Raw genomic sequence first — 1,024,384 nt, 5'->3', positions numbered from 1 at the left:
GCCCATTCTCACGATTATCCTTAAAGCAAATCTATGTTCAAATGCTTTAAAAATTGATCACATGATACAAGAGTATAACTTTGTCAGCTTTCTAGAGTTCTTTTTTTCTTCTTTAATTTTCTCCCCCATTTTTTTTCCTTAAAAATCAATGAAGAATTGATTTCTGTCAATAATTGTATTAAGGGTGAATATACTACCTGAATTTTGTGCATGTTACATTGTAGTTGTAACCTTTTCTAATTCAGGATGAACACGAGATGGTTGTGATTGTGCAGTGTATCAATAAAATTCAAAGAAATTTGTAATTTTGGGGGGGCTTGTTATTAGGCTATGTCATTGAGCATTGAGCACTCAGGAATGGAGAAAAATGAAGCTGACTATGCTACTACCATGTATGTGGTTTAGGTTTTGGGGAGTAGACACAATCAGGAATGCAATATTCTCTCTCTCTCTCTCTCTCTCTCTCTCTCTCTCTCTCTCTCTCTCTCTCTCTCCCTCTCCCTCTCCCTTTCCCTCTCCCTCTCCCTCTCTTCACCCCAAGCATATACACACATACAGCATAGAAGGCAGTCTACGCACTTTCTCTATACACATCTATATCTAATATCTATGCCATTTACAAATACTATAAGATATACCTGCAGCCTCAAAGCCTACAAAATGTATTTATTGACCGAGGCTCCATGGAATGAGAAGAGAAGTTTCAGAAATATAATGACCAGGTATTCCTCAGTTTGGACACTCTATTCCTTAATCAATTCTGCAGTTTGATTCCACTCACAACTGTGACAAGAATGAGTATGAGAAGATATGGTGACTATGTCCATTTGTTCGTAGACATATATGCCATTTTTATTGCTCTATATCTCTGGTGTTACTAAAGAGTGGGTACCAGCATGAAAAAGAGACCTCGAAAGAAGCTGCACCCCTCTGGTTGCCTTCTCTAAACCATCTTTCTCTTTCATTAAAACTCCAACTCCCCTACCTTCATCACACACCTCTCTGACTTTCTGAAGAAATGGATATAATCTCTTTTGTATACTCAGCTTCTCTATCAAGTAGCCCTTCCCAGTTCTGCCAGTAACTAGATACGTGACATTGATGGGCATTTGACCTTCCTAGTGTTTGTTTCCTCATCTATACCATTTGCGAATTTGCTCCTCACAGCATGGTTTAGTTTCTCTGGCAGTTTTTGTTTCTCTTTCAACCACTGGGTTTCTCAAGACTTGCCTAAATAAAGCTTAAAAGCAATGGCTGTTTATGGCTGGGGAGTTAGCAGAGAGGGGGTTAAGATTCCCCTGTTGATATTACCGCATGGCTAGCACCTCTGGCCAAGACGCTGAGTTAGAGTCCTGAGGATTGTTTGTTCCTGGCTTTCTAGGTAGACAAGGGCTACTGCCTGACCTTTCATGACTCTGTCTCCTTCACAGGGAATGGGACACAGATAACGTGATAAACTAGATCATGTTCTTTGAAAATTAAAATACCAAGGAAATGGTAGGTACCGATGAATATGTTTCCAGTTTCCTCAGGATCATTGTAAAATCATGACTTGTCAAGGAAATACATTTTCAAGCCCTTTAACCATCTTAATACCTTTAGTGCTCCTTCTCCCATCTTCATTTTATTATTCCTTTTATTTTTTTTAAATATATTTTATTGATTTCTTACAGAGAGGAAGGGAGAGGGATTGAGAGCCAGAAACATCCATGAGAGAGAAACATGGATCAGCTGCCTCCTGCACGCCCCCCACTGGGGATGTGCCCGCAACCAAGGTACATGCCCTTGACCGGAATCGAACCCGGGACCCCCTGGTCTGCAGGCCGACGCTCCATCTACTGAGCCAAACCGGTTCTGGCAATTTTATTATTCCTTTTAATCACCCTCTTCCCATCCACACCCGACCCTCTCCTGCTCCTGCTCATACATGCTGAAACGTTTACCCATCTGTCTGTTCTCCGGCTGGCACAGACATTTACCGGTCTTTCACTCCATCTGGCCACTTAGCTCAATCAATCATCAATGTACCAATTTACTTCTCCATCAGCTAACCACTCACCTATTCATTCACAGATTATGTCCCCATTTGTCTAACCCTTATTCCATCTATACACTCATGCACTTCCCTAATGTGACTGCTCCCATCTATTTATTTAAACCATCTATCCATTCCTCACCTGTCAATCCATCTACCAATCATCCTTCATCTAGCCTTTGGCAGGCATACCTATTTACCAAGACACTTCAAGGTAATGAAAATCTCTGCTGTTATTTTTTCGTTCCGCAAGAGAGGCTTTATCTAGTTATTTTTAAGCACGGCAGCTAAACAATTGGATTGCTTTTTTGTTATTTTTTTTTTTTGCCTAAAATACACCCTATTAAAAACATATACATAGAGGATTCCTTTAGGAAATATACTCAAGGCATTCTTATTGCTAGCAAGATGTATTACAGTTGGAAGAGGATGGAGAATTGGGAGTGGAAACCCTCAGATGAGCACATGCCGATGTTCAGCTTTCTAACACTAGGCATGCAATGAGCATAACGAATGATTGAAGAGACAGGCAGGAGAGACCTCAATTGGCAACGACCTCTCTTTTGCTATTTATTTTTCTGTTAAATAAGTTAGTTATTTTTATGAAAATTAGGGAGCATAACGAATTGGTACCAAACCCAATATTTACTATTGAAAAACAAAACCCTAAAGCTAAAAATAATATAATGCTACCTTCTTTTAACATGTTCATCTGGTCATTAGGAATGTTTTTTTTCTTATATTTTTCCATTTATTCATTCATTCATGCATCACATTTAGTGAGAAACATCCCTTAAGGAGCTCACATCTGAGATGTAAAAACAGCCCTATAAAAAGAAACATTACAGTATAATACTGCAAATATACAGATAAAGCTATGAGAAAATGACTACAGAGGGAGCAGATATTGGGAAATGATTGGAAGCTTCTTTATTTTCTCCACTTTCCCCCAGAGAAGAAAATCTGGGATGTAGACAGGTAATACAGGCAACAGATATGGTGAACAGATATATTACTATAAAAATTAATATGGTACCAGGATCATGGCACATGCAATGTTCAAGTATTTATTGATGTAGCCAGCACACAGGTATTGGATAGGAGAGCATCATGAAAGAGGTTATAAGCATAAATGGCCAAAGGGCCACACTGTGCAATTAACTGGAGATGCAGCCCACACAAGAACTCCTGGAGAAAGAGAGATATAACTTCTAGAATGTCAAATCCGGGCAGGATATTAAGTTTAATTCTTACACAGGACTACTGAGCATATATATTATCTTTCGTTGGATCTCAAAGCTCCATGAGCCTTTCTGATGAGGGAAAGGAGAAAAGGAAGATTGGGTGTGTGCATAGCAGAGACTTCCAGGGTGTTGAGGCAGAAGTTAACTGTGGCCTTGCTGAATACTTTCCCCTAAAATGAGTCTTTTCAGGTAAGAGTTGACTATAACTCTGGGATTCATTTGCATTTACATGTCTAACACCATCTTCTATGCCAAAAATAAAAATATTTACATTTTTTACCTCCATGATTTGCTATATCCTGTAAAACATTTTCTTTTCTTTCTTTTTTTCTTTTTAAGCTGAAGTCCTCAAAGCAAGTATTTTCTCTACAGAGACAGAATATGATGTAGTTTGGGGAAATTTACTTCTAAATTCTGACCTAACAAGTTCTGTTATGTTGCCGTCAACCAATTTCTTATCCTGCCTGAACTTTAGCCTCTTCTTGGTTAATCCAATGGTAATAATCCCCACCTCAGAAGCCTGGCTATGAGAATGATTACCTGTAAAGAAGTAAGAATGCTTAACATGGTGCCTGCTGCACATAAGTTACAAAATAAGCATTAGGTCCCCTCCCACCATTTCTTCCTCAGCTTTCCTTCAAAGTCCTCACTTTCCTGAGTCCCTATAAGACATCATTTCAACTGTATTTGCCTCTTTCAAAAACTGAAGAAAATATATTTTCGGTGTTATTTTTTATTGAAATTTAAAAGGAAGAAACACACTTTTGATTCCTGGATGCAAGCTTAGAAACCTGGGAGGATTTTTGGTAGACCACCACAGAAATGTTGAAAAAATAGAGTGGGTCTTAATTTTCAATCTAATAAACATGTATGCAGTACCTAATATATGACAAGTACTGCGACAAACACAAAATACTGTCTACCTTTAAGAACATCCCAGTCCAGTGGGGGATTTAAAATTACAGCACAACACAGGAGGTGTTGCTCAAGGAATAGAGAACCCAGTAGAGGGTATATACACAGACATCAGGGCTCAAGGAAGACTTGCAGAAGATGAGATGCCTGAGCTGAGTCTTGAAGGAGCTGAAGGAATTAGCCATGAAAAGGGAGGGAAGAGGAGCAACTGAGTAATGGCAAAGGCATAGCAAGGTCAAGAAATTGCAAGTACAGATTATCCAAGAAGGGTGAAGGCAGAGGCACAGGGCAGGACAGAAGGTAGAAAGGGCAGGCACGAGCCAAATCCTTAAAAACTTTGCAGGAAATGCTGAGATGTTGGGATCTGTCCTAAAATAGATAGAGCAGACATCAAAGGACTTAATCAGGAGCCTAGATGGAATTCACACTGAGAAAGGTCACTATTTTAGGAGGGTAGATTAATGGGCATTGGTTAAACTGGCAAGGGCAAAACATGTTAAGGGCAACTGAAATAATTCAGATGAAAAAAATGACTGGGAGCAATAAGAAGTAGCAGAGAAGTTGAAGTGATTGTTAGAGGGCAGATCAATTGGGAAGGAATAGATGCATGTGGTGACGGAGATACGGGCAATATTCCAGGTTTCCACTTTTGCCAACTGGGTGGAAGATGGTATCTTCAGTGATTCTGAAAACTAAGGAAGATGCTAAGGTTCTATCCGGTGTTTATATATCTTTTTAAGATCCTTAGAAGTCCCAGGTGGAGCGGTTTGGGCACCATCAGGACTCTCCTGAGTCATGTATTTACACCCATCCTCATCTAGAAGGGGTGCTGATTTTCTCCCTCCCTTTAGTTTGATGGGAACTCCAGCTCCTGTGTCATTTTCAAGTCATTTCTCATTGTCCATTCCCTGCGTCTCCTGATTTTGTCTTACAAAGGTGCTGTTTTCATTGCTCATTGTGATGGCAGGGTAGAGAGCAGTCCTTGGATTCGGCAGTCAGGAAGCAACTAACAGATGACTGAGCAGGGAAGGGGAAACTGACACAGCTGTCTCACCACCCAGATGGGATCTGGCACCTCTCACGTCTAACACTAGGGCCAAACCACCATTCCCTGTGTGGTGAGAGAATGGCTGGGCTCTGAGAGTGTTTGGACGTATTTTATTACAATCCATCTGCTTTGTTACAGCAAGGCGAGTCCTCTTTGTGTTCTTACCATATAATTTGATGCTCACTTGCTTGTGAACAAATTTTAGCAAAGTTCTTAAGCTTCCAAACCTCATTGGAGAGCTACTTCTGACTCCATTTGAATGATTCAAGAATATAGATATGCTTCTAGCTTTAATTCCCCCTCCCCCCGCCAATATTCACAGAGCAGCTCTCCTAAAACTAGGGAAGCCTGAATCGTAGCAGGAAGCCATGGTGTCTGGCTGCCTGTCAAGGCAACACAATTTTCCAGGTGGCCCATCAGTGTATGTGAACACAGAGCTATGGGAGTTTGAGCCCATGTATGTTCGCTGCTCTGAGCTGAGGCAGCAGGATCTGCAAGTGAGGGAGAGCTGAATATAAACCCTGATTCTGTCATACACTAGTGCAACTTATAGCCTCAGTGTGCTCACCTGCAAAGTAGAGTTAGTATCTATACCATGACACTGCTGTGAGGTGTATAGTACAAGGTGCAGCACAAAAGGACTTGACAAGCTCCTGGAATATAGATGCTTGGCACAGAGAGGCAGCCAGTTACTTAATTTCTGTTCACCACCCTCTGCTCTGTCTTCTCCTTTGCCAAACCAGCCCACACCTACCACACATGATGGTCTAGAAGGCATAGTGTTAAGAGATGATTCTGTTCTAAATCATATTCTCAGGTTTGTTGTTGGAATCATGAGATAAAAATGTGTAGAGTGCCTAGCAAAGAATCCAGCTCTCTATGTATTTTATATTATCCACTTCCTTCTACCCTTTCCCCCTATTTCTCAATGCAGTCCTTAGGGTATATGAAATCAACTACACATGCATCGTGGTTGTCTATGGATGTCCCGGGCCTGAGACCCTGCAGAGTGTGAAGGTGCTTTCATGGTTGGCTGTCCCTGAGGAAGAAGGCAAGCTGGGCTCTGCCCATGGAGCCTGCATCTCTTGATCTTATTCCCCACCTGGTGGATTTTGCAAGGACGGTTGCTCTGGTTACAAGACCAAGTCAGTTTCTGTCTCTTCTCAGTAAAGGTCTTTGGGGAATCTGCTTGTTAGAGAAGTAGTAGCTGCTTGGTTGAGTCAACGGGGACAGTAAAGAGACTTATCGGAGGGCCTCAGCTACAAAGGCACCAGCTCTCTTGAAGCCAGAGTCTCCATCTCCGTGCTACGCAGGCAGCCCAGACAACCTGACTTCTCCCCCTTGTGAGATGGTGGCTCCAGGACCCGAGTCGGTGTGCTTGTTTGACTGTGTCCCCTTTCATGTCAATTTCTCATTGAGTTACTCGCAGAATTCCCTGCTGCCCCCGCCTTGCTCTCTCCTGTACTGATCTCTGTTCTGTGGGTAGTACCAGCACTCTTCAACTGTCCCTTCCCTCCTCTTAAGTCTTACCTTAAGGATGTTGAAACTGCTGAGGGAGAGAGTAACACAAGGAGTGGAAGGGGCCATTGGAGGGGTGTGTGTGTGTGTGTGTGTGTGTGTGTGTGTGTGTAAAATTTCTGTTGTGTGAATATTCTATTTGTTTTAGCACAGTGATGTCCACAGGCTAACATATTTTATCAGACCCATTCCTTGCACAATAGCATATGGCAACAGCAATGTGTGTGCAGGGAGGTGGCAGGTGAGAGTGGGAGCTGAGCAAGGGCCAAAAGCTGCTAACATTTCTATGTTTATGGAAATCATCCATGTAGCAAGGAGCTTTCCCAGGTATGGATTCATATAACATGGGAAACAACCTCAGAAGTAATGTGTTGCCCTCACTGAAGCTCTGAGGACACTGTTAGAGGTTAGCAGGCTTGGGAACCCCGTTCAAGATGGTCTGATTCCATATGGCATGCTTTCCCCAGTTCCACACCAAGTTGCCTGCCGTTCTCAGGGTTGACCCCATGTTCCAAAGCAGACTGGGCACTCTATTAATAGAACACAAGAACAAGTCTTGTAAGTGTTTTTTGTAAGTACACCTTCTTTTTGAGCTTCAAGAAAGGAAGGTGGTAGCATGGAAGGTGGGTGGAAGGGGTTCTATCTCTTGGGAAAACTACCACCAGAGATCTGGCTTCCGGGGTCAGGTCTAGAAAAAGGCTGGGCTCTTCAGCACTTACCCATTCCTCTTTCCCATCGAAGACAAGCCCCTGGTATTGTTAGCTAAACTATCCATGAGTCTGAGAGACTCAGGAAAGCGACAGAGAAGAGGGAAAGTAAATCCTACAAAGAAGTGAGAAGAGGAAATAATTTAATTCCAGGCTCTAAGTACACAATAGAGTGTCACATGAGTAAAAGGAGATCACTTCTCTTTGTTTTCTAGTTTGGACAAAATAAGAAAAACCAACATAAATCACAGCCTAGGAAAATAGATTATGGACAATGAAATATAGAATATATTCAGTCAAATATGACTTCTTTCAGGCAAAAGGGAACTACTGACTTTAAATAAATATAAATGTATGTCTATAAAAATAGCTATCTACCTACCTACCTACCAAACCCATCCATCATCTATCCTCTGTCACCATCCACTACACCAAACTCAATGACAGCAGACAGTTTGTGTTGGCTGTTTCCCAAACATCTACAATGGTGTCCGACACATGGTGAACCACAGTATTGGTTAAATGAATGAACCCAAGCCTTTTGAGCAGAGACCTCACAGAAATCTACTGGGCAGAGTGGAAGGGAGAAAGTCAACACCAGTAGGAAGGAAGGTGGGGAGGTAAAGATCTCTGTGTGGTCCATTTTTGTGATCATGAGGGTAGGAGATAGTCATGGGCTGGAGAGCATCATACAGATATGGAAGATATTGAGAAGGGAGAATCCATGGTATCTACCTACTTATTACTTTGTCCCAAAGGAAATGGGTCCGAATAGAATAGGTATTCTCTTTTAATCATGTTCTGTTGGCATATTTTGTTTGTCTGTTTCTCTTCGACAGTAATGCTGATCTTGTATTTCCATAAGTGTTCATGTTTTAAGAAGCTTGGGCTTCACCATTGAGACAAATTATCTACAATACAAAAGCTGAGGGCTTGCCTAGCAAACACCTAAGTAGTTAGCACCCAGATGGAGCTGGTATCCAGGCTCCCTGGCTGCTAGTCCTTGGCTGGTCATGTTTCCTTCCAAATCTGCTTCTGTCCTCATTCCAGAATCATCGTGACCTTGCACCCCACCTTCTCCTGTAGGGAAGTCAAACTTTTATGCCCTCAAAATAGTTTTTCTCTTACTCACAGGCAAGCCCAGTGGCCTCCAAAGGTCAATCTCTGTCTACTTTCATTTTTCATTCAGCTTAGCCTGCACCTTCATACCTTACCCGAAGGACAGGGAGAACTCAGCAGGAGGAAAGCATTAAACTGGCCCCATTTCCCATGAAACATCATTAATGAAGATAGCAAAAGGCAATGTAATAAGGAGGTGGATTCAAACTAGAGCAGTGGTTCTCAACCTTCCTAATGCCGCGATCCTTTAATATAGTTCCTCATGTTGTGGTGACCCCCAGCCATAAAATTATTTTCGTTGCTACTTCATAACTGTAAGTTTGCTACTGTTATGAATCGTCATGTAAATATCTGATATGCAGGATGTATTTTCATTGTTACAAATTGAACGTAATAAAAGCATAGTGATTAATCACAAAAACAATATGTAATTATATATGTGTTTTCCGGTGGTCTTAGGTGACCCCTGTGAAAGGGTCGTTCGACCCCCAAAGGGGTCGCGACCCACAGGTTGAGAACCACTGCACTAGAGGATTCCCAAGATCCACGACCCCCTTTGTAAGAGCACCTACTATGTGCCAGCAGCATACTAAGTCCAATTAGGAGTCTAGTGACATTAAATGTGGTCCTGGCCACCTGGGAGTATAGGATGGAATTAGAAGGACCACACTCCTGATTATATGTTTAAAATGATAAATGGTGAGGCGCAGTCCTTAGATGTGACATCCCATTGGCAGTAAGTTTGGAGGGTGATTAAATCACAGAGCTGATTTTAGGTTCAAATGCCTCCCATTCCTACCCACAGGCTTTCCCAGCCAGGCAAGCTCAGGGCAGGCTACCTGAGAGAGTGAAGCTGAGAAAGAGGCCAGTCCGCCTCCCTCCCAGGCCCAGTGCAACCAGTAGCCTCAAGGGGTCCATTGTTCTCTCCTCATAAACTATAAACAGCACTCACAGAAGGGAGAGAGATCCAAATAACTGGGCTGGGTGAGCGCCCAGCTGCCGCTGTCCTCAAAGCCACATCAGTAAACAGCACCGCAGCAATCAATTTGGCTTCTTTGATGAAGACAAAACCATAGAGGAAAACCATTAGGAGAGGTAATAAAGGGCCTTCTTGTACAGTTAATAGAGAGCCTCCTGGATGGAAAAAGCCCAGCTGCTGCCGCTGAAAATTTACTTCTGTTTTCAAGTTCAAATAGAAACTAAAACATTATCTTCGCGGGAATTGATTTTACGTCTTCCGAACACATATGCCACCTTAATTGTGATTTGTGTGATAGTTCAGCTGCTGAAAGCTTTCGTTTATCTCTACCTGGTTAAACAACTTTAAATAATAACAAGTCAATATATCTGTCTATTGACCCGGGTTCTCGCATTCCCAGAGCACACTGGCAAAGAAGAAGAAAAAGGTGTTTAACCCCTCCTGGCCCCGGACTGTCCCGAATCCATTTCCCCATGTTCGATGTTAATGGGAAGATATAATTGTTCAAAAAATGAAATGAATAGAAATATGCAGAGCCTTTTGTGGTGTGCTTTCTCCTGCAGAGGCAGATTGTTGTGTATGTGTGTGTATGTATGTGTGCGTGCGCGCGCACGCGTGTGTGTGTTGTATGTTTAACCTTAATGTATTCTTTAAATGAAAAAAGAGTCTGATTTCTTTTTGTCAAATTCATCCAGCTTAGCCTGTACCTTCATACCTTACCCGAAGGATGGAGCACTAAATTTTCTAATTTATTTTAGTTACAGAAATTTTACTTTTGCATTGAGCTCAAGAAAAGAGGTAGCAAATATGGCAGCTTGTTTTAAAAGACCCACATAAACAAACAAAACAGACTGTGGCCTCTCCACAGTGTTTTTTAAAAGACATACTTTTTTCATAGAAATGCTTAATGTTATGTACAGTGCGGCGGGCACGTGAGAGAAAGCAATTCTTTTATTCAGATGAACTTAAACCTCAAATTCTTTGGAAAGTAACATTTTAGGTGGTAATAGTGGTGAGGGGGTACAATCTGGGTTTGTTTGTCTGTTTGCTTTTGGTGTGTTTGTTTTTGATGAACCACATCACTTGTAAGCCAATAGAAGCCAAATGTGGAGCCAGCTAGCACCCCAGAGCACATCCACTCAGCACCTCATCCTTAAGGCCCACCCATGAGGCAGAATGGAGCCAGCCAGCTGCAGCTAGCCCCTTTGGCGAGGGTCAGGAGATTTCCCTCTGTCCTTCGGGTCCTCTCCTGTGAACTTGCCCTTGGGGTCAAGGGTCAGGAATGCAGTCAAGGGTCGGAGTCTTTTTCTCCCAGAATGCTCTCACATTTAACCACCTGGCAAGGAGAGAACGCGGCCAGAATCCCCAGCTCTCCACGGAACCACCTTTTCCCAGTGTTGGCCTTGATCCTGTAAAGCAAATGGGGAGTGTCTGTGGGAGGTGAGGTGATTTCTGGGTACAGCCTGCCCGGTGTCACTACAGCTCCAGGCCACAGAGAGGAACAGCGTGCAGTGTGCTGCTAAGAGGAAGGAGGACACTGGACAAAACACGCCATCTTACTTAGGACAGCCATGGGCACGGAGGGAGGCAGGAGGCTGCAGGCATCAGTGAGTAACTTCAGGATTCACTCACATGTTAAGGATGTTTCTTCCAAGTTTTCCACAAACTCTATTTTAGGACTTTGTTTTCTAATTGCTATCATTCCCATCCAGGTCTCCATTTAAAATGCACTCTTCCCTTAGCTGTGCTCACTTCCTCTGCTCCCTCCCAGGTCTCCCAGAAAGCCCTACAGACACAGAGTAAATAATAACATCAACAACAGTAATAATACTTACAACTGCCAGGTGGCTTATACACAGTGAGCTATGAAGATGGGAAGGTATCAGTCATTGCTAACTAAGAAAACCCTTCTTTTGGATTTGGGTTTACCTGGTAGAGAACATTTCTTGATGCATTCCTGTTTGTTCTCCCTGTGTTTGCCTCCAGGGCATGGACTGTGTATTAATTATCTGTGTATTTTCAGCCGTGAATGACTGACTGACTGAATGGATGAATCTATGTATTTTTTTTTTTAAATCCCATAGCCTGCTTCATAGGGTGTGTACAATTCCCCCTTTAATGTTGAAATTGCAATGACATCTGTACCAAGACTCTCTAGGCGCCGGCATGAAAGTGAGTCTGTGCTGCCCCGGGTCTTATGGTGCCCGATGTGTACTGTGCTCATTCTGTCTATACCTACTTGTCAAAGTCTCCGTGTATGTCTGCAGAGGCAACATTATACCAATAAAAGCTGCCCACTCCCCCCTTCCCAATACCCTACCCTATCAGCTCTTGTCTATGTTTGTCATTTTCTATTTCTCTCCAATTTGGGTCCTCATATAGGTAATTGTACAGAGGCATACATATAGCAACGATATAATCCTTGCTATATACCACAGTTAGTAAAAGGAAAGTGGGTGTCTTCTCCAGGTTATGACTTGGGCAGAGGGTGAGGGACAGCTTCACTTGGCCTATAATAGTCACTCAATAAAAGCATGTTGGTTGAGTTCAATGAAAGGGCCAGAAGTACTGCTCAAATAGCAGACAGGCAGGTGAAGGCCCGGGAAGGCCCAGCTGGCATGGAATTTCAGGTGGCAGACAGAAGAGCCCCAGTAAGCATCTCATTCATTTCCTACTCAAAATAAACAGTCTGAACCATGACATCATCCAAATTCTTGGTGACCGTTTCCAAGGAAAAACAAAGTGGGGAGCAATGGGGTGGGGGGGCCTGGAGAAGTGAGCAAAGACACCATCCTGCAGAGCTGAGGGAGGGCCTGGGGAGGGGGCGACACCAAGGCAATTCAGTCGTTCTTTTGCGGATGAAGAAACTGAAATCCAGAGAAAAGGGTGCCCAGTGAACAAACTGAGGCCAAGACACTGACGCCCAGCTCAGTCCCTTTCCCTACCCCTGGCTGCCTGCTCAGCCCCAGGCAGGAGTGAAAACCCAAAGCTTCCTCTAGGGGTGGATTCTCCAGCCCATCCTTGTCCACAGCTGCCTGGGAGGGGAGCACCTGAGACCCTGGAGGGTGCTGGGAGGGGACGGTGAGAAGGGACCAGGGCCCACTCTGGGCCTGGAGACCTGCTTTCTTGTTACTCTGACTGAAGGAGTCGCTTCAACTTGTTGGTTTGGGGAAGTCAGAATTGAAATGCGGGCTCCTGTGCCACCCTCCTCTGCCCATAAGCGGCTCAGTTCTCTCTTCGTGCACAGGGGGGCGCTAGCAATACGCAGCGACAGCCCCAGCCACATTGTGCTCTGAGCCCTGGGGAGGGACTTCACAGCCTTCCAGTGAGCACTGCAGCTCTTCCCCAGCCGGTTCTGCACTGCAGACCAGGTGCTGGCTGGCTAGGGTCCCTCCTTTAGGAAGCCTGGCCTTCTTTGATGAACCCCACTGATGACCGTGTCTCCCCAGCGCGTGGGTCACTTGGCACTTGACTTTTACAGGGAAGCTGCGGCTTTGTAAAGCCTCCCTAGGCATTTCTGTTTGCTTTGCACACAGGCCCTGCTTTCTGGGGTGCTCCCCAGAGAGCTGTGTCCTCGGAGGGCACTGGGTGAGGCGCACTGAACCTGGAGCCACCAGACCTGTGCTCACCTAACTTTAGGCGGCGCTTTTTACCTCTCTGAGCCTGTTTCTTTGTGGAATTAAGAATCATAGCTATGCCACAGGGTCCTCTGAGAATGAATGAATGAAAACCACTGCGCTGGCTGCTCCCCAGGTCCACGTGCTGTGGGACCTACTCCCTTACTCTGCACAGGGCGAGCTAGCACGTGCTGTCTGCGCCATTCATTCCTAGCCAGCCCTGCGCTGGGCGCCAGGTAAGCTCCCCAACGAAGACAGTTCCTGCTCTCAAGGAGCCTGGTGGGGCAACAGGAACAGGGACAATTCAATGTAAAGCAGAGGTGCTAAGGTCTGATGCTGGCCACATGGGAGGGCTCTATCCTGCCTTGAAGAGGGAGCAGGAGCTGGGAAGATGATGTAACCCCGCTTCCCCCAGATCGGAGGACTCTGAGATGCAGGGAAGGAACCTGGGGCCACACACTCCTCTGTTGTTGTCAAACCCTGCTCCTCAGCATCCCCAGAATGTTCTTGACTGTGAGGCATGACAAAGCAACCGAGGTTGGACTTCTTACCCCGCTTCTGGAAAACTGAGACAGCCCCCCCTCCCCCACCCCCAGTGCTGTGGAGAGCATTGCAAGGAGATACTGTAGGGGACTGTTTCTCGGCTGACCACAGATGGTGATAACTACAAACAAGAAGAGTTAATAATGCCAATAGGTTTGGCACCTGATTGAAAATCAATTCTTCTCAGGTTCCCTGTCCTTCCCTCGGGCTGACCAAACCTCACAGCTCTAGGGCCTCTTTAGATTCCCCCTCTTAGGGGGGCCCATGTTTCACTCGCTTCACTTTTCTAAACGCCTCACACAGGATCCAATCACAAGATTGGAGAACCGGCCCTCGTGAAAGGCCAAGGCTATTGGTTACAGACAGTCACACTGAGGTCATAAGTGCCCCAGATGCTTGTCCTTCCAGGGTTGATTTAAGAGGATGAGCTCTGCTCACCTTAGGACCCCAGCAGGTCTACATGTACTCAGAGAGCACCTTGAGTTAGAAGTGTGGGGTCTTCCCTCACTCTTTGTCCCAGTGCAGAAGGAAGTGAATCAATTATTTGGATCCTCATGTCTAAAAGGTAGCTTGTGGCTGGCCAGTGTGGCTCAGTGGTTGAGTGTGGACTCATGAACCAGGAGGTCACAGTTCGATTCCTGGTCAGGGCACATGCCCCAGTTGTGGGCTTGATCCCCAGTAGGGGCTGTGCAGGAGGCAGCCATTGGATAATTCTCTCACCTTTGATGTTTCTATCTCTCACTCCCTTTCCCTTTTCCTCTGAAATATATAGAAAATACATTTTAAAAGGTAGCTTGCCTAGTGTTTATGTGCAATCTCAAGAAATTTTAATGCATTTAGGGAAGATTCCTATCTTTTCTCTGACCTCTTTTGTCTTCAGGGAACTTGAACTTAATTTTGAAAAGTAAAAAGTGCTCCATTTGACTCTAACTTGACATGAGTGACCTGTAATCATTTCTTTTTGACCCAAATAAACTTTTTAGTTTATCGATCTTCATGCAACCCCACCCTTCTTTTCCTATGACCCCTGTAGACCAGGGTCTTTCCTCTCACCCTCCTCAAATTTAGAAAATATACAATCTGCAGAAAATGCCTCAATTTATTTTGAGAAACTTTTGTTGAACTTTGGTTGACCCCAGTGAACTGGAAATGAATGTATTGATCTCCGCCTGACCCCATTCCTCAGGAGCCATGCGCTCTTTATACTTCTGGAATTACTGAAGAAGGGGAGCGTGACATAACAAATCTACAGATTTCTTCCATTAGCCATTCATAGCTATCGTGTACTGTTTTCGTTCCAAAGTAAATACTGTTGCCTAAAAATCAATTGAGCTATGGAGACCTGGGAGCATCAGAGGCAGCTGCATCATCCTCTTTGTATTCAATTTTCTCCCCAGAACTCCCCATGGAATGAAGTCATCTCAAAACTACCGTCTCTCGAATGTGCATCTCAGTTGTGACTCGATTCATCTCCTTGTTGATTCCTCTACATAAATCAACTCTCCTGGTATTGGCTCACATGCTATCTATCATTCCCGCTTCTCCCTCTCAAGCTGTGTCTTTAGGAGGCTGGGAAAAGACGGACAACTTCCCTTGTTTATAGTTATCATCGCCATATGTGGTTGGTTGAAAATGGTCCCCTACAAGATACTCCCATTCCAGTCCCTGCAACCTGTGACCCTACCCTCATATAGAAAAAAGAAGTGGGGGAGGGCTTTAATGATTTGATTTAATAGTTAAGAATCATAAGATAGGGATACTATCCTGGATTATCCAGTGGGCCCGGAATGCTTTCATGTGTATGAGGGAGGATGTTGGCATGTGTGTGGTCTGATGGGAATGATCCAGTAGAGAATGAGAAAGGTAATGCAGGAGACAGTGGAAATAATTGCAAGACAAAAGTGTGAGCCTAGCTGAACTGGTTTGGCTCAGTGGATAGAGCATCGGCCTGCGGACTCAAGGGTCCCAGGTTCGATTCCGGTCAAGGGCATGTACCTTGATTGTGGGCACATCCCCAGTGGGGTGTGTGCAGGAGGCAGCTGATCAATCTCTCTCATCGATGTTTCTAACTCTCTGTCCCTCTCCCTTCTTCTCTGTAAAAAAATCAATAAAATATATTAAAAAAAAAGTGTGAGCCTAAAGTGGGCAAATAGGATATGAATTTCACTGTACAAGGAGGGTTACCCTCCAATAGAAATAAGGGTAAGATTTGTTGGGAGAGGAGAAACATTACAATGCGTGTGTGCAGACGGAGGCTTATCCCTTGGTCAGGATTCCTAAGGAAGCAGACAGCCGATGCTTCATTTGGGTGCTGCAGACCCAGGAGAGCAAGGATGAGGGAAAAGTGGATGTGACAATAAGAGACTTAAAGCACAGAATAACATGATGCTTTACCATTCTGGCTACCGCTTCTCAGTGAGCCCAGCAGGGAAGAGACGACACGGGTCACTTAGAAGGTGCTGCTGCTCAAGACACATGTGGGTCTTCTCTGCATGGTGTACATGGAACACCTATGTGTTGAAATAGTCTATGCCGTGGTCGGCAAACTGTGGCTCGTGAGCCACATGCGGCTCTTTAGCCCCTTGAGTGTGGCTCTTCCACAAAATACCACGTAGGGGCGCGCATGTACAGTGCAATTGAAACTTTGTGGCCCATGCGCGAAAGTCGGTATTTTGTGGAAGAGCCACACTCAAGGGGCCAAAGAGTCGCATGTGGCTCACGAGCCGTGGTTTGCCGAGCTGCATTTTGCCGGCCACTGGTAGGGGAATTTATTTTCTCTGTGGCACGCAGGCCCTGTTTTCCCTGAGTCAAAGTTGTCTGTACAGTGTAAGTACTTCTGGGTTGTACCATCTGACCCCTTTGATGGCCACTGAGATATGAGATCCTATGCCATGCAGAGTGGTGTTTCATGTTATTAGGGGCTATGAACTCTGAGCAAGGAAGCTTGTGTGGCAGTGGCCAAAGAGCAGGGCTGGGCAGAAGGGCAGTAGTAGAGGCAGGAAGTGTACCTGCCCTTTATATTTAACTCCGTGCCCACAATGTAAGACCTTCATTGTGTGTGCATGTGAGTGTTGTGAGACAATGACCAACTCTATGCCTTCCCCAAAGGGTAGGGAGTTGAGGCACAAGTCCCACTGCTTACAGAGCCCCCTGTAAGGTGATAGCCAATTCTGTGAGCTCCTGCAACGCTTAAGCAAAGAGGGTGATGATAGAAAGAACAGTACCCACGGCTGCAGCTGGTCCCAAGCCTATGGTTGATATTCGTCATCTCCCTCCTCTGGCAGCAATTCTAGATTTCCCTTGTTCTTGGAAATCATTTAGCCTGGTCAGGGTAGGGTGACTCCAGACTCTGATTCCAGAGGCATCTAGGCCATTCATTTCTCCATACATTTTGGGTTGTGTTTGCTTCAATTGCTCATTGACAGTTATCATCAGGTGTGGGAGTTGTAAGAGACACCTCATAGTGAAGTGGCCATGCTCATTTACCCTGCTCATGTAGTACCAATCCCAGCTGCTCCTAGTAAGCAAGACCTATTAACCGCACCAGTTACAGTCACTCCTTTCTTTGCCTGTTTATCTATTCACACGAGAAGCCAAAATTAACAAGGTGGCAGTTGCAGCTTCTAGTTCAGTGGAACATTTAATGTATCCCCTGGCATCATTCTTCACACCGTGTGAACCGAGACTTCTGCCTCAACAAAGCCCAAGGTTGAGGAGACGGGAAGCAGAAGTTCTGCAGCTGAGCCACTGGCTGTGAGAGTGACAGGAGCCAGCCTTGTTTCCAACCTTGTTTCCTGTACCCACGTTTTCTAGTCTTTAGAGATATAGAACCATGTATCTGGTGGTTAATTGAACACACATGCCAGATCCTGGAGGGTAGAAGCCATACTGCTGGTACCTTAGCTGAGGCTTCAATGGGCAGCCATGTCACAGTTCTTTGAGGTTAGCCACTTCTGGGTGATAGGATAGACAAGAGAGGAGAACCTCATGATCATAAGACTACTGTCAAATCTCTGTCCATGTGGAATGTATCCTTTGATACGAAGCACTGTTATGTGATAGCATGTATGTGGATGAGGTATTCTGTAAGCCTTGGATGATGATGGTGGTAGAGGCACAGGTCCATGTTTGTTTACATTTATTCTAAAAAGTCAGCTAATGCTCCTTCACGGAGACATTCCAATGAAATTGATCTCTGCCAAATGACTAGCAGGTACTCCAAGGAGCAGTTACATGTCCATTTCTGCTGGCTGAGGGATTAGCTAGCGATACCTTGGTGAGGACAAGTTTAAATTGCTGGATTCATTCAGAGCCTCCATCTCCGCCACCATGGCCCACTGGACAGGCATCAGGGTAGCCAAGGACAGAGGCTGAATGACAAGCCCTGGAGAAATCATCCTTCCCACCCGGCTCTTGAGCAGCTGACTCTACAATGCATGCTTGTTACTGGACATTATGTGAGACAAAAGGGTCTCCACACTTTGATCTACATCTCTCAGAGTTCCATCTACATCACTTTTCCATAGACCCACTTACCTGCCTTCTCCTCGTCTCATTCCTTTCCGTGCCTCTGCTGAATCAGTCAAGACATTTTTTCAGAAGTCAGAATATGCCCTTTATTCTGACCCCCCCTCTATAGAAGATGGCTGACCCAAAAGCATTGTCTTTTTGCTATTATCTATTATGCCTTGGAAACCATGAGGCAGTAGTTCATTTCCTGTTAATGCTAACATTTTGTACCGACACATCTGAGAATCACATCAAAGTCCTTTTCTCTTCCGGCAATTTGTCATAGGAACCTTCTGACAATACCATGGGGTTATAAGTATAGGTTAGAGAAACAAAGGTAGGATCTCAAATGCAGATAATATCCGTTCACATGACACATTTGCGCTGCCTGGATCTATTTGAACTTGCTCCTAAATGCACAACTTCCATTCTAGGATGGGCTTCTGATCGCCCTGTCAACATAACAGTTTGGTAGGTGTGATGGATTATGTCATTGTTAAAAAATATTCTCTCTCCCAGTTCATCTCCATGAGAGGAGTACAGTGGGGCCTTGACTTATGAGTTTAATTTGTTCTGAGACCAAGCTCGTTAAGGAGCTCGTTAACTCAAATTACTCTATCAACTCAATGCGAAAAATCGGCCGAGAGACATCTGGTATCTCAAAAAACTCGTTAGTCGGGACACTCGTAAGTCAAGGCCCCACTGTATATACCCTGCTTCCACTGATGTCTGTCTCAGTCATTTGACGTACTTTGACCTCAGGATGGGTAGAATGTACTTTTTTGCCCCTTGATGTTGGGTTAGATTTGTGACTTTCTTGGGCCAAAGGAATGCTAGGATGTGCCTCCATGTCTGCACTTGCCCTCTTGCTCCTCTGTTATTGCAAATTACAGTTGTTTGGTTTTCTGGGATCAGGTACTCAGTCTCTACTGTGCCCCAGTATCTCATTAGTAGCTATTTTTTTCAAGTGGAAAGTTCTCTGATAGAGAAGCAATGGCTTTGTGCCAGAGCCTTAGATATCGTCTCAGTGACCTCTATTAGAGTTTGGTAAAATTTTCATATCGAGCACAGTCCTTCTAGTACCAGAAATATATGGTCCAAGGGGCAGAACAGCACATACCGAATAAAAACCTTTCTAAGGCAGTCTATAGATGACTTCCCTGGTACTTGAAGCAACAACTCAAAATGAAGTATATTTTACCTCCCTATCCCAAAGCGAGCAACCAAATGCTATACCTTTGTTTTCTTGAAGGAGTTACAAAATGCAGCAAGCTGTACTTTACAATGTCACAGGATACTTCAGACCATAAGATAACTAAAATCTTCATTGATAGGCCATGCTTCCAAATTTCTGCAATTTTTTAAAGTTCTTATTCTATGGTTGGTCTGTTGGTGTGTGTTTATATATATGCCTATCACACATACATATAAATAATAGACAAATAAATAAAAATATTTTTGGTATATATGTACACACACATATATATATATGTGTGTGTGTACATATGTATATATGTCTTACTCAGACATTTAGAGCAGTGATATACAAAATATAATCCTGAAAGTACTGCTGATCTATGAACTGTTTATTACAAGTCCAAAAGATAAATTAACAAGTTCAAAAGAGAATAAGTACAGAGAGTGAGAGTGATGAGATACTTTTTCATCATTTTAACATTTGCAGGACACCCAAGCCTTCCTCTCTGTATTTTACAAAAGTATTGGTTTGAGAATTATGGGAAATTAAAACAAAACATCACAACAAAAACTTTTTATATTGACTTTTGTCACAGACAGTTTGAGTAGCAGTGAGTCACTGCTCACTAGCTTGATGTTCTGGAGAATGTCAAGAAAATAAAAATGGCTGTGAAATGGCTATGCCATGACATAAAGCATAATATTTAACATGCCCTAAAGCAGGGCATTAAGGTATACTGCTTTCCTTGCCATGCAAAGGCAAGCATTTTCTATCCTTTTTATTATCAGAAATTAAGACAACAGACAATAGCATTTTTCAGATTACTGGCCATATACCAAGTGGCAGACATTGTGTTCATCTTCTCAATAAAGATGACACTTGAAACAACAATTGTGATTTAGACTAACTTCTCATTGAGTTATTGTGCATTCTACAACCATCTGCCATTTTTGAAGGGTCAGACAGATTGATCAAAGAGCTATGATAGAGATGATCACTCTTACATCTTTTTGTCTTAAGTTGTGTTATAAATATATAGATTTTCAAGAAATTCAGTATTTCTTCTTGGCAATGGGGAGAGGAATAATGATGGGGAAGATGTTTCAGAAGTTTCTACTTATTAGTACCTACCATGATATGCCTAGATCAGGAGAACAAAGTGAAAGTTCTGCTAGATGATAAAAATATCTCTCCCAATTATACTTTTGGGATATCTATATATATAAAAGCCTAAGCAACCAGCCAGTAGCTATGGCACACAATGAGCACCAGGAGGCAGGTGCTCAATGCAGGAGCTGCCAAGCAACAGCAGCTTTGCAGAGTGCCCTCTCGCACTCCGGGACCCCTCAGGAGATGTCAGAGAGCCGTTTTTGGCCTGATCCCCGCAGGCCAGGCCGAGGGACCCCACCTGCTGGAGGGACCCCACTCACTCTGCAAACACCCTTCGAGCCCCAGCACCACCCCAGATATGGCCGGCCAGGGAGGGACAGCAGGAGGTTGGCTCCAGTGTGTGTCTGGCCCATCTCGCCCAGTTCTGCCCTGCTGGCCACCTTCCAATTAATTTCTTTTCAATGTGCATGAATCCGTGCACCGGGCCTCTAATAGAGAAATAACCACATTGTGAATCCACCGACTCAGTGAAACCACAGTTGAGATAAACTTGGGCCAAAATCTATTTTTAACTGAAGCCCCCAAGCTCACATCTTAATCATGGGTCACTCTTGGCATTTTCCTTTCATGGTGTAAGTTCAGACTTAATAGCTAACAATTATAGAACTATCTATTTCCCCACTGCATAGTGAGGGCTTTTCTGAAATTCTTTTGGGGCAGGATCCGAGAAATATTTACTGCAAATATTTGATGAGGGCATTGCCCTCTCTTCAATCAATGGGTTCTTATTATGTGAACTAGCCTGAATCTGATAACTCAGTGAGGGACTGTGAGTTACTATCATGTCAGTTATCATTAAGCTGCTACTTGCTATCTGAGTCCCCCCCACCCCGATTCTATAAAAGTGTGTGTGATATTTCTAACATGGTTATGGGTTTAGTGAGGAACCAAACTAGGAAGGAGACAGATGGCTTAGTTTCCTTTTTCTGCTTTCACCTTCAATTCTCACCAACAGGTGGTACTTTTTCGACCACAGATTTTCTTTGGGAATATAAACCTTGATCCTACTTGAAAAGTTTTAAAACCATAAAAAGAGCACAAACATTTATTTGAAGTAAGCAAACCACATAGTAACATAAGGCGAGAGGGGTGGATGAGTGAACAAAAGAAGGTCAGGGCAAGCCCCAAGGCTACGGTGGAGGAGATGGAAGCGGAATTAATGTTATATATCCTTCGGCGCCCTGGCTTTTCAACACACCGCACCCTGCACTGAATTTCCCCATTCTTCCAATCTGTAGTGATAGAGGTTTCATATCCTGCTTTTAAAACACATTCCCTGCATCTCACAGCCCTCGGTGTCAGTAAGGTTTTTCTCCCGTCTAGCCTGCTCTTGCGTTGCTGCAGCTTGCTAATTTCCTGTGAGGCTATGCCCTCTGTGGCGATGGTGAACATAATCCTCCCTGTAATATTCTTCCATGGATCAGATATAACGGACTGAATCCCTCTTACGTGCCTGCACAGTGCTCTTAAAAGACTAAGATCCAGACCAGACATAATATAAGGGTATACTAATAGCATAAGCAGTGAAAGGTTAAAAGTATTGCCAGTTTTTGTTGGCCATTCACACACTTACTAGCGTGGCTGGCTTGTACCTTCCATGGACTTTTTATAGTGGTGCCATCTAACAACCTCACTTGTTCACTACAGTGTCTCCCATGTCAGATGTCCTCACTGTAACCTAGAGGCCGTGCAAGGCTACGAAGGGCCACTGAACTTGGAACCAAGGATTGCAGCTCTAGTTCAGGCTCTGCCACTTCGTGATTACATGACCTTGGCTAAGTGACTAACACTCTCAGCCTCACCTTCTTCACTGTCAGATAATAAGACTCACCTCTCTCTTCCTGTCCCTAACTTGATGGAGAGAATTTAAAAAAAAATAATGTATCAGCCTGATCAGTGGTTAAAAGTCAATCCAAAAAACAAGAAGTTGTCAGTTCAATTCTAGGTCAGGGCACATGCCAGGGTTGCAGGCTCCATCCCCAGTACATTGATGATGTTCCTTTCTTGTCGATGTTTCTATTTCTCTCTCCTTCTCCCTTCCCCCCTCTCTCTCTCTAGAAACCAATAAAAACATATTTCAAAATAAATAAATAATAAAAATAATGTGCCTGAAAAGCACTTTGAAAATGGTAATCCAATAAAGCCATGTGAAGCATTAGCCCCGTTCACAGACTCTCCACAAGCCAGCTTAATCATGGTGGGATAGAGCAGACTTGAAAAATCGCCAGTCACACCATTTTTACCCCCATGGATTGTGGGCTGTGGTTTGGCTGAGCTTCTAAAGTTTGTGTGTAATACTATTTTTCCTAACGTGGAATATGCTTTTCATTATCTTTTTTCTCTATAAAAATTCTATGAGCAGTAAATCTTCAGGCGCCTCACAGAAGTCTACTCTTTGATCCAGCAAAGAGGGAACACCTACTGTGTGTGCTGTGTGTTTGATAAAAGAGGCAGCAAGGTGCACAAAACGGTCCCAGCCCTCAGGAATCCACAGGCAAAGGGGAGAGTCTGAGAAGCAAATTATTGTATCGTGTGCAAAACTGTGACCCAGACATGGACAGGAGCTCAACTATTCAACTGTCCTTTATTAGAAACCCGGGAAAAAGAAGGAACTCTGAATGTGGCCTAGATAGCCTTCCGAAGTCTAGAAAAGTGTGATTTGAAAGGTGAGATGAGCATGAGCAGCACTGCTTCCAGTTTCTGAAATGGACGAGACGGTTTCCAGTCCCTGGGCGGCTGTCCATGCTGACTTCCCCCTGGCATACCCTTTCCTGAACTACCTTCAGAAGAATCACACACAATTCAAGGCGGAGCTGAAGCCTTGCTTTTTTTAAACTACATGTTCCTTCTCTTTTGTCTTCTGCCCCTCATCCAGTCCTCTGGCCCAAATGTAATGCAGATATAACAGCAGGATATCTGGTGAATTGTTCTCATGGATAAGAAACATGGGGGTCGACAAGATGGTCCTGAGGCAAGTGCTCACACCTTTAATGATGGAGGGGAAATATGTCAATGGATGAGGAGAAGAAAGAGAGACAGCGGCAGATACATTTAAATGGCCTGATTCAAGGCTTGGGGATATTGAGTAAGAAAAGGGTGGTTTGTAGGAAGCAACAGAGAGAGGAAGGAATACAGACCCAAAGGTATTTAGGGGAAAGAAGAGGGAGAGAGAGAGAGAGAGAGAGAGAGAGAGAGAGAGAGAGAGAGAGAGAGAGATATCAGCCTCCACTAAAAAAAGAACTGGAGATGTAGTATCTTGGAGGGCAATTGGAATAAGAACATGACAGTCATGTGTAGGGAAGGAGTTCAAGGGGATGTAAGTTCCAGACCAGAATCTAATTTGGGGAGAGGTGGAAGATTAAAGCAGAGTAATGGCCATTTAAGTGGTTTGGAGAGTGGGTCTGGCTGATAAAGGTTTGCCTGGGAGGTATGGACTTCTGTTGGAGGCAGGTGAATGGACATGTGACACACCTTGACACCTTGGCCACAGCGGGCTATTCGCACAGTGGCTGCATGATCTAAGACACACCAGTGGGAATTGCTCCTTAGACATGTTCAAATGAACTTGGAACAGAGATTCAGGATGCTCCCTGGGCAAAATGTGTGTGACATCCAAGGCTTGTGAGCTGTTTGTAGCTGTGTCCATGTAGAGGACACTGAGCCGAAGTGAGCATGAACCCAACATGCAAAGAAAAGTGTGATTTGAAAGGTGGCATGAGCATGAGCTGGGGACACTGACATCCAGCTATTTGTCTCCTAATCTTGTAGTCATATGCAGCTTGCAGGGAATTCTTCTCCCCCGACCCCCACCCCAACCACAACCTAACTCAATTTGGTTATCTCTCAGTTGCAATCAAACAAGCCTGAACACATTAATCTAATTTATAAAGAAAGAAATCATTGACAAAACTTGCTACTTTGTTATTACAAACAAATTTGCTGGTGGTGCCTCCAGACCAACTGTGACACGGCTTGTTAGCCCAGACCATTGAGAGCTACTTTCCTCCTACACAGAGGAGAGAACTCCGGCCGTCTCCCCAGAGACCTAGAGCTCATGCCTCTGTTATCGTTTTCCCCTGGCCACCCAGGGTCCCAGGCGAGAGAGCAGCAGCTAGGGCCTGCACCGCTTTTGCGTGGGCCATATGCGGTGGGCGCCTACCTAGTTGTTACCCATTCAGTTTCAGACTGGATCTGATTCACTTTCCTGATGAGATGCCTTGACTGGACTGTCTGGCAGAGACTTAAATTCTGTGTCCCTCCCACAGCCACAAACTTAATGGAAACATCCCCAAACCCCTACTTCCTGGGGACACGCCCTGCCTGAGCCCCCGCCTTGGAGAGATCACATGAAATTATCACCATGATTTCAGATTGTTGCATTAGGTGCCCAGGGATGAGGCTACTGACCCGCGATCTGCCTTGTGTGATCATTGAGATGAGAGCAGCGGACTGCACATTCTCTGAGCTTCTGCAGTTCTTCCACCCATGGGCATGGCCCATGGGCTACTATAGTCAACCAGCTGCCAGGACAGAGAGGTCTGTCTGCCCCAGGATTCTCCCTCCTTCTCCGAAGAAGAGCTTGAAGTCCCTCTGTCCCCCATCCCACTCCACATACTCATGGGCAGTATTCCTTGGGCTTCTCTCATATTGAAAGCAAATCAAATGCCTTCTCTTCCACACATGGGAAATGGAGGCTCACGTGTTGGTATTAACTTGGTAGCACGCATTAGTCATGGTGTCGATTCGAATATCTGAATGTCTCCATGAGCTGTTCTGCCAGTTTTGAGTGCACATATAATCACCTCTGTTTTCTATTTCCAATCGGTTACTCAAGGACCCTCATGCCCACATTAATGAAAGGCGCATCTCACTCTCTAAAGCACATAGGCTAGATTAGCCAAGACCCTAGAACCCACTTTGTCCAAATGAGGAGCGAGGGGATGGATCGGAACCCCCAAATGCCAGCAGAGAAAGATCAAGAGTAGCCTACCTGCTCTGCCATTCCTTCTGGATGCAGTGTGTTGAGAGAGAGAGAGAGAGAGAGAGCGAGAGAGAGAGAGAGAGAGAGAGAGAGAGAGAGAGAGCGAGAGAGAGAGAGCATGCATGCGTGCTCTTTGTTCCCTGGGGGTTTAACCAGAAGCTTTTGCAAAATAACCAATCAACTTCCCAAGCTTGGAGGGGAGGGGGGACTTCTGATGGGCCCACCCCCTGACCAATGATCTCTTTCCCAGGCTAGACTGACAGGCCTCTATGGTCAAGCACCTCCCCTGCTCCATGTTCACTTCTATTGGGCATGCACCTACCTCCCCCTCCCCCCACCCCCATCCCCCCAATCCTGTATGGGAGGGAGGGCTGCTCCCTAAGGGGGGAAGGGAGGGTTGTGAAGCTTCCTAGTGAAGCAAACAGGCTCATGCTCCCCAGCCCATTAGCTTCAACCCCGTCTGATTCCCTTTGCTCCCTCTTATTAATATTGAGCTACCCTGGTAACGAAGGCATAGGAAGGTCAGAGAAGCAATGCGATTAAGGAAGCAGAGGTCTTAGGGTCCAAGAACTGGAGACGCTGCAGTGCTGGCTTTGAAGTGGGGGCGGGGGCACACAGGGCAAAGAGAATCCACGGTCAGGTCCCCACTGCCTCCACGTGGCAGCTCCGGGCTACATGCAGTGAAGTCCTTGGTGACAGGCGCTGAGGCCTTAGGAGTTAGGAGGTCACAGATGACCTTTTGCGCAGGGGCATGTAGACCTTTACAATAGTTCTCCCGCTTTGCCTCAGGGCCCTGCAGACATCTTCAGGAGACTAAAAAAAGCAAGGCAACGATTTTCCCTACTGAGTCTCCAGAAGAGACCAGCCCTGCTGATCCTGGGAATTCAGCCCAGGGAGACTGATGCTGGGCGTCTGGCCCGCAGAAATCTAGGATGGTACATGTGTGCTGTTGTAAGTCACTGTGCACGTGCTAATTGTTACAGCAGCGACAGGAAACTAATACGCCTGCCTTACTGACAAAGGAAGCCTTTGCTCTCACGGAGTCTTCGAACTTCCTACAAGTGTCCCTCTGTGATGGCTGATCAGGGACCCTGTTGATGTGGTTGCCATAGAAGCAGCTTCAAGGACCCCCACCCCCAACCCCCACCAAAAAATAAACTGCTGAATCCCTGGCCTCGAAAACACTGCTCTTTCCCAGACCTGCTCCCAGAGATTAGAGGGAGGGCTGCTTCCTTGTGGATTGGCTCATGTTCCAATTCCTTAGGCTCGCAGATGGCAGGTTCACACCCATAAAGCCCCTCCCAGAGGACAAGATTCCCCCTCACACAGTCCCCGGACCCTGGCTGCCCCCCTGAGCTCTCCCTCCTGTTACCCCAGAATCTCTCTCTCTCTCTCTCTCTCTCTCTCTCTCTCTCTCTCCTGCCTCTAGAGGTAACTTTACCAGCAGTGAGCATGCAGCTCCAAGCATGTACATTTGAGAGCATTTCAGGTGAAAGGGTGCCAAGGCCCACAGGTCCCCTGAAACCCTTTGCTCACCCCCATCCTGTGCCTCTTGCCCGCAGCCTCCTGTGGTGGCTCGGGGTCTGCTCTGCCCTGCATGTCGGGGTGAAGAACGCTGACCTGCAGGTCCCCAGGGCCTCCGCAGGACCAGCTGCTGTTCACGTGGCGACAGGGACTAAGGCACGATGACCTTCAGGTCACAGATGACCTTTTGTGCAAGGGCTTGTAGACTTTTAAAATTATTATCCTGCTTTGCCTCGGGGACCTGCCAGTCTTATAATATCTAAATAGCTTGGCAGGATCACAGCTTACACCTTTCTTTCTAGGTACTGTCACTGAACTTTATAAAACCTCCAGCAGTCGGAGGGACTCTGGGGACTTTATTGGGGCTTCACTGCCTGTCACGTTGCCCACACAGATGTTTGTGCAGAATAGGCAGGGCTGGCTGTCCTCTCAGTCTGTCTGCATAGACCTCTGTCTTGATGGAGAAGAGTCTTCTGTCGTTTTAGGAATTGGGTGTAGGCAGATGCTGACACACATATTACCTTCCCAGGCTCTTCCTCCACATGCTTTCGAGGGAGGTTAGAAAGTTCATAAAGAATTGTGTAGGTCCTGTTCCCTGTTTGATGTGTCCAGTTCCTGATGGGACACCCCTCAGGGCACAGGTCCCAGCCTGACAGGGCATCCCTCAGGGGCACAGGTCCCAGCCTGACACAGGGCATCCCTCAGGGCACAGATAGCCCTCTGGGGAGTATGATCCCAGAGGACTATTGGGAAAAGTGTTCAGGACACTGAACGGATTTTTAAGATTCCTGTGGTTTTGACCCACAGTGCCAGAAACATGTTGGAGGGGTGGCTACATATAAAAAGTTGTCTTATGGTGACTTATGTGTTACCATCAAACTATCCCGGCATTCCCTAGGACACCCCTCAGGAGGCGGTGGCCAGACTGAGAAACCCTGCAGTAGGGGTGGTTTTGGGGAGGGGGAGGTTGAGGGGTGTGTGTGTGTGTGTGTTAAATAAGGGATCAAACACACATTTTTCCTGAACTTTGACACTTTAGTGTTGGTAGTAGGGGCAACTTGTCCCTGAATAAGGACACAAGAGAAAAATAGGGCATTTATCTAATTTTGACTACTTTGCTTACATACGGAATTTGACACTTATTTTCTCAAATGCTAGTTGCTGATAAAATGATGCTGCTGATTTTCAGAGGAAACATGAAACAGAACCACCGACTGTCCATATCCGTTCATCAGGGCTTGGTGGAAGGGTGAACCGGGTTTGGATGAGAAGGGTTGTCTGTTTGCAACGGATGGTCAGCAATCAATATAGCCATCCATCACTTCACAGTGGGGTCCATTCTGAGATATGTGTTGGTAGGCGATTTCGTCATTGTGGGAACACTACAGCCATGCGATTCCCCACTTGTACAAACATCATGGTGTGTGAACATCACTTAGACCTAGATGGTCTAGCCCAGTGGTCAGCAAACTGTGTCTCGGCGAACCGCGGCTCGCGAGCCACATGGAGCTCTTTGGCCCCTTCAGTTTGGCTCTTCCGCAAAATACCGACTTCCGCGCATGGGCCACGAAGTTTCAATCGCACCGTACGTGCGCGCCCCCACGTGGTATTATGTGGAAGAGCCACACTGATGGGGCCAAAGAGCCACATGTGGGAGCCGGGGTTTGCCAACCATGGGCCTAGCCTACTACACACCCAGGCTGCACAGCATAGCCTATTGCTCGTAGCTACAAGCCTGCAAAGCATGTTACCTTACAAAACAACGCGAGATTAAGTTGAGCACAGGGTGATAAAATGCAATCAAGAGATGCGGTAAACATCGGGTGTATGGGGCTCCTGCCACCGCAACACAGCATTCTATTTTACAGAAAACTTTTTTAAAAAATACATTTTATAGATTTTTTACAGAGAGGAAGGGAGAGGGATACAGAGTTAGAAACATCGATGAGAGAGAAACATCGATTCAGCTGCCTCTTGCACGCCCCCTACTGGGGATGTGCCCTCAACCCAGGTTCATGCCCTTGACCTGAATTGAACCTGGGATCCTTCAGTCCGCAGGCCAACGCTCTATCCGCTGAGCCAAACCGGTTAGGGCGAAAACTTTTTTTTTTTTTTTTTTTTTTTTTTATCAGCAGAAAGAGTACACACTAAAATAACGATAAAAGCCCTAGCTGGTTTGGCTCAGCGGATAGAGCGTCAGCCTGCAGACTGAAGGGTGCCAGGGTTGATTCCAGTCCAGGGCACATGCCTGGATTGTGAGCTCAGTCCCCAGTAGGGGTCGTGCAGGAGGCAGCCGATCAATTATTCTCTCTCATTATGGATATTTCTCTCTCTCTCCCTAAACCAGTAACAGTGTTTATTCTCATTGTCAAGCATGATGCACTGTTCATCACTGTAGGTGCTGTACTTCATACAACTGACAGGGAGGTAGGTTTGTTTTCACCGGCATCACCACAAACAGGTGAGGAACACGCTGAGCTATGCTAGGAGGGCGACCGTGTCCCTGGGTGATAGGAATTTTCAGCTCCACCATAATCTCGTGGGACCACTGCTGTATATGCCGCCAGTCCTTGGCCAAAGCTTTATTATGCAGCACAGGACTGACAATACACTTCGGGGTTTTAGGTAACTTTTTCAAAGTCCTGATTTGATTCGTAGATGGCAGCCATCTTCATTCTCACCAGTTACCCCTCAGCTTTCTTTCTAGAATCAGTTGGGTTTTTTTTGTTTTTTTATTATTATTTTTTATTTTTATTTATTTTTTATTGCTTAAAGTATTACAAAGGGTATTACATATGTGTCCATTTTCCCCCCCGCCCTAGACAGTCCCCTAGCCCCCCCCTATCCCCCGGTGTCTTATGTCCATTGGTACAAGTCCTTTGGTTGATCTCTTACCCTCCTACCTCCTGCACCCCCACCCTCCCCGGCCTTCCCGCTGCAGTTTGACAATCTGTTTGAGGAAGCTCTGCCTCTGTATCTATTATTGTTCAAAAGTTTATAATGGTCTCTATTGTCCATGAATGAGTGAAATCATGTGGTATTTTTCCTTCATTGACTGGCTTATTTCACTTAGCTAGAATCAGTTGTTGAAATAGAGTGGGGCCTTGACTTATGAGTTTAATTCGTTCTGTGACGGAGCTCGTATGTCAAATCAAGAAGTGAACGAGTGAGACATGTAATGCTGGGCTGATGTGGTGTTCACTGTGACGTTCGCTGCACCAACTAGTGGTGGGGTATCTGAAGCTGGCTCGTAACCCGAATTTTAGTCGCAACTCAAAGCAAAAAATTGGCCGAGAGACGGCTGGTATCTCGAAAAACTCATTAGTCAGGACACTCGTAAGTCAAGGCCCCACTGTAAACAAAAGCCAGTTCCGCCAGATGGCCACTCCTGCGCTGCAGGGACCGGGGCTCCAGGATGCTGAGAGGGGGCTGCCTGAGCAGACACTTTATTTTCAAATCTGGTGCTCCTGGGCCAACGTGCCTGGGAACCTGGGCACATCCTCGGCAGCCTTGCGCTGCCCAGCCTCCTCTCTCTGATCTCCAGCCTGGGAATCCTGGCGGCTTTGACCTCCCTGAACTCTGAGCGCCCCCAGCCTGGGCACCACCGGGCCTGGGAGTGGGCCTGTGCCCAAGTCTGGAGGCCATTGGAGCAGGAGCTGGGCCGCTGCCGACCACATCCATCTCTCTTCCTTTTCTCATGGCGGCTTCCCACGCTGCCCTGGCTGCATCACCCCCTGAGGGAAATCTGCTTCCCGGACTCATTTTGTCTTCTCGTGGCTAAGGCCTGAGGACACACCCTGTCCTTCTACTCACTCCGCCAGGGCAGAGAGTGGGGGTCTCTCACCGTCCATTCTCCTAAAACCAGGCTCCCTGACCAGGATGGTCCTAAAGGCTGTGTAACGGGACTGCCATGGAAATGATAGATGAGGTGGGCGAAGAGAGGCTTACAGTTGTGAGCATGCGCAACATGGTTTATTCTTGTGGAGTATTGTATTGTACTGTTTTCTGTGTGAACAAGTGTAAGCCGGCTCTCCCCCCACCCTGTGTAGGGAGGCAACTCTCTTCTTCTTGAGGTAGTGCCAGCCACTTGGCCACATTCGGACAAATTCAGAACCGTCTCCAAAGAATCACTGAGTGGCCACCTTTAGACCCAAGAAGTCCTTGGGCGAGTCCCTTGGAAGGGAGGTGGGGCAGGCGTGGAGTGTGTCCTAAGGAGACGATGAGCGAGACCTCTGTGTTCGAGGGAAAATGGAGGCGCTCCTGCTGGGGCCCGCTGGCCGTCAGGGCCGTCAGGGCAGCCAGGGCGCTGGGGGACCTGGGGGGGGCTTGCTGCAGAGCTGCCAGGGCGGTGCCCTCACATGAAAAGTGGAGCCCTGGCGCTCTGATGTTGGGTTCAGGCCCCGGGGGGGGGGGGGGGGGGGGGGTGTAAGGGCCTCAGGTGTGGGGACCACCAGGGGGCAGCATTAGCTCAAGACCAAGACTCCACCTCCATCACCAAGTTGCAAACGGGGCAGTGAGGAGGCCTGGCAGGTGTGGGAAACCCCACATCCCCATTCGGCCTCTGTGGCCCATTTCTGAGGCATTTCGGTCTTTCCCACAAAGAAGCCCTTGGCCTTGGGCACTGAGCTGCTGCTTTCTCTTTGGGGGCTGCTTCAGGGCCTGGGCAGGGTCCCCACGGTACCAATCCTTCTCCCCTCCCATCTGGGAGGTGGGGCCCTGGAGTCCTGACTCCAAGGTGTTTTGATTCTCTCTTTGTTCTGGGAGCTTCGTGCACCAGGTGATGGGAATCAAGGAGTTTCATTCCCATCACCTGGCGCAGGACGCGGGCCTATTTGACTGGGAACCTGCCACGGGGGGCGTCACTGTGTTTCCGCGACGGGACTTGACCCAGGAGGATTCCGCTCAGCTCCCAGGGCCCATCCAAGGTAAGCACATCAGGGTGGCCAAGCTGAAGGCGCCCCCACCAGTGAAACAGTGGCCTCAGTACTACAGGGTGCTGGGTGTGCCGTAGCAGGGCGGGGAGTCCACTGGACTGGAAGCCAGCTTCACCGCCCCGCCCCCCCCCCCCCCCCCCCCGTTCTCTTCTTCTTTATCTGCGCTCCAGCCTGCCCTTCCTACCCCAGCTCTTTGCTCCATGGTGCCTGCCCAGTGGGGTGCCTGCTCCCCGCGGTACCTGCACCCCGCAGCGTCTGCAACAGGCCGGTTCATCTGTCTGGAAGGTTCTCTCCCAGAGAGCCTTCCCCACCGTTGCCTGATCCGCCCAGACCCACGCCCTAGACCTCCACCTAAGTGCTATTTTCTCCAGGAGGCCTCCGCTGGTCTCCAAGAGCAGATTAGGTCTCCAGTTTTTCTCTGGATTCATATTCTACCTTTCCTCTGAGATGGCTTGCCACAGGCCCGGCACTGTTTAAAGTGCTTTCTCTATAGTAACTGATTGAATCCTAACCAAACCGATGCCCTCCGTACTCTAGTACCTGACTGTTCAGCAGAACGGTTACTGTTCACCCTGGAAAGTCACTGCTGGAAGATACACATCCTGAAACCCCTCCCTCATGTAGGTCTTCTCTCAACATGGGAAGGAATAACAAAGCATAGTCCTGTTTTCTGATCGCCATCCTTTTTAAAGAGGATGCTTCTCCTGGGCAGGGCTCATTCCTCTGTCCTGTTTCTAGACCAGCCGTGGGCAAACTACGGCCCGCGGGCCGAATCCGGCCTGTTTGAAATGAATAAAACAACAACAAAAAAATAGACCGTGCCCTTTTATGTAATGATGTTTACTTTGAATTTATATTAGTTCACACAAACACTCCATCCATGCTTTTGTTCTGGCCCTCCGGTCCAGTTTAAGAACCCATTGTGGCCCTCGAGTCAAAAAGTTTGCCCACCCCTGTAATCTAGACCCACAGGCATCTCGCTATATGTAGTGCCTAATGCAGGGCCTGAAGCACAGGCGTCCTCAGCATCTATTCTCTTGGTGGGTGGATGCACCATTGCCTTTGAAAAATCTTAAAACAGCTCATGCTTTTGCCTTTGACGGAAGGAAGGAGCCCGCTGCCATCGTTCTCCACTTGGCTTGCTTTTCTTTTTTACCTGTTTCCTGCTGCCTGGCCTGTGACGGGCTTTTCTCCTCCCCATGAGCTCAGGGTTGCAGGCAGAACCTGCCAGAAGGGCTTCAGATTAGACTGGAGGAGGCCCCTTCCTGTTGTCCGCGGCTCTCAGAGCCAGGGTGCGTGGGTAGTACTGAGAACCACTGTTTCAAAGGGTCGGGGGGCCTTCCAGGTACTGACCATGGAGAGGGGCTATCCTTAGGCCTTCCTTAAATGCCAAACACATGGGACCCATTGTACTGAAACAAAGAATCAGCTGAGGCCTCTGCTATAATACTAGTAGAGGTTCTTCCCAGGGAGCAGAGAAATGACATTCATTGCGTCAGTGAAACAAAAAAATCACAAGTAAAGAACATAAGTACATTCGTTTTTTAAAAAGGGTGACAGAAAACGGTACTATGGTTTGTTATTTATTCCTTTCTGTGCTGAAAGACCTCGGGATGTTTCAGGAGGTTTACATTCCAGAGTTACTCTCCAGAATTAATCATAACTGTTTCTGATAAATAGTCAAGTACTATTTGGGAGGAGGGTGGGGGTGGCAGGAACCTGTGCAGAGGTATCATGGGAGACATTGCTCTGATGGTCGCCATTCAAGGGCAGTCCTTGGTAGAGACAGGAAGTGGAGCTAGAGAACCTCTGAGCGCCCGCCCTCTCAGGGGCTGCTGGTGACTTCCTAGGGGAGGAAGTCAACCCCTTGTTTGGTCCGACAGGTCTGTGTATGACACAGCAAGTGATCCCAGTGAGCGCAGGGCCCCCCATGGAGAGCGGCTATTATTATACCTTCATTAAATGCCAAACACACGTTACACATTGTACCAAAACAAAGAATCAGGTGAGGTCTCTGCTCTGATAGAGGTTCTTCCCAGGGAGCAGAGAAACGGAATTCATTGAGTCGGTGAGAAAAAACCACACACAAAAAACAGAGGTAAAGAACATACATGCAGCCAGGGTTCTGACCCCGTTTGAAAGAATCCTTACATGTTTCCTTTATTGGTCAGGATTTTATATATAGAATGTGGCATTCACCATCCTAAAAGGACTCATAAGCCGTAGCCTGAAACCCTGGCAGACAAGGAAATTACAATGGGCCATTTCATTTGACCTTCCTGAGTCTTGGTTTTTTATTTGGGGGAAAAAAAAAAATACAGAACCAGTTAATTCTCAGGACGGGGCTGGTAGGCAGACAGCACCCTCCTCTGTGGTTATAGCAGCTACTAAAATATGAAAATGCTTCCATGCTGCCTGGTACATAGTTCCTGCTGCAAGTCCCCGGATGTCTCTGTTCTTTTGGGATACCCCAGCCACCCTGCCTTAGAGCACCCCCATCTCTCCATATGGAGCTATGTATGGATCAGCCAGGGGTTTTGTGAGAAGCGCGGCCTACGCAAAAGGGCGGTTGAAGAGAGATGAGCCGAGGGCTGGAGAATAATGATGCACTTGAGGTTAGAAAAAGCCATCAAGGGATGGTGAGACAGCCCGGATCTGGCAGCGGTGGGAAGCGGCTTCTGTGCCTCAGACTGAAGGTCCAGGGCATTGCGTGCTTAGGAGAATTTGGTTCTATCTGGAGTGTTGGCTTGAGCACAGAAGGGTCGTGGATTCAATTCCCGGTGAAGGGCATGTACCTGGGTTGTGGGTTCTCTCCGGTTGGGGTGTGTGCAGGAGGCAGCAGGTTGATGTGTCTCTTTCACATCGATGTCTCTCTCTCTCTCTCTCTCTCTCTCTCTCTCTCTCTCTTTCTCTTTCTCTCTCCCCCTCTCCCTCCGTCCCTCCCTTCCCCTTCCTTTCTCTCTCCCTTCCACTTTCCCCCCAACTCCCTTCCTTCCACTGTCTATCTCTGAAAAGCAATGAAAAAAAAATTCTTCAGGTGAGGATTAACAAAATTACTCAAAAATAAAATAAATCTGTGTGTGTGCGAGAGCTGCAGTGAGGAGACTACCTTGAGGGTCCCTGTGTGGATCCCTCTGACCCTCCCACACCTGGCACAGGGCAGCATCTGTGGTAGAGGCTCCCAAAGGAGAAAAGCCTGGTGGCTCCTCTGGTTCAAGGCCCCGGAAACACTAATGCCAGGAGCCTCACCCTCCCACAACCAGGGTCTCAGAGCCTCTTTTCCCCCCGAGGGTCCTCTTCCTGGGGAGTGGGGAGAGGCTGGCCGACGATGTCAGGTGCACGACCTGCCTCCTCCATGCAGCTTCCCTGTCCCCCACAAAGGACACAGGGCGCCAGGGCACCCAAGACATGCTGAGGGCCCTCTCAGACCGCAGTACCCAGACACAACTTCTTCCCCTCGCGGCTTCTCACTGTGCGCCCCCTCCGGGGCAATGCCTGGCTGGAGGAACTGTGGTTCTCTGTGCTTGGCGCCTTTTCAGTATTCGGGGTGGAACTCCGACCCTTGCAGCAGCAGCGGAAGGCTGAGAGGAGCTTGCATGTCAGCTTCAGTTTACCCAGGTGCTGCTTATGCTGTGTCAGTTGCTTCCCTGAGATTCCTTTGCTTAGCAACAGCCCCTGCTTTTCCTACCGCTTCTCTGCGGGCTGAGGGCCTCTTGCATTTAAATGGAATTGGAGGGAAATTTCCCAGAGGCTGTGGGCTCCCGGAGGGCCTGAAACCCCTGGCATCATAGCCCTGTTTCATGGCGGGGCTGCAATGCCCTTTCACTTAAAGGGCCGCTGTGCACATTGTACCCACGGGTCCCAGCCACCTGTCTTGCTCGAAGCGCACCACTGTGGGGTTGACCATGGAGATGGGGTCCCAGCCATGCACCTGGCCCAGCATAACGCAGCCCAGCAGGAAAGCTCACCTAGGAAAATCGTCTTGGCGGAAGGAGTCTGAACGCGCTCTGAGTCACTGGGAGAGTAGGAGCAGGCAGACAAAGGGTTTCATGCTGTGTTTTTAACTCTGAGTTTGAGTTCTTCAGAGATCATCAGAATATTTCTAGAAATTTTTTCCGAGCCCCAAAGCTTCCCAAAGCCCCTGAGTTGGCACAGGATCTCTGGGGAGGAGGCAATGTTCAGACTTGGATGGTGAGTGAGTCTTAGCATGTAGGCCGCAGAGAGGCAGGATCACAGCAGGAGGCCATGTGTGTGGGCTGCACACGGCACATTTCTGCAGCTCTGCCCTCACGTAGACCAGAGGTGTGGCACCCCTTGGATGTGGGCAGTGAGGCACACATGCATGGGCAGGCCCAGGTGGAAGGGTGAATATGCCATGAAGTCTGCAGGGTTTCCCAGCCTTGTGTATGTCAAACACACATAGAGCATGTGTTAGACCAGGATGCAGTGTTTCCTGGCCTTGCATGTACCACAGCACACATAGGGCATGGGTTATACCAGGATGCAGTGTTTCCCAGTTTGTATGTGCCATGGCACACACACGTTTGGAAGAAATATTGGAGTGTGTCAATATTGAATAGTCACTAAGAAATGTTAAGCAAAGAGTGGGTTGCTCTAATGTAGCTTTCTCTTTGGTTCTTTTTACTAAATAGGTGAAAATATAATTAATCAGAGCCATACATAATTGACGGCAATAAGAATAGTTATGTGGGTTCCTATTGACTTTTTCCAAAGAATTCATCGTGTTGTGTATGCGTTGCTTCTCTGGGTGCAAAGACTAAAGCGGGGATGCTCAGGGCAGTTCCACTGACCTCCTATTCCCACCCATTCATTCAACAAATATTGTATTTCTCCAACTCTATGAGCCATCAGTTGCAAGACATGCCATTATTTTATGCACCACAAGGAAAAATGATGCCAATTACACTGTCATGCCATTGATTGCAAGGCACATCTTCAACTTCAAAATTTCTAAGTGAAAAAAAATATGCATCTTAGCATTCGAAAAAGAGTGGTATTTATTGGTGGTCCTATATAGCTCAGAGACTGAGCTTGCAGCTTTCAGAGTCAGACCCCTGGTTAATATCCTGACTCCCCTTCAAGTGACCTTGACTGATCCCTGTGTCTGAGTAAGGATCTGTAAATTAGATTCCAGAAGTCCTTGCCTCAAGGGGGAGTTGTTTGGATTAATTGGCTTGAAATGAGTCAAGCTATCAATGGGTTGTGGAATGATAGGCTTTGTGTGTGAGCTTGCTCTTTTGTTTTTTAATATCATGTCAGTGGCTATGTGGAGAATGTAGGAAATGAAGGCCCATTAGGGGCTATTGTGGGGTAGTTAGGGACTAGTGTAGAGTAGTTGGATCAATAACAGGGCTTGGAGGAAGCTGGTAGAAAAGTCTGAGAGAACTGGACACATAGGAGAGCCACAGTGGGAATGGGGGTGGTGAGAGAGAGGAAGTGAGGGATACAGCCTAGGTTTTTCATTCGAGTTGAGTTTGTGCCATTCATGGAGATAAAGGAACTTGGAAGAATCGTGTGTTCTGGTTTGGATTTATTCATTTGGAGAGCTCACCTGGGGGATTTGTTTAGACTACACCTTCCATGGCGCTGTCCCTGGAGATTCTCATTTAATAAGTGTCTCATCAGAGATTCAGATGTGCTGTGTTCAGGTTGGGGAAAAGTGTGTGTAAATATGTGTGTGAGATAAGTTGGCAACTATAATGGTTTGCGTTCGATTATATGTATGAAGATTCCCTGTTGCCGAAACCGGTTTGGCTCAGTGGATAGAGCGTCGGCCTGCGGACTGAAAGGTCCCAGGTTCGATTCCGGTCAAGGGCATGTACCTGGGTTGCGGGCATATCCCCAGTAGGAGATGTGCAGGAGGCAGCTGATCGATGTTTTTCTCTCATCGATGTTTCTAACTCTCTATCTGTCTCCCTTCCTCTCTGTAAAAAAATCAATAAAATATATTTAAAAAAAAAAGATTCCCTGCACCTGAAAAAAATAATAATGAAATAATGTATATGAGAAGATTAACGTTGTAGAGGAAGCTTTCCTCTGTAATGGTGCTCTTCCCTCTGGCTTTAGGGCCTTTGTGCCTATATTTATTGAGTCCTTACTCCCTCCCTCCTCCAACCTACACAGGTAACTCCACATCCTTAATGGATCCAGTCTGATCTCACTTTATCAGGAAAACTTCCTGGATTCCTGATAGGTTTTCATGTTACTTGTGTTCATAGCACGTTCTTTTTCTCTGTGTGTGTGTAAGAGAGAGAGAGTTTTATTATTTAAACCTCATAAAAAAAACCAACCTGGAAATAACTTAGGAACTATAATTTTCTTTTGCTCAAGATTTTATCTCCAGCACCAAATACAGTGTCTGGAGTATAGCAGGTCCTCAGTGAATAATGGGGAATAAATGAATCCATGCAGTTTCTTATCCAGTTCCAAGTGTAATTATTGTTCTTCTGAATGGTGGCTATTCATTGATTTCTAGAAGGGTACTTGCCTACCCTTAAACACAGATGCACCCGAAAGAAGAAAATGTGATTCAGAAATATAAGGAAAATAATTGGATTGAAAAAAGTCCTTACATAAACTTAAATGTCAGCGACCTCAAAAATCTATTGAATGCCTCTTTCAACAGTCTGTGGAGTCCTAATGTCCCCAAAGGATCTTTTAAAATGCTGTGTGATATTAGTGTTGAAGGGAGAACTTTCGGTGAACCTGTACTGAGTACCTTTCATGGCAAAAGCCACTATCCCTGGGAACTGGAGGTTAATGTGACCCACTCCTTCCCTTAAGGCAACACTCCCCCCCCCGAATCTTATTGAGATATAATCGACATATAATATTGTTAAATTTAAGGAATACAATATGATGATGTGATACACTTATAGACTACCAAATGATTACCACAGTAGGGTTAGTTAACACCTCTGTCACTCCACATAATTACCATTTCTTTTTATTTTTGGTAAAACATTTATGATCTATTTCCCTAGAAACTTTCAAGTACATCAGACGGTATTGTTAACTATAGTCACCATGCGGTGCATTAGATCCCCAGAACTTGCCTTACAACTGGAAGTGTGTACCCTTTGACCAACATCTCACTTCCCCAGCCTCCAGCCCCCGGAAACCAGTGTCCATTTCTCTGAGTTCAGCTTTGTTAGGTTCCTTATAGAAGTGATGTTATGCAGTATTTCTGTTTCGCTCTGACTTATTTCACTCACCCTAATCCCTCCAAGGCTCATCCATGATGTCACAACGGCAGGATTTCATTCTTCCTCATGGCTGAATAGTGTGTGTGTGTGTGTGTAGTTCCCAAAAGTGTATACACACTTTGAATCTTTGAATGATTATAAAGTCAGTGTTAATTAATATACAGCTCATTTTCAAAATTTAAAAGAACCTACCGAAATGAATGTGTGTGTTTTTTGTCAATGCCTATTTTCAAACTGATGACCGTTCTGGTCCAGTCACTGCTGATAATGCAAAACAATGGAATCGCAAACATCAAGAATCATTTTGTTCAGTATTTGTGGGCCCTCAATTTGTCAACCGTGGCTGGTTTTGCACCGTAAATGTTATATTTTATGTGTCCCCATAAAATAAGTCTAGTGGAACTTTAGGATACATTTTCTTTGTTCAAAGCTTAGTCTGGCTTCCCCCATTATTTCAAATCAGTTAAGCTTGAGAAGGAGTTAAAATTAGATGAGGTGTCAGCTGTTGAAGTTTTTAAACATTTTTGGGACACCCTATATATACATACATAGTCTATACATGTGACATAAATAATATCTTATGCATTTATCCATAGTCAGACATGTAGACTCTTGTCTTGGCTATTGTGAATAATGCTGCAATGAACATGGGAGTGCAGATATCTCTTCCAGGTCTTGATTTCATTTCTTTTGATAGATCCCCTAATGCTGCATCATGTGGTAGTTCTATTTTTTTTATGTTTTTGAGGAAACTCCATTTTGCTTTCTGTAGTGACTGTACCAATTTACATTTCCACCAACAATGTCCAAGGGTCCCCTTTTCGCCAGATCTTGCCCAATATGTATTCTCTCTCACCTTTTAGATAATTGCCAGTCTCATATATATGAAGCGATAACACATTTTGGTTTTGATTTGCATTTCCCTCATAATTAGTGATGTTGAGTACATTTTCATGTACTTCTTGGCTACTTGTATGTTTTGTCCTAAAACTGTCTATTCAGTTCCTCTGCCCAATTTCTTAAAGTAATTTTATTTTTGGTATTGAGTTGTACGAGTTCCTTATACATTTTTTATATTAACCCCTTATCTGATGTATGTTGGTTTTGCAAACATTTTCTTCCATTTTGTTCACTACCTTTCCATTTTGATTGTTCCTCTTGCTATGCAGGATTTTGGCTTTTGAATGTAATCTCATTTGTTTAGTTTGGTTCTGTTACTGGGCTCTTGGTATCATTGCCAAGACCAATGTGGAGGAGATTTTCCCATGTTTTCTTGTAGGAGTTGTATGGTTTCAGGTCTTATGTTCAAATGTCGGCATTCATCACTATAAGCTTCCTGCTCAGCACGCTTTTGCTGCACCCCATAAGTTTTGGTATGCTGTGTTTCCATTTTCATTTGTTTCTACGTATTTTTTTCTTTTGGATTTATCTTTGGTTGTTCAGGAGTGTTGGTTAATTTCCTCATAGTTGTTTCACCCTGACAGAATTTCTCCTGTATATGATTTCTAGTTTCATACCGTTGAGGTCACAAAAGATACTTGGTGTAATTTTAATCTTCTTAAATTTGAACAAGACTTTCTTTGTGACCTATTATATGAGCTATCCTGGAGAATGCTCCATGTGCACTTCCTACTGCTGTTAGATAGACTGTTCTGTATATGTTTGTTAGTTCAGTTTGGCTAAAGTATATTCTTGTTAATTTTCCACCTGGATGATCTATCCATTGTTGAAAGTGGGGTATTGATGTCCCTGACTATCATTTGATAGTTGTCTATTTCTCCCTTCAGATTTGTTAGTATTTGCTTAATACAGGGGTCCTCAAACTTTTTAAACAGGGAGCCAGTTCACTGTCCCTCAGACTGTTGGAGGGCCGGACTATAGTTTAAAAAAACACTATGAACAAATTCCTATGCACACTGCACATATCTTATTTTGAAGTAAAAAAAAACAAAATGGGAACAAATACAATATTTGTATTTGCATTTGGCCCGCAGGCCGTAGTTTGAGGACCCCTGGCTTAATATATTTAGGTGTTCCTATGTTGATGTTGGATGCCTATATACTTATGATTTTTTTATCTTCTTGATAAATTGACCTCTTTATCATTATTCTAGAGGCCTGGTGCATGATATTCATGCACGCTGAGGGGGAGAGGTTCCCTCAGCCTGTTCTGCGCCCTCTCACAATCTGGGACCCCTCAGGGGATGTTGGGTCTCAACTTGCAGTTGGACATTCTTCTTGCAATCCAGGTCATGCATGCACCAGTGATCATACTTTTCATACAGGTGAAAGGCATCTTGCTGTTGTATGGGCAGCTACGTTTTTTTGCCCTGATTATAAAAAGTAGTACAACATGATCCTTCTGAGGCAGTAGTACCATTTCCCCCATCTTATGGGTAGAAAAACTGAAGCAGAGAGAAGTTAAGCAATTGGCTTTGTCACACAGTTATAAATATCAAAATCAGGGTTGACCACAAAATGTGCAAGCCAGAGTCCATGCATATCATCACTGCATCACACTGTTTTTTTTCAGTGTTAGAGTAGCCTTGCCAGATTTTAATTTTTGAATCTAAGAGACTGTTGCCCATATATAGGGTAGGTTCCCTAGGCCTGGCGATCAGGGCCATCTGCAGGGCGACCAGAGGGCAGGGCAATCGCCCCCCTTCCAACCCCTTCACTGTTACCCATCTTGGCTGGCAGCCTGGCTCAGCCTGCTGGCTGGCCCCACCCCCCATCACCATGCTGGAGGCAGCTCCTGCATTCAGCGCCTGCCTCCTGGTGGTCAGTGCGCATCATAGCAACCAGTCATTCCACTGGTCTTTCAGCTGTTTGGTCGATTTGCATACTAGGGTTTTATTATATAGGATAATGGTCATCTTTGTTCTTGCTACAGTTTTTGACTTTTCACTATTTTGTCTCATATAAGTATAGCTACTCCTGTTTTGGTTTCCACTTGTATGGAATCTCTTTTTCTATCTCTTCACTTTGAGCCAGTGTATGTCCTTAAAGCTGAAGTGAGTTTGTAGCAGCATACAGTGGGCTTTTATTTATATATCCATCCAGCTACTCAATGACTTTTGATTTTGAAAGTTTAATCCATTTATATTAAGAGTACTTATCCATAGGTAAGGATTTACTAATGCCATCTTATTGTTTTCTTTTTTTAAAAAAAATATATTTTATTGATATTTTATAGAGAGGAAGGGAGAGGTATAGAGAGTTAGAAACATCGATGAGACAGAAACATCGACCAGCTGCCTCCTGAACACCCCTACTAGGGTTGTGCCCGCAACCAAGGTACATGCCCTTGACCGGAATCGAACTGGGACCCTGCAGTCCGCAGGCTGACGCTCTATCCACTGAGCCAAACCGGTTGTTTTCTGATGTTTTTTTGTAGTGTGCTTATTTCTTTCTCCCTCTCTTATGCCTTCCTTTATAATTTTCTGTAATGGGATGCTATGATTCCTTTCTCTATATCTTTTGTGTATCTGTGCTAGGTTTTTGCTTTGAGGCTATCATGAGGCTCACATAAAACATCTTGTAGAAATCACAGTCTATTTTATGCTAGCAACTTAACTTTGAATATATATAAACACTCTAACCTTTTACTCCCCCTTTTACATTTTTGATATCACAAGTTACCTCTTTCTAACACTGTGTGTTCATTAACATATTATTTTTACTATAGTTATTTTTAGCACTTTAGTCCTTTAACTTTCTGCTAGAATTAAGTGCTTAATGTACCAACAGATGACAGTATTAGAGTATCCTGAATTTGACTATGTACTTACCTTTACCAGTGTTTTGTATATTTTATACGTTTCATGTTACTAATTAGTGTCATTATATTTTAGCTTGACAAACTCCTTTTGACACTTCTTGTAAGACATGTCTAGTGGTGCTGAACTCCCTCACTTTGTGTTTTTCTTGCAAAGCCTCTCTCTCTTTCATTTCTAAGGGATGACTTTGCTGAATAAAACATTCTTTGTGGCAGTGTTTTTTGTTTTGTTTTGTTTTTTCTTTTACTTTTACCACTTTGAATATAGCATCTCTCTCCTGGCCTGTATAGTATCTGTTAAGAAATTTACTGATAGCTTTATAAGGGGTTCTCTTGTAAGTTACAAGCATCTTTTTTCTTGCTGCTTTTAAGATTCTCTCTTTGTCTTTGATATTGACAGTTTTATTATGTGTCTTGGAGAAGATCTCTTTAAGTTGAGTTTGTTTGGTGACCTATGGAGCTTTGAGACCTTGGATATCCAAGTTTCTCCTCAGATTTGGGAAATTCTGCACCATTATTTACCTAAACAAGTTTTCTGTTCTCTTCTCCCTCTGCGAGACCAATAAATGGCAGATTGCTCCTTTTGATGGTAACCCATAGATCATGTAGGCTTTCTTACTCTTATTCCATCTTCTTTTCTGTTCCCCTCTGATTGGATAATTTCAAAGATCATGTCTCCTAATTCACAGATTCTTTTTTTAAAAATATATTTTATTGATTTTTTACAGAGAGGAAGGGAGAGAGATAGAGAGTCAGAAACATTGATGAAAGAGAAACATCGATCAGTTGCCTCCTGCACACCCCCTACTGGGGATGTGCCTGCAACCAAGGTACATGCCCTTGACCTGAATCGAACCCGGGACCCTTGAGTCCGCAGCCCGACGCTCTATCCACTGAGCCAAACCGGTTAGGGCATAATTCACAGATTCTTCCTTCTGTTTGGTTCCTTTTGCAGTTAATGACGTCTACTTTTTATTTCACTCATTGTATTTTTTAGAATTTCACTTTGTTCTTTTTTAAATTATTTTAGTTCTTGTTAAACTTTTTGTTTTGTTTGTGTATTGTTTTACTGAGTTTGTTGACTTATCTCTCTATGTGTTCTTGGAGCTCATTGAGCTTCCTTAAAATAGAATTCTTTAAATTCTTTGTCAGGAACCTCACAGAACCCCATGTCTTTGGGGGTGGACTACTGGATCATTATTGTGATTTGGGGGTTGTGCCATGTTTTCTTAATTGTTTAGATGGCTTCGGAGTCCTGCATTGCTCTCTTCACATTGGCAATGGTCGTTACCTCCAGTATTTACCAAATTACTTAGGGAGAGAAATGCCTTCTGTCAGCTCTGCTAGGGATTCTGGGGCTTTCACAGACCTTGTATGGATATGCCAGCTCCTTGTTCTCTCCTGGGACAATATTCTGAAGCTTGGATGCTTTTTCTTAATCCTGTCATGCACCAGGCCATGTGCTGATGCCTCCCTTTTGCTTTCCCAAGGGTCCCACTAAAGCTCAAGTTTGGGATTTCTCCCTGGCCCTCAGATTTGGGCTGACTTTGTGAGCCTACTCACTAGTCTCCCAGCTAAGCTCACTCCGGCCAAGGTCAGGACCACGCACAGAGAGCTAGCTGGTCCAGAGTGTGGGGTGGGTTGATGAGGCATGCAAAATGATGAGGTGTCCATAGGCCATGTGGGGGATCCATGAGTGAGGTATCTCCAGCAGCTCATGGGAAGGCTTCTTGCTGGAGTCAGCAACCAGTTAGTAGGACCCACGATCCTTTCAGCCCCCCTCCTGGAGGCCTGTCAACCACTCTCCTAGCCTCTCCCAGCCCCCAAGTCATGAGCTCCTGGTTAAGTATTCTGGGTGGAGCCAAGGGGAAGAGGGTCTCTTTGGCAACATTCCACACATCTGGGGGAGCCACGCCCTCTTACTTCCCCTGCAGAAAAAATTCATGGGCTGAGAATGTCTTACTTAGACTCAGCTGTGCTGCGGTGGGCGGTGGGTTACACACTTAAAGGCAAACTGCTCCTCTCTCCCTTTCCAAGGCATCCCAGCTCTTTTTAGCTCTAATGCTCTGCTGGAACTTCTCTGCTGGAAACCTGACTTCCATAAAGGCTCTCAAGTGGGTCATTTACTGTGTAAGACAGTGTTCTCCAGGCCCCCTGACTGTGGCCGAGAGAGGCTGCAACTAGTTCAAGGGCCACTGCAGGGTCCAGGGCAGAACTGAGGTTTATAGGATTATTGCCCAATGCCCAGGTGGGCAGGACTCATCCCAGTCCCTCAACGTATCGTTCTGGGTCGCACAGAACCACAAAGGCACTTTTTTTGTTTATGGATGAGGCTAAATGTTGTTGAAGGAGTTTATGTACCACATGGACATCTGATCAGTCATGTGGCTGACATCACTCCTCAAGGAACTCTTGAAGGAATGGAACCTAGGGCTTCTTTGTTAATTACTCTGTTCATGTGGCTAATCGGGTTATTCACCAGATGCCCAAAGCTGAAGAATGTATGGAGTTCAGCCAACTGTCCTAAGTTAACCTAGTTGCTTGGATCTGTTGATGCAACATGTAGCATAGAACTGCCTCAGATGTCAACTAAGCCCTTGAAAATGATCTGCGCTGATGTGTAGTTTAGGGCAGTGGTCGGCAAACTGCGGCTCTTTGGCCCCTTGAGTGTGGCTCTTCCACAAAATACCACGCATGTACAGTGCGATTGAAACTTCGTGGCCCATGCACAGAAGTCGGTTTTTGGCCTGGGCGAGTCTATTTTGAACAAGTACGGTTGATATTTGGCTCTGTTGACTAATGAGTTTGCCAACCACTGGTTTAGGGCATCGTATATCTAACTCAAGGAATCAGTAATGGATATTCCAGGGTACAGCCCAACCAGATCAGATTGCTTTCCTCTAAATCAGGGGTCCTCAAACTACGGCCCGCGGGCCACATGCAAATACAAATATTGTATTTGTTCCCATTTTGTTTTTTTACTTCAAAATAAGATATGTGCAGTGTGCATAGGAATTTGTTCATAGTGTGTTTTTTTTTTAAACTATAGTCCGGCCCTCCAACGGTCTGAGGGACAGTGAACTGGCCCCCTGTTTAAAAAGTTTGAGGACCCCTGCTCTAAATCATAATGTTACTCTCTAAGTGCCTGGTGTAAACAAAGGGGTTTAAAACAACCTTGTGAAACTAAGTGTTGATTTTTTTTTTATCCAAATTGGTTCTTCTTGGATATCTTGCTTCTTCGGTTGTGAGTGGAAAGGTAGGCTGTACTGGAGAAAGTGAATGAGGAAAGGTAGGCTGTACTGGAGAAAGTGAATGAGGAAAGGTAGGCTGTGCTGGAGAAAGTGAATGAGGAAGAGAAAAAGAGATTAAAGAAAATGTATAGAAAATGTGACTAAAGAAAACAGGACCCCCCCCCCCTCTCTAAAAATCAATGAAAATATATCCTTGGGTGAGGATAAAAACAACAAAAAAAATATCTAAAGCCAAACCAAGACTCTTTTATAAAATATAATGCATCAGACATAAATGGTAAGAATGATCTTAACTTGCCCTGACTGGTTTCCTCAGTGGTTAGATAATCAGCCCATGGACTGAAGGGTCAAGGTTTTGATTCTGGGTCAAGGACAAGTACCTTGGTTGTGGGTTTGATCCCTGAGTGCAGGAGGTAGCCAATCGATGTGTCTCTCTTACATCTATGTTTCTCTCTCTCTCTCCCTCTCTCTCTCTCCCTCCCCCCCACCCCCTTCTATTCTGAAAATCAATGGAAAAAATATCCTTGAGTGAGGATTTAAAAAAGAAGAAAAAATGATCTTAACTTGAGCTCAGGAATTAGGACTGATTTCTAAACAAAGCCCTGTTGTTCTAGTCACATGATAAGGACATGTTGTGAAAGATATGGAGTTGCGGGAGACAGGAAAAGGAAAATGAAGACACAGACTCAGAGATCTTAGTTACTCAAATCATGGGAATATTAATTTAAGTTCATTGCCTTGGAGGCAGACAGATTTGGACACTCGTGGAAATCGGATTTGAATTAAGAGCAGAGAGAGATAAGAATTAAGACTTTAGAAGGGCTTGATTGAGCAGTTATGGGATGACAAAGGAGGCACTACTACGCAATTAAATTCAAAATTATTTCTGAGATTTGGTTAAAAAAATGCCAGAAAGAGTTATTATTTAGTGCCTCTCTCAGACACCACTAATTCTAAATCTTTACGTTGCTTGAATGGAGGCTGAATGGCTGGTGTGTGCATGTACATCTGGCCAATAGTGACATAGGGGCACGTAGGCTCATCATTAGCAAAGACTATCTAGTTTACCACATGTCTCCTTTCATATAGCTTTTTCTCTTCTGGTGAGAAGGACTTCAAAAAGTTAAGAATGATAAGAATAGAAATGTATGGATGTTTTGCTGATTTTAATTTTCTATTTTTATCAAATCTACACATTGAAGGGTCAGTCCTGTGACTGACAAGCGTGATGTTCTTTCCTTCTAAGCTCATGGGTCAAGGGCATAAGATAAAGATGGGGAATCCAACGAAATGTGTTAACCTCAATCAGACTTTCCAGCTTGAATAACAGTTAACTGTCATTCCTCATCACCATCATCATCAATACCTACAATAAGAAAAAACGAACATTCCTGGGTCACTGACTGTGACTACTGCTCCAATGTTGTAAGTCCCACTCATCAAGGCAGTCCTTGGATCAGCACTCACGAGGCCCCACGTTAGGCATTTGAACCCCTTTAACTGCAAACACTAGGGAGCTGCTGCACATCTGTGCGGCTGGAGAGGAGCAGATATTCTGTTGGAAGAAGATGAATGGGATTCTACAGGAGTCATTAGACTAGTTAGGGCTTGCATATCCCATACTCCCCCTCCACACACACATATGAAAGACTATCATGGGAAAATCTGCCAAACCTAAACCATGATCCCCTCAAGGGGCCACCCTCCTGTTAGGGGTAGGGGATGAATCCTAAAGTATGATAGTGACGTATGTCTGAGTCTACAGTGGTCTTGTGCACTTGACATCCAGGCCAGCCTGCCGTAGTGGACTCTATTAGTGCTTGTACAAAGAAATGTAACTGCATGCAGTATTCAACATGTTTTTCTCTACTTATGTGAATGAACATTGTTTGCCATGCTCCTGTTTCCTGAGTTCAAATAGGCCTGGGATTGTCCCCACCAGCTCTCTCAAAGCCATGTCCTCCTTGATTAAACAATGAGTCTGGCCGAGGGTCCTTGCTCATGGGCACCTGAAGCTTCTGTTAAAGACTAAAATTCAGCAGATGGGGGCTCAGGTGGCACACTCAGCAGATGGGTGTGTGTGTGGTAGGGAGGAGTGAGGGCTGTTCAAACCCTAACTACCCTAGTGCCCCCCCCCCCTTGAGGCAGATTAGGAAGTTCTAGCTGCTGAAGCCATCAGTTAGGGGCAAAGATGGGTCTACCAGGGACATGCTCTGGATGAAACAGAGCCCTAAGGAACCACAGACAGGAAGGGGAATGGAGTTGCAGACAGGTCAAGTGAAGTCTTCCTCATGAGTGGCACTTTACAAAGTTGACATAGTCCCTTTCCAAATGACTCCTGGGAGGATGGTGACAGAGTGGTCAAAGGAAGTTTAGTCGCTAAAAGAAAAGGAACTTTTGATTCAAATGGAGGCCACGTGCCGCTGTACTCTCTTTTCCCAGCAAAGTCTGGGAAGCCTCTCTGTGCAGATGCCTTGGTGTGTTTTATGCAGAGGTGCTTCCGGGCTCCAGTGCAGCAACATGGGAACTACCTGTGCTTCCCTCTCTGGTCCAGGAACCATGCTGGGCATCCAGACCCTCCAATGGGCGTCTGCAGAAGTTCCAGGCATGAGAGGCCTAGCGAGTCTCACCCACCCACTCTCATCGGAAGGGCACAGTCCCCAAGCCCTTGGCTTTGGCTGTTCTAGAACCGATTCAGCCTAAATCTGCAAGGCTTGGCCACACTGTCCCTGACAATTTTGCCAGGAAGCAGTTGTTGTGTCTGACACCTGGGGGTGGGGATAGAAGGGCAGGCCATGAAGCCAACAACCTTTTCTCATTTTTTTCTAGCAGCCACCGGAAATGAATCACCTCCTTTGCCGACACGTCCTACTCCGTTCAGATGGACTGACCCCTGAGGACTCGGGTACAGGAATCCTGTGCCTCTCAGCTCTGGCCTGGTTTCCACCTCTTGGTGAGTCTCAGCCGCAATTTAATTCCCAGAATCAGAGCAGCTTAGAATGATCTGAATATCATTTTGTATTAAAATGGACTTTTCCTCTTAATTTGTGACTAGAGGCGAGCTTTGGAGAGCAGGCCTTGCGGGAAGAGTCCCCCAAACATCAGTTGATGGGACTTGGGATTTTTTAATATCAAGCCACACTGTTTCAAGTTCCTTTCCTTTCCTCTTTTTCCTTCTTTTCTTTTCCGTGATAGCCGCCCTGGGCTGCCTCCTTGAAATACTCTCACAGAAAAGCCTGTCTTAACTAGGTTGACATTTTGCCCAGGTTAGGAGGTAAGCTGCTTGGGCACAAGCAGGGTGCGGCCGGCCTCGGCCAGCATTGGAGACAGCCCTGTGAGCCCCTGCCCCCGTGCTTCTGGTAGGAGGACAAGGGGTTTCTGACTGTCCTGTCACCCCAGCACAGACCATAGAAAGAGCCCAGCTCCTGCCAATGAGGGGCTGAAAGAGCAGTTTCTTGAGTCAGGAGCCCGCCCCCTCGGTGTCTTTCACACCGGAGCCAGCCAGGCTCTGCTCCCCACACCCCCCCACCTTCAGAATGAGGCAACACACCAGGTGAAGAGGGACATGGAACACTTTTTAATGTCAAGTCAGAGACAACCCCTCCCTCCCCTAACCCCAATCCCACTTTCCCTCATCACACGCAGGACCCCTCCCCGAGGCCTCTCTTGGTCCCCAGACTCCGGGGGGAGGACAAAAGATTATCTAAAAACTGCATTTTCTTCTCTTTCATACACACGCACACACAGGTGGGAAATTAAATAAAAGAAACCAAGAGGGTTCAATTCTCCAGTGGTCACAAAGGCATCAGAGATTCCCATAGGGCTCGAGCGAGTGGTTACTGGCTGTTTAGCTGGTTCGGTGGCGTGTTTGTGCGGGATGGAGGGGGCGGCGCCTGGGCGGACCTCCTCCGGGAGCCACACCTGGAACAGAGGCTGTGCCTGGTGTTAATGTCGTTTTCTCGTTTCACTGCGTATAAATGTCTCTGACATGTGGATAACGCAAAAAAAAAGAAAAAAAGAAAAAAAAATAGAGGCAGGAGCTGATTACACAAGTACCAGTAAACTCTATCATCTTTTAGGTCAACACACAGCTAACGCCATATACAGCATGCAGTAATGTCTGAGAACGGACCTGCTGAGAAAGAAAAGGGCTAGAACTCTTAACAAAAAAAATATATGTATATATATGTATATATATACTGTATAATATATGTCATCAAAAGAAGCAGTGCCAACAAACGCAAGGTTGGGTGCAGACACCCCCTTCCACTTCTAAACAGCACGGAGAAGCATAGTCGTGTCTGCATTAAATGCCAGGATGAGGAGAAAGCTGTAGAGCTGGTGGACGTGTCGGTTAAATCATATGTATGTGTGTGTGTTTTGTTTTGGTGGATTCGCCAGATCCTCACCGGGCGGTTAATGCCCGGCGTGGGGTCCACCGGTTGTAAACCTAGTTAAGAAGTGCACTATTCATTTTCATCTTTTTTTAACAAACATACTTCTCGTCACCCCTTTCATGTGTGTGTGGTGTTTAGTGTTGCCTTGTTTTCCAGCTAAGTCCTAGACTCACGTCAGAAAATAGAATCAAGAGTGAACCAGAATCCCTTATGATCCACGATGCCCATGTAGTGAGGGGGACACAAAGGTGAATGGGGCCTGTGTGACTGCTGACTGTGGGGTTTGGTCGCCGTCAGGCTGTTTTCTTTAGGTTCCTTTTTATTGATTTGCTTTTTAGATTTGCGTTTCATAGCACACATGACAGTGGCACAGTCTACAGCGGGGGGGATCCCCGCGGCACATGGGGGCGCAGGCCTCACTCTGTGTTCGCTTCTAGTGACGGATTGAATTTGGGGATGGCCGACTCCGGAATTTTCCTTGGCAGGGGCCCTGGAGTGGGCAGAGCAGCTGAGCCCTCGTCCACCCCGGAAACAATGCCGCTGGCGGGCGGGTATCCAGAGCCAGGGGTGCGCTCCTCCCATTTGGGAAAAGAAAGAAAACTCAGCTGTACCTACGTATCTGCCCGGCCTGCAAGGCGATCGATTTTTCGATTTCCTTTTGAAACGTGTTTCCCCAAAGTGTTCTTTGTTCCCCTCCCTCGAATTTGTGTCCCAATCGTCTGTGTCTCGGAATGGCGTTTGATTACATCTTAGTTGGAAAGGGGTTTGCTCTTGCTGTCGGAGGTGCCTTTGCTGGAGGGTTGGTGGTTGCAGTGGCGGCAGCTTCCCTGGTGGGGGCGTGGCACTCACATCAAAACTGGCGCAGGAGGAAGACCAGGAGAGGTAGCAGCCAAAGGCAGCCTGCCCTCCTCGGCGTCCCGTTGCTCACCTCGCTGACAGCGCCGGGGCCTGTGGAAAGAGCACGAGTCACAAGCAGCCACAGGAAGAAGGAATGGCCGTTGCCTGGTCAGCTGTCCTTAGGCCTCGCCTCTGGTAAGCCCTCTCTCTAACTGGGAGCATCTGGTTTGTTCCCGCTCCCTATGTAGGGGCTGCATGACACATGGACCTTCTACAGCTTCTATCCCATGACACACACTGTATAATGGGGAGCTTTCCCTGGCCAGGAGAGAACATGAGGCTCAAGTCCAAGTGTGCTGGTGGCCAGGACACCTTTCCTGTGTACTAGGCTAAGGCTATGGCTCAAGGTCAAGTTCAAGGAGAAGGTGGCAGGTGTATGAATAGCCCACACAGAGCTTCAATAACATAAGACCCTGTGTCATGTGCACCATCACTCAACCACTTCTGCGCACTGCCTGCCTCACCCTTCCCATTGCCGTGCAGCAGCTCCACCTGTTGCCGGAAGGACCTGTTGGACACCAGTCTGCCTCCCTGCTACGGCTGCTGCTCGGGCTCAGCGTCCTCCTGCCAATCACCGCCTCTCCGGGCCGAGCCCGGCGTCTGCCTGGAGCACTTGGCCTCTTCCCATCTGGCCTCGCTAAGAGCAGACCTAGCTCAGGCATCACGTGCCTGAAAAGCCAGACCCAGCTCCCAGGAAGTGGAGGTGGGAACCAGGAAAGACACAGGTGGCCTCTGGCTGTGTCCATGGACGTGCAGGAAGGTTTAGGTGGAGATGGGGATGTGGAACCACATGGAGAATGGCTGAGTGGGAGGTGGAGAGCACCCTCCCCTGCGAGGCACACGCCACCGGGCCTGCTGACAGACATCTGAAATGAAGCCAAGAATGAGAGGCAAGAAAACTATGCGGTCATAGAATTCCCCAGGAGCTTTCCTATCACCGTGAAACATAAACCAGGAGGCTCCCTGAGCCCGGGGGGCAAGAATGCCCACAACCGATGGAGCTACGGATCGTGAACAGCACACAGGGGTGTTGAGGCCCAGACGAATCAGGCACCCAAGACAGAGGCACCTGCATGCTCGGCTGCACTGAGTTTAATGAGACTGTGTCCCCACTAAGTGCACGTGCTCACGGGGGTGAAGGAAGCTGCCTCGGATGCCAACCATCAGAGACACTTCTGGCTCCTTGGTTCCAGGTGAGATTATTTCTTGGGATCCGAAAACTCGTGGCTGGGAAGCACTGCCCATATGGTTGTATTTCCTGGGCCGTGGGGAGAAATCTCTGACTACGGGGCAGTGGCTACATCATGATGAGCTTGAAGTGCAGCATGCTCTCCAACCTCCCATGTCCTGTGGTCCAGGACCTGACATTCCCAACGCCCGGATTTCTTGGCAGGGCGCGTTCTCATAATGAGAGGCACAAGGGAGGCTATTTACGCTCCACCCTGCAGGGAGGGGACCTTCCCGGCTCCATAGAACCAAGGCCTCCGCCAGGAAGGCCCTCCTCATAGTCCCTCACGGTTGCCTATGTCACTCCGTTCTCTCCCGGGTATGCTTCTAGGGCAGTGGTAGGCAAACTCATTGGTCAGCAGAGCCAAATATCAACAGTACAACGATTGAAATTTCTTTTGAGAGCCAAATTTTTTAAACTTAAACTATATAGGTAGGTACATTGTTATTAACTTAATTAGGGTACTCCTAAAGCTTGGGAAGAGCCACACTCAAGGGGCCAAAGAGCCGCATGTGGCTCGCGAGCCGCAGTTTGCCGACCACGGTTCTAGGGTGAGAGGCTCTGCTTTCCTCCTATGAGGAATCCCCTCTGCTCTGGACCCCAAAATCCTTCAGACCAAGAGCCTGGCCTGTGCCTGAGGCTGACTCTAAGGCAGCGGTCGCCAACCGGTGGTCCGTGAGGTCCGAAAGGTTGGCGACCGCTGGTCTAAGGCACATGTGGGTTTCGCAGTCCATGGGACCAGCAGGCCTTTGTGGGAGCTGGGCTCCATGTTCTCAGGCAGAGGTAGTGGCTGTATTCTATCACCCCGCGTGCACATGGCTATTCCTCTCTTGCTCCCCTCAACACTCACAGCTTTGAGACCCAGTCCGCATTCATGCCGGCTCACTCTTCCCTCTCCCTCCTCCTAGCCATGCCTAGAAGAGGCCCTGTGGGAAGAGAGGGGAACGAAGCACAGTGCCCAGCACGTGGCTGCTCTCCTGCATTCCCTCCTTGCAGGCCCCCCCACCAGGGGAGATGCCACAGGCCAGGCACGCAGCCCAGTAGGGCCTGGCTCATTCCTTACCATGAAAGGAAGCCTTGTTTGCGGGTGAGGGACTCTGCAGCACACAGGGGAGGCTGTTGTGACTGGTGCCCCCCGCCCCTGGGCACCTCGCCTGGCAGGGCAGTCTGCAGGTGCTCCTCTGGGCCTCTGTGCTCAGTCCCATTGCCAAGGGCCTGAGAGCCCCTCTGTGGGCCTGCTGCCTGCTGGGTGGCATCAGAGAACCCATCAAGAAGAGTCTCGACCTGTTGTGTCAGAAAACTCTTCCCATAGAAGCAGGAAATCGACCTGTTGTGTCAGAAAACTCTTCCGATAGAAGCAGGAAAAGGCCGTCAAGTGCCCAGAGCCTCCTCTTGGTGCACTGTTACCCTGGACAAGCTCCAGGGAACTCGCTGGTGCTCCTGTTTCCTGTCCCTGACCCACAGGGGCTGTCTCTCACTGTGGGAGCCTTCACCCTATCCACACACACATCCCCTCGCCCTAACCCGTGGTTGGCAAACCGTGGCTCACGAGCCACATGCAGCTCTTTGACCCCTTGAGTGTGGCTCTTCCACAAAATACCACATGCGGGTGTGCAGGTACAGTGTGATTGAAACTTCATGGCCCATGTGCAGAAGTCGGTATTTTGTGGAAGAGTCATACTCAAGGGGCCAAAGAGCCGCATGTGGCTCGCAAGCTGTGGTTTGCCAAGCTGAGCCACAGTTTGCCGACCACTGCCCTAGCCCATCCTCTTTCCAGCACAAAGCTGCACAGGAGGAGGAGACACGCAGGGGTTCCCACACATCCTCTCTGAGGCGGCCAAGCAGCTCTCTTGTCCCTTCCATGAAGGTTCCCACTCAGGCCTTGACCCCTCAGGCTTATTCTTTATGATAATTCCAGGGTCACGTCTCTACCATTGCAAACGGATCACGCTACAAATCTCCCAGATTCCTCCGGCCATCACAAAGCTCCCCTCTGCCTGGCAGAGTGCTCCGCATTTCATAATCTCGCTTTTCTGCCTCCTTAGCTGTTCTTCCTGCCAGATGTCTTTCAGTGTCTCCCTTCCCCCAACTCCATGCAACATGAGCTCATGTCACCTGTACACACTCGTACATGCACACAGGAGCACATACCCACCAACCATGTTCCTTTCCCTTCTCACCCTCACACCTTATTCCAGGTTCTGTTCTTGCCTCCAGTCACCTCCTCCAGGCAGCCTTCCTTGACTTGCTGTGGTTTATTTCCATAGCACCACATACATCCCACTATTGAAATGCCTACCACCCTGCGTTATACTTCTCTGATTCCCTCCTCTGTGCTGCAAGCTTTTTAAAGCCCCTCTGTGTCTAATGAGGCCCTTGGCGGGTATTTGATAAGTGCTTGTTGGAGGAAAAAAAGAGCCAGAACATTGTGATACATGTAGATAAGCCCATATTTTCTCTGAAGATTCTACTTGAAGAAAAAAGAAATAACTACAACAAAACAAACTCTTGTCCTGCCTTTTGCTTTACCTCAATTTTCTCTTCCAAACACCTTTTCCCTCTTTTCCAGTAAAAGTCACTGCAAACCCCTTGGTTGAGGGAGGTGTACCTCTGGGTGGGACATCAGGCCAAGTGCGTGCAGTTAGGGGGGTCCCAGCCCCAAGAGCTGCAAGCATGCTCAGGACTGCTGTCTGCACTCGAGGTGGAAACTGAACCTCAGAGCTCCAGTGACTGCCCCCAAGGTCCCTCTGCTTCTCTCTCTAAATGCAGTTTTCCTTCCCCCTTCCTCACAGCTATTCCACGTGACTCACTCCTCTGTGGGAAGTGTAGAGGGGAGGGAGCACCTGGGCCAGCCCCATCCGGGCACTGGTTAAGGTGGGGACCACACAGGCCATCCCCCGCTGCCCAGCATGTGGAAGAATGCTATGGCATGACCTTTTGTCCAGGCATTGTGTCCGGTCCTGGAGCAAGGCTCTCCCAGAGCCTTTGTGGCCAGGTGACAGCTCTGCCCATCTACCTGGTGGCATGGGCCACACTTGTGAGACCTCCGCTAGTCATCCAGTCACACCTCCACTCTATGCTGGATGCCTTTATTGCCTCTGTCTCACTAGAGAGCTGCAGAGGCCTAAAGAGACTATCAGGACAGGATCCAGGACAACTAATGAGTGTCAATTATTCATCAGAAACATCTGGCAAGAATGAAAGCCTCAAACAAGACCCATTTTATTCCTAGCCTAGTGACTCACACAGACCTTCCCCCTTCCTTCCACTTTCCTCTTCCTCCCACCAATTCCCTTCCAGTTCTAAGTCAGAGCAAGATAGAGAGCGCGAGAGAAAGAGGGAGAGAATGGGGTAAGCAAAGGGCAGCATGCAAGGTCTAAGAAGATGGGTGCATTAGAGCATCAGTGCGCAAGGAAAGAGGCAGGCCTGGTACAGGGCACCCAGATGTGGAGACATTCCAGGCCCTGACAGGTGCTCATTAGTGCTGCCAGCAGGGAAGTTAGACTTCTGCCAGGGGAAGCTACCCAGGGAGAATGGCATGTCCTCAGGGATGGGTTAATCTGAATTGAGACAGCCCCAGGGCCGGGTGGAGGCCCACTGGGCTGCTCCCTGCGGTTAGCTCAGAACAGAAGGCACCTTGAGAGCAGGCAGAGTTTGGCATATACCATCCTCACCAAGGCAGTAGCTGCCTAGGAAATAAACATACCAACCTTTCCAAGGGGTCAGGGCTGTAGATTTCACTTCTAAAAGAAATGAAAAAACAAGCCACTGTTAAGGTAGAAAGCAGTCAGAGGTACCTGCTCGGCCCTCAGAGGGTGTGGAGGATGAGCCAGCACTCCCAGCCCTCTTGCCTTTGCCGCTTGCTGTCCTCACCACAGCCCAACCCTCATACGTGCTCCCCTCCGGTTTGCTGGAAAGCCACTTGCCATAATGGGTGAGTTGGGGAAAGATATGAATGATGTTCAAATTCGGCTGCTGACCCAAAGAGTGCCAACACCTCCCCCTTGCCTTAGCAGGAGACATGAGTGTACCTTCAAGCCTGAGGCTCCAAGCCAATAGATTCTTCTTTGTAGAACAACTTCCTTCTTTGACCACCCTACTATCCCTTAATTAGGTGAAGTCTGTAGGGCTTAAGTATAAAATTGTCACCCACAAATGAATTATACTACAGCAATTTGAACGTACTAACAGGTATCCAAGCTATGTTTGAGATGTGAAAGTTTGACCAGCATTCATGGGTTCATCTTAGAAACACTGCTGGGCTAGACTGCATGAGCCAGATGAGCCCAGAACTTGGCTACATGACCTCTCCTGATGAGTCAGACTATACCGAGTGGGGCCAGAGGGCTTCATCTCTCTGGGCCAACCTGAGGCTCTAAGACCTGCATCTATGTTGCTGGACTTGCTGGGACCTGACTATGGAACTAATGGGGCGCCAGCTCTTCTCTGCTGACTAGACCATCAAATACCCCCTCTTCCTCAACTTCAAGCTCTCAGAACAATCCACAGAGCCTTTTCTTTTGATCACCTGTCTTGAGTGGCCTGAAGTGATGATAATCTCTAATCATCTACCTCCATTTTTTAGCTAGAGGCCTCTGCAGTTGTTCCACTTGGATATAAAGAGGATGAAAAATCATTTCACAATGTATCTGTACATCAACGCCCCACGATGTACACTTTAAATGTCTTACAGTTTTGTCATTTATCCCTTAGCAAAGCTGAAAAAAAATGAGAACATGATGTTCAAGTCTCTTGCATTAAAGTGATGCCATTCTCTGAGCAAAGATCTCCCATGCAGGAGGAAAGACAACTTAGCTATAACTTGACCTCAACTAAAATAAAGCATTTGACTAGAATCAGGAAGCATACTTCTGCATTCAAGCTCTCGATCTATTCTTTAAAGGCACCTGAGATACCATATCCCTCTTGATCTAAGTGGGCATTAGCAACCCTGGGAAGCCACTCTGATAAAATGTAAGGGGCGGGGCGGACTTATGATCAAAGAGTGATCCAGAGATGATCTTGTGCAGAGTAGGGTGGCCGAGAAAAGACGGGCATGCTGCTGCCATGCGCCTGTGTTTAGCAAGGGCCATCCGTGGGGTAACTGCTGGGCTGCAAGAGCCAGCCCAGGAGTTAAGGAGGGACTATGTTCATGAATTGTTTCATTCAGGTTCCACTGAATTGCGTCTCTGTCCCCAGAAGGAGGGTCATGGGAAGGAGGGAGGGTGTATGAAGAGAGATTCTTGGATAGAGCAGTCACAGGCCTTTCACCCCAGAACCCAAGCAGAGCAAGTGCAGGGCCCATAAAGTGACAGGTGCTGTTTCTGGAGTAAGGATGCAGGGAAGGGCTCTACTTGGTCATCTGTCCTGTTGGAAGGCTCAATAAAAGAACAAAATTGAGAGCATGTTTCTGTAGAAGTGATTTTCTGTACCGTCAATCAAGTTCTGAAAACAACTTCAGCTGAATTGTTCCTACCCAGCTACTCCCTCGAATCTCCAACACAGGCTACTTGTACGAAGGGCAGGACTTTCCTGAATAAGGCGGCCGCATAGGTAAATGCCTGTACTCGCCCCCACCCTCAACCACATCAAAATTACAACTAAAATACAGAACCACCCTCATCCAGAACCCCCGGAAGCTGGCTGAATGGAAGTCCTACAACTAGAGAAGGAAGGAAGAACGTGCACTGAGACTGGGAGGAGGGGCAGAGGCGCGGAACAGACTGGGCCGGCACCCACGTGGGCTGCTTTCTACATCCGGAGGGAGATGGTCTCTGTGGAGGCCGCCTGGAGGAGCAAGGGGGCCCAGCCCCACACCACACCCCAGCCAGGGTCCCAGAACTGAGAAGAGAGGCCCCTACGGGCAGAAAAACAGGCCTGTGTTTTCCTCACTAAGAGCTTGACTAAATGTGTGATTTTCCTGTCACTATATTCATGGCAGGCAAGGTAAAATGGGAGCAAATATTTAAAAGATAGAAAAACTGGGTTGAAAAAAACAAAAGAACCCCACTCCCAAGCCTCTAAGCCAGTGTCTTTGGTCAACCCACAAAATAATCTTTTTGGCACTAAAGCCAATGTTCATACCTGAACCCAGGTACCTAGGTAAGCCCAGGGCTGCCTTCTGATTCTCGTGGGCAGGGGAAGGCTGGCTTCAGTCAGGATGAATAGATAAACCTTCTAGAAAAAGGATAAGAATTCTTTGTTTTTACACCTTCTGGTATTTAGACACAAGGGCCATAGAAACGCTAACTGCTGGTGCTGGCCAGTTTGGCTCAGTGGATAGAGCATCGGCCTGAGGACCAGAGGGTCCTAGGTTTGATTCCGGTCAAGGGCACGTACCTTGGTTGCAGGCTCCTCCCCTGCCCGGGCCCTGATCGGGGCTCCTGCGGGAGGCAACCAATCGATGTGTTTCTCTCACATAGATATTTCTTTCTGTCTTTCCCTCTCTCTTCTACTGTCCCTAAAAACGAATGGAAAAAATATCCTTGGGTGAGGGTAAACCAAAGTAAAAAGAAAAAAGAAAGAAATGCTAACTGCTGCTGGAGGGCTGGGCCTCATGAACCATCTGTAATCCTTGGCAGGGGAGGACCCATCCTCTCTCTACTGCAATCTCCCCCTCCGGGTGCAGTGTGCTTTAGTGCCCACTCTTAAGAAGTTGGTTTGACGGTCACAGTGAGGCTCACAGGCATTAATCAGCCCACCTTTCCCAGCCCACTGATACCATCGGATCTGACTCCGGGCCTAGGAGATAAAAGACAAAGGACCGTGATGGGAGACGAACAGCCACCCAGCAGCTGAGTCTGCAGTGCGGGCCGCTCTCCTGCCCGTCAGCCAGCTCAGTGAGGGATGGCGGCGCGTCCCCGAGTCCGTATTTCTCACGGCAGGAGTCCGGCCCCGCCAAATATTAATATGAGGGGGTGACAGGCCATCTGTTGTGTTTGCAAAAGGGGAGCAGAGGAATATTTCAAGGGTGGCAGAAAATGCTGAGGAGGGATGAAATCTTGTACAAGAATCTTTCTAGTCTATCCAGAGGAGGGAGGCAAGACAGTTCGGCATGTTCCTTAAAGCGACGCTCCCTGTCAGAGAGATCCAGGCACCTGTTCAAATCTCGCTTGGTACTCCTGAGACAAAGTGAGCAGAACTTAGGGGGGGCGTGCTCTGAGAGAATAGGTAGTTCGCTGTTCTGAGGGAGATAGCAAAGGAGGAGGAAGGAGGTGGGGGGGAGACACAGATGAATGAGGAAAAAGCCCGAGATGGCATGCTTGCACGCCCAAGCCTTTCCCCTTTCTTTCCCCACAGGGATGCATCTCCTAAACGCTGAGGGACCCATGAGGCTTGCAACCAGGGCAGCAATGGTCAGTGACAATCATTCCCGGCAAACCGCCTAACCCTGTCCCCAAGATCCCCTCTCTTTTCTCACTTCTCCGTCAGCCTAGGCTCATCTCCCCAGCCCTTTCTTGTTTCACTGCCCCCAAACTTTAATAAACATCCTCTAAAATTAAACAAGAAAGCAAATGCCCAAGATACAATATTTCTCTAAAATACTCCTTAGTTGTACAAAAGCATCCAACAGTTACCCTGAAAACCACACTAACCCGAATATTGGAATGTTCCAGATGCCCACACTCTACACCGTCTGGCCCTTCTCCTTGCTTTGCCTCCACTGAGAAGCGTGAGGGTTGAGAGCATCCCAAGAGTCAGAGAGGAGACAGGCAGAGAGAGACCCTTCTTGCGCCAGGCACCGTAGACAGCTGTGCACAGCAGACAGCTGCCGGGAGCGAGGCAGGGCGGCTCTGTCTCAGCAGGTGCAGCCTGACAATGGAGTCCCCGCTCGGGTCCTAGCTCAGCGGCCTGGTAGCGATGTGCTTGCTTCTGGTCGGCTTTGTTCCTGTCTTTGGTGTAGACAATGCTCCCTCCATCAGCTGAGTGCACCTTCCGTCAAACACCACCTCCCTAGCAACCACCACCTGGTTTAAAGCTCCCGTTCCCGCTGAGGATGAAGAGCTAAGTGATCAGAATGAGCTCGGTCGCTTCTAAAAGCACATCTTGGAGCAGTAGCGTCTTAGCTCCCGTCTTAACACTTCCCTTCGGCCCTCCATGCCAGGTACTGTCTGAAGCCCTCTCTGTCAGATATGCGCATGTGCCTCTCACAGAGGCCCAATCAATGTAAGCTGAGTCATACGTTAAACCTGAATGTTTCTATCGAGTTCACTTTCCCTCCCTATTCCATTCTCCCATTTGTGGTTCATCTCCAAGGCACCCTGCATGGCTATGGTGAAGAATGCAGCCCCCGAGTTTTTCATGATAAAAGTATTTTTTTTGCTCCGTCACTTTCCCATTTCCTCCCACCTCTTCCCCAGCCCTCCAAGCCAAATGCCCTCCTCCAATGATTGCACAGCTGGATGTGAATGGACGCACAGGCTGGTGTGGGTGAGGGGGCATGAGAAAGGCCAGGGGGTGGGGCTGCAGGGTGAGAAAGCCATTCCCCTCCTTGTCTCCACAGCTGCCTTCCTGCCAGGCTAGCTTGTGGTAGGCAGTGCCCTCAGGAGGGGACAGCAGCACACACAGCTGCATTCTCCCACTCAGACCGTGCCCACTTCTGCCCAAAGGCTTGGCCACAGTCCTCATAGATCAGGGGTCCTCAAACTACGGTCCACGGGCCACATGCAAATACAAATATTGTATTTGTTCCCGTTTTGTTTTTTTACTTCAAAATAAGATATGTGCAGTGTGCATAGGAATTTGTTCATAGTTTTGTTTTTTTTTAACTATAGTCTGGCCCTCCAACAGTCTGAGGGACAGTGAACTGGCCTCCTGTTTAAAAAGTTTGAGGACCCCTGTTAGATGATGCTCGCTAGGCCAGTGGACCTTGAGAGAATGCGAAGGGCTGTGCAAACAGAGGCAAGAGATGCTGAAGTCTTACACCTGGACAGGCTCTAAGTGGAGGGTGATGCAAGGGGGCTGGGGAGAAGGGCTGGAGAAATGAGTTAACGAACCCCTAGGGTACACTGAGATATGCCCTTGCCTTTCAGCTTTAATGATACAAATGCACTGCCCAGTTGTCAAAGCCTTTTCATTTCGCGCCCTCAGTTGAATGGCAGAACAACTCTAAGGTATATAAGGCAGATCAATTCCCTTTTGTAGAAGAGGAAACTCAGTCTAAGCAACGTTTAGTGACTTGTCCCAGAGCACAGAACTGCTAAAAGCCAGGCTTTGAACTAGATCTCAAGGGCATCCCACTCCAGACAACTGCATGCTGACCAGCGAGCATGTTGTGCCATGCCCTGCCGCCCACCCCCCCCCTCCCCCAACCTCCCCTGCTCCCAAGAACCTCCATGGGAACCAGGTGATGCATTTTAGGGAATATTTGAACCTTCCGGTACCTGGTATTTGCCACTTTGCTGAGCGTCCCTCAATAGGACCCGAGTTATGAAAACTGCTCAGTGGGTAGCAGCTGTCTTCCTGTTGGTCCTGACTCAGTCCCTCAAACTTGTGGGTCTCTGGGCCTGGAGATGCTAATAATGTTTTTTTTTCCTTTCCTCCCACCAGCCCCTCTAGAGAAGTGTGGGCAAGGGTTTCACCAACTCCCAGTAACCACCTTAGCTTCCCCTGCCATCTTCTAAGCCACTTGACACAGAGGAGCCTCAGGTAACACACAGAGGGGCAGGGGAAGGGCGCGGGGGAGACGGGGACAGGGAGGGGGAGGGGGAGAAACCATAAAGCAAGGGGGATACTGACCTTGCAACAAAGTTGAGCTTGTGGGCTCATTTAGTTCTAAATCGGGTGAGGGACATACAGGAGAGAAAAATGAAAACAAACACATATATTATATACAGTAGCTATATATTGGCCATATATAGTTTGTATACTGCCTTTCACAAACATCTCTGGAGCAATGGGTACATAAAGGAAGACACAACAACCAAGGTGGTGGGACACAATGCAGCGTGGGGGACACAAAAGTGAGTGCTCTATGTTTCCAAACTTGGACGTGAAGGCTGGGAAGTGAGGGGGCTGGAGGCCGGCACGTTGTCCAGTGCAGATGTGTCCACCCTTAGCTTGTGCTGAGCTGGGTACGGATATGGTAACAAAGGACCAGCGTTTTATTGTGTTTTTTTTTTCTAGATGAGAGTTCTTTCCCCCACCCCCACCCCATTGTTTCACTTTGGAAAACCAAGTCCAGAAATTTCTGTTCCCAAGGCTCCAGGGCAGGAAGGAGGTCCCCCAGGAGCCACTGTGAGTCGGGATTAGGGGAGCAGGACTCTGAGTCCCTACCATGCCTGTAGTCTTAGGGGCCAGGTGCTCAGAACCCTATTGGTTCTGGGCCCAGATAGGAAGGGCCACCCCTGCCCCCATTTGGGCTAGATTCCGGCCAAGGTGGGATGCTCCCAGCACCAGCCTTCCTCACTTTCCAACCTTCGGGTCAGGTGGATGGGTGTACTTAGGTGGCAGCGTAGCTGGCTTGTTGTAATGCTATGGAAGAGTGAACCTCCTCACCAAATCTGTGCATTCCCATAAAGTAAAGGCTGACTTAGAACTTGCTGGATGGCTGTGAGCTGAGGGGCTTTTCCAAGGATAGAGAATGACATGGAAACCCTCCTAATCGGGTAATATTTGTCCAAAGGCCTTGGTGGTGGCGGCCTTGATAATGAGCTAGGGGGCTGCAGGGGCTGCCCGAGGGGCCTGGAAACAGTCACCTGGCTCAGGGATGGAGTGTCCCGATTTCCAGGGAACCGTGTCTCCCCTGCAGCATTTGTGTGGCGGGCTCCTCCAAAATGGTCTCTCTTTAGAGACTAAAATACTGGCGTCTGCTTGATTAAATGGGGAAGATGCTACAGACTTTCCTCCCTCGGGGTTTAGCCTGTAAAGGCCCCGAGACCTCTTGCATTGAAGAGCAACCCGTGTGTGCTCCATGCATCGGTGCTTGACCCAGATTCTCTGCACGTGTGTCAATACCTGCTACCATTTTCAATGTGTTCTTCAAAGAGAACCCTGGGCTGCGGGAAGCTGGAAATTGTAGCAATGCCCCCAATGCCACACGGGGTGAATGCCCACAGAACAACAGCAGGACGGGATTGGGGGTGGGGGGTGGGGGCGGAGGTTTAATTGTCTCACTGGGGTCTGCTGAAAAGAGGAAATTCAGGACACATCCTCCACTGCCCTTCTTGTCACAAATAACAGTTATTTCACTTTTAAAGTTTGCTTTTTCTTCCTATTCTCATCTAAAGGGGAAAAAGCCAGGGGATTAGGTAGGAGCGATGAAGCCAATTGCAATACTATTTCATGCATCCAAATCAGAAGAGGGAGGTCAGAGGTGGAGGGAGACTGGGGAACAAGGACCACTGAGGGTGGAGAGCACTCAGGCGGCGGGCAGGAGAGCCAGGGAGAGCCTGAGATTTGCAGCAAGGGGAGGAGGGCGCCTTCCTTTCTAATCCTGGCCCTTCTGCTCATGCAGACAGACACCTGCCAAAAAGCCACAAAGGCCTGACAAACGTGAGAGGCAATTATGACTCTCCCTGCGTGAGGGATGTCAGACAGATCAATCACCCGCATCACAGCGCCCGCCGTCCATTCCCAGCACCAGCTCTGGGATCGAGGGCGGCCTCACCCTTCCCAGCCCTGATGGATAAGGCTGGGCTTCATGTCATGTGCTGGGTAAAAGGAAGATCGGGTGTGATCTGGAAGCAGAGGTAGGACAATGGGCGGCACACACGGGCTATTAGGGGCAAGCTGGGTACGCTGTGCATGGAGGGCAGGAGGCCAAGCCAGGGAATGCGGGCAAGGTACGTGAAGCTACGGGATTATCTGGGAGTTCTCTGAACACAAGGAAGTTACATTCTTGCCAATCACCTGCTGACTACCTCACCTTTCTCACCTCATCCCCTTGGAGAGTGTGTGTTTGCAAGGGAGACTGAAGGGGTAGAGACTGGAAAAAATGCGCTCCCTGAACTTGGTGAGGTCTGGAGGGAACTGCCCCCAAAGCAAGGAGAAATGAACCCTGGGGCCCATAAGGAGAATCTGCAACTACTGAGGGGAGGAAGACCTCCCCAGGGGCCTGGCCTGGAAGATGCTCCTCCAGGTCACGCTGGGCAGCTGCTCTGCTCACAGGAGACCCTGGCCCCACAGGGGGGCTGGTTCATTGGCCTCCTCTGCTTCCATCTGGCACCAATAGCATCGCCAATACGTAACGAGTGCCCAGTCATTTGCCCTGAACCCATGAGCCCTTCGCTAAGTCGTTGTTGAATGAATCGATGCATGAATGACTATGTCACTCTGTCACGATGGCGGCTTCCTTGCACACATATTCCTTAATTCAGCCAGACAACACGTGTTGATACACATGGAAACTAGGGAAATCCCCATATTCTCTGCTTATTCTCCCCCTGAAACTAATAGTATTCAGGATCCCAATTCAGGCCCACGATTCCACTTCTATACGTAGAATTCCATTTCTCTCATGTCCCAATGGCCAGAAAAAGTTTCAGAAGTGGTTACCATCTCACACGAATTCAGTGAACAAAGCATTGATACAGTAAATGTTCCTCCCTGGCTCCTCACTGTTCCACCCAATCATAGTCCCCATCCTCAGTTTAAGAGATATCATAGAGGAGAAAAACAATGTCATTTCAGCATCACCAAATCCTTTTCTCTTGTCTCAGGATTTTTTCCCATTATAGAAAGAAACATGAGCATTCTTTTTTTAAAACTCTCCCTATTTCTGGCATCTCGCTCGCTCTCGTCCTGATTCTCTTCTTTCCCTCGGGGCCGCTCTTCCCAACTCCTCCTGCTCTGCAGGACCCCCTCCTTTTTGCCCAGCTCAGGGCTCATCTTACCAAAAAGTGTGATGCTGGCATTGGTGTGGCCGAGCCTGTTGGAGGCGACGCACGTGTAGTTCCCATAGTCGTGTTCTGAGACATTGAAGAAGATGAGCTTCGAGAGGAAGGGTCTGTTTTCCACTTTCACCCCCTTCTTTCCTTCAGCCAGCCTGCGATGAAGGAGAGAGAAAAACAAGAGACGGTTATACTTTTCTCACAGGACGTGGGGTCTGGAATTACTGATCATCTCATCCCGCCTTCTGACATTATGCCCACCTTCCCCACTCAACGACACAGTAAATTCACGCACAATGACTGTGATTTATTTCTCTATTTTCTGTAGGTGCCTGGAGACCCATGTGGCACTGTGAAGACATTTAACACCTCTGAAGGCAGGTGCCTCCAAAATACACGCTGTCCCAACTGTGTGACATTCACGGAGCACGTGCTCAGAAGTGTGGACTTAATTGACGTCGATGATGACGATAATGGAAATGGTGATGTGATGATGATGACAGCTATGAAAATGAACAACTCAAACTTCAAAGAGAAGGACAACCTGAGGGGTTTGGAGAAAACAAACAAACAAACAAAACACCCACAATGCTCTTCAAGCACCTGGGCAATAAATTCTTCCCCTGAGAGTCTGAGGCATTCTACACATAATACCTGACTGTGGGCTGTGAATGGGAAACAAGAACCAGGGATCATTCTGAATCCGTGGGCTCTGGAGGCCTGAGAGAGGTGATGTGCAGAGTATCCTAGCAATTGGTCTGGGAGGGATTAGAGATGCCTGAGGATATGACCCCACATAGCCGGGATAGTCTCTGGGACAACACGCCCTGGCAGTCCCATATGCCGCAGGGCTCATGCTGGTGGCGCCACAGGTAGCTAGTGAGGAAATCAGACACACTTGTGAGAGCCATGGGTTCTATTACTGGGTAGTGGAAGAGGGTGAGGCCCTTTCTTCCACTGTAGGGGTTGCTAGCAGCAATTCCTATTAAGATGGCATGTCTACACAGGTATCACAAGACCAACCCTCTTCTTTTGAAAAATTCTGGAATGTTCTTTTTCAGAGAATGGGCGTTAAGCTAACATGTCCCTTCCCCTGAAATGACCTGTCTCCCCAGCCAAGAAGCTGAGTCTGTGTTTTGGGGAAAATGAATACTCGTGGGGGGAACAAATCCTTCTGCGTGGAGGATCTCGGGGAACCTGGTCGCACACTTCAGTGCCTGTTGAGAGTCTGGCTAGGGCAGGATGCGGGCAGAGTAAACAATGTCAAGATGAACACATCTGGGAACAGGCTCTGGGGACATGAATTAGGGCAAATGGCTGGCATCAGAGTCATCACGCTGAGAAAGACAATATTCTGGCGGAAATAGAAAGTGGAGCGCAGCAAGACAATGATGAGAAAGCGCGTTGTAAACTGGAAAATGTTATTCAATCTGATCTATTTCTATGGAGTTGGGCACAGAGAGCTCCTGCCTGTCCCTGGTCACAGCAGGGCTGGCACAGAGGGCAGCGGCTCTGTCATTATCTGAAGGTGTTATCTCCCTAGGACCCCAGGATGCCTCTGTCCTCTGCCAGACCCACAGCACCAGTGACCACAGAGAAGCCAGGTCTGGCTTCAGTTCCCACCCAGCATCTGTCCCCGGGGGAGTCGGGGGTTAGCTGGAGGGACTCGCCTTGCTTTTCATGATGTCGATTCTCCCCGGGGAGCCTTTCTTTCTAGGGGCAGTGAACTGGCCTGAGCCCATGAACTTCATTAAAATGTGAGCACTGTCCCCATGGAATGAGGAATCCGGCTGTGCAGCCAGACACCAGTTCCAGTTCCAGCTTGCTATGTCAATATTGAACCTCTAGGACAGTGGTTCTCAACCTTCCTAATGCCGTGACCCTTTAATACAGTTCCTCATGTTGTGGTGACTCCCAATTTCATTGTTACAAATTGAACATAATTAAAGCATAGCGATTCATCACAAAAACAATATGTAATTATATATGTGTTTTCCAATGGTCTTAGGTGACCCCTGTGAAAGGGTCGTTTGACCCCCAAAGGGGTCGCGACCCACAGGTTGAGAACTGCTGCTCTAGGGGGTGCTGTGCAAAGGTACTGAGGCCCACCCGTCAGGAGGCTTCTGAGAGCTGCTCTAGCTTACGGACCCTCTTTGCCAGTTGGATGCCATTCCTGGGCTGGGGAAAAAGAAGGCTTCACCTCATACCCAGGCTGTGAGTTAGATATGAGTGCTGTGGTGGGGAGCCACCGACCCAAAGCAGGTTCCTCCTTGACAGCGCTGAGATGTCTTTAGCTAAAAACAGCGCCAGCAGCAGTTTGCGCCACTTTGCAGCTTCTGGGGGGTCCCACATTTCCCAGCCACGCTGCTACCAGGCTTGTTTCTTAATGCACCTGGAGGCTGGTTCCTGGCTCAGCTCCCCAAGGAAGGGTGGCCCTTAGTAATGACAGCACCCCATTTTCCCTCGCTCTGATGGATGTCACGCACAATGGCCTGCAGTGACAGGTGCTCCATCTACTCAAAAGGAGACTTTTACCCTATTGTTTGAGAAAACTGCTGTCCTCATCACACAGAGTCCCTTGATGTGCCTCAGAAGTCCACTCCTCTCCCTGGAAATGTGAGCTGGGTTAGAGCTGACCTTCCCCCGGGCAGAGGTCATGTGCCCTCCCAGTCCTGCCAGCCTCGGTGGGTGGGGAGACGGGCAGCAACAAGGGCCTTGAAGGCAGAGATGTTCTTGTTAAACTGGGTGCCCGGAGGACAGACAACTCATCCGATGGAATAACACCGGAAATAAATAAATGAGCAGCAAGTGGAAAACCGACCCGAACTGGTTAAAGGAGAGAAAAGAAGCTGCCATGAGAATCAGATGAAGAAAGTCTCAAAGTTGCCCGAGCCAAGGGCCTCTGATTCCCTCCCGGTGATGCTGGCTGACTTCCTCCTCTGGGAAAATCCTGGGGGAGACCAGCCCTCCAATGGCACCACCTTCCTGCCAGCCGAGCCCCCACCCCTTCCTTCCTCACCATGGCCACTCCTGCCTGTGGCCTGCCCTACTCTCCTCCACATAGTTTAGGACCCTGCTTTCCCATACATTTTAATTGTATTTTTCGTCCATAAAATAGAAAAAGAGGATGCAGCTGATTTATTTTGGAGAAGACCTAGACAGTGCAAGGCCGCGGAGCTGATCCTGAGCTCCACAGCTGCTGTGTTTTTCTGATGTTAGATATCCATATAGGACAGTGATGGCGAACCTATGACACGCGTGTCAAAGGTGACACGTGAACTCATTTTTTTGGTTGATTTTTCTTTGTTAAATGGCATTTAAATATATAAAATAAATATCAAAAATATGTCTTTGTTTTACTATGGTTGCAAATATCAAAAAAATTCTATATGTGACATGGCACCAGAGTTAAGTTAGGGTTTTTCAAAATGCTGACATGCCAAGCTCAAAAGGTTCACCATCACTGATATAGGAGATCCTTAAATAAGAGGGAGGGAGGGAGGGAGGGAGAGAGGGAGGGAAGGAGGGAGGGAGGACAGGTGAAGCCGCATTTCTAAGAAAGACAACTGTGTTTATTTAATGGGAAAATGTTACTCCCTTCTGCTTGATTCTGAATTCTTGGGAAAAGAGGGAGAGCCAGCTATTTCTTCTTATCGTATCTCTTTATGAGGTTGTTTCCCTCTTTCTGCCTCTGTTCTTCCATCTAGAAAATGGGCTAGATGAATCCAATACAAAGACTTTGTAACTGAAGTCTTTTGTACTTAAAATGGAAACACACTGTGTGTCTTTGAAAGGATTATAATCAGACAATGAATCTTATGACTAAGTGACTTGGTCCTAAACAAAAACCAAGGGTCGATTCAGAGACCTGAAGAGCTTTTGGTGTGTGACTGGTGGCTGACCCCCAAAAGAAAGACACACAAGCCCATGAAGATGTTCTATGTCATGTGGACAACAGCTGGATCCCTCCTGGCCTGGGGTGGCTCACACCGCTCTCCTCCTCCCCATCACCCTCTTGGGTGTTTTCTTTCTTAGCTTCTCGGCCTCTGAAACGCCTTCTTCCTTCTCAGCCCCACATACACCTCAGGACTCTTTTGCATCATCCCCTCCCCATTTCTAGAAAAGTGTTCTTGCACCTTTATTGGTTGCTCCCCCACCTTAAAATAGCAATTTTCACAGCGGTGATTGTGCTGCCCGGTGGACTGAGCCTCTGACCCTGGGCTAACGTGCCATTCGCTAGCTCCTCGCAGTGACCATCTCCAGTGAATCACAACAAATGTCCCGATGGTGGCTGCAGCAATACGAGGGGAGGGAACCCTGCCCTCTCTCTTTCCTACAGTGAGCCAACAGCCTGGGTACAAAGGAGGGCTAACTCGGGTCATGGACTCCTGTAAACCAATCCTGACAGCGTCTGAACCGGAACCGAGACCTCTAGCTCCAGCTAACTTCTTAGCCACCCCTAGGGTCCCGAGAGCGTTCCTAACACCTCATGCAAGCCCTGGAATGTGTTAGAAAGAGCTTCAGGCGGAACATACTATTTTCTTGGCCTATGAGAAATCCACAGGCCTTCCCATGCTCCTGGCAGCCCTTCCTGTAAGGTATTGCTTCCTTACGAAATGTTTTCCTTCAGGCCAGTTAGTCCAATGCACGACAATATTGGAAACATAGCTGAAATGCATTAATACCAGGAAGAGACGTGATTGTATATTGCCTCCCCTTCTAGGCAGGAGGAGTTCAGGGAGGAATTTACAGGGTTTCCCTTGCAACCACCTGGCACCAGGAACCTGGAGAAGATGCCTTCTTTGGGTGCGGGGGAGAGGGGGGTGCAGGGAGGGGGTCCTCACCTTTTGTCGTCCTTGTACCACTGGAATTCTGCCGAGGGGACTGCCGAGGCTTCACACTGCAGGGTCCCCTTCTGTCCCACAGGGACACCTGTCCCCTTCGCTTCGGAGATGTACGGTGGATCTGCAGAGACAAGATGCCCTGTAGCATCTGAAAATGCATTCTCCAGCCAGGCCGCTGCCTCCCTCGCTGACTGTATTTTTCACTCTCTGATCTACCGAGCTCACTTGAGCCGACAGATTCACTACACAAATTGTGCTGCGGGAACGAAATCACTCGCGGTAGTTCTAAGGAAAACCTTGGTTGCCTAGCGTGGGATGCTGCTATCCCCTTCTGAAGGGAGGCGAATGACCAGGTGCGCATGCAGGCCCGTTTTGTGTTTAAACTTTTTAACTTGCACAGGATGATGCCAACTCATCAACCCTCCAGTCCCTGGGTTGGCAGTCAGCAGTTTTAATCAGCCTCATAGAATTTCTGCAAACCAGGTTCTTGCCAGACTATATAACCTCATACTATTCAATTCCCATCAAAAGAGCAGTTGCAAGAATAATATTCATAGAGAATTGCCCGAAGGGTGTACGGATCAGTCATTCTTCCAGGTTCTTCTAAAATGATTCCGCATCCACCAGACCCAGCCAGACCTATATAGTTGGCCTACTTGCATTTGAAGTTTTCCTAAGAACGCTTGACAATTCCAACAGCTTGCAGAGGAGTGCACTGGGAAGCACAGGTGTAACAAACATGCCATTCTATTTAATACAGAAACACTGTTTGCAAGTGGTTGACTACATTTCAAGGTGCTCTATTTGTGGAGACCCTAAAGATAAACTTCCCCTTGGTTTCAGGACAAGCAAAAGCAGCGTCTCTTCCAAGCAACTAGCTGGCTTTTATTTGATGGACATAACCCTGAAGACAGATGACATTTCACCCGCGCTGGTTTGGCTCAGTGGATAGAGTATCGGCCTGCAGACTGAAGGGTCCCAGGTTTGATTCTGGTCAAGGGCATATGCCCGGGTTACTGGCTCGATCCCAAGTATAGAGCATGCAGGAGGCAGCCGATCAATGATTCACTCTCATCACTGATATTTTTATTTCTCTCTCCCTCCCTCTCTGAAATCAATAAAAATATATTTTAAAAACACACATATGCCATTCACTCTCTAAGAGTTTGCTCTCTATCCGTCTCTTTGTCGTGGCCATGCCAGCAGCCCCCCTCCCATCCACACGGTGTGAGGGTTCCATAACAACACTTACAGTTCACGGTGACCTTCACTCTCCGCACCACGGGTGCGGCCACGTCGTTGGAGGCGCTGCACTCGTAGTCCCCGGACTGCTCCCTGGTGATGCCCTGAATCTCCAAGTATTCGTCTTCACTCACAAAGCCCACGGCTGCCGGAGAAGGTGTGATAGCACAGGAGAGAAAACAGCAAAAGCATGCTCTTAGAAACCAACGTAGGACCTGGTTATGTCAGCCACTTCCAAGTTCAGCTTCCTCAGGACTGTGTGGCTTCACACTTCCCTCCTACCACAGCCACCACCACCATCTCCTTAGCTCCCCAAAGGACTAGCTGAGATGCCTGTATTCCTACCTGGACTAAACAAATGCCTAGAGACCTGTGCCCTGCCCTGACCTTACCGAGCCCTCTGGCTCTGGGTCCGAGAAAGACACCTGAGGTGTATCTCAATTCTTTCTGACTCCAGGTGCCATTCACACTGAACCTTGGAGTAGAGCCAATGACTACACCCCAGACCACATACCAGTATCAGTTAAAAATACCACAATAGCTTACACACACACACCACAAAAGACAGTGGGAATGCTCATGAAATAAAAGTTAATTTATTTTTACAGCTAGACAGTCAACTGATAGGCAAAAGTCCATTTCCCAAACTTCAATCTACTAGAGCTCTTGGGTATAAGATCCTGCAGACAAGCCAGTGATTCCATGCTCTAATCACAAACATGGCAGAAAGGAAAGGACAAGAGGACAGGTACAGATCTCACTGCCACTTCATCATCATCATCATCAGTTCTATATGGAAGAGTCATGAATAATAACACCAACCCCCTGCATACTGGACTCTCCACCAGAGGCCTGGCCGCAAGGATCTGATGATAGAACGGCCATGACATTCAAGCCTAGGAGATGCATTTCTTGTTTTTCTCCTTTGTTGCCCTGAGTTCCCACCTCCTCAAAGAAAGACAATGGAGAACAAAAGTCACTGCTTTCTTCCCAGGGAAGTATCTGGCCTCTTCCGCTCAGTGAAGTAACCAGCATGATGATACATGCATCGTGCGAACTGGGATACCTTGAGGAGTATAAGGAAGTGCTATTAATAGTGACTATCGAGCCCAGCAGGCATGGCTCAGTGGTTAAGCTTTGACCTATGAACCAGGAGGTCATGGTTCGATTCCCAGTCAGGGCCTATGCCTGGGTTGTGGGCTCGATACCCCGTGTGGGGTGTGCAGGAGGCAACCGATCAATGATTCTCTCTCATCATTGATGTGTCTATCTCTCTCTCCCTTCCTATCTGAACTCAATAAAAAAGTGACAATGGGGCAGTAGCATGAGTTGAGACTGTCACTAGCAACTGAGACATCTGCCCAGGCAGAATGTATACACAATCCCAACACCTCAGAGTGTTGTTGGGAGTGACAAATGGAAACACACACAAACATGAAAGCACTTTGAAAGCTTCCGTGTGCTGTGCACCTGTTTTCGCTTGCACTCCTGTAATCAGCCCGGAGGCGCAGGCTCCATGAGTGGAGCTAGATTAACATGCGTGGCTCCACATGAGCAGGGAGGGAAGAGAGGAGCACCTTTCTACAGGGGACAGCACTGCCATGTAATGCCACATGCACTCGCTGCTCCAAGCGTGAAAATAACAACAGCGAGAAACTGCTATAATACAAAGAATGATAGACGTGCTATGTAAGTTACAGTTGTATTTGTTATGTGACATGAAGGTTGCTGTATTGTCCAGGTAACAACAGTAGTGATAACGATGGCAACAATAACAAAACAACCATTTTGTGAAAAAGGGCCACGACCTGCCCAACTCGTGGACATGATCCCGCTGTGTCACCCTCCAGTAATACGCTCAATTAGGTTGCCATTTCCTCATGTACTCGCATGACCTAGGGAACCCACGCTACATATGTGTGGGAACTCTTGCCTCCACTACCTACACAAGAGCGAAAGAACAGCCTGTAGCTACTGAGACAAGCAAGACTCATAAATTTTCAGGAAGATCCAGGAACATGATAATGAGTAGAAAACAGGGTCAAAAAGTTCAGGATGTGGAGAAGACACTCAACATTGACCCGTGGGAACTCACAGTCCCAAACCAGTTAAGAAACTTCTCTAATTGTCATGGTAGCCTTTTGTTCTTGCTTCCTAAGCATCTTCAGGGGGAAAAGTGTTCGCCTTGATGTGAGGAAGGATGAGGAAAACCAGGAGCAAAGGTTTAAAGGAAGAGTTGGCGATTCCTTTCATCTTGTTGTTTATTTGCTACCAGGCCCCAGCCTACATTAGTCAGATCTTTCCCTGCCGGAATGCTATAATTACTGTGCAAAGCATCTCAGAGACCAGTGTCACACTTAATATTCCCATTAATTTTAAATGGTAGTCTTTGGTACATATGTGTGGCAATTGATGTCATATTTTAATTAGGCTTGCCCTACACCATCTGAAATTAATAATAGCTTGAATTACCAGTGTAATTTATAAATTAACAGTGCCGTAGCATTAGGAAATAAATTAGTTCTGGACAGCTGTTTCTGGACTGAGCTCCGTGTCTGAGCAGTGGTCGGACCCCAGATCCCTGGGAAGGCTGTGTACTGCACCATCAAAGCAGTGAAACACAACTACATAGGTTTTCCTGGGTCTCTAGCCCTTCTCTCCACCCGGAGACCAAACATATAATTTTATTCTACCGTCTAAATATGCTCTTGTGTGACCCCAGTAAGATATACAGGGACTCAGTTGCATGAGCTCATTATAAGGACATACAAATGGAGAAACAAGTAGGGGGATTACAGTCATAGACACAACTGCAAGGTCACAGATATTAGGGTAGCCACAATCAAGAAGTCATCACATTTTCTGTGAAGATGTGTGTAATTTTATATATTTCTATCAGGCAATCCTACGTAGTGAAGGAAGTTGGAGAGTTTACAATTTGGGGACGGTCCAGATTTGTATTACCACGGGGAAGGAATCTACACTTAGGTCATCGTGCGGAAAACAATGAGGCTTAACTTTACTATCCTGTGTTCCCCAAACCAAGTGTAGAATTACAGGAAAACCACAATGACTCCATTACTCACCAATTTCATGCACTCTCTGACTCAATTGGGTGAGGCCTGTGAAAACTAATTCATACATAGAAACATGCTTTATATATTTTAGCTTTCCTTGCCATTATTTTCACCGTTCTCCTCACATACATTGTTTCTCTACTAAAAGCAAAGATGGCAAAACCAGAGAGAAAGAGAGTCAGCATATACATAACAAATTCAACTTTGAGCCACCAGAAATGAGGTTCCTAAAGGGGATGCCTAAGACAAATAAGCCAACAAGAAAAAACAAAACAAACTAAACAAAAATCTGAATTTATAAGAGTCAATGACTTGAGCAAAGTTTTCCTTTAAACACCATGTGTGCTCTGGTTATGGACCAGCTGACACCTTGAATTTGGACTTCTGGCTTTCAGAACTGGGAGGCTAGACATTTCTATTGTGTAAGCCGCCTCCTCTTTGTTACTTTCTTGTGAACCCTAGGAAACTAATACACTCTTGTCTCTCTCCTAATTCCCAGTGCCTATGGCTGTCTGAGTGTAGAGTTCATCTAGTTCATTTAGAGTTCGTCTCGTCTTTAGAATCACAAAAATATTCAACTAAAGAGCTCAAAACATCAGTAAAGGTTATCTAATCCCATTGTTGTTATGCTAGGGCATAGTCTGATTCAATAGGATTACCTAGAAGAATTATTTAAATATAGATTTCTAGATCCTACCATAACTACAAAATGTCCTGGAATAAGGAGTTTTAATAATTTTACCAGGAAATTCTCATATATAGTCAAGTTAGGAAATTAGTGATTTTGTTCAATCCCTATATGGTTCATGTGGGCAACTACAGTTTAGAGGAGCCCGTGTCGGTTTAGTGCCAGATCACACCAGCTCTCCTGATGTCCAATCCACAGATGGTTTTTGCTATATTCACTGTCTTATTTTCCATGCAATTGAAACCCTCTCTCAGCAGGACTGAGTCTTGCACATCCTGGCTCTCAAGACACCGAGGGAAATAGTTTACATAATTTGAAGTTTGTTAAATTCTTATTAATAGATGGATTGATAGGCTCAGAAGTACTTAATTAAAAAAAAAAATCCAGAGACTCCATGCTGCTCTCCTAATCCTCATGTGGCTCTATTCCCACCACAACACCACTTCTGGTAATTGTTCTTAGCTTCTTAGCATAATATTTGTATTTCCTGACGTTAAACATATCATCGCTATTAATGTTCTAACAGCACTGACTTTCTTTAAATGTGTAATTTAAAAAGGTTTATTGAGTGTTTAGTATAATTTATATTGGTCTTGGGGCCAATTATTTCCTCAGGGAAATGCATCCTTAATTTAAAAATGAAGATCAATGAGGAAGTATGATGCATTGAGCAGAATTTGTTCTACAGCCAACTTTTCAGGAACACAGCTATTTCATTAAGTGGAATCTGACAATTCAAGCCGGGGAAATGAAGCAAGTTGGAAACGTGATTCCACCTGCCCTCCAATCCCCAAAGGAGGTTTGCATTGCCCATGGGCTGAGCTCAGCAGCTTCCCGCAATAATGGACAGAAGTGCCCTGTGTAAGTAACACCCTTTGGAAGAGAAAACCCCACGTTCCCGAGTTCATAGATTGGGGATTAACAGTGCTTATAACTGCAAATAATAATAGCCATGATTATCATTTTTATCGCACCTAAGAATAAGCTTGTCAGGAGAACAGCTGTCGCTACTGGAGAGGAGAGGACACAGCTGTCTGCTTGTTTAATATTTTTATGGCATTTACACCAGCTGAGATAAAAATCATGGACCCTCAGAAACTAAAAAAAAAAAAAAAAAAAAAAAAAAAAAAAGTGCATAACATTGGAACCCAGAAGTGAGAGTTGGGATGAATTATTTTTTTAAAAAAAATTAGTTCAAATACTGTGCCTAGTCTAGTACTAGACTAGTTCTCCCACCACTGCTCCCGCAACTTCTTGATTTCATAAAGATGTTCCTGTGAAACTCAGATTGGGCTCCAGGGACAGCTGCTGACAGGACAGGGAAGCTGGGGTCCCTCCAGGTGCCTTCGTTATAAGCTGAGGTGCATGGGAGGTTTTGTGTTTTGATGGTGAAAGACATGGCTTTCTTCAGATATTGGAAGGTCAGGTGGAAAAGAACAGCACAAGAACAATGTGACAGAGGTGTAGTTACTCTTTCTCAACACCAACCTCTGCAGAGCCAGAGGGGCTGGTTTTGTTGTCTCATGAAGAATGTCATTAGCCTGGCCGGTGTGGCCCAGTGGTTGGGAATTGACCTATTAACCAAGAAGGTCACGGTTCGATTCCTGGTCCAGGCACATGCCCTGGTTGCGGGCTCGATCCCCAGTTGGGAACGTGCATGAGGCAGCCCATCAGTGATTCTCTCTCATCATTGATATTTCAATCTCTCTCTCCCTCTCCTTCCTTTCTGAAATCAATACAAATATTTTTTTTTTAAAAAAAGTGATTAGGGTCAGAAACTACGGAAGACATGTTTCTGAAAGATGTTAGAGGTAGGCGGTGCTGCGGTGAGCTCCCATGCCAACACCTGCCAGGGATTTTGTGAAGTCCCTCCTCATCCCTGGCCACCTGATGACTCAGTGCAGCTGGAAATCAGCCAATCAGAACAGAACCTCAGAAGGTGAGGGGCTGCACTGACAGGGGCAAAGGGAAGACCATGAGAAGACTTGTATTTGAGCACATGGTATGGACTCCAAGAGGTTGGCAGAGGAAACTCTGAGGGAAAGCTGAAGTCCACAGGCTTACCGGAGGGCCCTAAGAGCCACATGGATGTGACACTGACGCAATCCTTGTGCTGCTGGGAGCATGTGGGCTACACACCAAATCCCGACAGCAATTTCTGCTGTGTCAAGGAAAGACTATCAATAGTAAAAGCATTTCCAAATGTGACGTCTACACAGAATGAATAGCTTCTGAGGGTCGGATTATTTGGCAGGTGCAGTATGGCTGTTGGCACTGTTGCCCTGGCTACACTGTGGGCTGGATTGGACTCTAATGCCCTCACACTGGCCCCGTAGAATGTACTAGCTGACAATTCACTTATTCGGGCCTCAGATTCCTCTTCTGTTAAATGGGGGACACAACACGACATTATAGGGTTTGGTGAGTATGAAAGAAGGAAATGTGTGGAAAGTACGTAGAACATAGTCAACTGTCAATAAATGGTAAGCCCTCATGACTGTTGTTCTCACTGATATCACAACTCAGTTTGAAAGCATTTTAATACACAAGATCTTCGACACAAGAAAATCTCAATGCAGAAATGCAAGAATAATCAGATCTTTGCTTTCCTAGTAGGAATTTCATAGTAATAAACTTTACAAAGGATTCACCACAGATCCTTTAACTAGAAAGTTCTATCCCCTTCAATTAAAAGAGGATTTGATTTACAAGGGATACAATATTTCAGGATGATTACTTCTAAGAAAGTCAGTAGAGTTGCATAGCCCATGTGAGACCTGCTGAGGGCTTGAAAAATGCCTCTACTTTCGCTTCTAAAAATAGAAGGATATACACATATTTTATATATTTTTTTTCTACTTGACTATTCCTTTGGATACAGAAAGAGTAGTTTGAGCAGTTGCTGCTGGACAGCTGCAGGTGGGATTGGTCTGGGGAGACATGGGGGCCAAGTGGCAGTGACTCGGATAGATGAGCTACCACTGCTGAAAACAGGCCTGCAAGACAGTTCTATAGGTCAGAAGTCTGACACATGTTTCACTGAGCTAACAGCAAGGTGTCAGCAGGGCATCATTCCTTATTAGCAGCTCTGGGAAATCTCCCCTTCCTTGTTTATTCAGCATGACATGGTCAGGGTTGAGCCTCACAGTCCGGCAACCTTTCCAACCCATGAACAGGAAAACAACAATCAAGACCTGATTACAATAGGAGAACCCAAATAACTCACAAAAGAGACATTTCTAAAGCATCCAGCTCAGGAGATCACTGGGTCCCACAGTATAGTTACTATCTAAGACCACTCCATGATGATGGGGCGTCATAGCAGCTCTATGTAATACATAGAAACAAACACAAAGAGACAGCTAAAATAGGGAGACAAAAAAAAAAAAAGGCCTCAGGTGAAAGAACAGGAGGAATATCCATGAAAAGAGCTAAATGAAATGGAAGCAAGCGATTTATCAGAGGTAGAGTTCAGAGTAATGGTTAATGGATACTCCATAAACTTAGTGAGAACTATAAGAAACTTAATGGGAACAACAAGAAATGTAATGGGAATTACATCAGTATGAAAAGGGATATAAAATCATGAATAAGAAGCAGTTAGAAGTGCAGAACAGTATACTAGTATCTGACATCAAGAATACAGTGGAGCCGAAACCGGTTTGGCTCAGTGGATAGAGCATCGGCCTGCGGACTGAAAGGTCCCAGGTTCGATTCCGGTCGGGGACATGTACCTGGGTTGCGGGCACATCCCCGGTGGGGGATGTGCAGGAGGCGGCTGATCGATGTTTCTCTCTCATCAATATTTCTGACTCTCTCTCTCTCTCCCTTCCTCTCTGTAAAAAATCAATAAAAAATATATTTTAAAAAAAAAAGAATACAGTGGAGCCCGGCCAGTCCAGTGTGGCTCAATTGGTTGGGCATCATCCCTGGCATGGACAGGTCACTGGTTTTATTCCTGGTGAGGGCATATGCCCAGGTTGTAGCTTGATCCCCATTAGGGGGCTGCTGTTTCTTTCTCATTGATGTTTCTATCTCTCTCTCCCAGTCCCTTCCTCTCTGGAATTAATATATATGATAAACCTATAGCCAATATCATACTCAATGGGCAACAACTAAAAGTGTTCCTTTAAGATCAAGAATAAGACATGTATGCATGGATGTCTGCTTTCACCTCTTTATTCAACATAGTGCTGGAAATCCTAGCCACAGGAATCAGACAAGAAGAAATAAAAAGCATTCAAATTGAAAAGAAAGAAGTAAAACTGTCATTATGTGCAGATGGTGCAATATTATATATAAAAAAATCCTAAGGATTCCACCAAAAAACTACTAAATCTAATAAATGAATTCATCAAAGTAGCAGGATACAAAATTTATATGCAGAAATTGGTGACATTTTTATTAATCAATAACAAACTACCAGAAAGAGAAACTAGGAAAAGAATCTCATTTACTATTGCAACGACAACAACAACAAAAAAATAAGATACCTAGATATAAACCTAACCAAGGAAGTAAAAGATCTGTATTCAGAAAACTATAGGACATTGAAGAAATAAATAGAGAAAGATGCAAACAAATGGAAGTGTTCATGGATTGGAAAAATGAACATCATTAAAATGTCTATACTATTCAAAGTAAATCTATAGATTCTATGCAATTCCTATTAAAAGACCAATGGCATATTTCACAGATGTAGAATAAATATTCCAGAAATTTATATAGAACCGCATAAGACTCTGAATAGCTTCTGCAAACTTGAGAAAAAATAGTTGGAGGGAATCCAATTACTGGGTATCAAACTATAGTACAAAGCCACTGTAAATCAAAACCATCTGGTACTCACACAAGAACAGGCATATAGATCAATGGAACAGAACAGAGACCCCATAAATCGATCCAAGCTATTACACTCAATTAATATTTGATAAGAATATATAATGGAGCAGAGACAGCATCTTCAATAAATGGTTCTGGGAAAATTGTGCAGGTACATGTAAAAAAATGCAATTAGACCACCAACTTACACCATACACAAGAATAAACTCAAATTTGATAAGATACTTAAATGTAAGAAGCACAATCATAAAATACCTAGAAGAAAACATAGGCAGTAAAATCTTAGACATCTCTCAGAGCAATATTTTTGCCAATATGTCTCCAAGGGATAAACATAGGAAAAAATAAAGAAATGGGACTATATTAAACGAAAAAGCTTCTTCACAGCAAAAGAAACCATCATCAAGACAAAAAGGAACCCATCATATGGGAGAACATATTTACTAATAATTCAGCTGATAAGGGGTTAATATGCAAAATATAAGAACTTATACAACTCAACACCAGGAAGACAAACAATCTAATTAAAAAATGGACAAAGAGCCAAAACGGGTTTTGCTCAGTGGATAGAGCATCGGCTTGTGGACTGAAGGGTCCCAGGTTTGATTCCGGTGAAGGGCGTGTACCTAGGTTGCGGGCACATCCCCAGTGGGAGATGTGCAGGAGGCAGCTGATCGATGTTTCTTTCTCATCGATGTTTCTAACTCTCTATCTCTCTCCCTTCCTCTCTGTAAAAAATCAATAAAATATATTTTTTAAAAAATGGGCAAAGGACCTAAATAGTTAGAAATTTATCCAAAGAATATACACAGGTGGCTAATAGGTACATGAAAAAATGCTCAAGGGCACTAATCATCAGGGAGGTGCAAATTAAAATGATAATAAGGTATCACCTCACACTTGTCAAAATGGCTACCTTCAATAAATTAACTGTCCTCTCTCCTCTACTGTCTGTGTTCATTGGTTATGCTCATATGCATGCATACAAGTCCTTTGGGAGGTGGAGGCAGCTGGGGAGAGGTCAATGGGGAAAAAGGAGACTTATGGAATACTTGAAACAATAAATTTTAATTTTAATTTTAATTATTTAATTAACAAAGAGCAAGTGCTGGTGGGGATGTGGAGAAAAGGGAACCCTAGTGCACTGACGGTGGAAATGCAGACTGGTGCATCCACTGTGGAAAACACTATGGAGCTTCTCAAAAAATTAAAAATAGAACTGCCTTTCCCCCAGTGATCCCACTTCTGGGTATATATCCTAAGAATCCCAAACATCAATCCGAAAGAATATGTGCACCCTGATTTGGAAGCATCTCATGTGCCCATCAGTAGATGAGTAGGAAGAAAGCTGTGGTACATTTAGAGAGAGAGAGAGGAAGAAAGAAACTCTTACCCTTTGTAACAGCATGAATGGATCTGGAGAGTATTATGCTAAGTGAAATAAGCCAGTCAGAGAAAGACAAATACCATATGATCTCACTGATATGTGAGATTTAATGAACAAAATAAACTGATGAACAAAACAGAACCAGAGGCAATGATACATGAGACAGACCAACAAATATCAGAGGGCAGGGGATATGAGCTAAAGGAGGGTGCAGGATTAGCTAAAGAACATATGTGCATAGCTCATGGACACAGACACTTGTGTAGGGAGGGCCAAAAGAGAGGGTGAGGGGATGGGTAGAGGTGGGCAAAGGAGGGGAAAATGGGAGACATCTGTAATAGTGTCAACAATAAAAAAATTTAAATTAAAAAAAAGAAAACAACAACAACAAAAGAAAGGATGGCCTGATGATCTCTCAGAATGAATAACCTTACAAGATCTCTTCTGGAAGAAGATTCTGGAAGGCCCAGACCTGCTTTTGCTTATTATAGGATGGAGGGACACTTCCGGCACTGAGAAAATTCCTTTTCGAATCAAAGATAGCCACCATCTTTGGGGAAGGGGACAGGCTGAATTGTTCTAACTAGCTGGCTTCCGATATGTAAATGGCATTTCTCTAAAACATGTTGGTGGAGGTTGCTGTGAGCCAGGAGCTGAAGTCAGAGAGCAAGCATGTCAAACTCACGGCCCGCAGGTCACGTGGCCCACAACAAATATTTTTGCGGCCCAGCCAATATAACAGTATGTAAGAAACATTTTAATAAAAATTTCATAACTTAATTTTTATAATATCCTGTTATATATAATGAACTACAACATCTGCTAATGACTGATTACTATAATTGTGTTGCATTCATTTCCCTTATGCGCAGGTGCACCATTTCTCCCCACTAATACTAGCAGTGAATATTTTAGCAGCCGACTGCCACATCATTAGTCTTGGACTGACTTGTTTGGTGTGCACACAGGAAATATTTCACTTTTGGAGAACAACAAAAATAGGTTTGTTTGTTTTATGCTTATTAATCTGTGCAGTTATTCAGTGTCTGGTAAGTTAATGTTCAAGAAAAAGTATTAATTTTTATTAAAATGTTCTATTATTTTATGTTAACGATGACTCATTCATTTCAGCCCTTTGTATTCAGCATGTCTCTATCGAAATAAACCTATGTTTCTATGAAAATGGAAGCTTTTGTTTCTTTGTGGCCCACATAAACTTAAACCTTGTTTATTTGGCCCGTGTTATAGACTTTGGGTTTGACATGCTTGTCGTAGAGTGTTGAACACGTGTGGTGATGTCCCTGTGCCATTCCCACCTCCTAGTCTCAGACTCGTATCTATTCCATGTGCAGAGAGGACTCTTCATATACCTGGGAAACCATCTCTCTCAGCTTTTGTTGTTAGAATTTTTTGATTAGGAAATTTTCTGGGAATAATTATTAGCTTTGTATTAAGGAGGATCTGCAGCCCACATGTAATTATATAGAAATGAGGCCCTGTGCTCCCCAGAGCCAGCCTTGTGCTCCCCAGAGCCAGTCCTGTGACTCTCTGAGGCCTAGCTCTTCCCTCAGGATGCCACTGGCATTCTGTGCAGATGCAGCTCCAGCTGCTGGGACCCAGGGCTGTGAGCTCCCCTGCTGCGGGCCTTTTGTGAGGCCCCTGAGCTGGGCTTGCAGGCAGACCCTGGGTGATGATGTCAAGACAGCAAACAGCTGTGTGTGTGCAGTTTGCAGCTTGATGTTGGAGCCTCGGTATTTGCAGCGGTGCAGCTGATGGCTGCTAAAAAAATTAGAGAAATCAGCTTTTGATTTGTGAATTCAGGCAAGCGGATATGAAAGACATGGATAGCAGGTAAATATAGAATTCCGCAGTGTCACACCGCCTCGTATCTTGGCTGTTTGCGCTCTCTTTTCTACATCTCTGGATATATAAGCCAGTGCTGAGAAATGTGAAGAATTTAATTGCTTTGAAATTCCTTCCCAGGAATAATTTAAGAAAATTATTTTAACTTGAGAGGCTGCTAATAGGCTAAGGTTCCGACTCCATCTCAGGGACCCTCAGGTCAAAAGGTCACGTGTAGTGGGGTCCCCTTCACCACCTGGTTCTGACCTGCCCTGGAAAAGCAGAGCGGACTGTACAGTCAGTCTGTTGTTTAGCCACGGAGACGCTTTCTATATTAAGGACAGGAGTTCTTAATCTAAGAATCATGGCACTGTGACCCGAGGAGTGTTTGGAACTTGAGGGTATGACATTGTGCGCTTGCCTGTGTATGTGTGGGTGTGTTTTCCTTTTGCATCGGCATCCTCACGTGTGGAGCAGGATGAAGGCCTCCTCAAGAATTTCATTTATTGATGACTGAACCAAGCAAACGCTCAATGACATGACAAAAAGTAGAAGAGCTAGGGTGGGGTCAAATCTTTCATTAAGACAATCTAATGAATAAGTTCAGATCAGATCATAGAGAGAAAACTATCCGGTACCATCAATACCAGAAAATGAAATGCCATACAGGCATTTCCATGTGGCATGGGGTAGGAGGATGTGTATAAAAGAATGACTCAAGAAAACCACATGGAAATACCCATAGAATAGCTTGTTGGTGGGGGATCATTTGGGCCCAGAGAAAAAGGGAGACATGACAGAAAATCTGTGTATTTGCCATATTTAACTACAGTCTTTGAATATCCATTATGTCTATCTGTCTGTCTGTCTATCTATCTATCTATCTATCTATCTATCTATCTATCTATCTATCTAATCTTTGCAAGTGTAGATCTCAAAATCTACCCAACACCAAAGCTATTTGCTTCCAAATCACACTGCTATGGAATTGCACTGCCTGAAATGTGAGCATGGGCCCTGTCTCCCGGTCGGTTCTAAGTGTTCCATGCCACACAGGTGAAATGGCTGACAGGTGAAATTGTCAACCACATGAAAATCCATAAAAAGGGAGAGTGCATGGAAGGGATTAGTTGATTCACTCTTTCATAAGTTACACTACTACTATTTGCTTACACCTCTCCATTTCACATAAAACCTAAACCTAGGCATACACGCCTGGCTCCTGGGTGAAATGCAACATGTGAGACCCAAACAAGCATGCTTTACCAGAGCTCGCTAGCACGGTGTTCCTGAATCCTGGTCATGGCTATTTCTCTTAGGTACTAAGTTGTTTTAAATAAGATATTGAGCTCCACTAGTAAACAGTGGAGACTTTATTTTTTCACCCTAGATTGGGTTTGAGAATTAAATGAGATAATGTTTGCAAACACACAGAAGAGTTATTAGCACATTAACAGATGGTCGATACATGCTAGAAGGAACAAGCTATAAGAGGAAGGAGACTCAACCCTCCAATCAGGTTCACTCCTCTATCTGTCCTCTCTCCCAGGCTTTCTACACTGCCAAATCCCATCCCTACATTTTAAATTATCAGCTATGCTCATGATCTCATCATGGACATCACCATCCCAAGAGGATCTGCTGAACTCTAGATCCAACCTAATGCCTCCTTTGTATATTTCACAGACACCACAGTCTGCATTTATCATCTTGCTCCTCAAACTTGCTCTCACCCCAATGCCCACTAATGTCTGCTGTTGGCAGGTTAACCCCCCATTCTCCTAAAATAGAGAAGAGGGTCACATTCGAGTCTTTCCTTTCTCTGATTCCTCAATAAATCCTGTTGTTTTTACTGCCTTTATAGTTTTCGAATCTATTTTCTTATTTTATTACTAGAGGCCCGATGCACAAAATTCGTGCAAGAGTAGGCCTTCCTTCCCCCGGCTGCCGGCACCAACTTCCCTCTTGCACCTGGGACCCAGGCTTCCCTCACAGCCCAGGCTTTGTCTGGAAGGATGTCCAGTCTAATTAGCATATTACGCTTTTATTATTATAGATTGTTTCTATCTTTTTTTAAAATTTGGTTTTAAAAAATCACTAACATGAACTGGGCATTTCTGTGGCCAGAGGGTACGCCAAGTGTTTTGCAGGCATTATCTTCTCATCTTTACAGTGACCCTGTTAGACATATGTGGCTGAGAGAAGGGAAATACCACGTCTACTAAAGTGACCACCAGCCAAAGACTTGAATTCCACCAGAGCTTGCATTTTTTATACATATAAAACTTCATTAACTATTTTTATTTACCTATCTCCTGCCCCTCCCCTTTCATGGTGAACTATCTTAATTCAGGCACCCATCTCTACTCTGGATTTTGATAATGCCCTCTTTACTGATCTCCCTGCCTCTTGTTCTACATTTTATTCTTATCAAAATAATTGCCCAAACTAAAAAATCAGCCTCGCCCCTGCTTAAATCCTTTCACTGCTCACTTTTCCCATTGATGTGGAATATAAAGGCTCCTAGGAGCTGGCTCTTGTCTACATTTCCATATTCTTCTATTTCCAATTCCTACCCGCCCCATCTTCCCCCTACCCCCGAAGTCACTGCACTCAGGCAAAGTTCTTTACCTATCATGCCTGCTCTGTCTAGAATCTAATACCCACTTTGTCTGCTTTCAGATGTCTATGCATCCTTCAAAACAGTCTTCGATATAAATCCTCTGAACACCCTTTCTTAGTACTCCAATGTCCTTGCCTCCTCTCTTCCCAGTTTTTTGTTTTGTTTGTTTCTAATGCTTATACTAATTACTTTGCATTGTGATGTTTTTACATATGTTTACCCTACTGGACTCAAATTCCCAAGACAGAAGGCACTCTTCTTTATCTTTATATCTCCAATATCAATTACAGTTTTCAACACATAGAAGGTAACACAAGCTGTCAAACACTGATGAATGAACTGACTGATGATAACTCCGGTGCCTGTGCCAGCTGTCAAAACGAACTATTCAAATAATCTTCTTTGGTGACTCTCAAGAAAATAGCAGATATCTACCTTTTAGGGTGTTTCTTCTTTCTTTTTCCTGATAAAGCCTGGCCACATAAGGAGACCTCTCAAATCGCCTAAGATTAAAGAATTTTATTCCACGCTCCCTAAGGGAGACTAACAATGTCTTCCTGGAGCAAGGCTCGAAGTGAATAAGACAAGAGCCAGGTTTGGCTCTTTCCACAAATATCCTTAGTTAAAAGCTCATGTGGCCGAGGTCCCTGCTTCTCTGAGCGAGCGGGGATGCAGCACGCCCTAATCAGAAGTGTCTCAGACAGAGCGCTTTCTCCCAGCATCACCAATTCGGCTGAATTCTTTCCGAGTGGCATCAGCCTGGTGATTCAGCTCTGTCTCCATGTAATTAGTCGCGGGATGATTGCAGGGAATGTGATTAGGCACTTTACCTTCCTGGGAGAGGCAGAAAGCAAAGTGCTGCCATCCACACAAAATGGGGCTCATCAGAAGAAGGGGTGGCCTCTGCCGCAGACACAGAGTCAACAACAAGCACCACCGTGTGCGGTGCTGGGCCAGGAATGGAAGCTGGCGAGGGGGGATGTGGCTCAAGCAACAGCTGCTTCTGCTGAGAAAATACTGAACTTGGCCGAGAAATCTAGAGAAATCTCTGTCACCGGCCTCAAGGGGTTTGAAACTAAACTGCATGGATAGAAGGAACAAATGTCCGCGTTGTCACGCTTAGGCTCACCTGCCTTCCCTGCCCTCCTTCGTTTTCAGGACCTAGGGCTTTGCCCACCCTGGGTGCTATGTCCTGTCTACCTTCACCTGTCTTCAATGACTCAACTGAGACTACCCCACTCCTCTAGCCTTCTTCTAGCCCATTAACATAATTCTTCCTTTCCCACACTCCAAGAGAGAGGGTAACAAAACATTTTACTTGATCACCAGCCGAAATGTCATCGGTCCTTGCATTGAAAAAAACAAACCAAAAACTAACAACTTTAACTGATAGGTCACAAGTTATTCTTCATTTCTATTCCAATTCTCAACTTTGGGAGACTCATTGTCACATAACAACACTTGAGGGGCACCTTCCATGGCACAGTGGAGAAGTGGGCAGATGAAACTTATGACTGAACCAATGAAGTCAATAGCAGGGTGGGTAGATAGATAGATAGATAGATAGACAGACAGACAGAGAGATTGAGTGAAGAGGACCGGAGTGTATGACATTTGCTCAGTGACTATGGGAACAATTATTTTACTTCACTGAGGACTCAAATTTATTGACTCAACATTTTTTAGTCTTTTTACTTTTATATCCCTTTTGATAAAACTTAGATTTTAATGACCCATCATTGCAATCTCTCACTGCAAAATATCCCCCAAATATTTCACCTCTATCTGTATGTCCCACTGGCCTGAGGAAGCCCCACTATCGATACCTGAGTAGGTGTCTTCTCTGGGAATATCACCCAAGCAGGGAGTTTGGTTTCCCCATGCATTCACGACCTCCTACCTCAATAAGCACTCATCACCACCATGGAATTCAGTTTTTCTGTGATAACCATTATTTCACTCTTAAAGTGTAGTTTGCCCTCCAATATTTTTTGAAACATCTTGTTGCCTCTGTTTATGCTTTCCCCTGCTAATGATCTTGTCTTATGCTTTGCTGAAGGAGGAAAAGACACACAACAAAACCCAGAATCCACTAGACAGGCATCACTCATGATCAAATGTAAAAATCTTCTATATCTGTGCTTATCATCCCACTGTCTCTTAAGTTTTAGAAAACTTAGATTTTATGGTCCATCATTGCAATTTCTCATTGGAAAATATTTCCAACCCCTTCACCTCTATTCCTGTGCTATAGTAGCTATCCAACAGAACACTGTCTGTCTCTCCTATCAAAAAGCCAATTCCTGCCCTGGCTGGTTTGGCTCAATGGATAGAGCATCAGCCTGTGGACTGAGGGGTCCCGGGTTTGATTCTGGTCAGGGGCACATGCCCGGGCTGTGGGCTCGATCCCCATTGGGGGCGTGCAGGAGGCAGCCGATCAATGATTCTCTCTCATCATTGATGTGTGTCTTTCTCTCCCCCTACCTTCTCTGAAATCAATAAAAATATATTTTTTAAAAAAATCCAATTCCTCCTTTTGATCTATGGCGTTCTTCCTTCCTCATCTTTTCAAAGACTTCACTCTATCCATTACTTCTAGTTTCTCCTATACCTCCATATGCTTTTTGCTCTAACAGAATCTATATATATAAAAGCCTAATATGCAAATTATTTCCACGGCAGTTCAACCGGGAGACCGATCACTTGCTATTACATGTGATGACAACCAGGGGGCGGCAGGGAACAAAGGAAGGCCCCAGATGGCAGCCAGAAGGCTCCAATCGGCCCTGATCACTGGCCAGGCCTAGGGACCCTCCCTGTGCATGAATTTAGTGCACCAGGCCTCTAGGATATGTATAATACACACATATGTATGTATATAGGGTAAATATAAACATACCTATATATGCTTAAGTATATAATTCTGGGCAGTAACACCAACTGACTTTGCTGAAGTGATAAAAGGCAAATTTTTATCCCAGTCTTAGTTCACAGTGGTAATCTACCCGGTTTTCTTTTCTTTTTCTTTTTTTTACTTTTTAAAAGTCTGCTTTAATACCACTTCTCTCCACTGACCCCATATTTCACTGCCTACTTCTTGAAAATATTGTCCAAATGTGCCATCTGGAATTCTTCACCTCATATTGATACTTCAGTCAGTTTAATCTGGCTTCTGCCCACCTCCTCGCTGCCCCAAGGTCACCGAGTGACTGCCAAGTTGCCAAATTCGTTGCACACATTTTAGCACTTAAAAAGACTTCTTGGCAGCAATCTACACTGTTGACAACTAATTTTCTTGCAAAGACTTCTCTGTGGTACTAGGATGTCCTGCCCCCTTACCTGTCCATCTACCTCTTTGCACACTCCTTCAGAAACTCCTCAACTGACTTCTCCTATTTCACCCAACCTCTCTTTGTTGGATGTTTCAAAGCCAGGTCACAGACATTATTTTCTTTTCTCACTGTATGATCATTCCCCACAGGGTGTCTTTTATTCAGTGGTTTTGAACATCCAGTTAGATGGCCATAACACATGTATGTCTCTACCCTTTTTCTCTTCCATGGACCACAGACTCATATTAGCAATGGCCTGCCTAACATAGTCACTTGGAAATCTCATAGGCATCCCCCATTTAATACGTGCAACATGGAATTCTTTATTTTCTCCTTCCAACTTCATTTGCCTTCAGTCTTTCTCTGATTAACAAATGGTACCTTAACTGAACCCAAAGTTCTGGAAGTCACTGTCAGCACTTACTCTCCCCAACCATGATACTGAATCTGCCACAAACCTTATTAATTCTACCTCTAAAATATGTCTTGAATCTATATTCCTCTCTCTATTTCATCTCTATCATCGTGTGCTTCATGAACAACTGAAATAGACTCTGGATTTTCTAATTTATACAATTTGTTTATAGATTTTGCCTATTTTATTTTTTTTCCATAATACTATTAGGTAGGCATGGACATCCACTCCTATCAACCAAAACTCAGCATTCATTCCTATATGGCCCATAATGGCCTAACTCCTCTATTTCTTTACAATTTTTGCCTTAATATATTTCAATATTTGACTCAATCTCACTGAAAATACTTATACTTCCAGAATGATGTGACCTTATGTTTTATCCCTGTTTTTGCTCATGCTGTCACCTGGAAACACCTTCGTTCTTGGGCTATTCCTTCCTTGTCTCTCAGGTCACAGCTTAGATTTCATCTCTATGAGAATCCTTCCTTAACCTCCATGGTGCCCCTGAGGTTAACACCTCCTCTCCCCTCTCCTCACCGCACATCCCAATTTGGCAGGGCTTTTTGCTGTGATAACACTTACTACATTATGTTGAAAGTCTCTGGTTATTTATCTGTTTATCCCTTCAGACTAAAAGCCCTTTAAGGGCAGACAATATGTCTTCATCTGCAGTAGTTAGTATTCACAATACTATATAGATATTGAATGGATTAATGAGCAAAAGGATTCATTTATATGTTCCCTGTTCAATGAATTTACAGTTTACTAGGTCAACATTAAGTCTCTGTCAATAGTATATTGAAGTAACCCACTCTACATTCCAATGCACATTCGGAACCCTAAAATGAAGCAATCCACCCTTATTAAATGCTTTGATAACACACGGCAGCTTCCAATTTTCCTGTACCGGTAGTTTACCAAGGGCATGGGGGGGTGGGTGGGAGAGGCATGTCTGTCCACTGACATTGTTTAAAATTACACATTCCTGGTGATCATTTAAAAATTGGATTGATTTTAGTTATTATTAATTCTTACAGTCCTTGTTCATTCTACCACTAAAAACAGTTCCAGTTTAGATGGAGTAAGCACACTTTAACTGATCTCTCTCACTCATTACAAACTAAACAGAATACATTAAGACTTATTTGAGGACTATGAAAAGTCAACAACAGCAACCAGATTGGAGAAGGAAATAAAAAATGAAGGAAGAACAATACGATGGTACATTTCCTGTTTTATTCTCCCTCCCACCATCTTTCCTGGCTCAGACTCAGAGCAGCCAAAAGCCTGAAACTGTGTGGTAGGTGCAAGCTGCAAAAGCTTCAAGATAAATCTCTTTTTAGTCTGAGGATTGGGAAAGGGAAACTTTCAGGATGAGAAGAGGGAAGGGCATGCCCTGGTATGTTGTTGTTGATTTCCTCTGGGCCCTGCCCTGAGCGACAGCTCAATCCTGAAACCGCAGCTCTGCAGCAGCAGTGCTTGAGCACCAATGGCCACACGAACACTTAAAACTGGGAAAAAATCCTTCTTTGTGACCAGAGAAGCCAGGGAGAGTGGACCCTGCGGTCTGAAAAGTAGAAGGAATTTCCATGACATGTTTCCCTTCTTTTCTTTGCTTTTACTGCTTTGCCCTGGAGTTGATTCAGTCACAACAAATGAGAAACATGAAGGGGAGGGTAATGCTTTTGCCTTCTAGGCAGAGAGCACAGAAAGGGGCCCATGAAAGCTGGAGAGCGGACAGAAATCGCAGAGAGAGGAAGCTCAAGAAGGGATCACATGGAGCAGTGTAAAGAGCCCGCGGTCCACTGTGGAGCATGTGTAGAACTCACCCAAGCAGTATATATACCAAAGGTTTGGGAATTGACCTGTGTGGACACCACTGTCCAGGGCCCAGCTGGCCAGTGCAGGGCACACCTTTACCATGCTGCAAAGCCTTTGATCATAGGGCTGGCACTGAACCACAACCGGGGCCAGGCAGGTCAGGACTCGTGGCATGGACCTAATTGGACTAAGTGTCTGCTAACACAGTCAGTTCTCCCTCTGGTTGTGTTCTCAAAGGCTTTTAATAGGCTCTAGTCTAGAGCCTACTAATATATCACTCAAAATGTGCAAAATATCACCCCAAATTACTAAGCATACAAAGAACAAAGGGAAGCTAAGGAAGTCACATGGGAAAAGGCAATGAACAGAAACCAACCCTATTAAGACCTATCTGTTGCAATTATCAAAGATTTAAAGCAGCTCGTATAACTACACCCAGGGAGTAGAGGTGAACACCCTTGGAATGAATACAAAGATAAAAATGTTCAACCGGGAGCTAAAAGCCATAAACAAGGAACAAATAAAACAAAATAGAAATGAACTTTAGATGGGCTCCCAAGTAGAAGGGAGATGAAGAGTCAGTGAACTTGAGGATAGATGTATGGACACCATCCGGTACGAAGGACAGAGGTTAGAGAGGGCCGAGAACTTGATGACAAAAAGGCAGCACAATAAAAGCCTTAGGTGATGGGACTGTTGTGAATTCTGTTTAGTTCCAGGGGTGGGAGGTACATGAGTCTAACATGTGTTAAAACATAGAAAAACACACTAAAAAGCAACTAACTTCACTAGCTAACATAGTTTGTGGTACTACATAGGTGACACGTTATATTTCATATGTCACAATCTTGTATATCCCCAAGTTTCTTAAAACCAATCTGTCCTTTCAGGTTAAGCATATCTGGATCGTCTGATCACTGAGAAACTCATGTACTTTCGAGAAGTGTAGGGATTCGTGGAAAGCTCATAGCCCTTTGGCCTCCACAGCTCTTGGTTCTGGATTCCAGTGACTATCACATTCTCCAATCCACGCTCTGTGTCCCACCCCAGCTGTCTCCTCTCCCTCCCAGTTGGTAGAACCATCTGCTTCAATTCCCAGAGAAACACTGACTGTAGGCTCTGTGTAGAGCACATGATACTAAATATTTTTGACAAGAGAGGACATTATATTTTATGAAGCCAAAGCATAAAAAGTAACTAAAATTTTACTTTTAAACAGTCATATTTCCAGGGATAATAAACATTGTCCCCATCGACCACATAAATGTTTATTGAATGAATGGCCATAATTATTTCTCAGTATTTTTCAAAATAGACACTTAACACATCCCATTACACTGTGTTCATCCGTTTTTTCACATCCATCCATCCACCCATCCACTCTCTTTGGACATGCACACAGACCCCATATTATAAGCTCACAAAATAGTAAGTCAAATGGAAACACACTCATATGCATGCTCACTTGTGTGCATGTTAGCATATTTTTTCTTTCTCTGTTTAGCATAATACTTTGCCATTTAATTATCTTTACTAGTAAATCTATTTTTCAGATGTTCTATGTTGGGAAACATTCACGGGATCACAAGTCCCTGATTCATTTGGACTTGACTTACTATAATCATATTCTCCAGAAGTTGTTCAGGCTCCTAGCTCTCTTTCTTAAGTCTTTTTTTTAAAATTAATTGTTGTTGTTGTTGTTTTTAATCCTCACCCAAGGATAATTTTCAATTGATTTTTGGGGAGAGTAGAAGGGTAAGGGAGAGACAGAGAGAAACATCGATGTGAGAGAGACACATCGATTGATCACCTCCCACACGTGCCCGGCCAGGGCTGGGAATCAAGCCTGCAACCTAGGTACATGCCCTTGACCGGAATCGAACCTGGAACCCTTCAGTCCTTGGGCTGATGCTCTATCCACCCAGCCAAATTGGCTAGGACTTAAGTCTCCCTAGTGTTTTATTTTTCCTTACCAACTTGATGTTTTGTTTTGTTCTCCCCCAGAAATTCACAGAACTCCAACCTCATCCATGCTCACGGCCTCACACTGCTCGGTCACATACACTCTTGGCCTGACTCATAGACCCAGTGCTGAATCCAAAAGGCTCCTCTCAAATTATTAGGAGAAAATATACCCAAACAGAGCATCTGAATCACGAGCTCCATGTTCCTCTGCTTATCCATTCTATATATTATGAAAAATAAGCATCTGGAAAGTTTAGCATATTCCACTTACCAAGCCATGATTCTAATTACAACCACCATTATTTCACCATTATTTGTGTGCTAGGAAAGCCCTCGGCTCTGCACCAAACTGAACTAAAACTGGCCTTGCTCCAGGGCTCAACAACTGGCCAGACAGATCTGATGAGGATCAATGATTGATGGGCATTGGACAGCACATCCTCTGTCATCCACAGCCGGAGGGGTCTCAACTGGTCTAGGGAATATTTCGAAAGAGAACTGAAGAATGAAGTCCTTGTTCATGTATCAGGAACAAAAATTTCTAGGTTGAGTCATTTCAAGAGTAAGAAGGACACAGCCACAAAGAGCGGGGGGTGAACTCTCAAAGGAAGACCCATTGGGTAGAAGAGGAAAGAGAGCCGGGTAGCCATCTGGATTCTCAGGGAGACCAAGAACACAGGCCGGAGCCTCCTTGGTTTAATGGACCCTCCACTGTCGCTTCTCAGTGGGGTCTCTAGGGGTGTGACAGTCGGGTGAGAGTAACACCATGTAGCACTGCCCTACACAGTGCTGATGCTTAGTTATCCCTGGCCCACTTCCCCTGAATGCCACAACACCCCCTCCCCAGTCATGCTGACAACCTCAAATACCCTCACACACATTCAAACACCCCCTAGCAATAGCACCCACTTGAGAACCATTGGATATCAAGTTTCTTCAGACAGTGAGGAAGCCTGAACACACCTATCAGCAACAACCTGGTAGAGAGGCGAGATGAATGGGCCAAAATTGCTCCTTCCGGTGGTGGTAGTGGCGGTGAGGGATGTGAAGTGTGTGTGTTTTGGGTTCTCCATGCCTAGCTTTTTCCTTAGTGGCACGGACATGATAGTTCCAAGTCTCCTTCCTTCTTACCGTCTTCCAATCCTTCAAACTAGACCTTCTCCCAAGAAAGAAACAGAAACACAACCCCATTTGAAAAAAACAAAACAAACAAAAACAAAACTATTAAGAGTTTGTACCACTTCTCTTCCAGTTAATGAGAGAGGCAGCCTGCAGTAATGGACGCACCCCCCTAGGGCAGTGGTCAGCAAACTCATTAGTCAACAGAGCCAAATATCAACAGTACAACGATTGAAATTTCTTTTGAGAGCCAAATTTTTTCAACTTAAACTATATAGGTAGGTACATTGTTATTAACTTAATTAGGGTACTCCTAAGGCTTAGGAAGATCCACACTCAAGGGGCCAAAGAGCCGCATGTGGCTCGCGAGCTGCAGTTTGCCGACCACGGCCATAGGGTCACACACCTGGCAGTGGAGTTCTAGTTGCTTACCTTATGCTCCCTGTAAAACGAGAGACAACTCACATCTACCCTACAGTGTATAGATCAGCTTAGATATTTTCAATATATAGAGCATTCTGTAAACGGTAAAGCAGTTACAGATACCAGAAGCCATTATTTCACAGGAACCAGAAACTCACACCAAAGGTACTAAGAGTTGGCTGTTTGCCAGCAGCCAAGCCTCTGGGACCAGAACTTGGGGTGATTAGTCTTTCTCACACCGACCACTCTTAGCTTGCCCGTGTCTGCCAGCTCTGCCTACCTGGGAAGCCAGGCCTGAGCCGAGCTCTGCTGGGCGTAGCGGGATAAGCTGCACAGATACATTAACACGATTACCATCTACAAGCGGGGAGACTGTGCCTGGAATCGTAAAGACCCCGGTGGAGCGAGACTCATCCGTCAAGGCCAGGACAGAGCAGACAGCTCGGGGTACTGGCAGCAAACAAGGCCAGGAGGGGAGCCAGGGAAGATTCATTTCTCCCCGAGAAAGGGGGGATTGCTGGGAAGAATAAATTACCTCGGTGTGGCCTTTGGACCACAGAGCGCAACTTGTTTTGCAAAGTAGACCTCACGGGAGTGACTGGAGATGGGGCCCAAGGAGAAGCAGGGTGAGGTGGGTAGTGCCATTCTGCATGGCAAGCCCAGGCCCATGCCAGGGCCACGCCTGGGTGATCCTGACCAGCAGGATCCCAGGCCTGGAGTGGGGAACAGGGAGAGACCGTGAGAGAGGGGGTGCCCACCAGGATAGGGCAGTGATGGAGAACAGACAGAAAAACAGAGTCGCCAGACACAAAACTTTTGTTCCATTTTCTTTAAGATGTACATGGAAACTGGAATAAAAAAAATGTTCAAAAAGGTGAGAGGAGAGAGGTCTAAAGAGACTTCAGAGCCCTGGCTTCTGATGCTCTTGCGATTACAGGTGGAGACGGGGTGGGGATGGGGATGGGCATAAGCCAGGACTTCTAATTGATGCCAAAGTGAAGCCACAAGAATTGAGCATCCTGCTCCAGTCCTCTCAGCAGGTGGGCTGAGAGCACACTCCAGAGAGGCTCCTGGGAAAGGAGAGGTCGGGTGGGAGGAGTGTGATGACCAGGGGTTGGGGGGCGCTGCAAAAAAAGCACCAGCCAAAGTAGCTTCCCCTTTGCTCCCTGCTTGTTCCTACTGTTTTGTGAGAGTTTCCCCAGACAAAACCTTCCTCCTCTGCCTCGCAGCCCACCAGGTGAGTGAGCACCTCACCTGTCTCTAAGCCGTGCCTTCCTCATTTTGTGTCTGTGGCAAAACCAGGAGATCAAATTCCTAAGATACTTCTGCACCCGTGTTTCTGAGACCCATGGCTCGGTGGCACTGAAGTCACCAGGCCATGGTACTTTGATATGGCAGCCCTAGCAAACTGGGCCTGTCTGCTGTCTCCCCTGGGTGAGGAGAAAACCTACAGAAGGGAGAGGCATTCACATCTGTGAAGGGGCTGGCACTGCCAAGTAATTTGCATATCTTATTTATTGCAGCCTCACAGCAGTTCTCCCTTACAGACCTGAGGGCCTGGGACAGGTGCACCGGGCTGGGAGCCAGTACCTCTTGCTTACACTGGACAGCATCCCCATAGGGAGGAAGGAGGAGAGAGGGAGGAGACCAGAGGGGTAAGGGATGAGGATAAGGTGGGAGGAGGAGGCAGAAACGGAGCCTCCAGAGTGAGGACAGAGCAGGGACCTGCCCTGGGAGCCTGGTTGGGGCTGTAGCATTGTATCTGCAGCCACCATGACTGTCAGAACAATGGCCGCTCCCCCTCAGAAGCCCTCCTTTCCAGGGAGGGCCATTCTAGTGTTGCCCATCATGGCCCCCTCCCAGCCCTCTTGGCTGAGGGACTGTCAGTCTCCAAAGCGAGCTCAGAACAGGGCGCCATGAAGAATATCTGAGAGAAGAGACTTAAACAACTGCAGGAATGCTGGGTGCTTCTTTTTCATTTCTCTCTTTTTGAGCCTCTAGGAATATACCCACGATGCAAAGAATTTTTAACCTGCCACATTTTTCACCCAAATTCATGCTCAAACATGAATAGGCATCCTATTTTTTAAATATAGTTTTATTGATTTTACAGAGAGAAAGGGAGAGGGATGGAGTTAGAAACATCAATGACAGATAAACTTCAATCAGCTGCCTCCTGCACGTCCCCCACTGGGGATTTAGCCCACAACCAAGGTACATGCCCTTGACCAGAATCAAACCCAGGACCAATGCTCTATCCACTGAGCAAACCCAGTTAGGGCAATAGGCATCCTATTTTGCTCATCCTCCCAGCTCTTTGACCAGGATCAGGATGCTGGCATAGATGTATTTATTTAAAAAGGCCATCAGCCTCAAACCCTGCACGTGGCCACCCACTCTGTGCTTCTCCAAAAGGGAGGGCTCCTTTCCTGGAGGCGCCCACCTAGTACTACTAGGCCGGCCGCACGGGTGATGACTTCACCAGCTTGGAAATAATTCGGAATTAACAGGTAGCCAGAAATTTAATGTATACACTACACGATAGGAATTGCCTATATCTTATTTCTCCTAAGTTCATATGAACAGGTTGACTAATCCAATCAATTGGTTGAAAATTACATATGCTACATAAATGCGCACACATACCAGGTGTACTCAAGAATTTTCAGGTGAATACAGACATGTATAGGTAGTTAGGACATTTTACATAGCTTTCTCTCTTACGTTGAATAAGTATTCAGTTTATCGTTTTACGTGCCCTCATTTGTTTGAAATCATTTTCCCCCCACTGTAAACACAAATTCTTTCCAACTGAGTCTAAAATAGCCCAAGTTATGAATTAGTCTAGCTGGGAATTGATGGTTCACTGTCTTGGGGATCAGATACTCTTTGGAAAACATGAGGTTTTCAAGACATAAGCTGATCATGGAGACTATTTTGGCTCAGGGAGCTATTTTAGACACGAGTCTTCTGTTTGGGAGTGAGGCTTTGGATTGTCTTCTGAAAGCTCCTAATAATCACCATTATCCATCACCATAAAAACGTGTCTTTGTGTAAACTTGGAAACCAGAACAATTTATAGCTCTTTCACATTAACCACTTGCTTGCAGACACAAGCTATTCCCCAAACGGCTCTGGCTTGGCTAGTCTGATGACAGGAGAATTTCTGAGGAATATTTCAGGGAGATTTTTAAAATGTTTACCACAATGCAAATATTGACGCCTCAGCCCCATCAATACCACAATTTATTGCCCTTCAATATAAACACTGAGCCAGCTCCCGATTGGTCAATATTTGCACTCGGGTAGATAAATCTTTATTCTGACTTCATCCGATGTCAATAGCTACTTATTCCAGATAAGTAAAAGTAAAAGCAGGAAGTATTATTGTTTTTTTGAGGTAAAATAGCAACTAGTTACATAAAGGCCTGTGGCATTTTAAACAATATCAATATGTAGTTACTTCTGGCGATGAAATATAATGGTATTGTAAGTTGTGGGCTTAGAAGAGAACACTGCTTGAAATTTTAGAAGTAGGAGTGGCTGAAGCTGGTTTGGCTCAGTGGATAGAGCGTTGGCCTGCGGACTGAGAGGTCCCAGGTTCGATTCCGGTCAAGGGCATGTACCTGGGTTGCGGGCACATCCCCAGTGGGAGATGTGCAGGAGGCAGCTGATCGATGTTCCTCTCTCATCGATGTTTCTAACTATCTCTCTCCCTTCCTCTCTGTGGAAAATCAATAAAATATATATTTTTAAAAAAAGTAGGAGTGAATAAAAATAAATGGTATCTATCTTATTAATATCACACTACTGTTTTTTGGTTTTTTTTTAGGACTTGAAAGAATTCTCAGCTTTCTTGCTCTTTTTATCCTGCGCGAGGTTAATTTTTTTATATTACCTGTGACTGTGAGAATTCACAAGCCTGTATTCCTAAACGCTGCCTAGATTGTGTGATTAACCCTATTCCAAACCTCAGAGAAAAATGTGCCTGTGTTTGACCTACATGTGCGTGAATGCTTACAGCCTAGTACTTTGGGCTTCATGCTCCGCGCTCTGCAATCAGGCCTCACAGGCTATTTCTTGGCATCAGACGTCTATGTTTCCAGATTTCTAATAAGAATAGACTGGGGCTCTATCAGTGAAAGGTTTTCCCACAGTCAGTGCCCAGTGGGCGACAAGGACCCAAGCGTCTATAGGACACGATAAACAGCCCCTATTAAAAGTGGACCCATGTTTCTGTGTTACTTGCACAAGTAGAATTGTGTAAAACATATGATATGTGTTTTCCAATTATTTCGCCTTTTTGGGAGACAGGTATTATGCTTTAAGTATGCATAGAATTGATTTGCCTAGACCAGTGGTTCTCAACCTTCTGGCCCTTTAAATACAGTTCCTCATGTTGTGACCCAACCATAAAATTATTTTCGTTGCTACTTCATAACTGTGATGTTGCTACTGTTAGGAATCATCATGTAAATATCTGATATGCAGGATGGTCTTAGGCGACCCCTGTGAAAGGGTTGTCGACCACCAAAGGGGTCGCGACCCACAGGTTGAGAACCGCTGGCCTAGACGCTGTCAGATGTTTACTGCAACACAATCATACACTGAGAAAAGTGGTGATGTTGCTTCCCTGTAAGAAAAGTCCCTGCCCCTTCAGGCTTGTGATTGTGCTCAGCAATTGGTGTGTGTGTGTGTGTGTGTGTGTGTGTGTGTGTGTGTGTGTGGACTAAGTGCATGAAGAGAAAATCTAACCTATCAAAATGTGGCCACACTCTAAATTACCACTAGTCACACACAGGGTCACTCCTTCATGGCTGTGAGCAGAATTCAGTAAGTAAAGGAGTGATACCGGGGCACTTGTAAAGCAGCGCATGTTAAATGCAATCAGAGAAAGAGTTATGCCCATTATCAAAATGTCTACAATGCCATAGAGGCAAAAAAACCCCCAACAACAACAAAAGATAAAAGCTGCTAAAAATGAAATCATATTATTTGCCAAAGGCGTGCTTTTCCTCCAGAGTCCACTAGCTCTGTGGGCCATGCTAGCCGACTCCACGGAATGGTGAGCAATTCACATGTGTCACTGTGGAATCTGGGTGGGGCCTAAATAACCAGAAGCACATGGAGGCAAATCCCAGGAGAACCCACCAGGGAGGCTGTCAGAACAGCACACAGCCAGGTGTGGTCCAGGGGATGCAGGCTCGCCTCGCCTGAGAAGCAAAGAGCCAGGCTGGGCAGGTAATGTGGACAGCAGGTGCCTGATGGGGAGGCCTGGCTTTCCATGATGTCAAATCACTATACTTTCCTGGGAATACAGACCTTCATAGCTGTTAAGGTAAATCACAGGAGCTGTAGTAGCAAACTTCCGAGTTACTTCCTTGATCCCAGTCCCTGCCCTGTGCACAGAGGACTTCTCCGATGAGCCCAGCTAAGATTCACAGAGGTGCCTTTCTTCTCTCAGCCTTAAACACCCCTCAGTGAGCCCTACAACAGCTCATTGTTTAGTTATTGAAAAGTTCAAAACAGATATTCTGAATTCCTACCACGAGCTAGAGATGCACTATAAATACAGTTCTTTTTCCAAGGCACTCATTTTGACAGCAGTGACGGGCTTGTAGTAGGAGACAGTCATCATTTGTTGGTAGAATTGATACATAAAGGATCACTGAGGCACCATTTTCACACTGGGAGGCTTACAGCCTACCAAGAGTTGTATAATACAGCCATTATAAGGCATTGCGGTGTTGTATGTTGGAGGTGCATGGAGGAAACCATGAAACCACTTGGTATGACATCCACTTGTTAATTTTGGTGGGTATGGGCATGTGTGTGGCTGAAGGGGTTGCTTATCAGGAATATATTCACGGAAGAGGTAACACTTAAGTTGAACTTTTAAAAAGTCAAATATAACCAAAAAGGCTGGAAGATAAGGGGTGGGAGGGGGCGGGGGGAGGAATTTAGGCAAGTGAACTAGCATGCGCAAAGGCTCAGAGGCATAAAACAATGCAGTGTTTTCAGAGATGTTCATATGTCATATGTGACTCCTAGGGCTTAAAGTGCCACCGTGGAAAGAATGGTGAGCACCAAGTGTGAACCTTTGGGCAGGTGCCTAAATATGTCAAGCAAAGGGCTTTAGGGTATTCTTGAGAAGCATGGAAACCATTGGCAAAATTTGAGCAAGAGAGAAGCATAATGAGATACATGTGATCAACAGCGCCCTCTAGCAGCAGAAGGCAGGAGGGAGTGGAGCATAAGCAAAATACAGATGAGTAATCAAGGCTCCTCAAACTACGCCCCACGGGCCACATGCAAATACAAATATTGTATTTGTTCCCGTTTTGGTTTTTTACTTCAAAATAAGATATGTGCAGTGTGCATAGGAATTTGTTCATAGTTTTTTTTTTAAAACTATAGGCCGGCCCTCCAACGGCCTGAGGGACAGTGAACTGGCTCCTGTTTAAAAAGTTTGAGGACCCCTGAGTCAGATAAATAGTGCAGCTATGCCAGTGAGAGATGGTATGTGCCTCAACTAGGCAAAGGCAGTGAGGATGAAGATAAGTTAAAAGACTGAAAGGAGATTTAGAAGGATTGGAAATCCTTCTAGAACTTGGATTGAAAATGATTGAAACAGTATGTGGAATAAGAAGAAAGGAATCTAAGTAGTTCTTTAGATACCACAATAATACTTTTCAATTATTTTTTTCCCTCATCAGTAAAGATCTTCTCTTTCAATCCTTGATCCCCTGCTACCCACACCATCCATGCTATGGTTTTATGTCCTATTCCGGGCAAATATGTTCTTAGAAAAGTAATAAGCAATGATAAAATTATTCAGTCATAGGTCAGTTGAGAAAGTAAGTAATAAATAAGTAATGAGACAATTAAAGTCTTCCATGTTTGATAGAAACAAGGCAAGAATGCATACTCATCACTTCCATTCACAAGGAGAACTAGCCAGGGCAATATGATAATAAACAAAAGTAGAAGGGATTACATACTAGAAAAGAAGAAGTAAAATCATCTTTACTCTCAGGTTATGTAACTGTCTGGGTAGAAAGAGGAGAAATCTATGAAACCTGCTAGAATTAATGAATAAAATGTATCAAGTCACACAATACAAGGTCCACGCATAAAAATCAACCGCACGCCAAAGCCGGTTTGGCTCAGCGGATAGAGCGTCAGCCTGCGTTCTGAAGGGTCCCGGGTTCGATTCCGATCGGGGGCGGGTGCCTGGGTTGCGGGCACTTCCCCAGTGGGGGATGTGCAGGAGGCAGCTGATCGATGTTTCTAGCTCTCTATCTCTCTCCCTTCCTCTCTGTAAAAAATCAATAAAATATATTTTAAAAAAAATCAACCGCACTACTATTTAACAGCAATGGTTCATGGGAATAGAGCAATGTGTTGGGTCCTACAACCACTCACACACTTAGACATTCACTAGCCGACTTCATGGGCCTCAGCATAGAGCTGTGCTCCTGGCTGAGATTTAGTATAAAAACCCAGTGGGGATTTACCGCTGAATTGTAAGGCACAAAGGCCCAGGTGAGTCTGGAGGAATCCGTATGAGGTTTCTGATGCTCTCTCCCTCCCATGAGGGGTCACAGAGAGCACAGTCTTCCCCCAGCAAAGAAAATGCAGCAATATGTGTGGGATATTTCTGCCTCAAAAGGCCATTGGAGACTCTGTGTCCAAGGTTTTAATTGCAGCTGGTCATAAAGGCGCCCTCTGCCTGCCATGTACCCAAATTCCAGACTCCCAGAAGGAAAGCAGGTGTGCAGCATAGACCACATTGTACAAATAGAATGAGCCAGGCGGAATGAGCCTCCTTTATTAGGGAGAGAGTTATACAATGTCGACCACAGTGCACCAGACAAGCTCCCAGATAGCCCCTAAGGGCCAACCTTGCAAGCAGATCTTTCTTTTCAGAGATAGCTGTCTTGGGTCTGCTATATTAGCTCTTCCAGAACAAATTCCAATAAGAGGCAGTTTTATCAGAGAAACTGACAAACTCTAAAAAATATATAAAAAGAGAAGCGCCTAAATAGCCCAAAATATTAAAAAAGAGAATAAACTTGGATGATTTAGCTCCTTTAATGCTTAAGATCTACACTAATAAAAGAGAAACATGCAGCCGAACCAGTTTGGCTCAGTGGATAGAGCGTCAGCCTGCGGACTCAAGGATCCTGGGTTCGATTCTGGTCAAGGGCATGTACCTTGGTTGCAGGCACATCCCCACTGGGGGGCATGCAGGAGGCAGCTGATCGATCTCTCTCATCGATGTTTCTGACTTTCTATCCCTCTCCCTTCTTCTCTGTAAAAAATCAATAAAATATATTTTTTAAAAAAAGAGAAACATGTAAATTGATGTCACTCCACCACACCCACCACCCAATCAGATGTGTATGCAAATTAACTCAACAAAGATGGTGGTTAATTTGCATATGCAGACGGGAGTGAAGACTGAAGACAACGTAGAAGGAAGCCAAGTGCTGCAGAAGGGAGTGAAGCTGCCGAGAAGCAAGCAGGGCAGTGGAGATGGGAGGGAAGCAAGGGGGGCGGTGGAGGCGGGAGCGAAACCCTTCCCTGCTTCACTTTGGCCACAGGAAGCCCTGTTTTGCAGAAATTTTCCTGCAACGGGCCTCTAGTAATGTTATAATAATCAAGTCATTGTGGTATAAGCATAAAGATGGACATACAGATTGATGGATGAGGTTAGTCAGTCCCCAAATAACCACACATATATGCTCAGCTGATTTTTGACAAAGTCGTCAATGTCATTCAGTGGGTAATAGGAGAGTCTCTTCAACAAATGTTCTGGAATACCAGAAAAGTGAAGAAGACCCTTGCCTCCCTCACCCCCCTTTATATCATATGCAAAATTAACTCAAAGGGATTGTATTTCTAAACACAAAGCTAAATTACAAAATAATTTGAAGACACAGAAGGTCATCTTTATGACCATGATGTAAGACAAATATCCTTAGACTTGTCCTAGAATCTATGTACATATGAAAAAATTGATAATGGAGGTTTCATCAAAAGTAAAATATTTAGTTCTTTCAAAGGTATCTTAGGACATGAAAAAGTAAGCCAAAGAATAAGAAAGATTTCTTTTGCAAAACATAAATTGGGCAAAGGATGTGTATCCCAAATATGTAATATTCCTATAACTCAATAACAACATATATTTTATTTATGAATTGACAACAACTTGAAAAAAATTATTAAAAAAATACATAAATGCCTTAGCCGGTTTGGCTCAGTGGATAGTGTTGGCCTGCAAACTAAAAGGTGCCAGGCTCAATTCCAGTAAAGGGCACATGCCCGGGTTGTGGGCTCGATCCCCAGTGGGGGACTTGCATGAGGCAGCCGATCCACAATTCTCTCTCATCATGGTTGTTTCTATCTCTCTCTCTCCCTCTTCCTTCCTCTCTGAAATCAATAAAAATATATTGAAAAAATACATAGATGGCTCCTAAAACATGAGAAGATATTTGAAATTATTGTTCAGCAGAAAACTGTAAATTAAAATCACAATGTAATACCCTTAATGCTCGCTTGAGTGGCAAACATTTTTAAGACTTGAATAGATTACTCCATCCAATAAATAGTCCACCCAATAAACATCACTGGCCCCTGGAATATTTTCTAAAATAAACCATATGCTAGTCCATAAGCAAACATCAATGAATTTAAAAGAGTTGAAATCACACAAAGTATTTTCTCTCACCACAAGATATAGAAATCAGAAATCAGTAACAGGAAGAAACTGGGGATATTCATAAGGATGTGAGCATTCAACAACTCACTCCTAAGTAGCCAATGGGTCCAAGGAAAGTTAGAAAATACTTTGAGATGAATTAAAATGAATAAAAATATATCAAAACTTATGGGTTGGAGCTAAAGTCATACTTACAGAGACATTGTAAATGTCTATATTAAAATAAAGAAGAAAAATCTCAAATCAATAACCTAAACTTCCACTTTAAGACACTAGAAAAAGAGTAAACTAAACCTAAATAAAGCAGAAGAAAATAATAGACAATATAGCAAACATTAATGAAATAGAGACTAGAAAACAAATAAAACCAGAAAATTAGAAAAAGTGACCAAGAAAATAAAAAAGAAAGAATTCCAATTATTCAAATCAGGAATACAACAGGAAACATCACTGCCAACCTTTGAAAAAATATATAAAGGAATACTATGAATATTTGTATGACAATACACTAGATAACTTAATTGAAATGAATAAATGCATAAAAAGATGCAAAGTAATAAAACCAACTCATGAAGAATTTAGAAATCTAAATAGACCTACAACATATATAGAGATTAAATTAGTAACCAAAATTTATCACAAAGTAAGCTCAGGCCCAGATGGCTTCACTGTTGAATTTTACCAAAAATTTAAAGAAATTTAATGTAATTATTTACACATTCTTAAAAAAGAAAAGTAGAACCCTTTCCAATTCATTGTGTGAGACTAGTATCACCCTGATACAAAACCAGAAAAAGATATCACAAGAAAATAGAACTATAGACCATTATCTCTTATAATTATAGCTGTGGAAGTCCTCCACAAAAATACTACCAAACAAAATCCAGGAACATGTAAAAAGGATCATACACTATGACCAAATGGGGTTTATACCAGAGATTCAAGATTAATTCATCATCTGAATATCAATTAATTTAATACACTATAGCAACAAAATAGAGTACAAAGAAAAATGATCATCTTAGTAAAACAGAAATGGAATTTGACAAAATTCAATACTCCTTCCTGATAAATATACTCGACAACTAGGGCTAGAATAAAACTTCCTCAACTTGATAAGGTAAATCTACAAAAAACCCTACTGTTAGCATCAAACTTAATGGTGAAAGACAATGCATTCCCCCTAAAATCAGGAGCAAGGAATGAATGCTTACTATCACACAGTTCTCTTCTACATTGTACTGTAGGCTCTGGCCATGGCTATTCATTTAAAAAAAAAATGAAATAAAAGGCATTAAGTTTAGGAAGGAAGAAGTAAAATTACTTCTATTCACAGAGGCATGATCTTATATACATAAAAAAAGCCTAAGGAATCCACTAAAAACGATTAGAACTAATAAATGGATTCAGCAATATTACAGGATATAAGGTCCATATATTTTAAAAAATGAGTTTCTCTACACCGACAATGAACAATTTGAAAATGAAATTACAAAAACAATTTCATTCACAACAGCATAAAAAGAATAAAATATTTAGCAATAAATTTAACAAGAGTGTAAAACCCATACTCTGAAAACTATAAATGATTGTTGAAAGTTATTAAAGGAAATCTAGATAATTGGGAAGACATTCAATGCTCATTAATTGGAAGGCTTAATATTATTAAGATGGCAATATTCCCAAATTGACCTACAGTTTCTGTGCAATTGCTATTAAAATCTGAAATGATTTTATTGCTGAAATTGATAAGCTAATAATAAATTTCATATGGTACTTAAGAGGTCACAAAATAGCCAAACTGATCTTGAAAAAGAACAAAGTTGGAGAACTCAAATTTACAAATTTCAAAACTTACCACAAAGCCACAGTCATCAAGGCAGTGTGGTACTGACCTATAGATATACTAGAGCCCCAGCGCATGAAATTTGTGCATGGGTAGGATCCCTAGGCCTGTCCTGCAATCAGGGCCAATCTTCCCCGGCTGCCGGCAGCTGGCCCCGCACCCCTGCCACCGCCGGTCACCCTCTGTCTATGAGGTGACTGCTGGGGCGATCTTAGCCCCCGTTCACTCACACCTGCCTTGGTCTGGCATCACCTGCGTCCGCCACCACCCTCCCCTGGTTTCCTGTTCCCCATTGGGCAATCGGAGACTGCTGGCGGGGGGTGGGGGGGACTGAGAGGTTGGTCAGCAAGCCCCAATTGAGCTATCGGGGCCTGTGGGCTGGGGGAAGCTGCTGAGTTGAGCATCTGCCCCCTGATGGTCATTCTGTGGTCCAGTCAATTTGCATATTATGCTTTTATATATATAGACAGATCAACAGAATAGAATTGAGGGCCCAGAAGCAAAGCCTCACATGTATGGTTAGTTTATTTTCAGCAAAGGTGTCAAATAATTCATAAAGGAAATAATTTATTAAACAAATGATGGGGGGCAACGTATACCCACATATGAAAGGATAAAAGTGGACCCTGAAATATAACATATACAAAAATTAACTTAAAATGGGTACTGTAAGAACTAAAACTCTTAGAATAAAACACAGGGGTTAATCTTCATGATCTTGGATTAGGCAGTGCTTTCTTAGATATGACACGAAAAGCATAAGCAACAAAACAAAAAAATACATAAATTTCACTTTATCAAAATTTAAAACTTTAAATTATTAACATCAAAGAACACCATGAAAAAAGTGAAAATACTGTTGGCGGGTTTTGCTCAGTGGTTGGAGCATAGACCCTTGGACTGAAGGGTCCAAGGTTTGATTCCTGGTCAAGGGCATATACCTTGGCTGCAGGTTTGATCCACTACCCTGGTTGTTGTGCAAGCAGGAGGCAACCAATCAACCAATCTATATGTCTCTCTCAAATAAATGTCTCTCTCCCTGCCTCTCTCCCTCCCTCCCTCCCTCCCTTCCTTCTCCCCTCCCTCCCTCCCTCTCTTCCTCCCCCACCTCCCTTTCACTCTCTAAAAATCACTGGAAAAAATATCCTCACTCCTTGGGTGAGGATTTTTTTTAAAGTGAAAATAGAACCCACAGAATGGGAGAAAATACTTGCAAATCATAAATCTGATAAGGTATTCATATATTAAAAATATGAAGGACTCTTTACAACTCACTAAAAAAAAAAAATCAACCCATTATAAAATGGGCAAAGATTCTAAATAGACATTTATCCAAAGAAGCTATTCAAATGGCCAAGAAGCACATCAAAAGATATTCACCTCATTAGCCATGAGAAAAATGCAAATCATAACCACAATGAGATCACGCTTCACACCCACTAGGATGGTTATAATAATAAAAAAAAAAAGATGTTATTGATCATAAAGAGGAGTGAAGTACGGGTACATGCTACGACATGAAGGAACCTTGAGAACATCATGTTAATTCAATGAAGACCATGGCAAAAGATCACGTATTATATGAGGCCATTTACCTAAAATGTACCACACAGGCAATGCTGTAAGGGCAGAAAGCAGAGTAGCATTTGCCTAGGGCTGAGGGCAGGGAAAGGGAAGGATGAAGAGTGACTGACTTCTGAAGGATAGATGTTTCTTTTGGATGGTGATGAAAAAATATTCTAAAGGTGTATTGCATAAGAAAATTTATACTGTACAGCTCTGAATATATAGATTGAATTGCATACATTTAAATGGGTGAATTATTTAATCGTAACAGTGAAAAGATGACATACTTGCAAATAGCTAGGATGTAGGTCTATGGAAAGGCTCAAGTATTTCTGATGTGAAACTGATTCAACTACTTTTGAAAACTGTCTTGATATATGTTGCAAAGCTTAACATACACTTAACATGTGATGTGACCATTGTGATCTTTGGTATTTATCCAATGGAAATAAAATATATAGCCATTAAAAGACAGACATACAGCTCTGGCCAGTGTAGCTCAGAAGGGTCACTGGTTCAATTCCTGGTCAAGGGCACATAGCTGGGTTGCAGATTCAATTCCTGGTCCCAGTTGGGGCACATACAGGAGGCAACCAATTGATGTATTAATCTCTCTCTCTCTCTCTCTCTCTCTCTCTCTCTCTCTCCCCTTCCTCCTCCCTCCCTCCCTCTAAAAAATTAATGAGAAGAAATATCTTCTTCTGAGGATTAACAAAAAAACAAACAAAAAAGATGTATACAAAGTTTTCATAACAGTTGTAGTCATAATAACCTGAAGCTAGAAACAACCTAAGTGTCCTTGAATAAATAAATGAATAACATATTCTGGTATAATAATGCAAGTAATACTACATGCAACCACATGGATGAATCTTAAAGACTTTATGCAGAGTGAAAGATGCCTCAATCAGAAGAACCATACTGTTTGATTTCATATGTATGAACATCGCTCCCTAGTTACTGGAAACATTACAGCGGTAGCCTGGGCTGGGTGCTGAGAAGAGAAACTGACTATCCAGGGTCTTGAAGGAACCTTCTTAGTAGATGCGGAAGGCTTTTATTTTTTTTATCTTGATTGAAACGGTGGTTACATGATGATACAATTTGTCAAGAGCCATCAACCTTAAAATGTGTGAATTTCATCGTATGTAAATTAGAGCTCAGTAAAGTTGACTTCACAAAAACAAATCCCTGGTGAAGTGAGTCACATATCCCTCAGACATGTTTGCGGGGTTTGTTCCTGAGTGACGAGATTTCGGGGGCATTATTTGAGTTGTTGGTTGCCTGGAGCCCAGAGCATTGCACACTGACTATGCCCTCACCCCCTGCCTGCCAGGCAGCCGTGACCTGGTCAGCTCAGTCCAGTGTCTTGTGGCTCAGAAACACGAACCCCGAAGTCAGGGATCCTGGTTCCTGTTCTAGCTGTGTCACTTATGAGCTGTGCAATCTCAGAATAAACCCTGGCCTGTACAATACTGTATAACCATCTGCCATATTAGATGAGATGGTTGTTGCTAGGTATTTTACTAATACACGTCTGTGCAGAGAAGTACCTCACCCCACTGGAATATTTTAGGTTCTTAGTAGGATGAGATGGAGCAATGGTCCCCCACCCCAGGGAGCACGCCAGCCTGCAGGGAGAGTCCTCTCTTTTTGTTGCCATTGAAATACAAAGGGAAGATGCAATTCTCTTCAGACACTAATTTTAGAGAACAAATCACTAGCATCACCCTTCCCTTCCCCTTGGATCTCTCATCTGCAATGGAACCGTAATTGAAGCCAGGGGTGGGGAACCTTTTTTCTGCCAAAGACTATTTGGATATTTATAATATCATTTGTGGACCACGCAAAATTATCAACTTAAAATTAGCCTGCTACATTTGCTCAATGGACTCACTCCTCATGCCTTGGCAGGGCCAGAAACCCAATGATGTTGAGGCCCTTATACAACCCTCAGGCCCGACGTTCCCCACCCCAGGTCTAAGTGAAAGACAAATTCTCAAGCATGGGACATAGTTTTTCCCCCCTCATTTTATTTTTTATTTTTATTGTATGTCCTCAGCTTCAGGGATTCAGAAGAATATCGTGTCTTCTCTCCTGAGTTTTCTTCCTTTACCTCACAGGGCAGCCACTCTCACATTCAATTAAACGGGACACATGCTGCCTGCCTTGAGATTCACTACTACCTCACCCCACCCCCAAATTCGTACCGATTGTGCTCTGGAATGCAGGGGGTAAAGACTATCAGGAGGAATAAGATTCTGATAATCCTTCCATTACATCTGATACTCCTTCCATAACATCACGACTAGCCACACCTGGATGGTCACTTCCGGTCATTCAGGGATGGAGCTGGCTTCTCTGACCTTCATCAGACCCCCGGTCAGATTCACCATTATTCATTTTCTATTAGACATGTCATTATAAACATCATTATCCTCTCAGCAAACTCAGCAAACTGGACTTTTGTGTGTGCGTGTGAACTATCAAACTAGCACTAGCTCAGGATACCTTTAAAAACAATGCCTGTTTAGTCTAAATTCATCTCTCCAACACAAGCACACGCACACCTGAATCAGCAATCACAACCATTAGCCAACCCTAAACAGGGCAGCCTCTTCTCTCACCAAACAAGACTCTCTGGAAATCTTACAACACAAATAAATCACAACGCAGGAGGTGTTCATTGTTACGCTATGGGTGCTACTGAATGTCCATGAAACTACTCATGGAGTCTGAATTCCTCATTTGAAAAATAATGATATTGTCTACTTTGCATGTGTGTGATGGAGATTCAAACAAAATCGTAATACACGTTTATCTACCACAGTGCCTGACACAGAGGGATACTCACTACAAGTTTCCCTTTCCTTTTTGTCACACAGATTTGGTTTAGGTTTGGGATTATTAAGAAAAACAAAGGATTCTCGAGGTTTACCTTAGAAGGCACCTTGTTGGAACTAATTTCAACTGCCCTGCAGACCTCGCTGAAAGGCCTGGTCTAGATCTTTCCTGTCTGTGTGTCTCCCTCTCCACACTGGCACTGACCTTTGCACAACCAAACACTCAATAAATATGTATTAGATACATGATCAGGTGTTAGCGCAGGTGTGAGCACACGTGCTAAGACTCAAAGTCCCAGTTTCTGACTTTGAAGAACCTAGTGCCCAATGGAGACAAGAGTATTCTTGGCCATGCATGTAACTAGCTTGCCTTCATATTAGTTTCTTTTCTGAACAGTGAAGGGAACACACACATAGACTTCATGAGTGTGATATGATTGGTACGGTTTTTCATGAGAATTTTTTAGGAAATAATTAACTAACCATGATTTTTTTTTTGAAAATCCTAAACTAAGTGAAAATGCAGAACACTGGTTAGAAACTGCAGTTTAGTTTGGAGTATGTACATGCTTGCATATGTCTGCACTGAATATACTGCCTAAAAAGACTGCATTTGGGTGAGGAGGGAGAATAGAAATGCCTATGGCTGCCCTCTAGCCTGTTCCCCCGACCTTCCACCACATGCACTCCTGTTTGCTGCTTTGCTTTTAAAAAATATTTTTTATTGGTTGCAGAGAAGAGGGGAGAGGGAGAGAGAGAGAAATACCAATGATGAGAGAGAATCATCCTCCTGCATGCCCCCTACTGGGGATTGAGCCAGCAACCCAGAAACCTGGGCATGTGCCCCTGACCGGGAATTGAACCAGTGACCTCTTGGTTCCTGGGTCGACCAACCCTCAATTGCTGAGCCACACCCGACTAGGCTGGAATCTAGTTTTGATCATGAATTATTTAATAAGTTGAGTCTCTAGCAGCTTCCTGGAATAGCAGAACCTCTAGGACTCACTGGAATGCCACTTGCTCTAACGTGGCAAAATCACGAAGAAAATAGTCCATGAGCTTTTAAGTAAAGAAAAAAAAAAAACCATAAAAACAGGCAAAGTTCGGATGAAAGATTGCTCCAAGAAAAATGCTGAAGATGAGGGCTTAGGTGTGTATTTGAAACCCATTAGATATGAGTAAAGAAAGTTTGAGAGAGGGAGATTATGTAAATTCTAGTGATTTAAGGAGAGCAGTGTCACCAAAGGGTGAGAAATGTATGTATCTAGATGATAATGCGTCTTCCAATGATCTGTACAATATTTCAGCAGCAGCATGTAAGTAACCATCTATAACATATTACACTGTGTTTTTCAAATTAGCTGGTTTGCACTTCCGGGCTGTCCTTCTAGTCTTTCATCTGCTGAATCTTTGCTATGAGACGAAATGAGCTTTTGTAAGAACTATTTTGATCCAGCTACTCCAGGGGAAAGAAACACAGTGTCTACCTACCTGCTTGCCCTTATTACAAAGTGCCAGCACATACAAGGTCTGACCAATGGCTAGTGCCCCATAGTTACCTGAGCATGCGGGGAGGGGGGTGTTTTCATCAGTTTGACATGCCAACCTTCCTTTAAGGCCGTGGTCGGCAAACTGTGGCCTGCGAGCCACAAGCGGCTCTTTTCCCCTTGACTGTGGCTCTTCCTAAGCCTTAGGAGTACCCTAATTAAGTTAATAACAATGTACCTACCTATATAGTTTAAGTTTAAAAAATTTGGCTCTCAAAAGAAATTTCAATCGTTGTACTGTTGATATTTGGCTCTGTTGACTAATGAGTTTGCCGACCACTGCTTTGAGAAGAGATAGTCCCCGATATTTGTTCTGACATGCTCACTTGTTGCAAAAAAATAATGCACATTCGAAATCCATTCATGGATTCCTTTGGTTCAGATGTGACCTAAGTCATTCAACCATGACATTCCAAGACAGGGGGTCATAATCAATGGACACATACCACACCCCTCCTCTCTGTAACTCTAACCCCAAACTGTCCTGAGCATATCAGATCTCCATTACCAACGAAAATCAGAAATTCCGAATCCTTCACTCAGGCAGGCTAAGGCACCTGGATTCTCTCTCCACCACCATGTCCAAATAGCTTGAAAAATCTCGCTCAAATCACATAATCACTCTCATCTTCAGGGCCGCTCTCTTTAAAGCTCAGGTCATGCTGCTGTCTCAGAGGCAGAGATTAAAGGCCTCTCCCCACATTACCCGTGGCTTCTGCTGGCCCCGACAGAGTGACCTTCATGGGAAATGATATTTAATGGAGGATGGGACCCCACTGGGGATCAAGCCTGCAACCCAGCCAGGCTTGCCCTGACCTGGAATCGAACCATGACCTCCTAGTTCATAGGTCTACGCTCAACCCCTGAGCCACACCGGCCAGGCCACTCTCTGTTTCTTAAATGCCCTCTCAGGGCAGCATTGGAAAGCCTCCTGGCATCTCACACTGTCTGGAATGTAGGGAGTAAACAGTTGGAAGTTGTATACACCAGGGCAAATGATGCCTGAAAGGGTCCATGACCACTCATCCATTAATGGGGCCCCCTGAAACACCTCACAGGTGGCTCAGGCCCCCTAAACCACATCTGCTTACTTATGACCAACAGGAGGACTGGGGGGTAATCTGGGACTGTGGGGCAAGGCTATGCCCCCAGTTACAAACCCAGAGGGGCCTGAACATCCCCCCAGAGGTGGCGGCAGAAGGAAGGGAGGTAAATACAGCCAGCAGCTGCCCCACGGAGCCCTTGGCAGATCTGTCTCCTGGATACATTGCCGACCAGAGTAATGAGACAATCAAGTTGAAAACACTTGGGAAGTAAAAGTGCTGGGTAAATATAAGATACCTCTGCCTCCATGTGCCGTGCCTGGGAGGAACTCTTCTTCTTTTAATTCATTCATTTTTTAATGCCATGCCTTTATTTTCTTTAAGGGATTTAAGATAGCTCACAGAAATGCACAATGCAGTGTCTCTGTGTGTGAAAACCTGCCCAAGCAGGCACAGGATGAAGGAAGCCGCAAAGGAAATGACGGACGATTTCATTACACACACACCTAAAGCTGCGCTATGATAAGTGGGTCCATAAAATAAAGTAAAAGGCGACAGAGACAGACCGGGCGGGCTATCTGCAGCATTTAGAGCAAAGGGTTAACATCTCTTATATACATGGTACTCCGAAAATCAATTTTAAACATGATACACAAGAGCAAAATGGATGCAGAACACTGACAAGCAATTCACAGAAGAAATATAAATACCCAATAAACATAAAAAAGATAAAAATATGTATAGTAACTTCCCTATTTTAACAGCCATATGTACATTAATGTGAGGTGCAGATTCCTGCCCACCGCATTGGCAGAAATGCAACTCCTCCTAGGCCTGTTAGAACTCAGGGCTGAGGAGTGTGGGCCCTTCCAGGTGTAGGTGAGATTGTTAATTGCTATAGCTTTCGAGGGGGAGGAGGTGGGGGAGGCAGGTCAATCTAATTGGGAATATAAAATACTGAAATAAACACATCCTATGACCAAGTCATTCCACTGTACGACTCAGACCCATGGAAATACTCAGATATGTACAACCTTTGAATGCACCAGACTATTTGGGGAAGTAGCCTTTGATAGAGCAAAACATTAGACACTACTATTTAGAAGAGATTTGAAGATAGTCGCATAGGTAAACACCTATACTCGCTGCCTCCCACAGCCACATCAAAATTACAACCTAAATACAGAACAACCATCATCCAGAACCACTGGAAAGCTGGCTGAGTGGAAGTCCTACCAGCAGAGAAGAAGAAAGCTCACCGAGACTGGTAGGAGGTGGGGAGACGCCAAACAGGCTGGGCCAGCACCCACCTGGGCCACTTTTTTAATTGGGAGGGAGATAGTCTCTGTGGAGGCCGCCCAGAGGAGCAAGGGGTCCCAGCCCCACACCAGCCCCCCAGCCGAGGGTCCCAGAACTGGGAAGAGAAGCCCCTAGGGGCAGTAAGAACTATAGGCTGTAAAAACCAGTGCACGTTGGGGCACCAGGAACTGAACTTACAAGGTTCTGCTTCCTCTGAACTCTTAGCACCAGGACGAGGCTCTGGGGAACACAGACACATACGAGGAGGAACCTGGTTGTCCAACATCGGAGCAGGAACTCGAGGGTGGCTTTCTCCCAGATGGAGTTGCTCGCAGGGATCATTGTTCCTATACTGGGACCTCCCTGGTCACAGGGCTGACTGGCACCATTTGTTTGCTCTGCACTGGTGATTCCCTAAGACCCCGCCTCAGCCAATTTATAACTCCACCCACGCTGTGTGCAGCAGCTGTTGCATATGAAGGGCCTGTCTTTGCTCAAGGTAAAATCTCTCAAACAAGCTGCAGCTGGGTCAGGGAGCCCCAAACCTGTCAATAAAAGGCCCAAGACCCGGCACCAACACTAGCCTGCCTTGCTTCACAGCTGGGCCTCATTTGGGCACTTCCAAATCCAATTCAAAGAGACAGCATGCTGCTCCAGAAAGAACATTCACGTAAAAGTCCAACTTCCCAGATTCTGGTCATGCTTCTGCTACTAATGAGCTGTGTGACTGAGAAATTGCCTTAACTACTCTAAACTTGTGTTCTCTTGTCTTTAAAAAAAAAAATAAGGGGGGGCTAGGCTGTGTGACTTTAAAAATTCCTTTCAGGTGACATTTGTTTCACCAATGACACTCTGATTACTGAGGAAGATTGCTGTTTAACCCAAGCTGTCAGTTTGAGTTGAGTGGCAGGGTGAGTTATATGCAAAAAGTCACCAAATACTCTCAATGGTGGTCCTCTCCCTCCCCAGTGCCCCACCTACACAATATCCTATAGGTCTTCTGGGGATACATCTCCTGTGCCCCTCTCCCCTTCCTTGACAAATCTCTTCACTGACTAATCCTTCTCAACACTTTTGATATTGCCCTAGTTAACTCACTGTTGACCCACTAAGGGGCCGGTGCTGGGCTGACTCGGCAGGGGCAGCACAGTCCAATCTCTAGTCTCTATGGTTCTTTTATTTTTATCAGAGCCGCTCATGGAATCCTCACCCAGTACCTGTTCTTTTCCTTTCCTTGTAAGTATGTCCAGGAATTTAATCGTTTATAATATTATTTTCATTAAAACATGTTCACACTTCAGGTGTTATCTACTCTAAAGGCATTACTGTCCTAGAAAATCTTTTATTTGGGAGGAGAAAAGTTAGGAATATTCTTACATATCCACCCTACATAACAGTAATTCTCAAAGGGATAGCAGGCTGGGCAGGGAGCGGAGTAGGAGGTGGCCATTGCTTACATTAAATCAGCAAGTAGATGGTTACTATTCTAGCGGTTAAATCCTGGGGAGTCTACAAATAGGAAACGTATGTGAGTATGCACAGATGATGTTTCCGAACAGAACAGCTGAAGTTTTACCGTGTTGGACTGTTTTGACTGAAAATTCACCCAAACATTCAGTGTGACTGTCACATGCATGAAGGGTGTCTGTCACTGTCATGCACGAACACGTGTTCACTATAATAACGTGCTCATGGATTATTGACAAAGCCAAGTACTACTCTCACCCATGTGGGCCCTGTTTGCTGGTGCCGAGAAGAAATGTAGAGTCTCGTAAGAGGCTCATTTCAGAACATCATCTGTTTACACTTTGGCCCTAGGTCTGGAGTTGCTTGCTTTCTCGTTGTGGTCAACGATCTTTGAACGATGGCCAAAGGTAAGCAAGATATAGAGATAGAGATAGAGATAGAGATAGAGATAGAGATAGAGATAGAGATAGAGATAGAGATAGAGATAGATATATAGATATAGACATAAATATAGATATAGCACATGGGCATAGCACAAAACTGGGCCTGGTATTCCCCAGATTGGAGAGAGTCCAAAAGGCAAAGCAACTGCTTAGGGTACACATGCTATTTGAAATGTGTCAGCCGTCCCAAGTGGCAACATTCAGCAATCCTCCAGAAGAAAATGCAAACACTTCCCAGGCATTGAAGCCAATGCCTAATATATTTGATCCATGCCCAATTCGGAATTTGAGCAAAGCGCCCAATCACAAATTGGGATAACCCATAGGTGGCCACTCAGGGAGAGAAGGTACCTAATGGCTGAGATGAGGCCAGAATAGAGAAAATCTGACCCCAGACCCGAGTCCTTTCTGCCAGCCTGACTCACACCCACTGCTCATTTCCAACTCCCAGCGCATGAGGCTGAGCCTTCCAGCCTGGGATCTAATTAGGGATGGTCCGTGGGCTCGGCCTCCCCTGGAGGATGCAGCCATGCTGTCTGCAGTCGAGATCCTGCCTGGGAAGGGCTGTGTTAGACATTCCCGAGCAGCTGTCCACGCGGCCCATGCTGTCGTGATGTACAGATGTGTCTGGTGGGAAGACTCTGTGGCTAAACCCACAGTGTGAGCCAGCTCCATTAGAGAGGCAGGTGAGCAGCCTATTAGGAAATCAAAGGCCCCGCCCTCATCATAGAAAATAAATAAGCTGTGTCGTGTGGAGGGGCTGGAGATGGAGGGGAGATTCCTTCCTAAAGGCTGGCAGTGGGCTTTGACATCAGACCGATGCTGACCTGAACCCTGGCCCTGCCACTCACAGATGCATGGCTGTCAGGCAGTGGTAAGCAGTGGCTTTACACTTTTTGAAATTCCTCGTCTGCCAAATGGGCAAAAATAATCCCTATCTCATGGAATGGGAGGATGACAAGAAATCACGTGTGAAGAAGAGTCATCCCAGCAGGGGGCCTGGAGCGAGAGTGGGAGGCATCGGGGCCAGTTTCTCTGGGGTTCCGGGCATGAAATGATGGGCAGGATGGGGACCAGACTCGGTGTCCTCCTCAGGCCCCCTTGTGGCCCCAGGTGCCCTCCCATCCGCAGGGCTCTGCGTGCTCTAGGCTGTCACCGCTCCACTTCCTGCCCCCGGGAGTGGCTGGATCTCAGGTTATGATCAGTCCTTGCCAAGTCCTTTCTCCCCACCTCCTCACTTCCTGTCTACACCTGGGAGTGCTTGAGGATGCAAAGCCTGGAGAGACTGAGAGCCACCACAAGTTCTTCTTTTATTATTTCCTTCTCACAAGGTGAGAGAGGACAGCGTCTCAGAATGAAAGATTCTCCTCCATGCCCTCTCTCAGCAGAGGCCCTAATTCATTTTTCATGGCCCCTCGCAGTGACAAAAGCGCTGCTTTCTCTCTTGTAAGCGTGCTCCGTGCAATAAGTCAAAGCTGATGTGCATTTTCCCCCTGGGTGCTGGAGCGCGCTTTGATTTAATTTGCCCTGTTGTTTGGCACCGAGCCTTGGCGGGCGAGTTTCTTCACAGACCTGGGGAGGCCGGGCCCTGACAGCGACGGCGCGGTGACAGATGGGGTTCGGTGGGTAGTGTTTAAATACTTTGCTGCAATGATCAAGGAAATAGTGGAAAGTGACAGATGCTCCTGCAGAAAGTCAGCCAGACAAACACACGCATCCTGTTGATGGAAGCTGGGGACCCTGGCAACAGCGTGGGTCCAGGGGAGGCATGCCCACTGCCATTGGCTGGAGTCAGCAGGTGTCACAGGTGAGCTGTGGGGCTTGGAGTCTATGGTGGATGGACCCATCCGGCCTCTGCTGTAGTCACTGTAGACCGTGACCCATTTACAGCATTTTCACACACACACACCTGGAGATAGCTATGCCTGTATACACAGGCCCAGGAGGAAACCCAACCTCGTGAGAGTCACTCCTATTTAAGAATGGACTGGTGTAAAAATGACCTGGTGAGCCATGAATGGGCAGAAAGGCAAAGAGAGTCAGAAAGTGGGCAGGGTTTTGTGACTCAAAAGTGGAAGGCCGCCCTAGCCGGTTTGGCTCACTGGATAGAGCGTCAGCCTGGGGACTGAAGAGTCCCAGGTTCGATTCCGGTCAGGGGCATGTACCTTGGTTGCAGGCACATCCCCAGTGGGGGATGTGCAGGAGGTAGCTGATCGATGCTTCTCTCTCATCGATGTTTCTGACTCTCTATCCCTCTCCCTTCCTCTCTGTAAAAAATGAATAAAAATATATTTAAAAAAGAAAAGTGGAAGGCAGTGAAGTGGCTCAGGCAGATACAGAAATACACGTGTTACAGAGGCCACTGATGATGTGGGTGATCCTGGCCTGCTCTCTCCGCACGCCGCCTCAGTGATCACCAGCAGAAGAGAGGAAACGCTGATGATCACCCCTAGCTATGCCTGCTGCTACGGTAAGAACTACTGCGGGGTCCGTCCTGCTATCTCCCCAAATAAATGGACACGCATGGGAGGACCCCACTGTGATTTGGAAGAGGATGTTTGGGAAGCAAGGTGACAATTGTGTTGGAAGGCCAGTGTGTGTGCAGGAGGACATCAGAGGAGACGATCCCTGGGACCCACCATGGACATGGCCTTGACTTTGTGGTCCATGTGTGCCTTTCAGGAGGGACTATGAGTGTGCACATCCAGTACATGGAGAGAGAGGTGAAGGAGGGGAGCAGTTTATGTATCCTTGTACATGTCTGGTTCCTCTTATTCTTTGGTTTTCATTGTTATGCAGATTTGCAAGTCAGATACACTTTCTAGAGAAGCAGGGTAAAGCCATAGAACCAGAGACCAGCCTGAGAATGTGAGCTTCAAACGAAAGGAACAAAACGTCATTGGGATAGTTAAGTGGGAGGCTCCTTGGAATAGAGGTGAGCACCCAACTGAGAAGAGTCAACAGACAGAGAAGGAGGCAAATAGCACTGAGCTGTCTCCCAGCGGAAGCCCCACCTGGTAGTCAGGGGACAGCAGATGAGCAGCCATGTTGGAACTGAGCCCACGAGCTTGCTTACCTGCTGCAGATTCCACAGCTGTGTAACTTACCACCCTCTTCTCACCGCTCCCTGACTGGGCAGTGAGCTTCACTCTAAAAGGAGAATTGAGACCTGCCTCCCGGCATTGCTCTGGATTTTGTTTTACAGCTAATCAAACAGGCATTGACCAAGAAGCTGAGTTCCCTGGAGCAACCGAGTGACACCTTGACCTTCTGAGGCTACAGATGGAGCACGGCAGAGCCCCTGGTGAAGAATCATTGACAGGGTTTAACCAGGGCCGTTTTTAGCAGCCTGGGACTCAGGAATGTCATGTCGTCATGTGAGAAAGAACTGTGGATTATAGGGAAAGGAGGCTAAAGAGAACAAGGATAAAAAGATGAAAGAAGGGAGGAGAAAAGGTCAGAGCAGAGCCAAAGGGACCAGAAAAACAACACTGAAAAAAGGCAAAGCTCAAATGCATCCTGACAACATCTGTTTCTTTTGTGTCCTCGCCTCAGCGTGAGGTTTCATAAGTGAGGCTGCAGACTGGGCCGGGCAGCGGTTCGCAATCCTGCCCCCAGGGGACACTTGTCAATGTATGGAGACATTTTTGGTTGCCACAGCTGGGAGGTGGGTGCTACTGGCATCTGGTGAACAGAAGTCAGAGACACTGTAAATACCATATACCAGACAGCCCCCTAAACAAGATTACCCAGCCCCCAATGTCAACTGCACCCAGGCTGAGAAACTGGGGCTGCAGAGGAAAGGCAGGATTCAGAGATGCTGAGCCAACTGGGCCCTCTCCAAATTGGGTGGACACAGCATTCCTGGCTTCCTCTGACCCATTGACACTGCCTCTCCATGAAATATGCCACTCTGTCTTCCAGCACCAAGGAAAGCAATGACCACAGTTAGGAGATATAGAAGGGCTGCCTAAGGAATGTCAAAGGGATGGGCAGCATGTTGGAACAAGAAATGGTGTTCTGTAAAAAAAAATCAGGGTGGCAGAGGAGCAATATCCTATCTAATAAAGATGGAATATGCAAATTAACTGTAACTTCACAACAGAGATGGCGGCGTCCATAGCCAGTAAGGAGGGAATATGCAAATTGATGCTACAAGGTGAGAGGTGGAAAGGTGGCTCAGGCAGCCAGGGGAAGGAAGGCCTATTCTTGCACGAATCTTCATGCATCGGGTCTCTAGTGTAGAGATAAAAGAACGTGAAGGGAAATGATGAAAGCATGGCCAAAGGAATGGAGACGGTAGACGTAAGTTTAGGAGGGAGAGGCAATGGGCAGGAAGATGAAGAAGCCCTATTGGGCACACGATGTGCTTATGAGGGAGAACACCAGTGTATCTACAGGGCATCCATCAGAGAGGTGAGGCAATGAGATTGGCATTCTGTGAAACATGAATAAAGTAAGGAGAAAACAGAACAGTTCTAGGCAAAAGTAAGAGGAGGAAAAAAATCATAGAAATAATGCATAAGGCAAGTTTGGGATGAGAAGGGCCTAGAGAATTGAGAAATCAAGGGAGCCAGGAGCTTCCGTGGGAAGGCACACAGATGATAACATCAGTCTTCACACAGGAACTGAGCTGGACACAGTTTGAGAGCTAACAATGGCCCTGTCAGGTCTATTCAGCAGCTCACATCTAGACGTCGTCGTGGGTGGACTGGCGGCAGAGAGACAGTGAAGCCAGGGACACATGTGAGAGCAAGGCTTCAGGCAGAGAGCACCAGAGCTGTGTTCCAGCCCCTCCTTGGCTTGAGTTCAAAGCCAAACCTTCAAAGACTATTTTCTCCAGATTCCGCACTTGAGGAGAGTCCTGGACAGTAACTACATCAGCTCCTACTCTCTGTGCCAGGCGCCAGGCTAGGCCCTCAGCAGGCACAGATGATGCAAGTTGGACGTGTTGGTTAGTAAGTGTGACACAAAGGGTCTGCACATCCCAGTAAGAGGAGGGAAGAGAGCTGCCTTTGGTAAGAGCTCTGGACCAGGGCCAGGGTGGTTGGTGGGGATCATATGGACTCTGAAGCCAGCCGGCCATGTGACCTCAGGCCGGTCACTTCACCTCCTCCACATGTAAGCTTCCTGGTTTGCAAATGGACAAGAAAAATGGGACCAGATCAATTTCAGGGTGGTTTGCTTTTTTTCTGGAACTAATATTAAATGGTGCCTATGTATAAGGTTGGTAAATGTTCTCACTTTTTCAATTGTTTTGCTTGGTAAACATGCCCATTTTCATAATCTATGTAGTATAGTAGGAAAAACTTGCAGCAGATTCATAGACCTCAGGTCAAATCCTCACTGGTCTTGGGCAAATTCCTTAACAAGCTCAACTCAGTTTTCTCAACCAGGAAATGAGGATAATGTTGTCTGCCCTGTAAAATTGTGGGGATTAGAGGCAAGTCATGGGCAGGGCACATGGGACACAGAGCCGACCCTCAGTCAATGGGAGTATCTTCAGCCACAGGCAGTAAGCTCCCAGGACACGGATGTGTTCCAGGAAGAGAGTGAGGCTCACAGGTCCCAGGCTGAAAACATGTTTGACAGCTAATCTCTCAATAGCAGAGGTAAAACAGAGCTACAGCTACTGCTATAGAATTAATATTGCCCCTAAATCTAAGTGTCCTACAAGATACTGCAAGTATTCAGAAAAAAAAGACTTCTTTATCGAACAAGATTGGGGAAACCTTGGGAAAACAGAGATGAAGTGTAGGGCTCTTCAGAATTTTTGATAGGTTTTTCCATAAAATGCATCTCCACAGGAGAAGAGCTCACACTGCTATTTAAACTTATTTGACCAACGTGCTTTTCCTCCCCCAGAAACACGTACTCACCTCTCAGATCTATCGGCGCTACTCTGAACACAATCTCAGAAAAAGGGGTCCATGCAGACACATACCTTGCTTGCTCAGCCATGTCAGCCATGAAAAGACCCAAGAGCCGAGGGTTCTCACCCACCCTTATCAGAGTATCCCAAAGCTGCAAATACTCTTTCTCTCTTTCTTCAACCTGCGATAAACTTCTCGTTCACAGTCACCTACCCACCCACATCTGGAGCCTCCTGGGCTCCCATCCAGCACCCTCCTCCCAGTTTCCTCACAGAAAGCCTTGATCTTTGTGGGCTTTCCTTTCGTGTTTCCTAACCACCACCCAGCTTCTGTTCCCACCCCTCCCAGGAACTCTGCAGTGGATGGTCTGCGACATCCAGGATCGCTGGACCCTGCAGCCAGCCCCGAGCTCAGCTCAATGGTTTGCCTGGGGGTGCGGGTGGGGCAGTATCTAGCTCATCAAAGTAGGAATTTATTGTGTGATGCCTGTCAGAAGTAAATTCAGAAGTAAATGAGAAGTGAGAGCAGGAGCAGCTGATAGGGAGATGAGCAGCTGATAGGGAAATGGGTCTCAGCAGTGATGGTAGATAAATTTCCAATGTTTCATTCAAGACAGGGAACCAATGTTACAACAGAGATGAGGAAAAGACGGTCTGCCAAGCAGAACTGCCACTGGGTGACCAGCCTGGGTAATAGGGAGGGCAGGGCAGGTGAGAGGAGGGAAACGGGGCAGTGTGGGAGGTAAGGTGCCAAGAAGAACTCCCCTTGAAAGGCATTTATTTCATTCAGAAGGTCACTGCCCCCACAATTCCTTGTAGTCTCTCTGCACTGGCAGGAGGGCAGGTGAGGCGAACCCTCAGGCTTACGGGCTTTCATGACACTGTGCCTTGTCAAGGGGGACAGATTCCACACTTGAGGAGAGTACTGGACAATAACTACATCAACTCCTACTCTCTGAGGTCTTTTTCTCTTGGGCAGGGCCAGTGGCAACCTGAGGCCCTGCCCCTCGTCCTAGTCTACTTCTGCCACTGGACTCTCCCTCTTGGAGAAGCAGGCAATTCCAAGCCGAGTAAAACTGTAGTAGACTTGGCCCAGCACAAAACACTTTCACAGACACCATCAAATCAATCAAAACCAAACACGTCCCATCTTACTGAAGCTTTGAAATAGTCCTGAGAGGTAGGAGTGCAGGTCACTGGTCTCCCATTCCCACATCCGAGAACACTGAGACCCAGAAAAATAAAACTTCATATCAAGTCCAATGGCCAATGAGCAGTGGCGTGGAATTGCATGCCTTGCTCTTTCCCCGTGAGCATACTCATCAATCACCACATGGTCATTTTCACATGAGGACAGAATAGTGACCTGGGTTAAGAACATACCCATCTTCTTATTTCTGAAAAGGACAGATTAGGCTCTTCAGGAAGCTTTCCTGAGAACAACCGGAAGAGCTGGGTAATACAGCATTTATATATCTTAAAAACACGATGAAGCTTCCCTTCTCTGATGGAATGACCAGACTCAAAATGAAAGAAAAGACAGAGATCAAGACACAGCTGGCCCCTGCCCTGAGTGCATTTGCTGAGTTAGGCAAAATTCAACCTTAGTTTAACAGCCTCAAAAGGCCAGGGGAAACAGACAGAAAAGTCCAATCCCCTTTTAAAGAGAGGTGTCCAAAAATAATAAAGTGGGGTGTCCAATAGGAATCCTCTCAACAAAAAGTTGAGGCCTCAGAAGGCTGCACTCCCAAGACGAGGGTGAACTGTAAGCTGAACATCCCATCCAAGAAATTGCATTATGGCTTGAATGACAAGGGCTCTTTAGGGAACCAGAAGACTTTAAAGTGGCTCTGAACCCCAAGCATCTTATAGATACAATCCTGACTCATCTCTGAATAAAGGTATTGTAATCCTTGGTCTCAAATTAATTTAATTTTTAAAAGTTTATTTATTTCAGAGAGGAAGGGGGAGAGAGATAAAAACATTAATGATGAGAGAGAATCATCGATTGGCCGCCTCCTACATGCCACCAACTTGGGATGGAGCCCATGGCCTTGGCATTCCCCTGATGGGGAATCGAATCTCATGATTCAGAGGTCAATGCTCATCCACTGAGCAACACCAGATAGGCTCAATTTTTTTTAACAAAATAAACATCATACAGCAAACATAATTAAGGCCTACAAGAAAACAGAATACCAAGAGTGCTACCAGATTCAAATAGACAAAAAAGATAGATAATGGAGCTATGAATCACAGACTATAAAATAACCAGGCTTACTTTATATAGAAATAAAGCACAAACTTAAAAAGAATTCATAGGAAAAAAATTATAAAGTTTAAATTGCACATTTGAGGAAAACAATCAAACTAAGACTTCTTAAAATGAAAAAAAATATATATATAGTAACATTAAAAATACCAATGAAAAGGTTTAAAAGTTGAGATACAGCTAAAGAGAATCAATTAACTGTAAGATAAGTAAGAAAAATATTCAATAAGTAGAATAATGAGACAAAAAATAAAAGAATGAATAAAAGACATAGAAAGAGGAAGTCTAACAAACATTTAATGAGGGATCCCATAATGGAGAAGAGAAAAGGGGATGGGATAGGAGACAATATTTGAAGCCATAATTTCTGAGAATTTTCCAGAATTAATAAAAACATCAACCCATGAATTAAGAATAACAAACCCCAAGCAAATGTTTTTTAAAAAGAACACTAGACCTGGACAAGATCTAGTGAAATTGCAAACAAATCTAAAAACAAACACAGAAAAAGTCTTAAGGAATCAAGGATTGTTGGAGGCGGGGAGAAAGACGGATGCATCTTCCATGGAGACAAGAGTAGGAAGGACAACTGAAGTCAAAAGACCGTCATCACGCTGAAAGAAAATAACTTTCCATTCAAAATTCTCTACTCAAAAATAACACATTTCAGAAATCAGGGCAAAATGAGTCATTTTCGCTAAACAAACAAACAAAAGAGTATGCCACCAGCAGACCTATACTAGAAAAAATCCTACAGAGAAAACTTCAAGCAGGAGAAGAAAAAAATAAATAAATCCCTGACAGAGGTGCGGGGAGGCATGAGCAAAGCGTATGATAAATATGTGCTAGATGAACATTGCACAAAACAATATCTTAAAAATATATCTTTAATTAAATTGTAGGCCAGCAATGGCAAGGAAGTGGGAAGGAGGACAGATCATGTAAAATATTCTGAGATCCCTGGACTGTCAGGGATTGAGGAGGAGATATGGATGGAAATCACCCTTTGAAAGGTTCAAGAAATAATAAATGGAGGGCACAGGTATATGGGCCTTAACCTGTGTCACCACTGCAGGGCTGGGTATTTACATGCATGAGTCCTTTGGGCTCCTGGCTTCTTAGCCTCTGCCTTAATATTTCTATATAGTTTCAAAGGTCATTTCCAGTGTTTCAGAGAAGGGAGATTTTCAGAAGAGAAGAAGAGATTCAAGCAATGACACCGATGACCGAATCCAACTACCTGAAACCAGATGCCAGATCTCTAAGAACTTCATCCTGCCACCAGTCCCCTACGGGGGTCAGGGCTGAGGGAGCAGCCCTCTGTAGCCAGGATAAAGCCTCACCTGCTTCCAGCAGGTGTGGGCCTCCCCACAGAGCAGCTGGGGACAGGTGGTCCCTATCTTCCCCACAGAGTTCCTTGGCCAGCTGGCAGGATGGCTGCATACTCCAAAGAATAGAGTAATTGCCTCCATGAGGGCTGGGGCACCTTCCCAACACAGGTGAGCGCACACACACACACACACACACACACACACACACAAGCACATACACACATCCCCTAGCCCTCAGCCTTGCTCTGTCTCCTATGTTTTATTGCAGTGGCATCTTCCTCCAGGAGGATCATTTACAACAACATGATTGCTTCGCTGAAGCCAGTTCGCAGGGAGCTCCAAGGAGAAAAGACAAGGCGAGGGAGGCACAGGTGTGTACATGGAGATGAACGGACACAGAGACAGGCGGTGTCTGAAGAACTTTCCAGCACAGTGATAACTAGCCAGGGATCCAAACCAGAAGCCTGGGTGCTGCAGCGTGTGTGTATGGAAGCAATGGGGTCAGGCCCCCTCCTTCCTGACACCTGAAGTAGATGGTGTGACCCCTGGGAGTGCAGCCCCCCTTCTGGGCACCCCCACCCAGCTGAGGCAGACACATAGGACGGGTGTGATTGGCAAAGGAGTGGCGGAAAAGCTTGCATAGCAGCAGCTGAAAGTTTCTGTGTTTGGCGCCGGGCAAATGTGCCCTCCTGGCATCTATGGGCGCATGGAATGTCCCGAATTCAGGAGAAAATGCTCTGTTTGGACCTGATGCCTGGTGGACCACTGAGGGTCACCAGCTTGAGAGAATGGGCATTGCAGAGGCCAGGGCATATCTAGGACCTGGGCAGGAAACCAGACAAACACACAAAGGACACTTCCCAGGGTCACGGCAGTGCTGCGGGGGACCAGGTGCTGAGCAAGGCCAGGGCCACGGGGCCTCCTCTCCCTTGGGAACACCACAGGCAGTTTCCTTGTTCAGGCAGCTTCCTGGTGCTCAGATGAAAGGCCATTTTAAATAACAGTCATGTCTTAGAACAAGGGGAGAAGAGAGAAAGAAAAAAAAAAAACTCAAGGGCTCTAGCACTGCCACGGTTTTAAATTATAGTGCAGGAGGATAAAAATAAAAGAGAGAGAGAGAGGAAGACCGAGCAAGGGGGAAAAATTGCCATTGTTTTATGAAGCAGATGGGAAAGTTCAGGGGATCAGAAAAAGACTATTATTATCTAAACTCTCCAGTGACAAGCCAGGAGAAGGATGGAGAGTTTTCCCCCTCTCTCCCTGAGCATGGGCCACCGGTGGAATTCAGGAATTCATTCTGAATGCAGCCCAAGGACGGGGGCTCTGACAAACAGGGCAGAATTAAAGACCCGGCAGGCCCGCACATTTTCAGAACACTTTCTCCTAATTTCCCCGTTTTCTCCCACGTGTAGATGCTCTGGGCTGTGACCCTTTAGTGCCATTTCAGGCCTGTCTCCCTGGGGCCTGCGGAGAGAAGATGAAGTTCCTGGATGATCCCAGGAATTAAGAGCCAAAGGACCTTTGTGAGAGATTAAGAGTTTCAGATGTAAGGTTAAAGCTCTGTGGGGTAGGAAGTGACAGCTAAGTTTCCAGCTCCAATAAAGGAAAGGCAGCAGATAACAGAATAGGAGGGAGATAGAGATAGAGATGAGATAGAGATAGAGGTAGAGGTAGAGAGAGAGAGAGAGAGAGAGAGAGAGAGAGAGAGAGAATTAGAGATAGAGTTAGAGAGAGAGAGAGAGAGAGAGAGAGAGAGAGAGAGAGAGAGAGAGACCACACCTGTGCAGAGGTTCCTCTTAGGTTCAGAATTAGGCTCTGATCACCTGGGGGCCCAGCTCCTCCCAGAAGACCGTGCCCACCTGCTCTTGGCGATATTTTCCTTCTGAATCTGAGAACAATTTCAATCTGAACCATTAATTAATCTTGCACTTTCTTATGTACATTTTTCTTACTCATCCACTCCCATAAAAATTTATTGAAAAGAAGAGCTATTTATTAAATAAAAGGGAACTGACATGATTGAGAACTTTTTTAAGTTTGATTTTATTGTTGACAGTTTTTTTACAGATGTCCTCTACTTTCCCCCCTACTTCCCCCTCCACCCGGCCCCTGGCCCCCTCAGGCCTTCACCACACTATTGTCTGTGTTTATGTTCAGTATCTTTCTAAGTTTTTTATTGCATATATTTCCTCCCTGATTTTTTACCAGCTGCCCTCTAAGGACGCTGATGATCTCCATTTTAGAGATGAGAGGATGGATGAAGTAGTTATGTGATTCAGCCAGCCTCATAGCCCATACGTTAGAGAGACCGAAACCCAGATCGGTCTAAGTCAGCTGTGGGCAAACTACGGCCCGCGGGCCGGATCCGGCCCGTTTGAAATGAATAAAACTATTGAAAAAAAAAGACCGTACCCTTTTATGTAATGATGTTTACTTTGACTTTATATTAGTTCACACAAACACTCCATCCATGCTTTTGTTCCGGCCCTCCGGTCCAGTTTAAGAACCCATTGTGGGCCTCGAGTCAAAAAGTTTGCCCACCCCTGGTCTAAGTACAGCACCTGTGCTTCTGGCTCTGGGCTGGAGTCTGCTGAGAGGTGGGCATCCCATAGACCCTGTCCTGAGAAAACCCACAGGCTCCTGAGGGAGCCGGGGGTGCGGATAGATGGCCAACCGCCCTGTGACGGATGCTGAAGCTGAGGGGTGCGCCTCCAGCCGGAGCTCATGGGGAGTCCAGCAGGAGGGGTGGTGATTCTGGGGTGAAATAGGGGCCAACGAAGCATTCCCAAAGAGGGTTCCAGGGTAGAGGGAAGCAAAAAGGGAAAAAATGGGAGACATCGGTAATACTGTCAACGGTAACATTTAAAAATAAGTAAAATGACTGCATCCCAAACTATATTCAATCTAATATTTGATCTTTTGATTAATGCATTTATTTGATTTTGATGATTACAGTGTTTTCTGTTTGCCATGTAAAATAAAATTGCATTCAGTTTAAAAGGGGCCTTTCATGGGACTCTAGGAGGACTGAAGGTGAGCATGAGGTTGGGGGAGGGCAGGGAGGATGGGATGGTGTTCGGGCAGAGGGAGCAGCATCTGCAGAGACATGAAGAGCATGTCTGCAGAACAGCAGTGAACAAGGGCTGGATGGAGCCGGGCTCGGACGGCTCCTGGGTGAGGCATCCGCCAAGCTGGACTGAGCTCCAGGTCTGCAGAGCCATAAGGTGAGCAGGGGTATGATTGGTGTGAGGAGGAATGGGCTAGCTACACAGATTCCACGTGGACACGTTTAGGTTTTCCTTGGGATATTATTCACCTTTGATCACTGTACCATCTTTGCCCATCTCATTGTCTGCTTCTTCTCTTAATGTACTACTCCCAGTGGGTATGTGTTTAAAAAAAATAAAAAAGGTCAATATCCAAAGAAAAACAACTGGACACATAAGAGAGGGAGTCAGAAGACTGGGGAGGAGGCGGGGCCCAAGCCCAAATCAGAATATGGCTGTTTTCTTCTTGTCCCACCAGGACTTCCACTCTGGGATCTCAGAGACATCATGTGACCTTGTGACTATGCTGTAGCCTTGGCCACAGTGAGGGAAGCTGCCCTCCCTGAGCTGTTGTGAGCTGTAACTCTAAACAGCAAGAATGGAGTGAACGCTCGACTTTATATGTACGATTACGTATATATAGGCACCAATGTGCACATTCTCTCTCTCTCTCTCTCTCTCTCTCTCTCTCTCTCTCTCTCTCTCCTCACCTCCCTCTCTCTGTGCCAGCTGGGCTTGGAGGAGTGCCTGCCTGGGTAGGAGGTGTAGGCTGGGCCCCTGGTCTGGCTTCCAAGCTGGTGCCTTCCTAGGATTCCCCCGCAGGGCACAACCAGCTTTGTGCTCCCACTTGCTAAGGAGGCTGAGGGCCTGAGGCTATGAGACTCCACTGGCCGCCTCAGTCTTCCTCTTTGCCTCTCCTTCCCTCCAGCCCGGGGCAGCTATTACATCAAACTCTTCCAGGATGGGCACCTGGCCCACGGGGAGGAAAGGACCTAGTGCAACAGCTGGGATGACTAAGTACCGCCAGCTTCCAGGAGTCCTTCATGTGCTCCTCATCCCGCCCCTGCACCCCTGCTTTGCAAGGGACAGGGGTCGGGCCCTGAAACACACAACCCTGTAACCACTAGGAGACAGATTGGGAAAATAGGAGCAGCTGGAAGAGCACAGGTAGTGGCCAGAGAGAGAGGAGACGTGAGTGCTGGGGGGCGAACCACTCCCTGTGGGCAGCAGGCAACCTGTGCTCTTCGGGCCGAGCCCCGTGCCACTCCTGCCCACGCCAAGCCCGCAGGCCATCAGACAGAAACGCTTTCCTGTTTGCTGTCGCCACGCCTCCCCCGTGCTCTCTCCTCACCGCTTTATTGATGTGTCTAAAAAGGCGCGCACGAAACGCTTGCTTGCTCTTTCTAATATTATGCCTGTCAACCAGCCGCCTCCGTGCCCTCTCCACGCAGGCGGCTCTCCCCTCTGCGGCCCCCTCCTTCCTGCCGCTCTGCCTCCTCACCCCTGCCCCGCACTTCCTCTTCGCCTTCTCCTCTTCTCTGCACTTGAACCTCCCATGCCCTTTCACCTCCTGTCTGATGGCTTTCCATGGACCCCGAGGTGCACGCTCTCCATTATTTCTCACCCATCAGCCGCCTCTAGAACATGTTTCCTCTCTCCTCCACCACAGCTCCAGGAGGCAGCCATCGAACCCCAGGCAACAGGCCACGCTGCTTCCCAGCTAGGGTCCCCCAAAGCCCAGCCAGCCAGCAAGCCTCTTGTCCTGGGCCAGACCTGGGAGGGGCCCTACATCGCCCTAATCCCGCCCGCAGCCAGGGCTCCAGTGCACTTAATATTCACGACAGATAGAACATTTCACGGCGAATTGGACGCACATTCAACTGGAAATGAAAATTTTATGACTGTTCTCACTCGGAGCTGCAGATTACACCAGCTGAGAAAACACGGCGCAGACGTACAACCTGTGAACTGTAAAGTATATTAATAATGAAACCACAGCCTGGGAAATGAAGGCTTTATTCTGTTTATATTCTGCTCCATTAATAGAAGGCACTTCAGCTAGCTCCGCCCCATTAGCCAGCAATCTGTGCAGCGGAGGGCCGGGCTGGGAAGCAGGGGTGGGGGGCACTGGGGGTGCTGCTCCTGCCCCTCCTCCCCCCAGGCTGTGGTCGCAGGACTCCAAGAGTCACAGGTGTCCTCGGAGCTGCAGCCCTTAGCCTGTGCGCCTGGGCTGTGGATGTACTCCCAACGTATAGAGAGGCCGAGTGTGGTTTAAGTCAGAAGGAAACGTGACCTTATCAAAACAGCAAGGTTGTAAAGAGACCATCACCACTCCACCCAGAAACAGCAGGTCAACTAGAGCCCCCGGCCACAGCGAGGGTCTTACAGGGGGCACAGCCTCTCCACCCACAGCACCTGGGGCAGACATTTCAAATGCAGATCTCTGCACCCCATCCCTGAATCAAGCAGTCGATCCATAGCATTATTAACAAGCTGTCCGACTTCATAAAACTCCAGATGAAATAATAACATCGCCTTACCCCTCAGCTGCCTTCAATATCCAGCCATCAATCAAAACCTGTGGTCAGAGACATCACCCCTCACGCCTTCCAGTCTTGCTGGTGCTGCCTGAGACAGGTACCGGGCTGTACGCAGGGGCACGCAGGGGAAGAGAGGCATGGGGCATGGCGACTGGGTGTCCCTCTGGTCTGCAAGGGGCACGGATGGCCGGCGGCCGCCTCAGCGCACCTGCTGCAGGTGTGGCGGGAGCCCCAGCCCTGCGTGGCCCGGGCCCGTTTCTCTCCCTGTCAGCCCAGCCGGCGATGATTTACTCATCTGCAGTGTAATTAGTGACAACTGGAAGGAATTCAGGACGGTGATGAGCCCATCGTGGGAGCCCTGGAGAAAGGATGGCAGATGGCAGAGACAAAAATGAACCGGGGACCCTGTGGTGAGGGAGGGGCTGGCCCCTGGCAGCCTCCTTGCTCCACATCTCCTGCCTCTGCTCTGGGCCTGGGAGGGCTCTGGGACACGCGGCGAGGCTGGAGGTTTGCATCCTGATAGGCCAACCTCACATCACCGCATCCCCCCGCCCCCACTATTGGGCAAGAGCCTCCCACTTCCTTGACCCTTCAGGCTCCTTGGATTCGCCAGTGGCCCGTGGATGATCAAAAAGTTAGGCAGATGGTCCGCTCTGGCGGTGGTCAACACACACTGTCCTAGGGGGCTTGGGTACACTGGAAGGTCACCTTGCTCTGTGTCCTGCTTTCAGCTGGACCAGACCGAGCCAGCAAAGAAAATGAGGGGCAGCTCCTGGGCTCCCATAGGCAGCCCAGGGGGAGGGAGAAGGCTGGGGGTCTCCCCGGGATGGCTTCGGGAAATTGTGCACCAGGAAGGCCGTGTTTCCCGCAGCGATGCTGTCATGGAGGCCAGCCTTGCCGAGGACTGTTAGCAAGTGCAAGGCGAGGAAGGGACCGGCTGGCCCACACAGACACAGTGAATGCTGTCACCTTCCTCTAATCACGCCACATTGCCCCAGTGCATTCGATAAACACTTGTTGACTGGCGGATTCATCTCTACTTGAACCACATAGGGTTGAACTCATATTCTTTTTTAAAAATATTTTATTGATTTTTTACAGAGAGGAAGGGAGAGGGATAGTTAGAAACATCGATGGGAGAGAAACTTTGATCAGCTGTCTCCTGCACGCCCCCTACTGGGGATGTTCCTGCAACCAAGGTACATGCCCTTGACCGGAATCGAACCTGGGACCTTTTAGTCCGCAAGCTGATGCTCTATCCACTGAGCCAAACCAGTGAGGGCTCATATTCTTTTTAAACCTAAGTTCTCTGAGACAATCAGGGCCTACCAATTCTTACTGAGTTCTCTTGGAAAGTTTCTCTCCTCCAGATGTGCTCTGAGACCTGCCCAAGGCTCCCAGGGCCGACATACTGGGAAGGGCTGCTCCTGCACACAGGGAAATGGAATCACCGAGAAGGGAGGTGCCAGCCCCCTTAAGGTAGAAACTGTGGCAAAAGAGATGGTGAGCCAGGCTTTTATACCTAGAGCAGTGGTTCTCAACCTTGGCTGCACATTAGAATCACCTGGGAATCTTTAAAATCCTGATTTCTGGGCCTCATCCTCCGGAAATTCTGTTTCTTTGTTATGGGGTGGGGCCACAACATTAGTAACAAAGAAACAGAATTTCCGGAGGATGAGGCCCAGAAATCAGGATTTTAAAAAGATTCCCAGGTGATTCTAATGTGCAGCCAAGGTTGAGAACCACTGACCTACAGCCAAGAACTCTGTAGCCTGTCCTTAAAGGTTAGGGGCAAAAATGGGTTCTTCTGGAAACTCAGCCGGTGTCTGAAGTCTGATTGCTGGAAACACACCCTGGTGTGTCTTCAAATACAGCTGCGCCCCCTCAGCCCCCCCTCCCAGGACCCCAGTGAGCACTGCCCCAGGTATGCACAGCACATCATGGAAGCTAAAAGGAGCCTGGTTCTTACAGCGAACCGTCCTGATGGTGACAGAATGGGGACGCATTTCCAAGCTCAAAATTCTATAATAATACCTCGGGGGAGACATTGGCAAAGTTGGCCAAAATATAATTCGTTTGCGCAGCTATTAGAGGCTGATAAAAGGGTTTAATCTGTGGACTGATCTCAGGAATCTCAGATACTCGGTAGCTGCTCTGGCTTTCCGTTCAAAGGGTGGTTACTTGGGCCACAGCAAAGCCACCTCCGCCCCACACAGCCTGAGCCCTGGCAGGCACCTGGGCGGAGCAAGCAGAGTGGGTTTCTCTGCTCTTTTGGTGAGCAGTAAAGAGGAAAGACAAGTGAAATGCCCATATGACTTCCTCTTCTATCTTTGCTATTTTTTCTTCTCCCACTTGCTCCTGCCCTCCCCCTCTTTTAAACAAAGGAGAAACTCTTAAACATTTGCCATTTGTCTTTACAAATTGAGAAGTTTAAAGATCTCATTCAGGATGACACCCTCCCTCCCCCATTTCCAAGGAAGCCAAAAGGAGACATCAGTCACTTTTTTGCTGTTTGTTTGTTTTTATCCTCACCCGAGGATAATATTTCATGAATTTTTAGAGATAGTAGAAGGGAGAGGGAGACACAGAGAGAACCACCGATGTGAGAGGGACACATTGATTGGTTACCTCCCACATGCACCCAACCAGAGTCTGGGACCTGCAACCTAGGTATGTGCCCTTAACCCAGCGGTTCTCAACCTGTGGGTCGAAACCCCTTTGGCAGTCGAATGTCCCTTTCACAGGGGTCGCCTAAGACCATCCTGCATATCAGATATTCATATTATGATTCATAACAGTAGCAACATTACAGTTATGAAGTAGCAACAAAAATAATTTTATGGTTGAGTCACAACATGAGACACTGTATTTAAAGCGCCAGAAGGTTGAGAACCACTGCCTTAACTGGAATCGAATCCAGGACCCTTCAGTCTGCAGGCCAACGCTCTATTCATTGAGCCAAACAGGCTAGGGCAGTGGTAGGCAAATTCATTAATCAACAGAGCCAAATATCAACAGTACAACGATTAAAATTTCTATGAGAGCCAAATTTTTTAAACTTAAGCTATAGGTAGGTACATTGTTATTAACTTAATTAGGGTACTCCTAAGGCTTAGGAAGAACCACACTCAAGGGGCCAAAGAGCCGCATGTGGCTTGGGAGCCGCAGTTTGCCGACCATGGGGCTAGGGCATCAGTCACTTTTTGTATGTATTTTAATTGTTGGGACGCTGTATCCCTCAAAAGTGGATAAAATAATAATGTAAATAAAGAAAGCTGGACTCCCAGAGGTTCCCCAGGAACTTGGAGACCTGACTGGTTGACTTGGGGCCAAGGACAGAAAGCCCTGCGGAGGGCTTCGGGACATTGCAGTGTGTTCCCATTTAGCTGAGAGACAAACACACATGATGACAGGAACCAAGGAGATGGTATCAAACGGGCACAATCTACGAGCCTCTGCAAAGTGCACTTGAACAAAGGCTGGGATGGCATCTGAGAGCATAATACATGTTTTATCCACAGCAATTTCCCCCTGAGGGAGCCAGAAGTCAGCACACACATTCTGAGACCATCCCAACAAAGGCTAGTTTGCATGCTTCCTCCAAAATGCTGCTTCTTAATAGAGCATTTCTGCAGTTTATGGGCAATTGGGCTTGATAGATATACCAGAAGCGAGGGAGCAGGGCAGGAGGGCACGCTGATGGATAAAAAGGCTTATAAATAAACACATGCCAAAGAATTTGCATTTTCATGATCGCTTTTAAGGCAGGCTCCAAGAGGTTTATATCAATATCATAGATATGTTGAGTATTAAGAGTAGGGAGCAACTCATTATTACCTTCATTTCTAGACAACAATGTGATAGGTCATGGTAAGAGGCAGAGGTCCCTGGGCAGAGCCAATTACAAAGGACACTATATCCACAACTTGAATTACTCTGTCGGTCCCTGCTCAGTTGTCAAAACATCCCTTGGTTCATTCGGATCATGTAACTAGACATCACTGAATTGTATTGCTAGAAGGGAATGAAGACTGAATAATATTAAACATAATTACACACTACTGTATCCAACACATGGTAACCATCCAATAAATATGGTTAAATCTGCATCAGGAACACTAGCCACATGAATGATTATCAACCAAATAAAATATGTCCATGTCCCAGAAGAAAAAACAATTATATATTGTATAATATATAATATACATGTACAAATACACACACACACACACACACACACATACACACACACACATTAGTAATAAAACATATATTTATTTTTACACTAGAGGCCCGGTACACAAATTTATGCACGGTGGGCTCCCTCGTCCTTCGGTCTGGCTGGCAATCAGGGCGATTGGGGCCATCTTGCTCAGTCCCAATGGGAGGTTGGCCAGCTGCAGAAGGTTGGCTTTGGGAGTGAATTGATCATCAGGGGGCAGCTCCTGTGTTAAGTGTCTCCCCCCTGGTGGTCAGTACGCATCATAGTAACCGATCGACCAGTTGTTTGGTCATTCAGTCGTTTTGTCACTTAGGCTTTTATATATATTGTTGCTGGGGCACTGTGGGCCCCGAATCTGGTTTATGGCAGACTTGCATTTGCATTCCACACCCTATACCACAGCAACTTGCAGAGTGCCCTCTCACACTCTGGGACCCCTTGGGGGATGTCGGAGAGCCAGTTTCGGCCTGATCCCCACAGGCCAGGCTGAGGGACCCCACCTGCTGGAGGGACCCTGCTCACTCCACAGACACCCTTTGAGCCACAGCGCCACCCCAGGTGTGGCCTGTGGGGAGGGACCACAAGAGGTTGGCTCCAGGGCATGTCCGGTCCATCTCACCCAGTCCCACCCCGCCAGCCACATTCTAATTAATTTCTTTTCAATGTGCACGGATCCCTGCACTGGGTCACGAGTAGTAATAGTATGTTTTCAAGATGGATACAACAAAGAGCTTTGTTAGGGAAGATATGCAGTAAAAAGTTCTTAATTTATATTGTCTGCCAGTTAGTGTTGTTCCCAAGATTACCTATTAAATCTCTCTCTCTCTCTCTCTCTCTCTCTCTCTCTCTCTCTCTCTCTCTCTCTCTCTCTCCAATTCAGTAGTACATGGCAAAACAGTTGAGGGCACGATTTTTGAGATGCATGTCAACATCACTCTAAAGAAAAAAAAATCTCTAGAACTTTCTTGGGAACACTTTTGTTAATTTCACCCCTGATGACCTGGGGTGGATATATGGTATGACTGCTTAAGTTTCAAGTTTATTAAGGCTGTGAGGAGAGAAAGTTTTCAAAAGCAAGAACGCAGGTTATTTGGGACACTCTGACGTGGCACGGCAGAGGATATATTTCTCTTTAAGCAAGAGGATTAGATTGCGGGTTCAAGAATCCAGTTCTATTGAAGCCCTTTTGGTTCTTCCTCAATTTGCAATATAAAAATAATGTCTTGGGCTCTAGCTGGTTTGGCTCATGGGATAGAATGTCGGCCTGTGGACTGAAGGGTCCCAGGTTCGATTTCAGTCAAGGGCATGTACCTTGGTTGCAGGCACATCCCCAGTAGGGGGTGTGCAGGAGGCAGCTGATCGATGTTTCTCTCTCATCGATGTTTCTAATTCTCTCTATCCCTCTCCCTTCCTCTCTGTAAAAAAATCAATAAAATATATTAAAAAAATAATGTCTTGGGACACTTCAGGAATGCAATGCATCCCACCCTAAACACTAAAGGCACCAATGCCTGGCAGGCTTCCTGCTTTCCATTGTTCTTCGCACATGATTTCTGAGAAGATGGCATGCCCTGCTCACCCCAGGGCCTGTGCGGAAGTCGCCAGCATTTGATGGAGCAAAAGCCACAGGTCTTCATTTGCCCACCTCTGCAATGGGGACAGTGCTGCTGCTCGATCCCAGGGCTCTGAGCATGCGCTGGCCTGAGCCACTGATGGTGCTTCCAGAGGCAATGCTGTTCTGATAGCAGAGGCCCCCCTCTTTTCAGTAGGCCCTCTCTGCTCAGAGGACCTGCAGCCCGAGGCTCCTGGGAGCTGATACGAAATGCTGACTCTCCAGCCCCACCCCAGCCCCACTGAACCCAGACAGGAATATGCACATTCACAAATCCCCAGGCAATGTCTATGCCCCTTCAAGCTTGACAAGCAGGAATGTAGGCGATAAGGGAGGCCTGACTTAGGGACTCCTTTCATCGGCTGCTCCTTTCCCTGGATGGCTTCCAGCTGCCTTTGCGTTTCCTCCATGCGCTGAGCTCTGTGGTCCGCAGGCAGGCTCCTGGGAGCCCGGCAGGTGGGGAGGGCTGTGTGTCTGGAGTCTCCCCCACCCCTCATTCCAAAGGACAATCGCATTGTCTACTCTGTCTCTGCTGCTCCTAATCTGTCCATTGCACCTTGCTGTGGTCACACTACGGATGCCAAGTAGAAAAGCTGAAAGTGATCAGAAAATGGTTTCGGTGGATCTCTAGCTCTTGGGCGGTGACAGCGAAGGCGTATGGATTATGTCCAAACCAGCTCATCACCTTCCCGTCATCTCAGAAGTTTTGCCCAGAGGATCCGAGGCTGAGCGACTCTGTCTGCCTCTACCTCCTGCTCCTGGTGGCCCAGCCACACCTCCATGGTTTCCCGCATCTGCACACACACCTGGAACAGGGGCCTGCTCACGTTCACCCTTTCCTCTCCTCTGCCCGGGGCTCCATCCTCTTTTCCAGTGAGGTCTCCCCTCCTCACTGATTAAGTGCACATCAAAAGCAGAGACCGATTTACCGGTTAAGAGTGATTTAGTGGACTGCGCTGCAGCCAAACGAATGCCGGCTGTAATGCGGTTTACCTCATTAGACAATGCAAGCCGAGGTCCTGCCTCTGCATAGCGATCGGTCTCTGAAGCCCAGTATTCATCTTCCAGGGTTGCTGGGAGATAATAAATGGGTAATATTCCGGTGATAATGGTAATGGCGTCACGGTTCAGAGCTAATATTATGGCAAAGTAGTAATTATTTCCACAGTAAACAAGGGCATGGTTGAGCTGCCGACAGAACCCAGCCCTGTTGAAACGGTTCAGTTCCTTTCCTGGGAGCCCAGGCCTGGGACTGGCTGAGCGCGCAGGGTGAAGTTGTAGCCCCTGCTCAGGGTCCCCCGCCCCTCTCAGCTCTCTGTATCTGCTGACTGCTTTCCTGCTCCTGATTGACAGGGAAGGGCAGGGACGATGGCTCCAGGTCTCTGTGCCTGTGGATTCCAGAAGGTGGGCAGGGCGTTGCACCCACCTGCACGGCCTCAGACACTGGGGAGCAGGGCTGCATAAGGGAGTGCAATCCCAGCATGTGGGGGGTGGTCTTTGCATGACAGATTTCTGCAAATGCCCTCCCCCCTCCAATTTTATGGCCAAGGAAAAGAGAGGGAGCAGTGAGCTAGCATCCTAGCCCAGCACCTGCCTTAGCCTTCTGCAGTTCCGGAAGCTCCCTGGCATCGGCTAGAAACACTGGGCTCACGTAGTTACTGAAATCCAAAAGGCAAACTCTGATTTCGGAAACTCCGGGCACTGGAAAGCCCCCTGGATTCTTATGTCTACACAGTGTCTGGCCAAAGGGCAAAGTGCAGCAGGAAAGGGGAGACCCAGGTGAGAAGCAGCAGGCCAGCGTGAACAGTTTTACAACGGTCTCCTATGATGTGCCCAGGTTCCAGCGATTTACTGTAACAAACCACCCCCAAACTGACAAACTGTCCTAGGATTTGTCCAGGAAGCTGGGGTTGACTGGGCTTCACTGATCTAGCCTGAGGCTGTGAGTCAGATAGTGGGGAGTTTGCATCCTCTAGAAGGTGTCTTCACCCAACCCCAGTAGCTGGGCCGGGGCCGGAGCTTGGCAGCTTCGCTCTCCCGGGGTCTCTCCGCATGGAGTCTCCATATGGCAATGTTAGGGTAACTGAATGTCTTATTCGGTGGCCTAAGGCTCCCCAGAGTGTGTTCCAGGAGAAACCAGCAGAAACGCCATGGCCTTTGGTCACCCGGCCTTGAAGGTCACCTCCTTCCATTCACTAGGAGGATGCACCCACGTCCAGGGAAGGGGCTGAGAATCTGATGGGATGGCCTCAGGGAATCCCTGGACATGCTTTCACACCAGCTCAGCCCACTGGGCCAGGTCCACTTGCTCCTTGCCTTTCCACAGCAGTGCCACGGCTCTGCCTCCAACTCTGATTCAAGGCATTTTCATTGCTCTGCCCACCCCTAAATGGACTCAGATATAGATAAATCTCTCCTCCTCATCTCTTCATGATAACACTAGTAATCATTGCTGCTGTTGATGAAATGCTCCTTTAGGCCCATATACTAATATATATATATATATATAGTCCTGCTTTTAGAAATATATATTATTCCCAATTTATAAATAAACAGGCTGAAATAGGTTAAACGCAATCCAGAAATCAAAACACAACTCTGTTTGATCCCAAGTCTAAGTTCTCTCCAGTGTGCTGTTTTTCTTCTATGTAAAATCAGTTTCTATAGATACCAAAGATACTAATAAAAAAAACAGCTACAGCCATTATTTCTGCAAGACTTTGTAAAAGTAACCTAACCTCTATGAGCTTCAATATTCTTACCTGGAAAATGGCTATAAAGACACCCACCTCACTGGCCTCTACTGAAGGTTCACTGTGATGGGGACATAGAGCATGTTCATAGGGCTTGGCCAAGGATTCATGCTCAAGAAACCTACATAATGATGCTTTTAACTAATTTCAGTGAGAGCAAAATCATGCTTCCGGCACAGGTTTTATTTTATAAACAGCCATTTGGGTCAAGAGTATCATGAATTAAAAGAGTGATAAAATGTATATGTATATATCAAATCTGGATGGTTTTACATTCATAGTTTTCTGTCTACAGTCAAAAAAATCAATTAAAAAAACTGGCACCTCCTTGAGAGGTATTTTAAGGTGATTCTCAGCAATGGCAGCTCTGCTGATGGCTGAGGGTATCATTAAGCACTAGTTTCTGATGTTTGTCAACAGCACTATATTCTTCAAACAGACGGTGTAGGCAAAGGTGAATAGTAATTAGTTGCAAGCTTTCCCAGAGCGTCACTTTTAAAATCCATAATAATGAGATAATAAGCAGTCATGTGAGTATTCTGAGGAGCTAACGTGGAAAATCCATCCAACACTCCACTGTGTCAGCTGTTTATCCATCAGATCTTCTGGTGGGACAGGCTCAGAGTCCCACATGTCTCAGGAAAAATTACCTTCAGCTAAATGATCAAAAGCCCAAGGGACTCTCATAAAGGCATAGAGATTTTAGTGGTGGGGGGGTGGAGTAGGGGGAGGGCGGAAAGAGAGCCCTGGCTGATGTGGCTCAGTAAGTTGGAGCATTGCCCTGTGCACGGAAAGGTGGACTGTTTGATTCTCCATCAGGGCACATACCCAGGTCTTGGGTTCTATCCCTGGTCAGGGTCTGTACTGGAGGTAACTCATCAATGTTTCTCTCTATCTCTCCCTTCCTCTCTCTAAAATCAATAGAACATATTTAAAAGTAATACGAATATTTTAAAAAGAGGGAAAAATACAGAAAAGGGAAAGAATTTCATTTTGATCGTTTGCCCTCCCATTTTAGTGCTTTGCAGAGTACTGAATGCTAGGCATCTGTTAATTCTAAAACATCATCACTTTTCAATTCAGTTTAGCTACACACAAGAGGAAGCAGAGTCTGAAGGTGACAGATGCATAGGAGCTACACACACACATACTTGCACACACACGCACACATGCACAGAATAATGATAGCGTGATAGGTATTTGATAACACACTCAGCTTGCCATGGATGCATCATAGGAGGACTCCATCATTTTTCATCTCCCCAAAGGGCTTGGCAATGACTCAGATGGTTTTGACTGGATATGGAAGCGGAGTTGCCTGTCTTGGCATCGGGAAATCCTTGTGGGCTGACTTTAAGATGGGAGCTTGTTCCAGAATTGATCCCATTGACAGCAACTAGGAAATGCCATGATTCCGATTTCCGCTAAAACTGAGCTTTAGGATCACACGGGGCAGGAAAGGAGGAGATGAAGTAATGAACCCCAGCTTCATCCTAAGGTGAGAATTAATCTAAGACATGGCATGCCTGCTGGGAGTTCACCACAGGCCTGGCCTTCTGTTCCCGGTCTTGTCTCTTCCAAGAACAACCTTCTAGAATTTAAATTAACCATCTCTTCCTAGAGGCTAAGTCGATGATGACAAAATTGTTGCAAGCACATAGGACGCATTTTTAAAAGTAGAAAAGTTATGAAGAATGTAAATAACACCTATACTCCCAACAGTTAGCAATAACCACTAATTAACTTCCCGATGTCAACTGGGATTCATGTTTGAAAGTGAATGACAGGGTTTCAAAGTCCATCTCAACAGAAAAGACATCTCTCTGATAGAATGATCCTTTTCTGGCGTTGGTCAAATTATCATTATAAATGTGGAAAGTATTTTGGAAACTATGAAATCATAATGATGGGATCCTGAAAGGCTATTCATCTAGGACGGGGGTGGGGAACCTTTTTTCTGCCAAGGGCCATTTGGATATTTATAACGTCATTTGCTTAATACAATTCACTTAAGATGAATTTATGTGGCTATGAGAAAAGCAACTAGATTTATTGCATTTCGAGTCCTGCCTGCGGTTGCCTTGGCAGGGCCAGACCAAATGATTTCAGGGGCTTTATACGGCCCTCCCACCAGACGTTCCCCAGCCTGGGTCTACGTGCCTGCAGATGCAAAAGGAATGCAATAAAGTGAGTAGAGCTCCTAAGACTGTGGTGACCCAGGACACCTCAGACATGTCACCTTCAGGCTGCAGGTACATTTCAGACAGAACAGGGACAGGGCGGTGCTGCTGATGGACAAGGGTGGGCGCGGAAGCAGAAGTGCTAAGGAGTCTGCAATGACATGGAAGGCGCGATTTTATGCAAATGCACTCCTCCCAGAAGGTGGCACCCACCCTTAAGACTACCACTCAGGCAGGTTCAGATGCTCCCCGAAATGCTCCATGAAAACAGCCACTGCATCAGAACAAGCTTCCCAAGGGTAAGACTAGAATCAGTGATGGCGAACCTATGACACGCATGTCAGAGGTGACACGCGAACTCCTTTTTTTGGTTGATTTTTCTTTGTTAAATGGCATTTAAATATATAAAATAAATATCAAAAATATAAGTCTTTGTTTTACTATGGTTGCAAATATCAAAAAAAAATTCTATATGTGACATGGCACCAGAGTTAAGTTAGGGTATTTCAAAATGCTGACACGCCGAGCTCAAAAGGTGCGCCATCACTGGACTAGATCAACCCAAGGTTAGGGCTGGATTTTTGGAACCTCCAGATAAAGAAGACTCCCGATAGTCAAAGGGGATAGAGTACAGAATCGTTTTGGAAATCAGCTAAGTACTCTTCTGGGGCCAGCATACCAGTGCCTTGTGTCAGCAGAGGTCAAAACCAAGGTTAAGACATAGCTGTCCAGAGCCGAAACCTATGGACCAGAGAGGAATGGTACGGGCCACTCTTGAAAAGACGGGTACATGGGGATTGCATGTACTTGAGAGCTACCATACCTACAAGTTAACAGAGTGAGGAGAAGGGGGACAAAGGAAGCGAGTGTGGACAAAAACAAGAACTGTAATAGCAGGGATCAGAAATATAGAGTCAGTCTTTGTGTAGCTCAGATATTGGCAAACTTGTCTAAAGGACCAGGTAACAACTACTGCAGGCTTTGCAAGCCATATGGTCTAATTGCAATAACTCAGCTGCGACACTAAGACAAAAGCAGCCGTAGAGGAATGGGTGTGGCTGTGTTCTCATAAAGCTTTTTTATAGATACTAACATTTAAATTTCAAATCATTTGCATATCTCATGGAGTATTTTTCTTCTTTATCCCCCCCCCCCCCGAAACATTTCAAAATGTAAAATTCTTTCTGCGCTCATCGACAGCTCAAAAGCAGCCAGCAAGTGGGACTCGACCCATCGGCATAAGCTGCCAGTCCCAGGCATCATGAAACGGGACAATGGGACCCAGTGCTGGCTTTGAGACCCTGATCCCTTTGGGAGTCCAACATCCTGGCCCCATGCAAAACCAACAAACCAGACCTTCCATCCGCCCCCGGTTTCCCTTTTGATTTCTGTTCTGCACAGTGTGTCCTTTTAAAACAAGCTCCACATTCAACTCCCTAACCTCACCTGGGCTACATTCTCTGTGGCACTTGTGAAATGCTTAGGTGCACTTTCAAATTAATTGTGTGGCAGAAAGAAATGTAGGACTTACCAAAGGTCACTGGGGCGCCAATGCTGTTGTTATAGCAACGGTCACAAACAACAGTCACATCATTTGCTTTTTGAGTTTGTGTTGCAAAAAAAAAAAACACACCACGTTGAAACATCTTTGTCTTAGAAGATGTCTCTGTCCTGTGCTCACCTCTCTCGTCCAGGCCTCACGCCCTTGGCCTTGCCCTGGAGAACCCGCCTGATTGTTAACTTCACCAAAGGGCAATGCCCCTGAGCTGTTCCTGTTCTCGGACCTTCTGTGGCGGAGGGTTGCTGATTTGCTTGCTCTGATCTGATTTTATAGATGTGGTAACAGGTGCGGAGAGGTTAATGGGTTGGTTGAGGGCCACTCACTCACTAATTGGCAGAGCAAGGAGCCAAGCTGGTGCTGTTCACTGCCCTGGTGTCCCCTGCCCCCTCCTTCACCACGTGTGACCCTGGGTGCTAGGTGGGCATCTGTGTGGTGAAGGTTTTCCTTTGTAATGTGTGGACCAGGGACAAACACACGTCATTCGTGAAGAGAGGGGCCTGGGAGAAGCCCCATGTGTCTCAACCAGAGTTTCCTCACTGAAAGCCCAGTGATCGGATGTCAGTTTCTCAACACACTCATTACTTTCTTTCCTCCTTTTCCCGTTCCCCCTAATGTTTCCCAACATGGTGTGTATTCTCAGATGGTGGGATAACGTGCATTCACCCCTCGGAGCACTTGGCACGCGTGCCTCCCTTCCTTTATCCGCACAGTGGGAAGTTTATAGTCAACAGGAATGTAATTGCTCTAAAGGGCTGAATTCGCAGCACTCTCCAGCTGTAGAAACCTCTGAGGCGAGACAGGGGTGGAGTGACGACAACTCAGCAGGAAGTGTTTCATTCCCTTTTAGATCTAACTTGTGTCTTGAAACAGACACCGCTGTGACCCTCCTGGCTTTCTGCCTCCCACTCACTTGGCAGCCTGGGTGCTCGGGGAGGGCACAGGCGGCTGCACCCACTTAGGCTGCCCCAGTGGTGAGTGAGGTAGAGGAGAGTGTCATTGTAAAGGGCACGGGAGACACGCACACAGCCATGTGCAATGTCACGCGTGTGAGGACAGCAGTGGAGCATGTGGATATTGTCAAGGATGGTGGACCATATTTCCAAGCTACATTTTTTTGGAAGTGGGGGTGGGAGGGCTCTTTTCCAGGCCTCACTGTGGCCTATAGCTACCTGCACTGAGTTTACTCTGCAAAGCATGTCGCTTACACACAAAGGACCAGAACCCATCCTGGCGCAGGCCAGGCCGGCACACATCGGGTGTCTTTTTAAAGTAGAAAAACAAAATTTTCTATTTTCATTTTTGTTCAGTAAAACCTCAAACCCAGTATTGCTTTGGTTACATTGCAGTCACTTTCTGCTGCTTTAATTAAGTGTCTGTGTTTATCCAAGTCAGATGCAGTTAATTGTGAACTTCCTTTTCTATTTTTTTTTTCAGGTGAAAGAAAGCATGGTGAGGAGAAAATCAGCAGCGAGGCGTTCACCATCTCCACTTAACAGACATTCATGGAAGCCCTTCCCCCGTGTCCACTGGGAATCTTAGAAGAGGCTGCAGGTTTGGCTCAAGGGGAAACTGAGGCTCAGGAAAAGGCTGTCAGGAGGTTACTGAGACATTGTACAGGCCAAGCTCTGCATGAGATAGATGGGGTGTGGTGGGAAGGCATTTGAGGTGGGTATCCATAGCTCATTTGCCACATATGACCTACGGCACCTCACTGAAGTGTTAAGAGCAGCCTGTTCATCTTTAAAATGAGGTAAGGTATTATTGCCAAGCACAGGAATAATTACACCCTCTATATTACTAGCTGTTTGTACCACCTTTCATACCATCACTTCTCTGACAAACATTTATTAAGCATTTATTATATTCCAGGTATTTATTTCATGTAACCCTTCCAGCAAGCCCAGGGTGTGTGTGTGTGTATCCTAGCTGCTCTGCTCTTGACAGATGAGATGTTCAGGCTCAAAGAGGGCAGGCAATGTGGCCAAGGGGAACCTGGTCAGTCAGTGAAATGACCGGAACTCAAGTCTTGGGTGTTAGTCATGCCAGGCCTCTGATGAAGCTCAGACCCAGTTCTAGCAGCACAGTCCACATCCAGGAAGGACAACTTGCTGATACCCGCCCACAGATCCAGAGAGCTGGGTTCTATTTCCAGGGCCTCTGCTTACTAGCTTCTTGCCTTTTCAGCAAATTATTTAACATTTATGTCCCTCACTTTCCTCGTTTGTCAACTATGGATAATAATAGTGTTTAAACTCATAAGGTATTTCCAAAGACTGAATGGATTCATAGGAAAGTGCTGACACATCACAAGAATAAGATGAGCCTTTGCTACTATTGTTTTATCATCTCTATTAACTTCACTGTCCCCTATTCAGCCTACCTCCCTCCAAGCCGCCTTCTAAGTGACTTATCTGTGTTTGTCAATGGAGTGACGGCGGCTGTTGTCCTGCCTATATTGTGATAGATAAAAGAAGCTGCTGTAACAGTGGAGTGATCAGTTATTATTATCGTTAGTGGAGTGAGCATTGGAGTAATTATGATTGAATAAGGAGGGCCAAAGAGGACACATGGCTACTTGAAGGACATGCCAAGTCCTAGTCCTGACCCTTCTACCTTCTGTCACCTATAGCACTGACTGCTGGCAACAAGTCGCCTTAGAAGTTCTGGCCACTCTCCTCCCCAGAGCTGAATTTGGGGCTCTGCAATGTGCTATGATATGCAGTAGAGCGTAACAAACACTACATCCTGAATCAATAGACCCTCATGTGTTCAGGCCTAGCCTGACCCGCAGTATAGCAGTGAAGTTTCCTGGGGAAGTCACAGACTCTCCAAACTTGGGGTTTTTCGTCTGTAAAATAAGCTTCAGAGCAATTCTAACCTCCTATGGTTGTTAGAGAATCCAATTAAAATATAAAAAAAAATTTCAAAACTTAAAAATGGTTTCTAAGGAAAAAAGAAGATCTGAATTTCCAGCTGATTACATTTTGATTTTTGCTATCTATATCTCTATCTATCTATCTATCTATCTATCTATCTATCTATCTAATATGCAAAGTGTCCGCGTGGGAGTTCAACTGGGAGAATGGGAGTTTGATCACTCACTATGACGTGCACTGACCACCAGGGGGGCAGTGTGGAACGTGGCAGGCGACCACCAGCAGTGGTAGGGTACTGAGGGAGCAAGGTAAGGTGGAGGCAGGGATGTGGGGAGGTGGGGAACCTGATTGCTGGCCAGGCCTAGGGACACTACCTGTGCATGAATTTCGTGCACTGAGCCTCTAGTCTGTAATAAAACAGGATGATAGTAAACAGTAAGGTAATGGGTTCAGAGTGTGTCCTCTACAACCACACTTCCTACTGAAGTCTTGGCCATCTTACACATTAGCAAGTTACTTAAGTGAGCTCTCTGTGTCTCAAGCTCTTCATCTATAAAACATCAGCCATAATACCTACATGATGAGGTTGTCAAGAAAATTAAAGAGTTCATTAATGTAAAACATTTAGAACAGTGCCTGGAGCATAGCCAAACTATAACGAAAATATTAGCTATGATGATGATGATGATAATGAGGATGATGGTGATGGTGATTCCTCTTTCAGTCTTCTTTTTTTAATGAATAAAATCTAACCATTTTAGACTGTGCTATTTTCCTAATTACTGCCACTTGCATTTTCAGGGACAGAATCACTAGCTCCTAGTCTAAGCCTTGAGGCTTGCCAAGAGATCCTAAAGTTTCCTACTGCTGCCGGCATGATGACAATGAAGTAGGGCTCTCATCAAGAGGTCCTTATAACCATGACAACATGAACAGCACCACTCTACTGAGGATGTCATTGCCATGACAACACCCGAGTGACCAAAATCAAGAGGTCTAGGAAAGTGCTGTGATAAAGAGAGAAAACACATCAACACACAGAGGAATGTGGCCATTCAAGAGCACAACAGGGACTGGTCAGTGTGGACAGTTGGCTGCAAAGTCCAGGGAAGCAACAGGATGTCGAAGAAAACACTGTGGTCATGCTAAGCTGCACTGGATTCTTAACAGCCGTGGGTTTGGGTTAGAAACAGAGATGCAGAAGGAATGAAACCAATTCTCTCCAATGCTTCCAGACTTCACAGTGTGCCCTATCAATTAAGGGATTTTTGGTTTGTTTTTTTCTGTCTCCAAAAAAAGAAGTACCCCTAGCCTCAGTCTGTTTGGCTCAGTGGATAGAGTGTCAGTCTGTGGACTGAAGGGTCCCAGGTTTGATTCTGGTCAGGGGCATATAGCTCCATTGCAGGCTCCTCCCCTCTCTGTCTTTCTCTCTCTCTCTTCCAGTCTCTCTAAAAATCAATGGAAAAATGTCCTTGGGTGAGGATTTTTTTTTTTTTAAAGACTGCCTCTAGGGACATGGTGGCACAAGAATGAATTTGTTAGGACTCTGATGAGAAATATTTTCGATGGAACTTGGGAACTTATCATCCTTTTCTTTTGACACCTAAATATTGGGATGTCCCAAGGATTGATCCATAGGACTCTCATCTATCTTCGATCTGTAGGTGGCAACGACTAGTGTCAGGGTCATAAATACCATGTACATGATGCTGACCCCTAGCTTTAGTCTTCTAGCCCCTGTACCCTTGCCTAGCCAACTATCTACTGAACATTTCCACTTGTGTATCTAAAGTTCCAAGCTCCTTATTTCACCCACTAGCCTGTCCCTCTGGAGTTCTTCATAGCAGGAAATGATAAAACTAATCACCAGTGGCACAAGCCACACATCTGTGAGCCACTTGTGATTCCTAATTCTTTCTTACAGCTTCTATGTAATCAATCAGCAAATCTCCTCAGCTTTAATTTCAGAATATATTCCAGATTAAACACCCTCCCACTCACTCCATGTAGCGTCACTTCTCGATGGACCAGAGCTACAGTATCCTAACTGGTGTTCCAGTCGCTGCCCTCACACTACCCTTGACCCCTGTCTTTCCCTTCAAACAGTTAAAAGGATCCTTTAAAAACATTCATTATGTTATTTCACTCTCCTCTTTAAAACCTGCCAGTATTCTTTTATTGGAACACTTTCCAAAGTGTTTAACATGGTTGTCAAGGCATTATAGGATCTGACTCTTGGCTCTCTTTAGCACATCCTATGTCACTTTTCCGTGCATTATCATTCTTGCTGTTCCTCAGACACACCAAACATATTCCCAATCCATGGCCTCGGTACCAGCAGATACCTCGGCTTGGAACACCCTCTCGCGATGTGTCCCATTCATTGTCCCTCTTCACTCAGGTGTCTGCTTAGGCTTTCTCTCAACACCCGAGAATAGCACCATCTATCGTCCCTGCCCCATTTCTGTTTTATTTTTCTCCGTAGTACTATCGCTCCCTGATATCAGGTTGCATATTAATCTGTCTTATATTGCCAATACTCCTTCTGTGGCCCTATGGGACAGAGACTTATATGCTGTGTTCACAGCACAATCTGAAGCATCAAAATATGCACTGTCGTGTGTTAGGTACTCAACAAATATCCACTGAATAAAAGATGATTCATTCTGCCTATTTATCATATCGCTGTAGTACTCGATCATTCCTGTTCAATCTAATAAATCCTGCTTCTCAAAATAAATAAATAAATAAGTCTGGCTTATTATGATCATATTTGGAGAAAAGGGAGTTAACCTACATAGTCCAATAGACAGAAATAAATTAGACATCTGCTAGTTTCTAATATCCTACCTATTGCCACATGGGCAAGAAGTCAGACAAATAAACCTTAGTCCTCCAAAACAGGCAATGACGGAAGCCAAACCAGAAATGTGGGACTGATTCTCAGCTTACTCCACAGCCTCACTCCTAAGCTACATTAAACTCAGTCCCAGGTTTTGGAAATTTAGCCATCTATAGGGTGTCCCAAAATTCACACAAGATTTAAATTTTGCGTGAGCATTAACAACAACAACAAAAAAAATAAAAGCCTAATTTTACTTGGTTTATTGAATCAGATTCTAATATCTGTTTCCCTTTGATTTCAATGCCTTCAATTTGATAAGCATTACCAAGTACCAGTTATGGCCCAGGAGCAGGGACAATGAAAACCAATGAAGACCACAGCTTTGCATATGTGCCAGCAAAGCTGTGGAGGCCATTTACCCGATGTGCTAGTCCATACATAACCCCATACTGTGTAATTTATTAATCAATAAAAAATTTACAATTTTTAATTATAAACCTGCGTTTTCAATCAAAATTACTTCTTGCGTGAATTTTGGGACACCCTATATGTATCTCTACATTCCATGTCTATTCTCATGATCTTCACATTGCCCTTTAATGGCTTCCTACAGGTAGGTCTCCTTGCTTTGGACCACGAGAAGGCTTGACCTTGCTAACAGATACCTCCTGTCACCGCCCCACCTTCAGGTTCAGGAAGAAAAGGGTTTCTATTGGTTACCGCAGATACAGCCTGCAGCTGACATGTGTGAGGCGTGTGTTCACTGTCTTCCACTGGGACATGGGACTATATCCAACATGCCTCACATCTCACTGCCAGGTGACCATGCAAAGTGGGACCCTTTCTTCCCCATCATCATGCTATGCAGCGCTTTCATCCCTCACTTCTCACCTTCCAAGTCTGACCTCTGTGCTCCCTGAAACGCTCACTACCTAACACAATGCTGCCCGAGGCCCGAAGCCTCCAAGCTGAGCTTCCCTGTACTGCCCGTGTTCATCACGCCCCGCTCCCGGGCGCAGTGCTTCCTCTGTCGCTCTAGCAAGGAACTGCTGGGTTGTTTGCCTTGGCATGGAGGTTGGGGTGACGGTCTCCCTCACTCCTCAATACCACTTGGGAACCCTTCCTCTTCCACATTTCCATTAAAACCCTTCAAAACCCGTTCCCCTCTTGCAGTGCTGCATCCACCTGTCTTCCTTGCTCCCGGTGACTGAGGTGCTAACTCCCTGCGACTGGTTGAGGGCTTTCACACTTGGCTCACAGCCCTCCAGGCCACTAACCTCAGCCATTATGACCTCAGCCATGATCGGGGCGGCTTCAGTGTTCCCACTGATGACTTATCAGGCGCCCTCACTGTCAACTAGCTGGATCCCTCTTCTCCAGGGATCTTCTTCTCTGCCTCAGATACATGCAACCACTGCCAGTGGCCTGACATGTCATTCTCTGGAACCTGACACCGCTAATTAAGGGACTGCAATTTCTAAGTTGAGCCTTGTAACCTACCAGCATGCTTATTCAACCATCATACTATAACACCACACTTACTTTATTCACTCATTCAGTACATAAATATTTACAGGATATCTATAAATTGATAGGCACCCTGTTAAGTATAGGCGCACACGGTGGTGAGCAGGGAACAGCATGCTCCTTGCCCTCACAAAGCTTACAGTCTGTGGAGAGGAGGGCAGGCATCCAATAAATCTGGAGCCACATGGCCTCCTTGTGACCCTCTAACATACTCAAAGTGTCCTTGGTACCCACCACCAGCCCCACCAAGAATACTCCTGCTATAGCATCATTTCTTCTGCAAACTTTTACGGGTCGTCTTCTTAATGAAACCATCCATATCTACTCCTGTTGAGATCATTACCCCCAAACAGTGCCTGATAACCTCTGCCTCTTATCCTGATGAACTTTCCAGAAGCATATACCACATAGCATTATAAGATTGACTTATCTAGGGGCTCATTTTCTGTCTCTCCCCTAGAATATAAGCCCTATGACGCCAAGGGCATGGTCTGCTTTGTACATTCATGTATCTCCAATGCCTAGGACAGTGCATAGCAGTCAGTGCTCCATGAGTGTTCAATGATTACTGAGTAAATGAATGAATCAATGTTTGAGGACTAAAACTTGTTTTTCAAAGGAGTGTTCCTGGGGGCAAAATGCATGCCACTTTTTCTGCTTACGTCCTTTTCTGGGATGGCATGTGATGGCATAAATAAATCAATAGAGGGAGACAGCCATTTGTCTTGCTCTGTCATGCAGATGACTGGCCAAATAGCTTCCACTGCAATGACCCTGGTGAACCATTCCAGAAAGGGCAAAGCAGTGATGCAAGGCGTGAGAGGAGGACCACAAGGCCTGCTGGGCTGCGGATCAGTTAAGCAGGACGAGTCCTGAATCTATTATAGAGGAACGATAAAGTCCCAAGTCATTCATTTCATCTCCCTGTTAGAAGAGGGAAGAGGAATGAATTTGTTTTTCCAGACTGAGGGAGGGGCGAGCAGAGAGAAACCAGCCTCTTTGGGAGAGAAGTAAGGGGTTAATGTGACCTTCCAAAGGAAGGAAGGGCTACCTCTTCCTGACCCCAACACCAAGGCCATGAGCAGGCTGGCTGGACAACAGGATCTGGAGGAGCCAGATTCCAGGAGGGCTGACTTGGTATTCTGCTCACTCCTTCCCAGCTGCCCGGGCTCCAGTGGGAAACGCATTGCAGGGCACTAGGAAGATGAAGTACTCCACCTACCACAGGGACATTAGGGAAACTGAGTGGAGTCAGATAAGGAAAACCATACTCGGAAATTCCGCAGTTCCTTTCCATATCTAGAGCTGCTAATATGTAAAACAACCCACTAATGCCAATCAAGCAGACAACCCGCCATTGTGTGAGTGAATGATAGCATTTCACGCAGGGAAAAATAAATCAAGTCAGAGAGCATCCTTCTCACTGCTGTGAGCCATGGTCAGGGGCACAGGGAGGGGGAGAGAGTGCAAAACTAAAGAGGCAGAGAACCCAGAGAGCTCAGCCCTCCATGCTGGGGTTATGTCCTTGGTGCAGATATATTCATGCAAAGACCCACTGAAAGGGGCCTAAGGGTATCGGGGAGGCTAGAGTGCTCAACCTGGACTCCACCATTGGACAGAGTGCACATGAATTTGCCAGAACGCTGTGAAGAAGAGCACATCCCAAGGCCCGAGGCTGTCAGGAGGTCTGAACTTGAGAATAGCCGCATCCCCTAGACTCCTGGTCGGCAAACTGTGGCTCGCGAGCCACATGCGGCTCTTTGGCCCCTTGAGTGTGGCTCTTCCTAAGCCTTAGGAGTACCCTAATTAAGTTAATAACAATGTACCTACCTATATAGTTTAAGTTTAAAAAATTTGGCTCTCAAAAGAAATTTCAATCGTTGCACTGTTGATATTTGGCTCTGTTGGCTAATGAGTTTGCCGACCACTGCCCTAGACCTTCAACAGTGGTTTTCTACCCTGTGCATCTCACGGCACACATAAAACCAACTACCAAAAGTCTGCAGCACACCAAAAAATAGATACAGGGTGTCCCCCAAAAATATACAGACTTTCAATGATTATATAGTCAGAGTTTATTAAAATACAGTTCATTTTCAAAATTAAGTGAGTTATCAGCTGGTATACACACTTTAAATGCCTATAATGTCAGTGTTTATTACCATACAATTCATCTTCAAAATTAAGTGAAGGCACCCTATATTATATTTTTGGCTGATATGACAAAAAATAGGTATAATTTTGATTCATTCACACTGGACTACTATTGTGCTGGCTGTTGTCATTTTTTTTTTTTTTTAATTTGACAACCTAAGAAAAAAGAGGTCAGTGCCCATGACTAAATAGTCAGGTACTGCATGTTTTAAACATTCCCAGGGCACACTGTTTGAAGATCGCTGATCTAGAAGAAGCAAGGGTTAGAAACCAGGCAGGAAATCAGCACACATTGATAATATGGGTCTTGAAGTAAAAATGACTCAGAGTTGAATTGTGCCTTGGCTATTTCAAATATGTGAGCCAACTGTCCCCACACACCACTTCTTGATTGCTAAAATGAAAATCATGCCTACAGCATGTGACTCAGTGTATGAGCATCAACCCATGAACCAGGAGGTCATGGTTTGATTCCAGGTCAGGGCACATGCCTGGGGTTGCATCCTTGATCCCCAACAGGGAGCGTGCAGGAGGCAGCCAATCAATGATTCTCTCTCACCTTTGATGTTTCTATCTCTCTCTCCCTCTCCCTTCCTCTCTGAAATCTATAAAATATATTTAATTTTTTTAAATGCCTACTTATTAGGGCACTTGTGAGAACTCTGTGGTATAATGTATATAAAGCAGGGTGCCCAGCACATAGCAAATATTAATACGCCAATAATTCTTAAATGTGAGTGTATATCACACTAACCTGTGAAATTTGTTAAAGTGCAGGTTTCTATGCCCCTCACCAGGTCTGGGGTGTAAAGCACAGTGTAGGAGCATGTGTACTGGAGACATTGCCTGGGGTGGGACTTCATTGCTGCCAACTGGAGCTCTGTGACCTTGGCCCTTGAGCCTGACCTCTCTACACCTCCCTCTCACGTGGTAGAGCAGGTTAATCATAGGACCTGACTGTGATTGCCAAAAACATATATATATCCCTACATGCAAATGTTCAGAAGGACGCCCAGCACAGTTTAAGCAAGAGAGATGATTAGTTATTGCTATTTTTGAATCCTAAAGACTCTGGTTGCAATTTAGACTCTAGGGAAAAGGCCGTCCCTCGAAGGTCACGACAAGGTTCAGGATCCGAAAGTAGATGCAAAGCCAGAACCACACATGGACGTCCTGGTGACAAGGATATTTTGAATGGAAACTTTCTCCAAGATCACGTGGCAGTCATGGTAGAGCCTAGATGTGGGACTCCTCTAGTCTTTCACTGGGCACAGGGTGCTATGGGGTGAAGGTCACGGTGCTTGTGGTGGGTGGTGGCACCCTGTTGAGGCCCTTCTGGTCCTCCAGCACCTGTCCTGGGTGAGCCTCAGAGATGGAGGCCTCTGGGCTAGGGGTTAGGGGGGCTGCCATTTCAATGAGCCTTTGCATCTTCCTGAGTCAGGGCTGGTTAGCATCTGAGGGGAAGATGATACAATCGCCTTTTTGTTTTTTTTTTGTTTCCTTGTTTTTGGTCTATCAAAACAGTTCTGCATGGTAACGGTCGTCAAGTGCCAGCATAAATAGCCTAAGACTCAAGGGGAGTGTGGGGGAGGACGCTGTTAGCGATGTCTGATTTCAGCAGCCGTCTGATGCTACAACATCTTTCAAGGGCTTTCAAATAATTGGGTAAAACCACAAACAGTGTCTGTGGTGTGCACTCCTGCCCTTGGCTTCTCGACTGAGGCTTCCTTTCATATGTTCTCAATTCCAGCACGTTGAACTCATTAATTCCCCCACTAGCCTTTTTATGATTTTTCTTTTCTTTGAAGTAGGAAGTTGCACCGCTATAATATTGCTTTAAAGCGGATCATAAATATTAAACTTACAAAAACCCTTATTGACATTGGCAAATTTCACCCTCGCCGTATCCGTCTCGCTGTAATTTTATAGTTAAAGAGAATTACGAAGGTAAAGAGTGATCTATGAATGTCTTCCCCCGCTTTCTTCTCTCCCACCTTCCTCTGCATGTCTGTGCTTAAATCATTTGCTCAGTTAGTGGCTGGATTACTTTGCTCTGGTTCTCCTCATTGTGCCACCGGTTTACCTTCATCATGATAAACACTTTCTCTCTATAGGGTGGGCCTCACACTGACATGGTGTGCTGGCTGCTATGGTGGACGGGGACCTGCCACTTCCCATTAGGATGCAATTATTTTCTTCTCCCACCATCGGTGACCACTGTAATACCTTTGGCAAGAGCAATCACTTGTGCCCTCCTGGGATAGCTACTTGGGGGTACTCTGGGAATTTTAATCAAGCACCTTTGTTAATTAGAAAATGGTAGGGGTTAAGGAGGTGCTGATTAAGCACCTTTGGATAGCTATCCATCCTGGCAATTGACTGAGCTTGGGCTTTGTAGGACTTCAACCTTTTCAGACAAAAGAATTTTAATTCCCTCCCCTTCTGTGCTTCTGCCGTGGGTGGGAGTGAGGAGGAAGGGGCTGGCCAAGGCTACGGAAGCGGAAGCTAGCATTGTTGGGCACCTGCTATGTGTCCTTAGGGGCTGGGCGCTCCGCATTGGTGACAATATTTGATCCTTGTTCATGTCACAAAGGCATTATTGTTTTTGTTTTGTAGAAGAGGCCAAGCCTTGGTGTAGGGGTAGCCCAGAGATGGGTGAGGGAGAGCTTCTGCTTAAGGATCCCTTTGAAGATTTGGGGAACAAAAGATCCACAGTGGAGAATGCTGTGAAGGGATGAGGCTCCTGTAGCTTAGCCTTTATTCATTAAAATTGATTTTGTTTTAAATTATGTATCAGCGAGAATTAATTTTAAAAAGGAAAAGAAAGACACTGTGTCTACCGATTGGATATGTCTTTGTTGGACAATCACTAGCCGGGCCTGCAAATGTCTGCTGCTGTGCTCAGCACTGGGGTACAATCACAGTGTGAGGCCGATTCCTGGCCTCCCTGACCCCTAAGACAACAGGAGGTCCCGTGGGCACCTGTAAGAACGGCCATCGCTAGAGGCACATGCAAAGGGCAACTCACTCTGCCTGACGAAGGTCATCAGAGGTTTTCAAAGTGGGGCGTTTGAGCAGGGCCTTAGCACAAACCCAGAGCTTTATCCAAAAGGAGCGTGCAGGACAGGGCTCCGGGGAACAGGTGTGTGTGAGGTGAGGGTGCCAAGTGTGCGGGGAACATGAAGTGGTTAGAGTGACTACAATGTGTGTGGCCATCAGGGCCCCAGACCAGATCCTTAACACTCTGCCTGCCACACGGAGAAGCAAGAACATGAATGAAGAAGCGCATTGCAGAGAGGTGTATCGCTACCGCGGAATGACCCAGCCAGTGAGCAGCGGAGGGGAATTAAAATCCAGTTGGACCTGCCTTCAAAGCCCACCTCTTACAGGCAGATCGCCGTCTCCTCTCAGGCGGCCTCCACTGGTGGAGACGGAGCCATTGAAGGGAGCCAAAGTCTCAAAGAAGGGCCAGCCCCGTCCCGTCCTCAGCCTGATGCACAGAGATGAACAAGCTGGGGAATTGCCACCTGCCCTCAGGGAGCAGGTAAGTAGAGCGGGCACACTGGCTGTCCCCATGCCCAGCTCTGAGATGAAATGACAGGAAACGCTCCTTATTGTACGTAATTGCCTCTCCTGGATTCTCACGCTCCAGCAGAAGACAGACAGGAGGTGGCAGCTGAGCAGGCCCTGGGGACAGGGAGCCTGCCCCACAAACAGCAAAGACACCGATTTCAAGGCTCTCTCTTCCTCAGTCCCTCCTGCTTGAGAACCTGGGCCGCTTCCTGGTCTCATAGCGCCATGGCCTTCACTGGGGAGTTAATTTTCTCTTGGCGTTCCCTCTTGGCTTACTGCAGAGAGATCTGTAGCGTGCATCGATTAGTCACGGGGCAACCCAACCAAAATGAGAGAGAGTCCAACAGTTGTCCAGGGCTGGCATAGATAGAGATCTTCACTCAATCTTTTTCCTTTTCTTTAATTTATTTTAATACTGGTTCCTTCCTGCTGGGTGGTTACCCTCCATGGGCAAGGCGATACCGTGAGTTCCACTTTGTGCTCCTGCCCTCCCTTTCCGGCTCTTTTGCTGGAGAAAACTTTCTCATCTGCCATCCTAATGATCCCTGTGCCACACGGGGCCCCTGATGCTGGTGCTGACAGGCTGCTCATTAGTGCCAAGGTGCTGCCGTCAGCCGATGGCATGCCAGAGCGGCGCTCCTGACACTTTTTCGCAGAGCTGTCACCGGAGTCATGGAGCCTGCCAGCTCTGGTCGAACTCAAGCTGCGATACCTCCAGTGCCAATTAGTGCTCCGTGTCCTGCTTGGCTGGGGAGGAAGGCCTGTCAGTGCTAACAAATGGGGAAATAGGTGGGTGGGTGGCAGGCGCAGGGGACGGCGTAGGGCACGGAACAGGAGAAGAGCTTCCATGAAGGGTCACTTTGTCTTCATCAACTCGGTGCCCTTTGAAACTCAGAGACACAAGGGCTGGGACAACCAACTGCCCACTGGGTCTCTCCAAGTTCAACAGGAGAAGCGAGGTATAGAGGAGAGATCTGGCCGCAGGGGAAGGTTGCTAAGTCCTGCAGGTATGGGTGCGAGGGCCTGCAGAAGTGCCCACTCCTCCCTGTGGAGAGAGAAGGCTTCCGTACCAAGGGCTTGGTTAGGGACCCAATGGGCATATGGTTCTGCTCTAACCATGCTCCCAGGGCCTTTGCATGGCCTTGGGGAAACCAACCCATCAATCTCTATTCCGTCTCAACTCACACATGGTGGGGAGTGGGAAGAATTTTTAAAATGATGTTTCTCTATTTTTTGTACTGATTTCTTTCTTTGCTTTTTCATTTGGTAACCCAGGAGCAGCAGACCATTTTCACATACAGTTGAACTAACTGTCCCTGGCGACATCCAGGGTTGTTTTACAAAATCTCTCGAGAGATACTGAGGGTTTAGGCACAGGAAGGGTGCCAAACACTAAGACACCAAAAGGATCAAGGGTCCCAGAAAGACCAGACACAGAACATGCCAGAGAAACATACACAATACATATAGCAAGAGGAGGGCGAAGGGAGCTCTCTGAAGACCCTCCTCAGAGTCACTGATGAGCCTCCTCCATTTCTGCAAAGAGAACGTGAAAAGGAGTGTCTCCTTCAAGGAGAAGTCAAGCCCTGCCACAGTGGGGTTCCCCCTAGGGGACCCCAGCAAAGCCCTGAAGAACCTGTGAAGACCAGAGAAATGTCCTGAAGACTCGCCAGCGGAGATCGAGAGGAAAGATGCAGTGGCGACTCCATCATCAAAGTGCAGGAGCATTCCTCATGAATCCGGATGAAGCCCTCAGATGGGGGAAAGGTGTGCCCCTTCGGGCACTGGCACAAGTGCTTGCTCTCAGAATCAACAAATATCCCTTGAATGCTTTCCAGGTGCTGAGCATTGTGCTAGGAGGCAAAGAATCAAAGATGACTGAGAGGCAGGCCCTGATCTCAGAAAACTCATGAATTAGAGATTGGGGCATCTCTGTAAACAGCCTCCGGGGCCTTACTGAGCCCCAGCCAGTATCTGGGCACAAGGTGTTCTTTCAGTAGCTTCAGTGAGGGTTTCATTTTCTGTGCTTCATTTGATGGGAGAGAAAGGGAGGGAGGGACAGCCATGCGGGAGCTCCATTAGGAACCCTAGTGATCCCTGCCCCAGTGTACGGAATCCACTCAGCAGTGACTGGCGCCATGCCTTCACCTCAGCTCTATGTTCTCCTCCTAGGAATGTGAATACCCTGGAATCCTGGCCTCCTCTTTAACGATCTTGCCATCCATCAGAAACTGGAAACATAAAAACTGGGTTTTGAGAACACTCTTCTCTGAAGAGTGAGGTCCTAAAAGCATCCTTTAGGATACAATTACAGAGATGGTGTCTCTGGGTATTTAGGGAAGACCTTGAGGAATCAAGAACACCAAAGGCATTCTTTTGGAGATAGAAACACTAGCGCTTAAGGGCTGTGCTAACAAATTCTTATATCCCTAGATCAGGAGAAATACAAGGCGCAGAGTCATGAATGGGGCATGTGTCTGAAGGGGGCTGTGGGCAAGCTGGTGGTACTTTGGGCCCTCGAGTAGACTCCTAGCATTTACATAGGATTTGAAGAATGGACAGTAAAACATTCATCAAGATGGATTTGGCGTTTTGGCGTGAGACCATGAGATGGGGGCGTTTCCTTTTGCAAACACCTGGCAGGTGTGCACAGCACTTGTACATTCCCAGCAGGAGTGCAGATGAGGGCAGGTATATTTGCACAGCTAATGCCCTTTGTCCTTGAACCCTTGGGAGTAGCAACTTCATATGAGGAACTAAAAAGAATCTATATATGGATGACTGGCTGGTAGCTATGATGCACACTGACCACCAAGGGGGCAGACAATCAACGTAGGAGCTGCCCCCTGGTGGTCAGTGTGCTCCCATACCCAATCTCCCATGGTCCCTCCCCCAGCTGGCCAACTTTCCATGAGATGGCCCTGATTGGCCCAATTGCTGGCCAGGCCGAGGAACCCCACCCTTGCACGAATTTGTGCACCAGGCCTCTAGTGCTATCATAATAGGTGGAAAACTATTTCTCAGGTAGGTGGAAAACTACTTCTCAGGCTCAGTGGCGATGCAGAGAGGTAGCTTGGAGGGCCTCACCCACCTCTTCCTCTTGGATATGGACAGCTGACATTTTCTCCCTCTGACATGGAGTGCTAGGCAGGCAACCTTAGGAGCAAGTCCCTGCCACCTCCATCCTTCTAATTTCTGTGCATGGAATTTAATGAGCCATTCCTGGTAAAACGGTGTTGACATTTCTGCCTCCCCTTTCCACATATAAGGTGGTCACCACTGGAAATGCATATTTGAAGGCAGCTTAGCTTATTGCACATAGTGACATGTATTATGATGGGGGACACTTGGATTATTCAGAAATGTACAGACCAGACAGGTCAGTCTGGAGAGAGAAGATCCAATGAAGCCATCAGGGTCACCAAAGGCGCTTCTAATGGGGGTGTGTGTAAGAATGATCCTGGATGAGACATGATCCACACACAGAGGATGGGACAAAGCTGGCAGCTGCTCTCTCCCTTCCCTTCGGAGCCCTCGCTAAGGTGCAGCGTACCTTGTTCTCCGAGGAACCTCACGCCTGCCCTAACTTGTTTAAGATAAGCGTCCTTTGGAGCCATTTAGTGGGGAAAGATGAAGGTCTAGCTGCTAAGTGTCTGCAGCTTCAGTTCCGATTTGGCAGCAGCCCAGTGGCAGCTCCGATCCCCAAACCATCCGTCACCGGGAGCGCGGCTGCCTGGTGAGTCCCTGGAGATTTGTTTCTGCTCCCCGTGTCTTATCGGTTTGAATCTGGGATAGCTCGTCTGGACCAGGGATCTGGAAAGATTTCATCTCCTTTACACTGAGCCACAGGTAGATTCTGATTATCCTGCTCCGCTCCCCTTGATCCAGCTTCTGTTTCCATAGCAGCTAAAAACCCCGGTAAAAAGGACGCCTGTGAGCCAGGCGCAGGGAACGTCCCCCGGGGAAATGAATCTCCTTGATGGCCCCCCAACGGGAAGAGGAGTCTAAGGCACAGCGGTGCGGACTTCAGGGAGATGAACGGAAGAGGGCTCCACTGTCAGAAGGAAGACGCAAGTAATTGCGTGGAGAAGAGAAAGAGGGGGGAAGAAAAACATGTGGGGAAAACATGAAATTAAAGCGGAAACATGTGGAAGGCTGAGAGAGAAAGGAAAGCAAAGGACAAAAGGAAAAAACATCCAAGGGCAACACAAAAGGAGAAGAGGCCCAGCGGAGAAGGGAGAAAGGAGGACATGAGAAAAGGCCTCACACAGGAGACAGAGGGAGACCTGCCAGAGGGAGGCCACAGGGCCTCTGCCTGACAGAGGGCGAAGCACGTCTACCTGGGATGACAAACGCCCTGCAGAGTCGCAGGCCCAGTGGCCCTGGCATCCAGGAGCCCTGGGGACTCAGCATTAGGCAGCGCTGACTGGTGGACACCACGGTCTTCGGAAGCCTGTCCATTGGGAGGGCCCCTGCTTCAGAGGTGCCAAGGCCCCCTTTCATCAGTGATGATCTCACACACACCCGAGGCCTCCCCCCGGATCGTGGGCCTGTCCTCACTTAACGTCATTTCACATCCATCAAGAGACACAGACAGGAGGCTCTTTGATGCCTTTGCTCATGGGGTAGAGTCAGGAATGATGGCCTGGGGCAGCTCCTGGGAACTCAGGCCCAACACTGAAAATCTCGTGATTTCTCCGAAGACCTCTAGCAGGGCAAAGTGTCAAGGTCTACTAGTAAGAAAGGGGATTTGGTATTTGAGGCCCCCTCACAGCTCTGACAGGTATTTTAAAATGTCCCCAAGTATAGTGGATGCTGAGGCGCTGCCACCTTCGGGAAGAGAGGATGTCTGCCCCAGGGGTCGTGTGCTGCTGGTGGACAGCACTCGCTCAGTTGCAGCTCTATGGGGATTGTGTCCTGTGAAGAGATGCCTGGCCCAGGTCACAACCTTTCTGCGGACAGACCACCTTCAGCAACGGACTGCTGTGCCAGCCCCCTCACCTCAAATAAAGAACCTGTCTGAAGGGTTACCCCAGCTTCAGAACCACCCCCCGCATCCTGTCAGCTGAGATATTCTAAGTGACTGCAGTGCAACTCAACTTCTCCAACTACCCAACCCTCTTTCTTTTTTTTTCCTTCTACAGAGGTTGGTTCCAAGAGCATCTTGAATAAAAGTCTTACACGCTTTTGGGGCACCTGGCCTTCAACATCAAGCAAACAACTACCACTACAGTTCCTTTTACATCCTTACTACTCAGCAATGCGCATACCTTCATGCATACATCCATATGTGTACGTTCACAATAACCAATGAAATTAAGGCTCTTTATTCATGTCTCTGCTCAAAGTCACTTTCTCAAAGGCCTTCCCTGACCAAACCTCTTTTCTTTTAGTCAATATATATGGTTCTATTTTCTCATCCTTATCACCACCTGGTGTCTTGTATATTCCTTTTATGGTCATTTTCCTCATAAGAATGTGATCTTGTTTGGGTTTATTGCTATATCCCCCATGCTGAGACGTGTGCCCAGATTATTGCCAGCATTCAAGAGATATTGAAGAACAAATAAAATAATTTAATGTACCGTGAATAAAAGCCAGCTTAATGATAAATGGCATCTACTTAGATTCTAAATGTTTAATGTTCAAGCCATGAAAGCACAAAACACCACTTAGTCTGGTCTGGTCTATACAGCATCTAAGCATTAAGACAAAGTACATTTTGCAATTTGGTCATCTTGGATTAATCACAGTAAAACAACAACAAGGCTACACAACAACTAACGGAATAGAGACCGGATATCTGGCAATGCCGAACAAGCCCCAATTTGGAAATTGTGCATTTAGGAATGTGGCCATTCGGAGCTCTCATTTATTTTGTGTTTGTGTTTTCTTTCTCGTAAAACAACCAGCTGAACAATGCCATGAAAGCGAATTGTCCACCATCAAATATGGCCAGTGACGTTCTCCCAGAACATCTTACCCCCACTTCATCCACCACCAGCTGGGACGCAGCTCCCAGGGATTGGAGAGGAGCTCAAATATGGCCGCTGAAACCTTAGAGGATAGGCCTGTCTTTTGGAGAACACCAAACCCTCGCAGAGCCTCGAGCATTGTTATCAGGCTACCAACAACGAAGGACCCTTTGGATGAAGTCACCAGTACCATGACCTCCTAGCTGTGGCCAGCAATTCTCTCAGTTCCTTTCACCACACAATGCACCAAACTGCTCTCTTACCTTTGGGGGAGATGTGTCTCCAGGTAACCGTGGGCTCTGGTCTGCCCGTTGCTATGCAGGTGAGGCTGATATTGTTTCCTTCATTAATGGAGATATCTGAAGAAATCTCTACAATTTTGGGAGATACTGTGGAGACAAAAGCCAGTGGAAGGAAAATAAATATCCTTTTGAAACATCTCTTTGTTGTCTCACAATAATAGCTGGCAGAATAGCTCGGGGACTGAAGTATAAGGGTGATGGGAACAAATGCAGAGAAATTAGAGGAATTATCTTAAACATAAAAGGAACATCTTACCTTGAATTTATTGTCTATTTCCTCCTGTCTAAACTCAAAGTCAGGAAGTACTGATGGGAATGGATTTCAATGCAACACTACTGTCCTCGCCTCCACCCTCTTCCTGTCTGCACTCTCACCCAAGTCCCCTCTGACACGCATCCACAAGTCATTCTCCACAGTGCATTCAGAGTTGATGGAATACAATTCTGAGCATAGCACATCTCTGCCTAAACAACTCCAATTGTTCCTTATTGCCCAGCTGATCATATCCACCCACTTCGTCCTGGGATAGCAGGCCGTTCAGAATCAAGCATCAACCTGTTTCCATTGGTATGCCTGCTGATTCTATTGCAACTTATCCCCTTGTCACCCCCAACACATCATGCCCTTTCTGATCATTAAGCATTTGGGGTCTATCTTGTTCCTTATGTCCTTCCTAGAAAACTTCCAGTCATCTTTTAAAGTCCAAATCAAATGCCACTTTGTTGCAGCTTTTCTTTTCTTATTTCATATATATTTTTATTGATTTCAGAGAGGAAGGAAGAGGAAGAGACAAATAGAAACATCAATGATGAGAGAAACATCGATTGGCTGCCTCCTGCACGCCCCACACTGGGGATCAAGCCCACAACCTAGGCATTTGCCCTGACTGGGAATTGAAGTGTGATCTCCTGGTTCATAGGTCAACGCTCAACCACTGAGCCACACTGGCTGGGCAATGTTGCACCTTTTCTGACCCTTGCACTTCTCTGCCCTCCTGCATCTGCCTACTCACAGCCTGATGGTGAATCAAAAAATGTCAATTAGCCGGACACACTTGGTCCCTTTCTCTCTCGGACCCCTAAAACAATTCCTCAAAGGAAGGGAGGTGTTCGTTTTAATTGGTAAATTTGGGAACCCCACTCTGTTTGGTCTTTAGTTTTGGGGTAAGGCTTCCCGTAAGAAGCTATGTTCTGTTGTGGTCCTCCTAGTGCAGTGGTCGGCAAACTGCTGCTCGCGAGCCACGTGCGGCTCTTTGGCCCCTTGAGTGTGGCTCTTCCACAAAATACTGACTTCTGCGCATGGGCCACAAAGTTTCAATCGCACTGTACATGCGTGCCCAAACGTGGTATTTTGTGGAAGAGCCACACTCAAGGGGCCACAGAGCCGCATGTGGCTCGCCAGCTGCAGTTTGCCGACCACTGTCCTAGTGCATGTGTCACAGGCCAATGCCCTACAGGTGTGGGAGGGCCCACCGCACAGCCAGCAGTTGCCTGTGTCCATCCATCTCATCTGGGGTTCAGAATTAGGAGCTAATTGTTGTTACACATCTAAGCTTAATTCTCCAGTATCATCAAAACTAGTGAATGTGATTTTTGGTCCATGTATGACTCTTCATTTGTCTGCCAATTGGTTTATAAAGTAAGAATGTCATTTGGCGCCTATCCCACTATGCAATGGTTATTGTCTTAGCATTTCTCATCCACTATACCCATGGTCGGCAAACTGCAGCTCGTGAGCCACATGCGGTTCTTTGGCCCCTTGTGTGTGGCTCTTCTTAAGCCTTTGGAGTACCCTAATTAAGTTAATAACAATGTACCTACCTATATAATTTAAATTTTAAAAATCTGGTTCTCAAAAGAAATTTCAATCATTGTACTGTTGATATTTGGCTCTCTTGACTAATGAGTTTACCGACCACTGCACTAGACCATGAGCTTTTTGATGGCCTGAGCCATGACTTATATTTATATCCGTAGTCAAAGCTCAACAGATATTTATAGGATGGGGATTATAATGGTTGTTCCAGCACCTTCCCAACCTGCTACATGTTTGTAACAACTCAGAACGGGATCGTTAACACACACCATTTCAGTTCTACTGACAGTAGATCTGACTCATTAATTCTTCACAAATTAACTGGCCCCTCCATCCAGCTCGCTTTAGTTTCTTCATGTTAGTTTCTTTCCTTGAATAAACACCTGTCAAAGCCACCACAGCGGGCAATTCCAGGGCACATCATCCACCAGCATACGATGCCATCTGGCCTCCTGGAGATCCCAGGGAACCTGACCATCACCCCCATGCCCTGTTCCAAGACCAGAGTGCAACCCTCACATGGAGATGAGACGGTTGGGAATCTCAAGGCTCATCTTTCCTCTGTCTGAAGCATTAATCTAGCACTTTTTATTGCATTGGATTTCCTCCACACAAAAGGGGGTTATCAAGCAGATGTCTTCCTTTAGCCTTTGTTCCTCCTTCTTAAAATATTCCCCCACTCTTTTCCACACTGCACACACTGGACAACTCATTAATAAGCACAAATTCCACATTGTTTCCTTGTCCTCATGCCCTTATGCTGATTTTGATCTCTTAGACCCTCCTTTTCTCCAACTACCTATACCTATTGGAATTGTTCAAGGCCTGGTTGTGTTATCACACCTTCTATAAGATCTTCTGCATGATCTCCAAAAGGGTGTGGCTTTTCCCTTACTACAGATTCCATAGCTTCTTCAAAGTATTTAAATTTACTTTCTTATGATACGTTTTCTCATCTTTCTTCTATATGCTATGAATTATCAGAAGATGAGATAATGAGCAAGAGCCTTTCTCATTTATAAAAAAATCTGCTGTTCTGAATAGGGTGTCTTCCATAAAGTAAGGACCTTAATAATTTTTATTACTTGTTTAATCCTCACCTGAGGATATGTTTTCCATTGATTTTGGAGAGAGGAAGGGGAGAGAAAAAGAGAGAGGGAGAAAGAGGGAAGAAGTGAGGGAGAGAGGGATGAGGGAGAGAAAGAGATGTCAATGTGACAGAGAAACAATGATTGGTTGCCTCCCATCAGTGCCCTGACCCAGGATCAAACCTGCAACCTAGGTATGTGCCCTGACCTCACCGGGAATTGAACCCATAACATTTTGGAGTATGGTATGATGCTCCAACCAACTGAGCCACCGAGCTAGGGCACAATTCATCATTTTTATGTTTAAATTCACATCATCTTCAGATAGAAATGCAGTGTGTGTGTGTGTGTGTGTGTGTGTGTGTGTGTGTGTGTGTGTGATTGCGCACACATTTACCTGTACTCTCACAGGTATTTGGTGGGACAAAAGCAATGGAGAGTCAGTATGGTGAGGGTTGAGGAGTGAACACTGGCTCCACAATCCAGGGCTTCTAAGACATCATGTTGCAACGAATGGCCTTGTCACTTTGAAAGCTAGATCGAATCTTCCAAGACAGAATAATAACTGATGAGTTAAGGACAAAACACCCAAATTTGCTGACTATCTGAAAGACCCACATTTCTAAACTCTCTTAGTTCTAACAGCATTTAAACTTGATGGGATTTATTCAGTGTTTTAACTGGAGAATTCAGTTCTCCAAGCACCACTCCACCGATCCATACATCCTGACCCCTGCTCCTGCCCATCCTTGCACCCACCGTCTTGCTCACTTCTCAGAGGACAGGCTGCCTCAGAGTGACGGTGGTGGCCTTGGAGACAGAGCTTCCACTGTGCAGGTGAATAATTTATGGATCTGGAAAGCACTCCGAGATGCTCTGCAAGGGATTAAGTCACGCCAACGCCATGTGATAAAATAAAAAATGATGGACTTTGTGGACACGGGGTGATTTAGGGTTTGTAGTTGGAAGTGTGTTTAAAGTACATTTTAAGTGGAAATCAGGTCAAGTAATGAATTACTCTTGCTTTGGAAGGGCTTCCTGGAAGTTCATTTTCCTGGCTTCTTACATGATAGCTAATCTGCTAATCATACACTGGAGAACAATGGACAGTCCCCAAGTGGATCAGAAGGTGGTTTGGGCCAGAGCTGTCAGCAAAGTCAGTATATTAAATGAGACAATCGCATCCCATCCTTGGAAGAATTATCTAGAATTGTCTCCCTCCCCACTAGCACCTGGAAAGCATCCAACTCATGAACTAGAAGTTGGTGAAATGCTTGCTGTCCTTTTAATCCTGCCTGGGAGTGTAACCTGAAGGTGGACAATTTCCCCTGGGCAAGTTTCAGAGGCTGCCCAATCATGGCAATGGGCTGAGGTGGTTGACCAGAGGTACACTCCCCACTCTCAGAACTAAAGCAGCAAAGTGCCTGAGATGCCAGGGGATTGGCAGTATCGCTTTCTAGGTGGCAACTTCTAACAAGTTGTCAGTATTTAAAATTGCATGGAGTTAATAGGATGTACTGTGGTTTTAGCTAATCCATATTCATAAAGAAGTTTTGACTAACTGAGAATGGTTTTCTTATACCTCTTTTAATCATGCAGGCTCTTAGAAACATACTAGGATTGCTTTGTTTGTTTTTGTTAATTTACTCATTTGCCCCTTCCTTCCTTCCTTCCTTTCTTCCTTTCTTCCTTCCTTCCTTCCTTCCTCCCTTCCTTTCTTCCTCCCTTCCTTCCTTCCTCCCTTCCTTTCTTCATCAGTATCCATAGCATTGTTCATAGCACTGAGGACATAACCCTGAAAAGGACACAATCCTTATCCCCAAGGGGTTCCCAGTCTAGCAACGTAAAAACAGGTACAGAGCAAACCCCTTTAATGCATGCCAACATAGAGAGATGAATGAAAGTGTCCAGGCAATACAGAGAGACACCTAAATCAGCCTGGAGACAGATGCCAGGGAAGGCTTCTGGGGTATGCGACACCTCAGCCAAGCCCTAGAAGATAAGCACAAGTTATTCTGGGAAGAAGAGGAAGCAAGACATGCTAGGCAAAGAAGATACCACCAAAAATCACCGGCATAATCATTAATGTAACAATACCCTCTACTGTAGGCTGGGCCAGAAGTCGTTCAGGAAACATTTAGTGAACACCTACTATAGACACAACTGTGTGTGAAGTATATGAATGGTATGCAGAAATACACAATTTTTTGGTCTCCGTGAACTTACAATCGGTTTGAGGAAACTGCATATAAATATCCCAGAAACTTGATTAACAAATGGCATGTGATTAAATATTAAAGGAAGGGTGCAAACATTAAGTTCTGTGAGTGGAGGGAGGGTCATAGTGAGTAGGAACATCGAGTGGTTTCTCAGATAGAGGGTCTAGCTTGGGCCTCAAGTAGAGGGTCTAGTTTGGACCTCAGATGGAGAGTCTAGACTGAACATCTGCAAATGAGAGACAGTTGTATAGGCTGAAAATGTGAAGCTGTTTCAAGCAAGGCAGAATGACCTGGGCACAGAGGTTAGGCAGCAGCCCACGTCATGTCTGAAAATACGGAGTCTGTACTACAGGAGGCAATAGAGAGTACTGGTTGGGACCCTGGCTCTTTTTTGTTCAAACTGGGTAACCTTAGCCAAGATACTTGACCTCTGTGTGTCTTTCTTCTTCATCCCTGACATGGAGCTGATAATTGCAAGTCCCTCAGAGAGTTTATTTGAGAATTTAAGGGGTAAGTTTATAAAATATACTTAGAGAAGCTCCTAGAAATATCAAGTGCTCAATAAGTGAGTTTTATATTGTGTGTGCTTGGCAAAGACACGTATGTAGCTTCAACACAAATGGAGGATCAATGCATTGTATCCGACTCAAGGAGAAATGGAATACAGGATCAATGACTAAACTAGAGCCAGATTATAGAACAGCCTAAATGGCTAGGTTCTGGATTTTAACGCTATCATACAGGTAATTGCAAGCTTCAAAAAAATTTAATGGAATTCTATATATTTTAAATTTACTTTAAGCAAAATAACCAGGTAACAAGGTATCACAGTGAAAACAGAAGAAATTGGACTCAGAGAAAATCAATCCATATGAGATATTCAAGGCCTGGGTTAAACAGTGTCACTATAAGGCTGGAGGGAAAGGATGGATTTGAAAGCATTGCCATGGGAGATGAGCCAGAGCTGGCTGTACCCTGGATGGGGGAATGGGAATACAGAGTCCAATCTAAACACCGCTGTGTTCAAGAGCAGCTGATGGCTGAGCTAGCAGGTCCCTGGGTGGTATAGGGAGAACTATTCTTGGGGAGAACATCAGTTTGACTACTTTCTGTTTTAGACACCCCCTGTAGTGAGTGACAAGGGGCAGCATGATTGGAATGATACAATCAAAGGTCTGGGGTGAGGTCTGAGATCTGCTAAGAGTTCATGGCTTCCTAAAAAAGTCAATCAACTTGTTTCTCCAGACGTGCATGCCATAAATCTAGAAAACACACACATGTTGACACAGGGAGACCGGGAAGTGGGCAGGTGATGTTTGGGAGGAAAAGCAGAGCCTGATGAGCCCCACTCTGGATACAGATCCACATCATTACATTATGTTAAAGTTCAGCCTGCCTGGTATTGAATTTTAATTCAAATGTGCAAACAGTTAAATAAGATAATTATTAAAACAGTATTATAGGGAACTTCCCCAGTCTTGGTTTAGCTTCCACTGCCCAGGTGTTACGTTTTAATAATTATGTCATTAATAAATAGCAATTTGCTGTTTTTAGTACCCGGTAGATATCCTATTAAATCCAAATTAAGATGCTTTATTAAGCACTGCACAGTCCTGTGGGGCTGAGCTGCCTGGACCGGGTTACTCTGCACAGCACACGCAAATCTATGCATCCCAGATGGCTTCCTTTGCTGCCCGTGGCATTTCTCCCCCTGCCTCCTCCCTCCTCCATGGAGCGAAGATCTGAGATGCCCATGGCAACTCATACAGTTTCCACAGCAAAGGCGGCATCGCTTCTATGGCTTGGGACCTTTGTCTTTATGGAATCACAACAACCAATCTGGAATGCCCTCAACTAGCCTGCTTTGCAGACCTCACACAGACACTCGGGCCATTGTCAATAGCCTGGTGCCTGAGAGTTCTATCTGGATCAGAAAACTGTTACAGACACAACTGAGTTGATGCTGGTTCATGGACTAATCTGTCTCTTCACACTGCCACTGTGGACCAAGGCAAACTCTAGGGCAAAGCTGACTTGTGAAGGTGTGAATTCAGAATATGAAAACTATGTTTGATCTAGAAAATTCCTTCGCTCACCCAAAGTAAAGAAAGAGGGGAGGCCATCATGGAGTATGAGGCCAAGCTCCTACCTTGGCTTCAATGACCCTTAATGAACCAGGTCCTGCCTCCCTCTCCACACACATCCCAGGTCATTCTCTTTTAGTCATTCCACTGGCCTCCTTTCCTCCTGAAACACCAAACCATCCCTTGACTTGGGTCTTCTCTGCTTGCCTTTCTTCCTGCCTTTCACCTGGCTGGTTCTGTCTCATGCTTTAAATCTTTGCTCCTGTAGGCAGGCAGCCTTGATCACCTTTTCAAAAGTAGAACTCTCCATACTAGATTGTTGCATAACTGTCAGTTCTTTCAAATAAAATGTGTCTTGTTCATTGATGTATTCCGTACATACCATAATATCTGGCATAGGTTGTGTTCAACAGATACTTTTGAATGAATGAGGGTGTTTTCACGAGACTGAATGGAAATGCAAATAAATTGACATGAATAAACTTGCTCAAGATCTTTCAATAGCCTCCAAAGACTCTCAGCATCTATAATAATACTGGCAGTTACTGCTTGTTAAAAAACTGCTGTATAACTGGTGTTTAGCATATATTACCTTTATTTATTTTACCCCTGCATTCACCCCACAAGTAGATATTATTTCTAAAGCGATATTACTCCTAATTGTCCTGGTTTACTTGGAACTAAACGGTTTCCAAGAATATGGAACTTTTAGCGCTGAAACCAGAAAAGTCTCAGGCAAACGGGCAAGTGTTGGTCACCCTAATTATTTCCCTTCCCACATTTTACAAAGAGGGTACTTATATTTAGAGTGGTCAAGAAACATGTTCAAAAACATTTAATTAAAAATTTTAGAGTTACAGAGTATTGTGTTTTAATGAGGGATTATGTGGGTTAGACAATAAATACACACAGAATCATGGATGCATACATAAAAAGATAAACAAAAATCATATACATGTACACACATACACACACACACACACACACACACACACACACTGACACACCATAAATCTCTGTTGTGCATTGGACAGTTGACAAGGCACTTGACTCCACTCCACAGATTGGTTACATCTCACAGGTACCCACCAAGGCAGTTCCATTATTATTTCTATTTACAGATAAAGAAACTAAGGCTTTCTCGGATTTTAGTGGTTTGCTCCAGGTTACCCAGATGCTAAGTGGCAAAGGTGGGACCTGAATTTTGATTATGTATGCTCCCAAATCTATTCTCTTCACATAAAATTAAGCCCCATAGAATGTGGATTCTCCGCACAGTGCTCTTGGGGTCTTGCCAATTCATCCAGCCACATGCAGATCTGCTTCTCCCCCACCATCCTCTCACAAGACTTTATATGTTAAACGTGAAGTGCTATTCAAATGTGACTTATCAGTGTTACTAAACATGCATACCTCTGGCCATTAGAGGAAATATGGACATTAGGTGTAGCGGGGGTGCTTTGGTTTAGAGATTACGAGGAGCGAGCCTCCTCCCCGCCTCCCGGGAAGATGCCAACCTCTTCTTCAGAAGCGCTGGTGGCTGCTCCATGTGAGGGCACAGGGTGCAGCCCCGAGGGGGCCCCTTCTCCAGGCCAGCAATGTGCTTGCTGCTTCCCCTTCCCAGGAGGCACAGGTCAGATTCCATTCAGAATCCCAAATTAGATGCTGAACACGTGGAGGGCTCCTTGGCGACACAGCGCCGGGCAGACTGTTATTCCCTTTACCAGGACCCTCCTGTCATTGCTTACATCTCTTTCTTCCTCTGCCTCCACATTAAAAGCATTCATGTTTGCTGGAAAGCGAGGAAGCCCGGGGAGGAAAGCAGGCGCTTTATTCGGGATTAGTCATAAACCACTGGTTCCGCGGTTTGGAATGCGCTCCTCGCAGGAGGAGCTGAAATGTGGAAGGAAGTGCTGATGGGCTCTGCTCCCGACCCAGCGCAGTCATTCCTGATGGAGACACAGGAGGCCGAAGACAGCACCACGCACGCCTCACTCCAGGCTTTCCTGCTTTGGGGCAGATTAGTACCCGTTGAATTTCACAGCAACCAGCCTGCAACCTCAGTGTTCCATCATACTTGACAATGCCCAAGAAATTGCTAAGACCTATCTCTTCATCAAGGATTGAATGTGGAAACAGAGAGGGATTATTGCTAATTGTGACATGGATCTGACATCAGATAGGCCTGGCTGTTTGGCAGCTTCTACAATAAGAGCACGGGCTTTGGGTTGAATGCCCATGGGGGGATGGACATGAAACCAATCATGGGCATTCAACCCAAAGCACATGAAATTCAGCTCAGGCAGGATGGGAAGGAAGGGCTGCTGGACACCATCAATGCCCAGCACTTTGCTGGGGGCTTAGCATTTGCTGCTTCCTCTTAAATCCTCACAATAACTCAGGCATCATTCCCACTGTTCGGCAAAGACAAACTCAGGGAGGTTAAGCAACAAGCCTCATCATACAAAAAGTCAGACCATTGCAATATCTCTACTAAGGTGTATCTAAAAAAATTAGCTACTTCCCGTATATTTTCCATTTAATCCAGATCACTAGGCTTTAAATAGCTAATAATGTGCTCAGAGACACTACGCTAGAAAATGGCAGAACTCAGGTCCAAGCTTTTCTTTTCTCTTTTGTTATTATTTTATTTTACCTTTTATTGAATTTATTGGGGTGACATTGGTTAATACAATTATCTGGGTTTCAGGGATACAATTCTATAATACATCATCTGCATGTTGTATGGTGTGTTCGCCACCCCAAAGTCAAGTCTCCCTCCATCACCATTGATCCCCCCTTTACCTTCTCCTACCTCCCCACCCCCCTTCCCTGTTAATCACCACAGTATTGTCTTTGAGTTTTTTAATGCGTTTTTTTCTTAATCCCTTCACCTTTTTCACCCAGCCCCCCTCCCCTTTGACAGTGTCAGTTTGTTCTGTTTTTTTATGAATCTCTTTTGTTTGTTAGTTTATTTTGTTCATTAGATTCCACAAATAAGTGAAATCTGATGGTATTTGTCAGTTTCTGCCTGACTTATGTCACTCAGCATAATACTGTCCAGGTCAAACCCAACCTTTTCCTATTGGGTTTGGGATCAAATGACATGTGAAGGTATAATTAAAAGCACTCAGCAAGCTGCTAATCACTCTATACATAAATGCTATTGTGACTGAGGTAATGCAGACTTCCATCAATTAGTGGTAAACAGCATAATTATCTGCTGTAAAAAAGCAACCTGGAATTGCTGGCTGGATTTCTTTATAGCATCTTTTGATGTGTACAATTTCCTCACCTGCATGTCACAGGTAGGGGCTCAAAAGAAATTTTGATCCCTCCTGTTTCTAATTTCTCCTCACTGGGAATTGTTTATTCCTCTGGTTCCCACCAGCCTGAGCTTTGCTTGATTCTTTGAGGCGTGGCCTCTTTAAGCAGTTTCCTTTGCGCCCTCAGCATCTGGTATCTCACCAGGTCTCTCTTCCCAAAGCAAAAATGCAGCTGATGTCCATGACACTCGAGTGACCAGGTAGGAAATGCTCTACACCTGCATCTGTGACTTCTGTCACATCCCATGTCCCCTCAGCTGTTTCTCTCCCCCAGAAAGATTTTTTGCACAAATTCCAAAAGGTCTTCAGAGAAAGGAGACACAGACCCCATCTGGCTAAGGGCACAGTGTCCGGCTCCCCTGGCAGCCCTGGCCTTAGCCAGGGACCCTTTTCATACATTTCAGTTTTAGGGTCTGCAGTTCCTGTGGTAACACCTCATTTTCTTTCTTCTTCTTCTTCTTCTTCTTCTTCTTCTTCTTCTTCTTCTTCTTCTTCTTCTTCTTCTTCTTCTTCTTTGCTTTGTTTTGTTAATAGAGGATTTTTTAAATTGATTTTTAGGGAGAGTGGGAGAGAGGGAAAGAGAAATACTGATGTGAGAGAAACGCATCGATTGGTTGCCTCCTGCAGGAGCCCTGACCAGGGCTAGGGACTGCAACCGAGGTACCTGCCCTCGACCAGAATTGAACCCTCGACCCTTTGGTCCGCAGGCTGACACTCTATCCACTGAGTCAAACCAACTAGGACCCACCTCCTTTTCAACAGGGCTCCTTTTTCTCTGAATTCAGAAAGTGGTTAGCTAACTCTTCCTCATAGATAAATGCTCTTGCATCTGCTCAGCAAGCGACCTTGTGGAGAGAGGAATGGCCTTCCTACAACAGTGAATGCCCTCACCACCCCCAGGTAAAGCCCATGCTTCCCCATCTTGCGACAGCACAAGTAAACCAGCATGTGCATGTATGTACATGCCATCATAGCCTCTCAGGCTCCTGGCAACGCTGCTCTGTGCTCACAGACTCCTTAAGACTGCCAGATGGGCGGGCACCACCATGCCCGTCTCCCAGGCTGCCCATCCGGGTTGGATGGAGGCAGCAGGGCAGGGACAGGGCACCTGCCTCCCGGTGCTCCTGCGACCTGCTCTGCAAATGCCTGCATCTCCGGGCTGTTGATCTGCTGGCTGCCCACCGTGCCAGGCTCGCTTACATTTTCCGCTGCCTCCATGGCGTCATCAGCACTTTAATTCCTAATTGCCTGAAAGCACTGATAGTTATGCACTCAACACAAGCTATAAAACCATAGGCGGCGGGGAACTGTGCTGAGCGCAGGAGGAGGGCTGTGGTGAAGTCCCCCACATCCCACCCCCGGCTGGGGAATGGTACCGATTCTCCCACAGTCTCTCCTTTCTCCCCAGGTACCTGCAGGGCCGAGTTCAGCAGAAGGCAGGTGGCCCCGGAGGGAATTCCCGCCTCTCTCCATCAGAGACCCATGTGGCTTCAGCTGGAAACTTGAAAACCAGAGTTACGCCCACACTCCCTGTACTGTTGTCTCTGGGAATAACTGAAGAAGTGGGAGAAACATCTCATTATCTGGCCTTGAATCCTGCAGCCCCGGACGTGGTCCCACCGCTGTCCAGAGTAACTTGTCAGTTAGTTTTCAAGTGAGTTTTTGTTCCGAGGCCTTATTACCACCAAATCCCTCCTAAAGGTTAAGGTCTGCAGCAGATCAAGGCGCAGGCCCTTCCTTTCCAGCTCAAGGGCGGGAGGCAGGCGGGTGGTTTCCAGCTACAAGTTCTCAGCCACAGCAGAGCTCTGCTAATCCCCTGCGAAATGTCACAGTGCGGAGCAGAGAGAGTGCGGTGGGGAGAGAGAGAAGTTTCAACATGACTTCTTGTTAATACAAAGCTTGTCAAACGCATCACCTAGAAGCACCGAATGTCTTTATTACATTCCTTTATCTCCCCCTGAGATTGGAGGGATGGAACCACTCGCTTCTCGGTGGAGATGCCATCATCCGGAAACTAATTAAAGGACCTGGGCCTCTCGTACTCCGGAGGAACAAAACGCATCGGCAACAGAAGTAAAATATTATATATATATTTACACGTGGACTTCATATCCAAAAGGGCAAGTTGGGGATTTGACAAGAACTCTCTATCCCTCATCAGCTCCGAGGGCGGAAGTGGCCCATCAGGATGTGGGTGGATCCTGACAGGAGGCCTGCTGCTCCCAGCATCATTGGGGAGGGCCTCCTCTCCTGGTACAGAGGAGTGGAGAGTCTCTGATCATTTATTGTGGGAAATGCAATCGCATGGTCCTCATGCCAGCCTCTGTCTCTCTTTGAACAACATTCATGTACCTGTGCATGTTAGAAAGCCTGGTCACTCTCTCCCAAGTATGTCCAGTCACAGAAAGCCACACAGACACAGATATTGTGCTTCCTGCCAGACAAAAGTTCAGAACCTAAGTCCCTTGACATCATCCACCTGGAGTGAACCTCCTCCCTATGAATTAGGAAGACTGCTCTATTCCACCAGGCTGTGCAGTCTCCCAAATTCTCTACATGGGACACTTTTCCATTCCTGGATTCCAACTTCGATGCTTTCTGATTTTTTTTTTAATGTTGTATTACTCACAGGTGTTGTCAGAATAGAATTTAAAAATCCATACTTTGTCATTCAAGGCCCTCTGTCATCGGGAACTAACCCTGTGGCCACCTAGACTATGACTGCCCAGCATGACCGTCTCTGTTACTCATGTCTTTGTTTATGATGCTTCTGCCTCTCACCAGACTGGCTTCTAAGTGACACTCATATGAAACTGCTCAACATTTTGATCTTAGAGGGACACCCCTGTCCCCACTGGGCTGGTTACAGCCGCCGCCTCCTTGGTTGGAACTGTACTTCCTCCCTTGTGCTCTGCTGACATCTTCACACAGGTTTCGCCTCCGTTAGGGCTGTCCTTTTCTCTGCTCTACTTGGTGAGGGTCTTAAGGTCTGCCAGCATGCTCTCACCTTTGTGTCTCCCACAGTACCCAGCCTGTGCCTTCCATGGGGCAGACCCTCAATGCACATTGGCTGAAGGACAATTGTGAATGAGTGAATTAATTTACAACTCAAATGTTTTCTGGTTCCCACCATGCAGGGAATAAAGTTTTAAGTCCTTGGTTTGACATATCAAGGTGCCCCTTCTCTCCACTTACCTTCCTCCTCTTCTCCCTAATTATTCTTGACCAACAAGTATGCATTCCTCTATCTGCTTGCATTAGTAGGCACTGAAGGCCGTCTAGAAAGCTCCCGACTATCACTGCAGCCAAGAGCTCAAGCTTCAGAGCCATCTAGAAAGCTCCCAGATATATTGAGGTCAAGAGCTCACGCTCCAGAACCAATCAGATTCAGTCTCCAACCCTGGCCTACTCTCTATTCATCATGTGTTTTTGAAACAGTTAGCTTCTCCATGTCCTCAGCCTCAGGGTGCATATTATAATAACACCTAATAGGGTGGTTATGATGAGTGACTAAGATAATTCATATAAATTACTTAGCACATGCTAAATGGACAAAAATAGAAACAAGCAAACAAACATGCATGTTCACCACTCCAACCAGAATGGTTTTGCCCAATCTCTCTGTGAACAAATCCAAGGTGCTACATCTTACTATTTCTAATGGCCAATTTCTGTCCTTGTTACATTAACCTGTCAGCAGCATTTGACCCAGATCTCTACTTCCTTCTTTGACTTGGCAAGGTCACACTCTCCTTGCTTTCCTCCTACCTTATTGGCCACACCTTCTCAATCTCAAACTCTAAGTGTTGGCCTGTCCTACTGCTGGATCACTGGTCTCTTCTCAAACTACAATGCTCTCTCATGTCAGCCCTGGCTTTATCTACCATCAGATGCTCATGGTTTCCAAGTCCATGCCCAGCCCTCATCTCTCTTCTTCATTCTCATATATCATATTCTGGTTCAACACACTGATTAGCTGTGTGGACATAGACCTGATTTTCTCTCTTTGTAAAAAAAAAATATGATCTAATGAGTACCCTTCCTATAGGGCTACTCTGGGGATTCAATGAATCCATATGCATGATATTGATCATATACTGTGCGCTCAATAAAGGACAGTGACTTAGCCTATTTGTCATCTTTATTTAATGGTTCAATAGACAGATTCACTTACTATGTCCCAAACATAGTAATTCCTTACTATGAATACCCTACCTCCCATCCTAATTACCCCATCCTGGTTCATGATGTTATTATCTACCCAACTGCTAGAAACAACAGCACACAAATCATCTGTGGTTTCTCTTTTCCCCCATTTCCTAAGTCCTGTTCCCTTTAGCTCAAAAACAAAATTCTTGCCTGGCCAGGCTGGCTCAGTGGTTGAGCATTGACCTATGAACCAGAAGGCTATGATTCAATTCCCAGTCAGGGCACATGCCTGGGTTGCAGGCTTGATCCCCAATGTAGGGAGTTCAATGGGCAGCCAATCAATGATTCTCTCTCATTATTGATGGTTCTATCTCTCTCTCCCTCTTCCTTCCTCTCTGAAACCAATAAAAATGTATTTGAAAGAAGAAAAAAAATGTTCACACTGACTTGATATCATTTTCTTCCCTCTTCCTACCCATGTCTGACATCTCTCTTCTGGTTTTCCTGCTTCTACTATTTACACAGTGTATTATTCTCTGTGTCATAGTGGGAATGATTAAAAACAATATAAATCAGATACTATCACTCTCTGCCTGAAAACCTCCATTGGCACCTGCTTGCACTTAGAAAGGAATTTGAAGTGCGCACCTGTGTCTCTGAGAGCTGGCACAGCTGGCCCCAGAGGAGCACTGGCTTTATCGTGGACTACTTTGCCCAGAATTCACTCAGTTCCAGTCCCAAGGCCCACATTCTGTGCCTGCAAGATGCCAAGCTGGTTCCTCCCTCGGGCCTTTGCAGCCTCTGTCCCCTCTCTTGCAATGCTCTTTCCTGGGTATTCAGATGGTGAGTTATCAGTTATATCTCATTTCCATGGTCACACTTTGCATCCTTCCTGACCGTGCTATCTAAACCAGCTCCCTGCCCCGCCCTATCGATCTGCTTTAGTGTTTTGTATGGCACCTACCCATCCCTCCAGTTCTCCTGGATGTGTTTGCTGTCTGTCGTCTGTCTATCCTCATTGGACTGTAAACCGCAGGAGGACAGAATAAGATCCATGTCTCCCCACTCTTCCCTGCCACCTGCAACAGTGCCCAGCACATAGTAAGGAAACAATAAACAGATTTGGAATGTATAATCTCCCTGGTCAGAATCAATTTCTCCTTTCTTTGTCCTTTTGTAGCCCTTTGTTCAATCTACTCGTATACAGATGTCACATTCTGTCCTAGTAACTGTTGTTACGTACACCTAGCACCTTCACTAGATGATTAGACTCATAAAGGAAAGATCTCTAATACATTTAACTCTTTCCTGGCTTCACCTTCACACCCGCAGCATGGAGCAGTGTTCCTTGCACATAGTAGGGGTACAACAAATGACTGTTCATGTGTACGCTTGAACTGAATTGTGCACTTTATTTTTCCTGTGGCTCTGCATCATTAAGTGACACATTTCTGGTAAAACGTTTCACAGCCTAACGATTGACACTGGAATGATTAAACTGTTACTGCCATGCACACCTCAAAGCCACACAGGTGTGCTGTGTGTTTGTGCTCACACACACACACACACACACACACACACACACACACCCCTAGTATGAATCAGAGGGCAGGGCAGCCGTATTTCCTATTACAGAACTTGCTGCTTGCCATGAAGCCAGAGAGAGTGTCAACATGCTTTGAAGTCCAAGTTCAGTTTCTTCCTTGAAGGCACTAGGTCTTCAAAGGAAACAAGAGCCTAGGAGCTGCTCCTCTTTTACTGAGATGGCTGTGTTGAGTAACACAGAAAAGCTAAACAGAAAACCTGTCACTGGGCAGTACATTAAAAACAGGTCTGTGCAACTGAAGGTAAATCAGTAACCTCAATTCTCCTCCCTACAGCCAGGCATCTCCAGGGAACATAGGACTGGTGTCTCCAAGCTGAAATATTGGTTAAAACGCTGTCCTTTAAATACACGTGGGCTATTTCTTTTCGGGCTGGCTGTATATTTTGGTGATCTGCCTAGATGCTTAAAAAAGACACACAGAAAAATAAATTTCAGTTCCATGAAGTACACACTATGGAATTTCATATTTGCTCTTATCTTTGGCCTCTCTTCCGTTCTATCGCCCCCACACCCTGAACCTTCCCAATGTCATCCAACATCAGCACCAGAAAATGCAAAGGATTATCATGCACGGAGACTAATCGAATCCCCTGTAATTGCTCTGCATCCTCATCTGGGCTTCTTTGCTTTTTATTAAGCTCTGGTGCTCACACCCCACATCTCCTCTAACTCCAGACAAAAACTCATATATGCTTATTCCCAGAATCAAACTGGTAGGCAAGGGAGTCAGCTCCCATCCACACTGTCAATCAGAGAACCAGGGTCAGCAGAGACCACCAGGAGTGCAACGCTCTGGGTCTAGATGAGATTAGCACGAGTTAATGCACCGCCTTCCTCTGAAACCAGGCCCAGGCCCTGCTGAGATGGATCGATATTTAATAATTGTGAGATGCAGTCATGCTCATGGAAGGGGTCTCCTCTCCCCCCTCCTGGGGAGCTGTTCGCAAAGGCATTGCATACACAGCGCCCCCTAATGGCTGGTGCTAGCTCCTCCGGCGATTCCAATTTTATCAGCGGAACCATCTACTTCTAAAATGGGTAGCAAATATAATAAGTTAAACCCCAGAAGACATCTGCCCAGACCAAGTGGTTAGGGAGCCTCATGAGTTCATACAGGCAGGCCATGGAATTCTCCTTGCTGGAGATGTGGGCTGGGCGGGGTGCTCTGGAGACTGGAAACAAGTTCATTTCTGAATGTCCTCATCAGTGAGGAATTTGAAAGCAGGCCTCCAGATCTCAGCGCATGGCATGGAGAGAAAAGACAGGCTCTGCCCTCCCAGCTGCATTCTCCCTCAGGGTGGCGGGCGCCAGGCATGTTCTGTTCTACTTCAGCTTTCTCACTTATGATAGGACAGCCTTGGGCTAACTAGAGGTTCTCAACCTTGGCACTTTAATATATAATTGATTTCAGAGAGGAAGGGAGAGGGAGAGAGAGATAGAAACATTAATGATGAGAGATAATCATTGATCGGCTGCCTCCTGCTGGCCCCCCACTGGGGATTGAGCCTGCAAAGTGGCATGGGACCTGACCAGGAATCAATCCATGGCCTCCTGGTTCATAGGTCAACGCCCAGCCACTGAGCCATGCTGGTCGGGCGTCAATCTTGGCACTTTTGTCATTCGGGCCTGGAGGTGTCCTTGCCCTGGGGGCTGCCCTGTGCATTGTAGGATGTCCAGTAGCATCCCTGATCTTTACTGACTAAATGCCAACAGCCTCACACTGCCCCCACCCCAAAAACCTGGACAAACAAGAATGTCTCCCCACGAACGTGCCCTGGTAAGTGATCAGCACACCCCTCACCACCCCACAGAACCCCTGGGCTCACACATTCTTGGGATGCCTCCTAACCCTCTCTGACTCTGTCTCTTTCCCCCTCTTTGAAAATCTCCCCATGGAAAAGTTACTCAGAGGCACATGCTGCAATTTTTTGGTAATTTCTCCCGTGTCACTCTCTTAGTTGCACCATCAGGGATCGCTTTCAAAGCAGAGACAGGCTGCCTGGCCGGTGTGGCTCAGTGGTTAAGCTTCCATCCACCTGTGAACCAGGAGGTCACAGTTCGATTCCTGGTCAGGGCACATGTCCTGGTTGCGGACTAGATCCCCAGTAGGGGGCGTGCAGGAGGCAGCTGATCTATGGTTCTCTCTCATCATTGATATTTCTATCTCTCTCTCCCTCTCCCTTCCTCTCTGAAATCAATAAAAATATATTTTAAAAAATAGAAAGGGTTTACTAAGCAAATGAGCAGTGAAAACTCTTTAGGGAAATTAAATGCTCAAAGCAGAGACATACTCTGTGGGCCAGGCACCTCACTTCTCAGCCTCCACATGTGCATCGGTGCTATCCGCACTATGGCATCCTCAGCACAAGGAGGCAGGTGTGTGTCCACAAGCACCTTCTAGCTCTTACAACTGCTCCCCAGGGCAGGGAGGGTGCCCAGAGGCTCCCCACTTTCTGCACCATCCCTACCTCTGCTGGGCGCCATCTCTGCCCCCTTCTGCCGGTCCCCAGCAGTGCAGGGTGGTCGCTGCTGAATGGCTCATTACCCAGGCCACATCCTCCAGTGAGGAGCTCAGGCTGAGCAATGCAGTGGCTCCTTCAATTGGCCAGGAATGAATGCATTAATCTGGGGCTATTAGAGCCTTTGATCGCGCTGCCTAAAATAGACTGCCTTTCCGAGCAAACTGAGCAGGCATTTCACCCCAAAGGGATGTGTGGGAGCGGAGCGCTATATTGGGACTAACGGAACAGAACCGCCAAAGGAAAAATGAAGTGGAGTGGGGGTGCCAGCAGCCAGCTATGGTGTTGCTGAGCATTGTGGTTTTTCAGGATACACAAGTCTAAAAGGCACACAATAAAAACAAAGGGAAACATACAAATCATGCCATCTGAGCAACTTCCCAGTGAAGATGAAGAAAAGGAAGCCAAGCAGAAGGCAGACCGAAAGGTCCACAGATGAGCGCCTTTCCCGTGGGGCTTCATGGTGACGTTACACAGGCCACAGGCCAGCTCTGTGCCCACAGAGTAGAGACTATTGCAGGGCACATGAATGGATAGTGTCATTCAGGGACAAGTCATGTTCTCTCTGACCTGCGGTCAAACAGCAGTCGTGTGCACACACACACCTGTCAGCGTTCCTCACCCCTCTCTGAGAGTATGATCTCAAGGGTATTCTATGCCCAGTTATCCAGGCACTCAGCCCTCCTGCGTAAGGTCGGAGAGACCACAGCTATGGGTACCTAAGGGGCAATGTCATGGGCGCTGGGACAGTACACTTTAAGGCCAAAGGGTTGATATCTCAGGATCCATTCATCAAATGGAAATTATTACCGTTGCCTTGCCTTCTGGAGTTTTTGGGAGAATCAAATTAGGCAACGTAACTGATAGTGCGTTTGTATCGATAAAGAAAAATAAGGTCTGTCTGGGATGCCTTGTTCTGGGAGCTAGAACATTACGGCGGGTGGGGGAATGGGGAGGAAAGCTATCTGATGCAGGTCCTGTGGGTGACACCATGGTGTCTCCATCTGCTGCTGTCATTGTGAAGGCCAGTGTCCTGCAGGCTCTCCAGGGAGCTGATGCCAGAGCCCAGCTGGAAAGAGGAGGCTACCTGGGAGACCTGAGACTTGTCAGATTCCCACTGAGGAGCTTTGGGGCTGTGAGAACTAGGCAAACTAATCTATTTCTGGGTCCTCTGGCCATGGACTGTTTCCTTAACTTTGCAGATCTGTCTCCCCACTGGCTTCATCACGCTCTCCCTATGATCTACACTCCTCGTGGGCATAACATCATCATGAGATGGAGTCAAGGAAGCCTTGGGCTCCTCGGGGAGGTCCCAGTGAAGGGAGAGCTGTGTGCAATGGCTCAGTGCTCAGGTTCTGGTTACCGAAGGCTCCCGCTGGGGTTCCTTTCTGTCCTTAGTAAATGTGGAATCCAGGGGGCTTCCCCAAAGCCTAGGAGTTTATTGATTTCCATCATCTTAACCATCCAAGGCAGAACAGGTTAGATTTGCCTTCATTCTTCTCCTAATCTCTCCTTTCTAAGTTGGAAAAGGATTAGCAGGTAAGCACACCATTATTTTTGATTAGGATGAATCTGGTCCAGCACAGCTATCTGCTTCTGAAGGCCTTGACCCTTTCTTTGCCTGAGCACAAAGCAGGGTCAACATCAGAGAATCCAAGACCAAAAACAAAAGGAAAGTCATGGATGCTCCCATGTCCCGCTGCCTATCTCCACTCCCTTCCCAGCTCTCAGCAAAGCTGTGCTCCTGGGGAACTGACTTCCACTGCCTTCCATGCTGAGACCTGGAGCCTTCTTTGGTGACTTTTCCAGCAGACACTAACCAGATATTCTTTTCTAAAATATGTTTCTATATACAGAAAAATTAGCATGCATGTCCATTTGTCTTGGAGTAAATTACCATGGCCTATTTATGAACTATTGGGGAGGAAGGAGGTAACTATTTGTGGTATAACGAAATCACATGCAATGGAATAACTGGAAGGGATCACACTCCCATTGGGGTGTTGTTTCTCATTAGACAAGCACAGGAGAAACTTCAAATCAACTGCAAATGAGGACTTATTTCAGAGCCATGCTCCCATGGAGGGAAATTCCCCTCTTGTGAAAGAAAAGTGAGATGAGAGCATCAAACGAAACTGGAAAAGGTTTGCTATCTCTTGCAAAAAATGTATGCAAATATGTTTGTTTGTATATCTCCTTGACTATAAGTATGTAGACCTATAAATACCCATATAAATACACAGATTGACATACATACACACATATTAGGGAGGGAGGGAGAGTGTAAGCAATAGAGAGAGAATTTGGTGTTTAAGGATGTAATGTCTTCTACATCAAATACATAGAACTTTTCGTTTTGTTTTCCATTGTCAAGGAGTTCTCCAATTTCTATAGCACTGAACAGACCAGAGGCTTTTTTAAAGGAACTAGGAGGGTAGCAGATCAGATACCATCATCAAGCTGTTATACTGTATAAACAGTCTCATCAGAGGAGTCTGGTGTGCTGAGGAAGAATAATATCATAATCCAAGTCAACAGGAATTAAAACAACAAAACAAAGAGCTGAAAACAGAAGGCCCGGCCATACCGTTTCAGGAGTATTGCCCCTAAATTGCAGAATCTGACCTGATGACCTGTAGCATAGGCTGACAGGGAGCATACATTAATCATGCCATGTGACCCCGACTGAAGGTCAACTACCTGTAACTGAATAGTCTTTTCACCAGAACACTGGGCAGCTAATTTTGCATACCACATGCTATCCTGTGCTGGAATGACAAATAACATGAAAGCGAGAAATGCACCAATGAAGTTTTAGGGTTCAAGTTTCTTCCCTGGTCCTTCCTTCTAGGTACTAACATTAAAGGATGGAACAAAGCTTCAGGTGGGATCAAAGGTGGGGCTCCACCTGCCTCGCTGCAGGGCAGAGGACTGGGAGTGTGGCAGGGCCTGACACAGAAGGAAGCAGCTCTGCCTGGAGCCGACCTGCTCTACTTACCCAATAGTTGGTAGAAAAGTGTTACTAGACAGAAGAGAGTCCCACCTATCTGTGGGCCACAGGAACTGGGGAAAGGCAAGTGCCTTCCACCCCCAGGCCAAGAAGGATCCAAAGAGAATGGGCTGGGGACAGGAGCCTGCTTTGCAAGGAGGCAGTGATCTGCAGGTCACTGGGTCAGCCCAGCCTCACCCGGGAGTTTTGGCGGAATTTCCCTCTTCTGAGGTTTGAGAGAGGATATGGGGTAGGAAGAACCAGGGATACTGCCACATGCAGTCCATTCAAGGGTCTCCAACAACAAAACCGACTATTTGAAACATGCAATACCTCCTCTCTTTCCTATTTTAGTTCAATTGTAGGTACAGACGATGCTGAGATGGAGTAATTTTCCACAGTAACAACATAGGTAACATTCACCAAATAACTCCTGAGGAAGTGCTGCTGGTATTGCAGGAGGTTAAAGGGGTGAAGGCATCAGATTCTAAAGTAATAATGGTGGTTGTCTGGCTATAGAGGACTTGGGGATGTGGGCTTTGACCACAGGAAATCAGTACAATTCTTTACATCGGCGAGAGGAAGGTGCTTGTGCCTGTGCCGTCACACGCGTCTATGCATAATGTCCACGTACCCACTGAAACCCTTTATTTCTGCATCAGAGCGTGGTGACTAGGATGAAAGCATTTCACACAAGTATTTCCCCAACCCTACTTGCCAGAACTTAACATGTCATGGGGATTCTTTCTGGACAATGTGACAGTCTGGAAGGTGTTCATGCATTTTTATAAAAGTATTTTTCAATAATTAAATTTTTTGAGAATTATGTTCTGAATTCAGTTGGTCTCTTCCTCTTGCTTCCAATTAGATAATTTTGTTTCATCCAGTACCAGTATTTGTTTTCAAATGCCATGAAGAATGTGGCAGATCACCTGAGCAAGAATCTGTGACTTTATTTTATTTTTGCACAGAGGATGTAAAGTTTCTACAACTTCTTAGATGTAGAGAAGATATACTTGTCTTGGGTCTTCCCAGGGACATGGAGCTTATGCAAATGGCACCTGTGTTTGCAAAGGTGGTAATTTCTATTTCAGAATATCCTGTTAGGACACACACAGCCCTTTGGCTCTTTCCCTTAATGGTGATTGCAAATTTGGCTCCAGAGTCCCTTAAGTATGATGTCCTCTAATCTAAACTTTCTACTGGAATTAATATTTCTTCAGAAAAAAAAGGTCTTCCCGGTATTCTGTCAAAGTTTCTAGCATGGTGGCTGTTGCCAAGCACAAACTGGAAATGATTAAAGCAGAGTGACAGGAGTCAAGGTTCTCAAACGCTCGGCCGGTTCCTGTCACTGCCAAGGTGGCCAGGGGGACAAGGTGCACTCATCTGAAAGAAGCTGGCACACCTCTCCCAGGACTCCTCTGCATCTTCACAGACTCCTCACAAGTGGTGTCACGAGTTCAGCAGCTGAATAAGCATTCGCTGAGCACCTACTATGTGCCAGCCCCACATAACAGAGATGCAAATAAGACAGGAGCATTCAATTCAAGGGCACAAGAGCAGCTGCAGAAATTGATGACATCTGCAATAATTACTGCAGTGCCGCTATGTGAAAGGCATGAACCTAGTGTGATGGGAACACAGGGAGTGGGTCTGGAGGGAGGGAGTCAGAAGGGGGAATGCAAAGACAGTTGCCATGTGTTTGGGACATATAGGAAATGCAGGAGTTGCAAGGCTGCAAAGAAGCATGCTATAGGAAGCCGAAATAGCATGAGTGGCAGAAGACAGTGGTAGAAAGATAACTTGGGCTGTTTTGCATGAATTTATATGACTTACTAAAGCATTTGGATTTTATCTCATAGGAAACAAAGGATTCCAAACAAGAGAGTAACAAAATCAAATTTATGTTTTGGGAAGATAATGCTGACAGCAATAGACACTGCATATCTCAGAGAGTACCGATTAGAGGTAGTTAAGACTATCTCTACCACCACTATTACCATCTTCATGGCCTCACCCACCACCACTTTTCACTTTTTGCATGACCTTACCTTCATTGAATACCTGTTGTTTGTGAGTACTCAAGATGTTTTAAACATACTGCCTCAATCAATCCTTGTAGTAACTCTATTTTACATGTGACATAGAGCAAGATTAGGTAAAATGTCTGACATCACCCCGCTAGAGAGTGATAGAAATATGGTCTTCTATGGGAGCCCACACCTTTAACGCCCTTAAACTCATCATTGCTTGAAAGTATCTAAAGTCCTCTTTAGAAATGGCATAGGGTTGATCTAAGAATAGAAAGAAGAGAGTGAAAGAGTGAAGGAAGATTTGATAGATGGAATTGCAAGGCTTGGCGACTTAAATAAACACCAGCAAAATAGATGTGTATAATCAAGAAAAAGAAAAAAATTCCAGATGAATTTGAGGCTTCTAGCTTAGTTGACTGAATGCAAGTTGGTGTCATTTGTTAAGAAAAGAATGGCAAATGCACGCTGCCTATTCCATGAGGTAAGTCTTCCCTTCCCCAATTGAAGGAAAAACTAATCTCATGGAGTATGCAGAGTGTATTTGCCATTATTTCAAGCTACTACCCAGAATGTGAATCCTCTTCCTCTATTTAAGAAATCCTAGATGGCTTGAGTCCCATCTGAAATCTGGTACAGTCAAAGAGTTGCATTATTGTACTCTAGTCACTGTAAAATGGGCATATCTACTGCTCTCTGTCAACCAATGCCCTTGCCAAGGACTTTGCCTCTATAGCAAGTGATGAAAAGAGTCAGAGACAGTTTGGAATCTATTCTTGTTGAGATGTCTAGTGCTCAGAGGTGTCAGAGGGCCACAGTGGTACCAAGAAAATGCCTGTGTTAGCTGTGGTGGCCGCAGTGCCCTGGAGACTCTCTGCATAGTGATATTTTTCTGTGTGTTGACCTCCTTCCCATTTTTGAATCAACCTTCTGTCAATTACTTGAATTCTAAAATAACTCGCAATCAATTCCTTTTTCTGTTAAGTCAGCCTGAATCAATCTCTGTTGATTGACACCAAGCACCCAGTTAGGTATGGAAAATAATAAGAACAGCTTGAACTATGTTTAGTTCAAGTTGTCTGCAGGACATACAGAGTCAGATGCCTGGTAGGAAATGTGTAATCATGTGGGAATTTAGGAAAGAGCTAAGGCAGAGCACACCCTGATGACGGCCCAAAGCAATATTTCCAGGCTCATTCCATGTCTGGGTAGCATTACCTGGAAAATATATAAAGGAAGGAAACTCAAAGATGGAACCCAGCCCTAGCTGACTTGGCTCAGCAGATAAAGCATCAGCCTGAGGAATGAAGGGTCCCAGGTTCAGTTCCAGCCAAGGGCACATGCCTGGGTTGCGGGCTTGATCGCCAGTAGAGAGCACGCAGGAGGCAGCCAATCAAGGATTCTCTCTCATCATTGATGTTTCTATCTCTCTCTCCTTCTCCCTCCTCTCTGAAATCAATAAAGAAATATATTTTTTAAAAGATGGACTCCAGAGGAATGCAGACATTTCTGAATAATGAAAAAGTACCAATGTGAAAAAGGGGGGGGGTGCTGAAATGGAGTGGATCAGAGCTGGGTGCAAGTCAGGAGAGTTAGTTTCATGAAAAATTGGAAAAGTGAGAATATCAAGAAGAAGAGTGGTAGCAACTACATCCATCTCGGCAGAAAGCATACCAAAAAGATGTCATAGGGTTGGACAACAATCAACAATCACTGGTGTCCTTAGGAGAACAGCTCACCCATGCATTCCCACTTATTCTGAGAACCTGAAGTAAATGAAGTGGCTTTACCTTACAGTTCAGGTGTCTGACCCTATCCAAATAGTGGTGAACCCAACTGATCACTTCTTTCCTCTTCTCTCTGCTCATTTCTTTTTCTTCTTCTTGTGGAACTCTTTCCAGGCAAGGCCTAATGTTTGCCTGGGGCTGGCAACAGTAGAAAGCAATGGGAGGGTAACTTCATGGCAAATCCTCTATGGTTTTTAATTGCTCATCTCCTGAGGAGAGGTGGAGTGAAGGTGGGAGCTGAACTACCAACCACGGTGACTACAAATGGATCTGACTTACAGAGACTAGGGACTTGGGCCCTTGTGTTTATGGTCAGCTGCAGGACACAAATGACAGAAAAAGCTGAGAGAATTTGGTTTTGTTTTTCTTCTCTGGGCTTAGAAACCTAGGAGCTTGTAGTTCTCCAATCAGGAACAGACCAGAACTATTTATTTAGTAAAGCTGTTCAGTTGTATGCAATTTCTATCACTTGTCCTGTTACTTTAAAGACTTAAACACTTCTCTTTTTTCCCCTCCATTTTCCTTGTTCCTTTGAAATTGTTTGCTTTACTTCTTGGCTAACTTCTGCCTTTAATAATAATCCATCACTGTTCAGTAGCTTTCTTAAAAGTCATGTTTGACTTAGAGTGATTGTCAACTTCTTTCTGTCGTCCTAATACCCTTGCTAATCATCTCCAACATCTCTCTATTAGATTCTTTCGCCCACCTTTATACTCTTTCATCTTCACAGACTATGTAATAATTTATTAAACTGTGAATACACACTACAAAGTGAATGAGAAGCCCCATACTGAAGGAATCACGTTTTTTTATTCAAACCCAGTCACCTTTATCAGTGCCTCTTCTATATATCGCAAGAGCTCTTAAACTGACACCCATCATCATCTAAAGAGGTTCAATCCCTAGCTGGTTTGGCTCAGTGAACAGAGCCTTGGCATGTGGACCGAAGGGTCCCGGGTTCAATTGCGGTCAAGGGCATGGACCTTGGTTGCAGGCTCCTCCCCCGCCCAGGCTCATGCAGGAGGCAACCAATGGATGTGTTTCTCTCACATCGATATTTCTCTCTGTCTTTCCCTCTCTCTTCTACTCTGTCTAAAAATCAATAGAAAAAATATCCTCAGGTGAGGATTAAAATAAAAAAAATAAAATAAAATAAAAAATAAAGAGGTTCAAGAAAATCAGAGTTTCTAATAACTTTCTCAAAGTGTATGTAAAATAACATTACCATTATTATCATTCCCATTTTTAGGTGAAGAAACAGAAGCAAAGAGAGGTTAAGGAACATGCCATAGGACTATAGCAGTGATGGCGAACCTTTTGAGCTCGGCGTGTCAGCATTTTGAAAAAGCCTAACTTAACTCTGGTGCCGTGTCACAAATGGAAATTTTTTGATATTTGCAACCATAGTAAAACAAAGATTTATAATTTTGATATTTATTTTATATATTTAAATGCCATTTAACAAAGAAAAATCAACCAAAAAATGAGTTTGTGTGTCAACTCTGACACGCCACTGTACTATAGATAGGTTTCAAAACAGCCGGCCTGCCCCCAGTGGTCACATGCGAAACCACTCTGCCACAGTACACCTCAATCAAGGGTTTTTCCAGCCCTTCCTTCGTTTCCTTACTCCCCATTCCAATCAGTCACCAAGTCCCATGGATCCTTGCTGAGGAAGAATCATCTGACTCCCTATTTTCTCCCTCATCAGGGCTAATAACCTTGGGCTATTCTCACTGCTCCCCTGAAATTGCTATAGTGGAGTGTGCCCGTGTTGTCCCCTCTACAAACCATCTTCCAAAATGACTTTTCATTATCTTCTCAGAAGTGTAAATGTCACCTACTTACAATATTTTAAAATATTCACTTTTCTTACAGGTTAATCATGTGTAACATCCTTAGCTGCTGAATGTATAAAACAAGAATCTTCAGGATTGGCACATTTACATCTCTGCAATCTTATCCTTTGCTGCAATGCCCCAGATTCTCATTCATTCTCATTCTCATTCTCATTCTCATTCTCTCTCTCTCTCTCTCTCTCTCTCTCTCTCTCTCTCTCTCTCTCCCCCCAGCTTCTTCCTAACCACACCTACCCTCCTCTCCCCAGAATTCCCTCCTGTGCGCCCACTCTGGTTCCTTGAATTGGTAGACACTCAGTGTTCACATGGCTAACTCCTCTGAGCCCTTTAAATCTAGACTCAGATCTGGAAGCCTCGCCTGATCCCTTCCACCTTGAAGCAGTTTAGTGTGACCCTCTTTTTTTGTTTCTCTAGCGTCTTAGAGCATTTCAGTGTATCAGATGTTAATAGAGAGCAGAGATTCCTGAGATCAGTAATTCTCTTCCATCTCTGAAGGCTCAGCCACGACAGAGCGCCTCAAACACAGCAGGTACCCAACATATGAGTGACAAAATAGAGTCAGGTACAAAAAGTAGACACATCTCACTTAATTAATGTAATTATTTGACTGAAAAACCGAATTGCCCATTTTTCTTTGTTTTGACTCTATTCATCCATTGACAAGTTAAATGCTGAATTCTTATAACATATCTTTCCATACTTTAAAAAAAATGTTCTGAATAAAAATCTTTCCTCCCTTAGGTGGCCTATGTCTACACTAATGAAATTGTTATTATTTGCATCTAATTTTTAATTTTCTTCCCCCCCCCATGCTTTACTGATGAACAAATGAGCACTCATCCACCACCCCGAAGTTTTAAAATGGACAAATGACCTGCATCCTCAGAAAGCACAGTGGCCAATTACCCAGGGCATATTTAAAACAATATTAAATTATCCATAAAAATGATCTTTATCAAGTTATTCACAGTTATTCTGCTCTTTTCACAATAAATTTGAGGCATCTTATAATGAAACATAAAATAAAAGAATAAAATAAACACACAAAGTAAGATCCAAGAAAAAAAGGAGAATTCCTCAAATGGCAACCACAAATGTCAGTATGCATGTTGATGCTAAGCTTTAAACTTCACTTTGAGCTTTCTTACAGAAACAGTAAAATGGGAATGATGCTTAGTAATATAGACGTTTTGCCAAGTAAGAAGGATCATTGAAGCTTTTCTAGATAACAAAGGAAAAACATAACTTACATACTGTTAAAGTTTATCCCCACCTCTTTTTTCCCCAAACAGGTAATAAGCATATACCATGTGCATATCCATCACACCCCAGACAAGTGACTTGATCCCTGATGACCCACAGTCTCCCATCTGTGAGAAGACAGTTTCCCTAACTATCACATGGACTGAATGGTCTCTAAAACCTATATCACCTTATGTTCCATAAGTGTTTCTAATTCCGGCACCAACATAGATAGGTATCCTATAATTCAGTTTAATGGGAGTTATTCCGGAAAAGCCCCTTAGATTATTCCATTATTAGTTTTCATTTCTTTATTTTTTTTTAAATATATTTTACTGAATTTTCACAGAGAGGAAGGGAGAGAGACAGAGAGCCAGAAACATCGATGAGAGAGAAACATCCATCAGCCGCCTCCTGCACATCTCCCACCGGGGATGTGCCCGCAACCAAGGCACATGCCCCTGACCGGAATCGAACCTGGGACCCCTCAGTCCGCAGGCCGACGCTCTATCCACTGAGCCAAACCGGCTTCGGCTAGTTTTCATTTCTTATAACATGTGTGTGAGGAGGAATAAAGTGGCTTTGAAACTTTTATAATCAATAAGCTTTGTATATGGAAGCAAACAGTATCCTGAATTAAGACTGTCTCTTTTTTTTAAAGTTTTTGTAGAGTTTTGCCTGAAGCCTTTTGAAAGTAGCTAGAGGTTTACCTCGTCATGATCAGTGTATGAATGAGTTCACAGCCATTAAGGCATAGATCCTAATCTTCCCAGCATTTTACCCCATGCCTCACTGGGGCTTTCACAACAAGACTTTCATTAGCGTTCGGCATTTTGTTAGTCTGCTCGGTTCATTGCTCAGGTGTGGGGCCACTGAACTCAATTACGGCTCCTCGCATAGAGTTTTGAAGTACAGTGTTACTAAGAAGCGGCTTGTTAGAAAAAAGTCAAATGTCTTCCAAAATGTTCTGTATTTTATCTGATTTGTTGTGAAATATTATCACTATTTTTAGCTGTAACACAGGGATAGTAATAATAATAATATAAATGCACCCTATCCCCTCTCTGGTTCCACTTTGTGGCAACGTAAGTGCAAAACAATGTATTACTATTCTGGTACTTGCCAGTTGGAATTGTTAAAGCTGTTAAATTGAATCATACAGTGGCCACTGGATTGAGTGCTACTGTTGAGCTGTAATATTTACTTGTATAAGGCCAACTGAATAGGAATGAAAGCGAGTTTCTGTCCGTGGTGCTGAAAGCAAATCATCTCCCACAGGATTTGATACTGAACAAGTTTAAAGAAACCTCTTATGTTGAATCATGCATGTATTGTAATGTCTCTAATAAATCAATTACTTTTTGGCAGCAAAATGTCACAGCATTTCAAATTCTGATAATCACCTCCACTTTACTGTGCTTTAGACTGTTATAATTCACACAATCTAGCATGGAATGAATCAAGGAGAAGGTTGAGTCACAAAGAAACAATAAAAAAAAAAACTTTAGGCTGGTATACTTAACTAGGATTTAAAGAGGCTAAAATCCATCCCCAGTATACTAATGAATACATAGATATAATACCCCATCTCAAGCATGACCTGGGAGCAAATCTACCTCTTGGTCTCTTATTTGGAAAATCCTTTGTTATGTATAAAGAATAATCCTTCAAACATTTATTATTTGTTAAACACAAACATATGCATGATGTTTTTTGTTACTCATATAACCCAGTTTTACACTCTTCAAATGACAAGATGTGACTATCTTCGACTCGTTATATTGCAGCGAGGAAAGAAACTGCCTTCAACTTAAAAGTGTTTCATCTCCTATAGAGATGAAAACTCTTTCTGAAACGGATTTTTTCTATGTGTTTTATTATTTGAAGGCTGAATCTATCTCTCTAACTGACCACAATGTCAAAAACCCATCTTATTTTTAAATGCCTGCTTTATATCACCTAGCCTTGTGCAAATAGCACCATCTGCAGCCACTGTACCTGACTACCTCTCCCTCTGGAATGAGAAGCTGTACGAGTTTCCCTAAAGCAGATAAATGAGCAAGCCTTCTGCACACAACACGGATTCTCCTCGGCTCACAGTAACACTTAACTGGAGGGAAAATCCGAACATGCTTTGATCAAGCGGAATCCTTTCATGGATTCATTCAGTGAACCTCTCTTTAGTGTCAAGCATAGGTCAGGACCCCACGAGATGATGATAATATAGAAATACATTTTACAAACCTGCTCCTGTCCTCACAGGATTCATTGAAAGCAAGGGAACCCTCATGAGATGGACAATTGCAAGAGGTATGAGGAAAACAACAGTAATGATACAAATAAAAATCTCTGAACCCAGCAACTTCATGGAGACGAGTGGGGTGGAGTATGGGGATATCTAAGGTTTACTTCTCAAAAAGGCAGGTCATTTCAGTCATAAAAACACGGGGTAAGATTTATTTTTTCAGGCTGAGAAGGAAGATGCAGTGAATGGCAGAATCCTGATGAATAATTTCCGGTTATATCTCCCATAACCACTTCAGAGACAGTCTCTGCGACTCCATCTCTCAAGAGCAGAAGAATCATTCTGCATCTGCCATAAAGACTATGCTCTGGTATATTCTACCTTTAGACAAACTTGGTTGGCTTTACCAATTTTGAGGTTCTACTGTCTACGGAGGTGGTAACACATGGAGAGCAGAAAACAGGGTGTGAACGTCCATGAGTGATACCTGTGAGAGGACCAGCTTGCTGGGAGGGGCGGGGCCGAGAATGCCATGGTGGTCACTGCAGAGATGAGAGATCACAGGCCCAGGGGGAGTGCACCCACACTGCCCTGAGAACCAAGTACACCCACACCTTTAATTAAAATCCTACATGTATATATTCTGCACTGAATCATTCTCTAGTACCAGAGCCGGGCACTTTTATTACCCACTTTATTTGCATAGCGGCAGCCTCCCAGGTCCTCGGCCTGAACATTGCTGCACTCCCTCCAGCAAGCTGCAGGGGAAAGCGAAGGCCCTTGGTCCCCTGGTTCCCAACAGCCACAGATAAATGTGAAGTCCTGTTACCCAGAAATACTCATCTAAGGAGGAGAGCAGACTTGATTATCATGAATTCTGTGCCACGCTCCTCTTCCTGCCTGACAATAACCTTCCCTCTCCAAAGCAACAATAATCTGCACACAAACAGACGTGACGTTTTTCAAAAAGTAATGAACTCCGAGGCGTTGGAGCCAAGGCAAGCGTAGTTTAAATGCAGGGCTCCAGCAACCCAGAGAGGCTATCAATTATACAGCCCTGCCGTCAAGGAAGCAGAAATAATATTTCAAAGAGTCATTGCCAGAAAGAGAAAGAAAAAGAACATGTCACAAAAATCACCCCATTCCGAGCAAGCAGTTGCAAGAGCGAAGGTGGGGGGCTACAGCCTGCCAAAGGGAACCCCCTCCACCCAGAGGGCAAAACACAGGACACAGTGACTTCCCTCACCCAACTCACCTGAGCCCCTTGATGTCACTTTTTTCAGCACTGTTTTCCGTTACCCCTGGGGCATGAAGAGAAGTACATTCTTAATTTGCTAATCCATTCACAAACATTTTTTTTTAGAGTTTAAAACAATGTATCATATAAGTACAGGGACGCGGTAGTTTATAAAGCCAGTTTACATTCATGGTTTAATTTTATTCTTACAATAACCGTTTGAAGTGGGGAATGAGCATTATGATGTCTGTTTTGCAGATGGCAGAATCCAAGCTTGGAGAAGTTCAGTGTCTTGTCCAAGGTCAACCATGTATGAAGTGCCCAGCTGAGGGCCTAGAAGGCAGGAGCCCATCAAGATACACTTTCTGGTAATAAAGAGTGATGTGATTACATCATCAAGTATTTTAAAGTCTGGTAGCCAGTTAAGGCTTTTTGCCAATGCATCCCTCTGTTGAAGGCAGTCTAGTAATAGCGGGGTAAGGCAGTACAGGCTCATAAGAAAGTTCTAGCCACAAAGAGCACAAGACACACTCTTTGGCTAAAGCATTCTCAACTGTTTTTTGGTTGTTGTTTCATTTTCTGAGGGAGTAGGGACGGAGGCAGGCCAATGTGTTGTTGTTTTTTTAAAAAAGGTTCATACCATTCAGGCTGTTACATTTAAAAATAAATGTGTTTGCCCTAGCTGTTTTGGTTCAGTGGATAGAGCGTCGGCTTGCAGACTGAAGGGTCCTGGGTTCGATTCCGGTGAAGGGCACATGCCTTGGTTGCAGGCTTGATCCCCAATAGGGGGCAGGAGGCAGCCAGTCAAGGATTCTCTATCATCATTAATGTTTATATATCTCTCTCCCTCTCCCTTCCTCTCTGAAATCATTAAAAGTATATTTAAATAAATACATAAATAAATGTTTTATCTTATAGAAGGGCAGCACCTCTATACCTAGGGGCCTTCAATCCTTACTACGATGGAAACTAGTCACATTCTGTGAGCCTCATTTTCTTCACCTAGAAAACGCCATTGATAATACTTGCCCTACATACTTCATAAGCTGGTTATATAAGGGATAGGAAACCACTTTATGAAGTGAAATGCATACAATTGTTACCTATGTAACAAACGTCTGAGTAACTGTCCTCCAAGGAGCCCAGTGTCCCTCCAAGGAGAAGAGGAAATGCCTAGCCTACTGCATATCTGTTGAAATTAGCAAAATAACAAGAACAATGGAAGAAAGCATCATGCTCACTCATATTGGTCCACAGCACCATGGTTCAAAACTACAAAGAAAAGACATGGAGATAGTTCGAAGCATGGGATTTGGAAGTCAGAACAGAAGTCCCCATACCCACTGTCTGTACACTCATTGTCAATCACAAACATCTTAATTGTTCTCAGTCCAGTCCCCTTGTCGTAAAATGGTAATGATATGGAAACTTAACTCATAATCTTCTTTCAAAGTTTAAACTAGAAATGTGCACAGAAGACACACAGTGCCTGGAAACAATGTGAAGCGATAATAATAATTATCTGTGTTACTATATCTTAGCTCACGTTTTGCAAATTTCCTGTGTAAGGGCAATTAGATTGACAGTGCTATTGCCCTCTCTTCTAGATGTCTACCATCAGACACTAACTGGCTACATGGGGTATTGTGAGGTTTAATGAATTGTGATGAAGAACTTGGGGGACATTGAGCCACTGAAAGTTACAGGATGGCATGTGAGTTACATGACTTTTTATGCCAGTCCTTTGGTATTACAATTGATCTTGCCTGGTTTCCTCTTACATTGATCTGCTCAGAATGCTCTTGACGCAAATGCAATTTTCTGTGGCCAGGAATCAAATTCACCAATCAAACATGGCAAAAGCGATCAAAACAAAGGGCAGAAGTTGTGCTATTTCCAGCACAAATGATCAGTTCTTAAGTTTCTGACAGCATCAAAGGGAAAAATCAAAATAACTTGAGACAGAAATAGCCCAGACATCCTGGGTCCTCAGACCATTGGCTAGGTTCCCATGTGACCTGAGGCCTTCCACTATGTATAAATGGGGAATTATACTTCTTGTGAGGTTGCATGCAGGGGAGAACTGGGAGTTCGCACAGAACATGGCTGGCCTTTCCCACACTGTTCCTGAATTCAATTATTGACATTTCAGTAGATTGTAATAGTCTCATTCATCTCTGAGGCCACAGCATTTCAAGCTATAGTGATTTCTAGCCACTGGACACATTTTCACTAACTCTGGTCTTTCAAAGAAAATCTTCATATGCCATGGGCACATTTTCTGACTGTGTCTTAGGTCGGGACATATCCTGGACAATGTTCAGAAAGGGATTGCGGTAGATGAAAGAACTGAGGGAGGCAGAGACGGTCTGAGAAGACCATCCTTGTTTAACTTTGCAGACATTACAACAAAAAAACATCTCTGTAACAGAGCTGTCGATTGCTAAACCTTTTCCCATAGTACCTTTCTGAAATAGGCAAACCCTGAAGAATAGACATTAGATGGCATCACATATGATACAATCTCCACCCTGACCTCACCATAGCTGATGGGAACAAGGCTGGCCACCTGACTCAAATGGAGACAGTCTTGCAAACATTCCTGATAATTTGGACTTATGGCACCAAACCCAGCCAGTTGACTATGTTTTATCAAGCTCTTTAGGGTGTGTACCAAGCAGACCAAGGCCACACATGAGATGAAATTAGTGGTGATCTGAGACACCCTGAGTTAGAGACTCAAGAGACCATAAAATGAATAGAAAGAAGCACAACAAATTAGTCCAGGGCGTGTCCGGCCCGTCTCATCGGCTGGACCCCAGCAGCAAGCCAACCTACTAGTCGGAGCATCTGCCCCGTGGTGGTCAGTGCGCATCATAGCGACTAGTCGAACAAACGGTCAGACACTTAGCATATTAGGCTTTTATTATATAGGATTATAGAAGGCTATATTTATGTGAATCTTACAAAACTGATAAATAAGACCACAGAAAATAGGTAATTATCAAATCCCTGGATATATAACCATGTAAGCTTTAAAATTATAGAAGAAGTCACAAAGGAAGAGATCAACAGATTTAAATATATAAAAATGTGCTGAGTGTAGATCTTATGTATTCTCACCACACACACACACACACACACACACAATGGTAACTCTGAGGTGATGGATGTGTTAATTAACTTGATTGTGGGAATCATTTTATAATGTATATGTGTGTCAAGTCATCATATTGTACCTTAAATATGTACAATTTTGTTACTTATACTTCAATAAGGTGGAAAAATAACTAATAAAAAAAAGAAAGAAAGAAAGAAAGAAAGAAAGAAAGAAAGAAAGAAAGAAAGAAAGAAAGAAAGAAAGGCAAACAAAGAGACCAGGGAGACCCAAAAAGAGAAACCCATGGGGGAAAATGCCAAGGGTAGTTGCTTTTTACAGGATCAGCCTGTTCCTCTTGCACTTATTTCCACAAGTCTTTCCCATCTTTCTAATAAACCTTCTTTTCCTATTTGAGAGAATTCTTTAACACAAATGGGTTTTTAACCATGATACAGATTTGTTGGGTAGATATTGTATTTGAAAAAAGTCAAAGGGAAAACAGAGGTCATCTGAGTGCATGGAGGGCCACCAAAGGGGTCAGCCACAGTGACTGGGTGCAATCCAGGGTGCTTGCTTGGCCTCCAGACAGAGTGGTGTGATGACCAGGGAAAGTTAGCCAACCTCTGAAGAGAGAAATGAATACATTGGAGCCCTTCATGAAAGAAATGATGAAGAATTAGAAACACGTTCAATAACCCACATTTACTGAGAAAAATACTTGACATTCAGGGAATGACACTTGGCCTCAAAAGAGTTCCATCTTTTGGGTAAAGCGGTAATTGCAATATAATGAGGTGAGTGCGTGATAGAAACATGCAACGTGCCTGAACTATGTAGAAGAGGAGACTTCAGGGGTGTCATGGGCATCTTCCTATATTATAATTCCCACTGTGAGGTCAGGGACCATTTATGATTTGTTTTCTTATTCCCAGCACTTGCCAAGGTGTCTGACACACAGTAAGAGTTTTACAAATACATGTCAACTTGAATTTTAAAATATACTGAATGTTTTTTAACATTAATTCTTTCATCTAATTACAATCCCCCTCACAATAACCTGATGTGTTCTTATATTCATGCTGTTATAAATGAAAAGAGCTAGAACTCAGAGAGATTAAATATCAAATTGAAATATATGCAACTGCTAATATTCAGCCATTTTGAGCTATAATTTGTGGAAATTTCCATGCATAGTAAGATTCAAAATTCATATATCTTAATTAAAAACCAAGCACTTTTTATTACTACATAGGACTCAACTATTCCATGTGTTTCTAGTAGAAATAACCAAGAGGCAGACATTAGAGGCAGGCAAATTTTGTCTTAATGTTAAAAAACAAATTGCTAGAGCTTTTCTAATGGAAACAGGACCTACTTGAGTAGCTAGTCCTCCATCACTGACAGTGTTTAAATGAGTGACCAGTATTATCTACCTACCTGCCTAGCTATTATGAAGAGATTCAGATTTGAGAAAAAGTGTAGGACTATATACTGTATGTGACCTCTAACTCCCATGATCTTCAAGAATATATCTCTCATTCTTTGGAGGCCTAAGGATGCTGGTGACAGGAAGCAGGATGGAGAAAATAGAGTAGACAGTCCCTGGCACCTTGACCTTCGCATATTTTCTGTGAAATATCCCTCAAGAATATTTTTTAAATTGTATCTCATGTGGCCACACAGGGCTTAGGGAGCTCTCCACGGCATGTGGAAGGTTCACATTTGGCAAGTATCAGAGGTCAGATTGACTTCGTTTTGCTTCTTCCGTATCCCCGAGTGAGCCACTGCTCAGACTCCTCCTGATCCCTGGCCTTTTACCAGTGCCTCTGCCAGTTCCTGGAATAATCTCTTAACACTAGACTTCTGGAGATGCAGGACCTAATAAGGCACAGAGAGAAAGCTGGGATAAACGGAGACCAGACAGGGAGGAGGCCAGAGCTCTCTGAACACATCCATGTAGACAGCTACATGTTCAGTCCTGCCAGAGAAATCCCATGAATATGTATTTCCATTTTCCCCCTTCTGTTTATCTGTCATTGTTGAAGACAAAGAGAACATCATGATCCTTCTGCTTCTTATCCTCAGGCTCAAGCCCCTAGGCTTAGGCCAATGACAGTGCCAGGCTAGGAAGCTATTCAAGGGATGGGGAATTAAACTTGGAGACCATCCTAGCTAACATGGCTGGCTAGAGAGGTCCACATCTCTCCAAAAGAGTTTCACAAAGTGTGTGATGGCTCCATCCTATGACAGATTGAGATAGCTGACCATACATCCACTGGCTCTGAGAGAAAAGGGAGAAGAGGAAATGAGAATGAGCCAGAGGTGCACAGTAAGTGAAAAGCCAAAGGACCATCTATTTAGGACCGAGAATTCAAGCCCTAGGATAGCAGAGACCAAAAGAAAAGGGAGTGGACAAATAATGGTTTAGGCGATGTCTGAAGAGCTGTGTGGTGTATGGTGCAGCATACCATTTGCCTGCTCCACAGTTTCCATCACGTGGATCCGAAGACCTCCCTTGTTCCAAGCACATGAATCCCAGTGGGGACAGGCTTCTGTGTCTGGAACAAGGGTGCAGTGAAAACCTGCTATACACAGGCGCAGGCTTTTTTTGTGGTCCCCGGTGAGACAAGCTACTTCTCAAGTCTGAGCTCCACCCTTTCCTGCAGGCAGGTTTGTTTCTCTCAGGCCTTGAGTTGACTTAAAGATTCCCCAGGAGAGCTGGCCTGAAAATCAGTTCTAGAAGGCCAAAAAAATGAGGAGAGCCAGATTAAAGTATCAGGCCAGAATTTATGCTCTGGACTTAAGGTTTAATAATGCAACAGAAAATCAATATTTAATAAAGCAAATGATGGAGAAAAACACTGCCCGGGAGATGAGGCTGCTGCACTGTTTTCAAACGTCTCGGTCCCAGAGGAGGCTGGGTTGGCAGGATGGATTGGCGGCCAGGCTGACAAGAGCATCTGGCATGCAGACAATCGCAGGTCCCATTGATTCTTGTTCTGTTATCTCTGGGCTTGCTGGCCATTTTTATTAAAGAACTAACACAGAATTCCAATGAGAGTGATGTGAGATACCCAATAGAGTGGAGACCAATGGGCCAAGCCAGCCTTCAATTAGCAATCCAGGATCGTCTTGACCCGTGCAAGAGGGCCTCCAAAGTTCACAATCTATTTGGAGAATGCGACGGGGAGGATAGGCCTAGAATTGTAACTCATTAGGAACATTCCAGAGAGGTGACAAATGAGTGTTTCTGGCCTAACTCATCATACAATGAGGAACTACGGTGGAATGCACCTACTGAGCACAGGCAACACCAAGAACAGTGGTTTGTTCTTAGTAGGGATGCAAATTGTCACTGAGTGCTTAATGCATCTTGAGAAGACTGGTCCCGGAATACCAAGTCCTCTCTGATTACTATGTGCATTGCCAAGTACTTATGAGCTGTAGGAAAACAGAAACGATTTAGACAGTTCACTATGCTGCATCTTTTATAGCAATGTAAATATTTCTGGTTAGTCCCTTGTCATTAGAAGTTATTCTTCCAATGAAGGGAACAAAAAGGCTTCATTCTTTATTTCTTGTTGACCTAGAAACTTGGGTCACGCATCTACCTTGAACAAGTTGATTGTGCTGCCTGTTACTCAAAATATGCATGGCCACCATTTTGATACAATAGATTATTTTGAGTTACTGTGTCTTCCATTCACTTAGGGCTCACAGTGAGGCTGGGAAGAAGTACAGACAACTAAAGCCAATATGTTGCACAAAACATAAGAAGCCTCAGGCAAGGTACGTGACAGCTGCTGCCTGAATAGGAATGAACTCATTTGTAATGGACAGATTGGCTACTTGCATTTGCTTTCTAAAAAAACACCGAATCGAGACAGAGCAGTGTACTGCTCCTGGTTAATTAGGAAACTTCTTCAGAAACCCTTAATACAACTGTAAATTATGAAGAGAATATATGCTTGAGAGAGAGGCAAGGCAAGATGAAATGAAAAGTGAAGAACCCAGACTCCAAAAGGAATAAGGAGCTTTGTCAGCCTTGCCTGTCATTGTGCATGCCAGCCATATAACTGGTACATAGCCAGTGCTTAGCTAATTTGCATTGAATGAGTGCCTGAGTAAAGTGTGTCAAAAAAGAATGGAAAAGTCCCAGCAGGTGTAGCTCGGTGGTTGCGTGTCAACCTATGAACCAGGAGGTCACTGTTTGATTCCCAGTCTGGGGTTGCGAGCTCAATCCCCGGTAGGGGGCGGGCAGGAAGCAGACAATCGATGATTCTCTCTCATCATTGATGTTTCTAACTCTCTCTCCCTCTCCCTTCTTCTCTCTGAAACCAATAAAAACATTTAAAAAAAGAAAAGAATGGGAAGGGAGCACGCTATGTGGGGAGTTGAGAGAGTGAAGGTCAAACATGGCCTGAGGGATGTCTAGGGAGAAACCCCAGCTTGGCCACTGGTCTATCCTGTGAATGGCTCAGCGTGTCATTGACACTCTATAGCTGAGGACAAGGGCCCTCTCACATCTCTTGCTGGTAAAGTGCCACGGGATTGTGAGGGAGCAGGCAGGTTCCAGAAAGTACCCTTGATGCTAGAAATGATGGTCAATTATACAGTGACCTTTACCCATTCCCCTTGTTTGGGCTGCAATTCCCTTAAATACCGACCCAAGTTTTGTCCACACAGGTCTCCAAGTTTGCAATCCTGAAACCCCAGGCTCCAAATAAGTGTTGTGATCAGTTCACATCCATATGTCACGGAAGAAGTTGCTGCTGCAGATTAATAACATAAAGAGTTCTCATTTAGCATGAGGTGGGCAAGGAGGACTGACTCACTGCGAAACTGACACTGTAGGTCCAAATGGGGTTTGGGACTTCGGTGAGTCAAAAAAGGTTAAAGAAACTAGGTCGTGTTCCCCAGAGTACAGTACAGGGACCTCTGGCTGAGCTTCTCTTTGCTCAGTTCTGATGGGGATAGTAAGTAGTGCTACATGGCTGTGTCAAGACTACAACAAGCAAAACAGCAGGAACAGACAAGAAAGGTGTGGGCCATAGAGAGCTCTGGGTGAAAATTTTCAACACTGAGAAACTGATATCTCTATTAAACAGCTCGGGGGCTGCCATCAGAGCAGCTGTAATCATTATTTTATTTATAAAAGTCTCACTGTTAGTCCTTTGTAAAATATCACTAAAGACACTACATTAAAGGATGATGTATTATGAAAATGCAATGAAATCAACATTGCTGAGGGAACAGGGAAGACCCCCCACAATAAAAGGACAAGGCTCTCTGAAAAAAAAGCAGAACTTAGCAAGAGGAAGGTTCGAGAAAGCCAAGCCAGAGCTCAGCCTCATGAGGACGGGGCCGTGCCAACCAAGGGCATTCTTTCAGTAGACATTTCAGATGATCAGTATCTCCACACCTGGCCACGCTCTGGAGAGCATCAGTAGGGAGTTCCCTGATGCAGATAAAGCACTAGGCCTTTGGGAAGGGCCCCTCTTCCCAAGGTTTCCTGGCAGTCCCAGCCCCAGGGCGGAACCCTCTTTCCCTCTACGTTCTTCACGTTTGCTCTACATACACACCACGTGTCCATGACATCCTTAATCCACTTTATGTTCCTTCTGGCTCATAAATAGAAAGAAGCCCTCCCCCCCCACACACACACACCATGGCATGCATATACACATGGCAATAGGGACAAAGGACACAGACTCCACATCTGAATCTCAGCAAAGACATCTTAAACATTCCACCTTCCCTCCCTGCTCTGTGCAGGGAGTGAATTTCAACGGAGGCTGACCGCAGACTCCTCAGGGGAACCGCAGCTCAATTCCACAGTGTGCTTATTAGGTGAAAGAGACATAAATAAATAACCAGGCACATCGGAGTGTGTGTTCCTCCCCACAGCGGTGATGTGAGGTCCTAGTGTGGAAGGCGAACCTCTGGGTGCCATTCAGAGGGGAACAGCTCTAATGGACAGGAGACTGAAGGCCAGAGGGGACCGCAGGCTGGGGAGCATGGAGTGTAAACTGGGAGAGAAGACAGAGGTGGGGACAGTGAGAGATGCCAGAGGATAAGGGGACCAGGGAAAAAGAGGAAGAAGAAAGGGAGAGAATGAAAATGTCAGGGGCGGGGGAGAAGATACAGCAAGTATTAGAAAAGAGTCCTGAGGAGAGCAGGTCCAAATGAAGATGGGCCAGGCAACAAGCCAGGGAACAGTGGGTCCCTCGGAGGGTGAGAGGAGTAAAACAGGACAAGATTAAACAAGAAAGGAGGAGAGCCGAAAACCTGCCCCAGGCAGAAGACAACAAAAAGTAAAGGTGAAATAAAATGAAGTGGCTGGTGAGGGCATCTCTCCAGGTCAGGAAGAGAGGAACATGGTATAAGCCATGTTCTCATTCTTTCTCAGTGCCCCTGTCTCAACACCCACCCTCTGATCCATCCTCCATTCTGATGCCAAAGGTCTTCCTAAAATAATTCATGCAATTTCCTTGCTTAAAGCCTCCTATGGTTCCCCATCCCCTTCATGATGAGACCCGAGGTTCCTAGGTAGTCAGAGAGGTCTGGTCCTTGTCCGCTCTCCAGGCTTGGGCATTTCGACAAGCTCATGCTTTTTATCTAGTCCACCACATGGAGTGACCCATACTTGAGGCGCACAAGCCCTTCCTGCTGCAGGTTGATCCTTATGTCTGAAGCACTATCCCCTTTCTTTACCTTGCAAGGAAAACCCACTGTGTGAAATCCAACTTAACGCCATCTGGTCAGAGAACAGGGTGACCCAATGATCTTGAAAGATATAACCGAACATTCACACTCTCACATTCAAGCAAAGAAACAGAGTAAGTGTAAAAAATAAATAAATAAGTTTACTTAATGGCAGGCCCTCATTTTGATTCATTTGTTCAATCGATATCTGTTGAGTGCCTACTGTGTGCCACACCCTGTTCTAGGCACTTGGATTCAACAATGAACAAAGCCAAATCCTTAACCTCATGGGACATGTGTTCTATTGGAGTGAAACAGACTACAATTTTGAAGATAGAAACATACGTCCTGCCTGTAGGCGACCTATGTTAGGAAGAAAAACACATAAGAAAAATACTAGGGAGTGATGAAGTGGGGTGGGGAGATCTATTTCATATCGGTGCTCAGGGAGGCCTCTCCTTTATGGTGAACTATGAGCAAAGACCTAAAGAAAAGAGGGGAGCACAAGAGATCCTAGAATGGGTACCAGGAGAGGAGGCTACAAGGCCCTGAGGTAGGAGCCCCCTAGGTATATAGTGAGAACATCAAGGAGTAGCAAGGGTTTAGAAAGAGGTAGCGTATTAGGAAGGGAGACCAGAGAAATGCTGGGGCCAGATGGTGTAAGGATTCAGGCATGGTAAATATTTTAGGTTCTCCCCTGAGTGAGACAGTGACTATGAGGATGGATCTGAGGAATGTCAGTCTGTAAAAAATTACTCCCGCTGAGTGTGAAGAGCAGACAATAAGGAACAAGGGTGAAAAAATGGGGGCCACATAGGTAGGTAACTATAGAATGGTTTAAACCTAATGTTGGCTTGGGACAGGGCCATGGGGATGAATGTGGACAGAAGTGGTAGGATTCTGGATAAATTTCCAAAATTCAGTCAATCTAACAGGGTATACTCAAGTCTGAGGAAGAGTATGGGAGGAAGAAGGAAGTCAAGGTCAATGCTGAGGTCTTTGACACACGCTACTGGAAGACGAGTTGCCAGTGACTGATGGGAAGACCACAGGGGTAGTAAGTTTGGAGCCAGGTTGAGGGTACAGTGGGGAAGATGGCTAGAACTCAAGAGATCTGTTTTGTACCTTTTGCATTTGAGATGCCTATGAGACAAACAGTAGAGGTCAAGTCCAGGCAGTAGCCCCCACACCCGGTTAACAAGAGAACACTTAGCAATTTTATCTTCAATTCTTTTCCGCATTTCCCCAGCCACATCTCACAGCTCAGTGTGAGGCAACATCAGTCTGCTTCCATTAAAATCATATGTGGCTTCTCCCCTCCCCTGGGGACCCAGGGACAGTTATTTCAACATCAGAAAAACATAGTCTTAGTGCAGGATCTCCAAAGAGATTCCTTTCAAAAGAAATAATAAAAATAGTCTTCCACAAAGGTGAGTCTTACTTCATCTCACAATGATCAAACCTACATTTCTAGCCATTTTAGAATACCAGCTTTTTCTGATTTTCAGCCATCAGGGATTAGAAGTTTCCTGTGAATGCTGTATGTAACATTACCACAAACTCCGTGTCTTTAAATCAGCAGAGATGTATTCCCTTGTGGTTCTAGGGACAGGAAAGTCCCAAATCAGTTCCACTAGGCTAGCACCAAGGTGCTAGGAGGGTCAAACTCCCTCTGGATGCTTTAGGGGGAACCTGTTCCTGGGACCTCTGGCTCCCAGTGGCTGGTGACACTCCCTGTCTCATGGCCACACCACTCCAGGGGTTTTGGATGTCTCTCTTTGCTCCACATTCGCACCCCCTCCTCTCTCTGTGTGTGCTACATCGGGTCTTGCTCTGCCTCCTCCTTATGAATTACCCAGGATCCCATGGAGGACCCCCTGGATAACCCCAGGTAATGTCCCATCTCAAATCCTGAACTTAATCTGCAGAGATGATACCATATGAGTAATGTTCACAATTCCAAGGATTAGAATCCGATAACTTTGAGTGACCCTTATTCTTATTCCGCCTACCATAGCCAGTCCCAACACACACCGAATTACTTGGTTTAATGATTTTTAAAAAAAAGCTTACCCAACAAGTAGCTGTGAGCCCCAGGCACTCAAGTGAAAGCAGACAGGCTCTTGCCCTCAGGCTCACAGCCATCACCAGTTAATCACAGAAACAAATGCCAACTGTGGCAAGAAACAAGAAATGCAAGATCATGGCTCTAAATCAGAGTGGGGGGGGACAGGGGAGGATGGAAGGGGGGTAAAGCAAGTGTGAGGAAGCGTCCCTAAGGAAGCATATTTCAATGAATATTTGAAGGATACATAGGATTAACTGAGTGAAAAGAGGAGGGGATGCAAGGAAGGCGGGGGGTTCTGTGGGGGGGGAATGCAGACTGAGCTCAGGACCAGAAAGAACAATGGAGGTAAAATAAAATAAAAGGAGATTGGCCAGGCAGGAGCTGGTGTGAACCAGGAGTGAAGATGAAGCTCCTCCCAGGCCTTCACAAGGGATTGGCTCTCTTAGGTTAAGCAGAAGTCCTAGAAGTACCATCAGATTCGGGTTTGAAAAGGTCATTCAGCTGGGAGTGGAGAAAGGGTGGGTTATGGAGAGCAGAGTGGGTGTGGGCAGACTACCTATTTTATTTTCATTTTAACGCCTTAGAACTAAAGTATCCCACCATCCATCTCAAAAGACCTACCCAGACCCCAAGCCCACCCTCAGGCTGGGGGCTCCGGTGTCTGAGTCCCCCCTCTCTCCCATGGCTCTATGACAGCAGCTTCCCTTTCACAGTTAACTGCTGTCCTACCCACATTATGTGTCCTGATCAGAGGGCCCAGTCTCATCCATCTTTTATCATCAGTAATTGACACATGGGAGTCTATGCAGGAGCTAAAGGGGGGAAAAAATCAAAATTTCTCATCTCCCTTTCTGGGGGTAGGAAGAAAGGGCGTGGCAGTTTGGGTATTGAGAGTGAGGGCAGCGTTAGCACAAATACCTCTCTGAGGTCCAGGTTCCAGGCGCTGAGACCACCATAACACCTGTACAAATGGAATGCTGAGAGCAAAGGGGGCGACAGCAGGGGAGTGGAAGAACAACAACCGGTCCACAGCACAAAAGAAACCAGGAACCCTGGAGCTTAAGGAGGGAATCGAGCTGGGAAAAAGGGGACACGATCCAGGGAAATTCTTGGGAGTGAGGACCCATGTCAGCCACAGACACTGCAGGAATTCTTGGTGCAGAGGATGAAGCCTGTGTAAAGGAGTCACAATAAGATAAACAGCAGAGCCTGACAGCCTTTATTGCTAATAAGCGGTTGCAAAGATGAAGGATGTTAATATGCAGCAGTGCCCGGCTTCCCGGCATCTATCTGATACTTTCCTTCAAATTAGATTATGTGATAGATCAAAACCTTTCTATAAAGCGCACCTAATCTAACATAGATTAAAGAAGTCGGTCATTTCCCAGGTACTTATTGTCAAGATCAGCTTGGAATCCAGGTCTCCTAAATCCAGAAATGTCCTGCTCTGTACTCGGCCCTTCAGTCCCCGAGGGAGCCCACGCCGGGTTCACGGTGCAGATTCCCAATTAATCACAGCAGAAAGCACCATTTGCCATGCGGGATCCTCTGTTTTGAATTCTTAATCTCCCTACCAGCTGAGTTTACCACAAAGACATGAATATATAATTGAGACATAAAGCAAACATGCCACCAAATTAAACTGTCCTAATTTTAAATCAATAAATCCTTTCTCAAAGAACATGAAATGAAGATCTTTCCAAAGAAGAAGAGTACTGTGCTCCGCCAACTCCAGCGGTAGCCAATTAGATGGTGTACCGACGCTAGACACTAATTTACCACGGGTGATGCTCAACAGGAATATAAATCTGAAGATATACTCCAAGTGGTGACACCTGAGAGCCTACATAAATCAGCCTGAAGACATCCGAACACTGTGTCTCGGCATCGGCAGGTGGGCGCGCAGGTACAGCGAGAGGTGGCTGCTGTGAACAGTGGGCCCCTCCTGCAGCCCTGTTATCCTCTGTCTTATCCTCACCTTCTCTGGTACAATCATCACAATGAAGACAGAGCCAAAAGCCCAGGTAATGGCCCTAGCCAGTTTGGCTCAGTGGATAGAGCAATGGCCTGTGGACCGAAGGGTCCCGAGTTCGATTCAGGTCAAGGGCATGTTCCTTGGTTGCAGGCCCTAATCAGGGCATGTGTAGGAGGCAACCAATCCATGTGTCAATGGAAAAATATCCTTAGGTGAGGATTAAAAACAAACAAAACAAAATCCCTGGTAACATGTACTATATTTGCTAGTGTACAAAGAAATGCACCTTACCTGGACTGTGGGGAAAAATGTAACTGCAATTATTAAATATGTAATTTAGCTCATTCGACACAAGGAATCTTTGGTAGTCCCTCCACCTTGTGTCTTTACTGTGCACGGGACCTAGCCACAGCTGGGTTTAGATATACAGTGGGGCCTTGACTTACGAGTGTCCCGACTAACGAGACCAGCTGTCTCTCCGCCGATTTTTTGCATTGAGTTGATAGAGTAATTTGAGTTAACGAGCTCCTTAACGAGCTCAGTCTCGGAACAAATTAAACTCGTAAGTCAAGGCCCCACTGTACTCTTCCAATACTTCTCCCTCCCTCATTCGGAACCTGTCCTTTTCTACTCCACAAATAGCCTTCTGGATACTGGTCCTTTGCCAAGACAATCTAATGCAGCTTTCCTTGAGGAGGAGAAGTGGAAAACCAAGCCTGTGTTGAAGAGGTACCTTACCCATGGCCTCCTGCTTCCCATTGTGCTCCTAACAGTGACCCACAGGCCACCCACAACTTAGACACAGCCTGTCTTTCTGATTGTATGTCCAGTGATTTCACCCCAGGAACACTTCAAGGTCCTCATTCTTCCTCCAACGTGTCATACATGTTCAGACTTTCAAGCTTTGAACATCCTCTCGCTCCAGTCCAAGATGCCTTCTCTTCTCCGCATCCCCTGAAAAGTCCTACTTACCACTGAGACCCCGGTGAAATGCAAGGCTCTAGTTTTTGCCTAATCTTGCAGATACATTCAACCAGTCCCGTTGGGTGAGTTCCTAACCTTTGCGTGTATAAGCACCTGACCCAGCTACGGTGCGGGAGTCTGATATGGAAACACAGTTGTTTCTTTGGCTGGACAGGGCAGGGACTAGCTGAATCTTTGTGTTCCCAGGACCTGGCAACTGAAATATGTCAGTGACAGTCCTCATCTTGACCACAGGCAGGCGGAGTGACTTGGTCGCCAACTTCTCCCCCTGCCCTGAGAAGCTAGGCATTTCCATTTCAGCAAGAAGAGAACTGCCCCGGGCTTATGGGAGCCTTTGAGGACCAAATAGTCTGCAACAGTCACGCCATTCGGATCAAAGACGACACCTTTGATAACACTTTTTACACACACTATAGGGGCAGCCAGTGAAAGCTTTAGGAATGTAGTGATGAGGGTTGTTTTGGACATATTCTAGGGTTAGTCAGATCTGCACAAGTGGATCATGAGATCATAAAGAGACCTCATGTGATCTTTAAAGTTCAGCTTAAACAAACTGCAGGGGGCTTCTGGTATGGGGAGGGCAGTCTAGGCCTGGCTGGCATGGCTCAGTGGTTGAGCATCAACTTATAAACCAGGAGGTCACGGTTCCATTCACTGTCAGGGCATATTCCTGGGTTGTGGGCTCGATCCCCAGTGTAGGGCATGCAGGAGGCAGCCAATCAATGATTCTCTCTCATCATTGATGTTTTTCTCTCTCTCTTCCTCTCTGAAATAAAAATATAAATAAAATAATAAAATAAAATGAATGCATCTAGGTAAAGTTTGCCTTTCCTCCCAAATAAAATGGCATCGTGCCTCACCGGGAGGCTGTGAAATATATGATCCAGGAGGAATCAGAATCACTTTTCTCAATCTTATGACATTCAAATCCGAGGCAGCACAGCCTCCCTGGGGAAACCACCTACCGGATAAGAATTGGGTGGTTGCTTACAGACGGTCCCTTGGGACCTCTAACTGCTTACCTGGAGCAAGGCTGCCTGACTCCTATAAGTGTTCATTGTGAAGCAATAGAGTCAGCTGAGCTGGCTGCCTCCCTAAAGCCATAAGGAGTGTGCATGGCTTGGACACAGGGACCCCATGCCAGGCAGCACCAGGAGGCAAGTGCCAAGTTTTCGAAACCGCTGAGAAAATCTAAGGACCTTCCCCAGCCTTAGCAGAAAACACAGAAAATGCCATTATTAAACCCAATAGGACTTGGACTGCAGCAATTTGCTCAGATTACTTTAGTCTAGGACTGCTTTACTTGGCTTTGTAGACAGATGCTGTTTCTGTGGATTTACTGAAATGTTACTGAACCTACCAACACATTTGGCCCCTCCACTGTCAGTTAACTGCATGGCAAAATTTTAAAATTCACCAGGTAAAACTGAGTTGCCTCATTTGCATGCTGCCTAAATTCTGTAAATCCATTTCAGATAAAATGCCCTACCTACTTCTTTGGCATTCTCCAGGGTGCGCTGGGGAACACTCTAATTTTTTTGTGCAATTTAATTTCCTGACTTTTAGAAAGTTCTGTCAAATTCTGATGCACGGTCTTATGGCCAGGTCGAATGTGGATTTTCATCTATTTCCTGAACTGGGCGGGGAGAGGAGAGAGAATGGAGAAAGCAGGTTGAGATGGCAAAAGGGACCTGCTGTCACCGTGGCTATTGACACCTGAAGAACACAGATGTATTCAGGAGGTGACTTCTTTTGGTTCAGAGCTGGATGGCAATGTTTCCTCCATGGACCCAGCAGAGATGTAGCCAGAATGGAAATGAGTTGGTGAAGGTCTCCTTGGCTCTTGGGGAGCCTGCAGGCCAGGGGACACCTTGTGCTCTGGGTGACCTGGCTGAGACGGAAATCCTTGCGTTCAATGTAAGGGTTAGAGCCCATTATTCTCTCTAATATGTTGTTTCCAATTCCCTTTCTTTCAGGTTCAGGGTTGAGGGGAGGCTATGGAGTGTAGGTGTCTAGGAATTAAAACTTTTTGTTCCCATTCTTTCATCATAATAATGAGTTTGGCTTGACAAGGTCAATTAATTATTCATGATTGGAAAGCAACAGGATTGCACATAGCAGGTGGGTAAGAGGAGAGGGTTCAGAACAGGAAGACAGCCAAAGGTCAGTGAGAGGTGGCACCCGCCTGCCTGGTATCTCCCAGGCCTGGCCCTCCCTCCCTGGAATTCCACTACCAGAGGGAATGCAGGGCAGTCCGGCTTCTTTCTCTCGTCCCTGTCTCATCCTGAAGACACCAGCCTGCCTCCCCCTTTTGCAGGAGACTCAGAGCTGCTGGATCCAAAAGGCAGGTGATTAACTATCAAACAATAGCAGGGATTTTCGGATTAATTCTGCCCAGGGAGAAATAGGAAAACTCATTTATGCCAAACAAAAGGGAAGGGGTGGTTAGATGCTCAGTAACAAAGAGGGGACCTAGCTGGGGCCTGGAAAACTAATAAAGAGAACAAAAGCTTTTACTACTACTACTGTCACCCAACATCCCCATGTGTTAAAGAACCGCATAACCGCATTCTGCCTTGTCTGTCCTGCAAACATGTCTGTGAGTGAGGTGAAGGCCACGGGTGTCCCAGCAGGCCTCTGCTTGGACAAGGCGTACCTTCCCCATCCCTGCAGATCTCAGGGCACTTCTGCAGCTCCAGCACCTCCACACTCAGGGCTCTTAGAAATACAGTCAGGGCCCTAACCGGTTTGGCTCAGTGGATAGAGCATTGGCCTGTGGACTCAAAGGCCCCAGGTTCAATTCTGGTCAAGGGCATGTACCTTGGTTGCGGGCACATACCCAGTAGGGAGTGTGCAGGAGGCAGCTGATCAATGTTTCTCTCTCATCGATGTTTCTAACTCTCTATCCCTCTTCCTTCCTCTCTGTAAAAAATCAATAAAATATATTTAGAAAAAAATAAAATAAAATAAATAAATAAATAAAAAGAAATACAGTCAGGGTTCTGAGATGCCTTCCGCACTGTCCTTAATTTGTCAGAGGATTCAAGCCCGTGGAGCCTTCCATTCACTCTGGGTTTTCCAAGTTATGTCCTCTTTCAAGGGAAAATGGAGACAGGAGTGTGGCCATTGTAGATAGTCCCAGAAGCCCGGCTCGGCAGCAGGACGGGGAGGGGTGAAGGGTTGAAACCCGCAGCTGGACTCCGAAGCAGCTCCTTATTAATTACGCTCATAAAGCAGAACACCCCGAGGTCAGAGCCAGGGAAATCACTCAGCCCCAGTTTTAATGAACCTTAGAGGGAGCTCCCTCGCCATGGCCTGAAAGATTATATTCAGCTGCCTAAGTGGGCATGGACATCCATGGGTGGTATTTCTTTCTCTCACAAACTCATTCTGAATGAAGTTTTCAAGGTAAAATCAACAGTCTACGTACCTGACCCCTGCACCTCTGCCACAGGATGTATTCCCAGATGACACTCCGGATGCCTTAGTGCCCACCTCTCCCAGCGCTCCGACTGGAAATCTTAATGTCCCGATGGACTCCCACCTTTCCCCACCCCTCCCCGGACATTCAACCAGCCCCCTAATTCTGTCTCTTCTTCCCTAGTTACATCTTCAGACTCTGGCCCTTCTTTTCTGTCCTCGCTAACAAAGGAACCCAGCCCTCCATCGTTTTAAACAATTCCCTCCTGTCTTTAAAAGATCTCCATCTTCTCCACAAAACTCCACTCCTTTCTACAGCACACCTGGCCCTTCGGGTCAGGGAATCCCCCTCTTGCTTTAACTCCTGTTGGACTATAATGGCAATCACTTATTACTATTATTAATTCTCACCTGAGGATATGTTTAGAGGAGAGAGAGAGAGAGAGAGAGAGAGAGAGAGAGAGAGAGAGACATGGATGTGAGACAGAAACATCGATTGGTTGCCTCCTGTATGCGCCCCAACTAGGATTGAACCTGGATGTGCCCAGACTGGGAATTGAACCCACAACTTTGGGTGTAAGGAACGATGCTTCAACTGAGCCACTGGGCCAGGATACAGTCACTTACAGCACTGCCCAGTTGAGCTCTCTACTGTGATGGGAATATTACATGTCTGTACTGTCTAACGCTGTACCACTGGTCACATGCAGCTACTGAAGCATTTGAAATGAGGCAAGTATGGTTTTAGCTCATTTACATTTAATTTTAAATGGACACTATGATGAGTAGCTACTCAGTTCAGTCTTCAAGTCACCTCCCCCTTCCTGCCACCAGCCCCTTCTGCCTTCCCCTCCATCTCCCTCCACACAGGCCCAGGGCCACTCTCCTCCCCAAGGCTGTCCCTGTCCCTGTCCTGCCCAGGAGACTTGCCCCACATGCACCTCTGGGCTCTGTCTGCAGCCCTGAGCCTGCTCCTGTCATGCCGACCCGTGCAAGTCACAAGCACATCACCTTTTTCCTGCAGGCTCGTCCCACACCCCTAGCCAGGCATGCTGAGTCCTCTGTGTTGTGAGACGCACCCATACTCTACCTGCTCTACTTAATCACTGTCCCTCCATTCTCCTATGCTGCCTTCTGCAGGGGCAATCCTCTGTAGCCCAGGCCGGACCCCAGTCCATTCTCCAGCCCTGCTGGGACCTTGGGAAACCATGTGGCCCATTAGGTGGCCTTTGAGCTATTTTCCTAAAAACCAAAGGGAGGATACAGTCCGATAGCCACAGGCAGTGAGAAAAAAAGAGCTGAGCCACTGGGAAAAAAAGCAATAAGCATTTCCCCTTTCCCTTACTACAAGGGTATGAAGTATTATCAGCAGATCTTAAAATATTCTAAGTACAAACCCAGATCTCACCACCAGTGAAAGGCTGTCCTGAGGCTGGGACTGCAGGTGCCACTCACAGCTGAAGATCTGAAGCAAGGAGCCCAGGAAAGGCCACTGGCCCATTGCTGCTGCACTTGCATGGGCCAACAGCCCAGGGCTCAGCTGCACTGGGGAAGCCAGCCACCGGGTAAGCGGACCACCTGACTCCTGTGCAGGTCCTTTCTGAATCCTATCTAAATGTCAAATCAGGCCCAGCCAGTGTGGCTCAGTGGTTGAGCATCAACCTGTACAAACCAGGAAATCACAGTTCAATTCCTGGTCAGGGCATATGCCCGGTTTGCAGACTCAATCCCCAGTTAGGGGGCATGCAGGATGCAGCCAATCAATGATTCTCTCTCATCACTGATGTTTCTATCTCTTTCTCCCTCTCTGAAATCAATAAAAACATATTTTAAAAAAATATCTAATCAGCCAACACAGGGAAGGAGGACCCACCATGCAGGTGTGTCCGGACCCACAGCAACAGTGCCCGTCAGGATGCAGCCAGCAGCAGCCGTACTCTGGGCAGCTGAATTCTGGGGACGATTGGGGCAAACACTGTCCATGAATGGGAACCAGCTCGTCTGGGGCAGTTTGTTATTCATCCTCACAGGCTGTGTGTGGCCAGCTGAGCAGCACCAGGGTTGCTTCCCAATGGTCACAGCTGCATGGATGCGTGAGGCATGATGGGAGCATGCACTGGGCAAAGGGTCTGCTTCTTAGGCAGATGCAAGGATGGATCCTGGCTCTCGGCACGAACCATGCATGTCGGATCACAGCCACAGAGAAGATGGAGCACGAAGAACAAGTGGGATGGAGGCGTGCTTGAGAGGAAAGGGAAAGACACAATCCCAGCCCTCAGCAGCTCTCGGGATACGACAGAAACGCATTACCTTCCTTCTGTGTGGGTTTATTTACATACAAAGCTGGCTGCGTATACATAAATGCACAGACTCATGGGCAGAGTTTCAGTTTACTCCTTTTTCCTGCTGTGTGTGTGTGTGTGTGTGTGTGTGTGTGTGTGTGTGTGTGTTCAATGATAATAATACCGTTTTGAAGACGGTAACATGCCTAACTTCCACTCCAGCTGCATCCCACTCTGGCTTGAGGAGCCATTTCGACAGAATCCAGACAGTCAGTTTCAGCAGGGGAACCAGGCTCCCTGCTCGGTACAATAAAAGCTCCCACGATAAATATATATTATATTTAATCCCGGATGGCGATGCATCCTCTTTCCAATACAGAAACAGGGGAGTCGGCCTCTATTTAGTTTGTCTGATTGCTTTAAAGAGGGGGAACAGGTTGGCCCTGGAAAACGATGGTCCTCTATTCATTAGAGTGTCAATAATGCCCAGGCCAGGCATATCGACAGCGGATTAGCTTGGGCTGAGTCTGTGTACAAGACCAGTGCCTTTTTTATCCCAGCTTGTCTCCAGATCAATACACCCATCAGCATTCGAAAATTAGCCCGAGATGAGATTCCGATACTTGAGGTGGTGTGTCAGGCTAAGAGGGCACCTCGCCAACTCACGGATGGGAACACCTCGCTGGGGATTAGACGTTTTCCATTAGCTTGGACATGAGCGAAAATTGATGTAGGGCCCCTCCCCTCCCCTCCTCCCATCTCCCTATCCTCCACATATCCAACCTTCTCTCTGTGAGTCTATGTAAGACCTCGGAGCTATATTTCCTGCCATTTGATTCGATAAGCATTTACTACATGTTCCCTTTGGATAAGGCACTTACTTTAGGGCAGGAGCATATAAGCGTAAGAAAAAAAAATCACAAAAATATGGTGCCTATTTTCAAGGAGGCTTCTAAATTCATCACTATCCCTTCCATTCTCCAGTTCATAACAGCCCTGCTTCCTACAGCAAATGTCTGTGACAGCCCTGCCCTGGTGTCATGGTCATTGCTAGATAGTCCGCTCTCAACAGTACATGCATGGGGGGCAGCCTGGGGCTTGGGGCATGGTTTCAAATGCACCACCTGGTGTAGATGTAAATGATGCCACTGGGGCATTCTGGGAAACTCCTCAGACAATAGGGATTCTCAAGCTTTCTGACCAACTATCCACAATAAACATGCATTTTTACATTAAAAACTTTCAATGACACAGAATTTTATGTAATAATACCTATTTGGTTGTTGGTAATACCCTCTGATAGCTTCTATGCAATTCTACTTCCTTTAAAAACTGCTGTTGGCACCCAGCAGCTGGAAAAATATTCATTTATACAACTGATAAAAGAAAAATTTCCTTTTGGAAATAAAGAGTAAGAAAAAAACAAGCAAATAAAAACAACCTGGTGTGACCCAGCTTGGCCACACCTAGAGGGCTCCGATGTCCCAGGGGTGTGACTCCCTGTCCCATCCAGGGCCCACGCTGTTCTCACTCCCGTTGTGTGTCCTCCGCATCCCTGGTCACACTGTCCCGCTCTTCACAGTTCCTGCCCACAATCCACGTGCACCTGCCTTCCCACAGCCAGCTCTCCCTTCATTCTTCCAGCTCCTTTGCTTTTTTCCTTCTTGAGCCACCGTTCTCCACCTAAGGTCTCCTTACACGCCCTGGGCACAGATAAGGTGGGGCAGGGGAAGGAGCCTCTGAAAGGGAAGTTTACTGCCCGAGCCTGTCATTTGGGCAGGTGAAGGGAACTGGGAAAGAAGCGGCCACAGAGTAGCCAGGCTCTGTGCTCAAGGGCTGAAGCATAAAGCAAGGAATTGGTCCACTGTAAAAGTTGTCTTAAAATTTTTTTTAAAAAAAACAGTAGGTTAATGAATAGCTATCACTTAAGCAGCATCTTATGTTCCAGCCCCTTTTCTGAGCATTCTGTACATTAACACATGTAAAAGGTGGGCCTCCCCACAGCTCCTCTGGTCACGGACCCATTGCACAGAGGGAAGTCCTGAGGCTCCGTTAGAAACCGGGTCCAAGTCTCACAGCCAGAAAGCAGCCAAGTCTGATTCTGAGATCCTCCACACTAGTTAGGGATGTGTCCACCATGGTTAAGTATTGTCTGAATGCCCCAGGACCGGTTCTGCTTCGTGGGGAAGAGGCGTACACCATTCCCAGGGCCTGAGCATCAAGGAGAGAGCACAACCAAGAGAGACCCAAGGAGGAAACGAATGTCCAGCTTCCCAAAGCTGGGGCTCAGGGGCACAACCCAAACTAAGTGAACCGGAGCGGGGAGAACAACCCTGGGGCTGGGAGGTGAGGGAAGATGAAGTGAGCGGGAAACGATGGAGGTGGGGTGCAGGATGCTTCCGGGTAGCTGCCAGCGCCCCTATATTGGGCTCTGCTTTCTCTGAAGGCCGCATGAGGGTGTGGCAGGGAGACAGGGCCAGGACTGAAATGCTGCTCTTCCAATCAAGTGGGCTTAGAATTGGAAGGAACTGAAAAATCTTAAGAGGAGGAAAAAAGGCCAAGGAAAGCAATAATTAGAGGAGAATTTTCTGAGAAAATATATTATTGGAACAAAAGCCAAAAAAATCCTAGTCCTATTCAATGGGAAAATGATTTGAAAACTTCCCATCGGATGGCAAGATGACAATTAAGGTGTCCTGGCTGGATGGGACAGACAGACAGAACCCATTTCTGTTGAGGATCACAGACAAAGTGTTTGACAGGCTCTCCAGTTGCCCGTTCAGACCCCACCTACCTTGCACGATGAGGTGGACCCGCGAGGTCTTGGGGTGGTTGTCCGTCTGCACAGAGCAGGTGTACGGGCCCTCGTCATACACGTCCACGTTCTGGATCTCGATGCTGTACTGGGTTTGGGTGTTGCTCAGGAGAACCACGCGGGGGTCCAGGCACCACTTGTCGTTCCCGGCGTAGAGGATGGTGCTGCGGTTCAGCCAGGCCACACGGGTGACCCGGTTGTCAATGGTGCACCTGGAGGGGAGACCAGATGGACACGTCAGAAAAAACGGGAGCCATCAGGGTGGGGTCCCTGGCAAAGGTGGGGTGAGTTTTTGTGCCTGTCCCCGCTCCCTGCCCCAGTCTACACGCATGCATGGCCTGGGTGTGACGGGTTACAGATGGCAATTTCTGGGATTGGCAGCAGAAGTCTCATGGGATTGCGGTGGTTCTCAACCTTCTGGCCCTTTAAATACAGTTCCTCATGTTGTGACCCAACCATAAAATTATTTTCATTGCTACTTCATAACTATAATATTGCTACTGTGATGGATCATAATGTAAATATCTGATATGCAGGATGGTCTTAGGCGACCCCTGTGAAAGGGTCGTTTGACCGCCAAAGGGGTCGCGACCCACAGATTGAGAACCGCTGGTTAGAGCCTTAGAATATTAGATATGTCAGACTTCTGGATCCTGAGCAGGTCAGTGCTTCTGTGACCACTGAGCACAGGGCCAGTGCAATGGTCCACACTATTCACAGTTAGAGCCCGAGGCATCTTCCCCAGCAGATGGCTGGGCCCTTCCAGCACGGCCAGCCCTCCTCGTGCTCCAGGATTTCCATGATGCATTATCCCTCATATTCCTTCCCAGGTGATCCAAGCGCATGAAGTCATTCAATACTTAGGACAACCCTATGAGGGAGGTTCTACAGGCAAAGACATAGAAGAACAAAGAAGCTAAACGCTGCCCCAAATCACACAGATAATATGCAACAGATCAGAGACCCAGATGGTAACTCCTAAACATTCTTCTCATCTGAGATGAGTGAGTTCTGACAGGAGGCTTCTGAAGTCAAAGCTAACTAGGGACCACCCCCACTGCAACTCATCTTCATTATATTCGGGGGCAGAAATGTTCAATTATTGCTACATGAAAGGCTTTTTCTGAGATCTCAACACTGGCTGCACATGTAAAAACAGATGTTCTTTCTTTTTTATTTTTGCATCTGGAGTCCCCAAAATGTGGCAGCTCCCTTCCCTTTCCCTACACTTTCAAATTTCCCAGCTGCTCTCGCCAACTCCTCGTCAATCTCTCTGTCTCTCTCTGTCTGCATCCGTTTTCTTCCCTTGCTATAACCACTGTGTCCTATGGCCTTAGGCTAAATTCACAACCATGTCCCCATCCCAGCTATAATGCTGGAAATAGCAACGTGGCCCAGTGTCTATAATGGTGCCTGGATTTTATATATGCTTTTGTGGTGTCAAAGTACTCTTACATCCACATTGACTCATCTGATTCCGGCAATAAATCTGTGACATAGGTGACCTTACCCACTCTCTCCTTTAAAGATCAGACTCCGGGATTTGGAATGGCCTGGTGACTTGCCCCAGGTTAAAGAGCCAGGAGGTGACGTCAGCCCTGGCACTCAGGTGGTCTAGTTCCTGGTCCTGTGTGCTCTTCGGGATGCAAAGTTGAGTGCCAGCAGGGGGCACGATCGCTTCCACCGAATCCTCAAAATGGTCTGTGACCATAAACAGCCTGAGAACCGGTGTCGAGTCCTCCAGCCTCCTAGGCGGTCCCTCTCGAGAGGCGATACCTGCGCTGTGCATCCTTTCTGCTTGTACTTGTGCAAATGTCACCCGGTCCTGCAGGGCCACTCAGGCGCAGGTGGGAAGCCTTGCTGAGAGCTCCCGCAGACAAAACCGCTCAACCAGAGCGCCTTGCTCGCTGTCCAGCGGGATCTGTGCTGCCGACTGTTTCCCGGGCAGCACAGGGTAGGAATGATAGAGAGCTAACTAGGAAATGACCCGGGGGTTTTTCTGACAATGGGCACAGAGCACCTGCATCAGAATCCTAGGAGGAGTTTGTTACAGATTCTCTTTCCTACTGACTGAGAGTCTTTGGGAACTCCCAAAATGTGAATTTCTAACAATATCCCAGTTTGGTCATGTCCACACCAACGCTTGAAAAACACTGGGCGAGAGCAGTGCATCGCCACGACCAGCTACATGATTTGTGGGGTTTGGTGCAAAAGGAAAACGCAGAGCCCTTTGGTTGAGGATTATGAACGACTTCAAGGAGGTGACGTCAGAGCACTGAACTGAGGGCAGGGCCTTGCTTCCAACAGGAAGCTGCGGAACCAACATTCAGAACCAGGGTTTTTGTTGTGCCTGTTCTTTGTCGGGTTTCTTTTTCTTCTTTTTTTCTCCTCAAATTCAGTGTTCTTGAATGTCCTTATCAGACTCCATCACATTTAAATTCAATGCTCATCTGACTCACCAGGAAGCCCTGATGCATACAGACTGCTGGCTCCAACCTGGTCTGGCGACTGCACTTGAACACCCATTCATTTAGACACCTGGTCCCCGGTGAGCTGAGAGCAGCCGAGCGCGCGGGCCCCAGGAAATGAGTCTTGTTGGAAGCCGCCTTCCATTACTTCAAGGGGGGAACTTTCTAATGACCAATATGCTCCGGCAGGCAGAGCGCAGTTTCTTTGCCCTCCAGCAGCTGAGAGTCTGACCAGACACAGGTGAACGGCCCTGATGCAGGAAACGCTGACCACCAGCCTCGAAACCGCCTGCATCCCTGTTTTGATGCCCACAGTGGGGCACCTTGCTGCTTCTTGCCAATGCGCGAGGGCTGTCCTGGCTTCCCTGTGAGCGTCTAATCCAGGGGTGGGCAAACTTTTTGACTCGAGGGCTGGAACAAAAGCATGGATGGAGTGTTTGTGTGAACTAATATAAATTCAAAGTAAACATCATTACATAAAAGGGTACGGTCTTTTTTTTTTTTTTTTTAGTTTTATTCATTTCAAACGGGCCAGATCCGGCCCGCGGGCCGTAGTTTGCCCACGGCTGGTCTAATCCCTGGGATTGACTGGCACCGAGCAGTCTCACCACACGGCCCCGCGCTCACAGGGCCAAAGCTGCTCATCTGCAGGTGCACTCGCGCTCCAAACGCAGCCCATTCCCAGCGCGGCGGTGCGGCCCCTGTGATATACTGCGCTGAGGCGTTGGCGTAGCTCCAGCTGCGGTTTGGGCACATCCAAGGTCATGTTTAGATGTCCAAACCGTCACAGCAGGAGATCGGTCTTGTTGAGGCTCCTGGCATTAACGCTGGCTTCTGCAGAGATGGATCGCAGAGGGAACCTGGCCGCCAGCTCCTGTCACCTCCTCATCCTGCCCCCATCTTCCTGTCTCATTTATCGAGTCTCCACAACAATGCGGAGGAGACAGTTCTCTCAAGTTTTTTTTTTAAAAAGCAAACTGAGCAAAATGCTCTCCCAGCCAGAGCCAGTGCTGTGGTTGGTGGGACTCAGGAGAAGATGGGGGGCAGGAAGGGGGAGGCTCAGTCAACAGGTTCCCTTTCATGCAGACACCTGCCCTCAACACAGACTCCCAAAACACACCATGGTGTGTCACTTCCCCTATGAAGGTGATTGGCTGGGAGTAGGAAGGTGTCAGACTCAACTCTCCCCGGCTAACCCAGGGAGGCAGCCTTGTCCTCAGGGAACTAACTAGTCACAGGCTGGCGGGAGGCAGCTGGGAGGAGAACTGGAGATAGAGGAAGGTTTGAAATGACCTCCCCAAGCCTTGAAAGTCTCTCACCCTCCCCCCACAATCTGGATATAAGCTGGGCTCCCACAGGCTCATGCTCTCCGCCCACCCTGCCACACGCAGAAATCAGAAGGACAGCCACTGCACACGTAGGGCGTTTGGATTCAGACCTGGAACTCCCAACTCCCCAAAGGCCAACCATCTCTCAACCCCGAAAGCCTCCATCCTCCAGCCTCAGTGCTGCCCTCAGTGACTCAGACCCCAGCCTTCCAGGCATTGGCCGCTGGCCTCAGGGGTTGGTAGGAGTGGCCTTCTCCTCTCACCAAGCCTGCTGCTCTCCCCTCCTGAGTGTGCCCCACCGACGGCCCATGGCCTGCCCAAGGCCACATCCTGGCAGAGTTCAGACAGACAAATAGACAGAACCTGGGAGGGACTCTTGCTACCATTTCACCACTGAGCCTCAGTGCCTTGCTCTGTGTGTCTGTCTGCACTCCGTTCCTTTTCTTGGAGAAGTTTCTTCTTAGAGAGAACAGGCCTGCTAGATTTGAACCGATTCTCAAGGGTGTCCAGCCTGCATGGACCATCGATGCATTTTCTTCGGTGGTGAAAGCCTCATGTGTAGTTGACCAGAGGACCAGCCACAGGGGCCTGTGCTGGACCTTGCACCTGAGTGCAGCCCCTGGTGGAGAAAGCTGCACACCTCCAATTGTCTGCGGCTGCGCTGACGGTGCCAACACGCTACGATGCAGCCGTCTGTGGCCTCACTCTCTTGCGGCTGAATGTGGCTTCATTACACTTGCTGCGTTTCTACGCAGAGGGATAGCAAAAGATGTTTCAGCAAGCCCAGGATGAGAGCTACGGAGATGAAGCCATGCAAGCGTGGACTGAGGGCCTCCAGCTACTTTGGGGTTTGGGAGGCGATGAGAGTGAGAAGGAGAGAGAGAGAGACAGAGAGACAGAGAGAGCTTGAAATTGCTAGAAAAACAGACCCAACGTATATGAATGTTTGGACTCTTCTAAAGACAAAGAGTGTGCTGAAATAAAGAGAAGGATTATTAAAGAAAGAGGAAAAAATCCAGGCTTGGTCTTTCTTAATCCCACCTGCCTGGGGACCTGAGGACTCTAATGGATTCAGGCAGTGGGTAATCCAGCCAGTCCTTCCATCAAATGGCCCTTTAACTGCTTTTGAAAAGCAACACATCTGCAGCCAGGCGGGGGGGCTACGGTGAAATAAGCGTGTCCACCCTTCGCAGCACCTGGTCACAATCTCCTCTTATCGCACGGAAACGCTCCAGCGGCCCCTAAGTTCGCTTTCTCTGAGCATTTGGCTTGTGCCCAGCCCGCCCCTCGAGCTTCACAGAGAAACATTACAGACCGGATGGCTCAGAAGTACCAACACCCGGCTGGTTGGGGTTGGCAGGTGCATCTTCCAGATGTGCTTCTGGGGGAAACCAAGCAATGGGCAGCCAGGTGGCTTCACCACCGACCTGCAGACCATTCAGATGTCACTGCACCTTAGCTCTTTATTGCAGAAGAAACTCCCCTACTGGGGATGCTAATTTTGGCCCTACTGGAATCCACCCTCATCTCAGTATTTACAACATTGCTTTGGGTCATGTAGAGAGAAAAACAATAAACTTGCACACAGCTCACACAGGCCTTGCAGATTTCAACCACTACTATTTCACTGTAAGTAAAAAAAACAAACCAAAAACAAAAAAAATACGGCTGTGCAGTACAAAATCTTTCTTAGTTAAGAAAACAGTGACAGGCTGATCATGGCTGGGTAGAAGCAGAAGGGACTCATAATAGAGGTGAAAGGACTTGGCAAATTTGCAGCTGTACGCATGCTCCCTGGGATCCAGAGCTGGCAGAGGGCAGCGTGGAGGAGGCCAGGGGAGAGGAGAGAGCAGGCTTTGACGTCCGACTGCTGGAATCCATGTCCCAGCTCTCTCCTTGTGCCTTGACAAGTCCTCTCGCCTCACTGAGTTTCATTTAACTCACCTGTGATGGAAATAATGCTTCCCCCTGCAGGGCGTTCATGAGAAGATTAAATGGAACCATGCATGTAAATGCATTGCTTTGTATGTAATAGAAACCCAGCAAATACTATGATCATGCAATCTATCATACATGCCGCTTTCTTATCTTGGTGTTCAGACACATTACATCACTGAGTAGATGCTAAGTCCTGAATAAGGCCCTGCCTTATTGTCCTTATGTGCCCCTATTCAACATTGGATTGAACAAGAAGTAAGCACTCAATAAATATCTGAGAACTGATTAATGCTTGATTAAAACCTCCCACCTTCCACAAATTGCTGATAAGTAAAAGACCATAGGCCTGTGTCTGGTGAAGGCCCGGGCTGTGAGAATACCTACCTACTCTGTGTGTCCCACCAACCTGAAATCACAGACACGTGCACACACCTCCCTCTGCCCTCTGTGGGGGTCAGACCAGTGGAGGCCTCACCTTCAGGTCTCCAATGTGTCGGGTAACGAGAAGGCGTGGCTGAGCACCTCTGAGAAGGGCTCTCGCTAAGCCCACCTATCCATCTGCCTTCCTTTCTGAGCCACAGCAGCACAATGGGAGACAAACTCTACTGAGTTAGGTGGCCTGTGACTTTGCTAAAAAGAATGGCACAGTATTCTGATTTGTCCCCGTGACAAAAACCCGATACTAATTCACAGGCTGCAGGAGGCTTGGGACTGCTCCATAAGTCACATCACGCCCCTCAGTCACGGCTCCTACAAGCCACTTCTGTGTTCAAGGACCACATGCTTCGCCATGTGGAGGGAGGACTCAAAACAGGGGATGATCTGGGCAAAGGGACCCTTGACTGTGCCACAGTATCATGGACACAGTCCTGTGGTGACCAACACCAGGCTGCCTGGAGGATCTGCTCTCCCTTTTTTCCCCCTAACATATTTGAAACTATCCAAATACAGAGGGTTTCTTTTTCTTTCTTTTTTAAGACTAGTTTATTTTTTATTTTTTTAAAATATATTTTATGATTTTTTACAGAGAGGAAGGGAGAGGGATAGAGAGTTAGAAACATCGATGAGAGAGAAACACCAATCAGCTGCCTCCTGCACACTCCCCACTGCGGATGTGCCCGCAACCAAGGTACATGCCCTTGACTGGAATTGAACCTGGGACCCTTGATTCCGCAGGCTGACGCTCTATCCACTGAGCCAAACCGGTTAGGGCCACAGAGGGTTTCTTAAATCCTTTGTGGAGACCAACATTTCTAAGCGGGGAGAGCCCAGAGCACTGAGGGAGAGCTCAGTAGAGATCCATCTTGGACATCATCTGCCAATGACCTTGGGTTCCAGTGAATGACCTCCACAGAGACCCATCTCACCTCCCACTGCACGGCTGCGGGCCTGCACCTGTTACACTGAACGGCTTCTCACCAGGACCTGTGCACGCTGCTCAGTGTTTGGATTCGCTGGCTCGCTTTACTTGCAATGCCTTCCTTACTGTTTGTTACCCTAATACCTATTTCCCTGCCAAGGCCAATGTTAAATATCATTTTCTATCTCAAGTACCTTTGCTCCGCAAACATTTTTAATCCTCCACAAATGGTCCCCAGGCACACACCATCCTGGTGTGTACAGAGAACAGCGGTCCATGCTATGTCTCCTGGGACAGGGGGAGCTCAGACAGGACATGGAGGAGATGATGTGATGTGCTTCTCTATTCCAGGGACTCCTGGTCACTTTGGGAGGAATATGGGTCTTGTGAGAGTTAAGGTGGCTGCTTAGGTTGGAAGGAGCTTGCTAAATAGAAGAGGGCAGGGCAGAGGGAAGGACAGGAGCAAGCATGACGCAGCTGTGAAAATCCTGGCGTGATTGCGGAAGGATGGAAATTCAATCTGTGAAGAGTATGAGGCTTTGGGAGAAGAGATGAAGCCAGTGAGTGAGCACACCGCTATCTCTGTGTCTCCTTGGCCCACTGCAGAATGGACGGTACCATAAGCAGGCTCCCCAGTCCTCCAGCTTCTGGCTGGTGCAGCAGACAGCCTGGGAAGCAGTGGTGGAGGCAGGGTGGAGGGAGCAGGGGATGGGCAGCCACAGGCTATCTATATGGCCCCATCAAAGATCACCGCTCCTGGCCCGGGCCCTCTCCACACAGCCCTGTCCCTCTGGTGGGAGCTGTGGCCCCCTCCTTCTATCCATTCGGGCCTAGAGGTGAATAATGCCTCCGTTCTAGCCCAGGTCCTGCCGTTTTCCTACACCTTTGTAAATATCCACTTTATTAAGCTCTCCTCAAATTTCCCAATGGAGCGTGCCATCTTTTTACTATGGGAACCCTGACGATCTCAGTGGTGCGCCACGTCACGTAGATTTTTTTAACTTCATCCCGAAGACAAGAGAGACGAGAGAACCAAAATGAAGAGCTTTGCAATGGCGACATCAGAAAAGTACAGATGGTTATAAAAGACACAAAAGCTTGTGTGTTTCTTCCTGGGGGAGCGGGTCCTCCCAGTGGGATGGGGCTGGGAAGAAGAAATGGGATCCGGCAATGAATCTGCCTGCAATCCCCTTTCCTTCTTTGCTTCGTCTCCCATCCCACGCTCCCGGCTGGACCCTTGTGCAGCCTGCACCTGAGACAGAGCCAGTGTCTTGGAGAATTGGACCCAGCACAGGTGGGGCAGGCACTTACTAACTGTTGTCTGATCCGGACACATTTTATAATTACACGCAGAAAACCAGGACCCTCTCAGGTAACCCGGGATGGAGGCCACTTTAAGCACGCTGTGACATCCATGCTGCAAGGGACCTCGAAGCTCCTCCCAAGCCAGGGCCTTGAATGGTGAAAAAAAAATGTGCCAGGCTGGCAGACCTGTGACAGGAGTGAGCCTCCTGTGAAATCAGCATGCGTGTCACTCCTGGCCCATCTCTGGGGCTGGTCCCAACTCCAATTTCTTGTTGAAAAGCACCTCCCCCAGGCCTGGGCCCCTCCTGTCATCTCTAAAGGACCGCCTCTGTTTAGGACTTGCACACCACCCCTTGGAAAGAACCTCACCGTTTAGGAGACCAAAACTGCAACCAAGGTCAAGAGCAGCTGACGTGTTACTTCCAGGGAGTGTGAAGCCGGCACCCGGGCGGGTCTGATCACTCAGGAGGTGGGGCCTTACTCCCCGGTTCTCACCCAGAAAATTGTGAAGCCTCTTGGGAGAGGGAGGGATGTTCCAGGGTAAGACCACAGCGGCTCATTCTGTTCCTGGGAAGAGACCATCCACTTTATCAAGCCCTGCAGTGCCTGAAGGAGCCTGAACTCCATCCAAAGGGACAAGGAGGCTCCCGGGTCCCAGCGCCCCCCAGCTTCTCACTGAATGACCTTAGCCACGTAGTAGCACCTCTTGGTGGTGGCCCTGTGTCTGAAATGATTGCCCGGGCCCGCAAGGGAGTTAGAGGAAGTTAGGGACAGTGGCCAGCAGGGGCTGACCATGGGGGGCCTGGAAACCGCTCTCCCTACCGTACCTGCTGGGTCTCACCCTCACCCTCCTGGCTATTTGCCTGGAATGAAGCCTCCACTTGGCTTCTGTCCCTCCCTGCCCTGCTTCCCTCACTCCTCCTGAGGTCTCTCTAGGGATCACTTCCTTAACAAGTCACTTTCTCACCAATTCCAATCCCAGGGCCTGCCTCTGGGCTCTGAACTGAGGCAGCCCATTGTAGTTCCCACACACGTTTTGTGATCAGAAGGGGAAACCTTTAAGGAGAGGAGCCTGAGAAGCTTGGGAGGCTGCAAAGAGCAGATGCCAGAAAGATGCCCAGGGCTCTGCCGCCAGGCTTTGGGCAGAGGGCAGAGTGGGTGGTCTGGGCTCAGAGAGAGGAGATGAGACGGGGCTGAGGAGAGCCTGAAGCCGAGAAGAGCAGAGGGAGCTGGGGACATCCAGGGGGACAGACACCCAGGGGAATACAACCCAGCGAGGCGTGGGTCCTCCAGGAGACATCGGGGCACATTTCCACAGTGCGTGGTGAGGGGAGAGCATAGGGATTGGAAATCCCGTTGAGGGAGCGAGCCCTGAACTCAGGATGAATGAAAAACACCTGCATAAACAGAGAACAGGTGCGAGGGTGTGCTCCACAGGAGGAAAATGCAGTCCAAACGTGTCTATGGGCAAGGGGAGATGTTAAGTGTCTGTTGTGACAGATGTAGGGACCCTGTGGGGATGCAGAGGGGCCAGCATAACAAGGACGACTAGGGTCAGCTTGCCATAAGGACCCCAAAAGCCACGCAGAGGGGTCTGCTCTCACCGGCACCAGTGGACGGCTGCTGAAGGGGGGTGGGTGGCTGAATGGCATGAGGACCTCCCCTTTGAGAGCCATGTAGGAGAGTGACAACAATGGGGTGGGAGCCAGTCACTGCCAGGAACCATGTCAATGCTGACGGTCCCCTGTCCACATGGGTTTCCCTTCCAGATATAGTGGTTCTTATTCACACCATCAAATATCTAAACAGATGTTGGAGACATGATCAGCCTAAACCATGCTGTGGCTGAGGGACTGCTGTGGCTCCCAGGCCTCTTACACATCCCCGAGGCCCCTGTAATAACCTTTCCACTGACAAGGATGCTCCACCAGGCCTACCTTCACCTTCTCCTTATTTGCACTTCATTTCTAGTTGTTATCTCAAAAGATATGAGTAGACCGAGGGGTGCAAGAACAGGTTGACTGAATTATTCATTTGAGCGCCTACCGTGTGCCATGTATGTATTAGCGCTTCAGCAATGCAATGCACTACGGAGATAGACAAGACAGACACAGACAGACGTACGGCTCTTGCAGAGGAGAGGCGAGGAAACGCGGATTGTAATGAAGTGTAGGGACTCAGGAGGGGACACGGGGTGCTGGGGACCCTAATCTCAGGGGGCGGGAGCGTCTTGTAGAAGTGATGTTTGTGCTGAGAACTTTAAAACCGGGTCTACATTTGGAGCTTGGGAGAGCCTCAGAGACCATCTACTGACCTACAGACAAGGAGCTAGAGACATGAAGATGATGCCACTACTTCATTTAGAAGCCTATGGCCTATGGCTATGTAGCTAATTACTTCGAGGAAAGCCCAGGATGGGAGTCTGCATGTCCGGATTCCTTCACCTGAGAAAAAAAAGTGTTTCTTCTAGGAGAGATTCTGTAATGAACACCCCAAAGTCTTGACAACGCGGTGGGTGTTCCTCGGATTTGAACAGGATCTCCGCCCTCTGGAAGCGGCTCTGCATCTGTATATTTCATCTGACCTAGCCTCAGCCTGCGTGCTCCTATGTAGGGGAAGCGGTAACCATGCCCAGCGGTTTGGGCTGGATTTCCATGGAGTCCAGCTGGCTGGGTGCTTGTTGCACCACCGAACCTGCTGCGACAAGCCTGGGTGCCTAGGTGTCCTCTGGCGCCGTTGTCATCTGTGTCACACGTCGGGGAAAATCTCTGCTCCCTCCTTTCTCGTGGTTTTCAGGAGGGTCACAGTCAGTATTTAAGGGAAGAGTATGAAGGACTCTCGAAGAATAGGCAGGTGTTGGAGTTTACAAATCCTCGATATTATTGTCAAGTAGCTACATACATGCCGCCATCGCCATCTCGGCATTAAACATTTATTTATTGTGCGACTCCGCCTATGGAGAGCAGTGCTCACTCTTCAGAACAAAACATATTCCTTATTCTCTGTGGTTTAGGAGCTGATGATACCAAGAAGATAGCAGCTACTTAAATGAAAGAAAGCAGGGGACCTGCACAGGCAATTTCATAGCAAACACGGTACAGATACAGAGAGGAAGCGGCTCTGGCTTAACTCTGAAACACAATACTCGGCCCGGTACCTAAAGCAGGATGCCCGTGGGGGGCTCTGTAGGTCTTTTCTCTGACCCCTGCAGACAGAGCAATGGTGGCCCCGCTGAGGAGGTGGGTGCAGGCGGAGATGGAGGGGGAGGCGGAGGGTCTGCAGACGCAAACGTCAGCCAGGGGAATCGGTCCTCTCAGCGCGCCTCCTGAAGTAATTTCCTCCAACCAGTGATGGGCAAGTAATTGTCTGAGTCCTTCCCAGAAACTCTCGGTGCCTTTGGTGAAATTCTCAATTAACTGGTCTCCCCAGGACATGCAGATAGTTCTTTCTCTGCATGAATCGCTCCCTGATCTTGTTCATTCAACAACAAGCTCAAAGTGTTCCCTAATCTCATCCCAATGGACCACCTTCTAAACACCAGGCACTGGGGGTGGGTGGGAGGATCTAATCCCCCCTCCCCTGCCAGGTTGGCTGCAGCGCCAGTCTCTCCTACTGGCCTCTGGCCTCTGTAGTCAACCCTACAGTCCTGCGGTCGCCAAGCTTTCGGACCTCACAGACCACCAGTGAGATGTATTTGTTCAAAAGCCTTCAGTGGCTCTCACAGTCCTCGGGATGAAGCTCAAACCTTTCAGGATAACCCACAGGATGCCATCAGCATTCACCCAGCAAGGGAGCCGATCATAGCCCTGTCTATGGTGTACTCAGATGGCACTGCAGGGGTGCCTGGGTCTGCTGCCAGCACCCCCACATTTGCCCTGTGCCTGCTGCGCCACGCTGCCCTGGAACCTTGACTGTTCCACTGTTTTCCAAGGTTAGTAGGTTAGAATGCAAAGTGGGGTGGAATTATGAAGGCAAGGATGCCCGTTACTAAAATGCAATACATGCAAACAGGCCTCCACATATTATGCAAATTCTTAAGAGGAAGAGGGCTGTGAGTGCAAAAGAGCAGGTTCTATTTCACCTCAGCAGGACACAAAGGATCAAATGATATTAATTAGAGTTGAAATGCAGGGGAGTGAAATTAGAACCATCATTGCTCCTTTCATTGTCATTATGAGGAGAATCACACCAGAACCCAACAAAGAAGTCAGAGGGGTAAAAAGGTAGCATCTTCCCCTTCCTCCCGCTTGCCAGACACTTCCCTCTCCTTCATCTTGTGCTTCCTGTGGCCGAGGCGGTGTTTCCCAGCAGCCCCCTGACAAAGTCAGCCTGGTCTCCTGTGTGAGGCTTCGTCCCCCCCCCCACCCCACCCCCACCCCGCTACCCCCCCCCCCCCGGTTAATCAGTTGATCTCTAGATGCACGTGGCCTGCCTGCCAAGATGATCTAATATCAGTCACCTCTGGCCTCCATTCTCCTTCTGCGAATATTCATGTGAAAATGGATCTCCTACGGCCCCAAGTCCCGAAGGTCTCTGGCAATGGGCTCTTCTAATTAAGAACAGGATGCACTTGGGTAGTTTTAGCTTTGTCAGAACCTGTTTGAAATGTTCAATGGTCAGCAGAACCGAAGGAGAAAGGGGGTGGCGATAGCTTGTCTGCAATAGCTGAGATGATTCTTAAAATGCGGAAGCCAAATTGCACCAGAAAATCCATAAACGGGAAACAAGGAGGGGAGCAGAGCCTAGGTGGGGGAGGGGGTGACCAGAGCTCCACTGTCTCCCAGTGGCCAGGCCTGCACTGCTGGTCCCTTTCTAATCGTGTGCTACAAACCCGGACTTGAAAGGATTGGTGGAGGGAGGCAACTATTTTGTGTGTGCATTGGAGAAAAATGAGGGTATTAACAGCAGAAATCCAGTTTTTATTGCCTAACAAGTCTTCATTCAGAGACTTTAAATCGGAGCAGCAGGAAGCTGCAGGTTGACCCAAAGCTGACCTCACTTCTTGGTGGGTGTGGAAAACCCACCTAAGGTTTACATTGATGAATCCCACCTTCAGGTGCTCCTGTCCCAAAAGTCAGGACAGGAGCCCAGAGGGTCTACGTGATTGGTCAGTTTCTCCGAGTCCTGGTATATAGGCTGGGGGATCTGCTATGTTACTACAGATAAAGTCAAACCTTCTGGGTCCATGCATATGCAAGAGGCTGAAAACAACCCTCCACGTTGGCAATAAAATCATCATTAGAGACCCAATAGTAGCAATACTTCCTACACAGTTGTACGCATGATACAACATTGCTCTCTCTAGAAATGCAGGTAGTTTTAGATACAAAGTTCTTCCATGACCATCTCCAAACTGTGAGAGTATATGACCAAATAGATTCTATCTCATCTGACTCTATCCCCCCACCCCACACATGCACTGCTTTTGCAAACTGTACCTTCCCAGGAGCATAGGATAAAGTGAAGTCTTTATATAAAAGCCTATCCCCTCCCCAAACGCCATTCCATTCCCAGGCAAAGTTCCCAGCGCTGCCATCACGATTTCTGACCTTACCAGCTGTCTGTATGTGTGTGGTCTCCTGGAGAGTCAGCTCGGCCAGATGAACTCCTATACCCCAACTATAACCCACTGGGAAATTCCCTGTGGCTTCCATTCCTGAAGGAAGGAGATGTGAATCTTTACAGCCCATACCAGCCCACAGGGTGGTCTCTGCAGAGACCACCTCTGCCACTTCCCTCTCTGCTGTCCCTCAGTAGCTTCTATATCAGTGATGGCGAACCTATGACACGTGTGTCAGAGGTGACACGCGAACTCATTTTTTTGGTTGATTTTTCTTTGTTAAATGGCATTTAAATATATAAAATAAATATCAAAAATATAAGTCTTTGTTTTACTATGGTTGCAAATATCAAAAAATTTCTATATGTGACACGGCACCAGAGTTAAGTTAGGGTTTTTCAAAATGCTGACACGTCGAGCTCAAAAGGTTCGCCATCACTGTTCTATATTCTGGTGCTGAGAGAGTAAGGGGCCTGGCAGCAGTGGAGTTGTAATATTTCATATGCATATTCACAAGACATGTATTATCTGTAGAACACTGCTTGGAAATTGTTCTGCTATTTGATTTGTGATAAACGATTAGTAAACATGTTTATCAAAGTAAATAAAACCTGTAGGGTGGCTTTAATTGGATTCACATACATTCGTATCTGGGCAACCTGAAAAGCAGATCCCTTCTGAGAGGACCTGCAGCATTGCCTGCCCTGTGCCCTGTGCCCTGTCTTCCTCTCTGTCTTCCTCTCGCCCCTCCCTCTGCACCAAGATTTCATCTAAGCCCTGTCCTGCCCGCCTTCTTCCGGGGGAATGTGGAGGACACGCGGGTGACCTGGCCCAAATGGAAGAATATCATTTGTCCACAAAAGCCTGAAAAAGAGTGTAAAACTTGCAGAGGGTCAACAGCCACGTGACAGGGCTGCCTGGCGCAGGCACTGGAGGTAGAAGGGCGGACGGGAGGCCAGAGCTGGGCTCTGGAACACGCAGACCATAAACCGAGACATCGCTCAGCTTGCCGGCGAGCCATCCTTTCTCCTATTAATAGCAGCGTCTCCCATCCTGCTTGCCCCAGAAAAACGAAATGAATGAGGCTTGGCTGCAAGTGCAGGACAGAATAAAGCCCAGGATGGCAATAAATCGGAGTGCCGAGTGGCAGGCGCTGTAATCCGCCGCAATGACTCTCTGGCTCAAGGAAAAGCACCTCTTTGGGGAGCCAGGGGAGGGGATCAATGCCCGTAAACGCATCCGAGGCAGCGAGCAACACAGAAAAAACAGATCCGTTGACCAGGACATGCGGTAGATTGCAGGTTGTAAAACCAAAAAGAAAGTCATTAAAGTGGTGGGCAAAGGGCACGGCCGTGCGCGGCACGGGGACCTGTGCTAGAAGGGGCTCAGGACGCCCCAAGGTTCTGTCCATGCAGCCCTGGGCTCCTGCATTGAGATCCTCCCCTCCACACAGACCACAGACGGGGAGCCACGGAGGATTTATTGCCACTTAGGCAATAGGTCTATTTAGAAAACACGTTCCGACCGGCTTATCAGGGTACTCGTACATCACACGCATATTGAGCTGTATTCATTTGGGGTTCGGGTTGCTTTAACCAAAGACTTTCCTGGGAGGCATGCCAGGGTATGTTTTCTGGAACAAGTCCACTCTTCTGTCTCATTCTCCACCTTCTGCTCCAGCAGAGGGCAGAGTCGCCCTGTCAGACGCCAGCCTGGCCCCGGGGGGTGGGAGGGGGGCAGTTTGCACAGGAGTCCAGGGAGAAGGACCAGAAAAGCACAGACATGAATGAATGAATGTTCATCCTGTGAGGCATGCATGTCAAACTCAAAGGCTAATACGGGCCAAATAAGCAGGGTTTAAGTTTCTGAGTTGCCAAAAAAAAAAAAAAAAAGCTTCAATTTTCACAGAAATGTAGGTTTATTTCAAATAGTATTTTAAAAACACACAAAAAACAAGAGCAATGATAAAATTAATGTTTTCTTCCTGACACTTGGCATCTCTTCTCTGCTACTGTCTTTCCTACTTTGGGGGAAATCTTATTCGCAGTGATTACTTCCAAAACTGACCCAAGGTGAATGTCAGTAATTCTGGATCTGACAGGAGACTTATTTCCTTTCATAATTGTAAATAACTGCTCACACTGTTGTATTGTCTGGGCCACAAAAATATCCATTGTGGGCCGCATGCGGCCGGCAGGCTACGAGTTTGACATGCTTGCTGTAAGCAGCAGTTCTCAACCTGTGGGTCGCGACCCCTTCAAATACATCCTGCATGTCAGATATTTACATTACGATTCATAACAGTAGCAAAATTACAGTTATGGGGTAGCAACGAAAATAATTTTATGGTTGGGGGTCACCACAACATGAGGAACTGTATTAAAGGGTCGTGGCATTAGGAAGGTTGAGAACCACTGCTAAGGTGACTGTGGGGATACTGCCCGGAACTCCCAGGACAAAAGATTGGGAGCAGGACCGAAAGGAGTAAGTTCAAGGGCCCTGGTGCACAGTGCCTCAGTTCCCCAGCCTGGCGGATGAGCCAAGGAATGAATCCTTTCCCAGGCACCCATGCGTAAAACCATATTACAGGCCACAGAGAGCGCCTTGGACAGTACACCACTGGAGGGGCAGCCACAGAGACCTAGGCCAGCCCAGCCAGGAGCAGAAGGGAGGCATGCTCCCAGCCTCCTTGCTCTGCCTGCGGCTGCCCCTTCCCTGGCTCCCTCTCTGTGTGCACGCCAGCCCTCACTCACCCTTTTCTTCCTGTCTTTCTTTGGCTCCCTTAGCTACCCTCTCCAGCTCCTCGCCTCCTGGGAGAAATAAAAGCAAAACCCAAAACAACTCCTATGGGGGAAATGACAGCAGCTGTTTCCCCCTCTTCTGTCCTCTCCTTGGGAGGTGGCTGCGAAGTTCAGGCTCGCTGCCAGCAATGCGGGGAGCTTTGATTTCCAATCTGAGCGCCTCGTTTTGTCAGCCTCTGCATACCACACCGCAAACAGCATGGCCCCATCTATCACAGGAAAGAAGGGGGGAGGGAAGGAAAAAAAAGAACTCGCCACCTTAGTCTTCCATAAGGAATGGTGGGTGTGGGCATCTCTGGTCCGCCTCAGCACTGTCCCTGCACCTGTACCTGCCACGAGGAACCCCGCTGGGCTGCAGGGACCCTGTCCCCCCACTACTGTCCCCAGTGCTCCTGGACCTACAATTTCCATCCATCAGGCTTTCTTCTGGGAAGGACCGATGGAACCGGGGTCCTCTTGATTTACAGTTCTGTTCCCCTCCGCGTACAGTCACTCAGTCACAGATGCCGAACCTTGGCTCTCACGCAGTCCCCACTGCTTTTATTGTTGTGTAACCTGAGACTCATCACTGGGAGTGGCTGGGAGGATCTGAGTCGGAACCTGATGTAAAAACCTGGCTAGGTGATCAGAGCATTTTCATGCAAGGCCTCCCATCTGGGTCATCCCGGGAACCAGAGTACCTGGCTGGGTACAAATTGTCCCATAAAGGACAGGCGTGTGCTCGGCTGGGCTCTGAGGGGTCGCTGCTGCCCACAGGAGGGCAGATGGAGGAGACACTGAGAGCGTTGGCCAGACCACCCCCTGAGGGCCACCCCAGCCCGTGCCCTGGGGACAGAGATTAAAGTTGTTCACCCAGATTAAAAATTTGGGGTGGGAGGAATTCGGTAAGGAAGGAAGGCAGGCATATGGCACCGTAGTAATAATGGCGAGTTAGTCCCCAGTTTCCATGCAGGACTGTGAGGCCTGCTCAGTCCACAGCCTGAGGCCCCATAGCCGCTCAATGAGAGCGGGATTGGGCCTCTGGCAGCCCCTCTCCAGGAGTCCCAGCCTCGGTAACCAGGTCCTGCTGCTCCTCTGGTGCTGGCTTGGCTGGTGGAGGGAGTGCAGGGCCCTGGACGAAGTACAGGGACGTGAGGAGGGATTCATGCATGCAGGCACCGCAGTCTGCAGGGAACTGTCGGGTGGCTCCCTAGTTGACCATGTGGTGGCCTTCCTTGCCGCTCAGGGTGTCAGTGCCTGGAGGACCCGCCCTGGAGGACCCACCCTGCAGCTGGGCCTCAGTGGCCACCAGCTGCCCCGCCGCAGGTATGCAGGCCCCTCTGGATTGGCAAGCCCACTGTGCATATAGCATCATTTCTGGGGAGGACCAGCGGAAGGCCAGTTCCCTAGTGCTTTCTCAAGGAGGAGTGGCTTTAGGTCCCAGCACAGCCCTGGCCCCGGTGCCTTCAGGTGGCCCTGACCAGCTTCCTCCACGCCAGCTCCGTGCAATGGACCACAGACACCCCGTAAGCAGAGCTTTCATCAGCTGATGGGTCTCCAGGGAGGCTTCCGGGGACACGTGTGGGTTTAGAAGAGACAGCAGGTTTGTCTCTGTGAATACACTTTTGTGGGAAGCACAGAGATTTACCTACCCCCTCGCCCCCTGCAGAGCTTCCCTTCTGTCTGCCTCCATCTCCCCGAGTCGCCCTGTGCCCTTGCAGTCCCTCTGTCCTTGCTCGGCGGTGCATTTTATAGGAAGCTGTAAAGTTTGATGACAGCCTTCCTTGTCAACGTGGCCCTCGCGCTGCCCTCCGTGATATACGGCACCGACCCTCCCTCCGGCACTGAGCAGCCTCATCCCTGATGAGGGGAAAGAGGCAGAAAGAGGCGAAGGGGAGAATGAAGACCTAGACACAGCCAGGCTGGCGGGACAGGCACAGGAGGGAAAGGGAAGAGTCCTGTGAGAAGCCCAGCGAGGAGGAACAGGGAAAATGGGAGGGAGAAGAAACACATGCAGGTTGCTCATTCTCTTGGGTTCTTTGGTTTCCTGTGGGATGTGTGTGTGTGTGTGTGTGTGTGTGTGTGTGTGTGTGTGTGTGTCACAAGAAACCAGGAATCCTATGCTAAGCAGCAGCGTGACAGGCTCCAATCCGGGAGAAATTCTGAGCAGGGCGAGGTTCAGCCTCAATAAAGAACCTGACTGAGGAGCCATGGAGACTGGGTCCCGGGACCTCCTGGGAAAGAGGGCCGCCGTCTGTCCGTCTGTCCGTCCTGCAGGAGGCGCCCACACCAGGCAGCCTGGGCAGGCTTCGGTCTGCCAGGGCACCCCTGGGTCTCAGGTCAGCGGTCCCTTTCTCAGGCTGGACTGCTGGGTCCGTCCTGCCGAACTCCAGGCCAGAGAAGCCGGGCCCTCAGCCCGGGGCCAGAGGGACCCTGGTGTTTCCCGGCAGATGAGCCACAGCCTCAGGCTCCCTTAGCGGAGTCACGAAGCCTGACAGTAGGTGGCATTGGCGGAATCGGAGTTCAAGTTCTTTGTTATAAATATTTGTTCCCGTGAAAACCACGTTGAGTTGACTTTACCGGCCCCAGGGGAGACTGAGTCGCTGACTATGGCGCAGCCACAATAAAAGCCACTGGAAGAGAATGTATAGACACTCGAGAGGGTGAGCCACGCGTGCACGCCACTCCAGGAGTCCTGCCCACCAAGAGGCGTCCCTTTGGGCACCCTCCAGTCTCCCACCGTCCCACTCAGCCTCCAGCAGCGATCGCCTTTAATCCCAACTCTCAGCTCTGGCAGGATGCGAAGCCCTCCTCACCCCCCATCTTGGATCTCCCTAAAGCAGTGGTTCTCAACCTGTGGGTCGCGACCCCTTTGGAGGTCTAACGACCCTTTCACAGGGATCGCCTAAGACCATCCTGCATATCAGATATTTACATTATGATTCATAACAGTAGCAACATTACAGTTATGAAGTAGCAACAAAAATAATTTTATGGTTGGGCCACAACATGAGGAACTGTATTAAAGGGCCAGAAGGTTGAGAACCACTGCCCTAAAGAAACTGGCACATGGCCACTGGCCCTGGGCGAGGCCTGCTGCTCAGCCCGCAGCTCCTAGCACCAGGCTGGGCCGCCGCTGCCCTGAAGGCTGTATTCAGTGCCCACAGCACTTTCCCCACATTGCAGATTAATAGGCGGTTCAGATGTTCCCCTTTCAGCGTCCGGCAGAGAGGCGGGGGCCGCAGTGAATGCCAGCCCACGGTGTCTGGGTTATTAAATATGTCTGCAGAATGCAGGTAATTTGTGTTTCGGCTTTGTGCAATTGACACTAATGGCACATGCATAACACAGAGCCATCTTCCAAAACACACGTCCAAGGAATGTATTTACCAAGCACAAAGGCGAGGAGCCGGAGAATGGAACCCTGAGGATAACATGTTTGTGGGAAAGCGATGCACTCAAGTTATTATGTATGGAAACGATTGGCAACATTGTCAATCCAGGCTCTTTAGTGAAAGAGATTGAGCAGGAGGGGTGGGTCCGCCAGCTGGAGGAGAGAGACAGGGAGCAGTGATGTGAGGATGTAGGTTAGAAGTGGGAAAGGAAGACAACATGGGAACTAAAGCTTTTGAAGCAGCATTTCAGAGAGGACCAGGAGGGGATGTCATAGGTCAAAGGGGGAAAGGCGAGAATTGAGCTTGGGATAGGATCCTGTAAGGGACCAGCTCTGCACCTCTATTTCCTGTGCTCCCTGGTCCTTTTACTTCAATAAACGGAGTCAGGCATTTTCCATTTAGGTGCTCCTCCCCTTCATCATCACGCCCCTGATGACCGAGGGTTCCTACACATAATTCGGATCTTTTTTCAGTATTCCGGGTTCGATGACAGTATCAACTGTTTGTTGCTACTGATTGACGCGTTTGGTTTATATTTTACTTTCCCTACTTGGACCTTGACGTTGGCTTGTGTTGTAAAAGCAGGGGAATAACACCTTGACCCTGATTTTATAAACAAGGCAAGTGCGGTCCTGGGAAGAATGGTGATGGTGCCATCACAGGAGATGATGAAGGTGAACCGCACTTCCCAGGGTTCTGTGAGACGCTCCTGTCTCCAACACGGGCATCAAACCACTGGCCTTCCCTACTTTTCTCCTGAGAACTCTGCAAATCTGAAGAGTGTCAAGCCAGAGGAACGTGCCAAGGGGGTCACTCAAAGATTTTGATAGCAGCAAAGGTGTCAAAATGATCAATACATCAAAAAGTAATAGTGTACACGCTTACACACATACCTACACACACACACACACACACACACACACACATACACAGAAAATCCATTTTCACCCAGACTCTTCTAACTTGGCTCAGCTTGTAGTAGCCCAGTCAGATTCTGTCAAGGTGTGGCTGGGGGTTTAGACAACAAATAGATGGTAAAGAAGATGCCGCATCTGTGGACAATCTACAAAAGGGTGGCAAGCTCTTTTCTTGCTGCTTCCTCTCTCTCTGCGAGACTACAGGACTGGGTGGCTGTGAATCCTTGCAGAGCCTCACGCAGTGACCCATATGCTATTCCCTCCCCCTGCCCCCTCAGATGAAGAAAGAAAGGAATAATCAACACAGATGATTTGTCCAATGGGCTGTAAAAAATTCTATCTTAAAAGTAGGCAGAGGTCTGACTCCCTCTGTGGGGTGATTAAAAATGTCACTGTTGCCTGGTCAGAGTGGCTCGGTGGTTGAGCGTCCACCTCTGAACCAGGAGGTCACGGTTCAATTCCCGGTCAGGGCCCATGCCCAGGTTGCGGGCTCAATCCCCAGTGTGGGGCGTGCAGGAGGCAGCCGATCAATGGTTCTCTCCCATTATTGATGTTTCTCTCTCTCTCCCTCTCCCTTCCTCTCTGAAATCAAGAAAAATATATTTTAAAAAACATCATCATTGCCCACAGAGAAGACACTGTATAGGACTTTCTCTACAGCCCATGGCCTGCCTGCATAGGAAACAAAAGCCACCAGCCAGACTCTTACGGGTCTCAGCCCATGATTTCCGTGGAGATCTAGGCTCAGCCAGGTGAGCTGAGCATTGTCTCCTCTCCTCACTCCTGCTCACTTCACTTGTATCTTCTCCGACTCCACCCAAGTCCACATGCTGCGGGGAGAAGGGAAGCAGGCTGCTGTTCTTTCACAGTCCTTCTTGGTCACATGGATGGAGAGGGCTCCAGGAGCACACCACCAGCATTTGAGAACGCCATTAGCTCCGCTCTGTTTTAAAGCCAGAACCGTTCAATGCGCGTGGAGAAAAAAGCAGCAGCAGAAAACAGAGCGGGAGACAAAGACAGGGTTTAAAAATCACCCGCTGAGCTGTAAAACGCAGCCGTGACCGTAGGGAAAGGCAGTCAGGGTCCCAACGCGGCCGATTCCACCGTGCAGGAGAGGACTCACAGAAGCTCATTCTTCTCGAGTTCCCATTAATTTCCTTGCTCTGCAGCTCTGACGGCGGCTCTTTTATTGAAACATATATTCCTCATACAGCAGATGATGAACCCTTCGCTCCTCGAGCGCTGAGGCCCAGTCAGCCCTGCCATGTGACTCTGGCCCCTCAATGGAGAATGTCTTCTGACCACCACAGCCTCCTGTGAACGTCCGCCCCAGCTCTGCCCACCGGTGGCTTTAGTGCAGAAATCCCTCTCTGCCCATCAGAGATGGCTCTTTGGTGGAGAGTAGTGATGCCACCAGACCAGGGGACTACCAGATCATTTCCATGGTGACCAGAAACCCCGGTTCAGCCTGGGATGGCAAAGGCAACCAATTCAATGCCTTAACCTGCACCGACTCCTCACCCAGCTGCTTCCTGCCTTGATTGAAGGGTAAGAAGATTCATTACTCTAAGGCTCATCTTTGGACTTCACGTACCATATCATGGCTGCTGGGAGGAGGTGGAGGGACTGGTCTGGCTAGACCAGCCGTGGGCAAACTACGGCCTGTGGGCCGGATCCGGCCCGTTTGAAATGAATAAAACTAAAAAAAAAAACAACAACAACAAAAAAAACAAACAAACAAAAAACCGTACCCTTTTATGTAATGATGTTTACTTTGAATTTATATTAGTTCACACAAACACTCCATCCATGCTTTTGTTCCGGCCCTCCGGTCCAGTTTAAGAACCCATTGTGGCCCTCGAGTCAGTAAGTTTGCCCACCCCTGGGCTAGACCCAGGCTTTGGAGGACCACAGTGGTCATGAATTTGGCTGCTGCTCCAGCTGAAATCTTTGATATTGGAAGGGTCCCCCTCATGAGGTCAAGCACGCATTTCCCCAAATGCCAACACCAGGAGCACAGCTTGCAGGAAACAATGATCCCGAACTCTGCACAGCGTGCCCTGGGCGACATAACCAGCCCCGGCAGCATAAGCCTCGGGAACGGATGGTCCCAGCAGAGACCACACACAGCAGAAGCATTTTCTTCCCACAGAGCCAGCTGTAAGGGAAGACCGCACAGCTCTGGCATCTGGGAGTATCGAGTGCCTCTGGGAACCAGCCCCAGACACTGTAAGAAGGTAGAGGACCAGCTGATGCCTAGTGGGGAGGCTACGTCTGTTTATTAGCAGGAAATGGGAGTCACCCATGGGTGAGAGAATATCTTTTCATCCATTGGCAATTGGAGAATGAGCCTGAAAAAAAAAAAATGAGGCAGGCTAGGGGAGAGGAGCTCCTACTATATCTCCACTCCTCTCCCCTCCTACCCCCACTCACCCCCTTGAGGACATCATCCTTAAAATATATTTCATTTCACAGCTGCATTATGGTACCACAAAATCCTGGGAATCCAATTTAAGAACAGATTACCTCCTCACTTACTTCATTTGAAGCAATTACATGTTAATTTTCATTGAAACCAGCCTAATGCATACCAATCTGATGCTGCAATCTCATTTGAATACTTAAGGGAACATCCACCGGTTCGGGGCTCCAGAGATTTATATTTAAAGGGCCACTTCATCATCCTTTTCATCGGTGGACTCTGGGCTATTCCTGGTCCCTCCCACAGCTCCTCAGCTCCTCAGGTCTCCTGGCGAAACAGGATCCGCTTGTAGCCAACAGCACAAAGCTGTCCTTGGAGAAGAAGCCCGGGTTCTGCCATCTCTTCTCTGCCATTTCGCCACGTGTGATTGCACAGAGGATGCCTCCCCCTTGCTTTGCCCGCCTTGCAGAGTCCAAATTCCTTCTGTGCCATCCGTCCAGGGGAGGGCGAGGGTCAATGCTAAGCCCCGGCCCTTTCTCAGCCTCAATCTGCAGTGGCAATCTCCAACCACCTCCGATTGTTGATTACTGCATATTGTATTCCCAGCCATTCACCTCAGGAGGAAATAGCTTTCTAGACAAGCTCTGTGCATTGATTTGAGCCACTGGTAATTAATAATGCTCAGGGACTTTGAAATCGGCTGGTCTTTTAGTTTTAGAATAGAACGTGTGTTGGTTTTTTTTTGTTGTTTTTTTTTTAAAAAGGCTTGTCTGCTTAGTTTATGCATTTAAACTAAAGAAAATTATGTCGGAAGCTACCATTTAATTAGATGGTAAGGCTGTAAAGGATCCAAGACTATTGTAAAGATGGTGTATAAATGCGTTCTATATTATGTTGCAATTAATCCACACTGACATGGAGGCCGGCAGATGGGAGTGACAAGATTGATCTCATTCAAGATAGTCCAGCGTCGCTGTTCCAAAGCAGCCCAAGTTGTTCTGTGTTGAATGAGAAACTCGGGGGTGTGGGGACAGTCAGGGACTGGACAGACGCCTACAGCCGTTGGCTAGGTTTGCCGTGAAGTAGGACAGGTGTCTAGAGGATGCATCACGCTGTGGGGTGCATGTTCCCTGAGCCCCCACCGTGTGCCGGCTTGGACAGCCGGGCATTTTAAACAATGACAAGGCCCTGTTCTTGTGGAGCTTCGACACATACAAAAATTTCAACCAATAAGCAAATGCATCAGGTGATGAGTGTGCCATGGAGAAAAATAACAAGTGTGAGGAGGACAAGAAACGTGGACGGTGGTACTATTTCACTATTGTATTATGACTGCATCACACTGGCCACGCAGAGTAGAGCCCATTGCCCTGGGATTTTCTTCCTGGGAGGAATCCAGAGGCCTCGAGCGCTGTTTCTTCGTGTGAGTTACACTAATGATGGTAATGATTTATGTATTACAGTAATTTCAAAGCCCCAGGCCAAATCACAGCCCCTGCTTCTGGCAGTAATGACTTGTAACTTTTTCCACCAGTAAAGCTTAAAAAACGAAAGGATCTTATGTGATACTAGAGGCCTGGTGCATGGGGTCCCTCAGCCAGCCTGCGCCCTTTAGCAGTCCAGGAGCCCTTGGAGGATGTCAGTCGGACATCTTTAGTGCTGCTGCGGAGGCAGGAGAGGCTCCCGCCACTGCTGCTGTGCTCGCCAGCCATCAGGTCGGCTTCTGGCTGGGCAGCGCTCCCCCTGTGGAAGCACACTGACCACCAGGGGGCAGCTCCTGCATTGAGCGTCTGCCCCCTGGAGGTCAGTGCACGTCATTGCGACTGGTCGTTCCACTGTTAGGTCGATTTGCATATTACCCTATTATTATATAGGAGGATGGCCAGTAAGCTGGATCAGGAAGCACCCACAGACCATGGAGAGGGGTCCACACTCGCGGGGGGCCTCAGAGTGACGCCTGACATACCTTCCTGATCTTTTCAACCTCAATAACAGAAACTATAAAAATGGTGTTTCTTTCCCATATAAAGAGCTTGGAAGATAGGCTTTTTGTCTTCATGTAGCAAAAGTGAATACAATTTGCATTGCTAGAGGGTTTACTAGACTAGCAGAAAATAGTTGCAATACAAAGAAACGACAGTTTAAAATCTAATGAAAATTCGTCTAACGCCGCATTTGAATGAATGGGAGTCGCTCAGAAACTGTGGATCCCCATGCTCATGGGGGCTGAGAGGTCTCTGCCTTGCTCAGTCCCTACCAGAAACAGTCTGCCCCCCCTGAGAAGATAGGAGCCTACACTCTACACTGCGCTGTGTGGACACCTCTCCTGTAACCCCGCTCATCACCACACTCCCCTTTCTCCCTAAACCTGCAGTTCACTCACTCATAGTGTTTTAATGAACTGTGTGACTTTTCATCTTCAAGTCAGCAAGCGAGGTTGGCAGCAGGGAAAAGGGCTGAGCCATTGGTTGCCCGTGGTGAAGAGAGGTTTATAGCTCAGTCAGCCTCAGCGGCTTGTGCTTTTGGCGGGATCACTGGCATCTCCCTGGTGTATGATCGTTCCCAGACCTGGGCCCTCATGCATTCAGCACCTCTGTCCCTTCAAGTAACCCTAATGCCAGTGAGGGCACGAGGTGGTGACCACAATGAGGGCAGTCAGTGCAGGTTGCTCGGAGTCCAGCAAAAGGGCGTGGCCACCTCCACATCTGTTCTCTTGTTTATTTCCTCTTCTCTGCTCTGCTCTGAGCAGAGCACCACATTTTCGACGTTTCCCAGGAATCCTTATCCTCTGGCTTTGGTAGAAAGGCAGGAGGTAGGAGAAGGCACCCTCCTCTTCTGTTTGAGTGGCATCTAAGGCGCGGGCTGTGTCTCCCAGGGACTCCACCCGTCCCTGCACTCTGGCTGTGGGGTCTGCTGCCTGGGCCTCAAACCAGTGCTTCACCGGTGTCCCTCCAGCTGCGGAGATGCGTGTGGCCGCCAAGGAGAGAAGTATAACCGGCTACGTTGAACCTTGTCATCCCCCGCTTGGCTTCTCGGCTCTTCCACCACCTCCTTCATCAGTGTAACCAGGCACTGATACAGGAAGAGTGGTTTCTGACTGGTTCAGGCTCCTAATGCAGGTTGAGGAGGGAATAAAAGTTCTCACAGGTACTCAGAGATCATCCCTGAGCTGACTGTGGAAGGAGCTGCAGCAGTGAGCCTAGGATGGAGGGGCTAAGTGCATCCAGCAGGAAGAGGAGGCTTTGCAAAGGCACGTCGAGGTCGCCTTGCTTGGCGCACACAGCCCCACTGCACGGAGGACCTTCGCTGTCTAGAGGCCGTGGAGGAGCTGAATTCAACCTCCTTTGCTGCGATCATTTAGAATGATCTGCATTCCCAGGCTCCTAGAAGGTTTGAGTGCTAATCAATGAAGGGGGAGGAATGCAGCATCATCGTTTTATAAATTAAATACACATTAGAACAGCAAGGACAAGTGGTCGGGGAAACAGTAAGTCATGTCATCTGCAGGAGATCCCAGGCCCAGGGCTGGTATCCCAGGCTGCCCGGGGCTCCCATACCAACCACCCTGGAATGTCACCAGCCATTGTGGTGACATGGCTGTGCCTCTCTGTACAAAAAAACAGTCACCTACTCCTTCAGACACACCCACCTGAAGCTGTATAGGAAAGTGTGACATATGCCGACCCTTCCCTTTACCTACAGGGCAATACAGCCCAGGGTCCCCAGCACTGGAGTTGACAGACATTGGGGAAGAAGACCACTGGGCACCTGCAGACGTGAGCTCTGGACTGAAAGACATTCAGAATGTTCCACTGATGAAGGGTCAATAAGTATTGTGTGACCTTGAGCAAGGCAAGCTACCTTTCCGGGTTTAGGTCTCTTTAAAGAGGCTAAATGAGAGGATCTCCAAGATCCTTCTCCTTTGATGATCTACTCTTGTAGTTGGGGTTTAAAGAGTAAACTTCAATTCCCCCACATTCTCTCTGCCTACCGTGTGATGGAGGTGTTCCATGCAAAGGCAGCGAAAGTGGAAAACACAAAGTGGGAGAGGGGGTGGGCAGTGAAGGGGAGGGCAGCAGGGACTCCAGAAGGCTGTGCTTTTGAAAGGGTAATATTATTTTTGGACAAATAATTTTATCTCATTTAGATGGTTTAATATGGTCATCTGAGCAAGGCAACAGACCAAGGGCCCTGCGTGTCCCCCTGTGGCGGGCCGGGAAGGGGCTGTACTAAGGAAGAAGTGGGCGCAGGGAACTGGTAAGGGCAAAGCTCTGTGAGGGCGGAGATGTGCTTAAACCTGCGAGGCTCGCTCTGCAGGGAGCAGCTACCTTGACACACGCCATGTACAACACTTGCTCTTTATTTCAAACACATTTGAGATGTCATGTCTAAAGCAAGATAAGACCTTTTCAATAACTTTCCATATTTACGCCGCTTTTTTGTTTTTTTTTTAAACAAAAGCGTGTGTCTGAATCAAAACGCATCTTCAAAGGACGCCTTTTAAAGAAGCCACGGGACAGAGGGAAATGTGTGGATGATGAAATAAGTTCAACTGCACAGGATACAAAAAAATAAAGAAAATCCTGCCACAAGATGAGGGAGAGTGACATGAAAAGGGACAAAGAGACCGGAGGCTGGTGAGAAAGGGCGCAGCGACGGGGAAATTGGATAACAGGAGGCAGCTGTCAGGACAGGGCTGGAGTTCTACGCCTGATGCCGACTTCAGCCTCCTTCCCTGTCTCCCAGCCCTTCCCGGGAGCTGACAAGTCAATGAACCCCAGGAGTGCAGGGAGCCCCGCCAAGTGCAGCTGCACTCAGAAGGTGACTGCTAACGGGACCTCGGGGGACACACTCGCTGCCTCTCAATCACTTCCAGGTAAAACTAGCTTCACTGACAACTCAGGAGATGAAGCAAGGCATTTCCTTAACTGCCCAGTGCTGAACACACCCTCTGGGAGTGGAGGAGGCCAGGCCTGTGTCCTATTCTCACGCCCCCAGCCTGGGATAGAGGTTCTGCACTCAGAGCTCCCTGGGGTGTGGGCTGATGGTGTGGGTGTGCAAGGCAGGGCACCCAGTGCACGGCCAAGCTGTCCGGGCACTGCCAACAGCACACAAGCAAACACTTGTTCCAATTGCTAGGGTACGCAGGTCGGAAGGAGCCACAGAGGGAAACTGGTGCTTGGTGCAATGGGCTGGCGTTGAGCTAAAGAGCATTCAGGTCATGGTGTTAGGTAAGATAGCTTTCTCTTTGTGATCTCTGGATGCAAATACTATTTAAATGCAAATCACAGAGGCATTTATTACCACCATGGTTATGATTCCCAAGTTATCATAAAAAGCAAGTCACTGGATGAATATCTTACCACCTACCCGGGTGAAGGGGCTCAGTGCGGTGGGCACGGCCTGCATCGCTACAGAACTGGGCAAGCAGAGAGCCGCTCTTGCCCTTACCTGGGGCAGGCAGGCAGGCAACTGGCATCATGTGCACAAAAAGGACATACAGCCCTCGCCAGTTTGGCTCAGTGGAGAGAGCATCGGCCTGCAGACTGAAGGGTCCCAGGTTCAATTCAGGTCAGGGGCACATGCCTGGGTTGAGGGCTCCATCTCCATTAGGGGGCGTGCAGGAAGCAGCTGATCAAGGATTCTCTCTCATCATTGATATTTCTATCTCTCTCTCCCTCTTCCTTCCTCTCTGAAATCAATAAAAATGTTATATATTTTTAAAAAGACATACATTGAGGGGTGAGCACAAGCACTAGGAGTTGTGACTGGGAGGAGTGGATTTTAAGATCCCTACTGTGGGAAGAGCTCAGGAGATTTATCTCAGTGCAGTGGCAGATGCAATGGCGTGAGCGTACTCCGCCTATACAAGCTTCCTCGGCACACCGGGAAGTGGCAGCGCCCGCCTGAGTAAGCCCCCTAGAGCCCCTACATAGTACCCTATCTTTCCTACCATTGATTGCCCTAAGGATGGTGTAAACTTCTGATTGGTCTGGAATGTTATATATGTCGCTGCACTTAAACAATAAAGTCAGATCTGCGACTTGAACCGGTCTCCGGAGTAGGGCATGCTTCGTTAGGAGTCCGTTGGCCTCACCCCCACGGGACCCCCTGCCTCACCCTACGAGGCTAAACTTTTCTCAGTCTGAAAGCATAGAGGATGGTCCACTAGGCCCAGCAGGAATCCGAGTGCCTTCCAGGGATTCTCTGGAGGCGACAGGACCTCCTCTGGCTTTTTCACCAACTGTGATCGAAGGAAGAGTATCCTGGTAATTTTTGAATATTCTTAAATATTTTAAAGTATTATTTAAAGTTTTAAAATTATGTATATTTTTAAATATTTTATTTTATTATTGATTTGTGTTAATCCTCACCCCAGGATATTTTTTTCCATCGATGTTTAGAGAGAGTAGAAGGGAAGGAGGGAAGGAGAGGTAGAGAGAGAGAGATATCAATATGAGAGACAGACATTGATCAGTTGCACCCCCCCCCCATGCCCCCTGACCTGGGCAGGACTGAACCCAGTTATGTGCCCGTGACCTGACTGGGAATTGAACCTGCAACCACTCTAACCACTGAACAACACAAGCCAGGGCTATATTTTAAAATATAAAAAGAGTAGCTATTGTTTCATTCAAAGCTAGTCTGAAAAGAAGCGGGGGATGTAGTTGATTAGTAGGCATTTCCCCTAAACTGGGATACTGTTATCCCTTAAACATGTAAGAGGACATGTTTCTCGGGTCCTATAATATTTGTTAGACCAACACAGACATGCAGGTCCAGCCTGCCCTCGGAGAGCCAGGGGTTTAGGATGAAGAGCAGGTCTCTCTAAAGCAGTGGTTCTCAAACTTGGCTGCACATTAGAATCCCCTGGGAATCTTTTAAAAATCCTGATTTCTGGGCCTCACCCTCCGGAAATTCTGTTTCTTTGTGATGGGGTGGGGCCACAACATTAGTAACAAAGAAACAGAATTTCTGGAGGCTGAGGCCCAGAAATCAGAATTTTAAAAAGATTCCCAGGGGATTCTAATGTGCAGCCAGGGTTGAGAACCACTGCTCTAACGCCTTCCTTCGCTAATGGAAGGCTGCTCGGCGGGCCAGGCCCACGTTGCCCACACTGCACTTAGCGGCACGTGCTCTCCAGGGGGAGTCTGATTCTCCTGCTGTGGACTGGGCCAGCCATGCCCATCCCAGGACTGAAATGTCATTTTCTATCAATTTGGAGACACTCGAGGGATTTTTCTACAGAGTCCCATTATTTACTAAGTGAATGGTTTCTGAACATTTATTATTTTCCTTTCCCCCCCCCCTTTTTGTAGTCCCCTCCCCCATAGGTTAGTTGCAGCCTTTCTACAGCTTGTCTTTCAAGATGGATAACAGTGTGAAGTGGTAAAGGCACACTGGTTTCGTTCATTTACCACTCAGTGCCTTAGCATGGATGGGACACCCGATGCAAGGGTGCTCCCATCGCGGTCTGTTTCCGATGCGTCTCTCTGCACAGCGCTGTCTCAGCCTGGGCCACTGCTCACCAGAACGCACCCCGGAAAGAAGGCCATGCATTGTGAGATGAGGGGGATAAAAAGGGGGAGGCGTGATGAATAGCTCGACCCGCATTCCAGACAACCAGGAAGGCGAAGTGCCAGGGAGGAGTGACCTATGGTTGGGTGGTTGAGCAGCTACTCGCAATCTGAGTCATTTCTGTTGAAACAAGTGAAGTTTCCCTCTCCCTTTGCCAAAATGCCTCTGTTAGCATCAAACTGGCTTCCTTCTGCTTCAAGCACGAATCGCGGACAACCTTGCCAGCAGATGCAAAGGTGTGCTAAGAATTTTTATTAATAATCGTGATTATGGAGACAGATTCCAATCCCAGTTGGTGTTGCCTGGTTGGATGAACATTCTCTGTCTTACCTCTTAAGGGATTGGGATAGGGAAGTCATTGAGTGGGAGAATCTGAAGCTACGTGCTTCTTTTCCTTGAGTTGACGTTGATGTCTGAGGCACCTACAACTGTTTTCAGAAGGTCAGTGTGTTCAACTCTCACCGATGTCTCTCAAAGAATTCACATCGTGCACGTAGGAGGCCGCGGCTCTGAGGAGTGCCTGGCTCGCTCAGGAAGGCAGAAGGCACAGCATTAAGAACTAGACATCATTTCCCAGTTCATCCCTGTGCTTAAATCTCCAGGCTGTGTTAAGGCTATACTCAAGCTTATAAAAAGGACTTCAGGATAATATGGTCCTCCCGTTCACCTACTCTGCTCTAAGGATTAGATTTGGAGTTTTCTACCCCCAATTTTTCCAACAAAAAGAGATAGAAAGGAGAAAGAAAGTCAACAGGTCTTAAAAACTTTAGGTAGATAATAGAGGCATACATATTTTTGTATATATATATATATATATATATATATATATATATATATATATATATTACATAGGGTGCCACCAAAATAGGTATACATATTTTGAATGATTATAATAATTCCAATGGATTATAGCTGTAAAGAAAGAAATAGCAATTGAGCTATCAGCTGTTTAAGTGTGTATAGATTTTTGGGGGACACCCTGTATCTATATTTCTAGGGGACACACACACACAGAAACCTTCGAGGACTACCTACCATATTTTCACTTCTCTTGTATCACAAAATGAGAATGCAACATCCCAGTTTTCCTCTTCAGAAAGAGGACTTTTGAATGTCATTTATATGAATATAGAAATTCAAGAAACAGCTCTGTATTTACTCATTTAAATCTTCAAAATAGATCCAGAAATAATAGAACAAGTATGTAGAAGTGGGACTTTATTCCTCTTTCCTTGTTCCTCCCAGCCTTCCCGTCTTCCCTGCTTCCAACCCACCCACAAGTTTTGGATCAACATTAAAAAATTTAAAAATGTCCAAGTTAAAAAATGTTCAAAGTCTCTTCAATTTCTTCTTGTCCCCTAATTTCAACTAAACATGACTACACTTAAAAACATTGGCAGTAAAGTCAATTCACCGAAAACGAATAGACATTGAACCCCAGGTCAATAGCACAGGAGAAATAAGGAATATACTCATCCATGCCCACAGTCCACACGGTCACACGTCAGCCCTCCAGAGAGGCAGCTGCCCTTGATGGAGAGAAGGCATGTAGGACCTTTGAAGGGCATACTATTTCCCAAGTTCGTCAGGGCTAGGAAAACAAAGATTATGGGGAAATGAGTTCATTCCGTATTTATTCAGTCATTCATTCACTTAGTGAATACCTATCAAGCACCATGTTATAGCCAGGCACGCTTCTAGGCCCATGGGGTCAGGCACGCAAAAGACAAGGGTCCCCATCCCCCTCCTGCTGGCTGGAGGAGAGAGACGCTAAATCAAGGTGCAAGTTTATTTCAGAGAGCAGTGAGTGCTCTGAAGACCACTGGCTGTGCAAAGGACTAGAGATTCATGAGAGAGTTGAGTAAACGGCTTGGCGGGGCGGGAGGGTGTTTCTGTCTCTGGGGAAGTCCATTTTGAGGAGATGACATTTGTCCTGAAATGTAAATAATGGGGAGGAGTTAGCCAATGGCAGGTCTGGGGACAGCAGAGGGGAGAACAATGCATATGTGCTGAGAGAGGAGAGAATCTGGGCTCATCCACAAGCAGAGGTCAGTGCAAATGGCTCGGTGGGGCCAGTGGAGCTCTGTGAGCCTCAAGGGAGAGACACAGGCAGGGGCCAGATCTACAGGACCTGACACCGTGGTAAGGAGACAGGAAGGACTTTAAGTGATAAGAACTTGGTCTAAAGCAGTGATGGCGAACCTATGACACGCGTGTCAGAGGTGACACGTGAAATCATTTTTTTTGGTTGATTTTTCTTTGTTAAATGGCATTTAAATATATAAAATAAATATCAAAAATATAAATCTTTGTGTTACTATGGTTGAAAATATCAAAAAATTTCTATATGTGACACGGCACCAGAGTTAAGTTAGGTTTTTCAAAATGCTGACACACCGAGCTCAAAAGGTTCGCCATCACTGGTCTAAAGGGTTCTAGGCAGAGAAGTTACATGGTCTGACTTATTTTATAAAAATATGTCTTTGACTTCTTTCTGGAGAACAGAGTGGAAGGAATGATCAAGGTAGCAAGGGGGCAGTTAAGAAACTCATGTAGTTATTGTCATTTTTAATGATAGTGGGTTTAACTAGAGGCAGTGGAGATGAAGATCCAAGTAGGGATTAGGGTTATATTTTGGAAGTCAACTCAGCAAAAAGTTGTGGATGGGCTGGAAGCAGGGAAGATGGCAGGGCTTTGAGGAACAATGAAAGAAGAATAAAGTCCCACTTCCACATATTTGTTCTGAGCAATCGGTAGGCTTATAGAACAGGATTTGAAAACACACACAATAATTTTCTGTTTGACTTGTATATACAATGGCCTCACCCCTTGAATTCTTTTTTTTTTAATTTGATTTGAGAGAGAGAGGAAGAGAGAAGGAGAGAAGCATTTATGTGAGAAAAATCAATCAGTTGCCTCCCATATGTGCCCTGACTGGGGATCAAACCTGCAACCTGGGTATGTGCTCTGACCTGGGAATCAAACCAGCAACCCTTCTGTGCATAGATGATACTCCAATCGAGTCACACCAGCCTCATGGTAAGTTTGCATGGGACCGATAATCAAATCACCGTTCCTGTAAGTCTGGGGGTCGGCAGAGAGGTTGGGGCAAAGGTTTGAATTCACAAAAGAGATCTTGAGAACATATGCACAGCTGGGGTACAAGGACACGGGGTTCAGCCCGTTAGCATGCATGCTGACCTTCAAGATGGGATGGGGGTCAAGCAATGTCCAGTGAGGTTGGACAAAGAAAACGAGGGGTGTGCAATGTCATGGAGACTAAGAAAATTGGGAGCAATGAGAACGCGTCACAGGTTACCGCATGGTGTGCTGTCTTTAATTCCTGTCGAGAAAGTGTACGTAGATCATTGATTTAAAGGGCCATTCTCAGTCAGACCACTGCAGAGGACAGGAAAGCCTCAAGGTGTAACAAATAACTGGGAAAAGGGAGTTTTGTGTCATGGGAAATTGACTCCATCTGGCTATCAGGAGGGCTCCGTGAAGGGGCAGTCTACAGCCCCACAGACCAATGCTGGTTCATCCTTGCTTGTAAGAACAGGGCTCTCTCACAGCCACAGGGACGTGGTGCTGAACGAGTAAGGGCACACATTTAAGAGTTCTGCCTGCCTTTTATGGGATGTTTATAACTCAGAAAGGCACCCTGCTTCTTCTCCAACCGTCCCCAAGACCTGCCCTAAGAATCCAGGCATATGCTCCCTAACCTGCTATAAAAGGCAATGGATAAATGGTCATAATACTCATCCGAGGATGAAGCATCCCTCTAATCAACACTTAACCTCTCTGGCTTATCCCGGGAAGCACTGAAGGGCAACCCCCAACGTCAGGGGTACAAGGAATGCATTGGGACCGATGCTGTGGGTGCCTAAGATGTATCGGCACGAGTGACTTGGCTCTGGACTCCCAACATTTTACACAACCTCAGCTCTGTCTGAGTTTGTTTAAACTCTGCAGACAGCTTAGAGGTGGGCCGTGGGCGTAGACAGATGGACAGCAAAGAGAGAGAGGAAGCTGGGCGAGTGATAAGTGGCCAGGGCAGCAGCCAACCCGGACACCTTCTGGTGTGTACTTTTGTTTACTAATCTCCTGTTCTTGGCAGCTCCTTTGGCGCGGTCACATGGCTTCTCCACACGGGGCTGCTTAATTGCTGCCAGCGGATAGTTTGACCCTTTTTATCCAGATGGCTCCCATCTCCCTGGCACCGAAGCCGCTGCCACTTTCCCAGAGAAAGCCCAGTGGCCTCATTACTTCCGAACAGGGGCCCCTCTAGAAGAACTCCCCAATGACCATCACCTTGGAAAAGCGACCTGGAAACATCAAACATGAGGCAAAAGGAAAAGGGTGGGGGAGAGAGGGAGGAGCGCCGGGCCCCACTCCCCTCCCCCCTCTCATTTCTGGAATATGAATGTGTTTATTTATAACTCAACATTCAAACTAATTATGAGCTGAAGGCTTTCAAGTCAAAAATGTAGGTCAAGCAATATGATGTGGGATAATGGCAATTGTTTCAGCTTCAGGGAACATGTAAGTAATTGAAACTCGCTATTTCACTGACTTATTACAGACCAGCATCCTTGCTATTCGCCATGGAGCCCAGGCTCCCGACCGCCCTCCGAGCCATTGGCTTCTCGGTTCCTTTGCCGGATGGTGGAGCCAGATACAAGGTACACTGCCCCTCCCTCCATTCCCAGCATGCACAGGTGCACCCACCACACCCCTCTTTCTGGGTCCCAAGAAAATCCTTAGGTTCAGGAGCTAAAGATGGGCAGGTTGGAGGTGGGCCCAAGGCCAGGGTCCCCCAGCATGAAGCCATCAGCTCAGCCCTCGGTGGCCAGCCCCTCAGGGCTGCGTGGTGGCAGCAGCCTGCTGTGCCAGCCAGCCAACCAGAGAACAGCCTGCAGCCCCGGCCTGGGGGTCTGGGGGAGTCAAGGCATGATCATTAAGGACAATGAGCCATGTGCGCGGGCTGCTGCAGACCGTTTTATACTGGAGGCGGAAAGCTGGGATGCCAGCTTCTCTACTTTGTCTCTTCCCAGTTTTTCCTCTCTCACTCTTCTTGCCTAATAAGCTTGTCCCCTGGTCCCTTCTGCCCCTCTCCCCCCCGCCCCACCTCACAACTGGCTGTGACTCTGCTCCGTTCCCTCTTTTGGTGTCTCATGTTTCCCTCCTAAGAGGCGATTTTTAATAGCTCTCTCTCTCTCTCTGCACGAACACGAATGGGTCCCCGCTCTAATAGCACATATTAAATTAATAAGCAGGCACATTTATTTACTCGGAACGTACAGCATCCCGCTCCCTGGGGAGGTTTTCTTCAGGCAGCCATTTCTCCTCACTAAATGGGATGCAGCTTCCGAAATCGCATCCATTCCCCACTCTGCTCAGACCTCAGGCTCCAAAGCAGGTTCTTCCCGGTGTGCTCTGTGGGAGCCACGGGATCATCCTTCCCTGGGCTGGAAGGAAGGCGGCAGGAATCTGGGTCAGACCGGGGGCTGACTGAATATCCCAGAACAGTGGTTTCCTCGTAGCGAGAGGAGGGGGGCATGGCTAAGACAAGAGCGCAGCCAGGATCCCTGGTGGGATGTCGAGGTGGCCTCTTCATTGGGCTTCTCCTAAAATCCATTCTTAAAGAGCTAGAGTATTTTTATATCTTTTACTAGTTTATACCATGTTTGTTATTGGGGAAGGAGGGAGGGAGAGTGGGAGGGAGGGAGGGAGGGAGGGAGGGAGGGAGGGAGGGAGGTGGGGAGGAGAGAAAGCAGGAAACAAGTAGAAGGGTGAAAGATGAAGGGAGGAAGGGAAAGAGGGATGATGAAGAGGCAGAGAAGAAAAAGAGGGAGATAATGGAAGGAAAGAAGAAACGGAGGGAAGGAAAAATGAAGAGAGGAAGGAAAATGTCTCCATAATCACCCTACTCAGAAATGTCTACTAGATATATTTGGGGGAATATATCCTCTCACACATTCATATATAACAGATACGCATGTGCATGTACAACATATGCATAACACGCAATGGGATTATTCCTTTAATCAACTCTTTCAAGTTCAAAGGTGTAAAGACTTGCCCAGGGGAAGGCCATCTGAAGGAATACTATTTGGCTTGGGAAGGAAAGGAAACAGTTATTGAGCTCCTGCTGTACACCAGGCTCTGTGCTAAGGCTGCTTCACACGTCCCCTCATTTCACCTGCACACCAAACAAGGAACTTCGGAAGTGAGGGAATGAAATCTCATTAAGTGTCTTGCCTGAATTCACAGCCAGTTAGTGGTACAGTCAGAACATGGGCCCAGGAGGTAGACTGTGAGCTCTCACACCCTTCTTGGCTAACGTGTACACCTGCAGAAGCCACAAAAACCTCAGGGAAAGACACATAGTAGGTGCCTTTCTTCATTTTTGCCACCTCCACCCAGCCATCTGTAACTCAATTAGAAAGAATGTACCGATATAATCTGAAGCCCATGTCATAGTTTGACTTTAAAACAAACAGAACAGACCAACTGTATGAACAGAAAGAGCCATTTCCACACGCCTGCAAATATCAGCCTTCCGAAGCTGGAGATTGCATTTGCCGTTACGCGCTCTATGGCAATCAAATGCCCGGGGTTAGAAATGCCAGCGCGCCCGCAAAGGGAAAATTGGCCGTGTAGCTAAGAATCACACCCCCTCTGTAGATTTTCCTTGAAACCACAATGGACCCCAAAGATAGAAGAGGGGCCCTATTCCAATCTGGTAGGGGAGAGGTGCCAAGTGGTATCTATCAGTCTGTCCAATCTGTCTCATGGAAGCCGGGATCGAGATGCCTGGGAAGGAGGCGCTGTGTGCATCTGGGGGTCACCTCCACCAACATCTGCTGCTGCTGCTCCACAAAAGGCGTGATGGGGATACCAGGAGGGCTGGCTCTGGCACCTGTTCGCTCCTCTGTGGGGCCGATTTGCATCGTAGATGCCACAGGCTCCCTGGGGCCCGCAGGAATGTGTGTCCTCACAGTCCAATTTAGCTCAGCTGTGCTCAGCTAGGAACGAGCTGCAGTCAGCCTCATGCCTGTATATGAGGCACAGGATGTGTGCAGGCACCTGGAACTGTGCGGGTGAGCTGCTGGGCCAGGGGAGCGGGGAAGACAGACTTGGAGAGGGGAGGGGTGCTGTCTCCAAGACAGCACGGAAGCCATGCCAGCCCCTCAGGCCTCACGTGGGCACCTTTAGAAATGTGCATGCCCTTCGGAGGTGCCCTTCAGAAAAGTGATGCTGAGAGTGATGCCATTGTCATGAGCTGGCTATTAATAATAGGAAGGAGCGAAAGGGATGACCAGACATTAGGGGCATGGTCATTCGGGCAGCTTCACCAGGAAGCTGCAACTCTGCCCTCCCAGGGAACCATCAGGTCATTCCCTGCAGCATCCCTGGGGGAAGAGATAGATGCATGTGCAGTAAAGCTGGGTGACGTAGGGAAGGTACGTGCCTGTCAGTCAAACCTAGGCATAGGGATCATTGGCCAGAGGGGGTGGGACCACTGTAAGCTGACAAAAATGTGGAGATACTGAAACCCCCAAACAAAAGAGTTCTCTTTCTTGTTGCTCTCAGATCTTGGCTCACGGGGCTCTCTCGTTCCTGCTTCCTGGCATTCACCCGTGTTTCTTCCAGACCCATGCGGCCCTGCAGACCCCATGCGATGGACTGATGCACCGCAGCAGAAAACACAAGCTGAGCCAGCCTGAGGCTGAACTGGACTGTCCCAACATGAAAGGAAACTCTTGACACTGGCTCTGATTTTAGGCCCACCGGAGGCATAATGGCAGGACAAGTAGGTACGGGATCTTGGATACTCAGGGATGTAATTGCACAGAAATAAAAATCAATTCGTTCTGCCCTGACCGGTTTGGCTCAGTGGATAGAGTGTCGGCCTACGGACTGAAGGGTCCCGGGTTCAATTCCAGTCAAGGGCATGTACCTTGGTTGCGGGCACATCCCTAGTCCGGGGTATGCAGGAGGCAGCTGATCGATGTTTCTCTCTCATTGGTGTTTCTAACTCTCTATCTGCCTCCCTTCCTCTCTGTAAAAAATAAATAAAATATATTTTTTAAAAAGAAGATGTATGCACATTCCCCCAAAAAATCTCAGAGGATAGAAGAAAGGCACAGTTAGGGTACTCTGGGAGCTAAAAGGACGCTTCTTGAAAAAGACGCCATCTAAGCTCATTCCTAAGGAATGACAGAGAGTAGTCAAGGAGAAAAGGACAGGAAGGCTATTCCAGCCAAATTTATCAGTGTGAGCAAGGACTATGAGGTGTGAGGCAGGAGGTAAGAGGAACTGTATGGACAGTTTTTCCTGGTGTGTGAAGGACCAATAGGGAATGTTGGGAAATGGGACTTTGAGGTGGGGAGGGATCTGGTCAGAAAGCTTTCTGTGCTGTGGCCCAGAGCTTGGGTAAGAAACCCTCAAGGGACATACGACTGGGTATCTGACATAAATGTACTTATTATCTGTGTAGAGGGTTTAAGGATGGAAGGTTCAGGTTGGCTGAGGCAGGAGACCTGGTAGTAAATGGTTATAATAGCTAAGGAAAGAATGACTGAGGAATGCAACTCTATAACTGGTGACTGAGAAAGGAGATAAAGAGAGAGTAGAGGATGGGATAAAGGCATTAGGATATGAAACTGCAAACACTTGGGGGAGAAAGAAGACCTTGGCTTCTTGTTTGAATTACACAGAACATATTGTGTGCATGGAGACACACAGAGCGGAGGTCACCAGTCTATCTCAAACCCTCTATTTAGCTGGGTGACATTAAAGAAGGGATATCCATTCAACAAGTAGCCACTGACCACTGACCCTGTGGCTTGGCTTCATGCAGCTTCCCTCCCACCCAGCTGGAGAGACAGGGTCCCTGACTACCTCAGAGGAGCTGAAGGTCATGGGGATCCAGGAAGTAGATCACAAGATCACTGCCCAGAGGCCTAGTGATGTGGAAGTTGGAATCCCGCTTAGGAATGGCCGCAGCTCGGCCTGCTCGCCTCACTCTGAGGTTTCCTTTGTCTAAGTGAGCAGCTTCCCCATGGTGGAAGGCAACTGGCAAGATCGATATTAAAATAAAAGGCAGGAGGGCAAGAGGGGAAGAAAACAGCGACTGAAGTCCATAGAGGTAGGAAAGATTGATCAACGGCCTCGGGAACAATCCATACTAATTATGGTGATAAAAAGCTGTCAGTCAATACTCTGGATATTAAATTTAGTGGATTGGAGGCAACAGGTCTGCTTTCATTTCCCCCGCCATTTTATTTATTGAAACACTCAGGTACAAACGAGCGTTCGGTGCTAAGATTGCATTATTGTTTCACCTGCTTTGAACTGCAAATGCTTTGATAACTGGATTGCAGAGGCTGTTCAATTTCCCTCAGTCGTGTCTACGCAGAAGTCTTCCTCCACCGTCTGAGGAGATCTCTTTCTGTGAATCTGACATGATACTCGTCATTAAAGCACAGCTGATAGCCCACCTCACAGATCTAAACACAGCTCAGTGTCTGTGCGTGTGAGGGGCGGAGGGTTGGGAGGGAACATTCAGAGAGAAGGGAAAGGGAGATTTCCCTCAACAAGAAGAGAATAAAAGTATTTCATAGCAGCTGAGGTCGCAACAGCTTGTTCTGGAAAGCTGGGCTTCTGTGAATGGAGCCATTCAAGAACTTCCCAGCCCACATGCTCAGGGCAATGGAAATGAGGCAATGGAATGATAAGAAGTCAATAGAGATCCCTTGCCCCCCACTCGCCAATCCTATCTACTATAGTTAAATTGTCACAGAAGCGTGCCCTAGTGAAGTGATGGCGAACTTTTTGAGCTCGGCGTGTCAGCATTTTGAAAAACCCTAACTTAACTCTGGTGCCGTGTCACATATAGAAATTTTTTGATATTTGCAACCATAGTAAAACAAAGACAAATTTTTATATTTATTTTATATATTTAAATGCCATTTAACAAAAAAAATCAACCAAAAAAATGAGTTCGCGTGTCACCTCTGACACGCGTATCATAGGTTTGTCATCACTGCCCTAGTGGGTGAAACTCAGAGGAGACTTGCATCATACACACTTAATGTGCTCTACAGTTTGGCCCACTCTTTCCCCTGGCTGGGTTACCTGCCTGCCCGTCATTGCTGGAGCTGGTAACTCTCTTCTAAATCAATCCCCACTCTGAAAACAAGACCAAGTGCATTCTTTAAAAATATATTTTTTTATTGATTTCAGAGAGGCAGGGAGAGGGAGAGAAGATAGAAACATGAAAGATGAGAATCATTGATCACCTGCCTCCTGCACGCCCCACACTGGGGATCAAGCCTACAACCCGGGCCTGTGCCCTGACTAGGAATCAAACTTTGACCTCTTGGTTCATAGGTTGATTCTCAACCACTGAGCCATGTGGACTGGGCCAGGTGCATTTTTATCAATGATGTTGATCAATATCATGGGGAGGTACTGTAGAAATCTTGTTTTGGTCCATACCTTGCTTTAAAGAGTGACAGAGATGAGGCAAATGGGTGTGATTAACAACCAGAAGGCTTTCATTTGGAGAACTTCTCTCGGTACATTGAAAATCTGCAAAGATGGGCAGAGAAATCAGAAAGTGTCTGTCTGTCATGCATCCCAGGCATTTTCCTTTTTACAATTTGGAAGTATTGTCTCCATGGGACTGCCTAGTTCATTTACCATTTCAGCCTTGACTCCGAAGGAGTGGCTCGCGTGAAGGTGAGTTCAGACTGAACTCACATAGTTGGTGCAATATGGGCAAAGGGCGTAAGAGACAGAGGGCGGGGTATTGGTGGGGTGGTCGCATGACATTATGGGTGCTTAGGTTCCTGTGTGCCCCCCACTGCTTCATGTGGGGGTGCAGAGCAGTGTACCAGGGACCAGCGATAGTTGCAAATACTTTGTGCAGGAGAAAGGACCTGTCTCCCTCAGGGGTGCACCCTGGCTGCGCTCAGCCCATGCTACACTGAAAGGCGCCACGTCCTGCTGCTTGCATGCCCCTGTTCAGATGGCAGGTGCAGACCTCCTGGGAAGGAGTCGGCCGGCATGGCTGGGCTTCAGACAAGCTCTCCCCTGAACATCCACCTGGGACAAGTCACTTCTCCTCTCTGGCCCTCAGTCCTTAACTGGGAACATTTAGGAAGTGGACTTGATCATGGCTTTTCCGTCTTTATGCTGTGACGCTGTAGTTGCGGGTCATGTAATGGATTTAGCGATTTCTAACCAGCAATGTTTTAAATGGAATCCACAGGATAGAAGAGAAAATATCAGAGTGTACTGATCACGGTAAGAGTAAGTTGTGGGTCATTCAATACAATATTTGACAGGAGCTGGATTCGAAGAGCCTCCCAGAGGAACACAAAGAGGCTAGAACATTCTGATCTTCAGCAGGTCCCCACCCACCGGCCTGGAGCCCGCGGCCAGCTGGGGAGAGAGGTTCTATGCTCGGCCTCCGGTCGGCAGAGCTCCCCCTTTATCTTTCCCTTATAATTTGATTTTACAACGTTGCTATCATTTCAGTTTCGATAACACGGAGCTAATTAAGATGTGATCTCTGAAAGGCAGGCTGTTGCAGGAGATACACAGAGCTCTGCGGGGCGGCAAACAGCTGCTCTCCTGCCCAGCTTTGGGGAGCCGCTGCTTTTATAAGGAAGACAAAACGATCCTTCCCGACAAAACCTAAACAGCAAGTCCGTGTGACTATCAAGCAGAGCCCTGGGACACTGGCTGTGAGGACACAGGCCAGGCTCAGGGAAGCGGGCTGCTGTGACGATGCTGTACAAAGGCGCCTGGCCAGGGGCACACGGGGGCTCAATCCACATGTTGAGTCCCAGGTCCGGGCTGCATCCCCTAATCTAATTTGAACGAAGGTGCTGTCTGTTTATCAAGCTTTGCACATGTGGAGTTAGGTTTGCCAACGAGACCATGTTTCCTACTTCTTTTTTATACGTTTTGATTGATTTCAGAGAGGAAGGGAGAGGGAGAAAGAAATATCAACGATGACAGAGAATCAGCCATCAGCTGCCTCCTACACGCCCCACACTGGGGATCGAGTCTGCAACCTGGGCGTGTGCCCTGACCTGGAATTGAACCGTGACCTCCTGGTTCACAGGTTGACACTCAACCACTGAGCCACGCCGGCAAGGCTGTTTTCTACTTCTTAAAGGAGCCCCATTGGCTAGCGGCCAGCCCCTCTAGAACTGAAATTGAGGACTTAAAAGCCAGAGCAATAGCATTAGAGTTGGGGAAGGGCCACATTCTCTGAGCAACTGGGGGTGTGGCCTGGAGTTAGGTCCCAGTCATCCCAGCACCGGGGTAAGGGCTGCAGCCCAGGGAAGGGACTGTCTGGCAGGCCAGTTCCTAATGCATGGAGGTGGCCCTCTTCACAGAACAGCCCAGACTGGACGTGTCGAATGGATGACCCCATGGAGACGCTGTAAAGTCAACCAGTCTCTGCACAAAAAGCATCTGGTGGAGTCTGTAACATAATGGACCACCTTCTCTGCACTGAAGCCATTCTTAGATTTATAATCAATGAGTCACAATTTGCGGTGGGGGGAGAGACTATGGCATAAAGTACAGAGTACTTTTCCACAGACAATGTTACATTGTTTTGGTCTTGATTTGTATGAAAGTGGCATTATCCTTTGTAAATTTTGGTAAACAACCAATCTAACTATGATATTTTCACAGTTACTAAATTTAAATCAGTCAATACTTCATCATCAAAGAATTCCAGTTATTTTTTAACTTTTTGAATCTTGATACATTACTTTCTAGCAGGCTCAATGGGTGTTGATAATAACGTATAACAAAATCTTTGCCATACATCGTTAGCTGCATTCGTTGGACAAAGGCAGAGCTGATGGAAATGAAATTTTAAACTGTCACCAAACCTACGCAGCTGGGTGAGATTTGACTGGACTCACAGTGGGCATAATAAACAAGCCCACTTCTGTCCAGGGCCAGACCACCACCTGCCCCCAGGATAGAGTCCCTTTTCCCTTCGCCCTTTTGTGAGGAATGGTTCGGTTCTCTTCACTATCGCCCAAGGGAAACATAACACTATAATTTTTATTTTTTTAAATATATTTTATTGATTTTTTACAGAGAGGAAGGGAGAGAGATAGAGAGTTAGAAACATCGATGAGAGACATCGATCAGCTGCCTCCTGCACATCTCCTACTGGGGATATGCCCGCAACCCAGGTACATGCCCTTGACCGGAATCGAACCCGGGACCCTTCAGTCCGCAGGCCGACGCTCTATCCACTGAGCCAAACCGGTTTTGGCAACACTATAATTTTAAAGAGGAAAACCTGTGTCACCCATGAATTCCTTCTTACAGGTGTTTAAGAAGCCTGCTTCTTCCAGGGTCATGGTCATAGGCATTCTCAAACGGCAGGTCTTCCCGCTGGCCTGATCTGGGAGGCCATGGAAGTGTGACTCACCAGTGACCAAGTCACAAGGCCAGAGGAACTACACAGAAGCACAAAAGAAACCACAGCCTGAGTCTCACACACGAGAAGCAATGAAGCCACCTCCCCAAGGGCCTAACTCGGGGTGGAGCAGGGACACTCCTGACAAGTTAGAATCCGAGGCTGATGTTGCCCAGGGACGTGGCCATTGCCAGTGCAGACAACCAGGGTTTCAGCAGCAGCGGGACCCATGGAGCTGGTGGCCCAGGGAGCCTGACTCAGGGCCTTCTGACCCCAGGGCCACCCAGGTCACTCCACAGAGAACATGCTTCCAAACTGTGTGGCCCTCGTAGGAGGGGGATGCTAGTAATGACGCAGCCAGCACATGCACAATGCACGCTCCCTTCCCTCAGGAGGGCCAGGCCCTCCCTGAAACTGCAGCAGGAATAGCCACATGTGCACTACATGACTCCCCTCCCCGAACACTCTGGGGGATTCCGTTTATGGATCGGGACCTTGAAGATCAACTTGGAGATAAAACCCAAAGTAAGTGCTGGGATTTCATTCCACCTGAAACATTTCCTGAGGGAAGGGGACTGGCAAGCCTTGGTCACAATCACAGCAAAGGAAGCTACCATTTGTTTAGCACCTACTATGTGCTAGACACGTAGTAGCATGCCCTCGTAAGAGGCAGGGCTGGTCTGCGGGGCCTAAACCTCTGCTCTCTTTCCTTGACACCATTTGCTCTCTATTCTGGTGGTGAGCAGTGTGTTTCCCAGGAATGTGGAGATCCAGTTGTTAAAGAACTAAACTAGCAATTCAGAGTGGTACACTGGTGTCTCCCAGCCCAGGTGGACACACCAGAGAATGTCCCCGGCTTCCTGCAGACTGTCCCCTCCTCAGAGCCTCCGGTCCTCCTGACGCCCTGCCCTCACTCAGACCCTCCACGTGGTTCTGCCCAATGCCCTCTTGCCCTCATGCTAAGCTGGGCTTTCTAACAGCTTCAGGATGATTTATGGCTTAGGAAATGTCAACGCCCCGCCCGCCCGGTGGCCCTAGAACAAGGCAGACAGGGAGGGAGGGAGGGAAGAAGAGTGAGGAGACGATGGGGACAGAAATCCGTGCTTCTGCCACCGGGGCAGAGCCAGATTGCTCCTCGATGGGTGCGTAATTAATGGCTCCAGTATTGGGTCTGAGACAGCAGACTTGTGCCTTGTGAACAGGCCCTGGAGGGCGGGGACAGTTACATGGCTTGTGAGGTCATTAAGAGAATATTATAAGTAATACTCCATGACTCCCTCATTAAATACTAAGTGAGTCATTCGATCTTGGGGTTCTATTTCCATTCCCCTTCCTAAATGCAACTTTAATGATTTAAAATCCCTTCAACCCAATTACGGGCCTGGAATCTGATGAGGACCTCTCGCCCATTGTGCGCGGGAACCATTATCCGGCAGCCCATGGCAAAATTAGCACCCAGAGAGGTTGCACCAGGAAATAAATCTTTCCTTGACATTTCAAGACCGATTCCCGGCCAATTACAACACACTCTGTTACTCTGGTAATGTGCAACCGAGCCGCTCCTTGCAATCAAAGGACACTGGTCAGGATGAAAAAATAAAAAGATCATTCGAAGAAGAAGAGCCACAAAGGTTTGAGGGGCCAGCGGCTGGCAGTGGTGCTGAAGGAGGAGGAGGAGGACTGGGCTGAGATGGGATTTGTCATTCAGCATGACTGACTGGGTCAGAGAGGAGCTGTGGCCAATGAAGGGGCTGATAAGGCATTGGGGGCGTGTCAGAAAAATGGCATCCCTCTTCTTCCCTCCCCGGAGTGAGATGCTGTACTAGTTAGAGGGGTGATGATGCAGTTACTGGTGACCTCATATCGCCATGGCTGGCACCAAGGAGTCTTGGCTCTGGTGTAGTCCTGGGTGCTCAGGCTATGAGGGCAGTCAGTCTGCTGGGATCTATGTCTCTCTGAGGCACAGGCTGGGAGGCTTTTCTGTTTTTAACGCGTGTCTTCTGAGATTGTCCTGCTTGCGGATGAAGAGCTGGTGGGGCGTGTGGAAGTGTCACAGGTAATCCCAGGAGTGAGGACTAGATGCCTGGCCATGCCCAGATGCAAGGACTGCTGGGAAAAAGTCCTCAGCTGGTCGGATGCTAGTGCACAGGGTGGAGGAGGGAAGGTGGGCCAAAGTGCCAGGACATGGGTTCCCTCTATGGTTCTTGGCTTTTGAGTTCTCTGCTCAAATGCCAGTCAGAACGAATCATCTGAGTTGAGGGATTTCAGGTCTGTTTCCTTCATTGTGGCTCCTGATGGAGACACCATGGAGATCGCCGTGCCTCCTGACCCTTGGGGCCACAGAGGATACTGAGGAGGCCGCCTGACCAGGACCTGTGGAGCCTCAGGGGAGGTTGAGAATGGGGGAGCTCACTGGGGAGGGTTCTTGGGACCCTCTCTTGGTGGCTCAAGTTGAGTTGACTCTCTATGCTTTGGCATTCTGAAAAGGGGTCCTGGGCTGGCTTTTCTTCCAACCCCCAAATTAGGTAAAGGATCAGAGAGGTGGGAAGAGCAGAAGTGAGAGCCACAGATGAAGCGCCCAGGGCCTCCGGGGCCTGCCAGGCGCCTGCCAACCCCCTGCCCCACTGAAACCAGAAAGGAGGTGACCCGCTTGGAAGAGAAGGAGAGGGGGCTGCGGCCCAGCCGGTGAGTCCATTTTTGAAGTGATATCTCCTTCTCTGACACTCCTCTGGCTCGTGTTCCCAATGTCTCCATCCCTGCCTGCCCTCCCCCGGCTATTAATCGGATGGAACTGTCATTAAAGGCTCCCTAATTGCTCAAAGCTGAGAGTTGTCTCCTTGCTGAGCCCGATTGTAACAAATGCTGTGAATAAACAACACAATTTTCTCCTGATCCCGCAGCGTGCTGGAGAACAAAGTGAGTGAGTGAAGGACACGTGCGCGTGCGCGCGCGTGCACACACACACACACACACACACACACTCACTCACACACTCAGTCTTCCTAAGCATATGGGGGCTGTCTCATCACTCTAACCTCCCAGACTTTTGTTCTCTCACTCTGGTTGTTTCCATGGGAACCACAAAAATAATCATCATCATCATAATAAAAGAGGAGGAAAAGCCTACGGCTCCTCTGCTGAGAGGAACCTCCGTTTGCCAACATCTGGAGGCCAGTGTCCTCCATGGATGGCCAAGCTCTAACCAGAGGGTTCCGACCTTCCTACCACAGCCTCATGCCTCAGGTTCATGAAACTCTGAGTCACTTTCCAGACCTCCCTAAAGAGCAGGACTAAGGTCTTTAATGGTTGAGACTCTAACAGGGAGAAATGAGGTGGAGAGAGCAGAGTGGCCAGGGATTGGAAACCCTTTCCCACTGGAAGTAGCTGGCGCCCCTGTGGGATATCAGAGGGCCTGTGAGAGCAGCGCATGCTCCCTGAGCCCAGAGAGAGCATGGTTCACGGAGCACAGAATGTGGAACCAGAGACCAGGCTTGCCACTTACTTCTCTACCTCGCCAGCCAGCCAGGCAACAAATGGCTTGTTGATAGTCTACCAAAAATTCAGAAGTACTGCTAACCATGGCACAATGCATTGTGAAATGCTCACGCTCATAGCCCACAGGGAGCACATATCCTCCTATGGACACAGACACGTAGACAGGCCCTATATGCTGTGGCCAGTGGCTAGCACAATGCCTGATACAAGAGAGGCCATCAAACTGCTGACTGAAAGAAGCCGCCGCGATGGGGAAAGTTCGGGGTACAATGCAACATCTGAAAAGAGAGAAGTGTGTGTGAGCATGTGTGTGTGTGTATGTGATGTTCAACAACAATTCTCTGGAGACTGCTTGATACCAAGTGGGAAACAGCCAGGTGAAGTGTGTTTTGGGGAAAGGAAGGAAAAGAATGCTTCATCCAATATCTTGTGGCTGGCTGAATGGACAAACTGAAACAGGACAGGAAGTTGTGGACACATGTGCTCGAGGGATGGTAGAGCCAGAGAAGCTGGGCATGATCGCAGAGTTCAGAGAGTGAGCTAAAATGCAAGGAAGTTCACTAGAGATGGGAAAGTAAAAATACTGAAAGAGAAGACATTGGGTGAGTCATCCACAGACATGGCATGGTGAGACACTGAGCAGGGTGCCCATGGCCCTTAGGGGAAGTAGCCCTGTGCCTCAGCTGCCTGATAGATGTGAGGCTCTTTGCCAAGGGAAAGTTGGGAAGGACCAAGGGGACAACACATGAGCACAAGAAGGTTATCTGCAAACCGTTGATTCCTGTGCAGAATTGGATAATTGCATTAGATGCAGCACATTGTCTCCATGCTCCCCCCTTATTCTGGAGTCAGAATGCCTGCTTCCGGGCCTGCCTCCATCCTTTAAAGAACTCTGTCCTCAATCAACCTAATCTCAGTACACTGTTCTCTTTGTCTGTCAATGTCACCCCCCTCAGAGGTAGTTGTGAGGATTACATGCCTGTGTACATGAAATATACATAAGATGTCTATTATATAAGACACAGAGAGAGCAATAATTACATGGGAGAGTGCTGAGCACACAGTAAAAAGTCTACAAAGTTCAAATAATAAAGTAATGTAGGGGCTGCTTTCCTTCTGTGTGCCAGTCATTGGATTTCTGCATATACTGTTTTCATCGTATTTTGGACATTATCTTAGACAAGTGTTAGTAGATTTAAAGAGCTACTATGCCTTTCAAAAGGGACAGTGTCCGTCCTCTTAGGGAGTGAAAGGAGGTCTTGCTAGAAAGATGCCAAATGGACTTCACTATTCGCAACAGCATTTATATTATTTTTAGTTACAAGAAAATTAAAGAAGGGGAAAATGTGGTTGGTTTCCGGTTTCCGTGGTGTATAAACATGTCTGCATGTGTGCTGTGTGTAAGTGGGTGTCCCCTTTCCATGTACAAGATCATGTCCCAAGGACCCATCCTCATTCTCAAATCTGACCACTTCCTGCACCCATCTAAACCCTATCCAGTTCAGGAGGCCCGTTCTGTCCGGTCTTCTGGGTTGTTTTGCCTACAGGGAGCTATTCCTCATTTGAATGAGCACAGAATTCACAGCCGGTACCAAATTCGTTAGCACCTGCTTGCATATTCTCTCCTACGCTTATATCACTTCCTATACATGAATGGCATCCCTCCACCGCATCAAATAGTCATCAAGACTGATTAGAGGAAAGGGGACCTCACCTCCAAGTTCCATGTTTTTTTCTGTATCTAGCACTGGGTTGGGTAGACATTAGCAATGCAGGTGCTGTTGCGTAATCAATTCTCTTTATTCCCACTTGTCATAAGCTACCCAACTATTAGATCTCTATGCAATCTTTCAGCAAAACAGCATATGAAACAAGCACATTTAACAGTTTCCTGAGATTAAAATCCAGGCCAAGGGCTGTTAACACGAGAAGACATTTCCATGAAGATGCATCTGAAAAGCTCTCAGGTTAAGTAAGGACCTGCAGGGACTGCTCAGCTCACAGGCAAAGCAGGTCAGTGAAGCTTAAAGGGCTTGCCACAGCCATGAAAACAGAGATGAAATGCAGTTAAAGGTAAACGGCCAGGTGGCTGGAGTCACCAGCATGGCCCACTGTCAGCCCCTGGGCCTACTCGTTTTAGCACAGTGCCCAAGAGTGGACAAAGCACTCCCCAGAAGCCACCCACTGGCCTGTAGGAGAGCTGCTTTGCCAAGCAAGGCCTTCTACCCTGGGCTGCTGGGCATTTCATGCAAATGTCCAAACCCAATCATGATCTCTTTGGCATGGGATGGTAATACCGAGAAAAGGTGGATGAGCTCTGTCCTCTGAGAAGCAGTCCAGTGGAGTGGGCCGTGTGGGCACAGCCGGCCGACGCCTGCTGCAGGGACTGCACATTCAGTCACCTGGCAAATTAGAAGATGTTCTACACAGATGCAAGCTCATCCTCAGCCGCTTGCCCAATGGGAGGGCCAAATGCCAGAGATTTCTCAGTGTTCTTTCCTGATAAAGCTCACTTGAGCTTCACAGTGATGCTCCAGAATAAGGCTTTGAAGGCTTGGTATGCATAGGCTATGAATTTAGTTACCATATGAACAAGGATTCTCGAAACTCTTCCTGTTTGATCACATCCCCACTTAACATCTAAACAGTACAACATGCATTTTCCCATTAACTCCCTATTCATTTTTATTAACTCAACAGGCTCCAGAAGAAATGGCCCACAAAATCAACTGCAGGAGCACAGGAAACAGTAATGCATCAAAAACATTCACCTGTAGAACATCTTATATTATTGACACTAACTCTATGAACAAAAAGCCATAACATGACTTCCCCTAGCTAAAGGATTGCAAGGCAATGGTAATCGGAGTATAAAATACTAAACAAGCCTGGCCATGGTCAGTGGTTGAGCGTTGACCTGTGAACCAGGAGGTCACGGTTCAATTTCCGGTCAAGGGACATGCCCAGGTTGTGGGCTTGATCCCCTATAGGGCATGAGCAGGAGGCAGCTGATCAATGATTCTCTCTCATCATTGATGTTTCTATCTCTCTATCTCCCTTTCCCTTTCTCTCTGAAATCAATAAAAATCTATTTAAAGAATAAAATAAAAAATAAACAAAAGCAAGCAAGATTCCCCTGTGCTCCATACTGCTCAGACCTCGCCTGAGGCATGATGCTCTTCCTTGTGGTCAGGACAATGCAACCAGGGAAGACAGAGGTCAGGAAACCAATCCCACCAGGAACTACAAGTCAAATACAGGCTATTAGGCCTGGAAAAGAGAAGTTTGGTGCACATTATAATTGCTTTCAAGTGTGTGAAGGCCTAACATGTAGGAATTAGCTTACCTCTATTTTTGAACTAAGAGGCATAATTTGTAACATAGGAGATTTTGCCACAGAAACAGAAAATAAGTAAAAGGAATAGCTCTCTAACAATAGTAGCTAACAACAGACATGCCTGCCCCATAAGACATTCGAGCAACGATCAACAACAGCAGCATCAATACCAAGAACAGAAAGAGCAGGTGGAAGCAGAGTTTGGGGAGAACAGAAGGATTTGCCTGATGTCCTAGAGTTTATGAATATCCATGCTGGATTCAAACCCATGTCAGTTGAGTCTAAATCCTAAGCTCCTGTCCACTCGATGTTACTACCTCCCCACCCACCTCATGGAGTTATCATGAGGAGGAAAGGAGAAGGTACAGGAAAGCAGCTGGCCATGTAGGGGGTGGTCCTGAATATTGACTCTTGTTATGAATGTTATGATGTTCATTATTATGTGTCACAGATGTCACTGTGTAGAAGCTAGGGGCTTCTAAGGCCTAAGTGTAAGGTTTCCTGGTTCTCTAGAACAGTGGTTCTCAACCTTCTGGCCCTTTAAATACAGTTCCTCATGTTGTGACCCAACCATAAAATTATTTTCGTTGCTACTTCATAACTGTCATGTTGCTACTGTTATGAATCATAATGTAAATATCTGATATGCAGGATGGTCTTAGGTGACCCCTGTGAAAGGGTCATTCGACCGTCAAAGGGGTCGCGACCCACAGGTTGAGAACCGCTGCTCTAGAAGATGATGTGCCCTCTGAGGCACCCAGCCTCTGCTCTGCCAGCATCTCTCCCTGTGCTGAGTGTACCCAGGATGCCACTGGTCCTGCCACCATGCCAGGGTCAAGAGTGCATCTCTGCAAAGTCCACTCAGATACCCTGGACGTTCTGCATTGAATCCTAAAGCTGGACTCCTCTGTATTCAAATCCCATTCAGCCCTGGCACAATTACATTTGCTGATTCAAAAGGGGGAAGAGGTTTTTGAAGAGGCTTATTACAAAGGCCCATAAGCCTTACAGATCAAACAGCTCTTAAAGAACAACATTTTGATGAGTTAAGTGTAAAAGAACCAGAAACATACGGATTAAATTCCCCTTGAAATTTGAATGCGTTTAAAAATTAAAGGGAAAAGCACTTGGCAGAAGGCATTGGGGCCCTACCCTGAATCTAAAACATTTAGGAAAACAACTGGAGACATCTTGCCCAAATGAGGCAGCTCCCCATTTCTTGCTGGCTTATTTTTAAATGCTGCTTTTTTCCCCCTCTATGTCTCTTAGGAGACTATTTCCGATCCAGTTCTCCTCTGTTTCTTCTCCCTTGACAACTAATTGCTAATTAGCAAGATATCTGTGCGCTGGAAGAAGCAGTCCATTTCTGAAATGGCCAGAGCTTACTGTGTGGGTCGACCAGCAGCACGTACCCAATTGCCTGGGTGGTAAGCTCCTTGCAGAAAGCTGCCAGGAGGATACGCTCTGCTCTTGGTGACATCTAACCGGCATGCCCTGGGTTTCCTTAGGGTTAAGACCATGAGTGCCTGGCTCTTGTAGCCTGAGTCAGTTCATGGGCCATGCAGCCCTCATTGGGGATTCTTGGTAGATAAAGCCTGTGTAGGCTACACACAGACACCGCTGGATTTACCAGGAACCTGATGTGCTGTTGGACCTGAGGTGACGAGTTGGCCTGCTGGAGTGGTCCGGGGTAGGGGTCTGCATAGTATACACATCATTTGAAGCAGGTGGTAAACCCCTCGCATGAAGAAAGAAAATATGAGGGCTTCCATTTATGTTCATTTCCTTGATGCATTCTTTTTACATTTCTTCTCTTGTGATTGTTTGATAATTTGCTCAGCGAATATTAGTATAATGGTACAGAAATTTAACTCATTAGTACATCTATATTTTTATATTGTGGGTGATAGGCAGACATATATTACAAATGCTTCCATGCTTATATTATGAGTGATGCTTTTTTGCAATTGCTGTGCTTTGCTTTATCTTGTGTGGTGCATATAAGCAATCAGAAAACATAGAGGCCACTCTTTGGTACACAGAGTGTTGGCTCCTTGGCTTTGGGTCAGGCAGCCCTGGGCATGAGTTCTACTTCTGCCAATTACCAGCCAGAGGGCTTTGAGGAAGACACTTAGAATGTCTGAGTCCCCATTTCCTTTTCTGTGCCATGGGAGTTTTACACTTTGAAGGCTGCGGTAGTTTGTTATGGGGTTTGGAAAAGAGCTGAATCCCATGTACCTGGCACAGTCTCTGACTTACCAGGACTCAGCAAAAGTTAGCCGCTATTGTGTTTTCTTCTTGCTGTTTCCGTTGTGTTGGCATAAATTCTCTAAGAACTCTGGATCTTATTGAAATCTTCCTGCAGTAAGTCGAAACCGAATATACATTTCGGATGGTTATTTTGAATCAGAAAGAGAACTGAACATGATAAGGCTTAATTATTTAAGTTTGTCACGCATCACCTTTACCAATGGATGTTTATAAAGCTTTTGATAGGCAAGAACACTTTCTAAGGTATTTTTTCACACTCTTTCTGAGTGTCTAGCCCAGCTCACCTGCTGTTTTATGTTTCCAACTAGGCTGCTGACAATGACAGATATTCTAGTAAGAGTAAAGTATGAATATTAAACACTGGTTTCTCATGTCAGCTGAATATGAAGATAGCGGCTTCAACTTGCCAGTGACTTAGAGAAATTCTCTCTTAAGTGCAAATGAAAGGCAAAGAACTGCAGTCCACACAGTCCCTTTAAAGAATCTCTGTTATGTTTTGGAACAAAATTCCAAGTAAATGTGAGGGAGAGTGAAGATATGGGTGATAAAGGCAGCATAAAAATAATACTGATAATAAGATGGAATGAACATGCAATGACTCTACTGGTTCACAAAAGGCCTTTCATGAATCCTATTTAACCCTCAATGTGACCCTATGAGATAGGTATTGCTATTAATTTATTAATGAGAAAATGGATACAGAGGGAGATAATGTAAGATTCCTCAGACAACGCTGGTGTGAGTCTCAAAAAGAATGGTTTCACATGTCAAACCCTATGGTTCCTCACTACAAATTATGTTCCCTCCAAGTATAAGTTATTCTTTAGCAAATCATCTTTTTTTCCCACATAGAGCTTATCTCCAACTAAAATTATTTTAACCTATTTACTTCATAGCTCTCTGTTCCCTACCTTCCGTGAGAGTGTGAGCTCCAGGACAGGGCAGCTGACCAGCTGGCCATCAGGAAGTTGAGACACGCATTCTACATATTTGGCCCTCAACAAATCATGGCGGTGATTCAGGTTTCTTTCTCAAAACTTGGACCACAATAGGGGTTAACAAATACAACCTGTGGTCCAAATCCCACCCACCCACTGTTTCAGCAGATGAAGCTTTACTGGAACACAACCGTGCCTCTTTGATTGGGAATGATCCATGGCTACTTCTTGGTTCAATGGCAGGGTTGAGTAGTTGCAGAGGAGACAGTATGGCCCATAAGCCTAAAATACTTACTATTTGTGGACACTTGGTTTATAAGAATCAAGTCCAAGTTATAGATGAAGTACAGAAATATTTAGCAAGCAGGACTGCTGCTAAAAATAGGTTACAGTTGTAGGACAACCCTTTGAACAATACGTACTCATTAAGTCAGATTAATGCAGCTATTAGTGTAAAATGTATGGAGTAATCAATACTATTATGTCTGTTGTTTAAAAAAATAAATGATAAAGGCATGCATTGATTACATACCCACCAACACTATCAATGTTTATTTTGGTTCGGGTAAATGCCAGCAAGATAAAGGTTATCTATTGCATAAGAAGAATCAGATTTTCACCCCATTCTCAAACACCCCCAGATTAATAAGACCTCCGCTGCACTCTCTTTTCTCTCCTAATTTTAGACATTTCACTTTTTTCTTCAAACTTCTAGAGGGAGGAAGGAGAAAGGAAAAGACTCATCCTTTAATCTACCCACTTGTAAACCTTTTGGGAAAATGGCTATGTGCTAAAAAAAAAAAAAAAAAAAAAATTCTTTAGAGATAATGAATAAACACTTTATTTTTAGATGCCTGTGTAGCTTGCCATGATCTATTTTCTCCAAGCTAATAATAGCTCAGAAATCCAGAGCTGTCTGGAGATGTCAGAGGCTTTGAACTCAAGATCATTAGAATTGCTCTTTTTACTTAGTGTGCACGTGTATAAAACAACAGATAAAAGTTAAAATCCTTGGTTGTCGTAAGATATAAATCTGGAATCCCATTGGAAAGCGATTCTAGTCCAAATGTCCCTGGAATCTTTGCTGTTGGGCCACCAAAAAGACTGCTTGCCTCAGGTTTTCACATTTTCACATTTCTGAATTAGAAATGTATCTTGCAATCTGTATGTGCATGGGACATGGTACCCATCTTCCTACTCCCAATGCCAAAAAGCTGTTATTAAATCAACAAGCACCTTACAGTTGATGGCACCTTCAAATCAACTTAATATATTTCCCTGGGACATGAAAAAGAGTGAGGAAACTCTGTGTTTCATGAATTATCTTCCCTGGAACGAATCCCTGGTGCTGATAGAATAGGTTCAAAATGTCAAGCCCAGTATTTCTGCACAAGCCCTGACTTTCAAAGCAGGTTTCTCCGCCCACCTGAGAACCAGAGATGCAGCCAACTCCCTGGTGAAAGAGGCTGCCTCTCCCACCCCTTGCCAACAGCCTCTAAGCCAGCCATGGTTTCACTCCCAGGGTGCCCTTTTGCTTCAAGAAGCCAACCAAGTTCATTCAAAACAAAAGCCACTGAGACGGTGCTTCGTTTTCCAAACAACCCATCATCCCCGTGGCCTGTTGCCAATTCAGTCCAGGGAGAATCTGTGTTGAGAGATAAGTCTTTCTGTGACATTGCAAGACTCATCCTCCACCAATGAGAACCATCCCTGGGACAGCGACCTGACAGCACACATTCAAATCAGGCTGAGCCCCCAAGAGTCCCTCAAGAAACCTCTATACCAGGGGTCCTCAAACTTTTTAAACAGGGGGCCTGTTCACTGTATCCTCAGACAGTTGAAGGGTCGGACTATAGTGCAAAAAAAAAACTATGAACAAATTCGTATGTACACTGCACATATCTTATTTTGAAGTAAAAAAACAAAACGGGAACAAATATAATATTTGTATTTGCATGTGGCCCGCGGGCCGTAGTTTGAGGACCCCTGCTCTCCACCCTGCAGGGTCCTTGGCAGCCTGTGCCTGGATGGAAGACCAGGAGTGAGTGTGGGGTGATGGCCTATCAAACCCAAAGCAGGTCTGTGGCCCGAGATGAGGGACAACAGAAAAAGGAAGAGGGATGCTGAGACAGCCAATGATGGGGAGCTTTTCATAGGAGTGGCTCCTCAGCCACAGCACTTGCTTTGGCCTCTGAATGCAACCTTGGGCCACACTGGAGCCTGAGCTACTGGACAGACAGATTAAAGATGCTTTACTTCCAAACAGAATTGACCTTGATGGTCAGCTTGGTGAATGTCATTGCGGGGGCTGGTGTTTAAGGGTTGTTCCAGGTCAGGGTATTGTGAATCTCATCCCAGGCTACCAAGTGGACTACATTCCTCAAACACCTTTCTGAGAAGCAGGTGAAGCTATTTTTATCCAAGGGGCCTTGTAAACTTACTACAAAAAATGGCTTGTACTGCTTGGCCAGCATGGCTCAGTAGTCCAGTGTGGACCTATGAACCAGGAAGTCATGGTTCGATTCCCAGTCAGGGCACATGCCTGAGTTTTGGGCTCGATCCCCAACATGGGACGTGCAGGAGGCAGCCGATCAATGATTCGCTCTCATCATTGATGTTTCTATCTCTCTCTCCCTCTCCTTTCCTCTTTGAAACCAATACAAATAATTTTTTTAAAAAACGGATTGTTGCCCTGACTAGTTTGGCTCAGTGGATAGAGCATCGGCCTGCGGACTGAAAGGTCCCAGGTTCGATTCTGGTCAAGGGCATGTACCTTGGTTGCAGGCACATCCCCACTGGGGGATGTGCAGGAGGCAGCTGATCAATGTCAATGTTTCTAACTCTCTATCCCTCTCCCTTCCTCTCTGTAAAGAATCAATAAAATATATATTTAAAAAATAATAAAAAATAAAATAAAAAACGGATTGCACTGTTGGAGCCATTTATATCCACAAATCATTACCGAAGCATTGCTTCCTTAAGTCACATAGCACAGCACCCCTATGGAGAAGACGGCACCGCTGCTCCCACTTTTCTGGGACCCAGGGAAGATAATTTGCATACCTTATGTCCCCAAAATAAACAAAAATATTTTACTTTCCTTAGATCGCCTTCATAAAGACAAAAATTCCCATTTGGGCACTCTGCTTTTAATTCAGAAGGCCACTTACATTGGCAGTCCTTAGCCTAGAGGACTGCCAAACACGTTTCTCTGATGCCAACAACACTCAGGCCAGGGGGGCCTAGAACGAGCAGAGCGAGGGCATCTCAATGCTGAGAGCCGTGGTGTCTGCAGGCAGTGCTACCGAGGGCCAGGCTCCTAAACCAGCTTCGTTTTTTTCAGAAACAACACCATCTTCAGATATGGCCGCAGAGTGACTTTCACGAAAGGGTTTGTGAGGCACTTGTTTTTCTCTCAGAAGCATTCCTGGGGGGGAACCTCTATTCCTCTCAGCAGTAAAACAAACGGCCCCCCGTCCTCCAGCTCAGCACACATTCTCCGCAGTGATGAGAAATGGCTAGCACACGGCAAGGACCAGGGACCCGTGGAGACAGCGCCGTCTCTCCTGGGGAGGTGGCCAGGCGATCTGTAGACACAGCATCCTCTCACAGGATGCTGTCTTCTGTCTTCCGTGAAACTGAAGCTAAGGATGATAACAAGGAAGATTTATCTAAGGCTGACATTACCGGGATGGCATCGCTCCAGAAAGGCTGCTCTTCCCCTTCCATTCACATCTCCACTCAGTGTTTCTCTGAACACATCGCTGGAGGGAGCTGTGCTTTCCCCATGGCTCACCACCGTCAGATTGCCCGAGCTGGCACACGCTCTCCCACATCTTGGTTAATTACTCACCAACAGAAACACCAAAAGCAACAAACGAGCCTCATGCATATGTGTTTGAGAACCCTCATTGTTCTAAGAGACTCCTAATTATATGTTTCCTCTGGTATCTACCCCCTACTCCTCCCCACTTCCCTACGGGAGGCTGAGTAACACAATCAAAGGAGATCCTAAAGAGGCTTGTCATATCCTGGGGTTTACAAGACGTGGTATTCAAAAGGCGGGGATGTTAATATTGTTTTACAGTATGCTGACTGCTTGGGGGGTTTGCAGCCATCTGTGCGCACGAACCAAAGCCTTTCTAAGTCAGAGGAGGGGCTGGGGTTGGCTCGTTCCCGGAGCTACACTGCCTACTTCTTGCTGCCTTGCTCTACCCAGGCATTGATCTGGGTATCTGGGTCCAGCAGGCATCCGGATTTAGTGGAAGACATCCCTTAGTGGACTTTGGGGTAATAGGCCCCACCCGATTCTGCCCTAAACAATCCCCATAAGAACCATTAAAGTTCTACCTCTGAGTTCTTCAAAAGTTGCCTCTGGAATGCCCAGGTGGGTGTGGGTTTATGAACACGAGGTTGTATTAGATACACAGTCTAGACCAGCCGTTGGCAAACTACGGCCCGCGGGCCGAATCCGGCCCATTTGAAATGAATAAAACTATTGAAAAAAAAGACCGTACCCTTTTATGTAATGATGTTTACTTTGAATTTATATTAGTTCACACAAACACTCCATCCATGCTTTTGTTCCGGCCCTCCGGCCCAGTTTAAGAACCCATTGTGGCCCTTGAGTCAAAAAAGTTTGCCCACCCCTGGTCTAGACTCATAACGCAGGACTGTTTCTACCGATGGATGACCAGGCCACCACGGAAATGAGGTACTATTTTATAGCATGTTAAATGTTAAAACAGTGAACTTTTTGTGAATCTGATAAAAATTCTGGACTCTCATTTCAGAAAAATGTATGTGTTCTCTCAATTCACACCACACACACACACACACACACACACACACACATATGTTGTAAACATATGTTGTGTTTACAACATATGATTCTGGGAAGCTCACACCTCCTGGAGCTCCAGGTGAGGAGGCCTCCCTGTTTTGAGGTTGATTCCACTGTGAACAGCATCTTCTAATGTCCCACAATTCCCGCCTCTTATATTCAAGTCAGAGAGTGAGGTTTCGGAATGGCATACCAAGGGTCTGGGACTTTATGATATGAGTTGAAATCTGCAGAAAGGTTTTAAGTATGGAATAGCATTTTTTCTGTGTTCTAGAATCTAGACCAGGGGTGGGCAAACTTTTTGACTCGAGGGCCACAATGGGTTCTTAAGCTGGACCGGAAGGCTGGAGCAAAAGCATGGATGGAGTGTTTGTGTGAACTAATATAAATTCAAAGTAAACATCATTACATAAAAGGGGACGGTCTTTTATTTTTTTAGTTTTATTAATTTCAAATGGGCCGGATCCAGCCCGCGGGCCGTAGTTTGCCCACAGCTGATCTAGACAGACAGATGTCTGGTAGAGGAAAGACAGGAACATTCAAAGATCATGAGACGGGAGCCAGTTTGAAACCTGCAGCGAGAGGTTCAAGGAAGGAGATAATGAAGCCCCAATTAAGGATGGAGACAGTACTTTCCAATACTCTGCTTTTCTGATTTCTGTTTCTGAGGAGGTGGGAAAGTGGCCAGGCACATATGATTACTCAGGGCAGGAAAACATTGCATGCGTGTTTGTGCTCATGAAGAGTCAGGGAAGCCTCATTCTGCAGGCCACTCCAGGAAGGACATCTGAACTTGGCATCTCTTCTGAGGGATCGGCTATGAAATGCACAGTGTTCGATGGGGAGGCATGCATGCTATGTTCACAAAGACCGGCTTTCATGACTGCTAACGATCCTGATGGCTGGAGTCATACACCCTACATTCCTGGGCATGGCTAGGCCAATGAGAACACGCAATTTCCCAACCTCTTCCCTTGGGAGCAGAGACAAATGTGTTCTTAGAATTTCAGCCAACGTGCACCTCCTCGCAGGTGTGACAACGAATCCATAATATGGCCCTGCATTCCACAACTAAGCAGAAATGCAGAAACACAAACACGGGGAATCATCTGGAAAACAAATGCAGTGCAGTCGGTTTTAGAAAATGTTCATCCGTGTGAAATAGCAAAGTGCGCTGTTCTGACCCACAATGTGAGGTGGTGCCACTGAAATTAGCTTCCCTCTGGAAAGTAAAGCTGTTGGCCGGAAGAAAGAGGAAATGCAAGGGAGCCGTGAAGTTCAAAAATAAAGATCTGTCAGTCTGCTCTGCCTGCTCCTCCAGCTGTTCTCGGGCTTGTTACCTGCACTGTGTTATCCAGGGCTTTAGAGAAGCTCATTTTAATTCACCCAAACCCTTTCCCTTAAAGAAGCTGCTACATCATGGGGGAGAGGGGACCTCACAGTTGACGCTTGACTCCCGACAGTCTTCTTAAATTGGTCTCTGCTCAGTTCCCTGCTATCACTCACTCTTGTGCCTTTTACATAATGAGGGGACTGGACTGGATATCTATGTCCGGTTTCCACTTGGTAACACGTGCCTAACCCAACTGCAATTTATCAAATATATGTATATACATATCTACACACATACCCATCCATATTAACTGCTATTATATCATATACATAACTATTCTAAATTATGGTTTAATTAGGCACAAGTTTATATATATATATATATATATATCTTATCCAAGGTCCATAGTTTTGTTTCCTGGCGAAAAATTATCATCATTTTTTACCAGGGTTCTTAAAAAATGATGGTTAGCCCAAGCCAGTTTTGGCTCAATGGATAGAGTGTTGGCCTGCGGACTTGAAGGGTCCCTGGGTTCAATTCCAGTCAAGGGCACATGCCTAGGTGGTGGGACTCAATCCCCAGTAGGGGGCGTGCAGGAGGCAGCTGATCAATGATTGGTCTCTCATCACTGATGTTTTCTATCTCTCTCTCCCTCTCTCTTCTTCTCTGAAATCAATATATATATATATATATATATATATATATATATATATATATATATATATATATATATATATATATATAATGTTCAACTCGCAAAAGGCTGACCTTAGAAAAGTCTCTCTCTTTCCTCCCTACCCTTTCTTTCTTTCTCTCATTTCCTCCTGCGTGTGCCCCCTCCCTTTCTCTTCTGGTCCCCACACTGCCATCCAGCAGCACCCCTGCCCAGTCCCCTAGCCTTGAGCCAGGTCCAGTTAATCATGCTGTCCCCGCAGCACTCTGTGTGGGGCAGGACACCCTGCTCCGACATTGGCCCTCTAGGCCGAGTGAAGTGAGTTCCATCTGGGTCAGGGCCTGGGGAGAGTGAAGACAGGGAGAGGGGCTGGTTGATCGCAGGTAGCAAGCCTGCCCCCTCTCTGTAGAGGAGACAAGTGGGAGACTGACTCACCAGTCAGGATTTCTAATTGTGTTTCCTCTCCAGAAGCAGCCTGGGGGAGGGGAGAGAGAACTGCACTTTAATTTCCCTCCTGCTCCGGCCTCTATGCACTGAGACCATGATCAGAGAGAATCTGAACAGCAAGCAATCCCATCTCAATCCTCATAATATTAAAATCAAGTCACATGACTGAAGTCCAGCTCTGAAATAACTACGCAATGAGCACACGGAGCAGGAGGAGCCGGGTTTGACCCCATTCCATCATCAGGCTCTGGTGGATCAGATCATCCCGGGGTGAGTTCTATAAAACAGGGGTCCACCATGATTTTGACCAGCCCTTATCAGCTCTGCCCTTGGCCAATCTCCGCCTCCTGGGCTTCCCATGACCACCTGGTTCATTTTGCCAATTTCCAAATGAAGATTTTCCATGGCTTCATCTCACATGGATGTTGCCACTCCTGCCTGTCCCCTGTAATCCAAGCCCATGGACATTCCTTCTCGAAGCCCTGCCCATACATCCTGCCTTCTACTCCCACCAACACATGGGAGCCCGGGATCCCTTGCCCCTGATTCCTTCTGTAATTCATTCCATGGAGCTTTTCCGATTCAATAAAGGACTTCATTTCTATTGACTTGCAAAGACCACACATTTCAAGTGCAGCCAAAACAAATCAATGTCACATGAGCCAGATAAATCCTTCTAACTACTGCAAAGACCTAATGATTCTGTAATCTTCTCAGTAACTATATTTGGGTTAGGACTGGTTACATCCTATGTAGTCACAAGAATATCTAAAAGACTGCTACATAAAACATATACGCCCAAAATACATTTCTGGAGGGGAGAGCTTTCTGGAAAGACTTCCCCCACTGCAAACGTGTCCCCTTTCACTCCGGACTCCTCTAAAGCACAGCTCTCTTCAGCTGTATTCCTGAGAAGCTCAGGAAAAGTTCCATTTATACAGCCCCAATCTGTTCCCCAGTCAGAGCTGGACCGTGGAAGCAGTTGTTACAGAATGAGTGTGGGAGATTTTGCTCCGGTATGTGGAACGAGCTGGGTGGACCCCTGCCAAACCTATTCTTGGCTCGTCTGCATGATTAGCCCCTCACTTTCCCAAGCTCAGAAATATCAAAACAAACAGAGAGAAATTGCTCTGTGACACCGCTCCTCTTTCATGCTTTGTCGGAGCATCATGAGGCAGGTTCGCTGTGACTGACCTCGGAGCAATTTTTTTTTGCAACTGGGGTGGTAAATTACTTCCAGGTGAGGCAAAGCCAGATGGCCTCAACTTCCCCGGAGTTGATTAAAACGATTGTACCTGCTTCAGAAGTCCACCAATCAGACACCGCGGTCTGATTTACCATGGTAACGTCTCAGCCAGTGGCTTCTGCACTGTGAGGGGAAGATGTTGAATCTACCAATTAAAACCAGCAAATGATACCCCCTATCTGACACACACACGCACACACACACATACATATACACACACACTCACATCACTTTATTCTTAGTGCTCACACAGAGCCAGCTGTTGCTGAACAAAAGGAAAATTTAAAAAATATATTTTTAAAAAATGGAGCTCCTACTTGGTGGCATATAGAATAATAAAGCAAGGTTGTAACTGCCCTGGCATGGTCTACCATCTCACAAATACGGGAGATGCTTGAGCTGTATAATTGCAGTGGGTCTCATGGGATATTCAGCTCTACTTGGCAAGGATACCCGATATCGTAGGAAGAAGGCAATTTTCTCACTTAGGAGTTATCAAATGTCTCCTACGTTGGACATATAAAGACAGTGTTCTGTTATTATCAGATGTTATGAAATCATCATATATTTTCACTCTCTGATTTATAACTCAATACAATTCAATTTACTTCTGTTCAATTCAATTTGATCCAATCTAATTCGATGTAATTCAACACATTCATTAGCCACATATTCTATTAGGTGTAGACTGGTTTAACATCAGTTAAACACAACCCCTCCCTAGAAGAAACCCAAAACAATGTGCCAGCCAGGGTTTGAGGGACCTTTATAATTACAACCGGAAGCATGCTAAACATCAATGAAGGCAATGCTCAAGGTGTTGTTAGGACATTTAGATGATGGTGATATACTGACCATTCTATTCAAATGTACACAGAAAATGTGACCGGGCTAAGCAAAATATTACTTAAGTATGACACAAAATAGCTGAGACTGCTATTACATATGTTTGCTTTGTAGATTCTGAACTTATCTAAATGCCTGGCTATCTTTAGTCCTGAGTAAAAATTGCAACTGGAATGGATGTGTCTCCAAAGACAAAGGAAAAGAAGAAACGGGGAAAATTGTGCTGCAGCATGACTATAGCTTCAATGCAGCATTAACAGTAAAAACAAATAAAAATCTAGCAGCATTTTAGTGTTCATTCACGAAATGCCATCTTAAAATCACTTAGATCTTCATTATTTTTTCAACATTGCAAGTGTGTTTGCTTTTGCAGATGCTCCAACACAAACATTCACATTACAGACCAATAAAAATAGCAATAGTTTGCAGCTATGACCATTAACACCATTTGTAGACATGTACAATCAAAAAAATAACAGATTAATCACACCGTATGAAGCAGGCGGTACACTGATTCCCAAATGATTCTGCAACCTTAGGTCTAGACCCTCATGGAAGGAAAATGCTAGCAGCTTGCAACTGCACAAAAGCCTGTATATTCTCAAGGAAATCCAATGTAGTATATTATTTCTGTGACTGGAAGTCAAAGTCTGCCTTTTGGTGTCTATGAATAGTTTCTGCCAATTACATGGGAAAGGGTGCAATGTTTTCTGCATTGCTCGACATTTCTGTATTTGCTTTACTGGTTTATCGGTAGCACAGAGCTACCTCTATCCACCTTACATCGATGGTAGACAGCAGTTCAAACATTTCACTTAATCTTATTGCCTTTGCCCCAGGAAATGCGGGCACCCTCTATCCACAGCACATTAGCATTTAAAATTTCAGAAGTCCGCCTTCTAGGTTACACTTGCTCAGGAAAACGAGAATGCTGAGGACAATACCTCCTTTCTCTGTGCTTCCTTAGTCTGCCCTGAATGCACCAGGTAAACTGAGTCCTCCCTCATAGCTTCATTGCCAGTTTCCTACATAGAGGGAACTTGTAATAAGACACTTATGTGCAGAACGAGAACACCAGAACTAACAGAGAGTCGCAGCTGCTGGAAGCACTGTGTCTGCAGGAACAAGTTTAAAGCCAGGATGTGACCTTCGTGAGAAGCAACAGGACTGTCTGGGCCTGTGGAGACAGCTGCGCCACTGAACCAGGGGCCTATGTCTCATGATAAGGGGCAACTAGCCCTGGACCTAGAGAACCTCCTCCGATTGCTGGAGCCATGAGACTTTCAGAGGAGACCTAGAGGGGCGGCGAGGCTCCTGTCTGGGGATCTTGGATGGTTCCAGGAGTCTGGAGGAGACCCCGACCTGGAGAAAGTAAGCATCCTGCTCACTACACTGCAAGGGAACTTTGGAGAACCCAGGGAAAGAGCCAATGAGATGCTGTGAAGCTTTGGTTCTAGCTGAGGGATGGAGTTGGGAATTACTGGGGAGGGGAAGAGGGGGTTCTTGAAATGGATACCCCAGAAAATAAAACAGACTCTACCACAAGGTGAAATTCACCAATAGACTGGAAGGGCTCACCAATGGACTCCATGGAAACGAGTCACAAAGCCCATGCCCTGGGCCTATTAGGATGCATAGCCTTTGCAGAGAGTGTCCTGGCTTAGGAAGGAAGGACTGGCTCATCAATACCCTGGCTGGTAATCACGAAATCTGAATTCTAATCTGGCCAGTGCCACCAACTCTCTTGGAAATCACTTTATTTCTAATAGAAGTGCAAATTAATCATGGGCCTTTCCCCGTTCTCTCATTCTATGAGCTGAAGAAAGGTGAGCACCTTGCTCCCGTCGGCATGGTCTGCATAATAAAACACCATCTACCGGGTGGCTCGCATAACAGGCACTCATTTTTTTATATATATTTTATTGATTTTTTTACAGAGAGGAAGGGAGAGGGATAGAGAGTTAGAAACATTGGTAAGAGAGAAATATCAATCAGCTGCCTCCTGCACACCTCCTACTGGGGATGTGCCCGCAACCAAGGTATATGCCCTTGACCGGAATCGAACCTGGGACCTTTCAGTCTGCAGGCCGATGCTCTATCCACTGAGCCAAACCAGTTAGGGCCACTTATTTTTTAATATTTTTAATTGATTTCAGAGAGGAAAGGAGAGGGAAAGAGATAGAGACATCAATGATGAGAGAGAATCACTGATAGGCTGCCTCCTGTATATTTGGTTTCCACTTACTGCAGTGCAGTGGCCAGGACTGTGCCACAGGTGAGCATACAAAGGCGAGGAGCATCTGTGCGGGAGTAAGAACCTGGCTAGCAATGAGGTTAGGGGAACATCAAACGAAGAGATGACAGAACACACTCATGGATTCATAGAATAAAGGCCAGGGAATTGGAGAAGAACTCCTCTGATTCTCCTTTCCTGCCCTCCTCTCCTTCCCTCTCTCCTCCTGTCCCTCCATCCATTTGCTCATGCACTCAGGAATCACCCTGTGTATCACATCACTGACCGTATGCACTATCGATCCCTGCTCTCCTGCATTTGAGTGGGGAAGAACAAATATCAGATTATAGACATTGGTGACTATGAAACTTGTTTTTTATGTAGTGGAATCCTCTCTCCCAAAGAAATTGTATATTAGAAATTTATGGAGTTATAGAAACGGAGCTGCTCGTTCGGGGTTGGCATGGGAGAATATGTAGAAAACCAGGATGTAGTCCAGCACTCATCCTCATAACCACCCCCCTCTCTTTTCCTCCCTCCCCCCTCCCTCCCTTCCTCCTTACCTCCCTTTCTCCCCCTCTCTCCCTTCCTCCCTCTCTCTTCTCTCTCCACTTTGAATTGCTCAAGTTTGGAACAAGGATATAGTTTTGTCATATTTTATATTTATTGACTACAAAACAGACATTTCTAATTCTTAGTTTGAAAAGAAACCTTCCTCATTTCGTATTTCTTTCCCTGTTGCACAAATAAAGTCATAAATAAAACTAGGCCATTTGTGATTTCGGGATGCCTCACACCGCACCTCTCCTTCAGGAACCACAGATCTGATGTGGTCTTCTTAGAATATTCTAGCACAAACCTGCAGGGAGGATTGCATCAATGGAGTACCTTCTGTGTGCCAGTCTGTGCTAGATGCTGAAAACAGCTCATGGGATCCTGAGACATGAGACCACTCACAGACCAGGACTGGGGTTGTGCAGGTGAAGGGGCACTTCTGGAGAGGTCAAGTCATGGCACCAAAGCTCCCCAACTCCTTAGTGGAGGAGATGGGATTCGAACCCAGTTCCACCTGGGTCACATGTCCACCTGGGTCTCTGGACCACCTGCTACTGCTCTTTTACCTTTGTGCCACCCTGCTGTGTCTCTGTCCCTGTGACTCTACATATCTCTTCCCTCCATCTCCTCTCTCTCTCTCTCTCTCTCTCTCTCTCTCTCTCTCTCTCTCTCTCTCTCTCTCACACACACACACACACACACACACACACACACACAAGCATGGATATATCCAGCACAGACGTGAAGCATTTTGGAAACGCATGCTGACTCTCTCCATCTCCCTCTCCCTGCCCACTGCCCAGGCCGCAGCTGCCACTCCTGATGTTGGTGCTCACAGTGCCAAGAAGCTGTTTTCCTTCCACTCGAATAGACATGTTTCTACTCATCACGTTTGTGGATCGGATGGGCTCACACTATTTGCCGATGCCCAGATGACACATTAACCCCTCTGAGGCTCTGGCTCCCCAGAAGCAACTCGCTGAGTGCCAGCCTCAGCCCGGGTCAGTTCTGAGGGAGTGCGCCTTTGCAATGAGACAGGTAGGGAAGCGGGGTGAGGGTATAAATGGGGCCCCTGCTTTCTTTACCTAAAACCTATTTCGTGCCATTGAAAGGTGTGCGAGTGAGAAGATGTGAGGATGAAAATTGACAAAGATGCAGCCAGAGTGGATCCCACCTCAATGCCAGGCTCATCCTTGGCTTATGGCTCGCTCTGCCTAATGCTGAGCAGGGAGCCCAGACCAGCTCTGCCTTCATTCACTCATCCAGACAGACTGGCTCAAACCCTTGTAATGCCAAACGACTTTGCTTAAGTCACTTACAAACATTTGCTCATTTGATCTTCACCCCAGCCCTAGGAGGCACAGAGAGGTCCTATAAGGTGACCACAGTGATGCCTAGTGAGTGACAGATCCAGGATGTGGACACGGGGAGTTAACTACAATGTCATCTGGGTAAAGGACACTCCATTTGAGACGTGTGCTGAGACCTAGAAGCCAATCTGGGGGGATTTAAAAGTCCTTTCTACATAAATCAATGAGAGAAGGCCTGAGGTAGGGGCTGCGCCCCCAGGCCGTGCAGTCACTTTCTGCTGTGTGACCCTGGATTCGTTTCTGAATCTCTAAAAGCCTTACCTCCAAAATGGGGGTGCTGGCAGCAGGCTGTGAAGGTAGAACGAGGTGACTGAGCGAAGGCCATGGACACGGTCACCTGTGAACCAGGCTGGCCCTCAGTTATCACTGTCGGTGTCCATCACTGAATATGGAGGAACCTGGGCCCAGCTTTCTAGAAGACGGAGGAGAAAGCAAACCCAAATCCGCACGCCTATTCATTTGGTGTGAATCCCAGCACTTGACAGCCCTGCTTACACCTGCGTTGTCAGCAGAACTCTGAATAGCTCACTGTTCAGAGTAGTTCTGCTCCCTGAAGGAGCAGGCGCTCCCGTGGGCAGACCACCCGTGAACTTACATGGCAGCACCTCTGAGATCTTCCCAGACTCTGCTGCCCACGCCCCGCCCCCTCTACCGCATCCCTGCAGCCAGCCCTTTGGGTCCTGAGAGCCACCTGCCTCTGCTCCTCAGCTACTCCCAGGCCAGGGATAATTCCGAGCTGCAGCCCTGAAGGAAGGGGCGCTTATTTTCCACTTCGTCCAGCTCGGTTATTGGCTAAATGTGTTATCAACTACAGAATCCCTGGCTGAGCTTTCAGAAGGGTACCAGTACCGCCTAAAGAGATTTTTGTCTTCCATTCAAGGTCCATTGATAGTGCTCCTAAGCTGGTGTGTCTATTCTTTTCCCGGTCTCTCTCTTCCATCCCCCCCGCCCCGGCCCCCTACACCCTGGGGTCTAGGATGAACTTGCCAGCCTGCAGCATGTTCAAGGTGCTGCTGTATTCTTGTGCCTCGTGGAAGAATAACTGTGCCTCCTCTCTCTCCCCCGAGGTGGAAATTATCACCGTCACCCTAGCGTTTTCAGGGAATATTTTGAGAGGAAACAATGTAACAAACGCAGTTGCTTTGATGCTTCAGAAAAGGGGCTTCACATCGACGACGTGCATTCAAAAGTATTTGGCTCTTTGCAGTGAATGACTCCAAATGGAACCATCTGTGCTCATCCACATACGGTGTAGACCAGGGGTCCTCAAACTTTTTAAACAGGGGGCCAGTTCACTGTCCCTCAGACCGTTGGAGGGTCGGACTATAGTTTAAAAAAAAAACAAAAAAAAAACTATGAACAAATTCCTATGCACACAGTGGCGGCAAAAACACCCGGAGGGCCGGATAAACGTTTTCAGCGACCGCATGTGGCCCGCAGGCCATAGTTTGAGGACCCCTGGTGTAGACAGTGTCTCTGAGGCTAAAGCCACAGCATTGCTTAAAGAAAGGGAAAAAGTCAAGACTGAAGGTCTAGACTTGGAGTGCACACAGCCTACGTCCGACCCTCAGGCCCTTTGTACAGTGGGCAGCTAACACGCAACCTTTTATTTTGTTTTGATTTTTTCTTTTATATCTGGTTAATTTTTGAGGGTCACCACTTCATTGTAAATAGACACCAAGATTCAAAGCAGCTACTAAGGGGCAGGGCAGCGTGGAATAACAGCTGCAACTAGAAGGGGATCCACCAGTTAGGTAATCAACACATGGGGAAAGAACTTAGAAACATCTGGATGCTTCAGAGAAGATGAATTCTCTATTTGAGCCTTAGAAGCCAGTGTTTGTTGCAAGAATTTTGTTGGGAAGGTTGGATGGTGGGAGAGGAGACAGTGTTTCTTCTTCATTTGCTTCATGTTATTTCACCCTTCGATATGCCTCCCACCCTCATTCACCCCTCCACCTCCTCCAGTCCCAAGTCAACACCTATAGGCTTGGTCCTGATTCCACTGCCTTTTTCTGCTGCTTTAGAAAGGGACAATGAGGTATCTACCCTCTAGAAATGAATGTGTTTGGTGACCAGATTCTTTTTTTCTTGCCTGGGTAAGGTAAGAAGAGCAGCTGTGAGAGTTGGCACAGCCTGAACTCAGAGCCTGGATCCTCCTTCATTCATCTGTGCCTTCACAAATCCTTTGCCTCATTCTCATCACCTGAGTGAAATGTGTAAGAGGTCAGGCTCCAGAGCCAGGTATGCCTGGGATCATATCTCACTTCCGCCGCTTACTGGGTGGGTGACCCTGGGCGCAGCACTGACGCTGTAAGCCTAAGTGTGTTTTTTGGTAAGTGAGGGCCATGAGAGCTGCTCCCTCGTAGAAGGAAGGTAAGCATTAACTTAGATCATGTGTGATCATGCATGCCCAGTGTTCAGTTGACAATTATTTTTGTTGTGATTGGTATACCATTGCTATTGGGGATTTAGGTAAAGTGCAATGTAGATGCAGCAAAAAGCCACCAAACTACTGCCCAAATGAGATGGATAACATAACAGAGGCAATATCAGTATTAATTTTGTTTGTATGCTGTTAGCTCTGACTTTTGGTCTATTTTAGAGGTGACAAGAGACATCATCACAGGATAAGAAACACAAGATTCTTTCTTTTACATACTTGGAGCTCTAAAATACCTAACATGGTTAAGAAATGTATGTTTGCAAAGCATTAGTGCAAGGTTAAGTGAGAATGTACACACACACACACACACACATACACACTCATTGAGCCTGGAAATTTGATTGCGCAGAGAGAATTAAGTCTGCTGCTCCGCCTGCCTCCTAGAAGGAAGAGGGGAGGGAGACTCCAAATCAAATCACATTTCCTTCAAATATGAAACTGGGACTGCATATGCGATTGACTTTTCCATTTGGCGCCTTAATTCCTGTCCGTCAGATTCCCTGCCATTTCTCGACTGGAAATGTTATTATCTATCACTCTCCTGGAATGAGCAGGACCAGGGACATCTCCCGGCATCTTGCTCTCCCTGTCTCTTTCCCTGATAAGGTGGCAGAGCTGGGGGCTGTTGACAAGATTCACATTTTCGCCTGATAAAGTGCCATTTACACTATGAATGCCAGAGAGAGTGGTTAGTGTGGGATTCACACACTACTCTCTGGGGAAAAAACAAGACAGGACTCCCAAACTCAGAGAGAATTCTGGTGCACAAAGAAAAGAAAGGGAGGGAGGGAGACGGGGAGTGGGGCGGGGGGGAGGAAAGTTCCAGTTAGCATTCACACCAGTTCCTACCTGGTGAAATTGTGGGATCATAGCTTTGTGGATTAAGGATTAGGAGCAAATTTGGATTAGTGAAGCGTCCCTCCTCTGGATCAGTGTCTGTTGAGGATTTAGAAAAGATTTTTCTAAACCAGTTGGATATTTTCTTAACATGCCAATAGGTTTATTTCCCTTTCATAATTACATGAACTTCTATATAAAGGGCCTGAATTGTGTTGTAGTTGTTGTTGTTTTCACATTTTACTGGTAAAGGGGAAACTTCCCCCACCAGTGCCCTTAATCCCCCTGCCTCCAGCCCCTGCAGCCTCTGAGCTCAGCACAGGCCCAGCTGGTACAATCAGCAGGTGACCCCCTGGCAAGGTCAGCCCCAGCTCCCTGCCAGCTCCCACCGCACCGAATGCAATCTTCAGGGATCACCGTGCAATAAGCAGCCAGCAGCCCAGAGTTGCCCACAATCATTTCTGAAACAGACTCAGCTCTTCAGAAAGCTCATGCAGGGCTTTGGTCCTCATATTCCGGATTAAAACTGGAGATGGAGGCAGTTGGGTGAGCAATGAGGAGCAGCTAGTGCTTAGCTGGAACTTTTCCTGTGGAGACCCTCTGAAGGAAGGGGGGTGGCTTCTGGCTCAGTGCCAGTCCTGGGGCAGCTGGGCGGCTTGTCTCCCACCGGGACTGCTTATCCAAGAAGCTAAGCCTTCCTTCCCTTCAGGCTCCTCCATCCTCAGCATAGGAGACTAACATCTAATAGCCTTGGACAAAACGCCCATATGCAAAGTGGGGTGAGAAGAGAACGGCTCACTGTGGCCACCTCCCCTCCTTCCCTTCTGGTCACTGTGAACTCAGCATCGCCAGCAACTCCAGACCCCAAAGAAACGGAACATACAAAATAGCACAGTAGATAAGAGTGCAGACGCAACATCCAGAATCCATGATGCATCCCAAACCCTGGCTCTAACCCATTTTAGCTGCAAAAATAACTTCAGTGCCTCAGTTCCTCATCTGTATAACAATACTATCTGCCTCACAGTCACTCAAATGATTGAATGAGTTAATGTCTGTGAAACACTCAGAACTGGGCCTGGCGTAAAAGTTTTATTATGATGATGATCATTTTTATTTTTTTAATCCTCATCCAAGGATATGTTTATTGATTTTACAGAGGGAGGAAGGGAGAGGGAGGGAGGGAGGGAGAGAGTGAGAGGGAGAGAGAGAGAGAGAGAAACATCAATGAGTTGCCTCCCATATGTGCCCCTACTGGGGATCGAACCTGCAACCTAATTATGTGCCCTGACCAGGAATTGAACCTGCAACCCTTTGGATATACAGGATGACTCTCCAACCTGTTGAGCCACCTGACCAGGGCTAGGATCAGTATTATTTGCAGATGAGTAAAGGCAGATATCGCCTGTATTTTCCTACAATATAATGGAGACTTGGGGAGAAGAGGTAAGTTGGCCAAAATAGCAGGACAGGAACTGCCCCTATCTGCCTCTGGAAGGCAAATCCTTCCCCAGGACATGAGATATCTCTCTTGCTCAAGCTCAGTCAGACGGCTGGCCCTGAGACCTCCTTCCATGCCCCCAACACACAGCACGGTCCTCAATTCATCAAGGCCGGTTAATGGAGCTCCTGCTATCAGTTATGCCAAAGAGGAATGAGACCATGTAAGCTGCTTACCGCCCGTGGGAAAGCCATCCTTCACTATAAAAAGGAAACCAATGGAAGCAAGTGAATAAAGCCCGAGAGAGGAGGCACCTGACAGCCCCAGGCTCCCCTCTACTGCTGCTGCCCCTGCCCGGGGGCCTTTTGGTGTCCCTGTGTCCTCCTGCTCTGGCCTGAGGACCTGGGCTCATGGAATGTTCTATATCCCTCCCTTTGCATAGGCCAGTGGTTCTCAACCTTCTGGCCCTTTAAATACAGTTCCTCATGTTGTGACCCAACCATAAAATTATTTTCGTTGCTACTTCATAACTGTAATGTTGCTACTGTTACGAATCATATCTGATATGCAGGATGGTCTTAGGCGACCCCTGTGAAAGGGTCGTTCGACCGCCAAAGGGGTCGCGACCCACAGGTTGAGAACCGCTGGCCTAGGCGTCTCTTCTTCCCTGAGGTCTCAGCCAAAATGGCACTTCTTCCGGGCTGGGTCCCCTCTGAGCCCTCCCACAGCACACGCTTCTCTTTTGAAGCCCAGATCGCAACTGCACGCAATTCCTCCTGTAGCTTTGGGTTTGTGTCTGTGTCCTCACTTGACAACAGCACCCAGGAGGGCAGCGGCTCCCTCACTCCGATAGGAAGTACAGTGTCTGGGACACAAAATAAATGATTCCTGAATGCATCTCCTCCAGGATCAGAACCGCCCGGGGCCTCTCCTCCCTTCTTTGTCTCCTAGGAATCTATTCCAGGAGTTTCCGGAGCAGGATGAGTCTTCAAGAGGTGGCCCTGTCCACGCTGTCTGTGAGGGCCAGCTGGGGAGTGCTTTGCGGCTGCAGCAGGACAGAGGCTGTGAACAGACAGCTCTTGGAGACCTGCCAGCTTCAGCCCCAGGGTCTGCATGTCTCTCAAGCAGCCCCGCGGGGGGCAGTGGATCTCCCACTGCTTGCCTCTCGCTGGAATGATTAGCCAACCAGCCTGCCTGCCAGCCTTGCACCGCCTTGCATGGCCTTGCACAGCATCGCTCAGCCTTGCACAGAATTACAAGAAAGGCAAACCTACATCTCCATTCCACTTTTGCTGCCTTCCCCACTCTCCTACTGGTACTTTCTCTGTAAACCCTAAAGTCACCCAACCATGTCACCCTGCCAGTGGCCTCAGTTAGGAAAATGTCACTGAGCAAATTTCCGATTGCCTTTGGGATAACCCAGACCCGATATTCAGAAAAGGTCAATGGGGAAGCTGGGAAGGAGGCACTGCATGTCTCAACATAACCTGGGGAGAGGGTGGCAATCCTGGGAGCATCGCTGGCTGCACAGGAAGAGACTGGAACGTGGACACAGGGCGTCAGTTTTCCTGGAGGGCAGGCCTCCTGAGCAGGAGACGGGTGGCAAATAGACAAGAGCCTCATGGCTGCCCTCCTGACTGAGCCACACAGAGCTGCCTGTCCCTCTTCGGTTTGTCTGTTCCTCTCCTGATTTCCCCATGCTACACCTCTCGCTGAACACAGCCCCAGCTTCCCCACACAAGTCGCATCCCCACCAGCCACTCTACCACAGACATGAGTAAAACCTGGTTCCAGACTGCAGAGGCTGCAAGAACAGTGCTTTGAGGGGGCAGCTGGTCCCAGCTCCCTGGAAATGCAGCCTCCTTCTCCTTTGCAATCGCTATCCCTGCCCCAACCCAGCCCCGCTTCCAGCTTCAAGGCTGTGCAAGGCTGTGTTCTCGAGCATGGCTTCAGAGGGCTCTGGGAGCCAGAGATGGATAAAAGGACCCAGTGAACTTTATCAGAGACGGCCAGTCCCCGTAGAGGAGACAGGTGAAGAGGTGAAGGGAATGACATCCACTCCCCATTATCCTCCGAACTGCTCTGTGCCCACGTGACCCCCACATGGGCTCCATTCCTGGCCACTGAGGGACATCTTCCTCCAGGGGTCACTAAAGAATTTTCCCCCAGCTACGCTTATGCTCGGATTTTTCTCCTTTCTGTCAGATGTGTCCGACTTGTTCTTTCCGTTTCCTGTAAGTATTTGAGGTGTGTAACCATAAAGCCAGGGGGCTGCCTCGCCCTCCAATTACATTTTCCTTCAATTGCATTTCCTCTGACCTGGCCATGTCTGAAAAACTGAGTTTCCTTTCCTTTGGGTTCAAGTTGACAATAAAATAAAAAGAAAAACCCAGAGCCACACCACAGAAGTCCTTCTGTCTGTGAGTCAGACTGGGCCGCCTGCAGGGTCCCGGCTGGCCCTCCGGCCACCTCCCAGCCACACTGTGCACGGATGGCCGCTGCAGCCACGAAACCCCGGCTCTGCTCGTGTGGCAGCAGCTGCACAGAAAGAAACAGCCCCTTAGTTCCGGGGACCATGTGCTTTCTCATTTTGTTTGTTGTGGCTGCTGCTGCTGTTTGCTTTGGTTTGTCTGTTTATCCCTTTTGAGGATGTCAGATGCGAATGCTGAGACCAATATGACTGCTTCTGGGGTCTCTTGACTTCTAGGTCCCTGAGCCATTGTCATTGCCATCTGGACCCAACCATCCATAGGCATCCACGGCGTTCGCACTGCATTCTCACACGTGGCTCCAGCAGGCCCTGGGACCCTGTAGGAGAGGCAGAACGCTCTCCACTCTGAGGAGCAAGGAGAGCCTGCACTTTTCCTGTTTTCAGAGAAAACACAACCTAAGGTTCAAGGGCTTTGGTGGCTCTGCTATTCACCCCCAGGATGCAATACTGGCTTATCCTGGCACCAAAGAATGGGGATGCGTGTGTGTGTGTGTGTGTGTGTGTGGACCCAGAGGCCTTTACAGAGCTCAAAAGATAATCTGGTATTCAAGGGAGGCTTCTGGGAGCTGGGGAGTGGTGCAGGCATGCCTGGGTGGGGTGTGTCACTGCTCCTCTGCCTTCAGACTCAGCAGAGAAGAGGACGCCCATGTTGGTGAGGCAGCTGTGGACCTTGAGACCCTCGTGTGCAGTCCTACGCTCCAAGCTCATCCACAGGGCAGGTAAAGAATAAAGGGCCTCCTCCTCCTAAGAGTTTAAATGTCGCTAAGAAGAATATGTGTGCAAGCATACGCTTAGCTGCACACAGCTGCAAAAAAAAATGAATGTGAACTGATTAAGAATTAAATGCTGGGTCAATATACGAAGCAAGAGCATTAGGGCTATAAGGGCACTCCAACCATACACTCAGGGTAGCACATAGTTGGTCCACTGAACTTTGACCTCAATGGGAAGCTCTCCTATGGGTCAAGGATGCAAGGGAGTCCTCAAAATCATACTGAGGAGTATTTCATTGAGAAAGATGGAGATCTCCTTTCTTGGCCTCCAAACAATTATAGGAAAAAACAGTGGGGTCCCAGAGAAAGAGTTTGCCAAAGACATGAGTATTTCACGGAGCTAGGATATTGTCCTGCCCAGTCCACTGTGGTCAAGAATGGAGCTATGGCTGGGTAGCTGGTATTTCCTCAGGATCATTGATGACTGGGTTCTGCCAGATTTCCCTAGTTTTGAAGTCTAAGGATTCTGGTTTTGGAAATTTTGGGAATTTTGCTTCAAAATGAATTAACAGCATTTGAGAGCAAGTCTTTGAAAGCAAAGGAATATGCCATCTGTGGTGGAAACACTGCTCTCCGAAGGCTTGGAGACAAAATATCCATAAGGGACATTCAGGAATCAGCCTCTGTTTGGCCTGGATGCACTGATTGAATTTTGGCCTCAACATTGAAAGATTATGTCGTTAACTGGATAAGACACCCTTCCTGAGCATTCGGGGCCAGAATCTCACTCATTCTCCCCTGAATGACTGATATTCATTTCAGATCCCAGTGCACAGAAGACTGGAGTTAGCAAAGAAGGCTAAAGAATACTAGATAGACATATGATAGATAGGTGATAGATAGATAGATAGATAGATAGATAGATAGATAGATAGATAGATTGATAGATGATAGATAAATGATAGAGAGATGATAGGTGATAGATAGATGATAGGTAGGGAGATAGATAGGTAGATGATAGATAGATAGATAGATAGATAGATAGATAGATAGATAGATGATAGATATGGCACTCAACTGCCCTCCTTTCTTCATGCCACAAAGATCCTTCTCTCTAGAGAGTGCCTTGTATTGAGCCTACACACTGGTCAGGAAGACACAGATAACAGGGGCGCACCATCTGGGAGTGATCCATTTTCTGTGCTCAGCATGTTCCCAGAAACCTGTTGTCCCCAGGAGAACAGGTGAAAGCCTGATGCGGTCAAAAAAGGTGGGGAAAGCTTGCTGCTTAATTTTCTTATTAATGGTATTAAAATTTCTTTGCATAAGTCATTAATCATTAGGTCATAGGAAAGGCTCACGTTTATTCAGAGGCTATAATAACGCATAGTGGTAAGGATGTGTGTTCTCCATGGGCCAGTAGAAGTGCTGTGTGGGTCTATAAAGGAATCTTTAATTTTTTCTTTTTCTTATTTAATTATTTTTACTTAGGAGACTTAGTTCCATTTAACAAGCATTTACTGATGTCTTCAACGAAGACAAATATGGTATCTGTCTCTGCTGTGGGAAAATCTCAGAATGATAACAATAATGACAAAATGACAAGAACTGTCACTATTCCTGGGCATTTGCTGGGAGCCAGACTCGGTGCTAAGCACTTCATGTGCATTTCCTTACTTATCCTGGCTACACCTCTTAGCCACCCTGTGCGGTCGGCACCATTCTTATCCCCATTTTGTGGAAATGGAGACTGGACTATGTTGAAAAACTCATCTAAGGTCATACAGTAAGTACATCTAGCGTCTGGTAGAAAGACAGCCCAACAGGTAAAGTTCCATTTTAGCTTCTTAACTGTATAACAGCAGCCACATTCCTATACTGAACCTGCAGAGAATCAAGACGGCAGTATCCCCCGTCATTTCATTTCTGGTCCAAAACACTGCTGGGGCCCCACTGATGGATTCATAAAGGAAGTTCGGGAAGAACTCAGAAAAGATGACCACCTGTTCCCGGGAGCCGGGGACAGGGAGCCGGGGACCTGGAGTGCGGGCTGCAGGGCTGGGCTGTGCCACAGGACAGAGAGGAGCCCAGAAGAGAACATTTCTACCAACACTGACCCACTTCCGCCTGGAGGAACGTGCTTCCTGGAAACCCTGCCTCTATCTAGCTGCTCCCAAACTTGGTGGTTAAAGACTCGCTGTGCCATTCTTGTTCAACTATATTTAAGGAAATAGTGAACTTGCCATAGAATAGAATAGAATAGAATAGAATAGAATAGAATAGAATAGAATAGAATAGAATAGAATAGAAGATGGCCATTATAACCATGTAACTAAAAAATAATTACTCATATGGGAAATCATATCATTGTGTTTGTAAAAAAAAAAAAAAGCTAATTATAAGGAGATATACCAAAAGAATAACTTCACATATCTCTAGGTGTAGAGCTATAAACTGGAAAAAAAAATGTTATCAATTTTTAAAGACGGTAATCTAATACGCTTGCGAGGGCAAGTTCCATCCTCCTGCCCCTGTCCCCTCCTTTCTCTCTTTGACTTCCTTCCCATGTTTCTTCCTTCCAGGCGACACTGTCTGCATCATCTTTTACTCGCTTCTTATAGGTCTGCAACTGCCTCACAGAGCTTAACCCTTTGATGAGAACAAAGAGATGTGTAACTGCTTATCACAGGAATGGTGTCTCCCAAGAATAAACCAAGGCAACCAACACCCTGATACAAAACTCTAAGGCTGTCACTACACAATGAAAACAGCCTTTTCCCTTCATCTCACTGCAGGCTCCTAGGAGGAGCTCCATGAAGGCTCTGAGATGCGATCTCCTGGGAGCTTGCACTCCCTAGATCCCTGAGAAAGTGACTACTTTTCCTTGTGCCCCAGGAAATACCCATGAGAGCCAATGGGGCAGCTTGGCTCTCTCTCATTTCCCAGCTCCTTCGTCCTGTGTTGTTCATCATCTCTCAAAGCTCTGGACCACCTTGGGAGTATGGGAATAAGAAAGTATCTTGATCCACGGGAAGACACACACAAGAGGTACTATGAAATGGCAATATTCAGGGGAGGCATCCTCTCTCTAGAACGGACTCACCAATTTCTATCATTCATATTCACTTTGGCCTCAGAGTTCCCATCTCTGAAACACTAAGTGTCCCATCTCCGCTGATTTCGATACCAGGCAGCAGTAATGTAAATCTGAACTTGCAAAGGTCTGATATGTTCTTGAAAGAAAGAGTCACATGCGCAAAGTTATTGCCACCAGAGCCCTGCTTATGAGCGGTGGGGGCTGAGATTTTGAGAGACCAAATGGTCATAAATCATAGCACAGCCTCAGAGTAGATGCACAAGGCTCATTGCAAATGTTAGCATGCATGCACACACATGTGCACATACACACACACACACACCTCAGTCTCTGCCCTTCAGGCTAACACAATGGCAGCACCACTACTCAGCCCAGTAAGACAGGGCCTCCTTTAAGTAGAAGAATGACTCCCGGACAAAGCGATGTGGCCAGGTGACATACAGAACAGAATTTATTTTTTAAATATATTTTTATTGATTTCAGAGAGGAAGGGAAACAGTGAGAGAGGTAGAAACATCAATGATGAGAGAGAATCACGGATTGGCCACCTCCTGCAGGCCCCTCCTGGGGATCGTGCCCACAACCCAGGCTTGTACCCTGACTGGGAATCGAACCATGACCTCCTGGTTCATAGGTGGTCGATGCTCAACCACTGAGCCATGCTGGCTGGGGCCATCTCCATTCTTTTTACAGTTGAGAAACCTTCACCCCCTTCCCTGGGCCAGGGATGACCGTCTTGTAACATCACCATAATATCAAGTAATGCTTGAGGGCAGCTAGCGAGGTCAGGAACGGTGGGTTGAGAAAAATAACCCTTTGCCTCTAGTGAAAACAGATCCATGTCGCCTTCAGTCACCTCCACTGGAACAAGATACTCAGGATAACTAACGCAGGACAAGAGCTCAGAGGAACATGGAGACCAAGAAGCCAATACGTGCCACGGGCAAGCCCCAGCCTGCCAGTGTTCATGCAGGAGAAAACCACTTCCGCTCGGCCCATGTGTGTGCACACATGCACATGATAATATGTTTGCAGATCTGCCTATTTACATAGTTAATTTGGGTTTCGTTTGCAAACAGACATTAGTTTGATGCAATTACTCTGTGCACGGACACGGCGTGATCCGCGTCAGCAGCTGAACAGCATGGGAAATGGCTGCAGAGGAGCATATGGCTGTCGGTGCATAATCACAGTATTACCTGCACATATTAGTTACATAGCAGTTACATTACAATTAGCGCCGTTTCTCAGTCATTCAAAAGCAAAGAACGTATTTTAATTAAGTCAGCAAGGAGTTTGGAGCAGAGCGGCGTGGGAGAGGGTGCCAATGACTCATAGCATTGCGTCTACTCAAATGTGAGGTGCACGTTGAGCATGAAGCTTTCCTGATAACAACACTGAATATGCTCTTCCCGTGACCTCAGGGCCAAAGATGCCAAGCTACCTTCAGACGTGTCTGCAGGCCAACTTAAATCCTGGCGTCACGGACAACTGTCAGGGCTGGGAAGGACCTCGGCAAGTGTCTGGTCCAGCCACCCATTCTCCGGAGGAGGCGGCTGAGGCCTGGGCACCCATTCTCCAGAGGAGGCGGCTGAGGCCTGGGCACCCATTCTCCGGAGGAGGCGGCTGAGGCCTGGGCACCCATTCTCCGGAGGAGGCGGCTGAGGCCTGGGCAGACAGACTCAGAAACTCTGAATTGTACAGATGAATGAAGAAAACTGAGACCAGACCCAGGTCCCCTGACCTGCATTCCAGAGCCAACCTCAGCACACAACCGCGTCACAACATGGCGGTCCCACATGTGGATGGTGACAAAAATGCCGCATTCGGTCCATTTACCCCAAATTGGGAATCACACATATCAGACACTCGCAGCAAATGAAGTAGAATCAATCACACACATCAATGAATAATTAATAGGAACAGGGTTAAGGAGCTTGTCCTCGGTCATTGGGCCAAATGTGTAGTAAATATTCAAATTTCTCCACATGGGATCTAGCCCTTGTGCTTTTAAAGCATGTGGCCCCCTAATGACGGGAAGTCATTTCAATGTGCCGGAGTGACAGGAGCCACACTCTGTCGCTCTGTCATTTGGATTCCAGACATACCATTCACTTACTGACCCTGGGCAGGCGGCTGCACCTTCCCATGATTTCTCTATCCTACTAAATTACACACCTAAATGCTTTCCTCTCCTTTTCATTAGAAAGAGGATTTTTTTTTCTTCCGACAGGCACCGTGTTCACACCGGCTGCAAATACCAGGCGGCAGTGGCATAATCTGGAGGTTGATATTGCCGTCTCTTCGCTGGGTGGGATGGGTCAGAATATTCCTCACACCCAATTTCCCCCACGCTGCCAAGGAGAACAGCGTCTCCATCCTCTCTCTTATGCGGCAAATGTGAACTTGAAGCCTAGGGGAGGGAAGCTGCAGGATGCTGTTATTACCACCAGGCCAATTGAGGAGAACAAATAGCATCTCCGCATAATCAACAGCTTCTCCCAAATTGTTTCTGTCCTTCCTCCCCAGCACCCCATTTAACACTCCATGCAGAGGAAAGGAAACATCTTCGCCGCACAGGAAACAGACGACAGGAGAGCGGGCGAGGAGATCGCCGGTGTCCGTCAGGAACAAATGGCCATGTAATAACTCGGTAATTACATGGTAACTAGAGCTGATTGAGCCTGTAAATTACATCGCTGTCACCTCTGGGTAATGATGCAGCTCTATCTCCCATCTAGAGGAAGCAGCCGCACGTGGTCCCCAGTCACGGGGAGATAAGGGAGCGCGCTGGGCTGGCAAAGCAGATTTGCTGCCGCTGATAGGTGACAGGGAGAGAGGCTGAAATCTGGGATTTAATGATTTTCCCGTGGAGGCATTAGTCTTGCCATCCACAGCTAGATATCCATTACCCAGACAGTGTCCTTCACCCTTAATCAGAGAAATTGATTAAGACTCCCAATATTGGGGAGGCACAGGCTCCCTGACACAAGTACAAGAAATAGGATACACCTGCATGGACACACACACACACACACACCAACAGCCAATCCACACACCCGAAACATTTCATCTGCAGACTTGAGAGGCAACATCAGGACGGTAGCAGTTCACCAAATATTTTAACACGGGGAAGAGTAGAGTCACTCTTGATGCAGCATTCTCTCTGGGACCATTATGCGGAGGCATTAACGAAATTCCGCGTGGTAGATTCTTCAGCAAATACCGTTTGACAGCTGACTGTGCACAGAGCATTCTGCGAGGTGTTAGAGAGGAAAGAAAGCAGCGTAATATTCAATCCTCTCCCTCAAGAATCCGAGTCCACTTGCTGAGATAATGCAGATGCATAAAAAGTTAAATGATCATGCCACAAGGCAGTACATAATTAACTGCCAAATGACTGGTGCAGACAATGGGAGCCACAGAAGTAGAAAAATGGAGGGAGTGCACTTTTGGGTAGTGCAATCGTAAATATAGCTCCTCGTAGATGAAAATGAACATCTAAGACAGCCAAAATGCCAAGTTCACGTAAGGTCTGTTAGATACATTTCAAATTCCTCTCGCTTCTCAGTCCTCTTAGTCCTCCAAAAGCAAACAAACAACAATAACAAAAATAGAACAGACTTTTTTTTTCATTAATGAAAAAGAGGAACCCTGGGAAGAAAAACATCACAAATAGGATCGTGAGTGAGTTTAAAACTGTGTAGCCAGGGGGTGAGGAGACCAGAAATACACTAATAGCTTCAGCATCCCTGTAGCATCTGAGCGTTAGTAAGTTGGATGTATATGTAGATAATCTGTCCGCAGCAGTAGGAGCATGCTCTGATCAATGCAGGGATTTAGCAACTAGCCCAAAACCTGGAGAATTACCATCATCAAGTTAAGAAAGTACAAAATCCTTAATCAAAGCATCCAGCCATCTATGTTTAGTTAATATGGAACGCAATCCATTGGAGATCAAATTGGGGAGGGGGATATTTCTCTGAGACAGGAAAGGGTCTACCCATCCCTGTACTCTTTACCAGTTACCCCTAAACTCTCAACCTTCTGGTTGATATTCATGATTAGGTGTCAAGAGAACAGCACCATGATAGAGCTACTGGGCAGCTACTGCTGAGGGTGAATTAAAATGGCCTCTTCATATTTTTTCTGGATGTAATATAAAACCACTTACCATTGTCTAGTCACTCACTTAAGCAAGATTTTGACTGGCTAACCTTCCAGCCACAGATATCCAACAACATTTAGCCTGCAAATGTTCTTCCCTGATGGGTGAGGTGCACAGACACACTTGGTATAGAACTTGACATTAGACATTGAAGTTCAGGACCCTAAAAGTGATTGAAGATACATTACCCTAGATTGATCATGCTTGCTAGTAGTTGATCCCTGGTTAAGAATAAGAGGAGAGCACCAGGTAGTCTTCATTTACCCGTTGAAGAACTATAACAATACACCTGCTAGCCTCTGAAACAAGAGGAAGTTAACACTCCTCCAGATCCTTAAGAATATGCAAGGTCTCATTTAAGATGTTTCCATTATGGAATAAATTAGCACTACCCCAAAGAAAATACCTTCTACAATCACCAGAATTCTAGTAAAGTTAAACAGAGTAGTACATATTGATTATGCTTCAAAAGAATGTTTAAGTAAACTACTGCGTGATCTTGTGTTCCTTATCTCTGTGTCATCATTTCCTTGCTGAAAAATAAAGGGATTAGATGAGATAATCCTTAAGGTCTTACCTAGTGTGAATAGTCTATGAACTAGAAAGGCTGTAATGATCAGTTCTTCAAATGCTAATAAAGAATAATCACCCCCTCAATCTCAAACTGTAGATAAAGAGAAAAAAGACTCTTGTTTTAACCAACCATTATGTCTATAAAGCAATCCAGTAATCTGGGCTCCTAACCTATCTCTGAGTCATAAAACATTTTCTCTCAAAGAACCAGGCAAGATGCTAGGGACTACCCTGTGACAAGTCACTGCTGGTCCGCAGAGGTCTTTGTTTGGTTTCACCTGTAGGGACTGTAGCTGTTCTGCGGTGAAACCTACATGTCACACACTGCATTTGTTTCCCATGACACGTTCCTCAAGGAAGGAGCAGCATGCGGCAACTTCTTCAAAGGGCTCATCAGCAAGTGGGTCTTCATTTGGCTCCAGGAGGCAGTTCCTTCTGCTAGGACCGGACTTGTCTCTCTACGTCTGCTCTTCTCATTTTATTTACAGTGGCCACAAGATCAATATCACCTCCCCTGAAAATAAAACTTTCTGTTTTGCATCGGAATTTATATTCAATAGCTGCTGAAAATCATTATCACACAATAATGTCCTATTCACGACTCATGCTATCTATTCAGCTTGGCAGATTGCCAGATGTTTGACTGCCTGACACCAAGTCCATTTGGTGCACGACAGAAATAAAACCGTGCACTGCCTGGAAATAACGTGAGACACACTTATCGTCTAGCCAGGGATGATTGGGCCACTTTCTCTTTCAGAGGAATTGTCAGACCTCCTGAAAATCATCCAGCGCGTTTGCCTACAGTCACGAACACATTCTCATTATGTGTGTTTCCTGGGCATGAAGAAAAAGCTTTCAAATGGACCAAAGTTATTACAAATTCCAGAGGTGAGGCTCTGAGGTGTAAAGGCTATGTGTCTATTGCTATGTCTGGGCCTTGGTTATCTTTAGTTGGATTCATTGGTCCAAATGTTATTTCTAGCAAATTCAAAACCATTTATCGAGATCCTACCAAATGCTGAGTACTGACCTAGGTGATTGAGCTACACCGATGAATAAAGCATTCTTCTCTGGACAACTTAAATTTGCAAAGTTAGGCAAAATGACATACAATATCAATATAATGTGATGAGACATGTGATTAGGATGTTGGCTGAACACCCAGGAGGAATAGTGTATCCCAGGTATAAGTTCAATGGAGCCTTTTTAGAAGAGATACCATTTGAATCAGATGTCATAAAGTACAAGGAAAACAATGGAAAAGATGGCTCAGAGGCAAATGGGTATTGGAGTGGGAACTGGCAACCTCCATATAAATCTATATCTATATCTATATCTATATCTATATCTATATCTATATCTAATCTATCTATCTATCTCTCTCTCTATCTATCTATATATGGTATACTAGAGGCCCAGTGCACAAATTCATGCACAGGTGGGGTCTGGCCAGCCCACCCTGATTGGGCCCATCAGGCAGGGCTAGCTAGCTGGAGGGGCCTCACGTGGTTGGCCGGCTGGCCCCGCCCCCTGGTCAAACTCCTGGTCAAGTGTACAATTTGCATATTAGCCCTTTATTATATATAGGATGAAGGTCTCAGTCACTAGAGCTTAAAGGAAGAGTGATTGCCTCTACCTCTCCAATAACCAGGGAATGTTTCCTTTTGGATATGTTGAAATTTAGCTGCCTATTGGACATTGGTTTGGATGTTTCTAAACATGTAGTTGCAAACACTTTGATTACATTCAAGTAAAGGAACAGACTCAGAGATGGCAATTTGGGCAGCTCCTACACATCAACAGTTAAAGTCCAGGACATAGATGGCATTTTCCATTGAGAGGACTAACAGCTGTGGGTCATAGCAGAACCAACATTTAAGAAACAGGAGGGAACCTGTACACTAGCAGACAAAGCCAGGCAGCTGGAGCCGCAGGAAGGGAACTAGGCTAGGAGGCAGCACTGCAGAAGCCAGGCTGCAGAGAGTTTCAGGAAGGAGAGAAGGCAACCCAATTTGAACGAGGCAGTGACACAGGTACTTCAGAGTGCATTTGGGTTGTGCACTTCAGAAACTTTGGTCACAGCAGGTTGAATAGCTGTTGCAGTTCGAATGTAGATTCTTGTTGGCTAAGACATGAATAGAAACGAAGAAGTAGATTATTCTTCAAGAAATGTAAATTAAGAATATAAAAAATGATCAGAGGAAAGAGCAAGAAAGGGAACAAAGGATTTTGATGTGTTGTTCTTGGGAGGAAAGCCAGGAGAGGACAAGAAGAATTAGAGACTCCCACCCACAAGATATAACAAAATCTGGATCTAAGTGAAATATTATTTTCAACATCCAAGACAGATGCAAGTCTAAACCTATTATAAACTTTGATTTAACCCTATCTCCAGCCTCGACCTATCTCCTAAGCCCTGGGTCCATATATACCATCGCCTACTTGGCATCTCCGTTTGAAAGCCTAATGGATCTCTCAAACCTTACAAGATCCAAACAGAACCCCGGATTCCCCACCCCCAACTCTCAGGCTTGTTCTACAGCATATCTCCCTACTCATCACTCCAGATTCTCCCACTAAAAGCTTTGGGGTCCTGCCCTTGACACTCTTTTTTTAATATCCCGTCTACCCACCAAGCCAGATGGCTCGCCTGTAAACCAAATTCAGAGAATGACTCTTCCACATCATCCCCACTTCTGTACCATGATCAAAGCCACCACTGTCTCTCATTGGCAATGAAGCATCAGTCAGCTTCCTGTTCTTGCATTCAACTTCACTCTTAGAATCTATTCCTCTCATGTTCCCAGAGTTCCTCTTTGAAAAATCAGATCAAGTCACATGGTGACTCAATATTAGTAATTCCCCTCACAAAGAGTAAAAGTTAAAGACTTTCAGCGATCTGCAAATCCCTCCCTGGTTGTGGTAGATTGAAATACTGGGCACCATTCTCTATTATTTTCCCTCCCAATGTGGGCAAGCTGTACTCTTCTCATCTGTAGAACTGGTACTTGGTCATGTGACTTGCTTTGGCCTGTGGGATATTAGTAGCTGGAATGTGAGCAGGCTTGAAGCTTGCAAAGTGCATGGGTGATGAGGCTCTCCTCCTGCACTCTGGTGTTCTACCTAGAAGAGAGATTTGAGGTAGCTTCTGCCTCTTCAGCCTCAACCCCAGAGTTAACATACATGTCAGAGGCCTGAGCCCAATCTCCCAGTTGACAGCCATCACAGCCCCTAAGTTTTATCTGCAGCACTGTATGGTAATAGCTGGCTAATTTGATGATTTCACCTCCCATGACTTCACAGCTCTCAGCTTCTGCTTCCCTCCCTCCCTCCCTCCCTCCCTCCCTCCCTCCCTCCCTCCCTCCCTCCCTCTGCCAAAGACTTATCTGCCTCTTATTTTTCCTGATCTCAAGCATATCCATGCCACAGGGCCTTTTCACATGCAGCTACCACCCCCCACTCCATAATAACCAAATAGTGTCAGTCTTCACTTCCTTCATTCCCTACTTCAATCATCATCTTAACAAGAGGTCATTCATGTCCACCCCTCCCTCCAGCCCTCCCTTACTCCTTGCCTTGGTTTATTTTCTCCCATAGTACTTCATCATATAAGTGATAACTTATATACGTTTATTTATTTTTGGCCTATAACTTACTTCTGTACATATAGTCTGCTTAGTAATTACATTCTCCCTATCCTATAGGAACTTTGAATTCTACCTATCCGATAGAGAAGCATTTTTTCCAACTGTTGTATGTGCATCATGAGGTAATGTTAGAGATATTAGGAGAAAAATGGACAGATTTTATAGAAATAAATATATTTAATTTCATTTTAAATTACGTTTATTGGGATGGTCGACTGATATGTAATTACTATTTAGGTTTAGTGATTGGTGAACAGAGGTGGTAAAGATGAGCATGAGGAAGCAAGGCAGGACCTGTGCTTAGAGGCCAGGATCCCAGTCACCTCCAGAGCCCTTGAGAGCTGCTCTGCATCACAACCGAGTTGTTCTGTGACTGATGGTATGATAATGACCTGAGTAACAAAATAAGGCAAATGGCATTCTCTAGTATTTGCTCAATAAGACAGAACAATAAGATATTTTAGAAGAAGAACACTATCAGAAAGGATTGTAATGTTTTAAGTTCAATTTAAAGAATGATAGCTCGGTTATATGACAAATTCATTCATGTAGAACGCTGCTGGTACCTCCGAAATGAGACTTCCCCATATAAACGAAAGGATTGGTAATGAACTTGCTGATTATTCTTCCCCCATTCCTCTTTCCTGGCCCATCTCCTCCCACCCTTACATGTTTTCTTCTTTTTCTCTTACAAAGGCAGTTTGTAAAAACAAATCATTGTAGTATTAGTTCACGTATATCGCATTTCCCACCTTCTCACCACTATAGGCCCATAGGATGGTTTTTCTGCCTGATGGACTACAAAAACTGAATTTTTTATGTGATGATTACTAGAGCAAACATAACTTCTAGCTGCCAGTCCAGCATGTAAGTAACCTGGAGGCCATTACTCCCATCACACAACAATAATAAAGGCTGAGCAAACTGAAAATCAGCCACTCTTCTTGGATTCATCAGAGAACTAAGGTCACAGGGCAAACTGCTGCCCCCAAAATTGAAGAGACAGATAAATGGATACCGAAAGTCACAACTTACAGGAGCAGACCAGTAACAAAAGTCTTTGTGAGAATCAATACTGGGATAGAAAAATTTAAACTGTAATTGACGAATTGTTGCAGGCACAGTGTGGACAAGTTTGACAGTTAATAACTCCAGGGGGCCCCATTCTTAAAAGGGCTTCCACACACATTTGTAAATATTACAGTTTCTTGCAGTGAAGATCAGTGATAAGCCCTCTCCTACTTCTGACTCTAAGTGAAATATTATTTTCAACATCCAAGACAAATGCAAGTCTAAACCTATCGTAAACTTTAATTTAAGTTATTGAATTTAATTTAAGGTAGCCATTTTGAAATATACCCAAGGCATTCTGTTATTAACAAGGCCTGGTCTCAGCAGAAACAGTTTTACCAGAGTCGACATGATCTGTGGAAAAGGAAATACCCTGAATCTAAGTGACCTGAAGAAAAGGAAATGCCCAATTGCATCCTGCTTCAGTCTTCCTGTCTTACCTAAAGAGGGAAAACAAAACAAAACCGAGAAGCAGTTGTAAGTATCCCAGCCCGGAGACACGGGCTCACTAGAACAGCCGTCGCCAACCTTTCCAACCTCACAGACCACCAGTGGTCTGCAGACCACCAATTGGCGACCATTGCACTAGAACACTGAGACCTAATAATAGGATGACAGAATGCTGCTCCTCCTCCCACAATGTACCACCATCAAAAGAAGGCCTGCCTAGTGATAAGAGGGGAACACAGTTGAAAACATTATGAACCTCAGGCTTTGTTTGGGAAGTCTTTAGGGAACCCTTTGTGTAAAGGATGCCAGAGGAAGTTTTAGCTTCTGACACCTACAGCTACAGCAAACAGATGACACTGCCTAACCCCTAGTCAGATAATCATAAAACTTTACACTAAACACCTATTTACCTCAGTGCCATTTACCCCAGACATCCTGTATGGCTTTTAATAGCATCAAATAGATACTAGATATACACAAGACATACTAAAAGACAAAAACAAAGTTTGAAGAAAAGGAGTAATCATCAGGACCAAACTCAGATATGGCAGAGATATGGAAATGACCAGGTTGGGAATTTAGAACAGCTATGGTTAATATTCTAAGTATTTGAAGGCAATGGTGGGCAATTTGTAAAAACAGGTGGGCAATGTAAGCAAAGAGATGAAACTCTAAGAAAAAATCAAAGGGAAATGCTAGAGATCAAAAACACTGTAACAGAAATGAAGAAAGGCATTGATTGGCTTGTCAACAGACTGGACACAGCTATGGAAAAAAAAAATCAGTAAATTAGAAAAAAACAAAAAAGAGTGCCAATAGGAACTTCCAAAAATAAAATGAAACAAGAAAAAATGCCCTCCCCCTAAAAAATAAAGTAAAAAACAAACAAACAAAACACCCAGAATATCCAAGAACTGTGGGATGTTTACAAAAGATGTAATATACATAATGGGGATTTCAGAAAGGGAAGAAAGAAAAAGGGACATAAATATTGAAAGTGATGATGACTGGGAATTTCACAAAATTAATGATATATACCAAACTACAGATGAAGGAAGTTCAGAAAACATCAAGCAGGAAGCTCAGAGAACACCAAAATAATCTCTACCTAGGCACATTGTATTGAAACTGCAGAAAATCAAAGACAAAGGGAAAATCTTGAAAGAAGCGAATGGTGGCAGCAGTGAGGGAGCACCTTACCTACAAAGGAGCAGGGGTAAGAATTACTTCTGGCTTCTCCTCAGGATACATGTAAACAAGAGGAGAGTGGAGTGAAATATGTCATGTGTCAAAAGCAAAGAACCACCAACCTCGAATTCTGTATCCAGCAAAATGATCCTTCAATCTGTTGCTAGTAGACCTTCTTTGAAAGAAATGCTCACGTAAGTTCTTCCGGAAGAGAAGGATGTAGAACAGAAACTTGGATCCACATAAAGTGATAATAATTTTGTTTACTCATTTGTTTTAATTGAAGATATCTCTGTCAATCAGAGCTTCTCATCAGGATAAGAAAATCAGCACTAATTCTTTGAACTAATGTAGTTCCAGCCTAAAGCAAAGGCATTTCAGTTATCACCAAGAGGAAAAGGAAGATGGTCATTAGGATTTTGAAATGGTGGTGATAACTGGAGGGCCTGCAGGGATCTATGGTAGGAATAATCAGGCAACTGCATATTTTTTCCAAAGCCTTAGATTGAACTGGAATAACTCTCAGGTTGAGTTTATGTTGTAAGCTTCATTCCATTTTGCTATGAATAAATGAGGAAGCAGGAGTATGGACTGTGTCTAAGCAATGAAGACTTCCATGTCTGATGACCAGGAAATGGGTATCAGAATGAACATAAATGTGAGCCAATGGCCTTTTAATTCCTAACTGTATCTTAATATCATCTATTGATTCTGCTTCCAATCTGTTTTGCCCAAACCAGTCCCACAAGCTGCCGTTCATTTCCTTGTTGAGAGGGGAAAAGAGGGACACAATTGTCTTCCCCCCGGCGCCCCCTCCCCACAATCAAAATCCAAGCTAAAACGGAACAAAACAAAACCTCAGCAAAAAATATCTGTCCCTGTTCCCAACACCAACTGCTGCTGATAATATCTGTGAATTGTCAGCATTGGAACCTATTCACACTCACGAACACACACTAGAATTTTCTTCCGCACATTTACCACCATATGAAAGCAGATGGCAAAACTATTACAGATAAAAGACCAGCAGTAGAAGGGGGGAAAAAATGCCTCGGATGAAAATACTAGAAAGAATGGATGAGTTCTATATTCTGGCACTTCCTTAACCTAAAAATGAGCTTCTGTAACATGATCTGCCAGTGACCTAACAGTCAGGGACGTCTCACAAGTATACCCTAGAATGCTTTGCATACATGACTATTTATACTCCTGACAATGGCACTATCCGGGGAGCTGGAGAGCAGTGATCATTAAACGACTGCTTAGCAAGACTCCCTGGCAATGTGGGGCGAGATGTTAACCTAAAGGACATACTGAGATGCCACCGCAAGGTAAACGTAACAGTGGTGGCAATGCCATTGATATTAGCAATAATTATAATAATTCTGAGCATATACACAATACTTCTGTAGCTGCAAAATGCACTGCATTCATCATAATGATTAACATTTGTACAGTACATGGTAGTTTCCACTCTCTGCTCATTAATTAGAGAATGCTGGTAACATCTGTGGGCAAGTGTTATTACTCCTGTTTTTCAGACAGACGATGCAGAGAAATTAATTGACTTGTCCAAGGCCACATGACGAGTCTTTGACAGAATCAGGATTCCACTTCTAAGCTCCAGAATCTCTGTTTTGTACAGTGGGGTCTTGACTTACGAGTTTAATTCATTCCGTGACGGAGCTCGTAACTCAAATTACTCGTATGTCAAATCAAAAAGTGAACGAGTGAGACACGTGATGCTGGGCTGATGTTGTGGCGTTCACTGTGACGTTCGCTGCGCCAACTAGCGGTGAGGTATCTGAAGCTGGCTCGTAACCCGAATTTTAGCTCGCAACTCAAAGCAAAAAAGCGGCCGAGAGACGGCTCGTATCTCGAAAAACTCGTTAGTCGGGACACTCGTAAGTCAAGGCCCCACTGTATTCCCTCTTCGCAAAGCTGGGTGGTTGATTCCAGTTGAAAGGGAAAGGGAAGTGCCTAGGACATGAAATGCATCAACACTCCCACTGCCTTTGAGTTGGCATTAAGTGCAACTGAAATCACATTGAATCCATTTTCATAATAAAACTTCAGGGGGTGGGGAAGCATTTCTCAAAAGTCACTGTAGCACACACAGCACAGTGGTTCTCATCCTTGGCTCAGGCTGCACCCCCAGGTCAAGTCAAAAAAGTCTCCTGGGTGTGGGCCCAGCAATCAGTACTTTTGAAAGCACCCCAAGCCCTCCTAATGGGGGGGGGGGGTCAAGGTTGCGTGAGAACTGCTGATCTAGGACAGTGGCTCTCACACCTTAGGGAGCATCAGAATTACCTGGAAGCTTATTAAAGCACAGATTGCTTGGCTCCACTCCCAGGATTTCTGATATCGCCAGTCAGGAGTGATGCTCAACGACTGCATTTCTCACCAGTTTCAGGAGAGGCCAAGGACCACTCTTAGCCCAGGACCACGCTGTTAGAAGCACTGGTCTAAGGTATTTTAGATACTGCTATAAAAATTACTAATTTTTTCCAAGATCACTTCAAACCCATGTCCTGAGACTTTCATAACTGGACAGACTGATACTAGCAGTCATGGTGGGTAGAGACTGGTCAAATCCTGGGCACACAGGAAGGTGGCATTCTCGTGTCGCTTACAGGGAGGCTGACAGCATGGGACTGACTACTAGCCATGGAGGGTGGGAAGGAATGACACTCCTGGGCCCAGGCATGAAAGGTCCTGCTCCATCTTCCTCACTCTCCCACTGCCCGGCCTTCTAGCCTCTCACCCGTGGCTGGATGCCTTGGGGCTCCACAATGGTGATGCCACAGAAGGGAACTCGGGTCCAGAACCCACCAGTTAACTGAGACAGTCGGAGGGTCTGTGCAACCCACTGCAGGCAGGAAAGGGAGTAAGAACTAACTGGAGTGCTTTTTGCTTCTAAGATCTCAGTGCTTCTCTCTGCAGCACAGTCTAGCCCACTCTGTCACACACAGAATGACCAGTGTACTTTGTTGGGGTTGCTCCTAACCTTCTGTAAAGATCAACTAAATTTGACAAGGAAGAAAGAGGCCTAAGGAAAATATTCAAAAGGAAGCGATAGCTGCAAGCCTCAGGAGTTAGGAATGTGACTGAGCCTGTCCGGAGTGGCTCAGGTGGTTGAGCAGATATCTTGGGTTGCCGGTTCCATTCCCGGTCAGGACACATACCGGGGTGGCCAGGTGGATCCCTAATTGGGGCATGCAAGTAAGGAAAGCAACCAGTCGATGTTTCTCTCTCACATCAATGTTTCTCTCTCCTCCTCCTCCTCCTCCTCCTCCTCCTCTCCATAAACATGTCCTCAGGTGTGGATTAAAAAAAAAAAATAGTGGCTTAATGCAACAATAAATATTTACTTTTTTTAAAAAAAAAAGTGACTGAGTCAGAAGTTGAAAAATTCAGCAAAAACCTAAAATATTCTCATCCCAGCATCAGCATCTGAACAGTCTGCTGGTCATGACGTATACTAGTAAATGTAAAAGAAAATATAGCAGCTCTGGGTTTGCCCAACACAGGGCTATCAAGAACTGAATGGGCAGTGCCCTGGCTAATATGCCAAGGTTGTAGGTTCCATCCATGGGAAGGGCACATGCAAGAATCAATCAATGAATGCATAAATAAGTGGAACAACAATTCAATCTCTCTCTCTCTCTCTCTCTCTCTCTCTCTCTCTCTCTCTCTCAAATCAATAAGTAAATTGTAAAAAAGACAATGATCATAAATAAAGTGTGAAGAACTGACCAATGCACCACACTGACAATGGAGGGCACAGCCTGTAGGTCTTTGAAAACATGAATGGATAAAAACTTTTAAAACCACTAATCAAACAAATGCTGTGCCCTTCTTCCCTCTGGGACTCTTCCCTTCAATGCCAGCCCTTACAATGATGTTCCTGACTTCAGAAAGCATCCGACACAAGCCTGTGGGACAGATGGTGCTGCTGATGAGCAGAGCACAGGAGTCCAGGAAAACGAGAGCTGGATGTCTGGGTGGCGTACAGTGTTTCAGAAATAATCAGGACAGTAGCCACTCTGGCTGCCCGTCCTGGGCCCGGTCAGCCTTCCAGGCAGGGCAACCCCTCTTCCAGGGCTTCTGGCCCTCTCCAAGGCCCAGCTGTGACCAGAGGGCCCAAGGGCACAGCTGCTGAGTTTCAAACCGTACTTCTGGTTCCCAGCTGCAGTGCCATATTACTCGAATTTGTTTGCCATCAGCTTTAATTAAGACAGGTTTAATTTTCCAACACTCTGCTGGCTCCTCCCTGGCCCAATACCCACAACAAGAGAGGCTGCTGTTCCCCGCCCCCCAGCCTCCACCATGACCTGTGCCCAGCAACAGTGGAGACCCCTTTCCCACAGCCCCTCATGGGATGTGACAGACGAGGAGGCAGCACATGACCGGAGTCCGTGGTTAATGAGTCTTCCCTAAACCTCAGAGCCTCATAAAAAAGTTAAATTTTCCCCTCTTCAAACCCAGGTCCCCTTTTATTCTCTGTAGTATTTTTTTCAAGTCTTCCCAGGAGCTTCCCATGAAGCCAGCCGGAGGAACTCAAACTTGATTCCAATCTGATTATCCAACATGGCCCTATCAGCTGAGACAGCACCATTTATCACACTAATAGGAAGGATAGAAAACTGGGACCCCATCCAACAGGAGTGTTTTTATCACATGTTGCACTGTCTTACAAATCCAATTATCACCAACTGAAGGTCTTAACAGCCCTTGAATTGCAGCCTTCAAGTCGTAAAGGACCAGGACGCACAATTTCTTAGATTCTTCGGGTTGAACATTAGTCAGTGCACTCACAGGCACCCAGCCCACGTGAAAATCTCAGGGCTAATGCTGCCTATGGAACGTGTGTCCTGAGTTTAACCAACGGATTTAAGAGAAGCATTTATTGGGGACTACCATTGACCTTATTCTGCTCAACAAATATGAGCCTATGATGTTACTACACAGTCAGAAGTAGCATCCTGGAAGCTAATTGTTGTGAGGCTCCCAGGTGAGCTCATGGCCACTGGCAGAAAGAGGGGGCAGTGCCTTTTGCAGGGTCACATAGGACTAAAAGTGTCCTTACAAATTGAGAGAGCTGTGATAACAAATAGCATGTGGACTCTGAAGAAACAGCCCCAAAGTTACAAATAGAAAGGTCTGAGAACAGTACTCAATAAAAATCAGTGACTTCTGCTGTGGCAAAGAAAGGAGACTGGCAAAAATTCTGTCCACACACACACAAAAATAGACTATGAAGTTGAACAAAATTGACAAAAACAACCACAGAAGTGAGGTGAAAGTTGAGCAAGGGCATACAATAATCTAAGAAGCCTCTATTCTTGTAAAACTGCTGAGCTGTGGCTGAAGAACCGTAGGGATTTATGGTGTGCTGACCCTGACCCCCACCCAGTCAACACAAAGGGGTCTTCCCGGGTAGGGCAGGTTGTGAGGACCAGTAACTCTGCTGCCATGGTTATGGTGCTCACTTGAGTTACAGCAGTGTGTAATGCTGGTGTTGGTGTTGTTGATAGAAATGATGCTCTCAGATTCTGGAGTAAGGCCAATGATTCTATTAGGATGAGGTTTTGGTCAAAGTTGGGCAAGAACATATCTGAATGCACATAGTACAGTATTGCCTAAAAGTGCGCAAGTCAACCATATACTCTTCATTCATGCTGAGTCTGTGAACATGAGCAGAAAGGACACAAAGGACCCCAGGAGAAGGTAAAACAAACAAACAAACAAAAAATCAGGACATTTGAAAATGGCCTGAACTTTCTTTAAAAAATATATATTTTTATTGATTTTTGAGAGGAAGGGAGAGGGAGAGAGAGAGAGAGATAGAAACATCAACGATGAGAGAGAATCATTGATCGGCTGTCTCCTGCACAGCCCCTACTGGGGATCGAGCCAGCAAGCCAGGCATGTGCCCTTCATCAGAATCGAACCCGGGACCCTTTGGTCCATAGGTCAATGCTCTATCCACTGAGCCAAACGTATCTAGGGCTACTGTTGAACTTTCATTGTACTCTTCTACCCACACACAAACCTACCAACAGAAGGCTTCCTGGCTTGAGGTGTTTGAGCACAACCTCTGTTCCATCATTGGCTCCGCTACAGAGACACAGGAGCAACCTGTAGGAGGTTAGGCTTAAAAATTAAAACAAAGACACTTTTAAGAATCTGAACAAAGACATTACAGACGGCACACTGCACAGCAGACAAGACAGAGCAGCTTGTTCTAGCCAGTTTGCTAAACAAACAAAAAATAGCAAAACAACAACTTTCAAGGGGGAAATATAAGGATACAGGATACAGATTTGGCACAACATATTATCTAAAATTTCTACTTTAAAAAAATGATGAGAGGCACAAAGAAGAAAATTGTGACCCATACTCACAAAAGTAGACGTACAGAAACTGCCTGAGTTTCCCAGATGTTGAGTTTAGAAGTCAAAACTTCAAAGCAGCAATTATAAACATATTTTAAAAACTAAAACACACATACACACACACACACATGCTTTTACAACAAATTATGGCAATGATAAATCAGTAAACAGAGATTTGCAACACAGAAACAGAAATTATAAAGAACCAACTGCAATTCCTGGAGTGGAAAAGTATACAATGAGAAGAGGAAAATTTGACTAGAGAACTCAATAGCAGATTTGAGATAAGAGGCAAAAGAATAAATAAACTTGGAAGTAGATAAATAGAAATTATTTAAACTGAAAAGCACAGGGGAAAAGGAAGATAGAAGAAAAATGGACAGAGCCTCAGAGTGCCACCACATATGTAATGGGAGTCTCAAGAGAGAAAAGGGCAGAAAACATATTCAATGAAATAATTGGAAAACCTCCCCAAAGTTAATGAAATACATGAATTTACATATTTAAGATGCTCTGCAAATCCAAAATAGGATACCTATAAAGAGCCAGTCCCACATCTAGACACATAATATATTCAAACTATTAAAACCAAAGGGAAAGAGAAAATACTGTATTGACGGCAGTAAGAGAAAAGGACAGGACTCCAAGTGATATGGCCAAGGCTGACTTCTCATCTGAAACAATGGAGGCAAAGCAGTGGATGACATATTCAAAGTACTGAAAGGAAAAAATACTCTTAACCAAAAACTCTATATCCAGCAGAACCCTCCTTCAAACATGAAGGTGAAATACAGACATTTTCAGATAAACAATGTTGCTAGTTGACCTACATTACAAGTAATATAAAAGAAAGTATTTCAGGATGAAAAATATGACTAGATGATGACTTAAATTCACACAAAGAAATGAGGAGCACAGAAATAGTAAATATGTAGAATCATATAAAAGTCTCTAAAAAGAATATTTTTTTTCATTTCTCATCTAACATATTTAAAATCTAAAATTAAATAAAGCTAAAATCATAATAATTTATTATTGTCTTTTTAACATTTATGGACATAATATATCTGACAAAGCACAAACTAGCAGGGAGAAAAAAAAGAGCTATAAAGGAGCAAAATTTCCATATTTTACCAGACTTTAGTTAGCATTAATCTTAAGTAGACTGTGATCAGCCACACTGAATAGTAAAATCATTAGAACAACCAATAAAAACACAACTCAAACATATAGATACATTATCAATAGAATTAAAATGATACACTAAAACATTTAACACAAAATAAGTCAATTTAAAAGAAGTTAACATACAGGAATCATACAGAAAAACAAATAGCAAAAGGCCAAATGTAAATCCAAAAATAACTATCATCTATAATAATAAAAGCTTAATATGCTAATTAGACCGGAAGTCCTTTCAGACAAAGCCACGGCTGGCGGGGGCCAAGGCAGCTGCTGCAGTGGCAGGGCCCGAGCCCCTTGCACAATTTTCATGCATCGGGCCTCTAGTCCAGGGGTGGGCAAACTTTTTGACTCGAGGGCCACAATGGGTTCTTAAACTGGACCGGAGGGCCGGAACAAAAGCATGGATGGAGTGTTTGTGTGAACTAATATAAATTCAAAGTAAACATCATTACATAAAAGGGTACGGTCTTTTTTTTCAATAGTTTTATTCATTTCAAACGGGCCGGATCCAGCCCACGGGTCGTAGTTTGCCCACGGCTGCTCTAGTCTCTACATATAAAAGGCTAAGTGACCTGCCAGTAGGTATGATGTGCACTCACCACCAGGGGGCAGGCGCTCAACATAGCAACTTTGCAGAGCACCCTCTTGCACTCATGGACCCCTCGGGGGGATGTCGGAGAGCCAGTTTTGGCCCGATCCCCGCAGGCCAGGCCAAGGGACCCCACCTGCCAGAGGGACCCTGCTCACTCCGCAGACACCCAAGGTGTGGCCAGCCAGGAGGGACTGCAGGAGGTTGGCTCCAGGGTGTGTCCAGCCCATTTGCCCAGTCCCACCCTGCTGGCCACCTTCTAATTAATTTCCTTTCAATGTGCATGAATCTGTGCACCAGGTCACTAGTGATATATGAATGGTGTGTGTGTGTGTGTGTGTGTATATATACACACACACACACACACACACACACACACACAGAACTTCAAAATTCATTAAGCAAAAGCTGATAAAATTGCAAGAAAAAAATAGATTGGTCAACAATTAAATTTGGAGATTTTAACATCTCACTCTAGATAATTGATAGGATAATCAGTAGTCTTAAGCAACTCCAACAACCAACTTGACCTAACTATTTTAACTAAAGGACTCTGGACAATGCCTACAGCATACATGTTTATTTCAAGTGCACATAGAACATTTCCCAGAACCCAACATATAGTAACCAAAATAAGTCTCAATATTTAAAAGAATTGAATCATGAGAAGTATGCACCCAATATTCACAGAATTAATTATAAATCAATAGAAATTCCCCAGATATTTAGAAATTAAACAATGCACTTATACATGATGTATGAATCAAAGAAGACATCAAAAGAAAAAAACAGAAAATATTTTAAGCTGAATGAAAATTTATAGTATGCAGCAAAAGTAATGAGTATAGAGAAATTTATAGTTGTAAATACCTATGTTAGAAAAGAAGAAAAATCTCAAATCAATAATCTAAACTCTACCTTAAGAAACTAGAAAATAGAGTTATGGGGGGGGGGAGAGGAACAAATGTAATAATCTGAACAATACAGATTTAATTAAAAAAAAGAAACTAGAAAATAATAGAAAATGAAATAGAAATTAAACAGAAGAAATATAATGATTTATAGATAAATCAATAAAATAGAATGAGAGAAACAGAAAATAGACAAAAAATAAAAATTAGTTATTTGAAAGATTAACAAACTGACAAATATTTGATTAGCCAAGAAAAAAAGAGTGAAGAAAAAAATTACCAAAATTAAATATAAAGACATGATCCTAAATCATATGGCTATAAACCAATTAGAAAGAAATATTAACAATTTTGTGCTAAGACAATTTAGATTAAATTGACAAATTCCTATAAAGACACAAGTTATCCAACTGACTCAAGATGAAACAGAAAATCTGACTGACCTAAATACAAATTAAATTAGTAATTATAAATATACGCATAAAGAAAAGCCAGGCCCATGAGGTTTCACAGGTAACTGCCAGCAAATATTTTCAAAAGGAAAAATATTAATTCTTTGTCAACCTCTTTCAAAATATACAGAAAAATGGAGTACTACCCTCATTCTATGAGGCTAGTATTATATGATATTAAAGCCAGCTAAAGAAATCATAAGAATAAAAAACTACAGATAAATATTCCTCATTTAACAAAATATTAGTGAGCTAAATCTAGCAATATATCAAGAGGATTATATACCAACACCAACTTATCACAGGTTTATCTGGGACTTATCACAGAAATAATAACTTAATTTGGCATCTGAAAAATCAATTAATGAAATACACCATTAATAGAATAAAAGAAAAGCCACACAGCTCAATAGATGAAGAAAAAAATATGTGATAAAATTCAACACCGATTCATGATAAAACCCTCAACCAGGAGGATTAGAAAGAAATATCCTCAACCTGACAAAGGTATCTATAAAAAATCCACAGTTAACATCATACAATAATGATGAAAGACTGAATGCTTTCTTCCTAAGATCAGGAAAGACACAAAGATATCCAAGTTTGACACTTCTATTGAATACTGTACTGGAGGTTTTACTCGGTGCAAAAGAGAGAGAGAGAAAAAAAGAAAGAAATGGAGGGTATCTAGGTTTAAAAAGAAAGAACTAAGGCTATTTTTATTCTCGGGTGATATAATCCTGGATGTAGAAACTTCTAAAGCGTGCACAAAGAAATTATTAGAACTAATAAACATTTTTGCAAGGCTGCAGAAAATAGCACCAATAAAAAAGAATGGATTGTATTTCTGTATACTAACCCACAAACCAAACATGAAATTAAGATAACAATTCCATTCACAATAGTATAAAGAAGAATCAAATACTTAGGAATAAATCTCTACACTGAAGACTATTAAACAGTGTGGAGAGAAATTAAAACAGTTCTAAGTAAATGGGGAGACATTCCATGTTCATGGATTTGAAGACTCAGTGTTGTCAAGATGGCAATTCTCCCCAAATGGATCTATAAATTCAATGCAACCCCTATCAAAATCTCAGCAGGCTGATATACATTGGCAATCTGTTCCTAAATTATGTATGGAGATGAAAAGAATGTCGAAGAGCAAAAACAATTTTGGAAAAGATCAGAGTTGGAGGACTTACACTACCTATGCAAACATAGGCATTTATGTTGATTAATGGATTGGAACTGAAATTGTAGAATAAATGACATTATCAGGAAGAAGAGTCCCACCCGCAGTCAATTGAATTTTGACAAAAGTGCTAAAACGATTCAATGGAAGAAAGTATTTTTCAACACATGGAGCTAAAACAGTTGAATATGCATGTAAATAAAAGTGAATATAATCCTTATGTCATATCATATGCAGGAAATAATTCAAATTAGATCACAGATCTAACTATAATAACTAAAAAATGATGACACCTTTACAAGGAAATACAGGATAAACTCTCCTGACCTTGGGTTGAGCAAAAAGTTCTTAGATATAACGGCAAATTAAAAATCTTCCAAAGAAAAAAATATGTCAACTTGGGCTTCAATAAAGGAAAAAATTATTGTTTGAAAAAAAAACACCATTAAGAGACTGAAATGAACAAGCCAGAGAATGGAAGAAAGTATTTGCAAATCCTACAGCTAACGAAGGACTTGTATCCAGAATATATAAAGAATTCTTACAATTTAAGATTATGAATGTAATTTTAAAATCGCCAAAAGATTTGAATAGACCCTTCACCCAAGAAGATATGTGAAGGGTAATAAGCCATGAAAAGATATTCAGTATCATTAGTCATTAATAAATTTCCCATTAAAGCCACTAGGCGATAATCCTTGTGGTTTCCCCATCCCCCAGAACGGTTATAATAAAAAAGAGAGACAAAAGCAAGTGTTGGTGAGAATGTGGAGAAGACGGAGAACTCATAAACTGACTGATGGCGGAAATGTAACATGTTACAGCCATTTTGGAAGGTTACAACCAGGTGGCAGGTTCTTTTAAAGTTAAAAATAAACTTGCTATATGACCCAGTGATTCCACTTGCAGGAATCTCCACAAGGGAAATGAAAACCTATGCTCACATAAAGATAGGTATGTGAATGTTCATAACAGCAGGACTCATGTTAACCCAAATCTGGAAACTATTCACGTCTAACAACGAGTGAATGAGTAAACAACAACAACAAAAAGCGAGTTATGTTTTTACAGTAGAATATTATTAAGCAATACAATCATGGATGAACCTCAAAAACATGATGAAAGAAGCCAGATGCAAAAACTCCATTTTGGACAATTCCATTTATAGGAAATACCCGGAAAATGAAAATGCACAGGTATACAAAGCAGCTCGGTGGCTGCCCAGAGCTGGGAGGAGAAGTGAAGATTAACTGCAAATAGGCACAAAGAAACTCTCTGGGGTGATAGAAAGTCGTAAAACGGGTGGTTGTCATGGTTACGGAACTCTATCACTTTATTTAAAAATAATTGAATTTTACACTAAAGTGGGTAGATTTTATGGTATGTAAATTATACCTGCACAAAGCTATCAAAAACAAACAACGGGGAGCTGAACTCCTAGCTCAGCTCTGTCCCGAAGTCAGATGTTCCCATGCGCCAACTCCTCTCAGGGGGAGAAAGGATGTTGCTGGCCCCGCTCGGCACTACACCCATCACACTTTTCTGGATCCTGTTTATTCCCAAAGCCTTTTGTTTCCTCCGAGTTCTCCACTGGCTGCTTCCTTCTTTGCTCAGTTTCTTAAAAGAACCATCTACCATGGGAAGGGCCGCTTTATCACTTCTCCTCCCACAGCCACTCCCGTGGGGCTTCCTTCTTCGCCATGAAAGAAGCCTTGCACTCATCATCTCTGACAGTCGAAATGTGCGAGCTAGTGCATGTCCTACTCAGATCCCTGACATATTTCTTTCTTTTTTTAACCCTCACCCAAGGATATGTTTGTTTCTTTCTTTTAAAATATATTTTTATTGATTTCAGTGAAGAAGGGAGAGGGAGAGAGGGAGAGAGGGAGAGAAGGAGAGAGGGAGAGAGAGGGGGAGGGGAGGGAGGGAGAGAGAGAGAGAAACATCAATGAAGGGAGAGAATCATTGATCAGCTGCATGCCCCATATTGCGGATCGAGCCCACAACCTGGACATGTGCCCTTGACCGGATTGAAACTGCCCCTCTTCAGTCTGCAGGCCAACGCTCTATCCACTGAGCCAAACCAGCTAGGGCAGAATATGTTTATTTGAGAGAGAGAGTATGAGAGGGAGAGAGAGAAATCAGTTGCCTCACATACACACCCCCGCCAGGGATCGAACCCAAAACTCAGGTCTATGCCCTGACTGGGAATAGAACCCCCGACATTTTTGGTTTAAGGGACAATGCTCAACCAACTGAGCCACCCGGCCAGGCACAAATTTTTTTTGAGGTCTGTTGACACCACTCTCTCTGGGTTTTCCTTTGACTTCTCTAAATACTCCTTCTCAAAACCATTTATTAGACAAAGGTCTCTGAGTCTTACCTTCAATCTGTGTGGGCCCCTTCCCTGTTCCATTGTCTACTGAATTTACCCAACCGTCCTTCGTAAAAAATCTTCACCTACCACATTAGCCAATAACTCCAAAATGTATTATCTTCAAGTGACCCTCACTCCTGAGCTTTAGGTCTATATGGCAACTGCCCTTTGAAGAACTCTAATTCTTGATCTCATAAGCACCCCAGACACTGTACGTCTAAAATTAAATTCGATATTCCTCTTCAAAAATTTCTTTCTCCCTCTTCTGTATTCACAAACCCTTTCCATCAGTCACTTAAGCAAGAGATTTGGAAGCTATTCAGCATTACTTTCTCTCCCTGACCCCTCCACTAGACTCTTTCTAAGTCCCACCCCGTCATTTCTAGTTTTCTATTGTATCTCCTCCTTTCCACCCTCTCTGCTACTGGATTTAGCACCTTTCTTATTGTATCATTTTAGCATTTTTGAAACAGTCTTAAAGTAGTAATTTTAGATCCCCATTTTTAAGTGAATGAATTATTCAATTAATCAAAAAAAGGGGAAGAAAGAAATAATTTAAAATTCTAACCCAATGTGATGTAATTCTGGCTCTAAGGCCCTATATGTGTTTCAAGGGTTATGAAGGCCCTGGTTAGCACTGGTTAAAGAGTAAACCTTTTTAGAAGTGTCCAGTACCTTCTTTAACAATATGTGCTCTCATCTTTAGACATCTATCTCAGTCTCTACAAAACTCATTATTTCAGACTTAATTTAAAATTCTCAATAGTTTGGAGATAGGCTGGGCCGGCGTCCACTTTTGCAGTTATGCAAAGCGTGTTAATTACAGTCAGGAGGCCACAGCAGCTACTTGACAACGTTTTGTTAGGCATTAATTAACGTTACTTTTATGTTCTTAAAAGTAATAAAACTGCATTTCTTTTAAAAGGCTTTATAATTAGACTGAACCACACAATTTAACACTTAATTATATACCATCTTCCATGTTCTCTAATTTCTTCCTTTCTTCCCTTCTCCTTCCCTCCCAGACCCCATCCTCCACACAGGAGCACAGAGTGACATAGGGGGACAATAGTGCAAGTGACGAGTACAGATGAATCAACGGGCATCAATTTTGCCTTCAAGGAGCTTCCGGTGCGGGAAGGAAGATGAAACCAGCACATAAATGACTAAATCACATAGATGAAAGTGATTAATTATGTTAAGGAATCTAAGCTAAAAACTGAAGTGCAGTGGGAATCCCCATGAAAGGGGTGATTGCTCCCACACTGATGGGGAAGATGGCTTGGGGATCACAGGACCCTTGCAGAGAGGTGGAATGGAGAAAGGGCTTGGAATGAGCGCACACAGAGGCCCAGAAGCAGGAACATGTGGAGGATACACAGAAACCACACGATCCAGCAGAAAGCACATGATCAGATGGGTCTGGGCTGGAAGAGAGGCTCGACCACTTCCCAGCTGTGTGACCCTCGCCAAGCTACTTAAACTGTCTGAGTCTTGGTTTTCTCAGTTTTCAAGTGTGCGTTAGAGTATCTCAGCCATAGAATTACTATGGTCATTCATTGGGATAATACTTAAAAAGCTCAGTCAGGTACATGGTAGGGAATAAGGATGTAAATCAGAAATGCAAACATTTTTTTTACAGGAAAGCAACAACAAGACAAATGCTAGCCATCGCCATCCAGGGAGCGCCGAGGCACAGATAGGACCACCCTGCCACCGGCTACTTTGCATTACTTAACAGAGATGCCTGTTCCCTCTCACTCCTGAGGACTGCTGGCACCCAAATCCCTTCAGGAAGAGGCGCACTTTCTAAAACTGGTGCATTTAACCTTAAGAAAAAGTTAGAGGCCTGGCTGCAGACTGAATGGTCCCAGGTTCGATTCCCATCAAGGGCACATGCCTGGGTTGCGGGCTCGATCCCCAGTTGCGGGTGTGCAGGAGGCAGCTGATCAATGAATCACTCTCCTCGTCGATGTTTCTATCTCCCTCTCCTTTCCTCTCTGAAATCAATAAAAATATATATTTTTTTAAAAAAGAAAGAAAATGTTAGAAACACTGCAACAAACCACTGGCTCTAGGAGTTCCTCTTCTTGATTCATTTATTTATTTATATATTTTCCAAAACACAGAATCATTATGGAGTTTCTCACTAGGGGTGGTTCCATTCAGTTCTTCACATATTTATTGAACAAACTTTACAAATCATATAACGAATTGCTATCAGGATGCCAATCACCTAAGAAATGATTCCATGCTTGCCCAGGCTTATGATTTAATTTACAAACAATGCATTGAGAGAGAGCGTACATATCAATACCCATGTGAGATTTGTAAGCATTATGTCACTTACTGATACAGAATGGTGATCAAGAGCACTTGGAGATGATACACACACAAGCAGCCAACACCAAGAAAAGTCTAAGTGTCTTATCCAAGAGCTGAGGATACACCCCAATCACCGGCTTTAAGTAAATGCTACTTCCATCAGGAAATTCTTTTTTTTTTTAATCTGATTTCAGAAAGGAAGGGAGAGAGAGACAGAAACATCAATGATGAGAGAGACTCACTGATGGGCTGCCTCCTGCACACCCCACACTGGGGATCATGCCTGTAACCTGGGCATGTGTCTTCACTGGGAATCGAACCGTTCATGGGTCAATGCTCAACCACTGAGCCATGCCAGACGGGCAGGAAATTTTTAAGAAGGATATCATGTGGCTGTGTCTTTAGACAATTGTAAAATTTTATAGGGAAAAGCGAGGATGGAAAGGTTTTACAGGGCGATAGAAAGCTACTAGCAAAATCCCAAAGCAGGGGAAGTATGAGAGACCCTTCAATGATAGCTCATAGTGCCATTCAGTGGCCACGAAGAGTCCAGTGGGAGTCTAGTGGAAGATAAGACAAACAGAAGTGGAAGTGGGGAACTTGAGAGCCAGCCTCCAGTGCCAGGATAAGACAGAATGGCCATTAAAGGGGGGATTCATTGAAGTTTTTTCAAGGAGAGAATCGACATGATCAAGGCATTCTTTGAACACAAAGAACTATATCATCATTCAGAACAGATGGGAGGCTTCAGACTGGAAATGAAGAAACTCATTAGGAAGCCATCCTCATAGTCCGAGTGTGAGCCAAGCCTTTGGGAAGAGCGGTGGGACTCTGAAGAAAACCGACATGTGCACAGTATCCGTCATCCCTACAACTTGATATCTTGGTCCTTAAGCAGGTGGTCTAACCACAGAGAAACAGAATCCTCAACCCGTCCTCCTTTGATATCCAAGTAGCCAAGGTAAGCTGGAGGCTTGGGGCTTTAGATGTACCACCCATCAATTGAATTTCTAATGGTCAGTTTTGTGGTCAGTATGTTTTATATGAACAATGCCATTTCTGAAACATGAAAACCCAAATAGTTAGTAAGTACAAAGCTAACATGATGCATAAAGCTTATTAGGGCCCTGGCCACATAGGTCAGTTGGTTAGACTAGAGCAGCGGTCAACCTGTGGGCCGCAAACAATGAAAATACATCCTGCATAACAGATATTTATATTACGATTCACAACAGTAGCAAAATTACAGTTATGAAGTAGCAACGAAAATAATTTTATGGTTGGGTCACCATATCATGAGGAACTGTATTAAAGGGTCGCGGCATGAGGAAGGTTGAGAACCACTGGACTAGAGCATCATCCCGATACTCTAAGGTTGTGGGTTCGATCTCCACGCAGGGCACATACAAGAAGCAACCACTGAATGCATAAATAAGTGGAACAACAAATTGATGTCTCTCTCTCTCTCTCTCTCAAATCAATAAAATATTTTTAAAAGCTTATTGGGTATTACGGGTGCCATGATGAAAATAAACATTTCAATTTTTTTAAATTTCAGAATCATATGTGTGAACAGCTAGTTACTGGCTTAAGCAGGGACCGCCCCTTTCCTTCACTCCTGCTGTGCGAACTTGGTACAGTGAGCATGTGGCCAGCTCCGTGACCTCCCACAGCCATTTGAGCCCATGGTTAGCAGTGAATTCAGGAAGAAGAAAAAAAGGTCAACTCTCTCCGCACGGCGAGTTCCTTAAATATCAAAGTATGCCCTCTCTTTCCCACCTTTCTGTCCCTCCGAGAACCAGTGTCACAACCACCTTCCAACAAAACTGAAAAGGCGAAACAAACCAATGACGGATTTTTTTAATCACAAATGTAATAACCCGTCATGTCTCCTGAAAAAGAAAGGGCAACAGGGAGGCAATTTGGTGCAGCAGTTTAATAACAGCGAGCCTTCCTCATTAGGAATCTCATAACGCCATCTTCCAAGTGCGGGGTGCAGAACGCGGCTCAGGAAAGCACCGTGTCAGGCTCTGGGCCCCGCTCTCCCAGCATCAGAAAGCTCCAGGCTGCAGGAAGAGCATGAGGCCAGCGCTGCCCTGGGCCAAGCCTGGGGACTGGGGGGGCTCTCTTTCCACGGGGCCCTGGACCAGGACGTCCTCCTGCTCCCCCTGCTCACACACCTTCTAGTCTCCTGGTCCCGATCTCTGCTTTATATCAGCACATGCAGACACATCTGATGGACACGTCCTTGGGATTTGCTGTTCCAACCCCAAACTGGACCTATGGGTTCAGACAGCCAGGTACACGGTAGAAAGAGTGGGTCAGGGAAAGGCAGGGAAAATCGGGACATTTCCCTGGGCCGCAGGCATTGACTTGTAGGAGGGACCTTTCCAGACACGGGAACATTTCAGGAGAGCATACTGCGTGCTTAAACACGCTTTTAAAAACTAAACAACAACAACAAAAACCCCACAAGCTCCCCATTGCAGCTTTTCTAACAAAAGACAGAGGCCTCTGCCAGAGGTGAGCGCCAGGTTAACGGGCGGAGGGAGGGGTGGGCAGTAACACAGCGGGACACAGAGCAATCGCAGGTCACCATCCCCACCGGGCTGGTGTGGTATCTGTCTGCCTCTCTCTCATGATGTGAATTTCCACCCCGGTGCCCTGCTGGTGAGTTCTCTCTGGTTATAAAACACTTTCTTACCTTCATTTGTTCTTAATTAGAAAGGGAAAAGAAACTCCTAGGGCCCTGACAACAGGGGGGGGGAAAGGAAATAAAGAAGAGGCAAGGAAAAAGGAAAGAAGGGGGGAAAGGCTCTATAATTTGGTGAAATCCGCTGGTCAAAGAACCTGATGCGGCGAGAGAGAAAGGATGAAGACGAGCACGGAATCACCGGAAGTGGTTTTCCTCTTTCTGAGCAATGTGGGTGCTGCTAGACAGACAGGTTTTAAGAAGAAAATTGGGGCATTCCTTCTGGGGAGGAAAGGCAAAGGGTTGCGGGGTGAGGCTCATTACCCCTTCGTTTTCATTACCGCATCGTTTTCATTCTTCAAACTCCTTGCTCTATGGTGATGATTTATTCTTTCGCCAAATATTTATAAAGCCCTGTCATGGGCTGGACACTACACTAATGTTATCGGAGAATGGCAGGGGTGGAATTTCTCCACTGCTGTTGGGGAGTGGGGTTCTTGGGGTACCACCGGAATATGCATTTCCGGAGGCCCCCACGGGAGGAAGCGATGGGGTGGGAAGCTTTATTTGCGTGGAGTTATATGCCTTGGTTTCCAAAGTCTTATTTCCCTTAAACTGGTCCAGGGATATGTGCAACTGGGGAGTCACTCAGCAGAGCCAAAAGCAAGCCAGAGCCCAGGGTTTCCGTTCCATGGTGGAGCCAATTACTCCATGGTGTGTGGGTCTACATAGCTGTAGGCCACGTGGGGGGGTGCAGAGTATGAGAGCTCACAAGCCAAGAGTCAGGCGCAAGCAGCTAGAGAGAAGAAGGGAACCCCGTGTTTCAGGAGTTTATGGATCTCAATTTTATGCCCTTGCAGTGGCCACATCTATTCTGGCCAACGACCTGCTCCCAGGTGTGACCGACAGGTAATCATTTCCCTCTGCATCACCTAGGCTTTACTGGGCATGCGTCTATTCTTTCTTTGTCCAGTCCCTTCCCCCTGCGGGAAACAGACCCGGAGAGTGCTGCGCTCTAGCTTCCAGGCACAAATGGCATGTCCCTATTATCCAGCCTTCCCTTTGCTCTTTTCCTGTTAGTTAATTAATAACTGGGTTAATTGCAACGGTATCACTAACACTTCACATTTAGGATCTTAATAAATAAATAACCAGTCAACAATATTGATAGTCGTAATTTCCTGAGTCCTATCTGGGGTCAGTTATAACATTAGGTACTCGACATCCGTGGGCTCTTGATCCATACAACAGTTTGGCAAGGAGGAATTATGATATTCAGCATGTGAATAGAAAACCAAGGCTCAGAAAGGATTAAGTAATGATATAACCATTACAAATCTTGTCCAGTCGTGTTCACTCTTTGTACATTCAGATATGTTCTCTTGCCTCTCCTCACTGAGGGTTTTAAGAGAAGGCTGGGGGGATTTCCCCCAATTTCCTCACTCCAATACTAAGGCCTATTCTAAAATCCATGTTTGATCCATTCAATGCTTTCTTGACTTCTTTGGCCTCCCTTATATCAAACCTACACGCCCAGGTCATTCTCACCATCTACCTAGCACCTACCTTCTCCAGTTGCAGAGATTAATAGGTAAAAGGTCACACTTGGTTGTCCCCCTCGCTCGTCCCCACTATGATGCCAAGCAACGTGGCCAAGCCGAACTAAAATTAAACTTAAGCTCTGCTTCACTCTACACTTAACATGATGCGTGATGATATGATGTGCCCAAAATTCATAAAATCTGAGACACACACAAACACCCGAAATTTACAAAGCGAACGCAAATCATGGTGGATGATTATTCCTTCACAAAAGGATTCCTCGTAAACTTCCTTAAGTAGGAAGCTTCTCTGATGCATTTATGATGTGACTTGATTTCCCCCAGGGATATATTCTTTGCATAAATAAAGCAAAGCAGACTGCAGTGAAAGGGAGCATCAGAAATATTTGCCTGGAGAACACACACGTTGGGCTGATTCATGGCCCTCAGCTGTTGCCAGGCCCCAAATCACTCATTGGTTCATAATGTTTAGTGGGAGCCATGCCCACCCACTGACTCTCCTGGTGGCCCCTTTCTGTCACAACCTGGCATTGGGTGCCATTCTTATCTGTGTATAGAAACCATCCTGGTGTGAATTGCTACTATTCCATTTCACCAGATACCCTACAGTATGCTGAGTCTCAAAAATAATCAGCCACCATGGTGAGCCAGGCTTCAGATCCTGATCATTTTTTGACATTAGAATCAGACTCTGCCACAGTCAGGATTGGTTAGGTTATGCTGAAATAACAAATAACTAGAAAGTCTTAAATGGCTTAAAACAACACATGTCTATGGGTCTCTCACTCTAGATGTCCATCACCAGAGAGTGGGCAAGAAGAGGCCCAGAGACCCTTTTCATCCACTAACTCAGGGACCCAGGCTGATAGACAAGTCACAATCTTTAAAATCATTGGTTATCATGACAGAGGAAAATGCTTAACCTACCCACTAAGTGATACATGCCTCTCCTACTTGCCTCTCTCTGGCCAGAACCCATCAAATACCCTCTCTTCAAAAGAGAGGAGGTTGAATCCTACCAAAGGAAGCGCTCAAGACACAGAGAGTCTAAAACATTTGGTAATAGCACCAATAATCTCCACAGTCCATCAGAATGCCCACTCAAGGCTCTTCCATGACCATGGAGAACAAGGAGCTTCGATCCTTGGACCCTGGGGGAAAAATACACAATGGGAGTTCTAGATGACCTGGTCTACATTACTTTCATGAAAGAAAGAGAGTCTTAATTGTATCTCTGATTATACCCAGTCCCTTACACCTTGTCCCCTAAGGAAGTGACTTCTAACCTCAGAAAAGGTGCCTGGCCACACCTGCCCTGTGGGATGCCTCGTCCAGGGCTGTCTTGACGTGAGAGAACCAGGTTGTATGTACCTCACTTAGGTGTCCAGTCCTGCAGAGACACCTTTGGCCTATGATGTTCTTACAATAGAAACTTTAATCCTTATCAAAGGGAGACTGTCTCGTCATATCTCTCAACCTGCCTTGTTGTTCTTTTTTTTTTTCCTTTTTTTGGGGGGTAGACTGAAACATTTTCTATTTCCCCAATTCTCCTCCTCCCTCTAGCCTTTTACCATGAAGAGAAGAATCACAAAGAAATGACATGTTCTTCATTAAATCAATGTCCATTCATCTCCCCTCAAGCTTTCTCACCACTTTGGGTGGAGAGATGCAGGTGCAAGGTCTCCCAGGGCGAAGTGGTTTATTTTCAAGCCATGAGAAAATTGCAAGGAAGATTTTTTGTCAACTCTGACACTTCCTTGGACACTAATACCAAGCCCTCTTATTAAAGGAGTTGTCGTCATGTTTTAGCCAAATTAGATGAGGCTTCCAAAAGATGGGACTAACTCATCAGAAGAGAGTAAGGAAAAGGATTGTGTTTTTATAAACCCTTTCCTATAAAAGGGTTACAATGCAAAGATGTCTCACTTGCATTAGTGAGGGAACAGGTAAGCACCAATAACTGAAATACACAGACTTAGTTTAAATCTTTTCATTTGTATTTCTTAAAAAATTGTTTTTTTTATCTAATACTTTCTTGATATATAAGTAAAAGAAGCATTTTGTTTAGAGGAACAAGAAGGATTTGAGTCAGAAAGATAGTCTGTAAATCTAGGTGTGCTAAGGGATCCACTGTGGGTGGATGAACCAGGTAATGTTTCTTTCTCCACTTAACAAAAAAAAAAAGGAAAAGAAAATAAAGGAATATGAAAACAACACAATGAGAACGCTGGATTGCAGAAAACAAAAAATAAAGGGGGAGAGGAAATTTAGTTGAATCTCCACTGTATGTCAGGAGTATTATATCTGATTACCTCATATAATATACATACAAATGTAGGAGATATCATGGATGTATTTCTTCCATCCAACACTCATTCATTCACTCTTCATTCACTCTAAAACAATTCACTGTGTCCCTACTCTCTGCCTGGCACTATGCAAGGAGCTGATGAAAGAGAGAAAATAGAGATACTGCCATAAAGTTGTTCATCATCTAATGAGAAGATGAGTTAGACCATAGGATGAGCCTCAGGGAGAATGTTTTCCAGACAGTAATTGGCCAAGAAAAGATTCAAGCTCAGGTCCTTCTAATACCATCTAAACCCAGACTGCCCAGATCTGGCAGACTACCAGAGTCCGTTGATGGAATTCCACCTCCCAATGTGCAGAATTGCCAGGTTTGGGGTCTAGGTATCTGCATTTTTTGTAATATATTTTATTGATTTTTTACAGAGAGGAAGGGAGAGGGACAGAGAGTTAGAAACATCGATGAGAGAGAAACATTGATCAGCTGCCTCCTGCACACCCCCTACTGGGATGTGCCTGCAACCAAGGTACATACCCTTGACCGGAATCAAACCTGGGACCCTTCAGTCTGCAGGCCGACGCTCTATCCACTGGGCCAAACCGGTTAGGGCGGTATCTGTATTTTTTAAAAAACTCCCTTGGCGAACCTAATCTAATGACCAGCCATACCAATGCTATCATTTCACAGTGTCATCCTCTTACGTTTAGCATCCCCACACCATCCCAGCCACCATCAATTACATTTTCACACCAAATGCAAAAGAAAACTGCTTGTCTCCGGCATCCAGTTGACATTCTAGGTGAAAAGGTAGAGAACAAACAATTTCCATGAATGGGTTTATACATGTCACCCATTCTAAATGTAACTATAAAAGAAAAAGTGTCTCCCATTTCAGGCCTTAAATTTCTCTCCATGCTGCTCAGAGGACAGCCAATGAAGCCATTACTTAAAAAGCCCAAGGAGAGCCGTCTTTTTACCTTATCATCCACAGCTGCTCGAAAGATGAATCAATCTGCAAGGTAGCCGGGACTTCTCAAGCTCTGAGTGATTGTGATCCTACCAGAGATACGCCCCTGTTCCAGCTGATATGATGTGTGTGTGTGCGTGTGTGTGTGTGTGTGTGTGTGTGTGTGTGTGTGTGTGTAACTTATTTAGAGCCAAAATATAATAAAATTTCTTGTAGCCTGTTGCAGAGTACACCAATCAAGGGAAATCAGGTTTCCAAATTAAGAGCAACAAAGCACAAAGCCCTGATATTAATGATGAGCTGAGGAAGTTAACTGGACAAGGAAAGAGAGATCTTCCAAAGATGAATCATAGGAGGATGCAATTTACAAGAGGGATCTGGCCAAAAAGAAGAAATGGAAACTGAAAATCACCCTCTACGTTTTACCTAATCAATGAGGATTTTATTTTGACAGATTGAATGAGATTAAAAGGAAGGAGACTTGGCCAGGAGACCCCGTTGGTTGGAGCGTCATTCCTTGTATCCAAAAGGATGCAGGGTTGATACCCAGTCAGGGCACATACCTAGATTGCAGGTTCGATCTCAGGTCAGGGCACATAGGAGGCAACTGACCAAGGTTTCTCTCTCATCTCTCTCTCTCTCTTTCTCTTTCTCTCAGGTCAATGAAAGTGTATTCACATATGGGTATGTCCACATATCCGGTGGGGATTTTTTAAAAAGGAAGAAGATTTCAAGCAATTCAAAATGGTGTCTCTCTCTTGAATGCAAATACACATTCTTGTGTATTTATACACAAGAGAAGAGGTGCAGGATAAAATGGCAATCTAATTTGTCTTTTTCTGCCATCACCACCCCACCCCCACCCAACCCCATGCATACATATTCTCTCTGCTTCCTTCCCTCCTCTGTAATTCTCCTCTGTGTAAACATGCTAAATTATTTATATCTAGATTGAAGGCATCTTTTAGTCTGACTGGGGCTAGAGTAATCAAAATATAATTGTGCTATAGATATGCTAATATATTATGCTAACGTTTGATTAAGGCGACTGTGAGACCTGAGAAGTGAGGGTGGGAGAGCTGGGTTATCCAGAGGCTAAAGGATGCTCAAGAAAAGGAAAGGAGAGAACCTTGAGCTTTACTGAGCTTCTGTGTGGCTGAGTGAGAAATAAGTTCTAAACCAGAAACATCTAGCTCTCCAGACCCAGGAAGGTAACACTGGTTAAGAGCTTTCTAAGTGCAGGAATTGATCGAAGTATTTTATATGCAGAAACCACACTTAATCCTCAACTTTATTAAATTGTTACTAGTATTCCCCCTCCCCCATTTCCCACATGAATTGATTGAGGCACACCTCATTCAAGATCACAGAGCAAGGATGTGGCAAAATTTGGGTCAAAACCCAGACAATTTGGTGCCATAAAACAATATATAGACTGAGATTTGTGGGTAGAAGGATGATTCGGGAGAATCATGGGTAGTAAGACATAAAGAAGAAAGGAAAAAAAAACATGTCTGTGCCTACTAATGAGAGAAAGTTATACAAGGAATGGCCAGAAGCCTCCTAGTTTTAGGAATAATCACAAAGGTCCGTTTCCGTTTTCTGCAGTGTTTAGAGGATTAATTGTATCCCCTTAGGAGAAATTGATACTGTAGGGTTTATCTAGGACCATTGCCACTCAAAACATACCTTCTTATCCTCTTCAACCACAATTTTCCCTGCTGATACCCTCCTAATTCAGTTGCTTATCAGTAAACTTCCATTCCTCAATTCCCATTAAAAGATATGATATCTTACTATAGTAATGTTCTAGGTAACTGAAGAATTATTCATTGTGATGGTTTTGGGACAATAAAGGTGCCACAAACAGCCCCTTAGAGAAGTCTGACCAATACCTTGTCACTTCCCTGCTAATACCTTCAGTGACTCCCTGTTGCCACTGGGCAAAGCCCAATCCTTAATCCGACATCTGAAGACACTCAGAGACCCACAGGCAAAATATGTCCAGTCCCAGCCACCAGCCCCTCCTCCCAGCAAGTCTAATTCCCTACATTCTAATTAAGACCTGGACTCTCCTGCCATTGCACTTGCAAAGTCAAGTCTTTCTATGCATGTAGATTCCTCCTTCCCAATTCTCTCCCACCTTTCTGGGTTCAGTTAAATTCACCTCCTCTATAACAGGCTCCTTTGACCATCTACATCTATGTATCTGTTCTCTCCTCTACTTCTCTAATGTCCACCCTTAAGATTACATGACAATTACTCCTCTAACATCTTATCCCTCCCTTTTCATTGCTGTCTGATGTGTGTGTATTGGTATTAACCAGATATCTATATCTATATCTATATCTATATCTATATCTATAGATATCTATTTAGCTATATATCTATATATCTATATATCTATATATCTATATATATATATGTATCTATATATATAGATAGATATAGATATAGATATAGATATAGATATAGATATAGATATAGTCTGTGCAACAAAATTTCTGATCCTTAAAAAGCTAGTGCTAAGATACACCTTCCTATCAACTTTGTATCTCTTCATCCTTGTATCTCTGCCACACCTGGTGCACTACTTTGTACACAGCAGACACTCAATAAGTGTTTCTCAGTTAAAGGGGCATGCAAGCCTCTCGTTGATATGGAAACTGCTTTTTTCATTATTAACCTAAAATCCACACATGTATCCTGCAATGCCAATATGTATCAAAATCTGATCTGTGAATTCCTCTTCAGCCTCCTCATCGCTCACGGTTTCTCTCACCTGCTCTTCCTCAACAGAGAGCTGTGAAAGCCACAAACATGCTGCTTTATGTTCCTGGGGTTTCCCATGTGGCTTCCTCTCCCTGGCGTGCCCTTTCCTTATTCTCTCCTCTCGGGGAAAATCCAGAGAAGATTAAACACTCCCAGAAAGTCATCGATTACTCCTACTTCCTCCTGATACATCATTGTATTTTCACAATGTTGACTAAGAAATGGATTACCTTTTTCCTGCCCTATTTGTTTATGAATTGCAAGAGGACAGAGATTGTTTCTCATCTGTGCCCCTGTCCCCAGGCACTGGCGTGGTACTGCGCATGCACATAGCCTGGGCTTTGCGCGCCGAGTGAGTGAATGCATGCATGATGGAATACAGACTGAAGACCCAAGCTCTTTTATAAATTTGTGAAGGAATCTGTCGTTAGCCCAGCAGAGAATAAGATAAAATTATGCCACACAATGGGACGCAGAGGCGTGTTAACATGAAAAATGTACTTCCACACTTTTACCCTGAATGCTCTCCACGTTCAAGTCCTACCCTCCTGGACTGGTTGCTGGGATCCCTAGGGGAAAACCCTTTGTAGGGAATAAAGTAGAGCAGCCTCCACAGAAAAAATAGCCCTGGGATCATGACAGGAGCAGCTGCACAAACATGTTGAAAAGAAGAGCTTGCAAAGACAGAGGTGACAGTTGGAAATTCTGTGCTGGCCAAGAAGTCGCCCAGGTTTGACAAAGGGATTCAGACATGCCCTGTCTTTGGGAGGAGGCTATTGGGACATATTGGGACAGAGCCGCAGACAGCACAGCGATCAGTCCATGACGAAGACACGGGAATGGGCTAGTTGGGGGTAGGGGCCATGCCTCACAAACGTCCCTGCAGATGATCGCTTCTCTGAAAGCGGAGACCTGCTGACATGCGCACCCACCAGACACACGGGTCTCACTCCGGAGCTGCTTTGCCCCGTGCTGCCCTGGATGCCTTAGGAGGCATTTGATTAAGCCAGGGGGAGGCGGGGAATATCCTGTTAGAAATCACCAATAGTGGAAGGGGAGGAGGAGAGGAAGGAGAGAGAAATCAACCGTAAAAGAAAAAGGGGGAAATATAGCCAGAGACGCAGAAAGCCTGTCACACCTCTCCCAACGGCAACAAAAGCAGAGGAGAGATAGTTCCTCTTTAATGAATGCTTTGATCGCCCACAGTTGATATCATAATTATATAAAATGAGAGCACGACAGAAATTAGACGTGTTGTTCTCTCCTGTGGCCGGTAACCTTTGCGATGGGTTCATTTGTTTAAGAAGAGCATCAGGTCAAAAGGGAGGTGTGTGTTGGGGAAAACCTGTCTCCCTCCATGGTTTGCAGCAGAGCCTGCCTCCCGCCACCCCCCACGCCCCACCCCCACCCCCCCACACACACACACCTCAGATGGGCCGATCTGTCACCCCTGACTCCTACAGTGAACTAATGGTGGCAGGATTGTCCTCACATATGTCCTGGTTGAATTTCTCAGGCTAGCCCACGGCCTAGCAGCACTCCCTGTTTTTCCTTTTCCTCCTCCTAGCTGTCCTCCCCACCTTGCTTGGCTAGCCCACCAATCTACCCTTAATTGGGCATTTCCCAAGTAATAAGATACCTTGTGCTGCTGCAAGTATTGACTTGGCTCCTCTCCAGAGGAGAAGTAACCATCATTGCCCCCCCCCCCCCAGAATGATACTCCCCCATGCAGGTCCTCCTCGGAAACAGCCGGGGAGAGAGGCAGTTGCCATGGGAACAGAGGCGGCCACACAAACAGAAGCAGCATATTTCTCCTAAGGGGGCGTGAGCAGAGCCTGCTCCTTGCTTCACCCCCATCGGAGCCTCTCCTGAAAGTTTTCTCTGCCTGGGAAAGAAGAGGGTGCACAGTGGGGAAGGGTTACCCCCTCTCTTTTGAACCTCCAAATCTCAGTTGAAGGGTCTGAGCCTCGAATTGTTGGCAGGGGAATTCACCTAGGCCTGCCTGATCTCTGGCAAGGAGAGAAACAAGGTCTGCGTCTCCATTCAACATCTGGAGGATTCTATGGCCCGATGATGCACACTGGAGCCGTAAGCTAATAGAAAGTTGATCATGGTGCAAAACAAAGCAGCCTCCCATGACACCCACTCCGTCTGGTTCTCTGCCAGGTACAACAGTAGACAATCGGAACAGACACAAAGAGCGGCCTTCGCGCTGCTCACGCCGGCCCGGTAGTGGCCCTGCTCCATCGCAGGCTATGACAGTCCTGCTAAGACAGCAGCAGCAGGTGGAGAAAGAGAGACATGAGGGGAGGCCGGAGGGGGAGGCGATCTACAGGGAGAATGTAGGTTACACCCAGCAGGCACACCGCGGCCATGCGAACCAGAGTCTGAGATTATGTCTCTTTAACTGCGATCAATTTAAAAATAAATCAATCTGTTGGGAAAAAATCAGGTTTATGCAAATAAAAAAGTCACCAGCTATTTGTAAAATGCATAAAAACAGCTGGGTGATGGACACGTTTTCCCTTTGCAAGGAATGTGTGGGGGGTGTTGGCGGCCCTGGGAGGCTGGCCCAGGCCCGGCCCGCCTGGGAGGAGGGACCGGGAGCCCGGGGGGATGCAGCAGAGCTGGAGGCCTTCCCCCTGCCACATGCCCGATGCTGATTTATGGGGACTGGAACAATTTGTCTAAAGCTGTAATTTTAACTAGCTCCGCGCTGGGCAGCCAATCACAGGGATCTCTCCACGAAGCTTTTACGAGTCCCCATAAAAGCAGCAAAATGAAAACTCAGGGGCCCTTAAAATATACTCCAAGGGTTTCTGCAGTGCAATTGGAGGCTTTTATGACTCCTGTCAGGACTTTTATGACCCCGTAAAACCAGGCAGCAGCCTGGCCTGCGATGAAAAGTGGCCCCGCTGTCCTAAAGTCTAAATGGTCTGTACATTTACAAGGCCTGGAGGAAGGATGCTGGGACGCACGGGGGCTGCCCCGAGTGAAGGCAGGTGTGGCAGGGGCGGCCGGACTGGACAGTGAGGGGAGGCAAGGGGAGGCCAGCAAAGGAGGGACAGCAAGTGGGAGGATGGTAAGGGGAGGACAGCAATGGTGGGAGATTGCAAGGGGAGCACAGCAAGGGAGGGACAGCAAGGGAAGGACAGCAGGGGGAGGTAGGGGAAGACATGAGAGATGCACACGAACATGGCCTTCCACTTGGAGCATTCGGAGCACCCAAATGCCCAAATCCAACACCACTCATCAAGCACAGTGGGAGATGAGGGGGCTGGGCAGAAAGGCACTTTCACTGGAAAGATAAACAGCGAGGCCTCCAGGGAATCACAGGCCCCATAGCACTTTCTCAAGGACATCTTCCCATTATGACATCTGCATCATAGCGGGGAGGTAATGAGGAAAAGAGGGTAGGAGGGAGAGAGGGAGGGGTAGAGAGAGAGAGAGAGAGAGAGAGAGAGAGAGAGAGAGAGAGAGAGAGAGAGAACACCCAGTTTGGAGCACTTTGAGTGTCCCTGTCTGTAATTTGGAGAAAATGTGTCTGTTAGTGTGAGGACACTTTCTACGCAGCTAGTGCATGCCCAGTGCTGCACACCGGTGTGCTCCATTCCTCAGCTGGGCTCTGAGCTCAAGGCCACCACAGCCCCACTCAGTCCCTGGGACTGAAACCCCCTGATCCCGGGCCTTGCTCTGGAAGCTTAAATCATCCAGCCTTATCAGCCCAGGCCCTGTGTTCTGCGTGTCCCCACAGGACGCCACCAGCAGCCATGGACAGAGGCTGGAGGAACGCAGTGTGTTCCCAGCGGGAGCTCACAGAGGGCAGGTGAGGCGCTGGGTGGCGTCAGGGACAATGAACTTCCAGGCAGGTCCACCTGGGCATCCACACACAGCTGGGGAGGCAGTGGGGGTGATGGATGCTGACTTCAGATCTCAGAGAATGTCAAAGAAAGAGGTGATGGTGGGGTGGAACGCCTCAGGAGGAGTCGGCCACCCCTGCTCTGTGCCCCCAGAATGTCCAGGTCGATGAGGGTCACTGTGAAGCAGAAAGTGCTCGCGAACTGTGACTGACCTCTGCGGCTTTGGGTTTCTAGGTTGGAGAAGAAAGAACCCCCAGGAAGCAGTGGCAATGGGGTTGCTGTGTGGAGCTGGTTCCTCCCTCCTGAGGAGCAGGTGTGGGAGAGCTAGGCAGGCGATGAGTCAGAGGCAGACTAGGGACCTCCTGGCGGAAGGCAGAGAGGAGAAGCCCAAAGAGTGAGGTTTCCCTGGGGTGTGCAGCTGTGACCAGCAGTGAAGAGACGGCTCCTCTTCAGTGTGCCATGCTGCCAGGAGCCTTGCTGACTGGGGAAAGCAGGTATGAAGATAAGGAAACTGAGACATAAGTTCCAAGACCCCACTACGTGACCATGGGCAACCACATCTCTCCGAGCCTTCTGTTCCTTCTCTGTAAAAAAGTGGAGATAAAACAGCTGCCTAATCTGGGTGCTCTGAGCACTGAAGGAGAGAAGGTGCCCACGGCGGGATTTGAGTGGCTTCTTAATGGGTGGATGGGTGTTTGCCATGCCCACAGGAGAGGGCGTGTCCTGCAAAGGAAACCCGCCCAGTGGCAGCAGAGGGAAAAGCGCACCCATGTTTTAGGTAAAGGGGAACATCTGGGATGCCCAGGGCATCTGCAACTTGTAGGGAAGGTTTGCGGTTTAATCACTGGCCTGAGTAGGTGCCATGTGGGGTTAGGAAGGAGCCAGGCAGTGGGCTCAGAAGACAACAGCACATGAGACAAGCCAAGCGGCTGATTTCCTGCCCTGACTCTTGAGATCATCCTCTTCATTCCCCTGTAAGTCGTCAGAGTTGTCTTCTTAAGGCATAGACTTGCCAAGTCGCTACCCCTCTGAGCTGTGGGCTCTTGCTGCAGCCCATAAGAGGAAGTCCAAATTCCCTAGCACAGTCTATGAGTCTCACATGATCTGGCTCCGACTGAGGTCCAAACAGGCTCATCTCCATGCCTTGGCCCTTTGGCTCACTCTTCTCCATCTTCTACTCACCACATCTCTTCCACTCATAACCCTGGAAGTGTCATTCTCCTCCCTGCAACGCCTCCTCAACCGCCCAGGCCACAGCCCAGACACGTCTTCCTTTGAGAAGTCCCCGTGGTGGGCACACCATGTCACAGAACCACCATGCCAGCCAGATTAACCAAGATCATACCTATATAGTCACATCCCCCTATCATTTCTTTCAAACGCTCACTAGATTCTCAATCCTCCATTCCACTTTTGTCAGCCACACTGGAGTTAAATCCCATTAGAGCAGAGCTCAGCCATCAAAGGACCTGCTCTGTGCCTGGCAGATACATAGCATGAAAACAGAAAATGCTGTTAAATTGCTGAATCGACCTAGACTGGAGGCAGAATAAGAAGGGGTGGCGTGGAACCTACACTTAGCTTGGCGCCACCAATGGCTGAAACAGGGCACTGGCCTGCAGGAAGAGAAAGATGACTATGCCAGGTTCTAGAGAAGGGTCACCCAAGGGCGAGGGTTTGATTCAGGGACACTGGCTCATTTTGATAATTCAGGAAAGAAATGGCAAGAGTTTGATCTACTCCAATGGCAGGGAGCATGCAGGTGAGAGATAAAAGTCGTTCAAAATAAACTCAACGGACAATGGGAAACTGGAAAGTAGGGGACTCGAGTATGACCTCACATATCTGGTCTGGGTGCCCAGTAGACAACGGGTTTAGGTATAAGAATTCAGAATGTGTAATTGGACATAGTGTCTCATACGGGCTTTATAAAAATGAGGCATGTGGGAGACGCAGGGTAGAAATACCCAGCAGGCAGCCAGAGCATTGGTTCTGGTACCCAGGAAAGGCCAGAAACATAAATTGAAGAGTTAGTGGCCCAAAGGCTAAACTCACTGAAGTGTAAGGAAATAGTCCTTCTTGTGTGTGGAGCCAGAAGAGGCTAGTGGTCTTATGATAAAACCCTTAAGAATGTGATCATTTAACCAACCACAGAGAGTTGCTGCCTTTCTTATCAAGCTCCTGCCCACACACCAGCCCACACGAGCTGGCCCTGTTTCTGTGCACTAGCCGATGACATCACTCATTTCTGCTCCAGCAAATTTAATAAGTATGCTAATTTCATAAAACTGCATTGAGTGCCTACTTAGTTAGGGGTTAGACATCCTCCCCCTGGACTCCCCCAATATTCTCTCTGCCTCAGTTAGAGCTTCTCACTTTCTACTATAATCTTTACCTTTGTCTTTCCATTAAATTATTAGCTCCTTGAGTTAGAAATGATGGATTTCAGGACTCCCTGCCCTGCCCACAAAATATTTACTCATTGAGTATATGGGTGAAGTTTACCATTAGATGGAATGGCTGGTAGAGGCCAATGATATTAAAGAATAAACCTGTTCTCATCAAGGTCATAATTGAGTGGCTACCAAACACAGTGTACAGTTTTGACTCTGATGTTTCATACTAATGGCTAATCCTGTCTTTTAAAAGTATCTCCCTGCCTTTAAAAGACATAAATATTTATTGATTTCTATTCTACATCTATTGATATGTGTACTCTGGAGCTATTCTTTCCCAACTTACTTATTCCCCCTTATATTTTGATGTCCCCAAAATTCATAGAAAAGTAGATAAGCTATGCTGCATAAGGAGGAGAATAAGAACCCAAGACGAGAACAGCAGAACGGAGGTCCCTGATGGAATTCCTGCCTTCACTGACAGTCTACTTAGAAGTCAAGCTGTAGAGCTGCATTTGTACTCCAGGACAGAATCTAATGTTTTTTAAATATATTTTTATTGATTTCAGAGGAGAAGGGAGAAGGAGAGAGAGGTAGAAACATCAATGACGAGAGAGAATCATGATGAGAATCATTGATTGGCTGTCTTCTGCCCACCCCCTACTGGGGATCGAGCCCTCAACCTGGGCATGTGCAACTTTCCTATTGGAATCAAACCTGTGACCCTTCAGTCCACAGATTGATGCTCTATCCACTGACCCAAACCGGCTAGGTCCAGAACCTAATATTTTTAAGCAAATTTCCTTTCTTACCTAAGCTAGACTGAGTTGTTTCTGTACATAAGTCCAAAATCGCACTGATAAATAAATGGGGACTTTAAATGCATCATGACTTGGACTTTTATCTTACCTGTCTGCTATCACCCCCCACATATCTCCTTCTTCCCAAACCCCACGTCTCCACTCTACCTAACTTGCCTGCTATGACCACTGGTACCTGCAGTTTCCTGATCATCTACCTGTGCGCAAGATACCATGTAATATGTCTTGAATGCCCCACCCCCTTTCTCTATCTGGGTAATTAACCTTCTCAACCATGAACTTTGACTTCAAGAGCCACCTCCTTTAGAATGCCTTCCTAGGATGTTTAAATCTAGAATATTTATTCTTCCCCTGAGCCCTCAAACAGCTTATGCTTACACGTTCTGTCACATGGCATTGGAATTTGGGGTTGACTTACCTGTTTTCCCCATTCAACTTAAAGATGAATGGTGAGGGCTATGTGCATACCTTTGGTCTCTATTATATAGCACAGTGCTGGGTACAAAGAATGACCTCATTTAGTATTTATTAAATGAAGGGCTGAAGTAATCATTTAATCAATGAATCATCCATTAATTGCTCTTTAATCAGAACAGGGTGCCAAATGAAGAAAACGTTGAAAAGTGACTACCTATGGCCTGTAATGACTCAATTTCTAACCTCCAAGCCACACAGCCTCTTGTGTGGGTGGAGGCTGTTGTGTGGAACAGATGGCTGTTCTCAACTATTCAACATAGTAGATGGATTTCTCTCCAACCCTCACCATTTTAGGAAAAGGAAAGCAGGTCAAATGAAAGAAGATTCTTTTAAATATTGCTTCCTCAGCACTTCCCCAAGATAATATAACACATCCCTTCACAGCAGGAGGAGTACTGCATCTTCTCTATAGCACACACTATAGTACGAAATGTACAGCAACTATGAATCGAACTGAATGAGTCATCCAGCCCATCTGTTGTGCAGTATTGGTTTTCCTGTAGCTGAAGTCAATGTTCCTGCTTAGGTTAGTGAGTGTGTATATCACCCACACAGAGTATGATTTATCAGGGAACTGGGTTGAGAGCCACCCATTCTAAAACCAGGCAAGATTCACAATGAAATACTCATTATTTCGTAGAGTGTGCTTGTGGAAAATAGGTTATAGAGCTCAGTCCCTGCCTCATAGGAGATGAAAATGTGATCCTTTGCTAGCTCAGACAAAATCCTCCATGCTACATTAGGCTCGAAAGCATAATTTTGTACTTGCGAGCTTTTATCAAAACTGTATATCTGAAATCTTAATAATGCAGGAAGCTGGATTATGTTTCCCTTCTTTGTTCAGGTTCACATCAACAGAATCAGAACTAATTTCTGATTTGAAACTCGGCAGTTTTAGCTGAATCTATAAGAATATTGTGTTAAGGTCCTGCAGAGGACTGGGGAAACCTGCCATTATGCACACACACATGCATGCATATGTCAAAAGTGGAAATCGTAATAATAATAATGATGATGATAATAAAGCTAAACATGACTATCATATCCATGAAGAGAGAGAACTACCCTGGTTCGGCCCTGGTCACCTTAAGGAATATAAAGTATATAAACTAAAACTTAAAAACAAATTTTACAGGATCCTAGAACTAGAAATTTTTCATTTTTCATTCTAGTTTCTGCCATGCAGACACTCACATATGGAGGATGGTTGTGAAGAGTATCAGGTGTAGATTCAGGTTAGGAAGAGAGTCAGATTTAAATTTCAGTTCAAATTTAGAATTTGTCATTTATTACTTAGCTATGAGACTTGAAAATCTGTCTTTAAAAATTAGGCTTAGGTTGTTTTGTCTATCAAATGCAGTGCATAAAATCTAATCTGCCAAACGTATGGTTGCTTCTGATGATCAAAATCAATACGCGATTGATTCTTCTACCCCGATCTCAGCATTTCATAATAGCAGTAAGGGGTATATTGTTTTATTTTTCCAAATATTTTTAGCTTCTCCAAATGATAGGAGTATACATTTCACCCCACTGACATCAGTTTTGGCCATTTGACTTGCTTTGGCCAATGCAATAGGAAGAGAAATCTCACGCATCACTATAAAATAGAAGCTTGAAAAGCTACCATGTGGTAAGACTAAATGTCCCACATCATACCTACTCCTGCAAATGTTGGTCCAGGTATTAAATAATTAAATGTGTGTATATGTATATGTACATGCACATGTATACAAACACACACACACATACACATAGGAAGAGAGAAACAAAGAGAATCCACAGAGAGTTGTGGGTCTCGTGTACTTGTATGTCACTGACATATTGGGAACATTTGTTACTGCCATACAACTGAGCTAAAGCTTACTGATACATCTTGGAACCTCTCTGGAGCTAATTTTCACTTAAATCCACCACCAGATGAACAGAGATCTCTATTTCTTCTGAAAAAGCCCAGAGGTGTTAGACTAATGCTTAGTACATTAACACTTTTCTGATTCCTTAAGTTAGGTGAATAACAGACAGGAATTAGTTTCTTTTATTCCATGTAATTTCATATTGTAGTTTCATTCTATGAAGAGTAAGTTAAATATTTTAGAAAGACTTAATAAGAACAAATCACAAAATAAATAATTGTGTTTTTTTTAAATCAAATGATGAAATGTATAGGAAAGTATTTTATAAATGACAAATTGCTGTGTTGATATACTAGTTTGTACAAACTTGTCCATTAGTACATTGTTGAGCAGCTACTTTTTATAAAATACTAGGCAGAAAATAACATAAGGCATAAAGCGTAGAATGATCCTCAAAGGACTTTTAGCTCAGCATATTGTAAGAAAAAATTAGTAGCTACATTTTTAGCAACATACCTCAGTGATTGATCATAGTACCAATAATCTCTATTGCAACAGTTAAAAATAAAATAAAAATGGTACAGAATGTGCCAGGACTACTGTAGCTTGGATTATAAGGTCAGGAAGGTGGTGTCTCTATTTTACTTGGTGTTTATGTATCTTGGTTTATTTATATGTCCATTCCAAAATAATTCAAGTTCATTACTCTGGGCTTAACATAAGAAAAATATATTGATATGTTTGATGTTATGTTTACTAGTAAGTCATCTGAAATCCATGTACAATACGGAGCTCTTGTTAGAACCCATCTCATCAGAGGCCTCATTGCCTCAGCTCACCTACCTAACCACCTCTGCCGGAAATCAACTCATCAGATCCAGAAAACTCTTAAAATGAAGGTACTGCCCATGAAGCCACAGATATACATTTCTCTAGAAAACCCCTGACTTAAATGAATGAGACAGCTTTCATTTCCCTGACTTGAAGACAAAAACCTGATCTCAGGCAAAAGTGGTAATGACAACATCGATAAACCTGACCCACCGTGTCTGGAACCATTGGCGTACACAAGGCTTTTACACAGAACACCCACCACCACCAATCAATATGCCATCAGGCCACAAAGAATAGCTCCATTTTAACTTAAAAATCCCATTTCAAGATCCAAGAAAGGAGAGAGTAATGCTGTACACCCAGGCTGCCCAGCCTACAGCCAAGGAGGGGGGGGAACACCAGCCCCCTAGCGACAGTAGAATAGAGTGGGTACACCCAGTGCACTGGGGTAGTTGCCAAGTCAGCTCACAGGAAGAAATATAAACATATGCTCCTTAAGGGCAGACAGCACGCCGAGCCCGCTGCCTAACACATAACTAGAGTTCAATAATTACTTCCTGAGCGAAAACAATGACTCACCAATTGACTGACTGATGGGCTCCACAAATGAGGAAAGCGACGCATTAGAGCATTTGACTTTTCTTCAGGCTCCTCATAAATTGCAAGCATCTGGATTATTTGATAGGAGTCTGAATTATGGGAGAACCATTGCCCAAATGGGTGACATTGTTATTACTTTTAAAGTTTCCCATGTACCCAAACCATCATTCATGGCTCCGCTCAAACATTACCTCCTAACTAACTCTTCCCTCACCCTCCAATCCTCAGGGTGTGGCTGAGCTCTCTGGTTCCTTTCAGCATCAGGGAACACCAGAAAGAGCATATATTTTCAATTCTGCTTTGCAACTTATTTGCTTTGCTGCAAAAACAATTGAATGGGTCAAAATCAAATTAAGAAATAGGATATGGCAGGTAGGGATGAAATGAAATAGAAATTATAGAATAGAACTGAATATATTGAGTAGATTGAATAAAAAATATTGGAAAGCTTTACACATAACAAAGTACATACTTCTGTGTGTCCATGTGTTTGTGTAGGTGCACACATGTGTGAGCACTGTCTGTACACTATAATTAAAATATATGTATTCTTATGGGAGAATATGAAGAACTCTATAAATCACTGGTGTAGATAAACAAGCCAGATATTCCGTATTAATATCTTGTTTCCACTATGTGCTGCTTAAGTAACATTAGACAAATGACTGCCTTTTAGAGCATCAGTTTCCTTGTCTATAAAATGATATACTGGCCACCTATTTTGCAGAACTACTTTAGGGACTAAAATCAATAAAATAATGTAAGCAAAGTTCATTTGGCATAATGGAGTCAAATAAATAAAAACTATTTCTCCCTTCTTTCTCTTTTTGTCCTCTTTGTTATTTCTAAAACTTCTTAAGGTAATCAATATCCTCTTTTTTGTCTCATAATTGTGTGGTTATGTCTTAGATTTCTCCTGCTAGAATTTAAGTTACTTAAGAGCAAGGAATAAGAATCATTTATCCATCCAACTTATTAAATGCCTTTATAGCCAGACAATATTCTAGGCAGTGGCAAAACAGCTATAACAAAAGCAATAAAAAATCCTGGATCTCACATAGCTTTTATTATAGAGTAGGGGCCCAGTGCACGAATCTGTGCACCTTGAAAGGAACTGTGGGCTGCAAGGCTGTGGTAGAAACAGGGGCGGGTCCCAGCCCATCCTCCTCACCGCCCCCCACCCCTCCTGCATGGCCCCAGGTCCCCTGTCTGCCACCAGCCCCACTCCCACCACAGCTCCCATGCACTGACAACGCCGGACCAGCTCTCACCTGCTGAAAGCATGGAGTGATTGGGGCCAGCACCAGCAGCGGGTATGAGTGGCAGCTGCTGCCCCGATCGCCCCTCAGGAGCAGGGGGAGGTGGAGAAGCCCTCAGGGGCGATCAGGGTCAGCAGCCACTGCTCACACCCACTGCCAGTGCCAAAGTCGCAGCTTGTACCTGCTGCCGGTGCTGGCCCCGCTTGCACCAACTGCTGGTGCCCGGTGCCAGTCCCAATCTCCCATCAGGAGCAGGGGGAGAGGGAAATGCCCTGAGGGGTGATTGGGGCTGGCAGCTGCTACTCGCACCCACCGACGACACACAGCAATCAGGGCATGTGCCGGGTGCCAGCAGTGGGTGTGAGCAGTGGCTCTGGCACCAGCAGCAGGTGCGAGTGGGGCCAGCACCAGCAGCAGATGCAAGCGCCGGGCAGGACTGTGGCGCAGGAGTAAAGAATTTTCAGTAACCAACAGAGGCTCACGCTGATGGCAGCAACCGACACCCCACCTTAGTCTGGCACACCCGCTCACCTGCTCCACCATCCCACTGTGGTCAATGCCCGCCATGTTCTGCGCACACCCCCTGGTGGTCAGCGCACGTCATAGCGACTGGTTGTTCGGTTGTTCCGGTTGTCCTGCTGTTTGGTCTATTTGCATATTAGCCTTTTATTATATAGAATGAGGAATGCAAGCAAAAAAGCAAAAAACAACAACAACAAAAACAAGTAATATGCTGATAGTTATGTGTTAAGGAAACAGAGATATCCGGCCGGTGTGATTCAGTGATTGAGCTTTGACCTATGAACCAGGAATCACAGTTGGATTCCAGGTCAGTGCACATGCCCGAATAGCAGGCTCCATCCCCAGTACAGGGTGTGCAGGAGGCAGCCGATCAATATTCTCTCTCATCATTGATGTCTCTCTCTCTCTCTCTCTCTCTCTCTCTACTCTGAAATCAATAAATATATATTCTTTTAAAAAAAATAAAGACAGAAAGTGTTGGATAAAGGGAGCTGTGATTTTAGAAAGGATGGTTAGGGAGAGTCTCTTGTGAGGTTAAGTACATACAGGTCCCAAAGACTCCATGACGCAATAAATACTTAATTCATATACTATGCAAAAGAGTTAAACTGAACTCCTAACTTGTGCCATGCACAATAATCAACTCAAAATGAATTAAAGACAAGCATAATACATGAAACCATAAAAACCTAGAACAGGGTTCCTCAAACTACGGCCCACGGGCCACATGCAAATACAAATATTGTATTTGTTCCCGTTTTGTTTTTTTACTTCAAAATAAGATATGTGCAGTGTGCATAGGAATTTGTTCATAGTTTTTTTTAAAACTATAGCCCGGCCCTCCAACGGTCTGAGGGACAGTGAACTGGCCCCCTGTTTAAAAAGTTTGAGGACCCCTGACCTAGAAGATACCCATAGGGGTAAGCTCATTAATATTGGGCTTGGCAATGCTTTTTTGAATTTGACACCAAATCAAAAGCAAAATAAGGCACAAATAAACAAGTCAGATCACATAAAATATAAAGCTTCTGCATAGCAAAGGAAATCTCCATCAAAATGTAAAGGCAAAGTATGGAAAGCACTTTGCAAGCCACATATCCGAAAAGGAGTCAATGTCCCTAAGAGAACGCATACAACTCCATAGCAAAAAAGCAAAACAAACATCCCCCCCCCAAAAAAAAAGTAACCCAATTAAAAACTGATCAAAAACTCAAATAAAAAGTTTTCCAAAGAAGAGATACATATGGCCAGCAGGTACATGAAAAATGCTCAACATCACTAATCATCAGGGAAATGCAAATCAAAATCACGGAGGAGCTATCACCTCACACCTGTCAGGGCGGCCATCATCAAAAAGATGGGAGCTAACATGTGGCAGTGAGGGTCTGAAAGAAAGACAAACCTTGCACGCTGTTGGTAGACATGTAACCTGGCACAGCCACTATGGATAACAGTATGGTGGTTCCTTAAAAAATTAAAAATAGAACTACCATATGATCCAGCAATCCCACTTCCGGGTAGGTAGCCAAAGGAACTAAAACCAAGTGGTTTAAAAGCTGGGGAAAAGAAAAGAAAACTTTTGTGGAGCATGCATTTCAAGGCAGGTGAGTTTAAAGAGGATGCAAAGCCCAGCCCAGCAGGTGGCCTCCATCCTGTGTCTGCCATGCTATTCCATGTTGACAGCCAGCATGGACATGTCCCTGAGGGCTGAATCTTTAGTGGCCAGAGGACCTGTCAGGGTTGATGTTTCAACTTTGAAACAGTTTCCAATGGACCAGATGGGGTTCTTTGGAAAATAGTCTAGGTTTCCTCACAGATGTTTCTAATTCAAAGAAAAATTAGGCCCGAAGAGATTTAACATAGATCCGTCCAAAATAGGGCAGGTTTCAGAGATCCCCCATTCAGGGGAGAAATAACTATAAATATTGATTCATATTTATTCATTCATTTATTCTGTCTATTAAGGACTTATTGGTTAATTTGGGTCTATCTAGAGTGAGAAGGCAGCTGAGGAGAACGACAAGTATTTATGATGAGATGTACCCTCATGACAGGCCCTTTAAATAGCCTATTTCAATCCTTACAACAGTTACACATGGTGTGTATTTATGAGACAGATGGATGGCTATTCACCAAAACTTGCTTTCTCTTCTTCCCGGGTGCTTCACTGGATACCATTTCCCCTGCTTTCCTGCAATTATGTGTGATGCCGGGACCGAGTTCTATCTGGTGGAAGGAAAGTGGAGGTGACATGCACGGGCTTCCCAGGCCTGGCCCTTTAAAGGCTCCTTCAGGTGCTGCTCTGTGCTCTCCCCATCACCCAGACACAGGCTCGAACTTGGAAGTCACACAGAACCTCCAAAGGACCGCAAGAAGCAGAGCCTTCCACTCTTTACAGCACGCAGCACCCCCCTGGGCCATAAATGTCAATAGTGCAGACAGTTGGGCTACAAGGCTGGGCCCCTGCTCTGAATAGCAAAAAATCTCATAAAATTGTCAGTTTGGGTAACTTCTAAAGCAAACCAAGGGCCTACTAAGCCTGTAGTTCTCAAAGAATAAATAAATAAATACATAAATACATAAATAAATAAATAAATAAATAAATAAATAAATAAATAAATAAAGTCAAAGTGTTCACATATATTAATTAGGTATACTTCTCTGTCTATACCAATGGTTACAAGAAAGAGATGAGCTCCAGCAGAAAAAAGTCAGTTTTCAAGCAGTTATTAAAAAGAGAGGTAGGTAGATAGATGGATAAAGATTCCAGAAATTTGAGGCCTCCCAGGTTTGGAAAAACTAACTGAAACTTGATCCCACATATCAGGAAGATAGAAAGATAGCAAATAGTCTAAGTCAGGGGTGGGCAAACTTTTTGACTCGAGGGCCACAATGGGTTCTTAAACTGGACCGGAGGGCCGGAACAAAAGCATGGATGGAGTGTTTGTGTGAACTAATATAAATTCAAAGTAAACATCATTACATAAAAGGGTACGGTCCTTTTTTTTTTTTAGTTTTATTCATTTCAAACGGGCCGGATCTGGCCCGCGGACCGTAGTTTGCCCACGGCTGGTCTAAGCCCACTAAGACATCCATGTTGGATAAAAGAGCTCATCTTTGTGGAAATCAGCAAAGGATGGCTACTCCCCCTTAGCTTTCTCACCAAGGCCTTTCTCTCCATGACCTCAGGGTAGCCATGCTCAGTGGAGAAAGAAAGGTATGACTTTTAACATTTTTCATGTGGCCTGGGAACATATAAAGCTGAAGTTTATGGCATTGTTGAAGGAATTTCCAGCTAAAGAAACCAGGGGTCTACTTTAAAATGCCTCTGACGACGAAACAACTGCCTAGCTCCCCAGCATCCACTAACAGGAAATGAGCTCCATCAATCACTCAAGGAGTCTGTGGGCAACAATGACCACGTTACAATACGCATGGAGGACTGGGAAGAGAGAACTCCCCAATGGGGATGAACTGCCCATGAACAGCAGATGAGAGACTTCCTCTGTAGAGTGTTAGAGTCTAAGGAAGGACTGTCTCCCAGGGCCAGGCACAGGCATCCCGACTGCCTGGACCAGCAACTGCTTCCTGTCTCCAACACTTCTCTTCCCCAAATTCTCCAATTTCCAAACGTTTTATAGTGATAATCCAGTCCTGCGACCCCATTAAAAAGATGTCATAACTGCCCAGCCGGCATGGCTCAGTGGATGAGTGTCGACCTATGAACCAGGAAGTCATGGTTTCATTCCCCGTCAGGGCACATGCCCAGGTTGTGCGCTTGATCCCCAGTTTGGTGCATGCAGAAGGCAGCCAATCAATTATCCTCTCTCATCACTGATATTTCTATCTCTCTCCCCCTCTCCCTTTCTCTCTAAAATCAATAATACATATATATATATATATATATATATATATATATATATATATATATATATATATATATACATTAACACTGTCATAACTTTCAGTTATAAAACAAATAAGTCATAGGATAAAATACACAGCATGGTGACTATTGATACTGTTCTGGATATTTGAAAGTCACTAAGAGAGTAAATCTTAAAAGTCCTAATTCACACACACGTAAAAAAAAAAACTAAACCCTGTAACTATGTATGGTGATTGGGATTAACTAGACTTTTATTATGTGTGTGGTGATCTTTTTGCAGTATATACAGAAATCAAACCATGATGTTGTACACCTGAAACTTAATATAGTTATAGGTCAATTATACCTCAACAAAAAACTATTTTGGAATAATAAGTGGCATTCTTGTCAGTTATAGATCACTTTTCCATGAAAACCCATGTCTAGTCATGAAGAAAAGCAGTGAGTATGCCCAAGTGAATTTAGATTCTTAAGCTGGATGCAATAGTTGGATTGAATTTTGAGTCATCTAACCCGGGCTATGTGTGCTCTGAATATGTAAAGAAGGATGCAAATGGATATTTGGTGAAATATTATAGCTATAATTGGTAGCTATATACTTAATCCACGTCCCATCTTTTTCTTAGCATTAGACTTCTTTTACTCAGGCTCTGCAGGTAGGTAGACCAGATGACTCATTTCAGCCAAAGGAATAGGAGGAGATATGACATGTACCTGATGGCCCTTACAGGCCTTTTACCCATGTTCCTCTGTACTCTTTCCTCTTTGTTTGGCTGGAAGATGACGCCTGGGTGACCCTGGATGTCACCTGCTCAGAGGGGCAGAGCTTTTGTTACCTGCATCCCTGAGTAAGTAGCGAGTAGGACCGTCATCCTCACCAACCATCAGAAACACTCATTTTAAAATGTAAGTGAGCACAACAAAAACTTACACTGAGTGAATTCAGTGACACTTTGTTCTTTTCATACTATCCCCTCCATTTACAGATTTAAAACAAAACAAAACAACAACAAAAAATAGGGCCTGGGGGAGTAATTTACATAATTTAGAGAGATCACAAGCAGCAATTGGGCTCAAATCTGTGTCCCCCCCCCAACTCCAGCATTTCCTGTCATTGTGCCATTCCCCCCCCCCAATTTGGCAATTGATGATATGCTGTCTGTCATTAAGGAAGGGATCTCTTGGGGTCAAGATAAACCAACCAACCTTCTCCTACCTCAGGTATCAGATAGGTTTGTTTTTGCCCCTGGTTTACTAGTAGGTCCTGATATTCTCCCCAATAGCACTACTGAAAAACTGCCCTTTCCTTTAAGTAGCTAAGGAAGTGGTGAGGCCCCCATGTAAAGAAGCAGGACCTGGGTGTGCCCTCCCGACTGCTGATTCCACGGGGATTCTTTAGGGAAATGAAAAACCTAAGCCATTTGATCCTGAAAGTTTTTCTGCAGAAAGGCAAGATCAGGGCCTTTCTTTGTGCTAAATCTTGCCTTGATTAAATTGGCTTTTTTTCTTAGTGCGCTTCCAAACCACTGAGTGACTAAACAAGAAAAGGTTTTAATAGGATCCCAGATTTTAAATCTACGGGCAACACAGCCTGGGTCCTTCATGATGTGTGAGGAATAAAAAACCCAAATCACTGCTTTTAAAAACCATCTGTCAAAGAATTACAGTGGTTTCCTCTTTATCCCACCTTCCTTTCCCTTCATTTTATATGCCCCCAATGCTGTTTGCGTCAGAGGACACATGTTAGAGAAGCAGAAACTCTACTTTTCATTGGAGGTCACCCTGGATGGAAAGACCCTCTCCTCTGGGCAGGCAGGTCCTTTGGCACTGCCCCCAGCTGCTCCTGCAATTCAAGCAGCAGTAGTATCCGACCCATTTCCCTATCTGAGCCCCAGCACTTGCTCTTCCTTTCCATCCTCCAGTTCATTTTATCTTTGTGCCCCTTCTTAACCTTTATACTCTCGCTTCCCGTGCATTCTCTTAATCATTTTAACAAAGTTGCCGCACACTGGCGGTGATCACAAACTCCTCAGAGCTGGTTCCTGTGCACAAACAGGAGCATTCCGTTCACATGGCAACCCCAGTGTCATCCACCATCCCCAGTGTCATCATCCACCATCCCCAGTGTCTTCCACTGTCCCCAGTGTGTCTCGTCACCTGCTTTTCCCTTTAGGCAGATGGGCAGTCTTTCACATCATTTCAAGCTGCAGTATTTGGTTTTTCCCCTCTTTTCTCCAGGGCCCTAGAACACATGCAGGGTGATGTGAACTAAACCAGAACAATTTTCAAATCCGACCCCAGCACAGAAATACTGGATATTCCAACAAAAGCCAAAACCAAGGATGATGCGTGTGTCCCCTCTGGTCCGCTCTGGCCACAGAGACACTGCAGAGGTGCCAGGGGACACAGGGTAAGCAGAGTGTTTCCTTAAAAGCGTTATATTTTGATCGCTTAAACAGCTTCATGCCAATGAGTCATCCCTTGGTTGAGGAGGAAGTGCCTGCAGAGACTTATGGAGACCACTCCAGCCTCTGACTGGAGCGAGAGCCAGAGAATGACTGCAGGGGCACCCAGCTGTGGTCTCACAGTTAACCAGGAAGCCACCAAACAGAGCCATGCTGGAGCTTCTTAGCTGGAAACCATGCTGCCTACTGATGCCCTAGGCCAGTGGTCGGCAAACTGTGGCTCACGAGCCACGTGTGGCTCTTTGGCCCCTTAAGTGTGGCTCTTCCACAAAATACCACATGCAGGCGTGCATGTACAGTGCGATTGAAACTTCGTGGCCCATGCGCAGAAGTCGGTATCTTGTGGAAGAGCCACACTCAAGGGGCCAAAGAGCCGCATGTGGCTCGCGAGCTGCAGTTTGCCAACCACTGCTAGGCAGCTTAGAAGTCAGTTTCAGGACACCTCAATTCTACCTTCTCCAGCCCTCAGCTGTATACAATTCAGATTTAAAAGAGAATTACTACACTGCACCAATAGTTCAGGACTTGTCCACTTTAACCTGAAGGCTGAAGTCATATTTATACTAAATGTCTACGACATGCCAAATCTCATCTCCCCGCCCCACCCCCCACGACTTAGGTCAAAACAAATAGGCACCATTAGGTAGAAGTGAGGTTGGAAAAGATCGAGATATTTAAATTTATTATCCACACACATTCTCTCTCCTTCCCGCTCTCCCTCCCATTCCCCCTTCCTCTGCCCTCCCAATAGTTCCACATTGCAGAACTATGAAATCAAATTGAATGGCAGGTGGGTAGGTCTGTAGAGTGAAGTACTCCCCCTAATTGATACAGATTCTGATTCAAACATTTATACACACACATTGGTCTACTGGCAAAGTCAACTCTTGCTCTTTACCCCCATTATGCCCTATAACTTGTTCAGATGTCTGTAGTGGGATTTATACACTGTATTATAATTATTTGTTTACCTTCCTTTCCATCACCAAACTGTCTTATACTTAAGAGTCACAACCAAAGCTTCTTTTATTACTACATCCACAACTCAGCACAGTGTTTGACCCCATCAGTTGTGCTCATTAAATACTTGGGAATAGCCTGGCTGGTATGGCTCAGGGGTTGAGTACTGACCTATGAATGAGGAAGTCATGGTTTGATACTCACTCAGGGAACATGCCCGGGTTGCAGGCTCCATCCCTAGTAGGAGGCAGCCAATCAATGCTTCTCTCTCATCATTAATGTTTCTATCCCTCTCTCTCCTTCTCGCTTCCTCTCTGAAATCAATAAAAATATATTTTAAAATATATATGTTTAAAAAATACTTGGGGGTAAAATAATGGTACTGTCTCATGTTTAGTTTTAACACTAAAGTTTGAGTAATTATCTGTATTTTAAAACAATTGTTTTTTAATTCCATAAGCCATCATAAAATAATTTAGAGATTTTGGAGATGATCAGTAGGGGTAATATAATCAATTTTCTGTTTTTAATTAAAATGTCCATTTTCAAGTAGATTTTGGCAAGTAGACATTGATAATATCTGTCAGAACTGATGGAATGACACCACCCAGGCTAAATCTGACTTGACAATAGAATCCAGCATCTTTGGGGTTCTTTGGGGCCATAGTAATGAACCTTATTCGGGATATGATAGACATCACTTTGCCAAAAAGCCTACCTACTGTTTAAGGTCTAGATGCAATCCAGTAAAGTTACCAATTCCTATTTCCAAAAATATATGAATAGAACTAACTAAGGCACCCCATATAATGTAATAAAACTTTGAATTTTCTCTTGACATCAATTCCCTCCACTTCCCTATAATTCTTGTCCCTATTCAATTACTTTTAAAACTATAATCCATGTGGGTTCAAATCAACAAACAATTAATTGTTCTTTTTCAAAAAGGGACAATTCGAATATGACTCAGTTTACTCAGCATTGATAAAGATACAAAGCTACCTGTCTATAACAATCTGCTTATCTATCTTAATTAATATGTGCAAAGAGCAATGAGTTCCTGGTAAAGAATCTCTCTACATATTCACAAAGGGCCATTATCATTAATTGCCCATTAGCAATTAGATGTCACCAAGTCCATTAGAATATCCACAGACTCGTGAATGCTTGAGCCATAATGTCTAACTTGAAGTACTGTCAAAAAGTGGGTGTCAAGAAAGAATGACCATTAGTGCTGCCTTCTGGGCACTTTTGAGTTAATAACGAGGCAAGTGTCTCTCAAACACCCTCAAACAATTACCCCTCATTGAATTGCTAGACAGTAAATGAATGGCCACAGAAAGACTGCCTGGTCATATCTTAATTAAGCACAAGCAGCAGGGAGGGTTCTGTAACTGCCTTCATTGCATTCCCATAGTCCACATGGGTAGTACTTAACCTTGGCCGGAGGTTTGCCCAATTGTCTAATGACAACATAGCAAAACAGCTTAAATCACTACAAAGGGTTGTGGATGTGCACTGGTGTCTTTAAACCTTGAGAAACTACTATGACATTGCTAATTATGCCATCACTCGCCTTGTTTGGCTTAAATTTCAGGCTGAGCGTGTCCTAATATAGAAAACTTTGAACAGCCTTACTCTTCCCTACACCCTGAGAGCTAGAATGACTCAGCATGCAGTAAGCAGACCAGGGCACAGAAGTGGAATTATACTCGGGTCTGACCAGGTAACCTTGACTTTCTGTGCTTCAGTATTCGCCATGGACAGACCAGGATATGACTGCTACCTGCCCATAGGCATGCTGAGACAGTGAAAAGAATATACCTGAAAACTGCCTTAGCTTCACGAATCCAGAAGTCCTACATCTGGTTCTCAACTCTGTTTCAATTTTGCCACCCAGAACAGGTTATTTCACTGGTCCTCTGAGCCCCAGGACCCCCAATTTAAAAAGTGAGGGAATTAAACCAGAACCCTGCCAATATCTGTGTTTCCTAAACTGCATTCTAGGGCAGTGCTTGCCAACCTTTCAGACCTCACGGACCACCAGTGGTCTGTGGACCATTCAGAGACATGTCTTGGCTCATGCTTCAGACTTTCCTAAAATCTCTCAAACAAGTAGCATCTGGACTCAGCATGTCCTTTACCTCTCACTAAGTGGCCCCAGGCCCAGCACTAGTGACAGTCGTCCTTGGTTCGCAGTTTGGCCTCCCTTGGGCTCATTCAAGTCCAGCAAAAGTAGCAGCACTCTGCAGATTCCTTTGTACCTTAGTATGTCAGTTGGTGGCTGACCTTGGCCTGCACCTCTGGAGGCCCCAGAGACACCTCTACAAGCAACACACTCAAGGGGCAGACTCAGCAAGCACAAGAGCCCAACTGAAATAAGTCCTGCTATGTGGGGTTGGTCCCTGCACAGTTGATCTTCCACAGTGATTGATGCCAATTCTTATAGCTGATTGGCCTGGGAGTAAATCCCTCCCATTGAGATGTCAATAGCAATCAAGGGGCAATTACAACAGAAGGGTGTACACAGCCCACACAGGGGGACATACCTGGAGTGCCCCGCTCCAGTGATTGGAGAGGCTGTACCACTGGGCCCTACAGAAATTAGGCCCCTCTACCAAGCCCAGGAGACACAGCAGCTCTACCTAATACATAGAAACAAACACAGAAACAACTTCCAGCATATCAACTTTCACATCACAGGTGTGCTAGAATGAGAAGAGAGCAAGGAATTGAAAACCTATGTGAAAAAATAATGACAGAAAAATTCTGCAACCTGGTAAAGGAAAAAGATAAGTCCAAGAAGCACAGAGTCCCAAACAAGATGACCCCAAATTGGCTCACACCAAGACACATCATAATTAAAACACCAAAAGTTAAAGACAAAGAGAGAATCTTAAGAGCAGCAAGAAAAAAGCATTTAACTATCTACAAGGGAGCTCCCATAAGACTGTCAACTAATTTCACAAACAGAAACTGTGCAGGTCAGAGGGGGTTGGCATGAAGAATTCAAAGTGAGGAAAAGCAAGGACCTACAAGCAAGATTACTGTACCCAGCAAAGCTATCATTTAGAATGGAAGGACAGATCAAAAGTTTCCCGGACAAGTTGGAGAGTTTGGTGAAAAAGGTGAAAGGACGGGCATGGGAACATAAGGTACAGCATAAGTTATACAGTCAGTAATCCTATAATGAGAATGTGTAGTGTCAGATGGGTACTGAATCTATCAGGTTGATAACTTAAGTGTGTTATATAATATCTAATCACTGGGTTGTGCACCTGAAATTAATATAATATTATACGCCATCTGTAATTGAAAATTAAAAAAAATATTTAAAGTAAAATAATAATAAGCACTTATTAAACTATGGAAACATGTTTGGATTGAGAATATGCAGGCATTTGGGAACGAACAGCAGGGAAAATTGTGTTCCAATCCTGTTCTATAGAGCCCTGGGGTCCTGCTGTGGACAGACACAGACAGAAAGGAAAGAGCTTCAAACCTCGTCAGCTCGTCAGCCAAAGCAGGTCTACTTTTTTGTCATCTGATTTTGTCTGTTTTCTTTAATTTCTTGATATTAGATAATATTTGTTCACAAGAAAAGGTTCTCTGACCAAAGTCATTTGAAAACCACCAGACTGGATATCTCCATTGCAAGCACTCTATGAATCTATGGCTATTTTGAAGAAAACTATGTGACAAGTTAAATATTCAAATCATTAGCTCCCTTGCATTCCCTAGATTCAATTTATTATGATTTTGTTCTGGGTTTTCCAGGCCATGCTGTCATGCCTTCCACTGACAATTCACACTTCCTATTCAAGAGGGTGAGAGACACCTTCATTTTTGAAGCAGCCTTTTTTATCTCAACTGAATAAGTGATGCATGCTCTCTTCGCTAACATTCCGGAAGTTACACCTGAACCAGACTTCACATGGCTCCTTCCTTTCTTTCCGACCATGGAAGGCCCTGGAGGGAGTGCCTCTCCCTGGACATCACTTTGGTTGCTCTGACAGGCCCGCCTGACTCTGTAATTAATCTGGGCTACTTCCTTTTTCCTTTAGCTCATGATTGATTTTCTCCATAAATTATTTTGGGCTGTTCGTGCATATCAGAGGCCACATTATACTGTATTGTTAATGGTTCCCTGAGAATTAAAAAAAAAATATTCCTTCCCTCGTTTCTCCACCCCGCCCCCCGAAAGCAACTCACAATGAATTGGATTACAAAGATTCTTGCTTCAGATCTTAATTGGACATCAGATTTCTACAGTATCCAAAAAACAAAATATCTTCTATTGTATGATTCTAGCGCTTATGAGCTATATTTACATAAGCCTTTAAGCATATCATGCAAGCACAATGTTCAAATAGCTTTATATATTCAAGGTTAAGAGTCAACCAGTCAATGAAATGGCACCACCAGAAAATCAAAACCCTCCTTTTCTTTATGTGAGCGAAGTAATCGCTCACAGATAGTATGACTTCTGCTGCCTGTGGCTGAAGAAGCGGTTTGCACCTGAGTGACTGGTCGAGCCCAATCTGAGAGACAATTAAAATGTACAGCAGTATCTGGCAGGGGTAGAATAGCCCTTGCATGACATGCACCGGCTCAGTGTTTGCACAATGGGAAGAGCAGATGCTCTTGGGAAATTTGGCAGCACGTGGGGAGACAAAGCACAGCCATAAAGGCGGATGATGGGAAAACTCTTCAGCTTAGTGGGTGTTTTCGCTGCCATTAAAAATGCAGCCAACTATTCCAACATTCTCCAAGTCTATCAAGCAGTGGTGGGAAGTGGGGTGGCGGAGAGCAATCAATGCGCGTCTGAGGGATGGGCACTCGAGCCTCAGTGTGTGATGTGCCAGATGTATTTGATTTCCAATATGCATGTATGCACAGGAAGCTTCCAATGGATGGGATGACATTTATCTTTAGCATCCAGCACTGGTGGGGCTGGTCACCCCTGTGCTCATGAGTGAGAGTAAATGTCAGAAAAGATTAGTGGCCGTGTGCTACCCACACAGGTGGACATTTTTCATTCTCTGTGTTCCTCATGCTGCTCTGCATTTAGGTAACAGTGGTGAGAAATTAAATGTGCCCGTGCTCTGGAGGAAGCAGGACTATGGGGATGGGAGCTGTGTCATCACGTGGGCCTTTTGGCTGGGACACTTTTCAATGCGAAAGATTCCTCACCACACGGGCTTGCTTCCCTCCTTGCATTAGAAACAGAGGTATGACAAAGTCTCCGCATCCTGAGAGCATGCCCCCAAACTATGGATCTTGGAACTTCAAAGAGCATATTGGACTTTATTATTTACTAGAGGCCCGGTGCACAAAATTCTTGCACTGAGGGAGGACGGTCCCCTCAGCCTGGCCTGTGCCCTCTCGCAGTCAGGGAACCCTCACTCCTTACCGCCCGCCTGCTTGCTGCTCCTTACCACTCGGCTTGCTGCTCCCTCCTTAGCACTGCCATGGAGGCGGGAGAGGCTCCCACCACTGCCGCTGCACTAGTCAGCCATGAGCCTGGCTTCTGGCTGAGCAGTGCTCCCCCTGTGGTGGTCAGTGCGCATCATAGCGACTGGTCATTCTGCCTTAACGGTCGCTTAGCTTTTATTATATAGATACTATTAACTGGGTCCACTCATTTGTGAAGATGGTTTCTGCTGAACCAGAGTGGGGGTGAGGGGGAAGGGAGCCAGGGAAGGGGAGAGAAATGACCCTCAAGCTTTGTTCTATAGTGTGTGTGTGTGTGTGTGTGTGTGTGTAGATGTTTGCGTGTGTGTGTGTTAACTAGTGTGCCCACCTCCTATTGTTTAAAAACAAAACAAGAAGTAAGACAGGAAGGACTTACGAAAACATGAACACATCAGACGATCCCTAAGGGTAGAAAATGTGAAGAGAACATTGAAAATTGTCGAATGGAAAAGGCATTTTATAAGGAAGTGGTGACTGACTGCTGTCCAGTAGACCAAACTGCCTCCCACCGGGCCAATTGGTAGCTGAGACAAAACAGAAACAAGAATAAGCCTAACCCCTCATCTCCTCTATTCACTCAGGCTCGGGTCTAAGCCCACCCACAGTCCTGTGATTGCTTCAACTTTATCCCATTAAATAGATCGAAACCAGAGTTAAACTGCATTCAAGATTTTCCAAATATTTTTTTTTAAAAAAAGGAAAGAACACAGCAATCCAACTGCACTGATCACATGTTTCAAATGCTACTTAGTTCATTTTGAAAGTGTAACCAGACCCTGTGGAATGTAGTTCGGCGTCACCAAGGACTGACTGCTGGTGCTGCAGGCACCGGATTCACCACTGAGGCCATAGGGGTCCCCAATCTAGCTCATTGCATCCCCGGTGCTGCACAGAACATACCCCAAAGCTCTCCAAGATAGAGAAAATTCTGGGCAGAACTTCTTCCTTTTTCTGTTGAGCACAGAGACTTGAAATTCCACTCCAGAGATGCTCTCCTCTCATGATCCTCTTCCTTTCGAGTGTAGTAGCTGTAAGCTGAGGACTCTCAAATCCAACCCATGCTCCCCCTCCCGAGTAGGAAGCTGTTGAGAAAAGACATTCACACAGACTCGGACTGAAACAGCGCCAAACAACCACAGGACTCAATCGGGTGAGAAGCAATTCCAGCATACATGTGGGCGACAGGCAGACACTCACATGCTCACCTTTCCAAAATCCCTGGGGGGAGGGTCATTCAAGTAAAGGGGGCAGCGATGATGACACATGTATTCATGGAGGGGTCTAATATTTAAGCTTTTATAGCTTGTTGGATTTTTTTCTTACATTTTTGTGGTTTATAAACCTAGGAGACCAGACTTCTCATTAGAAAAATCCTTATTTGGATCTCACCCATTACCTAAAGATATAGAGGAGGGAAAAAGCAGAAAATGAACAGGGAAAGAAGAATATTTTTTGAATCCACATACTTCCTAAGGCATAAGGAATGGATTACACATTTGAAGAGCAGCCGCTGAGAGCAGAATGTTCACTTGTCAATGACGGGAGATCCCTCCGAGGAGTTTGCAAACTAAAGGGGGTGGGGCTCAGAAGACACATACAGACATAGAGGACTTAGAACATCGGTGATGGTGATATGCGTCTGTCCCTTTAATAGTGGGTACTGACCAGACGGTGTCTTATTTCCCATGTAAATTTTGCAGGTAAGGCTATATAACACCAGTACCTAATAATTAGGATATGTTAACACTGTGCTAGGCTTTGCATTCACATTACCTCATAGAATTTTCAAAGTACCTCTATGAGAAAAATCGCAATTTTCGGATGAGAAGACAGGTAAAGGGCACTGAAGCAATAAAGTCAAAATCTGAACCTAGGCAATCTGACCCAAGAGCCCATTTATCGTTTCATCTATTTTCACATTATGCATTCCTTTCATGTACCTTTCAGACGTTATACCATGCTCATGGTAGATATTAAATCAATGCCTACTGAATTAATTAGCATGAGAGCAGAGAGGCATGAACTCACATGTAAATGACATAAACATGTGAATGTTGATCATCATTCAAGTTACCTAGAGGACAAATATCCTGGCATGATGCAAAAGGATTCCTGTCTTACAAGTGTCAGGTTAAATATAATTGGGGTAAGTAATAAGGTATTGCATACATAATGTTACCACAATGTATTCACAATTCACTCATCTATGTTTTCATTTATTCAAATATGTCTTAAATGCCTAGTCTGTGCCAGTCACTCTTCTAAATAATGCAAGCTGTAAAAGAACAAGGCGCCTAAAGAGTTCACCGCTGTGGAGTGGAGGGGACGGTATGGATACTTCAAAGGAGAAGCACTAATAAAGACGCACAAGTCACCCCCTGGATGGTGAGAAGATGGTAAGCTGAATCCACGCACTGTGAAGTAAGGGCTATGGTGAGAGCCCCCAGACTGAGAATTCTAGGCTCTGGAATCCCCCAAAGCCCTCAGTCACTGCAGCAAAGTCTTGTGCTCCACTCCCTTCTCTGTGCAACCCCCAAAAGGCTGAATGAACCAAGAATGAGAAGGGATATGAGATATGACCTTTCCCCCCCCCTCATTCCCTTTTCATGTAATCATCCTGCTGATATAAATATAGAGGAAAACAGAAGGGTGAGATAGCCCTGTCCAGGGAAGTTCTTCCTATGGAAACTGGAGTCCATTTTAATGAATTTAGAGCTCTCTGTGTATCCTGAAGACCCATGAAGTTAAGTAGACTGTTAAGTGTGTGGTGTTTACTTTGTTGTTGTTAGTCTTCTTGCTTACTTGTTTACCTGTCTAATTATTGGTTGGTCTGAACTGTTTCAGCTTAGGTAGAGGGTACACAATGAGTTAGACCTCTGGGAATGACATGGGTTCAAAGTCAGAAGGCTGACTCACAAATCATTCAACAGTGCACAAACATCATTTGACTTCCTTTCATTTACAATGACATGCTGAGATGGTAAGTGTGCCATTTTTTTTTCATCCTTGAAAACATCTTAATTAACTGCCCCTGACACCATACCTGGCAATTTACAGAGGAATAAAACATGCATCAAGACTACATGACATAAAGAAAAGCTGCCTTCGTTGAGGCGTCCTGGGGACTCAGGAGCAGACGTGGATCTTCAGGTGGGAATCGAGGAGCCCCATTGGAGGACAAAGACTGCCGAAGAGGATCGATGACATAAGACTTGACAAGTGAATGACAACTGAAAGGTCCAGGTGGCATTATTGTTTACCCTGTTCAGGAGTGGAGAGAGGCCCAAAGGCAACGAACTTCACCTCAAGCTCACTGGCAGGCAGAACAGGGAAGCAGACAGGAAAGACACAATTGAATCTCAGGACCCACACAACCTCAGTTAAGGTAAAACATAAGGATATCAGAGTCCTGATGAGGACACTGAGAATTTGGTTTTGATAAGGTGTGAATGAAGTTTCTGCCTGCGCTACTTTCATTGCCTTCATATAGGAATTAACATCTTTCTTTCTTTATACTAAGTTGAAAACACAGAAAAAGGCCAAAGAGGAGAGGGTTCCCTGGGGTTAGAGAAAAAACCTCAGCCTAGAGAGCAGGTTAGGATTTTCAAAATGTACAGGGTGTCCATTCTGTGCAGTCCTCAAAATCAGGCCTACCAGGAGGGCTTTAAAGGGACAGATCTATCCGGTGTCTTAAGTACCACTATTCACATCATATACCTCTAAACTCCCCACATGAACCCCCTGGTATCTATGATGTGGCTCTAATCTATAGTAAAAGTCATGGCGGACTCACCCTGTGCCCTCCACCCCCACCCGACTCAGCCTCCAAAGGCAATGGATCAAAGGGCTCTGCTCTACAGCATTATGGGAACACGGGACAGGTCAAGGAGACACAGTTTTGAATAATTACAGAACAACATGAACAAGTACATTTAACTCATACGGACAATGGCTAAAAGAATGGAGTAGATTTGAAGTGAAGAAGACAAAACATCATGAGAGGTCTCCTACAGAATGTGACCTGCCTCCAACCACCCCTCTCTCTCCTGGACTCCACCACTTCTCATGATTAACAGAGGCAACTGGGCAAACTTTCTTTACCTCTGATGAAATATCCCTGCAAAGACTCTGTCCTTTGTGCAACTGTTCCTTAAGCAGCCTACCACCCAAATGGAAAACAGAATTAGTCCTCTCCTGGTTTTCATCTTTAATTGCTGATTGATTTCTAAACGCCCTGCTGCTGTATTGTATTTGCCCTCCAATTAACTACCTTTGATTACAGCTGTTTCGGGCCCAGAGGTAGTGTCCCCTTCCCTGCTGACAAACGAGTCCATCAGTTATGACTTTTAATAGACACAATGCGCCGTATGGGACGCGGTCGTGGAGAAACAGTTAAAATAATCGTGGGGAGAGGGAAGAAGGTGGAAGGCTGTGTCCCACACCTGAAAGCTGTACTCACAAGGCCTTTCCGCTTCCCTTCAACGCGATGGCAAAAGTGGGCAGAAGAAGAAGCAGACCTTCCACAGTTCACCTACCGGGGCGTGGATCTCCAGCAACTGCTTGGCATGTCTTTGGAGCAGCTGATGCGGCTGGGCAGTGCCCTGTGGCGGCGGTGGCTGCTGCTGAACCCGGGCCTGCGAGGGAAGCAGCACCAGCTGCTGAAGGACCTGCGCGAGGCCAAGCAGGGGGCGCCGCCCACGGAGAAGCCACGGGTGGGGAAGACACACCTGCGAGACCTGATCATCCTGCCCGAGGTGGGGGGAGCACGGTGGGCGCGTACACTGGCAAGACCTTCCACCGGGTGGAAATCAAGCCTGAGATGATGAGCCACTACCTGGGTGAGTTCCCCATCACCTACAAGCCAGTGGAGCACGGCAGGCCTGGCATTGGAGCACCCACTCCTTCTGCAATAAAAAGTACACTTACCTTAGTAAAAAAAAAAAAAAAAAAAAAAAGGAGGGGGTGGGGCTTTCAGCCAGGCCAGTGTGGCTCAATGGTTGTGTCGACCTATGAACCTGGAGGTCATGGGTTCAATTCCTGGTCAGGGCACATGCTCGGGTTGTGTGCTCAATCCTCAGTGTGGGGCATGCAGGAGGCAGTTGATCAATGATTCTCTCTCATCACCGATGCTTCTCTCTCTCTTTCCCTCTCCCTCCCTCTCTGTAATCAGTAAGAATACTTTTTTTTTAATGCCTTTTGGAGAGGATATGACTTATACAAATGAAAAAGAAACCATCACACCTGTGCCCTGTTAGAGATCAACTAGTCCAGCCACATCCTCACAGCTCACACTCTTACTGCAGCACGTGGGGGCAGCCAGCAAGGCCCCGGAGTCAGTGCAGAGTGAGGAGGCCAACGCTGAGGAGGCCAGATGAGGTCCTTACAGTAGAGACACACAAAAGCAGCCACCACCCTAACCAGTTTGGCTCAGTGGACAGAGCGTCCGCCTGCGGACTCAAGGTCCCAGGTTCGATTCCAGTCAAGGGCATGTACCTTGGTTGCGGGCACATCCCCAATAGCGGGTGTGCAGGAGGCAGCTGATCGATGTTTCTCTCTCATCGATGTTTCTAACTCTCTATCCCTCTCCCTTCCTCTCTGTAAAAAAATCAATAAAATTATTAAAAAAAAAAAAAAAGCGGCCACCATTCTCCCCTCCCTGAGCCCACGGCCTGCCTCTGCCCCATGCACTTGGGGATAGTTCCATTCTATAACCTTACCACTCTCAAGAAACAGTTGTGAAAGAGGATGCTGAGGTTACAGGGTCACGAGCCCGCTAATGACACGTAATGGGCTAGAGGGTGCCCTAGACACCAAGTCTTCAGTGGCATGGTCCCTATACTTCCGGACAACACGTGCCATGGAAGAAGCAGGCCTCAGCTCCCAAAATGGTTTGATTCCTGGTTCCATCTCTCTGTGATGTGGGTAAATAATCTCACCTGGTTAGGGCTTAGTGTCTTTATTCTCAGGAAAATGGGGGGCGGGGGGGAGATCTTCATAGGATCATTGTGAGAATTCATTCTGATTAAAGTAATAAAAGTGAATTTAAGCTGTAAAGCAATCTAGTTGATAAAAATCTAGTCACCGTGTGTCAGGCAAGCTACTTTACATACGTTGCTTTTAATCGCTTCCTGTATAAGGTGGTATGATTGCAAGTATTTAACTGGCAAGGGATCTGGGGGGATGGTCACATTTCCATCTTTCTGTAAGCATGAACTCGGATTTATATGTCTCACAGGTTATCTCCCACGTTCTGAACATGCTAAGAATGAGTTCCGTGCCCTCCACGGTTCAGATGGAAACTGGTTTTCCGAAATACTGAACACTCAGTGGCTATTTTCCCTTTCTACCGCTGTCAGTTAGGCCCCAGGAGGCAACGCATTATGAACCATGGCCATGCCTCAAGCCGTTAAAAAAAAAAAGACACACAAAAGAAAAACAGAGAAAATAACACAAAGACCTTCTTTCAGACTTAAATTATGTTTTCTTTTCTATTGATCCGGTGATTTGTGTTTTGAACTGAGTGAAAGGAAAATTGGTTTTGCTGTCTCCCCTTCATCTTTATCTTCCCCCTGTTCCCTGCTCCCCTCCATCCCTACTGCCCTGGTTCTGGTCCGGGTCCTCATTATAGCTTCATGAGGCTCCTGTGCCAACTCCTGACTGGTCCTCCTGGGCCACCTGCCATAGGACACCAGAGTGGCATCTGTACAAAGCAGGCAAACAAAACAAGCCCAGTTGAGATTTTGTTACTCCTAGTCTCAAAAAAAAAAAAAAAAAAAAAAGCTCCCCATTGATCCAAAAATAATGTTTCAAACCATGAGTAGGGCATTTGAGACCTTCTATGATTTTTGGACCTCTTCTCTTCTCTCTCTGGTGGTCTATTCTAATCTCAGGGTTTTATTTATTTAAAAAAATATTTGTATTGATTTCAGAGAGGAAGGGAGAGGAGGCAATGGATAGAAACATCAATGATGAATGAGAGAAAGTCATCAATTGGATGCCTCCTGCACGCCCCAGACTGAGGATCAAACCCACAACCAGGGCATATGCCCTGATTGAGAATCGAACCGTGACCTCCTGTTTCATAGGTCAATGCTCAACCACTGAGCCACACTGGCCAGGCTCTGATGTCATGGTTTTAAATGCCAACTATGTGCTGATGGCTTCCCAGTGTAAACCTCCTGCCTGGACATCTCCCTTAAGTTCCAACCTCTTTTAAATTCATCTACCCACTTGACATATCCACTTGGAGATCTCATAATCATCTCATAGTGCAAAAGATAACTCCTTATCTTTTCAACAAACTTGTGTGCCCACAATATGCCCATCCCAGATCTGGGCAACTTGGCCCGGAGCCTTTGATTACCCTTGGTTCCTCTATTTCTCTAACGCTCTGTATCAAATGCATCAGCAAATCTTCCTGGCCCTTCCTTCTATAAGTATCTGGAATTTGGCCCTGGCTATCATGCCCATTGAAAACATCTTTGTCAGCATCATCAGTGGCTTGGATGACTGCAGCTACCTCCTAGCTGGTCCCCTGCTGCCACACCTGTCCCCACATAGCAGCCTGAGGAATCCTTTTCAAACCCATGTCACCTCTCTGCCCAAGACCATCTTATTTCTCTCATGGTGGCAGTCCTGGAGGCCTGACATGATATAGACTGCTGTCACCTCTGACCTCCAACCTTGCCCCACCCAATGTACCTTTGCCACGCTGACTTTTGGATGCCCATGAGTATCCCAGGTTCACTTGTGTCCTACAGTCTTACACAACCCATTCCCTCTGCCTGGAATTAATTCCTTAGACAAATGTGTTAATCATCCCATCAGCTCTTTCAAGTCACTCTAATGTCACCTTCCAGAAATTTACCCTAAAATGGTATTGCCCCTTCCTCTGTATCTCATTCTACTATTTTCCTCTTTTTTTTTAGTAATAAGTCATCAGCATTTATTATTTTTTGCATTCTGCATAATTTATTTGTTATATTTAGTTCCTGCATCTCTTCATTAGAATGTTAAGATCCATAAGGGCAAGTGTATTTACCTGTTTCATTCGCTGACATACCTTAAGCAATGACTAGCCATAGTAACCACTGACTAAACATTTGTTAAATGGATGCATGAATGAAGGAGTGAATAAATGAATGAATTAGGATCCATTCTGTTTTAGCAATCTTATCTTCCACTACTTCCTTTTGCTTAGGATAAAGCTAGAATAAACTGTTATTCTTATCACAAAGGGACACACTGTACTTTTGATTATACTAGTCAACCTCCCAACATCAGCTCCAGACAAATACAATTTATATTTTTAGATTCAACTCAACTATAATTCCTTCCCTCCTTCCCACTCTTCTTTCCTTCCCTCCTTTTTTCCTTCCTTCATTTCTCCCTCCCTCCTTTGCTGCCTCCATGCCTCCTCCCTCCATCTCTTCCTTCTTTCCCATGTTAGCATATTTTATGCAGTGTTTACTATGTCAGCTACGGTAGATTTGAAAAATCAGTCATAGCCCCACCTTCAGTAGATTGTCGTCTACTGAAGATTTCCCCAATGCCTCTGCATAAGTAAATCACCCTAATGTTGCACTTTGGGGGTGGCAGCTTGCGGGGGGCAAGAGTGAAAGAACACATAGGCCTAAGGGTCATAAGAAACAGCATACACAGGCCAGCGCCACCGCTTAGCAATGCGCTTACTCAGAGCACTCAACCTTGGACACTTCTGTTTCTTCTTCAATGAGGGTAATAATTCCTGCCTCAAAGTGTTATTTGATAATTAAACAAAAGAACAATTAATAAGAATATGCAACATGTTATATACTACCTATAATAATAAATAAAATAAATGATAATTAAAGAGTATGCAAATGCCTGTTTAGCATATACTTGGCATTCAAACATTAAGTCCCTTTCCCTTTTCCTCCAAAGCCCAGCAGATACTCAATCCTTTATTGGGACCCTTATTTTACTTTGCCTCACAGTTTAATTACTTGTCTGTGTCCCATGAGATGTTGAGTTCCTTGAGACCAACACAGTATATGGATTCACATGCTGTAGATTTCAATTCCTGAGAGATAAGGAATACATCTTTCCTTTCCGTATTCCCCTCATTTGTCCTCGCACTTCTATTGCCCTTCCATACTCCTCTGTCTTTTCAAACTCCTTTTCTCCCCCATGTCTTTATTTTTCATTTCACCCTTCTTAATACATTATTTCCCTCTTATTCTTAACATGTTCCCCACACTTCCCCCGACCCTACCCCCTTCCCTGCCCCCACGGCCTCACTCCCCTCCTCTTGTTCCCTAGGTTACGGCACAATCTTCCCTTCCCTCTCCTCTTGATCATCACTCTCTGTCAGGCTCCTGTCCTCTCAGGCCAGGCGGAGGAAGGTTTATTGATCTCCTGGTAATGCCCGAGTGCCTCTGAAGGTTAAGGTCAACAAGAGTAAAGCATCCTGCTGAACCACAAAACCTAGACTCGACTTCAGTAGGAGCGGGTATCAATTATTCAGAGCTGTCAGATCACAGGGCACTCACCATCTGGTGATACTGAGTAGGAAAATATGGGATGATTACAGGGAAGGTTAGTGTGGGGAAGGCCAGTAAAACGAGGCTGGTGTCTCAACCCAGAGAACCCACCCTGGCTGCCAGGAGGTAGGCAATAAAGGTAAGAGTTGGCCACTTGCCGTGGGGAAACGATGCCCAGTAGACTCCCATAATGAAGAGATGCCAGTAAAGAAGCTATTAAGGCCCACACGGTCTCCTGGGCCTTGAATCTATTTCTTTTTTCCCGTAACCCCATGCATAGCTGGCCTTAATTTCTCTACTTGCTAAATAATTAGGCACCTGAGGTTTATGAATCCTACATAAATCAAAATAAACTTGGGTAATGGGGGGTTTGTTTGTCACTTCTGTGATGCCCAGGCTCACTTTGCTGATGTTTGAGAGGCTCCTGGGCCATCTCAACAATAAAAGGGTGGAGTACTTACATTAAAAATGCACAGCAAACAAAAAGCTGTGAATGAGGAGTCTGGAGGAGGTCTCATCAAGCTTACTCCTCCCAAAGAAACATGTGCCTTAGAGTAAATGACATATCAAAGTAGATATCACTCATGGGCCATCCCAACTCACCTCCAATGCCTTTGCAAGGCAGTTTCCCTGCTGGACAAACCTCTTCCCCCACCTTCCACTGGTTCATCCTCAGTCACTGTCAGGACTGTCCTTAGATGTCACTTCCTCTGGGATGCCCTTCAGTCTGGCTCAGAACCCCCCCCCCCCGCCCAGATGATTCCAGTTCCTCTTGTATTATAAAACCAGTGAATTCATGACACTGTGTGGTCACTCCGCTGGAAGCAGTATAAGACAGAGCAGGGAGAGCACAAACTCAGAATCCGCTTTGTTTGACTCCTGACTCCATCGCCCTCTCTCTCAGTACCCCCATTGTCTAATCTGTAAATAAGAGAATAAAAGCAATAGTATCTACTTCAAAGTTTCACTTTGATGATCATAATGGGAATTACTTACAAAAGGCCTTGGGTAGAGTGAGCACCGTGTAAGTGTAGCCACCATTATTATTTTGCCTATAGAAGCTTTGGCAGGGAAGACACCATCACTATGTTATTTATTATGTATTTTCTGACTAATCCAGAGTCTAGAAGACTCTAGTAAGTACTTGCTGAATCAGGGTTGCTTTCAAACCAGAACGAGAGCCCTGGCAGCCATCTGCACTGTGCCTCTGGTTTGGATCCAGGAAAAATCTGCCATGAGTCGCTTGTGTTTCTGTCCATCTTAAAAGCAGAGGACCTGCCCATCTTTTCACAGATATTTGTAGAATAAATAACCTTAGAAGAATGAGGTAGTGTCTCCCTCCTGAGCAGAAGATATATTTCCTCTTATGCCCACATAATAAGGATAGCATCTCCCTTACATGGTTCTCGGTAACACTCTCCTTGATGACTCTTATCACATAGTTACTAACTCTTGGACTGTTATCAACAGCCTAGCCACTTAGTCTGTCACTTAGAAAACTGTGAGCTATGGAAACAAATCACAAAGCTACTAATCAAACCGCCGGGGTCACTCACGGATGCCCACAGCAAGGGTCTGCTCTTTCATGAGACCAACTGCAATCAAGTTGCACCAGCTTTATGGATGCCAGTGATGTCTGGACCCATCGCTGCACTAGACATGGCAACGCATCCTAGACTGGGCACATGGGAATGGGCTCTGTTTCCAATGCGAGGGCTACCACGTGACTCCTGCAGGGAGCTGGCCGATGCCACCCTGCATGGTGCATCTGCACTGCCACTCCTGGGAGACTGACTGTATCTGGCATTTGACTGCCCCCCACTTCAGAGCTACTGACGCTGCCTTACTACAGGGCACACTTTCTCAGCGGGCAGTGTGGCTAGTCCGGGATAGTCTGTTAATTCCAGCCACCGTGCCTCTGGCCCTTGAAACTAACCTGGGTTTTGTGTTTTCTGGAGCTTTCTAGAGCCTCTGCCGTCCAAACGCTGCACCTTTTATCATGAAAGCAATTCAACAAAGGACTGACAGTTAGGGTACTGGATGGGCCTGTATGCTCCCTATCAGCCGCAGGCATCTGAAACTATTGACTGTTGGAAGAGCCTCCAAAACATGGAATAAGAAAGATTTCCTCTGCCTCCTCCCAGGACACACAGCTTAATACAGCGGTTCTCAACCAGTGGGTCGCGACCCCTTTGGCGGTCGAACGACCCTTTCACAGGGGTCGCCTAAGACCATCTGCATATCAGATATTTACATTACAATTCATAACAGTAGCAACATTACAGTTATGAAGTAGCAACGAAAATAATTTTATGGTTGGGTCACAACATGAGGAACTGTATTTAAAGGGCCAGAAGGTTGAGAACCCCTGTATAGGTCACTTTGGTACTTGAAATGTGGCTGGTCCAAGAAAGAGATCATCTCTTTTCACCTACTTCCTGGATAATGAACAGGACAAAATAAATGGGCCGGGGGCGGGGGTGGGGAGTATTCTACAAGCCTGTCCTGAAAAGCCAAGGATTCGCCCTAACGTTTCCTGGGCATGATGGTCTCTTTCCCCTGACGACTATGCCAGGCCAGCCGGGTTGGTTCACCCTCTGGGGAGCAGTCTGTCTGAATGGGACCCAGAGGATTCAACCTTAATTCCTGTTTAGCCTCCTGGATTCCTCGTTGGTCTGACACGGTCACAGAGCCAAAGGTAACGACCATGTAGTTGAGTTGACTCTTGTCACAAACCCTCTGCAGTGGGAACATAAGGCATCTCTGTGCTATAAAAATGGCCTTAACCCTCTTGCACCTGACTCTTCTGCATTAAATTACACACAAAAAAATAGATACAAACAAGAGATAATTGGAAAAGGTAAAGTTATAGCTACGGGATATGACACACCAATTCTGTAGTTGGAGAGCAAACCTCAGACCCTGGGGACCTCAGACCCTGGGAATTCAAGGAGGAAGGGGTATGAGTCGTCTTTGTCTTTTAGACCTGACTGTGGAGCCGTCTTCATGAGGGGAATGACCTAGCGTGGCTCTCCCCGATTGCTGCAAACACCTTAATTTAACCAACCGCTGGGTCTGCTATCCCACTCCTGGTGGCTCTGACCACAATTTGATCATAACTCTGCCTGTCTTTACAGAAACGTTGATCAGGACCTGTAGCAGGAGATGGCCCAGCTCCCGCCACTCTCTGCCAAAATCCTCAACTGCCTGCCCCAGTCTTCCCATAGTCACACAAACTGAGAGAGCATGGATAGAGCATCTACCTGGGCCAGACACATCACCCTCTTGGAACTTGAAGGACAGTTTGATTTATTTATTATTTTTTAAAGATATTTTTATTGATTTCAGAGAGGGAGGGAGAGGAAGAGAGAGATAGAAACATCATTGATCGGCTGCCTCCTGCATGCCCCACACTGGGGATCCAGCCCACAACCTGGGTATGTGCTCTGGCCAGGCATCGAACCGTGACCACTTGGTTCATAGGTTGATGCTCAATCACTGAGCCACACAGGCTAAGCAACAGTTTGATTTAAAGTAGTTCCTGTCACTTGCTGGGCCAGGAGTACGAAGTCCTCTGTTCTGACCCAGAAGCATAGTGTCTGCTGCTAGTAGCATCCCTGAGACTTGGCAGACCACCTTGTCAGCACGACTGTCAGGTAAAATCTCAGACCCTCCACAGTTCTTGACTAGGGCACCGAGATGTTTCCATGGGTAGGAGCTCCTGTCTCTCTCCCAAAAGGTGCCCGCCCCCCCTGCTATGCTGATCATAAAGCTCACAGAGCGCCCACAGGGAGTGACAAGCACCCTCCATAGTGGGACAAAAGCAGCATCGACAGGCTGGGTGCCTCTCAATGCCCACCTTCCCCTACTGTGCTGAGACCCACCGAGTTGCTGGGTTTGGGGAATAACAAATGTCACATTACAGAATGCAATTCTGCTCATCAACTTTCACTGAAATTTAATGCGCCACCTTCAAAGCTCATCTGTTTCAGATACAGAAAACTAAGCGGGTGAAAGGAGCGAGTACTGTATGTGCATATGCGCGCCTGTGTGTGTATTTTGCTGAGATCAAAGTCATTGGCTTCAGGTTGACATCACAGAACAAATACATGTGTGTCTTTCCTAATGTGATTTTCTCACTGATGAATAGAACTGTACAGACGTTCTTGAAGTCAGCACTAAATGGTGACTTCAGGTTCAATACCTGCACTTCGGCTTACCTGGGTGGTAGTCTTTGTGGCCTGGGTATCTCCTCACTCCACCTGGCGTGGTAATTACTTCCACCACCCAGCAGCCTCCGGGACTTCATAGCAGAGCACCGAGTGTGAGCAACCCCCTTCCCTGCCCTCTGCCACTCTCCCCGGGGCGCTGAGTCACCCAGGAGTAATCTCCCGGCGCCTTTTCCTTCTGTGTCTGTAAAGGCGGCTAAATTAGGTCGAATGTGTGGGATTAAGTCCACCTCATAAAATTTGCTTTGAGAAAATCTCAGATCCATTAATGCTTCATAAAAATTTTATAAGGTTTCTGCTAAAGGAAGGAAAACAAACAGAGGTGGTGCTGGCATCGAGGCGCTTTTTAAATCAAACATTCTCTCTCTAATGCATTCTTTTTACGGCACCAATCAGAAAAGCAATCAAGCATGAAGCCTTCGCTTCCTTGGCTTTCACTCCTCAAGCAAAGTGTCCAGGAACTTTAAACATTCCCCATGAAGCCATGGGGGAAATACACCCCCACACACACACACACACGCATATACACACATCCCTCGAAGCAATCTCTACTCCAAAAAAGTCTGTATTAATATTAAAACTCCACACCCTCCACTTGGAGATTAGGAACATGGGATAAGATGATAAATTAAACTTCCCTCTTCCTAGATGTCCCGGGGTGGGAGAGGGACGCATAGGAAGAACAGATGTTTAAAACTAGTGGGATGATAATTAAAATAGTCTTACATGTATTACCTTTACTGGTACTTGTAATGCGTGCCCAGAAAACAAAAATAAAATTAATTGTATCCAAAACTTTGAAGTCCACTTAATAAATCTCTTATTTACGAAAGTTTGTGGGAAATGTTACGGTAGTAATTTTATGAGAGTACAATAAATGTTATACCCCCAAAAAATGACTATAGGCAGTAAAAGAAAGAAAATGATGGCTCATTCCACTTTTGCATATAAATGTGAAATCATAAAGAAAATACTATTTAATGATATATCATGATTATATAGGTGCATACACAAAATACAGGATAAAGATTAAATTTAACTTTTTTAATCTAACAAGAAACACACCCGAAACTAAATCCAATGTCATGTTTACTAGTCAAACTCTGGGTGCAATCTCTCAATTTGGGAACAAGACGAGGATGTCTATGTGTTGGGAAGTTTTGAAGGTCTGATTATGAATCCAGTTTTCTATTCATCAAAATCCTAGCAGTTCATACATTTTTAAGAAGCACATTTCTTTCACTCATGTTTGATACGAGATAAAATATAGGTTTTCAAATTTTTATTTATTGATTTTGGAGAGAGAGACACACACACACTGATTTGTTATTCCCCTTATCTATGAAATTATTGGTTGATTCCTGTATATGTCCTGACCAGGGATCGAACCCACAACCTTGATGCATCAGAATAAAGCTCCAACCAACTGAGCTCCCCATTATTGGAATTATTAGAATTTCGTTTTTAATAATACTCTTGTCTTGATATGGCTGTTTGAAATTGTGTCTTTTTATTCCATTCTGTTTATTTGAAATGTATGGGGTTGTTTTTGTTTTTTTTCACTTTTCTTGAATTCCCTTCCCAAATACGTCCTGTCTTATTAAATTTTTTAAATAACCAGCTTTGAAAATAAAATAAAGCAAAATTTAAAATAGAATGAATGGTAGTAAGCACTGGGGCTTAGGGTCCAGGATGCATGAGCGCTGTGATGCTGCAGGAAGCTGTTTCTCAACCATTTAGCACAAGTGACATCAGCAGGAAGGGGAGCCGGGCCGCTCCGCAGCTCAGCAGCCCAGCGCCCTGGGTCCAGAGAGGGGCAGCCTGGAGCAGGGCTGCAGCTGAACTTCCAGGGGGACAAAGGGGCCCCTAGAATGAGGCTGCTGGGGAACTGGCTTCCAGGGATGAACAGAAACTGTAACCCTCCCTGCCCTTCTTCCTCCAAAGCCAGGGACTGCGGAAACTTGCTTTCTCATAAGAAAAAAGCGACTAGAATCCAGAAGCAATCAGATCGCTGCCAAACAATGGTAAGGGGTTCCCTCTTAGCTTTCATATATATTATAATTTCCTGGTCCTCAAAACAGCCCTGTGACGTGAGGCAACTGTAATAACTGGGAAAGAAAACAAGATTTGGCCGAAACCGGTTTGGCTCAGTGGATAGAGCGTCAGCCTGCGGACTGAAGGGTCCTGGGTTCTATTCCGGTCAAGGGCATGTACCTGGGTTGCGGGCACATCCCCAGTGGGGGGTGTGCAGGAGGCGGCTGATCGATGTTTCTCTCTCATCGATGTTTCTAACTCTCTAACTCTCTCCCTTCCTCTCTGTAAAAAATCAATAAAATATATTAAAAAAAAAAAAAAAAAAACAAGATTCACACTAAAACAAAAACTGGGGCCCTGGCCAGTTTGGCTCAGTGGATAGAGTGTCGGCCTACAGACTCAAGGGTCCCAGGTTCAATTCCGGTCAAGGGCATGTACCTTGGTTGCGGGCATATCCCCAGTGGGGAGTGTGCAGGAGGCAGCTGATCGATGTTTCTCTCTCATCGATGTTTCTAACTCTCTATCCCTCTCCCTTCCTCTCAGTAAAAAATCAATAAAATATATTTAAAAATAAATAAATAAATAAATGAATAAAAACTGGGCTTGGAATCCAAGCACGGGCCCCGAGCCGCTTATAGGGCCTCAGGCTACTCCCAACCTCAGCGACCACCTATGGAAACCAGGGTGATAGGCTCTCCTTCACTTTAAGTGAAATATTAAGTGAAATGACCGGCAGGCCGCAAAGCAGACGGCGCAGCGTAGGCGCGTGAGGAAGAGAAGTGTGACCAGACATCCTTCTGGACAGTTCGGGAAGCTGATTAATGGCAGAGGCAGAGCCTTGGATTCACTCTCTCGGCCAATTCCAAGCCCCAGGCGCTGTTAATTACGGGACGCGGCTTCCAGCGCTTTCTGGCTGATATTGCCCCGCACAGAGGAGGCTAGCCTTGGAGGAAAGGGGCAAAGTGGGGAGGACGCGCGCCCCTGCCGGGTCTCCATCAGTTAGGGCGAGGCACCCAGCTAGGGAAGAAATGCAAATGGAAGAGACTGGGGAGGAAGCTAACAAATGTGATGAGAGAACACTGTCCCTGAGCTGGAAGGAAGGTTCTGTGCGGGTCCAACCCATCTGGAGAGGAATAGTAAGGGGAACCTGTGTTCAGCAAGTAGCCCAAAGGCTAGGACACTTCTCAAGGTTTCCTCGGGCCTAAGAGCCTCCCTGTTTTACAAAAGTGCAAAGCTGGCCGGAGCCCCAGAGTCATGATAAAGTGCCCTCAACTGTCTAGGGAAGCCTGCTGTCACCTCTGCGGAGAAGAAATCACTTCAAGCATCAAGCCCTCGTCTTTTCCAGCTCCCTCTACTCCCAAAAGTCTTGTCACTGCAGATGGCTCTTACCTTATGTCTATTTTTTAAAATATATTTTAATTGATTTCAGAGAGGAAGGGAGAAGGAGAGAAGGACAGAAACATCAATGATGAGAGAGAATCATCAATTGGCCACTTCTTGAACATCCCCTACTGAGGATCCAGCCCGAAACCAGGGCATGTGCCCTTGACTGGAATCGAGCCTGGGACCCTTCAGTCTGCAGGCTGATGCTCTATCCACTGAGCCAAACCAGCCAGGGCTCATCCTGTGTCTAATGGCTAGAGACTTTCCAATGCCCGAGGTCGCTATGCCCGCTCACATGTGGGGGCCCTGTCTTCTTGTTGCCAATCAGATAGGGAAGTGGAAGGGAACCACGGTGCAGAGCAGAAGTGACATCAGCCTGTGGGATTCCCCACCCTCTCCGCCTGCCTCGCACCAGGTCTCCACAGCGCAGGCTAATGCAGGTCTGCGGCCTCTGCGGCAACGCCCGTTCGAAAGGAAATCGATGGTAGACTCCCTGACTCCAGGGGTCAGACAACCCAGAGACATCGCTGCCCGCCTGGCCCTGGGCCTCCACCAGCCGCGTCGGAAAGGAGCGCCTCCGCTCAGCCTCGGCCCCCACGGGTTTTGTAAATAATTCAGCGAGACAAGGAGGGAGCTATCTTAAGAACAGGCTGCCTGGCCCCAGCATCCTTAGACGTCACCGGGTGCCCCTCTGGTCATTTTCTGATGTGATTTTGGAAAGCTGAAGCCTGGGCTTTATATTTAAGAGAGGAATGTTTTGGTGTCAGTGAGCTAGGGTAGGATGTGTCCCTGGTGTGACACTTGTGCAAAATGACACTGTCATTATGTCACAGTGCAGCATTGGAGGGGAGGGGAGGAGCAGGGGGGAGGGGCACATTTCTTCCAGCTTTCCTTTTTTTAAATATATTTTTATTGATTTCAGAGAGAGAGAGAGAGAGAGAGAGAGAGAGAGAGAGAGAGAGAGAAACATCTAAGATGAGAATCATGGATTGGCTGCCTCCTGCACTCCCCACATTGGGGATTAAGCCTGCAACCCAGACTTGTGCCCTGACCGGGGATCGAACCCTGACCTCTTGGTTCATAGGTTGACACTCATCCACTGAAGTAAGCTGGCTGGGCCTTCCAGCTTTTCTTGACAGAACATACTCGATATAGGATTCCCAACTGCTGAGCACATTTTCTGAAACGTATTTTTCCTTTTATCATTTATATGCTTTTTGAGTTTTTACCTTTCTTTAAAGGTATTATCACTGCCTTTGGTTTGTAATTTGCCTCTCTGCTCATGTACATTTCCCCCTTATATTTAAAAATAAATTGGACACATTCGATGAGGCACATTTTCTACCTAATATATTTCCAAGAGAAAGGGAAGCTGAAAAGTTGCCATCCTGGCACTTTCAGGATCCCAGCCCCGAACCGTGGGTAGGAAACTGGGGACAAAGATCAGAGAGCCAATCAACCTGCGGGGAAAAGTTCAAACTCATTACTGTTCAAAGAAATGCAACTTAACACAGCGGCATGGCGTGCCGGCCTAGCAAACTAGCAAACCTAAACAAAATTATAGCAGTCAGCATCGATTGGGGCGGAGGCGGGCAGAGAAACGAGCAGGTGGATATTCTCCCGCTGGGAGTGCGCAGGGCTCCTGAGGGCATTTTGACAGCAGGGATCAGCACACACTGGCTGCTTGCCTGTTCTCCCCACCGTCCCACCTGGAAGAAGTTGCCCTAAGGAAACAATCGTGGCTGTGAATAGACTTATCAACAAAGATGCGCATTTGAATGACATTTCCAACAGTAGAACAAGGGGATATAGCTTAACCACCCAACCCCAGAGGCTCAGTAAATCAATGGTGATCTATCTATAAAAGAGAATATTGTGGAGCCACAAAATTTAATTTATAACCCATGTAATGGCATGGAAAAAGATATATACGTCACATCAAGATATTATAATGTATATATTTGATAGTATAGTTTCCCGTCTGACAAAAGAATTGTGTACTATAGAGATTCATTTTTGTAGATGGAAAATATAATTAGATGCGTAACTATATAAGATGCAGAAAGCATATATCTACACCACTATGTAAACAACGATGAGCATTTTGGATGGGGAATTACAGATGGCTTTAAATGAGTGTGTTTTTTGTTCTTATCAGTGTTTCCTAAAACTTTCCACAACAAACACATAATGATTTTCTTTCCTAAGAAAACGTAATGTGTTCTATAAAGGTTGATTGAGCAGAAACTCTATGCCAGACACGACTGTAGCCGGGAGAAGTCGCTTCAATCAGGCACACAGGCCCTGGGGAGGCGCTGATGGACAGGGAAGAACCTGCCAGACCCTGGTCCAGCACTGGGAGCCCTGAGTAAGCCACTGTTGGCCCGATGATGGCCCAGTGAGTGTGGAAGCATAGCGGGCACCTCCCTGCAGAGGTTGGGCTTCTGCACACATCCAGGTGAAGGCGTGGCCAGCAGCTGGGTGCTCTTAAGCTGTAGCAGCTGTGCCCCTTCTTCTGGGGCCTGGGTTGCAGCACAGCAGGCTGGTCCTGCACCCTGCCCTTCCCACAGGCCCATGGAGGCTCCTTCTTGGCGGCTGAGAGAAGTCCCAGGTGCTATGGGCAATGCCTGTGACTCCTTCCCTGAGCCCAGACCTCTGATTTGCAAACTCCCTCCAGTACCAGAAGGTATCCATCCTTTCAGACAGGACCAGGAAGGCGGTCCTATCGTCACTCACAGTTCTGTCAGCATCTCACCCTAGGGCAGTGTTGGGAAGTGCTGGTGTATCCCTCTGATGGGACTTATTTCATTACAAATCATTTAATAAAAAAAGACAGCTCTCCGACCAGCGAGAGGACCTGATATTACCAGAGACAGTAACTGCTTGGTAAGGCAGCAAGGACCGGGGGCCCTTCCCCAGCTCTGAGTGGCTTGGCTACAGGTCTGCATTCTCTTTTTGGCAGACCATTTCTTTCTCCTCCTCTCTTTTCTCACCTTTGATCTCTTTATATTTTCTCCTCTCGGTTTATTAAACTCTTTTTAGCCTACCAACAATTTTTCTTTCCTACTTTGTTATCCTCTTTCTTTTTCATCAGAAAGTGAATTGCTACTCTCCAGAAGCCGGAGTGCCTGAGGCCGTTCTGTCTTTTGTCCAGCTCTGAGCCTCAGCCAGACATATGCTGCCCTGGCCAAGAATACCGCTGAAAACTGACCACAGAAAGCCATAAATCAAATAAAATTACCTTCCTAGTACAAGCTCCTTCCTTTGGAGTAGGTGGTAAGGACTGTCTACTTTTCCAGAGAATTTAACATAATTTTAATACTATATCTCACTTTATTTCATGCCTGCTAGGTAGAATGAGTGGTTTGCAAAGGCCTGTTCTTAGTACTGCACACATACACACACACACACACACACACACACACACACACACACACACGCACACACACACCATCTTGCATACCATATTCCACCCCACCCTTGTAACCAGGAAAATGGATCCCAAATTTTATTCCCAAGGTAGATTGTGAAATATCTTATAAATATAGCAGGAGCCCTGGCCACCATGGCTCAGTTGGTTGAGCATCGCCTCATGCACCTAAAGGTCACCAGTTCAATTCCCAGTCAGGGCACATGCCCAGGTTGCAGGCTCGATCCCCAGTCAGATATGTACAGGAGGCAGGAGGCAGCCACTCAATATTTCTCTCACACACGGATCTCTCTTTCTTTCTCTCTCTCTCTCTCTCTCTCTCTCTCTCTCTCTCTCTCTCCTCTTCCCTTCCTCTCTCTCTAAAAATCAATAAAAACATATTTTTAAAATATCAGGATTACAGGATATATTTTCCCTCTACTTCTTTTAAAACTTAGCATCTCCTTTTCCACATTCATGCAACATCAAATAAATATTGCCATAACCCCAGACCGTTCAGTCTATTTCTGATGCCTAATCACTAACCAGTAGCTGGCTTCTCTGCCCCACATCCTTCCTTGCCAGCAGCTGTAGGGAACTAACTGCATGGTTCTGCCAGGAGCCATGATTTTCCAACATTGGCAAAACTGACCCTAAAACACAAGTTGGTGTGTTACTCCTGTTCTTAAACCCATATGTAATCTCACCAGCAGGAACACAACAACATAATAACTCTAACTGGCCTTGCTTCTCTGTCGTCTGGGAATTGGTAGCAAAGGCAGCAGGAGAGAACAGAAGTGGCCTGGCCACCACTCAGAGCTCCACACCTGGGAACCACGTTTGCCTAAAGTAGAACTTGGAGTGAGAATTCTTGTAGGAGAGTAATGAGTTCCCTCTTTTTTTAATGAGAATTAATTGAGTTTTCTTCTTTTGTGTGTTGTTTTTGCCAAGGTTTATGTTGCAAAAATGCAGCCACACTTTCTAGAATGCACTTAATACACTTTCGAGAATGTACCTGAATCTAACCTAGGACCACCGTGTATGAGCACTGGCAGCTGGTGGAGATGTTTCATAGATTCCGAGACCTGTTTGCCTTCACACAGGGAGAATCTGGGGTCACTGAGGAGAGCTGAGAGAGAGAGTGATGCGAAAATGCCTATAACTTCTTCTGCATTGATAAACAGAATATTTATAGTATATTGATTTACATATATGTACACGCAGAGGCCTATTACAAGTAAGTTTATCTTGTAGTAAGTATAGAGAACAATACAGAACTCCTGCCCTCCAGGATCCTAGATCCTGGTAGTAGAGAACATATACAAATATTCAAAATACAGGGATGGGGTAGCAAAGAACATATACAAATATTCAAAAAACAGCAGGTTGACCATTGGTCCTATGGAAAGTAATACAATAATTAATAAATAACAATACAAGAATAAACTCTGTTTCCTGTACTCACAACTGTAAACCTACTTTTGCCAATCCCTATATAAGTTTGAACCACATAGTAAATACCATTCTAAGTTATGTTCAGATTCAGCGTTGAGGGTGCTCAGAGGAGAATGCGGTCACTCTCAGTAGGGAGCAAAGTAGAGAATCAGGAACATGTACACAGGGACAGGGGTATTTGGTCTGGTCCTCACAGGTGTACAGGATTTGGGGGTGGTGGGGAGACACCCCTGAAGAAGGGATCTACAGTAAGAACACAGATGCAAGAACCGAGGCTGACAAAGAAGAACATGTTACCAGACTTATTAGGAGTAAGAATGGGCGTTGCTTCCTTGTTGAGAACTTTCGAAGGTCATATATTATCCACTAACACAAATAGCACCTCGTATCCAAGGAAGGCAGAAGTGACGTTATTGTGACTTGGGTTGGAGTCCTGCCTGTTGGTAGGTGACAATGAAGGAGGGGAGTGGTGGATGGAAGCTGGACCTTCTGAGTCAGGACTGTCCCCGTCTATAGAGCCCAGACAACTCTCTTCCAAGACCCTACCTTGTCTCTGTGGAGCGCTCCTTATTCCATGGCCAGGTTAACAGGGTGGGGAGGGAGCATTCACTTCAGAGAAGGCCATCGAGTGAGAGGCAGTAACAGTGTCTCCAAACCAGCTTTTCATGGGCTCTTACTTATTATTTAATTTGGCTGCAGTGCATGGAATTAGGCTAATGGCTGTTAAGTGGCTAAGGCACAAACATGGCCCATCTGCCGAGAAGGCTCCAGGCAATGGTCTGTTTCCAAGATTAAGAAAAAGATGAGTGAGACATACTGTTAGACTGAGAGCCTCCTCAAATGCCTTTATGGTCACCCCTGGATCTTATTCCTTTCCATGGTAGTGATGTTCTATGAAGAGCTCAAAATCAGGGCCTAGCTGCTGGCCATCACCAAAGTGAAAACGAGGCTCTCCTAACCTAAGCTATAGGATATGATGGAAGAAAGAAATCTGGCAGCAGCAAGACAATTCAGTTCATTAATGAAAAAGAACAATTCTGGAACAGCTGCAATGTTCAGAGTACCGTGGAGAACACAGGACAGGATTCTGACTTCCAGGCATGTCTCATCTTAGAAGGATAAAGGGGAAGTAAAACATGGACGAGGAGTTCCAATAAGTGGCCAACTCTGCCACCATCTCTAAGAGAATGGGAAGGAAGAAGAGGAAGCAAGTCAGGGAAGATTAGAAGAGAATTTGCAGACGGGGATTTTTTTTTTTTTTTGAGTTGGGCTTTGAAGAGAAATAGTAGCTTATATTTCCGGACCACTTACCCTATGACAAAGCATCTATACACAACATCTAATTTAACCTCACAATATGCTAAATGCTCATAAGGGCGGTGACATTACTTACCCCACCAAACAGAATAGTAAACACAGCTCATGGGAGGGTTCTCATTGGCCAAGCAGATTCAGGACACAACCAGATTCTGTGTCCTTTCCTTAAAGCTTATGAAGGACCTAAATATGCAAAGAAGAGGATGAGGTGAAAGGGGAGTGAGGGGGCTCTTCAGACAGAGGGTATTGTATGAATGAAGCAAATGAGAGAAAACAGAGTCTATCTGGTGAAGGTGAGCTGTCTGGTCTGGCTGAAGCAGGAGTGAAGAGACAGGGGCCATATGATGGAAAGAAAAGTGAAGCCAGGGTGCTGAATGCCCAGAAAACCAGGCGAGGGCACTGAGATGCCATCTAGTTGGCAACGATTTGTGTGCAGAAGAGGAAGAAGGAAGGTGCTCTGGACCACCCTGCAGGAGCATTCTCCTGGGATGGCTGATGCAAAAGCTAGATGGCAATGTGATGGATTTAGAGAAAAAATGACCAAACAGGAGGCCGCTGGAGCAACCAAGACATGTGCCGCTGAAAGCAAGTTTGGAAAGGGACCGGCATCTTGATCCCATCACCTGTGGAATGTAATATGGACAGGAAGGTGTGACAAAGTCGACCCATCCACCAGAGCTAGCTAAATATTCTCTGACTATGGCCAAGCACTATGCCTGCAGCCAGGACAGGGTGGTGAACAAAACCAACAGGGCAGCAATCTCTCAAGGATTTTACACTCTAGTGAGGAAAACAGCACCAGAATTAATACAAATAGTAAATAATAGTAAGTGTGCAAAACCTGGAAGAGAGAAAGATGAGTATATATATATATATATATATAAAAGTCTCAACAGGATGGAAAAATAGTGGTACAGGGCGTGAAAAGGAACAAGAAGTGCTCCTTATTAAAAAGACCTGCAAGACGGACTGCGCTAGTCCTCAGCGGATCTGGGTCTGCAACTCAAATCAGGTTGGGAAGGGACTTGAGCCTCATACAGGACTCTTTTCCTGATTCAAAAGAATGGACCTCAGACCATGAGAATGCGGGTCTAGGAACAGTATTCAGGGTAGACCAAGTAGGGCAGGGGAGGGCAAAGCTGATCAGTCCTCCAATCCCACTGGGACCTTCTTCTTGAGCAAACATCTTAGACTGAGATTGCTTTCCATCTCAGTAAACAGTTAAGGACAAAGGAAATGGGTGCTGGATCTGAGTCTAAGACAATGTGTTATTCTAGACTCTGAGGATCCAGCAGTGCGGAAAACAGAACCACTGCCCTCATGCCACGTAGGTTCTATTGGGGGATGATGGGCAATAGCCAGGCAAGCAATCAATACACAGAAATGTATTAGCCCTCCAGTGTCCAATGTAGCACTCTTCACAGTAGCTAAGATGTGGAAACCACCCAGAAGTCCACTGATGGGTGAATGGATGAGGAAATGTGGTACATGCATACAACCAGATATTATTCAGCCTTAAAAGGGAAGGAAATCCTGCCGTATGCAATAACATGGATTAACCTAGAAAACATTATGTTAAATAAAATAAGCAATTACAGAAGGGAAAATACTTCATGATTCCACTTACATGAGATATGTAAAATAATCAATCTCATATAATCAGAGAGTGGAAGGTTGGTTTTCTGAGGCTGTGCGGTTAGGAGGGGGAGGAAATGGGCAGTTGCTAATAAACTGACATAAAATCTCGGTTATGCAAGATGAGATCTGCTGTATGACAATATCCCTATAATTAGCAATACTGTATTACAAATTTAAAATTTTGTTAAGAGGATAGCTCTCATGTGAAATGTTCTTACCACAATAAAACAAAATGTAAATATTAAAAATACCTGGGCAGGCCTGGTGCTAGTAAGTACTAAGGAACTGCCCAGAGTAGAGGTGGTAGTGCTGTTATATTGCTGGTCAGCATAGGCCTCTTTAATTTTTTAAAAATATTTTTATTGATTTCAGAAGGGAAGGGAAGGTTTCCTCCTCTGGAGTAAAGTGGTCTTCCTTTCCTTTCTCTTCCCTTCCCTTTCTTTTCCTTTTTTCCTTTCCCTTCCATTCTTCTTTCCTTCCTTCCTTCCTTCCTTCCTTCCTTCCTTCCTTCCTTCCCTCCTTCCTTCTTTCTTTCTTTTTTTTAAATATATTTTTATTGGTTTTGAGAGGAAGACAGAGATAGAAACATCAATGATGAGACAGAATTATTGATTGGCTGCCTCCTGCATGCTCCCTACTGGGGATCGAGCCGCAACCTGGGAATCAAACCGTGACCTCCTGGTTCACAGGTCAATGCTCAGCCACTGAGCCACGCTGTCCAGGCAGCATAGGCCTCTTTTAAAAGAAGAAAACAAGTCACTGGGGCATCTAGGGGAAGACCTTTCTGGGGAAAAGGAACAAGTGTTAAGTCCTGAGGCTAAAGAGCTGAGCAGGAGGCACAATTTTCATTCAAACTTCACACCAGGGGCAAAGCTGAGAAGCCTCTGTCAACAGCAATCCTTCATCAGAGGAATGGGAACTCCATCCTTTGGTAAATGAAAATGAGTAAGTTTGGTTAGTTCGCCCCAAATATATCTTTGGATATAATAATTATGAGGCTTAATTTTTTTATTACAATATCTTGCTCAGGGTAACCTATGGCCTTATGGACAAAGGTATAATTACACTTATCATCTTGCCACCTCATAATAAGGTAGTAGTAATAATAAAAATAAAATGATCGAAATCCTACTAGTAGGAACTAATATGTATTGGGTGCTTATTTCATATAAGGCTCTGTTTCATATGCTTTCAATGATTTATCCTATTTTAACCTCACAATTAACCTAAAGAGGAAAAACTGAGGCTTAAAAAAGTAAATTAGCCTGGCTTTGTAAAACAGAAATTGCTGGCTGGCCAACATGGCTCAGTGGTTGAGCATCAACCTTTGAACCAGGAGGTCAAGGTTTGATTCCTGGTCAGGGCACATGGCTGAGTTGTGGGCTCAGTCCCCAATGTGGGGCTTGCAGAAGGCAGCCAATCAATGATTCTCTCTCATCATTGATGTTTCTCTCTCTCTCTCTCTCTCTCTCTCTCTCTCTCTCTCTCTGAAACCAATAAATATTTATATATTTTAATAAAAATATATTTTTTAAAAAGTAAATTAAAATGATCACAAAACCAGTAGGTGGCACAGCGCTTACTTGTATCCAGATCTGACTGATGCCAAAGTCAATGTTATTAACGGGCATATTAAGTACTCCCCACACGGGTAGCTAAATGATAGCGCTGTGTGAGGAAACAAGGCCCCAGAGTGTGCAAGCAGAAAACAAGCTCACAGAATCAGAACCAAGACACACCTCAGGGCCCTGTGCCTCGCAGATGTTACATTAATTCCAAATGCTAGTGCACACTTGGATCACCCCTGCTCCTCGCTCCCTCTCTGCTTGATGCTGGGGTTCAGTGGAAACAGGTGATCACAGTCTGAGCAGACACCAGGCTGACAGAAGTGCAAAACATACTGTCCCTGAAGGTAGACACTGCTCCACAGGCAAAGAGAGTCCCCCCAGTGGGGGACATGCAGAAGGTAGCCAATCAATGGTTCTCTCTCATAATCAATGTTTCTATCACTCCCTTCCTCTCTGAAACCAATAAAAATATATTTTTAAAAAAAGGAAGAAGGAAGGGAGGGAGGAAGGGAGGGAGGGAGGGAGGGAGGGAGGGAGGGAGGGAGGGAGGGAGGGAGGGAGGGAGGGAGGGAAGGAGGGAAGAAAGACCACCTTACTCCAGAGGAGGAAGCCTTTCCTGCCAGCTGCATGTGGAGCTGGGGCAGATGGGAAGCCACATACCAGAGCATTGCCTTCGAGTCCCCCAGTTTCCCACAGAAGGGAGGGCTCATTACTAAGAAAGTCAAGGTCCTTTGGGGCTCACGAGGTGAAGGTCTACTGTCTCAGACAGAGGGACAAGGCTCTGAGGAGCCAGGATGGCTGAAGGGTCATCAGGACTGCAGGGAGCCACCAGCACAGTGGGCCCCACCTCCCTCCCTCCTGTCGTTCCCCCCAGGTGCCCATCAGGAAAAGGCTGAAAAGGACTCCTATTGTGGGGAACTATCCCTGACAAGTATTCAAAGACTTTATCAAACTATGATACCTAAACACAGCACAGAACTGGCTCAGTGATCGTCTGACAAATCAATGGAAGAGCGTCTAGATTTTGTTCCAGATACATCCAGCAATTTTTACATAATAAAGTTGCCTTTTCCAATCAGGGGGAGGAAGTAGACTATTTAATATACGATGTTGGGACTGTGAGCCTAGTTATATAGAAGAAAAATGCTGCATCCCCCTCCTGCCATAAAATACATTTCAGACGGATCAACAATTTAAACATAAAATTAAATTATTCAAACCATTAGGGAACGAATTCATAATGTTCAAAGTCTTGAATTGGAGAAAGAGAAGAGCTTAGAGTCATAACGGCGAAGTTATCTGACTTACAAAAATAATGAAAAATTCTATGTAGAAAAGTATATTTGATAAACAAAATAAGACTGCAAAGAACACACTGGAAAGTAATTTATAAACCGCAGGACAATGGTGAACAATGGTTCAATACCTTAGCACATTTATGTACTCTTGCAAATTTAGAAGGAAAAGATGAACAAAGAGGAAAAAGAAAAAACAGGCCAATAATATACACAAGCAATACAAAGAAAATAAAATTAAAACCTCCAGTAAATATATTCAAATATGCTCACCTTCATCATGAAAGGAATATGAATTAAACATTTCTCACCTACCAGTCTGGCAAATGTGAAAAGTCTGGAAACATCCACTATTGGCCAGGTTTTCTGGAAACTTCTATACACAGTAGGCGGGATGGCACATTATGGTAACCTTTTCGTGAGGTGATTGTACAATATTTCTCAAACTGTTAAATTTGTACCCCATCGGTCTTGGCAGTTCCCACCTAGGAGTTCGCCTTACAGAGAAACTTGCATATGTGCCCTGAGGTGGTTACAGCGACCTTGTTTGGTAGACCAGATGGACTAGGCCTGTGGTCGGCAAACCGCAGCTCGCAAGCCACATGCGGCTCTTTGGCCCCTTGAGTGTGGCTCTTCCACAAAATACCACGTGCGAGCGTCCACGTACAGTGCAATTGAAACTTCATGGCCCGTGTGCAGAAGTCGGTATTTTGTGGAAGAGCCACACTCAAGGGGCCAAAGAGCCGCATGTGGCTCTCGCGTGCCGCGGTTTGCCAAGCCACAGTTTGCCGACCACTGGCTAGGAGTAACCTGCACATGCATTTATAAGGAACTAGGGAAGTACATTATGTCATCTCACAAAACAGAATAGTATTCATCCAGCTAAAAAAGCAAGATGAATTTATCCAAACTGACAAGGACACATACGGCCGGTACACTGCTTGAAAATAAAAGGAGCCACAGATCAATACGGGTAACATATTTCATCTGTGTACAATTCATATTGTGTGCAGTGTATTTGGGTAGATATGAATATAAAATGTATGCAAAGTCATGGACTCTGAAGGAGGTCCCAGATCTCTCCAAGGAAACTTCCGCATCCTCCTTCTTAACACTGAGCTGTTTAGGTGGGGTTTTTTTATGTGGGTTTTTTCTATATTTTATTGATTTCAGAGAGGAAGGGAGAGGGAGAGAGAGATAGAAACATCAATGATGAGAGAGAATCATCGATTGGCTGCCTCCTGCATGCTCCCTACTGGGGATCAAGCCCACAACCCCCAGGTATGTGCCCTTGACTGGAATCAAACCCGGGACCCTTTGGTCGACAGGCCAATGCTCTATCCACTGAGCCAAACCAGCCAGGGCTTATTTAGGTTTTTCCAGTGAGCATGAGTCTTTTTATTCCTTTCTTTTTCCTATTTTAAACAACAATTATAAAATCCATCTTTTTATTTTAAAGAACAATGAAGGTCAGAAAAGCAGCCTGGTTAAATGTTGAGGCAGTTTCTTTTTCCTAGGGGCTTTCTCCTATCTAAAATCAAGGCATTGGTACCATTTCAGTCCCCTCTTCTGATGCATGTCCCTAGAAAGAAGATTCTCTCTTACAAACGTGCTGAGGGTGGAGAGCAGCGAGGCATTCATCAGCGGCCCATCTCCTCATTTTGCCCGTCTCCTGAGTTCCTCACACAGCCTGCGAGCCCCAGCTTCCCAGGCCTGTTTATAGTGTCTGCCTGATTTATTCCCCCCTTTTCCCCCGATTCCCTGGGCTGCTCTCTCATTCTCCTCTGGCCAGAATCTGCCTGTAGCCTTCTGGGCTCTATCAGTCTTCCTGTTAAGCAACCACCCCAGTTCATTAGCTGTATACAAAGTACAGATATATCCAATCAATCATCCACGCCGCGCCTGTGACTGCGCATGGAATAGAAGTATCTGCCGGCGCTGGGAGACACTTAATAGGTAAGATTGCTTATCACTTGCAGGAAGCGATCTGCCAGACGCCATCTATTCATTTTAATATCCCGTCTCCCGGAGATTTCAGGACCGACACATCATAGTGAGCAATTATATCAACCCTTCCATGGGGGACTGTGGAGGTATCGGGAAAGGTACAGGAGGTCACCGTGCAATCCAGAGAGGACCCCACAGGGGCAATTAACCAGGTAATGTATGCAATTCGCCCTTTCTTTTTGACAAACATTGGCTGGCTGGTGATTCACTTCGGAGTTCACTCCTCCAATGATATTGGAATTACTGAATATGTAGGTAAGAACTTGAAGACCTGGTAAACCTTGTACTCTTGATATTTAAGCCCCTATAATTTTCAAAGAGGAGTATCTGCTTCCCTATGTTTTAAGACGCAAATCCAAGATTCCCTCGCTTTAATCATTTTTGATTAAATTTTTATTGATTTCAGAGACGAAGGGAGAGGGAGAGAGAGATAAAAATATCCATGATGAGAGAGAATCATTGATCAGCTGCCTCCTGCACGCCCCACAATGCTGAGGATCGAGCCTGCAACCCAGGCATGTGCCCTGACCAGGAATCGAACCGTGACCTCCTGGTTCATAGGTCCACACTCAACCACTGAGCCAGGCTGGCTGGGCCTCACTTCAATCTTTAACCTCCAGCTGACCAGAAAGGAACAGGCTGAGAGCCCAGAGACTCAGGAAGCTGCCCCTCTACCCCCCACCCCACCTGGAGGGGTAAAGGGTCCCAGGTGAACTTGAGGCTGCTATGTCCACCTCTGAGAAGACCTTCAGCCATCTCACTTCCTGCACTACTTCAGACTAAACACCTGAATGCCTCCGAAGGTGGTACAATAAACCTCTGGCTACCTGCGCACTTGTGATGGGAGATGCTAAGGACATAAAACAAGGAGAAACCTGGTCTTACACAAACATTTTTAAAAATTGAATTGAGCTCTAACCGGTTTGGCTCAGTGGATTGAGCATCGGCCTGCGGACTGAAGGGTCCCGGGTTCGATTCCGGTCAAGGGCATGTACCTTGGTTGCGGGCACATCCCCAATAGGGGGTGTGCAGGAGGCAGCAGATCGATGTTTCTCTCTCATCGATCTAACTCTCTATCCCTCTCCCTTCCTCTCTGTAAAAAAATCAATAAAATATATATTTTTTAAAAATTGAATTGTTTTGTGCTTTGTGAGTCTCCCTACAAGGAAAACGCCGTAAACCTTTGAAGCCCATTCTGCTATTTCCCCGGGATTTGTGCTTGGTGAAAGGAAAAAACAAAACCAAAACACACACAATGAAACCCGACTCCACACCAGTGGGACTGTGTTTAGTTCAACACTCCAGGCACAAAGCCCAAAAAGAGCCAGGCTGGGCTTTATCCTCGCACAACAGGGGAGATGATAGAACGCATTTGCTTAGTCTTGCATCACCAGCGCCAAATGATTCCAGACTGAACTAATCCGCCCGGTCCCCGGCGCAGGGTTTTGATCCTCCACGCTACACGTGTCCAAGTGGGGACCTGCGCCACGAGGCCCGGCCACAGGCCCCTTCGAGTGGCCCCGGGCTGCTGCTCCAGCGGAAAATGCCGCGTATACATTTGCTTGAATAAATGATTCATGAAACGCCAGATACCGACCCCTGCAGCAGCCCCAGGCGCTCCCACACCATGGGCGCGCTCATCCTCCTTTTAGGCAGATGCGGTGCGTGTAGCAGTTCAGGCGGAGGGCATGCGGTCCGCTGGGACCTCTTTCGAATAAGTGAGGAGTGAGCTGCCGGATATCAGAGCCGCGGGTGGGATTTGATTTCAAGGGCAGAATGCTGAGATTACACGCAGATATCATTGTTCCCTGTGTGGAAGTGACGGTGGAACCAGGATGGGGGTGTTTAAAGGGCCGTGTCCGCTTCCTCTGGCTGGCGTGTGGATCAGAGGCCTGCCTGAGCTCCCGCCTGCAACACGGGGACCGCCCCCCTCAGCTCAGTTCATTAAGGACTGGCCTGGAACCCAGCGATTCACAAATGCTGGGTCGCAGGAATGCTTCACACATGCAATACCAGACCACTGAGTCAGGGGCACTGGCCTCTCTTCCCTTAGGTCAGTGGTTCTCAGCCTTCCTAATGCCGCGACCCTTTCATACAGTTCCTCATGTTGTGGTGACCCCCAACCATAAAATTATTTTCGTTGCTACTTCATAACTATAATTTTGCTACTGTTATGAATCATAATGTAAATATCTGATATGCAGGGTGTATTTTCATTATTACAAAAAATTGAACATAATTAAAGCATAGTGATTAATCACAAAAACAATATGTAATTATATATGTGTTTTCTGATGGTCTTAGGCGACCCCTGTGAAAGGGTAATTTGACCCCCAAAGGGGTCGCGACCCACAGGTTGAGAACCGCTGCCTTCGGTTATCAAATAAAAAAAAATGACAACAGCCAACACAACAATAGCCGTCCAGTGTGAGTCAATCAACATTATACCTATTTTATTTGTCAGATCGGCCAAAGCTCTAATATATTTTCTGGTGTGCTGCTGAGTTTTAGTAATTAGTGTGTGTGTGTGGAGAGATGATAAAGGTTGTGGGGTGCAATATGAGTAGAGAGTTAATAAAGCAGAGAACTGAACTGTAAGGCGGTATCTGGTGATTTTTTTTTCCAACAAATGGAGACTTACTCTGCGCCTAGCAAACCTGGTTCTATAGCACTTCCTATTTCCCAGGCAAATTGTCCTCACACCAGCCAGCGGCATTTATCAGCTTCCAAAGGCATATCAGTGTCACGTAGGATGTTTTAAAATTACCAGCCTTTCCTATGCTCTCATGAAGAAAGGGGGAAAATTGTTTCAGAAAAGTTTAGGAGCAGGAAGAGCCCAATTTTCACATACAAATAATACCCAAATATGGCTTTTATAAAGTTCCTCCAAGAAAGAATCTTCTTTATGGAATGTCACTCTAGCAGGTAATTTTTTTCTTTTTTCCATTTTAGAAAAAAAAAATGCGAGTCAGAATGAGACTGTCTGCCAAGCTGTGCTGGAGCAGCTCTGGGCCGTCACCATGGATATGCAGGGAGCGATCGGGTTCGGATGCTGTGCTTTTGATTACCTGCATTTTGAAGGATATTCGCAGCTTATTTGTGATCTAATTTGGCAAGACATTTCTAATGACAGAACTGGTACCTGGAGAGAGAGAGAAGAAAAGGAAGTTGCGATTCTAAAATTCTTAGCCATGAATGAATTGGGCCAGCATGATAGGAAGTGATGGGCAGGAAGGAGTGTAGGTGTTCAGAGGGCAAAGGGTTAAAAAGAGAGGCAGAAAGTGATGTGGGCAGACTCCCAGGCCTGTCTCTTTCACTCTGGCTGGGGAGTCTATCCATCCATGAGCCTCCTCGCTCGGTTTTCTATTCGTTTTGCCTTTGAGTACAGTCAGTAGCACAGACCTGGCCAAGTCTGGTCTCTGGACAAGGAGCAGAGATGCTATCTGGGAAGTGGTCAGAAATGCAAGTTCTCAGGCCCCATCGCACACCTACTGGGTCAGAAACTTTGGGGGTGGACTCAGCAAGGTTCAAGGCGTGCTCTTCAAATTGCACGGTGTATCAGAAGGATTTGTGAAAGCACAGATTACTTGGTCCACCCCTCCAGCTCCGTTGACCTCGTCACCCCTCCTCCTTTGTATCACTAGCCCAGAGTTGACATCTTGGATGTGACTTTGGTTAGGCTGAGCCTAGATCATGTGTCCACATGCTAGCTGCCAAGGAATAAGCAAGGCAGGAATAAAGAGAGCTTACGTAGGGAGGATGGGCCCTCGGCGCCTGTGGCACACACAACCATCACCTCTAGTAGGAGACTCGGATTCTGTGTTAACACCAAAGGTTAATACACACCACCAGGTGGGATGGTGGATGGGAGCAATAAGAGGGAGACAGGAGGGCGCAGTGACAGCAAATGCTGCCTGAATGCCTCTCCACCCAGCGACCACTCCCCTGACTGTTACCTGTGAGTTAAAGGTGCAGGCCTGGGTTTGTGCATCTCTCTGCCTGGAATGCCTTGCAACATTTCCACATGGTTAAACCCCCGGCATTCTTCAAGAGTGAAGCCAATGTGGCCCCCTCTGCAGTGTCTTCCCTGATCCCTGGACTGCCATTCTTGCTCTCAATGGCAAGAACTGTTGTCTGTGCAGACATAACCTTTATTATCATGTTCCTCCTAGGTCCAGAGCAAGGCTGCTCCTCTCCCCCTGCATCTAGTTGGGACATGTGACATCCGGCCTCCAGTTCCAGGCCTGGCCCACCAGGCATGGCATGATTCCCAAACTCCTCTCGCCTGTCCACCTGCAAGGAAGCAAAGGCTCCCAAAGAAATGAGCCACACAATGGAAACAGCCCAGGTCCTTACATCAGCACCTGCAAGAGGTCCCCTAGGAGAGCCATGTCACCTGCAGAGGACATTGTGTGAGCAAGGAGTTATATGTGCCGCGTCAGCTCACTGGAATTTGAAACTGGTTTATTACAGCCGCCGTAATAACTTCCCTACTAAGCCACCCTCCCTTCTGTTTTTGCAAAGTAGTTTGTCCCTGCCTCTGCTACACCACTTTCCATTTACATTACGGTGAGTTGTTTAAGTGTCTCTCTTCTCATTAGATTGTAGCTTTCTTTATTTTTCTTTAAATCTCCAGCACCTAGTAAAACCCTGGCATGAAATAGATAATTGATAAATGTCTGCAGAAGGGAGGGGAAGGAACGAAAAAAAGGAAGCAAGCAGAGGGAAGAAAATCCATTATGTAATATGGGGTGATGTCCAGGCACTTCGTGTGCTCTCTACTGCAGATGACCATGCAGCCAGCACCTGCCCATGGGAATGGATCTGCGCCTCACCTGTACTGAAGGGCAGTGAAGTCAAGCGGAACACAAGAACTGAGTTGAGAGCTCAAATCCATTATTTAGTGGCATTTTCTTTTTTTCTTTTTTTTTTTTGGTTTTATTTTGATCACTCCCAGGGAATAATCCCTGCTCCCCAATAACAATAAAAACCTGCATTTACTGAGCTGTGTTATGTGCTTTGCCAGCTTTATTCCAATCTCCTGACACCTCACAGGCTTCCGGAAGGAGTGAAATTAATGTCAGTCATTTATTTAGCCCGCATTTGTTCACAATATTATTGGCCAAGAACCATGACAGGGATCAAAGACACACTCCCTGCTGTCCAGGGGCTTATAGTCTCAGGAAAACAGATAAGTAAAGAGAATCTGAGAATGTACTTTATAACCTGGAAAGATCTACCCAGATAGATGAAGCCATTATCCCATAATCAGTTTGGGGACTCGGGATGGTTTAGTGAAAAAGAACAAGGACGCGGGAGTCAGAAAGGCTTGGTTAAAATCCCAGGCCACCTCTGCTTAGCTGTGACCTTCACAGTCATGAGGTCACATACTCTCAAATGCCTTCCCAGCACCTGTCCCTTGAGAAGGCCTGAACCATGGTTAACAGCTCATCTTCTCCCTCAGGTAAAAGAGGAGCTGAATTAGGGGGGGGAGGGGGAAGAGGACCTGGATCTTTGGCAACACTATGGCTCAGAGCTACAATAGGCTCAAAGCCTGTGCACTGAGCCCTCTCCTTTGAATATCATCTCCTTTAATCCTCATTTAGAAAAGTGATTGAGGATAAGAAAAGGGAAGCTAAGTGATTAATTGCGGGGGCGGGGGGGAGGGGGGAACAAGCCCTCTCCCAGCTATAGAGTGGGAGAGGCAGGACTTGAATTCCTATCCCAAAGGGCTCTTATTCCTGTGTCATTCTGTCTCCCACAAGGGGGTGGGGGCTGGGGCTGGGCCTGGGGCTGAGGCTGGGGCTGGTGGGGAATGAAGAGTGGTAGGAGGTGCACCTCCTGTCCCAGGCCCATGAGTTTCTACCTGCCCCACAAATGTGAGATGGAAACATGCCAATGAGTGAGTGAAATCAAAGCGACAGACTGATGAGTGAACGCCCTTTAAAAATTATGTAAACATAAATATGATGCGTGAGAAATTGTGAGCTGTGCCTCTTATCTTGTGTCCTCCATAGCCTCCTCCTTCTCCCTCAGGCCCCTCCACACACGCCTTCACACTGTCAGGTGGACTTATGCTTTGGCCAACAGAATCAATGAACAAGAAACGTTCAATGTATTTGTCAGAATGCATTCACTTTGATAAAATATTTTGGTAATTTATGCCCATACTCAGAAGTGGTGTTTTTAAGAGGGAAGGGGTAGGGGATGGGGGCGGGGGGCAAAGGGAGAGAAAATAGGGGACTATCTGTAATAGTGTCAACAATCAAAATAAATAAATAAAATAAAATGTCACTGATTGTGTTGACTTATAAATTAATTATGTCATTAAAACAAGGTTGGTCAATTTACTGGAACTATGCTCATGTTTCAAGGATGTAGCAACATTAGGATAGCAAGCAGTATTCAGCAATGAATCCCTCTTCCCTGGTGGTCAGTGTGCATCATAGCTACCGGCCAGTAGTCTGGTCGTAATAGCTGCTTAGGCTTTATATATATATATATATATATATATATATATATATATATATATATATATATATATATATATATATATATATATATATATATATATATCGAGATAGAGTTGTACAGGAGTTGCATATGGCACTTTGCAGTAGGTCGAGTGAAAACAAGAAACTATGTTTGAACAGTGTCTGATAAGGCTCTTCGTTTGGAGACGAGATATAGAGACAAATCAGATTTCTTCATAGCTGTCCCTCCCATATGGATACCATCTACACTGAAGCTAAAAATAGTGAGGAAGGTTCTCTTAAGTGAGACATTCTACATTTAAAATAGATTTCTCCTGGTTCAGCTCTGATCTGTAGAACAAAGCTACTTTGCCAAGAGAGAAAATATAGGTAAAAGTCTTTAGGGTAATGAAGTAACCCATGTTGGGTTGTCTCAAATCAATGTTGACATTTTCTCACAGGTCCACTGTCACTGGATCACATCCCCGCGCCCCGCCCCCTCCAAAGTGGTGCCCATCCTTCCTCCTCTCCTGATTCCCCACTATGTCCAAAAAACAATTTATCATCCATTCAAGGGGGTGAATGAGAAATATTGAACATCCACTTCTTTGTATGCTATATTCCTCATACTTTCAACTGCCCCATTGGAAAATTCATAAAACTATATAATAGAATTGGCCCAGCTGAGTAGTTTACAAGAATCCAGGGTTCCTTAGGAATGAATAATTTAAGAAGCAAGCAATAGAAGTATGCTTACACCAAGATGAGCCCTTCCTTCTGTAAAAGGCCAGCTCTCTACTTATGTTCTGCCTCTTGTCTCTGTTCTCCTGCATCTTAACGATTCCACCTCTACTAGGACCTTCCCATCTGCATGCAACCAGACTCCAGTTAGCATGCGTCTGGACACACACACACACATAATTATTTTGACTTGATTTACAGCTCCAACTACCACTCTCTTTTTTGGCTCCCCTTCTCTGCTTCCTTTCTGAAATCCCTATTGCAAAGATTACCAAAAGTTCATCTTATCCAAATCACATGGATATTTCTCTTTTCTCATTTTTGAGTTCCCAGTTGTGTCAGCATTCCACAAAGTCAGCTACTTCTCTCTAGAATGTTTCTTCTCTTGCACTAGTTGATATCATGCTCTCTTGGTTCTCTCCCTGAAGGATTGGTTGCTGATTCTCTGCACACATTGTTGGGTCCTCCTCTCTCCAAACTTTAAATGTTACAGAACCTCAAGGCTCCAATACTTGCTCCTGCACTCTAGCTCCACCATCTCTTTATTTGGGCGATTTTATCCAATTCCAAGATCTTAATTCCAATTAAGTGAATCTCTCCCAAACTGATATCATGTGTTCTCATCTTTTCCCTGAACTCCACAATACTGAATCCACTTGAAAACTCTTCTTGATTCCAAATCTTAAACTCAGGAAACCTATGGCAATCCTCTTTCTTCCTCAATCCATCAGCCTCCCCCTAACCCACACCTACGTCTTCTCCAGTCTTTTCCATGTGGGTAAAAAGAATCATAATTCATGAAGTGCTTAAGTCAAATCCCTAGAAGTTATCTTTGATTGCTTCCATTCTCTCATCACAAATTCCAGCATCATGTCCTATGATTGTCCTCCAGAATGTATAGTTCCACATCTACATCTGTATAGTCCAGCCGTGGGCAAACTATGGCCCGTGGGCCGGATCCGGCCCCTTTGAAATGAATAAAACTAAAAAAAAAAAAAAAAAAAAAAAAAAAAAGACCGTACCCTTTTATGTAATGATGTTTACTTTGAATTTATATTAGTTCACACAAACACTCCATCCATGCTTTTGTTCCGGCCCTCCGGTCCAGTTTAAGAACCCATTGTGGCCCTCGAGTCAAAAAGTTTGCCCACCCCTGGTATAGTCAGAGCCACACCTTTTGTCCAAGCTCCCACCACTGACCCTCACTGGCATGACCACAGGGACCTCTAAAGCGGTCCTCATTCTTGTCACCCCCTCCACTTTGCATATCCATAGAGCAGTCATGATGCTTTAGAAGCAGACACAGGACCAAGCTATTTTTTTTTTTTTGCATTAAACCTCTTACCTTTCCCATTGCACCAAGAGAAATGCAAAGGCTTCACCCTGGCCAACAAGAGGGTCTCTGCCTACTTACCCGACCTCTCTTGCTCACTCCTGTCGCTCTGCTCGGCCACAGTGACTGCCTTTGTCCTTCCCGAACATGCCAAGACGGTTGCAGCCACACAAGCTTCGTACTTGTTTTCTCTCTCATTGGAATTCTGTGCGTCCTTCCAGGCTCTCTGCCCGGCTAGCTCCTCCCCATCCCTCAAGGCTCAATTCAACCAGTCCCGTCTCCAGAGTCCATTCCCCACCACCCTGTTCCAGTTATTTCCCATCCTTTTCCTCCTCACAACTGTCCTTGTTTAATTGTGTGTGTATCGTCTGCTGACATGTGGATTTCCATGAAGGTAGGGACGGTATTTGGTCACTTGTGTATTCCGGCCACCTAGGATAATACCCTGCATATACTAAGCACTCAATGCACCTCAGATAAATGAATTAATAATGTGTGCTAGCTAAATGGATATCAAGCATGCCTATTATTATCCAGACATATCAGACAACATTATTTTGAGGTTTGGCTAAGAAATCTTATCCAAAAAGCCATGAAGTACAGAGGACAGATTTGGTAGAACCTAAAAAGAATTTCATCTTCACCCTAACCGGTTTGGCTCAGTGGATAGAGCATCAGCCTGTGGACTGAAAGGTCCCAGGTTTGATTCCAGTCAAGGGCATGTACCTTGGTTGTGGGCACATCCCCAGTGGGGGTCGTGCAGGAGGCAGCTGATTGATGTTTCTCTCTCATCCATGTTTCTAACTCTCTCTTCCTCTCCCTTCCTCTCTGTAAAAAATCAATAAAATATATTTTAAAAAAAGAATTTCATCTTTTCTCTGCTCTTTGAGTTTGTTATACATTCCCTAGAAAATAATGATCATCCATTTCTCATGCCCTTTATTGTATCTGTAACATAGGGGCTATCTCTTAAAATGGAATACTGGTTATAAAGAGATTGTAATTATTTCTATAGTTAGACCCAGAACCAGATGATCATGGTATTAAGTGCCATGTACCCCTTCGCCTAGGTTAAGTCCATGACTAGAGAAATGGGAAGAGACTTGATTCTATATAGAAGTCACTTGCAGATGGGGAATTCTGCATCACATGTGAATGGCTTTGCGCTTTCATCCACCTCTGCCCAGGAAATTATCCCAAAGCCCTCAATCACTCCAGCAGCAAGGAACAAACATCAGTGCATCTCATACCCTCCCCCCGCAACCCACATCCACTTCATCCCAATCACTGTCAGCAGCCCATGCATTATACAGAGAGCTCCATCCACACAGGCCCCGTGCAGCCTCACACTTTATCTCCCTGCCATATCCGTCTAATAGAACAAGAAATAATACACAGAATATTAAAAAAACATTAATAGCCAGGATAAATTATTAATTCAATTAAAGGACGAGTCCAATAACGATTCTTTTTCATTGCGCTTATTAAAAGGAATAATTAATTGCTAAGAGAGTATTAAAAGAACACACACAAACTGCTGACTCTACTCCTGGATGAAAATGCAGAGCTCCTGCTTCTGCGGGAATAATAGAGGAGGTGTGCTGAACACGGTCACGGGCAGGGTGCGAGAGTCCCTCTTGCTTCTTTCTATTTTCACAGCTGAAATCTAAGAAGTTAAAATAGTCGATGGAGCCCTAACCGGTTTGGCTCAGTGGATAGAGTGTCGGCCTGCGGACTGAAGGGTCCCAGATTCGATTCCGGTCAAGGACATGTACCTTGGTTGCGGGCACATCCCCAGTAGGAGGTGTGCAGGAGGCGGCTGATCAATGTTTCTCTCTCATCGATGCTTCTAACTCTCTATCCCTCTCCCTTCCTTTCTGTAAAAAATAAATAAAATATATTTTTTTAAAAAATAGTCAGTGGACTGGATTTTTTCCCTCTGAACCTAGGATAAGGCTAGGATAAGAATCTCCTTGGGGACTGACTGAGAAATATGGTCCCATTACTTACTAGTCATGTGACTTTGGACATGTTATTTAACTGTTTGGGGCCTCAGTTTCCTTACCTGTAAAGTGGGAATATTAGTAGAGTCTATGTCATAGTTGGTTATGAGACAGACAGAAGCACTTGGAATACTATCTGGTACATAATAAGTGACTGGTGACTCCTGGTATTAATTTTGTCTAAGAGCTACCTGCGCCTCGGTTCTATTAATTGATGGATCATAGGGTTAGGCGGGATCTTCTTGCCAGAGCAGTGGCTGATGGTGAGCAACAGTTTCCTTTTGCCAGTGGCCTGATAACTCAGCATTTAACTATATCCAAGGCTTGATTAAAAAAAAAACACCCTAAGAAACAATACTTTCTTAAAAGACACTTAAAACCTAACATAAAAAAGAAACACGTGTTTTCCAGGGATAACTCCGTTTTCTGGTATTACATAGAAGAATACAAAGCATCCCATAAATGAATGTTGACACAAACTGAAGTTTAATTTTACATGCAGAGGAATTATCATCTTAATTTTAACCAATTTTGATGACAAATTGCTGAAAATATATGGCTCACTTCAATGCCTTTGGAGACTGAGTATGTTGAATGTAATTTAATATGTTTTAAAATGTTGATATCTCACGTTCATCATTCTGAACATCAATTTTTATATTGATACTCGTAGGAGTTAATGAGATATTTAAGAATATGTATTATATATGCATATATAGCTGCAAATTCCTTGATTTCTCATTTTTTATCACTCCTAGTTATTGCAATACCTGAGCAAAATTACAATCCTGGTACGTTAATGCTGATCTTACATAAGAACAAAATATCGGTATTAATGAGAGTGAATGCCAGGATTTTATTAAAAAGTGCCATGTGTCACTGTCTTCATTTGCAGGCTTTGTTCTTTATTCTATGTGAGCCAGGGCTTGAATATAGGACTAAGATTCCTCTGTCATTTTGGAATGAAAATCTACAGCTAACCAGACTATGGGGCCCTCTACCCCCTTTCCGCTCCTCAGCAAATCCCGGTTCATACCCTCCTTCTATTTAATTATATGTAGCCAGCCACATGCACACACACACACACACACATACACACACACACCCTCACACACTCTAATTCCAAAATAATTCCAGGAAACTTTAGATCTGAGCTGGGGCACAAACTGACTCTTGGGGACATTTTTATGAATAATAAACAAGAAAAATCTATCTCAATCTCATAAGTAAGGGAGGGAAAGAAATTAAAACTACAAACAGGTACCCCTAAATGCGTTCTAAGTTAGGGAGGTGGGTAGTGATGCGTTCTAAATCAGAACATGCCACTTTGACTCAAAGTGGCAATGTGGAGAGTAATTCTGAGTACATTTCAAGATATAAATAATTCATTATGTAAATACCACAACAATGGCACTCCAGCAAAACCAACAGTGCTCTGTTATTTCAAAATGCACAGAGCACACATATTGCCATCACCAACGCCCTTCTCTTAGCTCCATCAGCTCAGTCTGGTTAATGAGGTAAGGTATTTAAAAGCATCTCTCAATCTTGACAACCTCCACCATTGCCAAATCCACTTTCACCTCTCACCTAGATTTGGCATGACCTCTCTCAGTAGCATAGTTTCCACTTCCTGGCATTATAAACCATTCCCCAAAACTGCCAGCCAATACCATCCCGTTGCAACCCAGGGCACGCCTCTATTCAGAATACTCTGGTGGATCCCTCTTATAATGACATGAGATCTAAGTCCATTGCTGGCTCCCAGAACCTGGCCCCGCTGACCTCTCCCACCTCCTCTGGCATCCCTCTCCCCGTTGTCTACTCTGCTTCACACACAATGGTCTCTTCCTTCTTCCTCCTGCACATGAAGCTTGTCCCCAGGCCTTAGGGCTTTAATCCCTGCCCCTTCTCTCCATTTTGATCTCAGCTCAAATGCCTCTTCCTCTCTGAGAGCCTGTCACTAACCCACCCGTCGACAGCAGCCACTCAGGTGACCAGGGACACCACACTGCACTGAATGGGCCGTATTTGCTTAGGTCTCTGTGTTGGTGCACATCTCCACTCGCAAGAATATACACTCCAGGAGCACATTCTGCCACTCATTCACCGCAGAACCCAAGGCACATGGTGTGCATGCAAATAACCACGAGGGAATAAATATTTACTCTGCACCAGGTACTGCCAAGTACTTCCCATTAATTATTTTCTCTAATCCTGAAAACATCCCGCAAGCGGTAGTTTCTATGAATTGCTATTCTCACTTTACCAGGGGCGTTAAGTAAATTTCTGAGCTAACACGCGGGTCCATTCTCTTCATTGCACTCCTGTAGCCTCTGCCTAGACCAGGGAGAGCCTCTCGGGGATAATATTCCTGATGGGTTGCCACAATACTATAAAAAGCCTTCTCGTTCACCAGGGGAAGAGAACCAAAGCCAGTCGGTTACTTCGTTTTTAGTGTGGGTTGACTTTATTGTGCCCTAACTGCTTGACAACTGGTAATTCCATACCCAGCACACGTGGTAACTGCCAGAGGGACGTGTAGTGCGGTTGCCACAAGCACAGGCCTGGAACTGGCTCTCTGCAATCATGCCCCCCCCCTGACATGCTTCAGGCATCAGGCCTTGAGTAGGTTCCTCAAAGTCTCTGTACTTCAGGCCCTCATTAGATGAGATATTACAAAGAGCACTTAGGAAAAGAACATGGCCAACAGAAAGAGTTCAGTCAAAGTTCGCTAGAATTTTTATTGTAAATCTATTTCTGGCTACTTAATAACCCAGTACACCCTCTTTCTCACTGAGCTAGACTCCATATATCTCAATAACCCCAAGGCACTGCCCTCGGGACTCTTCTATTGAGACAGATCCCCCTCTCCCTCCGCTTTTGCTGGGGTACAGATCAAGAATCCTTGCAAGAGAGTCCCCCAGAGAAACGGGGTGCACAAAAGCACTAACTTAGTAAAATCCTGTGATTCAACATGGGAGAGTGAATGCACAGTCCAGAGCCATTTGTCTTATGCACCGGAGGAAACCAACGCAGGGAGAGAATCTGGCCACATCCCATTAAATCATCATCCGGCATCCACGGTACAAAACAGCGGGCTTAGTCTCCTGACCTAGATAAATAAATGTCTTACTTAGGAAGAGCCAATCCGCTGGGGCAACGAAAGGATCAGGGCTGTGGAATCCCTAACAAACACCAAGCTGCCTGGAAAACAGCAGCCTTGGTTTCAACCTGGGCAACCGGACAGGCATGAAGATGCAACGCCTCACAACCTGGCCACGAGTAACCGACATGTGAGCCTGTGGGTCTGCGTATAAGGGTGGGGCCTGCAAAGGGCCTGGGGGCCTGGGCCTCCCCGCCAGGGGTCTCTGCGTGTCCCTGACAGTCCCGGGCCCAGGAGCCAGCTGGCGGTGCAGGCCATGGTGCAGGAGAACCCGTGGCACTGCCAGCTCCCGGTGACAAAAGGAGTGTTTATAGCAGGCACGCTGACAGCTGTCCGAGTGCCACATTTATTTACAAAATGTTGGTTAAATTGCTGACAGTTGGCGCCGTGGAGGAAAAGCTGAGAGAGAAGCTGACATTTCTTGATCTAGCGGGTGCTCACAGCCCTGGTGCGGCTCCCCTATCTGCTGATCAATTCCACTCTTTGCTGGTTAGTGGGGGTGTTTGTGACGTGTGCCTCATGCACCGGCCACTGCGTTGAAGTAGGCTTTGGGTGTCCGGGCAGTTAACCAGCTCCACGCTGGTCTAATTCCAAAGGCCCTTTGGCTAAGAGTCATCCTGAGGATGGCTGCTCCCAGGATCCTGTGCCTGCACCAGCTCACACTCAGAACCACAGAGCCTTCTAGAAAACCTCCTGAGGGCAGAGTAGGACTCAGGCCTGTCCTCCCACAGCCCAGCGATGAGCAGCCTGGGCTCATGAAGCCATGCATAATCAGCACCATCTCCCTATTCCTCGTCTGCTGGTCAGAGACAGCTTGCTCATGCGAGAGCTGGGCCCACGGCTTCCAGTTCTTTCTTTCTGACAAGGGCAATTAAGATAGAGGGAAAGCGTTTGGGTGATAGAGATCGACATTCTGGCTGGGAGCGTTTCAGACACAAAAACATATTTCTGATAGCGCTGTACAATCGCTTTTCCTCACATGTTGAAACAAGGAGACATTGCCTTAAACTGTTATCTTTAATTCTTTTCTAATGTGTCTCTTCTTATGTCACAATAATGCGATGCCTCTTTGGTTGACAATTTAAAATACACAGAGAAGCCCTGAATGCTATGGCTCGGTTGGTTGGAGCATCGCCCATACCCTAAGAGGAGGCAGATTTGAGTCCCGGTCAGGGCACATAGCCAGGTTGCAGGTAGGATTCCAGGTTGGGGTGCATGTGGGAGGCAACCAATTGAAGTTTCAATCTCTCTCTCACCCTTCCTCTCTCTAAAAATCAATAAAAAATAAATCATTTTTTTAAATCCTTCAAAATGCACAGATAAGCAAAGGGAAACTGATCAGGCTTTGTCTGGACACCCTTTTGGAAGCTGTGGCCTCGGCCTTCTTTTCCACCTCCTCACACTCTTCATTCTTCTCCACAGCGTTATCACCAGGTGATCTACCCCTATGTAATGTAATTTTGTTCACTGTCTTCTTCTGCTGGAAGGGAAGTTCCGTGAGGCCTGGGGTTGTAATGTTTTGCTAACCGCTGTCATTCGCAGTGCCTAGAACAGTGCCTGGCACACGGTTGGCAAACAATAGTTGCTGAATCAAGTCGAACGCAAACATTCACTCACCTGTCTATACAGACAGACCCGACTGCTTTAGGCTCCCACTGGAGATGGCCTGAAGTGTGGCCACCGGGGAGGGACCAGCCCAGGAGGCCCAGAGCCCTGCTGCCCTCTCTCCCTCCAGGACCCAGCCACCTTCAGGTCCTGGGCTCCTGCTGCTCCACAGAAGTGTCCTATTCTGGCCTTTCCCTCACACACTCAGGCCTCATCCTGCTTTCTTCTCCCCGCCCCGCCCCTGCCAGAGTGGCCCTTCAGTGATCCTCCCACATCCCAGATTACAAGTGACCTCCCAGACCTCAGTAGCACCCTTTTGTACCTCTTTCTGGGGTCCTGCTTACTTCTCCCGCCAGGCTGGAGGCTTCCGAGGGCAGGAACTGTGGCTTATTTATCTCTGGTGCTCAGCACAAGGGCCTATGCATAGCAGCGTGGATGCCAACAGCCCATGTCCCAGACGGAGCAGGATGCGTTCCGGGCAACCAAATATTTTTACTTTTATTCGTTTTTATAATGTTGACCTCATTCTGATATTAGAAGACTGAAACTTCATTTTTTAAAAATTTAATAATTATAGAAAATACAGGAAGGAAGTCAAAGCCACTTATTCCACTACCCAGAAAATATGTGTTACTATTTTAGTTTAAGACTCTTCTGTGTTTACTGTTTTTAGCAGGTGTTTATGCGCACACATGCAGGCAGGCACACACACATGCACACGCACATTCACAGGTATTGAACCGTTTTGATTGATGAGTTGTAGACCAGTTAATTACCTGAAATGACTTAGGCAGAATTCTGCCTTTATTCATATTCAGGGTGGCATTAATTTCAAATTACTATAAAATAAAATAATGAAAAAAATTTACTGTATAATAAATAAATGTATTTTTATATAAAGAAAAATTTAAAGACTAGATAATATATGGTTTGAGGATATGTGTATGTTTGGTAAAACCCTAAAGAAAAGAAGGAAATGATTTAAAAGTACAGGGCAGTGGTCCAATGCTCAGAAGAGACAAGTTATAAAATAAGGTGGGAACATCAGAGGTTCTATTTCTTAGAGTGGGTGGAAGTCATGGAGGTGATCAATTTATTAGATTTTTAGACATAGACATGTCATATGCACATTGATGTATAAAATATATTATCATCAAAAGAAAAATAATATATATTTGGCTCCTATCATACGCAGAATATTGTGCTACACAAGTGAACGTTTCATTAAACACTTACTAAGTGCCTACCAGGAATCAGGCCTAGTGGGAGAGGCCAGCAAGTCAAAAGCGAACATAGAGAGAGAGGACCAATCACTGGGCAACAAGTAATACACATTCCTCATCGCTGCCCATCTGCTAGAACAATAGTCTCATCACACCTCTCCCACCCATTCCCACTTTCTAGTAGGAATGAATTTGCTGATAAAAATAAGGAATTAATTGAAAATTTCGAAATGCGTTTGCAGGAGTTATATGCAAATATCTCCCTTAAAAATAGGAGTATGTTTAATCAATATTGTCCTTGCAACTCAGCAATAATTATTATGAAATATAGACCAAAAGGACCATCAATTCACATTGTACAGTTAACAAACAACCCAGCAACAGCCAAGGCAACACTCACAAAGTGAAGTAAAGAGTAACTATTTACTTTGTTAAAGTAATTAAAATTTCTCAATGAAATAATAAGATAAGAATAGAATAACAGTTTACAATCTCTCTGCTGAACCATATATTGCAAGTCATGCTTTCAGGACATTTCATCAGTTTCAACCTTCATAAGACCAGGAGCAAAAGGGCCTGCCATGTAGCTGAGCCTCTGCCAGCCATGACAATGAAAGTCTAGGGGTGGCGCACTGTCCATTCACTCAGGGAAGTCAATGGCTTACACTCCAGGAGACTTTCATGACCACTCAGGGAAACCCCCACAATGCAACAGCCGCAAGCAGCCTCCTACTTTGTGCATCAGTGTGAGCCTAACCGAGAGAGAGAGAGAGAGAGAGAGAGAGAGAGAGAGAGAGAGAGAGAGAGAGAGAGATTCTCCATATATTATTGTAAGTGCTGATAAGAGGAGGTGGCTAGGGAATTGTGGGAGCTCAGAGGAGGTTCCCTGAGCCAGCTGGAGGTCTCTGTCTCATCAATGACACCAAGATACAAGTCAAATATGGTCTTTGCTTTTAGAGAACTTAAAGTTGAACGCAGGTAAGATGTAAAAATAATAATAGGATACTGAAAAACGAACAAAAATATTAATGTACAGCAGCCAAAATTATCGGACTGTCCTAGTGGTTTCCATAATTCTAAAAATAAAATCCAAAGCATTCACTATAACACTGTGGCCAAGTGGCCTGGCCCGGGTCCCCACCTCCCTCCACATCGGTAGCTAAGGATGCACCCACCTCTCCATCTTTGCATTTGCTATGCTCCTGTCTGGAACATCCTCCCCCAGATCTCCAGCTGCTCACTCTCTCACTCATTAGACCTCAGTGGAAGGCCCTGCCTCAGACAGACGTCTCCTAAAAAGTGTCTAAAATGATGCCTACTCTTCATTTTCCACTACCCTACCTGCTTGCATCTTTTTAGAGCATGAAAAACGCCGGACATTACATTAGACAGCTTCTTAGTTCACTGCCTTCTCATGTCCCTGGGTCTAGAACAGTGTCTGGCACTTAGTAGGGGTTGAATAATTATTTGTTTAATAAATGAGTGAGTGGTTGTAAACAACAAACTATAGAAATATCAATATATATGTAAAGGCTAATATGCAAAGTGTCCCCTGCAGGAGTTCGACTGGGACTCCCCAGACTTTCATTGTCATGGCTGGCAGAGGCTCAGCTACATGGCAGGCCCTTTTGCTCCTGGTCTTATGAAGGTTGAAACTGATGAAATGTCCTGAAAGCATGACTTGCAATATATGGTTCAGCAGAGAGATTGTAAACTGTTATTCTATTCTTATCTTATTATTTCATTGAGAAATTTTAATTACTTTAACAAAGTAAATAGTTACTCTTTACTTCACTTTGTGAGTGTTGCCTTGGCTGTTGCTGGTTGATCACTTGCTAAGATCACCAGGGGGCGATGCGGAACAAAGGAAGGCCCTGGCCAGCAGTTGGCAGCTGGGGAAAGGAGACCCCGGCCCACAGCCCGCAACCAGGGAAGGGAGGCCCAGCCGACAGCCAGAAGAAAGGCCCCGGCTGGCAGCCAGAAGGCCCCAATCAGCCCTGATCTCTGGTAGGCCTAGGGATCCTACCTGTGCCCAAATTTTGTGCACCGGGCCTCTAGTAGAGTAATAAGAGCTTTGTTCCAATTGGAAGGAATAAGGAAGGAGTGAGATTTATGCTTTCTGAAGCATAAATCTGGACTTGTGTCTGGGAGAGAGGAGAGAAAGAAAGAAAGATGAGGAGGGAAAGGATAGAAAAGCAACCAGGCTAAGTAAGCCCAGAGGATGCTGTATAGGAACATGTGAAGGGTACCTCTGCAGCAGCATAAAACACAGGAGTAAGACCACAGAAGTCTGTGTCTGCAAATTCTGCAAGAGCTAGAATGTGGGTAAGAGAGCCCATCTTCCCCCATCTTCTCTCCATAACAGTTTTAACTTCATTCATGTTAATTTAATGTATTATTAATAGAAAATAACACGTTTGATGCCTAATATATGCCTGGCACAACTCATAAGCTTTTACATGTCATCTTATATAATTATTATAAATAACTGTGATTTAATGAGATGATCCAGGTAAAGCATTTATCAAAGAATAATAGGTCCCCATTAAATGCTGCTGGTGACACAGTGTTTTGTTTTTATTATTATACCTCATTCTTACAATAACTGTCAGGTAGCTATTAAGGTACTATTTAGCCCCATTTCACAGATAAGAAAATAAAGGCTCACAGAAGTTAATTCTATAAATCAAGTTAAGTTCCAGCTCAACTTCGTCCCAACTTCAGAGTCTTTTTTCCACCATACTGAATACATTCTTAAATTAGCATATTTTGTGTAAGACTGGCAATAGGTGAGTACACATGTTTAGGATCTATATTTATGTATAGTAGCTAACCTCACTGTAAAGAAAAGTCACAGGGTAGGGACTGGACTATTGGGAGCTGGCGATGTAGTAGCCCATCTTTGGGCCAGCTCCCAATAGCTGGCTTCCTTTAAGTCCCATAATTTCATGTCTCTGTTACAGCTTCAAAAAGTCAATCCTTCTCTGGGTCAAATTCCATCTTATTGAGTATCCCACCTTTCATTCCCTCTTCCTCTGTGTTCGTAGAGAAAACCACGTTGTGAATGGGATTTGAAGGTCTGTCAAAATGTGCGCTTGAAGGAATAATAGGAACAGAGTGTGTAAAACCAGATCCTCCTGGTCTCCCAGGAGAAAGGTCACTAGCTCTAATACAGGTACCCTTAGGTGAAAACAGGAGGCAGAGGGAACTCTTCTGCTCTCAGAAAATTCAAAAAATATATGTAAATATGCCTCTCATCTAGGCCAACTCTCCAAGGGACTGGAAGGGAAGGGGGAGGGGCAGGACTTAGTCTCTACTGACCCCCAGCCCCTGGTCAGAGCCAGCCCAGCATCCCAGTGGGGTCCTTGGAGCCTGACACCAATTACGAACTATATATTAATGGAAACAATCCAAGCAACTATTTTTTCAATACCACATATAACCCTAAGGGCAGGGAAATGTCAAACTGAATGCTTAATAAGGTTGGTGCGAAATGCTTTCGGGGTGAAATGTTAAGTTTTCAGGCACAAATGGAAATAATTCAGGGAGTAGGGGGAAAAGGCAACAGCTCGCCTCCTTAGTATACACAGTGTGTAGGTTTGATTACTGAATAGAGATATGAAATATGTGCTAAATAATTCTTCTGAACAGCTCATTAGGCCTAATCCATCTCTGATTTCTATGGGCCCATTAATTCCAAATATGCATCTGCTTATACATCCACACACATCCACACACGATCGTAAAAAGGCCGGCCTAATTTCACAATGTAATATCCTGAAAATGACAACAGGTAACACGTCAAATTGGACAGTATTCAGATCTTAAATATTTATAACTTTCAGGTGTGATAAATAAAAATGACAAAGAATAACAGACCAAAGACGGATGGCATTTCAGTTAGGAAACACCAGCCCCACGTGGCTAGGCGTGTGTGCGGAGGGGGCCGGGCCCCAGCACTGGCTGCCACTAGGAAGCTGGACCAGCCTGGAGAGCGTCCCCATGGAAACCGCCAGGCATCCTCCACAGCAAAGAAAACCCGTGCAGGTGTTGTGTTTGTTTCTGTGGGAATTTTAAATTTATTTCTCATCGCCTATCCTTTGTGCTGCCCTCATCACTTGTTCCTTCATTTGGATGCTATCCTAGTTCTCACAGTCACTCAAGGCCCTAAACCTGTCTTTTTTTCACTCCTTACCCTTCTCCGTTTGGAGACTGCCCCCTTCTTGCCCTGCTCCTCTTTTAACAGGTCATGGAGCTGGCTGCTTCCTCCGTTTTGGACGTTTTCCCCACTGGCCCTGCAGGGCTCTCCCCTGCTGCCATGCTCTGCTCCTGGCCACCTTTCAAACGCCCTCTCGCTGTACCCAGGTTACTCTGGCCCTTACCCACAGTGTACTTTCTGGCACAATGCTTTGTCTGTTCCCGTGCTGATGGACAGCTGGGCCTGCTGGGTACACCTGTGCAGGCGTGTGCTGCTCATGGGTGCTGATGGAGGGAGGTGAAGAAGCACAGCTTCCCCCCTGGCTGGTTTGGCTCAGTGGATAGAGCATCGGCCTGCGGACTGAAGGGTCCAGGGTTCGATTCCAGTCAAGGGCACATGCCCGGGTTGCGCACTGGATCCCCAGTGTGGGGCACGCAGGAGGCAGCTGATCAATGATTCTCTCATCATTGACATTTCTATCTCTCTCCCTCTCCCTTCCTCTCTGAAATCAATAAAAAATATATATATATATTTAAAAAAAAAGAAGCAGCAGCACAGCTTCCTCTATCCAACCAGGAGCCCTAGTGACTGACTGTCAGACTGGAGGCAGGGAAGCTGTTCCTGACTGGCCTGGACGAGGTGCATGCTGGGAGAGGATGCTGTTTTCCAATGTGCGGGGCTACAGCCCAGTCTCCCTTCACTACCAATCGCTCTGTGAGGAGGGGGACTCAGTGTCTAGACCAGTGCTTGGCATGTCCAAGATGGAGAGTAAGGAGTGCTGAGGTGGCACAGGCAAGCTCCTCCGTGCACCTTCAGGATGGCATTAGCTCCTAGCAGGGGCCAGTCGTCCAGGGCACACTGAGATGACAGCGAGAATGAGACAGGTCCCTGACCCCACTGCCCACTGAACCTCCATGTCTCTGCACTGCCTGTGGTCCTTGTATGTCCCACGCACACTGCCTCCCCCCTTCCCTGTCCACAGCATCCTTTCCCCTTTAGCAGATGCACATGGGACCACCTCACCAGTGGCCGCTCTTCTCGCACCTGACCTCTGACAATGGCTTTCCCTCTTTTCTTTTCAACATTTTTAAGTGCAAGCCTACAAGTCATCCCATCTGCCTCTTTACTGGATGTCAGGTCAAACACAAAAATGCTAGAATATCTCTGGCACAAAAGGTGACACTGAATCACAAACCTCCAGCCATGAATAAGCAAGCAGTCATCTAAGAGGTGTTTTCACTAATTGCAGCGTCTGCACTGGCTCCACTGAGGGCACCTGCACGTTCACGTGGACGTAAGACTGTCCTTTGTCCCTGTTTTCTTCTGTGAGTAAAGGAAGGCGGACGGTTCACTTGGTTCTGAGAGTAAAGAGCCAAGCAAACGAAAAGCAAACCCTTGAGGCTTCAGTTTGAAAAGGCCACGGGTCTCACGTTCAGCCCCATGCAAAAGTCACCCAAAGGCTTGCCAAGAAATATTAATGAGTGCTTACATGTGGATTTTAGACATGCATCTGTGTATTTTCATGCAGCTGAAATCAGAAAATATGAATGATAATAGTAGTGGTGAATCCCATAGGTGAAGGCTAGCTACCTATAATAATAAAAGTATAATATGCAAATCAAGTGAATGACGAAAAAGCAGAACTACTGTCCAGACAACCTTCTGGACAACCACGCTATGAAGGCGGGTGCAATGCGATTGGTGGGGGGACGGGGGTTAGGGGGCCCACCATTGCCCCACGATAGCCCTGCAGAAGGAAGCCCAGACCACAAGCCAGTGGGGTGATCGATGGGGGTGGGGGGAGGGCTCTGTGATCATACCCCACCACTGTCACCTACAGAGGGAAGCAACTGGTGGCGTGGGAGGGGGGGCAGCACAGCATAGATGGCAAGCAGTGGCAGCAGGGGCAGGGGGAGGGGGGGAGAGGGAGGGCCAGCTGCCAGCAGCTGGGTGAAGGAAAGTCCGATAGACCCTGATCTCGGGCCAGGCCTAGGGACCCTGCCCGAGGGGTCCCGGATTTCAAGAGGGTGCAGGCCGGGCTGAGGGACACCCCGCCCCCATGCACAAATTTCCTGCACCAGGCCTCTAGCTGTAAAATAATGAACTCCCAGACCTCGGCAGCCTGTCACTAGGGAAGTATATTTCTCCTTTGTGCAGGATTCCAGCACAGGAGGTTCTGGGTCAGCCTGCAGGGTGGGGCGGAAGCCGGCTCTGTGCAGGCATCTCACAACCTGGCTGCAGGAGCATCTGCCAAATAGGACGTGGGTTTCCAAGGTAACTTTGGACATCAGCATCCAGATGGCTAAGGAGAAAAGCATGAAGTATTTCATCTGGGAGCGTTTTATGGGCCCATCCACACATAACTTTCGCTCACACTCCTGTGGGTAGAACTCCATCACGTGACCATGCCTACAATCAAAAGAGGCTGGGAACTGCAATGGAGCTTTGTGCCCAGGGAAGAGAAAAAACGAATCTTTTTGAACAGCTAAGAACCTCCCCCTCAAGTATGAAGAATTGAACAGAGCAGTGCAGCTCATGCCCCAACTTCTCATTTCAGAAACAGGGAAACTGATGCTGGACAAGCTAATTGTCCTAGCACCCATGGTGACCTCAGAACCAGGACTAAAGCGCAGGTCACCCTAGCCCTAGGCCACAACTCACGTTCCAAAAACAGTGACACTTGCCAAGACTTTTCAGAATCACTCCTCCACAGAGATGCTATAGAGCTGCAGGGTGTGTACCAATGTTGGCCCCGCCTCCAGCCCGGGGTACCTGTCCACAGGGTTCCAAGGAGCATAAGGTTTAAGCAGACATATCGCATGCCTGGTTCCTCCCCAGTGGTGCACAGCTCACAAACAATGAGCGGCAGGCCCTGTCCTAAACACTTCATATTTCACTCCTGGCTCCGTATTCCCATCACTAGTTCCCTTTAACAGTGACAAAACGGAGGGCCAGGGAGGTTAATCCATGTGCCAAAGGTCACACACTGGAGAGGTGGCTGAACCAGGATTTGAACCCAGGGAGCGGTCTGGTTCTAAACCCTCCATTTAATCACTCTGGTTTACAGCCTTAAAGTAAAACTCCCGTAATAAAAAAAGTTTACAATAAAATCACAGACATTGAATAACATGATACATCTCAGGCTCACAGCCTGATTTCTGCCTGGCTGTGCCTTCCTTCCTTCCCTCCCCCCCCCAGTTTCATAGGCCTTAAGCTAGAAATGAATCCTTATTTTCAAGTGCTTATTAGATTTTCTTTAGACTTCTAGAGAAAGTGGAGATTTAAAGGTCTCTCAGATTCTGCAGGTGCAGATTTTATTAAGTGTGTCACCCTGTCCCAATGGTCGCACCTTGGTGTCCCGTTCCCCTCAGTGTTCTAGAAGACAAAACCAATGCTCAGTCACATACACCCTGGCCGAGCGCTGTTAAGAACACCCAAACTCATGCCAAGACAGAGATAGGCCTGAGTCTGGCTTCTAATAAAAAAATAAATAATATTCACTGTGAACAGCTTGCTATTATTCCTAATAAACTTTTCATTCACTCAGCAAATATTACTTACTGTATCCCACGTTCCAGGCAATAATTTCACCGCTATAAATGAGGGCAATAAAGTCCCTGGCCCAGCAGATCTTACATTTTGTGGAGAGGTGATAAGTGGTAGAGAAATAACAGCGTTTTCTGAGTGCTGAGGGCTTAAAGAAAATTAAAGCGAGCTAAGGGACAGAAGGGACAGAGTGACACGGGTGGGTACGGCTATATCCAATCGCAGGTCTAGAAAGCCTTCTTTGAGAACGGGGTATTCCAACAGAGACACCCCGAATGTCATGAGGAGCGCAACACTGTAGTGAGTCCTGGAGGAGGAAAGAGCATGCCCTCAGGCAAGTGTGGACTTGGCAGGTGCAAGAAACAACAGGGAAGTTCAGAGAGCTGCCTCCTTGTGAGTAGGGCGGGAAGACGACCAAAGGTAGGCAGGCACCAGGTAATAAAAAGCCTTTTATCCCAGTGAATGTTTGCATTCCATTCAAAATATAACTAGAAGCCACTGTAGGGTTTTGAATAGACAGGGAAGTGATTTGACTTATGTTCTTTATTTTATTTTTTGTTGTTGTTAATCCTCACCCATGGATATTTTTTTCCATTGATTTTTAGAGAAAGTGGAAGGAAGGATGGAAGGGAGGGGAAAGACAGAGAGACAGTGAGAGAGAAAGAGAGAGAGAGAGATCAATGTGACAAGAGACACATTAATGGGTTGCCTCTCACACATGCCCCAACTGGGGCTGGGGATCAAGCTGGCAACCCAGGTACATGCCCTTTATAGGAAATCCAACCCATGACCCTTTGGTGCATGGGCAGATGATTTAACCACTGAGAAACACAGGCCAGGGATGATTTATGTTCTTAAGTGAGAACTCAGCCTATTAGTTGGAGGATAGACTCTGGTAGAGCAGAAGTGGAAGAAAAAGGACTGGATGAGATGCTACTGGCATAGTGCAGGAGAGAGTTAATGGCAGCACAGACTACAGAGGTGGGGTCTGAGATGGTTATGAGTGGTCTGATTCAGGAGGTATCTTAAAAGTAAAGACATACACGATTTACTGATGAATTCCATGTACCATAAGGACAGAAAGAAAAAATATGTCTATTACATTTTGGGCATGAATGGAGCTGCCCATTCTTATGGACAGAGCAAGAGAAAATACATTGGTGGTGGCTGGTGATGGCTCCCATGGGGGCTGGTATCAAGAGCACTGGCTGTGCCCTAGCCAGTTTGGCTCAGTGGATAGAGCATCAGCCTGCAGACTGAGGTGCTGGGTTCAATTCCAGTCAAGGGCAGGTACCTCGGTTGCTGACCCGGGCCTAGGTCAGGGTGCGTGCAGAAGGCAACCAATCAACGTGTTTCTCTCACATCAATATTTCTCTCTGTCTTTCCCTCTCTCTTCCACTCTCTCTAAAAACCAATGGAAAAATATCCTGGAGTGAGGATTTAAAAATAATTAATTTTTTTTAAAAAAAGAGCATTGGCTGGGAGGCCTCCGGTTTGAGATATCTGAGTCATACATTGATCTGCAGATTAACAATAGGTTGTGCAGCCTAGAGCTCCGAGTGACAGAGACTGGTCAGGAGAGAGAGGCGAGGACTACAGCCAGAAAGGGCTTCTGGGTAATATGCATGTGCTCCAGTGTAACTGGGGATTTTGAGAAAGATAGAAAAAGAACTGTCCAGCCATCACAGAGCACCAGGCAGAGCACCTACCAAACTTTCAGGCCTGGTGGACAGCAGAATCTAGGTATGGAAATAACCCAAGAAGTGGCCAAGTTTCAGCTTAACACATTGAAGTAGTTTTATTGCTAGCTTTATCCAGTGGCCAGGTAAGTTTCTATTGAATGAGTACAAAAAAAAAATTATATATATATATATATATATATATATATATATATATATATATATATATATATGTTAAAGGCACCCTTTAAAATTAAATACCATTGCACTTTGAAGTTATTTATTATATGTTCTTACAAGCTAATATCTTTTTAAAGTATGATAACTTTGTAAAACACTGTGTAATATGAAGCGAGAATTCTCGTGATCCGTCCGCAATGGGTGAAGGGAGAGAAAACAAGAGATGGGACCATTCAGGGAAGACAAGAGACTGGGGCAGAGGGATTGTGCCGATGACAGGCCATAAGGACCAGAGAGTAGGATTGTTTGGAGGATCGAGGGAGAGGTTTGCAATCGGGTCAGATTCTTGGATGTACAGGATTCCAATGATACATGGCCTGGGTGGTCTTCGCCTTCTGAGGTGGCTACAATAACCTGAAAAGTAAGATTCAATAGGGTTTGTCCCTATGGTCTCTTAGGAAAAAGATTGTAATTAATTCTCATTATATTCCTATGCCAGATCGGCCTCCTAGACACAGGCATAGCTCAGAGATATTGCAGGTCTGTTTCCAACCACCACAGCAGAGCGAGCATCACAATACAGTGAGCTGCGCTCTTTCTGCTGGTGGAGGGCCTTGCCTTCAATGTGTGAAATGAGCAACCTCTGTGAGGCGCAATAAAGCAGAGCGCAATAAAGCGAGGTGTGTCTGGACTTGCCAGGGAGAGGCTGGGAAGGCAGGACTGGCATGGGAGCAGTCACTCTGACAGCATCCACAGCTCCGACGCTGCCTCTGTGGACTACAGTGGCTGGTGTCATGGTGGGTGACAGGGCGCTCTAACCAGCCTTCATTGGCCCTTTACATGTCATGATTATTGAAGAAAACAGTAATACCCAAGCATATCGACTTCTTGGAGCTGTCATAAAAGTGCATCCCAAACTGGACACATAGGCATCTCCTGCCTCACGGTTCTGAAAGCCAGAACTCTGAAATGAAGGTGTTGGCAGGACGTGCTTCCTATGGAGCCTGGAGGAGAGAATCCTTCTTTGCCTGGTGCTAGCTTCCGGTGGTCCCTTCCAATCCCTGGCATTCCTTGGCTAGCACCGCATAACGCCTACCAGTCCTCGTCATCACATGGCCTTTCCCCATGTGTGTACTATGTCTCCACATCGTCATCTTCTTACAAGGACACCACCAGTTACACTGGATTAGGGGCCCACCCCACTTGAACATGGATTCAGTGTAAATATCTAATTACATCTTTAATGACCCTACTTCCTTATAAGGTCATATTATGAGGTCCTGGGTGCTAAGACTCAGACATCTTTTTTTTCTTTTTTCTTTTATTGTTTTTTTTTGGGGGGGAGGGGGGGCTAAGAAGGGGGGAGGAGAAGGGTGTTGCAATTCAACCCACAACAGCAAAGTGTTGCTTTTTCTAGGTCTCCTGTAGAACAACTACAGCAAATTAAAAATAGTCTGCATATATTCTTTCTTCCTCATAGGTTCCAACTGGTTAGAATTGTTGAGATTCAGCTTTTCTGATGAGTGAATTTCCCCAAAGATGATTACACTAAGGGCAAGAGCACTTCTCTGCGCATCCACTACACCACAGACTGTCTGAAAGCCAGACAAGATCAGCAAATTATTTTCACACAGTTACATCTTCCTTTGCCTCCACGGGGCAAACAAAGCTTTGTCTGAGGGTTAATTTCAGGTTTGTCATTTTTCCACCAGTCTAGCGGGTGATGCTGTTCTCGTTACAAATATTATTCTTGGCAAAAACCATCAACGATATTGCAAGACTAAGTCATAAGTTCATTGTTCATTTTGTAAGATAATTCTAACCCTCCCAAAAGCTTTTGAAGCTAAAACATCTCACAATGACACGACAGCAAGCTGGCCAAAGGCATCCATATAAACCCAAACAAACTTAACCACATGAAGCAATGAGACTTGGGGAAAACAGAGAATGAGAGGCTGAGACTGCTAAATATAATTTAAACCAATTAACACTCATGGCATCGGCTTGAATTGAGACTATTTCGGTGGTTCCATCAGTGAGCTGTGAGATCATCTGCTAATGCCAGACACACTGGTCTTGCCCCGGATTTGCATGTGAGAAAAGTTACCAAATGTGGACGGCCTTCCTTCCTGCTTTTACCATCTCCATGCAAGTCCTGAGCTACACTCCCAGTGAACAGGAGATGTGAATGAAGGGGAAATGCCATCAGAGAACATTAACACTGTGAGGGCTTAAACCCCTGCAAGCAATGGCTTCCTTACCTCCAGGGAATTATCATGGAAAAATCAGTCTCCCAAGGAAAAGGATCTAAACTAGTAAATTCTAAATCTATACATAAATTCCTGGCTCCCCTATTTGTTTCAGACAACCTGGCTCCATAGAACCTTCTGGATGGTTTGTTCTGGTAGGAAATTTATCTTCGGAGCCATGAACTGTCATAACTTGCTATGTAGCAATCTTGTTATGAAAAATAAAGAAATGCCTGTCTTCTCACTCCCTCTCTGAAATAAAATAGCTCAAGAAATTATTTGAACTGAAGAAGATACCTGGAATAGAAACAGATGTGGAAGAGAAACACAGAAAAGTATAATTCCAGGAAAGTGGAGAGGCATTCCTCTGGCCAAGATCTCTCAGAAGCAATAGACGGTATGGGTATGTGGGTGTAGCTACATGGATGCTTTAGCTACAGTACTTTTTTAAAAAATATGTATTGTTAGTACTTTTTATTTTATTTATTTTATTTTTAATACATTTCTATTGATTTCAGGGAGGAAGGGAGAGGGAGAGAGAGAAACATCAATGATGAGAGAGAATCATTGACCAGCTGCCTCCTGCATGCCCCCCACTGGGGATCGAGCCTGCAACCCAGGCATGTGCCCTTGACCAGAATCAACCCCAGGACCTCTCAGTCCACAGGCTGATGCTCCATCCACTGAGCCAAACCAGCTAGGGCTACAGTACTTTTTTTTTTTTAATTTTTAATATATTGTATTGATTTTTTACAGAGAGGAAGGGAGAGGGATAGAGAGTTAGAAACATTGATGAGAGAGAAACATCGATCAGCTGCCTCCTACACACCCCGTACTGGGGATGTACCCGCAACCAAGGTACATGCCCTTGACCGGAATCGAGCCTGGGACCCTTGAGTCTGCAGGCCAACGCTCTATCCACTGAGCCAAACCAGTTAGGGCTAAGCTACAGTACTTTTAATGAAAATTGCTAAATGCATGAATAAACATGTATACGGATACATGCATATGTGTGTATGAATGGAAAAAGTAAGCTGTAATTACACACTAAGCTTTATGTCCTTTATTTAATTTTAACCCAAAAGAGCCATTTGTGGTAGGGAATGACTGCCCCCTTTACTCAGAGAGATTAAAAAGTTTTCATCCAAGATCACACACAGCAGGTACTTACACCCAGGGCTCTGGGAATTCTGCCTCACAGTCTGTTTTCTTCCTGGCATACCACCCCTGATGGAGTATGAGTTAGTAACACTTTGCTGGTCAGAGATCTTTGTCTCCACCAAGTGTGTTTCCATTCAACTTTCCTATTGCTAACTCCTCTCTCTTGCCTCACACAGGCAATTTGAAATTACAAACTAAACCCAATGAGTGTGTTTTTTTTAATTTCCTAAAAAAATGGTTTTCCTTGGCTATCTATGTGATGTTAATGGCATTATTTATTTATTTTCAGTATCCTATTACACAGAGTGGGAACCCATCAACCTGCTCTCGGGGAAGCAAACTGACCTCGGATAATGCAAGGACAATGTTATACTTTACCCATCGAGACTCTGTACTTAGAATAAATATGCTATTAATATTAATGGCATTTTTTTTCAAGATTTCCCCCAAGAGAGATGCCAATGATCCTACTTCTAGCACAACAAAGAAGGAGATTGATAGGTCAAGGCCCCACCTACTCTGCCCCCTACACCAGGGCATCCAGGTAGCCTGGTTTGCAGAGTCATCATAGAGCCACATTTCCACCTGGATCTGTTCAATGTCCCATTCCAGATAAATGCATGGTAACATCTGCGAAAGAATTAATTCTCCGTGAGAGAGTCCAAGACTGCTGCTATCCGAAGCAAAGGTTGGTGGAAGAACCTGGAATGAAAGTCTTACTCTGAACAAACTATGGAGATTCTAGGGTTCTCGGGCAACAAGGGACCCCTGGAGGCCAACGGGTCATCTCTGTGTTCCATGTCACTGATCACATACAACCTTACATACTCCCACACCCTAGTCCTAATGTACTTCTAGAAAATACATTCTTGTGCTCCAGGACAAGAAGGAAAAACCAAATTCCCTTTCTAGGAAGAGAAGAACTTGGCAATGAAGAAGTGATAGCAAGAAAACATCCCTTTGGTGAGAGAGAGAGAGAGAGAGAGAGAGAGAGAGAGAGAGAGAGAGAGAGAGAGAGAATGAGCCTAGAAGTCAGATGTCCCAGGCTCCGCCACCATCTGACTGTGACTCAGGAAATGCCTCTCTTTGCCTCTGTGTTTTGGTTTCCTGATCTGTAAAATGGGAACAGCAATTGCATCCACCTCATGGAGCAACTATGAAGATTAAATAAGACCTGTCAGCGGCGCACTCAGCACCTGACACCTAGTAAACAGAGCTGCCCCAGACAAAATCAGAGGCAGAGCCTAAGGGCTAAGAAGGCAGATCCTCATACCAGGCAAAACCAGCAGTCAGGAGAGAGCATGATAATCAACATTAGCGAATTGCCCCAGAAACACAGTCAATGCCATGCGTTTTGTAGTTAGTGGGGAAAAGGGGCTTCCTTCAGGTGCCGGTGGCCTAGACTAAGGCTCACACTAGATTAAGTGTGGGCTGGGTGTCAGCTCCTTCTCGCCCTTTCAGAAAGACATCCTTGTGCAAGTCTCATTACCAGAAGCCTCATTATCTGTAAAGCCAGGTGGCCGAACTCCCTGGACTTCTTAATCCTTCCAAAAGCAAAAGAAACGTTTCTGCAAAACACCTATACGTGCGGGTGAGGCATGCTGAAGGCCTGGTGTCCCTCTCCACCCTTGTCAACTGGCAGCTAGGTTCTCCTTCTGCCCCATGGTTGGTTGAGCTTTTCGTTTTCCCATTTTAGGTTTTGGCTCCTTCAACAGACTGAGTGTGCTTCCAGGAGCCTCCCTCTGCAGCCCCATCTGTCCATGCTCTTTGGAGCCCCGGTCCGCTGGCTGGAAGCCTGGCAGGCCCCGAGGTGAGCACCGGGTGGTGGATCTTCGGAGGGGGCGGGGCAGTGAGGACAGCACAGGCTTCCTGAGTGACGCTGCTCTTCCGAATGAGTTAACTCATAAACAACAGATCAATAGTTACACCACAAGACAACCGCTGCCAGCAACTCCCCGAGTAGAGAGAGAGAAGGATGGGCAGAGATCTGCTTTTCTGGGCTCCTTCTTACCTTGAAAATGCTAATTTCCCTGAGGTCCACCTGAGTTTGACCACATCAACAGAGAGTGGCATTGCTTCAAAGGTGCTGGCTAGGGGAGCAATCTGGCAGAAAGAGGGCGTGTGTCATGGGTGCAGTGATGAAATAACAGGCAACTGACACAGCCCATCTGTGTCCTGGACAGAGAGACACCAGCTCAGTCACTCAAGTCCTCAAGAGCAGCCTCACCTCACAGAGAAGAGCCACCTCGCACAGCGGCACAACCTGGACAGCAATAGCTCAGGGCAAGGCCATCACAAGACAGCTAAGGGAAAAGAGAAGGGCGAATAGAAGAAGATCTGGACCTCAGAGACCGAGTCCTTTATTCATTCGTGCAACACCTCTCTTCTGAGCACCTTCTATATGCCAGACATTGTGGAGAGTAAGACAGAGAAGGTACCTACCCTCAAGGAAATTACAGGCCAGTTGGGGAAAACAGATCATGAACACATAGCAAATAAATGAAAGGGAACACTTTCTGATACGGATGACTGCTCTGAAGAAATAATCCCGGATGACCTGCCAATATAGGGCTGGTGGCAGTGGTGGTGAGTTATTTCATGTGAGTGTCCAGAAAGGCTTCAGTGAGGGTCCCATGTGAGCGAGGGCCAAGATGGTAAACAACTGCCCATGGAAAGGAGACCTGGAGGAGGGATATTCCCAACAGTGGCACCGTGAGTGCCAAGGCCGTGTGGCAAGGACGAGTTTTCTGTGTTCGTGAATCAGAAAGCAAGCCAGGAGGACAGTCCCTCAGATTTTATTAGCAAAAACCAGGGGCCATGTCGCGAGCTGGGTATTGGGATGTGACCCTGAAGAAGGCATCACTCTGGCTTCCAGAGGCCATGGAGTAGCTGGACAGATGAACAGAGACTCCATCGGCCTAAAAATGCAATGCTCAGTGGTTTCCAGGATAGAAATAAAGTGCCAGGCCTTCCAACATCTGAAAGGAGACTCGGTGAGTTTTCTCAAGTATCAAAACCACATGATTCTGTGCTGTTCCATGGAACTGCTACATCAAAGCTCAACTTCAACCTGGTACATTTCTCAGATGTTTTATTCACTCATCTCCTCCACACACACACACAAAAAAAGCACCGTGCAGTGGCAAAAACTAAGAGGACAGGGGGTGTAGCTCAGCCTCCGGTACTCACGTTCCAGATGAGCCCAGGGAAATATTTGGGGGATCTATAAACACATGAAACACATTCAGCTAAATCGCCAAGTAACACAGGGACATGCAGTGGGGGTCTCTAATTAATGACACCCATACAGGTGGGCCTCAGGCTCTGCTGCTCTCACTGCCTCCTCAGTGTGCCCATCAGCAGAGCTGTCCTGCCCCCCTGGGGGAGGGGCGCTCTTCTCCACCGTGTACCAAGCACTTGTCAATGGGCACTCTGCCTCAGCTGCCGATGGCTTCTTGCCCACAGCCCGCCTTCTGAGCTGGACCCAAGGCCCTGCAGCTGGGAGCCCACGCCACATGCCGTTTTACACCCCAACCCCCAGCTCAGTGGCCTTCATGTAAGAACCACTCAATAAATCTCCGCTGATTGGCCACAGCTGTATTTTAAAAGCCAATGATGGAGAAATGTGGTAAGGGGACAAATTGAATATAGGCTGGGGATAGTTTGGGTTCGTTTCCATTTGTTCAGTGAACATTCAGAAGCACACCGGGCTCACAGCATTACATGATCTCTGCTTTTCAAGAGCCAGCTGCCCCCCAGTCCACAGGGAGGAGTTCAACAACACGGGTGTACACTAAAATGAGTGGGGGAGAGGTTAAGTACCAGGGTGGAATTAGGAGAAAGAATGCATTGGGGAAGGCTGTTGTACAATGTCAAGGAGCAAAGTCCTGAGTCGGCATCCCATCGCTGCCCCTTGTGTGATTTTAGGTGAATTCCCCTCTCTGGGCCTCAGCTTTCTCATCAATACAATGGGAATAATCCAGCCTAGTTCAGAGAGTGGTTGTGAGAATTAAATGTCACCATGTATAAAAAATGTTTCCGTCAATAGCTGGCCAGTAGTTGACAGAATAGTCATCTTATTAAAAATTATTATGACTAATGCCACGCACTATGGTTTCAAAACTTCCTAGCTGTGCAACCTTAATCAAATGATGTCAATCTTCCACGCCTCAGTTTCCTCATCTGCAAATGGGGATAATAATAGCACCTGCATGGTAGGGCTTTTTATTAGGGTTAAATGCTAATATTATGAGGTTGGATGATGGGTGAGATATTATATAAAGTATTTAGAATACTCCCTACCAAATAGTGAATGCTCAACAAACCTTGATTATTATCCATTATTACTGCACATTCTGTTTTATGTAACCTCACCCTTTTGAAAATATGCATATACTATCAGCAGGAGGGCAGAAAGAGTGGGAGACTGCAAATTGTCTGCAATTTTTTTCCGGCTGTCAATGGCATGTTAGGTGAAAGGTTTCCCAATACCTCCACAAGGATCGTTAGCGCTAATTAGATGAAATAAAACATCTTTAAAAGTTTCCTCACACTGGAATCGCTGCTGAGGCATTCATTCTTTGGGGACTGAAAAATCTCCAAAAGTGAAACTGGAGAGAACAAAGCAGAAGAAAAGGAAATCAGAGCAGAAGGCCCTCTGCTGGTTGAGAAGAAAACTACAAGCATCACCCTCATTGTCACCCAGGGCGATGTGGACAGGGTGGCTCTCAGGCAGAGCAGAGGTGCTGAGGGCCTCCCTCGCTGTGGTTCTTTCTGTGTCGTTTGGTCATGTGCTGAGCAAAAACAAGAAGAAAGAAAAGCAGAGAGGGAAGGAGGGAGGGAGAAAAAAAGAAAGAAGGGACCCATATAGACACACACAAAGCAAAAAAGAAGAACCCAGAGCCCTGAACCACTAGATTGCTGCAATCTGAAATCAGGTTATGTGCAAATTTTACGTAAACAAAATACACTCTAAAATTCCTACTTGTTTCTCTGTGCAAAATGCAGAGCCTGTGTGGAGAGTTCAAGGGCTTACATTCCACAAAGGTCCACCCCCCATGGGTCCCTTCCTTGTTCCAGGGCATCAGGGCCTGAGAAGAGCCAGGGTCCCTCTGCCCATGGCCCTGAGAAGAGCCAGGGTCCCTCTGCTGAGGCGGGAGCATCCTCTATGCAGGTTCTGATACCCCTGCTGCCCGCTTCCCATCCTAAAGCAGGCCCATGGCCAGTGGGCTGTTGTCAGGCAGACTGAAGTTCCTCTAACCCCCACCCTGTAAGGCTGGACTCACTGGGAGGGTCTTCTCCTGATGTCAGGAAGACCATCAGCCAGGGGCTGGCACAGATGGCAGGAGCTGGTCCAGGAGGGCCTTTGCGTGCCATGGCTGGGCTGGTCTAGACAGGAAGCCCCACCACATCCCATTTCCTCCATCTGCACCCAAACAAGGCCAGTGTGCCTACAGCATGTGTGAAAATGCAAACAAACATGAGTGTCTAAAAGAGACAGGGAGAGGGACCCCCCAGAGTGAGGGGGGAAAAAAGAGGCATGGAAAGACAAAGAAAGAGAAGCCAGCCAGTACATGAAAACTTGATTTTAAAGAGAAGCTGCTCCTAACCCAGGCCCATCCCCTGGCTGAGCATCTGCTAACTTCAGACACCCGCTGGAGCGTTCTGGTTCCCATGAGCCTGGGGGATGCCTTTGGAGACCAGATCCTGGCCTATCCAACACCCCTCATGGTGCCCATAACATGGGAGCTACTGTCCATCAGGGATCCTTTGCTATTCCTATTTTGCCAAATCTCTAACAGCTACCTTCCATCTTCCCATTGAAAATACCATCCCATTTCTCTCTAAAATGCGCTCCCTGTGCAAATGTCTCCATTTTATCTCTTGGGCTGTTACTCCTCGCAGCCAAAGGGTAGGGACAAGGGGGCATCCAGAGAACACTAAATGGCATCAACCACATTGCTTTAGAAGTTCATTTTGTTTTTCTCTTAAGTGGTCTGAAATCAAGGCACATTTGGAGTTCCCATTGAATCTCTCTATAAAGCAGATGCACAGTTATTTCAGGGCGAGAGGTAGTTAGATGCTTAACCTTCGTTCAAAATAGTCCCCAAAGGGCGTAGTGGAAGAGGCCGGTTTCAGGGACTAAGGAGTGACTAGGGGTTCACTGGGGCAATGGGGGTTAGCCCCCCCGAAGTCAAAGGCGCACAGGATGCTTGTAGGTCTTGCAGGGTCCTTAAGTCACACACTTCCTTTGGCAACATCCCACCAGTGCCCCCTCTTCCCCGTTTTCCATCCCCTGAGTATTGCTTTAAGTGCATCATCCACAAACAATCCAAGCTTAGAAGAACAGTCAGCAGGGGGTCGAACAGTGGACACCAGCAACAAGAATCGTCATGCGCAAAGGATGGGAATAGGGTCACGTGGCCAAAATGGCCCCAGTTTGGAAAACTTTATTTAAAAAGGCATATTCCATCAAAGACACATAGGGAAATCCTTCTTCCCATCAACCTTCCCAACTTCCCCCTTAGGCTGACTCTCTCACAAAATTCCGGAGTAAGATTCCACTGCAATCGCTAATCCCGTGTTGCCCTCCTGTGAGTGGTGTAGTTTGTAGGCTCTGGAAATCCAGTCAGCATTTCAGCAGGCAGGGTGGTCAGGGAGACCGTCTTACTACATTACAGAAAACACAACCAAGATCCTCCTCCTCCCCCTCCTCCTCCTCCTCCTCCTCCAGTTGCTGTAAACCTTAACCCCACAGGCCAAGCAGGACCAGACTCAACACTGAAGCTCAGCTCCTGCCTGTAGATGACTTACTGCTGGTGGACAACACCCAGAGCACAGTTACCCGGACAAATGCTGTTTCCCACAGACAAACCAGACTCATCTCCACGACTTGGGTCGGAGAAAGCCATGCTCACCCAGGAAACGCATGCCCTTCTGCCCACCAGCTGGTGGCCTGGAGGCCCCCAGGCAAGCCCCCCAGTCAGGCCCAGGGCAAAACGCAGCTCTGCCAAAGGCCGGGGCCCAGCTGGCAACTCCCCGTGCCATGGGCAGAGTGAGGACATGCACAGGAAGCCAGACCCGTCCTTTGGGACTCATTCACTTCAGTGAAGACTATTCACACCAAGCTCCATCCAGGCCCCAGGCGCCATGGCCACCAGCCTGGGAGTCCCACAGTCCTCAATCCTGGCGACTTCCTGGCCCAGCCACCCCTCGTGCTTCCCAAGTCTCCGGCCAAGGAAGCCAGTGCTGGGGAAACAGCTCACCTCCTGAACCTCTAAGAGGTCCCCATGAAACTACCAACATTCCCCCCTCAAAGCATCGCATCTGGCTCATCTGAGCTCCATCATACACACTCACACCCCTAGCCCTCTCTCCCAGGCCCCCTTTCAAGTCAATGTCAAGTCACAGAAGAAGTGCAGCTCCCTACCTGAGGGTGGCGCTCTCCCCCTGCCGGACCGTCACGTTGTCCATAGCTTTGGGGAAGGTGGCATCTCCGCTGCGCACGGGCACTCCTGTGGGTACAAGGAACAGCAGCCTGAGAGACACGACCACGAGGCACTTCCAGGGCAGGAACAGGTACCCACAGACCCCCATCCTCGACAGTCACAACTTCCCAGAACTCCTCCTGCAGCCGCGCGGCACACGCCCCCGGGCGAGCACAGGAAGTGGGTGGGGTGGGGGAGACTGGGACCCAGCAGCGAACTAGCGGCGATGGAGAGGCGCGGTTTTTTTTTTTTCTGGGAGAAAAGCGCGCAGACTCCTCCGAGTCTAATATTCCTCCCCCAAACCCAGCCTCAGCGCTCTGGCCTCGGAGAACCAGAGGGGGCTTCCTCGGTGCAGCTTCGGCCGGGGAAAGTGGCCACCGGGAAACGGGCAGCTCCGGGCAGGTGCAGAGGCGTGGGCACGTCTCAGAGGTCCCTTCTTCCCTTGAGCAGCTCCGACATGGCACTTCGGGGTGGCATAAGCACTTCGGTACCCGAAGGGGAACGGAGGGTGGGTTGGATCCGGCTACGCAGAGCAGGCTGCAATCCCTCGCTTCCAGCCGGGGGAGATGCCACACTTTCTTTGTAAGTTTCAGAGGCAGGATGGCCGGTGAAATGCAATCGGTAACAATAGCGGAGATGGAAAGTGGAGCGCGCAGGAGGCAGCAGGGGGTGTGCGAGGAGGCGCGGGCTGCGCAGGGACCAGGCTGGGCGAGATCCTGCCGCAGCCGCCCGCCCGGGTCAACTTCCTCGGAGCCCAGATGCGCGCAGCAGTAGCTGCCGCGATGGAGCAGGTCTCGGTGGAGGCAGTGGCCCCGGCGGTCCAGGCAGGAGCGGCCAGGCGGCGGTGGACCGGACCCAGCCCGCGGCGGCCCCTCGCTCGCTCCCTCGCTCGCTGGGGAAAGCGAGGCGCAGCCGACACCGGAGCCGCGCGGACGCCACGCTCAGCGGCCGCCCCCGGCCTCCGCGCCGCCTTCCTCCCGGGAGCAGCCCCAAAGCGCACGGGCCCCGACCGCCGGGGTTGTCATGGCAGCAGCTCCATCACTGACCGCCACTTTCTCCGGTGCCGGCGCCACGCAAGCGGGCGGACTGCGCGCTCATCCCGGCGGGCGGGCGGGCGGGCGGCGCGGGGCGCGGGCGGGCGCCCACCTTAACCCCCGCCGCGCCACGCAGCCACCACCGGCGGCCGTGCACCGGCAGAGGCAAGCAGTTTAACCGTTTCCCGCCTTGAAAAACTGCCACTTCCAAATGATGAAGGCAAAGTTACCAGGCCGTCTTTAATAAGCCAGAGACAGCTTCATCAGGGTCACCAGCGAATTCACGAGGACAGGAAACCCTGCAGCATGCATGCATGCGCCTTTAAAATGATCCGATTAATTCCATTAGCATGTAGACTACATTTGGAGTTTGGGGAGGAGGTTTGAGAGTAATCTCAATTTTATTCAACAGTCCACGCCCATCTCACCACCACCCCCCTCAAAAAATAAAGCTAGTTTAAAACACCACCGTCAACACCACCTTTCTAAATAAAGATCTTCCATATACAAAACAAACGCAGACTCACAGAGGCCTCTTCGCGTGTGAAACTGACAAAAACCGCATGGAAATCTTGCTCAAGTTCTGACACTGACTTACATTCCTGATTCTGGTTTTGTCGACATTAAAAGATGCTGGCCCTGCAAAAGGGCCCCCTCCGGATCCAGGGAGCCTCCTCCCTGAGGCTTGCAGAGGGCTCCCAGGTTTCCTGGGCACACCCTCTTGCAGAAATGATTTCACCTGAATGGGTGTGTTTCTCCCATTTTTGAGACCTGAGAGAAAATGGGATTCGTCTCAGTTCACGCCCGGTCCCCTCTCTGGATGCTGCAGGTCCCTGGGTACCTACATTTTTATTTCTCTCTCAACTTCAGCTCTGATGGAATGTGGTGCACACTCCTTCCTGGGCCTGGCTCCTGAGCAGGAGGGAAGCCGGAAGCAGCCCAGCCTGCCCAGCTGTGTTAGCTCTGCTGTGGGGTCTTGTCCCGGATTTCAGATCCCAGGTCCCTGCACTGACCCATATTCTCCCTGGGGATGGAGAGGCAGCAACCGTGGCTTTCCCCCCTCCATTTTCTATCATATCTAACCAGGAAGCTTTTTTAAATATATAATAACTGTTCAGTAACAGAAATATATTATTTTCCAAAAGCCATCTAGCCAACACCAGAGAGACAGAAGCATTGTAACTATAAGGGTCTTAGTGCCATAAAAGTCCTTGCACCTTGCAAGTAGTAACCACCACGTCCATGTCAGCAGTGTGTGTGTGTTGGGAAGGACACAGCATTTCACCCACCATCTCCCCCTCTCTCTGATTACTCTAGATGGGCAGAGACTGAGGTCAGGGCTGCAGGCATGGATGCCAAACTCCAGGGTAGCAAAGAAAGACTGAGCAGTTGGCCCTTCTCTCCTAACAGTTGACCAGAAAATGCAATGTTGAGCAACTTTACGTTGAAGATCACAATTGCTCTATCGTTAGACCCATTTTCCCTACTGTCCTCTGGTGACTTTCTGATATTAAATTTTCAGGGAACCCCATCTGCTGTGTATTGCTCCCTGGGACCATTTGATATATCACCTAAAAATCAATTGTCAACTTACAGCCACAAGGAAAGACTTTACTACCAGTGTGTGTGTGGGGGGGGGGGGGGGGGGGCGGGGAGCATTTATGGAGAGCAGGAGAGATTTATTTCTATTTTTTAAAGAAAAGGATGATAATTCCCCTATTTTAGCATCAGTTCATTCTTGCAAGACCCTATTCCATCACTTTTCTACAATGGGAAATTGTGGAGATAGGAAATTGAATGATTTCACCAAGTTCAGATATTTCGTGATAACAGAATAAGGTGTGAGATTATGTTTGCTGACTTTCCGTTTGCTGAATTGGGGGTTCTTCCTTCCCGAAAACCCAAGGAGCCACCTCTAATCATCCCTCCATTTTAACCACCCCTATTCCTCCCTGCCAAACCCTCTTTGTAAAAGCATCCTTACTGCCTCCTGTGGACACAAAGGCCAGAGCCGTGAGGGAGAGGGACTCCTTGTGTCTTTGGAGCCATTTCCCTGCAGGCTGGAGAATGGCAGCGATGATTCCTTTCATGATCAATTCTAATCCTGGCTCTTGCATCTAATTCCCAGGTAGGTACAAATAAGCATTAGTTTTTGCATCTAGGAATGTGGATAATGACAACAACAGGCCTTCCCGAGGGGCCTACATACATGATTAACTCTACAGTAAAATACTTAGAAATCTATTTAAGGTGGAAGATTCTCTATTAATACATTTTGCCTGCTACGGGTTCATTACTATGGCTGGGCAGAAAAATAATTCTTCTCACGGGCTCTTTAAGATGTTCCGTTTATACCAGTCTGCATGCAGTTGATCTGAGCCAGGCAGACCATCTCTGGCTCTGGCCCTGGCCCTGGAGGGCCGGTGCTAAGCCCTGGCTGAAAGGAGGCCCCGCCCAGCTCACGTGAGGCTCGGGATGAGCAAATAAAGGCCCTTGCAGCTCCATACCTACTATCTGGACCCAGGAACCCAAACTATAATAAAAAACGGACGTTGTTGGCGTTGGTGGTATAGTGGTGAGCATAGCTGCCTTCCAAAAACGGAAGTTTAGAAAATGGAGAAAGGCTGGAGATGCCCCCACAATGAACAAGGCAGAACCCATCCCTTCCAAACTCGTTATGGAAGTGGTTTGAAGAGATGAAGATCCGAATCACATGTCAACTCCCTGCCCATCCCCTAATCCCTAAATATAACCAACATTTAGCGGCTTATCTTCTATCCTGTCTCTGGCTTCATGAAACCGCTGGATTTGCTTTATTTCCCCAGCATATCCAAGTTAATGAAAAAGGGATGACAGTCAGAGCCATTTCATTATTTGTGCTCTTTAGAGAAACAACTTCCTTTCTGCCTCCTGGAAAGCAGACTCCTAAGGAGCACCCACCTCCACCTTCTTCCCCGTCTCCCTGTCCTTCCTCCCTTCCCGCTTACATGCACCCATACTGTACACATAAATCAACTTGTCACAGCTTGTCTAGGCGCTGACAGCTGTAATTGCTTCAGGTTATAAAAATATCTACAGGACAATGCCTTTCAAGCACACGCACCGCACACACGCGCACACATGTACACACGGAGTGAGCAAAAGAAAACAATCCTATTCCCTTTAATGATCGCATGACCGCAAAGCAGGGGTGAGCAGGCGCTGGCCTGCAGACTGCGAGGGCTGGCAGGCAAGGGGGGGGAACAGAGGTACGGGGAGGGTTCTGGCAGACGGAGAAGCATCTACTATTTAAGGATGTAACCCTGCGCTACAGCAGGGTTGGAACAGGAAGGATTCCAGTGAGAGAGAAGTCAGCTGCTGTTTTGTTTTACTCGACTACCGACAGCAAGCCTGGGTTAGTTAAAAAGCTGTGAATATGTCACACAGGAGCACTCGCTTAAGAAATGCCAGCTCCTCTTCCTTCTCTAAAAAGGCGAAAGGCCCCCCTCTCCTGGTGGAGATTCCAAATTGGAGCGCAGGCAAGAAGATGATAAATGCAGGGCGGTCAGCATGGCCTGGCACCGAATAGATATTGGAAGCTGTCATCAGAAAAGGCGGGGCCGATCTGGGTAAAGAGAGGCCTTCAGAGGAGTAGGGCAGGGCTGGACCCTGGGAAAACTACTCACCATGCTTCCTCTTGGATGACTATAGGGTCAAGAATAAATGGTCCAGCTGGGCTGGCCTCTAGCTTGTTAGGGTTCCAACAGGAAGAGCAAAAGCAAGGAAGAAGACTCCACAGAGAAGAAAGAGGTCACTCAGAGAGAGAATGGAGGAGGAGGAGAGAAAGAAATGGCAAAGGTTAGACGACCTATGGACTCCGAAAGCCATAAAACCTCATAAGAGATGTCTAAAGTGCAGAGGCCTGCAGACTGAAGGGTCCCGGGTTCCATTCAGCTCAAGGGTACATGCCCGGATTGCTGGCTTGATCCCCAGCAGGGGGCGTGCAAGAGGCAGCCAAACAATGATTTCTCACTCATCATTGATGTTTCTATCTCTCTCTCCCTCTCCATTCCTCTCTGAAATCAATACAAATATTTTCTTTTAAAAGGAAAGTTAGAGATACTAAGATGGAAGGCACTGCCCTCAAGTTGCTTGTAGTATTGTGCTTTGGGGCTTGTGGGTGGTTTTCTTTGTTTAGGGATTCAGGATTGAAGTGACACTGAACTCAAGGCCAGGCTCCCTGTAAGCCCTTGAGAACACTCACTGCTGAGAACAACAAGCTGAGGCGGCCCTGCTCTTGGGAACAGTTTGTCCCTTTACGCTTGTCCTGAGAGCCAGGCACTGACCGTGGCTGCCTAAGCTTCATGTAGAATGGCTTTAGGAGGGGAAGGGATGCTCTCAAGGATTTATAAATGTAGGGAAGAAATGCATGGACCCAGGAAACAAGTGTTTCTTCACCCTGGATGCCAGCTAGGCTCGGGGTGGTGGGTTGAAGCTGTGGAGGAGGGAGTCTTACCCTGAGGAAGCACCCTTTGGAGCCGGAGAGGCAGGTTTTAAAAGCAGTGAACTGGCCCTGACCGGTTTGGCTCAGTGGATAGAGCATCGGCCTGCGGACTCAAGGGTCCCAGGTTCGATTCCGGCCAAGGGCATGTACCTTGGTTGTGGGCACCTACCCAGTAGGGAATGTGCAGGAGGCAGCTGATCGATGTTTCTCTCTCATTGATGTTTCTAACTCTCTATCCCTCTCCCTTCCTCTCTGTAAAAAATCAATGAAATATATTTAAAAAAAAATAAAAGCAGTGAACTGCCACGCATCCAAAACAGAAACCTACACACCACGATATTTTGAATTTAATTTAAAAAAATCAATTTGCAATGAATCTTATAACAATAAATATATTCCTCACAATTAGGGTGTTCTTGAATATTTTCAGTTGACAATTCTCACGAAAAATGATTTTTCAAGTTGGTCAGGGCTGCCACTTAGGGAAAACATCTTTTTTTTTTAATTCTTCCAAAGAACATTTTTAATAATTTTTACATACACAGTTGAAAAAAAGTATTATTTACACTTAGTTATTATTTAAAAAATTAAAATTGCCTCAGTGCATGATAAAGTTCGAAAGACAATACAACACAGAACGGAACATTACATGGTTTACAAAAGTATTTGGTTTCTTTTCGCTGTTTTGTACCAATACTAGTAGAAGAGCATACCAAACACCATTTCCACGTAGATTTTTTTCCCAATCGGCAGATATTCCCCCAAAAAAATGTCGTTCGTACAATCCGGATGGCAAGTGGGTGGCATAATATTTTGTTTTCTCAGGCCATGCCAATTTATGTGTTTGAAGTAATTGTCTGATTACCTGTAACTGGAAATCACCAAGTTTAACATTGCTAGCTTTTTTTTTTTTTTTTTTTTTGCAGCTATAGACGCGCGTGGCGTGTGGGGAAGGTGTCTATAGAAGCTTATGGCATACAAAGGGTTAAGGGGGAATTTTACAAAACAGTGGCGATAATTAGGAAAAACCTTATGAGGAGTACATGGTAGGATGCTTGTCACAGAAGGTTGTCTTGGCATCTGGAAGATCAGGAAAAGTTTCCCTAAGAAAATGACTTTAACCCGGGACATAACAGTGAGAAGGAGAGGAAGGGGCTGGCAGTGTGGGCAGGACTCTAGGTGCAGGCAGATTCCACAGGGTCTTCCCAGCTCAAGCCTGGGAGGAGTGTGGGCAGAAGCTGCCTTTATAGCCTCAGAGGGCACTCATGTAAAGGAAGGATGGGATGTCTGAAGGGCTGTGTCTGATTGAAAACCTCTAACTGCTCCAGGATGCTGTGTTCATGCCTGCATCGATTCATTCAGTACATATTTATTGATTAGGAATGACCATGGGATTTGGACTCAGACAGACCAGGAGTCAAACACTCATCTTCTCCATTACTAACGGGGTGACCTTGGGGAAATAAGTTAACCTGTTTGTAAAATAGCGCTGATAATGGTACCCACTGCCGAGCTGCTGTGAGGATGAAATGAGACAAGAGATGTAGAGAATTTGGCGCAGGACCTGCTACATGGCGGGGATGACCCACATGGCAACTCCTATGCTCCTGGACTGGGAGGGTGGCGGGGGCAGGGGGGACACCAGTGGGAGTGCTGCCCCCATTCACAGGAGCTCCACGTGCCATTCATTCAAAGGACCTAGGAGCCCTAGGAGCAAGGGCCTGTGAACACCATCTGTGTACACATCCTGGAGGGTTTCATCCCAGGGACAGAGCAGAAACCTCATGCTGGGATGTGGTCAGAAGGGGAAGTGGCTTAGCTTTCAAACCAGGACAGAAGAGGAGTGATCCTCCGGCTCTCGCCCCAGTATCGCAACCCCTGGGGTGTTCTTCAAAAACACAAACAGGATATAGGCCTGAGCTGGAGAAACAGGGTAGGGCTTTATCTGTCTGTGGCAGCTGGGAACTTGTATCTGTCATGTTCCCATGTATACCTGAAAGGTAGCGAAATAAACTGAAAAAAAGAAAAGACAGCTCCAGCTCATCCTAAGGTGAGGGCTACCCTCTGACCACCTTCTGCTGAAGGTGTTTGCCCTTCTCAGCTCCTGTGGGCCTGTGGCTGAATCCAGAGTCTCCTCCATCTACATTTCAGACTGGTTATCCTATCCTATATAATAAAAGGGCAATATGCAAATTGACCCTAATGGTGGAACAACTGGTTGCTATGACACACACTGACCACCAGGGGGCAGGTGCTCAACACAGGAGCTGCCCCCTGGTGGTCAGTGCGCTCCCACAGGGGTTGCTCCCCTCAGCCACAAGCCGAGCTGATGGCAGCAAGCGCAGCGGCAGTGGAGGGAGCTTCTCCCACCTCCTCAGCAGCGCTAAGGATGTCTGACTATGGTTTAGGCCCACTCAGTTGGACATCCCTCGAGGGCTGCCAGAGTGATGTCTGACTGCCAGCTTAGGCCCGGTCCTCCGGGGAGCGGACCTAAGCTGGCAGGTGGACATCCCCCGAGGGCTATCATCTGCAAGAGTGCACAAATTTTCCTGCACCAGGCCTCTAGTTGATAATAGTATCCTGTGCCCAACTCATTGCTCTTTATTTCTACTGTTGACCATCCCAGGGCCATGCTTCAAGATCCCTGGTACCCTCTGCAGAAGGGAGCAAGGTTACATTCATCTATAAGCAGGAATAGACACATTCTAGTGTTTTCAGGATGCAGCCCAAGCAGTCAGGTGGTGCCTTCTCATTTAGAAAGAGCTCTTTGAATGCCAGCTTACCAGCCCCCAACTTGGAGCTTAAAAACCTAAATTTGTTGTCAGAGGAACTTGTCTTACGTCTGCCCCCGCATGCTTTTCTCCCTATACAACTACCTATTACACATGTTTGCCTTTCATCCTTCTCTTCATTTTCTTTAGAGGTTTTACTCACTGTTCTTCAGTCAGGAGCAGGGGCAGAAGAGGCAAATTGTAATGAGACAAGAATTTGTGCAATAATATACAGGCTTGTCCAGCCAGTGTGGCTCAGTGGTTGAATGTTGACCTATGAACCAGGAGGTCATGGTTGATTTCCAGTTAGGGCACATGTACAGGTGCAGGCTTGATCCCCAGTGTGGGGTATGCAGGAGGCAGCTGATCAATGATTCTCTCTCATCATTGATGTTTCTATCTCTTTCCCTTTCCCTTCCTCTCAGAAATCAAATATATATATATATATATATTAAAAAATAACATATGAGCTCCATTGTATTTTTTATTAGAGGTGACAATTTTATAAATTTCATTTTTAAACCAGAAGATCTGGTCTCAACTAAGGCCATCGTTATGTTACCTTAGATAAGCCACTTGCTTTCTTGAGTATTTAGCTTTTTCAAGAGAAACAACAACTTCATAAATGGATCTTTGAGAAGATGGAATGTTAGTGCAGCCAAATGGACTAATGCCCTTTAGAAAGTTAAAAGAACTGTTCCAGAATAAGATGACAGCTCAATGGAGGAGCTGGAGGTCAAGGGCACTGAATTCACGCCTTAGGTCGCCCGCTTACTGACTGTATGAAGCTGCCCAAGTCACTTCCGCTTTCTGTCTACAGGAGGAGTTTGGATTAGATGACTTCCAAGGGCCCTTCCAACTCTGGTAGGCTATATAGTTTGATGCTGCCTAACCCTCATGTCGGAAGCAGCTTATGCTTCCTATTCATCCCCCGGAGGGAAACAGCCCTCCTCATCCTGTCCTTCCACTCTTCAGAGGCCAGAAAAGCGCTGCGCAAGGCAATCACTGAGCTGCACCGCCTCTAAGCCAAGCTGATGGGAGAGCCAAGAAGATGAAATTCTTCTGATAAAGGGTTTCTTTAAGGAAGAGAAAACCCCACAATGCAACCGGCACTGTTCATCTTCAATAAATATGCTCTTAATATTTAACTGGCATTTATTTAAACTTACAGTAACTGTCCTATTAAATCTAAATTAATTGCCCATTTGGGAATCTTCTCCTAAAGCCTAGCTGGAGCATGGCCGTCTAGATCGTGGTCTCTGCTAGGCATCCAGCCATAAAGAGAATATTTAAGTCATCCTTTTAAGACGGGGCTGATAGAACATCATGCTTGGAAGAGCTCTAGAGGTCAACTGGGCCAGTAAGTTTTATAACCTGTGTCTTTGGACTTTCTGGGGGCCTATTTTTCCCAACTCTCTTCAGTAAGGGAGTATTATGTGCTCCCTATAACTATTTCTCTCCTTCCTCTCCCTCCTCTCCTTTATATTTTTAATCTCTCTCTCTCTCTCTCTCTCTCTCTCTCTCTCTCTCTCTCTCTCTCTCTCTCTCTCTCTCCTCCTTTCTTGTACTAGTGATGATTTCCTTTTCCATTTGGAATTTGTATTTTACTCTCATTCTGCTGTGTTTTTGTCTCAGTCTATTGAATTTCTTAGGATAAGCCATTTCGGGTACGGAGCAAATTCTGTATACACATATATGGACACATACATATACATATATAATATCTTATGTGTCACAAACAACATTTTATAATAGCAGTCGTATATAAAAGAGGAAGAGCTGTGAAATAATCCCTGAGTCACACTGCTTTATAAGGGGCAGTGAGAGTGTAATTGGGTAGAACTGATCTTTGCTATCCCTGAGATCAATCAATATTTTTTATTATAAATGCGGTCCCAGCTGAACTTCTGGGATGTTATTTTGCTGTGTTTATAAAACATTTACAACATTTCAACATCACACACACACACACACACACACACACACATACACACACACACACACACACACTCACTCACTCACTGGTTTCATCCAATCAGTTTACTAGTGAACCATGTGGATTAAAGATAAACACCTAATCAGACGGGTTCGTGTTCAAGCTGAGTTAATTTTCCTCAAGACATGGGAATTGGTTGAGACTAAAATAATTTACCCTAAAGGTTTTAGTCCCTGAGTTAGATTTATACATGTTCACTGTCTGCCTTGCAGGGCCTGGAGAGGAGGTGGTGAGGCAGAGAGCATGGAGCCAGAGAAGGGAATGGTGAGAGAAATAGGAGGGCATGGGAGAGAAGAAGATAGGTGGATGGGAAGACATACCGCACATTGGTAAGAGGACTAACCATATTCTCTGCTGTTTGCTTGTGGAAGGCTTGCATTTGCCCCTGCCTCTAGGAGCCATGCTTCTTTGTATTTCTAATCAAGCTAATACACAAACCACCCCACTTCCTTTTGCCCCTTTACTTCAGTCACTGTCAAGTGAGACCAAAGATACTACATAATCCTCACAGTGTCTTAAAAAATCCTTTGTATTCCAAGTTCTTTTTTAAAATATATATATATATATTTTATTGATTTTTCACAGAGAGGAAGGGAGAGAGATAGAAAGTCAGAAACATCGATGAGAGAGAAACATCGATCAGCTGCCTCCTGCACATCTCCCACTGGGGATGTGCCCGCAACCCAGGTACATGCCCTTGACCGGAATCGAACCTGGGACCTTTCAGTCCGCAGGCCGACGCTCTATCCACTGAGCCAAACCGGTTTTGGCAATTCCAAGTTCTTTATTCTTTATTTTATTGAGCCTTAGAAATGCAGGAAATAAGTGAACACATTGCTGTATGCTTGTGCGTTATCCTGGCTTTTACCATATCGGTCCATCTTTTCCATCTTTACTCATTACCACTCTGAGCTCAGGGCCTTCACAGTGAAGCAGGCAAGGCTGCGGCTAGAATGTCACCTCTCTTCTCACCTGGGAGTTGAGATGTCTTCCCTCCTGGAGAGGAATGACTCCCCTGAACCTTTTGTGCACTTTCTCTATCTAGTTGACTAAAAAGCTACAGGTAGTGAGAAAGCCTGAGCAATTTGTCAGTGGCTTGGGAATGTGGACTTAAATGCTCCTCAGGTAGCTGTAAGCTAAGGGAGAGAACAGGGAAGATGTTGGGAGTGTACATGTGAAGAAGTGACAACACGTGAAAATAATTTATCGAGGCTTTCACAACAGTTTTGACAAGGTGTCAAGATCAAAGATGCCTTAATAAAAAAAAAGTGTGTAATGAGGATACTATTTTTTCCCAAAGGTAGAGCATTAGCTTAAAGCTCAAACACAAATCAAGGCTAGATTGACATGTTTCTATATGTAGACGTAGTAATACTAGATTTCCCCAAGGGAGACTTGCTGGGACAAACCAAATGTGATATTTTTTTTTTTTTTATGAAATGTATTGGGGTGATATTGGCCAACATGAACATATAGGTTTCAGGTGTGGATTTCTATGTTATAGGATCTGTATATTGCACTGTTTGCCCACCACCCAGAGTCAAATCTTCTCCTGTCACCATATATTAGGACTCCTTTCTCACCCCAAATGTAATATTTTTAAATATATTTTATTGATTTCAGAGAGGAAGGGAGAGAGAGAGAGAGAGAGAGAGAGAGAGAGAGAGAGAGAGAGAGAGAGAAACATCAATGATGAGAGAGAATCATTGGTCAGCTGCCTCCTGCACGCCCCACACTGAGGATCGAGCCTGCAATCCAGCATATGCCCTGGCCGGGAATCAAACCAAAACCTCCTAATTCATAGGTCAATGCTCAACCACTGAGCCAAGCCGGCTGTGCAATGTAATATTTTTACCAACGATCTGTCAAAGGGAATTCATAAAGAACTCTCCTAAATTTGTGGAGACATTACATTTCCTTAATTAACTAAATCTTCAGTTGACATGGATGAGCTGCAAATAATCCACAAAGTTATGAGAGCATGTAAAGAAGCCGGCAAAGGCCATGTAACATGTTCTATGAAAATTCATCTACAGTGTGCTTCTAAGATGCTGGACTCTGGGCAGTGGAATAAGGAGCAGTGATGAGGAGAAAACCAAGCATGGAATTTGGAGTTAATGGCTCTGACTTTAAGTCCAAGCTCAGCAAATTGCCAGCTTGACCTTGGATAATTATCTTACCTATTGGAGCCTCAATGTTCTCCTGTACTAAATAGGAATGTCACTACGGCATATATTTGCTGCGAGGTTAAATGAGATAGTACTGTAAAGTACCCAGTGTAGTACCTGGTGTGTGGTACAGACTCCGCCCATGGTAGCTAGTGACTATTCTCTCACAACACAGGAGGACCACCTTGGAAGCAGTCATGGCAAGTGGCTCTGAGCTCTCATCCTACAACACATTTTGGACTATGAGACTACATATTATTATCTGCAGGTATCTGGATTTTTTGCCAAAAAATAAATGTTAAGTCAAACATTTTATGGCTGTTAGGATATTGGGGGGGAAATAGAAATAAAGAACTGTTGTCTTCATGAAAAATTACAGTATTCTATATTATGTGTAATATGTGGGATACTGTTATACTGCATTCAAATATTACTAATAAAAGTTATCACTGTGCCTCACAAATAATATGAAAACTTCATGTATCCAATTTCTGAAGTGAGAAATTAGGAGTCACTTTTAATCTCTCCTGCCTCCCCACCGGACCCTCCCACATGATTCACCTAATCCTCCTCTCTTCTGTGGGTTTAAGGCCAGCTGGCCACCTTTCTCTACTGCCTCTCACTGTCCTAAGCCATCATGCTTTCCTGTTTCGAAAAGCTCGTTAGTCGGGACACTCGTAAGTCAAGGTCCCACTGTATTATTTTAATCCCGCTGGCTCCTCTTTCTCAACTCCGGGGCTTTGTGCCTGAGGCATTTCTGCCTAAAACACTAAAACACTGTCCTTACATTTTCCTGACTAAGTCCTATCCATCCTTTTCAGTTCTAACTTCCTCTAAAGACCTTAGCTAACCATTCTATTCTAAGGTAAATGCCCATTGAATCGGTACTTTTAACATTTATAATACTCATAATGAATTAAGTTCTGTGTTTTCTCTGTTATATTCCTAAAGCCTAACACAATTGCTGGCACATAGTAGGTTTATGAGACATATTTGTTGAATTTAAGTGAATAGTACAACTGGAGAAAAATTCAAATATTAAAATGACTTTCTGGCAGGGACTTCAAATGTAGGAACATTAAGGAGATGAAGACATTTGGTATTTATGAAGTATAAGGGTAGGATGTCCACATATTTAATGACCAAACTCTTCTAGAAATAAAAAAGAACCCCAATAAATTAAAAGATTTTCTTTTAATAAAAACAAACATGTCTGCATAAAAGGTTATACAGGCAAAAATAATATCTAAATAAGATAAGGAAGGGCTTGGATAAATTAGTGGGTGACAGACCCTCACCGGTTTATTAGGTTAGGGGTGTCTGATACATAGCTCTAACCTTTGAAATATGATTCCCATGCAGAATTGCCACTGTCCAAAACTGGTAACTAGGACATCTAAATTGATATGACCCAGTCCGACCTTTCTAATGTCAAGTTTCTATCTACGTGGTCATTCTATTTATCTCCATTGCCAGGGATAAGGAATTATGCTTATCTTTCCTGTGCACACCTTACAGCCACTCATTCTAGCATATGGGTGAACAGTTGGTGAGAGTATGTTTAAAATGCTGCAAGAAAATCTGTGTGTATGTGTGTAAGTGTGTGTGTGAGAGAGAGAGAGAGCGAGAGAGAGAAAGAGAGATTTGTGTAAAAAATGAGCCTGGAGCAGGGGGAAAGCCCCTTTTGGACAGAACTAGTTGGCCTGCCTTCTGTTCTTACCACCCAGTCCCTCAGCCCCTCCCCCCAGGGCTGACTCCTGATTCACACTCTTAACAAAGGCTTGGGACTCCTACCCTGCCCTGCACTCACTGCTTCCTTGATAGTCACCTCCTGATAGACTTAGGCACTTTCCACACCACCACCAACTCCTTCCTCCCAAAGGCTCAACTGTGATTAGCAGAAGAGCTGCATTGCAGAGTCTTTAACTCTTGGTCTCAAAGTCTTTTCCATCCCTGCTTCTCTGTGTCAACCTCCTCTTCAGGGCATGATGGGGCACAGTCAGTTGTATGTTATTCTACATTTTTCAATCTAGTGGGAAAGAACTAGCCCCAAACAATAGATAATGAATGCATATAGAGGCCTAGCTAGGTTCTTAGCTTATATTCCATAACTCGCTGTGTGAGTCATTTTTATTTCCTGATAAGCACTGACCCCAGGGATCCAAAGAAATGGAACGCCCAGGACCAGAAGGCTCTAGAATCAAGGTTCAAATAAGTTAGTTGGAAGGATTGTTTCTGATTGCCCAGCTGAGATGCAAACACCCTTTTCACACTTCCTGAAGGAGTATGTACTAGGATAGGTGACGTGGTACAATAGGAACTGTCCTACTCTCCATCCAGCCCCCAAGCCTACAGTCTGCCGCAGAGACCAACAGAAATAACTGTACAGATAATCAATGAATCACTAGTGGGATACATATTACAAAGGGAAAGTACAAGATTACAGCAGAGCAGAAAAGGGACAGGGCAGTGTCTTATTCATAATCACTCTGTCTCAGCTCAGAACAAGGTAAAATGTATTCAACAACAAATCAATGTAAGAAGGATGCCTGAATGAATAAAGATGTAAAAACATCTAGAATCTAACATCTCAACATTTCTCCATGAGGCCAATTAGCTGTACCTTTCCCTACACAGACATCTCTAACACAGACCCCTTTTATCTTCCAAGAAGCGGTAGGGTTCTAAGAAACTGAGGTGCCCTTCTCATATTTTTATTATTGATCAAACCAAAATAAAAGAAATTTATAAATATTTTCAGTACACTCATTTTGCTCTTAGGAAAGCTAGCTCATCGCATTCTCAGAAAAAAAAAAAAATCCGCTCTAATCCCAACATCCAATTTATGACCTCCTACCACTCTCCATCCAAGAATAACATTAATAATAATCAGACTATTAGCCAGGGTGCTTGGTTTGAACCTGAAAAATTTGAGAAACTATCTTATAAATTATTTTCCAAGGATATCATCTTTAAACCTTACAACTGACTCTGAATTCTGGGAATTGAGCATAATTACATGGAAATTGACAGGACACAAATGCCAAGAATCCTGTTAACCTTTAATATCTTGAAAAAAATTCTCCTTGTAATTATCTTTTCCCCTTTGTCTTAAATGTTACTGCTGAATATTTAGAGGCTTAAGCAAACACCGAAGTGAGTGGATTGTAGAACCTTGATCTCTGGTTGGGGATGCTGGAGTTTTCCAGGCATTCCATGGAATCAGGGGGCGCTAAATGGGCCCTTGGAATTTGACTATTTCTAGAAGTCGTATCCACCTTTGCATTTGCTCCGCTCTAGTTCTCTGCTTATAATGACCCACGCTGAGTAGAAGCTCCTTTGCGTGAGCAATTACAGTGGAAGTGTGGGTCTGAGGCACTGAGTGTCTAATGCAATCTCTGACCTGTTCTATGTCTTTGGAAAAATCACTGTACCTTTTTAGTGCCTGGGATTTCCTTTCTGTGAAGTGCATGTAATGGCATTTAGCTCTCGCAGCAATAATATTTGCATAGCGCTTTAAACTTTACTGTGAACATTTGCATCCCTGATCTCACTTGGGTAGGAATGTCTCCTGCAATTCCTTTTTTCCCCCAACTTCACTGATACAGCTAAGGCGCCCTTGGTTCTTTTCTCCACTATTTTGTTTAATCTTAACTCGTTGGCCCCCGATTCTGCCAGTGCTTTCCGACAGCGGCATGGACCCCTCCATGGGGAGTGGTAAAAAGTTGGGGGGAGATTGGTTGTCACCATGATTGGGGCGGCACTCCTGCCACTTGGTAGGTGCATGGGGTCAGGAAGGCAAGGCTCTCAACAATGTAGAGATAGTCAGTCACATGTCAAATGCCTGCCGGACATTCAGGTGGGAGGAATCTTTTTACTTAAAAAAATAAAATCAAAAGTCTAACATTTACTGCGTTTGAGATATAAACACAAAGTGTGTCTGCAAGGTTTTCCCGTTCCCTGAACCTCCGGGAATGAAGCCACCTGTAAGCGAAGGGAAGGCTGTGTTTTGATTTGTTCTGATCGTCACCAAGAGATTTTCTCTAGTTTAGAAAGTCACGGGACCAACAGGAATGCCTCTCATGGCACCTGAGTCCCGATCCTACATCCCTGGGCCAGTCTGCTCTGGACCAGTATGTTTATGAGAATCCTACGGTGTGGGTGTGCCTACAGATGTATTTTACATCTATTTATCAGTCTTTTCTTATTTATTTCTCTTGTATAAACAATTAGGTCATTTTTTAAGTAGGTGTGTAGGCAGCTTATTTTATCTATCAACTGAATTTTGCAAAGCAATAAGGGTATTATAAATATTCTTTAATAATATTTGGGTACATAACTGCTGATATAAACAACTCCATATACAGAAGCCAGCTTCATCTTTCTAAAGTATAGTTCCTGCCCAGCCGGTGTGGCTCAGTGGTTGAGCATTGACCTATGAACCAGGAGGTCACAGTTCGATTCCCGCTCAGGGCACATGCCAGATTGTGAGCTCAGTCCCCAGTGTGGAGTGTGCAGGAGGCAGCCGATCAATGCTTCTCTCTCATCATTGATGATTCTATCTCTCTCTCCCTCTCCCTTCCTGCCTGAAGTCAATAAAAATATACTTTAAAAATAAAATATGGTTCTTTACTGTCAGGAAATCCTGGCTATGTTCTTCCCCTGCTCTTTAATGGTCTATATATCTGTTCAGGAAATTTCAGGGGCCGCCCTGCCTGTGGTGTATGGTTCAAATTCCAAATCTGGCAGTCAAGGCCATGAAAATACCCCAAGCTAGCTTTCTGGTCTTGGCCTCTGTGGCAGCCCACCCCCACCCTCATCCACCATCCTGTGACTATTCGGCCACTTTGCACATTTCAAACTTGGGTATTTACTCAGACTTTGGCTCTGCCAGGATTCACGTTCCTTCCAGCCACACATGTCTAAATCCCATCCAAACATCAAGCACCAGTTAAACTTCCATTTCCTTCATGAAGCGTTACTTTTACTGATGCCCCATGCTCCGCACCCCCATCCCCCCCCCCACTGGTTAAAAACAAATACTTTCAATGAGAGAAATAAAATTCATTATCCATATTGTATCATAATTGAATGTTTATTTGTCTGATCTTCCCTGGTGGGCCACGGCTCTCTGCAGGCAGGTACCATTTCTTATTCATTCTGTTCCTTCCAAAGGCTGAACCAGGTATGTGGCCCAGTGTATGAGTTCAATAAACACGCATGGAATTGAATGGGTCTCTGAGTAATTGAGAAAGATGTCTAGGTACTATTACCTTAATTCGCGCACGAGGAAAATGAGCTGTAAATTAGTTCTGAATGGTATTTTGTGTGGAGCATCAGATGAGCCGTGCTACTGGGGGGTGGGGGGTGAGGAAGGGTGGGGGGCCATGCTATTACCTCCAGCTCCTTCGGGTCTCAGAGCTGCACCTAAGAAAACACCTAGAGAGGTCGGCTCACATTTCTGCTGAAACAAAACCAAACCTTTCATTTCTAGGCCTGCTGCCCAACATTCCGGGTTGGATTTTTATCAACCTCTAGGCCATTGATGGCGGCAAATCTCTCTCTCAGAAGCCTGTCACCAAGTAGAGCTGCAGGTTTTGTGCTTTTAAGACTCTGTTCTAGCAGAATTCGGCCAGAAATAAGGCAGGCATTTCCCAGAAACCCCCTCAAGCTTTGCCTAGTGGTGGAAGGGTCAGGTTGCAGCTGCGCCCCTGGCCGGGCTCCCGCCGCAGCTGAGCCCATCCATCCATCACGGCCAAAGCCTGCCCTTCTCCCACTCGACTGGGAAATGGAAGTGGACTTTTAAGAGAACATTGTCTTAGGAGTGTGTGAAGCCAGGCCGACAGAGAAAGGAAGATTCATTCCTGACACCCATCATACTAATATCTGTCACCCAAGTGACATTTTCCCTTTAATGATGAAAAATGCAGCAGGAAAGAGGGAGGAGAAGGAATATCTTTCCCGGGCTGCTCTGGTCTGGCGGGGAGGAACCTCTGCCGCTGCCAGTGGGCAGTTGGAGGAGATGAGAGGCAGGATGGCCAGTTGGTTAGTGAACACACACAACTGGTCCCGCGCTTGGGAGGAAAGGCGCAAGCAGATGGAAGCCTGTGGGTTAGACAGGGTCACTGCACATCTGACTAATTTCTCATCAGGCCTTCTGCCTGGTTTTTCAATGGCCTGCCCCCACTTCTCCAGGCCCGAGCAGGGGTTGGGCATTAGTGTTCAGGGCTGCCATGCACCTATTTCACCATATCCGGTTTTGCAGTAAACCTCAGAGGAATGCATAGCTGCTATGGTCCCCAAGTGCTCATCCATGTGCTCTCTGTTACATGAGCTACCAGGGAGGAATCTGGTATATCTGTGTGTGTGTGTATGTGTGTGTGTGTGTGTGTGTGTGTGTGTGTGTGTATGATCCGGGAGTGGGACAAGGCATGGCATGGCCTGAACTCGGAGAAGCGGGGCCTGCAGAGAGACTAATTAGACAAGCGGATCGCAGGCAGTTGGACAGAAGCTGCACAATTGTCACAGGTGTTCACAGAGTGAAGATTTCCCAATGAATCCCGGATCTTTATCTATAAACCCATTGTTTACAAAGGCATAAGGTGCTGACATCTATATAAAGTCCTTTATTTCTTCCCCTCCTTTAAAAAAAAAAAAATATATATATATATATATATATATATATATATATATATATATATATATATATATATATTTTTTTTTTATTGATCTCAGGGAGAAAGGGAGAGGAAGAGCGAGAGAGAAACATCAATGATGAGAAAGAATCATTGATTGGCTGCCTCCTGCATGCCCCTTACTGGGGATCAAGCCGACAACCCAGGCATGTGCCCTTGACTGGAATCAAACCTGGGACCCTTCATTCCCCAGGCTGACGCTCTATCCTCTGAGCCAAACCAGCTATGGCCTTCACTCCTTTCTTGTCTACTGGCAGAGCCTGCCTCCTGCAACACAGGCTTAAAATGCTAGAAAGTCACTTTCCTGTCTCCTTTGCAGCGATGGATGAGCACCTTGCACAGTAGACAGGCTCAGAATCCCTCCCTGATGGAAAAGAAGCAGGGCCCCTTGGTTCCTGTCTTTGGTCATGTTCAGGTGACGGTGTGAGAGCTGGGGAAATGCAGCCACCTCCCACGCATGGACTAGAGACCACAGATCTCAAGCATGATGAAGAATCTGAGATCCTAACCCAGCTGGCATGGCTCAGTGGTTGAGCATCTATCTACCTATGAACCAGAAGGTCATGGTCTGATTGCTGGTCAGGGCACATGCTTGGGTTGTGGGCTTGATCCCCAGAGGGGTGCGTGCAGGAGGCAACTGATTAATGATTCTCATCATTGATGTTTCTGTCTCTCCCTTTCCCTCTCCCTTCCTCTCTGAAATCAATAAAAATATATTTTTTAAAAAAAGAATATGAGATCTTGGGTTCCAGAGACTATTACTGAGTATCAGACACCCTGCCTCCAGGCTTCTTTGATGTCCTAATTTTCCAAGCCTCTGCTAGTAAGGGTTTGATTACTTGCAGCCAAAAGCATCTAAAGTAGTGCATTCCCATTTCATCAAGAAAATGCATTAGCATCCTGAGCATGGTCCTCTCCCTACTTTAGATTCCTTGACTCAACCTTGAACTGGCCTTGCCTGGGGGTCTGCAGTCTTCTGCTCTCTACAGCCAGCTTTCTCTTTCCCAGACTCTTCCTGTGGCTAACGCACCGGGAATCACAATACACCAAAGTACTTCTAAAGTTTTTAAGCTTTTGCAAATCTTACAACATTAATTAACACAACACCCACTCATTAGCTAACCTGCCAGCAAAGCAACTCAGCGTCATTATCTTCTTTATGGAGAAGAAAACTGAGTCATTTATGTCCCTATATTTGCATGAGTGGGCTTCTGGCTCTCCCTCTCCTCCTCCAACATTCGCACTTGACAATATATTTTAGACCAGTGGTGATTCAATTTCACAGGGCCTTCTCCTGAACAATTGAGCCCCCCGCCCACCACCACCACCAAGTAATTTACCCACAGGCACATAGTTTTAAAACCCCTAACTCTATCAGGAATTCCTCCAAATCCCCACCTCACAGTGTCTACATCATCAGTTGGGGAAGAATACACTATCCTTCCCTCCTGTTCTTGCCCTTTTCTGCCTCCCTGTATCTTCTCAGACCAGGAAGAATCTTCCAACGCAGGGCTCCAAGGTTCAAAGTGACTTCTGATCTCTACAAGTGATGCTGGAGCTCTGCGAGGGGAGAGAAAGGATGTGCCCAGACTGTTCCCAGGGAAGGAGTAGCAGGGTTAGGGGAGGAGCTTCCTGTCTGGAAGCAGGAGGCAGGCTGGGGCCCCTGAGGTGGGCCTGGTGGGGGAGGGGTGGGAAGGGGTGAGCCTCCTGTGGTGAGATGCTCCAGCCAGCTGTGGAGGGCCTTCTGGAGAAAGACACGCCCTCCCAGAGAGTGTGGGCAGCCAGAGCCACTGAGGGTGCAGAGATCCCGGTCAGTCTTGGGCACGTGCGATCTACTCCTTGGGGGGACAAGTTGAGCTGGGAGGCAAGGACCCCTAAACTCCTCCACCACCTAAGTGCAGGCACCCAGAGGGCAGGGCGAGGCAACCCTTCAGGACAGCAATGCAGCCACATGCCCAGCAGAGACGCCGAGGGACGCCCATGTCCAGTAGAAAATGCATGGGAGCGAACAGGTGCAACACCGCCGGAGACCCGACTTAAGTTAGAAATCAGCCAGGATTTCCTGACAGTAAAAAAATCATGGGAGCTATGCATATGCGTACAACATTTTAAATTACATACATTACTCTTTTATGGAGTGGTTATTAAACTTTTTAAAATGATATTCTCTCTCTCTGCACAGCTATAATAACTATAATAGATATCAAAATGTTGAATCTGCAAAATAAATGATCTTTTGTCACGTTGATTCTTTCTCATTCACCCTGTCCAGAAGAAGCTGTGTCCCCATTTGACAGATGAGTAAACTGAGGCACGTGCCTATAAAGGAAGCTGACAGAGTTCCCCTGGTAGAATGGGAAAAATCGAAGCCTCACAGCCAATCCTCTAACTCCAAAGTCAAGACTCATTTTTCTCGACTGCGGCTCAATAAAGGCAGGAATCTAGCCTCCCTCCCTGTGCACGAGAACCAGTGCCATGGCTCACAGGGAGGATGAGAGCTCTCCGACAGGACAATGGGGGCAATGCATGGGGGCAAAGGAAGACCACAATTCACAAAGAGATGGAACGAGACCCAGAACCATGGTCAAGCCAAAGGTCCTGTGAAAGCAAAGGAAGACAGTCCTAAATGTGTGAGTACTGCCCTGGCCTCCACTCCTCTTCCAGCGAGCCACCCTGAGGTCCTGGCAGAGCAGCATTGGTTGTCCACAGAACAATAGGCGGGATTTATAAGCACCACAGGCTCAGGGAGCATGGATGCAGCTCCCACCGGAGCACTGGGGGTGGCTTCATAGACCAGGCGGACAGGGCAGGCCCATGAGGAGGACTCAGGCTTGCTCTTGGGAGCAGTGTTTGTCCAAGATGTGATGGCCAGCCTCTTGGCAGCAGAGGACCCCTGAAAATACTCTCCTCCTTCCTCAATTGGAACTCCAGACACCATACCTCATCCCAGCTCCCCTTTGCTTTCTCTCCACGAGTGAGAAGTTACGTCACATGGCATGCCCATCTCTACCCAGCCCTGTTAACAGAAAACTCATGCTTCAAGGCGCACCTTGGATAAGTCCTCTGCCAGAGTCCCCTGCCCCTGGCCATCCCAGTCAAAAATGATCTTTTCCTTCTAAATCCCTGCATTATCATAATCCCCTGTAGCAGATAAAATGTATCACCTGTATTATAGTTAGGTATAAAGACAATGGCGCCCTCTCAACAAGAAGACAGACTCATTGTTAGGAGGGTCTTCGTCTCTTCATTAGATCAAGGTACGTTAGAGCTGGAAAGACCTATATCATTCAACTAGCTCAATGTCCAAATGTTATAGGTGAGGAAACAGAGGCCTAGTGAGCCTATGCAGTTGAGACAAGTTCTGGCTAGGCCAACCGTAGAGATGAAATTCATTTGCATCCTTGGCTCTGGGGAGTACTTGCCTAGAATAAGGCCAGAACAACAGGCTGAATAGGACAGTGGTCGGCAAACTGTGGCTCGCGAGCCACATGCTGCTCTTTGGCCCCTTGAGTGTGGCTCTTCCTAAGCCTTAAGAGTACCCTAGTTAAGTTAATAACAATGTACCTACCTAAGTTTAAAAAATTTGGCTCTCAAAAGCAATTTCAATTGTTGTACTGTTGATATTTGGCTCTGTTGACTAATGGGTTTGCCGACCACTGGAATAGGAGAATGATCTGGCACATCTTTGACACCTGCCCTTCCACGGCCAAAGGTGGTCCAGAGAGAGACACATACAATTGGCATGGAATCCTCAAGCCGACTGCACGTGAAAGACAACCATTGCATTTAGCACAGTCTGTTCCCACACTAGAGGGTTTTCACAAGAGGCTCATTCGGGCTTCTTAATGAGCGATTGGGTGGTGATGTTGTTTTTAACCAGCTGACCAGGGATAGAAGTTCTTCAGTTGATTATGGTTTAATACATTAAAAAAAATGAACAGAAAATCAATCCAGCACTAATAAAAGATGATTGAAAATTGCTAATATAAACCCAATAGTGCAACCTTGCTTTACAAAGGATGACAATACATATGGATTTCTTATATCCTTACTGTAAACACGACCCAGGACTCCGTTCCCACCATGCTCCCCCTGCACCCAGAAGGTCGGGCTGCCGCTATTACAGGCAGCCGCCTTGCGTGAGCGCAGCAATGCCAATTAATTGTAGCAATGAGCAGGTTTTGCAATTAAGGAAACTCACAGCCTGATCCCTAGCAACATGTATAGGCTCCATATGTGTTTAGGAAGCTCTGTTACCATGGGGTATAGTGTGTGTCCACAAAGAAGGAAGGCTCCCAGGGTCCAGGGAGTCCACGTGTGTGCATTTCATGTGTGTGCACACATGGGCAGTATCTCAGAGTAAGCAGGCGCTGCCCTCCCGTGGAAAGAGGAACTGGGTCAGGGAAGTGGGTCCTGGTGGGGAGAGGTGAATGCTGCGGAGAAGGGAGGAACTTGGGGGTCTGGGAGGAGGGGCCTGTGAGAAGAGAAATGGGGCTCTGGGTGCAAGGATCTGGGGAAGGTGCTACATGCTTGCTGGGTAGGCTGTGAGGGCTCCTGCAGAGATGCCCACCTGTGGCTGTGGTTGTGGAAACGGTGTTTCATACAGGAGCTGTGTGTCACTGTGTGCTTTTGTCCCATCGTTGCTGTCCCCGACTTCCTGACAGTCCAGCTTTCTTCCTTAAAGCCCCGGGCTGAGCCTCTCTGTGCCCCTCCCCACTCTGTGTTCCTTTTCTTGTCCTTTTTTTACATCTATTTGTAGGTAACAGGGAGGCAGCTGCCCCTAATGGGAGGAACTGCCCTGGTGCTCTGTTGATTAAAACCATGGAGAAGACCTGAACCACCCCCTCCCCCCAAAGAACACTGCTTCTCCTCGAGGACTTTCTAATGTATTTAAAAAACACCCACACACTGGGCCTTCAAAGTCACAAGCGACGTGACAAAGGGGGCAATTATGTTTCACTTAGCACATCAAAGACACAATGACGGGAGGGAGCATGTGCCTGTGCGCCCTGCCCGGGATGGGGATGGAGGAGTGGGGCTGGCCCTGGTGCTGGCTGCAAGCACTTGCCCTGCCTGGCCCCCTGGTCCCTGCCCTTAAAAGGAGTGAGAAAGGCCTGAGACGCACTTACAACAGGGAGGGAGCTGCCCAGGAATGTGCCTGGCCTTTCTCTCAGGTTCCTTTGTTTGGTTTTCATGGAAACCCGTGTTGATGGGGGGACTCTGAGCCGGCTTGCCACAGACAGATGTTTCTGATCTCTGTCCTTCATCAGGTGAAGGATGTGCCTTCTGGGGGATGAACCGCCCTTTGTTTCTCTCCCACCCACCCGCGCAGAAGATGGACATAAATTATCCAACTTCCGCAACCCAGAGGTCCCTCTGGAAGCAGGCCCTTGCAAACATCCTTGGCGGAGACCCCTTCGCCACTGGGAGCCTGTTGCGGCAACTCCATGGGAGGAGAGGCAGCACCGAAAGCGCGGGTTAAGCTCAGTGTCCTGGTCACAGTATGAAAGCTGGATCCCATCACCAACGCACAGCGCCGAGCCCAGGTTTCTCTTGCACCCCTGGATCATCCCCTTCCTGTCTTCCCTTCCCTCTGTTTCCTCCAGAGGCGGAAGACTTTGTCGCTTTAACATTTAATTATATAAAATTCCGCTGCCTTTACCCCCTGTGGATGAGCAATTGTTCTGCTATTTCTACAAAACGCCACAGGAAATATGAAAATAGGAGGCAGGATTTGGAGCAAGACTATTTCTGAATGCCTGTGGTTAGCGGTATCAGAGATGGCTGTGTGGATTTTACATCTATGACAGGGAATGGCTGGGAGGGAGGGAGAGAGGAAGAGGGAGAAGGAGAGGGAGAGGGAGAGGGAGAGGGAGAGGGAGAGGGAGAGGGAGAGGGAGAGGGAGAGGGAGAGAGAGAGGGAGAGGTCAAGCAGGAGAGAAAAGAAGGAAGAGGAGAAGGAGGGGGGACAGAGAGACAGAGAGAGGGAGAGGGAGGGAAGGGTGGGGAGGGAGAGGGAAGGAGCAGGCACCACAAGGGAGCCATGTCAAGATTCTACAATGTGATTTTTGACCTGAAAGGACTGAACCTGAGGCTGAACCCAAAGGAGGGCAGCCACACCAGGGACAGGCTTACTGCTGAAGGCAGGAGAGCTGGGCCAGCGGATGGGTCAGAAGTGAGTCATATGTGGAGAGGAACTGCTTCTCTTCAGTGTGTATGAGATACCCTTTCCCAAACAGGCTGCACAGTAACTACGGTGTCATTCCTTCTGTATCCACACATCTTATTGGGAAGCAGTGCTGAACAATGACTAAAACACAGACCCTGGAGCCAGAAGCCAAGGTCCCAATCATAACTCCTTCCTTGCTAAGGGTATAAATGTGGCGAGTTGTCTCTTCTTGCCTTAGTTTTCCCATCTGTTAAATGGGATGAACAACAATAGTACCCACTTTTAGAAAGTGCCTAGAACAATGCTATGGTGAAGATCTAATAAGTAATCCAACAGAGCAAATACTCTACTAGGTACAAGGGTTCCAATGGTCTATAACAGCGGTTCTCAACCTGTGGTTCACGACCCCTTTGGGGGTCCAATGAGCCTTTCACAGAGGTTGCCTAAGACAATCAGAAAACACATATATAATTACATATTGTTTTTGTGATTAATCACTATGCTTTAATTATGTTCAATTTGTAACAATGAAAATACATCCTGCATATCAGATATTTACATGACGATTCATAACAGTAGCAAAATTACAGTTATGAAGTAGCAACGAAGATAATTTTATGGTTGGGGGTCACCAAAACATGAGGAACTGTATGAAAGGGTCGAGGCATTAGGAAGGTTGAGAACCACTGGTCTATAAGGTCTGTGCTAGCATTCCAGTGACTCATCACTTAATGCAGGAGACAGATATGTATCCAAATCCCTACAACATGATGAGAACTAAGATAGTGGTATCACCTAGAAATCTGGAATTCTGCACGTGAGGTCATCTAAGGGTCAAAGAAGTTGGGAAACACTTAGGAGAAGAGGTAGGTTTTGCAGGGTAAGTAGAAAGTGATTTATGGGAGAAGAGGGATCAGATTACTTGCAGCAAAGAATAGAAAGAACAAAGAAATGGAGGTGTGAAAGGTCAGGGCTTGTTGAAGAAACAATGAGCATTTACTTGTGCCTGGGGGTGGGGGGGATGGGGTGAGAAGGGAAGCTGGAAAGAAGGACCCCACCTGGCTTCCTAGAGAGTTTTGGTTCCGTTTGTTGTAAATGGGGATTCACTGGAGCTTTAAAGAAAAGGCAGAGGGATTATCCAAACCACAGTAGAACAACACAGATGTCTTGCGCAGCAGTGTGTAATTGATTGATGGATGGGATACTGTGGAGAACATTTGTAATAGGCGGTGTGAGCTGCAACAGAGGGCTCTGGCTTGAGGAGCAGTGTAGAAGGTTAGAGCTTCTCTCTATCCTAGATTCGAGGTCTAGGTAGTTGAAGGAAACTGAAAGTGGCAGGCACTGCTAGTTATCCACCTAATAGGAGTTCGCCCATCTTTCTTACGCTTCTATTTCTGAGTCGGTTTAGGTCACTATAGGCCTAACCAAAAAACTCCTTCCTAGCAGTGGAGGAGTGGCCGCACGTTGAGGATCTGGCCAGGGGTCCAAAAGGGGAAACCTCCTATAGGTTTTTAGCATAGTGTTGTTTCCCTGATGTTGGCACCACTTGTTCCCCCTTCTAACTTCTTTTTTTTTTTAATATATTTTATTGATTTTTTACAGAGAGAAACGGAGAGAGATAGAGTGTTAGAAACATCGATCAGCTGCCTCCTGCACATCTCCCACTGGGGATATGCCCGCAACCCAGGTACATGCCCTTGACCGGAATCGAACCTGGGACATTTCAGTCTGCAGGCAGACGCTCTATCCACTGAGCCAAACTGGTTTCGGCCCTTCTAACTTCTTATTCTTCTCCCTGCATGGGAACCAAAGTGAGGTGGGGGTGAAGCAATCATCTTTCAATGGTGAGGACAAGAATCTGACACTAAAGATCTCAGAGAGAAAAGATGAGAAGATGCTGGGATGCAGATGGAGCCTGCCTATCTCTGGACTTCAAGCTCTGTGGTTGGGTGCACAAACCCAGGTTCCTGTGTCCCACAGTGGAATGCAGTCTCTGATACCAGTTGGCCCGTGTAGATAAATGTCTCGCTTAATGCCCATGCTACTAAGGCTCAGTGGTTTGATGCATCAGAAGCAAAACTGGCTTCTCTCTGGCACTTGGAACAAAGGGTCCGTGTCTCACCAGTATTCCCTGCATGTTAGTAACCCACAACATAATTATTCTCTGTTGACAGGTGTTAATCACAGATCTCCTGTTAGCCTGTGAAGAAAAGTCTCCCTGAACCTCAAAGGCTCAGCTACCATGTGACTGACCTCAGAGAGAAGGTAGAACTGTCAGGGCCAAAGGACAAATGCTGACTATGAAAGGTTTGTCAAACCAGTGAGGGCCAAGTATGTGTCTTTCACATGAAGACCAAAGGTGACCCCCTGCATAACATTAGTCGCTTTGATTCAGGCTTGTCAAAGGGGAGGCAGCACCCTTGGGCCTGGTTGGAATGTTGCTGGGAGATCAAGGAAAGGCATAGAAGTCAATGTAGTCTCAAGCTAATATTTTTAAAGTAGAGGTAGGGAGAACTATAGTGGACTGGGGCCTAAACCAACATGAGTTAGTCATGGGCAGGAGATAAAAGGACCTAGATGTAAAAATGTAGAGAAATCAGGGATTTTGAGTTAGACTGATGTGGATTTTACCAGCTAGTTGACCTTGGGCAAGTGACCTAACCACTCTAAGCCTTAGTTTCCCAAGTTTTATAAGTACCGCGCGCTAACCGATTGCGCCACTGGAGCTCCAGTTTCCCAAGTTTTAAAATGGAAATGACAGTGACCACTTACATGTTTACCCTGAGGATTAAGAGATAATGCACATGACAGGGCCTAGCACACAGTAGGCACTCCATAAAAGAGCCCTTAGTGCCACCCAGGGAGGATAGAGGGAAAATACAGGAGCAGGAGCAGTCTCTGGGGAAACTCCAGTCCATGTGAGCCCCCCTCTCCTTTCTAGAAAAGTAAAATAAAATAAAATAAAATAGCTGATAGCAAGCAAAGGGTGGCTTTGCCATGGTCATGGTCATGGCTTTTTAGGAAAGATCCCTCCACACCTCCCACCTCTTTTTGCCACCATCTAATCTTTGAAGTGTAGGATTGCATCGGAATCTCCAGCACATCCATGCACCTGAGAAAGTGAAGGGGGCACACCTATATCAGTACCTCAGAGAGATCCTTCCTTACCGAGTTGGTGAGGAGGAAGGTGGTACCACCTGAACACAGTTCACACTATACACACATGGGGCATGCCTAGGACTCAGGCAGGAAGAATTCATTCAGATGTAGTGTCCATATATGAGCAAAAATAACTCAGGATTGGATAGTGTTCTGCTCCACCAGCTAAAAACTAGAACCCTGGCTGGGAGCAGCTGAGAGACTCCTTTACACAGTCCTTCCCAAGGGCAGTAACACCCTCCCCCCCCCCACACACACACACACACTGCACCCCTGGGCAGAGGGTTATTCTAAGAATAAATCTCAGGAATTAGAGACACCAGGAGATCCCGCCTGTCTTGCAGCCAATGTGGAAGTTTTCGCTCATAGCCACCCGTGAATGTGTGGGTTGGTTTTATTCTGTGGCAGCTGGCGGTTTTCATGGTGGAATCCATTAGCACATACAGATATATGGCAGAGATTGAGGAAAAGGAAGCTTTTAACTAGGGCAGAGTAACCAAACGAGGTGAAGTTACATTTGTGCCCAGGCTCCCCTGAGCCCTGCTTGTACCCACCTTGCCCTCATGCAGCAGTCAGTGAAACCATGCCATCTGACAGAGTCAGCATGGCAGAGCGATGTCTCCTGGACAAACCAGGGAGAATGAAGGATGGGCAGAGAGCCTGGGCTCTAGGATGTACACACTCCCGTTCCTTCCCTGTGTGGGAAGGAATGAATCAGAGTTTCAAGATGTCTTCCTTCATTTTTCCATCAACTCCAGCTCTCTGATCTTCAAAGGCCTCTGTGTGCAGACTTGCTGAATAGAAACTTTGCTCACTCTTGTGCTGGAAGTAAGAGGTCCTGGGTGCACAGGAAGCACCACTGCATCCAGGAACTTCTTGAATCAAAGTCATCTCGTTGTTCCATAATTCAACCACCACCTCTGTACAAAAAGCTCTTTAGTTGTGGTGGTGGCTGATAATGCAATGAGACACCATCCCCTCTGTGAGCTAATGACATTTGTGGGGAGATGACAGGTGGGTATGAAAATGGAATCAGATGGGGTGGGGGCAGGCTCTGTCTTCATTCCTTGGTCTTTGCTGCTTCCATTGCTCAGCTCCCGAGGAAGAGCGGGGGATGTTATCTATTAGTCTGTGCACCAGGATTTTCATCTAATTTCATAATGAAGATGTTGCTCCATCAGATACAGATGACGTGTCAGCAGAAATGCAAAGGGCCATTTTTATGTGTCAGTGGCCTCGGCGGGGGCCCCCACCTGCCTGGGATAGTGTAGAAAGTGCTGGTTTGAGGGAATGGCTCTGCTACACTGGATTGATCATCATGGATAAGCCAATGCTCTCTTCTCTTTTCCTTATGAGGAATGCCTATAGGCTCCGTGAGGGCAGGAGTCCTTTCTGCCTCTCCATTGTTGTACCCTGGTGCCGGAAACATGGTGAGCACTCAACATGAGTGAATGTGTGAATCCCATCCACTTGCTTCCCAGGCCACAAGTGGTGAGTCCCCAGCCTTTGCATACCTGCTGACTCCTCACAGCTGAGACCTCCATCAACCCTGGTCCACTTTCAAGGGCTAGTCCTTACACGAGAGTGAGGAATTACATGGCTCTGACATGAATCCATGAGTCAAAGCATAGGGCCAACTCAGCTGTTACCTGGCTGTAAATCTGGGTTCATATTTCCAACCTTTAGGCATCTCAGCTTTTCTTTGTGGGATAACAGAGACTCTAATGGTTCCTGCCTTATGGTTGCGGGGAAGGTCAAGGAGACAATGTCTCTCACAGGCTAAGAACAGAACCTGGCACACAGGAAGACTCGGTAATTATTAGCCATTATAAAGTTCTAAAAGAGGCCTGTAGTCTTCTTTCTCTGTATTTGAGCGCTTCAACCCAGAAACCTACTGGGGATCGAGTTATTCCAGGACTTGCCAATCCATCTCTCAAGGGCATGATCCTCTCAGTAGTTCAAGATAAGATTGCTCTTCTTTTTCCTTCATGTCTTCTCTTGCCACGATTTCCCACAACCTGCTCTCTCTTGGAGCTCCCTGGCATTCCAATTGGACCCCAGTGTTTGCCTGTGCTAGACTCAAAGATCTTTTCTTTGTGGAAAGACATACATTTCACAGATGACATCTTTTTCAGATATCCAAAGCTGGATGAGAGACCCTCCTCCAGAGTCACAAATTTCAGCTCTGCCATTATCTAGCGGGAGAACCTAGGTGTATTAATAACTCCTAACACCTCAGCCTCCTTAGCTGTAAACTAAAGGCACTGATAGTATTCATTACCATTTTTGTAAAGATTAAGTGAGTTGATTCCCTTGAAGGTCTTAGAATAGCTCCTGCTGCGTATTAAGTATTCAATAAACATTACATGTTACTATCTGTAGCCACCATATGTACCCCCCTAACACATCCACACACACAGCCATTTAATTATAGGTAAAACTCCTTCCATTCGATATCATCTGCCTATGGCTAGCAGGTCATTCCCTCATACAGAGATTTAATGCTGCTTCTTCTCTTCTTTCCCAGTAAAAATATAAGGTTTACTTTAAAAATAAAGTGCTTTGAACAGGCACTCTTTGGCATTGGTTTGTCATCTTCTCCCTCCCACCCTCCTTCTTTAACGTTTTAGACCTTGAGTTTCTAACATAAGCCAAAGGGAATAGGTACCTCTCTGGATGTCATAAAACTGAATTCTATCATTAACTCTTCCAAAAATGAGTGTGTAGCACAGAGAAAATAGCTTCTCTCAAGACTTTCATTCCCTCACCTGAACAATAATGGCTGGATAGCAGGTGCTTTTTTTTATTCTCCTTTAATTCAGATACTCTATGAATATTACTGTAAGTTGATGGTCCCAAAGAATCTGGTCATGACCTGGACAGACTCTGATTCCTGGTACCTTGAGCAGGAATGTGCCCACCTGTGATTTCTGTTTGGATTTCATGGCATCATGGTGGGGAAGTCCACCAGCTCTCTCTTACCAGCGTTGGAACGGAGTCCGGAGATACCATGGCCTTTGAATATGAAATATCAATGTTTTGATTTTTCCCTTTTTAATTATTTGAGATGTACTATAATTGGCATAAAAAGGTTGTGCTGATGTGTAGGTCTTGACAAGCAGTGAACAGACATCCCTGATTTTCTCATTTATAGGAACTGCTTGGGGTACTTCCTGGGGGTGAGGATAAAGAGAAGAGTTCCTTGCTCCCCCAGATATGGCCATTTTTCCCATCCTCAGTAGGAATGTGTAACCAGAATATGTCACACATCTTCTGTCCCAAGGAGTGTGGCTCTTGTGCATTTAATACCCTGATCCAGTCACTCATGATTTTTTTTTAACTTTTCTAATCTGTTTCCTCTTTATAAAAAAAGGAATAACATGAAGTAGAAACTCTTAACTCTTATCAATTGCTTATTCATCAAGCCTAAACTTTCCCATATGGTATTCAAGCCTCTCTATAATTAGGCTAAGAACCATCTACGTCAACACCCATCACAAATTATAGAGACTATTTACTGTTTTTTATTCTGCAAATACCTACTTCCTCAACTCAGTTGTGAATCAGCTTCCCCCCACATCCGCCCTTATGCCATTGCAGTCCAACCTCACTCGCTGTGATTCACCCCAGAACTGCAGTGAGTAGATTAAGCATGCTATCAAAAGTAACGTCTGTATCATGTCATGATGGTTAGTATCTTGTGTCAACCTGACTAGGCCACAACGCTTAGATATTTAGTGAAACGTTATATTTCTGTGAGAGGAGTTTTTACATGGGGTTAACATTTAAATCTATAGACTTTGGGTAAAGCAGATGGCCGGCCCACCATACTGTGGATGTGTCTCATCCAATCAGTGGAAGACTTTAATAGGAAGACTGGGAGGATCCAAGATGGCAGCAGAGTAGGCAGAAGTTACACTCACCACCTCGCAGGACCAAAGTGCAATTACAAGTATAATATAGAACAATCAACCTGAATAAATAACTGAAAATGAGCTGAAGAGAAGTCTTATAACCAAGGATTTACACAAGAAGCCACATCAAGACTGGTAGGAAGGGTGGACACATGAAAAGGGCTGGCCCTGCTACCAAGGTTGGAGGCTGAAAAACTGGAGGGAAATCTCAGCAACAGTTTCCGCCAGGGAACACGGGGTCTCAGCACAGAGCACCAAAGCTGCAAAAAGGTGCCCACATAACATCTGGCTGTGAAAATCAATGGGCATTCTGATGGCCAGGGAGAGACAGGAGTCTGTTAGAAATCCAGGTGCCCTCTTAAAGGGTCAGCACACAAAATCTCATTTGCAGCCACTCACTCTGGGCTCTGGTGGAGGCACAATGGAGCTGACACTTAGGTTTTTGGCTCCAGGGAAAGAGCTGAAGGGAAAGCTGCCAGGGTCCCTATGCTGAGACCCCCTTCTATACCAGACACCATCTTTCCAGGGTGGGACACTCCCCTCAATACTGCATCAGACCGGGAGAATGCAATAGTCCCCTCTTACATACTCCCTGTAACTCCACCCTGGGGAGCTAATGCCCTGCAGAGGAGTCAGCTGTGTGGTCCCACATCAAGACACATCATAATAAAAAAGGCAAAGGTTAATGACAAAGAGAATCTTCAAAGCAGCAAGAAAAAGATAGTTACCTACAAGGGATTTTCCATAAGACAATCAGCTCATTTCACAACAGAAACTTTTTAGTATCGGCACAAAATATTCAAAGTGATAAAAAGCAAGGATCTACAACCAAGATTATTTTACCAAGCAAATATATTATTTAAAATTGAAGGATAAATATATTCCCAGGCAAAAAGGCTAAATGAGTCCATTACCACAAAACCAGTATTACAAGAATGTGAAAGGATCTTAGAGAAGAAGGAGAAGGAGAAGGAGAAGGAGGAGATGGAGGAGGGGGAGGAGGGGGAGGAGGTGAAGGAGGTGAAGGAGGAGGAGGAAGGGAGGAGATGTGGAAGAGGAACATAGGTGTAAGGAATAAAATGGAAATAATTACATACCTAAAATTACTTTAAATATAAATGGCTTAAGAGCTCCAATCAAAATACATAGGGTAGCTGAATAGATAAGAAAGCTGTCCACAAGAATAAAAGATGCCCACAGACTGAATGTAAAGAGATGGAAAAAGGTATTTCATTAAATGGAAATTTTATTTTATTTTTTTTTTATTTTTTATTTTTAAAATATATTTTATTGATTTTTTTACAGAGAGGAAGGGAGAGAGATAGAGAGTCAGAAACATCGATGAGAGAGAAACATCGATCAGCTGCCTCCTGCACATCTCCTACTGGGGATATGCCCGCAACCCAGGTACATGCCCTTGACCGGAATCGAACCTGGGACCTTTCAGTCCGCAGGCCGACGCTCTATCCACTGAGCCAAACCGGTTTCGGCGAAATTTTAAAAACTTGGAGTAGCGAGACTTTGCTGGAGAGGGGGTGACTGGAACCCTCTGGATAGTGGACACGTTCCTTAACTGCTATAGGTTCAGGCTAACAATGAGAAAAGTGCCTGTTGGGGTGTCCACAAAACTTACAGGAAGCTGTCCTCTGGGTGCTGGAGATGGAACTGGAGGGGAAGCCTGGCCCCAGGGGTGCTGCTGAAACTCAACAAGACGCCATCTACTGCTTCCATGGGCCCACGATGGCTGCTTGAGGACAGTTGCCCTGTGGATTCCACTGACCAACGATTGTGATGCAAAAGAGCTAGATTCTTGGGAGAACCAAGATGGCGGCATAGGTTAACGCCGGAGTTTGCTGCTTTGAACAACTACTTCAAAAGTGAAACCAAAAAACGGAAGGGACATCACCCAGAACCACAGGAACGCTGGCTGAGTGGAAGTCCTACAACTAGGAGGAAAGAGAAACGCATACGGACACTCAGAGGAGGCACAGTGCTGAAGTCAAATTCTGAGGTGCGGAGTGCGCGGAGCGGGCTGGCGGCGGAGGGCGCGGTTGTTGTTTTCAATTGGGAGGGAGTCGCAGACTCTGAGCACCAGATCCGGGCGAGTCTTTAGGGACCCAGACTCAAACGGGAGAAGCGGGACTGTCTGGCTTCGGTCAGAGCGAGTGCAGCTTTCTCTCCGAGCTTTGCATCGGGTGCTGGGACTCAGAGAGGCAGAGCCGCTGGGGACAGGACTGAGAGCCGCCATAACTGCTCTCTCCGGCCCACCCTGTTGATCCTGTGCGACCCGCCCCGCCCAAGCCCAGCGCAGAACCATTTGCCGGATAGCCTCAGGCAAAGGCTAGATTAGCACCTCCCTAGAGGACAGAAGTTCTCTCACTGCTGACACAGCTGATTCTCATAGCCACTTGGCCTGGAGGTCAAACCCTCCCTGGAATTAGCTACAACAATCAAGATTTATCTATAAGACTGCGAACAAAGACCACTAGGGGGTGCACCAAGGAAGCATAACAAAATGCGGAGACAAAGAAACAGGACAAAATTGTCAATGGAAGAAATAGAGTTCAGAACCACACTTTTAAGGTCTCTCAAGAACTGTTTAGAAGCTGCCGATAAACTTAATGAGATCTACACGAAAACTAATAAGACCCTCGATCTTATATTGGGGAACCAACTAGAAATTAAGCACACACAGACTGAAATAACGAATATTATACAGACGCCCGACAGCAGACCAGAGGAGCGCAAGAATCAAGTCAATGATTTGAAATGCGAGGAAGCAAAAAACATCCAACCGGAAAAGCAAAATGAAAAAAGAATCCAAAAATGCGAGGATAGTGTAAGGAGCCTCTGGGACAGCTTCAAGCGTACCAACATCAGAATTATAGGGGTGCCAGAAGATGAGAGAGAGCAAGATATTGAAAACCTATTTGAAGAAATAATGACAGAAAACTTCCCCCACCTGGTGAAAGAAATGGACTTACAGGTCCAAGAAGCTCGGAGAACCCCAAACAAAAGGAATCCAAAGAGGACCACACCAAGACACATCATAATTAAAATGCCAAGAGCAAAAGATAAAGAGAGAATCTTAAAAACAGCAAGAGAAAGAAACTCAGTTACCTACAAGGGAATACCCATACGACTGTCAGCTGATTTCTCAACAGAAACTTTGCAGGCCAGAAGGGAGTGGCAAGAAATATTCAAAGTGATGAATACCAAGAACCTACAACCAAGATTACTTTATCCAGCAAAGCTATCATTCAGAATTGAAGGTCAGATAAAGAGCTTCAGAGATAAGGAAAAGCTAAAGGAGTTCATCACCACCAAACCAGGATTATATGAAATGCTGAAAGGTATCCTTTAAGAAGAGGAAGAGGAAGAAAAAGGTAAAGATACAAATTATGAACAACAAATATGCATCTATTAACAAGTGAATCTAAGAATCAAGTGAATAAATAATCTGATGAACAGAATGAGCTGTTGATTATAATAGAATCAGGGACATAGAAAGGGAATGGACTGACTATTCTTGGGGGGGAAAGGGGTGTGGGAGATGTGGGAAGAGACTGGACAAAAATCGTGCACCTATGGATGAGGACAGTGGGTGGGGCGGGAACTGGGAGGAGGGGAGTTATGGGGGGGAAAAAAAGGAACAAATGTAATAATCTGAACAATAAAGATTTAATTAAAAAAAAAAACTTGGAGTAGCAATACTTATATCAGACAAAATAGATTTTAAAACAAAGTTTTTAATAAGAGACAAAGAAAGACTCTACATAATGATAAAGGGAGCAATACAACGAGGGAGTATAACCTTTATAAACATTTCTGCAACCAACATAGGAACACCTAAGTATATGAAGGAAATCTTGATGGACATAAAGGAAGAGATCAACATTAATACAGCCATCGTAGGGGATTTCAACACCAGATTGTCATTAATGAATAGCTCTTCCAGACAGAAAATCAACAAGGAAACAGTGACTTAGATGACAATCTAGATCAAATAGATGTTAATGACATCTTCAGAGCATTTCAACCCAAAGCTGCAGAATATACATTTTTTTCAAGAGAACATAGAACATTTTCAAGGATAGACCAATGTTAGGAAACAAAACAAGCCTCAATACATTTAAGAAGTTCAAAATCATACAAAGCATCTCCTCTGACTCTAATGGTATGAAACTAGAAATCACAAGAAAAAAATACAAAACACATGAACATATGGAGGCTACATCATATGTTACTAAGCAATGAATGAGTTAAAATGAGATCAAGGAAGGTATAAAAAAAATACCTTGAAACAAATAAAAATGAGAACACAACAACCTCAAATCTAGGGGACACAGTGAAAACACTCCTTAGAGGGACATTTATAGCACTGCAGGACTACCTCAAGAAACAAGAACAATCTCAAATAAGCAATCTAAACTTATACCTATAGATATCCCCAGCTTTGGGGGCAAAGGAAATTAGAGTGAGATGGGGGTAGGAGTCAGTCTTCAGCTGTCACAGAGGAGCAAACATGATGAATTTGTCTCCTGAACAGTCAAGTTGGAAATTACATGCCTGAGGCAAAGGAGTTTATGTTGATGTCATCCTGGGGTAAAAACCGGAAAGCTCTGGGTTAGCCCCGGTGACCCTTGACTCTGGGAGGAATTCTTCCCAATGGCCTGTTGACATGGTACTGTCCCTGGTACCTGGCACTGTACTCCAAAGTCCAGCCCCCTGGGCAGGAAACCCTGTAGGGGGAGCTTTGCTGCTAATCCCTAGCCTAAACTTCTCTTCCTCAGCTCCTGGCTATTGCTCCTGTCCTAGCACCTGCTGAGCAGTGAATAATCCCCTTAGCTCATCTGCATAATTACCTTGCAGGTATTTATAGCCTCTGGTCATCTAGCCCCTGAGCCCTCTCCTTCTCTAGACTATAATTTAGCAGTAGACCCAGGTCTGTTCCTCATGGAGCTGAGCATGCCCAGTTCTGTTGCCAGAGCTGGTGCAGGAAGGACTGGAGCCTCATGAAGGTTTCAGCAGCTGTTCAAAGAAGTCCCTCTCAGAATTGGTCCTCTCGGTTGTGCTTTACGGAAAGTTTTATGATTTGTCTGTTGGGTTAGAAGAGATTTAGAGATTTTCCCCAAGGGCAGTATGCATGTGTGTGGAGGGAGGGGCGGGACATAGAGTAGAAAGAGGGAAATTGATTTTCCTGTGTCCCAGTCTCTATCTCTGGTCCACTGTGGCTTGGTGGCAAAACCAAAAAGCAGACAAAACACAAATCATAAACACTATACACAGATACACACACACAAAAAATCACAAAATGCCCCCTTATAACATAGATGCTTCTTTCAGTTATTTTTGATTCTAAGGCTACAGACCACTGAAACGTAAAGAAGACTATGTATGAGATTTAGATAGAAGAAAGGAATTTGAGACAACCATTTAAAAGATGCAGGAGAAGAGGGATAGCTTGAACCAGGCATCTTTTTGGAAGTTTATCCATAAAACCCTAAGTAGCTGAATTCATCTCTTCCTGTGATTCGAAAAGTGAAGAATAAAAATCAATATTTTTCAAATAAATTTTTTTTCTCAAAAACATAAGCATATTTTGAATTTGAAGCCTGCTGTGTTCTTCCTCAGACATATGCTACTAAGCTAACAGGTACGACTATTTCCCATCCCCACCTTGCTGAAACCCTCTATTGCCTCCTACATGGCTACATTAACCTTGTTATTTGGCCTTCAGTTTCAGCATAGACATGTTGAATATTGGGGTTTACAAGTGGGTGTGGTATCAAGACAACATCAAATGCAGACTTTTCATGCTGTTTTCAGGGAAGGTTTTGATTGGGGGTGCCTATAACCTGATAGACAGGGCACCTGAATCAAGCTGAAAAGTAATCGTATTATTTAAATCTTAGAATAAATATATTTAGGTGAATAGGGGGTTAACTTTCTCAGATGTGACTTGGGGGCTAAGTTTTTCTCAAGTTTCCTTTTCAAGGCCTGTGCGAAGCAATGGAGGAGGTGACTCAGCTGTGGATCCAGCAAACAGAATGGATAAGCAAGGTCAGGCCGACCCACCAGGAGTCAAAACAACATCCCATCAACATCATCTCATCTCCTCATGACAATAGCTGGAGTCTGAGGACCTCCAGGACTACACGTAGCTGCATTCCTCACCCCTACCCCTTCCCCTTTATAATCCTGTCCCATGCACAGTGCTGTGAAGACAGGATTTGATGCTTGTAAGCGCCCTGTCTTCTTGGTGGGCTAGCCTTCTCAATAAACGCCTTATAGGATTCAGCCCTGCCTTTGTTATTGGACACAGTGACAGGCAGCCCGAGCCCCACCGGGGTTTCCCCAATTGGTTTCCCACCTGGTGAAGAAGCCTGGCAGGGGAAACATCTCCAGGTGTAGGGCAGGGGCTGTGGTGCTGCCTCAGGCGCTGCCCTGTGAGGAGGGCCACATCGCCTGTGTGATATTCCCACCAGAACGTGCGGCCTGGGGCTGGTCAGAGGAAAGATGGACAGACCTATGTGCAGGGCCCTCCTCTGGAACGGAAGGTCTGGGGATACACAAAGTTTGTAAGAACGTGGAAGACAGAAGGCCAAGCACCTGTTCCAGGTTGAAGGAGACTGAGGTACAACTGAATTTCCTGTGTGCTCGGGACCAGTCAGGGGCCAGAAAGGAAAAGAGACATGGTTATGACAGTTGGCCACATGCCAGTGATTACTGTGGGTTGGAAGGTGGCTTTGGCATCAGATAGATTTCCTGGTTGGGGGATAGGGAAGGAAGGTAGACTTCTTATTTGGGGGAGGTGAACACTGAGTTATTTAGGGGTGATGGGGCATCATATCAAACAAAGATCTCTCTCTCTCTCTCTCTCTCTCTCTCTCTCTCTCTCTCTCTCTCTCTCTCTCTCTCTCTCTCTCACCCAGGAGAAAGGAGCAGGAGCTTCAGAGGAGAAGTCTGCCCCTGACCTACCACAGTGACTAAGAGCGAAGACTTAGCTGTGGTCCCACCTGCTTTTCTTGTCCTGAGCTTTGTCCTCTCCCCATCTCTAGCTACTACCTTGTATCTCCTCCTACAGGACATTTCTTTCAATTGTCTATTACATAAATCCCCGATCTCCCTGGTAATACAATTTCCCTTCCGAGGATACCACAATTTTATTAGGAAACACTTGAAAAGGAAATGTCTTCCAGGCTCAAAGGAATCAATCTCCAGACTGTAGACTCTCCAGCCCTGGAAGTAGATATCAGAGCCCTGACAAGCCTCACACACGGGTTTAGTGAGAATCTTGCCACGTGAGAAGAGGCTAGCCCTGCTGGAGATCTGAATTCTCCCAACACCTCTCTGCCCCATACTCCAAAGGCTACCTTGTGCCAAAGATAGTTTGATATGGAGGATGGAATCCCTTTAAGTAAAATTCCACAACGGAGCATTAGAAAGATGGGATGAAATACACACAAGTTATTAAATATTATCATCAAGATGAGTACTAAATCAGACATCTTATGGCTTCTGATGATAAATTCCATTTATCTCTTAAGCATTTAAAGGAAGAAAAATGGAGGCCCAATAGAGATTTCAGCATCGCTGTGTGGGTGTCGCATGCCAGGACACAGCCACAGAAGGGCCCTCTGCTGTCCCTCTGGTACTCTGGGTGCAATCTCTGGCAAGTGAGGGCATTTCCAGGAGGTTTTTGCAAGCCAGGAATGCTGAGCACCTTCCTTCTGGGAGTGAACTTGAAGACAGCCTGCCCCTTAACAGCCCAGATCAAGCTAAGAGAGAGGCGAGGGGAGGGAAAGCAAAGTGGCGAGTGTGTATGGGTCCTGGCCGGCAGCTCTGACCAGGGCGCATCCTTCAAGAGGAGACATGACAGGAAGGGAAAGAGCGGTCACTGTGGGTCAGTGAGTTGGGCACAATTCCAGTAGAGCAAGCATCACTGCAGCACCAACTACACTTTGTGTTCATATAGCACTTCATAGCTCATACATGTAATTTCATTAAATCGTACACTACTCCTCTGGCATAGCCACGGTGATCTTTATTCTAAAGAGAGAGAAAATGCAACATATCTCATGGACCCAGGTCTTTCTCCGCTCCTACCCAGGCCGTACTCCTAGGCAGTATCTCTTTAAAGGCGGTCCTAGCATGAAGACAGAAGACAAAATCTTCCACTCTCCTGACATTCCTCATGGCAGAATGTGACCTGCTTTTGCCTTTGAAATGCCTCATATGTTATCCTTCTAGAAGGTTTCTCTAATTATGTTTTGCTGGGGCTAAGATGGAAATTAATTGGTCTTTTCACGATCACACATCAGGTGAGTAATAGAGGCAGGCATCAGAGGACCAGGGAGAGATTAGAGATTGTTTGTGAGCCATCCGCAGCCGGGTGGCTGGAAGGTGGTGAGAGATGAGCAGGACACACCTGAGCGGGCCTCTGAATGTGCCTCCAGCAGCTGGTTCAGTGACAGGGATCTTTCACCAGCTTGATGTGGCAGTGTTTTGCCTCATGGGGGCCGCAGCTGTTGACTCAACATGTATGCACACACGTCCATGTACACACCCCCACGCAGCGCAAATGTGCAGCCTTCTGCAATAGCACTGTTTATTACACTCTGAGGAGTGTTGACTTTTGGAGGAAGACCAGATAAATCACTTTGAAGAAGGAGAAAAGGAAAAAAAAAAATAGATGACAAAGCAAAACAAAAAAAAATCTACTTTCTCCCCCCTTTAAATGCCACCAGAAAATGTCAAGGAAATCATTTTACTGGAAATAACAGAAAAGTTCAAAACAAAATCACAAAGTGTCACTCCCTTGGCCCATCTCTCCCTTGCACACAGGGCTCCTCTTCCCTGCCTTGTAACAGCCTCACTGCCTCTCCATCCCTTACCCCTCAGGCTGCCCCCTCTCCATCCCCCAGAGGAGGATGCACCGAAAAATAGCCCAGCCTTTCACTAGTGGGGATAATAGAGAATAAACAAAGGGAAAAAGAAATGAGTGGGTAAGAGATCTTTCTCTGCCCACCGACCATGGCCATCTCTGGGACTATGTCCATCGGAAACTATATAATAGAGGTTTATCATCATTTTTAATGTCATTGTTATCAAAGCCTTTATTAAATGACTCATTGTGCAAGGTTATCTACAGGTCACTATAAACAGGGAAGTACATAGGGATACTTCGCCTTCTTATAACATAAAATCCATCCCATATTTCACAATCCTGCGAAGAGCTTCCCTGAGTTACTTTCTATTCCACTTCTGTATAATAGCAACCATAGCAGTGCTTGGCCAAAGGGACATGGGGCAAGAGATTTTTTGCATTATTATAGATTTTTTTTTTGTTCAGTTATTCAGCCATCTGACATCCTAAAAATCAATGCAGAGTCTACTATATTATATACCAGGCCCTTGGTGTGGTCTAAAGACAGAGCAATAAACAAACCATGAATCTTGCCAAGGAACTCACCAACCACTGTAAGCGTGATATGCAGTTGTTTGTTTTTTTACTTTTGAAATATAGAAAAAATTATCTTTACCAAAAAAAAAAAAGTTTCCAGGAAATGCAATATATGAGGCCAATAAGCTAGGTTTTTCAGTAAAGAGGGGGGGAAAGGTTGATGGGAGAAAACTTTTAAAGGAGAAAGTATTCATCCTGTCGGATGTGTGGTGAAATGAGGCTCAGGGAGTGTTGGTATTTTTTTCCCAATTTTTCTACAGTTAACAGGATGTGGCACTAATTCTGTTGGAGTTTGAACCCCTGCTCTTGTCATTCTCCCAGCTGTTGCTTCATTGAGTCCTAAAACCCAAAAAGGCACCAGGGGAGGGAATCCAGGTCTTGCCTCATTGAGTTCACATTTTGCAGAATAAGATAATATCTGTGAACCCTAAAAAAAAAAAAGGCACTAAGAAGGACCCTTGTGGTTAACTGGGCTCAAATTTTTATAAAAGCTCACATTTTTGCGAAAGGCCCCTGAGCCTACCAACCATTTCTGCACAGGGACCTCTCCCACAAATTGCACTTCATAGAGAAGCCAGCATCAAACTGAGTGCCTCTGAGCTGAACTGCCTGTCCTGCCATCTGAGCCAGTAATTATAAAGAATTTCCTGGAATCCTATTTTAACCAATCAGCTTTATTTTGATGAATCAGACAGTCCTTTTTGGACCAATCAGACAGCAAGGATTTGGAGTTCTCATTTGTATGAGAATGGACCAATTAGAGAACAGGGGTGGAGACTTCTGTCCTGGAGGACAATTGAACACTGTGTCTCCCTGATTCCCCAGAGCAGAGCAGAGCAGAGCAGAATAGTCAGAGAAGGGCCTGGCCCCAGAGCTGCCTCACAGCTATGTGGTGTCACAATTGAGCTGTTTTGCATTGAATAAAGTTTCCTTCCACTCACCACACCCCAAGCTGGGGATTCCTATTGGCATTGAATTGGTGCCTACCATCAGTTGACATAGCTAAATAAGTTTCTGATATCTGCAATCCTGTAACAAGCACAGAGAATCCAAACTGCGATTAAGAATCAGTGTTTTACAAGTGCTGGTGGGAATGCAGACTGGTGCAGCCACTGAGGAAAACAGTATGGCGTGTCCTCAAAAAATTAAAAATGGAACTGCCATTTGACCCAGTAATCCCACTTCTAGGAATATATCCTAAGAAAACAGAAACACTAATCAGAAAGGATATATGCACCCCTATGTTCATAGTAGCGCAATTTACAATAGCTAAGATTTGGAAACAGCCTAAATGCCCATCAGCAGATGAATGGATTAGAAAACTGTGGTGCATCTACACAGTGGAATACTACGCTGTTGTAAAAAGGAAGGAATTCTTACCATTTGCAACAGCATGGATGGATCTGGAGAGCATTATGCTAAGTGAAATAAGCCAGTCAGAGAAAGATAAATACCACATGATCTCACTCATTTATGGATAATAAAGAACATTACAAACTGTTGAACAAAAATAGACTAAGGCAAAGAAGCACTGAACAGACTGTCAAACTACAGTGGGAAGGTAGGGGAGGGTTGGGGGTGGGGTAAGAGGTCAACAAAAGGACTTGTATGCATGCATATAAGCACAACCAGCAGGCACAAGAAAATTGGGGGAGTGGGGGACGAGGGCAAGTGTGGGGCAGGGGGGGGGCGGTTAAAGGAGGCTGGGGGGAGGTCACTGGGGGGAAAAAAAGGAGACACATGTACTACTATTTGTAGTACCTTAAACAATAAAATTAAATTAAATTAAAAAAAAAAAGAATCAGTGTTTTAGGTCTTAGGTCTTGTAACATAGAAAACCACTCCTGAAATCTATATGTTCATTTTGACCAATGTCACCCCAATAAAATTTAATAATAAAAAAATAAAAGAATCTGTGTTTTGATCCATTTTCTGGATCAGAAGCAGAACTTCATCAATCATTTGGTATATATGGATTAGCCGAACCAAAATGTTCTAATTATTCCTTACATTTATATGAACGAGTTTAGAGTATTACAGTATACTTTAGGGAGGTTTAGAAGGACTGGAGAAAGATTTATCCAAAACAGATGTTGATGTAAACCAATTAATAGACAAGTGCTGAGACTGCACAAGAATTGGTAGATAGTAAAGATTTAGCTACATCCCCAAAAGTCAGGGCCTATAAGATTTGAATATTATAATGAAGAGGCTTGACCAATTAAATGCATAGACATCTATAGATTTGGTTTTTATATGATGCTTAGCAATATTTCTTTAATGAAGAACATCTTACTATTATTTTGCTGCTACTGGTGTTGTTTTTGTTTTTAATAATGGCAATTGGAAAACTAAGCAGCATAATGAAAACAATTCATCTTGAAAGAAATCACTTAAAATCAGGGTGAGAAACATGATTACACGCAGCAGGCCACATGCCTAGTTTCACAGCTCTCATTCTTTGTCTTGCTGGACTGTCAGTCAAAGTGACTGACAACACTGTGTGCAGAAGGAGAGGTGGTAGGCCACATTTTCCCAAGCTCTATAAACTGCGGAGCCTAAATAAGACCTTTATCTCTATTTTCTTTTCATATTGAAGCTACCACCAAGACATGGTACTAAATACTCTGTTGTTGGTTTCTTTTCTTTCTTTCTTTTTAATCCTTACCTGAGGATATTTTTCCATTGATATTTAGAGAGAGAGAGAGAAAGAGAGAGAGAGAGAGAGAGAGAGAGAGAGAGAGAGAGAGAGACATTGATGTGAGACAGACACATTGATTGGTTAACTCCTGCACATGCCCCAACCAGGGCCAGGGATGGAGTCTGTACCAACACTACCCATTTTAAATCTGGCTCAATACCCAACAGTATAATAGCATAATTCATTGATAAATCTTAATAGTGCCAGCTTTCAATATAGCCACTATCCACTGAGGGAAGAATATAGATCATCAGATTGGATACGTTCTTAAATACTAAAACTGTATTTTGTACTCATGACATGCACCATCCCCATCCTTCCAACCTACCTGGGTACAGGCCCATAGATGTACCAACGCTACCGGGCTATGACAAAGAAACCAGATAACGATTAAGTAACTATTCGGTAATACAAATAGGATGGCTGTCGCAGAAAGGAAAACGGATGAACATGGATCTTCGCTGAATAAGCCAATATGTGAGGCAGCCACCGGTCCTGTCCAGGAATCAAGACAAATGAAGCCAGGTGCGAGGACACTGGGAAATTGATGGATCTGGGCATTCCTAAGTCTGTCGATATCTATTTCTCCTTGCGCATAATCTTTCCGAAGTTCCCCACCCCAAAGCCAGATGCTGCTGATCCCCAGGAAAACTTAAGGAAGGACTTCCTGAAGGTTAATTAAGGCCTGGCCCCAGCACCTGAACTCTGCTTCCTCCCCTGTTTGTGAGTACTTTGCACCAGATCTGCCTGAGGCCACTGCTCTGGCTGGGGGATGCCTGGGACTTGGCAGAATTGTACCCAGCAGAGAATGAGTTGGTGAGACGAAGTCCTGGGGGCACTAAAGCACAGTCCACCAGCATAGAAGAGAGAAGAGGAGGAAGCTATGGATGTGCCAAGGGAGTTCTGTGTATGTACACAGCCTGCCGTCACCAGTCACCAGGAGCCTTGAAATCCTTAAAGGCGCTGACAGTTTTTCCCAGCTCCGGGACTGAAATTGGCGGAACCGCTTCATTCTTAATTGGGGGAAACTACAGAAGCTGCAGGGAGACAAGAAAAAGAAGACAAGGTACACGATGAGAAAGGAAGGACCAAGGGAACCACATTGCCAATGCAGAGAGAAAGGGGCTCCCCAGGGAGCCCAGGCAGGATGGGCCTACAGGAGCCAGGGAAGGTGGGTGGGGCTTGGAGGGGAAGGCGGGGCGAACAGCCTAAGATGTAATTCTGTCACCACGTTTCTCCTTGAATTGATTGGGGGGGGAAAAACAAGCCCATACATGCAAAGTATCCATATTGATAAACTATTTATGGATGTTTATACAAATCAATTAACAAACATAGAACAGGAAACTATGCATAAGCCATATTTCATAGCTAATAGCTATAATTCCATCACCAAAGTCTAAAAACCCATTATAATAATAACCAGTCCTGCTGTGTCTGTCTGCCTCTGATACCTCTACTTTTTCACATCACTCACTGCCTCAGTAGCTTTATTTATTTACTCATGATTTATATTCCACCTACTTAGAGAAACGTCCCAGTCTGTACTGTTAAAATATATATATATAAATATAAAGCAGAAGAGCTAAAAAAAAAAAAATGAAAACAGGAACAAGAGAGCAGTTAACGTGAACAAGGAAGGAAATACACCAGGCGCCACCTGGGCTGGTCAACTTTACACAACTTGACACTAAATTTAGCTGCAAGCTGCCATGGCAAGAGAGAGGATGTATGTCGGTTTCATGCTCTCACTGATTAAAACAGAAGCGAACCAGCTCACGCGATCACACACTTGTCTCTCCGTGCTGTTTAGCATGTGCAGCACCAGATAATGAACTGACAATATCTTTAGCTCCAGTTTTATAAAATCTATACCAACGCATCCCGGTGGGCTCTCTTCCATCTGCTCCCCGTGGTGGCAGCTTGCCGCTCTGCTTTTAGCCTGGGTCAGCTCCTTAAATAGGTTCAACCACACACGTTCTGCCATGCCTAGCACCGTGGATCTGAAACGGGGATGTTTTAAAAATACAGACTGAGTTTCCATCTCAAATATTAGGATTCAGTGGGATTCAGGGGGTGGAGGGACTCAAAGATGTCTTTAAAATGTTAAATACTGAGTCCAGCTGGCGTGGCTCAGTGGTTGAGGATCAACCTATGAACCAGGAGGTCATGGTTCAATTCCTGGTCAAGGTATATGCCCAGGTTGCAGGGTGGATCCTCAGTGTGGGGCATGCAGGAGGCAGCCATTCAATGATTCTCTCTCATCATTGATGTTGCAATCTCTCTCCTTCTCCCCTCCTCTCTGAAATCAATAAAAAAAATTAAATGCTAGTAGTACACACAGGTCATTTCTGATGCTCATTCCTGATTGAGAAAACACTATACTCTGGCCTGAAAGCATTTTATTTCAGTTATTTTTTTTTTCTCTTGGAGAATTGGCCTCTAAATTTTGCAAGTTGGTGTCTTTAATTGGCACTTTTTTTTTTTTTTTACCTTGGAAGTTCAAGAGATATAAAGGGTGTCCCAAAATTTACGCAAGAAGTAATTTTGATAGAAAACACAGGTTTATAATTAAAAATTGTAAATTTTTTATTGATTCATAAAGTATATAGTATAGGGTTATGTATGGAATAGCACAACGAGTAAATGGCCTCCACAGCTTTGATGGCACATACGCAAAGCCGTGGTCTTCATTGGTCTTCATTGTCCCTGCTCCTGGGCCATAATTGGTACTTGGTAATGCTTATCAAATTGAAGGCATTGAAATCAAAGGGAAACAGATATTAGAATCTGATTCAATAAACCAAGTAAAATTAGGCTTTTATTTTTTGTTGTTGTTGTTAATGCTCACCCAAAATTCAAATCTTGCGTGAATTTTAGGACACCCTTTAGAATGCCTTGAACCTTGAGAATGAAAACAGTCATCTCTTGCCCCAGTGGGGAGGGGAGAGAGAGATTCCGCTCAAAGCTACACAGGGGCATGGCAAAAGAGGCTCAAAACCTGGTATCAGACCTGGGGCTGAGCTCCAGAGAAACGACTACCTGGGACTGGCACATCCACCAGGTAAAGCAAAGACTCCCAAACTTTCCACCCGGAGGAAAGAAACCGAGGGTCAGCGAGTACCCGATACTCACCAGGCACCGCTGCCAGGCATCCCACGCCCGCCGACACTTCAGTTAATGCGCTATTGTTTTGAAATAGCATTACCACCCCATTTTGCTAGTAAAGAAACAAAGGCTCAGAAACGTTAAAATAACCTTTTCAAGATCAGACAACAAAGGATGGGAAAACCAGGATCCTATTGCACTCAGTCTAAACCCAGCACTCAAGCACTCTCTTTCTACTGTGACTTCACGGTGGAACTATTTCTCCTTTCTCAAGGGTTTTGCCATCACAAAAATGCAGTAGAATGGATAAAAGCAAAGCTTCTGTAGTCAGAATTCCCTGCTCATATTTTAGCGTCACCCCTTGAAGACTAGGGCTGTTAGTCAAGGTAGTTACACCTCTCCTGCCTCAGGTTTTTCATCTTGGGAGACCGGTAACTGCACCGTGCACTTGGGGTGTGAGCTCAGTGAGATGACTTTTACATAACACGTAGTCGGTGAGAGCAAATGCCAGCCCATGAAAGCCAAAGCCACCATCAAGTTCCTTGGGGCTAAGGGAGGCTGAGTGAGAGCAAGCTGCAGAGCTCACATCACAGCGAGATAGTTGGGCCCAGGTGTAGCCCCAAGCTTGGCTCTCATCTCAGCAGAAGTTCCACCAGCAGTGATCTAGGATCAAGAAGGACAGGGACCAGAGAGCAGAGATGCGACAGCAGCCGCGGGCGTGACATCCGCAGCAAAGTCTTCCAAATTATCAGGACGAGTTCCTCGTGCATCTAAAAGTCTACACGCTTTACTAAGAATAAAATAAGACAAGAGCATACATTTTCAGAAATAGCAATCGGGAGGCTGAAAGCTGGCATAAACGAAGTCATCTGAAATAATTTTCAAATGTATTTGGTTCCAAAGACGAGTGAGGAAGGGCAGGCCAATTTCTTGGGGAAGTCGGTGAATGTCAACAGATGTCAGCAACGGCGACAGCAGGGTTTCTTACTTAGCTCCTGGTGTTCTCTCACATCCACCCCAAAAGAGGAGAGAAAGCTCTTCAAGCTATAAAGGATGCACTAAGTAATCTCAGAATTACACGAGGAGCGATGGGGCTGGAAATGACTTTCTCTGAAACAGTGGTTTTCAGACGAGTTGGAGGAGAGGAGAGGTGAAGGAAGTTTCTGCCAGAAGCCAAAGTCTATCTTTTTTCTTTGAACAAACGCTATGGGAGAGGGATCCCAGGGTAGACTTGTCAGCCACTAGGGGGCAGTGTAGACAATTCCTGCTCCCAGCTACCGCCTTCATTTAAGGAGAGTGAAGGCTGAGTGGGACAGTAGACTGCTCAGGGCCAGGCAGCTGTCAGTGGAAAAGACTGGGGCTCTGGTCTCCTGTTTCTGAGCTGGAGGAAGGACCACCATCAGCTGCCTCCAACTGAAGCTGAGCTCAGTAAAAAGGCTAATATCCCCATAAGCTGTATTGAGTCCCTCTATACCAGCCATGGGCAAACTACAGCCCGCACGTTTGAAATGAATAAAACTAAAAAAAAAAAGACCGTACCCTTTTATGTAATGATGTTTACTTTGAATTTATATTACTTCACACAAACACTCCATCCATGCTTTTGTTCCGGCCCTCCGGTCCAGTTTAAGAACCCATTGTGGCCCTCGAGTCAAAAAGTTTGCCCACCCCTGCTCTATACAATAGTTGGATGAGTGGGAAGAGGGAGTCGCCTTCAAGGTAGGGGGAATGTATCCAAGGAACCCAAGGGCAACTAAAAGGGGCAGATGGCCAGAGGAGAGGTCTGGGTGAGAGGCCTGGAGAGTGCAGAGCAGGAAATACATTTTTTAAGCTGGTGTTATCAGGACGACTTCATGGAATAGGCAGCACATGCAAAAAAGAGATTTGATGAGATTGGAGCATTTGAAAGTTAAATAAAAGAAGGACAAACTTGGAGGGAAAACACAAATTTTGAGAGACAAGCAGAGCTCAGGGAGTTCAGGAAATAGCCGGGAGCTCAGCGTGGCTGGTGCGTGGGCAGAGCAGAGAGGTGACACAAGGTAGGGCTGAGGGTGTGTTGTTTCCAGACTAGAGGTAAAGGCTGTGCTGGAGTCTGCAGCTGCCTCTGGAGCTGCGGACCTGCCTGGCCTTCCAGTGCTCAGAGCTGTGCTGGGGAGATTAACCTGATGTCCGTGGGAAAGACTGCAGGCAGGGACAGCAGTTGGAGAGGATTAGATGAGCTCAGATGGGAGGGGAGGAAGGATTTCCTTGGAGGGGTGGGAATTAGAGATGGGAGAGATGTTTTGATAAAACTTGATGGGATAGAATGAGGGAGTGGGAAGCATCAGGGAATTAAGCCCCATTGCTTCATCTGCAAGACAAAGGGGACCCCGCCTTGTGCTCTAAGGTTCACCCAAACTACAAAGTTCTAAGGCTTGGTGGGGTGTGGAGCCTATAATCAGAGAGGAGACCAAAGGGGGTATTATTTAGTTGCAGCCTGCAATTCAATGGAATCAAAACAACACGTGGCGAAGCAGAGCCACCAGGCATGTTCAGAGTGTTCCCATTCTCCATGGGGGTAGGTGTGATCTGCCCTTAACTCCTGTGTTCAACAGAAGAGGCACCTCGAAGTCTCCTGCAAATCTATAACCTCACCTCCTTTAAACTTGTACCCACAGCGCCATCTGCTGGTGTGGGATCCTGTGGCCAGTGATGGTATGGTGTGCAAAATCCTCATTTTGTGCCCTCAGTACTAACTGGCCACCTCCCATCCCCTGCATCCATCTCTCTCTCTCTCTCTCTCTCTCTCTCTCTCTCTCTCTCTCTCTCACACACACACACACACACACACACACACAACACACACATACACAGACCCAGACACATGCCCTGCTCTTGCCCTATTTGAGGTCCCTGCTACAAAGGCACTGCTTCCCTGAGCTAGCCCTATAGCCTCGGAGCTACTCCTGAACCCCGGGGCGCTCTCCAGCCCCTGAGGACTGCTCCCCAGCAGGCCCTGGAGTTCACTTGGACCACAATCTTTCCCCAGCAAAGTGGAGACAACAGACCAGCAGGACGGCACTATTTGAGGGGGCAAACAGTTGGATATCTAAAAAGTTAATTTGCTGGTTAATTTACTTGCAGGCGCTAATTGATCCTGCAGCTTCCTCCCATCTCTGCTCCCTCGTCCAGGAGGCAAGGAAGGGAAGAGGCTGCCCTTCTCCTCCCTCCCCCTCTAACCCCCTGCATCCTGCCCTCCACCCGGGCAGCCCAGCCCTGCGTCCAGCTGTCCTTCCAGAAGGATCGGAGACAACCTGGTTCCTCCAGAAACATGTCCTAGTAGCCTGCTTTTCCTGAAGATGTCAGTGTGTCTGAAGAAGCCCAGGTTCAAATGGACTCGATTTTTAAGCCAGAAAGATCATGACACTGTAATGAAAATAACCACTTTTTTTTTTAACCTTTTAAGAAAAATGCCATTCCCTGCCACCCCTCTTAATAGCTGCCTCCTGGCGGTCGCCTAAATGATTAATCCGCCAACCTGTTTAAAATGGAAGAGAAGAGATTTCAGAAGTGATCTGAGGGTGTGCTGACTGCAAATGCAAAGCCTTTGTTGGAGGTCCCGGCACGTGGGGCGCAGGCATTGCTAGTCATGCAGGCGTGTAGAGGAGCGTACATGCACACACCAGGTGCATGCGAGGTGGGCTCTCCATTCTGAATCCCCATTCTGCTGGGATTCAGAAGTCTGAACGGGAACTGACTGTCCCTACAGACAAATGTCCCTCCCTTGTCCCAGAGGCTCTGCTCTGTGGGTGGGTTGGTGCCAGCCTCCTGGCCCCCAGGTGACCCCACTGGGAAATGGGCTCCACCCATTACAACTGACTGGCCTGGCAGTTCCAAAGCTCCAGCCAGCAATCCACTGCCATCTTGAGGGGTGCGGCCCCTCACCCCCAGAGGGCATTCATGTTTTTGCTTTGCTTTGTTTCCACCAGTGTAAATGTGGGGGAAGACTAAGTAGAAAAAAGAAGGATGAGGAGGCAGAAGTGTGCGTGTGTGTGTATACATGTGTATATGCCTATGTACGTGTGTGTCTGTGTGTGTATATGTATGTGTGTGTATGCATGTGTATATGCCTGTGTGCGTGCCTGTGCGTGCCTCTGTGTGTGTGTGTGTGTGTGTGTAGCAGGCAGTGGGGAGGGTGTGGCAGAGGGAGCTAGCCCCACCAGGCCAGGCCAAGCACATGGGCATGAGTATACTAAGGCCCTGCTAGTCTGTTGTTTGTTAGTTTGGACCAGTGATCAAGCACAGAGCAGGAAATGTTGGGCTGGTTAAGGCAAGCCAAGGGACTCTCTTTAGAAAAACTCTGATGCTAACCACCCATTGAGTCCATGTTCATGCAACACAGTCAGGCTCTTTCTGGACACTCCCACCTTCAAGTAGTGATTAGTACTATCCTGGCCATCCCATTCTTATGTGATAAGCCACGTTTCCAGCTCGTTGTTGAGTGTGACACAGGAAAGCATGGCCTGGGCATGAGCATGGCTGTTTTCCATTTGCTACCCACGTGATCTTGAGGCGACTTCATCTAAGTCCCATTTCTTATTTGAAAATGGAGATACTAATACCCACCTTCCAAGGTATTGACACATTGTGCATAATACAGCTTAGCCCCTTTAATATGCTGCTATCTGTCTCCCTGCTCATCTAGCAAAAAGCCAGGCCACAGGAGGGGGAGCCTCCCAACCTAGTGCCCCCAGCACAGAGTGGCGCTCCCAGTGCTGGATCCCCGGATCCCCGGATCCCCAGAGAGAGAGCAGTGAAGAGACAGACCCGCTCTCCTATTTCCCACACTCAGGCACTGCTGGGATCAGAGGGCTGTGGGATGCACATACCCAGAAGCCTTGAGCACAGGCAGGACTGAGACTAAAGCATGGAAATTAGCGACAGCGGATGCCAGTTCAACACTAGGCGCGACATTTGGCTGTGAAAACTGCCCAACAAAGGACCCAGAGGTAACAAGCTCCCCGTCACCAGTTGTGTTCAAACAAAGCCAGGGAGTCCTGGTCAGAGATGCCAGGCAGGGAAACTCTTTGATGCGTGGAAGGTCTGACTACATCAAAATCCAAATGGGATGTCCTCCCGATGCCAAGAGCCTTTGTTTCTGTGAAAGAGGAAGAGGGTACCGCTACTCCCATTTTCCCTTGAAACCTAACGCTCCGGAAGTCCTGGGTCCCTGCTGGAAGCAAAGAAATAATAGGAAACCTCCAGTGTTTCGGAGCATTGCACTGGGGCCATTAAGCAATTCGTTTAGAGCAAGAGGGAGAGTGAGTCTGGAGGCAGGTTTAAAAGGATAATTAGTTTTTGTGATAGTCTTAATTGAAACTGGGGAGCCCAACGAGAGGATCTTGCGGGTCAGTCCTGCCCATTCTCCCCTCCAGTAGCATTAGAACGATGCCCTCACGTGACAAAGCTCCAGTGACCAGGAGCCCTGCCCTGGGCAGAGTAGTGATTTCACGGTTTCCCTCTTGATGTACCTTGTTTCATTGATTTATCTTGTCTTTAATTGGATTGCTCTTCTCCCTCCCTCCTTCCCTTTCCTAACTGCTTACACTTCAAAGAAGGATACATCACACTCTAAACTGCCTACTCCTTCCATTTCTTGTCTTCAGGGTAACTCAGGGATTGAGGATCTAACTCCATCTTCTCTCCTCCTTCCCACCTCCCTCTCTTCTCCATTCCCACTGATTTCCCAGGCTGGGGACAGCCTCACAAATTGAGGCTCCGTGCAATTCCTTCTTGATTTTGCCAACCTCCTTCTTCCAAGGACCCCAAATTCATCAGGTTCACTCTCAGGGCCTGCACTGGTTTATTTGAAATTTGGTTGTGTTAGCTCACGTTGGTATACTAGCTCTGATTTCTAACTAGGAATGTGTCACATGCTTTTTAAATGTAGCCCTTCCCACGAGCTCTTATGGTCCCCCCCTCTTCCCCCCAAGCCCAGGTGGCAGTCTGAGCTCAAGTTCCTGGACAATAGGCCATCCCGGGCTCATGGCGGGTGCGCAGGGACGAGAAGGCAAACAGAGGAGGGAGGAGGAGGAGGCAGCAGCATCTGTGACTGTACCCAGAGGGCCCCGTGTCCTGGTTTTGTGAATCAGATAGGAAGGCTGTGTGCCTTCAAGTCCCGGTGTGCAGGCTGAGCTCAGAAAGAAGGAAAGGGCCGCCCCCAGGCCAGCATCTATCTCTAGCCCTTGGTGTTCTCATTAGTTTCTATTTCCGCTGCTCCCAGGCTAGACTGCTGAGTCAGTGATGCTAACGAGCGACCGAGTGACTTCCCTGGCCACTTCCTGGGTCTGAGATTCGGGGCTTCTTGGGGACACTCTGAATAGGCTCAGCTTGATGCCCGGCGGGGTCAACAGGACTGCGAGAGCATCTAATGAATGCTTGGTTTGAGATAAAGGACAAGAACATCCAGGCACCAGGAAATGAAAATGGAAACATCGCGCGCGTGTGGATATCTCCTTCTCAGAGCGGCCTGGAGGCGCCCAGTATAGCAAAGGGCGGTGGCTGTCTGGGATTCAGAGACAAGGACCTGCCATCCGTCCACACCCTCCTTCCCGCTGCCTGGCTGGCTGCCCTCAGCACATGGCGATGGCTTCCGTCTTCCAGAACACTGTTTGCAGAGCATTTCTACAGATGCAGGATGCCACAGAGAGAAGAAAGAACACGGCCCGGAGCCCAGAGACCCTGGGGGGAATGTGGCTTATTTTGTGCTACTACTCGGGAAAGCCTCTTCCGTTTCCCCTTTTGAGAAGTAAAACTCCCCAAGTGACAAACTCATCCTACCTTCCAGCTCTGAAATTCTAAAACTCCATATGGGTCTATGTGAGCCATATGGGGGGAGTGTCCCAGAGTTCCCTCTCCTTCCCAAGCGGCTCGAGGAGCCGTCTCTGTATATTGTAGTCAATCCAGCTAGGTTTATACTTAAACCAGAAGACGGAAATTCAATATTGTGAGGATTGGAACCATCTTGCCCTAAAATACAAAGCCGGTGTGCAGTTTCATGCGAGTGGGATAGTCATAGCCTTGGAGGACACGAGAGCAAACACTTGAACGTCAGGACGGGTTTTGATACTAGATACTTAGAGATGGAGAGGTTTTTTTGTTTGTTTGTTTGTTTTAATAACTTTACCTTCATTAAAAAACAAACAAAACCTCAGTACCTAAGAAGGTGGCTGTGTAGTTCAGAATGTGAGCTCAGATCCATGCTCAACAGAAGTTCTGTCCATGGCACATCAGTAAATACATACATTGTAGGAACAAAGAAATAAATGGCTGACTGAGCCTTCTACATGGAACATACGCCTCACCCCAAGGAAGACTGCTAGGGGGCTCCTCTGCTCAGGAACAAGTACATTCCTATCTTATCTGGTGGCTTTTTCTTTTAAGTGGGGAGGCAGGTCAGTTAAAAATTACTTCCTTGCCAGGCTGACATGGTTCAGTGGTTGAGCATCGACCTATGAACCAGGAGGTCACGGTTCCATTCCCTGTCAAGGCACATGCCCGGGTTGTGGGCTCAATTCCCAGTGTGGGGCGTGCAGGAGGCAGCTGATCAATGATTCTCTTTCATCATTGATGTTTCTCTCTCTTCTTCCTCTCTGAAATCAATAAAAATATATTTAAAAAATTGCTTCCTTAAGTCAGACCCAAATTGCTCTTTGTGTTCCCTGTACCCTTGGCCCCAGCTAAGGCAGAAATGCATATTCTCTCCTCCACAAACTGTCCCCTACTTGACAGAGACCTTGTCTCTCACATTCTGGGCCAGAATCCCCAGACCCATTGGTTAGTGGCTCTGGGATACACCGCCAAAGGTGCTTTTACAATTTACTTTCAGAATCCTGTTTTATTTTGGCTATTAAAACGAACTTGTAGTCCTTGAGCTCACACTAAAAGCTGCCTCTGGGGAGAAAGGCGAGCTAAGTGTCTTCCCTGGGCTCAGCATCAGGGGGTGCTGGAGAGCTGACCACACCTTGGGCATTCACCAAGTGAGCACATCCCCTAAGGTGGAGGCCAGACAGGACTAACTAGCACTCCCTAGTTAGTCTCAAGCCACTACCTGAGCAATAATAGGTGCTAGGCCAGTGACTCTGCAAGCAGCTGGGTGGCCTACAACACCTTTTTTCCCCCCCGCCACACATTCTAAGACATATTCATTAGTGAAATATCAGAAACCTCAGGGGCAGCATGTGCTTCTAATTCATTTTCCAATGTTATAATGAGCCAGGAGTGAAATTTTTAGGGTGAATTTAATTGACCTTTACAGCAACATCAGGCAGATTGGCTTAAATGCTATTAAAGCAAAATGTAACCCAGTGAGACTTTCTGGAAGGTTATCGGAAAATCTATCAACTTGTTTTTTTCTTAATTTTCATCAAGAAAAGAACAGATAGGTAGAGGGCACAGAAGGATGAACAGATGGAGAGACGGGAGAAGATTTAAACCGGAAGTGAGATGGGAAGGGCAGAGGGAGAGACATAAAATGGTAGGAGAAGAGGGGGGGCGGGGAGGCCCTCGCCTCTCCCTGCCAGGGGGTTCTGTTTTCATCTAGATGTGCAAAGAAGCTACAGGTCACACTGGTCCGAAGTATTTCCAAAACATGGTGAGAGGGCAGGACCGTCTGCTCTTTGTTCATATTTGAGGGTTGCTGTTGGGCCTCTCTGGATGAGATAGAAGAGATCACCGGGAACAGAAGGTGACAGCTTCTTTTGGTGGCTGACAGGGGCCTTCTCTCTGACTCCATTGTCCCCTTCACCAAAAGGCCAGCTCAGTTCTCAATAAAAGGGACTCATGGAGAAGCCAGAAGGCCAGGCTCGGGGCTGAGGAAACCCTGGGTTACTACCATCACACCCTTTGGGAAGCGGCTGACAGTCCAAGGATGACTCGCCAAGCCCATGGCAAACTGGGCTCAATTCTAGGTAGTGCAAGTTCGAGGGAGCAGGCCAATGGATTCGTTGAGGCCCAATGTCTGCATCCAAATTAGCATCCACATACTTACCATGAACCTGGTCATGGCCTCTGGAACCCAGGCCCTTTTCACAAGTACAAAGCCAGTAGCACATGAGGTGAGAAATGTGTGTCCATGAAGGTGCGAACATCAGGGAAAGGATGCAGCCCCATTAACACATCCTCCAAGGAAGAGCAGGTAAGAACTCAGGAGGTGGGCAGAGGGTAACCTGGGACCTGGGATAGAAATCCAGGCAAAATGGAGAACAGAATGTGTGAGGAAGGAAAGCTGAGGATGAGCCAAGGATAGGGGACGGCATGGCTTCCCAGAGGTTCACTCTGGATCATCAGTAGTAAGATAAATTACGCAGACCACAGGGCTCTTAATTAACTTCCCACCCTACTTAGGACTGGCTCAGAAATCACGCAGAGCTGAGTCAATGAGTGGAAAACAGTGCCGTTACCAAGACAAGAGAATGGGTCTCTGTGCAGAAAGGAGGTAACACAGCAGGGCTGAGGCTGCTGTCCTTACAAAGGCAAGCTTGCTCAGCCCTTGGCTAGTATCAGGGACCTTGGAATTCTGGAAGATTTCCACCTGAAAGGCTGGTCCCCTTGTGCCTGGGCTGTTTGTGCAGACAATGTGATGTGGTTTCTGCTGCACACCTGCTTTCCTCTGGGAATCTAGAATTTTGGGTACCTGACAGGCAGAGGGTGACTAATGACCAGCCCTACTTAAATTCATAGGCACTAAGTTTCTCAGGGGCTTCCCAGAGCAGACATCACACACATGTTCTGGGGGAAGAATGAGCTCTCTCTGATCACTCGTGGAAAGAGAACACACGCAAGACTCCTGTGGATGCCTCCAGGCTCTACCTGTGTCTTTGTCCCATATGATTCAGCTGTATGTTTTCATTGCATTTCTGCAAGAAGTTTATTCATCAGTACACTTCTATGCTAAGTCCTGTGAGCCTGCCTAGGGAATCTCGCCATAAAAACTCCCCAACTGGTTCTCATCCTACCCTCAAGCCGGAATCTCACATCTGCTTCTGAGACTTGTTTTGATACTCATGGAGGCTGTAGATATGAGCTGTGGCCCAATATAGATACATCAGCCCAGCAGTGACTAAGCTCTCTCTGCACTCAGAGGACTTGAATAGATATTGCAGTTACTCATCTGTAAGGAAAACATGTTTCTCCTTGCCTAGGAACCTACATAGGAAAGAGAGGTGGGGAGAAAGTGAGAAATGATGGGGGGAAAATGCCCTTACTAATGAGAACAATCTTTAATAGTGTCAGAAAGAGAAACATAAAAAAAATAAATAAAAGAGAGGGAGGATTTCTAAAATGGAAATGCAAAATGTCTTAGAGTCTACCTTTACCATCATCATAGACAACTCTATCGTCTTTGGCACTGTTCATTGTGCACTTAGAGTGCCAGGCATTTGCAAAGACATTTACATACATGGGTCTTAGCTATAAGTCATAATGGGATGCAATGGGTAATATTATTATCATTCCTGTTGTATATGATTAAATGGAGGGATAGAAAACATAAATAATGTGCCCCTGTTACAGGACTGGTAGGCAAAGGAATCAAGAGCTCATGCAGGTGTATTTTTCAGGAGGATGAGGGAAGTCTCAAACATAGTGATGCTCTCTCACTCGATATTGTTAGACTTGTGAATACGGTTGAAGAAGGAGAAAGATAAAATTGAGCATGACCCCCAGGGGAATTTTTCAAAGAGAAAAGAGGCAGTGTAAGAGGACCCCTCAGTGTTCCTTAACACACCTGAATTCCCATGGCACATGTGGAGAAAGCCACCAAGACATCAAGGATATTGTCTTCTAGCTCCAGATTTTCAGTCCTCAGTACAATTTTACAGAAATAAGAGCTTTTTTTGAAACCTCCATTTTCAACTGTTTTATCTTTACTGGTCAGGATTACAGATTTATGGAACAATTTTAAAGATAACACAAAAATATTTACTCAACCGTGAATTGTATGAACACACCTTTATATTCCCCCAAAATTTTACCAAACAACAGGCAGGCACCTAACCTGTTTGTCAAATGGTGGTGGGCTGGATGAATGATATATGGATGGATAGGCAGATGGATGGAGAGATGGATGGATGGATGGATGGATGGATGGATGGACAATGAATGGACAGATGGATGGATGTGGATGGGTGGATACTTAGATGCATAGGTGATTGGATTATGATGCATGTATGGATAGATGGTCAGATGGAGGAATGAATGGATGGATTAGAAGATGAATGCATGGATGGTTGCATAGATGTATGGATGCTAAAGCTGAAAATAGACTTTGAGGACCTGAAATCATTTGCAAGAAATGGAAGTATAGCAAACCCCTCAAAGGGTAAAGTTGTGACCTTTATGTTCCTAGTTTTCTAGGTAAACAATTAATTACATTAAAAGAATTAACTTGCTCTCTACTGTCCTATCCCCTTTTGTACCAAAGGTACTCGAGGTACCCCCATGTGGAAGCAGGGATGGAGAAGCAATGGGCAGAGAAATGGAGTTTTCTGGATTCTTGCTAATGTCACCTGATTTGGAAATTTTCAATGAAGAATTGAGCCCCCCACACTGTTTGCTAGTCTTTTATTCTCTTAGTCCATGTTTCAGGAAGGAGGGTTCAGGCGTGTGGCTTCCCAGCAGATAGGGCTCCGCTTCCTATAGAGCCCGCTCACGCAAGTTCAGGGAGCCGAGGTCCAGTTTCAGTGAGAACAAAACACCTGCAACTGCTACCACCTCCCTTGTAGGACTCTTCTCACTTAGCTTTGTGTCTTATTTTAATATGCATGTAGCTCACCAGCACATAGGAGCCTCCTTGGCCCCGTGAGTTGTTACCATGTATGAATTTGTTGATTTATTCAACAAATACCTAGCTCCTTACATAGCCAGGTTCTTTTGTAGGTCATAGAGATGTGATGATGATTCAAACAGGGCTTCTATGTGCTTGTAACCCAATGGGGGGAAATTGATACACAATTCAATGTTCTCATCCTGGAAGATTGGCAAAAACCTCAGCATAGTAACTAGCAGATGCATGTTTGACAAAGAAAAGTGAGAAACTGTACCAGGTAGAAAAGAGTGTGTGGGGACATGGGGGTTAACACACCAGGCATATGCAATGGTGTGCACAGAAACAGTTGTGTAGTCCAGAATCTCCAAGGGCTCACAACGGTAAAACAGGCTGTGGAGGAAGGGGAGGGGTGGGGAGTGAGGAAGAGACAGAGTGAAAGGAAATAAAGACAAAGATCATCAGGAACCAGACAATGAAGGGCCTTTTATGCTACGTGAAGGGGTTGGGCTCTTTCCTTCCGATGACGGGAAGGCATCAGAATAACGGGATCCAATTTCTATTTTAAAAAGGTCATCTCGTAGGAGGGCGGAGGATGATTGGAGGTGGGTGAGCAGGAGATAAGGAGACTGGTTAGGAGACATGGCATGGGCTAGACAAGAGATAACAGGCCAAGATTAAGGTTTTAACAATGAGGATGGGAAAGATGTACACATGTGAGATGTCATTTAGTGAGCATGGAGAAGAGTGGAAATGCTGACTAGCTTTCAGATTTCTCAGTTTTTCCTGCTGCGTGCCCTGCAGGCATTATAAAGAGCAAGACAAGGCTCTGGTCCACAGGGAAGGAGACACATGCAAAGACAATCACAGCGAAGAGTCATACATTTTTTTTTTCCTGCCAAGTGAAGGTAGAGAGGCTGGAAGTACTGTGAGAGAGGGCACGTGGTTGCTTCCAGCTGCAAGCCTTGCAGGAAGCTGGCTGCACTGCTCAGAATGTGGGCAGGATTGAGCTGGGCCCAGGGAGAGAATGGCCCCGGATGCGGGAGAACAGGTGCAGCAGTGGGGAGCACGGCATTTTCTGAGCAGGGAAAAATAACTCAGCATTCGACTTTCGGAGAGGATGTATAGGTGGGGATTATGGGAGATAAAAATGAACAAATAGAGGGCGAAGGAATTTAAATGAAGAGTTTAAACTTTTTTTTTTTTCTAAATCTGGGCCCGGGTTTCCCTAAATCTGTTGTGTGAAAGGCCTGTGTCCCTGGAGATGTTCAGAACCACTTTATAAAATGAGAGGCTTATGGTTAAATTAAGTTTGGAAAAGGATGGATTAAGCGAAGTTAAACAGGTGCCATTATTAATTGGCTTCTTAGATACTTTAATATTATAGACAAAGAAGAAGGAAGAGGAGAAAGGCTACAGAGAAATAAAAGGGAAACACACAGGATGGGAAATGTGTATCTTGGTTCCAGCCCCAGATTCGTGGTTGGTTGTCAGCTGTGTGACCCTTAGAAAGCCACAGCAGACCCGCCCAGCCTGCTGGTCGGCAAAGTAGGCTATTAGACCTGGGGTGTGGCTTCATATGTTGAGCTTCTGCTGACATATTACAGCCTCTAAATGTGGCCAGGCCTGTTTTCAATGTTTCACAAATATGTATATACTAGAGGCCCAGTGCATGAAATTCATGCACCTGACCGGGGGGGGAGGGGGGGGTCCTCTCAGCCTGGCCTGTGTCCACTCGCAGTCCAGGAGCCCTCGGGGGATGCCCGATTGACGGCTTAGGCGCGGGCAGCAGGCCTAAGCCATCAGTCGGACATAACTTAGTGCTGCTGCAGAGGTGGGAGAGGCTCCCACCACTGCCACTGCACTCGCTAGTCGTGAGCCCGGCTTCTGGCTGAGTGGCGCTCCCCCTGTGGGAGTGCACTGACCACCAGGAGGCAGCTCCTGCATTGAGCATCTTCCCCCTGGTGGTCAGTGTGCATCATAGCAACCAGTTGTTCCACAGTTTCGTCTATTTGCATATTAGCCTTTTATTATATAGGATATTTTTATCTACAAAGGGCAGTAACATCTAAAGAAAATGTGCCTTGTATTTAGGCTGGAATTACATAAATTCTGTGTGGTAGTACTGGGTAGCTCCCATTCTAGATTACGAGGTTGTGAGCGAACAATCTGGTTTTTTGTTCATCATTTGATTTCCAGCATCTAGCCCAGCACTGGGGACACAGCAACTTAATACATATGTGTTCAGCTTATTAATGAATGCTGGCCAGTCACTTTGAATGGTAAATATATGTGTGTATGTATATGTACTGTGCTTAAAGGAGAAAATGAGCTGCTTCTGAATATAAACTTAGGGAGACATTCCTATAAATGGTGCCATGGGAATTTAAACAATGACTAGTATTTTTTGCAAAATTTGGAGACTGTTGGTAAATCTCTAAATGTCTTTGAATTATAAAATAATATGGCACACAATTTTTGCGAAAAAAGTCATTGTCTTCGATGTTTCCAAGAACAATGCTACTTTTAAAAAATATGCCTTTTTATTGATTTTAGAGAGGAAGGGAAAGGGAGAGAGTTAGAAACGTCAATGATGAGAGCGAATCATTGATTGGCTACCTCCTGCACACCCCACCCTGGAGATGGAACTTGCAACTCAGGCATGTGCCCTGACCAGGAATCAAACCATGATCTCCTGGCTCATAGGTCAGCACTCAACCACTGAGCAACACAGTCTGGGTGATGCTACTTTTTAGAGACAGAGGCTATAGGGCAGTGGATGTGGAAAAGATCAGCACAGGCTGCTAGGAAGGGAGTGGACAATGAGGAAACCGAGACCGTAGCCCTAGGGTCTTATTTTACCCACTAGTGCAAGCACTAGTCACCTAGCACGGTGCCCACCTTAGAGGGGGCAGTAGCCATGCGCGGACTGTCTCATCCATCTAACAGTTCCATTTTTTCATTCATTCAACAAACATTTACTGGGTAGTCGCCATCTGTCAGACATGGGGATCTGGCACTCAACACCATCCGCCATTTTATAGGGCATTTAATTAAACAATATTTCATGAGTGTCTATTATGTGTCAGGCACTAAGCTAGCTACTAAGGATGCAAGGATGAATAAGTCACAGTCCCCATTCCCAAGGAAGTAAAAATCTGTTGAAGAGCATGAGGGCTTCAAATCTGTAGGGACCACAGAGCTCTCCCAGTGCTACACACAAAAAGGAGGTATCGGCAGAGAGACCTCATGGCATTCGGTGCTAAGCGGTTTTGAGCATCCTTGAGAAAGACATTTTAGTGGAGTTGTTAGGATACAAGTTAAAAGGCATTAATTTAAGGAGCAATGAAAGGCAACAAAATGAGACGAACAAGTATAACCAGCTATTTGAAGAGATTTGGCAGTGACGGGAAGAAGACAAAGATTTGGCAGTTTGAGGAATGGCAGAATCAAAAGAATATTATTCTTCTGCTTTGTCATCTGTTTTGCTTTATTTTCTTTTTGGTTAGGAGGGGGAGGATCCGAGCATATTCATTAGGGAGTGGGAAATTCAAAAGGTGAACATTTCCCAGCAGAGTTACATGCAAAGATTTTCCATTCTCTGTGCTTCCATGCTTCTGAAGTTGGTATGGAACCTTCACAGTTACTTGCCTTCAAATTAATAGCCCTACATTACAGATATATCCAAAGTAGCCTAAAAGTTTCCCTTAGCAACTCATCTCATTCACGTTCTTTTACCCTCTTTAGGTGGTCAGGCTGTACCAGGTCTCAGAGTGACAAGTTCCGTGCCCTTGCTACCTGCTGGGTGTAGAAGTACTTCCTTTTAATTGCTTTAAATTTACCTTTCAAATCTGCACATGGCGCCTCTTCATTCTGACCTAAAATGGCCACCTCATCTGTGTTCCCTGCCTGGCACTGTGACTGGCTGGGGTTCACTCCATTCCTGGGCCTTCCTTCCCAACCACAGGCATCGCATCGCATCGGTCTCCCCCACTCGCATTTCCACTCTCACCCTCCTTCTCTGTACCGTCTGCGTGGCAGCTCAATGGTCAGCTACACACACAAGCCAGGGCCCACCCGCCACACTGCTCAGCAGGAGAGAAAGCCTTAGTCCCAATTTGCCCGTGACACCCACTGTCCAGGTGCGATGATTAAGAATGCCCTTTTCACTTTCCAAAGCAATTCCGTTTGGACAGTAAATTAAAATGTTCACTCTATTTAACAACCTCCAATGTCTTCCCGATGCTGTTAAAATAAAATCCAATGGAGGATCAGAGATCCAGCTCTCCTCCTCCCTGAATGCGTCCCGCCCCCTGCCCCACGCACTGCGCTGTGGCCACCCTGGCCACTCTCTTCTGTCCCAACACAGAGGCCACACTGACGTCCAGGCTCCAGCCCCTGATGTTTGCTCTGCATACAGTACAGGCCCGTCCACTTCCTGTGGCACCTGCCTCCTTGCTTCTCTCAGACCTTAACTCAAACACCACCTCCTGGGGAAAGGCCCTCCCCATCTGCAGGCAGCCATCCTCTGCCTCCCCCTTTAGCGCCTCCTCAGTGCTCATGAGTCACAGACGTTACCTATGTTCTGACTGTGTTATTTATCGCTGTACCTTTTTGCTCAAATGGTAGCTCCCTAAGGGGAGGGCCTGGCGGATGTTGTTTATCACTGTGTACCGGGCACATCTCACACCTGAGGGCACCTTTACCAAGAAGACGGGCCAGACACCCTCTCCAACCCTGCGGCTGGGACCTCCCAGCATTCACCCTCAGGGATGCTCTAGATTCAGAAAACACACTTCTTCCTCTGAGAACACTTCAGCTGCGAGACCCTTCTCTGAGGATCGATGCTTTCTTTGTGAGCCTTAGAAACAGAGTTGTCACAATGGGTCACCACGTGTCTGGGCTGCTTTCCTAACTCCCTATATGCATCTACCCCAAGCCCTTTCATTGCAGGAGAATTCCTATTATCAGCATTTCTACATTGTTATAGAAAGACCAAATATATTATTCAATGTGGGATTGTATAAAGGATTCACATATTGTGTTACTACACACAATATGAGCACATAAATCGATTGTCACAGTAACAGCAGTTTGCGATGACATCGTTTTCAAAAGAACCTGCTAAATTTCTTATTGGGGATCAATCACTCGGTGACCATGCGGAGATGACAGGCCGGGTCCTCGGACTCTTAGCATGGCTCTCAGAACTGGCTCCATGTAGAGGCAACCCAGGCAGCTCTCCAAATTATTTGCTCCCAAGACAGAAGGGCAAATACTCAATATATTTTATACAAAAATCATTGTAGAACACTCCTCCTGCACACCCCCTACTGGGGATGTGCCCCCCACCAAGGTACATGCCCATGACCGGAATCAAACCCGGGACCCTTTAGTTCACAGGTCAACACTCTGAGCCAAATGGGTTAGGGCTGGGAGGGGGAGTGATTTTGCATGCAACACACACAGGCTGGGCCCTGCTTTGGTCTGAGGGGGGGTGATTTTGTAGGCAGCACACACAGGCTGGACACTGCTTCGGTCTGAGGGGGGGTGATTTTGTAGGCGGCACACACAGGCTGGGCCCTGCTTTGGTCTGAGGGGGGGTGATTTTGTAGGCAGCACACACAGGCTGGACACTGCTTCGGTCTGAGGGGGAGTGATTTTGCAGGCGGCACACACAGGCTGGGCCCTGCTTTGGTCTCTCCTGCCCATTGCCCTTCCAAGGGAAATGTCCCCAGGTTGCCAGATGTGGCTTCCCAGCTCTCTGCTGCTGCCTCACTGATATTTCAACCATCAAATCTAATTCATTTACTTGCTTGCTCATTTAATTCTTCATTATGATTTGCTCAGAAAATATACTGTCAGCATTGGCATCTGGCTATGATTACCTTACCCAATCAGTTGGGCAGTCACCTGCAGGATTCGGAGAGCCCTTCAAGACAGAAAAATACTGACTGGTCAGAAGTCAGTACCAATTGAGAGCAGTGGGCCTCGAGCTGTAGTGTTCATCAGAATCCTAGGGAAGGTTTATTAAAATGCAGATCACCGTGGCACCCTGCAGGGGTCCAGCCCCGGTGGTCCAGGGGTTCCCAAATGTGTGGACAGAGTTGGCGAGTCTCCGTGGATCTTCCCTGTGCCTGGCTGAGGCCACAGAGAGAGATACAGAGGCAAGCTGAGCCTTTATTTTATAGTCAGAGGTAAACAAGGTAGTGGTTACCATAATTACACTGTTCTTGTGAGTTTCACTTGTTTTGACCACTTCCTGCACTTCCCTCAGCCCATTAGCTTCCCAGATAAGATCTAGGGAGCATTATAAGGTCAAGCCTAATTATGCTAAGAGGACTGTGCCCTCTAAGCTGGGACTTGTTTGTGACTTTGCCAACAGGTCAGTCCAAGGCTTAACCCTATAGCTGCTCCCCACAGCACCCAAGTTTCTGATTCAGTGGGTCACGGGCAGCACCCAAGAATCTGCACTTGTGACCAGCTCCCAGATGGTGCGAGGCCACCTGGGTCCCTGGGGGAGTGAGTGGATGGGAGGTGCTGGGTCATTTGAGAACCACTGGTTGAGAATCTGAGATGGTGGAAGGAGGGTGGCCAAACATCCCGGTTTTCCTGAAACGGAGGGATGTCCTGGGAAGTGAGATTTTTGGTACTGAAGCTGGGGCAGTCTGGGCAATGCTGGGCAAACCTGAACTAGCTGGCCAGCCTAACTGGCAGTGAAAACAGGGCACTGTGGACAGGCCATCAAGTGGGGACTTGGGGGACAGGTGAGCCAGTGCATATCAAAGAGGGTTGCAAAGAGGGGCCTGCTTATGGTTCGTTCCTGATGTGGAATACATGTTCCTTACGGGCAGGACCACATACTCTTCTCTTATTACCAGCATCTAGCATAGTGTTGGGCATGCAGCAGGAGATTATATTTTTTAATTAAAAATTGTTGTAGATGAACTATCTGCCCGAATGTTCAAATGAATGAATGAGTGAATAGATGGATGGATGGAGCGATAGATAGATAGGTGGAGAGATGAATGGATGGATGGATGAACTCTGCCAGCCTAACTCTTCCCTCAAACCTTGTTCACACCTCTGCTCCCAAGGGAACCTTCCAAAACTAGAGAAAGAGGCAGTTTCAAGTGAATTGGGAAAAAAAGGGAAATGGTTAAAATGGATGTTATTGAAATGTAAGGTTTTCTGTTTTAGAAAAATGAAGGGTGTGGGAGCCTCTGTTTTAGTAAATGTTTGGTATGTTCAGAAAGTAAATACTGTCAGTGAGCAGGCAGCCTATTAAGGTGACAGGGAGGCAGTTTTGAGCCCCGTTAGATATTAATTTCCCATGGATCATCTGTCTGCTTGCTCTCTCCTTGTTTGAAGTTCCCAAGGCTGGAGGCTTCAAAGCCACATGGACAGCCATTGGCACGCAGCTCCTGGCTCCACGGGGAGCCGCCTCAGCAGGTTACAGCACTGTCCCTGCAGGAGCTCCCGCACACTCCCTCTGTCAGTCGCTGCCTTTCTCTCCACTCCAGAGCGCCCAGGACAATTCTATCAGCAAGGCCAGCAGCCGGTGATAAAGCCAGCTCAGCCCCAGCATGGAGGGTCCCAGGCCCTGGCTCCAGAGGGGCACATTGATTTAGGAAATGAAAGGCACAGTGACCTCAACCCTTCCTCAGAACTCCACCCACACTAGAACTCCCTTTTCCCACTTGCTCCTTTCTCACTCTTCTTCTCTACCCCTCTCTAATTTTTTTCTCTTTTATGCTACCAAAAATTTGAGTAATGTGTGGGTCATTCTTACAGTCATCATTTGACAAAGTTATGTTAACTATTCATTATGGCTGTTCCATGCTGGGTGGGGATGGATGATGCTTCCTGTCCTTGAGCAGATCACTGATAGGACCAGAATAGCAACATGCCCTATATCAGTGGTTCTCAACCTTCCTAATGCCACGACCCTTTCATATAGTTCCTCATGTTGTGGTGACCCCCAATTTCATTGTTACAAATTGAACATAATTAAAGCATAGTGATTAATCACAAACACAATATGTAATTATCTATGTGTTTCCCAATGGTCTTAGGTGACCCCTGTGAAAGGGTCGTTCGACCCCCAAAGGGGTCGCGACCCACAGGTTGAGAACCGCTGCCCTATATGGTGCTCTAAGGAGACTTCTATAAGGAAAAGTGACAAAGGAGGATGCTGAACCCTGTTGCAAAGGATAAGGGGGGAGGTTCGCAGGAATGGAACGATTTCTCCTGACCTCACACCACCAGGCACCAGACACAGCACATGTTCTCCCAGAGCATGGAAGAGTAGAGGCCAGCCGACTGGGAAAGGAGTTTTAACTCAGTATGGGAGTTTAGAAACAGGCAATCCTAGAGATAACCATAGGAGAAAACAGCCCTCTCTCCTGAATTTGAAAATGCTCTTTAAAAAAAAAAAATGCTGATTTTTACAAAGAGAAAGGGAGAGGGAGAATGAGAAACATCCATGGAGAAGTGAAACATCCAACAGCTGCCTTCGGCCCGCCCCCTATCGGGGATGGTGATCACAACCTGGGCATGTGCCCTGAGCAGGAATCTAACCAGCAACCTTTTGGTACCCGGGATGATGCTCAACCCACTGAGCCACACCAGCCAGGTCTGAGAAGCTGGTTTTTATATTTACTAAAGGATGATAACCACATTGAATGGAAATGTTAGCTCAATGATAAAAATAAAAAGAGGACTGACTTGTGAACAGGGCATCATTTAATTACCTAGTGTTCCCACTGTATATTTGCGGAATGCAGGTCCTGGACTACATCCTCCAGGCCCCTTCATTGTCCCACATTTCACAGATCTGGGACACTAAGCGCCCAACTGCTGAATGGAACCAAAGACTTTGATCCTTGGGATCTTTACTATAGTTTTTATTTTCATTTAATAATTCATTTAGACTTTTTTTGACACCAATAATTACACGGAGCTTGAACTGAAAGTACTCTCCTTTAGATTTGGCAAAGCAACCAACTGACCATAGTAAAAGTTGGTTCTCCTCGGACTAAAGGAAGTAGCAACTCAGATGTGGACTCTCGCGGGAGGAGGGGGGGCGGGGGAGGGTACCCACTAGCAGTATCAAGACAGGTGTGGTACAAATGACTGCCTGCCAAGATGGGAAGACAAGAGAGGAGGGCTGAGAGAATGGTTCTGGACACTCAGCTCTGCTCAGCAGACAGAGCTGTTGAAAGTAGCCTGAAAAATAACCTGCTGCCTATTCTTCTAATCTAGAAATCCTAGGCCCCAGACCCTCCCCTCCGCCCTCACCTGAATTGAAGATGGTGCCCTTTGTTTATAGTAATTTCCTGCCAGGTCATGTATTGACTAAACAATCCGAGGCAAATCCGATGGCACAGCCTCACCTGCTGACCTCCGTTTGAACATTGATTGTTGCTGCTCACCTCAATAGACCATTCCCTTCAGTAGCCACTACCGACCCAAAGGAATTTCAGCTAATCCATGATTTTGTTTGTATTTTGGTTTTCTTTAACTGAATCAAGAGCAATGACCTTATACTTGGAAGGACAAGACAAACTTCTATGTCAAGGAAAGAATCCTACTCTAGCCAACCCACCCTCCCTCCCTACTCTGGGTCTCACTGGTAGAAACGCATACTCTGCAGGGACAAGCAGAAAGGGGTGACTTGATAGTGTCAAGCTAGACTTGCCCATCCCAGAGCCAAATGAAGTGGAAAAGGCAAGGAAATAACACTAGCTTTTGTGTGTGTGTGTGTGTGCAGCCACAATGGGCTAATGCCTTATAATAGCTGGTAGGATGTAGATTTAATCTAGTGATTGGACTAAGTGCATATTCATTGTCTATTATTAATTGTGTAGCAATCCTTCACTTCAAACAGTTTAATTGCTAACCCAAATACCCAAAGCTGCAACTGTGAATGTGAAAGTGCATTTTGCCTGTCAATAGAATGGTTTCAAGTGTTTATATTTTCACGACTATCAGCAGGCAATTAAAGCTAATCCCAGGCATTAACTTACTGGTAATGGTCACTGTAACCTGCACTTAAGCATCGTGAGTGCAGACCACGTGGAGATTTTTCAGGTAAGGTCATAGTCCTCAAAGGACCCAAGCAACTACTTGACCCCAAACTTACTAGGAACAACTGCTCTAAATTACAATCTATCTTGGGAAGAGGATCTGTGTTCTCAGTTCTTCTTCTTCTCAATTCTTAATTTGTCTAAATATTGGACATTGTTTTAAACATGCCATGGCTAAGCCAAAATAACTAAGCTTAAAAATCTAACTATATTGAGTTCATTTAGTCTCATTTAATGATTACTAGAGGCCCATTGCAGGAAGATTCCTGCAAGAATAGGGCTCCCTGCGGCCAGAGCGAAGTAGAGAAGGGAGCAAAACCTTCCGAGTCAGGCTTCCCTCCCACCTCCGCCGCCCGCTTGCTTCTCTGCAGCTCTGCTCCCTTCTGCAGCACTTGGCTTGGCTTCCTTCTGCATTGTCTTCAGTCTTGGCTCCTCGCCTGCATATGCAAATTAACCACCATTTTTGTTGGGTTAATTTGCATACTCAACTAATTGGCTGGTGGGCTTAGTGGAGTGACACCAATTTGCATGTTTCTCTTTCATTAGTGTAGATTATCACCTCTTTTTAGAGATGAGGAAACTTAAGTTTTACAAGAAGCAAAATAGCTTGCATAAGAAAAGTCAGTTATTTGGAAATTATCTAAGGCACTTTTTCTTTCCTGGAAACATGGAGAAGTGATATAATAAGCTAGTGACTCAAATAGCACTCCTTAATTTATGAAAAACAAGACAAACAGTGTTGGAACTCCACAATGCATTGTAATGTAATTAATATCATTCGCAAAGGAGAAGATTTGGTCTTTAGTCCTGGCTCTGATATTTCCTAGAAGTGTGCTTTGATGTCGATCTGTTGCCGTTCAGTGCTTGGATAAAAATCAAGGGCAATGCCAAACACAAAAAGTTCTTTGTAAGAGACTATCTACATGTTGGTTACTAACGATATATTGAAAATGAACATGCACATTAAAGTTATCAAAAGTCAGAGGAAAGTGGAGCTCTTCAGAAAGCATTGAAGAAGGGGCTGACGTAAAGAATGAATACTTCATGGGATGCACGCGTTCTCTGTAATAACATCCATCATGACCTTGCCCACAGACTTGCAGGCAGCTGAAGGCTACATTATGATGGATATCATCACATTATTAGGAAAGCGACATTCATACAGACAAGACAGATTCCAAATGGCCACTATTTAATCTTATTGGAGGAGACAAAATGAATCAACTATCTACTAGTAATATAAATAATCAAGAAAACTTAAACTTGAGAGTTATGACTGCTTGAAGGGTTCCATATTTGTTTAGATGAAATTGAAGGTGAAAGATAAAAGTTAGGCCTTCATGGAGGAAAGAAAATTTGGGTGAGGTTAAGGGATATATATATATATATATATATATATATATATATATATATATATCAGAATATCTTGTATTTTCATACAAAATTTATAGCTGAACTTTAGAACCCCTAAACAAGATTTCACCCAATGACACATTTATATAATACTCTGAAAATTCTGTTATGAAAGGATAAAATACATAATAGAGAGCAAAAGTGTTTTATTCATTCATTAAACATTCTACTAATATAAAATGGGCATTTCCTATGTCTTGTAGCCAGCCTCCAAGATGGTCCCAGTGACCCTCTCTCCCTGCCCCTAATATTTTATGCCTTTAGGTAAGTCTCCTACCCTTAAATGTGGGCTAGACCTAGTCACTTACTTCTAACAAATACAATACAGGAAGTATCTGGAAGCCTTTGGTTATAGAAGAATGTGACTTCTCTCTTGCTCATATTCTAGCTCTTGCCTCCTTGCTTGCTCCCTTGGATGAAATGAGCTTCCACATTGGGAGCTGCCATATGGAGAGGTCTACGTGGCAAAAATGGAGTGCAACATCTTGCCAACAGCCCAGGAAGAACTGCATCCTGCCAATAACCATGTGAATGATCTTGAAAATGGATCCACCCCAGTAGAGATTTAAGATGACTATAGTTCTAGAAGACACCTTGATCTCAGCCTGATGATAGATCCAGAGCAAGAAGATTCAGCTAAGCTGGGCCCAAACTCCTGACCCAGAGCAACTGTAAGAAAATAACTGTATGTTGCTTTAAGTTTTAGAGCCATTTGCTGTGCAACAATAGATAACTGAATCACCATATACCACTGAGCGCTCAGTAAAGTTGTGCAGACTCATAAGATTACTAACGTTTTTATTAACTTATGTTCTGTTCTCAAATTATGGCAAAGCTTCTATAAAACACAAATCTGCCAATGCCTATTTCCTTGTTCAGAACCCACCGAGGCTGTCCATCATCCACAGAGTAGCATTCAAAGCTGTTACCATGGTGCAAAGCCTGCCAACCTTGACTCCTAGCTCTCTCTCCAGCTCCATCTCACACCAATCAATTGTCACATTTTTGCATAACAACAACATTGAACTGCCTGTGCTCCCATGTGTGACATGTTTTTTTTAAACCCATATATTTGCTCTGCATCTTCTCTCCAGCTGGTTTTTCCTCACCTGTCTCCTGGCCTCTAGCTCTACACATAGAAAGCCCATGCATCCATTATGAGCCTAACAGAACACTAGTTTCTCCAACCAGCCTTTCCTGGTTTTCATAGTTCGGGTTAGGTGGCAGCCTTCGGGGTGCCCATACAACCTTGGGTTATTGGTGTCATTGCATGCACTGCACTGAGAGCAGCTCTATGCCCCTGTGTCTGCCTTTATGCTTCAACTCTGAGCTCCTTGACAATAGGTCTAGGTCTTAACCATCATGTATCCTCATCTACCACAGTGCAGATGTGGTAGAACACATCTTAGTGGGTAAAGGAAATGGCACCTCCCTAAGCAAACTTAGAATATATTAAACACAATTCAAAGCAAAGTCATTGAACTGACCCTACAGCTCATTGTGGGTAATGGTCAGGTTGGGGCTATTACCCTGAAGCAGACAGAACAAATTGCAACATGATTAAAAACTACGCAATTAAAAGATGAGGTGGCTCATTCTCCCACTTGGAAAACTGTTTAGACTACAGATGTTCTATTTGGTCATGGGAGAACTGGTCAGTCAGGAATTTCTATACAGTCATTCTTATGCTATTAGTTGGCTAACTTGTCATTGTATTTCTGTGGCTCTTATATGGTAGAAATCTATGAATTGGAGTCAACAGGGACCATATTGGCTTCCTACATAGATGGTAGGAATTAACTAGGTCCTGGCAATGTGTCCAACACACTGTTCATGGGTGTGTGAATTGGCACAGCCAGTGTAAAAAACCGCACGGAGAGTCCTCAAATAATTAAGAATAATAGCTAACATATGACACAGCTATTCCACTTCTGAGTATCAATTTGATGAATAAGAAAACACTACTTTGGAATGATATATGTACCCTATTTTCTTTTTCTTTTTTAAAAAATATATTTTATTGATTTTTTACAGAGAGGAAGGGAGAGGGATAGAGAATCAGAAACATCAATAAAAGAGAAACATTGATCAGCTGCCTCCTGCACACTCCATACTGGGGATGTGCCCACAACCAAGGTACATGCCCTTGACCAGGATCAAACCTGGGACCCTTGAGTCCACAGGCTGACGCTCTATCCGCTGAGCCAAACCGGTTAGGCCTGTACCCTATTTTCATTGCAGCATTATGCACAATAGCCAAGATATGGAAACAACCTAAGTGTCCATCAATGGGTGAATGGATAAAGAAAATGTGATATAAACAATGGTATATTCACAAAATGGAACACCATACTGCAATTAAAATGAATAAATAGACATGATGTATATTACCATATATACATATGTCATCAACAGTAATAAATCTAAGTAAAATAAGTTAGACAAAGATAAATACTGTGTGGCTTCACCCATATGTGGAATCTAAGAGAAGCAAAACAAACTAACAAAGCAAAACAAAACCAAAATAAAGGTGGTTACCAGAGGGGAGAGTGGTTGGGAGGTGGGAGAAATGGTGTAGTGGGTCAACTGTATACCCATAGGTGACAACAAGACTTATGAAGGTGATCATTTTGTAGCGTATGCCGATATTAAATTATAATGCTGTTCACCTGAAACATATAATAAAATAATTTTAAAAATACAGTATATAGATAACTCTAAAGATAAATAAACTCTCCAGAGAAGATAAAAGGAGGAAATAACTCCCCAGATAACTTGTTGAGCTAGAATAGATACCCAAACCAGAAAAGAATAGCACCAGAAAAGGAAAATTACAGGTCACTCTCACCTATATAAATGCAAAGTCCAGAGGGGACTTTTTATTTAATGGACACGTTGCTTACCCTTGGAATGCAAATGTGAAGTAATTTTAGAAAATGTATTAATGTACAAAGTGACATGAATGGATTTGCCCCTGGTGTTTGAAGGATGAGGTCTAACAAGGCTTCCCCAGCTTGAACGGGCATACAGTGCATTTGGGACTCTCCTTTTGTGCAGAATTTGATTCAGTAGGGTCGGGGTTGGCCTGACCCTCTGCATTTCTAACAAGCTCCTGGGTGATGCCAGAGCTGCTGCTCTCTCAATTATATTTGAGAAGCAACAATGTCGATGACTATTTTTGAAGGAGTAGGTTGCCATTGAAGTCAGGAACATCTGTCCACTTTTATTCTAGAAAAAGAACACCATCTTATCCAACCCTTGTTTATTGTTGTCTCATTTTCCTTATGCCAGGCTCTGGGTTCACTTAGACTTCTTTCGTGAACTTCTGGAATGATGGTCAACTTTGAGGGTGAAAACCACTACTACTTGTTTCAATAAATGCAGAGCACCTATTTAATAAAATGTGATACATTCATGATAGAAACACAAAGAAAACTATGAATATAAAGGACTTCCTTAACTTGAAAAAGGGTATTTACCAAAAATGTATGCCAAACATCATATTTAATCCTGCAACCGTTAGAAACAATCACTGTAATGGTAGGAACAAAGCAAAAATGCTCATTTTCACTTCTTGGCTTCGACAGTTTGAGGTCAGAGTCAGAACAAGGAGACAAGTCAAAGAAATAAAGATGAAAGGAATTATAGGGATAAAAACAATGAACTGCCTCCTAATGGTTTTTAATGATATGATTAGCTATGTAGAAATCCAAGTAAATAAGAAGATTAATTAGAATTCACATGTGACTTTAAAAAAGTTGCTGAATAGAAATATTAATTCAATTTTAAGCATAAGCTGTACACAAATAAAAAATTAATGAGAGGAGACACTATTTATAATGGCAACCAAAATACGCTTTGTGGGAATGAATGACTGTACAAAAAACATATGTAAGAGATTTATAGCAAAAATTATAAGATTTTAGTGAAAACCAAAAACTGAGACCTAAGTAAATGGGTGGAAAAAGTAAACATCATAACTATGTCAATTCACACCAAATTATCCTATAAATTTAATGTAATACAGCTCTAGTCAAAATCCCAAGAGATGTTTGCGTGGTTCTAAACATTATTTTTTAAAAATATATTTTTTATTGTTTTTTTACAGAGAGGAAGGGGGAGGGATAGAAAGCCAGAAATATGGACGAGAGAGAAACATCGATCAGCCGCCTCCTGCATACCCCTCACTGGGTATGTGCCTGCAACCAAGGTACATGCCCTTGACCGGAATCAAACCTAGGACCCTTGAGTCTGTAGGCTGACGCTCTATCCACTGAGACAAACTGGTTAGGGCACCAGACATTAATTTTAGGAGAATAAACAAAGGGTCAGGAATAACCAAGATGATTTTGAAAAGCAAGATGAGAAGACTCATCTCCCAGACATCAAAATGTATTTTAGGGCCACAGTAATTAAGACAAATAAACCAGTGGAACAAAATAAAAGCCCGTAATAGACCAAGTTATGTGGAATCTGGATTTAGGAAAGAAATGACATTACAGGTTCTTGGGGAATCAAAAGATGTTGCTGGGACCCCTTTCTTAACCACACACAAAAAAATCAATTGCAGGCAGATATAAAAAGCAAAGCATTTCCATTTTCAGAATACAAATATAAGAGATTTTTTATGTGCTTCTGGTACAAAATTATGTTTTATACAAATTCATGCATACACAAACTGTATTTATATAATTTTAATTAATTAAAACAAATATTTTAAAAAAATCTTCTCTATCTCCCCCCCAAAATCATGAAGTATAAATGCAAATCACAGGTTGGGAGAAAAAAAAGTGCAATTGCATTACATATAACTATAAAAAAATTAACATTTAAGTATATAAAATACATTTTAAATTACCTACCAGCTAAGAATGGGAAAAAAATAAAAGCTTCATAGGAAAAATGGGCAGTTCAGTAAGAGGAAAATCAAATGGCTAATATGTAGTATTTTGAAAGATGTCCAAAATACAAATTAAAACAACTATAAGATATCATTATACACTCAGCAAATTGCCTACTCTCATGCACCCTAGATAGATTGTAAACTGGTGAGACCATTTATCAAGCAAGGTGGCAATATCTAGACATTTTGAAGGTGTTTACTCTCCACCCTGTGATTCTCTCTCACAGGTACCCAGGGAGACACGTACATTAATGTTAATTGCAGCATTGTTTGTAGTAATTGGAAACAACCCAATGGTTTTGCAACAATAGAGCCTAAACCGTGGTATATTCATAAAATGGAACACTTCACTGCAATTAAAATGACTGAAATCTACATGGTATATGTTGCAATATACACCATATATATACACATATATATTATCAACAGCAATAAACTACATCTTGGAAAAATAAAGTTGCGTAAACAGGGCAAGTACCAGAAGGACATAACCAAGTTGAGATTATTTCTAAAAGATCAAAAATCCTGGAAGACAATATATTTTATCTACACACACAAATTTATTACAGTGAGAAAAAAAATCTCCCACAAAAATCTCTCACTAAATTCTTAATTATGAGTACTTCTGAGGAGGGAAGAAAGGAGTGAGGAGAATAAAATTAAAGTAGAATAAACAGGGCAATTCAGTTGGACCATAATGTTCTAATTCTGCAACAAAGAGGTCTGAAGTAATTTGGTAAAAATGTTAATATAGCAAGACAAATGGGTAGCTAGTATATGTTTTTATGTTTTATTGTTCATTGTTTTTCTGTATATTTGGAATATCCATGCTATAACTGTCGATACTAATTTTAATAGTGTTCGCATTACAAGGTCTGCAAATCTCCTTTCTTTTTGAAAAAGGTCAGTTCTCGGGGAATTTTTTTCATCAGTAGACATTGTTGTTCATCTGCAGGTCACCCCCTGGTGTCAGCAGCTTTGTGGACATTGCTTCATGACAAATGTCAGGACTCTACTTAGCATGCCACATTGTCGCACAAAAGAGTGACCACAGCCTGCAAAACTGCACTACAGCTTGCCAGACAGATGACACAAGACACAACCTAAACTCAAATCGTTTTAATGCCAGATCATTCAGATCCTGTTGCTCCAAAATAAGGCCATAGAATAGACCAAACTGATTTATCACTTATAAAATCTATCAATCCGTGGGGAGTTCCAGCTCACTACCACCACCCTATAGCTAACTCCAGTGCCCACACCCAGACAAGTGCCTTTCCTCACTCCTGCCTTTCTGAAACCTCTCAAGTTACTGCTGTCCCTTGCTCAGTAAGTTCATTAACCCAGTTTGGTGTGATCAACAGGCTTCCCTGTCCATCTCTGAATGAGGATTAGACAATAGTGCAGGAACACATATGGAACTTGCCCTGTCCAAGGTGCTCCTTGGCGACTGGTCACTCGGCATCTTTTGCTGCTCTTCTCTTATTTTATGAACTCACTGACCAGTTCATCTGGTCATTCTTCCCTCGAGTCTTTGTCACTTCTGTTCCTTCAGCTGTAACAACCTTCCCTCCTTCGCTTCCCACATGGCCCTTCCTTTTTCTCAGCCCAGGTGGCTCTTCCTCTGGGAACTTTTCATGAGTCCCTCGACCTGAGATGGCAAACCCTCAGTTGAACACCCCTAGCACCTCATGCCTTCTCTATCTTACCGCATTTATCAGCCCTGTATTTCTATTATCTCTTTTCTTAATCTGTCTCTCCCAGGAGATCAGCACTTGTCTTCCTTGACTGCATTTTAGAAACACTGGACAAAGTTCAACATTTTGATTTCTTAGTGGGGGGAATGGCCTGGGTATCTGGATTTTTATCACACACAGGGGATTCTAATGTGTAGCTAATGTTGGACATCACTGCATGAGCTGGTAGCTGGTGAGCTGTTTGAGTACAGACGTTATTTTATTTGCCATTGTGCCACTGATACCCAGCACAGTGCTGGACACTCAATAAATGTTTATTCAGTAAATGCAAGGTAACCGTGGAGAAGTACATTCGGATTTGGATGTAATACCGCACCAGCTTGCCGTGTCACTGTATTTGGCAACAGCTCTTGGCAGTTATTCCCAGAACAATGAGTATAACTCCATTATAGAATTATCACTATTTGTTATAGTTATTGATTTCGTGTTTCCGTCTCTCTTGCTGCAGGACGATGAGTTCTTTGAGGGCAGAGACTACATCCTACTCATTTTTATATCTCCAGAGCCAAGAGTAGCTCATGACCTATAAAATGCCTCAAAAACTTGTGCCTAACTTATTTATCTGACCATAAATAGAAAGATCGCAGTTTAAATTAATCATCAAAAGCCTCAAGAGGGCCTGGAGAACTGTACCATTCCCACTCATCCATTCTCGGTCCTACCCCCCAAGATGATTAGTTCACACCGCCTCCTCTCTTCTTCCACCTCCGGCACTTCCTCCAGCACCCTCAGACTCACCTCATGGCCTAGTGTCCTACTTTGCTGAAAAAACTAAAACTGTTCAGAAGAGCGCTTCTGTAACTTGGCACTGCTCCATCCACCTGCCAGCATCAGGATCACAGATCCTGCTCCATCTAATGTGCTCCAGGTCATCAGTCACCTGCCTACATTCTCTCCTACAGGTCATTTTCTCTCTCACTTCTGGATCATTCCCATCAATATAAAAATCTGTTGTTTTGCATTTCATTAAAAAAACACATCCTTTTAATTTACCTTACTTCTCCTGTCATTTCTTTGATCCTCTTTGTTGGGGGGGCGGGGGAGGGACCAACTCTTCAGAGAAAGTTGTCTAGTTCAGTGTCTCCTATTTAGCTCTTCATAGTCTGTCTTCAATTCTTTTCAAACAGGCTTTTGCTCTCACTGCTCATCTGAAAATGCTTTCACGAGTGCTGTTGACTTCATGCCTCCCAACCTAATAATGGTGACTTCTCAGGCCACATGGAACCTGACCTATCAGCAGCACTTAATCACCCGCCCTCCGTGATACACCTTCACATGGTGCCAGGGTCTTGGTCTTCCTCCTGTCTCCCTGGTTCTCTTCTCTAGAGGAATCCTTTACAGTTCTCTTCTCTAGAGGCATCCTCATTTCCTCCACCACTTCTTTTTTAAAAATATATACATTTTATTGATTTTTTTTTCTTTTACAGAGAGGAAGGGAGAGGGATAGAGAGTTAGAAACATCTATGAGAGAGAAACATTGATCAGCTGCTTCCTGCACACTCCCTACTGGGGATGTGCCCACAACCAAGGTGCATGACCTTTATTGGAATTGAACCTGGGACCCTTCACTCCACAGGCCAATGCTCTACCCACTGAGCAAAACTGGCCAGGGCTCCTCCACCACTACTTAATATTGGAGTGCTCAAGGACTCCACCCTAATTCCTGTTCTCTATTCTCAGTAATTACCTTGGAGAGCTCATCTCATGGCTTTAAATAACACCTATAAGCCAACAACACCCAAATGTGTATCTCTGGTACAAACCTGAACTACAAAAGCGGATATGCAGTGTTCTGTCCTTTGACTCTACCTATGTCTAACAGGTGCCACAAACTCAGCGTCTTCAAATGGAATTCCCGACCTACCTCCCAACCATGAGCCACTCATAGTCCTCACCATCTCAACTTACGGAAGTCCATCCTTCTAGTTCTCCAGGTCAAGAATCTTGCAGTCATACATGCCTCTTCCCTTTCCCTCACACTTCCAATCCAGCCCCTCAGAAAATCGTATTTCCCTACCTTGGAAGTATATCCCCAAACGGATGTCTTCTCATTGGCTGCACTGCTACCAGGTTGGCTTGAGCCACCACTATCTCTTCCAAGCATTATTACAACAGTTTCCTTACTGCTCTCCTCACATCTACATTGGCCCACACCCATCCAAATCTAGTCTCAGCACTGAAGCCAAAACACGCATGATGTAAGTTCTGTGCAAAACCCTGCAGCGGCTGCCAATTTCTCCCATAGGACAGGCCTACATCTTTACAATGACCTGTAAGTCTCTCCTTTCTAGCTCCCTGTGATCTTTATTACCTTCACCCCTGTAATATCCCTGGGCTCACTTAGCTTCAGCCACTGACTAGCTTGCTACTCCCTGAGCATGCTGGGCATATGCCTTAGGGCTCTTGCACTGCTGATTCCTTGCCTGGGCTATTCTTTCCCTGTCATCCATATGATCCATTTCCTCCTCTCCTTCAAATATTTGCTCTAATATCATCTTATGAATGATCCCAATCCTGAATACCCTGTTCAAACTGCAACCTGCCCAGCCCTGAAACTGCCAATCCTTAATCTTTTTCTTTTCTTTTCTATCTTAGCACCTTAAAACATACCACATGACTTGCTTATTATATTTAATATTTATCGTCTGCTCACTTCTCCACCTTGGGAATCTAAACTTAAAGAGGGCAGGGGATATTTGTTTAATTTGTGACAGTATATTAAGCACCTTGAAGAGTATCTGGTACATAGTAGGTGCTCTCCTAATTTTTGTTGAGTGAATGGTTAATGACCTTTTTTAAAAAAAATTCTGGAAAACAGAACTTAAGCCTTTCTTTTGTATCCATCCCGTCCCACTATCTTCTATTAGATCTATTTGAGTGTATATTTTGTATTGAGGTTCCTGTGTATGCACACACATGTAGACACGTATACACACACAAAGTCATACATTTTTAACCTTTTTCACCTGTTCCACATTTTCACACTGACGACTTTCTCATTGACTGCCCATCCTGGCATTGAACTACACAATTCCCCTACACTAATCCCAGTCCTCACAACAACACTGAAAGGCAGATATAATCATTTTCATTTAAATATGCAGAGAAGGCAACCCATGGGGATTTATTAATGTGAGACACAACTAATAATTCAACGGAGTTGGGGTCTGAGTCCAGGCTAAGGCCGCTGCTGTGACCTTCCACCTTCCCCATAAAATGCAGAATAAAAAGGTCACTTAATTTTTCTATTTCTGGGTTCCCACCAGTACTTAATATAACCGAGGCTAATCCTTCGGGATCTTTGATATCCTCTGTGGCTACATTCCTGACACATGGCAGAGCCCGAGCCCTGGATGGGTGGTAACTGAGCATGCTCACAGTGCGGTCGGTACCCAACCCCGCCCACTGCGGCGGAGATGCGGGAACCAGGTACTCCCGCTTCTTGATGTAAAAATAAATAAATAACTGGGAAAATAATTCAATCTCCGTTTGGAGGCACTAAATCCCCTCTCCTTTCCAGATGGCTGGGAGATTTCTCCCAGGTGGTAAATATATTATTAAGAACTCATTTCACCGTGAAATTGACTATTCAAAACACAGACAGAAGTTAATATATTAGGACAACCTGTCTGGAAGCTCACGTTAGAGAAAATTTATTTTTGTTTAATATAAAACCGGGTATTATACACGACCTCTCTCTAGCTCAGGCAGTTTTAAAGTCATCCCCCAGTGTCAGGGAGCGCCACCCCCAGTCACACCTCCCGCAGGGACCCTGTTAGCCCTCCTGCCATGGAGCCGATGCCATGCTAGTTAATGACCATGGTCTCCTATAACATGATACTTGGCCCTTAAGGACACAGAGACTTCATCCATCCAGGAACTGGGGCCAGTTTATGAATTCTGAGCTGGGCTTGTTCCTCTTGGCCTTCAAAACGAATGATGGCCGAAACCGATTTGGCTCCAGTTTGGCTCAATGGATAGAGCGTTGGCCTGGAGACTGCGGGGTCCCGGTTCGATCCTGGTCAAGGGCATGTGCCTTGGTTGTGGGCGCATCCCCAGTGGGAGATGTGCAGGGGGCAGCTGGTCGATGTTTCTCCCTCATCGATGTTTCTAATTCTCTATCTCTCTCCCTTCCTCTCTGTAAGAAATCAATAAAATATATTAAAAAAAAAAAAAAAAAAACGAATGATGAAGGACCAGCCTGGGCAAATGTGGTGGAGGAATAAGCAAAAACTTCGGGGTGATCTGTGTCATCCTTAGAAAAATCACAGCTCTCATGGAACAGAGAAAGGACTCTCTGCCAGGACCGATGGGACTGAATCTCCTCCATATTAACTCACTCATGCGTTGTTGATTCTCCCTTTAATAGCTAGGCTGATTCCTAAGATTACAGAGCCAATTACTGGAGCAGGTTACAGTCTGTCAGCGAGCACCTATAATGAGAAGAGCGTTTTAGAGTTTGCGCAGTCTGTTAGAAAACCCAGCTGGCAGAGTCACTGGCTACTTAATTGAGGGTGGAAGGGTCGGAGAAGGCAGGACAGAGGGACTTCCCTTTTCCAAAATTGCTGAAGGAGGAGTAAACTTCCCAGAAGCCTGTGCTGAAATGCCTGGCTATGAAGGGACCTCCGCCCACTGGGTCTTGACACAACATGGCTCAAACATTCCCATCCCTTGCCCACCAGGCTTTTTTCTTCATGTTAGTATATATGTATTTCTTCTGAACCCTGACTCTTGTTTTGCGTTTTGTCCGTCATCTAAAGTTTACAAAACAAAACGTAAAAAATGCATTAGCTTAGGGAATATTTGCTTCTCCATAGGCCTCACAGGGGACTTCCCTTTTGTTTTAAGAAGGATCCCTTCAGGAGTGACAGATTTATTACTAATCATGCAATGAATTCGTTACGCATCACCAGTAGCAAAATCAAACTGACACCATAATGTCTATTAAAGAATTTCTTAATTTAGTCAATTATTTTGATCCAACTAATTACTCGCTTAAATAAGAATTCATTCAAACAACTGCCTAGATTTATTTTTTGAAAAACAGTTCCAGAGTAATTAGTAAACCAGAAATTGATAATCCCCTGAGGATTGGAGCTGCTTTTTTCACATATTTAAATTAAACAAAGCATCCCTTATTGGGTAACTGACTTCTTCAGCGACTCAATCAAGTCCACCACTCCTAAAATGGAGAGAGCCGTACCGGGGAACTCATGCTCACTAGAAAACCATTTTAAATGAGATTAATTCCCAGGTTCAGATAAATTACATACTAGTGTAGATACTAAAAACCTATTAATGTGGTTTAGAAAACATAAATTCATCCTTTTATTCACACACCAAGCATTCACTGCCTGCCTGTGCAATGGCATATAAAAATGAGAATTTCCTTAACAATTATTTCAATGGATTCACTATTTAGGTCCCAAAAGATTTACAAATATCTGAGAGTAACTATTCTGTCTTGGAGAAGATCCCAGAAAAAGATATCCATGAGAACCCTTGGAAAAGAGTGGAAGAAGCAGGAAATGCAAGTGGCAAATATCTTAATTATTACTAAGAAAAGTTTTCTAGAAATAGAAGATACATATGGAAAAATGAACACATCATAAGTGTCCAACATGATAAATAGTCCCATATTCACAGTGTGCGCATCTGCATTGCCACCCACAGTTGAAGAAATGGAACATTACACAAACTGAGAAGCCCTTGACCCCTACCCATCTCTCCTCTCCCCTTAGCAACAGGTTAGTTTTGCTTGTATTTACACCTATAGAAACAGATTCACTTGTTATAAATTCTTCAGTGTCTAGCTTATTTGGCTCAACATTATATTTGTGAAATTCATCCATGTGATGTATAGCTTGTCAGTTATTGCTTTATAACACTTCTTTGGATGACTATGTCTCAATTCAGGTATCCATTTGACTATTCACAACTGAGTTGCTTCCATTTTGAAGCTAAAATAAATAGTACATTATAAGCATTTTTATAAAATGCCGTTTGGAGCATGTATAGATTGCTGCTTAGGGAATCTAGTGTGGGGAAAATAAAGTGAGGTTTTGTAGTTAATAGTTCTAAACAATTTTTCAACATGTCTGTACCAGTTTAGACCCTCAGAAGCAATGTAGGAGAGGTCTAGTTGCTCTACATCTTCATCAGCACTTGGTGTTGTCAGTCTTTTATATTTTAGTCATTCTGGTCCATACACAGTGTTATATCATTGTGGCTTTAAGTAACACTTCCCTAATGATTAGTGAAGTCTAGTTCCTTTACAAATTATTGATCATTTTCTGAAGTTTCTGCTTAAATCTTAAGATGGCTTCCCCAGGGCACAGTATTGCCCTGTCATTTCTATTAGATGTCTGTCTTTTTATTTTTGATATGTAGGATTTGCTTATATTTTATAGATATGTCTTTAATAAGTTATATATACAGAGTAGGCAAAATATGGGTACAGCTGTGACAACGTGGAAAAAGTTAATAAAGCTATTGTAATAATCATAACCTGCATATCTTTTTCCATACCAACAACTGTAAAGCTATGTTTGCCCAACCCTACACTGTGAATATCCTAATTGCTCAGACAAGTGAACCTAAAATCCATCCCCAGCAACATTCTAGCTGGCATATGCCATAGCCCCTATATCACACATATGCACATATATTTGGCAATTTCCATCTGACATTTGGCATGGGTAGGGTGGTATTTACATATTTTGGTAAGAATTATATTTATAAGTTTTCATTTAAGATGTAGCCGATAGGATACATTTTGTGAATTTAATATTTTCTAGGATAGTTACTACCATAGAGAAAAATTTCATTGCATGAATATTAACTATAATTCTCATCCTGCCATCTCACAAATATTATGTTTACCCTATGAGCAAGAGCAAATTCATTCAGAATTACTAAAGAAAAAAATCTCATGACAACATATACAACAGAGCAGCCTAAATTATATTTTAACATTCGTTTATTATTTGTAAACCACTTAACAGTTTCAAAGTGTTCCCATATATGTATGCATGCATACATGTGTTTATGTATGAAAGTGTGTATACATGTGAGTGTATATGTGTGTATATTTACATACAAACACAAGCATTCCTGTCCCTCAATTGCTCCCCAAAATCATTCCTGAGGAGGAGTTACTGTTGTTTTTCTTGGTTTATAGCCAAGGAAGCTGGGGGTCAGAAAGCCTTAGTAACTCATCTGAGGCCACAGAATTACTAATGATGGGTTCAGAGCTAACTCGTTCTGGGTTTCCCTGCATTCGATCGCCTTATGTCCAAGCTGAGGGTGAAGTCAAAATTAATTTTCACAGGCCATTGGGACTTATCACAACAAAATGTGTCCTATATTAGGATTAAAATAAAGCTCATAGTCAATTCTTTCCTGCTACTGAGTCTGTAGAATCATAATTCTTTTTTACCATCAAAGAACAAATATACAGGTCAAATCCTCCTCAGGGCATCCATGTTTTGTTTTTTTTCCCCTTGGAAGTGAGCTTTCTTTGTAATGATTGCTTTGCCCAACATCACATGCTCAGTCCCCCGGCTGTTTTGTCTGAATTTGGTCTCTCAGACTCTGACATTGAGTTAGCAGGTGAAAAAATTACTCTGAACTCAGGAGTGGAAAGAGGAGGCGGCATGCATGCATATGCCCTCTGCTTTTCTTCTCCCTCTGACACCTGCAATTCGACATGAGTATTTATGCTTGTGTTTGAGTGTGTGTGGCTAGTTTGGATGGCTGATTTGGGAGTCTGAGTAGGTTTTCCAATGAAGTGGTTTTTTTCCCTTTGTTCATCCATTTGTATAAAGAAGAATCTTCCTCCGCAGGAGAACTGAGTAATGTTGGCTCTTCCCATACACACAGCCTAGGAAATCTGACCTCCCTGCTCTCTACCTTCATTATGTAGATTAATTTGGGGGTCCTTTATGCTTTCATGAATATTTCAGGGACTCCTGTCAACCCTGGGATAATCTGAACATGGGGCTGGTCTGGGAGTAGTCAAGTAAAATTCGTTCACTTTCATTTAGGTCTGGAGGGAAAGTATCTGTGACCTACTTTTGGCTGAAAAGCCACGGTAGAAATACAGTTCCAGAATGCTCTCCTCTGGAGTTCACAGAGTGGCTTCCCCAGGGCATGGTATTGCTCCACACGCTGCGAGGGCTCCTGGCAGGTCTGCAGGTTTACAAATGGGAGAGTGGGAGGATTTGAATAGTGGCCTGAACCCTATGAAAACTACCCAGAGGCCTGGCTTCCTGGAGCCTTGGAGAAGACGCCCAGTCCCGCTGGGCCTGGAGTGCATGGAAGGGACAAGCCCAGGTTCAGCTCCCTGCTTTGCCTCACCATGTGATCCATGGCAGGGTTTGCTTCTCTGTAAAATAGGACACTAATGCTTCCTCGTGGTTATGTAGAGCCTTCAAGGGAAATCAAACATGTGAATATGCTTTGTAAACCATAGCAAACCATAGCAATTTCATTCACTTGTTAATTTTTATAGATATAGACATGAAAGGAAGCCCTCCAGCATCTTGAAAGTGACCACTGTTAAAGAAATGACTCCCAAATAGAAAAAAGGGTTCCTCTGAAACAACAAAGAGGATCAGTGCTCCCACTGCCCTTTCCCACCTCGGCCAGGAATGCTTCCCCTCCCCGTGAGTCACATGGCCAGATTCATCAGATTTCCCAAGCTCTTGGTGTAGACAGACCCTAAGTCTCTATACATCTCTCCTTTTATGTTCTGTCATGGCATCTTGCCTTGTACCTGAACAGCACTTTCCCGACATATAATTGCATTTATGTCCATTGGGTTCGCTTGCTATTTATTTTCTATCTTTCCCAAGTAAATATTAGAAACATGAAGGCAGAAGTAACATTTTTCACCCACCAATGTGTACCCAGAGCCCGGTACCAAGTAGATACTCAAAAACAATTGTTGAGTGAAATTTGAAAATAATGGATTCATGCATGAGCGAATGAATGAAAGCACTCCCGGCGAGCAGTGCCATCATCAGTCTTCATCTGCACACGGGCTGTTGAAATGCCACTGTCCCGGGCTGTGCATACAGAAAGTGCACACCTGTCTCCAACTGCACTGCCCTGCAGGCAGAGACTGCAGATTCTGGAGCTCCCTTCAGAAACTTCTAGAAACCACACCCTGGCTGTTTGTAACTCGCACACATCCTCCTACATCCTCCTCAAAGGGACTTCTGAGACTGCACCACTAACCACACTGGTTCTCATCCCTGTTTACCTCTGTCAGGATCAACATGAGAAGATCCAACCCTTTCACCCTTGACCTTTGCTCCTTTGTCTCCTATTCCTCTTTCATCCCTCAGTGCCATTTTGAATATTTCCTATATTAATTTCTCAAGATGTCATGATCAATTTCTTAACTCGGCTGACGGTTCCAGCTGTCTGCATCTGGATGAACGGAGGACCCTGCTCTATTTGGAACCTTAGCTTTCCATTCTCTCAAGCTGCTTCCGAGTCTGTGGGTGTGGAAGTGCCCCTCCTACTTACCAATGCCCCTTCCAGACAATTACCTATTCACTTTCTTGTTAAAATTGCTCCTTTGACTCTTTCTCATTTGTCAGTTACACCCAGTTCTCCCCCTGTTGCTTTCTTCCTGACCTTCTTGTCACTTTTCTTGTTCATTAAAAAGACTTTGAAATCTGTGTAACTTAACCAAAACCCTAACTTCTGGGTTCATGACCTTTTAACAGTCAACAACCTTTTCTCTAGTCCACCTCAAGGATCTACTCCCATAGAGATTACTACCTTTCTCATAACCCAGACCTGAGATTTTTTTGCACCTTATGTCCCCAAGTCCAGCACTCATCTAGGACCCCGTGGGCACACGACAAATAGTTGTGAATAATGCAGAATTGCAGAGAGCAACACACTGCAACACGCCCCATGAACGCGAGGGAGAACAATCACCAAACGGCTTGAATTATTTTCCCCTTCACTGAGAAGTTTTTACAATTTGCTGGTAAGTAAAGTTATGCCCAGTGAGTTCTCTTTAGCCTCCAGCTTGTGTGGAAGGAAATTAAATGTCTCTTTCTCCGATTCATTTATAACTCACTCCTCAGCTGATGTGCTCCACAAGGCCTTTGGAGAATTCTTTTCTTTTTTTTTTTTTTTTTTTTTTCTCTCTCTCTCTGAAATTTTTTTTTTTTTATTGCTTAAAGTATTACAAAGGATATTACATATGTATCCATTTTATCCCCCCGCCCTAGACAGTCCCCTAGCCTCCCCTATCACCCAGTGTCTTATGTCCATTGGTTATGCTTATATGCATGCATACAAGTCCTTTAGTTGATCTCTTACCCCCCTACCTCCTGCCCCCCAACCCTCCCCGGCCTTCCCGCTGCAGCTCGACAATCTGTTTGAGGCAGCTCTGCCTCTGTATCTATTATTGTTCAAAAGTTTATAATGGTCTCTATTGTCCACGAATGAGTGAGATCATGTGGTATTTTTCCTTTATTGACTGGCTTATTTCACTTAGCATAATGCTCTCCAGTTCCATCCATGACGTTGCAAATGGTAAGAGTTCCTTCCTTTTTACAGCAGCATAGTATTCCATCGTGTAGATGTACCACAGTTTTCTAATCCATTCATCTACTGATGGGCACTTAGGCTGTTTCCAGATCTTAGCTATGGTGAATTGTGCTGCTATGAACATAGGGGTGCATATATCCTTTCTGATTGGTGTTTCTGGTTTCTTGGGATATATTCCTAGAAGTGGGATCACAGGGTCAAATGGGAGTTCCATTTTCAGTTTTTTAAGGAAACTCCATACTGTCTTCCATAGTGGCTGCACCAGTCTGCATTCCCACCAGCAGTGCACAAGTGTTCCTTTTTCTCCACATCCTCTCCAGCACTTGTCGTTTGTTGATTTGTTGATGATAGCCAGTCTGACAGGTGTGAGATGGTACCTCATTGCTGTTTTGATTTGCATCTCTCGGATGATTAGTGACTTTGAGCATGTTTTCATATGTCTCTTGGCTTTCTGAATGTCCTCTTTTGAAAGGTGTCTATTTAGGTCCTTTGCCCATTTTTTGATTGGATTGTTTATCTTTCTTTTGTTAAGTTGTATGAGTTCCCTATAAATTTTGGAGATTAGGCCCTTATCAGATATGTCATTGGCAAATATGTTTTCCCACACAGTGGGTTTTCTCATTGTTTTGTTGATGGTTTCTTTTGCTGTGCAGAAGCTTTTTATTTTGATGTAGTCCCATTTGTTCATTTTTTCTTTAGTTTCAAGTGGAGAATTCTTTTCAATTCTCTTTATCCTCTTATCCTCCCTCCTCCCCTGGATGTTTGTAACCCAGGGGAAAACAAAGCACTTAAATGCAACTAACACTATAATCACACACAGCCTTGAAATGCTCAGAGAACAAACAAAACCTATGAAGTCTTCCACTCACTCTCTGGTCTTCCCAACTTACATCCTTGTATTTGGACACTTAAAATGTAAGCATAGGTCAAAGCAACAGCCTTTCATGTTTGGGGTTAGCCATTGAAATCCATTTAGTTCCAGTCGAAATAACATAACCACCCTTACTTCGCTAACTGAAAGTTGTTTTAATTTTTTTAAATTTATTTTATTTTAAGTAATATACATCAGGGCAATTTGAAGAAGATAAAAACACCTTATAATATATAGATATGATAGGAAAATGCTCTTTTCTATGAAGCAATAATAACAAAAATAATTTATATTTCTATTCTTTTTATCCAATGTTCCTGAGGCCAATATATATATATTGATTTTAGAGAGGAAGGGAAAAGGAGAGAGAGATAGAAACATCAGTGATGAGAGAGAATCATTGATCGGCTGCCTCCTGCACGCCCCCTACTGGGGATTAAGCCTGCAACCTGGGCATGTGCCCTTGGCCAAAATCAAACCTGGGACCCTTCAGACTACAGGCTGAGGCTCTATCCACTGAGCAAAGCCGACTAGGGCTTGAAGCATTTGTAAGGCCGTATCTTCCATTCTATTAAGATCAAGCAAGAAGTATTATCTACAGTTAACAGAGAACAAAAACCAGATACTTGTTAATTAGAACTTGTCACAGGTCATCTGGGTGGCTCACAGCAAATTCTTTCATTCAACCGAGATGTAAAGTGCCCCTCCTGTGGATCAGGCGAGCTCACTCTGTTTATAATATAGTTTCTCCCAAATCTAATTTCATACTCACCTAATGCCTTGGCCATTTAATCTTCCTCTGAGAGATAGAACCAGGAGATTTAGAAGAATTCAAAGAAGTTGTGAATGTCTGCAGGGTAAGAATCTGTTTGGATTCTGCCCTGACTCCAGTGGCCAGGTTCTCCTGATCCAACCGTGGAGAAGAAATTAACCTGCTAAGAATCAATAAGGAATTTCCATAGTCTCAGGGTGTCCCATGTTCCTAACCATTAGTGTAACTCACTTCCCAAGTGTTATAATTTTCTCCCCCATTTTTAACTCGAACTTTCAGGTGCCTCTATGAAAGCCAGCTCCTGGGGGATTAAAGACCAGCTCACTGGTCTCCTGACTTCCTTCGAGTGTTAAAAAGAAAACAAAAGGAAAAGCTACTGCTCTGTGCTCAAAAGGATATTGCCTTTTAGTCTATTCACGGTATTTTCTAGTGTATCTGGCTTTCCTTTGAAACCTTCCATTTTTGAGAAGCAAATCAGTCCTTGAATATTGAAATGCCACAGCCACCCCCACTTCGGTCTTTATTTTTCTCTTTTCCCATCTGCCCTGTCCTATGGGATAAGATATCATTAAGCTGGTGAAGAGGTAATGAGCCCTTCACTCAACTATGGGAACACACCTGAACTCCACACAGAAGTAGAAAAAGGATTCACTGGATTTTTTTTTTCCTCCCCTTTATCAGTTCTTCATTCAAGACACTGAAACCAGCTGATAGGAGGGCCTATGTGCCTCACAAAAGAGAAGCTGCCTCTACACACATTCTTATTCTCCCCACTGACTTGACGGTTCAGCGTTTTTGACAGGTTGGTAACTTCGTATTTTTTAAACCATAATTTATTTAGTGCCGCTCTGCCTTCTCATTGCACATCTCACACACTGTGTTTGGAAATCATTGTTGCTGTGGTTTTTAACAGTTCTACCCCTTTCAATAGTCATTCATTCAAGAGGGCTGCATGAGAGTCTTTGGAGCCAGGGGGTGCATTGGGGGGGCTGCCTGGAGGCCAGAGAGAATGAGGAAGGAAACATGAGTGGAGGGTGAGAAGGAAGAGCACCAGGAGGGGGTGGAGTTGGAGACAGAAGGGAGAAAGGAGGGATAATTGAATGGGGTGAGAACTGCATGAAAAAAAAACAAAAAACAATGAGAATTGTGAGGAAGAAAGCAGCATAAAAATACCACTGCTCTTGCCCTGTGACATGCAGTGGACTCTAACCCACCCTCCTAACTCTGCGGGGAGTTGAGAGGGGTCGACACTTCTGAGTTTTTATTGAGAGATAAGGGAAATTATTCCTTCACCTCCCCAAAGTATAATTACACAGAGGTGAAGAACAGGTTCAAGACACAGTTCTCACATATTCACATCTGTGACGTTGTCCCCGAAGAAACTGGTTCTACTTGTCTCCTTAGGGTAAGAAGAGGGGTAGGTCTAAGAGTGCTCTCCTAAGCACACCTTTTTTTCTTCTTTTTTTAAAAAAATATTTTTACTGATTTCAGAGAGGAATGGAGGGAGAGAGAGAAAGAAACATCAATGATGAGAATCACTAATCAGCTGCCTCCTGCATGTCCCCTACTGGGGATGGAGCCCACAACCTGGGCATGTGCCCTAGACCAGAATCGAACCTGGGACTCTTCAGTCTGCAGGCTGACACTCTATCCACTGAGCCAAACCAGCTCGGGCTAAACCCACGTTTTTCTTAAACTGACATGATCTATCCATGAAGTGAGAATCCTCAGTGTGCTCCGACCCCGGGATTTGGAGTCGGACAGGAGGGAGGCACCTTCAGCAGGCATCTGGGTCACCCTTTGGCAGACATACAGAACCAACCTATACTTGAGGCCATGTCCACGGTTCATGGGCATCACCAAGTGCCAAGAGGGCATCTCGGGCTCTGCTGCGTTTCTCTCACCCGGACAGCTTCTCTGTAAGGATGGGATGATTATCCTCCTCTCACCGACGACGAAGTACAACCTGAGAAGTTGAGTACTTGTGTGTGGCCACAACATTGATGAGGGTGAGACTACAAATTCAAGGCCGATTCTTCCTGCAAAGCCCAGGTTTCTGCCAGGGTGCCCACCTCACTCTGAAGTGTGCACGGAGAGGGAGGAGAGAGAGCCAGTTTGTTTGGAGCTCAGGGTGGTGAGGGAGAGCACCTTCCCAGAGCGGGAACCATTCAGCTTGGGCCACAAGAATGAGTGTGTCTATGACTAAGGGTCCTGCCCATCAGTGACTCTAGGAGAGGGATCCAGGTCACCAAGGCAACCAGGAGCAAGGGATGAGTTCCCAGTTCCAGGAGGACATTGGGATGCTTCTGTTCAGCTGAGATACCCTGCCAGTGAGAGAGCAAGCGTGGAAACTCGGGGGAGGTGGTTTTCCTTCCAGGCCTAAGGTTTTCCTGGATACACAAAGGGCAACTCCAATGGTCTGTGCCCGCATGTGAAATGGGACTAGTAGGTCCTCCTTTTCCTCTTCTTACACTCTTAGGAGGAAATCCCTTTGGAGGTATTTGGAACCACCCACTGGAGTTAAAGACGTACAACTCTCGCAACTTGAAATCCACACCTAGAGCTGTGCCCATGGAAAGGATTGTGCGTGCGCATGAGGAGGTATGAACCCAGAATGATGGCAGTGACGTTGTCACTGCAACATGGCGAAAGCCACCGAATGTCCTCCCACAAACCAATAGGCAAATCCATTATCATGACATAGCATAGGAATAGAGTCCTCTGGTAAGCATTAAGGAACTTTAGCTCACATATCCTGTGGAAGAATATCACACAGTATTCTTTAAGGTTGTCAAATACACACAGTATGATAACACTTGTGCAACTGTAGTATGGTGCCCGCAGTATTTCACGTTGCTTGGTGACACATCTGTGGTAGCTACATGAACATGCCAGGGAGTGATACCCATCGCATTTGGAACAGTATTGAACTCTGTGGGGAGGGAAGGAGGGAGGGGAGATTAAAGAAGGGTTCTCAGGAGACCTCCCCAGCATGAGAAACATAATGTTTGTTAATCTGAGTGGCAGATACACTGATATTCATTTTCCCTTTTTCTCTCTCTTGTATGTTTAAAATCTTTCATAATAAACATGTCTATTGGAAAAGAAGTAAAAGTGAGCACAGAAACTCCTAAACAGCAGCCAGCAACGAGATCGTTGGGGTGGGTGATTCCAGCCCCGGGAGAACTGAGGTGCACAGCAGGCCCCGTGTGGATGTGGGGGTTCCACTGTCCCCCGGATCCCCAGATCATGCCTCTTGTCCAAGGACCTCGGTGCTGCTCCAAGAGGTGGGAGAAAAGTGTCCTGGCGCAGACAGGAGATGTCACTGGGGAGGACAGAGGGATGGGAGGCACACATGGAGAGCTGGGATCCGGCAGATAAGTGCTCGGAGGGCCCTTGTTAATCGCGCCAGGCTGTTGTGCTTGAAAGGACCCCACTTTTCTCCCAAGCTGCCGCTTATGTTATTATTTCTCTCAGCGGGTTTCAAGCTGCCTGCAATTCTCTGTTAGTTAATAAGAAAAGTGAGAGATGCAACAATTGCTCTTGCTTGGCTGGCTTGTAAAGGCTTTGTCACTCAAAAATGGAACAAAGGCCCTAATAACACCCTGTACCGCCAAGGCAAGTGTCAGGGAACAGACCAAAATCAATTATCTGGGTGAAATTCAGAAACACGGGGAGCGGCGCGCGCACAGCCGCAGCCACACCACACAATCCCATTAACAGGGGGCCCCTGCTCCCCCGAGAGGACAGAGCCACGCAGGAAGATTCTAATTAAAAGTAAATAAAGGCAAAGGAGCCCCTGATGCCTTCTGCCATGGCCCGATGGCCCCAGACAGGAACATGGTCCCAGCAGATGGGGGCAGGGCTCTGGGTGGCTCCTGGGGGAGGTGAACTTGGAAATCAGGGCGGGCTGCTAGCCTGCTGGGCTTTGCTGGCTAAGCCCGCTCGGTAGAGATGTCCAGTCCCTGGGGAAGGTGTGTGGGACGTGCCTGTGATGTGCTAGGACCTGGCAGAATCTCCCTGACAAAGGATAGGGACGTCGTTGGAGGTTGTCTATGTATGTCTCTCCTGTTAAATGAAAACTTAAGGAAATATGTGGAAGGAGATGAATGAACACGGTGGTAGATTGCATCGGTGAATGGCCCATTCAAGTTGGCCCTAAAAGCAATACATAAGAATCAGCTGCGACATGTCCGAACCTGGCCCCAAATCAAGAACAGTGGGGCCTTGACATACGAGTGTCCCGACTAACGAGTTTTTTGAGATAGGAGCCGTCTCTTGGCCAATTTTTTGCTTTGAGTTCCGCGCTAAAATTCGGGTTATGAGCCAGCTTGATACCCCACCGCTAGTTGATGCAGCGAACATCACAGTGAATGCCACAACATCAGCCCAGCACCACGTGTCTCACTCGTTCACTTTAATAATTTGACATACGAGTAATTTGAGTTACGAGCTCCGTCATGGAACAAATTAAACTCGTAAGTCAAGGCCCCAGTGTACATTGAAATTTGGGGAGGTTGGAACCCATTCTCCGGTGGTTCTACATGCTCCTTCAGGTGACTGTAAATGTGTCTCCAGAGGTGAAAATTATTGGACTAGATGGTCTCTTATAGGCATATTCAGCCAGATTGGACAAGTTTTCGTCATGCCCTTACCCAATAGATTCGCCAGAAAGCAATTTGGACAAGTGGGATCTGATCTTGCCTCCATCCATGACTGGCTTGGCGACTGCTGGCCAGCAAACCAAACCCTTCAAATCTCAGTGTCCTCATCTATTAAAAAACGGGAGCCTGATGATTAGCTACCTTTGCAGTCCCTTAGGGTTTGACCTTGAAAACTCCATGACCCAGAGCTCATGTAAAACAACCCGCACAAACGTTTGCCCAGTGCCTTTTCCATGTACTAACTCTCTGCGGGGAGACTGAGGATGCACACCTAATGAGAAGCACAGATAAGATACTATAATTCCTGTTAAACTCTGCATAGATGCTGGATAGAAAGGCTGATGCACAGACAACTGATGAGTCCAGATAAACAGTGGAGATAAGTGCTATAGCAACAGACTTTGACATGATTTTTCTCCAGTATCTCCAGTTACTGACAATGCCTGACACGGGAGGGAGTCACTCACTATTGGTTGAATGAATGAATGAGTGAATGTTGCCTCTAATATTGAATCAAAGTGTGGCTTGTCTCTGAAAATTGAGTATTTCTGCCTCACTAGATGTTAAATAATCACCTTTCCACGCATTTCCAACAGGCCAACTGCTGCACTGAGTTGTGCTTGATGGATTCTAATATCCCAGCCCAGCTCTACAAGCCCATAGATTCTATTAATATGCAAATATCTGGCTTCAGAGCCTAGGAGGATCTGGTTTCCTCTCCAGGAAGGATACATCTGCATCTTGTGAGATTTTAGTCCACATCACTGGGTAGAGATCCTCCTAAGTCTTTAAAATAGTGCCTTCTGTGTGACTTCAATGTGTTTCAGCCATTTACTAAAGTCAGCAGGAGAGAGTCTGGTTGCAATCAGGCCTGGGGGAGTGGGAGCCCCTCGGCAGAGATTCTGACAGGATAGGAGAGAGCCACTGAAAATTAATTCCCTGGAAATCACTGTGAAGGATGCACTGTAGCGTGAAGGTGGGCTCTGAAGCAAGGAGGGAGATTTCGCGTCATTGTCCCTCTCAGACTCCTTCAGCTGATAACTGTTGGATGCAAAGCCCTGCTAATGTGTGAGCATAAGCCAGTGTGGGATGTTCTTTCTGAAGACCTGCTCCACGCCCATCATTTTCAGTTTTGTTGGTGACAAAAAATCTGTTTGGAAATAAGCACAGGCGAGAGAATGCACCCTCTTTGCAAAGACAGCAAGTGGCACAATTCAAACCCAGCGGCAGTGGCTGGCACCAACCTCTTCTTCTTCTCCCCTGTGAGGTTAGGACCATATCCAGCCATCATCACTGACATAAACCCAGTGGCACAAAGCAGCAGGGGCAAGTCTCAGGTCGGTGTATGCAGGCGCTGGTGGTGGTTGTTCCTTTGAATTGTGTGGCCAGCGCGTTGTGCTAGACGAGCGGTTCTCAACCTGTGGGTCGCGACCCCTTTGGCAGTGGAACGACCCTTTCACAGGGGTCGCCGAAGACCATCCTGCATATCAGATATTTACATGACGATTCATAACAGTAGCAACATGACAGTTATGAAGTAGCAACGAAAATAATTTTATGGTTGGGTCACAACATGAGGAACTGTATTTAAAGGGCCAGAAGGTTGAGAACCACTGTGCTAGACAATGAGTTAACTTGGAAAAGTAGAGCCAGAGTTGGGGGATGGGGCAGTGCAGATGGTGGGTACAGAAGCTCAGCAACCCCTCCAGGACAACCTTTGCCAAAACCCCAAGTTTTTGTCCAACCCCCAAGCAGGCTGTACATAAAATACCCAGGATTCCTGGGACAGTCAGATGAGCTCCCTGCCTCTTTATGTTACTGGCTAAGCCATGATGGAACAGCTGCAGATTTGAGGGTGTTACTCTGCTGGGAGAGCTGCTACTGAGATGCCCAGTGAGGGAGAAGGCTGGTGGTTGGAGGTCTAACTGAGGCCAGTGTCCTATTCCTAATGAGACAAAAGACTGAGAGAAGCAGTTTTAGGGTTAAATCTTTGTTTTTCAAAATCAGCAGCATCTCTTAAATTCCCACTCTCCTGAAATTCCTAAAGATGGTTTTATTTTTTTTAAAGCAGATCTGTTCGAGGTGAAATGATTCTTGGTCTTAACTGTCTGCTTCGTACCCTGAGGTCATATTGCTCGGGGTGCAGTAGTAATGAATCAGATGCATTATTAATACACAAGTGCAATGACACCCTTGAGTCTGTGAGAGAAATTCACGCAGGTATACAGAGTACCAAGAACAGCGTGGATGTGAATGCTAAGAAAGCCAGAGCAATTCAGGGGGAGACTCGTTTTCAAATACTGAAATTAAAACCTGAAACAATAGATCGAGGTAAACCGAAATGAGGTGATATATCCTCACGTTCCCCTGGGTTTCAAAAGGTCCACACAGCAGCCTGCAGCCCGAGTAAGAAATATTTGGAAATAGATGCTGTGCCATCGGAAACAAAGAAAACAGTTAACAATCTCAGGGGGTGTTCGGTACAATATTTAGAATTTCCAGACACTCAGAAACCACTCGGAGTACATGAAACTAGACAGCACAAACTCAACAGTTATCCAGTTAATGTCTGCTCCTGCTTCCTACATTTGAGGTGCTAAGGATGAGCAATCCACCTAGAAACTCAACTGTAAACCTTCAAGCCGAAAGGAGCCTCCAGTGTAGCATGGACTGACTGAGCTCAGCATGGGGATCCTGGCAGAGGCACCACCCTGACCTCTAGGCCCCTGACGTGATATGGCAAAAAGCAAGCCAAGCCCAACCCTCAGCCAATGCAGGATTGCATGACCTGAGGGGAAGTCTTCAGTACTCAGTACTCTGTCAGTGATGAGCTGGACAGCCCTTAACTGTCTCTCCTGCTTTCGTATCCAATGAAATTTCCCCCTCCCACTCAGAAGTCATTTGCTTTTGTCTTTAATCCATATGAACAAAGTCTCTAAAAATATGAATCAGCCAAGACAGTACATACCCCAGATTTTGTAAAAATGTTAACTCTCCTTTTGCAAGGCTTTTCAGAAACTCTCATGCAAGATCATCTTTGCTCTATGGGGAGGACTGGGGACATAGGGACAGACACTGTGTCCCAGGTCACACCACAGGACACTGTGAAAATAGCAGATGATCTGAGATGCATTCCCGAGGAGTGACTGAGCCGCCCATGTCCCCTCCAGGGACTCATGTGACCCAGAATAGATCCTCTTTTGCTTCTGTGTCTCTGGGTTTAGCCTTGGTTTCTTTTTAATCCACAAATCTAGACTTTTCCAACCATGAATGACAGCACTACCCATTTAGAAATAGGAAAGCTTTCAGAACTGTAAGTAAAGAAGGAGCAATGAGAAGATGCTCAGTGAGGGTATTAGATGTTGAAATGGAAACAATTGCCTCTTTACCATGTCTCTCCTCATAACCACTGCCGGCTCCCCCCATGCATAATCCCCCCACATCTGAAACTCAGAGGCTGGGACACTGTGGCCCAGCCCTGCCCACACGCTGGACTCCGCTCCCGCCACCCAGAAGGAAGTAAGATTAAAGAAGGCTGCTTAATCCTCCTGCAAAGCTTCTTAAGCATTTCTATCAGGGTCAGCTCAGTCGGTGCTTACTCAACCTGCCTCTGGAAAATATCCCAATTTAGGCCCTTCTGCTGACTGTCAAGTAAAGAGAAATGAGAGCCCGGATCCTGATCAGGAGAGGGGCTATGGAGAGAAACAGGTGGCGGGAGGGCAGACAATGGGGAGAAAACTGAGCCATCCATTTCTGTACAAGAAAAGTACTCATGCCCACACCCAAGATCATTTTGGTTTCATTCCTAACTGGTTTTCTCTCCCTCACCCCCATTCCCAAAAGGATTCCTTGAAAGGATTTAAAAGTATTCTTAAAGAATTTTATCAATATACTTAAGGCCCGGTGCACGAATTTGTGCACAGGTGGGGTCTGGCCATCCCACCCCAATCAGCTCTGGCCAGGGGTGGGGGCTGCAGGAGGTTGGCTAGCTGGCTCCACCCCTGATTTGGGCTGGTTGGCCGGCCGCAGTGCACATCATAGCGACCGGTCGTCCTGGTGGTTCTGGTCACTTGGCTTTTGTATATATAGAGTACCTACTGTGCTCTTGGAACTGAGCTGGAGAGATAACACCTGCTCTCACAGAGCACAGCCTGGCAAGGGGACAGCGGTCTGATGCTGCTCCACAAAGTGTAGCATGCTAGGTGCTATGACTGAGGGGTTTGGAAAGCGATGGAGGCACATATGGGGCGCAGAGCAGAGTATAGTAGAGTTGGAAAGCTTCTCAGAGGAAGTCATAGTTAAGCTCTAAACCAACAAATAAATTGAAGCTAGCCAATGGCAGCAGAAAGGTGGGCTCAGGAGGTGGGGGAGTAGCAACAGGTAACCGAGAGGGCATTGGGGACCATGGGTCATGGTTAGGAGGATCCTCTTTGGCAGCAAAGAGTTCAAGCTGGGTCTCACCCTGAGGTGATGGAAAGCTGTGGAAATGTTTTCAACAGGAGGGCTACAAGATCACCTTTGCCCTTTAACAGATCTCTGATTGCTGAGTAGAAAAAAGACATGGAGCCCTAGCTGGTTTGGCTCAGTGGACAGAGCATCCACCTGTGGACTGAAGGGTCCTGGGTTTGATTCCAGTCAATGGCACATGCCCAGGTTATGGGCTCGATCCCCAGTAGGGGGCATGAGGTGGCAGCTGATCAATGATTCTCTCTCATCCTTGATGTTTCTATCTCTCTCTCCCTCTTCCTTCCTCTCTAAAATCAATAAAAATATGTTTCTATTTTTGTTTTTTAAGAAAAAAGACTTGGAGAAGAGTTAAAGATGAAGGACCACAAGCCTTCACTGGCAGTGTGTTGGTACTGGAAGTGGCTGAGGAGCTAAGGTGAGGTGTTGGCTCCAGGCCGGTGCAGCAATGCAGGACCAGGGGCAGCCAGGGAAACACAATACAGAGCTGTGAGCAACATGGGAAACTGGAGGTAACAGGCAGAAAAGGGGCAAGAACTTGGTGTGGTTCTAAATGGGTACCTCTCACTTCTCCATCCTGTCTTTCGAGTTTTATTTTGTTTCAATTTGACATTTCTTCCCACTGGACTGATTAAGAACCGGAACTATGTTAGGAGTGCCTTGTAGGGTCCAAGCAATTGGTAAAATTAAAATAAAATAAATAAAATAAACATTTCAGCTGGAATTGGGGAGGAGTGAAAATGCATTGCCATCTGAAACTGCATGGAAGGGCTTGAGCACCTTTGTGCTCACATGACAACACACATGTGGTAAGAATGTATGTATCTGTGTGGACTCACAATCTGGTCTAGTGGGGAGCCAGCTGGGGGAGGATCCTAGAGGGAGGGGTGCTGAGGAAGGAGAGCCAGGTGTGAATGTTCAGAGCAGCTTGGTTAATGATCTGGAAGAGAAAGTAAACTGCACGTTCATGAAGTTTTTAGCTGAACAGCAAAAAAAGGAAACACTAGGGAAAATAGCAAAATAATTGGAGTCAGAACCAAGTGGCGAGCAGAGAATCCTATGTACCCACTTTTGTTTGGTGATTTATTACAACGGGACCACATTCTTTCTGAAGAGAGGTGAGTAGAGCGCGCTATTGGTTTCCAGGAGATACATTAGCTCAATCAAGTTTCTCTGTTGTGGTTCATTCAATGTTTCATTAGCCGTTAAGTGATAGATGATAATAATAATATTAATCATGTATGGCTAACATGTATTTAACTCTTACTGCATGCTGGTCACTGAGCTAAGTACGTTACCTCTTTTAGCATTCTACAGATTCCATGAAGTAGATGCTTTTACAAGTGAGGACAATGAAAGTTAGAGAGATTAAGTAATTAGCCCCAGATCTCACAACTATTAAGGGACAACAATGAAATTAGAACCCATGTCTCTGATTCCTAAGGTTCTGGTCCTGACCATCACCTTACTGGCTGTTGCATCATAGAAATAATGTTACAACCAAGTCCTTAGAAGAGTAAAACATTGCTGTGTAGAGCTGAATGAAACCTAGGAATTATAGTATTATTTTCATGTTATTGTTGAAAATTCAACGAAACTCTCTGTGGGTGAGCATCCAAACTCTCTAGCTTCCTCATCAGCAATATTCACCCATGGGAAACTCTTAAACATTGTAAAATATTCAAGCATGTATTTCTGTTTTGTTGAGTATCCTAGATTCCAGAAAAGGCCATAAATCCCTCTACTCTCCAGAGCCCTCATTCACTCTTTAAATAGCTCAGTTTAGGATGTATTGGCAATCATTCTATATAGGTAGCTTCCTCATTCGCTCTTTAAGGTATTCATCTTTGTGTCTCTATCACCTAGCAAAATGCCTTGAACTTAGTAGGTTGTCAATAAATGTTATAAAGGAATAAAAGAATGGTTAAAGTATAAATGCTACTAACTAATGTATTCAATTAACTTGCTGCCACTGTAACAATCATCTGGTTATTGAAAAGTACATAAAATATATTACACTGAATTGACAAATATTTGGGAAGTCCTTAGTTTCAAATATTATGTACTTAATTCCAAACAATGAGCACCCCCCCCCCAAAAAAAAGCATGGCTTTGATGATGAATGTTATTATTGTCAACGTTTCTTTCTTACTGCACAATTGACAATCATATTCAGAAATAAGACCCAGCTTATGAGAGGCAAACACATAGACAGGGCAAATCTAAAACAGCATCATATGTGCCAAAGGCTCCTTTGACTGTGCTAGTTCACAAGTTTTAACTGGATTAGTCAGCTCTGCAGGGTACCCATAGCTTCTCTAGCCTCATCTCTTTTTAAAAAAATATATTTTTATTGATTTCAGAGAGGAAGGAAGAGGGAGAGAGAGATAGAAATATCAATGATAAGAGAGAATCATTGATTGGCTGCCTCCTGCACGTCCCCCACTGGGGATGGAGCCCGCTATCCAGGCATGTGCCCTTGACCAGAATCGAACCTGGGACCCTTCAGTCCGCAGGTGTACACTCTATCCACTGAGCCAAACCGGCTAGGGCTCTAGCCTCATCTCTCAACTGTCCCTTCTCAAGTGTTTATTTCTTGCATCACAGCAGTTGTAAGTCCTTGAATTTGCCAAACACTTTCTTGCTTTGGACACATGGGCACCGTACCTTTTTTACTTGGTAAAATCTCCCCTCTCCACTTTGCTTTCCTTTGCCTTGCTACCTTCAGTCTTGGTGCAGATACTAATTCCTTCAAGAATTTCTCCCTATTTATTCGACAGCCATAGCCCTCCCCTCCTTTTGTCCCATGTCGCTGTGCATCCCCAGAGTTCCTCCATGGCATCTATAACACAGGGCATGAACTATTGCCATTTTTGCCTGTGTCTCATGTTCTAATGTAGTGTCCTCTTCGCTGCTGTGTCTCCAGCACCTAGCACAATGCTTAGTTTATGTTGTGTGAAGAACATAAGAAAGGAGGGATGGGGGATGGAGGCAGGAAGGAGAGGCAGGCAGGCAGACTCTAACACTGTACTCCATTTCCCTAACGGGGGAACGAATACACAGTGCTCTTCAGCTGGACAGTGTAGGTTTCAGAGTCTATCCTTGAGGCTGAATATTTGGCTGGGGTTGACTCAAACATCGTTATTTGTTGAAAGGATGAACCAATACCCCCTACTCTCATGTGTAATAGACATTAGCCCACACATACTAATGGCAGCTTCATTAGAGGAAAAAGAAGGGGAGAATAGAATAAAAAAGAAACTAATATATACATGGGGGTGAGGGGAGAAAGAGAGAGAAGGGAAAAGAGAGGGAGAGAGAGACTTTCTTTCTGGCATTGGGCAGAGAAAACCCTGAGAAAGGAAGAGATTGGGGGAGACGAACAGAATTTTAAAGCCAGTCTTCCACCCTTTAACATTGTTACTCTATAAGCACTTTGAGATTGTCATGCCGGGGACAGATAAAAACCACTAAGGGTTTTGGTTTGCTGACAACCACTGTACAAATAAATTTCATGCCGGCATCACCATCTATGGTAAATGCTGATCCAGGGGTGGGATGGCACCTGTTTTAGAAAACTTTATAAAAGATGTAGATTATCTTGGGGCTAAAGGTTAAAAAAATTATATCTGTAAAGTCCATTGCAAATCCCAGATGCTGCCACAGCTGTATTTTAATATTCCAACACTAGGGCAAGAGTGAACTCGCTTGGCGCCTCTTATCTCCCCCTCACATACCAGTGCTGTCAATGCCATTGGCAATTTTACATGTAAATGAGCCCATCCATCACTCCTTACTTTGCAGCAACTCACTTCGGAGCCTGCCATCGAGTTACACCATTAAATCTCCCTGCTTTACAATATACATCATGACACATTTGACATCAATCAGCTGTGTCAGCCTGCTCACTGTAAACCATGAACTTGCTCTGCATCCGGCTCTGCGTGGGGTGATTAAACCTGCCCAGGGTAGCTTCCGATTACAGAGATAAACGGTGAGTCCCTTCCCACGGGCTCTTCCTCACCTGTGCCCGGCCACTGTCCCAAACTCCTCAGGCCTGCCCGTGGGAGGACGGAGTGGTCAGTGGACAGTATTCGCTCAAATGCTAATTTGTACATTTGCGTTCCAATCCTGACTGTGGCCATCACTGCTTGGGTTTGGGTTACGGCTTTGCTATTTTAAAATGAGGGTGAGAAGCTACATTTTTTGTCATGCTATGAGGACACCTAAGAACTTAAGAGTTCCTTTCTCCTGCCTAGAAGACAAGGACAGAGCAGATAGTCAACCTCAGCTCCCAGTGATGGATGCTGGCCACATGCCCACGAGATCCCTGTATACGTTTTGTAACTTCTGCCAGGTTACCTCTAATGACATCCAATTCCTGTGCAAGAAATCACATCAGAATCCACGTGAGTAAAAATGGTACTATTATAAGTGTAACCTTGAATCTATTCTAATTGTTTTTTAAGTAGTCAATTTGGCCCGCCCTAGTTTGGCTCAGTGGATAGAGCATCGGCCTGAGGACTTAAAGGTCCTGGGTTTGATTCCGGTCAAGGGCATATACCTTGGTTGCAGGCTCCTCCCCTGCCCAGGTCCTGGTCAGGGCTCATGCAGGAGGCAACCAATCAATGTGTGTCTCTCACGTCGATGTTTCTCTCTGTCTTTCCCTTTCTTTACCACTCTGTCTCTAAAGGTCAATGGAAAAATATCCTCAGGTGAGGAATTTTTTTTAAAAAAAGGAGTTAATTTGAAAACTTCAGCACTTTATTTTTAAAAGTAGGAAGTTACTTGTGACAGGCTGGGACGCTGCATCACCCCATACAGCTCATGAAACGCACCAGTGTATCATGGCACTCCAGTTGAAATGCACTAGACTAGTTGATGTCTGTGCTTTATTTTTCCAGCTAGGAAATCCAAGAGGATTTTAGCCATATGAAGAGATACTCCACTGAACTGACGAGGCAATCCATCTGATCACTCCCAAAGTCCTTTTGCCCTTCCTTCTGTTGAGTCTGAGATAACAGCTACTTCCCGGGCTTCCTGGCACACTGACCAAGCCATCTGCTGACCAGTGGAAACAGCCTCCAGCGTGTGTGCACTGGAGAATATCTCCCAGGCAATAAATCAGAAGGCTCTTTGGACCCAACAAAACACACAGTGGTGAGCATCTTTATCCACACGTACCTCCTTTCAGCTGCAGACCTGGTACCGGCCCACCTGCCCGTATTCTCATTCCTATCAGTCCAGCTGCTTGGTTTCTCCTTTTTCTAATGATCTCATTCATCTGCTGAGTTCAGAGTGGTTTGTTCGAACCAGGGAATACAAACCCATCTTGATTGAGCAGAGTGGAGGGTTGGGCTATTGATTCTAGCCACAAGTCGGACTCAATGTCACAACTCTTCCGGGATGCTCACAAAAAAGGGCATCCTTGGGGTGGGTGGCAGGGAGTGAAGAAAAATATAAGGGAGCAGGACAAAGATGGACAAAGGGAATAATCCTGTTTGGGAGATTCACTTGGTCTCAGGACATAAAAGGAGGGGGTGGGCAGGGACTGGGAGGGAGGAGAAAACCAAAAGGCAAAGGTGGGGCAGGAAGGGAACAAAGAGAGCAAGTTGGTTCCTTGCTTTCATTCTTGGGACATCCAGAATAATGAACCCTTTTCTGCAGAAGATGAATGGGCAGCTGTAGAGATTATGAGTGAGGTTTTATTGCAGATCAATAAATCTGTGTCACCGATCCCCATCTGGAGAGAGTTTTAATTTAAAGGAAAGAGTGATGAGCTCGCATGGACAATAAATCAAAAAGTTGTGTATTCACGTATGCATTAACCTTCTATCAAAACACACATCTACGCCAGGGCAGCATTTTGGAAACAAATCGGGGAGGTGATTTGGAAGACAGCCGCTGGGAGCCCGCATGCCTTGGGACAGAGTGAGGAAGCTGCTGTGTCACTTGGCGCCCCATCCGTCCCCCTTGTCTTTGAGGAACTGAGGGGGAAGCCAAGGGTCTCTATCAGTGCTGTTAACAGGAATCGCTGGTTGTCACCAGAGGAGAGCTGCCTCAGACCAAAATCAGGGAGCATTCTCCAAAAAGGAGAAAGGAGGTTTCATGGCAACAAAACTGAGATAGCAACTGACACAAAACAGATGGAGGCGCATCTAGGTGATTCTGAAACCCGTGTTCAAGCTCAATTTTGAGTCCTGGTGTAACTCAGAAACCCACCCCGGTGCTGCCCATTGTTTCACAGTTTCTGCCCCTCTCTGGCCCCCCATCTTACACTAATGCCCTCCCCATGACCGTATCAGTGACTGCTGGCCACCCCAGAAGGTGTGGTCATGAACTGAGGGTGCAGATCCCCTGGGACAGGTGAGTTTGGCTGCACAGCACAGCACTGCAACTTGAAGACACACATAAATAGCAAACCAGCTACCAAGATTCCCCAAGAAAGCTGGCAGTGTGGGAAGCCCGCCCACTTCTTTGTGATCAATTTGTGCCATTTTTGACTGGGCTAGTATTTCATAGACTGTTCTAGAAATCGAGGCAAGAATTAAAGAAGTTGAGCACTAGGTGTCCATCACCAAGTCAATCAGTCTCTCTCTCTCTCTCTCTGTAAACATTTCCTATGTAGACTTGTATATGTACATCCCCTAAAGCAAATACATCTACTTGTCATGTACATATGTATTATCATATATGTATGTATTTTCTAGTAATAAAGCAAGTATATCTACTTATCATATATGTATGTATTAATTCCTTTATTTTTTAGTAATAAAAAGTGTTAGACATCTAAATTCATATTAGCACTGCTAGGTAGATATAATGAACCTTCTATTACTGATGAGAAAATTGAGAGTCAAAAGGATCAGGAAACCAGGATTCCAGACAGACCTGTCTGTCTGACCTCATTGTTTAGGCCTTATCTTCTGTCAGCCAGCCTCGTGTGTGAGTGTGCGTGTGTGTGTGTGTGTGTGTGTGTGTGTGTGTTCTTTGCATGCTTCTATAGACCTGACCAATTCCTTTTCAAACTAGCTTTTAATACACTTGTATTGCTCCGCCAATAGCTTGTTGTATGGCACTAGGCAAATTCTTTGTCCTCTGTGAGTCTCATTATCTCATCTAAAATGAGAGGGTGGCTCTAGATAAGGACATTAATTCCCCTATGTTACCCTTTTAAATCTGTGAAAGCTTTCTGATATTACTTATATAGTCAATGAATAGTTACTGTGCCCTTTTTCTAGTCTGGACACTCTATTTGGCTTAAAGGATGCGAAAACAAAGACAAAGTCTGGAATCAAGAACCTCATATGTGGTTCTCACATCAACTTTGCAATCTAGGCAAGGTGATTATTATTGACCTTTTATTTTTTTAAAAAAAATATATATTTTATTGATTTTTTACAGAGAGCAATGGAGAGGGATAGAGAGAAACATCAATGAGAGAGAAACATTGGTCAGCTGCCTCCTGCACACTCCCTACTGGGTATGTGCCCGCAACCAAGGTACATGCCCTTGACCGGAATCAAACTGGGACCCTTAAGTCCACAGGCCAATGCTCTAACCACTGAGCCCAACTGGTTAGGGCAACGATGTATTTTTTTAATCAAAAGAGAAAACTAAAGTTCAGAGAGCTTAAATTTGAAGATAACTTGAGAGTCTTAAAATTCTGAGGCGTAGCATTTAAAAGCATATAAAAATCTTTATAAATGCCTCCATAGTTGAGAACAAAGGTCTTCAACATTTCTTCACTTAGATTTATAGAAAAGCTCAATGACTGCATGAAATTTACCAGGTAATCTAATTTACCTCATTGACCACCTTTGAAAAGAATGTTATCAAGTCAATGCTGTTTCATTTTTTATGCTTATAAAGATATAAGAGGTAGTCTTCACACAGAGAATGAGCAACAATTCTGTTAAAGACACTAAATTGCAATGATGGGTTTCTAATCTGATTTTCCCAGAGAAATATGTTATCATGTAGGTTACATTCCTCACCAAAAGCGTGATGTCCAACATTTTATAGGCATGACCATAAACATCAGGTTTGATTTTGTGCCAATAATAAAACTACATTCTTTTTGAAGCATAAAGCTTTCTAAGTCAGCCTGCTTCATTAAATTCAACTGATATTCCAAACAACTAAAATATGAGGAGCTCTGATAGTCACTTCTGGGAAAAGAGATGTGAAGAAGATACCGTCCTTCCCCCGGGAGCTTTGTTCTATTATTACCAATAAGAAAATGACATGAACGCCTGTGCTCAGAGTCATAAAACGATAAGTGCCTTGAGGAAGGAAGACCATGAATTAACGTTTATTGATTATTTGCTGTGTTTCAGGTGCAATTATGGGATCTTTCATGAGTATTATTGTCCTTGAAGGGGAGTTGAAGTTAGAGTAATATAAAACAAACTTTTTAAAAATGAAGGAACAAAGTTCTATTTGTCTGAGTCCAAATCCTAATGCAAGTCTGATAGCTACAAATCATGCTCTTTCCGTGTTTCAGCACCCCCCCTCCCCCCAACACACACATAGAAGTACTGTTAGGAAAAAGAGATCAAAGGAGGCTTCCCCACCCTGGCCGGTTTGCTCGGTGGTTAGAGAGTCAGCCCATGGACTGAAGGGTTGAAGCCTTGATTTCTGTTCAAGGACACCTACTTCCATTGCATGTTCGATGACCGGCCTGGTGGGAGTGTGTCCAGGAGGCCACTAATCCCTGTGTCTCTCTCAGCTCATGTTTCTCTCTCTCCCTTCCCTTCCTCTCTCTCTCTAAAAAAATCAATGGAATAAATATCGTTGGGTAAGGATTTTTAAAAAGAAGAAGAGGCTTCCTGTGGGAGAAGATATTTACACTGAGCTTTGTTAAGGATGGATACAATTTGGGGGAGTAAATAATAGAGAAGGGACTGCAACTGGAAGGAAGGGCCAGTGCACAAGCAAAGAGAGAAATCTCAGTTATGTGCATGTAATAACAAATAGTCCAGATCAGTTAGAAGGCAAGGACTGATCATTGATCCCATGTTTATTCTGTGTTGGGTGCCAGGGCTATGATGATAGATAAGATGGTCAAGATGACCCCAGCCTTACAGAAGCAGATATTATAACATTGAGACATTCAAGGCATCGTGTGAGTGAGAAGGGAATGACTAACCCTGCCAAGTTAGGTGAAAAGAAAATTATGTTTGCAGAAAACATAATCCTTACACTGAATATTGAAAGGCATTAAAGAGTTGGGTTAAGTGGAGGAGATGGAGTGCAGGTGGGAGGGACAGGGGAGGGGATGAAAATCCTAGCAGAGTGAACACCATGATCAAATTCGGAGGCATCCCGCTGTTGGCAGGTTCAGGAAAGCAGCTGTTGGGACGTGGCATGGGATGCCTGGTGCACACAGAGGAAGAAGGTGAGGGCTTGAGACAGACCAGAGTACACACAGGACACTGAGTGTCAAGCTTCAGAGTCTGGCCTGACCCTTCACTTATGTCTGAAAAGGGAGTTTAGCCTTAACTCTCCTGGCCAGGAGTTATCATGAATGGTTTCTGATAAGGGAATGGCAGGGTCAGAGCTGTGCTTTGGGAAGATTAATAATAAAAAAGTAGAGGCAGAAGGGAGAGCGATTTATTAGTGGCTTATTTTGATAGTTCAAGTGAGAAGCAATTAAGTAATAAACTAGGATGACGGTGGTAAAGATGGAAAGGAGTGGGTGGGGAATGACAAAGTTAGAATCAATGAAGGGACAGACCTGAGGGACAGATTTTTCTGTAGGGGCCAGGGAGAAGGGGCTGGTGGCATTCCTTGGGCAATTATAAATGAGGGATTAGATTTCAAGATGGGAGTCTAGGCTGGAGACATATTTAGGCATCTTTCCCACAGAGGTGATAATTGGACAGTGGGAGGTGATAATGCTAAGAAGAGAGTCTAAAAATTAAAAAGGAAATGAAGGGTCTAGGAACCAACCCTGGGAATACCTATGCTTTGGGAGCTAGAGAAAGGGGGCGGGGCCAAGTGGGGGACAGAATACAAGTGGCCACCAAGATGGAGGAGGGTCAGGAAGGCCAATCTCACAGAGAGGAGCAGGAGGTGGCCTCGTGCAATGTTGCAGAAGGGAGTAGGATGGATTGAGATTCAGCCAATATATGAGTGAAAAACTAAAAGAAAATATTTGGAAATGAATGTGGGGGGAAAAACAGGTGGCTAAGGATGGAGTTGCTTCGACAGGCCAGCAAACACGAAGTGCACAATGTTCTCTTACAAAGTGTGTCAGTGAAAGGAAAGAAAACACCCCTAAAATTAAGCTCGCCCACTGGTGATAGGGAAGTTATTCAAATCTCTCTTACTTGCTACTTGACAGCTCTGTGGCATATCTGGAAACAGAGGGCACCAGGGAAATCAGTGTTCGCATTGCTTGCACCTGCCATGGCCGGCACCATCCCGGAGCCCAGCGCTGAGTCTGCATCTGTCCCAATGCTCACACCCCTGTGGGCAGCCCACCAGGCTCTTTCCAAAGTAAGAGGCAGCCTTTCACAATCCTCACAGCCACAAAGGATGTAGCACAACAGAATGGCTAAAACTCAATCAATAATCCCACGAGAAAGTCTGGAAAGTGGCAGAAAATAGCACTGTTTTGGGTTTTCCCTTCTTTGCCGCATTTGCTGAGGCTATCAGTCAACCGTATGCAGTTTGGGAAGGGAGGTTAGCCCAGCATCGTCACTGTACAGCAAGCATGTCAACCTCGTGGCTCGCGGGCCGCATGCCTCATTTATTTGGGCCCTGTTAGCCTTTGAGTTTGACATGTTTGCTATACAGGAAAGTAGCCACACCCAGCACATGCCAGCAGGTGACACTCACTCAACAGATGGAGAACAGAGTGGTGATGCCCTGGAAAGACAGCTGGGCAGCCCACCCTCACGACCCTGTCCACAGACCTTGCACTTGACCAGGAACAATCCTTGGGGTGGGTGCCAGGACACTCCCCTGACTCTGAGGCCTCCAGAAGACTCATTTGTCCCAGCGACATCTACCCTCCTACCTGAAGACCCCCCACAGGTGCTGGGTGCAGAGTGAAGGCTTTATAAGGGGGATTAGGAATTCCGAGGGAGAATAAAGGGTGACAAGTAAAACCCCAAGTTGTTGAAATACTATTTCCCTGCAGGTGGCCTTGAGTTAAATGAAAGAAGGCAGGTCCAGGAAGGAGGGAATGGGACAAGAAAAGGAAGCAAGAGGGAAGCTGAACCAGTTCTAAGTGGGAGACTTCCTGAGAGGCATTAGCCACTCTTAGAAAACCAGGAGGCTCTCTCCCCTGGTTTTGTGTGCATTGAATGTGCATGATTCTCTAATTTAGAAGTCTTTTCTTTTCAACGGAAGGAGGAAACTTCAGGTGCATTTCACAAAGCTGGGCTATTACCTGGTGACTAAAGCTCGGAATGACTTCCTGAGGGAAGCTGGGGCTGAGGAGAAACCACCTGGAGGGAGAAAGGTGCAGCCGGAGGGGGCGTGTGACTGCGCCAGGGGCAGGGGCCAACTCAGGCTCCCACAGGGGGCTGGGAGGACCTGTGAGATGCCAGTGCTGGCGGGTGGGGTGGGCACTATGTCTGCAGGAAGGGGGCCTGTTTTGGTGCCACCATTGTTGGAGATGGCATTTTACATGGGTTTCCTTATTTATCATATTGCATGTTAAATATTTCCCCTCCTTTCTGTACAGCGAGAATAAAATGGGGTAAAAGCATTAAAATGTGCAAGAGAAAAATGGGTTAGAATCGCTCTATACAAATACAAGATGTTCATATGCCTGATGGAGGAAGAGAATATCTCTGGGTAAGGACATTTTTACAAAATGAAATGACACTTTCCTAGCGTAAAACTGGGGTCTCCATGGGGACATGGCATGTCCTCAAGTTCCTGCAGAATGACATGGAGGAGAAGGTGAGACTACAGTTAGTTGCTGGCCAGTGCTCTGGCACAGGGAGGACCCAGGCATCTTAGCTTGGTTCTTTGCCGGGAGCCGGTCCATGCTTGCTGTTTCAAGGGACCTGGCATATATGGCATACGGTTCTTAATATGTTTTCTCACCTTCTTGGTGCTGTGTTTTAACCAAGGTCACCTCTCCGAGAAAGGTTGAATCCCCAGGTAGGGATTTTCCCCTGAAGTTAGGGAGGGAATAAAACCCCTCAACTAAGTGCCAGGCGGGTAATTAATCCCTTTAACTACAAACAATCATGCTTAAACTACATAATCTTTTCTCCCTGGAATGGAGATAAGAAACGCCCTAACCTTTGTAATAGAGATTGATAGGATTGAATCAACTGGTATAAATACAGTTGTAACAAGACAGAAACACTCAGAACTTAGAACGGAATCAAGAAGACAGAACTCAGGAGACAGAATTCAGAAGACAGATCCTAGACAGAACTCAGAACACAGAACTAAGGACACAGGGCTTGGAAGACAGGACCAAGAGAGACAGAGCCTAGGCACAGAACCTACACAGAACGTTCTCTAGAGACAGAAGAACTTCGCTGGAGAGAGCATGCCAGAGGATCCTGGAGAGGGACTGGCCTCGGAGCCTAGAGACAGAGCCTAGCGGGAGAACATGGCAAGGGATCCTGGACTGAACCTGACTACAGAGATTGGCAGGAGAACCTGACTGGAACCTGGACACTGAACCTGACTGGAGAGCCTGGACAGAACCTGGCTGGAGAACCTAGCGAGGGAACATGGCTACAGAACCTCGCTGGAAATCCGAAGCAGAACCTCTCTGGAGATCCAGACCAGAACTTGGCTGGAGATCCGGGCTAGAGATCCTGGCTAGGTTGCTGATCAACTGAACGCTGTCTCCGTGTCATTCCTTCTTCGCCGACTCCGTCCACACCTTTGGGGACCCCTGGACCCGCTGGGGTTGGACCCCAGCAGTTCTTTGCCCACCGGCTGTGGCAACTCCAAATATACAACTGAACCAAGTGAGTTGGCCTGTATTCGGAAGGATACCTACATTCTGCCCATGTCTGCTGTATTCTTACTTAAAAATCTCAACATCAGAAAAAGTCACTCCTCTGTTTTTCCTTCCTAGATTTTGTAAGTAGTTGACATGGGTCACAGTGGATCTAATTTGATGCCGAGGTGACGCATTGGGTGCTGTGTAAAAGTGCTAATCTTCCCCAAGCACTTCCTAGTTCTTTAATTCCTCTGACACATTAATTCTAACCCCGGCCCAAAGCACCCCAACATCCGTGAGAATCCCAGGCCTGAAATTATAGCAATTTCCTATAACTGGAATCAAATTCCAAGGTTGGAGAGCATGGGCCACGTCCTGCCATTAATTCAAACATCCATGTGAGAGATTATGGTGGGCAGCTGTGATTCCATTAAAGGGGGCAATTTCAACTCCATTTCCTTGATAAACAGACAGAAGCTCGCCCCTAAATTGGGCTTGATAGATTTGATTAGGGGAGAGTTTTTGGAGGTTGCAGGTTCTACAGGAAAATTGCTGTTTGATGTGCAAGGCCAAATTGCACTTGAAATCTCCTTGTCTCCATAGAGCGGGGAGAAGGAAGAGGATGGCACACCTAGCCAACTGCTATCATCTGAGCAGCAGGGAAGTCAAGCTGTTGCATTGAAAAGATCTGTTAGGTATGCAGCCAGTGTGTGCTGCGGAAAGCCTGCCATGCTCTGGGGGACCCATGATTAAAAGCAGCCAAACCAAATGTTATTTAAACAAAGCAAAACGTACCCCTCCGCGCTCTTTAGCCCACAAGAGTCCTTTGCAGAGAGGCGGAAGACATGTAGCCTCCCTTCGGGACACGTGTGGTTCCATGTTTCAGAATTTCCACGGAGAGCCCAGGGACCAGGGTGAGGTACAAGTGGAAGCTCGCAGCTTTAAAGCACTGCCCGCCCCCGCCCCCCACCAGCACAAACACAGAATGAGGGGCTACATGGCAGTCAAGCCTCCTCGATGACTCTTCAATGAGTGAGAGATTCCACTTCTCTAGGTCAGCCACCCCAGATCATTCAATGGGGATTGCTGAATTATCAAACAGTGTTCGATGATTCCAAAAGTCACAGCCCCTCTGTGTGGTAAATGTGTTTGCTTCATAAGTGTGGGCATTTACAAGAGCGCTTGCACTCCTTCAGCACTGCCCATTTTACCTGGCCCGGTGCCAAGGGCACAGGGAACTGAGATTTACTGAGGATCGAGAAAGTGCCAAGAACCATACCAGGTGCTTCACGGGCATCAGTCCATTCAATCCAGGGATAACCTTGGAGTGGCTTCTGGTTCCTCATTTTCAAAAAAAATAAGGTGCAAAGTTTCATCAAAGTTCAAAAAAAAATGACCAAGGTCTTCTAAGTGGTAAGAGGTGGACTAGGATACACAGGGAAGTCACTTGATGCCGAAGTCTCAATTCATATTATCCTATGGGGCTGTGGCCGGAGTGAACTCCAGGGCGCTGAAGATGAGCGGGGAGAGGCACAAGTCCTAGTGCTCCGTGGTTCCTGTCCTGGCAGAAGGACCAGTGCTGAAAGGACGGAGTCAGTATAAAGACTGAGAGAGGGTGAAAGTGAGACATCATTTAAATCACTGAAATTTGGCATTTATCAAGTAATCATCAAATCAGCCTCTGTTAAAGAAAAGCAGGTTGGCAAGGGCCTATCTAGAAGCATCTATGTTAGAGCTACCTGGGAAAGAACTCTCGGGGACATAGGTGTTTCCTGTATCCTTCTCCCACTGGCCAAAAGCTCTGTGCTGGATCCTTTGGGAATTAAACAAATGTAGAAATTTAGTAAACATCGCCTTCTTGAATGTGTCACTAGATTTTAATAAAACCACAATGGCACCCCAAAACACAGCTACTTAAGAATCCCAGTCCCACCCACAAGAATCTACTTTTCTACAAAAGCGATACATTTGTATTCGATAGCACTGTCTCCACATATCACCATGGCCAACCTAGATGTTTAATGGAATTGGCACCAATCATAATTTTGAAACTTTTATGTGTGGTTTCCCATCCTCTTGAACCTTCACCCACCTATCTATTCAAACAAAGCTTCCTCAAATGACTTTCTCTATGAATCAAATACTTTATTAAGAATATCAGAAAATACTTTGCTAACCCAGCAACTGCACCACACTCATAGAAATACCGCTTCTCCATGTCTTTCTCCTCCTCTCTTTACTGGCGCCCACCTCCGAGAAGGGGTACCCCACCACTTGGGACCGTGGCTTTGATCACTTGCCAGTGGATTCAGAGCTCCAGAACTTGCCTTCCCATGTCTGGCAAACAGACAGAAACAGAATCTCCGCAGAGCTGGGATGGATGAGGTGGACTCCAACCCGGAAGCCCTATTTCCCTGCTGCCTTCAGGGGCTTTTAATTACCACTCCTCTTCCCCAACCTAGACTTTCTAATGAATCCTACCCTATACGTGCCAACATATTACCTGTGGGTATAGGACAAATGAATGAAGTTCTTTGGGGATCTGATTTGTGCACCTGCAGTGTTTATTCTTCATACCAGGAATAAAGTTTCCCATCAGCCAAGCTCAGACTATTTCTGGTGTGGTCCCTGGAGCTGTCCAGTGCTCTAGGCAACACCCCAACCTGTGCTTTAGCATTGGGGCATTTTGAAGCACTCTGTCCACTAAAAATCATGTAGGTCTGGCCAGTGTGGTTCAATAGTTGAGCATTGACCCATGCACCAAGAGGTCACCTGTTCCATTCCCAGTCAAGGGACATGCAGAGGGCATGCAGGACGCAGAGGATTTATGTTCATGTTTCTTCCTCATGGATGTTTCTATTTCTCTCTCCCTCTCCCTTCCTCTCTCTCTAAAAAAAATCAATATATTATGTATTTTTTTTAAAAAAGAGTCAAGTAGGATGTTAGTCAAGATTAGGGTCAGATTGAGATTGGGGGTGGGGCATATGTAGTCATATTTGTCTTTCACGATAAATATTATGAATTGATTAGAAAGGGTGCAAGGTGTTGCCAATTTTGCCCTCTGCTCTTTTTGCTGTTTTCGAATTTTTGATTAATATAGGCATGGATTTTGCTCTCCATGGAACTTAATGATCTAATAGGGAAGAGATCATTGAAAAGTTAGAAGTTCACCCGTTATTACCATCTGCTTCCTGAAAGCACCTCAGTTACCCGAGACAGATGCAGGTACAGATGGTCACTTTCTATCCACAGGGAAGGAGGCTGCAGACACCCTAAATGACCCCTAATAGCTTCTCAGAATCCATTAAGTCAGAGGTGATCTAGCTTCATCACATCTGAAATCCACATAGTGGTAGAATTGGGCAATGACCACATCTTGGTTTATGGATGTAGATCAAGAAGCCTTAACTTGTTTCATTTGAAACAATTTCTCTCTTTTTTAGAAGTTAGGAAATCTTAAAATCAGCACCAACCATAGTACCTAGTAAATGCTCATTAAATATTTGTGCATTGAATCAGTTGAAAGATTGGTATCTGCTCTAATCAGGCTGTGGACTCCTCCTTCGTGCCAATCCAACTACCATGCCCTTCCTATGGAGGAAGACAGCCTGGGGGAGGGCAAATGCAAGGGGGCATCTGAAAGAGCCCCTCTCCTCCCTCTACTTAGATGCTGTTCCCAGCAGCAGAAGAGAAGGAAATTGCACCACTGAGCCAGTCCGCTGATATCTCCATGATAACAATGGCCACTGCAGAAGGATAGAGAGGCGCCAAGGGGAATCTGTAGAAGGCAGCTTGTATGTCCACACACATCATCAAGGCAAGGATCACAAGAACCACTTTAGAGCAAATCCTCAGTTAATTTATTTTACCCTGCCACCCATTATTACTACCCTTTTCTTGTTTAGGTCTTGTCTCAATATGCTTGGCTAATTTTTTTTTTCTGCCCAGCTGCCAACCTTGGGCAGAAGAACATCTGGTGTATCCCCAAAGGGCTTTAGCCCATTAAGAAAGGCAAATTGATTTTTTTTTTAAATTTCATAAATCAGCAGTCAAATGAAAAATGTCATTTTAAATTACAAACACACCCGAGTCGAATGCCTGGCTGCTACTTGTGCACAATTGCAATTATTTATGACTGTTTAATATTTGTTAGGGGGGGTATTGCCATTTTAATTATGTGATACAAGGTGAGATAATTATTTACCGGTGCCGACCCGGAATTGCCAATAATTACGTAATATCTGTTGGAAATTATTCAAGTTTTTAATTAGTGATACATACTAAAGTGATTGTTATTTTCAAGAGAATATGAAAATCTATCCATGAGAAAAGACACCTGGGACTTACATTAGTAATCGTTCTAAAATGCATATTGATTTATGCACATGACCATATTGTGTTATTACTTTTCCATTTTTGAGGGGTTCTTGCTTACATCAGCAAAAGAACAGAAAAGTGAGCAACAACTCCCACGGTGGGCCAGCAACTGGAGGGAAAGACACATAGCTTAAGAGGCCCTCTATTTTCTGCTTTTCTGTAGACTCTACTTGAGGCAGATAAATATGTTGCCATTGGCATGCACAAAGGCTATGTGTCCACTGCCCCCCCCCCACCCCCGCCACCTCTTCCTTTCCTGATATATTCCTGGAGGGCAGGAACCAGGCCTTTCTGTAAGGCCCCTGCAGAGTCACACCTAGTGCCAATGCTCTATAAAGATGCGTGGATAAGATGTGGAGCAGAGAGAGCTGTTCATGGGTGCAAAATGCCTTTTACTGTTTTCTTGATGTTCTTCCGTTCGCCCTTGAAACCACAGAGAGAAAAACAATGAAAAACCACCTCACTAGCATCTAATAAATGGTCCTAAGTCATGGACTTGGTGTAAAGCTTACTGAGGAACACCGTTGCCTACTAAACACATTATTCAGGGTCATTTTTATGTTAAAAAGCACTTAATTACACTTACATTATTCGATCCTTTAGTTATTCATTAAGCAATGAAGTGTTTTGCTAGGAGAAAACAAAAGGAAGCAAGGTATTTCTATTTAATCGTTTTCTAAATAGTTTCGATGATTGGCTAGGATCACTCCAATGCGAGCGTAATAAATTCGGCTTCTTTGCTGATTAATTAATGCCACCTACTCCAGGAGGAAGAGAGAGAGGGATTCGTCCTTCCCTGAAGGCACCATCTACCCTGGGCCCCTCAGTACAGGGGGACCCTTTCCTCACCAGGTTCTCTAACTCCAGCTCCAGCCTCTCACCTGGTTCATTGATTGATGCCAAACATTCTCCATTATTTCCAAGCCCCCTTGTCTCTCAGCTCCAAGTGCTCCCTCTGTATTCTGCCTGTGACACTGAGGCTACAAACAACATCTCTTCTGTGCCAGCTGGCCTCCTGCTAGGCTCTTCAGCAGAGGCATGAAAAAAGGGCAGAGGCAAGAAAGGCCAGAGGAGCCTACTCCTCCTGTTGGCTGGCTGTTCCTGTCAGTGTTGCCCTAGCAATGGCCCTTTGCCCTGGCAGCTGTACTCAGCTCCCTTTCCTGCTCACTCACTGTTCACTGTCCCAGGAACCTCCATGGGCAATGGCCACGCCCCTCAGAAGAGGCCCCCCACCTCCTGCTTGCCCCTGAGGAACAGCCCTAGCCAGGTGGCAACCTTTAGCTCCCAGCTCTGCAGGGCCCCTCCCACAAATCCAACAGGTGCTCAGTGCTGAAGAGCTTTGTCCTCCCAGCCCCAGCAGGGTTTCCGGATTTCCTTTGTCCTTTCAATTTTCCAACACTTGGCGGCTCAGTTCCCTAAGTTAGATGATCTCACCTAGTGGGAGCACTGTTTCCAGCCCACCACTGACTGGTACACCTCTACACGCATGTGCTGGCTCTCAGCCTTTGCTCATGATTTGCTCTCATCTGAAACCCCTCTTCCCCTTCCTTCCATCGAGGACAGGGGTCGGCAAACTCATTAGTCAACGGAGCCAAATATCAACAGTACAACGATTGAAATTTCTTTTGAGAGCCAAATTTTTTAAACTTAAACTGTATAGGTAGGTACATTGTTATTAACTTAATGAGGGTCCTCCTAAACTGGCCTTTGCTAAAAACGTCCTCAATCTGATTGAGGTATGTTTGCTGAGGTCGACCCCTTCCAACTCTCCCATCCACACTCGTCTTGTATACTTGTTTCGTCTATCTCCTTTCGTTCATCCTCTCCATATGTCCAAACCATTTCAATATACCTTTCTCAGTCCTCGACACTACATCTTCTTTCACTCCACAATGTTCCCTAAAATTAACTTAATAAACTTTACTTAAAAATTTCAGTCAACTTCGCACTGTGCGTGCGTGCCCGCACATGGTATTTTGTGGAAGAGCCACACTCAAGGGGCCAAAGAGCCGCATGTGGCTCGCTCGCAAGCCACAGTTTGCCAACCACTGATCTAGGAGATCTGGTCAACCTTTGTGATGCAGCTCAGGCATCGCCTACTCCAAGAAAGGTCCAGCTCCACACTGGACTAGGCACCCCCCCTCTATTCCTAGAGCACCCTGTGCATTCTGTGCCTGCCCATTACTACTTCACCCTGAAATATTTTTAATTGATGTTAGAAAGATAGAGAGGGAAAGAGGGATCGATTTGTTGTTTTACTTATTGACGCATTCATTGGTTGATTCTTTTCACACAGATATTTTTATGGCCTTGTCCGCCCTGTCAATTGCCGCCCCCCCTTCTTTTCTCACCAGTGTCAGAAGGTGGGTCACTGTCCCCTCATACCTTGGACCACACCCAGCATAGAGAAGTGTCACTAATATCTGGTTTAGCATGACACCATATTGGCCTAAATATGAACTGGACTCCTAAGAGGCCCCCACACCCCTGCGCTGGTGGGAACAGGATCCTCACGGGGAACGCTGAGTGAATATGTCCTTCCCGGATTCTGACGGAACAGTGTTTTGCTACGAAAAGGAATCATAGGAAAGGAGAAGAGCAGGCAGCTTCGTGACTCAGCATCACTTCTTTAAGTTATGTATTAAGCATTTGATCTTGTACCAATCGTCTAACTAAAGATAGTCCTAAATATCACCATTCCTTCCTTGAGCAAACAGCAGTAACAATACTATCTGCCACTTACTGAGCATGCACCATGAGGCACAGCACTATCTCACTGAGGGCGAAATCACTCTCCTATTTTGCAAATGAAGAAAAAGTGATACTGAAAGGATGGGACTAGGGTGAGATGAATGAGGAGCAAAATTTAAGGAAGTGACGAAAACTGGTAATCAACATACCTATTTTAATACATTTTTAAATCAAAATGAATGCAAAAAAAAGCAATGGCAAAAAGGATGTAACTATTTTACATAGTGTTGCTGGTTTTTCCTTTGATCTCAGGGTGGATGAAGGCTGCATGGCCGACTGCTTCTGTAATTTGCACAAGGGGCACATCCAGGGAGACATGGAGCTGACATGTGAATTCAGCTTCTCTGATTCCCAACCCTCCATCATCCACCACTTACTCCATGGCCAGGGTGATTATAGTCTACATCTACAGAGCACATTACCTTTGTGGCTTTATGAGCTGAGCTCTGTATTTAGTGTAGAGCAATCCAGGTGGAGACTTTTAAAGAACATGAATGTTTTTCACATGTCACACGGAACTCTTGAGTCCTTTAAATTCTACACAATCTCGCCCAGCCAGCATGGCTCAGTGATTGTCAACCTATGAACCAGGAGGTCATGGTGCGATTCCCAGTCAGGGCACATGGCCGGGTTGCAGGCTCGATCCCCTGTGGGGGTGTGCAGGAGGCAGCCGATCAATGATTCTCTCTTATCACTGATGTTTGTTTCTATCTCTCTCTCCCTCTCCCTTCCTCTCTGAAACCAATATAAATATATTTAAATATAAAAATTCTACACAATCTGAATTTAGATTTCATGCCTTCCAGGGCACTGTGTCTTAAAAATGACTGCAAAACGGTGCCATTTGACCCTGTATGTACTACTTATGCAGTCACTCGTGTATTCATTCAACTCATGGTCATTGCGTGCCTATTTTCTACCAGTCTATTGCCATTATTTATTTAAGCACTTGTGAAACTTAATGAATGAATTGGTAAAAAGTAGCAAGGAGTGAAAATCTATCTTCTTTAGGATAACTCCCAACAAATGAAGTAGTAAACTATGGATACGAGATAAAAGCAGCTGCTTCAGTTCCAGTCCTGATTCATACAGAAACTAGAGATCATGAAGACTCCAGGTGGCTTTTTTGGAAAATGGCTATTGCAAATATATTCCCTGAGTTCCCTAGCTGAGCATGCTGGGGTTTAAGGATTATCCTTTTTCCTCTGTTACCTTATTTTAAAGTAGGCCACAACCAAGTGACTGCCTGTTGCTAAACACTGGCTTGTACCCAGAATGTCAGTTTGACTGTCCATGGGGACAATGGAGAGATGGAGTTACCCTCCCAAGCCAGAGGTGCAAAAGAGACCCTGAATCTCTGACATGGCTGGGGAGGCAGCGTGGCATTCAGTGGGCTGTGCATGGCATCCTCCTGCATGGCCTTCCTACCCCCCACCCCCCCGCCCCCGTCCCTGCTGACAAGCAGCATCTACTTGTCTGGAGAGTTCAGTGGTCCCAGGCGATTGCACCAGAGAATATGTGTAGATGGTTATCCTGTCTGTGCCACAGTCACAGCTCAGACAAATGATAAATACTGAGGTCTTTTAATCTTATCTCACAAGTCCATCCCTCCAGCCCTCTAATCATTCTTGCTGCTCCGTGGCGACAACCTTTCCATTTGTCTACCTCTCTCTCTATTACAGAAACGCAGGGAAGCAGTGCCCAGCCCAGCAGCTGGGAGGTGGGGCTTGACCTGGGCCTATGTTCTGAGGCTCAGACCAACACAGAGGCCTGGAGACTTTGGGTCTTTGCTTCAGGAATCTGCTGCCGGATTCTCTGCCTCTCACTCTGATTCCCGTTTTTGAAAAAAAAAAAAATAGGGAGGGATTCAGGAAACAGGAACTGGAAGGTTTACCTAAGATAGGGATTGTGACTGATCTGAAGAAAGTGTTTGCCTCGGGTGCGCTATGGCAGTGGTTCTCAACCTGTGGGTCGCGGCCCCTTTGGGGGGTCGAACGACCCTTTCACAGGGGTCTCCTAAGACCATCGGAAAACACATATATAATTACATATTGTTTTTGTGATTAATCACTATGCTTTAATTATGTTCAATTTGTAACAATGAAATTGGGGGTCACCACAACATGAGGAACTGTATTAAAGGGTTGAGGCATTAGGAAGGTTGAGAACCACTGCTCTATGGACTCAAATCCCAAGGACCAGGAGGAAATGCTGAGGTGCTATGGTTTTGTCAAACTGTTCAGCATCTCTGCTACTCAGTCTTTTTTTTTTTTTTTTTACCTGTGAAATGGAGATAATACTTCCTATTTTCTAAGGATGCTTCAAGTTGAAGGAGATAATATAGCCAAGTATTGGGCACAGTCTCTGGCATTCCTTTATTGAGTCATTGACTGCTCTATTATTGATTTGCATCTCTGCTTCCCTACATTAAATGCTGAGGTTAGGGTATAAAAAAGACAGAGATGGCCATTTATTTCATGAAGTTCACAGACACTTAGCAGAGTTATTATCCTTAATAATCATAGTCATAAAAATTAATAAGTAGTCACAGTAAAATAGTAGTAGTGTTTCCACTGTTATCACTATGAAAATTCTTCTCAAAACAGAACAGGCTCCATACGAACCTCTCAGTCCACATTCCTAGGTAGCGCTCAGCGTTTTGCAGTTTTGGTGACAGATATGGGAAACGGAAGCGGAAACGTCTTTGTAAGCAGTGGCAATTCTCACTGAGAAAAAGTCCCGGGCCTGCATTCTAACAGGGCTCCCTCCACTCCACGCCCCTGTGTGCACTTGCCAACGGCTCTCTGGGGAGCCTGATCTGGACATTCTGCTTTATAGTAAAGGGAGCTGCTAATAAGATAAAGCCAGCAACTCAACTCAGGTCAATATGCCACCAATGTGTACCTACTAAAAAGATATGTGATGAGATATGCAGGAAAGCAGACCGTTTTTATAGCCTAATCATTCTTCTTACATACCAGGTGAATTGCCCTTTACACTTACTCTATTCGCTTGAAAACAAAATGAAAGCAATGCTGATGCGAAGAGCAAGGACCACATTTGGCATTTCAGGAGGATCGTGGAGATGTGTGTGCGTTTGTGATGGCCGTCTCACTTGTATCCCTTGCGGCCTCACATGGGATGAGGAACAGCGAGGAGACAATGATGGCTGGAGTGGTGTCAGATAGAGGCAGTCTGAGTAGCAGAGATGCTAAACAGTTTGACAAAACCATAACACCTCTATCTGGTGGCAACTCAATAGAGAAGTGAAGAGCATAAACTCTAGTGGTGGTGGTGGAAGGGGGGGAAGTCACGTGGGGCTAGGTTACCATGAGGACTGGGACAATCAGATATAGAGTTGGAACTGGGCTTGATGCGATGCCACCTAAAATCCATCCAGTTGGGCAGGTCATCCACCACCAGGAATAAGCCAAGGCCCGGCGGGTCAGAAATCCATGAAAACCAACTATGATAAAAGACACTACAGGCAGAGGAGCACAAACCCAGAACAGAACTGCACTTATTCAAGGACATAAACTAACAGCATCTCCCCACGCCCCCTGGCATTCTGTGTGGATTTCTGATTTTTTCTTTTTCTCTAGGATATTTAAACTCTTTCCACTGTGTTAATATAACATATTTTAAAAAGGATTTGAATGTTATTTAAAACAGAAAAGATCATGGTAAGGGGATTAGTCATGTCCCAAATGCAGACAGCTGGGTCCCTTTTCTTTCCATAACAACAATAATTATTAAGCACCCATAATAAATAGCCTATTAGGTGCCAACCACTGGTTCTACATACATTAACTTTAAGGCTGATGACAAACAGCCCTATAAGCAATACATTGCTGGTTCTATTTTTAGATGAGCAACCTGAGGCTCATTGAGATTAACTTTCCTCAACTTACATGATCCATTAAGCTCCAATCTCTGACTCCATAGCCAAATTTGTCTATGTCCCACCTTCTAAAGCTCTCTTCACTTAATGCTGCGTTCACTCAGCTATTATTGGATGCATTTATTCATTCGCTCATACAGCAACAAATATTTATCAAACACAACAAACTCCCTGTGCTAAATGTTGGCTGTAAGTCAGGTTGTCCTTGCAGAAGGCTTGTAGGCTGTGGAAGTCCGCATGATCATCACTGTTGGAGGGGTGGATGATGACTGTAAAAGGAGTGTGAGGGACTTTCAGAGATGTTGGTAATATTCTGTTGCTTGATATTGCTGCTGGTTACATTGATGTGTCCAGGTTGGAGAATTTACGAAGCTATATACTTAGGATAGGTGGGCTTTTCTGTATGTACATATCTATGCATGTGTATATCACACACAAACGATACTTAATAAAAACTGTAAACATGCACAAAACCAAATAAACAAGAAATAAAAATACTGTCCTTGGCTTTAGAAAATTATTACTGTACCAAATAAAAGAAAATAACTCTTCCTTAGCCAAAAATGTTTGAAAGTACAGTATTTATATTAATGTTTAGCATTGTTTACATTTTTATAAAGTATATATATGTGTATATGTATATATATGTATGTAGATATAAGTATATATAGTATACTTTATTACTTTATTATATATTCAGTTTAAAGTAGATAGAATAGCCTTGACTTTCTCTTGCTCATTAAAAAAGTTGTGTTAAAATTATTGGACTTGGAGAGATAATGACTTGGTTTTGTTGTTGTTGTTGTTTACCAACTTTTAAATTTAGGCATTGCACTGAAACACTTTGAGCCTATTTTCTCACAACAACTCCCATAACACAGAGTGATTTCAAGGATCAAGTGTGTTTAGTAAACCTTAGAGCACTTGTATGAATTAGTCATGATTGTTGTAGCTGCTACTGGCATTGTGGGTTTGATAGAGATCACTTCAGAGGTATTCTGAGTGACTAAAACAAACCTGGTAAAGTTGGGACCTGAATGACTCTCTTTTATCCTTATTTTCAACTTAGGCGGTCTCCCCTGAGCCACATGCCTGGGGCAAAAAACACACCAAAAAACCCCCACAAAAACCAGGCTGGTGCAAATAACTCTGCTGGCATCGCTATGAAGAGAATTTCTATAGGGCTTGCTCTCCTGTGCCCTAGAAAAAAACTAGAAATCACCTTCAGGGAGTCTTTGTCCAGACCAAAAGGCGGAGGACCTTGGGACAAGCCTACTCCACAGCAATCTGTATGATCCAGATGAAAGATCAACATCTAACATCTGCCGGGTTTGAGGGTCTGGTTCTCCTGGTCCTCAGGTAGAAGCGGAACAGGTGGGCTGAGTCCTCCCTGCTCCTGACACCAGGAGGGTAGAAGGAACTGGGGACAGGGAGAAACCTCACTTTCTATACCACGGAGCCCCAGGAGGAGTGGCCACTTCGCTTTCTACCACCTATCTAGTAATTTCTCAACATGACCTGAATCCCCACTTATTGAGAAAGAAAAATTATCATTTGTGTGTATGGGAAGGTGCGGGGGAGTGGTGGCAGTTAGAAGGTAAGAGTCTTTCAAAATAAAGAGTGTACATGCTCAGCTAAATAAAGCTGCTGAGGATGAATATATATGTATGTATATATATAAATTCATTTGATGAATATATGTATGTATGTACATACATATATATATTCATTTGCAGCACATAAGGATTTCTGCAGTAAAAATAAAATTGCATAATTTCTCAACCAAATAATCTGAAATCGAATGGAAAGAGAAAGTGCCACTTGTTGAGGCTCAAGTAAGTTTCTTGGAATATCAGAGGCCAGGTGTATCTGAAAGCACATATTAAAAAGATGATAATCATGAGGACAGATACAAAAGTCTAATATACAATTAAAAATTATTTAACATGGAGGAGGGGAAGAACTGAGAAGAGACAGGCAAAATCCGAACAAAAGAAAGAAAAAAAGAGAAGAAACCTAGGGAACCTGAGGCTGAATATTGAGTGAGTTTCCTCTGTTGCAGGCTAGACTGATAAGAGAAACACATGCTTCAGCAAACTGCACAGCCATTTCAGAATTCCATATCAATATGTCATCTTACAAACTCCTACACAGAAAGAACAAGTGGCTTATGGAGGCAAAAGAATCAACTGGCACTGAACTCATTGGCGGCACCGGAGCTAGAAGACAATGACATAACATGCACAGATGACTGCGGGAAAACGAAGGTGATATAAGAATCCTATGTTCAGTCAAGATATCACTCACCTGCCAGAGCAAAAGAAAGGTATTGAGAGTAGGCAATCATTCAGAAACCGTTTCATGCACAGGCTCATCTGAGGGAAATACACAAGAACAGGTCTGAGCACACAGGGATCAGACAGAACAGAGACCAAAGGGCAGGGGAGGTGAGAGGAGAAACAGGGATGAGAAACAGGGGTATGTTCCTTCCAAATGGATCAGGAGAGATTGTCCCAGAGTGTGTGTAAGCCCACCCTTCGAAAGGAAAGCATGTACTAAAAAAAAAAGATAAAAACTGCCTGGAAAGCTATAACAAAACCTACAACTTCAAGTTGGGGTGAACAGGAGGAGTAAGAGGATGGGAGAAATGAAAGTAAAGAGAACCAAAGATTTGACTTGAGTTAAGGAAAGGAGAGAGAAAAGTTTTCCAGATGTCCTATCTACCTGAGGGGGATTGAGGATTGCTAGAAAAATAGAACATGTTTGTTGATGAAAGTCAATCTTAGTGGGGAGATTATATTTTATATTGTTTTCAAATAACAGGAGAAATATGTCTGATTGTGTCGGGAGAAAAAAACTATTAAGTGATAATAATGTAGACAGGAATGCCTAAAAACACCGAAGGGGGAGCCATAGAATGAAGTGATTAAGATGTAGTAGATATCTATCTATCTATCTATCTATCTATCTATCTATCGTCAATTTTATAAAACAAAATTATCTATAATGCAAGATAAAATGGTATAATGGAAAACAATACAATTTTCATAGAATTTGGCATATTTAGTAGACAAAACATAATGATGCAAAGGTAGGAGAACTGACTATAGTCAATAAAATTTACCTCAGATGTATTCATATATTCTAACATGCTATAGTTAGATGGTATTAATTTATGTATGTGCAAGGAATACTTTTAAAAATTAATCTTGCACCGGACAATAAGGCAACTTTAAGAAACATATCCCAGATCATCTTAGGGTCAGGATAGGGAATTCCAAGATATCCAATAAACAAACTGAATGAAAATATCTCACATTGAGACTATAGAAGACCAGAGAAAAAATAATGTATCTTTGTCTTTATTATTCATGAAGATAGATGAAAAATGTATGAACTAAACACTCACAAGAAATTAGAGCCAGAACAACAAAACCAATAAACACATTAGAAAGATAAGATTAACATGGATGAAATTAAGAAAAATAAAGAAGAGAAGAGGGAAAATCCAACTGCCGGTTCACTGAAAAGCCTCTGTGAGCCTGAACAAGGAAACAGAAATAAACAACTATGGACACATTAGGAGTGAGAAGGGGAAAAGAAACGCTCACTCCAGCCAGATTAAAGCATTTGAAGAGAAAGCTGCCTGCAACTCAATAGACAGAGAGATGCTATCTTAGCAAAATGCAAATTTGCAAGAAGTCACCTCAGAAGTGAAACCCTGAACAGATCAAATTGACACCTGCCATTTTTAATAGGAATCAGAACCATGTGGATTCACAGTTGAGATTTAAATTCCAATGATATTTGAACTATTGTGGGCCATAGGGGGAGAAAAAAAGGAACTTCTAAATTTATTTTATAAATCCACAATTACATTAATACTAACCTAACTAAAATAGTATAAATGAATTTCACTCTTGCATACAGAGACAGATAACTCATTAAAATATTAGAATTAAGCAATTAACTAAGTTATATTATATTAATTATGTTATATTATACTATGGCTTTAACACAGGGGTATGGGGCTCCAAGTAAAACTGGAATAGGATCAGAGATTGCTGGAAATTAGAATTAGTTGAGAGCTATTTCAACTCAAGATTTTAAAAAATCTATTCTCCCTAACTTAACGAGTGTAGTTTTCTAGTTAATTAGAGATTTGGTCTTAGCTGTCAAAGACAATAGCAAGTGCAGAGTTAGTAATATTATTGCTAACAGAGTGGCATATGCGTGGATGTTTATGGAAACCCAAAATTTGTATAATTCTATTTAGATAATGCCAACACATTAAGAAAATACCTGACAAAGTTCAGTCTACTGCAATATTCATTAAACTGGCCTTTAGCTCAATGGACAGGAATAATCTATGGTGGACAGAATGTGCTCTATGAATGCCTCTTCAGACTTGTATCTAAACTCCCTACTGCTAACAACCACTGTTAATGATAAAAATAGCCTCCCGCAGGTGCAATCTCTAATTTAAATGCCATCCACTGGAGCTGTACTTTGACATATTTCCTAGCTCCCCTTTCATAATATATCACATTTATCATAATAACATAATAAATCTAGGAGACTAATTATGCCTTTGTACACTTCAGGCTCTTTAAGAGTCTTTCGCTTATTTTTTCGGTGAAATCCCCTTAACTGCCTACAGTATTTCTGTTTCTGGATCTCTGTGGTATCTCGGGGAGTTCTCAGGAATCACCTGGGACCTTAAATCGTGTGGAATTAAATGGTGCCTCCTTCCAGTCTCTGACTTTAGTGATGGTGAGTCTCAAGAAGGATCTGAACCTGAGTTTCAGCATCGCTGTACTAACATTGCAAATCCTACGTTTGTAAAGCATTTATGAGCCCACGTATGTTAAAGCGCACATAACCCCAATGCATGGGTGAAACTTTCAACTCCACATGGAGATTATCATCTTGGCAAACACAGCAAGATATCGTCTGTCTAAAAAAGATGCCACAGTGTTATCACCACAGTTCCTTTCATGAACAAGGCCATACGACTTTGTCTTAAAATGTGTCAAGCTGTAGCCGCTTCCTCCAGGTTGTGTAACACTTCGAGGTCTTCACCAAACATGTGCTTAACTACTTTAGAAGACGGAAAGCTCTCCCCTGAAGAAGAGCCTGGCTCTACCTGGAAGGAACCCTGCTGTCCCCACCTGTTCTGAAGCGAGATAGCCTTCTGTCTGGCTCCTTAACTTCCACACAGACTGACATCCTCCTTCCCATCTGGTGTCGGAAGCATATGGCCATCACAGCAACACAGAATGCCTGCACTACAGGTACCTGTTAGAGGATTCAATCATAAAGTGCACGAGCCCCAGCATCAGCCAGAGGCTCTGATGATATATCTGCTATTTGAGGAAGATTGTTTCTTAGCTTAGCAACTATATTTTCTTTCACTCTCTCTCGCATTGCTCTTACTGCTGTATTAAGTCAGACAGTCAAAAACCGGTGCTCAGTGGTTGAACGTCAACCTATGAACCAGGAGGTCATGGTTCGATTCCTGGTCAGGGCACATGCCCGGGTTGTATGCTCGATTCCCAGTAGGGGGCATGCAGGAGGCAGCATATCAATGATTTTCTCTCATCATTGCTGTTTCTATCTATCTCTCCCTCTCCCTTCATCTCTGGAATCAACAACAAAAAATCACAACCAACAACAAAACAGTAATGCCTTAACCTTGTGTTCCAAATTAACCGTCTTTATTGGGTCTCCAACTCTATGTCACCTCCTCTGCCTTCTTGGGCACAAGGGCTGAGTCTTTGAGCAGGGATTCTGTTAAAAAAAATCTTTTGAAGATATCATTTACCTCATTACCAAAAGTTCACCGTTCCCATAATAGGTTCTGCCTTGAGTTCTGCTCCAGCAACACATTTTCCATCAGAAAATCCGCATGCTCCCTTGCAGTGGGAAAGGGTAATTAAGTAGTGCTACACACTTTCTGTGTTCGCCTTAGCTGCCAAAGGCTCAGTTGTAACATTAGCCTTTCCAGGTATCTGGGAAAAAATCCACTCTCTCATTTTTGAGACTATTTCAGGTCTGTTCTTTTTTTTTTTTTTTTAAAGCTTTGTCTCATTTCACACTATGTTTCACTTGTTAAAATTCATATAATCTTGATTTTTGTGTCTGATCTGGCTTTGACCTCAGCATGGTTCGGTTGCTCTCATTCTGTGCATGGCTGACGTGCCTAGGTCTCAACTGCCACTGCCTGTGCTCTTCATAACAAGATGAGACGAAAGTAAGGTCAGAGCCCGTAAGATGGAGGAAGGAAAGTGTAAATCTTGATTCCAAAGCAAAGCCTAATCATCTCCTGATAAATTTTATTGTTGTTGTTTTTCATAATGAATCCAGTACATCTTCGGTAAAAGAAAAGCTACAAGTGTATACAGTAAGAAGATTTCAAGGACTACAATTTTCATAAGTCCAGATTATACGAGGTAGAATTGACTGGGTTGCTTGCAAAGAATACTTACACAGGATCTACTGCAAGAGCAATACAAGTGGATAAAAATAATCTCTTAGTTTACTTTTTATGAAAATATTGTCTACCAGACCTGAGGCCCTGAACCTTACTGTTCCCTATACCTGGGCTCCTGAGCATTAAAGAGTAAAAACCAACATGATATAGAAAAATGCTAGTTACATGCAAACAAGTGGTTAGAATAAGATGGAACTTGGAGACATTGTAGAAAATAGGTCTACCTTTCATCTACCTTTCATCTAGCACCAATATTCCACCTTTGTGTGGAAATTACCTAAAAATTGGTACAGCGGTCTGGTATAAGAATTTGGAAAATACAGCAAGGCCAAAAGGAAAGATTTAAAAACACGTGTGAGTCACTCTTATTAACTTTCTTAAAGTATATTTTGCAATTATTAATAAGACCTAACTATTTAAAGTATACAGTTCAATGAGTTTTGACAATTATCTACACCCATGTTCACTACTAGCACAATAAGCTGATAGAGTATTTTCAAAACCTTCCCAAATTATCTCTTGTCCTTCCCAGTTTATTTCATCAACATTCCCTCTACCCTTCTCCCAAGCCTCACCCCAGGCCAATAAGCTCTACTTTTCTCTCAGTATAGTTTGGTTTTGCCCATTCTAGAACTTCTTATGATTGGATCCAATAATATGTTCTCTTTTGTGTCTATCTTCATAGGCTCAGCCTAATGTTTGGGGATTTACTCATTCTATTTTGTGTATCAGTGTTACTTTTTCTTACTCAATAGAATTCCAGTTTCTGGCTATAATACAATATTTTTTTCTATTCACTTTTTGGATGGGCATTTGGATTATTACCAGTTTTTCCAGTGTTTGACTATTATGAATGAAGCTGCTATGAACATGTGTGTGCAAGTCTTTGTGTGAGCACATTTTTATTTATCTTAAATGCCTATGGATTGATAGACTGGTTATATATTAAATGTATGTCAAATTTTTCAAAAAAACACCAAATTATTTTCCAAAGTGATTGTAGTTTTACATACCTACCAGCGACATATTTGAGTTCTACTTGTACCATATATTTGTTGAAACTTTCTTTTTCAGTCTTTTTAATTTTATCTAATCTAGAGAGAAGTGGTAGTCATTGCAGTTTTTGATTACATTTGCTTGATGACTTACTTAATGTTGAAATTTATTTTCTTGTGATTACTGAGATTTTATGAAGTTCCTTTTGTAAATGATTTGTTTTGTCAACATTCACTCATTTAAAAAATACTTAGTGTTATCTGACCTCCTACTATTGAGTGTTAAGATCAAGTTTATAGGTTATAGATACAAGTCATTTGTCAGATACATACATTAAGAATATTTCCTTCCATTTTGTGGCTTTCCTTGCCATTTTCTTACACTTTCAAACAGTAAAAGAATTTAATTTTTTATCACCTTGATTTGTCAGTTATTTTCTTTTGGTTTGTGCTTTTTGTATTAGACCTAAGATATATTTACCTATCTGAAGGTCACAGAGCTGTCCTATTTTTTTTTTCTAGAAAGTTTATAGTTTTGCTTTTACATTTAGAGCTGTAGTCGACTTTGAGTTGAGTTTTGTGCATGATCTAAGGATGGATATTTATCTTTTTCCCACATTGAGACCATTTATTTTGCTGCTATACATTGGAAAGGCAAGTTTTTGCCCTACTTAATTTCCATGGCACCTTTATCGCAAATCAGTTGAACATGTGTATGGCTAGTCTAAGTCACCTTGTCAATTTCCATAAAAAATTATGCTAAGATTTTGATTGGAATTTTGTTGAGCCTATAGATAATTTGGAAAGGATTGGCATCTAAAGGTACTGTCTTTGAATCCATTGGTATGGTATGTTTTATCTTTGCTTATATTAATATTTACTTTAATTTCCCTCAGCAATATTTTTTAGTTTCCAATGAATAATTATTATACATATTTTTAGAACTTCACATGTAAATATTTCAAGTTTTTTATTCTATTGTAAATGGGATTTTTAAAAATAGGATTTTCCAATTCACTGCTAGTGTATAGAAATAAACCTGATTTCTGTGCATTGATCCTGTATCAGTCTTGCTAAGTTGAGGGAATGGGAAAAGGTTCCATATGAATGGATACCAAAGGAGAGCAGAGGCAGCTATACTTACATCAGACAAAATAGATTCTAAGTCAAAAATTGACAAACCTTTAGCATAAATTAACAAGAAAAAAAGAGTGGACACACACACACACAAAAATCAGAAATAAAAGGGAGACGGATACCACAAAAATACAAAAGATCATAAAACACTGTTATGAACAATTCGATGCCAATAAGTTCAACAACTTAGGAAAATAGATATGTTCCTAGAAGAATACAACCTGCCAAATATGAATCACAAAGAAATAAAATCTGTACAAAACAATAACAAGTAAGGAGAGTGGATCAGTAATCCAAAACCGTACCACAAAGAAAAAAGCTCAGGACCTGATGGTTTCACAGGTGAATTCTACCAAACAATTAAATAAGTAATACCAAGGAGACTTCCCGTCGAGATGGTGAGTAGGAGAACATGCACACCTCCTCCCACTGTCATATCAAAATTACAACTCAGGTACAGAACAACCACCCTTGAGACCCACCTGAAGAGAGAAGCTGAACAGAACTAGGACTGAGGCTATAAAGGAGAAGCCACTCTGATAATGGTTGAAGGGGGCAGGTATGCGAAACGGGCTGGTCCCACACTAACATGTGGCAGTTAAGAACCAGCAGGGATATCTCAGCTGTGGGGGTCCCCGCTGAGGAGTGAGCGGTCCCAGCCCCACATGGGGCTCCCCAGCCCAGAGCATTGGAGCGGGGAGAGTAATCCCTGAGGACTGTGGAGACCATCAGGGGCTCAGTGCAGGTGGGATAGAGGGCTCTGGAGACCCAGGTATCTGCTTAAAGAGCCCAAACACAGACTCTTGCTGAACCAAACTTGTCCTAAGCTCCAGAGAAGAAACAGAAGGTTGAAAAGCAGCAGGGAAAAAACTGGGAGGAACTGGATTGTCTGGCTTCAGGGGGAAGGCTGCAGGGGCAACTCTCACCAGCACTAAAGTGCTGGCAGGCACCACTGTTGTTGTTTTTTTTTATTAAGGATCTCCCCCCACACAGCCTATACCTGCAGGCAACAGCCAAGTAGGAGTCTCCATGAACAGGCCAACATCCTCTCTCCTCCACCCTGGTGATTTCCTGAGATCACACCGAACAATTTATGAACCAGGCTTGAACCTTTTATAGAGGCTAATGCTGTGACTTTTCAAAAATCTCTCAAAGCAAAAGGGACATCTGTAATACTTTTAACCAACAATAATAATAAATAAAATCTGGCAAAGGCCACAAAACCCAAACAAGCAGTGGCTGGTCTGGGCATGCTCTGAGCCTCGAGCTAGAGGCAGCCAACCTTGGTTCACAGCACAGCCTCTCCCAGATGCTTCTAAGCTCAGCCAAGGCAGCTACCAACCACAGAGCAATGAGGCACAAAAAAAGAAATAAAAGCATCAAATCGGAAAGGAAGAAGTATAATTTTGAATATATATGGAACATTTTAAAGATTCTACCCCAAACTGTTAAACCCAATAAACAAATTCAGAAAAAGTTTTAGGAAACAAAATCATTTCTATCTAATAACAATAAAGTGAGGGGGGGGGGGAGAAAAAGCCGTTAGGATCCCACAATAGGATCAAAAACAATAAAATATTTATAAATAAATTTAACCAAGGAAATGAAAGATCTTTACACAGAAAACTATAAGATATTGATACAAAAATGAAAAGAAAACAAAAGTAAATAAGATATTTGTATATTTGTATTCATGGATCTAAAGCATTAATATTCCTAAAATGTGTATACTACCCAAGCCATCTACAGGTTCAATGACATCCCTATCAAAATTACAATGGCATTGTTCACAGAAATAGAAAAGACTCCTAAAATTTGCCCAGGATCACAAAAGACTTCAAATAGCCAAAGCATTCCTGAGAAAGAACAAAGCTGCAAGCATTTCATCTGCTGATTTCAGACTATATCACAAAGGGATAGTAATTCAAACAATATGGTACTGGCATAATTATAAATTAATATATAATATATTTAAATTAAATTTCTATATCCCTATGTTCTTTTTTATTTATTTCACTTGGTGTTTACTAAATATTTCATTTCTGTAGTTGATATGTAACTTAGGGAATGATTATGTATTATATGTATGTTGTCCCCAATTGGTATGGTATCTATAATAATAAAAGCGTAATATGCTAATTAGACCATCCTTCCGGACAACTTTCCCAACAAAGCCGGGGCTGTGAGGGAAGCCCAGGTCCCGGGTGCCTGCCAGTGCGGGCAGCCGGGGAAAGGAAGGCCTACTCTTGCACGAATTTCGTGCACTGGGCCTCTAGTGTTTTTATAAAACACAAATTCTCCTAAGGTAGAGATTGCTATTCTTTCTGATTCTTCCATTTCTCTGTTTTGCATCTTTTACTCTTAAAAAAATAATCTCAAATTTGTTCTCTGCTCCACGGATTTAATTTCAGGTTGCTATGTCTGTCCTATACTTCTCTTGAATTTTAGTTTCCTTAAATATTTCTTGATATAATGAAACTCTCTTTCACTCAATCTGCTGTTTCATCATCTTCTATATTTTATCACTTTTTTTTTCACAGAGCTAGTGATTTATTTTTTTTCTTTTATGGAAATTACATACATATAAGACATGCTTCTAAAGTTGTCTTCTGTTTCTCTAGTGGAAATTTTTTTTTTAAATTGTGTTTTCTCCCTTACATCTTGGGTGTAATGATATTCATCTTGAAAGTATAACAAGGATTCTACTAAATCATCTCACAAGACTCTTATAGTTATTACTCCATTCTTTGCCCTTTTCCATGAGTGCAAAGGTATATGAAAATTGACGGATATGTGGATTTTCCTCCAACATCACTTCCCACCTCCTGGGAACAGTAAGAAGCCTCTCACATCACAATTTAAAGGGATTCTCGATATGCTTAGTCCACTTTAAACCTTTTTATATTGGATATATGTATGTGTTTTCATAAATATTCTTTTAATAAGATGGAAGAGGAGAAAATCAAGTACAGGTGGAAATCTTGAGTGCAAAAGTCCTAACAATTTTATAAAATTGAATTGGAATTATCAGCTTGGAAGCATTCACTCATTCTCATAACTTCAGATATATCCTTCAGGTAAGTCCCTGAATCCAAATCAATGGCCCAGACTTTCCTATGACCTTAGAGCAGTGGTTCTCAACCTTGGCTGTCCATTAGGATCACCTGGGAATCTTTTTAAAATCCTGATTTCTGGGCCTCATCCTCCAGAAATTCTGTTTCTTTGTTACTAATGTTGTGGCCCCACCCCATAACAAAGGGGTCGCGACCCACAGGTTGAGAACCGCTGTGCTAGACTATCTATCTCATCACACTCGCAGGCCCTGCCTTCACTCAAAGATGGAGAATTACCCAGGCACGTGCAGAGGGTGGGCACCTGGCAGGCCATCTTAAATTCTCCCTGCCACAAGAGTTAGCTGGAAAACATCAAGTGCTCATGACAAGTCTGGGAAAATGGGAAAGGGAGCCCATATTGAAGAGGAAGATAAGCGAAGATTCAAATACATAGAGATCGAAGTTTTACCATCATGCTATGCTAGAACTGGATTTTAGACACTGATGTGCTTAAACTCTTCATTTTGTGAATGAATGTAAAATGCGAGGACCTTGTAGTCTGGGGGAGAAACAGCATTGCTGACTGCAACGAATATGATCTCTCTTCTTCCTTATAATTGCCGTTTAGTCAATACCAACAAACAAATGAAAAGCCTTCAACCTTTGAAAAGTTAAGTGTGTGAAAGGGGCTTTAGTGGGGAATTAAGTCTGATCAGTCACTCTTAAATTACTTGCTCAACTTTATCGACTCTAAATAGAATCTTAAACGTCAAGTTGAAAAGAATATAGTTGATGGCTTTTGAAGTGAGACTGGCAGCTTATCCTTTTGCAAAGCATGAGTATGCACAAAGCCACTTACAGTAGCTTAGCTTCGCCTTCCAGGAAGCCAGTCAGCAGCTAACAGGGGCGGTTTGGGCTCCTTGTAGAGGGGTGTCTTTTGCTTTCCTACACACCCATCTGAATCCTGGAATTTGATTGACAGGTGCTTAGTGTTACTACACATACCAGGTGTACCTTTTCATCTCTTTCACTGAATGGGATTAAACTTCTAAGCTGTGACAGGTGATATAATGACAGCATTATCAACTTAAAAAATTTTTTAACACTTGCTCACTCATAGCTTATTCCCCTGGGATAGTGCTTCTCTCCCCTGAAATCCACCAATGATCTATGTATCAAAATTCAATATATTCGTCTCTCACCAGGCAAGCATAATTAAGTCAAACATTTTTTTTTTTTTGCTCATAGGTAAAACCCCCAGAGGCAATTATCAATTCCCTTTATGATTAATGTAAAAAACTATGGTGGAAGTGCATGCTGGAGCACTCACAGGTACTGTAGATAACTTTGTCATTACATTAATGCAATGTAAAATTTTCTAAAGTGACTAGGAACTTGGTAACAACTGTAATATCTGAGCGTGTCAATTTGCCAGGAAATTAGAGTGAACTAGCAGCAATGCTGACAATGCTTTTGGGAGCCATTTTTTGCAAAAATGAGAGTAAAGTTCTTTGGTGTTTTTTTAAAAAAATATATTTTTATTGATTTCAGAGAGGAAAGGAGAGGGAGAGGGTGATAGAAACATCAATGATGAGAATCATTGATCGGCTGCCTCCTGAATGCCCGACACTGGGGATTGAGCCCACAACCCTGGCATGTACCCTGACCGGGAATCAAAACATGACCTCCTGGTTCATAGGTCAATGTTCAACCACTGAGCCACGCCAGCTGGGCAAGTTCTTTGGTTTTTTTTAATGTCATAATTTGAAGTAGTACGAGAGCACACTGTTCAGGGCTGGCATCCACTTCCAGCTCTGCGTGAGAATGGTGAGCACAAGGGAAGGATCTGAGCATGCATGCTTCGTGCAGACTAGCAGCAGGGCCTGCATATGGGAAAACATTTGCGCGTAAAAAAATCGAGTATGGAAATTCATAGTTTACATCTTTCAGGTGTTTTTTTTAAAGGAGCCCTTGTATCATAAAGATGCATTGGAATCATTGTTCACAGGAATATTTTAATTTACAGTGTGTGTATGTGAAGGCGTGTGTGTTTGTAACTGCAGAACCAGCTTAGAATCGCTCTGCCCTGTTTAACGAGATACTGAGTTGCTTTTCAGAGACAGTAGACCCAAACTGCAGGTCCTGGAGCCCAGGCATGTGCAGAGGAGAGGACTAACGTTGATCTCCAGCTGCACCCTGAACCAAAGTCTCATGCCCTTCTCCCCTCCCCCACAAGGGACCAAAGAACCGGGACATAACCAGAACTTGAACAACAGAACACTTTCAGAAGCTAAGGGTCCACTGTCCAGGAAGCTTCGGTGTTGATGCCCCTTTACCATGAATGGCCAGATCTAAGACCCTCCAATTAACACCTGCCCCACCAGCATTTCGGAACACCTGTTCCTCCTAGCCCTCAAAACCTTTAGCCCAGTCCAGGGAGCAAGACCATCCTGTCTCCCATCTTCTCAGATGGCGCCTTCTCAATCGATAAACATTATCTTACTCCACATTCTGACATTTTGAGTTTCGGCCTTTCGAAGTGTCGGCACATGGACTTTGGTTTGGTGACATGTTTTCTTCATGGAGCCTAGATTTTCTCCTTGACATTAACTCTTCCCAGACCAAGTTGTCTAACTCAGGCCTGCAGAGTGGCCACCCTACCTTTAGATGGTAAAAATGTTACATACAATACATATTATAACATAGAATATCACTATAATACTTATGTACAGGGTGTGGCAAAAATAGGTTTACAGTTGTGAGTCCATAAAACAGTTTATTCTTGTATTGTTATTTATTAATTATTGCATTATTTTTCATATGAACTGTAAACCTACTTTTACCCCCTCTTGTATATAAGTGTTATATATGTACTAGAGGCCTGTTGCATGAAATTCGTGCATGGGGAGGGTCCCTAGGCCTGGCTGGCAATCAGGGCCAATCTGTGGGGTGACCAGCAAGGCAATTGGGGGCCCCCCTGCTGGCACCCACCTTGGATAGCCTGGTGATGCCCACTCGCTGGCCATCCCCCGCTGCCACCACTGGTTGCCTCCCTCTGTGAGGCAACCAGTAGGGTGATCAGGGGGCCCCCCTGGCACCCACCTTGGAGGCGATCAGTGGGGCAATCGGGGGGTGGCAGGCAGGGCGATCGCCCCCCCCCCCACCTCCCACTGTCACCCACCTTGGCTGGCCTGGGGCCTGTGGGCTGAAGGCAGCTCCTGCATTGAGCGCCTGCCCCCTGCTGGTCAGTGTGCATCATAGTGACCAGTCGTTCCACTGGTTGTTCCGCCATTTAGTCAATTTGTATATTAGGCTTTTATTATATAGGATAATAATGCTTTTGTACATATATAATATAATACAGATAAGTATTACTGGATATTACTTTTCTCTCTATAATGAGTTCAATAATTTCCTCCAAAACTTTTCCCCCATATTGTATGGCACAAGTATCTTCCTGCCACCAAAACTTTGTGATTTGACCTTCAGTAGTGTACTGTTGTCACTGGGAAGTGGCCGCCCAGAGAGAAACCGCATTTACATGTGTGTTCATACTTCAGTGCAGCCGTTTACTGAGTTCTAGCACAATGGGACCCCAGCATAAGTGACACTGCACACCTCCAAGGCTGGTCCATAAAAGCCTCCCTCTTTTCCCTCCCATGCTGGCTGGAGGCTGAGGACTTGGAGGCCGAGGTCATAGTGGAGTCACAATACAGAAGGGATCTGCATCCCTGCCTCACCCATCATCGTGGAGGGAAGCCAGACTCCCATGACCCAGGAATACCAGCACTGGAATTTATATAAAAAGATAACTTCCACTTTGTAATGCCTTCAAAATGTGGGGATTCGTTTGCTGCAGGAGCTATCATTACCCAAAACAATACAAAACTCAAGGCCTTGGTGTAGAGGCTGCCTTAGAGAAATGAGCTAAACTATCTGACAGGAGCTTAGCAGTCACGCGGTAGGCAGGGAGGAAACAGATCTAGCAAGCTGGAAATCCCTGCTCTGCTGTAGGGAAACAGTTGGTAAAACTGTCACCCGTGTTAGCACGGAAGGCAGACCGAGTGCCTACTGAGCCTGTGCATCTCAGGAGCGCAGTTGGCAAGAGCCAGAACGCTAGCATATGTTCCTCTTCCCTTGCTGGGTTTGGCAAGGTATGTCAAGAAAGAATGAGTTGTTTTGCAGGCAAAAAAGAAATGAAATAAAAATATCAGAAATCTGGAATCGCACAGACTTGAAACTGCTTCTAGAGGACAAACAATGTGAACTGAGACTTTACAAGCCTCGGAGACACAAAGGCCCATTCAGACTTCTCAGTGACACAGAGCGGCACAGCCTGGCAGCTGACACCAAAGTAAGATGGGGCTTCGCAGCAGCCTGTGGTTCCAGAGAGCCTGGGGGAACTTACCATTCCCTTTACCGGGAGAGGCATGGGGTGGGGGTATAAGTGGGGAAATAAAACAGGCACCGGTATTGTTCCAGAAAAGAACTTTTAGTGTGATTTCTAGTGCAGGGAACTGGCTGGAAAAACCATGAGTAGGGTGAGTTATCTTTGCTAACACACCACTCAAATAGTCACTTGTTATGCATAACTCTCATGGCAACTGGCATGGGCTCAACATCAATTTCACATCAACATTGTTTATCTGGCATGGACGCCTTCATTTCAACATAGGCATCCTGCTGATGAAGCTTCCTGTATTCCTGTGTACCCTAAACTCAAGGCCCCTAGAACAGTGGTCGGCAAACTGTGGCTCGTGAGCCACATGCGGCTCTTTGGCCCCTTGAGTGTGGCTCTTCCACAAAATACCAAGTGCGGGTGCGCATGTACAGTGCGATTGAAACTTCGTGGCCCATGCGCAGAAGTCGGTATTTTGTGGAAGAGCCACACTCAAGGGGCCAAAGAGACGCATGTGGCTCACGAGCCACAGTTTGTGCACCTCCTTCCATGGTGTTCCCAAGTTCGACAGAGCTGTAATATGCACCGAGCACCAAGAGTGACTTAATGACTATTCCTTTATGACAAAAGGGATCCTTCAAAATGACATCTGGAAGAGATAGTCCCTAAATGGATAACTTCGGGTGGTAACAATGGAAGGAAAAGGGAAGTCGTGGGGGCACCTGTTTTCCATTGGGGATTTATTAAGTGAGAAACACGAAAATGACAACATTTCAATTATGTAGATTCCTGCTGCCTAAAAACCACCAACATTTCATTTCATCTTTGCCTGGCAGAGAAGCCCACCTCTGGGGGAAAACACGTGATCTTGTCCTTGTTAAGCAGGTGCTGTGCACAGCAAAAAGCCACCTGATATTAAACTATAAACCAAGTGAACCAATAAATAAAGGTGCCCACCGCAGTGGAGTGGTGACGCTCCGTATCTACCATTTTCAGGGGACAGGCCCCATGCAGAGCATGGCCACATATTTTTTTTCTAAGATGCAGCCGGCTGTGCTGTGTAAATTATAGATTAGCGGGAAGTGCAGCCCTCCCCGGAGGAGCCCAGTGCTGAGTTGCAACCCTGGGACATTGAAACAGAAGCAGTGGTGACTCTGACAGTGACTCTGAAGCATTCACCTTTGGCGAGATTATTTCCAACTTCCATCAAAACAAAACACCAAGAGAGAGGCGCATGGCTGTGCGGTGTGAACATGTGCAGGGAAGGGAGAGGAAGAGAAAGGGGAAGAAGACTCACATAGGCTTTCCTCATGAGCCATCTCAGGGCTTCTCCAAAGGGCTGAAGCTCTCTAAGCAGTTTTAAAATCTTGGTCTACTCTCAAAGCCACAGGCATCTTAGGAAGGAGGCAGCCACAACAGCACTCAACTCATTAACGACACACTCATATTGCGTGCGGAGGCAAAATTATTTCCACCTCAAGTTTAATGCCTTCCTGGAAACCAGGAGGAGAACAGCACTGAGGGATGTCCGTGATGGCAAGGGCTAGGAAAGCAGTCTGGCCACGCAGTTTGGCAACCACACAATTACCTAAAACAGAGGAGGAAAATTATATTGGGAGCCAAAAATGTGACCTTGTCATTTATTCTGTCTGCGGTGGACACATCTGGGGCAAATAGATGCTCGATTGGCCCCGCTAGAAAGTCGGCATTCAGAAAGCAGGAGGTGGGGAATCGCACATTCTTCCACCCAAAGGATTATGGTTGAGTGACTTTTGAAAACAACTTCTCCAGATCCTTAAGAAAGTTCGTGCAACTGTGTGAAAAGTCAAGGGTTAGCGTGAGTGATAAGGAGGGCCATCCCCAAGAGGAAGACAGAAATGGTGAGAAGGAAGACATGAAGAAGCACTTTGGTGGTCTCCCCAGGATATGGCTACAGGAGAAGAAATTGAGGTTGTAAGGGTAAAAACCAGCGCCAGAGGGGTAGGAAGCTTAATAAAAGCGATCGAGATAAAGGGAAGCTTGTGAAATAGATGGGCTTCCCACTGACATTTATGAAGAATTCACTGACGATTAAGTACTCCAAGCTTTCAGAAGGTTTCAAAGCAATTTTGGAAAAACAGAAGAAGGCAAAGTCAATGACACCAAAGCTATTGACTATTTTGTATAAAAATGGCATGGCAGAAGATGTCAGGAATTGGAGGTCCTTAACACTATTGAATTCAAGCTTTAAAACACTTATGGGGATTGCATTGTAAGTCCGGGCAATCTTAGCTGACAGAATGATACACGAGGACCCAAACCATGTAATAATAAAAGGGAGGAAGATCATGCAGGGCTTAGTCAACGAGGTGAAAGGCAGGACACACTGAACTTGGAACTCAATGGGGTTACTTACCACTCTTGGATAGAGATACTGCATTTGGGAAGACAGTGTATGGTTTGGGGTGGCTAAGGGTATGAGTTTGAGGCGACACATTAGCCATATAAAAATGGGGGCAGTCATAAAGAAGAGAGTGTCATGAGGTAGGGTAAAGATGCCAACTTAACCATCAGCTATGTGCATTACTAATGGATTTCTGATTTTAAAATGTATCAATGTGATACTACTGCTGAGAAAAGGGGATACAGGAAATGTTGGACAATAGCATGTGTGGGGAATTAATCATGGGGGAAACTAAGATGAAGGTAACTCCACTTCTTTACCATGGCACCTTTACTGAAAATCAATGGACCATGTGTATGGCTATTCTAAGTTATCCTGTCAATTTCCATCAAAAATTATGCTAAGATTTTGACTGGAATTTTGTTGAGCCTATATATAATTTGGGAAGGATCGGCATCTAAAGGTACTGTCTTTCAATCCATTGGTACAGTATATATTCTCTTCTCTTTTCTTCAGATTTACTTTCATTTCCCTCAGCAATATTTTGTAGTTTCCAGTGAATAATTCTTATACATATTTTTAGAAATTCACATGTAAATATTTATGTGGTTTTTTTTTAAATGCTGAGACCTTCCTGTGTAGCAGTGTGCTTCCAGAATTCTCTAAAAGCCTAACTGCACTTCACTGCGATCGTGAACAAGGGTAGTATCACTGATCAAAGCTTGAGAGTGAGATGGATACAGCACTTTGAGCATTTCCAAGATGCCTGTATCAAGAAACCACCTTTTGTATTGCCAGACTTAGTCTGAAAGTTTCATATCTGGAAGTGGTTGATTTTCACAGCTCATGCAGAGAGGTGGTCTGTTTTGCTAGGAAACCATGTATTAAAAGGGAGGAAGATCATGAACTGCTTAGAGGACCTCTTCATGTGAGCTGGAATTGCTGGGGCTACAAAAATTGTGAATGGGGGCATCATCCTGAATCTGAACATCTGCAAGCTTGGTGTCCTGTGTGCAGAACAGCACAGAAGGAACAAGTGCACCTCTCACAGAAAATTGCAGGCTTTAGGTATAGAGATGGACACAGATGGTGTCCCTTCAGTGATGGGCCTCTCTGACCTGACCCTGGCTCCACAGGAGCTGAGAGGAGAAGGCAGCAGGCAGCCGCACTCATCATGCTGACTGAGAAGTTGTAGAGCAAGGTTGTGAAGGGCCAGTGCTCCCAATCTTTCCAGGGATCAATGGCAAAGAAACAATGACTAAAAAACTGCAGGACTTCGGTTAGGTTTCACGCAGCTCAGAATGTGGGGATCTCTGCATGAGGCAGCTAATATTTCCACCCATCGGCTATTGGTTTAATTTAGCACACTCGGTTCTGATTAAGAAAATCTTAGCCTGGCTGGGTAGCTCAGTTGGTTAGAGCACCATCCCGATATGTTAAGGTTGCAGGTTCAATGCCCAGTCAGGTCATGTACATACAAGAATCAACCAATGAATGCATAAATAAGTGGAACAACAGACCAATGTTTCTCTCTCTCCTTTCTTCTCCCAACAAAAATTCAATAAAAAATATATTAAAAGAAAATGATAAGAAGCCAGGGCTTAGAAGTGGTCATAACCTCTCAGCCTGCAAAGTAGGCTCCTATAATACCCTCAACAATAAAGATTTTAAAAACATGTTTAAAAAAGATAAATAGGGGTGATGGCTACTGAAGGAGATAGAGTGATGGTAACAAAGCTACTGGGGGAAAGGGAGAGGTATATCCTCATGAAGGTGAAGGGAGAAGAAAAATGGGGATTAGAAAGGAGACGGAGTGGCTGGGTCTGAATATCTCCGCTCCCCGTTACTCATGAGCAGTGACTGAAATGTGATGCGTAAGGATGAATAGCATCTGCTTTAAAAGGAAAATAGTGGAAAGTAAAAAGAGCGCATTGCTATAAATAATGTCACTTACATTTTTAAGATCACAGATATAAAATTCAAGGAAGGGGAAAGCGTCAGTGAAATCACATAACTAGAGGACAGGTGGCACCATGGAGATTGGCCAGTCTGAGGCTCTTTGGTGGGAACGGTATGAACAAGCAGAATGCGGGGCTGCTGTGGGGCCCCTGGCATGAGACTCAGGGTCCCCACTTAGATGGCAGTTTAGAACAACCCTGACTTCCCTCACATTCATGGCGCCTCTCTCTGTCAGCCTCTCAAGTGCCTATGATTTAGCTGCTTTCTCCCAGACACACTCTGCCCTGGGGCTGACCACATTATGATCCGGCTCTGTTCCCAGCTCTTGGTAACCAACCTACACTTGTCAGGGTCTGAGCTTTAGAAGATGGGTGGATGTTAATCAGTGCTCCTCGGGAGAAAATGCAACCTCCCGTTCTTCCCCTCACACATGAACAATTGAACTCCCCAGGGCATACATGACCATGCAAAGGCAGACAGACATTCTCTCCATAAGCCAGTGTCTACTGAGTTGCAGTTCCTGAGCTATGTGCCCGGGTAAGACTGCACAGCCAGACACAGTGCCCGGAAAGGAACTTCAAGAATAATACATGTTATACATGAAACAAACAAGAGGTTTATTAATGAACTAGAGGCCCGGTGCATGAATTCGTGCACAGGTGGCGTCCCTCGGCCTGGCTGGAAATTAGGGCTGATTGAGGTTGCTGCGGGGATGGTGGGGGGGGGGGGGAGAGGACCATGGGAGGTTGGCAGGCCGCAGGAGGTTGGCTGTGGGAGCGCCCTGACCACCAGGGGGCAGCTCCTTCATTGAGCGGGTGGCCCCTGGTGGTCAGTGTGCAATATAGCGACCAGTTGACCAATTGTTCAGTTGTTCGGTCATTCGGTCACTTAGGCTTTTATATATATAGATAGTGGGACATGGGGCCAGGTTAATTTGGGTAAGGATTTGGGGTTTATTTTTAGAAAAGATTATACATACATGGAGACCAGAAGGTATAGAAAACTGAGTGCATAGGCTGAGAGAGGGGGTGGAGCTTGTGGGGTGGAGCTTGGCATAGTCTCAGGGCTGGGCATGGGGTGGGCAGTGGGAAGAGGTGAGTTTGGAGAAGTAAGCAGGAGTCAAAGCATAGTCATAGTTAAATTTAGGTTCTAGCAAGGTGTTGAGACTAATGGAAAACCACTGGATGATCTGAAAGGAGAAGTGATGATCCCTGAGTTAGCTTTTAAGATGATCAGAAAGGCTGCTCCGTGGAGAATGGATTGGAGAGGACGCACAAGAAGGCAAGAGGAAGTGGGTTCCTCAGAGCAGGAGGCACTCCCGACTTCTTCCTCACATAGCTGCTGGGATGTGGACCTGGGACCAACACAAAGTCTAGCTTAAGAACACCTGCTGTGCAGACAGACTGGCTGAACTCAACCCAGGCACCTCCACACATGAGCCAGAAGGAGGATGGCACTTTGTAACAACTCCCGTGTCTTGATCTCCTCACCAAGGTGAAAATAATCATACTTAGCTTTTAGGGTGGCTGTGATGATTAATCAGAGAATGTGTGTAAGGGCCCCATCATGCAGGGATTGCTGGTGAAATAGTAGCTTTTTAACTGTTATGGTGACTTTGACTGACAGGGGCTGTGGGGAGAGGAGGGACTCTTGGTCATGTGTGAGTTGAGAAGGCTAGACAAAAGCAATTCATAGAAAGGAGCAACTTCCAGTCAGCTTCTCCCCCTTAATCTCATGGACTAGTAGCTCCAAAACAAGAGCTACCAATAGGCCTAGTCATCTGCACCTATTATTTTATTGATTTTCATATCAGTCTTTCCATGTAGATAGCATGAGCCCCGTTTTAGATGGGAGAAAATTGTGGTCCAAAGGCATAAGGTAACGGCTCAAGGTGACCTAGTTGGTGGCAGAGCCAGAATCCAATCCAGATCTGTGTCTTTCCAAGCCCATGCTCTTTCCACCGTCGCAGCTCATCACAGCACACACCTGCATCCCAAACACGTCTCGGGTTCTTAGGAGTCTGCAACATCTGTGTCTCTCGGCACAGGGCATCCTCTCTGTGGAAGGTCCCCTGGCGGTAGGAGAAAGAGAAACCTGCCCACTCCCAGCCTCTTATAAAAAGGGGAGACAGACCCATTCCATCTGCTCTTCCATAAGGCTGAGCCTTGCCAGGTAGAGTCTGGAAATGAGGCTGTACCCACTGCTGCGTACCAACTGTTACAGAGCTAATTAGCCACCGAGATTTGGGAAGGAACCCATTAAAGAGGCCAAATACCGCACGAAGGAAAAGCAAATGGTAGTGTTGCTGCTCATTATCGTTATTGCCATTAATATTAATATTAATACTATTATTTCGTTTTGTTATTACTCTGATATATCAATATTATTGCCGTCTCCTCGCGTCTTCTGCGTAAATCTATCGCCAAGTGTTTTAGAGGTTTAATATCATTATAGTTATGTAATTAAACAAATAGAAATAATAGTTGCAGAATTGCAGAGTTACATAATTATTGCTCCGCCATGGAAACAATAAATAAAAGCGCGCATGCCTCCACAGCAGTTACATTAACAACAACAGAAACACTGAAGGCTGAAGCTGAAGAATTATGTAATGGTTACATAATTAAATAATAAATTATCCAGAACTACAGGGACGTGCACCATACAAAGCAGCTTAGAGAATGGCGGAGCAAAGAAAACCATTAAGTAATACAGTGAAAACAAAAAAAAACAAAAAAAAGAAAGAAAGATTTGCCTGTGGATCTGAAGCAAAGCAACATGGCCCGGAATGGGAGGTCTGGGCTGTGTGGTAAGAGGTCTCTTCAGGCATCCGATTTAGCTTCAGACAGGCATGCACATTTAATGACCCCCAGAACACAAAGTTATTTAGTTGTCTACGGCTATAAATCACCTGGATTGCAAAATCCCCTTAACTAAACAGCTTATCACATGTGACATACATTTAAACGATCACAAAATGTAGCTTTAGCCCTGGCTGAATATTGTATAACTACAACAACCTGCTCTGTCTCCATGACTCATAGGTGCTTTAGGATGGAATGTCTGTCGGAGGTTGAAAATGAGAGATTGTTTGGAAATTACTTGACATCGCTGAAACACCCAGTCACTGCATCACAATATTTCTTTGGTTGTATTATCACAATATCAACAGACACAACTATTTGGAAAGACAAGGATGCTTGATGTTAAATCAAATGATCAGATTTGTTAATTTTTTATCCCCAAGTTTTGCAGTGAGGCTGGCCAGATTTCATTTTTTTAAAAAAAAAAGATGTGTTGATGGAGGTCCAGTATGAGGGCCATCATCATATACCTGAGACATAAAAATGTGCACCTGCTCTAAAGACAGAGCTCACACTGGGATACCCGGGGGATAGCCACACATTTTGCACTCTGAATCCACCTGTCTCCCCGGGTGTCGGCAGGTCCAGCTCATTGTCGGAAAGAATGGCACGATGGGACGTTCCTGGGATGCCAGCAGCATGTGGTATGAGTGAGCACATGGCATCGCTCAGCGGTGACAATGGGGAGGCAGCAGGCTCCTGTCCAGAGCCAGCGGGGCGCTGCGCCGCACTCTGCCATCCTCGCTGTAATTCACCGTTTCAAGGAGGCCCCCACTTCTCCATCAGGACTGTTCTGAGAGCAGCCAGGTTGGGCCATTATCATAATGGGGTCACCTGGGAGGCTGGGAACAGACAGGGGAGAGGTCTATCGGGGAGAACTAATTGACTCCTGTCTCATTACCTGGCTCAGCGTGACAAGGCAAAGCGAGTGATTGGAAAAGAACGGCTCAGAACAGGCCGGTGCCACAGAAGGGCCGAGAGGACATCCCCGCCTGCTGGGCCCGGGGGACTGTGAGTGCGCTGCCCAGTGTCAGCCTCACACATTCAGGTCGTCATTTTCCAACCTGCAGCTCTGCCGGGCCCTGGCCTGCGGCGAGGCATGGCTGCCCATCTGCCCGGGCTCCTGGGCCGCAGCGCTGAAGGACACTGCGAGTTCAGACACTCTGGCGTCATTTTGTCCCCAAGCCTCAATATTTCACTTTGAAATCCTCTTAACTCTGCCCAGAGGAAGGTGAAAGCAGGGCTCTTCTCTAGGTAAGGAGGGCAAATTCCATCATCCTGGGACCACAGGAACTTCTCCAAGAGCTCTCCTTCCATTGACCTTGAACCACATGGGCACCGTGCAAAGAATGTTCCTTTTCCTCAATTACTAGTTCTCAATTACTTCTAGAGGTGCTGAGGTGCTGGTGAAAGGCCTGGGACTGAAAATAAATACACCTGAAACATGAGTCAGCTCAGACTTCCGGAACAAAATACTGTTGGGTGGGCGGCTTACACAACAGAAATTCACTTTCTCAAGTTCTGAGACCTGGACTTCCAGATGAGGGCGCCAGCATGATGGGGTTCTGGAGCTTCTCATGTGGCCATTCCTCCCTGACTTGGAGATCTCTCTCTCTTTCTCTCTCTCTCTCTGGCTTCAAATCCAACATGAGAGATACACTCTCATGATCTAATCTAAGTCTAATTTTACCCCAAAGACCCAATCTCAAAATATCATCATGTTGGAGTGAGGCCTCAGACGTATGGTTTGAGGGGGCCAGACACATCCAGTCCCTGCAACACCTGGTTTGGGATGTCAGCTTCCTTTTTTTTCAGTGCTTAGGATCTCAGTTACTTCACTTGTATCAGGTGAGTAATGTGACCAGGTACACCGGACTGTGTGTGAGCAATAAGATGAGTTACAGGAGAGAACCCCTTGTATACATATTAGTTAGTACAAATATGAGCTCCGGTCTCTCCCTCTCGCCTTTCAATGACTGTGATCTTTGCAAGCATCAGTTATGTATCAGTTCTGACCTACCCTACCCCCACCCCTCTTTGATTTTTCTCTCCATCCTGATGAGTTGGGCCGGGTTGCACCTTACTTTCTCAGAAAACAACTGACCCCTGGAAGTTCTGATGGCTCCTTCTCTCCTAAGGGTCCTGAGGAAGAAGAGGTGTTTGTGATAGGGCGTTGGGAGAAATATGGCAGTCCTTGTCCGTCATCATGATTTCCTGGGAGCCGATTTCCTCAGCCCTCTCCATCCTGAGTGTCCCCTTGCTGGGCCCTCATGCCTCACGTCACAGTTTTCAGCATCAGCATCTGTAGCACCAAGCCAGGTGGTGGAGCCCAGTGTTCAGGAACCTTTCCTTCCCAGCACAGACACCACTGCTTCTATCACCTGGGTTGTCTCTGTTGGTTGCTGCCATGTCAGTTGCATTGAAACTGCAACGTGAGACACTTCCCTTGACTAACCTCTCCGTACTGAGCAGGGGAATCAGAACGGAACAGATGTTTTCAGGACTCCATAAAACCGTGAAGATACAAAACCACCCACCCAGCACTTTTTAACAATGCGCCACGCTGATGAACCAGCAGATCGGAAATACCAAAATAAATATAAAACCCCATGAGGCCTCAGAATAAATCTTAGTTTTCTCCACCTCCCCTTTTTGTGTTCTTTAGTAGCATACACCAGGCATCATTTTTTAATACTCAGTGAAGACCCACCCCTGGGAACAGAAAGTCTATAAAACTGCTGCTGCTTCCCTCCACAGTGACCCACGGATCCGCCGAAATGTGCGTGAATCACCCTCCAATTGCTTCCTGCAAAGCTCATTTCACTCTCCCCAGACTTTCTCTCCGTGCTGATACACCCAGTGTTGTCCTGTTTCCTCCCATAACTCCTTGCTGAATTCCAATGAGGTTTTCTAATTAGCCTAATTAATTTTCTGCCCAACTTAATAAGACTGTCTCTGGTTTAGAAATAATTGGACTTCCCAGCAACATTTCCCCTCCCTCTGCTTCTCAGTGGTGAGTTGTGATCCAGCCTCCTTTAATAATTCAAAATTAGCTTCTGTTTTTCAGATGATGGGTTCATGTTCAGAGAGTTATTTAGTTTTTTCATTAACACTCTGCCATTGCCTCTCCCTCCTATGAAGAATACCTAAAGAGCCACCGAAAATAAAACTGAAACTAGGGTCTGTCTCTTCATGAAGAGATAAATCCACTTGGGATCACGGTTTAGGTGGATTCAGGCTTCTAATCAACTTCAGGAAGGTAAATTAATGCCTTGACTAAAGTATATTCTTTCCCACTAAGTATGATGGTGGCTAAGGAAATATACCCTAAGAAGCCCAAGTATTAACATCATGAGAATATATCCTGGCAACTTGCTTCCTATGGAAAAGCAGCCTTCTTTCTAACCTCTTACATATTTTATATGTGTAGGAATTTGTTTCTATAGGCAAATAAAATTGTTGTTAAATACATAAGTGTGTTTTCTCCAAACAAATGAGTTGGAAATAAAAGGGGGGGGGCGGGCAAGAGCTGGGGGAAAGGGGTGATGAGTGAGAAGTCGGTAAGCCAATGAAAATCTCCATGTTCCAATGCATATTGGAATAAGATTGGCAAAGCCATGTAAATAGAATACTATCTTCTATTTGCTCTCCAGTTCTGGAATGCCAGCCACTCTTAGCTTCTGTAGTATTGGTTTTATAGCCTCAGGAATACATTACTTGGAACCATGAAGATGGAATTATTTTCTCAATTCCCTAAAAAGCCTGGAGCAATTTTTTAGAGGACTTATAAGTATGCCGATGAACAGCATGAGGTATTACAGAGCATAGTGAGGTTGTTGCTTCGAATCCTCACCTTCCTGCCAGAATGGCACAGCTGTGAACCTTCTCGTTATGGCTGCCATATTCTAACTGGAATCACAAAGGGTGGGGTGTGGGGAGGGGGAGTTTTCAAAGAATGTATTCCCAAGAGTAGCTCTAAGGGCACAGCCCTGCTCTTCTTGTTGGATTATCCTAGACATTTCAAAAACAAAATGCCTGGAGTTATTAAGGTTGGCTCTTATGTCAATGAAGATAGGTGAGCCACTCATGTTCCAAGTCACTTCTATTAGGACTCATCTAGGCAGGTAAATGTTTTATCCAGATAACTCCAAGTGTACAAAACTGATCAATTTGGGGATGATAATGTAGTAAAAAAAGACTCTCTCTCTCTCTCTCTCTCTCTCTCTCTCTCTCTCTCTCTCTCTCTCTCTCTGTCTGTCTCTCAGAACTCTGGGGGTATTGCTTCAAAGACAGTGTTTTGTAGTGAGTATGACGTATGACTTACTTTTTTTTCAAATGTAAATAACATTCAATTTTCCACAAATGTCCAGAAATAATAAAGTAAGCCCACATCATCAGAGTTTGCTATAACTATCTAGTGGGGGGAAAAGACAGAAGTTGGGATAAGGGATCAAAGATAATACTGAAAAGAGTGGTACCCTCTGAAGCTATGTAATTAAATAAAGCTTATTTTGGGCCACCAACCAGAACAATGTGAAACTATAGAAAGCCATCTATATTACACTGAAAATGGTAGGTTTTCCTGATTGTTGCTTACGTAAGACCCTTGCTCTCAGCAGAACCCCGTGATGCCCAGAGATTAGCTGGGTTTTGGAGGTGTGACCCATTAAACCCATAGACTACTCAGGGGAGGTCTGTTTAACATTTGAAGCTAGTAGAATCGTAGCTAAACATTAAGTCATTTGCCCAGATTTTATCCTTAGAATAGACTTTCCATAACCATGCTTTTATTTTTTTTCATTTTTTTTTTCATAACCATGCTTTTAAAAATGGTCTCTGCATTTTATCAAGGTGGGCTTTTTTTTTAAGTACATTTTTATTGATTTCAGAGAGGGAGAGAGAGAGAGAGAGAGAGAGAGAGAGAGAGAGAGAGAGAGAGAGAAACATCAATGATGAGAGAGGATCATTGATCGCTGCTTCCTGCACACCCCCTATTGGTGTTTGAGCCTACAACCCAGGCATGTGCCCTTGACTGGAATCAAACCAGGAACCCTTCAGTCCTCAGGCAGATGCTCTATCCACTGAGCCAAACCAGCCAGGGCAAGGGGGGTTTCTTTTCTCAACTTTGGTACATTTTTACTAATCTATGTCCTGATGCTCCTCCTTTGGTTAAGATTCTCTGTAAGAAAATGCCATTACTCTGAATTCTGATTTTGCATGAATATCTTAGGGATAATCTTCTCCAAAGAAAACAAAACATCAAGCAGAGCTGCAATGGCCGCCTGATGGTTGAACTTCCTGTCACACAGGCGGAAGTGCTGGCATTGCCCCCATCTCCCTATAGACATTTCATTGACTGTAACCAGTGCATCCCTGAAAATTGGTCCCCAGGGCAGGAAGAGAGTCAGTTCTCAAATCTTCTTCCATTCAAGTTTGCCTTAACCATGCGACTGCACAGGCCATGTTGAATTAATTAAGATAGTGTGTGACAGGCAGAGATCCCTGAGGAATGTGTGTCCACGTGCATTAGTCAGGGGCCAGTCCGGCAGGCTGCATGCTTGATGGGCTCCAACAGAGGGCATTTCATAGTGGGAACTAGATATGAAGCTGCTGGATGAGTGAAAGAGGAGATGAGGAGGCAGCCAGATTAGCGACCAGAAGAAGTGCCAACCAGGCTCAAAGAAAGGTCAAAGAAAAGAAGGTCAAAGAAAAGGTCAAGGAAAGATGTCCTCAGTGACAAGGACTAAGGTTAAAGAAGATACTCAACTAGAATAAGTGGCCCAAAGACAGTCTGCTCTAGCTGGAGGCATCAGCCGTCACTCTGAGTTCCCAGGTGGCATCTGATGTCCCTGCTCCAAGTGGCCTGACCAGCCAAGATTTTATGGATCATAAAGTTGCTGGGTCCCCTTTTTGAACATAGCCCCGGGTTCTGCTTCACAGACCTCCCACAGCAGTCAACTGCACAGCAGATAAAGAAGCATTACCTCTTAATGGCCAGGAATTGACAGGCTATAAATTTCACCAAGTGCCCTCAGGTCTATGTGTTATTGTCAGGTAAAGTAAGTCAGGGGAGTAAGCAGTTTTCATTATTCCCCTAAAACATCCTTTCCTTTGCTCTTCCTGAGAGAAAATAACCCACTATTGTAGTAATTCTCTGACATGAAAAGAGCTCCTCTCCACACCCCCCTCCCCAGTTTTTCCAGAGGACATCAAGACCTCTCCCTGTTCCTCTTCAATGTTTTCCTCCTTCCACCTCTCAAGAAGCATTAGCAGACACTGCAAATGGCATCTTAGTCCATTCCTACCACCACTGCTACGACACTACCTCCTCACTGGTGGTGGTAACCATCCCTTTTAGAATGAGGGTTGTTGCCGACAATCAACTGATCTTGCCTCCTGTCCAGGTGCCATGTATCTGTTTCTGAAAGTTGGGATACTGGCTTCTGCTGCTGTAAGTAGGCAGCAGAGAGAAAGGAAACACAGTCTTCTGGATTGGGGGTGACAAAGAACTCCTTCTATTGTCATCCCCCTTCAAATAGGCGAGGAGTTAGATGTTATTATCCCCATTTTGAAGAAATGTTAAATAACTTGGCCAAACTCTCAAAATAAGACAGGATGCAAAGCTGGGATTAGAGTCAAGGTCTGACTCACTACAAAATCCACAATATTTCACTGTATAGCATTGATTCCAATTTTCCGTAGGAGCAGCATTATAAAATGCAGAACATGTTAATGTTAAAAAAAAATCTTTCCACATGGAGTTCAAACATTTTGATGAGAAGATGGCATGCTGGAAGAGTTGCCAGGTTTACCAAATGAAAATACGGGGCAACCAGTTAAATTTGAATTTCAAATGAACAACAAATAATTTTCTTAGCGTAAGTATGCCCCAAATATTGCATAGGGCATACTTATATTAAAAGTATTTGTCGTATATTATAAATGGACATTTAGCTGGTCATCTCATATTTTTTTTCTGGCAATGCTAAATGTAGTCCATCTGAATTTTAATGCCTTGAGTCTCCAGCTTCATTTTGTTGTGACAAACTAAAAATGCTATTGAGCAAAATTTAATTTGCTCTCTCCTCTGCCTCATTGACAGTCTCTACTTCCTGGGGTAACAGAGGTTCCTCCTAGGTCAAGAGTGAATCCTCTATATGTGACCATTTAAATCTGATGTTTCCTAATGTGTCCAACTGAACTTTTAAGTCCAACATTATTAAGGTATTGTACATGTACATTCATTTGTATATATGTATACATACATGCAATAAAATACCCATTCAGGAATGTGTCTCATGAATTTTGATGAATATATACATCTGGGTAACTACCACCCCAGTCAAGATGGAGAACATTTTTATCACTCCAAAAAGCTACCTCATATCCTTTGCAAAAAATCTGAATTCCCCTCCAGTCCCAGGCAACAGCTGCTCTGCTTTCTGTCACTGTAGATTAGTTTTGTTTTCCTAGAATTTCATATAAATGGAAACACAGACTGTACCATCTACAGTCTTCTGTATTTGTCTCCTCTTGTTCCGAATCATTGTTTGAGATTCACCAATATAGTTAGTTGCATATATTAATACTCCATTCCTACTTATTGCTGAGTCATGTTCCATTACATAAATTTACCATAATTTGTGTATTCATTCATTCATTGAAGGACATAGATTGTAACCTGCTCTAACATATGTGTACAAGCATTTGTATAGACATATGACTATTTCTCTTAGATAAATGTCAAGGAGCGTAATGGCTGCGTCTTGTGGTAGGTATAAGTTTAACTTTATAAAGAACTGTTATACTCTTTCCAAAGTAGTTCTAGTATTTTTCTTTCCTACCAGCAGTGTATGTTAGTTCCTATGCCCCACATTTTGGCTAAAACTTGGTTATCATGGTCAGTCTTTTTATTTATTTATTTTTATACTTTTATTGATTTCAGAGAGGAAGGGAGAGGGAGAGATGGTGAGAGAGAATTATTAATTGGCTGCCCCCTATATGCCCCCCACTGAGGATGGAGCTCACAACCCAGACACATGCCCTGACGGGGAATCAAACCATAACCTCCTGGTTCATAGGTTATGCTCAACCACTGAGCCACATTGGCTGGGCTGATCAGGCTTTTAAAATATTGGTCATTATAAGTGTTGTGTAGTTCTATTTCGTAGTGGGAATGGTTTGCATTTCCTTGAGGTCAATTGAGTTTAAAATATTCAGGAAAAAATGTTGGCTTCTTCATTAAGCAATTTTTCAGCACCTATTTTTTTTTTCTTTTTGGTCGGGTACCATGCTACAGGTACTGAATATAAAATGAAAAATAACAAACATGATCCCTACCAGGTACAGAGTTTGAACCAAGTATTAACCGTGTGCATGCGTGCGCACACACACACAAATATAAATGGTGACAAGTATCATTAGAAATGTAAATAAAGCACACCAAGAGAAAATAATAGAGGCCACCGAATTCAGACTAGGAGGTGAAAGATGAGCCTTCTTAGAAGAAGAACATTTGAAATACCCTGAAAGGTGAATAGGAATTAGGGAGGCAATGAGGAAGGGGAGGGTGGGATTCTTACAGATAGAAGAAAAGACACGTGTGAAGATGGGATGGAGCCACATTTTTACCTCGGTACTGAAGAAGGACCATAGAGTTGAGAATACTGAGGCTGGGGAGAAAGACACATAATGAGATGCAGAGGTGGGCAAGGCTGGAAGCATTAGAGCACTCCAGATTATGGAAAGCATTTAGGATTGATTCTAAGTGGAATGGAAATTCACTGGTAGGTAAGTGCATGTAGGATAAGGAAGTTACAGTCCCCAAATGTCACCCAGACTCCAGGGATGAGAATGATTTGAATGAGGCTGAGAGGGAGATGCCAGTCAGTGGCTACAGCTGTGGTTTAAGCAGAGGAATGAGGTGTGGCCTTGGAGGAACAAGTGGAAATGCAAGAGTTCAAGATGAATTTTGAGGTGACATCCACAGGATTTGGTGATGACTTAGGTGACAGGACTGTAGAAAAGGGAGTGTCAAGAGGTTACTGGGCCTCTTCCCTGAGCAGCTAAGTTGATGGAGGTACCCAACAGAGAGTGCGGAACATGGAGGGGGGCAGGACTAGGAGCCCTGTAATTGTCACAGCAACTTGTACAGAAAGCTTGAGTGACAACTACAGGGAAGGAGGTGATAGTCTTGTTGCCAGAGTAACATTTTCTGGAGTGTGAAAATAAAGACAGTAAAAATACACTGTATGTGGCCATGTGCGTGGTGCTTAGTGTAATGTCAGTGGGGGTCTCCCTGTAACTGGACACTGAGGGAAACTCAGGGCCACCACATACAGAAGTGCAGATTGAGTACTGTCCAGTTTGAACAACCATGTACAACAGCCTTGGATGAAGTTGGCAATGCCTGGGCTCATGAATAAAAGAAAAAGACGTTTCTCTCCAAAAGGAATGCAACGTAGGTATTCTGAAAGACAAAGTCTGAGAAAAATGGGGACAGACATTAAGGTAATTGGTGCTTTATCTGTGTCACATGTAAACAGATTGTCACCTAAGGCCACTTGAGTTGGACCTTCAGTCACTGACAGCTTACCGGCTTTCTTTACATTGGGCAGTCATGGGGCTGTGATTCTGTGACAGAACCTGCCTAAACAAGACGACATAGAGACCACCAGTGACTCAGCCTCTGTCTGCCCTGTAGAGCTGGCAGCAGAAAGTCAAATGGTCCTGCATGTAAAGCAATGACGATGCAGAGATGTAAGTGCTACAACAGACATGTCCCTGACAAGAGTGAGTTCCCTGTAGTGTTCATTCTGTACATGTGAGCATAACCTGAATGCTTATTGCCAGACACAGGGCTGAGCAATTTGCAAGCTCTATGTCACTTCCCCTCAGAGCAGACCTGGGTAATATTGTCCTTCCTTTATGATATGCTAGGAATCTGGGGCTTAAACATGTCAGTTTGCCTGAGGTCACAGTCTCAGGAAGTGGCCAAACCAGGATCCAAGCCCAGGGCCCTGTGACCTGTCAGCCCATGCTCCTGATGACTTTATGGCTGTTGATGGTGAGTTTATTCAAAAACAGCTTTCGTGGGGAAATGAAGTTGACTGTGTCTATTCCATCTTCTCCAGCACCCACTCCTGCTTTGACTGTTGATCTGTTATATTGCCTAGAAGGTTATGCTTCCTAGGCAATGGCCGTAGCTCTAACTGCTGAGGACATGCGCTACTCTGTGTCATTGTTTCTACTTTCAAACAATAGGATGCAGGCCACGGAGGCAGGCCCAAGAGAAGAGCAGAGCCAAGGTCCCGGATGTCAAGGACCCCACTGCTGGAGAAGCACTTCCGCATTGCACTGTGGCCCAACACAGCCCCACAGGACACCTCCCACTCATGTAGGGAGCCCATGTTACCAGGGGAGGGTGGGGGGGGGAGAGAGAGAGAGAGAGAGAGAGAGAGACGTAGTGGCACAGTCCCCTCCCATCTGTTTTGCAGGGGAGAGTGATTCTGCAAAAGCACATCAGATTAAACAAATTAAAAGAATTGCACCCCTCTGGGAACATTCTTAAAACAGAAAGTCATTGGAACCGATGTACTATTCACTCACAGCCTCTCTCCTTATAGGAAAGGAATACAATCAAAATAAAAATCACTCCTCACTCCATGTAGTAAGAGGCAATAAATGGGCACAGGGAGAGAGGGGGGAGGGGGAGCAGGTCACAGAAGCCAGAGTGTTTACAAAGCCATTAAAGGAGAATGAATAGATCTAGCCTGGTCCCCAAACAGAAAGAGATGTGAATTTTCACATATAAATAGGAAACGTTTAGAGTGTTATTAATTCAAGACAGAGAGCCTAATGCCTCTTCATGGGAGCTGTCTGGGTGTCTGGATAGCTGCAGTGACCCCTGCTGGCAAGAATCATTCTCTGCTGCTCTAGTCTATTTTCAGAACTGTCTCTGCTACCAGGGACCACGGGAAACCCTGCACACCTGACCAGGAATCCTTTCACCGCGGTGTTGCCTAGAATCTACTAGAGTGCCTGGCACATTAAAAACCCTTAGCAGAGACAGCTGAGTGGCTACATGACCAAACACATATTCTCCTATAGGATTGATCCATGATTGAACCCAGGGCACCATGATTTTGTATCCACAGTAGCACTGGAACTTTTTGAACCCAATCAATGGATTCTGCTAAGAAAGATGTACCAGGTCAGACTACAGTCACCATGAGAGCTGACAGAGGCAAACACATTGGGGCGCCCACCATTGGTCACAGTGACACAGTGGTGATGCCTTGGCCATGTCCTTGTGGGGGCTTGCCTGAGATCACAGGGAAAGGAGGAGCTTGCTAGATGAAAAAACAGGGGAGGGACCTTATGCAAAGGGAAGGGAATGCCAAAGGCACAGACAAGAGTGTTTCATGGGCTTTCGGGTAAATGACTTGGTGTTACTAGAAGTTGGGATGAGAGGTAGGTGTGGAGGTAGGTTGGTGGTTGAAGGGTTCTATGGCAAAGAGCCTCTTTATCATGAAGAAACTTGAGATGATCCGCAGCCTGTGGGCACCCACTGGGGGCTTTACATTTAGGAGTGATATGGTTTATTTTGCATGTTATATCCATAGCTCTGGCAAGATGGTGGAAGATAATTTCGGGGTGGGGGTGGGGGGAGGGGAGACTGGAGTTGGAGAGCCCAGGAAGAAAGCAATTACCTTTAGTGGAAACACTAGAGGGGCTTTGCTGGGATATCAGTAGCAAGATGGATGTGAGAAAGAGGAAGGAGGTACAAGCAAGGGCTCAGCCAGGCCTGCCTCTCCCAGAGAAGTGGAGACCAGGCCGTGGTCCAGTCCCTGGCACCCATGTAAGTGTCAGCAACAGGAACCCAGGGGGAGGGGAAGGTCTGCAGGGAAATCTCAGAGGAGATGCTGAGGTTGGACGCCTGTAAGTTATGCAGCCGGCGTCTTGATGCGGGAGTTCTGAGCTCATAGGAGTTTTGACTGCATTAATAGTTTGGGGAGCTGTTAGTTTATAGATTGCAGTGAGAAAAAGTCCATTTTCCATCTGTGCCTTAGTTTCCCTCTGGCATATTTATATCAAAAAGTAAACTGCTCCTCGAGGATGCAGTGGCTTCCAGGAAATGTTTATAACAATCATCGCATATTTGTACAGCGTTTTACAATGAAATAGGCATCTCATTTTTTCCCCCCTCACCCACAAGCGTACAGGTTGGATAATTTTACCCAAATTTCATGGGTAACAAAACTGAGCTTCTAAGATTAAGTGGCTTGGCTACAACGACTAGAGAGCGTCAGTGAGTTGTCGAATCAGAACTTAAGACCTCAGTCCTCTGAGTCCTCTCTGGACATATTGTCGAGTCTTTGTCACAGTGATTTGTTGATATCATTGTCATTGTTTTTCTGAAGGGACACTAACCTCATGAAAGAGGATACTGACATTTTAAGTTCTCAGCGTCTGAAGCAGGGGGAAAAGCAATGAGCCTTTGTAACACTCTGAGCTCCATTGAAGACAAAGGTGATTACACGCTCAGGCTTATTAATGTCTCTGCATACGCACAGTTCTGTCCATCCGAGCAAAACCCACAACTGCAAACTGTCCAGCAGGAGACAGGCAGCACGCTCAGTGCTCATCTTGATCTGGGAAATGACACTGTGAGGATCAAGGAAGGCACAGGAGGAGGCTGGCGCCTGAGGAAGAAATGCACTCATGGGCATCGTCTTCTTGCTCTCCGCAGCCCCCTCCCCCTCCCATCACAGCCCACATACAAGTCAACCACGAGCTCCCCAGTGGGCAATGTTTCACTTGTCCCCATCCTGTCCAAGGAGCTCTGTGAAAGATGTCCGTCCCCAATGGTTGCCACAGAGACATAAATTAAATCTCGCCAACCCTGAAAGTCACCTTCTGAGGGAAGTTTTTTTGGATTCTCCACTGTCTCTACTTACCTGGGCCTTCCGATTACCCATAGGAGCAGGGGAGTAGGAAGACTCCCAAAGAGAGGGCAGCGGAAACGTTGGCTGATGGGTAAGCACAGAACATGGCAGAGGGGACCATCCCTCACAGCTCCCCGCAGTGCTCTGTCCTCTGCACCCCGCAGCCCAGGGCTTAGGGGCCCAGCAGAGAGGGGCACAGATCAGAGAATGAGCACACTCCCTTGAAATGCTTCCTTTGGTGAAATTCAACAAGGACAGAACGTAGGGTTTCTTCTGCCCCCTGAGGGAGTGTGCTTCAGTGCGGCCGCTGTACTCCTTCTCTGTAGGGACTAGAGGTCTTCTAAGCAGGAACCTTAGGATGGAGCCATGGCGCCCAATGCGTGGTTAAGCCGGGCCAAGGCTCTGGTCCTAGCAGACATAGTGCTTCTCAGCCACCAACTGTATTTTCCTAGAGCTTTCGAATTTCCAACACCTTCACAGTCATTCCATCATATTTGGCCCTATCCTGTAAGGCAGTTGTAGCTTGAATAACTCTCTTGATTTAAAAGAGTGGGAGACTGAGGGGCTGAGCCCTTAACTGACCTGGCCCAGGCTCCCTCAACCCCCAACCCTCCCCTCACCCCACCCCAAGGCCTCCTAGTTCCCAGAACTGACCCTCTGTTCCCTTTAGGAATCCTTTAAATCCTACAGGGATAGCTCCAGGAAATACAGCTGCTATGACACAAGCAATGATCATTGTCACCCAAGGCTGTAACTCCACAAAGTGGCTCCTGGCAGCACCATCAACTGGAGAGTAAGTGGGCACCACCCCATGGCAGTGCCCGGGGCTGTGTGCCAGGGACTGTCTAGAGAGGAGCGCCCCCTTATGAATAGAGGGAGTGGCTTCAGCTGAGTCATCACTGGGCATATTGTCAAGTCTTTGTTACAGTAATTTGTTGGTATAATTTCCCAGATCAAGATGGGCACTGAGTGTGCTATCTGTCTCCTCCTGGAGAGTGTGCAGCTGTGGGTTGTGCTCGTATGGATAGATCTGTGTGCCTGCAGAGACATTAATACACTGGGTCAGTAGGCAACGTGTGTGCATCTGCCCAGGAGATAAGCACACGGGTAGCCCGTAGCCCAGGCAGTCTGATGTGTGAGCTTTCCAGCAATCCAGGCATGACGTCAGTGCTAGGGGTGACGCACCATCCTACAATGACGTCAGGGGAACAAAGGATAGCCGGATCTGAGTGTCTCAGGCTAACCAGTTTCATATTCAATTCCTGTGTCCAGAAGAAGTTGGGCTTAAGGGCAAATCTGTTATGTTTATCTACCTAATTGTGTCAGAGTCCAGAAAACAACCCAGTTAGAGAAGTCTTGGTTTTTAGCATTTCATTGTCTAACTCTAATCCATATCGGATTACTTAATAGACTTCTGGATGCCTCTTACCTTCTCCACAGGTTGTCTGCAGGCTGCGTGGAGGGGAAATTGCCAGCGATGTTTGACATCGGGAGCTAACTTTCTCCCAGGACAGCTTAGTTTGCTTCTAATGGTAGTCAGTTCTTTCATGTTTTTATTGAGTAGGAAGAAGGGATTGATTTGCATGTTCTGTATTACAAACATCATCTCTATACAGATTTAGATGGGGGAAAAAACCACCTTTTTTGGTAAATTTGCTAAAATATTATAAACTCATAAGAATAAAGTCAATTATTCAGTCCCTTTAGGTTCCGGATTGCAGTTTTATTGGTATGGAATTTAATAATACTTAGCACTTCACATACCTAAAGTAGTTTACAAACATTAACAAATCAATCCTCTCAGTGGCTCCTTACAGTTAAGAAATAATTAAATTACTTCTGATTCACAGAAGAGGGACATCAGGGAAGGCGACGGAATTTGCTTCAAGTGACAGAAACGTCAGTATCTTCAAAGTAGGAAACACAATAGGACCTGCTTCTGAGATACGGGGTAATTTCAGAATGTTAAGAGTTTCTAAGCGTAAAAAAAAAAAACATGTAGTTTTCAATCTAAGAACCAATCAGATGCTGGCAGATTATTAGAGACAGAATATGCCATGAGGGAAGTAGGAATGACCACAAGGTCCATTTGGTCTGAGTGTGGGAATGACCAATCCAGAGGGTAGACCAATCTCAGTATTGGGGCATCGTCCTGGATACAACAGCTCTGCCCGAAGCACGTCAAACTCAAAGGCTAACACGGGCCAAATAAACGAGACATGTGGCCCACGGGCCGCGAGTTTGACATGTTTATTCTACACAAAGCCCTACTTTATCTGGACCATGACGAGGGATGTACACATTCTCAGAAAAATAAGAACATCTGTTTCCACTATGTCCTATGACTTCCCGGTCTTTTTGCCTGTTCTCCTTGAAATGTAGAGGGAAAATTCTCGAAGGTGCAGTGGCTTGCAAATAAAATATATTTGAAGACTGGGGTAAGTCATCAATCTGATATGCCTTCATTCTGATGGAACACTTAGTAGGGACTCTGCATATGGCAATTCAATGTAACTGTTCCATGATCCTTAACTAATTTAAAACCTACATAGCAAATTACCCCTCTGAGGAAGAGCCCATGAAGGGTTAGCATTGTATTTTGTTTGGTTTTACCTTGTTTTGCCACATCTCATTTCTGGAAAACAACATCTTTATTTTTTAAGAAAATTTTTGTAAATGGAAAAACATCATAATATGGCCTTTACATTTTATTTTCTTCTTCCATTTTATCTCTATCAAAATTAGTTCTTCAATAACCACCAGACATCAGAATGGATATATCCTAACCAAGAGTTATTATTTTTAGAATTTAAAAAAAACAAAAACACCTTGTTAATAATATCCAGCGAAACACACAATTAGGAAAGGCTTATCGATAAAGAAATAAAGAAACAACTTTTTAAGTGGAAAACATAGGCCCAGGCCTGGGAGATTACCACCAAGTCTCAGCTAGAAAAAATTTAGTTGAAACCACTGATCACTTTATAAGAGGAGGAAAAGGAGACAAAGATATGTTCTCTGAACTCCCCTCTTGCAATAATTGAACTGAACCATCAAGCAGAGCTAAAGCCCTCAGAGGGTTTCTTGTAAATGCACTGACATTGAAAAAGTGAACTTGAGTCTATCAGACTGTGTCATCCCTCAGAGATGCCTGTGGGCACGCCTCCCCAGGACCCAGGCGGCACGTAGGCATGCGGTTCATACAGATTTCATGTGCACGCTTGCTGAATTGTTGCCATGAAAAACAAACTATTATTTCATTTCTCTGTCCTCACCCGTCACCTAGATTCTATGCTACTTGAATACATGGTTCTTTCTTTCTATTTCTCCCAAAGCAATCAATTCTACTTCCATTGTTTTTTAGCGGACCAGTCTGTCTACCACGAGCTCCCCTGCTTTAAATGGAAATAAATTAAATGAAAGTAAATAATGTATGCTCCCCCTCACACATATTTTACCCCGAGCTCACAACATGGTTAAATTGATTTAAGTGCCATTTTATCAAATATTGGAAACAGCTTGGCTAAAATCACAATTTCTATGTAATTCACATAGGTTATTTCTCTAGCTCCAGAGAAAAACTATATCATAATTTAGATTACAGATACCCAAAGATACTCATGCGCTCTTTGGTTGTTTTAGTGTTTTGTTTTAAAAAGAAAAAAAATCATTTACATAGTGTTTCTCTCAATATAAATAGTTGAACCGAATGATCACAAAATGAATAAATCTAAAAACAACCAAGCAAGCGGTAGCTTATAGAATGAGGTAGCATGCTATTATTCAGAAATGTTTTCTCAAGGTCACCACAAAATTTCTCTCAGAATTTACATATGTTGAGTGTCTTTATTAAATTTACTAGAGGCCTGATGCACGAAAATTTGTGCAAGAGTAGGCCTTCCTTCCCCCGGCTGCCGGCACCGGCTTCCCTCTGGCACATGGGACCTGGGCTTCCATCTTCCAGCCACCTGCAGGCACCCAGGACCTGGGCTGGCTTCCCTCCACCCCGGCTTGGTCAGGAAGGATGTCCGGAATGACGTCTGGAAGGCATCTGGTATAATTAGCATATTACCCTCTTATTATTCTAATTAAGATTAGGTGACTCTAAATTCTAATTTTGTTTTGCTACATTAAACCCACAAGTTGGGCAATCTGGGCCATCATTCACTTCTCCACACTCTCCGCTTCCTCTTTGAGTTCCTTCCTTAGTCTTGCCTTTCCACTATCGTCTATTTGTAATTCCACTTGCCAACAAGTTGTTCACAATACTGAAATATTAATTTAGCTTAAATATCTGTTAACTTTATAATTATGTTTTCATCACAAAGTCTGTGATCACCTCGGTGAATGAAGAAGGCAGGTCAGTATTCAGGAGCAAAAACCCAGTTTCTAAAGATGGAGCATATTTGTGTGGCTCTGGTATATTTGAAATTAGGGATTCGCATCACTGTGAAATGCACTACCTTCTCAGAGCTCACACATTCATCCTCCGCCTCTGCAGTGATGGAGAGCCCAGACCCACAGGTGAGTGCACCCTCGCCATCAGTCACCTGTGTGCTTCCCACCCAGGCCCAGCCCTCCCTGGGCTAGGCCATCTCCCCTGGATGGGGGTCCTCTAGCAGTGCTCACCCGGTTCCCTGCAAACATCCTGTGTCTTAAAGGTCATGGGAATGATCAAAGACGACGAAACATCCATTATGACGATTATATTCCAGCAGAGCCTGGCCTGCCCTCAGTTCCAGCTGCCACAGTCAGGGTCAATCAACTATTATTCTAGCTGCTTTTCACAGCCCACTGACTTGAAATTGACTGCCTGCAGCTCTGTTTTAGTGCAGGAGGGAGAGAGAGAGAAAGAGAGGAAGAGAGAAAAAGAGAGAGAGAGAGAGAGAGAGAGAGAGAGAGAGAGAGAGAGAGGTAGGTAGGTGTAAAAGAGAGAGGTAAGAGAGAGAAAGAGAAAGAGAGAGAGAGAGAGGGATAGAGGATATAAATCATGGAAGGAAATTCCAGAATCAAGAGTATTTTTCAGAAAATGAAAAATTTCTAGGGATTTTAATATAAGCCGTTTAAAAACAAACAGGTGGCTTCATTAGCGCCCAAGTCTAGTCTACGGAGTAGGTAAGAACTATCTTTTTTGTGGGTAATAAGTGACCACCATAAAATAATGAAACTGTTAACAATAGCCTCTTATTAGTGAAAAGGGAGATGCCTGCTGAGTATTCATTACGTCAGGTACTGTGGGCCTCCTGTCATTTGATCCTCAGGACACCCCTGAGACGGGCAATACGTCTTCCTCCTTTCCCACATGTGGAAACTGAGGTGTCCCGAGGTGAGCAGCTTTCCTGGAGACCCAGAGACAGACCCGGGGGCTGAGGTTTGCACAGCCACACGGCACAGCCCCGTGAGGGGTCGGGGTGGTATCCTGCTGCTGCAACAGACGGGGGGAAACTGAGGGCGAGTGACAAAGGTAACTGTAGAGGGCTGCCTGGGAGGCACCTAGGCATTTTCTTATAATTATTGTCAATTGAACTCAGAGCACAGGCAGAGCCACGCCCTGGGAACATGCTTCCCCAATAAGGTTGGACATGTTAATCAGGCAGGGGCGGAGCTAGATATGTAAATCTAGGCCTTTAAAATAAACCTGCTGTGTGGCTCAGGCCGCTTTTTGCCGCCTCTCCATCAGAGAGGATGGCACCCACCTGGCCCCAGCTTAAAATCTATTTCTGCGTCTTGGTCTTTCTTTAATTTCTTAATCCCCAGCTCCTCCACTCAGCAAATGGACTGTTTCCTTTTCCATGCGGGACATGGAGAAGAGAGAAACAGCCCCCCACATTTGGCGCCCCCGAACAGGGACTGAGTACGGAGGCAAGAGAAGAAAGCGAGGGGGTCACTCCCAGAAGCGTGTGCACACAGATTCAAAGGAATAAGGTAAGGGGAGTGTATTGTTGTGAATTGATATGAAATAGCTAGGTGTAAAACGTGGGTAATCCTCAAAAAAATGCTTTAAACTATGCTCTGTTAATTGTAATCAAATTCTCGATTTCTTTCTTAAGCTTTGTTGATGAAACCTGGGAAAAGGTTAGAAAGCAGTTGTGTGACCAATACTCAGCAAAATGTCCAGAGAAAATAATATTTTAATTGGTGATGGCCTTGATTCAGCACAGGAGAGTTTAAGAATGTCTTAAGTGGGGTGCAGCCACGGCCTTACAGCCTGGAGTGGAAGGGTGCGAGTCTCTAAGAATACCATCTGCACCTCCTCTGCCTCCACGTGTAAACTACTTGTAACCAAGTAGAAAAGGATTAAAGGAATTTCTCAGCAACTGCCTATGATTCTTTAGCTTAAAAAATCTTTTCTTTCCTTAAAAAAAAAAAAATAAATAAAAATAAATAAAAAATTGAAAAATAAATAAAATAGAAAGAGTAAATGCCAGACCATTTCTGAATCTTCCCCTAAGAAACAAGGAGGTGGGGGAAGCTCACGTGGTCATCCAATATGGACGTCACTCCCCAAGAAAGCCACTTCTTTACCTCATCTTCGCCATCTTTATCCTTTTTTTCCAGCTAATGACTTAAAGCTTTTACAAATTCATAAATGCATCTGGGATTTCTGTGCACATGTAAAGGGAAAAGGCCAGTTTAAAAACGAGTGCGCATAGTTTTGAGCTGATCTTGACCTTTTGCTGTGTACAGAATAAAGACCTGAGACTGTTTTGGCCTTAAAAATGGCGGAGATGAACCTAAGAAAGAAATACAGGCTGGTTTCCCAAGGCGATCTAAAGTAGCTCTTTTGAAATTTCTTGACTTCCCCAGCAGGAAAATTGTGACCATTTTGAAATTTAGCAGTTATGCCAGGCTTATTGGCTGGAAACTTAAAACTTTTAAGTTCAAATCATATAAAAGTATTGAGATTTATAATACTGAAATGTTGATCTGTGTATGCCTAGTATGAAGTCTAGATGATAGAAGTTAATCTATTAATTGAAAATGCTTTATATTTTATTTGAAATGTATCCTTAAATGTAAAAGTCTCTTTTCTTGCCATTGAAAAGGTTTAAAGCTACATACTTTTTTTAATGGAAGGAGGGGTAGACACGCCCTTCCCCTAGCATGTAGGTAATCCAATTCCCGCCAGCAGCCATCTTTAGGAATGTTAATTTGCATTTCAATGGCTATACCTTTTGCTAGAGACCTTCCAAGAAAAGGTCAAGCAGCCAAAAGGTGGCTCCTTTGAAATCAGCTTTCCGCCAGTAGTCATTTTGTAATACCTACAAGTTAGCTTCTCAGTTTCCCCGTGCAGACAAAACATGGTTTAAGTTAATTATTAGATTTTAAAATTTATTCTTAAAAATATAAAAGTGTAGTTAATCAAAGAACTGCTAATATTTGACTTGTAAGCTCTGAAAGTTTAAAGTGCAAATTGAATCGGGAGAAATTAATTAAATATCTAAAGTATAACTTGTTTTTGAAAAAATAAAATGTGTTTTCTCTTAAATAATTAGGAATTCAAAATATGTTACTTCTTGGTCTGATTTAAAAATGAGGATTAATTTTATGAACTCAACTGAAAAATTTTTAATATAAAAACCAGTTTAAATTTGATTGATATTCTTTAAGATAATTATAAAGGGTATAAACAGCTAATGAGATTTCTGTTTGTCTAAAATATAATGTTGGTCATCTATCCTTTAGGGGTTTTGGTTTGCTCTGTCAAAGAGCAGTGTAGACAGCCGCCACTTTGTGCTGCCTGACTTGGCAGCCACCATGTTGGCCGCATGGCCTGCCGCTCCCCTGGGGGCCGCCATCTTGAAACAGCAAAGGCCCCACCCACCCTCTGACTTAGCCAATCACAATAGGAATGTCTGCTCACTGAGGCAGGATGGGATCTCAGGGGTGGAGTTTTAAGGCGGAGTTTTACTACGGAAATGCGGATGGGGCAGAAAGTGTGCTTGCCTCGTGAATTTATTTAATACTATTTTTAAGAAAATATTTTTAATACTTAATAAATTAGCAATCACGGTCTTAATATAATTTCAGTGGTATGATAGACCAATGTTTTCAGCAGTTGGCTTTATAAGGGCCGACAATAGAGCTCATATTTCTTAAAAGGCTTGTAGATAAGAGACATTTTTAAGTCATCTTAAATTCTCATAGTTATACATATATCATAAACAAATAAAGAGTAATTGATTCCATGGTCAAGACTAGATCCTATTATGTTGAGAACTGCTTTTAAATGTTGAAAAATTTTTTAATTAGATGTGTATTTGACAGTTTTTCCCAAGTGCAATATTTCAAAATATAATATGCTTGGTTGCATAAGAAATTTCTGCCAAATAAAAGAAAAAATTGATTTATTTGTAGCAATGTCTTTATTTAAACTAACAAAAGCACCATGCTGCTGCATTTTAAATTAGGCTGGAGGTGGGGCAGCATTTGCACCTCGTGTATCAGACATAAAATTACTAAATTTACTAATCTTTGTAAGCAATTGAATCCTAGTAAAGTAAAATTCTTCTAAAAAGTTACTGAAGGCTTCCCATGATCCCTCTGTATATGCAAATAAGCCAAAAGGGAATGCTGTTTAAAAATATTATTTTAAATTTAATAAAAAGGAGAAATTTTAATATTTTGAAATATCTTCCACTAATATTTATAGGATAATCTAATGCTTTGCTGTTAAAATACCAAATCTGAAAATAAGTACAGTCACCATAAATGTTTAATGACTTTGACTTGAAATACATGGCCTTGTGGCACTATCAGTCAACATCCAAGAAGTAATCCTATAGGTTACTTGGTGTAAAAGAGAAAGATTTTTCTTTTTTAAGTTGAAGTTCTCCAAGTGTAATCCAGCAGGAAGAAGACAAACCAGACAACCAACAGCCCAGAGACCACCTGGGGCACGGTAAAGTGAAGTATGGTAAAATTAACTCAGGTGAAAACTGTAAGTTTCATATTGGTCTTAGAAGGCACATTTTTCCTTTACCTGGGAAGGACAGCACAACTATCCCAAGGTCAGAGGGCTCCAGTTAGTGTGTCAACTCAGTGTTCTGGAGACCCAAAATTGTAATCTAGATAAAGTGCCTAAGTTTAACCCAGGTCACCCAAAGATTCCAGATGCTGTCTCTGTTTCTGTCCTCATTCCAAACTTGAGACAGCCAATTTAAAATTGAATTGTCATGACCTAGCGCAAAGAATATTCTTACATGGTATTATTCTACAAGTTTCATTAATAATTTTGATGCTTTAAAACAGTATATTGTGCATTTATCCCAAACTTACAAATAATTCAATTAATATTTAAGGACATGAAGGGATTTATTCCCCCTGGGAAGGCACTTAAGCATTCTGTATTGACCTCTCTTGACCTTTTTGCCAAGAGGATTTCCTCTTCTCACAATCCAATTGTCTATAGCTGTTATCTGAGCTCTCCGTTCAAGCTGAGATCATGAAAAGCTGGTACCATGGATCTGTCTCTGGCCCAATGGCATAAGTTGGGCCCTCTCTGGAGAAGAAACCCGGGTTCCCTATGATCAATGCCGGGGTCCTGCCAGCAGGCGAGGGGATCCAAAGGTAGTTTCTGGGCATGGAGGCCAGAGGGACATAGGCTACCAAGGAGACAAAACTGAACCTCACATCACCCTACTTGGCCCAGAGATGGCTGGTAGTCAAAGACGGGTAAGACCCCACAGGGTGGGGCGACCTAAGACAGGCACAGTCGGGGGCCAATAGGAGAAAACTTGGGGTTCAACAGAGGTGGGGCACAGATCCTCACCCCCACAATGGTGCAGGGGCTTGAACACTCGCCCCTTCTGAGGAAGGTCTCCTGTCCCCATGGCTGCTTCTTGTTTCCCATGCCCAGCCCAGATCAGGAACCAAATAACAAAAGACTTGGTCCAGCTGAAAATGGTACCCAGAAAAATGAAGACTTAGTTTAACAGACCCTAAATTTAAATCTAGCCTAACAGAAATGCTTAAGCCTCCTCAAGGATGTAAAGTGATCCTTTCAATTAATATTTACAGTGTAAATTAAGATTATTGTTAAAATATTAAATTTGACAGTAAAATAGTTAAGTTTTCAAATTAATTAAATTTGGCTAACTTGAAATAAATATTCAAACAGTATTAACCAAAATTTTCATTTCATGGTAAAATTGCTTAACATGCTATAAACCTAAAGCAGACATATTTTATGCAAAAAGTTGGAATTTAAAGTTATCTAGACTGCATTGTAAGTTTTCCGAAAATCCTCCTAATAATTAAATAAAAAAGGGGGGATAGTGGAAAAATACCATGTAAAGAAAATTATCCTATAACTAAATTAAAATTTTTTCATTAGCAAGACACCCAGAAAAAACACATGATGTCAGGGAAAGCCAGGAGAAGATCATTTCAAAGAAAAAATCCCAAGTAAGTTTTTCTTTATTAACCTTTGGTCGAGAATATGTTTGTATATTTTCAGAAGAACAGCTCCGAGACCATGTAGATTCTGGCAACAATAGATCCCAACTGACCAGATTGCTCCAGCCACAAAGACAGGAAAGACAATTCAAAGATAGAGATGGTGAAGACGCCTTGTCATGATAGCAGTCAGCACCTGTGCATTGCTGCAGGTTGCCCAGGACCAAGAGCAAGGAAGAAGGAGCAATGCAGCCAATTCGGGTGCCAGAGTGTTACATCCGTCACCACAATGGACTCAGACATTCACTCAAAAGGACTAAGTACTGCCCCAATGACAGCAAAGGGGAAGAAGAAAACTGAAAGATGCAAGGGACTGTTGTGCCAATATGGAGTCATCTGAAGAAGTTAACGACTGAAGTGCAACAGATTGTGGAAAAGTAAGAAGTTGAAGCTACTTCTTCAACCATGTTCCTGCTCGTGCTAGCATCTGTTAACTGCCAGTCTTCTGCAAAGTCTTGCAAAGCCAAGTCCAAGGACTCTGAGTAAATATACACCAGCAGCAAAAGAGACTTTTTTTTCATTTAGTAGCAAAAATGTTAATATGTCTATAGTTCTAATTTCTCATATTGTTGTTTTGCATTGGCGTTGTTTTGCATTGGCATTCTTTTGTTATTATTTAATAGCCAGTTTTGTTCTTAACGTTCAAATTTTGAAAATGATAGCATATATGTAGTTTAGTTTTTGCATTTGTATTGTTTGCAATTGTTTTAATTCTAGAGCCCTACTATTAATGTTTAAAATTTTACTTTTATTATAGTAGCTTAAAAACAAAAACGGGGGAGATGTAGAGGGCTGCCTGGGAGGCACCTAGGCATTTTCTTATAATTATTGTCAATTGAACTCAGAGCACAGGCAGAGCCACGCCCTGGGAACATGCTTCCCCAATAAGGTTGGACATGTTAATCAGGCAGGGGCGGAGCTAGATATGTAAATCTAGGCCTTTAAAATAAACCTGCTGTGTGGCTCAGGCCGCTTTTTGCCGCCTCTCCATCAGAGAGGATGGCACCCACCTGGCCCCAGCTTAAAATCTATTTCTGCGTCTTGGTCTTTCTTTAATTTCTTAATCCCCAGCTCCTCCACTCAGCAAATGGACTGTTTCCTTTTCCATGCGGGACATGGAGAAGAGAGAAACAGCCCCCCACAGGTAACTACTCAGCACTCTGCTGAGTCACGCATCAAAGCAAGGCTTCAAACACATACTTGACTCCCAAACCATGTCTCTTTTCCCATGAAAGCACAGGTCAGATAGTCAATCCCACTCCTGGGTCTCAGAGGCTATGCATGGAGGCTCCTACTCATTATTAGTGTTTCCTTTTCTTTTTTAAAAAAAAATCATTTATTTATTTATTATTATTATTATTTTATTTTATTGATTTCTTACAGAGAGGAAGGGAGAGAGATAGAGAGTCAGAAACATCAATGAGAGAGAAACATCGATCAGCTGCCTCCTGCACACCCCCCACTGGGGATGTGCCCACAACCAAGGCACATGCCCTTGACCAGAATCGAACCTGGGACCCTTCAGTCCTCAGGCCGATGCTCTATCCACTGAGCCAAACCGGTTATGGCTAGTGTTTCCTTTTCATCTGAGCCCCTCACGCATGGTTCTTGCAGGGTCTTCACTTCAGCCAGATGTTCTGCATCTGAATCTATTTGAAGGGTGGAGAGAAATGAGAACCCCAGGCAGCCTTTGGCACCTGGAGTTCCCCACCCAGGGCTGGTCGTAACACAGTAACATTCCTCCTCTCCCGCTGGCGAACCTCTGCTCTCACCCCTGCCTCTCATCTCTGTCCCGGAAGCCAGTGACAGCTTGCCCTGTGACTTGGCAGGCGTCAGCACCTGGCGCTGAGCTGTCCTGATTTTCAAAGGCCTCCGTAGGCATCACCAAGGACAGGATAACAGGCTTAGGAAAGCAAACTGAGGCCGGTGTGTGTGATGGGAGGTTTGGCATAGGCCATCCAGCAGCTCAGACACAACGACCATTTGCTCTCCTTGTTGAAAGAGCATTGATGTAGGGGAGGTATTATTATTCCCACTTTTCAGATTTGGGGAAATGACATTCCAAGGGGTCAAATAGCTCATCCACAGTAATACGTTTTGAATTTGAACCTCAAAATGCTTGATTCCCAGACACACCTTTTGTTTTTATCCTTTGTAACAAAGCGAACTTTTTTTAACTTCTCAAAAGCAGTCAAGACCCTATGAATATTGGCCCATTGAAAAAGAATTCTGGGATGGAGTGTGAGAGAGAACTTTTACTCCTCCCAGACACTGAAGCTCCACCATCTCTGAACTGCTGGGAGACCCGGGGGGAGAGACCCGAACCTCAATGGGCAGTTGCAGCAACGAGATCAATGGCCTGTGGGCAGTGGGGGCAGCAGGGGTCCGGCCCACATCCCTCGGTGCCCAGTTCAGTCGGAGAGAACACAGAATCGCATTCTTTAGCTTTGGCTCCTTTGACGGGAGTGTCCGCACCTCCCGGGCTGATTCTAACCTGTGGAGTGTGTGTGTGCCAAGGTGAGCAGCTTTCCTTGAGACCCAGAGACAGACGCTGGGGCTGAGGTTTGCACAGCCACACTCTTCTCTCCACACCCAAAGCACTGCACCCAACACGTGAAGTGATGCTGGTCACGTTTGTGAACAAAGAGTGTGCCCTCACCTTGTAGGTGTCAGAATCAGATAAGCTTCTTTGGAGAATAATACATGGTTTATTGGCAGAGCAGATATCCCCCATAGGGCCACAGGTGCTGGTGAGTAATTATACCAGCAAACGATGGAGAACTTGATCTGGGAGCTGGGGTGTGAGGTTAGGCCATGTTTTTTCTGGACATACTCTAGAATGCGCAATATTGAATCCAGCATAAAAGTCACTTCCCTTTCGCTACATGGAAAATTTCTCGTTGGTTCTGCCCTATTTCACAAGTTCTTAGCTTGATGCCAGTAGTGACCATTTTTAGCAGGTGCGCCCAGACTTCCGTGCGGTGGGAGGGTGAGGGGAATGTGCAGAGGCCGTGGGGCATGTGTCAGACCCTCCTGTGCCGACATGTCAGAGCCGGAGACTGGCAGCTTGCAGACCAGAGGATGGGAGTCCCGCCCATCGCCACTGCCATTCACCCCACCCCGGGGCCCACCTGCGTTTGTCTGGGTTGCACGTGTCCATCCAGAAACGCAAGCTGAGGAGAGAGACCCAGGAATGATGGCCAGCGCAGCCCATCCATCGCTCTCCCCTGCTTGGCCGCTAATGAAAGCCTCTGCTGCTGGCCAGCCGGGCAGCCTCAGGGACAGCAGAGAGGGAAAAAGCCGGTGGAAACGGGGGAGCCAGCTTGATCTACAGTGTAATTACAGCCGTGCTGCGAGACAACACAAATTGGGCCCCTGTGCAGCCGTATTTCTCTTTGTCCAGAAATTAATTTTCATATCAGAAGAGAAGCCATTTAACTTCTGACACCGAGTTGGACAAGGCAGAGAATACGCCGAGGATGGCACCCCGGGGCCTGGGGTGGCATTAATATTTCTGACTGAGTTTGAGGGGAATGGGGACTCCCCCACCTCCCCGTCTCACTCCAGGCAAAATCAAGGATTGGATTCTGAGGGAAAGATACTGGTGGGAGCAGGGGCAGGGGAGGCCGAGGGGGCGCATAAAGAAGAAAAAAAGGGGGGAAGGGAGCCGTGAGCACAGACATCGCACACCCAGACCTATTCATCTTCCCAGGATCAGGAGGGGAGAAGTGAAATGAAGTCGGATGACTTTTTTTCCCAGAGCTCTGGAGGGCAAATAAAATAACAAATAAGGAAATGCTGAAAAATCAACACAGTTTACATCGGATAAAAATAGAGGCGCAGGGAAACAAATAGCGTGACTGGTTTCTCCTCTCCGAGAATGGGGCGGAACAAATGGGCTGGCCGAGCTTCAGGACCAGGGTTCCTGTGATCTCTGAGGCTGTGGTCCTGTGGTGGGAAGGGGGCGGGTCCCCTCCAGCAGCTCTGCCCCTCCCCTTTCTTCTCCCCTAGAGCCCATGCCACTCCCCCCCCCCCTCTTTCCTTCCTTTGCCCCTATTGCACCAAATGGCTGGTGCTCTTCTCACCTGACAAGTGGCCTCCTGGTGGGGCTGACAGAGCGACGCAGGTACATGGGAACCAGGCAGTGGTGCTCCCTTCCCGTCCCTGACACCATGGGTCGGACACCTGCCGCTTAGAAGCAGCACCTTCCTAGATAAACCACAGCGCTGTGCCCACGGGAAAGAGGAGGTAAGAGCTCAGGATCCCTGAGGACGGTCACCATGCTCAGCCCCTTGTAGTGACACTGCTCTCGGCATAGAAACCTCGATCAGCATGGCTCCTTGTAAAAGTACACGCCTAATTCGTGAGACTGTGACGGATCAACACTGGATTCTTAACCAAGAGGGACACACCTCCTGCCAGGATAGAGGCACGGGGACATCTCTCCCCTCATCCATCCTTCTCCTCCCTGTCCCCTCTTCTCTAGGCCACCCTAAGAGAAGTCAGGGGGCGCTATTTGAACAAAATTGAGCTACACTGATCATCCGCCTCTTTTTCGCTCGGTGATGGTGTCCTCGGCTCCCTTGCCAGGAGTGAGAGGCTTTAGCAGACCCGGACTGTATCTCAGGGGCTGACAGACACCGTCTCAGGGCCTGATCGAGTGTCCAATGAGATGGAACAGAAAGCGAAATGCATTGGAGGAGGAGGCGGACACTGGGCTGATGGATATGAGGAGGAGAGAGGGACAGGTGGCGGGCAGCCTCCTGCCCCTTCCGACTGGGGCCCGGCACCGAGCAGGTAGAGCCAGGCAGACAAGGCCAATATCAGTCCCTTAATAGACTATCTGCTCAGTACCTTTAGCCTGTGAGCAGGAAAATAGACTGTCAGACAGGTAGATGACAAGTAAAGGCGTGTGTGTCCATACAGAGCTCATATGTGGAATCTAATGAACACAATAAACTGATGAGCAAAATAGATCCAGAGACCTGGAAGCGTGGAACAGACTGTAGAATCTCAGAGGGGAGGGAGGCCATGGGAAGAGATTAACCGAAGAATGTATCGGCATACATGCATAACCCATGGACACAGACAATAGTGCTGGGAAGGCCTGGGGCAGAAGTGGGGGAGGGGGTCAACAGAGATAAAAAGGGGACATCTGTAATACTTTCAACAATAAAGATACATTAAAAAAGGAACAGGTGTAACTATCTTATGGCATTTGGGATACAAAGTAGCTTTGGTGACATGAAGACCACACTGGACTCTGGAACTGGCATCACGGGGTTCTCTCGCTCAGCGTCCATCGGGCATGTCAACTTAGATAAGCCACCTTTCCCAGCTCTTCATTTCTATCTTTGAAGTAATGAAAATGACATCAGAGTTGGAAGGACAGCTTACCCAATACCCTTATTTACTTATTTTATATGAGGAAACTTTGACATGGAGAGGAGCGATGTATGGAGGGTCACACTGCTTTGACCATTTACCCAGAAGTGGCTCAAGAACACACAGAATATTCATCTCAGGAGGGAAGCCCTAAGGAGTGGCCATGGCCTCTGACTCCCACTCCAGTGCTCTGTCCCCTGCAGACATGTATGCCCAATGACCTTGGCCTCAGACACAAGACTAACAGAAAGAGCGACTGAGTCACCGGTCAGGACAGTCCAGGAGGAACCCGCCCAGCACCGGGTGAACACAGGTGGCGAGTTGGTGTCTAGTAAAGGTAACATGGCATCCAGGAAACAAAACTTGCCTGTTCTAGCTGTTTCCCTTCTTCGCCTGGTTTGGTTTCAGACAGTAAAATTCCACCCCATCTGATTTTATAATGCCTATACCAGGAGTGGGCAACCTTTTTGTGAGTGTGTGCCAAACCAGCAAAATCTCTGACTCAAAATTCTTCTGCGTGCCAACCCTAATTTTTTGAAAACATGTTATGCCTACTTGATATCTCTTAAGGTGTGGGTATGTGAAGAACCTTGAGGAAATAATCAAATTAATTTGAGCGACCAAAACACAGTATATGATGATGAAAAATACATTTATTTTTTAATGTATACATGTTATGTAAAATTATTTATCTAAGATGCACCTACACTGAATTTATCTGAAAAATTAAAAAGCCGATATTAAGAAAAAAAATGTAAATGGAAGATTATAAGAGAGGGTTTTGTATGCCAGCAAAAGTTACTGGCGTGCCATGTTTGGCACGCGTGCCAGGGGTTGCCCACCCCGGCCTATATGCTTCATCAGAAGGACTGCCACGTGATTACTGTATGTGTTTTGCTGAGAAACAACCATTTAACTTCGCTTTTCTCCTGAGTTGTACGTCTGAACAATATACCCATTTTTCAGATGGAGAAACTGAAGGTCAAAGCCTGCAAGGGTGCATAGGACATGGGGGAAGTGAAGTCTCTGTTGAGGTCCACGAAGCCTGAACAGGACCCGGGGGTGGGGCGGGGGGTGGAGAAGGCCTAGGATCTTTGTCAGCGTCCAGCCAGAGGTGAAGAGTCCGCAGTGTGATGCTTGTAATGAAAGAGTTTTCTTTTCTCTTCATCTTTTGCCTCCTGGCAGCATATTTTTGTCAGGATCAGCTAAATAGGTGTTACACAATCTAGCACCTCTTGAGACCTGAGCGGCAGAGGCCACAGAGCATGAAGGAGGGAATTTTCAGGTTCTCGGGGAAGGATGGTGTCATATTCCCCTTGTTGATCTTATTAGCGCCAGTCGCCGTGAAGTTAGCCCCTTGGTTATGTTTTCTTAGTTTTTCAATGTTTGTCATCCCGTTTCTATTGTTCTTGGTGTTATTTTAATTATTCTTCATTCTTATGAGTGGATTTTAATTTTCTGAGCACCCCCTGGGTGATGGTGAAGACATAATAAAAAGAGGTCTAATAATCCTGTGAACCCTGTGCTGCTGGTCATCCTGGTATTATTTAGATTATTAATAACGATGCTAATCGTGGCCATAAGAAGAGCAGTTGCTGTCTAGAAGTTCAGAGCATTTTAGAGAAGTAGGAACGTGTGCACTCACACATCTTGGGGGAGGCAAAGGGGAGGAGGCTGGGTATGAATAATGTACCTTCCCCTAAGGTAAGAGAAAACAATAAAACATAAGCACAGGAAATAGTTGGCAGTCGCCGAAATAAAGAGCACAGTTGGGGATCTGGGTATAATCTTGACTCTCTGTCCTACACATGAGGAGGCTCAGGCCTTCAGGGCGGGGCCAGAGCGCATTCACCACCAAACACAGGTTTGGTCCATAGCGTATGCTGAGAGGATGAGAGGATGGGAGGCAGGAAGGATTCACTAAAATAAAAACATGTAAGTCAGGAAGGAGCAAGGGATGTACTGGGTTCTTAGGGGAATCTTATCAAATATGCCAATCGGATCCCAAAGAGAAGGGCTGCTCGGCATCCAAACCAGGTCATTCCCAGAGTGGCCATTAAGAGGACCAGGCTTAATCCACGCAGGAAGTCAGCTTTTGAGCTGGTGGATGAGGTGGCAGCACTATGGATGGAAAGTCATTGGGTAATAGGTTTGTCACCATCTTCTCTCCTCCCTCCCTGCATTGCCCAGGGGTCCCTTAGCTGTCACAGGTGTCTATCCCCAGTAGGACTCCGCCATAGTGGCTATTGTAAGCATACTTTCAGGTTGTCAGAAAGTTATCCAAACATCTATCTGTGGATGTGACAAAAATTCAGAACAATAATGTTCTTTATAATATTACTCATCATATCAGAGAACTGCAAATTACCTTAAAAATCAATACTATGGAGATGTTACATAAATTATGGCATACCTATATGATATATTGTTGTGCAGTTATTAAAATAATTTTAGTGGCTTAGGGACATAGGATGATGTTAAATGGGAACAGAACCAGGGAAGAAAAGTCAAGGGCAAAGTCCTTGCTGGTGGAGCAATGAATGGGGAGGTTGGACTACTGAAGTAAAGGGTGTCCCAAAATTCACACAAGATTTGAATTTTGCGTGAGCATTAACAACAACAACAACAAAAAAATAAAAGCCTAATTCTACTTGGTTTATTGAATCAGATTCTAATATCTGTTGCCCTTTGATTTCAATCCCTTCAATTTGATAAGCATTACCAAGTACCAATTATGGCCCAGGAGCAGGGACAATGAAGACCAATGAAGACCAAGGCTTTGCGTATGTGCCAGCAAAGCCGTGGAGGCCATTTACCCGATGTGCTATTCCATACATAACACTATACTGTATACTTTATGAATCAATAAAAAATTTACAATTTTTAATTATAAACCTGTGTTTTCTATCAAAATTACTTCTTGCATGAATTTTGGGACACCTTGAAGGCCATGCTAATAGGATTTGGGTTGAATTCATGGAGATGGGGGAAATAGCAAAAATTCTGTATAAGAGAGTAGCATAGCTGTCAGCTGACACGAAAATGATTTTTTTCATTAAAATAAGCCTTTACTATTCGGTTAATCATGATATTCATCATGCTAATGTTATAAATTAATAAGTGATTATCACTGTAATCATACTAATGTAAAACATTATTTTATACCAACAGAATCAATCATAAAAGAAGCGGAGATGCCTCATTGGGAACAAGTGACTACAGCACGCGAGACTTTAACTTTCTCAAGCATATATTATTTTGCAATATGGATGACTATTACTAACCGATTTGATCCTTCTCAGAGGGAGCCTCTCTTTAATAAAAATGAAAATGATAGCTAATGCTTGTTTTTCTCCCACTCTGCTTTCTATATGACCAATCAGTGTTTTAATGTTTATGCATTTTTAAAATTTAGATGTGATTCATTATCAAACTGCTTCAAATACTGGTACATCTGGCCCTAGCCGGTTTGGCTCAGTGGATAGAGCATCGGCCTGCGAACTGATAAGGTCCCATGTTCAATTCTGGTCAAGGGCACATGCCCGGGTTGTGGGCTTGGTCCCCAGTGGGGAACTTGCAGGAGGCAGCCAACCCATGATTCACTCTCACCATGGATGTTTCCATCTCTCTCTCCCTCTTCCTTCCTCTCTGAAATCAATAAAAATATGTTTTAAAAAATATTGATACATCTGTATACATGACAGTATAGTCATTTTTATACATGAGTATAAAGAAAATAATATTTTAAAAATAAAATACATGCACATACACATATGGAAAAATATGTTTCATCTATAGACCCTGACCTTGTATCCTGACCAAAATAATAAAAGTCTGCACAAACAGGTGTTGCTAAGAACTATTTGGTGCCATTGAAGGCTATATCAAACTAGCAATGCCAAGATGATGGACTAGCATGGAACCAGGCTTGAGATAATGAGACAGTGTGAACAAAAAGACCCATGAAGATAAAAACTGGGGCAGGGGAGCATTTTATCAAAATCACAATGAATAGAGTGCCTTAAAATTCTCCTACTGAAATCTCACACTGAGAAAGTATTTAGGGAAAAACAACTCGGATGCCCTCAGGAAAGATGAAAGGGACTGGGTGGTGGAGGATGGGAGGCAGGACCACAGAGATAGGTGAGGCCCAAATGAACCAATAGCAGCAGGAAGAGACAGAAGGGGGTGGGCCCTAGAGATTTCCTGTGAAACAATGAACAGGAGAAGAGGCCAGTGAGACACAGAGAGTAGGAATGGGGAGAGAAGCGATATTGACCAAGACTCCGAAGGTTGGAGCTTGGACACTTGGATGAATAAATAACAAACTGGATTAATACATAAGAGAATGCAAGATGCGTCTTGCACTTTCTGCTGTACTGAGAACTTGCTACAGCTGATCTCATTGATCCCCCTGAGAGGCCTCTGAAACAAGTCCTTTAATTATCTTCACTTTGCAGACAAATAAATGGGGACCCGGAGAGTTTATATAAAATATACCCAGGACCGCCCAATTAAGAAGTGGCAGGAGTAGTTGGATTTGAAAGTGCGTGCCTCTTCTTAACTGTTATGCTCCACCACACACAGTAGGATACCACATCATGAAGCATATAGAGGCACTGGGGGAGGGGAGGTCTGCAGAGAAAGCAGCGCCAGGGCACAGACAGACACCAACTGCCCGCATAGCCAGCCCAAGACGCATTTTTCGAAGAGGGATTTTCACCTGAGACTGGGGAGCAGGCCCGTGCTGTTGTCAATGCGTTCTGGTGAGCACGCTCATAGCGTCCAGTCAGCCAGAGGCCTGCCTGTTGGTACATTTCTTTGAGGAAGCTTTGCAGCCAACACTCGGGGCCAATTCTGTTCTGATTGCTTCCACTAAATCAGGAAGAAAATTGAAAAGATTGACACACGCATGCACAAGCCTGGGTGGAAGTCTGCGGAGGTGATGATTGGCGTCCCCAGCCATGACCTTTATTTTCCATTAATGGACCTGTGTGAGTGGCAGTTGTGTTTGAAGCGGCATAAAATGAACTAAAATAAGAGGGATAAACAGGAACAGTTAAGGGCCGTTTCGCGAGGAGTCTGGACTTGATTAAATAACATTGTACACGGGGAGATGCTGTGATCTCAGACACAGATGGAAGATCAGCATTAAAACTAAGCGCTGACCCACCCAAACAGAGTGATTTTAAGCAACAGGAAGATGGGAGCTGATCTACAAGCCTTTTATCTCAAGGAAGTAGGTGAACATAAAGTAGCCAAAGACCCAAAATTGGGGTCTAGAGATTGGATGTGAAGAAGGAACAAAGGAGAGAATATACAGGGGAATGGGGCTGGGGGACATCCAAGACTTTACGTAGAAACCACCGTTGTGTTCATGAAATTCTATATTTTGAATCTGTTACCTCTGTCATCGATTTTACAAAGGGAGCCTGTGAGTCTGATGTAAGAATCCTTGGGTACCCTCTGCTATAATTTTTTGGTTATAACAAAAGTGTGTGAAACCTTACTGACTGGGCTCTGAAACTGGCCATGATCTTCTGAGAAACTGTTTTATTTCAGGGAGAAACCCCTGTCCTCGGGCAGTTTGCTGACCCATATAAACTTGAACTTTGCTCTCACAGAGGCACCATGTATCCATTGCTGATGTTGGCAGATCTTGTCTTTTGTCTTCCTGTTCCCTCTGTTACCCTCCCGCCGAGTGCAGCAGTTTCTCAGGGCTCAAGAGTCCCTGCTCTTCTCTCCCTTCTGGAACTCTTTCTGTGTTATGGCCCTAGCAACCCCGCATTGGACGATTATTACAAAAATTCTAACTCCAGCCTTGTCTGCTCACACATAGACACCCATGCCTTTATAGGGCAGACATCACCCCTGCAGAAGGTAACTGAGGACGGATGACAGCCACAGAATCCAGGAGAGAGGGGTGCTGGAGATAATGACAGCGCGTAGCCTGCAGTGCAGACCAAGGTCGGCATTCATATGTGAGGCCTCCCTCTTCCTTGAAACATAACACAAGAAGGAGAACCTTGAAAAGGGAACTGGAGAGACTAGATTTTGGCAGAGATAAAGTTGAGCGAGAGGTCTCCATGTAGATAACCGCATCCCACATTTTATAAACTGCCCAGCCTTCTTTCCAGCGAAAGGCAGCATGGGAAAGAAAAATCAGGGGCCCCAGGAGGACCAGGCAATTCCTCTTTTCTTGAATGGTTCTGCCATTTCCCGGCCCAAATCCTATCTGTTCATGAGGGCATAGAGTCGATCCACTTCCTCCTGGAAGGAGTTTAGAGGCTTTCCCCCCCATTTCTTCCCATGGCTTTTCTAGAACAGCTCAAAATGGGATCTTCAAGACCTTTAGCAGCAGGGCCATCTGAGAGTGTTAGCAATGCAAATCCCCAGCCCCTGCACCAGACCCACTGAATGCGGGGTGGGGCTCAGCGATGGAGTCTCAACAGGCCCTCAGGTTATTCTGACACATGCTCCACTTTGAAAAGAACACAGGGGCCAGGGCATCTGGTTAGAGTGACAGTCACATGCCACCTCCTGTCAGCTCGGTGCCATCCAACAGAGTCCCACTTCACTCCGGGCACAGCCCACATGTCTGTCATGGCTTTCAAGGTCCTCCATGGACATTGGCTCCCCTTTTACTTCCCTGACCTCATTTGCTTCACCCCCCACTGTCCCTGTCACTTATTTCACTCCAGTTACTGAGGCTGATGACTAGAGAATGTGCCCGGCTTGATTCTGCCTCAGTAACTTCCTTGGGACTGCTTTCCCTGCCTGGCACGCACCTCCCAAGTTGTCTGCGGGGCTCAGTCCCTGACGTCCTTCAAGTCATTTCTTTTAAGAAGCCCGCCCTGGTCACCTTACTGATAATTAGGTTCACGGCCACCAGGAGCACCCATTCCTGTTTTCTGATTTATTTTGGCTTTATCATTATCTACATAGAATACTGTGTATATTTCACTTCCTTAAATTTGATATATTTTGTCTCATTCTGCTAGAATGAATGCTCCAAGAGAGCAGAGATCTTAGATCATGTTTTCCTATCTTGTTCATTGATACTGTGCTTGATTTATGGGGTGATGAGTATTCAATAAATACTTGCTCAATGTGTGAATTTAGCAGTTATTTTTTTTCTTCCCTTGTTCATGAACTACCCCGTCCATTGTAGTTTTTGTTGCCAACTGGTTTGTAAGCTATGAAAAATGATAGCCCACCTTGGATGTCTGATTTCCCACCATGCCTAGCACCATACCGAGAATTTAGAGCACACGGTACGCCTCGATTATAGGTCTATAGGTCCGACCACATTGTCCCCTGCCGTGGCATTCAAGATGGAAGACCCATGCAATGCCCCATAAACATTCAGAGCTCCTCCCCACAATCCAACACTCATGTAGAAGCTCCAAGCTGGCTTCCTCTTCCTGTCCAGCCATAATTTCCAGTCATTTCCCCGGACATGCAAAGAACTGGCCTCTCCCTGGCTGCTCCCTCTACCCCCAGCCTGTGCCTCCATCTGCCCCACACCAGAGTTCCAGGAACTGGGCATGACAGCTGAGACCTATGGTTTATTGGAGCCCTTCTGCTGGGTCCTTTTTCTTTTCTTTTCTTTCTTCCTTTTTCCCTTTCTTTTTTTTCATGGCATCATTGGTACACAGGCCTTAGTCAGCACCATGAGAGGGGCTGCAGGGGTTTGCAAGATCCCCGCATGGAAGTAATCTGAGTCAAGCACTGGGCTAAGATAAGCAGTTTGAGAACCTGGAACATGCTGTGCTGGGAGAAAGCATCTTTATTGCTTTAAACAGTGCCCTGGAATCTCTTCGCTGGCCTTTTTACTTGCGTTTGCCTGAATGTATAGGAAAATCACATTTTGTTCTTTGAAGACTCCTGTACTTCGATGGAGGACAAGAGCTTCTGGGAGGGGGCCAGACAGTACGCATGAGTTGTCTGCTCAACCCTCAGTAGGCAATATGTGTTTTTAATAATCATCGGGTAATTAACAGCTGTGACTCAAAGCCTTTCGTTTGGAAAAAAATAATAATAATTTTACTTCCTGGAGCCAGAAGCCAGATGGTCAGCCAAAGAGAGAAGCCTCCAGCTACGAATCAGACAAGTAGGGAAGGTGAGATCCACGAGCTCCCTCGTCACCCTGCAGCTGGCACAACATCTGGACAGGAGAACAAAGCAACGCCCTAGACACCTGTGTCCCCCCCCAACCCCCACTTGCCCACTTAAAACTAATTACAGTATTGGTTTGTAATCCCTGCTATAAAAAAGTATAGTTCTTCCCTTCACTGACTTGTTCTCAATGACCTCCTTAGAAAGATCCACTGCCCAATAGAGAATGTCAAACTGGGGAATTGTTTTGAAATATCACAGGAGCATGAATTCTTTATTTGGTTCAAAGACATTGTGTTGCCCCTTAGGCCTGCTTGCTACTTGCTACCACAACTCAGCCATCTCCTCTCCCAACCCCTCCGCGGATTCTTGTTACCGCGGGGTCTGTGATTAACAAACCACCTTTCAGTACACAGCATTCTGTCTGTAGCAGATATGCTCAGTATCTTCACAAATCTCTCAACACACATACATACACTCGGGTGTGCACGTGCGCGCGCACATACACACACACACACACACACACATCTCTTTGGTGAAGCTATTAGAAGAGGGGAAATAATGTAAAGGAGGAGGATGACATGAAGCAAATGATCTGGATATGTTCATATTATAGTTCTCATTAAGTCTGGTGACTGGTCTCTTTGAGTCTTGGGTATGATGGATGGGCTTTATCTGGTTGGCTAAAAATGGAAGCTGGACATGAATTTGAGGGTTCTGTCATTGTTCACATGGAAGAAAGGGAGGAAGGCTGGGAGAGGCAGGAGGGATGGAAAAAGAGAGGAAGAAAAGAAGGAAGAGTAGGAGGGGTCTTCAATAACCTACTGGTTTGACTCTTTGTTTCTGTTTACTGTGTGGTTAACATGGACCTGCCAAGGGCAGATACCACACCATCATGGAGAAGACTGATTCTGGCCCAGCAGCTTGGCGATCCCCTGAGTGGAGAAGCATCTCTGGTGGCTGATTCCTGGCTTTGCACTGTTCCAGTGCCAGGAATCATAGCAGGACTGCAGTTGCCTTTCTAGTTTTGTGTTGAGGGGCTTCATATTTTAGTGGTTGCCATGACAAGCAAGCTTAAAACACCAGTGGATGATGTGAGTGACAGAAGATAATGCTTCCTAACTTTCCATGGCAACACTCTGAAAAGATTTTCCCATTTCCAAGTTGTATTCTTTCAAGGGAATTGAGGATCTGAAACACTGGATCCCAGTTTCAGATCTGCCATTAACTAGCCAAGTGGCCCTTAGTGAGTGTCACGTCACCTCCGGGGGCAGAGAGGTGTCTGAAAAATTAGAAATGAATAATGAATACACTCTGTGTTGAGATTTTGAGGTACTGATAATATAAATGGTGGTCAAAGACTTGAAATTTGGTCCCTCCTCTCCATTAGCCAACTGTGAGACTTCAGATATTTCACTCAACTTTTCCAGGTCATCATTTCCTCCCTAGGAAAATTAGAAATTAAAGTGAACATTACAAATATTGCAAATGTGTGACTCCAACAATAGACGAAGGAGAGCTGATATCTTAGAGCAACAAATCATACTAGGAGGAAAAAGTAGTTCTAACGGTCTGAGATGCCCTTATTTAGGGCTGATTCACCATAGCTCTGACCCTGTCACTCCCTAGAGGCCTGATGCTCCCATCAAGTTTGTTGACACCAACCCAAAATGAGTCACGTGTCCTGCTGGGATCACCCCTGAAATCTGCCCCCCACTAGAATCTGTTAGAAAATGGAAAATAAAATACCAACATAAGCATGTTTACTTCCACCAGTAGCTTATCTCTCACATTCTTCCTTATTCTCTATATGGGTTAGCCAAAACCTTTAACTCTTGTGTGTCTAAATTGAAATATAGATTCAATTATTTACATGCCTGAAGAGTGACTGGAATCTTACTCTGTAATCACAAGACCATATCAAAGGAATCTCACCAAATCTCCCTTTGGCAGCCTGGCAGTGGGCACGTTGTCATGTTACTGACTGTAGTTAAGGGTGAGGATGACTAGAGATGTAGACTACAGTGCAGTGAGCTAATTTGACTGTCTAGAACAGTGAGGGTGAACCTTTTGAGCTCGGCGTGTCAGCATTTTGAAAAACCCTAACTTAACTCTGGTGCCGTGTCACATATAGAAATTTTTTGATCTTTGCAACCATAGTAAAACAAAGACATATTTTTGATATTTATTTTGTATAGTTAAATGCCATTTAACAAAGAAAAATCAACCAAAAAAATGAGTTTGCGTGTCACCTCTGACACACGTGTCATAGGTTCGCCATCACTGGTCTAGAAACTTGGAGAACATTATTTAAACACATGATGGTGTTGAGACAGTAGACACCAAGGGATTTAAAGAATAATAAAGTAATTATAATTATACTTGCATCTGTTATTATTTATTAGACATTGACCGCATGCCAGACATTGTATTTGGTGCTCTTCAGGCATGTAAATAATTGATTAGCATTGTTTTCTTCAATCCTCCCCACAACCCTAAGAGAGAGGCAACATAGTCCCTATTGTACAGATTAAGAGACTGAAAGGGTGGTTACAGAAGTTCAGTAACTGGCCAAGGATCACAGTTCTTTGGCACATGGAGTTGGGTCTCAAATCCAGACATATTTGCCTCAGCCATATGCATATTTAATATTAATTAAGTACCTACCATGCCAGCTAATGTGCTAACTCTATCATAAACATCTTACTTTATAATCACAAAAACCTAATGGAAAAAAGAATTATTATCTCCATGTTTTGGATGAGAAACCTGGCTCAGAAAGTTTAGGTGGCCAGTCTAAGGCCATCCAGCCAGTAACAGGATGAGCCAGGAATCTATCCCAGGTATCTTTGTCCCTGGAGCCACTGTGCTGAGCTGACAATAAGATGATTGAGGCAAAGAGAGGCTAAGTAATTCACCCAAGATCTATAGGTAGTAAGTAGCGATGAAGGCAGACTATTTCACTATCCATACTTTTATCCACTATAATATATTGCCTCTAGAGTCAAAGTAGTTCATTCACCTAATCAACCTGGCACTAACTGGTATTGAGAGTGCAGAATATTGGAGGAAGAGTTCAAGCTAGATGCTAGGCAAAGTTGGGTTTGACTCTCAACATTGCTACCAGCAGTTGGCTGCCATAATTATTGGAGCAAGAATCTAGTCTTGTTTATTTCTCTTTATCTTCTTCATCACCTACAATACATATCTGTTGAATGAGTGAATGACTTTTTGGGGTGGAGCCAGCCTTATAAACTATATGAGTCTGATTCCAAAGCCCAAGAGCATTCTGTTGTCCAGGACTATCTTACAGAATAAATCAATAACTTATCCTATATAATAAAAGACTAATATGCAAATTGATCAAATGGTGGAATGACCGGTTGCTATGACATGCACTGACCACCAGGGGGCAGGCACTCAACACAGGAGCTGCCCCCTGGTGGTCAGTGTGCTCCAACAGGGGTGTGCCACTCAGCCAGAAGTTGGGCTCCTGGTTGGCGAGTGCAGCGGTGGTAGCAGGAACCTCTCCCTCCTCCACAGCAGCGCTAAGGATGTCTGAGTGAAGGATGTCCAGAGGGAGCGGGCCTAAGCCGTCCCTTGGACATCCCCCGAGGGCTCCCAGACTATGAGAGGGCACAGGCTGGGCTGAGGGACCCCCTGAGTGCCCAAATTTTGTGCACTGGGCCTCTAGTTAATTATAACCAATAAATCCAAACCTAAAGATTCTCCAGGCAGCATAAGCAAAGAGCTTGAGATATGGAAGCAGACAAATGGCATCTAGCAAGGTGCATGGCCTCCATGACTTCCCACTTATTTCTCCATAAATTTGCTATCATGTTGTCACGTGTGCTTGTTGTGAGAATTAAAAAGTGATAGCTGGGTCACCTATCCCAATTTGGCAGGAGGGTTTTTCTTTTAGTGGGGTAACAGCACACTGCCTGGTACAATGTAGGAATCTAATAATTAGTAACATCTCAACTATCTTTCTAAAACAATGTCAACTGACCCTAGCTGGTATGGCTCAGTGGCTAGAGCATTGGCCTGTGGACTGAAGGATCCCAGGTTCGATTCCAGTCAAGGGCACGTACCTGGGTTGCAGGCTCCTCCCTGGCTCAGGCTCTGGTCAGGGCTCATGCAGGAGGCAACCAATGGAACTGGGAGAGATGGGCCAGACATGCCCTAGAGCCCTCTCATGTCCCTCCCTGGCTGGCTCCGATTTCCACCCAGGCCAAGGGACCCCACCAGTGCATGAATTCATGCGCCAGGCCTCTAGTGAAGAAATAAAAGACATCCAAGTGGGAAAGGAAGATGTAAAACTTATTTTAAAAATGATGACTGCCATTACAGCATATCTGATGAAATCTACAAAAAAAGCTACTACAACTGAGAGTAGCAATATTGTAAGATAAAATATTCTATGTAAAAATCAACTGAATTTCTATATACTTGCAATACATAATCTAAGACTTAAATGACAAAGATACAATGCTTTTTAACAAAGTCATTGTGAATTTAAATACTTCAGGCTAAATCTGCTAAAGGATATTTAAGACCTGTTCATTGAAAACTACAAAACATTGCTGGAGGAAATTAAAGGAGACTTACATAGAGATACTCAGCTAATCAGTCATAAGACTCATTATTATTAAGATGAAATTTCTCTCAAAATTAATTTATGGATCTAATACCATCTCAATCCAAATACTAACACGTGTGTTGTTTTTGTGTGGAAATTGACAAGCAGATTTTAAAACCCATATGAAAATGCCAAACACACATGAAAAATATATACCATTAGCAAATAAGCACACAAAAATATGCTGAGTATCATTAGTCATTAGGAAAACTTAAATTAAAACCACAATGAGATACTGCTATACAGCTATTAAAATGGCTATAATTAACATTCCAAATGCTGGCAGGAATATGGGGGAAATGTAAAATGGTACAACCATATTGGAAAAGAGTTTGGCAATTTCATAAAGAGCTAAACATACACTTACTATGTAATCCAACAATTACATTCCTAGATATTTACTCAACAGAAATCAAACCATATGACCACATAAAGACTTATTTATGAATGTCTGTAGCAACTGCATTTCTACCAAACAAAAACTAGAAGCAACCCAAATGTTCCTCAATATGTGACTGGATAACAACTTGTTGTACAGTATATTCTCACAATGAAATACTACAAAGGAATAAAAGAATGAACTTGAGAGATACACCATGAATAAAATCTCAAAATAATTATGCTGAGCAAAAGAAGTCAGACAAAAAACAAATACATATTGTGTGATTTCAAATATCTAAAACTCTAGAAAATTCAAATTAATTTATGGTGATAGAAATGAGATCAGTGGTTGTGTGGGTAGGGAGTGGGACAGCAGGAGGGAAGGTATGTTCACTATCTCGCTTACGGTGATTAGATTTCAACAAAATTCATGAGTGTGTAGATCAAGTGCATCAAATTTTACACTAGTTTATTATATATCAATTTATATGTACTTTCTTGAATGCCAATTATATCTCACAAAGTTGTTAAATATAAATATCCTGCTGACATAATCAGGATACTTCCTTTATTTAAAATACTTTTTTAAAGATTTCTTATTGGTTTTTAGAGAGGAAGGGAAAGGGAGAGAGGGAGAGAGAGAGAGAGAGAGAGAGAGAGAGAGAGAGAGAGAGAGAGAGAAACATCAATGTGAGAACTGCCTTCTGCATTCCTCCTATTGGGTATTGAGCCAGAAACCCAGGCATGTGTCCTGACTGGGGATCCAATCGGTAACCTTTCAGTGTACAGGACACCCAACCAACTGAGCCACACTGCCAGGGCTGCAGGATACTTTTAAGAGCTTCTGTAATTGGTTGAGTGGTGTTATGATGTTCAAGTCCAACCCCTCATATCTATTTACTTGACCTTATTTGGATAAAGGGTCTGTTCATATGTAATCAAGTTAAGATACTATGGGGTTTTTGTTTGTTTGTTTTGTGTGTGTGTGTCCATACATAATTCATATGTTGAAGCCCCAACTTCTAGTACCTCAGTATGTGACTATACTTGGAAAGCAGGCCTTTAAAAAGGTGGTTAAGCCGTAACCGGTTTGGCTCAGTGGATAGAGCGTCGGCCTGTGGACTGAAGGGTCCCAGGTTCGATTCCGGTCAAGAGCATGTACCTTGGTTGTGGGCACATCTTCAGTAGGGAGTGTGCAGGAGGCAGCTGATCTATGTTTCTCTCTCACCATCGATGTTTCTAACTCTCTATCCCTCTCCCTTTCTCTCTGTAAAAAATCAATAAAATATATTTTTTAAAAAAAGGTGGTTAAGTTCAAATGAGACTGTGAGGGTAGACCTGAATGCGAGCTGACTGTTGTATTCGGGAATTTAAGACACACACAGACACCAGGGACATGGTGATAAAGGAAGGACCATGTGAGGACACAGCAAGAGTGCAGCCATCTGCAAGCCAAGGAAAGAGGCCTCACAAGAAACCAACCTTCAGGCAACCCCTGATCTGCAGTCATACTGGACTAGGGTGGTCCTTACAATGACTAGCATCTTTTTAAGGTAAAGGAGACGGAGATTTCAATGAACACACAGAGAGGAGAACACCATGTAAAGACAGAAGTAGATATTGCAATGATATGTCTACAAGCCGATGACACCAAGGGTTGCTGGCGACCACCAGGACGTAAAACAAAGGTTGGAACAGATGTTCCTGAGATTTCAAAGGAACCAGCCCTGCAAGCACCTTCATTTTGGACTTCTAGCCTCCAGAACTGTGAGAAAATACATCTCTGTTGCTTTCAACCACCCAGTTTGTGGTTATTTGTTACGGAAACCCTAAAAAACTAAAGGGACCTTTTAGGAACCAGTTTTCCTCTCTTCCTTTCAGTAATAGAAACAATGTCCCCCATTTTCCATTTCAGTTGTGCATCGCTTAACAGACTACATCTCTCAGGCTTCTTGTAGTAGTGTAGTCATGTGACTGTGAGCCAATGGATATGAGCAAAAGAGATGTGCATTATTGGTCCTATATTTTTTCTCCCTCTTTACCACTTGGGAATTGGTGAAAATTGGAACAAACACTGGAGATGACAGAGTCACTATGGGGCCTTAGCCTATTTACTTCTGACCTGTCAGGTGAGAGAGAAACAGAATTCTACCCTGGCTAAGCCACTGTGTTTGGGGTGGCTATTCCCTACCCAATAACCACATATCTAACAATCAGCCTTTTCTCAGTTGTATTATAAGTTCCTAGAAGCTAGTGTTTGTTATGAACCTTCCTGAAGTACTTGGCCTAATTTCATGCACAAACAGGCCTTGCCTCTGTATCATTTTTTAAAAAAACAACAACAACACATTTATTAAGTGTGACTATAGGAATGCTTCCACTTCAAAAATTAGGGAGCCCATTTTAATAAATGTAAATGAGCATAAATCAAGTAGAACGGCACCCTCACACCACCACCCCTAGTTTGTTGGTCATGGGAAACAGCAGAGGCTGTGGAAGCCGGCCCTGCCTCTGTAGAGGGACAGGAGGACGTGGTGTCACATGTCTCATGGAGGTCATGGGGTGACTGTGAACTAGAGTGGACCCGAGGACAACTCTATGGGAAGATATAGGGCATCTATGCTACGCCTAATGGTGGCATTTGCTTAATCCATGTCTTAATCTATGTCTAAGATTTAAATTGATTCCAAAATGAGGGGAACAGGCCTGCATAAGGCTTGTAAATACAAAGAGAAGAGGGTCTGGCCACCTTCTGTAGTAGACGCCTTTTAAAAGAGAAAGGATAAGATGCAGAAAGGGAGAGAGAAATGTTTTTCAGAGATTGGTTGTCTAAAAAAATAGAAAAGAACGAATTGGACCTAGAGAAGTTAGGAAAAATCACTTGAGACACAATTGCTCCTGGTGGCAGGAAGTGTTAATGAGGCATTTAACATTTGGACTTTGCTTAATGGCGGAGGCTGAGTTGAGACAGACCGGGCTGAACCGTGTAGCTAGGCGGAGGACAATAAAGGAAATGGTTAGAAACAGAACTTGATCATGTAAAGTGACAACACCCTTTTGTGTGGAGCTGGATTGTCATCTTTTCTCTCTCTCCCTCTTTTCCTTGCGTGCATGGCACCCATATAGTTTATTTTTAGAACATGCATTCAACTGTTTTCTGCTTTATGACCCTAAACATTTTCATCTCTTTATAATTACACACCCAACGTGTAGCATGACATCTTATTTTCTCATACAAAGACAGATTTAACTCCCAGCCTAGGCTGTTCTAAAGAGGCCGTTGGCAGCAGCTATAATAGACAAGATGGAGTACTGGGGACACATACACCATCACAAGCATGATGAACCCCCACCCTGCTCAGCCTGGGCCCTGACCCTGCCCTCCAGGGACCCTCCCCTCAGTCAAACACACTGCCCAGGATTCTGCAGAGGAGTTGTGTGCTGCTCTTTTTCTAATCTCTCTCCTTCCTTCCTTCCTTCCTTCCTTCCTTCCTTCCTTCCTTCCTTCCTTCCTTCCTTCCTCCCTCCCTCCCTCCCTCCCTCCCTCCCTCCCTCCCTCCCTCCCTTCCTTCCTCCCTCCCTCCCTCCCTTAATTATTTATTTCCAGTTTTCACTTGCTTTCATCATACAAGTAAAATAAGTCCACTGCAGAAAAATTCTTCCACGGTGGAGCTATAACAGTCACTGCTCTCTCAGAGGCGGAGTGTCCGTGGCTTGCGCTTCGAACAGCTTCCTTTTGTATCCATCCTCCTTTCTGTGATCTTACCCAGGCTGATGGCCTTAAATAGCATTGTATGCTGATGACTTCCAGATGTGTCAATCCTGCAGGCAAGCCTTCTGCCCCAAACCACAGAGCCCGTAACCAACCATCTACTCAAAATCTCTACTCCAATGGCTGAGAGACACCTCAAAGTCAACATGTTAAATGAAGAGTGGCTGCCGGGCTTTCCTAACTAAGGTTTTCCCACTTATCTTACTGACAATGCCCTCCTTCCAGATGCTAGCGCTAAAGTCTTGTAGGTCAACCTGACTCCTGTCTTTCACTGGTAACTGTCAGCCAGTCCTTTAAGAAACCCCGTGGCCTTTGCCTTTAAACTAACCACCACATCTGTCTTACCACCTCGGTCTTTTCTACCATCATCTACTTTCTGGATTATTGAAAAATAATCTTCCCAAAACTCTCTGGTTTCCACTCTCGTCACCCTGGAGTCTCAGGCCAACAGAGAAGCCAGAGTGATCCTTCGAGAACATGAGTCATTTCATGTCCCTCCTCTGCTCAGAAGTTGCCAATGGATATCCATTCACCAGGAGTGAAAGCAGAAGTCTGTACAGTGGCCTAAAAGAACCTACCCTAGGTAGGTACCTCTCTGGCCCTCCTCTTGCCTTACCTCTCTGTCCTTATCACCTCCCACATCCCTGCTTGCCTTGTTTTTAAAAGTATATATATTTTTATTGATTTCAGAGAGGAAGGGAGATGGAGAGAGAATCATTGATTGGCTGCCTCCTGCATGCCGCACATTGGGGATCAAGCCTGCAATCCGGGCCTATGCCTTGACTGGGAATTGAACCATGACCTCCTGGTTCATAGGTCGATCCTCAACCACTGAGCCATGCTGGCTGGGCCCTGCTTGCTTTTCTGGAACACATCAGACAAGCTCCCATGTCAGGGACTTTGAAGCTCCTTTTCCCTCTATGGAATGCTTTTTCTCTCCCTACAGATGACCCCAAACCTTACTCCACTGTAACTTTCATGCATTTTTTTCAAATGACACCTTCCAAGTGAGGCCACATGTGATCATCCTCTGTAAAACTGCAACCCCACCACGTCATCCTCTGTCAGTGCCCATTGCAACCCACCGATCTTTTTCTTCTAAGCACTTACCACCTTCCTACATTTACTATAATTGTTTATGTTATGCTTTTATTTCTTTTCTTTCCACAAGAACGTAAGCCCCGCAAGGACAGGGTTTTTGTTGTTTGGCTCACTGATGCGTTCCCAAGGGGTCAGAACCTTTGCTTTTTTTAATATATATTTTTATTGATTTCAGAGAGGTGGGGAGAGGGAGGGAGAGATTGAAACATCAGTGATGACAGAGAATCATTGATCGGCTTCCTCCTGCACGCCCCTCACAGAGGATCAAGCCTGCAACCGGGGCATGTGCCCTTGACCGGTATCGAACCTGGGACCCTTCAGTCTGCAGGCCAACGCTCTATCCACTGAGCCGAACCAGTTAGAGTAGAACTGGTTTTGTTGAATGAATGAACATGTGACTTCAGGATTGGCATCATATTCACTGTATGTAACTATTCTACTGAGGCTGGGCATTTAGGTTATTTTCACTATTTTATTGTTTTGTGGAACGCTGCAACAAATAGCCTTTTATAAAAACCTTTTATTAGTTATAGTCTAACCGCCCTAGGATATAATCCTATAAATATGAAAACCAGGTAAAATGGAGTAGGTATTTTAAACCTTTGTTGCACGCAGCCAAACTGCTTTTCAGCGTGCTTTTCCAACAGTAGTGTTTAAGAATACCCGCTGCTAAGAGAGGGAGTTAACATTTTTCTAACCTTTGCCAATCTGTGAGGCAAAACCAGGCACATTTCAATCTTGCATTAATTTATATTCCTTTGATGAAAAGTGATGTGAAGTTTTTGTTATGTTTCTTGATTATTAACATATTTTAACTAGTTCTTTAGATCCTTTGCTGGTTTTACTATTGAAATCTTTGTTTTCTTACTGATTTTTGAAGTTCGTTATGTGCTAAAGATATTAACAGTCTGTTGTGCTGTTAAAATTATTTGCCCAGATGATTGTACGTTTGACACGCAGAAGGGCTTAATTTTCATGCTGCCAAATTCATCAACCTTTCTTTCCTCGTGTCCTTGCTTTTGGACACAGACAGCCCTTCTCCAGCTGGAATCCCCATGTGGATTTACTTTGAGTTTTCATGGTTTCATATTTTAATTTCTGCTCTGTAATCTAACTATAATTTTGGAGTTGGCTCTAGATAGATTTTACACTATTAGAAAAAACTGTAACACTTATTGAATATGCCTTTCTTTCCTAAGAGATTTCTGAAACTGTCATAGTCAGGCCCCAAATCCTTATATTTCATAAGACCATTTCTGGGCAATTCATTCTGTTACATATATCAATCTATTGATTGTGATGGGGTTTGTGTGTGGTTTGGTGAAATGACTTAAAATATGTAGGGTTGAGCCTCCCACCCTCCATTCGGTTTATCTCTGGATCTCTTTCTTCTTCTTCTATTTTTTTTTTTTTGGTATGGCCAAAAGTGAATATTATTCTCCCCTGACAGCTATTAAACACACATACACACAAGACCAAAAACAAAAACAAAATACACACACACACACACACACACACACACACACACACACACACACAACTATCAAGATTGTGCTTAGAATTGCCTTAAAACTATAAAGTCACTTAGGAAAAACTGACATGTTGATAGTATTCAATCTTCTCATCAGAAAGATAGTCAGTTTCTCCTTTTTCGTTTGTTTGCTGTGGTTCCTGTTAGTCACTGTCTCATCCGATTTCCCATCTCTCCAGGCCCTGTAGCCATCTCCCCTGCCCTGAACCCAGAGCGTGGGTTCCACCCCCAGCCCCACCACTTGTTCACTGCATGATCCTGGACAAGATACTCGATCTCTTTAAATCTGTAAATTCATCTGTAAAATGGAGTGATCATCGTAACTACCGCTAAGATGGTTTTAAAGATTAAACAGGAGAATTATGTCCAATGCCCTTCGTTGTGGAACTAAGTGAGCAATTACTAAATGCTCACTCTCAAAAATCAGCACATCCTCCTGGTCCTCTTTAAGGGGAAGGAGCGAAGGTCATGGAGAAGCGGAGTCGGGGATTTGAAAAGTGGACCGACTCTTGGTGAAAGAGAGATCAGAGAGCTGATGTAGGGATTACCTTCAGGTAATCAAATCCTCTGATATCAGAGTGGGGCGGAGGGGGAAAGACACTAAGGCTGAAGAGGAGGTTTTGGGGGCTATTTCCAAGCATCCAAAGGGAGGCTGAGGGGGTCCTATGGGAAAAGGATCCAGGTCTTCCCCACCAGGGTGGGGTGCCTGGTGTGTGTCCCCTGTGGTCCCCCCAACCCCAAGGGCCCTGAATTTGGTTCATGCTCTACTATTGCCATCCTGAAAGGCTTAGCGATCTTTGAACAAGAATCCCTCATCTGCATTTTGCACTGGGTCCCCCACAAGAGGTCGCTGGCCTATCCCACCACTTCCATCCTTTGCCTGGTCCTCAGTCCAAAGGGGTGAGGCCACCAGCCCTGTGCTTATTCAGGCCCTTGTCCCCAGGTCCCAATGACTCAGCATGAAATTAGGACGTGAAAAGGCCCTCAGCAGGCACTTGCTATACAGTGGGAAGAAGAACCAGAGAATGTACTTTTTTGGAATGTGAGTACTGAACATTGGTGCACAGATAAAATATAGGTCGTGATTTACAAGCCAATTGGACACTCGGATCTTTTCGAAAAGGACAAAAAGTGAGGAAGAAGGGGATATCAGAGAGAAGCGCGGTTCTTGCTGAGGATGCTGATCCTGTAGCTCATGGCAAAGATGGCAAATGTGTTGAGTTGTTGCCTCTTTCCCTCCAAGGTACCAGGTGCCACTCGGGTACCTGACTATTTCCTTCTTAGACTTGGGTGATGGTGTGTAACAGCAATGACTGGGGAGAGGCGGAACCACACTCATTGAAGGTCTATCCTATGCCCGGCATTGCGCTAGGGGCTTTACGCAGAGCTTCTCAGGTATTGCTCACAATGGCCCTGTGGGTGGGTGGTAGTGTCTCCATTGTACAGGTAAAGTCACACATAGAGTAAGTGGCTAGGAAATGGGATGTATTCTGGTTCTGTCGGTCACCAGTTGTCTTGTTCTTTTTTGTGTAACACATTGTCCACTAACTGGAAAGGGAGACAGATGAAATATTTCATTACTGTATTCAATGCAGTTCTCAGACTCAATGCTGGGCTACGTGCATCCCCTGTTTTAACTCACTCAATTCTCTCAATGAGACCGGGGCTCAGAAAGTTGAACTTTTGTTTGTTTGTTTGTTTTGGGTTTTTTTAAAAAATATATTTTATTGATTTTTTACAGAGAGAAAGGGAGAGGGATAGAGAGTTAGAAACATCGATGAGAGAGAAGCATCGATCAGCTGCCTCCTGCACACCTCCTACTGGGGATGTGCCCACAACCAAGGTACATGCCCTTGCCTGGAATCGAACCTGGGACCTTTCAGTCCGCAGGCCGACGCTCTATCCACTGAGCCAAACCAGTTAGGGCAAGAGTTGAACTTTTATAAGGACCCGCAGCTGTTAAGTGGCAGAACCAGGATTCAATCCCACACAGTCCGTTACCACAGACAGACCCTTCCGTTGCTCTACGATGCTGCCTCCCCTAAGAGAAACTGGGACAGGGTAGAGCAACCTCTGTGATTAAATATAGATGGGAAAGGTCAAGGGTGATTTCTGTTTCATGGCTGAGCACCAGGTGGGAAGACGGAGTCATTTAATGAAATGTGAAAACAGGAGGATGAGGCGCGGGTTTTAGGGGAGTGATTGTGGCATCGCTTTTGGACATGCTGAGTCTGGGGTGCTTGGAAGAATCCCGGAGGATCCTATCCAATAATAGCACCTTCATTACAGGATCCCTGTGAAGATGAAATGAGTTAATACGTAGGCAAATTACCTGGCACGGAGTAAATGCTGCATAAGTGTTTGCTATTCTTATGGCCCAGTAAACAACTGGGTCATAGTGGAGCTAAGATTAGTATGACCCAGTAAGCAACTGGGCCAAATGGAGCTGAGAAGAGGGATCTTAACTGGCGAGAGATAGAAGATGAAGAGCTCTGAACTTACAAAGATGATACCGGAAGTAAAGGGAGAAAAGAAGATCTCTTAAGATATGCACATGGTCTTTGACATATTGGATGAAGGCTGGTCCTTAGAAAGTTCCTGAAGTTTTAACAAAGAGGAAACACTTCTTTACATGTGCAGTGAAGAACTGGGTCTCTGAACCAAAAAGGACAGTTCCTTGAATGGCAACCAATATGATCAGAAATAACCAATAAAGTATTAATGAACCCAACTCCTGGAGAACAGGGACCCCAGTTATCTAAACTTCTCTGTTTAGCGCCTGAACACAATGCTCACCATAGTCTGTGCCCAGCATCATCATATCCTAAGGACTTCCAAGCCCCTCAATTAGCTTCACACCCAAACATGGTACCCAAGTTGCTAAGTGATCAAGAGTCCTGGTCTTCAAGAGCCATGGTCTCGTTCAAGACACTGAAAACACACACACACACACACACACACACACACACACACACACACACACACACACCACATACATATGCTCAATATCTTCTGATTGCTGCTTTGGCTAGTGACTATGGAGGATTTCTCCTGATCTCAGAGCTCAATTTGGACGTCCTGCAGGAAGTTGTTTGTGCTATTTCTCTGGGTTTGAGGTTCCTCCATAGTTCTCTACTCTCGCTCTCCCACAGCACTCATCCACTGAATTGGTCTCCCTTATTAGACCACACAGATCATTTACTCCTCACCTCAGGGCATAGTGTAGTGCCTGACTATCAAAGACTCTCATGTAACAAAAAATTATGGGAAAGTGCATTTTTAATGTCAGCATCTTTTGTATAGTCCATGCCCACTTCTGCTTCCAGAGTAGACTCAGAGACTCTGTGAGGACTCAGTGCTCTGTGCCCCTCCTTGTCCAATATTAGAGTTCTGTTTGATTCAGTCAACTGTGTTGAGGTATAATCTACAAACATTAAAAGGCACACAGCCCATGAATTTTGACAATTGCATACACTTGTATAACCACCATCGGAAACAAGGTACAGATCACGTTCATCACCCCCAAAGGTTCCCTTGTGTGTTTCCCCAGTTAATCTTCCACCCATGGTCCTAAGCACCATGCTTTGGGTCAGAAGCTTTGCTGCATAGTATGGGTGGGGATGAGTCCATTCAGGTTTATAAAGGCAATGAACGAGTGCTGATCAGAAGACTGCTGTCATGTAGGAGGTGATATATGTGATTTGGCGGCAAAGAAAAGAAAAAAAAAAATGATGCCTGAGTTGGAAAGCATGTTGGCAAAGTCAGGAAGGCAGCACGTTGAACTTGGGTAGTTTGTTCGGAGCTGAGGTTTTGAGTCAAGAGGAAGCAATCAATGCAGTTGATGAGACAGGAATTGATGGAGGTAGGAATGCAAATATCCACACAAGCAGGGAACATTAGAGATGTCTCATTGTCCTTCTGGCATCCCGTCCCTGCCCAGGGAGGGGAGAGGGTACCCTCAGGCTCTGCACTTTACTGAACTCAGTGGGGCACACAGAGCAACTTAGGGAGCTGAGAGCTTTCTCCTAAGACAGGAAGCCACTCAGCCACTCTGGCTGCTTCTGTGCCTTCGTTGACTCAGATGGAGGCTGTTGTGTCAGACCCCTTCCTACTCTTTCCTGCCTGATTAGACCCTTCAGGTCCCAAGGATTGCTGGTCCTCCATCCTTCGCTTTCAGACTGGTCCAATCTTTTATCCCAGGCCAGTCATCTTCCCCTAATGATGAGGGAGAATCCTGCAAGATTAAGAGGTGGCGGAAGGAGCCTGCGTTCCCCGGTTTCTGTTCATTTTAAACCATAATTCTCTGTAAAACTAGCAATATAATTTCAAAGTGTAATCCAGATGCTGTTTAGAGGATTTTAGTAGGTATAATTTTTTTCAAACAACTCACATCTAGGGAGGCAGTCCACAGGAACTTTAACACTTCTCATCGAGAGATGGTTCCATTTGTGTTTATAAATCTATCTGCTTTTGTAGTAAATGCCCCCCTTGGAAGACAAAATTTAATAGTCACTTCTTATAAAAATGTTGCAACTCATTGGTAAACCCCCTTTTGATATCTTCCCAGTACAAGGCAGGTTAGAAAGATCAGCTCAAATGAAGAGATCAGAAAAAGCAACCGAGTAACTTTACATAGAGGATGCCATCATAGTTATCTCAGTTTTCCTCAGCAAAGCAAATCTTGACCACAGTGTAGGAAGTCACTAGAACATCACTGAATACAGACACATGGCACTGTGCTGAGAGTAAGAACACAGGGGTGCTGGTCCTGACTCTGATGTGACCTCGCTATGTGAACCTTGGAAAGCCATTGGTTTGACGAATTGATTCTTCTTTCTTTTCTATAAAATTATTACCTAAATGTTAAGGGCTTGTTTTTTTTTTCCAATGGGGAGTGCTCGTTCTTTAAAGGAAATTGTAATGGTATCATCTGTAAAATGGGGATAATTACAGCATCTGCCTCCTGGTGGTGTTAGGCGGGCGGAATGAGCTACTTCATATAAAGCAATTAGAGCAGGGCTTGCACATAGTACAAGGGCTCAATAAATGTTAGCCGTGGTGATGCTGCTCTAATGATGATGATGATTGCAAGAAAATAAGGGCTTTCTCTAAGGACCAGCAACAAAGAGGGAACTTAAAAATAGAAAAGCAAGAGCCATGGCTGTGCTTCCACTGCCCCGGGCTACGGGAGGGAGAGTTAACTTCTGGGGGAGGTAAGAGGCCAAGTCTTAACAGGAACTTGGAGATGGAGACTGGGACCTGGATGACATTTACACATAAAGTTGGAGCCCTCAAAGGCCTCCAAATGTTGGATTAAAACAAATTCTATAATTAGCATGAGGACAGCAAGTGGGTTGGGTTTTTGGTTTCTGCTCCCTGTGCTGACTCCCTCCTGGGGCTCCTGGCAGAGTCAGACACAGAATTGCTCTCAGAGAACCATGATCTCACCCCAGGCCACACAGGAATTCCAGTTCCCACGTGTTCCTGCTAAAGATGTGCTCACAATCTGAAATTACCAAACATATGAGCAAACAACGACATTCTCTTAGGTCCCTATAAACTGTAAGTCATCACATAGCTAAATAGAGACTATGGAATAATTCATCTTAAAATACTTTAAAAAGCAAGACTCAAACACATGATATTGCAAGATGCAAAAAAAAATGTGGAGCCTTAAAATAGAAAACCTTTCAAAATAAAAAAAGGAAGTTATGGCAATTTTTAAATCTTAATGAATGGTTAGGCATGACCAGAGAATTACCAAATGAGAAGTAAAACTTGGGGAAGTCACCCAGAGAAATCAAAATGAAACATATAAAATGGCAATTAAGAGTGATAAGACCCAACGCATGCCTAATAGGAGCTTCAAAAAGAGGGAGCTGAGAAATAATATTTGAAGAGAAAACAGAAGGTGAAGAATTCTCTAACATTACTAAAGGACCTAAGCACTAAAAGTAATCAGCCAACATATAAACCACTCAAGAGTGATGTGCTTTTGAGGAAGCCGTGGTGGTGGGCTCAACACACCTCTCAGAACTGCCACCACCTCACCCGGCCGGTGTGGCTCAGTAGTTGAGCATTGATCTATGAACCAAGAGGTCACACGGTTCAATTCCAAGTCAGGGCATAAGCCTGGGTTGCTTTTCTATTTTTAAGTTCCCTCTTGGTTGCTGGTCCTTAGAGAAAGCCCTTATTTTCTTGCAATCATCATCATCATTAGAGCAGCATCACCACGGCTAACATTTATTGATCCCCAGTGTGGGATGTGCAGGAGGCAGCCAATCAAAGATTCTCATCATTGATGTTTCTCTCTCTCTCCTTTTCCCTTTCTCTCTGAAACCAATAAAAATATACTAGAAAAAAAATGCCAGCGTGCAAGCTGTGACACCAGTTGCCACCAGCAGAGTCTGAGAGACTGTGAGAGGTACAGTATGAATGGCCCTGGACTGATCTATTCCCCTACTCAAGGCCATGCCAACATTTCAATGCATGGGATCTCTGCTTTGATGACATTTGCTGCATTTCCCGGGTAGCCTCATCCTGAAATTAACCTGGAGAAATATTGGAGGACAGAATGACAAGTGAATGATCCACTGTGCCCCGGCGTCCTCTCTGAAAGGTGCCCTCACCTCCCTGCTGTGGGCAGACCTGTCCCCGAAGCTTCTCACTGCTCAATCCATGGCTGTTCCCCCCACGTTCCTTCCCAGGTTCCTGTCTTCAGTGCCGGGGGCAAGGTGACATTCCTCAAGATGTATGATGATTGTTTTCGATAACCTGAGGAATGTCGGGCCTCTAAAAGCCTCTGCTCTCTGCTCATTTTCTAAGTTAACTCTGACTTAGCACAGATTTATGGGTGAGGTGTGTGGTTTGCTGTGTGTGTGTGTGCGTGCATTTGAGACAACAAAGGTGAAGGAAGAGAGAAAACCAATATTTATTTAGCTTTACTATGTGCCATCGCTTGAGCTAATTACTGTCATACGTGCCAACTCTTCCCGTTCTCATAGCAATCAGACGGGGCGAGTATTATCCTGCTCAGTTATCAACGAGGAGAATGAGATCCAGAGAAGTGAGGTAACGGGCAGGGGCACTTAGCTATGACTCTAACTCTTTAGGAAAGAACAACAAAATGCTGAGAATAATCCAGAATTCCTATGTAAACAGAAGCACAAGATTGTATTTGTGGGAGAAATGGAATGTTCTCTCTCTCTCTCTCTCTCTCTCTCTCTCTCTCTCTCTCTCTCTCTCTCGCTTTTACCTTTTTATTGAATGCATTGGGGTGACATTGATTAACAAAATTATACAGGTCTCAGTATACAATGTTTTGACACATCATCTGCATGGAATGCTCTCTTCTTTTTAAAAAATATATTTTATTGATTTTTTTTACAGAGAGGAAGGGAGAGGGATAGAGAGTTAGAAACATCGATCGGCTGCCTCCTGCAAACCCCCCATTGGGGATGTGCCCGCTACCAAGGTACATGCCCTTGACCAGTATCGAACCTGGGACCCTTCAGGCACTCTATCCACTGAGCCAAACCGGTTAGGGCGGAATGCTCTCTTCTTTAGACCTAGACGTACCTGTGCTGGTGTAGCCGGAATCTCCCAGACAGCCTGACCCCAGCACACACCAGCTCCCACAGAGGACCACGGAGGCTGTGCCTGCCATGTCACCAGCCGGATTTCCTGGGCTCCCCCGGCACTCTCCGTCCTAGCGCCCCATGATCCTCTCGCGGCTGGCCCTGTGCTGCCTGCCTCATCCTGCCCCCAGTCCTCACTGGGCAGTGAGCAGCCAGCACAGTCCCAGCACCAGCTCCACTGAGAACTATGCTCTCTCTAAAAAGAAGAGCTCTTGGGGTCCCAAGAGGAAGTAGCCGCTGTCCCCACAGGGCAGGAGGCCAGCTCTCTCCTGGCCTGGGATCTCACAGGTACATTGTGTCAGGGACGCCTTGTGTTGGGGAGGATTTCGTTGGGTGGTAATTAGATGTGCACTTTTCCAGGCCGCAAGGGGAGCCTTCCTCATGAAGGCCAGTCCTGCCTCCCCTGAGGGGGAGAGAAGTGGGGGGCAGGGAGGGGCAACTGGGACTCAACCTCTTCTACCCCAAGGCAAGGAGAGCACAGCACAGCAGCACAGTGGCAGGTGCGCAGACCTGGGGGCGGGGGGAGGTGGGAGGCGTTAGGGCTATGCTGCCTCGGGACTTTCAACCTCTCTGGGCCTCGATTTTCTGATGTGAGAATGGGGATAATTACCCTACCCTTGGGGTTGCCCCAGGACTACGTGGGAAAGGTCCAGGACAGCAGGTCAGTGACAGCGGATGCTCAGACACTTGGGGTTCAGCCCCACCTGCCGCACACCCTCCCCCGGTTCTCAGGAGGGTGTCTGATGAGGCCTCTCAGAGACACTCCCTGAAGAGATCTGCTGCCTGCGAGGCAGAAACATATCCTGTTTCAACCACAAAGAAGACTGAAAGGCTTGGTATGAAAATGTAGGGGTCCGGGCTCCACGTCAAACCTGACACCTCACTTCCAAGCAAATCAGGATTGCTTCTCTAAACGGCTGTGCTCATGTGAACACGGACCTCACAGGGCTGCCCAAGGATGCAGCGGGCAGTGCATGCGAACACGCATGCAGACACTTGGCATCTTCCTTCAGGAAGGCTCCTGGGCTGACCCAGTCCAGCCTTCAGCGCCATCGCCTGGGGAGCTGGTGGTGGGCACACAGTGCAATACAGGGCAATGCCAGGAGCCCTGAAGGCCAGGTGTGTGCGCAGCACCATGGCTCCCCCGGCTTCTCACACAAGTCAGTGGGATTACAGGGATTTTTTGTTTTTCATCCAAAACCTCGTTCTGACTGTGCGCCGCCGGAACATTTTTTTTTAAATTTCTTTATTGGTTAAGGGATTACAAATGTGTCCTCATCCCCATTTTTAAGGTGGAAACGCCCAGGACAACACAGTCTGCATTTCCCCCCAGCAGACAGCTCCCTGCTCCATCTCCCTGTGTCCGGGGCCTGGAGGCTGCTGCCTGGCTCTCAGCCCTTCCGCCACTGCCCTCTGGTGGCCACAGCTGGCAACGACACACTGTCTCAGTGCCTGCGGGCGCTGTGGCTCCCAGGCCCGCCCATGCTGAGCATCTGGGGGCACCTCCCTGGCGCCCTGAGAGTCGGGGGTGGGGGTGGGGGTGTTGTGAGCCTCATTCAGGTCCCGTCCGATCCGGAGCGATCTTCTAGGCGACTCTGACCAGATCCCTCCTATTGAAAAGTCTTAACGTTTGTCACCACCCGCAGGAAAGCTCACGATTCCTGTCATGACATAAATATGCTCCTGTGATATCTCCTTAGTCCAAGTGTCCAGCTTCTGACCAGGGGGTCTAGCCATCAGGGGTTTAGCCATCAAGGGTTCCGAAGGTCTCCGAGAGGACCCTGCCCACTTTCGCCTTCAATGCCCTTTCCTGCCCCCAACTCAGCTGGCTAGCCCATCCCAAACCCTGCAGGGATGTCACTTCCTCAATCAGGACCTTCTCTGGCAACCCCAGCCCCATTCATTCCAAGTCAGCTGCACACCTAACCCCATGTTCTCAGCTCTGACACCTCCCCACGGGACTCGGTGCTCCCAGACCCCGGAGCCACATCACTTGAGAGCCATTTAAAATTCCCCATAGCTGCCCAGTGCAGAATACAGTGCCTGGCACACAGAACTTGCTCAATAAATGTGGAATGAGAAATCCCAACTAGCTTGCAAAGGGGGAGAATGGGAGATGCTGCCAGGGTGAAACCTAACCACAGTGACTTATATTCGCTCGCTGATACAGTGATACTGCGGAACACGGATGGCCTACGAGGCCCGCCCGGTGATATAAATTAATTTTCTCATCCAATAGGCACAGCGCGCTTCCCCTCGCCCTATCTCACTTGATCTTGACAACCACCCTGGAGGAGGGAGGCGTGCAGGCATCAGGTCTGTATTGCAGACGGGAAAACAAGGCCGGGGAGAGGCGGGTGGCCTGCGTGCCAGGATAACGCGAGAGCCAGGCCTTTAGACCAGTGTTTGCAGCCTCGCTCCCAGGGACACGCGTGTGTCTGCTGCTCCTTATTAATACCCTGCCGCCTCCTCCTGACACAGGCGGGTCCCAGGGGAGGAAGCAAACACAGAAATGTGCTTTGCCTGCAGACTCGGGCTGCGAAAGCAATCAGAGCATCTCTCTCTCTCTCTCTCTCTCTCTCTCTCTCTCTCTCTCTCTCTCTCTCGTTCCTAATCAATTATGGAGGGAATGATGACAATGAAGAGAGGAGGGGGCAGAGGGACTCGGAGTGACTGCCATTCATTGCAAAGATCCCGCAGGCTCCGTGTTCCTGCAGCCACCTATCCTGCCGGGAGCACCCGGGCAAATAGATGGAGGGTTTGGAGGCTGACAAGGAGACAAAGGAAAAATGACAAACCAAGTGAATTAGTGAAGGTGAAATGAGCGGTGCTCAGCAACAGATGGGGCTGAGGCCGGGTAATTTTCTCCTGTCACCTCCCCTCAGGTAACAGATAATCCCGCCGCTGTCGGAGGGGGAGGCCCGCGGAGGCAGGCGCAGAGCCCCGGTCTCCTTCCTGTTTGCAATCCGTGCCCCCCATCCTTTAACCTGTCTCGATGATAAAAATCGTAAGAGCCCCCAAATTTTTGCAAGACTTATAGCGCCGATCTAACTCAGTCCCAGCCCGGGCTGCTATCTGTCAGCTGTCAGGGTGACGGGCAGATTTGTAAATGCTCTGGCTCAGGCAGGTTGAAGGTGACATTTCGCAGCTGGGCACTTTTTCCCTGGCCCTCACTGACACAGGCTGTCTCAGAACTAAGACGGCACCTCTGGAGGGCTCACTGGCACCCTGACCGAGCCCTTGACCCTCAGCTGGAGACTGTGGCTCAGTCCTCTGCCCACCTCTGTGGGACCCCACACATTCCACACACCCTCATCCCTGTCAGCCAGGTCCCAGGCCTCGCCCCAGACCTTGTCCCTCCCACACCCTCTCAGCTGCAGGCCACGCCCCTCAACAGGCCACGCCCCATGACATGCCCCTCCCCATCCATTCCTAGTGGGCCCAGGGCTTTCCTCGTGATGGGTCTTGGCTGATGGCCTCTCTGTATTGTAAATAATTGCATAAATTAATTAATCATGATATAAAAACCCAGAATCCCAACTGACTTCATGTAATGACCCGCTGTGCTATATTTTGGCTGAAGCACCTAAAATTAGCCCTGGATGCTCACTGACACTCATCCCTTTGACTTCTCCCCTGGAGTCACTGAACTTTAGGCGGGTGTCTGTTTGAACCCCTCTTTGCTTAGGATTTTATGCTCAGTGTCATAACCCAGGAAGGTAGGACTGGCCTGGATGGAGGAGGAGGGCCAGGGCAGCCCCTCCTGGCTCTTGCCCAAGGAGAGGAGTGGCTACTCAATCCAATTACATAATGTGTGTTGGGCCAGGGCGTCCAGTTGGTCCCAGGCTGGGAGTGCAGGGGTCGCACCTGGGCCTGCCAGGCGCGGGGAGCCTGCACACAGCCCCTTGTGGCGGGAGACAGCCTTGGGCTCCCCTGCCTGTCTCACCCCCTGCCTCCTGGCATCCTGGGAGGCTCTGGGCTGCCCTGTGGGTGTCTCAGCGTCCAAGCCCACGGAGCCCCGGCAGATGTTTGTGGGGAAGCATGGGAATTGGTGGGAAAGTCTGTAAGGAGGATTCTCCAAAAGGTCGGGGGCCTTAAGGGGGACCTTGCCGAAGGCGGCAGCCCCTGCCTTGACTTTTCCAAACAAGTCCGAGCCCCTGGCTGTTTTGCTGGACTCTCTATGCTTAGTCTTTAGACCTGACCTTGTAGAAGCACATGCTTTCTCAAGGATACTTACCCTGCTGATTGTATCTAGAGGTTAATTGTAGTTCAAGCTGTTGTTACAATAAAAGCCTAAGGAGTCAGGCGAACAGGGCTGTTTGGTCTCTATAGCCAAGCTGCCCCTTAGCCCTCTCGTTCACAGACAAACGTGTGTTAGAGCAATCCATTCATCTGTCACTCAGGGTCAGATATCGGGCAGAAGGGGATGGTGGGATTGGGCCTCAAGGACCCCTGGAGGCAGGCTCACCCCCAGCGACTCCGGATCTGCCTCCATCACCTCCTCCCCCAGGTTTAACCTCATTCTCATCCGATTCCTGGGGCCAGGTTGATCTCCTCCCAGAGCAGAGCTTCTGACTGTAACATTTATTACTTTTGCTTTCTTCATGGTTGATTTTTATTGGTGGGAGGGGACGGTCGTTGCCACTCTATTAGGTGGTTCGTTTATTGGATACACCTTTCAGATGCCGCATCGCTGGTGAAGGATGTGCTGCCAGAGCGTCTGGCCCCCGGGCTCCCACCCTGGGTACGGGGTGCACTCTCAGCCTGCTCTGTGCTTTCCTCTGGGGGAGGCCTGCCTGCTCCTCAATCGCCCAGGGTCCTGGCAGCTCCGTGTATTTCTGATGGAATGTGTGAACATGTGATCTGGACCAGGGTATACAGGGATGGCCCTACTGTGTTATAAGTTTTAGATCTTCTTTAAAAAAAAAAATGTTTTCATTAATTTTAGAGAGAATGGAAAGGGAGAGGGAGAGAGAGGGAGATAACACTGACGAGAGAGGAACATCCATTCGCTGCCTCCTACATGCCCCCCCCCTCCGCCATGGGGGACCGAGCTCACAACTTGGGCATGTGCCCTGACCGGGAATCAAACCTGCGACCTCGTTATGCATGGGGTGATGCTCAAGCAACTAAGCCACAATGACCAAGGTCAGGGTTCTTCTTCTTATTTTTATTGATTTTAAAGAGGGAGGGAGGGGAGAAAGAAACATTGATGTGAGAGAGAAACATCAATTGCTTGCCTCCTGTACATGCCCTGACCTGGAGTCAAGCCTGACACCTTCCAGTGCACGGGGAGGACGCTCCAACCAGCTGAGCCACACCTGCCAGGGCAGCTTTATCGCTTTAACCCAGGACCCGGGCCTCTCCTTGCCAGCTCTGTGTGCTCCATCAGATCAGGGGGGCTCAGAGGCAGATGTGTGTGAGGGGAGACCAGAGGCCTCCAGTCCTGAGGGTGGAGCCTGATCCCTCGCTCTGCCCTTGAACAATGTGAGTCCAGCCCACAGCCCACCAGGTTAATATTCTAATGAGTTTCCTCACGTGCAGACCAGGGAGCCACCTGTGTCAGAGGAAACACCGGTGTCCTCTGCCTGGGCAATGCTGGTGGCTCCTGCCTATGCAACAGCCCCGCCTAGTGGTCAGACACAACTGGCAACTTCTCCAAGTTTCCTCATCAAAAGAGTGGGGGTTGTGGTGGGACCCACTTTTTTAAAAATATATTTTTATTGATTTTTTACAGAGAGGAAGGGAGAGGGATAGAGAGCTAGAAACATCGATGACAGAGAAACATCAATCAGCTACCTCTTGCACGTCCCCCACTGGGGATTGAGCCCACAACCAAGGTACATGCCCTCAACCGGAATCGAACCCAGGACCCCCCAGTCCACAGCCTGACGCTCTATCCACTGAGCCAAACCAGTCAGGATGGGACCCACTTCTTAGATGAATTGTTAGAAAGGCACTAAATAAGGAATGTAATAAAGTCATTAGCCCCCAATGCTCACTAGCTATTGTTAGGGCTGCTAGTTGGTGTTATCTTTTATGATTTGAGGGAAAGCAAGAGTATAAAGTGCTGGTAAGATAATAATTTCCCTATTTGTCCCACCTCATCCCCCTGTCAGGAGGCCCAGTCCCCTCCCTGCAGAGGTCTTGCTGGACCTGCCCCTCCCAGGAGGGTGTCCCAGGCCCAGCCAGTCCCTCTTCCTGGCCTGCGCCTCCACCTGCCCCCAGAAAGACTTTCAGGGGAACAAAGAGAAAAGTAACATTTGGGGAAACAATTCCACAAGAGAAACCCCCTAAATCCGGCCTGGGACTGAGCTAGCCTTTGAGGTAAGGACCTGAAAGGTAAAGAAGAGAGTTACTGTCCTGCGCTGGGATTGCAAGGGGCATACATTCACTCTCTACCTGCTCCTCCCCCATGGGCCCAGCCATCCCGTCAGGAGGAGGGGGTTTCTGAGAGTTCAGGGCACACTGGGATTAAGGCAGGGCCAGGACAGCTCCCCTGCCACCCGTGTTCTTGCCACCTGTGTCTCAGGCTATCCCTCCCCTCCCCACCCAGAGCCGCAGGCTATGGCAGAGGTCACGGGAGAAAGGGTTCAATTCTCCCTGTAGCAGAGGTCACGGGAGAAAGGAAGCCTGGCTCCCTGCCCGCCTCTAGCGATCGTTCCTTCCTTGGCCACCAGGGGGCGGCCGGGGGTTTTAGTTACACACCCAGCCTTTGCTCTCACTGAAGGGTACAGACATGCAAAATTAAAACTAATTACATTAGACAAGAACTGAATAAATAAAATGTTGCCTGCAGCGCTCATGGATGGTCTAGAAATGCTCAGGAAACACTTCTAAGACGCATTGGGGTTCTCGAGTTTTGGAGATTGTGGGGAGACCATCTCAGAGGGTAATCGGACATCTATCTGCCCATTGGCCCGTGAGACCCATGGTCATATGTTCCGGTCCCAAATGGTATCACAGGGTCTGGCAGCAGGACTGACTATGTGGCTGTCACACTGTGGGGAGTAGCTGGTATCTTAGGCAGAAGGGTCAACCCCCCCCCCCCACCCCTCCCGTCCCCAGAAACAATACCAACTTCGACTCGGACACGAACCACTCAGGCTCCTGCGACCAGCGAGGTCCTGCGGCTGCAGAGGTAAGGAGTCCAGTTGCTGCCCTGCAGTCAGAGGCCCTGGAGGGCAGCGGGCCCTGAAGGGGTACCCACACCACACCCCTGCGTCCCCGAGAAGCGGGTGGAAGGGAGGAGCCAGAGATACCCTGCCTCTGGGATTTCGGAGCCCAACTCACTGCCTTTTCCATAAAGAAGTGATGCATCTAACCACATCTTAATGGGGTTTGAAAGCTTTAAAAATAGTCATTAACATCCCAGTTTCTGATTCAGTGATGTGAGCCACTCACCCAGCTTGCAACCCTACCTGTAGACTGGCTTTGCAAACCATCCTCTGGGCATGCTGCTAGGGGTAAGGAGAGAGCACAGGGCAAGCTGCTTCCTGCTGCAGCCCCTCTCTCACCCCCCACGCCCCCCGCAGCGCCACTGAGGGTCCTTGAGAAGAGCCCTTCCAGGCAGGGAGCCAGACTCACCCGGAAGCCACAGCTCCGGAGCGCCCTCGCGTGGCCATCCTCCGGAGCTGCAGGCGCAGCAGCCCCCATGCACCTGCTGGCTCGCCTGTCCACTTGTGGGGGCAGCGCATGTAGCGCCCTCTGGCTTATTAGCGGCTGTAATGTCAGTGTAATCACAGCCCGGGGAGGCCATTACACCACTATTTCCACCCAGAGGAGGGCCATTCCATCGACTGCTCCAGAGGCCTGCTCAGTAAATGAGTTTTCTTAAAAAATACTTTCATTTGATTGCTTCGCTAGAACACATTTAGCACCCAGACCAGCACAAAGGACAGGGCACAGGAGGGCGGAGGATACAGGGTGGTGGTGGGGGGCGGGCAGGCAGGGGCTGGAACCGGGGGAGGATCAGCGGTGGAAGCCAAGGGAGGGCAGTCCACAGTCTCCTGTCCCCAACACGGGTGCCCTTCCTACCTTCGCCCTTTGCCCTCTCCCTGGTCACACTAAGGCCCACTTGTTTGCTCCTTGAGAAGCATCCTGGGCTTTTCCCGCCCCGGCCCCAGCAGTGCCTGGCACTGGCTTTGCTGGGGCTTGGGTGGCGCTAATGCACAATAGGTGGGTTGTGTTTGCCCAGCTCTGCAGGGACACTGAGGGTCTGGGACAGTGGTCGGCAAACACATTAGTCAACAGAGCCAAATATCAACAGTACAACGATTGAAATTTCTTTTGAGAGCCAAATTTTTTAAACTTAAACTCTATAGGTAGGTATATTGTTAATAACTTAATTAGGGCGCTCCTAAGCTGGCCTTTGCTAAAAACGTCCTCAATCTGAGGGGTCGACCTCAGCGAACGTACCCCCACTTCTTCTAACACCACTTCTTCAAAATAGACTCTCCCAGGCCGAAAACAAACTTCTGCGCATGGGCCACGAAGTTTCAATCGCACTGTACGTGCATGCCCGCATGTGGTATTTTGTGGAAGAGCCACACCCAAGGGGCCAAAGAGCCGCATGTGGCTCGCGAGCCGCGGTTTGCCGACCACTGGTCTGGGAGACAGACAAGAGCGTTTTGGGGCTGAATGTCAACAAGCTCCCTTCCCAGGGACCAGCCTGCTGAGGTGGTTGGGGACAGAGGGCTCCGTGGGCCCTGGACGATCAGGTCCCTGCAGGCGCACGCTCTTGCCCTCCCTGGAGCCCTGACCCTTAAGGGTCACCGAGTGGCTGAGCAGGCCTGTGTCTCTCCGAGACCCCAGACCCGAGTGGAAGGGCAGACAGACAACGTCCGGGCAGACACACGGCATTCAAAGAATTGGGGCGGAGGCAGGTCCTTGAGACCCCGGGCTCCCCGCAGAACAGTGGTTCCCATCACCGGCCACTCACTACCACACTTCACGCAGTGATGCTGTGCTGTCCCTGGGACGCTGGGTTAGAGAAATTGTTTCCTACTTTACAGAGTCAGGGAGGTCATTCCTGAAGGAGAGGCGCATTGAGAGCGAGCCCCCATGTGCCTCAGCCTGCTGGCCGGCACGTGGAGAGTCTCTAGCTTGAACCCGCTGCCTTGCAGGTCTTCTGCACTGGCTTTGGAGAGCGTGGCTCCCAGCCTCTGGCTCCACTGTCCCCTCACCCAGGGCCCAGGGGCCCTTAGCTCTGGCTGCTTGCTTCCCTCTGCCCGGGCAGGTCAGGCCTGGGAAGGAGGGGGACCTGGGGGGGGCAACTGCTTCTAATTAGCATTTCACACAGATGGAACATCCCCCAGCCCCCAGGTGATTCCCAGAAGAGGACAGGAATTATTTTCTACTTTTGAAAACATCAAAGGGAAGCAAAGGAAATGAGTCCATTCGCATCCATGCCTTTGGGCCAGCCTTGCTGTGGTGTCAGTGGCCCAGCCTTAGAGGTGATGGGGGGGGGGTGTCTCAGAACCAGAGGATCCCTGAGCAAGTCCCCAGGCCTGGCCTCCTTGGAAACCATGGCAACCCAGGGGCTCCCTCCTGGGCCTCCCATTGGGCCCCTGGTCACTTGACACTGTGTTCGATCCTCCCAGTCTTTAGTGATGAAATCCTGGGGGCAGGGCCAAGTCCAGAAGTCTTTGTAAACATCTCACCAGCTTCCTAGGGAGGGTCAGAGGTCAGAGGCCAAAGGTCATCAATGAGGGTGGACAGAGCCATGACAACCCCTGCCCCAAATGGAAAATACCAGTAAACAGAAAATGAAAGGGCTCTGGTCAGAGAGAGAAGGAAAAGGAGAGGCGTCTTTGTAAAAAGGTGATATGAAGAGACATCGCAATGGTAAAATGTCTAAAATCCCCAAATCCACCACCAGGACTGTCCTGAGCACAGGTGGGTCCAGGAGGGGTGGAGAGGGGAGGGGAGGGGGAAGGACACCCTTTCACATGTTTCCTCTCTCTACGCCTTGCTCATTCAAGACTCAGAGGCCTTGCCCACAGCCCACAGCGCCTCCCTGGCCACGGAGATGAGCAGGAATCTTGGCCTGCAGACTTCTGTGTGCCCCGTACTGTCCTGCATGTGGGCACAGGGCCTGAGGACTGTGCTCTCCACCCCTGTGCGATCAGGCAGCTCATAGGCAAACTGCATGGCCTGCTATTTCCAAGCTGAACTCCTGCTGTCAATTCCATAAGCCTGGAGGGACTGTGGACCCTGTTGTAACCAGCGTGGGGCGACCAATGAATGTCTGGGGCGTGCTCACCGAAAGGCACCCAGGGCCTCAGTCTTGGCACCATCCAGAGCACCTGAGTCTCCCCCACTACCCCACCCCAACCCTTGTCTGTGCCCCAGGCAGGGACAGGGGGGATGCTTGTTACCTGGGCCCTGGAGGCTGAAATGCTCATGGATTCCTTAGAGAGATACACTCACACCCCTTCCTTCCCGAAGTTTGGGAATAAATGAAACCCAGCAAGCCAGCAGGTGAAAGGTAGAACCAGGGCTCAGTAGCATACATCTGCATGCCAATGAATAAACAGGGCCTGCTCACAGACTCCATAGTTTACAGACACAATAGACTCTGTCACTTTAGGACCTGCTGCGGACAAGCTCTGGGTCACTGGCCACCAAGGATGGATTGGGAAGAGTGGAAAGAACACACATGCACACACATATACATGCACACACATGTACAGGCACGCACATACACACGGCCACACATATGCGCGCACACATGCCTATACACACAAACACACACATGCGCTTGCACACATGTTGTGGTGCTTCTTCGGGAGCTGTTGGAAGTGTGCTTCTGCTCCTGCTGCCTCCTGGGTGTGGCAGAATCTCTGAAAGTCTGCGCCTCAGCCGAGAGGTCATAGGAGCGTTCCCTTAGGAAGAACATTGGGCTTCTCTGGACAAGCACTTGACCCTCAGCACATCCTCAACAGCCACGGCCATTCCCAGCTCGAGCGCCTTCGGACCTGGGTACGGGGGGGGGGGGGGGGGGGCGGGGGGGGCGGGTATGCCGTCAGATGCCCGGAGCGGACTGTGTCCGCCTGCACAGCTGCCCTCGCACCAGCACCTCCTGCCGCTTCTCTCCACCCACTGCGCTTCACAGGCTGTCCAGCCTCACCCTGCGATCCTAGCTTCGGGCGGCCTCGAGTATTAATAATAAATTCTAATCTATTGCATCGGTCTCACACTTTGCTATCGTTTACTAAGCACTTTTCCCTACAATATGCCACTTAATTCTCATTGCTGCCAGGAGAATTCCTCCCGGTGAGATGCGGACGTGAGGCTGAGCTGGGGTTGGAGGAGGCGAATCCGAGAGCAGAACCAGGTGCCAGCCTCCGGCACCCCCCGCCCCTGCCCGCTGTCCCCAGCCTCAATGGTGCCCCTGGGCGACCAGGGCTCTGGGACTCGTGGCCACCGCGCCCATTTTCTCCGCTGGTACTACTGCTGGGGAGTGCTGAGGACCTGGCCTGCCGAGCGACGCCTGAGAAGCACCCACGGTCCGCCTGGTTGTGGCCTCCCCAGGGTCCCCGCCAGGAAGACAGAGGCGAAGGAGTGGCAGCCGCAGGCATGGCGGGACTGTGACCGCTCAGTGCAGTGGAGCAAGCAGGCCAGGAAGGGGGGATTTGCACAACCAGGGAGCTGGAGAGAGCAGCATCGCGTCTCTGCGAAGTTCCCTGAGACGGTCACTGCGGGTGGGGGTGGAAGAGAAGGGCTGCCTCTCCGAAGGTGCAGGCGGAGCGGGTGAGGGCTGTTCGGGATGCTCTTCCGGATCCTTCCCTGAGGCTCGAACATTTTCTTAAGAAAGTGCACCCTGCCGGCTCCCTGAGCAAACTCTCTCCAAGGGCAGCGTGGTGCTGAGGGCCATCTTACAAGCTCATCACAGAAGCCCCGACAATACGGGACCTGAAGGCCATCTGCTCAGATCTTCTGTCTTCCACTTGCCCTTCCCCTGTATGATGGGTCCCTGCAAGTGCGCGCACACACACTCACACACGCACACACACACACAGAGAGAACCATATACACAGAACAACACATACACCCAGAACCACACACTCAGACCCCCACACACAATCACTCACACACACAGAACCACACACACTCATACACAGAACAGCACACACACACAGAACTACACATACTCAGAACCACAGATACACACAGAACCATATACACACAGAGAACCACAGACACACAAACAGGGAACCACACACACAAAACCACACACAGAGAAACACACAGAGAACCACACACCCAGAACCACACACACACACACACACACACACACACACACACACAGAACCACATACATACACACAGGGAACCACACACACAAAACCACACATAGAGAAACACACAGAGAACCACACACACAGAACCACACACAGAAACACACACACACACACACACAGAACCACATACATACACACAGGGAACCACACACAGAGAAACACACACCCAGAACCACACACACACACAGAACCACATACATACACACAGGGAACTACACACAAAACCACACACAGAGAAACACACAAACAGAACCACACCCAGAACCACACACACACAGAACCACATACATACACACAGGGAACCACACACAGAGAAACACACAGAGAACCACACACCCAGAACCACACACACACACACACACACAGAACCACATACATACACACAGGGAGCCACACACAAAACCACACACAGAGAAACACACAAACAGAACCACACCCAGAACCACACACACACAGAACCACATACATACACACAGGGAACCACACACAGAACCACAGACACACATACAGAGAACCACACCCACTCAGAACCCCCCCCATACACACACACGTCACCACACAAATGCATCCACAACCCCCCACATATCTTCAGTGCTAAAAATCTCCAAAGGTAAACATCTTTACTTCTTAGATCACCTCAAACCTTTCCTTCTAGTCCATATTGAGTTGGCTCCGCCCCACCCCCGCCCCAAATTGGGCCAATTGGTTTTGCTTTACTTGTTCAGATAGAAACACCTCACTCCTTTCCTACAAAACAGCACTTGGATATAAGAAACCGGCTGTGCTCTTAGCCTCCTGCTTTTCCAGCTCTTCCTCCACATGTTCACACATTTCAGAGCCCAGCGGACCTCTGAGTCCTCTGATATTCTGTCCAAACTTAAGTTCCCCCGAAGAGAAAGCCCAGGGTTCAAGTCCAAGGGTTTTATTTCAAAACGTGGCGGTCAGTCCTCCCAGAGAAGTGGTACAACCAGCCTGGGTACGTTTCTAAGAGTCGCATCACCCGGCCAAATGCCTCTGCCCAGCACCAAATACTGAAGCAATGAAAGACCCTCACGGAGTGCCTACCTGGGCCCGATTCCTGCTCCTCCAGGGCCCAGCCGCGGTCAGAGCTGGTCCCTTCCTCCCAGGCAGGGCCGTTCCCTTTTAGGGTCCCCAGATTACATTCACTCTGCACCCGATTTTGAGTCACTTTACACAAGAGGCCCCAAATGGAATTTCAGCAGAGGCAGGAGTGTGTGCAAAGCATTGTCATGAGACAGGCAAGGGCTTCGAAGCCAGAGCTGGGTGTGAATGTTGTCTCCTGCAGGATCTAGTAGTGTGAGAATTTGAATAAACCCCTCAGCTTCCCCAAGCCTCAGTGTCCTCACCTGTCAAAATGACATAATACTATCTCCCCTCTGTGGCTGTAACAAAAAAGAGGAGAAACAGCCCGGCTGGTGTGGCTCAGTGGTTGAGCATCGACCAATGAACCAGGAGGTCACGGTTCGATTCCCAGTCAGGGCGCATGCCCAGGTTGCAGGCTTGATCCCCAGTGGGGGGCATGCAGGAGGCAGCCGATCCATGATTCTCTCATCATTGATGTTTCCCTTTCCCCTTCTCCCTTCCACTCTGAAATCAGTAAAAATATATATTAAAAAATAGGAGAAATAAATGCAAAGCTACATGGCCCTTAGTAGGCACTCACCACGCCCTAATTAATTTATTCATGTGACCGCCATTCCAGAAAGTTTATTGTACTGCATTTGGCAAAAGGTCTCCTCTGTTTTAGGCTATGCAAGAAACAAGCTAATTATCATAACAACATCAGTGACACCGCATCATAGCCAGTAATAAGAATTTAAAAACATGTTGGGAAAACAACCCCGCTCCATTGGGATGGAGCCAAGGCAGCCAGCCGACAACCCAGCCAACAGATGAGCTACTCGGCTGCTTAATACACGTAATAAAACAGCGCCTCTCCCTGAAAATCGCTGTCTTGCTAAAGAGAAACATCCCAAGGGCTTAAGCAGAAAAGATAAACGACTCTGTTGTCTTCCCCAAGAACAGGCACCTTGATGAGGAGGGGTGCGGACGTCCACCGGGGACCAGGAGGCGAGGCCCTGGGTGGGGGCTGAAGTCCACTCCCATGAGTTAAATGCTTGAAAAAACAGACTTTTGTTCCATAAGGCGGGATTCATGCCGAAAATGGTACATTTTTTTTACACGTCTGACAGACTGGGGTGCCTTCTTTTCCGGCAGTCAGTGGGTTGACTTAAGGCTCAGATGAAAAGGAAAATATAAGGCCAACTAACTGGGAGCCCCAGGTTCTGATCCCCAGCTCTGAGCTCAGATGGCCCTGCGGGTTCCCATTCGCAGCCAGCGTGAGCTGAGGTGCCGGTGAGCTGCGTCCCCAGGGGGAGGCCCCTCTCTCCCCAGCTTCAGAGGCGGCATCACAAGTCATCAGACAGGGAGGCCAGGCTTGGCCGTGACAATGGCAGTGTTCTTGCAACAGCGAATGGGAACAGTCGGGCTGGTCTGTTACACCAGATGCATCGGGGCTAGTAGAGAAAGACTAGAATCATAACAACAGGGAATGAGTTTAAATGCAAAGGGGACATTCCATACAAAGAATTTCCCACCAGATGAAAAGCAATGGCTGGCCAGGCCTTTGATGTTTCAGCATTCCTCAGGGCGGGGAGGCTTGAAAGGCGATCCCCGCTGGAAGGAGCCAGAGCACTGTCCATTTCCAGAGTATCCTTTTGCCGGTGATGAAACTGGGACCCACAAGGGCTATGCAGCTGCTAAGTCCCCAAACCCAAACCAAGCTCCAGGCTGAGTTTTACTCCCACTATATCTACCTCTTCTCTTCTAGAATGCCCGCCGGCTCTAAGAGGGACAAGGTGTGCTGTGTAGGGAAGGGAGACGTCTATGAACCGCACTTTCTGGTTTTAAAGCGGCTGCAACAAGCCTGCTTCTCTGGAAACAGAATATGGGGTGTGGCAATTTTCCTAACGGCCACCAGAGGGCGCCAGTACCCCATGCTAGGACCCTCTTCCAGGCTACCTCATGGCCCACAGGGCCTGTGTGTGTTTATGTTGAATGAGGTCAGGAGTATCAAGGTTGTAAAATAACATATTTCCACTTGTTTTCTCCCTACATCTGAGACATAGCTTTTCTGAAGTCCATTATCTCCCTGAGACTATATTCTACCCACCACCTTCCTCTTTGGGCAGCCAGTCCACACATCCCAGTTGGCCACCGACAGAGAGAGAGGGGTTGGGGCGGGCGAAAGCGACTTTTTTTTCCCTGACTGGAGATGTCACACCCCTGTTTCCCTGTCCTAGCCTCTTGCTGTAAAAGGCTGTCTGCACACATGAGGCCTCTGTGCTCCAGCCCAGGGGGGCACAGGGAGGTGCAGGCGTGATGCACTTTATGGGAGGCAGACAATTGTGCCAGCGACAGGCAGGTCTGTTCCTCCTGCCTCTTCCAAGAAGGCCCATCATGCAAGACCTATGGTGTCCGAAAGTCTAGTCTGCTCCGCAAACAGCCAATGTGTTAGAAGGAGAAAGAGGGGTTGGGGCAGGTGAGAGGAGCACGGGAAGTCGCATGGCAGCCCCTGACGCTCTGCTCTGCTGCCTCCTGGGGGCAGTCTGGGCAGCAGCCACCAGTCAGCCTGGGCTCTGAGGCCCAGTGGGGGCGGGCAGGTGCCTCTGTTTCTGCACCAACTGCTGCCGCCAAAAGGCACCACCCTGTTCTGGAGACCCTAGACCTGGACCTGGGCTTGCCCTTGAACAGGGGCTCGGCAATATGCAGGCTCCGAGGTCCTTGTTCTGAGCGAGCTCAGATAACACTGTTCCCTTGGCCATTTCTGATGCCATCTCTTTGATCATCTATTGTCTATTGGCACTTTGTTGCCCTCTGGTGACCTGAAGATTTGCCCCAGGCATCACCTTCTCACACCACTGACTCTGGGCCAGTGCTCACCGGGCTCCATGCCAGCTCTGCCAAGTCACAGGTATGTGCAGTCCATTGGGTTCCAGAGGAGGGTCAGGGTCCTGCTAGGATCTGTCCCACAGGACCGGAGTGAGCATTGATTTCCCTGCATCTTCTGCAAAGCTCAGAGCTAAGGCCAGTGCAAGCCGGAGCTAGGAATGAAGCACCTTAAATGCGCAGGTAATTTAAGGAGGAAGGAGATGGGTGCTGCTGGCTCTCCATAAATCATTTGTTCGGTGATGGGGTGGGGGTGGCGAGGACAGAAGCCAGATAGAGCCCCAGGGAGCAGAGAGGGTGTGTTTGCCTTGGGGACACACGCCTGGCTCTTCTTGATAGCCCTCACGTGGCTGAGGGTAGAGCTCACCTGCAAGGGAAGACGCCCAGAGCCACCTAACACATTCTTGTGCTGAGCCTTCCAGGAGGGAATTCCTGAGCCTCTTGTGTAAGGAAAGACCGGGGAGGAGGACGGGCGAGAAGAAGGGTGCTGGGTGAAGAGAAAGAGCGTTGGCCATGAGCCAGCGCAGGTGAAGACTCAGGGGAGATGTCCGATAAGGATGGGGGGCTGCAAGGGAAGAGGCTGAGGCACGGGCGATCACTGGGGCCTCCTGGGCCTGGCACTGAGAATCCTGCTGGTCTACACCCACACAACTCACACAGCTCCTCAAGGCGGGGGCCACCCTCTCCAACGTGGGGTTCTCCATTCCCATACCACATGACTTGATCTTATTTAGCAGCATCTAATGGCCTACTGCACCCCAAATGCCCAAGTGCCTAGCATCCCCGGGTCTCCTCCGGGAAGAGCCAATGGCAGAGTGGGGTGGGATGGGCAGGAAGAGAAGAGCAAGCCTCACCCCTGACAGCCCTGGGCCAAGGCAAGGAAACCTGTCTGATGCTGCAGACCCCTCCACTTCCTCCTGAATGGCAGCACGGCCTTCCTTCTCTGAGGCGGAATAGCATCCCATTGAATAACATTGTCTTTATCCCTTATCTGTCCACAGACAGACACCTAGTTCCTTTCTACATCCTAGCCATTGTGAATGGTGCCCCGGATATTATGCTAAGTAAAGAAAGGCAGACACAGAAAGACAGATGGCACACCACCTCACATGTGGAATCTAAACCAGCAGAAGTCAGTCATGCAAGCAGAGAGGAGGAAGGGGAGGGGGCAACAGGGAGGTGGGTCACGGGTCCAAAGTTTTGGTCATGCAGGATGACAAGTTCTGAGGACCTACTGTGCGGCAGCAGGACCAGTTAACTCTGCCGGACTGTACACTCGCCAAGTAGAGTTGCTGAGAGTTGAGTTTGTTTTCTCACCAGACAGACACATGTTCACAGGCTCACACACACGCTCACATACATGCACGCACACACACATGTTCACACACACTTTAACTCTGGAGGGGATGGATCCCTTGCTTAGCTTGATTGTGGTGATCAGTTCACAATGTATTCAGATATCCAATCCCCACGTTGTACACCTTAGACATATATAATTTTTTTTTGTCAATGACATCTCAGTAAAGATTTAAAAACCCAGCTCACTGACCCTTGAAGCAACCAGAGGTGAGTGGGGTGGGAAGGGGAAGCGGACAAGTGGTCCTGGTGCCCTGCCCGGGCCTGGGCTCTATCTGGGGCCTCGTGCAGCCCCGTGTGGAGCCAGTTCTAGGCGCACAGCCTGGAATGAATGAGCTGAGGGAGGAGCGGCCCAGCCCAGCTGAGCAAGCTCCCCACGCACTCCCAGCATGAAAGAAACCAAGGCCGCAGAATGACTAAAAAAAGAAGAAAAGATATTGGCAGAGTTTTTCTTTCTTTCTTTCTTTTTTGTCCATTTGGCAATTTGCTTAAAACCCAAGACGCCAGTGTTTGCCCCCAGGGAAGAGGGTGGCGGATGCGGGGGAGAGGCGTGCTTTTTGCAGAACTGCCCATTATCTTAGAATGATGCAACCCAGTGTGATCGCTTAATAGGGAACACATTTTAATAGCCTACGAATGAGAAGTCAGAGGCAATTAAAATCCGTTCCCGATTAATTGTTTTCTTCTTCTTTCATTAGGAAGAGTTGCTGTCAGATACTAAAGCCATAAAAACAAAAGCAGCCTCAGCTTCTGCCTCCACTAGACGCCACCTGGAAGAAGGCTCGAAGTTTCAGCCTCTACACATCAAACCCCTCTCCCTTCAGCCGCCGGGCTGGCCCCTCTGTGGGCGCCAGAGAGCTCGGATCCTTAGAAGTTGGGGAACCGTAAGGTCTAAGCCGTGAAGTCACGGGCAACTTTATTACCAGGATGCTGCCAAGTGCTTTTTTATAGCTTTTAATTCTGGTTTATTCACTCTCCGGAGTAATGGCCTCAGCAACCACATTTATACTGATTCAGCCTTCTCTACTTTTGTTCCGAGGGACGTCCTCCTCCCTGTCCCGGCCGTCCCCTCTGGGCTGCTACCGACATTCCAGGGGACAGAACGCAGCCTGACCTGACAGAACCTGGGATCCTGGAACCGGGAGGCTCCGCACTCGCTGCCTCAGCATGACATTGGCAGGCGATGTACCTCCCCCAGCCCCAGCACCCACATCTGGGCAATGGAACTGCCTTCAGTGAAACAGGGCCTGTGCCAGCTCTACAGCCCTCACACGACATTAAGTACACATGTGTATCCTATATCCATATCCATATCCATATCCATATCTATACCAATGTCTAGATCTATATCCATATCCATGTCCATACCCATATCTATCTATCTATCTATCTATCTATCTATCTATCTATCTATCTCCATGTCCATATCTATATCTATATCCATAACCTTGTCTAGATCTATATCCATATCCATATCTATATCCATACCAATGTCTAGATCTATATTCATGTCTATGTCCATGTCCATGTCCATATCTATACCCATATCTATATCCATATCCATATCTATATCCATGTCCATATCTATCTATATCTATATCTATATCTATATCTATATCTATATCTATATCTATATCTATATCATCTATATCCATGTCTAGATCTACCTCCATGCCCGTGTCTATGTTTATGTCCATATTTATATCCATATCCATAGCCATACCCATACCTATACCTTTATCATCTATATCATCTATATAATCTATCTATCTATCTATCTATCTATCTATCTATCTATCTATCTATCTATCATCTATTCCTGGCTTCCACTGAATCTTTAGTGACTTCCAGGTATCTTATGTGCTCAACCTGACTTAATCCTTGTAGACAACTCTCTTGACCAGGTACCTCCACTATCACTCGCTTTTCCAAACACACAGCACCAGGGTTTGAACTTGGCTGATTCTAGAGCTGACCCCTTACCCGCTATTTACTCCATGGTTTTGATCTAGAGCCCTCTTTTTAGGATGCTAGGGTTCCTGGCAAAACCGTGACTTTCCCCCTCTTTCTCCAATGGGAGAACGTTTCTGTTGAATGCCTCGCTTCGCCTGGGTCTTCATGACCCAGAGTCCGTGGCTCTGAATGACCAGCTGGAGAGAAAGAGGGGCTTCAAAGCACTGGGGGCTGGGGCAGGGAGTCCTCCCTCCTCCCTGGGACAGAGCCCGGGCTGCCTGGGAAGCTGAGAACAGGCCCTTTTAGAAAGCAGAGCCGGTCCCCATTGCCCCCACCACTGAGGCTCCCCGGGGGTGAGAGTTCTCACTGAGCCTTTACTTTATTATTTTTATTGTTGTTTGAAAAGCCTTGTAATAACTGGGATAGATTTCTTAGGAAGCCAAATAATGGGATGCATTTCCACGCCGGCTTTATAATTAATGTTTGCATCATTTATCTTTCGTGGAAAGATTATTCTGACTAACGAGGTTCTGGGCCACTAATTCATTACACTGCCTTGTCACTTCCTGCTCCTTCTTATTACCCAGGAATAGATCATTAGTCAGAGTTCAATGACAGGGAGAAATTGTGTTCATTAATTTAATTCCCTTGCTCACTTCTGGGCCCCACATTTGTCCAAAATTGGGGATTCCAAGGGGGAAAATTTAGTTGTCTTAAGCCTGTGCTTCTGCCTCATTATACCTTCTACACCCCTCCCATTCAACCAGAAAAAGGCCAGGACAGCTCACTCAAGGCAGTGGCCACGGGCCCTGCTCCTTCTCAACTCGAGGCTAGGAGCAGGGGTTGAGGAAACAGCCCAGGATTTAGGCATTTGTAACATATAATTAACATATAATTAAGTTGTTGCTTTTTCAACCTTGACTCTCACCTGGTATTACTACCTGGCAATTGGTAGGAATACCCAGGCATCCCCAACAGTAGACCAGTAGATGCCATGGGAAGTATATATGTATCCCCAAAGTCCTCATAAGAACATAGAGTATTATGATAAAGAGCTTGGAGCCTAGGCCCAGCCCTTAGATAGACATGGGTTTGAAGCTGCCTCTTCTCGGGTGAGCTGTGTGTCCTCACTCAGGGTGCTTAATCTCTCTGGACTGCAGTTTCTTTTCCACAAAATAGGAATGACAGCAGCGACCTCTTTTTAACATGAGGATTAAGCTACCTGAGGCACCGGAAGGGGTTCGCACAGTGCGCTGCAACTATTAGAACTTGGAAGAAAGTTGCACTTGGAGTTAAATTGATCAAAGATCCTGCAGTGAGAAGAGGGAAGGTCTCGCCTGGCTGCACATGGAAACTCCTGAGGAGGCCCAGGTCCACCCAGGCTGTTGGAGTGGAAATCTCTGGGCCTGGGGCAAGGCACCGGTGGTTTTAGAAGCTCACCCAGTGGTTGTAGGAAGGGGTTGAGGTTGAGAACCACTCAACATCTGGAGGTTCCAGGTGAGCAGTGTGGACTTGGACCCATCATTGAGAGTCACCTGGCTGTGTCCCTCCTGTAAGGACTGCCTACCGATGCCCCCCTGCGGGTGGAACCCTGCTCTCTGAAGGAGTTCACTGCTAGGAGGCCTGGGACCATCCTGAGCAGGGTTAGTCCCACATTGTGCAGGTGGTGGGCAGAGCATGGGGACCCAATGAATGCTGAGATGTGATTCAGAACAAAGGCACTGAGGGGAAGGGCTCATCCCAGGGTCATGGCTCAGCCCAGGGACCAGGAAGGTTTCCCAAGGAAGGTTCTTGGATCGAGTTATAAAATACGCCCAGGTAAAGAGAGAGCAGGGCTGTTTTTCCAGGCAGAAACCAAAGACCAGTGCAAAGACCATGTGGCTGAAGTGAGGAGAGCACAGGAAAGAGATGAGCGGGGAGCAGCAGAGACAGGACCTGCGGAGCCTCGTAGATTGAGTGGAGTATTCGGGTCCTTCTAAGGGAAAACTGAAGGTGTTCATGGAGGAATTGTAAGTGGGACAAGGAGGTGGATGGCAAGATGAACTAAGCCAACCCTCTAACCCACTCCATGCTAGCACTCTGGTCCTGAGGGCCAGGGTGATGGGAGAATGAGAGGGACCCCTCAGAACCCTGCACCCCAGCTGAAATCCTCTGCACAGCCCCTCATGGAGAATCAATGTGGCCCCAGACATGGTCACCACCAGGGGGGCTGTGCCTCTCAGACATGTTGCAGCAGAGAAACTCGGAAAACCTCTGCTCTGTATCTTTCCCCACCGGGACACTGATCAATAGCTCCAGTTCCAGAAATGTTGATGGCAGTAACCTTAGGGTGCGCTCCTCTGTGATCCATGGATTGACTGGAATTCCCGTGTGCCCATCATCTGTGCGTGTCACTCTGTGAGTCTGTCACCAGGAGTCTGGCCATGACTGATAGACTCATTCTGTCTGTGGACCCAAAGGTTAAGAACAGTGTCCTTGGTGAGCACAAAACAGGCATGTCACCCTGGGCTTCTTGGCTCTCAGTCAGCCTCTGCCTGAAGTCAGAGCCTCTCTCCTCTTAGGCTGTCAGAATCGTGAGGTCACTGAGTGCTTTTCTTCATTCTGAGATCCACTTTGGGAGGGGCGTGCTGTAGGCAAGGGTCCATGTCCAAATAGGCCAGGACGTTGGCAGAATGGTTATCCGCCCCCCCCCTTCAATGTCTTGTGGTGCACTGTATGTTCATGGTCAATAATCTCATCCTCATTGATGTAAATCACTGTATGGGAAGAATCCTTAGACTTTGGTCATTTGTAACTAAGTTTCATTTAAGTACAGGAACACCTGGACATGGTAAGAGTGAAGGCAGGGCCAGGGAAGGGGAACAGACCTCATGAGCGATCACCCAACACAGCCCTTCTCCCAGGCAGGAAGGCTGAGAGCTGATGAACATCAGTCATGTGGAGGGGAAAGTTCCCGAGCCTTCACTCAGATTTCAACTACAGATTGATGAATTCAACAAGCCAGGCAGAGTCCTGACAACAGACTTGCCAACTTCAATTACCAGGAGGTAAAGGCCAGGTTAAAGGAAGTTCCTTGGGTAAATATTTAGCACAATGCTTGGCACATACTAAAAATCATAATATTTTATGTGCAATTATTTTATTTCTATCACTTCTAAGAGAAATAAAAGTAAGAGAACTCGATATTAAGCACTAAGTGTCTTACAATATTTGTGATTCCTTATCTCAATTAATTCTGAAAATTGCCAGAAGATATCTATCAGACCCATTGCACAGATAAGAAAATGGGGATCACAATGGTAGCTTGCCAAAGGTCAAGCAAAATCTGGCAAATAAGAGACTTGCAGGTCTCCTTTCCATGGCCCACGGGAGCCACAGCATGTTCCAGGCCCTCAGCCTGAGCCACGATGAGCTAACTCATGCTGGGACTGCATTAATCTGTTAGAGCTGCCATGACAAAGCACCATGGACTGATTGGTTTGAATAAATTCACGTCCTCAGCGTTCTGGAGGCTGAGTCCAAGATCGAGGTGCCTGTGGAGTAGGTTTCATTCTGAACCCTCTCTTCTTCACTTGTAGATGGCCATGTTCCTCCTGTGTCCTCACACGGTCTTCTGTTTGTGTCTCGTAAGGACACCAGTCAGATTGCTGGAGGAGGAGGGCCCACCCACATAACCCAGTTTTACTCTAATTACCCTGTAAAGGCTCCATCTCCAAATGCTTCCACATTCTAACCAACTGGGGGCTGGGGCTTCCACATACACGTTCTGGAGGGGATGCAAGTCAGCCCCATAACAGCGACCACATAGTTTGAATAAAGCTCTGGATCCTTCCCTTGCCATGGGATCTGTGCTTGGCTTTTCATGTCAATTCAATCCCCGTGTAAGCAAAACATTTTTTAACTCTACAGTACAAAAAAGACTATTTTTGAATAGTTGGGCAAATGTCAGTATTAAGGTAAATCACTCCACAAATGAGGTATGAAGAGGATGGGTAAGACCAAGCAAGCTTCTCCAGGTATCAGTCTTGAGATCCTCCTTAATTTCCCTGAGGAACATGAAGGTGGAGTGGGGGGAGGCCACTGGCAAACACAGCAGCAGTCCGGAAAGTTCTTTCCCTAACTGCAAGGTGCATCCCTGCATGGTCTGCAAAAAGCAGTCACGTGGGTTCCATCCTCAGGGCCACATCTATATATACAAAAGCCTAAGCAACCGTCATGATCGGTTGACTGAACGACCAGTCGACCAGTCACTATGATGATGCACTGACTACCATGGGAGCAGATGCTCAACACAGGAGCTGCCCCTGGTGGTCAGTGCACTCCTACAGCCAAACTCCTGTGGCTGGCCAACCTCCCGTGGTCCATCCCCCTGGCCAGCCTGCCAGCTCCAATTGGCCCCGATCGCCAGCCAGGCTAAAGGACCCTACCCATGCAAATATTCATGCAACAGGCCTTTAGTAGATGCATAAAAGGCCCTAAGTCAGCCACACCAGCTCCAGGGCCATGTTAAGTGAACCTAGTCCCTTTGTCCATCCTCTGTCCCTCCAGTCTGCCATTAAAGGGTGGTAACCAAGGTAAAATGGAGTGTTTTCAATATTGCTGGAGGAAGAAGATGTTGGAATCCAAAAGAGTGATGTGAGCAAGCAATAATCACCTTCCCACTAACTACATTCTGTGCCCTGTGGCCTTTGGGGATAATGAACAACATCTCAAATCGGCTCGCTGTGTGTTTTGTTCTACTGAAATGATCACAGTAACACGGAGGAAGAGGAGGCACAGGAATAAAAGCTGTGGCCTGAGAATGTGTTTGGTACCTGGCACTTGGGGACAGACAGCTGGGGCGAGGGGGAGTTTAATTTCCTGGGGCCCACACGTTTCTGAGTGATTGGCAGGCTAATTTTGCTCTCCACTCGGCCTGGTATTGAGAGGAAGTGAAGACTCAGAAAGCTGCCAAGAACTGTTCCTTGCTCTTGGCAAAATTCTAGACCTCATCAGAAAAATCAAGAGCTAGACTTAGAGATTCGGGGAGCCGGGGTGAAAGGAAGACTTTTGGGTAATGCTAATGAGTACGTTTTGTGAGAAGATCTTTTCCTAGGCATCATTCTCTGATTTGGTCTCCTATGAAGCTGATGAAATAGTTTTATACTTCATATGCCTTTGTTGGGATGTAGAAGGCTCAGAGAATTAAATTAATTACCTATGGGCACACAGTGAATTGATGACAGAGGCAGACCTCAAACTCAAGTTGCTCTAAGTCTGTGCCCAGGTCTTTTTCACCTCCCTGTGCTGACTCCTCCCAACCCTGCCCAGGGGGTGCCTACAGCCAGGAGCTCAGCTGATCTGCATAGCTAGAGAGGGGCAAGTCCAGTGCGGCTACCCACTTTCCTTCCCTGTCCCCTCTGCTCCTCTGGGTGGTACAGGCAACACAGGTGGCATGCAAGCAGTTAAATCCATGGGTATTGGAATAAAAGAGTTGCAAACTCAAATCTAGTATTCAAGGTCAGGTGACCTTGGGCAAATTATCTCTTTAAGCTTTGCTTTCCCTGTTTGTTTAAAGAGGATGATGAAACCAGCATTGTAGGATTGTTTTACAAATAAAGTATGTGTGTATGTGCATGTGTGTGTACTGTCCCACGTGGTGCCTGAAACTCAGTCAAGGTTAGCTTTCAAGAGACTCAAGAGACGTAACAAAATGCTCCTTGCTGAACACCAGCAGTTCCCCCAGCAGGCTTTGCAAGGTGGCAGAGGCTGGGCTGGGTGTGGCCTCCTGTACATCCGCTTCTGTCTCTACCACCCCACGCTCAAGGCTGCTTCCTGACACCCGAGATCCCGGTGCCCACAGAACACAAATTCCATCAGACAGCCTGGCCTCCTTCCAGGCCAGATGGGTGAGAAAAGACAGAGGGTCAAGGAAGGCCAGAGGACCCGAAGGGGAGAGAAAACAGTGCGAGGCAGATCGATGCTGGAACCACATGAGTAACTGTCCCACCCCGGGCACAGGCCAGGAAGCAGCCAGATCGATGGGGTCCAAAGCAAACGAAGAACCGGGTGGAGTTAAGCACAGCGTCTGGGCAGGGTATTGGACACTCCATGGGGAACGAGACAGAACACAAATATGCCTCAGAAGCAACAGTGAGAGGGCCGGCCTGGTTCTGAAAAAGGTCTTTGCTTTTTGTCACCGTTGAAAGGCTAAAATCACAGCTTGTGTGTTTGTATTTTAAAATAGGCACTTATGTGTGCGAATACATGGTGTGTGTGCTTGGCGATGTGTGTGTGTGTGTGTGTGTGTGCAAGCATGACCCACTTACCCTCCTGGTCCATGGGGTGCAGTGATCCTGGTGAAGGTGTTGTTTATAGGGGGGTGCGAATAGAATCTCCTTCTCATATTTCTGAGAACCATAGTGTATTAAAACTATTCAAATAGATCTCATGTCCTTTTATACTCTGTGGACATTTTTCTTATAAAATTAACATATAGTCATTACCATCTGATTAAAAGGAAATTTCAAGGCACGAGTTCATCCATTATAATAGCAGGAGCCTCCCAATGCTGCCTGCTCTGAGCAGACAAGGCAAGCTGTGGTCCCCAACGGAGAAGCCTGGCTGCCTCGCCCCACCCATCTGATTCTCCCCATTTGCACAAACGGCAGACTATCAAGGCAAGGAAGAAATCGTCACAGCCCCTGTTCTGTTGACAAATTCCAAAAACCGATGTATTCTTCAACATAGTCAATGACTCACCACATCGATGCAAAGGCAGCAAACAGAACTCCCACTGAGAGAGAGGGGCCATGGAGCCCCACGGCGAGGAGGCCCCCTGTTTATTGCTGTAAGGGCAGGAGTCTAGGACTGCTTCATGGTTGCAGATTTTCTTATTTTCCAAGCAGGTCGGGGTGTGCAGGGCGTTCTCCCGGACTGGGACCCCGACAGACGGCAGCTCAATGTCCCCATTATGCAGGGCGACACTAAGAAGCACCCCAGGCCTGTGTACAGCCACGGAAATGGACTGAGTCACCAGTAATATAATCAGAGACCGTGGGATTGGGATATGACACCGTGAAAGAGATGTTTTGTGATTTTCCACATATAATGAAACTTCCCTTTCAGAGGAGGAAGTTGTACTTTGAACTTCTGCCCGCCCCCCACCCCCCACAACCCCCATCTTTGTTGAAATTGAGAAGAAAAGAATTTAAAGAACACCAGTGTATCCAAATTTTAGAAACAAAATTAAACACCTTCAATGACAAATTCTGGTGTTGTGGCCTCTTTCTAGAATTTCTGATATCTCCACATTTGCCGGGTCTGTGTGGGAGAGATGGTACCCTCCCCATGGGCACAGAGGGAAGTCGTGTCTGTCTCCCTGCCCTTCCCACCAACCTCGCCCAGATCTGGGCTGCTTATCTCCCTTAATTGGGCACATTTTAAATATTTTTATTGAATCGAGTTTTATGACCCTCGTCTAGATTTATAGACTGTTAAATCCAGTGTTTGACATTTATTTCTCTCAAAGAAAACAGCAAATACATTTGAGCAGAGCCATCAGTCAATTACTTCGGTGGATTGTTCGCAAGTTACAGAAAAAATAAAAGTACTCCCTCTTTCATCTTAGGGGAGAGCAATTGAATTTAAGAGCAGTAGAAAGCCCAAGCTGGTCTTGAACTTCAACATGCCTTTCTTGAACGACTGTGAAGAGGCAGGGACAAATGAGCCCTCAGCTCTAGCCCTGCTCCTTCATGCGCAGGAGAAAGTGACCAGCCAGGAATAGAAAGACACACCACAGCAATTACACAGATGCTAAAATTAAGTGAACGATTCTTAATATCCCACGAGACTCCGTTTCCCCCCAAATCTCCTCTCTGTCCAGAAATTTCCATACCACTGCAGCCCTGACATGACAAGAAGGCTCATCTTGCACATTCCTGATTTCCATCCTCAGGATGTTTGAATTCTGCCTCCCCAGAATGCAAACATGTGGTCCCTACTTTCTCGACCACCAGCCACAGCAAAGTACCTGATACATCGCATCAGGGGGCAAAACCAAAACTCATACCAGACCAGTAATGTCACCGGTGACAGACCCCTCAGCGACAGCGCTAGCCATCCATTCTGCAGAACCAGCCTCTTTTCACAAGCAAAACATCCACATCCCAAAGACAAAACCAAGACCCAACTGGACCTCCAGGCCAGGGAAAAGGCGTCCACCGCGGACTCCGGGCAAAGGACAGTGAGGTCAGTGGGCACCTACCTGTGCTGCCCCTCGACTGCCACCTCTTCCCACCTTCCCCGTTCCTTTTTCCAGTTTAAAAACATCCAACTTTGCCTTGGGGATGAGCAGAATGAAATGTCACTTACCTATAAAAAGAGAGACAGAAGAGAGAGCCATGCGTTACATTCCATACAAATACATTGAAATCAAGGCCTGCCTTTGACTCTGAAATGGCAACAATGAGTGGATACTGTTTTTTCATCCCACCTTCCCGTAGTTAAGGTAACTCGGAACTTTGCAAGGTGCCCATCCCCAGGGCCCAGCCTCCCATCATCATGTTATCATTTTTTTTTTTCATTTTGTCTCCAGGCACTATCCTTCTTCCCAAGCCCTTGCCCCTCACCACCAGCTCCCTGACTTCATTCAGTAAAAGTCAGGGAGGAACGAGAGAAGGGCAGAGACCCTGGAGACCAGGGGGACCTCAGATGTGGGCTCTGAAGCTGTGAGGTGCCTGCGGCCTCTGTCCTCACAGGCGGGGCCTCAGGATGGGGTCCATGCTGGCGGATGCCTACTCCCAGGCAGGCCAGTTCCCCAAGCTTTCATTGAAGGCTCTAAAAACTATTCTTTCTTTTTTAAAAAATGTTGTTTATTGATTTTTAGATAGAGAGGGAAGAGGGAGAGAGAGAGGGTTGGAGAGAGAGAGAGAGAGAGGAGAGAGAGATTTGTTGCTCCACTTATGTATATATTCCTTGTATGTGCGCGGAAACATTAGGGTATTGGGGCAGCACTTTAACCAACTGAGCTACTGGGCCACCGTGATCCCATGAAGAGCCAGTGTCCACCAGCACCAATACCATCACCCAGTACGGCTGTCGGCACAAGGAGACACGTGCTCTATGTCTGTTGGGTCAATCAAGGAGTGGCCCACCCATTCCACAGGCAGCAGAGCCAAGAGACTGCCCACTGTTTTCTGCCAGTGAGTGAGGCAGGTGCTTAATCAATGATTATTTATCACCTTCTGTGGGCACCCACTCCACCTCTTCGATAAGGAGAGGCTGTGATAACCTGAGACAGGGCTTTTGTTTGCACAGATTTTGTCCTTCACTCCCCCTTTTCAGCAGCATTTTATCACCGAGGGATCTTGATCTTCCCACAATCCATTCCTCAGGAGAGCCTGGAAGAGGCTGAGGGGGAAGACGCTCAGAAGGGGTGCTTGGGTGTTGTCTCCATCTGTGTTCTCATACCGGAAGCTGTGTGAGGACCTCACACACGGGTTCCCCATCCTCTGTGCCCAGGACATTCTGGCAGGAGCGGAGGGCAGGATGGACCTTTACGTTGTGCTAAGCATCTCCCATTTTGCACAGATGAGGGTTGGAGGCAGCTGCAGTGGGGCTGGGTGCCGGTTGGAGGTGTCTGCTTCCCACCTTCTCCCAGGTTGTGGATTGCGCTGTTCTGGGCGGCCACATGCCCATGGTGCAGAGGTAGACAGTCTCTCCCTGCCCGCACTCAGCCACATGGCAGCAGGAAAGGAAAGGAGCCAAGGGCTACATTTTCTCCCTCCCTCTGCGCTTGTTCACAAAGCAAAACACAGAGGCCCCACTGTGACTGCTGGTCACATCCAAAGCTGAGGCAGCTTTTGAAATTCACCAGAGACTCTCCCACGGCTGCCGCCAGCCAGGCCTGAGCCTCTCCGGCTCCCTCTCCCAGGGCCCGCGGGCTGCGCCAGGCCTCCGTGGGGAACTGGGAGAACTATGAAGTTGTCTTTCTAAAGTCCCGCATCTGTTTCTTGAGGCTGAGAGAGGCAGGGTGAAGGGAGACTGGAAGAACAAAGGATGACAAAAAGGAACACCTTCAGAACAAGATCCATAAAAGGGAGGGATTTAAAAAAGAGAGACTGTGGGGGTCCCCTTCCTTTCCTCCTCTTTCTGGAGTAGCTCTGGGGTCCATACAGTGTACGTCCGTGGGGACCTGGAAACCGAGGCCCGCGTCACCCAGACAGGCACAGTGGCACTGCGTGAGCAGGCTGGCGGCAGCTGTAGCCATGATCTATGGGTTTTATGGGGAGTTTTAGGAGACGGGCAATAAGTTTGCTCCAGTACACAGTCTGGCTGAGCAGTAAAAGACGAAGGCAATTGCACAGGTTGCATTTCAAGTGGCGTTCTGATCTGGAGGAGGAGGCATGGCCACCAGCTGCCACATGTCCCAGCGCTTCCTTCCTGCCTCCCAGGGTGAGCAGCCCCTGGACTTGCTGAGATTCCCGCCCCACTGCAGGTGGGGACAAGCACCTCGTGTGGTTGGTTGTTCATTAATGAGTGGGTCTAGTTCCTCCTCTTCCCTTCAGGCCCCCGAGCAGCCATGGTCAGGCACGCTGGCCTGGGTCATACCCTGGAGCTCCTAGCTGCAGAATTCTGACTTCACAGAGTCCCTAAGGAGGTGAGGGGTGACAGCCTCCCCAAACCAGGAACTGCTCTGGCTCTTTCCAGACTTATGGCGAGGCAACTGCTGTCTTGTTCCAAGTGACAAGACATATGTGACAGCACTACCAAGGAGCACGCTTCCAAAAAGATCAATAGCAGGAGTGGGCTGAGCACTTAGAAGGAGAGCCATCGACCGTGTGGGCTTGGGTCCCCGCCCCCTGCAAGGGAAGCGAGACTGGAGCACCGCCTTGATCGTTTTGGTTTATGACCATTGGAAATCGGAGTGGTATCTGGATAACTACCTTCCCAGTCAATGCATTGGGTTGCCAAGAAAGCCTCATCAGAAACCATTGTGTACTATCTCAATACCTGTTCTCATGGGAAACACATCACAATGATAGCATCAATATGCATGTGCTGTGCCATGTAAATTGTCCTACAATGTCCTTTCTTGTGCACTCCTGACTATCACATTTGATGCGAAGTCCCGTGAGGTCAATATTCTTTTACGTTCCCATTTTACCGAAGAGGAAACTGATGTTAGGGAGGTCATCATTTCCCCAAGGTCACAAGTTGTTAACCCCTGGGTCTAGAATTCAGTGGCAGACCCCGATTCCTGTGCCCTCCATGTTCTAAGGACCCTGATGGGAGACTGTCAGCTTCCTGGGCAGGGGCAACTCGGTTGGCCATCACCTCTGGCTATTGGAGCCTTTACTCAGCCGCTCACAGAGCCCGTCAGGACTGCATGGTCAGTGAGCTGCCCTAAGCACTCTCCTCCTCGAGGGTCCATTTTGGTTTTTATGCTTCTGTCATCCAGCATCAGCCTAGGAAGCAAATTGGAAGCATCTGAGCCCCAAGCTAAATGGCTATCCAAGAATCCTACCAACGTCAGCGAGTAAGATCTACTCCGTGGCACCTACCGGGGAATCCCACTTAAAATTTACCAATGAATGTGTCCAATTGATTTGGCTGCCGATAGCAACAAGGAGTCAATTCTCCATAAATGGTTTTAAAAACTGGTTGGAATTTATTCAATTCGTTTTGTTTGGTTTGTTTGTTACTAGATATACATGATGAGAGTGTATATGGTGATTAGTGGGTGTTAAATGAAAATCAACTGATTATCAAAAAATGTATTTACTGAGGATTAGTTCTGCCATAACCACCTACACAGATCTATCACAGTAAATCCTCAATAAGTGCATAATTGGGGAGTTTAATAATTTTTTTTCACAAAGCAAACTTCAAGTTAGATGTTTTGGAGAGGAATTGGCGTTTGCAGAAGGCAGGACCCAGAGTATCATGTTCTGTTTCACTAAATAAGTGACATAATTCTTTATTTTTTTCAGCTATAGTTTTATAAACCACATGTACCAAAAAAACTAACAAAAAGTGAGACTTTCTGATCAGTAGATTTAAATGTACATGCAATTAATTGATGATTGATGGTATCTAACTGCCTGAAAACATTTAGAGTTAGCACTGGAGTTGCTCCCGTCTCTAAACAAGAGCTCATTTATCATCCCAAGAAGAAAGCAGAGAGATTTTTAGCTATTTCCTTGGAATTAAATAAACGAATTTCCCAGTAATTTTATTTTTTCAAAATTAGATTTTTTGGCTATGATTTAAGCCCATCTCCTTTAATAAAGCCATAGTGATGATTAAAAACTAGTCAATCACTCCTTTCCTTATATCCCTCAACACAACTTTTCTTAAATTGATGATGATGATGTTGATGATGATGATGATGATGATGTTTATTGAGAACTTTCTATGCACCAGGACATAACTTCACTTTTTCTTTATGAACATCCTCTTGGCAGTTTGTTATTTTTGCTGTTCTTCAGTGTTTATTGAGAGACCCAGGACATGGAGATTTAGACTGAGATGCAGATTGAGGTCTAGCTTCTTGGAAACTATGGTGATGCGTGAGAGCAAATGAAGGGTTTAGGGCCTGGAGAGAAGGTGAGTGTGGGCCACCTCATCAAATGAAGACAAAGCACGGGAGCAACTAGAGCTCCTGGACCAGACTTAACCAGAATGACTCTGAGGCCCCTCCTCGCATGCCTGAGGATGTGAGGGAAACCCCACACATTAAGAGGGCGTGTCCTTAGCACTGGTAGGGGTTTCATCGCCAGGGAAGGACATTGGTTGCCCACAGCCTCCGCCTTTCCCTCTCAGAAAACCTGATCTCTTGGTGAAATAGCTCCCTGGACAACCTCTTCGTCCTGCTCCACCATGAAGGGCCTGGGGGACTTTGGACAGCCCTGACCCCTGGGCCTTCATCCCTCAGATGATGGACGCAGGAGGTGAGAGTAGGTGATGCCTAAAACCCATCCCTGTGTCGCTGTCCATGGCTCACTTCACCAGGCCGGTGGGGAAGACATAGTCTTGTTCACTCTACAGCCATGCCCTGCCACACCGCTCACCCGCTGACAGCTCACCTGAACCGCATGGGAGCAGGATCAGTCTGGAAAATGCTAACTTTGCAAAGCAATTCCATTTAGCAATGACTGAAACCCCAGAAGTTTTCACTCCGAAGTTTTATAAAAAAGCACAGAATAGTTGGTTATTCATAGGGTGTCATCCACTTTCCTTTCAGCTACCTGGCTATGTCTATTGTACTAGAATCCAGGGAGTTCTAACACACACACACACACAGTTTCTTATCTATGGTGCTTCTACTGAGCAGGTGATTAACTCCTTGACCTCATGAAGCTCTAACGTGACCTTGGAGACTAGATAGAATCTTGTTATCTTGTAATAAGTTTTATGGCTTATTTCAGTACAGTTCAGCCATGTTTCTCTAGTGATTAAGGCAGTTATCGGCCTATGCATTTCAGGATTATGAATTATGGTGCTCTCTCCAGGTATTAAAAGGGGCTTGGGAATGCTCCGACCACTTACTATCACAGTCAGTGCTCATTCCCACTCTCCCTCTCCCACATACACAAACAGACACTGCATTCTCTTTCTGGAAGTTTCCTGAGCTCCTACTACCATAGACCCAGATAGGGCTATCAAAGCAATGATATTTAACTTTAATGGATTTAAGTAAATTCCCTAAGGAAGATTCATGGTGCCATGCACAGTGCTTTAATTACTATCACTCTTACCTAGGATTCAGGGAAAGAAATGTTTTCATCTCCCACTGTGTGTTCTAGAGAGAGTGGCAGTGCCTATCTGAATACACCTGGTTGTCAGCAACACACCTGTCTCCATGTACTTGGCACGTGACACCATGAGGTGACCAGCCCTGTGCACACCTCAGGGGACAACATAAGGCCACTTTTGTCTCTGGCTCATGCTTCAATACTGGCCAGGTCCCTTCGCTTTGCATTTGTATTTACATGACCCGGGGCAATTTCTATCCACCCATTTCCTCTTCCTGGATGTTCATGAATGTTCCTTAAGAAGGCCTCCATGGGAAATGTTCAACATATCTCAGGTTCCATATTCCTGTGCCACAGGATAAAGAATAATGAGAGGACAGGAGGGTGATGGTTTACATGCACTTTCACCTCCCTTTTTTTTCTGGTATTTACATTAAGATATTTCAGTATGACTAAGAGATGGGATTGTTAAGAGTATATATTACCAAAAGAAGTGAATTTCTAAGCTGTGCTTAGCTTAGGACAGACAGTGTGTGCCTGATGGAGGTCACCCAAAGTAAGTGTTAAACTCACCATTTATAGTGGTTTAAACACACACACACACACACACACACACACACACACACACACACAAACTTACCTATAAGCTACATAAAAGTCAACTTTTTCTCCCAGCTTTGGCCCCCAAGAGCTTGGAATAATAACATTTTGACCCAGGAGTGTGCAGCAAAAAACCAGGTATGTGTTTGTATCCAGGTCGATCATTTATAAACTATATAACTTCAGACAAATTGTTTAACTCGGTTAAGACTTAATTTTCTCATTTACCAAATGAGCATGATTGACAGTATCAGAAATTTGGCAAGAATCTGATGAGCTCATGTATAAAACATACATAGCCGACTGGGAGGCTCACTGTTGGATAGTCCACACCCCGAAGTTGTTTTTCTTTTTTCTTTTTTAAAATATATTTTATTGATTTTTTACAGAGAGGAAGGGAGAGGGATAGAGAGTTAGAAACATTGATAAGAGAGAAGCATCAATCAGCTGCCTCCTGCACACCCCCTACTGGGGATGTGCCTGCAACCAAGGTACATGCCCTTGACCGGAATCAAACCCAGGACTCTTCAGTCTGCAGGCCGACACTCTATCCAGCGAGCCAAACCGGCTAGGGCCTGAAGCTGTTTTTCATGTCTTGTCCTTCCTTGTATGGAGGGCTAAGGGCTCCCTCAGAAGGTCTCTTTCCTGCCCTAGCTGATTTGGCTCAGTGGATGGAGTGTCGGCCTGCAGACTGAAGGGTCCCAGGTTCGATTCCGGCCAAGGGCACATGCCTGGGTTGTGGGCTTGATCCCCAGCGGGTGGGCATGCAGGAGGCAGCCAATCAATGATTCTCTCTCATCATTGATGTTTCTATCTCTCTCTCCCTCTTCCTTCCTCTCTGGAGTCAATGAACACATATATATTTTTTAAAAAGGTCTCTTTCCTATAACATCCTACAGTGCAGCACAACAGACAATGTGGGTGTTGTCCCTATGGTGCCATTCTCACAGGTCAGGGATGTTTGTGCCATCCTGGCTCATGCCAACAACCTACTGAGGTCCATCCATGCACTTGAGGAAATCCTGCATGGTGAGGCGCTCAAGTTTGAAGTAAGCTATGCATTTCTTTCTTTGCTCAGGGCTCCTATTTTCCCTGGACCAAATGCTTCGGCATCTCAAGGACTTGCCTTGCTATTTCTAGAGCCATTCTCAAGATCCGCTTGACCTTTAGTTAAGAAAGGTTGGTGGGGGACATAATCCTACAGATAAATGCGTGAGGTTTAAGATGACTTAGCCCAGAGTTATCAGGCGGAACTTCCTGGGTCGGGAGGCTAACTTATGTTTAGCTGAAGGCCAGAGAGCCCTGCAAGGGAGCATATGGGTCCCATCCTCCTCTCATGTTTCCTGGGTCCATACAGCTCTCAACTTAGGGCATTGCATACTCCTTAGTGGACACGTAATGATGTGAACGTGGCCCCACACCCTGAGCACATCTTTGTCTTCTTCTATAATAGAAAAGTAAATACTGAAAAGCATCGTATTGGATCTGCCAGAGATCGAAACCCCCTTTAAAGTTCATTTCTTCTCAATTTCCTTCTAAGCATTCTGGTTGGAGGTGTCAAGAGCTGTCTGTTGTTTTTCACACCTACCCCCAGAAATTCCTGGCTGAATTGCAGGATTTGGCAAAGAGAGTCCAAGTGTGAGACAAAGCACAAAGGATTTTAGTACCAGTTTTGCTAAAATGCACTGGAACGAGGTAAAGTACAATTTTAAAAAATCTGGAACCGCATCTCAAATCTGTATCTAAATAGATCATAGCACTGAATATTCTGAAGAATAATTGACTTGCCTAAATGAAAGTTCTGGAGATCTTTTAAAATTGCTATTTGTAGAAAGGGGAGGAAGTGGGCTAGGGCATGGGGAGAGAATTGGATTTCAGATATTTTTCCATGTGGAGTTTAAAGAAAGCTGTATGCATCAGAAGTAGAAGCAGAGAAAAGGGCTATGCGGTAAACATAGCCCTTCGGGCCTCCAGTCTCTGCCCCACTATTCAGCCCTGCTCTTGCCTCTGACACAGCCATTGACTGTGTCTACAGGAACAAGGGTGGCTGTGTTTCTATGAAACTTTAAGAAGAGGTCACAGTTCAGATTTGACCCACAGGCCACAGTTTGCTGACCCCTGTCCTAGGTGATTGGTTGGGTATTTTCCCTTGAAGCCAATCCATGAAGTAGACTTGCCCTCTTGTCTATTCCTCTGTGCTGACTGCGCAAGTGCACGCTAGCAGCCTATTCCACATGTCCTTCTGTTCGAACATGTTATAGCTAAGATTGGTCTTGGGCTTTCATACTCTTAATAGTTAGAAGGCTTTGTATTTCTCTTTGCAAAGACCAAGCATCATGGACATCTTTGATGTTGTAGAATGGCTTTGAGATCATGATCCAATTCCCAACATGAGCTGTTCATTCATGCTGTGCTCCACACAACCCACTGTTAACAGGCCTACATAAGGTCCTATAGGAAGAATCGTATGGAAGAGAGAACATTAACTCTTTCCAAGGGGAGCTTTCCAATCCAATGGAGGATGCAAGAAATGTGGATACATATATCAAAAGATACAGTATAATCCTGCATTGTGTGTGTGTGTGTGTGTGTGTGTGTACATATACAAATCTAGATATGTAGACCTAAATGCATAAGAACCAGAAGAATGACAAAGTAAATAATCAGAAGGCTTCGTGGAAGAGGTGGATTTTAAATCTGGATGACTATAGCAAGAACAAGACACACCTTGAAGGGTAGAGAGGACTTCGCACTGGTTTAACTTACAGAATTCCTTTCCCTACTTCGCAAGTAGGTCTGAAGGTGAAAGGTGTTATTGAAATGTAACGAATGCACTCCCACTCCTTCCCCTGAAAGCCTGCTGCCTTTGCCCTTTCTCTAGCCACTGGGCTCTGACTAGCAGAACTTCCCTGCTCTGTAGAAAGACTGAGAATAATAAACACATTTGAGAGGAGGCGGAGGTGCCTCGCCAGAGGGGGCGGCTACTAAGCAGCAGGATATGGTTGTCAAGCACATGCCTCGTCATTGGAACTAGACTCCACCATATTTTTACCACCTTGGGTGGTCATTTAATTTCCCAGTGCCTCAATTTCCCTACCTATTAAATGGCTAATGATAGTATTCATCTCATGTGATTCATGTGGTTTAGCCCCTGTAAATAAAGCCCTTAACACAGGGCCTGGAGTATAGGGAGGGCTCAACCCATGGTACCTTTTTGTATGGACCAGGAGGATAGCTACCCCCAAATCTGCACCCAGTAAAGGCTGACAAAGCAAATGTTGGCAATGTTTCAAGCCTCTCCACTGTAGAAACATTTGGTAGCAATGCCCTAAATGAGATAAACGATGAAGTCCCAGCTACCATTATAAAGCACCTGAACATACGTGGACTAATTGCCATTCTAAGTTCCTTTCCGGGGAAAAAAATATATTTTCCTTCTTACTCAAGTTGGCTAAAGGGAAATGTATCTTTCAGTCTTCTTAAGACAAATCATGTTGATAAATAATTTAGGAAAGAAATTGAGAAAGCCTATAAACTAAGCCCTTTATAATAAGTATTTTCCTAAAAGGTATATATACCTATGAAAGGATATCTCAATCCCTGCTGGTACTGCATAACCATCTTATATAGGATTTGGTATAATACACTTCTGTGCAACTAACAGAATTGGGCAGTCCCCCAGCAACAGCAGGCTAAGTAGCAGACACCCTCTTCTGCTGGTGCTATATGGTGGCCATGAGACCAGGATGGAGGGGGCCACCTGGCTCATCAGTGATTCAGAGGAAGGGAGAAGGAAGAGCCCTGGCGCAGCCTTAGTCAACTGAGGCCCTAGGATAAAGATCTTCAACATCCTGCCACATTCTACCGGAAATAGAATATCAGGTGACATATTCATATCCAGGTTATCAGGTATGTTCTCATAGATTCACATGTTCCATGTGGTTAGACAAATGATTAGATGCTCAGTCTAACTGGTGACTCTGAGCATCTTCCACCTCCCTCCCTCCATCCCTCTTCTCCCACCACGACAGCCCCGATCTCAGCTAGGAGGCAGGGAGGAGGGAAGTCTGGGGGTAAAAGGAAAGGCTCTCACAGGAGGGTCTCTTACACATAGAAGCCAAGGCATTACGTCTCCCGCTCCTCAGCTTCTGGATAGATCCCCCCTCACCTGTATCCCCTGGGAGATTCTACAGAGGTCATCTTATAATTAATGGTGATAGAAAAAGTATAGACTGTCTGTGTGCACGTGATTTTGACCTTCCTGCAGAAATCCAAGTCGGACCATTGTAGGCAGGCTATGCCTTCAGGATCACCTCCCATCTTTGTTAGAGGATTCTCCAATCCCCCTTTTCCAGGTCCCCCTCATGCACCCTAAGTGTACAGTGAACTCAGTCTGACCCATGCCCGGTGACCCACAGATCTGCAGACTGGAGGATGGCCACACTCAGGTCTGCATTTCATTGTTGCTGCTCCAGCAACTGGACTTAGTCTGGTATATGGAAGGAAGTCAGCGCATATTCTTTGAATGACTGAATGGATAACAGACAAAATTGTTGGGTAGGGCCAGCAGTCCTGCACCTGCCTGTGCAATAGTCGGCTCCCTGCCATCTCAGGGTAAATGTCTGCACAAGCTTCACGCACAGAGCCCCTGGGGATGCTGGAGCTGAAACACAGAGCAGTCGTTGGCTAGCTCTTGAGGAAAAAGGTATAATGTCAATTTGTCTCTTGGGTCTTCCACCCACATAATAAGGGCATAGAGCAGTGGTTCTCAACCTCGGCTGCACATTAGAATCACCTGGGAATCTTTTTAAAATCCTGATTTCTGGGCCTCGTCCTCCGGAAATTCTGTTTCTTTGTTACTAATATTGTGGCCTCACCCCATAACAAAGAAACAGAATTTCCGGAGGACGGGGCCCAGAAATCGGGATTTTAAAGATTCCCAGGTGATTCTAATGTGCAGCCGAGGTTGAGAACCACTGGCATAGAGCTCGGATGCACCTGCTCACAGGTGCACCAGGTACACTATGTCAGGAACAGTCAGCAGGGGTCCCCAGCCCTGGGCCAGGACAGGTAGGACCAGGATAGAGCAGGGGCATGAAAAGGGTCAAAACACTCCCAGGAGCGGCCTCGCCATTGAATCACCTTGAGCCAGGCTTTGTTTTGCTAAAGCGAATGTTACAGATCGAGTACACTTGCTGAGAGGAAGGACCAAGGCATGCATGTTTCTATAATGGGAGTGGAAACGGGATCTCTCTATTTCCCTGGACGTTTCTCTCATGCCTCTCCTCTGGAATTCTTTTTCAAGCTTTTTTCTTGTTTCTTTTAAGGATAAAATGTAAAATATTAATTTTGAGCAGAAGTAAAATTGAGCCCTCTGGAAACCATCCTGGAACGCGAAACACGGCCTGACTTAATTAAGCAGTGATTATGCCGGAGAGCCTGGATTAAGCCTTCACGTTCTGGTAAAGACAGGATTGCTTTTAGAGAAGTCAAGTCAGGCGGCAGAGGGGGGCTGAGGGAGGGGAGGGACGATAATTGGATAGAGGAGGAAAAGCAATCTTTGTTGTGATAGCATAGAAAACGTAAATTGACTTGGAGATTTCTCAACTGAACTTTCTGGAAGGTCCAGGTAAGACTATGGCCAACCACCACTGTCTCTTGCCAACCCTTTGGAATACTTCAGGCTGAGCCATCTCCATTTTCCTCCCCACCCTCCCAGCTCAGGTGTGGGAAGAGGCAGGGAGAACGGGCTGTGTGTGTAACAAAACCCCAGGGAATGTGGTTAGCCCCCTGCTGCTCTCAGGATAGCAACCACTAATTAGCCCCACAAATTTATGGGCTCCAGGGATGTGAGCAGATGGGTGTTTAAGTTAACAGCAGCTTCAATTTGTCCTCCATTAATTCCAAGTGATACCTGCGTTTATTGGAGTTTTATATTGTTTCATCTGGTTCAAAGGGAGTTCCCCACTTCCCCAAACTGTTCTTCTTCTTGCAAGCAACTATCTGTCTCTCTCCCCGGTTTCTAGAATGGAATACTGCCTCAGCTCCAAAGCACTTCGACTTTCTAATATGCTGAGGACGCCTGAGCTCTCTTCCCAGTCCTCCCGGGTCTCCAGGTCCATTCTACATGCTCATCCCTGTCCATTCCACACGATCACCTGTTCTAAAGCGGCTGCCCTTTGTGCCAGGAAATGGCTCTACTGTAAAAACATTGGTGGGTAGCTCTTTCTTCTCCACTTCATTTAAGAGACATTTAAGGAGAAGAGGTCTGAAAATCCAGGATATTAGAGCTTTAAGAAAACTCGGGGATTTTCTACTGCATTTCCACGTTGGTGTACTGCACGTGACCACCACCGGCCCTCAGCCCTGCTCCTCTCCCTGTAAAAGGAGGGGGAGAAGGCAGGCAGGCTGACAGCCCCAGGCACTCAGGCCAGCCTCAACTGATGAGATTCAGCTCTCTCACCCCTTCTGAGTTCACCAGACCCGGAGGGTTCCTGGTGGCCTCAGGGAGCCCTCACAGCGGTGCAGTCCTGCTCCCACCACCCCTGACTGCAGCCCGAGAAACCCCTATTCAATCTGGTTTAGTCTACAAGGCTTCCACTATAAAATAATTTTGAAAACCACCGATCCAGTCCAACTCCCCTGCTTTTACAAATAATAATAAAAACCGAATCCTCAGTAAAGTTAGGAACTTATCCAAGGCCACAGTGGTGGACTAGATAAAGTCCGGATGTTCTAATGAAAGGCACGCTCATTTCACAGACCCCCTCAGCCTAGTGTTTGGGGAAAACATCCTCATTCATGATGCTCACCACCATTGCCATCCTGTTGACCTCGGTACTGCATACAATTCTGACCAGGGACGTTAACAAGCAGTGACCTTGTGACCATCCATCCATTCATTTTCCTTACGTGGCAACGAGCACAGGGGGACAGTGCCTGAGAATGTGTGTATTGTGTAGGCCAATTCCAGGTCTCTGAGCAGTGCCATTTCCATAATTCCCTTTGTATTTGTGCCGACAGCAAGCACACAGAGCTGGTTTCACTGCCTGGAAAACGCATGTAACAAGTTTAACACCACAACCTGGCAGGTGAACAGAAGGTAGACACTCGTAGCCTCTGGTCACCTATGAGGAGGACCCATGTGTCCATGTGGTCATTCTGAACCTCGACCAAACACTGATGTCTGGTCCCTCCTGTTGGTTCTGGTTTCATAGTGTCGGAAGGGTGGGACAAGCGTGGCTCCCTGGTTTAGGGGCCTGCCCAGGTGGTTTCCCTGTGGAGCTAGTGCAGCGGTTCTCAACCTGTGGGTCGCGACCCCTTTGGCGGGCGAACGACCCTTTCACAGGGGTCGCCTAAGACCATCCTGCATATCAGATATTTACATGACGATTCATAACAGTAGCAACATTACAGCTATGAAGTAGTAACGAAAATAATTTTATGGTTGGGTCACAACATGAGGAACTGTATTTAAAGGGCCAGAAGGTTGAGAACCGCTGAGCTAGAGGCAGGCCCAGGGTGAGAAGGCACGGCATATAATTGAAGTCACCTGTGGAGCTGGACGCCCCCACAGCCTGGGCTCTGGATTCGCACTGCAAGGCCCTTTCCAAAGCAGTGGGATGTACTTAGCCTCATTAACAAGACAGGGAACAGCAAATTAGGTCAATCTTATGGTTCAGGAGGCACCGAAGGATGGCTTCTGAGAGCCTGAGGGGAGCCTCTGCCAGGAAAGGCAACTGCCTTCCTTATCTGTGCCCTCAGAGGATGAAATGCCCCCAATCTGCACTTTCTGTCCGTGGTCTGTTTTGACATCTATGGGACTAAACCAGGGGTGAGGAATGTCCGGTCCGCGGGCCAGATAAGACCCACAAAATCATTGGGTCTGGCCCAGCCAAGGCAACGGATAGGGATGAGTTAATTAAATGTGTGACCGAATAGAACAGGCTAATTTTTAAGTGGATAATTTTGTATGGCCCGTGAATGATGCTATACATATCCCAGTGGCCCTTGGCAGAAAAAAGGTTCCCCACCCCTGGGACTCCAAACCTTTCGGGAACCCACTTTTCCTTTTAGTCTGTCTTTTTGTCACAACAGGAAGCCACGTATGTTTATCTTTCCCGCACGAGGCAATGCTGTCTTTCACTTTGGCTTTCTACTGTTTCCAGCTTAAGAACGCCCTGTTAAGACTATATTCTCCCCAGCTGTAAGGAGGTTAGAGGATCAGCAGGAAATCATAGAAGACAGAAACAAAAAGATATGCTCACAATTGGAGTTTCTTGGGGTTTCTCTGCTCTGTCCTCTCCCAGGGTGCGGATGGACACTCCCGTCTTGCCCTGGCTCCAGGGGCCCGGGAGGGGAATATGGCTCCTCCCTCCTGAAAGGCTGCCAACCTCCCGGGAAAGCACGAGAGAGGGCTGTGCCTGTGGGACAGGGGCAACACCTGTGCTTTGGAGCGAGCCGCTTCCATCTCTTTGTAGAACAGTGACGTAGTTGAGTCTTCCAATTCCCGATGCTGCCAGGACTGCCTGCGTGACCTACCTGGTAGGGTGTCAGGGACTTGAGGGGGATAGGGAGCACAGGTTGTGTGTTTAGACTTCTAAGGCTTTATTTAAAGCAGCATTGCCACTTTAGCAAAGCCCCCTTGATAAACAGCCATGTTGGTGTTTGCATGGAGTGGGGGGAATGAATGCTATGAGCAAAGAGAAGAAAAGTCTGGTCAGTTACTTCATAGGAAATCCCCCGAACCAGTAAAGGAAAAGAAAAAGTTAGTATTACTTTTCAATTCAAACGCTGTGACTGCAATTATCTCGATGCTAACAGTATCTTAACATTCTAGAATACTTCGGCCTATACTGCTGTGACTATCATCTTCTCCTATCTGTTAGAGAGGCAGCAAGAGATAGCAGTGCCTGAGTGGGCTTAGATGGCCTGGCTTTAGATCCCAGCTTTGCCAGAATCAGTGGTGTGACCTCTGGCAGGTGACTCGACCTCTCTGGGCCTCAGTATCTCTTTTATCAAATGAGCATGATAGTCACCAGCCTTTTAAGGTGGCTGCGAAGATTGAAGTCAATTCATGCCAACGTTCTTAAAAGGGTGCCTGTACACCCTCCATGAGTCTAAGCCAGTGGTTCTCAACCTTGGCTGCACATTAGAATCACCTGGGAATCTTTTTAAAATCCTGATTTCTGGGCCTCATCCTCCGGAAATTCTGTTTCTTTGTTACTAATGTGGTGGCCCCACCCCATAACAAAGAAACAGAATTTCCAGAGGATGAGGCCCAGAAATCAGGATTTTAAGAAGATTCCCAGGTGATTCTAATGTGCAGCCAAGGTTGAGAACCACGGGTGTAAGCTATCACCGTTATGACTAGGGTTACTATACAATTGAATTGAATTGCAAATCTTGCGTGAATTTTGGGACACCCTATAGTTTCTAAATTGTAACTTGTAAAGATATTTTCAAATGGCATGCAAGGAGATATTAAAACTATGACTGAAGGGATTATTCAGTATCCCTCAGCTATTTAGAGGCAAACCTAGGACGACCTAGAATCTAGCTTCCTAGAATGCAAACCAGACATATGTTATGGCCTTCGAGCCATTCAAAAGTGGGTATAGATGGGTGTCAAAAAAGGTAGGACTTGAGGCCAGCCTCACCCCATTTTAGCCAGAGAAATTTCAGAATAATGCCTTCTTTATCTGTCTTGCTTATTAGCCACCTTTTAAAGCCCATTTTTGAACAAAGGTTTTGTAAGTTTTATTGTATTGGTTTTAGAGAGAGAGGAAGAGAGGGGAGAGGAGAGAGAGAGAGAGAGAGAGAGAGAGAGAGAGAGAGAGAGAGAGAGAGAGAGAGAACCATCAATTTGTGGAATATATAGACTTTATGTATGTGTGCACATATCCACATATAATTTCTACAATGAGTTGAGTAACAAATACTGTTTACATACATGCATTATTTCTCACATATTATTATAATAACTATGCAAAGCAGGAAAAACATAAATGATATTATTAAATTCATTTTGCAGAGGTAGCAACTAAAGCTGGTGTGTGTGTGGGGGGGGGGTGGGTGGGGGTGGATAATGGTCCATGTCACAAAGTTGGAGCCAGAATTCCGTCTTGGGACAGATTTTAAAAACTCATGATTTTTATCTGGTTTGTTTGCTTTTCCTGCTGGGTTGTTCTTGTGTAAAATGATCCTCAAGTGGCTTCAAAGAGAAAGGATGAGACCTCCCCAACATGAAGGCTTGAGGAGTACTTTGCGGAACACATTTACAAGTGTTCAAATCACAGGAAGATGAGCTTAGCATGTTTTCATTAGTGCATATGCAGAGGAAGAGTCTGTTTGAGCAAGTGTGTTTTTTTTGGGGGGGGGGGGCACGTGTGTGCTTGAAATTTCCTCTGAACAGCTCTTTTGAGAAGAGTTATTAGAATTTATTTTCAATTATACACCAGAATAAGCCGTCTGCAGTATAGTTAACTTTCAATTTCAGCCAATTTTGGAGGCATTGAATCATAGATGCCTCAGTGATTAAGAATCTATGTTGCAAAAACAATTCCCACTTTGCAACAATGCAATCAAACAGATCCACAACTCAGAACACATTATCCAATGCTTTCTCAGCTCACTGGTGAAGTGAAATAGAATTTACCAACCATGGGGTTCACCCAATGTATTCCAAGCTCATTTGCAAACAGATCCGCAACTCGAAACGGCTCACATGGGGGTTCTGGTTCAACACGGCTTTGAAGAGATAGAGTTGAGCTGCTCTGGATATTCAGGGCTTTGGGTTGTTTCATGTTCTCCTTCTCCCCTAATGTGCAATGGCTGAACATAACGTACCATGAGGAACGGAGCCCCTCCCTACACGATTCTGAAATTGCTCTCCATAGTAGGAGTTCTGATTCATTAAGAAGACCAGACAGGTTTTCTGTCCAGCTGTTTGCTCTTCTAAATCACATGGCTTTCAGCGTGTGTGTGTGTGTGTGTGTGTGTGTGTGTGTGTGTGTGTGTGTGAGAGAGAGAGAGAGAGAGAGAGAGAGAGAGAGAGAGAGAGAGTATCCATGCATCTTAGGTGAAACAGAAGGATATGCAGCCAACTTAAACTTTTTCTTTAAAAGTTGAGAAGATAGAACTCCATTTCATGAGTCCCATAAATTTATTATTTTATGGAAAACCAAGTTTCAAAAATGAATCAAGACATAATAACCACTTTTGTTGGGTCTCAATTTCAACACAATGCATCAGACATCAAGTGCCATTAGAAGCCCATGGACCAGGACAGATTGATGAAACAGGTGAAGAGGAATCACAAAACCCTCTCAAAGAGGATTGGTTTTGCCGACTCAGGTGAAGCCTTCAGTGTTTCCACATGAAGTCCAGGTGACGCTGACCAATGCAGGTTTAGGGCACCGACCCCAGGTGGTCAAAAATGCACATGTAGCTTTTGACTCCCCCAAACGTTAATTAATAATAACCTACTATTGACCAGAAGCCTACCAATGATATAAACAGTCGATGAACACATCTTTTGTATGTTATATGCATTCCATACCTTATTCTTATAATAAGGTAAGCTAGATAAAAGAAACTGTCATTAAGAAAATACTTTTACCGCACTGTGCGTATTTGTTGGAAACAAATCTGGGTATAAGCAGACCTGCGCAGTTCAAACCTGTGTTGCTCAAGGGTCCATTGTACTCTGAAGTGTAGGGTGCCCCCTTGGGCATGTACGTCTAAGAAACTGTGAGAGGATAAATATGAGCCCAATTATTAAGAAATACTTCAAACATTCTGTTGACCTTTCCCCCTTGCTGGGCCCTCAGGACATGGGTCAGGAAGCAGAATGCCAGGCCTCTGGCTCTCAGAGCAGGTTCTGGGTTCATGAGAAGAGAAAATCAGAACAAGTAGATGGTGTAAACAGATGCTCAAGAATGATTAAGATGAAAGACAGTGCAATGGTAGCTCTGTAAATACATTACAACAAGAAGCAAAAGACCAGGTTAGAAATAGAGAAAGGAAGTTGGCTTGCAAGCTGCAAGTGAAGAACCCTCTCCAGAAGGAAATCCAATTTAAAATGCACAGTAATATTCCACGTGAGTGTTTTGTCCTTACAACGAATGTACAATAAATTAAGACTTAGAGAAAAGATTGAAAAACTACAGCATAGAATGAAAACAGTGAGACTTATGGACCTAAGGCCTAAACTGAGGATTATTTCATGACTAGTAAATTGAAAATCAGTAATAAAAAAAGGAGACATGGAAATTCAGTTACTGGCATAAAGGAAAGACCCAAGTATTCTTGTCAATGCCGAGGGAAAAAGACAAAGCAATTACAGAAATATAATAACCATTGAGGGAATCCAACATAAGAAAAGGTGGTATTCTTGGACCAAAAAGCCTAAAACTACACCAAAGCATTTAATCCATGAGGAGAGCCCCAAAATGAAAGAATAACTGAATCCATGGGTCAAAGAGCACACCACGTTCCTTACAAATGGTTCAGAATGATGAGCGCTGGAACACATCCTTGTCGCATATTGAACATTGGAGATACGCTGGGGGCGAAGTCACCAGGAAAATATGAAATAAATAAATACCAGCTAATTTTCGTTTCCTCCAAGGTAACAACCAATGCTAGCTGATATGAGAGCAGTGCTTACCACAATCTAAGGAAAATAGAATGCGACCCCCAAATATTCTGGCAATTGGGTTGCCTTTGCAGCGGTTCTCAACCTGTGGGTCACGACCCCTTTGGCGGTCGAATGACCCTTTCACAGGGGTCGCCTAAGACCATCCTGTATATCAGATATTTACATGACGATTCATCACAGTAGCAACATGACAGTCATGAAGTAGCAACGAAAATAATTTTATGGTTGGGTCACAACATGAGGAACTGTATTTAAAGGGCCAGAGGGTTGAGAACCACTGCCTTAGAGGCAAATGGCAAACATCCCCAGACACATAAGAATGCATGAGCCAATCCAGTGGAGGAAGGAGAAGTAAAAGTTGCTTTGGTTGTGGAACTTTAATGCATTTAACTTCATAAATAGGACCAAGCAGTAATGAAAACTGTAGTAATAAAAGTGAATGACAATGAAAAATAATGTCGTAATGAATGTGGACGTGGGAGGAAGTGTTAGAATGCTTATTTCCAAATTGTTTTAGTTGTGAATCAATTGTTACTGTCTAGAGTGAAAATACATAGTTTAAAAATGTACTCCAGTCTCTTAATGGTATTAATATCTTTTATTAACTTCATAAGGAACTTTTAGAAAATAATAAATATAGTGACTTAAAAATTCATCTTGGCTTTGAAAATATGTCACAATACCATGGTCAGGGAATGGTTAGGTTGCAACGGAGAAGTTAGGTTGACTGAAAATTTTATTACACTTTGGGCACTTTATTTTATTTGGACGGTTTTCCTCTGTCTGGGTTCTTTAAGCAGTAAATTCATTTATTACCTACACAGACACCTACACACACACACACACACACACACACACACACACACACACACAATTGAATACTCAGTAAGCTAAGTGTTTTCTATACACTGTCTCATAAACTTTCCCCAATACCCCACACTAGGTTTCATTATTGTCATTTAATAGGTGACAAAGCTAAAAAACAGGTCATCAAATTGTTAGTAGGGACTGGAACCCTACTGAAATTCACATATTTCCAAATGCATCCCCGATTTCCTAACTACTGTGCAGTACTTCCTCAGTTATTTGATTTCACTTTGGCCAATAGAATCGAGTCTACTAGAGGATACTGAAAAGCAAGCTGGCCATTGTGGAACATATAAGACAATAAAAATCAGAGTAGCTTTTGGTTTCTGAAAGCATAGTTTTATCCAAACTTGTTCCCTTGCTCTGAAGAATAAAAATCTCAAAGATATCATTAAATATTAGGTTTTCAGAGGAAAAAGGATTATAAATCCCTAACAAACTCTAGATAAAATTTCACGTAATATACCAGAGATAAAGAGAGAATGATATTCACTAAGAGGCGCAGCCCGCAGTACAGCTAACTAATTAACCTCTAAGAGATCCCAGTGCAGAAGGCGATGATCAGGATCCCACCGGGGAGAGCTATAACAAGAGAAACCGGAGTTTCCAAAGAACCCGCTGGATCGTGATCGGATCAGGTATGCAGAGTCCTTGACTCCCGACTTGCTCTGGGGCAGTGGATCTCCTCCCCGTTCCTGGGCTGTGTGGTCCATGCACGGAGGATGGACGCCAAGGGATGAGAGAGCAAGGTGAGGAGCTGACCGTCAGTACTGGTCAACTCTTGCCACACACAGATTTTTGTTCAACGCAAGCAGAGTATGGACGGGGGTAGCACTGAGAGCTCGGAAGAGTCTAGCAAAGCGGAACATTTCCATCATGGTCCCTAGGTTCAATTTGAAAGGGTTTACCTGAATCTTTGAAGCTCAGATTAATCATAAGGGGCTGAGTTGGGACTTGGAAGAGATAAAAAATTATTTGAGAAGCATCTCCTCCTGGGAACAGCAGGCTTTATGCTATTAAATGTCATCGGTTTCTCCTGATCTAAGGTGGATATTGCTAACTTTCTATCCCAGTAGCCACCCTCACCTTCATAGAATTATCAAGTTTTAGTGGGACGTGTGGCCCAATCACCTTTGCCGTTCGATGTAGCCACGTGATGAAGTCCTTGCCAGCAGCAGGGTTGTGTGGAAGGTCCCATGAATGGTCCAAGGACCTGATTGGTCCATGCCCTTTGACTTTCCTCTTCCCTTTGTGCTGCTTGGAAGGTGAATTGTGGGATGGCTGGAGCTCCCGTCCAGACCGTGAGGCCAAGCCTCACCCTAAGATGCCGGTCTGGGTGGCTGACATCACCCAGCCAGCCCTGCACTGCCTATCTTTGGAATTTTATATTAGAAAACAGATTTCTATATTATTTAAGCCATTATTTTTCATGCCTCCATTACTTACTACAACTACACCTAGTGCTAACTGACACATCTATCACAAATGCAACTTTGGATTCTATATTCTTGCACACAGATCACGGATCTAATAGAAAACAGATGAGAGTCTGTCTTCTGTTCAGCCAAATCAACCAAATGTAGAATACTCATTGTGAAACTGTGCTTGTATCCCCCGCCTTCTCCAGGGTGTTTTTGCAAGCGGGCTGCTTTCTTCCTGGGGTTTCCATCAGTAGAAGCAAGTTGAAGCAGATCAGAGTGAGCAGGACAGTAGTGGTCCCATTGTCCCCAGCCAGTCCATTGTTCAGTGTAAGGAAACCCATGTTGGCACATGTCCTCACCGCAGAGCTGCCTGTGCTCAGAGCTCTGTTCCTCAGGTGAGGATGTAAAACTTTTCCAAATGTGAGACCATTTCAGAGGCTGGACAGCCATGCAGCTGAGACGGTGGAGGGTGAGGAGTAATAGAGCTTCCTTGGGTTTAGGTTGAAACGGGGCTCCATTCTGGCACGACTAGAAACGATCAGACTAAGGGAGCCTTATATTAAATGACTGAGGCATTCTGCACTGGTTCTAGAGATTTTTTAAAAAAATCTTTAATGTATTTGCAGCCACACAGCTTTACTCTTCATTGAATCTGTTATTAAGTCCATGGAAAGACCTCTGCCAGCTTCATTTAAAGGGATAATTTTTTAAAAATTCCCCAAGCTCCCAGTTACAAGCTTCACAAGGGCGCTGTCCAAGGTCTCTCTATGTGGACCCATGAGCCTAGCAGAGAGCTAAGCAACAGGCTGAGGTGCTCTTCCTATTGCTTCTCCAGTCAACCTGCCTCCTGTCCCCCCACCATGTTCCAGATGTCCCCCCAAAGAGGCAACCAACTGTGGGGCCTGACCTGTGCCCATCTCCCGTAACTCTTGCTGCTTTTGTCCCTCAGCCCTGGCTCTGGGGTACACTGCTCAGCACCCCGGATGGACACCCACCTCTATCCCAAGGGTTTAGCAATTATCAGGGCCCCTTTCTGGTCTTTTGTAAACCTTTGATGCCACATCAGCCTACTTTCAATGTCATGTCTCCAGTAAGAAAGGCTCTTCCCCTGTCTTCAACTCAGGTAGCCTACGTGCTTGGGTACAAAATCTGGGAATATTTAAAATATTCTTGGTAACAACTGTGTTTATTGTTTATTGCATGCGGAGCACTGTGGAAAATACATTATCACAAGAAACTAGTCTTTGTAAACTATTAATAACTATTTTCTCCCACATTTTACAAATTAAAAACCAGATTTTGAGGTGCTAAGGGGCTCACCCACATCCTCAGAGAAGATGTGTGGCCGAACTCTAAACAGTCCTTCCTTCTATATGGCCTGGGGTGGCATGGTTCCAAGAACTGTGGCTTAGGGAGAGGAGTGCAAGGGTCCCCTGAGGAGAGTCCATGAATAAGTTTTTGCTTTTCTTCTAATGTCTTGCTTATCTCAGAGTATGTAGAGTTTGAGACATTTTTCTTCTTCTTCTTCTTCCTCTTCCTCCTCCTCCTCCTCCTCCTCCTCCTCCTCCTCCTCCTCCTCCTCCTCCTCATGTGTTTTTCCAGAAGGTAAACTTTGTCAATTTCCTCACCTGGCTGGGAAAGTTCTCCAAAATTCCCAAGTAAACTTGACCTTTCACAGCCTGGAATGGTTCACATTTCCTTTGCAGACAAGGTGATTACCATAGGTATTTGGGCTTCAGGCTATTTAGGGCATCAGCTGTCTATGGGGGGAATAAGGGCTCCTGTTCTCCCCTAGGGAGGGTATATTTCCTTTGCCCCAGCACTCACTCATTAGGACTCGCACTTCTTTCCCAGCGGGAAATCCCTATCAGGAGAAGAAATCTTGATGGTGCCTGGAAAGGTTAGACAATGTGGCATGATCCAGCAAAGGGATAAGGATGCTGGCTCAGTTCCCTCCTTCACCACCTTCTCCCTTACCTTCCTCAGTTATGCTTTGTTATAAAATAATGCCAAGATCACTTTCCTCAAATGTTACATTTCCTCAGAGGGGTCCTGCAGACACGCCCTTGCCCAGAGGCAGGGCAGTGCCGGGTCCCTTCCCACTGGCACTCGCACCCTCACCCCCTCCAAAAGTGCACTCTGCTTCATTTCATGCACAAAAAGCAACTCCCAACCATGAAGAAACACCTGGGAGAGGCAGGGCGCCCCTGGTACAAGATAATTAGAGATTATTATAATCGAAATTTCATTGCCACATCAAACTGTGTCTTTTAGCATTAATTAATCTCCAGCCCCAGCCCCTGAGCCTCTCAACCCTCCTGCTGGAGAGAGCGCTTGTCAACCAGGCCAAGCCTTGCATCCTACACTGGGGGCAGGGGAGGGAGATAAGCACAAGTCCTCAGAGCTCTTGCCCCAGGAACTGTAATTCATCAGGGGTCTCCCTGGAGCAGGTAAAGGGAGCAACTAGGAAGGAGTGCTGGGGTCCTTTTCTGATGTGTTTGTTTGTTTATGATTTCTCAGCACGCTAAGAAGATAGAAATTCCTTCCAACAAGAAGTTGACCCTGTAAGAAGGCTATTCATAGGTCGCAGGGGGAGAGGAAGTGCAGATTGTCTGGGCCCTCCCTTCTTTTCTGACTTGTGGATTCATTTAAGTGAGTAAAAGGCATCTCCCGATTCTCCCTGCCTTGTCCCACTGCCTGCCACCTTCTGACTTGCAATGTTTGCTGTCATTCAACATATAGGAAATTGCAAAACCAGTATTTTAAAGACTCTTCATTTTATAAAAATATGTTTTAATTGCTTTTAGAGAGAGAGAAAGGGAAAGGGAGAGAGAGAGAGAAACATTGATGCGAGAGAGAAACATAGATTGGTTGCCTCCCTCATCCACCAGACCAGGGGTCGAATGTGCAACCTGGGCATGTGCCCTGACTAGGAATCATGCCGGTGACCTTTCAGTGTATGGGGCCAGGCCTAACCAACTGAGCCACAATGGCAAGGGCGAGACTGGCCATTTCTTCTTGGGGAATACTTTGCCTGCCGCTGAGGTTAGCAGCCACCACTGGAATGAACAGCTAAGCGATTCAATGACTGGTATGTTTTTCATGCACTCCCCCCACTCTTAGTTTTGTGACAAATTGGAATTCTTATTAAAACAGTGAAACATTATCATTTATAATGATTAATAATGAATGTCATTTTTTTTAGTATTACTAATTATAAGTAAGCAATAATTACCAATTGCTACAAAGAAATATTTGAAGAAGCATAAATGCCTTCATCCAATTAGATCTCTTTCTCACTACTGCTTAACAAGCATGTGCTCTACATGTATTCAAACGTTTCCTTTTGTATGGATCTTTGATATATTAATTCCCATAATGGTTGTTTATTCACCCACTGGAATACTACCCAGCACTGGAGAACTCCAGTTTGAAGGCCAATATGCCAATAAGACCACCTGCATGGAAGGCAACCGATGTCCGATTGACAAACACAAAAACAAGATTGTAATAGATGAATACGGACTCATTGACAGTCCTGCAGAGCCAATTTGATTTCTTCTCTTAGTAACTAAAGAGCCCAAGACAGATGATCACTGGTGAGTTACTGGGGTATGGACATGCTGGAGGTGGGGGCGGGGAGGGGGGGGGACAGAACCCTCCCTATATTTCCATCCTGTCAGCTGTTGGATAAAAAGGACAATAGGGGCCCAGAGGCAAAACTGAAGCTGTTTTATGCCCTGATTTTTCCTCCTTTCGTCTTCAGGGCTTTCTTAACGGTGATGTGGCAGAACAGCTACAATCAATTCGCATTCTGTTTGTGCAGGAAAAAATTTGGCTACCAAATAATGGTTAATTTAATAATCGGCTCAATTTAGAGATAATAAACAAAATATTAATATAAATGAATTAACTTTTCAAGCAGGACATAAATTATTTGTTCATTCTTTCTAAAATGCTTTCGAAGATGAGGCTCTGTGAGGCATACAAATGAAAGGCTGTCCCTGGGCAACGCAGTGGGTGACAGCTGGACACGCCTTGGAGATCTGAGTCTCCACATTCACGCCTCTTTACGCGAGATTCTGCAAACTCTAAGATAAATTAAACATGCGTTCACCTATTTTATGTCTAGTCATCTTTCCCCAGGGCTCATCAGCATGTGAGTACCCACGAGGCACCTTATATTTAATAGATAAAGTCTGCTGGGACTTCCTCCCTGGCCACATCACCCCCATTAACTGGTTTGGATCCCAATGGAGCAGTGGTTCTCAACCTTCCTAATGCCGCGACCCTTTAATACAGTTCCTCATGTTGTGGTGACCCCAATTTCATTGTTACAAATTGAACATAATTAAAGCATAGTGATTCATCACAAAAACAATATGTAATTATATATATGTTTTCCGATGGTCTTAAGCGACCCCTGTGAAAGGGTCGTTTGACCCCCAAAGGGGTCGTGACCCACAGGTTGAGAACTGCTGCTATGGAGGGTCCCTGCTTGTCCTTACCCAGGCCCTTTTGCTAGTCTACAACCATCAGATGGCTTGAACTTGGCAACTACCCTGCCCCCAGCCACAGATGCCTTCCTCAGAATTCAGCTTTCCTTCCTAATGTGCGGTTCCTACTCATCCAATGAGAGATTGGTCTAGGACTCTGTAGTGTTCTTTGCTATTTAGGTCCCCAAATATGAGCTGCATGTCTCACCCAGTTCCCCATGGAAAGAGGCCTTTCAGTTCCTGTCTGTAGCTCCCTTTTCGACAGGGTGACACTTGCTCTGCAGTGTGCTGTGGGGACAGAGAGCACACCCTCCCTTGCATTTGCCCATGACAGTCCTTTAGATGTGTGCCCACAGAGCTCTCTGCTCTGTGGTGTCCCGTGAGCACCTCTCCTCTCCCTTCTTCATCTCCTGATCACTGTTCACCGTAGGTGTCCTTAAGTTGTTGTCAAAATACATCTGGTCTTCCCAATTAGAGTCATACCACTTTAAAGGGCAAGTAGATTGCTGAATGTTGTAATTAGCAAAATTCTGGCCAGTCAATATAGAGACCTAAATTATTGTCTGGACCACCACGTGCTAGCTCTCTGAACATTCATAAATGAGACATTTTTGGGTTTCATTAACCAAACTACAAAGTAGGTTTAATTAGCTCTGAATTCCCTGTGTACTGTCATAGGTTACATCATTTAGGTCTTTTGGTTTCTTGCATCATACGGGTGTGTTTGATGGCATTCAATGACTGTTAGTGACTGGTGTCATTGGTTAACATCATTTCTAGTTGTGATTCATCATGGGCTCATTTGTTTCACAAACAGTGATTGAATAGTTACTGCGTCCTAAGTACTTGGTTAGGCACTGGAGATGTGTAAGTGAGACAGGTTAGTAAGCCAGGACAAAAGGAAGAGGGAAACTGAGACAGATAGGTAAAAGGCCAAGCAATTTACAGCCATCTAATAAATCGCAAAATCCTATCTTCCGTAACCAAGGACACTTAAGAGTAAATGGTTTACACTTCTCTCCAACCAGAGGGTAAAAATCTTAAATCACCCTACTCAGGGAGACAGATAGCAGAAATCCAATTAGTGCCATTGGTGCCAACCACACCCAAGGACAGGACAGAGGAAGGCAGGGGAGTAAATCTCATTTTGGTGCATCAGCATAAAGCTGATGAATATTCTATTGAGAGCCTCACCTAAGACCTCCTCTAAAATCCCCCCCTTTAGAAAACAGATAATCGTCAAGACAAAGACCCAGCAGGGCTCTCTGTGGAGCAGCCTAGGCCTTCCTTCCCTCTCAGGTGTGCATCTGTACTTTTCTCTCCTAAACTCTAAGGGTCCCCATGAGCAGCTTGTCCAAGCTCACCCCCCCTGAATGTGTCTCCAAGGCCCCTTTTCTCTGATTTTTTTCAGTCAGCTAACAGCCCCACTGTGGCTCACTTCTCTCCTATAACATTTCTAGAGAGCCAAAGCAGAGTACTGCCTAGGCCAGTGATGGCGAACCTATGACACGCGTGTCAGAGGTGACACGCGAACTCATTTTTTTGGTTGATTTTTCTTTGTTAAATGGCATTTAAATATATAAAATAAATATCAAAGATATGTCTTTGTTTTACTATGGTTAAAAATATAAAAAAATTTCTATATGTGACACGGCACCAGAGTTAAGTTAGGGTTTTTCAAAATGCTGACACGCCGTGCTCAAAAGGTTCACCATCACTGGCCTAGGCCCTCTCTTGTTCTCCTTCTATTTTAGACTTTTCAGGCAGCTAAAAGTAGCCCGGCCTTGGCTCACTTCTTTCCTATACCGTTTAGGGAGACAAAGCAGAGTACTGCCTGGACTCTATCCTGTTGCTTCTTCTGTCCTAAGCCCTTCCTTTGTTTTTCTGTCCCCAGCTTTAATAAACATACTCTCAAAATCACCTGGACTCATATTGTGAAATCTTTCCTGCACGAGATCAAGAACCTACACGCTATTGGTTGGCCCAAGGCAGACCCACTCCAGGCCCTGGCCCATTCTGGTGACAGCAGACAAATTGCTGCTATCACATAAATTACATCTTAGTACAGATAGATAATGTATAATAAACAAATAAATATGTGATCTGAAGTCAGTCCGCAATGTGTTATGAAGAAGGATGCAGTAGGGCAGTGGTAGAGGACGTGTTATATTAGAAGGTAGAATATGAGCATAGACTTGAGCAACTATGTGACTATGTGGGACAACAGCATTTCAGGCAGAAGGAACTGAAAGGCCTTGGGGTAGGTGCATACTTGGTGCATATAGGAAGTAGCCCCTGTAGCTGGGGCTAAGTGAGCAATCCGGGGTGACAGGCTAGAACAGCGGTTCTCAACCTGTGGGTCGCGACCCCTTTAGGGGTCGAACGATCCTTTCACAGGGGTCACCTAAGACCATTGGAAAACACATATATAATTACATATTGTTTTTGTGATTAATCACTATGCTTTAATTATGTTCAATTTGTAACAATGAAAATACATCCTGCATATCAGATATTTACATTACGATTCATAACAGTAGCAAAATTACAGTTATGAAGTAGCAATGAAAATAATTTCATGGTTGTGGGTCACCACAACATGAGGAACTGTATGAAAGGGTCGCAGCATTAGAAAGGTTGAGAACCACTGGGATAGAAGAATGTGGAATGGCCAATGGTTAGATAATACAAGCCTGTGAGTTAGGCTGGGGCATTTGAATTGTAATCAGATGGGAAATCATTGGGAGATTATAAGCAGGGAGTGGAATTATCTTATTTATGTTTTAAAGGACAGCTCTGCTTGGTAAGTGGTGAGTTAACAGGGAGGGATGGATAAAAGAGTAGACACAGGAATATCAGTCAGGGATTTTTAAAGAAGATGATGACATTGAATGGGCATTAGCAGTAGATATGAGATCCTTGATGCAATGGAAGGGGCTAAGAAATCAGAGAAAATATATGTAAAGAAAACTTTATTTCAACTAGTCTGGATGGAGCTAAACTTGGAGTCAGAATTTACCTCCTTGGATAAAATCTCTAATTATCTTTATTGACTACCCATATTCTGTGCTTTAGTACACAGATATTTGAAGTAGAAATATTACTTCTGTATTCTTCTCTGTTATTTTCCTGGACACCATCTGCTGCATTTCTTTCTATATCATACCTGTTGGCCTCCATAAAATCTAATGTTAGAGTTTCACCTGGAAATTTTCCTCCTTTTTCTACAAAAGTTGCTTTATGATCCTCTTGACTATCTTCTTCATGGGTACAATTGTCTGTTGCCAACTGCCTACCTTTTTAGTCTGACAAAGTATGGCTTCCGGGACAAAACCCTGTGTTGTAGTACTAAATAAATAACCACTTTTTAATGTTTTCTTTTCTGCATTTTATTCCTGACCTTCATCTGTCCTCCCATGTGGTTCCTTGTCTCAGCCTTCAATGTTACTAGAGATAGGCATCCCGCATAACCCTCTGTCTGTGTCCAGTGTTTTCATATAAAACCAGGCTGGGAGCCGTGGTGGGATTGGTGGGATTGGTCAGTCTTGGCTACCTGTCCATATTATTTTAATGGTAGAAGAAAACAGAAAGCTGGTGATGGAAAGAATAAAATTTAATTAAGAAAAGAAAAAGGAAAGCTTCTTCAATAACCATGTCAGGTTTCCTTTTAAGCACCTCCATTTTTTTCTATTGGGGTGTTACCAAGCACTGCCAAACATTCCTTGTCACCAGAGGTATGAGAGCCTGTGCAGTCTCTTTGGAACTCATTTAATACAGAGCCTCCTGCCTCTCAGAGGCTCCGCCTATACTCTCTAAGGGCAGACTCAACATTTTCCTTTTCTTTCCTTTTTTTTTTTTTTGCATACCTCTGTACCCAACAATAATTCTTCCATTCTCAGCATATTTTTATGCACAGGATTTTTGTCCTATCTATTCACTCCTCATATACTCTGAAAACATTCCGGATAGTTATTTCTCCTACTTCTTCACTATCACCTCCTAGGAATGCCATCTTGCTTTGGTAGCATAAATAATTGGAGGCTCATACATACGGGCTACCATGTATAGCACATTCCTTCTAGCTCATTAGAACAAGTTCCTTTGTATCTATACATGGGAGGGATTCTAAGCCTTCTGTTTCCAGAATACTTTTTTTTAAAATTCTCATTTTTCCCCTTGAACTCGATAACATGCAAGTCAACTATGGAATGCTAGCAGCTAACAAAGAAATTCCAGTTTCCCTGTCTCATTTGAACACTGGGAAGGCTAAAGCAGGATCCATATTGCTGTGTTATTTATCAGCAGCAAAGACTCCTGCCTACCGTTCTTTCTTGAACTGAAAATGTTGCTTCCACCAGAATGACTCAGAGTCCAATAGGATCCCCGTACAAAATCAAGCAGATTGAGCTGGGAAAGCGTGTCACCAGAGGGCACAGAGAAGAGGTGTACTGGCACATTCACAGACTAATTGACTGTTTTTGAACATCTGTATCTACATTGGATTGCACTTGGCCATCGTCCAGAGAAATTTGGTTCTTTTTCTGCTAAGCTTTGTGTTGGTACTAGTACATTATAGGGTATATGAAATAGCCTTCCTGAGAAATATTTCAAAATAAAAGACCTCTGTCCTGGAATGGTTGTGAGTGCAGACCTGCTCAGGGTAGGGGCTGCATGAAGGAACCCCTGGGGGGCGTTTGAGGTCCTGGGCCTGCTGAGTTTCTACTGTAACCAGAGTTATTCCTAACTGCTACTTGTAAAAAAATCTCTCCCAAAGGTCTCCCTTACTAGAAGAGAAACGAGAAGCATGCAAATGAGCAGCCACAAGGCTTCCTGGGATTGCTATTTTGGCACTAACTGATTACCTCTTTCTCTGCCCAGCTCTCATCCCAAAAGTTTGGTCCTAGGCCACCTCAGAGCGGGCCAGCTCTGGCCCACAGGGGCTGAGCTGACTTCTGTGATGGCTCCATCACTCTCCATCCCAGAGTCAGGTGGCACACTGGATGGCTTTGTGTCCCGTCCGTGCCCCCCTCCCCCCTCTATCCCCTCACTGCCTATGTGCCTTCTGGTCTAGATACACCCGTGTAATCTCTCAAAGGCATCTGGCTGTCTTTACAGAGATCTGCTTCATTGCTTCAGCCTCAACTACAACAAAAACCCTGGGCAAAGGGCATAGCTTCCACAGTAGCTTGTGTTGTGGAAGCTGAATGTGGGTAGAGAACATTTTGGTTCTATGACAGGAGCCTCTATAGTGCCAGTTCAGCTCATGAGCAACGTAGCACTTAGATGCGTAATGCGCCAAAATCACCTTTCAGCTGGCCCTGGCCCTGCAGGTTTGACAATCATGCTGAGCACCAGCAGTTGGGTCCATGCAACCATGTTCTGTGCAGGCTTCCGCCTGAAAGACAGTTGCTCCATCACCAGGCCCATGGCAGGTGCTCAAGAAATAGTTGCTGTCTCTGGCCCTGTCACATCGAGTCTGTAAATTACACTCTCAGGAGAGCAATGCCAATATCCTACTGATGCAAAAGACACATTAGGACACAGAAGGGCCAGGAGCTCAGCAAAATGGAGACTAAGATATCCATCCCAAAGATAAGCATGTTATAAATTCTAGCTTCCACGTGTACACATATGCATGCATGTAGCAGACACTTTTTATTAACGTAAAGCATAGTCAGTTTCCCTGAGACATGATGGATTTTTGATCCGAGCGTTTGTAGCTGTGTAACCCTAGATTCTTGCAGTCCCCTACCCCTCACTGCACAATTCCTAAATATAAGGTGGCCTTCATTACACAAACACACACACACACACACACACACACACACACACGAGAACCAAGGCGACTCCCATGTCTGCCACCTCCAGAGATATTCCCAGCCTCGCCTGCGGCGGCAGCCGCCCCGACTCCGACTTTGTCCACTGGACTGACAGGATGCGGCCCCCCTCCAGATTCACATGATGGAGCTGGTATCTGCTGAATGAGCAGTCTGCCTTCCAAACCGGCATCTGGGGTGTAAGGACTCAGATCCTGGAGCTTATTTCAAGGTCAATTTGCTTCAGAATCAAAATCCATTTGCCAGACAGTAGAGATATGCTGGAGAGGGAGGAGGGCCTCAAGAAGGGAGGCACATTCATTAAAGCAGATGTAGGAGAGGAGAGCCAAAACCCACACACTCACACTCACATACTCACACACACACTCACAGTACTCATATATACAGTCACACTCACACACTCACATACACACTCACACACACACTCACAGTACTCATACATACAGTCACACTCACACACACACTCACAGTACTCATATATACAGTCACACTCACACTCACATACACACTCACACGTACTCACATGTACTCACACACACACTCAGAGTACTCATATATACACTCACACACTCACATACACACAGTACTCATACTCAAACACATACACTCACACACACATGAACTCACACATACACACAGACACATATGTACTCACACACACACCCCACTCACACATTCACTCACACAGGCATTCACATACACACTCACTCACACACACACTCACAGTACTCATATATACACTCACACTCACACTCACATACACACTCACACGTACTCACACACACACAGTACTCATATACAGTCACACTCACACTCACATACACACTCACACATACTCACACGTACTCACACACACACTCACAGTACTCATATATACACTCACACTCACACACTCACATACACACAGTACTCATACTCACACATATACACTAACACACACACATACACTCACACACATGAACTCACACATACACACACTCAGACACATACATACTCACACACACACATATTCACACACACACCCACTCACACATTCACTCACACAAGCATTCACATATACACTCACACATATATACACACACACATACATACTCTCACACACACCCACTCACACACATTAACTCACACGCGCATTCACATATACACTCACACCTACTCACACACACTCATACATTCACACACTCTCACACACACTAACATGCACACACACATACACTCACACATTCACTCAACAGGCATTCACATACACATTCACACATACTCAGACACACTCATACATTCACACACTCACACACAATTCACTCACACAGGCATTCACATACACACTCACACATACTCAGACACACCCGCTCACACACATTCACTCACACAGGCATTTACGTGCACACTCACACATACTCACATTCATGCACACACACTCTCACCATCTGTGAATGTTTAATACCCCGCCTTAATCTGAGGATTTTCTGTGTCCCTGTGGTTTTCCCGAGGCCGGGCCGGGGAAGAGGACTGTTTCCACGTCTCATCATGTTGGGGAAAAGCAGGAGCGATCTCCCTGGCGCAGCTAGTCCTCCATCTCAGAATCTGAGGCCATTACTAACTGATGCCAGCGCTTGCAGACGTTTCCCTGAGCCCATGACAGGCCTCCTTGAGCGTGTGAGCAGAAGCAGGATGTCAGGGAGAATTGGCAGAGCCTGGCGTGTCAGGGAGAATTGGCAATTTTCATCTCACTGTCAAATCGCTTCCTCTGTTTGGGGATGGCGTGGCTCTCTCCTGCCCTGTGTCCTCCGTCATCGCCTATTTTGCAGTCCTGAGAAATATTTCTTTTTCTTCTGTCCTTCGTCTCCCAAATCCTATTCCTTGGTGATGGGGATCTGCATGGAGTCGTGTGACTAGATGCCGCGTTGGTCAAATGGGAGGAGGGGGCTCGGGAACGTGCAGAGGAGAGGAGGGGAGGGTGAGAGCAGGCCACGCGCAGTATCCTGTGTCTCACCAGCCTGCCGATGCCGTGTGCCCTTTGCCCTTTGCTCCGGAGCCCAGGTGGCCATGATTCGCTGCCCCTGAAGAAACCGGCTCTGGGCGTGCGGGGAGCCAAAGACCCAGTGGAGGGCACTGGGCTCCCTCTGATAAGGGTCCTCTTGAAGGCCAAGCCAAAGCAGGCAAAGCCCATCTGTGCATTATTTTCGCCTCCTGGCTGACAGCAGACACCCTCCGCCTTGGTCCTTGCAGAGCAGGTGTCAGGGACACAGGGCCTCCCGTAGGTTGGGGCCTCAGCCAGCAGAGGTCCCCCCAGTGCACCGGCCCCAACTCTAAGTGTCCTCTTCACCAGCTGATTAGACCCTTGTTCAGTGAGCTCCCGCGTGGACACTCTCAGCACCCCACTCGGTTCAGGAGGGTTTACGAAAGGGCACGAGACAACAATCCCTGCTTTTCGGAAGCTGGGAGCTACAGGGGCTGCCGTTTATGAAGCCCTTCCCGTGAGAGCCAGCCCGGGGCTAAGCTTTAAACTTCCACCCTGGGAAGTAGATGTTGTCATCATCCCCATATATGGAGGCGGAAACTGTGGCTGGGAGAAGCTTATAACTTGATCCAGTTCCCAGAGTGAGTAGATTTGGAAGAGGCAGGATTTGAACCCAGGTCGCTCAGAGTCCAAATTCTCAATCCAGGTGTTTGACCATCATGTGCGCTGTTTCAGGGAAGCCGGGTTATTGCTTGATAGAAAGCTATCTGATTGCAGCCACTTTGAGATGAACAAGTACCACCTAGCACCATGTCACAGAGGTTAGGGGCGGGAGGGGGGGGGGAAGGGGCGGGAGATGGAGCAGGGCCAGGGGCCAGGTGTGGAGAGGAGGCCTGGGAAGGAGCTGGGAGGGGGCGCAGCCTCCTGGTCACGTGATGGAGTTCTCTCTGGCATCTCCCTTTCCAGGAAGCCCATTTCAAATGCAAGCATGTTGTCCAATTTTGGAGTCTTGGTGACAATATGCAGCTGCGACAGCTTTTCGTGTTCTGAGACCTGGGGCAGAGGATGGCAGTTTTATAACCCAGGGGACCTTTAAACAAGAACTGACAAAGCAGGGACAGTGTCAGTGAAAGAGTCACCCTGAGCTAGCCCCAGAAAATTGGGCCAGGTCGCGTGGAGGAGCTGCAGACCAGCCACAGCCTCAGGGGATGACTTTGCACACAGCTTCCTGGGTGAAGGCTCAGGGTCTCACTCTGGGTCCCTCTCTTCCCTGGGCAGGTGCAGGTGGCAGTCCACCCCGCTCTGCAGCACAGCCAACAGGGCCTCCACGCGGCTCCTCACCTCCAGTGAGAACATTAGCAGTTTCGTCTCCCTTGGGAAAAATAAGAGATCAAAAGCCAAAGAACTGACCGATTGGGGAAAAGTGTTTATTTTCCCATGTAGACCTGTAATTGCTAATAATAGAGCGAGAGCCATAGCGGGAGCGAGTACCCAGGGAGTGTGGGCACAGGGCCCTGCGAGCTCTCGGGCCTTGGGGCATTTGCAGGAACTGCTCTTTCTGGTCAGATCACTCCAGGGGCAACTCTCCCTCCTGTGCCACTGCATCGCCAATATGTGTTCTCTGCATTACAAGAAGGAAGTTCCGATGAGAAGGCCATTCCTCAAAGTGCATTCTTCTAGCTTTGGGCTGGTGACAGCTGTTTATTGGAGGCACCTTGCAATTCGAAGTCCCCTGATGACACCGACATTTGAGGTTCTCTGCACAGCAGGGTGAGACAATCATGACACGTGTCTGCACGCCAGAGATGGAGGTCCACGCAGGGAGGCCGCCAAGTGTAGGAGAGCAAGAGGCTAAGCGTTGGGGACCAGAGTGCCCCTGATTCCTCAGCTACCAAACCGAGGCTGGTATGTGACTCTCCCAGGTTTCCTCCTGCATCAAGTAATGCGGCTGCCCAGCTACCTCAGAGCTGGGATGCGACTGAAATAAAGGACCTCAGGTCTCAGTTTGTGTGGCTCTGGGCTACAGACTTAACTATTCTGAGTCTCGGTTTCTCTGTGAACTAATAAAAATATACTAGTACTGGTGGTGTGCTGAGGATGCAATGTGACCTCATATGTAATCTTTTTAGTCTCAATGCCAGGCTCTTCACCAATGCCCAGTAAGCAGCTTCCTGATTATGTTAAGACTAGAGGCCCGGTGCACAAAATTTGTGCAAGGGGTTCAGCCGTCACAGCCGTGGCAGCTGCCTCAGCCCTCGCAGCCCTGGTTTCGCCCGGAAGGACGTCCGGAAGGTCGTTCGGCTGTTCAGTCTCATTAGCATATTATGCTTTTATTATTATAGATTAGACTACTGAACTTGAATCGTGATAAGTTTTAAATTTGTACTAAATTTGAAAGAAGTACCCATGAGGTTATGGATTCCCTCCTCAGACTGACATTTGGGGATCCATGCTAGAAAGGAGGGGACAGCATACCCCGGAGGGGTAGCCTTGGGAGGGGTCCACAAGATGCTCATGGTACCGCCGAGGGAAGAACCATGCTCTTTACAGGGTCCTCAGGGACTCTGGAATAATGACAGCGCTATTTCAGAGACCTCAGTGTACGGGCCAGGCTTGGGCCACATAAGAACTCGCCAGTGCCCATGGTTAGTAGGAGGTAAGGCCATTGGGGATCTGCTTATAGGAGTGACTTGGGAACTTCAAGGGCAAGGGCAGTGCCCAGACATGCGGACTGATGGCTCACGCCCAGGTAAAAGCCCCCAAACAACTCTTTCATATAAGACCCGCGCCAGATGGAAAAGCAAGAATCCCCATAAGGGAAGTGAGAATTGGGGATGGGAGCTTGAATGAAGACCCCATGGGGAGGGACAGAGCAGGGGGCTCACTTGAGGGCAGCTGAGGCTACGTGTCCTCACACGGGCCTGGTGGCAACAGATTTGAATAATTCCACCTGCTTTACCTGAGGTGAAGCTGAATTGTGAGGGTCATGGAAACAAATTCCTGCAGCAGAGGCCCGGGGAGAGGCCCAGGCCCAGGCTGCTGATGAGCACGGAGGGCTGGGGCTGAGCCTCCTGTTGCTCTGTGCGTGGGGCCCGCGCCAGGGAAGCTGCTGTTCCTATTAGTGGCGCTCTGCTGCACACCTTCCCGTGGCGTGGCTGGGTACACTTGCGTTCCACCACGTTAAATTTAACCACGGAAGCGTGCCACGTAATACACTGTTGTCAGTAGTTCAGCAGTTGATAAACATGTGAGGTGACAATGTAAAGTGCTTCATCTGTAACTGTCTGCAATTTCAGTGCAGTTTAATTCAAATAAGCACACGTTTGACATCAAATATGCATCCTTTCCTTTCCCAGAGCTCTGCTCCCAGCCATGAAACTTTACACACTTTTGGGTAGACTTTGGGCTGAAAACATTTTCTTCATAAATTTCAATAGCTTGGTGAGGCATCGCAGCAGGCAAGATATTTTTCACATTAAAAATCGAGACAAGCACTCTAAAGAGTCCCAGTACATTTTGTTTGACTCCGGTGTATTAGTTAGGTATTGCTGCATAACAAATCAGCCCAAATATTAATGGCTTAACCTACAATAATACTTTATTATTTTTCACAGTTTCCGTGGGTCAGGAATTCAGGAGCAACTTGGCTGGGCAGTTCTGCCTCAAGGTCATTTATAAGGTTAAAGTTGATGCAGGCTGGGGCTGGAGTTATCTACAGGTTTGGCTGGGGCTGGAGGATTCGCTTCCAAGGCGGCTCCCTCACATGGCTGCCAAGTCGTTGCTACTTGTTGACGGGGGATACATAGCGTGTGCTTCAGGCATGCAAGCTGGCTTCCCTCCAAGTGAGTGATACAAGAGATCAAGGCAAAAATGGTAAAAACTTTATGACCAAGCCTCTGAAATCACATACCACCCCTTCCTCCAGTTGCTGTTAGTCACACAGGGCCAGCTCTGATCCATTGTGGAAAGGGACTGGTATACCAGGAGGGTTTGTATACCAGGAGGTGAGAATCATTGGGGTTGTCTTAAAGGCTGGCTACCAGAACTAGCGATTAATCTTGGGAATCTACTTTTGAACTGTTTGTTGAAACAAGTGTTCATGAACACAGGCATGCAAGTGGACAATTCTAGTTCCACTTGGGGAAAGTCTAGCTTTTCCCACCTTAGTTGACATATTTTAATGTGTTTCATTGGTTCCAGCGACTTCTCTTCCATCGTCCAATTCCATGTCAGCTCCATCACTGTCTTCCCTCCTTACACCTCTATTTTCCCTTTACTTCTGTTCTGCCTCCTGCTCCAGTTCCTTGCCATGAGCAGAAGGCCTAGTGTGTGTGTTTAGGTTCTCAGCTTCATTTGAGTTAAAAACCCTTATCTTCCTTCTTGCTCTTTTCCTCTTTCTTTATATACTTGGATTCCCCCTTGATCTGTTGTTCTCTCAGCCCCAGAGCAATGTGATTCTCCACAGAGGAGCCAGGGAGGCAAAGAGCCAGAGAATTGATCTCGTAATTTCCAAATGCATGTACATACACAGTATGTTATAAAATGCTCTCATACATCTGGAACCAGGACTTGATTCTGCTCAGATCCAAGGTGTCATGAGTTAAATTCTATATGAGTTTCTACAGCTACCGGTGCTAAGATATATATGACCTCATACTGAATATATTTCAGTAGAGCCAAAGTCACCCTCCTCCTCAAGTAGGCTCCCCTCCTGACCGACAATTTTCTGTCCATATTTCCACCTAAAAAGGTGCAAAGGCTAAAAACATCAGCATCTCCCTGGCTTACCAAGATCCCCTTTGTCCTGTGTATACGCACACTGACATGTTTCTCTTCCCTGTTCCTTTTTCCCATTCTTATAACCACCTTGTTCCAGGTTTCTATCACCTCTCAACACATTTTTTGCATCAGTATCCCAAGTCGTCTAGCCGCCTCTAGTGCCTCCAAGCCAACGAATTTCTGCATGCTTTGATCTGATCAATTTTCCTTAAATTCCACTTTCATCATTTCCTTCTTCTGCTCAAAAACTCCTCCAGCATTTCTCCACTAGAGTCAAGGTAGTCTAAACTCCTTGGCCTGGCATATTAGACCCCTGAAATTTATTCCAAAATCATGTTTCTGCTTCCTTTTTACTTCTCCCCGATCCGAGAACTCTCACTGCAGGTCTCCCCAGGCTGTTCTTCATTCCTGGAATGGCCTTGCCCGCCCACCCCAGGTATACCCATCCATTCTCGACCTCACTTCTCTGAGGGCCTGGCTCCTCCTGAACCTGCCTCTCTGAAACTCCAATTCTAGTTACCCTCCACTCTGTTCCTTTGCCCAGTGCAGTAGAATGAAACTCTAGTATTAAAATCAAACTTTCCTTGCTCTAGGTATAGACCTCCTTAAACAACAGTTTTCATGTAGACACGACCTTGGTCTTCTCCACACTGAGTTGAGCACACTGTTCTACGGACAAGAAGAATTTAATATTTACTAAGAGTTCTGTGGGGCAAACAGCCCAATAACAGCCCTAGGAACAAGGCTTTTTTTTTTTTAAAGGATCTCATGTTTTCTTTTCTGGCTCAACAGCTACTTGGGTAGGAAGAGCTTGTGTTTCCTGTCGTGTTTAAACCCAACACATTAGATTCTGCCCAGCAAGGGGTATGGCAGCACCCTGCCGCTCAGAGATGTGCCAGTCATTCTGCCCTTGCCCACCCCCAGTGTTGTTTGTTTGCTGGAACTAGGTTTCATCTCTCTCTCAGTTTACCTTTATTGTTTGACAGTTTAACCGTCATCTTTGGTGTTATCGGCAAGAGTCCTATTTGGGGCTACCCACCGTGGGAAGCTGGTGTAATTTGTGCTTGCACATTTTTGTTTTCCACAAGATGCTACTGGGGAGACAATGCCAGGACTGTGCAGGGAGTGAACAAAGGCATGTATTTCTCCTGTTGCCAAGGGCAGAGACTCCCACCTCCTTTGCTAGATGAAGAGATGGAGGCAAGAGAAAGACAGGCACCCTGAGATCTGCCATCCGCTGGAAAAGGAAAGCCTACCCTTGGTGTCCTCCCCCTGAGAGAGAACAATGACCTTAGGCCCGCATCCTAACTAGCATTTATACGAAGTGAACTCGGGACTGGGTCAAAGGGTTGAAGGCAGAAGCTGGAGAAGCAAGTCTTGGCTCTCAGGGAGGAATGAATAAAGGGGAGTGATTAATTCCTTGTCTAGCAAATAAAGATCTATTAAATGTCAGATCCAGGGACTGGCATTGTTATTTATACCAAAAAACAAAACATACACAAAACAAAACAAGAAATAATTGCAGCTCAAATGCAAACCACAGTCTGCTTTCAGTGCCTGGCTCCCACCAAGGACTCCCTTCTTGTCTGGATTAAGCCAAACCTGTTGATATAAACCCAAGCTGAGTCACAGTCAGGGCACCACACAGCACACCAGCAGGTATGGAGGCGACTGGAATAGATGGAGAAGGCTCAGGGCATAGCTCCCCTTGCCAAGTGTGGGCAAGGTGCTAGCCTGCAGTGTGTCTTTTCAGACTTGGCCTTGTCTGTACTTCAGTGACTTTGGTAATACAGCTTTGACCATAGCTCAACACCCTGCTGTGATGCCAGGCACAAAAGAGAAATAACCCACCTTGCCCAACAACCCAAACCTAAACTGTGGCTGAGATTAAATCAAAGTCAGAAAGGTAGTACTAGCATGGGCCAGAGAATGTAACCCCAGCAGTCCCTCCTCACCAGATCCAGCGCTTACAGGAGAGCAGCCTTCAGACCCCATGCTCCTAAAATCCAGTGGGAATGTGAGTGTGCGTTTCCTGTCCACACTCTGACTCAGCATCTCTACTTTTATTGGCGTTCACTATTGGGCATGTGCATAGACCTTTTATCATAAGAAGAGTACCTTGTTGTTTTTTTTTAATGTTTCAAATTATTATTTTAACTAATATTCCCAGCTACTGTAGGTGCATAATTACAGGAGAGCCACAAAGATCAGGATTAAAAGTTTGATATCTAATCATGACTTCACCACCAACTTGGTGGGATGCCATTAAGTCTCAAGGTCCCTGAAATGTTTTCTTGTCAAATAAATGAAGCAGATGCATCAGGAGGTTTCAGAGAAGGCTTCATGGGCAAAGCATGCGGAGAGGGTGAGATAGAGGGGAAGTAGGAGAGAGGAAAGGAGGAAGGAAAAGAGAGAGAGAAAGACAAAAAGAAAGAGGGCGGGGAGGATAATGACAGGTTGAAAACGGAAAAGAGAATGGTGTACATGAAATCCCTGCAGAAGCTTCAGGAAATGAGGCCTAGAAACCAGGGCAGAGCGTTCATCAGATCTGATCAAGGCACAGATCCCAGGTCAGGAAGTATAGGCTGTCAAGGCCCATCACCTGGGAGAGATGGTGTGACATTGTCGTGTGGAGAAGGCAGAATCTGAGAAACATCTGAACCAGCGAGAGGAAGAGCTATTTTTATAAACACCGACTATATCATGCTGAGCCTTGAGCATTCTCCTATCAGCTCACCTCTTTTACTCATTCAAAAATGCGTATTGACCAAATCGTGTGGACTAGGTTTTGCCAATACAAGAAATAAAACAGAGTCATCTCCTGCCTTCATGGAGTTTACAACACAGTTTAGAGCATAGCTTTGGAGAGGGACAATAAATAAATAAAAACAGCAGTTATCAATTACATATTTTTAAATAATGTTACTTGAATATTAGAGTCTGAATTTTACAATGAAACTGAGTTTTAGTGCACTCAAATACCTTATTCAGCATTGTACAGCTAGTGATTTTTAGAGGAAGGATTTTATTTTAATCCTCACCCAAGGGTATTATTTTCCATTGATTTTTAGAGTTAGAGGGGGGGAGTGTGTGTGTGTGTGTGTGTGGGAGAGAGAGAGAGAGAGAGAGAGAGAGAGAGAGAGAGAGAGAGAGAGAGAGAGAGAGAGAGAGGCACAGTGATTGGCTGCTTCTTGCATGCACCCCGCCCAGGGGTCCAGGGACTGAGCCTGCAACGTAGGTATGAGTCCTTGATTAGGAATCGAACCTGAGACCCTTTGGGCTAGAGCAGGGGTGGGCAAACTTTTTGACTCGAGGGCCACAATGGGTTCTTAAACTGGACCGGAGGGCCGGAACAAAAGCATGGATGGAGTGTTTGTGTGAACTAATATAAATTCAAAGTAAACATCATTACATAAAAGGGTACGGTCTTTATTTTTTTTAGTTTTATTCATTTCAAACAGGCCAGATCTGCCCCGCAGGCCATAGTTTGCCCACAGCTGGGCTAGAGGGAGGATTTAAACTGAAGTCTGATAATCACAAATATATACTCTTCCTACTGTATATACTGGCCACCTCTCACCTGTAGGAGGGAAAAATCATTAGCAAGGGAAGGAAGAACTGAGAAGACAACAAAATTGAAATTATGGGTCATGCCATGATTGGGTGGACTGGTCCAGGAGAAAATCTCAAATTTATAATTTGGCCCTGGAAGCGACCAGTGCTCAAGGCTCAGCATGATATAGTCGGTGTTTGTAAAAATAGCTCTTCCTCTCACTGGTTTGGATGTTTCTCAGATTCTGCCTCCTCCACGCGACAATGTCACACCATCTCTCCATGCTGACCTAGTAGAGGACTATTGGAGCTGCTGTGAAAACAAACAGCAGGGCGGACCATCTCCACACAACAGCCAAGAAATGTGTGTGGGACACCACTCTCCGGCTCTGTGAGGAAATGAACAGAGTACGGCAAGGAGCCTCCTGAGCTGCCCTCAAAGACAGTTCCACTCAGTTTCATAAAACTTCCAGCCACGAATGTGTCTTTTCCGCCGGCTCCCGGCTGTTTGTGAGCGATGCAGACATTGGTGTGAGATACACAAAGCCATTTCAGCTGCTCGAAAGCTATCAGCCCCTGCATGCTGGGTTTGAGCAAGACAGATCCTGCAGTACTCGGGGCATCAGAGGGGATTACCCAGAAACCGATAACAGATTTTAATTTAGATGATCATAATGGGGGCTCAGGAGGAGGAGGCTGGGAAATGGACAGATTGAACTCCGGGGTGGTAAAAAGAATGAGATGAAACTGACGATAACATTACATTTGGAGGTTTATTTAGCCAGCCTCCATGCCATCTCCCAGGACTCCGCCTTTCCTTTGTGAGACACAGCAGGCTGAGTAGGAACTCCCCCCACCCCCCAAATCAGGCTGGCCCAGCGCCTAGGATGCTAGCCCACTGGGGAGACTTAAATAGCTATTATTACTGGTTGTTTCCTTGGAAATAAACAAAACACCTTTTTAACGACACAGGCTACTGAACACGATATATGCTAGTTTGGGGATGGGGTAGGAGGGTGACCCACCTTGACAGAGATCTTTCTGGTGTCAGTTCCCACATGCTTTCCCCGCCCCCACTATTCCCCAGGCTCATTACTGTTATCGCCAAAGTTCAATTGCTGGCCATCTGTCCCTTCCACTTCTGTGACCACTGGCAGCCGTCTATAGAAGACACCCATTCGTTCATTCATTAATCTATTCAACCATTCAAGAAATATCAATCACTTGATCAACTAACTGCTATCTGCCAGGGACTGTGGCAAAAGCAGAAAAGACAGCAGTGAACAGGATAAACTTGGTGCCTGCCTTCCTGGGGAGAGTTTCATTGACATAGTGTGGGTAGAGAAAGAGGGAAAAAAACAAAGAAGTTGTGCCCTAGCCGGTTTGGCTCAGTGAATAGAGTGTTGGTCTGTGCACTCAAGGGTCCCAGGTTTGATTCCGGTCAAGGGCATGTGCCTTGGTTGCAGGCACATACCCAGTGGGGAGTGTGCAGGAGGTAGCTGATCGATGTTTCTCTCTCATCGATGTTTCTGGCTCTCTGTCCCTCTTCCTTCCTCTCTGTAAAAAATCAATAAAATATATTAAAAAAACAAAACAAAGAAGTTGAAAAAAGACATATTTTTAGCAAGTATTATAAAAGAGGAATGATTTAAAGCAGGGCTTGGGAAAGCTGATTTAGATGAGGTCATCCAGGAAGGTGGGATTAGGGCTTCCAAAGCTGCCTTAAAATTGAAGAAACATTTACATGATCCTAAATAATAAAGAGCTAATATGCTAATTAGACCAGATGGCAGAATGACCAGTGGGTGGGGGGCGAGGCAGCCAGGGCTGCTAGGGCTGTAAGGGCCCTTGCACCAATTTTGTGCATTGGGCCTCTAGTATAAACATAAAAGACAACAACAACAACTGGAAACTGAAGAGAGGATCCTGATACTGATAAAGGGCATCTGCAAAACATCCATAGTTAACATCGTACCTACTGGGAAAGACTGAAAGCTTTCCCCCAAAGATCAAGAGCAAGGCAAGGATGCCCACTGTGGCCACTTGCATTCAGCCCTGTGTTGGAGGTTCTCTAGCCAGAGCAATTAGGCAAGAAAATAAATACAAGTCATCCAGATTGAAAAGGGAGAATTAAAACCATCTCTATTTGCAGATGACATGATCTCATACAGAGAAAATCCTAAGGAAACGACAAAAAAATGATTAGAACTAAGAAATGAGTTCAGCAAAGTTGCAGGGCACAAGTTAAATATACAAAAGTAAAATGAAAAAGGCAATCTCATTTACAATAACATCGAAGAGAAAATTGTTCAGAAATCATTTTTTAAAAATGTGCAAAACTTGGACTTGGAAACTACAAAACATTGCTGAAAGAAATTTTAAAAACCTAAGTAAAAGGAAAGTAATTTCATGCTAATGGATTGAAAGAATGGATATTCTTAAAATGTCAAACTCCCAAATTTATGAACAGATTCAACATAATTTCTATGAAAAGCCCAGTTGCCTTTTAAAAACTTGTACAAATTAACAAGCTACTCCTAACATTATAATGAAAATGCAAGACACCCAGAATGCCACAACAATCTTAAAAAAAGCAAAAAAAACACACAAAAAAACCCAAAAACAAAAAGGCACACACAAAGTTGGGGAATCCACATGGCCTGATTTCAAAACTCACTCCAAGGCTATAGTGATCAAACCAAAGTGATATTGTCAATGGAATACGATAAAAAGTCTAGAAATAAAACCCTCACAGTTATGGTCAACTGATTTCTTTGCCAAAAATATTCAATGGGTGAAAGAACAATCTTTTCAATAAATGATGCTGGGCAACTGGATATACACATGCAAAATAAATAATTTGAACTATCTCCCATTATATGTCAAAATTAACTCAAAATTTATCATGGACCTAAATAGAATAGCTAAACATCGGGGTAAAACTTTGCAAGCTTACATTAGGAAATGGCTTCTTATATATGACAACACAACACTGGTGTCGAAAAAAAAATCAGATAAAATGGACATTAAAAGTAAAATGATTCAAATGACAGCATGAAGGAAGTGAGAAGAGAAATTAGGGAATGAACACTCCAGGGAACCTAGCAAAGTCCCTTCAATACCCATGGAAGTGTTCAATATTTAACAGCTGGGGTAGCCATCCCCGTGCAGCCTGGATGAATAGCAAGCTGCCCTCCATACAGCGGACAGAGAGGATAAGAGGTATGTGAATAAATGAAGTGGCCTAAAAAAAAAAAATTACAGAGCTAGTTAGTTAATTTTTTAAAATTTAATTTGTAGTTTTTACAAGTAAAGAAAGTTACTTGTGCTGCCAATATCACTCTTATTTCCCGTGGTTCGAATGATAGCAATGTATTTAGGTTCCTGTTGCTCCTTTTGAGAAAGGACCATGTTTTACACATGTTCTGTATTCAAGCAGCATGTAGCCTGGCATTCTACATGCAGCACATGTGCAATTCTCAGTGAATGTTTGTTGAAGAAATACATAAGTATATGAGTGAATGTTTGTTGAAGAAATAGATATGTATATGATGACTTAAATAAATAGAAGTAAAACTGAGGCTAGAAGAAGCCACTTCTGTCATTTCTACTAGTCTCACATAGGCCACAGTTAAACATCAGAAAGTTATATAGCTGGGAGACTTGCAGATGGCCACATGCTTTGGTTTTCAAAAACTAGGAATCCCCGTGGAGTCAGAGTTCTGGACTTCCTAGGGTTGCCTTGACACCGGAGAGGGAAGTTGGTTGGAGGTGGGAGACAATTGGATCCTCTCACCATTCTTTTACTAGAGAAGATATTTTATCTGCTCCCAAGTGAGATTTTTATGAAAACAAATGGCTTAATTTTCTAATTTAAGAAAATGGGGGTTTTAAATAAAATCATTGAAAAGCATGATCTAATGCAAATTGCTCTATTTTTCATCATTAAACTGAGGCCCCGGAGGTTAGGTGATTCTGGCAATTTTACAGTGTGTTGGTAAGAGGGAGGGACTATGACTGTGTTATCTGTAATACCAGGTTCTTTTTGCCTTAACTCCTTCATCTACTCTGGATGACTTCTTGGCCACCACCCTCCATCTGTTCGCTCCCTAGAGACCACCTGGCTACAGTGGCTGCCCAAGCCAAGCCAGAACTTGGGGTTGGTAGGATGTGACCCAGCCTTCTCAGATCCCATCTGGCCCCCTGACCCTTTCCCGACTTATAGGAGTGAGTTAACACTGAGGAGAGAACAGAGAGGTGCCCCATCGCAAGCTCAAGTCTAACTCTATTCAGGACCAACCTCTACATTGTACCAGGCACAAGGATCTTCAAGCTGAGGAGTTATGTCTGGTCCAGAAGCACATGGACAAATCAGATGAGCCCTGGTCCTAACCCCAGTCATTACGCAGAAATAGAAGGATTTCTTAGTTCGTATACCTCAGAAGTGAGGCCTGGTTTCACAGAAGAGCTATTGTGCGTGTCTGCTTAGAACAGTAGTCACACTTTAGGTTGGGCAGGGACCATACCGAGGCTTGGTTTCTTGTTGTGTTTGGACCAGCAGATCCATTTCCCACCCTCTCTTCTTTGACCCGGTAGGTACAGGTCAATGGTTGGGCTGCTTTCTTGGGCAACTGACATAATAAATGTAAGCAGGATATTTACATTCCCTATTATTTGCTTTACATTTCTTTGGCAAAAAGGACCGTACATGCAAAGCGGTAGTATGGCTGGGAGGCAGGGGGCCGTAATTAAAATCTTTTTGTTTGTTAAATGACTTATTAAAATGCTTGTGAAGCCGCTACACAAAGCAGCAGCCAAAACCCCTTTTGCTGCTAAATGGAATGAAATGGATTTTTCAAATGTCACGCTAGTATCCACTTAATAATACATTTTCCTATAGACAGGACAATAATATATATTTTAATCACTTTTCTACAGGCAAATAGACTGCTCAGGAGCTGCCCTTCACTGGCACTTTGGAAATTATGAATTTTTCAATAACCTTTTCTATTATTCATCCTGTGTTATTCCGTAACATTTCTGTATGAGGAATGTGCTTGCCCGACACTTTATGAATCTCTTCTATTATTTATTAAACAGCAAGGTGTCTCCCCACAACCCTCACCCCAACCCCCCAGAGAAGGCTGCTTGCAAGAGGGCTCCAAAACACACACAGCTACATCCTGGGTTGTGAATAACTTTGTATCTATGAGAGATGCACGCTGGGCAGCTTTCTCTGTGCAGTGCAACCCTGACCGCCACAGGTGTGCTGGCTCAGAGAGGTGATGAGGACTGCTTGGAGAAGGGAGAAAGGTGAGTAGCCTAAGATAGTGCCTGTTTATAGCAATTGGACCAAGTTTTCTCCTCCTGAACTGTCCATTTCAGAATGGAGTCCTCCTGGGATTGGCTCTGACCAGGGAGGTCCCAAGAGAAGCAAGTCTGATGAAGTACAGGGCTGCACCCCAGGGATGCAGGTAGAAGACCTGTGCGGGCTGAGTGGAGAGGGGTTGTGCCTGGATGGTGTCCTCAGACATCTCTACTTCCCCCATGGGTTTACCAAAGCCCCCGCTGAGTCCTAGCTAGAAGGGATCAAGGGAAGAAGTTGGGCAACAGAGGAGGAAACATGGATGGAGCAGGTCAGGGGTCAGCACACTATGGCCCTCGGGCAAAATTCGGCTCATTGCCTCTTTTGTAAATAAAGTTTTATTGAACCACAGCCCCTGCCATCCATGGTATAGTTGAGTATTTGCAGTAGAAATCTATGGACCCCACAGCCTGGAATATTCACTAACTGTTCTTAAGAGGAAAAAAAAAGTTTGGTGAGCCCTGGACCACTCCCTTATAGAATAATCTTGAATTCGACTGAAAGAGGGAGACAAGCATGAGGCTGACCTGAGTATGCCGGGGGGCCTCCAGACCAAGGCTTCCTCTCAGCCAGGCAAACAAGGAGTCCGGTCAAGAGCACTCTGAGCTTAACGGCGAGTCCTACTGTTCAACATCCTGAGTAGGTACAGCCACCAGGCGGGCGGTATCCCCTTCTCACCAAGAGGGAGGCCCAGTCCCCAAACTGGAGGGAGGCCCGGGCTTTCCACACCCGCCACTCGGATGATGAGGGCAAAAGGACCCAGACTCTGAAAGAGACATGTCCATCCGCCTGGGCGCGGTCTCCAGGGCGCTGTGTGCCATCGGTTTTCATCCTCCCAGATGGACAGGGCCCCGGCCGCTTTCTCTGCTCGCTGATCAGCACACAAACCACCGTGCGTCTGGCTCTGGCTCTGAATCTGCTCTGAAGTGTTGGGTTTAACTCTGAGGTTCTCCTGAGCCCCTCTTGTCTTCCTCACCTCCTCGTTCCAGACAGAGTCCCTCCTCATTTCAAATAGGAAGCAGAGAGGTTTGATGTGCCTTCTTCGTCACTCCGAAACCTTCCTGTGTGCACAGCCTGTCCTAGGGGCTCTGGGTGGGGTGCCATGGGAATGCAGGCCTCGGTTCTTTGATCCCAGCCAAGCCTCTCCGCAGCCAGCAGCTCTCTAAATATCATTGATGCATGTGTGTTTTAGAGCGAGGGGGACACATTCACTAGGGATGGAGATGTCACTGGCAGAATAATACTAGTGTCCCAGCTGGTGAGAGGCAAACACTCAGGGTCAGTCCCGCTAAATGGTATCTCTCTCTCCACTATTTAGCTGTGAGGCTCCATGAGCAGGGCACTTAGACTAATTTCAGGGTCTTTTCTTCTTCCTGGAGGAACTGCTCAGCCCTCTTGAATGTGGAATCTGTATTCCTAATTGGACCTCATCAAAGCTTGCTCGTTGCCTTCAGCTGGTTGAGCACATAGAGATGTGGAGGGAGGGGACACACACCAGCAGGTGATCCGCTGGTGGGCTGCACCTGGATGGTGGCTGCGTGAGCCCCTGCTGCCCCACGGAGAGGCTGAACAGCATCCAACTTCATGCTGTGACTCAGCTGCCGCCACCCAACCTCCTTCAAGTCACTGTTCTTACTCCCAGTGTCACAACAGCAATGGTAGAAGAGCCCCTTTAACAGAAGGCTCATCGTGTGTTGGACACTGTTCTGGGTGGGCATTCTTCAGACATTCATGATTGATTTAGCCCCACAAAATCCTATAAGTCCGAGGCATCATTAGCCTCGTTTTACAAATATGGGACTGGAAGCACAGAGAGATTGAGAACATAGTTCAAAGACACACAGCTTGTGAGTGGCTGAGTAACGGCAGAACATCAGGCAGAGGAGGAAGGGAGGAAGGATTGCTGTGACACAGTGAGTCATGATCCTCTATCTCTTCCTATCAACTTCTCTAGGTCTTAAGGCTGATCAACAAGACAGAGCTTATATATTCATCCTTCTACCTCCCTTCAAGATGCTGCAACATTTTTCTTGGAAGGAAGATTACTACCGATCTTTCTTAAATTAGTAAACTTTGTTTTTGTTGTAGACATAAAGTGAGAGCATTACATAAGACTTAGGTGAGCCAAAAAACACCCATTCATTCACTACCCTAACACAAAGACTGTTAGTACTTGGACAGAGAAGAACAAGTTTATGTACATTTTAAAAACCTACAGAACATATCAGAACTTCGTGAAAGCCCTCCCAAGTGCCAAATTAAACCAAATGAGTCTACTGGTGGGGATTATTTTCTTAAATCTAACGGTCATGAGGTATATACTCTGATTTGCCCTGCCTTCTAATTTTGTCTAAAATAACAAACCTTATGCATCTGGAGACAAAAATTTCTCCACGTTCATCAGAAACAAGAGCACCTGAGGCTGAAGCAGAGAATTTAGCCATTGCCAGACGGCAACCGAAGCAAAGAAATATCAACCCCATGGATGTGCCAGGTGCTGAAAGGAACAAATGAGATAAAGCCTGGTCCTGCCCCCAAGGCCCATGCAATGCAACAGCAGACTGACCAATGGGTAATCATAAAAAAACAATTGTAAGTGCAGGATTGAATGTGTCCAGAAACGCAGATAAACCTGCAAAATGAACAAAAGAAATGCAACAAAACACAGGAGTTTTGGAACTAGATAGAATGAGTTTTAAATCCCAGCTTTCTCCCTTTCTACTAGGTGAGCGACCTGTGACTGGGCACTTGATGTTCTCATCTATGAAGCAGGGATTAGAATGCAGAGCTAAAATGGAGAGTCAGCAGAGTAACATGTGCAAACTTCTTAGACAGTGCCTGTCATGGGTGCGTGGATCTCTCCTGGGCCCTGTGTAGAAACACTGATCTCTGATCAGTCAGCTGTAGCCCACGCACTCTGGTGTGGCTCATTCCCCTGCCCTCAGGGAGTGCTGTCTGTCTGCAGGAGATCCTAGAACAGTGGTTCTCAACCTTCTGGCCCTTTAAATACAGTTCCTCATGTTGTGACCCAACCATAAAATTATTGTCGTTGCTACTTCATAACTGTAATGTTGCTACTGTTATGAATCGTAATGTAAATATCCGATATGCAGGATGGTCTTAGGCGACCCCTGTGAAAGATTTGTTTGATTGCCAAAGGGGTCGCGACCCACAGGTTGAGAACCACTGTCCTAGACCCTCCTCCTGCTGAGAAGGCAGCAAAGAAATGGCTTTCTCAATTGCCCCCTGTCATCTCCAGACTTGCTGAAGCACAGCTGCACCAGGTGCCCAGTGGCTGGAGGACTTGAGAGAATCTGAAAAAGGAGGTGTGGGGTGGGAAGGGCTGCTGGAGGGGCAGGTCTGCTCCTGGCCTATTTCATCGCTTGAGCGGAGAGGGAGAGAAAGAGAAATAAATACCAGTTTGATTTTTGCTGGATGTTGGAGCACATTTCCTGCCAAAAGTATCTCTCTCAAGGGCAACTGCTTGACACTTAGGCAAGGGAGCATGTGGAAAGAACAGGACAAGATAGAATTACAAGTGACAGCGTAGCCTGTGTCTGCAATTACAATGCATTGTAAACAAGGAGAATTGCAATCCCAGCTGCCAGGCATGGCCAGAGATTGACAGGGATGGCGGCCTTCTGAGAAGCTGGCAGGGTGCTTCTCCCCTGGCTGCACATCTGCTTTGAGCCAGGAGGGTGGCAGATGGGGACAGGGAGAGAGGACGTTGGGGCTGCGGCATGGGAAACTGGGCCATCAGGGCTGGCAAGGGGACGAGGGAGAGCGAGAGAGCAGGAGGAGGTGGAGAAGCAGCAGCAGACAGCACTGGCAGGTCAACGTGGTGCAAATGAGTGAGTGTGTATGTGTGTGTGCGTGTGTGCGTGTGTGTTGTGGGATGAATAGGAGAGAGAAAAATTGAGAACTCAGTTACATGACTCCCACCACCACTGCAGAGCAGAAGAAACTGGCTTTTTTATAATTTTTATAAATCTACTATGTGCCAAGTTTTTTTTTTATTAATATGCTTTTATTGATTTTTTTTTTTTTTTTTTTTTTTTAGAGGGCGAGGGAGAGGGAGGGAGAAACATTGATGAGAGAGAAACTTGGATGGGTGGATTGGCTGCCTCCTGCACACCCCCTACTGGGGATCTAGCCTGAAACCTGGGCATGTACTCTGACCAGGAATCCAATCAGAGAACTCAGTGTATCTGAGGACAGTCAACCAACTGAGCCACGTGGGCCAGGGCTGTGCACCAAGTTTTCTAAGGCATTTTAGACATGTTACTTAATGATCTGTATACCACAACCACTCAAGCATTGACGTGCTGCTAAAGGAGTATTTATTGCGCATCTATGACTTCCAGGCCCTGGTTAGTATTCTGAATCCTAGATTAAAAGGACACAGTAACTGCCTTTGAGCAGGTGGATCTTGTAACCCCATTTTACAGATGTGAAAACTGAGCCTCAGGGAGGTGAAGGAACATTTCCAAGGTTTCTCAGCTAGTACTGGTGGTGTGAAGACTCCAGCATAGGTCTGAAACCAGCACTCTCCAGGCTCTACTACATATTTTGTGGGAGCCCAGGATGTCCACTGGGTTTGTCAAATCTATATATATATAATCTATATATATAAAAGCCTAATATTCTAAGTGTCCTACCATTCAACTGTTCAACCAGTTGCTATGATGTGCACTGACCACCAGGGGACAGATGCTCTGACTGGTAGGCTAGCTTGCTGCTGAGGTCTGGCTGATGGGGACTGGGGAAGATGGGCTGGACATGCCCTGCAGCCCTCCTGCAGTCCCTCGCTGGCCCTGATCATGCATCCTGTGGTGTCCCCTGGCCTGGCCTGCGCCCTTTCACAATCTGGGACCCCTCGGGGGATATCCACAGGCCAGGCCGAGGGACCCCACCAGTGCATGAATCCATGCACCAGACCTCTAGTATTAAATAAGAGAAAAATCTAATGAGTTCATTGCAGATGCTCAATAAAAAGTAGTCTTCTTCTTCTCCTCATCAAACTGGCCAATACCAGCTCCTCCCGAGAGGAGCATCATGATCCAACCTGAGCCCAGAATGCTACTTGCCCAGCAGAGAGAAAAAAGAACAACCATGGTGCATAACAGGAAAAGTGCTGTGCCCAAGTACAGGTGCTCCCCAGAGCCTGGCTCACGGACATGTCTCCAATGAGACCGGATGGAAAACTGGCTTAATTTGCAGCAGGAGGAAGGTATGTTGGACACATGAGAGCACATTTCAGCTGCAAATAAGATTTCCCCTCTGTTCCAGGCAGTGCCCCACCTGCTGGTCACACATGTCCTCGGGGTGTTTGGTCCCCTCCATCCACATTTCCTTGGTTCCCCCAGGTGACTGAGGCCACCTGGTACAAGACAGGCTGAAGGCAGCAGGGAGGTGGTCTTCTCTATCAGTGGCCTTTATGGGAACCAACCCCTGCCTTGGCCTCATTCACCCTGAGACCTCCTGGCCCTGCTTATCAGCAGACAGCACCTCTGGGCAGGGCCTCCATGCATCTCCATGCAGGTCTGGCAGATGGGACTGAACTTAGCAGGCTGGTCCTTGGCCTGGTAGGTGGCAGAGCATGCTTCCCACCTTGCAGGCTCAGCTCCAGGACCTGTCAGCAGCGGAGAGGCCAGGCAGGCCTGCAAGGAGGGCCTCTGAGCAGAGCCTGTCTCCCTGGGAAGTCATCTGTTACAGATCTGGCCATCCATGGGGGTTTGCAGGGGGGTGGGCACCCTCTCCAGGGAACTTCCAGCACTCTACAAGCCTCTGGTTCTGACATGAGTGAATGGTGTCCAGAAGATGAGAGCAGTGCAGTTGGGAACTGGGGGGGGGGGGGGCAGCATGAGGTGTTTGAGACTTAAATGCTGAGCTGGCGAGAAATTTCCCTAAAAATTTGAAGTTCTGACTGGATCCATGTTGCTGACTTCCAGAATGAGTGGACCGAAACCACACCCAAGCATCTCTGGATTTATGTGGCCTGCTCGCTGCTCTTGTCTCCTCGTGTTCTCTTCCTGGGAGCTCCCGATACTCATAAAAACGGAGCACAGCCCTGCTCTCGCAACCTCACACTTTCCGGGGCGACTGAACTCTGTCCGGATGCCGCTTGGTCCTCAGCTTGCTTTCTCACATCCTTGGAGGTGAGTGGGGTTCACAAAAACCAGGGTGAGAGCCTTGGATTTGGGCGCAGGCATGGATGTACACGTGGGTCTGCCATGCCCTGCAGTGCACCTTGGACGGAACGCTGTTTCCTCATCTATGGAGTCGGGGAATGAATGGCCGTTGCTTCAGCAGGATGCCACGTGGGTCAATTTCTGAGAATGTTGTAAAGTTCAGGGTCTGGCCCACAGAAAGCTTTCAATGAAGGAAAATCATTCTTGCAACGCCCGTCAGTGCAGCCAGGGACCTGATCTTGGGACACTGAAAGGCCATCAAACGTCCTTGTGCAGAGGAGGGACTCCTGACTCAGAATTCTGCACACACACCAGAGACACAGTCCTTGTTCTCCGGGAGCCCGGCCTGGGGGTGGGCCTTGCACGCTCTGTGCCCCGGCACGGACCCTCCCAGGCTCCCACTCCCTCCCCTGGTTTGCAGCTCACACTTGGTCTTCCAACCCAATGACACTTGGTCCTGCTCCTCGGGCATCAAGCTGTTTGCGGTCTTTGGGTCTGACGAGCACTCAGCTCTTGGTCAGCCCGGCTTCTGGTCACTCCAGGTAGCTCTGCCCCCACTGCTGCCAGCTCAGCCCCCAGAGTTTCCTGCTGACACCAGCCCCTAGTGCCAGCACCGCTGGGGGACCATCCTAGCTCTGAAAACAGAATGGACAGAAGTGACTGGCCACTGGGGCAGGAAAGAAGGCTACTGCTCTATGGCAATGGACTTCGCCAATGGAAGTGAGAGACAGGAAGGGGTGTGGCGTCCATGGCCTACAAGCCGGATCTGGACTTTGGGCCTCAGGTTTCTGCACTGAGGATAGGTTTAGGCCGTGCGGTGGCCACTGCGCTGCTGTGTGCAGAGCGAGACCTGTGCACCTGCCCTGGGCAGCTAGGAGTCCAGGCCTGCTGGTCCCCTCTGCTCTCCTTCCCTGCAGGCGCTGAGCCCAGACAAGGGTCTGACAATGTCTCTGAAGCCCTTAAAGCGGGAGGACTTGTCAGCCGCAGTCAGCCCCAGACGTGGGTTCCCCAGCCAGGCCAGCTGGCAGGAAGGCTGCGCGGCAGCAGATCTGAGGAGAGAATTCTCAATCACATTTACATGTGCATGGAGCAAAAAGGGAAAGGAAGGGGGGAGGGAACCCTCCGGATCCGGAACCCAAAGAGAAAGTCACTAACGAATCCACCAGAAAAAAGAGAGAGAGAGAGAGAGAGAGAGAGAGAGAGAGAGAGAGAGAGAGAGAGAGAGAGAATCAACCACAGATTTGTCTCAGCTGCTCCCAAATTGCTGTCCCCAAAAGCTCCGCTTCCCGTCCTCCACCCTCCTTCCCTCGGTCCAATCTCCCGAAGCAAGCCTCTAATCTTCCCTTAATTTGTGCCTTGGTTGTGAGAACAAAACAGGACGTCACTGCAGGCCCCAGCCCTCCCCCAGCCCCCCTCGGCCCTGCACAGCTGCACTTCCTCAAAGGCCCCAGACAGTCCTTCCTGCACCATCATTCCCTGCTCTTTGCCAGTCTGGTCCTGGCATCACCAGGCCCCATAGTGCACTGCGAGGGGGAACCTGAGAAGCAGCCTCCTTGCTACCATACATCAAAGGTCACCTTTACCTTGGACCTCTCAGGGAAACTGGGACAGGAGTCTCTGGGTCAGGAAAGAGCCCAATGCGAAAGGCACGCGTCTGGGGTGATCCAAACTGTAATCTTGCAAAATTACAGATCTTTTAGGCATGTCGCCAGGCCCCCTGGGGTAGTAATAAATTTGGGTGTTTATGTCCTTTTTCAAACGAAAAATAGACACACAGCCTTGATACTTCCTCCCAACCGAATCCTTTCAGAATATCAGATGACGCATCGTTTCTGGGTTGACTATGAATGGGACAGGGTTTTATTCTCAGACACAACCCCCGCTCAGAGCCCCACTCAGAATCGTCACCTCCCACTTTTGGGGGAGGCTAACTTAACTCCCCTCTCGTGGCCTCCACCCCTGCCTCCGCCCAGGATGAGCGTTCCCCAGGCACTTCTCATTGCTCTTCATCAGTTGTTTCACGATCCCCGGATATAAAGAAACATATTGTTAGAAACTGCTAGCTCGGTTCATAGCCAGCTATAAAAGCTGGGTGCTGATCAGCTGACTTGCATTTTGCAGTGATTGGGAATGGTTGCCCCGTGGCTGTATGTGAAAGGGACATCACAAGTCCTTAGGAAAGCCTAGAGCAGGGAGCAGGGGACATAGAGCCTGGGAGCAGGGCAGGTCTGCAGAGACGGTGGGGGAGACCCTCATTAAGACATCTAGCTGGAGATTCTTGGGACAAATGACTCTGATTTAAGGGGAAAGATGGAAGCATTTATCAGGGGTTCATCTATGGCAGTGGTTCTCAACCTTCCTAATGCTGCGACCCTTTAATACAGTTCCTCATGTTGTGGTGACCCCCAACTATAAAATTATTTTCGTTGCTACTTCATAACTGTAATTTTTCTACTGTTATGAATCGTCATGTAAATATCTGATATGCAGGATGTATTTTCATTGTTACAAATTGAACATAATTAAAGCACAGTGATTAATCACAAAAACAATATGTAATTATATATGTGTTTTCCGATGGTCTTAGGCGACCCTTGTGAAAGGGTCGTTTGACCCCCAAAGGGGTCGCGACCCATAGGTTAAGAACAACTGATCTATGGGATTCATGGAAATCAAAGACTAGAATTAATTCTTAAGAATTTTAGGATAAATGCTGGCAGCTGTTGCTCAGTGGTTGAGCATCAACCTATGCACCAGGAAGTATGGGTTCAATTCCCGGTCAGGGCACATGTCCAGATTTCGGGCTCGGTCCCCAACAGAGGGTGGGCAGGAGGCAGCAGATCCATGTGGATGTTTCTCTCTCGTCAATGTTTCTGTCTCTCTTTCTCTCCTTTTCTCTCGCTCTCAAAATCACTAAAAAACATACTTAAAAAAAGAAATTTAGGCCAGAACCAGTTTGGCTCAGTGGATAGAGCGTCGGCCTGCGGACTGAAAGGTCCCAGGTTCGATTCCGGTCAAGGGCATGTACCTTGGTTGTGGGCACATCCCCAGTGGGGGGCATGTGGGAGGCAGCTGATCAATGTTTCTCTCTCATCGATGTTTCTAGCTCTCTATCCCTCTCCCTTCCTCTCTGTAAAAAATCAATAAAATGTATTTTTTTTAAAAAAAGAAAGAAATTTAGGATAAATAATCCTTGCTCTCTTAGCCTCTCTTGTGACTTATTTCCTTCCAGTCCATTCATGAGGGTTCAGCGAAAACTTCCTGCCTCAGAACTGCTGGGCGAGGAGGGAGTCAGCGTCTTTCTCTCTTTGAGTTTCTGTCTCTGTTAAGCAGGTATTAATCCACGCCTCCTCAGATATTTGGTGGATAACTAATTAATATTTCAAGAATGTTTTTTGGACACGCGAAAAGCATAGCATCTGAGCGTAAGGTATAATTGCTTTTCCAAATTGCACATTTGCCAGGGTGATTTTTGGGGAGGCATATGACCTTCAAAAGAAAAATATCCAATTACTGCAGTTTGTTTATTATTTCGTGCTAAAACATTGTTAGCATAGACATGTTCTCTTAATATTTTATGAAGAGGATATCTAAGACAGATTTAATTATAATATCTATTTGCCACAAGGGCTACAGAATTGCATAATGGAAAGTACATATAACCCTAGCCAATTTGGCTCAGTGGATAGAGCATTGGCCTAGGCACGGAAGGGTCCCGGGTTTGATTCCAGTCAAGGGCACATGCCTGGGTTTCAGGCTCGATCCCCAGTAGGGGGTGTGCAAGAGGCAGCCAATCAATGATTATCTCTCATCATTGATGTTTCTATCTCTCTCCCCCTCCCCCTTCCTCTCTGAAATCAATAAAAAAGAATATATATATATACATATATATATATATGCTAGTATATATTGTGTGTTAGAGGTGGTTGGGTGGAGGAGACACTGTTATGAGGCTTCAGATTTCTCTGAAATGAGTTAATTCAAGGTGCAGAGGAACCATCTTTCTGCTCCCCAGGGCCAGCAGAGTGGTACTCAGAACCGGGAGTGGAATCGGTATGCTCTATGGGACCTGGGGATGGAGAGGTCTCCATCAGCTTCCCCGGGGTTGTGGAAACAGGGAGCCACGCTCTGGGGCTGATCAGAGAGTAGGAGAGACAGGTACCCAGTGATGAGAGAACAGTTGTATCAGCCGAGTAGCATTCGAAGCCATTGCCCTAAAGCAGTGATGGCGAACCTTTTGAGCTCAGCGTGTCAGCATTTTGAAAAGTCCTAACTTAACTCTGGTGCCGTGTCACATATAGAAATTTTTTGATCTTTGCAACCATAGTAAAACACTTATATTTTTGATATTTATTTTATATATTTAAATGCCATTTAACAAAGAAAAATCAACCAAAAAAATGAGTTCGCATGTCACCTCTCTGACACGTGTGTCATAGGTTCGCCATCACTGCCCTAAAGGAACCCCTCCCATTAGATTTCCTGAGGGCCTCTGTTAAGAGTGAGCCTGGACCACGGTCCATGGACAGGAGAGTAAGACATCTGCAGACAGAGAGCTGGAGACAGTGGGGCTCACAGGGCCCAGATCTGCCGCAGTGGCCTTACCCCTAAGCTGGGGATGTCTGGGAAAGGGCTGTTGAAAATATATATATATATATATATGTATGTATTGATTTCAGAGAGGAAGGGAGAGGGAGAGAAAGAAACATCAATGATGACAAAGAATCATTGATCTGATCGCCTGCCTCCAGCACTTTCCGCACTGGGGATGAAACCTGCAGCCCGGGCATGTGCCCTGACCAGGAGTGGAAAAGTGACCTCCTGGTTTATAGGTGGACACTCAGCCACTGAGCCACACTGGCTGGGCAAGGGGCTGCTTTTCTATTGTTGAGGCGTTTGCCCAATAGAAAAGTGGTGGCCAGGGGCGAATGTGACAACGATGATCATGAAAAAAATCAGTGTCATTGTTGAGTGTTAACTCTGTACCAATAACTGTGGTCCTAGGGGCTTGGAAGGCATTGATTGGTTGTCCCTGCCACCAACTCTGAGGTGGAGATGATTCCCTTTCTAGGATTAGAAAACGGAGGCTCCGCCAGGGTAGCAACCAAAGCAAACAAGTAAGCCCTGAAGCTGACATCTCCACTGCTGACGGTAACTCCAAGGCAGAAATGAGCTGCTAAGTTAACTTTAGCGGGACATCATGTCAATCTAGAAGTGCAGCTACTGCTACGGTTCTAAAAAAAAGACCGGGCAATTTGTTTACTCACAGCCGGGCCACGGCTGACAGCCCAGAGCCGGACTGGTTTCCTCCTCTCGGAATCTCATACGATGCCCTGTGCCAGTCGCAAAGATTTAGTCCCGATCTTCCCGCAAGGCTGCTCTTGATGTTCCTTTACAACAGATTGTGCCGTGCACCTCACCCCAGTAACGCTTTTCTTTTGCAGAATGTGGAGGGTGGGCACTGGGGGGTGGGAGTGGGGTGAGGAATCCTTTAGTGCTTTTTTATTTGGAGACTTAAGTATCAGAGACCAGTAGAAGGGGCTTCGGGGGCCGTCAAGATGGAAATGTTCTGAGTTATTTGTGGGCAGAGTAACACCTCTGGGGGGTTAGGATGGCTAAGGCAGCTAATTCATCTCCTTGGGAAGTGGCAGGGAGAGGAGAGCATAGGTTTGGGAACCTGGAATTCTGAGAAGGACCAGGGAGGCAGGGGAGGAGGCCACCAGTGCACGGCCCTGAGTGATGGATGTCAGAAGGGCGAAGTCTGATATCTAATTCGATTTCTCCGTTCCCTGAAGGAACTCCCTCTGCTACCACCATGTGGCCATGCCTCTTTGGGGAACAAGGAAATGACTGCACCTACACTTGGGGATAAGGAGGAAGCGAGAGGTGGACAGACACAGCAGAGATGATGGGCTGCCAGAGGTGATGGAGCCCAAGCACCTGCAGGCAGTCAGGGACACTTGTGGGGTCTGGGAGGAGGCAGTCAGGGACACCTGTGGGGATGAAGGAGGCAGTTAGTTAGGGACACCTGTGAGGTCTGGGAGGAGGCAGTTAGGGACGCCTGCCTGTTGCTGTCTGGGAGGGGGTAGTCAAGGACACCTGTGGCGTTTGGAGGAGCCTCTGAAACTGGAGACACTGGGGAGGCAGAGCAGGCTGCACCCAGCAAAGGGAGGAGAGTGCTTCTCATGGTGCTGCGAGTAGTAAGAAGAAAGTACTGGCTGAACCGTGGGGTTCTCCAGAATGAAACCCATTTTCTTCGACTACGCATGTGGCATACCCAATATTCTACACCAGGGGTGGGCAAACTTTTTGACTCGAGGGCCACAATAGGTTCTTAAACTGGACCGGAGGTCCGGAACAAAAGCATGGATGGAGTGTTTGTGTGAACTAATATAAATTCAAAGTAAACATCATTACATAAAAGGGTACGGTCTTTTTTTTCAATAGCTTTATTCATTTCAAACGGGCCGGATTCAGCCCGAGGGCCGTAGTTTGCCCACGGCTGTTCTATACCCTTCTAGCAATAACCCAGGGCCTCGCCGAAACCGGCTCAGTGGATAGAGCCTCAGTCTGCGGACTGAGAGGTCCCAGGTTCGATTCCGGCCAAGGGCATGTACCTGAGTTGGGGTCACATCCCCAGTGGGAGATGTGCCGGAGGCAGCTGATCGATGTTTCTCTCTCATCGATGTTTCTAACTCTCTCTCTCCCTTCCTCTCTGTAAAAAATCAATAAAATATATTTTTTTAAAAAGTAACCCAGGGCCTCATCATTATCTCAAATCTTACCCCTCCCCCAAAGTTTTTTGTTTATCTACGGACTAATATAACTCCTTATTTCTCACCTCTTAAAGGCCACTGTGACGTCCAGCAGAGGGAGTTGTTGCCACTTCCTCTGTGCCTGTGGCTCCCTGGGTCCCTTTAGGGACTACAAGAACCCCCATGCAATGAGACAAGAAGGGTTTTTTTGTTGTTTGTTTCTGTAAAGGAACCAAGCTCATGAATGCGACAAGAGGGAGAAGAAAGGCTAACTTACACTCCTGATTTCAGACATAAGACAAAATGTGCGGCCCCATTGGGGGCTCCTGAGAAATGGCAGTTGAATGGCAGACTGCCTCTCACCTCTCTTTTCCTTCCATCAACTCTCTCCATTTGTCAGGTCGCTTTGCCAAACGAGGAGAGTCCTGTGAGTTCCAAGGCCGGTGGGATAGCCCTGGTGGGCCCTGAGACCTGTAGAAGTGGCCCGGCCCTTTGTTCTCTCTCTCTCTCTCTCTCTCTCTCTCTCTCTCTCTCTCTCTCTCCCTCTCTCCCTCTCTCCCTCTCTCCCTCTCTCCCTCTCTCCCTCTCTCCTCACCTCATATTTCCCTCTGTCTATAGCTGCCCACAGAGGGCAGGGGTGGCAGGTGGGTGGGTGTGGGCCAAATCACTGTCTGTGGCTGTACAGTGCTGATGTGTAATCACAGCTCAGCCATATACCATAATGCGGCCATAAAGACCTCAGAACCACAGTATGGGAGAGTTATGCCTGAAATGAAGTCCAATCTGTGATAAAGCAGCCGGCGTTAATGCCACAAATATGTGACGGCGGGCAGAGAAATGACTGATTGGGGATGTTTATAAATATAGGAAGTGAGCTGCTTGTGGCATCCAATAGAGGGGGTTAGCAAAATGAAGACAGATGGCAGCCGATTAGCTCTCACATTCCTTTATGGCTGCCAATCGACATAGAGAGCTCCGGGGTTCAACTTCATCCCACCAGCCTCCCAGGGGGGCCCTCCAGGTATGTCATAGAGCGGCTCCACCTCCTGGCTCGGCACAGAACTACAGCTCGCTGACTGCAAGGGCGGATGCAGCCCAGCAAGGCCATTCCAAAGATGGCCTGGATGCGCTCAAACTGCAGCCAAAATCCTGGGACTTACTGAACTGCTTCGTAGGAGTTGTCATTAAAATGTCAAGTCTCAGCGTGGGGAAAGATTTTAAAGACCCCAGGTAGCCCAAGTCTTCAAGCGGCGCTAAAATGCCCTCTATCTGTGCCCGGCCCATGGCGAGTATGACCTTTGCCAAGTGGAGGCTTCAGTCTTTGGCCTTTCATTGACTTTGAATTTCAGAATTAAAGTTAATTTCCTGGAGCTCCCATCCTCTGGTCCTGGGCAGCATATTGAGCCAGGATGTTCTTTTTTTTTTTAAATCCTCACCCGAGGATATTTCTCCATTGATTTTTAGAGAGTGTAAAAGAGAGAGGGAAAGACAAGAGAGAAACATCGATGGGAGAGAGACACATCGATTGGTTGCTTCCTGCACGCACCCAGACCAATGCCAAGGCCAGAGAGGAGCCTGCAACCAAGGTACATGCCCTTGACCGGAATCGAACCCGGGACCCTTCAGTCAGCAGGCTGATGCTCTATCCACTGAGCCAAATTGGCTAGGGCCAGGATGTCAACTCTTCCTTCATGAGACAGCCCTGCAAATATGAGGGGTGGAGGTCTCATGGCGGTGTGTAGACCTGGCTCTGGTCTTTTCTATGGCACAGTGGGAGCTTTGATGTTCTTTGTCCACACACATGCCCTCCTGGCCAATTCCAACATTTGGAAGTATGGTGCAGTGGTTAGCGTGGTGTCGGGTACCGTCTGGTTCACAGCAATGAAGCACATGAGAATATTTTCATTTTATATAACATAAAAGGGGGATAGTACCTCACTCTTGTAACTTGCAGGAAAATGACAATCAGTAAAACCAGTATGTTTTCCCTTTTCCTTTCCACCCTGCTGACACGGAACGCTGCTTCAACCCATTCGTATTCTTTAGAACCCCATTGTTCCTGTCCTGTGGGCCTTTCTCCCAGGCCCATCCTCCAGGGCCCAGGTCCACCTGAAGGACCCTCAGGGAGAGCCCTTACGCCCTGCAGTTAGCTAGAACCATGCATGAATCTCACAGGAGATAGGACATAAACCCGTATGTGAATAATTTATTTTTTGAACTTAATTATGAGATATTGCATGTCCCCTGTTAAATTTCATCACCGTAGATTTGGCCCATTCCTCCAGCCTGACAAGGTCTTTCTGGATTCAATCACCTGATAAATTTGGTTTCCCTCCCAATTTCATGTCATCCACAAATCGGATAAGTGTCATCTCTACGTCTTCATCCAGGTTGCTGATGGAAACGTTTATGTCCCGTGTCTCCTGGCAGCCCACGCTCGACATTGATCAATTGGTTTTTCGGCTCCTGTTGGCTATGGTTCTTCATCCACTTACTAATATACCTAATTTTAGTAGCATTCGGCGTGAATGTCTTCATCATCCCGATAAACCTATTAGAAGAGGCCTTGCAAGACACCTCCCCCCACCTGAATTTCTGATTCACCATGCCTACATTTCCCTGGAAAACACTGGCAACATTCTAAGAACGAGTTTTGCCTGACATCACCTGATATTAATAAATCGGGGACAGGAGGAAATCACGATCAGTCCACACTGTGCATTCTAAGAGACTAAAAGAAAACCCCACACTTACAGTGCATCGCTTTCTGAGCCGTCTGCTGCGAAGTCCCAGATTTCCCTGGAGGGGCGGCCAGGCCACTGCAGGAGCCGAGAGGACCTGAACAGGCACAGCCAGCCCCTTCCTGTTAGAATCATGTTCCACTTTATGTCCTTCTTCAAAAAGCGAGATGTAAACTGCAGCATAAAGATGGCGCTTTAAAGGAAGAAAGCAACGGGTCTGTCCGGAGTGGTGCCTGATCCCACTGTATTGACTGGTGCTTGGGACCCTGGCCTTGTTCATGAAACCGGGCACCATTACCCACATTGGCTCAGTGTCTCACAGAAGTGCTATAGGGGTTGATCGATTGCCTCAGGGCGGAGCAACCCAGCAAGTCCATGATTGAAACGCACACTTATAAATGCCCCAAAGAATCCTCGCCATTTGTTCCCAGAAATCTGCTCCAAGGCTGTGCCCATGCCCAAACATGGACTTAGTCGCAATGCACTTTGAAACACACGATTTCCTCAACCTCTCCAGCAATCTTCATGAGGAGAATATGATTTATTCCTGTTTACCAAAGAGGACGCCAGTGCTAAAAAGAGGTGAAATAAATGCTAATAATCATACAGCCTATAATCAAAAGAGCCAAATTCAAATGAAGGTTTGAATCACCCAAAGTCCTTGAAATGTGCCTTTAAACCCGTGACCTTGTATCACTAGCAGTGTACGGGGGCCTACTACTTTTGAGTGTTTACAACGAGCTAGGCACTGTGCTAAGCATTTACAAAGAGGATCTCATATGCTCTCACAGTAGCCATACTGCTGGGGGTGTCATTACGCCCCGTTTTGTGGGTGAAGATGCAGAGCTTCCCCCAGGGTCACGCAGAGAGAAAGCGGCAGAGCTAAGACTAATCCACATAACCTGACTCCAGGGGCTCTGCTGTTTGCAATCAGACTATTATTCCTATCATGGCTCATCTTATCATCAAACTAGACCTAGGCAGGTGCCCATTGGCCACTCTTTTTTTTAAAAATATATTCTATTGATTTTTTACAGAGAGGAAGGGAGAGAGATAGAAAGTTAGAAACATCGATGAGAGAGAGAGAAACGTCAATCAGCTGCCTCCTGCACACCCCCTACTGGGGATGTGCCTGCAACCAAGGTATATGCCCTTGACCAGAATTGAACCTGGGACTCTTCAGTCTGCAAGTTGATGCTCTATCCACTGAGCCAAACCGGTTTGGGCCATGGGCCACTCTTGCAGGTGTCTTGGAAGCTGTGTCTGTCCCCAGGTGAATCTACTGTTAGAGATTGCCTTTTGCTTTGGAGGGAGGCATTGCCTTTTGTGTAAATGAAAGCAGGCTTCCTCCGTTGGTGAAGGCTTGGTGTGAAGCAGAGCCTCTTCAGTGTGTTTAGTTGAGGGTAGAACACTGAAGGAGAGGAGTAGAAAGACAGGTAATCTTTGATGATCTTAGGGCCGAAGACTAAGGCAAAAAGCTCAAGCGATGGCAGAGGCGGGTCTGAGCCACCGCCCTGGGAAGCGTGGGGCAGGGCACTGTAGTGAAGGGGAGAGGGTGCTAAGGTAGGCTCTCCCTTCAGCACATTTAGCTCCGGACTAATCCTGCTTCTTTGGAAAGAAGACCCCCTTAACTATTGACATCCAGCTGTTCCCTTTCATCTTTCTCCAACGGCGCTGGAGAATAGTTGAAAGGGATGCCAGCCTGTAGACTCTGCAGCCCATGCGGACAGAACCAGGCTCTGAAGCGGGGGCATTGCAGAGGGCATGGTTATTTATGGTCTAGGGCGGGCCCTCCCTTTTTAACTGGAAGGAAGGCAGACCATATCCCAAGGCACCCTCCTCCCAGCCCTTCTAGATACCGTGTCGCAGGCAGGCTTTCTGCCGACATATAGATTTCTATTGCCTATTGAGCACGGAGGAAGATAAGAGTCCCGAATAGCATCAGACAAGGAGCGAAATGAAATTTTACCCCTGGTAATGGAGGATGCATTGCACTTCTCCTCCTTTTAGAGTCTATTTGCCACTTGAGAAAATTCGACTGGAATCCACAGAATACCCAGCCAGCCGGGAGAGAGCAAGAGCCTAAAGGGACCAGAGAGATCAGCTGGTAAGAGGACAATGCGATCCTAGGGATGGCCAAATGCCCTGCCCCCTGCACTGTTTGGGAGTTGGAGAAGGTTATACAGCATCGTTACTGGTGCCACCCCTGCCTCCACCCCAACAAATGCTTTTGGACACCAATAAACCCTTTTCTTGAAGATACTCAGCTAAATCATAGGAGGAAATGGGGCGAAAGTAGGAGGCACGGGCTGTGAGTCACAGAAGGGTAGGTTCCAATTCAATGGTCTGAACTCTAAAAGTCATAGTGACCTGACAGTGGAACAAGGTTATGTCATTAAATATGTTACTCAGAACGTACCACTTGACATTATTTCAATTTTCTTGTAGGCCCTATTAGAGCGGTTCTGCGCATCTCCATATGGTATGTACTTACTGTGATATAAATGATATGGTAGAAACACCTCAACTAGAGAATAAAATACGCCTTTACCCCCCAAGACATACACTGGAAGAACATTTTTTGGGGAAAAAAGGCTTAATGTACTAGTGGGATTCCTGTTACTGAAGTTGTTTAAACCGTGTCCCTATAAAAGCCTGTTAGTCTTGCCATCGTTCAGCAATGGCTTCCTTGTTGCAGACCTTCTTAGAGGCTTTGTATGACAAAGTCCATTGTGCATCTTTCAGGGCGTCCAACTGTTTCCTAAGCAGGCGAACTGTAGAGCCCTCTTCCCTGTTTTATTTCAAGAACCATCCAAAGGGACTGCTTTGACAAGGAACCGTTAGGAGAACCCTTCTGACTCAGGTACTGTTGCATCCAGCACAGACTGAAACCCATGCTGCCCCAGGTCTCCCCGAGCCTGCGAGGACTCAGGCTGCGGGCCAGGCAGGCATCTCTTTGGAGATGGGCAGGTGACCCCAGAGGCCTGCTGCTGTTCAAATAGCTCACAGGCTCATCCAGCGGAAGTACTAGGGAGGGGAGAGAGCCTTCCTTCCTCTCTACCCAGAGACCCAAGCTCAGGAGAGTGGTGGACACAAGGGGCTTGAAGTTACGGTGTACGGACACTTTGGATTGCTTTTGGCTCCTGGTTCACTAAACAGAGTGGGGAAGGCAGTGATGTCATTTCCCAAATTGCAGTCACCCCTGAGTGGTTCACCTGCAGCTAGACAGAGTAAAGTCTGCATCTCAAAGTTATTTGCATTTCAAAAGGCTGAGCCAGACCTGTCTCTCCAAGCACTTTATAGAAGTCCCCCACCTGCCAAATAACACAGAACCACACACTGGACCTTTCGCTTCCCGCACCCTCTAATATGAATTCTTCTTTTTAAAAATAGATTTTTATTGATTTCAGAGAGGAAAGGAGAGGAAGAGAGATAGAAACATCAATGATAAGAGGGAATCATTGATTGGCTGCCTCCTGCACGTTGGACCAAGCCCGCAACCCAGGCATGTGCCTTTGACCAGAACCCAACCCTTTGGTCCACAGTCCGACACTCCATCCACTGAGCCAAACCGGCTATGGCTGGATTCCATTCTAACACCCCTGTGCTGGAACCAGGAGAGGTGATAAAGAAAATTGCACCGAAGAAGGAAAAGGAAGAGGACACACCGACCCCATCACACAGAAGCATGGTCTGCTGTGGTCTCCTCTCACCAGACAGACCGTGTCTGGTGGCTCAGAGAGGCAGTCTCTGGGATTCGAATGTTCCAGGTGGAAAATGCGTCTAACTTTCTAGAAAAAAACCCACAGGAAGGGGCAAGCTCATTCTCACTACCAAACCCCGAGGTGGCTGACCATCTGGTCATCAGGTTCTGATTATTTAAGAAACTAGTCTCCAGCCTTTCTGCAAAGAACCATTTTGGGTATTTTCTGGATTCAAGGGGGATTAGGAGGCCATAGAATGCTGGCAGGACAGAGTTTACTTTCTTTTTCAAAACAAAACAAAACATTTTCAATTGATTTCAGAGAGGAAGGGAGAGGGAGAGAGAGAGAGAGAAACATTAATGGTGAGAAACATTGATTGGCTGCCTCCTGCACACCCCACACTGGGGATCAAGCCCATATCTCAGGCATGTGCCCTGACCGGGAATCAAACCGTGACCTCCTGGTTCATAGGTCGAGGCTCAACCACTGAGCCACACTAGCCGGGTATGGGTAATTCCTATTGGCTAAAACAATCTCTCTGTATTTTCCTTCCTGCTTCTCCCCTGAAGTCTTAGCTGAGGGGACTGATTTGGAAGAAGGGGTCTTGTCAGAGGTGGGCCTGCCTGGGAAAGGTATTTTGTATGACTCTACAGGTGAGACTTTGAAAAACAACAGAAATTCTGCTTCAACCCAACAATTGGAGGAATTTATTTTCGACTGAAGTGAGCCTAAACCTGCTGGCTGGGAGTCCCTGCCTTCGTTTTCTTGCCGTTTGAAAACACCGCACAGGCTAATTTATATGGGCTTCCTGCCGTGAGCACTTTATATAAAACATTTCATCCGTTCCTTTCTGCAGTTCTGAAAGGCAAGAATTTTGCAAATGAGCAAACTGAGGCTCTGGGATACCATGATAAATGAGCAGAGCCAGGGTGAAAACCCTGGTTTTCCTGGTTCCAAAGTTCCTCTCTCGTGGGTCAGATTTTATTTCGAGGACGGATGAAGAAACAACAGCACCCGGACTCCTGCCAGGAGGTTGGAATTTCCAGGTTCTCAGACCCTCTCCCAGCAGATCCTGGGCTGACTGCTGCCCCCTAGCTCCTGTTTAGGAATCTCGTGCTCCTGGGAGAAAAAGAGGGTTCCAAGGTGGGGTGGTGTTCCCCCACTCAGCTCTACTCCCTCTCCAACCCCAGACACACATTGACTCCAAAGGCTGTCAGGAGGTGACAGGCAGGCAGCCAGGAGGTGGTGGGGGAGCTGTGAGCTCTCAGCCAGGTGGCTCTCTGCACGCCGGAAGCCTGCTTCTCATTCCACCTGCATCTGGGCGCCTTCCCTTCATCAGCAGAAGAGTTGGGCATCTTGAAACACCGCAGTTTCATCTCCTCTTGATTGGGCTCTGCAGCGCTTGAAAAAGTCTCTGCTGAAAGTGAGAACCGTGTCACACCTTAATAGCCTCATTTCCAGGGCGACAGGGCCTTTTTAAACTCCCAGGCTCCTGGGGAAGTCTGAGCGGCCGGCTTTGTGTGTCTCCCGCGTGTTTCCATTCAGGCGGCCCTCTCTGAGAAGCCTTTCACTGAGCACACAGGCCTCCAGAGGGACAGAGAAGCATGGGCATCGGTGGCAGCTGAAATCCGCCACATGGGGGATCCAAAAGCACAGCCAGGAAAGGAAGGCAAGGGGGAAAGGCAGGGATGGGGAGGGGGAACACCCAGACTGGATGGAGGGGCTGGGAGGGGAGTGGTGACGTTCAGATAGCTTTGTGGGGGGGTCTAACATGTCCAGTGGCTGCGTGTGTCAGAAGCATCCTTGGTTCTGGAAAAGGGCTCTTGGGACAATGGGCCCAGGGTTGGGAGACTCCAGAGCAAAGATCAGGGGGAAAAGGAAGAGATAGACAGACCAGACTCAGGGGCATCTGGGACGAAGGCAAGAATCAACAAAAGGAGCCAAGATGGGGAGGTGAGCTCTGGAGCCCAGTGCCGGATCGGGATCCACGGCCGGCTAGACAAGGCTAAGAAGGGTGAACCCAAGGCCTGAGCCAGGAAGGCCCATGTTTCCAGAACCGAAAAATGTGAGAGAGAGAAAACCTGGATTATATGTATTAATAAGAAGAAATTGCAGTGAAAGGCAGTGGAGACAAGAGAGCATTGGATAAACAGGAATGACGCCTGACACATGCCCCGACGTGGACAGACTTGAGACCACTGTGCGGAGCGAAGGGCACCAGACACAGCAGAGTGCGTGCTGTGTGAGCCCATGTTCAGGGAGGTGGGGAGCAGGCGTGGCTGATGTTTGAGTGTGAACACCCAGCCAGTTGTCACTGAGCACAGACGTGGGCTCTGACAGCACCTCTGACCCCAAGGTCATTTGGTAAGAACTTGGGTCCCTGGGACCTAGATGGCGTGCCGTCTCCCCAGCCACCAGCTTCTCACCATGGACAAACAAGGTGAACCCAGGAAGCAGCTTTGTGAAGGTATCTGGGACAGAAACATCAGCATTTCCACAATTGAATATCACCTTTCTATTTAGAATGATCATAATTTCTAAAAAAGAACATTAAAGAGTGTTTGGGTAAATGGGATTACTCATGACATGGAAGGACTTAGAGAACAGGCCGTAAACAGCGACAAGTCCAATGAGAGTTTTTGAGGCTTTTGGATCCAGGGTTTTTTAAAGTGTCTCTGACCAGATTCCAAGTTGTTCCTAATCCCCCACCCCGGCCTGTCCTTCCCCTGGCCTCCCGAACTGCCTCTCTGGGAATGAGGACACAGCCTGCTTTTCACAGAGACAGACGGGAGCAAGACACCGAACCTGCCTTCCAAGCCTGGCCCATCGCCCTGGCTCAGCTCATCTGCCCAAGCCCCTGCTGAGCCCTGCCCACTGTGAAGGCAAATTTCACCTGAGCCATTTTTCCAAAATCTAAAATGTATGGCTTCGCCGAGGGACTGATCTCACTTCTAAAGCTGCCTCCATTCAAGGTGGTACCTGGGAAGACTTCTAATCACAGGCAATTGCTATTCTACTGAGCATCTTCGACAAATAATCTGCAAACAAGAGGCTGCAGGCTACAAAAGGCCGCCTTTATCCCTTTTCTCTTCTCCCTCCCCACCTCTCTCCCTTTAACACACACACACACACACACACACACACACACACACACACACACACACACACAGCTTCCAGCTTAATGAAAATACAACCTGAGCGAAAGCAGGAACCCTTAGCACTTTGCCCAACAATATCATCCTTTTAAGAGTTTTATTAAGCGGTTTAAAGTTGGCTGCGTTTGGCTGAGAGGCGCAAGGTGCTCTCCCCACTGAAAAGATTGTCCTTGCATTTCAGGAGTTGGCACGCTTGGCTCAATTAACAGAATGGCCAGGAAGAAAGGGTCAGCCTTGGAGAGTTCCAGACTCATGCTGCGTGAATGATGAGTTGAGTGGCAATTTGGCTCTCCTGCGGCAGCCCCCTGGCATGCAGCATGTGCACACACGTGCACACGTGCGCACATGCACACATGTACACACACCACAGGCAGGCACACCAAGGATCCCTCCCAGAAAAAAGCAGCATAAAGGTGAAATAAAGGAGTTTCCGATTTGTTTGTATCTGCTTGCTGTTAAGGAATCTGTAACATTCCACAAGGAAGCCTGACTCGCTTGCGAGAGCAGACAAATGCATCTGTCAGTTTAGCGGCATCATTTGAGCCCAATCAGCGTGGTGCTGCAGGAGTCCCTAAATGTTTAATTTCTTCCCGCGCCGTAAGAGCTGTGATGGGTCTTATCACGATGGCATTGACTGCATGGAATGAGGCATGGTGTGGAGCGGTTTTGTTGAAGGGAGAGACATTAAAAGCACACGCCGGGAACCCATTAAACAGGTTTCTAATAATATCATCTGATATCGACATCACAGGCGCATTCCTAACCACTTCAGTCTTGGTGTGTAGACACCGATCACTCATTTTCTTCTAAAATAGAGTGTGTTCTAGCTGGCAGCTCAGAGAATGAGAGGATAGAAGGTAGAACAAAGGAACTTGCTTAGTGGGATGATCAAGGAACCCTACTTAGTTGGAACCCTACTACCGGTCAGAGGATCAAGATGCCCCTGAGAATACTGACGGATAGAGCAGTTGCTAAAACGTGTGCACTGTTTGTCTGGAACGGGGGCATTGGGTGATTTCAGCATCAGACCACGTTTATCAGAAGTAACGTGCGGACCCCCAACAGGGAGGCAGGGCCCTAGATAGACTGCTCAGGTATTTTTCTAGCACATATACAAAATAAAACAAATATATGATTCATTTTTGCTCTACAAATGTGGAACCTAAAGGCACTGTTTGCTCACACATTCATTCATTAAACATCTATTGAAGCGTGGCAGGTGTGGCTCAGTGGTTGAGCATCAACCAATGAACCAGGAGGTCGTGGTTCTATTCAAGGTCAGGGCACATGCCCTGGTTGTGGGCTTGATCCCCAGTATGGGGAGTGCGGGAGGCAGCCTCAATGATTCTCTCTCAACATTGAGGTTTCTATCTCTCTCCCCCTCTCCTTTCCTCTCTGAAATCAATAAAAATGTATTTTTAAAAACAAATCTATTGAACGTCAATGATTCTGTTCTCAAGATACTCCTAGGCTAGGAGGGGGCGGCGCCGTGAAAACATCAATGTCCAGCCCACCTCTGAGCCTGGTCACGATCGAGTTCCCCACGAGGTTTGGAAGGCCACGCGGGTAGAAGTGACCGCTCCAGCTGTCAAGGGTGGAGACACAGGGCTTAGACCTGAAACTTCACGGAGGAGGAGCTCTGCCTGGGCCCAGAGCATGGGTTGCATTTTCCCAGACAGAATGTGGAACATGCAAGCATAAAGGCAGCAACATGCCTTTATTCTGGAAACCATGGTGCTTCATTAAGGCTCGAGGTAGACTTGGAAGCAAGAAGCAGCTGAATGAGGTGGGACAGCAGCAGCGGGAGGTAGTGGCACTGCTCTTGTCCAGAGAGTACATGCTGGAAACACCACACCAGCCAGTGTGCAGTGAGCAGACCTCTGCTAGCACGTGGATTACTGTCATTCCTACTTGCCTACCAGCCAGACACCTGAGACTTGGGAGGCGGCAGTGTTGGTACCTGGATGGCACCAGTGGCAGGTACTGGGAATCCAACAAAGAACACATGAGAACAGATCACTGTGGCCTGGGTAATACACTGGTGAAGTGTCCTAAAGGAAGTTAAGGACTTCCATTACAGAAGACAGGCATGTGAGATGTGTGTGTATGTGTGTGTGTGCGTGTGTGTGTGTGTGTGTGTACATCTGTTTGTGTATTTGAATATGATGTGACTGTGTGTATGTGTGCGAGTGTGTGTGTGTGAGTGTGAGTGTGTGTGAGTGTGAGTGTGTGTGTGTGTGTGTGTGTGTGTGTGTGTGTGTTGAGAATATTCTCAAGGAGAGAAATTCGGGAAGACAGAGGAAAAAGGATGTTAGAGTCGAGAGGTGTGGCATAGTAATAAAGGGCAGGCGGGTAGGAACGACAGAAATCCACGTGCCCAGGATGAAAGAAAGAGCAACTGAAAAGTTACTTTTTTGTTCCTCAGTTTCCTTCTCAGCAAAATGGACTGAACTTTGGTTTCCAAAAGCTCATGCAGAAACAAGGGCATGCACGACCGAGCTTCCCACGCAGTGGCTGCCTGGGCTCTGAAACCAATAAGCAATTGCACTGTTCCTGGAGAAACACAGATGACTTTGACCTTCTGGGTGGCCTGAGGTCATAGGGTCCCAGGGAGTGGGTTGCATCTGTCCCTTAGCAATGTGGCCAACTGAGCACCTGCAGGTGTTCTGAGAAACAGCGGAATCCTGGAAGTTTGCTGGAGGGGCCAATGCGATGCTGAGCTTGGGAGAGCTGGGGCACCCGTTAAGCCTCTGGGACAGAGAGAAGAAGGGGAGAAAACGACTATCCATGCCTCGCACAATTTATTTTATTTTATTTTAAATATATTTTATTGATTTTTTTTTAAAAGAGAGGAAGGGAGAGGGATAGAGAGTTAGAAACATCAGTGAGAGAGAAACATTAATCAGCTGCCTCCTGCACACCCCCTACTTGGGATGTGCCCGCAATCAAGGTATATGCCCCGGACCGGAATCGAACCTGGGACCCTTTAGTCCATAGGCCGGCGCTCTATCCACTGAGCCAAACTGGTTAGGGTGCCTGGCACGATTTTTATTCCTGTGGAAACATGGTTCGTTGTCTTGGGGGAGGAGGTTCATTTGACACAGTAAATGAGTTTGATGCTTTTAAGAGCGAGGGTGCCCGTTATTTGAAATCAATTCAAGGTGATTGTGTGAAGTCATGTTTCTTAAAAATACTTGGCACTTGGCCTCTGAGCAGAGCCAAAGGAAGTGTCGGGAACTGGAGGGCCGGCTGCTGCGAAGGGCAGTGGGTGGGACGCAGTGCTGGGCTGAGGACCCCACAGCGCAGGGGGATCCGAAGCGCCCCCAGCAGGGGTGTCACCTGGGCCCACCCAGGCTCCCACCGGCACCCTGCGGGGAGCACGAAGCTCGGGGACCAGAGGAGGGGTGTGACGAGGGGATGCCCAGGGAAAGTGGCAAATATGTTCCTGCAACTTCCCCCTCAGAGGGCAGCTGGGGCTTCATTTAGACAGCGTTGTCCTGGACAAATGCTAATTCCCCCCAACCCCACTGCCTGATACATTACTCCGAGTCAAAATTAATATTATTTTCTTCCGAAAAGAAATAATCATTGGCTTCAACAGCATAATTGGCGTGAAGGCTCCCACGTGCTGTACTAATAATAACTTGGCACTCCCACGGATTCTTTGGGGCAAAGGTCTCCGAGGCTTTGCTAAACATTAATTAATTAAGTCTTGCAATTTCCTCCCCACGAGGCAGGGGGCTATTATCTCAGCATTCCAGATGTGGAAACTGAGGCTCAGAGAGGTGAAAGTGATTTGCCCAAGGTCAGTCTGGGAATGAGAAGTGGGACCCAGATAGAAATTGCAAAACCTGCCCCATGCCCAGAGTCAGAGGGGCTGTCTGCATCAACTCCCTCCTGTGCGGGAGGGGCCAGGGCTGCTGAGGTGTGTGAGCAGGAGCTGCCTGGAGCCTCATGCATATGCAGAACGGAGGGAATTCCAGGCCACCAAGCAGGTTCCAGTGACAGGGAAAGGCTCCCCAAACTATCTGCTTTCATTTGCAGGATTCAGGCTGCCTGTGCCCAGGGAGAGCGCTGCTAAAACCTGGAGAGACAGCTCCTTGTAACCCCATTCATGGGATTATTGATACCTAACCTCAATGCAGACAACAAACGACGATGAAGATGAATTTGAGACGGGGGAAGGAGGGCCTTGAAAGAGGCCTCTTGTGTCCCTGCAGGATCTCCTGATTTCATTCACCATGAAATGCCCTCGGTTCTGCCAGGACTCCTTCAGAATTTGGAGGGAAGGCTGTTCGTACCAAGAGCAGCGGGCCCACTGCCTCGCTGCCTGCACGCCTGGTTTAGCAGCTGACAAATACCATCAGTAGATTCCCCACCCTCTGCACCACCACCCCAACTCCCATCTTGGATGCTGCTGACATATTTTGATATTTCCTCCTGAGATTACACTTCACATAATGAATTTGATTCTTCAATTCTTTCTCTCTTCCCCTCCAAACTCTGCAGCTTCTGAGAGTTTATCTGCTGCAAGATGAATCGGCCCGAGACTGTGGGTGTATCTCTCTTTACACTTCACCTCCCCCACTGCGGATGAGAAATAGACTTTCCCCTCATCCATCATAAGTCAGCATGACAGCTGAGCTCCCGGGCTGGGCTCATCCTTCTCTCTGTCCTGCTTCAGTGCCTGGCCTGCTTCCTTGGGAACAGTCGGGACCTTCATAAAAGACTTAACATTGCAGTAGGACCAGACCAAACAAATTGTAAAAATAATAATAAGAGGGAGGGAGAGGGACTTTAAAAATAATGTAAGAGAAAGTTATTTCCAATTCGTTTTCTCAGCGGACTATTCTCTCCTTAAAGAGGATATTGTGAAATTCTAATAAATCCAGTCTTTTTCCTGACATGTTATCAATCTTCAAGCATCCCTAGAGGGTAAGGGGTAAATCTGATTTGCCTGATTTTACACGTTGAGAAAATGAGACAAAAGGAGGTGAAGAAGAAAGGTTATAATGGAAGGCCAAAGGAATTAGGTGAGGGGAAGCGAGAGGCCATGTAGCAATGGCCTTGGTGTGACTGGAAGAATGAATACAAGCAGGATACTGACAAATTGTTCTATCACCCCACCTCCCGCCTGTCCTCCAATGGGAAATGAAGGCATAAAAATAGATTCAGATTTTAACGGTGAAAAAGGCATTTGTGATGCAGACGGAAAAGGTACGACCTGGAGACCCGGGCCCCAGGCCCTTCTGGGATGGAACGGACTGAAATAAACATAGGTCAGCTTTTGGGTGGGTGAGAGCTTGGCGTGCTCAGCTTCTCACTTCTACAATAAGGGCTTCCATCTAGAAGACGTCCTCTGTAGATACCAAGATTTTCAGATTTTATTATTTGCGGGATTCTTGACATTAAAATTTACCAAGAGTTAAGGAACGTTGTTATACGGAAGGACTTGGAAAGCCAAATGAGTACCCATTTGGGGAGTATTTTGATAAGGAATTCTTTGCAATCTAGGGCAGGCTCTGCATGAGCCCAGCTGGTCAGCCAGCAGCCACTGCTCGGCCTGGGCAGCAGCGAGTCTCCTCTTTGCAAGACATGGGCAGGAGAAAAGTCATCTGGAGCCCTCACCAAACCCTCAGGCAACTCAGCGAGCACTTCTCTCATAGACTCTATGGAAATAGTGACAGATACTAAGGAGCCTCTGACAGTTTTAGACACTTTCACGGCCAGGCTGCCATGGACCAGTCCACTGAGAGGGCTGAGTTCTGGAAGATTCTCTAGGGTCTTGCACTACATGTGCGGCCACCGCCTCTGTGTTTGATTTGGTCTCGCACAGCGAGCTCCTGAAAGTCCCTCCCACTCTCCTATGACTCTCTTTAATTCATGGATCGCATGGGCAGGCTGAACCTTCGCTTCCAAATGTTACTGGGAGATTTAATTAAGCACCATTTGAAAATTTTCAATGGAAATTGCCGCTTCAGTCATGATTATTATCCATTTTCTTTAAACATAAGGCCAACTGCTAAGCTGTTAGGCACAAGCTTGGAAATTACAAAAATATTCAACTATCCATTATCTGAGAGTCTGTTTGCCAAGCATCCGGTCTAATCAGGGAAAGCCTGCTGGAACAGAAGGCCTACCCCGAGCCCTGCGAGCCAGGAAACTTGGACACGCGAGGAACGAGTGACTCCAAGTGCCAAATGGTGCCGAGACTGTAAAGAACTCATTGTCTACTTAGCGAAGGACTGACTGTGCTTGTTCCTCTCAAAGATCTCACATTCCCCACCTGCAGCGAGTCCCCTGCCTCCTCCAGAGCTGTGCCCAGAAGAAGGCACACCTTGCCATCCTGAGAGACAAAGCCCCAGGGTCCTATTGCCTGTTGCAAGGAATCCTGGGACCATGAGTATAACTTAGAGAGAGGGCTGTTCCAAGCGGCTAAAACAGATGCTTAAGCGCAGAGACAGTGCCTTCATCTCAACTTTATATTTATGAGTAGTTTACAGAAAGCTTTCCTGCCATAGGAAACAAAACAGGTAAACACAGTAAGTAATAGATTCAACAAACACCGCTAAGGATAAAGAACTAATTTACATTTAATGAGACAGCGATTGTTTATTAAATAAGAAATGGTTGTGATTATGAAGAGGGCCTCAAAGGCTTTTCAGGAAGAATAAATTTAGCGTTGAAAGTAGCTTTTTCATATTCAAAAGATGTGACTTGAGGAAGGGAGGAAGGGAGGAGCCAGCGGAATGAACAAAGAATGTAGGGAGCTGATAACTTCTTCTGGAATATAGGGCACCAGACACAAATTTAATGGAAAATAAATCCCACGCGAGGTTCTCTTCCTTGGAAGTTATACCACAGCCTGACGCCACAGTATTGATTTAAAAAAGAAAATAGTATATGATTACTAGAGAATTTATGGCATGTTGGAACATATATTCTGGCCCTTACCCTGTATAATGGATTTTTTAATCAAAATTTCTGCAACCGTGACTATGGAGATATATGTTAGTTGCAGCTACCTTGATAATGTTTAAATAAGGAAACCTGGGGCTCTCCATGCATAGAACTGGAGAACTGCCAGCCTCCCATGAAAGTTAAGGCCAAGCAAAAAGCCTGCTGAAATAGCAAAGTCACTCTGTCTATGATTTGCCAAGATCAGCTGAATCACAGGATTTGCCTGAGACTTTACCTGCAGGATCCATTAAAGATTTGTGATGTAGCAATTGTGCGCATTCATTTTGGGGGCAAATCATTATTTAATTTGGTATTTCGTGTTTTAAATAGCACTAAATACTGAGTTGACACACTGAGCTTGAGCCCGCTAGCTAGCTGTGGCTGAAAGTTCCAGTTTTCGCTCGCATCTTCTTCTCTTTCTGTTTTGACTACATTTCCCATCCACTATTGCAGTCTGGTCTGCACAGGACACTGTTCTGACCACTGGGATGAGAACAGAAGTGATGGGTACTGTTTTCAGATCATGCCTTTGGGAGCTCAGTATACCCCTTGTTCCCTTACTTCCCCCCTGGTGTTTGGGTTACGGATGTGATGGTAAGTGCTGAAGCAGCCACTTTGGAACCAGAGTTAAAAGCTGTGGCTATCAGGATCATTCTATCAGTCCTAGACCACCCACCTACTCAAAAGAGAGGTGCATTATGCCTGGATTAAGCCACTATATTGTGAGTTGCCTTGTTGAAGCATCTTAGCCTATATCATGACTCATACAGAACTCTAGTATAATGTCCTTTGAAACTAAGATATTATTTTACACATTTTGCCTCTGCCTTTAAACATCAACTTCCTAAGGATCAGAACTATAGCTAATGAATTTGAGACCATGAAGCAAACATATCACATATCTTCCTGTAGATGTTATTAAGAAGAGGCTAAGGAAAGAGGACAGGGGAAGCCGAGCAGTATCCTTAACTGGAAAAGAGAAGGCCAGTTTATCATTTGACCAGAGAGCTGTCAAGAGACACCACAGTGAAATACCAGGAATAGTTAATTAAAAGGCTTTTTTGGTATAAGACGAGGAACACTGTAATGGGCACGTGTTCCATTAAAGAGAATACAAGGAAAGGTTTTGGATCAGGCCTTTGGGTACACGGCTGTATGTGTATGAAAATGGAGGTTGGCTTAGCAAGAGAAATCCAACTAGGGCAGAAGAAATGGTGGTTACATGGAATGAAACGAACAAATAAGAGCCATCTTTAGTCTTGCAATTTTTTACAGACCCTCATATGTATTTCATCATTATATCTTCAATTTATATTTTGCATTTATTTTTATTAAATAATGTTCAAACACTCAGAGAAAAATGATAAAATAAACCCCATACAGCCATCACTCAAGTTGAACAAGAATAGTGATTTTGCTGCATTTGCTTATCTCCTTTTGTTTTCTTTCATCTTTATTTATTTTTCATTTTCTGAACATGATTGGGATGGCACATCAGAAACCTGAATTCTCCCTCTGAGAGGCTTAAGTTAAGTCAGGGTTTCCCAGGCACTCATAGAAACCCAAGGAGGGGCGATGCATCCCTTCTTGTCAGACTGACCACTGTCTCCAGAGACTGACCACTGTGTCCAGTGGTCCTGACGGCACTTAGCTGTTTTCAATGGCGCACTCTGTAGGCCAGTGAAGGAACAGCTTGGATGCTAGTATTGCCAACCCCATTGTTAATTGATAGTCCAAAAATCTCAAGGGATTTTCTTAGAATAGTTTCGATAATGAGATGGGCCTATGCACAAAGTGAATTCTTGACAATTTGAGAACAAAATTGACTTGTAGTTCCAGGGGGGAAAAAAGAGGTAGCTGTGGCTTTTGGACTAATACAACCACTAGCATTTTTTTTTATTAAACATTGAGGATGTGGGAACAGACTTCTCTATCCTTTGACTCCCTGACAATCTGAATATGCATGAACTACTAGTAGGACAGTTGCAAATATTTTCAGCTCCTGTGTCTTAAACCCACCCAAATGTGTCTGCCATGTGTACAGGTGATGCTGCAAAGAGTCAAAGGCTAGAGGGGCTAGCCCATGGAGGGCCACGGGGCCTAGGTACTGCTCCCAAGGCAGCAAGTAGACGAGGGACCAATCAAAATAAATGTGGGTCCAGTCCAGGCCCTTGCCATACATAGAATAGTGTCTGTTTCTAAGGAGCTGGACTCAGAGGTTGAGCTCTCAGTATATAAAGGCTCAGTGAGTTCTGTGGGGATTCTTGTTTGTGCATTTCTAATCTAAACAGATCATGTCAGTGGAGAGCAGGAGAGGATGGGGCTCTATTGATAGGTAATAATTTTTTTAAAAATTTTCAGTGGCCTTGAGGCATAATCTCTGGGTGGAAGCAGTGGGAGGGCCCTTATTGCCAAGTGCCACGCTGTGAAGGGAGTTGTGTGTTGGGATCTGGGGTTTAGCAATTTTGTTATGTTAGTCTTAAGCGACATTTGATATTTGCTCACAAATTCAGGCTTGATAGCCCCCCAATCCCAACCTTCACCACCCTGTCACCCCTACCTTGTCCTTCCCAGCCTCATACTCAAGGTCCAACATACATCTAATTGATCAGGCACAATTGGATCAACAACAGAGTCCTCCAAATTCAATCCAAAGCATAGAATATGAAAAAGTTAATTTAAAACTGGTCTTCCAGGCAGAAGTAAGGTAAATCTACTGTTGGTTTTAGGCCATGGAGCCCAAGTTTCCCAAAGGAAGAAGGCTTAATGGGCATTAAAAGGTTGGGAGAGGTTGACACTATAATTCAGTTATGATGATGGAAAGAACCAAATCTCTTTCATGTCTGTGAAGAAGGACTCTTGTCTTCGCTGTACCTTCACAGGAGGAGCTTAAGCACAGCAAGGTGGCATGGTTTCCATAGGGTCAGAAGGCATTCGGTAAGATAGAGGTCATGGACAGAGCCCTCTGAATCTTGCTGTCCTTTTTCAATCATCAGAGCCAAGTTATCCAATTCACAGAACATCTCATTGGCTGTGGAGTGTGCTCCAGCCACAAAGACACGCAGTGGCACCAGGTACTCTATTTTAAGCACAGCTTCTTCCTCCCCAAGACAAGTGGCTTAGCTAGAGAGATAAGATTCATTGAAACATTTGCTTCAAGAAGAGTGGTGAGGGCCGTAGTACCTTGAGCCTGTTTATGTCACCTTCCGAAGCCTCTCCAGATGCTCCATGCATCCCAGCTCACCCTCACTCTGCTCCTCCATCTGGACTTATTCCCCCCCACACACCCTGAGACACAAAGCACACCATGAAGGATCAGCCATGCCCTGCTTCCTTTGCTGGGAAACCCCAAAATCAATATCAATCAATCAATCAATCAATCAATCTTTGCTCTAAAACACTAGAATGAGCTGCCCCTAACTGGAATGACAGACAATTTTTTAAAAAGTTACAAATCACCTGAAACTCTCCTTTTTGCAGCCACATACGCATACACACAAACATGCACACACTAAGACAGTGAATAAATTTTCCCATCACTAGTATTCTGCCCCAGAATAGTGTCCTTATAAGTAACAATAATAACTAACATTTACAGCAGTCTTTTAAGATGTCTACCTAAGTCTATGTATCTAACACACACACACACACACATATCTTTATGTATGTAAACATGTTGTGAATCCTTCAACAAATTAGTCTAACTCTGTGCCATTAGAATCCTCCTCTGTAAAAAAATGTTAGAGGGATTTTTGAGAATTAAGTAAAAAAGATGTACATATATAATGACTATTACCTAAAAAAACATGTAGATAGACATATGTTAGACAGAGATAGGAGCATGTTTTCCCCTTAATTCTCAAAAGTCCCTATAACCTTTTTTTACAAAGGAAGCGGCTAAGGGCACAGAGTTAGACTAATTTGTCGAAGGATTCACTACTTGTATGTATGACTTCTTTGAAAGATTCAGATTCTTATGTCTTGCTTAGCTATTCACCCAGAGCAGTGGTGGCGAACCTGTGACACGCGTGTCAGAGGTGACACGCAAACTCATTTTTTGGTTGATTTTTCTTTGTTAAATGGCATTTAAATATATAAAATAATACCAAAAATATGTCTTTGTTTCACTATGGTTGCAAATATCAAAAAATTTCTATATGTGACACGGCACCAGAGTTAATTTAGGGTTTTTCAAAATGCTGACACGCCGAGCTCAAAAGGTTCTCCATCACTGACCCAGAGACACCCTAAGTGGCTTAATTAGAAAGAACAGTTGGGGTGAATATCATGCCATCAACAGTCTCTGTTCCCCAATCAGAAAGAGAGCTGGAGGCAGGGCCTTTAGAAGGCAATGCAAAGCAGATCAAGCAGAAGTTGAGTTTGTCCAAGAAATAAGGAGGGGGGAGGGGAAGGCCCTGTGATTTCAAAAATATTATTGATATGCAATTTCTCTTGATATAATAGCAACATGGTGTTAATATATAACTTAATCCTGGAGGTTCTTTTGCTTCTCACTTGTGAATTTTCTAAGATAGCAGTCCCAAGCAGTGGGCAAACCAGAAGAAATTAGAAGGAAGTGATAAGAAGTAGCATCATGTCTTCCTTTGTACTCATGAGCTATTCCTTTGTAGAGGTGTGTGTCCATGTGAGTGTTTGCAGTAATCTAGGTAAACTTTGTATATGAAGAAATAGTATGTGCAGCAATAGTTGCTTATAAAGTGTTATTTTGCTGAGGATCTTGATTTTTCCTACCAAAAGTCATAAGTGATGTTTGATCAACAACTGACAGGCCACTAAATTTTGGATAAACTTATCTTCACAGCATTCCTTCTAGTCAATCTATCACAGGGTCACTGTGTAAGTCATTTATTCTTTAAAACTTTAGTCAGTAACTTTTAGTCATATCCTACTTTGTGCCAAACATTGTAGATCCATAGATGTAAATATGACAGTCATTTAGAGGATCACATGACCTGAAAGGGACACAGATGTGTCAACATATAATGGCCAAAGAGCATGTTAAGTAACAAATAAAATGAGCCCAAGCTATTGAAGCCATAAAAATGAGAAGAAAATCAACTTTTATAAAATGTAAAGGCAGGAAGAGAGGCATCCATAGAGGAGGTGCCATTTGACTTGGGCCGCGAGCAATTGTTAAATGAGTGGGATCAACAAAGCAAAGAGTGGGAATAAAGCCACTGGCAGCACAGGGAGTACAGGTACATGGGTTAAGAAGACTGGAGGTAGCTGATCCTCAAGTTCATTGGAAACAAAATGAAAATATAGGTAGGTGCCAGCTTTTAGATAATTGTGTATGCCATATGGAGAGGTTGAAACTTGATTTTACAGGTGATAGAGAAATGGCAAAAACCTTTAAATTCTGTTGTAACCTAATAAGATTTGCATTTGAAGAAGATTCCTTTGGGACTAGTGAGGCAAATGAAATTATATGAAGGGGAGAATAGAAACAAAAACAAGGGAAGTGTTACTGTCATATAGATTAGGGATTGTGCGGTTTTAACTAGAATCATGGAAGTGGGCCTGAAAGATAGAGATGGTTTTAAAAAATGTGTAGGAGGTGGAAACAAGTTGGGTTTAGGCCAGTGGTTCTCAACCTTCCTAATGCTGCGACCCTTTAATACAGTTCCTCATGTTGTGGTGACCCCCAACCATAAAATTATTTTTGTTGCTACTTCATAACTGTAATTTTGCTACAGTTATGAATCATAATGTAAATATCTGATATGCAGGATGTATTTTCATTGTTACAAATTGAACATAATTAAAGCATAGTGATTAATCACAAAAACAATATGTAATTATATATGTGTTTTCTGATGGTCTTAGGCGACCCCTGTGAAAGGGTCGTTCGACCCCCAAAGGGGTTGCGAACCACAGGTTGAGAACCGCTGGCTTAGGAACTCACTGGACATACTCTATATGGGAAGAAAAGACAGGATGACTCCCAGGTTTCTTGAATGGGATGCTGCTGCCATTTATAAAATTAGAAAACACAGAAGAAGGAACTGACTGGGAGGCCAGAAGTGATGAGCTCAATTATAATCCTTAGCGTTTAGGGCATCTATTGGACATCAGGTAAAGTGTCTGCAAGGCCAGTGTAAGTGTTCATCTAGCACTCAAGAAAGTGTAAATGGGCTATGTTCACATTTAGATTTTAAAATATGTATAGGATCTAAAATACATAAAAAGTGCATAAAATATAGATGTACAGCTTAGTTCATTATTGCAAATGGAGTACCACTCAGACAAGAGAAAAACATTGCCTGCACCCATAACTCACATGCCCCTCCTCACTAAGGGTAACCGCATCCTAAATTCTATCATAACTACTTTCTTGGGATTTTTCGGTTGTTTTGCTTTGTTTTGTTTTGTTAGTTTTAGCATCTCAGTATGCAAATTGAAACGGAAGAGTTTAATTTTGTCTTTTTTGAAATGTCATGCAGTATGTGCTCCTCTCTGTCTGGCTACTGTTGCTCGGCGTGAGTTGCGTGAGTCATCCTTGTGATGTGTGCTCAGAATTGACTCGTTGTCAATGCTGTTTGACATTCCATCGAGTGACTGCCCTACAATGTATGTCTTCATTCTACTGTGATAGACAATTTCATTGTTTCCATCTCCAGGCTCTTTTAAACAACATTTCAGGAACATTTTTGCACAGCACACTCCCCTGATGCATGCATGTGGGCACATATTTCTCATAACTAGAAGTGCAATTTCTGGGTCATATGGTGTGAATATCTTAAACTTTGGTAAATACAGAAAAATTATTTCCCAAAGTGACTGCCCCAATTTCCACTCCTATTAGCTGTGTATGAGACAGGCATTATTTTACTGTCATACCAACACTTGGTATTGGCATTTCCAGTCTCTCCCTCTCTCTCTTCTCTCCATCTCCCTCCCCATTCCTCTTCCTCCCTGTCTCCTTGTCCACTCCTCCCTCCCTTCTTTCCTCATTCTGATGAATGTGTCTTAGCATCTCACTGTGGTCTTAAGTTTCCTCTGGCTGATACCTCATGATGTTAAATTGGCCTTTTTGGTCTTTTTTTCTAAAAAGCCTCTTTAAATCTATTGCTCACTGGAGTCTACTGGATTGTCTGAAAAATTTAGACTCTGATAAAAACATGTCAATTGCAGGACACTTACTTGGAAGGTATTTGTAGCAATTCTAACCAACAGAAAGCTCCAGTTCCCCGGACTGTTGTTTAGGGGCTCAGGATGGCCAAGGAGGACCTGGCCCTCTTTTCTGCTATGTTGAGTGTGTGGTAGTCTTGATAAGGGAGATGGAAGTTTAACCTACAAAAATTAATTGTTTGCTATACTTATCAGCTGGCTGGCTGTAGCTCCCTGCTTTCTTTTCCTTGTGTAAGAATGCAGGGTTTGCTATTGTAGCCACAGCTTCTCTAGTCATCTAGATAATGTCCCAACCAGGACATCTGTGGGTTCTCTCAAGGGCAAGACAAGCAGAAAAGAGCCTGTGGGGATAAGCATTTTGCCAGCAGAGCAATCTCATAAATAGAGGATTCGTGAACATCTGCATGAATGTGAGCAACTGACAGAAATAAAAAACGGTGGACGAGTTGGTCCATGGTTCCATGTCTTTGAAACATATTGATTTTGACAAAGTTCAATTGGTTCTTCAGCTGCAAGACTTTCTGGAGACTTTCTGCATATTAAGGACTGAATTACCAAGACGGGGGTAATAGTAGGGACCATGTTCTCAAGCTTCTGTGACCGTTGATTTTATTTTTGTTTATTTATTTCTGTGGAACATCTCCTTTCTGTCTCTGATCATTCATTCATTCATTTATTCATTCACACGTTTAACCATCATGTATTCACACGTACCAGATATGAAACAAAGATGTGTAAGACATGAATTCTTACTTCAAAGACCCCCAATTTTTAAGGCAACCAGATCACTGGCTATAAAGCCCTTCATCCTTTCTGTATCAGTGCTCCAAATTCTCAGTTATCTGGCAACTGACTTTAAATTATTGGCCCCTAGTGGAAGTTTGCTGTTGGCTTGTTCCTTTTCATTTGCTGTACATGCTAACTGCTGGATTTAGATATACTAAGAGGCCTAGAGGCAATGGGTGCATTTGATATAGATCATCATATAAATAAATAAAGCACCAAGGAGTCAGCCTCTCTTCCCCTCCCCCGCCCCCCAGGCAGTCCTGCAGGATCAGAATGAAGAAATCAAGATGGGGAAGCCGACTTGCTCTACCCATCCCAGTGGGAATCAGCACATTTTTGTATCTCCCGAAGCCTTGTCAGTATCACATTTAATCTGAATGTTATCATAATTATTATAGCTTTACGTTTATACAGCAGCGAGTCTCTGGGGAGAACAAATACCGTGGGTATAAAAGAAAATGATCAAGCTTCACCCCTCCCTTCTAGAAAGACCAATACCTACACCATATATTTTACAAGTTGTTTCTGCCTTCCCTCTCTCCTTGAGGCATCACCTGGATGCACTGCCTGGGGGCTGTTTCTTTCCTGGAAGGGACTGACTTAGAAACATGCAGAAGGCGAGGGTCGTGGTAAAGGCAAGACATGTTGGTGGCCAAAAGAGAAAAACAATATTGCAGAGATTTAAGATGGAAGGAAACTAAGATGTATTAACTACCTAGGAAAACCCAAGCCAGAGTAACTTCTTTACATATCTAACTTAACAGTCAGGAAGAGTCCCAGAGAAGTATCAGGCTCCCTACTTTATAGTTATGAAAAAGAAGCTCCTTTAAATTCTGGGTCTTGACCAAGGTCCCTTAATTAATATGGTTGCGGCTGGGTTTGAGCCACTCCGTCTCTTTCTAAAGTTCCTGCTCTTTTTGCTATCATCTTGAAAATGAGTTATGACCTTATTCTGAAGCCTCGTAGCCACCTATTGCCTAGCACTCTGCTGGGAGTTTGAGAGATGCTAATGCCATCAATCCTGACTCCCACTCTCAGGGATTTTCCAAAGGGAAATAGAATGGACATACAGAGACTCAGAGCAAGCTATCCACGAGAGATGTGAATTAGGTGTGAGATCATGTGCTGAGATCTGTGGGAGCTGAGAAGACAAGGAGATAAACTAGAACTAAGGTCCAAGGGTAATCTTGGAGGAGGAGGGTTGGAACAGGGCCTCACAGAGCAGAAGCACAGAGGGCTAGGCATTATGGGAAGGCAATAGCATAGCACAAAGCCAAGAGTCAGGACTAGGGTTTCAGGGACAAGGAAAGAGCAGCCGTGCATGGAAGAATAAGGGCAGCCAAGGGATGTGGGGTGGGGGAGGAGGGGGGCATGCAGAGGGTCTTGAGACCTGGGAGATGGCTCCAGAGAAGAAGAAAGAAATAGTGTGAGAATCAGAGACAAGAAAGGGAAGAGTTTATCATCTGGACCCTGCCCTTTCCTCACAAGCCCCAAGACCAGCTGATTCCTCCTTGTTCCTGGGTCACTGAGCAGCTCTGCGCACAGATCAGCATGGCGCTTGTCACTCCTGGTTTACATGGCTGCTCCATTTACATGCCCCCAGGGACCGAGGCAGCTGCAGAGGCTGCCAGGTCTGTCTTGCTGCTTTGGAGCGTGGTGACACCAGATGGAGAAGCTCGGGATGAGAGGAGCTGGGCGGCTTGGGCATGGGCCAGTGCAGAGAGGGCCTGGGAGCCTGGAAGACATGACATGGTTCACACTGGCCAGGGACTGGTAGGCAATTTTTCAGCCTTAACAGAAATCCTTGCTGTATAGCAAGCAAAGGGAAAGGTGGGCGTCTAGAAATGGAGTGATGGGGACATGGGACGTAAGCAAGAGTAGGATGAAATTGCTAATTGTTTTCTACCCAGACTCACTGACCTACAGAAAAACAAAACCAACCAAGGGTTACGTACCGGTAAAACACAACTTGGTTTACTTTGTTAAAGAAATGTCTAAAGAGCATATCCTCACCTATTCTAAAGTGAATGAATAGAACACAGAGGATTAGTCATGGCACTCTAACAAGACCATTGTCCTGCTTAACACCCTTCTGTCTCCCTGATTTCAAATGGGAAGAGACCCAATGCCTTAAGGTGCCACATGATGCTATAAATGATCAGGGTTACTTTCTCATAAAAGTAATACATGCTCAAGGTATGCAAACTCACACAGGACAGCAAGGGATTAGGTTAATGTAAATGCACGCCCCCTTACTCCCTCAGTTACTGACCCACACAGAATACTGTTTGCATTTTCCAGCAGCTTGCCAGTTCCTGACGATCCCATTCAGCAGCCATCCCCTGACTCATTTCTCACGGCCGCCCTCCCCCGTCAGGTTACATTACTTTCAGATGTTCCAATATTCGGGCTGCTTCTGGCTTCCAGGCCTTTGCTCAAGCAGCTCCCTCTACCTACAAATCCATCCTGTCATCAGCCTCCTGCCTCTCACCCTCTACTTGGTGACACCTTCAACACAGTTACATAGTCAACCCAAATGTCACTGTCCCTATGAAGTCTTCCCTGATGTGATCCTAGTAGACATGCTCATCACCTTCTTTAAAGTCCCACCGTACCCGCATGTATTCAATGGTTTCTCTGATTTCCTGTCTTTCTCCCCTTGCTGATTCAGTATCACTGGAGAGAAGAAATTGTCTATTCATCTCCCTATTCTGAAAACCTAGCAAAGACACCCATGCCGAGTAAGAACTCCGTGATCGTTGGTGGAGTGAATGAATGGATGGAAAAATGAATGTGTTAAAAGTACAAAACCAAATTTAGAAATGCCCTGTGAGTCCTTATTGTAATCAAAAGGACAGGAAAGAGAATGAGAAAGATGAGAGAGAGAAAAAGTGGTAGTGTGGAGAAAATGGAAGAAAGTCTAATAGCCACAGAGAGGGAAATATAGCAAAGAAAAGAAAAAAGAAAAGAAACAGAAGTAGATGGTGTCATACATTTAAAAGAACAATAAAAGCTCACCTGGTGTGATTCAGTGGTTGAGAGTCAATCTATGAAGCAGGAGGTAGAGGTTTGATTACCAGTCAGGGCACATGCCTGGGTTGTGGGCTCGATCCCCAATGTGGGGTGTGTAGGAGGCAGCCAATCGATGATTCTCTCTCATAGTTAATGTTTCTCTCTCCCTCTCCCTTCCTCTCTGAAATCAATAAAAATGTATATAATAAACAAAAAGACAAGATAAGTCATTCTACTTGTCCCGTTATTTACATAGCATCCTTAGAAATCCTACATGACCACTTTTCATAGTTCTTGATATTCTCTTAATTCTTTTTTCTTTTACATGTTTTTAAAAATCTGTTTTTTATTGATTTTAAAGAGAAAGGAAGGGAGCGGGAGAGATACAGAGAAATATTAATGAGCAAGAAACATTGATCGGCTGCCTCCTGCATGCTCTCTACTGGGGATCGAGCCCCAAACCAAAGCATGTGCCCTGACTTGGAACTGAATTAGCGACCTCTTAGTGCATGGGATGGTGTTCAACCAAGTGAGCTACATGAGCCCAGGGCTGCTCTTCATTCCTAAACCCTCAGAGAATCAGTTCTGCTTGGAATAGACAGAGCAGTCCATCTAAGAAGAACATACTGCCTGAATTGGAGTGATAGAAGAAACATTATTCCTGTAGCCAAAGGAACTAATATCTGTAAGAAGAAGAAGAAGGTTAAAAATACCTCCAAAAAAGGAGAGATAGAGGGGATCTTTAGGTCCCGCAGCAAAAGATCCAAGTGTGGATGAGATTTTGACCCCACAGTGGCCCTCTCTTCCTCAGAGCCCTCTGTCATACTGTTGCCTGTGACCAGACATCCAGTTGTCCAGTTTGGCTCTGGGATGGCTTGGGGAGCTCACAGCATGGAGTTGACGGCCCCCAAGGAGGTCCCACCAGCAATGTCTTCACAACCACCTGCATTCCCAGGGGCATGGAATCGGGCTATTCCAAGAAGGAAAACATTCCCCGAATTGAGATGTAGACCTGAATGGGAGCCTGTTTATATAATCGAGGCTTATCGCCTCATCCCTGGAACTAGAAAAAGAACACATTCCAAGAGGAGGTCTCCCAAGGCTCCATGGCCAGAGCAGCTCCTCATGCTCCTTCTGGGACCTAGAAATGCAGTCATAGGCGGATCCCCTGAATCAGGAGAAAGAGGCTAGGAAGGCAGCATGGGGAAAAGCCTCGCAGAATAAGGAGTCCATAACAGGGGCCTTTTAGTGGTTGAAGGAAACTGTGTGCACACCAGGAATGCGAGAGGATCAAACCACAGTGGGAACTGGTGAGAGAAGAGGATGTGGAGGACCAGGGCAATGCAACCGACCAGCCAATGTTCAAGCCCTCCTCCCTGTAGGGCTAGGGGAGGCTCTCCCTTTCTTCTACACATACTTCTGTCATATCTTAATTTTTCAAAGCAAATTGTATTACTTTGGAAGTTGGAAAATATTTTTTAAATGAGGGGAAAAAACAGAAATAAATAGTTTAATCCCAAATACCAGGGAGAGCTCTCTCGGAACCTCACAGAACCCAAGGCCTCCCTCCCAGCCCTCTGTTCTTGAAGCCAGGCCCTTCCCATGTCACTGGGCGGCACGGATCTTGTTTTCTTCTTGTTTGGCAGAAACTGGGGTGGGAAGGAACCCAGATTCACTGAACTTGGGGGGAGGGGCTTTGTGGAGGGCCAGCATCTCTGCGAGACACTGACCCGGCCTCCTTCCCGGGAAGGAGGAGAGGCCACCTGCCTGGCGTGTTTGCCAACATGCAGGAGCTGCGGCCTGTAATCATCATTAGCTCTCTTTGGTGTTTACTGACTGTTATTAATTAGAATGAGCAAACTTGGCATTGATGTGCCTGCCATAAGGATGAAGGCTCTTACTGCACAACCATCCTGCACAAGCGGCTAGACTGGGACTCATTTACCAGCTGTCACTGGGACGAAGCAGACACAGGCACTGGCTGATGGAGGGCTGGGCAGGGTTGGGGGGTGGGAGGGATGGACCAGTATTTCCCTGGAAGTTTAGTTGGGAGGGGGGGAGCTCTGCAGGAGCAGAGGGGAGAGGAGCAGGGACTTCCTTGATCTCAGGTCAGAGCAGCCTGCAGGCTCTAGGTAGCTTCCCAAGGCAACCCAGGCCAAGCGCTATGTTCCTGATCCCAGACAGAACTCCCCCCACTCTCCCCTCAGCAGCTTTCATGGGCCATCAGAAGGTCATGGGACATGACTTCCTTTACGAGTCAGTGGACAAGTGTCCTATTGCCCTTCAGGAGAGACTGCCCTCCAGAGGGTCTTGAAAAAATTGGTTGGGGGTGCAGTTGCCAAGAAAGAGAAAGTATTGTTTGGGGTTTTGGTCTATCACGTGATACTGAAAATCACTTGTTTTTCTGGAAGCGATGCTCTGAGTAGAAGTATTTACTTCCCCCCAGTGATCAGCCTTCAGCGAGGAGATGGCACTGCATGGGACATTTGGAAGATGGATGGTAGAGGACCATGTAAGCTACAGAAAAGCATCAGTTTCCTCCTGCATAGGTCAGCAACCTGGCACGTAGGAAAGGGAGGTACCAAGACAAAATAGTGATCCAACAGGCTCAGAAGTAGATGCATGGATACATGGGCAGAAGCTAAATTCATTCTGCCCAGAGAAGTTGTATAATCCCCTCAGCTGCCCCGAAAGAGGAAGAGTGATTGGCAGATGTGTGGGTAAGGCCTGAAAGAGAAAGAGCGCCAGTGATATGTCCTCCAGGCCCCAGACTTCGGATTGTTTGGGGGAATCAGTATTTATTTCCCTAGAGATCTGGGCACAGGTCAAACCCATTACATGGCTCAAGTTTGAGCAATCAGGGATGTAGTGCCAGCTCCATGTGGACAAGGGGCCAGCCGTGTGCCTCCTCACCCCCACCTCCTCCTTTTCCTCTGGGGTTCAGGGGGTACTGTGTCTGCACAGGAATGTCTCAATGGCTCCGCTCTTGAAACATCTGCTCTTTGAAGTGAATCATATGTGGAAGTAGGGAGACTGTGAAACGTAGGAGAGCTGATGGGTGAGGACACTGAAATAGGAAGGAAGATCTGGGGGGCCTGGAAATTTGGGGAAAGGATGCAGTAGGATTCTGTTTCATCAAAGACATCATACGGTCCCAAAAAGTACACAGGAAAAATCTGAGTGACCCTACATTTGTGGAAGCTCAGCCACTAAGAGGAAAGGCCCCTTAGTCATGGAGGTTTTGCTCATGGGGACATCCGTGGAGGAGTGCCTACCACTGGCACTTGGTCAGGTATCATCCTGGAATCCCACAGTGAGCGCTGAAGACGTGCTCACGTTGGCCTCTCTGTCCTTTCAGGTGCTACCTGCTCTTGGATATTTAGTCCCTCCGTTAGGCGTTTAAAGAACTCCACGCAGTTTGAAGGCCCATCTCAAAGGCCACCTCAGTGAGGCGTTCCTGACCCTCCAAGCTGAGCGGGGCTTCTCCACTCTCCTTGTACATTCCTTGAATGCAAAGGAAGCATGGAAACAGCATGGACAGTGTTTCCTGTCTGGTTGTGATACGTCCAAGATCAATATCTATGTTTTATTTATCTCTCCATCCCCCCTGGACCCAGTGCCTGGCAGGTTGTAGGAACCGGTGAATGAGTCAAGGAACAAAACCCAACCACCATGCAAAGGTCTTCTGGAAACTGCTCTTTCATTACAAACACACCGGTCTTCAGCGAGAAGAAAATACGTGAATGATATATTTACAGTGAGTATTGAGCAATGTGTAGAGACAAGGAATACAACTTTTAGAGAGAATTTAGATGTTAAAGGATGGAGGAAGTATAGTGGGCAGGATGTGACACATATTGAGCTGGTGCAAGACAAGATCTTTAAATATGTTATTTAATTCAGCCCGCACCACAGCTCTTCCAGGTAGGTAGTGTGGTTCTCATGGCTTTGCTCCTGAGATGTTTATTGGGCACTTATTCTCCACTGACACTGTTCTAGGTGAGGTGGTTCAATAGTGAACCCGAGAAGCAGAGATTTCGCACTTGTTTACGTATAACCTACGGATGCTTGTACAGCTCAAACAGGGTAAGTGTCTTCTGCTTTACATCAGTCTGGCATGCATGGCTCTGAGGTCTATTCTCTTTCCACACTCTAGGTAGCATATATTCCAGAAGAGTCCAGACGTGGAACTCTGAAGTTTTTATTATATAACCAAGAAGGACACCCTGGAAGAATGATTGATTCTGGAGCATTCTGGGGCCTCCAAATAGCCTTTGGTGATGTTTAAGTGACTCCACAATTTCCTAAGTCAGTGCCGGGCCTGGCATTAGGCACTGGACACGGGGAAGGCGAGAAATGCCACTCTTTCACTTTAATTCCTAAATTGTTTTCAGGTGCTTGTTTAGAGACAGCACTGGGAGGTTGCCTGCCACACAGGGAAGAGGGTGGACGAGGCCTCCTTTAGACCTCTCATCAGAGTTACTGTTTGGAGTAATGAGGAAGCATGGGAATTGATTTGATGCCTAATGAATAATCAGCTGCCATAAATAATTGTAATCACTAATCTGGTGCAATTAGAGGCAATTATAATAAATGCAATTTCCTCCCGAGCCACTAACGAACTACAGAAATATGAATTGACTTTAAGGGGGCTGGCAGTGATTTATGTGATTGTGAGATCACGAATTCCATTATCTTGGGAAAGATTCTTAAAGGAGCAAAGTTCTAATAAGATTTTACACCTAACTGAAGGAGAAGCTAAAAAACACAACCCCAGAGGTAATGATTACAGAACTCTTGTATCTCCCACAGCTTTAGATAGTCCTGGAGACACCTTCACTCAGCAGCAATCGTCATGTGAAGGCTGTCTCTTTAAGTTGTCCTTACATAGAGATAGTCCAAGTTTATAACTTCAAGTCTTGAAGAATGAGAGCTAGAGAGTCCAATCAATCTGCAAGAGAGGGGGATGACAGAAACATCTGGAGAGAGATGGCCTTTTTCTATTCCCAAGGAAGCCATGTCTACTGGCCCACTATCCTTTCCACATGCAAATGAATCCCCACATTTCAATAGATAGGCATCCTTATGTAAATTGAATAACCCTAGATGTTGTCAGTATCTTAAAAATGCTTACATAGATTGAATTATGTTACCCCTATTCTCAGAAGTTATTAATGACCATCTATTTACTAGTAAATCAGCCAGATGTTTTTAGGGGCTCCACAGCATGGCCCCAAACAATTCTGGCAGGACTGTAGACAGCAAGGAGAGGGTGGGAGGTAAGGTGACTGACCCCTGATGGCCAGGGACTGAGGGTGTTCATAGGCCTACAGGACCATCAGGGCTCAACTGTTAAAGTCTTGTGCAAACCCAGCTGAGTTGCTCCCACAGACACAGAGGCCCAGGCCCACTATTCAGGCAAGGAGGTTAGACTTCATTCTCATTGCACTTCGAATGAAATCCAATCTCCAGGCCATGGACTAGAAGGTTCTATATAACCCAACCCCTGCTCAGCTGCCCAGACTCCTCTCCTTTGGTAGACTCCACCAAACGTCATTTCACTCAAACCTTTAGCTTTCTCTTTCCAAACGTGCCAAGTGAGCGCTTGCTTCAAAGCCATCCTCTTGCTTTTCCTTTGCCTGGAGGGCTCCCTGGCCCTGATTTTCCCATGGCTGGCATCTCCTTGTCATTCAAGTCTTACCTCAAATGGCCCCAGTCAAGTTAGCTCCCAGACACCCTGTCACATCATCACCTCTGTGTGCCTTTCTCCTACCCTTTCTATCCCAGGCTTGCTAGAGTGCCCAGCACATGGCAGGCCCTCAGTAAATATCCTTCCTACCCATGACTGAACCCACTTTCTTTCTTTTAAAAAAATAAGTTTTTTGGCTTTTTTTAGAGAGAGAGAAAGGGGACAGGGAGAGAGAAACATACATGAGAGAGAAACATTCATCTGCTGTCTGCTGCATGCCCCCTACTGGGGAATGTGTCCTGATGGGTAATGAAACAGGTAGCCTCTCCATGCATGGGACGACACTCAAGCAACTGAGCCACACCGGGGCCTGAATCCACTTCTAGTCCCTCTCTCCATGACATCTGCACAAATACTCATGGCCCATGCACACGTGCCTACGTGCTGCTCTCTGCACACATCCTTTTTCATGTGCTTCCTTCTGCTAGAAATGCCTTCCCACTTGCTGTCAACGGAAATCCTTCCAGAAGGTACCAGTGCTGTTCCCCCCAGGAGCCTTCCCTAGCCGCAGGAGAGCCCCTTCTTGTCCCGTCACAACCAGCATGTGCTGCATGCCAGGCCAGGAGTGCATTAGCTCCCAGAGGATGCTGGTCCTTATTGCAATAAACGTATTTTGTGTCATTACCTCTGCTGGCCGGCGGGGTGCTAAGGGCAGCGACCACCTCTCCCTTGACCCTTGTGTGTGTCATGATCCTGATGCCTCAACAACTGAAAAGATGGGGAGACATTCATGCACCACCGGCCTTGGGAAGAGGAAAGCAGGGAATGTGCAAGGCTCTCACTCAGGACCTTACACACAGTGGGGTCCATACACACAGTAGGGTCCTTACACAGAGCAGACGTCTGACTGCAGTGGACATAGAGCCTGCATAGGGCTGTGCTAACAAATGAACCTCAGGTTCTGGAGCCATAAATGCTAGTCTCGGGCTGCCCCTCACTAGGAGTGTGGCGTTGGCGAGCACCTCACTCTCTGCCCACGGCTTCCTCGTGTGTAAAATGAAGCGGCTGTCAGGCGTCTCACCTGCTCCAGTTCCGACGTGCCAGGGCTCTGTGTGTGGCTGGAATGGCGGGGGACGCGGGAGGGAGCAAGTGGGAGGCGCCTGTGTTCATGTTTAAACTTTCCAGCAGAGGCAGTTGATTTTTTCACCTTTTCTCCTCTCCCTGGTGGCAGCAAACAAGCAATAAATATGGAAATCCTAAAGCTGCAGAAAATCGTGAGCGCTCTCCATCCTGCTGACAATGTGCGCGGCGGCTGCCTCACAAAATGAATGGGCTCGTCCCTGCACTGCACTGGCGTGAATCGCTGGCTGCGCGTGGCTGGACCATTTACAGGCCAGGACAGGTATCCTTTGTCCTGCCAACACCAGCCCCTGGCCCTTCTCCAGCCAGCGTGGCACAGGCACCGGGCGGCCACTGCCCAGGGAGGGCCTGGGTTCCTGCCCCAGCGAGCCCCACGTGGACTGAATCCACGCTCAGAAACCCATCCAAAGGGAGAGAAACAATGCAGGTGAAAGGGGAGGGCGGTCCTGGGAGAGAGTGGAGGGAAGGAGGCGGGAGAAAAGGCCAGGCGGAGTGTTCTGGCTCCTGGCGGCTGCCCCTCTCCAGCTGGGACAGGTACAGTTCCCGCAGTTGTGCAGACACACTCAGTAGTTGCCCTGCACCTCTTCTGCTCGCCTTTTCCACACAAGCCTGATCTCCCTGCCTGACTCCCATTCCCAGCAAACTTCCTGAGAAGGACCTCAGTGATAGGGGCCTTTTAAAGCTGATCTTCAGCAGCCTCTTACCAAGAGGACGCCGTGTGCAAGGCTGGTATTTAGTGAGTCTGTGGGCTCCTGCTCCCTCCATGAGCTGCTTCCACCTCTGCTGGATCCGCTCCAGGTGCTCCACCTGAGGGCACCTCTTCCTGGGGTTCCAAGGTGCTCATCAGGCGGGGCTTACTTTCCCTGCTCGGGAGGCAGGCAGACAAGCTCTCTGGCCCTCACCAGATACCAATCAATGATTCTCATCATTGATGTTTCTCTCTCTCTCTCTCTCTCTCTCTCTCTCTCTCTCTCTCTCTCTCTCTCTCTCTCTGACTCTCCCTTCCTCCCTGAAATCAATTTTAAAAAAAAATTTAAAAAGAAAAAGGAAAAGAGGAATAACCAACCTCCATCTTTATTTCAGCATCGGCTTTGACAAGGAAAAAGTCCTTCTTCCCAGTAAAACATTGCCGCTCCCATGAGATCTGCTGTGGAGGTGAGAGACGTTTGGCAGCAGTGATTCGCTAGGTCCCCAGCATTCCATAAACATTCATTCAACCCTGTTTTGGGAGTGGCTTCTGCGTGTCCCTCAAAGCGAACAGCAGCAAAGAGGAAGCTACAAAGCAAGTCAGACAAGGCCCTGCCTTTGGCTGGTTCGTGCTCTTAGGAGGGAGCCAGATGCAAGAGCAATGTTAAGGCTGTGTGATGACTGCTCCCGGGAGAGACGCCGGAGAACAGGGTGCACCTCTTACTGGGTGATCGCCTGCCTTGCCTCCTCCCCTTTGGGGACTGAGGCTCCTAGCCTGAGCTTCAGGAATGGGGTGGGGCGGGGATTCTAAGGGCCTTCATGCCATTTGCCTAACACTTCATGGGCTGCCACGAACATCAAAGTAGCACTAGGTCAGCGGTTCTCAACCTGTGGGTCGCGACCCCTTTGGCGGTTGAACGACCGTTTCAGTGGTCGAACGACCCTTTCACAGGGGTCGCCTAAGACCATCCTGCATATCAGATATTTGCATTCCAATTCATAACAGTAGCAACATTACAGATATGAAGTAGCAACGGAAATAATTTTATGGTTGGGTCACAACATGAGGAACTGTATTTAAAGGGCCAAAAGGTTGAGAACCACTGTGATGAAGAGGTGAGGGCAGGAGTCCTGAGAAATATCTCGCTTGTTTCAGGGCATGGGCCTGTAGGAGGCCGTCAATAAATATACATTGACTGATTTCTTCCCATACATTAAGGTCTGTGCTGTTCAATTGGTAATTAATCACGGACCGGTGTATGGTGTGACATCTCCCATAGTATTGAACGGCGCTGTTATTTATTTCTTCTGTTGCTGTTTAACTTTGCACACACGGTCGCATTCCCACCCTTTGCTTGAATTGAAGAGACCAGAAGGCAAGACTGCGCCCTGTTTTCTGTGCCCCGCTGCGCCCAGCACAATGCCTGGCTCACAGTAGGGGCGCAATCGGTGCGGTGATTAATGAAGTCCTCCTTCTGCCCGGGGTCTGGCGTGCTTCGGAGCCACCAGCTGTCCCCTGGACCACCCCTGGCCACGGGGGCACGCAAACAAATGAGCTTCGCCTACCTTCCCTCTGTGAGCATCGAGGCTCCGGAGAGGAAAACCCAATGTGAATGTTAAAAACATTCAGAGGCGGTTGCAGAGCAGACCCGCCGGAGAGGAAAGCACACCTGTCTCTTCAGGGCCACTGGAGCGACTCCTCCACCGAAAAGGCAGGGATTTATGGGCAAGGGGGTGCAGGGAGGGGCGGGCTGAGCTCGCAGAAGTCATCCATGGCTTGGCCTGGGCGGAGGGACTTTGTGCAGAGACTGGGCAGCCTGGTTCAGCCAAGCCCACCCTCTTCCCACCCAGGCCCCAGTGCAGCCTTCTGCACGCGGCTTTTCCGCAATGAATGGCCCTGTGACCAAGAAGGGTACCCAGGTGCATGTTGGGAAAGTGTCTCTTCTCCCTCCTACTGCTGTTCTCTCCCCCAAATATCACAATAAGGTTTTAATTCTGGAGAATAAATAAGCATGTAATTTCCTTTTATGCTGGCGTAGGAACTAGAGAACTAAGATTTTGAGCACCTATGATGTGCCAGAGACCTTCTCACGGGCTGTCCTATTTAATCCCAACAGGAGGTGTTGGGTGTGACCAGCCCCGGTTCACAGGGGAGGGCACCAAGATTCAGAAATGCTTCGCAATGCGCCCAAGGTCACCGGCTAATCAGAAAACCTTGACTCGAAAGCCCCTGAGTGTGCATGAGTCCCTAGGCTGCTGGCTCTGGTCTGATCGTCATCATTCATGACAATTCCCTCTGAGCATCAGGAGACGTTCTAAATTACCCACATTTCAAACTAGAGAGCGGCTGCCCACGCTGCCTGCCACCGAGGCCGTGGCGTGGGCTGGGTGACAGCGATTTCATGCTGGCGGGAATGTCATAAGCAGTTCACTTATTATTCCAGGAAACACCCAACAAACGCTGACTTCTTTTTCCTGCTATCAGCACCCACCACCGGCCGCTCCCCTGTACTGGGGACATGGGGATTTAACTTGGAATTCATGACTGCCGCTAAACCTCCCTCCACCGCACCGTGGGGATTAGTGCTCAGGAGCCGGGCTGCCTGGTTGCTCAGGGCCCCGGGGAAGAGGAGCCTGGGTGGGGAGAAAGCCTTCACAGAACACAGCAAATAAAATGTGCCCTTTCCTTTCTATGTAGACGGGCTCTGCTGCTACTGCCTGTTTTGCCTCGTTCTGCACTTTTTTCTTATCTCTAGCATCTTTCAAACTATATTGTCTTGTCAGTACAGAACATGCTTTGGTTCACACGAATTCTATTACAATCCTTTGTTCCATGACGATCTTCTTCCCATTTTGCAGAAGGGAAAGGAAAGGTTCAGGCAGCCTCAAGGCCACCCAAGGACCACGGGCAGAGCCAGGACTTAAAGGCAGAACTTCTAATCTTTCAGACTGGACTGAATCTATTAGAGAGAGCAGCTACTTCAGTTTCTCTGACTACCCAGGGTCAATTCGGGGCCAGGAGAGAAGCCCCTAAACTGATGGACACGGGTCCTCCTTGGCCCAGGTCCCCCACATGCATGGTTAGAAGCATCAACTCCATTGTTCTCCTGGGCCAGAGTAGCAGACACCGAGAAAGGCGTCCGTCAAGGTCAAGCTGGACCGCACCGTCCCATTTCCCTAAATGCTGGGATGTAAATTACACTGGAAGCTCCCTTGGAACATGTGGGTGAGAGCGAATCAGGCAAGGGTCATGTGTTTCTAATCCAGTGGCTTTCACGATGTATGATTTATGTTCTCAGATGGTTTCCTGGTGGTTTTCTGCGTTTTTATTTAGCTTGGCATTCCCACATCTGCTCTGAGTTTTATTACTTTTGGCCATGGGGGACTGTGGAGAAGCTACTTATTCAAGAAATACAAGACAATATACAGCAATGACAAGAAGACATTTTAAATAGGTTTTCAGTCTTGTACCCCAGCGAGGCAGAGCTGTGTTTTGCTAAACATAAAAACAAACAAGCTTAAAACTGTATTGGATACATTTAGCTCCCATTCTATAGTCCCCAATACTCAAAACGTATGCACCAACCAAATAATAAAAAAGAACGACCAATCCAAAAAATGGCAGAGAACATGAAAAGATATTTCTCTGAAGAAGATACAGTCCTCCCTTGGTATCCACGGGGGGTTGGTTCTAAGACACCGTGCCCCCCCACAGATTACAAAATGTGTGGATGCTTATCTCTCATATTAAATGGCGTAGGATATGAATAGAACCTGTGTACGTGTTCACATATACTTCGAATCATCTCTAGGTTACTTTTAATGCTGAATGCTATGTAAACAGTAGTTATACTATATTGTTGAGGGAATGATAACCAAAAAAACAGTCTGTACTGGTTCAGTACAGACACAATCATCATAGGCCTAACTACATAATAAACAACACAACTTTTTTTTCAACCTATGGCCAATTGAATCTATGATTGAACGAATCTATGATCCACTGAATCTGTGGGTACACATCTGTGGATATAGAGGTCAATGGTCAATGAACACATGAAAAGGTGCTCAATACCACTAATCATTAGAGAAATGCAAATGAAACCACAGTCAGATACCACTTCATACTCATTAGATTGAAAATTATACATAATTAGAAAACAAACAAACGGAAAACAAATGTTGGTGAGGGTGTGGAGATATGGGAACCTCTGTGCATTGCTGAGAATGCCAAATGGTATAGCCACTGTGGTAAACAGTTTAGCATTTTCTCAGAAGTTTAAATAGAGAACTACCTTATCATACAGCAATTCCGCTCCTAGGGACTCAGACCAATACTTGTGTACCCATGTTCCTAGCTGCACTACTCACAATAGCCAAGGGTTGGAAACTACCCAGTTGACCATCAGCAGATGAAAGGATAGACACAATGTGGTATATACACACAGTGGAATAATATTAGATTCCCAGGGGCTGGAGGAAATGGGGAATGGGGAGTTACTGATTAATTAGTACAGGGCTTCTGTCTCGGACGAAAACGTTCTATTGATGGTGGGGATGGTTGCACAACACTGTGAATGTATTTAACATCAATGTATCGTACATGAAAATGGTTATGTTGGTAAGTTTTATATTATCTACATTTTACCACATTAACTGCCCCCCCCCCCAAAAAAAACAACTTATGTTAAGGTAACAGATCTTGAAGGCTGACTATGATCTTTATTTTCTCCTCGTGAAACATTCCTATACCCAGAATGCACCAGTCCTTGGCTTCTGGGTTTGTGTAGATACTGCTCCTGCTGTTGGGACTGTCTTTCCCACCTGCCCTCAATCCTATCAGCCTATCCCAGAAGCCTTAGCTCCTTTCTCTCACATCCAGGGTCTGAATGCTCCCCTACTTGTTTCCTTAAAGCATGTCCACATGCCTGATTAAGTCACTCCGCCTTCCTTTACAGTGATTTCTTTAGGTAGACTGGGAGTTTCCTATGTCAGGGCCAATGTTTTACTCGTGTTTGTATCCCCAGCACATAGCAGCATTTCTAACTCATAGCAGGAGCTCAATAAATATTTAATTACACTGGTTGGTCTTAGAAGTGTTTTTGTTTTGTTTTTGTTCTGTGCAGTGGGGGGATGGGAAGCCGTGACTGCTCAAAAGAAGCTGTAAGAATCTCAATACTAGAAGAGCAACGTGGAGGAAGATGAAAGAGGGGCGTTCCCTCCCCTCAAACATGTACTGCTTCAGGAGCTTTGCTGCGGATCTGACACGTGGGGTCTGACCATGGACTCTGGGTCTTCTTACTTAACCTGGCTGAAGCCTAGCTTCCTCAGAGGAAGCTGTGATCTATCGAATCTATGATCGATTGAATCTATGACCAATTGAACCTGTGTCTGTGTATTTGTGGATGTAGAGGTCAATGGTCAATAGCAGGTCCACGTGAAATGCTGATGGTGAGGATTCAGGGAGATGATACATGGAAGCCCCTTGCTCATGGTCATTGCTGGAGGCTTGCTGTGCCATCTGAGGCAGGGGCCTCCCATTGTAACTGCTCACTCATCAGCCTTACCTCCTGCTACCTTTCTCCCTTCTCCCCCATCTCCAGTTCAGAGTTACTCCTTAACTACCTCCATATTTTTTCTGCATAAATGATCCATCAGCCACACAATCTTGGTTTATGTAGTCTAATAATTCTCTCTTTTGCTCCTTTAGCAGTTAGAAGGGAGAGAGTTAGGGTAAGGATGAGGATAAGGGTACATCTTCTCTCCAAATGGCCTCCATAGCTTCTCCGCTGTTTGCTTGCTCAAATCCCTTTCCCTGGCGGCATCAAAGGGCAATGCCCACATGAGCCGAGGTTGGCAGGACCTCTGCGCCTTGGCAGGTGGTTGCAGCCCTTCAAGCTCCTATTCTGTGTGAATCACAGGGCTTTTGTTCGTGTCCCAGTCCCCCCGACAGTGGAGAAAGCGCTGTTCCTTTCCCTCCCGTTTCCCAGCCTCCTTTTTCTTTTGTGAGATTTCAAGTCCTCCAATTAAATAACTGGTAAGTTTTTCTTTTTTTAAGCACCAAACTTTACTGGATGACTTCCATTGTTAATGTATTTCTTTCTTTTCTTTTGGCTTTTGAATTCTCATATATCCCACTTTCTTGAAGGAAAAAATTAGATTTAAAGAAGACATAAAACATTTATCTCTGTAATCCAGGTAAATCTCAAACCCATCTAGAATCTCTTGCATGTGTGCATTAGGCAAACGTTTATGGAATGCCTAGTGTGCACCAGCCACTGTGCTGGGCACCAGAAGACCCAGGCCAATGGGACATGGCCTTGCCCTAAAGAAGCATCTGATGGGCATATCACTGCCAGGCAACTTGCTGTCTGAGGTACAAAGGGGTTCAAGGTTCCAGGGCAGCCCCGAGTTCATCTGCCTTTACAGGTGGGTTCACTGGCTTGAGGTGGATGCATGGGGACCAATACCTCGCCTGCTCCTTTCTCGAAGGCATCTGCACCCACCTCAAATGAACTCCACATAGGTGTGCGGGGAGAGGGAGGTTCCGGGAGTGCAGGCGAGGGCAGGGTGGGTGAGGAGGTGGGCTGAGTAGGATGGAAGCATTCATTCCTCCCAGGGCAAATTATTCATGGGATTCTAACACAGGGTGATTCTGCCTATTTTGCAACGAATGCCAAACTGATTCAGCGCAAGGAGGAGAAATAGGGTAGGTGAGAAGTCACTCCAGGCCCAGATTTCCCACCTTCTTTGTGACTTTTAATTACTTCCTAGACAATCCATGCTCTTGGATAAATTCCCATGAAGCCAGTGGGCTTCAGTCAGCCTCAGTTTCCAGGCAGTGCTCGCTGCAACCTGGAGGCCCAGGTGTCCAGGAGCCATGATTTCCCTGCTTCTCTCCACACCAACTGCCATGGCTCTTCTTGCTTCCCTTGGGGTCTGAAAGCCTGTCTGCATGTTCCCATGCTCTGTAAGGGTGAGAAAGAGTTCAAGTAGGGCTGTGTGTGTGTGTGTGTGTGTGTGTGTGTGTGCGAGTGTGTGTGTGTTGGCACAGGCACAACCACCTCAGGGCACTATTCACTCAATTAGAAGAATGTTAGCAATTACCTTGGGGTCTCTCTCTCAGGCCACTGTACTGGAGATTTCCTAAAACCTGCATAACACCCTCTCCCTCTGGGGACTCCTGCTCATAGATAGGCCCTAAGTACACCCTGGCAGTATGTCAAATTGTTCCCATACCAGCTGTCTGGACGTTGCTCCCTGACCTGTCAGAAACATCTGCTAGCAGAAACCTCTGGGCAGTTTCTCGGTAGTATCAAACAACAGCCCAGGGGTTACTGCTTTCCAGTGTTCTTCTGACTTGAAGTGGACAGAAGCAATACTCAATTCCATTTTGATTTGCATTTACCGAGCACTGGTTCTATTCTGTGCACTGGGCTAGGCACCATGGGAAGTATTATAGAATTTATTGGGAAATACAAAACATAGATACCAAAACATTATTTATTTTTATTGAATTTTGAGAGAGAAAGAGAGAAACATTGATGTGAGAAACATCAGTGTGAGAGAGAAATGTTGACCAGCTGCCTCCACATGAGTCTCAACTGGAGATGGAACCAGAAACCTGGGAATCAAACCCGCCACCTTCTGATGAATGGGATGATGCTCCAACCAACTGAGCCACACTGGCCAGGGCCACAATGAACAATTAGAACCAACGAAGAACAGAATATAATCAAAGGTCTAAACCCAGAGTGGGTATGAGAGATAAGAGAAGAAAGAGATAGATAACAAAGTAAGCTGCAGTATAGATGGTTCAACCTAGAAAAGACTTCTGGATCAACCATCACTCATCCATTCAGTTAGCATTCTTTTATTAAATGTGAATTGAGCACTTGCTATGCACTGGGACCTGAGGGAGGTAGTGGATAAAGAGAATAAACTCAGATTTTTAGAGAACATTCAACTTAGCAGCAGAACTGGAAACAGTATCCCAGTCCTAACTCATCATTCATTCAGCTAGTACCAAATGGGAATCTATGTGTGTCAGGCACCAGGATAGATGCAAAGAGCCTGTCTTGCATATGGAGTAAGCATCTCTGACACTTAACTAGCTGTGGGAACCTGCACAGGTTTCTTAACATTTCCAACTTCCTCTCCCTCAATGCTAAAATGTGGATAATAACAGTCCTCCCTCCAGAACGGATGTAAACATGTAAAGGATGGGGCATGATCTCTGACACAAGGTAAGTGCTTCATACATGTTGGCTTTTATTATCACCATGGAGCTACCGCAGAGGATAAAGCATGGCCCCCCGTCCTTAAGGAGCTTCTATGAATTCTAATGGAGGATAAATACATAACCCAGATTAATGTGTCCTCCTGAAGAAACAAAGAGTAAAATGAAAATAAACAAAATAAGAACAAGTGTAAAGAGAGAAATAAGTTTAAATGAACAGAATATTGTGAATGGCCCTTTTATTTATTGCTTTCAAAATCTATAGAACCATTAGACCTTTCACTCCTGGAAAGGAAACATCCAGAGGCCATCTAGTCCATCCCCCTACCTCCCATTTATTAATAAATTAAGAGCACTAATTAAAAGCCCATTATCCTCCAGTGCACACTCCAATAACGTTGTAAGTATCATGACCCGTGGCTGTTTGGCCCTGAAGTACTCTGGAGTGCTGGGATCTTGAAAATAGCCAAGGATAGAAGAAATAATAGAAACGGTTCTATTTCCAGGATGGGTCTTGGGAAGCTCGTTCAACGATGAGGCTTCTTCCTCCTTCCCACCACCCACTGGGGCAGAGCAGAGTTCAAAGGTCAATGTCCAGGAGACAAGGCAAATCCTAGCTTTTACCCAAGAAACTAATTCTGGGAATAGAATGGGGATGATGATGAAAATATCCAAGTAGAGATGTTGCTCATTGAATACGAAAGGTACGCTGAGACCATAGTTTTGACCAACCTGATGTAAGGCTACGGAAGAAGGGAGCGAGGAGAGTGCAGAGCAGGAGATTCAATTCCCAGGGAGGGAGAATAGATGTGATTTTGTAGAAAATAAGGGCAGCAGCCAAGGAGTCTACAGTTCGGAATAAGGAGACTTTCCAGAACGAGGACAAAAGCCAACCACTTACACCAGGCAAAGGGATGAGAACAGGCAGTGCGTTCTAGGTGCCGAAGGTCGGGGTGGGGAGACACGTGGGCACATCAGCCAGGGTGCGGGCAAAGCTACTCCAGATTCTATTCATTCGTATGAATGAGACTCCTCACACAGAGCCAGGAGGAGTTCCCATTGCTTGGGACCAGCGAGGATGGAAACCACTAACTTCATGACCTGCCCTGGACAAGCACCAATGTAGAGGGCCATCTGAGGGACAATTTGCAAATGGACACCTTGCGGACCACTGCCTATGCCACACACAATGCCAGGCAAATCCCAGTGTCTGCCCACTGGAACATGGAGGAACATGCAAGCTCCTTTGTCACCCTGCCAGCAGCTTCTGGGACCACGCCCGTGATGGGACATCACTTAGCCCTGCTCAGGCCTGATTCCAATCAAAGGCTGACACTTGTCAGAATTGCTCTAAACGTGGCTGCCATGGAGGTGCCCCTCTTACGTTCCCTCCTGCTCCCAGAGTGCCCCCAATAGACTATTGTTTTTAAGCAGCGCATCTGTTAATTAAAAAGTAGGAATCAATTGGCCTCATCTCTGTCTTCCAGGCTCCTGTGCACACAAGGATTAGAGCTGCCTCTACCTGAGTCAATTAGAGATAAGGAGAGGCTGACATTTCCACGTCTGCCTTATCACACCGCTCAAAAAGGACCCAGATTAAAATGTACAGAGATGATTTCTTTAGTTCTTTTCCGCCGCCTTTTCCTTCTTTTAATCATTACGAAGAAAGCCGACAGTCCAAGCTGATGGTGGAGGCGCACACTCCAGCCTGTGCTGATTCCTCATCTGAAACCCCAAACCTATCCTGTGGGCACTGCTCGGACCCAGGACCCCTGTCGGACCTGGAGTGCAGAGACACTCTGCATCCGGGCCTCCAATTAGGGCCACTGTGACGCAGGGGAAAGAACGGACTTGGAGTCAAAATCATGAGTTCAATGCCGCTTAATGCACTCCGGGGCCCTTGGCGTCTCAGAGCCTCAGTTGCCTTATCTGTGAAAGGCAGCAATTTGCTGTCCCCCATCCTCCACGGTACCTGTGACATGGAAGCAAGTGCACACGCTTGTAAGGGCACACCATGGAGCTTGACACAGGATGTTTCACTCATGTTTTAAGTGGCATCTAATGCTCTGGGATTCATCTTAGAGGGACTTTCTGCATGGAGAAAGAAGCAGGTCACAGTGACCTCATCTACTCTAAAAAGTTCCACTTGTTGATCTCATACCAATTTATATATACATTACCGCTAAGCACTGCTGTAAGTTTGCCATGAGATCTCTATTTTACAACCAGGAAGTGGAGGATCAGAGAGATCAATAAACTTGCCATGTTGCACTCATCTGGTGAAGGTAGAGCTGGGATCTGAACTCAGAGCCCATTACCTTTCCATTACCTCCTGCCCCAGTAATGCCAAGTGATCATGGGAAAGATCATGGCCTTTTCATTCATTCACACAGTGAAGAAGAATGCTACCTATTACCACTGGCCTGGGAAAGTATTAGCAATTTCCCAAATTTTCCCAATCCATGAGCCGGGCTTTTGCTGGCTATCGTTGACTCCTTGCCCACCCAGGCTCTGTTGAATGCTGATGCAGCCCTCACACACGCACACTAGCTATCGTCTGTTCTTCACATCATTGGTCAGCAAACTGCCTTTTACTTCGAGCCCAGAAACCCTTCATCACATCCACGCCTGGCAAACAAAAGCTGGCATTTAAACAGTGCTCACGGTGTATAAGAGCTGTGCGGTGTCTGTAAGGATTACTCACACACCCCAACACCCTCCAATGAGGCACTGCTGCCCAGCTGCCAGGTGTGCCACCAGCAGATGCCCTTAGCTATCAGCCCCTTTAGCAAGCCCACCAGCTGGAGAGAGAGAGCCCTCTTGCTCAAGGGCCATGTTCCTTCCCCAGGTGGCCACATCCAAGGACAAAGTAGTGACCTGGCCATCTCAGCCTACGAGAATGATCTGAAGCTGCTCCCTGTGAGGTCCAACAGGCGATGACTGGTCTGCCTCACACCTGGAGTTGTCCCTCTGCTTGATCCTGCTTTAGTCTCCACCTTTCCACAGATGTTGACATTACGGGCACTCCCCAACCGACAACTTTGTGCTAAACTTTGTCTCAGATTCTGCTTCCTGAAGAACCCAGTTTCAGGTTCAGGTAGGTCTTACTATTAACCATACTGTATGCAGAAGGAAGGGGTCCAACATGAATTGGTTAATAACGGCTTGGTCAGAAGCCAGGTCAGTCTTATAGCAGAGCCCATGTAGGCCCTTTTGCCTCAATCCCCCTTTTACTGACATGTATAGGCAATTCACTGTATGTGCTACTGAATTTTCACTATTTGCTACCTCAAAATTGTTCTTTCTTTGTTTCTGGGTTCCTTCTAGAGAGTAACTATGGCAGATTAAAGATGGCCACAAGCAGCCCTGACCGGTTTGGCTCAGTGGATAGAGCGTCGGCCTGTGGACTGAAGGGTCCCAGGTTCGATTCCAGTCAAGGGCATGTACCTTGGTTGCAGGCACATCCCCAGTAGGGGGTGTGCAGGAGGCAGCTGTTCAATGTTTCTCTCTCATCGATGGATGTTTCTAACTCTCTATCCCTCTCCTTTCCTCTCTGTAAAAAATCAATAAAATATATATTTAAAAAATAAATTAATTATTTTTTTAAAAAAGATGGCCACAAGTCACTTGATAATGTGGCCATTGAGCGGGGTCGGGGGGAGAGGTCAGCCCCCTCCCTGAATCTGGACCAGCCTCAGTGCCTTGCTAGATCAACAGAGCACAGAGAAGTGACAGTACACCAGTGCCGGCCAGCCTGAGAAGACGGGCAGCTTCGTCTGGGTCCCTCAGAGCTCTATGCTACCAAATAAAAGCCCAGCAGACATCCTGGAGATACCACGTAGAAAAGTCCTGAGTCTTTGTGAAGAAGAAAAGGAGCCAAGGTGAGTATGGCCTCCCCAGGCAGCAAGGCCTGTGAGCCAAGCCTTCTTGGGCTCTTTATACCAACACTAGCCAGATACCAGCAACTGCCCTAGTTGATACCTCATGGAGGGGAAGAGTTACCCAGCCAAGTTCTGTCCAAATTGCTGATCCACAGATCAGTGAGGTTCAGGGTAGATTGATCCCCAGCATTAGCTAACTGGACCAGTGGACACCTGCACCACTCTGAGTCTTCTACCTGTGTCCCCATCCTCTCACCTAGGGGCCTCTTCCTTCAGCTAGGCTATCCTGCCCAGCATCTTACCACCTACTCCCCACAATCCTTCCTCTCCATATCCAATCTTACAGGGGAGATTTTCCAGGTAGACCTACTGTCTCTTCTTCATTTTATTTCTATACTTTTTTAAAATGGGTGGTCAACATATACTACCTCCACTTCTCATCTACCCAATTCCTTGTTAACCTTTGAATTATGACTTCTATCCCGACCAACTCTTTGATATGAAAATCGAGGGCCTAGCAGATATTTTTGAATCACAACATCTAGTGGCATTTTCTTAGTATAAGCATCACTTACTTTGGGAAGCCATTCCTGAAATTCATTACCAACTGTCAGCTTCCCTCCTTTGAGGTCTTTTAGCATCCATCCATCCATCCATCAATTTTTTTCATTCATTCAACAAGTATTAATTGAGAATATGGCTGAGATACTCTCTGTGACTTGAGGCTCCCAAGCCACTCAGTAGCAGAACAAAATGGCCAAGTCAGACATGGGGCTATTAAGTCAACTGGCATAGCCACAACTGATTCAGCGCAAATATGACTCATGTAAGTCTTAAAAACCTCTATAGATGTTTTCCTGACCAGATTCCGGGACACATGTATTCAGGAAATCCATCCCTTTAGTCAAACCAGTAGTTCTTATCTCTGGTTCCATATTAGAATCACCAGCAGAGCTCTTAAAAAAGCGAATGCTTGGGTCTCACCCCTGGAGATTCATTAATCTAGGGTTAGACCCAGGCATTGGTATGTTTTAAATGGTCTCTAAGTTATTTTAACATGCAGAGCCATTGACTGACCTAAATCCCTAAGAATACCACTTTAGATCATTCCCTGGGCTCTGCACTCTGTGGAGACAGAGGAAACACTGTTTGGGGAATGTTTTGGACACGAAGTTTGCCTGGAATCTCTGTACAGCTATCCTGTCCCAGGTTAAACAATCCCAGGTCCCTCAACCTTTCTACACAGGTTGTATTAGCAGCACTTTAATCATTCTTTAATCTTGTTTTGATTTAGCTCAAATAGGTCTGTTTCCCTGGAGAAAGCTTTTCCCAGTGAGAAGACTCTGTTTTACAGAAACACTCCCGAATAGCTCGTCAGTGTGACTGTAGATTGCACATGCACAGTAGCTGCTATCAGATGCATGTCAGGGAAGATTTTCGCAGATCATTTTGTTTTATTTCTACACTCACATCAGCTAAAGGTGAAACAGCATGCCTATAAACAAGGACGCTTTTTGCTGTAGCTCTGCAAATATTAGCAATGCATTTGATCGCCTAAGATATTGGCCAGCCGAGAGTGTATTTTGGCTCTCCTACATCGTCTCTCCTGCCATTAATTGCAGTTATCAATGGTCCCAAGAAAACTAAGACTTGCTCAGAAGTCAGGCTACAGATGCTGACCTCGGAGAGAAAGGGGATCCTTGGTGACCTCAGACATACACCCATGAGCTTGATTATTGGTCATAAAATTACTAATTCTTTCATCCAGGAACCCAGAGCTGCTCTCCATGAATGAGAGCAACATGGATTTATGAAAATTCTGGCCAAAACCGGTTTGGCTCAGTGGATGGAGCATCGGCCTGCGGACTGAAGGGTCCCGGGTTTGATTCCGGTCAAGGGCATGTACCTGAGTTGCGGGCATGTCCCCAGTGGGAGATGTGCAGGAGGCAGCTGATCGATGTTTCTAACTCTCTATCTCTCTCCCTTCCTCTCTGTGGAAGGTCAATAAAATATATTAAAAAAAAAAGAAAATTCTGGTCATGAAGGTCTTCAGAGATTACGAAAGGGAAGCAGGCGGCAGTGAAACATGGACATGGACATGGACATGGACATGGACATGGACGTCTTAATCACATTTGGAGAAGTTGGCATGTTTCACTCACATATGCAGATTCCGTTTAGTATGTGCTTGGATGGAGCTGTGCTGAATGGAAGTTTTCAGAGAATTTTACCCCTTAAGGGTAGTATGCATGCATAGCTTTTAACTCGTTAAGTCATCAAGGTAAGGATCCATGCATGCCAATAATGACTGGAAGCTGTCACAAAATGCAAAGGACAGAATCGAAGCCAATCATCAGAGTTCAATTGTATTTGGAAGAATTTTTTTTTTTTTTGGTTAAACCTCAACTGAGGATATTTTCCCCATTGATTTATAGAGAGAGTGAAGGGAAGGAGGGAGAAAGGAGAGGGAAAGAGAAAAAAGGCACCCTGACCAGGGCAGGGAATCAAGCACGTAAACCAGATCTGTGGCCTTGATGGGGAATCGAATCTGATACCCTTCGGGGCTGGGGCTGATCCTCTAAGCACTGAAAAACACCAGACAGGGCTGGAAGAATTTTTAAAAAGCTCCTCTTGCTCCCTGAGTTTCTATGAAAGATTGGAGATCTAAGGGCATTTATAAATCAAACTGCTATCTTGGATACCACCTAAGGGTGGTGGGCAGGTATTAAAGATAATAGACTTTGGATTTTTCCCAGAGTCTTTTGAACTTCTTGGTGTAGTGGAGTCAACAGACTTCTGCTTTCAAATGTTATCTCTCCCTTGTATAAGCTTTCAGGTCTAAGGCAAATCATCTAAACCTGTTAAGCTTAATTTGTTTATCTTGAAACTGTGGATAATATCTTATTTTCAGGAGGACTCAAACCAGTCTTTATAACATACCCACCCACAGCAGTGTCTTGACACTCTGGATGCTCAATAAACATTATTATTATTACTGGTTTATTATTATTATTATTATTATTATTATTATTATTATTATTATTACAGCTCCTACTTTACTGGCTCTAGAGGAATTATAGCATCCCTCAGAAATTTGATGTTTCATTATCTGGTAATTCTATGATACAACAGCAGATGAGGATAGAGGTTCAAGACTATTTGCCACCTCCTAGGCACTAATGCAGAAACTAAACAAAGTCGCTGCTTCCCATGAAGCCCCGAGGCAAAGAGGAGTTGCGTTGGTCATAAGGAACTCCTTGCCTCCCCCTCCAAGCAGGTTCTGGGTGCCAGTGACGCCCAAATGGGAGATGGGGGCACGGGAAGGAAAGGAAAGGTGATTAAGTTAAAAACCTTGGTTCTTCATTTGGACTCAGGGTTTTTCCCTGTAAAGCAACCCTGGAAGGAGCTCATCTGATTACTGTTCAAAATGTAGGTGAGGCCTGATGTTTACCTAGCCCCGCTTCCACACATCAAATGGCAAAACTCCTAATTGCTATTCATTAAAGGCATCAGAGGTTATTTACTGATGTAACTAAAGAGAAATAAAAAATAGATATACCTGCAATATAGGACATTTGGGGTATGTTGCATCTGAAATGCCCTTGAAATAGACTTTGGATAAAATGTTAGTCTAATTAGTTGTTATGATCAGGTATCTATGGAAACAGCTATATAGTTGTCCTTAAGCCAGACAATCACTTACTCACTTAATAGTATGCAATTCACACAAACTAAGCTTGGTGCTTATCCACATTAGCTCCTTGCAAAACATTATAAAAAATAGAGAAAGCAGAAAAATCTGAGGAAAAAGAATTTTTTAAAGGAAGAAAGAGGATCTGTTACAGTGGGTTGGTGCCAATGAGCAACTAAGGAAATCTTCAAGGCCAGAAGTTGATTTTATTCACATAGCATCCATGTTGAATGAGCCCAATGAAATACCTCCCCAGTGGGGTAGCAGTGGAAGGAATTGTCCTATTAATAGCATGCTTCAGCTATATTATGGGTTAAATGAGTTAACTGGGCTTTTGTTGAATGGCCTTGTAACATAGGAACCATTTAGAACCATTTCTATGGGGGGATGCTTCCTGAATTCCAAGTACTCGACTTCTGAAACACAGCCCCTGTGTGATGTGGACTCCCTGCATCCTCAGAGACTCAGCTCGGTGAAGCGAGGAAGTCCTGGGGACATGTGCTTAGATCTGGGTTCCAGTTCTCACTCGGGCACTTGTTATGGGAGTGACGTGAGTCTTTTCACTGGTCTGGACCGCAGGCCAGCTGTAAAGAGGGAAAAGTAGTAACGAGCTGGTCTAGAATATAAGCGGCACCAGGGCAGAGCTGTGCCTCGTCTTAATCACCGCAATAAATATTTGGCCAGGGAAGGAATGAATAAGTAATTGCCTACCTTCCGGCGTTGTAAGCAGAATCAAATGGGGTAAGGCGTGTGAAAACAATTCACGAAGCTGGCAAATGGAATACAAATGAGAGACATGATAATTATAACCTATTGTTACAGGCAGAATGTCACCTTCTGTGCATTCCATGTAAATGAGGATGTTTGTGCTAGCGCTAATTCCAACGGCTGAGCGGGCATCCAGAATACGGAGTGGTACAGATGGGCACGCAACCTCGGATGGCAGCGGGGGCTGGGGCGGGAGGGAGGGGCAGAGAATGGGAAAGGAAAGTGAGAGAAGTTAAACGAATGGGGACTCTGGCTGGAAAATGGGCTAATTAGGCCTAAGGCCGCCAGGCAGGTGAATACAGGTACGTGGGTCTTATACAGTCTCTTTGGGGACCACGCCAAGGATTACACGGCCATTCTGCCTGACTCTGAACAGAAACAAAGAGGAGCTACGCCGAAGAGACTGGATCCCGCTTGAGGCAGCTAAACAAAATGATTGATGCTTGGGCAACCAATTAAGCAGGATATAGAAAGGGCATATGTAAGACATAGGATTTAACATGTAAGCAAGCGGAATGCAGCAGACTCAGTCAGATCTTCCTGCCACTACCCGCCAGCATTTGTAGCATTTCTGCCTGTTAATAATAGTGCTTGTGACTGAGCTGTCCGGGTGCACCCGATGCGAATATTCACACTGCACCGCAGGGAAACGGCAGGGCTGACACTAAAGGGGAAGGGTCCCCATCACAGTGACCTGGAGTCTTTGTTTGGCAGGTGACTCAGGCAGCCAGAGAATCTCATTATTGAGAGTCTCTCACAAGTGTCTAGGGCGCAGACGCAATCAGGCATCCGTTTGCAGGGCATGATTGGGATCGCTGTAAATTGAGACCAATCAGCAGCTCAGCCCTGGGCCACAGCACGAGCAAGGAGAAGTCAGAGTTTCTGGTCATTGCCCAAAAGGTTTGAGGCTGTGCCCAACCTAGCAAAGACTTTCCATCAGCCTGTGCACTCCTTGAGCCAGGACACAGCTATCCCAATGGTGATGACCCTTCTCCCGTGCACCCCACCCCCACCCCCGCCCCCGCTCCTCCAAATCAAGATCGATCGACAGCCACCTGGTCTGCATGGCCACCTTCCTGCTCCAGCAACCAACCCTGAAATGCAATCTACAGCGGCTCTGTATCTGTCTGTGGAAACCACTTAAAACAGTGGTTCTCAACCTGTGGGTCGCGACCCCTTTGGCGGTCGAACGACCCTTTCACAGGGGTCGCCTAAGACCATCCTGCATAGCAGATATTTACATTATGATTCATAACAGTAGCAACATTACAGTTATGAAGTAGCAACGAAAATAATTTTATGGTTGGGGGTCACAACATGGGGAACTGTATTTAAAGGGCCAGAAGGTTGAGAACCACTGACTTAAAAGAACCCAGGAGGAGGCAAAAAGATTAGTTTTTACATTACAGAGGAGAGAAAGAGAGAGAGAGAGAGAGAGAGAGAGAGAGAGAGAGAGAGAGAGCAAGTGGCAACCTTCTCCCCGAGCAGTCACACAAGAAATTCTTCTGTGCCCTCTCCAAGTGCTCCATCCCCCAATGTCAAATTAATACCATCCACATTTCCTCATAGGCCAGGTGTCACTTCCCAAGAGGGATGGTGTCACCTGTGGAAAGGGCGCAGGTAGAGAGTTGGACCCAGAGGTTCCAGTTCCAGTGATGGACTCACTGCCTGAAGGGCTGACGCCTCAGTTTCTCCATCTGTTACAGGAAATAAATCCTACCTGCTTCCTGCTACACAGGACCCTTGTGTGAGTCAGGTGAGATAATGTATGGAAAAGCACTCTGAGAAATTAAAGGCACACTCTACAAGGGAAACATTAATTAAAGGAAGCCTCAACCAAGCAGCGCCTTCTCTATTCCTGTATGTCTTCAACAAAACAATACACAAACACGCACAGTTACTATTATCAATGGGATGAATAGACTCATTGAAAAAGTTAGAAAGTCTTCTCTTTAAAAGTAAATATTTTATTGATTTCAGAGAAGAAGGGAGGGAGGGAGAGAGAGAGGGAGGGAGGGAGGGAGAGAGAAAGAGAGAGAGAGACAGACATCAATGATGAGAGAGAATCATTGATTGGCTGCCTCCTGCAGGCCCCACATTGGGGATCAAGCCAGCAACCTGAACATGAGCCTTGACAGAATCGAACGGTGACCTTCTAGTTCATAGGTCAACACTCAACCACTGAGCCATACTGACCAGCCACAAAGCCTTCTCTTTGTGACTATTTCTCCACCTAGAATCTGGTGGAAAATATTCTCATTTGCTCAGCCCTACCTGGGTAGTACCTCGGGTATAATTAAACAAAGATGCCTGTAAATTAGCCTGGTGTTCACAAGAAGTTTTATGTGTGCAATCTCTCTGATACGTGTCTCATTTCTATGCCTGAACACCTGATGCAGCCAAACTGCCCACATGAGTGAGAGGAGAACTCTGATCCCAGGGTGATAACTCTGCAAGTTCATTAACGGTGAATTATTGTTTTGAACCAGCCTTGGCCTCCCAGGCCAGAATTGCACATTCCTAAAATAATGTGCCTGACTCCAGCAGAAAATGATCTTCCCAATTCTCACCTTGAACTTGGGAGAACTCCTACCTCATCGGTTACCTGCTCTCTGGGCAGGTGACTCCATCCAGCTCTGTCCTTTTGCCTTTAATTATCCCCCACAGTATGGGCTCCTGTTGGTGGCAGAGAAGGACACACAGCACCATGATTGTGAGCAGTGAGGCGGGAAGTGCCCCATATGGGAAAGAGACTGTTCTTTGTAATGATCTCTGACACCACAGCCTCTCCCAGTCCCAGTAAGAACAGGTATTGAGACCCCGCCATGAGCCAGGCACTATGTTGGGTACGTGACATGCATGATTTAAATTAATCCTCACCAAAACCTCGAGTTTGGCCAGGGATTCTGACTTTTGGTATAAAAAGAGATCAGTATAAAAAGAGGTTTACTAGGTGAACCCGTTAAAAATGTGGATTAACTATTAACTGGTTAAAAATGCGGATTAACTATTAACCAGTTAATAATGGGGATTTTATAATCCAAAGAAAACACAATAATTTCAAGAGAAACATCAAAAGTGCTTCACTCAAAGTAATGTCCATCGCTAGCTACACATTTCCCCCATCTTTCAGGTAATTTGTGGAGACCGTCCCAATAAAACTTTCCTTGTTTTGAGGCAAACCATTCAGAGACCCAATGTTCCACTTCTTCATACCTTTTGAAGGGCTGCTCAGAAAGCATGTGTGCCATTGATCAGAACAAGTGGTCATCTGAAGGAGCAATACAACAAAATCGCATACATATCAAATCACATATATATCAACATATGTGTAACTCCATCTACTGAAAAAGAATCCGCATTATTAACGGGTGCACCTAGTAGTAAAGAGATTGTGATTCATTAGGCCTCTTGCACCTGCACTTTCAGACCATTGAGCGGTGGCCCGAGGCTTCGCGGAGCGTGCCAATAATGCTCGTGCTAATAATCGCCGATATTACTTGGGAGTCATTATGTGCTGGGCAGTGAGCGAGCGCCTCATGTGCCCCATCCCATTCGAATGACGGCAACATTATGAGGGAGATATTAACAGTCTCTACATTTAAAGCTAAGAAACCCGAGACGTAGCAAAGTCCAGGGACTTGCCAAGGACTCCGAGGCTAGTACGTATCAGGGCAGAGATTCACGCCCCATTTTCTCCGACTCTGAAATCTGTGGCGTTTCCACTCTATCGGCTGCAGCAGAATCCCAACGTAGGCAACGAAATCAAAGTGTTTGTGTTAGGGACCATTTTCTTATGCTTTCTCACCTGGAACGTTCGTGATAGAGTCAGTGACTATTATTATTATTATTACCATCGTCAGTAATAACTTTTCCTGGTGAAGCCCGACACCAGGGCATGGGAGCATCAGTATCTGAGCAGGAGCCGTGAGAAAATGCCACAAAGTGATGGTGTCTATTAGGAGGGACGGTGCCTCAGTGAAGGGCACATTAGAGTCTCTCTCCCCAGGGCTGTGACTTGGCAGAAAGCCACTTCCCAAGACATAATTAAGCTAAAACGTAACCTCTGGCCCCCCACCACCTTTATAAACCGCCCTCTGCGTCTCCCTCTGCCAAGGGCCCTCACACGGTAAGACCTATAAATAGTTTCAAGGACTCTGCCCAGGCAGCCAGAGACACCCCACTACCCTCCCCAGGTAGTCAATACTATCACACGGTTAAGAGATAATCATAATACCTTAGATCCTTAAAGCTCCTTTGAGCCTAAAAAAGTTCAAAGCACTTTGATATTGCTTCTTTCATTCTGTCCTCACCACCTCTCGGGGGAAGGAGGACTTCAGGAAGGAAGCTCCCATTCCTTCATCCCCTCTCCCACAACCGGCACCTGCTCCCCTCCCGTCACGGGCTCCCGGAGGAGCCGGCCCCTGCCTTGTGGGCAAAGGTTTCTCAGTATTTCCAGCCTGCTGGTTTGGCCTTCTCCATGGCCATGGCCGTCTCTGTCATCTGCTCTGGAAGCCTCAGAGGTTGGGTGCAGAAGCCACGGCTCCTTCTCTGTGGGCTCAGCACAGTGTCCCTGCAACACACTGGTGAAGGGAGGCTTTCTGGTGGCAGCCCTGACAGGTCAGGCTGGTTCTTTCTAGAAAGGAGGTGCCACTGGGTGCACACCCTCAGCACAGTCGTTAACTTCTGCACAGTCGGTGATGTTCAGGGAGTGAGGGGCATGAGAGCATCCCCTTGAGCCCAAGGTGGAGCAGCACCACGGGCGGGGAGCGGCCTCACAGGCAGGAGCCAGCCTGGCCATTTTGCACTGGCTCTTCAGCCTGCGTCTTCGAGGAGCACAGCTGCAGGTGCAGGATTGCAGCTCTCCAGCCAGGTGGGATTGGAGCCTGAGCCATCTCCACAGGGCTCCATTGTGTGTGTGTGTGTGTGTGTGTGTGTGTGTTCTAATATATATATATTTTTTATTTCAGAGAGAAAGGGAGAGGGAGAGATAGAAACATCAATGATGAGAGAGAATCATCAATTGGTTGCCTCCTGCATGCCCCACACTAGGGATCAAGCCCACAACCTGGACATGTGCCCTGACCGGGAATTGAACCATGATCTCCTGGTTCATAGGTCAACGCTCAATCACTGAGCCATGCTGGCCGGGCACAGGGCTCCATGTTTTAGGAGCCCCTGCCTGGGCTGGGCCAAGCCAGGGCAACGTAGACCTAGTACAGCAGGAAGGAGTCACTAAGACCTTGAGATTGGTGTCCAGCAGCAACAACACAGACGGAGACTTTAAATACGCTTAGAAAGTGAACAGAGAGACAAATGAACAAACACAGAACAAATTATTTCTGTCATCAATTCAGTCCACACTTCCATGTGTGCGCACCAAGTGGCACTCGAAGAAAAGGAGCAGCCAGGAGTTGGACTCACTTGTGTCCTCAGGGCTCTTGGCCACTGGGCTCCCTGCTAAGGAGAGTTTTGCAGTCTGGAACTATGTTCTCTGTACCTGAGCTGTGGTTAACTCTCTAGCCCCTCCACTCGGCTCCCTTTTTCTTCATGTGTCAGTGGGATCTGTTCGGACAGCGCAGAGCTCTGGCTTAGCTCTGCCTGGACCACAGGGCTGGGCCTAGTGCATTCATGCTCTGAAAGGTCACCTCTGATACAGAGACTGGCTTTGCAAAGTGATCCCAGTTATCATGGGACTTGGTAAATGCCTCCGTTTGTGCCTAAGAGCAGAGGGTGCTGGGGACAGAATGGAGAGGGCTGTTGCCTACTGACAAGTAGAAAGAGGAGGGGGCGGGCTCAGCTGCCAGGTGCCTCAGCTCGTGATTGCCTAAGACAACAATCCCATCCTTCTGGCTTCCTGCAATCGGGGATGAAGAAAAATCAGTCCTAAACAGAGACTGGACACAGTCATGGAATATGTATAACCTCGAAGTTTTTGCTATTTTTGTTTTGTTTTATTTTATGGATGATTTTTTTAAGTGCAACCCTAATGCCAAGCTTACATGAGGCCTTGGGCTGTAGAATAAAGTTGGGAAAAACTGACATAGCTCTATTTAAACCATCCTTAACCGGGGGGAGGGGGTGGACTGAGGGGTGTTTGAGAGTTTGCAGGGCAATGGCATGACTACTGTGGGACTCCTGGCTAGGGGCAGGCCAAGACCTAGGGTCGCTGGCAGCCAGATGGCCTCCATCTCACTTTGATTCAAGTAGGGCTGGGACCACTGTGCTCCCCGCCCCCCCTTACTGTTCTAGCCACACCTGCTGGGCTCATCCACTTGGCTTGGGCCCTGTGAGGGTGACTTGGCTCGGTCTGAGCTTTGCTGGTGGACACAGGTTCCTGCTGCTGATCCCAGGATCCCGTGTCCACCAGCCACCTGGCTTCCCAGCTCAGATGCATGTCCATATGCTGTGGGTCTCAGGGGAACATGTAATGATGAGCTCCTAAAAGCATCGCTCAGACGTTCTCATGGCCTGGAGCACAGGGCCACACAATTTATAAAGTGTTCATGTCCATCATCTTGGATCCTACCCATAGCCTCAGAGACGCTATGCTCTTCACACTGTTTCAACCTGAAGGACTGGAGTGTCTGAGAGGTTAAGTAACTTCCCCAAACCACACAATAAGCTGGGGATAGAACCTGGCTTAGGATACAACACACCAGCTTCTGCCCACACAGAGGGTTCTGGCCCCTTCTAGAACTTCAGGAGACACCTGCTGGACAGAGCTCTCTTCAAGGCCTGTGGTCAGTGCAGACCCACCCAGCCAGGGGCCCACAGAAGTCAGAGCCAGGCACAAGCCCTGCCCCTAGAGCCCTCCCCTAGAATCGTAGGTCTTCGTTATCCAGGCCCTGAGACTTTTAGAAAGATCTATTGATAATAAAACAAAAGCAACAAGAACCAAATGATAGTTACAGTGATGTGGCAGGTAGGGATTGCTATTCAAACTGAAAATGAATTGAGGCTGATGCTACTAGACACTTAGAAGTTAGGACATTGACCGCAATTTACAACTAGTGAGAGTTGGAGCTGGGTTTGAACCAAGGGTTGTCAGGCTCCCATCCCCATACTTTGATGGCAGAAGAGGGGAGGAGAGCTGGTCCGAAGACCCACCCATCCATTCCCCATCTGCACTCGGAGAATGGCACTGACAAGAGCATGGAGAGGGCCAGGAGCGGTTTTGCTTTGATGGAGAAAATGCTACCTTAATGGGCTCTGCTTCTCCAGGCTGGAGCTGAGGGACACAGAGCCAGGGTCAGGGTGAGAGCCTCCCTAGCTGGCGGGGCAGGCAGGGAGGATGGGAGTGCGACATTGGGAGGAGGGACTGGGAAAGCCACACGGACAGGTTCCCAGGGAACTCGTGCTTACGGTTAACTAACTCCTCTGAACATTAACCACCTATCCCTCAAAATATCTCATTTTCTAGCAATGATTTTGCTCAGAAGCATCCATTTTAATCCCAACACCAGCACGGGCCCTACTGCATGTTTCCGGTGAATACAATGCAGCATGAGCCTTCTTGCGGTTCCATTCCGCTGGCCTTAAAAGGACAGGTACCTACTTTTCACAAGTATCCTTAAGCCCGCTGCTCACAAGCCCTCAGAAACAGAGGCCTTAGAAAACCCAATGGAAAAAGAAAGAGGCAAAGAATCAAGTCTATCCCACTGCCTCCATCAAATTCGCCTGGTTTCTCTTAGGCCCCGGGGCTGTGGACATTGCCACATCCCCATGGCTTCTCTCCACTCCCCAGTGGAGTGAGCCATTCATCCTGAGAACTAGTCTGGAGCCACCCCCTCAGTGGACCACCACGTGGCACCCTGGGTGAGCCCTCCCGCCCTGTGGTCCCCTCCTCTCTCCTTCTCAGAGCACATGGCAGGATTTATAGGGCTGCCCCAGTGACACGCCATCTCAGTCACTGCAGAATGGCAGTTGTAAAAAATCCCATTTGCCAGGGTATTAGAATCCCATTAGTACTCCCGCTGGAGAAATAACCCCGACCCTTCAGAAGGAATTAAATATATTCGGGCTCCAGCCTTTGGAGTGTTATAGGCCCTTCCCCGTTTGAGGATCACACCAACTGACATAAAGCCGCAGGCACCAGCTGTCCTTGCTCCATAAACCCCTTGAGAAGGTTCTAGGAGTGATGTATGGAGGGCCCTCTCATCCCGCAAACAGGCTCAGAATAATCACAGGCAGCGAATGACACAGGCCATCTGATTTGCCTCTGCTTGAGAACGAGCCCTTGTGAGGGGAAGCCGGGTTTGGATGTCAGAATTCAGCCATTCTGTGACAACTCCTCACTTCCTTTTTCTCTCTGCCCCAAGCCAACTCCACTGCCAAGCGGTAATTGACATCAAAGAGAAACACTGACAAACTTCTCAAGCATATGGATTGTCAAAACAGAATCACCTGCAAGACAAAAGAATAACAATAGAGCTAAATTGTTTTAACATCTGGCCTGATCATCTCCCTTTATCAATGAAGAGCCAGCGGCTCAGAGAGATGACCATCCATGCCCGAGATCACACAACTGAAAGGTGAAATCTCCTCATTCCCAGCCCAGCATCCCTGCTGTTCCACCCTGTTCCAGGGAGGGGACTGATGGCTCCCAGCTTGGTTGGTGTCTGGTCTCAGCATTTCAGATCATGAGCACTGATGCCCTGGATGGCTGTCCTCTGCTCCCCGTGTGCAGGTAGGTGTGTGTGTGTGTGTGTGTGAGTGTGAGTGTGTGTGTGTGTGTGTGTGTGTGTGTGTGTGTGTGTGTGTTACATGCTCACAGTACAGAGCCCGTGGTGGTGAGCCTTGAAGTCGGAGAAGCCAGTTTCAGAACCCAGGCTTGCCATGTGTTAGCTATGCGACCGCAGACAAATTATTCACCCAGTTCAGTGCTCAGTAAAATGAGGATCAATAATGACATTATGTCATTTTCAGCATCCCGGAGATCTTGTTAAAATGACAGTTCTGATTAAAAAGGTTTGGAGATGTAGCCTGAAATTCTGCAATGAAAAAGGTTCCCAGGTATCAGGGATCACACTTTGATGATCAAGGTCATTTGGGTTTTGTAAAAATTAAATACAATAAAGCCTGTCAAGTCCTTAACATGGTGAGACTAATTCTTCAGTAAATGGTAGCTGTTAATGTTTCATGTTTGAGATTTGGACCATACATCATAGATTCAAGAACATTTTTAAATTGATTTCAGAGAGAGGAAGGTAGAGGGATAGAAGCATCACTGATGAGAATCATTGATCGGCTGCCTCCTGCACACCCCACACTGGAGATGGAGCCTGAAACCGGGGTAAGAGCCCTGACTGGGAATCAAACTGTGACCTCCTGGTTCATGAGTTAAGATCATTTATAAAGACCTGCTATATCCTGTACACTGACCTAGATGTACAGTGACATCTCATTGTCAGAACCTTGAGCCACTCTGTGTGACAGTCCACAGTATTCCTACTTCTTAGATATGGAGACTGAGGCCCAGAGTGATGAGTGACTTCCTTACGGTCAAGTGGGAGGTAGATGGAATGACCCTAAGACTAGATGTCATTCCATCCACTGGGGACATAGAGCGGAACCCCGCCTTCCTGTTACTGCCCGCTGCCTGTCGTCGGCTGGATGATGTTGCTGAGGATGCGGTGGGTCGATCTCCATGTGTACATGTGGATTCTGAGACATGAGGCAAAAGAAGGAGCAGGCTGCCATCAGGGTGTGGTGTGTGTGGGCAGAGGGAGAGACGAGTGGGCAGCCTGGCAGGACACACAAGGCGGGGGAACCTACAGATCATGCATAGATAGATATCCAGGAAATTGACAGCTGACAGACATGCGCCCACACCCAGATGGCCAGGAGCACACAGATCAGGGAGAATATGGAAAAGTGGTAAATCTAGATAGAGGTAGAGACAGACAGGGAAGCAGTCCACATGATTTTGACAATGCCATCTGTGAGTGAGAGAACCCTACTGCCATGGGAAATGGACTCCAAATTGCATTTGGAGCTAGGAGTGGGCAGTATGGTGGTGCTGTTATTTCAAATCCCTCCTAGTTCTCTGCCAAGAAACTTAATCTGAGAGAGCCACTCCTGCCAAGCCCCTAAGGGGTTAATCAGGGCTGAGCTGGGTGCTGCAGTTCCACCTGATTTGAGGGTACCCCCCCCAAGTCAGGAGAAGAGAGGCATCAGTGTTTGCCCCTGGGAACCTGAGCCCAGTGGGTCCACATTCTGAGGTCAGAGATGGGCACGGGCTGCCAAAGCAGGTGGGGCTGTGCAGGGCAGAAAGGACAGGCAAGCCCAGGGCAACTGGTGGACTGGGCACTAGGCGGGCCTGGTGTGAGGGACAAGCCGGCATCTACCATAGGAATCAGAAGCAGGGGCCTGGTGGGAGCTGCCCGGCAGATGGACCTGCTGTGAGGGGTCCCCGGGAGCCTGGGTCGGTCAAAGTGAGCCAGGACCATCTTTGCTGGAACCAAGCGTCCACTGCAGGCCCTCCCACTCAGACCTGCCTGCTCTGGAAGCACCCACTGCCCCTGGTGGTCAGTGCAGGGCTTGCTGAGGGCCCCGGAGGCGAACCCCACTCTGCCTAACTTCACCTCTCACAGGACAGCCAGGTGGCTTGGAGGAGAATGAACGGCCTTGCCACCTGGCCGAAGGTAAACTTAGGACCTCAGGTCTGAAGTGCGCCTGAAATCGGCCATGGTTCTAGCACAGTCACTGTACATTTGTTTTCCTTTCCTCCAGAGGCGACCACGTACAGCCCCTGCTTCCTCCTTAGGCCTCTACACCTCACCTCCTCCTTCCCTTCTCCCAGGTGAAGACCCCACTTCTCCTATCTCCAGGAGCTGGGAACAGTCAGGAAACAACTGTGACACTTACTCTTTCCTCCCCAAACCTACCTCAGGGGTATCACTCTGCCTTCTCTCCTGCTTCTTGTGGGTGAACGTCCCTGCTGCCACCTCAGGACACCCCGTCTGTGCTCAGGGTTCCATGTATACCCCCTGCTCTCCCCACTTGGGTCTCTGCTCCTGCCTTCAGCTGTGTTTGTCTTCACACCAGCCGCCCCCGCCCACCCGCGGTCCTGGATAACCCGGTCAGTGCACGCCGGGCTGCTAGAGCTCTCTCCTGTCTCCAGTGAAAACAGAAACCACCTCAAGGTCTCCCCAAGCTGCTGAGGAGTTCTGTCTCCTCCCTCTGTACTCCTGTCTCTCATTTCCCTTGAACAGAACTCAGTGAAGCCATGGAAACGTCTTGCCACGAATACCAATGACTTCGGTCCTGTCCAAGCCAGCGGCTGGGTCTCAGCCCTCATCTCACACAACAGATTCATTCTATGAGTATCTGTGAAGCACCTATGAGGTGCCGGGCCCTGGCCTGGGTGCTGGGGACACAGCTCTAAACAGAGGAAAGAGGGGCAAGCGCCCGCCCACTTTGTAGACTTACAGGCACCTACACACACACACACACACACACACACACACACACACACACACCCCTAAACTGACTGGAGGGGGTGAGTGCCACTGAGAAAAACAAGCAGGAAAAGGGGGCACGAAGGACTGGGAGGACTATCATGAGACTTGGAGCAGCCATACGCTCTCCTCCGACCGTCCCTCCATCCCCTGCTCCCTCGTGTGTTCTCACCCCGGCCAGGGCTTTCAGGGCATGGAAATTCTGGTGTCTCCAGCTCCAACCCTCCCTTGAACTCCAAACTCACAGATCTCCTATGCATGACAACGCCACTGGAGGTCTAACGGATCTCTTAAACGTGCAATGTTCACAAAAGAACTCTTGATTTCATATGTCCTGCTTTACACACAGGTGTGCGCCTGCATGCACCTGTTCCTCTTCTGTCCTCCCATTTTCATAAATTATGGCACCATCTGAGCAGTCACACAGGCCAAAGCCCTGGTGATTATCGAGTCTGCTTTCTCTTATCCTCGGTCCTACCCGCACGCCCACAGCCAACACTGGCACAACGGTCCTCTAAACCAGTGGTCGGCAAACTCGTTAGTCAACAGAGCCAAATATCAACAGTACTTCTTCAAAATAGACTCACCCAGGCCAAAAACCGACTTCTGCGCATGGGCCACGAAGTTTTGATCGCACCGTACGCGCGCCTGCACGTGGCATTTTATGGAAGAGCCACACTCAAGGGGCCAAAGAGCCGCATGTGGCTCGCGAGCCGCAGTTCGCCGACCACGGCTCTAAACAGTCTGAATCTACCCATTTTGCATCATCTCCACTCAACATCACCTTGTTCCTGGACTGGGGAGACCCTGGTAATGGTTTCTCCTCAGTATCTGAGCTTCAATGCCCCCTGACGTGGTCCCATGGGATTATAAAGACATCCCCATGCTTCCTGGGCTGTAGCAATCATTTTGCTTTCTTGCTTAGCTTCACTGGATGCCAGAGTGGCCTCCAAGGGCCAGGATGGAATGTCCAGGGGACCACTTGGCCAAGTGACAGTGCCCCCAGGATGCCGGTGCCAGGACCAGCCTCCTGCTACTGTAGGGCACACGGGTAAAGCCTCCTGCCTGGAACTGATGCTGGGGAGACCATGCCAGTGAGAGGTGCCCGTGGCAGGGGCCGGCATTGCTTGCCAGCAGGTGCCTCCAGAAGAGGGCATGGGAAGAAAGGAGATCAGAGAGGAGGGAGCAGTGGGGACCTCCTGGCAGCTGGGCCCTGGCTCTCCATCCACCCTCTCCACGGAGCTGCCTCTCAGCCCAGCGCGCAGCCCACGCCAGACTGGGAAGGAGCTGTTCATGTATATGCAGGGGCCTGACTGGCAGGCGGCGGGAGAATTAGCATTGGTAATGCAAGGAGAACACAGGGGAAAGGCAGGCTCAAAGGGAAGGGAAATGGTGTGCTGTGGTTCTTCCCAGAGAAAAGCAGGGAAAAGGCCCTGCCCCAGGGCAGAGGGCAGAGGTCAGAGGCAGCTGCAGGACTGAGAACAACCTTATCATCATCATCATCATCATCATCATCATCATCAAAATAACAAAAGAATCAATGAAATCATAATACAAAGTAGCTCATATTATTTTAGCAGCTGTTAGTAAATGTTAGCTACATGCAAACCCGTCTTTCCAAGTGCCACAGGGCGGTACTGCCACTGTCCCTGTTTGAGGGAATGTGGCCACCGCAGCCCAGCTCTGGTGGAAGTCACGGTCCCTGGCCGCAGCTGGGTCAGGACTTGACCTTAGCTCTTTCTGTCTGTGCACAGCCCACACTCCTACCACCTGGACAAGGGGCCTCTGTCACTAAGAGGTTTAAAGGGCTTGCACCATCTGCAGCACCAAGCAGGCCAAGAGCTCAGGGGGTGCCTTCTGCAGCAGCAACCTGTGTGAGCACCAGGTGAAGGTGGGAGATGGGGGCCTGTTGCCTGGGGCTGGCGTGGAAAGAGATGCAAGAGGAAGCTCCGGTCCCTAGCAGAGCACCACACAGAGCCAGGGCTCTCTTCTTTACTGTGCAGCAAAGCTAGTCCCTGAGTGGTCAGTCACCTCCTGGGGAGAATCCAGAACAGCAAATGCCCTCTGTGTGGAGGAGGGAGCAGGGGGGAGAGGCGTGGGGAGTGAGGCTGGTCCAGTGAGACGGCCAAGGCTCTGTGGGTGTGTGCTGTCTGCGTAGCCCTCACAGAGACCCCCACGCCTGTGTCGAGCTGCTGTCAGTGTTCCTATTATCTGTGCTAATGATGTTAGCGTCACCTGGTTTTCTTTGACAGGAGGGGGAGGTGGCCATGCTGTCAGGAAGGGCGGCCAGCGTGCCTGCAGCCACAAGGCACTTCGGGATTCCTGTCAGGACTAACAGTTTTATTGAACAGATTACTGAACTGGAACGAGCTAAATGCTCCAAATACGCTGATGAGGATGCTGGGTCAAGATGCTCACTCAGTGATGAGGGCTCAGTGCCTTCACCGCTCAGCATCAACCCCAGGAGTACAGGGGCCCCTCTGGGGGAGCTCTGTAGGCCCCGGGGTAAGTCTGCGGCTCAGGCCCCAGTACCCCTTGCCCTTGACCATGCTGGCCCCTGGTCCGCCCAGGATTCACTCCCCTGCTTTGTCTGTAGGCGGGGATATGGCCTGCCCCAAAGAGCAAGCTGAACACAACTGTCCAGAGAGCCACGGGCAGATGGTGGGCATGATGGGGGCACAGCACAGTCACCAGGAGCCCCCCCCCCCACTCTTCAGACAGAGGCTCAACCCTGCTGGCTGTCTGCAGGACCTTAAAAACATTGTTTTTTGAGGCAAGAGGGTTAAAGCCACTGCCAAGGCGTTTCAGTCATGAACCCCAAATCTCAGAAAAGAAAAGGACCATAGGATGCCCCTGATCCTTAGCCCGATGATGCAGATGGTGCTTGGGCAATCCCAGCAGCGAGACAGGGGAACGCAGGGATCGGGTTCATTCTGAACGTTGGGTCAAAGACCACTCATTCACTTGCCACCGCAAAGTCAACTCGCCTTGCGTCCTGAGGAGCTCGTTTGTAAATTCAGCCAAACGTCTCGCATTCGCCTCTCACCGGAGTTGGAAGACCATTCAGATTTCTCCCGATCACTTTCCAAATTCTCAGCATCCATTTTGATAAAATGACACCTCTCCACCCTCAGCATTCTCTCTGGCGAGCAAAAGTAGCCCCCGAGTGAAGGGGAAGGCATCATTTTGCACATGGGCTACTGGGGCATTTGGTGGATGTGCAGGCAGTTGGAGCAAGAATGTGAAGTGGATTTGAACCCTTGCTGAGCCCAGAGGAGGGCTGCTCCTGAGGCAGGAACACTGCTTTGGGGCTGTTTGCCAGGGGCTCAGGGGGCCTCTCTGCCCAGCCTCATTTCCATGCCAGCTCCTCCTGGCTGCGTGCCCAGGCTGCTGCACATGATCTCCGCACCCAGGAGCAGGGCAGGGAGGAACCGATGCTGGGTGGGAGGATGTTCAAGGGAAGCATCCTGGGAGGAGAATTTGCAGGGCAGAGGGCTGGAGCCAGGAGCCCAGGGACCTCGGCCCAGGCAGGGAAGGAGCAGGCCTGGGCTGCATGCACCTCCTCCCAATCAGCATGATTGCAATCAATGTGAGAGCCAGGGCACTTCAACAGGCAGGCAAGACCCGCAAAACCACCAACAAACAACAGGGCAGGCAAGACACGCAAAACCACCAACACAAACAAGAGGGAGGGGGCCTGGAAGGACAGAGCAACCCCACAGGCTTCTGGTGGCATGCTGTCCTGACTGTCCCCTTGGTGACCAGGTTGGGAATAAGGGGCCATGTATGCAGGGCCAAGAACCTAAAGAAACCCCTGCATTGGGCACCAGGGCTGAGCTCAGAGTTGGTCCATGTCAGCTCTCAATCAGTCTCTTTTACTACTAATTTCCCTTCATGTTTTTTAAATTTAATTCAAGGCTTCCTTTAAATACCAATCAATGAACCATCCAAATTTCCTCCAAATACTCTTGAAAACGTTGAATTATGCAATTAAGGATTGTGTAATACAATAATATGAGGAGAAATGTTGTCGTACATATTTTAATGAGACACACAGGCTTGGGAGGGAGCGAGGAAGAGATTTCCCAGAGCTGCCTTCCCCCCGCCTCTGGTGACAGCTTCATCTTCTTCATTATTAAAGTCCTGCCATCCACACAAACTCCAAAATGAGCATTCGCTGTGGAAAGGACCCTGCAGGAGGCAGCTGAAAGCACTCAGGCCAGATCTGGGTTTGCAATTATTCAGAGCAGTCATTTTGTAGTGGTGATCCCTCCCATGTATTCATGCACAATTTACTCATTCACTCATTCATTCATTCATTCATTCATTCAAAAATACCAGGCTCTGCTACCTGAGTCTTTGCACAGGCAGTAGAGTAAGAGGCAGCCCTGTGTGCCTGGGACTGTCCCAAGTTTAGCACTCAACACTCCCAAGCTCAGAACCCCTCAGTCCCCAGCAACCTGGATGACCTGTTGTCTCACATGAAGCTGCATTTGCTTGGCTGACTATAGCATGTTCATTAGGCACCGCCAGTTCCTCCTGGGGAAAGCTTCCTATGACAATGCCAAAAGTGATCCACAGTCCCACCGCACATCAGCCACTCTGTCATCCTGTGTGCATCTATCACCAGACTTGCCTTCCACGGCTGCCCTCTCCCCACAGCTCCCCACGGGTCCTTGAGGCTAATTCTGTGTCTTAGGTATGATTGTATTTCTAACACATCATGGTCCTCGGACTCATTGTAGGCACTTGAATATTGATTGGATGACAAAGGGTAATGCTGAAAATAGTAACAATACTGATAGCAATCACCGAAGGTTTCCTACGCGCCTGACAGATGAGAGCATAACCTTTAATGACATGCAGGATTTTGGTCTGCAGAGCTGGGAGAAGCACATTCTAGAAGGGGAGATTGTGTACATGGTGAGTATAGTGCTTAGTACAAATACAATCTATTGAATGACAGACACATAAGAATGCAAGAAGAAAAGGTATCTGAAGACAAATGATTATGTTTCTAAGAAAATAATGTTGAAAAAGGATGCTACAGAGAAAAAGGTTCCAATGGATACAGAAGATAGGCTCAGTGGTAAATGCCACAGATCTGTTAGTTCAGTGGCCGGCAAACTCATTAGTCAACACAGCCAAATATCAACAGTACAACGATTGAAATTTCTTTTGAGAGCCAAATTTTTTAAACTTAAACTATATAGGTAGGTACATTATTATTAACTTAATTAGGGTACTCTTAAGGCTTAGGAAGAGCCACACTCAAGGGGCCAAAGAGCCGCATGTGGCTCGCTAGCCGCAGTATGCTGACCACGGTGTTAGTTGCCCAGCCTTGACTGAGTAGAAAATAGAATCCCAACACAGGTTTCTGCACAAAGGAATGGGGAGGGACAGTGTAGGAAAAACATGCTGGGTTTATATTCTCTTAAACCTGAGCTTAACTCTGACTTACCACTTGGAAAGTCTCTCAATGTTTCTGGGCCTCACTGACTCATCTGTGAAATGGGAGCACTGGCAGCTAACCTGCAGAGGGGCTACGGACCAGAGGCGGTGGCTGTGGGCCAAGCAGTCAGTAAGGGCTGCCAGCAGCAGCAGCAGCAGCGTCACCAGGGAGGAGCTGAGGGGAACTAGTCGAATGAACTGCAAGGGATGAGAATCCTCCCACTTGTAAATAAATGGCCACCCACCAAGCTACGATCTGGGCCACCTTCTAGGTCAACTTTAAACAGAAAACAATTAGCGAACAGGGCTCTTTCCCCTGGGCTCCCTGGGCCATTGTAAATATCACGATTATTATAATGCCCTTGTATGTGATCCTGAGACTCAGGGGACACAATAATAATTTTGTGCCAAATCATTTATTTATCCTTTTATAAATGCATCTAAGGTCTCACTTTGTCGTCGTCTTCTCCTTTCCTTCCATACATCTGTTACTCAGTCTACATGGCACTTTGCAACTAAAGAACACATTTTTATTTCTCCAGTTTGTTTCCTCACTGTCCAGTACAGACCTCTGTGTGTTCTCAGCGCTCATTCCTTGCAAACTAATGCTCACATCATGGTACTCCAAGCCCTTGTCTTGCAGTCCCAGTTTTTTTCAACTCGCTATCCATCCACCCTATGCTCCAGCCATGTCAATCCACTTAGAGTTCCCTGTGCCCACTGTGCACTTCCGACTTCTGGGGTATTGGTTCTGTCTTCTGTTTCCCTTGCATCTGAAGGGCCAGGTTGTCATCGGGATTCAGCAAGAAGATTGGAAACTGCCCCCTGCGAAGGAGGGAAGGCTGCTTGCGAATCTGACAGAGAGCCCGGATGCGAGTGCAGGCTGTGCCTAGTCCCTCTGACTTAGCTACGCCTCTTCCAGGACATTAGGATAATAATAATACCCTTTTATAAAGCTGTAGACACGATAGCATTATTATCAAGCATAAAGCTGTTTTGGACACGGGAAAGTACTCTAGCCGAAATGTATTAATCCACAGTGTGACATAATAAAAAGCATACAAGGGCTGGCTTTCGGTTCCAATACCCCCACTTACTAGCTGGGCGATCATGAAGAAGTCACTTTGCAACTGTAGATTTCAATTAATCACCCATAAAACGAGGGCGGCTGCAATTGTCCTGCCACCTTTTCAGGGCTATTAGGATTGCTAGCGAGATGCTCCCGGTGAAACTGCTTGATCAAGTGCCTGTTGCTCTACCAATGCGAGTGGCTGGGGAAGCAGCCAGGCTCCACCACAGACAGCGGGGCCATGCCCCAGAGCAGGTCCCTGCCCCTCGCTGGCTGGTTTCACTGGTTACAAAATGGTGAGAACAGTGGCAACTGACATACAGGGTGGTTAGGAGGATCCAATAAGTTAATCCATACAAAGTGCTCAAAACAATGTCTGAAACAAGAATCAAATGCCTGACCTAAGCTATTATTGGGGGTTATTATCAGCAGTATTATTATTCTCCCTGTGCTCCCAGATCTTTTTTTTTAATAGTATATTTTTATTGATTTCAGAGAGGAAGAAAGAGCGAGAGAGAAATAGAAACATCAATGATGAGAGAGAATCGTTAATTGGCTGTTTCCTGCACACCCCACACTGGGGATCGAGCCTGCAACCCAGGCATGTACCCTGACCGGGATTCGAACCGTGACCTCCTGGTTCATAGGTCGATGCTCAACCAATGAGCCATGCCAGCTGGGCTGTGCTCCCAGATCTGGACGGGCTTGAGCATGTCCCGTGGCACAAGGCACTGTTCCCATCTCCGTCTCGGCAGCCACCAACCAGGTCAGGCAACTTTCTTCTTTGCTTTTTTTCATCCCTCATCTCATCTCATCTCATCTCATCTTATTTTGCTCTGATTCTCTATCTCCCCAGAAATACAACCCAGATAAGTCATTTTACACTGAGTGTGTTGCCTCCATGCTGAGAGACAGCGCCTAGGCCAGGATTTTATTAGTTAATATCCTACCATTGCCTTTGAGGGGAAAATCTCTGGTCTGAGTACAGACATGGCCCAGATTCAGTGGGGCCTGACTCTTATACAGTTTTGAGGTTCTCTTTAAGAAAAGGAGCATGAACTGAAAATATAAAAATAGGTCTGAATGTATTTATTTAAAATGAGAAATCATAAGTTGTATATTTTTAAAAGGTGAAAACTACCCACAACATCAGAAACTCTAGAAAAATAACATTGGTCTTAAATATCTCCCCAATATATTTCAGTACTATTTTCCCTATATCCTTAGCTATGTGATTTTTATCACTTTGCTACATGACTTTATAACATTTTCTACTGAAAGAATAGAAAGCTAAATCAATATCTCTTGTAGCATGGTTGCTTTTTTTCAATTGGTAGTTCAGGACAGTTTCTTTCAGCTTCCCTAATCATGATTGAAAATGTCATGTAGAGCCCTGACCGGTTTGGCTCAGTGGGTAGAGCGTCGGCCTGCAGACTCAAGGGTCCTGGGTTCGATTCCGGTCAGGGGCATGTGCCATGGTTTCAGGCACATCCCCAGTGGAGAGTGTGCAGGAGGCAGCTGATCGATGTCTCTCTGTCATCAATGTTTCTCTCTATCCCTCTCCCTTCCTCTCTGTAAAAAATCAATAAAATATATATTTTTTAAAAAATATCATGTAGATTCTTAGGATTTCAGCCAAATCTGAAAAAATAGCGATCAAATTGTTTTTTCAGAACAATATCCATGTCCTATGATATTGGAAGAATTTTCTACAGACCAGTCTCAACGCTTTACCATTCAAACCTGTTTTTCTTCACCCCCCCCCCCAACCCCCGCTAAGTATTTCCAATGCCAGGCCCCAGAGGGCACACCCATAGCACAGTGTTAGCTCTGGGGAACACCAGGTATCTCCTGGTAGACAGTAGGGACATTCTGGAAGCCATCTCTACATCAGAACCGCTAGCAGGAACTTAATGTGCGTGAAAGTGACTGTAAAGGACTTAAAGTACATCTGACTAAGTGAAATTAAATGTATCCCCAACTCCAACTCTTAGCTGGATCCCCAAAATGCTGTGACCATTCAAATGCCACTTGATACAGAGGAAACCATGGACATTATGTCAGAATAACAATAAAGAAGTCCCAATTAATGTCAGTCTCATTTGACCAGATGACTATTTTTTAGTGCCTCTTCCAGGGCTTTGAAAGGATTCAGACCCTGTTTCTGTTATCTACTGCTGTATGACAGAGTGTCTTAAAACATAAGGGGTTGAGGCCTTCTTAGATGTCCACTTTCAAAGGAGCCCCCAGCTGATTGCAGCCACATTAATGACCCCACATCACCGCATGCAGGACCGTTGAGTCATCCCTGCTGAGCCCTGCACTAATTGCAAAATCATGAGCAAGAAAGCAATTGTTGTTTTAAGCCATTATGTTCTGGAAAGGTTTTCTGCTCAGTAATAGCTAACTAAAATAGCAACAGACAGCTCGACTGCAGCCAGACATGTGGCATTGGGTCTGGATTGACGTGTCAGGCAAAGCTGAAAGGGGAGAATGTTAGTAGAGACTCGAAAAGCAGTGCAATAAGTGAGTACATTGCAAACTTGGCCAAGGAGATTTCCAGGCAAAGTGCTGAAGATGCCAACTGGCTTATTTTGGTAGTGTATGCAAAGGAGAAGGAGCCAAGAAAGAAGTGATCAGTCTTCAAGCAAAATTTAGAGGAAACACAGGGGCCCCAAAATAGATTCTCCAGGTGGCAAAGACTTCTCAAAGTAGGTGCCTTAGACAAGAGATCAGGTCAAGGTTGTGTCTGGAGGATCCTCTGTTAAGACCTCCAGAAGATTTATGGCACCATTTCCTGGACTCTCTGAGACACGAGGGCTCTTAGGAATCATGAGCATTGTCCATCTCAGAAAGAATTATGCTGGGTCACAGAGCATGGAGTAAACCCCAATAGGATGGATAGGCAGCACCCAATGTTTTTAAGAGCTTTGTTCTGATGAGAGAACCGCCAGGTTGGAAAGAAGAAGAAAGCTCATCGTGATCAGATGCATAAGCTCCCACCTTCCTGTAGGAAAAACCAGGCTGAGGAAGTTTTTCAGCTGCACCTGGGTTATTTCTTATGAGAAGAAAAAAAAGAAAGAATGAATTAGGGGGCAAAACCAAGAGTCCAGATGGTGTAACCAAGAGCAGTGAATTAGAAAACCCTCACTGAGACAGAAATTGGCCCTAAGCAAAGAAAGTCTTTGCCTCCAGTGAGGGCAAATGGGCAGCAAATGCCTCTTTAGATTTTAGAATTGCTACGGACCAGTAAGAGCTATGCACTTCCCATTCCCGTCGTTTTTGTGTGCTAGTGTTTACTGCAATTATCCTGTTCCTGTATTTCCGTTATATTACAGCTGTGTGCTGAATATGGGGGAATTTAATATATATATTTCAGTTCACAGTTCTCAAGCTCAACAAGTGTGAAACTCAAGGAGCTTCGTGCACATCCCCACAGATCATGAGGTACTGGATTTGAACTTGATGCCATGATGGGATTAAAATTTGGGGTATCTTGGGAAGAGGTGGATATATTTACCAATTAAGAGGGAGGTAAATTGCTATAGTGAGAAAGCCAATTGTGCTGGATTATCTGAAAAGAGGTACCAACAATTCTCCCCCCCCCCCCCGTAGGTGTATGCTTCTCTTCCCATCCTCGGTGTATATGCCCCCATCTTGAATCTGGGTGAGCTGACAACTTTGACCAATAGAATGAGGCAGAAGTGATGTTGTGCTAGTTCCTGACTGAGGACTATGAGGCTTGACAGCTTCTGCTTTGCCCTCTGGAAGCCAATTGCTACGTAAGAAAGTTCAGGCTAGGATACTGAATGATGAGGAGAAAGAGAGAGAGAGAGAGAGAGAGAGAGAGAGAGAGAGAGAGAGAGAGAGAGAGAGAGAGAGAGAGAGAGAATGAATGAGAATGAGGAAAACTATGGACAGGGTAGCTCCCCAGCCCCACCAGCAGAGGCCCTGGACCAGGATCCTTCCTGCTTCCCAGGCACTGCCCAGGTGTACTTCTCTGTGGACTCCCATTGTTTCACCACATCCCTGGAAGGAGCTGAGACAGTGATCCAGAACAGGGAGAAGGTCCAAGGCCATGGCTGTGGACGGGGGGAAATAGTAGGCAGCCGGTGGATGGGCCGGTGCTGGGGACACAGGAGGCCCTGGGAGGCAAGGCAGCCAAAGTGCTTGCCCAAGAGCCCTGAACAGCAGCCACTGGTGGGGAGAGCTCAGGACAATGAGGACCCCAGGTATGCAAGCGGAGCCATCTTGCATGTTTCAGACCCAGCGAAGCTCCAGCTGAATGCAGCTCCATGAGTGAGTTCAGCTGACACCAAGACAAACAGAACTTCCCGGCCAACCCACAGAAACACAAGGCATGATACATTATTTTTGTTTTAAGTCACCAAGTTTCTGGGTAGTCTCTTATACAGCAAGACTTAAAGGGAACAGACCTTAGAGGTGAACTGTGATCAGTTTCATGGAATATTCCCCTCTGGGGAGGAGCCTGAGAGGAAAGCAGGGACTCTCCACATGTCAGCTCTATGAAGAAGGCTCCTATGTGGGCCCCAGATCTTGGTGACTCTCCAAGTTCAACATTCAACAGATCATTCTCTGCTCTGCTCCAAGTCAAGGAACCTAACACCACCCACACCCCCACACCGTCACTTGCTCCCTTGCTGGATGGTTCCTTCTGTGTTTGCCTAATGCAGCGGTTCTCAACCTGTGGGTCGCGACCCCTTTGGCGGTCTAACGACCCTTTCACAGGGGTCACCTAAGACCATCCTGCATATCAGATATGATTCATAACAGTAGCAACATTACAGTTATGCAGCAGCAACAAAAATAATTTTATGGTTGGGTCACAACATGAGGAACTGTATTTAAAGGGCCAGAAGGTTGAGAACCACTGGCCTAATGCCTCACAAAGAAAGGGGTCCTTCCCCTGTTGCCTTCACAGCGACTGTCCTGACAGTGTTAAGTCTTCAAGTCACAGACCCTGGCAGGCAGACCCCTTTTCATGGCCCACCTCTTGGCTCCAATTCCATCATCTCTTCCCCTTTTCCCTTTAGGTCTGGAGGTGGTCATAGCTTCCCTAGATCATGAACCCTGGGATTTTTTTTACACACTCTGTAACCATCACTTCATCACCATGTCTTCATGTGAGCAAGTAGGATTCTGTTTTCTGCTGTTACCCTGGCTGATATACTCCTCTATGTTAGTTACCAAATTCTGAATCCTAATCAGCCGAGAGAAAAAATAAATATGAACACGAAGTCATAGATACCGGATTTCAATCTCAGGTTTATAATTTCTTAGCTCAGTGATCTAGAACTAATCAATTAACTTACTTGAGTCATAATTTGAAACATGGAAATAATAACAATCAACTTTACAGGTTTGTGTTCGTGCATTCAGTATTTACCGAGCCCTTAGTCCTGAATATGCAACGCTCTAGGCACTATATTTAAATACACTGGGGGACTGAGTTAGAGCTTTGTCCCTTCCAGAGTTCAGCAAGTATCCAGACATCAAGTTTATAACAAGAGCTTAAAATAAGGAAACATAAGCCTTATAAGGAAATTAGCCTGGCTACTGTTATGGCAGATTTCCAGGGGCCCAGGAAATGGTAGCTCAGGCGTTAGGAGGAGAGGATGTCAGACAGGCCTTCCTGGTGGTGGAGCTGGGATCAGACAGCAGGAGAAACAATGGCCCTTTGCAGGGGCTTCACAGTGATGAACAAGTAGGTGTGTGTCTCTGCTGAATGAAGAACCGGTGGCATTACGAAGAGTAAAGAGGATAATATGTTTTCGAAAGGTCTTCTCTCTGTAATCAGAGGGCCTCTCCAGCTGTTTCTGTGCACTATGCATTATTTATGGCCCATCCAGGGCTGGCATCTCGCTATTTGTCTGCTTCCTGAGAGGGGCTGTGGGAAGAAGGATTTGACTCAGCAACTTTGAGCAAGGCTAAGTGAGAGGACAAAGGATAAAGGGAAGTTGGAGAAGAATGCGGATAGAAAGAAAAAGAAAGAGGATGATAGTTGGCCAGGGATGATTGGGGTTGTTCCACTTGACCCTGAGAAAACCTAGCACCTGAGGAAACTACCTCCAAGTGCCAGTGGATCTGGAAGAAGAGATGATGTGGGGTTCAATTATGTAAGTCCCTGCAAATCCAGGCGAGCGAAACACCATCTTGGAAATCCATTTCTGTCAGGCTCCAAGGGGTTAATCAGAGGCAGGACTAGTTGCTGCAGGGAAGAGAGCCAAGAGACACCCCATCTGAGAGCATGAGAGCATCCTCACTGTTAGAAAAGGAGATGAATCTCTGGTTGGCCCTGGGAACCTGAGATGCAGAAAACGGAGCTGAGCGATCAAGCAACACAATCCATTTCCTTGTATGACATGCTGCTGTGCATGCCACAGATGGCCGTTCTGCCCAGAATTGGGGCTCCAGGGCCCTGCTGGTAGCATGAATCAGCAAAGCTACATCTACCCCCATTCCCACTCATATCACCTGACTCACAGCCAAGTTCGGGAGGCAATGAAGTCCCATGTTTTTCTTCCTTTCTGAACACACACAGTGATGTTCCTATTATCATTATCATCATCATCAAACACTAAATCTTCGCCAAGTGCCCTTCATTCTGTATTCTCTATCAGGGAGCTGATATTAACTGAGCCTCCAGTAAATGGCAGTTGCTCTGCTTGTATTTAAATGATGTTATCTAAATTAAGCCTGCAACAACCCTATCAGATATCAAAACTCCCATCTTCCAGAGGACGTTACCTGCTTAAAGAAATAAAGTGATGCCCAAGGTCACAGAGTTCATCATAGGCAAAGTGTGGGTTCCTGTCCATTCCAGAGGCTCTCTGAGAAATGGAGACCAACGCCTTCCTTCTCTCTTTTACAACCATGCTCTTGAGGCTGCATTTGACCTTGGAGGTCGTTAGTGATTTATAAGATTCTCTAATAATATGTTCACCGCAGGAGCTTGGGGTCAGCATGTTCAAGAAAAGTAAAACACACACCTCAGCACTGGGACAGGACACATGGAGACAAGTTTAAATTAAGTCCCAGATTCCCAGCGGGGCTGCTCGGTAGGTAAGCTGATCTTCCCCGGTATCAAAACTCTGTCTGCAGGAGATATTGGATAAAAAAGGACTGATTGCTAATTTATAGCCTATTTGCAACTGCAACACAAGTCTTCACTCCTTTTAGGAATTAATGGTCCTACCACACATCCTCAGAAATGAACTTGCCTTGGTGGTCAAAGACCAGAACTTAGGACTCTTCTGGGGTTCTGGGAGTTGCCATTAAAATATATATATTTACTTATTAATTGATTTCAGAGAGTAAGGGAGAAGGAGAGAGAGAAAAACATCAATGATGAGAGAGAATCATTGATTGGCTGCCTCCTGCACGCCCCCCACTGGGGATTGAGCCTGCAATCTGGGCATGTGCCCTGACGGGGAATCAGACTGTGACCTCCTGGTTCATAGGTTGATGCTAACCATTGATCCATGCTGGCAGGACTGGGAGTTGCCATTTTTTGTCCTTCCAACCCCACCAATGACATGCCCCTGGAGTTGTTGAAATTGGATGGAGCAGGGATTCCCACCCCACCCATAGGCCTGAAAAATAATCTAAACAAAATCCTAGCATGGTACCCAGCATGGAAGGACCTCTCACTGTTCCTGTAGCCTTCCCTTGAAACTGATGCCAAATTCTCCCCACCCCACTCTACATCCACCGTCCTCCTCGTCCTCCTCCTTCCTTTCAGCCCCTCGTAGATTTGGATCTTAACAGGCAGAAGTCTCATGATATGGCCTGGGGTCCCAATGCCCTGATCATTGTAAGTCACAGGCATTCCTGGGGGAAAGTTTCAGGTACCACATGGGAATTCAGAAGAAGGATGGAATACATTCACGGTTACTGAACATGGGTTTGGTGGCAGGCTCCATGCCAGTTGCTTTGCATATACTATTTAATCCTTTCAACAACTCTCTGAGGTAGGTTACAGTGGTCCTCGCCTCCTTCCCCCAATTCACAAGTCTGAGGTCATAAGTTGTTTGACCAAGGCAAGAAGGGATTGGGTGAAATTTTCCATTCAGACCTCTGATTCCAATGCCCCTGTTCCGTTCCTGTCCGACTATCTTGCTTTCCGCTTCCTTTTCATAGCTGCGTTTTTTCATTCCATGGGTGTGCTCCACCATCTGCCACATAGTAGATGCCTTGCAAATGTTCATAGAATGGATGTTGAGTGAATATATGAATATTCTACAAATGCCTGTAGGACTTGAGACCCTCACTAGAGGGTAAGAGTGAAGTGGCTGAGCCAACTCTCATTGCTCCTGAGAAGGTGAGATGTCCACACACATGGGGACAGAGGACCCTCCACGTCCCTCTCATGTCCCCTATGGACAGTCCCCCCTGGGTGACTCAGGAATGGCGTCTCCTCCCCTATGCTTCCCACCTCAGACCACCGCCAGCTTTCTTGCCAGAAAACCAAGTGTGTTTACAAGAGGCAGGGCTGTGTCCTCCTAAAGCTAAAGGCTTGGACCTCCCAGATCTCTGAACAGGCAAAGTGAAAAGAACTGGAACATTTTTCCCTCCCCAATATTTTCATTTGAAAAGGAAAATCAACTCCTGGGCAGATGACAGTCCTATATCTTCTACTCTCATCCTGATAGTCTCACCTTTAAATTGAAAAATCTTCCTTTAGTCTCCTTTTCCTTTTAATACAAAATTTAGCAGCAAGAGGAATTCACTAAAACTATTCCTGGCACAAAGCAATAGTTATTTGTGTAGATGGCAGGGCACTTAACATAATGCAGGCAGAAAATTAGCCTGTAATCACTGCCTTCTTTTGGATCTGCTTTAGAGGTATTTAAGCCCAAGAGATGTCCAGAGAGTGTGCCCCTGGGACTCTGCCCCTCCTCCTCTCATTCCCTTTGGTTTTGTTGTCTCCGGCAAAGAAAATTAGGGCACTGTGGCTACTGATGTGCTTCCATTCAGCCAGGGAGATGTTCACATACAAAAAAAAGGTAGTCAGTGTATATGCTTTTGGATGATTTAATGGCTTGAATTATCTTGCAGGTTTGTTGAGACAATGCCAAGGTTGGCAGAGCCACCCGGGCATCTTCTCCATGGCCTGCCTCTAGCCAGCCCTTAACTGCCAAGGACAGAAGACAGACTGTGCTCCCCCCACTGGTCTTTTGTTGGGTCCAGAGAAAAGGGTCAGGTGTGTGGAGGAGGCCCAGCCCTCAGAGGCTATTGTGCAGGAGGAAATACAGCAGGAAGAGGCATAGCTGGTTCTTTGCTGGTTTCTCTCTCAACAAAGGCTCCAAGTGTGTGGAGAGCTGGGCATGTGAAGCCCAGAGTTTCCACTGGAGTCCTGCCTCTATTTAAAAACTTAATTTCTACTTTTAAGATCTCTCCTTCTGCATCTCTTCCTTTTATAAGAATTCAAACTTTTTCCCGGGGTTGAGGTGCTTCTCATAAACTTTGTAACCATGGACAAGTCCGTCTCTGGCTCTAGACCTTGGTTTTCACATTGATGAAATGGGAATGTCCCACCCACTCTGAAGAGTGGCTTGAAGGCTTACCTAAGGATGTATAAAACTGCCGTGTAATCACAAAGCCTTGTGTAGATGTATGCTGGCACAGGTAATATAGAGCTTCTTGATATTTAGTCATTTTTAACACACTCTGCTTTTAAAAATTCATGTAGGGAAGGGAGCACCACAAAATATGTTTCCAACTCCAATGTCAAGAGAAGGAAGAAGCAAAGTCACCATCCGTCCCTGGTGAGCTTCTCTCAAAGCGTCAACTCTGGCCTTCCACTTAAACATGTGAACTTAGATGATTCCAGAAGGTCATGTGACCTGGTCTCAGGGGGGCTTCCACACTCACTCCAACAGCCAGACAGAGCTAAATTAATGCCAGCATGTCCATGAATCTCTCTAAGAATACTAAAAGAATTGGAATTGATGACAATCAAGCATACTTCTCAAAATTTCACTTTCTCCTACTTCCCTTACGCCTTTTCTCTCTCACACATAAAGCACAGCTGCCAGGAAACTTCCTTCTTTCCAACCCCAATGCTCACCTTTGCCCAACAAATCACCCAGTACTGAATTTTCTTTTCTCCCTTTGTCCTTGTCTTTGTCTTTGCTTTCCCCCCTCTCCCTGTGCTGATAGCCCTCCTCTCCTCTCCTCCAGTTCGGTTTCTGCCTAACCTGTGTCCCAAATTTCCATCACAAACACTTATCCCGTAAGATTCGTTTATGGCAAAGGTTGAATTTCTCTTTGGAGGGTCGAGGAAATAAGAGAAAAGGAGATCGGAGTGGACAGAAATGGCATTCTTCTTGTCAATCAAGTCGGGGCGAAAGACTGGGAAGATTCACATGTTAATTATTCTTGTCACCATCAAATATGACTGAGGACCCATTCCAGAGTGACCCAAGATTCTACTTGAGCTCACCCAGGAGAATGCCAGAAATGGAACACCAGAACCAAACAGGTGAAAGCAGAGAATGTCACGCCTTTGTCAGTGTGTTGGATGAAAACCCGAAGCAGCTTCTGCCCATGAATATGCATCGTGCATGTGTCTTAGCTCTCATCAGCAGTGCTCGGCAGATGGCTGCTGTGTTTTGAGATCTGCTGCACACTATACCTGATTGTTGTGATGGGCGATCAAGGGCTGGACAGAAGCTGTCAGAATGCATAACACATTGTCTGGGGGGAGTGGCAATTCCCCATTACCCTGGGTTCCAGGGCCAAAGGCCGTGATCTTATAGAATATGAAAGGTAGCTCTAATGAGTAAGACATGCAAAGGGGCTTGACCATCAGTGGTCATTAATGCTCCCCTTCCCAGGGCCATTAACCTTGGGTCCCTTGGTCCTGTTCCAACTAGGTTAATTGCGCACCACCTTCTCAAATTCCCTCTTGCCCTGACAGCTGCATTCAGTGTGCTTGTAAGACAATGTTAACGGCACCCATCTTCATTGTTAACCTGAGGATGTGGCCTTCATTATTGACGCTCGTATTTTAGCAAATTCATTATGAGCAGGAGGGGCTACGGGGGAGCTTGCCATGCTACTAAGAAAATCAGTCTTCTTCACCACGCCTCCTTCCTAAATGATGTCCCAGAGAGACAGACAGGATATCTTCTACCTAAGGCAGTGGTCGGCAAACTGCGGCTTGCAAGCTACATGTGGCTCTTTGGCCCCTTGAGAGTGGCTGTTCCACAAAATACTGACTTCTGCGATGGGCCACAAAGTTTCAATCACACTGTACATGCGTGCCTGCATGTGGTATTTTGTGGAAGAGCCACACTCAAGGGGCCAAAGAGCCCCATGTGGCTCGCGAGCCGCAGTTTGCCGACTACTGACCTAAGGGGAGACTTGTGTGGCTGTATTTCAAGAGAGGAGATAGTATTGTTAATGAAGCAGAGTCCTATTGGTTGTAGTCAAGATAACAAAAGAGGCCACCGTCACCAAAAGGTGCAGGCGGTATGGTTGGTATGCTGAGCCAGGGCTGATTCTGCTGATCCCTCAGCTATTTCTCATACCAGGAAAATGTGGCCAAATACTTGAAAGCTTGGGACTCTTTAGAATCGATCATGTCTTTCATCACTTCATCTCTGGTCTCCTCACTGTCCAACGCTAGCTGCTTCTAAAGTTCTCCATCTTCTACCACCCAGCTCCCTCACCTCTCACACGCCTTACCTATTCCCAATCTTGGATCTGTCCCACAGCCCTCCTTCCCAAGTCTTTCTCAGAAAGCTGAGCACGGCTGGAGGTAAAAATCACGCAGCAATGTAGACTGGACTCACGTGAAATTCATGGGAGCTTCCAAATCCACTCGTTGTGTTTGGTTAATTCTCTCTCCACTATCCTGCTAAATATTCGCCCCAACCCCACACATACTCTCAGAAAACAACCCCCCCCCAACTTCTCTAAGGAAATTGAAGTTTTCAGGCAAGCTCTACTCAAAATTTTAGCCACCTTCCTTCCTTACCAAATTCTCTAGGTCAATGCCCATTCTATCCCCTCTATCATTTTCTCCACCCAAGCATTGCCTTATAAATAACCCTCCATTCTTTGCCTCATCATCCCCAATGTACTCCATCTGCATGTTGCAATTAATTTGGAAAGTCCCTACCTAATTTCTTCCTAGATTTCCAAAGGCCATGATATTTTTCAGCCCAAATTTTGCACTGACAGAATATATTGCTCTGCGTTGAGCCGGGATATAAAGTGAAAAGAAGCTCCGGGGGATGAAGAGAAATGAGTTTCACTGCACTGAGGAGCCGGAGACAGCTGACTGTTCTCCCTGGCCACCGCGGCTCCCTCCTGCATAGTCCTTTCCCAGGAATGGCTGGATGTCCTTTATGAGCATTTCCCAGGTTTTTCACATTGGAGGCTCACTGCCATTGCCCACAATCTGCTCCATAGGCATCCCTCTGATGGTACTACTTTATTTTAAACTGCCCCTATTTTAGGAACTGCTGGAGCTTAGAAACCAATTTCCACGCTTATTCCATAGCATGGGTGGCATTTAGGCAAGTTGTACACAAGCTGTATGTGCGTTTCATCATGTAAGACCCAGACTCAGTTTGTTCAGAGGGAGGGCAATAGGCGAGATCTGCATTTGGTGGAAACTACCCGCACAAAATGATCACTGTCAGCGGATGGATGAAAGGTACCCAGGAAGACAGTCACTTTTAGAAGTAGATCAAGTGTTCCTGCAATGGAGTCAGGCACCATGGTGTGCATGGATGTGGACAACACCCTTGCAATCATTCCTGACAACACCCCCTCTCTCTTACCCCCTTCCTGTTCCAGGGCCAGGACTAGGGTGAGGTAAATGGGGCACTTGCCTTGATGCAAAATTTAAGAGAGTGCTTTTAAAAACCGGTAATGATGATAAAAATTTAATGGAATATTTTTTAAAAATTAAAACTTCATAAAAACATAATGAACTATCAAAATTTTGAATAAAGTCGGGATCACTCCATTACCATGTTGAGCCATATTGGAGCCAGAGGTAAGGGAAAAATCAATAATAATACTGATTGATCGTTTGCTGCTAAAATGTAGGTATTTTATTAATCACGAAGTTTCCATTTTTAGCATTCATTTTATTTTTGTAAGTATTGCATTAAAGTCTTATTTATCTTTGCCACTAAGTTTTGGCACCCTGTTAAGTTCTGTGCTGAGGTGAATGCCTCACTTGCTCTACCCTTCTCAAAGCCCTGCTCATTCACATACCAACCAGTTGTCACCTTTTCTTGACCAATTCTCTTTTGAATCATTCTTTTCCTCCATACCTGTTCCCACAGGCCCAGTTCATTTCCTTATCTCCGTTTTGTTTTTTGCATTAATACAATAGTCCTCTATTTGGTCCTCTAATTTCCATAACTACCCCTTCTCATATTGCAATCCCACGTTTTCCACTGTTTAAGAACTATACAGGGCTTCCCAGGCCTATAGTAAGGAATTTGTGCCTAGTGACCACAGCCTCATTTCTCACCATTTCATCATCCAGGCTCCTCAAATAATCCATCAACACTCATCTTATGATTCATTGCATCCAGTCTCTCACAGCCCTCTGAGCCTTTCATGCTCTCTCCCACTTTTTCTGACATTTCATTCAGGCTGTTCTCTCTGCCTAGAGCACTTGTTTCTTCCTTCTGTCTGGAAAACTTGCCCTGTCTGTAGACTTTTTTACAAACAACCTTCCCACTGCATTGTAATTGTCTGTTGGTGCAGCTGTCTCCTCCACCAAACTCTAAAAGTCTTCTAAAGGGCAAGGAGACTCTCCTTAATTCATCTCTATATAAAAGGCAACAGCAGGTGCTCAACACAAGTTTGACGGTCATACAAATGAATTATGAGTAAGTGAAGAATTGAGTTATCATGGTCAGAATGCTCATAAATAAGCCTTTCTTAAGCTGCTTGTTTTGCAAAGGTAGTGTGAAGGCCTCAGCAAATGAGTGTTCGTGGTGAACTCCATGCTCCAGGAGCGGTCTGGAATCTGCCTGGTATTTCTCCCACCCAAACACATGCCACTGGCATAGCAGACACTCTGTAAAGAGCCCAGCTGAGTTGAAATGTAGGTGGTGGGGTGAGCAGAGAAGCACTTTGTGGCCTTCACAGAGTTGGGATGCCCGATTTTATTAAAAACGATTCCATTGGCTAGAACTAGCATTTTTGAAATCTCCTAGAAAAGCCAAAAAGCAATTTCTAATGAAAGAAAAAACCATCTGGGGTAAAGGGATTGGGACTGAGTATCATAAGGCAGAAACAAATGTCAATCTCCTATAGTATTTAGACCCTGGGAGGAAGATTAGAGCGAACTTCTGCCTACGTGTTGGGCTGGGCAGGAGAAAGGAAGGGTGGGATGGGCATGGGCAAAGCCTGGCATTTGTTCCAAGTGCTCCCTGTTAGACCCTCATAATATAAAAGAGCTGTTTCACTAGAGTATCTTTAGCCTCTTGTCTCTCTTTTTTATTGTCTTGATAAATTCTTTATTGGGGCAGCTGTCTTACAAAACTGGCCCAGAACACACATAAACCCCTCTGATCAACACTTAGAAGCTCGTCCTCTGCACATTGCTCAGGGGCTTGTAAATAACAGAGAATGATTAGGAAATAAAGACTGGACTTGCCACAACCAGGAGCACTGTCCCACCTCCATTCTCTGCTTCTCAGCACGAGCCAGATGGCTGGCCCACCACGTGGTCTGGAAGCAGGGAGGCATCGTCTAATTCCCAGCATGGCTCCAGGGCCCAGCACCGGATCAGCTGGGGGCTTATTGGTACCTGGTTTTAAACTCTGAACTCTACCACTCACTCGCTCTCTGTTTTAATAACTCATCAAATTTAACACGCCAAATTCATATGTGGTCTGTAGGTTAGCCTGAAAAGTGCCCTCTAATCTTAATGGGGGATGGAATTTAGTATGCGTTTTCTAGAAGAACATGCCATTGGGCAAGAGCATACCATAGGGTATAAAGCTAAACACGAAATGTTAATAAAGATTCAGTCAATTTAAACTATCCTAGACCAATTGCCAATAGGATATCTGTTTCCTTCCTTCCTTTCTCTTTTCCTTCTTTCCTTCGTTTCCTTCTTTCTTTCCCCTTTTAATTTATTATTTTCTTTATTCTTTCCACAAGATGTATACCGAGTACCTACCATGTGCCAAATAGATAATCAAGCAAGGATTATGTCCGTACTAATCACCAATGCAGTCCCAGTGGCACAGCAGTGTCTGGATAGTAGATGCTCAACACATGCTTATTAAATGTGTCTTTCTCTCCCTTCCTCTCTCTTTTCTATCTTTTGATGCTAACATAATGTCTTCCTCACTCTATTTACAACAACCTGTAGGGTACTGAGCTCATGATTTATATCTTTCATTTCTAAATTTTAGACATACCTTGGCTCATAAGATACCATTAAACAAATTATCTTAGTACCTTTTTTTTGGTTGAAATGAACATAAGTCTACATGGGTGATGATTCTGTATTATTTAAGAAATAATTGTTATTTTATTTTATTTTTATTTTTGGTGACCTGGGCATTACTTGAATTGTAACTTACTGGCATCATCCACATGAATCGACCAAGTCAGATCTGTGATGTGGACTGTTGTATTTGACATTTTCTCAGCTCTCTGTATAGGAACACTCCTTCATGTCCTATTTTCCATTTTTCATTATCCTATATCCCATTTCTCCAAGGGCCTTGTCCTCAGCTACGTGCCATGACACCCTTCCCGTAATATACAGGGACTGATAATGATTTAAGTGACTTAAGTCTTCCCAGAGAAATGTATAGAGGTCTCTCCAAAAACAGGAAGACGAAGGCAATCAAAGGTATGACCTTAGAAATAATGAAATAATTATAAACAATAAAAATAACTATGAGTTTCCCCTAAGCCCCACCATTCAAACCATGTGGGTGGGTACCTACTCTGTCTACTTAGAAAACTGGAGCTTGGCTTGCCACATGCATTCCCTTGTGTTTATGAAGAACTGTGCTCAGCCAACAGAGAGGACAGTATAAAAAGCTAATGGGGCCAAGGCCACGAAGGAGGAGAGAGGAGTGCAGGATGCTGCAGGCAGAAGGCGCACTCTGTGCAGAGGGCTTGAAAAGGCTTAACCATGATAGGCTGGGATAATTGAGAGGTGCAGGATATTGATATACCCTATAGAGCAAAGGTAGGCCCCAGGCTAGGAAAGCTGGCTAGGAACACACAAATCAAACCTTTCTGGTAGCACAGAAATGCTTAGACTTTGTCTGATTGAATACCGAATGGTCACATAGTTAGCCCCATGTTTTGGAAACATTGCTCTGGGGCCGTATGGAGGATATGCTTACGTGGCGTAGGGGATGGGCCAAGTGGAGGAAAGGAAAACAGACAGGAGGCTATTGTAATAGCCCAAGAATGATATAAAGAGAAGCTAAGCTAAGACAGAGGCATCAGCGCTGACAGGAAGGAGATATCTTTGAAATGAAACTTCAGGACGGATGACTGGTGTAAAGGGAGCTCTGGAGGAAGGTGAATATTGAAAAGTTTAGTTTCCGAGATGGGCAACTGAGCAGATGACGATGCTACAAATCAAGAAAAAAGAATCCAGAAGAAAACAGGGTAGGAGATAAAGATGACAGATTTTATATTGGATATAAAGCATATGAATCACCTGGTGCCTGGAGAACATCCAGGTGACTGACAGCAAACAGTGTATAGGTAGGAACGGAACTCATGGACTAGAGATAAAGTTTTGGGAATTATGACCGCATAACTGGAAGTTTCACATCTGAGTACAAATGAAACTGGCAAGGAGAACATGTTGAGTAAGGAGTGAGCTAAGAGTAAAACTCAAAGAAATCAACCACGGAAGATGACAATTGGAAAAGAAAGGCCGCACCACAGAAGCTGAGGAAGAAGAGTTTGGGGATGGGGGAGGGGTTAGTTGCATCAGCTCTTCCAAAGACGTGAGATACAAATATGTTCAGAGAAATAGCACAGAAACTCTGGAAGTTCTTTGTAGTTTGGGTCAAGTAGGAGGTCAATGATGCTGACTTCAACAGAAGTAATTTCAGTGAAATAGTGGGACAGAGGCCAGATTACAGATGATTGAGAAGTGACTATCAGATAATAAAACAGTGGGAGTGTGGACTATTCTTTTTAGCAATCAGGATGATACTGGAAGGAGACAGATAAGGCAATTATTACAATTATAAAGGGACATATGTTTAAGATTTAGGTTAGTCTAAATCAGCCTTGGGCAAACTACGGCCCACGGGCTGGATCCGGCCCGTTTGAAAGGAATAAAACTAAAAAAAAAAAGACGGTACCCTTTTATGTAATGATGTTTACTTTGAATTTATATTAGTTCACACAAACACTCCATCCATGCTTTTGTTCCGGCCCTCTGGTCCAGTTTAAGAACCCATTGTGGCCCTTGAGTCAAAAAGTTTGCCTACCCCTGGTCTAAATGTTTAAGAAAAATTTCATTGGTTGAAAAATGTAAAATGAGAAAAAGGGGTCAAAGGGAAAGATAGATTGAAGACACTGGATAGAGGGGGAAAGGTGAATGGACCAAAGTCCTGAGGAGATAGAACTGGTAGAATCGATGGCAGAAGAGGCAGGAGCAGCCCTTCGCAGCGAGAGGGACACCCCATCTTCTGAGATGAGAAGGACTGAACCAACTGAAGCCATGCATGATGCTAGGCGGTGAGAATGCTTTGGTCTGAAATAACCACAGAGGTCATGGGAGAGGGATCCCATCACACCGCCATGATGTGTGAGAGTGGCCATTCAATAGCGTAAGCTCCCGTTTCCCCTCCTCTAACTCAATTATGCTCCCAAGTTTCTCAAAAACCTTGCAGCCTGGGAATTCTAAGTAATGTTTAATCCCTACTTCTCCTGATATGATTTAAGACCTGCCCATCCCTTCCTCTTTGCTGAGAGGATAACTGACTTCTTTATCGTGGCCTCCCCAGGTTCTGCGGAGAAAACTTGAGCACCTGGTAGGGAATGCGGAACAAGTCCACTCTCAGCCACACATTCCCAGCCTCTCCCTCCCCCATCAGGATCCAAACACTCTGCTCATGAACTCCACTGGGAAACTCTTGGAGCAGTTGGCAAAGCATGAGGAATTTGTCTTTCGGCAGGAACGGCTGTGCCACAGCCCAAGGTACCCTGTCTGCCTTGGCCTTGGCAGCGGGTGAACAGCCTGCTCTCTGCTCTTGATGCTACACAGCCCCGACTCCAATATAATCAGGGCTGAGAGGCTCACGGTTCCCGAGCATGGCGTGATGCACCTGACAGTCAGCTGTCTACCTGCAGGTGTCTCATGAAATAAGTTAATATTTATAAAGTGTTCTGAACACAGCTTGGAAAATAGCAATCACCATGTAAATGTTAGCTACTATTGTTGTACTGTTGTTAGTATTGTTACTGTTCCTCATATCCCCTATAGGACCAAAACCTATCCCAGGCATGCGATGGAAACTCAAATATCTGACACTTTAATTAATCAGTGTGGTACACAAGAAGCCTGAGAAAGGGCTGAGGAATGGCTGACGCCCTGGCACACAGTGGAATGAATATGGGTCTGAACCAACACTCTACCATTCATTAGTTGTTTTACTTAGCCTCAGCTTCTTTATCTGACAAATGGGCATGTTAAACACTACCTCAGAGGGCTATGGAAAAGAGTAAAATGACATATATTCATTGCCAGACATCCATCAGTTTAAAATAAAAAGTTAAAGTCTCCCCCTCTTTCTTTTACATGAAGAAAGTGGTGCTGAAATTGTTTGAATAAATGACTACAGCTTTCTTTTGGCACCTAACGCTTTCTCTCTTGTATTTTGTCATTATGGTACTCTCCAGTGTTCTTCCCCCTCCTTCATCACCCATTCCTGCAAATTCTCTCTCTCTCTCTCTCTCTCCCCTCTCTCTCTCTCTCTCTCTCTCTCTCTCTCTCTCTCACACACACACACACACACACACACACACACACACACACACACACACACACCGCTCAGTCAATACATGTTAGGTTTTGTTCACAAGATCAGTCCTCTTTTCTGTCCTCATTCCCTTCATTTTTCAAAGCTCTAAGCTGTTCCCTTTCTGTCCCTGGCCTTCCCTGACACGGTTCTAATAGTTTCCTGGAACATGAGTGATGTCCAAGAGCCCTTGCAGGGGCGGGCAGTGCCACCTGTGGGGCACACCCAGTGCAGTTAAACGAAGTGGGGCCGGCTTCCCCCATGTATCACCCAATTAAAACACCCACACAGTAGCTCCTCAAGGGAACCCTGCTGAGGTCAGCGGAAAGGAGAGGCTCAATCACAGCCTCTGACGAGGCCAGCTCCTTGTTTTTTTTAATACACAACATACACAACCTTCTGGCCGGGAACCAGGAAAGACAGATGCCCCTTCGAAGTGCTGTGTTAATGGAAAGGCCTTAGTTTCAGGAAGCCCCTTGAGATGTTCAGCATCCACCCCTTTGGGCAACAGAAGCGTGATCCCGGTGAAATCTCTGAAGAAGCACATTTGAAAAATATATATTTTTTTATTGATTTCAGAGAGGAAGGGAGAGGGAGAGGAGAGGTAGAAACATCAATGATTAGAGAGAATCATTGATTGGCTGCTTCCTGCACACCCTAAACGGGGAATCAAGCCTACAACCTGGGCATGTGCACTGACTGGGAATGGAACCATGACCTCCTCATTCATAGGTCGACGAGCAACCACTGACCCACACCGGCCAGGCTGAAGAAGCAAATTTTTTTCTTCTGGAGTCACTGGAGGGAAGAATTCAATCTCAGGCGGATGCCCCTGGGCACACAGTGGGAAGGACAGGCGCCGGGGATCTGTGTGAAGCCAGCCACCCAGACAGCAGGTAGAACTCCAAGGGCAACTTCTCTACCCTTTAACCCACGAGCAAAGGCAGGCTAGGCTGCCCTGAAGACGCCGAGCAAGCCTTTGCCATTGAGGATGGAGTCGATTTATTGTCAGGCTTCTAACGCCAACTGACCACAACCGGTTTGGGAGTCCCCAAGAAAGGAAGGCAAACTGATTTTAACGTTGGCGCCTCAACCTGTGTGAACGGTAACGTGGCACCTGAAACTCAATCCCTAGATGTCATTATACACATCATGTCCCCAGGGCTCTCCCTTCACCTCCACCCTGTGTCCCGGGGCAGTTTGGGGTAGGACTCCCTGTTATATACTCTGAAAACACTCACTAATTCTCAGTAGCATATGTCATTATCACAATTATACTGTTCCTGTCATTATGGTGTATTATCAGTCCCCGAATTATGATCAATTCTGCACGGGCAGAGACTGCGGCTGCCTTCATGCTCTCTATTTCCAACTATCAGGGATATTCTTGGCATACTGCATGCACTCCATAAATATCAGTTGGATGGGGAATGAATTAAACAAGGAAAAATCTCCCTGGGAAGGGAAATAGGTACATAAAACTGAAGGCTATGTTTAGGGGAATCAGAGGATTATTTAGTGGATTTAGCCACTCCTGTTGGATTACTGGGTCACAGCTGCTCCCTGTCCCCACACCATTGAATAAGAAGAGCTGACAACACTTTTGACTTTTCAGGAATTCACTGCGTATTTACAATGTCCCCGGCTTGATGCTAGGCTGAGAGCATGTGAAATGATGGCGGGTCTCCTGTCATCTCTGAGCTATGATTTCCTGAGGGACACGCGATTTCCACTCGGCAGCACATTGCAGCTCAGAAATGGGTTACATGGTATAGATAATACAGGCTATGGGAGTCTGGAAATGCAAGTGGCAACAGGCCTTGCTTTTCTGCTTCTCTCTCAACAGAAGCTTCTAGAATCCTGGCTGCTTTCTCCTTTAAGTTCACGGGTCTCTGGCCTTCCCGGTTCCCTCAGGACCTGGCATAGCCCTGCTGCATGCAAATAACCCACCAGCGTTCCCCTGGTGCTCTGACCCTGCGCTCCTGCCAGCAGCCACAGGGAGCAGATCAGACTCCCAGGGTGGCAGCCTGGAGGATGGGGGAGCCTTCTGGGCAGCTTCCACTGCCTCCCTTTGCCCAGGCTTTGAACTTTCCAACCCTTCTTGGTGCTCTGGGTTATTCCACTTTTCTCTTCTCCCAGGGAACCATCTGGTTTCAAGATAGTTGTAATGTGTGCCAGTGTGAGGGCCTAGAGGAGGCAAGATTAATTGCTCTCCAGTTAGAAAAAGGAAAAGTAGTAAATTTTTATGTTTCGAGAAATATGAGCTAGTGAAATACAGCCAGGACACTTTGCCCAGTCTTTTATTCTGGAGTAGAAAATGCCTACCACCCTTGGACAAAAGTTCATTTTCTCAGGCGCCTCCTTGCTTGGGTTTAACTCAGAATCTCAAGTCTCTTTGCCTTGGGAACTGTCTCGGAGGCAGGACACGTGGACTGGCATCCTGCTGCTCCCCAGCTTTCTGAACTTGAGCCAATCACTGAATAATATTTCAAAACAGGGAAAGTAAGTGCTGTCCTACCCATAGGGGATAACATGAGATTTTTTGTTTGTTTGTTTTTTAAATATATTTGTATTTATTTTAGAGAGGAAGGGAGAGGGAGTGAGAGTTAGAAACATCAATGATGAGAATAATTGATTGACTGCCTCCTGCACAACCCCCACTGGGGATCAAGCCCTCAACTGGGGTGTGTGCCCTGACCAGGAATTGAACCATGACCCACCCCCCCTGGTTCATAGGTCAACTCTCAACAACTGAGCCATGCCGGTTTGGCATGTGAGGTTTATATGTTCACATGAAGTGAGATGTAGACATGAACAGGCATCGCCAATATAAAAGAGATAACTCATGTGCAAGGTGGTCGATCATATTGCTCACAGTCTTACCAGTTTCACCCTCTAATTCTGTTCTCATCAGCATCGCCCCCCACACAACTAGGAGCTTAGGGAAGTATAAACAAACCTGACTCAGAGAATTTGCAAACCAAAGGAGGCCTTAAGGATCATTGCATCTCATGTGAGAAATATAGACACACAGCAAATGCTAAATAATAATGCCCACATATGCTAAGTGTTTGATGTGCGCCCAGCTCAGCTCTAACTCTTCCACATGCAGTAACTCATTTAATCATCAAAACCATTCCCAAGAGGGAGACCTAATTAGCCTTTCCATTTATAGATGCAAAAACTAACGTCAAGTAACTCCCTGAAGGTTAGCTGTGGTAGTACTGGGGTCCATACCCGAGAAATCTAGTCCTCAATACACTCTTCCCACTAGTACAGTTAATTGCTGCCTAGAAACTGAGGTCCAGAGAGGTGTGGACAAGTTGCCCAAGATCACTCAGCCATTAGGGATCAATTAGGGATCTCCTGATCCACAGTCCAGAAGTCTGTCTGTCTACCTGGACAAGCAGTAAAGGGCAGAACTCAAATCCTGACTGGCCATGCAGCAGTGGGAATGCCCTTAGGCAAGTCATTGGCCGACTTCAGATTTGGTTTCCTCATCTATATATAAAATTGTCATCAGCCAAAACCGGTTTGGCTCAGTGGATAGAGCGTAGGCCTGCGGACTGAAGGGTCCCAGGTTCGATTCCGGTCAAGGGCATGTGCCTTGGTTGCGGGTACATCCCCAGTGGGAGATGTGCAGGGAGATGTGCAGGAGGCAGCTGATAGATGTTTCTCTCTCATCAATGTTTCTAACTCTCTATCTCTCTCCCTTCCTCGCTGTAAAAAAAATCAATAAAATATATTTAAAAAAAATTATTTAAAATTGTCATCAAAGGGTCTCTTCCTAGTTTATTGTGAGAATTAAATGAGACCCTGTATGCGAAGCACGAGGAAGAGCCTGGCTATGGCTGCTCGGCAGATTGCAGGTATTAGTTCACATCTTGCTGCTTCTTTCAGGGCGGGTCACGAAATGGCCTCGTGGTGATGGGATCCAGAGGGCTGGCCGTGGGAGGAGAGACAGGGAGAGATGCATCAGAAGCCTGTGTTTGCACCAGAGAGCGGTAGTCAGCCCCTTTAGGATAAAGATAAAAAACTAAAATAGAAGAAAAGAACCACATACAAGCCTACCCGTTATGTCTGCTCTCTCATCTTAGCATTTCATTCATTCCCTCTCCCATAAATGGACAAGGAGCTGCCTTACTCCTCAGGGGACAGCACTGGCCCACACCTCAGGTACTGCCTGCCCCTCTCAGCCTCCTGGTCCATCCTGTGATGGGTCTGACAGCCAAGTACGGGTGGCCAGTCAGCTGCCACAGCACAAGGATCCAGGCCAGGGAAGGAGCGCCTGCTCAATCCTCCCAAGGGAGCCCTGTAGGTATGCAAACTTTTGCAATTGCTTCTGCCTACTCAGATCGCTCTCCCCCTGTTAACAACCCCACAGACATCTTGTCTGTATTTCATAAATAAGCTTCTCTATTTATTCAGGGGAGTGAATTTGTAGCTATTATGATTCAAATGACATTGACATGATATTTTCTCTTTCTCCCTCCCCTGCTGTTGAATTGGAAAAAGAGAATCCATAGGAAAAAAATCACAAAAACCCAAAGCAATTACTCTGCATATCGGTCCATGAAATAAATAAACCCGTACACCAACTCTCTTTTTTGGGGTGGAGGTAAGGGAACTGATACATAATTTAGAAATTGTTGCTGCTTATACCCAGAGCTGCAGCTGGCATGTGCTAACGGGAGTCACATGCTGCATTCATTAGGCACTGAGCAGCGTTTTAATTCCTTAGCCATTAACATTATCTGCAAGAGGGGCTGCGCACACAGTCAGATCCTGGGGATGTCAATCACCCCATTACACAGCGTCAGTTTCGTCATATGGGGTGTTACCTCTCATTAGGTTGCCTGAGTCAGCCAGTCAGTCAGATGTGACTGAGCAGATGGGCAATAGGGGAGGCGGGAGCAGTGCGGGGTGGGCAGGAGGAGCAGCAGCCAGCAGGGTGAGCACTGCCCCTCAGAGCCCTTGTGTTAAATGCCTGTCCTGTTATATCAGCTTAGCCTGATCCTGGCTCATCCCTTTCCCCAACTGAGCTCGTCCCCCACAATCCAAAGGGCCGGCTCCAATGTGTCCGTAGAGTTTCGGGTGTCAGTGCTGGGCTGGAATCTTCCCTGATATCTGAATCCAAAACAGAGGAAACGTGACAGAGTGGATTCAGAAGATGTCCCCAACCAGTCTTTCCACATTCAAGGGACCGCTGGAGTGGCTGAGTCAGGGGTGGCAGGCTCTCCCAGGGTTGCTGAGTCATTTGGTCTCATGGCTTTTAACTCTTAGACTGTGACCCACAGTGACACATTTATTTAAATCACAACACTGCATGGACACAAACACACCAACACACCACCACCACTGAAGCAAGATGTTCATAAAATATCCCTACTATGTGTCATGAAATATCCCTACTATGTGTCGTGCACTTTGATAATTCTATTCTACTTGTTTTTTAAAAGCACAGGTGAAAGCCAGTGCATTATTTCATAAGGGTTGCAACCTGCAGTTTGCATAGCACTCATTTAGCCCAACATTCGGTATCTCGGGGTTTTGCCAAGAAGCAGACCAGTCCTGGGGGCAGGCATTGACCTTGACCAAACAGCACAGAAACAGGGGGAAGGAGAAGGGACTCTCCCGATGGCCAGTTCCAGAGCTGCCCTGCAGCAGAGTTCCAAAGTGCAGCTCCACTTCTCAGTGTGTAAAAGCAACAACTAGCGGCAGTGAGGCTGGGCTGTGGCGTCCAGAGCACTGCTGGTGGGAGCTGGGCCCCCAACTTGCTCTGGGAAACAGGGAGCTGTTTATATTTCCCCATGAGATGGGGCCCGCTAAGGGCAAGCTTGTTAGGCTGCCAGGCTTCTCTGAGTTACAATTCATTTCCCCTTCTGTTTTCTCTGTTCCCCCTCCGTTCCCCTCAGTTCCCCTTACTTTCTTTCGCCTCCTCCTCTACTCACTCCCTTCCCTGTCTTTGCCAATACAAAAACATCTTACTTAAATATATTTGAAATGTTCCCATTCCTCATTCACAAGCTGCTAAAGCAATTCTTCAAAGTCCCTGCAGGCCAGAAACCTAACAGTCGAGTCGCGATCCATGTACAGTGTGTGTGTGTGTGTGTGTGTGTGTGTGTGTGTGTGTGTGTGTGTGTGTGTTGAGCTGGAGAGCAGGCGATGATTCCATCCCCGCTATAGGAGAAGTTGAGAGCGTGGCTTTGAGAGAGGAATAAGCCTGCCAATCCCTGACACCAAGGAAATAATTTAAAAGGAGAGAAGAAATCATTGCTTTGTTATTTTGCTTTCAGAAAAGCTGTCTCCCTTCTAAGGATATTAGTTTTACGTTAGATTCTATTGCTCTGTCAGCGTCTGTGGGGAGCTGGAGCCGTGATACGCTCAACCACCTCATTCCAGTGGAGAAGACGGAATGTGTCAAGACAGCCACGCGGAGGTTTCGGAGCTGCGCATGTAAGTGGCACTTTCCTTGTTGAAGCGCATTTTAAACATTAACTAATTGTGCTGCCCAGCTTCCAAGATAGAGAGACAAGAGGGATGGTTCTCATTTCTAGGAGATGGGAAAGGCCCAGCACACAGCCTGCAGGACTCCAGGGAGGGGCGACTTCCCAAGACCCAAGATGAGTACTCAGCTGTCACTTTTCTCAAACTTTCACAATTTCTTTTCTTGTTTTAATATATTTTTAAATTGATTTTTTTGAGAGAGAGGAAGGGAAAGGGATAGAGAGCTAGAAACATCGATGAGACAAGAACATTATCGATTGAGCTGCAACCCCGGCATATGCCTGACTGGGAATCGAACCAGAGACCTGTTGGTTCCTGGGTTGATGCTCAACCACTGAGCCACACCAGCCTGGCAAACCTGCACAATTTCTTAAGCCTTATGCCAGCTGCTTGTCTATTTTTATAGATCCCAGGACAGGTTCCTTAAACTCTCAGAGAGTAAGTTTCCTCCGCTACTAATTGAAGGTAATACTAGTAATAATACTTATTGCTGCAAGAATTAAATGAGATACAGTTTGCACAAGGCCTGGCCCTCAGAAAGTACTCATTGAGTCATGGCTGTACTATCAGCTTGCAATATAGCCCATACGGCTTCTTCACGTTTCCTTCTCGGCCGGTCTGCTCACTCTTTTCCTGCTCTGTTCCTTGCTCTTTCCTTTCATGAGCTTAATCCTTGGCTCTGGGGGCTGGGCACCCTCTGAGCAGGCATCTGGTATACCAGCGATATCCGAGGGCAAATAGATTGTGCACCTGCTCTCCTGCTGCTCTGCTGGAAGCCCTGCTGGGGGATAGCACCTACCCTGAATGGTGGCTCAAAGGGCCATGCCCCTGGTGGTCATCAGCCATCTGTCGGCTATTAGCACCCATCAGGGCATCCTGTTGTGGCTTTGGAGGGCAGGGAAGGGCTTTGTGACTCCAGGAATAATCAGGGGACCACCACACCCCCTCTCATGGACCCACAGAAACATGCTTCAGGTGCATTCAGATGGAGTATCTGGCTCTGTCTGCCCGTGCTAACGAAGGCCTGGCTTGGGATTCTGAGAAAGAGACAGTGTCCGCTATAGAATTCAATACTGCATTGACTTTCAAATCAGAGCTTGTGCTCTGCTCTGTGAAATCACAGCACCCCATTAGCCTTGGCTTTGGGACCTGGGACAGGAGGTCCCACACACCACAAGGACTTCAATTATATATAGAACATGATGCAGTGAGCTGGCAACATGGGAAAATCATAGGCATGACTCTCTCTTGATGGGCAAACCCCTCCGTCATACCTCCCTGCTCCTGCGGGTCTGTGATTCCGAGTACAGGACCCGCTGGATTTTTCTCAGATTTCAGTTGGATTCAGAGATGATAGTTCCCTCCTCTAGTCTGCAATGCAGAGAAAACATGGGTGGTGCCTGAAGCAGGAACTGTGTCTGGTACCACCGGTCCCGGAGAGGTGAGGATCCAGCAGGCCACCTGTGTGTGGGGTCATCTGTTGGCAATTCATCCCTGAACAGCTGGACCTCGACATCCAGCTGGGATGCGTTCACAGAACACAAACTCATTTATCAGCCAGCAGATCAAAGCCCCATGAGGACGGTGATGCCACCGTGCACCGGTTGCCCAACACACACCAAACCCAAGCAGAAGTCATGTGGGGTCGTGCATGCTCGGGGATTTTCCCACCACTGGGGGGAACTGGGAGATGGCAAGACCCAGAGCCGTGTCTGTGTGAATGTGTAATTCCCACCTAGAAGTGAATGCCACTCATCCCTGAATCAAGGCTGTAGAACCACTAGGTAAAGATGACCATCGGAGGCCTTGTCCAGGTGGGACATCAACCCAGTATGACATGTTCTGGGGCTTGGAATTTTTAGGGAAATTATTTGACCAACCTTTTAAGCATGACTTGTAGCTGCCCTGACCCGTGGCGGCCCTGGTTGGACATTGATAGATGAAACCCTGCCAGAGACTCACAGAATCTGGTCTTTGCGGGTGGGGGACAGCTCAGCCAGCACAGATGGTTCCCAGGGCTCCCACAAAAGACATCTCTGACTTGTGAGCCTGTTTGGGGTGTCACAGTGCCCGAATCTGTAGGACATTTGCCAAGTGGGGAGGAGGGAAGTGGGCAGTAAGGGAAAGAAAGGCAAGTGACAAAGAGGAGGGAGCCAGCGAGAGAGGAGAATTTTAAGAGAGAGGGACTCCAGTTGGAGACTAAGGCAAAGTCTGCGGTAGGGCTCGGTTTTTCACACGCTGTGACATATACACTCAGGTTGGAGACAGCTTCCAGAAAGAACGGATTTAGTGATGAATTTATGATGTGGCCTTCCTCTTCCTTCCCGCAGACATTGGAAATGATGGCATCCCTCTCGACAAATACTTCCCAGGTATCCTGGAGTCCCTGGCCTCTGCAGGGGTCTGCAACGCTGGTTCTCAGGGGGCTGTTTCATGCTGTGGGACCTTCAAGCACTTGCTTCCTCCGGGCATTTCAATCAAGAACCAAGGGGCCAGCATCCTTCCTCCGCCCTCTTCCCCGGCCCCTTCCACACACGCTCATCAGCCGTCTCCAGAGGGAGGAACACGCTGTCCTAAAGTAGGAGACGAGACGGGAAATTGCCTAGAAAGCCAGGCACCACGCAAACAGCATTCAGAAAACAAGAGCTGTTACTTTAATTATGGCTCGTGCTGCTTGCTGTCTCACCACAGCCTTTCTCACATGTTCATCAGAAACCTGGTGATAAATCACTCTCTGGAAGCCAGAAGCTGCCAGAGCCGCTGCCTCCAGCTCTCTGCTCTCTCCTGCCCAGGCTGTGTTCTCCTGGAGCCTTCCCTGATTCCTACGCAGCCTGGAGCCTCCAGGATTGGGCTTCCAAGCCGGTGTTGAATGGAGCCTGGGAATCAGACTGATGCCCCCAGCGTGGGTTTCATAGAGACAGCTTTAGCAATGAAGAGTGGACAGGATTTGTAAGAGTCAGATTTGAAGCTAAACGATAGCCTGCATATTGGTGTGTTAGACACTTTTCTGACACTGACTTTTTGATATTAGTGGTGATGATGATGATGATGATGATGATGATAATAATAATAATAATAATAATGTCATTATCATATAATGATATATATTAACAGCTGTTATTTACTAAATACTTGTTATATGCCTGGCCAAAGATACTGATCTCCAATGTTTGTCCTTTCACCACTCAGCCAGGTAAAGAATATTATTTGCATCTTTCAGCTGTGAAAATTGAGGTTAAGCCTTTGTCCCAGGTCACCCATGGAGGGGAGAGCTGAGGCCCTATCCCTGCCCTGTACCGGTTGGTGGGCTTGATGACATATATGTGCTCCTGCTCCAGGGATCCTGGCATGTGCACTTGGTGGCATCAGAGAGGGACGCCAAGGAGCTGTGTGTCAAGGGCAGGGTTCGTGCTCAGATGGAACAACCTCCAGCTGCTTTTCGCTGAGAGATGGCGGTGTTATCGGTGGGGAAGTGCTCCCAGTCCCCACAGGTTGCTGGTGAGAGTGGGTTTCTTGCAATGTCCTGAGATAAAGAATTTTCTGAGACTGGCACAGACGAATGAGTATGACAGAAAGCTTTATTTCTGTGGAATTAAACTCCTGAGTGTCCAAGGTCTCATCTCCCTCTGTCCCACCAGAGAAGAAGTGTAGCTGTGACTTCAATAGGGCTAGAATTAAAGGAATTAAAGCGTTTTTGTCCCATGTTGGGACACAGTCCAATCCAGCATCAGATTAGCTTAGTTTGTGTTTCCAGCTGTAGCCCATTAGTCCATAGCATGTGGGGTCCGTAGGGCTACATGGCTATGAAGGGAACACAGGTGTACGCAAGGAAGCCACAAGAGCACCGAGAGCACAAACTCCTTTGTTTGGAGGATTACGTATCACCAGATTTCCACAGGCTTGTAGTGGCCCTGCTCCCCCCATCCTCCCTACCCCCAGCCAATTATCTTTGTTCCCAGATTTGGCAGCAAGCACCTTCTCTATGTTACCCCAACTTCACTGCTCATGCCCCTGTCTTCCCTTCGTTCAGTCCTTTCCCCCAGCAGGGAATGGACCAGTGCTTCCCTGGGGAGTGAAAAGTTGCAGCTTCCTGGTGAAGTGGCCCAGATGCTTTTAATGTCTAGCCCTCCCTTTGCTCCATTCCCATTATTAATAACTAGCTCATCACAATGGTATCAGTAGCACAAGATAGAATGTTGGCACTGGAAAAGGACCTCAGACACCTTATAATCTTTTTACAACCTTTTTTCTAGAAGAGAAGCCGAACCTCAGAGAAGTAAAGTCATTGACCTCAAAGCACACCTAGACCCAGCACCCAGTTTTCTAAGGCCCTGGGTTGCAATGTCTCTACTGTACTTGAAGAGGATGAGGAGAAGTAGCTGAACCTTTGAAACAGTTAAAGCCTTTTCTTTCCCATGCCTTTCCTCATGAGTGGGTAAGTGGCCCTTTGTAATTCAAGGTTAACCTTTGATATCACTGTGTTCAGCTCAAAGGCAGGAGGCTTCCGGCTCCGGGGTGCCTGCACCAGGGGAGGTGGTCCTGCTGGCAGGGCCTGGTGGAAGTGGCTGTCCACTGATGAGAAGGGGAGGAGATCTGCCTGGTGTGGGCCTTGATGCAGAACAAAAGGAAGTCATTGAAATGGGGGGAAAAAGTCCTTCAACAGAAAAGGTAGCAACTCAACACTAAGGAAGAGAGAACTCAGGATAAAGGAAAGCAGCATTTGGGTGGCCATCTTCCATCCCTCTTCTCACTAAACCTAATTCACCGACTTCAAAGCCCAGTTTTTACCCTTTCTCTGAGGCTGATCCAGTCCTTATCAGCCTCTACTTTGTTGTTGTGTCTTTAAAGTGAGGTGTAATTCATATGCAGTAAAATTTAGCACTCTTAGTGTATAGGTCTATACGTTTTAACAAACATAGTCATGTAACAACCTTCTTAATCTCTATTATAAAAACCCCTTGGCCGTGACATCATCACACCATAACGACCAAATGGCAGGTGGGCAGGGCTGCAAGTGTGAGGCCTGTGCGGGTGGGTGGAGCAGTGCAATTTCGTGCGCTGGGCTTCTAGTTAAGATATAAGATGTTTGCATCAATTATAAATTTCTCGTGTTCCCCTTTTTGCTAATTCCAACCACCATCCCCTGTTTTCCGTCACTATCGTTTTGTTGCTAGTGGAAATGGGGTCCTTGCAATGTCAGAGAAAAACATCTTCAAGGACCTACAAGGAAATATGAGGTCTGGTAGTAAGATTTATTTGGGAGAAAATAGAAGGCTGCTCCCAGGTGTTCACTGTCTTTTTCCCAGGCTAGACTGACAGGCCTCTATGCTTCCCATTGTGGCTCCCACTGCTCATGCCTCATAGAAGTAGCCTCCGCCCAACCCCCACTTCTGCTCTCCTGCTCCCCTTGACAACCCAATACATGGGGGAAGGGAGAGGGGTTAATCCCCTTAGGGGAACAATGCTTCAATCCCCTGGAGTGTGTGAAGCTGCAGGCTTATTCCTCGCCAGTTGATTATGCTTAATAATGTCCGATTCCCTTTGCTCACTTCTTTGTTAATATCAGTTACCTACACTAACAGTATTGCCCTTTCAAGAATGTGAATGGAATCAAACAGTGTTTAGCCTTTAGATCTAGCTTCTTTGGCTCCACATAATGCATTTGAGGTTCAGTCACAGTATCATGTGCATCAGTAGTCCCTTCTTTTTTTTTCTTTTTTAAAAATATATTTTATTGATTTTTTACAGAGAGGAAGGGAGAGAGATAGTTAGAAACATCGATGAGAGAGAAACATTGATCAGCTGCCTTCTGCACATCTCCTACTGGGGATGTGCCTGCAACCGAGGTACATGCCCTTGACCGGAATCGAACCTGGGACCCTTCAGTCCGCAGGCTGACGCTCTATCCACTGAGCCAAACCGGTTTTGGCAGTAGTCCCTTCTTTTTTAATGCGGAGTAGTATTCTATTGTGTGGATGCACCTTAGTTTTTTATCTACTCACCAGCTGAAAGACATTTAGGGTTTCCAATCTTGGGAAGTTATTAATCAAGCTTCTACAAATATTCACATGCAGGTCAACATATGAACTTCTGTCCCCTTTTTCTTGCTAGGATGTAAGGTGAGGATATATTGAACTTGGACCTCTCTGTTTTTTATCTCACATCTCTTAAGGTCAGTTCAATAGACATTGTTCTTTAGGGCTTTTTCTATTTATTTTTAATCAACCAAAAGTTGTTGAGTATATGTAGGTGCTAGACACTACTCTGGCATTGAAGACACAAAGATCAATGAAATGCTTTTCTAAGATTTTTACATGGCACCCAACGTGCTGATTGAGTGGTAGGCATTCTACTTTATCACAGTATGGAGTTGGGACTGTAATGCACTGGCCAAGCCAAGACATATTGGCACAGGATCGGCTATAAACAACCAATGGCTTGATTATTTATAAGCAATAAAACAGTGATCATCTGAAGATAAACCTATAGATTCTGACTCATAGGCACTTCCTCACTCAGATGTTTGGCAAGAGTAGACTTTGCAATCAATACCCTCATCGTCACAACTTCCCTCAGACTTTAAAGCATCCAGAGGAAACCATCTAAAATATTGGGGGGAAATAATATGTTACACTGACAGTTTTCTCTGTGCACAAACTTAAAGAAGCACAGTCACAGTGTTTCCATAGCATAAGGGCTTCTCATTCAAGCTCTGATACCTGAATCTCTTCTGCAACATCATTGCTCAGCCAGTGGCTGCATTTCCCCAGTGAGATCAAACTCACCATGCTAAAAATCTCATTGAATCAAGCACTGTATTTCAAGTGAGCCATGCTTCATGAACCTCCATAATGTGTTAGAACTTATGTTCACTTCATCATCATCATCATCATCATCATCATCATCATCAATCATCATCATTTCACCTATAGATAATATTGAATAGGAGTCTTATCTTTATATTAAGTCAATATTTGTAACTCTATTATTTCATTGATTGATCTTAGGTTTGGTCTTTGGGGCCATTCAAACTAAGTGGAATTCATATGAGACATTTAAAAATATTCCAGTCACTGTGTCCTCCTTCAGTTTTTTCCTCTCTAGGCTGAAAGTTAAGCTCCTCTATTCCTTCTGGTACCCCTGATAAGAATCATAGACCCATCATCTAGTCTATTCATCATGTAGACCATTCGGACATGATTCTGTTTGCCTAGGAATCCCTAACTGCTTGTAATGCCGCAAATGTAGTTTGTTCTGGCCTCTGTTAGTCTATTAGTACAGCCCCATATATCAACTCCTGGGGAAGTTATATTGCAATAATGACATATTATGCTTTTTTAACAGCTAAAATTTCTAAACTCTTTTTTTACATTCTGCTACTAAGCCTTGTTTTCTTTAACTGCTTTGAGATCATTGTTCCTTTTTTATTAAACCTGACCCACTTCCGGCATTTGTCAAGCCTTTGAAATTCAATTCTATCATGCTATTACCTATCTATCCCAGCTGTGGATCAGGTGAAATTGTGATCCCTGTGCCCACTGCATTTTTATCTAATTCCAATTTTTAAAATGTTAAACAGGATAGGGTCAAGGACGCAGGCCTTCCTCCAGGTTGACACGGATCCATTATTCAGAACACTATGCAGACCGTCATTCATTCAGGTACCAATCCACCCAACATCAGGGATCACCCTGAGGACTCTGGGAAATGCCCTGCTGGAATTTAAAAAGTGATGGCTATCAAATTTCCCAAGTAACTTATTATAAAAAGGAAGTAAGGTTGGACTGCTTGAGCTGTGTCACAGTGATTCAATGCTTGCTTCTAGTGAGGGCTGTTTTCCTTCCTACGTGCTCATAATCATCCTATTAACATTTTTTTTCAATAGTCTGTTTTCTTAAAAGCAGGCACTGTGAAACAGCTAAAATTCTGAATATTCTGGATAAATATGGATCATTTCTTCTTCTCAACAACCTTATAGATTGACATAGAATGTAGGCCTTCAATGATGTGTATATGAACAAATCTATAAGATAATTTAAATATATATACTTGAGAGCCACCAAAACCTTTCAGAACCTGGGTGGTGAAACTGTACAGAAGTAGGCACAGGAGTTCTGCATCTGTTTCTTTGGCACCCTTGCTGGAGGCTGCAAGGGGCCTGAGGCCTTTGATATTAGTAGATTCAGAAGAGCAGCTATTTGGCTGTCTCTTACGGTAGGTAGATGGGTGACCCATGCTCTGTGTGGGATGCTAATGCATGATACAGTGCTGGCATGTTACAGGATGGAGATGTGGCTTTCATTCTGCCTTGCAGCCAGACCAGGTGCCTTTACACACACACACACACACACACACACACACACACACACACACACACACACGGAGCCAGGTTTTCTAGGAAAGCCAGGGTGGGGCCCAGCCATCTGTATTCTAAAAAGCCCTCCAGGAGATTTGAGAGAAAATGAAGCCTTGCTCTAGCCTTTAGCAATCGGTGTAGACAGCCTTGGGAAGGGGTGAGATAGAACTGAAGGTGAGATAGAAGTGTGAGTAAGGTACAACCACAGCCCCTCTCCTTCCGTTGCCTACAGTGTAGACAGGAGCAGGTCAGTGTCATGGAAGTCCTACAGTGTGTGCGGAGAAAGTGAACCTACCTAAGTGGGCAGGGCGATACTAGAGGGAAGGTAGATGAGGGTGACTCATGAGGCAGATATGATGGGCATAAGGGATGGCTGGGATTTGGGTCACCAGAGGTCAGGAAAGGAGCTGCCCAGGGACAGTGGGCCACTGTACCCTAAAATCACCCATTATGGGGCTTGTCTCTAAGTATATATTCCCATAGGTCTCCACCATTCCCTCAGGAAAGCTCTTGTTAAGTCATGATGACCTTGACACAGGAGAATCCAAGGTCAGTTCCTAGCTCTACAGCTTGTATTGTTTCCCATTTCCAATATGCTGCCTCCTCCCTTAATTTATCTACATTTCTGTAAAAGGAATCTACATTCTCCCCAAAACTCTAGTCAAAAATTTAGATTCATCTCTGATTACTCTTTCAAATACCAATCTAAGTCATCAAATCGTATTTGACTTTTTATATTGCAGAATCTGTCCCCGTTTTTTTTTACCTCTCCCACCTGTTCACTAACCCCTTTCTCTGTTTACAACTCCCAGTAGCTTTCCATCTCACTCAGAGAAAAATGTGAATGCCTCACCTTCGTGGCCCTGCAGGATACAGCCCCTCCTTTCTCAGACACAATCCCATGATGCTCTACCTTTCCCTGTTCCTCTTTAGCCCACTGGTCTCACAAATTTGTGCGCACCTCGGGGTCTTTGCATATGTGATGCCCTTCTACATGCTGTGTGTTTCCTTCCAAATCACCTGCATGCCCTCACTTTCTTTAGGTCTATGCTCAAATGCCATCCTATCTTTGATGCTAGCCCTGGCCAGCCTATCTAAAGAAGTACAGCTCACCCCCTCCATGCAAATTATCTTGCTTTCTTTTTTTTTAATCATAGTTTTTATTTGTTTATTTTTCCTTCCTCTCTTCATGTGGATCCTGGACAGTAGAGACTCTGCTATTTTCACCACTAAACCCATCACCTAGAACAGCTCTTGGCACAGAGTAGATGATCAGTAAATACTCATTAAATTTTTGGTTTGTAATATGCTACATAAAAATTTCCTAAAAATGAATTTTGGGGTCCTTCAGTATGATTGAAACATCTTCTATGACTTTGGACCTCCATTGTTTGGTATGGTGCTGGCATATTGGTTTGAGTTAACCAAGAAGACAGTTCAAGAGTTAGAAGCCTAGCCGAAACCGGTTTGGCTCAGTGGATAGAGCGTCGGCTTGCAGACTGAAAGGTCGCAGGTTTGATTCCAGTCAAGGGCATGTACCTTGGTTGCGGGCACATCCCTGGTAGGAGATGTGCAGGAAGCAGCTGATCGATGTTTCTCTCTCATCGATGTTTCTAACTCTCTATCTCTCTCCCTTCCTCTCTGTAAAAAATCAATAAAATATATTTTTTTTTTAAAAAAGAGTTAGAAGCCTAAACACAAACATAGAGATCGGAAGCACAAGGATCCAAGGTCCAGCAAATATTCCAGTTTAGCTGGAGCCGAGGTCTACACGAGTGGATGAAAATGTATATTGCAGGCCTCAGAGGAATATTCAGGTTCATGACTCCAGCCCCAAATCAAAATGTGATCACCCACAAGCCCTTGCATGTAACCAGGATTTTCCTTACAAAGATGCTCTTTGGTTCCAGGCTATTCTTCTACATGAATGTTTGCTTTTGAGCCTTGCTTTCCCTTCTCAGTCCTATTTCCCTTGGCGCTGAAGTGGACCTTCAACTTCTCATTCTACCTATTCTGTGGCGCCCCTCCCTGAGGCAAGGATCCACACTGGCTAGCCACCTAGGGAGCTTGACTTTGGCGCGCCAGATGAGGACCCCAAAGGGAGGCGGTCCCCGCCACAAAGCCAAGAAAGAGATGTGCAGAGTTGGGGAGTGTCTGATGCCCTGCTCAGAGAGCCTCTTCTTGGCAAGACTTAAAATCTCTACTTGGCCGATGAAGGCATCGGGAGGCATCTATGGGAGGCTCAGCAATCGATCAGAAACATGCAAGGGCCTCCATTGTCTCATATGGTGCTGCAGCCATAGGCAGTCAATACTCGTCCCCCCCACCCCCAGGCCACACACACACACACACACACACACACACACACACACACACACACACGAGCACTGAGCTGCTTTGCTTCAAAACCTTGGCCTATTAAGTCCTGGGCTCAATTTCCCATTTGAGTTGGAACTTAGGGAAATTCTATTGGACTTGGAGCACTATTCCTAAGTCCCCCTCTCCTAAGCTTTTTGAGACTCTTCCTCCATTCTTCTCAGCCTCTTTCCCTATCATAGAGGGCCAGCTTCCTCCATGGAAGAGTTCCTTCAACAAAATTTTAGACTCTAAGCAGATTCACGCTTCTAGTCCTTTGTGGTAAGGCTCTCAGCAAAGTTGAGCTCAAAGGCGGAGGTCTACCTCGGTGGTCTGAGAGTCTGATGGTGGAAATTTCCACAGCAGCCCAAGCACAGAGACACGTGAGAGCCCACCGGCCTCTACATGCTATACAGCCATCTCTTACTCTGCCTTGTTTGCCTGCACAGTAGCACCTTCTTGCTGCTCATCTTGGACCAGGCCCAAGCCTATGCGTGCCAGGGGCTGGCTGTAGCTGCTGCATCGCCCTTGAATATTTCAGGTCCATTGCTGAGTCTCCACTGACAGCACCTGATGCCCGCACTGGCCCAGCAGCTGCCACACAGAGATGCTGAGGCTTGCTGAGCCTCTGAAAGGGAACGATCGTGCTTTCCTTGAACAACACACACACACACACACACAAATGAGAAAATTTATTGTCTGCAAGGGTATCTGCAACAGTGCATCTTGTTTGGGGGAAGACAGGCTGATTAAAAATATTAAAGATTGTGATGTCCTGCCCCTCCCTCAGGCCCCCCTGTCTTCGCTTCTCCGTGTTTATCTTTTGCTGGAGGCACATATCGGAGCTTAAGGCTGACAGTTTCATTTAAAATTATTTAGACGATGCCAACCACAAGATCTGTATACAGGTGATTTTTCTTCTCTCTGTGGCCCCGGCTTATTACCAAATCGGGATGTGGCAGCAGGCTGCAGATGCCATTAATTTCAAAGTCTCCGGTTTGCACTTGCCTGCTTCCCACTCCTTCCCGCAGCACTCCACGCATGCACACTGCCCATGGAGGCGACTTCCTCAAATTTATAGCACCTGCACCTCGTGTGCTTCCTCAGATGGATATAAGTGCTCTGGCTCTGCCTCCCCGCCTCCACCCTGGCTCCAGGAGCTGCAATGAGCTCTGGACTGTGGGCTAGACAGAAAGAAAGAAAGAAATGGCGTGGTTGTGCTGGAGGAGCACTGGCTATTGCCACACATGGCCTTCTCGACACAAGAAGGAGAGAAGAAAGGAAAGGTTTTGGTTGCTGTTAATCCTCACCCAAGCATATTTTTCCATTGATTTTTAGAGCAAGTGGGAGGGGGAGAGACAGAGAAACATCGATGTGAGAGAGACACATCTATACCAGTAGGTTGCCCCTTGCAGGTATCCTGACCAACCGGGGCTGGGAATCGAGCCTGCAACCAAGGTACATGCCCTTGACCAGAATCAAACCTGGGACATTTTGATGGGGAAAATGAGACATTTGGGGGGGGGGTGGGGCTAGCAATCTGAATCTGTGCCAATAACCTAATACACATTCCTGTTAGCCTATAGTCTAGTCCAGTGATGGTGAACCTTTCGCGCTCGGCGTGTCAACATTTTGAAAAACCCTAAAATAACTCTGGTGCCGTCTCACATACAGAAATTTTTTTGATATTTGCATGCATAGTAAAACAAAGACTTATATTTTTGATATTTATTTTATATATTTAAATGCCATTTAACAAAGAAAAATTAACCAAAAAAATGAGTTTGAGTGTCACCTCTGACACGCGTGTCATAGATTCGTCATCACTGGTAGTCACTGCAGTTCACAGGCTTACTGACACTCTCTCCACTGAGTCAAACTGGCAAGGGAGGAAAGTTCTTGTTTTTAAGAGAGAACAAGCATAATCCTCTCAGAGGTGAACTGAGGGGTGTCAGTTCATAAAAAGTCAAAGAAAATCGATGTGTGATTAGAGATGGTGCAACGGGTAATGCAGAAAGGCTCCCAGATGGAAATTATGAGACACCACCAAGGGAGGCCCAGCGCTGGGAAGGAGAAGGGGAGATAGGCATTTCAGGCCAGCATGCCATCCCCAGCCCACTACTGCCAGTAATCTAGTCACTGTCAAGAATCCCGGGAACCTGTGCTGACTCCAGGCCCTCCAGCCCTACCCCGAGCCCTAGGAGGGAGGGATGGCTCACCTTCCTGGCAGCCTAGCTACCATAGGTGTTTCAGTGGTCACACTCCTGGCAGCCTGGCTACCATAGGTGTTTCAGTGATCACACTCCTGGCAGCCTGGCTACCATAGGTGTTTCGTGATCACACTCCTCATCAGGCAGGTATCAGGAGAGATTGTTGGGCAGACGCTAGAAATGGCACATAGGCTCTAGCCGGTTTGGCTCAGTGGATAGAGCATCGGCCTGTGGACCAAAGGGTCCTGGGTTTGCTTCTGGTCAAGGGCACATACCTTGTTTACAGGCTGCTCCCCAGCCCAGGCCCTGGTCAGGGCTCATACAGGAGGCAACCAATCGGTGTGTTCCTCTCACATCAATGTTTCTCTCTGACTTTCCCTCTGTCTTCCACTCTCACTAAAAAAAAAAAAAAAAAAAAAAAAAAAATCAATGGAAAAATATGCCTGGATGAGGACTAACAAAAAACAAACAAACGAAATGGCACACGACTTGTGTTTTCAGTCTGTACTGGGTGGCTAAGGTTATGCAACGTTAGACCCTCAGTTCACTTCAGCGCACATTCTTACCAACATATAAGCTACCGAGACATCAGGGAGGTGGGGACGCTCTGCGGCCTTGGTGCCCTGCTGATTCCTAGATAAGCGCTTTTCCTTTCTTGTGCTTGTTTTGTTTTTTGAATAAAACTTCCCTTCCCCTGCCCTTGTCTCTCTCCCTCTCTGCATCTGTATCCTCCGCCTCCTCCACCACTAGGAAAAGGCAGTTTGTGCTCTTCATGCATAAAAAGTACTCCCAGATTTTCTATAGGATTATTAGTTGGTTCCTATCCCTCAGCTTTCTGACAATGAAAGCATTGCAGTTACTCCCCATCGCTGATGATGGAGCCTCCTCTCTTTGAAAGCACGTATTGGGGAGACGCCGAGGTGGGGTTTTCTGCAGAATGCATCGTTTTCCCCCCGATTCCCCAGTTTCTGAAACTAGATCTGCTTTCCATGTGCAACTCTGAGTGGAGACTCCTCACAAGAGTTCTAGGAGTTCGGGGTTGATGCGTGGAGGGTCTGTCCTAGGCCAGTGGTCCTGGGAACATGTCTTAGGCATGAACGAAGGCTCAGAGATTCAGAAAACTCCCATGTTCCCAAAATACATCTGCTTTTTAGACAAAGAGCTCCACTAAGGTATGGAAATATGGTGGAAAGATGGTCCCAGGAGAGCTGGTTCCCGAGTAAAAAGAAATCAGAGTCCTGTGTACCTCATCACTCAGGACATTGATCATTGCAGTCCCAATGGGGAGGCGGGCCACAGAGGGATCTATTTGTTTGTTTATCCTTAGGGGTCACTGGACCAAGAAGTAGCAGTCACAGTCATCTGAGTGATAAAGATCCTACCCCAGGCATCACAGGGACCTGGCCAGCCTGTCCCTAAGCACAGTTTCTGCTGAAGGGGAAGAATGGGGGGCGGGGGGTCTTTCAAGAATCTCAGAGCTGAGGAGCCGGGCTCACACCGAGGACCATACCAGCTGGGCAGCCATGGGAAAGCCAAGAAGGCCCTCAGGCCTCGTGTGTTCACAGAGATGAAAACAAATGTCTATGTAATAGTTTTCCTTCTAAGCAGATGTTCTCATGTATCATCTTACATGACTGAAAGGTGGTATCCTTGGCCCCTTTCTACAAAGCACCAGCCTGGCCCGGCTCCCTTCAATCCGGCACACCACTAAGAACGCATAGCCCTCTGCCCAGGGAAAGACTTTTTGGTGGAGGAAAAGTCTTTCCCCGAGTCATAGAAGGAGAATGCCTTCAGAGGGGGACCCCACCTGAGACCACCGATGGACTGTGGGGTGAGCGGAGATTGTGTCTGGACTAGCAGCATCCTGGCTGTGGAAGGGCTGAGAGACAGCGGGGCCTGTAGGCTGGGCGGCTGCCGAGCGCTCGGGCACAACAGCCGGCTGGGCGTCCAGGCTGCTGCCAACGGAATGAGTTTCCATTTCTCAGCCCATTAAGCTCAGAAAACTCCAAACATTCAAAAGCCTTTAATGGTGATAAACTAGCATCAAGCCCACCATGCCACCATCCCCCACCCCCATCCCTTCCCAATGAAGCTCTACCCCAGCTCCAAATCCAGGGTCCCCAAATTCCTCTGACTGTATGTGGGAGGGATTCTAAGGGTGCAGAAATGGGTGACAGCACCGAAGCCCAGGTGAGCGGAAGTGGTCTATGCAGGGGGCGCTTTAGGCCTTGCTGGCCACAGATGTGGAGATTCTCGAAGGTTCACACCACAGCAGCAGCATGCGCATCCCTCTCCACTGCACTGTGGGTGGGAGCCGAAAGACATGCTCAGATAACCCCAAATGCCCCTGGGACCCCTAAGCTGCTGCTTCTCAGCCATCTTTCATGCACACTGCCACCAGACACCACCACATGCCACCAGAGTCAGTTTCCTAACATGCCGTGACCTCTGTGACCCCAAATCAACAATGCTCTCCCCTCTCTTCCCGTTCCTCCGAACCCATGGTCATTCAGTCCTCCCTCCCCAAGCACGTGGATTTCACGTTCCTTCCCCAAAATGCCTTCTGTCCCAGCCAGACCTATCTCTTTAGGAATGTCCGAGTGCATGCGTCCATTGCTGACTTTGCACACGGGAATCTTCTGGCCTGACATGGCTTTTCTCCACCCACACCCAGTCCTGCGTGGGGCCCATCCTCTGCCTGAAGCCACCTTCTCCCCTCTGCAAAGCCTTCTCTGAAACACCATTCCACAACGATTTCTCCCTCCCTTGCCTGTTCCTTTCCATTGTTTCTGCACTGCATACTTAACACCTGAAGGTACATTCTTCTCTAACTCTCTGTACCAACTAACACACTCCTTAAACATCTCCAGAAAAAACACTCACTAGCAAACTCTGTCTTGTGCATCTACTTGGTTTCACCACCAGGATTGAAAATCCATGCCTTGGCCCTGTATGTCTCCCTCAGCATTACCTGGTTATGCCTGTAGTTTCATTTGGCTGGCACTCAATACATGCTTAGAACAGAATGCTTACTAATTATCTGTCTTTATCTATATAGACACCTTTCCTCCCTAATTTTGAAAACAGAAGAAAGGGAATTTACTCTGTTCAATTTATAATATTGAGAAAAAGCTTGAATGAGTTTGTAAATGGTTAACATAGACTGATTTCTACATAGAGACCGTGAGGAGTGAGCCAGGTCCAAACTCTGCCACTAGCAGGCTGTATGCCCTTGGCCAAGCCCCTCCATCAATCTGAGCCTCTGCTCCCCTCTGTAAAAGGCAGAATCTGGACTATGTCTCCAGGCCCCTCCCCATCTATAAATTCCAAGGCAGCCCCAGTCTCTGGGTCCTACGGGAGCCCACACAAGGGAGCAGCCACACCTGGCCCCCCTCAGCCTCCTCTCACCCAGCAGCCCCCGGGGCTGTCCTTCCTCGTTGCTAATCTCATGCATGAGTTACTGCACGGCAGCTCCATTACCAGCCACAGCGTCTGTGCTGATGAGAAAAAAATAAAGGTAAGCACCTAATCTGACTGCCGATTTATAGTTCGGAGTCCCCAAGCCTTTCCCTCCTTCCTGTCCCAGGGAGGACCCAGCACAGTCCTTTGCCTGCCAAATGCTTCTTGCTCCCTTCTCGCCTACTGCCTTTCTACTTGTTCGTGTGTGTTGTGGCCCCTCTGCTATCCCTTGGAGCAATGGTTCTTAACCTTCCTAATGCTGCGACCCTTTAATACAGTTCCTCATGCTGTGGTGACCCCCAACCATAAAATTATTTTCGTTGCTACTTCATAGCTGCAATGTTGCTACTGTTATGAATCGTCATGTAAATATCTGATATGCAGGATGTATTTTCATTGTTACAAACTGAACATAATTAAAGGATAATGATTAATCACAAAAACAATATGTAATTATATATGTGTTTTCCGAAGGTCTTAGGCGATCCCTGTGAAAGGGTCGTTCGATCCCCAAAGGGGTTGCGACCCACAGGTTGAGAACCACTGCCTTGGAGGCTTCATGGAGGGTCAATAAGACCCTTTCCCCCAGTAGAAGCAGGAGTTCACCAGATGCCCCCAGCACAACTCCTTCAGGTAGCTATGGCCCCCACGCCTCTGGCTCTGCTGTGGTCCAGCCTGGCTGAGGTCGAAGGCCATTGCCATGCAGTGGCTTTGCCATCTATCTTTGATATCACCAACATCACCGGCCTCCTAGCTGGTGGTTGCAACACACGGCCTCAGCCCTGAATGGAGGTGCTGACGGGAAGGCCTGCTCCAGTCACTGCACCTGGGGAGGAACGCTTGCAGGACAGGTGCAGTGTGGTCAGAAATATATGTGGACTTTGTCCCAGGTTCAGGGCACAGAGTTCCTCAAACCTTAGGAGTTTCCTGAGAGAGAGGAGTATGTTTTCTCCTTCATAGGAAGTCCCTTCAGAGTTTATGCTAATGAGGTGGCTTAGGGTGGTGTCCCTAGATAGCCTGAGGATGCGGCTGGTCACCAGAAAGGCCAACTGATTAGAGGGTTGGATCTTCCAGCCATGCCCCCAGTGACCTCTGGGAAGGGGAAGGAGCAGTAAGCTGCAGGAAAACTCTGGAAGGAGGTGTGATGAGCTCTGTGTTGGTGAATGCAACCGAGGGTGGCACATGCCAGTCCATGGGGCAGATTCTGCCCTTCTCTGGCTCCTTCCTGACCTTCCTGTGTACCTCTTCCTGCGGCTGTTCATCTGTGTCCCTTATAATAAATCAGTGAACAGAAGCAAGTATTTCTCTGAGTCTATGAGCTGCTCTAGGAAATTAATTGAACCCGAGCAAGGGGCTGTGGAGACCTCCAGTAGATAGCCAGTCGGTCAGAAGCACAGCCTGGACTTGGGACTGACCTCGGAAGTGGGCAGTCTCTCGAGTCTTAAGCTGCTGTGACTGATACCAACTCCAATTAGAGAGTGTCCAAACTGAGTTAGTTTGTGGGACCCGGTCAGTATCCTCTGAGAACTGGAGAATTGCTTGGTGGGAAACACACATGAGAATAGGGAAGGCGCTGCTCTGGCCTAAGGCACCCCTTTCCTTCCACGTGGTCTGTATGGACACAGAACTGCACAGCAAAAGAAGACACTGGATTTCATGTGATCAAGGGCTCCTGTCAGCACCAGGTCATCCTGGTCGCCAGAGGACAGAATCCACTTCCTATCTCAGCATCTCAGCTTTCAGAGTCTGCCTTTGGGATTGCCACAGCTGGGGCACGGGCAGGGCACACCAGGTGCACAGGCGCATATTCCAAAGACACGCCTTTCTCCTGCTCTCCCCTCGCATCAAACTGGAAACTAGTGTGTGTGGCAGAGAAGCAAAGCAAGTGGGGACCAGGACAGGCAGATGGGAAAGTTACAGGTGGGAGGACGTGCAATGTAGGGAGAGGGGGGTGCAGCATTGACCCGCCCTCTGCCCCTCACTCCGCCCTTGGGCTCAGACAGGACAAGGGAAGCCTGAGTCTGGGTCTCAGAGCCTCGTCAGCCCTGAGTTGTGGAGCTCAGCAGGAACTACCAGGCCCCCATTTGTAAACAAAAATCAGGAGATACTGCAAGCAGGAGCTGCCCCGACTTCACCAGCCCACAGGACCTAGTCTGGCCATGCGGTCACTCAGCCACGCCATGTGGCCTATTGAGCCACAAAGTGGGGATGCAGCTGCCAGAAGAATCAAGATGATCCAGCTTTCTATGTTCTGTTTTATTTGCTTCCTGGTATTCCCCATAAATGGGTGTGAAATCCAACTGCCCGGGACACACCAGGATAAGGAGACTAAGCGGAGGAAAGCTGCAGAACTGGGGCAGGGCTATGGCACCTCAGAACGGGATCCCTCCTCATCCTAATTCCAGATGCAGCGTAGCTCCAGGCCTCTGCTCTGGAGGCCCAAACTGAGTTTCCAAACCTCATAATGAAACATCTGTCTTCCCCTTCTCCCCCCCTTCCCCCCCCCTCGCTAATCCAGTCCCACATCTAACATTATCCATCACCACGTCTCCGTGACAGTCAGCGAGAAGGGAAGAGCAGACGGAGAAATTAATAATTGTAGTGTTAAGGCGCGGGATGCAATCAGAATTCAGCGTGGAAGCAAATACAAATACAAACAAACCCGATATATTCTTCTGAAAGATGCTAGGTCCCCCCGCCTTCCCCAAGAGCTGTCAATGATAGTGCTCAGCAAAGAGATGAATCAGCGCTGATGTGGAGATTAGGACTTGATTCTCAGGCCCTGCCTGCACCACCACCACCTCGGAGAGCACTCTGCTTGAAATTAGAGCAGGGACTAGGGGCCTCTGAAGACACAACCAAAATCCATCAGGACCCAGTGGGAAGCAAAGGGAAGAGGAGTCTTGTAAATTCAATGGTAAGTGCATGAACTCTGAAAAAATAAAGTGATCAAGGGAAGCGTCAGCCCAGGAAGAAGCCAAGAGAGAGAAGAACTGCCCCAACCTTAGTGTTTAGAGGACTAAGGAGCATATTGGGGGACCCACAACCAACCCTCTTGGTCATCCCCAAACCAAGCTGGAACCTCTCCTTATCTGATTCACAGAAATGACCACTAAGTGAGAGGACGCATCCACCTGCAACTCAAATGCTCAGCACCCATGTTAAGGAAGGCGGCCTGGGCATGGGTCATGTAAAAGAGCAGGCTATAGAGTAAAAATAATTATTTTTGGCTTTTATGTACATTACACATTCCTATTCATATCCTGTTACTGTTTTCTTCCTGACATTACTTTTAGTTATGCTATAGCTATTTTTTTATATTTTTAAAAATATGTTTTTATTTATTTCAGAGAGGAAAGGAGAGGGAGAGAGAGAAACATCAATGATAGAGAATCATTGATTGGTTGCCTCCTGCACGCCTCCCACTAGAGATTGAGGCTGGAACCCAGGCATGTGCCCTGACCAGGAATTAAACTGTGACCACCTGGTTCATAGTTCGATGCTCAACCACTGAGCCACACTGTCTGGGTGTCCATCGCTATTATTTTAAGTTTGCTTTCCCTCAGCCTCTGGCCCCACCCCATGAGAGGCCTGTCTGTTTCAGCAGAGTGCAGGGACCGTGTGGAGGTCTGGAGTGAGGCTGACCTGGATGGGTAACCCACCTTTCCCTCTTCCTGTCAGTGTAATTTTGTACAATTCACTTAACCTCTCCGGGTCTGTGTGCTAACATATTACCCACCTCAGAGATCTTCTCTGAAGAATAAATGAGAAAACATGCCTGCAGCATACATGGTTGGTGCTCAATGGAGGGAACTAACTACATGGAACCTGCACACAGCTGGATCCCTCCACAATCAGGTGCAATGTGCCTTCCAGAATTTCAGGTGGGAGGAAGGCAGGTGCCTTTACAGAGGGGAGCAGGGGCTACCCCACGCGTCACATAGTGAAACGGCCCTAAAAATCCTCACTACAGATTGCTTTCTCTCCAAAGGGTCACACTCAGGGCCCTACTTGTCCTCACGTGACTCCTCCACCTGAAATGGGATGCCCCCACCTCCTGCCAAATGGAGCTCAAGCTCCTGCAGCCTGAAGCTCTGCCTGCGCATGACAATCTCTGGGAAGTGATCTGTGGCTCCCACTGGGGCTGATTTCCTTGTCGGGAGCAGCACAGCTGCAATTCCAGTCAGGAATATTCACCCTCTTGCCATGCGGTTAATGGATGCAAAGAGCCCAGCATGATACTGCCACGTAGTAGGTGCTCAATGGATGGCAGGGCTTGATTCCCAGTAGGAGGCATGTAGGAGGCAGCCGATCAATGATTCTCTCTCATCATTGATGTATCTCTCTCTCTCTCCACCTCTCTTCTTCTCTGAAATCAATAAAAATATGTGTGTTTTTTAGGGAAAGAGAGAAAGAACAGAATCTAGACGATGCATTGAGAGTTTGGAACAGTTGCTCTTTTGGGTGTCTCTGTGAATGTCACCACCTCCCTTTCCTGATACCCTCACCCAGCCCAAGTCAGGAACTGCTTTGGGACAAGGTGGGCTTTAAAATGAATTGCCCTTGCCCTAACCAGTTTGGCTTAGTAGATAGAGCGTCGGCCTGTGGACTGGGGGGGTCCCAGGTTCGATTCCAGTCAAGGGCATGTACCTCAGTTGCGGGCACATCCCCATTGTGGGGGGTGTGGGAGGCAGCTGATTGATGTTTCTCTCTCATCGATGTTTCTAGCTCTCTATCCCTCTCCCTTCCTCTCTGTTAAAAAATCAATAAAATATATATTTTTTTAAAATGAATTGCCCTTCAGTCACCTTGTTAGAAGGTGCCTAATTGAGAGCCTTGCGAATCCATATATACCAGCAAATGTTGCCTTCTCCTATCTTCCACCTTCAGGGCCTAGATTGTATGAACGGACTTGCGGGAGCTGGGGATCTGCCCCGTCTCCTGTCAGACTGACTGGGTCCAGGTGGCCAGGGCCACCGTCTGAGTCTCTGCTATGATTAAATCAATGTTCTAAAACCAGCACACCACTATCTGCATTCCTGTTGCGGACTCTATAATTGGATTGGACCTCAGTGATTTTTAAAGTCAGCCACAATTATATGTTAATTTCTTACATGCCTTTAAATACAATTAGCTGCTGGCTGTGAAATTTCACAGCCGACTTTCTGCTTGGGTCCCTGGAACAACTGAGATCAATCCAAATGGCAAGCTTCCTGGGGATACTCTGGGTCATGGGAAAGATGGAGGCCCCCAAAGTGGGTTAAGCATTACGACCCAGTGACCACGATTTCATAACCTGCATTAACCGCTGTGAGTCACAGGTAATCAGCACTGGCCATACATACATGCGCTTAGAGTTGGCTTCATCCCAAACCCTGAATCAGAGAAGCATTTATGACTTGATAAAGGTTCTGGGTGGGCACATGCAACCCAGGGCTATGGGGGAGGCTGCAAGCACTTCTTTTGATTGGCTCCAAGGGCTCTGGATCTCAAAGGTGAAGAAGAGGAAGATGAGTACATGCATGCCTGAATGTGATGGGTGGAGTAAAACTTTTTGCATGAAGGATTCATATTTTTTTGAAAATGTGCTACCTAGTCCTGGTCATCATCTGTATTGAGTGTCAAAAAAGAGGGAAAGAGCCCTAGCTGGTTTGGCTCAGCGGATAGAGTGTCGGCCTGTGGACTGAAGGGTCCCAGGTTTGATTCTGGTCAAGGGCACATGCCCAGGGTGAGGGCTTGATCACCAGTAGGGGCATGCAGGAGACAGCTGGTCAATGATTCTCTCTCATCATTGATGTTTCTCTCTCTCCCCGCCCCCCCTTTCTCTCTGAAATCAATAAAAATATGTGTATTTAAAAAAAAAAAAAGAGGGAAAGAACAGAATTTGAGTCCAGAACACAAGTGTGATTGCTGGGAAGTTCTAAGAGAGAACAAGTAAATCTGAAAGAAGAGGAGCTGAGAAGGTGAATAAAGACCATGCAAAGGCTGATTCTCAATAGAACATCAAACTGGAGAATTTGGCCAATTATTATAAGGCTGAACTGGAACTGGGAGTTTCTGTTTACAGAAAGACTGTATTTAAGCACAGAAAATACTCACAGGCTTACACTATCAACCTTGAGATGGGGCTCAAGTGAAGGCTCAGAAATCTCTGAGGTACAGAGTAGCACTTCCTCCCTTAGGCTTGAGGAGTCCTTAGTTGAATTTCTGAAAACTCAGAATTATTGTAGCAATGAGCAGGAATGATCTGCTGAAGTTGTTTGCTGGGTTTTATCTCACGACATAGGTGGATCTCTTAGGCTCGCAGACTATAAAGTCTTTGTCACAATTGCTCACATCAGTGGTTATGGGGGGAAAGTAGCCATGGACATGATGTTGGCAAAGAATCATGGCTATATTCCAATAAAACTGCATTTACTGAGAGATGTGGCTGGCTGTATTTGACTAGTGGGCCTTAGTTTGTCAACCCCTGATCTAGAAGAAAAAAATAATTGGGCTCATAATAATTTATGTGGTGTGCCCCAAAGCAAAGGAGGTTAAATGGTGTGTACAAATCTCATCTTCAGGAATTGTTCATGCCCACCAGGTCCATCATTTGGAAAAACAGGGAAGTTCAGTGTGTGTCCTTGTCACTTACACTATTACTTCCCTCAACAACTTCCACCTGTCTTCATCCTCCTCCCACATTCTGGGGCTGATCGCTGTACACCATCCCTGACCTCAAACACCAGCTCCTCCGTCATGCCCCACAAGGACACAGCCCTATTTCTGGGGCACCAAGGAGACCTCCCCAAGTCTGACAATGTTGCTTAAGATATGCCCCTCTTTACTTTCTCACCTCATTATGACAACTAAGGGTACATTTTCTTTTTCTCATTCATTCACTCTGATGAAGCTCTGGGCTTCCCAAGGTGACCACTGAGACCTGAATAAATCTCACAATCTGATAGTGCTAATGGGAAGGTGGGTGCTAATGGTTTAAGGCTGGGACTCTCAAACTGCTCTGTAAATACACAGGGGTACAGGGCAATGTGCCAAGATAAATATGCCACAGGATAAATATAATGCAGCTTTCAGAAACATACATCTCATTTGAATAATTTTGGAGGCAAGTTAAATATTATAACAAATTCCAAAGTGTCTTATATTAAAATATGTCTATGATATGAATAAATATAAATAGTAGGTATTAATTAATTTTCATTGTTGAGCTTGTTGCTTGCCATTTTGTGCTATGACTTCACATTATTAGGGATGCGTATGAACTCCTCTCTCATTAAGGATACTGAGTGGAGATAGTTGAAAACCACTGTCTTGATATAAACAAGTGCTTTTGTAAGAAAATCAAGGTCAAGTACAATCTCCCATAATTTCTCATCCTCCTTCCCAAAGACGTATACACCCATGTTTAGTCTTTTATGTCTTTTCCCTAGTCTTAGCTAATGAGCTACAGCCCTATTTTGGCCAACTGCTTCCACTTGTGTCCTCGATCCCAACTTTTCCCACTTTTCTCCATGTTTTTCTTCCATTGGCCATCTTTTACCCATTCTAAAATGCTCACTCACTCTCTTCTGCCCCATGGGAGTCATAAATACACGCAAGTCCTTCCATCATGCACACCCATCATTTTATGTCATGTCTTCCTTTATCATCCAATCCTTTTTTTCTTCCTAAATTATTCTTCTCAAAACATAGTCAGAAGCACATCAAAAAATAGTCTGTGATTCCTCTCTCTTCCTTCTTCATGTGCCATTTATTCCTCAACCCACTGCCATCTGGTTTTTATCCTCCCTACTCTACTGAAACTGTTCTTAGTAAGACCATCCAAGATCATATCCTGATCGCCATAGGTATAGAACATTTCAATCTTATATTACTTGAGCTATATGCAGCATTTGTTTTTCATAAAACAAACAAACAAACAAAACACATTCCCTGTTTTTTTATAATGCCAAGTTGCCCTTTCTTCTCATTTCACTCTTCCTGTTTCTTCTGTTCCCCATATTACCCCCCTCCCCAATCCTTTAGACATTGGTGAGCATCAGAGTTCTACTTGCCTCTTTCTACACCATCTTCCTGGGTGAGTTAAAATATTCTTATAAGTTTAACTACCTTTATTAGTAATGTATTGCTATGTAATAAATTACCCCAAAACTTAGCAACTTAATGCCACAAACATCTTATTATTTTATGGTTTCTGTGGGTAATAAATCAGAAAGAAGCTTAGCTGAGGTCCTCTGGCTCGAGATCTCTCATGCAGCCTTAGTCAAGCAGTTGGCCACAACTCTGGTTTTATCTGAAGCTCAACTGGGGAGTTGGGGGACAGAGTATTCTTCCAAGTTCATTCATATGGTTTTTGCAGGCTAGCTGGGTCCCTCCACAGGCTTCCTCGCACCACAGAAGCTGGCTTTTGCTGAGATGAGTGCTTCAAGAGGGACTGATAATAGAGACCCCAAATCTTGCAAGTGGTAGTCTACTCATTAGAAGTGAGTCGATAAGTTACGTATACATTCAAGGGGAAGAGATAACACAGAGCATAAAGATCAATGCCTGGGAATCACTGGGGGCCATCTTAGAGGCTGCCTACTACACCACCTGTGCTCTGATGGTCTTATGTCTGTATCTCTATCCTTAGACACCTCCCTTGAGTTTTAGACTCACATACTTCCTGCTGGCAGGACATCCCTCCTTAGATGACTCCGGCATCTCAATCTCAATATATTCCAAAGAGAAGCTGCCATATTTTCCTCTCTCTATATAGCCTAGTCTCTCCTATCTTCTAAATGTGCTACAACCATAAACCTAGGTGCCCTTGCTAGAAACCTAGAAGACAAACTTTATTTTTCATTCTTTATTCTAATAAAATCAAGTGTCTTAATTTTCTGAATTTATTTGCTGCACATTTCAACCCATTTCCCTTCTTCCCAACTGTTCACCACTTGCAACATAAAGTTGTTCATTGTATCTCACCTGGACCCCTGACCCACATCGAGCTCATGAACACTAGGGCCTAAGTAACCCTGTCCAGCACACTGCATGTGTCATGTATTAAATGCTCTCAGATTATACAGATGGAGATGAACATGGGCAAGATTTTCAATGAGTGCTGAGAACTGTAATGCACCCTCTGTTATGGTGCTGTTGCTGCTGGTGAGGATGCTGAGGGTGACAGTGATGATAATATAGAAGAATTGCACCATCGGTATAATAAACTGTGAGAACAAGTCTCGATCACAGATGCAAACGGGTTATCTCTCTCTGCTGAGATGCTCAGCCCCTGTTGGAAGTGCCAAAAACATGGGTTCTGATGCCACATGTCATCATCTCTATTTCTGCACCTGGATGCTCACTGAAGGCTGAGTCCTCGAAATAACCCCTGGTTTTGAATGAGGAAATCATCACAGTATAATTGGGGCTGCTGAAGAGCCGGAGATGCCATTCCAGTGGAACGCTATTCTGAGTTCTCCCCCATGATCTAAGATGCGGCACGTCTAATCAATCATCTAATCAATGATTCAATCATTGTAGATGTACCCATCCACAGGACCTGTATTTACATTTTCTCCAGGCCTCCATTTTTTTTCATGTCTCCTTAAAAGACATCAGAACCTCCTCGGAGAACTAAGTTATCACCACAGCAGAGAGAGAGAGAGAGAGAGAGAGAGAGAGAGAGAGAGAGAGAGAGAGAGAGAGAGAGAGAGAGACATGCTGGAACAGCTTTGAGACAGATACCATCACCAAGGGCAGCAGCCGACCCTATTCCCCGCCTGTGAATTCAAATGCAAAAAGACAGTTGATGCCTTAGGACAAATTTAGCTGTGGCTGGGCTAGATCATGGATGGTTACCAGCATGAAAATTCATTCATATGACTTGGGAATATAATACCTGACACAAGATGTATCGTGGCTGCCGTGCTCCCATTCCAGATAAGGACACAGCAGTAACAGATGGAGGAACAAGGCACTTATCTTGTTAGTTGATGGATTTATCTTTTTTCCCCTTTCCTACATATTCTGTCGTGTTTAGCGAGTGGTGGTTTTCACCGTGCAGCATATGGAGAGTGAATTGATTTCTTTTCTCCCTCCTTAATTCAATAAGAACCAGAGTGGGGATAAACAGCTTGCTGTGCTAGAAAAATTTCCAAACAGTCAAGAAAATGTCAGACTGCCTTTTCTTCCATTTGTGGTAGGAATTTTGGGTCTGCAGAGCATTCCTCCCTCAGCAGGAATGAAAAGGAGAGTGCTTTATGTGACCAGGATAATGGCACATTCAAGGTTCTCTGGGCTTCGGTTGGGACAGCATCAGCTCATTCTAAGTTCTGGACAAAGAGAGTTGTACTTATTACAGGGAAGGAAGGCAATACCCTGCATTCAAAATAACTCTTAACATGACTAATTATAGTGGCCTAAATAACTGCTATGTTCTACCTCCTTCCAATACCCCTCTAAATTGACACTAACGATATATATCTACATAGACAAATTAGACAAGAGAGAGAACATCGCCAGATGAAATACGTTGTCAAAATTGTATAAGCTGGAAAGCAGATGAATGAATAGGAACTCATCTCATCAAGCAGGGAAAGTTAAAACTGAAATGGATGGGAGAAGCAAGCTGATTCAGGCTGCAAACCTCTAGAAACACTCATGCATTTGAGACACCATGCATTTATGGAGGCTGAGGTGATGGGTGCGGCAAAAAACAAGGAGACTCTGAAAGTCTCTGTGAGGAAGACTCGCATTCCCTAAATTTTGAGATTGGGGAACCGCACATCTATCCTGGTAAGAGATGGCGAACTAGAGCAGCGGTTTCCAAAAATCTGGTCCCCAAATCAGCAGCAGCAGTGTCACCTGAGAACTTATTAGAAATGTAAATTCACAGGCCCCACCCCTACTGCAGCAGGACCCCTGAGGGAGAGGCCCACAACTGTGCTTGAACCGGCCTCCAGGTAACCCTGATGCTCAAGGTAAGAGCAACTCAAGGACAAGGCACAGATAGGTAGATTGAAAGAGCCTTTCCTGAAAAACACACCCACAAGGACAGATCAAACTTGTTGATATTTGAGGGTTCCCCAGCAAGATGGATGGTTCCTCTCCAATTACTTAGAGTGAGGCTCACAGCCAACCTACAGTCACATATAGATCTTCCAGAGAGCTCTGAGCACTGACTCCCCAAGCAAAGCAAAACAAAACAGGAAATAGAGAATAATGAAGACCTCTTGGAAATTAAAAATGCTGTAGACATTTTTTAAAAATAAATATGAGTTTCAAACATAGGATGATAAAGCTGTGGAACTCTCCCAGAAAGTAGTACAAAGAGATAGAAAATAGAAATGAGGACATATTTTAAAAATACAATAGCCATTTAATGGGACTTCCAGAAAGAAATAGAGAGAAAAGAGGAGACAATTCACAAATAACTATCAAAAGACAAGTTTCCAAAACTGATTGGAAAGGAAATTACTAAGTATCCAGGAGAGTAAAAAAAAATAAAAAAATAAAAAAAAATTTAATCATTGTAGATGTACCCATCCACACGACCAAGGCACTGTATAAAGAAATCCCCAGATATCAAGGATGAAGAGTGTTGCTTAAGAGCTTCCTAGGAAATACTGGCGATCTCATCCAAAGAAGCAGGAATCAGCAGGCACAGCATTTCTCCACAGCACCCCTGAAACCTGCATAGCAGTGAGGAGATACTGAGGGGAAAGCGCTGGAAGTGAGCGTTCTATACCGAATCAAACAACCACATGTAAGGAAACATGTAGGATATTTTTGAAACAAGCAAGTTGTCAGTGCTTTCCTCAGGAAGTAGCTGAAAGTGTGCTTTTCCAAAACATGGGTAAATTCAAGAAAACGGAAATCAGGGGGTCCTGGAAACATTCCAGACTGAGAGAGAAAGGTGCCAGATGGCTGTAATGGGACATTTCTGCATGACAACTGTGAAGCAAGTCTAGACAGCAACCTCCTCAAATCCAAGCAGGACAATCGAGGGTTCTAGAAGGGATACTCCAAGTCAACACTGCAAAGGCAACAATAAAATCTGCTAGATTGCCTCAGGCATGAAGTCTGATTCACTTTTTATAGTACAATGGGAAACATTCTGGAAAAAAAAAAAAAAGGCAGACATACATGGAAAAACATCTGTAAGAAAAAGGGGGAAGTTGTATAAGAGTTAATGGAATTATAATTTACTTGTTTTGATTTGCATTATATTGATGATTTGAATATGTATTGATTCAACCAAAAATGTTGATGTACAACTATATATTGGGATAATGGGAGAAATAAATGTGATGGGTGAGAGGTGTGAGAGTCCTAAATCTTTATTTTCTGTAGTAAACTGATATCTAGGATTGATGAAATAACTTTACAAGAATGTTATTTAGAAATCTGGATGTAAATAGCCAAATAAACAGATGAGAATTGAAACTGGTTGCCTTGGAGAAGGGGATTCTTGGGTGAGGACAGTGAGGCCAATATTTTTAAGTGTCACTGATAGTATTATTGATATTTAATTATTTTGATAAAATCACATTCTGTTTTGAAGCCTTAGACTTGAGGTCCTACCTCTTGTCCTAATTCTACAGCATCCTAGTTATAGGATCTTGAGCAATTCATCACCTCTCTTAACCGGTCCAAGGTGATTGAACTCCTTGTCCTTCCGTTTAACTGTCACTTCCTCAAAAATGTTTTTCTTGACACCTTCCCAAATAAAAGAGGTCCTCTGTGAATTCCTCTCACTGAAACCTTTTTCTCTCCTGCTGAGAACTCGTCTCAATTTTTAATGAGAAAATAATTTGCTATCTGTCGCCTACACTAGATTACAGAGTTCAGAAAGGGACAGGTCTTGGCTTGTTAACCATTATTTCCCCAGTGCCTAGCAGAGGGTCAAGTAATGCATGAATGTGGCTACCTCTAAGCTCATCCTGAGGTCTTCCTACATTAAACATGGCATCCTCTCCAAAGGAGAAATCAAATGCTCCCCTGTCTGCTCCAGGATTATCAGTGGTAAGAATTCACAGGCAGGGTTTTGGGCAGGCTGAGGGGCTGAATCCTCCTCCACTCTACCTACTTTCAAAAGCTCTTACACTCAAACATTTTCTCAAGTCCTCAAGTAAGGTTCATTAAGGATAAGAGTTTTTTCTTTCTTGAAATGGATTTTTTTAGATGCCTTTCATCATCATCCTTCCAACACTCAAAACAAGAAAATTTGGGAGTGGTGGAAGGTGGTGGGGAGTGGGAGGAAGTAGAGGGATTTGGTGGGGAGAGGGGGTGTGCTGAGAAGTTGGGAGGCTTCCTTGCTGGGCTTTATCTCATCCAGGGCCCTGCTTGGTATGAAAACTCACTGGGGACATCAGCCCCCCCCCCCCCCCCCCCGCAGAGATGCTGCCGCAGGAGATGCAGCCTTGGGGTGAAGAGCCAGTAGATGCTAGGGGCTGGGTGTAGATTCTGAACATGAGGGTCCCTCCTTGTCCTGGAGCTCCAGGTTTGGCCAGAGTAGGGGAGGCAGGTAAGCAGATCATTAACCTAGATGTGTCCTCAGAGGCACCTTTTTACCTTATCTGCCTGTCAGCCCCATCCACGTCCCCCCAAGTAAGTGTGAGTCTGAGAGGAGGTGTGGGGGATGACTGGGCAGAAAGAAAATATCGAGGCGCTTGTGCCTTAACCAGGGCAGTAGCTCTCGTAATGCTGAATGAGACATTTCCCTCCTGCATCCTCTGCTTTTCTCACCATTCTCACTGCCCACAGCACCCCAGTGAAGGGCCACATTTCCAGAGCCTCCGGAGTGATTCCCATCAGGAAAGCTGTAGCCCTGAGCTTGGCTATAAACACAGACAGGTATCACAGATAAACAGCGAAAGGCAAACTTAATCAAGACCATGGGGATTTTTGTAGGTCTCGGCGACACTTTTGCACGGAGTTGCTGCAAATCAAGCTATTCTGAATCACCACAGCCTATCTCCCTGCCGCATAGGCGACTGCGGTGTGCCTCGGGGGACAGCCTGGTGGGAGGAGAAGTTACTCACTGGATCCAGCAACAGGTTGAGGGGGTCCGTGGGGACACAGGCTATTAAGGTGTCAGCCTGCAGGATGCTGCTGGGAGATAGCATTCTGGGGAAGCAGATTCCCCAGGACTTGTGGTCCAGAGAGGCCTCTAGCTGCTGTCACCAGCAGAGACTCAGACAGGAGCACAAGCAGGGTCCACTGTGGGGGTCCAGGACCTGCCAGCTCCACTCCTGAGCACTGGATAAGACACAGGGCAGGTGTCTTGCTTAAGAAGAACCATTTAGTCCTGATGAACTTGGTGTGACTTTCCATCCGAACTTGCCTTTTGCCTTTTCCCGTTTCCGTTATCAGTCTGGATCTTTGCCCATTGTCACTCTCCAAGTGCTCACAGCTTCCTCTCATTCTCCTGACCACAGCTGCATGTTCTGCCATGTGGCCTGGGAAGAAAACGCCTGGATTCCAGTCCTTCCTCTGCTATTAATTGACTTGGCAACCAGAGGCCCATCCTCGTGTCGGCTGGGACCTCGGGTGTTTTCAGTTTCCAGTGGACACATCCTCCCATCTCAGGCTCCCGTGGCTCCCTTAGGCTGGGTGATTCCTTGTACCCACCGTTCCCCACCTGCATCCCCCCCCCCCATATGAATAAGTCTTCCTCATATTTCAGATTTGTATAGAATTTTCTCAAAATTCCTTTCCTACTCCCTCATACATGGATGGGGACCCTCACACATTCTCCTAGCATGTTGTATTTCTGCTTTGTTGCACTGACCACAACTTTAATTAAATTATTCCTTGTGGCTGAGCTAGTCTCTGTTAGTCCACAGTCTCTGTGAGGAAGTGTGACCGGCACTCCTGTGTGCCCGGAGCTGAGCACAGTGAAAGGCACTCCGTGAGTGTGGGGTAATCAATGAATGGATGCCAGCAAATGTTTCTTGAGCACAAATTAAATGTTTTACTCCATACAGGTGCGTCTCCTTTTATTGTGCTTCACTTTCCTGTACTTCATGGATGTTGCATTCTTATAAATCGAAGAAAGACCCCTCCACCAACAAAAAGATTATGACTGGCTTTATTGTAATGTTTGCTTTATTGTGGTTGTCAGAGCTGAACCTGAGACATCTTTGAGATGTGCCTGTTCTAGGTGCCAGGAATGGAGTGAGCAAGATACAGTCTTTGTCCTCAAATAACATTTGAGACAGACTGAGAAGTCAACCAACAACTGCAATGTCAAGGCCATGATATGGGTAAGGTCAGAGTGCCTTGGGACATGTCAGAGGGAAGGACAAGCTCTTCTGAGAGATTAGGAAAGGGTTATGACGTGAATTCATAATAATTGCCTCACAATGCTACAGAATAAGTGCATTGGAGCAATACTGTGTGAATAGAAATTGCTGGTGATAGACACTAGACACAAATGCATTCTAAAGCATGTCTCTACATGAGCGCCTCCTATTTTGATAAGTATCCAAGTAGCACGTATGGAAATACTAGAGCTGTTGATTCCAGTGGCTTTAGTATTTTCCAATTTCTTAAATGTTTTAACTTTTCTATGTGTATTATATAGCTATTTATTTTTGTGTCACTTTGTGTCTTTATTATTCATATGTTTTCATAATCATTATCATCAGCATCACAGACGATTACTCTAAAAAGCAATAACATCCAAAATTTGAGTTTATGAATGACTTATGAATGCACTTAGGGCACTTGTCAAATTCTTACAACATGCTTGCAGAGTAGCTGTCTTATCTCTGTCTACAAATAGGAATCTGAGGCTCACGGGTCCTCGCCCACAGCTTGAAAGCGAGAGAGCACCCAGGATTCTCTCCATCTCTCCTGTGCCCTTCCCACTCCTTTCTGAGGACACTGGCCCTCTCTTATGACCATGTTCCTACTGTGTGGCTTAGAGAATCCAAACATCAACTTTCAGCAGCCTGCCTCAGCATCCCTCAGACCCTTAAAAATCATACAGGAAGTACTGTACTAGTATTACCATCCTCCAAGTGTCAGGGGTGAGCTCCTTGGTATGACCTCATCTACCTTTAAGGCTTATCTATCTCGAAGCAGAATTCATTCCTAGTCCAAACAGGAATTCATTCATTGGACCAAGATTTGTCGAGCCTCTATTGTGTGGCAGAAATTGTGTTAGAAAGTCAGAATAATACAAAGATTAAAAAATTAACTTCTTTCTGTTCTTTCCTCCAGTCTGGGGGCTGGGTACAGACGCATCACTATGTGGTGTGACACATGCAGCTGGGGTGTGTACTCTAGAGTGAGTGGGCAGTTCCATCTCGTTGAACAGAGGACACTTTGCAAAGGAGCCATGGCACAAAGCAGGCCTGGTGGGGTACGAGGCACTGCAGACACTGAGGGGAAAGAGGCCTGGCTCCTAGGGGATTGATGTAGACAAAGAAGGAAATAATGAACAAAGGTGCAGTGCTAGAGAGCAGTGAAAGGGCATTGGAAACCTGGCCTACATCTGATGTGAGTGTGGGCCTGCCTGCAAAGGGAGGTTAGGCTCAGCTTATGGTGCTCCTCGCATGCTAAGCTAAGATGTTTGGACTTAAACTGAATAAGGAGGTGGACAGAGAGAAGAGTAAGGACATAACAAAAGTTCCAGTGTGGCCGCTAGGCGAATAAAGACATCATTAATCCCAGTAATGAGATGTGCAGGGGATTTGAGAAAATGGTTTTCTACACAGTGAATTTGAGAGGCCGGTGAGACACACACACACACACACACACACACACACACACACACACACACACACATATGTTTAACTGGTGGCTGTGAATATAGACCCAGGTCTGGGCTAAGGCTGTAAGTTCAGTAGTGTCAGGAATAGAGAGCTCACCCAGAGAGTGTGTGGAATTATAAAAGAGTCAAAGAGGAAACTTCAACCAACCTGAATGCTAACTCGGTCAGAGAAATAAAGAATTAGCCAAGGTGTGACGATGGAGGCAGAAGAGTGCGGTGCGCATGATATCAAGATTGAGAAACAACTCAAGAAAGAAGTGGCTCACTATGCCCAACTGCTCTAAGAAAATTAAGCAGAAGAAGGAATATGGAAATTAGTCAACAATGTCATGGTTGACCTTGACCAGGGGTCACAATGAAAGCTGATTTGCAGTGGGCTGAGAAATAAGGTTTAGAGATCTACTTTTAAGTTCAGCCATGAAGCAATGTGAATGGGGTGTGTGGGCAGGACAGGAAGGGGCAAGGGACATGGGAGTGAGGTCTAATCTTACAGCGAAATAATTTTTTAATATATTTCTATTGATTTCAGAGAGGAAGGGAGAAGGAGAGAGAGAGAGAGATAGAGAGAGAGAGAGAGAGAGAGAGATCAATGATGAGAGAGAATCATTGACTGGCTGCCTCCTGCATGCCCCACACTGGAAATTAAGCCCACAACCCAAGGCATGTCCCTGACCAGGAATCGAACTGTTCATTCGCTCAACCACTGAACCACTGGGCAAAATAATAATTTTAAGCTATCAATTTAAAGATGTTCAAATTTGCCTGTGCTGTAAGTTTAACCCCTTTGTGGTTTTCTGGAGACCATAGTTCAAAAATGCTAAGGATTAAGTATTTGTGTCCTCCCAAAATTCATATGTTGGGCCCCCAATGTGATGAGACTCGGAGGTGGTACATTTGGGAGGTGATTACGTCATGATGGTGGAACTCTCATGAATGGGATGAGTGCCCTTATTTTTAATTTTTTTCTTTACTTTTGTTGTTGACACTATTACAGATGTCCCCAATTCCCCCCTTTGCCCATCTCCATCCTGCCCCTGCTCCCCTTAGTGCGCTTATTTTATTTTTTTAAAATATATTTTTTTATTAATTTCAGAGAGGAAGGGAGAAGGAGAGAGAGATAGAAACATCAATGATGAGAGAGAATCATTGATTGGCTGCCTCCTGCACGCCCCCCTACTGGGGATCGAGCCTGCAACCCGGGCATGTGCCCTTGACCAGAATCAAACCCAGGACCCTTTAGTCCGCAGGCCAACTCTCTATCCACTAAGCCAAACTGGCTAGGGCAACTTATTTTAAAGAGAGACTCAGAGAGATCTCCTGCCCCTTTTGCCACTTAAGAACAGTGAGGAGACAGCTGTCTATGAGCCAGGCAGTGGCCCTCACCCAACACCCCATCTTCTGTCACCTTCACCTCAGACTTCCAGCCTCCGAATTGTGAGAAATAAATTCCTGTTGTTATAAGCCACTCAGTTTATGGTTTTCTGTCAGCAGTCTAAAGGGACTAAGACAAAGGGGTCTCACTAACACACAGGTATTGTCTTTTACCTCTTCTTTGTCCTTGGATCCCAGAAGATAAACCGAGAAGCTATCATTTCTAAGACATTCTGACTTGCTTGCTGCATGCAGTCAGGGTAATTGCCAAAAGATCCCCTTTGTTTTGATTCCAGACCTTCATTTGGTTTGCCTCGGGGAGTATGAAGTGATCTTTCTTATAATGACCAAAAACATTGGGAAAAAGCCGGAAAAACAAAAACCCTAATTAGATCACCTTGACCTCCCAGGTGCTAGTTCGGCTTCAGAACTGACATCCCCAGTGAGACTCCTGCTGCCTTTCACTTCATCCCAGGAATAACCTGACCTCAGGGAAAGCTACCAACCTAGTTTATTCAAGGTCAACATCTGTCTCCTCCCTGGAAAGCCCAAGACCACTAGTCCTGCTGCTGTCCTCCCCCTCCACCTCTGAAGGTCAAAGGGGTAAAGACCAACTCGGGGGAAGGTAATAGAGTGACAGCACCTCATAAAAAGGAAATATAAGGGTGGAGGCAAAGCGCCGGCAGCCAGATGCGGTGCTTCTGCAGACATGGTGAAGAAGAAGAAGAATGTTGACCCTGTGAACTCAATTTGCTCCACTGCTTTACACTTAAGAAAATATTCGAGTTCTTTCTTTGCCTTTTGTGCCCCAAGAAAGCCCAATGGCCGCAGCTCTCTGCAACCTGCCACTTGCCTACTGATGTAGTTGTTGAGCAAAAATCTCCAGTTCTGACAGGTGGACCTCTGACAAGGGGAGAATGGATATTAGGGTCTCTGGCCTTTGGGCCCCAGTCCAGGCTGATTTCATTTCAGATTAAGAGCTGCTGAAATGCAGCAATCGATAACTCAGCTCTTTTGTTTGGTTGTTTTTTCCAAGTCCCCAAAGAGATTAGATCTGATTTTGCAGACCTTTAGCAAATTTAATTGTTTTTTATTCACAGTTGCTCAATACAACTCCTTCGAAGCTGGGAGCAGAAAAACTCCGGTCCTGCATACTGGGTTACTTAAAGGGAAAAAGCCGAGGTTCCTCAGGTGTGCGGAGGAATATAGGACCACGTCAGAGTGGAGATGCGTTTGATTCCAGTGATCCTCCACCACTCTACCCCGCCCCCTCCCACCACCTCTCTCCTAGAACAGAATTGCTGCTCTCCTTACTCATAGGACCAAGAAAGAAAGATATGAACATGAAATTAAGAGCTCTCAGTTCTAAGATTTCATCCTGACACCCAAATTACATCCACTCAAAGTCTTCAGGAAGGTTGGGAAGGATCTGAAGGAAAAGTTGACCTCTTGGGCAAACAGGGCCATTCTGACATGAGGAGGGAGAAGATTGTGGCTGAAGGACTCACCGGTCCCTTAATGACTGCTTCTAACACGGTGATACTCGCCATCTAACAGCAGTCAAGGCCACTGATCACCAGTTCCAGAGACTCCACGCTGTGATCAGCCTTGACCTGGTGGGACCCACTTTCTACACACCTTAGTGTCTTCAGCCTTCCACTGTCTTCTTCAGCACAGAGCTACTATTCCCAAGAATCTTGCTCAAGAAAATAGCAATGGTACACAACTGTATTGTTCCTTCCAGAAACTTCCTGAAAGACCCATTAAGTCATCATTATAAAACATCAAAGGATAGTTTCTACCCCAAGACTGTGTGTCCACCAATCCTAACTGATTACATCAAGATCCTATGGATCCAAACCATCCCTTCCTTAGCTATCACGCTGCACAGCGATTACCCCAGGCTTGGCCTCTTAGGAAGTGGGCAGATATGCCCTTCTCCCTCTGAAGCACAGGAAGACTGTGTAGATATGGTGTTGTCCTCACCACAGGAAGTGACAGGCAAACTCAGCTTTGCCTTATTAACAGGCAGTGTCGGTGACTCTGAGGGAAGCCGGAATTCCACCCTGGCTTCAGAACTCCCTTTGCACGCAGAATTCTAAATTCTCTGTATGTTGTAGGGGTTTACATGTTGATTATTTACCTTTTTGTCTTTTGGCCTTAGCATCAAAAGGCTATTTTTGATTGAGACCCTGCCCCTGAACTGTTTAGACTTAATGGTCTGTATACTCTTCCGCAAAAAGCAATGAGAAGTTATTGGAAACTATGTCCTTACATTGCACTTCAAAGTGAGAAAATGAGGACTTCAGTTAAGAACTTTTCCTTCTTAGTCCATGATCTTAATAACAAAGTGCACTTCCATTGAGAAGATAAACATGTTAAGAATAAGAGGTTACAAAACAAAACTTAAGCTACTGCATGCTACACAGCAAATTATCAGCATGTTCCTTCTGAGGTAAGCATGTTGGTTCACAGGCCAACCAGATACTTCAATCATTTATCTGTGATGATTTGAGGAAACGGTGTAACTCAGCTTGCCGGCCTGTCAAATGGTCCTATGCGGTTCATGAATCCTTGAGAAATAAAAATTCAGGCTGGCAAATCCTGTGCAATGTTGAGAAGGCAGGCAGCGGGCAAGGACCTGGCCCTGTGCAGTATGAGTGGCAGCCCCCACCCAGGCCTGTATGCAAATAACCAAGCAGGATACCAGGAGCCAAGTGCTTTCCCATCTGCTATTTTCTCTCTTTTTCCCTTTAAAGAAAAAAAAAAGGCAGGAATTCTTTTCACTCTGCATTAGTGCTTGAATGTAATGGTGCAAGGCATTTTTCATTTATCATCATAACACCAGTCAAAGGAACTCTTAATAATGTAAATGCAGGAGGAAAGCCATTAGGGTTTATTTGCATGGCAGCTCTAAGCTCATTCTCCACTCTGGGTATAAAGTGGGAGTCAGTGGGCAGGGCCAGGTGACCAGGTGGCCAGGTGGCCAGGTAGCCCCTTCCTGGAGGAGTCTCAGGAAAATGGAAGTGCCCCACCTTGAAGACCTGAGCTGGGAATGCAGGGCTCGATTGCTGACTGTACCGGAGGAACTCCCATCTACTCTCTACAACCCCTTCCTACACATGAGGTGGAAGGTGCTACATCCTGACCAGCCACATAGAAGGAACAGAATACTTTGTTACCTGGAGGTGGGTTCGCTTGTTGACCTCCATGCATCTTGCCATTTTTGAGGATTCTGGGTTGGCATCAGAAAGCACTCATGGTCTCTAGCACTTTCATGACTGCTCAGCCACAAACGTGCCTCCTAGGCAGGGAGGGGAAGCAGGACTGGCCACCCCCAAATGTGCCTTTGAAATATTATTTTAAGCTGGTTCTTTTAAAAGACAAACAGAGACTCAAGAAGAGTCTTTTACCTCCTGCTTACCTGCCTCAAGAACTTCAAACAAAAAACCTGCTGAAAGGATGGGAGCGATCACCTTAGCTTTATAGAAGGATCTGGGTGTGGTAGAGAGAGAGAAACCAAGAAAACTTGCTTAGACTCCTTTCTGGGACCAACTGTTTCTCAGTAGCTCAACCAGAACCTATTTACCCCATATTTGCTCTTTCTCATCTACCTGGAAATTGTCCACTTTCCCTTTAAAGTCCCAGACCTCTGATCCCTCTCCTTAGTCCAGAATAGCATATAAGCCTCAACTGCCTGATTTACCCGTGGGTCCCACATTCTTAGCAAACCCCTGTATGTTCATCTGTAATATAATTGGTTATATTTTCCCCCTCTTATCCTGTCTCATGCTAATTTGATTATGAAGCAGAACTACTTAGAAGGGTAGAAGGAAAATGATTTTTCTTCTCCACAGCAGGCACTAGCCCCCTCAGTCTTAGTATCTAGGAAGAACCCACTATGCCACCAGGCAGTGTGAGTGTAGGTAGTTAGCTAGCTATTCCTAAGGAAGGAAGCCAAGGGAATCGGACATTATTAAGCATAATCAATGGCGAAGCATGAGCCTGCTTGCTTCACCAGAGAGTCACAGCTTCACACACCCCTTCGGGAACCACAGGCCTGTTCCCCACAGATCATGAGGGAAGGGATAGAACAATTCAGGGAAGCTAAGCACATGCCCAATAGAAGCCAAAGTGGCTCAGAGGAAAGTGCTTGACTATAGAGACCTGTCAGCCTAGCCTGGGAAATAATGGATCCAATGGAAGGCTGGCCTGGTGCAAGCCCAAGAAAGCTTGGGAAGTTGATTGGTTATTTTGAAAAAATACCTGGTCCTTTCTAAGCTCAAGATAATATAACCCCAAAGAGTTCTCTCTCTGGATGACCCGAGCTCACCCTACACGCTAGCGCAATTTCTCTCCATAACTATGTGGCCCTAGCAGCTGCATGGCTGCATGGACTCCAAACTCAGGTGCCAGGCAGGAGCCTGGATCTCACAGCACAGCACCAGATCGCACCAGGGACAGGAGCTAAGTTAGCCGAATGATGAGAAAGGCCGGACTGGACTAGCTTTGATGTGGCACAGAATCTCTGGACATTGGCCCTGTTTCTGGCCCTGATTTTCCATGGAGGGATGGAGAGAGACGGGACATCGGAAACCCAGCCGCTTTCTATTTTCACCCAAATAAATCTTACCACCAGGCCCCACCCTCCCTTGTGGGTCCCCGAAAATGCTTTTTCTTACAACAGCACAAGAGCCCCACTTCCACTGGCGGCAGTACCAAGAGAAGGTCAACAGAAACAATGTGCTCCCTTCATGAATGAGCCAATAAACTGCACTCACGGAGATTCTACCCATCAGCACCTTTAGACGTATTTTACCACACACTTTATCCCAGCAATTTCAAAATGTAAGGAAGCCAGCTATCTGGAGCTGAATCTTGACTGTAAATGGATTCTCCACTAAATCATTATAACAAAATAGAAAAGGTCTGAAATATGGAGACAGAGATAACTGAGTTACATCCCTGATCGGACTCTTATTTAGCAATAAGACCTTGGGCAACTTATTTAACTTTCCTGAGCCTCAGTTTTTTATCTTTAAAATGGGACAATAAGCCCTGGCCAGTGTGGGAGGCAACCAATTGATATTTCTCTCTTACATTGAACATTTCTCTCTCTCTCTCTCTCTCTCTCTCTCTCTCTCTCTCTCTCTCTCTCTCTCTCTCTCTCTCTCTCTCTCCCTTTCCTTCTCTCTAAAATCAATAACATATATTTTACAAAATGGGACAATAATTTCTGCCTCCCAGAATTGCTGTAAGGTGGACGTGAAGTGATGCCAAGCAGGACCTCTCCAGGCTGACTGTTCATGGGGGTCGCTTAAGGGTCCTGTTCACTGCAGATTCTGATGCAGGAGGTCTGGATGGGGCCTGAGTGATGGTGTTTTTAGAAATCTCCCAACAAAGTAAACATCGCTGGTCCTGGCACCACAGTTTGTGTAGGGAAGACACAGTGCCCCTAGGACAATGCCTGGCACATAATACATGCTCAGCAAATGTCCCTCTATTATTGATTGTTTGCTGATGGAAGACTACCTCCTTCACGGTTACAAAGTAGAAACAAGAGCCCTGAGATCTTAAGCTGACAATTTGTTCAATATTCAGCAGCTATTTAAAATTTAGGAGAAATACATTTCACATGTAAAATGCATCAAACAAGTGAGTGGATTTAAAGTGTAGGAGGAAGGAGTAAAATTGGCATCCGCAATGGCTTCCTGCATGCTGCCTTCTTAATTTACACCGGAATATGTTCCTTTCAAGGTGGGGGGAAGGGAAGAAGGTTTTGATGAGATTTTTTTTACCCCAACTAATATTTAAAATAGCTCGGGTTTTACATGATCTGCAGGAGGGAGGAGTGGCCAACTTATTTTAGAAGATACTGTAAGATTGGGGAGTCTGAGGTTTACTCAAGAAATGTGTCACCAGAGAGGTTTCAGAAAGAGCTCACAGTTGCCCTGGCCGGTTTGGCTCGGTGGATGGAGCATCAGCCTGCGGACTCAGGAGTCCCGGGTTCGATTCCGGTCAGGGGCATGTACCTTGGTTGCCTTGGTTGCAGGAACATACCCAGTGGGGAGTGTGCGGGGGGCCGCTGATCGATGTTTCTCTCTCATCAATGTTTCTGACTCTCTATCTCTCTCCCTTCCTCTCTGTAAAAAATCAATAAAATATATTTAAAAAAGGAAAAAAGAAAGAGCTCACAGCTATGGTTAGCTATTTAAATTGAACCTAATCAAACACTAATTTTTTTTAAAAAAACTCAGGTATTTGATAGCCATGTCCTATCTAACACTGATTCTAAGCTCCCGATTCCAATGGTAATGTCTTGTAATGCTAAAGCCCACAAAACTGCTTCTTCCCAGAGCGGAAAAACTGTCCTCTCTCCAGCACTTCAAATGAGAAAAGATGTTTGCTCCTCTCTTCATTTTTTATCACTTTCATTCTACTTCTGCTATGGGGAAACTAAGGCATAAAAAGTGAAGATGATGGCTCAAAGTGGCTCTTACAGGGAGAGCCAAATTAGCAGAATCATGACTGTGACTGCTATTAACCTTAAGAGAGGCTCACGATTTCCCACTTCCCAGAGCCAGGAGGCAGCGAGGTATGGTGGCTGAGGACTCTGCTTCGTAAAGCCACACAGACTGGCATTCAGATCCTGACTGATATTCACCCGCTTTGTAACCTTGAGGGAGTTCATTTATCTTGCCAACATCTATTTTCTCCAATAAGAGGGTAATTTTGTAGCACTCGTGAGGGGTTGTGGTAGCGATTAAATAGATAATGTTCTTGAAGCTCTTATGATCGTGCCTGAACATATAAGTTCTCAATAAATGTGATCATTATCCGTAGTATCAGTATAGTGGAGAGGTTAAGAGTATGGATTCAGAGTTCAGCTTCCTGGGTTCAAGTCTTGCATCTACTACTTCCCAGCTGATGGTCTATTGCAAGTTACTTAAGCTCCTTATGCTTCAGATAATAATGAGAATATGCATAATATCTACTTTGAAGCATTGCTGTGAAGTTTGAGTGAGATCTTTTCAAGGATTTGGAATAGTGTGTGGCATCGTTAAGCACTCATATGGCTTAGGAGTTACTATTATTGTCAGAACTCTCACATCCATAGTAGCAGGCTAAGGTGTGTCTCCCCCAAAATTCACATGTTGAAGTCCTAGCTCCCTATACCTTGGGATAGTTGGATATTTGGAGACTCTTTACAGGGTAAATGAGGTAAAATGAAGTCATAAGGGCAGGCTCTACTGCTATCTGACTGTTGTTCTTATAAGCAGAGGAAATCTGGACACACGGAGAAACACCGGGGGGCGGAGGGCGGGGAGCACACACAGAGGAAAGGCCATTTGAGGATTCAAGGAGAAGGCAGCGACTTCAAATCAAGGAGAGAGGCCTCAGGAGAAACCAAATGTACTGACACCTTGATCTTAGACTTCTAGCTCTCAGAACTGTGAGAAAATAAATTTCTGTGGTGTAAGCACCCCAGTCTGTAGTGCTTTGCTATGGCTGCTGAACACACTAATACAGAAGGGCTACATCTTTTTTTAAAAATATATTTTATTGATTTTTTACAGAGAGGGAGGGAGAGGGATAGAGAGTCAGAAACATCGATGAGAGAGAAACATCAATCAGCTGCCTCTTACACACCTCCCATCGGGGATGTGCCCACAACCAAGGTACATGCCCTTGAAAGGAATCGAACCTGGGACCCTTCAGTCTGCAGGCCGACGCACTATACACTGAGCCAAATTAGTCAAGGCAAGGGCTACATCTTTTACCATCTCTCTTTCGGCATCGCACCGGCCAATAAGCCACAGGTATGAAAATCTAGAGGTCGTAAACCAGCCTGTCAATGGTCAGGAACCTATATTGAGTCCAGAGAAACAGAAAGTGCCATGGGAGGGCTCAAAGGAATGGAAGTGGGCAATGAACATGGCCAGCACAACAGGCCGTTGGTCACCTGCCTCAGCCAAATAGGACAGGACAAGGGGCCAAGGGTGGCAAACCTTGTGTGGAGGAGACACATTCAGATGCAGGTGACATGTCTAGATGGAGAATCTGGCAGGTGACAGGTGGCAAATTGGAGATCGGCACATATCAGTTCCTAAAGTCCTTGTAAGAAATATTCAAATGTGACTTCTCGCAAATGTCACTGCTGTCCCTCTGAACAGCCCATCAGAATCCCAAGCTCTCCTCCGCTCTGTGGAGATGAACCATAGTTCGTTTCTTCCTCCATCAGGACAAAGCAGGGCACCTACACAAAGTTTACTTCATATGACCAAAATGTGGGACATAGATCTGAACATGAGAACTCTCTGGATTCTTCAATCCACTGATTCTTCAACAGCATAGGCACCTGCCCACTGTATGCTGACAGGACATGGGAATAGCTGATATCTCCAGAGAGCATTTGAATCCCTCAGTAAGTATAGAAGTAAAGTGCATGTATAGGTACAACCTTATTAGCAAGGCAGTCACCGTAACAAAGTTAGGAAGAAGAGGAGACTCCTCGTGTGTATTTATAAGAGAAAGAAAATAGCTAACCTCAGATAATCACAATGCTAAATATGCCTCTCTCTGAAGCTAAGGTGCAATGTTCTTAAGAAAAATATGTAGGTTAGTCGGCAATTGCTTTGTTTAAGTATGAGATAGAGTGTGGGAAGCCTGCACCAGGCAGGTTAGAGATGACAGTTCTGGAAAAGAGAGAGCCTAAATGTTGACTTGTGGCCGTCACCACCCCCTCCCCCCAACCCCCGCTGCCATCATCTTTGCCTGGAGCCCTTGGGAAAACTGCTTGAAATGCATATGCAGTAACTCCTTATAAATGAGCCTTAATTAGCCTGCTCGGGAGACCTGTCTGGAGGGTTACCAGATCCTTACTCTTGGTTTCAGAAAAAGTCTCGGTGGGGAAAAGGTCAAAAGATCTGGAAGAATCTTCGTTAAGGTCCTACCGGCTTTCTTTCCTCCAGGCAGGACTGCATGCCGGCAGCCTCTGCAAGGGAACGACCATCCAGCAGGGCAGCATTCTAAGCCTTTCTTAGATGTCTTTGTCCTTCCCTGTCACTTTCCCAGAAAATAATGCTAACCAAGGTCCTTTGGGTAGCCAGAGCAGGAAGCTGTGGGCCAGCCAGGCCACTGGGCTTGAGGGCCAACTGTAGACCCGTGTGGTGGTTGTCAGTGGAGGTGTAGCTGCTGTCAGGTAGAAGTATATGTTTATTTCTGGACAAATGCTTGATTTCTCAGCAAGCAAGTTAGTATACTGTTTTCTGGTGGAATCTTGTTCAAGCTTCAAGCCCAACTCACATGCCACAGGGATCAGCATGCTCTGCTCCAGACTCTGAAGAGCAGACATACTCCAACTGGTTTGGAGTGGAGAGAGCCTGGGAGTGGAGCAAGGGTACAAGAGAGAAAGGCCAATGCCAGGCCCCGGGTGTCATGGTGGTGGTGAGGGGGGAATGCTCAAGAGCATGGTTGAGAGTTAAATAGAGAGAGCTTTAAATCATTTAAGACGAGTAGACCAGGCACTTGCCAACAAACACTCACTGGTTCTAATAAGTTATTGCTATTGCCATTGCTACTAAAATTGACTTTTATAAAAGAAAAAAAAACATATATTCCTTATTTGGTTTTCTGGGTTTTGTCTCTTAAGCCTATCCAGTTTCAGAAGCCACAGGCTTGAATGCCCTCAGGTGACTGGGCTGCTAAGGCAGGCACATGATAGATGCATTATAATAATGGGAGGGGTGCAGAAAACATATCCTGACATATTAAGGGGGCCTTGAACCCATGTAATGCCATCATTGTTACCCTCTGTGTTAGTTTCTCATGGCCACTGTAAAAAATCATCACAAAGTTTATGGCTTTTACAGCATAAATCTACCTTACAGTTTTATGGGTCAGAAATTTGACACAGGTCACACTGGGCTAAAGTCGAGGCATCTCAACAGGGCTGGTTCTTTCTGGGAGCTCCAGTGAAGAATCTATTTCCTTGCTTTTCTCAGCTTCTAGAGCAGTAGTTCTCAACCTGTGGGTCGCGACCCCTTTGGGGGTCGAACGACCCTTTCACAGGGGTCGCCTAAGACCATCGGAAAACACATATATAATTACATACTGTGTTTGTGATTAATCACTATGCTTTAATTATGTTCAATTTGTAACAATGAAAATACATCCTGCATATCAGATATTTACATTATGATTCATAACAGTAGCCAAATTACACTTATGAAGTAGCAACGAAAATAATTTTATGGTTGGGGTCACCACAACATGAGGAACTGTATTAAAGGGTCACAGCATTAGGAAGGTTGAGAACCACTGTTCTAGAGCCTGCTTACCTGCCTTCTAGAGCCTGCTCACCTGCCTTCTAGAGCCTGCTCACTGCCTTGGCTTGTGGGCCATCAATGCATTTTCCCAACCTCTTGTTTCCGTTGTCATATCTCTTGCTGCTGCTTTGACTTTCTTGCCTCCCTCTTATATGACTCTTATCATTATAGTGCACCCTGGCCAGGTGGCTCAGTTGGTTGGAGCATCATCCCATACACCAAAAAGTTGTGGGTTCGATTCCTGGTTAGGGCACATACGTAGATTTCAGGTTTGATCCCCAGTTGGGGTGCATATGGGAAGCAACCTATTGATGTTTCTCACATCTGTTTTCTCTCTCATTCTCTTCCTCCATTGCTTTCTCTCCACAAAACAAACAAACAAACAAAAACCAAATTTTGGGGCTAGGATTTATTTATTTTTTTTTTTAAAAGACATTATATTCACCCACCTGGATAATTCAAGATAATCTCTCCATCTCATCTCATAATTCTTAACCTAATCACACCAGCAAATTCACCTCTGCCACGTAAAGTGAAAAAGCCACAGGTTCCAGGGATTAGGACATAGACATAGCTGAGAAGCCATTGTTCAGCCCACTGCAGTGTCATTTATAAAATTCCATCAAGCAAATTTCAAGTAACAGAAGGACTCTGTACCTGGGTTCTGACTACCTGCCCACAACAGCCAAAAGAAGAAGAAGGTTGATAAAGACCTTTGTGATAGAATCCTCCAGAAATATTTCTGGGCACAGATGGCACAGCCTTACTTCTCCAAAAATGACATGCCATCAGTCCTGACCCACATTCTCTCTTGTCCTAACCACTGGCATCTCTTGCCCAGGCTACTATGATAGTCTCCCAATGAATGCTATTGCCCTCCTCCAATTTTCTCTACACCCAGCAGCTAAAAGAATCCCTTTATACCCCTGTCCCTCCCTCCAAGGTCTTGCCACAGCACATAAAATGAAAAGCAGCTTCTTTTTATGGCCTTCAAACCCCTGCATGATCTGGCTTCTGTCTCCCTCGCTTTTATTTGGCTCTGCTCTCTCCCTCACCTGCCCAGCCCAGCCACACTGGCTTCTTTTAGTCCCTTAAACCATGCTGAGCTATTTCCACCTCACAGCCTTCTCTCATGCTCCCACCTCTGCTTGAAGGGCTCTTCTGCCTTTCCTCTTCACCACTGGTCTCTTCTCACCCTTCAGGAGTCAGCTTAAATATCACTCCTGCAAGAGCCCTTCTCTGGGTATGGAACCCCCCCCTCCACCCAACACACACACACACACACACACACACACACACACACGGACACTTTATCCTCTCATGTCACTCTATACACTGTCATAGTACTGACCACAAACTTCACTTAGATATTTACTTGCATGTAATAACAGATTCATAACATCTATATAATAAAATCAGACATAATTTAGCAGCTATTTAGCTCTTTCTTTTAAGACTGATGACTCCTGCACTAGACTACAAGATAGTGGTAAAGATCACACCCAGGCCTGTTTTTCTCATCAGTGTACATTGAGAACATGATAGGTTAGGCCAGTGGTGGGCAAACTGCAGCTCGGCAAACCACGGCTCGCGAGCCACATGTGGCCCTTTGGCCCCTTGAGTGTGACTCTTCCACAAAATACCGGCTCTTCCACAAAATACTGACTTCTGCGCATGGGCCACAAAGTTTCAATCGCACTGTACGTACGTGCGTGCCCGCACATGGCATTTTGTGGAAGAGCCACACTCAAGGGGCCAAAGAGCTGCATGTGGCTCACGAGCCGCGGTTTGCCGACCACGGGGCTAGGCCATCTGTTGGGTAGATGGATAAATGAATGAATGGTGATACATGGGTGGATGCATATAAAGACAGATAGATCTGTGAAAGCTAACCCAAAGGAGATGCTTGACTCACCTTGACCTGTGGGGTCTCTGTGAACTATCTGATAAGTATGTGCCTGGGTAATTGCCTCTCTCCATTTAGCAACAAAAGTATAAAACTTAAATCTGTGGATTTCCTCAAGCATACCCTGCTTTTAATTCATGGCAGATTCAGTGTGGGGCACAGACCCTCCTTAATTTGAGACTCTTTCCATGTCTGTACATACAAAAACCAATAGATGGGCACACAAAAACCTTGGTAATTTATTTTGCTTTTTTGCAATTTAATAGAGAATCAATGGACTACCCAGGAAAGTCTGTCGGTTTCATTGCTTCTAACCTCCACAGTGACTTCTGCCAGGGCACAAGCAGTGGCTTCCACAGGACACAGAAAAAAAAAAAAACAGAACCCCGTCTGGTCTGAGAGTGGATGGGCAGGCTTTGAGGCCAACTCTATCACGGTCCGCTGTGCCAGCCTCCACCCTCGTCTGTTCCTCCGCATTTGTAGGCTGCGGCGAGCTCAGAGGTACTTGTGCCTTCTCTACCACTGATTCCCTCAAAGCCCAGTCTTTGAAAGAAGTGGCCAATCCCCTGGTGAGTGGGAAATGGGGAAGGAAGGTGATTTGGATATCTTTAGTGGTGCCTGACCCTTGCAGATACCCTGATAGTGATCTGAGCCAATAGCTTCTAGCCCGCATTGCCTCACGCCGGCCGCTCTCCAAGGTGCTGATAAAGCTGTGGTGGCGGCTAGCCCGGCAGGAGGCTTCCGCTAGAATATTCTGCTCCCATGATTCCTCTGACATCACGGCCCTGATACCAGGTTCCTATGAGCTCTGAATTCCATTCAAAATTGCTTTGTTGACATTTAAAGGTCTCCATCAGTCTAGTCGGGTGGCAAAAAAAGAAAAAAAAAGAAAAAGAGCTTGGATAGAGTCAGCTCTGCCTCACTACCTCCCCACTGAACCCAAGACAAAATGACTGCTGTCTGGAAGGCAGACCCAAGTGTTCCTTCCAGCTCTAAAATTCTATGATTCTATGATGCCTCCTGTTCAGCCAGTTGTCTGAACCCCTCTGACTGCCAATAACTCACAGAAAATCCCATTAAAAGAGCAAATGAAACCTGTAACCAACCCTATCGGGAGGCTGCCAAGGCTTAGGACGTTTTCCATCATGGACTGTTTGTTTTCCAAAAGACCTGCTCTGCCAAGGGGAGGCCTAGGTGGGACATAAAATACAGCTTCCAACTGTGTGTGCTACGGATCAAGGCGAGGGAAGCCACCGACTGACCTCCTTCTCATGTGAAGGACGCGGTCTGATCTCCCTGTGGGAAGATGAATGATCCAGATGAGTTTTGAGGGGCTATGATTGCCGTAGGTTCCTCCATTCTGTCCTTTTCTTGATAACTTTCACAGCGATTATTCCCGTTGCCCAAATAAACACCTCAAATATGATCATGAACATGCTGTTTTCCGTCTCAATAAAAATATGAGCCTGGAACAGCAGTTGTAATGTCCCTCAACATAAATTCTCTGGAGAGTTAAACTGTGTTCAGAACAACCCAATTTCCAGGTCAGAACTAACTGCTGGACCTCCCTCTTACAGGAAAAGGGCCCAGATGATTCTAGAAGTGAACTGTAATCTGATCATGTATGAACTTGAACCTGGGGACCTTTGGGTGACTGTGGTTTCAAAATGCCTTGCCCATGCATTGCCCACTGCAGGGATCCAGCTCGGCAATCTCGGGGCTAGGTGTGGTGCTTGCTTCTGCACTGCAGGTATGCCCCAAGGGAGATGTGCCCATAACCATGGGCACAGCCTGTGGCAGCTGGCAAGCACTCACACACCAGAACCAGGCCCATCCAGCCACACCAGAGAACATGAATACACCTGCTCCCATCCCCTGCAGAGCTCTTCACATCAGAATCTTTCCCTCTCAGTGATTTCATTTTTAACCTATGCATGGAGGGCTGCACACTGCTTTTGAATTTCCTCTAGACCAGTGGTTCTCAACCCGTGGGTCGCGACCCCTTTGGGGGTCAAATGACCTTTCACAGGGGTCGCCTAAGACTATTGGAAAACACATATATAATTACATATTGTTTTTGTGATTAATCACTATGCTTTAATTATGTTCAATTTGTAACAATGAAATTGGGGGTCACCACAACATGAGGAACTGTATTAAAGGGTCACGGCATTAGGAAGATTGAGAACCACTGCTCTAAACCAATGCACTTCCCTCTCCAGTTCCCACTAATATCAAATAATAAATTCCTCAATATAATAATAATATTTAGCTCTTTCTGGATTCAGAAAAGCCTTCCCCACCAAGGATAGCCTTTACTGACCAGATCAAAGGGATCCCTAGTCCAAAATCATATTTTATTAAAGTTTGCCCTAAACCCACAGTTTGAGTGGGTCTTGCTATTATCCCTGTAGAAGGCAAGGAAATTACCAGATGCCTTTTCTCCTTCTTTGTGTTAAATGACAAGTCTATGGATGAAACAAGTCATATTTGATCAATTGACAGCTTGCTTGTCATCAGTTTGCCTGGGATGCAATGGGTTTAAGCTGCCATTCAGATAAGCAGAGATGTGGGAAAGAATTTATCAGAGCCTAAGAAAATGGAAATGATGTTAGTCATCTAACTTGAAGTTGTCTAATTTCACAAACACCCTCCCTTTAAAATGAGAAGATTGAGAATAAGAAAGGTGTTTTTTAAAAATATATTTCATTGATTTTTTTGCAGAGAGGAAGGGAGACGGATAGAGAGTCAGAAACATCGATCAGCTGCCTCCTGCACACCCCCTACTGGGGATGTGCCTGCAACCAAGGTACCTGCCCTTGACCGGATTTGAACCTGGGACCTTCAGTCCACAGGCTGACACTCTATCCACTGAGCCAAATCAGTTAGGGCAAGAATAAGAAAGGTTTTATGCCTAAGTCCAAGTCACATGATAATATTAAAATAGAATTGAGACTAGAAAATGGGTCTACAGACTCTCAGACAAGGACTATAATGAGAAAACATTTTTTTTGTCTTCCATTCTATTTGCGCTTCTCTACTAACAACCCCCCCCAAACCACTCCATAACTGAAGCTGTTAAATAAAACCGTACATTAAAAACAAGACTAGATATGTTTCTTCTGATTTTCAATTCAAGTCCTACTGGAGCTTCAAGTTCATTTGGAAGACCTTATGGTAAGAACAACAGTGCTTTGTTTGCCCCCCCCTCCCCCCCCGCAATGCTCCTACTTCTTCCCCCAATGCCTCCACTCCTACACACACACACACACACACACACACACACACACACACACACACACAGTAGAAACTGAGTCTCTGCCGACTCTGATTCTGTGTCTTACAAACAGGGACTTGGTTTTGTGGGTAACGCCTAGTTGAGGCAGGAACAGTTCATTCCCCAGTACAGTGAGCCCATCAGCAAACACTGGCAGCCGGGGCTCTGGAGTTTGCTGGGGTGGGAGGGAAGACAGGGAGAGGCAGCCATGTGATTCTGCAAAGGTTTTCTTGGCCTCTTACTCAGCAGTTTTTATAATGCAGTGGATGTGCAAGTAAAATAATGATGGTGAAAAATGATGAGCTGGAAGGTTAGTTCTTTGGCATCTCATACACTTCAGTTCCTCTCTCTCGGCATCTCTCACCAATATAGAAAGGGTTTGGGAAATAAGGCACAGTACTGAGATACTTGTCTGACTGCCCGCACAGAAGGCAGGAGAACAAGACGGAAAGGAAAATTTTCCTAATTCACGATCTGTTCCAAATACCAATGCCAGATAAAATGCAGGTGGCCAATTACATTCAGACTTCAGATAAAAAATAAATAAATACCTTGTTAGTAGAAGAATGCATGTGTATACTAAAATAGTTTTCATTGTTGATCGGAACAACAAACTTAACGGGCATCTATGTTGTTGTTTTTTTTGCTAAATCTGGAAAGCTTAATCTCCAAGTAACTAATGTGGGGCACTCAATATATTTTAAATCTTTTCTGTCACCTCCTGCACAGACTACCAAACTACCAAAATGAACATAAAAACATGAAGGGGAAAAATACCAGGCCTTCACCCGTATAACACTGCAGGCATTCTCGATTACTGGGAAAATTCCAGGGTCATCACAGCTCCACCACCACAGCAGCTCTGAAGCATTAGCCTGCACCGGCCTCATCTGGAGGCCTTGTTAAAGCATAGATTTCTGGGCCCCATCTCCCTAGTTGCAGATGCAGTAGGTCTGGATCTGGCCTGAGAATTTGCCTTTCTTGTTTTAAAATTTAAAAAAAAAAAAAAGAGGAAAAGAAGAGGGGAGAGAGATAGAAACATCAATGATGAGAAAGAATCATTGATCAGCTGCCTCCTGCATGTCCCCTACTGGGGATCAAGCCTGCGACCTGAGCATGTGCCCTGACCAGGAATTGAACCATGACCTCCTGGTTCATAGGTTGATGCTCAACTACTGAGACACACCGGCTGGGCCTGAGAATTTGCCTTTCTAACATGTTCCCATGATCGCAAGGCTGCTGGCCCGGACTCTGGTTTAAAGGGAGGAACACTGGCCTAAAAGGCAATAGCCCACAGTTCTGGTTTCTGTACTGCTCCTCATCCCATGTGCAACTTTAGATAAACAATTTGGAATCGTTTCGTTTGTGTTCAATAACACAGTACATAGCGACACCCTCAGAATTACAGAACCAAGCACTAAGGGAATGAGTGAGTTACTAAAGCTCTGCCTTAATGACCCTGACTGCATGAAAGTTTATTAACTCCGATCCATAGCTGGGGCACAAGGAGGTTTTCTAAGGCCTCCATGAGGAGCTGCACAGCAGGCTGTGGGCGAATCTGCTTTCACAGGCAGCGAACCTGCTTTCACCAGGCAGCCTTCTTTCTCTGCTTTGTGGAGTCTCTTTGTATAAAGGTGCCAGTCGTTAAAAACTGTCTGCAACCCACTGACTTAGAAAATCACCTCGGATCCTTTCTAAGAATCTATGATTACAGCTCAACTCCCTTGCAATTCCACCCGCTGTCACTGCCCCAGTTGACTTGCCCTCAGATTTGCTCTCAGGAGCGGTCCTCCCAGCCCCAGGGAAAGATCAGCTCCAGGCTCACACCTAATGCTGCCCTAAGTCCCTGGGATTGTCCACACTGGGTGCCAGGTGGTGGGATTGGCAGACTGGAACACGGGAGATCTCAGGGATCCCTGTCATGCCTTCAAAAGGCCTGGGCAGCTGCATTGTGTGGACAAATCTTTTGGGAAAGAACAGGTAAGCCTGTGAAGGGTTAGAAAGAGCCTGCCATAAATTAGGGAAGTTCAAGTATAGTCTGTCCTCCAAATCTGAGGGTTCTGCCTCTGCGATTCAACCATCTTCAGATCAAAAATATTCGAAAAAGAAAGTTGCATTGTTGCTGATGTGTGCTACATAGTCAGGCCTGGGCTGGTGGCATCTGTTCTCAACATGCACAGACGGTCTTTTCTGGTTGTTATTTCCTAAACAATATAGTGTAACCAGTAGTTACATAGCATTTACATTGTATTTGGTGTTATGAGCAATCCAGAGATGATTTCAAGCCTATATAGAGGGATATTCGTCATTTATATGCAAGTACTACACCATTCTACACAAGGGACTTCAGCATCTGCAGATTTTGGTAGCCATGGGGGGTCCTGGCCCAGATCTCCCGTGGATACCGAGCGAGAACTGTACTACACTGATGGAGAAGGAGAGGCATTCTAATGGGAGGAATAAACTTGCAGATTTTCACAAAGAAGAATGGGGAACACAATATGTGCCTGCATCCATCACTGGCACTGGCAACGGGCACGCGCAGATACCTGCGCAAACCCTCAACTCTGGGCAGAGGGCCAGGCCGTCCATGGGAGACAGAGGTGCGTGCGTCCAAATAATCTCAGAATGTTGGCCTTGCTCTGGCCTCCTTCGGAGGACTTTGTTCTCTTCCGAATGCTCTTGAACTTCAGAAAGAAAAGGTTTGGTGAAGTGGCAGGCTGGGGCCTGCTGCCTCCTCTGCTACAGCATCTCTCGTGGAGAGACTGACCCTGATCTGGCCTCTGCCACCAGACCATTTCTGAGGTCAGTGACCTAGGCCTCGGCCAAGGGCAAGTGCCTCTGTGGTAGACCAGAGGCCTGAGTGGCAAATGGACGATGGGCTCAGTCCTGAGCGGGAAGGAGGAGACCTCAGCCCCCCCACAGTCCCTGGGGGAAGGAATGCCATTCCACCTGGGCACTTAAGCTCACTTCATCTCCCAGTATTTGGGAAGGGAGCTACACTCTAAATTTTTTCTCCAGAGTTTATCTCACCTTTCATGTTATCTCACCTTTAACCAGAATATCTTACTCTCTCCTTTCTCTCAAATTCAAGAACATTATAATAGGAAGAAAACTGAAAGATTCACTTATTTTCACCAAAGGCAGCTGGAATGGAGATTTAAAGACCTTGGCCTTGCCCGAAGTCACAGTGCCATTTAGAATCAAACCGGGTGTAGGAACTAGGCCTCCCACCAGGGTTTTTCCCAGGGACTTCCCTGCACCTTCGGCCACAGCAGGACCCCTCACCCTCTCTGTCCTCCTCACAGCCAGACCACTGCATAGTCATGCAGCCCGTTTTCCCTGCCTGCCCCAGAGGTGGGGAGGGCCAGAGGCCTGCCGCCCATAGGGCAGGAACCATGAGTTTAGATATAACTGCAAAAGACAATACAGCTGCACGCACTATTGTTTTAAATAAAACCTTTGGGTTTGGCAACCCAGCTGGATGTGTGTCTGCCTTAATTTCAGCGGATTCCTGTTTCTCTCGGGCCGTGCCTGAAGGAAGCAGCCCTGAGCTGAGCAGCGTTCCCACGTGGAGACAACGCCAACTGGAACCTCAGGACCCGGCTCTCCCAAAGCAGGGACCAGTGGCTCTGGGTGGAGCAGAGAGCAGCCTAGGGAGTGTTTCTGGGTGAGAGGCTTGGCCTTGCCATTGACCAGCTACTCTTCTCACCTTGGAGAAGGTGAGGCCCAGGCAGCTCTGGGGCATCACCACAGTGGGTGGCCTGGGGCTCCAGGAAGCGAAAGGAAGCACATCCACCTGCTTCTGACAGAAGCCGAATAAAACGCTATTAAAGGCAATCAGTCGGAATTGCTTTCAATACATAAATATTTGAGGAAATGATTAGCTCGTTTTAATTACCTCCCTAACATTGGGAACAATATTTTTGCGAGCAGTGGCTTCTCCAAGGAGGCGGCAAGGGGGGCGCCCCGTCTACCCCTGGCACCCCCACTCTTTCCCTTGCAAAAACAGCCATTATCTATTCAATGGGAATGTGGGGGGAGTTGGGGTATAGAGGAGACCAGAGAATTATGTCGACCTTGCAAAACCAGACATAGGAATGCTGTCATTTTCACCCAAACCCAGCAGGAGGTCCTCTTAGCTCTTACATGTTCTCTGGCCGGAGACCCCTGGACGGGGGCCGGGCCAGAGGTCCAGTCAGAATCTGAAACCATCTTGGACCCGATGGGCCTCCTGTCAGAGATGCTCTCCATCTCAGCCAGCAGGAAGCAGACAGCTCCCCTTTTTATAGTCAGCGATGACTCAGAAACCGCACACACTCCCCGTGAAGAGGTAGCTGCTTTTGCCAAGAATTACATTTGAGTGTGTATTCTGTTTTGAAACCACTCTGTGGGTCTTATTAACTCAACAAGCTAAGCATGACTCCTGGACGCATAAGCACAGAGCGCAGATCCCGCACAAGCGTCATCAATAAACCACCTCACTCAGCAAACAAATGCATGCCTGTTGCTTCGGGGAATTAACAAAACTCTTCTACTTCTGCTAAGTATGAACATGTCTAACTTGACACAGTGGGGAGGGGGGACCGATTTGTCTTAATATTCTAATTATTATTTGGAAGTCAGGTGACAAAGGTAACAGAGGTGAATATTAGGGTCACAAATGTATACACAGATAACCAGACTGTTTATTTGTTGTTCTTCCCATACTCCTACCTAACTCATTTTGTTTCTCCCTTTCTTTCTTTCTTTCTTTCTTTCCCCTTCCTTCCTTCCTTCCTTCCCCCTTCCTTCCTTCCTTCCTTCCTTCCTTCCTTCCTTCCTTCCTTCCTTCCTTCCTTCCTTCCTTCCTTCCCCTATCCCTTCCTTCTTTTCTTTCTTCCTTTTCCCTCCCTCCTCCCTCTTTTCTTCTCTCTCTCCCTCCCTCCTCCCTCCTCTGTCCTCCCATCTTCCTTCTACCCGGTATCATCTGCATGAAACTGGAACACCTCAAAGGCCCTTCCTGCCGAAGCTCATGGCTGGTCTTTCCCGAGAAGCTTTGCAGGCCCCAGACTGCTGAGCTCATCATCCTTCCAAGATTAGAATCTGCAGGCTTATGAGATCAAGCAAACGCTGTGCTGCTTCCTTAGCGCTCACATCGCTTCTGGGGAAAGCTTCCAGGCTAACACGGGACAGGAAAGGCGGAGGTAAAGAAATAGCTCCTGGTCCAACACACGGAGGGCACTTTGCTGTTAGAAAGTCTGGGACACTTCACTGGCCTGCGCCCAGCTTTCACCTCCAGGAAAAGGGCAGGGGGCACAGGGGGTCTGGGTCCAGGAGCCCCGGGCCTGAGAACAGAGGGGCGGCTGCGTTTTCAGATGTAGCCAAGGATCTGCAAAGGATCCGCACAGCTCTTCCCACACAAGAAAGATAAATGCTGCTTAGAGTTTTGTTCCCTTTGCTGCATAAAGCTGTTCTCGGGGCTCTGTTCCAAACACACATTGTAGAAGAAGAATAGAGAAGCGACAGTCATGTGCTTCGATTTGCCCCAAATGTGCTCCGTGCTCTGTAAATCTGGCACAGTGGGCAGAAAGGTATCCCCGCCTGCAACGGAGCTTTGGGGTTGCTGGGGGACCCCTCCTCCAAGTTGGGGAGCAGAGCATCATTTCCATCATTTCCTCTTGATTTCAGAGCCCCTCAGTTTCTAAGTACAGTCTCCTCACTGATGATTGGCTTCATCAGCTCCCAAACACACACACACACACACACACACACACACACACACGAAGGCCCCATCGAAATCCTCCAGCCCACCTTTCTCTCCAACCCCTCACTCTTGCCTGATGAAATCGGGAAATCCAGGAATCCTTCCTCCCCCCCTTTCCCTCCTACTTTTGACTACTGAGGGGTGGCTACTGAGTAGTATTATGTCCTTGGCAATCATTAGCATGACCAGCGGCATTCAGGATCCTTCAGGTCCCAGGCATCACGCTGGAAAGGACAAGGTGCACTCCATGCTTTGGAAAATCTCATGGAGGTAAAAAATAAAAAGTCCACACAAACAAACCATTAAACAGAACAGCATACACGCACTCTGAGTGCCGCACATGGACTACCTGCAAACAGGGCTGAGGTAATAACTAACACCCCAAGAAGGGCTCCTGAGGCCCCACAGAGGAAGTGATCTTTGGGCTGAGTTTTAAAGGACAAGATGGGATTGGCAGGCAGAGGATGAAATGCAGGTACTGTGGGCAGAGAAACTCCTGGGGCTCTGTCACCTCAGAACACAGCTCATCCAGGAGGACGGGGTGCAGGGCAGCAGGGGTGGGGCCCAGCAGCAAGTAAGAGGAGAAACGCACGATCTGTAAAATTCAGGGCACAAGAACTGTGTGCCACGCGAGGCATTTGGAGTTGGATCTTAGCAGACACCGGGAGCCACTGGAGGTTTAGAGACATAGTAGTAGCATATTTTGGTTTAGAAATGAAATTCTAAAGCAAAGACCATGATCAGAAATGAGGAAGATAATCTGCTTACGACAGCTTGGGGGATGTACCCCTCTATGAAAGGCAAAATAATGACAAAGAAATAGGTTGATGGAAGAAATCACAGGCAGGGCTGAGGAGAAGAGGTGCCAAGGGTGCCACCCATCAAAACCCCTCCTCCTTCAGGCCCCTCCTCCAAGGAACTAGTTGGGGTTGACTGGCCACATTTTCAGACTTGCACCCCAAACGTACCCTCTCTGAGGCGGGCCGGCTTGGGTCAGCATCTTGCAGCCACAGTCCCTTCCTCACTGCCCGTGACCGCGTGCAGCCAGCTTCCTCTCTCCTTGTCCCTCACCTTCCTTTCTGACCATCCCTCGTCCCAGTCCCAGGAGCCCTCTCTTCCCCCTCTCCCTCGCTTTCCTGTATTAATTGCTGAGCTTTGTGCCTTGGGAGGCTGCTCTTCACAAAAGATTAGCCCTTTTTCCAGGAGGAGGCGATGTAAAAAGGAGAGAGTTTTGTTTTTAAGGCAGATGAAAGCCAGCCGGAGGAGATGTGTGCTTGACCCTCCAACATGCGTCTCCCCGCCTCCCTCGGCTTCCAAAGGAAGGCTCTCTGAATGCGAAATGAATCCAGGGCCTCCTGTCTGCTCCAGAAGAAAGGGAAGCCGGTCTTTCAGACACAATATTTCCTTTATGGCCACGCTGCTCCTCCTGCCCCTCGCGCAGCACCGCCTCAGATGCCTGCTTGACCTTCTCAAGGTCACTCCCCGCAGCAGCCCCCTGTGCCTCTCCCAGGAACCTGCGGAGGAACTGAAAGGGCCAGGTTTTTGTTTTCTGTGGTGCCTCCGTCACAGTAGAGTCCTTGCCCGGGGGCAGAGATACCTGAAGTTCCCAGCAGGGCGGTCCCCCTTGGTTACTATGGGCCTCGTGGCCCGCTCTGTGGAAGAAAGGCCCGCAGCTGTGGCTCACCAGCTCCGCATTCACGCCACCTCCCCTGGGGGCTGTAGATGTGCCACTTGGGAGCTGGAATGAGGACTCGCTGTGCCCCTTCTTAGCCTCCTTTATGCACTCTCCGTCTCAACAGCCTTTGATGCCAATACTTTGCAGTCTTGCTACAGCTCGCTCTGCAGTTAGTATTGACTGCACACCTGTCTGGTGTCTGCCTGCCCACATCAGTGACGCCGCCGCCGTGGGTTGCTTGTCTCCAGCTGGGAGGGACAGCGCTCCCCCTGTGCCTGCCTGGCAGCTGCGGAGGGTGTAGAGAGTGGCTGAGTCACCTTAGTGTCTGACCGGCGCCAGCGAGGCACTGTGCCTGGCACAGAATCGGCAGGAGCTGCATGGGATGTTGCTTCCTTTGTGGCAAATGTAGTTTCTGATCCGTGCTGGATGAATCTGCTTTGTGGAGAGGTGGGTCACGCTGGAGGAAACCGCTGTCTAAAGGAATTGCCTCAGAACCAATGTTACTAATCAACCTGGGCTTGAGTTGGGATCTTTGTGTGCCCCGAGCTGTGTGGCTTTGGGCAAAGCCTGTATCCTCTCTGAACCTTGGTTTTCTCATCTGTGAAATGGAAATAATGCTGTTTGATATCTCATAGGGCGTTGGCTAAGAGCTTCTACTAGTCTCATAGCAAATGCTCTAAAAGTGGCCATTCTTTTTGCCCCTAAGCTGATCACCACAAAGTGAAGTTCAAGAGTAAGAACCTCCTTGGAATCTCTTCACATCTCCATGCACATAAATCGGAGGCCTTTCCCCAAGGCCCTGCTCAAATGTTAGCTCCCCATAGCTTCTCCCCAACTCTTCCTTGTCCCTGAACAGGATGAATATTTTCCTTTCTTCAACATCCCTGGGATTTCATAGCTTAGCTCTTTCATATAGCTTTCTAACTCGCAGGTGATAAGCTTCTTATGGGCAGAATATGGGTTTGCCCATCTCAGTAAATATTTTGCACAAATGAACAAAAGGAAGGCGAGACTGGAATTTTGTCTCCGTCTTTCAGCAGGGGAGGGTCTTTGCAAGCGCCTCTTGGCCATTCCTGGACAAGAGGACTCTCTTCTCGGAGCCTGCAGGACACCAAAGGCCCCAATGATGAATGACTGCCTCTCGGTTTAGGGGAGGCCCGAAAATGCCCATTAAGAGGGGCGATGAGGCGTCGCACATTAATCCTAAGCATTTCCCCTTAAACCCAAGAGAGATAACTAACTGTTGCATAATTCAGTAAGAAGCCAGGGCTGGGGGTCGAATTTACTTTCCCAGTAACCAGTGAATAAGTACCACCCACCAGACTATTTAGTTCATTTAAAATCCTGACAATTTAACACCACTCTAGCGAGATCAAAACCATTTATTAGAAGGCACAGTTCATTAGCCTGAATGCTGCTGGCATAGTTGCTCAGAGAAAGGGGTGGGTGCAAACCTCATCCGGAATCCCCTTCTTTCTCCACCCAGGAGCCAAGTAGCTGTGGGCTGAGGCCAGGAACTCCCCGCTAGTGGTGTCCCTGGAAGTGTTTCTGACCACGTGACTCACTTCCCTCAAAAGCCAGTCCAGTAGGGACCATCCCACAGTATCCCAGTTAAGGTGGAGCGTGTGATAGAACCTGAGCCAGAGCAGAGGCGGTGTCAGGGCTTTCTTTCCCGCCTCCCACCCCAGTGGCTGTGCTCCTGGGCCAGCTCTCCTCTGCCCCCAGCTGCCCTGCAAGCCTTCCAGGGCCCTGAGGCTTGTCTCCCACATCGGATCCCCGGGTCACATTTCTGTCCTTGGTTGCTGGGTGTTTTGAACGTGCAGACTGGATGCAGCTATAAAATATTTCACAATACTACCAGGGCGGCAGCTGCCAGGGCATTGTATGCAGCCCCTGTATGAAAACTGACAAGCACAGGACAACACAGAGCATGGGGCTCCCCTCTGTGCCACTGTCTTTTCCTGGGCACATAACAAATCTATTTAGGATGAAAACACACTGAATCCCACAACAGACACATTGAGTCACTGAGGGGCTCTTCCGAGAGCCTGGTCTTTAGGGTTCTGTTCCCATCCAGCCTTGTCACTGTTCTCTAGAAAGCCTCAGGCCACCCATGGCTCTCAGGGGTGTGCCAGCACCTGCACTAGGGACAGACTGGGGTCTCCAATTTGCAACACAAAATGTCATCCTATCTCATTAACTGTGAAAAGCCAGCTTAACTTGCCAAATGGTTGTAAACAACTTAAAAACGGACTCAGTGGGAACCAAGGTAAAACTGTTTGCATGGGGGGAGGTGGCTCGGGGGGTCACTGCGCATCTGGGCATTTCCTGGGCTCAGGTGTGCGCTCGGGGCATGGGAAAGACCTTTATCTGATTCTCAGTGAGTCACATAACACTAGAGGCCCAGCGCAAGTGGCTCACTCCCTCTTGCCTCAGCAGGCCACCCCACTCATCGCTGCTTATAGCTCGCTGCCCCGCCTTCTGCCATGCGTAGACCTCAGCCACTAGGAGCTTGTACCCCGCCCTGTCCACTGAGAGAGCTGCTGCTCATTTGGTCATTCTGGCCTGATGGCCACAGGCCTTTTATATAAGAGATTACCCATTTGGCAAAAACATGTTTGCATAAATTATTTAATTCTTGCAACATCCCAGAGAGAGAGAGGGATTTCTGTATGACCACTATACAAGTAAGTAGAGAGTAATGGAGATTGTGCAAATTGATTACTAGAAGGGAGTTATATTTAACTAGAGGCCCAGTGCATGAAAATTCATGCACTGGAGGGGGGGGGTCCCTCAGCCTGGCCTGCCCCTCTCACAGTCTGGGAGCCCTCAGGGGTGGGAGGCAACCCGGCAATCAGGGGAAGGCGACACCCCCATCACACCTCTGCTGCTGCCACTGCCGGCAGCTCCTCGGCCATCCCTGGTTACCTGAGTCTCGGGTGGCCCTGGGCAGCTGGGCAGCCGCCATCCAAGGCTTGCCTGCACCTTGGACCAGCCCTGGGAGACTGGGGGGCTGAGGATACTGCACGCCTGCCACCCCAGCGGGGCTGAGGGGACTGGGCACCACCATCTTGTTGTTGTGGGTGCTGCCATTTTTGAGAGCATGACAGCCAATTAGCATATTCCCTCCTTATTGGCTGTGGGTGCCACCATCTTTGAGGGCAGGCAGTCAATTAGCATATTCCATCCTTATTGGCTGTGGGTGCCTCCATCTTCAAGGGCATGGCAGCCATTAGCATATCTCCTCCTTATTGGCTGTGGGTGCTGCCATCTTTGAGAGTGGGGCAGTCAATTAGCATATTCCCTCTTTATTAGATAGGATGTCTTGGGAGGATGGCATTTTTCTTATAGTCAGAGGCACTGCTTTCTAGGAAAAGGGAGGCATATCTGTTCTTTCATTAATTCTAATTTTTTTGAGCAATACAACTTCCTGCGGAGCACCAACCACTTCCTGAAACTACCTTGTTCATTTGTCTACTTGTATATTACTTATTTCCTTCAACCAAGATGCTAGCACAAGGGGGAAGGGAATTGTCTGGCTCTGACAATTGGAGGAAATAAGTAATATATGAGAAAACAAATTACCAAGAGCTTCAGAACATAGCCGGTACTCCACAGGAAGTAGTCCCGGAGATGTGGGAGGGAGCACTGGGCACACTGAAGCAGGCTGAGTGAGAGGCCTCCCTGAGATCTGAGTTATAGAAAATGGCCCTCCATGGGAAGATCAAAAAATCCAGGCAGGAAACCTCACAAACAAAAATCCCTGAAGTAAGACCAAACATGGCAAGTTCAAAAAGCAGAAGGATGGACAGAGTTGCTGGGGCAAAATCATTGAGGAAGGTGGTGATGTGTGAGGACCTCTAAGAGGCAGGAAGGAGCAAGACATCAGAGTCCTGGGGGCTGTAGGGAGAGTGTGGATTTTGTTCTAAGTATAAAGGGAGAATGACAGAGTTTTATTTATGCTGGAAAGTATTGTACAGACTGCTGTTTTGAGAATAGATTACAGGAGTCATGAGGTAAAGGATGGGTGAAAAGTGTGGAAGCAGCCAAATTGACTACCGCAATGATCTGGGCAAGATGGCATGGTCACTTGAATGAATGCATTGAGGGAAGGTGAGTGAAAATGGATTGGAGATTTATTTTACAGGTTGAATGTAACTAATAAGAAATGCTGACAGATTTGATGTTAGGGGTAAAGAAAAGGGAGGGACAGGAATAACTCTTGGGTTTTCTGTTTAAGCAATATGTGTAGAAGGCTGCCATTAAGAGAGTTAGAGAAGACCAAGGGAAGAACAGTATCGCTGTGGGCTGCAAGCGGCGGAATAATGAGTTCCATTTTGGACATCAAATGGCAGCTGGGATCTATTCTAAGACACACAGCTTGATTACTACTGAAAAAGGAAAACAACAATAAGAAAACCTTTTTTTAACTGGTCATACCAGCCAGGGTAGATTTGAAGTCTTTTTCTATTACAAAGGACTTGGCAATTTCCTCTGCCGTAGGTTGAAGTGTGAGAGGCAACCTTTGTTATGTGTCTCAACAACAAAATTGTCAGCTGTGGGCATCCTTTCTGCCTGAGGGTCTACATGGCACTTGGTTATTGTGGTCATTCTCCCACAGACAAATAGGACTTCCTTACTATCAAATTTACACCCTGCGGTTCTGTTTCCATACATTTCCATGTACATGATCACTTTTCTTTGAATGCTGAATCATTGTGTGGTTGAAAGAATCATTTCTTAAGAAACTTTTAATGGCAATTCAAACTAACATATGCTGTACAAACGATGCCTATCACTCAGGAAGTGAAGAAAATGTGACCAAGTTTGTGCATGTGCAGGCAATGGCAGCTAAACAACTCCACTTGGCAGGCGGAGGTTATAAGATGCGACTGAAGGTGAAATGCATCCCAAGAATGTGAGAAAATAGGGGTCACTGAATGAATGAAGTGACATATTGAGTTTGAGACATCTTTGTAAATCTAGGGTTTACAGGCAAGGTCTGGCCTGGAGATATAATTTAACAGTCACCCATATGGAAACCATAGTCCTAGGTGAGATCTCCTAGAAAAGTGGACAGAGTAAAGGCCCCAGGACAAAGCTCTTGGCAGCCAGCAGCTAGCGATCAGGGAGAGGAGACAAGTCCGCAAGAGAGACAGAAAATAAGGGTTTAATGAGGTTGGATGAAAACCAGGAGAGTCTGATGCCAGGGAAGCCAAGAGGGAAATTCTTAAGGAGGAAGGAAGGGTCAACTATGTCAAGTGCAGCTGAGAGGAAGATTAAAGATTGGAAATTGACCACTGTATTTGGTCAACAATATAAACACTGTTGATGACTTGATGAGAACAGCGTTGAGGGAGCCCTATGCCAGGCAGGAGAGTTGAAGAGTGAAAGAGAGGAGAAAAAGTGAAGTAAATAAGATCCTTCTTCTGAGAAGCTTTACAGGGAAGGGGAGCAGAAAGATATGTCTGCAGCTGAAGGAGGAGATGGGGTCAAGAGAAGTGGTTGACATGATAGTTGCTGTTTTAAAGACATACTCGAGCAGGTGCGTGTGCAGATGAAAGTGATCCAGTGGAGAGGAAAGAGGTAATGATGTAGAAGAAAGAGGAAGATAATTGCAGGATTGAGATTCTCCAGGGAGGAGGGGAAGGAACCCCAGAGCATACACTGAGAAGTGGAACTCTAAAATGCAAACGGCGACTACATCTGTTATGAAAGGCAGGTATATTAGAAGATTTGGTATCTGGAAGATGAGTTAGCTCCTAACTGCTTCTATTTCCTCAATGAAATACGACTCATTCACCACAAATGGGAGCAAGGAGATTTTGGAAGATTGTAAAAGTTTTGAGTGGAGGGGAGAAAGTACAAGTTAGATGTCTCAGAGGAGAGAGAGCCAAGCTTCTAGGGATGCACAGTAGGAGTCCTGGGTGGAAGTAAGCACCCACAGAGATTTAAAAGGATGCCAGTCGCATTGTTCTGTGCAGCAAAGTCCAAAATCAGAGAAAGCCCATAGGTGGTTTCGACCCAGCTGAGGATTTTCCAGGGAAATGCAACAGAAGGAAAGAGAACCAGGGAGTTGAGGATGCTTACAAGGAAGGTCCAAAGCATCTATAGTAAGACGTAATGTACAAATAGGATATGAGTGAAAAACTGGGAGGGGGGCAGGATTTAGGTAAGGTGCTGTTACCTTTGGGACAAGGGGTAGACTGGAGGAATAAGAAACAACCTCGGGAGAAAGGAGGTGAGTTTCAGCAAGCAACGTCTCCTCTCAGAGGATGACAGTCAAGGAGGCCTGAGGATCTCAGAACATGGAAGAAGTGTAACTGATGGGTGGGAGTTTCCTTTTTATGCCATCTAAGCTCCCCCCACAGCAGTTGAGTTGGGTTTGACCTTCTTTCGTCCCAGTGAAGAGCAGCTGCCAGTCAACCACACGGAGTATTCTTTATTTCCATTGCGAATTTGTATTAGTTACCCCTTAGATTTCTTTCTGCTGAACAATGCTATTCCCTGTCACGGTCCTGACAGGCCCTATGCTGTGGCCCTTTGATCATTTCCATTGAGCTCCTCTGGGGGACGACAGGTGCCACTGATGTTTAATAAGGGTTCTAATAAAGGTTCAATCGAACCGATATGACCACAGGGCATCCCACTGTGTCTATGGTTTTACCCTGGACTACCTGCTTTGTTTTAGTAATTGCTTTGTAGATACTAGCATTATTTTCAGGTTTATGTTCAGTTTTTTCATTGTGTCTGGGTATCTTTCCATCCCCCGTGGCCTGCACTTGTGTCTGGATTGACTCCACCCATGTGTTGGCGTGTGTGTGTTTTATGACTCAAATAACAGGCCTCCATCTTCTATGGGTTTTTATGTCTTGTTTTTTTTCTTAGTTTCTCATATCTTTAACCTTCCCCAAGGAATCTCATTCACCAAACTCCACTGGGCCTCTAGGCAAACAGGATCCTCTAACATTTAGATCTGTTTTCTCTATCACCTAGTTACCTCTCCTCATGGAGAGAAGAAATTGTCTCTATTGATCATTTTCTTCCGAATAACTCAGTACAGGATGCTGAATACTAGTGATGCTCTGTGTATGGAATTAAGTTCGGTAACAACAATCACAATAATCACAATAATTTCCATATGTAGATCCAATATGTTATTATTGCAGTTATATTATAACATGCAATTTTCATGGTGTTGCATCCATAGCATTATTTTTGGAATATAATCTATGCTTAGGGCTCTGGGAAGCCAAATGTTCCCATCCATATAAATCATTGAAGATCCCAGTTTCTGCCAGCTGTTTTTCCAAAGTTGGCACTGTATCCAGAAACCATCTTAGGGTGACGCTCAGCTCTCAGGGCACACTATCCCACAGGAGCAAGGTGACTTCTGCCAAGACTTTGATGGCCATTACTTTGAATGTTTCTCTTGAAATTATCATGTTTTCTTTGGATTACAAAATCCACATTATTAACCAGGTAATAGTTAATCCACACTATTAACCGGTTAATAATCTGCATTTTTAACAGGTTAATAGTTAATCCGCATTATTAACCGTAATAATTCGGATTTTGTAATCAAAGAAAGCCCGATAATTTCAAGAGAAACATCAAAAGTGTTTTATTCAAAGTCATGTCCATCACTAGCTATACATTTCCCCCATCTTTCAGGTAATTTGTGGATACCATCCCAATAGAACTTTTCTTGTTTTGAGGCAGACCATTCAGAGACCCAATTTTCCACTTCTTTGTATGTTTTGAAGTGCTGCTCAGAAAGTGCGTGTGCCATAGATTGAAACAAGTGGTCATCTGAAGGAGCAATAAAACAAAATAGCATACATATCAAATCTCATACATATCAACACATGTGTAACTCCATCTATTAAAGAAAATCCATATTAACTGGTACACCTAGTACTTTCATTCACAGTATTTAGAAATGCTACGGAATTTATAGTTTTCATTGTGTTTTTTCAATCATTGCATACCAAAAATAAAATTACTTTTATACAGATACTCAAGACATTTTTCAAGTCCCTCTATTGAGAAATTCAAAGACTGCCATATAATGGAAGAAATCGTGAAACCAAGAGACAAAAGACCTGATTTCTGGTCTGAGTACTGCTCTTCTATCCACCATGGGGCCTGGAGTTGCTTCATTTCTCCATGCCTCAGTTGCCCTGAGTTCAATAAGAGAATCGATGATAATAGGATTACTAGTAATCTGGCCTAAGGAAATGATCATAAGACTGGAATAAGACTATATCCATAGAGATGTTCACTGAAACATTATTTATAACAGCCAAAAATTACAACAACATAAGTGTCCAAACATTCCGTAATGGTATTGTACATCTACTTGATGTAATGTAATGAAACCAATTAAACTTATGTTCACTAATACTATGTAACGACATGGAAAATTGCTTCTGATCTATTTTTAAAAGAAAAACTGAGATATAAATGATATGATTATAACTATATAATAAAAGCCATGGCAAAGAGTAAGAAAAGGATGGAAAGAAATACATTAAACACGACTGTGCATGAGTGACTTTAAATCTTTTTAGAACTACTTTTGTACGGCTTCCAAATTATGTTTAATAAGAATATATTACTCACACTAAACAAAATATATCAATAATAATCAACTGAGAGAATCGGGTTAACTGTATTCTCAGGCCCTTTCAGTTCTAAAATCCAACTGCAGTCAAGAAGATTTAGAGAGATAATAGGCTCCTGAAAGCCCTTTCAAATGTGTGCAGCATCGCACGATTAGAAGGTCTTATTATTATTAACTTGTACCGAGCAGACACCAACACAAATCCATTAATAAAACAAAGTCGTGAAATGAAAAAGAGGCGATGACACACATTCTACTTGCTGTCAGGCTCTTTGGGGCGGAAATATTCTTGACGCAACCTTTGGAAGAGTGGACCTCGCACTGCTTTTGGCCGTGCACGCTCTCTGCCCTTTGTGCTGACATAATTGTCAGCGGGTCTTGCTGCGTTCTCCAGCGACAGCAGGATAGATGGCCCAGCCCCGTGTGGGGACTGGTGTCTGCTTTGGTGTCGGTGATGCTTTCCAGGGCCCGGGGAAGCGCGGCAGGACTGTACCTGTAGGAAGCGGGCCTGGGACCACACAGGTAGGCGCCTGGAAATGACAAGGGTGGTGGCTGGGCTTCCCTGTTGAAAACCCAGGGAAGTTTATTCATACACTATAATGCCAATGTGAATGGAAGCGCAGTGAGGAGCCAACACAGGAAGCAGGTTTTGAGCCCAAACCATAGGTCACTAGTGCACTTCCTGCCAGAACAGGGGCAGCTGCAAAGCATATCTTTATTTTATCCAAGTATCACCTCATCCTCACCCCAAAAAAGATGAAGGAACGGGCAAAATATGATCAAATGATATAAAAGAAAAATCTGAACTTAAATTCAACAGCTCTGGGTTTGACCTGTGAATCTGTAACGTACCAACCACACACACCTTGGCCTGGGCACACGGCCTCTGTGCCTCAGTTTATTCCTGCATAAAATGAAGTTAACCTGCTTTGGGGGAGTATTGAAAAGGATCACACGGTGTAATCTAGGAGGGGCCTGGTACCTGGTAGACCCTGAGGGGTCATCTCAGCTTAATATGTAGATCCGAGGAAGCTGGAAAATTAGTTCAAGTTCTGAACGCTTAGCAGAAAGATAGCTGGTGGCCAGAGAAAGAGACAGTGAGGCAAAGATGAATTAAGTATATATTTTCTATTTCCCCATCTATTTGTGTTGGCTTTTGTTAGAGTTCCAAACTCTGGGGCATCTTGCTTGACAGACAAGAAGCATCTAATGCTCAGATGGGCAAAGGGACCGATTTGTCCCTGTTGGGCCTAAGTCACTGCCATGGTTCTTCAGGCTGACTCACAGGGAAAACAATACAAGCACGGGATTTACTAGATAAAGAGCCTTAAAACTATGAAGTCCCAAAATAAGAGAAATGAGGCCCAGAAAGATGAAGTAAGTTGCTCAGAGTTGCAAGTTAAGTCACAGAACTGAGAGTCATATTTAGTTCCTCCATTTCCAATTTAACATTTTTGCTACTGCACATATTTTTTTAAATATCTTTTTATTGATTTCAGAGAGGGAAATAGTAACATCAATGATGAGAGAGAATCATTGATCAGCTGCCTCCTGCATGCCTCACACTGGGGATTGAGCCCACAACCCAGGCATATGCCCTGACTGGGAATTGGACCGTGACCTCCTGGTTTATAGATGGATGCCTAACCACTGAGCAAGACCGGCTGGGCACTATAACATATATTTTGATGATTCAAAATATATTTTTCTGCTTTGAGAAGTATGATACAAATGCAACAGAAAGGGAGGTTTGAGCGCATACACACACGGGTCTGACTGACGACAGGGTACTGCTGGAGCAGGAGGTTGAGATGTACATGTGGAGTGGCAGATAGGGCAAGACCAGATACTCATACTGACACTTTCATCAATATGTCAGTTTTTAAAGTTTAGTGTAATTTCAGCTCCATTTAATCTTTGCAGATTTAAAGGTATCAGTAATGCAGGACAGATAGGGGCCCATTTTGTAGATGAGGAGGGAGGTTCAATGTTTTGCCCAAAGACTCACAGTCATTAATGGCAAAAAAATGAGGCAAGGGCAAGCTCTCTGGTCAGGAAGGAAGAGAGGCCTTTGCATGATGACGCTTGGCCTGCTTCTTTGGAGCATATTCTTGAGTGTTGGCAAAACCACAGGGACAGTTCTCCGCTCCATGTATCTCTGGAGTCCCTCAGGCTCCATCACCTTTAGGAACTACAAAACCATGTCCCATGTTCCACATACAACACTGAGTCAGTAACTCCTCACCAGTGTTGCCTGGGCCCTGGGAGTCCAAAGATATCAGTGTTTTATTGGCCTGGAACTTTAAACCACTGGGCTTTTTCTTTTTTTTTAAGATAAGTATAGGCACCCTAGCTGGGTTGGCTCAGTGGATAGAGCATCAGCCTGTGGACTGAAGGGTCTCAGGTTTGATTCTGGTCAAGGGCACATGCCCGAGTTGTGGGCTCAATCCCCAGTGTGGTGCGTGCAGGAGGCAGCCAGTCAATGATTCTATCTCATCATTGATGTTTCTATCTCTCCCTCATCCTTCCTCTCTGAAATCAATAAAAATATATATTTTTTAAAATAGATAAGTATAGGCAAGCAAAGAACAGAGGGGTTGACATGTGGAAGAGGCGACAGGGGTGGAGAACAAAGGAACACAGGAAAGGAGGCAGCTTTATCAACTCCAGCAGGCCTGGCCCCTGGCGGGCAGCGTGGAGGGACCAGCCACTTGCCTCTTTACAGTTCTAACTAAAAGGAGCATTCCAGAGGTGAATTAACATTTAAAAAGAATGTAAAAACTCAGAGCTGTTCTAATGATGATTAATGGAGAGCTATAAGGGGGCCATGACCTGCCTGTGTCATTAAATGGATTGGCAGGTTTCTGAGCATTAATTATAAATAGCCACAGGAGTTCTCCTGCTTCACACAATGAGGATAAACCCAAGTCTCTGCGAGAGAAAGAGAACGGAAAGCAAAAGGGAGAAAAGTTGGCCCGGGAGCTCCGGGCCTGCCTGTGGTGGGGTGGGGAGAAGGGAGAGGGAGAGAGCAGAGGGAATGAGATAAATGATAAATTAGACCCTGCCAGTCAATCACATTTTCTAAATGTTTTATGTCCCAAAAGCTATAAAAGCAATATTCCTTTCTGCCCTTATTGGAACCATTTCTGTACAGCAATCACATCCGTTTCCTTGGGGATTGCAAGGAAAATGTGCTTTGCCTTTTCTTTTTATATTTACTCTCCAGCCTGCAACCAAGGAAGGGTCAAAGTCCGCATACAAATGGGCAGGACAGTGACCTGGCGACCAGGACGGGTGGGCAGGGGTTGTGAGAGGAGGGGCCTGGGGCCCTGGCCCCGAGGAGGCCCACGGGAAAGTCCACAGCAGAAGAGCCTTGGGTTCTGTGCTGGCACAGACCCAACCACCCCAGGTCGGATATAACATACAGTGTGGCCTCAGCAGACAGTGTGCTGACTCCATAGACTGCAAGCAGCATGAGGGCAAGGATGGGTAGATCTGGGCATCACCAGAACCGGCAGCAGGGCCTGGCCCAGCATAGTCCCCTGTCAATGTCTGTAGAATGAGGGAGTGAAGGAAGGAGTAAACAGGCACATTTATCCATGGCTCAGGATGCACAGCAGACCTCATTTGACACACCTGGGCTCCGCAGAACCCTCTGGCAGCTGGGTGGTCAGGTAATGATCACCTCCTTCATGCAGAAGCCCTTCTTTGGCTCTGAGATGCTGTGATAGCAGCTTTGCTCCTAACCTGCTCTTTGAAACCCCACTCAGACTCACTGCATCTTGGAGCTGGAAGGGAACCCAGAGAGGGGAAGAGACTGGCCCAAAGTCACCCAGCTACCTAGTTTAAGAGCCAACACTGGGTCCCTTCTAAGCACCGTACCTCTCTCCCTCTCCCCTTCACCCCCAAAGAAGTTGGAAAAGCAATGGGGACCTGTGAGAGCTGTGTCAGGTGAAGGCTGGGCAGGGAGGGGGCTGATCTCCCTGACAGGCAACATGACTCCTTTGGGTTTTGGTTATTAGCTGTGGGGGAGAAGAGAAAAAAGAGGGTAGGCCAGAAAGGAGAGAGAGAGAGAGAGAGAGAGAGAGAGAGAGAGAGAGAGAGAGAGAGAGAGAGAGGTATCAGAGAGAAGATATGAGAAAAAGAATCCCCAAAGTAGGATTTGGGATAATGGATAGTCCCGGATGATGTTATATTTTTTGTGTGTCGTTATTTTTCACGGCAAGGCTTTCTTGTGCAGGTCATTATTTTAGCTGATTGGAAAATGGTGTTGAAAGTCCTGCTTCTCTGGTACAGTTTTCTTCATATCCTATTAGTTGCAATACAATTACAGAGAATACATCAATTCCTGGCCTGCCTGCCGCCACTGCTGCCGGAGCCGCCTATTAAAAAGAGGTCTTATTAATGGAATTGTACATCCAGGATTAATCGGCTTGCATTGGCCATTTACATTTCTCATTCCACAAGCACTTTTGTTTGCTTAATAGGCTGAAGGGGGTAGGAAATGACACAAGAAAAGCTTCTTCCAATTGCCAGGCGTATCACTGGTGGATTTAATGTCCCCTCCTCCTTTCATCCTGAAGGGCCGCCCTGGGATCAGATCTGGCACTTGCTGGCCTGCCACTGGGGAAAAGCTAGGCGGCAGGGAAATGCTGGTTGGTGGCTAGAGCAGGAAGGGAGGCGGGTGGAGAGGGAGGCCTGGCCCAGGGAAGGAACACAGGCTCCTGGTCTGTGCCCTCTGAGTGGTGGGCAGCAGGGAGGCCCAGGAGGCAGGATGCCTGAGGGAGGTCAGGGTGGGGAGGGAGGGAGTTGACCTGCATTAATGGGATGGATGCACCCTCCCCCTTTGCTCTGAGTGGCTTCTGCAAATTGTCTATTATAGGGCTGAATGGTTAATCCACAGAGCCCTCCATCATTTCCCACTTATGGCTTAGTGGGTTCCAGGTCTCTCTTGAACTAGGCCAGCAAGGCACAATTTAACATGAAGGGAGTGTTTGGGGGTGAGGGGGAGAGGAGATGAGGAAATCTCACAGGTCCACTGGGAATTCTTCCTGGGCACATGGGCAACATAAAACTGAGGGCTTGGGTTCCTTTTCAGAACTCAGGGAAGGGAACTTAAGGGGATCGAGGCAGAGTTCAGGGAATCCCGGGTCCGGGAGACAGGGCCAGCCCCTCGGAGTGGTTGTGGGCCAGCACACGAGCATCCCTGGCTGCAGGGTGGAGAGGAAAGTAGGGCAGAGGGAGGCAAGGCTGCTGCAGGCTCTGCCTTACCCACTGGCCTCTGGAGAGTGCGGGTAACTGCACTTAACCAAGTGAGTGCGGCAGGGCCCCTCCCCGCACACAGGCCTGCAGGGAGTTCCCTGGGATATCAGAGCTGTAGGCACCTCAGGGAAAAGCCACTGGCTGGGGGGAGACCTTGGACCTCTTAAGTAATCCCTATCTCCAGAGAATTTGGCTTTTCAAGAGTAGGATGGGGACTGAGAGGAAAGGCACAGGTCAGTTCGACCACTGGGTGGGGCTTTAGCCTAACCATCTGGAAGGAGGTCTATGTGGTGATGGACAGGGGATGGATCTCCAACCCCGGGCAGGAGGCAGGCTTCCCACCAGGGCCAGGCGCCCACCTGACTACTCTCCTCCTGTCCTCTCTTCAACCTGCTCCAAAGGTGATCCTTCTAAAAGCTCATCCTTCCACAGCGATGCTATACTGAATTTGCTTTTTCTTTTGTCTCTGGCAGGCTGGCTTCCCCCTTGACCCAGGGAGGTCAAGGGCAGACGTGATGGACAGCTGAGGCCTTGGAAGCCAGGGCTCTGTGGGTAACTGGAGGGCTCCAGTCTCTGGGCTGGCATGGCCTGGGCGCAGAGCCTATGGATGTTGAAGCGCATAATATACAGTGACTTTTCCCTTTAATGGGATTTTTCTAGACCACTAGGAGAAAAAGATTCCATTAACGACACTACAAAGGCCTCTACTTATTAGTATTTTAGAATAGTGGCAAAACATTTTGTGAATCTAATTATTGCTGACAAATATGAAAATTGAAATCAAAGTTAAATTTTCAGCTACAGTGCCTCTTATGCCACTCTCTGACTTCGCTGATTGCATCGACGCATTTATTCTTCCAGCAGTTTCAGCAGAAGATTGGCTATTTTCCCTCTTCCCTAATACCGCTTGCTTCCTCCACACCCCCACTCTCTCACTGGCCGGGACCCTATATATTTTGAAGCATTAAATCTGACATATTCATCTTGGCGGCTGGCACAAGCTAACCAACCTCATGTTTACCTGTCAGCTATAGAAGCGGCCTGAGCAGGGGGCTGGGGCAGCCGCACCTCACTCCCTACCCTCTCTCCTCCCACCCCCAGTCCTAGCCTTCTTTTTTCAGATAAAAGTCATTTGACTGATTTCAAATTCCTCCTGATATCAGGGCAGAAAAAAAAAAAAGGCTTGTCAACACCTTTCTTTCTTTTCCCCTATTAAGCATACTGTAAAAATCAATCCCTTTTGTCACTTCTCTCTGCTTGCGAGAATGTTTAATGGATGTCAGGGGAGCTAATGATCGCTGGGAGAAAATTCATTTCAGATTTGCTATTTATAAAGTACTCAGTGCTCAGGTGGGAAATTAACATGAGGAAGGAGCCGGTGGGCGGGGGAGCGACCGATGTATAGAAGAGCTGGGGCCCTGCCAGACTGGCAGTTGCCACCTTCGTGTAGGTGGCACGCAAGGCATTCTGGGGCCAAGGGGACACATGTGTCAGAGACACTGTGTGGGATCCTGAAAAGAGTACAGGTTCAGGAGACACCCAGACCTTCGCAAGTTGACCTTGCTGAGCCAAACTTATCCCAGCAATACAATCACACCGAGGAGGCCTAGCTCACAGGGTTGTGGAAAGGATTGGCTACAATATAACACATAAAACTTTGACCAGGGCCTGGCCCTGACGACTGGTGCATGGTTAATAAACATGAACTTCCTTCCCACGGCCCCATGGCCCCTGCAGGGATCAGGACAGGGCGGGTCAGCACAGAACTGCTCCAGGACCTGGAAGAGGCCACGGTGCGCTCACACTCGAGCCCACATAGCCATGAGCATCAGCGGGCACCTTCAGCATCCAGGTGATCCCATGAGCCTGTGGTTCTCAAACTTGAGCGACCATAGCCAGTGTCAGAATCTCCCCTAGGGCCGTGGTCGGCAAACTGCGGCTCGCGAGCCACATGCGGCTCTTTGGCCCCTTGAGTGTGGCTCTTCCACAAAATACCACGTGCGGGCGCGCATGTACAGTGCGATTGAGACTTCGTGGCCCATGCGCAGAAGTCGGTATTTTGTGGAAGAGCCACGCTCAAAGGTCAAAGAGCCGCATGTGGTTCGCGAGCCGCAGTTTGCTGACCACTGCGGCCTAGGGCTTCTTAAACTCAGACTGCCTGCCTCACTTTAGAGTTGCTGGGAGTCTGTAGCTCTGGGGGTGGGCTTTAGAATCTACATTTCTGACAAGTTCCAGGCTGGGCGGATGCTGCTGGTCTGGGAGCACACTTTCACCACTGAGGTTGACAGACAACGGAACTGTCCCCTGAAATTCCACCATCCAACCAGCGCCTCCAGATACAGCCAGTGCTTCCCCACCAGCCCTCACCCCCCACCTTCCAACCCCCACCCCCCTCCAACCAGTACAGACTCAGAATTTTTGAAGCAACTCACTAAACATTAGTTAATTCGCTGCCAAATTGTACATTCCGGCTCAGTGAGGCGAGTGCTGCGGTTAATCTGGTTTGCTTCCATGGGAAACCAAGCCTCAGTTTCCCCTCTGCATAGTCGGTGCCTCCCCTGCTCAGATGGATCAACTTGGCTGCTGCTCCAGAAAGTTCTCTGGGCTGCACACGGAGCTGCAGGTCAGAGAGCCCTGGGTCCCCCTCGCCATTCTAGTCCTCCCTCCCTGGCCTGCTCGCCAATACTTCTGTTATAGCTGGATTAACTGCAAATCTCCTTTGATCGCTCACTCAGGGTTGAAACAGACAACCTGTTGCCACGTGTTTGATTGCTGCGTCCCAGGGGAGTTCCTGTTTGTAATGCAGCCAGTTACTGTACAGGGGCACGCCATGCAGGCAGCCGTTGAGCTGCTAATTCATTGTCTACAAGGTTGCTTTTCGGGTTCTGATTTTTCAATAACGGGCTTCTCGGGACGCCTTTAAGCTTCAGAAATAAGCCGAAAACTGCTTTTCAGGTCACTTATAGAAACACACCTGAGTCGGGAGGGGGAAAGGGACTAGTTTTAGGAGTTATTCCTGGGGCTCTGGAGCCTTGGTGGATGGCATGCTCGCTGCAGGTCTGGAGGCACAGTGGGAAGTGGGCCGGCTTGCAGACACCCTGACACGGAGGCCAGTGAGGAATCCTGACGTGTCGCCTGACGCCCGGCTGCTGCTTCCCCGAGGCTGGGCGGGTATTCTGGGCACCAGCAAAATGTCCTGTCAGCAAGCCGCTCCCTCCGCTGCATTTTGTTAGGAAGCCTGCCATTCCTTCTCTAGTCGCTGCCCCACAGTCCCACCCTCTGAGGGGGCATCATGTCACCAAGGACAGGGAAGGAAGTGGCTGTGAGAGCCCTGCCCCAGGGCTTGCTCCACATCTCTCTCACCGGGCATGCACTTTCAGTGTCTGGGCCATAGTAGGTGCTCAGTTATTTCTTTATTTTTTTAAATATATTTTTTATTGTTGATGGTATTACAGATATCTCTCATGATCCCTTTCTTTCCCCCCCTCCTCCCAGCTCCTACCTACCCGCTCCCCAGGTCTTCACTCCCCTATTGCCAGTGTTCATGGGCTATGCATGTAAGCACATACATTCTTCTCACCCCCCAATCCCACATCCAGGTATGTCAGTCTGTTCCATGCCAGTTATTTCAACTGATAAGGGGAGGAACTTTCTGGCATTGGGCCACTTTCCACCACCATCTCCTCTCTTCCAAATGCAGATTTCACAAATAATCCGATCAGCCAGAAAGAGCAGCCATTCCGTTTCTGCCCTGCCAAATCATATACTTCCCCAAGAAAGAGTAAAAAAAAAAAAAACTATTCAAACTTACTTCTACCTTTCAGGCACCTGATTCTGATCAGACTATTGCCCTTAAAGACCTAACATTAAGAACAAAAGTCAGGTTCCAGATAAAAAGAGAACAAATAAAACAAAAATGCCCCAGTTAAGTTTAAATTTCAGATAAATAACAAACAAGGTTTTAGTATAAGTCCTGGTTCTCAGAATGTAGTGCCAATCACCTGAAGGGCATCTTTTTGTTTTGCTTTGTTTTGTTTTTTTGTTAATCTTCTCATGAGGAATTTTTCCCATTGCCTTTTTTCTTAGAAAGGGAGTGGAAGAGAGGGAGGGAGGGAGGGAGAGAAACACTGATGTGAGAGAGGCATTTCAATTGGTTGCCTCTGAAGGTGCCCCAACCAAGGCCAGGGATCAAACCTGCAACCCAGGGCCGTGCCCTTAACTGGGAATTGAACCCAAGACCCTTTGGTTCAGGGGGCTGACACTCTAACCACTTAGCACACTGGCCAGCGCCTGAAGGGCTTCTTGAAAGGCAGGCAGCTGCAAGTCAGGAGAGTCCACGCTTTCTGGTTCAGTGGCCACACTTGGACAGCCACGACTCTAACCACGTTATGTGGCACAGACCCCTTCCTCTCTCCCTAATGCAGATGAAACAGGGAAATGGCTGGGAGGGATCCATATGAAGGCTGGGTAGAGAGATGGGGAGTTAGAGTAGGTCTCAAAACACTTGTCTACTTTTTTAGCCTTTTTTATTCTTGCCTGGCCTTATATATGCCGTCCCCTCAACATGAAAGCAGGTGTGTACAGTGTTGCACTGTGCTGATCCCGTGGGAAAGGTGTTACCAGCAGACAGGGCATCAGTACTGGAGTCCGTGTTCAGGGCCAGTGTCCAGGATGAGAGAGGCAACATGAAGAGGATGCTGAGAGACAGAGCAGGAGAGAGGCTGGGCAAGAGAGGGAAGGAAGTTCTGTGTGCCGAGGTAAGGAACTTGGGCTTTATCCTGAAAACTAGTGAACGTTTTAAGTAGAAGGCTAAGGTGACAAAAGGTGGGGGTTGTTTAGCAAGATCATTAATGACTGGCAATATGGAAGCTGGCAGCAGGAGACCTATGAAGAGGCAGCCTTTATCCAGTAAGCAGTGATTTAACCTCAAATGAGACCGTGGCAAAGGCAGGAGAGGAGAAGCAGACCGTGGGGAGCGTTCACAGGCAGAATTGAACCAAGTTGGTAAGTGAGTGTAGCAGGAGGATGAGAGGGAGGGGAGGAGCCCGGGATGACCCCAATGGGGAGGTGCATCACTAATATCCATGCTGTTCACAACACCTTGCAGAATTGTTGGCTTTTGCTTCTTTGATATATATCAAGTCACAGTTTCACAAAAATAATTCAATTAAACAGGAAACTACATTCCAAGGAAGTTTAAATATCCCATTTTATAGATGAGAAAAAATGAAGGCTTCAGGGGGGAAAAAAACCCACCCAAAAACACTAAATCCAAAAAGCTAGAGTTAATCATAGAACCGGAATGAGAACAGGACATTCTGATTGTTGTAGGGATCAACAAATACATTTGCTATAAATACTCTGTGTAAGCTGTAAAACTATCTGTCATTCCTTTGGGAGTTGACTTAAGAAAGGAGTTGGCAATGAGCTTTGAGCATGCTCAGGGCATGATCTGCTATCTTCTCTAAATGGTAGGGCCGGAACCAGAAAAAGAGATGGAAAAATCAGGCAGGGTAGATCATATTGTATCTTAAAAGGCCAGAGAAAAAAGAATGCCACGAGGAGAGAAGTGATTAATGCTGCGTGGACACTTTCTGATGTACGAGTCAGCTCTTTTGCTCCCTATTCAAGTAACTTTTTCAGTTCTTTCCTGCTTTATGAAAAGCTAGTCTATAGAGTTGTGGACACACACATAAACCTGTACACACGTGTGTGCAAACACACGCCTTCCTTGAATTATGCACAGAGAAAAAAAAAAAAGCCATCAAATTCAAACTCCTTCAACTTCCTGCCACCAAGCTTAAACTTTTACCTGAATCCATGCCACACTAAGGACAGCTAATTGTCTCTCTCTCTTTTTAATGTTTTTCTTTATTGGGACAAAATATACATAACATAAAACTTACCATCTTAACCATTTTTTAGCCTTCTCTCCAAAACTTCTGTTATATTTGGATTAACTGCAAATCTCCTTTGATCTCTACTCTCTGTGGAAACAGACAACCTGTTGCCACGTGTCTGATTACTGCCTCCCAGGGGAATTCCTGTCGGTAATACAGCAGTTACTGTACACTGGCATTCCACGCAGTGGCATTAAGTACATCCACACTGTTGTGCAACTACCATCACTATCCATCTCTACAACTTTTCATCATCCCAAGCAAAAACTCTGCATCCATTAAATTATCACTCCCCATTCTTGCTCCCCCCAGCCCCTGGTAAGTCCTCTCCTTTCTGTCCCTTGAATTTGCCTATTCCAGGGACACCAAATAAGTGGAAGCATACACTGTTTGGCCTTTTGTGTCTAACTTATTTCACTTAGCGTAATGTTGTCAAGATTCAATCATGTTGTAGCATGTATCAGAACTTCATGAAGGTGATTAATGTTTGACTGTATGTGCAGACCACATTTTGTTCATTCATTGGATACATGGGTTGCTCTACCTTTTGGCTGTTGTAAATAATGTTGCTAGGAACATTGGTGTACAAATATCTGTTGAGTCTCCTTTCAAATTTTAAGGGTATATACCTAGAATTATACTAGTACTTATGGGATCATATAGTAATTCTTTGTGTTATTTATTGCAAAACCACTAAACTATTTCCCACAGTGGTTACACCACTAACATTCCCAGAAGCAATGTACAAATGTTCCAATTCACTTCCCCACAGTCTTGCCAACATATGATATATACACATATTTAAAATAATAATCATCCTAATTGATGTAAAGTGGTATCTCATTATGGTTTTGATCTGCATTTCCTTAATGACTGTAGATGTTGAAAACCAATGGTTAGATGCCCCAAAGTAGACATCTTAATCATATGTGCGTCCTCTGGGCCTATGGACAGACCTTCTCCATCCTCATCAGGGGGAGCTCTAACTGTCCCTCCTTTCATACAACATGATAGCTGTCTCTTAATATTCATCCTCCCTTTCTTCCATGGTGATAGGCCCCTAAATTTGTCTGGGCAGGTGCTCAGCCAAAGTGGATAACACCTCCCCCTTCCCTGGCATTGACATGTGGCAATGTGACCTGGCTCTGGCAGAGGGGATGTGACATAGAGTGCCACGTGAGGGCTCTCAGGAAGAAACCTTCCTTAGGAGACAGGACACCTGTGCATTCTGCCCCTTCTCCCTGCTCTCCTCTTGCATCCCCCTGCCTGGCACACAGATATTGTCATCTTAGACCACAGAATCAAGGCCACGTACAACAGACCCAAACCACAGAAAGACCAGGGTCCCGGGGTCTGGGGCCACCATATCGGCCATGAACAAAGCGGAGTATTATTTTAACCAGAAAGATAACTCTCTATCTTATTTAAACCTCTTTTGTTGTGTAATTTTTGTCATTTGCAGCTGAATCCAGTCATAATGGATATTCCCAATCATGTTCTTTCTTCCTTATTTAGCTAGTAATGGAATTGGTCTTGGTCTTTCTCCTTCTCTTCCAGAGTCATTGTCTACCTGTGCTCAAGAATCATGACTCCTCCCCTCCCCTCAGGCTTTCACATCGCCTGAGGAACCTCCCTTGGCCAGTCATCTCCTATGTCAGCGGTTCTCAACCTGTGGGTTGAGACCTCTTTTGGGGGTCGAACGACCCTTTCACAGGGGTCGCCTAAGACCATCGGAAAACATATATAATTACATATTGTTTTTGTGATTAATCACTATGCTTTAATTATGTTCAATTTATAACAATGAAATTGGGGTCGCCACAACATGAGGAACTGTATTCAAGGGTCTCGGCATTAGGAAGGTTGAGAACCACTGGCCTATGTCTTCCTTTCATGCTTCTGCTTTATTAGCTGCCGCCCAGGAGCATTTAAAGAGTTATTTCCTATCTAAAACACAACAACAGTCTCTCCAACTGCAACTCCCCCTTGTCTTTCTACTGTCTCCCTTTCTTTACAAAAGCTAAAAATTGAAATAATTATCTAAATGTTTTATATCCTCACCCCACCCTACGTCTATTCCCCCCAATGCTATGACTCCACCCCACAAAACTCTTCTCCCAAGGGGGCAGAGATAGTCTCGTTGCTAAGTATAACCTTACTTGATCCCCCAGCAACATTTTGTTTTGTTTTTGTTTGTTTTTTAATCCTCACCCAAGGATATTTTTTCATTTTTTTTTTTTTTTAGAGAGGGTGGAAGAGAGAGGGAAAGACAGAGAGAAATAATTGATGTGAGACACATCGATTGGTTGCCTCCTGCACAAGCCCAGACCTGGCCTGGGCAGGGGTGGAGCCTGCAATTCAGAATCAAACCCAGGACCCTTTCTGACATCCTATCCATTGAGCCAAACAGGCTAGGGCAAGGGTGGGCAAACTTTTTGACTTGAGGGCCACAATGGGTTCTTAAACTGGACCGGAGGGCCGGAACAAAAGCATGGATGGAGTGTTTGTGTGAACTAATATAAATTCAAAGTAAACATCATTACATAAAAGGGTACTGTCCTTTTTTATTTTTTAGTTTTGTTCATTTCAAACGGGCCGGATTCGGCCCGCGGGCCGTAGTTTGCCCACGGCTGGGCTAGGGCCTCCCAGCAGCATTTGATGCTTCTACTGCTCCTGCCTTCCTCGAGCAAAGCCCTTGACCTGCATGGCATCATGCTCTCCTGCTTTTCCTCCTATGTGTTTAGCCGATTTTTGCCAATGGTCCTTCCAAATATTCTTCTCTTTCCAATCTTTAAATACTAGTGGCCTGCCCTCATTTCTCTTAATATACTCTCTACTCTCTTCATGGGTAAGTAACGGTATCTGTTGAAGACCATCTTTGTTCAAGTTCAGACATCTCTCCACAGTTCCAGATCCAACTTCATCCAGCCAACTTCATATGCAAGAGCTTCTTGTCTAGCTGTCACCTTCAAATCCATAATGACCCAGATCGCATTCACCACAATCTCTCTCAAACACCCCTGGGTGCCATTTACTGAGAAACTACAAGTCCTCTTTCATCTCCCTTTGTCACTTACTACCCTCTTCCCTCCCCAACTCCAAGTCATACTCTTTACCTCTCAAACTCTCTAATACTCCCATCTCTCTTCATCTCTGCAACTCTCACCTGGTTACCTCAAGCCTTGCCTCTATTCTTGGCTTCTTAACATTCATTTCCCACACTGTAACTAGAGTAAGATTTTAACATTTTTCACTAACCCAAAGCATGCTATCTGACCATTAAAACTGCAAATATGATCATATTACTATCTGGCTTACAACCCTTTAAAACATTTCCCTTTCTTCAGTATAACATTTTTAAGAATTACTGCAAGGCCATTCAAGTTCTAACCTCTGCCTACACCTCTACCTACATCTCTTGTCTTTTTACCTACAACTTCTTCTCTTCCCTTTGAGACCCCCAAACCACACAAATGCACCCAATCTAGCCAGAATGGATATTGGATTCTTAAATTCCTACCATGCTTTCCTACCCCGAGGTGTTGGACTATGCAGTTTCCTCCATTGTAACAGTAATTTCTCCTCCTTCCTGATTCAATCCAGGCACCTTTGTGTCTTGATTTTAACATCTCTTCCTTCTAGAACAGTGGTTCTCAACCTTCCTAATGCCACAACCCTTTAATACAGTTCCTTCATGTTGTGGTGACCCCCAATTTCATTGTTACAAATTGAACATAATGAAAGCATAGTGATTAATCATAAAACAATATGTAATTATATATGTGTTTTCCAATGGTCTTAGTCGACCCCTGTGAAAGGGTCGTTCGACCCCCAAAGGGGTCGCGACCCACAGGTTGAGAACCGCTGTTCTAGAAGATTTCCCTGACCTGAAAAATCTTCTAGAAGCTGCCATAGCAAACATGACTTGTTTCTACCCCAGCACTTACCATGTTGTATTAAATTGTTGACTTCACTGAGTGTAAGAACTATGTCTTGTTGTTTATGGTTGGTATACAGTACAGTCTGAATAAATCATTCTGAAGTGGATGAAATATAAGTGCAAGTAAGAGCTTGGCCATGCCCTTGGATCTATTATGTTGCTTTTTTTTTTTTTATCATTCACCTTGATGATGCGGGGATATTTCTTTATCAGTTGGCGATGACACAAAGCTAATGGTGACAGCTCATCAGAATACAAAAATAATTTCAATTGATTTAAATAATGGGCCCAAGGTACAGAGAAAGTTCAAACACTTAAAAAAAATTTTTAAAAATTTACTGTAAGCAAGGATAGGAAAAGTCTTGTATAAAAGCATTTTTGTCAAGAGGAATGAGTACATCAATGTGAGCCAATAGTGTGGTATATCTTGAAAAAAAAAGATAATAGACTAGACCTATAAAACTATAAAGTCCAAAATATGGTGTGTAATAGTCCACTCCCCACTTTGCCCATCAGACTGCTTCGGGAAGAGTCTGTCTGGTAATGCCTTTTAGTGGATCATTATTAAACTGGAGCCTGTTCAGAAGATAATGATCAGGATGATTAGTGGTCTAGAAGTTGTACCTATGATATCCAGGAGAAGAAACTACGAACGTCAAGATAAAATAAATAGGGTCCATGATAATCATCTCTTAGCAAGTGGATCACATAATATTACTCGTGTTTTGAGTTGCACTAATTGGTAGAAGTTAGGAAGAGGCAAATTTTTGCTCCATGTAGATTTATTAGAATTATATTAAGCTGCAAGTAATAGAAACCTAATTAAATAGGGATTTTTTCATAAGTGATATTAAGTATGGAAATATGTATTCCAGAGCTGCTCCAACTGCTATGGCATCTTGAACCTGAGGTCCTTCTATTGTTGAGTCATATCAAAGTATCAATACTCAACTATTTTTTAATCCTCACCTGAGGATATGTTCATTGATTTTTAGAGAGAGAGGAAGGAAGGGGGAGAGAGAGAAGAAAGCGAGAGTGAGAGAGAGAGAGAGAGCAAGAGAGAGAGCTCAGTGTGAGAAACATCACTCAGTTGCCTTCTGTACGTGCCCAGACTGGGGATTGAACCAGCAACCTAGGTATGTGCCCTGACTGGGAATTGAACCCACAACCTTTTTGGTGTACAGGACACAGGATAACACTCCAATCAGCTGAGCCACTTGGCCAGGCTATACTCTACTATTTTTAATTTATCAAGTCCATTTGGTTCACCCTAAAAGCTTCCTTTTCTTTGCCATTCTTGAAGTGTGTTGTTTGTCCTCCTGTTTGCAAGTTAGCTCCTAGAACTCCAGGGAGTATGCCAGTCTCTCAGTCAAGAAGAAAGGGGAAGAGTAGGTTTCCAATAGCACAGATTTCCTGACAACAATTCTCAAAACCCCACCCAGTGAATGTGCGCTTACATTCTATTAACCTGAACTACGTTGCATGGCCATACCCAGCCATGAGGGGAGGTAGGAGACAGGCATTTAGAATGGGCACATTGCTGTCCTGAATACATTTATAGCACTGTTTATAAAGAAAGAGGATAGAACTGGCATTGAGGAGGCATCGCAAATGCCTGTGAGAAGAGCGTTTTCTCACAGTTTATCAGCTATGTAAAGGGGTGCTAACAACCGTGGTTCTCAGCTGTATCTGCACGATATAATCATCTGTGGTTATTCTGACCTAGTTAATGAGAAATTTTGTGAGTCGGGACCCAAGCATCTGCTTATCACAATCTCCACAGGTAATTCTGACAACCAGAAATGGGGACCACCACTCGGCAGTGCCTGCTCACTGAAAGGCTCTGAAATTGTTGAACAGGAATTAGTGACCATCATTCAGGTGCAAGTGTGTTGCCTTGGGTAGAAGACTGGGAAAATTCCAAGGTATCTCAAAACTATACGAGTCTGTAAAAAGAGCTTTTTGATTTGGTGATTAAATTTATTTGGCCTTCCAAAGTGCAAGAAAGTAGTAAAAAAAAAATGGTGAGAAGGCATTTAGATCCTTCTATTAAGAAGTTTTAAGGAAAAAGGAGAAATGTAAAACAGTTAATTCTTTGTTTTCAGAATTAGCGAAATTGTTTCTCCAACTAGTATGTCTGTGCATCACCAATCGCAGTGAGAAAAAATAGCTATCAATTAATCTTTGCTAAGCCTGGGCCAAGTTTCCTTCTGCCTGTAGGGGAAGAGTCAGGTGACCTAATGGAAAGTTTTGTGGAAGAAGGAGAAAGAGTCGATTTGAATAGCAGATAAGAAACACTTGACCACTCCATCTTCTCCAACTACATAAACCCATCCAGTCCACTGTCCTCTGTTCTTAGACCCAACCTTCCCTTGCCCCTGTTGCTTCCTCTGATGCCAATGTAAGTTCTTACTCATCTGATCGTGTTGACCACTAGAGTGACTATTTTCTCTTCTTGGGTAAGTTTAGCCAGAAATACTGAGCTCATCCACCATTACCTAGGCGCCTAGAACATATGGCTTATTATTGATTATAGCCAGGTGGGATTACTAATATATGGGATTACAAGTTCAAGGTCCAAAAAAGATCTTGTCAGAAAGAAGATGATCTCAGAGAAGTTAAGTTCTGAAGTCAGGTTGTTGTGTATGTAGTTAAACAGCACAGGTATAGGATCAGGAAGGGTGGAATTAATAACAGTTCACTGTAAGTGAGCAGAGTTATAGGGCTCTTGGAAACGTAATGGGATCTCAGGTTTCTCTCTTCTCCCTTTCTCTCCCACCCTCCTTTCTTTCCACCAATACACACTGACTGCCACATTGTGCCAAGGACTGTGCTGGGTGTGCTAGGAATGTAAAGATAAATAAGGCCAATTCCTGACCTCCAGGAGTTCACAGTCTGGCAGGGGAGATAGACGTGTAAGCAGGTAACTACACAAATGGGTGGTGAATATGAAGGAAATACAAGAGCAAGGAAGTCATCAAAGAAGAGATAAGGGGCTTCAAAAGAATGCTGAGCCTGGCATTTTGTACTGATTTCCAGTATTTGCCAGGCCGGCAAGGGTAGCCCTCAGTGGAGGGAGCAGGGAGCACCTGTGTCTTGAGGAGAGGGTGGCAGAGGATGCCCAGGAGTCCATGGAACCAGGAAGCATGGGGTTAGGAGAGAGGTTGGCAAGACCTTGGGGTCTCCCCACACCTTTTCAAAGAGCTGAGACTTGATCCTATTTTAATGTAAAATCAGGAGAGGCCATCTTCTGTAATACTTTGGGTTGCTCAGAGTAAGGGGGAGAAGAATTCTTGAAGAAGGAAGCAGAGTACCCATAATAACTCTAGGAAAGGGCAATCGGCACCCTTTCTATGATGATTCTAGAGAAAATGGGAGAAAAGCCTGGGATATTTAACCTAGTGAAGAGGAGCTTCGAGGGAGAGAGGGAGGGAGTCGTGTTTTCAAATGTTTGAGGAAAAGTCGTGTTGAAGAAAAATGATTCATAGTAGCAATCATAACGCTATTAGGTAATATTTATTGAGGGCTTACTATGTGCCAGGCAATGTTCCAAGCACTTTATCTGCAGTAACTTATTTAATCCTCATAACAGCCTTAAAGTAAATCCCAGTTATCTCCATTTCATAAAAGAGGTAAGTGAATCACACAGAGGCTGATTAAATTGCTAAGGGTTTCAAACTAGGAAGTGACAGAGCCAGCATTTGAGCCCAGCAAGATTACACTCACTTTTGTAATTTCTTTCCAGACAGATTCTCCTTTGTTTCCCTTTGCTTCCTGTCTTCCTGAAGGGTCAGATACAATAGACTATCTAGAGCAGCAGTTCTCAACCTGTGGGTCGCAACCCCTTTGGGGGTCGAACGACCCTTTCACAGGGGTCGCCTAAGACCATTGGAAAACACATATATAATTACATACTGTTTTTGTGATTAATCACTATGCTTTAATTATGTTCAATTTGTAACAATGAAATTGGGGGTTACCACAACATGAGGAACTGTATTAAAGGGTCGCAGCATTAAGAAGGTTGAGAACCACTGATCTACAGAGATGTAAGTCTGCCCTTATCAGAGATGGAAGCTGGGGGACCACTGCAGCTGCATTCTTGAGGTGTCAGAGCTCAAAGAAAGAGATTAGAATAAATCATCTTGAGAGTTCCTCTGGGCTTGAGCTGGCTGGGACTCTGGGGTTGGCTGATGCAGTAGTGTGAACACTTTGTGAGGTACCCAGCCAGGGCCCTGGGCACACATCTGCACGGTAGCTCCATTCCGCGTGTGCCCCTAGCCCTGCTGACTCTACCCAAACGGAGGAGTGTCCATGACTGCATGCCCTACAGGAAAGGACCTGGCTTGGAAGGTGGAGCCAGCAGGACTCCTGCCTAACACACTAGCTGCACCATTACCACTGAGATTCTGGGCCTGAGGCTTTGCTGGGAATGAGGAGAGTGATGGATAACTGACTCCTGGGGAGGGAAACGAAGGCTGTGACCATCCTTCATAGGAATGGAGCTTGCTTAGCACTCTCTAAATCCAGCTCTAACACATTCCTTCTTTACATACGTATATATTGATTTCAGAGAGAAAGTGAGAGGGAGAGAGGAATAAAAACATCAATGATGAGGAGAGTCATTGATTGGCTGCCTCCCGCATGCCCCCTACTGGGGATCAAGACCCAAACACCCAGGCATGTGCCCTGACTGGGAATTTAGCGGAGACCTCCTGGTTCATAGGTAGATGCTCAACCACTGAGCCACACCTGCCGGGCTAACACATTCATTCTTGACCCACGTTCAAATGGCTCTGAAATCTCTCTTACAGTATTGATCAATTAAAATCAGTATCATTACTGATTCCTGGGACCTGAAATGCGGTGACTAGTTAACCCTTTCGCCCATCCTAAGAATGCCAACCATATAAAGATAGAGATGAATGTATGGATACGTGACATAGTCTACAGGATGCGGCCTGCAGCGTTTGTAGTGCACACACACTCACACGTTCTGACTTTGGTAGCCAATCTGTGAGGAAGTTTATATTCTTAGCTTCCTGCAAGCGGAAACCGCTGCTGGATGTTTTCTTGTAGCACCGCTACCTTTCAAGTACTGTACTCAAAAAGGCTATTCGCAGGATTGCAAGATGCTGAAGTTGAAATGAAACTTGAAAATCTTTTAGACCTCCCGCTTTATTTCAGAGACGTGGCAACTGCAGTTCCTACTCAAGCTCCAAGAACATTTTCAGTTGACTTTCGAGGTCCGGTTTTCAAACCTGGCCACAGATTAGAACCCCTTAGAGAGGTCTTACAAATATTAGTGTGGGGCCCCATCAGGAGGAGATTCTGGTTTAACTGGTCTGGGGTGGAGTCCAGACATTGGTATTTTTATAAAGCTCTTCAGGTGACTCTATGATATGCCATGTTTGAGAACCACTGGCTTGGAGAAGGAGAGTATTATAAATACACCTTGTATCTACCCCCCAAGACCTACCATCTTCTGAGATGGGGTCAAAGATAGAGAATTACTCTAGGCTGCTTCACTGGGAAGAATCACAGACCCATGAGAAAGGTTCTTCTACATGAGGAAAGTTAAGAACAATCACCTCCACCATTCCAGAAATGCAGGTGGAGGCAGTCAGGTGAGCAATCGTCCTAACCATTCAGGGGTGGCTACAGTGCCCCATGCGAGCATAAGAGAAGCCATATGCCCTTTGAGCACATAGAGCTGAAAACACACATTAATGAATTGAAAGACATATGTCCCAACCACAGCAGAGCACCAAAGGAGAACAAATAAGTGATGAGCTTATTATTCTAGGAACTCTCAATTAAGGTATATGAGTGGGTAGTTAAAAAAAAAAAGGTTCTCAAAAGGATGTCATCTTAAATCAATCCCAAAGTATGAACCCTCACAGAGGTTCCCTGAAATTCATTTCCCTCATCCAGACTAGCGACCTGAAGCAAATCCTTGCCTAGTCTCATATGTGTTCTCCTCTTGCCTCCTTCACCCTGTAGTTCTGTGCAGAAGTCAGGTCACAAGGAAGTGGACAGGCCAACAGACAGGGTGTCGATGGTGCCAAGAATCAACCAGTAACTTGAAGGACAAGAGGCCATGGTGACAAAGCCAACTAACTTCCACCATACACATACTAACGGAAGGTGCATCTGACATCCATGAGCCCCGTGTTGGCGGAGACAGCGTGGAGCAAAGGCAGCATCTCCTGTTGTTCACTAAGGTGGGGCTAGAGCCGTGCATCCTCCCCCACGGCTCCCGACCTACAAACACGGATCAAGGGGCAGTTGCTTTCTTGCCGCCCATCATCATTTGCACAAAAAACAAGAGGCTGGGTCCCTGAGCCTTCCCCTGCTTCTGGCATTCCTGTGGGGCTGCCAGATGTATTACAAGGGGTGGTAAGTCAAGCCAAATCTGGGAGCAGGTACTCTGTCTTTGGTCTCATCCTTCAGTTGGTTCTAGTCCAGGGGTGGGCAAACTTTTTGACTTGAGGGCCACAATGGGTTCTTAAACTGGACCGGAGGGCCGGAACAAAAGCAGGGATGGAGTGTTTGTGTGAACTAATATAAATTCAAAGTAAACATCATTACATAAAAGGGTACGGTCTTTTTTTTTCTTTCAGTTTTATTCATTTCAAACAGGCCGGATCCGGCCTGCGGGCCGTAGTTTGCCCACGGCTGTTCTAGTCACTGCTGTATTCCCAGCACCTAAAATAATACATGGAACATAGGAGGTGCTCAATAAACATTGGCTGGGTGATGGAACCCATGAAGAAATGAACACTTACACAGAGTCTGGGGGTTAGAATTCGTGGCACAACCAAGACAAAACAAATGAAGCGCCTCTAGAAAGTGAGGTTGAATGAGCAAGTGAAGGCAAAACCAGCCCGTCTTTTGATCGGTCTATTATTGTAAAAGGCGATACTCTTAGAGAAGAAAGAAAAAAAAATCAAATTTCGTTACCAAAGGTGTCCTTAGTAACAAAGCTGAAGAATGTGTTTTCCAATATTTGATTTCTTAGGCTTGACAGTCTCTCCTGAAATACTCTCTTCTCCGCCATGGAAATGTGAATCTCTGTTGGTTTGTGTTGCAGTTTGCAAATGACTTACAGAGCTCTCTGGCAGGGCGGCTGTGTTTCTTCTTGCAACTAAACAAAAGGCCGTTTCTCTAATATGACTTACACGGGGGAGAGCCTGCGATCTGCTGTGGCTTTGGAAGGAGGAGAAAAGCAGAAGAGCAAAGGAGGGGAAAGTTAAAAAAAAAATGAGGAAAATTGGAACAAGCGTGGCATAGAAGGTGAGCAAAAAGCAGGAAAGAGGCAAGGGCAAATCGGAGATGGAGAATCCCTGTGGGGAAGGACCGATGGCTGAGGACCCTGTCGCCAGTAGGATCCCAGCTCCCTTATTGGGGATGGCTCAGCTCGCCCACCGGTTCGCTGGTCTCCCCTCCTCCTACTGCACCCTGTCATCTGGGCTCCTTGTGAACTGGAAAGACAGACTGTCCCCTCCTTCTCCTGGGCAAGCCTGCGGGAAGCAGAGCAACCCCTGCCAGCTTGACCTAGATCTGTCAGCTGATCAATTATTTTTCCCATAGAGGAGAAGGAAAAATGAAAAGAAGAAAAAAGGTGTGTGTGGGGAGTGGCGGGGGGGGGGGGCGGGGGGCAAGGGAGGAAAGGAAAGGGGTGGGAGAGGGCAGAGAGAGGGAGGAATGGGGAGAGGGAAAGGGGGAGAAGTGGGGAGAGCAAATGAACGGTGACGTGGATCAACACATCTATCTTTTAAGTTTAAGCTCTTTTAAGTTTAAGCAGCGATCACAAGAGCAGGCTTAATCCAGAAGGTTGCATAAATAAAAACATATCAAATAAAACAGAAAGCTCTCAGGGGTTACTGAACAACATCATAGTCAAAGCAAAGGACAGAGTCCTCTCTTTTCCAATCCAGTTCAGAGCTGGTTGTCTTCCCTCTCCAACTCCCAGCTCCAGCTTCCGCCCTCCCCATGCTCCTCCTGTCTGCCATTCACCCTGCCAGCATGGTGTCTCCCTCTGCAAATGGATGGGAGGCATGCTCCCTGCTGCTGCTTCCAAAGCCCCTCTGGTCTTCCCCAGCCCGCTCTCTAATGAAAGGGAAGGTCAGGGAGACACTCGCTTGGGAGGTTAGGACGGCTGCAAAGGCCCACCCCAGCCCCATCCAGCCTGCATGTCCTTGATTACCTTGTTTTTGCATGTTTTCATTTTTTCTCTTTCATTTGTTTTATTGGATTTCAAATGACTATAGACATAAAGTAAACATGTAACAAGCCAACAGAGCAGAAAGGAAGTAAACTGCATAAATACAACCCGTCTCAGCATGGAGTTCCACTTAGCACCACATGTTCGGAGTGTTACAGGCATTAATGAGTCCTGATAACACCCAGGGGACGTGGTCCCCAGCCTGGCAGGCAGGTGGGAAGACAGGCTCACACAGGGAGCGATGTTCCCCTACAGAAGACATAGCAAGCTCTGAGCTCAGGTGTCCAGGTGCCCAACCGCAGCTGGGCTCAGGACTGGCCTGGGATCCGGCCGGCGTGTGGATTGGACTGCTTGAAGAGTCTGCAGAGGTTCTATAAAGCGATGTGTTTTTTGTTTTGTTTGTGCATTTCCAGCATTCTAGTTGGTGGGCTAGAGAGCAGGCCATGAGCTCCAAACGGAAAACCTGGAACGGAGTCAAATCCCAGAGGACACAGTCCCATCCAAAGTGTCGTCACCACGAGCAGACAGCCAAGAGCCTTTGCCTCTTCCCAGCACGTGTTTCCCCACGTGCCCGCCCCCTTGTTGGTTTAGAAGTGCTGTCACTTCTTAGGATGTCAAGGGAGCTCACTCCCACCCGAGGGGCAAACTGTGGCTGAAGCCAGCAGTGGCTCCTGCAGTCCACTCGTGACCATCAGCTGGGGCTAGCGTGTCTCAGGGCTGCCGACTGCATGCGCGCAGAGGACAGGGCCCCGGGAAGTGCTAGAGGACAGCCTGGAGCCAAGCACGGCAAGCAGGGAACCACGACCCCCAATGACACGGGTCAGCATGCCTACATACAGGCACCGCTGGAGGCGCCTACTGAGAACCAACAGAAGTCAGGGTTAGGAGTGGAAGCTAACACTTTGCGCATCTGTTTGGCTTTAAGGGTGGCAAAAAGGCCCGGCTGGTGTGGCTCAGCAGTTGAGCGTCAACCCAGGAACCAAGAGGTCACCAGTTAGATTCCCAGTCCGGCCGGGCACATGCCCAGGTTTCAGGCTCCGTCCCCAGTAGGGGGTGTGCAAGAGGCAGCCGATTGATGATGTTCCTCTTTCATTGCTGTTTCTATCTCTCTTCCTCTCCCTTCCTCTCTCTCTAAAAATCAATAAAAACATATTTAAAAATAAAAGTGCCATAAAGGAAGGACCAACGCGAGGACTCGGCTTTGCACCTGGTGACCAGAGCTGCAATCCCAAGAATGGCCTCTGTGCAGCGAGGCCTGCTGTTCCCTGCGGGCATCTCCGCAGCCTGGACCAGGCTCACCGGCCGCCTGAGGAGGAGGATGGAGGGGCATGGCCTTCTCTGTGCTGGGGTCAGCTTGCCTATAACCTGCCCCGACGGGGCAGCTCCGAGCGCAGCAGCTGGTATCCACTCTGTAAGCTTCTGTCCCTCTCCCCTGCCTTTGTAACAATTTATTTCTTCACTTTATTTGTGCCCATGCTCCCAAGTGCTCACAACCGACACAAAGGCCAGGATCCCATCATCCCAAACTGATTTTTCACTTTGCCAGTCAACATTGTTATGGTCTCAACTGCTTCCCTCCCCTCTCAGCAGCATTGCCCAGCGCAGGCTGCTGCTGGCACCCGAACGTTGGCTGTGAGTGGCAGGAACTTGGCTGGGCTGCCCAGCCAAGCGGACTCCATGCCATGGGCGCTGAGTGAAGGAGAGTGTGAATTCAGCCCCGTCTCCCTTCCCATCTCGGCCCTGCGCGTGGCTCGAGTGGGCAGAGAAGCGGATGTGGGACGGGAGGAAATGAGGGGAAATGAGAAAGGTAAGACAGGAATCTAGCCATGCTCGCCGGAAGGTGTTAAAAAGAGCAGCAATCCTTCGAAAGAGAAATGGTCGGGTTTCTAGAAAGAGAAAAGCTGCAGTACAACCAGCCATTCTTTCAGAGCCTCTGGGTGGCGGGAGGTGAGCTGTGTGCTGAAAGGGACAGCGCCCAAACTAGGGACCCCCTCCTGTTCCCAGGGAGAGGAGCTCTGGTACATCAACCAGGCTGCCCTAGGGCCAGAGCCCAAGGGTGCTAATCACCCCTTCCTCCCTCACTCCCTCCTGCCCATCACTAATCACCCCTCCCTCCCTCCCTCTTGGCCATCACTAATCACCCCTCCCTCCCTCCCTGACTCCTATCCATCACTAATCACCCCTCCCTCCCTCCCTCCTGCCTATCACTAATCACCCCTCCCTTCTGCCCATCACTAATCACCCCTCCCTCCCTCCCTTCTGCCCATCACTAATCACCCCTCCCTCCCTCCCTCTTGCCCATCACTAATCACCCCTCCCTCCCTCCCTCCTGCCCATCACTAATCACCCCTCCCTCCCTCCTGCCCATCACTAACCACCCCTCCCTCCCTCCCTCCTGCCCATCACTAATCACCCCTCCCTCCCTCCATCCTGCCCATCACTAATCACCCCTCCCTCCCTCCCTCCTGCCTATCACTAATCACCCCTCCCTTCTGCCCATCACTAATCACCCCTCCCTCCCTCCCTTCTGCCCATCACTAATCACCCCTCCCTCCCTCCCTCTTGCCCATCACTAATCACCCCTCCCTCCCTCCCTCCTGCCCATCACTAATCACCCCTCCCTCCCTCCTGCCCATCACTAACCACCCCTCCCTCCCTCCCTCCTGCCCATCACTAATCACCCCTCCCTCCCTCCCTCCTGCCCATCACTAATCACCCCTCCCTCCCTCCCTCCTGCCCATCACTAATCACCCCTCCCTCCCTCCCTCCTGCCCATCACTAATCACCCCTCCCTCCCTCCTGCCCATCACTAACCACCCCTCCCTCCCTCCCTCCTGCCCATCACTAATCACCCCTCCCTCCCTCCATCCTGCCCATCACTAATCACCCCTCCCTCCCTCCCTCCTGCCCATCACTAATCACCCCTCCCTCCCTCCCTCCTGCCCATCACTAATCAGAGAAGATTCCCTCAGAAACCTCCTCCCCATGTTGGATTATGGTTGCTGGTTGGGAGGGGTGGGGGCAGGTCAGACAGGGGTCCATAAGCTGCCATTGTCCCGCACACACCTTTTCCAGGAGGCAAACCACCCCAAGTAGCAGCTCCAGAAAGAGCCAGCTTAAAACAAAAACAGAGGAGGAGAAAAAATTGCCTTGAATGTGTGCTGCATTCTAACTAGTCCCACTGGGTCAATGCAATAGGGGTGGATTATTGCAGCCAAGACCTGGGCTGCCTCAGTAATTCTGCAAGTTTGATAAGAGAGAGCTGGCAGGTTCCCGCTCCCATCCCTGAACGCGAAAACAGCCGCCACCTTTGCTGGTCCGACTGGCATGTGGTGTGGGGGTCTTCGGGGGTCCCGCTGCCTTAAAAGTGGGCAGCCTGGTTCTATATGACAGACTGAAGCCTGTAGCGCTGGCTCTGAGTGGGCAGCACCGGTAAGGCCATTACTTTCCTTAGGAAATTCGGGATTTGGGAGCCTGTAACCTCCATCCCCACCCCAAGATGGGAGCGAGATCACAAAACCAGACTTCACCCTGGGGAATGGGGCACCAGCACTTCTCACTCATGTATTCACGGATGATTCAAAGTCTGAGCAAATATTATGCTTCCCCGCATTTATTTCTGATGAAAAAATAATCACGTATGCTAATTTATATGTAAATTCCGCTTGGCCCTGGGGCTCCTGGCATGCAGCCAGTGGGGCTGACGACGGTGGAAGTTTGGCTGTGGTCTCGGGTTTGATGTTACAGATAGAAAAGACACAGATCTCAGGACAAGTGGGAAGTCACCCAGGACTCGGACCTGCGCTTCCCTTCCTCATCTCTATGGTTAGCACCACCGGAGCCATTTCCCTAGGAGAGCCTGGCCCTGAAATCACTGCATCCCCACAGCCAGGGCTGGGGTTCTGATCTCACTGGGGAGTCCTTGCACCCAGAACAGGCCGGGTGCACACATACCCCTGCACACACAGAAGCTCACACACACACACACACACTCACACACACGCTGTCGCTGCTCCATGTTACGTAAGAGGAGTCATTCAAGGATGCCTCCAAGTTAGCTCTTCACTCTCCCCCCACCGACGTCTCTAAGGGAGAGGAGAGAGGTCCCAAGGCTGGAGCGGCAGGCGCCATGGAGGCTGTCCCGGCAAGACCCCCACTGTGACTTCCCTGCCATCTGACTCAGAGCCCTCCAGGCCCCGTTGCCTTCCTCCTTGAGCCCCAGCCAAGTGTACACGCACATTCGGTTCTCCCCAGCCAGGTCCCTCTGTCCACCTCGCGTGGATCCCCATGGTAGCCCCTGAAACCTATGTCGAGGGGACAGCAGCAGTCCCCAAAGCCAACCCTCAGAGAAGGGTCAGGACTAGAGGTGGGGATTCAGTGGAGACCGTGAGAACCCCATATTGCAGTAGGAGAAGAGCAGAGGTGGTGGGACTCCCCATCCTTCTCTACCCTGAAGGGCCAAACTTTCCTCTGGGACCACAGCTTCCAGGTCAGAGCTTCTGCCAGCTGGACTACCTAGGGAAAGTTTCTCTGCCTGTCTCCATCCCTATCAGTTCAGCTGTCTTTAATATGAAAAAAAGGCAAGTCAGACCCTCCCCCCCCCCCCCCCGCCCCGCAAAGGGCAGGGTGGGTGGGAGAAGCAGGTGAGCGGATAATGCCGCTGCTGGAACGGAAGAGCTGGGACAGAGTGTGGGGCCAGCCGGTGCAGCAAATGGACCCAGGACTGAAGCCGATTGCAAAGGCACCCAACACAGCACCGTCAAGATCAGAGCACGCACTTGGCCCAGGAGCAAGCCCGGCCCTCAGCTGCAGCCCACAGCTTGGCTTCCAGACCAATAATAAACAGAAAATTAGCATTCGCCTCTTACTGCCTCTCTCCCTTCAACTTAGGAAAGCTGTTCCGAATTTCAGAGCCCCGTGCAAGGCGTGCCTGTTCCCACTGCTTCTCAGCTGCTCCTTGTATCTCCCCCACCCCCACCCCCACCCCCCGCCACAAACACACCCCCAAACACATTCAAAACTAATGCAGTTGTTCCCCGCGGCTGCAAACTGATTCATCTCTTCAAGCTGGATCTCTGGCCAGAGCCATGCAGGATGCAGTTACCTGATTATTTCTAGCCTGCCTTCTCCTCGCCTCCTTTCGGAAGCTTTGCAAGTTTACTGGCAGATATTTTAAAGTTTCCTCTTGTCCTTTCTTCCCAGTAACATAAGCAACACATTAGCGACCCTGCTGCCCTCGGAATCTGTCACCCCCCCCCCCCCGCCCCTGCGTGTGCTCTGTCGTGTGTGCGTGTGTGTGCAAGAATGTACATAAAGCCGGGGAGAGCAGCACACAGCCATGTACCTAAACAGGAGCCAGACACCTTTTACTTCTGCATATACACCCCCGATTCCAGTAGCAGCCAGAATCAAATCAATAGTCTCACAGCCTGGCAGGGAGGATGAAGTCCCAGCCATGCTGTTTAAACGCTCTCTCCTCCACCTGCAAACAGCGCAGCAGAGCCGACCGGGGAGTCTGCGAATCGCATAAAGCACTCCGTACCATCGCTGGGTCTACTGTAGGCAAATCAATAGCAAGCGCTTACCTTGAAAGAGAAACAGAGCAGCCAGCCCCGTGAAGATTGCCCAAGAGATAGAATTGTGCATTTTTGCCTGGATGGTTTTCATGCCTTTTTTTTTTTCTTCTTCTTCTTCTTTTTCTTCTTTTTTGTCAGGTTCGGTTTTTTCTTCCTTTCTTTCCTGACAGATTGCGTCGCTCTCCAGCTCCTGGAAGGAGATGTAAATCCACTGTGTTGCTGAAGGACACAACAAGAAAGCCAGCCGAGGGTGTGAGAGAGTGTGACTTCTCAGTAATTATCTCTACTCATACTCTGGCACCGAGACACATCGTACAATCTGGCCCTGGACAGCCCTCCTACAAGCTGCAATCATTGGTTCTAATCCAAGGATTGACAGAGCTACAACACCCGCGCGCGGGCACACACACACACACACACTCAGGAATCATTTACTGGGCAAATCAGGCTAGCTGATTAAAGAGACAGGAGCCTGGAGAGATGGAATGATAAATGCCACTTTGGCCCTTCTATATTACTTTCATTTTTTAAACTGACAGTCTCAGAGCCCCCAGCATCAAAAAATCCCTTTCCTTCTGGCGTTCTTTGGCCTCCTGAACTCAGATTCCCTTTGCACTGGAAAAATCCCACAGCCAGCAACGGCTTACGGGAAAATTTAAAGGGACATTTTCATGCTCAGTGAAACTTGCAAAGAGAAGTCAAATCTCATTTCTTGGTACCTATTTTCTTCTCTGATAAAAATATCATTCAATGACAGGGTGTGTTTTTTTTTCTCCCCCCCTCTCTCTTCTATTTTCCCAATCAACCTTCTACTTAGTTGCTTTGAAAATAATAAAACAGTTTATTTTTCTTCTCCCGTCGCCCTTGGTTCGGTATTAGCCTATTTTTCATTCACTTAATTTATTTCCTAAAGTCATCCATGTGTATATGACACCATGTAAAGGAATAAGGCTTCTGAGATTTGAAAAGGACTGCAGTCTGAATACAGAAAAACCTTCTCCAAGTGAGAACAAGGGATGAGTTTATTCGACATGCCTCGGTTAATCTACATTCACTGAAAGGAATAATAGAAGTGCTGCGGTTTAAACTGCAGCAAGAGAGAGTGAAGTTAGATAAGCGGAAGGACTTTCTGAGAATAGACAGTGCGAGGTTATAAAATGTCTTCAGTTGCAGACATTCATCTCTTTGGTGATGGGGGAGAATAAAAATCAGACAGAAACAATTGAATGGGTGTACTGCTTTTTAAAAAAATTTTTTTAATTGATTTCAGAGAGGAAGGGAGAGAGAGAGAGAGGCATCAATGATGAGAGAGAACCATTGATAGGCTGCCTCCTGCATGCCCCGTACTGGGGATCAAGCCCACAACCTGGGACCCTTCAGTCTGCAGGCCGATGCTCTATCACTGAGCCAAGCTGGCTAGGGCTGTACTGACTTCTTCAGAGACCTTCTAACTCTAAGGCCTTAGCAGTTAATGATTCAAATTTCTAATTCCTTCCTATGGGAAGCACGTTATATGATGGGAACAGAAATTCTGGAAAACAACCCCACCCAGAATCATCCCTGGCTGATTGGGACAAATTCATGCCGTTACAATGCCTCAACACACATTTTTGAATCATTTCTTCCAGATCTCCACAGCTAATTATTGTATTTCCTTGCAACCCCATTATAACTTTAGTGTATCTATTCTTTACATAACGCAAAAGTGCGTATGTCTGCTGTTTATATTGAGGAGAGTACGGAAATGGTACTGCATTGCCCTCTTCTCAGAGGCGCCATTCACCTGTGTTCTGCATGGGTGTGGCCCCTGCAGGTGTGCGGCCCAGGGACCCTGAGCGGAAGGAGCACTGGGGTCTGGAGACCTGGATCCCCGTCTCATCCCCCACGAACCTGGGGACTGTGGGCGTGTCGTTTGACGCCTGTCAACCTTGGCCTCTCATCTGTAAAATTAGACAATTAAAATAGTGTCTAAGGCTTCTTTCCATTTTAAAGGTGTTTTATGTTAATGGACTTTTTCCCCTGCCACTGTGTCCTAATTCACATGTCCATCAAAATGTTCTTGATTTTGTAAGCTCCCAGGGAACAAAGTTTTTATCTCCCTACTAGTCTTTTTGTGCCGTGTCCAGCATAGTGCCATGCGCAGGGCAATGCTTCAGAATGGCTGTCGCAGGGGCATTAGCAGCCCAGGGTAGAAGGAAAGATGGCTTGCTCTTATCACCACCCCTCTCCCTCCAGGTTGACAATGAAGACCATCCTCTTTCCATCCTCTTTCATTCCTACCCAGAGAGGCAGAGACACTAGCCTTTGTAAATGCCCTTACCCTAAACTGCAATAAATCTGTGCATGTCCCACTTTTTTACTAAGCACCCACACGTGTGGCAGCAGTAACACATTAACAAGTCTAGTTGATATTTATTGAGCCTTTGCTAGGTGCCAGGAAAGAGAGTTCCTATTTTGCACGAGTTTTCCTCATTAATTCCTATGAAAGGGGGCAATTACCCCCATTTTTTTAGATAATGACATTGAGTCACAAAGAAAATGTGTCCACAGCTACACAGCTGGTAGCAATGGAGCCAGGATTCGAACCCAAACATTTGTCCCTCAGACCAACTTCTAAACTACTATCTTCTACTAAATACGGTGAGAATTCAAGCACATATCAGACATTCTTATCTATAACCTCTTTGCTATTTTAATAGCATATGAGATTACAAATGATATGAAACAGCACATTTATCAATTGAAGTATAGGAAAACCAATATTTTGCTCTAAGAATGAACTGAGTTGCTGATGGTTGGTACACATAGTCACTCTGATCAGAATGCAAAGAAGTGATGGGTGGGCATTTTCTAGGATAGTTTTTAAAAGTCCAATAGAGATGGTGAAAGTGAAGTAGAGGCTAGGTCTGAGGCAGAGGAAATAATACTGCAGGCAAGGGGTACCATCAATTAAACTAGACATGAAAATGTACCACCTACATCTGGGCTCCTAAGATCCCCCATCTTGCCCTGCTATGTTGTAATAAAAAAATTTTTTAAGAGATAAAACAATGTACGCTGGCACGGTTTCTAATCCATGTTAGTTACCCTCTCCACACCAACAGTGTAACCATGCCTGGCACATGGCAAGCACACTCAGCACACACTTGTCACCTTCAACGTGGCTTGTTGACCAAGACCAGGCTGCATCTGGCTACATTCAAACCCAGCTCTGTCCCCAAGGGGCTATGGGACTTTGGTGGAGTCATCTCAAGCCCATCTCTGAAACGGGGATAGCAGATGATAGCTCCATTACAACCATCACCATCCGTCACCACCACCAGCTCATCTTCACTTGTTTTACTATTTTAAACAGAATGAGATGGATGCAGTCTTCGGAGTGCTCTTTGGAGGGGCGACGTGAACCCAGGCTCCTGCTGAGATTCCTTCGGAACTTGCTTTGTGCCTTCACTAAGGCTGAATATATCCCTGGGGATTGCTGAACCAAAAGCCTAATTTGGACTCTGAGTGCTGCTAAGTGCTGTACTATCTAGAGAGCCATATCTCTTTCAATGCTCAGAGTTACAACACAGAGAAACATGTCCCAGTGGCCTTCATGTTTCTCAAAAGCACGCAGTTCACCTCCTGAAGAGGCCACCCCCCCCCTTTGGCGTGGAGTGCACCCCAATGTCACCCCCACGGGCCTGTGGATCATTCGGCAGCTCGCTGGTGTCATTCCAGATTGCAAAGCTGATCCTGGCCTATCCACAGAAGGCTTTCGTTCAACCTAATGAAATGGGTCACATTGACGCAGTCAGCATTTTTCCTTTCTATTTTCCATTCTTGCTTCAGGGGCTCTCAGGCCTCAGCGCTGGGCTACTCTATTGCGCAGCCAGTGGCCTCCCGCAGTGGGTACCTGGGACCTGGCCTGTCAGGGTGTCTGCGGCTGGGCTGGGGAGTCGCTATGGCTACGAGTGAGTGACGCAATGGCTAGAGAAGCTGATTGGGGGGAAGCTATGATTGGAAGGGAATGCTTTGAAATTGCAGTTCCTTACTCAGCAATCAAAGTTCCTTCCTCTGTGTCAGGAGGCTCGGGCACGTCTAATCAGGTGTCTGCAGGACCACGTTTGCCTCCTGGATCAGCCAGATGCACGTTATGCACCATTTGCTTCCCAGCTCGAGGGTCAGAGGAGGATGAAGGGTCCTAAGACAAAGTGAATGTCAGGAAAGAGACCTCACATTCCAGGCAGAATGGGATTCTCTCCCGGGGCGTTCTTGACGTTCAGAGAACTCTATTACAGAAATGACTTTTCCGTTTGCAGATAAGGACTAAGGAGGAGACATGAGAAATAAGGGATAAGAAAAGGGAAGGAGAGGAGGTATTTAACTTCAGAGGAAAGGGCAACTCGGATGGCATTTCATAAACCTCTCATCCTCGGGTAGCTGAGGATTCCGCATGGTGTGTGGTGAGCTGGTACAAATAGGGATTGATTCTCTGTATTCGGCCTCCACGCACACCTGTCACCGCCTGGAACCACCCAGTGAGTCCTGGCTGCCCTGCTGTCCAAATGCAGCTGAACCCTGACAGCTGCCCTCAGCCCTGGGAGGAGGGATGGCCAATCCTACACACCATGGTGGACAGGCCAGAGGACTGGCAGAGGGCAGCCCAGTGAGGAGGCAGAGGAGGAGGAGGACAAAGAGGAGAAGGAAGTGAAAGAGTTAGAAGAGGGGGGGGGGCAGAAGGAGGAGGAAGAGGAGGAGGGGAGGAGGAGGCAGGTGTGCGTGGTGCAGGGCGGGGCCGGGGGGAGTTAGTGGGGGGAATGTATTTTCTTTTTCTCCGCTATTATGGAAAGACCTGCGGGAGCTAGAGCTGCACTGAAATAATGTTCAGGACTTAACAAAAGCCAGTGCTCTGAGCTGCCATCCGCCCGCTGTGGCCGGCTGCCTGGCTGAGGCTCAGAGCTGTGGTGGATCTCACACACTCAGAGGCTGGGACAGCCCAGCCCTGGGGAGGGGGCTGGCCTTCCCTCCCCACACCGGGGGGAGGGGAGAGTAGGCTCCAGCTCTGACTTTCAATGTCACTTAAAGGAGGGAGAAAGCCCTGGCAGGAAGGAGGCAGTCCCCTATCTCTTCAAGGGGCTCTCCCTGGAAAGCCATCTGGGACCCGGATCCACAGCAGGTCACTTGGATATGCATGGGATGGGTCTAGGGTACGAATCGTGTAATTACGTGGGGTCTATTTTGAGGATTTGACTCAGAGAAGGAGATTTCCCAATTTATTGATCATTTGCTTAAGCTAATAGTGAGATGAAAGTCTAACTCCTCACAGCACAGAGATTAAGGACACCGAGATTTAAATCTGCATTCCCACAAAAGAAGCAATTTTAGTGTTTCCCAACTGGATTTATCGTCACAGTCATCGGGCCTTGATTTCTATGAATTATCATCATCATTTCAAAAAGAAACAACAGGGCATAGTAGGAGTTTAAGGGAAAGAGTTTAACATTTAAAAATCAGAGGACCTGGATCTGAGTCTAATTCCATTTATCAGCCTCAATTCTGTGGTCCTCAATTTTCTCATATCATCTCATCTCCTCCCATCTTGTCCTTAAAGTGGAAATAATGACACATCTACTTGACAGCGTTGATGTGAATTAAGCAAAATGAGGGCTATGAAAGCCCTCGTACAACATCTAACACACGTCGGCTCCTGGGTCTTTGCAAGCAGCTGACTGGGGGAAAACGAATCGCTGGACTGGATAATACTCAGTAAGAACTCCCCAGAAAGGGCCACTGCCTTCAGGAGGCTTATCGCCACAGTTTCCTCTGGGCTCTGCAGGAGACTGGGAGCTCTTTTTTTATCTTTTAAAAACATATTTTATTGATATTTTACAGAGATGAAGGGAGAAGGATAGAGAGTTAGAAACATTGATGAGAGAGAAACATCTATCAGTTGCCTCCTGCACACCTCCTACCGGGGATGTGTCCGCAACCAAGGTACATGCCCTTGACCGGAATCGAACCTGGGACCCTTCAGTCTGCAGGCCAACGCTCTATCCACTGAGCCACACCGGCCAGGGCGAGACTGGGAGCTCTTGCCTTTGGGTGCCCAGCACATTCCCCCCCCTCCCCCCGTTCATACTCAGGGCATCAGTCCCTTAGGGTTAGACTGGGCAGCCATCCGCTTGGTATAGGAGTGAGCAAGTGACCCTGACCTCATCCATTTGTTTTTCCCCTGAGAGTTTTATAGGTGCTTTTTGTTTTGCTTTTTGTTTTGTCTGTTTGTTTTTTGTGGGGTTTTTTTTTAAATATATTTTATTGATTTTTTACAGAGAGGAAGGGAGAGAGAGTTAGAAACATCGATGAGAGAGAAACATTGATCAGCTGCCTCCTGCACATCTCCTACTAGGGATATGCCCGCAACCAAGGTACATGCCCTTGACCGGAATCGAACCTGGGACCTTTCAGTCCGCAGGCCGACGCTCTATCCACTGAGCCAAACCGGTTTTGGCTTTTGTGGGGGTTTTTAAAAATATATTTTTATTGATTTCAGAGAGGAAGGGAGAGGGAGAGAGAGAAAAATCAATGATGAGAGAAAACCATCAGTCGGCTACCTCTCCTACATGCCTCCCATTGGGGATCGAGCCTGCAACCTTGGCATGTGGCTGGACCTGGAATCGAACCGTGACCTCCCAGTTCATAGGTCAATGCTCAACCATGGAGCCACACTGGCTGGGCTCTAGGTGCTTTTGAAAAGAGGTACTGCTCCCAGAGGGATAGCTTTCCTAACAGGTGGAGAAAGTCTGCAAGGAAATGAAGTCACCAGAAAAGAAAGTAGAATGAAGAGAAGAGAGCATCACTGTTGGTGGAACCAGTCAGACTTGGGTGGTGAGTACACAATCGAGTGTACAGATGTTGTACTGTAAAGCCATACACATTGCATCTATGTAATGTTCTTAACCAGTGTTACCCCCACACATTTAACTACATAAATAAACAAGAAAGTGGGACCAGTCCTGCTCGAAGGCAGACACACACCCTGCGATTTCCCAGGTCCTTACTTGCTTAGGTTATTTTTCAACTTTTACTTTTTATGTTTTAGTTACAGTCAGCATTAATATTGTATTAGCTTCGGGTATATACAGTAAGTAGACATATCTAGAAATCTCAGTCACCCCAACAGGTCCAGTATGCATCTGGCATACTTAGGTTATTTGAACTGAACTTCTGTCAATTGCAACTGAAAGGCTCTGGCCCAAGCATGTCAAACTCGTGGCTGGCGGGCCATGAGTTTGACATGCTAGTTCTGGCCTGAAAGGATCCATGTGGAGAGCAGGTCAAGACGGATTTCCTTGGCTCCCCTCTCCTCCCACAGTACTTTCCCTGATATATTATTGCAAATATCTCGGTACTATACAAAACCTTAGGTAGAGATGTAGTCATCTTGAGGCCCTTTATATATTTTTTTAAATAGTCAGTGTGATTATCAAGCTGGAATGAAAATAAATAGACAGAGTCAAGACAGAGCATGTTCTTCCTCCTCCTGAAGGCTCAGTGGAGGGAATAAACCACCATACAATGAACCTCTCCACATGCCAGATGCTGTGGGGCATTTAGCGCGTGCCTTCTTACTTAGCCACTATAGGGTCCCTACACGGTGAATACTATTACCCTTAATTTGCAGGTAAAGCAGTTAGCTAAGTTGTCCATCGTGCACAGGTAGTGATTGGGAAGGCCTCCTGTATATGCAAGACCCTGCTCTTTCCCCCACACTTGGCTTCATGTCAAAGGAAACTGAGACTCAAAGCAAAAAAGATCGGGGCAGCCTGGCATGGTCAGTGAGAGCTACCAAAAGGACACCAGCCTTGATCGGCGTTCAATAACAGAAGGTGGGAGCTCGTTCAACTGCGGAGAATCCCTGAGCTGATGGTCGGAGTTGAGCATGGATGGAGTTTGTGGAGATCAGGGTGAGCCACCTTGGGTGGGTGTGAGTCTGTGTTTTCAAGAGACCAAGAATGCAAGTAGTTTGGGCCTAAACTGCAGGGTCTCGGACATCTAAGAGGTTTGAAATACCTTTGAAATAAATACATATGTTTAGCTGCTGTTGATTCTGAGAGGGGGGAAATGTGAAAACAATAAAAGTTGGCGTTTCTGGAGGAGAATAAGGATGACTGCACAGTAAATGAAATCACGCCCTCAGAGGGGTCCCCCTCCCCAGCCTCTAGTCTAGGACAGCTGCCCAGCTCCTGCTTCTGCCGCGCTAACTGGGCAGATGTGGGGGCTTTTTGCAGGTCACACACAAGTGACTTTGGCACCCACATGGGCCCTGGCAACCTCTTCTTTGCAGTCTGCTGCCCACCAGACAATTGATCATGGAACAGAGTGCAATGGTGGGAGTGAGGCTGAACCCAGAGGAAGGTGGAAGGATTGGGGGGAGGGGTCCCTGGAACAGCCCCACTTTCCTCCATTGGGGTCGATGGCTCAGCCTATCTGACAAGAAAATGTGGCTAACGAATAAGCTTTTGACCACTTCCCTCCAGGTAAATGTTTAATTTGAAGACTTTATGAGGAGGGAGAATTGGTCTGAGAAAAGATTTCTGTAGTTCTGAATCATCTGGCCTCATATTATATTAATGCTATCGAAAAACATGCTGAGCTCTACCAGCCAATTTGGGGAAGGTTGGAGGTAAACAGAATCCAGAGGCATTTCCATTTTTCTCTGAGAACTGCTGTCCAGAGCGGGCAATCATATGCTTAGATTCATACCTGTTAGAAGTAGAACTGGGAGTAGAATTAATATTTTGGCTCCTTGTCCAGTGTTCATTCGTTCTTTCTTTCTTTCTTTTTCTTTCTTTCTTCCTTTTTTTTTTCCAGAAAGATTCCTTAGTTCAAGGTTCAACTGAATGGCTACTTGTAAAGTCGCCTCTGCCCAAAAAGTACACCCTGGCTACACATGTATCCCACAATTGTTCTCTCTGGAACTGAAGGTTCCAATCTTTAAATATGCAACCCTACCTGGTAAAGGTGGATCAATTAACTCGTCTATCATGGACACCTCAGGATACAGGGCTCCAGTTTCCTTACACAGCAGATGTTATGAAAGAATGTGAGAACAAAGGAGTTGGGGAAAGGGGAGGCAAGGACAAAGTTTTGCCAACAGTGATGAGTGACTCGGTCTTCTTAGTTATTCTGAATATTGCTTTGCAAAGCAGGAAACCAGAGATCTAGTGGTAAGAGGGCATGGTGTAATACTCCTATCAAACACATGACTTGTCCATGTGCTGCCCCCCTAAACTGCATTGATGACTTTTGCAGAGGAAGGAAAAATAAAGATGCTTTGAGGAGTCTATGTGGGAGGTGAATGGCCTAGGCAGGAAGAGCTATTCATCACAGACATTTTACTGATTCTAACCACAATAGGATATAGAAGACACATATATAAAGGCTTAAAATCAAATCATGTGTCATACTGAAGACTAATGGTACATTCTCTAAGATGTGTATATATATATTTTTTAATTTCTGAGTGAATTAAGTGCCTATAAAAGGTGTTGAGTTGGCAGCCGCAAAAGCTAGAGTCCTTGATTTATTGTCCAGAAGAAGGACAGAGACTGTTGCTTGAATCACTGCTAAGCGCTCAGAGCCACTCACCCATATACTCTGCCCTTTGCTGCTCTGAGATTCGTGACCCAATGTCCATTGTGTGCAGGTCATTCCCACAATTCTGCAGAAGCTTTAGACTCGGATGATATAAGGGATAAATGGTAGGGACATAAAATCAATGAATTTGAGGTCCCTTGCAAACAAATTATTCTGTGACCACCATTTATGGGCAGATCTGACAAAACTAACACTTGTGCATCTTTCTCTAAGTAGAATTTCTATTTTCAAAGTATGCTTGCATATTCTATTTAAAAATATTTCCACAAAATATTAGCAATCTTTGTTATTGTCGTTTTTGTTTATGGATGGAAGACTGAGTCAGAGAAAATGGATCTGAAAATAATCTTAGGGAGATGATGGGACTAAAATAGGACCTGGATTTCCTAAAGAGATTGCAGATGAAGAGAGAGGCCCACAGTCAAAAACGAGGAGGCAGCAGTGGAGGTAGGGTTGGGACCTAGGATTCCTGAATCCCTGCCTCTCTCCACTGGCACATTCATCGGTAATCATTACCTAACGCAGAGCACAAACACAGATCATGTAATGACAACAATGAAAACATTAACCAAAATAACACCTTATGAGAGAGAGAAAAGTATTAAGATAGATTAGAGGCCCAGAGAAAGACAAGATGTGTGGCTGTTGGCATGAGACAAGCCTGGGTTCTCCCCAGTGTTCCCTTGCTTTTCCTTACAGGATTCTTAAAATGCCTGAATAGCAGAAGCCCTGTTAGTGACCTGGGAGAGTGAAAACAACACCACAGGTTCAAACATAACACAGGTGTAAAGACGCTGGCACTCGATGGCACAAAGTATATATTAGTTCTCCTACTAGAAGAGCATTATGCTTCAATATGGTAGACAATCATAATTTTTTAGGGAGAGGTGTTTAAGGAAACAAAATATTAATTTTATTTTGGAGGTCCAAGGTGGTAGCGGTGTAAGAGGATGCTGAACTCACCCCTTCCTTGAGCAAAATCAAATATACACATGCATAGGTCGCAATTACATCTGTGAGGCAACTGAGCACTGAATGAACAGCTTCTGGCAACAAGAAAATGAGATGGAATGGAGACGGCTGGGAGCCGAGGGAGCCTCTGGGAGCGCCTTCTTCCAGCTGCCTGATGCTATCCCAGAGGTCCCTTAAACCGTCCCAACCTGGGAAAGGAACAGACATCCAGGTCCAAGAAGCACAGGACTCCAAACAAGATGAGCTCAAAGAGACCCACAGGAAGACATACTGTATTTAAAATGACAAAAGTTAAAAAGCTCTATTCTGATGCTTTGGCCTACCTGCAAGATTATCTCGGCAGCGGTCCACTGGTACGTTGCCTGGCTCGCCTTGCCTCCCAACAAAGGGACTGAGAGGGAACAATGGGGCAGCCCCACACCCTCCTGGCTTCCCTGCTGAGGTTGCTCCAGCCCAGCCGGTTCTTTCTCCAGGCACCTGAAGTGCCTACTCAGCTCCAAGCACCTTCCCAAACCACCCAGCACATACGGCCTGCGCAGAGGTTGCTTCTACACCAGACCACTTTCTGTACGAGAAGCAGTCAAGGAACTGCAAGGAGAAGACGGAGGAGACGCGAAAGCTCTCCAGGAACTGCGAAAATTGTGGGAGGTGCATGTGAGCACGTGGTTTATGTCTGCCTCCACCTCCCTAAGGCAGGTGGGGAGGTCTATCCAGGTGCTCTGGCCCACCTGCAAGGTGTTCAAAGCACATTAAAAGATGTAAACAGGACCAACAAGGCATTATTATATGCACCTGTTCTCCCCACCTGGCGCCAGGGCTTCAGACGCCTTAGTCACCTACTTGCCTCCTACTTGACTACCAAAGCCACAGGCACCCACACTTATACATAAGGCCACTCCTCCTAGACTGAAAGAGTTATCCACTCAAATTCATATAAACAAATATAAAAAGTCAAACAAAATAAAAAAGCAGAAGAAGAATATTTCTCAAATGAAGGAACAAGAAAAATCCCCACAGGGGAGGGGGAAGGAGGGAACCTTAAGAAAATAGAATAAGTAATTAGCCTAATAAAGAATTCAAAGAAATGGTCATGAGGATGCTCAACAAATTTCAGAGTGGAACAGAGGAACTTAGGGAAAACTTGGACAAAGAGAAAGTATAATAAAGAACCAGCAGACCTGAATAATACAATAACTAAAATGAAAACATCAGAAAAAATATCACAGCAGGTTAGCAAACACAAACGAATAAGTGGAAGACAGACAAGTGGAAATCAATCAATCAGAAGAACAGAAAGCAAAAATGAAACAGGCATTTTGGGGGGTGAAAAAGACAGGTTTTAGGAAATTTTGGAAATTAAGAGAACCATGGAGGAAGCACAGGGCTTCAGAGCAGCAGAAGGTATATTTCCATAGAATAGGGAAGCTGAAAAGCTGCAACACGTACATTTCCATAGAATGAGGGAGCTGGGAACAGCAAAAGGTCTATATTTACAAAATAAAGGGAAAGAAGCCCTTCATCCAGAAGGAGAAGAAGAAAGCCCAAAGGGGATAGGAAAACAATAAGGAAGGAAGCTGGGGAGAGCCTCACAAGTCCCATGTGAGGTTTGACCTTGAGCTCAGGAGTTACTATAGTAACCAGTCTAAGGGAATAGTGACCAATCTGGGGATATCAAGGCACCAGGATCTTCAGCCTTTATAAGCCCTAAGGAAAAGGAACTCAGTGAAACCCTTTCCCTCTCCCTATGTGTGAGTCCCTTCTGTGGGACTCTTTCCCCCTTCCCATGTGCGATTCTGTACTTGTTCTTTAATAAATCTCCACCTTTGCTGTACCTAGGTGGCAGGCTCAATCCCCGGCCTCCATTGGCTCGCTCTCTCACTCTCTCTCTCTCTTCTTCTCCCTCTCCCTCTCTTCCACTCTCTAAAAATCAATGGAAAAAATATCCTTGGGTAAGGATTAAAAAAAAAAAAAAAAATCGACTCAGGTATGGGAGAAGTGATTCCAGTTAGAATGCTGCTCTCTGCATCCTCCCATCCAAAAAGCAGGTCTCTTCCCAGATGAAGGGAATTGCTGAAAGCCCACTATGAACACTTCCTGCTACTGAGAATAGGACGTGATCCAGAAATATGACCTCACCATCCCAAAGGCTTCTGTGGGGCCAGGTGGCTTTACGGAGTGTGTTTGTGTTTGATGCTATTGAAAATGAAATGTTTGTAGAAATGTCACTGCGCAAGTAAGGCGTCTACGTGGGGCAAGAAATGTGGCTCTCAACAAAAGCGGAAAGTACAGCTCAGCATACACACATACGCAGCACAAACACTCCCTCCCTCTTTCTCTTCCGGTTCTGTTTTCTTCCCTCTCAAGAGTTCAGTCTCAATCACATGCGAACGTGAAAGCATTGAAAATACAGCCAGAATTTTAATATGTTTATATTGGTTTTTATGGCCTGCTGTGCTCACCTTTAATTTTCTTCTCCATCTTACAGATGGGGAAAGTAAGCAGCAAAATGATCCGGGTGTTATTGTATAATCAAGTGAGACGGGAAACTCCTGAGGTCTGACCCTCAGCCCGCATGCTATGACTGATTCCATATCAATGTGCCCACTTTAGAACATACTGCAAAATGTCGAGTGGTTTTATTCCTTTAAGTGGAATATAGAAGGTTTTTATTTTTCTCTGTCAAGTTAGAGACTTAAAGACATAGTCATAAATCAAGCCATCAACAAGCATTTATTAGGCCCAGCCGGCGTGGCTCAGTGGTTGAGCATTGACCTATGAACCAGGAGGTCACGGTTTGATTCCTGGTCAGGGCACCTGCCCAGATTGCAGGATCCATAGTAGGGGGGTGCAGGAGGCAGCCAATCAATGATTCTCTCTCATCATTGATATTTCTATCTCTCTCCCTCTCCCTTCCTCTCTAATATCAATAAAAATATATTTAAAAATAATAAAAACAAGCATTTATTGGGCCCCCACTTAGCTCAGACGTGTGATAGGCCCTGCGCCATCTAGATGGAGTGACAGCGCATCCGTGCCTCCCCGAGGGGCACATTGTTTCATCGGATGGATGGTCCAGCGCTGGCTCAGCACCTGCTGTGAGCCCGACATTTTGCAAGTATGATAGATACAACTATTAGTACATGGTCAGGGGTTTCCTAAAGTGTTTCACAGCTTAAGTGGCAGACTGACCATCAGTTACAAATATAATGGATATTGAATTAATCACGATAAATGACATGAACTGACACAAAAAGGAAGTCCAGAATCTCAGTAGCTTAAGGCAAAAAAAAAAAAAATGGTATTTTTAAAAGCTCATTCTAAGCCTCAGTGGGGACAGAGAGACCAGTTAGGAGTCAAAAGAAGAGTTTAGGCCAGAAGTGAGAAATCCCCAACCATGGGAGTGAGATAGCAAGCAGAAATTGTATTCTTAGAGATACCTCTTAGAAGGCACCAGGCTGCACAACACTTTTCACTAGATACTGGTGAATATCAGGACAATTTTACTGAACACGATGATTATGATGAAAAATAGTAATTATTATCCAGACTTCATGAGTTTCCTTTCTGGTTTGGTTATAGAAGGAGCTAGGCAAGCATATTCTAAGTGCCAAGGTGATACAGGTCTGAGTAATAGTCAAGTAGAAATAAGCCAGAGAAGGCTAACTGAGCAATTACAAAGAATGATAAATACAAAATGTAGAGGTAGATGACTAGAAAAAGTACGAAGATTTTAGTACCAATAAATAGTAGGTATATTAACTTTTGTAAAATACAAAGATTCACAGATTGAGGATGGCAACCTAGTTTTAAGTTTTTGAGTAAAGCTACATATAAAATAAAGCAATACAGAAGTTTGACTAATATGCTAAGAAAATAATAACAAAAATAAGAACAATATTTATATCAAAAGAAACAAAAGTCCAGGTGGAAAGAGTAATCATGAGGAAGAGTGGAATTCACAGAATAAATAGTATGATCAGACAAGAAGAAATAATAGTTATAAGCACCAGTATTAGTGAAATCAACAATTGTTGCAAAATAAAAAATTTTTATGTACAAAGATTAATGGACAGTTCCACAATTAAAGTAATAAAAATATTAATACAACTCTCAAAGGAATGAGGGGACAAATATGAAAAAAATGACTCAGAAGATTTTAATAACAAAATTAAAAATCCAAAAATAAATGAATGTAATAGATAGATGGATAAGTAGATACAGATAGATACAGAGATGAGTAGATGATAGATATAAACAGAAAGAAAGGGAAAGAACTTTGAATTAACAAATAAAGATAATACCCCTGGCCAGTGTGACTTAGTGGATTGAGCATTGCCCCGTGTACCAGCAGGTCACTGTTGGATTCCCAGTCAGGGCACATGCCCAGGTTGCAAGCTTGATCCCTAGTAGGGAATGTGCATGAGGCAGCCAGTTAATGTTTCTCTCTCATCGATTTTTCTATCTCTCTCTCCCTCTCTGTTCTTTTCTCTCTAATAATAATAATAAACATATTTTAAAAATAAATAAAGATAATGCTTATCCTTTGCAATCATGATGGAATTTTCACAAATTGACAATGGAAAATTCACAAATCTTCAAAAAAAAAAAAAAACCTCAATACATTTTAATTGTCAGAGTACTATGGGCCATGGTCTCAAATCAACATACAATAAACTGAGAAATTAACAAGAAATAAGGGAAACCATCTACCTGAAAAGAGAAAAATCCTGGTTAATCAGGAATTCAGATGAAAATACTTATACAATGAAAACATTATATATTAAATCATATGAAATATAGCCAAAAAAAATTATAATCTCAAATGACCTTATTAGACAATAAGAAACATTAGGAATAAATTCAGTAGACATATTCGTCTGTTAGAAATCTTTCTACAACTAACAAACAAACAAAAACAATGCAGTGCCTTCAATGAAAAAGAGAACCAGTTGTTATTGTTTTTCTTTACTTATAAAGAAGTCCAGAGGTGGGCAGTTACTGGCATTTGTTCCGAGGTTAAACAATATCAGGGTCAATGGTTTTACAATTCTATTAGCCTTTGCTTTATCTCTCAAAATGTCTGTTGTTTCCTCAGACATTACATTCATATTCCAAGCAGGAAGGAGAAAAAGAAAGAGTGTATTAGCCTTTGTCTACCTGATTTTATCAGGAAAACATGTGCTTTCCCAAAATTCCACTCATTTTTTTACGGGCCAGAACTAAAGCAAATGGTCAATGCTAGCTACAAGGGAAAACTTGAAAGTGAATAGTAGAGTCCATGGAAGAAATGAATAAGCATAAAAGAAGAAAGATATAAAATAAACAACAATAAAAGCAAATATCTAATCAATACAAATAAAATGTAGTTATTTGAAAAGATCAATAAAATAGATAAAACTCAGGCTAGTGTGATCAAAAGAAATATGTTATACAAGCAACATTAGAAATAAAAAAGAAGATGAGAATTATATTTTAAATATTAGGAGAATGCTAGGGACAACTTTAAGCCAATACTTTTCAATATCTAGATAAAATAGAAGGGGTTTTTTTTTTAGAAATATGGAATTGCAAACATTGACTCAATAGGCAGAAAACTTAAATAAATAGAAGGATAACCATCAAATACATTTCAAAATGTATCTAACAGCATATTAATCAGAATACAATGAAGTCTCATCACATACAAAATTATATACAATCAAAATTATCTTAAAATCTCTCAGGAGTCCAGTATTTTTCCCCCTCCATAATTAGAAGAGTTCACCAGCTCTTGGGAGATGGTTCAGAAATAAAGTTGCTTGTCTAAATTTAGAGGCATGGTCCTAGCTGGTTTTGCTCAGTGGATAAAGCATTGGCCTGTGGACTGAAGGATCCCAGGTTCCATTCTGGTCAAGGGCATATGCCCAGGTTGTGGGCTCAATCCCCAATAGGGGGCGTGCAGGAGGCAGCCAATCAATGATTCTCTCTCATCGTTGATGTTTCTATCTCTCTTTCCCTCTCCCTTCCTCTCTGAAATCAATGAAAATATATTTTAAAAAATAAATAAATAAATTTAGAGGCATGTTTCATGAAAACACATTGTCTTTAGTGTTTAGATATTAGGTCACATTCATCTTCATGAAATGTACACAGGAATGGAAGCCAATTGAAGGAGCAACACACAACTCCCATCTCATTCCTACTCTAGGTCTGGAATACAGAGTTTAGAACAAGACCTGTGTGCGTACAGGAATTTAGTTTATAATAAAAATGGCATTTTCAATCAGTAGGGAAGGAATTGACTATTACATAAATGATATTAGGTAACATCAGTTAATAAAATTATATAGGTTTCAGTTGTACAATCCTATAATTCATCATCTGTATATTGTATTATGTGTTCAACAACCCAAGTCAAGTTTCCTTCCATCACCATTTATCCCCCCTTTATCCTCTTGTACCTACTCCTACCCCTCTGTCATCACTATATTGTTGCCTGTGTCTACCAGGTTTTTTGTTTGTTCGTTTTGCTTAATCCCTTCACCTTTTTCACCCAGACCCACAAATCCCCCTCCCCTCTAACAGCTGTCAGTCTGCTCTCTGTATCTTTGAGTCTGTTTTTATTTTGTTAATTTATTGTGTTCATTTGATTCCACATAAAAGTGAAATAATACGGTACTTGTCTTTCTCTGACTGGCTTATGTCACTTAGCATAATAGTCTCCAGGTTTATCCATGCTGTTGCAAAGGGAAAGAGATCCCCCTTTTTTACCGTTGAGTAGTATTCCATTGTGTAAATGCACCCCTATGTTCATTCCAGCATTATGTGCAATAGCCAACATTTGGAAGCAGCCCAAGTGCCCATCAGTAGATGGGTAGATAAAAGAACAAAATTCTTAGTCTTTGAAGAAAATATCAGAGAAGATATTTTTAATTTGTATATCAGAAGGCTTTCCTAAGTAAGGTACAAAACCTAGAATTTATAAGAGAAAAGACTGACAGGTTTTTCTGCAGAAAAATTATAAATTTCTGCATGACAAAAGACTCTATAAACAAAGTAAAAAGACAAGTAAAAGAAATATTGGCGCGGCGGAATAATATTTTGATATAATAACTGATTTATTTCCTGGCTTCCTGTTATACCCAGCACTTATCCCCACCAGCTGGCTCCCCCGTCAGTGGAGCTCCATCAAGGGTGTTGTGTTCATTGTCACAGCAGAATGCAGAATAGAGAGAACAAAGGAGTCAGTTCTCAGTGTTTGAATCTGGAAAGGCCAGGATGTGGCATAGAAAAGACATTTGGAAAAAAAATGTGTTGGTAACCAGTGTGTGTGTGTGTGTGTGTGTGTGTGTGTGTGTGTGTGGTGAGGGTCCCAGTGACAGAAAACTCAGGAACAGTCATATTCTGGGGATGAGGAACACTACAGTGTTCTTACTCCTTACCCCACCCCCTGTAGCAAGAGAGTGGTGGAGTGAAAACACCTGTGTGGTGTGTCTGGGAGGACGGGCTTGGCATGTTCTCACAGGTATCTCTCATGCCTAACATGCACAAAACCAATCAAATTTCCCAGCGCACCGAATGATGGCACAGAAGGAGAAGTAAAGTCACTGCCAATGGGAACAAAGGATGATTCAGATGTAAGGTAAGCATCAAGAACCAGGGAACACAAGGTATTTCTCAGGGGAAGCAGTGAGGAAAAATTAGAGTGTCTGATGACCAGAGGCATCCCGCCTCCAGCACCTTGGTGCTCTTATGCCCGGGAACTTGGCCCCAACCCGGGGAAAGCAGTGATAAAGGTCAAGTGTGAGGTCCTGAATACCGGTGGGGCTCCAACAAGTCATCCCGGGGAAGACAGGCAGCCTGCCGCCCGTCTGGGAAGCTGACTGAGATGCAAGGTATTGGAAGGGATCCTTCTGAGAGTTTCAGCCCCTGGGGCGACTGGCAGCCCTCCCACAACTTGGCAGTGCTTCTCCGAACTCATCACCATCCCAACCCAAAAACAGGCCACTGGCGGACAATACAAAACACACACGAATAAAGACATGAGAACAGCTTCAAGCTGACAGGTAAGCAGAGGTATTTAATTTTAAATAATAATTAGATTCTCCACTCTACCCCTGGCCATAGGCTGACAGTTTTTTAAAAGTGGTGATAATGCCAAGGGTGGTAGAAGGTGCAAGAAAAGCACATTTTCACACACCGTTGGGCAGTGTCAATCATGTGGTAAATGCGCGTTCCCTTTTAGTCCACAACTCTGCTCCTCGGAGGTGCCGTCCTCAGGAGAAATCCCCAGGCCACAGAGAAACAACCACAGCGTGTTGGCTGCAGTCCCGGCTGTAATGATGGAAATGAGGATCACCTAGGTATCATTGGAGGGGATCGTTTAAAATGCATTTTCCTTTTCCATCCTTTAGAATGCTATATAGTTGTTTAAAGGAACAGGGGATAGCACTATGTGTCATATCATGGAAATAGCTCTGATTCACATTATTACATAAAAAGGAAGGCAGTGAGAGCAGTTTTGTTTTCATTGATAAAAGATGTATACCTGCACATATTAGTCTGTATTGAGAGGGGAATGGAGGTGATGAATACGCAGACATTTCTTACTTTGGGGGTGGGGCGAAGGGAGGGTGAGGAGTGACTTTCATATTTCACTCGGTATATTTCCATATTCATTCTTATGATCATATGATCATAATAATGTTATATACTAAAAAGTCTAAGAGCTGAGAAATTCACCTAAAATTAGGAAACAGTTTGCTTTTGTTCGGGTTACTTATTTATTAAGATATATTTTTATTGATTTCAGAGAGGAAGGAAGAGGGGGAGAGAGAGAGAAACATCAATGATGAGAGAGAATCACTGATCTGCCTCCTGCACGCCCCACACTGGGGATTGTGCCCTGACCAGGAATCAAACCATGACCTCCTGGTTCCTAGGTCACACTCGACCACTGAGCCACGCTGGCCAGGCCTGTTTGGGTTATTTAAAGAAACAAACACTGAGCTGTGTATTATTTAATACCCTCAGCACTTGGCTCTTAGCTCCTGGCTCATCAGGACGTTCTTCCCAGAACTAAGCAGAGCTCACAGAGGATAAAATCGCCTCTGATGCTTCCTCGGGGAGCCACCTCCTGACTGTGGGGCGAGGCAGGGCAGGTGAGGCCACGCTGTGGGGGCAGGAAGAACCAGCTGAGCTGGCTGATCATTCCCAGGAAGGTTGTGGGTCTGTTGGGTCCAAGAAAAGGAGGCAAATAAACACACAAACAAGCAAAAGCAACTAAGTCAAGCAATTTGGAATCATACCTGTCGCTCTACTTGGGTCTTGGGATTGTGCTCTTTGTCAGGAATTCTTTACAGATATGTCTGCCTCCCCTTTTTTCAACTCAACTGTAAGCTACTGAAACACCATGTTTCTGCCTTCATTTCTGGGATCCCCAGTATATAAGCCTAGCACAGGATACTGCTCACATAAATTCCCTGATTGAATGGATGGGTCTATTCCAATAGCGCCTTTGTTGCCTCAACCCCCTCCCAGTGCGCAGGCACCACAGGACAGCGTGGTATGAGGACAATAGAGTCCCCCAGTGGAAACACTTGTTCCAAGATCACATGGCAGAGACGAAGAAACTGCCATTCTTTTTTAAAAAAAATATCTTTTTATTGATTTCAGAGAGGAAGGGAGAGGGAGAGAGAGATAGAAACATCAATGATGAGAGAGAATTATTGATTGGCTGCCTCCTGCACGCCCCCTACTGAGGATCGAGCCCACAACCCCGGGCATGTGTCTTTGACCAGAATCGAACCTGGGACCCTTTGGTCCACAGGCCAATGCTCTATCCACTGAGCCAAACCAGCCAGGGCTGAAACTGCCATTCCTAATGACCGTGCGTCTCTGCTGCTCTGAATTCATTTTGAGAAGCAGTTTTATGAAAAGGATGTTTCCTAAAGTGGGATGCTGCCTCTGTGATCTGCAGTCGGGGAAACTTTCTGAGGGAGCTCAGTCTGGGAGACGGCAGGTGTTTGAGGATGTTGCTGGCCTGTTCCGGGTAGCGGGTGCCTTCTAGACACTCTTTGAGGCAAGAATTGGGAGTGACATGAGTGGGAGAAAGAGAGGCAATGGACATAGAGACATTTTGCTGAGCTTTTTGCAAAATCAGAAAAGCTGGCAGAGGAACATGGAACAGGACACAGAGTAAAACCCCTGCCACGGCAGCTGGCTCCAACAGAAGATGTGATACAGAGAGGAGCGAATGTCAGGGAGAACCTGAGAGTGGGTACCAGTTAACACTAGGGAGGTAGTGGAGCCCTGGCATGGTGAGTGAGAATAATAAGAGGAATTCATTTGAGAGGCAAAAGATGGGGCTCCTGACGGATGATGGGACCCTTGGCGGGATGCCTGGGACCAGCGCTGCAGGTAACGCATCCCGGATGAATCTGATACAAACCCGAAGGCTGGCTGGTTGGATATACCTCAGGATTTATTCAAAGTTGCTGAATAAGGCCCTTCTCGCGCCTGAGAAACTCCCTGATTGTATTCCTGGCTGCGCTGAAAAAGGCCCAGGCTCTTCCAGCCCTCCGTGCTATTCAGTAAATTGTTCTTTTCTCTAATCAGTAAAACATGGGAGCCTGGGAAAAAGGATATTTCTTCCATGGGCGACTTACTTACAAGTGTAAGTTCCAGGCGCCGGAAAATTGCTCGAGTCTCCTAAAAACGTTCTCAGATACAAAGAGAGGCAGCATGTACCCCTCATGCTTTCTTCTGCAGGTGCCCGCCCTAGAGCCTACACTCCTTGGGGCCCTGTGGAACTTCGTGTTGGGCTACAGGTGCTAACACAGGACCCTGGGGCAGTCCATGTGCTTTGAATAGATCTGAACCACCTCTGCTTCTTTATTTATTCTGTTCCCCCAGCTCAGGCTGGCCTCCTCCACCAAGGTATCACCAAGAACCAGTCGGCTTGCATGGGCATGTCACACCATCTCTTCTCAGGGTTCCCTGTGAATGTCACTGCCAGCGTCAGACATTTGGGAGCGGGTTCTATCCATCCCCTGCTATACCCTGTGAAGTCTGGGTTCCTTGCTAACTATGTGACATGCATGGAGTCCATTAGTCTTTCTGGGCCCATTTCCTCGCCTGGAAAGTGAAATGAAAAATACACATCTCACCGGATTTTTGCTGAGATTCAAGGAGATGACACACGAAAATAGCCTAGCAGGGTGTCTGGTCAAGGGCACTTGGAAGTGCCAGAGGCTTGTCCTTTCTGTGGACTAAGTCCCCAGTTCAGGAAACACGTCTTACACCTATCTGTCTCCCACAGTGCCTTGCACAGTGCTCAGCACAGAGTAGAAAAACCACAAAATTATGGAATTTCAGCCTTTCATACTTTTATTGTAATCGACACTTTCTATCCGGACACACTGCATGTATATATGTATGTATGTATCCTGAAATATTTATTCTCAGCTACTCCATTCTTTAAAAAAATGCTGAACATGGCCCAATAAATTGATTTCGTGACCCATAATGTGGCATGACTTGCAGTTAGAAAATAGTTATGTCGGTTCTAGATCAACCACCCAGGAGACGTCTATACCCTCTGGACATCGTCCACTTTATGGTGACTGTCCAGCATCCCTCCACTCAGATAAATATTCTGTACTGACCAGTGTGCCCATTTTGAGGCACTAAATATAAACTGATGCTGAGGCCACAGAGATGATGTCAGCGTGCCCACCCGACACTGCTGTGAGCATGGACCCAACAGCATGCAGGCAGGCCCCTCCCCTCAGAGGAGGTGCTGGCTGGGGCCTTTCAATTATACATGCGGGTTCTGTGGGGGTTCTGGCTAAATGAAGTGGCTGCAGCAAACATGCCATGAATTCTTCATAAGTGCAGGCAAGGGAATGCCTGGAGCCTTCTCTCCATGATGCCTCCTAGGTGCATTCTTCATCACTCCTCTGGGCGCACGCTCTCGCACTCAGCTGGGATGCATGTGGTAACGGGGGCATATTCATCACTGACAATGCTTCCTGCAGCCCAGAGTGGGAGCTTCCTTGTGCAAGGCAACTGGGCAGAAAAGGCGGCTTTAGCTTCTCCAGAGAAAAAGGACCTCCTGCAGGTTTTGGAGATATAGATACCCATTAGCCCCAGGCCAAGATGGAAGACACCTTTCCAGCAAGGAAAGTAGCTTTCCCAAAATGTGACCTGAACCACTCTCCAAAACACACTCAAAACCCTGCCGATGGAGGAGAAAGTCCGCGCCCTCCTGCTACTGCCAGCCATTTATGGTATTTTTCTTTCTGAGAGTCCCTCCTACTGCTCATCCTATTCAACGTAGCGAGGATCCCAGCTAAGGATGCAGAAGTCTGGGCAGGACCACGTGGCTGCCTTTCTCCCAGCAAAAGTGCTGCTCTCTGGCTGAGCTGGTGCAGAAACAAGTTCCTCCTCCCCTTCTGCACTCAGGGAACAGGCGAGGGTTGTGCCAGCTGGAGAAGAGATGTATCCAAGGGAGAAAGGACATCTTCTAAAGGGAGGGAGTTCATCTACTTTGGCTTCCATAACAAAATGCCATGGACTGGGTGGTGTCAACAACAGAAATGTATTTTCTCTCGGTTCTGGAGGCTGGAAGTCCAAGATCGAGGTGCCCACACTCAGTTTCTGATGAGGGCAGGCTTCCTGGCTGGCAGCACCTCTTGCTGTGTTCCCACATGGCCTCTCCTCCGCGTGTGCACAGGGTGGAGGTTTGGGGTAAGGGAAGGGATCTGATAGCTCTTCCTCTTCTTACAGACACCAGTCTTTTTGGCCTAGGGCCCCACCCTTGCGACTTCATTTAACTTTGGTTACCTCTTTTCAGGTTCTAACTTTAGATACTATTGTAATGGGTGTTAGGGCATCAGCTACATATTTTGGGGGACACAATTCAGTCCATAACAGGGAGATATACTGTTATGTGTGTCAAGGCCAAGGAATGTGGCCCTCTCGCAATTACCTGTTGATGTTGCTAATAATGTGTCTGGGACAGAGAGGCCTGTAAGATTAAACCTTGACTGGGCCAGGACCTGGTTTCAGGAGGAGAACTCACTGAGCATAAGTTCTGGCAGATGTTAAGGGAAATGTTAATAGGATTTTGATTGGACTCAATCCTGGTAACCTGTGATTTAATGAGTTACTTATTTCAGTAAATATTCATGGAAGACAATGAGAAGATCTAACTTCATGATTCCCTGGACCCTAGGACAGCTTAACAGCCGCATCAGTGAGACAAGCAGCCAACACCAGGCCTTCTGGAGGAGAGGCTGAGTGATAAACACTTCACTTGTATCCTACAGCGTCCATTTCCTAGTGGTATTTACATGCTTTCTGTACAGGCAGGCTGAGAACGAGGGCCGGGACTCCGGGGCCACTTCTGCACTCACGTGTGATCCCTTCTGATGGACTTAATCTACCTGCTGTCCAGAAGGCTGAGCACTGATTAAAGATGAAGACTTCAAAAGGAGCCACCTCACTTTCCAGAGACGCATTATGATCCACACATGCTTCTCACAACCAGCTCACTCCAGTCTGGGAGGAAGTGATGAAGGAGAGAGTTGAAAGGATAAGGAAGTTTGTGAAGGGTGTGTGTGTGTGTGTGTGTGTGTGTGTGTGTGTGTGTGTGATTCTACCAACTTACTTCCTTGTTAAGTCTCAACTCCAAACCTTTGCCCTGATCTATGTCCCATCTCTTCCCCCTTTGCTTTGGAGAGCGCTCCCTTCCTTCTTCCTGACCAGCGTCCCTTCCCCTCCACCTCTGCTCACTTTTTATCCCCACACTTACTTCGCCTGAGAAAGGAATATCTGTCTTTCAAGCAGGATCTCAGGGTTATTATATCCAAAACCTTGCCTGTCTTCCTTCCGCTTGGTTGGGTGCACTCCCTTGTATTTCTACGTGTCCTGGGCTTCTTTCCATCACGGCATTTACCACTTCCACGTTTTATTTCAATCATCAGCTTCCTGATCTCTCTCTGCAAATCAACTGTGAACATTTTGAAATCAGAGTTCATGTCTCATTTGTTCTTGTACAATGCGTGCCTAACATAGTACTTGGTATATGATTAGTATGTAATAAGTCCTGAATAAATGAATAGATTATATTTTTACTTGATCCCTATCATTCCCTTAGAGAGCAACCATAGCATTTTGACCTAGCAGAGAAGCTCTTTTAGCAACGACTCTCATGGATTTTAGAGGCTAGGGAACTAGAGCACTGCCTTGGATTCAGAGGTAGATCTCCATGTTGGGGATGGCAGCGCTGCTCCATAGACTCTGTGCCAATGACTTCTGGACCATTAGGTGAGGAAAGAATAGCCTTCTCTTTTGTTTAAAGCACTGTAACTTGGAGTCGTGTTATTACAGAGGTTGCCATCGACCCTAAGTATTATATTTGCCAAACACTATTTTGTATCTTCAGAGCTCATGATTATCTACCTGTTCTTACAACTCAGAGAGTTCCCCATTGCAGAAATACATAGAAACCAATAATAACCAAATCAACCATAGCCACTACTGCCGTTTAGTGAGCACTTACTTAGTGCCAGATGGGACCTCTTGGGATCCATGAGACAATTTTATCTTCATAATTACCCTTTGTGGTGAGTTTTCTTTGTTCTACTTTGCATATGAGAAAAAATGAAACCGCAAGATGAAGTAATTACTTTAAGCCATACATCCACGAATGGAAGAGTGAGGATTAGAATCTTGATCAGTCTTTCAAAGATAAACTATAAAGAATCAAGTTATTTTTCCTAATATTTAATTCTTTAGTCTCACTAAAGATAATCAAAAATTAAATGAACCTTCCTCTTCTCCCAGTCTCCTGCCAAGGCAAGTTTCGTGACCTCCATGTTACCACCCTCTCTGCAATGCCCTTCAGCCTTTTCTACCACCTATGTTTTCTACACTACCACCAGAGCTGTGTGTGCAAATCATGACCTACTATCTATCTACATAAAACTTTTAATGGCACCCCATTGCCTTCTGCAGTTATTCTTAGCAGGGTGAGAGTCAAGATAAAGGGAATATTGAAATCATGCCTAATATCTCCTATTTCTTCTGTACCCTGCCCACATCAACATTTTTCTATATGTAATCCTCTAGCCTATGGTAAAATAAGAGCAAAAAACAGCAACAAAAACAGCAATATTTATTGAACACTTATTTTTTACAGGCAATGTGCAGTAGTATATGTCATCTGATTTATTCTCTTAAATATACTAGCTGCATTTGCATATCTTATCTCATCCAATTCTCATAAATGTTCGATGAGAAAGATATTATTATCTCTAGTTTTAAAATGATAAAAGAGATACCTAGAGAAAATAATTCACTAAAGATCATATAGTAGTGATTTTTAGAGTCCAAATTGATCCTAGATCTTGAATCCAAATTCACAGCCCTTTCCATAACATCACTCCCTAAATGTGGTATATAAGACCCTTACCCATCTGGAATTAACCAAACTCTTTTTTAATCATCTCACTCAGCTCCTTCTCACATAAGGCATGCATTGTATAACTCCATTCATTAGGATGTGCAACTCACTGTGCCTGGAATTCTCAATTTAATTATGATAAGCTCTGTTTCCTCCTCCTTATCAGTCCATCAATTCCCTCTTGTCTTCATTCTTTCCTCTATTCAGGCAAGACCCTCCCCCCGCCCCCATGGCCTAACACTTCAACCATATTCCTGTCAAGTTCTTCAAATGTCCTTGCTTCTTTTCTTTCCATTATATTGACCTGATAAAAGCTTCCACCCTGTATCCATCCAAATGAAATGCCTTCTCCCTTCCTACATGGGAGCTACTCAGAATCTTTGGAGGAAATCATAACTCACAAACTATCTAATGGTCTCTAACTTCCACTGGGCCCTTAACATTGCCTGGTGATATTTCTATTCTTCCCTAGACAACCATCTCCCCGATCATCATGCTGGGCAGATGACTTCGCCTCTGATTTCACTGGAAAAACAAATAGAAGTCATGATTCATTCACCCATTCATTCAACAAGTATTTATTGAGTCCCTTCTATGAGTCAAAGATACTTCTAGGTTCTAGGCATTCAGTAGTAAACACAACAGACAAAACCCCTGACCTTGTGCAGCTAACATGCTAGTGGAAAGTGACAGATAGTAAACAAATGAACAAGTTCACTACCATTGAGTATATCTGATAGTGAAGTTGTCAAGGAGAAAAATTAAGAGATTAAAGGGAAGAGGCAAATACATTTTAAATAGATGGCAAAGAGAGGTTTGATGGATAAGGTGATACCTAAATAGAGACTCCAAGGGAACATCAACCAGGAAATTGCTCAAATTCTTCTCCTTTGCCTACTAACATCCTTGTATCCACACCCACTGGTGCTGCCACAGTGGAAGCCATGCTTTCCTTCTGCTGCCATTCCTCAATGATGCAGATTGATCTTCTTTCCCCTTCCTCTCCAGGGGATTCCTCCCCTCTATTTCCACCCTCTCTCCTTTGCTAGGCCTTTCTTACTGCCATTTAAATGTGCCATGATGTCATGCTTTTGAAAATCACAAAGCAAAATCCCATCCTCAAACTCGGTGTTAGTTTTCTAGGACTGCCACCGCAAAGGACCGCAGATCGTGGACATGAACAACAGAACCCTGTTGTCTCACAGGCTGAAGACAAGGAGTCGAGCATCAAGGTGAGAAGGACCACATTCCCTCTGAAGGCACTGGAGATAGGTCTGCTCCAGGCCCCTTTCCTGGCTGCTGAGGGTTCTTGGGCTTGTGGTAGCATCACTCCAAGCTTCACGTGGTGTTCAATGTGCATGCCTCAGTGCCCAAATTTCCCTTTCTATGAGGACACCAGTGATATTGGATTAGGGTCCATCCTTCTTCAGAATAGCCTCATCTTGACTAATTACATCTGCAATGACCCTATTTTCAAACAAGGACACGTTGGGAGGGGTTAGAAGTTAAGACTTCAACATGTGCATTTGGAGGAACATTATTCAACTCAGAGCACCTTTATGTTCTCCCACCTACAGCTCCATCTTACATGGTGCTTCACAGCCACTGTACCTGAAAGAAATTATTCCTGCACTATTTCTACTTCATTATTCACAGTTTTATTGTCATTTTGTCTTTTGTTTGAAGTATATTTTTATTGATTTCAGAGAGGAAGGAGAGGGAGAGAGAGGTAGAAACATCAATGATGAGAGAGAATCATTGATCAGCTGCCTCCTGCATGCCCCCTACTGGGGATCGAGCCCACAACCCAGACATGTGCACTGACCTGGAATTGAACCATGACCTCCTGGTTCATAGGTTGATGCTCAACCACTGAGCCATTCGGACTGGGCTAATATTCTTTATGCCGAAAATTAAGCCCACCCTCTTTCCCCCACCCCTAAGCCTAATCCTGTACTATTTCCCTTGTTGAGAAAATGGCATCATTATTCATTCATTGCTCCTCCAGAAACCTAGAAATACTTGGTTTTCCTATCTCTACTTTGCCCCTCATCAACTGCCATGTTTTCTTGGTTCCAGCCCGAGTATCTCTAGACCACATCCTCTCTCTCTGCTTACCCTGTCTTCAACACCTCAGAAACCTTTTTTTTAATTTTAATTCAGCATCAGTGACTTGGAGCAAATATCACTGGAGAATATTTTTTCCATTGATTTTTAGTGAGAGTGAAAAGGAGGGAAGCAAAGAGAGAGAGAGAGTGAGAGAAATATTGATGTGAGAGACAGATCAATTGGTTGCCTCCCACACATACCCTGACTGGGGCCGAGGGTGCTGGGAACAAACCCGCTCTTGACCTGGATTCAAACCCAAGACCCTTCAGTGGGAGAGAGGCATTCCATAATGTCTGAGTGATTGAATCAAATAAATCCGCCTGTATTGTATTGATGACCTACAAGGTGCCAGGCATTTTCACTCTAATACCTAGGATTAGAAGCTAGGCTAGGGGTGGGCAAACTTTTTGACTCGAGGGCCACAGTGGGTTCTTAAACTGGACCGGAGTGCCGGAACAAAAGCATGGATGGAGTGTTTGTGTGAACTAATATAAATTCAAAGTAAACATCATTACATAAAAGGGTACGGTCTTTTTTTTCAATAGCTTTATTCATTTCCAACGGGCCGGATCCGGCCAGCGGGTCGTAGTTTGCCCACGGCTGGTATAGGCAGTCTTCAAGGTCACTGAGGGTGAGAGAGAGGGAAAGGCAAGGGCAAGAACATCCCTGTGGTTCTATCTGGAAGCATCGCACTTGCTTCCCTGTAGGCAGCCTCAGGGCCACGTCACTGGTCTCTACTCATTCAAATCCACTCCCGCCTGCACCTCGCACCCCAAGGCTCTCATCTAATCTCCCCACCCAGTTTATTGCTTTGCACTGCTCAGCTCACCAAGCACATTTGTGTTTATTGTGTGATTAGTGCTGAGTACACTGAACAAGGTAATGACGTGCAACAAAGGCCAATAAATGATGCCCTGGCTCTGTGCATTGCTTACCACCTCCGTAGAAGGAGGCACGCCTCTCCCTCTGAAGCCCAGCTGCATTAAGTATCCAAGGCGGCACCGCAGGCTCCCGGGAAGGCGCCCAGTGGAAAGCAGCCTAAGGAACACTTCAGAGGCAAACCTGGTAACTGGCAGCATCAGTGACTTGGAGCAAAGAGCAGTGTTTTTTCCGTGGGATTGTAGCCGGTAGGAACTTAGTGTTTGTGGGCAATCTGACAGGACCCTCCAGATACTGAGTAGGAGGAAGACAGAGGCTGGAGCCTGAGCGTGCTGGTGTTGAATTTAGGGGAAAGTGAGAATTCGGAACCATGTGAATGGGAAAGAGGGCCGGGGAGACCGTGGGGAATGCTGAGTTATAACTTCCCGCTATGGATCAGGGTCAGGCAACTTCTACCCTGAAGTTGAAGAAATGATCTTCCTGTGACTAAACCATTAGGGTTTTCAAGGCCCAGGCCACTACTGTCCTTTCCCTGCCTAGATGACGTAGCATTTATACCCCCTTTTCCCACCAGACAATAAAAACCATCTACTCCTATAATGGCCAGCCACCCTACCATCTTTTATATATATCTGTGTTAAGAGGGTAGAGTCAAACATCTCCCTCCCTGTTCTTCCCCTAGCCAGTCCATCTATTGACCTAATGCATATGTCACTGCAGGGGACAAAAGGAACAGCAATAAGCACTCATTCATTTAATTCACTTCACAAATAACTGAGCCATCTATTAGATTGCCAGCCCTGGCTGTACACCTTTGAATAAAATAAACTGTGCTATTACGAAACCTACAATCTAGTGGGAAAGAGAAAATTTAAGTATGTAAACAAATAAGTACATACATATGGATTGTGATAAGTGTGATCAACACTTCTTTCTTCTTTCACAACAGGGGTTTCTCTGAAGGCTTCACGGAATTATATATGGGCTTCAGGAGGTTTCATCGATGCCTTAATGTTATATGCAAAATTTCTTATAAATGTGAGTAGATGGGGTTTTCTTTCCTCTGAAAAATACCCATGGCTTTCATCAAAATCTCAAAGAGGTCTGTGATTTCATAAAAGTTAAGAACTGATTCTCTGCAGTCCTACCAGATAGGATTTCCCACTTTTTCCATTGCCCAGAATTGATGAAATTTGAAGCCACCATCTGGGAAAGCATGGCTAGAGAGGCCCATGCTGTCTCCTATTCAGTCACGTGAGCAGGTGAGGGAGCGCGTGCCTGCAGTGTCCACCATGATGCCAATACTGGTTGACTTTGGGGAGTGGAAAATAGGGTGATGTTTGTATTCTTTCCTACAAGTGTCGGTGCTCCCCAGATTGCTTACAATAAACATGCGCTGATGCTATGATCAGGAAAATGAACACATTAAAACTATTCTTATGTGGGGAAAATTATATATTTTACTCCATGTGCATATCCTTGCTGCCTAGTGGAAAATAGTATAGCACTCTTCCAGGAGTTGTGTTTTCCAACAATATAAGTACAATCCCTGGCCCCATGCCATCCATCTTATCTGAAGACTTTTATCCCCAGCAACTGTCCACCTGTCACATCCTATTGCACAGAACAGGAGAAAATGATAAAGAATGCATGAGCGTGCGGGAGGTCGCTCATGGTGCAGGGGGCTTTCAGGGCAGAAAGGGGGTCTGGGGAATGGCAGGTCATTTGTCTGCAGCTTCTGGACTGTGAGCTCTCCCACAAGGTAGAGCCGAGGGGTGATTATTGCTGTTATTTATAGAGCAATTTTCTCCTTCATTTAGACACACAGTCTAGTAAGACTCCTAGACACACAGATAAATAATAGCTAATAGTTCTGCCTAGACATCGTTCTCAAAGTTTCGTTTATTTATTTATTTACACCCTGAAATGAAGCGGATGGAGGTAAAGCTCAGGGGTAAAGCAAGATGATCCCTTTCTGCAAGAACAAGGGGAGTGGATGCTAACGGCCTGTGAGAACCCTAAGTTCTGAACCAGGGTATGAAGGAGAGTCTTCCCCTATCAGTAAATAGGGAGAGAGCATCTTTATTTTTCCATGTTTAATGACTTTATTTGTTACGAGTGTAAAATGAGGAACCCAAGACAGGGTCCAATCTCACCCTGCCGCTGTGTCACAGTGCGCTGAGCACTAAGCTGCTGGTCTAAGGTTTAGACTTCAAGTAAGTGTGAGATTTGGACTAGATCAGCATTTCCCAAGTTGTGTTCAACAGAGCATTAGTTCTACAGGATGTTAATAAGCTTTAACGTCAAGAGGGGAAAAAACAACAACACACAAATCAAACAAACCAAAACCCAGGGCTCTGTGGCCAATTACACTTGGGGAACGCTGGGTTAAACAAAGTAATAGGTTTCTTTACTGTAAGGATTCTCAGAGCTTCTAATATACTAAGTGACGATACATAAGAGAAACTTTCCCCCAAAACATATTTATCCATAGAATGTTGGGGTTGTTTACAAAAAATCACTTGGTCTTTGGGGTTGAGATTAGATCCTGGAAGGTGGGGTGGTAGTCATTTGTATTAACTATGGATTATTTCTCATTCTCCTAGGACAGTGATAGCAAACCTATGACACGCGTGTCAGAAGTGAGACACGTGAACTCATTATTTTGGTTGATTTTTCTTTGTTAAATGGCATTTAAATATATAAAATAAATATCAAAAATATGTCTTTGTTTTACCATGGTTGCAAATATCAAAAAATTTCTATATGTGACACGGCACCAGAGTTAAGTTAGGGTTTTTCAAAATGCTGACATGCCGAGCTCAAAAGGTTCGCCATCACTGTCTTAGGACATAGCTGAATTGCATTCTCCTGACCCCTTGAAGTTAAGAATGGCCATGTGACTGACTTGGCCAAACAGATGTAACAAAAGTCATATGTCTCACTTCCAGGTGGAAGCTTTAAAGGTCTATGGGCAATTTTCTCTCCTCCACGTGACTGTCGATGGTGGCTGCTTTGTCAGTATGGGTTTGGCAGAGACTATGATTAACAGAGGCCCTCTGCTAATTAGCCTGTGTTGAATGTGAAAGTAAGTGAGGAGTAATTTTGTTGGTTAAGCCACTGAAAGATTGATGATATTTATTTCTGCACCATAACGTGTCCTACTTTGACTGATGTAGGGGCAAGGGCAGAAGCAGGAGAACGATTAGGCGGCCATGCAATCATCCAGGTGAGAGACGATGCTGCCTGAGTGAGGATATTAGCAATGGTGGTGGTAGAAGTGCGTGGACAGTGGCTGTACTCTGAAGGTGGAGCCAATGGGATTCCTGATGGATTTAGTGAAGAGTGTGGGAGGGAAGTGAGCACTGACTCCAGGATTTTTTTGGCCTGAGCAATTAGAAAGATAGAATTGCCATTCATTGGGATGAGGAAGAATGGGTAAGAGACTTGGGGGGAAAACAGTTTATTGTGATGTTTTTTTAATGTTTCAATTCCTATCTTTTCCTTTCAAGTTTTTTTTTTATAGTTTCTATTTATCTGCTGAAGTGTTTGAGTTTGACTTTTATCTCCTTGAATATAGCAGGGGAACTCATAAAAGGTTCCAAGCAGGAGAGTGACAGGAGACATTTTATGAATCCTTCACAAAACTCAAAGAAAAGGCATAGTGTTTTGTTTGGTTTGGTTTTGTTTTCTGCTGCTTTTGGGGAAAGTGAGCAAACTGAAGTGCCTGGGGAAGATATTAGCAGCATTTTATGTGACTTCCTTTAGGAGCCAGGGTTCAAAACAAACCGTTTGGAACTCATTGATTTTAGTTTTCTTTTTATTGTTTTCCACCTTGATTGAGTCCTTGGACTGTAAAGAGCAGATTGACTCAGATGCTTTTAATTTTCTGCCTGCTCAATGATTCTCACCTATCCTGTTTGCTTCCTGCCTTCAGAGGATCAGCAGTCTCCTTCTAGGGAAGATGCCTTTCCCCTCAGGACTCCAAATCCCTCCGCCCTTGGGTGGTTTGCTGTGTGATTGTCTTCAGTTCTAATAACAAAGCCAGCATCCCTAAAGCCCTTCCCAGGGCAGAGGTCACAAACTGGCAATCTCAAGGTCAAATATCTCTCCCGGATTTCTGGTGTCTTGTGTAAGCCACACAATGATTTAAAAAAAAAAAAATGGGGGCCAACCTTTTTACAATCAGAAAGTGTTTTTAAAAAAATAGAAATATTGGCAATACTGGACACCTACTTTCAGAATCTCTTGCAACAATAATCTGTTAGAACTGAGTAGCTGCTGCCTCATTAAGGTGGGGCAGGTACTCCTTCTTATGCCCCTATCTCCACAGGGATAGCTACACTAGCTCTGTTACCTGCCTGGCTCCTGTAAGCATTTGTACTCCTGCTCTCCTCTTTCAAGATTACAGAGGTCTTCCCTATACATTAGCGTATCTAATCCTCACAACCTTATAAGGTCAATAGTTTATAAATTGAAATCATTCCTTCCCAGAGCTGTATTAATTGCACTTTTTATTTGAGTGCATTTAACAGTACTTAAGTGCTTCTATTTGAAGTCTCTGAAGGCCAGGATTAAAAATCCTGCTTCCTCTAAGTCTACACAAACAAACAAAAAGTAGACTCCTCTCAGAAAGAGCCACTCAGGGAGGTGTCGGTGAGCGGCATAGGAGGCAAGCTGTGATGAGGAGTGTGTACTCTGGGCTCACACTGCTGTGTGCTGCCTGTCTCCTTGTCATGCCATGTATGTGTCATCTGGTCATGCCATGACATGGTTGTCTCATATGCAAAATAAATATAAAAAAATAATAGTAGGCCTTAGCCCCCTCCCCCTGAAATATAAACTGGAATGAGATTAGAGAGAGGTGCTAAGACCAAGTCTTGGAGAGTGTTTACCATGTGGCAAGATCTTTGTATTCTCCAAGCCAGTGACTTTCAATCTGTATATTTTAGAGCCCTAAGGTTCTGTAGACTTGTCCCTCCTCCAGGGACTCTCAAGGGGCCAGGGAGTGAGCAGTCTGAACCCCATATTCCCAACTATACTTATGTTGAAGGATGATATGAGGAGCCACAGAAAGGTGTGAAGTAGAAATTGAGCTGGCCAGACTGAATTTACAGAGATTGCTCTGTATGGAGGATGCATTTGAGGGGACAGATCTGATGACAAATAAGAATGAAATAAAGAGATGACATGTTTAGTAAGACAAGAAGAAAGGGAAGTTTAGGATTTCTTCAGCAGGTAAAAATGACAACTAATGAGTCAGGTGACCATAGCATCAAGAAGAGAGAACTATCTCGCTGGCCAGTTTGGTTCAGTTGGTTGGAGCGTCCTACTGTGCACTGACAGGTTGCGGGTTTAATTCCGGGTCCAGGCAAATGTCTAGGTTGTGGGGCACTTGCAGGAGGCAACTGATGGATGTTTCTCTCTCTCGCCTCTTTCCTCTCTCTCTAAAATCAATTTTTTAAAAAGAAGAAGTGAGAAGACAAGACCTTTCTCTCTCTCTAAAATCAATTTTTTAAAAGAAGAAGTGAGAAGAATCAAAGCTGGCTTCCATAATTTTTGGCTCTAGTGATATGGGTGGGGAATTGAGGAGGAGGTATTTAAGAAGGGTAAACAGATTCACAAAAATGGCAATGAACACAAGGACTGTAATATATTCATGGGACATCTAGGTTGAGGAGTGATCAAGAAATTATAAAATCTATTAGGCAGTCCAAACGAAAAGATTCGCCAACTTAGCTATTGGATGGGCTTGGCAACTTACATTTCATCTCTGAGCCCATTTCCACAGCCACCAAGTAAACATGTGAGGGTACTGGGAGAATCAACAGATTAATAGACATGCAAGGATTTTTTTTAATTCCATTAAGTTATATGTAAATGTCACATTTTACTTTCCAATTCCCTCCATCAGTAAAAATGAGAGGCATTAGCAAAAGACTATGGCATTTTAAAGTTGAAAGCTTCCAGAGGTGGGACTAATCTAACCTGGACCTCCAGCAGGACTCACCCTGAAGTCTTTGGGGAAGTCCCTTCACAATCTCTCAGCGGGGAAAAAGTTTGGTCCTGCTTTAAAAAAAAAAAAAAAAAATATATATATATATATATATATATATATATATATATATATATATTAATTATTGATTTTTTACAGAGAGGAAGGGAGAGGGATAGAGACTTAGAAACATCAATGAGACAGAAACATCGATCAGCTGCCTCCTGCACACCTCCTACTGGGGATGTGCCCGCAACCAAGGTACATGCCCTTGACTGGAATCCAACCTGGGACCTTTCAGTCCACAGGCCGACGCTCCATCCACTGAGCCAAACCGGTCAGGGCTAAAAATATATATATTTTTATTTATTTCAGAGAGGAAGGGAGAAGGGGAGAGAATCATCAATGATGAGAGAGAATCATTGATTAGCTGCCTCCTGCATGCTCCTTACTGGGGATTGAGCCTACAACCCAGGCATGTGCCCTTGACAGGAATCGAACCTAGGACCCTTCAGTCCTCAGGCCAACACTCTATCCACTGAGCCAAACCAGCTAGGGCTGGTCCTGCTTTCTAATTTTACTTCCTGGTGGGAAAATTCCTAGAGAAGCCTTGCTGTAAGGACTATGGGTCAAAAGGACTCCCAGCAGTTGAGTCCTGGGCTTCTGTACCATCCAGGTAGGACTTACCTCTTCTCAGAATTCTTTCTTCGTCAATTGATCATTCCTTGGGAAGCTCCCTATTTTATCAAATAAGTACTATTTGATTAATTTGTGCCTAATTGAGATTGCCTTTTGGGTATTCCCAAGAAGATTAAATGGGAGTTAGAATATGTAACATGAAAGTGAGGACTCTTCAACTTCAGAAAACAATAGTTTACATTTTCTGTAGCTTCTGCCCCCATTCCTTGATCCCTGCCACAGAGCTAGCTATTGGGCCGCATGGTTGCAAAAATATGTTCCATTTTGTTTTCTGTTTGTATCACATGCAAGTGATTAAGAAGTGCTCCCAGCAGACCTGTCAGGGGTGAAAGAGCAGGACCAAGAAGGGACAGCTAAGCAAGAAGGCGACCTGAGCTGAAGCCATTCCTGCAGAACCCAGCCCCAGCCTGCTCCCACCTAAGCCACTCCTCAGAGCAGCGTCAACAGTCATCCCACGTGGCTGAATGTATCTAAAAGGGTGTCACAAAATGACAAGCGCGCTAGCAATACTTTCTAGAAGCTCTGTAGTGTTTAACGAAGGCCCGTGGATTCATGCACAATGAGTACACTCAGCAGAACAGAAGCCGGCACCAGTGCGTGAGTGAACCTGCTGTTGTCATCAGTGTCACCTGCTACTGACCCACTACTGTTCCTGTAGTCGATGCCGCAGGAGGGTCAAAGGAAGAAGCTAGACCGTCCACCAGGGTCTTTCAGTTCTGCTGCTTTTTCAGAGGTGACATGTGTGTGACCACGCAGAGCATGGTGGGAGCTCAGCTCCCTCTCATTCCTGTGTCATTGCTGGGGTTGTGGCTGTGATGTGGCCAGCAGGGTGGCGATCTCATGGGAAGAAGAAGGAATACTCTTCGGGGAAACATACCTGTTGGATCCTCTAACCCTGGTCAATTTGCACGTGGCCAAAGGAGGTGACAGGATTCCTCTCCACACCCTGCTTAGTCAGCTCTGCTCCCTGTGTCCACTGTCCCAGCCTCAGAAAGTACCAGCGCATCCAGGGGATTTGCTCTAAAATGGCCACAAGAACCAGGAGAAAATTGACTGTAGCCTGAAAGGGACCCAGAAGTGTAAAGGGTGGGGGGGAGGTTGGGGATGGGATTCCTTTCCTTTTTCCTTCATTGTTCTTTCTGTTTGCACAATATGTGTTTCCTCCCTCAACCTCCCGCAGCTGTATCCCGGCAAATCGAAGAAAGGAGGGGAGAAGCGATTTAAATTTATACTATTGAATTTTTGTAAGATGCCGAAATATTTTTTGCAGTTAATGGGGAGCTCTGAATAGTCTGTTTCAAATAATTACAGGAAAAAAATACATTGAAATAATTAGTAGTTGCTACTAGAACATTCAGCAGAATGAAATGACATCTTTGCCTGCCTGTTAAACAGCACTTTATTTTCCGTTTAGGGTGTTTGGGATGAAATTAGATGGCAAACACACTGCTTCCCTGAGTGATTAGCAGAACTAGTATCATTTAGGCTAGACTAGGACTATCCCCAGCTCTCTTCTCTCTCCTCCTTAAAGAAAACTCGGTGTGCTTCCTCCAGGCAGATGTTAATAGAAGTGGGACCCACTGAGCCCACAGAGGCCAGTGTAAGTGGCTTAGGTGTAATCCCTCAGATGCAGGAAAAGCATTAGACAGAACTGATTACGCCACAGCTTCTGATTCTGGGATTCTCTTTCTTTCTCCTCTGCTTAGAGAATACATAAAGCCTCCCACTCCCCCAGCCTCTTTCCTCTCAAAGAGAATCTCATTTGCCCAAAACAGAAAATGGTCTTAATCTCATGAGTAAAACAAAAGTTGCCTTTAGCTCCCTCCCTGCCACCTTTGCAGTATTTCTCCTTTCTAGTTAAAAGGAAAAAGTCACAGTTTAACAAATATTGACAGGGCGTCTGATTTTCAACATTTCAATTTACATTAATAGACATTTCCAGAGCCCTGCCCACAGCTGCTCCCGTTCCTCCTCTCCTCTCTCTTTTCTTCTCTCTTCCTTTTCCTCTTTTACCCTCTGCCTCTCGTTAGCCCTTCTTTCCCCAACTGTTCCCCCTTCTCCTCTTCTTTTCCTGCTCCAGTATGAGAAGAGGAAACAGAAAGAATGAAGAGAAAATGAGGAATCCTGTGACACTCAGTGTTGCCAACACACAGGTGACAATGATATGATCCAAGAGTATTTACTTTTTGGTTTTACAACACACCACTTGGGAGGAATGTTTTTTAGGCAAGAGAACATCTGCGTGAGGCTGCTGGTTGTGCTTCCCTCTGGTATTTTATGATTGTGGTCTAAGAGTCATCAGAATAACGAATTACTTTCTCTTTGGAGAAGAAAATGTCTGGGAGGTCTGAGACTCCATCCTGAGCAGAGAGGGCAGAAGAGACGGGCTGGAAATGGCCTGCGAGAAAGGCAGGCTCCTGGGCCATGACAGGCGACAGAGAGGGGAGGAGAGGGGGAGAGCAGGAGAGGACTGGAGGTGGCTCTGGTCCACAGCTTGCCTTGGGCCACCACGTTGCATTTCTGAGGTCCAGCCTATTTTCTCATATGGCTGGGTCTCTCTCCCAGCTCATGCCTGGCACTTCCTCCTCCCGGCACACCCACACTCTCTCCCTAGGCTGCAGGGATCCCCACTATGTGCCCTGCCCCCCATCCCTAGTCCTGCAGAAGGGACATCAGCAGTCCTCCTGCTAGAAGCTGCACGTGTCCTCCATGAGACAGTGGAACAGGCTCTGTGCGCGTACAGAGAAGACAACTAGATGCGCCAGCTTTCCTACGCTGTTAAAGAGCTTCCCTCTGGAGGTTCATTTGTGGTTTACCTCCCAGGACTGGTGCCGAATTTGAATATTTTGAGTAAATATTACAGGAACAACAGGAGAAGGCTCTGGAGCTTATGTGGGGGCAGGGAAGGCCTTATCACAGCTCCTAACGATGGTCATGCCATCCTCACCCCTTTGCTTAGGGGTGCCCCTGTTGGCATGCAGTTAACTTTGTTCCTGACAGAAGAGGCAGCAATCAAAGAGCTATGGATGGGAAAAAAAAAAAAGGCCACATGCTAACCTGAGTAGCTCAGGAAAGGCCTCCATGGCAGTTCTGCAAACTCAAAGGATGGCCTGAAATTAAAACTTTAGCTAAAAGCAGTTTTAAGGGTAGTCAAGTCCTAGGCCAGTATCTTCTCTGACAAAAGGTCAATCTTTACCTTAACTGAACCTATTGTCTTTTTGCATCTAAGATAATATGCCTGTGAAATGTCAGGGTAACTTGTAACTTCCTTTTCCGGACACCTCAGGGCACAACCAAATGTGCCTGGGCGCCAGGACAGAGACCTTAAGTCCTTCACTATGATTATTATCCTGTTACTTGTTGACTGTTAACTATCCTGCACCCCCCTGGGTAAAAGAAGTCTGTGTCTATCATTTTCCTTTTTATCCAATCCCAAAGGTTTCCAACCTCCCTTTTGCTTTCTCCCACCTCCCTAATCTATCGCCAGTGGATTTCCTGTAATCCACTTATGTCTCCTCCTTAGATTGTAATGTATAAAACAAGACGAAAACTGCCATTCTCCGGAGCATCATCCCAGTATGTTGAGATTCTGCTTCCCGGAAATTGTCAACAGTTGGCTGAAATAAACTCACAAAAATTCTTTACATGTTTGAATAATTTTCCATTAACAGAGCTCAGGCTGCTCTCGGCCAACACCTGTCTGGACCTCGGCCTCCCAGTGAGGAAAGCCTTCTTGCAATATCATCATCTCCATGAGTTTAATGAGGTCTCTTCTCCCTTCTGCCTCTCTTCTGGTCCCCTGTGTTCTCTCTGGCCAGCCCTCTCCGTCCCTGTCTGTCTGTCTCTCATCCCTGCAGCTGCTGCGTTGGTTGGCAGTGCCATCTCTTCTATTAATAGAGCCCATCAAGCTCCATGTTTGCTGTTCCTCCCAGTGCCTCATGACTGGACTCTCTCCTTTACATCTCCCCCAGCCCTGGTCCTGCCTGTGGTGACTTCTGCAATCGCCTTTGAACAGCTCCTCTCTCGCTGAGTTTGATGTTGGCACAGTGCAGAGTCTCATTGGAAGGCTGCCCCATGCCAAGGGCTCTCCTGCCACTCGTGTCCCAGAATCCTCCGGGGACAAGCTCTGGACCCTGTGGCTACAGACCCAGGATTCCGTTTTCTCAACTGCAGCAATGACTCTGGCAGGGACACTCTGCCTCGCTGGGGCCAAAAAGGATTTCAGTCCATGAATCAAAAAGAACCCAAACCCTCCCAGTGAGTGCTGTCTGGGGCTATTCCTGGAGGAGGGGCTGCTACTCAACCTTGTGATGGCCCAGCTCGCCTGCTCACTGCCCCCCTCCCCCCTTCTGTCTTCAGTTCTGAGCATTCTTCTTGACCCTAAGATCTTAAGATGGTGTTGGCTTGTTGCTGCCTGTCCCCACTTCCCATGGCTGCAGTGGCTGCCTCCCCACCCTGCCAGCCTGGGCTCCGACAGAAGCCAGCCTGGGCTCTGCCAGGCTGCAGCCACTGCAGAAAGGATGGGGAGGAAATTGGGTTTTATAGGGCAGCAAACACACTGAAAGCCCTCAGGGAAAAGCCACCGCCTGGGTTCCCAAACCAGGTCGGGTTGGAACTTTATGCTCCGGATTTTTATAGTCTGCACGGAGGCAATTTAAACAATTTCAATCAACAGGCTCCGTGTGATAAATTGCACATAGCGCGCTATTAAAAAGGAGAGAATAGGTGTGGATTGAATTTGATCTCTAGCAGGGGTGGTGATCCATGGAGTCTCAGAGTTTCCCCTCGCAAGTCTTTAAAGCTAACGACTGGGCCAGAAGAACCCAGCCTAGAAGCAAAAGAGAACACCTGTGAGTGGAAATACGACTGAGGCAGGTCAGCAGCTCCGTGATGGATGCCCTGCAGTGGGTGGCAGGCGCCTCTAGACCCGCACCTTTCCCCGCAGGCTGGCTCCGGGGGAGTTAAGTAACCTCTCCGGGCTCGATCAGAAAATTCACAGCTGCCGCACTGTGTGGTTTGTGTAATAAAGGAGATAAAATAAAATGAAAACTGGTATTTATTATGCACTTAATATGTGCCAAGTACCATTCTAAGCACTTTATACACATTAGCCCACTCAATGGAAGTTCAACAGTCAGCACGGTTGGTTCCCTGCACATAGTAAGTGCTTAATAATTGTTGGGTGTCATTGTTAATAGCAACAGTCACAACGGACACTTTCAAAGCACATATCCGGTGTCAAGCTCTGTGTAGAGATCTTACCTATTAGCATAGTTAGTATTCAGAACGACTTTGTGAGCAGATACTAGTACCATCATTCCTATTTTACAGATTAAGTGGCCAAGGCACAGGCAGGCTAAGTGAAGCATTGCCCAAGGTCAAGAGCTAGTGAGTGGTGGAGCTCGCTTCATGACCTGGTGACTCCTATAAAGACCAGTTTTTTAACTGTTGCCTCTTTTCCAACAGACGTTAACTGAGGTCCTCCTGACGCATAGTACTGGAAGCCTGGGATATGTCAGAGCCCCAGGTAGAGGCAATGTCTGTTTTCCACCTCCTGGGGAGGGACGAAGATAATCAATGAGTCACATCAGCTAAACATGTGCATCTTGGAAAGTGCTCAGTGGTTAGGAACACAAATGAATCAGAGAGTGGGCTAAAGCACTCGGTGTCTGGGAAATGTTGAAATGTTGGGTCAGCAGAAGCTCACTGAGAAAGTGACATCTGAGTACAGACCTAGAGTTGCCGAGGGAGCCAGGCATGAAGTTGCAGGTAGAGTAAGAGTATTCCAAGGCAAGGACATATATGCAAAGGCCCTGAGGCCCATAATGGAAATAATTGTGCTTATTAGACTCATACTTCTTTCTTACCCCAAATTGTTAAGCTGAGGAAACAGTCCCATCACCAGCGATAAAGGAGCGAAGGTTTGGAAGTAGGAAATATTCCCCCTTTTGACAAATCCAGCTGCTAACCTGCACTTGAAATGGGCGAGACCGCGGCGACACCGTATAACTCCTACAGGTGACCACTTAACACATAGGACACAGTGGTCCCCTGCTGGAGAGCCCGTGCACATCCTTCGCTGTGGCCCTTAGAGAGCACGGAGGGGCTGAGGCTGACACATCCGTGTTTAAAATGACTTTGATCTGAGGATTGCAACCATTTAGTGTGGATTGATTTTTCTTTCTATTTTTAGGAAGGTGGGAGCACGCTAATTAAACAGTTTGAGTGAAGCTGGTTTCTAGGGAGCATGGCTTAAGGAGTCCCTAGAGCCGAATTCTTTGTTTACTTTCCACAGATGCTCCCAGGAAGGAGGTGCGGGTGGGCGTACTGGCTCCCCATCTCCCATCCCGAGACTGTGGGACCCGACAGAGGACATCTGATCTCCTTGCCTGGCCTCCTCTCCTTGGCCTCCTATGTAGAGAGTCATCCAAGGATTGGGGGAAGAGTCGATATTTTAAAAAAAAATAAGAACGACCTTGCTGAGTTCACTGGACTTCTATTGAAGGTGAGACTGTAGGGAACAGACCGGCTAGAATGTTGGTTGACTCCATACAATTCGCCTGGCAGCACCAGGATGGTCACAGCTGGCCCAGCCCCAGCTGAGAGGGAAGTGGGCGCTGCTTCCAGTGCCCTGCTCGCTGGGTCACCCATGTGTCTAACAGCCAAGCCCAGCGGAGTGCCAGACCCCCACCCCCACCCCCTCCAGGACTTGCAAACATACAACAAACCAACTTACACTCCTTTCCATATGTTTCTTTTCTGATTGTGTATTTGTCTTTTATTCAGTGTCAAGAATCCAGAGTTAATTTATGATACTTTTAACAATAACAATTCACATTAAGTGCTGCCCTATACTATCCTAATTATTCTAATGAGTTATTTTCAAGACCCTCAAAATATATAGTATCCCCATTTTCAGATAAGACAGATATTGAAAAGACATTTTGTACTTTACTTAAGATTAAAAGTTAGTAAATGGCTGCCTCCTGCACACTCCCGACTGGGAGATCAAGTCTGCAACCCAGACTGCCTGGCCTGGAATGAACCGGTAACCTTATGGTGCATGGGATGATGCCCAACCAACTGAACCACACTGGCCAGGAACACTTAGGGGATTTTGACTGAACAATATGTGCATCCCATTGCAGACCTCATTGCCGCCTCCCATTTCCCTCCTATCCTGTGTTCTTGGTCACAACACCCTCCACACAGACCCTCACACAGGGCAACAGCCATTCTCTTTTTCCATTCCCCTTCGTCCACCTTTCCATAGAATCAATTCATTGGTTTACTTATTTATTCAACAAGGAAGATTCATTGAATACCTGCTATATTCCAGGCATTATTCTAAGATTTAGGGATAGAGCTGGAAACAAAACCACCACTGCTAACATAGAGAGACAGTAAGGAAGAAAAATAAAATAAGTTAGATGTTAACGATGAGAAGGGCTGAGGAGAGACATGATGCAGGGAGGGAGGGAGAAAGTATCAGGGGCGTTGCAATTTTGCATGGGGGGGGGGCGGTTCTAGGATCAACAAATTATTGAGACGTGAATGAATCCAAACAAATTGTCTGTACTAAGTACTGGGAGCCCTGGATACAGAGTTGGCTAAGCATGAGACTACCCTTAACATCCCAGATGGCAAGGGTGGGAGCAGCAACCTGTCATGCATTTGGTGAACTACAATAGCACAGAGTACCAACACAGTAAACGGGTGATTAAAGAGAATTCTTGAAGACAGCAAAGCCTCAGATGTTTTTCAGGGCCAGAGGGAGTAGCCCGGTGAAGAGCAAGTTTTAAAGGCACTGCATCTAAGGCCGTAGAGAAGAGAGACCCCTAGATGAGGTGTGGCATGGACACTAAGTCTGTGTTTCAATGGAGGGCGGCCTTACATTCCTGCAGCATACATTCCAAAGAAAGGCATGCTGGGAGATGAGAGTAAACAGATAGGGAGGGGCCAGATTATGAAGGTTTTAGAAGCCAAATGAAGCATCTTGGATTTCCCTGTAGGCAGTGTGGGGGGAGGGGGGGAGTGGTAATTTTAGTCTGGGAGTAATATCAGATATTTATTTTACAAGGCTCCTTCTGTGCTGTGGTTGGATTTGGGAACAATGAACAGACAGGGGGATCAGCGAGAGGTCTGTTTTGCTAATCTGGATGAGAAGCAATAGGTGGGAAAATTAGGGAAATAGTGGTAGGGATTAAAGACAAGAATTCTAGCGCTCCCTAAGAGAGAAAATTAGTAGGGCTTGGTAAATGATTTTAAATTATGAACCATCTTCTGCAATGATAAAATCAGTATCTAATTCAAGTTGAAAAACAAATGTCTATAAGATATATACTTTAAGAATATCTTTTTTATTTACCTCCTTATCCAAGAAGTCTCAATGAATATCCCAGCATGCTTCAAAAGTGTACACTCATTTGAATTCTATTTCATATCTGCTTGCATGTGGGTTTCTAAGTGTTTCTACAGTGTATGAATGTGTATGTGTATGCACTTGGGTGAGAGAAAGAGAGAAAGAGGGTTAGGGTATGACAGAGAGAGAGGAAAGGAGGAAGGAGGAGAGTCTGAGACAATAAAAAACAGAGACTTTCTCCTTAAATCCAAATTCCTTAGGACAGGAACATTCAACTATTATCTTCATTCTCCTCAGGCTAACTTGAAACCTACAAAGAGGAAACTCTCAACAAATGTTATGAACTATTAGAAGAATATCTTTCTCTAGGACAATCGTCATTTTAATGAAGTAATTGCTAAGTGAATGAAAGTAACTCAGAGAAAAGCCAGTCCCACCTCCAGAGAGCAACAATTCTTGCCATCCAGGTTTGAAATTTCTCTAAAAATTATCTGCCCATTTAGTCAAAATGTACAAATGTGCTTTCAACACAGGAGAGCAGTAACCTCTCAGAACCATATCACAGCCTGTAAGTGTCTCCTGGGTCAAACTTGGTTTCTGAGTTCATATAAAAGAACCAGGAAACCTCTGTAACATAAAAAGAAATCAAGAAAGTATTGGTAGATGCACACGCACCCTCACATGTCTTAGAAAAATTCTTCTCAGTGAGGCATAATAAAGGCACAAGCTTCAAATTTAGCAATCTTAAGCTTTCTGCCATTCCCCCCACCCCCGATTCCTCTCTCTTGTGCTTAAAAGGCAACCCCTCTCTTTATCCTAAACAAGATTATAAGACATGACAGATTCTATGGGGTCATTCAGAAAGCTCCCTTTCTTAATGTTTAAGTTGAGATGCCCTCTACTGATGGCAAAGCAGGGGTACAAACCAGCAACATACCAATAAGTGAATGGTTCCTCTTCCCTGAAGTAGAAGCAGCCAAGTGGAAAAATGGCAAATTCTGGGAACCTTCTTCGGGGAGGCCCTAGGAATTTTGTCACTGGAGTTAAATTCATAAGAGAGGATTGGAGAAGGTTTAGGATTCCAGCCCACTGGACAGAAAGAGCTAGAAGATAGTGTCTTACTATGGGGAGATGACTGGCTCCCTACCAGAAGGAACAAAAGCCAAGAAGCATGAATGTAGGTATGACCAGAGAAGACAGGGGAGAGAAGGTGAAGATCCTGATTAAGAAAAAGAAGACAGGATGGAATGAATGCAGGGAGGAGAGGCACTACTCCAGGGTCCTGAGAAGTTCTGATTTCCAGACAGGCTTGGGCCTAACTTGCTGGTACAAGGCTCAGTCATAGACTCTGCTAGGCATGGTTCAATTGCACATCCTGGCTTTTTCATTTCCTGATTTTGGAGGTTGTGGGCTGAGACTGTGATCTCCAGGTATGAATAAAAGTATATTCATCATGTCCCAGTGGATAGTGATGGTTTAACCTTAAGAACACAGCTGTGCCTTGGTGGGAAGTCTGACCATCCAGCCACAGCCATGAACTCTACAGAAAAGTCTCAGCAAATCCCTGTGGGGCCAACCATGAGGCACCATTTGTGGGCTGGGTACCAAGAACCCACTGCTCATGGGACTCTGTGAGGTGACCCAATCTTCATGTTATTCTGACTCCGGCTTAAACCTCCACCTCATTGAGACTTAATGACTTCATGTTAACCTAGTTCTTGCTTGGGCCTGCTGTTGGCTCTATCTGGGATGACTTTCTTGCTGCCTTCCCAAGTTTTGTTCTTTCTTCAATAAGCAGGGTAAGCACTCTCTCTCCCTTGAGCGAACAGCTCAACCCCTAATGATAGCGTCTAAATCACATCCCACGGAGCCTGATTATACATCCCCCTTGTTCAAATATCTCATGAACAATAGATGAGGCTTTGAGCAAGTTGCTTAACCTCCCTCAATCCCAATTTCTCATCTGCCCAAAGGGTATCAACAAATCTACACTTCATAAACATGCATTAGGCTGCCTGTTAAGTTTATAATGATTTTCTCAGAGGCCATGCTGCTCCTCTTCACCCCTTATTTTAAGAAAACACTCATTCCCCACACCTCCCAGTCTCAGGTGTGGTCTGAATGGGCACAGCCACTTTCCAATGACTTTTCTTTGCTAGTCTTAGTGTTGAGTCTAAGAGTAGGCATTTAATAGAAGACAAGCCAAAGTTTTTATTAAGAAATTTCTTAGAGCTGGGGAGGAAACTTTTACTCTGATGATAAAGGTGTGAGGATATAAGCCAAATGTTCCAGGTTTCTTTGCCTCCAGCATGTGAACAAAGCTGGTGTCTAGTAGGTAAGAGTGAAGCTGATGTGGAGAGCAGAGCAGAGAAGAGGCAAGAAAGTGAGCAGAGGGGAACCGGGGGCAGAAGGGAGAGGGGGAGGGAGGAAGGAGGGAGGCAGACAAAGTGGGAGAGAGGATGAGAGAGACCTGCCAATGTTCACATCTCTGGTTCTGGTCACTGTGGTCCTGGGATCTGCCCTGATTTGTTTGATTGTACAAGCTACTTGTGCTAAATTTCTCTTTTTACTCGTCTGTTTCTTACAACTGTGGGTCCTGACCACCTGACTGGGTAGCTCTAAACATTAAATCATATAGCATGTGTTAAATGCTTGTCACATTGGTCAGCCTGCAGTGTAAGCATGACAAAATAGTAGTTATTTTATCCTGTTGCCCATCTCTGCGGGAAGCTGTGGGGCGCAGTGATCAGGGGCATGGAATCTGGACACCAACTTCATGGGTTCCAGCCCCACATCTACCACTTAGTGTCTTTGTGTCCTTGGAGAAGTTATTTCTATCTTAGCATTCTTGTCTATAAAAAGGATGTTGTGGTGAGGACTGAATAGCTCAATATTCACCAAGTCCTTAGAATGCTAATTATTATTATCATCCTTATCTAAATTATTAGCTTGCATGGCCACCTCCCTATAGCTAGCATGAGAGCTGTCTTAAATGCAGGGTTTCTGTCTTTAAATTGGCATATCAGATATCGTACATAAAGTGCATAGCAAGCATTTGTAAGTGTTGAATAAAGGGCTAACAATGTTCTTTTATACATTGCTCTCTAGCTATTTAAAAAATATTGGTGACTTTTCCATGTTAGATCCTTCGCGGGGGCAGGCAATAGGCCTAGTACTAGAGATGTCATGGCAACTGTAGAAATATATGTTGCCTGCTCTCTGGGCCATGTCTAAAGGGCAAAATGGATGCTCCAAAGGCATCTCTGAGTCACTGTCCCTTTGTGCGCCTGGAATTTCTCTACAGTTCCTCGGGAGCAAATGGGGAAAGCTATGTGGCAATGATAGTCACTTCACTCCATTTCCCAAAGCACCGGCCTTCCAATGCTCAGTGGGGCTGTTCTTGGGTTTGTCTCCAGCAAGCACCATGTGGAATACTCAGGGACGCTTTGGGGGACTAGTCTGGGAGAGCCCTAGGGCCGGGATCCTCAAACTTTTTAAACAGGGTGCTAGTTCACTGTCCCTCAGACCATTGGAGGGCCGGACTATAGTTTAAAAAAAAACTATGAACAAATTCCTATGCACACTGCACATATCTTATTTTGAAGTAAAAAAACAAAACGGGAACAAATATTTGTATTTGCATGTGGCCCGCGGGCCGTAGTTTGAGGACCCCTGCCCTAGGGTGATCTTACTCTGTAGGGTGTGTGAGATCATCTCCTTGTCCCCTGGGACCATCAGTGATGGCAACTCAGAGCAGCCTCGGCATCTGAGGAAATATGAAAACACTCTCACTGATCTACAGCGCCTCACTGCCATCAATGAGGGCAGCGTCTATCTCCAGCTGACACCATCTAATGCAATAACACTCATGATAATAAATATTGTTCAAAATAAAAGTCACTCTGGGGATTGGGAATCACTGGGACAGGTGTTCAGAATTAAAAGAGTGCAGTAATTGGGTGACTTATTCATTATTGGAAATGCCGTTTAAAATCTATTGCGTTTAAAAAAACAATACTTCAGCTGCTCTCCGGCCTTCCAAAGTCATTAGCTGGTGCTCTTTATCTGTTTGTTTTCTTCACTGGAATGAGGCTTTTAATGTCACGTAAGAAAACTTGACTCCATGCCAACGTTTTGGAGAGAGCGATGAAGCCTTCTGAGGCCCACACATCACTCCACATGATGCTTCTGCTCTTTGGAGCTCGTTGTCTCTGCAGTCAGGGGACTAGGATGGCAGGGAGCAGGGACAATTCTTGCTTGACAACAAAGCCCGTGAAATCTTGCAGAGGGACATGGTTTTCTCCAGGGCACACTGTCAGGTCCTTAAAGAACTTTGAGGAAGGACCAGGGGACACGATTCTCAGTTCAGTCTCTCTGACAGAGATGCAAATAATAACAGCAATTTCAGAGAGCACCCTCCTTGAGCACTTTGAAAGTGCCTCACCCGTTTTTCACAGTCAGAAAACGATGATCAGATGGCAGTGGTCTTGTACTATGAACTGAAATGACCAAGGCTCCATAGAAGCAAAGGGCTCCTGGTTCATACAGCAAGTTTCTATTTGTACTAGAAGTTGGTGTTACAACAGGAATGCATATTCTTTTTAAACATTAGCTCCACATTCCATGTGAGTTATTCATGACTTGCCTTTCTAAGGCTGCGTTTGCTCTTGTCCATTGGAGGGATCCTCACCAGGCCATGATGCAGGTGGGACATTGTGTTTGAGAACTTGCATTGGCCTAAAAGGTTTGCTTATCTTCTGTGGGAGAAACTATGGTGTTCCCTTAAATTTCATCTTCTGAGGTGACCGCTTCAGGGATTTTCTGAGTATCGAGGGAAGCATCAATCCATGATTAGGGAAGCATAAGGCATTTTCCACCTATTTTGACCCTACATAAAGTTGTCTGAAGAAATCTGGGACCAAACCTTCATTTTTCAACTTATAAGGGTAAAGCTTTGGAGAAATTTCCTGCTGAAAATATTCCTTGTGGGGGTGAAGGAAAGAGGAGCCAAAAGTATAAGGGCTAAATGTTCCCCTATCTTCTGGAGATAGGAGAGCAGGTAGAGCAATTCCTGAGCAAAGAACCATATACTGAGGATGAGCACTCAGGAAATGTTGAAAATATCTCTCATTCTACCGAGCTCTCAGAACAAGGCATCACGCTGAAGACTGGGGACCAAAAGGTCAAAGAGGCAGTTTCTGCCCCCAGGGACCTCCTGGGTGTTTGCTGTAAAGCTGCTTAGGTTCTGGAGATTCAGCAAAATGGACCAACCCCAACGTGATCAGACACCTGTCAGGAATGAGTTGTAGGTTGGAAGGCAGGGGGGCTGGGTTCTACTCTGAAATAATTCCTTTTCGTTCTGAGTCATCCTTCAAACATGTAAGCCATATTTTCTCAGGAAAATTTTCCTGAAATTCCCGTCTAGATTAGGTCTGCTGAGTGTTTCTTTCATGACATGTATCAAAGCTGTAAGTAGATCTTTATGTGATTACTTGTGTACATGGATCTCCTCCATCAGGTGAGAGGTCCCAGGAGTGCAGGGCCATGTGTCTCTTGAACTGAGTGTGCCCCTCGACCTAGCACAGTGCATGGAATAAAATAGATAGCTTTAAAAATTTAAAGAAAAGTAAAAAAAAAAGTTTTGCCTCCATTAGTCCTGAGCTATGGCAAAGCTGATACTTAACATTAAAAAGCCAACAATGATTTAAGCCCTAAAGAAAACTATTTAGTCCCCTTAATTCATCCCACATATGGGAAACATTTCCTTGAATGGAAATGACTTCTCTACTGATGAGAATACTGTAGGAGAAGACAGTATGAATACGTGAGAATATGAAAAACAGTATTTTTGTGCTTATTTCACCCTGTACTTCAACTTTTTCCATTTTTTTTTTCAGCTATGACCACCTATGGAGAAGGAGCAGATTTGAAACTGCAGGGCCCACCCTGCTTCTTCCTTGGCTTAGCCAAAGCCCTCCAAAGCGACCCAATGTAGGAAGCCAGGGAGCAGCTCAGCTCGGAGCAGCAAATAGGGCCAGGGACTCCCAGCGGCTGCCGAATAGCATCTCAGATATACCGAAGAGGTAAATTAAATGCATTAATCTCAGTGAGAGTCACCATTGAGGCAGTCAGGGCTGCACAGAAATTTCCAACAATTGGCCTCATTTGCTTCAATAAAAAATAAAAGACAGTGAGGGAGGGAGAGCTTGGGTGGGCATGGCGGCTTTTTTCTCCTCTTTCTCTAGGCGAGTAATCAAAATGAAGTTCCACAGTGAGAAAGGCATTTCTTTTTTTGCTACACTTGAAAGCAAACATATTTGGCTCTTTCTCCTGTAATAAGGCAAATCCTTTCTCTGTTAGTCATTTAAGAACATAAAGATGATGCTGGTGACACAAGACCCTGCAAGCTTCATTTCAGCCTCCTCTCAGCATAAATAGGCAAATGTATTCTGCTTAAGATAGTTTTGTTCTGGGTACATGACATTCATTCTTTTAAACCCACGGAGGCTGCAGCTCTATGAGTCTATTTATGTTTATATTTTCTATTTTTAAATCATTCTATTTCTGTTCACGGGCCCAAGGAAAACCCCTTAAGTCCTGCACCAAAGCTGGCTACTTGCTTCATAGGAATTGAGAGGAAGTTCAGCACAAGCCTAACCCCAACATGCCTGATTTGGGATCATTTATCAGGATTTAACAAGAAACCTAGAACGGCGGGAAAGAACACAAGACCAACAGTGAGGAGACCTGGCTCCAGATTTGGGCTGTGTTGGGTAATGTTGACGGGGTAGTTGCTTAGGGCAGACTGTCAGGAAGAAGCAACACCGAGCCTTTGCTTGTTGCTGCTGGCAGCTGGCAAGATGCAACTTTTACTGAGGGAACCAGAATGCAAGGCCAGGCTCTGAACAGAGACCTCATGGGGCCCTGACCGTTGGGCAATAAAGAGTTCTTCTAGCCGAAACCGGTTTGGCTCAGTGGATGGGGCGTCGGCCTGCGGACTGAGGGGTCCTAGGTTCGATTCCGGTCAAGGGCATGTGCCTGGGTTGCGGGCACATCCCCAGTAGGAGATGTGCAGGAGGCGGCTGATCGATGTTTCTCTCTCATTGATGTTTCTAACTCTCTATCTCTCTCCCTTCCTCTCTGTAAAAAATCAATAAAATATATATATATATATTAAAAAAAAGAGTTCTTCTAGCAGGAGGTGCTGAGGGCACAGGAAGAAAAACCTGAACCTGGACTTCCTTCTAAACCGGAAATATGTGTTCTCCAAACTATTCTGTTTGGTGGTCCCAGTGTGATCTGTCAATATTTGTTCCCTAATATTATACACCAGAATATAAAGCATTATTAGTATTTTAGTAATGTAGCTATGTTTTTTTAAATATGTTTTTATTGATTTCAGAAAGGGAAAGGGAGAGAGGGATAAAAACATCAATGAGGATCATTGATCATCTGCCTCCTGCATGCCCCCTACTGAGGATCAGGCCTGCAACCCGGGCATGTGCCCTGACCTCCTGGTTCATAGGTCAACGCTAACCATTTAGAAACACCGGCCAGGCACTATGCTTTGGTATTTTTGTTCTTGTTGTTATCACATACTTTCCCATTCGTGAGATAGTTCCTTTTCCACGTGAAAAACAAGAGTGTAAGTTTTAGGCAGGGGAAGATCATGGATATGAAAAATGACATTCGCCAAAGTTCTGCTTCTCACTAACCTGGATGCTCTGAAGAAGAGCTGCAGTGCCTGGATTTTAATTAAACTCATTAATAAATAAATTATGAAATTAGTTGATATACAATTCACTGGATTCATAACACATGTACTAGTAGAGCAAACTGGGTCAGCCCGCATCTGTACGCCTGCAATGTGCCTAAATGAGTATGCCAGCAAAGGACGAGCAGTGGAACGGCGAATCAGGTTTGTCTGAGGCAGGGAATCATGCTCGCCTGCTTTCCAAAGTGCTGCAGATAAAGCCTTGGTCTGAGTTGGCAGGAGAAACAAAGGCAGCATAATGCAGGACCCCAAGCGGCACTCTCTCCATTGTAGCAGCTTTGTTCTCCCCAGATGAGCTTGGACAGAGATCAATAAATCCAAAATCCTTCTGAGCAGAAAGGATGAGCAATTGGATCTGATTTTGGATCTATCAATCAATCACTAGCCAAAAGTAGTTCTGGCAGCACAAGATGCAAACCTCTTAGCACAGCATAACCATTCCCTGAGACCTGCAATTTGGACTGACCCAGATGCAAAGTCAATCAAAATACTCAACCCTGTGATGTCTAATTCCAGCTAGAGAATGTAAGCCGATCACACATTCAGTTGTGGTTTGTAGGCGTGACTAATCAATCCATGTCCAGGAATTTGTCTTACAGTCAAGGCTTTTGATGATCAAGTTAAGGTTGCTATCAGCAGCTCATGGAGATCTGTAACGAAAGCTGGTATGTGTGTCTGTGCATGCATGGTCTTGCATCCCTCTGTGTGTGTGTGTGTGTGTGTGTGTGTGTGTGTGTGTGTGTTTCATCTATAGGGGGAGAGGAAAATGAAGAAAATGTCTAAATTAAATCTACTTAATTTTGTTTTTGAATTCTTCCAAAATGTTTTGGGGTTTGCAAGGCTTTCTAAATCAGAATCGGTACTTTAATCAGATCCCCTCATGCTTCACTTGTACGTCTGGTTCTGCTTGAGAAAAACACTCCCCATGCACAGGATCGTCAGTGTAAAAAATAAGACACACCGACGTCTGCTTGTGTGGGGGGGTCCTATAGGATACGACTGGTATGAAGGTACTAACATCATTGCCCTTAGCGCCTTCACTGGACTGAGAACATACTGAGTGTGGGGTCTGGTCTGGACATCACCACTGACTTGCTGCATAAATCATCTTACCTCTCAAGGTCTCATGTGTACAATGAGAAGGTTAGACCAGATTGCTAGTTCCAGGCCTGCATTACCTCCATCTGTAAGTATGTTGATGAAGGGAGGCAGAATAGCATGGTCCATGGAACATGGGATTGCAATCCCCAGTGGTCCTTGGTTCAGCTCTAGAGTGAACCACTTAAGAAGGGTGTGGCATTGCAAAATGTATGCAATCTTTCTACGCTTCAATTTTTTTCAACTGTAAATTGGACATATATTGTTTAGTTGCATGGATTTAACAAATGTATTTCGCATATCCAAACCCAATCAAGACATAGAGCATCTTCAAAAGCCCACAACTCACTCTTACCCACAATGCTGCTCTGACCTACCAACCATACGACATAGTGGGTAAGAGAGTAAATGATGGGTGGTGGGAATGCTCTGTATCTTAACTGAGGGGGTATTTACACAGGAATATGCTGCTCAAAATTGTACAACTGTACACTGAACAAGTCTGTTTTCTTGTAGACCAATTATACCTCAATAAACTTGAATTGAAAATAAAAACTAAAACACCATTGGGGACCAATGAGTTCTCTAGCTCTCTCTCCAAGAGCAGGTTTTCCAGTGTGATTCCCAGAGCACAGACCCAAATAGCAGAGGTGAACTGAAGTTTTAGCACATAGGATGAGTATTTATGGCAAAGACATCGAGTCTATCCTTCCCATTGACCTTCTGGAGCAAGTGAGTGCTTCACGCGTCATTATATTGGGCCTGAGGTACAAAATCTCATGTGACCTGTGCATTAAAGTCACTCTGACTTCCTGTGTGGCAATCCCTCCCATAAGAAATGGGCAAAGGCATCAGAAATGGGCAAAAAATTTCTTTGCCCAAAGAATTTCTCCATCAGAAATGGGCAAAGGCAGAATCTCAGTCTTCCTCACAGACCTGACCACCCTTCTACAGCCATCCCAGAGGGGCAATGAGACAAGAGACAGATCCCCCCATTACAGTCCCCCAGAGCTCAGAGAATTAGCTTTAAAAAAAAAATGCTGGCCCTAACCGGTTTGGCTCAGTGGATAGAGCATCGGCTTGCAGACTGAACGGTCCCAGGTTTGATTCCGGTCAAAGGCATGTACCTTGGTTGCAGGCACATCCCCAGTAGGAGGTGTACAGAAGGCAGCTGATCGATGTTTCTAACTCTCTATCCCTCTCCCGTCCTCTCTGTAAAAAATCAATAAAATATATTTTTTTAAACGAAAGAATTCTTCAGCTTCATTTTTAAAAAAATGCTCATACTGCCCTAACCGGTTTGGCTCGGTGGATAGAGTGTCGCCCTTCGGACTGAAAGGTCCCAAGTTCAATTCCAGTCAAGGGCATGTACCTTGGTTGCGAGCACATCCCCAGTAGGGGGCGTGCAGGAGGCGGCTGATTGATGTTTCTCTCATCAATGTTTCTAACTCTCTATCCCTCTCCCTTCCTCTCTGTAAAAAATCAATAAAATATATTTTTTTAAAAAATGCTCATACACACACACAAAAAAAAAACCACAACCACAGATTTAACCCCAAATGTCAAATGTAAATAAGTGAGCAAATTGCTAAAATGAGTTGAAATATAGCCTCAGGACTCCTTACCACAAGCTGTTAGTCTCTGACCTGGGTTTATGATCAGATCCAATTAGCAGGTGCTACCTTAAAATTATAGAGTTAAAGGGGCACCTTAGGGATCAGCTAGTCAAAGCATTATTTTTAGCCACCAAATATTTTCTCCAAACCAATTCTTATGCAGAGATGTACACCAATAAAAGAGATAAAAGCATAGGTAATCTAATGGAGGCAGAGGTGGGATTCCAGCATCCCACCCACCACCATTCCTATGAGGACCTTTGAGGAATATAGTTTGAAAAGCATGGGATCTGGTCCAAGGACCTTATTCTATCAATTAGGAAACTTAGGCCCTGAGAGGCCTCAGCTCTTCAGATGGGCGGGCAGCGATAGAAACAGGTCTAGAGAGCTCCTGACAACCAGTAAAAATGCTTTTTTTTTCGTGATACAGAGCTGCCTCGACTAATAGCATAGAAACCCATTACTCTGAGCCAAATGATTTGTTCCATTCTGAGCCACTCCATGGAGAATCCTGAGCACTCCGTGCAGAAGTCAGCCACTCAGCCTAGCAACCAGGGGCCATCAGTCACTAAGCATTCCTTTCCAGGCAGCTCCCTGATTTAGCGAATCTGTGTTGCCCAGGCTGGAAGGGAAACGTGCCTTTGCAGCTCCTGAGGAAAAGGGAGCTGGAATAGGAAAGAAAGGAGAACAAAGAGTTCTCCTTGCTGGAATATGTAACTGATCCAAATGGGGGTGGGATGGAGTGAAGGGACAGCGGTCAGAGAATGAAGGACCCTGCTGTGTCCGGTGTCCCGGAACCACCTGAGGGACTGTCAGCTTCCCACAATCCCTTGCCCCATGCTTAATATTCAAATAAACCACTAGCATCTTCAGGGTTCCTCAGTGTTGCTATTCTGGTGGCTATCCTGGACCAATACCTAATGAAAACAAAAGTTCCCAGAGGATACTTCATGCTCTGGGGAGTGTGGCTGGATTCACCCAAGTATAGAATCAGCTGGGTCTCTTTGTCCCAGGGGTCTTCATGGTTAATGAATGGGCTGATGGCAGCAATGGTGAAAGTGGAGAAAGTTCAGGGCTCCAGACCTGTGCTGTCCATTACAATGGCCATAGCTACATGCGGCTAGTGGCTGCTACAGTGGGCAGCACGGAGGACGCACACCTCTGCCGCTGCAGAGTTCTGTTGGGCAGCACTGCCTTAGACCTTTCGTCTAAATGTCACTGATGTGTCTGCCATCCATAATGTGCAGCCCATGTGCTAGGTTTATTATGTCAGATCCTCCAATTACAAGGTCTAACTGCGGAGGTGGGGAAGGCGTCAGAGAAGTGATGATTTATCCGACTCTCAAAGGTTGAGCAGTCTTGGCGAAATGGGGTTGGGGAGATGGGCAGTACCTCCAGGAAGAATTAGCACCTGCCTAGTGACAGCTCTCCCTCCCTTTGTTCCTCTGGGCTCTGCCCTTGCCCACTTCTTCTGCCTTCCTTTGCGTAGCTCTCAACTCCAGTCTCTAACTCCCCACTGCAGAATGGGAGTAAGAGCCATCTCACAGGATTACTTTTAGTGGCAAATAAAGGACAGCATAGGGAGCTTGGAGGGCTGTGTGTGACACATATTAAAAGCTCAACAGATCCTTGCTCATTTTTCTTCTTTACCAGGTCCAAGGCCGGAGGTGTTCAGGAGCCACCCTCCCCTGGGTTTCTCTGCCCAGGCCCTGGCTGCGCCTTGTGGTCCCTTCATGTTCTGCCTGTGTGCTTTGGCCAGAACGATGCTGTTTGTTGCAGCTATTCCCAGCCCACAGTGAGGCCGTCTTTGCTTTGCTTTGTTTTGCAGCAGGTGTTTCTCATTATTGCGCAGCGAGGTGGTGGCGGTGGCCACCCTGGCATGTGCCATGTGATTCCCCAGCCGCGTGTCCCATGCCCAGGGCCGTGGAAGAACTCTACTACTTGTGCAGTCTGGACGCTTTCCTGATTAACTGTCAGTCTCCTGGGAGGCAGCCTGGTGAGAAGGAAAGGCCGAGGGCTTTGGAAGCAGAGCCAGGATTCTTGAGTCCCAGCTCCATTTTCAATAACCCTGGGCAAGTTCCTTATTTTCCCTGCACTTCAGTTTCTTCATCTGTTAAATGGAACTAATTATACTTAACTCAGGGGACGATTGTAAGGTGTGATATAATGGCATACAAGGAGGCATCTGGTACAGTCCAGATACCTACAGCAACTATGGGCTGTGCAGTTTCCTGCTTAGGGAGATGGTTCCTCTGCTATAGGCATGTGTGTGCACGCCACACTAACATCATGGGGGAGCGGGCACGTGTTTGCACTCCACACTAACATCATGGGGGAGCGGGCACGTGTTTCCACTCCACACTAACATCACTGGGGAGCGGGCACGTGTTTGCACTCCACACTAACATCAGGGGGGAGCGGGCACGTGTTTCCACTCCACACTAACATCACTGGAGAGCGGGCATGTGTTTGCACTCCACACTAACATCAGGGGGGAGCGGGCACGTGTTTCCACTCCACACTAACATCACTGGGGAGCGGGCACGTGTTTGCACTCCACACTAACATCATGGGGGAGCGGGCACGTGTTTCCACTCCACACTAACATCACTGGGGAGCGGGCACGTGTTTGCACTCCACACTAACATCACGGGGGAGTGAGCACGTGTTTCCACTCCACACTAACATCACGGGGGAGTGAGCACATGTTTACACTCTGCACTAACATCACTGGGAATCGGGCACGTGTTTGCACTCCACACTAACATCACGGGGGAGTGAGCACATGTTTGCACTCTGCACTAACATCACGGGGGAGCGGGCACGTGTTTGCACTCCGCACTAACGTCACGGGGGAGTGGGCACGTGTTTGTACTCCGCACTAACGTCACGGGGGAGCGGGCACGCATTTGCACTCCATACCAACATCACGGGGGAGCGGGCACATGTGTGCACTCCACACTATCATTACGGGGGAGAAGGCACGTGTTTGCACTCCATACCAACATCATGGGGCAGAGGGCATGTGTCTGCACTCCACACCAACATCATGGGGGAGCGGTCACGTGTGTGCAATCCACACTAACGTCATGGGGGAGTGAGCATGTGTGTGCAATCTGCACCAACATCACAGGAAGCAAAAGAGGAGCCTTGGGTTCAGAGACAGGCACTGACCACGGCAGGGCCCTGGAGCTCGGAGCCAGAAGCAGCTAACGCTCAGGGAGCAGCCTGGGCACCGAGCATTGGCCAATTGACCTCAAACAAATAAAATAGCCCGATGTGAACAGTGATCAGGAGGCAGAGCCTCATGTCACCAGTCCCCTTGCCTGCCCTAGTTAGACACCCAATTGTGTCCATGGGTCCTGGTCCCACTGCATCTTCCAGAGTAAACTGTTATTTTAAAAACTTACAGTGCCTTCTGCTGAATCACCTGCCCCTCCTGACTCAGCAGAACTGGGAAATGTTCTCCCCAGAGAATCCGCCCCCAGCTCTGCTCTGAGGGAGCCGTGGTGCCATACCTTGTACTTGAAGCACAGGTCCCGGACGCTCCATGCCCAGACTCTATCCGCAGTGCTCCTGTGGGATTTCCACTCGGGAAGTGCACATCTTATACAATAGGCCCCCAGACTCCGTGCAATGGTCTGTGGTCTGATTTGGGGGGTGCCGGGCCCAAACGATGACTTGTCTTTCAATGAAGACATAGGGGTAACACCTCCATGAACCAGGGTTCAGAGCAGGTGGCGGTCTCCGCGGAGGAAGAAAACAAACACAGATCAATATGGTCTGTTGGCTGGTAATTGCTTCCCCAGTGTTTACGGCGACGGGCTATCCCAGGCGATGTAAATAGTGGGGGCCTATTACATTTATAATAATGACAGTTATTATCTCTTCCTTTAATAACTCTGAGAAACAATAAAATGAGGGCTGTCGTCCCACTGTCACCCCCATCCAGGGCGCGCTTCCACCCTGCGCCTCACGGCGTGCCCGGGAACACTGTCTGCGAAGATGAATGGGCCACGGTCAGAGCTGAGACTTTCTTGGCTGCCCGGCCAGAAGCTGGTGTCACCTTGCCGGAGGGTTGCTTCTGAAGAACAGAGGCCAACGTGGAGCCAGGGATCTGATCCTAGGACATGGGACCAGAAGGATGCCTGTGTCGCCACAGGAAAATCCTAATGAGAACTAGGAACAGATACAGCGGGGACAAGGTTTTAATTAGCGGAGGGGGAAATGGGGGTGCAAGGGGCTGTTCATTTTCATGATGAGTGCAACAATCAAATGGGGTCGCCTCCGGCTGGTTCCTTCATGTCCTCTTTTCTGGAGGCAACAGAACGGGGCTGTGCGTCTCCCTGCTTTCAAGTCCACTCCCAGATTCCAGGACCTTGTGAGCGTGCCCTGGGGGCCCATTAGTCCAAAACTGTAGTTCTGTCCTTTTTCTTCGTTTTCTTCTTGTCTCCAGTTCTCCCCTCAATATGGCAAACCCCTCTTCCCTGCTCTCCTTCCCTAATATGAGGCCAGCCCGCAGCCTGTCACCCATTTATCAATGCATTGGAACTATAACTCAGGTATTGATCTGTGTTTGTTGGTTTTTCCCCTGTAAACTCAGGCTGTAAAGGTTTCATTACCGGCCTCACAGTCATTACATCAAGTAATAGGAAACATCCATCTTCCTAGGGCTCCACTTCTACACCCAATGGAGATTGCTCCGAAGAGCGTTAATCAAGCTATGAAAATCATTGGCAGCTCATTCCTTTATGATGAAAAGGCTGGTTTGCAGCCTCGCTGGGTAGCAGAGGCCTGACACCTTGGATACCTACAGCAACTATGGGCTGTGCGGTTTCCTGCTTAGGGAGACGGTTCCTCACCCAACGCCGGTATGCAAATCTCACGCTTGGCTTTAATGTGATTCTCCCAGTCAAGTCGTGTGTAGTAAGAACAAGGCACGGATGAGGCTGGGCTCCCCTGCAGGTTTGTGGGCAGAAGGGAAGACTGTCAGTCACTGCCATGGATCCCTCCAAGACCAGACCCATACAGAGGTGGGGATGGAGTCCACCAAATTGGTATCAGGTGTGCGGTGGGAGCTCCGCCATCACTGACTTGCCCGCCTTCTCGCTCCTTTCACCCAGTGTTCCAGGTGGAATCTATTTCTTCAAAGACCATTCTGGCTGCTCTACGGGGGCAGGGGCTGCAGAGCAGGGACCACAGAAAGAGGGAGCAGTGTCCCGGGTCAGAGGTAGAGGTGGCTGGGGCCAGGGTGGCAGGAAGAGTGATGCTGGGAAAGGCTGGGAAAAATACTAACTTGGTGGCAAGCTCTAGTTCCCCTACAGCTAGCTCTCTGAGGTCAGAATTATAAACCCATTTTCCAGATGAGAAAACTGCGGTGCAAAGAGTTTCAGAAAATTATCTCACCCACAACGCCTCCAAATTGGCCTCCACTCCAGATTACAGCTCGATCAGTGTTTTCTCCAGGACCGTGCTGGGAGCATTTGTTGAGTAGGCAGGGGTGGACCCAGCTGATGCGGGAAATGCAGATGTATTGCGAATAGGGCCCAGAACAATCTAAATCTCCTTATTAACTATCCTTGGCTGGCACATTGATCGCTCCCCGCAGATATGTCTCCTGTATCCTTCCCTTTCAGACTTCAGCTTTATTGTTTATTACTCAAGGCTTTGAAATACTTCAAACAGCAGAGAAAAGAGCTCCTACCCCCAGGCTGTCAGAGGGGGGCCCGAGGCAGCTCACAACAAGCGCGGAAGTTTTTGGAAGTCACCTGTTTTATCTTAAAAAATTATGTGAAAGTTGTATCCTACTTTTGCTTCACAGTGCATCCATGTTAGTCTTCATATCTTAAACTATGCTCCAAATTGCAGTCAAGTATCACTACTTGAAGGCACAAGATTTTATAAAAATAGAGGTATACCTCCCTGAATCATTATCACAGTATTATGGGTACTTATTGTCACTTGCCATGTGCCAGGCATGGTACTGGGTGTGTTACTCCAGTGACCTCATTGTGAGGTTTTATTATCGCCCTCTGCAGATGAGCTGGGTGCTCCGAGAAGGAAGTGCCCCGTGACACAGTATGTGGCAGAGTCAGGATCTGAAGCCTTATAGGTCTACTCCAGCCGTGGGCAAACTACGGCCCGCGGGCCAGATCCAGCCTGTTTGAAATGAATAAAACTAAAAAAAAAAAAAGACCGTACCATTTTATGTAATGATGTTTACTTTGAATTTATTTATTTTTTTAAAATATATTTTATTGATTTTTTTACAGAGAGGAAGGGAGAGAGATAGTCAGAAACATCGATGAGAGAGAAACATCGATCAGCTGCCTCCTGCACACCCCCTACTGGGGATGTGCCCGCAACCAAGGTACATGCCCTTGACCGGAATCAAACCTGGGGCCCTTCAGTCCGCAGGCCGACGTTCTATCCACTGAGCCAAACCGGTCAGGGCTTACTTTGAATTTATATTAGTTCACACAAACACTCCATCCATGCTTTTGTTCCGGCCCTCCGGTCCAGTTTAAGAACCCATTGTGGCCCTCGAGTTAAAAAGTTTGCCCACCCCTGGTCTACTCCATCAGCTGTGTACGAGGCCACTACTGCGCACCTTCAGGGGTTTGGTGTCCCAGTGTGGGAAGCTGATCTAGATGGTGTCTGAAAGTTCATGTAGACAAAGATCTTATTGCCCTAACCTGTTTGGCTCAGTGGATAGAGTGTCGGCCCGTGGACTGAGGGGTCCTGGATTGGATTATGGTCAAGGGCATGTACCTCGGTTGTGGGCTCGACTCCCAGTAGGGGGCATGCAGGAGGCAGCTGATCGATGTTTCTCTCGCATCCATGTTTCTAACTCTCTATCCTTCTCCCTTCCACTCTGTAAAATCAATAAAATATATTCTTTAAAAAAACTAAAGAGAAAGATATTCATGTTTCAGGTGGATTGGTCACAAAGCAAACTTTGGGGGAAAAGGCCAACGGAAGGGAGACTGAGCAGAAGCAGCTACTATGATTCTGGGACTGGCCCCTGAGAAGAGCAGCTGGCAGGTCAGCAGCCTTATCCAAGGGTCTTATTAAGGCTCAGGTTGGTGTGTGGCTGGCAGCGCCTGAGCTTTCTGGGCAGAGGTGACCACCCACTGCAGTGGGCTTGAGCTTGATGCTGAGGCGCTGAGGTTGTTTTCAGCCTTTGCTGGAGGGGATCGGTGGGAAAGAGCAGGTGCAAACAGTTAAATAGATGATGGCTCAGCAAAGAATAGCGTCAAGAGCAGTGGTTCTCAACCTTGGCTGCACATTAGAATCACCTGGGAATCTTTTTAAAATCCTGATTTCTGGGCCTCATCCTCCGGAACTTCTGTTTCTTTGTTACTAATGTTGTGGCCCCACCCCATAACAAAGAAACAGAATTTCCGGAGGATGAGGCCCAGAAATCAGGATTTTAAAAAGATTCCCAGGTGATTCTAATGTGCAGCCAAGGTTGAGAACCACTGGTCAAGAGGGAAGCCAGGAAATCCAATCCTCCAAAGTTTAATTGTATAGACAAGTTTTGGGGACCAGGGAGAGGGGGTTGCATCATGATGAGCCTCTGAGGGCTACTGGCCCATTCCAAGCCCTCGCCACAGGTTTCTGCAGACCCCACCATCCAACACATCTGAGGGGCTGTCCTCTTGCCCATCTGGCCAGTGTGGCTCGGGAGGTAGGGAGGGCAGATGCACTAAGGTTAGGAAGTGCGGTGGCTGCAGGCATGGGATGCCGAGAATGACAGCAACAGATATCACCTAAAACTTCTTTCCAGTTTCACAGCAGAAAAGGTCTGCACAGCCTTCTCTCTAACCCGTCAAGGGTTAAAATCTCTTCCCTGCGTCCAGCCCTCCTGCAATTGAATGTAAATTATAGGATGTTACTGTGGCGGTTCAATCCTTGTTTATATTCCTGACAAACCAAAACAGCCCCCAACTAGTCTCCACATAACAGCCTTCACATGTTAAATACTTTTTTTTTTAAAGACAGAAAGAATTGCCCTGGCTGGGGTGGCTCAGTTGGTTGGGCATCATCCTAGATGTGCCTCCAATGTGCCTTCGATTCCAGGTCAGGGAATATGCCCGGGGTTGCGGGTTTGATCTCCGGTAAGGAGCATGCAGAAGGCAGATATTTCTCTTTTTCTTCCTTCCTCTCTTTCTAAAAATCAATATAATAAAATAAAAACTTTTAAAAAAGGATAGAAAAAATGATGCCCCAAATCCACGAAGCAGTTTGACCTCCTTCTTCCTCTTCTTCTAAAGTTCTGAACGGTATTCATGGGGTAAAACTGGAGCTGCACACAAGATAGAGGGGAGCATTCGTGCGGGGTCTCCCTTTTCCTGCTAGATCTCCTCACATGTTGTCATCTCTCATTGCCTCTTCCCCTCCAGGCCAGGGGAAAATCGGGTTTCAGTCATTTTCACTCAGTGTAACAAGAGGCCAGATTCCGGCAAAGAGAGGAATGAGTTCATTTGCAACCTCAGGGCTGGAAGCTCAGTCTCATCGCAAATCCAAAAGCAGTTAAGAGACAAGAAGTAAAGACTGAGGGTAAATTGCCAATAACCATCCTGGGAAAAAGGTTAATCTGCAGCTTCGGGGGATTGTGTCAGGGCTGAGAACTTTCAGGACCTTTCCAATATGTTAAAGGCCTTCATTTCCCAGGGACACGGGGGCATCTGGTTCCAGGAGGAATGGAGGATGGGTTGGAGGAAGAGACCTTTCTAGCAGATTCCTTAACTATTGGTTAGTTAACAGTTATTGAGTTCACCTCCTATGCCTCCATGCGAAGTATTTTGTTGATATTATTTCATGTGATTGAACACTTAGGAAAGCATTGCGAGGACGGACTCTTTTCTCTGTTTTACAGGTTTTACAGATGAGAAAAGTGAGACTCCAATGAACAGTGAATCATTGCCCAGGATCAAACAACCGCCATTAGCTGGAACTGGGACTTCAACACAGGTGTGTGCACCTACAAATCCCATAGCCTTAACCATTACATTTTACTGTCTCTTTATACTACTTGCAATAACTTTGCGATTGTCTTGAGCTGGTAGTTAAACCTTACATGATTTCAAATTTTGCATCTGAATAGCTTGGGTTTCCTACCCAGTTATGACTTCCATTAGGGAAGAGACAGTTTTATGCTTCTCTAATATCCCCCCAAATGAAAAAAAATACCCTAAACATAATAACTTGCTTTTTCACAGCACTTAATAATCTTCAAAATGTCTCTGCACGTGTATATTTCCCTGCTTCATCCTTAGGATAGAATAGACTGTTACTATATCTAATTTACAGGTAAGAAAGCGGAGGAGCAAAGATTTTGACAACGTGCCTCCATTAGGAACTGGGAGAAAAGAACCTGACACTTATTCATTTCACAACTAGCCTAACTAGTCCTTGTGTGTCAGACACTGTTACTGCCCTTCTGGAAGCCAGTTCTCCTTGCTAACAGGCAGAAGCTCAGCCCACATTTGCTTAGGAATCAGAGGAGATCCTTGGATTTTAGGAAACATGAGGCCGCTCCTAATCCAGGGGTGGCCATTGATCTCAGTTTAGTCAGTGAGGTGTACGTGAGGAGGGGTTTCCTCCTGAGAAGGGAAGTGCCCAGTGCTGCTCTGTGTTTCCTACCTGGAATGCAGGACTCGTTTCTTGGCGATGCTGCAGCCATTTTATGAGCACGAGGAGATAAATAGAATTGCAGACGTGCTGGCTTGAGCCCTCACATCACTGAGCTGCTGAACCAACAGAAACCACTGTCTTCTGTCACATCTTTGTTATAATAAAACATAAAATAAACCTGTAGTGTAACTGAAAGAGTTCCTAGTGATTCCATTTTCTGCTGTGCCACTGGCACTCAGCTGATGTGCGTTTGGAAGACGATGATCAGTAAGCACACTTTATATACAGCATGGCCAGTAAACAAATGTACTGCCCAGATGCACGTACCATCATTATCATTGCTACTTTACTTTAAATATTTATTGACACGATTCTGTACTAGCATTTGGAATCCTAGAACCCAACCCTCCACCAGGGAGAGTGAATATACCTCACTGAGAATAAAGGCTGCTCAGAATCAACGGATACTGACCAGGTGCTGGGCCTGTGGCTGCAGCTGTTAGTGTAGGCAAGTCCTTCTCCGCCTTAGTTTTGCTTTCTATACAATAGCATAATAGTGTGCACTCTCTGGACTCAGAGTTTAGTGTAAAGATGAAAAAGAAACAGGATAGAAAACTAAAGAAACAATGAAGAGCAGAACTCAACACTTATTGAGATGATTACTATATTTTTGCATTGTGTTTGGCATTTTAACTGTCAAATCTCATTAACTGACAACCTTACAATTTAGGTATGTTTCCACCTAAACACTAAGGGGCCTGTTGGGGTGTGACAGAGTAAGCTGAGATGTCTCTACTAGCTCCACACCCACCAGGGATTTGACGTGGGTTATTGGGGTCTGGCATCCTTCCTTGTCACCTACAAGAGTTTCAGAATACAGTGGGGCTTTGACTTACGAGTTTAATTCGTTCCGTGACGGAGCTCGTAACTCAAATTACTCGTATGTCAAATCTTAAAGTGAACGAGTGAGACACATGATGCTGGGCTGATGTTGTGGTGTTCACTGTGACATTCGCTTCGCCAACTAGTGGTGGGGTATCTGAAGCTGCCTCGTAACCCGATTTTAGCTCACAACTCAAAGCAAAAATTCGGCCGAGAGATGGCTCGCATCTCGAAAAACTCGTTAGTTGGGACACTCGTAAGTCAAGGCCCCACTGTAGAAAGAAGAGACTGTGAGGGCCAGGGTACTAAGTCACAGGAGGCAAAGTCAATAGAATTGATTTCTTGGCTGGACCAATGGGAATCTCTTCATCCTTGTGGTGACAATGTACTGAATTATAGGCATAAAATGAATTTGGAGGTGGGAGAGGAGCGAGCTCTACCCTCAGCTCTGCCCAATCAACTGTCACATGGAGACCAGAGTTGGGCTCTCTCCTCTCTAAGAAAAGCAATGTTTGGCCAGCGCGAGCTGCAGAATTTACCAGGCACACGCTAGGAAAGGATTTCCCAAAGTGTAGAGAAAAGAGAAAGAACTCGATGCTGAACAGTCTGCCAGAGGACTGGCCATGAGGATGGAGCTCATTTTGAGTTCCCACAACCAACCTCCCAAACTCATCGCCCCTCAGATTCTATGTGGCTTTGAGTCAGTTCCTGAACCGTTGAGAGAATACTGCCCAAACCTTCCTCAGGGAGCATGACAGATCCGATTCACAGACAAACAGCCCTGCCCTCAAGAGGCCCAGTGTCAGTATAGAAACTTGAAAATGTAAACCCGTAAACCCCACATGTGATGAACATGCCATTAACCTTATGGTTTGTAGCTAGAATCGCTGAGCTCTGCTTGCTCCTTCATTTTAATCAGCAAGGTCTTCCTAAAAGACTGTTGATACAGTTGGTTTTGAATAAGGAATGGAAACATGGAGTTCTTCAAAAGAGGCATGCTACTACTGAAATAAGGTGATGTCTACAAAGCATTGAATGCATTGCCTATTACACAGGAAGGAGGAAGTGTGTGGAAAAGTTCAAGCTCCAGATCCAGAGTGCCTCCTCTGCTCACTCGCTGTGTGACCATGGCCAAGTCACTGGGTCTCTCTGTGCCTTGATTTTCTCATCTGTAAAATAGAATAATGACTGTACCTACCTACAGTGTTCTACAGAGGGTCTAATGAGTTAACGTTTGATATTCTTAAAATGTGCCTTGCACATAAGTAAATGTTAGCCATTGATAGGAATTGCTCCCGAAATGGCGATTATTCAAGTAGTTACAACAAGAACAAGGTGGAGTTGGGAAAGCAGAAATAAACGCAACCAATAGATGACTGATTATTTGTTGGGGAGATGCAGAAAGTGAGAATTAACAGGCTGTGGGGAACACTGTTATCAATGGAAATGGATATAATTTGATGTAGGTTTGAAAAACTCCTAAATTCTCAAATCTCAAATTTACTTCTGGCCAAGGAAGACCACTCTGCTCTCAAAAAACTCGGGGGTGGGGGGTAGGAAAAGAGAACAAAAACCATTGTGGAAAACACAATTTACTGAATCTCTCCAACCTCAACATTAAGGTGAATTTTGATGGGGCAAGCACTCTGATATAATCTGAAGTGACTTTTTTGTTTGATATAAAGCCACGGAAAATGCACAGGGACAGTTTAAAGAACAAGCAAGGTGAGTGAGCTGCATTAAAATGGGAATGAAAAATAACCCAGAAAATGCTATTTATTGTAAAAATTGCTGTCATGCTTGGAGCTGCTTTGATCATCTTTGCCTCAAAGAAAGCAGAGCCAACAAAGTGAAGTTTCAGAAAAGGGCAGCAAAATGATCAGAAGCATAATGGGTGAAAGGGTTTTTATCCCTAGAAGGAGAGAAACAATTGGGGGGAAAATTCTTTGACTTAATAGAGATGTATTGGATAATGAATGGCAAGTGCCGGCCATTCAGGTGCTGCCCTCTTCCCCTGTCCCAAATCACAAGAATGAGAAGGAATTTGAAAGGACTGAAAATAGATAAATGGCCATCATATGTTTAAAGCCTCAACTAGGGAAACTGGCAGCCTCAGGACATTTTTGAAGCAAACAATGGAATGACTTTCTAAGAAGATCAAAAGTTTTGCTCTTACCCAATAGCAACTCATCATCCAGGGGTGTTTGCTAAAAAACAGAGGGGCAGTGGCCTGCACCAGACCCTCTACAACAGAGAAAACCCTTCTGTGGTTGTCCACAGGGGCCATCTGTTGAAATGGAGGCACAGGAAATAGGGGAAAAAGGCGAATTTATTTGTCCTTGGGATTCAAATAATGCAACGGGATAGAGTGGAGGAGACACTTGCAAAATTTAGAGGGTGTGAGGCAAATTTTCTCACCCTCAACATCCTCCACCTCCCCCCTCCCCCACACACACCCCTTTCTCAAGGAAGGAAGAATTCAGTCTTGGCCTTAGCCACTCACAGTTGATCCAAGACCAGCTACATCTCCTTCAGGAAACTTGATAAAAATGCAGAGTTTTAGCCCCACCCCACCCCCCAGAATCAGAGTGTGCACTGTAACAGAGTTCCCTGGTGATTTGCAGGTGCATCGAAGTATGAGGGTTTAACTACAGGAAATTCCGAGAAAAGACTAGCTGTGCCTCAACCCCAGCTGTGCCATTCGCTCACTGTGGGGACAGCCAGTTCTTATCTTCATCTAGAAAAGCTGAACTGAACTCTCACGGGTATTACATTAGATAATGCATTTAAAGCTGTTGGAAATACATCTGACATATCACAATAAAAATTCAAAAAGTTCCTATAGTAAACATGAAGGTTATTATTGATATTTCTAATCATCCAACCACAGAGAAGTGGGAAGACGGGTTTAAGAACGAAGAAACTATAATCAACAAGAAAAAGAGACAGGGACACTGACTCAACCTCCCAACTCTGAGTGAGATAAATAAGAGATGGAGCAGGAGGACGATGAAAACTGGATGCATGCTCCATACATGGTATGTGCACAGCTTTCTATAAAGCCTAGCTGTGAACAGGCTCCAAAGAGGGTCAATGGGTTACATGTTAATTAAGAAAGGCATTGCATGGTTATTGTGTGTGTTTTCTTCTTGTTCATTTGTCAAACGTTCTGGTATTGTTTGATTTGTTCCTGAAGCTGTTGATTAGGGTAAATTGGTTAACTTTATAGTTTCTAAATAAGTACTATTTTACTTTAAAAAATTACTTCCTGGTAATCACCCAGCATTTTGTACTCACTTTACCAAAGCAAGATTCAACCTGAGACTCAAGTGATTCCTGTAACAGTTACACTATCTCAGTATGACCAGAAAGAACTCAGTAATAGTGCTAGTAAGAAACAGAAAAGCATAGACTTTCATCAGGCACCCAAAATAGTCGTAAGCTTGTGTCACAATAGTAGAAATAAAGTAAGTTGTTCCTAGAGTTTACAATAAGTAGAATTCTGGGAAAGATGCAATTCAAGTTTGGAGGTAGAGTAACAGGAGACCTGAGGCTAGTCTCTTGTTGTACCTGTGCCCACTATCTGAACTGGGCAGCTAAATATCCCATCTAGGACTGAGTCATTGCAATCTCTTAACTCACGGTCTCTCCATTTAGACACTCTTTAGCACTCCCTCCCATCCTCATTCTTCTTCTAATTAATAACATGAGTAATAAACAGACACCTGTTATTCACAGATAGGTGTATACCCTTGTCAAAGGTCTTGGCTAAATCATTTGTACTGTCTCTAATAACAATGTTAATGACCCTCTGCATTAGCTTCAGGTTGTAAAACATCTTTCCTTGATGTTTGTTCAATATTTTCATGACTACTAGAAACATCTATCACAGACTCTAGGATATGAAAGGGCTCCTGGATCATATGCCATAATTCATGCTGGAGGCTCAGTGGAAACCACAAATACTGGGGATCCTGCTCTAGCATCACCCAAAAAGGTAGTCCTGAGCTATCACTGAGATTATCTAGAATATTTCTCCCAAGAAATATGTACTGACCCACAATAGAAAATGATGGATTCTAAAGAGATCTGTGTGGTTTAGTAATTTTCTAAACAGAATGGTCCTCAGACTATATACTTGCTTACTCTGGGACTGAACTATGTATTTTATTCATATATATATATATATATATATATATATATATATATATATATATGCAGTAAGACAAATGCAAGAATAATTTCACTGATCAGGATTGTAGATTAACCAATGCAAGACCATAAGAATAGCCAGAAGCTTATTAGGGAGTATTAAAGAACCCATCAAGCTTATTTCTTTTATAAAATAATATGTTCTCTATTACTTTGCTTAGTAGTTCAGGATTAGAAAGAATCTAATTAGGAAGGATAGCCCCTTGAGAGTGTCCTACCAGAAAAATGAACAAATATCTTCTACTTGTTCATTCAAAGTCCCTTTGAACTTCGGAGAAAACTTAAGTCAGACCTAGAGGCAGAACTTTTAAGTTCTAATTCTTGTTCTCATTTGGTCTAAATATCTTTTGCTAGATATTTAGCCACCCCAAACATATATAATTTTATGAAATTTGCAAATTCTGTTACCTGTGGGCTAATGCGTAGCTTTCATATTCTTCCCTCCTCCAGCCTAGATCTCTCAACCCATATACCATATTTTTACTTGTCTACCATAAGTCTGCACTAGAGTTGTCTTAAATGACCCAATGTTTCCTAACTTAAAGTAGAACTCATAATCTGCCCTACCTGCTCCCTCTATGGGTCTCCATTACAAATACTTCAAGCCTGCCCTGGCTAGCTTGGCTCAGTGGATAGAGTGTCAGATTGCTACTGAAGGGTCCTGGATTCGATTCCGGTCAAGGGCACCTGCCCAGGTTGCAGGCTCAATCCCCAGTAGGAGGCATGTAGGAGGCAGCTGATCAATGATTCTCTCTCATCATTGATGTTTCTATCTCTCTCTCTCCCTTCCTCCCTGAAATAAGTGAAAATATATTAAAAACAACAACAACAAATACCTCAAGCCTGCTCCCAGTGTCTGATCCTGCTCGTACCACACAGTCCAGAAACATTTGTCATTTTTTTTAACTTCCATCTCCCTTTTCCTTGAATCTACTTATATTGGGAAATATTTATTTTTCTGAATTATCCATTATGGTTACACTTTACCTTTATTCCCAGCATTCTTTCACTTATTCATTCATTTAATAAATGGGGGGGGGGAGCATTTATTATGCTCTAGGTCTCAGTCAGCACCTTTGGAGGGCTAGCTCCTCAGCGTGGGAAAGACCCAGGAAGTAGCTTTGCATTCGCAAATCTTGCCTTTTGTGAACTCATTCTCTGATTAGATTGATGTGATCTATTTCTATTCTTGTTGGCTGCCAAGGAGTACGATGACCTACTCTGCAGAAAGATAACATCATTCAGAGCCTCTCTAATTGCTTATACACAAAGTCTAGTATTAAACAGGAAAATTACCAGATATGTTAAAAGACAAAAACAAAAGGAAATGAGATAGTAGAAAAGAGTCACAGATGATACAGAATCGTATCTGTTTTACAAATGGACTTTAAATAGCTGTAATTAATATGTTCAAGAAAATGGATGACAGAATGAAAAATTTCAGCAGAGAATGCAACTTATATAAACATATCAAAAAATTCTTGAACTGGGGAAAGGAAACTTAAAATTATGAATCTAATAAATGAATTTCATAGTGCATTAGCTCTAACTAGCTTTATGGGGCCAATATAACTTTTTATCAAAATGTGAAGGCACGTGTGGGAGGCAAGCAATCAAATGTTTCTCTCTCTCTCCTTTCCTCTGTCTCTACCGTAAAATCAACAAAAGACATATCCTCGGCGAGGAAAAACAAAATCAAATAGAAATAAATTAGAATAAAAGATATCAGAGGCCATTACATATAGTAAGTGTAAATATCGTCTCATGAAACTTTAAGTTGTGTATGTGGGTGTGTGTGTGTCTTTTTTATTGAAGGTTTTGAACAAACATGCTTTAAAAACACTGAACGCTATGATAGTAAATTAAAAGCTGTAAATTATCTTTCAGTAAACCATCTCTTTAACTTTTTTATCTCAGCCTTTTCCAAATTAAACATTACCTCCCCCGCCCCACACACACTTTTGCTTGGCATAACAGTTATCAACATGTTGCAAGACATAATTGTTCAAAGACTCTCATATCAGAAAACAAACATTAGTTTATATGATCTCAGAAGTTCCTTTATCCCCAAACACACTGTGAGTCTGTGAGCGGGGAACAGCCAGTCTGGAGGGGCAGACCCAGTGCCTGGAGAGTGTGGATCAAGATGCACAAGGAAGGCCAAGGTGCTCCCTGCTCTCAGAAGAGCTCTGGGAAGCCTAGGTCCTTAGTTCCCTTTCCCCGTCTCCTTTTAGAATGCTATTCTCTTGTTCTACACGTAACCCCCAGCCTCCACTAACCAGGGCAAGGCACAGAGGTGTGACGGGCCTGTCAGGGAGTAACACTAGCCGAGGGCACTGGTGGCTGTCACTGATCACCCTGCCCTGGGTCCCGCCCTGCTCCTTGCTCAGATGCCCTCATGAGCCTGGGGACCCCGAAGCACTCCAGGAGGCGCCCAAGCAAACCCTCTGCTTCCTACATGGCTTCTCCTCTGAGTAGACAAGCATGGTCCCAAAGTGCGTTCTCAGTCACAAGGAGATGGAAACCTCGAGGGGGGCGTGAAACAAAGCTCCCGACTGCAGGCAGCGCCCATCCAGCATCTACTGGTGGGATCTCCCGGTATTTCCATATTAACCCCAACATGAAACAGGGGAGCCCAGTTTCTAAGGAAACTCTGCTCCCCTCACTGTGCCCCAAAGACCAGGAAATCTCCTGTTCAGAAGGGACAACTCCCTTCTCCTAATGCCCTTCTCTTTAAAAACCCAAAGCGAAGGCACCTCTTGGCAAATATAACCTAGAATGATCCTCAGAAGCCATTGGGACACAGCTCTGAAAATGTGTATCCGAAGTCTGGGAAGCCAGGGGGCCCTCCAAGTCTGTAGTCCATCCTCCAGCTGTGGGCGTGGCTTTCCCTGCCTGACTCCCACCCAGTCCTTTCTGGCACAACAGGTCAGTAAATAAAAAGCCACAAACTACTGAGCTAGAGTGGCACAGCATCTTGGAGTAGAATTGTGTGCAAATGAAAAGTCACAGGAATACAGATTCATAATATTCAAGTCAGTTAGGCATAGTTTTCCCCCTGCAGTAGCTGCTAGGACCTCCTATTTCTCTATTCCCTCAGGCGCAAGAGCCTGATGGTGTCTCTCCACCCCCTCAGCACCTGAGAAGTACAGCCTACCCTGCACAAGACCACCCCCAATCTTAGGTTTAACAATTTTTCTATTTTTAAATCAGCCAAGGCCCAACTTAGTGGCACCACTGAGTTTTCACTGCAGATTATGCTGAATTAAACTGCTTCCCCCCTGGAGCAAAACCCAGAATAAGGGATAAATTAAGATTCCCTCAATAGTGCTTCTTTCTCACCAGGCCCTATGCATCTGTCTACTTGGACCACTCCACCCTTGACCTCAAAGCAATGGTGTTTCTTCAACAAGTCCATCAATAGCTCATGAGAGGGCTGCCCATTTCCAGGCTAATGTCCTTCTCAAGTCAAATTTCAGTAAAATTCACTTATCTGAAGTCAGGAAAGGATTCAAGAATTTTAGAATGTTCCTTGAAAGTTTCTTACAGAACAGTAATGATTTGAAAGTTTGACTCGGATCATGTATGTGAAGCATGACCATTTATTTATGCTTTATTCCACAATGTTAAGAGAAGGGTCATTTTAAAAAGAATAAAAGGAAAAAAATGAGAAAAGGATCTTCTGTTTGCTAGAGTCAAACAGCTTCCTAAAAGATGTGTTAGGGTCCTCCAGAAAAACAGAGCCAGCAGAAACTCTGTGTGTGTGTGTGTGTGTGTGTGTGTGTGTGTATGTACACGTAGAAAGAGATTTATAAGGAGTTGGCCCATGTGATCATGGAGACAGAGAAGTCCCAGGACCTGCAATCGGCAAGTGGGAGACTCAGAGAGCCAAAGCTGTAGGCACCAGCCGGAAGGCAGGAGGACCTGTGTCTCCACGCAGTTAGTAGTCCTGAGGAGGAGCCTTACTTGCAGCAGGGTCTGGCTTTTAGTTCTATCCAGGCCTTAACTGATTGGATGAGGCCCACCCACACTGGGGAGGGCCATCTGCTTTATTCAATCTGCAGAGTCAAATGTTAATCTCATCCAAAAAACACCCTCACAGACACACTCAGACGATGTGTTTTGTGGTTTTCTTAAATGTACTTTTATTGATTACAGAGAGGAAGGGAGAGGGAGAGAGAGAGAGAAACATCAATGATGAGAGAGAATCATTGATTGGCTGCCTCCTGCACACCCCCACACTGGGGATGGAGCCCCCACCTGGCACCTGGGAATGTGACCTGACAGAAATCAAACCGTGACCTCCTGATTCAAAGGTCTATGCTCAACTACTGAGCCACACTGGCCAGGCCACACCCAGACTATGTTTAACCAAATGTCTGGGTACCTCCTAGACACATAGAACTAACAATCATAAAGGGATTATTACCATTATCATTGTAGCTAGATATTAATAAAGGAAGAGAGGAAAGGGCATCAGATATTAAGAAGCCTACTAAACTGCGAAGCTGAGTCCAATATTGGGCCTGCTTTACGAGGAAACTACAGCTTCACACACTCCCCAAGTAACCACTGGTCCATTCTTGGGAGATGGAGGGATAGAACAATAAAGGGAAAATTCCTCTGCTAGATGCATGCCCAGTGAAAGCCAAGATGGTGGAGGGCAGGTGCTTCCACTCCGAGGCATGTGCAGTAGGAACTAAGATGGCAAGAGTTAGGGGGAGGAGGCTAGCCTGAGGAAAGGATGGTATTGGTTAAGGGACACAGAAACCCAGGAGATCTAGGAAATGGATTGGTCAGAAGCCTGCGAAGATTGGGAAATTGACTGGTTATTTTGAAAAGGCCTCTGGTCCTTCCCAAGCCGGAGATAATATAATCCAAGCTTAACAAAGAGCTCTTGCTCTCTCTCGCCTTGTACCCTGTTCACTCCTGCATTTTCTCTCCATAGCAGCCATGATGGGATTTGTGCCCTTAGATTTACAGTGGTTCTCAACCTTCTGGCCCTTTAAATACACTTCCTCATGTTGTGACCCAACCATAACATTATTTTCGTTGCTACTTCATCACTGCAATGTTGCTACTGTTATGAGATGTAATGTAAATATCTGATATGCAGGATGGTCTTAGGCGACCCCTGTGAAAGGGTCATTCGACCGCCAAAGGGGTCGCGACCCACAGGTTGAGAACCGCTGCCTTAGAAGACGAGAAAGAGACTAGAGCTCACTTTCTTCTCATGTGAAATGAAGGAAAAGAACTGTCTGCAAACCAGGACAAGAACTCTCCCTACACACCAGCTTGGCCCAGTGCCTTGACCTTGGACTTCCCAGCCTCCAGAACTGTGAGAAATATATGCGTGCTGTTTAAGCCACCCTGTCAATGGTATTTTGATAGAGCAGCCCAACTGACTAAGATGGAGATTCCAGCACTGAGAAGTGGGTACAAATGACCCACAAAAAATGCCATGCAAATAAGTACGGCCCAGTTGTTAATGAAGGTCAGGGAAGCCACCAGCAGCAGGGATCGACACTATACATCAAATGTAAAGTGCAGCAGCTTGAAATAGAATGACTTTTTCTAACAATACGGAAGTAAATGTCACACCCACAATGCCATGCCGTGTGCGGATGTGCACGTGAAAATACAGACAGAGCTGAAAGGAATGATCAATGCCTTAAGAGTGGCAGCTGCAGCTTTTAAAGAAAAAATGTTTGAAACAATATACGTTGGGCTTAAATTTAGAGCAATACTGTGCACACTCGTAACCAACCTCCTCTAGAGACAGGTGTAGTCATCACATCAGAGGAGGGCCAGCCTGCAGGGACAAATGTGGAGCCCGAGGGGAAACCTGTGAAGAATGGGACCAACACTGAGATTTTGCCGAGAGCTATCTATAGCTCCAAGAATGTGCTAGTCCTTTTGTGAGAGAGCATCATACCTGTTCTATAACTATTTTCATTATTGATATATGTAGCTCAGTTAACTATTGAGTCAGGCTGTTTCTAATTCAGCAGACACCCTATGTGAACTTTTCTTAATTCTATAATCTTTCATCGTATAATTGATTTATTGATGGGTTACATGAGGTTGGTGCCTAAGTCATCCAGACAAGACCCCTCCCCGCTTGCACACACACACTTGTAACTTACTGTTAACAGGTGTCTTAATTAGTTTTTGCTGCATAGCAAGTCACCCCAAATCATGGCTTTAAACAACATATATGTATTTTCTTTTTTTTTTTTTTTACTTCAGCATATAACAATTTAATTTTTTTTTATTGCTTAAAGTATTACAAAGGGTATTACATATGTATCCATTTTATCCCCCCGCCCTAGACAGTCCCCTAGCCTCCCCTATCACCCAGTGTCTTATGTCCATTGGTTATGCTTATATGCATGCATACAAGTCCTTTAGTTGATCTCTTACCCCCCTACATATATGTATTTTCTTATGAGTTCTAATAAGTTGCCTATGCAGTTTTTGTCTGGGATGGTTTGTTCAGTCATTGGGATCAGCTAGCAGCTAGGGCTATATGTTCTAGGCCAGCGGTCACCAACCTTTCGAACCTCAAGGACCTCCACTGGTCTGCAGACCACTGGTTGACGAATGCTGCTGCAAAGGTTTCCTTAAACCAGCAGGCGTCAACCTTTTGGACCTCATGGACCAGCAGTGGTCTGCGGACCACCGATTGGCGACCCTAGGCTGTCTTTCCTTACTTACTAGTTCAGTGATGGCGAACCTATGACACGCATGTCAGAGGTGACACGCGAACTCATTTTTTTGGTTGATTTTTCTTTGTTAAATGGCATTTAAATATATAAAATAAATATCAAAAATATAAATCTTTTTTATACTATGGTTGCAAATATCAAAAAATTTCTATATGTGACACGGCACCAGAGTTAAGTTAGGGTTTTTCAAAATGCTGACATGCCGAGCTCAAAAGGTTCGCCATCACTGGACTAGTTGATGATATCGGTGGTGAGCAATAAAGATGACTTGTCCACGTGTCTCTTGTTATCCAACAGGCTAGCCTGGGCTCCTTCTCACGGTAGTGGTCACAGAATTCACTAGTGCAGCAAAGAGGGCAAGCCACAAAACACAAGCAATTTTCACATCTCTGCTTATCTTTGATTTGTTATTGTCTCAGCGACCAACACAAGTTGCATAGGGCAAGCCACAGTTGGTGTGGGAGGCAATGAACAAGAGAAATCATCACTGCCCCTTTGTAATGATATGCTACCACTGTGTGCCGCCAGTGCCTGATCTTCTATTGGCATAGCTGCCACTACATTAGAACTCAATGAGAGCAGCCTCACCAATCCATTTGTATAAGTTGCAGCTATTGATTACATGCGCCTTATATAATGTCATGTCTTACAATGTTGTCACCCCTACATAACCCAAGGGTGACACCACAAATGCATGAATGCCGGAAGCCAATTCCAGCATGACAGCAGGGCTGAATCATCTGGAGTGGCAAGGGAATTTCCCCAAACCTGAAAAGGATGCATTAAATTGATGGTTTGCTGCCAGACAGCTCAGGGCATCTTAATCTACATGTTATTGCCTCCTACTGGCCAAACACCCGAACAGCCGTAGGCTAATTCTCCCCATTCTGACAATGCCTCTGTATAGGAAACCCTGACCCTTTCAAGTGTCTATTTCTGCCTCGCCTCAGGACAATTTGTGTTAATAAAAAGCATGGGGTCCTGAGACAAGGAGAACTTAGTTTGTTTAGCTAGGCTCCTCTGACCCCCATATGCCTTTCAAAATTATGCTTTATCTCTGAGGACTCTTAAGTTATACACAGCCCCTTTTCCAGATTGCTGAACCCTTCTAGATGCTGGAACAAGAACCCTGGCACACTTTTGAACAGCCCCTTAATCTATTAACAAGGATCTTCCCTTCAGTAAGATAGTAATGATTATGTGAAAAAAGTCTCACTTTCTGCTCTTGCTCTCGATGACTCAGCAGTACTTGAGTACTGTATGTAAGGTAAGAAAAACTTAACATGCATAGTTCCAAACTTACGGAACAGATCATTAAAGGAGTAGTGTGATTCATGCCATCATAATACATTTTTTCAGTCATACATCAGGATTCTTTAAAACAGCCAGATCACCTAAGGTCTCTAAAAGAAAACTTACCACCAAACTTTACACACACATTTCCAGGACTATGCCCACCGTGTAGAACAAGGCATTCCTTTAGTGGTGATTCTCTGCCTGGCTTCTCCTTGCCGTAACCTCTGCCTACTGGAAGGCTCAGTGAAGGACCGTGTCTTACGTGGAGAAGTATATGAATCGAACCAGCAGAACTACGCCCAGAGGACATCTATCAAGCTCTTATCATTACATGACTTTATTTTTTGTTTGATTTTAGATTTTCCTTCATTACATGTTTGCAAACATGTGAACATTTCACCTCTTATTATACAGAAGTCTCTTTTTATCTGCAGGAGATACATTCTAAGATCCACAGTAGATGTGCAAAAATATGGATAGTACCAAACCCTGTATATGCTGTGCTTTTTCCTATACACGCACACCTATGATGAAGTTTAATTTATAAATTAGGCACAGTAAGAGATTAATAATAATAACTAATGTTAAAATAGAGCAATTATGTGAATAGCTTTGGAGACTTTATTAAGTACAATAAGGGTTCCTTAAACATAAGCACTGTGGTTCCATGACAAGCTCATGGCTGAGAGGGCCAGGAAGTGCCTAACTCGAGGGAAGTGCATACAGCATGGAGATGCTGGACAAGGGGGAGGTCCTAGTCCTGGGAGAGACAGAGCAGGACCCCGTGGGATTGCATTATGCTACTCAGAACGGTGCATGATTTAAACATAAGAATTGCTTATTTCTGAAATTTTCCTGTTAATATGCTCACATTGTAGCTAACTACAGGTAGGGGAAACTGCAGAAAGCAAAACTGCAAGGAATGCGGGGGGGGGGGGGGGGCGGGGAGGGGGCACTGTAGTCTTGTGCAACTGAATCCTCATCCCTTCCCAGAAGGGAAGGATTGGGCTCAATTACCAGCCTTCAGCTGGTAAGTGGTGTAGGGGAGGGGGTGTCAGTCATGGCAGACCAGGGACAGCCCTGGGGATAAGCTCCCCGCATTTCCCAGGACGTATCTCAGATGTCCAGCCCCACAGACAACCTGCTTCATTGTCTCCTGCTCTGCTCCCAGCTTTGCCATGATTAATTTTCTTCTCTTGATTGACACAGCCTTTAAAGAGCAAGTGTCCCCATCCCTGGGCTGTGTGCTGTAGCAGGCGATGCAGGGGACACAGAATCTATTAAGGGGGGCTTCGACCTCCCTCTCACAGGCCCCTTCTTCTCCACGCTGCCCCCTCCCCCACCCCCTGTTCCATTCCACTGGAACTGCTGTGAGACAGCAGGTTATGTAACATCCTATAGACAGCTCCAACATAATACTCTATCGGTGACAGCCCAGATGACAAACAGGCTTCAGTCTGTGGAGCAAACCTCTCTACAGCATCTGCTGCTGTTTGCTTTCAGCGGGTCCATCAGGGCTGCACCGGTCAGTCAGGCCTGGCGGGGGTGGGAGCTGCTGTGCTCAGCAAGGGCTGTCAAACTGTCCCACTTTCCTGCCTAATGCATGCAAGGGTATCCATATTTATATCGATCTAGGCACTTGAGTGACACACTCCTGCCAGCTTGGTAGGGATGGGCCAAAGTAACGGCACTCACTGAAAATTTCAACTCACATGCAAAAGGCATATATTTAGCCTGGTCACTGATGTGGTGTGGTCTCCACTACAAGTAGAAATCACATCAGTCATTGAATATATATGAGTGATATATATTATATATGTAGACACAGAGAGACATATGATACATAGATATATATGCATTATATATATATATATATATATATATATATATATATATATATATACACACTAGAGGCCCAGTGCATGACATTTGTGCAGGGGGGGGGGGGGGCTTCAGCCTGGCCTGTACCCTCTAGCAGTCTGGGGGATGTCCGCCTGCCAGCTTAGGCCTGCTCCCCACGGGGACTGGGCCTAAGCTGGCAGTGGGACATCCCCGGAGGGGTCCTTAGCACTGCTGTGGAGGCAGGAGAGGCTCCCGCCACTGCCGCTGCGCTTGCCAGCCATGAGCCTGGCTTCTGCTGGTCGTTCCACCATTAGGTCGATTTGCATATTATGGTTTTATTATCTAGGATACACATATATGTATGTATGTATTATACACAAGGTGAAGCAAAAGTAGGTTTACAGTTGTGAGTATGCAAAATACAGAGTTTATTATTGTATTATTTTTATTCCAAGATAGAATGTCAATATTTCTTTATGGCTGATCTTTCTGTAGTCCCCATTTTTACTCTGTTATGGAAAACTTAACCTGGACCACTCAAGTAAGTTGGTCTGTTTTTTCTAGTTTAAAACTCAATATATTTTGCTAAATACATTCCGTTTTTCCCTTCTCTCCCTGACTACAAAGCAGGGTGAGGAGAGGAGAGAGTGGTTGGCATGCTCTGTGTCAGGCAGGACTATTGGGGGAGTTGTTACCTGGCCCACTCCCATCCTTCACTTTATAGTTTCCTCTGAGATGCAGTTTGCCCCTTCTGGTCCTGGTCACTTCCTCCTGGTACCTTCTCCTGATATCCATCATCCCAGGAGCAAACACTGTGTGTCGTCTTTGTCCCAAGCATAGGCCACTTCAATTCTGTCTGCGCTCTCCCATCCTTCAGTGCCTCCCCGGGGACTCAGGACACCCCAGCTGTTCTTGTGTGGCCACGCTGGGTGCCAGGGTGTGTGAGGCTGCCCCCAGATTATAAAGTTCAAGAAAGGTTATAAGAAGCCCTCATTCGCTTGGGCTTCTCCACAGCTGAGGTGCCTGCTGCATACAGTGAATCTACACCAGCAAGAAATGTGTAAGTCTCCTATGTGCTCCTCATATTGAACGTACCTGGGGTATTCATCCACCAGCCACCATCCACCCTCCACCCTCCACTCGCCATTAGCTGAGGGATGGTGTAGCGTTGGGGTTCCTATGTAGTAGGTCTCATAACTGGCATTGTCTTGAAGTCCCCTCTACATCTTTCTGGAAGCCATTGCCACCAGAAAGGGTTTGATAACCTTTCTGGCTGTGTGGAATCTAACTTTTATGCTATCTCATATTTTCTGCCAATTATGACTATAGAGTACATTTTACATTTTACATCCCAATACTTTTCTTGGGCTTTTTGAGAGAAGAAAAGCATCATGACAAGAATTCTTAGTATTATAATAAAAATTAATCTGAAAATAATCTATTATATAAAAATGCAATAAAAAATAAAAAACTAAAAAAAAAAAAATAGCCCAACACTTGCAAATCCAAAGGGTTTCTTTTCAAGACTAGTGTTTCTGCTGTACACTCAGTTATATATAATATATATATTAATATATATTAATAACACAATGCACTTCTTTGTTTTGGTTTTCGTATTTGTCCACCCTTTCCCCAAATACAGTGCTTATAGGAAATTATTGTTGTAAAATTGTCAATAAAGGTTATAAGTACATGAAAATTTGGTATCTGAGGTAAAGGGAAGAAGGGAGAGTTTATATCTAAAAATTTTATCTACTACAGCCTTTTGAGAAATCCATATTTATTTTCTTTTAGCAGAAAAAAAATGTTGATATATGTACGGATGCTTAATTATTACATTACTATCAGCTATAATAATAATAACATTAATTATAAAAATGGCATGCCTTTAGCTCTTTTATCATAAAGAACTTTTTATATCTAGTTTAATAACGTGGGCTTCATCATATTTGTATGTCAGCCAAATGAATTTCTATACATAACTGTCACTCACAGCCACAGCCAGGGCACAAGGACAGCATCTACCTTGCTCACTAAGTAGGTCTAGATCCCAAGATAACGCCCACACGTAGTAGGTGCCCTGTGAAATGGTGTTCCAATAGGAACATGTTTAAAATATCCAGATTTAGGTTTTGTCTGCCCACTGTACTCTCTAAAAAGGAGACATGAATCTGTAACAAATCAGAATTTTAGAATCTTTATTGACTCTGCTGACAGGAAAAATAAGGTGCTTGTCAAACTGAGCCAAGGGTACAGCTCAAAACTTTCCACAGGGCTGATCCTAATTGAACCTTCCTTTTCAAGCCGGCATGTCCACTCCATCATCTATCGCCTCCGAAGTATGAAAATGATTTATTTCTCAGGCCTTCTTGTTCAGATTGCCTTTTACTTTGGTTTCTCCAGAACCCTGTCTGTTAAAAAGCCAGGCAAACCAACAAACGAAAACCAAATCCATCCAGAAAAAAAATGCAACAAACTTCTGCATGCTGCTCAAGAAAAAGAGAAGTTTCTTGAAAGGAAAATTCAAGATTAAACAGCCCTGGCCAGGTAGCTCAGTTGGTTAGAACATCATCCCCATATGCCAATGTTGTGGGTTTGATTCCCAGTCAGGGCACATCAAGAATCAACCAATGAAGGCATAAATATAAATAAGTGGAACAACAAATTGATGTTTCTTTCTCTCCATTCCTCTCTCTCTAAAAATCAATCAATCAATAAAAAAAGTAAAAGACCAAACATACCTGTGCCTCTTGATTGCTTTACTCATTAATAGCAAGACAAGAAGCCGCTGCTAATGAAAATGTGCATTCTCAGACCAGGCTGGTGCCGAGGTAAAAGTCAAGAAGAGGATTAAGGGTATAGCTATCAGCTCTTAAGGGTGTAAGCTATCACACGGAAGACAGCCAGACCTTAATGAAACAGTAAAAATCATCAATGTTATTAAATCTCAGTCCTTAAGTACAGACCGTTCTAATATTCTGTGTGACAAACTGATGTACCCAGGAGGCGCCTAGGCTGGGAAACCAAGCAGGGTGGTTATTTCAAGGAGAAGCAAGTGCGATTAAGTTATGAGCTCAACTAACTGCTTTTTTCTTGGAACACATTTTTTTGCTTAAAGAAAAACTCCCAGACAAACCATGGTTATTTAGAGTTGGGCATTTGGCAGACATTTTCTCAAAAATGAGCAAAGTGAGCCTGTCACTTAAAAACAACTGAGATTATTTGTTGCCAATGATAAAATGGGAGCTTCTGAGCAAAAATCAAAATGTAAAAAATGTGTATCTGCCATCGTGAGCCTGACAGACAACTTCCCAGTAGTCAGACTTTTCTGATAGGAACTGTAGAATATTAATAAGTGGGACTTTTTTTTACATTGAACTGTGAAATGTGTTAACTCTTGGATTTTCTGAGTAACTCAACAAACCAGTCTTTTCCAAATGGTCAATGCCTGTGGTTATGAAATCGCACATGGTAAGAGACCCATTCACAGGGCAAGATAGACCAGTGACATTTTTAAAAATATATTTGTATTGATTTCGGAGAGGAAGGGAGAGGGAGAGAGAAATAGAAACATCAATGATGAGAGAGAATCATTGATTGGCTGCCTCAATCTTCCTACTGGGGATTGAGCCTGCAACCGGATATGTGCCCTTGATTGGCCAAACCAGCTAGGACGACTAGTGAATTTTTATATAACAGACTATGAGAAATTTGCTAATATGGTTTTAGATTCCATATTGCAATTAACATTTAAGAAACTATTACCACCTCTCAAGTTCTGGTGTAGTAACAAAAGGAATATTGATAGTTACTTGCAAAGCCTATTAGAATACTTCATTTTTCCACAATATATCTCTATGAGGCCAGATTTTCTTCATATACTTCAATCAAAACAACTTATGGCAACAGATTGAATGCAAAAGCAGAAATGAGAATCCAGCAGAATTCTATTAAATCTGACGTTAAAGAGATTCTCAAACTGTGTAATAATGACACTTTTCTTGCTAATTGTTTTCTTTTTATTTTGGGAGCCATGGTTATTTTTCATGAATGCATTTTTATAAAGAGCTGTTATTTCATATTAATTAATAAATCTTATATTTTAAAATTTTCCTTTCTAATTTGGCAAATATTGATAGCAAAGCCCACACATAATAATACTTTCTGAGGACCTCAGTGATTTTGAAGTGTATAAAAGGGATCCTGAGACCACGATTTTTAGAACTGCCAAGTCAGCACATACCAGGTGGTGATCAAACCCGTAAAGACTTATAGAAGTATGAGGAGGTCTGCTGGAGGTGAGTTCCAAGGTCATAAGGCACAGGACACCTTGTGATTTGTGAAGATAGCTCCACCCACCATATTTGTATCAATTTAGAACTAATATGTGATCTATAAAATGTAAAGATTACTAAACAATACACATATCTGTATTGATCAGGATATTGGTAGAAATGATCGTCGGGGCTAAAAATAACAAGGCTTATAGGTCACTCATGCTAAATACACATGTCAGGCTGTCTGAGGCTCTGCCGCAGATCTCTTCTCTCCAGGACCCAGGCCGACGCAGCATCTAGCATGGGAGGTGTGCTGGTGGCATTGGCAAGGGAAGGGAATGTGGTGAATATTCCATCATTGGGTAACTGGCTGCCAAAACCTTACCAAGACCACTGTGTGGCACTTCTACTTATATCTCATTGGCCTAAGCAAGTCTCATGACCCTGCCTAGCTTCAAAGGGGTCTCAGAATTGCCATCCTACCATGAAACCATGGTCAATGAAGCAGGAAGGTTGGGATCCGGGGTGTGTGGGAAGTAGTATGTGAGAGCAGCAGCAATGACTGTTCATAATATGCCACTCCATTCAAAACATAAACCCCATTTACAAAAGTTACTGGGATCTGAATCCTAATTTTGCTCATAATTTTTCACAATTACATTATTTCTTGCATACTATTTTGTGTTCTTTTCATTGACATTATTTTAAATGTCTCCATAGTTCTCCCATTTGTAATTTTAATGTCAATGTTAAATTTTAATTTATAGATAAGTTATTATAATTTTTAACAGTTCTTACTTGTTGGTTATTTGAGGGGTGGCTAGTCTTTCACTAGTAATGATGGCATAGAAATGCATATCATTATTTTTAAAAAATCTAAAATTATTTCTTTTTTACTGAGTCATCCCAAGTAAGATGGCTTTCTGTGAGAACACACGTTACATAATGCCCATTATTTCATAACTTCACGGACAAGGATCTGGCTTTATTCATTTCTGTATCCCCAGAGCCTAACAAAATATCTGGCATTTGGTAGGCACTCAATACATGTCCACGGAATGAATGACTTTGCCAGATTGCTTTCCAGAGTTATTACACCAATTTCAATGCCACCAGCACAGAATTATATTGCTCTACAGATTCTTTACTGTTTGAGCAGTATTTTTCTTCATGTATTTAATGATCAGCACAGTTAAAAAGAATGTCAAGGTTTTTCTTTCACTATTTGTATTTTCTCTCACATGAGCTCTACTTAATAAAATGAATCTGGCAATTCCTTTTAGGAATTTATATACTCTCTTCATATATGATGGATTTCAAAGATTTGGGGTCATTAGTTATGAGCTCATTGAAAGAAGAGAATAAACTAGGAATAAGTGGGGGTGGAGCCAATGGGTTCACCTCAAAAAAATAAAGCATAGAATTATCATCATCATCATCGTCGTCGTCGTCGTCACCAAAAGATACTATTTACTGAACACATTTTGTAAATATTATCTCCAGGCCTGGCATTATTGAAACAGAGATACTATTATACTCTATCTTTTAGGTGTGGGAATTGAGGTTCAGAAAAGTTGCAACTGCCCAAGACCTCACAGGTAGGAGGGAGCAAGTCAAATGTTGAATTCCTGTTTGTCTGAACATGGAGCCCAGGCTTTCTCTCTACTCCCTGCTGCCTCGCCACTGCTCACCCGAGGGCCTCACCAACAACTCACAGCAGAGCTAGGAGGAGTGGGCCCCTGGGGGCCGACATGTGAGTTGGGTGTGTGCAAACAGAAGCACTTCTGGTGATGCCTTTGTGATATTAACTAGGACATCTGCACCTGGGGTCATGTGGCACAGCACCTAGTCCTCAAGGTCACAGGTGTGCAGGCAGAGCCCACTCATGAAGGTGCCAGCTCAAAGCAGGCACCAGTTTTTTTGTTTTGTTTTTATTGATTTCAGAGACAGGAAGAAAGAGGGAGAGGGACAGAAACATCAATGATGAGAGAGCATCATTGATCAATTGCCTCCTGCATGCCTCCTACTGGGGATTGAGCCCACAACCAAGGCATGTGTCCTGACCAGGAATGGAACTTGGACCTCCTGGGCTATAGATTGACACTCAACCACTGAGCCATGCCAGCTGGGTGCAGTCAATATGTAATGGGAGGGCAGGAGTGCAAACCAGGAAGCGAGGCAGTGGCTCAGCTTGGTGGGCATGCTGGGCTCATGCTGTGTCCAGACATCACCTTCCACTGACAAGAACTGGCCACCACCCCGACACAGACCTCTTCCTCAGACCTCCAGCCCTCCAGTCACACAGGGCCACTTACATTTAAATTAGTTAACATGGAATACAATTAAAACACCACACCCGCTACATTACAAGGGCTAGCAACTGCATGTGACTAGTGACTACTGGATTGGACATCACAGATACAGAACTTGTCTGTTGTCACAGAAAGTCCTATTGGACAACACGGCCAGAGCCCCGCCTTTCAAGGACGGCAGCAACAGCAGAGGTCCCTGGGAGCCCGGAGCAATGCAGATCTCAGACCCCGCCCCAGCTCTGCTGCAAGGGAAGCTTCAGAAAACAAGATCACCAGGTGATGTGTGAGTTCCTTCAGGTTCCCCACCACCTGCTTGGAAAGCAGTTCTGCCTGCTGAACACTTGCCGCTACCTGAGGGACATGGGGCCAAGGAAAAGAGAAACTAGCCTTTCATTTGTCATCTTTCCTGCCAACGGTTCCCCAGTCTATTGCTTTTCTTTTTATTTTCATATTGTTCATTTTTTATGAACATATTTTTGAGTCCCATTAATATTTCAAAGACGGTGATGGTAGGAGCCTGCCTTGGCTGTTATTTGGAAACAACCATATACCCCTTTCCACCCCTCACCCCCTCATTGCTCCCACCCCCTCCGCTTTGGCTGTGTAGCCAACAGCCCTGCAGCATCCCTCCCCTGAAGGGGTGATTTCAGCAGCTCAGAGACCTGCGAGGTTTTAGCAGCATCACAGAGAGGTGAGTGAGAAGACTCTGCACCCTCCTTCTCCCTCCTGCAGAATAACCCTCTACAACGCCCGCGAGCGGGGCATATGTGTGTTCCCAGGCTGTGATAGGCATCCATCTTGCAAAGCCTCATAAATATTGAACAACAAGCACTTTGTAAAGAAGAGTGTTACTGGGGTGGTGCTGTCAGCTTCCCAGGTGCCTGTGTATCAGGAGCTGTTAATGTTTTGTGGACACACCCTCCTGCAGTAGCCCCAGGCAATGGGTCTTTCATCTTTTAGGGGAAGCTGGGAAAGCATTCAGAGAAATTTGCAAATGTTTCTGCCCCTCAGAGGAAACAAGCTGGTTCCTCTCAGAGAGAATTGCTTTCTGACAAATTCTGTATCTGGGAGAAAAAAAAGCAGTGGTCAGAAAAGAAAAAAAAAATGTGTGTGTGGTACATGTATGCATGTGTGTACACACACACATACACACACACACACACACACACACACACTAGAATGTCCACAGAGAGGAGGCCTGCCCAGTCCATTTTCCGCAGGGCTTCTTTTATTTAGGTGCTACCAGATGAATCTTTTATTCCCATGGAAGCCAGGCCCAGGCCACTTATTTCAACACGTCAAGCTTTAATGATACTGGTTTAGTTTCCTTTACTCTGTGGATTGGATACACCACATTGCAATTCAAATCACCCCAAACACTACAGTAAGCAGTGAGGTGATCACATTTCTTCCAAAGTGTAAATGGCTCTCCACAGGGGACTCATTCCAGGAGCTCAGGGGCCTGCACAGCATTGCCCTGGCAACTTCGTTTTCCCCAGATGATCATCACTGGAGGTAAATGCTTGGAAGATTAAAGTCCCCAATCCATGAAGCAAACTCCTGTTAGGTTCAGAAAATATCCTCCATCTGATACCGTTGTAATTAGCTAGTTATTAATAATAGGAAAGGAGCAAAGGGAGGCCAGACATTATAGGCATGTCATTTGGATGTCATTTGGGCAGCTTCACCAGGAAGCTGTAATTTCACCCTCCCCTGGCAACCACTGGCCCATTCCTGGACTAAGGGGAAGATGAACACATGCACAGTAAAACCCGGGTGATGTAGGGAAAGAATTAGCCTGTCAATCTAGCTTTGGAAACCATGGGTTGGCCAGAAGGGGCAGGGCCACTGCAAGCCTGGAAAATTGGGGAATACATAATCCCCCAAACAAAGGACCTCACTCTCTTGGCTCTTGGCGCTCCTGGCACACTGTGGCTCTCTTGCATTTCCCCATGTTCCCTCCATAGCAGTGTGGCCCTGCAGACCCCACACACATTGGACTGAAGGACGGCAGCTGGGCACACTAGCTCAACTAGCTGATGCTGGATTAGACTGTGCACACATGGAATGGAAACTCTGGGCCAGGGCTTTAATCCTGACTCCGCTGAAGCTGCAGCTACGCTTCTTCTCTGATGGGGTGAAGGGAAAAGGGACTTTGGAAACTACGGGATGTTATTCCATAGAAATAGAGCTTCCTGTGATACCTCAACCTCCCGTGGGGGCCTCCGGAAATTCTTATTCCAATGGCACCCCAAGAATCCCACTCCTACCAGCAACCAGAGGGACAAGGAGCTCTCCCCACCAATAACACATTGGCATCTTAGTGCAACCAATAACTCACAAAGGATTAGAAAATAAGAGTGTGTGTCGTGTGTGTGTGTGTGTGTGTGTGTGTGTGTGAGAGAGAGAGAGAGAGAGAGAGAGAGAGAGAGAGAGAGAGATGCTTATTGCACCCCCCATCCCTCGACCCAAACATCTTTGAAGGGGTCTGAGAAGCTAAGTTGACTAGCTCAAGGTGACCACAGAAGTCATGGAGAGAACACTTGTGTTTCCTACCATAAAACGCTGCTGCATCCCAAGGTCTGCCGGAGAAGGAATTGACTTCCGAGCCCTCCCCTGATTATGTTCCATATGAATGAACGAAGTCCCTGCAGAGCTCACCTTTCACCTGCGGAAGCAGAGTCCTAGGATGGTATGTGTGAATAGGAGCCCCTTATGCATAGTAGGGATCCATCTGCCTTTTTGCAGGCGCTTCTGCATTTTAGCCAGCTTATGGCTGGTAGCCATGCGTTTGCTAACAGGTAAGAACCGTAAGAGAACAGCATGTGCTAACTGAACCATGCACTAATTAGCCACCACACACCCGCCTTCCACATTCCTGAGTAAGCAGTTTCCAATGTGTAAGCTTTGTTTCAAGTTATAACCAAAAAGTTCATTGATAAGTTAGCTGCTTGGGACCTGGAATCAACTTCCCCCTAGGAAGGACGTTATAAATAGTGTGCTAGCCTAGCCCACAAATGCTTCTCGAGCCTGTAATGGTTTCAGTATTACACAGTTGCTGGAAACAATAACTGTGCCATCCCTGTAATTAAACCAAAGAGAAGAACAAAAAATATTTTTACATGAAAGTTCATTCTTGAGAAAGTAAGATTAATTGGAGAAAGATAAGGAGGTGAATGGAGACTGCATGGTGCTCTTGGAGGAGGCTTTCGGGTTACCTGAAGGGCTGTTGAGGTTGATGGCACAGGCTCTTCAATGCTTCTCATTTCACTTCAAAACTTATGAGTTGCCTTTTGCTTGATTCAGGTACATAGCTGGCACTCTTTATACTTATCCCCCATAATTACAGCCCGTTATTTTTGTTCCTCACCAGTTGGAAAAAAAGAGAGCAAGAGAAACTGAGAGGGGTAGGGAAGAAAATGGGAAAAAGAGAGACTTCAGGGAGGAAAAAGGAAGTAGCTTTCTTTAAGCAACTAAGCAAGAGTTAAAAATGAGAATAAATTGGAGATTAAAGAAAATCTGTGAAAGATTGCCTCCTTGGGGGGTGTCAAATGAATCTGTCAAAAGAAAAGGCAAAAGGGGGAAAAGAGTGGAGGGGAGAGAGAGAGAGAGAGAGAGAGAGAGAGAGAGAGAGAGAGAGAGAGAGAGAGAGAGAGAGAGACGGCATCTATTCCCATGGAGAAGAAATGCTGTTTTAGGCAGTTTCTCTGCAGGTCATTAGAGGATGTTACCTGTGCTACTGACTAAAGTGAATGAGACAGAGGACAGCCTTGTGGGTAAATGGGGTGAGGTGAGGCGAAGGGGTTTGACATGCCCAGTGCTAACTTCAGAACCTAAAAGGCAACTCCTGTGTTACAGGCTGGGAATTACCTACTTTGTGCATTAGCTTTCCTATTTTTCACATAACCTAAGTATCCCCAAGTCTTCCAGTCTCTCTGAACCTCCCCTGCTTTTTTCAGAAAGTCCGGTCTCCCTGGTTCGGTGTCCTCTCTCCTCTGGCATCTTCCCTCTGCTGCCCTGGATTATTCCGAAGGCAGATTTATATTAATTTTGATTGTACTATTTTACTATTACGTATTTGTGTTAGTAGTTTCCTGTGCCTAATTTGTAAACTAAACTTTATGATAAGTATGTGGACAGGGAGCCCTTTCCTCAATTCCCAAAGAACTTCCACCTCTGAGTGTTAAATTTAACTAACTTTAGGTAGTCAGTTGGAGATAAGAGAGGGGCAGTTAAGGCCATCAGAGAAACAAAACCAAATTCAATGTCAGATACCACTGTTTCCCACAAAGCAGTGACCCTTCCCCTAGCACAGGAATTCTCCTTCTAGCCCTGCCCTTGAGCATTGCCCCGGAGCCATATTGTTATGAGAGGGGAGCGTATCTCCTCTTTTCCCAGTGCTTCTTGGGGTTCCACTGGGATAAGCATTTCCAGGGGCCCCCTTAGGAGAATGAGATATAATAAAAAGCTTTGTTTTCAGGGAATTACACTGCTGGGTTCCCAAAGTCCCATTTCCCTTAATCCACCCATAGAAGAGGTGTAGCTGGGGCTTCTGCAGAGCTAAAATCAGAGTCAGTGTCCAGAGTTTCCTTTCCCTGTTGGAGCCGAGTCCAGTCCGGCATCAGGCTAGCTTTGCTTAGACTTCACCACTGCAGCCCATTAGCCCGTTGCACGTGGGTTCCTCATGGCTGTGGCCCATAAGGGCGAATGCAAGAGAGTAGAAGCAAAAGCGTCCCACAAGCCAAGACAACAAAAGCTAGCATTCTTTTGTTTAGGGGATTATGTATTCCCAAATGATCTTGCCATCCTAGTGGCCACGCCCATTCTGGCCAATCATCTCTGTCACCAGGTGTGATTGACAGACAAGCACCCTCTCTCCTCACCCATACTTTACTGGGCAGATGTCTATCTTTTCTTTGTTAGACGCCCCACCCCCCCACCCCCCCAGTATGTGCAGGGAACATGCCTATAATGCGTGGCCTTACCTTCGCTCCTTTCCTGTTATCAGTAACTACTTAATTACAATGGTACCCATATGGCTGGGTATCATCCTCTATCCCCAAGGCACAGACCATGGTCTTACTCTCTAGATTCCTGGGATGGCAAAACCCTTTTTCTTTTCTTTTAAAAAATATATTTTATTGATTTTTTTACAGAGAGGAGGGAAGCGGGATAGAGAGTTAGAAACATCCATAAGAGAGAAACATCCATCAGCTGCCTCCTGCACACCCCGACTGGGGATGTGCCTGCAACCAAGGTACATGCCCCTGACTGGAATCGAACCTGGGACTCTTCAGTCCATAGGCCGACGCTCTAGCCACTGAACCAAACTGGTCAGGGCAAAACCCTTTTTCTTTCCAGGTAACTTAGAGTATCTTTCCGGACAAAACAAGTTATTAATATGTGAGAGTTTATCATCGTTTACATCAGCCCCCTCTGGAGTAAATAAAGCTGGTGAGTGTTACTCCCCATGCCTTTCCTCCTTCCTCTATTCAGTGGGAGAAAAAGACAGTAGCCATGTGAGGGAACCGCAGTCATGTACCCTCCAGGGACTGCTGCTCTATGGGGACCTATTAGTAACAAGTCCACCTGAAGCAGGTGGGGGGAGAGGGAAATGGTTAAGAAGGTTATAAAATGGAGGCGATGGATGGTTTGTATGAAGAATAAGCTGGAAGAAAGGGACCCAGAGGCTCCCAAGAGTCATGAGCGCTCCGGAACCTTTGGCCCCGCTTTAGACTCTGGCAAGGAAACACTCAAGAGATGCAAACCCAGAACTCCAGTTCGGTCTGTGCTGCTTTAAATGTGACAGCTCCTGGACTGGGTCACGTGGGTGAGGCTTCCGTTTTATCACCAGGAGAGATTGAATTCTCTTTTGTCTCAATCCCTCACTGCAGACCAGGCGGGAGCCAGAGCCAAAGGCCTGTTAATTGGCTTTCCTAAACAAAAGAGCCATCTTCCCTGAGATAAAACCTGCACTCCCTTATAAAGCACAAGTGGATCAAGTCATTTATTTTTTTAAATAGCCATCTTTTGCCCTCAGGTTATACTTATTATGTTTTCCTTTCCAATCCACAAAGAGTTTTCATACAATCCCCACCCTGCAAACTGCATCCGCCTGAACCAAACTCTCATAATTCAGGTAGTAGTTGATTAACAGTAAAAATAATTTTATCACGACCGAAAGAAGTGAAAGTAGGGAACCATGGCCACCTGGAAGGCTGGATCAAAGCCAGCTGATAATTATCTTTCCATTACTGCCTGAAAGACCCAGGGGAGGGAAGGAGCCGGCAGTAAGCAAGGAGACCAAGATTCATATGAGCCAGAGCCAGGCCAGGTGGCCTAGCAGCCTGGCCACCCCAGCAGTGGCCTGGAATACAACGGGTCTTGGCCCTACTTGCACTTCTATGGACACTCCCTCTCCCCTCCCCAGTCAGCTCTATTCTCTCCAGCGTGAGCCTACGAACCATGGTGTGCCCATTATTTTTCTGAAGCAGTTCCCTGTATTCACAGCTAAACTTGGCTGTCTTCTCTCTTTGCCCCTTACTTCATAGTTTGGTGTGGTTGGGTGGGGTATAGGGGGTGACATGATGTGGTGGGGAGGTTTACCTTGAACTTCCTTGACTCTCCAAACACTGTTATGGTAACTGAGGAGAAAGGTACCACATCCTTTCTTTCTTTCTTTTCTTTTTCTTTTTCTTTTTTTTTTGGAATCCCTGCTTTAAGATTCCATTTGTGAAGACAGAAGAGAGTGGATTACAGATTTTGTTTTGCTGTTATTTTGGTAATGAATCCTAAATATAAAAGGATTATTCCAAAGGCAGATTTATATTAATTTTGAAAAAAACACACACAAAATAAATCTATGGTGAAGCAAAACATAATTAAATGCTGTCGCCTCCCCCTTATGCCTAGTTTCTCTTCGCAGTTTTAGTTAGCCATGGTCAGCCACAGTCCAAAATACTGAATGGAAAATACCAGAAGTAAACAAGTTGTAAGTTTTAAATTGTGCACCATTCTGAGCAGCGTGATGGAATCTCACGCCATCCTGCTTCCTCTCACCTGGGACGTGAATCATCCCTTTGTCCATGCGGCATAAACTCCCTGCCCCATAGTCACTTAGCTCTCTGGGTTCTCAGATCAATCATTACTGCAGTGCAGTGCTTGTGTCCAATTAACCCTTATTTTACTTCACAGTGGTTCCAAAGCCATTCACATAACTTTTACTGCAATGTGTCCTTATGGTTGTACTATTTTATCATTATGTATTTTTGTTAACATTTTCCTGTGCCTAATTTGTAAATTAAACTTTATGATAGGTATGTATGAATAAGAAAAACATAGCATATACAGGGTTCGGTATATGGGGGTCCTGGAATGTATGTCCTGAAGACAAGGGGAGCAATGGTAATGCAGCTGACTATTTAATTTGCAACTGATTGATTTGACCTGCCTTACAATAAGATAGATTTGCGATATAAAAACAATTCTATGTTTTCTTTATAATCTCACATCATTTTACATATTTTTTAAAATATTTTTTTATTTCAGAGAGAGTAATGGATAAGAAACATCAATGATGAGAGAGAATCATCGATCGGCTGCCTCCTGCACAACCCCTAACTGGAGTTCGAGCCCGCACCCAGGCATGTGCCCTGACCGAGAATCAAACTGTGACCTCCTGGTTCCGAGGTCGATGCTCAACCATTTAGCCATATCAGCCGGGCTTAAATATTTTTCATAAAGTAACAGGACATACAAATTTGAGTTTTAGCAGAGGTGTGAAGATACAGCAGGTGGAAAATTTCAAATTTCTGGCCATGAGCGTCCAGAGCAGTGTTGACCACCCATGGACATTGAGGAAAGCTCCCTGCACAGCTCTGAGCACCTCACCCGACCTCAGGACCTAAAGGGGTCAAGAGGGGAATTTGATGAGGTCTTTTTTAGAAAGAGCTATCTTGGTGCTTACAGATTCAAGCCCTGTGGGACTGGCTGAAGGGTGGGGTGGGGGTGGGGGATGGGGAAGAGCATGCTTCCTTCTTTTTCCAAGAGAGCTGGCTAGGTTTCTGTTGGTCAGAGTGTGAGGGAGAGAAGGCCTGTGCCTGACTCTCAGGAAAAGGGTAAGTCAGGTGGTGGCCATTCTGGGATCAGCCTGCACTCCTGCTTCCTAGGGCCAGACATGGGCCAAGCCAGAGAAAGAGCCGTGGGCCAGAGTCAGTGTGAATCCTCCCAAGGGGGCTCCTGACAGAGAGAGAAGGGACACAACGATAAGGGTCCGTGACAAGCCCTACCACTCGGGACCCCTGGTGTTACTCTCCTGAAGTAGGTCTACACCTTTTCCTTGGCAGTTCCCATGACCACCTCTCCCTCCCCAGTCCCAGGTGCATCCCCTGCAGGGGCTGCCAGGAGCTGGAGGTGGGGAGAGGAGAAGGCTACTGTCCTGCCAGCTGAGGGTTGGTTTGATGTTAAAGCAAGTTCAGGTCATGATGAAAATCGTAGGCGGCGTATTCTAATTCACTAGCTCAGGTCGCATTGGTGACTTATATAAAAAATGGGTTGCAGCACTCACTTGGGCTGCTTGCTGCCCGGGGCTCGTTCTCACTGGCCAGTGTGCCCACGTGTTTACTAGGGAGCAAAAGAGTCGTGGGCCTGCCAGGATTTTCATCCAGACACAGGTAGGGATGATAATAGAATAGAAAAAAGAAAACATTCAAAATATTGAATAAAATGTGAGACCTTGAGTTTTAAACTAATTTCCTGTGGCTGCTCCCACAAAATCATTTAAAACTTGTTTACAGGCTCTTCAATACGTATTACTGGCCTCATCACTTTTAGCTGGGAACTCAAGAAAAGAAAAAAAAGATCCAGTCAAAAATATTCTGGAATCAGGTCGGAACAAAAGACTATCAGAGATGGGACTAATTCAAAAGTCAATAATCATTTAAAACAGAGTTTTTCAAATTACCAATTATGACCTATTAATTAGTTATGAAACCAACCTACCTGGTTATGATCCAGTGAATTATTTTTAAACGAAATTGAATCGATGGAATGAAATAGAAGAGAACAGAATAGAATATAAATGCCAGAGAGCATCATTCATAGTAACGTTAAATATTGTTTCATACTTATCTTACATGTACGTGTGTGTATATATCCATGTGGGCTCAGTTAAGGATGTAAAATATATTTTATACCATATCTCACAGTCAAAAACCAGCATATACAAAATCCATAGAGAAAAACCAAGTCAGGAATCAAAGGTACCATGAGAAATAAAATACAGGAAGCGAAGAGAAGAGTGTCACAGAGAGAGCAGACAGATGCCAGATGTGTCTTCTCTCAGCTGTCTCCTTTCTTTATTTTTTTCCAGAGTGGAAGGTTCTCACACCCAGAGCTCCTTACAGGCACCTTATACCTTTCACCTTTGTCAACAGAAGAAAGAAGGAAAGGAGAAGGAAAGGGGTAGAGAAGGGGAATGAGGAGGAAAGAAGGAAGGAAGGAAGGAAGGGAGGGAGGGAGGGAGGGAGGGAGGGAGGGAGGAAGGAAGGAAGGAAGGAAGGAAGGAAGGAAGGAAGGAAGGAAAGAAGGAAGGAAGGAAGGGAAGAAGGAAGGAAGGAGGAAGAATACATTAAATGATGAACAAGTTAGTGAAGATAATTGGGGAAGCTTTCACCTTCTCCCCCTCTTTTAAAACAATCTCAACCCACACAGCCAGTGGCAGACATGTGTCTATAAAAAAACAAACAAACAAACAAAAACAACTACTTTGAAACTACTTTTAAAGGAATTCCAACTTACAATTAATACAATACACAATGCACTTTGCAGTGTTATCATATGAGACATATAAAAGGTTGTAGTAGTAACAAAATTAGTGTACTATGTATAATGCTTTGGTAATTACTCTTGTAAATTTATTTTGTAACACCCATCTCATCTGATCAAGTGGAGTATGTGGGGCGATTTCAATACAGATAGCATCTTCCCAAGGTGTGTGTTGACTGCAGAAGACACCATCATACAGTGTGGACTGCACTCGGGGCTGCCACCTTGTGTTGACTTTAAGCAGCAGCTTTCCCAATGTGTTCTTGGTGGCCCCTGGAGTTATGAAGGGCAGTGGCCCTGACTATGCATTCCTTCCTGGACACCTGCCGGAATGCCCCCTGCTGGCCAGCATGCTATCTGCAGCGCTCTCTACAGCCTTGTTGTCTGTACCAGAAGCACCCGCAATGAGTACTTGGTCTTGACCACTATAGGGGTCACTGCTCAGACTTCATCTGCTTTCACCATGGACTTCTCCTTGGCTGGTGGGGTCTGACTGCAGGTAGTGTGCATAGCCTTATAGTTACACTCCCCCTAGATATCTGGTAGGTCTGGTTCAGAAAAATCTCCTATTTTTACAATATGCTGACAGCAAAAGCCTCCCTCAGCCTCCTCCCTACCATCACCCCTCCCCTCTCCCCCCCAACACACAAGATCATTCTTCAAGGGGCAGTTAAGCTTTCAGGGCATCTTCAGTAAGGACCCCGCCCCCCAACTCACCCAGATCTCACTGACCTTCTCCTCTGTATGGAGATTTCTCCACCGCACTCAGATTCTGCACTACCTCATTAAACCCTCACTAAATTCTACCTCAGTCCCAGGTGTTAGTGTTGGTCTTGACTCTTGGTTAGACTGTGAACTTCTCGGTCTTTGGAACCCTTTGCAGCACCCAGCACCCTGCAGTGTCTGAAAGTACAGGCCACAGGCAGAGCTACTTAAGAAGCAGGTTCTTTAAGCATCGCTCTCTTTATGTGTGAAAAGTGACTTCTGGACCAAGGCATCCCTTTTGGGGAACTTATGAATGGTTGGACCTGGTTCCTAAAGACAAGACACACAAAAATAAAAATAACTTATGTGGCAGGCAGAATATAGTGCTTTACATACATCATTTTTCTTGATCACAACCCTATTTGGTAGATATTTTTTAAAAATTTTAATGTATTTTTTATTGATTTCAGATAGTAAGGGAGAGGGAGAGAGAGATGGAAACATCAATGATTAGAGAGAATCATTGATTGGATGCCTCCTGCATGCCTCCTACTGGGGATCAAACCCACAACCAGGCATATACCCTTGACCGGAGTTGAACCCAGGACCCTTCAGTCCACAGGTTGACGCTCTATCCACTAAGCAAACTGGCTGGGGCTTGGTAGATATTTTTAACCACAAATGATTGAACAAGAAATGGAAAAAATCAAAGAGCTTAATTTCTCCAAAATTGTACAGTTAGCAAATGGCAGGGCCTGGAACCCAAGTCTGTATTCTCTTTATAAGAATAGTGTCTTTAATGTAAATTAATCCTGCTTTGAATTTCAAAAAAAAAAAATCAGTAGGTGGGAAAATGCTTCACATCAGCCAGGGAGTCATTCCAAACCCTAGAGACCTGAGGCCTGTTCTTCCCAGGGACTGGGAGCTAGTTACCCAGGAGCCAGCAGGATTCCAGGCTGAGGCTCACAGACTCACATTGGGCACTGGCCTTGCACAAGAAAATTACCTGCAACCATGCAGATGAGATGGAGGCTGCAGAGAAAGAGGAGCAGCAAGTGAGTCATGCAATCTGTGTAAAATTACAAAGAAAATCAAGATCTAGAAAGACTGGAGTCAAGAAATGATCCTGCTCTTATTATCTTACTCGCTGGAGCATTATACACATGATCTTTACGGTCTGTTCTGGCCCTGGGTCATACTGTCATTTACTACTGTCTAAGAGTTTTATAGATGTAGGATTTGTTTGCCCACCTAAATGAAAAATTCCTAGAAATTTTGGGCAAGATAATACGTTCTGTAGCATTTCCCAGAAGGCTGGATGCAGTTCACACAAGTTTAAAACACCTTTTAATCTTCCAGGACACAGTGTCCTAGCACCATGGGGAAAAAAGAAAAAAAAATGAATATAATATTGCTGCTGCCATCCGGAGTCTTATAACTTGGTGGATATCGTCATTAAAAACTGACTGATGGAATTTTAGTTTCAACAAATCCCATTTTTGAGCTCTCATGAAGGATTAGATAAGCTTTACAAAGATTAGAAACAGACCAACATAATGTATGTTTTTAAAAAGGCAGAAAGATCAAAAGTCAGAAAGTCAGAGATTAGTAATAACACCAAATTTGCCTATGACCAAGTCTTTCAAAACAAATCATGAGAGAATTAATTGGGAGAAAGATCACTAGATGTGGAACAATAACCAATGTGGCTTTAAAAGGAATACATCCTGTCCAGCCAAACCCGTTATTTCCATCCCAAAGAGGAAGATGTAGAAATTTGAGGCAATAAACATATCATAACTTGACTACAGCAAGGTTGTTGATCCTTCCCAGTGTGATATGCTCATAAATATGCAAATAAAATACAGCCTAAGTAACTAAGCTAGATGGTGGGTGCGCTCAGAGGAAACCGCAAAAGAAGCTTTTGCTGGGAGTTTTCTTGGAACCCTGAAGTATCCCCAATTTTCATTTATGACATGCTGATAGGAGTAAGTCTGGGCTTATTAAATCATAGGTAGGCCCAAAGTGCAATGCAGGCCTAGAATTCTCTTTAGCTCTACTGATCACTGAGGAAATAGTTGAAAATAAGAACAGGTTAGATTCTAATTGAGAAGGCCTGTAGGGAAAACAACTTTTGATCTTTCTCTCGCTCTCTTATTCTTGTTTATTGTTTTTGAAGAGAGAAGTATCGATTTGTTGTTTCACTTATTTATGCATTCCTTGGTTGCTTCTTGCACGTGCTCTGACCTGAACGAACCCACAACATTAGCGTATCAGGAGGACGTGCTAACCAACTGAGCTACCCAGCCAAGACTGATCTTTCTCTCTTGTCTTTACTCCTGGAGCCAAGTGTGGAGGAAGCCTTTTCTTGAAGCCAGAGGCTCTGATGTGAAAGATGGGTTACCTGGTTTTGGGTTGTGAGTTGGTCCACTGAGACCTCAGTTTTCTCATCTGTCCAATGGGGTATCAGCTGGCCTGCTGTGCAAGCATTATCTTATGTGGATTAGCTAATTAATGATCATTTGGGGTCTTAAAAATGCAGTGTTGCGTGAATACTAAGTATTATTATGTTGCATGTGAAGGGCAGAGATCTTGATTTGGAAAGAAAACGGGAGGAAAAATTACAGGAGAAACTATGAGAAAACACAGGAGAGAAGCTATTACCCAGTTTGGGGAGTACAATTGCAAGGGCTTGAGCATCATAAAACATCTGTGATATTTCCACTCACCTCTGCTCCTCTAGTCACCATGAGGGAGAAAGCAGTCTGCTATCTATAGGTAATGAATCAGAGAAAGCAATAAAGTGAGTGTTTGACCTTGATAAGGTTGAGGAAATCTCTCAAATGTCATACCATTTTGGATGTTCTAAATGGAGAAATTACTTAATCTACCTGGGGGATTGTAGTTATTAACAAACCAACATAAACAAGACTCCAGAATCCAGCTACTAAGGATTCTTTGGACACACGGCAGACTGCTTCAAATTGACAATTTCCTGGACTGCTCTTGAAACTCAATTCGTTGACACTCGGTTCATCCCAAATTAATGGAGTTGCCTGTTCAACAGCTAAAACTGCCCTTTTGGGTTGGTCTCAAGGGTCCTTCCTGGGGTATAAGGAAGGCCAGAAGGACAAATTCTAGATGTTCTAGTACCGTGGAGTGAGGTCAATTAAATAAAAGGCATTGGTCTCAGAGGAGGGTAGAGGCCCTATGACTAAGTCTTCTCTTATTAGTGGAGCTCAGTTAATCCCCAAAAGGGTCAAAGAAATTGGAGGTGGGGGTTGTTTCAGAAGTCAGTGCCACAAACCAAAGAAAGATGATTTGCCCGTTTCTTTCCTTTCTGGTTCTAGCTCTCTACCATCTGAAGGATCCCTCTCATAAATTAAAAGAGCCTTGTCAAATAGCAGATTCTATTATTAACCAGACAAGTGTGTCTTCTGGGCTTCCTGGCATATCAAAAGGACTGTCAGCCTCTCCACAGGGTCCCAGGGCCATTCACTAGTAGCTGTGCTCATCAGCTTCTATGAGGGAAGGATGAGGAAGACAATGCCCTTAATTTGGCCAAGTGGCCCAGGAGTAACCCAATGATAACTGTGTAATCATGGGTGGAGTCTTCTTGGTGCTGTCTTTCTAGGTTACTCAAGGGCATCGGTGCTGGCCATGAATGTAAAGATGGCACAATCCAGGCCTTAAATGCCCTATTTGAAGACTCATTGGACTTTACCCTTAATGCATAGCTCTGGAGACTTGTGAAGTACAGAATTAACTTTCTGTCCTTGGAACTCAATTGTCATTATGATAATGCAGTACAAATTAGCACATGCCCAGGACTCAACAGAAATCAGGGCAGACAAAAATGAGACAGGCAGGATTCTAGACTACTTTTTTGAAACTTGACCTTGTCTAGGATGGTTTTATAAGTCATAGCTATGGGTACTTTCGTTTTGAAATAAACATATGTTTTCTTATGTTGGTAGGAACAGAAAGAAAAGAAAAAAGAAAAAAACACAGTCAAGATGTCAGGAGGCTGAAGTGAATGTGCATGGAAACATTATTCATCTTAAGTCAGCAGCACTTCCTGGGAAGCCCCATCTCTTTTCAGTTCCAACTAGCTAGCTAAAGGAGCCAAAAATAACAAATATAGGGAAAAAAAGGATCTTACTTACATTTTTGAGAATGTGGACATCCCCCGCCAACCCTGGACTCCTCCAAGGCAGAGACCATTTAAAAAATCTTTGTTGAAGCCTCACAATGCCTGGCACATAGTAGGTCTTCAACAGACTTTTGTGACTAAGCAAATGATTAAAGAGTAAATTATGAAGTGCCCAGGAATGTAGTATAGTTACCCAATATTTGCTTAAAAATTCAAAGGATCATGTTCTAATTTTATAAACGCAATTTGAACAACTGCACTTTTAACAAAACGTAATCTATGATAGGTCCTTGAAAGCCCTCTTTAAGTAAATGTCCACAGGCTCCCTCGGCCAGTGAGACTGCAGTGTGGAGCTAGCAATGGCTGCTCCTCTCTCCCCCTATGCATGTCAGCTGCTCTGGAAATCATATCTGAGCAGCTGCCTAGGCAGTTCTGAGCGTAATTCCTGTTGGTTTAGGATTTAGGCTTACAGGATTAGAATGATGATCATAAACCTTGCCCATTATAAAATCCTAAAATCATTATTAATTTTAAAAGGAGTATAAAACATTGGGAAAAACTAATAACAAATGTATGCCAACTCTAAAACCAAGATGAAGCCTAAATCCTGTCTAATTTGGAGAGCCTGGGCTGGAGCGGATTATGGAGGCGGCTGCGGATTCTTCCTCCCTGGGAGCTCAAGTGTGAGGACAGGCTCACTGCTTCTGCCCAAAGCCGGGACTGACAGGGATCACCCTGCAGTTCTCTAGTTTGCAGTTTGCACATGAAAGGTTGAAAAGACTAGAATCAGCACTCCCAGGCTGAGGAGTGTCTAGGGCCAGCGGTTCTCAACCTGTGGGTCGCAACCCCTGAAAATACATCCTGCATATCAGATATTTACATTACAATTCATAACAGTAGCAAAATCACAGTTATGAAGTAGCAACAAAAATAATTTTATGGTTGGGAGTCACCACAACATGAGGAACTGTATTAAAGGGTCGAGGCATTAGGAAGGTTGAGAACCACTGGTAGGCAAAAAAAAGGAGCCAGGACCAAGGACAGCAGCCAGGGAAGGGAGGGCTCTGCCATAGTCCTCAGTTACGGGTCTTGCAATTGCTGCCTGCCTTCCATAGGTGTAAAACACACACACACACACACACACACACACACACACACACACACACACAAGCACTGGCATCCTGAGGAGGGGCTCATGATCAAATAGAAAACCTTGTTTCCAACAGCATGTCGCGTGAATTGAATTTGCCCATGCAAACAACAGTCTGCTGCAGAGACGCAGGGCAAGATGCAGAAACGAAGGGGAGGCAAGGCCCATCTCAGCTAGGGGTGTGTGATTTACAGCCCAAGTTCAAAGTGATGATAATACCATGTTTTTACTTTTTAAATTGTTTTATCCTATTTTTCCAGCCCATAAGGAATGCACCTTGGTGTCAACAGAACCCCTTTGTCTTTGTAAGCTATTTTGAAGCCAAATATCAGTAAATTACTTCCCAAACCACCACACAACTAGATCACGCTGAGAAAATGGGCTTTGCAGGAATGCAGTAAATTGTTTCTGTCACAGAAGAAAATACAAGCAGTAGAAATCGTTATGGATGAGTCATTATGAGAAGGGGCCAAAAAAATTAACCTTCCTCCGTTGCCTTTGTCTTTGTGCAAGCAAAGGAGGGTGTTGCGTGTATTGGTATGTGTTTATTTGAATTCACCTGCCACACTTAGGCGTTTGGAGCCAGGATGGGTTGCAGAGACAGGCAAGGCCAGGCCCTTCATTGATGTGTGTGCAGGAGGGAGCAAGAGAAAAGGCCAACTTTCCAACAGGATATTGCTGAGAAGGTCTTTAACATGATTCAAGGACAAGGGTTTCTGGGGTTAAAGAAGGGAGAGAATTGTTCATTTTAAAACCTTTATTTAGCCCAGCCAGCATGGCTCAGTGGTTGAGCATTGACCTATGAACCAGAAGGTCACATTATGATTCCCAGTCAGGGCCCATGCCCGGGTTGTAGACTCGATCCCCAGTGTGGGGTGTGCAGGAGGCAGCTGATTAATGATTCTCTCTCATCATTGATGTTTCCATCTCTCTCTCCATCTCCTTTCCTCTCTGAAATCAATAAAATATACATATATATTTTTAAAAAACCTTTATTTAGTGTTATAGACTGAAAGTGTTACACCCCCTCCCTGCAACGCATGTGCTAAAACCTAATCACCCAGGTGATGATATTTGGAGATGGGGCCTTTGGGAGGTAACTAGGTCACACCATTGGGTCAGGAATGGGATCAGTGCCCTTGTAGGAGACCCCAGAGAGCTCGCTCCCTCACCCCTTCCACCAAAGGACAGCTCAGCACCTGTGAGCCAGGAATCTGCCTGCACTTGCTCTTGGACTTTCGCCTCTAGATTGTGAGAAATAATTTTCTTTGTCTCCAAGCCACGCAGTCTGTGGCATTCTGTTATTGCAGCCCAAATGGACTAAGACATGGAGGTGTAAGAAACAGTACAGGCCCAGGATGGAATGTTTTACACACATCGCCTCTTCTGCTTCTCCCGACAATTGTGTTTGGAAGGTGCTGTCATGACCCCGTTTACAGCAGAGCAGTGGAGCTTTAGAGAGCGGGGTGACTTGTGAAGTCCCCCCGCAGTGACATGGCTGGACTGGGATGCATACTAAGGTGTCTGACAGCAAGTCATGCTTTACAGAGCGCTTCTGGACCTCCTCCAGTGGAGAGGGTGCGGTGTGAGGCTCACCGTGGACAAAGCCAGCCCTCGGAGTCAGGTATACCCCTAAAACAATCAAGAAAATTACCCTCATTCTCCAGGTTTGAGTAAATCATTTCATCACCTCCGTTACTGAACCCTGGGGTCCACTGAGTTCCCTCCCACCCTCTGAAACCACCTCGCTCCAGCTCTCCTCCCTTTGTGCCATATAAAATCCATTACCAACCACTCGATGATGATGTTTCCTGCCCCTTCTATGCAAACAATGATGCAGAGAAGTGCTCCATTAAAGTGTTAAACGTGCCCTAATGTGTGGTAATTGATTTCACGTATGAGTCAGGGACAGGGTGATACATGGGACAATGGATTTGATACAGGTGCTGTCTGACTTGGTGAACAGCTGCACGGAACTGGTCCACATGCAGGTGACTGTCCAGGGGACTCGGCCAAGGGGCCTGACACAATAGGACTCAGAAGGTCCCCTTAATCCCTGTCGGGGACCATATCATCTCCGACCTGGCAAGTCAAATCGATTTACAAGTGACATGAATTTGAGGGCTCCTGTCCTGCCACATGGATCTGTGGTACGAAGCCACCTCGGACGCCTGCCAGGCTCAGGAGACACCCTGAGGCAGGTGCAGATCAACACGGGTCCCCCGGGGAGGCCCGCGGACAAAGGCAGAGTGCAGAAAGTGTGCACATGGGGAGGTTAGGACGGCACAGGGGAGGCCGTGTTCACTGCTCGCTGGCTGCACCCACATCTGGATCCCAGAGGCAACAAGAAACACGTGTGTGCGTGTTGCTGTCTAGTTCACAAAGAATTTTCACACACACGATAGCATTTTCTCATCGACCTTGCAAGGCTGGGGTTCTTACTAACATATAGTGAGAACTAGATTACTCATTCTCACCTTGGGCTACATAGTGTCTGGGAAGCTTTTAAAGAACAGCTGGTACCCAAGGCCCCTCCTCCCCACGCCCAACCCAGATCCATTTTCAATTGATCGGAGATGGGACTCAGGTGCCAGTATTTTTTTTTTTTTGGCATAAGTACGACAATAAAACTATTAATGGATACTGACATTTTGCATTTTATGATTTTCATGTGCCACACGTATTTTCTTTTGATTTTTTTTCAACCATTTAAAAATGTAGAAACAGCCCTAGCCAGTTTGGCTCAGTGGCTAGAGCATCGGCCTGCGGACCAAAGGGTCCTGGGTTTAATTCCGGTCAAGGGCATGTACCTTGGTTGCAGGCTCCTCCCTGACCCAGCCCCTGGTCAGGGCTCATGCAGGAGGCGACCAATCGATTTTTTTCTCTCACATCAATGTTTCTCTTTGTCTTTTCCTCTCTCTTCCACTCTCACTAAAATTCAATGGAAAAATATCCCTGAGTGAGGATTAACAAAACAACAACAACAAAAATAAAAATGTAGAAACATTCTTAGCTATATTGTATAAAGATAGAAAGAGGCTGGATTTGGCCCACGGGCCACAGTTGGCTAACCGATGTCTATGTTCAATTTGCCAAAATCTCTTCCTGCCCCCATTCCTCCTGCCTCACATGCCCCACACTCCCACTTAGTTTTAAACCTCGTCTACAGCCTCCCTGTAGGACCACCCACCCCAAGTATCTAACACGCTGATGTTGCTCACTTTCCTTCCTTCCTTTCCCATTTCTTAGGTATAGCTTCCCAGCTAGTTCTCATTGTTTTTGGACAAATAAAAATGTAGACATTTAAAGTGTACAATGTGTTGTAATATAGTCTGAGCTGTGAAATGATTATGGTAATCATGCTAATTAACATATATATCACTTCACATAGTTTTCGTGTGTGTGTGTGTGTGTGTGTGTGTGTTAAGAACACTTGAGATCTATCCTCTTAGCAAATTTTGAATCACAATATTATTATTAGCTATTGTCATGATGCTATATATTAGCTCCCCAAAACATATTCATCTTATAACTGAAAGTATGTACCCTTTGATCAATATCTGCCCTTCCCCCACCCCTCAGCCTCTAGGAACCAGTATATTTTAAAAGTTCCCCCAAATGATTCTGACCTATAACCAGGTTGAGAGCCATTGCATTAGACAAACATTTGTGGGTGTACTGATCGAAGCAGACTGGAGAGGGGCCTTGAATTTAAATAAATAAATTTAGGAGACAGGAGAAGAAAGACTAAACACTCGAGGACCCTTGAATCTGATCTGGTCCGACAGACACCCTAATGCCCAGCGCAAGGTGAGTGCATGAATGCACCCCACATTTCTACCAGCAGGATGCTTTCTCGGCTGACATGCCAGCATGTCAGAGCCATGCTTCCAGGCCATGTGATTTGAAAAAGAAAGAAGAGAGCTGTCCTCTCAGATGTAGGATGTTCTTGAACCACAGTGAGCTCAAAAGAGGCCTGAGGAAAAACCCCTTCTCTGTCCTTGCTTTATACTCCACAGATTTACTTAAAACAAGTTTTAGAAATGTCCTCAACTCCTGGGGGACTAATTTAGCAGCACACTGCCTCCTCTAATGAACTATGAATTGTACTGATATACTAATCTCCAGGCAAGGAAAATACTCTTTGCAGCCCGAATTTCCATGGGAGCTTGGGAGAATTCCTACATAATTTGATGGATTAACAATACAACAACAATAATAATAACAATATAATAATAATAATAGCAATAAACTCTACCATTTGTTGAGTACCTCCTCTATGCCTGACTGAAGCTCATTGTGCAAATGAGGACGTGGGTCTCACAGAGGATGAGTGTCATGCTTGGTGTCACAGCCTAACAGGCATCAGACCCAGGTGGGAACTGGACACGCCTGGCTCATCCCCCCGGGGCTTATGGGTACAGATGCACAAGACAAAATGCAGGTTTGCTACCTGCCACTGGGAGGAGAAAATAATAATAATAATAGTTATTCTTTCCCGAGCAAGTCTTTAAGCCTGCGACTCTATTTAGGCATTTGAATATATTCTCTCATTTACTGCTCACAAAACCCTGAGAGGCAAATTTTTGATCCTCAATTTGCTCATGAACCATTCCAGGCTCAAAGGTGATATGAGTGAGTGCACAGCCGGGAAGGAACAAGGCACTGAGGGAGCTCTCGCTGACCTGGGCTCCGGCACCTGCCTTCTTCACCCCGTGCCCTGTGTGACAATGTGCACCAGCAGGTCCAGGAGCCATCTCGTTGCCACTCAAGACTATCCCTGCTCGGTGTCCCCCTCACCCAGAGAGGGAGGGTTCTCCCCCCAGCTGATGAAGTCCATGGGAACCTCAGGTTTTGAAGGAGAGAGGACCCTCGCTCTGTCTTCCCAGTTCAGGGCTATCCTAGCGCCAGGGTTCTGTGGGCATGAGACCACCGCTGGCAACATGCAGGGGACCCGATAACAGGCTGCATGACAGGGTGGGGCTCAGAGCAGGGTTGCCAACCAAGCCGGCTGGCACTCAAGTCCTGGCTGTGCCATGTGAACCAGGTGAGTCATGTTGCCTCAGTTTCCTTATCTGTAAAAACCAGTGATTCAAATAGCAGCTTCTCAGGGGTGGGGGAAGGATTATAAGAAATAATGTATGCAAACACATAAGTGCTTAGCCTGGTGCCTGATTGCTTGATTAATGGAAGCTATTATAACTCTTAATGGCTAAGGGAACTAGGGCACTGACCCCATATTTTACCTCTATTTTCAGGACGGGAAAAAGCTCCATCACAGTTTTCCCATCAATAATAGTCAATTCCACTCCCTCGAGGGCCCATGTGTACCTGGGCTTAAAGCAGTGCTGAGGCACAGGAGTGGGTATGGAGATGAGCTAAGACAGGTGGCCCTCCTGGGCATGCACAGGCTGCCCTTCACTGCCTCTACCTGTGGTGCAGGCTCACTTGCCTGTAGGTCAGCGGCCACGCACCCAGCTCCCTGTGATGCAAACATCCTGCTACTCCCTCCACGCAGCAGCACATACACACACACGCACACACACACAGGCACATACTTATACACAGATACACACATGCACACCACACACACAACCACATGCATGCCCATGCCCATGTGCGCTCACACACACACATGCACACAATCACATCTACACTCAAGTGTGCACACACCAACCATGGGTACATTATGCACATACGTGTCCAATACACACACACAAACACACACACACACGTGCGCACACAGCCCCACACCCTACGCCCACAGTAGTCAGTGTTCTCTGCAGAGAGAAGCGTGTTTATCGGCACGAGCTTCCCGGGGCTGCGGAGGCCATGGTCCTCTGAGGCAGGGAGCCCCTCCGGCGGCTGGAGAAATCTGCTTTCCCTTCAGCCTCTTTCTGACAGTCCCTTCTGTCACGGCGCGATTATGCTCTTTCTGTCAGGGATGCTGAGTGATTGTGGCAAGAAAATTGCCTTCAGCGATCGGGATTTAAGAAACGCTTTTCCTGAAAATAGTGCTCAAATTAATTAACTTGCAGGAAAGGGTTGCTGGGGTTTTTGGTCTGGATTTAATTTATTTTTCCCAAAGAGTTTTTTGTTGTGTGATCAATGGGGAGGAGAGCGTCACCTCCGTGAGCATCACCTAAGTCCGGAGGTCCGATCTGTGAGCCTCCAGGAGGCTGCGTGGGGGAAGCCCCGTGGAGGGCAGAGGCAGCCGGGGCACCCTGGAGGAGAACTGTGCCCATATGGGGAGTAGGACATCTTTGCAGGCTGGTGGGGGTCAATGTAGAAACACCCACGGTAGGAATGTAAGATGATAGTGGCAATGGGCAGGCACACCCAGGCTTGGAGTCCAGCCCTGTCTCATACTGACTGGGTCATTTCACTTCATTTCTCTAAGTAGCTGTTCCTTCTTTAAACAGTGGGGTAACCATTTAGCTTGGTCTACAGCCGGGCTAGTTGTCCTGAGGATCAGGTGAGGCCTCTCTGGGCAGCAGCATTTTGTGTTCAGCTCTGTGATTCCCAGGCAGCACCCAGCAGAAGGGTGGCTTGGGCAGCAGGGCAAAGGCCAGAGGGCAGAGGTCACTGACTGTGCTGTCAGGAAGATCCCAAATCAGGGCTTCTGTCACTCGCTGTGTGACCTTGGGTCAGTAAGTTAACCTCTCTGAGCCTTTGTTTCCTCGTTGCAAAATGAGGAGATGAGCAACACTTCACATCGGCTGCACGACATCCCTGGCTGAACACAACCCTAGACCTGCATTCAGCTATTACTACAACTACTAAAATATTTATTGCCTTATTCTCCTGACATGATTGGCTGTTTACACAGTCAACACCCAGCATAGGAGAGCTGGGAGCAAGTGCAGAAGAAGAGAGAACCCAATCATACCATGACATGGAGAAATTACCAGGTTTAAAACGTGGAGGAGCAGTTAAAGGCCGTGAGAACAGCGCATATTGCCTGGACTTCTGCTTCCTTGCCTCCCACTCGATGCCCTGCACTGAACTTTGATACGGCGAAGACTCAAATACTTGTGTTCTATCAAGGAGGACTGACAACTTTTCCTCGCGCTCCCCTCAAGAAAAACAAGTCTTTATTCATTTAAGCAGCGACTGCAGCGTGTAGTCCATAAATGACCTGTTCTAGAACCACCTGAGAAGCTTGTCTAGCATGCAGCTTCTGGTCTGGTAAGCAGCTTATTGGACCCGTTGGTAGACACACTGACTCAGGGTCTCTAGCGAGGAGGCCCAAGAATCTGCATTTTAATGAGCCACCAAGGGAACCTTAGGTTCTTTATAGTTTGGGAACCACGGACTTAGACAAACGATTATTTGTCCAGTGTAGCCCGTAAGCCTCCTCTGCAAGGTCTTGGTGACTTCATTAAACCATGTAGGGAGGTATCTCTCTAACAGCACTCCACAGTGTCTGTCCTCTGACGGATTTAAAACTGAGTGTGGAAGGTTCAAACAAACTCGCCTTGTGGGTAAATTTTACTTGCACTGCTACTTGCTTTATTAAGATTATCTGCCTGCAAGTTCGAGATGATGATCCCGGAATGTTCTTCTTGTCTCCTGGACTCCTCTTCCTACCTAACCGGATGGGCACATGGGCTCGAGGGATATCCAGTCACCACTGGTGTTGAATTTCCCTGGTCTTGTGACAGTATACTGACTCCATCAGTTGCTGTCATTTTCCTGATAAAACTATTATTATGGGGAGGATCACATGAGATAGGGAAATGAGAAGGGATGAGATGGATGAAAAAGAGAAAAGAGAAGGGATGACAGGAAGGCAATGAAAGAGATGAGGAAGGAGAGTGGAAGGGAGAAGAGAGGAGGGAGGGGGTAGAGAGGGAAGGAGAGAGAAAGAGGAGAGAGCTGATCCTCTAGCCAGAATGGATCCCCGTTGCCTGGCAGGTGTTCTGCACCAGCAAATCCTGATGGAACATGGAACTGGGATTAAAGGACTGGCCTCAAGGAACAAAAGGGAGAAAGAAAGAAAGAAAGGCAGCCAATAGATAAAAAGAGCACAGCGAAATAAGGGCTGGTAAGAGTAAAAAACAGAAATGTAAAGAACAAACACTCCAGAGAAGTGCGGTGTTGTGTGTGGTGTTGTTGTTTTTTTTAACTTTTCATATATTTCATTTTACTACACTTAATCATAACACAGGAATATACCTGCTTAAAGGATGAAATAAAATGTACAGACCTATAGTCACACTCAACAAAAAAGAGAACACAAATTTAATACAAGGCTGTTGTCCCTGTGCTCTCCCCCTGCACAGGATTATAGCACCTCCTTTTCTGTTCCTCCAGTCACGACCAAGTTCAAAGCAATGAAGCTCTCTTTTAGCTCTGATAAAATCAGTGAGCGAGCCCTGACCAGTGCGGTTCAGTTGGTTGGAGTGTCAGCCTGCACACCAAGCATGTCAAACTTGCGGCCCACAAGCCACATGCAGCCCACAAAGAATATTCTTGTAGCCAAGCCAATATAACGGTATGTAGGAAACGTTTTAGTAAAAAGTTCATAACTTAATTTTTACAATATCCTGTTATACATAAATATAAATATATATATGCCAGTGACCAGAACAACCAGAACCACCAGAGACCAGAATACCACGGCCCCTCGCCCAGGCTGGCCCCACCCCCAGGGAGCAGTTAGGGGCGCCCCTAGGCAACACTATAGAGTGCGAGTTTGATGGGGGAAAGTCGAAGAAACGGGGGAAGGTCTTAAGGGTCTGCGGGGTTGGGGTGGTGGCCCGGAGTAGGTATGGAGTGTGCTGGGGAAGGAAGAGGAAGATCCGATGGGAAACGGCTCAGCACAGTACCTTTCTCATTGCGAACCAGGACGGCGCCAGCAGTGGACTGAACAGGAGGTTGTCTCATGAGTCCGCTTGGGACCCACATGTTCATGGCAGCGGCTGTGCTCCCGAAACTTCACTGATTCCAAATAGTAAACAGCTATCAAGGTCAAAGAACAGAAAAACCCTCTCCAACTAGAGGCCGTGGACTTGCAATGCGACTGAAGGAAACACCACTTGAGGAGCTAGAAAAACCGGAAGTGTGCGGCCAGAGGATTGTGGGATTGTGGGATTGTGGAGGAGCCTGGGCGCTGACGGCTGGAACGGGGGCCTGTTATTGCGCGTCTGCATAGTCAGCCCTCTAGTCCTCAGTCTCGCAGTAGTATTTGGACGTGACTTCTGGCGGGAAATTATTTCGATTGAGGTTTGCTGTTCCCTTGCAGTGAGGAAGATCAGAATTAAAGGTTTCGTTTGTTACCTTGGTTTGAAGGGGAGGAAAATGGGATAGTGACGAATAAGAAACTTTGGGGATAATGAAGGGCAGTTTGTCCAGACTGTTGAGAGCTCAGAATTAGAGTTTAATTGGGATAGAAATCCTGCTAATAGCACCTGATCCCTGAAATCTGAGCACTCTACTTTTAGGTTTTCCAGTACGAGTTTTTGGAGACTGCCTATTAAAACATTCCTGGTTGGAACGTGTTTGTATAGAAGCCCATAAGTATTACCTGGTGTTTGCTGTGTTTGCCATGCTTAGCTCTCTGTAAGGAATATGGAATACTGTTAAATGCCTCATGTTCTCAAGAAGCTTGAATTTTAAAATAAAAAATAAAGAAGAAATATAAATATTAAAAATAAAAAAAGAAGCAGCTTGAGTTTTAGGGGCAAAATCAGGCAGGCAGGCAGGCGAGCAGTTAGGAGCCAGCAGTCCCAGATTGGGAGAGGGATGTCCACAGGATTGGGCCTAAAGCAGCAGTTGGACATCCCCCAAAAGGTCCCAGATTGCGAGAGGGTGCAGGCCTGGCTGAGGGACCACCCCCCATGCACAAATGTTGTGCACTGGGCCTCTAGTTATTAATAATGAGCTACAACCTTTGCTAATGACTGATGATTATAATTGTGTTGCATTCATTTCCCTTCCACACCTTCTGAAGTACATCAGTTCTCCCCACTAATACTAGCAGCGAATATTTTAGCAGCCGATGGCCACATCATTAGTCTTGGACTGACTTGTTTGGTGTGCACTGCAGGAAATATTTCGCTTTTGGAGAACAAGAAAAATAGGTTTATTTGCGTTACGCTTATTAATTTGTGCAGTTATTCAGTGTCTGGTAAGTTAATGTTCAAGAAAAAATATTACTTTTTATTAAAATGTTCTATTATTTTGTGTTAACGATTACGCATTTATTTCAGCCCTTTGAATTCAGCATGTCTCTATTGAAATAAACCTATGTTTCTATGAAAATTGAAGCTTTTGGTTTTTTTGCGGCCCACATAAACTTAAACCTTGTTTATTTGGCCCGTGTTAGTCTTTGAGTTTGACATGCTTGCTGTATACTGAAAGGCTGGGGGTTCGATTCCTGGTCAGGACACTTAGGTTGTGGGTTCTGTCCCAGATGAGGGCACAACCAATTGATAGCTTCTCTCACATGGATGTTTCTCTCTTTCTCTCTGTCTCTCAAATCAAAAAGCATATGCATATCCTTGGGTGAGGATTAAAAAAATAAAATAAATGCATGAAATACAGAAGGAAAGAGGAATAGAAATGTTCTAAAGAGAAAGGAAAAGGGCAGAGAAATAGAGCTAGTATGAGAGCGATGGAAATAACTTCATTCTCTCCTGCCAGTGCCCTTCAGACTAGGAAGTTCTCTGACGTGGCCAACTCGAATCTCCTCTGTAATTCCTGCCAATTTCATGTTCCTCTGGACCATCCCAGTAAGGGACTGTGACAATTCACTGATTCAAAATGCTACAGCGTAAAAAATAACAACTTAAATAGAGCCCAGCAGGCTCTGATTCTGAAATCTTGGACGTGTACGAAAGCAGGGCCTCACAGATGAACGGGCACAGGAGGGAAAGACATTCAAGGCAGATAAAATCTCTCCCCTTTGCCAACTGTGAAAACCGTCTGGATTCCCTGTCTCCCTGCAAGGGACACATTATCACTCTAAGTCTGTGGGTTCAGTCCTGGGTGAGGAGGATCAATGCAGTCCTCCCCTGGGGGCCACTAACGGGACCTCCGGTGGCATCCTCAAATGACCTGTTCTCAGGCTGTCCCCTCGAGGGTCTGTCGTGGGTCTGGTAACTGAGGGTGTGAGGGGCTGAGGAATAGGTGCCTCTTACAATCAGCCTCTCTTTTTGCTTTACTCCCTGCATTGCTGATGCGCCTGCCTTATTATTACTGGCCTTCCCTGTCCCCAACACCTGGCCCTGCTACTGTGCCCTGTTCCATGGCAGGGCCTGCTCACCAGTCTGGTCACTCCTGACTGACAGCAGGTGGACATGTGTTACCAGTTTACATCTCCTCAACCTTTTCCCCTCCCCTTCCTGCTCTGCCATATACTAGCTCCCACTTACTAGACTCTGCAACTCTTTTTTTTTTTTTTAAATATGTTTTTACTCATTTCAGAGAGAGGAAGGGAGGGAGATAGAAACATCAATGATGAGAAAGAATCATTGATCAGCTGCCTCCTGCACACCCTCTACTGGGGATTGAGCCACAACCCAGGCATGTGCCCTGACCTAAACCAAACCATGACCTTCTGGTTTCTAAGTCGACCCTCAACAACTGAGCCACACTGGCCTGGCAGCATTGGGCAACTCCTCACTTCTGTGAAGCTCCAAGTAACCTGTACATGTCCAGATCCCACCCCTGAAGGTTTGTTGTGCACCTGAGCCCTGAAGCTTGTTACCCTCTCCAGCTATTGGGCCTGCCTTTTGGTGAGCTGAGTCCTACTTGACCAACCAATGCATCCTGGGAAGGCCACTGGGGGTGCACCGTGTCTTTGAGGAACTCCACAGGGAAGTGGCTCAGATCCATGTGGTGCCTGTAATCCAGCTCTGGCTGCTTCCTCTTCTCTGTAATCTGGAGTGGGCATTCCCTCCTTGAAGCTTATCCCTGGAGCAAATCAGACCAAACCCTACCTTTTTCAAAGCTTTCCCGTCCTTGAGACGTCATAGATAACAGTGGTCAAGAATGTAGGCTTTAGCCTGGACGGACCTGGAGAGCATTATGCTAAGCAAAATAAGCCAGTCGGAGAAAGATAAATATCACATGATGTCACTCATTTGTTGAATATAATGAACATAAATTGATGAACAAAAAATAGAGCCAGAGGAAAAAAATATCTTAGAATATAATAGAAGTAATCCTGTTATTTGCAGATTCTTAATATTTCCTTTCAACTTTTGTGATATTATACTATGTTAGTACAGTTTTAGTAATATTATATTTAAAATCTTTTTTTCTTAAAATAGTAATGTTTATTGCATGTAACATGATATTTAAAATTGTTTTTCTTGAAATATTAATGTTTATTGTATGTAAAAGGCTAATTATTTTGTATCTACAATCTGGTAATATATTTATTTTGTATATTTTAAAAAATAAATAAAAGAATAAAAAGAATGTAGGCTTTAGCATCGTGTGTCTGGGTTGAATGTTGACTCTATAACTGATTCCCCTGGAGCCACAGGCAAATTAACTTCACCATTCTCAGCTCCCTGTAAAATGGGGCTATAATCACTATGATTATGTGACGTTTGCAGCACAGCGTGTGTTTGAGCCCAAAGACACCTCTGAAGAAAAGCTGATGAATTGTATCTGCCTCTCTGAAACCCCCAGGGCTCCGTAATGGGTCTATGGAAGCTGTGTTATCGTAATGGACACAGAATTAGCTAATGCCAAGCTGAGAGCGAGACCTTTTACCTTGTGGAGAATCCTGCCTCCTGCTTCCAGCCCAGTCTCCATGGCTCACCTGGGCTGGCTGGGCTCAGGCATGTCAGGGAAGGATGTCACTCCTGCAGTAGGGACTCCCCTCCTCCCTTGCAGCTCCCAGTCCCCTTCACCTTCTCCAATGCTCAGGATTATAGGAGAACAACCAAAGAATGACCTTATCCATGTGCTAAATTCAGGCCCAAGATGTTACCTAATGTGTTCAGGTTTGGTTTGTGCCATCCCTGAAACTTTCTAGTATTGTAACCACATTTACTATCCTTGATAATTTCAAAACTAACACAATGACACTGTATCTTAACCCAGAGAAGCTCCCAGGAGCCCCCCAACCCCACCCGCCTGAAGCCCAACATGCCTTCCTTATGTGGAAAAACATGCCTTCCTTGACCAAGGCCTAGCTCTTCTGCCTCTCAGTTGAGTAGATAGATGATCATGGGTCTTGTAATTGGCTGCAGTGACTCATAGTGGGACCCATAGGGTCAAGGTTAAACTCTAGGGGTGGAGTCACCTATCACTAACCAGGCAGTGCTCACATGCTGCCCCTGCGGGTCTGTGGTGGCTCCTGAGCTACTTCTGACTGCTCAGAAGCGCAGTGTTGAGTGATAGATTTCAATTTGTAAATCCAATTCCGAAAGATTCTAAAGTCACTTCCAAGTTCATCAGCAGTCTACAATAATCAATTAATTGTGTTTATTTTGGTCGCTGGAGGGAGAGGGGAATGAGTTCATCAATAGCCCGTAGGGCCGGGGAGTCAGGCACCAGCTTCTGAAATCTGAGATCACTGTGATATCCTGGAAAATGTGGAAGCTGCTGCAGTGACGCAGACCCGCTGAGTTGATTGCAAAATGGCCCCAATTCTTTCCTTTTCTTTATCCAGTAGCCTATGAAGTGGAGCTCATTTCCGCCCCCTGAAATCTGTCAGCCTCCTGACTTGCCCACAGAAGGCAGTAAGCACAGAACTGGGCCAGTTTTGAGCCTGGGCTCGGAGGGCCCTGCAGCCGGCTCCTGTGTGCTCTCGTAGCATCCTGTATCTGTCAGGAGAACAAGGACAAGCTAGTCTGCTGAAGACTGAGAGACCTCTTGGACCAGAGCCGGGACATCCCATCCAAGGCCATCCTGGACCAGCTACTCCCCAGCTCAGCCACCAGCTGACTACAACACAGGAGTGAGAACAGACCAGAAAAGCTGCCACTAAGCTGAATTAATGTTCATCACTTTATGCCACTGGGCTTTATGTGTGTGTGTGTGTGTGTGTGTGTGTGTGTGTGTGTGTGTGTTTGGCTGACTAACACAGCGTTATTGTAGTAATAGGTAATGGATTTTTTTAAAAAATAGCAGTAGAGCCCTAGCTGGTTTGACTCAGTGGATAGAGCATCAGCCTGTGGACTGAAGGGTCCCAAGTTCGATTCCAGTCAAGAGCACATGCCTGGGTTGTGGGCTCGATCCCCAGAAGGGGGCATGCAGAAGGCAGCCGATCAATGATTCTCTCATTGTTGATGTTTCTATCTCTCTCTCTCCATCGTCCTTCCTCTCTGAAATCAATAAAAATATATTTAAAAAAATAGCAGTAGATTACATCCTGATGGGTCTCCCCACATCTACTGACCATGAACTTAGGGTTTTAAGTTACTCTTTCCATGTATAGCTGATTCAGTCCAAAGCTAGTGCTGTAAGGACTAGGTGCTTCTCTCTTTCTGTAGTGAAGGACCAGCTATTTTTTTGGCATGTTCCTTTTTTTCTTTTACTTTTATTTTGTAATAATTATAGATCCACTATAGATCCAAAAGGTGCAAAAAATAATTGGAATAGTACAGGGAGGACCAGGTTGTCATTGTTTTTTTCCCAATATGCTATTGATTAATTGCTTTTATACAATATGACAAATAAATTACCAGGAAAATTTTAAAAAAAGATATATAAAATACCAGCCCAATTCTTTATGATTAGATTCCACAGAACAAATTTCTGAAGGATTACTTTCCATTTGTGCATGTGTCTCACCACAGACCAGTGACAAATGCCTCAGGGCTTGGCGCCTGTCCACAGACCACACCTAAGTAGCATTACTTGAAACTCTTCTGGCGATCTTCTGAGAAGAGAAATGGAAACTGAGCCTGAATACAGCAGGATAATTTTAGACTCAAATGATCTTATCACAGAGAAGGTCTTCAAAGAGGGTATTTTTAAAATATCTGTTACCCTAAGTGCTCTAAAACAGTGTTTTTGTGGTTACCTAGCCCTGGATGATGAGAAGAAAAGTCATGAAGCCTCTACACAGGAATTCTCCTCTCCTGATCTTCTTCTTTCCCCATCACTGAAACAAATAAGTGAAAAAATTAGCAAACACAACACACACACACACACACACGCACGCACACACGCACACACGCACACACACACACACACACACACACACACGAGAGG

General features: G+C 45.8%; 1 protein-coding gene, 1 non-coding gene and 1 pseudogene across 5 annotated transcripts; 1 reads left to right on the top strand and 2 right to left on the bottom strand.

Moving 5' to 3' along the window:
* Positions 1-49,850: 49,850 nt before the first annotated feature.
* On the bottom strand, positions 49,851-907,905 carry NTM (neurotrimin). Of its 4 annotated transcripts, XM_059677237.1 has the most exons (10): positions 907,602-907,905; positions 427,457-427,541; positions 219,216-219,448; positions 163,653-163,778; positions 71,745-71,879; positions 70,493-70,613; positions 65,652-65,803; positions 62,557-62,592; positions 56,529-56,561; positions 49,851-51,641 (listed from the first exon to the last, which is right to left on the bottom strand). In XM_059677237.1, exons 1-10 carry the CDS (start codon positions 907,681-907,683, stop codon positions 51,544-51,546), a joined length of 1,101 nt encoding a protein of 366 aa, XP_059533220.1. In that variant the 5' UTR covers positions 907,684-907,905; the 3' UTR covers positions 49,851-51,543. The 4 variants fall into 4 exon arrangements, with proteins under 4 accessions (XP_059533220.1, XP_059533221.1, XP_059533222.1 ...); XM_059677238.1 differs by lacking the exons at positions 56,529-56,561; positions 907,602-907,905 and having other exon boundaries at positions 427,457-428,961; XM_059677239.1 differs by lacking the exons at positions 62,557-62,592; positions 907,602-907,905 and having other exon boundaries at positions 427,457-428,961.
* LOC132222161 (small ribosomal subunit protein uS19-like) lies at positions 364,973-365,989 on the top strand (annotated as a pseudogene).
* Positions 890,734-890,858, bottom strand: LOC132222350 (U6atac minor spliceosomal RNA). Its single transcript, XR_009450210.1, has one exon. It is a non-coding gene; the product is annotated as a U6atac minor spliceosomal RNA (small nuclear RNA).
* Positions 907,906-1,024,384: the final 116,479 nt, after the last annotated feature.

The sequence above is a fragment of the Myotis daubentonii genome, chromosome 19 (assembly GCF_963259705.1).
Source record: "Myotis daubentonii chromosome 19, mMyoDau2.1, whole genome shotgun sequence".
Classification (NCBI taxonomy): domain Eukaryota; kingdom Metazoa; phylum Chordata; class Mammalia; order Chiroptera; family Vespertilionidae; genus Myotis; species Myotis daubentonii.
Note: the sequence above shows the minus strand (reverse complement) of the source record. Positions and strands in the feature narration are given on the sequence as shown.

What these genes read in the sequence shown, in the direction of transcription:
- NTM (XM_059677237.1), bottom strand. Translation starts at nt 907,683, where the DNA reads ATGAAAACCATCCAGGCAAAAATGCACAATTCTATCTCTTGGGCAATC. An exon ending in GAGACACATCTCCCCCAAAG is followed by an intron (nt 71,880 to 163,652) that starts GTAAGAGAGCAG and finishes CTTCTCCGGCAG; the next exon opens with CCGTGGGCTTTGTGAGTGAA. An exon ending in TGCCAGCATCACACTTTTTG is followed by an intron (nt 62,593 to 65,651) that starts GTAAGATGAGCC and finishes CACCCGATTTAG; the next exon opens with AACTAAATGAGCCCACAAGC.